The following is a 1,153,433-nucleotide window of genomic DNA, read 5'->3' as shown; positions in this document are numbered from 1 at the left end:
TAAAAATGGATCGTTTCTTACTAATTGTTCTGTGTTGACAATAGTTATATATTATATACGGTAACTATTGTTGATTGCAGAAAAGGAATGTATAAATTTCTCAACATATTGCCATTTTTTGTTAGACTGTCCCGTGAACAGTACCAGCCCATGTTTCCCAGATGGAGAATCTGTGTTGGAATATTTCTCATTTTCGTCGGTGAGATTTCTGTTTTTTGTTAAGGTCTTGTTCTTTTTTAAGTCATCTTACACAACATATGTTGACTTATACACTAACAGCTGGGTGAATCAATGCAACTGCTGTGTTTGGAGCAGGCGCGTAGCCAGGAATTTGCCAAGGGAGGGGCGAAACTGTAGATTCGGCATTGCAAACTATCTAAGCGTAGCGCCACCATGAGTTGGCGCGAAGCGTACAAGAAAATTTTGGCTGAAAATGCCTCCCAGATCGCTGGAAATGGCACTTCCCAGGCCTTGTAAGTTGCATCTTTGCATTTTCTCTTTTGAAAATACTAGCGATATCATAAAAACATTAAAAAATATATATATATGCTCAAGGGGGGCGGCTGCCCCCTTCGCCCCCTCCCCTTGGCTACGCGCCTGGCTTGGGGGCTTGTTAGCGGTGGCAGAATTGCTACACAAAAAAAATACAGTGATATAGTCACAGACGCTATAAGCTTCTTAAAATACAAATTCTTTTCATCTTCAACTATTATGATATGAAAGGAATTATACCCCAATGTGAAGTACAGAATTGAAGAGGGAAAAGAACACAACCCAGAAAAACTGTATACAAAATAAAAACTGGACTTTAAATGGTGTATTCTGATGCATAATTTCGACGATAGATTAGGTGTATAGTTAGCTCTTAAATCAAAGTTGTGCTAATAATTACTCTTGTTGGTTGTGTGAGACTGAAAGTGAGGGAGGTATGGGGAGGTGGGGGGGGGGGAACAAATATTGAAATTGGTCTAATTATTTCCCGATTAAATATCAATAACCACCCGACTAATCCGTTTTCTCCCGACTGACGATGGGATGTGGGTGGGGGCCCCCTGTCCCCCTTGCGCACCCCACGATGTGTTTTCATGATAAATCCTTACATTGTATATGTAGAGACTGTAGTACAACTCCTGTGTACTTATTTTTTGTTTATTTTGCTCTACTTGATAAAACAATGCACGAAATCGAAAGGGGATTATGGTCGGGGAAGTGAAGGCCGGACTAGACGATATTATATCCTATAATTTGTAGATGCAAATATTGGGGAGGGGATTCATTACATATCATTACCAAGTTTTATACTCATTAGCTATGGACTGTGTAGAGGGTGGATTAGAGGAGGGGTGGGTGAGGGGGGCGGGTGGTTAGTATCAAAGTATTCCCCTTGTCGCTTAACTCTGTTTTATATTTAAAAGTTAGAAGGTCTGGTGTTTCGATCCTAGCAGGAGCGAAATGTCAGGCACTTTAACTTTTATATATTTGCCTACGAATGCTTTCTGTAGTATTACTAAGCAATTCTTTTCTGAAAATTTGTCTCTCTTATGTTATATTTTTCTCTTTTCAGTCCAACATGTACGGTGATGTGATAGCGCTCTTTGCCCAAATTATTGGTTTTAGGTTCGCGACGCTGGGAGTACTCTGGTACAGATGCCAAAGGAAAGGGCATTAACTTTCTATATTTAAGATTGTCGCCCTCTATTTTCGATATGGTCCACCGCCACGAGAGAGTGGAGTTCTATGATATACATATAATATATTACTCCAAGTATTATTGGAAAATTAAAGCATGACGTTTTCTTTTTTCATTGAACTTGACATTTTCAACTCTTCTGGTTGAATATTGTTCGACATAATTATTTCTGCATATTTCGGTCATGGCTATACATACGTAATTTACATATTGCAAATTATTTATTGTTATTCAATGAGTGATTGCCAAAGTAAGTTTAGGCCAAAAAAAAGATAGGTTATAATAAGAAGAAAGAAAGAAAGAAAATATGGATTTGAAATCAATTTCTAAATTACGAGGTCAGGTCGTTCAATTAAAGGCCCGAGCCTTAATTACGTATAACAAATTTCTATCGCAAAGAAAAACAAAAACAAACACACACAAATGAATAATAATACTCAAAACCAAATAAAAAGAAATAAGTATTAAAATTAATTGTTTGCTCTTATAAAAAATGCAGGTACTGTTGGCGTTCCACAGTCTTTATTTTAATTAAGACCACGGTGCAGTGGACTGAAACTGGAGCAGCTGTGTTGACCTGATGACGTATTACTTGGTTCAGTTGCATGTATAACACGTGATCAAGGGTGAAACAAACAGACTGGTCTATTATTACAACTCTTATTATCTCTCGTCCCATCGCATTTCGTTAAAGGTCATCAGTTTGGGCCCAAAATTGTAAACATGCTAAAAATTGCTAGAAGCTATTTCAATAGTACTTTCTTATCATTTCTTTTTTCTTATTATTATTACTATTATTTATTATTTCCAGACATATGGGGAAATTTGAATATCTCGGACCTCTCGGTTAGCCGAAATGCATTTAGGGGTGGTAGTGAAATACATGTTGAGAATAAGTGACAGAAATTGGACTTCTAGCATATTTAATTGGTGGGGTGGGGGTGCAGGGGTGGAGGGGGGGGGGCTTGGGGACAATACTGTTGATCTTCAAGCTTTATAACATTTAAATAATGGTTCAGATCCGATAGCGAGGGTAAAATATTTATTCTTCTCTAATGCAAATTATATGACTTAGTATAGAATGATCTCTCTGACTTGGTTTCCATGGCAACGTGATCACACTGAAGATGTGCACACTTAAGGGTCATCATAGTGAAAGGGTATATGACAGTAATTTGTACGGAACCTCTACCCCTACGGGGCAAATTGTTTTACATTTATCAAATTTCTTTATTTATAATTACAATACTGAGATTGGTTTTGATAATTCATGTTTTATCAAGGCTGATCTCATCTTGCTGTCTACGGTTTAAATATATATATATATATATATATATATATATATATATATATATATATATATATTTACTTCTTATGGAATGTCGGTATTGCTGTCCCGATATAGGATATTTTAGATTATCACTTAGAGAGTAAAATTAAAATGAAAGGTTTAATAAATCTTTAAACTTTAAATTTGATTTTATAATCATTTCTTTGCAAACATTTAAAGGCACCGAAGACTCGTCCCAAACCACGTGCCGCGCTCTGAAAAAGTTAACTTTCCGTTGCTTGCAAGTGAAGTTTTCTGCTTGTCGCTACAAAATGCAGACAGTAATGTAACATGATACATTGTTATCTTTAGCTGGACCTGAGATGTCCATCGCTGTGTCGTTTGTACAGTGTGCTGTGTGTATTGACCGCATCTGTATGTACTGACTGTACACTAGTGTCTAATTACCGAAGGTAGCAAGCTATGTGCGCATTTTCTGGGATCGATGGTGCTGTCTAACACTTCTGTTACACCTCATTCGAAACTAGGTCAGATTACCGGCATTAGACGTTTCTTTTTGCGCGAGTCTTCACACCCATGAAATATTTCGGTAATCACCTCTTTATTGTACGCAAGTCTCTTTACCGTCGAATAAACCGTATTTAATAAGGACAATGCATGTACATTAAATTAAATTTTGACAGGTTTAAGGCTAAGGCTATATTTTCACTGTTGCCATTTTTTTTTTAATTTGTCATCTAACGTCAACTTAACGAGAGTAAACGTGAGCGACTTGGCAGGTTCCACAAAGATTGCGTTCTACATTAACGTACCAGTATATGACGTCATAGCTATGTGCGTTGAAGTTGAACCCACCGGGAAAGCCTCACTTAAAGGGACTTGCTATTCGCGTTGAAGTAAACCATTCTACGGTAGACGGCCTTGTCATGAATACTTAGTTGAATAACGGTATGGTATGATATGATATGGTAAGGTGTGGTGTGTCGTATATCAGTATGGATGGGTGTGGTTTTGTTGTGAGGTTGGAACGGTGTGGCATGGGATGGTATGGTATGTTGTGGTGTGATGTGAGGTGGTACAATATGGTAAGGGATGTTACGGTAAGGTAAGGTGTGGTATTGAATGGCGTATTATAGTCGTTGGTGGTGTGACATAGCATGGTGTTGTTTGGTGTGACATGGTGTACGATGCTGTTTGGCATGGTATGGTGTGGTACGAGGTGGTATGGTATTGGGTGATATGCTACTGTATGGGGTTCTATGGTGTGACTTCGACGCTCGCCGACGTGCCGTCGATCGTGTAGCCACGGCATTGAAATGGTGCGATCAGCTGTCAACTAGGCTACTCCTTCAAATGACAGTGACATTTTCATATTAAATTAAAAGACAAGTTAAAAGCAAATCGAAAACATATCAAACTTGATATTTTCTTCTTCTTGAAAAAAAAAATGAAACTTGAGAATTTATGCTAATGAACGATGTAGGTACCATTGTTATGGATGTATATATCAAATAGCATCATCAGTTTACATGTTTATTACTAAATGGTGGTGGTGGGGGGGGGGGGCTCTTCTTGTAAATACAGTTACATGCATTAAATGATTCTAATCTCAACAGGAATCTACATATTATAGGTCTAGCCTTATCGTGTGTTAGATCTAACTATACAGACTTGCTAATATCCAGGACGGGTCGAGCGATTCTTTCTTATATATATGTAGTAAATAATGCGAGTGCACTGTTATGAAACCCTGCAATGCGTGGACTCCGGGAGCCCATGGGGACAAAACACGCGTGACATTTAACGATATATAGGTGATGATCTTCATACCCTGAGATAATATGCTAATAAAAACTAAAGAAAGGGGGTCACCGTTAAGGAAGGATAACGTACTACGAAACTAAATAATATATCTTTCTGTTAGTTTATGATATGTGTCTGTCTGTGTGTATATATGTGTATGTCTATGTATCGTAAAAGATCGTGTGTTTTACCTGTTGACCTATATGTATTTTCTTTTCTTTTTCATTACGTTTCTTGATCAATATGTTTCGCAGAAAAGATTGTTAACAGAGGCCTCAAAGTTATTAGTTTAATGTAAGCATCACAGTTAAACTTGGGGGCTCTACCATACTACCGTGACAGTTTACAAAATGATCTTGAAATGAATATTTGTCGACTTTTAGTAACAATATATGTTCTGAAGAACATTTATGTTGTTATCATTTGCGTTATTTATGCCCCCCCCCCACCCTCTTTACTGACTATCCATCCCCTCTGACTGAAATTTCTGTGTTTATATAGATGAGTCTCCGACAGGATTGAACAACGATTTACAGAGAGTGAGAGGGGGGGGGGGGGCACTCTCATTGAGTGAATAAATTCTAACTTTCAATGCTAGAAAATGTTTTTCTTAAAAAGATTTCATCTGTTAAAAACAATGGTTATTTGTTGCAGGATACCATAACTTCTCTCAATATATATATCATATAATAATTTTCTTCACCAAGATGTTAAAGACAGCATACATTGTTAACATTGGCCTCACAGTCATTACAGTATAATGTAAACATCACATTTACATTGGGGCTCAATACTTTACAACCGTGGATGTTATAAAAACATCGGCTGTATATCTGACATTGGGTTTTGTCAAACTTTCTATGAATATTCATGAACGAGGCTCGCAAATAATGTAGTGCATTTTCTCTTTATGAATTCACACTTTTAGGAGGGCGCTCCTATACTTAAAAAACTTCTCCGAGATTATTCTGCAGTCCCCCAACTCTGCACTGTACAAAACCCGGGTTCCTTTAACAAACGTAATGTGAACACTTTAAGAAACAGCGGTGCACCGACCTTCTTCCCAAGAAGCCAGTGGCGTCGAAGGCCGGACCAGGTCCCTGAGTAATTATATCACCGGTCTCGCTTATGAATGCTTCTTTCTTCCTTTCTACGTATATTATGATAAAGAGAATATATTATTCCTTATCCAATAGTTTTCCCGGGCCTCCCAATTAACACCGGAGCAGTGTACCTCTGGCCCCGCCTCTCGTCAAGCCGGCAAGTAGCTTACCCTGATAAACATCTTATCACCTTTAAAAAGAAAACTACACTTAAAGTAGTTTTTGTCCTAAATCAAATTTTCGAGCCAGGAAGCGTCATTTATCGATATTTGAAACAAGAGAATGTAATCTTTCCTCTACTCTCCATCCAAACAGTTTTTCTTTTTGAGACAAAAATCCTTACGAAAACGTTCGATTCTCCAGGCACAGACTAGAAGCAAATAAAATATGAGTGGGTGCGTGGAGGACTTGTATTGATCTACTAAGATACAGTTACATCGCAGAACTGGTTCTCGAGATGATAATTTACATGGACAAAATAAGGACATGGATTTTGAAGGTAGGAAACTTAAAACTCTCAACTCGTCAATTGCTTCAACACAATTTAATGACTTTGCCAATTACCGGAGAGCCTTTTATTTCCAAATTCAAGATAGAATTTCATGAGTGCAAAAGCAAGTATTAAAACTAACTCGTTTTTTCTGCGTTGATTCGTTTCGCGGAAGTTAAAGTGACTTTGTCCATGAGACAAAGGAGAATTAGTAATGAGAAAAAACAATTTGTAGAAAGGCTTCGGTTGTCCTAAACTTGCATTGGTTTGATGAATAATTGTCGATTGTTATAATCGATGTTTAAAACCCACTCAAACAACAAAACAATGCAGTTGATTAGTGGGTGATTAAATCACATTTTTAAGTTAGGTTTAATATATTGACAATTTCCGATTTGCCAATTTGATTGATATAGAACTTTTAGAGCCAAACAAAATGTGTCTGGGCGACAAAATATTTTGATTTTTTAAATTTAGTATTAGATTAAATGAATTAACGTTCAATTCGGATTGGTGTACAAATCTATAGAGAAAAGTCTCAGTACTATGTTTAACATTTTATTCATATAATAGACCCCGTGCTTGTAATATGTGTAGTATTAAAATCAATAAATTCACGACAAAGTTATCGTTAAATGCTGTCGTAAGAAGTTTTCTTTGGTAGCCTGAAATTCTTACGAATTGAAGATATCCACCGGTTAGCACACCCGAGAAATGATGTTCTTCCGCGGAAGTAGAAAGCAAGTTCTCTGCATTGATATGTAGTTGGTATAATATTTAAACTAATGTAGTATTTCAACTCTCTGACGTCACAATAGCTGGAGGACCTCGGTGGCAAGGTATATATGGACTTGTATATACCATAATATCTACACCACCGATGAAATATTACTTTATATCACATATGGTTTTGAAAGAAACTGTGACTCCGTCGGTGAAATATTTGATGAGAAATTTAACTATACGCTCATTCCAAACTTAAGATTAAAATTTAAATCAATTGGACGATTGTCTTTTAATTCTTAAGAGGCTATAAAACGATTAAAACGACTGGAAACACCAAATTGTCCGGAGCTCATTTTCACCGATGATTCATGTACGGTGGCTTTGAAAGGACATACGAGCTGTAGATTTACTGCGTTGGTGTTACACGACAAAACACGTCCAAAATACGATATTTTGACTTATTTTCAAGTAACGTGCAGGGTCAAGATGTAACGCTAGCGTCAACTCGATAAAAATATACAAATTGTTCAAGATGTCGCGTTATCGTAACACGCTAAGTCTACCAATTCGCCTGTCCATTCAGACCCACCGTATTTCTGACGAAAGAAAATCTAATTTGTATGAAATCTCTCAGTCACGATATATATGAGCAGAAATTGTAAAGGAATTAAGGGACGAAAAACTTGTCTAAAAGCAGCCGTTTGCCTTTAAAGTTAGATTTATTACCAATTTAGCAGCAATTCGAATTTAAAATATAAAAACTTCAAGTTTTAAATTTAGGTGGCAACTATTTATTGACTTTAAAAGGTCAAGCATATTTATCTCACCATTGAGGCCGGTGAAAGGTCGCCATCATGAGTCCACTTCGTCACTGGAGTTCTGTAACAATGATGGTATTTTGCGAATGCATCTTGTAACAGCAGAATGAATGATGTAATCACGGCAATTCATATGAAATTCTTTTGTATTCCATTATAATATTTAACTCACTTTTAAGCGGAGGGAAAAAAATATTTCTAAAAAAATGTTGCATTGTTCCGAAATGCTTAATACAGAGGACCTTGACATCTATGCAAACATTCCAAAATATATCAAGTTTCAATGATAAGTTAACAAGCAGATTATAATGGAGTGTTTATAATGGAGCAGATTATAATGTAGTGTATGGGAGTGTTAGCTCAGTGGTTAACGCCGGTGCCTTTCAATCGTAAGGTCCCCGGTTCGAGTCACTCCCAGATTAATGTATGTCGTCCAGTTACAGAGTTGTTGACAATTAACAATTCATAATCATGGACGTTATATATGAATGTAAGAGACTGACTTCGGTCAGCTTGCGGCTTTGATAAGCCAATGAGGCTTCTTCGCGAGTTCCTGCTTGCAGGAGGATCTAATATACATACATACATAATAGAAAAGTTAAAGCTTTTGAGGAACATTTACTGTTGTGACGTCACAGACCACCTACTGTGATCTACGCCAGGAAAGAATCGCTAGTTTTAGCAGGTCGAAATAGATTCCATTCAATGAACCCTATCTTAGATTAGATAGAAGATATTGGGATTGGGTTTTCAACTAACAGCATGGCAGTTTGTTCTCTCTTCCATATATATAAGTGTCACATTGTCTGTCCCTGGAAAATACTTCTATAAAATGAATGGTCTCATTATAATAGATTGCATTCCAGAACCACGTGAAAGGCCGCCTCTGACCAGAGCATTATTGTGTCTTCTAAGGCTTTGTTGATGTACCAGCAATTGATATAAGCCTCCTTGCAGTTATTCTTTCTTCGACTGTTATAGGTAAACTTGACTGTATGTATGTAGAAGCAGTCTTTGTATGAGGTGAGAGTTGCAGTCGGTGATTGCGGAAGGCATAAATGTGTTAAACCCCACTTTCAGTAGGGGAGTATACACATATAGTTGTTAATACTCCTAGCTGCCAGTTCACTTATATGATATTTTTTTTTAAAGGAGTAGGCATGGTTGAAAATTCACTCCTTATTAACTTATCTCTAGCGGAAGAGATATCGGATAGTTACTGTACAGACTCATACAAATGAACGGTATACCCTTGGCCTACCATTATTTACTTCCAAATATATAAGTATAGAGCGACCGAAGAGTTACACCTTGGAGAAGATTTGGAACTGTGAAGGAGGTCCCTCACATGACAAGGTTTGAAATCCTCAGTCATCTGGAGTTCCTCCAGAAATTTGCAAACTTGATGTAACAATCTATCATCACCTCAGATGGAGCCAAATGCTTAGACGGGGCAACGTAAGAGGGTTATGAATATGATATTTCGAAGATCTTCAATGCTTTCCAAACACCTGCAGAAAGTTAGACTGAAGACAATATAATAATTATGGGCAGTCTGGAATACGATCTTGATGGGTGAGGACAAGAGGCCCCCCTTCCCAGCCCTTTTGTAACAAAAGTGCAGGAAGAGGTAATACCTGACGATAAAGTAAAAGAAAAATGCAAGAAATAGTTTTTAAGACCGACCGATTGCCTCTTTCTTCAAGAAACACGTTACAATTAAATGATATGGGATGAGTTTAAGCCGTCAACTAAAAGTCAGAACAGAGACATTTTCAAAGTTCTCAAAACTGATGTCATTAATGACATTATTGTTACATATAGCAGAATAAAGGCAAATGAATGATGTCAGGGTCCCGTTTTATAACATTGGCAAAGAAACCATACATGATATGTTTGACACTATTGTACTTGTCTAGTACAAGGCAAGGGCAAGTTTGAGTTAAATTTTGCTCGACGAGAATGAATCACTTAAAGCAGACTTGAGTTTCAATAGCTTTTGCTCAGAGAAAGTAGTTTATAACTACAACGTTGTTTGGAGACAATATCGCAAAACGTGTGTACGAGATGTCGCTGAATCTGGCAAAATGAGTACAAAATGTATACTTTGGGGAGTCCTCGTTGTAGGACGGAGGCTATACAGAGGTAGAGGCGGCTGATCTCGCGCTTTACTTTTGAAGGGAGAGGCAGGCCATAGGGTCTCACAGACCAGTCATATGCCGGGAAAGTGAAGAGAGAATACAATGTTCACAAAACGGTAGGTGAAGTGTTTTCATACCAACAAATATGTTGTTCACTCACTATAAGCGAAAATGATTGAGGGTCGACTTTTCGTGCTTTTACCATTCATCATGGTAAAATGTAACCCCTGTCAGAGACGGTTGGTTGCTGTTAAAGGTCTCCAAAATTAAGCACGTTTCTAATTCACCTGGTCCAATTACCACTGTACTGTAGGTATACAACTGTTCATTTGGATTTGCGGCCACTTTATGAAGGATGATATTACATGAATGTTTCAGAAGCCTGGTGTGAGTTTAATCCCTCAATAAGATGTTGTGGTGACTTTCTATTTCAAATAACAAAACAACCACAAATTCATCTCATGATCGTTTTCCCACATGATCGAAATCCAAAAGTGCACAGCGTATGACACCTTTGACTGAATAGATACTAGCACTGCAAGTATATATACAGCCTAACCATTTTATGCGTCAGTATTGGGAAAGAAAACCTTAACTGAAGGGCATCTGCAACAGCCCATACTGGACCATCGTATCTATAGAGTTTCGGCGTTCGTAACTCAAATACCTGTACCTTTCATAAAATTATTTACTAAACATATATTCCTCAAGTTCTCTTGGTTCTGAAAGGAAAGTAAACAGAAGACTTTTTGGCTGTATTAATTGAGCCAAGATTAAGACCGGCGTCAAACAACTTATAAGTAAGGAATCTAACACATTTCTTTCTAATGTTCATTATTGTTGTCGCATCAAGTAATTTGTTCACGAGATCTATGCATACATTCTCTCACGCCGTGTAGCGCGTGTATAGCGCGTACACCGGACATGACTCCCAAGTTCGTACATCGTCCAAAGGTGAAATCCTTCAGTGCGAAGTGAATTACAAATACTTAAGGCACAAAGAAGCTCTTACCGTATATAACCATAACCTCGTATAACCTCTTATAACCTCGTATAACCTCGTATAACCTCGCATAACCTCGTATAACCTCGCTATGCTTAAAGGAACACTCCGGAGTGTAAAATGAAACATTACACAACTTATGCAACGTTCTCGTGAATGTATAAATTATAACATACCAAGTTACATATGGTGATTCTCTGTTTATCCTTTGATCACGTGGTACCGGACCGGGTATAACTATTCTTTAAAGATAATTGCATAACATCCAGTCGAAACAAGGACCACCCCCCCCCCCCTAAAATATTGTTGTTCCCGTAATGCAAAATTCACATAATATAGTTCAACTTTTAATAAACTCAACGTTTTCCTTTAAAGTATTTTTTTTTATTAATTTTGTTGAGTAAGAGGATGTATTGAGATATTGAGTTCATACATAGACACATGAAAAATGTTTCCTTGCCTATCGATATAGGTTGAAATCGGTAAAGGGTTATATAGAACTTTGTTATGCTCGACACAATTACATCAGGGCACCCAAAAAAATCTAAACACTCACCCACGGAGATCCCCCCAACTACCTCCTCGACATAGAATCAAGAAAGGCTGTGATTGGCTTAGCTAAGAGCAGACTGTTTTTTCTTCTTCTTTTGATTATTTCGATAGTTATACCTGAAATGATACGTTACTATGTAGTTATCTGCTTATGGCATCTCTCGAGGATTTTAATAAAAGCGAATCTTACTGCTAAGTCCTTGTCAATTTCATTAAGTTGCTTACGTGGCTTAAAATGCATGAATGAAGGCGCAAATTGTTTACAGGTGGTATATGACGTTGTTGTTCTGCGTTGTGGCGCTCATATAACTTGATTATCAAAGGTAATCAGCTCATTTCAAAGTTATATCAGGTGAATTCAGCTGTGGGGAGGGGGGGGGGGAGGGGTTCCGGAGGGCCCAACCCCGATTTTTATTTATTGTATTTCCTTATAACTACGGATACTGCATTTGATCTATAAATTGTAAAATGGAGTATTTCTGAAGGACGATATTGTGTTACGAACTGTCGGGGAATTTTTCATGAAAAATTATTACCCCAACTTTAATGATAACATATAGGCCTACATGTTTTCATCAAATGTACAGCCTATACCTGTATGCAACACATTGACATCAGATATAGCTTTACCCTTATAGTCTCATTTGCATATAAACGTTAAGGCTAAAGTTATTTATTGTGCTTGTTTTAACTTAAAAACCCGAAGCAAACAGATTAGTTATACTTGAGATAAAATGCCTTTAATTTCACAACAGGGACCCAGGCATTGAGTTGAATGATGTGGTGGTAGGAGGGGTGAGGGAAGGGTGGGGTGCTGGGTGGAGGAGTCATTCAAACCTAAATGCAGGACTGTAGGCTGCTTTCCTTTATCTCCATGCGCAAGCATTATTTGAAAATTGTTGGGTCGTGACGCCCCGCCCACTCCCTTTGTTTCGGCTCCCTACACTACATGAATAATTATACAATTTACGTTATCTGAACAAAACAAAAGGTTGGTCATTAAAGTGCCCCTGTAACTTATGTGGTGATAGGTTGTTACGTTGTCATGGTAGCCTATAATAATATCAGAAATATATTCTTTTACCAGGGACGATACACATGCTGCGCTGTTTCCTCTAAAAACCTTAACAAATGACAACCCCATTAGAAAGAAAGAAATAGTTGGGTAGTAAAGGTCATCTGCATTGGCCCCAAAGTTAAGCATGTTGGTATTGTTCAAAATTTTTCAAATGTCCAAATTGTCAAATTGTCAAAATTGCCAAAAATACCTTCTGTCAATGGTGGTACCCTCCTAAAGTTCTCCCAGACAAGAAGCATTGCCTGAGAAGCAGATAAAAGGATTAGATGTCTCAAGGAGTAAGAATACTGGCAATAAAATCAGTGTTAATGGTTGAGCATAAGTGGCCAATATTTGACTCTCTAGCATATATATTTGCTATATTTACCATTCACTAATTTAGGGCTCCTTGTATATAAATGTGTATGTATATATATAAGCTCCTATATGGTCGACGTATATAGCATTATTAGAGATATTATTAACCGGATTCGAATATTGTTTTCTTTTTTTCTGACAATTCACTGAAAATTGTGTGATGATAACCTGAGATATTTTATAAAATACGTTTCAAACAAATTGTGCCACTTACTATTTTGAAAAATCAATGATCTTGTTATGTTGACAAGTTTGAATTGTCAGGGTAAAATTATATCGGCCATTTTTGTTGTCAGTATACGGTCTAATTTTGTCAATTTAGTCAAAAATGTCTTAAAAAATGAAGACAGGCATTTGAAATATTACCATTTACAAACGATAGTCAACAAAACTGCATTAAATATATATTCTTGTTATACAAAAAGACTAACCTACCACATCACTTTAGCTATTCACCTGGAGAATTGAGATTGGGGTAACAATCAAGAGTCCCTTGAAAGGTGTGATCGGTTGTTAAAAAGATGACATGTGAAAAATGAATCGTGATTGCTGAAAACGTGTATAATCCACGGAGCGAGTGATAATCTCTGACTACTTGAAGAGGTCACAACATACTGTACACTTGAAACTGGACTGTTAGTTTTAGATTCAAGGTTTTGACAGACACACAGACACCCATACATAAGAAAGACACAAGTGTAATTGAAATTGCATTGGTAATTCTCCACAGTACATGTAAGTTTATGTAACATTTCAATGTAAAGAAGTGTAACCTTACTTACTGTACAGTAATATTCTTGAGCACGATATAATAATGGTTAGGGATGGGAATGGGGGTGGGGGGGGCAGAGGTGGGAAGGATGTGGATATCACCGTAGTATTTCAAGTAAGTATAATGTGTGTTGGATGGGAATGGGGTGAAGGTCCGGCACCCTGAGAGTTAAGGGCGTATTACTGCATTGCTTCTACAAGTAAGTGTTCACTGGTATTGCACTGCACTGCGCTATTGAAAGTAAAGTATCGTGAATTACAATAATACGGGAACTCTGTAGTTCGTTAACTTGTTACAGTTATCTTGTTCAGTAAAACACATAGTAACTGTATTCCACTCTCAAAACAGCATGTGCAACAACAATGCGTCTGCACAGGACTATGTAATGTAGTCATATTTAGTACTTCTGACAATTTGAAGATTTAAAGTGTTGTATCCTGGTCATTGATGATTTTGGCCCAAATTTGACCTCTGGGTGTTCAATGATTGAAGGCTACTATCATGTCGCCTTCCCAAAGTACAAATATGACGTCACTATAATTTACAAATGACGTCACGATCGTGTACACAAAGTGTAAAAATGACGACACTCGTGTACAAGAAGTGTCAAAATGACGTCACTATCTTGTACTCAAAGTGTAAAGATGACGTCACTATCTTGTATCCAATAGGTAAATATGACGTCATCATTTATTGAAAGTGTAAAGTTACGACACTGCCAATATACAAAAAAAGTAACAATTACGTCACTAGTATATACTCAATCACTTTGAAGTCACTTTCGTGTACTTCTCACTTAAGGATTACGGCAACTCCGTCCTCATAATTATAGATTGACACAAACGATTACATTAAAATGCATTGCACCCTTTGACTACATTGTCATGTACTCCCTGTGTACCAGTAACGAGACTATACCATGTACTCATACAAAAACAGTGTATACGAATGACTATACAACCTTGTACTCGGTGAGAAACGATGACTACACTTTGATGTAGTCAACGTGCACCACTGACGACACTAACAACTACACTATAGTGTCATACCACGACTTCACTCATTATGTACAACTCCACTACTATACATTAACTCCGCTGTTTTTTTAAAGCAATCGTTAGATTAAAATGATTGACTTTTTATTATCTTCATCGATTTAACTCCATTATCAGTTTCGATGAAATGACCAACACCCGCCATTTTGAAGGAAAAAAGTGAGGAAAGTGACGTCAGGCAAGTTTTTGCGATACATAAAGAGCAACGCTGATGAACTTGACTATATATAAGACCAGTTTTATGCGAGTTAATTCCTTTCGGGCAAAAGCCTTGTCAAATACTTTTCCCCTCCGGTTTTCCATCTCCATGGGTATATACTCTAAGAAATTTGAAGTTGTTGTAATATTAGCAACTCGAGAAGTTTCATATGCTCTTCTCGTCAGGCAAAGATTAAAAAAAGAAAAAAAGAAAAAAAAAGAACAAAAAAAGAACAAGAGACTGAAAGAAGAAGCCAACAGTTATAAGATCACATTGCACAAGCCCCCCAATCAAATTAGAAGATTTAAAGTACGTGACATGGGGTGGAACGGTTTTAAAGATCCGTTTTGTTTAAGGTATTAAAGATTTTTGCCTCTGAAACATCACCCCAGGCTGTCGGGATGTTATTGGCAAAAAAAAGAAAGAAGAAGAATAAGAAAAAAGAGAGATAAAGGTAATAAACTTCGAAGAAGACTGAAGGAGAGGACGTCAAAGATGAAATTACAGATGTCATCTATCTAATGACGTATTTTAAATTTTTGATGAACTGTCAGTGACAATAGGCTCAGCATGCACGCGTCGCACAAGACGATATTACATATTGATAGATATCCATGTATTATACAAGACACATACAGTGTTTCACGCTGTGCATGTATCCCATACTAATTCTCCATATAAGGGTATAACGTATTAAACAAACAACATCTATTGACCATTTCTGACCTAATTTGAACCCACTGCGTCTATGTGTGCGCTCTTAAAGCTCAATTTTGAGTAATCTGTTTAATAACAATGTTACAATTTCAATATAATATATATATATATATATATCATATATCTTAAATACCTTCGATTCTCATGATTTTAAATCATCCGTATTTTATTTCATTGTCTTCAACATCCTAAGCTATAAAAAAAATCATGATTTTGATCGAAAACATTTAAAAAAAAAGCCACTTAGTATGGTTTAAGGTATCTTAGATGCATTTTAGGGACTTTTTCGACAATGGTTAACCTTTTCGTTTGAATGAATACTACCCTAAATATGGTATGGCATCTCTAAATTTGTTGACATTCTGTGTTAGCAAACTCTAGTAGTGCGCATACAACTACGATATATTTCTCCCTTATATTTATTTGCCTGACGGGAACATGAGACTTTGTAAATACAAGCAGCTGTTTCTAATAAGCAAATGTAGGAAGTGGTCTTCGAGGCTAATTTGACGCCATAGGTTGACCCAAGCCCTAGATAATCTACATTTGATCCCGGACTTGTAACATCTATTTTGTTGATGTCACATTCAATTTCTCGACAGCTTTGTCCTTAAGAAGGACTATTGAATCATTTGGGGAAAATTGTCAAGTGTCAGTCTACTAAGTTTGAGAATTGCGAATTATAATGATGTGAACTTCCTGCAAACTCGCAGATAATATGTAAATAATATTTAACAGTTACCACTGGGACTGTAAAGTACCGTCAATTCTATTCTAGTGGTTTGGCATTCGAAATGTAAAGTTTTTGTTTTTTTAATTTCAGCTCGTCAACCTATTATTTGAGTTGTTAATAACACCATTATTTTATGTTTAATAAGGTGATTGCAGTTGAAACTTAACACCTTTGTGTATAGTAAATTTATTGCAGGTGAATTTAACATCTCCGTATTATTTCATGTTACTGATTACAGGTGAACTTAACACCGTTGTGTGATACAGTGCAGTGATTACATGTCAACTTAACACTGTTGTATATTGTGCATAATATTGCATGTGATTACATCGGCACTTAACACTTTGAAGTTTGTATTATGGATAATGCAGTGATTAATTTGAAAACTGTTGTGCTATGGTATACAGTGATTACAGTTGAACGTAACACCTTTGTGTTATAATTCATTGATTACAACTGAAATTAGCATTGCAGTGTTAGTGTTATTTCCATTGATTAAAAATTGTATTGAGCACCGTTATATATGGTATAATCGTGATTACATTGTGATTACATTGTGATTACAATTTAACTTAACGCCTTCGGATTACGTCTAACGCAGAGATAAAGTCTGAAAGTTTAAACGGTGGTGTTATGATTAAATGCAACGATATACAATTGAATGTGGCACATTTGTGTATTGTGAATTGATTGCATCTAAACTAAACATCGCCATCATGATGTTATTTTATTGCATTGATTACAGGTAAGCTTAACACCGTTGTATTGTGTGTAATGCTGTAATTACAATGTAACTTAAAACACTGTCGTATATATGAATAATGCAGTGATTAATCTCAATAATTCTTTTGCGTTATGACGGTTTATGCAGTGATTAAACAATTACATAAGAGAGAAATTGTGTGACGTTTATCCAATCATCAACATTGCACTATATAAGCTGATTACATCATCTTTGTTCATGGAATGGAAGCTATACCTATATTTCTTGGTCGGTTCGAACCTCTGAAATAAAAATATATATATATACATGCAAAGTGAATCAACAACCTATGGGTACCCCTCTCTCTCTCTCGGATAGAAACGTTTCTAACATCACGTTTAGTTTAAATTTTAACGAGTTGTCTCAGTAATGGCACAGCCTGTCAAGTTACGTCAGATTAAAGTTTAGTACCTTATAAAATTGATCATGACATACTTGTGCTTTTTGTCGACGAAGACAAAAAACAAATTCAACTGGTGGGGGTCTGAGGGGGGGGGTATGAATGTTGATTTAAGTTGCAGGATAAATAAATCCGATATATTATTACAAGAACATGTTATCGACGTCTCTTCCAATTTCTTGTTAAGTTGAAAGAAATTTCTCTCCGCTACTAAAACATGCTCTAAATTGATAGTGCATTAAAATTCCAATGATGAACCACGCATTAGGATGCTTGTACCAACTTCAACGAGGCCCTATACTTACTGTATACGCGCACATGCGTATGAATTGCATGTGCGTTAATTATGCGTTAATTCTATCACATTTCTTAATTGAAAAAGGATGGTTCTTTTTCATTTTGAATCATTTGTATATCGCCTAAAGTAATGCAAAGAAGTGACTATAGTTTGTTGATTGAAAAGAAATACAAAAGTGGTAAATTATTTAATGTTAAATATGGTTAATAATGTATACTTTTACATCTCTATAGGATGCCGTCTTATTATAAATTGTCTGAAAATTCATTCCTTTTAGTTCAAAATAACAAAATTATTCTAGACAGTCCACTATCTAAATATTTTCTCAAAGACAAAAACAATTTTTCCATCGTTTGCATAAGCTGTTAAAAAACATTTATTGATGTCAAATCCAGATAGCGAGAGATGCTTGTCTTTTACTGCTGGTTGGATTCCTCTTGATTGTTTTGGTGACGTCATTCGGAGGTGGGGTGGGGGGGGGGCTATTCACGAGGAGCCGTGATTGGTCGTTAAATTAACAGGTAACGAGCATTCGATGATTTCCATTGTACTGAATATTAGCTTGACGTACGTGCTTACAGTTAGAAAGGCTGAGGCGTTCATTTCTGACAGTTTGCTAAATGAGCATTGATAAGTAATCAGTAGCTCTGTCAGAATATTTTAGTTTTAAATTGATAGATTATCGACTAAGGATACTTTTATTATCGCCTTTTTTTTACATTCTGTCTTAACCCTCGCGAGTAAACTTAAACTGAAGCATAGGGTCAGTGTCCCATCCATATACATGCATGAACAAATGCGAGTATGTTTTTTTTAAAGTAGTTACGTTTCTCTGAAAGTCAGAATAACCTTTTGCAGTAATAAATAAATTCGGATTTGCATATAGGGAAAACTAAAAGTGTCATTTAATGACATTTCTAGAAGAAAAGAAAACCCTTTTTTCTGGAGGTTGTGTCTATTCAAATTATTCTCAGACACTGAGGAGTGGTACTGCAGATAATACGTCTGAACAGAGCTGACCATTATTCGACATTTTCTAGCATAATTTGCTACATTATACCGATGACGTTTAACCCACGTGACTCTCCGTTGCATAAAGCCTTGCAAGTAATGACCAACTCGATACCAATTTCATCAGTAAAATGACAATAACATGTGTAGACCCAATATTTGACTTCGCTCCTCGCTTACCTGTCTCATCACAACCCCAGTATTCTCGCTCTATCGTGTTCAGCGTGAAGTGGTAACATTTTAACACTATGCACCCTCTATTACCGGTCCCCGCCCGGGTCAATGATCTCACCTTTCATTTGACCTCGAAAAGTGTTTAGGACGTTTGGCTTACGACTCGGATTTTGATCTGTTTTGAAATATTACGGAACTGTTCTAATTTGGACCTCATTCGGTGTTTACTGAGGAGCAGATCTTTGATCAGGCGCGTAGCCAAGGGGGGGGGGGCTAAGGGTGCGATCGCCCCCCCCCCCCCCCCCCTTTGAACATATTTTTTATGATATCGCTAGTAATTTCAAAATAGAAAATGCTTAGATGCAACTTAGAAGGTCCGGGGAGTGCCATTTCCAGCGATCTGGGAGGCATTTTCGGCCAAAATTTTCTTGTACGCTTCGCTTAGATAGTTTGCTTCGCCCCTCCCTTGACAAATTCCTCGCTACGCGTCTGTCTTTGATCTAGCTATCGTGCGCAGCTCGATAAGTAGCCTTCTGAAGTTGGAAGAATTGTTTTAATATACAAGGAAGACCAAGCATATATATTTATGATTACTGAGGAAGAGCGGTATGCCTAAATATTAGTCTTAGTGGAAGAAAATTGAGAACAATCAGAATATCCCTCGGATGTAAAATCTTATAAACGCATTAAGGTGTCTTGTGCCTCATTGTCTTAACTTGACGACAAATGCTTTTATTTAAATTTATTTTAATCAATTATAATTTTCTTTGTAAACAGGGCCATCGGCTTGAAGTTGTTGTTGTAAAGTGTTAAATTTTTGGTTATTTCTTTACGGTGTCTATTCCTATTATAACTATACCAATATCTGGCCTTTTGCATTATAACTTACTGTGGTATTTTTAACAACGTGGCCACTGCTCACAATTCTCATAATCTATTCGTAAACCAAAAGTCAGTGTACTTAATACAAGCTGTAGATATTTTTATACGCATGCCTTGTCCCAAACCCCACGTTGTATATGTAATTATATTACAAATACACTGATAAACTAAAGAGTTCACTGGTACATGGATAGGGGATGATGACACGTGATATTTCACGATACGATTTAAAGAACCATTAGAGACAATATACATTGATTATATAGAAACTTAAATGTGTACCTCAGTCATATCTTACCCATTATTAGAAAAATCACCAGCGTCTAGATTACAGAGTGTACACTCGTTAGACTTACTCAAGTGGTTGAAACTCCATTTAACTGTCATCTCTAGGGGGTTTAGAGGCGTGAAACGTCAATGCACCTGGCGCCGAAAGATAAAGAGCCTAGACCCTTGGATATGTATCGCGTAGCAATTACTGGGTTCTATCCTATGCATTGTATACACTTATACTTATAGTATAATCGCATCGTCTGTCGTTTCATGTCTTGCCTCTTGCTTTCGTCTCTCATGTAAGTATTCGTGTCCGTATATGAAAGCATTTGGTTTGAATAGTGCCAAAGCAAACACAAATAAGTCTTAGTACAAGAAAGCTATGATCATATTTACTTTTTACGTCACCGATTTTAAATATTGTATTTATTAAGCTATCGATGGAATAGATAAACATTCATAAGCTAGAAACAATATGTAACTTATAACACTAAAGATCAATATCATATCAAAACATTTTAGCCCAAAAAACAATTGAATATTGCTGTTAAATAGCACAATATTCCATTAATTGCCGTTAACTCTATCTGATGGTCAATGAAAATACAGAGAGGCCGTGAAAAATATGGGGTATATGACGAGCAAAAAAGGATGTCTGGTATTTCAGGTGCCAGGCCTGGCTCTCCAAGCAGACTGCAAAGTTGCATCACCCTCTCCATCCCCTCCCATCCCCTACCTCCATCCATCTCCCCACTCCCTCCCTCCGTTCCCTCATTCCCTTCCTCCCTCCCCTCCCCCTCCCTCCCTTCTCCCTCTTCACCCCCCCCCCCCATAACTGGCCTTCTGAAATATATACATAGTTCAAATGATCGCATTAAGAAAGGCCTAAAATTCCTCAATGAAATGTTCTTTCAACTATTCCAAATTAATTGCAATTTTCCATTTATCATCCGCTGCGCTAAACATATCAATATTTTATCATTGCACAAACATAAGTAGAGTTATTGCTTTTAACATGTTGACCCCATTCATGGTTTCTGAGGACTTTCCTCTGAAACGTGTAGAAGTAAAATATTCATATATGATGTATATGAATGCGTTTTGATATTATGTTCTCGTATATATATAGTAAACACCAGTTTCATCATATATGATTCACTTGCATACACTGAAGGCTTGTTGAACACAAATATAAAGAAATGTTTTTATTTATAAGTATATTTTTTCATTAACGTCACATCAAGTGTAGATGAATTAACAGAATGCATTTTGCAAATTAATTATGCTGTGTATTAAAAACATTTTCTTTGACATGAATAATTGAGAGACTTTTCCATATCTCTATCTCTGTTTTGTTAAACAAAAGTAAAATATTCTGTCAAGGCGAACGTACATATCGTTAAAGTGGCCATGACACGAAAATTTCAAAGTCCTATATTTTTGGGATCCATCAAAGAATGTTCTCTAGAACATGTATCAACCAATCTGCCAGTTTAAAACTTGATTTTTCAAGTCGAAAATTGAGTATGAATTTACCCTTTTCGGCGTTTGAAACTTTGTTTACTCGAAAATTTTCCGATTCGCATGACGTCATGTGACGTCACGTTTTGAACACATTTGTTGTCGCTGCTTTACGATCCTCGGAACATACCATTCACGTACACAGTAGACAAGTACACATACCACTAGTAGTTACTAAACAAAACACCGATCACAAGTGCGATATCAAATCAAAATTTCCTGTGAAATGGCGGATTCAGAACCAATTGCGGCAACCGAAGTTCAAAGTGATAATGGTTCTTCACTAGGCAGTGAAATTGGGCTATAATTAGAGTGCCCTTTCTCATATTCGAAGCAGAGAGTGAAGGCGATGATCATTCCAGTATTGAACCGAACGTTGAGGGTGGAGCGGAGGTGTTAGAACCGTATCAGTTCGAGCCTGTTAAACGAGCCGAAATTGAAGCTCCACAACATATCGAAGAAGATATCCGTTCGAAACCATTGCAAGGAACATACAACGTGGTAAGAATTTATTAACGAAGCATTTAAAAACAAAATCCAGTCCATTTTGTGCATGTGTTGTTGGAATTCGCGGAACACCCTAAACCGTATTGTGCGTTGTGTTACGGTAACTTACAACCCATATGTAGAGTGTGTAGTACTAGTAGGGTTGGTTGCATACTGAAAGTTTGGCTCGGGGATGTAAGTTATGCAGCCATGCTAGGTAGGCATATGTGTTATTTCATACTCATTATTACTTGGCTAGTACTTTGGCCTGGAGTTTTGCAAATCAATTTTCTGAAACAAAAGAATGTTTCATGATACACGGAAGGTGTAAAATCACAACAAAGGTAATCATAACTGTACATTGTATGCCTGCTTGTTATTGTGGACATCATGGCCAACATTAATACATTTTGAACTTTCATAAATTTTTTCCCAGGCAGTACAGATACATAGCCTACGGTCAACAGGTTCAATGATACTTGGGGTTCCTAGCAAGACACGTCAGGGTTGTGCTACCATCATGTGCAGTCCAAAGGATCAGAAGTGATTTTCCAGCCAATGGTCATTACACTGGATTCAAGTTGCCAGGAGAAAACTCATTGTATAGGAAGCCTTGGTTGAGAAATTCCTCCAGAAACACCTTTTCTAAACTACGATTGTGTTGGATTATCAATCCGTCAGGGTTCCCTCAGTGTTGATATATTGAAATTCAAGACTTTTAATTCAGGATGAAAAGGTTATTTTCCAGACCCAACATCAACAATGAAAGAAAAGGCATGTTTTGAAGCATTTGGACACAAGTATTGGCGTGACCGTGATGTCATATAATATGTGCATAAGGGAACGGACATTGACCTTTTTAGGGGCATTTACCTCCCAGACGTTTGATTCATACCCTTAATCTGGAAGCCAAAATATCCATATCACCAATGATATTTGACAGAAAAGTCATAATAAAGACCAATGGAGGCAGCAGAACTCTTGAATGTTTAGACTTTGTTTCTTCAGCAGCAGTTGGTTTGTTTTGTAGTCTTTCTTCAAAAACTCAGCAGTACACCCTGTTAATGGTCTTCGATTGTTTTAATGCGTGTGATGCTGTGTTTCACATTGCCCATCAGTGTTGTACGTGTCGTCGTGCTTGTGTAACATTTTTGCATGTGAGTTACTTCGTGCAGTGTTTCTTGGTTTAAATAACCCTTTATTGTATTTGCTTCTGGATTATTCTAATTAATTTGTCACAACAACGATTGATAGCGATGGACATGCAACTGCTTTGTAGGCTTAAAGCCAAAAAATTCATGTAAGTTGTTTTCTTTTAACCTCCTTTGATGTCACAAATTACATTAGTGTAATTTAAGAATGATAATGTTTATGGAAAGTACAGTTTTACTTTTATGTCATATAATACAATGATTGTTGTTAATGTTAGTTCAGATTGTCCAGAATGACTGTCTAGAACTGATATTGAATAAATTTTGTTCAATGATTTAACACTTGAACTATGTTGTGTGAATTTTTGGCTCTGTGACTTTAAAATAAATCGCTTTGAGATTTAATTAAACACCCTTTGGAATAAAATCTTTTTACCTACCTAGTATTTTGACCCATCCCCATTACCCCCACTCCCTCCACAACATAAAAAATGGTTTTCCTGGAATAGGAATAAGAAATTATTGCTATAACTAACTGATCCAGCATATTCCAGAAATAAATTGGGGCACTGAGATTTGTTCACAAGAAGATGTAACCCATCGCTTCTGAAGCTAACCTCATAGCTTATTAGTATACAATAGAGCAATGAAGGGGGTGTTAATTTAGATGATACAGTAAAATCTCTTCGTCTATTGCGACTTCAGTGTAGTAACGCTAATACTATAGTACTACTACACTCTTAAAATTCCCGGTTCAGATATGATCAGAAACGGATCAAATATGAACCAAACACTGGATCAATCGGGCACCCAACCAGTCCGGTTCAAAATGATCCGAAAACTTGGTTCAAATAAAATGATCCGATTCCGGTTCAAACTGTTTATTGATAGGATGACTACATTCCGGTTCACATTGATGCAATTCTGGTTCACACTGATTCTATCTTGGTTCAAATTGATAATCCAAAGATAACACAATGATTCAAATGAGGGTCAGGATAAAGTCTTCATATATTTATTTTTACAATATATAACTTATTACGCAAAGTACATAACTACAGGATATAAAACCAATTAATAATTATAGTAACAACAACAAAACATCTACTCACAGAGGGATCCCCAAATATCGTTTCCTGAACATACATACCTTCACAAAAAATATACCAACTCTCCAACTAGTTCAGTTTTGGCCACAAATTATACCTCAAGAACTGATGTTTCTTGGAAAATACAATTTTGGAGTTCCAAACTGTAGGCATAGCCTTAAATTCGATGAAGTGTATGTTAGGATATCAAGCATTATATGGAAGTTTGAAGTGTTATGCTATTTAAAAGAAATTGCTAGGTACTGAAATGTCTGACTAAACTGCTATTTAACTTCAATTTTCCTTTGACTTCTAGAGATAGTGTTAACATGGTGTCATTATGTGTGTTATTATGCCTTGACCTATGCCTTGACCTTTGCTGACCTTTGACTTCCATGTTAAGCAAAAACAAAAATCTCCTCAACAGAAGGAGATGATTGAAGTTGAAGTGATATTTACTTTTTTTAATTATGCTGTAAACACACAGGTTTCATGTACAGAGATCTTTGTATATATTACTTCAGCCTATTGCAAGGATTTAAACACTTCTAAAGATGAGATTAAAATTTTATAATACGAAACCATACGAATAAATAGTTAAACAGTTACTTCAGATAACAAAAATAGAGAAGAAAAAGAGAAAACAAATTTCCAAGAACTAGTTAAAAGGATTTTTTCAGTAAGAGGACTTCTAAACTGCAAGATGCTATTCAGCAGCCAAAGTAAACCAAGGTGTGTTTCCAGCAATAAGCTATGACAATTATGAAATGCATAACAATAGGTAAATACCATAACTGATAAGACATTGCAAATGTTACAGGCTCACCACAGAGGATGATCTGACTCCCTTCTAAAAACTCTTGAAACTTTATAATCGTTGTAAGGAAGTGTAATGCTCAGTGGACAAAATAAACCAATTAAAAGAATAAGTGTCTCATTTAACAAGCAAAGGTAGACCAGATAGCCTAAAATGATTTGTGATTTCTTGCCACAAAGGAACTGATAGTCCTATTAGATTGTTTAAAGTTTTTGAAGGTTAGGCTTATGTTGGTAAGCCACAAATGTTGACATTTACTATAAATAATTTAGACAACCTTGCACAAGAAATGAGAAAACGTAAGTTGCTGCAGTTGTGTTAGCCTTATTACAAGGTTTTCAGTATGACCATTTAACCTTAATGACTCATCGACATCAATAGAAAACAACTGAAGTAAATGAATGAATATCTACCATAAAGAATATTACACCTTGGCCAAAAAGTTCTTCAGCAGGGTAACACTTGGGGCAGAGGTGCTCTTACCCTTTCCCTCACCCAGACCATAAATACATTTTTGAATAAAATCCCAGGTGTTTTGACACTCCCATGGGTAGTCCATGTCCAAACGTATATAACTTTAAGACATATATCTAAGGCCTTCAGAAGGCTGTTGCCACATGAAATGTTCTTCCCTGCCACGACAACAAAGACTTGTTCTGCGCATTCCCTTTCCCCTAAGGCCAACATAAACGGCTGCAACTGCTGCATGTTTTCCAGAAAGTCTGGTATGTTTGTGCCAATCTAAAGAAGAGAATAAGGGGAAACAGTATTCAGATTAAACTTTCCATTAAAATTAAGAGCTTGACAATTATATGCCCCACCCCAATACCACCAACGAGATCAGACTTTGGTGGGCTTTTGAGAGCGACTCAAATTTGCATATCTTTTAACTGGAATTATGAAAATTGCACTATACCCTAAAAAGAGTTTAAGCTAGCTTCGCTAGTTTTAACCCTTTTGTATGACCAGGTTTAAAAAGTATCCTATGACTACCTTTTTTTCTAATCTAATGTTTGGTAAACAACAAAGTTTTAAAGACAGCATTTTGGTTGAATCAATTGCACTTGGAATGGGTATTTTACCCCATTTTGGTACCCTTGAACAGAGCATGTATATATATAAATATAAATATATATATAAATATAAATACATATATATATATATATATGTATATATATATATATATATATATATATATATATATATATATATAAATATATTAAATATATATTCATATCAAATATATTTTGTATTAACAAGTATTATGTAATACATAAACATTTATTTTGCGGGCCAATAGAAGTAGCTGTTTTGCATCTGCTGTCATGTAAACTTATGTGTATCAATATAAATGATCACAGATTCAACAAGGTAGGAAGTTTGATTCCAAACTCAGGGTATCATTCTTAAGTGGAAACAGGGCCTTGTTTGATAGATATATTTATATATATATATATATATATATATATATATATATACATATATATATTTGTTTGTGTGTTCTTGTTCTCTTTCACTGTGTTACTCTTACCTCCTCAAACTGAATGAAACGGCACAAAGCTTCAGGAATGGTGGCATGCTTGTTTGGGCCTTTCTTACCAACTGTCCTTGACATACCAGGAGGAAAGAGCAAAGGAAGCACCTGGATGGCAATATTACTCCTTTTCTCATCTGAAAAAAAGTAATAAAGTTCAGAGTGAAAAACATTGGTCTCAGATTTTTAAAGTGTTTCCTTTGAGTAGACATTGAGTTGAGTAGACTGATGGTGTTACCCACAGTGTGTAGCATCGCCCATCATGAATTTGATTATCCCGTTTTTTTGGGGGGGGGGGGAGGGGGTGTCGTTATCTTACAAGTGAGGCCATGTTGATATGTGATTTTTAAAAATAATGCCTCTCAAAGTAATAAATTCGTATCACTTCAATATAACCTCGTTCTGTTTCACTATCTACCTATTTCTAGGTTCAGGAAAGAACATTGTGGCACACCACGTTTGATTATTGATATGCTTGATCTAGTGAAATGAAGCATGTCTTCTCCAACATTGATTGGGAAGGCCTATCAATTGTTTATGCTATGCATACATCAGCATATTTTTTGGTATTAGAATGGACGCAATGTATTGTCCAATTAAATGAAAAACAGACATACAGCATGTTCACCATTTAAATAAATTAGGTAAGGATTTACAATATGCAGTAACTGTATATGCATTTTTTTTCTGACTGAGACATTCCACTATGAGAAATGGCACCACCTAAGCAAACTGTAAATGGAATAAGGAATGCTCTTATTCCTGTTTCAAGACAGTTCAATATTGTTACTAAAAAGAAATAGGAAGTGTCACATTAAGTATTTTTTTGTTAAAAAAGTATTAGATATGGACTACCTTTTTAGCAGAAACCCAAGCCCTTCTTCGCCAGAAATGCAAAATGAAAACAATTGATTAACAAAAAATAGAAAATCACTTACTAGTGGAAAGGTTTCCATGAAAATGTAATATATCTTTCCAATCAACCTGCTTGTTTGCATAGGCCAATACCTTCTCTTCCAGGCTCGGCCACTTCATGAATAGGGCATCACATGCCTCAGGAAACAAAATCTTGAAGTCTTGTTCTACCTACGATAACAAATGTCAGAATGTCAATAGAAGTACACTAACAGTTAAGCCCTGTATTCCAGGTGGAGATCACAATCTATGCTCAAGACTTGCTTTCAAATTATTTTGATGTGGACTGCAATGGCATGACATTCTTTAATTACTGCTTTTTTTCTTATCTTTGACATGATGGTTAATAACCATGACATAAACACATTACATAGAATGACTGGGAATATATGACAATTAATCTCTGAATGAGTGATATTTCAACACAGGACTACTCCTGATATTTTGAACACTATTCTAGAGGTTCTGCCAAACTGTGCGTACATTTACCCACCCTTTGATACTTCTTTAACAAACAGCGTTCCATACTGGACCCAACCAAAGTGAAATGCAACAGGCTCCATTGGTCCAGTAGCTGTCTTGTGATTTCACAGCTGAATAAATTACAAAGAGCTTGCTAGCTGCAGTCCAGAATCAATGTGGTGGCGTGTGGTGTTCACTTACTTCAATTTAAGATTAATATTTGTTTTTGTTGTCACCACATGTACTTAAAGTGCATCTCTGTGCTGTTTGTAGATTACGTACCATTTACGTACCATTCCATCAGTATCTATAAGTCTTGGATATTCTTTTAAGATATCTGAGAATTTCTTCTGTTTATTGTCCCTGATGTCAGCAGCTCTGGCCTTTGCAGTCTTTGCCATGAACTCTAGAACCTGGTCTGCAGGGGCAATATGGCACTTTAACCATGTCACCATGGATGAAAGGTCTTCACTAAAATCATCTGTAGAAGTAAATAGTACACACAAGGATAAAATACATCATATCATGATAAAACTTTCATTGGTTTATAAAATTCTACACTGCCAAGAAGTAAAGCAATTACAGAGCTCTTATCTAGGACCCTGATGCTGTGCCATCATTTCTTCATAGGAAGTTAAGAAGTGTTCAAAGAATATGAGGCAGTTGTATAATATTTAAATTGCAGCAGGACTTACATTAAATATAAAGTTAAACTTACTTAGCCGTCACGATCTTCATTATCTAGTTGCTTGAAATCTCTTACTATGGCTTTGGCCATGGCCAATTTTACGTCAGACTTCGGACTGTAAATGTAAAAAGATAAACCAGACAATTGAAGCAATCAATGAGTTTCCCTACTGTTTCATTAATAGAGTCCTCTTGTTTAGTGCATTAGTCTGCAAGAAAGTAAGCGCTTTCCTTGGTACTTTTCCAAACAGGCTCTTAACATCAAGGAGTTCAAAATCATGAACATAACATAGTCATAACATCGACAAAGTGGTGTCCAAAATGGTTTGTAATGGGACCATGCCACTGCGACATTCATTGAATGCACCGAGAAGCATCTGGGCTTACCCTTATTGTAATGAGAAGGCAATACTACACTTACTATTTTCCATACGTTGTGATAAGGTGAGACACTAGGGCATTCACCACCTTTTTCCTGGAGTGGTAGCTTAGTAATCCTGCTTCCATTTCCTCAATTATTGTTCTTTTTTGAAGCTTTTGAAGTATTCCTCGAATATCCTGTAAAAAGAAGTATAAATACAGTAAACCTAAGGGGGCAACTTGGATATATAACTTTCTGTTCAACATATACTACAGCTAACTTAACATATTTCATACCAAAGAATAATGGTCTGTTGTATTTTGGCTGGTTGCGTCAGGCCACGTGGAAATGTAGGTTCACCATATCCAGAACCCTAGCCAAAGGGGGACCCAGGATAAGGAAGCCCACATTTGCTCTTCATTTTTTTATCTGGACCATTGATGAATGCCTGATACTGACAAAGATAAATCAAAGGAAAAAGGATACTGGTACAAAGGAAAATAAAAAGCAAAATACTACATACAGTAGGTCACAGACTCAGAGTGTAGGCTATACTGTGCGTTCACAGAATCACATCAATGACCTTAACAGTGCTTCTGCGAAGCAAAGTAATACCCAAGAGCACAATTAACTCACCGACACAGCAAACTACTCGCTAACATTGCAGTAGTGCTTAAACGTTAGTATGCTGGGTACAGTACTGCTAGTGCTTAAAACTGCAAAGTCAACCCGAATCAACGAAGTGGTAGGAGCACAACACGAATTCATGCACTATGGATGTGTTTGGTAGATATATAGATTCGCGAAACACTATCTCATAAAACGCAATGATGCATGGGCATGACAATGAGCTTTTATGTATACCAGAGGCAGGACACCTACAGCCAAGTTGAAGTTAACTAAAAATCTACCGACAGATTCACATTGAAATATTGCATGCTGCCTACTTCTGCTCAGAGTATGTACGGTGACAATATGACGCCCAAGCCCTACCTGAATGTTCATACAAGTGAGCAGTACACCCAACATGCATGGGCTAAGGATGTTGTTGCTAATTTTGTTTTGTGACAATGCGGTTTTGCTGATATATTGAATTTTAAATTAAGTGACAAATAATAGAGGTGACACTGAATCTATAATTATCACTATTAGTTTTGTTTGGCTGGGTTGCTGACTGTCCATTGGGCTTAGCGAGAGCTATGTATGGTATTTTCACAGTTGTTTCATGTGAATGAAAAACAGTGCTAAGTCTACCAGCGCTTATATACGTAACATTTATAATACTCGGCCTACACACATATTTAACGTTACGAGTGCCTGTGGGTGTAAGTAACGTGATTGCCTAAGTAAGGCCTAGAATACTGTACGTATACCTAATGGGTCACGATATACGTAACCGTAGAAAAGGCGAGCCTACATCACAACGGCTCCATTCGACAATCTACAGTATTACGTACAGAAAATTGCATTTTTGGAAAGAAAGTTTAAATTAATAGAGCAACTGGAGTCAGAAAAATGCTGCTCGGGTAACTTTTCATTAACATTTTACCTTTGAAGAATGCGAGAAACGTTCAAAGACCCCATTCTACAAGCTTTTCTTCAACAAATTCCATCGTTCACTCGAGTCATAGGTTCAGCGTCAGAAGGCACGTGACCAATAGGTTGCTCTCGACCAATGGGAATTCTGCATTGCTGTTGATCAGGGAACTGGTTCAAAAGCGTTTGAAGACTTTCCCACCATGCATGCAAAATAGGTTCGAAGTGATTGCGTAAACGGTTCAGAGTGATCAGAAACGGTTCAAATTAAAATGAAACGGAAATCGGATCATTTAAATGAACCGGTAGTTCTAAGAGTGTAGTGCTCAGCGCGCTACCTCCTAAGGATCCCCACTTGCCCCATTGGAGGTTTCCTGTTCCCCGATCTGGTCTTCAGAGTAGTTTTTTTGTGGATTACTTGACAGAAGAATGACTCTTTTATGTCGAACCGTTAAAGTCCATTTGTTTTATTTCATAACAAAAACAAGGGATCGTAGTATGCTTCCGTGAAGTGTTCGCTTCATTCGGAGCTGCATACTGGCTAGGCCCAGTGAAATCGGCGCTGGTGTTGTGCACTAACTTGGTCATAATCGCCGTGTTTTTTTCGTCCTTCAGCCATGGATGAAGGCTAATTGCATGGGTAATGATATTTATGCAGCCCCCAACAACACAACGGACCGGCATTTCTCTCGGATAGTTTACAACAGTTGTAAAAAAAACTTGAAATTACTAACGATATAGCGTAATACAGTGGTTGTTCTATCAGTGTAAATGTGCGTGTACTGTATATGGAACGGTATGATCGTCGCGCATCCGATACATGCCTGGGCTTTGCACGTGTGTTCCTAACATGACGTCATCATTGTCTTGTTGTGAAATCGCATTCTCAGATATCTATTTTCGAATGCGAATATTAAAACGTTAATTACTAATTAGTCCTTGAGGTTTTCAAGGTGTTGAGGATAGTTTTGAACATAGATTTTCTCATAGATTCAGAGGAAGTTACTCTCGATGAGTTGGATTTTTCGTGTCATGGCCTCTTTAAATGAACAATGAATAGTTATGCTCATTATAAATCTTATCGAAATTCCCTCTGAATCAGCCGTTTTTATCATCATATATCTGAAATGGTAAAAGGATATAAAAGTGTTCTATTAAAATGTCAATTTTCAAAATTTACAATTTTATTTTAAAGGGATATTGTAAGTCTCGAACAAATGAAATAAAAAGGTATTCTGTCACTTTCATTAAAGCTTACTTGTGCAACCAGATCAATTTTATAGTTCTTTCGAGGAAAAAAAAAAATCAATTTCTAGAGTAAAAGAAACAAAAATATTCTCTCAGGAAAATTCCCCTCGTCGGAGGAGATCATCTCCCTCTTGGAATGTGGCTTTTTTCTTTGTTTTTTTTTAAAGGTTACATGAAACAAAACGTCACAGTACAAAATATTACAATATTGAGATGCGGTAAATTGTGATTTCGTATAGCAATCTCAGTTGACAGTGCATCGTAACCGATCTATTGAGTATATATATATATATATATATATATATATATATATATATATATATATATATATATATATATATATATATATATATATATATATATATATATACAGATATAGAGAAATATACAGATATAGAGAAAGATATAGATATCAATCCACACAGCAGGACAGTCACAAGAAACGGATTTGTATATACGCTATGAGACAAACAGATGAAATAAAAACAATAGACAGAGGAAAGGAAGAATAACAAAAGAGCAAATGAAACAACAAAGAAGAAACAAGAACAAGCATATGGAGAAAAGGCAAACCACTAAATCAAAAGGTTTTACGTTTTAAATATATAACAAATAATATCAATCATCTAATTTCGAAAGAACAGGTTCAACTTCTCGTAAAGTACAGATGTTTTTATCAAATAAATATTCAACCACAGTTTTAAATCTTTTTCGAATTATTTTATCTCTAGTGATAAAAATCTGCATTACAAATTTTATAAGTTGATGTTATATTGAGATACATGATACCACCTCAAACAGCAAAAGAAGAGATTAAACACTTTGCAATGCCCCATTTTTTCCAATTAAGCAAGTGGTAAAATGAAGCGTCACTCGATGATCAGACACAACTGTAACTTAGATTATCTGTTTAGCTTCACGCTGAAGTAGTCGATATGGCTACATGCCCCTTCATCGCCTCCGTACATTAACCAGATACACGTCATTGTGAAAACGCTAAACATTTCATCAAACTGTCAATACACTAACTTACATTAAGGTGACGAGCCTTGATGTCCGGTATAATTGAACTTAAAGCATACGGTACCGTGACGTCATTATGACATCATGTTGTGCTTTCTAAGTTAGGCTTATACGTACCGAAATATCGTGCAATCCATATTCGCCGAATAATTTTGTTTTTAAATATCCGGTAACCAAAAGGAAGTGTGATACTCATGAATTAACCGACATTTTGCTATACCCTCGATGAAGCTTTAGATGTGTACTTTAACACTGTGTGTTGGCCTCACTTTGACATTACACTGCCTCAGTCATTTGTCAGGTGACTATAACCAACGTACCCCTAGACTGATTTAACAAGGGAGCTGGCTGTTAACGGATTTGACAAGGTGCCCCCGAAAGCACATTAGTAATACATTGAACGCAAAATGCGATCTGGCAAATTGTCAAGTAATCTTTTACAAAGGGATATGGAGGGGGAAAGAACGTGACATCGGAGCAGTGCAAAGATGCAGTAAATAATTTATTTGAATGGAATATCATGGTCTTTTAACATGTACACAAGTCACAATAGTGAGCGTTCAGTTATATTATGGCCGAGATATATAGCTTACAGAACTGTATAAATGATGAAATAATTACAGTAGATATATGTCGAGAGGTTGCAGTGAGGTACTGTGAGGACCATGAGGCATAATCGTGACATCGAAGGAGCAGTGCACAGATTCAGTAAAGAACTATTTGAATGGAATATCATGGTCTTTTAACTTGTACTTAACTCACAATATGTGCGTTCAGTTATATGATAGCCGTATTATATATCTTACAGAAGTGTATAAACTTGATGAAATAATTACAGTAGATATATGTCGAGAGGTTTCAGTGAGGTACTGTGAGGATCATAAGGCATAATCGTGACAAATATATATATATGCCCTCCACACATTGAAACCTCAGTAAACCGTTGTCTATTCTTAATATAAATAATCTTATTGAGTGTGATTACACCGCCGAAACTCGGGATCAATGAGGGGGAATGGTGGGGGGGGGGGAGGGTCGTGCAATTATTTGATAAAAAATAATGTGTTCTTAGTTTTCATATCATACTTACCAATTTATGCAAGAAAAAGCGCGGACACGAAAAAAACCAAACAACTTGATCCACTCTCAATTCCAGTCCGCCGCTTACAATGAGACGGTGATACCATGAAATCACGACGTTGTGACGTCATGTAAAGTATCGAAAGTTCGTTTGAACGGGAAGACGTACTGCGCAGGATCATGGTTAAAGGTTGATACATAAAGAAATATTAAAAATTTCAAGAGGGGCCCGCCCGGTGATATTATTCTCCTCGAGACAGACTTGTCTCTCGGCGTTCCTCGTTAAATAAGGTTGATATACGGTACTATTGGTTTAAAGGGACTGAGTTGCTTTCATATCCCGATGTTATGCACTGACAATTGGTCACAACTCACTGTTTAATTAATGATGCGTAAGTGTATAAACGCCTAATCTTCCTTCTTCTTCTATTCTTTACTAGTGCGCAATTTCTTCACGTGTGTAAAGTTCTATATACATACAATTCTTGAGATCTTCGGAGGGGGAGGGGGAGGAGGGGGGGGGGGTGTGAATATGAATTACACTATTGTTTTCTCATATCCATACAACAAATGTATACAGTAAGTAACGATAACGTACTAGCATGTAAACGCTTAATTCTGTGACGTCATTTTAGTTCAAGCATTTTTTTTTATTTCCACAAAAATAAATAGATAACAACAGCTCAATGAAAACGAACCGAGAATAACTCATTTGAGGAAATTTTGCTATCTCAGTTTTGTTTTTATATATATGTTCGCCATTTTTATTTGTGGTGGGGGGGGGGGGGCTCTGGATTGTGGGTGGAATAACATCTGAAAAAATATCCTAAATTAACTAAAACTGTAGTACTAACATCTAATGAAGTAGACCATGCTATAGTTCGTAGTATTCGTTTACTAATTTTTTTTTCATACAACAACTTTTTTGTTATTTATGCAAGGAACGGAACGTTAACTAGATAGAAAGTTTCATCACTACTTGGAAAAAGGTGCCTCTGGTATGGAACGCCAACGAGGGAATAATGGCCGTCCTCTACACGTGCACGGAACAACCAGTAAGTGCGGCGTTTTCAATCATGTGATACGCGTTGTCCAAGTTCCAAAAACGCGTGCTTTACATAACGTCAGGGTGTAACGTCTCATCACGTGATACATCAACTTACGCGATGCATTATGTCATGCGTTAAACCACTTCAAACAGTGCATTTGGTTCGATATAGTTTGACCAAGTTCAAAGATAGAATTTTGTTTTACATCATTCATTTTTGCTTCTATTTTCTTGAACCATCTAAAGTACTCTTCTTTTCAATTATAAAGTTAAACCCATGAGACTTAATTTGTTTTCCTCGCTTTCATGATTTTTCCACTATAAACATTGTAAATGTCATAGCAACGTCATTAATGATTTGTTTGCCATCAATGATGGAACTGAATGTGTATGTGAGGCTTGAAAGTATTCTATCACCTATGCGTGTTCGATTATGATGATGATGATAATGATGATTATGATGATGATGATGATGATGATGATGATGATGATGATGATGATAATTACTATTTTTTTAAATTATTTTTGAGCTTTATTTTACTTCGCAAATCATTCGACGAAACCGCAGAACGAACACATTTATGATTGGCAAACACTTCATTTCAAACCGAGAGAATTTAATGTCATACGAAGAGAGATTTGTTATATAGAGTTTACGGTTTGGACAGTATCCAATTAACACATATATATATATAACAAATTAAACACTGATCACTTTCAATTTCCAGAAGCAAATATTCTTAAAATAATGAAAATCTCGTATTAAAAAAACAGGTTAAGGTATTCTGGCAAATATAATGAATTTCTCTCAATGTTTGCGTACAGATTTCGCATCATTATTATCATTATTATTATTACTATTTGATATCATCAAATACCACGCGTACATTAGTCACCATGACAACGTTTCACAAGAGGATTTCAGAGAAGATTTGAATAAGTTTAGAATCAGGTTAATGATTCCTATACTTGTTGACTCTATCGATTGCATATACGCCACAATATTTTTTATTATTAATGTTACACTTAGGTTATTAACGACTTAAAAGGGATATACAGCTTAAAGGTTTTCACGTTTATCGAATACAGAGAACCAGAAAATACTAAATAACACTGTACCATCGATACAACCATCCTGTTGTATACTGGTGGAGGGGGCTAAAGAAGATGTGTCTCCCACGGAAGTGGTTTAGGGGGGATGTCTCTGCCATTTTAAAACCTTTTGCAAAATGGAGGCTGCTTTGATTGATGCCAAATATGGTGCTATATTTTGCAACTTTTGAACAATGTTCAAGAACCGTTAACTGTTAAGGTTGTATCGCACATACATGTTGTGTATTATTAATGTATTGTGCACAAGGATTTTTTGGGTTATATTCTCTCTGCCAGTGGGGAGGCGGAGGAGCTTACCCCCTCCCCTCCCCTACCTCATTTAGATTTGGGGAAGGGGATTTAAGTATGCGTGGTTGCACCCCTACACTACACTACACCAAAACATATACTTTTCTATACTGGTCGAGAGAAAATGGTATTTGAAAATTACCCTAACCACCTAAAAGTGTCAAAGAGGATGGTCATGGCTATGACGTCATAGATTCACTGTGTATGCACTGCGCTTTGGTGTAGAGATGTTTTGAAATTGTCATGTTTAGGCCATTTGAGCTAAATATGAAATATATACCCTCAGGGGCAATTCTTTCGAAGAGATATTTCGGAAGACAATGCATCAGTTATGTGCATCGATCAATGTGACTTTAATAATGCAGACCCCGGATGCACTTTTTTTGTAATATAAGTGAACATTCATTCAAGGTCCCCATCCCGGGCCCCGATCACTTAAATCCAACTCCTTATTGAAATACCTGGGTTACATCAGGTCGTGTACTCTTCGTGTATTTTATTACGAAGCCTTCGAATGAGAACTTCGTGAGAGTAATCGTTAAGGTTTATGAATGAAAGGGGGAAATGGTTTGCTGAACCCGATTACGAGATGCACTGGCGAATTTGTGATTAAAAAAGTACATAAAGTTTCATGGGACGCGAAAAGAGACACAAGTGTGGATTTCCAGAATTTGTTAGGTTTGCAGCAAGACCACGATGTTACTCGTCAGATAACATTTGCCATTGGTTGGTTCAAACAGATTGTCCAAGCAGTTAGAGTAGCAGCTCCCTGCAGGGGTCCAAGCATAATATCTCTATATGTCGGCGTGTGCTTAGCTAAAGCCGTCGATTCGTATAGCAAGCCGTTAAAGATGACATCATAATCTTCAAACTAAACATATCTAGGGACTTATTGTTAACTTTCCACACAATCGCAGTGTCGTTACCATGGTTACTCTTAACTATAAAAACCCGAAAATAGCTATAAACGTCATCAACATCAGTGCTCCAAATTGAGGTCTCCATCAGCCTGAAGGGAAAGGATTAGCAATCATAGTTATTGTGTACATGCATGCGCACATTATGCTATTACTGGGGAACACAGTAGACATGTTCTATATGCTGAATATAATATGCGTCACAGAATATATAGAAAATGTGTAAATGATGGTTTAAGCCCTCTCGCTCACTATTAAAGGATGCATGTTTGAATTAGCTTGGAATTGCAGGTGGCGGTTTCCTAGTTCTAACGTGTTGATCAAGCATATACGTCATCAAAACAGAACTAGTATTGTTCGATACAGGTGACAAAGCGCCTACAGTGGAATTACGACCTTCCTTACTTGGTTTCGAACCTCTGGACATACAATCAGCGTCCATAGATTTGTGGTTAGAGTGTCTGCATATAAAGCGCGAGGCCCGGGTTCGAATCCCGGTGGAAGGTGGAAGTTTTTTCATTGTTCTGGATTTTTCAACTCACTACGATTTAAATTATATATATATATATATATATATATATATATATATATATATTAATATATATATATATATATTAATATATATATATATTAATATATATATATATTAATATATATATATATATATGAATTTTTACTTATAAGAAAAGAGAGAATGATAAGCTAAATTATAATACCCCAGTGTGATAGAAAACCATTAAAAAGCGCTTTACGATTGGAACAGACACGTACGTGATTATTATTTTATAAAATTATGGCAGCTTTGACGTGAGAAAACTAACACTCTGTGGTCTGAAATACTCACAGGAATAGTCTCAAACCGCTGTTGAAGTACCCATGGAAAGCGCTGAGGGCAATAATCAATAAAACGCTACTTCTAAACAATCTTTGTGAACACGGGAGGAACCAAACTGCAAGAGTCTCAAGTCTCTAGATAATCTAAACAGCAGAACGAAAAAGCCTAAGAAATAGGGAAAAGCGTAAACATTTTAAAAGCTAAAATCATACAATTTTATGACATTTTAGTAAATAAAATGATGTTCTCTAGTTTATTATAACCCTATACCTGTGCGCCATGTATCAAAAACATTCTTATTGAAAAATGTATACAATATTTGATAAAATCATACCGATTCCTCCTCCCGCCATCAATTATAAGCAAAACGATAATCATACCGACTATGCGTTTGTGCACATGCATATTCATCACTGGCACGTCACACCAGTGCGTGCTTATCTGTATCATTTTTACGAATATAACTGTGCGGTGCATATGAAGGCCTCGTTCAATTGTGGGTGCTTAAATATGTGCAGGTTTTGTGGACTTCATTGTCATGTTATGATGATACTTATAAAAAAAAATTTGCATAGAAAAAGAAGATTTTAGGAGATTAACTTTGGTATCGCTTTGTGACGGTTTGTGCATGATATCGCATGCGCAATGAACTTTTAAAGCCATTGGACGCAGTCACGTGCACAGGATGTGAAAGGTGGAGGGGGGGGGGGGGAGGAGGGATAAAATTCCAAATTTTTCCCGACTGATAAAAGCGACTCTCATAGAGGGGGATCTGGTCCACCCCCCAATAAAAAAGTTCAGAGGTCATATATTGAGACAATAAATTTGGTCTATAATTAGTTCTAAACGCAAGGTTGAGCTAAAAAAAAAAAAACTTTTTTTGAAGTTTTGAAGAAAAAACAAATCTCTCGAATGAACGTTTCCCTCTGACGGTGGATGTGGCATAGCCATTACCTCATTGTGTTTTCACATCGTGAATAGCACAAGAGCGATATCTTAAATCCTGAGACAGTTTATTCCTTTTCAAAGCAAACATTATTGATCTTATTCGAAACCTATACCATACTCTTAAAGCATAATGTATCTGAATTTGGCATCTCTTGAGGGCTAATAATAATTTAATTTCAACAATCTAGAGGCAGTGTAAATATCTTCACATGGTCTTAACATAACCCCTCACTAGTAAGTAAATTGACTATACAATAAAGTGAATCGGTACTGGGAGATGTTTAACGTTATGTTACAAAATAGTAGCTCCTTTAAACCTGATTCGGTTACGTAACCATCTGATATAGAGGCACAGGTGAATTGCAACTAAGGAAAGAAAAAAACCTTTGCCGGTAGCTTGCTTTCATTTCTGATAAAAAATATGTTAATATTTTTTTCGCCCTAAAATAAAATTTGGCGGATGAGAGGCACTGATGGGTGTTTTCAATCGTAGTTAAGAAATAATAGAATCGATGCTCATTTACATATGTTGCAAGCAGGAGACAAAACATAAATCATTTATTTGGTCTCGAGGAATTTGAACTTTCGCAGATTTCGGGTGTAGGCGGGTTCGAAATTTTACTGATGACACTAGAAATATCATTTGGATTAAGATTTACCGAAAGTCTCGAGTACAAATAAATATGACAAATAATACATGACAATAATTTTACTGTTAGGATACGTCTCTTTATGGACACGAAAATAAGTATATTATTCATTTTAATGATCATTTCAATATGATATTCTGATATTAAAGGTTTGAATCCGAGCTATTTTCGTTTTTGAAATATTGGGAAGGAATAACCGTTGGATTGTTTGGTATTGTATTTTTATTGTTTTTATTTTCAAGACAAACCAACTATTTATGAGAACTAAATTTAATTTCGATGGAATTCAATCAATACAGAGAATATTAACTAAGTTCTAACTGAATTAGCTAAGTAAACTTTCCAAATGTTTCACATGCTAATGTAAAGTTTTTTTTTTGCTGCAAGAAGAAATCCTTTTTGTGTCAGCCTTTAAAGTGTTTCTTTTTTATATAGTCCTGCAGGTGAAAGCATTAATGCGACTGCTTCATTGATTCCATAAAATCAATTTTCTATTACTTTCATAAAGATTCATCTCCGTCATCATCTTTTTCAAAAAAAATGTAACTAAATTGAGTCTTACTTCAGTTTGATTGTTTTTTATTATAGATAATCTGATACGTTTTAAGGAATCTCCATGGATTACCAGTCTTGCCATTGGTATTGCGGTAAAGTAAAGTAAACATTTAAGCCAAACATTTTACAGTAAAATCATACACTAATAATACTTGATATAAGTATTACTATAATCCATCCTAATACTGTAAAATGTTTAGGTTTTTAAATGTCACGAGGAAGTATAGCTGCCAGACATTCATACAACATGAGATAAATTTCGAAACAGGGAGATAGGTTTGGATAATTTGCTGAAGCTTTTGTAAAATAAAGACAAACAATATATGATTACATAGATAGTTCTGTATACCTTATAAAACCAAAAGCGGTACTAGCTGACTAGTGTTGTATTCTTCACCATGCAACAATTAAGAGTGCCCAAGTTTGTTAGTTTCCGTCTAATACTAGGAAATTGAAACCCCCCCCCCCTTCCCGAACATCTACGAAAACAAATATTCTGGTGTTTGGTTTTCCTTCATTGGTTTGTTAGATGTGGGGCGTGATTGGGGGGGGGGGGGTGGGATCGGTCCAATATGGTTTTCAGTACAAAGGAAAACATGCTCCATCCTCGAAATTGGTGGCCATATACAAACAGTATGTATATGACACAAAACTTTGACGCCATACAACAAATCAACCAATCAACAGCAATGCATTAACTGGTACGTAATGTACCAGTGTAACATTAAATATCATTGCCTCTACCCAAAATATAGCAATAAAAAATGCAAATATCTTATACTCAATTAGACTCTTCATCGCGTACTTTTGATTTAACATCTTGAAATTTCGACATTTTATCTGAAAATTTATTCTCAAACATTTTGACGTTCTATGTCGAATATGCGATGTTTTGTTTTTGTAAGTCGGGCAACAATGCCCGCAATCCGACGTCATCAGAAAAAGAATATATTACGGTATTGCTAGAGATGTTATATACCCTGTCCATTCTATTGTATTACAATTGGCATGAGCCATGAATTAGGGCTTCATATCATCACTTCTCCATAATTGAGAATTTCATAATTTGTGACTTATTTTCGTGATAGCTAGAGGATGAAATGAAATGATATCTCCTTGAAGGTAATTTGGTCGTGGTACAAATTTCCTAGCAAAGAAAGGGACAAAGACATATAAGCCGAGTTCATGGAAGACTCTTAGATAATAGGAACAAATATCTTATTACTGTAACATGATATTACAGTCATGTGTATGAAATAATTTCATCGTCACGTACAAGTTAACACGACCCCCCCCCCCCCCTCCAAATGTACATTTTCTTATTTCGTAGCCGAAAGATAGTCATTTTCAGTCATACCATTTAGAGGTTGTAAAGTGGACACTGAACCTCCAAGGATAGCATTGAAATTACTGTTATGTTTCCTTGTTGACTGAATAAAGGAATTGTGAGAATAAAAATTTTGAAAAAAAATATAGAAAAATAAATAAAAAATCCCTATCATTTCAAAATATGATATGATTACGTCAATAACTCCACTGTTGTCAGGTATACAGTGATACTCACACACACACACATGTCATTAATTTCCAAAAATGTTAACTTCTTTATTATAAAATATGATATTTGAATTGTTGTGTTTAATGCTATAATTTAAATTGATATCCAATTCACTCCTGCCCGTCAGTAAAATCTCTAAACTTCCGGTAAATAAAAAATGCTGAAAATCAGTTTCGGTTGATCAACCTTCTGTGTTTCGTGTACAGACTCTATTATTCAGGACGAATCCAGATCCCGGGTGCCCCCCCGGGTCCCCGATTCGAGGGCCTGTGACCCGATTCTGAATATTAATGGCACAAAGAATAACCTGCTGCTTACGTAATTTTGCTCAAACCAATTAGGTACAAAGTTAATATGTTCAGCTCGCTTCGCGCGCGAGCATTGCGTACGTTCTACTGTTTTCTTATGTACCGCTGTTGCTGAAATATTGTCGATCATTTACGATCCACCACCCCCCTCCACCTCCAGGGTCCCCTCGTCCAGGAAATCATTAATATTCGCCTCTGTATTGCGGAGCAGCTACTTGCTTTTGTAACTTAATTTGCTTTAGTAGATATGGTCCTCGTCTTCCTATAGACAAGAGTCGTAAGTGGTGTATTTTCCGTTGCAATTGAGGCCGGAAATATACGTCTCGGGATATTTGCGTGCTGTTTGTCACAAGTAGCCATATACGATTCCAAAACCAAGTAAATGATCTCGTACGTCAGTGAGACCTCATATCCACTGATCGGTAACTAATGTCGGTAGATATGTTTGCCCATCAAATAGTGTACAAAACAGTTACCCTTATCGATTATCCTAACCTTATATTATTGTGATCTCTTCATGAAGTTTGCTGCGTCCCCTCACCCCCCCCCCCCTCCATCGACCCAGAATATGATGTATATAAATTACAGTTAACAAAGTGATTTCATTCATCGGATTTTTGTCTCTTGAGTGATTCAGAAGACGATTAACCCTATACTCTATAAATGCAGTGCGTGCTGTTGCTATGGCAACGGTCTGAAACTCGTGTAACTGGCGTCACATTAAGATACAGACGATGCAGTACTTTTATAGACAGCATTTAGGAAATGTGAATTTATTGAAGAAGTTCAAATTACGTTTCTCTCGTGAAGTAATCAGTAATTTACAGCTTTAAATGGTACTTAAGGTCACAAGAAATTAAATAAGATATGATTTGCAATTATTATTATTATTATTTAATAGTAGTATCCTATTATCGCACGTAACACTAGGCTGATTGGCTATATCTTTACTGCTGGAATATAAGTATTTGTAACACGAGATAGCCTGAGATAGTGGGTTGTTCTTTCTATGCCATTTACAAATTGCCCTATGACCCAGTTTGCTTTGATTTATTACCTATCCCACCAGCCCCACACCCCCCCCCCCGATGCCTACAATCGTTAGTACCGTATACCTTTAGTTCTGTATGCACCAAGTTCGTTAAATATGCTGTATAGTGCCTATACACCTTCTATTCTCCGTGGTACGCGAAATAATTGTTCTCAACTTACAAAAAAAATAGTTTTCGACCCTCTTTCAGAAGCAGGTTATTACAAAAAAATATTTAATAAAAAGAAATCCATAAACCTAATCAAAATATTTATCCTTTTTGTCAGTGATCTGTGAAATTTCAATTACATTTGGATATTGACATCATTTGGGGATTCAAGTTATCAAGAGAAATTCCTATTATAACGCAATTTTCTGCTAGACGGACAATAATTTACACCAAATTTGAGTTTCACCTGAGATAAATCCATAGAGAAATGAAACTTTATGGACAGTATTATAGACAAGAAATAATAAAAATAAAAAAAAATCTCCAAGATTTGTGTGGAATATATTGAGCAAAAGTTATAAGTAGGACACAATCGCACACAAATTTTAAAGCAACTGTTTGGCGCAGTCTCTCGTAACTTTGCAGTGCTGTTCGATAATAATAAAAAAAAATCATAATAATGCATTTTTTTTCCAGTTTCAATCAATAAAGAAAATTTTGATGTGCGCGTGATTCAATAATAGTATTAGGAAAATGTCTAGCCTACGTAATATTGAGATTAGACTGGAATCTTGAATGATTTCACAGAGAGCCATTTCTGCACTCTTCACCTGTCCTCGACGTCTGGTATATTACAGTGGCGTAGGAAGGTACTTTTCAGTGGGGGGGTGGGAGCTAAAGACTGATGGCCGGCCTGGGGGAGGGGTCTAAGGGGAGGGGTGTCCCCCTCCCCCTTTGGAATTTTTTTGCATTTCCAGGTGGCCTCAGATGCAATTTGGTGCAATATAGCACACTTCAACACCCACTACATTTTGTAAATAATTTTGCATTTTCACCTGGCCTTAGATGCAATTTGGTGCTCCAAATGAGATTTTTTTCTCATTTGGAAATGAAAAGGGGTTTTCTGATTTGCGGAATGGGGGGGGCGGAATGATACTTCCGCCCCCATATTTTTCACTGGGGGGCTGGCGCCCCCAGCCCCCCGGTTCCTACGCCCTTGGTATATTATGAAATGAGAATACAAGATATTCTTTACCTCATATTTTCATGATTCCATTACTTATCTTTTCAGCCTCCCTAAGTATAATCTCGGTCCCCAGTGTTGAAGCCCCACGGCCCCTTTCTCATCAGGCATATATCTACATCCCCAACTCGACCCCATTCCCGCACAAACCACCCCCCCCCCCGGCATACACCTTCCCTTACCCGCAACGACGATTGTTTCCGTAAAGACAATGCGTCACATACTACACAGAGGAGTTTCAGTGTCTATATCAACATCTACATCAGGACTAACCACACTGCACCTCCACATTCACTCCCTCACAGCACCCCCTCACTGTACCTCCTCCTCCTCCTCACACACACACACACACACACATATTAGGATAGCCCTTTCCAGAACGATTTAGCCACACAACACACCGTAGAGTACCTCTGCCTATGTCAACCTTCTAATTCGTTTTCAGTTTTATTCAAACACCTCTAGAAGTTTGGACTCTCCAGAGTAAGGATAACCTTTTCATGTTTTTATTTTGCACTCCTACGTATGTGTAGTTATTATATCAACCCCTAACAATCTTCGTTGCCGCTGTTATCTTGGGATGATTAATCTAGTTAGTCTTAATGTAACGTATATATATATATGGCATTGCAACAGCTGTGCTTGGCAGTCTCAAGGAGAGATATGAGTATAGAGGGTTTGTTTAAACTTGGCTGGATACTCCTTGCGACATCATCCGATGGTTTACTGTTTTTATATTTTTTTATATTTAAGTCTAATAATAAAAATACAGTTTATATATGCTCACTGGGAGAAGAGCGCGTATACATGACAAACATGCAGGGATCTTCATCTGCTATAGACATTAAAAAAAAAAAAAAAAAAAAAAAGGACGACTTTTAGCGCTTAGACAAAATCGAAAAGTTATGATGATTAAAAAGTCATTTTTCAACCGTAAACCCGTTGAAAGGGTATCGATAGCAAAAGAGCAGACAGTCGTGTTGAAGTTTTTTTCTTTTTTAAATTCATGACTTTGTTATTTGGGTTTCCCTAAGACTCTTAGTAACATCACAAACACATCCATCCCTGTGTTGTTCTTATATACATTGAGGTACCCCCCTATACAAGGAATTTATCTGTCGTGCGGTATGCATATACAGAGGCCAATTCAGGTCGTAGTGTTAGGAAGAGAAAATGTCAAAGACATATAGGCATGAAGCTGCCATGCTGTTTAATGTTGTTTATCCGAAACTATGATACTCGGTAATTATTGTTATTCGAATTATCTTTCATATATTGAATTATGAGTTGAAATGAAAGAAAGATGTTTATTGCAGGTTTGCAGTTTTCTTGGAAATTAGAAAATTCCTTTTTTTTTTCAATTTCAGAACAGTCATGTAATGTATAGGAACATTTCTTTATGCATATATTCAATGCTTAACACATTTTTGAAACTGTCATCAATCAAATTGTAATTAACAAAACAAAAAACAAGATGACTGAAAGTTTTTAAAACAAGTTGTCTGTCCTCGCGATATATCCTTCGGGTGGGCAAACAATATAAAACTTAAAAGAGAAAAAAAAAAGATACATTGCTACCATTTCAACAAAATGTCCCTAATTCGAGATGTCATTGGTTATAAATTAAATTAGGCAATTTGACACATTGAAAAATATTGAATTATTAAACTTCATTACTTAAAAGAATCGTTCCGGCTAAATTTCTTACAATCATACCAATAATAATTATTACAAAATTGATTTATGCAAAGCAGTAGATTTAAAAGATTAACTAGAGCCAACGTGACTGGTAATCCCTATTTAATCCCTACTACCTCCCTGAGAGAGGAGCTAGACTGCTTGTGGGACTTAAACATGTTTTTTCTTCGTAAAGTCTTTCTCATGCATGTGCATAATCCTTCTACGTGTGGGAAGTTGTCACGGAATTGCAACAATCCTTTCAAATGTTTAGCACATATCATTAGCATGGGGATTTACGTAGATGTGTATTTTTGTGGAGAATATATGCAGGCTCACCTACATGGCGAGGTTTATAGAACGTTATGTTGCAAAAGAAAAATATCTAGAGTCGTTTGTTAACTGTGTATATGGAGTGTGTATTATTATTATTAATAATAATGATATATATATATATATATATATATATATATTACTTTGCTACATATTTATTTATGTATATGCTACGTATACTGTATTATGCCATAATAATAATATATTTATAATATATATATATGTATATATATATAATTATATATATATATATATTACTTTGCTACATATTTATTTATGTATATGCTACGTTTACTGTATTATGCCATAATAATAATAATAATATAATTATAATATATACATATATATGTATATATATAATTATATATATATATATATATATATTACTTTGCTACATATTTATTTATGTATATGCTACGTATACTGAATTATGCCATAATAATAATAATAATAATAATAATATAATTATAATATATATATGTATATATATATAATTATATATATATATATATATTACTTTGCTACATATTACTTTATGTATATGCTACGTATACTGTATTATGCCAATGCATTCCATTTATACCGTTAAGTAATCTTTCATTGTTTACATCAGGCTTGCATAGATTTGTATCTTTGATAAGCGCTCACGGGTTTCACGATTACCAGTTACCCTGAACGCGACAGTAAACATGTTTCCATAACATCAATGTATAGAATGACGAGATGACACTGACATTTGCCAGGATATAGCAGTTAAATGTTTTGGATTTTATCTGGTCTCAGTCCTACGTACGGTTCAATAATCGACAAGAGTAACATCAGAAGAATATCATAGAGTAAACATATGAAAGTTTTTTTGCTTTAGAAATATTTCAGAATATGCAATAAACGAAGATTCAATCAACTTGGCGCCAGAGACTCATTTAACCACCAATCCAAAACTGTACTGACGTAAGCGAGATATTTTACATATCTAAATCCTGCGGGCTCCGTTGAACACTTTTAATATGTATGTATGTATGTGTATATATATATATTTTTTTATATTAATATATATAAATATATATAAATATATATATATATATATATATATATATATATATAAATATATATATATATATATATACATATTTATATATATATATATATATATATATATATATATATATATATATATATATATATATATATATATATATATATATATATATATCCGTAAAGCACCGTAACTATATATCCTACTCGGCTTAGGACCGATTGCTACAACGATAATGTCTTGATGGCATAGGTATGCTTGGATGAATGAAAGATGCAGTACCGCTTTAGAGTTCAGTTTCTATACACAAGAAAAGAAGAAAGTAGCACGATTTATGTCTGTAACGGTATAACAAAATTCAAAGGTCTCCCCGGAGAAATCCAAAATAACTTTTTATTAACCGAAGGCGACTCTTTTACGTCAAAGGAAGAATCAAGGACACACACAAAACAAAACAAAAATGAATAAAATATTCACTTGATAAAATTCTTGTTTACATTATAGCTTGAAGGAATTGCAAGCATAAACTACATATACTAACATATGCCATGGAAGTGCTCTTCGCTGTTGTGCTAGTCCCGTGTGGTTTAGTTGCGCTAAATAATCATATGTATTACATATGTTTTATTGTAGAGATGTAGTAGTGCTCGACGTGTATTTTCTATGGTTAACAATAACAAAAGACCTAGAAAGTACAGTTTACGGAGCCAAGGGGACTAAACTATAAAAATATAAATATACATGTGAAGATTAAAAGCCATCCATTGCTATCGCCTTGGTGCATTGTGTGTTCCAGTTTTGTCAAGTTTTATTTTATTTTATGTAAACTATCAAATGGAAGCGAAGACATATCATCATCATATGCAGCACCGTGTTCTCCTTTGAAATAAGGCAATTTGTTTATATAGGGGACGTAATTTTTAAGAACTTGAAAAGATATATGCCTGCGTTGTATTGTGCAACATCGGGAAATGATAATTTGTTGACTAATGCTATACCGTATTTTTGTTGACTGTATATTGCAACGTATGTAGGTCTAAGTGCAGTTGTACAGCACCGTTTATATAGTAAGCTGTGTATGTGTGCTTATCTATATATTGCTGTCAAAGTTGGCTACACAGTGACGTGGTTCACTGATCATTCATAGAACAACACGATCGGACAGTAACACCCGCCGAAAGATGTTCTTTGATTAATATGCCATTTGAAGAAAAAATAAATTTCTTTGATTGAAAAAGATTGATACTTATACTAGCATTGTAGTGTGCAAAACGGGAAAGTAACAAGTTACTTGAATAAAGAACCCAACATTGAATACTCTGATACTATTTTTTTTTCCAGTCATGTTACCCCTTCTTCTCCATCATGGGTATATCGCACTGTGCTTATGTCTACGTGCAGTTGTGCAGCACCGTTTATAACGTAGGCTTTGCGCGCGCGCGTACGCGCGCGTGTTTCTATATAGAATGCTATCAACGATGGCTAAACTTTTGACGTGATTCACTGATCATTTACACCTCCTTTCCTTTAGAACGTATTGATTGATTATGCCACTTAAGAAAACCCGCCTATTTTGGTTCATCTATTTTCGTCATGGTGACAAATATTCAGTTTATCACTAGAAAGTCTCTGTACTTCAAGTTGTAACGATTTTAAATTCCTAAGCAAACAAAGTAATTCGGATATACTTAAAATCATATAAGATATAAGAATCCTTTCCACGCGGTAACATTAGGTAGATCGTATATATAGCCTTTTGTCATATTTTTGCCGCGTTTGCTTGAATTGAACGTCTGTTGTTTGTTTTCGTCTTGATGGATAGAAAAAAAAAGAAGGAAAAAAACAAGTGATAGAGAGAAAAACAAGAGAAGAGACGGTTTTGAAGTATGCGGGCTTTCGCAAATTTGCAGCAGCTGTTTGAGACAATTTGCGTGACAGGTTATCAATCAAAAGGCGAGAGATATCCAACCTAATCTACATTTTCCTTACCTTGTTGTTAAATTTTGCGGAACCATCCGGTCTGTACTTAATGTATTTCAATGAAATGGTAATGTTTGTTTAGCTGGGTCTGCGTGCTCTCTCTGAGTTATATAATCATATGAAAATTGCATTAAAGTAATGAACGCCAACCAGCTGTATAGTAATTATTGTAAGCTGCATATATAACGAAGCAAGGTTGTTTTTTTTTTATAATCCTTTATAATCATTTAGGGAATTATCATTCATACGAGGTATGTTGATTATATATATATATATATATATATATATATATATATATATATATATATATATATATATATATATATATATATATATATATATACCCGGTGCTGTTTTTTCAACAATCTCAAGGTTTTTTTATTGAAAGGAACTTTTTAACTCTTTCAAGAGAGTATAGGCACGCGTGTAGTCTTTAGAGACATACGTTTCGGTCTATTTGTTAGGGAATCCATCCAAGAAAGATATTCTATCCTTCTCTCGCTCACTCTCTCTATTCTCTCCAAAACAAATCTGAGGCTTGTTTTATAACGCAGTGATTTGTAAACGTGGGAGTAACACTTTCCAGCCCACGTATGTACTTAAATATTTAAATAGTGTGTGTATATATATATATATATATATATTAATACATTCAAGTATTCCCATAAAACTGTTTAAGTCATCAACGTATCCAGAAAATAATTTCAGTAAATGAATTGGAGAAAAAATTAACATATTGTTTTTCTCCAACAAAATCGTCTACATTAAACTTCCCGACAATATTTGGTCCACTTGCATAATTTTCAAAGGTTTATGGTCTTTGTTATTGTTTTCATGCGTTTCACTATTATATGGACTAAAATTAAAAAAAAATTAAAAGCAACAATATTGTCTATATTTGGGAAACAGTCTGCTGAAAATATGTCGGATAAAATATATATCCGGTGTTTGGCTGTTGTTAACAAAATTGACCCAGATTTCGTTTGAAGTTATATAATGTCAATCTTTTTTTTTCAATCTTTGCATTTTCTTGGTAGGAAACTGTACAATTCCATAAAATATGATATTTTCTTCACAAGAGCTTTCGCGTTTGGAGCTTTGTTTCTTAAATTACATTTTTATTGATATCTCATATCTGTTTCTCATTTTCATTGAGAAAATATATTTTCTACCATCAAACAACGATACATCATATGGAGCAACTGAACAAAAAAAAAAAAAATAGTGTCGACACTGCACCCCAAATATCGCTCTCCTTCTTATGAGATGTACCGTATATATATGTATACGTCATAACATTAAGGCTTCCAAATTGAATAACGGCCTTGCTCCATGGAACGCCAAAGTAGCCAACCAACGATGACCATGAAAAAGTACACTATGAATAGTGTTAAAGTACACCAGAAGACAATGTAAAAGTACATTATATCAAATATAATATAAAACTTAAAATTGCAATACACGAGTGTCATGATAACGTTCATTTTTTGTCCCTTTTTGGCGTTCCTTAAAGGGTTATCGAATGTAATGAGCATTTTGGCAAAGTGTGCTTTTACATTATCATCGTATTATTTAACATTATAATCACCACATGTGGTCCATTTTAGCGTTCCTCGTTGCTCTAGTATGAACTGTAAAACGATCCATCATGTATCGACAACATTTTACAAGACCACACAATAATCTTGTGTTTGTTTTTTAGTCAAGGAGGTATAGATTTAATGACCAATAAGGATGGGGTGATGGGCGAATTCATTATGAAAACTCAACTATACATCTAGCTCGGAATTAGGCCTAGATAATAATACAAATGAAATTCGGGATTTTTTAATTAATCTAAAACAATGAAACATTTTTTGTGTGACAATGACACCATAAAAACTGTGTCTAACTAGCTTAAGGATATAAACAGATCATGCTTTATTGACTCTTAAAGTTTTTTTGTTTTTTGTTTCTTTTGCAAAATGTTCGTGATTAGTTGTTTTCTGTACGAATGGAACGAATTAAATATTCCCTGTTTTGTGTGTATATATATGTATACCTGTTTGCAAACCTTATCAACAAAAATCTCTCTTTATGACATTTCTAACTACGCGCTGAAAATTAGCAATTGAGATTTTTATGAAGCGTAAAGAATTCCGTTGTGTAATATTATGTTTGAATACAGATGTCATCGGATGAAGATGAACAAACTGCTACAACTCAGTGAGCTAACAATTTCTTTCTTTCTTCCTCTGTTTGAAGAAAAAAAGATATTGCATGACTGATCTTGAATGGACATTAAGTTTGTTACATTTCAAGTACATCGTATATAGTAAAGGGTTTTTACGGACATCTGTATTTCCAATTATTGCTTCGGGCAATATTAGCTGGCCTACATCGTAAATTTATAGTCGACTACATGTGGTGTGTAATGGATCGTTAGCAATATGACATGTAGTTAAAAGTCTAAAATTTATTTCACAAATCGAGAATGCGAGTTTTCTTTCACAATTAGGTTGTTTTTAAAGACTGCCCCTTAATTGCGTTCATTGTTTTGTTTTTTTGACAACTATAGTGGAAGTATTGTCAACGTTTTAAGGTTATGTAATGATATAAAGGTAATGCATATATATGAAAGGTAAAGGTAAGGTAATGACATACACGTAAGGTAATAAATAATACATAGGTAAGGTAATAATGTAAAACCAAGTTGGTAAGATAACTCTATAAAGAATATAAAGGTAAAGAGATAATTTAAAAGTAAGGTGATATAATTTTAAAGGTATAAAGTAATAATACGATGGTAAGATAATAAGGTGAAACCCAGTTAATAATATAATTCTCCAAAGAGATAATATAAAAGTAAGGTGATAATTTGAAGGTAAAAGGTAAGAATACAAAGGTAACGCAACAATGTAAAACCAAGTTAATAAGATAACTATATAAAGTAATAATATACAAAGATAAGGTAATAATGTAAAACCAAGTTAATAATATTAGTCTAAAGTGACAATATAAAGGTAATGAAATACTATAAAAGTAAGGTGATCATGTTAAGGTATAAGGTCATAATAACAAAGTTAGGTAATAATTTCAAACCAAGTAAATATAATATAACTCTAAAGTATTAATATAAAGGTGAGCAGATACTATAAAACTAAGGTGATAATTTGAAGGTATAAGATAATAATACAAAGGTAATGTAATTAAAATAAAACCAAGTAAAAGATAATATAAAGTAATAGTATAAAGGTAAGAAGATACTATCAAAGTAAGGTGATAATTTTAAAGGTATAAGGTAAAACTATAAAGGTAAGGTCATCATTGAATGTACACCTATAAGGCGATAATATCAAATAAAGTGATAATATGAAAGTATGGTGACAATGTAAAAGGTTAGATTATACTATAACTGCGAGTTAACAAGATATAAATGTATGGTAATAAAATAACGGTAAGGTAATGATAATGAGGTAAGGGAATGCTGATAAGGTAAATGATACTAAGGTAAGGTAATGCTAATAAGGTAAGGTAATCATAATGATAATACGGTAAAGTAATGCTAATAAGGTAAGGTATTTATATGAAAGTAAGGTAATGATATGGTTTAGGTCATGACATATACGTAACGAAATACTTTAAATACAAGGTAAACTGCACAGGTATAAGGTACATACTAGGGCCGGTATACATTAAACTCCTAAACTCTCCCCCCCCCCCCCCCCCTCAGTCCGGTCACTGAAATCACATTATTATGATATATATAACAGATACACGTGAAAAGGTTTGTGAAAAGGAACACTTAAGCCTAACATTGACGTTTTCGGACAGAAAAAACACGTTCTACATCAACTGAAGAAAAGGGGAAAAGACAGATGGAAAAAGAAAACTAAAGTTTAGCGAATACCAGAATCGCAAAAAATAAAAACTGTTGTTACTTGTTACAGTCGTGTTTTAGATATAGAGTGAACGTAAAGCAAATTTGTATCAACTGGAAATGTAAACCGTGCTGCAGCTATATTTCCGCCCCTAGCGATGTGCCCAAAATTACTTACTTTCTAATGTAGCTAAGCCTCAGAATTGCATTGTTCGGTTGCATATCGTCTTGTTATACAGTACCTGCATATACCCTAATGTGTTTATGACGATAAAGTACTCTACATGCAAATTCACTTTTATATATTTCAATTCGGAATGGAGTATAGGATTGAAAATTTATAGGAGAGGATGAACTGATTGATACTCTGATATTTACCTACATTTGGGAGTTCTTCTTTTGCACACCGAGGATTTCTTCATTCACACCTTAAAAAGTATGCATTAAGAAATTATGTAGCGTTTTATTACGCTCGTGTTCACAATATTACGCATCGGCAGGTCTTTCTCACGTTATATAAAGTCACGCATTCTTACATCTGCGCGTGCGCAATATTGTTTGAAAAGTACAAGTTAGGTTCGCTTATGCGATATATAGAGAGTCTACTCCCAAATCTTCGAAACTTAGTGACCTGTAACGCTATGATGGATTGCTTGCACTCGTGATATATACATAAAACAAAGTAAAAAAAAACGCATTCCAATATTTGTCAGTTCTTGTATACGTCACGTGAAACAACATATTTTCTATTCCTATAAGAATTTCTAAACTGCATAAAATTATGGTTAAGTCTCGCCCAGAAGGCAGATTGTCGATTATCTATATATAACGTGTACATATATTTTTGAAATAACCACTTACAAACAAAAAGAAAAAAAAATGTTTGCGCTGACAACATTGTAGTTATTGACCTTCTTAACAGTAGCGCAAACTAAGAACTGTTATGGGCGACCCCCAAAAAAGCTTTCTTTAAAAAAAAATATTTGATCGACTTCAAGTCATAGTTTAAACAATGCTTCATGAAGCTTGGTTTAACTATAGACATATGCACAAAGCACTGTCTGAAGATGTAAAGACGTCTTTATCATCTGCTTTCGTTTGTTCTTTTTTAAACTGATGTTACACCGGAACTCTTTCCCATCTCAACCAATAACATTATAGTTTTAATGATAGTATCCCTAAGTGATCCTGATGGGCGTTGTATTTTCTTCAGGATAAAATTGATTGCTCCAAAAAAACATTATATATGAATACATTGAAAGTTACAAACAATCGTAATAGTGAGTGATGGTATTGACAAATATTAACCTAAACATTCAGGAGGTTGAACATATCTTTTTTTTTGTCTGCATGTATATAGCGTTGGCCAAAAGTATTGTTAATAGGAGTCAATCGACTAATTGACACATGTCTACATAAAAATATAGATCACTGAGACAATATATATACGCAACGGTGAAGAGTGGATTACAACTCAGGCAAAACATAGAATGTCAAAAGTTACGCTATTGATTGATTTGTCGTTGTGCACACCATAAAACACACACACACACACACGCACACACACATATATAAATATATATATACATATATATATATATATATATATATATATATATATATATATATATATGTATATATATATATATATATATATATATATATATACATACATGTACAAACACAAGGTAAATTCAAGTCAATATAGATCAAACATTCGTCCGCCCCTTACGGGCACTTAAATGACGTAGCATCCCGTCTGACTTAAAGCCCAGTGGGAAGACAATGTTACCAGTCTCAGCAATCCCTGATGTAACATATATCGTAAGGTGAAAACTATAACACACCGCCTTCTCAATATCTTGTTTCTAACTCGAGATATACCCAAAACCCTTCCATAATCCGGTCAAGTGGATCCCACTGGATGGTCTGGGATGTCTTAATCTTGGTAAATGTTCTTAAAAAAGTTTTACTTTCCTGTTAAGATATTCTTCTTTTTTTTCTATCATTCAAATGTCATGCATTTGGATTGTCAGCTTGCTTCTCCAAAGTTCTTTAAATCTACCTCAAAATCCGGGTATTCATGTAGGCATGTATATATGTTATCTGATGATCGCTCAACGCGTGAAACTCTTAGTAACAACTACTATAGTGTTCCACTAGTCTCAACTAGTCTCAACATATATTTCGCTCTGTCCACCGGACATAGAGCACTCTGTGCCAAGATAGACGCAAACCAACCAACCAACTATATATATATATATATATATATATTTATATCTCTCTCTCTCTCTCTCTCTCTCTATATATATATATATATATCTATATATATATATATATATCTGACTATATAACTATATATATATATAATACCTAAGTGGAGCTGTAACATCTATGTAGACCTGTGCAGTCCCAAACACTAACGCCACACACACAAAATGTCCACGAGGATTTAAATTCGTCAATAACATGTTTGTTTTACCGAAAATATAGATTTGTATGATGAAAATAGGTTACTGACCTATAAATTCTGTTTTACAATTGCGTAAATACTTTGTAGAGCGGTCTTGATTGACAGAGTAAACAACTATTACCTGACAAAATCAATTTCATTCGTTAATAAACACGAAAGACCTTGTCGATTCAATTGCTCAATTGATACATCTATTTGATCAGGTAAGATGTATTCTCTCTATCGTGACTTTCCCTAGACCTGTCACCTTCACGCATTCCATTAACCAGTTGACTTTGTTTTCGTCCCATTTTCTTTCAAAGAGAAACACGAAATCCCAATAAACATGGATCTCATTACCCCAAGGCATTTCGATTTACAGTGTGGATTTGACATTTGACTATACCTTTGAGAAAATAGCAACATATTGCGTTTGGTACTATACCACACTATATCACTGCATATGGTAACATACATTTCAAGCGAACTAACAATTATAGGTAAGTGTGCAATTATAACATGTTTCGTTCAGTATTCCTGAACCCCCCCCTCCCCTCCGCTTCCCTCCGCTCCCCTCCCCTTCCCTCCCCTCTGACAAGAAAGTGCATGAACATTTTCTTTTCAAAAGGCCCCTTTTTCGTCATATTTGCTGTACACGTGCACAGAAAGCAAAACTAGCTTATATACCTTCAGTGTTACGAGGTTCATTTGAAATCTCTAGTAAAGTTATGAAGTCATGCTGGGAAGAAAGGAGTTGCTATTTTTTTTTATTATTGATTTTGACGATTTTATTCTGAACCGTTCCTTAAGCAGCCTTTTGCGTTTGAGTTTCAGTTCAATAATTTGCTGCAAATTGTTAAAATGATGACGTTCGGATGTGGTATGTAATTCACCAATTTGTTGTAAAATGGTAGTTATTACAGACGATTAACTTATCATTTTTCTGCACATTTTTGAAATGATAAGTTTGGAAAATTAATCAGTTTAAAAAAAAAAAGAGAGAACAGATATTTATGGCTAGAAGTGGATTTGAACCATTGACATGTGAAATGTTTATAAAGTCCCAAGTCATTTTTTCCTCACTTATTAGATTAAAGGAATTGGGTCATTTTGTCTCCAAAATGTTTTCTATAAATTGCTACAATACTAACAAAATTGATCGTAACGTTTTGACAGCAATCCTTAACTTGTCCATGTGGGTGTGTTGTTGGCACAACGCCAACCGTATATTGCGCAATACCCAACTGGTTTCTTAAACTTGGTGATTAAAACGCAAAGAAACATCTTCTTTTTAATATGTCGCTGGTGGTTTTGCTGTGGGTGGCATTGAGACCCATAAAACGCTTCTTTTTCATCTGAAATAATATTGGGAATAACTGTACGAATTAATTTTTTGGAAGCGGTGTAGTCATGTGCCCGCTTAATAATCGATTTAATATCACAGGTCGGCAGTTAGGCTTATAACTTATACCACACAAGTCAACACCGCCAACGTACGTATATACATTTTAGCACAATCTTATATATCGAGGTGCGTGGGTTAGGCACAATTGCATAAGTTCTAGGCTGTATGTCTATAAGTTTGGAACGCCATATAGGACTTTGTCTAATTATGTAGATTCCTATAGGTCTATATCAAACAAGTTTCCTTTTTTATGGATCGATAAACACAATCATGAAAATCTTAAAGACGTTCAAATATGGCATATGCCAATCTTCTTTGATCTTGCTTCAATGCACTTCCCATTTCTAGGAGATGCTAAATTATTTATTTTTCTTCTTTACGAACACGCAAAAATGCTCTACTTGACATTTTGAAGTAACGTCTGTTGTTCTCCCACGGCAGTCATCTAGTCAGAGTAAAATTTATTTATCTATATAGAATCACTGATAATTTCTTTTCTTTCATAATTTTCATCACTTTTAGATAAAAAAAAAAATACGTTGCAGAATTGTAAAATATTGAAGCCATAAGCTACAGACATAATGACGAGACATGCCGTAGGTCTATATTGCAAAAAAAAAAAAAAAAAAAAAAAAAAAAAACACGAATTATATATCTATATAAAAAAAATAAGAAATATGAAGTTTACCTCCAAATATGGTGTTCATAAGAAATAAAGAAATGGAGCGATTCAGCATATATCATTTGATTTTATTTCAGCTCAGGAAAATGACTTCGAAATATGTTTTCTAAAACAAATGATTGGACACACAATATAATATTCTGTATTTTTGTTCTTGTTCATAATTTCCAACACGAACTTCTATTCAAAGTGACGCGCTGATTGTAACGAATGCGTTCGTATCAGTTAAGTGAGCATTAACCTACTTTGTAATTTTTTTTTGTATGTGTGTGCAAAGGTCAAACAATTTTTTCTTTGGTATGATGTCAGTTCTATGCACTTTTCGTGTACCATCTTGTTTCATCGAACCTATAAATTAACTAACCGGGTCAGCATGCTTACCATAACCCCGAATTCAATTAAGACAATATTCTACCAAGTACTTCGAGAGAGTTACACAGCAAACGTTTTTATGGATGCCTTTAGGGTACATCCTGTTCCATTTATTAATCCCGTAGCTTCTGCCGAAAGCATGAAACATGTATCTTGACCGGGCGCTTTTGTCAAAGTTGTTAAAATTTCCGCAAGGCTCTTGCCGAAAAAAAGTGGTTGTGTCAACACGGATTATCTGTTAAACCCCTTGAGTTTCAGATTTGTATTCTTGGAGGTAAATATGTCTCAGGTGAAATATGGAGAGAGGTGGAAAAAAGAGCTATGCAAAAAAAAAAAAAAACGTTTGCAGTTTTGTATTTGAAACTGTACAAGAATAGTAGAAAATTCCGCGGAGCGTCTGATCTCCACCGTAATATATAATACTGGTCGTATAACATGTAGCTTCCTTTAAGTTGTCTTTCGATGGCCCACATAATTATCTCCAGCTTAGGTTATAATGTAAAATTGATCTTCGAATAGGGCAGACTATAGGACGTCAGTTTCCATGGCAACGTAGTCTTCTTTTAGAGGTTTTTAAGCGCGTTAAATCCGGCAACCATAGGAACCTCTGTGTTTTTGTATACAATATATTTGAATAGTACCGCTCAGAAAGACGAAATAATTACCTGGGATATCGAGCCACTGACCTCAGAAACAAACAAGGCATTATAATATACTTATGACTTTAGCTAACCATGTATTTCATTGCAAGGTTGCTTTGAAATGCATCTATTAAAAAAAAACAAAAAACAAAAACAGGTTAAATATACATATTTGCCTCCAGGAATTTCATGAATAAATAATGAACTAATTATGGAGAAACATTCGGTGTCCTTCTAAAAGTTTTTTTTTATTATCAAATAATTATATTTCTCCAAAGCACCTTGAATAAGTTTGATCTTATCACCATGACGACATATCAATAATTGCACTTCACTGCCGTTGTTGCCCTTTCCAAGATCTCGGTATAACATCGGAGACTTACCATTCGGTATTCATAGATAGGTTGAAAAGTGTAAACTATGTCATAAAACGCCCAAGTTTCTGCTATAGAATTCACATTTCTTTTTAGTATATCATGAAATATTTTTTCTTTATAAATTTCTAGCCCACCCACCGGTAAAACAAGCGTCGCGCAAAACCTTTTACTGAGCAACAAAATGTGTAAACAACAAAAGTTGTGCTAGTATAAATGTACCAAGATTAAGATAAGATATTTTGTCCCAGCACGTTATGTCAGTGTATAAGATACTAACACTTTTATTACACACTCCTGGGTTTTATTGAAATTAGACTCAAATTTCGTTTTAATACATTCTACGTGACGACATGGACATGTTGAGAAATTTCGCAGCCTTTTTCTTTATTTAGGAGAGGAAGGAAATCTAGAAAGATTTATATTTCCGTCATAACCATCGGATTTTCACTTCAATATTCTTCACTGTACGTACGTATACGTAAAGCCAGAAATATTTGATTGATTTAACGTACAATTTGAACCTTGAGCAAACGACGAAATATCTTAAATTTCAATTTAATCGACCTATTTGAAACCCCTTGGCGGGATATATATATATATATATATATATACATATATATATATATGTATATGTATATGTATATATATATAGAGAGAGAGAGATATATAGGTATATATATATATATATATATATATATATATATAGGTATATGCATGTCTTACTTTGTGCTATACTATTTATTGTAGGTAGATAACGTTTCTGTATAAGCAAGAGGTAATATTTTTGCATAATGGATGTATATATAGTGAATAGACTTTGAACAGGTTCAAAACCACTTGATAGCAACAAGTAAGTAGTATGCTCTCGGGGTATCCACTTAAAGTAGCAATTGGTAATCCTTGCTTATCGTGGACGTACATAACAAACAATTTCAATGGATGAATATTAAATAAGAGAGATTTTCACATGCACAGTGGCCAATGGGACTCGTAAAACGTGCATGCACCAGCGGACAGTATTTCACGGACAGGATTGGTGGTTGGGACGCGAAGGGAGAAGGTGGATTTGTCCTCAGTAATAGCTCCCAAAATGTAAACGTTTTCACTAACATGTCAATACATAATCAACTTTAATGTAAATAAAAAATTAATTAAAATATGTAAATAGAGGCTACTGGAAGTGAGTCTAAATTATGCAGGGTATTTCTTGTATGGTTGGGGGGGGGGGGGATGCAGCCCCCAACCAAATATTTTTGTGTAAATTCGGGCAATATGATGAGAATTTTTCGGGCACCTACTGAAAGAAAAATAATTTGCAATGTGTTTTTCAATGGTAAAACTTATATCATTAATATCATTATTATTGTAACGTTTTCCCCAATAATTATAACCAATATGGAAGAGTAATAACACGGAAAAAGATTGTATGTTATTGCCATGCGATGTAATAACCGATGCATGCCTATATGACATGCACATTAATATGTTGAACGGTTATATATTCGGACAAGTCTTTACAGCCACCCCCCTCTTTACAGCCACCCCCCCCCCAAATCAAATTGGGCTCCTACGCCTATGCTTGTTAGCAACCTTCTAGGTCTCAACTACTCGTAATGTACTAAATGATTGTCAAAAGATAATGAACTGCAGGACCCAGATGGGGGTATGGGTGGTGCACACTCTCCCCCTTTTCAACCTCACACAACATTTATTAACTTTTATTATTTTCACAATATTGCGTTTTAGACTTTATTACATTGACCTAATCTATATTTTCAATATGCCTCAAAATGCACCATTTTACGTCTGATCCCCATACATGGGAGTCGGCTTCAACCACACCCCACGACCACACCCCCACGACCCTATATGAACTCCTAGATCCGCTCATGGTAACTATTGTAGTACATATCAATGCTATCTTATCATACTCACTCTCTACCATAAAAAAAGATTTTTAAAGATAAAATCATCATTTGAAAGAAGTCCCTTGCTGTCCTATATATAATGTATTGTATTATAGAATATTAAACACATTTCTTTCTGAAAAGTTGAAGCTTTGCCATATATCCTTGCCATGATGTTTAATCAACTAACGAACCTAACCACCCCGTTGAGGAGACGATCCTTCCTCTGTTTTGCCCCAAGTCTACAAGTAAATTATCATTATGAAATTAGTATTATAATAACCTAGATGTAGGTCAGAGACCCACCGGATATTTTCCACTGACCATGTAATTGGATTTCTTGTTTATTGGGGTATGACCATCCATTTAATTATGCAATTGCTGGTAACAAAATGGTCCGAAGAGATTATTCATTATTCACTAGGATTGAAGGAGGCCTGTTGTTTTTTCCTTCTGTCGCATGATTGTATATCGCACACACTAAAAGAAATAGGCGGTAGGTTAACCGTGTGCCATGGCATGCACGGTTGATATGTCTCGTAACTACTCCATGCATTATGGATAGGCTATTATTCTTTCACACTGTAAGTTTACATTATCAGCTAATATACTACAACGTTAACCATACGGTTTTCACATAATCGCTTGTCAAGATGTTGTTATGTCGTAATGTCAATATCAACATCCCGGCTTCTGGTAATCAGAACTTTACGTTATCTTAGTAATACATTAGTTATACCGTACCAAGGTAATTGGATCCCAGTAAATTGTCAATTTATTGAGATTATTATTACAAAATGCGACTTCCCCACAGCCGCACAAACAATTTGTTCACAAGACTGTTCCCAACACATGTCATGTATGATTATATTTATTGTGCCTCATCTAATTGCTTATCTTTCATATACGATGCAGCGCCGTCTAAAATATATTTGGTGGATACATAACACAATATAGTACTTAATAACGACGTGTTCGCAACGAAATAAGAATAGGGAGGCAGATGGGATGTTCATTCACAATATTTATCTAGGACCCGACTAGTACCAGCCAGGGGAATTCTGCCAGAAACCTTATATAGCTTGCATCTCATGTTTATTTCTATCCTTAGATAAGCATCCTTCGGTTATAAAAGGTAAAACTTCATATAAGGTTTTCCCTTTTTTCTTCATACTAAGTAACATCTAAGGAATACTGTAGTCGCGTGCATGATGATACAATGACTTCCGGACGACCAAACAGACGCATGTGATTGGACAAAGTCGCTTTTAAGACAATGTTTATCAACGCTCTGTGTCTAATAAATGTACGGTGACTCTTTAACAATGGTGAATTATATTCTTGTTTAGTTATAGGATCCTGTAAAATTGGTTTTAATTTTGCTTCCGAGCTAAATTTGTGTCTTGAAACATCAGAGTGAATTTGGTGATGTTCTTCACTGGCAAAAATCGTTACAAAGTACCTTTTTGAAATAAATGCTGTATCTTGAATTGAATTTATCACAGTCTGGTAATCTTACAGTATTTCATTGAAGGATTAATAAAGTACCTGTAAAAAGAACTTGTTATTTTAATCCCCCAACCCCCCCCCCCAAAAAAAAAACCGTGAAATAAACTTGCTCGTAAAAATATCAATCACCACATCAAATTTGCAATGACTAATCGGTCAGCAACTCTTTGCTATTGAGTAGAGAAAAGTTGTGCTCTGTGGCGTGCCCAAAGGGGGGGGGGGGGGGCGGGCGGTGCACGGGGCCGGGATCAAAATTCCCTTGACTGATATAGGTAAGGCCATGAACCTTTATGGAAGGGCCAGAGGCTAATAAAGGATTATAGTAAGCGGCTTACGGCAATGGATCGTTGAAGCAGACTCACATGAAGGGGATTAGGAGATCGAAAGTTCACACGTTGAATGGTGATGGGGTTGGGGTGGCAGACCTCCCCCCCCCCCACCATTGCGAACGCCACTGTTGTGACTACATAGAATTCTTACTTGAGGAATATCTGAGTAAAATGAGGAATATCCAGCTCTTTGTGAATATTACATGGCTTGGTCGGAATCTCGTTAAGTAACAACTTAACTCGATAGACTATACAGCGTTAAAGGTAAATCAAAACCCAGCCATCATCGTCTGGTCTGTTTAATGGTTATACCTGTGATGCACCTTTTCGCTATATACAGCTAAGATAAATCATATTCAAATTGATGGGTATCGTAACTGAACTGGCATTCCTACGTAGCACTGAATATACTTGCAGTAAGTCTAAATATGACATGATGCTGGTTTGCTTCCCTTTTTATTCCAAAATTTTAATTTTCTGTAATAAAATCTCAGTGGGTTTTGCGAAAGCTTAATCTGATGGGATCTAAACTAGACCTAATAATGGTAATGATTTCAGCATGAACACAGTAGGCATTCACCAAAGGACTCACTGTATGCACTCAAGCATGAACACAGTGTCAACCGTCAGCTTTTACTGTTAAACTGTTATAACGGAGCTCATTAGTTAAGCTAGGATGTCTCCCAGACGGAGCAAGATTTTCTCATCTGTTCCTTACTCGTTAATCTTAAAACAAAAATACCTGTATCATATATAGCTAAACATTAGTTAGATTTGATTTTCCTTTGAGAGTGTATAGCTTAGACTTTAAAGTTACTTCTCTGAGGTGTCCGCTTTCCGAAACACTGTGATATTTGCTAAAGTTTTGCCATTCCTTTAAGTTTTGTTGCTGTTGTTGTTGCTCATAGATTAAGATTAGCGAACAATTAACTATATCTAAACAGATTATGCAATAATTTCCGTTGCTATCGTGTGATATAGTTCCTCTTTACTGTGTAGAAAATATATTATCATGCATGCAGTTATCGAATCGATAATTTCACTGGCGCTTAATCATGGTTGCTCATATATAAATATATATAAATATATATATATATATATATATATATATATATATATATAAATATATATATATATATATATATATATATATATATATATATATATATATATATATATATATATGGTATATATGTATTGGTATATCGTTACTGAAGGTCATCAAATTTCGTCAATTATGCATTTTCAATTTCAGGAGATGTCTAAACGAATTAAGACGACAGGTGCGTTGATATCCACAGAGTGTCCTAGTTACATCTTTGATCTAAGTTTTGATAAGGTTGGTCAGAGTTGATGATATGCACACGTTATAACGTTAAACCATTATGGTTGTCTGCTTGGTCAATAATTAATCTCGTATCCTTGTTAACGAACGTTTCACTGACTTGATTCCAGCTTGATAAACAAGTACTTGATTATCAGAGTGTGGAACTGAGAGAATTCTTACAAATTCCCAGGGACGTGGGAATATATTAGTTGTAGTAGTAGTAGTATATATATATATATATATATATATATATATATATATATATATATATATATATATATATATACGGGAACGTATTGCTATGTACGGGAACGTATTGCTATGGAATATCTTGTTTAATTGTACAGTAGGCCTAAGCATTTAGATTCTGCGGATGCGGTATGTGGATGAAATGTAATACGTCCCCCATTCATAAGAAGATATGGGACTCGAGGGTGATACATCCAGTTTCAGTTTCAGTGCGCATGCGTAGGTTTCATGGCATTAGCGTGTACACAACGTACATCTTTATACATGGCAACCAACCGAATCCAGTGTGCAATCAAATATAAACGTATATAATGTATGCGGTCACATACAATAGCTGTAATCTCCAAACTCTTAGGTCCATTTTATTCCTAACCATATTTCCACCTGCATGATTGATTCCTAACTATATTTCCTACTGTATGATATATATATATATATATATATATATCGTAACTGAGGCTTGTGTATGAACTATAACGTTGCAACTCCGTAGTCGTTCACTTAAGGTCGTTTCCTAAGCAACCAAATATAATAAAGATTTGTTTCATAAATATAATGAACTTGAATTTTGGGATGAATCGATTTTCTTTATGACAGAATTGTCATAAAATAATGATTTCTTTCTTACTTTCCAAGGTATACGTCTGCCCTTTAGTTTTCCAGTGTATAATGTTAAAGACAATCCCTTTAAATACCTCATAAGACGAAGCTGTTTGGCATGTCTGGCTGAGATGGTTGAATTTATCCTCAATCTTGGAATATGATCCAATATTTATGCAAAATTATGATTCTTGACATTCTCTCCGAATAAAATGCGGATACTTCGTTGCGCTGAAAAAAAATGTTCTACGCGAGGTGGGAACCGCTAGGCCTTATGAAGTCAACTGAATTCTGAAGTGTCAATATTTCTGTTAGTCACTATACTACGATGAAACAGAATAACATAGCTATATTGTTGCAATTTTATTGTAACAAGTGAGGGGATGTAGAAATAGGCTTGGATTTGGAATTGTCAGCCTGTTAAAAAAAATGTATATGAAAATATAACTACCGTCCGTATAAAAGAGAAACACACTTATCTTATTAAAAATCGCACGTATATTGATTATATAGTTATTGCATTCAATCAAATTACTAGATATATGTTGAACTTAAATTGCTATGTACCTACTGGATCAAAATTGCTGTATAATTATTTTATTCAAATTAGTCTATGTATATATAAATAAGATTCAAAGTTGCCTAATTTATGTTTATTAAATTCAAATGAATACATATATTTTTTTATTAGCCTTTGTAAATATTCATCAGCTTCAAAGTTGCCTACTTTATATTTATTGCATACAAATGATTCCATTGTGTTTATTAGTCTATGTTAAATATTTATCAGATTCAAAGTTGCCTACTTTATGTTTATTGCAATGAATGCATATCTTTTAGTTGATTAAAAACTGCTATTTTACTGGTTTCAAATTGCTATGGATTTGCTGAATTAATATGTTTTACTTAATATACTATAAAAAAATATATATATATATAAACAAACCGGTGCTGTGGATAAAAGCGGTGGCATTTGAAGCAATGAGGCTTAGCAATCGGGAGGTTCCTGGTTCGATACCCGGCAGGATCATAGTAAGGTGGGTTTTTCATTCAAGAGCAATCTACGGTTTTCCCATCTGAAATGACTTTCTACATTGAAAGATTGCAAATTTGAGTTAAAAGGTTGAATTGGAAGCCACCGACGTGTAAGTTACAATCCATAAGCCATTTCGGGTTTCTCCCACATTTGTGGTCGCTTTAATCGTCGTAATCATAACTGCTGATTATTATATTAATATTTATCGTGATTTAAAGTAGCCTAGATTCAAATTAGCCTACTAAATATTTGTCGCCTCCAAATTACATGATCTAATTGAATTCAAACTAGGACTAGGTTATATATAATTAGATTTAATTACTGTACACGGTTCTATTCATTGCATCTTAAATCATATAGGCTATTTTAACATACTGCTTGTATGTTTATCCATATGTAATTCTTATTAATTGATTATATGCAGATTCTTACCTCATTATGATAACCTTACATTAATGAAATATAATACTTTATATATACATTTTATATAATCGCATTCAGAATACTTCATTTCTATCTCATTGGAAAAAAATTATGTAGTTTAATCAGAGGCAACGGGAGAGTAGTGACTGGGGGAGGGATGGGGGGGGGCATGTACGTCGAGGGGCAGTGGGGCACAGTGGGGCATGTGACTTCGATTTGAGGGATCAAAGCAATATACTATTAGTGACATCAAACTTTTCGGACAACATTTTCCGTAGCATATTCCGCACCACAAACTCCAGCACCATATTTAAATGTTTTTCAAGAAAAGAGCTTTTGGCTTAGTTCCCAACAACAGGGCACTATATAATTAACCAAACAATTGCCGTTTTAATGATTTATTTTTCACAAAACTGGAGGGGCCCTGACCATTCCCGGCTCAGCCGCCCCTGATATTGATTGTTTTAACAGATTATTTATTTTAATGTTAAACTTGAAAACGCACTTGAAATATGTCAATAGACTTCATTGCTCAAAGCTGTATTTATACGTCCATTCATTTATCTTTATCGAACACAAATTTACACAAAATTATAGGTTATATAGGATACATTTATTATATAACCTGTAAATGAGCGATACTATATAGCAACCTTCGGCTACAGAAGATTTGGCAAGTCAGGGTGCCCATGGGATTATCACTACCCACGACCAATATATTTATTATTATATTTTTGCATTTCAGTAAGATGAAAACATTACCGTATTTGCCGGCAGCGAGAACAAATTGTCTACTGCATTTTTGTTTATTAAAACGGTACTTATATATCTTATAAAACGGAAGTCATACGCGTGACAAGGCATGGAAGTTTAAGTTAATATTCATCCACTCGAAACGGAACGGGAATTAATGGCGTCGTTTATGGAATATTTAAACTAAATGGTATAATATATATAGGCTATAAATACATATATATATATACATATATATATATATATATATATATATAGTGTAAACGAAAAAAGAAGAAGTATGTACTCAGGGTTATTGTTGTGTTTATCTTCATTTTATTGTCTTAGTTTAATAAGTGTATACAGTTAGGTCGTTAAAATATTGCTTCTCGTGACCAATTTTCTGTAAATAAATCTTGACTGAATAAATATATTCGTGAAATGCAACATACCACTAGGAAAACCTGACAGAATTCAAACATTCCTCTAATCTTTGCGTCGTGCCGACGCCGCATCGCCAACCAATAAGCGGGCTTTTGCATCATGCTGACGCATCGCCAACGAATAAGCGGGCTTTTCGTCGTGGAGACGCTGTATCGCCAACCAATATGCGTGAGAGTTACAAACTCCCCATCGCGTCCCTCCGCCGTCATTGTTACATTCGGGCTCCATTCCGGCACTGCTTGCGACACGAAATATAAACATTACATATGTATTATTGACACGTGCATTAAAATATGCATTCTAGCCATACTATAGGGGCGAAGTCGTATACGGTTGTGGAATCGATGATATTAAGTTTATTTGACAAAGAAAAGTGATAATAACCTCTTCAATCTTCTGCCCACCGCCCCTCCCCACTCCATTCCCTGTGAAATTGCTAGAAAATCTCACTTTAACATTATGTGTGCTCTAAATGAACGTTTCCAAAGTTGTACCATGACGGAATCGTTTTGTGGGTATGCATATAGGCTATAGGAAAATACAAACGTATGGAGAAGTGCTTAGAAGAGATAATAAAGTAGTACATAATTTTATCTATTATTTATAACCTTTTCATCAGATCTGACCATTTGAGGATCATCACTTTGAATATACCATATTCTGAAAATTCCGTATATAGGCCTACAGAATCCTATACATTTATTACGGTAGGCTAACTGGAATACTACCATAGTCGCAATGTATTGTATTATTAATACATGCAACTCTGTAATCACATTTAGGCAACTCCAGACCTATTTTTACCACTTTAATAAAATATTTGAAAGTAAAATAAATTGTACCTATATAGGCTCTTTTGAAAGTACACTGCAAACCTCGTCTTGGATCTATTATGACTCACCACAAATAATTCTTTAACTTATTTGCATGAAACTAAATCAAGACGATTTTGCTTACCGGATCAGAAACACATATCGCAATTTTCGCAAATGTTGTGTTGTTGTATAATTATTAGGTATGAATGTTTTCTAAGTGATTTTGGCCTTGACTTGTACGTAGTTTACAGAGTGTCTTAGATACTGTAATTAGTAGTGAAATAATATTGCTCCGTGAGTAGAAAATCAAAAGAGAGAAGAAATCAACGTGAGAAGATATACATCCGTGTTTAAGTATAATAATCATAATGAGTGGAAAGCGAAACACTTAATAGCTATTTAACATCTGAACATAGAAATGTCTCTTCTTCCTTTTGTTATTTTTTACAAATTGCCGTCAATTAAGGCTAGTTTCAATGATATTTAAATAGGATGGTAAATGTGTGCTTTATAAACTGTGCATTTTACGCTTTCAATGTTTTACTTCATAAGTATATAATCTTTAGTGCTCAATAACTCAGAAGTCACATAAAAAAGGTATAAGGGTGATTACGTAAGTGTGCTTCGCAGCCATTGAATAATGTCTTTGATCTTTACGTAACGTACGGTACTCTACATTTGATACTCATACATTTGAAACACCTTAGATCCGTACAAAATTTGCCATAAAATACCCCCAAAAGAGAAAAAAAAATAAGTGAGAGAGAGAAAAAAACATAACGTTGGTGTAAAATGCTTTAAATCAAGTGGCAGTCACGCATGCTAAGACGATCGTTCTTGATCATTGCTTTTACCGTTCACAACCACGATGCCAGTGCGGTGCGCGTTAAGTGACGTCAGAAAAAACAGCGACCAATCACGTGCGTGCTCCCGAACATAGTCACCTTGTTACTGACGTCACTTGTGACGTCATAACTTGCATGATATTGTCCTTTTGTTAGAATTTAACCCGGGTGTTCCCGTCGGCTTTCGTTGTACCTATTCTTCTTCGGGTTGATGGTCTTCACTATGAACTTCCACAGTATTTTATATGTAGTAGTTACAAGAATAGCCAACACCGCTGCTAGAATAATAGCTTTCACAATCGCGAAAGAGGTTAGCGGAAAAGTATCCTCCACCCATACCTCACCGGGAGGATGACTTGTCAAAGTCGTGACAGATCTGGTGGTGTTCGATAAAATATGTTCCGAAATTGAATCTACGTCGCCAAGTGGCGTCGTGCTCGTCCCTGAGCTAACGGAAGCGACTGCTGATTCGAATGACGATAAAGGCGATGGTGGCGAAGACGAAAATGAGGATTCGGACCCTACGATTTGCATAACCTCTGACACCTCTGACACCGTTTCTGTTTGTTCGACTACGACCGTGGCTTGGTCTGTGACAGTGACATAGTCTACGGCTTCGGAAGATTGTGTGGACGGAGACATAGCTTTCCTTGTGTTGTCGATATCTCGGGCGGATATGCCGCGACGATGCCGTAATAATCGCTCCACAAATGAGAGCTCCATGTTGATTATTCTAGTACCTTTATCAAAAATTCTTTCTCAAGTGAATGAGAGAAAAAAAATTGTTATCACAATTTTTCGTTTCAAATCTAAAATCATAAGTGGGTACAAATCCACAAAATTGATCACTCACAAATTAAGCACCCTGGTATCTCTTGTTTTTACAATCCCCAGCAGCACACTGGCGTCACAATAGAGCACCTGGCAAATAATGATTACAAAACCAACAAAATCGTTGCTCATACAATGATACTACTTCCATGTATTTTGGCAGTCACTTCTCCTTTTCACACAGGCTTGTCGTCTTTCCTTCAAGAAACCAATATTCTGATACAGTTTTTGCAAAGACTGTTTCTTTTCTTCGTAACTTCTGTTCCCGTCGGTAACTCAAAGTCATCTACCTTGGATGACCAGAGTCATGCCAGACGTTCAAAATCAATTCTGCTTAGTCAAAGCTAGGATGTTACATATATTATTTCAACAGGATTAATTGCTCCCTGCAAAAAAGATTCAACCAAGTCTGCAAATCCTGTCTTCATCTAGTCAATGGAACCCCCAGCGACGTTTCCGACGAAGAGACAAGCGGAGTACCTCGTAAATATTATGCCAACCTCGCCAGCCTCTTCATTTTCACCTTCTCCGAAGGTTATATAACCGACGAAGTCTGAAGAGGAAGAAGAAGAAGAAAAAATAATAATAAATAAATGCAACAGAAACTGAACCATTGAGTCCCGAGCGAAGGTTTCGTGATCAAAAACGTCAATGTACACATACAGAGTACACGGCAATGTGGAATGTGTATAAGGTGTATTAAGAATGTATATAAGCGTTTCATTAACAAATGCTGTCAGTAAATATTGCTATATGCAATAACGTGGAAACTATATAGCAGAGTGGTTCAATTTGTATTTTAAGTACCGGCGTTCCAAGCACCTTTACAAAGATGTCATTTGGGTTTAATGAGATACATATAGAAGATCACATACTCTTTGCTTCCAAACTGATTGAGCGTACTATTTAACGGAAACCACAGAAGATAAATTAACCGTAAAGAAGGTGACTTTCTCTAAAACATGCTTTTATCATATTTAAAGACAAATAACATCGCGTGTTAAGTTAAACAACAAAGTGTCAGACGAAATGTCATTTATCAGATAACCCCGCGATAAATGATAAGAACTATAAAGATATAACATCTCTAGCGTGCTTGACAAGGTAAACTAATACCTTATACATATCGGAGGCGTGTTCGACATTATCTGTTATCTAGGTTATATGCATTACTCTGCTGGTAGAATTTCGTGTTACTAATGTGGGAACTCTTGTTTATACTCTAATGCATATAAGCATATGAAATAGTTGTATTGTGCAAACCGTGTTATGCCTATACCTGTATCACTTCCATACATGATGATATAAAACACATTAATAAAGCGTTCTTGTTACACGTTACTGACAGGTCCGTAGCTAGGCCAAGGTACAGGGGGTACCCCAGCGAAGACTATACTGTCATCCCTCCCTCCCCGCTCGTCCATGGTACTTTACAAGGTACATGACAAGAACATTGTGTTCCTCCTTCAAATGTTGGAGCCTCCAACTGAGACGTATTGGCTATTACGGGCCTGGTTATTATCAACATGCATGGCACTATATGTGATAATATTATGCGCTGTACAAATTGCGTTATATAACATTATATGTTGTCACTATCGTACACGACGTTCCATGTTTCATCTAGTTGTCTTGTTACCAGGCATCACTAACAAACATAATACTGCAATGATGTGAAATGTTACAACCATGTAAACGCTATGTACCAGTATATATGTTGTCAGTGGTGTATATGATAACTGTAATACGCTCTAATCTGTTATAGTATATGTATATATATATATATATATATATATATATATATATATATATATATATATATATATATATATATATATATATATATATATATATAAATATATATATATATATATATATTTATATATATATATATATATATATATATGCAATATCACTTAATACTTAATCACTTAGTTCACATGCATGATGTTGTATGTTATTTACGCATGCCTAATGTTATCAGTTCTGTCGTACGATATCACTATAGTGCACACTATACGTTATATGTTATCACAAGTAGCTATCGGATTATGCCTTTCTGTGCATTAGATATCACTAGTACACTAAATTATGCAATATGCAACTAATGGTGAATGTTTTGTGAAACTCAGTTGAGTGCATAATGGTGTTGTGTTTTGTTGTGCCACTACTACTTTGTCACGCATTTTAAGTGTTAACACTCCTTCCACACGATATCACTGTCACACTGAAATTGTTTCTATCATGTTCGCTATGGTATATACCTTATGTTAATATATATGGTGATGCTGTGCATTACTGCCAATAGGAGTCATGTTAAACGTTATTACCATCATAAATAACGGCGTTAAATGTTACAGGAGGAAGTCACGTCAGATACTATCGACGACGCATATTTTATTTCATACATCAGTTTTCCAATGCCAAGATAACTTAGGAGGCTTACGAAGAAGACCACAACATCCAGGGAATAATTGCTCAGGCACTGTCAAGCAGACACAAATCATTTTTCACATTTTGAAAATCTTTCTGACTGAGGATTATGCGAAAGGCTATGAATTTGCCCTTGTCACTATCAGTGAGTAATCCTTGTGTTTAAGTAAAGTAGAGATGAAAATGCAGATTAACTTGAAACTCTGCATGAGGAGATAGATATCACTTTTCTTTGTGGTTATCTGTCAGTCTTTTTTTTATATCTTTAAATGTTTTCAACTGTTAAGCACGCTGTTGCTGGGGTAACGATCATGACACAACTTTTAATTATTGATTTATTCAAAGGAAGTCATTAGTATATATGCAAAAATGCTCACAAGATTTGAGAGTATATCTTTACCTTTTTCTGATTATTTAGGCCTGCAAACCAATTTTGAACCATATTTTGTCCAACTAAAGTACTTCTTTAGCAAATGTTGGAAACCCTTTCTCATCTTGTTACATTCCTGTACCATATTGTTTTGGAGAATAGAAATATGTAGCATGGTTTGATGAAGAGTAATCAAATTTTTTGGTATTATACTTGTAAATAAGAGCCGAAGAGAACAATCTGTTTCATTAGTTTAAAAAAAAAAATTATCAATACAATGCAATACATTACTTTACAATATATTACATTACAATACGATACAATACAATGCAATACATTTCATTACATTACATTACAATACAATGCAATGCAATACAATACAATACAATACGATACAATACAATACAATACATTACACTGCAATGCAGTACAATACAATACAATACAATACATTACATTACAATACAATACAATACAATACGATACAATACAATACAATACAATGCAATACAATATAATACATTACAATACGATACAATACAATACGATACAATACAATTCAATACAATGCAATACAATACAATACAATGCAATACGATACAATACAATATAATTCTATACAATTCAATACAATACAATACGATACAAACGTACTGCAATGTAATAACTGTACTGCAATGCAACAAAATGCAAGACAAGACATGTAAGGAAAAGGAAATAGACAGAAAAATAAAAGAAACATAAGGAAAGGAAGGACGGCAGAGTGACAAACGGTATTGGCTGTGTTTATAAAAATCCATAAATGCCAGACACTGGATGTTTTTATAGACGAGATATATACTTCAGTGTGACTGTCCGGGGTATTAAAGCTCCATTAGGAGTTTGTCGAGCCATGGTTGAGCATCATCATTAGTCTATGTGGTAGAGATAACTGTCATAAACAACCTCCCCCCCCCCCCAAAAAAAAAAAAAAACAGCTGAGAAAATCTTATTCTTTTTTTGGGAGATATTACGGATTTAACGTCCCTTAACGCACAAGGTCGAAGACTCGATCAAGTCTAAATATGCCAATATCAAGCCACATGTGCTTCCAATTTTCTCGTTATGATTTTTTTTTTTTTTTTTACAATGTTTATTTCTGTAATGGTATTGAGATTTTGCAAATGCTGAAAATCAAAAATATTGAAGTGTTTTTTTTTGTTTTGACGACCTAATGATGGTATTGGTTTAAGTGTATAACATTGTAAACATTCTATCATGAAACAATGAAAAACAAGAAAAGAAAGTAAAAGGTTTTAGATCTTAGTGTCACTTTGATATCACAGATTTTCGAAGTGACAGCACCCAGATACGACTGTTAAATTAGGATATCTCTCAAACAGAGCAAGATTTTTTCCAGCTCTTTGTGGGAGTTGTTCTTCACAAAGACCTCTGTCAACATAAGTTTAGATAATTGTGGGGTTTTGTGTGCCTTTTAATTAATCTTTCAAATAAACAGCGTTCCAAAAGCGGGGAAATATAACCTCTATCTTTGAGTCACGGCGGTACTTTAATAAAATGTCGTCTGCTGTACGGAAACACACGGTTTATAGTAATTAGTACAATCGTTACAACTATATGCTGTTATACTCTGAGTAGTGTAGGTTGGCAGCAATCTTTTAATTGAGATGCATCCCAAAATGTTCGCAATCTTTGCGCGTCTGGTTTAAATGTTATCTGTTTTAAACTGTGCACACACAAAAAAAGAACGTGCTTTATATATAGTGTTTATATTCCGCTAATACTACACACAGCGGGTTACAATTTTAAGTGATCCGAATGCTTGTATTCGAATATCCTCTCTAATTGTTATGTTCGAAACACTGCAAGTTGAGACGATTACTGAACGAGTGTCATACTCTGCGTAAGTTGTCGAGGTCTTTTTATCCTAGCATACACAAAGATATGTATAGGATGCCCCCTGTAATCTTAACTGAAAATACACGCAAAAAAATGGAGTGTTGAATTTTAACACTTTCCAGGTGTAGCCGTTCACCCTACACCTGAAGGGTTACTCTGACCCTGAGTAGGGTTACATAATTTATGTAGCGTGAATTTTTTAACACCTGCAGAAGTGTACTTTCAGTTCGAGTATTCTGATTGGTCAAACCTCCCGTCAGCTGGATTCTTAGTGTAAGTACCACCGTACCGTAAACACCCATTTACCGTACCTAGCAATACTTGTACCAGTTTGTCGACATTTATCGTTACTAAATGTACTATAGTAACCACAGCCATATATACGTTCAAGCCACAAAACGTTACGTACTCAGTGTGCGATAACGAGCTACAATGGCATGAAAATGACGTTATAGGAGACTGGGGACTGGAAGAATTGATTGAAAAATTCGAAGGTATGTTTTGATATTATGTAAGTGTACGTGACAAGAACGAGATATGCTTAGAGACCCACGACTAAGCTGGGTAGACGAATGCATTTGAATCGCTTGCGTTAAGTAGACCTAACGTTAAAGTCATACTATAAGTTAATATAATAGGCTAGCTGCTGTTTGTCATAGTCAACTCATAATTGTCAACGAATCAGTGTAGCCTACATACAAGTAAACATTAAACGGAATTGCCTTCGGACGGACGGAGGACTTTGGTCTAGGCCTTTATTGTAATCTAGTGCATTCTATTCCTTTTTGTGCGTTAACCGTAACTTCGTATACCCTGCGAGTCACTTTTTTAAGTAGTACTACTATTAGGCCTAGTACTAGTAGGGTATACTTAGGCTATTTCAAGACAATGCATTTTAAATAGCATCGGGCATGGGCCTATAGAACACGCTGGTACTATGTTCAATAAGGGATAAACATATATTCATGTAATGCAATATATAATTACCACTAATTGCCATTTTAGCTTGTAAGTTGTAGCAAGTAGGCCGAAGCTGATGTGGATTGGTGATACTTTTAGACCTAGGCCCAACTATAATTTAGCTATCTTATGGAAGTGATCTAGCTGTTATAATTCATATCAATCTACACAATTGCAGTGGGAGTGAGCATTGTTTTAAGCATTGTTAACATGATGCATTGGTTATAAAAGTTGCCTTCCTTGTCTGATGAAAGTTTAATGCAAGTTTCTGTTTTGACAAGTAATCACTATAGGCCATCTGGCTTTCTAGATTCAAACGTACTTGGAGAAGTTAGAATCACAACTGATTAAATTGTGGGCCTTTTTTTTAGGAATGTTCATGTTTTGTGAGGGGTACATGTAAAAAACTGCTTATGCTCCAAGAAGGTTTTAACACAACTTCATTATGATGGGAATTTTCTTTTCTTTTCTTTGTTGTTACTTAGGAAGCATCAACTTGGAATTCTATTTGCAAAAGATTTCAGAAAGACCTCAGCAATATCTGTTACTTCTTGGAGGAAGCAAAATACACCCCAAGCAGTCATTTGTGATCATCCAGAGACATGCCCTACCCCAGAGGACATTTATGAAGCCATTGATGTTTGCTTCAAATTATTCTACATGTTAAATCTGAATTATACCAAATTGCAAGTCTCGGTGCCTGGGAATTTTTCCAAAAAGTTGTCTACACGTTGCCTGGTGGTGTGAAACGCAACCAGATTCGAGATTTTTATGCTCACCGTGCCGACAAAAAAGACAAAGTTACTGCAGTTTAGCAGTTGTCATAGACAGAACTCCATGTTTCCTCATCTTACGGATCAGAATGTATGTAAAGTTGTTGCTTATTTGGAATTTTCTTTGGGAAGAGTTTTTTCTTTGTGTTTAATTTGGAATACCAAAGGCACGAGCCAACAACAAAGACAAAGTAACTGCAGTGGAGCAGTCATCATAGACAGTACTCCACGTTTTCTCATCCCACGGATCAGCATAGCCTATATCTAAAGTTGTTGCTTATTTGAAATTGACTTTGGGAAGAGTAGTTTCTTGCGTTTAATCTGGAATACCAAAAGGCATTTGCCAACAACAAAGACATAGTCACTGAAGTGTAGCAGTCATCATACACAGCACTCCATGTTTTCTCATCCCATGGATCAGAATTTTTCTAAAGTTGTTGCTTATTTGAAATTGACTTTGGGAAGAGTTGTTTCTTTGTCTTTAATCTAGAAACAAAAGGCATGTGCAAAAAAATAAAGACCAAGTAACTGCACTGTAGCATTTGAAAAATGTTGGCACTTTTAAGTTGACTTAATTCCACAAGACAATACTTTTATAGCCTAAATTGTTCGTTTTACATTTAATGGGATATAATAAATGGACCTCTGGAATAGGAAGGTAGTAGGGTGTTTAATTGCTGAAAATCCCACATTCTGAATTGTTTGTGTTGTCATTGCTTTTTGCTCTCTCTTAAATGTAACTTTCTGCTGTGAGCGATTCAAACATGCATCCATATTGTTTACCTAATTACTAGGTAATAATTAACCTAAAACCTGTATAAAATATTTACTAAACGGGTGCGATGTAAACTTTTCTGGCAAAATTTTACATAACAGTATTGTATTTGCGTTACATAATAAACATGTAAAACTTTACAAACCAGCAGTTAAATATACATCCAGAAGTATAAACGAGAGAGCACTATTGTGTGTTGAGAGTCCATTAAGTATCATCTTGACACAGATGACAAATGAACACCATATGGTGGTAATTCTACTCACTGAAGCAGAACTTTGACACCCAGAAGGCCAAAAAATGTGCACTAGAGTGTTAATTATACTCCCTGAAGTGCAATTTTGACACCCAGAAGTGCTAACAAATGAACACTTTATGGTGTTAATTTTACTTCCTGAAGTGTCATGTTGACACCCAGAAGTTTTAACAAATGAACACTATATTGTGTTAATTTTACTCCCTGTAGTGTACCTTCAACACCAGGAAGTGTTATTTTGACACTTGTATGGGTGTTGTTAAGGCAACACTCGCAAAGTGTTATATTATGTTACACTTCTGAAGTGTTAATTTAACCCGGTGGGTGTTGTCCCTAATCCAAACAGGGTGGGGTGTTAAATTCAACACTTTACGATTCAAATTTAACACTTCATTTTTTTGAGTGTATGCTTAGTAACACGGGTTGTACATGCATCTAAGCAAGTCGGGTATATATTTTCCTACAACTTCATAAAAACAACAACGATATAATCATATAGGGTGTGCTTAAGAAATTTGTAACAATTTTTAAATATAAAGCTTGAATTTTGAATAGTTGGAATAACGGTAGTAAGACGAAAATATCTCTAGATTATCCACGGTTGATCATATGCGAAAATCACAGTATTCAAGACAGTTTTGTTAAGTATACGCATGCGCATTATTACCATAGAAACGGAAATCCAATCCACCGCGCGCAGCAAGGATTGTTCGGGTACTGCACGTATAGTGGGTTTGACATCATATGTGATCAATAGCGGATAGTATATCAAGAGTCAACGTACTTCAATGACGTCATAGAGCAATGTGATTTAAACAACCAAGCGTCTTGTTTAACTTATTATGTTACGGATTGAACCATTCGAGCGAAGGGGTAAGCAATAAAACATTCGTAACTATCCGTTTACAACAAATTTGTACATCTCTACGTCGGTTTTATGTTTACACCATTATAACTCTTCACCTTTCACAGAAGGCCACAATATCCTCCCTGAAATTGGTGATAGCATTAAATCAATTAGCGTAGCGCATTTGTGAAAGCGTTGAATTTATTGTCAACACTGTTAAATTTACACGTAGCAGTGTTAACAAAGTGCATTTTCCCGTATGATTTAGCGCGCAGTGACTTTCTATACATTCGAATAAACTATTGTTCAAGGCAATCGTCATATTTGGTTGCGTGAATCGGAGGAACCGCCAACTTCACAACATCATCGTGAAACGTTCAATTACGTTTATCACGGAATTCAATCAATCTACGTTTATTGGAGCAGTTTTGCATGTATGTACCTCCCTTTACATTATACATAAAAGATTCTCACGCATTATATACATTACCACAAAGCCAAGACATTTCTCCGTAAAGATACGGTTATTTGCAACACTGAAGAGAAATAGTTGTTAGCTTCTGCAGACTGAACAACGAAGAACAGAAATCAGCCAGTCAGTTTTTATTGCTGTTATAACAGAAACGCTAATGTTATTGGGTTGTGTGCTTTATTATCTGCGCATGGAATTCAATAGCATCAATTTGATCTTTATATCATATTTGAAATGAACTTTTAAAATAGAAATTGTGTTTGAGCTCCAAAGGCGAGAGTCCATTGAATGGATAAATTGAACAGACCTAGTTCCTTAGATATCAATAAACAACTGCATAGTTTATTTATGAGAGCTTTAGTGAACGCAATACATATACGCAGGAATACAAGACATTATAAATAGAAATAACAAATGATAAATTTACAATGTTGTTTAGCAACAGGGGAATTTTTGTCTATAGCACTAATTGACTTTAGTGCGGCTCCCGAATTAATTATTATCTTCCTTAATGAGTAGAGATATTTTTATGAACAGTATCATTATTATTTTCATCTCTCGATACACCTGCTGTAAAACCTCTGCATTTTTTTTATATTAACGAATCAATCAAGGCACCTTTATGACAGTTGCTTAGCACTATCTTCAACAGAAAGCTTATCGTGCCTAACGTACGTTTAAGTCACTATACATTTGTCAAGCATTATCTTTATTGTATGATTACCTCGGTGTGTGCAGCTAAAATGCCAACAGAAATCGTTCAACTCTTGTGCAAAGAGCCACAAATTTCTAAACAGCCCTGACCACATGACTTTTAGGATAGGTGTATCTTGCTTACTTTGCAAATAACAAAATGGACGAACGTTGTTATTTCCATTAGCAACATTGAACTATGTAGCCACACTGGGTGTCACTGAATCAAATTACTAGATATGAAGTAATGGAAATGCAATCAGCTCCCTTAAGAACATGTATACTACTTATACTTGACACAAACAAAAATGAGTCTGAAAACTGAAGTTTTCAAAGCACGGCGTGCACATGTACCAACCGATGTAAGACATGAGTAAATAATTATAATTACTACAGGCATATTGACAGAGTATGAGATATATATTGTTTTCTATATCTCTCCGCAACAGGCTTATTTGTCTTTCAGTTCTCCAATGATATCTTTCCTCTGATATAGGTTTACAGCTTCAGGGTCTATACTTTTCCTCGGACAGCGTGATGAAAGATTCTAACGCAATTGTTAAGCACAATACATAAATAATTTACGCAGTATCAGGTTAGATAATATCACACTCCGCAGGTGTCAATATAGAATCTGTTTACGCAATGCAGAATTGTGTAAAATTCTGAAAATAATCAAAGGCGAAATTGGTCTACTACCTGTTTACCGGCTCTGAACTAGTCTTGGCCAAGTCGTTTGTAATACTTTATTTTTCTCGCGTGCAAACTGTACATGCCCCAAGAGTCCGTTTCTGCCTATCACGAATGTGCTTGCCCACTGTATTTTACATGCCCGAGGATCTGTCCGATACACACCTAGTATCGAAAGCGTTGCCGGGTGCGTTCTCTGTGGAGTACAGCAAGCAGATACGGGAAAGTAGCTTTGTGAAAAGAAAGGTACACTGGGCTGTTCATACTAGGGTCTAAGAAGCCCTGAACCGGTGCGAAGATGGGATTCGAGGTCCTGAAGGCGCTGCCGGGTTAAGATGCCCATAGCGCCGATTTTCTCTTGGTTGCAAATGGTGCTTGTCTCGTCCGATGTACCAAAATGCACCTTTTGTTTCAAGGCCCCATGCAGGGCCGTCGGTTGGGATCACTCAGCCAATTTATGCATCTGCCAATAATCATTATACCGTGTGTACACTATAGGCCCACCTTGTGGATGAGCAAGGCCAACGGTGCCAGCGTACAAAACCGTTGCAGTTATTAACAATCTACTTAACATTATCTATAAGTTCATTATCGGAGTTAAAGAAAACGCATTTATCATTAGAAAATAATATGTTAAACTATCACGGAACTAATTTGCAGATATAGTCACTTATTATACCTAAAAATCATAAGCATGCATGTATTAAATCTTCATATTTTATGTTAGAAGTATGTGTTTAAAATATGACAAATCTTTGGATACCTTTCGAAATTAATGTGTGTAATAAATTAATATAATATAAAATCACTTAGAACACTGTAATTAACGGTTAAACAATAATGTGGTCACCTAGCGTTGTATGCACATTATTTAAGAATTTGTGAATTTGTTCTGTTCTGCTGTCAGTATAGCATTTAATACCTGAAACATTTACCTTAATATTTCAGTCTGTTGATACAGAAGAATTACCGTCCGTAAATGTATCCACGGACTACGCCCACAAAGTATCTCCTCATACAACCGATGAAGTATCAACTATTGAATATGATAATTATATCATAACATCTATATAGTGATTGCACTGTACAGCGGTCAGTTATCACCCATTGGCACAATTTATTACATTTCTCTAGTACAGGTATACAAGGAGAAAAACTTTTATTTTTGCTGGTATACATATTAATTTGTACGTAGACATATAATATGTAGACAAACATCTGCCAATTCACTGGAGATTTCAAGGACTGCAATTAGAAGCGACTTACACTATAGGAGCTGGTATGGTATATCACGCGTACAACGTGTGTTAGCAATACAACTCACAACAAGCATAGTGCAATTGAACGTATATATGTGAAAACTAGTATTATATATACATATATATATATATATATATATATATATATATATATATACATTTATATACATACAAGTGTGTGTATAGCCATATATAGCCACCCTAGTTCACTTTTTTACTCACACTTTCAGCCCAGTCCCCTCATTGCAATGTACTTATACACCCTCATCCCGTGTCCCCTTAGTGCAATGTACTCATACACTCTCATCCCCATTGTCCCCTTAGCTGATTATAGTCTATAGTCTGATACACTTTCGGGCACCCATACGTTGTGGGACGGTGATCATCACGATGGGAGTCTGTTGCTAGTGAATGCATAGTGACTGCATAGTTGCGGTTCATTACTATCGTAGTGAACATCACATTATGTCTACACGTCTCTCACGGTTTCACCCATTAAACTAATTGCAAGCTGTTCCTATACAACCACGTGTGTACCAACTCCACTGCATGTCTATCTCAGAATGAAGCAATCAACTGTTAATTAACCTAATCGGTTAATGACACAAAACCGTCCTACTATATACAGGTTTACAAGCCAGTTCCGCTTGATATATCTTACGCGTTCGCGGGAGTGTTGTAGCATAATGTTAAACTTTGATATTTGCTGAAACAATTCTTTAGCAATATATTTTGAGTTCATTCGATTCTCGTGGCTTTATTAGTTAAAACGAATGGTAAAGGAGCGTACCAGTTAATCAGTGCAAAAACTGATTTGTGTTATAATTTCTTAACATGTGTTACATTTATGACCATGCAGTTGCTACTGAGCACTTACAAACAGATAATACTAAACACACAATCCTATGTTTAATGATTGACTGGACTAACCAGACTATCTCTAAATGTTTCGCCATTAATCTCGTCCACATTTTAACAGAAAATGGATGACACTCTTACTGCAAAACGCATTGAAATCTGCAATTTGAACCATCTTTACAAAGTATATTCACCAGTCAAACATATAGAGGGACAGTTGCTTAGACTCTTAACCAGTCATTAGTTGAAACAGCCGTTGAGTAATGAATTCGTGTGTGAGTTTATTTTCCCCACAGTAGCATCTGCTGACAGGTCTAACATGTGTTACGGTGTTATAACACAGTTCAGTTTATGCTGATAAGTGGTTGTCTCCCATTCACAGTTAAAACTGATCAAGCCATGTACATTGGGTGGTGTGTTGATATACGTACTTAGTACCTAGTGCATGGTTCTATAATTAACTGGTCATGCATACTCTCTTTGGTTTAAACATTAAAAAATGTCCTAACTGAAGAGGACAATTTCCTAGTGGTGACATTGGTCTGATACACAGTATACAGTTCATCAAGAAGACACACAGTTCACTATACAGACACGTTTCAAAGTGAAAGATTATACTAAATATTCATGGAAATTCATATTAAAGTATTCAGTGATACGTTGACTTAAAGGCATGCTGCATTGGCCCCAAATATGCTAGATAGCCTATTCAAATATGGTCAAAATTCTTAAAACTTTTTTATTACAACCTTCAAGGAAACTGTCCACACTGGGACATTCGGTCATCTTGTTTGTTCCTTAGAAATGTCTGAGAACAATTTGGAGATTAAAGACCTTCAGGAAAGTACGTTTGAAAACTTCTAGCAATTATAGCGTTCTATAATTTGAGGCCTATACTGAATATACCTTTAACGTTACACCATCATTTCCACACAGTTTCAGTCTCGATGTACGAGGACCACGATTGAGAGTGATGTATAAAATTGTTCCAGTGGTTTTCTTGCCACTTACGACAATTATTTGGGTTTGAAAGAAGTTTCACAATTCCTGTGTACTTATACTACAACTTAAATACATAACTTAATATCTTAAAACGATTGTTGCATCTCATTGTTTTGGTAAATGTTAACCTATAGCCTACGTATATAGTCTTAACATCATGTTTTAGAAACCTGTTGCATGTTCACTCTCAGTCTAAAGTTTCCGTAATAAAACCCATGTGGAGATTGGGTTTCTCTACAAATGAAATTAAAGTAAAGTAAAGGCTTTCCCAGTTTAAGAAATAATGTCCCCTATGAGCCCCCGACTAGAAATTTTCATTATTAGTAAAGGAAATTTGAGAAGTCAAGTTCTCTCGTTCTCCCTATGTTGTTCACAGCATACAGGTTAAACAACATTTTGATCAAATGATACACAGGAAAGGCAAAAAAGAAGCTACACATTTTGGATGAGGCAAACATAAGTGAATGAGGAGTTTGTCCACTTCAAGAAAAGTATGTCTGGTTAAAACTAAGCTATATACTCGCGGTGAGGATGAAAGCATTATTTCGGGGGGTTCGTTTCTTACCATGCGCGGTAGGGTGCTTTTTCATTGGTAATTTAGCTCGCGGTTGGAGAGTTTTCTCGAGACTCATTCCAGTTGTCATCACGTTCTCCCTTGTTACACATCGACCACTAATGAATGTGACAGGGAGGCGTCTGTGCGTGAGATTAAAACCCCTCTCCTCATCTCCCATCACTCCATTTAGTATCAATACATGATTAGAAGTATACGACCATAAGATTTAATTACAATATTTCTGAAATCTTTCAAAACAGTTTGACCTTTATCTGTGTAGCCATGGATAGATTATAAAAGCAAGTCAGCCTTAAGGTTCCTAATTGCAGTAACAATATGTAAACATGCAGGAGAACAGGAGAAGATTGGACCGATGAGTCTGCTTTCTTGCATATCACAGTGTAGCACTTTGCGCTACCAAGATACTTTAAGCTTTTCCGATTAAATCTTTAAAATATTGTGTCTATTATTTGAATGAGAGGTGGTTTGAGTCTGCATGTAATAAAGTATCGAACGCTTACTTTAAGTAGCAGCACAATTCTGATATATATATATATTGATATATACACGTATATAAAGTTGTTGGAAGCTAGCAACCAAACACGGCAAGCTGCAGTAAAATTGGTAAGTTCAACTGATGCGTGGGATTATTTCAATACAATAGTTGGTTTGCTCTTCCAAATCTTGTGAAATGGTCCGATGACCAAGCTACCACTCAGAGGCCTCCAAAAATTTGTGGAGAGGCGCGAGAAAAAAAGAAGAGGATATGGGGGAGGGGATATGAGGGGGGGAGGGTGTAATGAATAACCGAAAGATTGAGGAAATTATCCAATTATACCCTAAGTTTATTATCGTTATTATAAATGTAATGAGTTGTAAGAAACGTCACTCAGATATAGCAAAAAACATTTCTTGTTGTTTATCGAGATTTCTCTTTGGCAGATGGAAAGTAGCAATAAATTTGATTCTGTTTGTTACCATTTAAAGATATCATGCTTGGAAAATTGTGATAAAGAACATAAATGAAATCAGTTAATAAAATACGAATGGCGGGGAAGGGGGAGAGGAATGGGTGGGATTCTCGTTTCTTTTAATGCGTGCCGTTTCTTTAAATCCAATTCGTTGCATTAGGTGCGGCTAATAGTGCATGTAAATCACCTTATTGACGTAAATACTTAACCTATTAATTACTATTATATATTTTGGATAGGGAACTAATTTTTGTCTTTACTTCGCTTTTCGTTTCAATGGATCTTTGCACAAACCTGTTATTGTACAACCTCATTACGTACTGTGCCTATAGCAACTGTTCAAGTTTTCTTGTTTTCCTTATTAATTAATTATTTCTTATTTTTAATGAACGCCATCAATAGCTGGAAGTATTCAGTCTAGAATACAACACTGAGTTTTATTTTTCAATAACAAATATATTTTTATTTATATAATTTTTATTATGAACTTTCTAAATATGTTTTGGACAATGCATTTAATTTCCGGCAGCCAGTTTGAAAAACCTTTGTGGTTTGCAACGTCAAACAAATAGATTTATCCGTTGTATGCGATTTTCATTATGTTCTGTTGCACATGCGCAAATCAAAATCGCAGGTGCAGACAAACTAATCAATTCGTCCATATACCTCCACTTCTAAGAGTTTGACTTTAATATTCATATAATTCGTGACATCTGGGATTAAAGAATTTGAAAATCATTTCCGTCCTTGACGATGTGGAGCCGGACATATGAAGTCAAGCAAATCAGTCAACGAAGGTCATAATTTTAAGAGTAGAAAGTTCTTCGTTATTTCGTTCGTGGGTATGCAGCACAATATTTACTGGTGTTATGGGTGCACACATTTCTTATAGTCTACTTCCCCTGAGCAACGACGCGCACATACGCATTGAAAATGTTAACGTTTCGAGAAAGCTAGATAATATTTTAATATATATATATAAATATATATATATAAATATATATATATATATATATATATATATATATATATATATATATATATATATATATATATATATATATATATATATATATCCTACCTTAGGTCGACAGTTACATTGACAGTTACATCGACCTAAGGTACATATCATGAGTATATATATATATATATATATAGGTATATATATATTATAAATATAGGTATATATATATATATAGAGTAGGTTGGCGTCTATCTTGGCGCAGAGTGCTCTATGTCCATTGGACAGAGCGGAATATATGTTGATACTAGATGAGACTAGTGGAACACTAGTAGTTGTAACTCGGAGTTTCACGCTTTGTAGCGATCTTCAGACCTGAAGATCGCTACAAAGCGTGAAACTCCGAGTTACAACTACTAGTGTTCCACTAGTCTCATCTAGTATCAACATATATATATATATATATATATATATATATATTATATATATTATATATATATATATATACATATACATATATATATATATATATATATATTTATTTTATAGATTTTCATTTATATATATATATATATATATATACAATCGGCTGTCCCCTTTAAGAAACTAATAATCTTGAATTAAGATATGTTAACGCACGATCTATTTCAACGGGATCATTCTTTAACGCTTGGCTGTGTAATGTCTCCAGAATAGCTCATTTGAAGGACGTGTTGGGTTCTGGATGAAAGAATTTCAAAGCGTATGATTCTACTACACGAACGCAGAACTTAAAACAATCACAGCTGAACATAAGTATGTTAACCTCGAGTACACGCTTTCAGAAGAACTAATTTCGTATACATAATATAAAGTGTTGGCTGAATACCAAAAACTGCTTCTTCTTCCTTTTTTGGTTAAGAATGGAATTAAACTGGATACAAGAACCAAGCGTTTTTTTCAGATGGATGTGTTTCATTACTTAATCACATTACCACATTACACTGAACAACATGTCTCGATATATTCCAGTACACGAGTAAACCTTAATGATATGTTCTGAATGAACGCTACTAAGATATTTACGTGAAACCCGAACGTGGTCGGTATACTGTGAGCATGGCTGGATTAACCAGCGGCATCACGTAAAAGACTTAACCATCAAATTTCAATAAAGAGAAATGTAAACCTTTTTTTCCTTGTTATATCATTGTTATGAGCGACGCGTTTGTACCCCATCCCCATTTCTATAGACCCATTTTTTCAGGGGTATAGATGAAGGGTAGATAATCGTCTATCGTGCTACGGGGGGGGGGGAGGGGGACATGGTTACACGACCTGCATCAAATGTCACACAACAAAATATTAACATCGCTGCAAAATTATAGCACCATTTTGCAACTATAGGCACCTAGAAATAAAAAGACCCCTCCTCAGCATGGTGCTCAATATAGAAAGGGTACCAAACCATAGAAATACAGGTCAACGGGCCACGTACAAGTTGTAGGTAAATTTGCGCATAACTGCAGACGAATGAAAGATGTGAATCTCTACAGTATTTTCTTTTTAATATTTAAACAAAAAAAACATTGTACAATTTATTACGAATATAGCATAATACAGCTAAAAACGTTCTTCATAATTCCGGATTCACTTTATACCCACGACGGGTATAAACGATATATATATATATATATATATATATATATATATATATATATATATATATATAGATATAGATATATAGATATAGATATATAGATATAGATATAGACATAGATATATATATATATATATATATATATATATAGATATAGACATAGATATAGATATTACAACTGCTTTGAGGAATCGTCATGTCAAACTAATATCACGGATGGGTAAGCCCCAACTCCATCTACATACATAATTATATGCATCAACCTTTGTGTGAACCTAGAAAACTGATCACTTCGAAATGCTACTCAAGAGACTAGAACCATGGTAATGAAAACTAACACTTGATGACGAAATTGTAAAAAGATACGAAAGAAAAAAATAATGAAAAGGCATAATCTCCATCATATGTACGATCTTTCTTTTTTATTGGGGGGGTTGGGGTGGGGGGTGAAAGTCAATCGAGAGAATATACGAAGATAAAAAGAGAGTCGAGGTGAGCTCGAATTCTCTTTCAAACAGTAAACAATATAGTAAAAACGGCGAACTGTCTTTGTAAAAGCTGCTCGTGGCCACAATCATACAGATACACAAACACACACACACACACTAACACACAAACAAGTGACCTTTATATGACATAACTAATCATATTAACTCCTCCCGTTCCCAAATCCCCGTCCCTCGTCATTATAGAGCGGTCTTACAATATATACACTAGATCATACAGTTTTATTACTACTTTGTTTCATTTTTTCTTTTTTTTTTAGAAATGTATTATCAATGTAATGTACATTAGTTTTCATTAGTATTTTATTAATGTCTAACTTGTCATTTTATATTGGAGAAGAAGGCAACCGCATATATGGATCACTGCACAAATTCACTTTTATAAGGGTATACGCATTCGTTTCATAGCAGTACTAGCTTCAACTTCATCGCATAGCAATGGTCCAATGCCATCATTCCATCACTGTTACAAACGGCGCTCAAAGATCTCCGTTATAATGATGGCTTACATGAGGCTGGTACTTGCACTTTGTAATGACGTCATCATACAAGAAATACTTCAGAACGTATGGGTAAGAGGTCAGAGTACTTTGACTATAGTGACCTTAGCTATACTCGTGTTTTCTCATCATGCAAGGAAGCGAAGGGCAAGCAGGGGACGTTCAAGGCTATATCCACACATGTTGGTGTGTTTTGATTTAATTTTCAAACTAAGTCGATATGCAGATATAATCTATAAGTTAGATAAGAAGAAGAAGGAGGGGGAATGAAATACAGTAATGTACAGGGATAGTTTCCAGAAAGTTTAATTTATGCGAAAAACACAAGACACTGTCGATAATGGGGGTGTCTTTGATTAATTATGGGGTGCACACATGCACAAGTGAAACTGTATATCATCATGCATGAAACGAAATGCATGCACGCATGCAGTATAGGCCTACGATATACACACTGTATACAGAGCCCCCTCGTTACGGTCAATGTAATATCAAACTTTTAAAGAGCGCTTTTGGCCTAGTCACATAACATCGGAGAATATTCGAAGAAGATTTCGAGTTGGGATCTTATATTTTTTAGCATGAAGGTAACAGATGGAAATAAAATTCCAATAATTTTTAAATATTACTTGTCATATTTCACTTGTAAATAGCTTTTCATGCATTGTTAATAGCAAAGGTGGCCACTAAGAAACATAATTAAATAGGAATAAAATTCCGTCTATAGGTGACTTTATGGTCTACCAAGCAACTATACCTTTAGTATGCGCATTTACACGATACGACAAAATCGTCTGCGATTTTTTTTTTAGCTGACCGTTGTCGTGTACGATTTTGTCGGTATGTTTAGCTTCTCCTCTTGTCGTGAGGAATTATCATTCACGACAAAATCGTCCACGACTTCTTTTAAAATCGCGCACGACTTGGACGCAGCGTGTGAAAAGAATCTTGCTCAACATCTGTCGCGCGCGACAAGATTTTGAGTTGTCGTGCAAAGTTGAGCACTGTTCAACTTTTGTCACGATTTTCACCGGATTGTTGAGCGACCAGTGACAATAAAATGATTGAATTTAGCGACTCAAGGACGTGAAGAAATATGCGATAAAAGTCGATGGGCTGAATGGGCTAAATGGGCTGAATAGCGACCAGCTACAGCCTAAATGTCGCACATATTTATCGCATATGACTGTCGTGTCGTGTAAATGACAAGTTGTTCGCAAATGGAACAACTTTCTAACTGTGCGTGATAAATCGTGCGCGACTCAAGACAACTCGTTCACACGCTGCGATTCCGGGCGTATATGCTCTACATGCGCGTCAAGATGCTCACGAATAAGATTCTGCGAAAAGTCCATTCACACGCCACGATCATTTCGTCGCGCGCGACTGTCGTGCACGACAAATCTTGATAAAAAATCGTGTCGTGTCGATGCGCCTGATTAGAACCTGCCCAAATCTCGTAATATCACACTCAATCGTTAATGGAAAGAAAAGGCACATGATGACATCATCCCTCTTACTTCAATTCACGGGAATCCAGAAACGTTGACTTCAGAAAAAAAACTGCAATGATTCGTTGTTAATGAAAACTGCAAAGTTACATTATGTTTGTCGGGTGCATTGTTTTGTGTATATTGGATAAAATGATGATTAATAAGTCACTAGTTTACTCCCAGCGTAATGTCTGTAAGGGTGTAGGTTGTAACAGAATAGATATATTGTGGGATTTCATCCCCCAAAAATGTAAAGGAAAATGGACGGTTTGTACAGAATTATCGATCATTTACAACCCATCGCGAAAGGTAGCTTTGTTAGCTGAGTTTAGTCTTATATTGCCATAAGAATCCAAATCTGACGTTATTTTTTTAATGTTTAGAGGTCTGTAAATTTTAGAATGAAATGTATAATGTAGTGTTGGTTATAGTGCATTGAAATGCGTGTGTGTGTGAGAGAGAGAGATAAATGTAGTGTGATTTTGTAGATGTGCATTAAAATCTTGCAGCATAGGGGTTACACGACACTGGCCTTTTCCGGTACTAATACATTCTGTTGAATTGTGAGACTATAAAGTGGCATACTAAAATAAAAAAATATACTGCTTCATGTCTGCATAGGATCGACTCGACAAAAAAAAAAAAAAAAATACCCAGTTTAACTTTTCAATTTTAACAAAAGTATGCTACTGCGACATCTATACTCTGTTGTGACGTAAGTCTATCGAAATAAACCTGTACCTTCGCACGCAGATCACCCGCCCAACTAAGATTTCATGAATCTCTTGAGAATATAATAGTGATAACTACGTACGGTATAAACAGAGAGAGTATATATATATGACACTTAAATTATTCCTCAAGCGAAGTATATATATATATATATATATATATATATATATATATATATATATATATATATATATATATATATATATATATATATATTGCTTTACGAAGCATGGTTATCTTATAATGAGGTCCTTTAATAGACTAGTTAATCATTCTAGTCGGACCGGAATCTTTTTGCCTTGGACCTCTGCAAAGAATTTGTTGTCATCGGCAGTAAGGATTTCCAAAGATCCGTGAATGACGTGAAGGAAAATTAATTGGCTATAAAATAGACCGGACTGACGAAAGGTACAAGTCCAAGATAACCCTTAACGATAAGACAGAGCAGAAATTTAATTAAATTCTTGAATACACTATCTATACCTTGTATCATTTGATATTTAACCTGCTTGTAAGCTAAGATGATATATGCGTATAGATTACTGATCAACAGAAAAAAGAATATTGAACTCAGCAGCCAAGGCACTATTACAAATATGTCGCTGTATAGATTCACATGCATGGAAAGCGGTCTATATATTATTATGATAAACGAAAATTGATGTATATCTTCAAAATCCTTGTTAAGAACGACATGAAATTTTCGAATCGGAAGGAAATTGTTCACATCACTCTTTGTCAAATTAAAATTTTCAATCATTTTAAGCACTTGGGTCAATATCTTACGTATTCGAGTTTACAATCACAGTAACGTCAGTTTAGAAACTGAATAAACGCTCACATTCTCTGACCTATTTGCATATGAATCAGATCAGATGTCATCGAGTGACGGGGTATTATTAATAATAATAATAATTATTATTATTATTATTATTACATTTTTTATTTTTTATTTTATTTTCAAAGTATCTGACTAATATCATGAACCACCTACAACTTACACGGGAATAATTCATAACTATACACTCACATATTTTCGTCACTCTACAATTTTTTAACATTTTCCCCCTACCCATTACAAATTATAGAGCACAAAAAAATACACGCACAACGTTGTAAGCAAACTTCAACACTCTTCCTCTACGTTATAATTGTCCACAATATCCTATCTATGCATGATACTGCACTGCCTTCCCTAAAAAAAACATATAAAAAAACAGACTTATGCAAAGGATGATAAAAAAAAAAATCCACCTGTCCTAAGATATTTTAACGCACGTGAGTACCTAGACTAAGTTATTGTTGTATTATAACAAATAAATCCTGACCTTATAAACAAACAAAGCTTGTATTTACCCAAATTGATGCCTCTTGTGTTATATGTTAAGGTGCTGTATCGCATTGAGTATATAGCGAGAGCTCTCCGATGAGAATTTACGACACCACGCTATAGATGTTTAAAGGTACATAATGATCTTCCATAATAAAACTCAGCCCCTTTTTTGGGGGGGAATATTTATGATGTCGTGTCACAATACAGTTCGCAAAGTAAATTTTATTCACTATAGATATACAGAGGAAGGAAATAAGGAGAATTTCCTTGACACAAAATAGGAAGATTTCTGTATAAAGTATATTTTGTTCGTCTGATCGAGAAAAAAACTTGTTAATTGAACGATCTCTCGTCCCTCTCTGTTTGTTGAAAATGCAATTACTTGTGTTATGGCTTAGATTTTTACTCTCAGACTTTTTTCGAACAATTTGAGAGATGAAATAAAAGTAAATAATAAAGAGTGTTCTGAACCTCAAGAGGATAGAAATTTATTGCTCATTAATATAATCACCCACAGGAAAAGGGAAAATAGAATTTCATGAAATTGCATTTGACATAGTATAACAAAAACAGCAGCTACCTTGCTTAATAGTATAAACAGTAACGTTTGACCTTTCTGATATTAAACAAAACAGCCTTTACGCAAAAGAAAGGGCCTCATTGAAAGAGGTACATCCAAATAACTCAATCTGTTTATACACATTGTATATAGCTTGCAGTCACCCACGCCTGTTTACGATAACTGAACCTCAAAGGTTATACAGTTGAAATGTGCAGTCATAATGTCTGTTATAGAATAGTCTGTATAAGCAAAGCTTAAACGGTATAGCATATAAGAATACGCTGCATTTAAATCTTAGTTTATATTGGTAAAATCGCTAAGCGTGAATTTTGTTGTTGTTGAATATTATATGTTAATAAATTTAAACCAACCAATGGAAAGACACGATAGTTAGAGATTAGTTCGGTATGATAACTTCTCAAAATAGGCGTATATAAGATCTTTTAACAAAACGTTCGAAAGGTGACATTATGTTCGCTATATACTCCATAGTATTCATCTAACGTGGATGGAAGCCTATCCATACACTATTTACTCTCACTGCAGTACAGTATTGTTGAGATCTGTGCCTATCACAACCAAGTATGTACAAAATTCATGCATTAATACTTACTCACGAAAAGTTTTACGATCAACTGACTCTGATCCTCAAAAGTAGAATGAACACATTCTTAATGTTCTGTATATCCAAACCAGAAGAACACTATTATTATAAAGAACACAAGTATATAAGCCCTAGTAAATTATTCTACGTTGGTCAACATTATCTACTGCACGAACAAGTTATATCTGCTGCACTAACAACAGTTTCTCCAACATAGATTATATATATATATATATATATATATATATATATATATATATATATATATATATATATATATATATATATATACATATATATATATATACATATATATATATATATATATATATATATATATATATATATATATATATATATATATATATATATATATATATATATATACTATTCATAAAACTATACTTGTTTTGCATTTTGCTTTTCGAGCAATCTTTCAATGGGAGTATCGCTCCGATCTATTCATACCGCTAGATCAGTCTTTATTATATATATAACGTCTTTTGACCATTTTCAAAAGCATTTAGGGTGTCCGCGTACAGAGCGGGAGGCCCGTGGTTCGAATCCCGGTGGAGGCTGAAAGTTTTTTCACTGTTCTTGATTTTCAACTCATTACGATTTTCATTAATATATATTCATTTGCCTTTGTCGTTTACCTCCATTGCATTAACATAAAGTATGTTCAAAGTATCTCCTTCGAGATCCGGCTTTAGGAATCACAAATGATTTTCGAGTTGGATAGCATCATGTTTGATCTCTAGAGTAGGGCAAAATATGTCACCAAAAACAGAACTAGTATTGTTCGATATAGGTGACAAACGCCTACAGTGGAATTACGATCTTCCTTACCGGTTTCGAACCTCTGGACATACAATCAGCGTCCATAGCCTAGTGGTTAGGGTGTCCGCGTACAGAGCGGGAGGCCCGTGGTTCGAATCCCGGTGGAGGCTGAAAGTTTTTTCACTGTTCTTGATTTTCAACTCATTACGATTTTCATTTATATATATTCATTTGCCTTTGTCGTTTACCTCCATTGCATTAACATAAAGTATGTTCAAAGTATCTCCTTCGAGATCCGGCTTTAGGAATCACAAATGATTTTCGAGTTGGATAGCATCATGTTTGATCTCTAGAGTAGGGCAAAATATGTCACCAAAAACAGAACTAGTATTGTTCGATATAGGTGACAAACGCCTACAGTGGAATTACGATCTTCCTTACCGGTTTCGAACCTCTGGACATACAATCAGCGTCCATAGCCTAGTGGTTAGGGTGTCCGCGTACAGAGCGGGAGGCCCGTGGTTCGAATCCCGGTGGAGGCTGAAAGTTTTTTCACTGTTCTTGATTTTCAACTCATTACGATTTTCATATATATATATATATATATATATATATATATATATATATATATATATATATATATATATACTATTCATAAAACTATACTTGTTTTGCATTTTGCTTTTCGAGCAATCTTTCAATGGGAGTATCGCTCCGATCTATTCATACCGCTAGATCAGTCTTTATTATATATATAACGTCTTTTGACCATTTTCAAAAGCAAAAAAAAAGCTTTGTAAGATCTGACTTTTGTGAAGATATCGACGGTACAAAAATGGACTGAATGTCATGTTTTTGTGAAAGGAAGAGACTCTCTTTAGAAGACACCACAAAAGCCTGAATTTCATTGAGATAAAAGGGTATAGAGTACACCAGTAGTAATTCCGTGAAGGAGATATCTTAAGCCATACATAATGAGCAAAAACAGAACCACATCAAAATCATCTGTAGCAATAATTTTAATTAATGAAATGGTCTGATATAAATTTCTTTATTTTAATAAGCAAATGCCTTCTAATGCCAAGTATGTATATTTCGTTACAAAGGAAATTCAAGGGTAGAATTGAAAGAAGGAAAAAAAAGGGGGTGGCAGTTCGTTGACATAGTGCATGTGATATATTATTTATGATAGAAGTGTTCACGTTTTAGGAGTATATGTACTATGGGTATTATGGATTTTTGTACACAGTACGCATATGTTTTCACCCATATTTACAAACACACACACATATACAGACATAAATAAATATATATATATATATATATATATACATATATATATATATATATATATATATATACACACACAGTTTCTGATGCCCAGCTATTCTAACCTGCGATTGACCAGTGTCTTGTACATAATCAAGCCGGAGGTACAATAGAAACTGATGCCAATCAGGAATGTAATTTCCGATACTCAGTGATACACCCCGGTGACTTTATATTTTGTTGCGACTGTATGAGTGATTCTACAGTACTGTCCTGCTGACAGATAGGAGCTTAGCGATTGCGATTCAAGAAATAATTTGAATAAATAAATAATAAGATTGTCCGACTCGTGAGGCCAAAAAAAAACGTGCATTCATTTGATTGCTCTTCAATATGTGAGAAATACAAGCCAAAACATATAATCATAAATCATAGTTAGTAGAAGTCGCTTGTTTTTGTTCACATATCCATGATACACTTGTACCTATCCTCAAATAATTAAAACTGAAAATTTAGGTCATGTGAAGGCCAAATGTGAGTCACGTATGGGTCAAGATTAAACGGAACAAACCACTGATACTTTAACAATCGAGTCGACGTAAGTTTAAGGTTCATGAAAGGAAAATGTCCAGCTCGATTCTGAACTCAATGGAACGTATACAACAGAGTTAATGCAAACATTATACAATCTGGTAAAAGAGAAATGAATGCATGAAACGGTTTTGAAATATGTATCTATGTTCGGCCAGTTTTCATTGTTTAGCTTGAAATACATTGCTGACATTGTGGATGGAATGAAGGAGTTCGGACGGGGGGAGGTAGCGGAGATCGGCCTAATAAGCTGGCTATAACTATTCTCCATGATGTATAACCTAATTAACGAACAAGTTCAATCATCATATTTTGTTATATTTAACAATGAAAAGTTTAGTTGCTTTGTCTTTGTTTCTCTTCTATTTGTTAGTATTTTTTTTGGTAGATAAAAAATAAAAAATATTAATAATACTTAAGACAAAGAGAGGGCAGCAATTTATAGAACCTGAAAATTTCATGATTTTGAGATAGTGACATGCCTGGGAGACTACTCTACCTCATCCCGTCCACCCCCCCCCCCCCTCATTACCCCCTCCTCATCCCGACCTCTACAATTTTTGATAAAGTTCAATGTCGAATCGGAAACTTGTAACTGAAAATAACTACAGTATGATACAAAGTTGTTTATAATGAGTGTATATATTGCTTTGGTATAGGTACAAAATTGTTTTGAAAACAATAAATCATAATTAGTGGTATAGTTTATAATAGAAATGTCAACGTAGATACTGAACAAAAACATATTCATCGTTCAAAAATATGTCATCAGTCAGTTAGTAATTGTTATCCAGAAACGTTTGTTTCTGTCAAAATGCATGATAAATGTATTGTTTCTCCTTAATTGTCTGTAGTACAAGCTTGATCAATATTTACACTGAGAAATGTTTTGGGCAGTTTCTTTTCTCAAAAAGAAATTAATGCTTGCACAATCCTTAAAGTTTGTTTCTTTAAGGTTATACTAAATTACTATTTTTTTCTTTTCATTTTTTTTCATTTGTGTTCATTTACTGAGCTTGTTTTTTTTTTCTCTTTTTTTCCGTTAGTCGTCTTTCCTCAAAGTTTTACAATTGATTGTTACTTTCTCAAGAAAATAAATAAAAACGACGTTAAAAGTAGAACATTTCAAAAATGTCGCTTTCGGGCATTTTTTAGCTATTGATACAAGTTAATACGGGATATTTTTTGGGCATTCCTCGACGAAATCCATCTGCAAAGACATTCTTTTAAGATTTATTTGTTCATATTTCTCAAGAAATGTTTATCCCTGCACCATTAGTTGTGTCACGTTAAGTTCTGCTCATATGAATTTACGTCATGTTGAAAGCATAATATTTATATATGATTCCAACAAATATGACAATAATGGGTGAATTCAAATACTTTGATGTGATTTCCGAGGATTGTTTTTATTCAAAAATGAAATCCAAACATTGCTTGGATGAAACCGTCTGTATCATGGCGACAACTTTTGATGCTTTCCACATCAACTTCCAAAGTTCAGCCTTAATATTGTGATGAGGCAGACGTACAGAAATGAGACGTTCTCATGGCTATGTACTTCCAAAAATGTCGAAACGCGCAACGAGTATTTTTTTCTATATGTACTATCGATTACACCCCATTTTCATTCAGTACAATCTACACAAATTTTCATACATAAATTTGAAAACGAAAGTTTAAATTTCATTTTAAAATTATAAAAAAAATGAAAAAAAAATGAAATGAATATATTTATAAGTGAGACTATAACCGAAAGATTCCTCAGTATTGAAGAAAACGAAATGTAAATGAATTGGAAAAGGGATTTTATATTTTCAGGTTATGTGGAAAACTATGTAGGAACATATATTTCGCACAACTGGTACAATCAATATTCATTTCTAAACATTAAGCTACGCGTAATTTGTGACACATAATAATATCAAGATAATAAATTAAAACATTGATTAAAATAAACCTCCTGGTTTGGCTTATATTTAAACAGCTTTACGTTGAATTTGGTAATTTTTTTGTCATCATTCATTTTACATTAAAAGATTAAATAACGCAGTTAATCAATTTGATTGATTAAGTTTTGTGTCAAATAAGCAAACAGCTTGAACACGTATGATTTGTTTTTTGCATATGATTAATAATAATATGAAAAGAAGAGTCTGGAAGACTCTTGGCTAGTCCCTGTACCTTTTGATTGGAAATGTCTAATAGTGTGGTTTAGTTTGCTTACTTGTAATCTGAAATTTCGGTTTCTTAAACTTATTGGAAGTTAAAAACCAAACATATATACCTTAATACATGAAATATATTTTCTAGCAAGAACTATCTCTTTGTATAACACCGTTCATATTATTATTAAAATATTGCACCAATAAATATGTGTCATTACAGAGTTCAGTCTCCTTGAATCATTCTACGATTTAATTATATTACATGAAATCTGTTTTGACCATTTCATAGTTAATGTCAAACAAATTCAATTATATATTTTCCATTTTTTTTTTCTAGATGCAAGTGACTCCATTATTCCACTGACAAAAAAAAATAATTTACTTTATAATCAAAACCATAATCAAAATGCTGCACCACAAACTATTTAAATGCACTAAATCTGTAAAAGCAAAGTGTGAATCTATAAAATATTCCAAATTGTTAAAATGTGTAATTTAATTTAAATCAGTCATTTTTTTTTTTTTAATTATTTTTTAGTTCCACTCGAATTCACATGGAGACCAAACTTCTTTCAAAGCATCTCGTATGTGCTGTGACAGTAATAACAAATCAGAAATAAAGAAATAAAGAAAGAGTGGAAAAGGGACTGTGTTGTGACCTTCAAATTGCGTTATTTTGTTCACGTGTTAGTTGAGAAAGAAATCTGCCGACTAATATTGCCTTTAGCATAACACACTGTAGCCTATTGATTACCCTGTGATTGTGCCCCTCACCGAAACTTACCGAGAATATTACGACGTACGGTACAAAATGAGAATGTTTTGTGATTACAACATACATAATTATTCTCTAATTCCCATGGCTGTCTATAGTACAAAAGGGATATATAGTGACACGTGAATAGAGACATTTGAGACAAACCGATGTATATGGGACTGAATAGCTTACCTATACGTAATCTTATTTCAAACTTGAATAAATTTAGACAAGTTAAGCGCGAGTAAGGAACGTTGTGATCTATACTGTAGAATATAGGATGTGGCTTAATAGAAGAACACAACAGATATTTTGTGCCATTGCGGTGTGTATATCTGCATCACTTATATGAGAATAGCTTTGGAGATGGGAAGCGAGAAGGGGAATTTCCTCAAACATAAATTTAAATGAAGAATATGTGGCGCAGTAGATTGGCAAGTAGTAACGTTTCATGTCCAAAAATGAGGTATTGGTCGAAAATGTTTGAAACTTTTAAATCATACATGTGACTATAGGAATACTAATATCAAATATGTGTGGGAGATGGAATGTTAAAAAATCGCATCGAATTAATTAGTAATTAATGGCTACAGTTGACATTCATTTGGAGAAATTATTGAAAGGGTGTGTCTTCTTTCTGTTAATGGCAATATTATAGTTTAAGCAATAACCGCGGTATACGTTTGATGAATTGCATGGTTAACTATATGCCTCGGAAAGCTCAGGCTGCCTTAATCATGCACGTTAGAGTGGTACACATTGTCCACGTGAATATGGCAAGCCAGTGGTATACCGGAACGTAGATCTACTGCGGCCTATTATAGCTAAGATCATGTGTAAATATCTGTTCCTTTTCCAAGGGTCTCGTGATGCATATTTGAGGAACATCGTTGTGATTACACAGTGTCTCGATGTAAGGGGACTGCATGGGCTTGAGAGTGGATCAGTTAAGTCAGGGGTTCCCTAACTGCATGGGGTGCATAACCCCCAGGGGGTGTGTGAGTCCATACCATGGGGTTCGTGAGACGTTCCTGAAAGTCAAAACTAGATAACTTTTTGTTGAACTAAAATCTGATATATCATATAATTTAGTAATGTACAAAAGTCGTACCTATCGACAAACTCTTTTCGCGTTCCATACGCATATGTTGCCATAGTAGTACCGTACCAGGCGTGTGATAAATAACTGAATTATAAAACAGACACAGGCCGCATGACTTTGGTGAAGCTGGTGTTCGCATGACAGTACGTCGTGAAGATAAAGAGCTGATCTGATCTTGAAGTTTCCAAATAAATATTTGTTCATCTCTTGTTTTTTTATTACAATATTATGAACTTGATCTGTTACGAAGCATTGTTATGCGTATTATAGTAAAATAATGACTCAGATCGTGTCTCGAAAAGCTGAGGGTTCGTGGACAACTCTGACATCCACATGGGGTTCGTGGGGGATAAAGTTAGGGAACTTGAGTTAAGTGGTTCGGTTTTCGTGCCCAGGGATCTATCTTGGGTGACTTGGGTCTCTTACGTGTGATCATGCGGTTACAGTCTCGATGTGAAAAGGACTGGAGTTGAGAGTGTATCAAGTTGTTTTGTTTTCGTGCCCTGGCTCCAAGGGCGGCGGAAGCACTTTGAATCTGAGGGGGCACCAACGTCGAAGGGCACTTTGCAGAAATTCGATTGGACTGATGCAGCCTGATATTAAGTACCCTTTATAACTCTTATTGTATTATCTTATTTGCGTATACACATCACTCCATCAACGCCCCCCCCCCTTCAAGGAAACAATGCATACTAGCACTGCAGTATCTAATGTGCAAATTGGGAAACAAGGAAAAAGACAAAATGAGGTGAAATCATTATAAAGTCCAAGTCCCTGCACACGCGATCGATACATGCATGAAAGCAAATGAAATATGTCAAAATACTGAAAGAAAAGTAATTTTCTATGTGTTTTTCAATGGTTAAACTGATATTATTATGATCATTATTATTGTAACGACTTTTTGAATAATTCTAACCAATTTACAATGGTTATAACATGGCAAATGATTGTATGTTATTGGCATGCGATGTAATAACCAACGCATGCCTATATGATATGCACATTAAGATATTGAACGCGCGAAAAATTTTGGTAATATTTTTCGGGCAAGTCGTTACAGCCCCCCAAATCAAATTGGGCTCCTACGATTGTGGTAGTAAACAAAACTTCCCGAAATATTTCATTCGACGTGGGTTTCGCTTTGGGTTTCGCTTTTTTATTTAGAAATTTTATGTAGAAAAAGGGCACATTTTTAATCTGAGGAAAAGTGGGGGGGGCACGTGCCCCCTGTGCCCCCCCCCCGGTTCCGCCGCCCTTGCCTGACTCTACCATAGGTGATTGTTATTCTTGGGGGTGGGGGTGGGTGGGGGGGATATCTACGTGTGCTAGAAACAATCGACTAGAACAACGTCCACAATCGTGTCATAATTTGGTCAACGCATTAATCCACCAGACCGCGTTCTGCAAAGCCTGCATGGGAGTGTAACACAAATGTTTGAAGTTGCTATTGTACCCAGTAGTTGTGTTAATATAAGCTATAAAACAAACTCAAATTTTTGCTGATTGTAATTTAGCCAAAAGATAATGTAACTTGGTAACTCTCATTAAGTAGCACGTTGTGGGGTTTCACGACGCGCTATCAAAGGTTACACAACGCGTTGACAAACGTATATATCGCATTGATGTAAATGCTACTTGCACTGGTTTGTTCTTTTGAGCACGCGAGAAGACAGCCGGTATTTACCCCTTTGGCATTCATTCCTTAATATATGGTTAAGCACTGAAAATCCTTTGCTTTTTCTCTGTGAAAGCGTCTCCCATAAAGCCATCTAAACCCACTTTTGACTTTCGTTTCCTGAATTTTATTTTAGATTCGTGTATTTTTAGCCTGAAAGCAACTGACTTACGGTATTAAATTTATACACAAATAATAAAACTCTCTTCCTGTCACGTCAGTTTCCACTCCTCCCCCCCCCTCCGCCTCCCCACCCACTGCCTTACATTTTATCTTGTTAACGTAGTACAGACAGATGTACGGTACACAGAAAGTAAAACAGTTCCGTTTGCGCCGATGTCAGTGGTAAACTTACAAGTATTGAAATGCTTCGATATTTTTAGTTAAAATGATGTCATAATATTTCACCGTAGAGTTCACACTCAAATACGACATTCAAAAATATCGGTAAAGAAGTTTTTTTTTGTCAGTCGGTATGACAAATGCGTGATTTTGTGAGCAAATTTAGTAATAAAAAAGATAGTTTAATTATTTGTCTTTGCACGCGAGCAAAACGGATTCATCTATTCCAAAGACATTTAGCTGTCAGAGAGATTCTTGATAAGTTGGTTTGTTAATTTGAGTCACTCCGACCAAGCCTTAAAGTATTCACATCAAATTCCATACCCCCCCCCCCTTCCCTCGCATTTCAACTAAGTATAAGAAATCTACGTCCCAGCAATGTATGATTTTTCATGCCTAATTTCATCCTGCTTGACGGGATTTTGTTAGACTATAAAGTAATTTCCTTTCTACGCTTCCATTTCTTCATAATGTCTATCTATCTATCTGCAGTGAAGTATATTTGATAGACATTATTTCATTTTCAAGTGAAAGTAAAACATTGTCTTTGATTTTTGCTTATCATGAAAGTCATTTGGAAACTTTGTATTTACAATTACATGTATGTGAATAATAAAAAAAAAGGTTAAACAAAGAGGATGTTTTCAGGGATAGGCCTATACCTATCTTTCTTCTTTCGGTCAAGTATGGTATACGCTACCCCAGGGTTAGTCAAAAGGTAACGCAGAGTGGGGTGTTGAGAGGGTGTTGATTATTATATTGCAATATGCAACACACATGAAGAGGATGTGGTGGATTGGAAAAGTGGATTGTTTGGATCAGGCGGGAGGGTGGGTGGCTAGGTGTCTGTGGTGGGGAGGGAGGGGGGTGGCGATGGTCCGAGGGAAGTAAAGCTTGTCACTGAAGCAGAATTTATCCTATTACGAGATCTGTTGTTTTTTTGTCCATCCTTCGCTTAGCGACTCTTCAATGTTTGGCAAAACATTTGGATTCTCAGATCCTCCAAGAAAGAATATTTGACCATATATGGCAACTTTCAATTTGAACAAGCTCCAATTTTGGGACTGATCATATTTCTAATTAGATATACTGTGTTTATCACATTTTACCTCTGTTAATTTGAGTTATTCCGTTATCGTCACGATCTCACTTATAGCACGAGACGCAGCTGCCATAAAATTATTAATTCGTGATCTGATAAATGTCATTCATATTTATTTATTTATTATTAATACATTAATGCATGTTTCATTTCCAATCACTCACTATGTATATATATATATATGTACGTGTGTGTGTGTGTACGTATACGCCTGTATTGGTGTCTATCTGTCGGTATGTCTGTTTGCTTTGACATACATGTACAGTGTAATGTCACTAAATCTGGCAAAATATTACAGTTTTAACATGAAACACGTGTAGCAAAGAAAACGGTTTGTTTTGAAATTGATTAAAAGCATAAATATAACGATAATCACATATAAAATAAACTATAGAACATTATATACGCTTTGCATATAACATACAGCGATCTGACAATACGCCGTCAACCATAGAGTTGTAGCTTATCTGAACAACATTATTGAGACCAAATGTAGGTTACATCTCAGAAATGATGAATGAGACATCAGTTATTTCTGTGACAATATTGACGTTTCTTAAGTACTATCGGCGCCCATGCGTCAATAAGGAAGATATATGACACAGGTCTTAACAATGACGCACTATACTGCATTACAGTCTGAATATCGGGTATGCGTGAGTATATATGATGCGTGCGGAGGTGGTCTAGGGGAAGGGTTGGAGTACAACCTTTGTCTCTCTGTTTTAAATTATCTGATAAATGTACAGGACGGGTTGGTGATGGGATGCGGAGGGGGGAGGGAGGGGGTTGACTGCGCGACATATCACTCCTGCATGTACGATATGCTACTGCCTTCAAAGGACAGAATACCTCAAAAGCGCTAACGCACAACAAAGGTGCATACGCGTAATACATTCACTAACACATGATTTGCTTCTTAATTGCCCATATAGCCCTATAGCATATAAACATATTATATTCATATTCATATATATATTTATATATTAATGTGCTGTTGTAGCTGTATGCGCAGTCCTCATGATTTCTCGTTCTTTTTTTTATATATATATTCTTTTGCCTTGAAATTAAAGTTATTTTCCGATTGCATTGAACAGAATTGTGAAGAGAATTGTAATAAAGGTTCTATGCCGTTTACGACGTCATAATGCCAACATATTCTAGCTCATCCATAACACTGTCTTGAATGTTCCGACATCGTCAAATATTTGCGTAACCTTATTACCACATCACCGCATTATTTTGACATGAATTTGTGACGTCACTACATGGCCAAATTTATCGCGACAATGATTTACTTAACTCCGTGGTATGGAGTTCATATATGAGCGGGATTTGATTTGAGATAAAATTGTATACAGTTAGGGCATACCTTAATGCATCACTTCAAATGCATTACTTCAGCAAAAAAAAACAAAACACATATACACACATACACACACACGCACAGAACTATCTTTTGGCATGCGATGTTGACAACTGACCTACATCCTTGCATTTGGGAGGATTAAGTCGGATTTATCAGGCACTCAAGGCATTAGGAGATATGCATAAACGTTTCAAAACAAATGTTTTAGCGTATATCCAATGTCTTGTGAAGCCACATTCCAGGCGCGAAATTTCCCAGAGTGCATTGCTTGATAACCGTGATGTACGGTACTTCAGTTCTGTAATAGTGTAGAACTATATAAAGCGTTAATTCGTCATACCAGGCATGCACACGCGTTATTATCCGAATTTGCAGGTCTAAGTTATATGTTGACAATATTAATGTGATGCTTTCTTTCTGAATGCGTAAATTATTCAGATGGAACATAAAACACTCTGTATATACATATATACATACACTATATATACATATATATATACACTATATATATACACTATATATATACACTATATATATATACATTTATACATACACTATATGTACATATATATATATAGATAGATATATATATATACACTATATATATACATTTATACATACACTATATATACATACATATATATATATATATATCTATTCGGATGGAACATAAATGTATATATATATATATATATAATATAAAAATATAATATAAAAATAAAATATATATTACATAGCAGTTTCTAATTATGTCTGGTTCAGTCGTGACTCGTGGACTGTATACATATTATGATCAATGCCTTACACATGGCAGAGATGATTAAATGTTTCAAGAAAAAGAAAAACAAAATAAACCTTTTTACCATTTCATTTATTTTGACTGAGATGACAATCAAAATACAGAATCTAATTATTGTAATATTGTTTCTCCCTCTGTCTGAAATGCGGGGATAGCTTTACGGCAAGCATATATCATATTTGAAGTTAATGAATCATGGTATTAACGTAAACAATAGCAGCTCTTTGCTACCTACAAAATAAAAAGAGAGGCATAATATGCTAACTTGTGGCAGGATGGCTGGTTTGATAGAGCACAGAACGTTTACATATGAGACCAGTAGTTAAACAAAATGCATTCTATAGTCAATAAATTCCACACAAAACATTGTTTATAATTCCTTCTGCCTCTTCTCCTCGTAGTTTTGGTTCTTTGGCATGAAATCAGAATAGATTATAAAAACCACCATGGTATAATATGCCACCTAGTGGATGGAGCTTTCAGACGAGTCATAAATTCCGCAATGGTTAGAATCAATTAATTTCGAATCTTCTGCCTTTGCTTTAAACAACGATAGTTTTCTGCTTTTTCCGGTTGTTTTGTGTTGCCTTTTTTCTTAAACATTAACATTACTAGCTTCCATCACATCCACTCTATGTCCTAAGATGTACTTCTGCTCGCTCTTAGTGTGCAATCAGCCTGTAGAATTAGCTTAATTTCTTGGTAGCGTTAACAATGTTGGCCTCGAACTTCATATGGAAGGCCCACCTGGCCTAATGTATCAATTTTGAAAATTATGCATTAAGTAATTTTCTCAAAGTTTTCATAATTTCTTTCCCAAGCTTGCTTTTGCACATATTATTATTCTCCATCAGAGAACAACAAAAGAAAACAACCTTTGAACTGACGATAAACCTTTGCTCGAACTCAGCACCATAAGCCCAATTATTTCCACACAAAAAAATGTCCGTTCCAAAGTATTTCGTATATGTTAACGCCCATAGACGGAGTTACATTTGTTCTCTCTACTTAAATCACTCATTCTCTGTTTTACTTTATTTTCTGATTTTTTGGGCTAGATTCTTCAATATTTCGAAATTTCCATAATTAGTGTATTTTCATCAATGAAACTCAATATTCAGTTAGCTGCTGGTTATTTGATCGAATTTATCCCTACCTCCCCTAAAATATAACGAAACGAAAGATTCAGTTTCATACCTCACGAGGAATTTTGCTGCTTGTCTTGGTGTAAATTCCCGGAAGGATCCAGCTATATATATCTACATATATATATTATATATCAAGTTCATACATGATCCTCCACTAAACATATTACGAAACTAAAGAATGATTCAGTTTCATACCTCACGAGGAATTTTGCTACTTGTCTTGGCGTCAATTCCCGGAAGGATCCAGCTATATCTCTATCTACTCATATATATTATATACCAGGTCCATGCATGATTAAACTTCCACAGGTCGTTGCACTCTTGTTGTTTTTAATCTCTGCCTATCCCGATATCAACAATCGCCAGGATCCCCCTAATTATATCGCCGAAACTTACCTCTAGCGTCCACTTGAGAGGCGTTTTATTCACACTTAAGCAGAGTCTCTGGCGATAGCATCCGTAAGCCTGGGGAAGCAAATAACTTCTTAGCCCCTTCAGACAGACAAGGACAGTTTTAAAGAGGCACTGTAGAGTTCTAGATAGGTAACTAATACCGTATAACAGTCTCAGGTTAAACAAGAAATCTAAAATGTCTGTTTCATCAACAAATATTTTGAACAATATTGCTCTTTTTCAAAAGTTTGTTCGTAACTTCTCAGACGTTTTTGCTTTTGTTTTCCTTTGCATATTTTTTTGCTTATTCACATAAAGGGATATTATATGGAAACATTATAACACACGGTATACTTTGATAATGAGTTTTATAAATGAAACTAAAGATACTGATTCCAAAATACTCTTTGAAATGAAATTTCAAATTCCTTTTGTTTCTTTCATTACATCCAATATATAGCACAATCACAATGATAAGGTTTTTTTTCTCGATATTTACATTTTACAAGATTTTCAGTGCTTTTACAGGAAAACAAACAGCGTACAACTACTAATTAGAAGTCGTAGCTAAGTGCTTTACGTTAATCGGGCGGTTTGAGAGGATAAGAAATCTACTAGTAGTTCATAGATTCTGGCAGACGTTAACGGGTCGCAGCATATTGTGGCAGTTTATATACAACATATATAATCGTATATATATATATATATGTTTATATATATATATGTATGTCACATATATACATCTATATGTTTTATGTTATGTATATATATATATATATATATGTATATATGTGTGTGTATATATATCGCATATATACATCTACATATGTTTTATAATATAGTCGTATAAATATTTATATATATAAATATATATATATATATGTATATATGTGTGTGTATATATATCACATATATACATCTACATATGTTTTATAATATAGTCGTTTAAATATTTATATATATAAATATATATATATATATATTACATACATACAAATATAGATATATTTTATCGCTAATGAGTTGGAAAATCCAGAATAGTTTAAACTTCCAGCCCTCCACCGCGATTCGAACCATGGCCTCCCGCTTTTTATGCGGACACCCTAAATAACTAGGCTATGGACATTGATATGTCCAGAGGTTTGAAACCGGTAAGGAAGGTCGTAATTCCACTGTAGGATTTTGACGCCTGTATCAGCAAATGCTATTCGTTTCGTTACGTATTTTTGCCTTAGTTTAAAGATCAATCATGATGCTAACCAACTCGAAATCATTTTTTTGAATCCTAAGGTCGGATCTCGAAAGAGATATTTTGAACAGACTCTGTTAAATGAAATGGAAATAAACGACCAAGGCAAATGAATGTATATGTATATATATATATATGTATACGAAAAATACTTGATTAGATATGCTATACATAATCTGCTACAATATGCTACGACTCGGTACCTTCTGCAAGTTTGACCTTCTTGTAGAATTCTTATCTTGTATGTATGTATGTATATGTATGTATGTATGTGTATATATATATATATATATATATATATATATATATATATATATATATATACTTGAACCTGTTGGTAACCTCACATGCACAAGGCTATATATCTTCTCCTTTTACTCTGTATCAGTTCGCCTATTTCTTTCTTTTTTCTCTCTCTTTTTCAACATTAAAGAGTCAATTCGTCTCGACCATTTCCAAGAGTCAACACGATTACATCTGCATTTCAGTTTCATCTTACTTATAATGAGCTGATAAAATTCCCAAAGAAAAGGGGGTAAAAAACTTTCGCCTATATATTTTAACCATCACCATATATATAGAAAGCGATATATCTATCCACCCGCCTGCATGTATCAAAAACTCTCCTCTCTCATCTAAATCACTTTTACATATTTATGAGACAATTCCGTCCTGTTTTAATGCATATTTTAGCAGGGTTCCCGTGATTTTGTTTTTTCGTCGGCCTATTCATCTTGTTCCCCAATCTGTTGTTGGTTGAAGGTTTTTTTTTGTTGCTTTGATGAAAGTGATACATTTTTGCAGTCGTCTTGAGTGTCACATGCCTTCTTAAATTTCTTCGGAAGATTTCACCGATATGCAGAGGGATAACAGACGAGAGCGCTTCTAATGTACACATTCATCGACATTATTTGATGATATTATTCACGCTCACTACCTTATATGTTGTATCAAAATGTTGTATAATGTTTACAATGTGATATCTTTTATTTTGCTTTCATTCTTTCGTTTTCTGTGCACCGTCTGTGTGTGTGATCATTTTATTTACAAACGTTTCTACGAAAATTCGACATATATTTATACTGTTTAACTATAGCATGTATTTATTTATCGAACCAAAAGAGTTTACAGTCGTTAAATTCTGAACGAGGGAAAACGCTATTTTTAACAAAGAAATAATCAATAACTTGATTCAGTATCAATCATGTGGAATAACAAAATTCATCAAAGCATGCTCTGAAAATATCTTTTTACTTTATCTTCCGCTTCGCTATCGTACTACCAACCATGCCTCTGATTTTACAGGCTGTTGGGTCCAAGCTAGCATTTACACGTACAGAGTTTATTACGTTTCTCTTGCTAAGAGAGGAATTTCGGCATTAAGCAAGTTATAGTGTCGTCCTTACGTCAATGAGTTTATTGTGATATAATGTATAAACTACAATATGTTATTCCGGTATGTAGGCCGTGTAAACTTCGTATCACGCACATGTCGGTGTCATAAGTACAGCTTACTTGTACACTATATATGTGATCTATATTGCACTTACGTTGAAAGCTCATATGAAACGTTCTAATTGGTTAGTGCAAATTAAGACGTCAAAAAAACGTTCGAAGGTGTAATCTTAAAGGGTGTGAAGACTTGCGCAAAAAGAAACGTCTAATGCCGGTAATCTGACCTAGTTTCGAATGAGGTGTAACAGAAGTGTTAGACACCACCATCGATCACAGAAAATACACACACAGCTTGCTACCGTCGGTAATTAGACACAAGTGTACAGTCAGTACATACCCACAGCACAGTGTAGAAAAGATACAGCGATGGACATCGCAGGTCCAGCTAAAGATAACAAGGTATCACGTTTCATTACTGCCTGCATTTTGTAGCGACACGAACAAAACGTCACTTGCAAGCAACAGAAAGTTAAATTTTTCACATGGCCGCACGCGGTTTGGGGCGAGTCTTCAATGCCTTTAAGGCAGGCGTAAATTGCACCGACCCGACTGCGATTCGACTACGACCCGATGCGACTCTCACGATTACTCGTCGCGAATGAGTTGGAGACAGTCGTGACCACTAGTCGCGTCGGCGTCCGGTCGCAGGTTAGCCGCACACTAGCCTGACCCAACGCGAACGAACAATTTTAATCTCCTGCTCATCAGTGCATACGGGGGCCGCCATTTTGACTTGCTGCAGCCGTGCCCTGATTTCACGACGCTTCCTCATTGGTTATATCCATTAGAATCGGATCGCAGTCGGGAGTCGTGGCCGCGAACTGACACGACCCGACTCGACTGCGACATGTTTGATACGACCGGTTTGGTCTCGAAGAGGACCGACTGTCGGTTCCTTGGTCGGGTCGTGAGCAAAAGTTCGCGCAAATTGCACCGACATGACCGCGACCCGACGGAGTTTTCGTCGCAGTCGCGTCGAGTCGGTGCAATTTGCCCGTGCCTGAAGGAACTTTTTTACTGATGATACACAATACACACCTCCCATTACGTAATTAAAAGAGGATAGTGTGTTGTGTATACGTACTACTTCACCAAGTGCACTGCACCAAATCCAACTTCTGGCGAAATTCTCATGAAAAAAACTGTCCTTAGTGACAAAATTTTGACCAAAGAAAAAGTACTTTCTCTATATACATTGTATATTTTTACGTGAATATTCCTTAACTTGTGGACAACACGGTTATATTCAAGTATGCGTGTAGACCTCTCCCTTCTTTTCAAACAAGCAGCGTTGTAGAAGGTCAAAGGTCGACACAGTCTGATGCGCAGTTCCGCGAATTACATTGTGCATCGAATGTATGAGCTTGTACAGTGTAGTTACCACTACTACTCCGAACTTAAGACTCATAACAAATAAGCTATACTTTATTATAACAACGTTAATCTGTCTTCTTCTATGGAAATTTGGTAGTCTTATATATGCCAGCGGTAAATAGGCTAGGCTATAGGCAGTATCGCGTCGCCTATATAGACCTAAATTGAACTGAAACACACTGTAGACATACAACTTTACCAAAGCGTTCATTATGTCTTGATGATATTGATGGTCCCATGTTCGCAGTCAAATAAAATAAGAATGTAGGTTGGAATCTTGCCTATACTGTCAACATTATTATTTGTTCTGGGCTGATAGCATTAGCAGTCTAATCGAGCTAGCTCCGCAGAAGTAACCTGCTATTACAATGTTAGAACGATAGTGACCATCGTCTGTCGCGCAACTGTTGTGACACTCATAGTGGGTTGTTTCGTTGGCTGCTACCCCTGCAGGCAGTGTGGAAACGAATGGCCTATCAATCACGATATGATATATTTAGTGTGTGACAGTGGGATAGCACTGCTAACGTTTGGAGCCAAACAGAGCGAGATTTTCGTACATATTTTCATGGTTTTTGGTAATCGCTTTTTGGCAACGTCTTACCCTCCTTTAACATGATATTCATTTGTGATAAGATATATTTTTCATTTCATAATTACTGAGATATATTTCCATTGAAGCTGTTAGTCTTTGTCGGCGGGGAACTCTCTTTTCTATATATATATATATATATATATATATTTCTTTACAAGAAATATCGGTGTATCGCAATGACCGTACACTTATTTCAGTCCCAATTACATCGAAACGAATTTGAATGTCCGAGAAGGGGACAAGCACATCCTTCTTTTCCTCCACTTCACCCCCCTCCCCCACCCAATCACACACACATTGAAACTTTCGATATGATTTGAAATGAGGAGATTGGTATAAACCTTACGTGACAATAAGTTGCACGCCAGTGGCGTCAAATCCTTTCATTTTGCCCTACGTGCCCCTCCGCCATTTACACCACCAAATGTTATGTAAATTGTCATTCCTCCCCCAACACCATCACAGTCTCTGATACCTGGAGTATCAACAGCGGTTTTTGAATTTATAAGCTTGTTTCATTAATAAGTAACAACCTTGTAACTGAGGTCTATAAATGTTACCACAGGGAGATAACAATCATTCCTACCAAAGACAACAGAAATCCTCAGCGGCTATAATTTTGCTTCCCATGAGATAAAAATGTCACAGAATAATGAAGATGATAATTTACTTTCCATTACTGAGATATTAGCGTTTTTCTTACTTCCCGCGTCGTCGTTCATTTTCCATGATGTCGCATGCTAGTTTAATCATAGTCTAACTGCTTCTGCCTTAACTACACTTTTTCACGTAACCCGAGGGTAACATGTTTGTCAATGAGTCACCATAACTGCAGCTCTTAACATAGAACGATGAAGGCATATACGAATATGAGGGTAATATTAACATTATTATTTAATTATGAGTACCAATAATTACATTTACGATTTTACAGGTAAGTCTCTCCCAAGGTCATAAGATCGGATGATATATATATATATACATATATATATATATATATATATATATATATATATATATATATATATAGATATATATATAGATATATATATATATATATATATATATATATATATATATATAGGTGAGCATTAGTTGAGACTAGTGGTACACTAGTTGTTACTCAGAGTTTCACGAGTTGTGCGATCATCAGACAACTGGTAGCTATATAATATGTAGCTATATATAGCTATTTTATATTTATAGCTATACATAGCTATATTATATATAGTCCATGGCTGCGGGTGATGATCGCATACTCGGACGAGAAACTTTCGTGAGTTAACAGAGCTATTTGGTGTAGACTTCTCGTCTACAGTTCATTCCTTGGGGCATCGTGGCGTCTTATAACACTGAAGGGGGCCTCTCTATTGATCATATATCTCCTGGATTATCCAATCTGATATTTCCAATCCATTACCCTCAACAATAATCCGGTTAAAACCAACGAGAAACTGTTTACCTTTGTGGACATGCAGTTAAATATGACATTATATAAGCTACGGTAGCCTGCATGGAAGAATGGAACAGTAATTTTTACTCGGGTACGGCGTTGTATAGGTAAAACCAACACAACTAAGTTATATAAATCTTGTCTTGGGCTCCAATGGAATCCAACAGTTGCACAATTTATTGAACATCAAGAAAACCATTCCATTTGCAGACAATTATTTATGTTCTCCGTAGCATTAACTTTCAATGTACCCTGTGCAATGTCCATCCCTTATTTAGCACGTGCGAGTTGTATTACGAATGCAAGGTAAAGAACCGTACGTACGTCCACAACCAACTGCTTTCGACTAAGCTAATTTTACATACAATGTATTCATTGTTCTGGCGATTTGAAATATACAATAAAGTAATATATTTATAGTTGAGCATAAACTTGGACGCTTTGTGGAAATCTTCAATGTTTACGCATTACGTCATGAATAAATAATGATGGTTCATCGTCACACTATAAAGGTAAAAACAACTCACATAGTATAATATTCTAAAAAAGTAATTGAGCATAAATTACTAGACTGCAGATATAATTTATGCCATAAATATGTAAAATTTATTAAGATAGACAGACTATGGTAATCAAACTAACACTACCATCAGAACGAACAATTATACCGTATATGGAAACAGGGCGCCGTATATCTGCTAAAAGCTTGTAAAAAAAAGCACTTCTAACACAAACCTCATTTGTCATGATGTAACCTATTAAATATATGCAATATGTCGGTGCCATCCATTAAAGATGTTAATAAAACTTAACGTGGGCTATTTGTATAACTCACAGGCGTTATATATATGTGTGTGTATATATAAGATATGTGTGTGTAAATATATATGTATGTATATGTATATATATATATATATAGCCTATATATATATATAGCCTATATATATATATTGAATCTTGTACATCCATCACAGAATAAACCATTTCTGAAAGCATCTGAGAGGTTGCCAGTATAAGCACGTGACGATTATTTATAATAGATGATGCCCAAAGCAGATCATTTCATTTGCATATACTTTCATACCTTGGGAATTTGAGTTTATCTGTTCTTTAAGATTTTGGAGTATTAAAGATTAATGATATACCGGCGCCTGTAGGAGACGAAATATCGAATATCGTAGCATCAGATGAAATAATTATTATGTAGATAAGAACGAAATTTGCCCTTGATGAGAATACATAAATATATATATATATATATATGTATATATAGGATATATAGTTTGATATATACCTAGTTATACGTGTTTGCAAGCGATTGGAAAATGCAACAAGCTATCGAATTTTTATTCAAAGTGCCATATACATGTACCGTCAGCTATATAGCTTGGTATCGGCATATACGCAGACGCCAAAACAAGATGGCGTGTATGCCTTAGAGATATTTCTTTTAAAATAATGACCTCGTTCTGATATTGATGAAAGGGGAGAAATATTTCACTTTATATGTGTCACCAGTGCGCTGTTCTATTAATCACGAAAGCATGTGCATAATTATATTTATTGGTTTTAATTTAGTAGTCCGCACAGCGGGTTGAAGCAACTGACAGTGGTTTGCAATGTGTGACGTATGCAAGCAAGCATTATACATCAGAAGAGAATATTTTATTTATGTCATATCAAAATGTTTAAAAGGAGATTTGTTTGTTTTTAGCTCTCGACGTACTCGTGTTGTTCTGCATGTCTAATGTAGATTAAAAGGGAAGATTTAGTGTTAGTACTCACCCTTGTACCTTTGTACTCGTGTTTTGTACTCATAACTTGTACTCATACACATTCTACTTGTACTACAAATCTGGTATTGGTTGGTCAGATGATGACAAAGGTTACATTAACACCATTACACGTCATTAATCCATACAACACATTCATATCAGGCTTATAGAAGTATAGGCCGTATTATGTATATGATTAACTTTAAAACATTAATGTCCTTAATATTACAGTAATGTGCATATATCACTTGCTTATATCACTTTATGCGAGAAAAATAAACACCAAACTAACTAAAACGCCATTTTGTTCGCAGGTTACGGTGAACTTTAAAGTAGTTCTTGTTAAAATTTAAATGCAGCTGGTGCGCGATTTAAAACAATGTCAGATCTGAAACCACACAATTAAACAGCTGTCCTAATGAATAATTGTACTTAACGAACTAAAACAATATCACTGTAAGCCTAACGTAATAAATGACTTTTACAATTCCAGTTTTAAAGATATTATTACAATTTTACATCCATTGTCAAGGTCTTGAGTTTTGACGTTATTATTTATCATTAAACTGTATTGTTTTCTTTTTATGTGAGGAGCTAGAGTTAAGTACCTAGTTTAATGGATGATGGAGTGACACGTGAGTGACACGTGGAAAAAAAGTGCTTGTGTATCTTAAAAAATTAATGGCAATAATTTTAATGTCCAAAATTTAATAAATCTAGCAATTTAAAACTGTGTCTAAAAGCAGGGCGAAAAGTTAAAACGTTTCGCAAAAAGCATCACTCAATGTAGTATCAATTACTTAACCTACTTCTTTTCACGTTGTATTATGCTAAGAAATTTATCAAAATACTTTAACAGCCAAATTATATCTAAGGCTCTTTATCACTGGCATAGCACACAATCACATAATTGTATATAGAATTTGAGGCAATAGGAAATTGTGTACAGGAATACAAAATATTGCAGAATAAAGAATACACAACAACAAACAAAATACAAAGTAAATTTGTCATGAACTACGCACTCGTGTCTGTTATGGATTGCTGGTTTTTTTTTTCAAGTTTGGGGAGAAAAAAAGTTGAAAGGAAACATTAGAGCGAGTATTTTCAATACATAGGCCTATATAGCAAAATTAAACCAAGTCAGTGTTTGTTGTCTTAAAGTGATATATCGATGCCTCTGCCCTACGTTTGTCGATGAATTACACGTTTGGTTTTCTTTATTTCCATTGCTTTGGTTTTGAAATCTGTCGTATCATAATTATACTATATATATATATCATTGTATGAAACCTCTATGTCTCATTCTTAAGTATGATATCAATGTTGCCAAGGAAACGTAATTATAATATATATATATATATATATATATATATATATATATATAAATATATATATATATATATATATATTTATATATATATAAATATATATATATATATATATTTATTTATATATATTCGTCTGTGCGTGCGTGTTTATGTGTGTGTGTTATTAATTATCAGCACCTGGGTATACGCATTAAATTTTGAGGTCTCGTAAGCACTAAAAGCTAAATCGTTTCGTTCTCCTAGGGCGTTGCCATTAATTAACTTCTATGTGCCAAACCAGCAGTGTTTAACCCGGAATGCCCTTTGTGCTCTGCAAAACTCGGAATAAGTAAAATTTTATAAATTCGAAACTGAGGCTTCTTTCAACTGGAACTCTTCTTCACAGGCTTGAAGCGACATGGCAACTTTTGTATGACCATCCACAGTGGATGAATGGATAATAATTTGTTAAACGTTTATGAGTTAACACGTATATCGGTTTACAATGTAGGTTTTGTCTTATACAACGTACATCTGGCAGGTACCTAGCAATGGATACGCGGAATAAGCGTACAGTCTGTTTGTAAAAGATAGATCTGAGGCATATTATGCTTTAAAACTAGAGGTGTGGTGAGCATTGATTGATACGTCCTTCTAGGGCGTTGCCATTAACTTAATTTAACTATGGAACAATTCTGTGTTAAGCCGGAGTAACTATTGTGCCTTGTAAAAACGTGGAATAAACTATTCTTTAAAAAGCTATACATTCAAATTATTCTTAACTAACGAGTAACTCCTCACAGAGTTGAAGCTATATCTGTATGACCATCCCTTGTTTTTGTTATGAGAGATACCTGTGGCATGTAGCCGATAGATAAGCGTATGGTTTATGCACATAAAGCTATATAAGTCTCCCAAATATGTGCTGTTTTTATATAAATAACGCTTGAAGCATTAAATTAGTTCTGTCAATTGGCAGTAGGCAAAGCCCTAATTTTGACAAGAAACGTTTCTATAAATTTATGTTAGTTAAGGTTGTGAAATGAAATATGTATACATCAATGCTTTGAAATCGCGTAACATAGCTCTGCAAGAACTGAAATCACATTTACAAAAACCAAGAAAGTAACATTTTGACTTACCTTTTTAATTTTCATGCGTAAATATTATCCACAAGGCTAAAGGCAATAATCATAACATTATAGCGTTAGTATGGCACAAGTTTAATACAAAAATGTATGTAAATGAGTATCACAAAATTGAGTTATTTCCAACAAATATTTCCAACCCCCAAAATATGTAAAAAAAATCTGAGCAATGTTTTCTTGCTACACTCCTTCGCACCAATTACATGAGTCTGAACATCCCGATAAAATTGAATAAACAAATCGTTAAGAACACGTTCCAGTATTGAATTGGAAAAATCTGTGATGCCCGCAGCCTTGTAGCGGTAACTATTTCCCGTGCGCAGAGAGACGATTTTACACGTGCGTATGGAGGAGACCTATTTGACTATGAGCGATAGTTCCCCACTATAATGATTTAAAGAAACTAACGTGGTTGGTTCGTTGGGATTTTTTTTTTTTTGTGTGTGGACAGTTTTCTTTAACGCAGCCGCACGTTCGCCCGAGGTATGCGAGACTATAGTAGGCCTACTATAGTAGTAGAAAACCCAAGCCCGACTTTTAATAAATTGCCGTTCGATCTCTCCCTGCAGAAACCCAAGGCATTAAATTGTTTCCTCCTTGCTTCGTTTGAATCAAAACAATCATCCAGCATCGGCCAATAGGATGACAGATAGGGGGTTCGGGTTTGGATCAGTATAGACATAACTGAAATATTATTACCACGTGGCGTCCGCCGTGTACAGTATAAGGTTCCTTTTGCTTACTGTATGTTGATATCGTTATAGACCAATCAAAGAGAAAGCTTATTGCTATGTTAACGTATCAAACATTGTTTTGTTTATATTTTCAATTGTGATACGCAATTCAGTGTACATGCTAACATTTTTGCTCTATGTTTCATGCATAACAGTTTCAGGATCAGTACATCTTGAGAATGGGAAACACAACAAATACACACCCAGACACACGCACACACACACGCATATATATATATATATATATATATATATATATATATATATATATATACATGTGTATGTATGTATATATATATATATATATATATATATATATATATATATATATATATATATATACATACATACACACGTAGGATGTAAAGTTCAGTAATAGCATGATAGTGTTCAATACAACTGGTGCAGAGCTATATAAATATATGTATAAACACGCTATTCTATCGCGTTGCAACTGTTTCATGCACGCAGTGAGTTCTTCAACTGAATCATCTTGCATGTTTTTTTAAGGGCTTCGGTAATCATGTTGCGAAAGTTCTACACAATTGCCTAACGCTAAGTATAGTGGCATCTCTCTTCACAATATAACGACTGTACCTTTCTAGAGACGAAGCACATCCCACTTTATCTATACATATTTAAAATTGAAAAATAAAATCGAACTGATACTCTTTTTAATTTCAATCATTGATTCACGGACAATCTATCTTTCTTGAAAAAGAAAGGAGAACAAAGGTATTTAACCGGTTACTTATATATCTTGTGGAATAAGTACCGCTGAAAATAATTTTCAATTATCGGCATTATTTTGGTATAGTCATCTAAAAAGCCAGCCAGTTGGCACTATCTGTGCAATTACGTTTATAAAAGCACTCTATACTGTTTATTGAAATTGTGCTTCACAGCACTGGAACTAACAGTATACACATTTCCTAACCTTTCTTTGATATAAACATGATATTCTTACTGCTCATACTGTCAGTACAAGTGCTTTTGAAGCGTCGCATGACAGTACAGTAGAGCAAACATTAAAATAAAACAAAACTGTTAGCAAACCGCTTATCCAAGGCATGCACTAAAGAGCCTGTGTAAAAGTAAGAGGGCCTGACGTTTCGATCCTAGCAGGATCTTCTTCAGAGGCTGAGAACAGATTGTCACACTAATACAGGGTGAATTTCTATATGGTTTGTATGGCGTTTGTCAATATAACTGATTTTAACAATATTACCCAAGTTGCACATGTCTAGACGCAACATTCAATATGGTGAGGTCTATTGCACACGGGTTAATACGAGTCAAAAATAAATTTTTATTTTATACAAATTTGCAGTCAATACAGTAAATTGCTATCATCGACCGACAAGTTGTGAAGTTTAAAGGGGCTCTGTTATCACATATGAACAGATAAGGGTTCAGCCTGAAGGTCTTCACCTTAGGAAAAACACACAAACGTTAACAGTATCAAACAGGAAAGTATTCGATATTTCTTTCTTTCTTTGTTTTTATTTCACTTTTATAGATTTGGGGAGAAAATGACATCAAGTTCTAACGAATCATTTCAGTATTTTATTTATCAGAGTTATAGTGAGCCCGTAGTGGTACTCTTATGCTAGAATAATTCGCTGTACTGGTACTCTTTCTCTCGGATTTCTACTTGTACTCTTAATCTGGGAAATTTTGAGTCTAGAAGTGCAGAATTAAGTACACACATACTCACACTTAGAACCTTGTACTCATACTCATACTATAAGGTGGAATTCTACTTGCAATCGTACTCTGGGAAATTTAGAATGTAGTATAGATGTATACTAGTGCAATATTAAGTACTCATACTCACGCTAAGAACCTTGTGCACGAATTCATACTAATACCAATGAGGAATTCTACTTGTACTCGTACTCTGGGAACTTTGGAATGTATAGATATACTAGTGCAGAATTAAGTACACACATACTCACACTTAGAACCTTGTACTCATACTCATACTAATGTGGAATTCTACTTGCAATCATACTCTGGGAAATTTAGAAATTGTAGGATACATATACTAGTGCAAAACTAAGTACACATACTCACGCTAAGAACCTTGTACACGAATTCATACTACCAATGAGGAATTCTACTTGTACTCATACTCTGGGAAATTTGGAATGTAGTATGGATATACTATAGTGCAAAATTAAGTACACATACTCACACTTAAAACCTTGTATTCATACTCATACTCACTAATGGGGAATTCTACTTGTACCCGTACTCTGGGATATTAACAATGTAGTATATATATACTAGTGCAGAATTCAGTACATTATACTCACACTTATAACCTTATATTCGTACTCAATTCTGGTTACTGTATACACATTTTTTTGTTGGACTGCCAAAACCTTTATAAGTAAGGCTGTTATTTTTCATTTCTCATACTAAAGATAATCTTGAGAGAAAAATAAAATAATTGATTTTGTTATTACATTAGTTCTTCCAAATACAATATGAAAAACTGCCTTGTCATTGAAAATTGGGGAATAAAGCCACGCTAGGAAAATACAATATTACTGATAGGGACACACGTGATGACTCTATTGAATAATGACACAACGGCTTATCAGTTGAAACTATCTTTAATCAGTCTAACAAAAGTAAATAAACTGGTCCTGCATATATGGACAGCAATTTGCCAAACTAAGAAAATAAAGTAATTGGAATATGTAAGTAATTATGAAGCAATCATGGATGAACTGTTATAGCATTATAAGAATATTAATGTTTTGTTTTCGATATTTAAGTTAGTAATAAGACTCGCGGCAGTATGCAGTGGGGTGGATGATGCTAGGAAAATATTTCGAAACATCTTAACACACACTGAAAGTTTTTTAGTTTTTTTATTTCTTGGTTAAAACATCTTAGTTAGGATAGAGTATAGTTCTACACATTTAGCACATATACTATCCATGAAGTAAATGAATCGGATTATAGAGTTTGTTCACCTTGCTTTTATTACTTTCTTCTAAACAGACAAGCGAACCTCCCCCAAAACGGGAATAATCCCCCCCCCCCCCGGTTTGAACATTATACTAAATCGTACCTGGATTTACCTGACGTACAATGTGTATAGAATAGCAATGCTAGGCACGTCGACGATATTGGTACTTTAAACTACCTTAGTAATATGGAAAGAATCAGTGAGCCTTCGCGGGTTGTATTGGATAACGTAGTATTGATCACAGGCACAGGTATAGTGTCACGATTGACGTGTAAAGCGAACATAGAGAAGGAGGCCAATACAGAACGTGTTTCACATTAATTCATTGCCATGAGAACGAGAAAAAAGGGAAATTCGAAGCATTAACCATGCAGTGCTTGAACGACACAGGAAGACGAATCTCTCTTTTTCGTGGGAATGTAGTCGAAGTAAATTGATAAACGAAATCTCAGGAAAGAAAAAATGAAAAAAAAAGTATCTCGTTCTTAATACGGTATGTGATGGGATATACATGTCATATGCAATTACAGATTTCATGTCCTAAAACATGGAGTACTGCCTATATGTAAAACAGGTGTACGTTGCACGTATATCAGATCAAGTTCGATTTTAGCAATCTTCGTCATGAATGAGTCAATGACTTTACGGTTGGGATAATTTCTGTTAGAAATTTCACTCTTATAATACTTTAAACCACAAAAAGAGAAGTATATATATCGCTATTCTATAGAATATATTTTAGATCTTAATTATGCAGTAAATCAAGGCTATGATGTTCCTAAATAAGTTATTCTTATGCATGGAATAGTATGAAACTGTAAGTCATAGAATTATGAGCTTTGATGCGCCACCATTTCTTTGTGCTGATGGGGTGCGGCAATGCTTCAGGATTTGATGTCATTATCAAAATATATATATGGTTGTCACAGTGTTGTAGGTGACACGTGTTTGGCTGCGGGTGCTTTGCTGTTACTTTAACAGCTAAAGGAGTGTGACAAGGGGGTACTGGTTTTGAACAACCTCCTGGATATCCTGACAACTCATCCTGAGTTGTTCATCACAACCATTGCTTTCATATAATCTCAAGATGATGGTATAATTTTCTTAAAAGTAGTCAGTATAGGCCCCAAATTATAGCACGCTAAAATTGCTAGAAGTTTTCAAAAAGTACTTTCCTGTAGGTTTTTACTCTCCAGATTGTTCTCAGACATTTTTAAGGAACACACAAGATGACAGATTGTCCCAGTGAGGAAAATTTCCTCAAATGTTGTAATAAAAACAGTCTAAGAATTTTGACCAAAGGTGACCGTGTTTGAATATCTAGCATATTGGGGGCCAATACAGCATGCCATTAAATATAACATGCCAAACTCCCTCAATTGAAGGAGTTTGCTATAGACTCCATCCCGAAGATGTGAATTCGGATGTTCATTTCTGAGTTTTCGAGGATGATGGTTTGATGAGTAGTGACAATTTGTATGTTAGGGAATCATAATATGATGCATTACCATAGGACTAACTTGTAAAGGTACATTTCCGTGATTGCGGTAAAAAAATATATATATAAAAAAAAACGTGATGAAGTCCTACAGAAGAATAATTTCCATCACATACTATACATCCACAGCATCATTTATACGTATCTTTAAAAAGAAAAAAACTCAACTATAACCGAAGTTGATTTTTTCTTTCGGAAACCTCAAAAGGTCATCATAGAAAAGCATCTTACTAGTATAATAACTAGTATAAGCGTGTCTGCGTATTACTTCGCGACTTTCTATACGGTCCGAGGTTCTTATTTAATTGCGTGTGAACTTCCGAACTTTTCAAGCGCATGAAAAATTGAAAAACTTATGACCCTTCAAACAAATTACCGCATATACATACTTATCTGATCTTGAGCATGAGATGAGCCACTGATATTTTCACGGTTTCTGACAAGTGAAGTATAAAAAACACTTATCATGTTTCAAGCTAAGATCGTCCAAGGTCGTGTGATCTTGGGAGCATGCTCATCAGAGCTATTGTGTAAAAATTACCATATGATTGTTATTGCCATTTTTTGGTTTCGATGATAATTGTAACCTATGCAGTCATGCAGGCGAATGAGTGCGTGTGTGTATGTGTGCGTACGTGAATGACGTCTTGCTTGTAAACACGATATCTCAAAAAGAGAAGCTTGGACCAATCTCATATTTGGTGAGTACGTGTACCACATTGAGTAGAAGAAGCCTACTTTTTTTTTAGAGAAGGTCAAATATCATTTGGGGTCACCAGGGGTCAAATTGTGAAAATCTTGTAAACAAAATATCTCAAGAAGGGAATCTTGGATCAATCTCGTATTTCGTGTGAAGGAGTACCACATTAAGTAGAAGCAGCTTATTTTTTTTTGTATTTGTGGAGGTCAAAGTTCATTTGGGGTCTCTGGGGGTCAAAATGTAACAACCTTGTAACCACGATATCTCAAGAAGGGAAGCTTGGACCAATCTCATATTTGGTATGTAGTTGTGACACTTCAGTACAAAGAAGCATATTGTTTTTCATGGAGGTCAAAGGTCATTTGGAGGCACCTGAGGCCAAATTGTGGAAATCTTGTCTTATCTCCCACCGATCAGCCTATAATATAACATGTGCACGCCTCATAAGATTATGAGGCTGCTCGCAATTGGAAATTAGCTTATGGGCATCCATAGATTCGAATCAAAACTAACCATTGTTTGTCATATATATCTCAATGATTTTTGCTGTACTACGTTTATGTTGTACGTCCTGGTTATACGCTAACAGCCTAGTCTGTCACATTCATGTAGCATCATCGAAACCACAATGCAGTTTTGCTGTCTGGTTTACGACGTTAACCTGTGTACTTTGGTTGGAAGACATATAACCCCTTTGTATGTGTGTCTGTGCGTGTGTGTGAAAATTTAACAACTTCTTGTAGGAAAAGAAATGCTAATAATTCGATCATTGTTAAAGGTGGTGGGTCGGCTCAGTATATAGAGGGCGTTATTTCACTTGATTTCAAACTAGATGAATCATGAAAGTCTTTAGGTACTCAAACATATAGAAAGAGCAATTTAAAGGTATGACAGTGTATCATATTTGTCGTATTCTATAGCATAGTTACGTGTACTCCTATTTGTACTCTTGCTTGTACTCGAGGTCCTTTGGAAATACATTTAGCTATAGATACTAAAGTGCAAGACAAAAGTACTAGCATTCGCGTTTGTACTCGTACTCATGCTGCTGTACTCATGCTGCAACGTATAATGTCAACGTTAACACTCACGTAAACAAAACTTAATCTGGTCATTCGTCAACTTTGAATAATTATTGTCTGTCCAGTTTCGGTATCATGTCAAATCATGGATATGAAGTATTCAACAAGTGTAAAATACGAGCGTTTTTGGCCATATCTCATATCACAAGTGCAAAAGACTGATTCTTAGTGTATTGATTACCGTAAATCTTATGTAAAGTTTTAACGTAAACATTAAAAAAGTGGTTATCATTCGTGGTAAACTTTAACCAAATTAAGCTACCATTGCTATACCTTTTGCGAAAGAAAAATTTGTCCTCTTCCATAATCTGAAGAGCAGGGGATAGTGTGTGGATGCCTTTATCACACCTCTACCCCCCCCCCCCCCCTCCCTCCACACCCTCTCCGCCTTTACCTGGTAATAATACTTTAAAAAAAAATACACAATTTGATCATTCTGCCTGTCACTTTCCCTAACGTTGAAGGCCAAGTGTCGGTATGTGTAATGTGAATGCAAGTAAGGAAAACCATGTATGTTGCAGCTTTGCATATTATAAACGTAGAGGAAACTTGCGGTCTGTGTCAAAGGTTACAGAAAGCCTCCTTAACATGCGTTGGCGATAACAACCGTAGAATAACATTAGACAAACACTATATGACTAATTGCTTGCGACCCATTCCTTTTATACGGAATAACTCTGACTTTTATAATGGATGTGTATCAGCTATGTAGTGTATATATGTTAGGAATATATCGCTTCAGTTCAGTACCAATGACGTTATATCAATAAACTATTACCGAAATGATGGATCAAAGGTGACGTATGACGTATGAAGAAACAACAAACGGTGAATTGAACAGTGTCGATAAGATAAATGAGATCACTGAATAATGTCACCCGAAAAAAAAAGGGAGAATTGAACTGCCTGGAATTTTTTAATGTCAGGTAAGATGAAATGCAATAATTAAAAAGAAAGAAAAGATAAAACCATTCTGAAGAGAAACAGGGTTGACCCGTCTGATTTCAAGGTTAATTTTATAATGAGATATAATATTCGCGATGTTAGTCAAAAAAAACGGTTCGAAATATGCGACATTGAATTATTATTGAATAGACAACTCACACTAACTTTTTGGTTATAAGCCTATAGACTGACCATTTTATCAACCTTGTAGACTAAACTGCTTTAAGAATGGCTCCCGTTAAAGGAAAACTATATATATATATATATATATATATATATATATATATATATATATATATATATATATGCATTCAGTACATTACGCCAATGCTTTGTATTCATCTTTACTGGATGTCCTCGTCTCGGAATACATTGAGACCCGAAGCAATCCGTAGGATCTTGAATTTCCAGCACAACCTTGGTGATGACAAGTCATTTGGCTAGCAGTGTATTATGCGGCCAAAAAAAAAACTTTCATCTTGTGTGAATGATCAGAGATGAAGGAACTCAGTGAAATAAGAGTTCTTGGGTGCAGGATTGATTAGAATTGAGTCTGGCTTAATGCTAACCTTCCGGGAGTAATCATTTACCTCATCTGTCTGCGAAAGCAGAGAAGAAGAAAAAAATTAAAGGGTAATCAGTCGTGTTAAATACATTTTCATTTTCTGATTTGAATTTCTCGGTCGATAAATAGTTATTTTCCCACTTGCCATTATTTCTGATACGTGCTAAATGAAAAGTATGATTGCAATTTAGTTGTGCTTCATAGAGCGCCAGAAGGCGGCCTCTCTTATAATCGGTTTCATTATTCTAAATAACACCGTAATGAAGAAAACAGACTATTGGAACAAACACCTAGCTGAACGTGGACATAATTGGCAGAAATTCTTGTTCCTTTTTTTTAACATTTGCAAATATTTCTGTCAAGTGTCTTCTTCGTCGGGTTAGGTGGATATTTTGATCTAGGTTGTTGATTATGTTGATTATGTGTCAATAGTTGAGTCTATGGTATACGCTAAATAGTGCAAAGTAGATCTTTGCTAGTGTTATGATATATCAAACTATATGTATTAAATACTGTATTTTATTAAGTCGGTATAAGTTTTGGTTTTTGTATTTGTTCAACTTAAAATCGTTGTGTGTCTGGGGAATTGGTTATTGGTACATATTTCAAAACAGGTATTTGTCGGTGCGAAGAAGGTATAATCGTCTATAGTACGGTAATATTTTATTATAAGGTTTATAAAGGGATCTTTAAGAACTACCGCTTTGCAACTTTGAGATGCCATGGTGCCACTAGTGGCAACTTGAGATGCCATGGTGCCACTAGGGGTAAAATCTTTGACTTCCCTCGTTTTGTTTTGCAATCACATATGCTCAAGGTGAAAGGACACAGTGTGTAAAATGTCATAGCCATGCAGTAGGTCATATTGAGAACGTCCAATTCTTCAGATTCCACAATTACAAAACAAATTTATTACTAACAGAATTTAAACATTGTAATTAACAAAGAAAACAATTAACAATTTATGCATATGTTGCACGACGATGTCAGTTTTAGCTTTAAGTCTAAGTTTAAGTCTTCGTCTTGAAAGTGATATATCTATAAAATGAAATGAAACTTTGCTTAGCTCTTTCGGGAATTTGTCGCCCTTAAAATTATCTCTATCACATAGTCCAATTGATGATGCTTGACTTTAAGTTCCTTTAAGTTGCACGGTCGTATCAGAGTGCTGGTAAAATGTTTCATTCCTCGATAGATGGATCCCGATTTGTAATTGAATATTTGGAGACAAAGGGGTTATATCGGGTTATAGATAACCATCCCAGCCGATCTATATTTTGTATCAGGTCGCACATATACTGTACTGAGACGGCTGTATCAAGTTAGTATCAAGTTAGTATCAAGTTATAGGTGAATTCTTCATCTATAGTGTATGATAGTGATATGTAGTATTAATATTGACCTTCAACCATTGAAAAAATACAATATATGCATGGTAATAGTAAGTCTGTATGTACTTAACCTGTTAATCATGCATGGCGTATAATTGGCAATTTCGAACACGAAATCCACTTCGTAAAGCTTCTTGACCTCAACGAAATTCACTTCATTGAGCTTCTTGACCCTCGAGACTCTATTGAAGCTTTCTTTATCACGTGTTCTGTAACCTTCACACTAACAGTTTCGGTGAAATTAGGTTACGGTACGGAATGATCAATTTTCTCGTCCACATACACACGCCTTTTTGTTCCTATAGCTACCAAACTGCCTCACGACAGTTTACGCAATTTGTGTAACAAGGTGTCACATAACTAAAAAGAGAACCATATTAACAAACACTTAGCTCACGTTGAGTATATACTGCTTACAGTATTACGGTATAATCGGTTAGTAATCGACCCCCTATAGATAAAATGGAATAGACATTGGCCAGGTATGAAAGACGGTGCTTAAATGTCTTATCATACATAAATACAATTTTCTCTCTTACCTTCATGGCAAACTCAGAATAGATCACATGGTCTATGACGTAAAAAGAGCAATATCGAAAAGTGATATGATAATCCCTACTGCGTCTGATCTGGACCATCTTTTCTTTCTTTTTTTGATATCATCTTCCTTCATCTTCCTCCAGTCCTTGAGAGGATGGTTTTTATCGAATCTAAATATGAATCCAAGTTTCATCTACTGATGATCATGACAGGTGGAAGAGAACTATTATCGATTTCCCTCGATCTGTCGTCATGAATTTCACTCTCTTCCCAGTTACAAGAACAGAAGGATGATGCCTTCTCTTTACAAGACGATGGAGGAAGTCTAGATATCAAATTAGTAGCGACTCTTGCGGCATTCGCCGGTTTAAATATTAGAACTCAATACGAAACATGGAGAGATGGTTTACCTCCTGTGGGAGATAACAGAGGGGGAAGAAAATCCTATTTCGTGATGATTTGTCCGTGACTCCAGTATACTTTATAAGAATGATCATCTTACACACACATATATACATATACATCACACACACACACACACATATATATATATATATATATTTACTGCATTCAAGATGCATTTGATATCTGCGCTCAGTGTATAGGCCTATATATATATATATATATATATATATATATATATATATACTGCATTCAAGATGCATTTGATATCTGCGCTCAGTGTATAGGCCTAAATGCGTCATATGTAACCTTGTGGTACATACATCCGTACACAAACCGACTACATGTTAAATGGCTGGTGGAGTATAGAGGCTGAAAGCTTGGACATTAAAAGCATTAAATAGTTCAAAAACAACTCATCGGCTTCTGGGATAATCTGCAATGACCTTGAAATGTTACCGTGATCGCGTCGGGAAGAAGTAACACAAATTAAAGTGACTGTATATATATTGTATACTTGCATCCATACGACTCGTAGACTCGTATCTTCTGGGGTGGGGTGGGGTGGGGTGGGGGGCTTATAGATGTGCGTCCATATAACCTAATTCTACATATTATACGAAATCCTTACAATGGATATAAGCAATGTTCTATATATATATCAAGTTAAAGTGTTCTTCTCTTCCTCCAAAAGTTGCAATTAGCCGGTAGTTAGTATTTAGTCAATACAGAGCTTCAGGTATATATATACGATCTTTACATGCACAGTATACGTCAGGGGAGACACCTCTGCTATACGAAAGTGTGGTAGGTCTATAGTGTAGGCTGGGTGTAAATATTTGTGCTGAAAAGTAACAAAACTGTTACCAGTAATTTAGTGAATGCATCTAAATATGTGAATGTTACAACTCGGCAATTTTATGTTGAAAAGTGCTCAGACAGCTTGATAAAATGACTAGAAAACAGCGACCAAACTAAAAAATTTCTTTTTTATAATTTTGCAACGAAATGAGCCACTTTATTATACATGTACAGAATTATTACCCACGAAACTGCATACTCTTTGCCGACGATATTCTCATAAAAAAAAAAATGGTTTATCATTTTAGTATAGGCCTAACACCTTCTGCTTATACTTTAGATATAGCCTCGAATTATATATTACTCTACCACATCATGAATTTAGAAAATTAATATTATTTATCAAAAATAAAAAAAAAAGAAGAAGAGAGAGATGAATTACATGTCAGAAATGAAATCACATATCCTGCCATATTAATGATAATTCGTATATTTGATATTCATTAACACTAATTCAGACATATAACAGGCGCCACATCCCACTCCATTGTAATCGCTAGATTGTATTTTCGCGCTATTTTTTCTTCTTCTTCTTCTGTTTTGTGATATCGTCTGCTTTCGCAAAATTAATGTATCTCATATTTCTTTGCCTCTTAATTTGACAATAATTTGAGTAGTGGAGAAGATGATTTATTAAAAACGAAAGGATATCACGAAAAATATTGATGACGTCAGACAAGTTCCCTCCATCTCTTCATTGGTCGGGTAGTATGTATATTTTGGTTGGTTAGATATGAAATATTTTGGACCGCGAGAAAGGACAGTTTCGTTATTGTTCCTCTCGTAGAAGTCTCCAAGTTATATACCGTACAGTATTTACTCAGACATTTTAACATTGGCCATGCGAGTGAAACGATACATAGGCATACATATACATACATAGGCTGATTACTCATTTGCATGGCCTTTCCCACAAATGTATGTGATATGTAAGTAATACTAAATGATTTCATGTATTTGTTTCTTCCTATACATAAGCCTACCCAATGTATCATCTTGTACTGTATAATACAAATGTCAAGACCAATTATTTCTTCCCGTAAAACGGAGATGCATCAACGATTAGTGTTCAAACGAAAAAAGTCGGTCAGTGGCTTGTCTATAATCCAATTTAAGTTGCGATTTCTAGGTAATAAATCTTTTGGTTTGTTCCGCGTTTTACATGTAACAATGTTGTATATAGGTTTCCATCGTGGAAATGTTCGACAATCGATTCCCTTATTGGAATCGATGTACGCCCTTCAGCGACGCCATATAATAACTCAAGGCGCTTTTACGGTACATCACTTATCGATCGCTCCCGTAAGATGGATATACCTAGCAGGTTCGTTCATTCCCAGGATATATATATATATATATATGGACAAGGTGAATGCTTAAACATGTTTAATCAAAAACATGCTGTGTAGAAGGGAGGGGAACAACAAGAAGACATCGTTTCATTAAAAAGTTTCGTTATAAACATGCCGTCGGTATCAAACATATTAAATATCTTCCCCCCTTCAGTTTTTTTCATTTTGTTTTGTGTTTTTGGGTTCCTTGGGTGAGTCTTGGTTTGAGAATTGCTTTTGGTGACAAGTTGATTATTGCCAACGTTTAAATTTAACTTCAAACCTGTTCTTCTACAAGGCATATAGCTGTGTAGTAATAAGCCTTTAGTCTAAAGGATATGTTAAATTATATTCTGCAAAATACTTGTGAAGAACGTTTCCCACTTGCTATGCCACGGGGAAGGGGGGGGGGGTTGGCGGACGGGGAGTAAATATGTTCTAAATTGCTCACGGTTAAAAATAACATTACACAATGTATGTGTATTTGGATCTATACATACATGGTCCATTTGTTGCAGGAACATTCCGACGCAGACAGATAATAAGTGTCACTCGTAGAAGAGAAAAGTACGTATTCTGTGTGTTGAAAACTCAGTAACGATATTTTGTTACTAACTCGATAGGTATTGTTGAGTCAGTGTTACGTATTTTAACCAGATAAAGCAATTCCTTATACACCTGAAAGTGGTATGATGTAGAATGGTATGTGATGGCATCATGCTAGACTTTCTTAGAATGTTACTTTCCTATAATAATATTATTGTTCATCGTCCATAAAAGGAGATTCACATGAATGTTTTGCTTAGCTGCAGTCATTTTTCTTTTCATGTATTATACAGTGGCGGATCCAGGATTTCGCCGAAGGGGGGGCCCAGATGGGAAATACCTAATCGTCGTCCTGGGGGAGGGGTCTAAGGGGAGTGGGTGCCCCCCTCCCCTTTGGGAAAATTTCACAAAATATGGAGGTCCTCGGTGCAATCTGGTGCTACTTTTCGTGAAAGTTTGGAGTAAAATTTATTTCCAATAAATCATGTATTCATGGTTTGCCGGGCATATATTTGGAATTTCGAGCAATGAGCTGGGATTTACGTCTTTGGGGAGTAGGTGGTGATGCAAACTACTTTTTACCAGGCTACTCCAGGCCATTTCATCTTGGATGCCCCCTTCCAGATGGAGACTATTGATGCAGTCAGAGTGCCCCTCTCACCTTCACTTTATCAGAATGATGGTGTACTCTTTTTGCAAATTTATTTTACAAAAAAATACACGCACAGTGGCGTAGCTAGGATTTTTTGAGTGGGGGGCCATGGGGGGCTGTTCTTTCTTGTGGGGGGGGGGCGGAGTTTACTATCTAAGCGGAGCGCCACCTTGGTTGGCGCGGAGCGTACAGAGAAAATTTGAGATTTCAGCACCCCCCAGATCGCAGGAGATGGCACCTGTGAGGCAAAATAGCAACCAAAAAGATGTGCAACTTTGGTGACAGAAATGCAAAAAAAGTTTTTTCTCTTTCATGCTGACTGGCCTTGCCAACTCAGCCAGACTTTTAACTTGAGGGAAGTTGGCATCATTTGTCGTTTCAAGCTGTCAAGGCCTTTCTCCCAACTCAAACCCCTGTGGGCTACCGGTAGATTTGCAGGATATGCCCACATGTGGACTTAAATAGCATTAGAGGAAGGGGGTGGAAGACTAACACGCATCGATGTTTCGGTAATGGTCCACATTGATGGCTCGGTGCTTATTAGGCCATTTATTGGGTTTCTTGAGGCAGCTGTCATCAGAATCTGGCTTTTTGTGCCAATCGATAACCGATAACATGTATTGGTATGTAAATTTCTTCTTCCTATATCTAGCAACACTCTAAAAACAAATGAGTGGATTTCATTCCATTGGAGTGATCACTCGGCGCACTTCAAATTAAAAGTAAAATTTAACTCTATTGGAGTTAACCCCTTACTCCTAATATGAGTGAATATAACTCTATTAGGAGTTAAGATTTACTCCAATGGAGTGGAAATTCACTCTTATACCGGAATGTGCTCAGTGATCACTCCCATGGAGTGAAATTCACCTATGTTTTTATCAGCACAGTACAGTGCATATCATCATAGACGTACGTACGTACTACGTACGTTCGTATATCAGACGCACTCGATACCCACGATACGATACGGTCCTGGAGAAACTATTTCCACTCATCATTTTTTAAGGCGATACAGTAGTGAGTATTGAACAGGCACAGCCGCATGTTTGCAGGAAATTCAGAATTCCCAATATTTTATATCTCTACCAGTAGTGAAAATCATGTTTCGACAGTTTCGTGGGACATATAAAAAGTTGTTTTGTGGAATATTCAATGACATATCAGGGGCGGATGCAGGATTTGTAACAGAGGGGGGGGGTCTGACTGGTCCAGCCGCGCCTGAACGTAAGACTATCTAAGCGGAGCGCCATCATCGGTTGGCGCGGAGCGTACAAGAAAATTTTTGGCTTTACAAACCCCCCAGATGGCCGGAAACGGCACTTCCCGAGTATTCTAAGCAGCATGTACCTAGCCTGAAAATATGGATCTCATGTCTGCAATTTCAGGCCCCCCGTAGCTACGCCACTGATCACGCATGGGGCACTTTCCCTCGAACGCGGTAAAAAAATAAATTAAAAAAAAAATCAGGATTTTCAAAAAGGGGGGGCCCGGGCCCCCCGGGCCCCCCCCCTGGATCCGCCCCTGTTATATATCTATAATAATAAACTCGTTTGAATAAATTTGTATTCTCCTCTGCAGTCGATAGAGTAGATAATACCTCGGTTACCATGGTGACATCCCTAACTCTACTGTTTGCCAGATGCATTTCATAAAATTCCTCCGCGATACAAAAAACACAAAATTTTAATGTGAGGTTTTAACGAAAAGATTCAAAACATTTCCGGCAGTTTTGTTTAACAAGGAATCTCACCACCAGAATATCCCTTTAAAGATGTCCTACGGTGCATGTGTAAATATTAGACCGAACTAGTATACCCGGTCACGTTACAATATATACAAGTGACACGTGAACATGTTCTGCAAGGTGTGCAGTATAACATGTTCTGCAAGGTGTGCAGTATAACATGTTCTGCAAGGTGTGCAGTATAACATGTTCTACAAGGTGTGCAGTATAACATGTTCTGCAAGGTGTGCAGTATAACATGTTCTGCAAGGTGTGCAGTATAACATGTTCTACAAGGTGTGCAGTATAACATGTTCTGCAAGGTGTGCAGTATAACATGTTATACTGCAAGGTGTGCAGTATAACATGTTCTACAAGGTGTGCAGTATAACATGTTCTACAAGGTGTGCAGTATAACATGTTATACTGCAAGGTGTGCAGTATAACATGTTCTGCAAGGTGTGCAGTATAACATGTTCTACAAGGTGCGCAGTATAACATGTTCTGCAAGGTGTGCAGTATAACATGTTCTGCAAGGTGTGCAGTATAACATGTTCTGCAAGGTGTGCAGTATAACATGTTCTGCAAGGTGTGCAGTATAACATGTTCTACAAGGTGTGCAGTATAACATGTTCTACAAGGTGTGCAGTATAACATGTTCTACAAGGTGTGCAGTATAACATGTTATACTGCAAGGTGTGCAGTATAACATGTTCTACAAGGTGTGCAGTATAACATGTTCTACAAGGTGTGCAGTATAACATGTTATACTGCAAGGTGTGCAGTATAACATGTTCTACAAGGTGTGCAGTATAACATGTTCTACAAGGTGTGCAGTATAACATGTTATACTGCAAGGTGTGCAGTATAACATGTTCTACAAGGTGTGCAGTATAACATGTTCTGCAAGGTGTGCAGTATAACATGTTATACTGCAAGGTGTGCAGTATAACATGTTCTACAAGGTGTGCAGTATAACATGTTCTACAAGGTGTGCAGTATAACATGTTCTACAAGGTGTGCAGTATAACATGTTATACTGCAAGGTGTGCAGTATAACATGTTCTACAAGGTGTGCAGTATAACATGTTATACTGCAAGGTGTGCAGTATAACATGTTATACTGCAAGGTGTGCAGTATAACATGTTCTGCAAGGTGTGCAGTATAACATGTTCTGCAAGGTGTGCAGTATAACATGTTCTGCAAGGTGTGCAGTATAACATGTTCTACAAGGTGTGCAGTATAACATGTTCTACAAGGTGTGCAGTATAACATGTTCTACAAGGTGTGCAGTATAACATGTTCTGCAAGGTGTGCAGTATAACATGTTCTACAAGGTGTGCAGTATAACATGTTCTGCAAGGTGTGCAGTATAACATGTTCTACAAGGTGTGCAGTATAACATGTTCTACAAGGTGTGCAGTATAACATGTTCTGCAAGGTGTGCAGTATAACATGTTCTGCAAGGTGTGCAGTATAACATGTTCTGCAAGGTGTGCAGTATAACATGTTCTGCAAGGTGTGCAGTATAACATGTTCTACAAGGTGTGCAGTATAACATGTTCTACAAGGTGTGCAGTATAACATGTTCTACAAGGTGTGCAGTATAACATGTTATACTGCAAGGTGTGCAGTATAACATGTTCTACAAGGTGTGCAGTATAACATGTTCTACAAGGTGTGCAGTATAACATGTTATACTGCAAGGTGTGCAGTATAACATGTTCTACAAGGTGTGCAGTATAACATGTTCTACAAGGTGTGCAGTATAACATGTTCTACAAGGTGTGCAGTATAACATGTTATACTGCAAGGTGTGCAGTATAACATGTTCTGCAAGGTGTGCAGTATAACATGTTCTGCAAGGTGTGCAGTATAACATGTTATACTGCAAGGTGTGCAGTATAACATGTTATACTGCAAGGTGTGCAGTATAACATGTTCTACAAGGTGTGCAGTATAACATGTTCTGCAAGGTGTGCAGTATAACATGTTCTACAAGGTGTGCAGTATAACATGTTCTGCAAGGTGTGCAGTATAACATGTTCTGCAAGGTGTGCAGTATAACATGTTCTACAAGGTGTGCAGTATAACATGTTCTGCAAGGTGTGCAGTATAACATGTTCTACAAGGTGTGCAGTATAACATGTTCTGCAAGGTGTGCAGTATATGTTCTGCAAGGCCTGTGTAAACGTTAACTGCGAGGCCTGTGTAGACGAGCTCTGTAAGGCCTGCAGTGTTCACATGTTCTGCGAGGCCAGTGTAAACGTGTTCTGCGAGGCCTGTGCAAACGTGTTCTGCGAGGCCTGTGTAAATGTTTTCTGCGAGGCCTGTGTAAACGTGTTCTGTAAGGCCTGAGTAAAAACGTATTCTGCAAGAGATGTCTGAAAGTGTTGTGTATGGATGTTCTACGAGATATGAGTTACATATTTGGCAATGGTTACGTATATATATATGTTTTGCGTGAGATACACACACTTTGTCAAGAACATCTGCGAACGCATGTTCTATACAAAGGTGTGCATATATACATGCTCAAAGCGGGGTATAAGAACACTCGGTCTTAGGATATGTGTACAGAGTTAACACAGCGACAAGGTGGTCTAATGTTACGTCTCTAGGGATATATGCGTACAATTATACGAGCACGCATTGAAATAACCTGTTTTCACATATGTATGCAACTCTTAAAACGTAAAAGAATGTAATCTGATATATGGTAGTCTTCATTTTAGTACACGTCAGGGTAAACTCTCGGTGATCATCTCGAATTACCAATCCACGTGTCAAAGGTCATGGGACTTTATGCAGTGGGACGGCAGACTTTGTACGGCACATGCCTGCTTAAAATAAGTGGAATTAGTTTGATGGGTACCGGTATGTCAAAAGTAATTATCCGTGGTTATTAATTTCTTTGATCGAAATATATATATATATAATCTTATACAAAACTCAATTTTAATATGCGAGCCAGGGGTGGGGTAAGATACCGTAGTTTACATACGGGGTGGGGGTAGGGGGTAAGGGGAGGGGGATGGAGGAAGCACAAACTTCAAGGACATGTATGTTTGATTTGAGGTGGCAAACAAGAAATATCAAATCTTTCTGGCCAATGGATCCTCTGTGCACTCCAGCAGAAATGTTTTTAAATTGCTGCAACAACGGGGCACTTTTTAACTATATGCTTTAGTTTTTTATTTTTAAATAAGGGCTCTTCTAAAAAACAAAAACTTTTTCCACTAATGAAAAAGGGCACTTCACATTACAAAATACGATACAAAACAATGCAATTTTAAATTTATGAAAAGGGGCACTTTTTTATGTTTTCACAATGGTGGGGGACGAACCCCTCGCTCCCTACCCCACCCCTCCGGCTCCGCTGCCCCTGACAGAGCATTCATTATAACCTACAATCGATACAACGAGATGAAATATCAACATGAACTAATCAAACCGTTACGGTTGTCATATATAAAATCCCAGAAAATATGAGACATGAATGTATAGACCTACAGCCCAAAAATAATCTAAATACGATATTTGGTCTATAATTTATCATAAAAAGATTTTAAAAGATTTAATTTTTTTGCGTCTTCTCCAGCTTAACCGCATTCAAACAGTCTTGAACCCCTCAGAGGATTCAATAATTTGATCAGACTCTTAAAAAATGAAATTCTTTCAAGCTTTGTAAGATGCAAAAAATATCCCAAGGGGATTCAAATGTTGGGCTTACTGATAGTCACGTGAAATGTGCGGCGCCATTTCGAGCTGTCTTTGAATGCCTGATGATATTGTACTATATACTTAAATGTGAATAAAAAAAAATGTGAATCTTAAAATATCCAGAAATGTTCCCAAATCGCATATAATTACGAAATATTAATACATAAATAAATAAATACGAAAATATTTATATGCAATTATCAGTTGAGATGTTGAGATGTAAACTCGGATTAATTTCCCTCCATAAAAGATATATCGGCAACAAAAAAAGAGTACCCGATCGAGTATTAGAACGATCCATCTAAAACCACGCGCGTGCAGTAAAGCCACGCGCGTGCAGTAAACTCACGCGCGTGCAGTAAAACCACGCGCCGCGCGTGCAGTGAAAGCGCGTACATGAGTGCGTAGTCCACACTGAGACTGCTCTACTTCCTTAAAGGAACTACAGTACAGAAAAGTAACTAAGGTGATAAATGGTTTCTTGAACTTCTATGAAACTTCTCAGACTTAATTTTTTTTTTGTATACTTGTGTGGTAACAACGGTTCCTCGTATTCTTTCGCGGTCCATCGTTTTCCCCGTAATAGTAAATATTTCATAATTAAATTTTCACCCAATAACGGTTATCAAAATAGTCTCGCTACAGTATCAATCGATTAAAAACGTGAAATTGTACGCTATAGCGTTAACTTTCAGTTTGGTGTGGCATGTTTACCAATACCATCGATAAAACATTTCGAAACCTGTAATGTTTTTATTCCTTCTAAGATGCCAATGAACTTCCGTGTCTTCTCGTGACTTCATAAACATGAACAGTCGTCGATGAAGATAACATGCAAAGAGAGCCCAGTAAAATCGATCCACCCTGCCTGCTTGAGCCTTTCCTATGACCCTGGTAATTAGTTTAGCTCGTTGCCTATGGAAACAAAGCGAGCAAGGGTAGCAATATAGAGCCCACGTCCACGATGGCCGCCTCCGGCTAAAAACGAATGTCAGGCAGAAAATGAAATAAGCACACGAGTTCTAAACCCCGCGCTATCCATGTGCACGTCAGAGCATGATATCTCTCTTTCTGATAATCATCTGAAAATTAGAGCGACTTCTCTAAAGTGCAAGAACCAGATATATCCGTCGTGTGTACAGCTTCATGGAGACTAACATACACACATACATACACACACACACACATATATGTGAATATATATATATATAATTTATATATATATAATTAATAAAGATATAATTAATAAAGATCAACACATCAGACAAATTCCACTTCACGACCGGTTTCGTCCCTTTGGGACTCATCAGGCGAAGAAACTGAGGAATACTGAGAACCCCGGACCACATACAGAAGTACTGTACGTACCACTCGACCACAGGGATTCTACTGGTGTGTGAATGCGTATAAACTGGATTTGTATAACTGTCAATATATATTTATATATATATGTATTTTTGAAACTGCAATGAGCTGGAACTCCAGAATAGTGTCAAAACGTCCAGCTTCCGCCACCGGGATTCGAACCCGGGCCTTCTGCTTTATATGGGGACACGCTAACCAACTAGGCCATGGACGCTGATTGTATGTCCAGAGGTTCGAACCCGGAAAGGAAGGCCGTAATTCCACTGTAGGCTTTTGCCACATGAATCGAACAATGCTAGTTCTGCTTTGGTGACATATATAAAGGAGTGGTGAGTGGCAGTGGAGGAAAATGAGGGCGCACTCTCAATGATCTGGATCAAATTGCACTGTTGAAAATTAATGTATAGAGTCTCGCCACTAAACTTGTAGCGACTTATTATCCTTTCATAATTTTGATGGTTTGCACAACTTGACTGGCGTAATCATCGAATTAAGGTGAATAGAAGAATAAAGGGAGATGAGTTAAAAATTTAAATGGTCATTAAGCTTCCAAATCCTGACAAGAATAACCTAAAAAGAAAGCAAAAAGAAAACACCTGATTGCTTCTCTGATCGAAACACCTGCCGCATTCTTCAACGTATCAACATGCCTTCAGATGAAAAATCCAGCATAAGAGAGCATCGCCAAATATTTCATTCACTGTCAACAATTTGTGAAAGGAAAACTTTCAACAGAGTTTTAACAGAGTGGTCGGTCATGGGATATTTGGCAGTATACAGAATATAATTATTTATATCGAAATGTTTCTATCACATGTAAACTGAACCAGTGGAAAATACGAGACAAAAGAGCGAAAAACATTCCACCCTTTCGCAAAAGACAGAACATTTTAAAATCCCGCTTTCAGATTGCAAGGAACATTACAGTATACATAGTAACATTATGTAACTTTTTCCTATACGATGCACAGGCGGCCTTTCCAATTGATCCTGATAAGCAGGTAAGAGTCGCATAAGTATTTAACATGTACAGTCAATAACCATAGGTTAACATGTACAGTCAATAACTATAGGGCAAATCTTCGCCGTACTTATTCTTTTGGCGGCGGGTTACAGCAATAATCATTCTATGCTTGGCCGCGGACCGACCGTAGGCTTTCAGGGACATCCAAAAGACTGTTTAGGCCTATACTTATTGACTCCTGCCTTAAATTTGACAATGTGTTCGTAACTACACCTCTGAAATTTGAAAATTCTGAGATTACTTTCCGGCGCAGTTTCTTGAGAGATATGTGAGTGTAGATCTCGACCATTGACTAAGAGTTTGTATAGTACCTACAGGCCTGACGAGAGCATTGGGGTTGTGGGGAACAACCCATGTCATTTAAGGGGCCAGGGGAGTATATATCGTTAAAAGAATAACACATAATAGCCCGACATATCTCGATGTCCCTGATCATCTATTTCCTTTCGATAGGATTCCTGATACTCAATTTTCCTAAGACCGTCATTATCATCACACATGGTGACAGTCCCAATCTTACAGGGATCGGCGTTGAGGGTGGATCAAATTGTTTGGTATTCGTACCCGGGCTCTATCTTGGGAAGAATCTTATTTGAAAAATAGCTCAAGCCCCTCGGTATACTGTCAAATGTTGACGCTTAACGTCAATATCGTATGATCACATTCCAATTTGGAAGAGACCGGGAATGAGTGTTTAACGTCAGTGTGTTTTTTTTGGGGGGGGGGAGGGGCGGTGGGGGTTGTCTGGGCTGTATCTCTTCAGTCAGAGTTCTGAAGAAACTTGGCCACACCTTAACGTTTATCTTGTAGATTGTGTAATATATTTAGTTGTGTGCCACCCATATTCTGCGAGCATCCTATGTGTTCACAAACGTGTGGCGGAGGCACTAACCGCACCTGGTCATGTTTTAATGAGATGTCGCACCATGTCACTGTTTGACACACCTTTTACAGCAGTCCATGAGTAGCTTACATACTCGGTGACAATGTCGCTATTATATAGTTCACGATGACGTCACAATTCATCTGGTGCAGACTAGGGAAACAAAATGCAAGACTTCATGTTCTTTATTTAATAAAGGTATAGCTTCCTATATATAGCTGACATTAAATGGAAGTCCTTTTAGACCATCTGTCTAAATTCACTTTCCGGCCTCAATGCCTCAGAAGATCATCGGGTAACTTACGCCTATAAATGCGGCAGCTTTTGACAAAAGAAGTGCCGGTAAATGGTGCTAAAAGCTATAAGACCAATTTAAGATTCCAGTACATTGAATATCTGACACCGTCAAAGGAAAATATAAGGCGGAAAAGAGCTTGGAATCCCATAAAAAATATACAGAAATAGCATCATACTGTCGAATATGCTTGGCACACTGACATATATGAACTAGTATCTGTAATGTGTATATTTAATGACAATAATATATATATATATATATATATATATACCATATATATATACTATATATATATATATATAACGATTTTCATGTATATATATATATATATGTATATATATATATATATATATATATAAATATATATATATATATATATATATATATATATATATATATATATATATATATATATATATATACATAAACATATATATAATATAGTATACTTATGCGGTTACGATGCATCAGAAAACTGGACATAAATATTCGTGTATGTGACCTTATTTCTTCTAAGGTGTGAAACTCGAGTAACAACATGCTGTAAGTTACCGTATATGTATACTATATTATGTACTTGCTATATACTTCTATATGTATTGAGCACTTTTCCAGCAGCATGTGAACAGCTGAATCTTTGGCATTTCCAAATATATATATAATACATAAATATATATGTATACATTTATTGAAGCAGATTATGTCTATTTGCCCAATAATGTAAGAAAAATGATCCTAGTCGATCTGACCTATCTTCTTCACAAGCCTTTATATTCCTTCAGCGACAAATATTGTTTAGCCAAATCATGAAAAAGTATTACATTCCACCGTTGAACTATTTTAACGTGTTCTTTGGAAATGTCCTATTTTTTAGATATTTTACGGAAGATTTTTGCGTTTTAAGCAAACAGAATCTAGATCACGGAAGAAACACTTCGTTTCAACTTGAGTGCTCAAATTACATCATGATTTGAAGCAAATATATAAAAAACAGAAGAGTCCATAATCTACCCTAGGCTGAATGTTTGCACGAAATCTTTAGGATTGATGTATCTTACGTCAGCTTCCCTTATCTATATTCAAGAAATGCAAATTTTTGTCGGTGATCGAGTAGAGAGGTGTCTTGATTCTTGACTAATATCGAAGTTAAAAGCCAACTCTTTGAGTTGAATGATTACCAAAACGCTCTATTTGAAGTTTAAAGAGTACTTTATCTAAATAAGCTTGAAAGTAGGTCACAGTTTGTTTCAGAGTTTGTTTTTGCAACTAAACCATCCTCTGTAACTCTCAAAATCAACGTCTCTCTGCCAATACACACATAAATGTTCAGTTTAACTTTTTAATGGGGGAAGGGGAGGGGAGGGAAGGGAAGGGGAGGGGAGGGGGGCTGGAAGACCGCAAGATACTGTTATCTATTTATCTAGCATAACTATCCTTATATACTTCTGAGACAAAGTGTTTGTTTTATACTGAAACTCGAGATGAGAAAACTCCTTGGCGAATGAATGAAAAGTAAGAAAGCAAGTGTATGGTTTGAAAGAAATACCAAAAGCTTTTAACATTGCAATGAATGAGCGCTCCCTCATACCGCCCCCACCCCAATCCCCCTCCCACCAAACATCTTCCGAATGGGCAAGATTGTGAAAACCGGATAAAGGGATATGATTAAGGTTGAGTTGATGGTTTCACAGCTAGGTTGCCTCAATGACATCTTACTTTGACAGAACGGTATCCGACGAATGTTATAACCTTTGAACCAGTAAATCCCACATTTGGGTCAAGATTTCTTCTGACCTGTTTCTGATGTTGTTTCAGTCTCGTTCATAGCTGACGTGTGAGGTTTTTTTTTTCTTTCCGTTAATGCCTTACCTGTTTTCCCTATTGATGAACCTCTCCAGGCAGACTTTACTCTACGACATGTTCAAGCTATATGCATCAGCTATATTGGTTTTCGTCGTTCAAATTGAATCGTTTCGTAATTATTCTCTCCATAGTCTCGGAGACACCCCCGAGGTACTTGAATAATAAATAAGTTAACAATGATTTCTATAATGAGACGCAGCGGACGATGAAGGTAAATGTTTCTTCACCGTGCATGTAAAAAACATCTGTAATCAAGGTTTAACTATAAGAATTATAATCAAGGTGTAAGAAAAATGTTTCTTCAACACCTGCAACATACTGCACTGAGATTTATATATACTTATTAATCACATAGAGAGAGCATATTTCTTCAACATTTGCAACATCTTGAATATCAATTTTAATAAGAAATATATAATAAAGCTGACAGATATGTTTATTCAATATCTGCAACATCTTAAAGTATGAAGTATACTAAGGAATGTTGTTGCATTTAAAGTACCATTGTATTATATACCCGTGATTGTGATCATGTAATTAATTACTGTTATACGGCTATACACGCATTTAGCAAGCCCTTGTAATTCCCCTCTACTGCCGCTTTCTAAATCCCCTCTACCGCCCCTATCCCTCTCTACTTTCCCATCACTCCCTATATGTATTGGTACAATGTTAACTTTGCAACCATGCATCTACAAATGATAAGTACGTTTCAAATTTTCTTGTAAGTACAACTTTCTTGGAAGTAAATTTTCAAATGTTTGTCATTCAAAAAAATGTGAATGTTGCCCTGGTGAATTCTCCAATTTTTCCCTTCTATTTTGTGTGTGTGTGGGTGTGTATGTTGAGATTGTAAAAAAAATGATGATTTTTCCATTTCTGCTCTTCCCTTCCTATTTTATGTCTGTCGAGATCGGGTGTGTGTTTTGAGATTGTGAAATTTATGACTGACTAGTTTGAGTTGGTGCCTTATGTGACTTAATCTATCACTGGGGTATACCATGATATATTTCTGAGCTAATCACTATCGCCAAAACTCACCATCACCATCACCACTGGGGTAAAATATAAAGCTCGAAATTAATTCTCAGGTAAAAGACGTCAGCAAAACGTTTTGTCCATGCATAATATTCACTATATGTATATTTATATACATATATGCGTAGGCCTGTTTATGCACTTAATTACAAGTTTAGTTTGTGGTAACTATACTGTATGTAAACTGAGAGATTAAGAAATATATGAAGAAGAAAAATGAGAATTGTTAATGAAGATTAACATCTATGTGTAAACTTAATTATCAGAAACCCTTTTATTAATTTCCTTGAAACTTGATTTATGACCATCTGTGGCCATATTAAAACTGCTTTGGCGTTTGGGTCTGTTATATAACAAGTAATAAAAAACATCTCCACTGGGATTGTTCTACCAAAATAAACGTTAAAAACAAAGAGTACGTTTTCAGTGATATTTTTCGATATAACACAAGTCACTCCACCCCATAGTAGATGTTCTATTTCAATATTAATAAGATTAGAAAGAAAGAAAAAAATGGACATCAAACTTTTCAGAAATGTTAACTTTTCATTAATTGCCTGATATGAAACTTGAAGATTCAACTAGACATATATACTGCTTTGTCATGCAGATGTTGGTGTTGTATGGTAATATAACCATAATCAATCCAAGAAAATGTATTAAATGTGGTCAATTATTAAACAAAAATGGCATATGAAGAGTACTACACCTGTAGTATTCCTATAAAGCGCGCATGATCATATACTGCATGACATATCAGGGGTGGAACCATGTGGTTTCACTCGATGTACAACAACGTACATTGCACTGCTACAGGCAGCGTGTGTATACTGCAGCACGTTTAACATATTAACAATTAACATCTTGAACGCATATATTTTACACTATTTAATCACAAACGGATAAAAGCATATCTTTTCCATTAATTACACAATACTGTTGAAACAGTTAGACTAACACTTTATTTTCCCTTTATTCCTTTTGGGACGATTTCTTAAGAAACCATTGAACCAAATAAACAAATGTTAAGACTGTTAGGTTTGGAAGAAAACAGTTATTGTACCGTGTGAATAGGGAGATTTACAATCCATCATTGGTTTGTTCTGATATAGGGTGTTTTTCATATAACGTTTTAGTGGAAGTGTCACACCATGTCAGTGTCCATGATGTAACATGGACGAGGTTTGCTCTTCAAGAAATGACATATTGTCGATTCTATTTTCAAGCTTGCGACTATAGATTTTATTAAGAGATTATTGTAATCAATTAACTCAAAGCACCTATTCTGCTTGTGTGTGTGTATGTGGTTGTCTTACTTTGTTTATTACACTCGAAGAAAATTTGTAAGTAACTGAACGATTTCCATATTTTATTCTGGAATTTTTGTCGTGAGACACTTTCTTACTCTAGTACTAATAAAGAACTCCTTCAGATAAAAAAAAAATGAAAATGAAAAAGTCTTGATTATTTGAAGTAAAAGTTGAATAGTCCTCCAAATAGCTGGTTGATTTTCCTGCGCAAATCTCTCTGGCCTCTTAAAGTGTTGAAGAGAAATTGACGCAAACTACGTCATTCCTAAATGTCTGCATAGCGGCTGCTGTAATCCTTCAGTTAAGTCTGTTACGTTTAAAAACAAGTATATAAAAGAACTCTGCCTATTTATGATAGACTTATATGCACGGATTCCATCTTACATTGCAAATGAGCATTGGAGCTGTTATTTAACTTAACTATTCAGCATAATGACCACGTTATCGCACCTTGTCAGATAAAGGGGGAAGGGGGGGGGGGAGAGGGGATGGGAGCTTCAAAAAGTTCGTACAGACCATTCAACTATAAACTTACTCTAGGTGAATGTAAAGGGAAGTGGAATATAGTTATGAAAATACGAAGCATGTTGCTTTATGACAAAGAGCTGTCATGCATTATGAAATACTACACCATGGAGAAAAAAAGTGCCATATTTTTATTCAAAATGTTGAACTAAATCAGACTTGTGCTTACACGTTCTCAACTTGTTTTTACAAAACATACCGAATGTTACTCAAAATAGGATTTCATTTGGTTAAAGTTCTAAGGTATTCTATACAAATACATTTTGTTTCACAATATATATATATATATATTATATATATATCATATATTATATATATATGTATATATTATATATATTTCTGATTTCATTTCACAACATTACCTCGACCAGACCCCCATTTTATATTAGCAACTACAATGATAGAAGCACATTGTAAATCGTTTCTCCTCAGTATCTGTCAAACCTGTTTCAGAAGAAAGAAACATTTTTTTTGAAGAACCAACACTAAGGCCCCTCTCTCAGAGACTGCATTCTCGTACTTTGTAGTTTAAATAAATAAGAGGACCTCATTTCTCTCTTTTTATCGTCTGCGTCATTCATACATATATACGTTGTTTATTCATACATTCCTTTATTTATTTATTGTTTATTTTGTTGCCGAGGACGCCCCCCTCTTGAAGATAAGCCCCCTCTCTCTTTCTGTCTGTCTTAATCAACGCCTATCTTTTCCAAATTAAAACCCTACTCCTATCAAGTACATGTCAATAAGTTTTGAATATCAGGAATCATAGGGCCTCTGTTTTTTTTTATTATCTTGGCGTGACTAATATTAAACCTACCTCAAGCATACCCCATGCCAGGGGCGTCGATATCCTCAACTGTCACTTATTTCGGGACAATCACAGGCCAGACGTTTTTGTATTAACTAGGGGGGAAAACCCTTCTACCCCAATAACTCTAGTCTAAGGGTTTGAGGCAAGTATTGAGTTTCCTGAAGTAAAGTCACGGTTCTCGATATGTTCTAAAACCTAACATACACTTTACGTAAATGTTACATGCTAAATTGAGAAATGGAAAGTTTGGTGAGCATTATTTACCATTGGCTATAACCATACTTGCTAGAATTTTTCATCTTTCTTTTCCTGCTTTAAATTACTCAACTTTACAGTTTCGTGAGGTTCAGTGCCCCAATACCCGCACCCCTAACAACTCCTTGTCCAAATCTTCAAGTGATCTGACCTCTTTGTAAATCATCGATCTGTTCCCCCCCCCCCCCTTTGCCTACCTTCTGCCTTCCCTCTGTCTCCCCTCTGCCTATCCTCTGACGGCATTCCCTCTGCCCACCCTCTGCCTTCTCTCTGCCTTCCCTATGTCGTCCCTCTGCCTCCCCTGCTTACCCTCTGCCTCCCCTCAGCCTTCCCTCTGCCTACCGTCTGCTTTCCTTTGACCTTCCCTCTGCTTCCCCCTGTTTCCCCTCTGCCTTCCCTCTACCTACCCGCTGCCTCCCCTCTGCCTCCCCTCTGCCTCCCCTCTGCCTCCCCTCAGCCTTCCCACTGCCTTCCTTCTGCCTACCGTCTGCTTTCCTTTGACCTTCCCTCTGCCTCCCCCTGTTTCCCCTCTGCCTTCCCTCTACCTACCGTCTGCTTCCCCTCTGCCTCCCATCTGTCTTACCTCTGCCTTCCATCTGTCTCCACTCTGCCCCCCCCCCCTCAGCCTACCCACTGTCTTTATTCTGTCTACCGTCTGCCTTCCCTTTGCCTTCCCTTTGCTTTCCTTTTGCCTTCCCTCTTTCTTACCTCTGCATCCCTCTCTCATCCCTCTCCCTCCCCTCTGCCTTCCCTCTCTCTCCCCTCTGCCTTCCCTCTGCCTCCCCTCTGCCTTCTTTCTGCCTTTGCTCTGTATTCCCTCGTCTTTCCCTGTCTCTGTCCCTTCCATCCTCCCCCTCCCACCCCAACCTTGCATCCATCTGGTGCAAGTGTTAGCCTATATGTTGATAATGACTGCGTTACAACTTATATGCTTTATCTATCCAACATATCATACAATGTTATGCCGTTTGATGCGCTCTCTTTAAGGTATAACTTGATTTAAGTGTATGATCACAGGGATTTCATCCAGTCACAATTTCACACCCTATTTCTTTTGAATTCTTTGAGCTTTTTTTTTTCCTTAATGGAGTCATTCCCAACACTCAAACATCAATGTATTTACAGCAGTGATTCTAATCGAAGCGGAAACACTTAAAAGTACCACGGACAGTGTGCCCCATATTCAATACATTTCTCGTGTGTGATAATCTCATTCAAAATGTGTTGAAAGTTTTCGAAAAGCTCTTTTCGTTTCCAATATATACATATTTGAAGTTGTATGTTCTGTGTTCAGTGTCCTTGATGAAAGGTTGTGAAAACAGAGGGATGCCATAACAGAACACTAGGCAGTCACTCCCTGTACATCATCAGTGTGCATAATGAGTCAAATGTTTATTCATTAATAAAAACTAGACTTGAAATAAGACTAGTAAAATGGTCAATCTTTGATGTATTTTCGATAGGAGTTGCAGCTTTTTTCAATGATTTCTAATCAAGGGCGGCGGATGCACTTTTAATCTGGGGGGGGGGGGGGCACCGACATCAAAGGGCACTTTGCAGAAATTCAATTAGACTGAGGTAGTCTTATATTTAGTAACCTTTATAACTCTTATTGTATTATCTTTTTCGCGTATACACATCACTCCATCAACGCCCCCCCCCCCCCTTTCATGGAAAAAATGCATACTAGCACTGCAATATCCAAAGTTGTATACACGACATTCTGAGCGCAGCGCCACCATCGGTTGGCGCGGAGCGTACAAGAAAATTTTTGGTTTTACAAACCCCTCAGATGGCCGGCAACGGCCCTTCCCGAGTGTTCATTCTGGTTCCCTGGCCTCTTGTTAACTTGAGACACCTCAATTTTTATGTAGAAAAAGGGCACATTTTTAACCCTGAGGAAAAGTGGGGGGCACGTGCCCCCTGTGCCCCCCGGTTCCTCCGCCCTTGTTTCTAATGCCTATTGGACGGGATTAGGACAATGTTGTTCATACGTGTCTGTAGATCTTTAAATATCAATAACCTTACTCGCCCCCTCCCCTCTTCCCCACCCCCTCTTCCCCACACCTTTTGTATATGACGTCACCAGTAAATGAGCTACAAGAGAAGTGTACTAGAGAGACAGGTGAGGGTCGCGTCATAAACAATTTCCAGCTTGTCCGTAAATTCATAAATTCTGTCTTCTGCCCGTAATAGGTTACACATTATTTTTATGGTTATTTATTTCGGTAAATTTCATTTTTTTAAACGGATTTATGTAAGCATATATATAGTCTCTTTCATATGCCTAACCTATACAGTTTGTATATAACAAGGTTATTAAACTACACTAGGCAAAATGTTCCTTTCAAGGAAATTTAAGGAAAGGTTAATCAGTATATTGTTTACATTGTTTTGTACATCTAATGATGAATAGAATAAGAGACAATCGTTGACATTTCTAAGTGTTTCGCTTTCTTCCTTTTTTTTGTGGGGGGGGGGGGTGGGGGTCTCTTTTAACAATGCTGACTTCAAACCTACAGAAGGCTGAATTAAGACACTCTTAAATTCCTAACGTCTTGTACTTGTTTGACAAGATGGCATTAATTGTAATCGAACAAGATCGTAACTTCATTTGAAATTATAATTTTACCTTAAAAGCCGGAAAGTCGGGGATCAGCAAGGCCACTAATGACGGAAGAAGGATCATGTGATTACTTACGGCTATGGATGTTTCTCTCGCTCCTTCTTTATGTGTGTGTGTGTGTGTGTGTTTGAAAGGAAAGTCTGTTTTTTTTTTCTTCTTTTACTTAATGAACTGAGTATAATGAACTATGTCAATAAAATATCCTCCCGGTGGTCAGTTTAGTAATGCATCGTATATTTACTGTCACCTATTATACTGATATACATCAAGAGTTTATGCGTCAGCGCATTTGTCAGCGTACTACTTGAACCCCTGATAAATTTGGTTGACAAGATTTTGAAAAAAGGAAGAACGAGGTAAAATACTCTTATATCACCTCGAGAGTGATTTTCATTCTAAACTCAGCTCAACTGTGTAAACATTAAGTAAATGGCACGCATTTAAGGTTAAGCCATTTCTGTTTCATAGATATTTTGATCTTTCTCATTTTTACATCTCCGGTTCCTCCCACCCCTCCCCTCCCCCAACAACTACATCTCCTTTTGTCTTTCATCTCCCGTTGCCAAGGTAACCCTTTCCTCATCGTCATATCAATAAGCTAGCTTAAGTTTTGTTATGTATATATAACAAAATAATTCCTTTGCAGGTTATTTCGCAAGCTATAACGTGTGTATGTAGTTTCCATACCTCTGCTTACAGTCCTTTTCTTATTAGTCTAACTATGACGTGGTGCCAGTATTAATTCCCACCCCAGCCCTACCCCCCCTCCAATCCCCCTGCCCTTTCCTCATACTAGCACGTGATATATTAACCATGTTCAAGTTGAAACATATATACCTTGGATCAGCCTATAATATGAAGCAATGCTGATGTGTAATCTAAGTCCATACCCAATTTGAATTTTCAACACCTCGTTTGGAGCAACATTCATTGAACGTCTTTTTGAATGTCACAATGCACTGAATTCCCAACAGACTCTAAATTGAGGGAGCAGGCGACACTTGCGTCGTGGCTACTGACAGGGATCAAAAGTCAAACTAGTAGAGGACGATGAATCAAGTAACCTTAGACTGCAGACCGTGGGCCTCTAACTTGAAATCGATTTGATGACTAGCGATAGGTTCCTTACATCTTGCGTGCTATGGTCGTCTTAGAATTTAGAGTTTTAGATCACGACCAAAAAACAAAAAAAAAACGGAATAAAAGGTTACAGTTTGTTTTTTCCAGTTTTCAAGGTCTTTGTTCTGAGAGTCTTGTAGAATTGTTACAGTATTTGATCATTGTCTGATCGCTAATAATTTATGAAGTAAATTATACCAGCTTCATATATGATAATGTTAATTTTTTTTGTTTTATTTTTGTATTAATTTATTTAAGTTTTTTTCTTTTTTTGGTAGGGTAGGTTGGGGGAGGGGGCGGGGGTGTCAGGAGACATCTATTTTGCTAGTGCGGGATACTCACATATGGGCATACCGTATGTAGTTCATTACGTTGTTGGAACTCATGAATATGAAAACAAGATAATTAATAACATTATGAAGTGAATGCATTCCGTGTTCTTGTTGGTCCAATAGGCCTGCGCTGTTTCGTCATATTTTAGCGCTCGGCCGTGATTCTCTTAACAGTTCAATGGTAAGCCCAACAATGGCTGTATACGTTCATCCCTTCTCACGATAGGTACGTACTGTGCCGCCTCGTGGTGTAGCTACGGGGTGCAGGGGGAGGGCAGCGAGGGCTTTAGCCCAAAGTATCTGTCTGTACCCCCCCCCCCCGTCCCCCGACCCACACACTCACACCCAAATGCCAGGAAGGGTTTCGCTCTGAGAAAATAGGTTCTGGCAGTACTCTGTCATCCCTCTGGAAAAGAAGTCTAGCTAGGGCCCCTGTGACGTGCACGGTAGGTTTTGCTGTGAGTCGTCCCAATAGTCCAATAATAGTCCTAACCACGGTTGCTGCTATCTCGTCACACGGTAGGCCTGTACTGTTTCGTCCACGCTTTGCGTAACGGTAACTCGTTTTAGCAGTTCACTGAGTAACCCTAACCATTTCTCCTCAAGATAATTCTGAACTGCGTAGTCTATAATTTATTTAGCCGTGACTTTTTCAATTATCCAGTGATAAACCTGCACAGAGCTACAGTTATACCCGGTGTTATACTCTTAGAAATAGGTTTGTTACTATATTTCGTCCACGTCCGTCCCAAACCGTATCTCGTTGAACAGTTCTTAGATTATACATTTACACATGGTTTTCTATATACTATCACTTCCTCCAACGATAGGTGTGTATACTGTTCCGTGCATACTACGTAAACAGTTATGCTATGACACGTTCAACAGTTCTTCCAACACAGTCTTGTCACAATGATGTCCTCGAAATGGGTTAAAAATCTTGCTTTCAGATCACGATGAAGTATATACTATTCGTTCCACCAAAAACAGGATCTCTGTATAGTTGACACATTATAAAGTGAAAGAGGCGCTCAACATGAGGAGTGTTGTGCCCTAGGGTAATTGACTAGCAGGGCATGTTCAAGTCCTTGACCAAATTGGCGTTCCATAAGCAATTCAGAAGGTTCACGGGTTCTGACGAAAAGCGTAATTGAATTAAACCCTTGGAAACGGAAACCAAGCGATAGTACACGCTGTAGTTACTGACAATGAAACAGTAAAATTTAAAAGCTATTTACCACCGATTTGAGATACGCAGAAAATATTTGCTTTTGGCTACAATTCAACAAAACAGAATTTAAAGCTGAAATGTGTCTCAATTAAGCTCCAATTATTTTTTCTTATAGCATTCTAACCTAATTATAATGTATTTCTGATTCATGTACAAAGAATTGAGTTTATCACTTTCGAACTACTTTTTCCCACTATGGATTTTTGTTTTAGCGATTTAATTTGCAGTAAACCCGAGATCAAAGTAAAGCCAAGTGAATTATCCGATCATAGATGAGTATGGAAAATTAACCGTCTGTGGTTAACCGCTTTCATCGAAATATGCACTTGTTTTAAAATGTATTTTTAATTATTAATAACAACATCGTTGTGAAATTTTACTTCAGCTTCACTCTGTAAAGGATAACCATGACCCACATCCCACCCAGCCCCACCCCACTCAACCCTCACACACCCACCCACCCACCTCAATCATTTCATTGGTTAAACTACCGAACGGTATTATTCAAGATTACATTTTTATTTATGCATGAAATCAAAATGGTATAAAATGGCAAAAAAAAAAAAATACATAAGCAAATTAACTTGATTCGTAGAAGATATTTTAGCCTGTTAATTGTTATTGTTGTCGTACATGCATATTTCAAGCATATGTTATTTTTTCTTTTTCTTTCACAACTCTGATTCTATTGCATAAAATACGTTCTACAGTTCTATTGATAATGGCAATCCGTCGTGTAACGGTGTGAACTAGTAACCAACTACCTCGATGTACCGTATATATATATATATATATATATATATATATATATATATATATATATATATATATATATATATATATATATATATATATATATATATATATATATATATATATATATTCTAAACAATGAAAGACCTATATAAATAGCTTTCAAAAAGTTCCTGTGGGGTGTAAAAGAAACATCTGTGCTGTAACCACAAATGAAAACATCGCATGTGTACAAGTCCCTGTAAGATTATTTATTTTCACGTGCCTTACAGTGATTTCGTTTTCATAACAGGTTTTTGAAAAGACACAAAGTCTCAGTGTGTTTTATCTCCCTGTATCCTCCCTGTCCGAGTAAACTGTTTTATGGTTTTCCGAGTAAGAGGCGTTCAGACAGGTAGCGTTCATACAGAGGTATAAAATGATATTTCTGGCAAAGTGGAATTCCATTTTTATTTTATATTCCAACCAGAGTTCGCTCTATTAATGTTCTCATAATTTGATGTCTAAATTGTATTACCTTATTACCTGTACTTTGAAACACAATAAAAGCAAAATGTATTAATTCGACTCGAAGACTTCAAGTCACATTTGATGGATTTACGTCATACACAATGTCGCGTGACGTCATTGGTTATTCACGCCCCGATTACGTATAAGAATTTCGAGCGTTCAAAGAAATGGTCTTAAATATCCCTTATATCAAAACCTCATTCAGCCCCACCCGTCTGATGATCTAAGATCTAGGCCGCTTTCGTTTGATGTGATACAACAAAGTCATCACCCCAAGGGAAATTCCCGTCCCAAAAAGACAAACGAAGAGCTTCGTTTCCATGGCAATATTTTCTTTCTTCTCACGTACAAATAAAACATACTCCAACATATTTACTGCACCATTTGTGACGAGATGCCTATACATGTCAAAATATAATCAAAATGAACAAGTCAAATGTCCTTAATAGGTAAAGACTCCGAACAAAATGGCGTCACTGGTGAATGACGTCATTTTTTTGTTACAAATGGAATGGTGTCTTTTATCCTATACTACGCGTTCAGAATGTATCCCTGAACAGGCAAAGACTCTCAACAAATGGCAACACCGGTGAATGACGTCATCTGCATGTGTACATAAAGTTACACTATACTTTCTTTTCGTGATAAATGTCATGGTGTTGTAAACCCTCTATACCCGGAAAGATTTATCCCTGCACAGTCGAATGCCAATCGTGTAAAACGAATGTCAGTTAAACATGTGTGACGTCACGACTGTCTCTGTGCATGAATTGCGGTGAAATGTTTGATTTTTGAGAAAGCGTGCGTGCGTGATAAGTTACGTCCAAGAAACCATTCGCATAAATAAAGCGAAGACATTTTTGACCCTAATGTCAATTACAAGGTGTTCTGCCAAACGTGTATAGTTAATGTTTACACGTATGCATTACATAGGCGTATACACACACACACATATATATATATATATATATATATATATATATAGCCTATATATATATATATATATAGCCTATATATATATATATATATATAGCCTATATATAATATATATATATATATATATATATATATATATATATATATATATATATATATATATATATATATACATATATATATATATATATATATATATATATATATATACATATACATATACATATACATATACATATAAATAAAGCGAAGACATTTTTGACCCTAAATGTCAATTACAAGGTGTTCTGCCAAACGTGTATAGTTAATGTTTACACGTATGCATTACATATGCGTATACACACATACACACACACACATATATATATATATATATATATATATATATATATATATAAAGAAACCATTGAAAACTGCATGATTCACTGCAATTAATGTGAGTAATGTATGAAGTACAGCTCTGACACACCATGCCTATGTCATGTTTAGAATTAACCAGGGAAAACATAATAACAACCTACACCTATTTACCACGGTAGGTCTTTAAGGATCAAGTTTTAAACGTTACAGGTCCAGAAAGTCTACCTCTGAGGAAGATCCTGCTATTACATCGCACTATCTGTTTCTCTAAATTTTATACATTTAGAAAGTAGGCTTGCAACAACAACTCACAATTTTGTAAAATTAAAAAATAAAAGGTGTATACCGCATATTTATCATTTAAAGAAAAAGCATCGCGATTCCTATATATCAAATGAAGTTGCGAAAAACATTGTTGAATTCTTTTAATATGGAGCCAAAGTTTGAAATACGTATAACTCTGTTTAGCTTTTGAAAATAACAGAATGTAGATGCCGTATGAGGGGGGGGGGGGGGGGGGAATGATTTTTTTTTATTAAATAGGGTTTTTATTTTTACGTCTGCATAATTTGAAGAAGCCAAGTAATATGTTCATACGATTGCTTTGAAGTGGAATACGAAAGTACAGGATAGAAAAAATATCCCATCTGGGGTGCCTTGTTAATCTAACAAATGCATATGCATTCTAAATGCATATGCAAGTGAGACAAAGTCCTGTGCATATATACGTAGATGCATAGGCCTATGTATATGCAACGATTATGCACAGCCAATTGAGACAACTTCCCAATGCTAATACCACTGAATACTGTCCTCTCATACCATGCTGCAAAACATTCGTACTGACAGTACAAACAGTTCTTAACCTTCCATCTGATGGAAAAACACTGAGGATATTCATACCGCTCATACTGTCAGTACGAGTGCTTTGAAACAGGACATGAAAGTACATTGCATCAAAAAAGTTGTCCAAACTGGGTGGATTTGGAACCGTTTCATGAGAGGATTCAATTGAAGGTTATATCCGGTGTAGAGTGCATTAACTTGAACGTATAACACACTTCGTTCGCATACATAAGTTCACAAACAAGAACATTTCCTATGGACATTTGAGAGCGAAGATATGAATAGTTTGTTTGGCTGCATAAGTTGATTCCGTGAAAGAAAGAACCCAAATTGCAAGCAACCGTTATTGAAACTTGCCCCTCATGTCGGAGAATTCCACAACTTTTCATCATAAAGACTTTGGAAAAGCAAAGTACATTAAACTTATATCATGGCAGGCAAGTTTGACTCAGTAGACAGGAAACTTTGCTTAGAGACGGGTTACTTCTTTGAACTTATATGCTTCGATTAACCTTCAGAAGAAATAAGTGCTACGATATATATGTATCTAGACTACTGACAAAAGAATATTACATTTTTCCAAAGCGACTTTTCATTAAGGTTAGGAAGTCGAGGAGAAATAAATTCCCAAAGACACCTGCGGTATGACGCATTTACACATGGTTGGTTTAAAGGACACTTACCTGAGGTACATTTTATGTTTTTTCGATTTTTTCTTCATCTTGTAATAAGTAGAAGCCATGGTCATGAAACCGGATGATACAAGGTTTCAACCGGTTTCGCTATAAAGGGAATACACCGTTGGAGGTTTAAGAAAAAGTTGCGTACAGTCTATCGACCGACTATGCGATTGTTGGAAATAATATATGCAGCAGATTGACATACGGCGACAAACAATGTTATCTGAAAATAATTTTTCTGGTTTCTATGCAAAATGAGATTAATAAGAACGAGACAAAAAAACGAAGATATATATAATTAAATAAATACGAGTTGGAAATCCAGAATAATGAAATTCGTCCCACTGAGCTTCCGCTGGGATTCGAACCCGGGCGTTCAATCTCTATATTCGAAACCAGTACATTAGGTCGCAGTATATTCCAGTGAATAGATTAATACTCTTTGGATGGTTCACCGGTTACCGGTTATTGAGATAGTCCCTTCGGCTACGTGCATGTGTAGCCTATTCATTGCAAATTAGAAAATAAAACAGTATAGCGACAAGGTTCTCGAGGTGAAGTTTTTCACGACCAATTTTTTCCTTATCTTCTTCACCTTTAAGTTTGTTACATGGGTATCGGATGTTGTTCATCATGTTGTGTCAAATGAATTATGCAACCAGTCGCATTAATTGAACGAAAAACAGAGTCTCGAGATCTGTCAACAGAGCCTGCTTGGTCTAACAGGTTATACTCCATCATGGATATACTGGTGTGAAATTTGTCCCTTTGTATGATTGAAATGTAAATACCATTTCACTGGAAAGATGAAAAACACAGGCCATAAATGACGTACGTACAATACACATAATAAGAAAAACATGAAAAAAAAGTTGTCTTGAGAGACAGCAAAGAACATCAATCACTCTCAATCATAGCAAATTAAAAGAATGTCAAGTTGGTCACATATGCATAGAAAACTGAGTTCAACAGTTTGTAATATGTAGAGAAATGGTTTCTGCAAGTTGAGCAAAACGTAATACACACAACGTAGTTCACCGCCGTACATCTTCACATATGTGTACATTGTTGTCCATATTTGACTATTCTCTGTCCATTAACGTGACCATTTTATGCCAGAAGAAATTGCTGTGTGATACAGGTATATACCATCCTCCTCCTATTCGTTACGGCTTTGCTGCTCTTTGTGACGATCGTACACGCGGATGGTGAGGATGGGGAGAGGGAGGGGGTTAGAGGTTAGGATGAGGAAAGTAGACAGGGAAAGCCAATTAACAGAGATTTGTATATAGGCTATTGACGTGGGGTGGGGTGGGGATGGGGGTGTGGGGAGGGTCCCCATGCGAATTAATTTGTTGTTAAGTGCTGGGTATGCAGCAGAAAATCATTACCACATTGTTTCTATTTTCAATTTGATCATAGAATATTGGTTTGCGCAAACGGGGAAGGGGTGCGTGGGGGGAGTGCCATGGCCCCCAACCACATCGTCAATCGGAGAAAAACGTTCAGTCGGGGGAATGGAGGGATTTACATTAAGTTTGGCAAGAATTAGACGGCACTACTCCCGGCTCATGACGATATGAGAGGTGGGGGGGGGGGCTGTGGAGGTGGCTTTGGGTTGTATAAACCACCTTTCAACCTCACATTAAATGTCTGAAGTAGTTGTAAGGATAACCTTGCGATTAGCATTAATCATAGATCTAATTTATATTCTAAACATCCTCAAAATGCACCATTTGATCCATTCTTGAAGGCGAATCCCTCACTCCGAGACCACACCCCTTCCTTTTCACAGAACCCTGGACCAGTCTACTGCCCATCCATAAAGGTTCATACACCTATACATAAATAAATCGGGAAATTTAGAATTCACCCACCGCCCACCCTCCTGACATCCCCAAGTTTATAATCACGCCACTGTCATCATGTGGAAGTGTCATACTGTAATACTTCAATGATTTGATATATAACTATATATCTGTGTAATTTCGCATCAACGGATTATTACGCGCGGTGTATAGTTTAACGTGATACTAACTCTAGTTCATTGACCATTACCGAAATGTGACGTTACTACGAACTGATATTCTGCACAAGGTTGCCTGTGATATATGAAGGTGTTAATCCGAGGTTGGAGGAGATGGGAGAATGGAGTAGGTGGATAGGCGAATTACCAGTAACAGAGTATAGAGGTCTACCAGAATCAACACACGTCAGAGGCATTTAGGTTATAAATTCACAAACAGGAGTCAACCTGTCAAAATATATGTCCCCGACCCCTTCCCTTAACCCCAAGGAAAAGCTTCACCCCCTCCCCTTGACTACTGTTTACCAGAATGGAAGCTCTATATCTGTTACAACACAGTAAGAAACTTTAAACAAATATTCACTGCAGAGCAAAATGGTATCGTTCGCTCTCTCCAAGTAGGTCTAAATAACACCTCCATGATCTCTCTCTGACTATGGACCTCCCTAACCCATTTCGGACCGCATACATCGATATATGGATTGCACCCGAAGGGCGGACATCAAGTTACAAACTGTTATGTACCATGCAGTTACAGAATAATGTAAGAATTACCATAAACATCTTCAGTAGAAGGGGTTGTTATGACAACAATTTTCATTAGCAAGACAAAAACAAACATCTGCAAACATGTTCAAGTTTAAAAGTCTTTCTTTTCCAAGTCCTTACTTTACGGTGGCCCCGAAGGAACTTGAAAGGAAAAAAGAAAATAGGAATTTCGCATATATATGTATATAAATATATATATGTATATATATATATATATGCAGCCTTGTAGAAGGTTTCAGTTAATTAAGAGCAATACTCCTTTTTGGATAACACTGACGTATTCATAATTTTTGACGTCTCTATTTCAGTTTTCCCACGTTCTCATAACTGTGTTGAAGTTTGAGGAGTTAAGAAAGTACCGCATATTTTAATCGCTCTAACCGATCCATCTTCACTTAATTTAACACGTGATGTTAATGTCTCATCTCTATCTGAGGTTGTCAAAAGTTTGTTTATCAAACTTTGGAAATGTGCGATTCCAGTCACACATATACCTCAAAGTGTCAATTGGACAAAACAAATATTGTTACACTAAAATATAGTGCTCCTTTAAATGTCTATATGTGTTAAGTCTCTACATGAAGGTATTTCTATCACCATGGTGCTACTTACACACAAAAACTGGAAATCCAATTATATACAACATACGGCACATAAATTGACAATGATATTCTTATACTGAATTAAAGACGGCAGGCGGGTGGCCGAGAAAAATCATGAAAAAAATGCTAAATATAGCCATCGACGTGAAGAATGATTTCACATGTTGGTGTAAACAAATTGCCAAGTTCGACAACTTCTCTAACAAGTTTTCATTAAATTGTTACCGATTTTTTCGACGTTTTGGGATTCGTGATTATAGTCACAGTTGTTAACTTTTTTTTCTTAAAGATGGGATTATAAACATCGTCACACGTGCGTCATTTTATGGGTTTAAGTTAAGGTTTGATGACGAAGAATGCTGTCAACTATATATTAGCAAAAACATATTGAATCGCATGGAAAGTTTTATTAATAGTGTTTGAAGTGTGTAATGGTTAGTAATGGCATAGGCTTATTTGCCCTATATTACACATGAGAAGAGAAGTTACTTTAACATGTCAATCATGGTGAAACCGATTCCCATAACTCTATCAGTTGAATCTGGTAAAGGTAAGGGAACCGATAATCAATTATACTCCAATCTATGTTATTAACATGCATGGTATAACTTATATCATACTGTCTGCATGTTGGACGGGTGCCAGCAGAAGGTTCTTGTGAGCAGAAGGTCCTTTTTCACAGATGGTGACCAGGCTACTTGTGAGCAACTTCTTTAGTGCGGTGGAATTATGCATGGTTTATTTTCACAGCATTGCAACATATATCACTATAAAAATCACACACTGAACTTGCGAATTACCCTCGTTTAATTTATCCGCAGCGCAACGTGGTAGGAACTGATAACTTACGTACAAAATCACACGCTTAACTCGATGTAGGCTATCTGCACAATGCCACGACTCAAGACAAATTATTTTTTGGTATATAAGAATTCAACACTGTCAATAGATTTGCTTTAGCAGTTTACATTTGTAATCCCTTCTCGGTATAGGACGCGTCGTAAGTGCATTTAACACATGTTAGGAAACTATAACACACAATGATATTAACAAATTAATGATTCTTCACCATTTTCAGTTTTTACTGATAAGGCTATGAGAATCGGGTGCAATGTATAGTTGTCGCATTTGTAGGCCCTATACGGGGTCGATGGAAGAGAATCGAATTGGTGTTCAAATGCAAAACTGGGAATTTTGCATAAAATGAAATTAGGTTTTTTGTTTTTTTTTTGTTCCTTTTCACTGTTAGAAAGGAGACTTGAAGTTTAGCATAGCCAATTTTATGGATTTCAATAATTAAAAAAGTATCGAAAATGGACCACACTTTGACGTACAAACCATTAATCTTCCTATAATGAGAATGGCGTTCCATACATATCATGGTATAAACAGATTATGGAAACATCAACGTTGAGGCAGCATTTTTTTTTTTTTGGCGCTGGAAGTTGTTACTGTTACGTTATCCTGACCGGGTAACTGTTTTTATTAGGGTAATTTGAATAAATGGGTGGGATTTATAACTTTGATACGGTTAAATAACATCAAATTACGCCACAGTTTGTCTTTCGCAAGATGTCGACTCTCACGTTTACACATTTTCATTTATGTACGCACCGCGCACGTCCATCTTAACATATCGCCAATACATTGATAGTGCGTGTTCCTGACGTCACTGGTTTCAGTCCCGTTCTATAGCAACAGCAAACAAAATACCTCTGCTCTTTTAACTTGTTGGTCCTAGTTTGGTGAACTAACGACATATTATACCTTCGGATGTCTTCTACTTTCTTTCTACTCTCTTTAATGGCGGTAGAGAATAGCGTCTCCAAAGCTTTATAAATTCAACGCAACATAAAGCTTAGAGGCAACAACTTTATTCTAAAAAAATTAATAATCACAAATTATAACGCCAGACGTTTTAATGTATTCATGTTGTACTATGTAAACGTAATTAGCACAGTTTACATTAACAAATAAACAAGCTATATACTCCCTTGTCTATCAATGTAAACATATAAGTGATGATGAAAGCACGTTTTCGTAATTGTCATGACAAATATTTAAATACATTTTCTTAGTTTTGTTGTCATGGAAATAGTTGCCTTTGCATCATTGTAGGCGTTATATCTGGTCTTGCAGTGTTGTAAAGTTATGGTAAGTTGCCTCGTTGAGAAATTAACAAAAATCAAATCGAAGGATCCTCTTTCAGTTTGGTAAAATATATATATTAATAAAAACACTGAGTCTAGCAATGTTGGCTAATAACAGATCAAAATTTGATATTTATAAAGATCATTCTTTATAATTTTTTTTTAAACTAAATAAACATTTTGAATGTGTGTGGAACACAGTCATGGAGGGGGGGGGGGGGGGGGCTAAACACGCAAATACGAGGATCAATAAACACATCTAGTCACTTGTGGACTAAGGAAAACAATCTCGTAGTTGACGAATTCCCGATCCCCGTGTTTCTCAAATCTACTTGCATAAACTCAAAACCCTATGAATTCTGTTTCGGGTTTCGAATTACTATGCTATTTCCAGCCATTCATATCTCTAAATAAGATAAGTCACATGTAGTGAACGTGTTTGACTTAATAAGTATTGTCCCTTCCTCATTCAAAAAAGTCTTGAAATGTGAATAGGTATTGTTTGTTGACATTTCAGGCTTAATCCCAGTTCATGATCGTCTGCATAGAATATAGTTGTAAAGGGAGACAACTTACAGCAAGAACCGTCTCTTGCGAGCATAATCTTAAGCAACCTTTTGCGAATAAGAAGATTTCACGGAATCCGTTTTTTCTTTACTGCCTGCTTCGAAGTCATTGATATATCGGGGCATACGCCTATTGTACATTTACGTCTTGAAAGGAAGCGACATTCTTGCTGCTTGCTGCATTGTTAACAAAGACATTGAAGCGTGAGCTTCTTGTTAATTAAGATATCCAGATCCGTTGTTCTAATGAGAGTAAAACAGGATGAATAGAGATTTCGTTGAAGGCAGTGTCATTCACTGTTACCAATAGATTGTAACCAACCAATAATACCAATTTAAGCTCGTAGAAAGTTAACTCGTCTAATGGCGCAGATGGTAGAGCAGTGGACCTGGACCTGGTGAACTGAGTTCTGACTCCATCTATGGTTAGTTATTAACGTTTAAAACTTCCTTTTCTCGTTCAGTAGTCGCCGCTGAAGTCTTGATATATTAATTCAACCACATAATTTACTAGCTGATGTGATGGCCGATGCGATAAAGAGGGTGACGAAAGACTCATTCCTCGTCGGTCGTGTAAATCGTGGCTAGGGTTCAAGACAGGCCTGAGGCGATAATACCTCTGGCTGTGGCAGGGTGCTTTTTGTGGCCTATAGGATCCCGTACCATATCTCCCTTGTTGTCGCAAAAGAACCCAGGAGGATGCGCAGAAGGTCGGTCAAATCGACCAGAAGCGTAGGTGGCGTGCGTGAATCCTTGCAAATGGCTAGAGGGTCGAAACACTTTGCGTCCAGCATGCTTGCAGCCACCATCCACTAAATACCTGGCCTGAAGAGGCCCTTTGCTCCTAAAAATGTATCTACGGATGCCTTTAAGAGCCATATCATTATTTTATATTAAAAAACCCTGTTTCAAACTAGCGCCATCGAATTCCTTAAAAGCCGTTTTTTCTCTATCACTCTGAATGGGGGGGGGGGGGGGGGAATGAATTTTATTTGAATGGGTTATTTGTGGTAAGCCAAGCAAAACATTCAAACAGTCATGCGATTCACAAGGGTTTGCAGGAACTTAATTAAACTCATTGTTTGACATAAATGTGTTGGCAAAGATTTACACAACCTATACACCAAAACAAACATTATATTCGTTGCAATGCCAGAGACATACAAGCAAGCAAGACCATAAGTTAAAATTTTAATATACATAGAATTAAATATATATCACTTTTGCAAGAAAACAAAAGTAAACCAGTGTCAATATGGTCCCATTATAAGCAACAGTGTTGTAGCAAATTCTCATACCGGACAGTAGGTAGTTTCAGAAACTGAGTGATTCTTAAGAACTTTGTTTGAGATTCACAAAAAATATACCCCGTATTGTGTTTTGATAACTTCAGGAACAAAATTAACTTTGATATGCCGTGGACCGTTAAAAAACCACTGCTCTCGGTCTAGCTAGGGTTGAATAGCACATTTACTTATTTTTGGTTTGGTTTTTGGAATGACCCTTTAAACAGTTGAGGTTCACTAGTTAAAGTGACTGGACTTTTAGTTTAGTACACAGCTCATCAGACTAGTTCCTCGGTTGCACTGCAAAACTCAATGGGAGAAATGAAGACTATTTGGTCTCAAATGACATGTTTATAATTTATTACAAATTTGTAAGGGACAAATGATGTTGAATGCCATCCAAGGGTGCTCTGTTGCTTATATGAAAGATTAACGCACATATTCTGGTTGACCTAAAAAACAACGGATTAACATTAACCATAAGAACTGCAGTGAGGAGCCGACGTCACCATCAAGTTACCCTAAACGAATATTCCAGAAATTAAGTATATTTAACGATACATATCTTGAAAAATACTGGAATAACTACAGACACATTATTGGACTCAAAGTTGTCTGTTTTCTTTGTATTATAAAATATCAAAACTAAAATTCTGCCTTATTCAATATTTAATTAGTTATCAAGTTACAGCCAAATCTATCTGTCGATCATTCTCCAATGATAGAATACAGGGGATACTTTATCACCCAGGAAAGAACCTGGGCACGAAAACCAAACTACCGAACGTCTGATCCGCTCTCAACTTCCCAGTCCCCTTGCATCGAGACTGTGAATGTGTGATCATGGTCGGGTGTGCATCACCATTCCCCTCGAAAGGGCAAAAACCACGAGAGGCACTGGGACATGATTTGAAGAGGAATATCTCAAACACATATCAACGTGCCCCGACAGTATGGACCCTCTGTGCATTTTCAAGACACCGGCACATCTTTTAAAGCACTGCCTTAAACTGTTTTTTTTTCTTAATTATTTCAACCAAACTGACATTTTTAAATAAATTAAGGGACACTTTTGCATTACAAGAATGGACCAAAGGAACTTTGTGTTAAAAAAATGGGCACTTTGTATTTATAAAAAGGGGCATTTGGAGGGTTTCCCTCTGAACTTGGGAACACGTGCCCCCCCCCCCCAGCCAAGCCGTCCCTGACCAGGGTTATATAAAACTGAACGATATAGTACTCGTTAACGTTTTGTTAATTTAAAGTAATATCTAAGCGATACTTCCTTTTTGCTTCTTTAATAGTTCCTTTAATATGGAAGTATAAGTTTATGGGAAAGAAAATCATGTCTCTGACAGAAAGAATCCTTGTATTTAACAAAAGAAGAAGAACAGATTTGGGATGCAAGAAATACTCTAGAAAGGGATCACATTCTCAACACGAAATACATCAAATAAATGGGTTTCTCAACCTCTCTCTTCACCTCTCTCTTTTACCGTCTCTCGTTTCTTGACTTTATAGCCATGTCGCACGTTGTTCACATTTTGTCTCAAGCAGAATCCTTTCTTCAGTTTGAAATAAATGTCAATTTCAGATTTAGACATACATAAATTTGACGCATGTGTGTCTTTGTTGTTAACTGTATATAGTAACTTTACAATGTTTCTCATCTTACTAATGTTTACTACCTACCGTACCTTAACAATGAAAACGGTAAACAAACAATCGTAATGCGTCACCCAGTTACAAATGTCTGTTTCAATTTAGTTCTTTGGTCTAGGAGATTGACACTAATGGAAATTTCTGTGAAGACTTCTCTTTATACGGGATATATTTGTGGGTTTCTAGAAAGAAAAAAGATAAAAATGAAAGCTACTTTAGTATTTGGGAACTTTGAGGTAATAGAAGACGGTAATAATGAGGGAAGTGGAGAGGGTATAGTTTGATACTGTTCAATTACAAAAAAAATATGCACCATTAACATCCAGAAAAGGGCGACTCAGGGAAGACGTTAAAATGCAATAAACTTGCAACAAATGTAAACATGGTGCAAAAAATGTTTAAGATTTGATAATCTTTTCAAAGGTCGCACATTCGTTCCTCCCTAACCCCCCCCCCCCCCACCGCCCTACCCCTCCTCCCTCTATTCCTCCACAGTTAATGTTCTAAAATGTTCATATATAGCTTTGAAATGTATTTTTCCCGTAATAATTTAAAATGTTGACATACGAGTGAATTAAGGAGAGACAAATTAGACAATTACAAAATATCTAAATTATGAAAATTGCTCTCAGTGTTGACGTAAAAAAGAAGAAGTTAACTCATATAGTCATAACTGACTTTCTTTTAATGTACAATCTGCAAATTATGAAAATCTAGGGTATACTCCTTTAAACTCTAAATCTTCAAGAGATTTTAAGATCTAGTTTCACCATCAGGATTATTATTATTTCTTTTGTTTTTAACTATTCGTGGAAACTGAGCAATTATCGTGATGAGTTTTACCAATTCATGATTTATATTGGTTAATTGCAATCTTATGTCAATCAAGTCCCTTGTCTCGTGTAACGCGATAACGATGGAATGGTTTCTTCATAATGAGAACGAAGCCTACAGGTTTTTCTTCAAAGTGTTACATTTCTGCCGGTTCAGCCTATAGTATATTTGACAATCAACGGTAAAAATATAATGTACGTGACAGTGCCGTGCGCAGGATTTCAAAGATGGCCTAGGGGGAGGGGAGGGTAAATTCACGCCCTCCTCCCTCCGACTGATTTTGGAATCTTTATAGACGAGTTGTAGCTTGATGAACCAGTTTATGTAAGTGGGGTGTGGCTGGGTTTGGGGTCGTTGAATGCGACCTCTTTTGTGGGGGTTACGGGGATCCTCCCCTAGAAATTACATTTTGAAAATGAAAATTCTGAGGTCATCACATAAAAGTGCCTGTACATACTACCTAGTCTAAAACACCACCGAATGTACATGGCTTGATTGGTTTGTATTGTGAATAAGAGACAACCGTTAATCAGTATAAACTGAAGTGTATTATAACACAGTAACACATGTTAGACCTGTCAACAGATGCTACTGTGGAAAAGATTACGAACAGACGAATTCATTACTCAAAGGCTGTTTCAACTAATGACTGGTGAGGAGTCTAAACAACTGTCCCTATATATGTTTGACTAGTAAGTGTGCCTTGTAACGATGGTTCAGGTTGCAGATGCCAAGCGTTAAAGTGTTATCCACTTTCTGTTAAATTGTGGTCGAGATTATTGGCGAAACCTTTAGAGTAGTTTGGTTAATTCAGTCAATCATTATACATAGGATTGTGTGTTTAGTATTTTCTGTTGGTACTTCCCTGCAGTAGCCACTGTTCATAAATGTAATACATGTTAAGAAACTATAACACACATCAGTTTTAACTGATTAACGGGTACTCACCTTTATCAGGTTTAAAGCCATGAGAATCGGGTGAACACATAAACCATTAGGTCCGTTACTCTGATACAATCCTAAAACTAAATAGGATACAGTAAGACCTTTTATAGCCTCAACTATCCTGTTTCCAATGACAATATGTGATTGAATGTCATCCAATTGTGCTTTGTAATGAATATAAAGTTAAAAGAACAGGTTTTGCATAAAGTATTCCAATTTCTGAAACAATGGATTAACATTTAGGCCCGCACTGAGTAGCTGACGTCCATGCAAATATTTGGCCTTAAAAATTACTAAGTATATATTAAAGCTGGATATCTCGAATACTGTAATAAGTTTGGAAACATTATACTAGCATTGCTTTTTTTTTTGCTTTTTTTTTTACTATTGCATTTCAAGACTAGAACTCGAAATTGTTGTAATAAAACTTATATTTTCAGCTATATCTTAATATCATAGTTCTTTGTGAAGATAGCTTGTGATAACGTAGGCATCCTGCCACCTTTTATCTTTACTCAGCCTATGCATATAGCTTCGTTTTAAAATGGATACTTCTCTATGGTAGCTTTGTTTTAAACATAAACACCCATTATTTTTATCCAATGAGATTAACCGTAAAAACGGGGAAATTTGGCAGGTACATTAAAGAAGGTATACACAACCATACACTTTCAATTATAAATATCATTTTTATCTCAACTTTTCTCCTATAGGCTTAATCATCTGTGATAAACAATAACCCCTCCTTCACCCTTCCTCTCCATCTTCCTGTCACCCTGCCTTACCTCATTCAAGTTCGGTATTTATCAACATGTGACCATATAACATTCCTACACGTGTTTCTCCTACCGGGCTTAAATTCTAGCTCAAGTTTAGATTTTCTGACAGCTCTGTATTGATCAAATTTAACGAATTATCGTTCCGCCGTACGTTCCTAAATGTCATCGTTGATATATTGCAACAGATGACGCTACGACATCCCTGAATCATTAGAAACGACTGATTATTCAACCTATACTTGCCGCCCCCATGTTACATACTACACTATGAAACAAAGCGTTTCGCTATTTTATGTTCAACTTTTAAAAGGCGATATTTTTTTCATTAGTAAAGAAAACCCTGTTAACTACAATTTCTTATCCTTGTTTGGAAAATAATTGTAAAAGAAACCATATTTTTTAAGGTATTCCATATGCTTGGTGTTTTCTAGACATATCTATGTATGTTTTATCATATTGTACAGTACCATTTTCAAAAGATGCCAGATTGCAGCCTCAGCACAACATTTATGTTAATGAATATCTCGTTTCCGCGTTTATTGATAGTGGAAATTGTAGCAATTTGTACCACAAGTGAACTTAGAGGAAACAGGTGTAACGTCACAGCTTGCCGCACACTGATAGCAGGGAGTTCCCATTTTGCTTGAGAGCAAACAGTTTGTTTTTCCATAGACTTTCACTTCAGGGCTTTGACCTTGGATTTGGACAGGGTTCCAGTCTTTGCTTTAGGGGATGTGTAGTGATCGATATCTAAGCGACTAAGGTGGTGTATTAATATATGTTAATGGATCCCAATTTTGAAGAGAAAACTTATATGAACATTTAAAGAAAAACATGAAAAACAAATTGGTCAGTGTGTATCTATGACATCACACCCGTTTGCGTCAATTTCACAAATTGGTACAAAACACGTCATCTTCAAATGTTGTTATCTCAAAAAACGATAAGTATATAGGAATTGAATACAAATTTCACTGGGATGTGAAGAATATGTTCTTTTTCTCAATCATTAAACAGAAGTCATTTTTTAGGGATTTTTAGGGATTATCCTTTTAATGCTCGAGTGTAGTATTTTACCATTCACCAGTCAAACCAATCAGGGATATGTTAGAACCTCTGCTAAAATCCAAAACAAAAGAAAGCGTTGACCAAAACGTTAACAAATATTTTAATAAGGAAAAAATGCATACTTAAAGGCATTGAAGACTCGCCCCAAACCGCGTGCCGCCCTCTGAAAAAAGTTAACTTTCCGTTGCTTGCAACTGAAGTTTTTTTCTTGTCGCTACAAAATGCAGACAGTAATGAAACGTGATACCTTGTTATATTTTGTCTGGACCTGAGATGTCCCATCGCTGCTATGTACACTGTGTTGTGGGTATTGACCGCAGTTGCATGTATTGACTGTACACTAGTGTCTAAGTACCGACGGTAGCAAGCTGTGTGTGTATTTTCTGGGTTCGATGGTGGTGTCTAACACTTCTGTTACACATCATTCGAAACTAGATCAGATTACCGGTATCAGACGTTTCTTTGTGCGCGAGTCTTCACTCCCTTTAATTGGATGTACATATCATCGTCTGATTAGGTGTTGCCTAATTTGCTTGTTAACTTCTGGGTCGACGTGGTTATCTCGATCAAGTTAGTTAATGGTATCCACCCACAGATACTTGTAACATACCGTTTCGGCATATTAATTATTTGACTGACAAATAATTTGAACTGCTCGGAAGTGCGTTGTGACTAATTTATAACGAAGTACAGATACCCTTAGTCTCTAGTCTGAACACATCACTGTAAATTCTTTGAATATTGTTAGTTGAAATAAAGTTGAATTGAAATGAATATGTGGTCATGCAAACAGAGGGCGAGATTTCACAATTCTGATGATGAGGTTATATTTGCCAAACAAACCGCGGGCTGTGACATCTGAATTAGTTCAATATACCTATATATTTCGCTGTTTACGAGAATGTCCATTCCAGATGGTTGTATGCACCCCCCCCCCCACCCCCTCCACCCATCTCCAACCCTCCGTTCCGAAAAGTGCAAGAAGCGAGAACATAAAATTTGCTAGAAATCCTTTAGTGCGGATGGTGCTTATCATGCCATAAATTTAAATAATTTGTGAAAGTGTAAAAAAAAACTATGTATTCCATCGTTTTGTACGGTAATGTTACGTACGTGTGGGAAATTACACTCCGTATGTTTCCTGATTATGATTGCATATATGTACATAAATTTGGGCGAGTTCTATGAAACTGATCAAAACTTGAAATTCCGCTCATGAGGTGACAAGAAACTTTATAATCATGGAGATAACATCACTGCTTGGGGGATACATGTAGAGGAGCAGACTGTTTGAGGAAGGAGTATATGTTTTGTTTTGTTTCGAACTGTACATCAATGCATATTTATATCATTAGTTTCGCTCATAGATACGAAATTTAAATTTTAAGCTGCTATATATACTCTTAGCTTAATGTAAACCGCTCAGTCTACTATCATCAAAACATAAAGGTAATGCCACGGGTGAAATTTGCCTATGGTGGCAAACAAGGTTTTCTAATTGTATTACTATGCAAATTGTTACTGTTTGTATCAGAATACAGAATTAAGGACAAGGCAGAGACTATAGGCATAAAAGGGGCATACCCGAGGGGCAAATTGAATGGTATTAATTATATTATAATGTACACAAGAGTCCTTAGGCTCTGCTAGGTCACGTGAGACGAGTGACGTCAATATTCTTAATTTGGTTTACACTTACTTTACAATTTGTTGAACTTGCAAACTTCTACTGCTATTACTACTACTGCTACTACTACTATTACTACTACTACTACTACTACTACTACTACTACTACTACTACTACTACTACTACTACTACTACTACTACTACTACTACTACTACTACTACTACTACTACTACTGCTACCACTGCTACTACTACTACTACTACTACTACTACTACCACCACCAATACTACTACTATTACTACTCATCTACTACTGCTACTACTACTACTACCACTACTACTAGTACTACTACTACTACCACCAATACTACTACTATTACTACTCATCTACTACTGCTACTAGTAGTAGTAGTACTACTACTACTAATACTACTACTACTACTAATACTACTACTACTAACTACTACTACTACTAGTACTACTTCTAGTAGTAGTACTACTACTAGTACTAGTAAAACTAATACTACTACTAATACTACTACTACTACTAATACTGCTACTACTAACTTCTACTAGTACTACTACTAGTAGTACTACTACTCACACTACTAATACTACTACTTACTAATACTACTAACTATACTACTACTCACGCTACTACTACTAATACTACTACTTACTAATACTACTAGCTACTACTACTCACACTACTACTACTAACTACTACTAGTAGTACTACTGCTACTACTACTAACTACTATTAACTACTACTACTTCTAAAACTGCTACTGCCACAACTAATACTAGGGAACGCCACCAACTAAGTGCTGAATAGCTCAGTTGGTAGCTAGAGTACTGGGCTAGTACCCCCAGAGCTGGTCACTGGTTGTTGGAATATCATTCTAGCCATCAATTTCTTTGAGACATCTAAGAGAAAACAAAAAAGAAGATTCTAGCATAACATAACATAACATATTGGTCGTATCTACGAGAATAGAAAGCAACTAAAGTCTCGTTTTTTGACAATTCTTCCTCCCCTTCCCTCCCTTCCCCTTCCTTTCAGACACAGTAACTGAACGTGTTAACCAACTCCTTTGAACTTTCCGTCAGAGAAATACCTTTCAAAAGTTTCGAAATTTATAAACAAAATCTAGACAAATAAAGTAAGGTCGGAATCAGGGAAAAAACAGGTTATCTGAAGTGAAAAATGTGTACACGTACATTGGCCGTATTCATTTCAAAGAAGTGATGAAGTTTCTTTATATTCTTGTTCTATATGTCATGTATACTGTTGATCTGAAGTGCTCTCTTCTTAATAAACCTACGCAATTGAATCATATTTATGATATCCTATTTATGGGTAAACACGTGTAAATGATTCGAATTCATGCGTAATTCGGCGTTTTAGGTTTCTCAAGACAGATCTGTAGGCTAATATCTCTAACTCGTGCAGTGTTCACAGATGATGATACCCGACACGAAAGCAAGCATTTCACTTAACCTCACCCGCCCCACCCACCCCATCCACCCCCTCTACAAGTCTTCATGTGCTCTTGTGAAGACTACCATGGTTGCAAATACGGTTGTTGACCAAGTCGTAAGCTATTTTCAAAACAAAGAAAGGAGGAATTCGAATTTTGAACGTAATCAAATAACTACTTTCAAATATTGTCTGCCGATTTTCTACATGTCTTGAAAAGTATATCCAAAATCAGAGTATCAAAACATGAAACTCTGTCCATGGTGTTCTCCATGAACTTGCATAAAACATAAAAGATCATACATAGCCTTTGATTCACTCAAAGGAAAAGCAAAAAAAAAACCGCAATAGATAACACCTGATTGGATTGAAAGGATGATCACGTATTACAATAACATTATAACCTACATATTTTGTATGTGAACCTTTACTTTAACCCTCCTTAATATAGAAATGTCCGTCAGTCAATGTCAGTCAGCGTCAGTCAGTAAGTAATATTAAAGGGATATTCCGGTCACAAAATATGAAGCTCTCCAAAATTGTTCTATATATTAACCACTTAGTTCAGAACTTATATACAACTTATATATACAACTTATCTACAAATAAATTTAAGAACTTTATTTTTATTCTTCTCTTTAAAGTTGTCTTTACTATTGTGCATCTATTTTTAAATAAAGCATCTGGCAACAACAGGGTGAATGGTTTTATCACTGGAAATGAATTGGAACTTTACGGTCTTTGTCTTTGGTTTCCTCTACAACGAACGAACAAATCATTCATCATTCTTCCTCATAATTTGCATTTGAAAAAGCCCGTCAATTATATTTTAGTAACGGTTGCGATTTATCATATTTCTACGACATAGGACAAATTAAATCATTTTATTATATAAATGGAGTAAAAAAAGAAAAGAAACGCGTATCGAGAACAATTGTCATGGTGACGTCATAGATTTGTCATCGCGATCCATTTCCTCGAGTAATGAAGGGATAATGTTACATGGAAATAAGCTATACACATTTAAACAACATCTATAGTAACGTACACACGGTATTAAGATGAGGTCTAACCTGCATGTACGTATACTGACATCAGCAAAATCTTTTTAATCTGGCAGCTGAGGACAATGTTGCTTTATTTCAGGAAAAAAAAATTAGAGGTAAGAAAAAAAATAACAAGCCTCATATACAGAGATGATACCGTGCGGTGCAGCCCTTTATATATTCTTTTAGAAAGCAAATGATATCGGCTAACCGGTTGAAGGGAACACTTATTTGTCTATGGTACTCCCTTTATTGTTTTATATATATATATATATATATATACACACATATTTATATACACATATTTATATGCTTTATACGCATGCCACTCCCCTGCAGTGAATCAGTGTATAGGCCCCAAAAATATTGTCAAAAAAGATTTAGCAGAAATCCTAGACTTGTTGAATATTGAAGATATGTTTCAAGTATATTGGACGTCTTTCAGTCAATTCGGATTGTACATAACAAAGTAAAATAGGCGTCGCTTATTTGGAGACAATTTTCAATTTAAGCCTTAATTGCTTAAGACAATCACCCCCCTGAGAGCACATTAATTATGTTCATCTTCAATTCTACTTCTACTTAATGTTTCTTCCTTCTTTTCATTCATCTAATGTTTCCCTTTATTGAACAGATTTTGTTGAATCTATGATGAGTAATCTACAAACTTTATCTTAAAGACACTTTATCTTGGTAGATTGTCTCTATGCGTGTGAATTTAAGGGGGTACCTATACATATATATAAGTTAGTTCCAATCTATATTGAAGAAATATGCGCTTAAACTCTTGAAATATTGCCGCTAGCGACATAAAATTTGAATTTTGAAAGGTTCAAGAACCGCAAGATCAGTACAGTTTGATACTATAACATCACACAAACTCATTCAAACTCTGAATGAGCACCAAAGGAAATAATAACATAAAAAAGAAAGGTAGCGAAAAAAAAAGGGGGAGAGGGAAGCTTGCCAAGAAAATCTCATATTCTTGTTATATTTAATGCGTTGCATATGCTCCATTCATTTAAAGGAGTCGTCATAATTATATAATAAATAAAATAAATAAATAACAAAACTCACAGAGGGAAAAACATAAATAAATGGATATACTTTTATAAGTGGCATTTGAAGCAATGAGGCTTACTAGCATTCGGGAGGTTTTCCGGGTTCAATTCCCGACGGGGTCATAGTAAGGTGGGTTTTCATTCAAGAGCAAGCTACGGTTTCCCCATCTGAAATGACTTTCTAAATTGAAAAGATTCCAAATTTGAGTTAGAAAAATGCTGAATTGGAAGCCACTCGACGTGTCAGTTATAATCCATAAGCTCTTGCGGGTTTCTCCCACATTTGTGGTCGCTTATAAGCGTGGTTAAAAAACTGCTGATTATCAGTATTATTATTAATATTATTAAAGTGTGTATTGGCTCGTTCAGTGGTTATAATTGAATTAAAATATCGTACTTCCCATTAAATATTGTCAGGGACCGGATTAGTGTCATCAATTTTATTTTGAAAAAGACAACTCACAGTTATTTATTCAATTTTTCTATGATGATTCATGAATTAAATAGCTGTAATTTTTGAGAAATGTTATTAAAATTCCTATATGGAAGATACAAATAGGTAATTGATTTTAAATCAAGTAGAAAGAAAAACACCTCGTAAAGGTTTGCCAATCTACTTTGCATTTTATTACTCGACAAATTGGCTCAAGAGAAGTAATACGCTTAATACGTTATTAATGGCAGTTGCTCGGACCCACACCGTGTGCCGTACGTAGAAGCTGTGCAGCTCATATACCTATGGGTATGTTGTGGGATTTACACATTTGGAAGCTGTGTAGCTGCACGCAGATCTGTACATGGTATGGAAATACTTGGTCACGTGGTACATTCAGCAAACGAAGTGTTATGCGGAATATGTTATAACCATACGCTTAGACATGAATGGTACACAGATAAGAGAACTTATATATAGTTACTTTCACGATGACACAACAAATTTCTTTTAAAAATAAAAAGTCATGTAACTTCTTCTTTGCGAAATCATTTCAAATTAAAATTTTAGGAGGAATTAGTCAGTGGCTTAATTTTATCATTGAACTAGATTATTTCCCTAAATATTAATAACTGACAAATGTTAGGATATGAATTTGATTCAGTTTTACCAGAAATTCAAATATTATGATTGGAAAAAAAAATATAGAACTATAAGAACATGCTACGGTTCAGGTTGGATAATATGCTGGTGCATGCGTATATGAGAGTATATTCTTTTAAAGTCTTATTGCCATCAGCGGAACGCGTTCTCGATTTTTTTCTTTCTTCTTCTTCTTCTTTTTATGAGTTTTGATGAATAGTTTCAACAAAATTTAAAACTACCCCGAGAATGATCGCGTTATAAGTGTATTTGTTAAATTACTAATCAGCTTAATTTAAGAGGGTGGGAACGACCGCTGAAAGGGGAAACATTATGAGTCATGGCCCTTGTGATGGGATTTTTTCAATTTCATTATTTCCCTATACTTTTGAAAAGTGTGCCTAAGTTCAATCCTTTCCTTCTTTCCTTCGTTATCTGGTTTTTGTTTTCTCTGTGGTTTTTCTTGTGTGTGTGTTTTTTTTTCAAGAGAATATTCAATCTTGACGGGCTGACATTGTCTCGAATAAGTACTGGAATGCTTTCGATCCATGGGGAATATTACATCCCAAATGATGAAATGTTAAAGAGACTTTAACTGACAGAATATTTTAAGCAGAGAATATTTGGCCTGTGTTCAGCAGGATTTTGAATGACATATAAGAAATATTAGAATGTTGCTTGGAGCTTATTGTAGTTGGTGGAATAGTATAGATATAACGTTATTCACCATGCGAATATAACAAATACCAGAACAGAAAATATGTACTGTTATCGTCAGTGTATACTTCTCAAAGCGACACATATGTACAATTTACCACGACAGACAGAGGGTTGGACGCGGGTATGTGGGGAGGGGGGTGGGTGAAGAGTGAGTATTATACCTACACTTGTTGATATCACATCTTCAGTGTACTTCCATGGCACTTCTCTACGATTTGTTTCAATGCCTTAAAACGGAAGGGAACTATCACAAAAACGTCGAAAACGTGAAAGTTGAAGGTGATATTTGAGCATGCGCAGACTCTGATATATTATAATCACAAACAAGAGACATTTAGTTCAGTGAGTTAATGGGACTGACAGACAAAGGTTTAGTTTAAAAAACGTTTTTTCTATTTCTTTTGCTTTCGTGCTCATGTTTTACAAGTTGTTCTCCCAATTGAATACGATCAATTATTGCAGAGTTTAGATGATAGCTTAGCCTGCAAAAATAAAAACTCTCTTTCCGAAGGGGGAATTACCCAACCAATTTATTGCGTAGTGGGAATAACAGAATAACCTTGAATTATTAAAATACCTACGTGATTGGCATTTAGCAAAATGTGCAAGTAGGACCTATAAGCGCTGCAGTACTTAAGTTTAGTAAGGATGCTCCTCGAGTGTATGTTATGCCGGCGGAATTCCGAGTTCAGTTTCACGTGATCTTTATAATAAGCTGAAAAGTTGCCGAAAGAAAGAAAGGGTGATAGCAACTTTTATATCTCTGGAATGTACCTTTAATAATGTTTATGTTGAACCGTCGTTTAATAACTGTTTCAATAATTTCATAACTTCGTATGCAAAACAGATCACCCTTGGGTGATATTTAACACAATTTGATCTTGATAAAATTAAAAGAAATTGTATTGTATTGTGAACATATTACTTGAAGCCAAAAGTTTTGTCTCCTGTTGAATTTTCTTTCATCTAAGCATCTACTTGATGGTCTGCATATTATACTATATATGTTGACTGAATGTTTAAGGAGTCATTTAACATAGAGTCATTTCCAAAAGTATAAAATGTAGCCTCTAATTGCATTGTTTTTATAACTGTCAACAACATGTCAAAATCTATATTCTGTTCCTAAACTCATCAAGTATTTTTCACTCCCTGTGGTGCACGGATTCAAAAAACAAACCCAGACTGAACAACCTGCAGCGGTGAGGAACGAATGCAGGATGTTTCTGTAAGTTTAAAGTAGGGCTAAGAGGGATAGATAAATTTGACATAATTATAAGGAGATTTTACAAAGTGTAACTCCAAAACATTATTTTTTGTTGTGGGTTTTGTGATCGATGTACTACCAAACCTACCTATTACACACAGTTAGATAACACTCATGCATGATCAAACTTAGTTACCCTGTTAATTATTTGCTTACCCTTTTAAGGTTAATTAGAGAGAAAAACTTATTCTCAAACTTTCGTCAGTCAAACGCTCTTCGCATAAGTATCATGAAACATATATAATATATGTAAAAGTAAGAAGGGCCTGATGTTTCGATCCTAGCAGGATCTTCTTCAAAGGCTGAATTTTGACATATATATTTTGAAATATATACTAATTAGAAATTGAACAAAATGGAAAAGTGTTAACAACGAAAGATACAATCAAAGAATGAATTGATCAAGAATCAACCGATTCATGCCCCACACCACAACCCCTCCCCCTCCACCTCCCCACCCCCCCCCCCGTCCACCTGACGCACACACACGCGCGCAGACTTCATATATAGTATGGATTTAAAGAACCGTTGGTAGTCCACATAGGATTGGAGAAGATTACTTGAGGCTGCCTTCTGTTACACAAAGAAACAGAAGACGTGAACACCGAGAGGTAAAAGAACAGATTTTAGGCCTCATTACCGACAAGTTAATAACATCGGAGACCACACGCATCCAGAGATAGATTTGAAGCTCAGAGATTCAGAAGAGGGCCCCTCATCCATGTAATCCTTGAGATGCAGTAGCCTTGTCTTCTGTATAGATAATCAAGGATATTTTTCTTCTCTGGAAAGTCCAAGGACCAACATCTCTGTCTTATAATTACTTATTGATATTTTGTTTCCTTAAAGTGGATGTAATAATTTGTATCAGAATAGATTCTACCAAAGTCTAAACCTTCGAGAGAGAAAAAAAAAACAGGATCGATAGTCGTGACATGTGGAGAGAACATGGATCAAAAAGATGAAGCGAGATGACGTTTGCTGCCTCTCACGAACCTCAATTTCATACTCAAGAAGAAGAAGAAGGAGACCTATAATTCTTAGAATAGATGATCTTAAATAAGAATCTTAAAATGAGAAAATAACACGAATTGTTGTTCCACTCTGGCATGATACTGAATATCCCTTTACAGGAAAACACAGTTAATTAAGTTTTTATTACAGAAGGAAAGAAAAGAATGAATGGATTTTATGCCAATTATTGCGACTTAATTCGTAATGAGCGCTTCGAATTCATGCGATTTAACAAAGTAAAAACGTTTGAATCTATATTTTTCTAGCTTTGCATTATTAAATCATTCTTTTTGTAATGTAATACTTGATAAAATTAAGTATTTTCCTAAGTGGAATCAATATCAATTATGACGTAGAGTCAGTGAATTTGTAAGGGTTGACAATAAAATACACTTCTTTTGTGGAAATAATGAAAATCAATAAACAAACACAATTTTTTTTTCCAGGATCTTCTTACAAAGCAAAAGTAAATTGAATGAGCTTTGGTAAATCAATGATATAATGAAAGACATGCAGTCTTTTTTAAAGGTAAAAAGAAATCCTGTATTTAAGAGAAAGATGAAAGCTGAAAGATGAAGCACATGGGTCCACCTCTAAGTTTCTGTATAATGTATAATTGAAATTGTAGTGAGTTGGAAAGTCCAGAACAGTGAAAAAATTTCCAGCCTCAACCGGGATTCGAACCCGGGCCTCCTGCTTTACATATACACACACACATATATATATATATGTATATATATATATATATATATATATAGATATATATATATATATATATATATATATATATATATATATATATATATATATATATCTATATATATATATATATACATATATATATATACATATATATATATATATATATATATATATATATATATATATATATATATATATATATATATATATATATATATATATATATATATATATATATATATATATATATAGATAGATAGATAGATAGATATTTGTATATGTATATGTATAAAATATATATATATAGAAAGATATTTTATTTATGCACCTTGTTTACTTTCCGTAATTTAATATAATTCGTTCTACAGTTAACTTAGGCACTGACAGATAACGAATGATAAATTTGCGAGCTCTTGGAAATGTCAGCCATGAATTAAAGATAAGACGAAAGTTTTTTCTAGATATTGTGTTTCTTTAAACAGGAAATTATCATTTCCGTTGGGATATTTGATCCACGCACGTTTTTGCTTTGTGCTTGAGCCGCGGATGCCCAAGTCCTTACCACATTCTTTAAATGTAAAAATCTAAGATCTAGGCCGCTTTCGTTTGAAGTGATACAACAAAGTCATCACCCCAAGGGAAATTCCCGTCCAACAAAAACAAATGAAAAGTTTGGTTTCCATGGCAATATTTTGTTTCTTCTCACGTACAAATAAAACATACTCCAACATATTTACTTTATCATTTTGGACGAGATGCCTACACATTGATCAACGCTGTTATGAAACAGACTTTTGACACTTTACAGTAACAACAAATAATATTCAAAATGCCATAAATAAAATATAAAACAGGTGTATAAAACAGGTGGAAAGGATTACTTTAATTATATCATTTGATATAAAGAAAAAACCTTAGTTAAAGCATGCCTGATATAAGTGTTTGTATATTAAGTTCTTTGAATGCAAATACAATTCCACTGCTTCATCGCACGGACATACCAAGATTGTTCCAAATATGCATATAGATGATGATGATGATGATGATGATGATGATGATAATGATGATGATGATGATGATGATGATGATGATGATGATGATGATGATGATGATGATGATGATGATGATGATGATGATGATGATGATGATGATGATGATGATGATGATGATGATGCTTCTACCTGATTGTGAATGTCTTTATCATTCCTTTAATATGCACATTTCTGTAACAGCGTACTTGCATTAGTTACACGTATTGGTTTACATACGTTATACTACCAAACTGTTGGTTGTGCAACAGACGATGCGTTTCTATGAATAACTGGCTAAAAACGTACGTTTTTTTGTGTCGCACTTTCTCTAGTGGCCCCACCACTTTTTCTCTAAAGTTGTAGTCAAAAGTATTTTGCCAGAGGGATCAATCAACCAAATTATTCCGAGACACACGTGAGAGGTTCTTCAAGTTATTCACCATACGCATTAGATAAGTTCATTGTACAGGGCTTCCGGAAATCGACATACTCATTAATAAAAATAATAATAATTGATAACAAATAAATCTATAGGCATTGCTCCCTAGTTCGATTTTATGTTTCTTGTTGTTGTATTTTTTTTCTCGAATTATTAATTAATATTATTATTTAACAACGAAAATGGTGTTCTTGATCAGTCAACTAATGGTCTTTTAAGGATACCGTATGCGCTTCAACGAAATGAGCAAGTTTGGGATTTTACGTTCTAAACTACCATTTATGCTTCTCCGAAGTCCCTCTCGTAAACCTCTAACCCCCCCCCCCTCCCCACCCCGCTTGGCCATCAGCACATCTTAACAAAGCGCACTCTCAATAATGTGTACACTTCGTGAGCGCATTCATCGCTTAAGTTACCCTGGCGGTGGGGCTAGATATGAGAGTAAGTTATAAATGCGAGGAACTAGAAAATCCGTAAAACGACTTTGGCAAGTACGAACTTATATGGAATAAATTTTAAGATAGAACTTCTGGTTTTTTAACCCATTGACATACACAACAAATCGAGAAAGTAATGTGATCTTTTTAAGTCTTTTATACAAGTATTTTGCATGTAGAATTTGTTTTAGGTTTTTGCCAATCTTTAGCTCTCAATGGAAAGCTGACACGCTTACCATATATGAAAATGTTCACTTTTTTTTTTAAATATGCCAGCGGAGATGTTTCGAAGGGAGAGTATGAAAATTGTATATCTTACGACTTTAAAACAGAACTTCAATATATCTGTAAATATATACTACAGTCCAGACGCGGGTATTACCTCCCCGCGGTTCTTCCCCCGCGGCCCCTCCCCGACCTCAAAGTACGGTTATATTGAACCCTGAGTTAAAACACTAGCCCTTCACTGGTAAACAACAAACTTCTTTTATTACAATGAAAATACATTACATGTGCTAATATATTGAGTCCAGTTTAGTAAAAGAAAAAGTAACGTAAAAGAAAAGAAAAAAACCTTTCAAAGAAATTGATACAAATCTTGCGTGAAGATGTCTGATAAATCGCTTCTTTTAACAGTTCTGGTAAGTACCTTAGTCGTCACATGACCCTTGAATTGGATGTAAATGAAGAGAAACGAGGTTTAACAAGAAACTTGATAAGTTAAACTACGTCAGGTGAAGTACCTTGATTCTCCAGTATATTGCCCAAAAAAGAGAAAAGGGTAACATTGTTTATTGTCGTATACATGCGGGGGAATTATACAAGGAAATAAACACTTAAATGTTGTTGTCAACAATGCTATATAACCTGACCACATTCATAATGTTAAACATTCAATTCACTTTGAATGATGTAATAGCTTGCCACGCTATAACGTATACAATTTTATCGCTCTGTTGAAAAACAAGGAAGAAGAAGGTAACAGAAGAAGAGAGAGGGAGAGATGGAGAGAGGTGGAGATGGAGGGTGAAGGAAGAGGTGGGTGGAGACAGGAGGAGGAGAGAGAGAGAATTAACTGCCCGATGTAAGCAGCCTATAGCTCTATAAGGGTCGTGATAATATCCTACCTTGCTTTCAACATCGTTGCGAAATATGATATCCCGACAAGATTTTACGCTTGGTACCTTATACAAGTGTAACCCCCCCCCCCCTCTCTATACACAGATGACATTTACAATGCATTTTTGATATTGTTGATGGTTTGAGGGGCACATTTTATTTTTTATTTTACCTCAACTAATCAATCCTAACATGCTAAAGGCAAATATCCCCACCCACACATCACCCTACTCTTATACGCCCCTCCCCCTCCAAACACACACGGCACACGTACACATCTCCCTATAACATAACTGTGACTGTACACAGGAACTATAGGCTCTTAACAGTGGATACATTTAACGCTAGTAGTCCAATTGCTCTTCAGAAATAAAATGTTCAATAAATGGTAAGAAGTAATATATGTTTTTAATTATAGGCTAGGTTTAGACCATTTTTTCTATTTTTTAAATTCGTTTTCTGTCGTCAACCAACAAAAAAAGTCTTATATTAAATTCATTGAGATTGCTAATATAAGTTAAGACGTGGTTTAAGTTCCCCCCTAAGATGTAGTTATAAAATTTGTTCCGTGAGAAAATCAAAGCCTTTTCACTTAACAATACAAATATCAGAGGCCAATATGTAGGTTTGATTATGGATTGGAACAGGTCTAGGTCTGGTTGCTAAAAGCTCGACCTGATTTTACAATCGATTGTTCTCGAAAAATGTAATTCGTAATAAGCGATTCTGTTGCAGCTGTAAATATATCCACAGAGTTCTATATATATATACGCTTGGTGTTAAGTCGGATAGATATAATAATGTACAGTAATTGCAATATATATATATATATATATATATATATATATATATATATATATAGATATATATATATATATATATATATATATTGCAATACTGTACATTATAACTAACCACAAATTTGATCCTGCACAGCTCTATATGGTCTAATGTCTGAATGAAATGATATTTTCAGTTTATAATCCGTGTGTTAGATCTATATATTGCTCTAGATATCTCATCCTCAAACTCCACGACAATTAGGATGGAGTAGGGGTATATGGTTGGAGTGCATGGCTTTCCGTATAACTATGGCTACAACGAATCTAATGTTTCCGGTATGTAGTATCAATTATATAGTCATCGTAATATTATTTGACAGGATGAAGACAATACCATTTCAGGAAGGAGAACGTAATTTGATTCGGTAATCGAAAATGTGCTCAGCACTCTTTAAAGCGAACTTATGCAAATTGACAGATTTTCTAGTGTTAAAATTACCTTCTTCCCTCTAGTACTCCACCTAACCCGTCCACTCCCCCCCCCCCCACCACCCCCATCACTATTCTAATCAACTCGGCATATTTCCTGTATTCCTACATGTACGGTTTTGCTAATATAAAACTTTGTCTGAGGTTGAAAATATACAGCGGAGACAAATATTTCTTGCCAAAAACCAATTCGCATGGCCACGGGAGGAGGGGGACAGGGCCGGGGCCTAGGTCCCAAATATTTATGTGACACCCACCTCCACCCCCTCCCCCCTTGAAAACCTCCAAATTGTCCAAAAAAAATTCTCTCTCCCTAAAAAAAGTCTAGCTATGCCCCTGGTTGAAGAAATGAAACTGACGATTGTGCTTGACGCATGTCCAATAAATTGGTACCGTACGTCATTACTGACCTAATCGGTTATGCTAACAGTAAAATAGTACTCGCTGCTGTATCTTCCATGACGTATAGAGCCAACGTCAAGTGTGGTGAATAGGTGGTGCTATTGATAAATACAGGTTATATTATATCCGTGAATTAACTTTCACATCATTTTCGAAGCGAATATGCAAATAATAGAATAGTAGCTGCTGTATAGTCCAAGACGCATAGAAACAGCAATCTCGAAATAGTAAAACTGTGCTGAACACTGCGGTAAGTGCAGTGAATAGGTGGTGCTATTGATAAAAAGAGATTATTTTAGATGGTACAAATAAATGTTCTATTTGCTACAAACTGTTAGTAGCCTACCTACTATCCTTAAGTAGCTGTTAAAATAAGGATAATGCATTCTAAAGCTGGGAACATAATTTCTTACTATGATCCACCAAAACAAAGAAATAAGTAAAAAATAAATAAATAAATAAAATTATAATGAAGTTAGGCATTAATTTCAAAATTACTCATCCCAAACGCAAAAATACAATATAACATTAAATTTGCGTAATAAGAAAGGAGTAACGCTAGACACCTAACTCACTCCCATGGTGGGTGGGGGGGGGGGGGGTGGCACAATTGTTTGGAGGCTATGGGACACCCCTACTGTGTGCCCTGAACCTCCTACGGGCCTGCCTGTGTAGGCACACTAATACAATACTGTGTAGTAATAAATGTGCCTATCTTCTAGTTAATTATTAAATTATAGCATTTTTTTACACGGACAATTCAGGTCAAGTCGCTCGCCATGACGTGATGGGTAATATGTTACGTCAGTTGAACGTTAGCTGTCTACTTTAACCAGGTATTAGCGGCCACGTCAAATGGCAATAGTCACTAGGTCAGTACTACGACAGTGACGACAAGTTACACATCTACGGATGGGTTAGCAACACCCACGCACGTTACTGTTTGGAAAATCTCAGTGGTGTGCAGACTACTCGGTACTCACGAAATACGATGAGAGGATGACGTATACTGCCTGCTCATGATTAAATGCAATTAAATGCATTATGCATGGGTGTGTGTATGGGCTAATTGGTTGGTTGGTGTGGTGTGGTGGGGGAGTGGGAGGTATTAGCCTTATTCAGTTCAGGCTTATCAATAAATGTCTGGTGCTTTATAACTATTTAACATCTATTTTAATAAAAAGGTCATACTTCCAAAAATCAATATTCCTTATCACTTTTGTCGTCTTTTAACTCATTAATCGAATTCTCTCTGCCGATACGTTAGAAACCGGCGTTGCCTTTGTGTTACGAGACGTTATTATGCAGTAATTCGGAAATTCGGTAAAAAAGATCTCTTTGGATATGGGAAGTAGGTGTTTATCTTGTCCTACCCCTCCCATTATCCTGGTCAATTATTACCCCCTCCGATCCCGTTCTATTGGCGTGCTCCCAGTTCGTGCACCGTATCTGTTGCAGTGATTTGCTCAATGTTCGAAGGGAAAAGAAAACATAATAAATAACAACCCTGCCGGTGTCTTCCCGTCCGAGAGATAGTCTGTGAGTCTCTAAATCGACATTTAGGTTGGACAGAGGACCACATAAACTATATGGGCGGCCATTTGGGAAGAAAAATACAACGATGAAACAAATAAACAAGAAAGAAACTTGAAAAAGAAGAAATATGCAAAATGAAACAAACAAATGTAATACCAATGTAAACATATTGAAATGCACACTTATAAAGAGAAATAAAAATCATGTAGAGAAACATATCAAACACATGCAACCGAAGGATAAACAAGGGTTCATCGGTCGAAGTCAAAATTGATCCACTTGTCATACCAAAAAGATCAATTGCCACCATAAAAACGAAGATATATTGTAAGCAAAAGAACATTGGCAAAAACGAACGCTCACACGCGAAACGAACAAGTGCTCGAGAAGAAAAAGAACAAGCGCCACCATAAAAACGAAGATGAAACATAATCAAACCAAAGGAAAAGGACATTCGCAAGAAATCAAAACGAACGTTCGCGAAACGACCGTATGGCAAGCCGTTTTACTTTTTATTCGATATTTGATGATATCATCAAATATTTGGTGATATCAGCAAATAATTGTTGATATCATCAAATCATTTGATGATATCATCAAATAATTGCTGATATCATCAATTATTTGCTGATATCACCAAATAATTGTTGATATCAGCAATTCATTTGCTGATATCAGCAATTCATTTGCTGATATCACCAATTCATTTGTTGATATCATCAAATAATTGCTGATATCAACAAATAATTGCTGATATCAACAAATATTTGCAGATATCAGCAATTATTTGGTGATATCAGCAAATGAATTGGTGATATCAGCAAATCATTTGATGATATCAGCAAATCATTTGATGATATCAACAATTATTTGCTGATATCATCAAATAATTGGTGATTTCAGCAAATCATTTGATGATATCAACAATTCCAACATATCACTAATTCATTTGCTGATATCAACAAATCAATTGGTGATATCAGTAATTGATTTAATGATATCAGCAAATGAACCGTACATATCACTAATGCATGCTTTTGTTGATATCACCAATTCATTTGTTGATATCACCAATTCATTTGATGATATCAACAAATCATTTGCTGATATCAGTAATTCAACCGTGACGATGATATCAGTAATTCAACCGTGACAGCCTGTCTTACAAGCATGCGCACACGATGTCAGTGTACTAAGCAGTACATGCAAATGACAGTGACGAGACAACAGGGTACGGGTAGCGTTACTTTCACCTTGGCGATTGCGGTAAACTTGATGAAGCACAGATCGTTATTGACAGAAGTTCTCGGATTTTGGGCGAAGTAGAGAGGCTCTTAACTGGCAATGAGAATGCTTCTGAAGCGAAAGAACGTCAAGCAAAGAGCAATTTAGAACGGATTAACGCGAGCATCGATGAGCACAGGTTCAATTCAATAGCAGCTGTGCTCGATCAGCTCCTTTCCATCGCAGACGCACAGGCACAGCCAGACGGAACGTTGCAGCCATGAGCGGCGATCATGGGGGGGGGGGGACATATTTTAGGTGGGGGATGTAGTATCTAATATCCCCCCCCAAATATTTGGTGGCATAGTTTTTTGTGTGGCTATAAATAGAAAATAATGCGTGAGATTATTTATCCAAATCCTATTTGGCGGTGGCTAAAACTTCATCCAACACATGCTGCCTGAGGTAAATGACTCTTCGTGGTCGTTTCTGTGACCTGTGACCGTATAGCATGTTGTCACTCATGATTATTATCATAATGTCTGTACATCTCTTGTGTATGAGTGTAAGTAAGTACAATCATATATATGATCCACATCGATATGGGTTCACTGGGTTTCCATTTGGCCTGTTTCCTACAAGAATTCTAACCGCAGGCACGTAGCCAAGGAGGGGGGTGGGGGCGAAGATATTTGTTGTCTTTTTTAGCGATATCGAAGTGTTATAGTAGCCGTTATAAGAGGTTTTAATATTTGTACATGCACCAATAAATTAACTGTGTCTGAATTTTCGAAAATTCCCTGACCAACATTCTTCATCATACTGCCCTCTACTCGTGCCATTTTGACCGGTCTGTTAGGGGTTGAGGGGGTTTTTCTTTATTGTTGACCATAGATGAAATTTTGTGCAACATTTATGGATATGTTTTGAAGTGAATTTATTATTCAAATTCTGAACAAATAATGGGCTTAAAACCTTGAAAAGTGGGGCTGACGGGTATTGTATAGGCCGTTACGTCGTATTACCTTCCAAAGCAATGATCCACAGAAGAAGCGATGAGGTCGAACATGATGTGTGACTGGTGACAATCTTGAAAAAGGTTATGGATGAAAAACTATTGGGAAAACTTGATTCTCAGGCCAAAGTGTACAACTTGTTGATCATTTTCAAGCCCGAGAAGTGCCATTTCCTGTGATCTGGGGGGCTATCAAAACCAGAAATTTTCTTGTATGCTGCGCGCCAACCAATGGTGTCGCTCCGCCTAGATAGTAATTCGATCGCGCCCCCCCCCCCGGGTTAGAAAATCCTGGATACACGCCTGTATGTATATATATATATATGTATACATACATATATATATATAGATACAAAATAACGAAGTGCGCGAACAATTTTTATTTGGGGGGGGGGGGATTGTTACGCGTCTGCACCCAAGTTAAAGTCCCCCGCCCAATATTTGAAACAAATTGCCGCCCCTGGTTGCAGCCACCATCGGGGAGCCAGTCTAATGGACACGTTTCCCAGCCTGTTTCTGTCGCCGACCAGGGTATACTTTTTACATTTTGGTATTTCATAATAAACTACTTAACCACCCCGGTATTATTTTTCATAGGTTTATAGGCCTGGCCTACTCGGTGCTTGTCCAACGTTTGTCCTCCCTGTCACAAGAGCATGAGTAGCGACGGTACCTCTCCCAGTGGCAGTAATAGTACTGTGTAACTTAGTCCCCTTTCCCCCTCCCGTTGATCGCTATTACCAAGGCTGAATTTAATCGCGCACCAGACGCCTTTTGGTGCCCGCTACCAGCCAAACAGCGCAAAAAGAATGCCTGTTGATGGCGCTCGTTTCTAATTCCTTTTTGTAGACGTTGGTTCGATACGCTTGAATTACTGATATCAGCAAATGAATTGTTGATATCAGCAAATGAATTGGTGATATCATCAATTCCAACATATCGCCAATTCAATTGCTGATATCAGCAAATCATTTAATGATATCACCAAATCATTTAATGATATCACCAATTCGGTTCCACATATCACTAATTAATTAGTGATATGTCGGAATTGTTGATATCAGCAAATGATTTGCTGATATCACCAATTCATTTGCTGATATCAGCAAATATTTGTTGATATCTGCAAATATTTGTTGATATCAGCAATTATTTGTTGATATCAGCAATTATTTGATGATATCAACAAATGAATTGGTGATATCAGCAAATGAATTGGTGATATCAGCAAATGAATTGCTGATATCAACAATTATTTGGTGATATCAGCAAATAATTGTTGATATCAGCAATTATTTGATGATATCATCAAATGATTTGATGATATCAACAATTATTTGCTGATATCACCAAATATTTGATGATATCATCAAATATCGAATAAAAAGTAAAACGGCTTGCCATACGACCGAACGTCTATGAACTAAAAGGATAGATACCGCTGTTTGGGTTTTCCTTTACCGTGTTGTATTACGAAATGTAGTTTTAGACATCTTGTATGCACGATACTTCTGTCCAATCACGCTGCACCGTGCTTCACATGGCCATTGAACTGTGTGGGCTAATCGTCGTGTTGTCATTATGCCCACAAGAGAATTTTTAACCGGGGCCGAGGCAGACGAGTATGGCAAGCCATGTGGGACAAACACTGCATAATATATCCGCGTATTAATTGGAATTTATACGCGTATTAATTCGAATATATACGCGTATATATTATTAGCCAATCATATGGCTTAAATATATCCGCGTATTAATTCGAATATATAAACGTATTAATTCGAATATATACACGTATTAATTCGAATATATTATACACGTATTAATTCGAATATATACACGTATTAAATAAAATACATATGGGGATTAAATCCAATATATGCACGGATTAATTAGAATATACACGAAAAATCATTTCCGCTCTTACTGTGTACATATACCAACGATAAATGTTTTGGCGGGCTCGCGAGATCGCTTCAAAAAGCGAAACTTTACACATGTAGGCTACAACACATGTATATTCGAATTAATACGCGTATATATTCGAATTAATACGCGGATATATTATGCAGTGTTTGTCCCACATGGCTTGCCATAGACGAGGGACACTGTGATACTTATTATCATAGACAGGCCTTGTCACCGTGACCAAGTACACATGGGCATGATGATATGACGCTAAGACACACAAGGGCGGCGGAAGCACTTTTAATCTGGGGGGGGGGGGGCACCGACATCAAAGGGCACTTTGCAGAAATTCGATTGGACTGATGCAGCCTTATATTTAGTACCCTTTATAAATCTTATTGTATTATCTTATTTGCGTGTACACATCACTCCATCAACGCCCCCCCCCCCCCCCCAAGGAAAATATGCATACTAGCACTGCAATATCCAATGTGCAAATTGGAAAACAAGGAACAAGTTTTGTTTTGAGACAAAATGAGGTGAAATCATGCTAGTTGCTAATGTAGGAATCTTCCGAATTAGAGTTTATTTCTTGTCAATATCTTAATAAATTTTTCCATTCGAAATAGCTTTGAGTGTGACCCACAGAACTTCATTAAAAGTCAGGGGCGCAGCCAGGATTTGCAAAGTTGTATGCACGACTATCTGAGCGGAGCGCCACCATCGGTTGGCGCGGAGCGTACAAGAAAATTGTTGGTTTTACAAACCCCTCAGATGGCTGGAAACGGCCCTTCCCGAGTGTTCATTCTGGTTGTCTGGCCTCTTGCTAACTTGAGACACGTCAATTTTTATGTAGAAAAAGGGCACATTTTTAACCTGAGGAAAAGTGGGGGGGGGGCACGTGCCCCCCGGTTCCGCCGCCGTTGCCCTCAGGGCTGTATTTACCAATCACCTCGATAATTTATTACTTACCTGCTCCTTTAAAAGGCCCATTGAAATGTGTAATAACCGAGCGTGTTTTGGGGCGTACCTTTTACATCTGTTTCCAGTGACGTGAGTAAAACAGAAATCCTGTCCTGATTCTACCTACCAAGATATGGACGCTGGCACACCTCACATTCTTAACTCCTCAGCATATATAGGACTATCAGAATGCCCAATCGTGCTTTTATAACTGGTCACCGACATAAAAAATTATTACCCTCAATTATGTTATTTCTTTTATTTTGTAAATTTCTAAACATAAGATCTCAAAATAAATAATGTCTATATATAGATGCAACCTACAATGCCTAGCTGGGAAGTGCAATTACCAAGGGCGGCGGAACCGGGGGGGCACAGGGGCACGTGCCCCCCCCCCCGGAGTCTTATGCAATCCACGTGGATCGGGTTGCTATTGTCAAAACTTCCATTATCTTTCATACGCGAAAACAATTGCTTCCAATAGTTTGCGGACATCCTTCTTAGTTGTCCCCACCATGCCTCGATTCTTTGGTTTGCAACTGAACGTCCATACAAGAAACTTTTATAGCGCCGAAATGCATCATCATGGTGCCATCGTAAAGTTACCTGTATGTCACGAACAAGAACATTCTCGGTCCCACGATCGCCACGTATTATTCTTGGCATTCCTTCTATACGTTTGACAAAATCAATGAAAAATTTTGCAATTATATGTGGATTGTTATTAGTTTTTCCAACATACAACCAGAGAATTTTTCGAGAAAATCCGTCAATCGCTGCATGAACAGCAAATCCAAATTGCTTCAGCTTATCATATCCGTCTATGTGAATGTATTCTCGACGTATTATTCGGCGACTACTCCTCAAAGCTACTCCTTCTGGATCCAAGCCACGTAGAAGAATTCGTGTTGCTTCCTGCGTCACTGGTAAGGAATAAGTTGTACGAAGACGGTGCCACATAGCTCGATAACCTAAGTTTTGACCGCTGCCAGCTAGTTCGTTTTGAAGAACTCTTAACACGTACTCATAATTCACTGCAACATTTCGTCTTCGTCGCCTGTGATGGGCAAGAATTCTACGTAATTGTCTTAAACTAATGACGATGCCGTGACGTAAGGCGAGAAAGTTCATTTTTGTGGTTGCCGTGAACAGTGGCGGAGAAACAGGGGGGGTTGGGGGGGTTTTAACCCCCCCACTTTTTGAAGAGGGGGGGTTGGCCCACACAATCAACCCCCCCTAGTTTTTGCCAGTAATGTTCTGTTATAGCCTATGTTATGTCCTCCAAATGGCATAATAAATCAAATTATTAAATTTGAAATTGTTAAAGTCATTTCAACCTTTCACCTGGTAGGCCACATCAACAATTAACGACCGAAAACCGAGTTAGAATTGACCCACACATTTTTTCTAGCCCCTTTCCCCACCTCGCGCATTGGAACTTGTAGCTCATAGCACTAACTTCACCCCACAACAGACATACACAAAATAGCGTTTTGTTGCTGTTGAATAGCTTTGGAACTGTATACACTTGCCAACTTCAACGAGGTGAAGGAAAAGAAAAAGAAGAAAGAGAGAAAAGGATGGAGTAGAAAATACGGCAAGAAAACGGGAAGAGAAAGAGGAACAGTGACAAAATTATTCGAATTTGTAAAGCAAACAGCAGATATCACATCATATCAGTGAGCATAAAAATGGCGTTCCACGATAAACAGCCTCCAAACCATGGGCGTATATACAAATGTCTACTTGGATTATTTGTCCCCTGATTTTCTTTCTGCAGACGCCCATGTATTTCTCCAAACTAAATTTCTAAGCCATGAGATCTAAAACTTAAGGAGGTTTAGGAGCATCATTAGGTCTGGGAAGTGTTATTTCCGGCGATCTGGGAGGTATATTTGCCCAAAAAAATCGTACGCTACGCGCGAACCCATGGTCGCGCTCCGCTTAGATAGTGTCATAGAACAGACACGCGTCCCCACCATTATCCAAGACTGATCTGCGCCCATTCTCAAAACTGTCGATGTGTGTAGTGTTCGGTTTCGGAAATATCTGGTATATTTTTATTTCCTCAACGAAATTTTTAGTAGCCGTCTGAATTTTCGAAAATTCCCTAACCAACATTCTTCTTCATACTTCATCATACTCGTGCAATTTTGACCCGTCTGTTTGGGTTTGAAGGAGGTTTTTCTATATCGGTTGTCCATAGATGATATTTTGTGCAACATTATGGGTATGTTTTGAAGTGAATTTATTCACGAGAATTGTGAATTTTCAAATTCTGAACAGTGGGGCTAACGTATATTGTGGGCCGCGATGAAGAATCACCTACAAAAGCAATGATCCACAGGATATGTGATGAAGTCGAACATGATGTGTGACTGGTGACAATCTTCAAAAAGGTTATAGATAAGAAAAAAAGTATTTGGAAAAAACTTGGTTCTCAGGCAAAGTGTACATATATATGGTTGGTCAGTTTCAAGCCCGAGAAGCCATTTCCGGTAATTTGGGGGTACCAAAACCAGAAATTTGCTTGTACGCTTCGCGCCAACCAATGGTGGCGCTCCGCTTAGATAGTAATACGCGCCCCCGGGTTAGTAAATCCTGCATACGCCCCTGGTTAAATGCAGCTTCTCAAGGCCTGGGCAGTGCCATTTACTGCAATCTGGGAGGCAATATTTGCCAAAAAATTCTTGTGCACTTCGCGCCAACTTATGGTGGCGCTCCACTTAGATAGTGAGCCAGCAGTTATGACTTTTTATTTCATCAATGGCCTGCAACCCCCCCACTTCTGACAAGAAATCTCCGCCACTGGCCGTGAACCCATCACTCCAGTAATGTAAAATCAAATCGTCCCGCAACAACGGTGCGCCTATTCCTAATTCGACGGCAGTGTACAATGGTGGATGTGGAGCTGATATATGCCAGGGATGAGTAGCAACAGAAACAAACATATCTATAAAATCAAGAATAAATAAAGGGGAAAATGCTCAGAAATGGTCACAATGCAAATTGGGAGGACAACGTGATCCAAGAAGAAAAAAGGAACCTGGCTAATAAAGTTGCTAAGAATTTATCACCATATACGACAGAGTCACTGCATGGTGGAGTATATCACTATAGATGATCTTTCGTTTTAAATAATTAATTTCCCGAAGACCTCGTCTTCTGACAGTATTTCCTGAAGAGTACATTATAATTACATATGATAGCAATAATCCTCATCATTATTGAGTACATAACATAGCCATTAATGGAACTACATTTACACGAGGTTGACAGTTTGGTGGAATTGTATTTTTCAAGCTAGAAGTTCTTTTAATTTATCACCTATATAGAGCACTTAATGTTTCTGCAGTTCCTTATTTCATATACATAGCGACTTTTTCTCTTGTTTCCATATGCCCAACAGATACTCACTTAAAGGAGGATAGGTAGATAAGAGAATGTCTTTAATCGGCAGAAAAAAACTGTTTATATTTGAATTTTCCTTAAAAGTGGGACGTCAATTAACTTAAGAGAAATTCAAATATAAACCGTTTTTTCTGGCGATTAAAGAAATGTCTGGTGGAAATTGCTTCTTCTGAGGCAGTTTTATTTTAAATCTTTGCAGGATGCATATTTATAGCTGATTTGGAGGGATACTGTAAAGAAAGTCTAAATGTATCTCTCAACTATACCTATCCTCCTTTAAATTGGGTCAGCACAGTCGTGTTTTCTTATTATACGAGAAGTACACATGCATATGCCTATATATCTCAATCAAGAACACTTAACTTGAGGAACTCATTAGGAATGAAGAACACTAATACAGTTTAAAAGCCTATCCTTCCAATGTTAAAAAATGTACAGTACATTTAAAACCTGACCCTTGAAAACGCACTCATCAATAGTTTGATATTATATATTCAAGAACGCATTTAAATTTAACTTACCATACATGAAGTCATCTTCGTTTGTTTTTGACGAGTCTTGAGATGAACCGTTTAAACGCGCCTCACTACAGTCAACGTACCGTAAACACAAGGTTGCAGTATTATTGTGGCAGTAAAATGTCAGTAAGCGAATATCCTGAAGAGAATTGTTGCGTTCACCAGATAACTCATCCTCTCAAAATAACATTTTGCAATATTTTGTTGCATTGCAAACTTATAAAAAGTTATCAATTGAACATTTTGCAAGAAATTGTTGCGTTCACCAGATATATTATCTCATCAAAATGACAATTTGCAATATTTGGTTGCATTGCAGACTTAGAAAAAGTCAGCATTCGAACATTTTGCAAGAAATTGTTGCGTTCACCAGATATATTATCTCATCAAAATGACAATTTGCAATATTTGGTTGCATTGCAGACTTAGAAAAAGCCAGCATTCGAACATTTTGCAAGAAACTGTTGCGTTCACCAGATATATTATCTCATCAAAATAACATTTTGATGTGTTTTGACGAGAACTAAGTTGTCAAAGTAACGATATTCTGCATTTTGTTAAGTTATTTCTTTGTGATGTGATGGCACTTATACGCTTCCGTACCTTTTGGCTACTGATCTCAGTGCTTTTGGCCTACTTGTGCACGAAAACAAGGTTACGCAATCGATACGATACGACAGTTGTTACGGTACATAGTTTCTGTGTTACCTGTACGGTATCTATTAGCCCTCACACAGTGTTGTGTTTAACTACTATACTACACGAGACTCTACAAGGAAAGCGAACGAGAAGCCATAGTTACTGTTAAATTTGCTAAGCATACTAGCCCGATTTCAAAATTCTCTGTGGGAAAAACTTCGTTACCATGTGTAAAATATTGTATTTAGTGTTATTTGGTATGGTTTGGTTACAAACTACCCATTGTTTGTGTAAGTATTAAACTTTCACTGTTTAGACAGTAGTACTAGTAGTAGTACTAGTAGTATTATATAGCCTCGTTGAACCTAGGCCTAAGGTAGTAAGAATGATACTTGATAGATTATGCGAAGTAAACTCAAACATCGTCGCAGCTTACTGTCATTTGGAAGCACTTCTGTTGATCAAACGTATGGCCAGATTTCGTCTAGCATTGTCCTTGACATTGATAGGCTCCAAAAAAAAAGTTGTTTGTGGGTTCCTCAAAAGGAAGTAGGCCTATTGGATATGCTCGGAAAACACTAAGTTTCAGCTCAGTTTTTGTGTGAAAACTTGCATATCACATATGCAAAAGAATATTCATGTAGTCCATGCATGAAGTCCCATGGTTATCATCTCACGTGCAAGTCAGAATATTTTTGCTATGTTACAAAAACTAGAAGGGCATTCAACAATTTATTTTATTATGATACAGTATAGAATTAGTTTAGATGCCAATGATCCATTCAAACCAATATAGAGCTGTCCAGGTTTATAGCCAGTGTTCACCTCTAGGCCTAAAGTAATATGAAGAACTAAGTTGTTTGCAAAAAATATAATTGAATTGATGTACATGTTTTCAAGAATGAAATAATGATTAAAAGTATTGACATTTAGGGATATGTTTTCTTCTCACATTGACCTTTCTCAGTCAGGATACCATTGTTATTTTTTTTTCAAACTAGCTGCCAAACTAATGTCCCAGACAAATTATCTTACAGTACCAATGAGTCATGTTCTTGTCTGTCAAATGTTATAAAGCTGTGTAGATATCAAGAGTAAACCTTCAGTATATATATCTTAAATATGTTCAGACACATATAGGTATTATAAGTTCAGATTTTCTAGGACATTCTTTTTCTATATTGATGGATTTTTACAAAATGTAAAACCAAAATATATATTTATCTTTTCGGTAGTTCCAACAGTTGTAATAAATACATCGAAGAAAAAATAAACCAACTTTCAACATTCGGCCATCTGGCTGTACTCCAATTTGAGCACAGAAAGGCAAATAGTTCAAAGTAACATTACCTCAACCATTCTGATTGTACATAAGGGGTATTGCTTTTTAATTTTAAATCCGAGACCAGTGTACTGTGGTTACCCTTCAAAATAATTTTCTCACAAAAAAGGCGGGTAAAACCTGTAAGCTAGCCCTCCCTCTAGACCACAACAACCTTTCTTCCATCATTTAAAAAATGAGGACAAGATGTTGACATGTTTGGGGATGTTATAGTGTAACAAGGACTGGAATTAAAAAATTACTGAACTATAATCCTGGAATATTGTGAAATTATATATTTTTAGATAGGCAGACCTTAGTCCGTTTACGGGTAGTAACATTTAAGAATATTAGTGAATAATTGAAGTATTTATATTGAAATTACCAATTTTGGAAAATCCCTGGTACACCTGCACCAAAGCATGTGATGAGAAGGAAGTACTTGCAGACCTAATCTAGCTCCAGTGCATAAGCTGCAATTCTTTGTTCTAGAAGCTATCAGCTCGTAAATCATTAAACCGTTTGCACTACACAAACTGCTCAAAAGGTACACTAAATGCATAGAGTACTGGCTACACAATGTGACACCCTGATAACATGTACTGTACCACACAAAAAAGTGAGTCTACACGTACAGTATGCATGCTGCAAGTGCCCTTCACTAACATATCCTGAAGAAACTGCTGAACAGCACGTACTGCAAAAAGAAAACTGTTAAATTCAAATAAATGATTTTTGCTCTACATCTTCGTAATGTCAAAATTCACCCATTTTGGATAGCAATTTGCTATTTGAATGCCAGCTAAATTTTTTGCCCTGACCAATAAAGGTAATTAGCCCAACTTTGCATTGTCAACAGTACTAGGTGGAAGAACTTATTGTAAAAGAGCTGCATTCCATTTGCATGCAACCCTTGATTGGATTGAATATGAAATACTGTAAACTGAGTTATCGAATTAGTGAGTTCATTTGAAAGGATTTGATAGTATTCTCCCAGGATTGGCTGAGCTTTGGACAGAGAATTGCCATCCATAAAATCAACTCCCCGAACTGCAATCTTAGAAACAGTTTTGAGGATGAATAATTAATTATAACTGTTTTAACTGTTGATTTAATATCTTCAGGTAAGCTAATTATGATATTACACAATTCTTACATTTTGATCATGCAAGTTTATTCATGTGTGATATTACCTCCCTCCCCCGTCTCGACTGGTAGTCTTAAAGGAGTGCTTGTGTTCGCAAGGGTTGGGGGTCAGGGGAAGGAATGAAGTCTTAGCAAAAAGCAGGTCTACATAAAATTGGAACTTACTGGTTTAAACTTGAGGTTAAGATACACAACTTTCTTGTAGAATGATACTTTGAACACAAGTGAGTAACATTTATTCTGTGGCGTTATAGTCCGAATTTGTAGACCTGTAATTCTCTGGGTAGTTGTTGTTCTTTAAATTTAAATTCTCTTCCATAAAGGTTTATACTTGCTCTGCCATTTCTGTTCTTTTCTTTCTCTCTTCAGCAAAAGAACACCCAAGATATCAGATATTAGGGGACAGTGATAGTCTCAATAGAAGGTTTGCCCGACAATCTGCCTCTCCCGATGTCGAAGAAATTATAGAAACTGTAAGTTTGATATCCCAAATCGGTTGAGCTAACCGGATTATAGGACAACAGAAAAATATGATAGCTTAGTGTTGTCCTGCACCGGAATAGTCCTTTTCTCTGCAGCAATGTTACTTTAAGTAAGTTAAGTAACATAACTTACATAATTGTGTATATTTCCTATGAGTTGTAACTTGTGTCAGTGTGTGTCAGGTAGAAAGTGCTTCCTTGTGATTTTAGAAGCATCCGAAGTACATATAACCTACAGTATATATATATATATATACTGTGTACCTATATTACCACTGTAGGAGAGTCACATTAAACATATTATGTCATTCATGAACGTATATTATTTTGACTTGAATAAAACTGAAAACTTTTCAAGATTGCTCAATGGTCTCATTAAAGGTATTGAGATATTTCCCTTAGTGAGGTCAGCACTCACTTGGTTAAATTGAGGGGGAAGGATAGTGGGGTTAGAATGGTCAGAGGTCTTTTGAGAAGGATAATAAATTTACCTGTTTATTATTTGGAAGTTATGTATTTTGTCAATTTATACTACATGACAAAAAAAGACTAGGTGAAGTTTACTAACAAAACATTCTAGTTTACAAGACAAAGAACACACATGTAGCTCTAACTGCGGTGGATAACGTAACAGCTGAGGCTGAGCAAAATGATGAGACAACTTGCCATTTTGAGCTACTGTATGCCAAAAAAAACAAAAAACGATCAAGTGTGTTTCTTTAAATACACAAATTTTGGTTGCAAGTGTCCTGATGTAAACATTTAAAGCATCTTGCTGTATTGATTTTGATTCATATTCATGAGGAGACATTCTTTACCATAATTCATTATTGATGCATTTCATTAAAAGGATACTCCAAGCCCAAATTTCCCTCTGATATATTTTAGAGAAGTAAAATCTAAGCATGCTGGTGAAACTTCCACTCAATTCCAATGTACCGTTTCCGAGATATTAGCAATTGAATTTTTCTAATTTTCCACCAATTTCACCAAAAGTGGACTTAGAGCAAACAGGTGTAATTTAATTGTTGCACACTGACAACAGAGTGCTTTGTTTTACTTTATTTTCTAGTATATTCTTTTCACCTTGAAATGGATAGGTGGCTACTGTAGTTTGCCTTAAGGGATTTTGAAGTGCACATGAAACCAATGCATGTGGTGTAGATACAATTGTGAATGTAACAAATTTTGGAATAGAAAAGTAGATGCAAATTTTAAAATAAAAATAAAACATTATCTGTAACTGTGCAACAATAACATCACACCTGTTTGCTACAAGTTCACTTAAGCTATGAAAAATGAAAACTTAAATGGTTAATATCTCAACAACCAAACATAGGAATTGAATGCAAATTTCACCAGAATGCTTAGTTCATGTTCTTCTTGTACTTGTCAAACAGTCATTTGGGTCTGGGCTATCCTTACAACTGAATAGACAAACCTCAAATACTGTGAGGACAATGACCATGCAAGTGATACACATAGTATTCTGGTAGTCGTAGTAGTCTATAATCAGTGTTAATTGATAGGACCTCATCAACTTATCTAAAATGTATATTGGTTTTGCTAATTATTATCTTGAACAGCTGCTGTTAGGAACTTAAGATGTTTACAGTAAAACAAAGATTAAATATAAAAAACCAATTAAAGCAGATAAAGTTTGTGTCTTCTGGGAAAGGGTTTATTATTATAGTCTGTACTATACTATAGTTTCTCATACTTATTTATATTTAAACATTGACTATGATTTAATCTATTAACTATTTACATACTTCTGAATTTGTTCTGGACTATATGCGTTTTAGTTTTTAGTATCGTTTAGTACAGGTGTGTTTTTTAAATTGTTGCTTTTGGCTTTTACATGTTTTTGCAGTATTGGTTCTATATATTTACCATTTTGGTTTTGTTACTATTTGTTTTTAGGTTTTACATTTGTAAAGCGCTTTGAGCAGCTTTGCTGATTATGCGCTATATAAATATTACCAATTATTATTATAGACTCTGTAGTTTTGTGCTGCGTAAACAAATCACAGCATAAGTGATATTTATGTTTAAACTCTTCGGTTTCCTTTAACCCCGCTGCACATTTCCTGACCGATCGCGACCCGTCTCAACCATCGCCCGTCTTTACGTGGAAAACCGTGGATGGTTGGGCAGTGTGCTTGTGCTTAAGACTACATGGCTGATCAAGATTTTTAAAGTTTTACGTGATATCGGCTCAGTCGGGGAAAAAGGAACACGAAGTGTTATCCCTTCTGCGGCAGTTCGCGACAGAAACTGTCCAACCTTAACAACAAATGAAACCAACCATTGGAAAGTAATTGTACATGTAGACTTAAACGAGCACAGGTCGTTAACAGAAGGCAGTCATTGTTATGTGGCTATTAGTGGCGGAGGGAGGGGGGTGTTTTGGGCCAGTTGTTAAATTATGGAGTCATTACAACCATCCAATAATAGATCAGGACTCGGGACAGTTGAGTTGAGTCAGGTCCCAGTCAGTCGGTCAGCCCTTCCTTTACAGACTTTAAAGCTGTATACTGTATATTAATGTTTTGTCAACTTGGTTTTTTTACTGTCTGTAAAGTTACCAGCTATGAATTTACTGTTTGTTTGTTTGTTTCTCCAGGACTTTCACAACTACTATAATTCTAGTTACTATGCCTCCAGACCAGACTATTTCATTGATTTAGAACGGGAGGAAGATGAATTCACGACTATCACTCACGTTGGACTCTCATCAGCCCACTTGAGAGCGGCAGTAAGAGTTTCAATTTATTCTTCTTTTTTTTTCCAGAAAAAAAATCTATTCCATTTAATTGTATTATTTCAAAGGTTATACAATGTAGGGGCAGGTATGTTGGCCCCTATCCCTATGCCTCTGAAGAGAAAAGGGGAGCATTTCCCTAGTCATTTCCCAAGTGGAAAATATATTTTTGAGATATTTCAGTTTCAAACTGATCGATCCCCTTTGGATAATTTACAAGAACATACAGTAATGGTCAATATGACCACACATGAATTTACGAATGTTGAAAACTACTTCCAGTTGTCATTGCCCCACGGTCCATAAAGTTCATCAGTAATTTATTTCCATGTCCTCGCTTACCTGTCTCCTCACAACCTCACCGCACTCTGTCTGCACCGTGCCTAGAGTGAACAGGGTAATATTTTTAGTGCTGTACACTCTCTACGACCGGTCACCAATGGTCCGTGAGCAGGTTCCTTCTCGTTCTACCACCCAAAGTGCTCTGAAAGTTTTCTCGTTTCACACGGTCCGTTTGAATCCTAAGGAACTGACCAGTAAACCCACAGTTAGTATGCTAAAAGCCATTCAGTGTTTTTGAAAGTACTCTCCCAGAGGTCTCAGTGAGGTTAAAGTTTTTCGCCCGACGGTGGTGGTAAACTGCTTCTTGAACTTGTAAACATGATATACTGTACCATTACTTTACTGTCTAGCATATTTGGGGGCAATATCGATCACCTTCAACATTAAGTGATGTTACTAGCCAACCTATCAACTGTATTGTCTACTTGCCAACCTATCTACTGGATGTCTACTGGTGGTGAATTTTGCAGCATTTCTTACAACCGTTGCTTGTATCATCCAACAGAAGGCCACACTCATTTTGAAAATCTCTAGTTCCAACAAAGGAATCTCCTGTACTTGTGGTTTATAATACACAGCCTCATTGAATTAACAATAAACAATGGCTTCAAATTTTTTGCTCAGGTGGTCACTATTGAGAACACTGGATATTTATACCAGTTGAGGGAAACAGCAAATACTATAAACATAGTGCTAGTCTTTTTGTCTGTCTTTTTCGAGACTAGATTATATCGAGGTGCAGTTAAAATTGAAAATTTGCTCTCGGTTGTGAACGCAGCTTAACAAGTGACCCTAGTGGAACCGTTTCAGACTAGTGTGCTGACTACATAACCACCACTATGATCTCTGTTTGTACCATATGATGTCTCAATGAACCACCACAAACTACCAAATATTACTATATATTCATATCAAAATTAATATATCAAGTTGATCAACCTTTAAGACACCATTTCGTCGACAAGTGAAGAAGTTTGTCAGCAAGAGATTAATAATTCCAGTGGATTCCCAAATCTTATAATATGCCCAGAAGCTATTCTATTATCAGTGTTAATCTTATAATGTAAAGTACAAATTGGAAGATCTTGAGATTTTCAACTCTTACGTCATTACTTCAAATGAAACAGTACTGATCAAGTGGACTACGTTGCTGTGGGATTTTAGTAATCCAATTTAACTGAAACATACACCGAAGTCAATTCGAAAAGCTGATTCAGGAGAGAGAACGAGAGAGAGATAGTCAGCAATTTGGCCTTGGAAAATATTTAAAATTGACTTTCCTACTCTCTCAGCAGTTTTTACAGTGGAAGCGCTCGTTTGGGTGACAAAGATAGTTTGGGTCGTTAAAATATATGTTGCCGATATTTTTGCTCTACAGTTAACATGTCAGATCTCACGTGTATACTGTTTGGATATCATAAATCACATTTTATGTGCAGTACAGTTGACAGCAATGTGTGCGAAGCGTAAAACTACACACTTTGAACTTATCTCTTTGTGTTCACTATGCTCATTAACCTGTCTGTATTCTGTGCGTTTTTTTGTCCCTTCTGTTACTGTTACTTGTCATTTAGCCTTTGAAGAAGATCCTGCTAGGATCGAAACGTCAGGCCAACTTACTTTTACACATTCTCCTACACAGGCTCTCTTGTGGATAAGCAGTTTGCTAACAGTTTTATTTTATTTTGACACTTTTCAGAATTACTAATGTCAAAGGTCAACGATGATAGCATAGTAAAGCTGGTGTAGTTGAACTGTCCTACAAATTCACAAATTCCATACCCATAAAAACAGGGAATTTGCATTTCAAAAGCTTTTTGTAACATTCTGTAACAGGATAAGAGAGCTCTTTGTCATCCTTGAGTCACCACTTGGAATTCTATACTTATGTTTGGTTTATATATCTCCATTGTTGTGCTCAACAATGAATAACTTGTAGTGTAATGGTGATAAGGGTATAGTATCAGAGTAAACAACACTTTATCTCGGACTTGCAGCAGTGTTTTGTACTTGACATATCAAGTAACTGGTTACTTCTGCTCAAATATCCAAAGAGAAACTGTTACCACATGTATACCATATGCTGGGACAGTGGTCTTATTGTAGTAAATAATTAAACATGCAGGGCTGATTAAAGCCGCACTTTGAGGTTAGTATATAAATAAGCCATGTTATGTTCACAACACACTTGGTTCCCCTAAATCTAGTTAATTAATTAATGCCAGGCATATAATTTCACACAATTTTAAGCCCTTACTAAAACTTGCCAACTGGTGCTTATAAAATGATCATTACTTCTCAGACCCCATGGTCAATTTTCAGCATTGAAACAAGATGGTTTACATTACACTCTGCTTTGTAATTCCACCAACCTGGCTTGTCCCCTCCCCATCCCCCCACCCCCCAATGTCACAGACAGACTGTGCTGGTATCAAACCCAGCACTCCCAATCAACAAACAAGAAGTTGAGTTTTCAGTTCTTACTGGAAGACAAGGCATAAAGCTGTGTGAGATTGCAGCTCTGTTGATAATGCGTACTAAATGTCAAACTTATGTGCATAACAAGGTGCTACAGTTTTAGTTTAGTTTTCAGTTTCCTTTATTCCAGTATAAATAGCATAAAATACAATTTATAAATAGGAGAGTATGCAAAGTCATGATCCATAAATTACAATAAAAAGAAAAGTGATTAATGGCAATCAAAGAAATAATAAAAAAAAATAAATAAAAAAAGACATTTAAAAGGTAAATAACACTATCAACAGGTTTCAAAAATGACCAAGTCCAACACTGACCCTTGGCCAAACCTTAGCTGTGTTTACAAGCTAAGGAACATAAACTATGTTGTTAATGTCATAACAATGATCTCGTGGTAGCGTTGGTTTCGGCATCAAAGCTGTTAACATGCTACATTGAAAACTTGAGAATCTGGAAAACAGAGAGAAAGTAAAAGGTTTCCGGGACCTTGAGCACCCTTCCAGCCCCTTGAGCACCCTTCCTGCACCTTGAGCACCCTTCCGGGTGGAATATACACGCATTATAATCACCATTGTTATTATTATTATTAAGGTTGACTTCACATATTCGCAAAATGCCAGCTCCCAGACATGACTTTTGCGACCGGGATAACTCCCAAACGGAGCAAGATTTGTCTTAAATGTTTAGGGGAGTTGTTCTAATTCACAAAGGTCTCTATCATGCTTAGCTAAAAGATCATGGTTTGATTTGTGACATTCCTATAACTGTTAAACCCTGTGTTAAAGAAAATTTTGTAACCCCACAAGTTTGATGTATTTTATACCTTGTCTCATTTTCAAACCTTATGCCTAGTTTTTATCATTTGTGTTACAATGTCAGCGGCCCAAAGTAACCGATTTTCTTCTCAGGTGTACCTGGTCTTTCCTTGAAACAGTTGAATTTATTTGATTCTGCTAGATTCCTGCTAGATTGTAGAGCTCTTAGTTTATATCCAATATGCCGAGCTCTAACTTGCTCCTTGCAAGAAACCAAATGTAATTACTGATAACAATTCAAGACAACCCTCAAGTGATAAATTAGTAAAATTTTCATTATAATATTTTGCTTTGAATATCGATTATGTTCTTAAACAATATCCGCATAATAAAGATGAATGTGTTTGGTTTCTCACTCATGGTAATATTGTTTCACAAGTTTGCTAAAGGTATTGCCACCTTAAAACCTGACATTTCCATGTAATGAATAGTATACCATACCCCTTGCATGACAGCATTTTTATAAGCTACTGTGTGTGGAAAGCCTTCAATTATCTGCAATGAGTGCTTAAGAAGTGTTTGTGAATTAATATAATTGCAAACAATTTTTAAATGGACACACGATCAGAAGAAGGGTTCCTCTTTAACTGGCCATACAGGTGTCAGGATTCTGCTGTTTCAGCATACTTCAGCTCATATAAAGCAGCAATTTAAATGTGACACACACAGTTATCATATATAATATGGTACAGTACACATGATGCTATGCTGTAAATTGCTGTAGAGACTACTGTAGGTATGCCATGCAATCTTGAGTGTATATAATTACTGTATTTGCACAGGTTTGACGACCACTCAATCCTCTGTCCAGCATCTATGGCTTACGTGCAGCACACGTTATATTCCACTGTTAATGATTTATTGATACAGAGGTTAATCGTATATCCCACACCTTACAGGTATATCTATATCCATGGAGGTAAAACATGCTATATCAACAGTGTTACAACTTACAAGACAGTCTGTTGCAATTCACACTGCAGTGAGCGGGCTCAAATTAATGTTTTACCGTATGTACTGTACAGTACTGTAGTTAATAAGCCTGCAAGTGACACAGTTTACAGATTAGTGTAAATCCATGCTTATGGTAGTAAAGTTGACTTATATCATATTTTGCTGTCCACAATTAAGCCCCACAAAGTTTAATAGACAGTTTCGGTTTTAGGTTCCATATACTACTGTATAGATAGTTGCTTTAGACTGGCATACATTGTGTGGCTAATATTTGAATGTCTTAACAGTACGGACTTCATTTCCATGAATTGTAAGTCAAAGTTTTTTTTTTTTAATAAAATATACAAACAATTTTTTTTAAAGTGCATTTTAAGGATTTGATCAAACATTTGGAACTCATGGCTCTATACATTTCTTCTGAAAGGAGTGTGCAATGTACCATGGTATAATTTAATGTATATTGTGAAACTTTGATGTATTGACCTAATTTTCTCATCGTTTCATAGTTTGAATTTTGGCTATTTATACAGTAGATAGCCTTTAGCTATTTACCAGTAAAAGGATCCCTGTCTGTCTTTCAAGTTTTTAAGCCTTGTACATACATGTCACAAACTTGGAACCCCAAATTCACAACTACATTACACCTTAATTGGAAGCAAAGTAAGACTTTGTACTGTAGCTACTGTAATTGGCATCTGTCATAACAAATAATTTTTTTATTATGGCAAGAAAAAGTGTCTTTGGAAGCTCTCCTAATTATGTGAATCCCAAAACTGCACAGGTATATATATATATATATATATATATATATAATTGAAATTGTAGTGAGATCGAAAATCAAGAACAGTGAAAAAACTTCCAGCCTCCAGCGGGATTCGAACCAGGGCCTCCCGCTTTATATGCGGACAACCCAACCACTATAGGCTATGGACGCTGATTGTATGTCCAGAGGTTTGAAACCGGTAAGGAAGGTCGTACAGTAATTCCACTGTAGGTGTTTTCACCTGTATCAAACAATGCTACAGTAGTTCTGTTTTGGTGACATATTTTGCCTTACTCTACAGATCAAACATGATGCTAACCAACTCGAAATCATTGTGTATATAGTGACAGTTTAACTTTAATCTGAGCTATCTTTATTGAGATATCACTCTAGTGATGTGATAGCTCAGACCACTACATTATAATTCAGTGTTTGGCATCATTTACAATACCTGAGAATTTATTTTGCAAAAAAAACAAAACATGATGGTTTACAAGACAATAACTTACTTCCTAATCCTTGGGTTATAGTGTTTTTTCCTTGCTTTGATTTCCAACAAAGATCTCAAAATATCCCACAGTTTTTACTATTTAACTACGGTATCCCCCCCCCCCCCCCCTCCCATCCCACATCTCTATCATTCATCCCTTTGGACAAGGAGTTTGCTATCAGATACAGCTGCACAACAAAACCAACTGTATAGTGTACTCTTTGAGTGTTATCTGCCAAGTTAAGGCTAACTGCATTTGTTAGCATCCATGTATTCTTGTAATACAGTAGGACTTATTATAGCTTAGCATCAAGCTATGACAGGGGATGCATAAATCAACACAAGTAGAGTAGAGTAAGATTTCCTGACATATTATGATATATAGAGAGTTCAAACACTAGTATTTATAATGTATTCTGATAAAGATGAACAAAAGTACAGTACTGTGTAATGAAGTAAAATGCAAAATACCAAAGTAAAGTACTGTATAAGAGTAAAATGTAAAGCAAGTATATCAGGAAGAGGAAGCTGGAGTAACTCTTCTAACTGTCTGGAGAAAGCTTCCCTGCATCTATTTATAGTCTCCAGCAAACAAAGCTTTAAGAATAAACCCCTGACCACACACAACAGCCAACAAAAGAAGCACCAGTGGGAAATAAGCTAAAGTAGTGATTCTCGGCCAACTGAACCTGGATGAGACCCCCAAGACCAGATGAACAGGAAGGACAGACCCTATTGTGTCGTTAGTTTAGTCAGCTAATCAAAGCCACACTCTAATGTCTGATGACCAGGAGAAAGTAAAAGAGTGGTCAGTCTGAATTGATGTCATAAAGCCATGAATAATTTATAATAATTAAGAATTTCAGTTCAGTGGTTCCCCCACCCCCTCCCCCCCAACCCACCCCTTTCTCAATATTACACAGATATCTCACAACTGGATTCAACCCTGTCTTAACAGGCTGTGAATGTTTCATGCTGAGTGAATCATGATGCTCAATTTTGCACAAACTTTGCTTTGAGTGCTCCTTCTCATCAATATTAAATCGAATGTACTTCCTGCACCAAGTATTATTAGAACCTATAGGCAAACAGGTTTTATTGCCAGTGTAGGTGCTCCCAGTGCGTGAAGACAAGATATTGTAACATTTGAAGTTATACAAGCTGGAATTATATAAATATACTGTATTGCATATCAAGTTTTGTGTATACTTGTACAAGGTCTTTTGACACACTGAAAATATGGGTGGAAACAGGAGGAAACAATTTTGCTTTCATTAAGGAAAACAGTTTTAAAAATAACAGTTTTAAATTTCCTTGTCAGTTTTTCCTCAATATTTTGCATATTGAGAAAAAAAATATAACTAAAAAATTAATTAACCACAATATATATGGATTGTTCTTTAGACCTGTGGATTCTGCAACATCAATTAAAAACTTTATGCATCAAATCGTTTTGTTTTTTAATAAGTTTTTCCACAATCATTTTGAATTGACATGCCGTGAACAGTTTCAAAGTATAAGTCGGTCACAGAAGTTTGCTACAAATTTGAATTTTGAAGTGCAAATACATTTACTGGCTAAAATTGGATATTGAATCAGTGTGACCACAGGAATTACGTTCTCAGAAGAGCATATGATTTGAAATCCTGAGGTTTGACCATTTGTTAGATTCCCATCCGAGCGAAAATTTTCTTTTGCTTTTTCATAGTTCTTGATAAGGAAGGACTTTAGCAGGTTGCCTCAATTTCCATGTATGCAAATTAGGCTAGGCTGCTCTAATTACTTTGGAAGGAGACTAATCATATACTGTAGCATTAAAAGGGGTTATAAATGTTTTGAAAAGTAAAACATGTTTGTATTATAACTTTAAACATAATCTGTGATTTTAAATTAAATGCAACAAGCAAAAAAGACATCTGTGGTATTTTGTAACCTATTGATAGCAATCGAGGATTACTTCTGCACCATGTTGAAGCCTGGGTCACCGGTTATGGGGAGGGGGGAGGGTTGGGTTGGCGTCTACAACATCACTGCAGCCGGGCTGGGTAAGCATGTGATATTTTGTGCTCCGCATTTTCACACCATGGGCCCTGCCGGTCTGCAGAAATTAATCTCTGTTGTTTGATATTAACGTAGGCTAGCAGCATGGGATTCCGGCAGCTTTCCTATGGAGATCTGAGATAATTGCCAGGTTTCTGCATAACACTCATACTGGGTACTGAGAATAATTTTGTTTACCACCGGATAAGCACTGTCTGCCTCTGTTTACATTTCCAGTTCATTATGTGTTTAATAAATTGAAATTGATAAGTAATATTTACCAAAGAATTTCTTCTGTAGATAAGACATCCAATTTAACTCACAATATTAGCTTTGGATTTATTTGCCTAACCGCGATTGAGAAGAATGGGTGTATCGTATCATTATCATTTGTTCAAAAATGTATGAAAATAACGTATCTGCAACATAAGAATATAGTTCCCAAAATGTGAAGGTGATGGCAATTTGGAAAGTTAGTGTAGGAAGTGTGATACTGTAATTGTGAAATTTTGGTAGGGGTGTTCAGTCTGTAGAGAGAAAGTTACCACAGATCTTGCACAGATGCAAAAAAAAAGAACTTACTAATTTAGGTATTATAGTACTAAGAACGCCTAGCCCATTTGCCCCATATTCAGTATATTTATTGTGTGTGATATTCTCATTCAATATCTGTCGAAATTTTTCGTAAAGCTCTATTTGTTTTCAAGATATACACATTTGAAGTTTTGATAAATCTGAGAAACTCATAAAGTATGTGCAAACAATGACATGGAGTGTTGCGATCATCAGCATAACTTATTTAAGCCCTTAACAAATTAACCGCTAATTACAAACCCACATATATCATTTGAATAATGTGATGAACACCTTCTTTTCAAAGAAGACAATAAAATATGTCAAGAAATTGCCCTAGGCCACAAACCTCTATACAGTGTCCTTGAAACGACGGTTGTTAAAACAAAGGGATACCATAACAGAAAATTAGGCAGTCACTCCCTGCAGTACATCATCAATGTGCATAATTAGCGAATGTTTATTCATAAATAAAACTAGAAATTGAGAAAAAACTTGTAAAATGGTCAATCGTTGATGGAATTTGATGGGAATTGCAGCTATTTTTATGATTTCTGTTATGCCTTTTAGACCTGATTCTAGGACAATGTTGTTCATAGATCTGTGTCCATAGACCTTTAAGAGATGAGCATAGATTACTCTACATGTCATCTTAATTATAACGCTGCACTGTGCAGGGAGTTGTTATGGATAACAACTCCCTGCACTGTGTATACACTTGGGTTACAGCCGGTAGTTAATTTACTAAATTAAACTCTCGTGTGGTTGGATTGAGCAGGAAATACTTAATATTCTGAGTACATCGCAAATGTTCTGTTTGTGAGACCGACCCTACACGACTAGCAATCCAGTACTGTAATGTCACTGAAGACTCTTTACGTATACGGTATCAAGGACCGATAGATTTTCTTTGCGATTGTAGTATAAAATAAATAGCAATAAAGTAAGTTAATATGAACTTTAACTTTAACTATGAACTTAAACCCAGGGATTTTGAAGAAGTTCCAGTGATTCGTTTAATCCTTTTTATACTGTAAATCAGTGGTGGAGCTAGGGGTATTGGTCAAGGGGGGCGAGAATGGTCTGTTGGGGCGCTTTTGACACTATCTAAGCGGAGCGCCACCACAGGTTGGCACGGAGAGTACAGAAATTTTTGGAGTAAAGATACTCCCTAGATCGCCGGAAATGACCCTTTCCGGGCCTTGCTAATTTGCAGATAAACGAAGAATAAATAGGTACAGTATCATCGCCTTTTGTGATAACTCAAAAGTTTATATGGGTGTTGAAAGTACTGTACATGCGCTTCATCACAATCCTTGTGGTATCTTTGTGGGTGCTCATGTTTTCGTAGCCATGACACAATGCCTGTTGTGCCTATTAGGTATTTTGGACCTGTAAATGCCAACAATACCACATAGATCTTGTCAGAAAATTATATACCAAAAAAATGTGACAAATGTCAATAGGTAGATGAGAGCGCAATAAAAAAGTCAATAATCGCGAATAAGTAAAAAGTGTTAAAAAGCTGAAAAGGGCGCCAGCAGTCCCTTTGAGTCCGTCAGGGGGGGCATCCGCCCCCCCCCCCCACTGACTGTATGGACGCTCCGCCACTGCTGTAAATGTTCTACAGCTTGCAATTATAAATTAATTTAAAAAAAATTTGTGTGTGGCCCAAACCAATTCATGCATTGTGCAATTTAACAATAAAAAAAATTAAAAAAATAGAATTCTGTACATATTCAATGCAGTGCTATGTGCCTGACATATATAGATGAAAAGAGTTCTATATGAATGCCTTGTCAGTTTGACGTAGGTGTACTGGTTTGTTCAATTGTGCAACCCATAGTGCACAAAGACAAAAGTCTGCTAGCCAGCCTGCCCATTTTCCCTAATTTTCACCAAATATCCCTGGAATATTTTTGGCATACGTGTATATTTACAATAGCTGACTGACGTATCTAAAGCAAAATCTCCCGCTTCTATATTGCTAGTCAGTCTTCCGGCTGAAAGCAAATGACTTTGCAGATTCTGTGGGTCACTGTACTCTGCTATGGTATATAGTGCAGTTGCCATGAAACTGCATTTGGACAGCTTAGCCTGCAAATTTATGGGACAACTATGTGTCAGCAATATGTTTATATGCATGGTGAATGAGTACTAAATCCATGTTCCGGGTTTACTACAGGAACACTATTTTACCTACTTTGACACTGTGATTTGTATGATAAATACATGCTATTTTTTTATTTTTGATAAATGTATACTTTTTTTAACAGAACTCTATTCTGAAATCAGCCCAGGGAATAATTTGGCATTCAGATTTTTGTGAGGAATATCTGTCAGATAAATCATTCATTGAATATTGATATTTCTGCTTAAATGAGCATTATGAGCACTTAGAAGACCTTCTAATTACATAGTTGCATACAGTATGTGTATAAAGCAGTGCGTTTGTGCACTCTGCATTTAATTTTGCTACAGTATGCGATGACCAGGTTAATTATTCCCTAATTTAGCATTGACTGCTTCCAAGAATGTTTCCAAGACAGCAGTTTGTTATAAACACAGTTAAATGGTGATTTGTTTAATGTTCTACATACATACATACCATGTTACCTTTGATGGTTAGTGCCTACAGTATAGTGGTTTAATAAATAACGCATTGCAAATATTACAGCAAAAAATAATCAGGGGATAGCAAGCCTATTGTTGTATCTTTAGACAACAAATTTTCCTTGGACGATCCTCGAAACGATCTGCCCAGATAGATGGAAATTGCCAGAAGCAGTGAATAAATTATCGTATAAATTTTGCATAGCAGTTTCAATGTACAGTATTTGAACGTTGTCTCTACATACTGTATATAAAATATTATGGTGCCTGTACATACAAAACCTACCATATACAGGGTATACTGTACATTATTGTCCTTAAATAGCAATTTTCCCATTTTGAAGAACTGTAAAAAAGTAGTTCTAACTTCTAAGGTTACTTGATTTTCGGCTTTTAAGAGAGGAACCTACAGTATTCTAGAATGAGCTTGTTTAAAACCTAGCATAGTTTTTAACAGGTCGCTGCTTGAATTAAGCCATCAAATTTTGTTTCAAAAAGCAGAAATTCTAAATCTAAGCAGGTGTCATGGCATGTAGGTGCATGTTGACAAAGTTTTTTTCCTTTATGTTTCATGTGATTTTTAACACCTATACAGTAGGTCTACTTCTCACAGCCCTATAGCAATCTCATGCTCCCATGCCTAACTGTGGTAACCCTTTTAACACAGGTCCACGGAGTCACTTCTTGCCATTTATCCATGAAAGGAAAATGTTCACTGAATATATAAATACTGTAGAGTAAATTAACAATAAGGATTCAAATTTGAATACATGTAAAAAAAATTCCAGTTAACTTATTGGAAATTTTTGCCCTTTTGAACGACTTGTAATGTGTAATACTGTCAACAACATGTATCTAGGCTAGTAGGCTACCTATGTGTTCTACTGCTCTGTACATTCATATCTACAGTAGGCTACTACTGTTCATTCATGTATAAGGCTACATGTATCTAGGTTAACGTACTGTACATTCATGTATAGGCTACATATAGGCCATAGAGTACATGTATAGGCTGTACATACTGTACATGTATTGGCTACGTATGTAGGTTTATGTTAAGTACAACACCCATTCAGCAATTGACTATTAACAATTTGACAATATTTACTATTCAGCAATACAGTGGATGGTTGGTTAAATTTAATCAGAGCTGCTCAAGCTTCCTGGTTTTATATGCTTCATGTAATGTACATAGATCTGCCATTATAAATGTGTACATACAGTACAGTACAGGAATTGTATGACTTGCTTCCTTGTAGAGAAATGACAGGTTTTAAACTTTTAAATTGTGTATAAAGCTACTCTAGTACAATAATAAAAGAACACAGGTCGAGTCATCATAAAGTATTTTAGATAATTTTTATTTAATAATTGTAGACTAATATCTGCCATTTAATTCTGGGTCAAGGCAGTGACTGTGTCATGATTAACTGCACAAATGAAAAAAAGTTAAAGGAATGCCACAAATGATTGACTAAGTTATAATGTAGTCAAGAAAATAATTACTGTGCAAAATATTTTAAAGATCATGAAACATTCAAAATCAGTGTCAATACAGAGTTTATCACTTGTCAGTTAAAACATTTTTGCTTGATACTGTACATTTAGTGAAGGTGAACTCTTGGCACCAAAGGTGTCAGATTTTGACTACCTTGTAAACCAAAACTTCTTTTACAGTACTGCAGCTGGTATCAAACTTGGTTAATACTATATGCAATAGAAAAGAATGGAGATTTCTGTAGTTTGTCCAGATTACACAAATAAAACTTGCAGTCACAAGAAACAGGTTTACTTTTTTTTAATTGGGTAGTTTATTAACTGGTGTACTTAAATAGAGCTCCATGACCTACAGTGTGTAGAAATAGCTTTATATAGTAATTGGAAACAGAGATGTTAGTACTGTGCATACAGTATATATAGTGAATATATAATTGCAAATCTGTGACGTCCAGAAAATATTACAGAACTCTGTTGTTAAAATGTATTATAAGTTAGAAGGCCAGATTAATTATATTAATTTGGAACACAGGAGGCCCTTCTTCAAAGGCAGACAGTTTACCTTTGAAGACGGTCCTGCTAGGATCAGAATGTCAGTCCCTCTCACTCATTTACCTACACAGGCTAAATTTGCAGTAGATAAGAAGTTTTGTGAAAAAAACAGTTTTTCTCTCTAAGCTCAAATGTGCTGTCCATACAGTGTATAGTAAAGTTATAATAGGTTTTAAACATATATATACTCAACACAGAAAAATGTATGACATTAGAATCTTTACAATTTAATGGTGATAGATCACCTCAGATTGGATTTCCTCCTTCCAGGACGTATCAAAGTCATGAAAATATGTATTTACTTCTGACTAGATTGTATCGATGGTATCATATATTAAATTAATAAGTGTTAATTGCTGAAATATGGAACTTGAATGTTGTCATCCATTTCATTTGAGTAGGGCTAAAAACGTCCGGTTTATCGGACAGAATCGGACGTATCACCATTGTAACTTCTATTGTAACAAACTGAGAAGATTGATTTAATCTGGTGTGAAAAGGTAGGCAGTAAACCGCATGTTATGTCCTGATTAAAAGTGAATATTGTTGGAGTAAAATGTACAAAACCGTCCGAGCGTCCGTAGGTGTCAGAAAACGTCCTAAAGTGTCTGGAAATGTCTGAAAACGTCGCATCGGGAGGGTCGTGTCAACCTCGAAGGAACACCACTGTACTAATGCTGTACCGTGTAATTTAGGAAAGTTTGAATTTTACAGTACCTCTCAAAATAAATATGCACGCTGGATATAATGTGAAATATATGGGACAACAACACACATATTTTGTGTCACATGCCGCATACAGTACATATCAGTGCTGTAGCTGTACTAGGCTTATTATGTAGATCATATTAAATAATCACTAAACTATGGAAGAGATTGATGTTTTCTTGCCATCGATGTGATTAGACATGTTTACCGGCTGATAAATCCTAGTACTGTATGGAATATTATTTCCTTATAGTGCAGGTATACGAAATGATGGACGACCCACTTGGGCAAATCCAATGATCCGATGTTTAATGTAGTAAAGTATTCTTTACTATGTAGGAAAGTTTGATTTGTTTTTTTCTCAAAGCATATAATATAAACACGATGTTCTGAACATTAGCGGGACAACAACACTATGTACATTGTAGACATCACATGATAATGCCAATATCGTAGTAGGCCTAGTGTAATAAAAATAATAAATGAGACCTATTTATAGCGCCAAATCAGTAGACAAAAGTCACTGCTCAAACGCTACATTTAAGAAAGCAGATTAATTTACAAAAAAGAACAAGTGTGAAAAAATGGGTCATATATTGATAAAATATGAAAGTGAATAAATGTTTTTTTGCAATCGATGTGAGGTGAGTCAGCTGAAACCTGACTAGAATATCTTTTTCATAGCATTGACATATGAAATGATTGACGACCTACGTACTTTGGGCAAAATTGACGATCAGACATTTAGTGCTGTCAAGTGTATTTCAGGGACGTTTGATTGCATTTCCTCAAAACAAATGTAAACACTGGACGTTATTAATGGGACAACAACACTACGCACATGCATCATATATATATAGTACTTGCACTGTAGAAGGCCTAATACTACTAAAATATGGAAGATATTTTTAATATATGCCGTCTATTGGTAAGACACACACACACATGTATGTAGATCAACACACCAGAAAAATTCCACTTCACGTCCACGACCAGATTCATCCTTTGGGATTCGTCAGGCGAAGGTAGGAATCGAACCCGGATCTTTGCGTCACAGACCAAAGTCCGTACCACTCGACCACAGTGATTCTACAGGTGCGTGAATGCGTATAAACTGGCTTTGTTTCACTGTCAATGAGGGTTTATAACCCAAGTGTTATGATTGTACAGAGTGCACCCCTGGTGCTTTGGATCTGACAATTTACACAGAATTACCACTTTTTATAGGCAAGCCAATTAAGCCGTAGATAAGCAATGAATGTGTAGCAAGTGGTATGGAATTTTTCTGGTGTGTTGATCTTTATTTATTTACTATATATCTGTCATACCACTTGCTACACATTCATTTCTATATATGTATATATATATATTACGTTTTCAATTATACATATATATATTGTACACACACACACTGTACCAGCTGATTCCTGATATGGATTTGCTTTAATAATTTTCAAGCGAAGTGATGGATAACAGACAGTGCTTTGGTGAATCTGTTCAGGAGTACAGTAAAGTTGAGTATATAGTACTTGTTAGTGGTGAAAAACAATCATTGGCTGTATACACACTTGCACTTTCTTTAACGATTGAGAAAATGTATGGAAAGTCTATAGTACTGATGAAAATCCAAATACCTATAACACATACAGTTAGCAGTGTGACTACTTCAATTTTTGTTTGTTAAGGCCAAATATTTTTGGGACCATTTAGGCACAATTGTAAGAAATAACCTTTAGACACAAGACCGAGAGCTAAATGTTTCATGATTTTCATCCTTGACTCATTAGGTTTGTCACACTACATCCATATTTATAATCAACCGTGTTGTTTTTGTGTGCATATCCTGAATAGTTATCAGTGAAGTTCATAACATTCTTAATCAGATATCTCTGAAGTAGTATACATATCTTTAAACATATATGTACTTGGATAATACAATGTAAGTACAGTGTATAGATACAGTACATGCTTATGAGATCATAAAATTTGACCTCATTAATATTCATGCATGTATCTGTTTTGTCACTAAATAGACTTTGTTAACATGATAACTGATTCCTGGTTCCTTCCTTCATATGTTGCCGCATTAGTCAATAGATAATTCCTGTTCATTTTGGTGTGCGCAAGTTCATAAATATTAACATGTATGGCTTACCACACTATGAATATGTTTGGGCATCGGAACCACTAAACGTTTTCGTTATCTTGTTCATTTTACTGTACTTTCATGTTGGATCCTGCAGGGGTGGGGGAAGGGTGGGGGAAGGGTGGGGGAAGGGTGGGGGGGTGAGGCCTCGTGTAGGAGATCAACAAGCTGGACATTACAAAGAATTCAGCAAGTCGCATTGATGAACCCACAAGTAATACGGTAGTTGCGTGCACCCTTGTATCAAGTACAAGCGTCGCACGGCACAAAACAGCCATGAGATGAAGTCATACTGTACATATATCCTTGTGATCTCTGGCCACGCTGATCCACCAAGCTTTCAAACTTGTCATTTGATCCTGAACTCGTGAACTGATCTCCCCCTAGAAGGAGGATTAAGATCTCGGTGGTCAGATCCTGAGTGAGAGAGCTGCGTTCACACCAGGAAGTTGATCTCGAGCGGATGGTGAGATCCGGATCAGATCCCCTGCTGGAGATCTACTGTAGTGTGAAACAACTTGTTGACACAGTGCCTTTAACAGTAGATCGCAGCATCATGAAGTACTTTGGACTAATGGAAGCTAGTCCTGTATGGCTGTATGTAAACATGTACTTGACGTTTATGGATTTGTGGGGAGATGTTAAATTAAAAACTGAAGATGAAGTTCTCAAAACAAATCAAACATTCATATGCTGTGTAAACTTGGCCAAAAAAAAATAATAATATGAACAGGGTTCGTACGGGTGCTTGAAAACCTTGAAAATGCTTGAATTTGATTGGTCAGTTTTCAAGGCCTTGAAAGTACTTGATTTCTTATATTTTTGGAAAATGTCATTGAAAAGTGCTTGAAATTTAACATGCTTAATGCAAAACATATTTTGTATGTAATTGTTACACAATAATTACCGTGGGATAGTCAAATTGTGACAAACAAAAAACTGAAAAGAATGTCTTAGTTGTCTAAAAAATACGAGGGAGGGTCGCGCACAATCACCGCAAACTTCTCGCACAGTCACTGGCAAATTACGGCCTCCACTGAGCAATTTCAGTACCAGCGACAATAACCAAAAATCCCCACAAATCTCCGACCACATGGTAGCCTAACTTCACACTGAGTCAACATGGAAATCTCACCTAGCCATCTGTCTATTCGCTCAGTTGTGTCGCAAATAAAGAATAAAAATATTCATGAAAAACTTCAATCTTCAACCACATTTTAGCCTAACAATAACACTTAGTCAATGGGAAATGTAGCCTAACCATCGGTTTTGGTTTGCCCCCCAAATAAACTTTGCGTAGCTTTGTTTACACACTTTCCTTGCTGCTATCGTCGCGCGCATGGTAGCCGAACACCACACATAGTCAACGGGAAAATCTAGCCTAAGCATCTCTTTATTTGCTGAAATTGTGACGCAGTTAGCCAGGAATTTGCCAAGGGAGGGGCGAAACTGTAGATTTGGCAGGTGGAGCGCCACCATCGTTGGCGCGAAGCGTACAAGAAAATTTTGGCCGTAAATGCCTCCCAGATCGCTGGAAATGGCACTTCCCAGGCCTTGTAAGTTGCAGTTTAGCATTTTCTCTTTTGAAAATACTAGCGATATCATAAAAACATTAAAATTTAAAAAAAAATATGCTCAAGGGGGGGCGGCTGCCCCCTTCGCCCCCCCCTTGGCTACGCGCCTGCAGTTAGCTAGAACTACAATATCCGTGAAATACTGCAACCTTCGACCACATGTTAGCCTAAAAGCCACACTAAGTCAATGGGAAATGTAGACAACCATCGGTTTGCAAAAAAAAAATGCGTAGCTTTGTTTACAATTTCAATTTACTGAAAATCGGCAGTTGTTTGGATGGTATGTGCTATGTCTTAAAGAGGGAATGTTGTATTTTACGTACACCGTTGCTGTGGCGATGGATTGAAGGTTTTAACTTCGATTACTTTTCAGCAGTATATAATGGTTTTTTATTTGGTGGTGAGTGATTTCATCCACACACGTTGTTTTCTATGTGTTTCTACATGTTTTCTATTTCAGTTGATAGGTTGTTGGTTTTTCGTAATATATTTGGTGTCTTGACGTTATTTGATAAACGATCACAAATTGTTGAGATTAAAATTTTAATGAATTTGCTTTAAGGTCATCAGCACTAGGAAGAGGGTAATTGTGCTTTCTTTATCCTATTTAATGCTTACAACCATTTCCTTAAACAGCATGTTGAATTTTAGAAAAGAGCACCCCTAAACCTTAACAAAAAAAACCCTCGTAAATTCATTAAGAGGGTCGTTTTTAACTTTTCATTTTCCAAAATTGCCCCCAAAGCCAAATCTTAATTTCTACCCTGGTTGTAACAACAGTCGATCAGACACGGACAGTCTATAGGCCGAGTGAAAATGCATTGCTGGAGGTACGCATGTGAGCTGTACAGTAGTAAACAATCTAAATCCTACCTACCTGGACGATAAATTATTTATCATTCTAGTTGGTAGGATTTATATTGTATATCATAAACAATACTGTTTGTATGCGGCGCACGTGTAGCTTCGTTACAATTCGGATAAATCACGTAAACACATGCATGCTGTGAACAATTTTGGTGAAAAATTTGGAAGGACTACCAAGTTTTTTGCAGGACTACCAAAATCTTTGAAAATCTTTGAAACTGGTAGTCCCACGGACAACCTTCTCAAATACCTGAAAATCCAACACTGATCATGTCTTTATATACCCAGCGTACACATTGCATTAGATATGTTTTATGCCTCTGTCTCACAGAATGTCTATTGTTAATGATAAGCATGTGCTTGAAAACATAAATTTGGTGCTTGAAAAGAGCTTGAAAAGTGCTTGAATTTTGTTGTGAAAAAAGTGTACGAACCCTGTATGAAGGATTGATTTTTTTTGGTAGAGAGTTTGTCAGACACACCTATAAGTAACATACAGGATGACAAAGTACCACACTTGGTATTTCAAGCTTAAATCCTTAAAAGTTAAAACGCACCGCACATACAGGTATGCACACACTGGCAAAAATGCACACAAATCCATTGTTAATGTATATTTGCAAAGTACAGTACATTTTGGTTTCATTATTATGTATACTATAGATAAACATTGGTACTGATTAAGAGATGGTAATATGCATTTACAATATATTCATAACTTAAACTTATTGCTTGATATGCATCAAACAAATTTCTTAAAAGTTTAATATGAAAAATGTTCCATATTGGCAAATGACAATAAATTCCAGTTGTTCATTTCCTTAATTGATGTTGATGATCGAAGCACACATGTTTTTTTACTTGAACAGTCATCTTTCATTGAACAAAGTAACTAGTTTCATCCACCTTAGCCACGAGCATGTTCAAAAGTGAGGTCATACTGTTGGTGAGAATATTAAAATATTAATATTATTATTAAAATATAAATGGTCTGAGTCTGATTTTCCTACCAAAAATTGTAGATCTTTGTACTTCCGGCATTGATAGACTTAAAATTCTTCTCAATAAAATTATCTAATTTATGGAAACAATTTTCCGTTTTTTTTGTAGGTCAAATACGGTTGATTGACTGTTACTATACTGTTCTTTTGTAGGCGTGTAGTCTTTTGTGTTGGTCTCTGCAGGGATGTGGGAAGCTGACTATTGTGGAATTATGAAAAGGCTTTATTACTAATTACAGTTCCCATGTAAAGGCTTTATATATACTGTATTTTGACCTTGACAAAATCGACAGTTTGTGCGGAATATGAAACCAGAAATAATATTTCTGTTAATACTCAAAATACACATCGGTACAGAGCAATTTGTATTAACTGAAGGTTGAATTATATATTTATTTATAATATATAATTATATAGTTTAATATGCAGTAGTTGCTAATTGAGCATCCAGTGCTATACTGGCACTTTGATAAAGATTTGTCCAAGTGTCTTATGGCAAAATTTGTGTAAAATATTGAATAATTTTTTGACAGATTTCGATGCGGAAATTGCTCCGAGAAGTTGTTTATGTGATGAATCAAAATAACCTTGTTGCTTGTGACCTATAGCATATCAATGCTATGTTATCTACTTACTTTCTAGCTTACCTGGCTTCACACAACATCAGTACTCTTTCTACCCGTGTGTAGAGTGAATTCTTTTGTTTAGTAGCTGTATCCCCCCATCCCTCCTCTTTGACTGGACTCTCCTGAGTAATGACCTTCCATCTCATTCTACCGTCCAAAGTATTTAGATGCTTCTCGCTTACCTGTCTTTACAACCTCAGCACTTTCATTCTACCGTGCCTAAAATGAAAGTCTGGTAACCTTATTACAATATGTCCAGACCCCCCCCCCTCCCGAGTGTGTTCCTTAGCTGGCATTGTTTTCTACATGAATAGAATCGATTATAATTCCACTTCGGTGATCTCAAAACAATTTTTTATATTTACTGAACAGTAACAGGTCTTTCACGTGGTGGTCATATGACCATTCTTAGCTAGGGTCACCTAAGAAAAAATTAGGAGAAAAAAAGACTAAAGTAGCTTTTGTCTACAAAGCCAATATGCTATTTATTTATTCATGCCATATACTGTACCTTATGGGAAGCAGATATTAATATTGCTGGACTGCTGCAGAAAATGTGATCCATGAAATATTCCCCTTTCCTATTTCATTTACTGTAACTTTTCAGATCCTCATAAATAATACAGTGGTTGTTGAAAAAGTTTGCATGTATAATAATGCACGAATTACCGATAATGTTTGTGTTTTCAGCTGTCTAATTAACTGAAAATATGAATCTATACAGTAGACTTTCAGTAACTGAAAGAAGACGCTTTCGAAAATTTCAAGTCATTGTATGGTTTAAGTACACTGTGTATGCATATATATGTAAATATGCTCTACTGCATGAATTAGTGCAGGTGCAGCATGTAATATTTGCTAAACAACCAAATATCAGAATTAGTTATTTGAAATATTAATATACAGTAAATTATTTCGGATCGAATATTGATGCAATGAACAACGAACCTACCAGCTTCATTTGAATTAAAAAGATATTTATTTAAACGTATAGGTTGGTAAATTGCTTTTGAGTTAACTTTTTTCTTCTTTTTTTTTGGACTGAAACAAGTCTACTAGATAACTGTGTACAGTAATATAGTGATATGAATGTAAAGTGTTAAGATATATGTTGGAATACTGTAGTATACTAAATATTTACTTGGCCACCTCACTAACCTGTCTCCTAACATCCTCTGCACTGAAAGTTTACTTTATAATCATCATATGAGATATAAGTACTTGACATCTATATCTTGTACATATAACGTATCCCGTTCCTAGCCCGGTAAAGGGCCTATACAACAACACATGTCACAGAAGAACATTTCAGTGCAGAGGTTGTGAGGAGACCGGTTAGTTCATTGCTCACATATATATGCAAATTAGGTAACTTTTGGAAAATTGCAGAAACTTTAATCTCATACAGTAACCGTGCAAGAATATTAATTACATCTACGATGTACAGTACCTGCAAGCACCACTGAAACTATCAAAATAAATACACTTGTGTAAGTAAGAAATAACAGTAAATAACAGGTAATGGAAGGGGTGGATGCTTTTAAGTTTTGACATTTAACAAATATATATGACATTGCTTCCTGTATAAAGATGTTTGTACAGTTTGTGGTATACAGAGATCTGCAAAACACATAGACTTCATTTGGAATATCTACTGTACAGTAAGTTAAGAAAACTGTACTTTCAGCGCCGTACATGAATAATTCATGTACTCAACATGAGTAACTCATCTATTGTATTGCACAGTATGAATAATTTATCTGCTCAACATGAGTAATGCAAAGTTCACCTACTGTACAGTATTATCTATTATTTCCAATTCAACAAAAAATAAACTTGTGTATTATGGTAAATAATACTGTTTTATGGGTATAATATTCCAGAGGTTGGGTGCTATTAAAATCATTTAAAATGTTTCATTGTGTATTTTTTAGCTGGTAAAACCGTATATAGTGCGATTAAAGAGACAGTATTGCTTTTTGAATATTAAGAGAACCACCTACTGTGTTTGGAGTCTTCTTAACAATTTATAATCACAGTTTTGGGGCAAATATGTATAGAGGTTGTCCATGAATATCAGAGTAACTTAATAGCTAAAGTTACGTGATCCTGTACAGGTACAAAATATTAATTTATACTGTAGAAAACCTATAGTTGTAATGTTTCACCTACTTGTGGGTACAACTGCTTTCATATATGCAAGAAAAAACCTTCAGAAGTTTGCTCTAACATCAGTTTCTATGTAGATCAAACTCAAATGTCAGTTGACAAAGTCTTGGCAAACCACGCCTACAGTACTCAGTTCTACCCTAGCCTGAGAACGAATAACATTGTTGCACCGTGCCCCCTCCTACCAAATGACACTCGAGGCAGCTGGTGATAATTTAGTGTCAAACATGTCCTGTGTACAAAACTGCTATATATACATGTTTACACGTATTTATTTGGTTCCTCGCTTACCTGTCTCCCCACAACGTTAGCACTTTTGATCTACTGTGCCTAGAATGAGCTGGTAACCCTTTGACACCAATTATTGCGCCGTCTATGTCCGGACCTCTCTGGTCAATGCCCTTCTTATTCTACCACCCAAAGGTGCTTAGACATTTAGCAAAATGCAATTGGTATGGCATCTTGGAATGTGGGACCAGATAAATTATTCCCAGCCCTCTCTGCCTTCTATGCCTCTCTCTGCCCTCTTCCCTTCTCTGCCCTCTTCCCTTCTCTGCCCTTTTCTCATCTCTGCCTTCTCTTCCCTACGTGCCTTCTATGCCATGCAGACATCTAACATGCATGGTTTTTATAGATGTATGTCTTGGGTTGTTACTCACCAATTCATAGTTTTAATGTTTTTGGGTACATCAATCTTTCAAACCAATATTGACTATTATTCCATTAATTTAGTTTAAATATTAATTTCCTTTGATCAATGACATCAACACTAAAACAGTTCATCGATATTGTCACTGTACCGTAGTCACGCTATTCGAGGCTAGCTAACAATTGTAATGAGTTGTTTAGGGCCTTTAAAAGGCCATTGATATTATGTTTATAAATATGCTAATAAAAATGGCCCAACCTGGTCATGCTATGCTCAAGAGGTTAGGCACCAAGGCAAAGGTTGTAGCATTGTTATGAATGCAGGATTCTGCATCTGGGACGCCATGTTTTAGCCAGAGACCCAATACCTTTTAATTGCTAGTGTCTTGTGGGCGCAAACTTTTTAGGGCGGGGGAGGGGGATACAAACCCTAAGTACATGTCAGGACTAGGCCTATGCAAAGCATAACATACACTTTTAATTAATGTCCTTCTTTCTTTTCAAAAAAAACAAAAATTTCTCAAAAGAACCAAAATTTCTTCCAATCCTTTGTACTGATGATGGAACAAAATAAAATCATAACAATCAACCTGTGCTGTAAGGTTACAGGTTAACAACACTCCATTACAGAGATTTTCATGCCTAAATCTAGCCAATGATGCATTTCCAAATTTCCTGTGATTTGATTGGCTAATATTCCCTTACCATTGTGTGCAAACATTCTTGCATCTTCTATATTGCTCAAAGAACACAATGTTGTTTGAATTGAACCACTGGTAACGTTCACTTCCCGTGTAGAGATAGCGAAGTTTGTGGTACAGTACAGTAATGTACTGTACAATACAGTACTGTACTGCACTGCATAACTGAATCCCTATGAAGTAGACTTCTGACTTATAACCACTGGTAACGTTACTTTCCCGTGTAGAGATAGCAAAGTTTGTGGTACAGTACTGTACAGTATAATACAGTACAATACAGTACTGTACTGCACTGCACTGTATACTGCACTGTATTACCGAATCCCTATGAAGTAGACTTCTGACTTTGTATAATCAACTTTAACTAATTGGAATTTTTCCATATACTTTGAGGTTTCTGTGTATGCTGTAACTCCTCGTTTTATTTGATTGACTCACAAGTTGAGAGGGGGAGGGAGGGGGGTGGGTAGGGATCTGTATTATCTATTTGTTTTTTATTGGTTGTGATTTTCTCTATATTATTTCTTTTATCTTCCTCATATTTCAGCATGTAGAACTACCCTTCGTATTCCCGTTCTACGGACATAACCTCACCGCAGCTTACATCGCCACTGGAGGTAAGAATAGAAACAGTTAATATCAGGATACTGGTATTCTCATGGAATAGATTTCCATCAATTTTAATATCAAATGTAGTACACAAGAAAAGGCGGGGGTGTTGGGGATTCAGCTACAAGATTCGTTTAGGACAGGGTCTTTTCATTGAATCTAATATTTTGATGTACAATATCAATGAATGTCAGTGAACACCGATGAGATTAGAACAAGTATCTAGGAAGAAACTATGGGTGCTTAAATGAGAGGGTGGAGGGGGTAGTCTGGAAAGGCTGGACTAGGGACATGGTAAGCACTGTACTACACGAGAGTACCAGGATGTGCTACGATAGGTGTGAAAGGACAGGTTGGTTAATTGTATCCCGTAAATCTACAAAACAAGTCTTTAGTTTTAGTATCTCTGTAATTATTTATTCAAGTTTCATTTCAACTCCAGAGGAAATTGACTTTTTTAAATTAATTGAGCCAGTAAGTTTGGGAGGGGGCGGGGGAGCGGGGGAAGTGGGGGGTTGGGAATGGGGAGCTTGTGTATGATCGAATACAATACTTCTATTTTTAATCTAACTTAATTTACTTCACAATTTAATTGGTTCCTCACTTACCTGTCTGCTCACATCATCTGCACACTGGCACTAACTGCCTCTTGAGTGACCTGGTAACCTGTGACACTGACCACCCTTGGTGACCTGTGACCTCTGGTCGACCTGCCTCATTGACAGGTCAGTGTGAAAGCTTGACCAGGTCACTCTCTTGTTGAGAGGAGACAGGTAAGTTTGTGGCTTGCGAATATCCAGACCGGAAATGAATGGAAGCCGGACGGTATCTTAGCTTATCATCCGTTCGGTTCAACTTACAGAAAATATTTAGTATTTACAGTAGGTCAATTTGCTGCTTAGTAGTCATGAAAGACAAAGTATATATTTCTGATGGGTCGTTGGACTTTTGCAGATATAAAAATATAATCTACTTTTACAGTAAGAACATGCCAAAGGGGCTTCAATGCATAGTACAAGTGTCGATTGAGAAGGGGGAGGTGGGGGGAGGTGAGGGGGGATCTGGTTCATTGTACTTTACTTAACTTTTACTTTCTCTCTTTATTCTCAGGATTTCTCTACGTGGGAACAATTGTCCATGACTTTCTTACGGTTACCCAGTACATTGCCCCTTTGATGGGAAACTTTGACTCTAGCCTCAATGACTCTACATCCACGATTAAGTATGGCAATAATGGTAAGTTAAGTAGCCACAGACTAAATTGTCATGGTCGGGACGTGCCTATCATTTACTTCGCTCCTCGCTTACCTGTCTCCTCACAACCTTAGCACCTCATTCTACCGTGCCTATAAAGTCCTGGTAAATAAATAACACTGTGCGCCCTCTATGACCGGACCCCCCTTCCGGTCCCTCCTCCTTTTTCATTCTACCATTCCAAGTGCCTACACGCATATTTTTCTTGTGGATAGTTTCCTTGGAAAATTGTCTTGGTTTTCTTCGACGATCGCCGGAAGTTTTTTAGCTTCGGATCTTTAGAAGTTTGACAGTCCTTTCCTGACCGATAAGTATCCTTTTTGTCAAAAAGGGAGGGTTTTGGGGACTGTTTTCGTAGTGCGTTTCCTCCTCGGGTTGGTTTGCGGCGGGGTTAGCAGTTCCGCGAAACTGCCTAGGTTCCCGCCCTATTCCTCCCCACGCTAAAGCGTGTTGTTGTTATTGTGTTTTCTTAGCTTGTTTACTAGCTTCTTCCCCCCAATTAGTTTCTCTCGTCCCCCTTTTGGGGATTCATATTGCTCACGTATATTCACTCCTTTTTGTATGTATTTCTCGCTCTCTCATTTTCGTTTCAGCTTCCATTTTCTCGTTAGGCCACCCCGTAGCGTTACCTTGTTTACCGTTGCTAGGTTACGCTACGCTCCACCTAAGCATAATTCCCTCCCTAGTTCTCCCTTCTTACGTTAAGCTTCTATTGTTGTTCATTTATCACTAAGAAGTAATCTTCCTTAATCCGGTTATTCAGCATGTCACGCAATCCATTGAAGTGCATCAACTGCTCTATGTTTCGCCCAGGCAGAGCCTGGGACGAGCACGACCTTTGTCCAAAATGCAGATCCTGCACTCGACGAGACCCCTGCCTGGTGTGTATTAAGTTTACACCAGCTCAGTGGCAGGACATCGACCTGTGGCTTGAGGGCTTACGTAGCAAGCTCCAGGGAAGGCTGGACTCGATCCCGAGCGCAATCGGGGCGCCGGAGGTTCCAGGAATAACGGGAGATAGAGAGGAGGAGGGAGTAGTAGAGAGAGTGGTGGAGGAGAGTGGCCATGAGAGGGCCGAAGGAGAGAAAAAGGGTAGAGAGAGAGGAAAGAGAAAGAGAAAGAGAAAGAATTCCCCTAACGGCCCCGGCTACGTCCGGATCAGTTACGGCCAGAGGGAAGGGCAGGAGCAAAGGCAAGGCTCCTGCCAAGAAAAGACCTCCAAAGCAGAGGCACAGCTCGGCCGGGCTGGAGACTCCGTCTCAGTCCGGGCCGCAGCTACACAGACCCACAGAGCGCGGCCCTCCGGCCGTGGGAGGCTCGGGTCCAAAAGAGAGAGCAACCGAGGGGACGCGGAGACGGAGCCGGTCCCGTTCCAGGGAGCCGGACAGGGAGCCAGAGAGGCGGGTTCCGACGGAGATCCCGGCCCGAGAAAGTAGGGAGAGAGAGTCCTCCCGCCGACCCAGAAGGGAGAGATCGGGTCGCATACAAGATCCCCAAGACGGAGAGAGAGGAAGAGATACTCTCCAATCTCCGACGAGTCCTCGGACTCTTCCGACGATGGATACAGAAGGTCCAAGAGGAGGCGCCGGTCCCCGAGACGGCGTCAGGAAGAGGAACCAGCTTGGCTATCCAAACTCACCGGCCTGCTACGGCCCCTGCTGGAGCAAAGGACGTCCACGGTAGCCGACGTGGCACCGGGCCCTACCAGCCCCGTATCGACCATGGCCCCGCAACCGGCCCCGGACCCGGACGCTCTGGATTGCAGAGCGTCGGTGAATCTTTCCGGCTTGGAGGATGAAGGGGAGCCCATAGATCCAGATCCTCTCGACTACGATCCTATGGAGGACAGCTTTGGCCACAATTACGAACCGGAGGAAGCGCCCGCGACAGGAGGAGCCCTCCCACAGAAGCTAATAACACGGGCGGCAGACATATTCAGACGACACCTGGGGTTCGAGGAACCCGAGACGCAACCGCAGAAGGCGGGCCGGGTATCAAAATTGACGGCGACCGGCGAAGCGTCATATAAGCCCAAAACTACCATACCAGTAGACGCAACCTGTTATGACAGATTTGAGGCCATTGCCAACAAGACCAAGTGGACGGCCTTCCCGGCCAGGGCAGATAGAGCGGTCAGGGTACCTGACGAGGCCTGGAAGGATCTATTTAGATGCCCAACCATCCCCCAGGAGGCCAAGGAGAGATTAAAAGCCGAACAAGGGGCCTCATCCACACACGTGTTCAAGACCCCGGACCAGAGGAAGCTAGAAGAGCTTTTGGTAGAGATGGACATGGCAGCCCGTTCGGGCATGAAGTTCGCATCGGTACTAATGCTATCAGCTGAAGTCCTCATGCGACACCATCAACAGCTCCCTGAGGACAGCAGCCAAGTATCCAGGGACGAAGCGGGCCAGCTCCTCCTGCTGCTGGGCCCCCTCGTCAGGCTCGCGTACGATCAATTTGCAAGGGTCGCTACCAGGTCCGTAAAGGCCCGTAGACAAAACATCGTCTCCGCCATCCATTGGCCTTCGACGGAGGCGAAGGACAGAATGCTGGAACTACCAATCCTCGGGGAAGACCTTTTTGCGGGCTGCTTCCAAAAGAAACTGCAGGAAGAGGTGGCCCGAAGGGAGACTCTGTCCAAATCAGAATTCCGACCCCCACCGACCCAGAGAACCAGACCCTTCCGCCCGAGGGAGAGCAGAGCACCTAGGGGAACGAGAGCAGCACCCGCCAAATCTATGAGCAGAGGAGCTCTCAGAGGCAGAAGCCGGGGGGCAGCCTTCCGTCCGACCCGCCCCTGGGCCCCCAGAGGAGGCAGAGGCTCGTCGTCGACCAGACGGGACAGTGACCGCTCCTCCACTCGACCAGCGTTCGCCGCCCAGCCCTAGGGGTGCCCACCTCACCGCGGCCATTCCGCCAGTGGGGGGGAGACTAACAAACTTCTCCCAGCAATGGGAATTTATTGGCGGGGACAAGTGGGTGTTGGACACAGTCAGACACGGGTACAAAATAGAATTCTCCTCCAGCCCACCCTTCGGGGGCGGAGGAAGGCAGACACTCACACCCACGGACCCCGTCAAACGCTTAGCCCTAGAAGGGGAAATTCTGGCCCTGCTGGCCAAGCAGGCAATTACAAGAGTTCCGGAAGAGACGGGACCACTCTTCCGGTCCTCCTTTTTTCTGACCAAAAAACGGGACGGCACCTGGCGTCCCATTCTAAACCTAAAACCCCTGAACACAAAACACATCAGACCAAAACACTTCCGTATGGAGACCTTAAACTTAATATTACCCCTACTCAGAAAGGGCATGTGGGCGGCGACCGTAGACTTACGGGACGCCTACCTGCACATCTTGATACACAGAGAACACCGACGATTCCTAGCGTTCCGGTACGCAGAACAAGACTACCAGTTCCGGGCGCTCCCATTCGGCCTAGCCACGGCTCCCAGAACCTTCACGAGAGTCGCGGGAGCAGTAGTCGCCTACCTCAGAAAAAGAGGGGTCACCCTCTACGTATATCTAGACGACTGGTTGGTAGTAGGGAACAGCCTATCGGAAGCAACCAACAACGTCCACAAAACGCTCCAGACCCTTCAAGAACTGGGCTGGATCGTGAACCAGAAGAAATCACGGCTATCACCTTCCCAGACGATCCAGTTCCTCGGGGCCATACTGGACTTCACCACCGGGGTAGCCCGACCCTCAGAAGAAAGAGTCGCGGCAGTCAAGGCGACCACACAACAGATCTTGGCACACCGGGGGTCACCAACGGGGACATGGCTCCGGGCCCTGGGACTCATGGCCAGCCTCGTCGATATAGTGAGACTGTGCAGGCTACACATGCGACCTCTGCAACTGCACCTGCTGAGGTCCGCAGACCCTACAGACCCAGACAAAACAACGCTCATCTACAGGTCAGAGGAGGTCACCCAACACTTTCGATGGTTGCTCGACCCAAACAACTGGAGTTCAGGGGTACCCTTTGCGATACAGCTACCAATGACATCGATAACGACGGACGCGTCACTGTCCGGATGGGGAGCTCATTGGAGCAATCGCACAGCATGGGGGACGTGGTCCCAAACAGAAAGATCTCTCCACATCAACATCCTGGAGATGATGGCGGTCAAAAGAGCCCTGGAAGTTTTCAACGACCACGTACAGGGAACGATAACCACAATCTTCACCGACAACACGACAGTGGTGGCCTACATCAATCGGCAGGGGGGCACCCGCTCAGAGAGACTGTGCCGACTCGCGTGGGAGGTGATAACAGCGGCCGAGGACTCCGGCACGATCCTACGGGCTTCCCACATCGCAGGCAAGCTCAACGTGATGGCGGACGCCTTATCCAGGGGGCATATAGACCCCAACGAATGGTCTCTGGAACAGGAGACTTGCGACAGAATCTTTTCGATCTTCGGCAGGCCCACGATAGACCTGTTCGCAACACACAAGAACAACAAACTCCAGACCTTCTGTTCCAGACGATTCCACCCCCTGGCCTACCACACGGACGCAATGTCCCTCTCCTGGGACCACATGGATGCGTACATCTTCCCGCCGCTGTGTATGATCGGACAAGTCCTCAGGAAAATTCGGAACTCCAAGGGCAGGTTCACACTAATAGCCCCGTTCTGGCCTCGCAGACCCTGGTTCGCCGAGATCCCCCAACTCCTCATGGACGTCCCAGTGAGTCTACCGGACAAGCCTCACCTACTGTCCCAGAGACAGGGAACTCTCTCCCACCCAGACATCAAGGGGTTACAATTAGTTGCCTGGAGGCTGTCCGGTCTTCCCTACGACAGAGAGGCTTTTCAGAAGCAGCTGCCGCGATGGCAGCCGACGCTAGAAGGGGAACGACCGCAGCGACTTACGATTCCCGTCTGCGGAAGTTCGACCAATGGTGCCGACCGAGACAGATACTGCTGCCTGCTGCCTCTGTGACACAGATAGCCGAGTTCCTCCTCTCACTCTTTGGAGAGGGGAAACAAGTCTCCACCATCAGGAATTACAGGTCGGCCATCGCTGCCATCCACCAGGGCTTCCCAGATGGCTCCACACTGAGCAATAACCCGTACATTGCACAGCTCATCAAAGGCATGGCGAATCGTCGCCCACAGATCAGACGGCTAGCCCCCTCCTGGGGACTCTCAGCAGTGTTACATGCCCTGGCAGGACCACCATACGAACCAATGGCTAACGCCTCCCTGGCTGCCCTCACAAAAAAGACACTCTTCCTCGTCGCAGTGGCGTCAGCAAGAAGGAGGAGTTGCCTCCACGCCCTATCCACCAAGCAGAATCACATCAGATTTGAGGGCCACGGGGTGAGGATGGTTCCAGACCCGTCATTTATTGCAAAGAACCAGACCTTGACCTTCCTGCCAGGAGACATTTTCATCCCGGAAATTAAGACCATGTCATCAGTAGCCGAGGACAAACGATGGTGTCCAGTCAGGGCACTGAAGTGGTACCTGAGCAAGACAGAGAAGTTAAGACAATCAACTTCTCTCTTCATCATACCACGACCACCCTACGCAGCGGCCTCCAAAGACACTCTATCCAGGTGGCTAGTAGAGATCATACGCCCGTTCACATCGGGGACCTCCCGACCAAGGGCTCACGACGTCAGAGGGGTCGCGGCCTCTACAGCCCTATTCGCCGGCATCCCGATAGAGGACATACTCAAAGCAGCAGCGTGGAAAACTCCAACTACGTTCGTCGCCTGCTACTTGACCGACACTTTACACGCCGAAGCGGCATTTGGTAGCGCGGTGATGCGAGGTCCGGTGGGTAACAGGTCCCACCCCTCGGGCCTCCCACCATCGGGCAGTGCCACTCGGTGCTAAGGTTGTGAGGAGACAGGTAAGCGAGGAGCGAAGTAAATATTCCAAAACTTACTGGTTTGGATATTTACGAGTGACGAGCTTACCTGTCTCCATTCCCGCCTCCCTCCCCCGAGAGGGTGGTGGGACACAGCCGGACGGAGGAGCGGTCGCTCGACTTGACTCACGACTCCGAGCTTCACACCAGATAGACAGAACCACCATCCACCAGAGAGCCATCAACTATGTCCATCGGTGAGTGTACCTATGTGTTTCCGTATGCGTTTGCGTACATAGTCTTCCACTTACGTTCTCACCTAAGTTGGTCTAAGGGTAACAAGTGGCGGACCGTAAACCTTTAGGCTCCTTGTTAGTGTAAGGGGTAGTTCCGCCTGCAGGTTTCAGGAGAGTGTCCCCCCTTCCCGCTGCGCCGGGGAGGGTTACACTCCCCCCTGCTAGGAAGGCGTCAGTGAATTTTTTGTTAGGGGTTCACTTTGGGAAGTTAACTCGACGGGGGTCGTTGGGGGTGGCCAGTCCTTGCCACCCCCACTCCCGCGTCCGTGAGGCCACTCTTCAGGAATGGTCTCATGAGAAAGGAGGAGGGACCGGAAGGGGGGTCCGGTCATAGAGGGCGCACAGTGTTATTTATTTACCAGGACTTTATAGGCACGGTAGAATGAGGTGCTAAAGTTGTGAGGAGACAGGTAAGCTCGTCACTCGTAAATATCCAAACCAGTAAGTTTTGGAATCTCTCCTTACCAATTTTCCCTTTTTTCTTCTTTTTTGGAGAAATAAAACAGAAAAAACCCAGTCGAGTGGGAAATTGAGATATGCTGCCTTTGTCACATGGCGCCATAAATTATTGATCAGGATTTTTAGATGTACTATGCAGTGTAACATTCTAGTCACAATTTTGGTGTAACTGTATTAATTAATCTTACATTGTTTTTGGGAGATTTAATAAAATGGAAATGGAAGTTATACAAGAGATGCTGTTCCAGCAGTACAAAAATGTGCTAGAACAACCCAATATGGTCAGAGGTACCGTGTAGTTCCTACTTTTTAAGAAAAAGTCGCCCAGGAAAGAACCTGGGCACGAAGACCAAACAACCGAACGACTGATCCGCTCTCAGCCCTAGTCCCCTTGCATCGGGACTGTGACTGTGTGATCATCGTTGGGTGCGCATCACCATTACCCTCGAAAGGGAACATATACTACAATATGATATGTGTGTATAGTATGTAATGTATAGTTCCTTGTTGGCCGGTGAAAGAGGAACTTTATTATTATAAATATCTTTCTAAAACTATTAATTTTCCAAAGGGGAGCTTTGAATAAGCAGGATACGGTGACATAGCTGTACATTGAGAACAAACATGTCTCACTTGTGGTTTTTCAATCTATTGTTTCGTTCTTCAAATCCGCGTCGGTACCTCTTCGCACCATACAGCGGTCGTAATGGTTACGACGGTTCACTGAACACACGGGCATATCTGTATTCTGATTCATCAGACCCGTTAGGTACCGTACAGTAGATAGTTCAATTCGTAACTTTGGAAGATCGAAACGGAACAATTTTACACAATGATTGTTCGTATGTGATATCACTTTCAATTTGGCTGCCAAGTTCACATTTGGTAACTACCGTTATAAACGTGAAATTAAGCATACTACTGTATATCTCCAAATTGGCATGTACGTTGGAAGCATAGGCTTAGGAGCCCAATTTGATTTGGGGGGGCTGTAACGACTTGTCCGAATAATATAACCAAAATTTTTCCTGCGCTCTGCGCGCGTTCAACATGTCAATGTGCATATCATATAGGTATGCATCGGTTATTATTACATTGCAGGCCAATAACATACAATCATTTGCAGTGTTATTACCCTTTCATATCGGTTAGAATTATTGGGGAAGTCATTACAATAATAATGATAATAATAATATCAGTTTAACCATTGAAAAACACAATGCAAATTATTTTTCATTCAGTAGGTGCCTGAAAAATTCTCAGCAAATTGCCCGAATTTACACAAAAATATTTGGTTGGAGGGGCTGCAGCCCCGATGTCAGACAAAGGAAGGTTCATGTAAAGTCTGGTATATTAATCTTCAACGTTTCACGATCTAGCCTTCTTTTCTTTGTTTTGCTTTCTTTAGGTACGGCCTTCACTGTCGAGTGGAGGAACATCCACGTCAACCATCTTGAAGAGGGTTAGTATTTGTGGCTCTCAATAATGCAGATATTAATGGTTTTTGCTGAAATTTCAAATAAGGACGAAAAAGTTGCCAATTTAAAAGAAAATGTGAACAAAAATTAATGTAGGTAAGAAAATAGTTAGGACAGAATGCGATCTTGATTTGTGTACAGTCTATATGGCAGTTGTACCAGGGAGTTCCATAACAACTCCCTGGTTGTACCAACGCAGTCTTGAATCTATTTTTAGCAACGGCTCATAACTAAACCTGCATCTCTGATTGGTTGAATTCAAACTAGTGGGTTTGGGGGGACTGTATGCGATTAATTTTAAATGTGGAATTTGTCGTGGACACTTTTCTCATTATCTGCAAATATCCTACATTACTCGCCAATTATTACGTTGTGGGCAGGGAAAAACTTGGCTAATGTCTTAGTTTGCTGTTTTGTGATTGATATGTAAAAAACTTGATGGACATGTCAAAAAAGTAGAAAACGGCGACCAAATGCAAAATGCTGCTTTAACATCCTATGATGAGTATTTCAACAAAATTTTCCAACTGTTATGTATTCATTTAGTTGTACTACTTTCCCTCTAAAGTAAATATTAGCAGTAAAATGATAATATTTCTAACTAAATGGGATATTTTTCTGGTAGCAGAGGTTCATTACTGTAACAAAATGGCTGGCAATTTTCTGTCCCTTTTGGTCAACAGCACATCCTCAAAGCATTTTGTGAAGGCATCTGGCAACAGTAGAGTGAATGATGCCATAATGGCAATTAAGCTGACTATGTTTTTTTTAATTCTATGATTTATCAATAATATTAAAATCAGTTATCCACAGAGGGAGAATAACATTTCTAGAAAAGGTTGCCTTTGGATGAAAATCTTAAATACAGATTACTTTGAAAAGCAAAGTTTATCACATTTCAAGAATAAATCAACAAGATAGATATTAATAAAAAAGTAAAGCTATTGAAGAACATTTTCTAGGATGACATCACAGATCACCTACTGTGATTATTAGTTTTTTCTGAAGGGGGGAAGGGGGGGGGGTTGTGAATAAGGCAGTGTTTAGCCAGCCAAAACAGACCAAGTTTGGGAAAAGGGTATTGCGAAGAGGTTGTCAACCAACAGTGTTGAATATTTTTGTCTTTTGAGATAAATGTAAAATTGTCTGGCACAGCTAATCTTTATAATACTAATTGTCTGTGATGGTTACTGTTTTGTGAGTTATCATGGTCTATCTTCCTTTAAACTAATAATGTGCAAAGAACCATTTCTCTGTTTCTTTTCCAAAAGTCGGTGGATTTACTTTTCAGACGACCCTCTTCAACGACGGCAGAATTGTCTTTGCATACAAGAACGTAAGTAGTATTTACATAAAATTGAGTCTTTCAGAATATATTCAAAAGTGTGACAAAGTCAAAAAGTTACGGAATCATTTACTTCAAAAGTGACGAGCAAAACATGCAAATCAGTCGTTTCGTCGTTGTGAAAATCTGAATTATCTATTAGTAGATTACTCAGGAATGAAAGCCTTTGATAGTAAATTAAGAACTGCAATAGAAATTGATGATGTAGAGCTTAACCAACTTTTCAGACATCTGTTTATAACCATTTTTGCAAAAGTTAAAATCCAAACCTAAGTTTTGCTTTAAAACTGTCTCTGTTAAATTAGAACAGAACCTCGGAGAACATTCCAAAATGCATCATCAGGGATGCTGGAATTCAGGCTATAGCCGGAATTCTGGCTTTTTCTCGATTTTGAAATATGGTTCCGGCTCCACACGCTCTTTCCTCCCCAGTTGAAAGTAAAACCGAAGCTGGAATGCCGGGACTTTCCCCAAGTAAAAATATAGAACAGACCTTCATACTATCGTATTTTGTAAGCCATGCAACGTTCATACATGTTAATATATCAATGAAAGTGAAAACGACTGGTCAGGTAAGTCTAATGCCTGTTTACCTCGCTAAAATCCATGTGTGTGACAGCCGTGTGTATTTGCATGTTGTTTTGTTATGCACCTGTGCCTAGGAGCTAAACAGTGCATACATAGAGTAGCCTTACCACTGCAATACGTACATTAGCGCTACCGTTTGTCACTCTCGGCTTACTGTTGACTTTAGTGTAGGCCTTTAAGTGAGATCGTTTTTAATTCTGCTTTATAATGGATGTGGAAAGAGGAGAAAACTTGAGAGTTATTGACGCAGGAGTCAAAAATAGATTTGAACTGGAAGTGGCTCGAAAACCGAGATAATTCCGGAATTTTCCTCTCTCGGACTACATACGAAAGATAGATGTCTCCGGAAAAGTTTGATGTGTTGTTTGCAATGAAGCCATCAACTACTGGAGTAATGGATTGAAGGCCATTCTCAAAAATGGGAATTCTAGGGGCGGTAGGGAAGATCATGACCTGCTTCAGCCTTCTTTCATTTTGAAACCACAGACATAGATCCTGGAGGGGGGGGGGGTGATGGGGGATGTGGGAATTATGAATAAAGTTCGACCACACCGCCCTCAATGTCAAAAAGAGATCTGTCACTATTGAATGATTTACAATTACATTGTCCAGTAATGTGTGTTCTAATCTTTAATATATGTTGTATAGTATTTTCTAATTTAAATTTTTGGAAGTGTATTTTTCTATCCTTTTATAAGTTTTATGGTATATACCTTTTAGGCGATATTTTTGTACTATTTGCTTTTGAATTTTTCCTGTATTTTAATTGTTTACTGTGTATTAATTGTTTCAATTCCTGTAAAGCGCTTCGAGCAGCGTTGCTGATGAACGCGCTATATAAGTACTATTTTATTATCATTTAAATTTATAAAACATGATAATCTCAAATAAGAATAACCTTCAGATACTACATTACAAGTCCTGGGAAGTGCCATTTCCAGTGATCTGGGAGGTAATTTTTGCCAAAATTTTCTTGGGACACTACGCGCCAACCAAGGTGGCGCTCTGCTTAGTCTTTGGAACATTCAAGTTCCTCCAACTTTCAGGCCCTGGCAGCAAACCCTACTGGCATCACTGCATCATTTTGGAGACATGATAAATAGGAGGCTAGCGGTAATAAAACACTCACAAAATATCACCAAAAAATGCAATCGAGTTTTATAACGCCTGTCTCCTCAAGTTACTCAGAAGTAAATGTTGAAATTAATATTTTATGACCAATCACAAGAAGGTTGAGATTAACTAAATAAAGTGGCTGTTGTACAGTTTAAAGACTTTTCCATGTCAATTTTTTTTTTTTTTTTTGGTAATTTTTTTTCCATTTCTTTTGCAATTGTCAATGTTTTAATAGTGAAATGTGTTATGTTTTTCATAAACTTGAAATCTTTTGATTGCTTTTGCTTTAGATACCAGTCTCTGTGGATGAAATCAGAGGGGGTAACGGTCACTCGGTCACCGTCGGTCTTTCCGACGGCTTCTACACGGAAGAGCCAGCATACGAAGGTGAGAGAAACATTTTCGTCCCTCTTTGATCACGAAAAATTTGATTCCTTAAATATCATGCTGTCGTACGTTTCGGTTGCTCAGAAAAGTGTCCTGCGATAGTTTAAAGGAGGTCGGAGTGTCTCCATCAGGTTCACTGTTAGTACATTATATGTTAATTACTTAAAGTAATTAGATATTGAGAGATACAGTGCCATATTGGATGACACTGTGCACAGTCTTTGTTTCTTTGGCCAAACATCTTGGCTAATGCATCCTGAAAATTAGTCGTAACCAGGGCTTAGAAGGGAGGGGGGGGGGAGGGAGGGGAGAAGACAATTTTCATTTTGGCAACTTAGATATTGACTTTGATTTTCATTGAAGTGGCAGGCCGCAACAGTAGGTTTTCAGCTTTCAAAGGTGGGTGGTGGGGTGGGGGGGGGGTGCACTTAGGTAATATTCAAAATTTGAATGGACACAAAAGCACTTTCCCAAAGTGAGAGAAAATATGTCTAAATATGACAAGTTTGTTTTTCTTCCACACGATTGGTTTTAGCATATTCTTAGATGTTTGGTCAATAAGTCCCAAGTTGAATGAGTTCGAATGATTCAAACACAGTCACAGTATGGCATAGGAAGGTGGTCCATAACTGTTACAAAATAGAGAAACAGGAGGTGTGGTCTTTCTTTGCGTTTCGATGGGAGTTGTCACCAATGCAATCCTCATGGGGAAGTTTTCCTAGGAAATTCGATCCAGGGTTAGAAATTTCAATCTAGGAGTAGTACTTTTCCCAGGAGTTTCCGTCCAAAACTGCAGCAGATGCTTTCAAGTTTTCAATGTTGGTTTTATACATATATATATATTTTTTTGATATTTCAGATTCCAGTATGGAATTATCCCCAAGTCCGCTATAGTGTACAAGGCATGGTCATTTAAACATCGGTTATAAATCTTCGTATAACATTCTTATCTTAAGTTTAAAAAAAAAATAATAATAATGATGCTAATAATGATGCTTTAATTAGTAATCCCTGTAAAGATTGCATTGCATATCCTCGTAATCACTTCTAAAAGCAAAACCAATATCAGCACACACAGGGCGGGCTCCAGGATTTAAAAAAAATTGGGAGTATGGTGGTGGTTCAGCTGACCCACCCCCCTATGTAGAGGGGTCTGGGGGTCCTCTAACATTAAAAACTTTAAAATGATGCATTCTGAAGCATATTTAGGCTATAAATTAGACAAATATAACAAGGTCTACCAATGTTTTGCAAATAACTACTGTTATTTTTTTTGTGGGGTTGAACATGGGAGAAGGTTACAACCCCCTCTCCACCCCCTGGATCTGTGCCAGTCACACGAATAATACCCAGATGACGTATAGCTGACAAGCTGTCCTGATTGGTATGCATAGGGGAAAGTCTGTTCAACATTTCTGTGGCCATTTTTATGGAGCTAAGTTTTTAGGAACCTCCCGTGTTTTATATCTGTCTTTGTTTATTAAGAGCTTGCAATATATCTCAATATATAAAAGGAGCTGTTTTCTTTCCTTCTCTTTTCTTACGTTATTTATGATATTTGTCTGTTAAATAGGTTCCACATTAGTGAGGAGAACAATCTACAAATACCATGAGGTATCCATGGAAACGGATAACGTCCAAGATACGTCTGCATTTGAGTTTTTCCCATTACCGAGTGAGTTAAATCATTTCATGAATATTATTGTCAAATTGTATCATTTTCTAATGTTATTTATTTAACCGTCACAAGTTAAAAATCAAAAGACGGGAAAAAAATGGCATTTGTTGGATCAGTCAACTACCCGTAACGAGATCACAGATTTTGACACATAGGTTCTCATCCTCGAACTAAAATGAATGAAATTCAACATAGGAGATCTCCACAACTCAATTTAGCAAGATTCCTTGTTATATATATTTCCAACTTTTTGTCTACAACTGGAATCAAACCAGCATCCTGAAGGATTACAAGCCTTGCACTTTAACCAAACGGGCAATCCCACTGAAGTTCTCTACTCCTTTTGCAGTTTGTTTTAAAGTCTCGCAGATAATTGTTCTTCTCTGTCATTCCTCTCGTTAATAATTATTTAAATTTAAGATACTTAGATATTTCTTATAGTGCGGAAGTGATTTTTTATCCCTGGGTGGGGGGGGGGCAGTGGAGGCAGGGGAAGCAGGGGAGGGGAATAAGTTAAGCTTCATGTGAAATGTTTTCATCCAATTTCTACGCAATTGTTTTTTCGATATGCGATCATTTGTACCAAAATTGAATTTGAAGCAAAGAAAGGTGAGGTCATAGATGCGCGACTCAATAAAAATTTTCATGTGTTTTGTTTCTCTACATCGTTCATCAGAATACCTAGAATGCAAATTCATGCTCACTGGTATTGCATAAGACTTCACAACCCCTATAGGGGAAAGTTTAGCCTGTCCAAAGTCAAAGTGTCAACTGCGACAACTTCACCCAGTAATATCTTGAAGAAGGGCTGGAAGTTCCCGTCCTCGAGTTTCTCTCTCTCTGTTTACAGGCCCAGAATAAATTTACAACTGAAACTATTCATCATAATTTAGATGCATTTGTTATGAATTAACATATTTTACGAAAACATACGCATAGATAATTATATTTAAAGAACCAGATGTGTGGTAGAAGAATTTCCAAAATGGGGATTTCATGACATTGTCATTTCTTAACCCAATTATGATCAGTTTTTTTCTCTTTGTTTTCATTCATGGCTTTTGCACATGTTCAAGTTTCTTATGATTCTCTTGTTTTTTTTATCCTCCGTGCAGCGTGTAACCAGCTGCTGACTTGTAGCGAATGTGTCGGGCAGGGCCCCGTCATTCACTTTGATTGCTCTTGGTGTGGCGCCATCGAACGTTGCTCCAGCGGCCTCGACAGACACCGAGATGAATGGGTCGATAATCAATGCGACCTGGAGGTAGGTCCGATTAGAATATAATAAACAAATTGTGACTCGCAAAGGCCAGCAGCCTTTGGAGATGACGGGGGTGAATGGGTTTTGTGTTTTAAAATGTACCGTGCAAGCTAAGACCTACAGAATGGAGACCTCAGGTGTGGGTTGTTGCAGCATATGCCATTGAGAATCTCACATCTCGCCGTCATTTTTGACTAAATTATCGGCAAATAGCGATCTCACGAGAGTTTCCAGTCCCAGTAAATGAGAGAAAAAGTCACTTGCTTTGTTGAGTGTCGACTCTTGGCCAACACACATATCAATACCTGTTGTAATCAATGCAACATGAAGCCTACACCTGTGTGGTTCATTGGCATCTGCATAGGATGTAAATATGTACAAGTTTTACTTTAGGTGATGGAACACATGGAAACTCGCTAGGTTGTTGTTTAGCTTTATGGTATCCTCAATACACCCACAGAAGTGTCTACATTCGCTGCTATGATTAGGTATTATGGACCAGATAGACGACCCACAATTGAGTGTGATGTATAGCTAATATGGGGAAGGTGTGGTGTTGAATGTCACCCCCCCCCCCTACAACCAATCAGGCTACTGGGTTCAGAATCCCACCAGGAATTAATTTTAGTACTATTAATTATGGAAATTGGCAGATGGGGTTAAGCTCTGTTCTTTCACTGGCTTTGAATGGAAACTTAGTTTGCCATGGCTGCACTGCAGTGATGATGAAGGCATTGGTTTCACCCCTCTCCCCCACTATTTCAGAAAATGGTGAATTGCCAGGGTTTCCTTTTGGTAACCTTTTAACACTGTGGGCCCTCTATGACTTCCATTTTGGGGTGAAAGTTCTCCCTGTGATTGTTGTTACAGTGAAAGACAATAAAATTGCATTTTAATAGGTGGATGGGTTTCATTTATAGGCAGAGTCCATTTCATAAAGAGTTGAATGTCCAGCGACAGGCATTGTTAAACTTTAGGAAAGACATTTAGTATTTGCCTGTCAAAAACTAAGCATCAAGTGTTTGTTAGCAAAAACACTCTATGGTACAGGATTTTTTTAGTCCCATGGTCATCCAAATATTGTCCAACTGCCCCCAAGTTCATTGTCATTCATTGGATACAGTCTTATATCCTTGTAAGATTTTAATCTTGTATTCGAATGAAAATCGCCAGTAACAACAGGTCGCCATAATTCTGTTTATCTTTCCCATTATTTTGCAGGCCATTTATACGGACTGTCCAGTTCCATCAAGTAAGTCAAACACAATGGTGGTCAGCTTAACAAGTTTCTCTCAATATTAAACAACTCTTATGTTCAAATGTTTGAAAATATATTTTAACACAAAAATTTAGTTGTGTGGTAATGTGATCATATTTTGGACGGATAGTGCCAAAGGAACCCTCATTGATATGCGAAATTGTGACTTATATTCGTTTCGTGTTTGCGTGTCACTCCTGGGAACAGGTAATTATAAAATCAGAAGAAACCAAAACTTTTCAGTGTTACAGATGTATCCATCAGTTAGTTGAGGGCAGTGGCCATTTTAGTTAATGTAATTAAAGAAATATAAAATAAAACTGTTAGCAAACTGCTTATCCACTAGAGAGCCTGTGTAAGAGAATGTGTAAAAGTAAGTTGGCCTGACGTTTCGATCCTATCAGGATCTTCTTCAAAGGCTTTAAAAAAAAAAAAAAATAGCTCTCAAATGTAGCCAAAGCTCGTTGTATTAACGAAACCTATGAAAGGCATATCCTTAATTATGTCACATATCATTGCCATGCCGATATTCTCCGGTTTGTGTGAGCTGACCAATCAACACATCACATCTGTCACGGTTTGGGTAGATGCTTGTGCCACTGCTATTCTTGTGAAGACTTTGTAAAGAATTGTTTACATCTAAAATTAAAAAAATAATTGTAATAAGCAATACCACTGCACCAAATTTTTGTTTATTTTGAATGTGGTCAAGCAATGATGTCTGGGTCTTCTCTGAAGGGAGGAGTCAGGGTTTTTTTTACTACAAAATCGAACGAAATGTTCTCTTTAACTTATTGTTGACAGGTTTATACAACGACGATACTTCTGCTTTAGGTATTGATTTTCACTTGCTGCAAAAATGCTCCATCTTCATGTAGTCGAATACTTCAAAGAAAGTACGACTATTTAAATCTTTAGAAGCATTTTGTACCTGCTATGCGTGATTCTTTGACAGGAACCCAGCGGAGGTCAAATAAAATACACGTAACATTTGTTCATACGCTTTCTGCTACGAGGAACCGGGCAAAGGTGCTGCATTTATTTAATTAAAACTTGGGGAGTGAAATTAATCGTTGCTAAAAAGGTCTAGTAACATTATGAACAAGATGAGAACTTTCTTCATCATATTAACAGTGGGAATACACCATAAACTACTGTTTTATCATCATCAATATTGTCAGCCTCCCCCACCCCCCCCCACCCCGTCCCGCCTCGCTGAAAAGCATCTACGTTTTTTGCAAGTAACGAATATAGGCATTGCGAGTTTCATGCAAAGTCTGCATGTTGACGTCTAACAGACGTTCAAGCTAATTTCGCTAGTACCCCCTAAAAGTTTCTCTCTCGTTCTTAGCCATACGATAAGTCTGTATGGTTTATTTTAGGACTTGAGTTTTTTTTTTGTGGACAGGTGCTTAGATCATCCATTAGTCTGCAAGGTGAGCAAGATCATCTACCATAACATTTTGATTGCAAAGGGTGTGGGGGAGGGGGGGAGTGACAGTCGGGGAGTGGGTGGAGGGGGATATCCTTACACAGAGGCTTCCATAATCTTCCCTGAAGAAAAGTTGTGAGCAAACTTTTGTTTTAGCAAGTGTCCAAGGTCAATCATGTAAAAATTGTGAGTATGTAAATTGATTAAAGTTGTGGGGGGCCTGACATTTCCATCTTAGCAGCATATTCACTAATTTCTTCCTTCTGCCTTTCCAGCTTGGATGCAATTTTCTGGGCCTTAACATTAACTGGTTTACAAACTAAAGTCACACTGCAATTTTGCTTAACATTTTCTATTGTAATAAACAAGCTTGGCATAAATTGTCATCCATTCATCCATATCTTCATTGCAAATCGCTTCACAAATGAAACGCTCCAGACACAGATTTGATCAGTGGACCATGGGAAGCGTTCACGGATGTGAGAAAGAGCTTCTTTTTTTTTTGCTAATGGCACTTTTGGAAATATGCAAAGGTGCTTCTGCAGTAAAAAAAAAAAATAGGGGTTGTTTAGAATAATTTTTGAGAAGAATGCTGCTTGTGGTATTGAGGATGTAGAGTTCAAAGAGAGTTAAAAGGTGACAAAGGGGTCATATGGGACAGTTTAATAGTGCCGTGGTGATGTGCGGTGTTCACGGATGTGAGAAAGTACTTCTTTTTTCTCTAATGTCACTTTTAGGAAATATACAAAGGTGCTTCTGCTTTACGAAAAAAGGGTTGTTTAGAATAATTTTTGAGAAGAATGCTGCTTGTGGTACTGAGAATATAGAGTTCAAAGAGAGTTCAAAGGTCACATAGGGGTCACTTGGGCCAGTTTTTACAGTGCAGTGGTGATGTGCTGAGTCTTCCGTGGATTTGGTATTTCTGGGTTTGTGAACTGGAAATGAGGTTTGTTTTCTGTTCTTCACTCGGTTTCGAAACAACTTGTTCGTCATTGTAATGTTGAATGGGGTGCCTTTGCCTACCTCAGTATTTGAGAAAGTGGTCAGATGCTGGGGTATACACTCTCGCCCGATGGGTGGGGACGTTAAATGGCTGTCCCTGGAGCAGGAATGGGAGCAAATTCACACCCCTGCCTCGTTATCCCCTGAACACTTATTGAAAAGAGAAGGCTTGAAATAAGCTGGTGTTCATCCCCGATCTAACACGGATAGGGCCTCAAAGAAGCTACTCTAAGACTTCCTGATCCTTGGGTCTCTAAACTAAAATGAAACTATAATTCTGATCCAGTGTTATATAACTAAACTATATAGCCATGTCTTTGCTGGTAGTGCCAGTCAGAGGACACACTACCTTGTGTACTGTGGAACTAGCTATCATGCCCCAGTATCATTTGATATAACCCAGAAAGCTGTATGGAAAGAATTTCAAGTGAGCCACAGGATTCTTTGCTCTTTTCTACTGAATAATATTAAATTGTTTCTTAATTGATATCCCATTTTGAAGTGAATTTCAAAGGCTGCCAATTATAACAGTTGCTTGCTTTTTCTTTATCATAGTATAAACTATGTCTTTAATAGTACTGTGCGTTTGTATTGTATTAACTGATTTCATCATGGTCAAAGGCAGGTGTAATGGGAAAATTTGACATCTTGAAATGCAAGGGCGTAGGAACCGGGGAGGGGGGCTGGGGGGTGCCAGCCCCCCCAATGAAAAATATGGAAGGGCGGAAGTATCATTCCGGCCCCCTAGCTTCGCAAGTCAGAAAACCCCTTTTTCTTTTCCAAATGAGAAAAAAATCTCATTTGGGGCACCAAATTGCATCTAAGGCCAGGTGAAAATGCAAAATTATTTACAAAATAGAGTGGGTGTTGAAGTGTGCTATATTGCACCAAATTGCATCTGAGGCCACCTGGAAATGCAAAAAATTCCAAAGGGGAGGGGGACACCCCCTCTCCTTAGACTCCTCCCCCAGGCCGGCCATCAGTCTTCAGCCCCCCCCACTCAAAAGTACCTTCCTACGCCACTGTTGAAATGTACATTGTCAAGGAAGCCACAGTGGGAAAGGACTTCTACTAAGACAGGGTTGTAGACTGCTTGCCCAAGTGGTCGGTGAAAAAAGAGAAGGCTCTGTATTAAAATTGACTTTTGGAAGTGTGGTGTATATTCACTGTACACCGCCGCGATAAATCTCCAGCATTTTCGTGAAGGTACTTTGGTGGAATTTGTAATACTGTCGTAGAATATGTATCCACATTTCGAAATTAGTATCAAACTGATGTATATCAGGTACTGAGGTGTACCAAGTACTGATGTATATCAAGAACTGAGGTATATCAAGTACTGAGGTATATCAAGTACTGATGTATATCAAGAACTGAGGTATATCAAGTACTGGGGTGTATCAAGTACTGATGTATATCAAGAACTGAGGTGTATCAAGTACTGAGGTATATCAAGTACTGATGCATATCAAGTACTGATGTGTGTCAAGTACTGATGTGTATCAAGAACTGAGGTGTATCAAGTACTGAGGTGTATCAAGTACTGAGGTGTGTCAAGTACTGAAGTGTATCAAGAACTGAGGTATATCAAGTACTGAGGTGTGTCAAGTACTGAGGTGTGTCAAGTACTGAGGTATATCAAGCAGTGCCTTAAGTCTCAATTACTCAATGGCCTATGCCCTCTTGTACAGAAACCTGTGCCATAAGATACCTCAAGCAGGCAGATACCTTGACATGCGTCCAAGCACTGAGGCTACTGTTCCTCTTAGCCAGTGCCTTCTTGTAGGAACATGTGCCATAAGATGCATAAAAGAGATGCATATTTGTGGTCAAGTTTGTTGAAATCTTTTTTATCTGATAATCATTGGGTACTCAAATCTTTGGGTATTCAAATCTTTGGGTACTTAAATTTTTCCATTTTTAATTTTTTTTTTATATCAAACGTGAAATTAAATAATAATTGTGAACTTTGGTTAATCTCAAAGGCTATGTTTAATGAGGACATTGGAAAACAAATGTTATATCTAGATGTTCATTTTGCCTGACTGTAAGAGAATTAACCATGTTGTTGAACAGCAGGCATTGAATAGAAGGATTTTGTCTGGGCTCTTCATTTTCATTTAACCAACCAGAGACCCTGATGTTTGGCAACCATTCAGATAATAAAATTATCCTTCATTATACCAACAAATATTGGTGCAAAGGTCCCCACAAGGCTGTCCACACAAGAGATTCAATTTGGAGCTCCACTATATTTCATTCCAATCTGGTGCAGACTGGTCTGTCGTGAACTAGAACATCTGCGAACGTTTCTGTCCACCGTGTACTTTCAACCAAGCAGGATTTTGTTCTGAAATAGAAACCTTTCAAGGGTGTGAGGATACATCGAATCTATTTCCGCCTCATCATATTTTTCTAATGCAGTCTTAATAATTCAGTCCTAATAATTTCTCTCATAAATGATGGAATTGTCTGTTTACGTTAACACCGACTGTATTTCATCTCATTTTCTCTTCTTGCCGTTTCTCAGAAATTTCTGCCATTGCCATTTTAGCCATCCTATTGGTCTCGATATTGTTCATGTTGATGGTTGGCTGGTTGGTTTACGCTTACAGATTCCCCAACACTGCGTCTGGACTGTACCTCATCGAGGTAAGATTATAATCACGAACGGTTTGGTAGAGTTAGGACTAGTACAGATCTAGAAAATGTGAAAAATGTCCATTTGGTTTATTTCATTAAAGGCGTCATCGAGGTAAGGTGATAATCAGGAACGGTTTGGTAGAGTAAGGACTGAGTACAGGTCTAGAAATTTCATTCCATTATATGTGAAAAATGTCCACTTGGTTTATTTCATAAAAGGCGTCATCGAGGTAAGGTGATAATCAGGAACGGTTTGGTAGAGTTAGGACTTAGTACAGGTGGAGAAAATTTATTCCATTTTATGTGAAAAATGTCCTCTTGGTTTATTTCATAAAAGGCGTCATCGAGGTAAGGTGATAATCACAAACGGTTTGGTAGAGTTAGGACTGAGTACAGGTCTAGAAAATCGATTCCATTTTATGTGGAAAATGTCCACTTGGTTTATTTCATTAAAGGCAAGTATTGTCATCAACTTATCAGGATATGTTGACCGGAGGAAAACTTATTTTTTATCGAAGCCTCCGGGTGTAACTTGCGAGATATATCCTTACATGACGTTGTCGAGATTATCGACTGTCGAAATTATGACAAATTCAACTACAAGTGAACTTGAAGCAAACAGATGTGATATTGTGGTTGCAAAACGATGGCTGAATGTTTTGTTTTTACTTAGTTTTGCTTTTATAATTTTTCACTTTTTTGTTTTGACCTTAGATTGGATAGAGTTCCAACTTAACCTAAACGGGATATGAAGTTAACAATATACCAATGACTGTATTGTGCCTTTCAGACGTATCCCAATTTTTTAGCAGAAAAAAGTTTGATGTACATTGAAAAGAAAACAAACCTAACACAAATTTTCAGTTTGCTTCTGTGACATCACATTTGTCTGTTACAAAGTTCGCTTTCTGTGCAAACCATGTAAACTGCAAATGCCGTTAATATCTTGAAAGCGGTACGTAGGCATGGAATGCCAAATTCACCATGCTGCTTGGAATATGTTACTCTTTCACCAGTGAAATTTTTAATTTTTTTTCCTCTGGACTATCATTTTGAATGTGGAAGAGATGCTCAATTTGACATCACTGTGAATAGGTCGTCTCCGTTCGGGAGGATATCACAGTTTAATTTGCTCCTTGATATCACAGAACCAATTCTGCTCAAATTTTACATCGTGTTTCTGCATCCAATACTGTTTGCCTTAAGGAAAATGATAGTGTCCAAAAACGATGTGGATAAAATAGCATTTTAAGTTAATACCAAACACTGGCATTTGTTTTTAATACAATACTGCTTTATTAATAACCATGAAAATATTGCAAGGAAAATAAACAATGGGGGGTCATGAAGACAAGATTTTACTCCCAACGATGGTGGTTGACACGTTAACAAAATAAGCAGGGTTCATCACATGGATTTTGGGTCAGGATATCTCGCAAATTAATGTTGTTCTTCTCTGTGCTACTTTGCTTGACGTTGTTATATTCTGGTTGTGCATTTTTCACAGGCCCAAAGTTTCATGAAAGGGAAATTCTCAAGGGAGGAGGCTAACGACAGCAAGTACATCGTCGATCCGAGCAGCGAGACCATTCCAGAACCTGTGGTCAAAGCCAGCAATGGAGGTGGACCGGCCATCATAACCACCACCACTTCATCCGAGGCCTGAGGAAAAGCTAACTATGATCAGGGAACCAAAAAAAATTTATACTGTCAGATTTTTGGAACCATAAGAACATTGGTAGCATTTAAGGAATATGTAATATATGTTGAATTTATGGATGATCATGCATTTATATTCACAGCTTTAAGACAATTTTGATAGAAAAAGAGAATTTACCTTGTAGTGTGCCTACTGCATTAAAAGATATCATGACATTGTTGAAATAAAAAGTGTCTGTCAGCCACAATTCTTAGCTGTTAGCTTTTGTGGGTAACCTGTAAGCAAATAGTTAAAGTTACACTGCAGTGTGACCTGGGTGGCTTTTCGTGACACGATTGGTCGATGAGTTTACTTATGAACTGAGTTATCAAAGAGCCTTTTAGCACACTGTATGTATTTTAGATCCTCTTGCAAGCAGGAACTCGGGAAGAAGCCTCATTGGCTTATCAAAGCCGCACGCTGACCAAAGTCATTCTCTTACATTCATATTTTACGTCCATGATTATGAACTGTTAATTGTCAACAACTCTGTAACTGGACGACATACATTAATCTGGGAGTGATTCAAACCGGGGACCTTATGATTGAAAGGCACCGGCGTTAACCACTGAGCTAACACTCCTAAGCTAACACACTAAATCCCACTATCCCTTAACTTTAGAAAAGAACCTGTTTCATCATAGTTAGCATTTTCAAATACATTTTATAGCTTGTTGCAGAGATGCAGGTTTTGCTAAGTAGTGTTACACTCTGCATCTGGGGCAGATTGAATTACTGGGTTCGGAACCGTGGCACCACAGGGGTCCGATATTGGCCCCTGGTCGAGGTGCTGAATTTTCCAATTTTCTTCTCAGCATCATCCGAGACACCAGTGTTACGAATTGTCTCATTTACACCGCGTCACGATCAAAAATACACATTTGTAGTTGATGTTCCGTGCCAAAAACTTTTGTATGCAGGCAGGGAACCTTGGTCCCTCGCCCCGGTCGGGCCCGATAATATTTTGGACCCCCGTGTCCTAATTTGATCAATTACGGTCTTAATTTTGAGTTATACTCTACTACCTTTAGTAAAACTATGCTAAACTTAAGAGAACAGACTCTGATAGGGAGTGTTTCTTGGGATATCTGATACTGGAAGTCACTATGGTTCCATCATGTTTGGTTTTGGTGTTTATGTAACTTTCCTGTCGTGAGACTTTGTCGTAGGAAGAATCACAAATAGTTCAAAAATGTAAAGTTAGAATTGATTTCGTTTGCTCTCAATTTTCCAAATCCAAATTCAACAGTCCTTCGGCCACCCAGAGGCCATAAATAAAATACCGCTGTGTTTGGCAAAGACAACTTGTCAATTTTTTTTTCGTCGATAATTCTTAAATTTGTCATGGGGCATGTTTAGCTAATGTCTCAGTTTGAAATTTATGCCAAATGTCTTTTAGCTGAGTGGAAAATTTTTTTAAGCTAATTTTGTCGGTGATGTTAAGAAAAGCAAACGGAACGTGGTGTTTACTTTGTCGCGGTTTCTTTCGGCCTAGAAGTCGGGAAAAGGTTTTTATCAAGAGCTTTCAATTTCTTTATTTGCTAGATTACTAAACATATTCTCTTTAATATAATATAATATTGAAACAATATGTCAGCTTTCACAAAATGTATTTAGTCTTTCATGATTCAGGCCTATCCTATATGGCCTTAAATTACATTTCCGACTTGGTAATTTAGAATGCTATGTAATATATATTATGCGCTTAAGCCATATTCTCACATCCTGTTTGTTGATCCTGTGCCCAGGGATAAGTGAATTCATATTCTCACATATCCATTTTCAGGATCTCATGAGGGATTTAAGTCATATGCTCACACTTCCCTTTATTCATTATATTATGCTGAGAAGTCATATTGTCACATATCTTTTTATGGATCTTATGGGATAATTCATATTCACATATATCCCTTTCTTGGTTGTCATTAGTCATATTGTCACATATCCTTTTTGGATCTCATGGGATAAGTCATATGCTCACATTTCCCTTTTTTCATTATGAGAAGTCATATTGTCACATATCCTTTTATGGATCTTATGGGGTAAATCATATTCTCACATATCCCTTTTCGGGATCCTGTGGGATCAGTAATATTCTCACATATCCCATTTTGGATCTTATGGGATCAGTCATATTCTCACATATCCCTTTTCTGGATCCTGTGGGGATAAGTAATATTCTCACATATCCCTTTTCAATGTATGCTTCGTAGTATGATTAGTTGGGGGCATGGGGTAAATTAAACCCTGGTTCCTGCCTTATATAGTCAACTTTGCTGGAAAAATTGTAATCTACAAATTATTTTGATATATGAACTATTACTTGCCAATATAAAAAAAGTGGGAGTAGTGTTTTTTAGGTTGGCCTCAAAAATATTCAGTCAGACTTGCTATGAGTCTGTTTCATATTGCTTTTGTTTACTGAAACTTTAAAAGCATATGGATGAACTGAAAATTAATCTGATCAGAAGAAGTACAAGGAAAATAATGAAAAGGGGAAGAAAAAAAAATTGTTGGCTTAGTAAATATTATAAAATAATTTGATTAATTCAACTCTGCCTTCTGGCTTTCTTCTTAGAAGCAATATCCCGTACCATAAGACCCTCGCCTAGTTTTAGTTCAAGTGATAATTAAAAATGTTGGTTTGTCATAATAACAAAGTAAAGTGCTTGTTAATTATTTGCAAATTTTACATGCATACAAGAGTTTGTAAATTTACTCAAGTTGGTAAAGTTGTCCACAATTAGAGGCCAGAGCATAAAAGATCTATAAAAAGCTGTTAATAGCTTGAATTGTTTGCATCTTAAAAAAATTTATGGCTTTTTTCTTTGCTTCATTTTTGTTTTGTTTTTTGGCTTCAACAAACAGTGCAATGACTGAAACTATTTGGAATACACAGCAGTCATAGAATGTGTTAAAACTGTAAATGTGTAATAACAGTCAAATTTCTTTCATTGTAAACACGATGATAATTTTAGGATAGTATATGATTTCAATAAATTAACTTTCTGTAAAATGAAGAAAAATTTCTGTCCAAAAAAAATGCACTTAGAGGTATTTTCGTGAAGTCGATTTGTAGGAGAATTTGACCAAAAAATGAATGTTTGTTAAAGTAATATCACTGCCTCCTAATATTTCATAATATTTGTATTCACTTAACCTGTCTTTCACCATTTCTGTGGTTTCGGGTATAAACTTGATGTGTAAATATTGTTAATCACGATTGTAAATTTTGGCCTCAATGTTTTGTAAAATTTAACACAATTTTAATAAAATATCAATCAATCAATTTTTTTTTAAAATTTAAAAAGAGAAGAATTAATTAAAAGTTTGATGCTATTGTTATTTTTTTTTGGTTTCGGTGATATTTTTGTAGTATATAGATGAAAGTTAAATGTACCTGATATGGGAATTATTGATAACATACAACATCAGGGTTACCAGAAGTCAACATCAATCATTGTCTTGAAGATAAAATGTTCACATAACAAAGCAGACTAAAATATTAACTACATTAAAAAACATTAATAATTATATATACAACTGGGGGGCTTTCGTAGGTTAACTGGGTATAATTCATACCATGTAATCACTAGCATTCATGCTGAGAGAAGTTTATTTACTATTAAGATGTTGTATCATCTTTGGATAATATACATGTGGTATTTGGTATATTTGTATGGTGTAAATTTTTTCTCTGTTTGTGTATCCTAATTATTATTTGCTTAAATCGGTCTCATTTAAAACGTTACCGTTAATAGTTACGATATTCACCCAGTTGTGCATGCACTGCTACTTGGTTTTCCTTAAACTATACCGGTTGCATGATTTCCTTCATGAATGGTGTTTCATTTTTATTGGTGGGGAGGAGGAGGGTGGGGGTGGGGTGGGGGAGAAGGGATTAGGGAGATGGAGAGAGTCTGGTAGAGGCAGGCAGGTGTTATGATAAAAGTGAAAAGAGATAGCAAAGTCTATCCAAGTGGTTTATATCGGCTTCTTTGGTAGAAATTCTCACAATGAGGGATCCGTATGTGTAATTGCAGGTAGACAGCTTTGCAGAATCAAAAGTTTATTCTCTACACTAGCCGGTATTAAGACAACCGTAACGTTTACTGTCAGTTACCAAGCTGGTATCGAGACCACACAAGCTTTGACTGTCAGTTATCTGGCCCACATGGGATCTAGTTATTGTCATGCAAAAAATGCCTCATTTTTGTTTTACTTTAAAACGGTAGATTATCCTGCAAGAAGACTGTCAAACATAATTGGAATTGGGAATTTTAATTTACCTAATGAAACTACTTTAATAATGAACATAATAAAGTGATTATTATATACTGGTCTCCATGTAATGTTACAATGAAGTTTTTGGCATTATATATAAATAATTCCTGACAAATAATCTACTCATTTATTCAGAATTTTTTGGAAATTATTTTTCTTTTTAAAATTAATATTTAAAATTGTGGTCAGTTTTCTTGCATGAGTCATAGTGATAAATGGTTTATATACCCAGGGACAAGGTGCTACACCATATTTTACAAGGGATCAAATCAATTTTTATTCAATGGCAAAAATTGTTCGGACTATTTTCTGTTGTCATTCTTTTCTCATTTGTTTTATAACATAATTTTTTGGGGGAGGCGAGGGGGGGATGGCTTGGAATGATCAGAAATGTTGACTTTTGCCAGTTTTAGATGTTAACAGAATAGAAATACATTAAAAAATGGATACATTTTACATTGTATTTACATGGTAGTGGTTACATGGAACTTGGTGGTGATGGCATTCCACCCCTCCCCACCCAGGAACAAGTCATGGAACTAATGAGCAAACAAACCACTACTCCTTCTGAAAACGAAATTATCAACTTTGATTGTTAAAAAGTATTGCATCGATTAACATAACTGTCGACAAATAAGTCCCAAAATGTCATCCAAAATCCTATTACCGTCCTCGAAAATGAACAGAATTTGTTGACACAATTGGTTGAGAAAAGGACTTGAAGGGGGTAAGGGGTGGGGGTTAGGAGGTAATAAAATTGAAAGAAAACATGTATTCAAACCAATGGATAAAGAATAAATGGATGCACCATACATATCCTTGTCTTTGCAGTTTTCTATTGTTTTCCGCAGAGATGGCTTACCACTGACTGAAGTTTGTCTGTCTGTTAGCCAGTCAGTCAGTCTGCCCGTACTAATTTACAAAATCCTTTTTAGTCAAAGTGCAAAGTATCATGAGTTGTGGTCAAACATTGGCTGGTGTAAATGATCGTTGGGTAATACACTTTGGGAGTGAGGGAGGGTTGGGGGGGGGGTTGGTAAGTGGGTTGTAATTTTAGGGGACCAAGTATGGTCAATGACCATATTCGACCACAGTGAGACACAATTCCAGCACGTGACAGTGACTAAGGGGTTTCTCTTTTGGGGGGAGGGGGTAGGGAGAGGGGGTGAGGCATAAGAAGCAACCTATTCATCACAATACAATAAAGCTAAAAATCTATCTGCGATTTAATTGTGGCGGGTGCGAAGTGGGATAAAACTTCATCCTTTTTTTTGGTGAGTAGTAAAACACTGGTAAGTTTACTGGTCACTGATTTGCATATCTAACGCGGAATGCTACTGCTGTAAGCGTTCAGCACAAATAGCACACACTACATATTATAGACCATGATTTATAGGGTGACAGGCGTTAATAGCCTGTGCTATACCAGTAACAAGTTAACAATATAGTCTGATGTGTGTTTTCCCTACAGTTTGACACCTGTTATGATATTTGTTCGACGATTGAAAACCAGCCGATCGATCAATTGATTCGGTGGACGCCTAATGTGGTAACACCTATCAAGGACACACAACCTAAAACAATACCCGTTGCGACATTTTGTTTTACCTCAGTCGAGGAAAATTAAAAATTATAAAAAAATCTTATGAAGAAAAAAACATTCTAAAAAAGGTACTTATATGTCGAGCCATGTGAGAATGGGGTAACCTGAGCTTGTTGAATGATTGCAAATCGAAACATCGAAATGTGACATTCAGAATGTGACATTCAAAATTTGCACTGTTGAGCGACCGCACCAGGCCCCATGTGATCACTTGACACGTGACTATCGGTTTGGTGTGGAGGGAGCAGTGGGGGGGGGGGGGTGGGATGGTGGCACAACGACTACACGTATTTTTTTTTTTGCATCGCAATAAACCACATCCTATATAAACACGGCTTTCGTTGTAACACTTTAGATGGGAAATGTACCGTGGTGTTCCACTCCCCACACCCCCCCCCTTCTTCCACTCTCCCACTCGGTGTACGTAAGGTACTTAATATCAGAGATCCCATAGGTTATTTTTGAGGTACCTTTTTTTTTTACCAATTTGTTGGTAACAAGGTCAAGTTGTAACTTAATCCCAAACTACACAGCCCGAATATAATCTTAGACTAAACTTTTTTTTAAAGAGTTCAATGTATTTCTTCCAAATCGTGTTGATAGTGAGAACGACATTTTTCTTTCTTTTCTAATGATGAATGCTCAATAACTTGAGATCATAGTTATCTTTAATGTCACGTGAGATTGATTTAAATATTATATTTTTAATTAGTATCATTGTAGAAATATTTCCTAACCAATTTCCTACTCTTATTATATTTTCTATTCTGTTTGTAGCCATTTGTCATAACTGTGAAATCGCGACACATATACGCAATCATGAGATCGTACTCAACAGTCGTGCTAAAATGTAACGCGATGGTGAAATGGAACGGATGCCCTGAATGACCATCTTGTGCGTAAACAATAAGAACACTTAGTATTGTATTGACGTCACACGATGATAGCTCAATACGATACTCTAGCTATGCCGTATTATAAGCAAAAGCTGTGTACGCGCTCTGTTCGGAATATTAATTTTTCACATCCGTCAGAAATTATCATTGAAATCGATTTTTTTTGGGGGTCTTTTATTTTAAATATCACCAGAACTTATTTTCTTCACACCTCAAATAACAGGTGTCGTGGATAGGTCTATTGTTTTTCCCTCATTGTTCCCATTTCGGCGAGGCGAGGCGATCGTTTGGACCAATCAAAAGTGAGAATGAGGTAACACTTCAGCAGATGTTGACAGAAATAAAGATTTGTCATCTCCCCTGTATATGTGTATCTGGCTGTCATTTACGTTGTAAACCAAAGAAAAAACTGTGTCCAAGTTTATGAAGTACAGGATTTACTAACGGATTAAGTTTCGGTTTCAAGAGGAAAACAGGGGTATGTATGGGAATATTATTTATTAAGCTACTCGGGAAGTTTATTTTATTTTATTTTGTAGTCGTTGTTGTTGCTATTTTAATAACCCGTCTAATTTGTGACTAATTTGGTAATAAAGTATACACCGATATGATATATGTGATAAATAATAGATACGTAGAAAGTGACGTATCAATTGTAGTTTGGAGATGGCTGTTATAATATAGATAACGGGGGTCAAGTAATATCATAACAAATGTTAAGTAAATATCATACACAATCTTGTAGAAATATTATATACCCTAAAAGAGTTTCTTATTTCCCCAGGTAACAAAACGGCTTCGAAATATTTGTATGTAAAGCTCAAAGCAATGGATTGAGCTTTTGTATATGATATAATGTTATAACGATATCTTATCCTATAAATCTAAAAATATGAGGCATATAATTGATAATTAATTACAAAATATCATTATTTGATGACAATAAACAACTTCAGCCCAGAATGTTAAATTAAAATTAGGTGAGGCCTAGGTGCAACAATTTTTTGTTAAATAGACATGTATCGACGTATAGGCTCATAACATGGTATTTTTTTATACGTAAGATCAATGGAGTTTATTGAAGTTGTAAATTTACATACATTTGAAAAATAAATCCAATATACAAGACGTGTTGAATGTATGGACTTCCCATGAGCCGATTTGCTTTACAAAAGCAACCAACTGCTTCAACTGTATAGGTTAACACGTAGAAGACAGCGTAGCTGGGGATCGAGGGTTAGTACGTCCCGCCCCACCCCCACCCCCACCCCCTCCCCTCCAAAAGCAAACCCCACATACGACGCAAAAGTGTTCATTCCCTTAAACTAGAAGTCCTCGCTTTTGGGTAACATAAAGTATACCCTTTCCAATTTTATAACTAAAATGTGTCCTTTTGCTGATGAATTGAAAATTATAATTAAAAAGTGTTCTGTTGTAAGCACAAAATTTAAAAAAAATGTAACTAAATAGTGCGCTTTTGTTGACAAAATAAAACATTAAACTACGGAAATTTTTGGCATGCAATGTGTGAGGTTTAAACGTTACGGTAATCGTCACCACACCTCCTTGATCCGCGCCTCGATAGGCTAACTCAAGTTTGGTAGTTACAAAATCGTATACCTAGTGACCAAACTAGCCCCTAAGTCTTAACGCACGTGACAAATCACATGATGAGTCTCATATGTTAACTATTAAGTGACATAAGTACAGTTGAAGACACGTTACTAAAGTCAAATAACTAACGTCACATAACTAGCCACACAATGGTCACACAACTAATCAAATAACTGGTCACATGACTAGTCACAAAACTAGTTACATACGTGTCACAAAACTATAGCCTCACGTGACTCATTGAGACACGAAACTGCATTTGGCTCACACATAGCTATACTTAAACCACATTTCTATTTAAGTCTCATTAATACTCTAAAGGTCAGATAACGATTCGTGACTAGTCACATAACATTCACATCTATAAAAAATGACTTCAAAGGTGCTGGATTTTTGCGCTGCCTATTGATGTAGCCTATAGTATATATTCCAGGATCAGATCTGGTTGGTACTCCTTATTTCGGTAGTGTAGAACAACACACCCACTAATAACTAACATTATTCAACGAAGTCATCGCGCATTTGACTCGATATTATAGCTTCCGCCCAGACTCGATTCTGAGACTAAACGACTATACATGGTCTTCTTAAAAAGTCATACAAGCGCAAGGAGACGGGTAGAGGGGGAGGGTGGGTGGGTGGGTGCTGAATGATAAAAATTATCTCTAAAATGAATGAGTGGCTATCAACAAAATTTACTAAGTTTTAAATTCTTGTATATCCTTTTCTCTCGTTTATTGTGTTTTGTTCCTTTGTTTTTCGATCCAGGACAGCAGAGTTTGAGAAGACCCCGCCCAAGTGGCTTTACGATATTGCGCAACGAAAGAAGGCAAAGGTAAGACTATGTATGTACAAGAGAATAGATATCTCCTAATCAGCCCAATCCGCTAATCCCTAAAAGTGAAGGCACCCTCCCTTAATGTGAAGGCACCCTCCTCCTCTAATCCCTTAATGTGTAGGTTCCCTCCTCCCCTAATCCCTAAATGTGAAGGTACCCTTCTCCTCCTCTGATCCCTAAATATAATTGCATTATGATGCTGTTAGAGTCTCTGCCCCACAATTATTAAGTTCCCGGATCAAATCCTCACCAGGGACCAGATTTTCCTTGACGTATCAAATTGTTGCTTTGCAGTGTTGTGAAGCGAAGTCTTCCGTCGATTTGATATTTCTGGTCTGAGAATTGGGAACATGAGCTTTGGTTCTATTCTTCCAGTGGTTTTCGAAAAGAACGTTCAACATAGCTGCATAGTTGCATAGCTACACATCTGCATAGCTGCACAGCTGCATAGCTGCATCGTTGCATATCTGCACAGCTACAAAGCCTCATAGCTACATACCTGCATTGCAGCGATGATGAATAGGTTGCCTTCACCTCCCTAAGTATTTATAGGCGGAGTGTATAGCCTAGTGGTTAACGCCGGCGTCTCCCAGTCATGAGATCCCCGGTTCGATTCCCCGCCGACAGCAAGGTGTGTCGTCTGGCAAGGGTGTTGTTCAATAACAACTTCCCGACATGGACGTTAAATGGATGTGTGCCGAGAGATTGGCTTCGGTCAGCTTGCGAGTCTATAAGCCTCCATGGCTTCTTTCGCGAGTTCCTGCTTGGAAGATCACATATACATACATATTTGAGAGAGTCGTCAGATGCTGAAGTAAACGTCCTTCGGATAGGGACGTTAACTGGCCGTCCCTGGAGCAGCATATGGTGCGACAAAAAACAATCCTGTCTCGTAACTCTCTGAACACTCATCGAAAAGAAAATGCTTAGTATAAGCCGGTGTTCATCCACCATTTGTCATATCGATTGGGTTTTTCAAATGAGCTTAAGTTGGCTTCCTGCATGGCCCTTGGGAAATACTAAACTATAATAACCAATCCCTGTCCCTCGCTCACCCCTTTCTCTCTTCCCACTATTTCAACCTGTTTTCATTACGTCATTTACATATTACATAACCATGATTGTGTATGTGTTGCTCTGATTATTAAGATGAGAAAACGACAGATTCTTCCCGTGTCAGAGTTACAAATAACGTCTATTTTAATCAGCAGATTTAAACATCATTACGATGATGCTGTTAGCTGTTCTAGTAACAGCTCTCTCTGTGGCAGTACTGCCGTCAGAATCCAAAGTACTCGGACTATGGGACTACCATAGTACTATCGCTAACATGTTCTCACAGTCTTGTGGGACGTATGTGCAGAACCCAACTGGTCTGGATCAGTTAAAAAAGGAGCTTGACCAATGCTACAAAGCAAAATCCATCCCAGGTAAGAATGTAAACGTGGTATTTTATCTTACCGAAGACCGAATGCTCTCTAAATAGATTGACTGATATTGTTTTATCAATCTTTCAATGCGATCAAACTTTTGTAGACGGTATACGTTTTTCTGATGTCACAGTTGACCGAAGGTATCAAAGTCAAATTATGACTAAAAACTAAACTTGATTGGCTAATAGTATGATTATTTCCGTCAACTAAATTTCTCTTTGAGATTTAGACACATGATCCAGGGAAAGAAATTAATAACTCTCAATCGAGTTTCTAATCTAATATTGATAGTTTGTTGAAGGATACATTCGATGATGTACATCCCTATATCTTATCACAGTTTAGGCTTAATCGTAAGGATATATCCTGTACAAAGTGCATGTCCATGAACAAAAAGAACACACTTCCCATATACGCATACATAAACAAGAATATTTCCAATGGATATCTCCTAGCGAGCGTGTGGATAGTTGATAAATATTCATAATAACAATTCATTTGCACACGGAGCCAGGAGTGACCGAGCTAACTCGTATTCTAGTTTATGTAAAGTAAATCAACCAGTTGTGACAATTATTTTCCAATGCTAACAATACTCTTTACTGTCCCTTATATATCAGTCTTTCAAACAACTCGTACTGACAGTAGAAACAGTTGCTAACCTTTTCCTATTTATACATTCCTAGAAGCGTGGTATTCGTACTGCCCATGCTGTCAGTACCAGAGCTTTGAGAAACGGGACATGAAAGTGCAGTATATGAAAGAATTAAGAATGTCAACCCAAACTGACGCTTACACTGAATAATACCTCTTATCAGTGCATGGTCATTTCATGATGAATATGCATAACAATCTTTCGTTTTGCATGCATTACAGAGCCAGGCATCGCCGAGCTAACTGGCGTCCCCGTTGGCCTAGAGGAGACCTTTCCCGATGAATACCTTTATGCATCCTCGTACCGTGATGATTTTTCAACACCCCAGCGAGGCAGGTTGAACTTAATCAAAGACGGCGAACTGGGATTAAATGGCGCTTGGTGTTCAGAGATCAACAACGAGATGCAGTTCTTCCAGGTAGACCTCGGAGCTTCCCACGCCATTACTGGTATTGAGACCCAGGGGGACCACAACGAGCTCAATTGGGTTAGAACTTACACCCTGGAAGTGAGTATGGACGGTAGTCATTGGAGCTGCGTCTTCGGTAGTGATGGAAGGGTAAAGGTGAGAACAACCGTTTGATTTAAAATGTTTGGTTTAGTACATTTTTTCTGTCTTTCAGCAATCGCAGAAATAATTCATAACGATATCTGCGGTTGCGTCATATGTAACGTTACGCTTTCCAAATACGCAAGTTATGCTTTCCAAGTTACTTACGCTTTCCAAGTTACGCAAATACAGTTTTAGCGCAGATCGTTTAGATTTTAGATGTTGAATTGTGTATGTCACAAACAATGTTGAGACTGATCATTTCATTTCAAAACAAACTTTAGCATGAATCCAGATTCATAAAACTGCCATTACTAGTTTATGCAAATATATAAGACTATATAGCTATAGCCTATATATGCTTTGCATATATTAATCGGACCGGAAGTAGTTATCATCAGTGAGTTTATTTGTTTGAATGTTTTTGACATCGGGCGATCCTATGTAGGTGTATAATTGGTGTTTGTCGATTTTGGTGTTGCTACTTTCAAGAGGAATGTTTTCACTACAGTAATACTTTTTGCGAATCTCCTATAGGAAATAGATAACATAGGGATATATTTCAAGAAACGGGTCGCGACCCTAATGACTTCAATTGATAGGTAGACCTATAACTTCTTAGAAACACTCTGAGTTTAAGTTATTTGAAACAATCGTTTTTTTCTCTCACTTATTTTAAAAACAAGTTATAACATATCGTACATGAAGGAGTTTGCAGTCATAGTTACGCTTGAATACGGAAGGGTTTACTTTGGAGATTTTTTTTTTTTACAAACACAAAACATCATTTACTATTTATGTTTATTCCGTCTATTTTGTTGTTTCAATTTCGGCTAGTTGGGACCTGCCATGTAGCCATGAATTCTTGATTTTGAGGGGCATCATCATTTGGAGGGGGGGGGGGAGTTTACATAGAGGGACACGGCCCCTGCGCCCCGATCTGACTACGGGCCTGATAGGGCACCAATTGCACATGACGGATAATTCATTCTAATTGTTCCTTTATATGTTTTCCTACTCTGGTTATTTTTTTTTTTATAAAATATTTAAAAAAAAATTATCTTATTAAAAATTTCTTTCCTTCAAACGACAACTCTAGGTCTTCAATGCTAACATTGACAGCGACACAATAGTAGTTAACGTGATGAACCCATTCATCCGAACTCGTTACATTCGAATCGTGCCCAAAAGTTGGACCAACCACATTTGTATGAGGGTTGAGCTCTACGTCACCGAAATCGGTAAATCACTTTTCACTCAACATTTCAAAGCAGAATTTATACAACGAGCTTTGATGATTGTATGGGCAAAATGCATGTTTTAAAGGACAGGGAAATTGGTAGAGAGTGGGTGAGAGAGAGAGAAACCAGGAAAGGTTAAAAAGAGAGACAAGGAAACAGAGATAAGGCTTTTTATGTTATGAGTTGAATCTTAATTATTAGCTGGAAATATTCTTAAAATGGATTAAAAAGAGTGAAATTTAGAAACAATAATAATTGACCAGGGTAACTGATATTGTAGAAACTATGTTGCTAATTATGGTTATTGTTTGCACATTCTGTCTCTCCACGCACTTCCATTTGACCCTCTGGTCAACTCTCATGCCATCTACCCCTCCCATGCATGCCCCACCCCACCGGTGACCATGCATAGTGGGACAAAATAATCGCCATAGAAATGGGTGTATAGGCTACAGTACGTTATATAACTGTAGAACAAAGGACACATATAAAGACTGACCTAATATTTTAAATTTTCTTGTTTTGATACAGTACCACGAGATCCCGAAGATCCTGAGGAAGTAACAGGTACATTTTCACATTTTCTTTCCATGAGACTATAGCATTTTTCCCAACTTACTACCTGTTATTCTATAGTTCAGGTGTCGGCATTTCTATGTTAACTACTCAGTTATGTAGGTTCAAGATAGTGTAAAACGACCTTTTGCGGGCTTTGGTAACTATTTTCTGTGTATTTGTTTGCCTGTGTAGCAAGGGTCTGTGCTTATTATCTTTGTTTTATTCTCCACGACCAGCCAAGGAAAGAAACAAGAGAACGCCTTCGCGAGGTTTACTTGTGTATTTGGTTTCCTGAACGGTAAAACTATGGAGTCTTTCTTACCGACCTTGCAAAATGGTGAGGGGGCCGCAGATTGCAAAGTCGGCAATGACTATAACGCGGATTGCAAAGTCGGTAATTGCTATTACGGTTAGATTCATCCAACACGGCAGCATACAGAAAAGTTGTACTCAAAGCCGAAGCCAAGGTGAACTAATTAGGTCACACATCCTGAGTCTATGTTTGCTAAGTTCTTCAATAGCGGCCTAATTACCTTTCGGGAAACATTTCATAATGTAGTTTTGATTCTATATGAAAGAGCTACGCCGTGCACATACTACCAGTGGCGGCGGAACCGGGGGGGGGGGGGCTTGGGGGGGGGGGGGCTTGGGGGGGCTCAGCCCCCCCTATGAAAAAGTTGAGGGGGCAAATGCATGATAAGCCCCCCAATATTTACCAAGGCTCCGAAACGTGCATCTGCCCATTTTTCAATGCATACTTGTCGATCTGTCCGATGCACACGTATACTATATAGGTGTAATAATTTTAGTAATTGCTGGGGGACCCTCGGCCCGTCCCCTGGCTATAGACCACATTGTCACCCCAACCGCGTCTTCACGCCCCGTGAAAAGTGGAAGCAGTGAGTGTGAGTACCAGTAAGCGTAACACAACTTCGTCTTAGGCCAATGAATTGCCTCATTTCAGCCAGTTCTCCAACATCCCCTTACTTAGTGGCGGAGCGTCCATATAAACAGTCAGGGGGCGGATGCCCCCCCCCCCCCCGACAGACTCAAATGGACTGCTGGCGCCCTTTTCAGCTTTTCACTATACTTTTTACTTATTCGCTATTATTGACTATTTTATTGCGCTCTCATATACCTATTGACATTTGTCATATTCTGTTGGTGTAATTTTCCGACAAAATGGCGACGACACCTATTTATTCTCCGTTTATCTGCAAATTAGCAAGGCCCGGAAAGGGTCATTTCCTGCAATCTAGGGAGTATCTTTACTCAAAATTTTTCTGTACGCTCCGCGCCAACCTGTGGTGGCGCTCCGCTTAGATAGTGTCGAAAGCGCCCCTACAGACCATTCTTGCCCCCCCCCCGACCAATACCCCTAGCTCCGCCACTGCCCTTACTACACTCAAAAACGTCTTTGCGAGTACACTACGAGTATAATAGCTACTCTCTTAAAACGCCATCGAATATACAAATTACAATGTTTTTACAGACTTTTACGTGCAATCTGAGAAATTGCAGACTTGAGACCCATATTTTAGGGCTAGGTATTCGCAGCATAAAACACATGGGAAGTGCCGTTTCCCGCCATCTGGGGGTTTGAAATAACCCAAAATTTTCTTGTACGCTCCGCGCCAACCGATGGTGGCGCTCCGCTTAGATAGTCTCCACACATTAGCCCCCCCCCCCCCCAATAATTTTTCCGTTCCGCCGCGCCTGCATACTACACGATTCATTTTCTATTATTTTCAGCTATTTTTGATAACTGGAGTCGAGGCATGCCACAATGCCGATATTATTGTGTTTTTTTCTTATGCTTGCAATTGAAAAGTGGTGATGTTGAAAACATGTATAAAAGTGTAATGAAAACAACACTGTTATTGAGAATTACTTAGAAAAATGTCAATTGAAAAGTGTTAGGCCTAGTACTGAAAAACATTCAATTAATGGAATTTGTGGTGCCTGATGATAGGCCTACAAAGGATCCATTTAGTCCGAAAGTTTTCAAATGACTTTGCGTTTTGCCCCTTAAAAATAAATCTCACATGTCCCACTTACCCCTCAAAGTTTGTGCCAACCCCTTTCCCCTCTCGTCTCCCGATTTCAAGAATGAACCCTCTTCAGCCGCTCATCCATGTGTATTTTGGTGAATGTCAACATAATCTATGAAGACCGTCAAAATAACTATTTCTTTAACAACGTGCACCCTATAACCGTGAATTCGAATGTTTTGACTTCATGAGAACAAACCAGTTCTCCGTTCTTTTTCGACCCATTTTTGCTTAGTCCAGCGAACTACTTTCTCACAAATTATATAAATTAAGCTATGACGTTGGCGTTCACCAACGTATCTATCTCACCTCTGTTGTGAGAAGAAAATAAAAGCTAAGGAAATCGTAACTTTACTGAAGAAACTGCCTCGTCCGTAATTGAAGAGACGTGATTTGGCAAATTGACTTTAAACAAGTTTACTCTACAGCAGTTACGCGAGAAGTCTGTATTATGATCATGTTTTGCGATTGCGCAGATTGTGTATGATTATTGTATTAGCTTAAAAGTTTTATTTTAATTTGAGATTTCTATTTTTGTAAACTTTCTTTTCAAATATATACGGTAAATTAAATGTCTATTTAACCACAGTAATTTAAGTACATTAACTTTAAATTTTTTAAAAAGGTAAAGTTTAAACTAAAGTTTTAAGCCTACAGGCCTAGCCTACCCAATTTTAGGCTATATGCCTAACTTAGGCTGTAGCGATATTTTGCTAAGGATACCAAAGTACTCGAGAAGGTCCAGAGGAGGGCTAATAGGATGATAAGTTTCTTACAGGGTGTTCCTTATTATAGGCGGTTACAGCTGCTGAATCTGAGCTCACCACACTGGAGCTTAGGAGGTTATGTAAGGTTTTCAAGATATGATGGTTTTGACAATTTATCCTTCACTGACTTTTTCATGTTTGCTAATAGTAGTAAGTTGTACCAGTGGTCATTGCCTAAAACTCCAGAAGTTACAAAGTAGGATTAATGTTCGGCATTGCAATGCATGCATTTTGTCTAATACTAGGTTGTGAAATGTGAATGAATGGAATGGTTTGCCTGAGAAAGTTGTACTTGCAAGTACGTGTGAATGGGTTTAAGAATGCTTTGGATGAAGCCCTTTAGACATTGTAATTGGTTCGATATTTTGTGTCTTCAGGATTTTCCCCCCTCTCATAGGGACCCTAATGGGGACTTTATTGTCCCTCCTGATCTTTTTTCTACTGAACTAAGCTAGACTAGCCTATCTGGCTTTAGTAGGCCTAGCCTAGGCCCTAGCCTAAACTGTTAGACCTAAGTAATATTAATAAGGTTATCGCAACAACTGAGAACTTAAATTCAGCTATGTTACTTGCCCCTTATCTCTTCACTTTGCTTAATTAGATACGATCAGCTTTTTGGGACTGCAACTGAAATGCAAACTCTAATGAAATGCTGAGATGTTTTGCATTGAACATTTGAAAGTACAGTACATCATGAATTTTCCAGTTCATAACAAAGGAGATATGGAACCTCCTACTCCATCCCTGCCCCCCCTCTCTTCCTATCGCCTATTGCTTAAGAGGCCACAGAATAATTTGCATTGCTGATATTTATCTGTGATTTGACATTTTCTTTCAAATTGTTATGATGATCTAGATTGTATGATTTTGATGTATGTAAAATCACTTGACAATGTAGTAGATGAATTAGTAAGCTTCATATATCATTTTCCCTTTTTTTGTTTAAATTATTCTCGTCAATGGCATCTAATTCATAACAGTTTTTCTTTAATCCTCATCAATTTATTTGTAAATCATTCCATAGACTTTGAAACTCAAGTTTTGGGTGTCAACCCTAAACAACCAGAAGCCCTGGTTGTCAAGAGCTTTTCTGCCAACCAGGTGAATGCTGGCATGTTGCCAGAGCAATGGAGCGAAAAGTCCAGAGCACCACTCAAGTCCATTAGCTTTGAACATTTGAAATTACAGCCAGAATTGTACGAAGTTGAACCAGGTAACTTTCTCCCAAAGTATTCTGTCTGCTTTATACTGGTAAAGTTTTATTAATCTAGCTCATCAGAGTAACGGTAATTTCTGTTCATGTTTTGAAACTTCTAACGTCAGAAAGTGTTAGTATGTACACTGCTTGGACTTTGGAACACTTTGGAAATATTGTGTTTAACTTTATACTCTTAACAATAAATAACAGACATTTTCTCTCCTTGCAACCGATAACAATCATTATTTATGAAGCAGTCAAATTAAGCTGCACTTTATGACATTTTGTTCAAAGTGACAACGTTGAAATTGAAGCTAACCTGTCTCTATATATAGATAGTTAAACTTATAAATCTATTTTTTTCTAAGCAGTCAAATATCTGGTTGACAAAGAGCCATCTCATGATTTCTTAACGTTTTTCTTAAAGTTTTTAGCTCATACCAGCATGCTGGTGTGAGCTATTGTTACAGTGCAGCGTCTATCACTCTATCACTCTATCCGTCAACAATTGGTAAAACCACTGCCACTCGCACAGTGTTTGATGGGATTTCATGAAACTTGGACACAAGGACCATTGGGTATAGGGCCATCAGAGATGGTCCAAAATTTGGGGTCAAAGGTCACCTGTGGGCCATAATGGGCCATTTTGTGGAAATACGCAAAATGCTTCTTCTCCTACAGATTCCATGGTACAATATTGAGGGTTTGTCACGATAGTACTATGGTAGTTTTACCTTCAGGGTGTTCATGAATTTGAGATCAAAGATCAACTAGGGGTCTTTTGTGGCCCGGGCCGCGGCCCTATATTTTCAAATTGCTCCTGTTCGTATAGTGTATGGCCAATTATAATGAAACTTCGTCACAATGTTCCTCGGGATGAGAGTTACGAGGGGTGTTAGGAAAATTGAGGTCAAATGTCATTTAGGGGGTCATCGGGGGTCATTCTTTGTAATATTTTCAAATATCTCAATCTCCTCAAGATTTTGATGGATCATATTCAAAGTTGAACTGATGATTGTTGGATTGTGTATGAATAAGGTGATGCCTAAAAATTTTTGGTCAAAAGTTAATTAATTACAATTAATCCCCATTGTTTAAAAAAAATCTGAGCCTTCACTTTTTGCCAAAGCTCCTTTAATTTGTCTCCCAGTCTCTGCAGTGTTTTTTTACATTTGTGGTTAAGCTCTGCAGAGGCTGTTAGTGGAATTAAAGCAGGACTGGGAGTTGTTATTAACTGTTGAACTGTAAGCATGAGAGCCCTATAGCCAATCAGCACTTGCTGATTCTTAGAAGTCTTTGAGCCTGAGGTATGTAGGCAGCTTGTGAAGTTATGTCTTGTAAGGAGTGCTTGTGAAGTTATTTCAGCTAAGGTAGAGGGGAGAAAGTTTAATAGGGTAGGTCAGTGGTATTGTCTGAGAGAGTGGGTAAAATATGATTTAAAGGGGAAAATAGGAATTATAGCCAGTGGTGTGGCCAGGGTTCTGCTAACGGAGGGGGGGGGGTATCCCTCATGGGCCCAAAATTGGTTTTGTGGGCCATACATTTTTAAGCTCGAAAAGGTATGAGCTTCTGCACCATTGGTACTCTAGTTTTTATTTTTGCTAATTTGTGATATAGATAGTTTGCCAAATGATATTGAGAGCAAAAATTCATGGTTACAGTAATAATAATGCCTGATACAATAAAATGTACAATCAAACCATTGACATATGACAAAATTGAAACAAACATGAGTATTATACTCACTTTAATTAGTTGTGTGGAAGAAAACCTATTTTAAACTTTTTTTTTCTTTTCCTCTTTCTTACAGCGGGTGTGGTAGGACAGCCTTTGGATCCTAATCTCAAGGTAGATCCTTTGATAATATCTGGCGGTGGACCCATAGTGGATTATGTAGCACCCTCAGAAGGTGGTAAGCATTCACCTAGCAAGGCGCCTTTCTAAGATTTTTTTAACTCTGTTAAGTTGCATTTCCCACAAGGTTGCAGGAAGCTGACAAGCTCTCATATTTCTGATACAATAAAATGTACAATCAAACCATTGACATGACAAAATTGAAACAAACATGAGTATTATACTCACTTTAATTAGTTGTGTGGAAGAAAACCTATTTTAAACTTTTTTTTCTTTTCCTCTTTCTTACGGCAGGTGTGGAAGGACAGCCTTTGGATCCTAATCTCAAGGTAGAGCCTTTGATAATATCTGGCGGTGGACCCATAGTGGATTATGTAGCACCCTCATTAGGTGGTAAGCATTCACCTAGCAAGGCACATTTCTAAGATTTTGTTATCAACTCTGTTAAGTTGCATTTCCCACAAGGTTGCAGGAAGGTGACAAGTTCTCATATTTCTGTAAACTACAAATTTGTTGTACATAGAAACTTGATTATAGATATTGAAACCAGACAATTTGATCAGATTCTGCTTGTCAGCAAAGATGGAGTAATTGCCTTTGGGAACTTTAAAGGGTGTGAAGACTCGCGCAAAAGAAACGTCTAAACGTAATCTGACCTAGTTTCGAATGAGGTGTAACAGAAGTGTTAGACACCACCATTGATCCGAGAAAATACCCACACAGCTTGCTACCGTCAGTAATTAGACACTAGTGTACAGTCAGTACATACAGCTGCGGTCAATACCCACATCACAGTGTACAAACAATACAGCGATGGACATCTCAGGCCCAGCTAAAGATAACAAGGTATCACGTTTCATTACTGTACTGTCTGCATTTTGTAGCGACACGAACAAAACGTCACTTGCAAGCAACGGAAAGTTAACTTTTTCAGATGGCCGCACACGGTTTGGGGAGACTGTCTTTAGAATAATATGAATTTAATAGTGTTATACAGTTTGTGCTGGTGTGTGTGAAGAGTTGCCTCAAAGTGGAACGTCCTATTTGTCAATCCCATAAGGGCTTTAATGGAAGACTTTCTTGAATTAACAACTTTTTGCTAATAAAACAGTTTAACCTGAGATGCCACTAGAGACCATGCTTCCAATTTTTTCAATATTTCCAATTTGATGACTATTTTCATGTAATTAATATTCTTAATTTGTTTTGTTTTCTTCAGATTTCCTCCAGATTCCTAGAGAGGTCAGCACATTTGGAGGTGTAGAGCCAATCGGTAAGTCACCAATTCATACTTTGGGAAATATTTAACCCCTTTTTTCTCCTTTTGAAAATAAATATTATCCCCAATATCTCTGGCTTCCTTAATTTCACTGCTAATATAGAAACAAAGTAATTAAGATTGCCCAATTTTATATTTTCAAGTGTCAAATCACTGTATTGTTTAGGAAAAGTTGAATATGGCATTATCACTGTTGTAGAAATTGCAGTTAGTTCAATGTTTGGTCTGGTCTAGTATCAAATTTATTATTTTCTTCTTTTCGTTTTTTGGTGCCATATTCCACTAAAGGATTGTTAAGAAACATCTGAAAGGAATAGACATTGTTTGTAAATAGTAGTTGTACCCAGAAAAAAGTCATCATTCTGCATGAATATTGAGTAGCTTTAGTACCTGACATCAGTGGTGAAAAATTGAAAGCTACTCTTACATATTTCATATTCTCATATTTAGGTTGAAGTTTAATTACTTAAATCCCATTCTAATGGCAGAGATATCTTGACTTCTACGGTCTTTTACTTAGCACATGGAATGTATTTAGACTAATGGACAACGTCTTACACATCGCCTGCCTCAGTTTACGTATTTCATTTTGAAACGGAGGATATTTAGCCAAACCCCTGGAGCACACCTGTGGAACTGACCCACTAAGAGATGTGATTGTTATAAATACTCTAACGAAAAATATTTTCACTCGAGTAGTGTAGAGGGTGGAAAAAAAATGCTCGTAGCTTGAAAAATAAATTCGAATATAAAGTCTAATTTTTCTATTAAAAACAAACAAAGAATAAACAAAGTCTCACTTTTCTTCAACCTTAGTTAAGTATAGTCCTTTGAAATTTGTATTTTTGGAAGTCAAATTACTTTTTGTTACAGAAAATTTTGACTACGAATGGCATCCACTGACCTTCGACAGAAACATTTACCTGGAATTCTCCTTCGGATACGCGGTACACATCCGTGGATTTTCCACCACAGGCCGACCGGGTTTCGAGGAGTGGGTGTCCGAGTATAAGATCATGTACCTTAATCCGTACACCAACCAGTGGACGTGGCTTCGTGACGGAGAAGTCATGGAAGACTTGGTCGGTCAAGTTGGCTTTTTCATCTGTAAATCTAAAACCCAAAACATGGATTTTTTTATATTGATTTAGTGACTCCTTATGATATCATTGGATATCAAAATACCATGAGGATGCGGCTGATTAGCTTGACATGTCAAGTTTTATTTCGCATGCAAGAAGAAATTATATAAAAACTATACATATTTCATAAAAATTTAAAATGTGATAGTTTTATATGCAGTTTCCTTTAATGCAAGACCGTCATATAAATATTTGCATCCCAAACATTAACAACCCCCAAAATTTAATTTAAAAAAAAAACATGTTCAAATGGACTCTAATAAGGTGTTACTAGATCTGTCCAAAGAAGATCCCCACACAAATTGAGGCATCTCAAATCAGATATTTTAAGTTTTTTCACCGAGTAAGAAAGTGTTATGGGAATGAACTTTGTGTGAAAGATTTGTCGTAAAATTTGGTGATCGATGGTGACCAGTTTTGATCTTTCCAGCATATTTCGAGGGAAGTGGACCGACATAACTTTTAATCTTTTTCTTTCAGAGGATTGTAGGTAACGATGACGATTCTAGCCCGAGGGACCACATCTACTCACCGGCCATCTTCACATCTCGTCTCAGGATCTTCATGCTTGACTGGCACTCGAAACCAGCCATGTGGATACGTTTGTACATGGGAACTGGTGAGTTTTATTTCTCTCTGCCTTACTACTTGAATGGACCCTGTCATCTCGATGCTTCATTTTCTGGGCATTTTTTTTCCCTTTCTTACTTTTCTTTTTAAACACTTTTCACAGAGGGGTGCGTGGATGGCATAGAGGGTGGAATTTATGAATAATTAAAATGGGAGGGGAAATGTGTGGCATGAGGAGGTGGGGGTTAGGGGACGGGGTGGGGATGGGTTTGGGGAATGGGCGGAATAAGGAGTCTGGACTTAACCAATAACTATAGCTTTAGTTTACCATCAACAGTGCATCTCGTAGAAACATTGAGCTGTCTTTCACTGTACACCACAGTGGCGGAGCGTCCATACAGTGGGGGGGGGCGGATGCCCCAACCCCCTGACGGACTCAAATGGACTGCTGGCGCCCTTTTCAGCTCTTTACCACATTTTACTTATTCGCGATCATTGACTTTTTTATTGCGCTCTCATCTACCTATTGACATTTGTCACATTTTGTTGGTGTAATTACGCGATGACACCTATTTATTCTTCGTTTATCTGCAAATTAGCCAGGCCCGGAAAGGGATATTTCCAGCAATCTAGGGGGTATCTTTACTCAAAAGATTTCTGTACGCTACGCGCCAACCTGTGGTGGCGCTCCGCTTAGATAGTGTCGAAAGCTCCCCTACAGACCATTCTCGCCCCTCCTGACCAATACCCTTAGCTCCGCCACTGTGTACACATCCCCCTCTGTCTCTGCTTGGTGACCCTGCAGTTAAGTGATAGTGTTCAATTATTTTGATATTTTTTTCATCACATATCACTCTTTCAAGGGTATACCGCACATTTTCACTGTTTAATATATATATTTTTTTTAAATAAATCTACTTATATGAGTTTTTATTTCTTTGAGAGAAGCTTTCTGGAAATGTTCAAACCTGCACTGTCAAAAACAACTTAATCAATTTCTATATCTTGATGATATATTGATGCATATTTTATGGTCTATCATATATGCATAGAGAGAAATTGACCTGGCTCCCCAATTATATTTACCTCTGCTATTGAGATATTTGTCTATACAAATTCATGTGTATTTCCTCTCACCCCACCCCACTGCCGCCTCTTTTGTTTGTAAAGAACTAAGAGAGGCCCCACAGGTGGTGACTGGCCCAATCTACGACGGCAACGTCATCAGATGGGCCTGGGATGCTCTCTCTTCGGGAGAGGGAGAGACGCAGGAAGTCTACTTCAGCCGAGCTCTGACTCTGTCGGGATTTTCGCTGGACGAGGAATCTACCATCTCGACGTATAAACTGCAATATCTCTCCGGAGAAAATCAGTGGACAGAGATTGAGTATGATGAGACCGTGGTGAGTGTTTCAACCAGCTGATTTAGTAATGTTCGGCATAACTTTTTTTTTAAATCCATGAAACAGTCGTGGGCGTTTTGCCCAAGCTAGCCGGCATATACAGTAGTTTTGGAAAGCTGAAACTTGTGAAACGGTAGCATGCATTTCAAGTAGTTGACTCTGTATAATTTTGTATTTTCTCGAAGATGGGAGGAAAAGTGGTTAGACGGTAATAAATCCCTCGATCCGTCTATGCAAAAAATGGTTTTTGTGTTTTTAGTTGAACGTGATGTCAACATTTTGGTAAGTGTTATGACCACGCTTTGTCGAAACGTTTGCACAAATATTCTGTGACAATTGGAGGACGGATCCACATGTCGTCATAACGACGGAAGACAGTAATTCTAAATCGTTAGGTCTATCAGACAAGCAGTTGTTGTTCTGATGGATTCAAGTTTTGTCAGTCTACTTGGTACTTGTCTACTTCTAAACACAGCAAAATTGTACAATTGTGATTACAAGTAGTAACCAGAAGACAGGAGTAGCAAACTGCATTCCGGCCGGTAAAAATACGAAACTGCCCAGCCCATCTTTTCCAGGAAGTCAGAACTTCACGGCATTGAGGTGTGTGTTGTGTTGATACTACTAGTCGTAACCGTGGTAACCAATTACGGGGAAGGATACTCTAATACAGGGGTGGGCAACCCACGGCCCGCGGGCCACATGCGGCCCGCCAGTGATTTTTTTCGCCTCCTGTGAGTTGAAAGAAAACAATCAATCTATTTTACATCATCACAAAAAACAAGCTAGCTGCTTATAATTTATCCGAACTAATGATGCTGTCAGGTAGGCCTATTATCCCCATTAATTATCAACTGTACTGTAATGACATTATGTTTCTGTGAATACAGATTAAGTACACACACCTATTGCTTGAAAGTCCTCGGAATCAAAGGTTTGAAATCAACAGCAGGTCGTTGGTTAGGTACAGCCCAGTCAATTTTTCACTCCTTATATCTGGCCCATTCATTCAAAAAGGTTGCCCACCCCTGCTCTAATAGCTTAAATAATTCAAGCTTTAAGAAAAATGAGAATATGGCACTTGTAAAGCTGTATGTATGCTAGAGCAAAGATGTAGAAACATACTCATGGCTTTGAGGTTATGATATTTGTTTAAACCAGGTTTCTAGTTCCTTTTTTGTTTTGTATTTTTACATAATTAAGATGCATTTTTGTTTTATGTCAGTCGAGGTCGTCAAAATTAAAAGCCTTTTTTCTTGTCATCACTTTTGCAGATATTTTCAACTGGAGAGACGGTGCAGTTGGATTTCATATCTTGCGAGGGTCTCAGGGTCGAGGTCACTTCGTGGCAAGACGAGGCAAGCTTCTTTGGAGTATTTTACCTCCAGATTGAGGAAGGTTAGTTGAATTCATCTTCTTCTTCTTCTAATCAGTACTATATATCGCTTGAGTCGGATTAAGTAAAACATAAATTTCATGTGACATCTAGCAAACAAAGCCATTTTTAGGCTTAGGTGTTGGCAAGTAGAAGCTCTGCTGTTAACCATAATTCCTGATAATAAGTCCCCTTTCCATCGACACCAGCAAATTTGACCCAGAAAATATATATATATATAATAAAAAAAAAATTGTAGGCTACCGGTGATGAGAGGTTTTTTTGTCGAGAATTGTAGAAGCTTGTCTTTGAAGCTGCTTCAGTATAAGTAACAGCAACTACTGCTATGTCTGTACTCGCTGCTCTCTGATTGGTCGATTCTCAGCCGTCTCTGTCGTGGACGAGTCCCCAGCCGTGGAAGACATCCGGGAGCTGGCCAACCATTATCTCCACTTCAGATGGGAAGAATCCGATCCGATAGACCAATCAGGCGTACTCTTCAGCCTCTCCGAGTTGCAGGAAGTGACAAGAATCGAAAGCAAGGGTTGCAACGGAGCCGGGCTGTCGGAATATCAACTGGAATGTAGACACCATTACGCTAAATCTGGGTCGCAACATGTAAGTCCGCCTATTCGATATCATAATTAAACGTTGGTGTACGTGGAAAACATGTCAAAACGTTGGCAACCTCCTACATAAATTTTCGTAACAGTTTTGTGCATTGTGCATTGCAATTTTAGGTTTTGGATTTGGGCTTTTGCAACTTCAAAAGTGTAATTCCCCAATGGCAGACACCCGCCCCCCCCCCCCACCCAAACTCCTTGCGGCCTATGGTGCTTATGTAATGTTAAGTTTTATTGCCTTAGCTGTGGAGATCCACATGAACCCCCCCATCCTCTCTCAACCCCCCAGCTTGTACTAAGAATCATAATATTAGACATCCCAAGAAACATTCAAAACTGACAGACGGTTTCGTCATGCAAGATTTGAGCGATAAAACTTGTCATATAAAGTTTTGTGTCGTATTCCATGTTGAACAAGACTATTGTTGACACTATATTTATGGCAATTTAGTGTGCTAATTTTACTTGCTTATATTTGGGGGATAAAATTTAAAAAAAAGAAAATCAAATCTATTGTATAATAATCTCATCATGTTGACCAAGAGTCTGTTTATTATGTTATGTTGCAAATGGAAAAATCAGAGTAATAATCTTATGATGTTGACCAGGAGTATGCCAATATATTATATTGCAAATGCCAAAATCTGAGTCATAATCTGATAATGGTGACCAATGGTATGTTTATAATGTTATGTTGCAAATGCCAAAATCTGAATTATCATCTGATCATGTTGACCAAGCTGGCTATTGTTATTCCTGTTTGCAGACCTTTGCCGGTAACACCAATGATGTGGACATTGTTGAACATATGTTGAATCTCGATTGCAAGTACATCGTGTTCAAACCATCCCAGTACGATCAAAGCATCTGTGCCGAGATATTCATTTACTCATCGCAAGGTATGTTGCCGTGTCGTCATTTTCAAAATCTAAAAAATGTTTTTTGTAAAATCTTGCGCTTGACACTTTTAGGAAGAGCTAATTGAAGTAGCTAACTTTAAATGGAAAAGGTTTTTTTGCCAAATATGTAATAATAAGCAAACCACACCATGAGAGATATACTGCACAGAGCATATTTAATATTTCATTCTATTTATACAAATGCCACAGTTTGCCAACAGTCATGAGCCTCAACAGTCAGTGACAATGAAAACTTCTGCCCTGACTCCTTATTAGGCAGAGAAACTAGGCTAGCAATCTTTGCCAAGACAGTGTGGTAATAAAAGTATCTGTTAAGGTCTGATGTTTAGGTTTGACAAAATGAACAGACCAATTATAGTCAAGACCATAAATGTGTGGTTTGGTGTTAATGCCACAGATAATCACACCATGGGGATATATTAACAAGGTAGTCTCAGACTCTTCGATCAAGTGTATTCGATACCGAGCCAAATTATGTAGCAAATGCATCCAAGGCTGATTCAAGGTTTATGATCTTGAAGGATAAATTCATTGTGCCCTGCAGCCGTTTCTTTATATCTCCTTTTTTCTTTCTCTGATTGATAGACTGAAATATACTTCATTTAGAAACACAATGTGGTGCATGGATGCCAACACTGCCCCGAACCATCGGTTATTGTGTCTCAGTCATACTTTATGCATGTTTTCTCTCCACACCCTTTACAGAGCTCATCGGTTCCACCGCAAGCATCTTCTCTCCAGGGTCCAAAGGGGGAAGTTTCCAGGGAGAATGGACCCTCGCTGCTCACGGCGAGAGCCCCTACCTGGAGTTTGTCTTTGACAGGCATGTGACTCCCACCCAGATCACCCTGGAGGCCAAAGATGGCAACCAAGTCCAGTCCTTTGAGCTCGAGAGAAGCTACGACGGAGAATCGTTTGAGCTTGTGATGGATGGAGACAATGGCGTGAAGGTAAATAATGTGGAGAGTTAGCCTGGTTGGGTCATGTATATAGTCAAGACAGCCAGCCTGCCCGTAGGCATTCTAGCCTATCAACGAAGCCCCCGGCCGTCTGTTCCCGCTTGTGTTCCATACAAGTTATAATGAAAAATGAAAATGATTGGTCTTGTGACAGATTTGCCAGCCAGTAGCACTGTTAAACTGTGGCAGATAATTTATTCAGAAAGAGATAAAGTGTGCTCATAAACTATATACAGCCCCGGAACAGGATCTGATTATCCAGCACTTTTGAAGTTTGTGTTTAAAAGTTAGTAACGTGAAGCAAGCCTGCCTTCATAATTTCCAACTCAAGTACAATGTACAAGTTTGACTGCTTTGTCCCACCGCCAGACAGCTCATAAAAAGGAGTAGTCAATTGCCCTGATGTAAGAACCAGCAATATTAGATTTAGATTAGAAGAACTGTTTGGATTACCAATTGGCTGCAGTTAAGCACTCCCTAAATTTGTAATTTGTCAACAATAAGGTGCAAATTCAGTCAGACAGGAGAGCTTCATCTATTCTCCTTCCCTCCCCTCCCCTCCCTTCCCCTCCCCTCCCCACCCCCATCCCTAACAGTTGACTGTTTTGAGTTCCATGACAATTGTGGAAACAGTTGTTGATTTTCTAAATCAACTTATTGATCATTTGATGTCCTGTTAGGTGTTTGTTGGCCTAACAGGAAATATGAGACATTAAATTTATTTGTGGTGATGGTCATTTATAATTTCTAGTTACTCTGAAAGTGTTATATCTTCCATATCCGATTACACACAAGACATTTTGCAACAAACCTTTGGGACAGTTGCACACCTCTTAGGGTTGAAACAGCCAGTATTCTAATTTCATTTGTAACAGCAAGTATTGGTTCATATTGGTTTAAAAATGTAATTTGCAAGGCACCTTCCCCCCCCCCCCCACAAAAAAAACAGAGAATATTGTCTCGGACTGGATCATCAAACAATAATCTTTTGTTTTACACAGACCTTCACATTTGGATCTGCTAGCTTTGATGCAACCTTTGAGATCAAAGGATTAAGAATCCTACCCATTGTTCAGACTACTCTCGATGTCGTCAGCTTCTCTTACTCTGTGGATTTTGTCTCCGGTACGTGAAAATGTCTTTGTCATTATTATTTGTTGTTTCCTTTCCTCATATCCCTACATGTACTATATAGGATGGGAATAAGATTATTTTTCCTTCATTGACAATTCAAGCAAGAATCATGGGTTCTTAAATTGTCTCCGGTCAGCCCCTTGTGGCACTGAACTGACGCTGGGTGGATTTAATTGCATCATAATTGGTTCTGTCTTGCTACAAATGCTAGTTCTGTTTTTTGGCGACATATTTTGCCGTACTCTTGAAATCAACGATGATGCTATTTAACCAACTCAAAATCATTTTTGAATCCTGAGGCCCTATCTCAAAAGAGATAATTTGAACAGACTCTGTTAAATGAAACAGAAATAAACGACTAAGGCAAATGAATATTTACATGTATATATATATATATATATATATGAAATTGTAATGAGTTGGAAAATCCAGAACAGTGCAAAAACTTCCAACTTCCACCGGGATTCGAACCTGGACCTCGGACACCCAAACCAACTAGGCCATGGACGCTGATTGTATGTCCAGAGGTTCGAAACCGGTAAGGAGGGGGTCGTCATTCCACTGTAGGCTTTTGCCACCTGTATCAAACAATGTTATATATATATGTATATCCCTATATATATATATATACTTATTTACAGATACATATTTTTAGAATTCTTGAACTAGGTCATGTTCAAAGAAGGGGTGGGGGGTGGGGGGGTAGGATCACGGAGGGAGGTTTGCTCACTTTCAAGACAGAAAACCATCTCCATGTCTCTTGAGCACACGCATTAATGTCGAAGTACCCAACCCTTTTGACATCAATCACCCATTGTGAGAGCGTGGTGGCCAATTGGCTAAGGTGTCGGACTCGTGATCCAAGGATTGCTGGTTTGATTCCTGCCTGGTTCATTATGTTGTGTCCTTGGGCAAGATGCTTTATCTCACTTGCCTCTCTCCACCCAGGGGTTAAATGGGTATACCTGTGAGGTAGCTTGTCATTGGGCGCAGTATATAACTGCTGCCGACTGGAGGGATTGTTTCTGGGACAGGTTATCATTGACCAGGGGTAATATAACGTCTGTAAAGCGCTTTGAGACCTATCGCTGGTGTAAAGCGCTATATAAAAATCAAATATTATAAATATTACTATTGTTTGATTTTTAGAGCATCATGTAGAGGTATCCGTCCAACAGGCCAGTGGAGAACCTGACCAACCAGGTAAATTTATCATTCTTTTTCCCTCCACTTCTGTCCGTGAATATATATTTTATTTATTAAATTGTCATTCCTGTATCATATCTCTCTCTGTCTTTGACACGAGCTTAAGTTTTGCTTGCATTTAGAGTGAATTTAAAGGAACCCTTAGGGTTTATTCGGTAATGTTACCAAACTTATTAAGTAATACTTGAAAGAAATAAGTTTGTGATTGATCAAACTATAAATATACATTTCTGGAATTGTTATTTAATCTGATGAATTTTTTTGGGGGGGGGGGGAGATGGATTGGGAGGGGAATAGGGAGGTAATTTTAATAATAAGTATTACTTGAATGAAATAAGTTTGTGATTGATCAAACTATAAATATACATTTCTGGAATTGTTTTTTAATCTGATGAAATTTTTTTTTTGGGGGGGGGGGGTGAATGGATTTGAAGGGGGATAGAGAGGTAATTTTAATAATAAGTATTACTTGAATGAAATAAGTTTGTGATTGATCAAACTATAAATAACATTTCTAGAATTGTTATTTAATCTGATGAAATTTGGAGGTTGATGGGGAGGGGGCAACAGGTACATCTCATTCCCCTTCAATGACTCCATCCTACCTCTGCTTTTGTCTATTTAGTATTCCTTTGTTTATCACTCTCAGGAAATTTTACATTACACTCATATATACTTGTAAACATTGGCAGGGAACAGGACAGTAATTATTCATTCAGTATAAATAGTTTCAGAATGGGGGAGGTGTGGTATGGGGGATCCTTGAATGATAAGTAACTGTGACATGCCCACATCTCCTTCAGTATCAACAATGAATGCTTTAAATACTTGTTCAATTGTATCTAGCTGATCCACGGGCAGTAATAAGCGGTAACTACGCCCACTCTGAAACAGTCAGCGGTCAGACCCTCGGAATCATCTTTGAGAAGGCTGAGACGGTCCACCGTTTCACCATGGGAAGTGCTGTCGCCAACAGTAAGATCATCAGCTTCCAACTGTTCTTCAAGGCCTCACCTGAAGATACCGATTATGTCAGCGTGACGGTCGATGACCAAGTGGTAAGGGAAACTATCATCGGGAATCAAAGATATAAACGTCCTACCTTCATGAACAGATTTTGAAGAGAGTTCTAACTTTAAGAGAACCCGCATACATGACGGTCTAGCCCTGCAGCCTATAGGAAAAACAGTCCTCCTCAAATTCACTCAGGCAATAATAATTTGTTACGTGATAGCATAAACTACCCCAAATACTGCCATTTAGGATTCATTAATTCTTTGAGCGTACCTAATTAATTGACCAGTCACCATATGATTGTGCTCTAATAGCCAGCACTAGTTTTCTGTGTGTGAATATAAGTTTGGCTTGACCACTGAAATAATACACTGTGTGTTTAACCATGAATTTGTGCAGAGGAGCGTTCAGTATGGGCTAGCATTACCAACTGGGGTAGATATTCAATCTCCCCTGGTTTTTGGCCAAAAACAGGGGTCTCAGTGGTATTTCTATAGGCAGGGAAGATCGTAATGTAGAAATTGAGAAACCAAAAGACATAAATTTCTGAAGAGAAAAGCAGAGGTTTTGCAAGTAGAACTGGCTCAAATCAAAAAAACAAACAAAACAAGAAAGAAACAACAAGAACAGAAAACCAATTATTTGGCAAAAATAAAATAAATTGCAATCATAACCGACTTCAAAATTCTTTGTTTAGCTGTATTTTGTACTTATTTGATCATTTTTTTAATCGATCATCTTTACTTGACCTTAGGGGATGCGAAGACAATAATATAGCAACGAATGTTGTATTTTCATGTTGAGATGCACCCTGCATTTTGTAGGGAAAAGAATGTGAAATTTGAAAGAAATATAAAATGTCAAAAAAAAATTTGTTTCCATCAGTGACCAAGTTTATTTTACATCTCAACTGTTAAAATTTGCTTCACGTTCACCCATGATGGTGGAAATCGTTCCAACTTCAATTGTTACCATGACAACTGTAACGGTACACGGTAGAAACTGAATGCAACTTTAACCAGGATGCTTAGAAATATCTTCCTCTTTTCATCAGTTTAAGGATAATTTTTCACCGTGGACTATCACTTACCACTCTCAAATTCTAATTATTTGACTAGTTTCACCTTTTTTTCTTGGAACAGAATGCACAACATGACCATAGGTTGTTTTTTTTTAGGGGAATGCAAGGTTTGAAACACCAAAGAATGACAAGTCTTGTAGTCTGATTAGTTATCAAAGTCTGTGTCCATTTCTTTTTCGCAGACCTTTGCCGGTAACGGCGTCTCTGTTGATCTCGGTGGTCTCAAATATGCCGAAATCCAAGTACTGATCACTGAGGCTGAAGGAGACGGCGTCAAGTTTGAATATGAACTCGAGATCTCTGGCAGTATGTTCCCTACACGATATCATATTTTTTCGTTTTATTTTGGTAAAAATCTAAGGGAAATATTTCATCTTCATTTTTTGGGAGTTGAAGCAGACAGCTGTTCAATGTGATAATTTAATAACCCAATGCAACGTTTAATTGCATGGTCGTATTGAAACCAATCTCTTGATACACCACCCACTGACGACCTGAATATTTTGAGAGATTTGGGCCATCATGCATGGCAAACTTGTCTCCACTTCTAGGTACGTTATTCTAATCCGTAGACTAGTGTATATCAGTTAAACCCTCATAAGAAACTCAAAGACTAGCAGGAGGAACAGAAAAAATCCTCCAATCTAGCAACAGGATATAGTATGTGCAGATATATATATATATATATATATGTATATATATATAAATATATATATATATATTAATATATATATATATATATATATATATACATATAGTGAGTAAAAGCATAATACTGTTTTAGTGTCCATACAGATAGCAATGTTTAGTAATGGTAGTTAATAGACAGTCAAGTTGTTGTGATTAGGAGTGGTAAGAGGCCGAGAGTAACAATGTTGTATGCTGAAAAGGTATATTACAGTTGAGAAAAAGGCTGCAAGGATGTTGAGGCTTGAACGCCTACATGACAAAATATCCCAATCAAGATGCCCGCACTAATATACGCCATCGAAACATGATGTTTCCTACTTTGAAAGGTGGAAAGCAGATTAAAAACAGGGGGTTGGCTTCATAAAATTTGGTAACTAAGTAACATGGTAAGATGGCACCTCTTGCTAGAGATGGCCAGTCCAACACAGACACGAGTAGTTGGAAAAACAATGTAAAATTAAGCAAGGGCGAGCAAACATAAAATAACAGGCCACGTTGCAACTCCCAGGGGAATTGAGGGATCAAAAGTGATATTTCTGGCATTGCACTGAAATCTACATGTGAGATCTAAATTTAGAATTTGCACACGTTTAAAGAACCCACAACCCAACCTCTGCCCTTATGAAAATTCCTCTCGAAAAGTTGACCAGATCTCCCGAGAAATACGCAAGATCCCACAAGAACTTTTGAGATCTCGCAAGAAGTTCCCAATTTACTTGTGAGATCTCACGAGAAGACTACGAGATCTCACAAGAAATTTCTTGCGAGGTGCTCTTGATGAATGTTTATAAGGGTGAAGCCTAAAGTGTACATAAATGGTATAGAAAATATCTTCATGAGTGCATAAAGATAATAAATACACCTGGGATCTCAGGTAACAGAATAATTAAACTTACTACATTTAATAAGGACAAATGTACAAGATAAAAGTTTAGAAACAGTCATGACCTAATAACCCTGCTTTTGCCTGATTTTCCATTACAATATTGAATTTTCATCTGGTCTTTTCAGTGTTTTAAGAATAAAAAACTTTGAATTTCCTTTCTTTGAATTCCTTTATTTCTCTCTTCACAGACGTGAAATATTCAGTAACTACTGCAATCCAAGAGGGTGAGTTTCTATTAATTTTTCAAAACCAAACAAGGGGTTTCAGAACTGTATGAGAAAAAATGTCTAAAGTATCTGAAAGGGTATTTGAAGTGTAAAATTTTTTGGCCTAGAAGTTCCAAAGAATACTGGCAAGCTATACCAATACCCAGAGGCAGACAGTGGTGTCCATTCCTCCCAAACAGGATGTAAAACTCTTTACATTAATCCTCCCAAACAGGATGTAAAACTCTTCACACTAATCCTCCCAAACAGGATGTAAAACTCTTCTCATTAATCCTCCCAAACAGATGTAAAACTCTTTACATTAATCCTCCCAAACAGGATGTTAATCTCTTCGCATTAATCCTGCCAAACAGGATTTAAAACTCTTCACACTTACAGTGAAATTGATCAATAGTCTTTCTTTCTCTCCAGCGAAAGAAAATGCCGGAGTTTAACTTAACTAATATTCATCATTTCATCTTCTTCGGTGAGTTTTTTTCTTTTTAACTTTCGTTTATCTTTTGTTTAATAATTGAATGGAACTAGAGGAGCCAACAAGGATTTTGCTAAGTGGTAAATGACAGTTTTCTAGTCAAGGAATAAATCCTTGCTTGCTTTCTATTCAAATTTTGTTCCAAACGTTTATGAAATGCATTAGCTTGCCTTTTACAAAGATCCTGGCTGCCCTGTGAAATTGGCACTTTGGAGAAAAAAAAATCAACATTGATTTTCTTGCTTGTAAATTTGCATATGCAATGTTTTGGGATGGAGTTCTGTACATAAAGTTTCATTTCTTTATCAATTTTTATTTGAACAGAACAGGTCTCGACGCTTTTGATATATTTTGATATACTTTGCAAAGCGTACTGATCGGGTTTTGTAAAAATGTATCCATGGATGCCTTTACAATAATCGGATCACTTCAAACTATCAAGTTGTACAAAGTTTAAAATCTAGTAAATTAAATAATTGCATCCAACAATTTGATTGAAATGATTTTGTTTCTCTCAGTCACTGCCCAAGAGTTGCCAAAATTTAAAATCATTATCTTGGTAGTGAGCTGGGCGGATTAAACAGACAGGTTACAGCTTTAAGGTTTTCATGCAGAGAACTAATCCCTGCTAATCCCCTAACTAGAACTAATCCCCTAAGTTGGCAATTTTAGTGTTACTTTATCGGTACAATGTATAAACTGCAACAAAAAATTGGTTCCAAAGAATGTGCATTTGTCACTAATCAAATTGTGTTGCTTATTCTTAACGTCACTTATTAATTAGTATAATTCACTTAGATTGGTTTGAAGAATGACTTGAATGGCGACTAGTTTCAATTTAAGCATCACATGGATAGGATAGCCCAGCTGGTTGAGTACTTTAATGAATTAGTTTTCACTCTCTTGCCAACCTCCCCCCCCCCCCTTTTTGTCCATTGTTTTTGCTGCAACTCTTCAAATATAGTTCTTTATCTTTTCTCATTTCAGCTAAATGATCAAATCTACCGTTTCGTAAACATCCTGAATTACTTTGAGAAAAAATACATGGAACTCCTCTTTTTAATAGTTCTACTCAGTTACCAACCAGTGATATAAATTATTCAAAATCTCCAGTGGTTATTTAATTATTTTTTTTGCTCAATGCTCGTACAACTTGATGCCTTCACACCACCCATGCCCACACCCCATTTATTTAATGTATAGTAACACAATAACTTGTCACATTTTAGATGTGGTCATCTGTTTTCTCTTCAAATGTGGACACACAAAAATTAATCAACAACACTGACAGTTCCCTGCGCCAAAAAAAAAACATAACTCCAAACGATAAACTTTTTGGTAATAAGATATATTTTATCATAGAACATTTCGCACAACAATGAGCAGCCTAACGTAAGTGAAACAGTAATCGCCGCAACACATTTGGCAAAGCACGATTAAATGGTACCTAAGATCATTGCAGTGAAAAATTCTCGCTCCTTTTTATGCCATAAAATCTTGTTCTCTCTCATAAAGGTATTTACAGTACTTCATATCATGTTTCTCTTTAACTATTTATTTCAACTACAAAAAAAGGAAAGATATTTTTGTTTTTTAATTTGTCATGAGTATAAATGGAATTTTAGTCAAATATTTTGCCACTTGTAGTCTTAATGCAAAATTCCACTCAATTTCAAAATAAATGTTGAAGTAGCTTATAAGCCCAGTTTTAAATGATGACAGCAGGTGTAACACTGTACATCCCTCTTAGGTTTTTGTGTGAACTTCACAGACTTAAAGTAAGTTAAATCCTGTGGCATTTTGTTAAAAAGTTGTATTCCCCCGAAATGAATAAAATGTAACAACATCCCCACACAATGCTACGGTGTTCTTTTTTTGGTGTTTCTTTGGCTGCAAAAAGGTGTCTTTGTAATTTCCGGGCTATTCATTACATTGGTAAGCAATGAATGAAGAACAAACACAGTCGGTGGACGAACTAACTCACAAACTATAGCGGTAGGAAACTAACCAGCATATTACTCCAGCATATCTCTCTATTATCATCTTCATGGAGTTCTATCACTATAGCCCATTAATGACATGATTGTTGCTGTGACATGATTGTTTTCTTTCAAGCTAACTTTCTGCTTTAAAGTGCCATCCAATCAGGAAACTACTGCCAAAACTCGATAGCGATAACAGACTTCTCAAGCTTTCTACTTACAGGTGACATCCAGTCAGCGAACTTCTGCCATGGCTCGACAGCGATTGATGTCTTCTCAAGCTCACGTTTGTTTGAAACTCATCCAATCAACAAGCTACTGCCGCAACTTTTACAGTGATTATAAACTTCTCAAACAAGCTAACTTTCTAATTACAGGTGACATTCAGTCAGCAAGCTTCTGGCATAGCTTGACAGCGATTGATGTCTTCTCAGGCTCATGTTTGCTTGAAAGTGTCATCCAATCAACAAGCTATTGCCACAAACTTGACAGTAAATACAAACTTCTCAAGCAAGCTAACTTTCTACTTTCGAGTGACATCCAGGCAGTGAACTTCTGCCCAAGCTCGATAGTGATTGACGTCCCTTCTCAGGGCTCACTAGTTTCTAGTGAAAGTGTCATCCAATCAGCAAGCTATTGCCACAAAGTTGACAGTGATTACAAAACTTATCAAAAAGCTTAACTTACAGGTGTCATCCAGTCAGCGAGGACCCTTCTCCTCTATTACTAATCAGTGAACTTATTAATGTCTGTAACTTTCAGGCATGAGCTTTTTCGCGAATTCTGGGAATATCCGTGATTTCTTTTGTACCTTGGGACAAAAACTATTATCCTAACACACTGTAGCATATGCAAACTGGAGCCTATACCGCAATTTTTGCAAAGTTCCGTGATATTTTTATTACACCAGGCTTGTCCCTGAACATTCTACTTATACATGGCATCTCGTCGGCAAACTGCTATCGTAAATTATTCCACTCGTCGCTGACATGGAAGTAGTTTCCTTCCATCACACCACAGATGGCTGCATTCATCTAACAGACACTTGACGTATCCCGAGATGTATCTCGAGATTGCATTGCATGGTTTGCTTTCTTGGAGCTGACTTCCGACCAATAGGGTCATAGGTGTCATCTCAACAGCGAGACATAACACATCGGTGAAGAATTCCTCAAGCTTAACAATGATTATAGCCACATTGTGATGAGAAAGTGCATTCTCGATCGACGTGGCCCGTTATTTTGAGTTTAAATATACAAGCAAGGAAACTTAGCTTTCGAGGGGTGAAGTAAGTCGACCAAAAAGTAAATGGTGCCTGCAGAACCTGGAAAGCAAACCAGATTTGTGAAAAAAAACAGGTTTAAATGCTTCATGAATCGACCAGAACGTGATTTAAGAATTAGTTATATCAGTCTATATTCAACTTGAAAACTATGCTTAAAATACTTTACAGAAGCATCCATTTACACAAGACCAGCTAGCGCTAACGGAAATTTTGACTCCCAAGATTCTCATTGGTTGCATGCACAGACGTAGGAGCCCAATTTGATTTGGGGGGGGGGGGGGCTGTAATGACTTGCCCAAAAAATATAACCAAAATTTTTCCCACGCTCCGCAGACATTCAATGTGTTAATGTGTATATCATATAGTAATGCATCCATTATTACACCGCATGCCAATAACATACAGTAATTTTCTGTGTTATTACCCTTCCATGTTGGTATTAATTATTGGGGGAGTTGTTACAATAATAATGATAATAATAATAAAAGTTTAAGCATTGAAAAACACATTGCAAATAATATTTCTTTCAGTAGGTGCCCGAAAAATTCTTAGCATATTGCCCGAATTTTCACAAAATATTTTTGGTGGGGGGCTGCAGCCCCCCCCCCACCTGCCTCCTACGCCTATAGTCGGATGTTATTAATCCCCCAAACATATTCATTACCACAGTCGTCACAAAAGAACCAAAACTTATACTCACCTTCAAACAATGAATGTGGTCTTGACGGTACCGAGCAGCCATGTGTACCAAAGTCCAAACACCATTCAGCAAACTGAGGGATTAAGAAATGGAAGGAGTTGAGCACTAGAGATAATACTGATAATGAACTCTTTATGTATGGGATCAGTTGGATAATCCAATACTTAATCTGCCAGTAGTGCACGCAGAATAATTAGTTGTCACAGCAACAAACATTTTTGAACATAACATTTATAGTCAGTTTTACAAAAAACTGACGGGGAAATTTAAGACGATAGAGAGAAGATCAAAGAAAAGTCATGGCAAGAACCAGCAAAGAAATGGCTTTAGAGCAGGGTTTCCCTAACTTTATCCCCCCACGAACCCCCTGTGGATGTCAGAGTTGTCCACGAACCCCAAACTTTTGAGACACAATCTGAGTCATTATTATACCGTAATACTCATAACAGTGCTTCGTAAAATATCAAGTTAATAGTGTAATATTGTAATGAAAAAAAAAACAAGAGATGAACCAATATTTATTTGGAAACTTCAAGATCAGATCAGCCCTTTATCTTCATGACGTACGGTCATGTGTACACCAACTTCACCAAAGTCATGCGACCTGTGTCTGTTTCATAATTCAGTTATTTATCACATGCATGGTACAGTACTACTATGGCAACATATGCGTATGGAACGCAAAGAGTTTGTCGATAGGTACGACTTTTGTACATTACTAAATTATATGATATATCAGATTTTAGTTCAACCAAAAGTACTCTAGTTTTGACTTTCAGAAACGTCTCACGAACCCCCTGGGATGGACTCACGCATCCCCTGGGGGTTCATGCACCCCAGTAAGGGAACCCCTGAACTAAGGATAGCTCAGTTGGTAGAGTACTGGGCTAGTATCCCCAGAGCTGGTCACTGGTTGTTTGAATCTCACTCTAGCCATCAATTTCTTTGCTCTTTTCCACGTATCATCTTTATATGCAATATCATGGGCCCGAACGTCAAGCCAGTGCATAGACATTATCAGTGAGGAGAAATTCCCGCTTCTTGCGCCACAAATTCCATACAGCAGAAAGAGTACTCTAGTGATTAACGAATGGTCTGGAACATTCTGATAAGAACAAACAGAACACTCTGTTTACCTTGCAAGCCCGGTAAAGTTGTTTCTGATCGTTTGTGGCTTGGTACAGCGCCAGGAATGCATACGCATTGCCTGCCGGTCCGTGGCAAAGACCGTATCCTTTCTTCAAGAGACCGTACTTCCAAATGACGTCGCTGCATCTCCTGGCGGAGTCCAAGTATTTCTCTTCTTTAAACTCCTTTTTACGAAGAAATCAAGAATAAACCGGAAAAGAAAAAAAAACAACTTATAAGTAGACAAACGAGAGATAAATACTTCACAGGTCACGAGGCATCGCAAGAGTGCGTGCATCCATCCATCCATCACAGAAAACTAGGAAAGGCCAAGTTTTGTCTTTCTATGGAACGGTATGGCACAGGCTGTATTAAAGCTTAAACGATGGAACCAGGACTGATGGTTGGTACTTAATGTTATTTGACTCACCTTGTAGGCAAGAATAAGCATGTGTATGATAAATACTTCACAGGTCAGGCATTGCAAGAGTGCGTGCATCCATCTTTCCATCACAGGAAAGCCAAGTTTTGTCTTTCTATGGTAGTATGGCACAGGCTGTATTAAAGCTAAATGATGGAACCAGGACCGATGGTTGGTACTTAATGTTATTTGACTCACCTTGTAGGCAAGAATAAGCATGTGTATGATTCCTGGAGCACCATGGCACCAATGGACAAGACGGTCGACATCATTACCGATGGATGATGGGTAATTTCTCGATGGGAACTGAAGGCTCTGTACGTAGTCCACACTAGGTTGTATCAGATCTTTCATGTGGGTCTGAACAGATTTCAATGGACACTACCAAAAAAAGATGTTCATAAACACGTATAAACATTTACAATCTGTCTCTGTAATATATATCTTTCAAATAGCCAACTCTATGTAGCATGTGTCAATTTATTTGTAACACTGAAATACCATATTTTCAATTCAAGAACTTGAAATGGACCTGGCCAGCATCTTCACCTCTGCTACTTACAACTGATGCTGACAAAAGTGTGATCACAAATTTGGCTGATTAAAAGAAGGGAAATTGTAGGGAAAGGGGAGGGGGATGTCCCTGTCAAATTTATTTTCCTACCTCATATTGAACCCCAACCTACGTTGTATTTGTTAGATTAGATATTAATGCCACTTCAAAGTATATACTATCTTTCTTTATCTTACTTTGCTGCAACTGATTTTCTGCTTATGAATAGATCGTTCGAAATAAGCACACTACTTTGTGTACATCGTCTGGTACACAATTTAACTTCCACTTTACCTTAGACTACATCTATTGCCCGTATGCATGGTACCTATAAGCAACTGTATATGGTCCCAGTAAGGGAATCTGAATAAAAGGACACTACGTCCCTCCAATGTGTCCCATATACAGGGTCCCTTTTAGCAGTACTATGGTCCCAGTAAGGGTATCTGCATAAAAGGACACTATGTCCCTCCAATGTGTCCCATATACAGGGTCCCTTTTAGCAGTACTATGGTCCCAGTAAGGGAATCTGAATAAAAAGACAATATATCCCTTCAATGTGTCCCATATACAGGGTCCCTATTAGCAGTACTATGGTCCCAGTAAGGGAATCTGAATAAAAGGACACTATGTCCCTTCAATGTGTCCCATATACAGGATCCCTATTAGCAGCACTATGGTCCCAGTAAGGGAATTTGAATAAATGGACACTATGTCCTTCCTATGGTGTCCCTGACTTAATAGCCTGTCAATGGAGTTCCTACAACTGGAATCGTTGGTCAATTGAACAAGGATACTTGTGTCCGTCTTAACCAGTCTCTACATTACAATTAAACTTATTAGTCGTTATCGAAGTACCTATTAACAGACCATAATCAACCTTCATGTTATTGTACTACTGCAGCAATTAAAGGACACTCTTCACTAAAAATTGAAACCAATAAAGTGATGTAAAGTTATTTATACAAAAAAGATGCCAATTTTGTCCTAAAGGACTCTTTGTCCAAGATTTTACACAAATTTATTGTCATAATAAAGTTTCTACACGTATGAATATCATAATTGGCTGTTATCGTGAGACAAACAGAGACAAGGACTCACCTGTAAGAGCAAAGTCAGTATCCCAGATAGACCGTGACAGGCTCCTAGATATAGCTTACTGTGCCATTCATACATCAGTGGCGAAGAGATTCCCTTCTTGGTGGCAAACTTCCGACCTAGCTCAAGGACCAGTGCAGCAGTCTAAAACATGTCAAAAATTCTGATCATGACTATAATACTTCATAAAAATGAACAACTGCCCTTCTTATCTTCAACTTTTTTCCTTTTATTCTTTAATGATTAGAAGTAGCAGGAATGTAACGATGGCATTACATCATCAGGTATATTTATCATCTGAATTTTCTTCTACACCAAGATATACAATATTTTGCCCATTTATTACTGAACCATCTTTCACTGGTTGCATCCACAAAGGTAAAGATGGCCTTACCTCACAAGGTACATCATTCTGACATATTTCTGACAAGGCTAACAATATCTTGGCCTATTTTTCCTTCAACTAACTCTTACTAGTTGCATCACCAAGGTAACAATGTCCTTACCTCATCAGGTATATCATCAGATATTCTACACCAAAGTAAACTATATCTTGGCCTTTAAATATATTCTTTAACCATCTCTTACTAGTTGCATCACCAAGGTAACAATGTCATTACCTCATCAGGTATATCATCTGACATATCTTCTACACCAAAGTAAACAATATCTTGGCCATTGAATTTATTCTTTAACCATCTCTTACTAGTTGCATCACCAAGGTAACAATATCTTGGCCAATAAATTCATTATTTAACCATCTCTTACTGGTTGCATCACCAAGGTAACAATATCTTGGCCATTAAATTTATTCTTTAACCATCTCTTACTAGTTGCATCACCAAGGTAACAAAATTTTGGCCAATAAATTCATTATTTAACCATCTCTTACTGGTTGCATCACCAAGGTAACTATATCTTGGCCATTAAATTTATTCTTTAACCATCTCTTACAGGTTGCATCACCAAAGTAAACAATGTCCTTACCTCATCAGGTATTTCATCAGACATTTCTTCTACACCAAAGTAAACAATATCTTGGCCATTAAATTCATTCTTTAACCATCTCTTACTAGTTGCATCACCAAGGCAACAATATCTTGGCCATTAAATTTATTCTTGAACCATCTCTTACTAGTTGCATCACCAAGGTAACATATCCTTACCTCATCAGGTATATCATCAAATATTCTACACCAAAGTGAACAATATCTTGGCCATTAAATTCATTCTTTAACCATCTCTTACTAGTTGCATCACCAAGGTAACAATATCTTGGCCATTAAATTCATTATTTAACCATCTCTTACTGGTTGCATCACCAAGGTAACAATATCTTGGCCATTAAATTTATTCTTTAACCATCTCTTACTGGTTGCATCACCAAAGTAAACAATGTCTTGGCCATTAAATTTATTCTTTAACCATCTCTTACTAGTTGCATCACCAAGGTAACAATGTCCTAACCTCATCAGGTATATCATCTGATATCTCTTCCACACCAAAGTAAACAATATCTTGGCCATTAAATTTATTCTTTAACCATCTCTTACTGGTTGCATCACCAAAGTAAACAATGTCTTGGCCATTAAATTTATTCTTTAACCATCTCTTACTAGTTGCATCACCAAGGTAACAATGTCCTAACCTCATCAGGTATATCATCTGATATCTCTTCCACACCAAAGTAAACAATATCTTGGCCATTAAATTTATTCTTTAACCATCTCTTACTGGTTGCATCACCAAAGTAAACAATGTCTTGGCCATTAAATTTATTCTTTAACCATCTCTTACTAGTTGCATCACCAAGGTAACAATGTCCTAACCTCATCAGGTATATCATCTGATATCTCTTCCACACCAAAGTAAACAATATCTTGGCCATTAAATTTATTCTTTAACCATCTCTTACTGGTTGCATCACCAAAGTAAACAATGTCTTGGCCATTAAATTTATTCTTTAACCATCTCTTACTAGTTGCATCACCAAGGTAACATTGCCCTTACCTCATCGGGTATATCATCTGATATCTCTTCCACACCAAGGTAAGATCTGATAAACATCAGAGCATATAGATATCCAGTTCTTCCATTCATCAGCTCATTTGGTATGTCCTCTAAGATAGACTCTTTCATTGATTTGAGCCTGGAAAGAAAGCAATGAAGCTCATCCGAATTAACTAGCAAACAAGGGCGGCGGAACCGGGGGGGCACAGGGGGCACGTGCCCCCCCACTTTTCCTCAGGATAAAAATGTGCCCTTTTTCTACATAAAAATTGAGGTATCTCAAGTTAGCAAGAGGCCAGGGAACCAGAATGAACACTCGGGAAGGGCCGTTTCCGGCCATCTGAGGGGTTTGTAAAACCAAAAATTTTCTTATACGCTCCGCGCAAACCGATGGTGGCGCTCCGCTCAGATAGTCGTGCGTACAACTTTGCAAATCCTGGCTACGCCCCTGACTTTTTAATGAGTTTCTGTGGGTCAAACTCAAAGCTATTTCGAATGGAAAAAATTTGTTAAGATATTAACAAGAAATAAACTCTAATTCGGAAGATTTCACCTCATTTTGTCTCAAAAGAAAACTTGTTCCTTGTTTCCCATTGGATATTGCAGTGCTAGTATGCATATTTTCCTTGAGGGGGGGGGGTGGGCGTTGATAGAGTGATGTGTATACGCAAAAAAGATAATACAATAAGAGTTATAAAGGGTACTAAATATAAGGCTGCATCAGTCCAATCAAATTTCTGCAAAGTGCCCTTTGCTGTCGGTGCCCCCCAGATTAAAAGTGCTTCCGCCGCCCTTGCTAGCAAATCATGTAAGCAATTAAATTACATTGTGGCTATAGCCACCAAAGCAGGAATGTTGATCAGTGGAGATGGAAGTAGCTTGGAATGGATATGACCAAATGATTAGAGATATGTAGTCATTAAAGACTGCCCTCAAATTGATTAGAGATATGTAGTAATTAAAGACTGCCCTCAAATTGATTAGAGATATGTAGTCATTAAAGACTGCCCTCAAATTGATTAGAGATATGTAGTCATTAAAGACTGCCCTCAAAATGACTAGAGATATGTAGTCATTAAAGACTGCCCTCAAATTGATTAGAGATATGTAGTCATTAAAGACTGCCCTCAAAATGATTAGAGATATGTAGTCATTAAAGACTGCCCTCAAATTGATTAGAGATATGTAGTCATTAAAGACTGCCCTCAAATTGATTAGAGATATGTAGTCATTAAAGACTGTCCTCAAAATGATTAGAGATATGTAGTCATTAAAGACTGCCCTCAAAATGATTAGAGATATGTAGTCATTAAAGACTGCCCTCAAATTGATTAGAGATATGTAGTCATTAAAGACTGCCCTCAAATTGATTAGAGATATGTAGTCATTAAAGACTGCCCTCAAAATGATTAGAGATATGTAGTCATTAAAGACTGCCCTCAAATTGATTAGAGATATGTACTGTAGTAATTAAAGACTGCCCTCAAAATGACTAGAGATATGTAGTCATTAAAGACTGCCCTCAAATTGATTAGAGATATGTAGTCATTAAAGACTGCCCTCAAAATGATTAGAGATATGTTGTCATTAAAGACTGCCCTCAAATTGATTAGAGATATGTACTGTAGTAATTAAAGACTGCCCTCAAAATGACTAGAGATATGTTGTCATTAAAGACTGCCCTCAAATTGATTAGAGATATGTAGTCATTAAAGACTGTCCTCAAAATGATTAGAGATATGTAGTCATTAAAGACTGCCCTCAAAAAGATTAGAGATATGTAGTCATTAAAGACTGTCCTCAAATTGATTAGAGATATGTAGTCATTAAAGACTGCCCTCAAATTGATTAGAGATATGTAGTCATTAAAGACTGCCCTCAAATTGATTAGAGATATGTAGTCATTAAAGACTGCCCTCAAATTGATTAGAGATATGTACTGTAGTAATTAAAGACTGCCCTCAAAATGACTAGAGATATGTAGTCATTAAAGACTGCCCTCAAATTGATTAGAGATATGTAGTCATTAAAGACTGCCCTCAAAATGATTAGAGATATGTTGTCATTAAAGACTGCCCTAAAATTGATTAGAGATATGTACTGTAGTAATTAAAGACTGCCCTCAAAATGACTAGAGATATGTTGTCATTAAAGACTGCTCTCAAATTGATTAGAGATATGTAGTCATTAAAGACTGCCCTCAAAATGATTAGAGATATGTAGTCATTAAAGACTGCCCTCAAATTGATTAGAGATATGTAGTCATTAAAGACTGCCCTCAAAATGATTAGAGATATGTAGTCATTAAAGACTGCCCTCAAATTGATTAGAGATATGTACTGTAGTAATTAAAGACTGCCCTCAAAATGACTAGAGATATGTAGTCATTAAAGACTGCCCTCAAATTGATTAGAGATATGTAGTCATTAAAGACTGCCCTCAAATTGATTAGAGATATGTTGTCATTAAAGACTACCCTCAAATTGATTAGAGATATGTACTGTAGTAATTAAAGACTGCCCTCAAAATGACTAGAGATATGTAGTCATTAAAGACTGCCCTCAAATTGATTAGAGATATGTAGTCATTAAAGACTGCCCTCAAAATGATTAGAGATATGTAGTCATTAAAGACTGCCCTCAAATTGATTAGAGATATGTAGTCATTAAAGACTGCCCTCAAATTGATTAGAGATATGTAGTCATTAAAGACTGCCCTCAAAATGATTAGAGATATGTACTGTAGTAATTAAAGACTGCCCTCAAAATGACTAGAGATATGTAGTCATTAAAGACTGCCCTCAAATTGATTAGAGATATGTAGTCATTAAAGACTGCCCTCAAAATGATTAGAGATATGTTGTCATTAAAGACTGCCCTCAAATTGATTAGAGATATGTACTGTATTAATTAAAGACTGCCCTCAAAATGACTAGAGATATGTAGTCATTAAAGACTGCCCTCAAAATGATTAGAGATATGTAGTCATTAAAGACTGCCCTCAAATTGATTAGAGATATGTAGTCATTAAAGACTGCCCTCAAAATGATTAGAGATATGTAGTCATTAAAGACTGCCCTCAAATTGATTAGAGATATGTACTGTAGTAATTAAAGACTGCCCTCAAAATGACTAGAGATATGTAGTCATTAAAGACTGCCCTCAAATTGATTAGAGATATGTAGTCATTAAAGACTGCCCTCAAAATGATTAGAGATATGTTGTCATTAAAGACTACCCTCAAATTGATTAGAGATATGTACTGTAGTAATTAAAGACTGCCCTCAAAATGACTAGAGATACGTAGTCATTAAAGACTGCCCTCAAATTGATTAGAGATATGTAGTCATTAAAGACTGCCCTCAAAATGATTAGAGATATGTAGTCATTAAAGACTGCCCTCAAATTGATTAGAGATATGTAGTCATTAAAGACTGCCCTCAAATTGATTAGAGATATGTAGTCATTAAAGACTGCCCTCAAAATGATTAGAGATATGTACTGTAGTAATTAAAGACTGCCCTCAAAATGACTAGAGATATGTAGTCATTAAAGACTGCCCTCAAATTGATTAGAGATATGTAGTCATTAAAGACTGCCCTCAAAATGATTAGAGATATGTTGTCATTAAAGACTGCTCTCAAATTGATTAGAGATATGTACTGTATTAATTAAAGACTGCCCTCAAAATGACTAGAGATATGTAGTCATTAAAGACTGCCCTCAAATTGATTACAGATATGTAGTCATTAAAGACTGCCCTCAAATTGATTAGAGATATGTAGTCATTAAAGACTGCCCTCTAATTGATTAGAGATATGTAGTCATTAAAGACTGCCCTCAAATTGATTAGAGATATGTAGTCATTAAAGACTGTCCTCAAAATGATTAGAGATAGGTAGTCATTAAAGACTGCCCTCAAATTGATTAGAGATATGTAGTCATTAAAGACTGCCCTCAAAATGATTAGAGATATGTACTGTAGTAATTAAAGACTGCCCTCAAAATGACTAGAGATATGTAGTCATTAAAGACTGCCCTCAAATTGATTAGAGATATGTAGTCATTAAAGACTGCCCTCAAAATGATTAGAGATATGTTGTCATTAAAGACTGCCCTCAAATTGATTAGAGATATGTACTGTATTAATTAAAGACTGCCCTCAAAATGACTAGAGATATGTAGTCATTAAAGACTGCCCTCAAATTGATTAGAGATATGTAGTCATTAAAGACTGCCCTCAAATTGATTAGAGATATGTAGTCATTAAAGACTGCCCTCTAATTGATTAGAGATATGTAGTCATTAAAGACTGCCCTCAAATTGATTAGAGATATGTAGTCATTAAAGACTGTCCTCAAAATGATTAGAGATAGGTAGTCATTAAAGACTGCCCTCAAATTGATTAGAGATATGTAGTCATTAAAGACTGCCCTCAAATTGATTAGAGATATGTGGTAATTAAAGACTGCCCTCAAAATGATTAGAGATATGTAGTCATTAAAGACTGCCCTCAAAATGAAAAGAGATATGTAGTCATTAAAGACTGCCCTCAAAATGATTAGAGATATGTAGTCATTAAAGACTGCCCTCAAAATGATTAGAGATATGTAGTCATTAAAGACTGCCCTCAAAATGATTAGAGATATGTAGTCATTAAAGACTGCCCTCAAAATGGATAGCAAATTCGCTGAGGTTGAACAATAAGTTTGGGTTAATCTCAGCAGTAAGTTTTAGATAATTTGTGGTGTTTTGCAATAACCAATTATATAAAATAATAATTCTATACCTCAAAATAACTCATCTTGGGATAAGCTACAAACTTTTTAACTTTTAAGACCATTTCTTAATATAACATTTATTATTACCAGCCAGACCCAGAATATTTTTCTTCTAAAATTTAAATTAATTTAAATTTTTGTTTGCTTTATACCTTGTCACATATTCTCTTGATTTCTTCTTCTGACCCAGTTTATCATAAACCACGGCAGCTATTGCCAACTGACCTCCGTCACCTAATAGAAAGGTACTTTTCCTGCCTCTTAGTTTCTTCAAAGACTGATGAATGAGTTCCTTGGCTCTTTTCAAGTAATCTTCCTTCTTATAGACTTCATACAAGTGCAAGTACAGAAGTGAGATTCCTTTGCCAAAAAAAAAAATAAAATAAAAATAAATTGTAAATCAGGAATAATGTAGTATTAAAGACATCAAAATTTAAAGAGATGCAAAAACAAATCATCATTATTGGTCTATGTGATACTAGAGATAACTGTCATGAAAACTTACCTCACACCCCTACCCCCCCCCAACCTCTACAGTTAGGGATCACACACCCTACCATCATCATTGATATATATGATAGATAATTGCCAAGAACAACTTATCCGATGCCCCTACCCCACCCCACCCCACCCTCTACAGCAGTGGTTCCCAAACTTTTCAAGGCGGGGACCCCATTTCATGTAGCGCCATCCAAGCGCGACCCCAAGTTTGTGTCTCCGGAATAATGAAGTTGTGCAGGCCCACATGTTCCTGTAGTACAGTACTGTAGTTGTATGTGAAAACAATATAGTGAATATACAGAAGCAGGGTGGCCAGCGACAATTGAGCAAAAAACGCCAGATTCACTCAGGAAAAACGCTAGAACGGCCGCTAATAAAACCCTAAATATGAGTTTTCAGGGTGAATTTTGTAGGATTTTGACTGCGAACGTTCAAATTCGGGTAAATTTTGGGTACCCTCAGATTTTTTTTTATATTTTGAAACAAGCCTGCGACCCCACAAAAATTGCTTCGCGACCCCAGTTGGGGTCGCGACCCCAGGTTTGGGAAACCATGCTCTACAGCTATGAATCACAAACCCTACCATCATCATTGATATATGTGATAGATAATTGCCATGAACAACTTATCCCACGCCCCTACCCAACCCTCTACAGCTAGGAATCACAAACCCTACCCCACCCTCTACAGCTAGGAATCACAAACCCTACCCCACCCTCCACAGCTAGGAATCACAAACCCTACCATCATCATTGATATATGTGATAGAGATAATTGCCATGAACAACTTATCCCACGCCCCTACCCCACCCTCTACAGCTAGGAATTACAAACCCTCCCATCATCGTTAATATATATGATAGAGATAATTGCCATGAACAACTTATCCCACGCCCCTTCCCCATCCCACCCTCTACAGCTATGAATCACAAACCCTACCATCATCATTGATATATGTGATAGATAATTGCCATGAACAACTTATCCCACGCCCCTTCCCCACCCCACCCTCTACAGCTATGAATCACAAACCCTACCATCATCATTGATATATGTGATAGATAATTGCCATGAACAACTTATCCCACGCCCCTACCCCACCCTCTACAGCTAGGAATCACAAACCCTACCCCACCCTCTACAGCTAGGAATCACAAACCCTACCATCATCATTGATGTGATAGAGATAACTGTCATGAACAGGGGTTAAATGGGTAAAGAGATGCAAAAACAAATCATCATTATTGGTCTATGTGATACTAGAGATAACTGTCATGAAAACTTACCTCACACCCCTACTCGTCATTAGGCACAGTATATACCTGCCGCCGACTGGAGGGATTGTCTCTGGGACAGGTTATCATTTACCAGGGGTAATATAGCGTCTGTAAAGCGCTTTGATACCTATTGCTGGTATAAATTGCTATAAAAAAATCAAATATTATATTATTTTTTGAAATGAACTTACCTGTTATGCCAGTATAAACTGACGTATCTTCGGCAATTTCTGGTGAGCTTCGTAGAGCATCTTCTAAAGCCTTTAGTAACTTCTCAACCACATCATTGATTCTTGTTGTAAGAACACCATTCAGCTAAATTAAATAAAGAATCGGACAAGATTGCTCTAAAATGCATTTTACCTTGCTTTTTGTCAAAATCACGGTGGTACCAACCTAAAACTGTTACTTTTTACTTGCTGCTAAAATTTCCATCATGAAGTAAAAAAGTACAGTAGGCATATAACATAAAACCCTCGAAGAGTGCAAATAAAAATATTATTATAGACGCCTAGAAATTTAGCTACTCGCTAAACAAAATTCAAGTTTATAAAAATCAACTGGCTATTTAATTCATTTATTTGTTTTATTGCCAATTGTGTACAATGGGAATTTAAGTCTCCTATAAGGTCTTAAAAAGACTTAACAAGGTTGGAGACTCCCTGGGAGAAAAGAAAAGAAAAATGTACAAATATAAATCATACAGTATATACGGAAGGATTAAATATACAGTAATAATATCCTAATGATGCTGATATGGATACGTGAATAGATATATAATACTAGTAGGAGTTGATAAATTCCTTTTTCAAATGTCTGGTGAATGTGGGCTATAAACCCAAGTTTTCTCTGGTATTTCCCTGGATTTTAAAGCACACATTGAACAGTTACTGTACAGGCTTATCGGCCAGAGCAGACCTATAATAAATATATATATATGTTTTTGTCTGATGATTGTTACCATACTTTATCATGTCTACTGATGTCACCTTTCCATCTTCTTCCAGAAGACATTCTTCTTCTTCTTTCTCATCAGTATAATCAGGAAACCTATTTTGAAATGATCTCTCTTCCATGAATGGATCATGCGATGTCCTCTGTTTCTTCATATCGAATCCCACTTCCCAGGTTTGGATCTTTCTCTGTGAGTAAGCAAATTGTCAACAGACCAATCGGAAGTTGAAAATCACATCGATAGAAATTTAAACTGAAGGAACTGTATTTTTAATACAATAATCATACCAAAACTATAAAATAATCATAGCAAAACCCTCTCTCAGCTCATCCAGTTTAAGATCCTACTTCACACCTACTAAGCGATCAACGGGCGTGCCCCTCAATATATCACTGACCTTCTTAAAACTTTTCGTCGGTCAACTACAGTTACGCTTCACTCTTCCAATCATGCGCAATTAACTCCTGGTCCACGTACCCGCTCTCGTTATGGCAATCGTGCCTTTTCTGTCGCTGCGCCTTCTCTTTGGAACAAACTCCCATTTCACGTTCGTGACTCTCCCTCCCTTTTCATTTTCAAGAGACAACTTAAAACATTTCTGTTTGATTCCCAGTTTCTTTTTTGTCTTGGTTTCCTTTGTCTCTTTCCTACTTTGTAAAGCGCTCTGAAAGGCTGTATCAAGCACTATATAAATGTAATTTATTATTATTATGATTAAAACTTGACAGATGAATATCTGATGATCCTCTGAACATCTCCCATCCAGAGTTAAAAGTTGCCTGAATTAGGTTAATTAAGGAACAGAGAAGACATATGACCTCATGTTAAAGAATAGTATAGTTCAGTTTAACAGGCTGTGGCTATTTTCGATCCAGTTGGTTATTTTTTGTATGGGGCGAATATATTATCTTTCTTTCAGTGTATTTCTTATAGCAAATTTTTTATTACTGTAGCAGATCTGTGTTCAATAAACATGACACTCTCCAACAAACTATTTACTTTAATATAATATATCATTCCAAGGCTTGTTGGCTATTGCTCTCTCCAATTATGCGCATATTTAGCTATCATACCTAACAACATTGATGATCAATGATGTGAAGTACTGTACCTCCGTTGAGAACACTTACAAAAATAGTAAACAGTACTGCAGACTGGGGCCTTCTGCAATTTGTAAAGCCTGGTGCCGCACGGCCCTAGCAAAGAAATGGCGCAAGATATCGCCAACCGCTATAACAGCTCCATATGCACTGCTATTTTAGATGGTAGCTAGAGTTTATAGGGGTTATGACCCTAGCTGAGGCCTTACAGTATTTGTGGTTTGTAGTATACTGTCCAAGAGAACATTTTCTTTGCTCTTTTCCAGTTTGTTTCTAATTTTCCAGTCAATTTTCCACATTAACTTATTTGTAAATATAGACACATAAATACACTTTTGTCAAAACAGACTAATTAGTAGGCCTACTTTTCAAAACTTAATCATTCAGCACATTCCTTGCATGCATTATCTTCAACCTCTGGTACTAATCAAGACAGATCCACAAGCAAAATATGAAGTTCATCCAAGTTGTTTTACTTTTGTTTTATTTGGAGTTCATGTTTATACCAATTTTCAGACTTTGACCTCTGGTGACCTCAAATGACCTTTGAACTCTACAGAAGACAATAGGATTCATATGCTGACTAAGGTGGATCACGTGCTACATATTGGAAGTTCATCCAAGCTTTGTTTTTGAAGTTATCATGTTTGTGTAACAAAGTTTTCAGGCTTTGACTGCATCCAAGCTTTGTTTTGAAGTTATCATATGTTTGTATGTCACAAGGTTTTCAGGCTTTGACTGCAAATGACCTTTGATTGATGCTGAAAAAAATATGTCATCTGGCATCTGGATTAATGTGCCCTCACCATCCATTCTGCTGCATATGCGTTGAAGAAACTTTACACAACCCTCATCAACTGGCTAGCACTTGCTGCTGAGCAACTTGGGATTGGTACATGCTTATTTGTCCATGTGTCAGGCGTAAAGTCATAGAATATAATAATGCAAATTTACCCATTGCTGTGACCACTGGTCGGCCTGTGGGCTTGATCTAGTCCTATTAATTTTCCATGTTGGCCTCTGGTGGATAATAATGGATAACCTAGCAGGAAGTTCCAAGTAGGTTAGTGCATCAAGTTGCTTGGTATATAAGTGCCCATGCAGAAGGCTCTATCTTGGATTGCTTTTCTAAAAGCAGTTTCAAGTAGGCTAGGGCCTAAAGCTATACCTCTACTAGTACTAGAAGTAGTACTAGCTAGGCTAGCCTCAACTTCAATGAGGCAGCAACAACTGTTGTTCTGATCACTTGTCACACACCACATACTCCATACAAATTCCTGACAATGAAGTGAGCTAAAAGCATCAAGAACATTCACGAACATGCATGATAACATGAAAGTCTGTATGCAGTTTAAAACTTGTTTTGTTAATTCAAAATGCAAATTTGTTTTCAAGTTCTCACAGTCAAACTAATGTTGGGGCCTATGCCTAGCTGGGTTAGACCCTAACTTAGGCCTATCTCCCTTTATTTCTGTCTGAATAAATTAAAAAAAAAATACATGCAATTTAGCTTGCTACCAAATCTCCCCCCCACACCCCACACCCTTTCCCCTTCCCCCATCTCGATCCTGGTCGATACTTTTAATGTTAATTAAGACCTAATCATCCCATACGTACCTGGGAGTTCTTTGCGATACCTTGATCCTCTCTGATGTTGGTAGCCAGTCCTATTTAAACGCTACTGTGCGGGTATGATATAGCGCTGCGTATAATGCTTGATCAAGTCTAATTCTCACAATTCAGTTGTTGAAACGCACATGATTCTACACAAAATATGGCTACTGGTGGTGCGGGGACCACATTGATTTCAGATAATACCATTGATGAGATGTTACAAGATGCAAATTCTACGGAGCAAAATCACCAAGACGATGTTGAAAGGTTGGACAAAATTTGATTATATTTAGGCCTATGGTATTTACAAGGAAATGCATCGGGCAATTGGTCATCGCCCAGCCTAATGTTAGGCCTAACATAAACCAGCAACATATACATATCCTAACGTTAAGGAAGACTAGTAGAGGCCTACATGCAGTTTGGTGTTACTCTGAACTGCTTTTCATTTAAACCTAACTTAGACACAGGGCTTTAAGAAAGTCACGTTCACCACGCGAAACCGTAACACAAACAGTAACACTAGCCTTCTCTAAAGGACACTAGTCTAGCGTAGAAAAGCAGTAATACTAATATGCATTGTTGGTATTTGGTGTGAGCTTTTGTTTTAGACTAGGTAATACTATTACTAGGTGTAGAGTTAGGGCTACAATTACAAATAGTGTTATTTCTGTTATGTGGGACTTGATCTAGCCTAACCCCAATCAGCATCAGTCTTTATAAACATCATCGATATCAGGCAAACACTGAAACAGTTTGAAGGTGGCCCAAACAGCTGGAAATTGCACCTCTTATAATTCCAAGTTGACAAAATATGTGGCAGAGAACTCTCACACAACATGTTGGTATCTCCTAAACAGAGCTATATGTTGTTTGCTTATGGAAAAGTGTTTCATTTATTTCTTGATCTTTCTTGCAGTCTTTCCAGCGACCTAAAGAACAAAGCGTCAATAACGGGTGAAGGGGAATCCCACCATGATGCCACAGTGAAAGCTCAAAACACAGATGATGCAACAGATGGTGGAGCTGCCTCTGGTGCCAGGAAAAAGAAGAAAAAGAAGAAGAAGGATAAACCAGGAGAAGCTGCTGGGGAGAATGTGAAAGAGGATGTAAGATTTGTTTAATAACTTCATTACAGTAGGTCTAGTTGGCTATTCAGATTAAAGCTTTCCCTTGGTTACAAAGTTTATGTTGTCTCAGTTCAATGGAAATTTGAATTGGGGCTGAACCTCTCCATAATACCAACAGTAAAATACTATTGTATGAAATAGAAAGTCCCGACTAAAGGTCATCAGTAATGTAGATGTTTGCAAAAATATCGATATAAACCTGATGAAAAGGGATACTATGTAAATATAGTTGTTCTTTGAGATTAATGGTGAAGCTTTTACTACATCACATGTATGATAATAACCACAGAGCATAGTTACTGTAATGAAGTTACAACCTTTCTAACTGTAAACATACATGAGTCATATCTCATGCACTTTTGGTGTAAGTAACATATCTACCTTCCATTTCGTGCCCGAGTTTGGTATTACTGCAAAATGCAACTTTAAAATGGTAGGCTTTGGTATGTTTGGTACGGTAAGTTGTTTAGTTTAGTTAGTTAGAGACCCAAGGATCAGGAAGCCTTGCAGTAGCTTGTTTGAGACCCTATCCATTTTAGATCGGGGATGAACACCAGCTTATTTCAAGCCTTCTCTTTTCGATAAGTGTTCAGGGGATAACGAGGCAGGATTGTGAATTTGCTCCCGGGACCGCCATTTAACATCCCCATCCAAAGGATGAGAGTGTAAGCCTAAGCATCTGACCACTTTCTCAAATACTGAGGGTAGGCAAAGGCACCCCATTCTACATCACTGCAGTGCAGCCTTGGCGAAGAGTGTTTCCAACCAAGTGAAGAACAGAAACAAACCCCTTTTCCCAAGTTCACAAACCAGAAATACCAAATCCACGGAAGACTCCACACATCACCACTGCATTGCCATGATTTTTGAATAGGTCAAGAGAATCTGGCTCCTGGCGGAATTATGATCCTGGAACCTAAGGATTGTGAGGCGGACACTCTAACCGCTGAAACCCAAGCCTTTTGCCGTTTGACATAAATATCATTGCTCAGAAGATGACATCATTTCTTCTGTTTTTTTTTTCCTATTTCCACACAACCTAGGCTGCTCAGCCACTGACGATGCCAAAGTTTCGTGAATTCCAGAAAGCAATGGAAATGTTCGTCCACCAGGGTCCAGCTAGAAGCCTAGAGGATGCTAAGAAGAAAGTTTATAATTTTTGGGACACTCAACCCGTCCCAAAGTTAGGTGAGATAGGAACAAATGGTACTTAGAAGAAGACTAGCTGATCTGACAGTGTAGTTGATTTTAGTTGTGAAGGGCAATTTGGTTGAGACTTAGACCTTTGATCAACTGTTGAATCAGTCATTTCTTCATAGCTACACCCTTATCAGTTTGTCAATGTGCATTGTTTATGTGCAAGAGAAATAGTTTCTGAGGTTGTGGAATTTCTCCGTCACAAGTTAGAAACAAGACCATACGTCAATCATGTCCACCTAGGTTACTTCAAATGGCTATTAGTTGCAATGTAACTGGTTAATAACTTTGGGCTGGATAATTGAAGGATCTGGATTTGTTGTTTGTTGTTGCATTCTGTTTTGAATGCGCACAACATGAAAACGTGAAAATGTTAGTTTCTGCAACCTATATAAGTGGTGTAACCATAATGTCCAAATTTCTCTCAACAATGGTCAGCGTAAGTCATATTACAACAAAGCGTAAGTCATATTAAATGAACATTATTGAAAGCATGGATTTATATGGCATGTTTTAAGGAGAATTAGCATGCTTATGTCTCACTTTTTATTCCTTGCTGGAGGCAGAAGGATTCTATGTGATGGTGGTGCCATTTGTTTGTGTGTGTATGTGACACTTGCTGGTAAATAATGTAACTCAAAAGTGCATGGTGGATTAAAGGCCCGGTCACACTATACCGATATTTTATCGGAATACTATCCAATTTTCCCGGAGGAATCGAAACTGCCAATTTTTCGTTCGGGTCTTCCAGCCACAGTGATAAAGGACCTGATTTGCTATCTGTTGAGCCATTCCGATGTGGAATAGCCCTCTCCTAACTTTTGATATTGACTCCGTTTCCTTTTATCGGATAGCTATCCGATTTCTCTTACGATTTTTATCGTTTTTTCGATGTGACGTCACTTCAGAATGTAGTCCGTTCCAGAACCCCTCAGATTTGGAGTAGGTATTCGAATATTCCACTGCGTTCATTACATTCACTACCACAAACCTCACTGTTCTGCCTAAAATCGGATAAATCGGACCGTATTCCGATAAAATATCGCTGTAGTGTGACCGGGCCTTAACTCTTCTTCTTTGGTACTATGTGGATCCGTCATATTACAAGATTAAAAAGAACCCTATTCTTTTCTTTGAAGTTCACTGTCATTTGGGGTCAACAGAGGCCAAAGTTATGAAAATATTGGAAACATGATAACTCAAAAATCTGTGTTCTGTATACATCTGTTTGTTAACTTCATACATGGTATGCAGATCCAGCTTGGTGAGAACAAGAACCCTATTGAAATTGGTGAAGGTCGAAGGCCAGTTGTGGTCAACCTTTAAGTCAAAGTCTGAATAATCTTGTAAACAAGATAACTCAAGAAGTACATCTTTCTTGAACTTCATACCAAGTAGGTAGATCCAGCTTGGTGAGTGCAAGAACATATTAAATGAACATGCAGTCATCCATGAAATGAAGTGTGCTTCAAAGAGTTGATAGTCTTAATGTAAACACACTCAAGAGGGGGGGGGGGGGTGGGTTTACACCCTTTGAGCTTCAAGGGGTCAACATGTTATCTCAAATGGTGCAAAAATTGGCTCAATGGATCAACAGGTTATCCCCAAAAGGTCTCAAAATTGGCCATTTTCTCTACGATTTATACTAGGTGACTTTTGGTTTGGCAGTAGGTTTTGAAAATATTTCACAGTGCATAAACAATGTCATGTAAACCTCATTCATTAATAACAATTATTAAAGGGATGGTTGGTGGCAGAGCTGATTCTCTAGATCAAAATTGGTAAGAGAAAATGCCCTTTTATTCATACATGTATGTGTCTGTATGTCATATAGAAAGACTGTCTATTCTGGATATTGAAACATTTTGCAATAAAACTTGTAGACTGTAAAATCCTTTACCAGTGAATTAAATGGCTGATGCCCAAATTTCAGTGTAACACACAAAGAGCTGGAAATCTCTGATCATTTCTGGTGCTCACTTCATTCTTAGACAAATTTAATTCACTTGCTCTACATTAGTTAGATAGCTGTGTGGAATTTTGAGCAAATTGTATGGCAAGAAATCACAAAGCCAAGTGGCTTTCTGTTTTACATATTTCTGACTAATATCACATAAATTTACACAATTAAAATGTGGGTTGATTCGCTTGGTTTCATTCTTGATTCCTTCCAGAAACTACAAGACGGTTGTAATAGTTCACTTGTTGCTGACAGTAGGCAGTGTCGATATGCAATTCGAAGTCAGTTTACTCATCAATGAGAATTTTATCTACATGCAGCTCTGTGTGCACACGATCAGTCACGAAAATTTGAATGCATATCAAATATTATCCGAACAATGAACATTGACGATTTTGAAACAAAAGACATTTGTTTTGAAGAAGACTGCCTTTAGATCTGAAATAATTTGTAAATGAAGAAAACTCACTTTATAAAAAACCAATATTTGATACAGTTTCCTATGTCCTCATTATTGTACCTTTTGCAGAGGAACAGTTTGATGAGACAGTAAATGATCCTGTTGAAGAACGGAAGGAAAATATCAGGGAGGAACCATATTCACTTCCAGGACAATTTATATGGGATACATTGGACATTCATGACCCCTTGGTGGTGAGATAACGATACTTTTAAAAACCGTCTCCAATTTTGTTCAAATATTCCCTGCCGGCGTGTTGTGTCTTGAGAATCCAGCAAATTTTCTGATCTGAAAGAAAGACGATGCTGTTAAATTGTTAATAACCAACATTTTCTATGATAATTTCCTCTTTCCAGGGCAATGCTTGGTGAGCATGATCCTTTAAGAAAAAAGGTTTATTCCTTCGCATGATATTGCCTCGATATATTTGTTCTATCTGACGTATCATCGTCGATAAATAAATAGACAATGTTGAACCTGTTGATTTATATCATTTGTAATAGTCATCTTTCACGTTGACAAAACTAGCTGATATCGCCATTGTCAGTCAATTTTTGCTTGTCTTCCAAAACAGCTACAAGAGCTCTACACGCTCCTGAACGAGAACTACGTAGAAGATGATGACAACATGTTTCGCTTTGACTATTCTGCAAATTTCCTCCTATGGTGAGTTCAATTCATAAATTGTTCGTCACAGTTTGGCACAGTATATCCCTGATCGACACGACTCGAGCCTAGTGACAATCCTTCCCTCTCCACCAAACCAAGAAGTTGCCCACACCTAGACGTCATTTGGTACGATATTGATTTTCTATGATTAATATGCTGGCATTTTGATCAACTCCTCGGCATGGTATAGGCCACTCTTGTCAGAGATAAATTGGTGTTTCTGTCACAAGTAGAGCTGAAAAGTTGAAGAAAGGTATTGATGTAAGCTTCCCTCACAAAACAGTAATCAATCAAGTCAAAGCTGGCCAATAACTTTTTGAGTTGGAGGCAAATTTGGAAGTTGTTGGTTTTTGTTTCAGACTTAAACCAGTGAAGTACTAAGATTGCTGCACAGGTTCATAACCATTTGGCAATTTTGATTCCGGGGTTTGGGATGCAAAACTTGGTAAATAATTCACTGGAATTGAACGTTGGTAAGTTTCTTTGAACGATTCTAAACGAGAGCTGCGGATTTCCTTTCCTCTTCAGGGCACTCACACCTCCGGGATGGTTACCTAAGTGGCACTGTGGAGTCAGAGTTGCCACCAACAAGAAGCTGGTTGGCTTTATCAGCGCCGTACCAGCAACCATCAAGATCTACGAGAAGTGAGTTTCATTTATCCATGAACAAATATCCTCTGCGTGGATTCGACTGCCCTATTTCAAATTGCGAGGAGACATCCCTTACGTTCGTGCCTACTTCTGTATCATTCTGATCACGCCACATAATATCCACACATAGTTAGATCAAACCTTACTAAAAAAACTCAAAATGTATTAAACTAAAAGTTCGATGTGGTTTGTAACCATCTGGATGCTTCCAATTATCTCCAGTTATGAAACATATTTTGCCCCTTGCACAACGCTAAAAAATTTTATTTTGCAGAATCGAAAAGATGGTCGAGATCAATTTTCTCTGTGTTCACAAGAAACTTCGCTCTAAGAGAGTGGCCCCAGTCCTGATCCGGGAGATCACCAGACGAGTGAACATGGAGGGAATATTTCAGGCCGTCTACACGGCTGGTGTCGTCCTACCTAAACCATTAGCAACTTGTAGGTAAGTGTACCGGGGAAGATCTAAACCCACAGACACATTGCTCGGCAATTGCATTGCTATCTTTGAAGAGGGTAGTGTTTCCTAAATGAAAAGTTGTGCCAAGATGACCAGAAAGATAAATAACAGAAATGGAAAAGAAGCTTGTTTGGTATATCTTCTGTTTGGCATATTTTTTTCGGCCACTCCCCCCCCCCCTTCCCCTCCTGCACCCCACCTCCAATAAAAATGTTGGCATTCATATCCAGGATATGAAGGTTAGATATATAAGGGTGATACGTTTACAAAGTGAATGCTGTTTTTTGTCTGTCTCTTCATATGTCCATGGATTTTGGAGGATCCTCTTAATAGTTCAGACTTCTTTTCTTTAAGCAGCTTATAACTCAGTCTGTCATGTTTCACCTCTCCCCCCCACCCTCCTCCCCCCCCAAAAAAACACTTTCTAACTGTTATAAATAGTAGTTTGAGCAAGTGTCATTTATATTTAATATTAATATATATATTTAATATTTAGGAAGTCACTTTAATGTGTTATTAATTCATGTTTTTCAAAGGTATACATTGTTATTCATTTAACTGAACGTTGCTTATGTCTTTAGTTTTAAAAAACTGGGACATCTGTAAGAGTATTATCATCTTCAAGCCTTCTTTAAAGTTTTTAAACATGCAGTCCAGTGGTCAGAATTGTTCTGCATCATGTTTCTCAGGTACTGGCACAGATCACTGAACCCCAAGAAACTGGTAGATGTCAAGTTCTCACACATAGGAAGGAACATGACACTACAGAGGACCATCAAGCTATACCGTTTACCAGAGGTAAGGCTCTCAGTACAATTTTTCAAATTTGGTCATGCCCCTCATGCAATTGGCTAAGGGGTCGGACTCGTGATCCAAGGATTGCTGGTTCGATTCCTGCCTAGTTCATTACGTTGTGTCCTTGGGCAAGATGCTTTATCTCACTTGCCTCTCTCCACCCAGGGGTTAAATGGGTACCATTGAGGTAACTTGTCATTGGGCACAGTATATAACTGCTGCCGACTGGAGGGATTGTCTCTGGGACAGGTTATCATTGACCAGGGGTAATATAACGTCTGTAAAGCGCTTTGAGACCTATCGCTGGTATAAAGCGCTATATAAAAAGCAAATATTATTATCATTATTATTTTTATAAAGCTTCTGGTTTTTTGTTAAAAACTGCTTGATTTGTGAAGCTGTCGTGGACTTTTGTCATTTTTTTGTCGTAGCCATTGTGTAATTCTCTCAAGTAACTATCGCACTGTTTTTCGTACAATTTGCCATGAAATATTTCTCCACGTGCAAACTCGTTCATGCTGAACCATGTATTGGTAATAACAACATTCACCCAGAATGATTTATTTAAATTTGGTCAGTCCGGTAGCCAGGTATATTTTCTAGGGAACTATTGTAGGCCAATACTAAATCTTGGTAATTGCTTTGAAAAGTATGTAAGTTAGCTTTTCAATATATTCATTGATCTCCTGTGATGTTAATGCAGAAGGCCAGCACTGAATGCGTATTTTTGTTTTTTAAAAAGAGGGTGAGTGGGTGGTTGCCAGAAGAGGCAACTTATTGTTGTCCCACTCCTAATTAAACCCAGACTTTGCAGTTTTCCTAGTAAAGATGAGACATTTCAACTTGCTGTGGCATGTCTGTTGGCTTATATGTAGACTACTACATAAAGTATTAAGAAATCAATGCCTTAACATCCCAGGACAGGAAAACCATGTTGTTGTGGAGCAACTTTGCTTAATTTCTTACAAGAATACTTAAAGTTTGGGCACCCTCTGCTTTTGATTGTGTGTGTTGTTTTGATTGTTTATTGTGCGTGTGTGTATTCTTTTGTTGTTGACCATGTTTAAAATCTCAATGTTTTATACATATTATGGGAGAATTTTTTGTAAGCTTTATCGACAAAAGTTGGCAAATTTTCGTGATGGCGATGTCGTCAAAAGAAAAAAAAAGGAAAAACACTGATTAAATTTAAGTGATTTTTTATATTAAGTTAATTTCTTGTGTTTGCCCCCTTTTTGTTTATCTCAACAGGAGACTAAATCCCCTGGATTGAGAACTCTTGAGGAAAAGGACATCCCACGCTGTCATCAGCTATTGACAGAATACCTTAAACAGTTCAAATTATCACCTGTTTTCAGCGTAGTGAGTATTTAACGCAGAACAATATGCACCCCATCCCCCATAGCTGTGCAGTATCCTGTACTAACTCTTTAAAGTCCTTCTTGTCCAAGTTGAGGCAAGTGCTTGGTACTAGCTTTTACCAGCGAACTGTTCTTTATGTTTTTCCATTTTGGCCTCTATTTGTGACATACAAGAGTGTAATTGTTTCAGTGTTAACATTCGTATATAACTTCACTTGCAGGATGAATTCAGGCATTGGTTTATGCCGCAGGAAGGAATCATTGAGACTTACGTGGTAGAGGTAAGGCTTCGATTCATTCCTTTGATTATTCATTTTGGTCCGAGGATGAATGTTCTTTCAGATATCTAAGATCATAGAAAGCATCTTGTAAGAAGTCTCATGAAAATCATTAGAATGTGTGTTAAATTGGTTTGTCATATTTTGCATATTTGCAGTCTGGAAACGACAGTCTCACCCGATTGTCCACACCCTCGCTAGGAAATATCCGTAGGAATTGTTCTTGTTTATGAAGGATGTATGTGTAGGAAGTGTGTTCTGTTGTTCATGGAATGCCCTTTCTACTGGAGACACCCTTACAACTGGGATGATAAGATGACAGTTGAGAATTATTTATGAATATTCATTAAGTAGTCCCACATGACAGTTTTCTATTGGAGACACCCTTACAACTGGGATGATAAGATGACAGTTGAGAATTATATATGAATATTCATTAAGTAGTCCCACGTGACAGTTTTCTATTGGCTTTCTTACATTTTGGTACACAGGGATTTGTATCCTCTTTGTTTAATGGCTTATTTTAGCTCATGGATTTGGCTCTTTAAAGTCTGTTCATTCCATTATTATCTCTATGGTTCCTTTCAGGTGAAACTTTAATAAACTTTTCTATCATTTTACAGAATGGTAAAGGCAAAGGAGTGACAGACTTCTTGAGTTTCTACATGCTCCCCTCTTCCATAATGCATCATCCCACGCATAAATTACTGAGAGCTGCATATTCATTCTACAATGTAACAACCGTCACACCCTACCAGACGCTGATGAATGATGCTTTGATCCTAGCGAAGAAGGTACGTTCTGATCTTTTCTTTAAAGTTACAGAGGAAAAATATGACAGTTGTTGAATGTCTTAGTCATTTTCACATTACCAATGTTGAGAATGTTTTTAAATAGTCTAATGCAGTGAAGCACTTATAAGAGCTAGAAACAGAAAGATCTCTTATCGACAGCATAATTTAAAGGAATTGACAATAAAATGAATAATTTCTTCCACTTGAATGCTAGATATAGGGAGAATAAAGACAATTTCTGTAAGAAAAGCACCTGCGAGGGAATGTACAAGTACCTCACCTGTTTAGAATCACAAAAATAAAGTAAAAATTGTTTTGTCTTTATTTTCTTCCACCTCTGACAGAAAGATTTTGACGTCTTCAATGCTCTGGATCTAATGCATAATAAGGACATTCTGGAAAAGCTGAAATTTGGCATCGGGGATGGTAACTTGCAATATTACCTCTACAACTGGAAATGCCCTCAAATGAAACCAGAAAATGTAAGTACGTTGTGGAAGTTTGGACGTCTTTGAAAACAAAGCCTGTCTGTATTTCCTGATATCCCCTTGGGTTTTCTGATTCTGGATTCCAGAGCAATCTGTGATAGTTTGATTACAGATTTTCGTGTGAATTGGATTGGGCATTAATGGTAATTTTCACATCAAAAGCCAAAATAAGAAATTCTTCTATTCTATTTAAGAAGTCTTCCATCCTTTTTACTGGCTGGTACAGTTCCAGTAAAAGCCAGACAACATTTTAGAGGGTAATGTGACCTCATATCTACTCAGTGTATAACCCTGCAAAAACTTGTCATACTTCAACCCCCCCCCCTTCCCCCTCCACAACTGCCAGGCCCACACACTATAATTACCATTTATGCACTCCAATCGTATGATGATTAAACATTGTTATTTATAACCCTTTTCTTCCTCACAGATTGGTCTGGTTTTGCAATAACAGGATCGCTTATATTTTTGGAGGGACCTAAGCGAGATGGATTTGAGAGTGAAGCTGCCAGAGAGAAGTGAATAGGGGACACCATCATATCAGGAATCTTTGACGTACGCTGTGGTGCATGTTTCAGTTAGACGTAAGGTTGACAGAGGGTTATAGGAGATTATTAAAGGTACCAGACTTTTGAATGAAGTGGCCCACCTTGATATATGCCTGTATCTTCTGACATTGAATTCAGGATCGATTCAACACGATTCCGAGAGATGCAAGGAAATTTCTCCGTTCAGTTTGTGACAGGTTTATTTCCAAAAGCATCGATAATTTGGCATTTTTGTTTTGCAACCTGTTATCTGCAATCAGAGTTTATTACCAAAGAAGTTGTAACATCACTTGTGAGTCAAGAGTTTACGACCAGTGATCAAGACAACATCATGGAAGATGGTACATCTTACTCAGATGGTACATCTTTCTCAGATGGTACATCTTTCTCAGATGGTACATCTTTCTCAGATGGTACATCTTTCTCAGATGGTACATCTTTCTCAGATTTGTCTTTGGCTTCAGTTCATACATGCTGAAGTTTGTACAGCAGCAAAGACCTCATCTCTGACAGATAAGATGCCATATTTATTGTGCTGAAAAGTTCCGATCCATTCCTTTCGTCCAATTCTCGTCTCACGTCCCTGTCTATCTGTAATTGTAGTTACGATCAATCAAGTCGATACAGTGGATTCAATCCTCCAAGTTTTGACATTTCTTCTTCAAATATTGTGATGTTCTTCATCGTCTATGATCATATCCTTCGAATTGCCGACTTTTGTTTTCTGTTACCATATTCCTGAAAAGAATGGAAACATTTTTTATTTTATTTATTTTACTAGCTAATGAGAGAGGTTTTGGCTTGCACTATCAGAATCATAATACAAAAATTATTAATCTTCTTTTGTACAATTGATGTGGACTGCATAAGATAATTGAATTTTGATCTAGCTATATTCCTACCCTGTGGTGTATTGATGCAATGGTAGGGGTTTGGGGGGAGAAGGTGTGATTTAGACTTTACTCAAATATGCATTTACTGATGACTGTTTTGAAACTTCAATATCTTCTACTTCAATATTAATAAGTTTGAAAACAAAAGTGGTTCAACAGTGAACGATCCCTCATTGTCATCAATATACAGTATCTTGAAATACACCAGCTCGAACCCGTTGATTTCAGAGTCACGAACCTTTCTGTACCCTTTACTTTAAATTTAGAGTGATGTCTGAAAAAAATGTTTTCAGTATTAATGCTGCATTTTCCCATTTAAAAGTTGTATCTGGCGGGAACCTTGTGCAGCCATTGCAGGAACGGTTAGGTACATGGATGATCCATAATCTGATACTTTTGTCCACCAAAGACTCTTGAAAATTTCAGGAACCAGCTTCAAAGGTTTGCAGATGATGCAAACTTCACTACACTCTCAGTTTGTCTTGGCAATACGTTGCCTGTATGGGATGAAAGGTGAACAGTAACTTGAGACTATAAATAACTGTTACCACATTGGCAGAGAGATGATCAGTTATGTGTGAATGTCTCATAGATTCTTCAGAATGATCGTGCAAAGTTCCTACTCAATGTTAACTGCAACCTAATCAACTACTCTTTAAAATATGAGAGTTTATGTCACCAGTCTCGTGTTTCATTTCTATTGTCGTTGCAATGTGATTTGATTTATCCATTTACAGAAAAATTTCAGATAGATTAATTTCTTTGAGTTTATTTCACTTCCATCCATTTATTTTGCACTTGGCAACCCTTTACTTCAGTTGCAAGGAAATTTCATTTTAATAGGTCATTTCAGGTCGATGATGTATTTTGAAAATTTGTTTTTAATTGTTACTGAGTGTTGCCTAGCAACCAGCTGGAATTCTTTCATTGCTGTTTCTATAAACAGTGATACATTTGTTAGTACTTTTCCAGTTTGTAGTATAGTCCTCCATCCCATTTGTTATTCTTTAGGTATATATATATATATATATATATGCATGTATGTTTTGTAACAATACAAATTTTTTTCACTGCGATATCTTGATCCACGGTAATTGTGAAAATTAAAATTGTTTTAGAAGGAAACCGTGTGGTCCGAAGTGATATCTCTCCTTCTTCTACCATTGTCAATGAAATAAATCATATTTTAGTGTTTGTTAGCATCATGCAAGCAACGACAATTGTAGAAAGAACTTCCAATATGGATGCAACCACAGCTTACAAATGATGACACACTTTCTTAACTTTCTTTCTTGTTTTACCTAACAAAAAAAAACCAACCTATGATTGTGGAAGTAAAACAACTATTTTATTGATGAGAATATGAGCACATAATGTGCAGAAGCCATAGCTGATGATGACAAACAGGTGATAAACATCTTGGCATCTCATTCCCCGACCCCTCTCCCACCCCTCACCATCCACTATTTCTGTAGTCATATTTTTTATGAAGGAATTTCAAAACCATGTTTCTCAAAGAAAGATAGAATACTTTTCTTAGCAACTGTTTGGAGTTGTTGTTTGTCGAGAATGGCTATCACATATGATGATGATTGGATGGATAAAACTACAACTATTTGGTGGCAGTGCTGTGGGTTATTTAAAAGTTACATGTTATATGATATGATGCCATCATTGCTGTATCATGTGGGTTAACACAATCATGTGTGATACCTTATGTAATAAATAAACTGATTAATAACATACAAAATACAATTTGTGTTCATGTATCGCCATGTGATGTGTAGAGTATAAACTATCAAGTATTTAGTATGACTTGATGCACAATGGAATGAGCTCTGATGTGATGCATGTATGTTGCGGATTACAACACATTACAATGTATCATGATGATATGTTTTAGTGTTATTACATGATATGATATGTTATATTGTTATTACCCACTAGTATCATACATATGATACAACATTATTACATAGTAAGATACATGTGATGTAACATAACATAGTATCATAAGTGATATATAAAAACATTGTAAGGTATCATATGATATGTTGTATTATCGTTACACACTAGTATCATACATATGATACAACAATTTCACATAGTATCATATATGATATGATTCAACATTAAACGGTATCTTATATGATCGTACATGTATATAGTAATATGATATACATGTTGTAACATATCATGTGTGATTGGTTCAACATTAAATGGTTCAACAATATGACTAGTTCAATATCCATTCACAGTATCATAGACACATGATACAGTATTATGCTGTTAATTCTATATCATTTGTCCAATTGTAGAGTGACATTTCTGACATATGGTATGTAATCCGATATTTCCAAGTGGCAATATTTTATTTAAATGTATTGACTACTCTTTGGTGGTTTAGCTTCATTTAACAGTTTAAAACTCTGCTGCCCAATGTTCAAACCTCTAGGGGTGATGTACCACATAACAATCACATGATTAGTGTCATCAACTCAGACTTAAAAGAAGTACAAAAGGCAGGGAACCCATTAAAGTTGGGAGAGATTTTATACTAGAATTGGGATTACAACCCACATCTTCTGTAAGACGGTTTGAGTGTTTCACCGGAAGGAAAGATTAGTGAGAGGATTGGGGGGGGGGGGGGGGTTTGGCGTGAGGGACATTGACCATTGAGAGTGGGTAAATGCTGATTGATTCTCTAACAATTCAGCTAATGAGGTTCATTGTCCACTGTGAAGCATATTCCATTTTACTGAAGATTCGGTAGGGTCCAATTTGGAAATATTTGTCCACGGATGATTAAGAATTCAATTATCACCTGTAGTGATATTTCAAATAAGTAATAATATTGTAAATGATTCACAATTTGACTTAACTCAAAAATGTTCAATGCTTATGTAATGAGCTTAAAATAACTTTTCGTTTTATACGTGTTCAAAACAGATGGTCTAGTTACCATAGCAACTTTTTCAGTAGAAATCATCTCTAACATATAACAATATTTTAGTTGGTTGTCATTAAAGCAAAATTACCATTGAACACAAAAAGTGTACTTTTTGTTAGCTTGTTGCATAATTTTCACAACATAGGTTGAAAGTCTTGTTTCAAACCAACAATAATACTTAGTTTAGAGCTACCCACCACACCTGGTATGAATGAGCCAGTCATGATATTAGCTTCTAGTCAGGATAATATGATAAACTATTTGACATAATCATTGGCAGGAATGACTGAATTGATAAACTTTTGTTAAAAATGCTAACTTTTGAAATTAAAAACTACAATCTGATATTTTGTTGGATGTTGAGTTTTGGTTATAAATCATTGGAACGATAATCATTTCATTGGCATACTCTGATTTTGTGGCTTGTGTGATTTGGAAGTCTGTATTCATTGACTTTTTAGCCTTTAAGGGAATTAACGTGTGGAAAATTTATATTATGTAATAGATTGGGTTAGTAATGTGTTCTGTTTCCATTGTGACGAATACATTTACCTAACAATATGTGTTGAAATAAATGTACATCATTCCGAAAAGGCAATTTGATGACAATGGAAGCAAAATAAATATTCCCCAAATCATTTCAAACAGAAAGGGTGAAATTGTTTTTCTTATTATATTGCATATGATAATTTATTATTGAACTTTTTCTCTGCAAAATTCAGCTCAGCTCTGCCGTTTTCCAACAGCCTCTGCTTCTCTCATCAACACTCAACCCTCAGTTGCCTTGTTGATGTAAATACAGTATGTGCTATTTCATATGTGAAATAGATTTGCTTTCATCATTTTGATATCATAGTTAATGCAATGTTACTGCAGATCAGAATGCATTAAACAAACATTGAAAAGAACAATACCAAACTGTATCAATTCTAATTAAAATGTATATTAAACTACAAATCATCTCACAAAGGCATTAATAGTCTAAAAATATTCCTTAACAAGTTGTGCTTCTTTTTGATGACAATGACTAAATATGTGAAACTTGTCATTGAACAATTAAGAGAGGAACTGGTGTTAGAACCACACCCATTTGTGCCTCAACAATGTGTGTTAACAAAATTTCCCAAATGACAGGACAAAACTTGTGCCCCTCCATTCATTGCTGCCCCCCACTATTAATTGAATAATAAATTGAAATGTCTAGCAATTTCGTTTTTACGTTTCTCATTTAGGTTCTCCTTTAATGCTCTGTAAAATCCATCGGTAAACATCTTACATCTTTTTTCCTCGCTTTGTTTTTGCCTTCAAATTCGAGTGTGATAAGAATTACTATAAGATTTTGAAACGTTCTTTCCTGGCAGTTCTGATCCTCAAAATTTAAACAATCTTTAATCTCTTTGATTTTTAATCTCACTGAGTTAAAATACGATGAGGGTGTTTGTCAAAATACTTCACATCTCAGCAGTATAGTTGAATTATATTATATTCTTCTCCTTGTGGTTGAAGATTGCCTCGACGTCTGACTTTGACTGACGGTTCCAGGTATTGCGGCAGTTCTTGTCCTTGATGTCCCAGCAGTGTTAGCTGAGACCGATGGGATATCGACACTTCCTCGGCTTGTAGATTTGTTCATGCCTCTGTTTGAGTCATTTTGAAGACTGGACCCTTGTCGGCTATGAGTGACGTGCTGGTTTTGATAAGCTTGAGAAGGTTCTGATGCCTGTTGTGAAGAAAATAAAAAGAGATATTTCTCAGTAGATTTCTTTCGTATGCCTTTGACTTTTAATTTGGAATTGGTCTCCCTTTACATTTTCCTTTATGGAATTACCATAGGTTACTTGAAAAAAGCTGGACTACTTATCACAGCCTAGGTGAGAAGTATAAGGTTAGGGGTTACAAGGGTAATTCATTCCCCCCCCCCCTTCCTCCAAGGATACATGCATCAGCGGTACTAGATATGAAGTTACCAAGCTCAATCTCAGTGTAAGGTGAGAATGGTTGAAGGAAGTCTGTTACTATGGTTACTATTGACAATTTACCTATCTGTGCTCAGATTGAAGAAGCTTGATGATCAAATTACTATCTGCTGTATTCATTAACAACTTTGCAGGAGCTACTTTAAAAATTCAGGCATTTATGAAATTTTGTAACTCCCCCCACTCCCCCTCCCTAACACACACATATTCGAGGAAATGTGGTGACATGTTTTTGTTTTTGTTCTATTTCCACAAATCTTGATGGATACAGAAACTTGTTGCTTCACAATATCAGTTTTTTAGTTCAGATTAGTGAGCACCTAGTATCATTAATTCATTATGTAAAAGCTTACATTATGATGTGGAAACTGAACAATCATCAGATAAATTTTTTATATAAAATTCAAACAATTACATGCTTGCTTTCTCCTTGGACTTGTCCAATTCATGTCTCCATTCCACAGAGACAAGACTGTATCCCAAAATCTGAACACTGAACTGGATACCTCACCAGTTCTTATCACAAATCACACAAATCAAAGAAGTTCTCTTCTACATGCACGTGTAGTGTTTAGTTTTACATCAGTACAACTTCATGATCTCTCCCAGAAGTGATCAAAATGAAAATTATTGGAAATTGTTTTAATGCTGATTTGGAAAAAAAACAAGGGGCACAATATGACAGTATGAATGAGACGGTTTTATTAATTAGCTATTAACGACTAATTATGCACAGTTTGAGATAAATGTTCTGGTTAATGCTTACCTGTCTCAGCTTTGCTCTGATACTGAGGACACTATTATTAAAGGATCTGTCAGTCGATGTGTCAGGTGGATAATTGGATGGACCTGTTACATTTGCAAAATAATAGATATATCTATGAAAGAATTATTTATGAAGTGAAGTTTGATGTTATGAATAATTGTGAACTTCTAAAACTATTTGATGAATTGTTAATATCCCAAACAATTTTTTTCTCCAGGTTTAATAGAAAGTATCATTGCAAATTTCTATTGTTGATTCATTGACACTATTTTTGACCTGGCAGTTTGCACTGTACAGGTAAAATAGAGTACAACAAGACATACTGACAAACATACATAAATGGAGGAATTGTCCTTTCTTGAAGCAGATCAATTGCACTAACTAGTAAATAAATAGTTCCAAAGTCGAACTGGATTCACAAACTAAAATGTTACAAAATTGATATGCACATGAACATTTTGATGAATTTAGTATAAACAGCTTCAAATACGTTAAATATGAATCTAAGAGACTGACTTCGGTCAGCTTGCGGCTTTGATAAGCCAATGAGGCTTCTTCGCGAGTTCCTGCTTGCAGGAGGATCTAAAAGATACATACATACAATACATACCTGATTCATCATGAAATGCCATATTTGCTTTTCTCTTAACACCAGCATTAAGATGAGATGAATTTTGATATTCTTGGGTCTGTCTGGATTCTCCATCATCATTTTGCTCAGTGACTTGGTTCCTGGCTGGTAATGGAGGTGGGTTTAATCTTTGGCCCAGATATTGTTGACTATTTTCACCATGATTATCTCCTGTCCTTTTCTCACTACTCCATGCAAATCTTTTACGTGGGACATGTTTCGGCCGGGCACCTCCTCTGGCAGATGGGTCAGTTTGCGATCCTGATGAGGGCCTTCGTCCACCTTCCGGCCTTCTCCCAGAAAATACCCACGGTGAAGATGTTGGCATATCCTCTTTCGGAACTTTACGTGGTCGGAAATATTCCACACTGTCTTTGTCTCTTATAGATTTTTGGTATAAATTAGTACCACCCCTCTCTATGTTACTTTGATCTGAGTAAGAATCTCCATCTACATATGGGTTGTAACCTGCTGGTAATGTAGCATGACTACTAGCTACATCAGGTGAGGATCTAGCAGACATTTTAGATGGATCGTTCCATTCTGATGGAGGTAAGTGTGACGGAGGTGGCGGTAACATAGGAAATGGTGATTCTGAAATATTTCTTCCTTCACAAGATGGAGTGGGTTTACTTTCCTGAACATCAGAATGATTTGATTGTAGACTTGTTTTTAACTGAGGTCTCTCAACTGAGGAAGGATGGGCGGATTCCTGACTAGTCGCTGAATTCACGGAATGGGAGTCTGTAGATGAAAGGAATGATCAAAACACTGTGACGCTAATCTGACTTCAATATATCCTTAAAACTCAGAACTACTTGGTGAAATTTGAACTGAGACATTTGAAAATATTAACAACTGCATAGGAAAGAACAGGGTTTGATTGTGCTTGCACCACTTTAAAGTAAGCAACGTGCTATTTGTATATATATATTTATATATTTATACATATATATATATATATGTATAAATATATATATATATATATATATATATATATATATATATGTATATGTATATATATATATGTATATATATATATATATATATATATATATATATATATATTGCATTAACATAAAGTCTGTTCAAAGTATCTCTTTCGAGATCCGGCTTTAGGAATCACAAATGATTTTCGAGTTGGATAGCATCATGTTTGATCTCTAGAGTAAGGCAAAATATGTCACCAAAAACAGAACTAGTATTGTTTGATATAGGTGACAAACGCCTACAGTGGAATTACGATCTTCCTTACCGGTTTCGAACCTCTGGACATACAATCAGCGTCCATAGCCTAGTGGTTGTTAGGGTGTCCGCGTACAGAGCGGGAGGCCCGTGGTTCGAATCCCGGTGGAGGCTGAAAGTTTTTTCACTGTTCTTGATTTTCCAACTCATTATGATTTTCATTTATATATATATATATATATATAACTTGTAAAAATTTGGCGAGAATGACAGAAGCTGGGAAAAAGTCACATTGACAACCCATGCTGTGGACTATTTCATTTCCTAAGGTAGATATTTTTAGAAACAAATTTTGAATTGGAAGTGAAAATTACATACTGTAGTCAGGCGCGTATCCAGGATTTTCTAACCCGGGGGGCGCGAATTACTATCTAAGCGGAGCGCCACCATCAGTTGGCGCGCAGCGTACAAGAAAATTTCTGGTTTTGATACCCCCCCCCCCAGATCACCGGAAACGGCACTTCTCGGGCTTGAAATGACCAACCAGATGTACACTTTTGGCCTGAGAACCAAGTATTTCCTAATAGTTTTTTTTTTCCATCCATAACCTTTTTGAAGATTGTCAACCCGGCACACGTCATGTTCGACCTGATCGCATGTCCTGTGGGTCTTAGCTTTTGTAGGTGATTCTACGTCGCGGCCCACAATACCCGTCAGCCCCACTTTTCAAGGTTTTAAGCCCCAAATTTGTTCAGAATTTGAAAATTCACATTTCTCGTGAATAAACTCGCTTCAAAACATACCCATAATGTTGTACAAAATTTCATCTATGGACAACCAATATAGAAAAACTACCCTCAACCCCTAACAGACCGGTCAAAATTGCACGAGTAGAGGGAAGTGTGATGCAGAATGTTGGTCAGAAATTTTCGAAAATTCAGACACAGTTAATTTATTGGTGTACAAATATTAAACCTCTTATAACGGCTATTATAAAACTTGGTTGAAGGAAATGAAAAAATAGCAGATATTTTTCCGAAACCGAACACTACACACATAGGCGTAGGAGGCGCGGCGGCAGTGGCGGAGCTAGGGGTATTGGTCAGGAGGGGCGAGAATGGTCTGTAGGGGCGCTTTCGACACTATCTAAGCGGAGCGCCACCACTGGTTGGCGCGTAGCGCACAGACAAATTTTGAGTAAAGATACTCCCTAGATCGCCGGAAATGACCCTTTCAGGGCCTGGCTAATTTGCAGATAAACGAAGAATAGGGTGTCATCGCCAAATTACACCAAGAAAATGTGAGAAATGTCAATAAGTAGATGAGAGCGCAATAAAAAAGTCAATAATCTAGAATAAGTAAAAAGTGGTAAAGAGCTGAAAAAGGCGCCAGCAGTCCATTTGAGTCCGTCAGGGGGCGCATCCGCCCCCTGACCGTATGGACGCTCCGCCACTGCGCGGCAGGGGTGCAGCCCCTAATTCGCCATTACTAATGTAAAAGAAACTTTTGACATAATTGGACCTCTATGCTTTTTATACATCTACATGAGACATGTCGTTGTTTACATTAGCATCCCGCGGTATACTGCGCAATTTGAACGGACCGTACGGTACATGATGGCATGCGATGTAATAACCGATGCTTGCTTAGATGATATTGACATTGACACGTTGAAAGCGCGCGAAAATTTTTGGTTATTTTTTCAGGCAAGTCGGACAGTTTTGAGGATTTTCATCCTGGAACGCCATTTTCACGCTCACTGATATGATGTGATATCTGCTGTTTGCGTTACAAATTCGAACAGGCGCGTAGCGAGGAATTTGCCAAGGGAGGGGCGAAGCCTGTAGGCAAATTATCTAAGCGTAGTGCCACCATAGGTTGGCGCGAAGCGTACAAGCAAATTTTGGCCGAAAATGTCTCCCAGATCGCTGGAAATGACACTTCCCAGGCCTTGTAAGTCGCATCTAAGCACTTTCTATTTTGAAATTACTTAGCGATATCATTTAAAAAAATGCTAAATGGGGGGGGGGGCGGTCGCCCCCATCCCAAAATGCGTCATGTTCCCCGACGACACGGTCGAGTTCGAGACCAGCCACAGTTGGTTTCATAGCACAATTCTACACACGCGTTATGATAGACCATATATAGTATATATATAGATCATTAGTGAGAGAGGAAAATGGAAACGTCAAAAAAAAATGGAGTTGTCGGTGTAAGGGGTAGGGTGAGGCACACTTTTACGAAATCATTGATCCGTCACTGGCTACCCTTCAGCGCTGTAATGATGTCACTGTTCCTCTTTCTCTTCCCGGTGTCTTCGCGTTTTCTTTTACTCCCTCCTTTTCTCCTTCTTCTCTCTTTCTTCTTTTTCTTTTCCCTTCCTTCCTCTCCTCCTCCTCTTTTCCCCTCTTTTTTCCTTTTTTTCTTCTCTTTTTTTCTCTCCTCTTTTTCTTACCCGGGGGGCGCGCGCCCCCAACGCCCCCCCCCTGGATACGCACCTGGTAGTTTAAAGGTAGTCAGTATAGGCCCCAAATTATAGCATGCTGTTAATGCAAGAAGTTTTCAAAAAGTACGTTCCTGGAGGTCTTTACTCTCGAAATTGTTCTCAGACATTTTAAAGGAACACACAAGATGACTGAATGTCACAGTTAGGAAAAGTAAGGAAAACTAGGAAAGGTTGTAATAAAAACAGTTTAAGAATTTTGACCAAAGGTGTCCATATTTGAATATCTAGCATATTTTGGGCCAATACAGCATACCGTTAAGTCAATTTGAATTTTATTTGGGATTAACTGTTATAGAGTAATAATGCACTGAGCGATACAAGTTCATGGCTTCCATTGGAATAGTTTGAGAACAATGCACAAAGCAAACACAAAGCAAACTTCCCAATCAAACAATTAAAATTCCATGACTTCTCTCCATCATTCGCCTCTGTATTGTTTTGTTTTTTTCTTTGTATAGTTCTAACCTTTAGTTTCCTTGTTCCTGCCGAGATTTCTTAGTCGTGCTGCCACCGCTTTCCTTCTCTCGATCAGTTTCTGTCTTGTATCTTCAACCTCTTCATATTCAGGGCCGTAATTCACTTTCAAAATACTGCCATAGAAAGACTGGTTGTTCATTTTCCTCTTCGCAACCCTAAACATATTAGGAGAAACATTCGATGAAGAGCATAATTGTGCGAGAACAAAGGCAAAGCTCCCTTAATATTGACACATTCAGTGCTCAAGTAAATAATTACCTATACAGGTTGAAAAATAAAAATAAAATAGGTTTTGAATAATACAACTTTTAAATTTAATTTATACTGCAATACTGCACTGTAAAGCATGATTATGATCATTTATCTGTTGATTCACCATTTAATTTTCCAGTATTAAATTGAAATTTAAAGAAAGCTTTAGCCATTTTACTAGATATGGCATTTATTTAAAATTAAGATATAAACAAAATCATAATTTGTCCCTTGTTTTTATACATAGGTAATACACAAAAAAAAGACAGCAAAATTTACATTTGAGGAATGCTACTCTTCAAAACAATATTTATTTTATGGTTATAATGTCAGTTTCATCTGAATTAATTTGTCCTGTTTTCAGACTTATAGGTCATCAGTATCGTCCATAAACATTACAATGTTAAAAAATTCCCAGAAGTTATCAAAAGTACTTTCCTAGAGATTCTGATCCTCAAAATTAGTCCCATCTGTTGATACACTTGTTAAAATAGGTAATTAGTGGGCATAGCTTCTTTTACAGTATCAGTAAAACACTTCTTTAAATACCAGCATATGTGACCATGATCTAACATTGTGGCATATTGTGGGGCAATAATGATGAAATTTAATGCTTGGATTTAACTCGATCACATATATTTACCTTGCAGACTGAATTTCTACATATTTTATCCAATATACAGTTGTAAATTCTTCAGCATCTGGATAGTCATCTAAAATACGATACTCTTGAATGGCACCATACAAGGAAAATGGTTTTAATACTTCTTCTGTGATGTTGGATATTTTAGGGATACCTTTCACTAGAATGTATCTGGACTCCTGATTAATAGTGTAAACCTGCAAAGAGAGAGAATCACCACTGTTAGGTCTACATCAGAGATAACAAATATCCACAATTTGATAGTACTGTATTTATAACAAGAGTAGCAAATATATTAAAATAACATTCCATGCTTCATTGTGAAACATATATGCTGTTGTGGTGAGTCAAAATATAAAGTTTTAGGAAACTGAATAAAAATATAAACTTAGGTACCCGACATAATTATGACTCAGTCCTAGGGGACTTAATAATATAGCCTAATAATAGCCTAATAATAATATAGACAACAAAAAAGCATCCATTTAACTGACCACACAAAAGCACCACCTAAACAAGGTCCCCTCAACCTAGTTACAGTAACTATCTAGTCAAAGCAATGATGCTTATGCTGTGGCTACCGGTTGTGCGACTAGGCCTACGGCTTTCTGATGTTGCTAACCAGACGATCATAACAATTAAAGTGACGGTACGACTGCAGCCCTTCAAATATCATTTAATAACAATAAATTTCATTTAATAATCACCTTAACTGCCTTATCTTCTTTGCTGTCTCTGTACGCAGGTCTACGAGAACCAATCTTCTTTTTTGGATTCATTTTGTAACGTCTGAAGTCGATTTCGTGGTTTTTTGTGTTTGACTAAAACAGCGCAATGAGTATGCTAGAAAATTATGTGTTCCCTCGTTAATTCTTTAGCTTTTAAATCTGCTATAATATACTTAAATTGGTCAATGCTTTAAAGTGTAGATATCGGGGAATTTCCCTTACGCTTAGGCTCCGGATCCGATCTCTTTCGCCAAAGTACACTCCCACATATTGTTGTATCGGACTGGTACAAAGCTTTATATTGGTATTGTTGGTATTGTTGTACCAATGTATAATCATCGATGGTAGAATATGTTTTTGATCGGTTTGACCGGAGGCATCGCATCAGGGAAGTCGACAGTTTCTTCCTTCTTCCATGAGCTTGGATGCCCAATCATTGATGCTGATAAAATTGCGAGAGAAGGTGACCGACATTATGACAACTAATATATGATAGGCCTAACCTATTGTAGGCCTAACGTTACGTTAGAGTACCCCTCGCTAAAGACCTGCCATTCGTAGTATCACAATTTGATACTGAACTACAAACTGTTTAGTCGTGGCTTAGCTGTTATCTAGTAGAATAGGTAGCATAATTATTACATTATGATCAATGAAAATGCCTGCCCTCAGGAGCTTGAAGTACAGTAACCGTACAGCCACATTACTTCATCACTTACATTGAACAAAACATTGACCATATGTACTGTCCAATTAGCCTGGTAACTGCTCTTATTCTTGAGTATCTTTGACATGCCCATTTCGTGCCAGTTGCTAAAAATGTATATGAAAGCAATTCATGTGAACTCACCCACCTATGGGGTCAGTACTGGGGCTGGCAGCCATTTCTGGCTTATGTAGAGTCCCCCTTCTTCTACTTAATTTTTTATGTAGTCCTTTTATTGCTGCCTATAGACATGATAAGGTTTTTGGAAGTAACTTGAAACTATCCTCATTGTCATTATACTGATTGCTGTAAATAAGGCTAGCTTGATCATGCAAAACAGAACAATTTTACAGATATTATGGTATATTGAGAATCTATAACATTTGTTGCTATAGATTGTTGCTTCTTTGTTTGTATTAGACTTCATATCAACACTTTTCGCATTATCAATCAGTTGTGGAGCCAGGCAAACCAGCATGGAAACTCATCGTACAGCACTTTGGACGAGAGGTGCTCCAGGCTGATGGAACATTGGATAGACCAAAACTTGGCAATATCATTTTCAACGATGCATCAAAGAGGAAGCTCTTGAATTCATGCACCCATCCTGCCATCCAAAGAGAGATGATTTGGCAGGTCATTAAATGTTTATTCAAGGGTAAGTAGCACATCTCTGTCATTAAAACATGTTTTTGGATGGGGACAATTAAGTGATGTTGGAGAGGGGAAAGGGGAAGGTAATGCAGATGTATAAATAAAGTCAGAATGGATATCATTAGAAAGTATGATGATTGAATATACTGAATTGTTTGAGAAGAGCTTAGGAAACAGGAGGTGGAAGGGGTGTTGCAGGTGCTTGGCTATAGTCTTCTTATTTTATGGAGGACAAGTGCTATTGTAGTGAGGGAGTTAAAATTATTTCCTGCCAAAAATATGGACATTGTTTTGTGGGAACCAGACAATTTGATAGGGGAATGGGGTAGCCTATTGCCCCTAGCCCTTTCCCAGAGGCATATAGGGACATAGTGTGGGCACTTAAGGGTAAACCACCATCAAGATTAGGTATTGGTTTATGATTCCGTTTGGTAGAGTAAACCTTTTTTCATGGGGCAAGAAGAAGCTGACATGGCCCCTGCTATGCCAGTTCAGTTTGCAGTTTAGACTTAATTACATGTTGTCATGTGCTAACTGCTTCAAGGCATAAATTCAAGGGCGGCGGAACCGGGGGGGCACATGGGGCACGTGCCCCCCCACTTTTCCTCAGGTTAAAAATGTGCCCTTTTTCTACATAAAAATTGAGGTGTCTCAAGTTAGCAAGAGGCCAGGGAACCAGAATGAACACTCGAGAAGGGCCGTTTCCGGCCATCTGAGGGGTTTGTAAAACCAAAAATTTTCTTGTACGCTCCGCGCCAACCGATGGTGGCGCTCTGCTCAGATAGTCGTGCATATAACTTTGCAAATCTTGGCTACGCCTGTGGGTCAAACTCAAAGCTATTTCGAATGGAAAATAATTGTTAAGATATTAACAAGAAATAAACTCTAATTCAGAAGATTCCTACATTAGCAACTAGCATGATGTCACCTCATTTTGTCTCAAAAGAAAACTTGTTCCTTGTTTCCCAATTTGCACATTGGATATTGCAGTGCTAGTATGCATTTTTCCTTGGGGGGGGGGGGGGGCGTTGATGGAGTGATGTGTATACGCAAATAAGATAATACAATAAGAGTTATAAAGGGTACTAAATATAAGGCTGCATCAGTCCAATCGAATTTCTGCAAAGTGCCCTTTGATGTCGGTGCCCCCCCAGATTAAAAGTGCTTCCGCCGCCCTTGCATAAATTAGTATTCTCATTGCACAGTAGTTTTAAGACTTAAGAATTTTGCTTCTCATAAAATTGCTGAAAATGGTATGGTCCTGTTGCCAAAAATTGCTATGCAGTACATCGACCCAATTGTGTAGGAATCCGCCGATTTTTGCGAAGCATTCTACTGTTCAAGCCATCCCAGATATATAATTTCCTGCTGCTTTCTTGAACTGTAGTCTTACCAAGTTTGTTTATGTTGGTAAAATTGATGTTCACTGCTCTTAAAATTCATTCCTTAGATTTCTATTGACCTACATACATGACTCTAATATATGGAACATTTCATCAATCTTAATCAATTTCATTTGTTTTGTTTTGCAGGCTATCACTTTGTAGTTCTGGATGTTCCCCTTCTACTTGACGGTAGTGCCCTTAAATCTTTCATGAATCAAATCGTCGTAGTTTATTGGTAAGTACTAAAGTAAACAGCAGGTTTGTCTTCAGGGCTTTAACCTTTTGTACCTTTTTACAAATAATTTTAAGAGTATAGAAGTCCTATGGTTATATGAGTACTGGAATATGGACAAGAAGAAACAGTACAAGTATGCCATAAAAAATATTAATTATAATTCAATTTTAATTGCTAAGCAAATATCGATGCATCTGATGAATTCTATGCTGTATCTCTAGGGAAAAATTATCCCATTTTTGATTCATGGATAAATAGAAAGGCTGAAAATTATCCAGTCTCTCAAGCAAACATGTGGTGAAAATGATAACAACCACTGATTTGGCTACATGATGGTGTGAAATCCACTTTGATGTGAATAGTAAATGTAACTTCTGAGATAAAAAAGAGGACAGAAATTTGACTCAGATATTTGTGACCAAATTTTAAAGCCAACTACAAACTTGATATTTAGGCAGAAAATAAACAATATTAAACAAAGCATTGACTGGTAAATTGGGAAATTGGTTTTGACTTGTAACCTCTCTGTGCATCATATTTTTGACATTTTTAAGGAGGAATTTCTGTTAAAGGCATTTCCTCCTGCTATTGAGAGTGCATCAAATTAAAGTACTTGGTTGCTATGTTACAAAACTTACAAACGGTGTAGCTTCTGAAAGAAGGAGAGAATGTATTGTCAAAATTGTTAGACCATCCTAACATAAGCCCAGATAGGTGGGATGCTCGAGTGGCAGATGCATATTACTGATTCAGTCCCTTTAAATCAGTCCCAGTAAATTTTCCAAGCTGTTTAAAACTTACTTTTTACTAGTTGAATTTCTTAGAATCTAGAAGAGGTGTTTGTATACAATTGATACACTTTTCTTTTCTTCACTTTCTAATATTTTTCTTCTTCTTCTTCATATCTATCTATCTATCTATCATCAGTGACGAAGAAACGCAACTAGAGAGATTAAAAACTCTGAGAAACCTGACTCAGGAGGAAGCTGAGAGCAGGATACAATCTCAACTGCCTTTGTCGGAAAAGCCTAAACTAGCCGATCATGTTCTTGACAACTCAGGAAAGTTAGAAACAACCAAAGCAGCTGTTGCCAGATTACATGCTCAATTCAATAGCTCGTATGCTCACTGGAAATTAAGAAGTGTTGCTGCCATCTTAGTGACTTTATTGTTTGGAGTTTGCACGGTTTGTGTAAGATCTCTTTTATAAAAGCTGTGACTGGGTTTTCCTTCTTTGTATGCAATTATTGAAACAAGTATATTTGCAAAAACTGTAGAATGTTTTTATAGGTATTATTAGTATTCATAAAGTTTTAACTTTCTGATTTGTGGGAGAATTCAGATCGGACAAGGCGGCGTACGGACTGCCAAAACTTGGCACAGATGCTGGCAGTTGAGAATGATATTGGATGTAATTTTAATGCTTGGGATTTGTTTGATAAATAACAAGCCCATAGAAAATAGCCTTATACTATTATGGGACAAGAGTGTTCACTTTGTATGTTAAGTAAATAAAATAGTAAGCTAATCCATGATATCTTTTTAAATTTATGTACTTCATTCTTCTTCTTTTTTTTTTTGTGGGGGGGGGGATGGTGGGGGTGGGGTTGTTACAGGGTACAGTATATTAAATTCTGGTTATACCTTTCCAGGTGTTCTCTGCAACATATCAAATGACAGTACAAAATACTAAAAACAGGATGACTTTTCTTCTGAATCTGCCAGAAAAATTCACAAGATACTAGCTGTAAGTGTCATGAAGAAAAAATAATAATATGATGTTCAGGGAGAGTTATTAACAAGTTAAAGCAGTTTGTTACTGTGTTATATCATATCTAGCATACTTTTTTAAATGGCTGTATTAGGCTTTTGTAAACTTCCATGTGACTAAAAGCTATATAAACAAAGTTTGATAGCAACTCATATATACTGTAAGACCTCTCAGGAAATTGGAATAAACTAAGATATCAATGCAATATCTGAAATTCCTTGTTTCTTCACTTATTTATAAAAAATGTGTATTGAACTTAAATTCAGTAAGACAGACAACCACCCTCCTTCCTCTAGCTCCTCCAGTTATCACCCTCTCACCCCTCCCCCCCCTTCCCCTTCACAACATCCACCTTTTGACCTCACAGAAATATGAAGATGTATTCCGTCGTTCTTTTGGCAAACTGCCTTGGTAAAAAATTCAAGGCTACTTGCAAAGTTGCGAACCTAATCAGATATTCACGCTTTCCGTATACAGTACATCTCTGGATTCCTTATGCCGTCTACAGATGTTAAAGTGTCCCTGGAATGCACAATAGGTGATGAGTTTAAAGTTGAACTTGTTATTGTTTGTTTCCTCGACTCCTCGTTACCTGGAATGAGCTTAAATGTGTGAAGTCGTGATTTTTGACGAGTAATTTACTCAGCTTGCGGCTTTGATAAGCCAATGATGGCTTCTTCGCGAGTTCCTGCTTGCAGGAGGATACAAAATACATACAATACATTCTATTTAGGCATGTGATTACACGTACTGTGCTACACTCTGAAGTGACTCATGGCGATCTACCTGACAAGCCTTGACTCCGGGCAGATTTCTTCTTTAATTTGACTAATGTATTGACTTTTAATTGAAATGTATCTGCATTATCTATAGTATAACTGACGTTATTTAACCATGTGACTCAACCACAGTTGACTTGGCCTGACGTGTCACTCTAGCACTGACCTCTACCAGTTAGAGGTCAGTGGACTCTAGCCATCGGTGACTCTGATTTGGCAGCAACAGTGTCATTAATATTCAGCATCGTGACAATCTGGCACTCATCATTGAGATTCAGGCGCTGACTGTTTTTGTCCATGTGTTTGTGTTTCTTCTGAATTTTGTGAATTCTTCATCGAAGTAGTTACTACGATGAAAAGAAATATTTTCTAGTAAACTCCTGCTCATTAAAACATTTAAACTGACCTGGAAAAAAATCTGGAAAACAATGACAACTGGAATGTATGGCCCGCCATTTGTTCCAAATTATTATGCCGTCGAAAAGTCAATGATGTCTCCTTTTGTCGTCTCACAGTATTACGCTATTTCGCAGACGGCACAATGCCGTAAACTGACTCATTGGTCTCATTATTTCAGAGATTATTATATTGGTGCTGTCCAAAAGTTTTATTGAAAAATTAAAGTTGTCCACCCGGTGAATTATTCTTATTTATTACTCTGATATTACAGAGCCATATACACATGCAGACAACGTTGGACTAACTCTTAAGTTTGCTCGAATACTTCCGGATGAAAAAGTGTATGTTTTTATCCAAACGTCGACATTAGGACTACGGTCCGAGAGACAAATATCGGCGAATACCATAAGGAGTTAAGTCGGCTGTTTGATGGATCGTTATACAGTCACTGGCTATAAATTCAGAATCATGGATGGCGGTATCTAATATCAAGCCGAAGTCGATACCAATCGATCTCAAACAGTATAACGCAAATAGACCGTGGTTCTTAGTACACCCATGTTGTGGAATTACAATGAATTAAAAAACAAATGCCACGCTCGTTACCATGTCCTCATTTGCTTAGTTCCGTGTACGTTTCCATTTCCCAAACTTAATTCCTCAAATTTTTTAAAATATTTTTCTTGGAGATGGGTACCGATTTTGCACTCAAGTGTTGTATCTGAAATGTTGAAACTTTATGTGCATGACATAATTTTGGCATTGCTGTCAGCATCAACACTCTTAACATTCTAGAAGAAGGGGAAACATGAAAAAGTAGGTTTCAGGTCAGTTTACTCTTTAAAGTGACATCACAAGTTTGCAAAATGAGAACCCACAAACACGAATTTTTATTATAGTATATCTCTCAAACGGAGCAAGAATTAGTATTAGCTGTTTTTAGGCAGGTTTTCACATATCAGCTAATGACAATGGTTTTGTTTGTATCATCTTCAAAAGCTACTGTCACACCGGTGCATATCATGCATGTGTTATATAGAGCAAGACATAACATGAAGTTAAAAATCCTTGATAGCGCCACATATTATACGTCTACGCTGTAGTGACGTCACGGATATTTCGCCTTACGTGTGGCGTGTGTGCTACCACAGAAATTTCGTGCTATATCCACTGTATTACTTTCTGTGGTTAATCACACTGATCTATTTTGGCGTGCCTTGCTTCTCGGATCGTGATCATGCACATGTTTCCCCTCGAGATAGAGTCTGTAAAAAGTATAGTGTTAACATAATTCATTAGTACTACAGTTTTAAAAATATTGAAAGTAATTTTTTTATTATTTTCAATTGATTTAATATTTTTAATTGGGAAAATATGCCAACATTTTTTCGATTTGTTATATATAAATCGTTTATCTGACCAACGACAGATCTTTTCTAAACACAACCGAGGAAGTCGCTGTGCTATATACAGGCGTAAAAGATAAAGGTTTGTAGACCAAAACTTTGGATGTTCGTGTGCATATGTTTAAGTGCTGCATCGGTTTAGTAATACGTAGAAACATAGTAAAGATTAATGAATTTTCTTTGCGTAAGCATCGACATGTTAATATGTTATATTATATGATGTTAGGTCTAAGTTACTGTCACTTTTCTTAGTCGTTAGCGCAGGCGCCCCACGAATATGCATGTGATACACTGATACTGTGATAGTAAAGGGTAGGCCTAAGCTTCTAAGTTCTATGTAGCCTTTGTAGGTGAGGTCCGGCTGTATACCGATATATTCGATTATAGTCTTGTCAGTATTGTTATCATAGTCATACCGACTGTATTGCTTTCTGCATATTACCGATATACAGAAAAACCGGTAGACACAAACATACCGATAACATAAACCATTGCAGACTGTACATGAACACTGTACTGTCATTACCACACTCTGACTGTTCATCTACATCATACATGTAGTATGTACACTCTACAATACCACATAGCTCTCATTGCAGGAAACCTTCCAGTTTTCCCCCGCACCTTCTCAGAGCAGTCGTCCATGGGTTTGAAGAATGGAGAATTTCAAGAAAAATACAACATAACATCCCTATCTTATAGTTATAATAACAGAAGTCCATAATAACCAATCACAGTTAATTTGTTAAATGCTCACCATATATTTGGAAATGTCCCCTTCTGTGTACTATTGGTAGGCAAAATATACAAAAATATGGCAGACGTAAACACCTGTTTACTAACCATTGTGTACATGGTCAAACCCAAAGAATCAATGACCAAGATTCCTCAATGTATTCCTCATTGTATTTTGTTAACACTGTTATCTTGGCACTTGCGATACAATTTTCAAAGTGTATAACTTAAAAACTATATAGAAAGAATTAAAAAATCACCAAAACACTTTTCAAGTGTGTCTTAAGGAATGTTTTCCCACCTTCCTCCATGTAAACATTTAGACAGTTGTTCCTTGGTTTGAAATTGAAGCTGTTAAAAGATGCGCCAGGATGAGAGATGGAACACAGACATTTTTTCCCCTTAAGAGTTAATTTAAAAAAAAAAAAATATTTTGGCCATTTTAAATGAATGAAAAATGTTGCTGCAAAAACGAAATTGGGATGTCTTGAAGTATTATTGGTATTGATGTTATGGTATGTTGCCGATTCTGCATCGTGTGTATGTATAGGCCCCGGTTCGAGTCACTCCAAGATTAATGTTTGTCGTCCAGTTACAGAGTTGTTGACAATTCATAATCATGCATGTTAAATATGAATGTAAGAAACTGACTTCAATCAGCTTGTGGCTTTGATTTGCCAATGAGGCTTCTTTGCTAGTTCTTGCTTGTAGGAGGATCTAAAAACCATATCTCTCAGTTGCATAGAGCATTAATATCTCTATCACAATGATGGATGGATAGATGGTTTTAAGTCCATTAAAATCAATTCTCATTTCTTTGGTCATAGGTTGAGGAAGCAGCAGATCTATATCAACTCAAATTGCAGCGCACTTGATGACAGGGGGAACAACATCGCTGATCTTGTAAGCAGAGAAGTCTAACTGAGTGCTCTACGTTGTAAGGTTTACGGGTAAGGTTGCTAGGTCACCATGTAGTTTCTAATACCAACGGAATATTCTGTCACACTTGACTGTGTTTTCACGAAATGCCATTTGGGAAAGTGTTGTTTGCTATGATTAAAAAAAAAAAGCTGTCAAGAAAACTCACAACTGTGGGTGGTGTGTGGTTGCTTAACTTGAATTTAGCAAGGTTTTATAAGTGCGCAGCAATTGGGAATAGTGCAAGTTGTCATGTGAGCTTGGCCGTTGTCCATTGCTGTTGTTGGCAAAAGCTGAACACCCCTGTGATAATAAAGCGGCTGTACGTTGCATATATTATCGATGATTAATTTACATTGATGCGAGCACCAGTGGTGTGGGTAAGGATTTGTGTAAGACACATAGCTGATCACCTCACAGATGCGAAATGCCATTGTTCACAAATATGTCGCTTCTAGATAGCAGTCTGCAAAATGTGACGGATAATCTCTCATCAATCCATTCGCAGAATTGAAGGTCTGCGAATCTTGTGTGATAGATAGATACGAAATGCTTGCAAGTAAGTTTCTTAAGCTGTTGGAGCAAAAAAAAAATTAAAAGGATTGATTCATTGGAGCATCTTATTTTTCTCGCAACAGAAAATTGCGCTGACGCCTTACACCATGGATTCTGCAAATGAGGATAAGTATAATGCCAATGCTGGCGGGCAGCAAAAGGGCGACGTCTGCCGCGATTTCCTGCGAAAAGTCTGCAACCGTGGCAAAAATTGCAAGTTCCTTCATCCCGATAACGCCGAAAAGAAGTTGGAGTTTTGTCATGACTTTCAAAATTCAATATGCCGGCGCCGTAACTGCAGGTTCATCCACTGCACGCGTGACGAAGAATCCCATTACCTGGAGAATGGCAACCTCCCTACCAGCGCCGATGAAGTAGGAAGCAGAGGCTCCAGTACTAGAAGCCGACAACCCAGCAATGGGGATATAGGCCTGTGCCGCGACTTTCTGAATGGGAAGTGCACCAGAGGTGCAGGTTGCAAGTTCCGCCATCAGAGTCAGGGAGATTTGGAATATGAACGTATGCGGGAGGGTCCCATACGGGGGGGTCGAGGTGGTTGGGGTCCTCCGGACGACTATCAATATGAGTTTGACAGATCCAGACGGCTTCAGAGTTTGGATGTCCTCCGCGCTTACTCTCGCTACGGAAGGCCTTCTTCTTACGAGGGATCGACCTATCTCGATTTTGAAAACGGCCGCTCTAGCTCCTTTCGCGACTTAGAAGACGATAACGCCAGGCTGAGACAGAAGGTTGATTTGCTGCGTAAACAAGTGGATGATCTCACCGCGACCAACGAGGTTCTCTTGCAGCAGAACGCACAGCTTAGAACGGGCAAAACGGAAGTGGCGCAAGTGCATCTTGCGATGGTTGGACAGTAAATTTGGAACAGTAAGACCCCCCTCCCCCACCCCTGTAAATAAGGGGAGTCACTTACTTTATAACTTTTTCTTAGAGCTTGCTCTCCCAGAAAGATGTGCTTCGTTAAAATGGTTTGTTAAGATGGGATGCTGCTGCTTGACCATGCTGAACTGTGTATGCATTTTGATCTGCTTAGTTAGCTGCTGGTACAGTAGTTCCTCACACATGATGATACAACGGTAGTCTGTATTTCACTTCTCCTCCGATCGAAGCGGCGTTCTCATGACTTTAAAATAACATTGTACACAGACTGATTAATGATAGCAATTATCTTAATGATGAATGTATATAGTACCCATGTAGACAAGTTTCACTGTCGATGCAGGTCGCACACGCCATTTGCCTACAATAATTTAATATCTTTTGCTTTTCTGCCAAAACGAAGCGATTGTCATCTAGTATCTTAAGATGCAGTTCACTCAATATAATATCCAAGCAGACACTGGAAAACAATTATGTTATGTTTAGTTTAAATCGCAGTGTCTTACCCGCTAACTCTAATTATGGTTGTTTTGAAGGCAGTATTATCTGTGATATCTTGCGTCTTGAAACTAATCGCACTGGGTCGTGTTTTATATCCTCTTGACAAATTTTGCTTTACTTTCTATTTCGTAAATCTTGTCGATTAATCTTTCACATGTTGTAGGTCTGAAATGTACAAGACAACACCGGGGTTTTTTATTCCTTTTTCTTCTGTGGATTGTTGCCATCTTAATAAATATCCCATTCATGAAAAATGTCTGCCAACATTCAGTTCCCTTGATTAAATATCAGCTGTAATATAACGAGCATTCCTGAAGAAACCATTTTTCAAAATAACAAAATGGCATTTGTAAGAGGACTTAAACTTTGATCTCACATTGCTTAGACAAATAACATAAGATTGTACAGTTATGATTTAATGTAGTTTTTATACCATTTTTCTCTTTATCATTCCTTTGCAAGGACTTAATGCTGTTTTTCCAACCATCAAGAAGGAGAATACCAAGACTTTAACAATCATAAATAATCCTGGAAAATTTTGCATTTTTAAGATTTTACTGTGGTTTTTCGTTTGTTGTTACCCAAAAAAAAAAAGGATAAGTTGAAGCTACAGTACAAACTTTTTCTATATATTGATCTTCCTTTTGATTCAGTAAACGCAGTAGTAGATTCTTCGGATTGGTTCCTAATTTTGGTCGTGAATAAATGTTTTTTAATTTCCTGAAATGGTACCAACTGTTTTTGTTTCTCTATAATTTTTTTTTTTTTTTCCCCTCCCTCCATTTCCTTGTCACTCTCTTCTTGTTCTGGTGCTCGTTGTATATTATGTCAAATGTTCTCTTTTTCATATTTTTGGTGGAAATGTACATTCCATCTCCTACGTTGCATCTCGGAGACGAAGAACGAATAAAACGGTCGCCGTAGCTTACTACAGAACCAACAATGGGACGCCTGTTGACACGTAGAGTACCTTGTGACTCTGTAGAAACTCTTTGAAGTCAGTCGCTGCTGAAAGAATGTGTATCCAAAAAAAATGACTGTTCCTTGGAAACATTTGATCCCTTCCCCTACCCCTCTTCCATAGATCTAACACACGTGCAGTGAAAAGGTTATGATACATGTGTAAGCTTGTAGCTGGAAAGGTAATAGGTTGTGCCAGTTTGTGAAATTATTAGCTGGGTTAATGAATCTTTTTGAGTTATTGAACTGGTGATTCTGGATGGTAGAATTTGGTTAAAAGAAAAAAACAATTCTTTGTTTCCAGATGAGTTTGATATTGTGATCAGTAGCATCTGTTTATCTCATTGAAATAACCTTTTCCCTACACAGCCTTCACACTGCCTAACTCATTCACTTCCAAACTTTTACTACACATACTTCCATCTTCAACAAAGAATTTTGCAGTTGGAAACACATTGAGAAAGGAGCCAAAAATATGTTGGCCAGAATTGAATTTGAACCAATGACCTTTGAATCAATCCCTTGTACCCAAAAAGAAAAAAAAATATGCTTTGATCTTGTGTCAAGTTAAGTATACAATTTTCCCAGTTAGTTTTTCATCCACTCTTGAAATGAGTACTTTGATTGTTTTAGCATGACACCATGAGAGACCAGAAGAAAAGGGGTGGATTTCATCTCGTAAGGGATCAAAGCCAAAAAACTGCAAGCTTTTGTGTCTTTTGGCGGTGAGTCTTAAATTCTTTATCTTTGCAGTAATTTAATGTCATGAATTTGTCGTCATTAATTAGGTTTTATTCTTGACCAACAGATGCTTGTTTCCGTTGCACTCTGCCGCCACGCCTCGCACAATGCAGCTACGTTTTAGCACTGACGCAGCAGCTGCAGCAGCATGAGTGACCAGGAGAATAGTGAGGAAATCTGCCGAGACTATTTGCGCAAGGCTTGCACCCGCGGCAGCAGCTGCAAGTTCAGGCACCCCCGAGGCACCGATAAAATGTATCAGTTCTGTCGTGACTATCAGAACAGCTTTTGCCATCGAGTCAATTGCAAGTTCATACACTGCTCTGCCGAAGCCGAAGACTATTACAAGGAGACCGGTCATCTGCCCCGGTCACTCGAGAGGGAGGCCTCCCCGGAGAGTTGGAGCGCCAAGAGCGACCGTCAGATCCCCCTCTGCAAGGACTTTCTGAGCGGACAGTGCAAGCGGGGGATGAAATGTAAATACCGCCATCGTAGCATCGGGGACATCGAGTACGAGGACCGGAGGCGTAGCAGCAACTCATCTTACCAGCCGGAGACCCGGATCAAATCCTCGCGTGACTCACCACGAGAGAGCTCACCGTTTGATGAATACAGCCACGACATCGCACGGAGGCGAATAACTTCAGAGCTGCCGTTCTACTCCAGGCAGAGCCGTCTTGATGAATACGCCAGCGGTGGCAGCATCTACTACGAGATCCCACGGACACCACGCTCAATCCGGGACTACGAAGAGGAGAACCTAAGGCTTCACCGCAAGCTGGAGGACCTGCGGAAGCAGGTCGACGACTTGACAGCTACCAACGAGGTACTCCTGGAGCAGAACGCCCGCCTCCGGACCATCAAGAGCGACGTGTCCGCCGTGTTGCTGGCAGAGTCGCACCTGGTCAGGTCGACTTCGGCCATCACCCCAGCACAGGTACACTTGACTGCTGCAACAGCAGGGGTAGTCCCTTACCCCGCCCGCGTGCCTGCCGCTGCACAGACAGCCGCTCAGGTCGCCACAGCCAACCCTACAGCACAGGTCATTACAGCAGAGCTGCAAGGCTTGCCAGTGTCTATTGCTTCAGCAGGTGGCATCCCCACAGCTTCCCTATCTTCTGTTATGTCCCCACAGGTTCCCTCCCACTCGTCTGTGCCACCTTCTGTCTGTGTAACCTCTTCACTAATGACATATCCTCTCCCTACCCTGCGAAATGTTGCCACGGTTACAGTGCCTAATGTTGCCACGGTCAATGTTCCAACACCCAATCGGCTGGGACCGTAGAGTTGTCTTCCCCACCCCCTCCCATCCCATGTAAAAAGCAACTGTTTTAAATGCTTCTGACAGGGCCTTCATGTAATAATCAACGTACTGAGGGGGGGGGGGGGGAGGGAATCATAGAACTAAGCAACACTGTTAATAATTATGCATCAATTCATGCAGAAACAACAAGGAGAACTTCCAAAATGGTCTACTTTTTCCTTTCATAATCAAATAAACCACCATTGGTATAATGTTTTCATATGTATCAGTTCTAGTTTGCCTTAGACTACAGACAAACAGTTGCTTTAAGATGTTAATTATACTGTGAGGAAATTATTTAAATTTATGGGAACAGTTATGAAATATATAAGTATGACCTTTTTTCATCTTTTCTTAGTTACTGATGTGAAAAGCTGAGCTGGTTGTGTCCAATGAACCCAAAACCAATATTTAATATAAAGACAAGAGAAACTATTTGTCTGCACTGTTAACACAACAAAAGAAATATCAACTCATTCGGTAGGACAACTTTCAAAGCGAATGCATTAGGGACTGCTTTGTAAATGAGAATTACGGCTGAAGGTTTCTGGGACTAATTGCACAAGTTAAAACACGAAGTACAGTATAAAGGATCTCGAATCTCGCACATGTTACTCACGGTGATCTGGTAGCATATAAAATAAAGGATCAAGGATTAAGAGAGGGGGCACAGATGTTTGAGGACTAATAATTAGCTGTAAATATAGTTTTGCTCAAACCTAGATACACAGTGGGATAACATTTTTTGTAGCATGTTTCACACAAAAGGCATGCCTTACATTTTACCGGTGTTGTCTTTTGAAGGAGGAAGGGTGCTTATATTTTCACCAGCCTGCTTTAGCTTGAAATCCTGATATGCCTTTGAATATGGTTGTTTAATAAATGTTGGTATTAAGTGAAAAAAGGTCAGCAGCCCTTATATTGATGTGGACCATTGATGTACAGTAGCTGTGGTGGTCAGTACTCGGACACTCTCTGTCTTTTCAACCAGCACCAATCAAAGTTTGATACCTCCACCAGTTCTGCAACTCGTACAAGTTTGGGATCCATCAGAATCTTAGACATACACCGTTAATGACCCAATTCAGCCAGGAAATTGATAACCAGTGATTAGTGCTCAGTATTTCTTGATGTCATCATCTGTTGCTATGACATAATTGTCTTCATATTTTTTACTTTAAAACGAGATATTAAAACTACCAAAGAGGAAAAATGTTGGTCTTTACACCATCAACGTACATGTCTTAAACATCATAGGCAATTAGATGTTGCAGGGTGTTACCTTTGTTTCAGAAGTCGCAGGAACACATTCTGTAAGAAGAAATTGGCAGACTTTCCATTCGCAAAAGAAAAAGCGTTTATGCACGACAAGAGTTTAATGAAATCACTTATAATTGAATAGCAGTACAGTAGGTCTCGTGTAGGTGTGTGTGCATGTTTGCATATTGGAGAGCATTTCAAACAAACGAAACTACACATTAAATCATCAGATTTGCTCAAAAAATTACTTGAAAATGAGAATATGAAAGTTCTGCCATTTTGTTTTTTGGGTTGCTACTATATGTTACATTGCTACTATATGCTACTATATGGTATATTGCAAATGCTTCATATGTTTAGAACATAACATCTGTTGCAATTAGCCCCTCACAAGTAGAACATGTGATATCCTTGGGCTTGGTTTCATTTTGCACTGTTTTATTTACATAAACCTCTTGAAGGGTTCCATTGACATTTGCCTTGGAATGCAGTGTTCGCTATACTTATTTCCATCTAAGGCCCTGAATTACAACACGCATTAGTCACTGTACAGGCATTTGCGAGCAGCCAAATTATATGTGTCAATAAATAAAGCAGTGAAAATACCAGGTTTATAGCTAAGTACTGGAAATGTAAAGATTATTCGACAGACTTACTAACTGATTTATCATTTGTTTTATGTTCTTAAGTCTACTGGCAGAAAGATGCCAGTGTTTTATTTTCTTCTACTGGCAAATGGCAAAATATACTGGCATATACTAGCCGGTTAAAAGCTCATATTTTGAGACCTGTATCTCGCCTTTGTTTTGCTATCATTTTACAAGCTTGCCAAACAGGTTACTGAAGCTACAAATATGTTCTGCTGCTTGCTCCTAGCAATATTATTTTGTTTCGTTAAAGTAGTGTACTGAGTTGTGCAAAAGACCTCCATTGTCATATTTTTGAAACATGAGAAACTAACATAAGCTTAGATTTTGTTAATTAATATCATAAAAGTTGTGATTTACAATGAGTGAATTAATGTGGCAAATAAATGTTGAAAGTTATTTTCTATCCTACCTGCAATGTGTTGTTTGCTCCAATTTAACTCTTTATTCTCTATGGAGGATGTGCGGTGATGCATGTATCTGTCTGTCTGTCCATAAAGGGACTTCAGTTGAATAGTACTGTATTGATGCCATTATTGGAGAAATCATTTCAGATGCAGCAGACTCCGAGTTGAAGGGAGTGAAGACTCGCGCACAAAGAAACGTCTGATGCCGGTAATCTGACCTAGTTTCGAATGAGGTGTAACAGGTGTTAGACACCACCATCGATCCCAGAAAATACACACACAGCTTGCTATTGTCGGTAATTAGACACTAGTGTATGTCAATACATACAGGTGCGGTCAATACCCACAACACAGTGTACATAGCAGCGATGTACATCTCAGGTCTAGCTAACGATAAGGAGGTATCACATGTACTGTCTGCATTTTGTAGCGACAAGAAAAAAACTTCACTTGCAAGCAACGAAAAGTTAACTTTTTTCATAGGGCGGCACTGGGCTGTTTGGGGCGAGTCTTCAATGCCTTTAAATCTACCTTCAGTGTTGGTGCTTTGCCAGGGCACTGTCATTTGCAGAGTCACAGTTCACGAAGTAAAGCAGAAAAAGTGAGATCTTCTGGAGCTGACAGAAGGGTGATAATGTGTAATACTCGACAAGTAGTAGTAACTTTTACATATTTTAAAAGCTGATTTACATATTCACTGAGTTCAAAGGTTTCTTGAGTATTGATTGTATCTATGTGGAGCTGTTAAAGGATGTCGGAATATGTGTTTCAAACCATTTCATTCTTCCGTTGGAAATGTTGAGAATTTTTGGTCAGGATGGCAAGGTGTCTGACATCTCTTTACCTGTCCTTCAGGTCCATCATAATTTTGTATAAATTTGCATTCATTTTCTTTTTCTCTCAATGATTTTGCTCAGTGGTTTAGTTCTATCCTTCAGCTATATGATTTCTAAGATGGTTTTGTCACATTCCGCCCAAAAATAAAACTTAGTAAAAAAAAGGTTAAAGAAATAGAATTTTATTTGCAAAAGTCGGGAGTCAAACTGCTCGAAGCAAAGACAAAATTCTGTTACTTCTTGCATGCGTTGAAACTATCGACAAGGCGTCTCCAAAAAAAAGTGATGTTTTCTTATTACTGGCAATTTTGGCTGTTTTTCGTAAAGATAAAATTGTGGTTACATTTTGACTAACCATTGCAACTTGTGATTACATAAGAAATGACATTTTTAGTTTTCATTACAACTTTATTAAATTTGGTTCATTTTCATATATTGAATGAATACAAAATATATTTCAGGTATAGAATTAAATATTGCATAGAGTACAATTCCTTCAATGTGCTAAATTGAGTTGTGACACATCTTCAGTTAAAGCTTAATCACAATATGTGAGAGGAAGTAAAATTAATTTGAAATCTCCTTTGATCCAGTCTCTAGATCTTCTCCATGATGAGGGAATAACCTACATTTACTTTCAGTACGATTATTAAATAATTAATTTATCATTAAATTAACTAAATTTTGATGTGTCGCTGACTATAGAAACAGACTGCTATCAGTCCAGGTTGTATTTCTATAACATTTTTAATTTTTGAGAAATGACCCATCAAACACCAATTTCAGCGGCTGGGCATTTATGTCTACCACTTGGATCTTTGGGGCAGTTTCTCAGATGCAAAAACAAATTCACAGTGTAAAACAAAATTTGTCAAAGGCAAAGTCATCTGATAATAAAACAATTTTAAGTCACCAATTTTAAGCCTTAAAGGAGCATTCCAAACATTACACAGGTCTGCTTTAAATCTGAATATCTTGAAAAACGGGCAATCGATACGGAAATGTTTATGGTAACACTCCAAAGTTTTCATCCCTCATTGCCTGTCACATAGCAAGATAAAAATTCTGCCTAATTTTCATCAATAATCCTTGTAAAATCCTGGTATAATAATCCTTGGGCATCGAGAACTATATTAGTTAATAAAGCCTGTGGACTTGCTTAAAGGTAAGATCACAAGGCTTTTGAAATATGAATATCATCACAGAAAACTTCATAAGTATTAAAAATTACAAATTGAAGGATTATATGGTCTTTACTACCCATCACCTTTACAAAAAGAGGACAATATTGATACTATCATGACCCTATTTTGTGTGTGCTCTATCCTTTTTTTTTTATTTATTTCAAAAATATATTAATCTGAACTATGCTATCTATGTTGGGTGGTGTTCCTTTAAGTAAGGTTTAATCTACCACATACCAAAAGGTTAAACAAATTACCTGAGATTATTTTAATGAGGCACGGGAACGGTGCTCAAGGCCCGGGCAGGAGAAGGGTAAAATAGAAATAGTAACCATCGAGAATTTCACAAACTAATTTCAAGAGCAAGGCAGTGATATGTTGCACAGGTTAATCTTAATACACTGTCATACATTTTCACTTAGATGCAATTGCAAACAAATTTCAATAAAATTTTAACAAAGTTATTAGTGATCAAAATTGTACTTGATTTAGAGCATTTGATGAGGTTCTATGGAAATGCCAGTAGAAAAGCTTCTCACATGAAGAGATGATACCTATCTTATTAAAGATGGCTACAACCTGCTGATGCTCATTCGGCCTTTGAGGCCTTCAGAGGCAAGGAGATTGCTTGGTTCCCAGTGTTTAACATCGGCTATTGAGAAAAGAGAAATATACAGTCCAACTTCAAACCTGACAAAATCTGTCCAAAAGTAACACATATTGTTAAAGATTCTTAAGGAATCGCATAAAATATTAAGTTCTAGCATAATCGTGAACAAATTGTTAAATAGTTTCCTGAAGGGGGAACATCTTGACATATATTGTTTTGATAGCTACATGATTAAATATGTAAACTGATAGAGGGGTGGAAATTGGTGACATCTGGATTCCCCTTTCAGATTCACTTCTTTCAATTCATTAAGTTAATTAAACTCACAACCTTCAGAATTAGCTTTGACAGTAACAGGAACCCTTTTGACTGGTAATGAAATGGAAGACATAGTCATTGCAGCAGACCTTGATTGAAAAGAGGGACACAGCACCTCGGGAGAGGGGGTGGGGTAACACCCCTTTGAAGAAAATTGGGAATTTTAGCTGGGCTACATACCAAATGGTGGCATAGTTACAGCTTAAAAATTAAACTTGCCAGTTTGTGTACAGAGTAAAATTTGTTGATAGCTTCATTTTCACCAGAATTGTTCTTCGCAAAAGTTGAACTTCATGCTTGTGAAACGAGTTACATATATTCATGCATGCTACGTGTACTTTCTTAAGCTTGTGTATCGTCCCCAAAAATTATAATTTTTAACGTCACAAAGACCAGAAATTGAGACAAGTTTGCAGACTGGACAATTAATTTTTGTTGCAAACACATGACAATCGCAATAAATGTATGATTCACACACAATATCAATACCCCTCAGAGATCTATCTAGGATGTTGCAACCACTCAGCTGATACTAAGTTAACTTCACCCCAGCTTATACAGAGGTAGAATTTTCAACTTACGATTCAAAGCCTGGTAGTACAAGAGACGCTCGTAAATCTTGTCGAGTCCGACAAAGTTCTTGGCATAGTACATCGGCCCTCCTGTGTGTCTCGGCCAACCATACCCGTAAAGCCTGTGTGGTGAGAAGAAGACATTTCATTAAAAATAATGGAATGGGAAATATTTTTAATTTAAAGTTCTCCAACTGCTGTTTTCCTGACTTCTATCTGCCAAATTTTTCAAAAACTGATTGGTTTGTGGGTTCAATTCAACTAATTTGGGTCAATTTGAAACATCATTTCCTACTATGAAATGTACCATTCTAATACAGTTTTCCTGGAGACAGAGCTTTTTTTTTCTGTTGAATTTTTATGATATTGTCATCTTTTTTCACTTTTACATCTCATTTAAGATATGATTTACTGGTAATACTAGTCTTCTGGGCAGAGAGATTTGGAATAAAGTACCTTGGGGAAGGTGGAGGGTGAGAATAAGGCAACATTAAATGGTGTGAAGACTCCCGCACAAGTGTACAGTCAATACTTGCAGCTACGGTCAATACCCACAACACAGTGTACATAGCAGCGATGGACATCTCAGGTCTAGATAAAAGATAACAAGGTATCACATTTTATTACTGTCTGCATTTGTAGCAACGAGAAGAAAAGTTCACTTGCAAGCAACGGAAAGTTAACTTTTTCAGAGCGCGGTTTGGGGCGAGTCTTCAATGCCTTTAATCAATGCATGACTCACCAAATCATATCAATATCTTCCTGACGGGAAGCAATGTTCTCCTCCAGAGTCTTGAATCCTTCATTGATCAAAGAGTAGAGGCATCTCTCCAAAATTTCCTGAACAAAACGAAAAGATGGTTATTAGTTGCACCTTGATTGAATATACATTAGTTCTGCGAATATCCTAGGCAGGGAGAACCATCAGGAAAGTGCTTTGAGAATCCCCCAATCCCAATATTTTTGTGATTGACTCATTATTCCAACAATTTTTTTTCTCCACACTGGCAACCTAATTTTCAAAAGGTCTTTGTGATGTTGTAAACCATCACTGTTTCTTATGATACAAAACTAAAAAAAGTACACAGTAGGCATCGCTATTTGTGACTGTTTCGGAAGCATGATATAATTGTAATTTCAACACACAAATTGATCTGTCCTGCAAGCTTGGGGGGAAAGCTATTACGTGGGCTAGGCCTACCTAATTAAATAGTCATTATTTGGCTAAATCGCAATAAGTAATCACCTTCTGCCTAGAACTTTTCTGGTAAACTTGGACATTGTAGGAAAAATACAACATTCTCTTCTAAGGGGAGGGGACCCAAACTGTGGGGGTTGGGGGGTTGGGAGGGGGTGCTAGAAAGTGTCTCACCTGCCTACTGGATAACCCAGCACTGCGTACAACTGATGCCCTCTTAGAAGTACAAAAGTAACCGCCAGCAGTAACCAGTGTGTTGTAACTAGTGTGCAGTAACCAGTACGGTGTGCAGAGACAAACTTACCTGTGGGCTTATTCGTCTTCTCTTGAATCCAGCTTTTTCACTGGACTCAATGATCAGTTTTTCTACTTCTGGGTCTGGCTGTGCGACACGGCCTCCAGGCTTTCCATAGTTGTACCATCCTTTACCTATTAACAGAAATGTGAACAAATCTGTGGTTAATTCCATACTACTTAAATTGGATTCAAAATGGTGGTTTCAGGGAAACATTGTCTGTGCCTTGCCAACAGAGCTTTCCACAACCAAGTTGATGGAATTCACCAATAACACTTTCCCTCAGGCCTAGGGTAAGGAGACCAGACGTCCCCATCTTCAGGGGACAGCCCCCGCATTCCATGTATCGTCCATGGATTCAAACTGTCCCTGGATTTGTCTCCACATTACATGTACCGTCACATATCATTGCAAGTGGACCTGGAAAAAATCCCTAAATTTGTTAAAGTGCCCACAATAATTTAAATTTTAACTGTTAATGGAAAACTTATTGCAGAAACGTGGGTGTAACTATACATATATAGATATATAGTTGGCCACGCATCATCCTTGGATCAGCACTAAACATTGATATGCCCTCAAGATCCCACCAGTCCCTTAAAAGTGTCCCTTACATCGTATAGTGCTGTAGATAACCCCTGATGTCAACAAGGGAGTCAACTTCAATACTATTTCCCCAGATTTTCTGATTAAGTATGATAATCCTACATGTGTGGGAGGGCCTGGGGGAGGGGGGGGGCAATCAGATAGTTATGTGACTGTCTCCATACCACTCTTTTGCCCTAAACGGCCTCTTTCCACCAGAAAATCTGCGATAGGACAGTAACGGTATCCCTGCCTGAAGCGGTCCTCTTGCCCCTCCCTCGTGATAAATCCAAAGTCCTTTCGACCTTTGTAACCAACGTCATTTCCTGAAATAAAACCATTTACAATGAATACATGTACATAGATCAACCATGATACTCTCACTGGTAAGTTAAAACTAGTTTGCATAAGAATTGATATTTAAGAATGTAACCACTTTGACAAGATTTGCCAACCTTTTCTCTGAGAATCAGCTAGCACATGTACCCATACTATTATTTATTTTATTAAAATGAAATGTCCACATATATTTCGAATCCCATTAAAGTTTAGAAAAGTACTTTCGTGGCAGTATTGAGCCTTCTAATTAATTTCAGATTTTGAATCCAAGCTCTATGTAAAATAATAAAAAATTTTCAAAGAGAATGAAAATATTATTGTTGGTACACTTGTGATCATTTAATAAATATCGCTGAAGAACGTTTGTGGCTACCACAGTTATGCAGAATGGGTTTGCAACCATTTGGCAATCTTAGCAATCTAAATTAAAGCTAGTGAACATCGCAGATCTAAGCTTCTGAAGCACAACATTAGGGGTTGCTTTTGCTCCAGTCATCTCACTTACCTGCGAGGTCTCCAACCTTGAAGGCACCCATAGCAAACCCAAAATCTTCAAGAACTTGATCGACTTCATGGGGTAGTGCTCCTTCCTCCAATAGGTAAGAGGCCTGAAAGGGAAACATGCAGCATAGTAAACGCATTGAAACTTATACTCTACTACTACTATAGATAGCCACGAGTGGAGGGGCCTGTGCCAGCCCCTCCCCCGCCCCCTACCCCCAACAGGTAAGAAACCTATAGTAAATCATGCAGCATGGTAAAGGCATTGAAAATTATACTATACTACTACTATAGATAGCCACGAGTGGAGGGGCCTGTGCCAGCCCCCTACCCCCCAACAGGTAAGAAACCTATAGTGAATCATGCAGCATGGTAAAGGCATGGAAAATTATACTATACTACTACTATAGATAGCCACGAGTGGAGGGGCCTGTGCCAGCCCCTCCCCCCCCCCAATCCCCCACAGATTTGTGAAAAGCCTAAAACAGCACATATATAAATTTGAATTAAGTGCTCCTTTCAATAAATGTAATCCTATGTTAGAAATTGTTAATTGACCTTGCTCCATGTTATGGGGCAGCGACAACTCTCATTCTTCAAATAAAACACTGACCCTATCTTTTTACCCAAAGATATTTTGTACAAGTAATGATCATTAATGACATATTTTCATACATGCATTTTCTTGGGGAAACTTGATTTGACTAAATTTTACACGAGGCTACTGTTTGTCATATTCACCTCTTGAAATTAAATACCAGTTAAATGACAAAAGGAGTCTTTGCTTGTGTGTACTAATTTCTCAATGATGTGGGGGGTGGGGAGGGGTAAAGGGATGGGGAGGGGATGTTGCTCTTACCTCTCTTACATATGGGCCTAGCATTCTGTTTCCCACAAAATGAGGACAATTTCCAACCAAGACAGAGATCTGCAGAGAAAAATCATAGCAATATCAAAACCTGCTCAAAACAGGTCATTCGATCACAAGACACATATAATGTATGACATTATTTCCTTGGAATGAATTATTGTTTGTCCAAGCCTGTAGCTGAAGGAAAGATGTATATAGGGGAAGCATACAGCATAAATACAGTTACTGATCATACCTTTTGTGTTGTACAGTGGTATACACTGTGTCCCTTTGATGAAAGTTTTAGATTTGAAAGGGTGCTACATATAGCCATTCCCTCCAAGCTTGTAGGGCTATTATATATGCGGCATCAATCATATTTGCATGTTGCTAAAATTGATTTCACGCTACCGAAAGATCACATATTATAATGCGTACAAAAGGTGAATTCTTGCCGTTTGCACATTGTACACACGATGATAGTTTGGAAGGTCACAAAAGACCTTTAGAAAATCAGGACAATTTAGTTTGCCTGCTGGACAATGTATTTTCATTGCAAAAACGGGAAAATCTTCATTAAAAGGAACGTATGGTAACCCTTAAAGCAAGTAATCTGGCATTAATCTTGCAAGTAATCAATATCTATCACCTGTTATCACTACCTCTTACATAAATAACAAAATATTACTGTCATTTGATAACTTGAAGGTTCATCAATATTGCCCCCAAATATGCAAGAAAGTCGAATAAAGGTCAAGCATGCTCATAACTTCAACAAGTGTTTTACTACCAACCTCAATAAATTTTCCCTCAATAAGAAATTTAATGATCTAATGTAGAACTCTTGAAAGTCTGGGAAAATTTTCTGATATGTCAGAAGATCAAAACTCGAAGTGAACGTTTTTTTAACAATTTAAGCAAAATTAGGCCAGCGATTCTGACAACGCAAAAGAAGTTTCGATTGTCAGGCCCTCTGACTTTCACATATTTACCTACAAAGGCTCTTTGCATTAGATAAGCAGTTCGATAACAGTCTTTTTTCTCTCTTTGACCTTTAAAGACCAACAGTACAACTCCCAAGTTTGATAATGGGTGACCATATTATTTGAAGTGGCAACATATTTTGAGGAATACACTCTTTTTAAAGTTTATGTTTGCTGCATGGCCTCAAATGTACCTTGATTGCTTGCTTGATGGATTTTATATAAAATACTTCTCAAATTTTTGAGGATAACAGACCAACATTTCTAGCTGTTTTATAATTTGTAAACCAAAAACGAAATTAATTTGATAGTCTTTATCCAAGGTTAACCACGGTCAACGATGAGCGAAGTTTAAGCCCTGTCAATATACGCTCACTTTCAAATCGAAGACAAACCTTTCGCAGTTTCTTCCCTAGTTCCATAACTGTTGCCATGGTTTCAGGAGAGGTCCTTTTTCCTCTGATGTTCTCCAAAAGTTTCATCACATGAGCTGGAGAGAAGAAATGAGTTCCAACGACTTTCTCTGGTCTTGAGGTGACTGACGCCATCTAGGAGAAATGATAAGATCATTATTCTATACAAAGACTCTTATAGGTGACTGACGCCATCTAGGAGAAATGATACGATCATTATTCTATACAAAGACTCTTATAGGTGACTGACGCCATCTAGAAGAAATGAAGATCATTATTCTATACAAAGACTCTTATTTGAAACCTATTAGAAGGAAAATTCAAAAACTGAGCTACTCTGTCTAAGCCAGGGATTTTCAATTAACTTTCTGCAAGTGCTTGGAGAAAGAAAGAAAAAATTGGTTGGAACAAATGGCCAGACAGAATCAAATCTGACTTTACCTAGATAGAGCAAAAAAACAACAACAGGGAAGTAGGCAGACAGGGTGTGAAAGCCTTAGGCCTTATTTAATAGGGTCAGCATACCTGATTAGTGCATGATTGTCGGCCAAGTTTTGTTCACAGGACGGATTGAAATCATTTTGAGGGCTTTTAGGCTTTTGTATTCAATTCCCTTGCTTTGTTTTCGATATTCTTTCAATATTTGAAGTTGACATATTTTGAACCAAATGTGAACTTGAAGCACACAGCTGTGACATCACACCTGTACAAATTGTGACAATTTCATCTATCCATATCTCAAATTCCTATGAAGGAATTCCATACAAGTTTCACCAGGATGTTAAGTATTAAGTGCGCCTCTTTCACTTGTCAAAAAGAAAATTTTCCTCTGCACTATACTTTTAAGGACACCTGCCTTATTATTCTTCATTATGTTTCCTCCCTCATACCAAAGTATCAGAAGATGAGACCCCTTTCTTGGAATAATCCCTAATTTAAACACAACTTCACACACCAACACCCACTACCTCATCCTGAAAAACAATTAGGCATCATTTAAAAATGTCTGCAAATTATCACAATACACACAAAAGAAAGAATCTACTTAAACATGATTCCTACCTGATCAATATCTAACCCGGATGTATTGCTAGCCAGAATGGCGGAGGGTTTGCAAGTCTCATCCAGACGTCTGAAGATCTTTTTCTTCAAGTCCATATTTTCAAAGACTGCTTCGATGACGATGTCCACATTCCTCAACTCGTTGTAATCGAGAGTTCCCCTCAGAAGAGATAATTGCTGACCAGCTTTCTCCTGAGAGAGCCGCCCCTTCTCAACGTTTCTTTGGACGATCTTTCTGATCCCTGATAGAGTCTTATCCAGATACTGACAGGATAACAGAATTTGAAAGAATAAAATTAAAGTATGCAGAGGAAGGCAAAAAACTGAAGCACCTTCTTCATCTTTATTAATTGCTTAAATAAAGAAACTGCACCCCCAATGAATAATTAATAAGTAGTGCATTTAGGGTAAAAATATTGAATCTGAATAAAGGAGGATAAGATGACATTGCCTGGGAAAGGGGTCTTAGTTGAGGGGTTCCTCTCTTAATTGTGGGGGGGGGGGGTAAAATTGATTTTGAAGGGTACCTTCATGAATTGGTTCCAGATTTGAAGTTTAAAAGCTTAATCATAATTTCAGATCAGAAAGAAAAAAAAACCAATGTAAGATTAGGACAGTTGAGGGACTGTTACTAGAGACAAGTTGCCTTTCTGTGCTCAAAAAACTACAGATTCCAGACATATTTTTTTAAACATGTTTCAAATCCACCCAGATAGTCATGTAACATTGCACACTTAGGACATGTCCAGGGAAATTTTGAAATGGTAATCCCATACTCATATAACTATAAAGCTAGTAATAACAAGTACTAATCACCCCCCCCACCTTCCCCATTTATCAATGTTACTTTTATCAAGTATGATGTTCAACTCTTGCTTCCATAGAAATGTGAGTTCTTTGGGTTTGGAAACTCAGTAAAACTGTGAAAAATCCCATTGGAAAAGGGGAGGGGCAAAATAAACACTGGGAGTATTAGGGGGTGGGGTAGCTTCACTGAACTGATTTCAAGGTTATAATCACTCATGTTCTGGTATAAACATTTAAAAGAACAATTTGCTATGGGCATGAAATAACCATGCTAACATGTTAAGTTATTTCAACAACAATGTAACACAACTTTAAATTTTATTTCTAAAACATTTATAAAGCCCTTTTCCGTAGGATTCAAGCCTGTGCTGTTTTATACCCCTGCACACACCCATGCACCCATTCAAGTTACCCTTAACTCACTACATACTCCTATTCCCCCATTTTAAATACCCTAAACTCACTACATACACATACGCCCCATTGAAGTTACCCTAAACTCACCTCCTGGTTGACCTCTACCAGTTTAACAGGTATCCCACTGGCGATGAAACAGGCTGCGATGCCCGATCCCATGGTACCTCCACCAATCACGGCAGCCTCCTTCAACGCCATAGGGGTGGTGTTCTTATAATTCACACTACCACCTGGTGTTTCCCACTGATATTAAGAAGATGGTAAAACAGTTATGTAGTTTAAGGAATACATTACTGGCCCACGACCCCTTCCTCCTCCCCTACTTCACGCCCGATATGCTAGAGAGTCAATGGTCAGTTGTGTTCGCTCTTCACCACTCACTTTTACAGCCACCATCTAGAAATGTCATTGGACGGTCAGAACCTCCTGAAAAGCACTCAAGACTTTCAACATTTTCTGGCCAGCTAAACTTTGGGGCTTAATACTGATAATCATATCTTTTAAGCTAGCTATACTTGTATACTTAAGTTATGTTATCCGTCCAGTGTCCAGTTCCCTTGAAAATGAAAAAAAAAAATCTTGTTGGGTTCGATGTAATAATCTGTAATCCCAATTTACAGAAGATTCTCTAATCAGATAGTTGGTTTTGTTGTGAAGCAGAACTTAATAAACTGATATTACCTATTAAAATATGGGAAGACCTCCAACTCCTGCACCCGAAGAAAATATCACGTTATAGGTCAGTTTCGAAATGAAGAAATATCATTTACCAAACATTCAAACTCATTCAAACTTATCTTTATTAATCCATATTCCGAATTTGAAAGAAAAAAAACAGTAGAAATCATTTTGCCAATTATTAACAGTTGTAGTTGTTCCTGATGCGTTTATGAATCTACAATCTCACGGACACATGAAGACAATTGAAGAATGGAAGCTGGTACACATACAAAGTTGAAAAAAAAAATGAAAGTCGTTTTCAAACCTTTGGCAGTTTTCGTTCGCTAAAGAAAGCATATTGTAGAGCCCTACTCTGGCCAGAGAAGAAAAGGGCTTGAACCAAGGAGGCCTCCCTGTAAGGAACAAAAAAGTAAAAAATCCTTACTTCAATGCAACGATACCTTGATGATGCGATTGTTTAAGTTAGTCTTTCAAACTGTACGTAACAACCCAAGACTGGGTCATAAAATAATTTTCTGCATGACGCAGACTATTTCCTGAACATTTTTTTTTTTTTAACCGATGTTACACTGGTACAATCTTTAATGGTTACAGCAGGATGAGCTTCTTTGATATTTACACACAGTAAAACATTTGACACTACTGAGCGATGTGGTCAAGTGGTTAAGGCAGTGGACTTGTGATCTAAGGATTGCAGGTTCGAGTCCTGGCCAGATCATTGCGTTGTGTCAAGGCCCTTTATCTCCATTGCCTCCCTTCACCAAGGTGTATAAAATGGGGACCTGTGAGATAAAACTGTCAGCTGGGCGCTGTTTAGCCACTGCCATGTGGAGGGATTGTCTCTATGTTTGACAGGTTATCGTTGACCGGGGTAATATTGTAAAGGGCTTCGAGCCTTTGGCAAAGGCGCTATATAAAAATATGAAATTATTATTATTATTACTAGTTAATACTCCGACTGGATACTTTCTCTGTTGATTAAGTGCTATCACTGAAAAAGTTGTTTTGTCAAATAACGGATTCATAGTGGACATTGAATAGAGCAGCTGGGAATTTTGAGTCACGACTCTGAAGCATGAGATAGACATGTGGGTCACTGAAATAAAACTGTTCAGGAGATGCTGGTGAACACAAAATCATCGTAAGTCTTTGTTATTAGAAACATAAAATCACATAGAAATAAAAAAAATAAAAAATTGAGTATTCTAGTCTTCTTCATCCTCAAGAGAATGGTAATTGTTTTTTGCAAGAAAAGATGAATTTGTGATCAGAGCTTGATTTAAAATTTGAGACGATGTTTCAATTAACTTACTTTTCCAGACCATCTTCATAGGAATCTGAGTTTACAGCAGCCTCTAGGGCTTTCACGTTCAGTAACGGGCCAATCGCACCTCGGGATCTCTTCTGGATCATGTCATAGGCAGCTATCACACAAATAAGAAAAAATTATTATAATTTTCAGAATTTTTTGACAATAATATGAAGCAGTATCTACATACTTGGTATTTTACATTTAACAGACACATGGAATTGATATATTTTTTAAAAACATTTAAAAAAATTCATGAATTGAAATCAGTGCGATCTAAACTTTTATACGATGCTTGGTTATTTAACTATTCTTGGTCAGAGCATACACTAATATTTGTCATATTTTCATGTGTTTAATAATTTGATGTAACACCTTTTACTTTTTGAAAAATAAAGATAAAGCGAGAGAAAAATGAGTTAACTTTGTCCAAGAAGCTTCTTCTTGTTTACTGGCAAACGACAAACTCCACTGACATTTTAGCCGGTAAATAACCCAAATTTGGAAGCCTGACCACTGACTTTCAATCATGCAATCGAAACATTAGCAACCGCCAGTTCATGAACATGATTTGTAATGATGTGAGACGGCGGAATGGTCTAGTAAGACTATTATCGTTCTAGGTTTAAAAAAAAAATCAGCAATTAGATGCATGGCTTGAACTACAAATGGACAAATTTATGCTCAATATGCAAATTTCATTGATAAAATTTTGTACTAACACCTACAATGCAGAATAAAAATGTGAAATACACTCAGGCATAGAATTCCACAATTTTTTACCAATAACTCAAAAAATATCCAGTCCTAAAATATCTACTGACTAAAATCTAGTTCTCGCTATCATTTTCCTGCATTTCAAGACACATCAGTTACAGTACAGGCTTCTGAGGTCAGCCGTATAACATTTGCTGATAAATGAGCAGTGATACCAATCTGATATTACTGTAGTTATTGAGAGAATGTCACGATACTTTGAATGACCGTTGCTAACCCACCTTACTATGTGTATACGTTCTTAATGTCTACTGACAGAAAATTGCCAGTGGATTTTTTTCTTCTAGTGGCAATGGACAAACTCCACTGGCATTTTAGCCAGTAAATAACCCAAAGTTGAAGGCCTGACCACTGACTTTCACTCATGCAATTGAAACAGTCCATTAGCCACCACCAGTTCAAGACTACGATCTCACTATCATGTGCTGGTATTTCCAGGTTTCTACTGTACTATATCATGTTTCGTTCTATCAAGTGTGGGGAAAAATTGTACAAGTTACGTTGTTACTTCTGAGCTATGAATCTACACTGTCCTTTGTTATATCCCTGCCGAGGCCAATCTTAAAGTTGATCTAAATCATTTTTTACATTTCCAAAGGTATCCCCAACACTTGGCTCAGGCTGCACAAGAAGCACTCACATATTTAAAGGTTTTCATAAAGCTTAACTACATAATAATAATGATGATAATGATAATGATAATGATAATAATAATCATAATCATAATAATCATAATAATAATAATAACAATAATAATAATAATCATACTGCTACTACTACTACTACTACTACTACTAATAATAATAATCATATTGCAGATGAAGTAAGAAATGGATCCCACTTCTTGGCTTCTCACCATCAAAAACAGCCGAACTGATTTCCTTTCCTTTGACTTTTAGTGTGCTGACCCTCCGTGGCCCGACTGGTTTGGATTCTACAGTTTTGGCAAAGCTGATGGCCTCTGACAATATGTCACCATAGATAACCTTACAGGAAGAACAAAACAAAACCTTTTGAGAAATTGGAATATATCATTTGGGACTAGACATGATCACCACCTTTCAATACAAATATCTTTTATTTTGGGACAATAAAAGATATTTAATGCAAATGGTTGTGTTTCCAATTTATCATCTTGCACATTGCAAACACATCAAAACAAACAAAAATAGTTAACTTCAACAGGTTGTAATACAGTTTTCTAATCCCCCTGCTTCCAAACTGTTTCCTTGGCGACCGATGTAGTGATTTCCCTCGGCTAGCCGACGGATGCCATCCAGCAATTTTTGGCAAGCAATGAACTTCACTTTCTTGGAATATACATTGTAAAACACAGCAATAAAAAAAAGCAAAAGCCAGGTATACATACCTTGTCCACAATTCCTTTCTCAAGGGCCTTCTTGGCAGAAACTGGCATTCCGGTTGTACACATCTCCACCGCCGATGCTAAATCAGTCACCCTGGGTAACCTCTGAGATCCAGTGGCAGCTGGCAATATTCCAATGTTTACTTCGGGAAACGCAACCCTGGAAGAGAAAAGAAAAAAACAGATGAAATTCATGGAATGACCAAAGAATGTAAGCATACATACGGTAGGACTGATTACTACTATTTCTGAATTTCTCCGGGAATACCAATTGACCTAGTCGGCCATTGAAGGTATAATAAAGCTACCACCAGTAAAATTTATATGTTCATGATAAGTAAAAATATAGATAAATAAATAAAAACAATTGAAACCACTGTTTTATTGTGAGGAAGTCACTTGATCACACATTACCTTCAAATATCATCTCATCCCATCCTGTCACATTGGTGAGTTGGTTTCGAAGGTTGTTCTTATTTCAGTTTCAATTTCAAAATCAATTTCTCTCTAGTTTCATCTACTACATGTTTTTGTATAAACTTATAGCTACCTAAAAACTACTTTCATGACATAGAAAACTGTCACTCCTTTAAGCCCACCCAAGACTGCCTGACTGATCACGACACAACTCAACTTGACCGTTAGAACCTAGTTTCTGATAGTCCTGAAGACCACATAGTGTAATAACAGCACACTGAATGACTGACAATGGCAAAGAATGAGTGCTTTCTGTTGCAAAAATTAATTTTCTGTGACTTGTTACATTGGCTAAGTCCTGACAGTTTGCACACTGTCACGTATGGTTTACCGTCTTGCATGAAGTTTACCTCGCAAACTTGTTACTGATGAAATATAAAGTACACATCTTCTCACCTTGCCTTGGAATCGATCAAACGGTAATGGCTGCCGAGTGCTAACTCCAGGCCGCCACCGAATGCCACCCCATGGATGGCAGCTACCACCGGTTTAGATGAGTTTTCAATCGTATGAATGACTTTGATCAGACCTGGTTCTGTAAAAGTACATTTAAAGAGAGAAGACAGATTATAAAGACCAAATAAAGTACTGTGTTGAGGTTTTGTGATAAGTTCTCCCTAAAGTTTTAAATATTCATCATTGTTTTTTATTTTCACTTTTATAATAGTCTCTTAATTTCTTCAAAGTAAGCATTACTTTTATGTGAATTAATAATACTCCACAAATATTCCAGATCTCACAAACTTATCATTTCAACGGAAACTAGAATAGGATTTCTAGCAATAAATTACTTTTTGTTTTCTCCATGTTTTTTTTTATTTCCCAGTCAGTTGGCTGTTGTTCATTTATACAATATAAAACAATATAAACAATATAAAACAACATTTATTTATTTCATGAGTTTTCTAATTTTATTTAGTGCCACTATTTATTTTAGCAACAATAGCAGCCATCAAATAAAGAAAATTGCTGAATTGGTTTTGAAATATTCATTTCCAAACATGGTGTGGAAATAAAGGGGTTTGGGGGGGGGGGGGGCAGCTTCATTTCTTACAACAACACCTTATTTCTTTCACAATTCAAACATTTATAGATATTGTTGGTACAATTTAGTTTAGAATTGTTGAATTCTTTCCCAAGGGCTAGGAAGCCCACAGAAGCACATTTGAAACCCTATCCATGTGTTAATCATGGATGAACACCTGCCGATTCCGATCTCTCTCTTTACGATGAGTGTCCAGAGAGTTACGAGGCAGGGGTGCAACCATCGCACTCATCTCTGCTTACGGGACCACCGTTTATTCTCTCCATCTGACGGATCAGAATGTACCTCAGCATCTGACCACTTTCTGAAATACTGAGAGAGGTGACGGCCCCCAATCCATCATCACTGCAGTGTGGCTATGGTGATTGAAGTTATTTCAAAACCATAGAAACCGCAGTTCCGATATTCCAAAGTTACCAGAAATAGCAAATCCACAGAAGAGTGATCTGCTCAACGACACTGCAAATGCAGAAATTAGGATATTTTAGTCAAGAGAATTCTCGTGCCTGGTGAGGATTTAAACCGGGAACCTGACGATTGGCAGGAAACCTTTGAAACCTCCAGAAATGAAGACTGGCTGCCGGGATCATGTTTGCAATTATTAATTATCAATAATTTAACGTCATTTGAGTATTTTTACATAGTACAGAAAGAGACTGTGATCTTCCAAACTCTGTCAGCGTAATGAAGCTCATATCTGAGATATTTATAGTCAGCTCACCTCCTAAGTTTTTCCCACTTTGAAATTCTTTAATGTCAGCACCGGCTGAGAAGACACGCCCATCTCCATGTAAAACGATACTTCTCACAGATGGATCTTCATTTGCTTTCTAAACAAAATATAACAAAGGACCAGAAATAATGAGTGGAAATGTAGTACAGTGAAATGAAAGGAAACATTGATCGGTGTACGGTCGTGATAACGAGTAGCCTAAAACTTACTGCAATGATTTACTACTGTTGACCATTAATTCCATGTTACGTGGTTCACTTGGAAGGACAACACAAAGTAATGCAATGAATCTATAATAAGCTGTGATGTAATAAAAGCCATACTGTACTGCACACGAGATAATGTATATCACACAGACTCGAAGTATGAGTACAACAGTGCCAGTATGTGTGGAAGTATCTACAACTTCACCTGGTACAGTATGGCTCTAAGTGCTAGTAGGAGCATGTAATCCTGCCTTATTATGGAGAAGGCCAAAAAAACGAGAACTTATTTGCAAGCCCTGCCATTAGCACCATTAAGGGCCCTACAATAAAACCTATAGGCTATAATGATGATATATAGTATCTGTACAAACTTTTACAATTACCTTTATGTTATCAGTGATTGCTGCACGAACTGCGTGCCTGTTTGAGAAAAGGGAATGACAAATTGTGAAAGAAAGAAAGAAGAGCGATATTCAGTTGGACAGACAGACTTAAATTAAAGCATTTAATAAAGTATGTACCCTTCAAACATCTCAAACACTGGCCAGCACTTGATAACAATAAGAAAGTCAATTACAAATTATGCATTTTCCTTTCGAGTAGATATCAATAATCACATCGACCAATATTTGGAAGCAAAAACAAAGACAACTGCTATCCTGCTCATGGATATACTGTATTCAACTTTCTTGGTGCCTCAAAAACTTCCTGCCCCCCATCTCCTGTCATCAAGACACAATATACAATAGCCTCACTTCACCAAATGCATGCTGAACTCTAACTGGAATTCTTTCAACTTACACATTAAAGGCATTGAAGACTCGCCCCACACAGTAATGACACCTTGTTATCTTTTATCTAGACTTGAGATGTCCATCGCTGCTATGTACACTGGGTTGTGGGTATTGACCGTAGCTCTGTATGTATTGACTGTACACTGTGTCTAATTAGCGACAGTAGCAAGCTGTGTGTATATTTTCTGGGATCGATGGTGGTGTCTAACACTTCTGTTACATCTCATTCGAAACTAGGTCAGATTACGGGCATGAGACTTTTCTTTGTGCGCGAGTCTTCAATGCCTTTAAGAGAAACTGCACTAGCCTGGTAAAAATATGTGCTCCAAGACATTCTCCCCCCCCCCTCCTCCTCTCAGCCCCCCTCCAGGTGAAGAAGATTCCCCTTTGCTATCGTTATATTGATAATTACTGACAGTACAGCACATGGATTTGAGCATGTAGGCAAAATGGGAAAAACAGCAGAGCATTGACTGTACTGAAAACAATGTGTGCTGCTTTAAATAACAAACTGAATGCGCGAAGTGCAACCAAATTTATAAAACACAATACTCCACTTGAAAACCACAACATAATAAGTGTCTGAACTTGAAAGTGACCTAGAAGTTTAACTTACTTGAGTGCATTCATTGGTGGATTCTGTATCCTTATCAAGGCCACACTACCATTCTTCGTGAAAACAGCCATGTTATTTCTAGTACTAGTTAACTGTTGTTATTCTTGCAAAACTTGTTTCAACCCAGTTCCCTGGGCACTCTTCCACTACGTTGCATGAAGTTCAGCCCTGCATAGCCTTACAGAAATCTTATCGCAGCTGTAATAAAATAGAGATAGGCTAGACTCCATTAACCAATCACTACTAAATGAAACTGGATCTTATGATGAAGGGAACCCTGGTGATAACACTTTGTAAACAGTTAGATGTTTACACAAACCAAGTACTACAACCCAAGGCCAAACATACCAAAGGTCATATCATGCACTTACTGTATCATACCCTAAAGTTAGGTTTGTTGTAACGAAATTGCAGAGTCAGCCGGTAATAGTATCGCTTTATAAGCACTGGAAAACGTGAAGCACAACATAAAATAGAGTATATGCATAGTTTTCTTGCTTTTCATGATTCAGCTGTAACTACTATTGGAGCCAATGTTTGCTGCAGTGCCGACGACAATTTCTAATCAAAGGATCAATCTAGATTTGTTCGAAACTGACTTGTTCCTTTTAATAAGTGCTAAGACGACTTCTGTCTATAGTAAAAAGTAAAAGTTAGATTATCAATAGGCCTAGTAAGTTATACTAACACTTTCACCGTACGCTGGAAAAATGTCTTGAGGTTGCAATGTAAGTCATCACAGTCGACCAATTCAGCGAAATTTCCGATAAAACATGGGTCAGGCCTAGCAACCTTAGTTTATTAAATGTGTGAAACAAGAGACGTGCAGCAAAGTGAGGTACATACAGTAGGTCTAGAGGTGCTCCTGTCTTCCATTTTCTATCGTAGATAAAACATTTTCTTTAGGTCAGCCTAGACTTTCATTAACAGAGATAGAGAGCGTTCGCGACAGGGATTGTCTCTATATACGGCCCTGGGATTGTCGAGGCAAGTTATTCTTGAATGAAGTTGGCATGGCGCAGTCAATCTATATCTCCATCGACTTCAACGTACAGTCACAGAGATGACAGCAGCCTGGACGAAATTTGAAGGGCCGGGGACTAGGGGACGAGGTTGGAAGCTGGGGTTGGGAGGGCGAATTTTGGGGATATCGTAATCCACTTAACCCACAAGTAGACCTTATGGGGCAGACAATCAGCTTGCAAGGCATCCAGAGCGCATGATCGACACATATTTCTCAGTTAAGTTTTAAAGCTATAAGATCTTATCTTTTATTTAATTTTCCACTAAGTAAATTAATTAGAAATAAATGCAGTGAGTTTTAAGTATATGAGTGATAGCGATATCTGTTAGTTAATCACTTATAGTTAATCCTATAGAGCCATATATTTCTGAATTCAATAGATAATATATTATCCTATCTATCCTATCATTGTGAAATCATCTGACTGACTTTGCAATGGTTGCCGTGTTTTACTCTTACTTGAAGAAAAAGACACGCACTTGCGCACACGCAACCAAACCCCAAAGTCTAGCCACACGGGGCCGATGTGACAGTACCATAGAAATTGATAAGGATGGACAGTACAGTGTCCCCTGTACAAAGTGTCCGGGGGAAACACTCAGTACCAGCACATTTAGTCCGGTCAGACATTATCTGCTGAAAATTGTGTCCCCACCTCACGGCAAATATAGCACGGCCGGACGAAATGTCCTGGTAAAAAATGTCCGCAAATACTTCATAGTATATTTTGTCCCGCATAAAATTTTGGCAATTCGACATTCAAAAGGCAGCTAAGTTCATTTTATCAAATATTAAAGCAGATGCATACATTATTAGTTGTTACAGGAAATAAATGAGAAGTTGTGCGATGCTACAAAAAAAAATAGGAGGAAAAAATAGGAGGAACAAAAAAAGAATGTTTATGTTGTGATTGCTGCTATTTTATCCTCCGTATATGTTGCATGTTGTATTCGGCCACTACAATTGCGTTCATAGTCATCTTTACAGTTGGAGAGATCTAACGTAATCCCCAATTCACGGAGGGCGGGTACGGGATAGGGCAGGCAGCAGCTACAAAAAAAAAATAATAATAATTGCAGAGGTAAAAGATTACGAACTTAATGGAGTTCAAACTTCTTTGTAGCCAAATTTCCTCGACACATAGTGGGTAAGATTTGGCAATTATGTACTGGTGGTAAATCCAGTATAAACAGGGGGACTAGGACAGTATGTACTGAATATGGGATATATGCGACATGTGTGAATTGCTAGTCTGCTACACCGGAACGGGGTACAAGTAGGCGGCCTATAGTGGGACGCACGCTTTGATGGATCGTATGCCGGGATCGGACTGATACACTGATCGAACTATAAGTGTTGTTTGCACGCTTGCAGGTGCGTGCTTACCAAGCACAATGTAAGCTCACAGTTTTGCATATCACAGGGTCTGGGAAGATCTGTTTAAAAGAGATAGGGGATGAAAAGGGACTAAACTGTTTCATTGCGGATGGAATTCCCTATATAGGATCCTATGTGGTCATTTAAAGTTGAAGATGAACCGAAAATGGTACCTTTTTCCGCCTGCACAATTACACAATGTAGTATTATACTTAGGCTATATGATCCGTTCACCAATTAATTTGGGGATCATTCTATTCAAAACTAGATTTTGTCGCCCCCCCCCTCCCACCCCCTAAACTATAGCCTTCTTTCCTTCCCTCGGATTACGTCATAAGACAAGTTTCCTTGCCATTGAAGGAATTGTTGTGTGCAGTACATGCACATTAAAGTTATAAGAAATCAACAGTCAACACTCTGAGCTATCCAAACTTACAATCGTAGGCCTACATTGGTTTGATCACTGGATTAAAACTAATGTACGCAATTCTACTGATGCATGAACGTCTTGCTTGAACGGATTACTTGAGTGAGAGGGCGTTCCATATCGAGATACTTTCAACAAATGATATCACAAATATTGCAGAGGATCATGTATTTAACTCCGAAATTTATTTCAATTTATGCGATACTACATAAATAAAACGATGCTTTAACTTATTTGCATAATTTTTGAAAGGAACGTGATCATCGCATAAGTCAACAACTGCTTGTCCAACCCAATTAACTGCCACCCTTATCTGTATTTCTTTTCCCAACCCCTGCCCTTCATTGAAAGGGACTAAGAGAGTGTGAAGTGATAAAGATATTTCTGCATTGTATCGGGCAATCAAAATAGATATTAATTCATGAACGATTTCTTGATATCATCATCATCAAACCGTGTTGACCTTTTTTTGTCGTTACAGGTCAATATAACGATCGATTGTGCAGAAACACATTTTTAAAGATTCCAATGTCGTAAAATGAAACTTCGTGACGTTCATACGTTGTGACTTCATACCTCAGGATGAGCGACCACCCTTAAAGTATAGTGCATGAAACATATATCATTCTTAATGTGAATGAGCTATTTAAACTAAAATAGGCACTTTTCCTCATGTTCATATGAACAACTACCGAAAAGACCGCCGTCATTTGTAAAATTTTAGAGTGCCAATTATGTCAAATTAATTCATTGAAGGACTAACCAGCTAACAGGGTTTCATTCCCCGATACAACCCTCCACTCCCCCCCCCCACACCCACCACCAACATATACGGTATGCTTATTAAATTTAACAAAACTTTTGACAAGCTAGCCTACGATATAAAGTAATTTTTTTCGATCCAAATTATTTCAGTATTAAAAAATGAATCTATCAATTAAAAGTTTAAATAAAATTTTAAATAAAATTCAATGAATTCAAGTAACTAATTTCAATAGCTAAATTTAGATTAAAAATTAATGAATTCCTTCAAACTGGAACACTCCTTCGTAGAACAATTTGTCGGCAAAGATGGAAACATCTTCTAAAGTATTATAATTATGAACAAGACACCATTTTCATTTTCCGTCAAAACGTTTCTCCAACAAGTTTTTAAGATTCAGTTGTCTTCTTAGTGTCTCTTTATCCCCCCGTGGTTGCGTCATCTCTATTTTCTTGGCGATTACGTCAGACAGGTGGCCGGGAGTCTCCCCTCTTACGTCACTAACTTCGTCACCCTTCTTTTCAATATTGTTCCCTTTCTCTTTCTGGTCGTCATCGTCTCTTTGGGTTTGAAGTCGAATGCTAACTTCATCGGCCACTTGCTTTGCCAACTTTTTCGTCATCTTCTGAGTGTTACCTTTATAGACCAAATATTGCACATAAAATTATTAAGGAATCAAACAATATCCACCCATTTGTAGAGAGACAAGAAAAGAAGAACGGCGTCGTAAATTCAGCAAATTGAATGTGAAACGATTTTTTTTATCCGTAGATATTTTACACAGGGAGCTAGTAGAGAACTCCATGTGTTTAGGAATGCCACTAATTGCAAACTATTTTAAATTAATTGCAAAGCAAACCACAATTCTAATTAATTTTCTCTTCTGTTGTAATATAGTTTGTAGATGTAAAGTAAAGACTTCAATTAACTTATCTTATTTAACTATTAAGGCGTCATTGAATTAAATTTTCAAAACGAAAGAATTTATATTAACACGAGAAATTACACGTCACATCTGCTCATATTTCACCGTCAAAATGTTTGTAATGGAAATAATTTCGTCGTTATGATTTGATGCATTTCTAGATATTGAGATATTTTAAAACACAGAAGTTTTAAGATTAGAATGAAAAGAGAAATGACTTGTACGTGAGATCAAATTATTTGATGGAAGCTTAAAAATGGGTGATCATTATTCTGTTTATACTTCCGGTTAATTCTAATTGCCTTTTATAATATCATCCTTACTTTTCTGCCTCTTCACAGATTCCAGTGAGTTTGAAAGTTCAAGCAATAATTCGTCCAGTGTTTCTTTGTCAGTTTCCTCTGTAATCATAAAAGACAAGAAGATATTAGAAAAGGAAGGAAAGAAATGGTAACGTGTTTGCACAGAACAACTACAATAACCAATTGAATGAGAGTTAAAGAAAGGTAAAGGAATTAATGAATGTTTGTTAATAACCTAAACAAGATCAATCAGATGCAGAAGGAAATCCGTTTTTGAAGTTCCTATAGTGATAAAAGATCAAATGAATAGCTTTATATTTCTTTGTTATGACTAAAATCGGACGAATTGCATCTGAAAAAAAGTATAAAAGTAAGAGAAAATAGGTTTACCGTTTTGGCGGAAGCCACATGAAGTTGATAAGTCTACACCACAATCCAGACGACCTTCGCAAATCTGGGTTAAACCTAGACATCGATTGTTACACTGAAAACAAAACAAATTATGCAAAGTAAGGTCAAAAGGTCAAATGTCAAAGGTCATCACTGAAAAGTTTTGCATCTTTTCTTACTTTTCACGTTCGTCTGATAGCGAAGATAAAACTGAAAACCCATTAGTTCATAGACGTCATTCAAATGGAACAGGCCGATATTAAACTAAAAATGTCATTGATGTTTTTTGATCTGGTGTCTTTTCAGTCTAATCCTTAAAAAAATGTCACATACGATTTCCAGAATGATAACATTTCGCAAATCAGAATTTTATCGGGTACTCTTAGAAATAAAAATAAATAAAAAACCTACGAGATAAAATGAAACCCTTAACATCCAAGCATAATGTGTTTTTCCGACCTTTCTAGTAAAAATGCTTCCTTACCTTCCGTTTGGGTCTATCGTTGACTAGTCGAAAAAATTTAAAGCAATGACACAAACATAGATATACAATAAAACACATGCATATCAATGGGAGAAGAATAATTAAAATGGAGTAAATTCCTTTTGAATTAACATAGATCAACATCGAAACACATGAATTTACCCAATAGTGTTGACATGTATCTTTCTCATCCTCCACAGACTCTCCTCTCTTCCCCTCGCAATCATTCTCGTCAAAACCATTGTGACAATCCATGACGTCATCACAGACACTCGATATATCAATGCAATACCCATTCTGGCAATCGAAGAATCCAACGCACGGCTCAATTGCCGTACAGTCCTCCTCGTCAGTGGGTCCTGGACAATCCGGTCGACCATCACAAACTTTCGAACGTTCTATACACATTCCAAAAGCGGAACAAGCAAATTGGCCAGCACCGCATGAACCACAGTTCTCTTCATCAGAGCCATCTTCGCATTGATCGACTCCATCGCACCATGCAATCTCTTGAAGACAACCATCGTTGCTCTTACAACGGAATTTACTCGGACAATTCTCTTGCGGGCAATTCAGCTCATCTTCCGAGAAAGGGCAGTGTGCGGTTCCGTCACATGCAAGTGAGACAGGGATGCACGTGCCGTCATTACATTCAAATTGTCCGAAGACGCATGGCACAGGTGTGGGACAGCCATCCTCATCTTCTCCTGATGGACAGTCTTCAACACCATTACATATATCTACCATGTCCACACATTGACCATTCCCTTGGCATGTGAAAAAGTCGCAGATGGATCCGGTAGTGACCGTGGTGGATCTCGAAGGAGCCGTTGTTACACAGTTCTCTTCGTCGGATCTGTCAGGACAATCCATTTTCCCGTTGCATCGTTTAGTTTGTGGTAAACAGTAAAGGAAGCTCTCTACTCGACAGACGATATCTTCTCCGCAAGGTGATGTCAACATCGTGGTAGGAAAAGATGTTGTTGCACATCCTTTTTCATCTTCACCATTGTCGCAATTCTGTACGAGGTCACATTTTTTACTATTCGGTAAGCAGTATTTAAATGTATTAATCACACACATGAAAAAGCCATCTGTACAAACTGATGTAGTTGTAGGCAGTACAGTTGTGGGTGGCAACGTGGTTGTCACAGGAGGGTTGGTTGCTGGTGTGGTTGGACAATCTTTTTCGTCGTCACCGTTGTCGCAATCCTGTTCCTGGTCACATAATTTTTTGTTCGGTAAACAATATGTGTATGTACCAATTAGACAAATGAAAAACCCATCACCACACACTGCAGTTGTTGTTGGGTGTAATGTTGTGGTTGGCAAAACGGTTGTTGTGGGTGGAATAGATGTTAGTGTGGTTGGACAATCCCTCTCATCGTCACCGTTGTCGCAATTCTGTTCCTGATCACATAATTTACTGTTCGGTAAACAATAGGTGTATGTTCCAATCACACAAATAAAAAACCCATCATCACACACGGATGTTGTTGGTGGTATAGTCGTAGTAGTGGTTGGAAGAGTAGTGGTTGGAAGAGTAGTGGTTGGCAGAGTGGTGGTTGGTAGAGTGGTGGTTGGTAGAGTGGTGGTGGTAATCGACTGTGGTGGTGGTGTACATCCTTTTTCGTCGTCACCGTTGTCGCAATTCTGTTCCTGATCACATAATTTACTGTTCGGTAAACAATATGTGTATGTTCCAATTACACAAATAAAAAAACCATCATCACACACAGATGTTGTTGGTGATAAAGTCGTAGTAGTGGTTGGAAGAGTGGTGGTTGGAAGAGTAGTGGTTGGAAGAGTGGTGGTTGGTAGAGTAGTGGTTGGTAGAGTGGTGGTTGTGATCGACTGTGGTGGTGGTGTACATCCTTTTTCGTCGTCACCGTTGTCGCAATTCTGTTCCTGATCACATAGTTTACTGTTCGGTAAACAATATGTGTATGTTCCAATTACACAAATAAAAAACCCATCACTGCACACGGATGTTGTTGGTGGTGTAGTCGTAGTGGATGGAAGAGTGGTGGTTGGAAGAGTAGTGGTTGGAAGAGTGGTGGTTGGCAAAGTGGTCGTTGTGGGTGGTATCGACTGTGGTGGTGGTGTACATCCTTTTTCGTCGTCACCGTTGTCGCAATTCTGTTCCTGATCACATAATTTACTGTTCGGTAAACAATATGTGTATGTACCAATTACACAAATAAAAAACCCATCACTGCACACGGATGTTGTTGGTGGTATAGTCGTAGTAGTGGTTGGTAGAGTAGTGGTTGGAAGAGTAGTGGTTGGAAGAGTGGTGGTTGGTAGAGTGGTGGTTGTGATCGACTGTGGTGGTGGTGTACATCCTTTTTCGTCGTCACCGTTGTCGCAATTCTGTTCCTGATCACATAATTTACTGTTCGGTAAACAATATGTGTATGTACCAATTACACAAATAAAAAACCCATCACTGCACAAGGATGTTGTTGGTGGTATAGTCGTAGTAGTGGTTGGTAGAGTAGTGGTTGGTAGAGTAGTGGTTGGAAGAGTAGTGGTTGGAAGAGTAGTGGTTGGAAGAGTGGTGGTTGGTAGAGTGGTGGTTGTGATCGACTGTGGTGGTGGTGTACATCCTTTTTCGTCGTCACCGTTGTCGCAATTCTGTACCTGATCACATAATTTACTGTTCGGTAAGCAATAGGTGTATGTACCAATTACACAAATAAAAAACCCATCACTGCACACGGATGTTGTTGGTGGTATAGTCGTAGTAGTGGTTGGTAGAGTAGTGGTTGGAAGAGTAGTGGTTGGAAGAGTGGTGGTTGGTAGAGTGGTGGTTGTGATCGACTGTGGTGGTGGTGTACATCCTTTTTCGTCGTCACCGTTGTCGCAATTCTGTTCCTGATCACATAATTTACTGTTCGGTAAACAATATGTGTATGTACCAATTACACAAATAAAAAACCCATCACTGCACACGGATGTTGTTGGTGGTATAGTCGTAGTAGTGGTTGGCAGAGTAGTGGTTGGAAGAGTGGTGGTTGGTAGAATGGTGGTTGTGATCGACTGTGGTGGTGGTGTACATCCTTTTTCGTCGTCACCGTTGTCGCAATTCTGTTCCTGATCACATAATTTACTGTTCGGTAAACAATATGTGTATGTACCAATTACACAAATAAAAAACCCATCACTGCACACGGATGTTGTTGATGGTATAGTCGTAGTAGTGGTTGGGAGAGTAGTGGTTGGGAGAGTAGTGGTTGGAAGAGTGGTGGTTGGAAGAGTGGTGGTTGGAAGAGTGGTGGTTGTGATCGACTGTGGAGGTGGTGTACATCCTTTTTCGTCGTCACCGTTGTCGCAATTCTGTTCCTGATCACATAATTTACTGTTCGGTAAACAATAGGTGTATGTACCAACTACACAAATAAAAAAACCATCACTGCACACGAATGTTGTTGGTGGTATAGTCGTAGTGGATGGAAGAGTGGTGGTTGGGAGAGTGGTGGTTGGTAGAGTGGTGGTTGTGATCGACTGTGGTGGTGGTGTACATCCTTTTTCGTCGTCACCGTTGTCGCAATTCTGTTCCTGATCACATAATTTACTGTTCGATAAACAATATGAATATGTTCCAATTACACAGATGAAAAACCCATCATCACAAAATGTAGTTGTCGTTGGTGTTGTGGTGGTCGTGGTAGGTAGATTTGCAGTCGTCGGACAATCTTCTTCATCGGAGCCATCCCAACAGTTCACTGTTTTATCACATTTTTTGTTCTGCGGTAAACAATGCATATATGATCCAATCTTACAGAGGACTGGACAGGATGAACTTTCAGCTGTTGTTAAGGGTACTTCGCAATGAAATTCGTCAGAACCGTCGGTGCATTGGGACAGTCCGTCGCAGATGCCCATCTTTATGAAGAAAGCAATGAAAAAAAAAAATATGTAAAAAATATATATATAGAGAGGTAATATCTTATTCCATCTACAAATTAAAAACTGTCTACGACTGAATCACTGACTAATGGCTTGCACGAACAATTAAATTATCTTATAAACTTATAATAAGAGGTCTAACTTTACATTTGGTCACACGATAGCGATACTACACAATTTTCACATCTGCATATCTCCAATTCAATCCATTCACTCCTTTCCCCACCCCATCTGCTTCTCTGAGGTGTAATGCTTCTGTATTTAAGCCTGCAGGCGAGCGGTGGTTAATTGCCATAATACCCGGATTTATCATGTTCAGTATAAACTGCTGTCTTCTTCCCGTCCCACCCACTCTTCTCCCACCACATTTATTACCCTTCCCACATCCCAGCCCCAATACCCACTCTTTCCCCTCCATCGTCTGTTTCCCACCATCGCTTTCCCGCCTTCCACGGTGTAAAATGGTTTACTGCGGCAACCAGACGTCACGTAACGCTATAGCCACCCTATAGTAAATTAATTTGTAAAACTTTACCTCAGAAATGCACGCCGACCCGTCTGTACAAAGAAACCCATTTCCGTCACATTGGGCATCCAAATCACAGATGTTTTCATCCTCCCCACTTTGACAGTCGAACTGTCCGTCACATCGGAAGTGTCCTGGAAGACAGGCGCCTGTAATGAGATGACGAAAAGATATAATGGACTGATCTGTTAATAGGTAGGGATAATTTTATGCTATACTTTACATTCAAGTCCCGCTTCACAGCACTACGACTGCTTCCAAACGTGGTATATGACGTGATACGAGTTGTACTATAGCGTTTGAATATGGTCCCATGTAGATGTGACCATTATCACACAGATCGTTTCTGCTTCTTCGACTAGACCTTCACATGCAAAGAACCCAATAATCGACACCTATCCTTGTAAATATCAATATGGAGATGTTGCTGTTTGTTAAGGTTATGTTTCGGTGAAAAATACGTAATGTCCGTTGTTCATGGAAATGTATTTTCTTTCGGATTTGTTCTTAAATATATGCCTAACTGCAGTTATAATGTGTGCTAAGCCAACTATTAAAATATCGAAAGTAATACAATTCATCACCAATATACAAGAAAAAAGTAATTTTAAAATTGGTGTGAGCACCCTCCGTCTGGGTGTTGAGGTGAATAAATTGTTTCGTTCGAGCTAAGCTTACTTCACTTCTAAGGAACGCCCTATAGCTTACTAAATTATTTTAACATAAAAAGTTATAAAACTAGTAGAAATCCCTGGTTAGAACGCTTGTAACTGAAACATTGCTCATGTAGTAAACACAGCTAACAACGCAGCCAGGCGGTCGGAGGGGGGTTCCCGACCCCCCCCCCCCCATCCTCTTGTGACAGTAATCCCACATTTTGCAAATTTCACGGTTCCTTACAATACGATGCAAAACAATCATGTGTAGGTTTTTTGTTAACGTAATTTTTACATAACTGTGATACTGAAAAAAATACTGGACAACGGAAAACTAACTCGCTGTTTGAGCATAAGGTCAGGTCCTCTAACGATACGTCAAACCCTCTAACTTGTAAATACAATTGTAACCTTGTAATATTACTTTTGATCAAAGTGAACAGACTAATAGTTTCCAGAGTTATTATCACTTTTTATTCGTAAAGATGTTGTTTGATTCTGAAATTTTGATATCAAGACAGCACATTGAAAAACATGCAAACGCCCCCCCCCCCCCTCCTCCTCCTGCTCCCACTTTAGTTTGAAATGTAGCGTTACTTTAACAATCGAGGTATAACTTGTGAAATTCCAATCTTAAAATATTCGAAAACTTTCTAAATCCAACACAAAAATCCTGAACTTGTAATCTCTTACCTGTGGTACACCTAAATTGGCCGACCTTGCAACTTCGAGTGGCACAGTCGAAATTGGTTTCATCAAAACCCGACGGGCAGTCACGGATCTCGTCACAAATCCAGTAAAATGGAATGCATTTCCCGCCACTGCATCTTTCATATCCGTCTGGACACGTAACAAATGGACAATTCTCTTCATCCTGCAAACACATCAACAACAACAACAACATCGATAACAATATAGATCATATGACTAATTATAATGCCAACTCTTATATGTTTATTTGAAGAAACCTTCCACAAAACCGCAAAAGAGGTTGCATCTAAAACGGTCATCTTCTACCGATCGTAAATGCTGTACTAGATCACGTGACAGTTGAAGTCGTTGCAAACAACCCCAAGGTATTCACATCTAGAACTGTATTTGTATAAAAACACATGTCATTGTAGTGCGTGGCGAAGGTCAATGTTAGTTAGTTGTTCATATTCAATGTAGGGGTCTTTGTTACTGCAACCCTTTTTGAAGTTTTTGGAAGAAGCCAGTTCGGTCCCTTAACGCAGACCAAAGCGACCAAAGCATGCGCACTACAATAACTATACATGATTTTCTTTGCACTGCAGACGGAAAGTACAAATACCCTGCATGCTCTCCTAGGTCCTATTTCACATGATCACGAAAATGGCACTTATGGGAACGTGAGATGGTTAAAGGAATTTGACATGATTAGATGCTAGTGTAATATTTGGAATTTGCGAGTGGGATGGGGTGAAGGGAACAGGGAGGGAAAATGGATAAGACTACACCCTTTTTGGAATTAGAGAACGCCACCAGTCTTGTTATAAAGCTCCATATTGGTTGTAGAGCAATCAATGAAGTGCTGCAAATCTACGACAGTTATCATATATCATCTGCCTCAAAATTATGTAAAAATGTGAAAGAATTTACAAGGAAACTAGTTGTGAAAGTTTTTTCTCACCTCCCTTTGTGTACAATCGTTGTGACCGTCACAGACCTTGGTTATTGAAATACATTTGTAATTCGAAGGACACCAGAACTGAACGTTACTGCAGATGGCTTGTCTTGATTCTGGGTGCATGCCGATTCGGTTCCAAGTTTCCTGATAAATGATAGCATTTACACTATTTTAGTTATTAGAGCCAATAATCACAAACAATTTATTAACGTCGTAGTCCTAACCGATTTATGCTTTATGGTTAGAATTACGTAACAATCCAACCCAAAAAATGAATATAAGCAGATAAGATTAAATATATGTAAATATTTATATGATTATATGTCAATTTTACTAAGCCATTGCGTGCATCTATATACTTGGACACACTGATACGAGATTCCACAGTTGCAAAACGGTCACCTCTTAGTCAACCATGTGACAATACTTCCGCTTCTATTTTGAACAATTTGTTCACTTAAACAGCTCTGTTACCCAACTTAACCAACAATTAAAATCAGCCTCATCATCCTGTTTATCCTTATACCATCCTCCTTAGCATCACCATCTTATACCATTCCACCAGAATTCTGACTATCCTCACCAGTTTAGCTAGCAACGATCTTCACCATCTGGTCATCCCCACCATCCGACCATCTCAACATTCTGACCACGTTTCTTCTCAACATTCTCAAAGTCTGAGCGGCATGCCATCATGGACATCACCATTCCCACCCTCCTTAGCATACATCTAACCATCAAGACAATGATTCTGACATCCCTGCACATTGTCATCATATAACAATCCTTACTATATTACCATCTGACTATTCTCACAACCCTGACCAACCCACTAATCCACACCATTCCACCCAAACGCACCATCCTAACTATTATTAACCATCTCCACAACCCCCACCGTCCTGATCCCCCCCCCCCGATCCTCTATCCGTCTGAGATCCTCGCCCTCCTGAAAATTGACTTTCCTAGTTTGACCCATTTTCACCATCCAGACGAACCCCACTATCCGTAATCCTCTCCATCATGGCCTGGACCTCTTCATCTTATCTAAATGTCTCACCATCCTTGCCAGGCACCTCACCCGTTTGACCCATACTCACCATACTCATCTTCACCATCTCACCAATATTACTAGCCATGCAGATTACCATTTAACCATTTGTCACCGTCCTGGTCAAGCCTTAAAATCACCCCTCCCCTACCCCATCATCAAAGCCATCCCGATACCCAACCTAAATATCCTCCACTGGAATCAACACAAATCCATTTCTATAACGTGTGTAAAACGACTATTTCAAGTATAGATATATTATAAAATCATTCAGGATTATTTTACCTTCAATACTTTGTTATCTTCCACAGATCTTCTTATCCTTAAGAAATTCTCCTCTGGTTCAATGCCGCAGTAACTGGCAACTTCGTCTTCGGCTCCGCTACAATCACCGACGCCATCACAAGTTAGACCTACATCTAGGCAAGTACCGTTGTAACATCGAAAGCCGGAGATGCAATTACCTGAAGGATGAAATATATAATAACCAATTATGAGAACGTATTAAAACTACAAACTATAAAAACAATTAAAACATGATATTTAGTTGGAGAACTCGTATGACAAAGTGTCACGTAGTTAAATAAATCTGTCGTAATGCATAATATACGAAAAGTAAATTCTTTGAAATTTATTCAAGGATAGGATGTTGGATATGGTGTCAAGCAAGGCGCTCAAAGAGAACGAAGAAAGAAATAAAAAACATCTTGTTAATTTCCTGGACAATGAGAAAGACATGTTTAGTTATGATGCAATGTTGTATCTGTATTACTTGAACGTGCAGCCACAGTTTTCAAATGTTCATAATCTAAAGTATGCAAAACACATTTCTATAGCCTGTCCGCCATTGTTCAACATTATGCGTTAACACAATACATTACAACTTCAACTATTTTATGAATATGCAGCTAATGTGACGTCAAAATGAGGAGATGATTTGGTTGGACAGTAAAGCTGAGCCTAGTGTTTAACAATACATATTTATCAACATATTAATTATATATCCTGGTTCTTCAAAGAGATGAAAATAAATTCCTCTTAACCAAGGAGCAGCTCTCTGGTTTAACGCATATAGATAGTGTGTCGGGAAGACGGAGAAGGAACGGGGAGGGCAAGGGATAGTGCGAGGGCGTTAGCTTATGAATATTACCTCCATCTTGAATTGTTTTTGAATTACCAAAAAACAGTTTTCCGCTGTTGCCGATAAGTGAATGTACCTGCAAAGAGAAAGATAAATTCGAAACAAAGTACGCCTCTGAGTATGTATTTATTGAATTTAAATTTTACTATCTGTGCTGATTAAGAAGATATACCGAGTTCGAATGGAATAAATGTAGGGTCCAATACGTACTGAAGCTGTTTCGTAACTTGAATTGCTTGTTTCATTCTTATGGTCATGTATACCCACCCTATGAAGGAAGAGTTTGAGAGTTCTCTCAATGTGAGAGAGGGCAGGGGGTGCTGGGGAAGGATCAGGAGGGTCAAATAGACCTTTAACATTTTCAGGTGAATTATACTGCTTTAATGGTGGCAGTCTAAAATAATATTTAACGCAACTTTTGTGATCTGTTTATCATATTTGGTATAACATTGGTGCTTCTTTAGCTATTCTTAAAGTTTTAAGGTTATGAACAAATGCTTTCCTTTTACCTAGAGCAGAGTCATTTGCAAAAAAATGACCGAGAAACCTATATCAATTTTCATTTCTCTTCCAAAATTTGATTTATGCGTTTTGGTGCTAAAACAAGTAATATGATTACCCCCCCCCCAACCCACCCAGCCCCAATACGTGAGCAGACTAAAACATTCACTTGCATTGCATGTCTGACCACCTGTACACTCAGCATATACCATATAGCTTTCTGAGTAGTTACACACTTTATGCTATTCACCGTCGAACACATGCACGAACAAAATAAGTATAACAGCATGAAATTGAAAGTCATAACGTCACAGAAATTGTAGTACAACAGACAGACAGATTTATAGCCCAAGTTATTACATCGTTTATCGTAATCTTAAGGAGTGAACCATGATAGCAAGTTTCTGATCATAAAAGCTATATGAATGAGTATCTCTAGAGAGCAATAAAAGTGTAATTTATGCTATCTATATTACCACGTTTCTTATCAAATAAGTTTGCCAAACGGCGTCTTTACTTAGCATGGAAACCTTTCGTCATTATGAAAAGGTTAAATATAGATGATGACTATTTTTCCTAGGCTTAAGTTGACCACTTACCAGATTTCCCATTCGTCTGGAGAAACGACTCACACTCGGGCGTGGCTCCTTCCAGCCATGGCACTCGCTTAATAGAACATAGAAAAGGAAATATACCAAGATCCTCATTTTATTTTCAAAAATGAGGACGTATAGGTAATGACTGAAACACCTCTAAAACATATATGATATCAATTTATTGCTGTAACTGATTAATTCCTCGCCAAACATACGGAAAAACTTCTCACAAGAAGAAGAAGAAGAGCACATGCGAGAAGGCGAAGGTGAAATGGAGTGAGTTCCAGAATGCCACGTGCTGAAGACGTAGTACGTTTAGGAGACGTCAAAAACGAATGGACTGTTTCTGTCTTGTAAACTATTAAGTGTAACAGGTTGAGTGCACTTAAAGAATGCGCCTAGAATTTTCAAGTTACGTAATAACATTGGGGGATTGCGCGGTTGACTAATTGTTGTAGTTACTCTTTCTTTCATTATTTTCTGAGCAGTAAGATCTCTTCCCTACATTTTAATTAGGGCCATGTGCAGATCTCTTCTCAGCATTTAATCATTTAATACTGTTACAGTCTCGATATAAGGGGTTGTGGGGGGGGGGGGGGTTGGTGGCGGGTTGCATTGGAATGAGAGTGGATCAAGTTTTTCGGTTTTCGTGCCCAGGCTCTATCTTAATAGGACTTTCTTCACAAAAGTGACCTTTTACCACTTAATTACTACCCCGATAATTAACTTGAACTAACAACGCCATGATCACATGTTTACATTCTCAATATTCTCAATTATTCTCAATTATTACTAAACTTGCTTTCTGATTAGGTATAGATGTTACGAAACATGGTCACCTTTGGTTGGATGTTTCCTGCGTCGTCCATAAGCCCACTCACACAAGTCGAAATACCTAGATTTAATTTCGAATTTAGCTATTTATTTTATTTGGATATTTGCTCGAAAGGGAAAACTCTGGTTAGACATCATCAGATAGCCGCTGTCGTCATGTTAAAAGGCACTGGAGCTAAAGATGGAGTCAGTTTATAACACTATTGACACACTGATTGGTTTTCTCTCGAGGTTATTCCTTGGGTGACGTAACTGAAAGACATGGATTATATTCGCTTGCTATTAATCCTTATGTATAGTTGGCCTGGGGAGAGTATGACCAGTATACCGGTATATACGATTAACTTCTGTGCCGTCAGGGTTTCGCGGAATAGGTACTACCTGTGTGATCACAATTGGGTGCTATGATGTTGTATCGTTGTCAATGTAAACGGACTGGGGCATGCAGTTGAAAGGGATTAGAAGTGTAAAATTTAGGAAGAGTTTTACATTTGTAGAACCAGATAAACGAACAAAATAAAACGAAACAGTTGATGAAAGTCATAGTAATGTATATTCAAACGTTTTCGAAGATTTCACATCTTCCTCGTCAGGAAATAGATAATAAAATAATCTCTTATGTATAGTGCATGCGAAAGTTGTAGTATTAATGATGACTATGTATGTTCAAAGATATAGGAGGTTCTAAAATAAGTTGAGAATAAATGACGATCCATGTTGAAATAGTTGATTGTTTAAAACGGGTTTAAGTTTCTTGATGTACAGTGCCTCCTTAATTTTAATTTCAAAGTCTGTATAGCCGCTGTCTATGACACTAAAGTTGGTGATGTTAGCTGATCGGCAGTCTATACAGTGAGTGATATGCTCATAGATTGCAGATTTGTCAGATAAGTGCTCCTTGACCCTTGTAGCCAGATGTCTTTTAGTCTTACCGATGTAAGTTTGGTTCTTATCACAGGAACCTTCAAATGAATAGATGACATTGGCTTTAAGGGCCATGGGGGTCTTATCTTTCAAGGAAAAGTAATTACTGACTTTAAACGTTTTGAAAACTATAATACACTTCTTGTTAACGCCTCTAAAATGTTTAGTTAAGGATCTCTTGAAATTTAGTGAAGGGTGACCTATGAATGGAATGGTAATCATGTACTTACTGTCATCATCCTTATCCTGATTATCCACTTCAGAACTAAGTTTCTTATTGAGGAATTTGTATACACACTCTTCCAAAATCCTGCTGGGATAACCATTATGGTATAAAATCTCTTTTAATTTGGAGACCTCTGTATGGAATAAGGACCAATTGCTGCACACAACAAATGCCCTATTAAGGAAACAATTAATTAGAAGTGTATCGTTGATTTAGTCGTCCTCCTGTGCGGTATTTTTTTCTTGTACTTATTATTCTGAAATGTCACATGTCTTTCCTCCTACCTATCTCCCTAGCTCCTTCTTCATCAGACCCCTCAATTCGTTGAGCTACATCATATGCATCACCTTTAGTAAATATTGACTACGGGTGATGCTAATAACCATTGTTCTTGGATATTAGTGTCAGAAATACCCCCCCCCCACCATAAGTATAAAGTCGCTGTAATTTAAATTTTAAGCAGCTATATAGACTACGTGGCGTCCATTCTCTCACTTTCTACTTTGTTGTGTTTCAGGACCCGTAAAAGGAAGTCGGCTTCAACTTCGACTGACCCATGAAAAACAATCATATTGTCTTATTGTTTTCACTTTCATCCTACTCCAACCCACTTCATTCGATTCAACCCAATCTTCACCACTTAAATCAAGGTCCTGTCGAAACTCTATCGATGACAATGAGGCTATTTGAAACAAAAGAAAAAAAAGAAAAAAAAAACAACACAAGAGATACGTTACTTTCATTTTATTTTCGACATATGAAACTGCGAATAAACATTTCTACAGTTTATAAACAACCTTTTATTTAATTTCAATTTATTTGGAATTTATACCTCTATCCTACCCCTACGCTCAGTCTGGGTAGCGATCCTTACCTCTGACATTGATTTATAGTGGCGGGGTATATCCAACAGATACACAGGGGCGTATCCAGGGGGGCGCAACAGGCGCGCGCCCCCCCTTTGGCCGTCACCAAAAAAAAAAAAGTTTAGCAAAAAAAAAAAAAAAATTGATGACGACCTTTATGTGAGATGTCGGTGATCGCTCAACCCCCCCCCCCCCCTCCTATATGCTTTATTTTTTGTTTGCCAAAAAAAGGTTCTGGCGAAGTTCGGCGGCATAATAGTTTTAGAAACATAGATGGTAATTGTGTTTGTATTATCACTATAAACACTAAGTGACATGCCAGCCATACTAAATTGTGCATTTTGTGTCCATATTTACTGGAAATGTTGCTTATTATTAAGGTCGAAAAATGGATCACATATGGCCATGGGCGGCGATCCTGGGTGGAGGGGGGATATATCCCCCCATGAAAATGGGTGGAGGGGATGTAATGCACCATATCCCCCCCACCAAATGCCAGGGATAAGAATATTTTCATGCCTACATTTATGCATCTTCGTTAATGTACGGCTCTTTTTTAGCTTCATTTCTCGCCTACCATAAACGCAGTGCGATCTTTTCAAATAAAGCGTCTTTATAAAGCAAAAATAGTTGACTGTAGGCTTCATTGGCCCTATAACAACAAAATGTATTATTGCGCCCACGGTATTGATATAGTACATATATGCACCCTCATAGTATTCATATAGGCCCTATAGTAGGCCTACACACGTACATGTTCCCTCGAACAGCTGAGAATCTCATGTAACCAGGGTAATGCTTAATACACGTTTCACCTGGATGCCCTAGCAATCGGTACCTAGGAATGTAACTAACTATGTGTAATTGTGTATTGCATGTGTATAGGCCTATAATAGCCTGCATGAGGCCATTTTCTTCATCGAATAATATAAAAGAGCTCTCGAACATTCTAACGTTGCGCCTGAAACAAGATTGACAGGGGCAATTTTCCCAAAATAACACCCGAAATTAAAAAAAAAGTATTTTGGATCCTGATTATGAGATATTTCGGACATGACATCCCTATTTTAAAGTTGGGTATATGCCGCTTGGAAACCTCGGGAAGTGCCGTTTCCGGCCATCTAGAGGGTTTGTTAATCCCAAAATTTTCTTGTACGCTTCGCGCCAAATCATGGTGGCGCTACGCTAAGATAGTCAACAAGGTCATATCCCCCCCCCCCCCTCCACTCGGAAGTACGGATCGCCGCCAATGCATATGACACCATTTTGCATTTCAGCCCTTCTTCGAAAGCAAAAATTGTACACCCCTCCCCTTAGACCCATCCCCCAGGACGGCGATCATTCATGCCTGGCGCCCCCCCCCCCCTATTGGAAAATCCTGGATACGCCCCTGGATACATGAGGCAATGTCTAAATGCTCCTAAGGGCCCTCTAGAACATCCCCACATCACTCCTTTTTTTTCAGGCACAACCTGAATAACAAAGATGGTATGGGAACTGTTCAAAAAGGCCTCTTGCTCTTGAGAGCCCTTGATTTGCCTCCCCCCAACCCAATATTTCAGCGCTTATTAATATAATTAATTTCATAATTTAATAATTTCATTTTCATTTTGTCATAAATATATCGGTAATGAGTGTGCTGTACTCCATTCAATCGACTGCAAATGAAAGATCTGCAACAGTAGCATTTAAATGTAACATTAAACATCCATCCTATGCCTTCAGCTGGTTTACTAAAGCGACGTACTCCTTTTCAGCTTTGTCTGTTGCTTTCCCTGAAACGAAGAAAGGAAAGGAGAGCCTCAGGGTAAAAAACCTGTCAATATTTTACAAAATCCGATTGTATTATTATAGTTTGTTTTATGCACAGAACTGCAGAATCAAAGTGTAAGTGCTTGTGAGGCATGCAGTGTTAGCAAAAATAGTAAGAAGAAAAAGAGGTAAATAGTATCACTGATTTGATCTCTACCTTTGTTTGCATTCCAGGCGTTCCATTTAGCTCGTCCTTCTACGTTACTGCTAGGTGGTTCAGCTGGAGAACGGATCAAAAGAAGAATGAAAACTACAGTTCGAAATACTTTTTAAGAAAAAGTCGCCCAGGAAAGAACCTGGGCACGAAAACCAAACTACCGAACGACTGATCCGCTCTCAACCCCAGTCCCCTTGCATCGGGACCGTGACTGTGTGATCATTGTCGGGTGTGCATCACCATACCCCTCGAACAGTTCGAAATGCCTCCCCCCCTCCCCTAAAGAAAATAAGAGCGGTATTGCAAAACTGAGCATGAATAGAACCCGGATGTTTGACCTGATTAATTAATTCGCTTTGGGCTCCGTGTTGGACGAATCTGACCGTAATAGTAATTTATCGACTTTGCTATTCGTATTATAGGCCTAGTCATTGCCGACTTTGCAATCTGGCGTCCCCCTAACCATTTTGCAAGGTCGGTAAGAGTGAATTCATAGTTTTCCCTATCGAGAAACCAAAAGAGAAGGCTGTGCTGCAAAATTAGACCACCAAAGAATCACCTTGGATGCATGGAAATAACCGATCAGTAAACTGAATTTGTAACGGCTCTTACACGATTCCTTACCACGAAAGTGATACATAATAATCAATAAACATAGCTTCCTGACGTTAAGTGTATACTGAAAGAATTTATATGTACTTGAAAACTGTAATTAAAAGCTTTTATCTTCAACCCTCTTTGTTTTGACGTTTAACGTCTGAATTAGAAAGAACATATAAAATTGATGTCTATATCGGGGTGTTGGCTTTACGCTCAGTACGTACCGAGTATAACACTTTTACCAGATTAAAAGTCTTCAACATGCCTTATAATTTCCTCTTTAATTGTTTTGTGCTTTTACATATATTGCCAAATCAAGGTAAGTACCATTTTCACTTTACCTAGTATTTCATAATGTAAATAACATGTATATATCTAGATTTAGGACAATACAGATATATTGATTAACGTATTTAACCTTCACTACTATATTGCGTATTAATTTCATTCCTGAAGCCGTTAATAAAACGTAGTTTTCATGTTGTTCTTTTTGCAGTTTATTTATAGCTCTGACACCACTACTAAATACGTTGTGATCCACACGTTATCTCGTTAGTTGTTGGGTAGCGTGTGTTGCCAAAGGATGGGTGGGATCGGGGAGGGGGTTGGTAACAATGACAGAAAGCAAACAAGCAAATAGGATAATATTTAACTTAAGACGTAATTGGCTTGTATTACTTTGATAATTCCAGTCAATTAAGGATTAACGTCAACCGCGAAATGGTTTTAACTGAGCCTTTCAATCCATTTTATACTGTTTTTGCCAACCGATGTCATATGACCCCCACCCCCCCCCCAAAAAAAAAAACCCACGCTGGTTACGCCACAGACTGTGGATCAATTAGAGATTGACATGTCTCAGTGATAACAATTGAAAATGACGTTCACACCGATGGTGGTTCCCTGTGAGGAGGGGGGGGAGGGGGGTAATTCGGAGGCAATATTGGTTCCACAGGGCCACCCCGCCTCTTTAATTTGTTTTATTCCCGTCTATGATCTTGTTGTATTTACTCGTCTTCAAATAGCTGAGTGTGCAAGTCGAGATGTACTTCGGGAGCTACATAAAACACTGATGGCAGGTTACGAGCCTTCTTTACGACCTGTAAATGACACATCGAAACCAGTCATCGTTGGCTATCGTTTTACGCCAACTATTTCTGTTCTGGTCAGTATTTATCTGAGTTTTTAATATTGCATTTTACATGCATGCATAGTTGAATAGTATGGTAAAATTGATGTTCCCCTTGTCTCACTCGCTCGAGAGAAAGGTCGGGCCCATTGTACGATTGTATACCAAGGTCCCCTTGTTTTAGGTACGCTTCATTTCCCCCTCGCCCTCGCTCATCACTCTCAACCCCCCCCCCCCCCTCCCCTGGTCAGACCAGGTCGTCGCGCACATCTGAAAGAACGTTCTGAGGGCCACGTAAGGTGTCCAATATTATTTCTAATATTACGTATCTATTATTACTTCGGAAGTGATTTTGAACGTCCGAAATGTCATCCACCACCCAAACACCTCCTAACAAGTTTGTATATGGTTACTTAAGTAAAGACCACTGTTTCATGGGAATAGTATATAGCACAAACAAATCAATTAAAAAATAAGTGACTGACCATGTATGACCGCGAGTATAATTTCTGTAAATTGTAATCACAGCTTCAGGCGTCACCTACAGCGTGTGATTCTATATTATTTACCTGTTTTGTATTATATCATATCCCTAAATGTAACGTTTAGGGGAGATGACGTAATGTACTCCCCCACCCCACCCCACTTCCCCCACAGAAAAGTGAGGATGTGTGTGTGCGCGCGTGTGTGTGCGTGAGCAAAGAAGTGTGTCGCGAACTCCTTCTAGACCGCGTTAATTAAGTCCGATCAAGTTCAAACTTGGCGGGTAGGTGCCTGACCATGAAAACTCTATCTGCGTGATTGGTGACGTATAGGTCAACGGTCAGAGGTCAAATACCTCAAAACTTTTGCTTAAGCCATCACCTGCTTGTCAGTATGGAAAAGGCATTAAAGCAAAAGATATGTTGAGAAAATGGGAAATATTACATTTTGAGATGACAAGAAGATGCATTCAGAAGTAACCTTACATTCACTTCCGTCATGGAGGAGATGAGATCTGCAACTCAATTTATTGCCCTCATGTTACATGTTGAGGGGAGGGGGGGGGGGGAGGAATGGTTGGCAAATTCTGACAAAAATTGATGAACCGCATGCTGAAGATATCAAGTGCGAGAGGTGGACGTTTACAATGCACTGTGATTGGGGCTGGGGAGGTGGTTGACGATCAGCGGGTGATTGAGCAATAATTGCGTAATATTTATGTTTTAATTTTCTTGAAGAATGAAATCGAACAACATCTCCAACTGCGAGGAATGGTAGCTTTGGTAAGTGACGTTGGATATTCTTCCTTATTGATTGAAATGTCATAAATAACGTTCTCATTATAATATTAAAATGAAGCTATGTCAAATTATTATTAATTACTACATTAAGATTGTAGTATTCATAACCAATTAAGAACTTTGCATTATTTCATTGTTCCAAATAAGAAATACTTTCCAGCCTTAAATTAGCCTATATTTAATCAATCGTTCAGAGCATAGGCCTATATTTGAACATCATTATGAAGCCAGACTTGTCGATTTTAGCTTGGTTTCACTGACAGACTTGGTGCGACCCCCAGTTGACATGGCAACCAGAAAACTACGAGGGTATCAATAAGACAAAACTCCCTCTATCATCGGGAAGTGGAGAAGGCCTTCTTTGGCAACCAGAGTTAGTGCTTAACGAGAGGTGAGTGATATGACGTAAATATGACGTATTGTGGCTTTCATTTGCCTGATGTTTCAGTTTGTATTTTAACAGAATTGTGATAGCACATCTCTGTCTGTGAATTCGACCGCACGATATTTTAGCATGTATACTCTGATATATATATATATATATATATATACATACATACTTGACAAATAAGGAGTATTGTTTTAGAAAATATAATTGGAATTTTCGGTCCCCATTGGACCTTCGTCAGCAATACTTGGCAGTGGAATGAAAAAGTACAAAATGTAACACAATGAAAGTATGATGCTAGATATATGTGTTGCATTGATGAAAATAGAACCAAATAAACCATGACTATACAGGAAGCGGATCAAGGAGCAAAGAATAGGAAGAACGGATTACATATGTTTGTAACTTCTGGTGGTTTAGGGGTCTCAGGTCTTTATTGAGGCCAGTGATGTGAGACTTAATACGAAAGATACAATCGATTTCTTTACGTTTACGTTCAGAAGATGATTTGAAGTTCGAGGCAATTAAGGTTTTTGAGAGAATGTCTATCGGAAGATTGAAATGTTCGGAAACGGGAAATCTTACAAAATTATCACGCGAATACATTTTTTTGTGATCATTGAAACGTAAGCGGAACCGAGAACCTGTTTCATCTACATGACTGCCTTCTTTGCGAAGTACACAGTAGAACATGTAAATGACATTGTTAGAATCACAAGAGAGGGAAGGGGATAGACCATATATAGTTAACATTGGGAAATTTGATCACTGAGCCTATGGGGTAATATGGCGGCATATTTGGCATCGAAGTTTTCCGCAACGGAAACCCTATGAACCCAACAAATATTTAAAATTTACTTTAAAAAATAAATCCAGTTCTTAATTGGTGAAAAGTATAGCCGAACGGATTTAGTCAATGCTTTATTTCACATTCATTTCCCCTGTTGATATCAAACTTTCCATTCAGCATTGCACCAGGTCCGAGAAGCTTTCAACCGGAGACTACATCAATCACCTTGGAATACACAGGACAGGTGTACTGGTATACGCTTGCTAATTTTGAGTCCTTTTGCAGAATATCCGTACGATATTATCCGTTTGATGAACAGATCTGCTATCTCACGTTTACTACATGGCTTTACCAAACTGGAGAAGTAAGTATATTTACTACGAGCCGATCACCATGGGACGCCAAAACCGCCAAATATGCAGAAAAATTATGTAAACCTAGGTCTTCATATGAATACAAAGTTATATCCACATAATGACCAAGAACAATTTAAGTCCCTATGTGGCACTAATAGCATCTCCACGTAATGAACAAGAACATTTTACTTATCATGCGATCCTAACATTGCCACATATTGATCGCCAAATACCGACAATATTCACAAGTCCTTATGTGGGGATTCGCGTATCGCCACACAAAGACTAACGCAGTTTGTTAGACATTAAGGCGTATACAATTTAAACGTTTGTAGTTACGCGCCAAAACCGACATGTTTTCTTGAATAGCCTATGTGACCAATACGTGAGCGGAGGCTCACACGTACAGTCAGTGGCGTAGGAAGGTACTTTTGTGTGTGTGTGGGGGGGGGGGGGCTGAAGACTGATGGCCGGCCTGGGGGAGGGGTCTAAGGGGAGGGGGTGTCCCCCTCCCCTTTGGAATTCTTTTGCATTTCCAGGTGGCCTCAGATGCAATTTGGTGCAATATAGCACACTTCAACCCACCCACTCCATTTTGTATATAATTTTGCATTTTCAACTGGCCTTAGATGCAATTTGGTGCTCCAAATGAGATTTTTTTTTCTCATTTGGAAATGAAAAAGGGGTTTTCTGACTTGCGAAGCGGGGGGGGGGGGCGGAATGATACTTCCGCCCCTCCATATTTTTCACTGGGGGCTGGCGCCCCCCAGCCCCCCGGTTCCTACGCCCTTGCTTCCTGTCTGGCATGAGAAATCTCTTTTGAGAATAAGAATAAAATGAAATTATCGCTTTACTCTTGTCCAGTCCCATACTTTATATTAGTTATAACGTATAAGTGTTTTTTCTTCTTCTTAGAAATGTATAGCGTTCATCATTAAGTATAATATTAAGTTATCACTTTACTCTTCTTCAGAACCTAACTTATACATCATAGTAACTAAACCTTCTGGATTTCCTACAATACTGCGTCATTGATCCCTCAGTTATGCATTACATTGTAATGCCTACCATACTTTCTACGTCTTTAATACAGCAACAATTTGAGAAAATTACAGACCTCATTGATCAAAATGCTTACAAGAAGTATGCATTAAAACACGGCTTATGGAGTCTGGATATCGAGCTAGTTGAAGTTGGCGCTAATAGCTACGACTGCGCAAGCTGCGAGGGCGAGGAACAGTCCTACATCCATTACGTGTTAAAGCTCAAAAGAGGTCAAAGGTCGTTACATTTCATGGCTCTCATACTTCCGTGTCTGGTGATGTCAGCGATGACCACGTTGGCACTTTGCCTCCCTCGGACACCAGATCCAAAAGCAGCGGCATTCAGTTTGAGCTGTATCTTGACTCTCTTCGTGTTCCTTAGCTTCCTTTTTAACAAGCTCCCATCTACCGGGCAACCCGTCATTGGTATGTCATATTTCTTCGTGTTCCTTAGTTTCTTATTTAACAAACTCCCATCTACCGGGCAACCCGTCATTGGTATGTCATATTCCTTCGTGTTCCTTAGTTTCTTATTTAACAAGTTCCAATATACCGAGCAACCCGTCATTGGTATGGCATTTCTCTTTGTGTTCCTTAGTTTCTTATTTAACAAACTCCCATCTGCCGGGCAAGCCATCATTGGTATGTCATTTGTTTGTTGGCTGCAACTTAATCTCTCTCATCATACAATTGAACAGTAGGGAAAATATGTTCTTTGTTTGCAGCATTAATATCACAATGGATGCTTGATCTTCTCGAAGAATCTGCTACAGAGCGTCGGACAACTCGAAGGGGGGGGGGGGGGGGGGAGGCGGAATACGAGGGTGGGGTACGAGGGTGGGATGATTCCCTTAATAATTTTCACAGCAATGCCTTTTACAAATAAGGCCAATACATCATGTAAAGGTCATAACCTAACAGAAATGTGTCTGTCTTCTGCCACCACCCCCCCCCCCTCTACCCAGCCCCGCGTAATCCCAATCCTGTGTCTGGGTGCCTATGTTACATATCAAAGTAAATATGAACACTTCAGCTATACTTGCTGCAAATTTCATAACAGAAGTTCCTATACTATAGGTTAGTCTGCATATAAGATTCGGGGCAAAGGTACAAATAATTTGAGTAGAAGACGAAAATCTCTATAAATAGTTCATATAGAACATTAACCATAACATTTATTATAGTGACTCAAGTGAACCTCATGGGAAGTGAAATTAGCAGTTGGGAAACTATCAAGTTAATGGTCATCAATATTGAGCTTAAATTCAGCGAGCTCAAAATTGCTTGGAGTATTAACCAGAATGCCAAGATGCATTGTGGTTTCGATGATGAACATTTTTCGTCATGGATTAGACGTAATGTTTAATGAGGGTGTACAACATAATTGATCTTAGTAATAACATTGAAAAGCAGTGTGATGTGACAAACAATAAATTCACAATGTATGACACAGGCTGTCCTGAAATGACTACTGACCTCAACAACAGGCTTCTTGTACTAAATGTGATACATCAACATACTAAATATGACATCTGACATTGTTGAAATATTGTGTTAAACATGGTTTTCACAAGTTGATCCCTGGTGAACTCAAACGACCATTGACCTTCGGTCACAACACTATAGGCTACTTGTACTCAATGTGGTATAATTATATACCAAATATGCGATCTGTTTAAGCTTCCCTTGTGAAATAAATTTTTGGCGTTTGTTGACTTCAGATGACCTTTGACCTCGATCTAAGGCAATGACAGGCTCCTTAAATTTGATATGGTCCATCTGCAATCCAAATATGAGATCTGTCCAAGGTTCCCTGCTTGCAATAGTTTGTTTACAATGTTTTCACAATTTGACCTCTGAAGACCCCAAATGACATTTGACCTCCACAAAAACCAATAGGCTTATTGTCCTTAATATGGTTCTCCTACATAAAAAAATGTCCAAGCTTCTCTTCTTGAAATATCGTGTTTACAAGGTTTTCACAATTTGACCACTGGTGACACCAAATAACCTTTGACATCCACTATAAACAACAAGACTTCTTGTACTCAGTAATGTACTATGGGACACAAAATATGGGATCATAACACACGTACATACACACACACACGCCAGCATGAATGCATATAGGTTACGATTATCATCGAAACCAAAAAGTATTTCCACTGAAGGTCCTGACACGGGGGAGTGTGCACCAAGGCAAATTGATGAAAAAATGTTCTGAGGATGGTAGTAACATTCTTGTTCATGTGTCAACACGTGGGATCACTATGGGACTTCTAAGCATGTTGCGGGAGTGTGGGGGGGGGGGGGCAATAATAATGATCTTTAAGATGGCTGAAATTTCTAGTTCATGCACATCACGTTTTATATTTTCGTAAGCAGGTGACTGACGTAACTGTTGCATTCTTTTTTGCACTACCAATCACTAAAAGAGTGTTGGCTGTTGTTTCCTTCTACAGGTGGCTATGTCGTATGGCTGTTAGTGGAGGGCGTGGTCATATCATCCTACGTTGCAATTAGTTCTCGCTTCGCCGCAAAAGACCAAGAAAACCCGGAATGGATGAGGACCGTAAAGTGGTTCCTTCTCGGTGTCAAAATATGTTCAACTTTTGTTTACATGACCATTTTCATAGTTCTTATTATGATAGTACGGTAACTAGAGAACAAAGAGGAAATGGTAAAAATGAGGACGCTCATGCTTGCATATATTAAACTAAAATTATGCACTTGGTTTTTTTTTTATGTATAAAATGATATTGATCACATGTGTGGTTATTGATATTGATTAAATCCATTTGATAATTTGATTTGCTGCATTTGCTTTTCCATTAATTTCGGTTGGTACAAGTTTCTATTAACTTGATATTCTCAACTCTATGAAGTCCTATATACGGATTTCTACTTACTTTTCTTATGTGATTTCAGGTGAGGACAGGCATATATTGATTTATGTTTTGATTTGGGAGTCGGATTCTTTATATTAAGTAGCTGTACAGTTGAGTTATATGACCTAACCTCATCGGAACTTACTATATACGTATAAGAAGAGTGTGGCAAGCTGACGGCTTCAAAGTACATTATCTGACATGTGTAATGGTCAGTTTACCGAACGTTCAAGACAAGTATGATGTAAGTGACGTCAGAATCGGCCTTCCCCGCGGTGAATGATTCAAAGCAAAGAAAACTCATGACATTTGGTGGGTTGAAATGACTCAAAATGAGACGTTTTGTCCTAGGCTAACGACTCCTTTTGAGTCATTTTACATACCAATGATTTTCTGAGTGCAAGGTGACAGATGTCGCCTATTTAGTGTACTATTAAGTAATTATTTTTTTCGAGTCCAAGGAAGCCAATAACTGTTAGTATTAGAAGAGAATATTCAGTAGATGACGAGAACAGTAGAGGTGAAGTTGGTTATTGTTGGGCGAGTTTAAGACAACTAAATAGTGCACGTGGCATCAGTTACAAGCCTATTGGCTATTGTTAAAGGAGTCCTGTCGGTCAAATACGGTACCACCGGTCCACCACCCAATTCACCATCATTCATTCATTCCCCACCCACCACCCCAACCTCTTTCGCCTTCGTGGTCAAGTCAATATTTCAACCTGCCGCCACTGTCTTATGTAATACACTGAGGTAGACAAACGATCCCACAGTGAACACCCTGAAGACGTATCCCTGTTGCTTCAGTGAATATTTTGTCTTACAGGCTATAATGATGTAGTTATATATATAGTTACCATAAGGCTGATTTAATTACAATATAGTCTTGACGTTATGTTCAACAAGTCGTGAAGGAAATGTTGATATGAGTTAAACAAGCTACATTGTACATTGTATAGTTATGTAAACATGTTTTGTTTTTACTTTCATATTAATCGATAATGCTTTCGTGATTGTTAAATTGTTCTTCTAGTTAGTCACTTTACGGTACATAGGTTTAGATATAGATTAAACACATCCTTAATTATACATTGTAGCTGACCTCTTTGTCCATGTGCGTTTTCACTGTGCAATTATACTTTCAATATTTCTTCACTTGAATTGCTAGAAATACCCCTAGACAAGGCAATTAATAAATGAACAATTAAACTAGAAAAAGAAACAGAAAGTTAATGAATCGAACCATCTTCAAAACATTTAGATTGCTTCCTTTAACTTATACTAAAATGTACGGTGCGCCGTTCATGCATTATTACATATATATACAATACGCCGACGGTCCGCAAACTACGCGGCACAGCACAAAAGTGTGTCCAGAAAACTATACGGTGGGTCCCAGGATTTTTCCAACATGTCCGAAAATTAATCCAACAGTTTTCGGGGCTTGTTCGTTATCCATGAAACTAGATGAAGTAAAACCGTCTCCCTGACTTGAGAAAAGAGTCCACCAAGAACGGAAAACCAGGCGTGAAAACAGACGTTAAATACCAAGTTATAAACACGCGTGTATTACACTTCTCAATGATAGAGATTCAAAAGGCGGCGACTGGATAGGGACAGTAGAGAGGGTCACTGGGGGCGCCGTGCAAGAATGTTACCAGTTCTTATAGACTAGGGTAGATCGGAGTGCGCATGTATAGGAAACAGGTAAGTGAGGAGTGATGTAACTTCCAAGCTAGCTTTCCTGCATCCGGAGCATCTATTCTGGGGTTTGGGGTTCAGTTAGCGCTGTGGGCCTAAACATCTACAGACCACTACTGTATACAACATCGTACCGCTATATAGGCTTTGTTTCACTGCAGGGTGTAAAGTCAGTGTTTCATTGTAGAACATGCAATATCTAATTACATCGTGAACTAATCCATTTGCTTCTAAAGTGAATTATAGTTTGTAGTATTAAGAAAATTCTGTATTTATAAACTTCCCTCATGATGATAAACTGGTGCCTATATATTCACTGAAAAAAAGTTCATAAAGCATATTTCCTACTAACTAACTTTTCTCCTCTTTCCCAAGAAGTATCATAAGTAACTTTTTTTTCTTTTTTCTTTTTTTCTTTGAAATCGATGGATTCCTGCTATATGCATGATAACTAAAGAAATGTACAAAATGATATAATTTCTCGTCACTTGGTGGTGGTCATCTATATATCATGACCAGGATACATACCTATGTTGCAGGCACCCACAGTAACTTGTTTGTATAACCCATACAGCTTCAGCATATCACTGTCAGATGGCTTCGTAGTCAGGGTACGAACCGCGGCAGCTGCTTGGTTGAATTCATCCTAGAATATGTGAAAATGACAACAACAACAAAACTCAATTTAGTTAACTATGTAACCAGGAAGGGGGACCAGGGCGCCAACTACTTCTGAAAGCCATTAAAAATTAGTTACAAACATATAGGAACCGATCTCACGATATTACCGAACTTTTACCCCCTCATTTGCTACCCTCCCCCTCCACCGCACCCCACTCATGGACCAAGCCGTATATCACTTTAACACACTTTGCTCATTAGACAGTTATCGTGATCACAGTTATATGTGGTCATAATCCATAGGTTGCTCCTGATGAGGGAGTCATTACATATTCAATCTTGTAAAGAAAACTCTGTGGTCTACAACGCTAAATATATTGCTTTGCGTCATTTGAATGTTCTGTGTGCGGGTCTACGTTTATGATATAAATACCTGAAGTTCATCTCATCCCTCTTGTCTTATAGCATACCCCCCCCCCCCCCCACCAAGTTTTTAACTACCCTCTCGTCTCATGAAAGCCTTTTGAGTTTTTCTTGACTCCAAGCACCGTTGTGACCCCTTCAACAGGCAGGCGTTGTACCCCTATATACTGTAGCAGAAAACAACAACAAATGACGAGGATAACAATATCAGTACTTACCGATGGCATCTTGACAGTTTCTGTGGAAAGTTTTGGGCAGGTTTTTGAAACAATGGTTGTGGCGTCGATTCGGTTGTCGGTTCTTGAGCAATGTATAGAATACTCTCTTGCTAATGACCTTTATATGACAACATTGAGCATACATGATAACGTCAATTATGTACCTACAGCGCATACAACAAACGATATATTTAATAAAGATAACATGTTTATCAATTTAGTTTATCAACAGAAAGGACTTCGCACTCATTGTACAATGAGACGCCACATCACTGAGTACCTATATTATGACGATAAACCGAGTTATGACCTGATAGTAATATAGAAATAAAACGATAATGAACCCAAAGTTTGACTAAGCAGAATGCTAATCAACCTCATTAGCTTTAATTATATCTGGGGAAACATTATTTGAATTCACAAGAAAGTCTTATTGAGAACACTGAACAAGCGTTTATCTTTTATTCCCAACATTAATCAACAAAAGAACTGCCCACAACCCAATATGTTCATAATTACTCATTATCTTTAACTATGGCAACCTTCGCCCCCACTGCCCCCCACCCTCCCCACCGGCTCCGCCGCCACGGATTGTAAGACCCGAATAGTTGTCTAACATGTGCTATCGTTTCCATAAGAGGGAAAGGTCAACAAAACTGGCATCAACATTTTAGCATTTCTAAAACTTTCCTGGAGGTTTCTGAAGAGATATGTTCATAATGAGGACAATTTTAAGCGTCTAAAAAACCAAACACGCAGCAAAGTGATTGTCTGCATTTGAATAATAGTTGTTTGACTATTTATCATATCGCCACAGATTGTTGCTAGTACTGATGATATGTAGATTAGTCACACTATACGGGATACCTAACCAGCATTCACAGTACAACATGCATGTAAGGGTACGAGTAAAGAGCAGTGGCGTCGCCAAGGGTTGGGGGAGGGGGCATGGGCGTCAGCAGGTTTCAGAAAGTGGGGGGGACACTATACTATCTAAGCGGAGCGCCACCATTGGTTGGCGCGTAGCGTACCAGAAAATTTTGGGTACATAAGACCCCCTAGATCGCAGGAGACGGCCTTCCTGAGTCGTTTTTAGTTACATCAGAACCAGATCTGTGAGGAGAAATTTTGTCTCACAAAACTAAATTCCGACAGAAAGTACTGGTAGAAAGATGCCGTTCTGACACCAAGGGAAACGAATTACACAGCGTCCATCTCAAACGAAATATTTTCGGTAGTTTGGTATCATATAATACCCTGCATACAGGCAGAATACTGTCTGTAGGGCCTAAAATATATGATATTACCTTCCTGGTGGGGTCTTCGACTTGTTTTCAAGTTGAAATGCGTCGTTTTCTCTGATTCACAGTGTAGGGCAAGGGGAATTCCATTTCTGGCGAGAAGGGGTGCTTCCACAAAACACTCTAAAACATCGTTCAAACATCGCACAAACTTTTATCAGAGGTCTCGGACGAAGCGGGGAGGGTGAATATCGGAGGAAGGGGGATAAAGGGCCAAGCACTGTTCTAATTTCCAGTGCAATTTATTGATAATGATTCTTAAGTTAGATTCTACTTGAATCAGCTCAGCAATTGTGATAGAAAATCGCGCATATGCATGTGATTTTTTTAATAACTGCTCTGAAAAGTGGGGGGGGGGGGACAAATGATATGATATCCCCTCCACTTTTGAAAGTGGGGGGGACATGTCCCCCCGTCCCCCACCTGTTGACGCCCATGGGAGGGGGGCACGTACGAGTACAAGATCACTACAATCATGTACATTTCTTCCAACCAAGTACCGGTAACTAGATCTGTATGTTTTAAAGTCACCTTGTAAAAACTGTTTGTCGTAACGGTTGCGGTTTACGCCATAGACATTAAAGTAAATTGCGGGTGTTTAAGTAGTTCTCTCTGTAAATTTACATTGGCAATGGTATAGAACATACACTTGTTTCAGTCAATATTTGCTATATATAACCTATGTATGACACGACATGGGCAGCATTTGTCACGTAACCAGCCTCAGTCATTACCGCAGATCTAATTGGCGAAAGCAGCAATGAAATAAAGAATCATGGGTTACAAAACATGTCATATTCAGTGGCAACGCAAATGGGGAGGGCGTATTTGTCCCCCCCCCCTCAAATGATGTCGGCCCCCTCAGTTGACCCTTCCACTAGTCGGCGCCGGTAAAACAAAACACGCTTAATGTATACGGAAGAATGAAGGTTACCGTTGTTAAGTTTCTTTCTTTAATCGCGCACCGTATTAAACCTCTGTACGAAATGTAGTGTGTATTAACCTCTCTTACTATCCAGGTATACAAGCAGTTGCTGCGCTTACCAAGTTATATGACGTTGACATTTTTTCAAAATTAATCAAATTTGAAACAACAAATGATCAATTACACGTTAAAAGTTGGTTCACCAATGAAGCGTGAGGGAGGGGGGGGGGGAGACGTGGATCCCTCTTGCCCCATAACTTTTATTCAGGTGCATTTTGCCTGGCACTTTAAAAGTGTTTTCCCATAGTGCTTCTCTAATATCTAGAAGACGAACACTTAAAGAGCTTTCGGACTTAGGGTCTAGGGATCGCTCCCTGGTTGGAGCGGGTAGATGCTATCTGGTTAGAGCAGGGCGGGACATCACACGTCTCCCGTTTAGTACCTCACTGTCCCCTGAGCAGAACTATTTTCATGTTTTAATTACTATTTAGGGGGGTTGTTACGGAAGGGAGGTGGGACAGGGAGGGGGGAGGGGGAGACTGTGTAACCAATTCTTAATATCTTCCAAATGGATACCTTTGCCTAATTTGTTGAAGCTCAGATGAGCGTAGATTCATGTCAAAATAAGTCTAGCAATTTTTAATTGGGTTTTCCTGGGATCCCAAACTTGAGAGAAACGTCTATAAAAATTGCCGAGAATGAGAAGGAAAAAAGGAAAACTTGGAACAAAACAAGAACAACAAAATCTTGTACCACGTTTCTTTTATTTGTATTGTTAGTCTGTTAGTCTTTACATTATTGAGCTGTAGTCTTTACAGTATATTAGACACCTACACAACAGTCTGTGTAAGCCATTTATTGTGTCTACTTGTTAAACATTAACTTTTAAGGATACTTTGTTAGAAAAGTCACCCAGGAGAGAACCTGGGCACGAAAAACCAAACAACGAACCAACTAATCCGCTCTCAACCCCAGTCCCCTTGCATCTAGACTGGTCACTGTGTGATCATCGTCAGGGTGTGTATCATGATTCCCCTCGAAGGCGAACATTAATGCTACACATTGACTTTAAGGGATTCCGATTGATATCAAAGAAGTACACAATGTCACAAACTGAGTTTGAGAACATTGAGAACATGCAAAATCAGAATACGATAAAATACCATGTCAGCATTTTTATGTAAATTGGGTAAATGCTACAGGTGCATAGCAAAGGAAATAAAACACTACCGTTACATGAATGCATAATCAGAATATAATAAAATACCATGTCAGCATTATCATGTAAATTGGGTTAATGCTACAGATGCATAGCAAGGAAAAAAACACTACTGTCACAAAAACAAGGAAGATATTCATGTTCAGCTTTTTATCTGAAATGCTACAATGAGAATTTCCAACTTTATTCACTGGCAAGTTAGTGACTAAAATCGTACCCTGTAAAAAGGATAATGCCTGAAATAATGCATAGGAGCCAACTTATAATAGAACTAATACTATTTAATTCACCTTCACCCTCCCTCACCCCCTCCCTGTCTTCTGCCCTATAAACCATGCACCCAAGGGAGTAGGTCTGCTACCTTAAGAGTTTGCATTGATCATAAGCAATTTTAAAAAAACCCTTAAATTGCACAATTTCAGATTGAATGATTTAGTCTTTTCGTAAAAAAAATACACTGCATGAAGGGTCGCAGAAGAAATGCACAGAGTTCGATTGTACGTCACCATTCTGAACGTAATCTAGCAGTTTTCTTTACCTCGTCTAAAAAATAAAACCAGTGACAACAAGGTAACAAGTTCTGTGGTATCTAAACATTCCGAAAGATCATCAATAAAACGTTTTCCGATAAAATAAAATAAAAAAATAGAAAGATTAATGAAGATAATCATCAAAACAAATTTACATGATCCATGGTCCTGAAAGTCGTCTACAATTGAATTTATTGGACTAGGGTCCTGATGACATCACGGTAGTCCGTGTATTGGTAGAGAGTAGACAAAAGGAATCATGTGTAACTGATAGAAAATCCTAAAATTTTGATCACTGTATTTTGTTTTACAATTTAAAATTAACGGACAGGCTGGAATTGAAAGCGTTATTTTTTTTTATCTATTTTGCTTTCAGTTCATTCACTTTTGCGATGTATTTGTCTTCTGCATCCTTGGTGCTCATACCTGAAAGATAAAAATAGGAAGAAAACAATTGAAGAGAGGAATGGGTGTAGCAGAATGGAGTGTGAGAGAGGATATGGGGGGGGGGGAGCATATGGCATACAGGTATGAAACCTGGACAATTGAGGGTGGCAGGGAGGGGTGGGAGGAGGGCAAAAAGACAATCAACCCATGCCATTTGTCAAATTTGAATTCGATGATATGCTGGGAAAGGAAGCACGAGATGTGTAAAACACCTCTAAAAACATTAAATTTACAAACTACTTAGGAGTCATGGGAACAGCTAGCATAACATAAGATGAAGACTATTAGAGATGGGGTGGCCTGTGGAGTAGGGTGACGGCGCATATATTGGATTCAAGTCCAAGGATATCCGCGATCCAGGTAACGAAGGTAATCGAATCTTACCTGTTAAATGTTCGTAGCAACTGGGGCATAACAATGAGGCCAACAAATACGACTTTTGAGAACTTTTATACAAACGTGAACCCTTTATTAACATCCAGGGCTCGTGGGCTCGCGAAATTTTGCCATCTTCAATGTAGCAGCAGAGAAATGGAAAATCTCCGAAAAGCATTTATTCAACGTAAGTTATGGCGGACATACTTTTCATCAGCACAATACAGTATATGGCAAGATTAGCAAAAGGAAAGGAATGGAGGGTTAACTGATTTTGTAGTCGACCTCCACGCTACCACAAGTACAAGCCCGCACAAAACACCCCCAGTAAAATGGACAAGTAGATTATTCTGACCTTTGTGTGCATTCCACGCATCCCACTTGTACTTCCCTTTCATGTCGAGCATGCCTGGTCTTGCTGTTGGAGAGAAAGGCAGAAGTAAAATTAATAGTTTTGACCAGCATTAATAAATTAAATGAAATTTCTGTATTGAGCTTACTATACAATAAAGCTGCTGTATATATGCTGATTCTTGATTAATGAACATCCTCATAAGCAAACTTGCTGTCCCTGATGTGTAACTTAACCCTGGTCATTGGTAACTTGTCACGCCTACACACCAAAGTGTGCACAATTCAAACAATCTCTCCTGGGGCACCACAGTGCACCACAGCCATGTGTCCCCTGGGGGACTTCCCATAGGGTGCAGCCACAAACCGGCGCTCGCAACTATATTTACAAGTCACCTCGCAAGTCCCCATTTATACACCTGGGTGAAGAGAGGCAATGGAGATAAAGTGCCTTGCCCAAGGACACAACTCAGTGATCTGGCCAGGGCTCAAACCTGTAATCCTTAGATCACAAGTCCACTGCCTTAACAACTTGACCACAACGCTGACTGTCACTTAAATTGTTAATTATTAAATATTTGAAGTTTCTACTTCAGAAAGAACCCCAAACTCCCCCCCCCCCCCTCCAAGTTTTTCTTTTCTTTTCAATATCCAGTTTTTTCAGAGCGTTGGTGAAAATTGTAAGTCGGCCAAACGCTTATCTCTTGAGATGTTTCTCTGTACTCAAGGGTACTGTACAGTAAAGTACAGTTCATTTAACAGAATTTGTAATTTATATACAACAGTGTTCATGATATAAATAGGCATGGCAGCTTGGCTAAGATATTAGGCTTCCACACAATTAGGTAGGATTGATTGTCTGAATGGCTTGTGGAGTTTCTATTATTTATTCGGTTCATTGGCAACAAAGTTAAAAATCATGTTAGTTCACATTGATTTGTCTAAGAATTAGTAAGTCATTTTATATCAAATTTATTTCAACTCCCCAGTGGTCAATACTGATTATGAGGGTGGGTTGTTTCCATTTGGTGCTCAGATAATGGTGAATGCAAAAAGAGGTAGCAATCATGGGCACCTACTGTAGCCTACAGTACATGAAAGTCTCAAGTGAACTTAAGTACAATATTACTAATTTACTACCATGTTAAATGCAGTACCATATTAGCACTCTTCCTGGGACTGTGGCCGGACAAGGCTCTTTATATAAACTAAGGTTCCAAAATCTTGAGTTTCTTTAATACATGTTACAGGATGGCTTAAACTTTTGTAAATTTCATGAATAACTGGATTAACTCCACTCGCTATGTCACTTCTGGTGTTCGATACTACAGCTAACATCCAGGGCTTGTACTTCCATGTACTTGAAATATCATTCAAACAGAAAAGAAGTAATAAAAAAAGGTCAACTGATTGAAATTAAGAAATCAGTTTGTACTGATATGAAGTTTATTTTCAGAGTAAAGATTTACAGTTTTATTGGGGCTTTTATAAGAGAGCCTTGATAAATATAGAGATCTTCAGTTGTTCAGTTGGGTAATGCACCTGATGGCAAACATTCAAGGGTCAAAAAGATTAAACTCTTATCTCCAGCAGTAAACTTCTCTGCTGAATCTGTTCAGCAAATCTTTTGAGTAGCTATAATTTGAGGTAAACATCTATCGTTAAACAAATAGTTTTGGTTAATGAGTAACTTATATCAGGGGTGTTGATGAGTAAAAACACACGATATCTATTACACTGTTGGACTCAGTGCAGACGTCCACCTCAGACAGTGACAAAAATACAAAATACTTCAGGGAAATTGTGGATTAAATATCAAAAAGGACAAATAGAACTGAGTATATTTGCTAATATTTTGACTGTTCCTTGACTGATCCATACATGATCTGAAATGGACATGACTTGGAATTGATCAAGCTAAAAAGATCTCCAACCTTTTGGGTTCAAAACTTTGCTCTGTTGTTAAAAGTTAATAGCTTATGACTCACAGTTGGTATTTTGGGTATACAAGCAAAATTCTTTTGTGGACTTAATAGTTTACAGAGCTTGGACCTATTAATTCTTTGTAAAAAAAAGTCCAAACATTTAGGAAAATAAGGAACTTATTGCATAAGTTGATTAATAATGTGACTGAAGACTTCAGTACCCGACTAATAAAACATATGACCAAGCCTCTAAAGATGAAAACTGTACTTTCTTTGTGATTCTATATATATTTGACAGTAGGCACGATTGAACTTAACAGATTAGGTCAATTGGTCAAGGGGGGAAAATTGACTGGTCAAATGGGGTACAATAAGAGCACCTGAGAACCATATGCATGCACCCTGCTGGCATTTGTAGGGAATGTATGTTAATCCACAGTGGACTTGCATGCCTACAGTAATATTGACCACATGTTAGCAATGTTCACTGTCCATGTATGGAGAACCAATGAACCCTAATGATTGTTAATACTTCCAGTTACAGTATTAAGGTATAAAGTTAGTACTGTACCTGTGTTGCAATCACCGACAGTGACTTGTTTAAAGTAACCATAAAGTTCTAACAGATCTGAATCAGATGGTTTGGTGGTCAGCTGTTTGACCTCATCAGCAGCTTTGTTAAATTCGTCCTTGAAAAGAGAATTGGAGAGGAAGGGGGAAGAAAAAAAAATATCATTATGACGAACTTGATATATTTTAAATATTTGGAACGTACTGCAGGTTGACATAAAACTTACAACAGTGAAAAGTTTTCTTGGCAATTTCATGTACATGAAATATGTGAGGGGAATTTCACTATGGGTGTGCGGGAAACTTTGTTGTTCAAATTGCAAGATCAGTTTGTGTAAGAAAATAAAAATCAGGTCGGTATACACTGGAGCTGAAACAATTTACCCAATTCTGAATACATTATGTCTGAAAAGTTTTAATTAATACTAAAGAAGGCTTCTTACAATTCATATGTGCTGAGACAACATAGGCCTACGTAGCCTATATCGAAATGTGTGTAATTTTCTCTGATATATATAATTGATCGGTGCTTTAATAACAGAGTAAATGCCTGCTTCAAGTTTAAAACCACAAATATAAAAGGTAATCACATAACATTTAAGTTACAAACTGATTATAATGCAGCAAAACAAATAGAACTTAAAGCTTCCAGTTTCCATCTAGGTAAAAGAGTAGGATTGGTAGGTAGTAGGATGTATGGTGGTATTATTCATGACATAGAGGCCACATCGCACCTGCTGACAACAATACTCTTTGCAGAGCTATATTTGAAGGTCGCTCATGCCACCTTGGTACACCCAAAAGGGCCAAACAATCACTCGTGCAAAGGGTGCCTACCTAATAGTAACAAGGTTTCAACGGAATCCTGATCTTATGGTCAAAATATCTTTCAATTTCACATATAGAAACACTTGATGCACTAGATTAGCTCAAAGCTTTTGGAAAAAAGATATACTTGTTGAACACACAAGTATTTAACCACTGCTTAAACAGTTGTTCAGATTACTTTTTGCAAAATATATCCTAGCACAAGGGCGTAGGAACCGGGGGGGGCTGGGGGGCGCCAGCCCCCCCAGTGAAAAATGTGGAGGGGCGGAAGCAGTGTTCGACTTATGGCCAAAAAATTGCATAGCAACAAATTTTGACAATTGCTGTACAATATTTTTGTTGCATAGCAGTTCCCCAATATTGAATAGCAGTTTTGAAATTACCACAAAACTGACCAAATGTTGGGGATCAATGTATTAACTAGAAAATGTTTGTTTATTATTATTATTATTTATACTAGTGTTGCTACGATCATGGGCGTCAGCAGGTTTCAGAAAGTGGGGGGGACACTATACTATCTAAGCGGAGCGCCACCATTGGTTGGCGCGTAGCGTACCAGAAAATTTTGGGTACATAAGACCCCCTAGATCGCAGGAGACGGCCTTCCTGAGTCGTTTTTAGTTAAATCAGAACCAGATCTGTGAGGAGAAATTTTGTCTCACAAAACTAAATTCCGACAGAAAGTACTGGTAGAAAGATGCCGTTCTGACACCAAGGGAAACGAATTACACAGCGTCCATCTCAAACGAAATATTTTCGGTAGTTTGGTATCATATAATACCCTGCATACAGGCAGAATACTGTCTGTAGGGCCTAAAATATATGATATTACCTTCCTGGTGGGGTCTTCGACTTGTTTTCAAGTTGAAATGCGTCGTTTTCTCTGATTCACAGTGTAGGGCAAGGGGAATTCCATTTCTGGCGAGAAGGGGTGCTTCCACAAAACACTCTAAAACATCGTTCAAACATCGCACAAACTTTTATCAGAGGTCTCGGACGAAGCGGGGAGGGTGAATATCGGAGGAAGGGGGATAAAGGGCCAAGCACTGTTCTAATTTCCAGTGCAATTTATTGATAATGATTCTTAAGTTAGATTCTACTTGAATCAGCTCAGCAATTGTGATAGAAAATCGCGCATATGCATGTGATTTTTTTAATAACTGCTCTGAAAAGTGGGGGGGGGGACAAATGATATGATATCCCCTCCACTTTTGAAAGTGGGGGGGACATGTCCCCCCCGTCCCCCACCTGTTGACGCCCATGGCTACGATAATCGTTTTCAATATCGGTATCGGCCGATATTTGCAATATCGGCAGCATATCGGTATCGGTAAAATTTTGCCTAATTGCCGATAACAGCAAACCGATATTGAACTTTTCTTTTGAACAGCAGAGCTACCTGTACTTATTTATACATGCAATGATTTGTTAATCTGCCCAAGACGATCCATTTCTTTAGCGTCAGTTAAACTCAGATTCATTTTCGATTAATATCCATGGAAACCTGACTCTCCGTAACATCTAAAAACACGTCTATGGCGCGCGAATATAACCATTGACCTTCGTGAACCTTGGCCTACACACAGCATTAGTGCAGCATATATACACTGTACTAACCATTCATTTCCTCAAAGGCCTCCGTGAAAACCTTGAACATGATGCATACAGTAACTGCACAGTTCAGCAGTGTTGGAAAACCTTGTTCAATTTCCCGCGAACACACTGCCGATTTCCCGCCGGTGTTCGCCTGCCTAGCACGCGTAACGTGCGAGCATAAAGGCGTGGTGTCCAGGGGCCCATCTTAGGGTTATGGTGGGGTCACGGGGTAGAACCCCTCGTGGGGATCCTTGGGGCGAAAGCCCCCGAAAATTGTTGTCTTTTTTTGCGATGTCTGGCGATGAAAAAATTCGCAGTTGAGGATGCAAAATACTGACAACTTTTTTTATTTAAATTGTCACGAAACTGATGAAAATTTTAAAATGACAAGTTAAAGTAGCTGTATTATGTTATAAAATGAAAAGAGATTTAATCTGTCTTTCAATCTTTAAAAAGTGCAACTTACAAAACTTCAATATTATGAAACAAACAACGTTCAGCAAAGCCCCGTTTCTAGACTGCCTAACAATGAATAGCGTGCACTATGCGTACATTTTTACAACTGCAGTGTTTAACCCTTTACCCAACTACTGTACCACGGTACATGTGCTGCGAATTTGCCCAGGTACCTTCCCAACAACTGTGAGCTCATCCCCTGTATAACACCTGTTTGTTAACATTTTTTGGCACGTTGCCAGGGAACCTTTTAGTTACGTGAGATCTGTAACCGCCGAGGTGGTTAGGCTATTTGCTTTACACTTAACTATGGTAGGATATTATTTTTTCAGGGTTTTTTTCGCTATACGGTCAAGTCGATAAGTTGTACATTGAGTATAAACTCAATAAATTATGACTTTTACATTGTGATCGACAGTTCGTAAGTTAAGGTTTGAGTGTTTGCTCCCAAATCTGACTAAGAATTTGTATCGCACAAATCGGCAGAAAGTGCGATGCTGATTTGGAAACGTCTCGCAAGTTTGTCGTTTTGGATCGCATTTTGCGATGCGATACCGGAAAAATCGAACACTGGGCGGAAGTATCATTCCGCCCCCCCGCTCCGCAAGTCAGAAAACCCCTTTTTCATTTCCAAATGAGAAAAAAAATCTCATTTGGAGCACCAAATTGCATCTAAGGCCAGGTGAAAATACAAAATTAAGTTTACAAAATGGAGTGGGTGTTGAAGTGTGCTATATTGCACCAAATTGCATCTGAGGCCACCTGGAAATGCAAAAAAATCCAAAGGGGAGGGGGACACCCCCTCCCCTTAGACCCCTCCCCCAGGCCGGCCATCAGTCTTCAGCCCCCCCCCACTCAAAAGTACCTTCCTACGCCACTGTCCTAGCATGTTTGCAAATGTACTATCTTACTTAGGCTCGTAACTAATTACATAGGGCACAAAGCCCAACTGTCTATATTGTTCACCATGCTAAGTTTATTGAGACTGAAATTTTGGCGAGACAGCTTAACAGAAATGTTTGGGCCACTGGGGAGGTACTCTGAATTGGAGGGGCACCAACAAAGTATGGAGGGGCAGTAATATTGAAAAGAGGGGCACAATACTCATGTGCTGTTACTTCAGTATAAAGTTTTTGTTCACATGATGGTGGGATAAATTAAGGGGATGGGAGTGGGAGAACACTAGTCTGAAAGGGGAGGGACATGCCCCCCTGCACCGAGCCTGGCTACCTGACTGCTGGGGAGGGTTCATAGTAGAGTCATACAGCCACCTTAGTGACCTGACACAAATGCTCAGTGAATGAAAAAGACTGATAAACACTGCAAGCCATGTTGAGGTAAAATATTTTCTTGAACATTTTTATGACAATTCATGTCTACAAAAGCTGGATTTCAGTGAAAGATCATCGAGAAATTATATACTGCATTTTTTAAATGATAGGTACCTCACAGTAGTGAAACAACCAAGAAGCCATTATTGCTGTGTATAAGTTAATGCATGATGCAGCCCTGTGATTGGAGGATCGGTCAACACGCAAAACAAGTTTGGATATTTGAAAAAACAATATACGTCGTTTAACAATGATTGATATTCTGTTCTAAGTTTTTACAATTTTTCCAAGCTTTCATTGAAGAAATATTAAAGATTCGATGGAACAAGGTACCATAATAGATGTAGGCCTATAAACATGTATTTGCAGCACTTTTAGCAGTCTGCCACAGCACATTGTTGTCTACTTACAAGTCTTTCTTCTGTGTAAATATTATATTGTTATCATTTTGTAATTTAATCTCCATATTGTAACTCTCAGATGCCTTCAGTTATGCATGGTGACTCACGTTGTGATGAAATACAATTAATCATTTCATCACTTCAAAAAGGATGCATACATTTACCACAAACATTTAATCTCGTTCTTTGCATGGAAGGTAGGCCTACAACAATCTTTGGCTTCTTAAGTAGCAATTAGGCCTATATAGGCAAAACAGCAAGAGCAGACTTTCATCTCAGTCCTAACAAAGTTTGTTATCACCATTATTCTTTCCAATCCTACCAATTGGTTATAGCCTATTTACTGCTGTTGCATTTAGACAGCGATAAATTTATAAGTATACTACTAGTAGTAGTAGTCAGTACTAGCCAAGTTAACTTGAAGCTAGGCTAGGCAAGCAATATATGCTAATGCCCATCTGTGTCACTGCCTGTGAAATGCCAAAGGAAGTCCTGACACATTCTTGGAGTATGCTAATAAATGAAAAAATTGGGTTACATCCTACGAGTTGTATATTTGTTCAGTTAAAAGCTGCATTTCAATTTATTAGAAGCTTGAAAACGTCGTTAATCGTGCAGTATGCTTCAGTAGATAGGCACTTTTACATGTTGTTACGTCCCAGCAGCACAGATCTAGCAGTAACAAACTGTTTCGTGGAGCCTAGTTATGTTTAAGTAGAAACATGATACCAATTTAATTTAATTTTCCATTCCACATACGTATACCCTTAGAAGTGGCTCACAATTCTTTGTATTTTTGTTATTTTAAGAATTTCTTACAATCTGGAAAATTTTATTGGGCACTTCATTGCCTAACGTTAAGAGTAAGACTCTACGTAAAATAGCAGTGTAAATTGACGCTTTTGGGTGAGCTGTTCATCTTCAATTTGCTGCAAGTGCCAAAGCTTCTTTGTATAAACTTCATACATGATGCAAATTGGGCTACTACAAGTACTGTCAGTGTAACATACAATGTGGCTAATGAAGACCAATTTGCTAGGCAAATACAATGGCTTCAGTCGTAAACATGTTTATACCAAACCTGGCCTGACTTTAGAATCCGTACCATATGAATGTGAAAGCTTACTTCGAATCGGCAGAATAACAACTGTATAACAACTGTATAATCTGGCTGAATGTGTGTGCTCGCATCGGCTTGCTTCAATAGAATAACAGTCAGTGAATAGGTGCGTCGCGTGAATGATTCGCTTGAATGAATTAAAGGGGTATAGTTATATAAGCCAGAGATGGTTTACTGGAACGACATCTCCATCTATGTACGTGAAGAGAGATACGGAATAGGGGTAAATGGGTACAATGAAGGGACATAAGCGCTGAAGCTACTGTACTATTTTCATTAAAACCGCCAAACTCTTTTAGTCCCCCAAAATATCCACGCCCCATTTAACAACCCTCACCCCATCAAAAGGAGCGCCCTCTTTTAGCCTGTCGGATGGTACGGATTCTAAATTAGAACCCCAAACCTTCAGTTAAACCGTCTTCAATATTTCATCATAACATGGATATATCTACTCCAATGCACTGTACTACTAGTAATTAGTGAACGAACAAAGACCTGCCAAGCCTACTTCGCGCAACCAGTCCAGATACTATAGAACCGACGTACAGTAACACTGTATCTAACGTAGCCTATTTAATTAAATGTAAATGCACTGTGGTTGTTTGAAACCTTACGTCTTTGTTAGGTATTATCAAAATAAAATATCACTTTAAATAAAAAAGGAGTAGGTTCTTAGATTTAATCTAAGGGCTAAACAATAGGTATTAGCTTCTTACCGAAGGCATGATTTCTGATACGGCTGGAGAACAGGGTGAGGCGTTCACTGTATAGTCACGGGAGCTTGGGCGGTACGGACAGTAATGACTAATCTACCGTTATGTAGACACCATGTGAGCAAGGTAACTTTTGATGACGTAATCTTGCCGTGTTATCCAGGTATCTCTAGGTAGGCCTGCTTCCATTGTTGATGATGTGTGTATGTATGTATGTATTATAGATCCTCCTGAAAGCAGCTGAGGAACTTGCGAAGAAGCCGATCATTGGCTTATCAAAGCCGCAAGCTGACCGAAGTCAGTCTCTTAGATTCATATTTAACATCCATGATTATGAATTGTCAATTGTCAACAACTCTGTAACTGGACGACATACATTAATCTTGGAGTGACTCGAACTCGGGACCTTATGATTGAAAGGCACCGGCGTTAACCACTGAGCTAACACTCCTATAGCATAATTCGATAAAGGAGTGGGTTACCCAGACAGAAACCAGGAAGCTCCCCTCCCCCTCTTGCACTGGTTAAAAACAAAAATCCTTTAGTGTAGGCATACAGTACATAATTATACAACATTTAGGCAAATGTGCGGTACAACCTAAACAGTCGAAAATTCTTCAACAAGTTGTAAAATATAGCACCATTTTGCATCTAAGCACCCTCCATTTTACCAGCATTTCTAAGAGGATGGGTACCCTCCGATTAGACCCCTACCCTGACCGACATAACATATTTCAGAGATTTGCTGTTCTGAACTCAGGGAACTTTCTGGTTTTCTTGCCGCATCGATCCTCTTCGCAAGGTGACCCTAATGGCATAAACATGGAGTATTATGTAGAAGGAAGGGTACGAGTGAGCAGTAAATGGGGTGACTTGAAAAGAGTATCGAGTAAGGGAGAAGTGAAAAATTACATTAGTCAGATGCGGATCGAAGCTCATCCAACCCTCAGCCTTTATTCAACACGCAGAACATTCAAAGGTATACTAAATTAACACCACCTTGTGTGTAGACCTCAAAAGTCTCCAAAAGCACCATTGGATGACTACAAATAAATGTTATTTATTTATTATTATTAATGTTTTTTGGGGGGGGGGGTGTGAGGGTAGGATAGTACCAACTACCCATATACTCCTGGATTGGAGTCGGCTTGAACACAATCAGGGCGAACCCCGCCCCCTCTCATTTTTAAGCTCCTGGATCCGTTAGTGTTTTTTCTTTTAATCTTTTAAAGTCACTTAGGAAAGCCCAAGACAAATATCGTTTGTGCATGGAAAGCGGAAGGCGACTCCTAATTACACGATCACATATTAAAGCCGGGAATGTATGTAGTTCATTAAGCGCCCGTTTCTGAATAGGCTAGAGCGATTTCTTAGGTTTGTGTTATTCAATTTTCCTTATGTGTTAAATATTGAAGCTATAGTGTAAAGTTTGTATGTGTTTTACTATGTAAAAGTCAAATCTGAGATCAATCAATGCTGAAATAAAAGGTTCTCTTTTTTTCGGACTCAGCAAGTTATTGCCATATATTAATGAGAGTATAAGGTTTGACCACTGGATGCCAAGTGGTACTTGTTGGACGTAAACATGAGTGACCATTACGTTATATTCCGATGACATTTGACCTTTCAGACCAATGACAGAAGACATACGGACGACATTGTGCAAGATGACGTCATCAGGCCTCATGCAGTACTTCTATAGTTGCTCTGTTAACAATGGCTTTTGGTCAACCGTATGGTGCCATGCTGATTCACAAATTATCCTTTTCATTGAAATAAGTTGAGCTTTCACACTATATATACTGCATCCGTCAACCACAATATCATTAGTTATGGATCTAATGAAGAAAATATGATAGACAAATCATGTAGTACATCAAAGGACGCAAGATTTTCAAATATTTCATTTCATTTCATTTTTTTTTCACAATATAAATACAGGAAGTTAACTAAGTGACAAGAGATATTAACAACAGGGAAAATTTTGAAAGGAAGCACTCCAAAAAATCCAGAGGGCTTGTCTAGTAGAGCGCTCCCATAAAGAAATAGAGAGAGCAATACAAGAAAACAGTAACTCATATCCACCCGCACACCGACCCAACACGTATAAATATTGTACCATCAAAGCTCAATATAATTGGTGGGTGGGGATTTCGTATTTCGTATGCACTGTTACTTCAAGTATAGTCAATGTGTGTGGAACTTTATGTTACCTATAATCATACTTTTAATACGAGCTCTAAATTTTGCTCACCAAGAACTGAAAGTGTGATTGCGCGAGTCACGTGAATTGTTCTGTATGTATGTATATGCATAGATCGCCATTTAGCTCCATGTTTTATATAACATGTACGCGAACTGCTCTAAGCCAAAGAGTGACATTTTACTATATACATATGGTTTGTACAGCGGTACAACATACATTGTTGCCGTCTTAAAATATATCGACAAATTTCTAGTGAATCTGAACAACAAGTGCTTAAAATTCATATCGGCCCTTACATTTAGTAACATCGGTGAATATCAGAGAGCAATCTGGTTCGAGCGCATGTTAAGCGGAGACACCCCGGACAGTCGATGAATCAGGCTTGCACAGTACACGGAGATTTCTATCCTATATTTAGATAAAGAAGGGGGGAACAGAACAGATATATCCACCGAAATAATATACAGATGGTTACGACAAGTAATAGACCTATCTGTTTGTCACACAAGGTTTTTGGACGTTCTTCAAATTCTTATGGTCAGTGCCAATACATACTGGTCTTTCATATAAATGCAGTTTTCGAACTACTGCTGTCAGAAGTTCAGTCATAACCATTTGTCAAATGTGGTCGTGTGCTTTACTGGGAATGTTTATAGAACAGATACGGTTCAACGATCGGGTTACAGCTACATCTCGGATAATAAAAAACTTAATTGAAGTAAAACATTTACTCTGCGTGCCCATATACTATTTATGACGCTGTCATAGTCTTTTCTGTGATTACATATTCGATGAAATTTTGCTGGTAGCCAAACAGTATATCAAACATACAAATCAACAGCGTTTATCTCAAGTTCAGTAGCAGACGGTAGAGGAGATTTACCAGGTGCGAAGTTTATGACCATCGTGGATTCATATCAACTGAAGAAGAGGTGTGTACAAATTTCATTTCGTTTATAAATTATTATTGCTGTCGTTTACGAGCTTAACATATTGCAAGAGTTTTACAAATTATATAATGTACACAAACACACACTCACGCATACACACGTATGCATATACATGATTTCGAGTTGGTTAGCATCATGTTTGATGTCTAGAGTAAGGCAAACTTTGTCACCAAAACAGAAGTAGTATTGTTCGATACAGGTGACAAACGCCTACAGTGGAATTACGACCGTCCTTACCGGTTTCGAACCTCTGGGCACACAATCAGCGTTCATAGCGTAGTGGTTAGGGTGTCCGCAAATAAAGCGGGAGGACTGGGTTCGAATCATGTTGAAGGCTGGAAGATTTTTCATTATTCTGGATTTTTCAACTCACTACGATTTCAATTATATGTGTGTGTGTGTATATATATATATATATATATATATATATATATATATATATATATATATATATATATATATATGACGAGGACACAGAGTATAACAACCGTCCGGAAACATGTGGCGTAAGGTATGGTAATTACTTGGACGTGATCCTTTTTAACTAACCTGCAATAACAATTCTCACATCACACAATTTGGAACATAAAAAAAACAGGATCCTTCCAATTAGCATAGGCTTCTAGCTGGGATCCGCCAAGGGTATCGCCACTGTGACGTTGTGACGTCATGGAGCGAATGGGAATAATGAAGACGAAATTTCGTTTCATTTATACAATAGTCGGCTGGAGGCGGGGGGTTGTACGGTGATAGGGTTTTTGAAAAAATAAGGTATTCTACGTATGTCCTCGTTGAATTCGTCATGTAGAGAGGAATGTAATGAATATGCATGAGATAAAACAGTAAAATTGACTATAGGCCTATGGCGAATTATTTTAGTTCATGCTGTATGCCTAAACTGGTGAAGACATAACACTTTGGTGGTTGTTTAATGGGTAAGTTGCATTGGAAGGATATATAGACCTTTGGAAAATCTGTTTTTGACTGATGAAAGAAGAAAAAAATACTAACCATTCTGGTTCATTCTGATCCATTCTGATCCATTCTGAGGGTGAAAGTCACATGGAATTCTTACATTGCGTTTTCGATTTATTGATATAGTTGCAATGTAGAGTGAACTTGAAGCAAATAGCTGTGATGTCAAAATAGATGCAAACAGACATAATTGTTTCATGTTTTGTTTACATATACACCTTATTTTGTCTTGCAAGTGTGTTGCATTAATTATTAACATATGAATACACTGCAGTTAATGTAGTATTGATGGCTTGACCCCTAATGCATGTATATAGGAACCCCATATAATTATATCTAATCCAAAGAAATTGAAATATTAAATAAAAACAATGCATTTTGCTGTCAGTGCGCAAGTATAACATTACAGCAATATATAGTTGTTTTGGTACAAAACATGACATCTCCAAATGTTCAACGGTTCATGATCTCAAATAATGATACATAGGAAATGGATGCTAATTTCACCAGGATTCATATTTTATTTTATTTTTAATTGAATTTATTGCTTTCATTTTATTTAAAAAGTGCCCTTTTGTTGAGAAACAGAGGACCCAAAATCAAGTTCGGTACTATACCCCCCCCCCCCCCCTCCACCACTCCTCCTTCAGCCTCTCGACTGAAGTCTCAGGCTATACCTTTCAGTGTGTGTGGTTTGTTTATTAGTATTTCCAATTGCAGATATACGATCTTTCAGTTCGAGCACTTAAATGATGACGTCAAAATCATGACGTTTAAGCCTATATAAGTATATATCATGATACTCTCAGGGTATGTTTTCATACTTTCCATACTGTATTATGTAATCTCACTATATACTCTCAATTACCGTAATGAATTATATGCACCCACCGAAATGTAATTTATCATTCAAGAATGCGTATTATACAGATGTTCCGTGTTTTGTTCCTTGTGAAAATGTTTGTCGATATCTTTAAATGTTACCATGAATAGTCATTCTATTTATTTTCCGCAAAAGACAAATCATTGAATATACACCCTGTTTGCTAACAAAACACAAAATTTAATATACGCTTCAAACAGTGGCAAACGAGATTGTAGATATATTTTACACAGTATACTTCTCAAGCTCTCAAAACCATTGTTTGAGTTTCTACTACTATTGCACAGATCATCATGTACGTGGGCTTAGTATACAAATATACTCATGTATGGTTGTTTACAGTTGCAGACGTTCCATAAGTTTGTGCTTTGTCGAATGTTTGGTTTTGTGTCATTCTTTCATTAAGTTATTATATTCATTTCTATGTTATTTTAGAGGAACAATATAAGAAATGGACTTTTAAACAAGTGACATATAGACACGACCTTTATAACTAATACAATTTCAGTACATATACACACCACTTGTCTGCATACCATAAAAATGCTTCAAGTGAGCTTGGAAAGTAATAAAGGAGCCTTATTTTCAGCAAAAGGCATGTAACCCTTGAATATACACCCTGTTTGCTAACAAACTCAACGGGCCAAAATCATTGCTATATAATTTGACATAGGTATATACAATACGCATATCCTTTTTTCAAATTTGAAAATATACATCTGCATGATACCACATGCACATATCGGGTCAACTGCCGAGGTAAGTTAATTTCGAGCTCATCATTTCTTGTATAAATCTAATCATTTAAACATTTATCCTGCGTTTAACGCATTAAAGGAGCTGGTCGCTATTCATTTCAAGAATTATTAAAGCAATTACACACCATGACTTTTACCATGATTCTATATATAGTATAGTACTACTATCTAAGTAGTACCATATTCCATACGACCGTACTATGTACGGGATCTAGGATTCTATACTCATAAATGTACAGCTATAAAGATAGTTGATTCCTATGCAACGCAGTCGAGACGGTATAGGTAGAGATCTTCAGAGAGGTCTGTACAGGTCCTAAAGGCTCAGGGCTAAGAATTGCTCGTCGTTTTCAGATACTAATATCATTTTTTTAGTTCACGATCTATACATATATATATATATATATATATATATATATATATATATATATATATATATATATAAATATATATATATATATATATATATATATATATATATATACATATATATATACATATATATATACATACATATATATATATATATATAATATATATATATATATATATATATATATATATATATATATATATATATATATATATATATATATATATATATATATATATATATACAGTCACGGCTAGCGATATACGTTACGTCAGGTGATAGGGGTGGGAATGAGGAGAATGGGAAGGGAGGAGGGACTGTAAGGGATATTTGGAAAGGGAAGTGGTAGTGATGGAGCGGCCCCGGGGTTCGGGGTGATAGTTGACCCGAATTATTAAAAAAAAATAATAATAATTACACACAATATGAGAATGTTAAAGTTTTGTTGCAAGTTGGTCGTAATAGAAAGATCCTGATCGCAACCTTGTCAGGAAAATTCTGATTTCTGAGTCAATAATATTAGGCTATTTCTAATTATTTTCATTTAAGGCTTACATGGCCTTACGAATCCACCCTTTTGGAAAATTATGATTCCAGTTGGAATATTATGATTCCACACAACACTCCCAATCACAAGACCCTAGCAACGTCCCTGTTTGACAGCATGTATAATTAATAAATTACTCATTTTCATTTAATTAATAAAGTCATGAATGAATTTTGAAAATGTTTTTCATGTTGTGATATTGTTAATCAGTATTCGTTACCAATTCAAATGAGAATAAATTGACGACAATAATTGCAAGGAAACTTAAAGTATGACTGTAGGCACAACATTGGTTTTGAGAGTTTGTATATATACCTTAACAAATCACTGCTATCATGTATGCACAACATTGGTTTTGAGAGTTTGTATACTTTTACAAATCACTGTTCTCATGTATGCACAACATTGGTTTTGAGAGTTTGTATACTTTTACAAATCACTGTTCTCATGTAGGCACAACATTGGTTTTAGTAGTTTGTATAGCTTTACAAATCATTGCTATGTAGCCTCAACGTTGGTTTTGAGAGTTTTGATACCTTTACAAATCACTGCTATCATGTAGGCACAACATTAGTTTTGAGAGTTTGTATTCCTTTACAAATCACTGCTATCATGTAGGCACAATTTTGGTTTCGAGAGTTTTTGTACCTTTTCAAATCACTGCTATCATGTGTAGGCACAACATTAGTTTTGAGAGTTTGTATACCTTTACAAATCACTGTTCTAATGTAGGCACAACATTGGTTTTGAGAGTTTTGGTACCTTTACAAATCACTGCTATCATGTGTAGGCACAACATTGGTTTTGAGAGTTTGTTAACCTTTACAAATCACTGCTAACAATCCATTTTCTGTTTTTATACCATATGTAACTCTTAAGAATTTGCACTTCTAGGACTGTTACCCATGAATTAATCACCTCAGGTTCATCAATTAAAGTGGCTGAACTGCTTAGTCTAACTCACTAACTCATATCAAGGGCGCAACTACGTATATTTCTGTGGGGGGGGGGGGGGAGCAGAGGCTTTATTCCCGGCAGAATAGTATGGGGGGGGGGGACTAAAGCACCTTTTGGTAGACATAATATTACAAATGTAATAATTCCCTAGAAGAATATTCCTAAAGAATATTCCTAGTGTACATAGTACATAAACATACATGTATTTGCGAACGATACAATTTAATCAGTCTGAAATTTTTCGAAGTAGTTTTAAAAGTTGCAAAATGCAGCACCTTTTTGCGCCATAAAGTACCCTCTCCTTAGACCCCCTCCCATGGACTTCTTCACGGATTAGCGGCCCCCCCCCATCACCCCAAGTAAAAATACCTTGAAACAGAAACATCAATAGGAATAGTGTTTTAAAATCCTTGCACTATCACATACGAAGACTAAAGTAAAGAGCATTCACTCAACATACAAACCACTCAATTGAGCTACTTCACTTTGTAAAACACGAAAAGAGGGCGCTGGGTTTAATTTAAAGTCGCCATGAAACTAGCAACTAGTGACTTTCGAGATGTACATGGGTGGTATCTTTTTGTAAGGCTGGGATTAGACCTACAAGAATTCAAGAATTCTTAAAGGTTGCCGATGAATATGCATTTTTTTTATTATGCCTTACTATTTTCCAGGTCAGTGATTCTGATCAATGTCAACTAGGATCAACTAGTACAAAAACAAATTTTTAGCTATTAGACCAGTTCTTAAAATTTAGTTTCTCAAGCTGACAAAGCATACACCTGTTTGTTGTATTGAGTTGCGAACGTGTCAGGTAATTAACACCCTGATTTGCTATACAGTATTGGAGTAAAAGAGCTTGTGATTTTTAACATTCTTACTGAGAACTTCAAAAGCCGTCGTGGTAAAAGAGAGGTAAGCACATTAAATTTTATAGAGGGTTTTTATTTATAGGGCGACGTTTGTCTTCAGGTAAGTGAAAGCACCAGTATACCACCAACCCCACTTTAGCTGACGATCGTGGTCCTATGTTACGTTTCATATTAAGTAATAATTATTTCTCTTGTACTGGAATATATTATCTCCAAATCAATGGTACCGCTATGGGCACTATGATGGCACCATGTTACGCCAACATAGTTATGCACGAATTGGAACAGGAAATGCTATCCATGCACTTCTCTTCTAAAGCCATCATTATTAAAGATACATTGAAGATATATGTTTTGTCTGACCATATGGTGAATCTCTTGAGTCTTTCTTTGATCATGTTACTTCTTTCATGACGGCATTAAATTTTCTGTCGAAGTCTCTAAACACCAAATATCATTCCTAGATGTTCTGGTCAAATTAGATGGCAATTCCTTAACCACTTCGGTCTATTATAAACCCACTGATATTCATATGTATTTACACTTTAATAGTTTTTTCACCAAGGGCGTAGGAACCGGGGGGGCTGGGGGGCGCCAGCCCCCCAGTGAAAAATGTGGGGGGGGCGGAAGTATCATTCCGCCCCCCGCTCCGCAAGTCAGAAACCCCTTTTTCATTTCCAAATGAGAAAAAACTCATTTGGAGCACCAAATTGCATTTAAGGCCAGGTGAAAATGCAAAATTCTTTACAAAATGGAGTGAGAGTTGAAGTGTGCTATATTGCACCAAATTGCATCTGAGGCCACCTGGAAATGCAAAAAAATTCCAAAGGGGAGGGGGACACCCCCTCCCCTTAGACCCCTCCCCCAGGCCGGCCATCAGTCTTCAGCCCCCCCACTCAAAAGTACCTTCCTACGCCACTGTTTTTCACCCACATAATCTCAAGAGTTCTATTGCTTACAGCCAATGCCTAAGATTTAAACGCATTTGCTCCCACCCACGTGATTTTGAACACCGGCCATTTTAACTGGTTATTTCTTGAACGTCGGATATCCCCTTTACTTAATTACACAGGGTATTTCCAGGGCCGACAATCAGTCTGTAGGGGAATCTTTTAAGGGCACCCCCATGCTACCATTTCGTCAAACACCCCCCCCCCCAACCTTAGATTTCTACTCACTTCCTCCAGACTTCCTTACTCATTTTCCCCTTCCGCAGGCAATTTCCGTTGCTGAAAACCTCGACGCCATATAAGCCCCCATATTACCCCAGGCCCGAGGTAAAAATTCCAATGTTGACTATAGTCTAAGACCCTCCCTCCCCTCTCTTGTGATTCTATTCTATAGTCCAAGACCCCCCCCCCTCCCCTCTCTTGTGATTCTATTAATGTTATTTACATTTTCTACTGTGTATTGTACTTTGCAAAGAGGGCAATTATGTAGGTGAAACATAATGTAGGTAATCACCAAAAAATGTATTCATGATAATTGTGTAGGATTCCCCGTTTCCGAACATTTCAATCTTCATAGTCATTCTCTCAAATTGCCTCGAACTTCAAATCCGCCACTAAACGCAAACGTAAAGAAATCGATTGAATCTTTCGTATTAAGTCTCACATCATCGCCCGGCCGCGAATTTTTTTCCCTGAACCTTTCGGGCAGTGTACGTGGAATTTAGCTAATCGGAGCGAGGCTGTGTTGATGACGTACTACTCAGTATAATGGTCAGTCGGGTAAATGCGTCGCTTCAATAACATAAGGTGGAAAACGAAAGACGTTTTAGGAAAGTTTATCCTAAATTAAAGGCAGATGACTGGCTAGAAGAAAAGCCAAGGGAAACAGATATTCACTCTGGAACAATTAAAAGAGAGGATTTATTGCATAATAAAACAAGGGCAGTACTTGTACTCTTATTTACCTAATTCGCTCATCAGTTTACAACAGATATTTGGCAGTTTCCACAATAAACCGTTAATTACTGGACCTCGTCTCTCTCAAGGAGGTTCTATAGGAAAAGTTATTTGATTGCAATCGGACCTCCGTTAGGTGTCCAATTTTTATTAGTAATAGCTACCGTGGCCTCTAGTTTATAGATAGATCATAAAAATTTCCTAAAGCTGTAGGCCTACTGTCACTGTGTACAAATATTGCTGTGTAGATGTAACGGTTAACTGTAAGTACGTAACATACTACTGTACCAGTACTACAGTACTGAGTACAGTGTCATGTCAATCTGAAGACATTGTAAATTTGTATAACAGACAGCGATCATACATCGCCGTTTTTCAGCAAAGAAACCGATGCAAACGTCACGTAAGTTGTGCACAATGATTCAGTATAATGTTATTATTGCAAGGCCTATATACCTTAATACTTTCTGCTGTAGTACAACAATTATGTTGACTTATCGAATGTGATTTCCCCACTTCAACATTTGGTAAGCACGCCGCCATCTTTACTGAGTAGTACGTCATCAACACAGCCTCGCTCTGATTGGCTAAACTCCACGTACACTGCCCGAAAGGTTCAGGAAAAAGAAATTCGCTCACCGGCCTCAACAAAGACTTGGGACTTTAGAACTATTAGTTCTACAAGCATATGTAATCCGTCCTTTGCTCCTTGATCCGCTTCCTGTATAGTCATGGTTTATTTGGTTCTAATTCCATCAATGCAATTTACACTTATGTAGCGTCATACTCTCGTTGTGTTACATTTGGCACTTTTCATTCGACTGCAAAGCATTGCTGAAGAAATTCCAATATTTTTTCTAAAATTTTACTCCTTATTTGTCAAGTATGAGTCATATTTCTCTGGTTTTCTCTAATAATAATAATAATAAATATATATATATTTACCTGAAACGGTAAGAGTTAGAATACATAACATTGAAAAAACTCCCAGCCGCCACAGGGATTCGAACCCGGGCTTTCCGCTTTATACGCGGACACCCTAACCACTAGGCCATGGACGCTGATTGTATGTCCAGAGGTTCGAAACCAGTAAGGAAGGTCGTCAATCCACTGTAGGCGTTTGTCAGCTGTATCCATCAATGCTAGTTCTGTTTTGGTGACATATTTTGCCTTACTCCAGAGATCAACCATGATGCTAACCCAATCGAAATCATTGATGCTTTGATGCTATAGACACTGATTGTATGTCCAGAGGTTCGAAACCACTAAGGAAGGTCGTCATTAGGATATTGCCACCTGTATCGAACCAGGGAGTTGTTATAACAACTCCCAGCCGCCACAGGGATTCGAACCCGGGCTTTCCGCTTTATACGCGGTCACCCTAACCAACTAGGCCATGGACGCTGATTGTATGTCCAGAGGTTCGAAACCAGTAAGCCTGGAAGGTCGTCAATCCACTGTAGGCGTTGTTATAACAACACTGTAGGCGTTGTTATAACAACTCCCTGATCGAACAATGCCAGTTCTGTTTTGGTGACATACTTTGCCTTATTCCAGAGATCAATCATGATGCTAACCCAATCGAGATCATTAATGCTTTGAAGTGATTTGAATAAACTTAAAAGTATATATATAGTATATACATATATAGAGAGAGATTACGTACTCTTGCCTTAGTATTAACAAATATAACAGATTTTGAAAACACTATAGTTCAGTTCAACAAAAAAAAAATTCTTGGACGGATAGCTGCAGGGTTGTCTTGAAACCGCCAACAGAATATCCAATTGAGTTTGAGGAGCATAAAGTTACCTACTAAGAAGCCTGGATTCGTCTATTAATGCCTCAATGACTGACGCGTAGCGGATAATGTCAGGTCTTACTGAACCTGTTTAAACATTTTTTTTTTCACACTCGACCTCTCCAAACTTTGTATCAGTTTTAATCAATTAATAAAACAGATCAAACATTATGGAAAAGTAAGTAATAACAATGCATTTGTAATTGTGGATTCGGACTTGGACTTGCTTTTTATAGGAGGCTTGGAATCATCTCGAAAACGGTGTATCCTTGTCTCGCACTTGAAGCAGAGTCCACATGACGGTATATGACGGAGGTATGGTTACAATTACATATAGTCTGTATTTGTCCTTGTGGATTGTCTGGCTCACCACATACCCCTATCCTGTTCTCTCTCAATGTATAAGTAACAATTCATATACGGGAAAGGTGTAGGGGTGCCTTAGAGGTTTCTTTCTCTTGATTGTTTTTTTTTTTTTGTGTGTGTGGAAAACTACATGCATGTTTCCGATTTTCGCTCCTATAGCTGATGGAACGAATTTGTTTGACCTTCTAGTCATTTGTTTAAGTCACACCTTCCCTCCTAACCCTCATTAAAGTTCAATATGTATATATTACAGATAATATGGCGGAAGCAACTTTCGCAGATGGCGTTGAGAATGGTCAGACTACTTCATTCAGCAATACCGAGGCCGTAACGACCAATGGTACTACCACAGCGAACTCACGACAAGATACACCTCTGTCGAACTCTAAGAGGGGTTTAACTTACGACATAAACGAAAGTCCTGTCTGGTATATTTCAATACTGCTTGGCTTCCAGGTAAGAAATACCATAGGTATTGGTAACAGTGAGAGATAATGTAGTAAAGGGGGAAAATATTCAGCTATACAACACATGTGGACTAGTATTGGAAAAAAGAAGCAAATAGTAAATTGTGTCACATCTTATTTGGAACGCGAAGAGCATGGAACGCCAAAGGGGTCACAGATGTTATACTATCTATATAAAGTTGTGTTGTAATTGGCTATATACTTGTATGCTGCTTATGTTGCAGTCTCAAATTATGGTGTTGTCTAACTTGTGTTTCAATACATGCTGCTGACAGAACCTGTGTTCAAGGACGCCTGTAGCACGGGGGTTATTCATTTGCATTCATTTACAAGTTAATTATTCAATGTGTTAGTCGGCGTGATGATTCAGCCGCACAAACAGAATATACGAGCGCAACCATAGTTACAGAACACTCATATACCTTGTAACCTTTTGAAAAGAACTATACACATGTCCAGGCTTATACACAAACTCATCAACATACAAAACTAACAAAACAATTTCGCTCCTGAACATGCATTTCTTAGAGGGTTATTTTCTTTTTTCGTGTCGATAGTTCTTATCGCTTTGGTTTTAGTTGTCAATGTCGGTGACAACATGACCACAGCCAAGGGCGTAGGAACCGGGGGGCTGGGGGGGGGGGGGGGCGCCAGCCCCCAGTGAAAAATATGGGGGGGGGGGGGGCGGAAGTATCATTCCGCCCCCCCCGCTCCGCGAGTCAGAAAACCCCTTTTTCATTTCCAAATGAGAAAAAAATCTCATTTGGAGCACCAAATTGCATCTATAAGGCCAGGTGAAAATGCAAAATTATTTACAAAATGGATTGGGTGTTGAAGTGTGCTATATTGCACCAAATTGCATCTGAGGCCACCTGGAAATGCAAAAAAATTCCAAAGGGGAGGGGGACACCCCCTCCCCTTAGACCCCTCCCCCAGGCCGGCCATCAGTCTTCAGCCCCCCCACTCAAAAGTACCTTCCTACGCCACTGACCACAGCTAAGTCTTGTTGTTTATGTTCTTCTTGCAGCACTACCTCACCATGTTTGGAAGTACATTGGGTATTCCCCTGCTTCTGTCCGTGGATCTCTGTATGGAGGATAACCCTGTAGATATCGGTAAACTGATACAGACAGAGTTCTTTGTATCAGGACTGGCAACGATTCTGCAAACTACATTTGGAAATCGGTAAGATTGATAGAATATACCATATATATATATATATATATATATATATATATATATATATATATATATATATATATATATATATATATATATATATATATATATATATATATATATATATATATATATATATATATACATATATATATATAGTTAGTTAGTTAGTTAGGAACTGAATCGCAAATAATATGCAAGATGTCATCCGTGCATTGGAGATTGTTTACTACAGCAAGTATGAAGAACAGCAATGCCTTTAACACCAGCATCACAGACATAACGTTACCCTTTGTGTATTCGAATATGTATATACTGGTATTGTACATCATTATGTCACGTAAGCTAATAAGGTCCTTAATTAGGTCCTTTCTTTTAGTAGTCACGAAGAACCTATAGTAAGTACTTTTAAGTTATTCGACATTTTTTTCTTCTTCAAAAGTCTGCCAATAGTACAAGGGGCGTCCATTTCCTTCCTCGGCCCGGCCCAAGCGATTCTCCAAGCCCAGGGACCATGCCTTGATAGACTGACAGGTGAGCTCATTAATTATTGTACATTACTTGTAACCACGGTCATGGTTGGATTTCCAACAAGTAAATAATAATAATCAAATTCTACTAAAGTGTGTAATTAATCGTATTTACTGTACAGTTGAACAAAAGTTTCCCGAAGAATATCCGAGGAAAAAATTATGTTTAAGCGTAATTACGAAATACTTTTGAAGTTATGTGGGAAATTTCGTGGAAGAGCGGGATATGGGGCCCTGAGTGGGTGGGGCTGAGGGAAGGGTGAAGGGAAAAGGGGAGGGATCGGTTGCCTCGTTTACTTACCAAACTCAACTTACGTATGACATTCCAACTAGTTTCCCTTCACTCTTCCGTTCACCCTCCCACCCCTCCCCCCTCCTTCTCTTGAAATTTCCACACTTCCCGGCCCATTACCTATCCCGTCAACTGTTCAGTAGTATACATTCTCTGAACGCGTAGGCTGTGTTATACAGGTATATCTGACCATGAAATGCATCCACGCTCGGATGAGCATTTGTTGCTATACCTTCGAGTATAATTTTAGCGTTTAGGAATTTAGCCTTGTACTTTTCGTCTGACTGTTGTACTTCAAGTGCACGTTACCTGCTAGGCTATTCTAGCTTGTCAGCGGGGGGTGATATTACAATATTACAGCTTTAGGCGCCAACAGTATACAACAATGCCAATCTAAATTGGATTTTGCGTTGTGTTTTCAAATAACAATGCAGATTTCGTACACCTCAGTATGGGGTCTTTTTGGGTTGGTCTTCATTTAAGTTATTCACACCCCGTTAATAGGTTTACCAAATCATTGTTCAAAGTTTTCAAGATTTCTAAAAGATAATATTTGACTAAAAAATTACCCCATCAAAATGTGGCCAGGTGCCAAATGTTAATACGTTACATGTGTTACAAATTCTGAAGATGTCGGTTCCCACATTGTAATGGCGTTTCGTCGATTTAAATAATCTGTGCTTCACTTAGTTAAACTTTCAATTCATAACCGTCGAATGTCATAAAACAGTGAACGCAATTGTTATTACTATTTTGGAGGGGGTGGGGGGGGGGTTCTTACGTTTGTAAATATTTGATAAATGTTGGCTAACACCTATAAGTGAATCAAAGTGATAAACTAACATACCATTACAACGCAATGTATTATATTATACGTTGCCGTCTAATCTACTTTCATGTAAAGGTTAGATTCCTCGGAAAGTATTTTTCTTTTTTTATTATTATTATGATTGAGATTAACCATGCTGAAGCTTGGCGTTATAATGTAACTTAATCTTCTACCGAAGTTTCGACGAACCTTTTAACTATACGCTCAGTTGTATCTGGGTCTAACCTGACGAAAGGGGTTGTGTCTGGGGCCGGGGTCAATATAAGGAGCCCCGGGTCAATATAAGCAGCCTGGGGTCAATATAAGGGGCCCTGGGTCAATATAAGTGGCCCGGGGTCAATATAAGGGGCCCGGGGTCAATATAAGGGGTCCGGGTTAATATAAGGGGCCCGGGGTCACTATAAAGGCCCGGGTCAATATAAGGGCCCCGGGTCATATAAGGGGCCCGGGTTCAATTTAAAGGACCCGGGGAAATATGGCATAAAGGATATGTCTTCTCACTTTGATGAACGTTATATGAATTTACAAAGATTTCAAAATGTGACACGAGCCATTGTATTTTAAGTGTTTTGTCGAATGATTATTTACTTTTTGTTTTCATAGTGAATTCAACAGCGGAAGAGGTGGAACTGAGAGGAGAGTTTTGGAGATCCAGAATGCAACTATTACAAGGAGCGATACTGGTGGCATGCTTGGTTGAGGTGAGTGACGTCACAAGGGAAAACGCCCTCTTTATGTCTCATTTGATCGAAGTCAACTTAATCTAATGCTGTAGTATATTAACAAAGCACTGATTATTCCAAAGTCCATTGAGTTTTAGATATGCGATTCCTTCTTCTTTGGCCGCACTGGCACCTTCATGTTACAAATACGTAAATAGGCTTACGTCTGTCATCTTTGACAACTGTTTCAACTTTAACACATGTGATTATCACAATTACTGCACTATGTAGGAATTCGGGCAATATTCATCAAGATAACGTTCACACTTAAGCTTTCAGTCGCTCGATTTGTTCATCTGACGTAAACTTATGGAATGGCATCGGAAATCATATTAAATTTAGTGAGAGGGTAACTAAATTCTGCAAAAGAAAAAAGAAAAATAATAATAAAATAAATAAAAAATGAAAGGAATAATTGTACTTCGGTACAATTACATTCACAAAGTACATTTCTTTGCCTCTCCGTCATCTTTTGTCAACTGTTTTTTCGTTTATTTGGTCTTCTGTTCTAACTTTTCTATTCATCTTGTTGTTTTTCTCCTCCAGTTTTCTTTATATTTTGCTACCAATTATATATATATATGGGAGAGCTGCCTGTACTAAATAAGCATCTGGCTTATTTCAGCTCTCCTCAACTGTTTTGTATTGATCCTTCTTCCGTCGTTGTTGCTGCTGCACACTAATAGAAATATAACTGAGCAGAAACTGATGATTTGAGTCATTCAGTGTGTTACAGTAGGCCTATACCCCAGCAAACACAAAACGTTATCATAACATTTTTAAAAGAGCCTCTAAAATATGTTTTTATAACGTTAAATGTGGTGTTATAAAAACGTCGGCAAAACGTTTTTATGAGATGTTAATGTTATATTAATGTTATATTAATGGTTTATTGAAAAAATGTTTTGAAATAATAGCCTGAAAACGTTTTCGTTACATATTTATTACACCACAAATAACGTTATCAAAACAAAAGACGAAACGTTTTAATAACGTTTTAAAAACGTTTTTGTGTTTGCTGGGACTATATACCTTTGCAAGAAGCCATGTTGCTCCATGACTGTGCATGGTGTTTGCATGATATAATATATGACTATACGCGTAGAAACAGCTCCGCACTAGTTATGTACAAACATTTCATTCCCGAGTGACTTTTTGGACGTTTATAGGTATGTAAGAATTTGTCTGAAAAAATGAATGGGACCATTATCAATGCATAATTTATTAAATCATTTTTTACGTATATATCATTTGTACATATAAGTAAATTATTGTCAAACTTGCAAGGAACCCGAATGAAAGGCATAAGTTGACTAAGAACAAGCAAGAACTTGATGCTGATTTTAATCGTCCATAACTTTAGAGCTGGAAATTGTATTTTACACTTGGAAAAGAATTTCAACTTGGGCAAAAATTCGTTGCAATTTATACCCTCTTCTCTAATTTTTTGTACCGAAAATATATTTTAGGTGGGAGATCAAAAAGTTCAAAGTATGTTTGAAAAAAAGAAAGTATCTTCAGAAGAAAAGAAACTGAAGACCAAACACCGCCTGCTCAACATGAAAATGAAACAAGAGATGATTTCGCATTCCCAAAACAAAAGAGTAATTATTTCATCATGTAAATTACAGAAGGAACATAAAGCATTATCACCCTCCTTAATTAAAACGAGCAAGAATACTATCTGTGCCAAGGATTGCGGTGAATGAAACGAAACTGAAAGTGCCGGATTTTGCTATCTTTTACCGAATGGTGACTGAAAAATGGTTTACCAATCTTGTTCATTTATATGAAAATCTAGTCCCTGTTTTTTTCTCTCAATTTCTCAATGGCAGCAGGAGGAGTAAGTAAAGACCCTGTTAAAGTCGTATGCAAGGTTTGAAATGGAATCGTGATTGGCATTAAGTACCAGTACAAAACAATTTCCATGGATCATTAATTTCATTTGTCTATACCGCTTTTCACCCAAGTAAATTTAAGACTACAATTAACACTTTGAATGCGTGTAGCCCTCAAACCCCCTTCATTGTAAGGTCCGATCAACGTGCTACGTTTAACCTTGTCAGGTCGTCTCGCCCAGATAAAGTATAAAATGATCGTGCCAAGACTTTTAGGAAATCTATACAAGGGGAATCAGGATGTACCTGGAAAAAGCACCAGCTGAGAAAAGCCTAACGTCTTAACAATGGTGATCCTGCCGATGGGAATAAGGTGTCTTTGTGACCAAAGATTTAATCAAAGAAAGCCGACTTGAAAAGGCGTGAATAGGCATGTTGATCTCAAACAAACATGCAGTTTTGAAAGAAGAAAAATGCTTTTCAGAATGTTCAGTGTCATAGACTTGAGTAAATATGGTTCGTTTACATATACGCCTATTTAAAAGCTTCAACAGACTGTACGTTTAGATTCAAATGAATGATATCTCAAGATGGAAAACTTTGACGAATCTCATACTTTGTATGTAGATGTCTTATATTATTTACAAGAACCCTATTGCTTTTGACGGAGTTAAAAGGGCATTGGAGGTCACCAGAAGTCAAATTGTGAAAAGCTTGTAAACACAATATCTCCACATAGGAAACGGTAAAGAATCTCATACTCTTAACGTAGATGCCCCACATTAATTACAAGAACCTTATTGTTTTGGAGGGGTTCAAAGGTCATTCGAGGTCATCAAAGGTCAAATTGTGAAAACCATTGAAACAATACCTCAAGTTAGGATGCATGTTTATTTTTCATACCTGACATGTAGATCCATATAGTGAAACCTATTGGTTTTGGTGCTGATGTTCAACTATTGTGGTTTGACCCGAACATTAATGGAAATGACATTATAGTTGCAGTCCGAGCATAAGTACTGCACATACTAGCTTTAACATAACTAATAACATGAACAGTTTCAAGCGCATACCAGTACTGCTGGTCAGCTCTCTCCATAAAGGTTATGTTCACTGAAATGTCTGCCATATTTTGTTGTATATACTTAGACCTGGCTCTTACTCGTATTGGTTTGTTGTTTGGACAGATCCTGTTGTATCTGTCCAGACAACCTCATAATCAAAGATACCACTCACAATCATCTCCTTTAATATTTTCTCCTAGCACATTCCAATACATACATCCACAGGGTTTGTTTTGAAGTGAAAGTTGAATGCTGATGACAGAGTGGCCTGACTCTGATTATTTCGTTTATCATTTACAGCCAAGTGCATATTTTTAAACCCTGTCCAGAGTAGCCATGTTAAAGAAGTTCGCCTAAACGTCTCATAATTAAGATCACTTCAAAATTTAAACAATTCACCTCGGATGTTGGACATAACCAGCTGAATGGAAAGTTTCACTTTAAAAATCACCCATGTCATTTTATATGTTATCGTTTCAAAGTGCTCCTCTTTCTACATGAATGCAGATTTATCACAGTCAGTGTTCATTAATGACTCCTGTAACATTTTAATGATTAGAAGTTCACTCAAAAATATAGCCTGTATTATTTTGATTCAATGTTTAGTGACATACATTTCATGTAAATTTACCTGTTCAACTAATTGTTGTAAAGCCCACATCTGCCAATCACTATCGTTGAAAGAGTCAATATGTATTTAATGAAGGATAAACTGTTTAATTGCAGTTTTCAGATTTGCCAACCGTTAGCTCAGATCATACGTACCCACTAACTTTATAATGATATACACATACACCACATATTTTTGAGTCATATACCTTTTGCAAATATTGCATGCTATTGAGCTAAGTAATAAGAGGTTGTATTTCATTGTGCAGTTGGTTTCTACGTTTCGTCTTGTGTGTTAAAGGGTGCAGTATTTAATTGTCATGTGAGGCAAACCAGTAGAGGTCAAACTGTTAAACTTTATAAATACATATTTCAAGAAGTTAAACTATGATGAATCAATATTTGAGCATGTGGATGCACCATATAATAATTTAAAAACCCTCATTGTTTTTTTTTATGAAGTCAAAGGTCATTTGAAGTCACCAGAAGTCATATCATGAAAACCTTCTAAACGCGATATCTCAAGAAACTTCAATGGATCGCATATTTGTGGAGGTAGAAGGTCATTTGAGGTCATATGAGTTCAAAACGGAAAACATTGTAACACAATATATCAAGCAGGGAAACATGCCTGGCTGAAGATATGCATGCAGACATTAACAAGACAAATTCGGTATGGTCTTAGACCATACCGAATTTTATTATCTAGACTAAATCTTTGTTCGATATTCTTTGGCCATGTAATTTATAACCTTTGTGTAAATGTATTTGATTCGTTTATTATTGCGTATGTGCTTCTACGCAAATGTCTCTGAAAGTATATACGCAAGCGTGTTATGGTAGCTCTGGTTTTTATAGCTAAGTTGTGTACACATAAATGTTCCATTGTCATTACATTAACGCAAGTAGCTACTGAAACCTTCATTGTAGATGCTATGAAGATGCTCAACTGGCCCACACCCCCCTCCCCCCCCTCCCGCTCTCTTGCAAGTCTAGCATACAGAATATAATGATAATATTTATATACTCGTGTTGTTTCCCCGTACTGTTATATATGCTTTGAACGTACATCTGTTACGTGCGGAAGCTTAATAGCGCCATCAAGATAAGAAAACTTTGCCCCAATAATTCAACATTTTTCAGTAAATTGTTTAGATAACAAGATAATATCCTATCAAAAATAAAAAAAAATGTTGGATTGCTCAGTTGCTTTAACTAACCAATTGATCATTTTTCGGCAAAATGTTTAATTGACAACTGATCATATCTCGTCAATTCAACATTTTTCTGCAAAATGTTCAATTGTTCACTTCATTCCAATTGAACAATTTTCTGCAAAATATTCAATTGACCACTTATAATACGTTGTCAATTCAACAATTTTCTGCAAAATGTTCAATTGACAACTTATAATATCTCGTCAATAGAACATTTTTCTGTAGAATATTAATTTGTTCACTTCATTCCAACTGAGTATTTGAGCAATTTTCTGCAAAATGTTTAATTGACAACTAATCTTGTCTCATCGATTCAACATTTTTCTGCAAAATGTTAAATTGTTCACTTCATTCCATCTGAGCAATTGAACAATTATTTTCTGCACAATTTTTAATTGACAACTTATCGTATCTCGTCAATTCAACATTTTTCTGCAACACTGCATGGGTTAGTGCACACTAAAATACAACAAACAAACAACAGAAACATTCAATAGTGCAAGGTCAAATGTAATAAACGCAGGGCTATACAAACATATATTCTTTGTCGACATTGCTCAATCCTATACATTCATGTTTTGTTGTTGAAGTGTTAATCTATTTTTCTGTCATATTCTGTTTTGTTTATTTACAATATAGTTACGATTGCTTATATATATATTTCTATATAGATCATCGTAGGGTTCACTGGTTTAATAGGATTCCTTCTTCGGTTCATCGGTCCCCTTACCATCGCACCGACACTTTGCCTGATTGGTTTATCTCTCTTTGGAACAGCTGGGCGCTTTGCTGGTGGAAACTGGATTCTGGCATGGTGGTCAGTTTTTGGGGCATACATATTAATTTTTACAAAAAAAGATAGCCTATATAGTTTTTACCATTACCGTATAATTTGCCGCTGTTTTGAACAAACATAAGGACTTTTTGTAAGTAGTTTTTTCTCTCAATTGATTAGTTTCAAAGAACTAACATTTTTTATTGGTCAAAATAGACATACTATTACACCAATAATCCTTTATACCCCTCCCTTTATCTTTGGACAATGTGATCAATATATTTATGATAAACAACAAAACCCCCAACGGATGCACAATGCACAAAATATATTTTGATATGTTGGTCCAGATTATCGAAAATAACAATTTTAATTTATGAGAAATGACCATTTAAACATCTCGGGCTCATTGATGTAAGTGACTGGGCGGTTTAGTCTAACATACAAACGACTATATGGGTCAGTTCCTTTAGAAGCAATACACAAATCAGCAGGAAAACAAAAGACTTTTATATGGGTCCAAATAATATGCTTACAATACATCACAATTTGTCAATGACAAAGTGTTGGAAGTCATCCATGGATACTCTGTTGTTCAGGCTATGAAATTAAATGACCATGTATTGGTTGAGTTAAATGGTATTTGTTGTAAACATGTGAACAGGTATCTTAGCCGACGTAATCAAAGTCAATATGCAAATGCAGCGATGAATATTTATATACTTATTGCCGTTATTTCACGTTTGCAGTGTTGTAGTCCTAATGACGCTCTTCTCGCAGTATTTGACTCCTTTTTCAATCCCCGTGCCGGGAATCTCAACCGAAAAGAGATTTCGTGTGGTTTGGTTTCCCGTTTTCAAGCTCTTACCGGTGAGTCTAACAACAATCCTAACGGAATAAGAAAAAAAAAACTCGCACTTTCCATTTAATTAGTAAGGCTTGATTTGGCGTGTGTGGGAGGGTGGTGGGGGTGTCACCTCCAAACCTGATTGTCCGCGGCCCTTTTTCCAACAAACGCTGATACGTATAGGTCAACAGTGATTACTAAAAACTTGTTACCATATGGGTCAAATTATTTACATGGACCCAGTAACCTGTAATCAAGTATTAACGAATATAGAGAAGGGTTAATTTCAATAACTGAACATGGGGGCCACGAGGAACCTTTTTTTTTTAAAAAGGAAAAAAAAACTTTCCTCATGTGAGGGGTTGCACATTATGTAACCATAGATCCAATAGTCTGTTAATGATTGAAGGTAGTGACTCCACAGTGTACTACACGGCGCACATTTAATGGTTGTATTTTTGTTTAATGGATCATTTTTCTTCGATTTCTATCATTTTATATTTTGTTCAACTCACTGTTTTTTTCTGCTGCATGTATAGTCTACTCAATTCATTTGTGTCACCTCATTGCCACAAACAACCCTGTTGTTGTTTATATCCAAACATTTGTCTCACTAATAGCATATTTTAAATTTCGACCTTTATGCGACATAATAGTCATAACATCTGTCAGTTTATAGGCCTATATACAATTGTCGATTTCTTACCAAAATGACTGTTCTCTTATTCTCTTTTGTCCTGCAGGTCATTTTAGCCATTATAGCAGCTTGGGTATTAGCCGCCATTTTGACTGCGACTGACCAAATTCCAGAAGGAACGACGGGACGTACAGACTTTAGAGCTACTGTTCTGAGAGACTCACCTTGGTTTTACATCCCTTATCCATGTAAGTTTTTTTCTTCTTCTTAATCCACACCCCTTCCATCTTTCCCTCTCCCATCCATCCTCCACCCCCCCCCCCCACACTTAATCTCACATCGAGAAAGCATATGTATAGTATCTGTCATGGAAATACATTTATCACTAAGGAAACTTATATTATTATTCATCATCTGTTACTTATAGGTTATACGTTAATACATAATACAAAAATTCTAAGTTTCCATGCATTATATGATATTTTGGCCAACTTTGGCGAAATTTGGCCAACTTGAAAATATACAAAGGAGGTTGTTTTTCAGCAAGAAAGAAAATAAGGTACGATTTTACTCCCAATTAATACTGTCATGATATAATAGCAGCTAATATGGAATACTTGTTGAATTGGAAAACAAATAATGAGATTTTATTTAATACAAATCTTAGTAAAGCTGCCATTTTGTCATTTCTACAATCTGCTATGACCATGCGTGAGTGATTGAGCATAGTTCAGTTAGCTTAAGACATAAGTTATCAAATAAATACATGGAATTTGTGAGACAGAACTTTCTTTTGATCGGTTGATATATCTCTTGTTATAAGCAATCGAATGATTGTAACACATCGAAATCTTATATCAGATTGAGGGCAATCCAATCAATGGCGTGCATAATGAATCGGGTGCGGGGTCCCACCTTCCAACTTCTGCCGGGAGGAAATGGTTCAGTCAGGGAAGTTTTCACAGTCAGCCGGGAAGATTAAGACCACTTCTACGAATGTACATATCCACTTTTAACCCCCCCCCCCACAAAAAACAAGAGTATTAATTTGCACATTTTTGTATTTACAACTCACTATAGACCTACCCAGTCCCCTCCCCCACATAGAATTTGGCTTCACGACCCCATGACCACACCCCTCCAAAATCCGTCAATCGCCTCCGGCCCTTCATTATAGGTTCAAGCCCCTTAAATTAATCAGTTGGTTTTTTACCCCCCCCCCCCACCCAACACTTTTGAAATCCTGTACACGCCACTGAATACAATTTATTTGTTCACATCATACGGTTTGATCCGACTGAAAGAAAGTTACAACCAAAGTTGCGGATGAGCCTTGTCGGTAGTGTTAGGGTCATGCCTGTATATCAAAGGTATAACAATACATCGATACGGACACAACGACTTAACTTTATAAAGGATGACTTTAGGCATAGTTGTAGTCTTGATATTCCATTGTTCAAGAATAAACGAAAACTCGGAGAGCTGGTAACGTTTCTGTAACTGTTCCGATACAGATCATTCCTTTTAAGCGTCTTAAGCTTCGTAAAAAAAGTGCTTATTATCTTAAAAATATGCTCTGGAATCTTCGTTTAAGTCTAAATCGATAATGACTTCTGTTGATCCATCGATCAACTCCTCCAAAACATGTTCCTTCAACTTCATATTATAACAACAGAGCAATATTGGATGACAGTCAACACCAATTGTCCTAGACCCAACTTTTAATGCTCTGTAAACAATTTCCTTTGAGGACATCGAAATCTACAACATATTAGAGTTAACACTGTGTCAAAAGCCATCCTTAAATGCATAGGCACTAATAGAGGGTGTTGTATAAACTAGAGGGCGTTGTACATAAAGAGGGCGTTTTTCATATTTTCTAAATGATCTTTACATAGTTCAATGGGGTGTTCCGTTCGTCACTCTTGCTGGCGTCTTCGGAATGATCGCCGGTGTTCTTGCTTCAATGGTAGAATCGATTGGGGACTACTTCGCATGCGCGAGGGTATCTGGTGCCCCGCCCCCGCCAAATCACGCCGTCAACCGTGGTATCGGTGTCGAGGGGATAGGTTGTATTTTAGCTGGATTTTGGGGTACAGGGCTAGGGACGACATCTTACAGTCAAAATATTGGTGTCATCAACATTACAAAAGTAAGTTTTTTTTTCTTTTTATACGGCCAAGTCTATTCAAATGATTTATTGAATTTTCCCCATCATTCTTTTATATTATTAACATAATTTTCATACATTTCTGTAATATTTGTATTCTTCTTGTTTTTGTACCTACATCAAATCGATCATATTTTTTGTCATATATCAATTTGACAGTGAATGGTGTAATCACTTTGCAGTGTAGAGTCTATTATCCATTCTCTCCATTTTGACTTTAATATTCATTAGTTTACTTTTTTAATATAATTTTCCCCGCCTTTTCTTGTTTTTGCTGTTGAAAGGTTGGAAGTAGACGAGTTGTCCAAGCCAGTGCTTTGTTTATGATTATTTTGGGATCTTTCGGGAAATTCGGGGCTTTCTTTGCAACAATACCAATTCCTATTATTGGAGGAATGTTTTTCATTTTATTTGGTGAGTATATGCCGTCAGAGTAAGTTTGAGTGTTTCAGAACCTGTGATGAACAATATGATATAGAGAGAATCAGAATATTACAACGGGACATGAACATTTTATTAAAGGAATTCTAAGGGATTCATTTACAAATGAACCGCAATCCAATTCACAATAGATGAGAGCCACTACATATAGAAGAATGATTTCATTATACTTTAGAGGTGCAAATGATTTAAATAACCCTATAACAAGCTGACGCTCGATTGTAGCAGTAAGAAAACATTTATATTAAGGTTTGATCTGTTTTGGGTACTTTGCCAATTTTGAAGTAATTAATCATTCTAAATATTCTTCTACTTTTTGCCCCCACAAATAATTCTTAATAATGCTTGACTTTTTTGCTGGACTTCTTAGTCCAACACACAGACCATTAGGTCAGTTCCACAGTTCAAAACGAAACTCAATATTGAAAACATAAGACTTTGAAGACCTCAAATAACATATTTAATAAACATTTTAACATTTAAAGGACAAATTGTTGATGAATGCCATACAAGTGTATATACTATGTTGTTTATGTGAAGTAGAAGGAACATGCTTTGGTTGACTTGTTACAATTGTAACACATTAACTTTTACGTTTAAACCATCGCAGAGGAGCCGACGTCATAATCAAATTAGCCTTAATGGAGCATTCTAGATATTTAAAATACTTTATTGGTGAATATAATATAATAATATAATAGCTATAATTACATTACTATAAGTACTCAAATTGATCCATTTCTTGGGGGGTGATATATCAAGACTAAAATTCTGAATAAAGTAATTGTTTACGTTAAATTGCAATGCCCCATCTGTTTGGGAATTGAATCGGTACCTCTTACGTCATAATCAGTAAGTGCCATGAATAAACTGTCAAATAAGTTTTGTGTAGTCAGAGAGTCTTAAATTCTTCAAATTCGTCTTTGCTTTTCAGGATTGGTGGCAGCGGTGGGATTATCCAGTCTGCAATTTGTCGATTTGAATTCTTCAAGGAATCTCTTTGTTGTGGGTAGTTCCTTATTCATAGGTTTAGCGCTTCCGTCATACATGAACGATAATAAAGGCGCTATAAATACTCGTAAGTATCACATCCCGTACTCCCCCAGCTGTAAAGTTGAAAGCGTCCAGAGTAAAACACTCTCTGGTTGCTGTAAATAGCTGTGAAGAACAGCTTCCCCCCAACAGCTATGAATAACCCAATTCACCTTTTGGGATATTATTAGGTTTAACATTCTTCCTTCACACACAAGGCTGAAAGCTCGAGCAAGTCTAACTATGACAAAGCCCAACATGCTTCGTTGTCATGGTCTTCTTTATTGACTTTCTATAACAGAAATGGATTTTCAAAATACTGAATCTAAAATATTGAGCCTCTAAACATGACCTATAATGATGGAAGGTTTAACTTGGAAATATGAACAGAAACACCAGGAGAAAGTAAAATGCTTGAGTTCCTATTGGTACCATGATTTCAAAGATTTACAAAATGACAGCTCCCAGATACGACTCATACGAGCTGAAATTTGAATAGGTTCTCTACAAAAAAGGAGCAAGAATTTTTAAAGGTGTTTTAGGGATGTGTCCATCATTATTACCTCTATCACATAAGCTATCAAGATGATGGTTTGCATCTGCTTTTAAGAAAAACAAACTTAAAAGGAAACTGCTAGGTGACTTGTGAGATACTAAGGCTGGGAAGGCTGGTCATGAACATAATATCACTTGCGATATAGTTTGGCTCTGTTTTACTCACAGTAACTATGTTGTACTTACAGTAACTATGTTGTACTTACAGTAACTATGTTTTACTTATAGTACCTATGTTTTACTTATAGCAACAATGGTTTACTTAAAGTAACTATGTTTTATCTATAGTTACTCTGTTTTACTCACGGTAACTATGTTTTGCTCACAGTAACTATGTTTTACTCACAATAACTATGTTGTACTTACATTAACTATGTTTTACTCATAGTAACTATGGTTTACTTATAGTTACTCTGTTTTACTTACGGTATAAATGTTTTCGACATTTGTCAATAGGCCTAAACAATGTTAAGATCTTATCAAATATCGTGTTAAGAATAGCTTTGATGCTGCAAATTTAAAGGAGTAACACTGTATGAAAATATTTAATAAAGTGATCCTTTTTACAAAAGTATATGTACGTGGAAAGATTTTTTTATAAAATGACTAATTTTCTATCAAACCTAAAGTGAACAGTGTATACGCAATGTAGAAATATACTGCGGACAAACGGAAGACGTTTACTCAAGTGCTATATTCCAAAAACAGCGTAAACTTTTAACCGATCAATAACATTATGCTTTACAGTAATACGGATCATAGCAACTCCATTTCTTCTTGGTTGTTGTATGGGAACGTGGGGGGGGGGGGGGGTTGCGAATTCGATGAAAAACATGTTTTCACAAAGATCCATTTTGCTTGCAGGAAGTGCGGAGTTCAACCAGATAGTTACAGTTCTGTTGAGCACGAACATGTTTGTAGGGGGCGTGATTGCAGCTTTCCTTGACAATACCATACCAGGTAAGCAGGGAGATACCCGACTTAACTATTGAAAGAAAGCGCTCTGTTGCGTTTGGTTGCATATATTCACGAGTGTTACAGATTAATTACATCAAAATAACTATTTCTTACCCATCTAATTCATTTTAATCCATCCATCCATCCATTCACCCACCCAGCCAGCACGAGCCACACACGAGCACACACATGAAAGATTTTAAACAGGCTATGTCCTGTCTTATTTTATTTTATTGTTTGTTTTTTGGGGAGGGTTGTTTTGTTGGGGGGGGGGGTAATTTCTTTCCGACTATCACTCTCACCATGGGTATGGGTGGCTTCTTCTTGAAGGTCATGTCTCTCAGAGCACAACTCCTCACTGAATTGTTGACGACGGGAATGGGTAAAAACCATCTCTTTCCCCCTATACATCAATTGCCATTGGTAAAATATGAACGTAATGAAACTTCATGATAACCTGTTTTCCCTGTCAGGTACTGACGAGGAGAGGGGCATTATCGGGTCACGAGCTAGTTACGGTGACCAGAGTACCATAGACAATATGCTAAAGTGTTATGATATGCCGTTTGGAATGAAATGGATACGCAGTGTCAAGTTTTTCGAATATATTCCATGCAGTCCAACTTTTAAAGGATTTATCCGCCGAAAGCAAGACCGTCCTGTAAATGGTGAGAACATCATTTGCTGTTTAACTAACAATGTCCGCTGTGGTAAATAGCAGGGCTTCCCACACGTTATTATATGTGAAAATGCATTGGACTCAGGCCCGTGACCATGAAATCTTTGTCGGAGGGGCACCGATAATTTAAGGAGTGGCACCAACAATTTAAGGAGGGACACAATACTCATTTACTGTAATATTTGTAGTTTTTACACACGTTGTGGCATCTATGGGGAGGGAGAGGGCACAATATCCTGCAAGCGGGAGGGGGGGGGGGGTGCCCGGACCTGGCAATGTGCCTGATCGGACCACTGATATGCTATCTACCTTTATCACAGTAGGGGTGATTATTGCAAAGAAACGGTACCGAACGCTATCTGTTTCACAATGTTAGGAAAATATATTAGTGTGTCAGGAAAACGATTATTATGTCGTAAGTAAATAGCAGCATACGAATATTGAAATGAATATTTGAGATTCCAATATTAGTAAATAGGAACTTACATCAACATGTCACCACTCAATATCAGCATGTCGAGATTAAAATTAGTAGTTTCAGTTAATCTGATAAACGCGTGAATTTGGGTTTGGGTCTATCGTTGTTCGTGGCCGTCCCTGTTTTACAATTTAGAAAGTTCCACTTTTTTCCTCTTACAGGAACTGCAGTTGAAGTTGGTGTGACCAATGACGCAATGGTGAGTATATTATTCAGATTTAATTTTAATCTGGCGAGGTTTAATCGGCAATATTCAGTGAACTATATGAAATATGCTGTGCAGTAATTACATAGTATATGTTGAGATTTTTCAAATATTGAGCACTTCAAAAGTGATATGAATATGACAATGTTACAAAATCATGCTTTCTACAAACAAGTAGTTATAATTATTGCCACATTTGGGTATTGGTGGCGAGTGGGTATCAAGTTTAAAAGACTGCCTGGCATCAACTTTCTGTCATCCCTCCCCGTATATATTTTACTTTTTGGTATATCTGTTACCAGTTTCTTTCGAAATCAGCGTTTGATTGATTCCTTCTTTTGTGTTAGCATTTAATTTATTTTTGGTTTCGTCAGAGCAAGTTAGATCGTGTCAATGTTGGATAATTTACAAATCTAATATTCTTTTTTCTCTTGCGTAATAAAACAATAAAGTAACACCATTATGCATTTTCTTCAGGAACTCAACGAGTAACCCACGTGACTCAATGAATATGCATGAAATTCCTGTGATCAACGAGGACAACAACACGAGACATATTTTTGTCTTGTACGAGAGGGACGTTAAGTCGTTTTATGAGTTCATGACGTTATCAATGAAGTAAAACGATCCAAACACTTTGTATTTATATAACTCCATTAAAAATAGTCAGTTTGAAAAGTTCTAACTGAAAAGTGTATAATTTTTAACTTTTCACTTTAGGCGAATTTCTCACTTTTTGTGCAACTGTTTGCTCCCGAGAATGACATTAAATGTAAATATAAGTTTATAAACCATTTATCACTTATTTCTGTTGGTTTCTTTTTTTAATTTTAATAAAATGGTAAGGTTCATGATAGAGACTGAAGAACATGGCTCAAATGTATATAAGACGGGTTTTTGTTTGTCAATATAGACATAGTACCAACGCCAGTACCTCATTATGTATGTGTTTCTTGTTATATGACCTTTGACACGATGCATAATTCATATCGTATTATACGAGTAATATGAGCAGATTCACTCTTTTTCATATAGGAATGTCTACATTTAAATCAATATTTTAACATTTATAAAGATATATGGCCTAAATGTTGACTAATCAGAGCTGGAAGAGAGAAGCACAACTAGTAGGGCATTTAACAGTATAGGAATGCTTTTTTATCATATTTCTGTACAGCGCCATACATTTTTTGTTTATATCGATATATGGGTGGCATGTAGTTAAATAACTTAAGGATGCATATTGGAGTTAAGCATTGTAAATATGGTTTTTTATTTATATCACTTTTTTCTCATTTGCTGGAACTGCATACAATTAAGTGACGTTAACATTGTATCATAACTCCAGCATCGATTTCGGGTATTTCATTTTGTTGTTGTTGATTTTGTTGTTGTTGTTATAAAACAGGAAGAACGTTTCTTCGGTGCTACTCAAAAGATCTGGTGGTCTTCTGATTCCCTGCCGAAAGCAAGATGGATGACGGTGATGGCGTGTGTGTGGGTGTGGGGTGTATGGGTGCACTTGTTTTGTATTCTGACTGAGGACCTGAACAAAGTAATTCCAATTCATTGTGTTTGGGTGTGTGTGTGTGTGCGTATGTAAACGTCCTGGCTCGTAAACACGATAAATCACCAATCATACAGTGCATGAACTTCAAACTTAGTATGTAGATTCCCCTATATTAGTAAATTATCGGCTGCTTCCATTATTGAGCAAGGTAAAATGTCATTTGAGGTCACCAGTGGCAAAAATGTATGAAAAGAAAACCTCGCAAGCAAGCTTACTGAACATTCTGTATATATATATATATATATATATATATATATATATATATATATCATCAATTAATGAAAGAGCTGAGTGTAAGGTGTCCCTAATGAGTACTACACTTTGAGCAGTTTTGATTGCGGTTAAAGGTCATTTGAGGTCAACAGGAGCAAAATCTGAAAACTTTGCGAAACAAGTTAACTCAATAACTCTGGCTTCGATGAATCTCACTTTTGATATGTAGGTTTCACTTAGGATGTTCTCGGTTGCTTTCTTTATTGGGGAAGGTCAATGATCATCCGAGGTCAATAGATTTCAAATCAGCAATCCTTCTAAACATGATAACTCAAAACGTAAAGCTGCAATACACCTCATACTCAACATCTCTTTTGAAGAGGTCAAAGGTCTTGCTCTGCATTATCAGGTAATTGAGTGAACATTTTATGGCAAGGAATTACAAAGCCTTCTGGCTTTCTGGTTACTCAAATATGCTACAACAATTACAAATCTGGTATGTTTATTTATTTATTTATGTATTGTTTTTGCTTTTTTTTTTTTGGCTTCTCGATAAAACCAGTGAGTTATGATAGGAAAGAAGAGGCATACCTACCGATACAAGATCTCAACTGCAATTGCAGTTACACTGATTCAGAAACATACAGACGTTGACTGCAAGATCATATGCCTACCACCTCCTTAATTCCCTCCCCTTCTGCCCTCCCCTACCCATGGTCCCCATTGTACCTGTTATGTTTCCAGGTATGTTTCCAACTAGTTGTATTTATTCCAATAATATCATAAATACGATAAAGTACTTATTGTAAACAATAACTTGACAAAGGCAAGTTTAATCATTCATGATTTCGGACAGCAGTGATACGTCATATATGCATAGATGTATGGATTTCCTTTATAAACCACTGTATACATTTTGTCCCGAAGAATATTTCTGCTCCAATATTTTGTTATCCCTTGTCCCACCCCTGTCTCAATTTGGACCACTCTCTGACTCTGTTTGAGATATATTAATATAAACATAAAAAACATCTATAATAAGCAAAATCTGAGGTATCATGGTTATGATGTCCATTAATATGAATTTATGCCAGACTGGCGACACAAACAAATTGGAATAATGCCACTAAGGGTATTATGATTAATGATGTGCTTCTTTCACCAATAAGGAGTCTAATTAAATTTACAAATGCCGTTATACGTCTAGAATACATACAGTGGTGTTAATTTTATATACAGCTGTATGTTCATATTCAATTCCGCTCTGAAAATATGAAAACAAAAACAAACAAATGAATTGGATGTGCTCTATTCTGATGACATTATGACATTATAGATTTACGATATGTTACCTGCCTCCCCCCCCCCCTCCTCCGGTTTTCAACCGCCTTAGCTTGCTCCCTCAGCTTTGTTGTTCGGTGGTGTGTACGAAACTTCGTGTGTTTCCTAAATTCGGTACTGTGTTACATACATATGTAGCTGCACTGATAGACACTGTAAGCACCGTGTTCGTAAGTAAAATCGCAACCACTTTTTCAATGACAACTTTAAACTACAAAGCCTTAAAGGGAGTGAAGACTCGCGCACAAAGAAACGTCTCATGCCGGTAATCTTATATCTGACCTAGTTTCGAATGAGGTGTAACAGAAGTGTTAGACACCACCATCGATCCCAGGAAGTACACACACAGCTTGCTACCTTCGGTAATTAGACACTAGTGTACAGTCAATACATACAGCTACGGTCAATACCCACAACACAGTGTACATAGCAGCGATGGACATCTCAGGTCCAGATTAAAGACAACAAGGTATCACGTTTCATTACTGTCTGCATTTTGTAGCGACAAGAAAAAAACTTCACTTGCAAGCAACGGAAAGTTGACTTTTCGGAGGGCGGCACGCGGTTTGGGGCGAGTCTTCAATGCCTTTAACGGAAACGGCCAAAATTGCCACAGTGAAACAAGGCAACATCAATTTTGTATTTTGAGTCACTCTCGTGGATTATTCCACCCATTTATCGGAATTATAGCGTAAGCCGTCAATGCGTACGCGAAGTTTCTTGTCATTTCCTTGTAATTTTCAGTATTTGCCAGTCGGGCCGGGTATGTAGGTCGGCTTATTCTGTTAATTGTGTACTCCTTGCTGACGTATGCTCAAAATAATGTCCCCCCACATTTTGGAAGGCCTATTCTGTTTAACCTCTACGTTAGACGTTCCTTTATTATTCCATGCATGTTAATGAACACATGTGCATAATCCCTGTCAGATAGGTGCCATGCTGTACATTACGTCGCGTCTGTCAGCAAGGAAACGACCCGAACAGAAACAGGTGTATACCTACCATCTCATGTTTATAACTTATAAACCCTCTAAGGAGAAACATTACTTTTTCAACATTTCCAGCAAAGAATTATTGAGAATGTAATAATTGTCTTATCTTGAAAAAAAAGTACAGTCACTTGTTCAGTTCGCCAACTATATTTTTTCCCAAACAGGTTTAACAGTTGTGTGTAAATATAGTCGCCCATGATTGGTCGGAAAAGTTACGTCATCACCATTGCGGTTTCCAAAATGTTTAGTCCTATATGTACGGTGCTTTTTCAATAGTTTCCTCTATACTTGATTTACCCCAATGGAGAAACATATAATTCAACCGAAACGTTCTGAAAATGAAGCCTGATAATTCGCGTACCATTTTCCAAATTTTAGACAGGAAAACCCAGACTAACTAGAAGCCTAATCTAGTCGCGCAATTCACTCACGTATTGTACCGGTTCAAACTATTGCTGCCGTCATGTTTTGTTGTATATTTTCATTCAAGACTCGTGAAATCGCGTCGTGAAGTTGATTTTATTGTACCCAGTCCACGAAAAGAATTCCTATTTCAAGAGAACGGATCACGAGTCCTGTATAACGTAAACACGAACCCAATGGAATGTAGCGTATGTATCATAAGTTAGGTTAACATGTGTGTTCCAACCACTAAAAGTAAAGTTAGGGCGTTTGGAAGGAAACCCGGTATCTAGACTAAACTAAGTTGCACAGGTCAATCAACAGCAAAACTTAATGTGTTCAGCTTTAGCACGTACCGTGTTTCAATGAAGTCAATCAATGAACTCATTCATGTTTTGACATTTTATGACCTATGAACCTATCATTCTTCTGATTCAGTGTATGTCTTCCAACTTCCAAGAGATGGACATTATTGAAGTGACGTCACGAGCAATCTGATTGGCTGAAAACTACGTAATTGCAAACCTGTTTGGGGGGAATACCCGCGGTCTGGACGGTATGCATGCAATGAAACACTGCTGTGCGGTAAATAACTTTGAAAGTGTTATAGGCTATGCATACGCTGTGACTGTCCGAAATCAACTGAAACGAGTAGCCTATCTAGACAAACTACCAGCATAAAAATAATGCAACTCAAACTGGTTAATCGAGCCCCTTCAATAATTTTTATAGATATGACGACACGCTTTGTCGAATATCTCATAGGTAAAAGGGGAAAAAACAGAGGGACAAAGCCAAAACAAAACACGTACCGTAGAATGAATATTATATATTGATGTTTGCTTTCCTTAGCGGATATGACGAATGTCGGATATCAAATAAAAATGAGTGTCGAATAAAATGCCAGCATAAAATACTGCACTTTTCAACTAATTGTGTGCATATGCTGTGAATTTCGGCAATTAAAACGGGTAACAGTAATATGCTGAGCGAGGTTTGTGTATTTTCCATTTACCCCACAGTCCCTTTCGATAAATCGAAACTCCCAACTCAATTCGTTTTACAAATGAATATGCCTGGCTGGTTTAGTATAAGCTAGTTTAGTGAGTGTATTGCCTATATACTTTGCACGTACTTTGTGCCCCTTCCTGTTGCTCGCGAAGCACGGACTACATCCAACCATATAGAGCAACTGATCCAAATTTACCATGGATGCTTTGCAGTATTTGTCAACAACCAGCTGCACGAAAATTAGAGTATGTAAATAACTTTTAACGCGATGTCGATTAAATATCTCAAACTTCAATGACTACTTTGACGATGTATGCAATACAGTAGTTTATACACATGAACGTTGCTGCGCAGGGGGTAGGAGCCGGGGACACTGGGGGCACGTGCCCCCCCCCCACTTTTTCCAAAATAGCAAATGTGCCCTACTGGCAAATTAAATGTGCCCCTTTGATGAAGAACTGTCTTTTGGTGTATAAGCCTTTGTTAATTTTAAATAGAGTCATGTGCACCATAATAGTATTGATAGCATACTAAAACAGCATGTATAATTAAGTGATATGGCCAATGTGTGTCGGCTTATAGCATAACGAGTGGTGGTTGTGGAATGAGAAAGTGCCCCTCTGGTGTTGTGCCCCCCAATTATTATTGGTTATTATAGGTAAAATGTTCGAAAAGGAAAACAAAGTTCGACATGAAATAGTCATACTACGGTATCCCCCCTGTAGATTCGTAAAGGTTTTTTTTTTAACTCCACGGAGACCTTTGTTTATCTATAAGTGATACAATTGAAAAGAGCCAATTATGCTGTGTTTTGTTTGGCTTTTTCCCTGTTTTCTTTTCCTTGTACTTACATAAAATATTCAATAAACCGTATCGTCATTTGAACGAGATGACCAATTACCGTTCAATTTGCTTCAATTGTCCTTCACTCTGGATAACCTTGCAACAAGGAAAACAGAATTTTAAATTCTACTCCATGCTTACAATCCGATAAAATCACGAATTGAAAATAGTCATTATAGCGAAGGATTTAAGGGCTAGAGAACAATTAAACCTCCCTTTTAAAGCTCTCAATCAATATAGTTTTATAATTAAATTGTGATGTTTGGCTGTATTTTGTACCGTGACTGTGTATAAATACCTCGACATAACAATCAAACGTTGTTGTTTTGTTTTGTTTTCAATGTAGTATTATGCCCCTTTTTAAAGAATAAGTTTAGAAGGAGAAGATGTTTTTTTCTGTTGTTATTAAGATGATTCCTACATCTTTATGATAAGACACTGTATCGATTTGAAGTGATCGATAAAAGATTGATGTAAACGCAGATACTCTAAAATAATGCGTATAGCTACGGAGCAAGTCACGTGACGCAAACATGGGCACACATTCCACGCATCATCGGCAAATACAGTGACACAATTACCCAGTAATTTGAAGGCTAAATTACCGTTATCGCTCAAAAAGTGATTGTCAAATGATGTGCTATTACATATCATACTTGATACTGTCTCTCACGACACCACCTGTCTCACCTGTCTCACAACCTCTCACCTTCCCATTGCCCTTTGTGCACCAACATTCTTGTCCGCCACTTGTCACACCTGCCAACATCAGTAAACCAATTACAGCCAGGGGGGGGGGGGACTTCTTGGTGGTATGTATGGTCAACATCATTACTTCATCAGGGATTCTGAATAGTACGTCACTATAACGTGGGTCTAATAGTTTTAAGGTCCTTAGTGTCAACAACAATGTTGAACCATTATTTCAGAAACTCTACTAATTAATCTTCACGACTGTAAATCACTATGATCCTCGGCTCGATCACATTGTCTTTTATTCTGAGAGGGGACGGGGTTCATATTTGGTTAGAATGATCCTGATTTGGAAAAAAAAAAACGTAAACAGATGAAGTTCAATACCGTCAGTATGTGAATATCGAGTATACGTACTGTTCAGCAGTACGGTCAAGGTTTATAGATGTTTCTGTATAAAATGTACCCCCGTCATGAAATGGAATAATCCGACAAAAACCACTACCAGTACAGTGGTTATTTCGTTAGTAGTTATTACAGCATTGTAGCTAACAGCGCATGCCATTCCATAATTGTGGTGCAAAGTACCTTGGATTTTTTTTCTTTTTGGTCATTCTCTAAATCGTCTTCGTTGGTGACGGGCTCGGCGACAACATTTCTCATCAAGTTTAGTGAACTATAAAGGTTTGTGCCTACTTTATCTTTTTTTCCATCATTTCAGTGACTAAAGTGTTTTTGTCCGGTGACTCTTTTTCCTTCCAACTGCAAACAAATTTAATAATCGCATTTTTCTAAACATTATTGTCTGTGATTTACTCATTATAAGCAAACACATTGGTGATGTACCATTACTTTATGATTTGGTTCTTTTTGACGAAGACAAAAAGTGGCATTAAATATGAATAATTTAGTGAAACTACCAATATATAACGAAATGAATAACATTAAGCTGCCTATAGCTATAGGCCTACTCGCTATTAATTTTATTTTACTTTATTTTACTTAAACCAAGTTTAAATAGGAAGAAGACAATATTTTATGTAAGTTAATGGCAAAGAGCTTTTTGTGGAAATTGTGTTTATCATAAGAATAAAGATCCTGTTCTCCAATGTTACAATATATGTCAATAGTGACCACGCTTAATGACTAACATTATGCGCTGATTCCATCATTGTTGTTCCAAGTGGTTTCCATTAATCTATCCCGCGCCAAGGAATCAAGTTCACTCGCGAAAGGGAGAGAGAATGGTAGAAGGGGTAAGGAGAAGGTGGGGGTGGGGGGGGGGAGGATAAGGGGATTGCGAGGGAATCTTCACATTATCGATTAACAATAGCTTCATATACTGTAAGTTCTAAACAGAACGACTGTCATACCTCTATATATATATATATAAGAGTAGTTACCTCGCTGAACTTATTTACGGACCTGACAGGACTATAAATAAACAGATATACTTCAACATCAGGTGATAGGGGGTAGGGTGGGGGGGGGGTCGAAGGATGTAGATTGGTTCTGCAAGAGAAGGATAAATCCCCCCCCCCTTCCCCTTGCATCTGTTACGTATTCAATCCTCAGATCGAACGCAAACTTTGCGAATTAAGCCGAGAAATAGAAATGGAAAATACAATTAAAATACCAGTACAATTGCATGCTAGTTGAACGCCAGAAATTAAATAAATATCATGAAAATTCTACTTCAGGAACCTGAGCAAGATTGATTAGAGGCAACGCACTGTCGGTATTCACCACAACCCGATCGAGGTCTAAAACAACAGTTTATACGTTATTCACCAGATGTTTGCCAATTCTCAATATTTCGTTATACAGAGAGAATGTCAAACTATTATTGATGCATTTTATGATGGCCCATGCAGTTGGGGCACATTTTGTCTGTGCTGTATACGTTCTTTTATATCTGCTTCAAATAACTCGTATGAACCGTATGAATATCCTGTTTCTATCAGAAAACAGGCTCGTGTCAATAAAAAAGATATACCTCAATTAATACGGGTGTTTTGAAGCATGATATGGGAGGACAGTGTAGAGTGATAACAGCATTAGGAACTCTGTCCCAAATGCCTGCATATTAATGATCAACTCATATCATTAACTTCGGCGACGAGTGAATGGCGTGTCCACACCGGCCAATATAGGTTCTATTTACCACAAAAAACAAAACCAAGCTGTATATTTGTTCATCCCATATATAACAACGGAACCGGGATTTGTATAGTTGAAAACGTTAAACACATGATTTGACACAGAAACAGTAACCCTTTTTTTTTGCGTACAAAAATGCTAAACGACACTGTCAAAAATGTATGATCGATAACGCCATGGTAACTGATCTAAGAGTGAGTGGCATGACTGTTAAACGTGCTACAATTCACACTGGGTGACGGGTGCTGAGTTGGGTATTTTTCCTCATATGTCTATCATAATTAGAGTCTCATATGTCCTTCAGACTGAGTCTTTATCATATAATGTCAAAGTGGACACGAAATGGCGTCGAAATTGTATTTGATAGGGAACGAATTTGTTATTGTTAAAGTAAGAAAGAAAAGAGTGACAATAGAGAAGATGCCACCTTGCTGCTGTTTTAACACCTAATTGGTATCACTGACATGACATTGGCTTGTTTTTTAAGGGCACTGCTAATTAAAAAAGAAGAAGAAAGAAAAACAGATTTGACTTTAACGAGCATGTTTTGATTTGTAGACGTTATGATTAAAAGCTATCGATCACCTCACAGAGGTGTGTGTGTTGAAAGGTCATCACCTGACAAGGTATTTAAGGAAAATATTGACAGCAAAGAATGGTCGGTTTTGTCAGGAAGAGAAGATCCTGACCTTCTTATTTTAAAACTATTACTGCATCTATGAACATATATAAATATATATATATATATATATATATATATATATATATATAAATATATATATATATATATATAACTACGATTTCAATTATATATATATCTATATCACAAATGATTTTCGAGTTGGTTAGCATCATGTTTGATCTCTAGAGTAAGGCAAAATATGTCACCAAAAACAGAACTAGTATTGTTTGATACAGGTGTCAAACGCCTACAGTGAAATTACGACCTTCCTTACCGGTTTCGAACCTCTGGACATACAATCTGCGTCCTTGGCCTAGTTGGTTAGGGTGTCCGCGTACAAAGCGGGAGGCCCGGGTTCGAATCCCGGTGGAGGCTGGAAGTTTTTTCACTGTTCTGGATTTCCCGTCTCATTACGTTTTCATTTATATATATATATATGTATATATATATATATATGTATATATATATATATATATATATATATGGGGGTGGGGGAGGGGTGGGTAGACGGTGTTGAAGCAGTTCTTATTAGGAAATTAGGAACTCAGTTTGTAGGAGGAACGTAGAAATTCCCTTTAAATGAAAAATATGATAAAACACGGAACAATTCTATGGTCAGAAAAATATAGCTTCAATGCAACACTACACCACTTGACTAAATTGTGGTATTTTGTTATACGCATTTTATATATTTTTACGTAATCATTTCTGTTTGTTTTTGTTTTAATATATAGTCTCAACACAAATATGCATATGGCTGTATTGAGGGGTGCGTGTTAGGTACACTTAGCACAAGCTAACAACCGAACCAAGTCAATTTATATAGAGCGTTACAAAACTTCATATGAGGGTTTTTCACAGGGATACAGTTAAAAGTATTAGCAAACAAGAAACTTGAAAAAATATGAATCATCTTAAGTTTTATTTGTTTTGTTTTCAAGGAAAGTTCACTGGACAGGATTCGTGTGTGTTGATCCAGGAACCAGCGTATTTAAGAATTCCCGTAACTCCCTTTCTTCTTATTAGAATACCCTTTTAATTCACCACAACATGTGCAATAGTTTGGAACAAACGTGTTTGACAGGTTCCAAATTCTAGACAGCCATTGGATATAAGCATGGAGGTAAAAACAGACCTCCATGATATAAGTAACAAATTGATATAAAAAGTTGAATTTTATACGCAGAGGCTGCAGGTAGTATCTCTAGTTCAAGAGAGCTGCTTACAGTCTTGCACTGTTCATATATATATATATATATATATATATATATATATATATATATATATATATATATATATATATATATATATATATATATATATATATATATATATATATATATATATATATATATATATATATATATATATATATATATATATATATATATATATATATATATATATATATATATATATATATATATATATATATATATATATATATATATATATATATATATATATATATATAATTGAACATATAATTCTCGTATGATTTAATATACATCATAGCATTATTGATCCTCTAAGTATCCATTATCTTAGCACATCAAGGTCTGATAATGTGATCTTATACAGCCGCAACGGTACCTCTTCTATATTCCGGAATTCGGATTTGGAGTGGAAGCCAACAATTGAAGGAGGGGCACAACACTAGTCGTGTCGTGTTACATGTGAAGCTTTCATACACATGATTTGGTGGCATCGACGGAGCGAGAGACGTAGGTGGTAGGACACAGTACTCTGCACTGAGGGGGGGGGGGCTGCCCCACCCCTACCCCATGCACTGGCCTTGCTTTACCCGCATGCATGAGGTCACTAAGTTTTATAACTTAATTGTCAACTCGATTAACAAACGAATTTAGAGACGCATTTATTGAACCGAAACTGAAGTAGAGGTTCAGTTATCCTCTACAAATTATTTGATGATATCGTTGGTGGTCTTCCTGGCCAAGTTGTACCGATAGTACACCATGCATAACACTATCCTCGGTGGTCAAAGGTCAAAGGCCACGGCCGTGGATCCGCAGGATAAAAGACTTAAAAATCTATAACGAAGACTTGTCGAAATCAGTTTGTGTAAATACCATGTTACCCATGGGATCGCTAAAATCGATCGTTTCATATTACACCTCGTGCGTGGAAGGTCAAGGGATCATCGGGACCAGGTAGGTGTATAACCTCTCCCTGAAAGGATCAAACATTGAGCCGCTGATAAAGAAAATTTAAAAAGTGGTAATGGTTTTAATGTTTAATGCTAAGTGAAGAGGAGAAGAACTGTCACATTCATTCTATTTGATTGTAATGTTACTGAAGGGAGCGCCACGTGAATATCGGGTTCAGACAAATCCACATAAAATATCGTACTTGACGTAAAAAGGTCTTGGGGTCATGTTGATTAATTTTAGGTTTATTAATGCCGACCAGTGGCCAAATATCTATCCTAACGAAGACTTGTCGAAATCAGTTTGTATAAATTCCATGTTACCCATGGGATCGCTAAAATCGATCGTTTCATATTACACCTCGTGCGTGAAAGGTCAAGGGGTCATTTTGACTAATCGGGACCAGCTATAGGTGTCTAAACATTGAGCCGCTAAAACAAGACAATTACAAAAAAGGCGATGGTTTCAATGCTAAGTGAAGAGGAGATGAACTGTCACAATCATTCTATTTGAATGTCATGTTACTGATTGCAGCGCCACGTGAATACCGAGTTCGGACAAATCCACATAAATATCGTACGTCTTGGGGTCATTTTGATTAATTTTAGGTTTATTAATGCCAACAAGTATAGCAAAGCATTCAACCACAGTGTATATATGGAACCCAATAGTTTGTTATATCAATACTGCAGGTTTAAATAGAACTGTCATAACTGTTCGATATTATTTCCAAGTGACTTACCTATATGAAGGCGATGAATACTGACAGTTCTACTTAAATCTAGCACGCCCATGACACGGGGGTCATTTTGAAATTGCTTAGATTTCATTCAAGCGAACTGCTGACCAAGCATTTTAGCCGCCAAGTGTAGAACATAATAGCTTGCTGGTGTCAAAAGTACAAACTGAATAATAAGTGCCATATTTATACTACTGAGATATAAGTGCCATATTCATTGTGAAGTTTGTAGGATCTACGCGACTCGTTAATAAATCTGGCGAATTTTATTCAGCTCAAAATGTTTAATGACAGATAACTCAATAAAAGTAATGAATATTTATATGAAAATTGCATAGAACGGTGTCATTTTCACTGAGCTTTTAGGGCAGTAAGCTGGAAAGGTCGAAGTTTAAATTTGGCAAACACACATTGAGACTGTAACTTTGAAAATTATCTAATGAGTCTTCCCTTGTGTAACAGGCTTACATTTTGTCGGCTACATTGTAGCAACAGTAAAATACCAACCGTCAGTGGTAGATATAAGAATATTGTTTTTCATGACAGAATCTGTGCCTTTTGTAATCAGGAAAAATTAGAAGATGATTTTCATTATTTATTCGAATGTCAGTCGTTTTCTCAACTTAGTAAGAACTTGAAATATATCTTGCCCCTTTTAATCTTTATATGAGCCCAAACACCTTGAAAATGGAAAATTTATTTCAGTCCAAAAAGTAAAAGACTTTACTCAAGGTTAGTCTATTATAATACAACAACATCGGGCAATTTTTCGAGGACTAACCAGGGGCAGTTCGTATAAACCCTACAGTACTTAGGGCAACAACCGTTGAAATCAGTCTATTACGGGAAATATTCTCACCGAAATGTATAGCGGCGGTGGAATAAACGCTGGTCATTAATCGCACCTGCCATACCATGATCATGTGTCGCTCATGGGTTCCTCCCTTGTAAAACCATGGCCGGTCATTGACGAATGTCAGCAAGCTATAAGGCATCAGTGTGGTGACGCCATTGTCAAGTAGAGTGTAGAGACTCTAGTGTCTCTAGTAGAGTACAGTGCAATATTGTCTTTATTTTTATAACCACGTCTGTATATGGCACTTGCTAAGATAGTACCTTTTAATATTATACAACCGCAGCGAGAACCTTCTTCAATCATGTTAGCGTTTCTAGGGACCTCATTGATTTTATTCAGTGGAGGTGAAAACCTGCATTAAGGCTCAAGAATGGAAACAAGTAGGTTACCTTTTATGAGTTGGACAAAAACATTTATAATTTGACGTCAACTGGCACAAATGTGAAAACGTTGTGACCTACATAGCTAAGGAAATGTAACATTTGCAACAATGCAAGTCTCCTACTTCCATGGGAAGGTGTCATTTTGTGTATATATATATTAACATTTTCTGAGCTCAAATTCATCAGGGGTCAACCGTATCTGTAGAACACATTCAAACAAATGTTTGACAACTTTCTACCATTGTAACAAACTATATCTGCTAAGAAGGATCATACGGTAAGAACAATGAGATGGGAGGAAAGGAATTGACACCGCTATCCCCGATAATGTCTTATCTTTTTCGCACAAATAAATGGATAAAGTGCTCAGAAATATTGCCAATCACAGCAAATGTCTTAAATAGAAACTTAGCTGAGTTTATGCAGCGTTGCTGCTCTTGTTTTGCATGAGTAGAGGTATTTTCTTGTAATCTCTAAAATGATTATTTTCACCACTCTCTTGCTAAGCCATATTAGGGAGACAAGGCACTGATACTGGCAAGATCACATATAGATGTCCCGTCACGAAATCATTGATTGGTTAAATTATATTTGATCTAGACCCACCACTGGCAATCACGGAGCCGGAGAGAGAAAAATTAGCTGGTACTTTCATGACTAAAAGAGTCAGAAGTTGGTTCCACGGGCTACAGGCTCAATACAAAGTCCAGGGGGGCCAAGGGGTCTCATCACCAGTAAACAGGTGCAGAAATTAAAGCGAATTTTGCCGCATTCGTGTTTACAATTTATACTCACTGTAACTAGCTTAGAATTTAGCAGATACAAATGTTTTCAGAAACATGTACGACAACATCATTGGGATTCCACTCTCTCCTGCAGAGACAATGTGGAAACAACAATCACGATTAGAAATCGGGCATTATTGAAGGGGGACTTTGGGTAGATTTTGTATAGTCTTGATATGTCATAATTCCAAGAAAATAAGAAACATTTGGAACTGGCAGGTATGGTAACGTTCATGTAGCTGTCACGGTTTTCAAGAGGTATTCCCATTGTAAACATCCTATAATAACTCTGGAATGCTCATTTAAGGCTAACTTGATAGTGACGTCGGCTTCTCAGTGCATGCCTAAATGTTAATGTTAGTCCATCGCGTTTTTTAATGTCATTTCTAATAACTCAATCAAACCATGTTCATATAAAATAGAGATCATATTGGGTGACATTTAACACCATTTATCCTTGACCAATTTGTAATAGACCGTAAAGATGTTATTTGAGGCCATATAACAATCGATTGTTTCCCAGTGATTATAAGTGGAGGGTCCCTATATGAAAAACTTGTCGTACGCCACACTTACTCAGATGTATCGGTGCATGGATGAAGGTGATCGTTTGAATAACAATGCTGGAAATTGACTGTATCTTTAAGTTCAACCACACACCCTGAGCAATTTGTATTGCGAAGATTACGAATTTTCTAACTTGGTGGTATTTTGCTTTATGCATCTGGCAACAGTAGAATTGATGATGTCTTCACGATAATTCTGCTGAATTTTTTGTGTGTGTGTTTTGGTCTTTCTCTGTAATATTCAATTCACTTATTCACAGAGGAATGTATATCATATTTTTTAGGGAAAAGTTTTAATTTTGAAACATTTTAGGTACAGAGAACCGAACTACCCAAAAAAGGAATCCAAATGTATCAGGATTAAAGGATAAATGAACAAGGAGATTGAAACAGGAAAGTAAAGTCTTTAAAGAACATTTGCCGTTATGACGTCACCGACAGCCACGTATACATCTTCTGTATGAAAGAATCCATGGTTTTGCCATGATGCAGTCAAAGTTAATTGCATTTAATCAAACGTATCATGAGTTAGCTGGAACAAGATATTTGAGTTGGAATTTTCAGCGAACAGTAAGGAATATTTACTTCTGTCCCTATATGTGTTATATTTTTTTTCCACCGTATAGCACTTAAGTAGGAAGACGGATAGAATGGACACTACTGTATTGGCCCCAAATATGCTAGATATTCAATTCTTGAACTGTTATATTACAACCTTCGAGGAAATTATCCTTACTTATACATCCAGTCATCTTGTGTGTTCCTTAAAAAAATGTCTTAGAACAATTTGGAGAGAAAAGACCTCCAGGAAAATACTTTTTGAAAACTTACAGCAATTATAGCGTTCTATAATTTGGGGCCTTTACTGACTTTAAGATGTGAATTGGTGAATATCTGTTCAATGGAAAATAACTTGAAACAATGGGTTATTGATATTAACACTACAACAGCTGTCACATCTAATACATGCTGCCAAATAGTTTAGACGAATATATAAATCAATAAATAAATAAATTGAAAATAGCTTCTTGATGTTAGCTTTCCTTGAAATGAATTGGTAAGCTATGCAAATATGCTAGACAGATCAATAATGGTCACCCGGATTGATAATTTCATTTATTACTCACTATACCGATTATGTACATAAAAGTCACGTTTTGCAAAGCCAGCCCGTAAGAGTTTTGGTATTCCCACTCCCCGCCCCCCCCCCCCCGCATCCATTATCCGACTCTGGCATATGGGTTATGCGCCATTTCTTAAAACACGTTAACAAACAATGCACCTTTGTTAACTTCTTCCCTGGAAACCTTAATGGCTATTTTGCATCCAATGACACTTTTCGTTCTGGAAATAATGGACAACTTACTAGTTTTCAGTATTAACAACCAGTTACTATGGGCATGTAGTCTATAGCATGACGCCTTCAGAGTATTTGAATGGCTTGAAAGTAGGATATGCACAGTATTCTGAAGTGTATCAGGTATTCTGAAGATGGTGCCCGCAGAATTTTTCGAGCAAATGAATGGCAGCTGCAATGCTGCTTTATGAGAAACGTGACCAGAATGCCAAATGGTGCGTAACCTATACGGAAATTTATTACAAGGGAGGCGGTAGAAGTTCCATAATTCAATTTAAAATTAAACTTGAACTCTCGTATAGAAGGTCATTGCTCTGAAAATATATAAAAACGATTAAAATCGACACGCTGAACATTAAAGCTACAGTTCGTGTTTCTCGCAAATACAACTATAGGCATTGAAAGTTTTATTGTGTTTGATGAATCTGCGGTATTACAATAATCATGTTAACCTTACAGTTTGTAACAGAAGTTTTCAAAAGTATTTTCCGTACGTTTTGACATGACGTCGCCAGATATTTGGAAGTGGAAGGAGGGGGCACAGCAAATTGAGCGCAACTTTGAGGGTGGGGACAGAACGCAGGTAGTGCAAGCTAACGCAGTATGCGCCACTGGAGGGCGGGAGCGACGCCATGACTGGGGGAGGATTAAGTGACCCGTCATAGGGCTCTTGGGAGGTTTCAGCGTTTCCAGAGTTTACATCAGTTTCAAATTTACAGTAAAGTTGAAGTTGAACATTGGCAAATGTGCCTCCATGTCTGCCCCCCCCCCAAAAAAAATTCTACTGTACTGAGAGGAAATGTTCTAAAGAGTGGCCATAACGGGGTTGTATGGGTGTATGTATACCCGTTCGAGCAGCTCTTTCAGGGTGGGGAAAACTTATATAACCAAACACCGATAAAGTAAAAATAACATACCGTAGTACTAGAACTAAGAGTAGGCACAAAAAGGAAAAAAAAACAGTAAAAGAATATAGCTTGACTTCAGCCGGGGTTACCCCGAACCTGACACCATCCTTCCCCTGGGATACCCTTTCATGTTAGACCCCACCCTGGTGATCGTGCTCTCCCCTCTAGGAAGGGTGTAACTAGCAAGCACGCTAGCCAACGGGCTTCCCATATGTAAGCTAGGTGGCGATTACTGAATTCTTGTAGCATATTGGAGGGAAAAGTATTGAAGAGCACAATTGTAAATAAATAACTGAATTTAAATTTAAGGTCGATTAAAAATATTGCAAGTGATGTTCCTAACCCTGTAGTCATCGACTCATCTAAGCTGCACTGTGTTAACTTGATGCGGAGAACTTGACGAACTTGCTGAACAATTGTTTATATGTTTTTTTGTTTTCTATCCGCAGAACAGATGAAATCTAGTCATGAGCTGAGAGTAGTGGAGGAGGGAGAGACGGGTACATGTGACACGATGACCATGGAAGGGGATGAGAGGGGTAATGAAAGCACCGAGGAGGAAAACAATGATAGAAGTAGTGCCGGAGAGGATAGGCTCATTTACAGTATAGAAGATACCCCTCCGTGGCATTTATCATTATTGTTCGGATTTCAGGTAAAAGTAATGATAATATAAAAATGTTTTAATTTGTAACAAGAAATATGCAGTCTGAAGGGATATAATAAACATGGGTACTGGCTGTTACCACAAAGACAATTACTGTGTCCTACAGCATAAACTTTATTCTACAGTAAAGGTCACATGTATACTACTGAAATGGTATAATATCTTTATACAGAAATAATAATTTTATTAACAAAGCAAAAAAAGGTAACTTGTAAGTGTTTTGTTACAAAACCATATATATATATTTATAATTACGAAGGTAAAGTGGTGTACTAAATGATCGGTGTCATCAGTTTGGTCACATTTGAATTATTGATCAATCAAGTCATTATATTTAGAATTCAGTCTAGCCTAATTATTTTAAAATTAGAAACTCTTGTTTGTTTTTATTTCATCGAATCATGGTTATCTTCAATAGTTGAAATGGTTTCTCAAGAGGAGATTGGATGCAATTTTGGATGAAATCGTGCAATCTATAATTACTTTAGAGAGTATAATTTCCGAACTACTAACCGTCTTATGTTTGTCATTGTCGTTGCTAGCACTATCTTACGATGTTCGGCAGCACTTTGGGAATTCCGCTACTCTTGTCCGTAGAACTTTGCATGTCTGACAACCCCGTGGACGTTGGTAAACTCATAGGGACAGAATTTTTCGTGTCGGGATTGGCAACACTTGTACAGACGACATTTGGTAGTAGGTATGTAACCATGGAAACGGCTTGATTCGAGTCGTTTAGTTTCTCTATTATTCATTGCGTAGCCTATATCAGAGAGCGCGCAATTGGCGTTGTTCAATAAAACAAACTCCGATATTAAATTTCATTGTTGCAAAACTGAAATGGTATATGTATGTGTGAGTGTATGTATGTGGGCAATTGGGTAAGTGGCTAAGTTGGTAAGTATATATATATTGCGCATGTCTGAGATTGTTTATAACTCGCATATTTAGAGTGCAGATAACTTTCTCCTGTCTAAGAAATAAAATACCCGCAAAACATTAAAATGGTCATTTATGTCTACATATACTCTCTAAACTTACAAGGCTGAAAACAGCACTTAGAGTACTATTTTGCAGAACTTTCCAAGAGCCCTAAGCGGGACAGAGCCCTGGACTGGAATTGTAGATACTTTGGTATGTGGGAGTTATCAAGTTGACAAGAGTAATATAGTTGTCAAGTCCTGTGAGGCCTTGATACATGAATGTAAACCATCAATTTTAGCTATTTGAGCGTCGAGCCAGAGTTGTTATAACTCATGGCAAATGGCAAAAGTGTACTGACTCATCTGAGAAGTGTTGGTTGTTTAAGAGATACGGGGGCATGAGTCCATGACTAAGCTCGAGTCAGGAATCGACTTCATTTTTAAATGAAGTGATCGTTGCAAGTCTGGTTATGTTTATTTTCTTTGAATAGACTTACACATTTAATTTATCTCTATACATCATCTTACTACAGACTACCAATAATTCAAGGGGCTTCTCTGGCGTTTTTGGAACCATCAAGAGCTATTTTACGTTCAGAAGGTGCTTGTCCTAGCCCTCTATCAGGTAAAATTCTGATATCAAGCATCTGATTAAAGATCTCTCTATGCTTCATTGGAACTTTTTAATAAATAAATAAATAGAGTTTGTCACATGTTTCATTCATCGAGCTAACGATAAACACCGAAGCGAATTCAGTGGATTAAACTCATGCATCCGTTACCTGGAAGCCAAGCATTTAAGAATTTATAATTCAAAACACATAATTTTTACCCAAAACACAATCCTCAGTAGGTTATGATGTGTTGTTCCTTATTGCAATATAGACACTGCCTAAAGAAAACATGAGATCGTTAACGTCTCGCAGATATTTATTTGGATGTATTGCTATTAACATGGTTAACTTAAGAGCAGAATAGAGAGACCCGCTGCTATAGGTGTATACACGAGTAACTCCAGATTAGTGAAATACCGTTTTAGTAGTCCACGATCAGAAAATACAGTTTTAACCATTCAAATAGGTCCTATTTTGCCATTGTGCAACTTCCCTCAAGCTTGTTTCTCTATTTCGTTTGCCTTTTTGTTGCTTGAATTTTAGTAAATGCGACTGAAGAAGATTTTGAAATGAGGTCAGAGCTATGGAGATCAAGGATGAGACTTTTGCAAGGAGCGATACTTGTAGCAAGTCTAGTCGAGGTAAGGACGGACTTTACAACACATTATACTTGTAGCTAGCCTAGCTATTATAAGGAAGGGGGTATCTGTAGTGATACTTGTAGCAAGTCTAGTCGAGGTAAGGACGGACTTAACGACACATTATACTTATAGCTAGCCTAGCTATATTATAAGGAAGGGGTATTTGGAGCGTTGCTTGTAGCAAGTCTAGTCGAGGTAAGGACGGACTTTACAACACATTATACTTGTAGCTAGCCTAGCTATTATAAGGAAGGGCGTATCTGTAGTGATACTTGTAGCAAGTCTAGTCGATGTAAGGACGGACTTCACAACACATTATACTTGTAGCTAGCTTAGCTATATATATAATAAAGAAGGGGGTATTTGGAGCGATACTTGTAGCAAGTCTAGTCGAGGTAAGGACGGACTTAACGACACATTATACTTGTATAGCTAGTCTAGCTAGTATTATAAGGAAGGTTTTTTTTTTGTATACTTGTAGCAAGTCTAGTCGAGGTAAGGACGGACTTTACGACACATTATACTTGTAGCTAGTCTAGCTAGTATTATAAGGAAGGGGTATTTGGAGCGATGCTTGTAGCTAGCCTAGCTAGTATTAAAAGGAAGGGGGTATTTGGAGCGATATTTGTAGCAAGTCTAGTCGCGAGGTAAGGACGGATTTTACAAGAAATGATATACCTGTAGCAAGTTTAGGCGAGATAGGGAGATCTTCGGAGGGATACTTGTAGCTAGTCTAGTCGAGGTAAGGACGGATTTTACAAGACATGATACTTTTAGCAATTCTATAGACAGGAACATCTTTTCTTAAATGTGTAAAATGTTTGCATATTTCAAACTAGATATTTTTTTTAATTTCGCGTAGGTCGTTATAGGGTTCACTGGCCTTATAGGATTCCTACTCCGTTTCATCGGTCCTCTTACCATCGCACCAACCCTGTGCCTGATTGGTCTTTCTCTTTTTCAAACGGCAGCGAAATTTGCTGGTATAAATTGGATCGTATCGGGAACGTGAGTCTTAGCATAGATCGCTTTAACACAATTATGTTTCTTAATACCTACCCAATTTTATTGCTTTCTTGCTTTTACCATCTAAATTTGTATGCAACTTATACTATTAGCTAGAGAAGGGCATATGGTAGAAATTAATGGAAGTGATCAACAGTTGTTTGTTGCCACTTCTCCCTTTACTATATATGCCATATATGTTTTATTCCTTGCGGGGCTGTTGTTAGTGTTGTTTTGTTTTCTTCCTTACCGTGCTATTGTTCTCATTGTTGGCTATTGTTATATTTGTTTTGTTTTCTCCCTTACCGTGCTATTGTTCTCATTGTTTCCTTTTCTTCACTTACAGGACAATTGTTCTCATCGTTATTTTCTCTCAATACCTTGGCAGAATAACTTTGCCAATTCCTGCTTTTTCGTCGAACAAGAAATGCCACGTGATTAGATTCCCCGTCTTCAAAGTCGTCCCGGTGAGCTGATTTTGTATAAGGTTGTTATTTTCATGTGATTAAAAAAGGGTAAGAGGATTGGTCTCAAAATATGTTAGAAAGACATAAATATGGACACCAATCCTGTAACAACAACAACAAGTTGCGACTTTTTTTCCTAAACGAGTAACCGAGTGAACGAATATTTTCATTTCAGGCCGATATTACTTTCAATCACCAAGATGGAAATTTCTTTTCCATTGAAGGTAATAATCCTGTTGGTCGGTTACTGTTGTATGTTTATATAAATATTCGTATATAGCAACCTGGTGATGGAGTTTATATGAAGTTCAATATGTTCATGGACTTTTCGGCCAGGTTGAAACTAACTAGGATATCATACAAATTAATTAGGTCACATTACCATAACTATAACAATAAAATATCAACAAGAAATGCAAAATATAAAATAACTTTAAGGATAAATAGAACGATAACGATTTACGGTATCACACTACAAAAAGTTGTCAAGAACACATTGGTGCACTTGTTCAATTTCTTTCGATATAGCGCGCTTTTGAATACATGAACATTTTATTTATAGAGATAATGCAGTCTATAACAAAGATCTTGATCAGAGAGAAGCTACTTCAAGATTGTCGCTTGCAGCAATTTAAAGACCAACAGCTGTCCCAAAGCGTCAACCTATACTACTATTTTACGTAGAGTCTTAACGTTAGGCAATTACGGTGGTTCGACTAAACAGACACGAAACATGCTACTTGTCCAACAATGTACAGTGGCAGACACGTATGGTTCCTTGTTCCAATGTGACTTTAATATTCTTCAATAATGGCTTGCACATTGTTAAACAATTAGAAACGGCATATCAATCATTGTTAAGCGACATATTTATAAAATAGAGAAAGAGGGAGAGAGAGAGGTGGAGAGAGAGAAAAAAATACAAATTTTCCAATTCGTCGTAACTTGGTAATCCTTTTTTTTTTCCATAGGCTATATGACAAAGAAAAAAAAAGGTTACACAATATAGTATCATACACCGAACGTTTGGTATAGGTCTAATGAATAAATTTGTATAGTATATCAATTCGGCAGGTGGCAACAGCTGGACATTTTGTTAATATGTTCCAATCGATCATTGATTTCTTATTTTCAATGTTTTATGGATGAAATAAAATGGACAACCTGTTATCATTGGTCTTAATCCGGTACAAGCGGTTGTTTTAAAGGAAGCAGCGATATTGGAAGCATTATATTAATTCAATGTCATTCTGTTGTCAATAACAATGACGTTAAGTTCTCCCTTCCACCCTCGTATGGAGTTTACAAATTGTTAGGTTTAGCGATGACATTTTCAATTACTCAGAAATAACTTGCCATTTTCAAACTTGAGTCATATTTCGGTTGGAAGTGCTGGTTCCTTTTTAATTTACACTATCATTGACACAGCTAATAAAATATTTGCTTCTTGATAACATTGACAATTGATATAGTTAATTAATACTTAATCATTCACATTCATTTGACTTTCGAACCTCATTAAGTTTCTTTGTTTTCTGTTCTATGTAGGTTGTTTTATCTGTGATTGTTGCATGGATACTAGCCGCCATTTTGACAGCGACAGACGTCATACCCGAAGGTTCTCCGGGAAGGACTGACTATCGTTCAGCTGTACTGCAAGACTCGCCTTGGTTTTACATTCCACATCCTTGTAAGATATACCACCATCGAACAAAAAGAAAAATTAACTCAAATCATTATCAGGGACAAAATTTAGCAGATGTAAAAATTTTCTTTATCAAAATAAGAATACTACTTATAATAGTTTATAAAAAGGAAATACTGATAGGGAAAATGCATTGAAGTTGTACATTTGTGAAAGATATATGATTTAATGTACCTGGTAACAGATAAACTCTTCCTTTAGTCTTACAAGGAAGAGAGAGAGAAGGGGTGAGGGTGCATGGGGAGGGGGGTTGGGTAGAGGGAGGATTTACAACAACACAAATATAAAGAAGAATTTTGACCACGACGGTGTGTGTATGTATCATTTTTTTGTTAACCTGCAGTTCAGTGGGGTTTTCCCGTCGCAACCGCGGCCGGAGTCTTAGGAATGATGGCTGGGGTTCTCGCTTCAACAGTGGAATCAATAGGAGATTATTACGCATGCGCGAGAGTTTCGGGTGCTCCGCCACCACCTAAGCACGCCGTCAACCGAGGTATCGGTATGGAGGGGCTTGGCTGTATTTTAGCTGGATTTTGGGGCACTGGGCTAGGGACAACATCTTACAGTCAGAATATTGGTGTTATTGGAATAACAAAGGTAAATAATAACATATAAATAATGGTATATTAATTCATATACATGGAGAGAAATGTAAGAAACCTTCAATACGTATTATTGCGAACTTCGGCAATTTTCTTTTAGCTTAATAAGGGTGTGATAATGTTTGGCGTATATATTATTTATATGTAGTTCACTATGTCATGTTTTCGTACTTTTTTATCATTGATAGTGTTTCATGTGTGGCTAATTGGTTTGACAATATTTTGTCTGACTTAATTGCTCTCCGCGTAGTTTTTTTTAATTACCTTTAGACCTTTCTACTTGAATGTGCCACATTTTCTTTTAGGTTACAGTGCTGAAGGCTTAGTAACCTTTGCAATCGTGCTGGTATGTATGTGTGTGTTCGTGTGTGTGGCTGTGTGTATGTAACGGCCAGCTTGTAAACACGATATATCAAGAAGCACGAGTTGAATCAATGTCATGCTTGGTAGATAGATTGCCTATGATGTGTAAATGTATGCCCCATTATTTGTAGATGTGTCCTTCATATTCATGAATGGGCGTGACTAGAATATTATCTCAGTGAAAAACTTTTTAACACGATATCTGAAGACCAACAAGTTCAATCAATGTCATACTGGTTAGGTACATGCCGAATAATGTTTAGATGTGCTCCATTGTTTGTGGTTCCCATCTCATGCATATTGATGAGTGGGCGGGGCTGAACATAAAATTCTTAAAATGTCAATATCTCTTCAACAATACGTCGGATTAAGTTCATACTTGGTATGGTGATGTAACTACATAGTACATATATGTTCTTTGCAACAACAGCTTAACCTCATTGATATTCATGAGTTGGTAGGGCTTTATGTGAAATAGTCTAAAACAACTTGTAGACACGATATCTCAATAAACACAACAGACTTAGCTTATTCTTTTATATTTAATATTCATTTCCGGGAGCGTAAGGTATCAATGCAACGGTGATGGCGTGCGCGTCTGTATGTATGTGACACTGTTTGTAAACACGATAACCAAAAGTACTTGGTGGTTGAACTTGATGCTGGGCGATGGGTAATAGTCTAAAACAGCTTGTAGACAGGATATCTCAATAAACGCAATATACTTAGCTTATTCGTTTTTTTAAATTTTATTTATTATTCCTTGCCGGGAGCGCAATGTATATATATGGCTTGAGCATCTGTATGTATGTGACACTGTACTTGATGGTTGAACTTGATACTGGGTATATGGATTTAGCTAGTGAGTACAACTACTCTATTGATATTGGTGATAATTTGAGGTCAATAGAAGTCAAAAGCTGAAAATCTTGTAAACATTACTTGTTTATAACAGACTTGTAAATATAACTTGTTTGAACTTTGTATTTGGAATCTAAATCTCCCCTGGTGTGTATAAGAACTTTATCGAACTTGGTGGAGGTCAAATGTCATTTGTGGTCAACCTAAGTTAAAGTCTATACAAATATTATAAACATGATAACTTCGAAGCCAAGCTTCGATTGACTGCAAATACTCAGCATGTGGGTCCAACATGGAGGTCAACATTGGTCAAAATCTGCAAACCATATCAACACAATAACTCAAATGTGAAGCTTGGGTGAACTGCATACATGGTAATGTGCATCCACTCTGTGAAGTGCAAGAACTTTATTGGTCTTTTGTTGAGGTCAAAGGCCATTTGATGTAAAAAAAAAGTAGGCTGTAAAACTTCTTAATACAATATAAATTTCTAAAGCTAGCATCAACCAACGTTGAACCTGGTATTGTAGATCACATTAGTGGTTCAAGAAAATTATGACTATCTGTGTAAGTCAAAGGTCATTTGAGTCAAAGCTACAATCCTTGTGAACATGATATATATGATGTTTGCAGTCTACTACGATGTTTAGTACTTTGTCTACTGCATTGTGTTCTCATAAAGACGTATGTCAAGGAATAACGAAGCATTTGGAGGTTTTTTTTTTTTGGGGGGGGGGTCTCAAACATTAAATGAAGACAGATGTTCAACTTGCACTTAATTGTGTGGGTTGACAAGTTCTACTATAAAACTTGTAAACAGAAATTTAAGAATAAATGTCTTATTTAGATCGTTAATCTTGAAGCACATAACACATCTAACTTCACATGATCAATTTTTCTATATAGCAGGAAATCGATAAAATGGTAGTAACATAATCTTTTGTATGATAAGAGCGGTATGTTTATTGTTTTGTTTTTATAAAACGGTGTATGTTTATTAGCCTAATGCAATTCTATAATTTGGATATTCCAAGATATGTACAGGAACCTGTTTCATATACTGATAAGAGTGAACCAAACAGTGAAAATTCTCACTTTGAGAGTGCCCATCATGTTCACACTTTTGAGGAGTCAAATTCACTATTTGCAAAGAGGAGCTTCAGGCGAAAGAAGTTCTAAGATAGAGGGTATATTTTCAGTGATGTAGACCCGAGTATATGACTTGGACACGAGTTGGACGCGAGTCACATTTTTCTTTACTTGTGCAGACTTGACTTCACTTTGCAACAAATGACTTGTGATTTCGACTTGACTTGACCATAAATAAAGTGTGAATTTACTTGACTTACGATAAATCAAATGACTTGTCACGACTTGACTTGATGGAAATAAAATAACTTGACAAAAAGTCACTTGTTTACAACAGTGTTTGGAGCTTTGGTGGATTTTACTCGTATAATAGGAAGCATTAGTATTCACTCCCTAAGAGAGTGAATGTCCTAGACACTCTCTTCAAAGAGTAAAACTTCACTCTTTGGAATGTATATTGTAGGCCCACAAGTTGCATACAACATGAAATAAAGGAAATATCTTCTTTGCGTGTTTAGCTTAGTCCACATGACGTCATGCAGAAGTAACCTGTGGCGCTCTTCAAAACTCTTGATTTATCCAAGCTAATAAGCTACTAACTTTTTATGTCATTTGAGTAGTATCAAAACAGTGTAGAAAATATATCAAAATTTACACAAAATGCTACATAAACCCATAAACCTCACACGCATTGAATGCTTTCTTCTGTCTTTCCTTTTAAGGTTGGGAGTCGACATGTTGTCCAAGCTGGTGCATTGTTTATGGTAGTTTTAGGATCTTTCGGGAAATTTGGAGCATTCTTTGCCACGATTCCTATTCCAATAATAGGTGGAATGTTTTGTGTCCTTTTCGGTAAGAGGAAGAAATCTATATTATTTTTGATAATGCCATTACAGATCATGCATGTTTATTTTTATTTGATTGTTTTTAACGGAATTTTTACATAACAGGAGTTCAAAGGTGGTGGGTGGGAGGGGGGGGGGGGGTGGGGAGACACGACTGAGTTAGGTACGGGTTGAACTGAATGAGAGGAAGGAGGGCAATGAAGTTTTTTTTTTATAGGAGAGATATACGTACCTGGGGTGGCTGAATCCAGTTCATATGAAGAGGGTATGGGGTCCCACCCCCCCCCCTCCCTAAGGACAAAAAAGTGATAAGAACTATAAGAGGTTTATAATAGTTTTAAACGCAAAATTGCGCTAACAAATACTATTGGTATTTGTTTGAGGTTGAAACAAAAATGTGAGGGAATATGTACACCCGTGGCAATGATTGAGACCCGACTGAATTATATTCTTCGACTGACGATCCCCCCCAACCAACCAACCTTAATTGCACACACCACTGGTAGAAGGCCTGACGTTTCGTGTTTAGCAGGTGCTTCTCATGAGGTATGGACTAAAGCGAAACCAGACAGAGACAAACTTCAATCGAGCACCGTTTTGCCCAACAGCTGATTCCATAAATTCTTCTGTGTGATATACTTTGCAACTTTGAGCGAGTTTTCTTCCACCTTGTTACAATTAAGATTAGCTATATATTACACTTAATTTGAGACGAATTAAAAGACACGTTACAAGGACATACGCAGTGGCGCATAATTAATATAGTATTTCCATAACTGCAGTAAGGTGTCGGTGGTGTACATAGGGTGTTATTCGACGTCTCGATTTCATGACAGCAGGATAATCGTTGGGGTCCTCATTAGAGGAATTGATGAAAGGATTTTTTTTTTCTCGAATGGGGAATGAACGGGGGGATTGCTGACCCATTTCACAGGATCTTATTAAACTTCATTCAGGAAGCTCCAAAAGTAATACAAGTGTAATGATAAGCGATTGAAAAATGTTGAATGAAAAAAAAAAAAAAAAAAAAAAATATATATATATATATATATATATATATATATATATATATATATATATATATATATATTCGAGTTGGTCAGCATCATGTTTGATCTCTAGAGTAAGGCAAAATATGTCACCAAAAACAGAACTAGTATTGTTCGATACAGGTGACAAACGCCTACAGTGGAATTACGACTTCCTTACCGGTTTCGAACCTCTGGAACAATCAGCGTCCATAGCCTAGTGGTTAGGGTGTCCGCGTACAGAGCGGAAGGCCCGTGGTTCGAATCCCGGTGGAGGCTGAAAGTTTATTCACTGTTCTTGATTTTCCAACTCATTACGATTTTCATTTATATATATATATATATATATATATATATATATATATATATATATATATATATATATATATATACATATCTTTGTCTTTTTCTTTTCTTTCCTGGACAGGATTGGTCGCATCCGTAGGTCTGTCTAACCTTCAATTTGTTAATTTGAATTCTTCGAGGAATCTGTTTGTTTTAGGAGTTTCATTATTGATGGGGTTTGTGATTCCGACCTATATAAAAGACAACAATGACGCTATTAACACTAGTAAGTATACGGCGAGTACGCTTTTCGTTAAACACGATAGAAGTACAAAAGACTGGTTATACCTTATTAGCTCTCCCTCCTCCACACCCTTCTCAAACCCCCATCCGTACCCTTCCAATCCACTTCCGGATACCTTCCCAATCTAAGAATTTTGTATTTCTCACAAATTATGAATGGAACTTTCTAAAAGTATATTGTCTTATGAAAGTACTTGATTTTCCTGGATGATACAATCTATAGAAACTTCATTCCCACATAATTTGGAGAGTCAACGTCGATGAAACCTTTCAGTGAAGAAAGTATATTCCTGGGATTAAATAAGTTCTGGAAATAATGAAACTCCATCTATTTACCCCAACCAGGTGCCATATATAGCGGGCCCTTGGAACCCACGCCGATATGACTTCGGCGCCAGCTTGCAGTACCAACATTCTGTGCCCCCCCCCCTCGAACTGTGCTGTGAATGATCACCCCCACATACACACACTTCTGAATGTCTGGCGACGCCACTTTGGAAATTAGTTCATTCCTATTCACAGTTACTTTCATTGTGATATGATATATACTACCCCCTTCCACAACATGTTAACATCTTTAACATTACAATACTGGCTAGAATAGTTGTACCTCCAAAACTATTTTTCAACTATAGGGAGCCCCGGAATCCCGCAATGAATCTCCACTCCTTCATCGGTCCCCTTCATGTTAGTAATGACTTGCTTGGTTATAGCAACTTCATTTAAAATGTTCTGCTTTCCCTGAATTTCAAAACGTGGTTTATTAGTTTTATCAATTTAAAGTCACATTGCTTCTTTCTTTTGCCTCTTAGGCTGTCTTCTTAATTTATAAATATCGAATACTGTATTGAGTAAATCTTGTGTTGTTTTTTGTACGATACAGGATTTCCCGAGGTCAACCAAATAATCATTGTGTTACTGAGTGTTAATATGTTTGTTGGAGGGGCTATTGCGGCTTTTCTCGATAACACTATACCGGGTTCGTAATTCTAACATATCCATTTTTTTTTTATTTCTGCCATTTCCATTGAAATCAGAATCTACAAACCAGTAAAAGGCCAAGGTTAATTCTTTACATTTGGTTTTTGAGACGTCTGGATTATTCGAACTTATTGGTGAGCACGTGAAAGGAAAAGAAAAAGATCGTTAAGTGCGCGACGATTTTTTTTTTGAGTTATTAAGGTATAATCTATGATTTGTGATCAATTATAATTTGCGATAAAAGTAAGAAGGTAGATGTAGGATACTTCATGTAGATGCCACATTGACTTATAGCGTATACTGTAGTCATAATAAAAGCTTTTAGAAGTTCTCAATAGGTAAAAGCTATCCCCTGCGGGATATCTGAAATGTTAGCCATTCATGATACCTTCAATTTACCGTATCACGACCATGTTGATTTTTGGCTTTAGCAATCAGACCCCAACCTCTCATATATAAACTCACAAATAAACAACTTTTTCGTGCCATGCCCTTTGAAGGCTTAAAGTGGTCTAAACTTGGCTCTGCTTTCCCATTTTTGTGCTCTTTGACATCCAAACCACACACACTACCACATGTGTGTTTCACATTCATGATGATGACAGCATCGTTTTTCTATTTTCGAATTCACGTACCCTACCTGACCCTAGCTAACAATCCCCTTTAACAATTGAATTCTTGTGAGGACTTGGTGATACTTTGCGAATGTCGTCTGAGGACCAGTGCTATAGTCAGAATGCAAAACAAGTTCACACATAAATTCAGTTGATAACAGTTTTGGGACATGTCCTCCGGTTGGTATTCTGCACTTTTCTTCACAGCCGTAACTACGGATTTGCTATTCCTATATGGAGTTACGCCACTGTATTGTCGGAATTATTTAAGCATTGGCAAGTTTGTGAAGCGCGCCACTACAACATTCACTGTTGTTAACGTGTTGCACCACAATTGCCTTTCACGTAGTATTTTATTGATCTACATTTTCGGAATAAGTTCTCTATTTTCAAATAGGCCTAATTTTGTCAGTAGACGTTTGTAATAATTGTCGTAAACATCTTTCCCTGATAAGGGTGAGTTCTACTAATTCTAGGAATCTAATTTGATTTTAATAGGGTGTAAATGTCCGATGAAGGGTCATGAAAGGGGTTTTCCTCATTTGCTATTGCTTTCCTTGCTAAATAAACCTGGTCTTGTCGGTCATTGTTTTTAAAACTGTGTAGACTCCACCAACATGCTAATGTATTATATGAAGTTTCATTTATTTGTCTGCTAACAATGATAACTAGAAACAAAATTGTAACATTTTGCCGATTAGGCACTTTGGAAGAAAGAGGTTTAGTTTCAACCAAGCACAAGTCATCCAGTCAAACGCTCGAAGAAGATGGCGCTCTTTCAAAATGTTACGACCTTCCTTTCGGTATGAGACGGATTCGACGGATTGGATTTTTCAGACATCTACCGTTCAGTCCAACCTTCCAAGGATTTAGAGTGAAGAATTATTGTCACCGCCCGGCAAAACGAAATGGTTCGTATCTGACTTCGGATCTATATTTGTGATCCACTTAATAAACTAAAGTAAACGATACTTGCTTTCAGAAACATCCGCGCCAGGGGAATGTTGATATTTCATAATATAAATAGTTACCGTATCAGAGCACATAATATAACTACAAAAACTTAAATTTGTTTTACAATTTGCCCAAGTTTCAAAGAAAAGATATTAAACGGTATAACATCAAAGATCTTAGCATCCGTTACTGTGTCGTGTATGAAATAGATGCTAGCTTGTAAACCATAATATTATTGTGAATATCTTGTTTTCCACACATTCTTCATCTTAAGGTCGCGCTAGCGTGAAATATGATGCAGTTACATCAACTCAGGGCGATTCTACTAACAAAACAGCTGATACGTGAATGGTTCTTTCAGTCATGCGCATTACGTAAGTAATAGTTTGTTACGTCATCCCAGAATAATATCCCATGCAAGTGATGCAACAACGCCTCAAAACCACTTAAATTATGGTGACAGACAGGACAGAAATCTAAGTTGCCTATAGAAGTCGGAGGAATCGATATAAAGTAAATGTATTTCTTTCTATGTTGTCGCTGGATTTTCAGAGCTCTCTCCATTTCGAAGGGAAGGGGAAGAGGCAGAAGTGTGAGGGGGAGTGGGGGGTGGGGGGGGGGGGGGGTAGATAGAGTAGAAACCTACACCGCTTTTGAATTTTGCGGATATATTCCTAAAGCATAGTCATTCTGCATAAGGTTTGTAATATGAAATGATAATGCTATAGGTCTATATTGACATAATGTGACATTTAGCGATATGCTGTGGTTAGGAAGATGTTATTTTGTTATTGTGGTGAAATGGAGGGTGTTTCTGCAACTGGTGCTATAATTTGCAAATTTTGAAATAATGATGATGGGGAACTGTTTAGCTTGTACTGTACAAACTTGTTATAGATGTATGTAATAATTAGATCTAAACGCAAAGTTGTGCTAATAAATACGGCATCCCAACTGAATGTAAAAAAAATCGTCTCGACTGAACGTTTCCGCGACTGACATTAGACCCCGTCCCATCTTTTGCGCTGGACGATGTTTCCTCCTACATATGGGAAAGCGGTACGTTGAAACAGGGAGGTGTCTCTATTAAAAACAATAACAGGAATCTCCTTCCTAATAGCATCTTTATTTTGTCTTCCAGGTTGCTGCTATTGTAAACTACCATTAGAGATGCACTGTGACATTTTGGGCAAGAAGAAAATCCAGCAACATTGTCCCCAAGATTCATTAACCATCAGAGAAAGAAAAAATTGAATAGGACCTCACATTAAATACAGCCATTTCATTGGACGAACTATGTTCAACTTCTGTTCCATTGCAACCAATGGATATCATAAACAAAGTCACCTGACTCGTATTTCAGGAGGAATTTAATAGATATGGTTCTTTCGATGGACAAACCAACGTGTATATATACATACTGTAAATGACAGAGATATATCTTGTTATGACGTCGTGCATGACGTCAAAAATCTATAGCAACCAGGAAATATATTCACGAATAAAGGCTCATTTAAGTATCCTTGACTCTCACTTGCCCTATACCATCAGGATAATAGATTTTCTACGAAATATTTAGAACATTGTATATTTATCTATGCAAACTGCTATAAGTCAGGAGAGACTTAATTTAGTATCACATGCAACCTGCATGTATATACTCAAGAGAATGGAGAGTATATTATAACGGTTGTTGTTTTACCAAGTTAAAACTTTGAGTTGATTGCAGAACACTCTCAAGAGTATGTACAAGAATGACATAAAACGATATAATTATTACCTTGATATGACATTAAAGCTCCTCCCACCTCTTGCAATTGGTTCATCAGATATATAGTACCATATGCATATTCATGAATTCAGGTCATTATGTTAATGAAAGACTAACCTAAAAGATGAATTCAGGAACACAATTAATTTTGATATGTTGTATAATGCTAAAAGAGGATGCTATCATTCCATGTTGCATTTCTATACCACTTCCAAAGTTTGGAACGCTGAGCTTAGAGGATCATCAGTTAAAGCGACTGGACTATATAGTCTAGTACACATACCATTAGGTCGGTTCCTCAGATGCAACACAAACGTCACTATGGGACAACATTAGACCTATGGTCTCGATGAAATGTTTACAATGTTTAAGAACATTTTCAAGTATAGAAGGTGTTGAATATGCTCTGTTCTTTACGAAATTTTCAGGTTGGATTGCTATATAGTTTATTGGTATAGTTATTAATTTATATAGTGGTTATCCCTTCAGATGTGTTCTGGTTAGATCTTTCTAATTATTCATGCATCTGTGCAGGTGGCTAAGATATCTTACCTTTTTTTTACAACCAAATCCCAACAGGATCCGACTATTTACGACAAACATAAAGGAACAGATAAAGAATCCCAGACGCAAAAGAATTGACCTTTTACATTCTAAACATAAACATTTATGTTAAGTCGCTTCATTCTCCGCATTTGAGCTAAGATCATGTGTAGTGTCTGTTCAGATAGGCAGTACACACAACATAGACCTTTCAGCAACCTTTAACCAGGATCATGTATAAACTCTGTTGAGTCTGTGATGTGAATTCCGATCCATCTACCAACCAACTTTACTACTGACTGAGAACTTACCGCTGTTCTTCAATGTACCGCGCTCACTCCCGCTATAAATAACGGTGACATCCCTATGTTCCGACGTCTCTATGTTCCGACGTCTCTATGTTCCGACGTCTCAATGTTCCGACGTCTCAATGTTCCGATAATATTTTGGACTCTAATTTTTTTGACCACATTTTTTTCGGACCCATTTTTTTGTTACCCAATTTTTTTCTGACCCCATTCTTTTGTGACCCATTTTTTTTTCGGAACCCATTCTTTTGGACCAAAATTTTTTCGGACCCAATTTTTTCGGACCCATATATTTTTGGGCAAAATTTTTTACCAACATGTTTTCGGACCAAATTTTTTCTGACCAATGTTATTTGGGACCCCAATTATTTTGGACCAAAATTTTTCGGACCCAAAATTTTTTGGACCCAAATTTTGGACCAACATTATTTGTGACCAATTTTTTCCTGACCCCTGATTAGGACCAAAGGACGGTCGGGACCTAAAAGTGGATCACCGGGACCTGCGACCCCTAACACCAACTTTTTTTTGTCAGTCCCCACCCCACGGTCCGAAAAATGGGGGTCCAAAAATAATGAGTCTCCTAAAAAAACATGGGGTACCAACAAATTGGGTCCGAAAAAATGGGTCCGAAAAAATATGGGTCCAAAAAAAATGAGGTCCAAAAAAAATTGGGTGAACAAAAATTGGAGCCGAAAAAAATTGGGTCCGAAAAAAATGGGGCCGAAAAAATTTTGGTAAAAAAAAATTAAGAGTCCAAAAAAAATTGTCGGAACATAGAGAAGTCGGAACATAGAGACGTCGGAACATAGAGACGTCGGAACATAGAGACGTCGGAACATAGAGATGTAACCTAAATAACACTCCGCACAACACGCGGCAAGAGAGGAGAAGGAAAGGCCAATGGGGAGGAATATAAACGCAGAATATTGTACTGGAAGTTCTGGGTATATATAGGGATAATCAGGGACAGACACAACTCGCCTTAAAGGGTTTGAAGACTCGCGCAAAAGAAACGTCTAATGTCGGTAATCTGACCTAGTTTCGAATGAGGTGTAACAAAAGTGTTAGACACCACCATCGATCCCAGAAAAAACACACACAGCTTGCTACCGTCGGTAATTAGACACTAGTGTACAGTCAGTACATACAGCTGCGGCCAATACCCACAGCACAGTGTACACAGTGTACAGCGATGGACATCTCAGGCCCAGCTAAAGATAACAAGGTATCACGTTTCATTACTGTCTGCATTTTGTAGCGACACGAACAAAACGTCACTTGCAAGCAACAGAAAGTTAACTTTTTCAGATGGCCGCACGCGGTTTGGGGCGAGTTTTCAATGCCTTTAAGAGTTTTGCCAGTGTAGACCATTTGCATAAATATTCAATTTCGAAAGGACACGTGATACTTAACTTAACATCGTTATATGGTCGAATGTTTACAGTCTACATACCACTGAGGATGTGCTTGGGAGTGGATCGATAAGGTTGTTTGGTTTACGTAGCCAGGCTCTTTAACTTGGTTGACAGTTCTTAGAAAAGTATTCGACCTTATAAGCGACACACGGTAATGATATGGTGGTAACAAAGTTGTTGTTGGGAAAAGGTGGCTCATGTAACATATACAATACCCAACACCGGATGAAACATGACGTCACACAGAAAAACCTTTGGTGTCGTTCTATGAGGGAACTGATCTATATTTTAAGTAGAGTCTTACAGACTCTCAGCTTGATACACTTGGACATGTATGACATATAGTTCATTTATACTGTATAAATGAACTATAGTATGACGTATATGGAGCTGCCCCCAATGTAGTCAAACTCTATTCACGGTTGTAAATTGTTGAACAATAAATGCAAAAGTGTTAATTGGACCAGATCCTGACCTAGATGTAAATTATAAATTATTTAAACTTACCGTGTACCACGTGTAAATATGGAGGCTTACAGCGTATACAGGCGCGTATCCAGGATTTTCTAACCCGGGGGGCGCGAATTACTATCTAAGCGGAGCGCCACCATCGGTTGGCGCGCAGCGTACAAGAAAATTTCTGGTTTGATACCCCCCAGATCACCGGAAACGGCACTTCTCGGGCTTGAAATGACCAACCAGATGTACACTTTGGCCTGAGAACCAAGTATTTCCTAATAGTTTTTTTTTCCATCCATCCTTTTTGAAGATTGTCAACCCGGCACACGTCATGTTCGACCTGATCGCATGTCCTGTGGGTCTTTGCTTTTGTAGGTGATTCTACGTCGCGGCCCACAATACCCGTCAGCCCCACTTTTCAAGGTTTTAAGCCCCAAATTTGTTCAGAATTTGAAAATTCACATTTCTCGTGAATAAACTCACTTCAAAACATATATACCCATAATGTTGTACAAAATTTCATCTATGGACAACCAATATAGAAAAACTACCTTCAACCCCTAACAGACCGGTCAAAATTGCACGAGTAGAGGGAAGTGTGATGCACAATGTTGGTCAGAAATTTTCGAAAATTCAGACACAGTTAATTTATTGGTGTACAAATTTTAAACCTCTTATAACGGCTATTATTAAACTTGGTTGAAGGAAATGAAAAATAGCAGATATTTCCTTCAACCGAACACTACACACATAGGCGTAGGAGGCGCGGCGGCAGTGGCGGAGCTAGGGGTATTGGTCAGGAGGGGCGAGAATGGTCTGTAGGGGCGCTTTCGACACTATCTAAGCGGAGCGCCACCACTGGTTGGCGCGTAGCGCACAGACAAATTTTGAGTAAAGATACTCCCTAGATCGCCGGAAATGACCCTTTCAGGGCCTGGCTAATTTGCAGATAAACGAAGAATAGGGTGTCATCGTCAAATTACACCAACAAAATGTGACAAATGTCAATAAGTAGATGAGAGCGCAATAAAAAAGTCAATAATCTAGAATAAGTAAAAAGTGGTAAAGGGCTGAAAAAGGCGCCAGCAGTCCATTTGAGTGGACGCTCCGCCGTATGGTGAGTGGACGCTCCACCGTATGGACGCTCCGCCACTGCGCGGCGGGTGCAGCCCCTAATTTGCCATTACTAATGTAAAGGAAACTTTTGACATAATTGGACCTCCATGCTTTTTATACATCTACATGAGACATGTCGTTGTTTACATTAGCATCCCGCGGTATACTGCGCAATTTTAACGGACCGTACGGCATGATGGCATGATATGTAATAACCGATGCTTGCTTATATGATATTGACATTGACACGTTGAACGCGCGCTTCGCGCGCGAAAATTGTTGGTTATTTTTTCAGGCAAGTCGGACAGATTTGAGGATTTTCATCCTGGAACGCCATTTTCATGCTCACTGATATGATGTGATATCTGCTGTTTGCGTTACAAATTCGAACAGGCGCGTAGCGAGGAATTTGCCAAGGGAGGGGCGAAGCCTGTAGGCAAATTATCTAAGCGTAGCGCCACCATAGGTTGGCGCAACGCGTACAAGAAAATTTGGCCGAAAATGCCTCCCAGATCGCTGGAAATGGCACTACCCAGGACCATTTGTTAGCGCGAAGCGTACAAGCAAATTTTGGCCGAAAATGTCTCCCAGATCGCTGGAAATGACACTTCCCAGGCCTTGTAAGTTGCATCTAAGCACTTTCTATTTTGAAATTACTTAGCGATATCATTTAAAAAAATGCTGAATGGGGGGGGGGGCGGTCGCCCCCATCCCAAAATGCGTCATGTTCCCCGACGACACGGTCGAGTTCGAGACCAGCCACAGTTGGTTTCATAGCACAATTCTACACACGCGTTATGATAGACCATATATAGTATATATATAGATCATTAGTGAGAGAGGAAAATGGAAACGTCAAAAAAATGGAGTTGTCGGTGTAAGGGGTAGGGTGAGGCACACTTTTACGAAATCATTGATCCGTCACTGGCTACCCTTCAGCGCTGCAATGATGTCACTGTTCCTCTTTCTCTTCCCGGTGTCTTCGCGTTTTTCTTTTACTCCCTCCTTTTCTCCTTCTTCTCTCTTTCTTCTTTTTCTTTTTCCTTCCTTCCTCTCCTCCTCCTCTTTTCCCCTCTTTTTTCCTTTTTTCTTCTCTTTTTTTCTCTCCTCTTTTTCTTACCCGGGGGGCGCGCGCCCCCAACGCCCCCCCCTGGATACGCACCTGGTATAGTACCATACATGATCAAAACGGATTAATCTTTAGATGATCTCGATTGTGAGTATTCTTCGGGAATGCTTTTGATAAAGAAAATTACAAATAGGATATATTTAGTAAATATTTTACCATTTGATAAAAGACCTAATATCCCAGTACGCATCACACTGGCGGTCCGCTGGCGTAAAAAAGCTGGCGGTAAAACGCTGGAGGTCCACCAACGGACCGATAGACATTGCTGCTTGGAAAAACCCAGCGTATTGCCGACAGCGGACCAACAGCGTATCGACGTCGTAAAAAAGCCGGTGGTTACACGCTGGAGGTCCGCCAACGGACCGATAGCCATTGTTGCTTGGAAAAACCTAGCAGAATTCAGACAGCAGACCGACAGCGTAACGCCGTAGAAAATTTCCCACAAATATTATGTTATGAAAGTCACTCAGCAATTTACACAAGCTCACATACACATTGACCATCGGGTCTGTCCAAAATCTTAAGTCTCTATGTGAAAGTTTAGTTAAAGATGAGTTTCTATTAAACTATTTTACCTGTGCTTTTTGTATATATTTGTTCCTGTGGAGAGAAAAATTAAGAATACTTGGATTTTGTGTACATTAGTATAGGCCAGGTTTAGGTGCGGCTGCATGGGCTAATACGTTATTAGGCAACGGCTGGTGGTCCGCTAACGGACCGATAGATATTACAGCTGGCTTGTAAGTCCAGCGGAATGCCGACAGCAGTACCGCCGGAGGAAATATTGGATAGCTTTTGTGCAGAAGGCACAATTAACAGAATAATATTTTCCTAAAACCTATATTCGCCAATAACTATAAGGTAATTAAAGATTGATCTAACTCAAAGTAGTTAAATTTTGCTTACCATCCAATGTAATATATATTATCATACACTACATACATAATATTTGAAGGGGAAAAAAAATACTGATCGAACGAGTCTGACGGATACCACATGAAGAAATGTTGGCAAGCATTTGGGCAAAATGGGCGGGTAATACCCTTAACCACAGGAACACTTACAGAATAATATTTTCAACAAATTCAAATTCTGAAATAAATATTGAGCAATAACGTTATAAGCGATATCCAAATACTTTAATAAATTTCAACCATCCCAAGAAGTATTTATTAATCAACAATTTAGCGTAGTTGAGAGAAAACAGTTCAGAAAACATTTTTCACTGATCGAACGAGCCTAGTATAACTGGCATCCAATCGCTAAACCGCAATGCTCAGTGTCCTCAGATATAGCAGCTAGTTTGAAAAGCGGTCGCTTTCGCAGTTTCGTAATCCGTTACAACTCTTTCGATGTTGGATATCCTGATCTATTCTTTTGAAAGTACTTGCAGTCTGCAGATACAAATTTGCATAAGAGGTATGTACCTGTTTTTTCTTACTAAGGGTTGACAGTTGTACATAATTGATTTCGCAAGTATTTGAAGTGACTATTTTTTAAATAAACTTAGACGTAATCTAGCGTTAGGCTAGAATGTATCGCTTAATGAGAAGCCTTTCGCGGTGTATGAATTACACATAGCCTACATTTGTAGGTGTTAATTGTGTTAGGCTGAGCAATAACGATCACACATAAAGGTAAACTAATGACCGTTGTTTGTATAATAGCTAGGTTATGCAATGTTATGCCGAAACATTTGTTTGCTGACTGTATTAGAAGAAAACTGTTATCTGCAGAAGGTTAATACTGTAAATATTACTAGGTGACTATGGAAGGCTTCCTCCTAATTTTAAATATCATATTCTGAAATATATATTACTATACTAGTAGCCTACTAGTTACTACTAGTAGTAGTACACTAGTACTAGGGGCCTAGTTTTAAATCATTTGGTATGTTACAGTATTGACAAATCATGGTCATCCATAACTTTTAAGAAATAATGTAATGTTTTATTTGTTTATAGCTAGGCCCCTAGGCCTAGTTAAGAAGGTAAAGACTCAATGTTAAAACCTTATTAATAATAATATAAGTATGGTTGTTTTTAAATATCAGGAATGGGTTGGTGGTTAAATCTTTTTGGATTTCATGTTTAGTGCTTAGGCTTCAAAGTTTATGTGACAAATTAAGCATTTTGGAGAACAATAGATCATCGTGATCATAGTTTATGAGTACTCCTGTGGAGTATAGTGATAAACTTAATTTTGTATTTTCACCTGGCCTTAGATGCAATTTGGTGCTCCAAATGAGATTTTTTTTCTTATTTCGAAATGAAAAAGGGGTTTTCTGACTTGCGAAGCGGGGGGGGGGGGCGGAATGATACTTCCGCCCCTCCACATTTTTCACTGGGGGGCTGGCACCCCCCAGCCCCCCGGTTCATACGCCCTTGGTGATACCAACCAGCACGATCATGAAAAATATTTCATATCTAGCCTCTCCTCTTCTAAAAAATTGTGGCTGCCTTATCTCGTTTTGTTGCTTTTTGTCTTGGCTACTGTCAATTTGAAATATTTGCATTGGGTCTATTCCATGTGCTCAGTTTCTGGTGAATCATTCTGCGCATGATTTCCAAGAAAATAACTGCCTACATTGAAGTGATCCTCACTTAAAGTAAAGTTTATTTGCCCAATAGCTGAACTGCCTCTATGCTATGTCTGTATTGCAAGCCACTATTTAACTCTATGGAAAGTTACTTTAAAGGGTTAAAAGTTTACAGTGTTGCGGGGGAGAATTGTTTAAATTCCTTGGCAATAAATCATTGAAAGCATAGTTAGTGGAGGTAGTTTAGGTTCAATTTGCCCCTCTATTGTATTCCCAGGTGAATTAAATGGCAATGAAAGTAGATACAACTTTGGGCAAGCAGGAGGGTAATTACCAGTTGTTATTCTGTTTAAAAAGCTCTGCAGACAAAGTAACAAATAACATGATTTGTCTGTATTTGATGATGTAAATTTGACCTTATATAGGGACACTGTAGAAAGTTCTCCAAAAAAAAAAAAAAAATAATTGAAGGGGTGATGCCCATTGTAAGTAATGGATACAGAATGAAGAGCTCTAGGTTGTTGTTTTTGGTTCTTTTTTTGCAGTAGATTAACAGGGGAAAAAATGACTCATGTGAAATCCCTGGCGAACTAAACAAGGAAAATACAAAATGAGGTTGATGGGCATGTCAATACTATTTTACAAGAAACATGCAATAATGATAACAACTTCGAGCTGCATGATGACACAGTTGAAGTTAATAGTGAAAGGATTCTAAGTATATAAAGGAGCGACAGATAGCCATTCCTCTCCTGCACAATATGTTGTTGTGAACTTATTTACTGTTAACTTTAATTTGCAGTATGCAAACACCAAAGTATGCTGTTGTTGTTGTTTTTTGAGGAAGATGGAGTCAGCAGATTTAATCACAATTTATCAATTTTTCCAGATCAGGATTTTCAGGAACTAAGTTAGAAGCCAGCGCATTACTATTCCTGTGGGATCTTTGGAGGAATTTAATAACCTGGATGACTCTATTGAAACAAACAAGGCTTTGGAAAGATATTTGGTAAGTCAGTTTAAAAGTGTAAGGAAAGTAATCACAAAACAGTTTTCCAGAGTGTAATGTTAGTTTATCATTATAAATTTGAAGCCAAGTCAGGTTTTATTGTGTCAGTGGTCTGTACAAAATAAAATATTTCCTGAGGGGCTAATTTCCATTTCCTGGGAGACAATTAAGACTCTAAGGTAGTAACAGACATGAAAGTATTTAGGTAACAAGAGTTTGGTTAGAAATGATTTTACATTGCGGTGCATTCTACAAAAGTGGGCTGTTAAATCAATCTTGTTTTTGACTGGACTCAGAAAGGAACATTGCAGCACTGCATTGCTAGTTCCTCTTAAAATATTGATAAGAAATTAGCAAAAGATGCCAAAGTGTGGGATGAAATAGAATTACTTGAATATTTCTGTTTGTATAATAATTATTGAATGGTTTCTGATTAACTTTTCTTTCTTTTTGTTGTTTCAAGAAGAAAAGACTATCAATTCTTGGTGGCAACACGTTGAAGGAGTGCGTTTAAAGAATCCTGGGTGATGTATTGGCAAATGCAGTTGCTACCACACTGAACTGGACATGTACGACTGGGAAAACAGCCTTTGCGAAGCTACATGTATGAAATACATAATTGAAAGTGAGTTTATATGTGTCATTTTTGTTTTCAGCAGCAGTGAAGAGAACCTTGAGTTGTGGGGAAGGGGTTGTGCATTTGACTCATGGATCGGCCAACCTTTCAATGCAACACCCCTTCAACGAGAATTCTTGCTTTAATATACATTGAATTCTGGTCATTTAAAAAAGTTACTACAAATATATGTTGATGTAAGATGTGTTGTTTCAGATGCAGTTGAAAAGCAGCATTCAGCATTGATTTTAAAGTTAATTCACCATATGATTTTATTGACCAGTCCATTGTCACTTTCTTTCACAATTGATGGGACCTGGATTTGCAACAGTAATGCATGTGTTCAGTATAAAATGAAAGAAGGTGACTGTCAAAGGCAAAGGAAATATTTCGTATATCACTGAAAAAATGGTAAATGTGTGAAAATGTGAATAATGTAGTTTAACCAAATGTGAGACCCCAGCCGATACTCATAGCTAGTGTTACAGTTGGCACAGTAATTATCAAAAAGCTGTGACACGTTGAACTAAGAGTCAGACAGGTGAAAATTTGCAGTAATTTTAATGTTTAAAATTTTATCATTTTAAATTATTATTTTTTTTTAAATTTGCATTTACAAAAAACTTGCCACGTGCCACCTGTAACACATGTTACTGTGTTACGAGCACAGTACAGTAGTAACTGATGCATGGTTGTGGAACATGAACAGTAGTAACTGTTCTAGCTATGAGTATCGGGTAACCCATTATTGGCTTCATTTTATTGCTTGTGTAGAATACAGTCTTTTATGTAATGTTTTGTGTAATGTGTTTCGTATTAACAGTAGCTGTACGGAGGAACTGCACAATCGACTTCGACTGATATTCAGGCGGCGGTGGTGAGATTTCTGAAGGATGCATCTGATTGTGAGGGAGGGCGAAAATCTCGGACTACACCACAAACAGTTGACGAGTGAATTTCTTTAGTGCTGTTGCAATATTTAACGCTGGAACTCATTTTCTCGCTTTGTAATTTATAGGCGTAATAAAATGATAGCAACTTATTTCACTGTGTTCGTCATTATTTCTTCATATGTAACCGCATGTGTAATTCAGTAAAATCTGCAGGTAGACCAATAGCTCTGTTCTAGTAGTATACCCCAAACAGTTTTCTGCCGGAACACAGATATTTGGTTAGCAATTCATGTGAAGATCTCTGCCTAGCGGGTTGCTGGCGGAATACCAGATTTGGGCTAGCAGGTCGCCAGAACACTGGATATTAGCTAGTGGATAGCCAGTGGCTCTCTCTGACAGAAATTCAGCGGTACTTCGGTGGTAAGCTTGCGTTCTCCGGCGGTGTGCTGGTAGAACACCGGCGGTACACTGGCGTTTCTTCGGCGGTCTGCTGGTGGAACACTGACGGTACGCTGGCGTTTCTTCGGCGGTACACTGGCGTTTCTTTGGCGGTCTACTGGTGGAACACCGGCGGTACGCTGGAGTTTCTTCGGCGGTCTGCCGGTGGAACACTGGCGGTACACCGGCGGAACGCTGGCGTTTCTTCGGCGGTTCACCGGCGTTTCTTTGGCGGTCTACTGGTGGAACACCGGCGGTACGCTGGCGTTTCTTCGGCGGTCTGCTTGTGAAACACTGGCGGTACACCGGCGGTACGCTGGCGTTTCTCCGGCGGTCTTCTGGCGTAGTCGCCGGCGGACCGCCGGATTAAAGCCGGCCAAATCTCTGGCGTTCCGCCGGCTTTCCCCGCCGGTGGACCGCCAGTGGTGCAGCTGGCGGGCCGCCGGTGGACCGCTAGCATGATGTTATCTGGGATACTCATATACCTCTATATAATAAAAAAATAAAAAATTACATTATAACCGTCTGCATGCCTCGTAGGGTATATTGAATTAAATAGAAACAGCTATACTGATTGAGTAATTCAGCATTTCTTAATCTGGGGGGGGGGGGGTGAGGGTGCGAGACAGTACTCAAGCTATATAGGCATCAGCAACATTTTCTGAAAGAAGTTTAATAGTGTTCACCCAAAGCCGGTAAGAGGTGGAAGCGATACGAGGGAATTCTGAGAATCATCAAAAAAATTGTTTCATGCTTATTAGAAGATTATATCATGAGACCAGTGATTCCAATCATTTTGAGTGATATTTTTATTTTCTTCATTAATGATAACGGTGACAGGTTAAAAGTTGCTATAGGACTGCATGATGATATATAATTATAATCAAACACAGCTAATAGCCTGCTGCAACTACATTTTTTTATTGTACTCTGAATAACAGTAATGCAAAATGCATTGAGGTTTCGATGACTTCAATGCACTAGACTTCTGCTTGTTAGTATAACCAGAACTAGCTGTTACAATAACACTATGGCATAATCACAGGTCAGTCTATTGAACGTGGCTATACACACCTCCACCAAATAGGGGTATTGTACTCAATGTTATGAATCCACACACCAAGTATTAGAGGTATCCACGATTTCCATCGTTAGCTATCATGTGAAAGGTTTTCAGAGTTTGACATATAGAGATACAATGTTTCCACAATTTGGCGTCTGGTGACTCCAACTGACCTTTGACCTCAATAAAATCTTGTACTGAGCGTGTCACAACTACATACTAAATATGAGATTCGTCCAACCTTCCCTTCTTGACTTATCGTGTTTACAAGGTTTTCACAATTTGACCTCTAGTGAACCCAAATGGACTTGGACCTCCACCAAAAACAATATGGATCTTGAATTCAATATGGTATTCTTTCACACGAAATACGAGATTGATCCAAGCTTTCCTTCTTGAGATATCGTGTTTACAAGGTTTACACAATTTGATCCCTGGTGACCCCAAATGACCTTTGACCTCCACAAAAAACCAAAGGCTTTGTTTCTAAATGTAGTCCTCCTAATCACCAAATATGAGATTGGTCCAAGCTTCCCTTCTTGAGATATCGTGTTTACAAGCGAGGCGTCACACACACGCACACACCCAACGACCTGTTACACATTTAGAGTAAAATTTACTTGTTAAAGTCCATCTGTTTTTTATTTATGGTCATTAGGTCAAAATAATACGAGAAAGGCAGAAGGGCATGCGACTTGAGTTGTCTGTTTTCTTTTGTATCTTTTACAACAAAATATGTTAACATAAAACAACAAATGTAGGTGACTCACTTTAATAAAAAAGGCATACATCTGTGTTGAACTCATGCATGATGTTACCTGAGCACGTTATGGTATCCACGGCAAGTGATTTAGCAACCCCCCCCCCCCCGCCCCCACTATCGAGTTACCAAACCCTATAGGCAGGGACTACTTCAGCACACCAGGAATCTCTCCCAATATGCATATCTGCTACTCAAAGAACTGACCCTATTGCAAGGTGACCATATTTTCCAGGAAAATCCGGGACATGATATCGCTGGAAGCATTGCTATTAATCAGTAGGTGCAGCATGATGTAATTGCCATGGGCACTTCTGCTCACCTATTCCTATTTTAATTTTCCTACCGCAAGAACTATAAACAATATGGTACACCAAGCTCTCAAGGGGGAATACCTGTGTATAGAATGTACTTACAACATTGAGAAATATTTCTATGTTGGTGAGCTTAGGATAGAAATTTACATTTCATTCGATGTGGTAGGCTATACTTATACTGCCCACAAAATGAAATTTGTGCTGCTCATATTTATTTTTGCTTCAAATGATTTCTCAGTCCCTCTGGAAAACATGCCCCTAAAGTTCTAGCATCATTGGAATGTGACGAATTGAGCGTGTAAGTCAATGGTAGCAATATATAGCGGTAAGATACCTACAATATGTTATAACAGAGCTACATGCAATCAAACAAAGAAACGTTAAATAATCTGAATCATGCATATGATGGCGCTAGTTATAAAACTCTACGCTATTATATAGGAAATTCTACTATGGCCTTTCGAAGCACCAGTACATTCAATAGTAGGGTAGCATATTCTCCATACAGATGGTCCTGTTGAGGAGCACACTAAATCGTATAATGAGCATGATCTCTACAGCGTTGTTGAAGTTATCACTATATAGTAGGTGTAAGCGACCCTCCCGGCATAGCTGATCATATTAACCATACACGGCACCTTTCATTTTGCATATCATCATGACCGCGTAGATTTTCGTCATAACCCTGCTTCTTTACACACCAATAAGCAACTTTCCTACGCTGATATTTCAAGTCATAAAGTGGTCTGAAGATGACTCAACTTTTCACTAAAATGTGCATCCTGTTCGATAAAGATGTTTTCCTGTTATGATGCAGTTTCATATTTACTTGTGATTGTGTATAGTGAATGGGGAAAAAACATTTGGTCAATTGCATAATATTTCGAGGAATATTCTTTTTTGGTTATCATCCTAACTTGTCGCGTGTGCGTGTATGCAAAATGATTTTATTGACCCTACTTACACACTAAATTTAACATTGTGTATATCTGTATAGAATTTTGGGATCACCTATATACAACTTTGAAATTCGGATCTATTAACACACTTTCCGATATTCACCAAGGCTGTACTCAAGTCTATTAGGTACGATTCCGAGTTCAACCAGCGAGTCCGAAAAAAGGCCGAGTCCAAAGCAGACGGAGTTCGAGACAACTTCAGAGTCCAAATTAAGGCACATCGATACAAGTCCGATTCACGTATAGTGAATAAAATAAAGCAGTAAAACAAGGGGAAAATAAGACTAAATGGCGCAAACTAGACAAGCATTTTAATCAGAACGGAAGCATTTAACTAGACAAGAACCAACCTGAGGAAAGTTGTTGTGGGGGTAGGTTGCCCAGATCTGGCTGACCCAACCACCCTTTCGGGAGATGTAACTAGCCCACCAAAATACTGAAGGAGTTTCACTCGCAAGCCCTCTATACACCGGGTTTTGACTACCCCCTCCCTCTGCCAGACTGCCAGAGCCGAGGCCTCCCAGTTTACGGTTTGCTCAATATTGTTCTGAATTTTACAAGTTTTTATAGGTATACACAATGTCTTTCTCTCTCCCTTTGTATATCCAACACTTTAGTTCAATGTCAATCACATAATTGAGTGTCTATAAAATGAAACAAAAATAAGGATTGAAAATATTGATGAACTCGCCTTGACTCGGTCTAATGTCCGAATTTATCGCAGTCCGAGTCCTAGATAAGTACAAGTCGAGTCCAAGTCAATCCGAATCCTATTCCACAAAAATTGCACTCGAATGCAGGTCCGGATTCGAGTATTTCTACCCAAGTATTACTGCACTCATGTTCTCTTTGATCAAAGCTATGATAATGCCTGCGCAAGGCTCAGTTCTAGGTTCCCTTTTATACAATATATATATATATATATATATATATATATATATATATATATATATATATATATATATATATATATATATATATATATATATATATATATATATATATATATATATATATATATATATATATATATATATATATATATATATATATATATATATATATATATATATATATATATATATATATATATATATATATATATATACCTTTCGAGCTCCACCGCCATCATAATTTGCCATAATATACCCAGGTATATTTGTTCAAAAGACACACTTGAAAGATACAAAGACAGGCTTGACTTCAAAAACTAGGAGAGGCTTCGGCTGTGGCAGAGGGGCCCAATAGTGGATAAAGGGCTTGTGAGTAAAACTCCGGAAGTAAAGTTTACTTCAAAGGAACAACTCAGCTATGCCCGAGAAGGGATTTTTTATGGCTATTCCCAGGAAGGTGGTATTACCAGGCCCCCCCACCCAGTGAAGTAATTCAGCTTTCCCTTTTCTCTGGCTGGCTCAGATTCTTTAACATATATCACTTGTCTGGTATACGGTTTAAACGATGTGGACGCTCGCGTATTTCACAAGCCTAGGGAGAAACACCAAAAAATAAGGACACTTTTCAACTTTTAACATATTCCTTATCATATAGTTTAATATATATTTTTATATATCAGCTAAATCATGATACCATATATCACGTAATGATCACTTCCGTAACCGAGGAATTTTATATATTTGCGATTAATGTTGTGTGAACACAAAATCATTATACCTACCTATGACTACACTTGCAAGCATATTAACGTGTAAGAAAACATGTAATTTCCTGTACAACGTTCTATATCACGATGACTGAGGCGTATATATGCCTCCTGAAAGTCTGCAATGAAAAGATCTAGGGTATAACGTATTGAGGGCTTTCCTGTATTAACGTGTGCTTATAGCTATAGGAAGTAAAGGAGGTTAAAGATCCTTGCAAATACACACAAACAAACATACGGTATATATAAACGTTTTATGTACCATAGCACAAATAGAGCTGATCTTAGATCAATTCCTCTATGCTAACCGCTATATGATTTGAATAAGTGAAAGTTGGTTTAAATGACAGCACCTTGAGACCAGCATATTTATAATCTCAAATTACTATCAAGTAGGGGTAGAACGAAATATGAGAAGTTTAAAGGGCTTCAATGCTGCATTCAATGCCCACTTTTATACAGACTGATAAAACAAACCATTTTGTTCTATTCCTAACTTAGATATAATTGTCCTATAAGCGTTTTTTTATTTTGCCAAATGAAGATTACATGCATCACGTATATTTTTCAAAACGTCTATAGAATGTAGATCAATGACTGATTGATTGTGTAATTGATTTTTTTTTTATTGGTTTGAATGTTGAATGATAATTTTGAATTGTTGATTAATTTGTTTGATAGGTTTAATTGTTTTGATTGATTGATATATTCATTATATATAAACTATTTAACCAATTCAATAACCTTGCAAGCTTTCTGATGTTGTCAGGGTAACTTCGTAAGAAAACAAATTTAAAATATACTTTTGTTTCTTTTTCTTTGCGATGTATAAAATGTGACCCTTTTTGCGTTCCATATTGCCAAATGGTGTTTAACCAAGCTCTAGCTTACAGACGAATCGGTCATTCATTCTTTGTGTAGTCGTTAAACAGGAACAACAAACTATCCGCTCTGAACTGAGACGCAGTAAACATTTATTTACAGCTCATTTTCTCAAAGGACACAATTTTACAACTAATCAAACAAAATGGCAAATGTGAAGAGTCGTATATTTTGCCTGACTTTGTTTGTATTTAATTTATTTACATTTTTAACTATCGTCTTCGGTTATAACCTGGATATTCACTCACCTATCACCGTTGATGCAACTTCACGTGATACGTACTTTGGATTTTCTGCCGACGTTCATACAGAAGGCTCGGAAAATATGTAAGTAGAAAACTACATGAATACTTTATATTACGCTGAAAAACGGTGAACGACCAACTTGCTTTATCCCACGAAATTTATCCTCCCTACAGCTGATGTAAGGTAGCGCTACACCACTATCAGTTCATGCAGATGAGTCTTTATGTTCTGCAAATAAATTGGGGTGGAGTAGCAGGGTGTGGGGTGACAGGATCATGGGAAGGGAAAGACGATTTAGCACACGCCTGGTTACTTGTTACTGTTACTTATTGTTCACATTCTGGTATGTATCTCTCTATTTTGGGAGACTGGGCAGTGTTTAAGGCTGATTGTGAAGTGGGTTTATTGTAAACTGTGCAATGAGCTCTATAGAGTATAGTCAGTAGACCGATATGATATTACCTTGCCTAATCATAGATTATAATTATGCGGTGATTAAAATGCAAATACGTAAACATATAATTCCACAAATCGAATTGTGATGTGACATTTTTGTAAATGACTATAACAAGTAACATATCTCGGCAAGCGTAAATATAACAATGCCGGCTCGGGACATGGTGAGTGACGTCACGTAGAAACCAGAACACAACATAGCCCTACATAATATATACATAACCTATCTTTCTAGTGTCAGTTTCCCAAATATCATGCCACCATTTAGTTAAAGACGGGAATCATCCACAAATCTCGCAATTTGTTTTGTAGTATGTACGGTGTGGTGCCACTTTATCGAATAATAGCTTTCATGAAAAATAGTTATTCCTATTTCTCTTATTGTATGTAGGTTAATTATTGGAGCTCCTTTGCAAGATAATGGAATAAATGGAGTTTCCCAGTCTGGAGCGGTGTACAAATGTCCATTAAATCCACCGTATGTCAATGTGACATGTACCTACATTACCCTTGGTAAGTGTCACTGAATAACTTAAGAAGTAAAATATCATACATTTACTCAATGAATGAGGCCTATGTTAATTAATGATGTTACGCCATTAGGCCCATTACCATCTGACCCCACCCACTTCTCCCACTTTTTGCAAATACATTCTGGCACTTTTCATGGCATGAGGATATCTCTTTAAAAATTCAACAGCAGACGTACATACAGTGCAATGACATATATATACCCTTACCTCAATCCCTGCCCATCTTCCCCTCCTTTGGGACAGGGTTCGCCAGAAAAAGGTTCAATGTGGGGGAGGAGATTGAGCAAACGACAAAGCTCTTAAATCTTCCCCTCCTTTGGGACAGGGCTCGCCCGGAAAAGGGTTCAATATGAGGGAGGAGGAGATTGAGCAAACGACAAAGCTGACTTCAAATGATCCGACAAAATAGTTTCTCTATACTTTCCCTTACCAAAACAAAATTGAACAAATATCTCTTTCTCGCATAAAACCTGAGTGAACATTACATCCTATCTCGCATATTTGATTGATTGATTGATCAATAGTTCTATAACAAATATCTCTTTCCAGACGATTCCAAAGGAAGCGTCAGCAATAAATCTCATCAGTGGTTGGGAGCCACGGTGAGAAGTGCCGGACCCAATGGTGACGTCATGGTAACCAATTTTTGATATGTTATCGAGAGTAAAATCATAAACAAATATTGCAGTAACTGTTTCAGCAAGTCCGAAGAGTGTGTTGTCTATACATTTGAAAATTTGTGGCCATATTAGAATTTCTACCACTTTTTTGTTTACCAAATCGTCCATTTAAGTTAAATTTGTCATTCGTATAGAGAGTTTAACCTTATTTTATGATCACAAACGCTTAGACAACACTCAGTGGTTTGATAATAGACTATGGTAAACCTTTTGTGTGTAACGAATACATAAACAAGATATTTTATAAATGCCGTATATTATAGCCTAACGTCTTCAATAGTATACCAGTCGGTTAGAATCATATTTCCAAAAAAAAAAAAAAATCTTAGATAGACGGGTAGTGTAAGTGTGACGTATCAAGGGTCAACCAGACAACCTACAAAATAAACCTACACACGGCCTAAACAAACACACGTAACATATAGGCTACATTGACATTAAAAATAGATAATGAGATACTTCTTTTCTAGAGGAATTTACCTTTTTTTTGCAAATAATAGGCTAATTTAAGTTCTGTTTAAAAAGTCATCACCTACATATGCATGCTTGCAGTACATATACTGAGCTGCAGACGAGCTAATTCTCACCATGCATGCTGTCGTAATCAAATCCCGCTGTAAACAAGATTTGAAAACAGTATACGTTTAGGACAGAGTTGTATCGGTATAAACACGTACACGACAGCAGAGTGCACATGTGATAATTGTTTTATATGTATTTTTATCCACCATTATATTTTATTTCTCCTGTTTGCACACAGAGTTGTGCCCCGTTCTACAAAGCAATACTACCCTCTTTCATCGCAATTTGTGGAAAATGTTTCTTTTCGAGCGAAAATTTTACACAGAAGAATCATGAAATAGTATGTCCAGCGAAAACTACCGACAGTAAGCTATACAATAGAATTCTGTATTTTGTATTAGTTGAAGCTGACATTTTGGCTTGGAAATCGTATTGTAGATGAAATAATATTAACATAAATCCGACAATTAACACAGCAATCAGAGAAGGGTACAAACACCATTATTTTGTACTGAGGGGGGTGGGGGCTGAGACGTTATTATGTTCTTCTGAGAAGGGATCAGAAGAGAAGTTCCGAGAAGTGGTAAAATGGAGGGTGCTTTCAAGCAAATTGTGCTATGTTTGGCCACTTTTGAAACAATATTGAACAATATTCATTGAAATGGTCTCCCCTGCAAATGGTCTATCAAAATCTATAAATCGCCTCACTCTTCACCCCCCCCCCCCCATTTTCATTAATAATAATAAACGACATAGATAATTACGGAAGCGAAGAAGGGACATGGTGGATCTTAACGTTTTGCCGAGATACAACAAGTCGTCAAAATGACAAAATTCTGAAAATTGACGTTTTGTTGAGATACGACAACTCGTCAAAATGACCAAATTTTGAAAATTGACGTTTTGCCGAGATACAAATCGTCAAAACGACAACAATCTGATTTTTGTCATAATTACGAGTTGTTGTATCTCGGCAAAAACGTCAATTTTCAGTTTTTTGTCAGTTTGACGACTTGTTGTATCTCGGAAAAACGACAATTTGCAGATTTTTGTCATTTTGACGACTTGTTGTATCTCGGCAAAACGTCAATTTTCAGAATTTGTCATTTTGACGACTTGTTGTATCTCGGCAAAACGTCAATTTTCAGAATTTTGTCATTTTGACGACTTGTTGTATCTCGGCAAAACGTCAATTTTCGAAATTTTGTCATGATGACGACTTGTTGCATCTCGGCAAATTTAATGATTTTGTCGTTTTGACCAGTTGTTAAACTCGGCAAAACGTCATTTTTTTGAATTGTGTCATTTTGACGAGTTTGTTACTCTTTCTTCAGCATGTCCCTTCTACGCTTCCGTAGATAATGGATGCTGCCTACTTTTCTTTCATAATTTTGATTTTCAGGGCGTGCTCCTTTTATCGTGGGAAGCGGTTGTCAAGCTGGTATGGATGGCGATTTAACATCGGTATTTAAACTTTCAGTTCATCTACTTTTTTCTCAGTTGCCAAGTGTAAACAGTGGAGCTTCCCTTGAAATCAAAATTGTTCATGTCCTAAAGCCGCTTTGCGCATGGGCAAATAAAGTGTTTGTGAGATTGTAAAGAAAATGAGCTTTATAAGTTCTTTATTAGAATATTGTTTATTATTTAGCGAAGGAATTAGTACTAGAATGTTAAGTCACTAAAGCAGTATTACCCCCCCCCCCTCCAACCATGCATCCGCCTTTTTCAAGTTATTTGCTCTCGTTTAAGTTAACAGCCAATTAAAGCTCCTGGTTTTTTTTAAACAGTTAAGCATTATTGCATTCATGGTATCTCAAAAACATCGATCCATGAACAGTATAAAAGGAACAAATCCTGATGAGATATTAAAAACATATAAGACTGTTTTATTCACTCACGATGTACTTCGATAACACCTCGTTGTCAAATTAAACGAATGCATTTCAACATATTTTCCTTTTCTATATAGGAGGGTAAATTTATTCTCGGAACACCGGGGTCATATGGACATCAAGGTAAGCAAGCAAAATGTCATGCAACAGCATACATGCAAAATTTTACGAGATAATTGATAACATGAACGCCCTAACACCCACCACCCCTTCATTCTTTCTAAGCCTCCACGGGTATAGGCACTAAACATATGGGTTCTCATTCTACCCCTCCCCCTTATCCCAGGCTACAATGTGGCGGCAGAAAGAGAAACAAAAATGTGTTTCATTCTTACAGGAAATATCTTTGTTCAAACCCAGTCTAAAACTATAAACGCACCAGAACGAGAGGTGGCTTTTGACGGCAGTTTACAAGGTAAGATGAAGGTTATACGATTTTTCATCTTCAATTATTTAAATTACATTGACATGGCTCATGGCTGTTTCTAAGTACTATAGGTTGATAATCAGACGACAAGTACTACCTGGTCATGTCGAGACTTTTCTGTTTATGGCGCATTATTCACATATGTATCTGGTTTTTGAAACTGGTTTCTGTGATGTATTTACATTTGTTCATGTCTTTAGTGTTGATTATTGGACGAATTGATGTTAACCATCAGTCGAACCTTTTGGAAATTGATGAAGCTTGGGAAGGGATTTCCGGATGTATGAGCCAATTTCTATCGAAATTCCTTTCCAAACTGACAAGAGGTATAACAGTACTGAAAGTTAATGTTATAGGGGAACTTTACAATCTGTCAAAGTAAGAGAAAATTGTCGATGTAATTAGAAATAAATCTGTTATTATAGTGATACCGTTCCTGCACGTTTATAACCAACAATATTTTACGTTTTCTTCTTTCGTTTAAGATCATGTGAAGTGTACGTTTTGTCAATAGATTCGTGATACTAAATGTCATAGTCACGTGATTTAAGTCCCCATGCAAGGCTGCTGGGTTTAGAGAATATCAGTAATTGATTCAAATCAGTTTGGATTTTCGTATTTTTCAATATCTATAACTGCCTTAAAATAATTCATTATTATGTTACTTTTATTCTTCGTGTAGGATATGCAGTGGGTTATGGTCGTTTCACGGGTCGCGGCCTAAGTTACGTCACCGGTAGTCCGAGAGCTGCTTCTCTTTTCGGCATGGTAATATAACTAATATTATAAATAAGTTATATACTACCATCCGTTAGGATATTATAGCAGCGTTCAGTTATAGCAGGGATTGTTTAACCGGTTGGTCTAACCAACATAGCCTCTAACCTTTAAATTGTGTATTATGCACAAGTACAATACATATAATCACTGGTTATAATGAATAAGTGTATCAGTATTGGGACTGAACAGATCAGAGTAAATTTCTTCATCATTGTAGCTTGAGGAGAAGTCTTGTTATTCTGCTTCTGTCTCTGTGTATTATTCTTTTACCATTATTCTTTTACCATTACATATTATTAAGCATTAAGTATATAACATTTTAACAGACTATAATCTTTAGTCCGTATACTATGAATGGATACACGTGACTACGTACTTTGCTAATACCCGACCAAAGCAAAGGGAATTATTGCATCCAGGGGAGGTGTGGAGTGGGAATAAAACCCCTCCACTCTCCTACTTCCTGTCCAGGCAAGTCGGTAGCGAATCAAAAGAAAAAAGCAAAACGGAACAAGTCCAATACACCCCATTCGAGATGACGAACACAGCTAAGTCCAATAAACCCTTAATACCATCGGTCCACAAAGTGTTAAGCCCACGACTCAGCTGCTTCCTTTATGAAAAACCCCTAGGCTCCATGCGTGCACCCCTCAAAAATCGATGCTCAGAAAGCATGAAAGAGTCGTTGGACTGGAATTCAGCAAGCTTCATAAAGGAAATACATTTTTCACGACCCTCACAATTTGTGGAAGGTTGTTTTCACCATCCATGACAACGAAAACGGCAATGACGATGGCATTGCTTATATAACGACGACGATGACAACGACGATGACAATGACGATGATAAGGAGATGACGATGGCGGTGAATATTTCGATGACGATGATGACGATGGCATGACGAAGACGATGGTAATGGTAATGACAATGACAACGTCACTGCCGATGACGAAAACGATAACGATGGCTATGGCGACTCAAAGTATCAGTCATTTTTACTTCTTTTCTGAAGGTGTTTATATACAAAAAAGGAAAAGTTAACCTCAAGCAAATTGGGTCTCTTATTGGTGAAGAGCTCGGCAGCTATTTTGGATACAGTCTAGCCGTTGCAGACTTCAATGACGATGGGTAAATACATAATATATAACTAAATTAAGATTTCAAAATAAGTATTATATAAATAAGGATATATCACTAAAAAGGAAATGAACATTTACATGTATGCTGGTAAAAGTTAAGGAGTTCGAGGCGATCCAAGCCGGTAGAATGGGAAGCATTGTTCAGAGATCAACAGTAGATTAAACATTGTACATTGGGTGTGGAGGGTGTGTTTTATTAGGGGGAGGGGGAGGGGGTTGGGGAGGGCTTTATTTGCATGAAATCGTTTAAGACAATTATTACGCTTCTCTGAAACGTATTGACGTTACAACTGTTCATCCACCCACTTTATTATGTACAATTATTATATTAATATAAATTTGTTCAATATAAATTGATTAGGCATTGATAAGGTAACATTCAAAATGTTTTCAACCGAAAGTTCATTTTGCCTCCCCCAACAGATTCGATGACATTGTTGTTGGGGCGCCCTCATTTTGGAACAAGGCACAAAATAAAATCAACGTGGGGCAAATACATGTTTTCTACCAGAATGCAGCGGTAATTAGCTATTTATGTCCCTCTAAAACAATGCTGGATTTGAAGAATTTAGTATTGTTTCCGAAAGGACCATATCTAGATTTAGAGTAACCGATCTAGAATAACCGAAGTTTTACGTTGTGCAATAATGAATCGACTTGTTTGTCGCTTCACTGTTGATCGTTGTGTAACTCAGTGAACGTCAGTAGATCATATTTAACGAGACGTTTAACTTCTATCAAATGCATCGAAAACCGGGTCGGGCCTTTGAACTAAGGTTTGTCACTTTGTCTCTTTTTGCACCATTCAGTTTTTCCTATAAGAATGAAATAATATGGAAAATAATATAATCTCCTTAGATCCCCCTTTCCATTCTTCCTGTGCCCCAAATTGACCCAGTGCTTAGACGCTGTAGCCCCGCCTGACCACCCAATCTCGCCTCTCAAGCCACCCCCGCCGTCATGCTTGGCTACTGTCACTGTCGTACGACATGAAATACATGCAGGAATTTTAGAATGTGGGTATGATGTAAAGCTGACTGAATGTAATGGTTTTTAGTTAGTAGATGGAGAAATGCGGTTGTAAAGCAGACATGGAAGCCATATCGTACGTAATTATCAAAACTATTCAGTTTTGGATTCATAACAATATCTGTGCAATCTCTTTTCAGAGAAAACTGCCATCAGACACTAAAACCGTGATAAACGGTAAGGTTACGAACGGTCGATTCGGTTTATCGGTTACCGCTATAGGAGATATCAACGACGATGGAGTAAACGGCAAGTTGACGGTTAATTTCTGTTTGAAATTAGTCCTTAGTATTTACCTGCAATAGTTAACATTCTGTAGCGATTGCTATCGTAAATTAAGTTCATATTACCCTTTCACCTCTTCATAAAACAAAATTCAGAAGTAGCCTATTATACTTAGCGAATAATAACATTGTTTTTTATTTCAATTCACCTCAAATGAGGTCAATGTCGGTCTTATCCTACACTTGAAAGGTTCGATCAAACTGTCGAATGAATTAATCATCTGACATAGTTTTATTCATTCGACAGATGTAGCGGTGGGGGCTCCCTATGATGGCGATGGTGCGGTCTTTATTTACCACGGTAGGAGGGGTGACAAACTGAACACACTTGCAACACAGGTAAGATTAAAGCAGTATTCTTCAGTTCGTTTCTTCTTTGTAGTTTCCTATATTGTCTTTCCCTAATCCCCTGCCATCCTCGATTAAAACAAATCATTTTTCAATAACGAAAATCTTACTTAATAAAACTGAATTTGCATATTGACGTCACGATCTCTTCTTAGCCTATATGTCTTAATACAACACCAAAATAGCTGTCATAGGAACATATTTTGTCATCAATTTTATATTTTTCTCGAGAAATTTTAAACGTAATATAATATTGTTTAAGATGCTCAAATCAGTCACTTCTTCTAAACTAACTGAACGCAATCCTTATGAATATCCATTTCTCCAAATCAATACCCAGCCAGTTGTGACAATTTCGTAATGCTAATACCTCTCTAAACTGTACTCCAATATCATGCTCTCAAAGCACTGGTGTCGACAGTACAAACAGTTCCTAAACTTGATCTGATACAAACATGATATTCATTCTGCTCGTACTGACAATTGTCCCAACTGGGTGCAATATACCTACAATCATGTACCTTTAAAATACTTTGATTAAGAATTTTTTTTTTCAGGTTCTCCGTCCAAAAGACTTTGGTATATCTTTCAAAAGTTTTGGATATTTCATAAGAGGGGGCAGGGATGCTGATAAAAACACATACCCAGGTAAAGTTGTACTATTATTTAGCTTCTTCGAGTACAACGTGTAGTCAACGTGAGGGATATATATGGCAAGGATAAATCTCTCTTTTGGCGAGTTGGTAGAGGAAGAGGGGGACAAAAAAGAGGAGGATAGAAGTGTATATATATGGGAGCGGGAAAGTGTCTATATATCAATATTTTAGCATACTCATAAAATTATCATTAATGTAAATGCTAAAATGTTTCTTGTTTATCTTAATTTTTTTTCATTCCAAAATTATACACTTTTCAATTATTTCCCAAATCATTTTTCAATTATGTCTGCCAATGATTGTAGAAGCTAATCGTAGCTTCTGTCGACTTCGTATCTTTTGCTCTCAAATATAACTTTCGATGTGTGACAATTGCATCCTTATAACGTTGTCATGAATTCCTTTCAAGGACTCTCTTTTTGTGAGACAGACTGATCAATGTATCAAGAGTTGCTTTTCCTCGGTTCACTATACTAAGTTGCCTTCAAACATTATAACTTTCAAGAAAATCTTTGGATTGCAACTTGAGGAATTTTCGGTCTGTTTATTACTATAAATATGGCTAAATGATTGAAGGAATCACAAATTTACAATTACTGTACAATTTTTGTGGTATTTTATCAAATATTTTCAGACTTAATAGTTGGGGATTACACATCCGATAAAGTGCTAGTCGTTCGGTAAGTACAAAATATATGATAAGTTTACTTTTATGTAGAATACGGTAGGTTCATTAGGCATATATTTATGTATGTATGTATATATATTATATATGAATATAGTATAGAGTGCCTTGCAAGTTCATGATCTCATCAGGGACTGGTAATTGGAAACGAACATTACTAACGCGCTCGAACGTACAAGTATAAATAATTGGTCCTGCGATTTGAAGGATGTATTTCTAATGTTTCAGTTTTATCTAATTTGTCCATAGTTCACTGTAGCCTGGTTTCGTAGAGATCGTACAGTTACACAGTGGGGTGGGCGGGATTGGGTGGGCGGAATTAGGTGGGTGGGGGAGGGGGAGTTGGCTCCTCGATCATTCAATTATCTTTCCACTGTATACGCTCTATATTTTGTGATTTAATACAGGTCTGTTCTCATATTGTTTATTGTCAGTGTTGATGTTCTCACTATTACTTTTTTAATAATATCTCTTTTGTAATGATTGTTACAATTGATTGATTGAAATGAGTTTGAATTGGGCTAGAAATTCATTACGTTGTGTCGATGCATTTACATTTGGATTCCCCCTCTCCGCCCAATTGCGTTAATCTGCAAGGATAATGTTGTTGATCATGTTTAATGCGCTGATTAACTGTGGCTGTACCCTGTGGGATGATCTCAGGGGACGCGTGAACGGTGTCGCACTGTAGTAGTGCTCAGTGTGCGGTCGAATGTTTGAATTGTGCGCACATTGTGGTGTGGGTGTGACATGTTACTATTGTGTTTGATTTTTTTTCTGTTCTAATCTCCCATGAGAAAGACAGTCTTAGCATTGATACAGTATTATAGTTCTTATAGGACACGATTGATCTGAGAGGTGTATATTTGTGCATCTTCTAATTCAAACTCTCGCTCGCCGCTCATCTGTAACATATATAGGCCTACTAATAACATAACGTTATACCAGGGAGTTGTTATGTTCCATAACAACTCCCTGGTTATACCTATACACTGCGTACATGCCAAATATATCATCGTTTCCTCTTTTGTAGTACGAGGCCGATCATACGTCCTTTGCTTCAAATAACCTTTGACCCAGAGGCGGCGGATTTGAAAAATGATAATATAAATATTGAAAACAAGACTGTAAGTGGGTAAGTAGACCGGCTATGGTCGTTTGTGTTCATATTAAAGACAAAGAAAAAATAGTAGAACTCATTATCAGCCAGTCAATGTTAAATAAAATATTACAAGTCTTGTCAAAAGATTATGACTATATGTCGGACAAATGGCATTTTAATTTTATCTTCAGGGACCGGGTGTTACAACTCCCTATTTGTTAAATCTCGTTTTATTTGCAAGGCATGGATGGCTTAAAACAAAACTTATGTGGGTTACACTATACCATTCAAATAAAAATGTAAATGGGTGATTATACTAGGCTTAAGTGGTTCCGATCTAGTTACATCGACTTCAAAACATGATACATTATTTTCTATTTCATCACGTGTTTTTTCAGGTTTAAAGTGACAATTAATATGAAATATGAAGGAAAAGGGACTCCAGATACACACAGTGAGTACTAAATGTTCACCAAAGCACATGTACTATTAAAGGTGGTGTGACGTCATAATGAACACAGTTGTCTTGGATGCATTTCTGCTTGCTATAATACAGTAGGCCTATACATAATGAATTGTGTAAAAGAACAGTTTTCACCTAAAGTTTACCGTACTACAATATCAATCATAATTTCATGAAGTAAACAGCACCTGACGTGACCTACATTACAACCATGCATATATGTTAAACAACACACCATGCATACTTATCCTGAACACAGAGAAGTCATTAGTACTGGTAATAAAGCTGAAGAAAGTTTACTTCTTTGAACTGTCTGTTTCTGATTCGGAATTGCAGACAATTCAAGAGTGTTAACTGAAACTGAAGGACAATTCTGTCACAGTGAAAGCAAAATGCTTTGTACAATATTGTCATCAGTGGCCATCATTCCACTAGAAGCATATTTTGGGATCAAGAACTGGTGGTCTTTACTTTAAAAGACTGGCTGGGATATGATATCCTAACACAATAAATATGTTATATATCTAACAATTGAAATATTATAGTCCTCATTATATTACAGAGATGAAATAGCGGATTTTCTTTTTTCTTTCAATATTTTGTACAGAATTCTCTTTGGAGATTACGGTAGATTCAGAAAAAGTGAAACACAGAGCTGAATTTTATGATGAGGGTAACTACACGAGAATGATTAACTTAGCAGACCGAGTTATCTCAAAGGATGTGGAATTCTCAATAACTCTTACTGCAGTTTTAAAGGTTAGTTTAAGCGTCACTCATATCCTATTATATGGATCGCAGTACTTATCGTAGAACTGGAACCCAAATTCAGTCCTTTTCTTTCGTACACCACGCGTATATACAAAGTGCTGCTATAGGTCCTACGTGCATGCGCAGTCGAAGTTTTATGAAACGCATGAGATACAGCGTCAGCCATCATTGTCAACGTAATAAAGATCACTGTTATGAACAAAGTCAACAAACAGGTAAGAAAAATGTAACTTCATTTGGGATATATCACAGATTTTATATTTGTTCACACGTAATACCGAAGACTTGGTCAAATCTAAATATGAAATGATTCAGCCACATGTGCTTCCTTTTGTATTTATTTCAAATAATTTTATAGTTTGTAATGGAGAGGGGATTTAAAATGCTGAACCTAAAATATTGAAGATTTTAATTAATTAACATGGGCTAATGATGGCACTGGTTTCAGGGTGAAGGGTTGAATAAAAAGAGAATGTAGAAAGTATTATAAGGTTTGAGTTCCCTGTAATATGTATGTCGTGTTGTTTCGAAAAACTAGACATTCCCTCGGCACTCGGGTTGTGTAGTAGACGGTGACGTCAAAAGTAATTTACTTCAGATAAGAATTGTGTACGGTTATTTCGAAACTGGGGATGGGTATACAGATGTTAGAACCACGAGGAACCCACCAAGCATGATGCAACCCAGAGCTCGATTAGCCAGGTAAACCCAACCATGGGGACCGCATTCGAGAATTTGGCTGGAGCAATATGTGTCGTCCTGTGACCCCTTTATATTCTTTACTTTTCGACGATTTTCTTCTCTTTTAAGGATCAAATAATCGATAAAGTAGATCCTATTGTGGTTCAGGTCGTGGCTATTCCTAATACAGAGATCGACCTTCCTCCGGGTGAAATAGCTCCTGTGGTGGATGGAGAGACTCGAACATTAAAAAAACAGGTATATATCAGTAATATAGACTATGTAGAGTGAAGTGCTCTGAGTATCCACAATGCCATTTTCCTTCCCACTATGAGCTGAATACTTGATGCTGTTTCTTGCCTGTTTTTTCCTCCAATTCCCTCTGGTTTCGTCAACAGCCTTTAAGTTTGAGCAGCAAGGGCGAAAGGTGGGGGGGGGGGGGAGATGTTGTGTCGTCCAGGTATGGGGTCGAAGGAGATGGGGCCTCTTTCTTTTGAGAAAATTTGGTAAATAGAGGGTGCCTAGATTCAAATTTGTGTTATATTTGTTGACAAATTTTCGACTGTTTGGGTTGTACTGCCCATATATGTTTATTTTTTATGTAATGACCCTATAATTATTTTGTAAAATTCTGCCGGCTAGTGCGGATGGGGAGGGTGATTCATCACCCGGGCTTTTGAACAGACGTGTTAACATGAATACAGCATCCATCTAATTCTCGATCGTAAAACCGCTTTTGCGAGGAACAAATAGGCAAATGTGACAGTCTTGTTTTTCTCATTTGAGTTTTGTGTTGTTCTGTTTTTGACGTGTTGGACGAATGGTCTTTGTGTTAACTCAGTAGTCCAGTCGCTTATATTTGTTTTTTTTTTGTATGTGCAAAAGGATCGTTTCGCAAGAAACAAATATAGTACAAAGCTGTAATCTGGACGATAGCAACATGGATTTTTTTAAGGGGTTTTACATCAAATCAAAATTAATCCTTAGCCCGCAGCCATCCTTGAACTCTATAACACCGGTTAATTTTCCTTCAGTTTTGTTTGTTTTTCTTGATTGTTGATTTATAGTTTCTTTTCTTACTTTATATTCTTCAAGATTCGGATTGCCTGTTCCTTGGAAAAGACATGTTTTCCAAACATAAGCCTGACAGTTGAAAGGTATGTATAGAGAATTGAGTCAGGGAAGGGTTAAATTGTTGCCAAGATATGTTTGACATTTTCCATGCAATGATGTAAATTCCTCAGCTGTCTTAAAGGTTAATGGGTGTTAAATGTTTACACAGCAATAGGCCTACAGTATATATTACTCAACTGTAAATGATGAATTTGTAAGAATAATTAGATTACTTGACTACCCCTTCTCCTTCCTATAACCTCGTGATTTTCTGCAGCATAATATGAATGGGACTACATACACAACAAGAGCATGTATGTAAAAGAGCTTTCTAATGGTCCACCTGAACAATTAGAAAGAAGAAAGAAGAAAGGGAGGTGCGTGGTGGGGGGGGGGGGGGTAGGGAGTATTTATGACAATTTTTTGCCTATGCACAGACTCTTTCTCGTCAACATGGAAGCGATTTCAACTCCCGGACGAAAAGCTAACTTTCTTCTTTTTTATACTTCATATAAACGACTGAAGTGATAAGTCTGTGCTTCACATGGGAGATACATCACAGCCTAAGTTAACAGTGACTGTGGAGAATTCCGGCGATGAAGCATACGAGTCCAAATTACACGTAGAAACACATCAAGCACTGATGCTATCGGCACAAACTGTCATAAAATCGGTAAGTTTGCCACACCAATGCGGAAATTAAAACAAATTCCATCCCTTCAGGGAGTAGAGAAATCAATGTGATTTCCTTGGGTGAGAGGCTGTTATTCTAGAATTGCGATTACTTGTTCAACTTTTCGTTTTCTCCTCTTTCCATACTTCAGCACAGCGAACCAGAGGTGCATTTGTTTTATTTCAACTCAACATTGATTACACAAACAATTACACACCTACATATTTTACCTTCATCTAATTTACTATGCTATACAGGGGGGCAAGAACAATAACAATGATGGTTTGAATCTTAGAGAGGACCGTTCACTAAAGGACATTTGTCCACAAAGATGTACAATATTCTGCGTCTTATAGTACATATATCTCACCCATTTACTTCAAAAAGATGCACTGTATCTTTAATTGCGAAATTTGGCATTTATTTTGTTGTGCTTGCTATATGCAGGATCATAATTTTCGACCAATAACACTAGCACATGTACAATAGCTCACCTCACATAGACGTTTACTTTTTATGTCAAAGCAATAAGAGGAACTTCTTTTACTTTTTTTTTACTTCATTGGTATACTGAAGGTTAAAACGAAGAAGAAATATTTTTTAATAAAAGGTATGAAATATTTCCAATACTACAGTCTACAGAGAGGGCCGTTGTTATGGATCATTATCATACAACACAAATATTCAAAAAAATAATATGTTAAATAAACGTTGTTAACAAAGATAATTGGGGCAATGCTTAAACCAAAACCAGGTACTTAGTAAACTATAGTTTTAAACACTTTAAGTTTGTTTTTAAAAATGCAGTCACTCACACATTCCTATGTCCTGTAATACCATTACCAATATCACTGCGTAGGACGTCACATCCTATCCGGCTGTTTTATATTCACATATATATTGTGATGGGGTTAAATAATTAGCTTCAGTTACTTTGATACTATTGTGAATGAAATCATAGGGTACATCTGTGAGCAAGCACGCAAGCAACTGGTGTTTTCACTCATAATAATTAATACTAAGACTAAGTAAGATAATTATGCTGTTAGCTAGCTTGATGGAATTGGTTAATAATGATTTCGTTGATAATCCTACCTGTCTCCATGGCAAAACGTCAACTCCATAGTAATAGCGTCGTTCCCCTCCCATTGAAATAATTCGTTTAGCATAGAACTTTAGAAGCACAGTTTCGGGACTCCTGCCATTGTTATCATTTTTAGAATGTAATTCTCCATCTTTCCAGTTTCGTTGTACACAAACGTATTAAATATTCATGTATCGGCTGAGGCATCGACTAGTTTATCTTTTTATTACTTTTTCCAAAAAAAAAAACACAAGAAAAAAACACGGCTCGTCTTATACACAAATTCTTTCCTTTCTGCTTAGCATTCCTTATTATTATATAGATTCACAAGTTCTGCAGGAGCTGGGCTCCACCCAGTTCGATCAGATTCCACACACTTTTCGCACGTCATTCAGACATCGACAGTATAAAATGGAAAGTGTTACGAACTCAACTTTACACTGTAAAGAAAACAACATTGCATTTAGTTATGTGAATTACTTTCTCCCTGGGAGGCTGGGGGTTCTTTTGTTCTTACCACCGCGCGCATGCAACTTGCCGGAAATAACAAGTCTGTGAAAAGAATGCTAATTGCAGGTGGAGGCAGCCAATGGAAAGTAAGAGAGATTGGTATGTTGCCAATCCTGCAGGTTTAATTTACCGATATTCGTAACGATCACTAAACTATGCACATGACATGACTTTGTAGCATGTACTGATACATTTTCGGTATAAAGATGTTGATATGCTGTAGTGCTGGAAAATCCCCATCCTTCAAAATAAGTATGAATATATCTATTCACTTATTGAAAAAATAAGAACTGAACTATAAAAAGTGGAATAAATTACTATATTTGTCAAGCCAAAAGTTACAATCATTTAATTGATAATGCATGCATTTCAATGAAGAACTGAATATATTTATATACAATATATTTATATACAAAACAATGAAAACGATATTCTCTTGCTCTCCTTCCTATCTGTACCATTCACGCTACTGTAGGACGCATCGCAGGCGCGGCGGAACGGAAAAATTATTGGGGGGGCTAATGTGTGGAGACTATCTAAGCGGAGCGCCACCATCGGTTGGCGCGGAGCGTACAAGAAAATTTTGGGTTTTTTCAAACCCCCAGATGGCCGGAAACGGCACTTCCCGAGTGTTTTATGCTGCGAATACCTAGCCCTAAAATATGGGTCTCAAGCCTGCAATTTCTCAGATTGCACGTAAAAGTCTGTAAAAACATTGTAATTTGTATATTCGATGGTGTTTTAAGAGAGTAGCTATTACTCGTAGTGTACTCGCAAAGACGTTTTTGAGTGTAGTAAGGGCAGTGGCGGAGCTAGGGGTATTGGTCAGGGGGGGGGGCAAGAATGGTCTGTAGGGGCGCTTTCGACACTATCTAAGCGGAGCGCCACCACAGGTTGGCGCGGAGCGTACAGAAAATTTTTGAGTAAAGTTACTCCCTAGATTGCAGGAAATGACCCTTTCCGGGCCTTGCTAATTTGCAGATAAACGGAGAACAAATAGGTGTCGTCGCCATTTTGTCGGAAAATTACACCAACAGAATATGACAAATGTCAATAGGTATATGAGAGCGCAATAAAATAGTCAATAATCGCGAATAAGTTAAAAGTAGTGAAAAGCTGAAAAGGGCGCCAGCAGTCCATTTGAGTCCGTCAGGAGGGGGGGGGGGATCCGCCCCTGACTGTATATATGGACGCTCCGCCACTAAGTAAGGGGATGTTGGAGAACTGGCTGAAATGAGGCAAGTCATTGGCCTAAGACGAAGTTGTGTTACGCTTACCGGTACTCACACTAACTGCTTCCACTTTTCACGGGGCGTGAAGACGCGGTTGGGGTGACAATGTGGTCTATAGCCAGGGGACGGGCCGAGGGACCAGGGTCCCCCAGCAATTACTAAAATTATTACACCTATATAGCATACGTGTGCATCGGACAGATCGACAAGTATGCATTGAAAAATGGGCAGATGCACGTTTCGGAGCCTTGGTAAATATTGGGGGGGCTTATCATGCATTTGCCCCCTCAACTTTTTCATTGGGGGGGCTGAGCCCCCCCAAGCCCCCCCGGTTCCGCCGCCACTGACGCATCGGATATGTTATAGCGCCTATTAATAGGCCTTTACAGTATCATGTATATTGAAACAAACATGTGCATAAATACAGCTCAATTCAGTTTATTTCACTAATCGTCCTCAGTAGATGAGTTAACTGTAGCAATATTATTACCCATGACATCAGGTACTAAAGATAGGCTTAGCCAGCTGAAGAATCACAAACAAATAGTTGATTAATTAAATACCACAACAATTAGCACTTACTAACTTGTTTTCCTGAGATGGTTGCAATCGGCTATGCAACCCAACTGTATCAGATACCCAAATAAACCAATAACATGGCAACTGGCCAAAGAAATAGTATTTTGCACGTGGATAACATATTATGATTGGCATCCTCCTTTCTACGAAGCAAATCAAAGAGAGTAAAGAATGCGAAACACATGTACACTTGTACACTTGGCACTTTGCACTTGTACATGTACTCTTGGCACTTGCATACAATCCACCAATTGCCTCAGACAGTAGCCTTTGCATAATTGAAATTCACTTCCAAAATATGTCTTGTGTATAAATATACAGCAGTATATAAAAAAAATTGCTGCTATAAGATTGGCTAAAGCTGCACATGCAATACTGAGAGAACATTCACGTATACACTGCATTCATATATATATTTTTTTCTAACAGGATTTGGCAATAATTTGCAAAGAACAGAGGTCATTATCCAGAGTGGTCTGTGATTTGGGAAATCCCCTACGAGGTCGTACCGTAAGTACAGCCTGAGTCGGTAATAATATTGTAGTTTTAAACTTTCGTACACTGATGTGAAACTATTGTGAAAGCATTATAATAGAAAGAACTCTGGTAAACTATTGAAACCATGCATGAATTATCCACAAGTTGCCTGTTTGGGTGATGAATGCAAATTGTTGTTGGAGAGTGGCGTGAATAAGGTAAATATGTATTTGCAAAATGTAATTGCATATTGATGTGACGTAACCATGACGATGTTTGAAGAAGCACAAGCGAGATTATAAATGGGTTTCTTGCATTCTTAACTGGATACAATATTTTGTTATTTATATGATTTGATACTTATTTCACAAACCGCTCGCAGACTGTTACCATTAACGATACACATTCTTGACCCCGCTATCTTAAATATGGAGTTCCACTGGATCAGTGCTAGGACTACCTGTTTTCACATATTACACCTCCCCATTGAAAACATTCTCACATTTCACAGTCTGCAAGGGATGATTTTTGCAGACGATACACAAGTTTATGTGTCCATGAGTATTGATCAAAAGGATCAGACTATTGAACAACTTGAATCATGCATAAACGAAATAAAAACCTGGTGAGTAAACAACAGACTAATTCACAACGACAACAAAACCGAACTGATGCATGTTTCGTCAGGGTTCTGTAATGTCACCCCTGTAACTTCCGTTAAGATTAGTGATTCTAGTTTATCTCCCTGTTCCCTCTGTTAAAGATATGAGTGTTATTTTGATGATAAACTCACATTGGTGCCTCATGTAAATAATATCTACCGCTCTGCTTCAAACGCTATCAGAAAAATTAGACAAATTCGCAAATATCTTGATGAAAAGTCGACTGAGACACTTATCCATGCTTTGGTAAAATCCAGACTTGACTGTTGTAACAGCCTTTTATTTGGTCTTCCTGCTTAAACCAAATCTCTAAGCTTCAGCGCATTCAAACACCGCTTCCATATTAGTTACTCACAGATAACAGATCTCACATTAAACATACCATTCTCCACCTACTCATTCACTGGTTTCCTGTTTCTGAAAGAATTAAATACAAAATTCTCATCCTCACTTACAAAGCAATCCATGGTTTTGCCCCAAACTATATATCCAACTAACCTTACAAATTCCAACTCGCTCACTCAGATCTAACAGTGCTATTCTGCTAATGCCACCAAAAATGAAAACTATAGACGTACGGTGAGCGTTCTTTTCAATTTGCGGCCCCTAAACTCTGGAACACTCTCCCCACCCACATTAGGAATGCCCCTACCATAGATAATTTTAAAAGCGTCTTTAAAAACTCACTTATTCACGAGCTACCCTCATTGGACCTTGTACGTGTACCGATTCTTTCTGTATCTTTAAGCTTTGTTCTTATTTGATGTATATTTGTACCGACATTTTTGTTTGTTGTAAAGTGCATTGAGACCGCCGGTGTATAATGTTCTATATAAATAAGTATTATGATCATTATTCTTTCAGACAATTAAGTTTGTTATGACGTTTGATATTCAATCCGTTCCTGGCGATAGTCGTTCTCTACTGACGAGTTTCCACGTGGGGAGGTTAGTCTGTTGTGTGTGTGTGTCATTAAATCTTAAAGGAAAATATTGAATTGAATAGTTCGAAATAGATTTTATAAATAGATATAGTACTCCTCCATGGTTTCTGTCGGTCTCTTGTTTGAACACCGCCTACAATATACTAACCGTAATCGTAATTCGCCAAATTATTTACGTAACTTTGCTAAATTAGAAGTAAGTGCCTAACTAAAGTATAATCTGTGGCCATATCCTGGTATTTGACCAATGAATAGCCTATATAAAACTTTAATATCTGACGTTTAAAGATCGTCCGTTGTAAAAACTACAAAGTGAGAAATCTGGCCAGAAGATGAAATAAAACCTCAACACTTACTTACTTCGGTGGGAATACAAAATTTGAAGTAAAGTAATCTGTACTTTTATGTATCTTTTATTTGATTCTGTTCGCAGTGCAAATAGTGATCCATTGGAGAACAACAATAAAACCCTCGAAATTTCTCTGGAGCCGAAAATAGATGTTACACTGAGTGGGTGAGGAATTGTTTGACATCATTAACATGTTTTAGTATCGCAAATACTCAGAGAGATAATTGGACTAACGATCTTCAATAAATATGTGCGCTTCCATCTGCGCAGCTGCGGATGTCTCTTTTCCGGTCAAGTCACATGATTCAAACAAAAGGTCACACGCAGTGAATAGATGTGTCCAGTACACGAGACATATACTAAACAATAGAAATACAAGATGATAGGGAAAGGGTGGGGAGTGGTGGTAATTAAGCTGGTCTTGGTGGGTGTTAATAAGTGTCGTGCAGACAGGTAGAGAATAACACAATTCGTTGATTTTTTGCGTTATTTTCCTTTTAGACTTGCAAACATTGATCAGTTGATTTACAACGACACCGATGAGCTCCTTGGGGACGAAATTATTCATAAATACTTGGTGAGTCATTTACGGGGACAGGAACCTGGGTCACAGGTGCTGGTGATCTCTCCTGGTTTCATTAACTAAACATTCGTTGGGTTTTTTTTTCTTCTTTTTTTTAAATTAAAAAGTGAACTTTTGCTGACAAAACAAGGTAATTGAATGAAGTATTGCTGAAATTTTAGAAGAAAAGTTAACTAAAAAGTGCATTTCGTTGATAATTATTTAAAAGCTTGTAATTGTGGTACGGAATGCTCAGGGGATGTATTTTCTCGTGTAATTTTTGGTTTACCCTTCCAGATCAAAGTAACATGTTCCCACGACCCCGAAGTTTGCCCACATTCAACATCTTTTCTGCCTTTTCATACAGTGAAAATTGCATTTGTTATCTTCCTTTTTTTGTAATTAAAAAGTTTGCTTAAGAAGAAAATTTAATCAAAAAGTGTCATTATACGTTTGAAAATATTTAAAATTGTTGGAATTGTGGTAGGGAATCCTGTAGAGGATCTATTTTATCGGTAATTAAATTAACATTGTGATTTACCCTCTCAGATCAAATTCACGTGTTCCAATGATCCCCCAAAGTTTGTTTCCCCCCCTACTTCCCCTTCCCAATTGAACCTTTCCTGCTGCATGATCAGGTGGATCGTTATCATACAGTCATCTTAACTCATATCTTCAGTAATTAGACACCATGAAGAGATAAATGGAGTGTATTTTGACATTATCCATGGTAAAATGCGCTAAATACTTAAGAAATACATACTGCACTGACTATTGACAGGGGGCGTCATTATATGAGTGGGCGTGGGGACATAGTAGATAAAAACATATCCATCTAGGTAACATTTTCACAGGGAAATAGTTGTCGGAAAACATGTAAATATTCATCCAGGCTGTCGGGTAGATTCATAATATTGTGGTCAAAAGTTCTGTGTTTTAGAATTTTGACAATTCAGTTTGAGGTTTGACATTGCAACATATCATCCCAAAATATATTCACGTTTCAGCTCAAAGTTGTGACGTTTTTATTTCGTAATTTCTCCGTTTCATCTCGAGTCTATACTCTTTATCTGAAAATTGTGACTTTTCATATCAATATCCCCACGATTTTTCACACAATTTTAGAATATTTATCCCAAACTTTTGACGTTTCTTTTTTGCATCTTAGGAGTTTCATCTCTCAATTGTGAACTTTTTATTGCAAAATGTTCTCCTTTCTGAGACACCAGGTTTCACCATTTCTCAAAATATTTATCTTAGGCGATGTAACTGCACGTCTTTCAGCTGCGTTTGTGGCGTATATACGGCGCCTCTTATACCGTATCCTCTCCCTCGTTCATATCCTGCAACACACACTCACTCTTTTTTTTTTACAATTATCAATGACATTAATAAATTTTATTCCTTGCCTGCTAATAATTTTCTTATTTTCGTATAAACATTTTTACATTTGCGTTTCACGAAAAGGTAAATAACAATGGACCAGGAACGATCGGAAACGCCACCCTGAGGGTTAGATGGCCAATGTTTATCCAAGATGAGGAGTACCTTCTTTACCTCACTCATGTATCGCTTAGCAACGGAGGCATGTGTGACGTCATCAAAAGTTCCATTAATCCGGAGAGGTTAAATGTTAGTTTTTAGCATTGCAGAGATGTAATACTTATAAGATATATCTTAATACTTATAAAATATATCACCATAGAACTTTTTCATACCAAATAGTGTAAGTTCGCAAGGCCAATGCAAAAGTGCCCGTAATGTGTTAAAATTCTAATTATATTCCCCAAAATACCACATATCACCACATACCTGTGACATTCCTTTAGTTGTAGCGTTGAGGAAGCGGTACTCATATTTACAAAGTTTGCTCTTTTCTTTGGACAAATTATAAATTTACTTTGGACAAATTATAAATTATTACCTAAGTTCGTTTAGGATATATGTTACCGATGACGCGATTTTTTTTTCTCGAATGTATTTGTTTTACACAATTTTATAGGACGAAGAGATAGGATCGTGCAATTTAGTTTAAGAAAAAGTAGGTTAAAGGTAAATTTATTTTCTACATGTTGACAGATAACATGTTGTGTGACCTAAGAATTGAAGCTTTTCCTTATGTCGTTGCAGGACGCCCTAAATTTTCGCTTATCAATAGTTACAAGAATGTTCTTTTCTTCAGCTAACAACGCACACATTTCCAGAGGAAAACCAGGAATTTAGAAATGAGACTGAAGGAGGGAGGAACAGGCAACGGAGGAACGTGGAAGGTAACTGGTCAAATTATCATGAGGAGGAGGAGTTACCTGTGGCAATGACCCGAACAGATCTTTCAGAAACTTACGTGGCTAACTGTTCACGTGAATACGATGGGTGTGTCCTGATAGAATGCAGTCTAGAAAACGTTTTGAAAGAAGAAACTGTCATTTTGACAATACGCTCCAGAACTTGGTCTAAAACTCTATCGAAGGTTTGTATGTTTCTCTTCAATGCTTCTTCGTGAGAAATTCATGCTTTCTTAAGTCAACTGCATCGCTTAGAAATTTGCTTAGAACGACGAGAATGGTCACATAATGTTCAATGTTTCAAAGAGCTCACAAACAACCGTCGCTTTTCAGCCTTGGGCTCTTCGGTAAACAGTAGACGATAGATCACGAACTAACCTTTAATCTGATCATAATATTATCCAAGGCACTCGTGATACTATACACACTTGATATAACATCGTTATTATTTCACACGGGTTACATGTCTCCATGTAAGGGGGAGGGGGTGGGGCTGGGGTTGAGAGTGGATCAAGTTGTTTGGTGTTCGTGACCTGGCATTATCTGTGGTGACTTTTCTTAAAACGTACCATTCGTCGTTGGTCTATAGTGATAGAGATAACTGTCAAGAACATGAACTAAGAAAAGATTCATTTAGGAACTATCACAGGTTTTAGTGTTCTTTCACCCACCATGTTAAAGACTTGAACAAGTCTAACAATGACATCATTGGGCCGCATGGTATTCAATTTCGTTCGTTTTTGTTTTATATCTTACACTCTTTATTTTCTGTAAGTGTGATGGGTGTGAAAATTGTTTATCTCAAAATATTGAAACTATTACTGATTATTGTTTAATAATGGCATTGCTAAAATAATAGCCTATACACTGGAAACATGAACAGCAAAAAATAAAATGGAAAATAAAACGTTTCAGATCCTATAGAGGAACACGCCAATATGATATCACAGATTTACAAAAGGACAGCCTATAGACACTAAAGTTAAGCAAGAATATCTCCCATTCGCAATAAGATTCTGTTTTTAGTTTTCTAAGGGAGTCGTTCATGAAGATGTCTTTATCGTAAAGCAAACCTAGGATGATATATAGTTGAGTGTGTATCCATTATTGTCGATTACCTTCCAAACACGTATATAAACAATACACATGATTAGTTTACAAAAAAGACCAAAACAAGTAGTAAATATGATCGAATTTGCAAACATTTCAATAGTTTATACAACCCTAATATTTTAAAAGACTTCTATATTCAACCCTCAGGCTGGTATTCATATTTGTTTTACCCCAATTTTCACCTTCATCACAATGAGGAAAGTTGCGCAATGAATGAGGAATGGGTCGGCAGGGAGGAGGAATCCCCCTCACTTTTGAGAAATTCTTATTTGACTAACCGCGGTATATTTAGTTGCAAAATGGTGTCGTATTGTTCAACTTTTCAAGTAATTAGTGTTTTATTACATAATTTTCCCACAAGTATCAGGCAATTTCTTCTTCCTTTTTTCCTTTTTGTTTTGTTTTTTGGTGCCCCTCCAAAATTTGGCGGTCCTACAATGAGTAGCAATGTCCACTTTGAATACTAGGGCTCTACAAAAATTTAACTTAACTATATGCGTAAATAAACGTTTAAACCGTTGTATTGGTTGAACTCTATGGAACGCGAAATGTTTCACCAAATATGAATCTTGTGTGGCTTCTCGTTCTTTAAAAGGAAACATGCATTTTGCATGGGTTACGTTACATAACAAAACAAAACAAGCAGTGTTATTTTACATCGTTTAACTAAAATGATTTGTATCGTTTCACTTTGACAGGAAAACATATTTTCTTGGCAAATCGTGTCTTCTGCTTCATTGGATATTCATAATTTGCCGTACGTTGCTCAGCCTGACTTAGGACTCCACGAAACTGCAATGGTAACATATATTTCTACACTGACGCTATAGGCTATGTGAATTATATACACACATTTTAATTAAAATATTTTGGACGAGAAGAACCTGATGCTACAAGGATGGGAGGTGGGGGTGGGGGAGGGCGGTGGGCGTTGGTAAGGGAAGGCGAACAGGAAGGGAAAGAGGGTGCACCATTCTAAAGTTTTACAGGTTTAGTATTTTGTTGTGTGTATTTAAAACCATACAATTAAATATGTAAATGAAAAATTGTAAATCAGAGGTCACTGTTTCGAATCCCGTTCTAGCCATAAATTTCCATCACATATAGAAGCAGATGGAAAGTTTTCAAAATAATTCCTTGAATAATTTAAGTGATGTTTGCAATCTAGAACATACAAATATACCAAAATAAAATATAAAAGTGTTGTAAATCCTATCTCCATGTATAGTTCTCATTATTTTTGCCTTCTCATCTGTTTTCCATAGATCTCTTTAAGGGCGACTCCCAACACCCTTAAAGAGACGCTTCATGCTCCGATTTGGGCGATTCTGGTTTCGATATTTGTTGGTCTATTGATACTCATTTTGATCATCATTATACTATGGAAGGTAAGTATATATGAAAAAGATAGAGCAGCCAATTGCTCTCCCCTTATCACGCCCCCTTACCAAACCCCTTGACCGCCTCCGCCCCCTTCACCTTCACTATCTCCCGAACCAAGAATTATCTTCAAAGATATAATACTGGGAGTTTTGTATATTGTGAATCATGGATTTTGTGGGCACAAAGTGTACGTTACCTGTGCGTCGTCGTAATTTGTGTCGTTAATTTAATCAATAAAATATAAGGTAACTGTAGAATTGGGAATTCCAACATGAAGCAGCTACACCGTTCATCTTTTATATGAAGTTCTGTATATCTTTAGACCTCGTTCCAATTCCTTTACTTTAAGACTAAAACAAAAGAAGGAGAATTTGTAACACTAATATATTACAAGTTTAGTATGTAGCACTTGCACCCACCCCCCCCCCCCCCTCCTAACCAACATACGTACAGCCCTGTCACCTAACAGTGAATGTCATAACTAAGTTCGTTATACCATACCTCGCTGGAATGTTAGACCTTTGACCCAAAAAAAACACGTTTCTTTCTTGTTATTATATAAACTAATCATTTTATTTATTCTTATGTAGCTTGGATTCTTCAAACGCAAGAAGTTCGACAAGGATGGAATTCCTGCAACAGCACCAACAGATGAGGCTGATGATGAGAATATAGAGAAGGAAGAACCGATTTAAATGATATATCATATTTGGAAAAGTCGTATACTAACAGAATATATTTAACCAGAGTGCCTTTGTTGAATTAACAATGATTAGTTAAGTGATGAAGTTTTACAGCATAAATGATCATCTTTTATTATAAAATTTGTAAAAAAAATGGCAAAGGTATGATAACATGAGAAACCATTTATATACCAGTTTAGAAAGATATCCATATTAGAATAATGTACATATCCTGTAGCACAAAACATCGTCTCAAATGATCTAAATTAGTGATTAATTTCAGACATCATCATCGTTTTTAATCTTTTTATGTGTTAAAGGGGGTTTATCAAATCAATGATCATTGGGGGTGGGCGGTTGGGGGGGGGGGGAGTGAATGCATTTGATATTTGTTAGCATTATACACTCCCTGCTCTGAGATGCGCTTGTAACGGGATTCAAGGTGAAGTCTTTCTTTAAGGATTGCTTTTCTTCTATAGCTCAAATCTATGAATGCAATGCCAGCAGTAAAAAATATTGTGTAAGTGAAGTATACTTATGGATAATATCACACCACAAAACATAATACAATATGGATAATATCATTGGAAATCTCTTTAGTCAATCACATCTATTCTAAACTTTTCTTTCAATTTTTCTTAACGGGATTAAATTTACATGCACCGGAATTAAAATGGTCAGGGGGGTGGGGGTGGGGGGAGGGGGGTTCTACACTTTCACACCGGTACGGTTTTCTACTCTGATGCATAGAGAATATATACCCGGATGATTTAAACTGGATTATAATATCCCCTAATATCAGCTATCATATATGTTGGATTGGACATATATGCTGATAGACAACCTCTATCTATATGCTCTAGCGAACTTGGAGAGTTAATAGTGCGTTAGTCATTGGAGCAATTTACGTTAAAGGAAAAACCATACCGCAATTAGAATATAGTGTACGTCCGTCTGAAATGTTAATCGACGTTAATGATGCTTGGATGTTGAAAAGGATGAAATATATTGTTGGTCATACTAATGGTCTCAAAATTGGCATAATTAAAGGTGATTTAATGCGTTTGAGAAATTTTGGGTGAAACGGAAAGATCCCATAGCGAAAGCAGGCAGATAGGTTTGGAAGTACTAAGCTAAATTTCGACCTCTTCTCGTTCAAAATCTTAAGGGTAATGATGGCAAAAATTTAATGTCAGCTGTGATGGTTCAGGCCACTGGCGGATCCAGGGCCTTTGTTTGGGAGGGGCCAAAGTGGCATTAGAGTGATATGGGGGAGGGGTCTAAGGGGAGGGGTTCCCCCTCCCCTTTGGAAAATTTTCTATTGCTGAATGCCCTCAGATGCAATTTGGTGCGACAAAAGTGTTCAATGGTGATGTTAATTTACTTCTAAAAAAAATGTTTCCCAGGTGTAATTTTCTAAAATATTTATAAAACAAAGTTGGGATCATCTTTCTCAAGAAATTTTATTTCCCATAGGTTATAAATTTCTTACAACCAGCCTGTAACTGCAAAATGGTGTTAAACTGTAAATCCTCATGCTCATACATTTACATAGCTCCCAACTCTTGAGAAGGCAAATGCTGGTCCATGCCACGAATCGCCGTCCTGGGGGAGGGGTATAAGGGGAGGGGGTGTCCCCCTCCCCTTTTGAATTTTTTTGGAATCCTGGTGATGCCTACATGTAAAATGGTGGCACTTAGAAAGGCTTTTGTCACCCAAAATTTTCTGAGAAATATGCATTTTTGTGTGTGTAACATCAATAAATTGAATAGTAGGTGATAATTCATTCTTTCCCGTGGCATGAAAATGTTCGCTGCTCGGCCCAATGAAAAGAAATATAGGCTAATTTGAGGTTCAAATGATGCTGTAAAGGAGGTTTTATACTCTATTATGCTAAATGCTAAAGAAATGATGGTTGCTAAGTCAAAATTTGATGCAAATTTTTTTATGTATACTTGACAATTACAATGCGGTTTTTTCGGACGCTTGTGCGGGTCAGCGGGTTTGGGTGTTAGAATGCGGGTCTAATTCCCGCGAATTGCGGGTCAGTTGGGAGCTCTGCATTTAATTTTAAACCAGAAAACGAAAAGGTTTAGACTAGTCTACCACTGCTATTCCTCTCGATTTTTTTAATTTCCAATCATATGATTTAGCGGATGTTCGGAAACACTTTTTGGCCCACCTTTGGGGGGGGCATGGCCCCCCTTGGCCCCCCCCCCTTGGATCCGCCAGTGGTTCAGGCTATCATATGGCGGGTAGGACATGTCGGTTGAAGACTTAGGAATTAACCAATTTAGTTTGTAAGTCCAAGTAGCAATAAATTATTGTTGCGACACCTTTACGTTAGACTCGCTGAACCGTGTGGAAGGCTAGGGGTTTCATGACGGTAGCCTTGGAAACACTGACGTGACCATGACGTAGGCAACAATAGCCATGGCGTCATGGATATTGATCGATATAGTAATATCATTGGTTAAAATCATCTTAATTGCTTATTAATTGATATTAATTTGACTAAAAGATTATTTAAAATAAATTTGATACTTAATCTCTGTTTCAAAATTATTATTTGCATATTGAGGGGAGACGGGGCATATTTTTTTCAATCAATTTTAAATTTGGGCTTACGTGATATCTGTATACAGACATATTACCTAAATAAATGGCTTTACAGTTTTCCTTGTACTTTCTTGAGAAATAAAAACATTTTTAATTATTTCCCTTGTTAAAACATGGGCCTAAGAGGACGATGCTTTCGATGACAAATAATGTTAAAATTTGTATGAAAGACACAATTTCCCAAACCCATCCCTGTTTGATAACCTTGTCTCGATATACAGCTTGTTCCTAACCCACATCATGTGTTTGATTCAAGGTTAATTTAGAGATAACATTTTCATGACACATCTTCATGACAGAGAATGGATTACAGTAGGTGCGTTCGACCGGGTCAACTTGAGACGCTCGAGTCAGTCCGAAAATCGTGCGACTGGTCTAAACGTCATCAAAACAAAGCAGCTCCAGCCGGCCACATGACGCACTCTACATCACACAGAATAGGTGTCAAATGTGATCAGGCGCGTATCCAGGGGGAGGGGCGTCAGTGGCGGCGGAACCGGGGGGGCTTGGGGGGGCTCAGCCCCCCAATAAAAAAGTTGAGGGGGCAAATGCATGATAAGCCCCCCCAATATTTACCAAGGCTCTGAAACGTGCATCTGCCCATTTTTCAATGCATACTTGTCGATCTGTCCGATGCACACGTATACGCTATAGGTGTAATAATTTTAGTAATTGCTGGGGGACCCTCGGCCCGTCCCCTGGCTATAGACCACATTGTCACCCCAACCGCGTCTTCACGCGGTTGGGAAGCAGTGAAAAGTGGAAGCAGTGAGTGTGAGTACCGGTAAGCGTAACACAACTTCGTCTTAGGCCAATGACTTGCCTCATTTCAGCCAGTTCTCCAACATCCCCTTACTTAGTGGCGGAGCGTCCATATATACAGTCAGGGGGCGGATGCCCCCCCCCCCCCCTGACAGACTCAAATGGACTGCTGGCGCCCTTTTCAGCTTTTCACTACTTTTTACTTATTCGCGATTTTTGACTATTTTATTGCGCTCTCATATACCTATTGACATTTGTCATATTCTGTTGGTTTAATTTTCCGACAAAATGGCGACGACACCTATTTATTCTCCGTTTATCTGCAAATAAGCAAGGCCCCGGAAAGGGTCATTTCCTGCAATCTAGGGAGTATCTTTACTCAAAAATTTTCTGTACGCTCCGCGCCAACCTGTGGTGGCGCTCCGCTTAGATAGTGTCGAAAGCGCCCCTACAGACCATTCTTGCCCTCCCTGACCAATACTCTAGCTCCGCCACTGCCCTTACTACACTCAAAAACATCTTTGCGAGTACGCTACGAGTAATAGCTAGTCTCTTAAAAAACCATCGAATATACAAATTACAATGTTTTTACAGACTTTTACGTGCAATCTGAGAAATTGCAGGCTTGAGACCCATATTTTAGGGCTGGGTATTCGCAGCATAAAACACTCGGAAAGTGCCGTTTCCGGCCATCTGGGGGGTTGAAAAAACCCAAAATTTTCTTGTACGCTCCGCGCCAACCGATGGTGGCGCTCCGCTTAGATAGCCTCCACACATTAGCCCCCCCAATAATTTTTCCGTTCCGCCGCGCCTGAGGGGCGTTGGGGGCGCGCGCCCCCCGGGTAAGGAAAAGAGGAGAGAAAAAAAGAGAAGAAAAAAGGGAAAAAGAGGGGGGGGGGGGGAAGAAAAGGAGGAGAGGAAGGAAGGGAAAAGAAAAAGAAGAAAGAGAGAAAAAGGAGAAAAAGAGAGAGTAGAAGACCTCGGGAAGAGAAAGAGGAACGTACATAATTACAGTGCTGATCACTTTTATATACACAGGGTAGCCAGTGACAGATCGAGGATTACGGAGGGGACGTTCGCCTCACCCTACCCCTTACACCGACAACTCCATTTTTGACGTTCCATTTTTCCTCTCTCACTAATGTATCTATATATATATACTATATATGGTCTATCATAACGCGTGTGTGTGTATGGACGCTTTAAACAATTGTACAATTGTGCTATGGAACCAGCTGTGGCTGGTCTTGAACTCGACCGAGTCGTCGGGGAACATGACGCATTTCGGGAAGGGGGCGACCGCCTTTATGATATCGCATCGCTAGTAATTTCAAAATAGACAATGATTAGATGCAACTTACAATGCATGGGAAGTGTCATTTCCAGCGATCTGGGAGGCATTTTCGGCCAACATTTTCTTGTACGCTTCGCGCCAACTCATGGTGGCGCTACGCTTAGATACCGTAGTTTGCCTACAGGCTTCGTGCCTCCCTTGGCTAATTACTCGTTACAAGCCTGTTCGAATTTGTAAAGCAAAGAGCAGATATCACATCATATCAGTAAGCATGAAATTGCATGTTCCAGGATGAACAGCCTCAAAACTGTCTATGTGTGTAGTAAAGGCGTTGGAGCCAAATTGGATTTGTGGGCTAAACGACTTACCCGAAAAATATAACCAAAATTTTTCGCGCGCTTCAACATATCATATAAGCAAGCATCGGTCACTACATCACATGGCATCGTGTGCCGTGCGGTCCGTGAAAGTTGCGCAGTATACCGCCGGATGCTATTGTAAACAAGTTAAAACAACGAAATGTCTTATGTAAATGGAGAAAAGGCATACAGGTCCAATTATGTCAAAACGCTCTTTTACAGTAGTAATGGCGAATTAGCTTAGAACTTTATTTTAATTACCAAGGAGATAATTTTTAAACTATTCATTTCCTTAAAGCAGCATTTTGCGTTGGGTCGCTTTTTTCCACCTTTTTAACATGTGCATCGATTTTTTTACATGTATCAATCATAAAACAGCAAACTAAGATACCATCCAAGTTTCACCCTGCCAAGAGCGTTAATTAGCGAGTAATTAACGATTTATATCGATAATAAGTAAAAGTGTCCTCGACAAAGTTTTCATATCTCCAAATCCACTAGTTTGAATTCCACCAATCAGTGAATAGTATGTTTATTCATGAGCATTTTGCGTTTGGTCGCCGTTTTCTACTTTTCTGACATGTCCATCGAGTTTTTTACATACATCAAATCACAAAACAGCAAATTAAGATATTAGCCAAGTTTTTCCCTGCCAAAAACGTTAATTGGCGAGTATTCCACATACAAAATTAAATCTCATTCAGTTCCCAAACCCACTAGTTTGAATTCAACCAATCAGAGATGCAGGTTTAGTTATGCGCCGTTGCTAAAAATAGATTCAAGACTTTGCGTTGGGAGTTGTTATGCAACTCCCTGGTACAACTGCCATATAGACTGTACACAAATCAAGCGTGGTGTTATATTACGTATCTGTCAATGACGTTCGTAGTGTTTAAATATTCATATTATGGGCGAGGTTTATTGGGTTCCCAACGGAAAATATCTTGGAGAACAACAAAGTTGAAAGTTGCAATTTTTTTCGACTTTAATGCCACAATTTGAAGTAAAATATAAATAGATAAGCTAGTTATGTATGTCGTTATGGCATAGTGGAGTCAGTGAGGTTGAGAAATATCATAGTCGAGGACGCAAAATGCTGCTTTAAGCTACATCATTGCTATTTATTTTACTTTCAGTAGGTGCCCGAAAAATTCTCAGCATATTGCCCGAATTTTCAGGGGGGGGGGGGATTGGTTGGGGGGCTGCAGCCCCCGCCTTCTACGCCTATTTGTGTAGTGTTCGGTTTCGAAATATCTGATTTCGGAAATATCTGGTATTTTTCATTTCCTTCAACCAAGTTTTATAATAGCCGTTATAAGAGGTTTTAATATTTCTACACCAATAAATTAACTGTGTCTGAATTTTCGAAAATTTCCTGACCAACATTCTTCATCATACTTCCCTCTACTAGTGCAATTTTGACCTGTCTGTTAGGGGTTGAAGGAGGTTTTTCTATGTTAATTGTCCATAGATTGAATTTTGTGTAACATTATTGGTATGTTTTGAAGTGATTTTATTCACGAGAAATCTCAATTTTCAAATTCTGAACAAATAATGGGCTTAAAACCTTGAAAAGTGGGGCTTTCGGATATTGTGGGCCGTGACGTAGAATCACCTACAAAAGCAATGAATGATCCACAGGACATGCAATGAGGTCGAACATGATGTGCGACTGTTGACAATCTTCAAAAAGGTTATGGATGGAAAAAAAAACTATTGGGAAATACTTGGTTCTCAGGCAAAAGTGTACATCTGGTTGGTCATTTTCAAGCCCAAGAAGTGCCATTTCCGGTGATCTGGGGGTATCAAAACCAGAAATTTCTTGTACGCTCCGCGCCAACCGATAGTGACGCTCCGCTTAGATAGTAATTCGCGCCCCCCGGGTTAGAAAATCCTGGATACGCCCCTGGTGTTTTTATGGCTAGTAACAGTGTACTATGAACAGATGGAGAAAAGTAAATGAATGCAAAAGGATAATAAGTACGCACGCGTATAGTTACAAGTATGACGAATAATTGGAGTTCCGTCGAGTGAGCTAATCACCACGCAAGCAGGTATTCACGTAACAACGACGAGAGAGTACCAGTCGAACACACCTATTGGGTGATCGGTTACGTCCTTATGTAGCCATGTCGCATATCCTCCAGATATTTCTTCACCTTTGAAATCCGATTTATTTTGTAGTCACGACACACTACATGTTAACATCGTCAAAATATTATTTACGTCCTCACAACAAGTTTGTGCAGTCACCACAGTAGTTTTCTCAGTCATCTCGCTACATATTTCGTCGTGACATTATGTTTACTTTTCGCGTTCCATAAACAATAGCCTAACGAAAACTTTTTGGCACCCCAAACAAGTGTATGTTTCTTGCACTACGTTTGTTTTCAATAATTCGCGCGCATTTCGCAATATTATTAGTTGGGCTAATTTTCAATGTTGACATCGTATGTAAGTGCTAACTCCATTGCTGACGGTGGAAGTGTGACATCGGCAGAAATACTGCAGAAAACAGACTGAAGAATCTTACAGAGTATCAACTGTCATCTTCGAGAAATTCTAACTGAACGCGGAGGGTTGATTTGCATCGCTAAGAGTAAGAGTATAACGTTAGTAGTCACAGATATAAATCATGATGTATTTCTGTAGTAACTCTACTAGTACTAGGCCTAGTACTAGTAGTCATACATTTTGTTGTAGCGGAACCAAGCCCTACACTAGTTGATACGACTCAGACTAGGGGGCTAACGTTAAAACTTAGCCTAGGCCCATTAAGTCTTGACGAACAAGTGCAGAACATTTGCAACTGAATAGATAGAAGAATATTAGTCTTTTTGAGCTAAGTAAAGCTATTGGATATTCGCGTGACGCCCATGTGTATTAGTACCCATTATGATTGACACAGCAGTTATACTTAACCAAGTAGGCTAGACCAGTAGTATTACTACTAAGTACTAGTACTAGTAGTAGTACTCAGTCAGGACCGTACGTAGTACTAGTAGTACATAATACATATACTGTAACAGAGCTGTAGTGTAGGCTATTTAGCCAATACTCGTTAGGCGTAATGGAGTAACGGTGTCGCACCACAATTAATTGCTCTCATTGACTTACACACTAAACTTGTCACTTTTCAAGTCTGCTGGAGAAAAGTCTTCGAATTTTTAAACCGACATGTCCTACCATATAAATTATGATAGCTGACGGCTTGGGCTATCACAGCACATTTAACTTTTGCCACCATGACTGTTTAGAAATTGAGCTAGAAGAGCTCAAAGTTTAGCATAGTGCTCCCCAAGTGTAGCCAGTCGAAGGGTGAGGGCACTACAGTACTCCTTACTCTTCTGACTGGAAAGTAAAAAAAAACAATGTAGAGTCGCTGAGTTGCATACTGACCGTTGTTCAGCTGGCACCTGGCAGTGGGACAAGAAATGAGGGCACTTCCTGTTATCTGGCTGCGGGGTGAATAGGCGCAACCAATATTATATGTGTTTTAAAAAGAATTTGAGACTTATAACCCACACCAACCCAACCATCTTCTTTGGCTTAAATGACAGAGATCTTTGTGAAGAATTAATACCCCAAATAGCTAATGGTACCAAAATCCATTTGGGAGATATGGAAGTTTAAAAGTTGTGTTTGGGAGATGTCATTTTGTAAATCTGTGATGTCATTATGACACTTTGGATCTGACTTTTACTTTATCTTTGTGTTTCTATTTGTATTCTCAGGGTAGAATGTGAAACAGTGTTGACACTGAAACCAAGAACTGCTTGTTATCAGCAAATATTATAGAGCTGCTCGTACAGTAAACTGATGCGAGCTGTAATTCAGGAAATTGGCAGTGGGGAACTTGATTAAGTTGATCTAAGTCAGGACTTGAGTGGCAAAAATTGTGAAACTCCAGGCTTCCATTTTAATTATCTGTGTATACCTGGCCCCTTATTCCTAAACTAGAGGAGAAACATGTTAGAAGTTATTCAGTCTACTGCATGTAAGTCTTGCCTTACTTAAAGGCATTGAAGACTCGCCCCAAACCGCGTGCGGCCGTCTGAAAAAGTTAACTTTCTGTTGCTTGCAAGTGACGTTTTGTTCGTGTCGCTACAAAATGCAGACAGTAATGAAACGTGATACCTTATTTGTTATCTTTAGCTGGACCTGAGATGTCCATCGCTGTATCGTTGATACACTGTGCTGTGGGTATTGACCGCAGCTGTATGAACTGACTCTGTACACTAGTGTCTAATTACCGATGGTAGCAAGGCTGTGTGTGTATTTTCTGGGATCGATGGTGCTGTTAAAACTTCTGTTACACCTCATTCGAACTAGGTCAAATTACCGGCATTAGAAGTTTCTTTTTGCGCGAGTCTTCACACCCTTTAAGTAATAATGTAAAGCCTGTGAATAGGAGAATGAGGATGCTGAAAGCGGAATGTTTGGCCTTGGTACTAGAAAAAATAAAGTTCATACTTGGAGAACATCAACTTATTGTAAATTTCAGGGTACATTACATTTGTAGAGATGTAACTGTGAGAGATAAACAAGAGATGTTCCCAGTTTGTAGGTTTGTTTCCCAATCCGTGTTGCACATTGTAAGTGCATGACCTAATATTATTTAATATTTCTTACCAGATGGTTCATTACTATTGCATGCAATAGCATACAGTACAATTTAACAACTACTAGAAAAGGTCAACTACAATTTGCATGCATACATGTACTGTAGCTTCCAAAGGCCATGTTTTGCTGCATCCATTTTGCTGATTGATAACATAAATCAGTCTTTCACTGTACTATACATGTCTATTATAACTGTACAATCCATAATGCCAGGCCAACCAAATACAGGGCATTTTACAATGGGAGGTCAATTGAAATGTTTTCTTTGTTTTTATTATCATGTCAACTTTCTGATTGTCTTGCTTCTTATTATTCAATTTTCTACAGGTTATTTAATCAGTTTATGGATTATTTTCAGCATTACAGACTGCAATCTTTACCTTGGTCAACGTAAACTGAGAGAGTGTGCACTAACCACTAAAATGATAACCTTGCAACCATGCGACTCTGAAGGGAGAGAAGATAAAAGTCGTACACCTGTAGTCATCAAGAGTATTGGAGAATCCGTTCATCTCGGCCGAAATATCGTAACTGGCATTGTAGACAAGAAAGTCTCCAGAAACCATGGTAATCAGTCAGTTCTCTCTGTGGTTTATGTACTTAATGCCATATTATATATATAAAGGCTACAGTATAACAATTAACCGTTTGAACAACTGGACAGACTCCCAAGTCCTAGTCCAGGTATGGTCAAGTCTAATGTCCATTTTAAAATTGACTGGAGTCCGGACCCAAGTCTGAATCTGGACTCGAGATCTCCAGCTCTGGTAACAAATGATAACTTGAGTCACTAAATTTCAAGTTTGTGACTCAAGTCAGAAAAGTTATTGGCCTGCATGACTCAAATCAACCTTACAAATAGAAAGGTTCTTTTAACAACTCTGCAATCTAATGCCTTAAAAGGATATCAGAATCTCATTAAACAAACTGATGTTTATTTTCCACCAGAATTTCCTTATAAATCTTTCATATTCTTTTACAGTTGAAGTTCAGATTACTGACAATAATACAAGAACTGTAACTGTTACACAGGTTTGTAAACACAGAATCAGTCTTTGTTCCCACAGGCTGCATTTTTTTTCAGTAAATTGCTGTTGTTTTTTTAAACTGTTGTTTTCAAGCAATCTTTGATACTTAAAGACTTTGAAGACTCGCCCCAAACAGTGTGCGGCCATCTGAAAAAGTTAACTTTCCGTTGCTTGCAAGTGACGTTTGTTGGTGTTGCTACAAAATGCAGACATGATACCTTGTTATCTTTTATCTAGACCTGAGATGTCCATCGCTACTACAGTATTTACACTGTGTTGTGGGTATTGACCGTAGCTGTATGTACTGACTGTTCACTAACGTCTAATTACCGACCGTAGCAAGCTGTGTGTGTATTTTCTGGGATCGATGGTGGTGTCTAACATTTCTGTTACACCTCATTCCAAACTAGGTCAGATTACCGGCATGAGATGGTTCTTTTTGCGAGAGTCTTCACACCCTTTAATAATAGGTCACTAAATTATTTATAGTTTATAAAAAATTTCACCAAAATCGTGAAAAAGAAATCTCAGTAGTTTTGTGGTTATAATTGCCAACCACTTTTGCAATGAAGAGGAGAAGAATATCTTGCTTCCTCTTGTACTCATTGATGCACATTAATGATGTCATATCTGACAAACATGAAAGCAGTCAAAACTATTAAATTGGTCAAGATCAGAGATAAGATACACATATTACAGCTCTTGAAATGTAAAGAAAAAATAGTGATAATATTTCAAAGTTTTTTCAATAAATTGGACAACAAACAAATATTTATTATTTATTATACTGTTTAAGCAGTGCTTGATAGTTGCTTCTGTTCCTAATATACAATGAATGTTATATTTTTCATTCCTGATATATCATAACAGCTGGGCTCTCATTGTGGAGTTGTTGACGGGCAGCTCTTGACCAAGGGAGAACCAAAAAGCGTGCAAAGCGGAGAGATTTTTTCCCTACTGCAAGGAAGGTATGCATACAGAGTAATACAGCATGAATCAGGTACAACCTCAGATCTAAGGGATGAACCTGAAGCAGTTAACGATGGACAAAAGGAACTGTTGGTAGGAACTTCGTCAGGAAAGAGGCAGGCATCCGAGATGGAGAAAGAAGAAGAGAGTAATGGCGAGGAGCCGCAAAAAGTCAAAAAATCAAAGATACATAAGAGCGATATGTCTGCGGAGCAGAAACTGGAGAAAGATCAGAGATCATTGCAAGGATCATCTGCAGAGAAAAGAAAAGCAGAGGAAATGGAAGATGAGACTACAACTCTGGAGGAAACTCATCACAAGAAAGTTAAAAACGAAGAAGTTACTGATGACGACACTAGTATTGAGAAGAGACTTAAAGCTCTGCAACAAAATGCTAAGAAAGAATTGTCAAAGTCGGGGAGTTCTAGTACAGATGCAAGAAAGCAGAGAGAGAATAGTGTCCAAACTGGAGGGAAAGGAGGACAACCTAAAACTGGTGAAGTTTCTGATGAGGAGAAATGGGAAGAACATGGAAAACTGGTAATTTACACTGCTAAAGGAGTGAGAGCATCATCAAATGTAAGTATCTCTACACTTTGTGGGAACGGTGATCATTGGTATGAGGTTTGACACAGTTTGAATAATACAAGGAATTGAGGCGGGCGAAAATAATAAGTTTTCTAATGTGTGAGAATATTCTTGTGACATCAACCAATGGGTTTATCTCACATTGCTAAGGATTCTACCCAAAACTGAAGGAGATACATCTTATTTACAACTTTGGAAAACGGCTAGAGAAGAAAATCGAGGAATTGTTACCCCGGCGAATGGCTCTTTGGTTAAAAATTTGATAATTGAGGTATTAATAAAATAATATAAATAATAAATACGTCATTGATATAGCCCTAAATCACAAAAAGAATCAAAGCACTTCACAAAAGATGATAAAACTGAAATAAATACAGTGAAAACAAATAATAACCTAATAAAAATAATCCTAAAATACCAACACGAAAAAGTAAAAGACAATAAGAGGTTATTAAAAATACAATAGGAGGTTAAAAAAAAAAACAACAATAGGAGGTTATAAAAGTACAATAAGAGGTTATAACAAATTATTACAACAAAGAGATTATAAAAAGGTAAATTTACGTAAATAACTAAAAAAATACGTCTTCAAAAGACATTTACATATTGGCAGTGTCGGACTAGTCCTAATGTCTTTTGGCAAATCATTCCGTAGCTTAATAGAAGCTAACAATATTTGCAGTGGAACTACCCACTAAATTAAATTACAGTATTAATGTTTAGAGCTGTTGTTGCTCAAAGCTGCGACTTTTTAAATGTTGATATATTATACTTTCCTTTCACATTGTGCTTTTCCTCTATTAAAATTGACTATAATTGAATCTGTTTCAGGTGGCTGCATTTGACATAGACGGGACTATTATCACCACAAGCTCAGGAAAAGTTTTTCCTAGAGACATAAATGATTGGAGGTGAGATTAATAGTAAAGTTTATTCACAAAAAAAAACATGTAAAATGCCAGTTACTAACACTTGCATGAAGTACCTTCACAAAGGTGTGGTTCCGGCTTTTTTAGAAGACATTTTATTTTGCACTGTATGTTTTGCATGTACAGATCTCAAATGAGATTTGATTTGATTTGATTTATTTCCATGACTGGCTTGGTGCTCAGAAATGGTATAATGCTGTATATATGTTAAACACATAATATCAAAATACTGCAGGAGGTTCTTTGGACAATTTCATTGTTTCTTTGTAGTTAGCAACTGTTCTTCGTTCTCTATTCTTTATCATGTATTTTAGAATATATCTACCAGAAACTTACGGAAGATTAAAACAACTTAAAGCTGATGGATACAAGGTATGCTCCCATTGTCTAATTTTTGAACATGATGTTGATTCCGTTCTTAACGATTGTTGCTTCTATAGGTTACCAATTATTGTTACGATTATATTGAAAAAATCATTTCTGTAAGTAATATCTTGAGCATGATCATACAGGGTTGTATTTTGGAAGACACTTTCATAAATTTTTAAAACTTAAAAGAAGCAAGACTGTATTTTCAGACATATGTACTGTAATTTACATATAAATTTGTTTTCTAGTATGGAGGTATCGTTGTGAAACCGAATTAGCTAGTTATGTATCTCTACTCGTGGGAGGTAACAATATATGAAACCCAAAATGCTTGGTCATAAATTGTTTCATTTGTGAATATGGAATACTAATCACCCACATACTTGTGAGAGAAACCTAATAGTAGGTAATACATACTCATCACATCCTGTGGCTATCCAATTTACACTTCCTTGTTTTAACAGGAGAAGCAAGTAAATCAAGCCTTCCTGTTATCCAACCAAGACCATATGGCCTATTGCCTATTATGATGGGTTATAAATAGATCATCACCTCTCCAACATTGTTCTGTAAAGATATAAATTGCATTTTTTTCCCAGGCTAACAGTATCAATTGACTAGAAATAATATTTGTTAAATTGTACTCATTGTTTTGACTAAGATGAGGAAGTAAGCTTTGTCAATAGCACCTTTACCTTGCATTGTTTAAAAATATACAATTTGTTTAAGAGTAGTTCTACTTCTAAACTTTCCAAGAGCTGGTGTCTGATTCTTGATTGTGAGACAATGCATATCTTTATTGGTCTCGTCATTGTATAACAGTAAATACATCCATGCAGTGTAACGGAAACCATCATTGTATCAATCTGTTGAGAAGGAATGTGTTCCATTAAGATATAATTTATGGCATCTCTTTGCATATCGAAGAGAGTACTTTTATGCGGTATTGCATTTATGCTATTTCAAAATGCGCAACTTGCTAGACAAATTTAGAGGACACCAATTTTTACACCAAGTGATAGCATCTTTCACTAGTTCATAACAACAGCTTCATAAAGCCTCAAAGGTGCTACTCAGCATGAAATTTCCCTGCATGGCCTGCCTTCTGGGTAGCAATGTTCATGAATATTTTTAAATTCTCACGAGTAGCATTGCTCACAGTAGAAACACATGAAGAAGGTTTGCTCATTAGTATTATTTGCAGTGCCTAGGAGTAGCATTGCACATGACTATAGCAGCAAATGAGTAGAGTTGTTCATTACCAGCATTGCATGATTTTTATAACTTTCTATTTATTATTTTTTATCTTCTAGGTGGTCTTCTTTACCAATCAGGTAAGACAATTTTGGAAGCTATTGCAACATTTGTAAAATTTGACAGATCTTAAACTGAACATCATTCAGCTGTGCATGAACCCACCATGAGATATGTACCATTATGACAAAAATAACTTTCAATAACAGTCAGTGTCTCATGAACACCCTCTCAAGTCCTAAGACACCAATTGTTTGCTCCACCCCCCCCCATTAGTGCCCAAAATACAAATTTGGTATGTTTGGAAATGTTCATGGAAGCTCCAAGATGTTGGGTTCCTTTGCCCTTTGGGGGCCCACCTGGTGCCTCATCTGATCATTGGATAAGCATGACACTGCTGCATATAACTCCACAAGCTGTTATAATGCCTTAAAGGTGGCTGGTCATCTCATTACACAGATGTCAAACATATAGTCTGCAGTGTATCGTAGTTTAAGGATGAAATCAATTAGTTTTCAATACCTTCCACTTCTATGCGCAGTCTCGTGCCAAGATCTACTACCATCTTTTTTAGAAATGACCTTCCAGCTCTAACTGGAACATTAAAATCACTCATGTAAAATTAATGTATGAATGGATACATCTACAATGTTGCCATTTGATAACTTTTTCCCATGTGTGAAAGTCATAAACATGAAAGCATTATAACTTACAAATAATCAGTTATACAAAAATATGGAATTTGTTATTTGGTCATGTTGGTAATTGAGATGAACTCTCATCAATTGGTATTTCTCTCATGTGTTTTTCATTTTTTTTATCAATGCCTTTAATTTTATTTTCTACTGTTGATCTTAGTTGGGAATTGGTAGAGGAAAACTGAAGCTGGGAGATTTCAAGAAAAAGCTGTCCAAGATCTTGATGAAGCTTGGTATTCCAATCCAGGTGAGTCTACCTATATCATTATATATGTGAGAAATGCTATAAAATTATCTTTATTAACCTTTATGTAGTAATTGGCCATTTTTTTCATAACTGTTTTACTTAGATACCAAACATTCAACTTAATTTCTCTATATTCATTAAAGTTTTCTTTTTCAAGAAAACCAAACATGTAAGTTATTTCAATGTTTACAATGTGGTTATTTTGATCACCCTTCAGGTATTTATAGCTACGGGATCTGGTATGTACAGGAAGCCCTGTCTGGGTATGTGGGAATTCTTTCAAGAGAAGAGAAACGATGACATCATGGTTGACCTAGCTTCATCAATCTTTGTCGGTGGTAAGTGAACTCATCATCAACGATTGTCAGTGGTATTAAAAGAAAAGTCTTAACGGTTAAAGGTGTTACATATGAATGGCAGATAACCCGATAAATACAAACCAACACTTCACCAAACTGTATTCATATTACCTGACTGACAAGTTCAGAGCAAATGATATTTATAAATTCACGCTCCCAAAAATGTTTAACAGTACCAATGTGGTCACATCGTCGAGACGACCCAAATTAGTTTTCTCACTAAACCAAGAACTCCTCTAGCTCTGTGTTTGGATTACAAGTTTACTTCTCAATGATTAAAATGTTCCTAGAATGTCTCTTTATTAGATTGTTCTGAGTTTGCTGTTGCAGTTAATTTGAATCATCCTCACACCCCCTCCCTTCCCCCTCCCTTCCCCCTCCCCCAGATATAATCCTACACCATCGTAGTGTGTGTGCTCCACTGATCTAGTATCCTCATTTACTCATTAGTCTCCAAAGACAGATAACATTCCAGCATACAAAGATTACACTTAGGTTACTTTACACTTAGTCTTCCTTATGTAGGCTTAGCCATACCAAGTCTTACTTGGGATTACTCAGGTAGGATCACACATAGGCTTAGCTATGGTAACAACTACTAAAAGGATTACTTATACCAGACCTTATTATAGAAAGAACCTACTGAACCCGACAGATTGATAGAAATGCTTTTGCTGGATATTTGATGCAGATGCTGCAGGCAGACCGGCAGATTGGGTTCCCAAAAGGAAGAAGGATTTCTCATGCAGTGACAGATTAGTAAGTTTATTACCTTACCCTTTTCCCCCTCCCTCTACCCACATTTTCCAATCAAACCTCCTCTCTTTTTTCCCATCTACTCCAAGTTCCTTTTTACCTCCACCCACCCTTCCAGTCTTCTACCCACCCCTCTATATTTCCACCCAGCCATTGTTTATGTTACCCACCTGTCCTTTCTTCCAGCTGCTCCATCCGTCTCCCATCTCGCCCATCCCTCCACTCCCCCTCCACTGCCTGATTCATTTTGCATATTTGTTATTGATACTGAACTGAAAAAGGAAATGACCAATATTTCTTTTTCTAAAATTCCAACCAGTTTGCCCTCAATGTTGGCCTGCCTTTCAAAACGCCAGAAGAATTCTTCCAGGGAAAGAAGAAAGCTCCCTTTAATCTGCCAAGCTTTGATCCAGTGAGTCATCTTGAAACTGATAATCATTTGGGTTCCATTAATGAGTCATTTTCAGCTCTTGTCTAGTTTGCCTCCGGGTCATCTCAACATTCATTCAAGTCTCTCAAACCTATTGCCATTTTAACAATGTATTGGAATCATATGAGGGGTTTAATATATCTGATGCAAATTTCAAAAGTTTAAACGACAGAAAGTTTTATTTGTAACAAATTCTAGTCAAATTCCAAGAAAATGTTGATGTTGGTAGCTTTATCTTGATCAATTCGATTATTCATTGTTATCAACAGCCAAAGGTAGTACTAGGCATAGGAAACCATCTTGTGTGCTAGACAGTGCATTTGGACAAAAACTTTACTGGTGTCACTTCAGTCATAAAAGCTTAGTATTAAGGATTTTTTCTATATTTCTCAAACAGAGGAGTCCTGTTACAAGACCTCTTTTGGAGCCGTCCACCGAATTGCCTGCATCGTCCCAAGAGGTACAGTATGTCATTGGTATATGTTTCTTAAATATAAAGTTTGAGCATTTAGAGAATGGGCTCAGGAGAGCTGGATTTACTCCTTAAGTTTGGTCAAAGATTATTTCAAACTTGTATCAGTAACCTGTTATAAAATATGGTCTAACTGTGCTGAAAAGTTGAGTAGTATAAAATCTGAAAATTTGATTCAATTTTATTATAAAAAGAAGCTGTGTGATCTGTGATGTCATAACGGTAAATGTTCTTCAAAAGCTGTACTTTTCTATGATAATCTTCTTGTTGATTTATCCTTGAAACCTTTATATTTGCAATGTTTGCTTAACTGCCAAAGTTCTATGTACTTAGAATTTCATCAAAATTAATTTCCTTTGTAGAAATATTCTTTTTGTTTGTGAATAAATGATTGACAAATTGAAAAGAAGAGCAAAGACATTTTGAGTAAAAGTGCCCTGATGACATCATCCACTCTGCTGTTGCCAGGTGCATTTACAAACTATCACATAATTTGAAAAAAATTGATATCTTTGCTACACAAAATGCTAGATCAAGTGGCTTTCCTGATAAAAGATTCAGAAAAGTTTCAGCAATTTCGCTAAGCAGTCAACTTCAGCCGCCAGAAAATCCTAATAATTCTTAATTCTATTTTTTCCAGGTTCTTCTTATGGTTGGTTTTCCAGCATGTAAGTCACAATACTACAAAGTTGCTGAAAACCTTACTTGCTGACTGTATCATGTGATCTAGAATATGAAACAATTTTAAGAGCACTTTTAAAATGAAATATTGTGATTTGCAGAGTACCTTATTCATTCAAATGCTCACTTTACAAAAAAAAAAGGGAGAAACAAGAGGACATGTCAAATACGGTAACCCTGGATCGTTGATCATCTTTGTGCAAAATACTAACAAAAGGTTAATATGCAAAGAGAGAAAAGACAAAACTGTTAGCAAACTGCTTATCTACTGCAAAATGCCTCTGTAGGTAAACATGAAAATGTCAGAGGGCTTGACCTTTCGATCCTAGCAGGATCTTCTTCAGAGGCTAACTGAAACTAATACAAACTATAAATGTGAACACAGGTTATGCAAAAAGGATCAAATTATTCTTCTCACACAGCTTAAATTTAGCATAATCACCTGATAAGGAGAAAAATATACAGCTCATGGTTGTTTATTCAAAGTGGGGTAGGCTTACAGGTACATCAGCTTGAAGAGTGTGGTAGGTCTTTTCTAGTTATCGGTACAGTCTTCTGTTATTAATACAAGTCCTTTGATGTTTGGTATCTGTTGTGACAAGAATGGAAGAAACTACTATGAATATATTTTGGGTTCATGTTTTGATTTTGTGGTTCATGTGTTCATGTTGTTTCATGTGTTTGTGGTTCATGGCTAATGTGTGTGTTAACATGCTTCTTGCTCATTCTTTTATTTTACAGCCGGTAAAAGTACATTTGTCAAAAAACACCTACTACAGCATAACTATGTACATGTTAATAGGGTAAGTAAATATTAAGTTGAGGGTTAGTAAATACACTTTTTTCATAAGTTGCTAGTTGTTGATAGATATGGTAATGATACACAAGCAATGCTCTTTAGATAGCTGTGTGTGTGTGTTGATATAGAGTAAGAGTAGTGTTATTTTTGTAAGTAAAAATTCAGAGCTACTGTACTGAAGTATATCATGGCTGAAGTAGTCTTTAAATGGAGCAGTATAAAAAGATGAAATATACAAGATGTAAACTTGAACTTTCTGCAATTTTATGAAAGACTTTAAGCAAGTCTAGAAAATGAGCTTGCAGGTCTGTTGCAATTATTAGGTAGGTGCTTTGTTCACACAACTGCCCAGAAGTGCTTCTACTCCTTTATAATGAGATGCATGTAACTGATAATTATGTAAATTATGGAATCACTTTGCTTAGGGAAACATTGCTGAGTCATATCATGCAAAGTTAGCTCTGTAGGCAACGGCACATGCCCACGCCAAGTGTTTTGAAAGATTTGATTATTTATAATGGATAATGCAGGGATATGCCCAGGATTTACTGAGTGCCGGGTGTACTGATCACCGCCCTGGGGTGGGGTCAAAGGGGAAATTAGAAATTAGAAATTTTCGATTTTTGAAGGTGCTCAGATGCCAAATGCCTTGTGTAGCTTTTTAAGCACATACACAAGTACCAGTTTTACTAACAATTTACATTTTTAAATTTTTTTAGTGAAATATATTACGTACCTGGTAAAAGTTATTAGTTTGTTTCAAAGAGATTTTACAAGGGACCGATTGAGAGCCGTAAGTAATGTTTCTCCCATGCGTAACTGATGCATTATTAGTCTGTATGATTTTGGCATAGGCTAGGCCCAATTTTTGTTGAATATATTGTTAGGAATGTCAGGATTTTAGATGAAAATAGTGCTGGGCGGGATTCACGACTTTTAAGACAGTGCTGGGCGATAATTTTTAGTGCTGGGCGGGGCCGCCCAGCGTGGCACATCCCTGATAATGAATGTCCTTGAGGTTGAGGAGTTCTCTGCAGGTTACTCTCCCTTTGATCTTGTAGGACATGATGGGAACTTGGCAGAAATGTGTCACTGCTTGTCAAGCATCTCTGAAGAAAGGACTAAGCGTTGCCATCGACAACACCAATCCCGATGTCGAGGCAAGAAAACGGTATGTTTAGATGACTCTGGGCTTATGATTCTCCACAAAATGTAGCTTTAATGATTGCCTATGATAGCAATATTTCACCTCTGGTTACTCTCACCAACAGGTTAACTTTCTCGATGTGACTGTTCGCAAGGAACACGGTTCTCTCTCTACAGACTTATACACCAAGCCCACAGACACACACCAGTATCTCCATTCTTCAAGCTGCCATCCCCGTCACTGCAAGTCTGGAATGGCCTACAGTCAAGCACTTCGTCTTCGTCGCATTTGCTCTAACAATTCCTCTTTCATTCGCCATACAGATGCTTTGGAAAAACACCTTATTGCCAGGGGCCATAGTGCCAGAAGGGTGCGTGAAGCCATTCAGAGAGTCCGCTCCCTTTCCAGATCATCTACTTTGGCAGTGAAGGACAAAAAGGGACGAGATTGCGACAACAAGCTGCCCCTGGTTGTTACTTTCCACCCAAATCTTCCTCCCCTTCAGAAAATCACCTCTAACAACCACAACATTCTCCTCACTTCAGATAGACTCCAACGAGCCGTCCCTGAAAAACCCATCATCGCCTACAGACGACCACGCAACCTACGAGACCTTCTTGTACGTGCTGCTGTTCCACCTCTAACTTCTAACCCCACACCCATTCAGCATGGTACCTTCAAATGTGATCGTACTTCGAGATGCATCGTCTGCAGCCACCACATTGTTGAATCCAATTCCATCACCAGCCACAGCATGCAACTCACACACAAGACTAAGGGTCACATCACTTGCACTACCACCAATGTCATCTATCTGATCTCTTGTAGAGTTTGCGGCATCTAGTATGTTGGCGAAACCAAAACCACCCTCAAGAAGCGATTCTATGGTCACAGATCCACAGTCAACACCATGAAGACTGAGACCCCAGTTGGAGAACATTTTAACCTTCCCAACCATACCATTAACGACATGTCCCTACAGGGGATTGAATCCTTAGGTAGCCGTCCTGACCTAGTACGAATCAGCAGAGAGAGGCTCTGGATGCAACGCCTTCGTACCATTCAACCTCATGGGCTGAACATTCAGGAAGGACATGACTAACTTTCCTCTGTTCCCTACTCCTTCTCCCCTTTCTCCCTCCCCCCCCTTTCACTCTTCTTCTCACAGCTCTCTTCCCCTCCATTTTTCTTCACACCTTTCTGTCTTTGTCCCTCTCCAGTTTATTCCTTACCCTGTGCCTTTAATCCTCTCTTTGTCCCTCCACAGTTTATCTCCTTCCTCTCCTCTTCTCCTGTTGCTTTCTACTTATAATCCCCTTTCATCCATCTCATTGTGTTCACCGTGCTCATTAACCTGTCTGTATTCTGTGCGTGTTTTTGTCCCCTCTGTTACTGTAACTTGTCATTTAGCCTCTGAAGAAGATCCTGCTAGGATCGAAACGTCAGGCCAACTTACTTTTACACAAAAAATGGAGTTGTCGGTGTAAGGGGTGGGGTGAGTCACACTTTTATGAAATCCTCGATCCGTCACTGGCTACCCTGTGTTTATAATAGGGATCAGCGCTGTAATGATGTCACTGTTTCTCTTTCTCTTCCCGGTGTCTTCGCGTTTTTCTTTTACTCCCTCCTTTTCTCTCTTTCTTCGTTTTCTTTTCCCTTCCTTCCTCTCCTCCTCCTCTTTTTTCCCCTCTTTTTCCTTTTTTCTTCTCTTTTTTTTCTCTCTTTTTCCAACGCCCCCCCTGGATACGCACCTGTTATCAAAAAGACTCATTTATGAAAGAGCGACTTTTAAGGGTTTTCAGTGTGTCCTCTGTTTCTCCTTGGTTCCTCCTTGCTTCCAAAATGGTCCCTTTCATATTGGTGATTTGATAATTTATTTGTTTCAACACATAGTAATACAAGGTGAACAAGACAATATAACTGCAAATAAGTAAAATATGTGAGGAAGTAAACTAAAAACCCTCTCATATGAGAGTGTAAGTTCATCTGTCCCCAAACCATCCCTCCCTCCACCAAATATTACTTTCTAACATAACAGATTGCAAATAGGAAAATCTGTTAAAGAAGATTCTTTCTTAAACTTTAATTTTTTTCTCGTCTTCTTGAAATAGGTTTTTCAACTAATGCATGTAGGTTGAGGCCTCACAGTGGCTTCTATATCATATATTTGGTTGATTTGATATATAGAGAGCGTATTTCATTCCAATTGCATAGTTTCAATGTTGTATTCATGTCCTTTTATCATCTCCTCAGGTACATTGACTGTGCCAAGAATGCCGGTGTAGCTTGTAGATGTTTTGTCTTCAATGTTACTCAAGATCAAGCCAGGCATAATGAAAAGGTCTGTTTGCAAGGAATCAAAATCTTCTCCTTTTTTTCCCATTTTTCTTCTTGTGGTGATCCCAATCTAACCATCCTTTGTGGGGGGGGGGGGTGTCCCATCTCATTTGAGAAATTTTGGAAAAAAAGTGTAGGGGTCTTTAAATGCAAAACTTTTGCTGTATTTTGCAACTTTTGACACCATGCTGAAGAATTGTTGACTGTTCAGGTTGTACCGCATAAACATGTTGTATATTTATGTATTGTACACAAGGGCTTTTTGTAATATTGTGTCGACCCCGGTTCATTCTCCCCCCCGCCTGCCCCCCTCTCAAAGTGTACATGGTTGCACAGCTGTTACTTGTTGCATTATTATAGTTGAATGCTGTTGAGTATAGTCCTGGCATCACATTACTTGTTGCATTATTATAGTTGAGTGTTGTTGAGCATAGTCCTGGTATTACATTACTTGTTGAACTGTTATATCATACTATTGTCCCCAGAGGATCTCTCCACATCATCTTCACTAAATGTGTATTTTTCTGCATTCAAGTCTAAGTCTCTGTGCCTTTCTCTTCTAGTTCCGATCCTTGACACCCGCAGGCAAGAACCATGCATCTATCTCCGATATGGTCTTCCATTCCTACAAAAATAAATTCATTGAACCAAAGCTGCAAGAAGGCTTCAATGAAGTGATTCGAGTGAACTTCATTCCTTCCTTTAATAACTCCAAAGAAGAAAAACTTTATAAGATGTTTCTAATGGAAAAATGATAATAATCCAAACAAAACGACACCTCAGGGATAAGCATCTCAAGTAATACACCCATAGTAATTAAGCTTTTTTCTTCAATCCAGGCTTCATAATTCATGTGAACTGCTTGGGTAATTAGTGGTCTCACGTTTACTGATTAAATGTATAAAGCTTTTACATAGTGATTTGAATATTTACATATTCATAGCAATAAAGTAGGAATGAAATTGACTGAGGATGCAGTCATGGTTTTATTTAGCTTCAAGATTCACTATTGGAGGCATTTATAATATCTGACAGAATCAAACAAAGATATCTTACACATTAATGTGATGGAAATACTACAAATTAAGTGGAAAAATAGAGAAAAGAAAATTCAATTGAGACATAGGTAGTGTATTTTTTGTGTGCACTGGTGGCAAGATATAATAGTTCATCTTGTAAATTTCATTCAAAAATAAAACAATAAAGTGTCCCCACTTATGGGATAGATGAAATGTTCCTGAGATCTGATGATAATTGTCAAAACATGCCAAGTATCTAAACTGGAATAATGACATCAAGATGACAATTATCTGGCCAGACCAGTGGCCATTTTTACTAGTCTAAGAAAATCAAGAAAAAAATAGCTGGCCAGATCTGTGGCAATGTTTACTAGAAGTAAATCAAGAAAAATATATGACTACTTTCCCATAGAATATTAAATATTGCTTTACCAACCAGAAAATGTGAAAAATGTTATACTCTTTGATAAATATTTTGGATATATACACATCCAAGATTATTTAAAAACCTATAAATATGAATGGCTAGAGGTACCCAGGTACTCAGGTTGTACCTCAGGTTTTGTATAATATGCATGGACAAATTTAGTGTTCAAATCTGGAGTAGCAGTTTTGAAGCCTGTAAACTTTGTCTCACATATTAATAGTATTGTAACTGACTGTTTAAAAACTGATACACGTCTCTGCACTTGTATAGAAGTTTGCCCAGTTGGCGATGTGATACTGGATCAATGATTATTTCCTGATATGTACAGTTCTGATGAGTTGCTAACTTATTTGCTAACTAATCTAAGCTTTTACATTGAAATCTTAAAAGAGTTGTGTGATATATCATTTCTAGTACGAAAGAGTCTTAGGCAACTGCTAATACCAATTAGATGATGTCTAGTTTTTTTTATTATGTCATTGACAAAACATTTAGAGACAGTTTCAAGACTAATAGATGTAAAAACCAATATCTGTCGCAGACTCAGGATTTCTCAAAGGAGGGGGGGGGGTGTGGGGGACGATTATTGGTAGATACTGAAGTTACTACCAAAATGTTGGTGCAAAAGAAAAAATCAATGAACAGTATTAAAAGCATGTCTGTGCACCTTATATTATGTTTGCAGATGACTTTTAGTGTCGATAAATTTCAGAAGAGGAGTGTCAGGCCCTCTCTCGGGATCAACTCATGTATATAAAACAAAAGGAAATAACTTCATCCATTGCTGCATTTATCATTCAGATTGATATTTTAAGCCTTGCTATTAACCAATAATTCAGTGGATCTTTTCCAGCTTTTGTAATCTTGTGAGGAAGTTTTGTGGGAAGTTTCATAGAGTGGAACAAAAAAACATCCAAAAACACATTTTTTTTATGTTCAGAAGATTCAATCATGCACAGTATGAAACCAGAAAACACCCTCTTTTATGAAAATTTTGAGCAAAACTTTTTCAAATTGTCAATATTACAACAGTACTTTGTCATCCATTCTGATCTTACACTGAGATTGGACCTTCCAACTTCAAATTTGGAACCATTTTGATGATGGTACATACCCTTCATAATATTTTTTTCTCTACAGAGGGGATGGGAAGGGACCTCTCAGCTAAGACACTTGCCCCAAGTTGCAACAACTCGTTCAGATAAACAATGACAACCCTTCCAATGGTTGTCAAATAAGTCTTAGCTATCGGTCTGCAAAGCAGAGTTGCTCAAGCATCTCTCCATCTAATCAGTCAGTGATGATGATTGAATTTTCTTTCCTGATTTGGAACTCCTTGATGAAGAACATGGTTAAATTTTCCAGTCTACATAATACTAACCAACCTACCACAGCATCCCTATAAGTGACTTTCTGTGGCAGACCGAAGGGTTGCTAATAATAGGGAAATGTTATACAATTGTTATAATTGACATCATCATCACTAAACACAATGCCTGACTCCAACTCTTATATCAATTATCAGGGCAGTTATTTTTATGTCGCCTAAGAGACTACGAATGCATCATTTCAAAAAATCTTAGCAAAGTGATAAAATATCTACCACAGATGTTCACAGTAAGTCAATTACATTTACTGTTATCATTACAGAAAGGTACATTTTAAAATGAGTTCAAACACGTGACTCAGGTGACATGAATGAACTTTTAGTTATTTCAAGTGACCTCCAATAACTACTTTCAACAGCAAAGCATGAACAATCCCATACCTATAGGACAATTCTGATCTAATCATGCTTAATAAAACCTAAACAAAAAAAATGAAAATCATTTTCAGCCTGGAAGAACACATCACAAATAACAACCTGCTTCTAGTTGATACAGCAGCCTCTCTGTCTAGTTCAGCCAATGTTACGCTGGGTCAAAGTAAACTTATAACTTTCCTGTCAGCAAAGAATTCTCCAGAACCCATTGTGGTTCCTTGTGGTTGTAAAGCTAACCAAATCAGTGTATCAGCCCCCTCATCTGGTGTCTTAGGGCCTTTGTAACTTGACATATCTGTAGCCACATAACCAGGGCACACCTGTGGAGCAATAAGAGATGATAAAACAAACCAGACGAGTAAGGTTTGCATAGTTCATCTAAAGAAAATGAGGAGAGGTTGACATGGCCTGCAGAAGGATTCAAATATTGGGGAGTACATACCCCCCCCCCCCTTTTTGTGGCACAAAACTTAAGTTGATGGGTACCTACATGAAAACTGTACCATATGTGAAGTTTACAAGCTGAATATAACAGGTGTCTAATCCTAGGCAAGATGTCCATGGATTTGGCCAAAATCCACCTTAACCAAAGAATGTTTAATCTTACTATCAAGATTTTGCCTTCCTGTACACTATTCGAGTTACTGTCGCTAGATGCCAAATAACAATTGAGAAAGTTTAAAAAAAAAACACTAGTTTATCATAACTACCCAAACTCTGGACACTTCTGTTCAAATCCATTCAGTCAGACACACTCTGATCACCTCAATGTAGATATTGTCCAATGACATTGAAGGGTGGAAAAGTATGAGAGGTGGGGGGGGGGTGTTCAATTGTAGTCACTTTGCAAACTTCCTCATATGAATGAATATTCATGTTTTCACTTACTGAATAAACATTAATTCCTGGCCTGTTCAAATCTTTCTGCATATCACTGTTTTGAACCCGAGTCAAAGCACAAAGTCCAAGCTTAGAGAAACCATAGTTAGATACCGTTGTGAAACCATATTTTTCTGCCTCACCAGAAGCCATCAACCTGCAAAAAATCATCAAAAAATAAGCATTATTTCCTAAATTAAATGTGGCTTACTTTGAAATGTGGCTTACTTTCTTCTATTATGTCAAAGAAGTGTCTCACAACTTTTTTTTCTTCACACTAAAAACCTGTTATTTTGGTATGAGTTCTACGATAAAAACATAATTCAAGACAATATCAAGCATTGGTTTTGGGGTTTGTTGCCTTTGACAACTTAGGTCCATTGGTTAGTAAATGTTATGACAACTAACATGTTTACAGTTGTTTCTGATTTAGTTTAAGCTCAAATTAAGATAAGAAAAAAATGTCTAAAATGTTTAGGCCAGAAAAACACTGACACACACACATTTTACACAAAAAGTGGTCTCAAAACATTTTGCTAGCCTGTCAACCCAGAATTATCTTTTTTTTTATATCAAGTGAATGCATTGAAGATATATATAAGTATTTGTTTAACATAAATTTTATTAAATTATTCAGTTGATCAGAAGCTATAAGGAATGGCAGCTTACTCAATGTATCTCTTGACAAGCATATCAACCTCGTTTCGCGTGGAAGTATTCTGGAATTCCTTTTTCAATTCCGGGTCAAGTCTTTTCAGGACTCCCTTAGCTGTCATGCTGGATACATTCACAACTCTGCAATAGAATCATCTCCATGATACACTAAAAACAGCCTTTTTTAATTGATTTTGATCAAAGTTATTTCATATTAGAATCTCAAAACAATTTAGTTCATTGGCTCGACTAGTCAAGATTAATATCAAAATAATAAAGTAAAAGTTAAAAATGTTGAAACTTTCACTTGGGATCATCTTTTGTTTAAAAGTAGTATATATCTAACAAAAAGTGGCAACATCAAAGTATTGAGCTGGGAAGAGTTGTACCTAACAGTAGGAGTCGAGTATAACTTGCTAAAGCCTAGTTTCATAGCAATGACTCTTCCGTTTGAAGCATAACATGAGCAACAGAACAGCTCAGAAAGTTGAGATGATAATCTGCCTGACAAGTTATATAAGCTTCTAATCTGCAAAAGAAAGTAAACCAATATGATGTCATCAAAACAATGAACAACAAAATGATATTGAAAATTATCAGGCTGAATGAAACTTGGAATCTATTCCAAAGAGTAAAACTGGTATGTAACTTTTTTTGAACTGAGACAATTGGATGGACAATTACCTTGTGTACATAAACGACTCACAATTAATGCTTTTTGAGTATCTAGGTACATGTAGTTATTACTTGACTAGGAAGCATACCTTGAATGAGGACGTAAAATTGGTGATAAGACATCAAAGACCCTGGCAGTACCAAAGTAGTTGACTTGACAGGAGACCGCGGCCTGTTCAGCAGCTGATGCCTTGTCATCCAGCTGTAAATTAGAAGACAATTACGGTACTTCGAAATACAATTTCAGTCTCCTCCACTAACTGGGATACACGTTTTGGAGAAAGAAAAAAAACATACTGTAAAGTTGACAATTTTCAATAATTACTGCTTTGAAGATCATGCCAAATTTTAAACGACATAAAACATGTCAATTTCTATTTTATTAAATTGAAAGGTACTTCCCTAAAATATCTCATCCTGCAATTGGTGGAAATTGGTAAAGGAAATATTTAATCTTATCAAAACCAATGCACAAAGCTTCTTTAAAGTGTTTATGAAAGGCCCCAACAATCTATAAGTATATATCGACATACAGTAAGTGGGTAATAAAGAAAATAAAAAAATTAGAGCATGAAGGTAAAAGAATAACTGCAAACTGTCTGGGAAATTTTCCTTCGCCAATATCAAAAAAACTACAGTAAGTTTGATTTCACAAAATTTCAAAACTTTTGGTTCTGCGAATGTTTTTGTTAACACTTCCAGCATCTCTAAGAAACACGCAGTGAATCTTTTATTTATCATTTGCTTACTCTGAATGCAAAACCAGCATTATTAATAACAATATCCAGCCCTCCATGTTCTTTTTTGACATGATCTCTCAATGCCTCCACTGATCTTTGATCTGTGATATCCAGTTGATGAAATCGTGGCTTTAATCCTTCCTTCTCGAGGTCAGCCACAGCCTTCTTGCCGAGCTCTGGATTTCTGGCAGTCAGGTAAACAGCATTGTCATCTTTAAGCTGCTTGCAAAGAGCTCTTACACAAGCAAAACCAATGCCCTTGTTGGCCCCACTGACCTGTAGGAATTAATAAAATAGATGAATAATTTCTGCCTTTATTATTATTATAGGTTATATTCCCTACTTCTCAATTGCATGTGCAAAGATCACTTAAATCAAAATATTTTTTGTTTAGCTTGAAAACTGTCAATATCCATTTGAATTTTGATAGACCTTTGTGTGACACATTGTATGTGTAAGCAAAGTGTTCAGTATTGCCTCCGAGTCCAACCTAATTTCTACACCATATTGGACCAAGTGACAATGAAAACATTACAAAGCAAATATTTACATTGTGACATCATGCAAATCCAGTAAAAAAAATTGCAATGTTACCGGGGAAATACAATCATTGCAATAAACAAAACGAAAGCCTTAGTTACAAATCTTGAATTGACAAAGAGACGTGATCACACATATTTGCTCAAGATGCCAGAGGAATAAGAGAACATATCATGATATTCATCTTGAAGTTAGGGGAATAAGAATTGTCCTCACTGCTCACAAAGCTTCTGGACAAATGGAATGTGGCATGTTATTCCCTTGGCATAGTGGCAGTCACATAAATAACATGACCCATGTTGCCTCATTCACTGTGTCACATTAGAATAGTATAATTTAGTTAATTTGTATTTGTATGACAGAAGAAGTCAATCTGTCAGCTGTTTATTTTAGAAAGTTTTTTTTTAGTAACTTTTACTTTAGTCAATGCTGGTTGTTGTTGATGTTGGAAAGTAGTATCCAAGGATGTAGGACAATTTACATAAACCCAAATCCCTCTATTCACTACAGAAATACAAGGTAGCATAATTGAGTATGTATACAAAAGAAACATCACCAGGTCAGGGCATAGTATAATAATACAAAGGTACAGGGTAGCATAGCATAGCTAGTGCACACAAAAGAAACCTACCAGGGCAGGACATAGTCAAGATGACAATGTATTGTATTGCCAAGTTATGCAAATTGATACACTATTAATTATGTGTGACATCACATCCAGCCAGTGAAGTGAGTGTTGGATAAGATTTTTATTCACTCTCCAAAATACCATCATCGGATTGAGTCCTGCTATATCTCTTAGCTGAAAAAGACGGAGCTACAATATTGTGATTTTCATATCATGGGGCACAGGATCCTATATATAGGATACCTGTATTGAAGCCTGGGCTGGCATACTTTAATTAATATCTGGCATTTAACTGTGAAAGCTTGAAACACAATTTTTCCCTGGAGATTCCAGTATCACACAATATTTAGTGTTCTGGATAGGGCAGCTTGTCGGCAGAGTTGGGATGGAAGTACATCACCTGACCGGATAAAGTAAAGCTGTATTGCAGAGCTCGTCTGACAGTTTAAGAACTGGAACCATTGTAAGTAGAAACTTGTTATATTAATCTGTTCTGTATATGTAATATTTGGGATGCAACCACTTTAAAGTTTGTATACTTTTGGAGGTGATTATGCATACAAAAGTCAGTTTAATTTTGTGTAGTAATTTTTCATTATGTTGGATAGTAAAAGTCACGCCTTAATTGACTTTCCTTAAGAAAGTGGATGTTTGCTATGATTGTAATAGTGATGGTAACTTTTATAGCATTACAAATTAATTCAAGTGATTTTGGCAGAGAGGGGTTATATGTTTAGTGGAGTGAACATGAGGTTAGTGTGCATAAAGGAGAGTTATGATGTGCTCACCATAGCTTTGGAGTAGGAATGTATATATGTTTGAGTTTAACCAATTTTTTGTTTGTATGTGGAACAAACTAAACTTTGTTCAAGATTCATATATGGCTTATTGTTACAAATTTTGTATTATAAATTTATGCAACATATTTAGTATATTGTATTTGGACAAAGTATTATCAGAGAATCTGATTGTGTATTTTGTTCCGATACAGTGCCACTTTCCTCTCACATTGGGTCGAAGACCGGAAGCTTTTGAGGATAGTTTTATCACCGACTATAACACCTACCACAACCTGATATCAGCAACCACGTGTCAACAAGTATTGTCAACACCTTTAGGCAATATTCGTCATAGTGACAACTCAGAACTCATTTTTTTTTTAAGATAAATGTTAAATCAGAATTTCATGATGTAAAGGGGGGAAAGCTCTTCAGATTAGAAGAGGTAATCTCATTCTTTTATAGAGAAAAGAATATCCAATTAATATATATTAAGACTAAATTTATACGTGCCAGTTTGCTCTCTCGCAATTGAAAAAGATCCAGGGGTATCAAAACTTTGGAAAGTCTTAACCTTTTCAGTAGTTAAGCTAAATCTAGTATATGTTATCCTCTGGTAAAGATTGCGCCAAAGCAATCTGTTATCTCTAAGTATTCAGGAGTCCTACGTGTTCCTAAGCAGTATTACAGAACGCTGTAACCTTTATTTTGCATGTTCCTTTTTTTTATTATTTTAAGGAGAAAGTTCCTCCTCAATAAATACCTATTCACTTAAGAAGTTGAATTTATAAAACTTGTTCTGCATCATTAGTTGGTTGGAGTATTTCTTTTTTACATTGCATTTTGATTTTGGATAGCCGCTAGGCGAATGTGTCGCATTGCCACTTGCATTCTTTTTGTGGGTGACAATTAAATGGGGGCCTGTCCGGGAATTCTATCCAAGATTTAAGCATAAGCATTTTCTTTGACAGAAGTGAAAAATACATAACTGGTTGGTGTCATAAAATTCAACCTGTGAATTATATGTATATTAATTGTTTGTATTTACTTGTATTCGCAGACGAATTCCGCAAGAGCAGCTCTTATTTGGTCGGTCTACCGTGTACTTCCATTCTAGCGTCTTACTGGCGGTCCCGACAAGAACTGAAGCAACATCTAACGTAATGTTGGTTGGCAAGTAGTTAATTGGGTTTTGTATTTTACATGTTTTATGCCAGACGTGAAATCCACTTACACAATTAGTGTATCATTGTTGTTTAATCGTACAACTGTGTTACCTATGATATGAAATTACATTGTTGTCGGATGTAACTATAAATTGCGCGCACTCTAAACTAAACTGCAGGCATCAGTAATTGGTTTCAATACATTGTCATTGTTATACATTAGTCATGACTAGTCAACTAGAGTTAGAAAAACTTGTGTCAATCGGAGAAAAGTTAGGTCTCAAAGGTGTAGAACTAAAACAATTCTTAGATGATGAAAGGGACAAGCTTAAGCAAGAACGAGATGAAGAAAGAGATCGAAGAGCTAAGCAAAGGGCGATTGATGCACACGAACAAGAAGAAGATAGGCAGAGACAAGAAAAGATAGAAAGAGAAAAGGCAAAGCAGTTAGAAATACAACTCAAGATAGAAGAAGCAAAGCAAGCCCAAGCTGAGGCACAAGCACAGATAGGCAATGGAGGTTATCATGGTAATGGTAGTGCAGCAAGAAGTAGACCACCTAAACTGCCACCATTCAACCAAGAGAAAGACGACATTGATGCATATATCAATAGATTTGAACGTTATGCCACATTGCAAGGTTGGGATAGGGATACTGTATGGGCCACAAGTCTTTCAGCACTTATTCAAGGTTGTGGATTGTTTGAATATTCATCACTTTCACTTGAGGATTCCAAAGATTACGACAAGGTAAAGCAAGCCTTATTACGTGCATACCACCTTACAGCCGATGGTTTTAGGAAGAAATTTCGTGATATTAGACCTGCACATGAAGATACAGGAACCAAGTATGTCACAAAATTAAAGAATTATCTCCATAGATGGATGGAATTAGAGGAAGTAACTACTTATGAACAACTCCAAGACATAATATTGAGAGAGCAGTTCTTGAACTCATGTAGCAAAGATTTGGAAACATTTCTGAAAGAAAGAAAGCCGAAGAACATCACAACAATGGGTGAATTTACCGATCAATATGTAGAAGCACATGGAGGTTGGTATCCTGGTCACTCCAAGAATAGTAGAAGTACTCAAAACAGTAATTCCACGAGGAACCAGAATCGTAACAACGGAAGATTCCACAATCACAATCAGAAGTTCCAGCAACAAAATCAGAAAGGGAAAACGTATTCTGGGCAGAGAAGTGAACCCAGGAAATGCTATATTTGTGATAAACCAGGCCACTTTGCAAGAGACTGTAGGACAAAGCGAATGCAAACCATGGCTCTTATGACAGATGTATTTAGTGACATGATGGAGAAACGCGCCTCAACTTTGACCGAACAGAACCTTCCAGACAAAAAGGAAACTGGCGGTGCATGTACAGACATTGGGGCATTCATGATGGTAAAGCCAGATCCTCATCTATTCCAAGCAAGTAAGAAGGGATTCTTCACATTAGATTGTGGTCACAAGTTAACTGTATTGACTCAAGTTACAGCCGCATGTAAAGATCAGAATTTATCGTCGATGCCTGTTCAAATGGGTAAGATAGGGAATCAAAGTGTTAAAGTATTACGGGACAGTGGATGCAGTGGTGTAGTTGTAAGATCTCAGTACGTCAAGCCCAGCCAAATGACAGGTGACGTTAAAACTTGCATCCTGATTGACGGTACGGTACGACAATATCCCGTTGCCAACATACTCGTGGATACTCCATACTTCTCAGGTTCAGTTTCGGCCTTGTGTATGAATGATCCAGTCTATGATTTAATTCTAGGGAATGTCCCAGGTGTACGAGAACCTACCAATCCAGACCCGAATTGGGAAGAGTCACAGACACAGGATCAACCAGTACAACCACCACCAAATGTAACCAAGCCTATGGCAATAAGGAATGATGATGACCCAAATACAGTTGCCGCAGCCCAGACAAGGAGTCAGAGCAAAGCAAAAGAGAAGCCCTTTAAAAAGTTAAAGGTATCGTCCCCGATTGGTGAAGAGGTTACTGCAGACATGCTACGTGAAAAGCAACAACAGGACCCCACCTTGGAAAAAATCAGACAGTTAGCCGAAACAGGAGATGATAAAGTGAGTAAAAATGGGAGTACTCATAAATATGTGAAGTCCAGTGGCATTCTCTACAGAGAATTTAGTTCTCCTCGAGTGGAATTTGGAAACAGATTTAGGCAGGTAGTAGTTCCAGTTGACTACAGAGATCATGTATTAAAGGTAGCACACGAATCGATTCTAGGGGGTCATCAAGGATCCAAAAAGACGCGTGATAAAGTAATGAGTGACTTTACATGGCCTGGAATGCAAGCAGACGTTACCAGGTATTGTCAGTCGTGTGATGTATGCCAAAGAACCCTCCCTAAAGGTCGTGTTACTAAAGTACCATTAGGAAGTATGCCGCTGATTGAAGAACCATTTCAAAGGGTAGCAGTAGACTTAGTAGGACCGATCAAGCCAGCCACAGAGCGTGGACATCGATACATATTGGTTTTAGTTGACTACGCAACTAGATACCCAGAAGCAGTACCAATGAAAACCATTGAAGCTGAGTCAGTAGCTGAGGAACTCCTTGGAATTTATTCAAGATTAGGCTTCCCAAAAGAAGTATTAACTGACCAAGGATCTCAGTTTGTCTCTGGCGTCATGAAAGAAGTTAGCCGATTATTGTCAATTCGCCGATTAACCACGACTCCGTACCATGCCATGTGCAATGGGTTGGTAGAGAAATTTAATGGCACATTGAAAGCAATGTTAAAGAAGATGTGCGAGGAAAGGCCTAAAGATTGGGACAGATATATAGATCCCCTACTGTTTGCGTACAGGGAAACGCCACAGGAAAGCACAGGCTTCTCGCCATTTGAACTGCTATATGGGCGGACCGTGCGTGGTCCTATGCGGATTCTTAAGGAATTATGGACCGGCGAATCAGAAGTAAGTGAGACGAAGACTGTGTACCAGTACGTGTTGGACTTACAGGAACGTTTGGAGCAAACATGTCAACTAGCACGTGAGGAGCTCAAGAAGTCTAGACAAAGGTACAAAACGTACTACAACAAGAAAGCAAGAGTAAGAAACATGAAAGTAGGAGAAGAAGTCCTCCTCCTTCTCCCCACTGATAAGAACAAGCTACTTATGCAGTGGAAGGGACCATTTCCAATAGTGGAGAAAGTTGGTACAATGAACTACAAAATAGACTTTGGCCATAGGGTCAAAACATTTCACGCCAACCTGCTAAAGAAATATAACAGACGTGAAGTGGCAGCTACTATGTTCGAGATGCCAATACAAAGTATGTATGAAGTTGTCTGCACATCGGTTCTAGAAGATGAACCACAAGAGGAATCTGGTATATCTGAACTCAAATCATTTTCCACAGATGATCTTATACATCTTCCACCTATGTTTCAGAAGGAGCGAAGTACTGATGTGAATATCAGCGGACAATTAGGAAAAACAAAAACTCAACAGGTACAACAAATATTGACAGAGTTTGAAGACAGTTTGACTGACCTACCGGGGAAGACAAAGCTCGGTGAACATGTCATCAAAGTCAGCGATACAACACCTATAAGGAGTAAACCTTATCCAATACCACATGCTCTTCGAGATGATATCCGCAAGGAGATCCAAAGTATGCTGAGGATGGGCGTAATATCGCACAGCAAAAGTCCATACGCTTGTCCGTTGGTAGCATTAAAGAAGCCGGATGGATCTTTGAGGGCCTGTTGCGACACACGCAAAATTAACATGATCACGGAGTTTGATGCTGAGCCTGTTCCAGACCAGGAAGAGATTTTTGCAAAGTTATCCAAGGATTGCTACTTCAGTAAAATCGATCTGAGCAAAGGTTACTGGCAAATCCCAATGGCAAAAGAGTCGAAGCCATTAACAGCATTTGTGACTCATGATGGGTTATACGAGTTCAATATGATGCCATTTGGTCTTGTGAATTCTGGTGCTACATTCAACAGGGTGATGAGGAAGCTTCTTAAAGGAATTGAGAATGTCCATAGTTATGTAGATGATATCCTGATACACACTCAGACATGGGAGGAACATCTCCAGAGAGTAAAAGAAGTCTTCACAAGAATCAAGAAAGCCGACTTAACGGCTAGACCTACAAAATGTTTCATTGGGTACAATGAGGTGGAATTTTTAGGACATATTATAGGAGAAGGTAGAGTAAAGCCCAAACCTGACAAAATTAAAGCCATTCAGCAAGCAGAGAGACCAACTACAAAGACTCAAGTGAGATCATTCTTAGGGTTGGTAGGTTACTACAGGAAGTTTGTACCAAACTTCGCAGCCGTGGCAGTACCACTGACTAACTGTACAAAGAAAGGGGAACCAAACGTGATTAGATGGGGCGAGAGCCAGGAACAGGCGTTCCAAACACTGAAGAGTAAGCTTGCAAGCTCACCGATACTTCAGCTCCCCGACCTCCACAGAGAATTCACACTTCGGACAGACGCTTCGGATACAGGAGTTGGTGCGATCCTTCTTCAGGAGTTTGCAGGTGAAAAATTTCCAGTAGCCTATGCTAGCAAAAAGCTGAACAAGAGTCAAATGAGATACTCAGTGATGGAGAGAGAATGCTTGGCCGTAGTCTGGGCTGTACTCAAGTTTGAGCCATATCTCTATGGCAAGGAATTTGTAATAGAGACAGACCATCAACCATTGACATGCATTCGGAAGTCGAAAGTGGCAAATGGAAGGATAATGAGGTGGGCACTGGCATTACAGCCATATCGTTACCGCATCCAAGTGATAAAGGGAGCCGATAATGTAGGGGCTGACTACTTGAGTAGAAGTACAGAAATAATGCAAGCCAATTTCTTATCCTTCATCAGCAAAGAGCTGTAAGAAATTCATTTTCAATAGTGTATGGAAATGTGTGATTTCAGGAAGCTTAGGGAGAAGCAGAGGAAATTGAAGGAGATTTCAGTGCAGGATAGGCTGAAACAAATATCCTAATGTGAGATGTGTATAAATGTGTTAGACACATTTTATTAAAGGAGGGAGTTAATTGTCACATTAGAATAGTATAATTTAGTTAATTTGTATTTGTATGACAGAAGAAGTCAATCTGTCAGCTGTTTATTTTAGAAAGTTTTTTTTTAGTAACTTTTACTTTAGTCAATGCTGGTTGTTGTTGATGTTGGAAAGTAGTATCCAAGGATGTAGGACAATTTACATAAACCCAAATCCCTCTATTCACTACAGAAATACAAGGTAGCATAATTGAGTATGTATACAAAAGAAACATCACCAGGTCAGGGCATAGTATAATAATACAAAGGTACAGGGTAGCATAGCATAGCTAGTGCACACAAAAGAAACCTACCAGGGCAGGACATAGTCAAGATGACAATGTATTGTATTGCCAAGTTATGCAAATTGATACACTATTAATTATGTGTGACATCACATCCAGCCAGTGAAGTGAGTGTTGGATAAGATTTTTATTCACTCTCCAAAATACCATCATCGGATTGAGTCCTGCTATATCTCTTAGCTGAAAAAGACGGAGCTACAATATTGTGATTTTCATATCATGGGGCACAGGATCCTATATATAGGATACCTGTATTGAAGCCTGGGCTGGCATACTTTAATTAATATCTGGCATTTAACTGTGAAAGCTTGAAACACAATTTTTCCCTGGAGATTCCAGTATCACACAATATTTAGTGTTCTGGATAGGGCAGCTTGTCGGCAGAGTTGGGATGGAAGTACATCACCTGACCGGATAAAGTAAAGCTGTATTGCAGAGCTCGTCTGACAGTTTAAGAACTGGAACCATTGTAAGTAGAAACTTGTTATATTAATCTGTTCTGTATATGTAATATTTGGGATGCAACCACTTTAAAGTTTGTATACTTTTGGAGGTGATTATGCATACAAAAGTCAGTTTAATTTTGTGTAGTAATTTTTCATTATGTTGGATAGTAAAAGTCACGCCTTAATTGACTTTCCTTAAGAAAGTGGATGTTTGCTATGATTGTAATAGTGATGGTAACTTTTATAGCATTACAAATTAATTCAAGTGATTTTGGCAGAGAGGGGTTATATGTTTAGTGGAGTGAACATGAGGTTAGTGTGCATAAAGGAGAGTTATGATGTGCTCACCATAGCTTTGGAGTAGGAATGTATATATGTTTGAGTTTAACCAATTTTTTGTTTGTATGTGGAACAAACTAAACTTTGTTCAAGATTCATATATGGCTTATTGTTACAAATTTTGTATTATAAATTTATGCAACATATTTAGTATATTGTATTTGGACAAAGTATTATCAGAGAATCTGATTGTGTATTTTGTTCCGATACAGTGCCACTTTCCTCTCACATTGGGTCGAAGACCGGAAGCTTTTGAGGATAGTTTTATCACCGACTATAACACCTACCACAACCTGATATCAGCAACCACGTGTCAACAAGTATTGTCAACACCTTTAGGCAATATTCGTCATAGTGACAACTCAGAACTCATTTTTTTTTTAAGATAAATGTTAAATCAGAATTTCATGATGTAAAGGGGGGAAAGCTCTTCAGATTAGAAGAGGTAATCTCATTCTTTTATAGAGAAAAGAATATCCAATTAATATATATTAAGACTAAATTTATACGTGCCAGTTTGCTCTCTCGCAATTGAAAAAGATCCAGGGGTATCAAAACTTTGGAAAGTCTTAACCTTTTCAGTAGTTAAGCTAAATCTAGTATATGTTATCCTCTGGTAAAGATTGCGCCAAAGCAATCTGTTATCTCTAAGTATTCAGGAGTCCTACGTGTTCCTAAGCAGTATTACAGAACGCTGTAACCTTTATTTTGCATGTTCCTTTTTTTTATTATTTTAAGGAGAAAGTTCCTCCTCAATAAATACCTATTCACTTAAGAAGTTGAATTTATAAAACTTGTTCTGCATCATTAGTTGGTTGGAGTATTTCTTTTTTACATTGCATTTTGATTTTGGATAGCCGCTAGGCGAATGTGTCGCATTGCCACTTGCATTCTTTTTGTGGGTGACAATTAAATGGGGGCCTGTCCGGGAATTCTATCCAAGATTTAAGCATAAGCATTTTCTTTGACAGAAGTGAAAAATACATAACTGGTTGGTGTCATAAAATTCAACCTGTGAATTATATGTATATTAATTGTTTGTATTTACTTGTATTCGCAGACGAATTCCGCAAGAGCAGCTCTTATTTGGTCGGTCTACCGTGTACTTCCATTCTAGCGTCTTACTGGCGGTCCCGACAAGAACTGAAGCAACATCTAACGTAATGTTGGTTGGCAAGTAGTTAATTGGGTTTTGTATTTTACATGTTTTATGCCAGACGTGAAATCCACTTACACAATTAGTGTATCATTGTTGTTTAATCGTACAACTGTGTTACCTATGATATGAAATTACATTGTTGTCGGATGTAACTATAAATTGCGCGCACTCTAAACTAAACTGCAGGCATCAGTAATTGGTTTCAATACATTGTCATTGTTATACATTAGTCATGACTAGTCAACTAGAGTTAGAAAAACTTGTGTCAATCGGAGAAAAGTTAGGTCTCAAAGGTGTAGAACTAAAACAATTCTTAGATGATGAAAGGGACAAGCTTAAGCAAGAACGAGATGAAGAAAGAGATCGAAGAGCTAAGCAAAGGGCGATTGATGCACACGAACAAGAAGAAGATAGGCAGAGACAAGAAAAGATAGAAAGAGAAAAGGCAAAGCAGTTAGAAATACAACTCAAGATAGAAGAAGCAAAGCAAGCCCAAGCTGAGGCACAAGCACAGATAGGCAATGGAGGTTATCATGGTAATGGTAGTGCAGCAAGAAGTAGACCACCTAAACTGCCACCATTCAACCAAGAGAAAGACGACATTGATGCATATATCAATAGATTTGAACGTTATGCCACATTGCAAGGTTGGGATAGGGATACTGTATGGGCCACAAGTCTTTCAGCACTTATTCAAGGTTGTGGATTGTTTGAATATTCATCACTTTCACTTGAGGATTCCAAAGATTACGACAAGGTAAAGCAAGCCTTATTACGTGCATACCACCTTACAGCCGATGGTTTTAGGAAGAAATTTCGTGATATTAGACCTGCACATGAAGATACAGGAACCAAGTATGTCACAAAATTAAAGAATTATCTCCATAGATGGATGGAATTAGAGGAAGTAACTACTTATGAACAACTCCAAGACATAATATTGAGAGAGCAGTTCTTGAACTCATGTAGCAAAGATTTGGAAACATTTCTGAAAGAAAGAAAGCCGAAGAACATCACAACAATGGGTGAATTTACCGATCAATATGTAGAAGCACATGGAGGTTGGTATCCTGGTCACTCCAAGAATAGTAGAAGTACTCAAAACAGTAATTCCACGAGGAACCAGAATCGTAACAACGGAAGATTCCACAATCACAATCAGAAGTTCCAGCAACAAAATCAGAAAGGGAAAACGTATTCTGGGCAGAGAAGTGAACCCAGGAAATGCTATATTTGTGATAAACCAGGCCACTTTGCAAGAGACTGTAGGACAAAGCGAATGCAAACCATGGCTCTTATGACAGATGTATTTAGTGACATGATGGAGAAACGCGCCTCAACTTTGACCGAACAGAACCTTCCAGACAAAAAGGAAACTGGCGGTGCATGTACAGACATTGGGGCATTCATGATGGTAAAGCCAGATCCTCATCTATTCCAAGCAAGTAAGAAGGGATTCTTCACATTAGATTGTGGTCACAAGTTAACTGTATTGACTCAAGTTACAGCCGCATGTAAAGATCAGAATTTATCGTCGATGCCTGTTCAAATGGGTAAGATAGGGAATCAAAGTGTTAAAGTATTACGGGACAGTGGATGCAGTGGTGTAGTTGTAAGATCTCAGTACGTCAAGCCCAGCCAAATGACAGGTGACGTTAAAACTTGCATCCTGATTGACGGTACGGTACGACAATATCCCGTTGCCAACATACTCGTGGATACTCCATACTTCTCAGGTTCAGTTTCGGCCTTGTGTATGAATGATCCAGTCTATGATTTAATTCTAGGGAATGTCCCAGGTGTACGAGAACCTACCAATCCAGACCCGAATTGGGAAGAGTCACAGACACAGGATCAACCAGTACAACCACCACCAAATGTAACCAAGCCTATGGCAATAAGGAATGATGATGACCCAAATACAGTTGCCGCAGCACAGACAAGGAGTCAGAGCAAAGCAAAAGAGAAGCCCTTTAAAAAGTTAAAGGTATCGTCCCCGATTGGTGAAGAGGTTACTGCAGACATGCTACGTGAAAAGCAACAACAGGACCCCACCTTGGAAAAAATCAGACAGTTAGCCGAAACAGGAGATGATAAAGTGAGTAAAAATGGGAGTACTCATAAATATGTGAAGTCCAGTGGCATTCTCTACAGAGAATTTAGTTCTCCTCGAGTGGAATTTGGAAACAGATTTAGGCAGGTAGTAGTTCCAGTTGACTACAGAGATCATGTATTAAAGGTAGCACACGAATCGATTCTAGGGGGTCATCAAGGATCCAAAAAGACGCGTGATAAAGTAATGAGTGACTTTACATGGCCTGGAATGCAAGCAGACGTTACCAGGTATTGTCAGTCGTGTGATGTATGCCAAAGAACCCTCCCTAAAGGTCGTGTTACTAAAGTACCATTAGGAAGTATGCCGCTGATTGAAGAACCATTTCAAAGGGTAGCAGTAGACTTAGTAGGACCGATCAAGCCAGCCACAGAGCGTGGACATCGATACATATTGGTTTTAGTTGACTACGCAACTAGATACCCAGAAGCAGTACCAATGAAAACCATTGAAGCTGAGTCAGTAGCTGAGGAACTCCTTGGAATTTATTCAAGATTAGGCTTCCCAAAAGAAGTATTAACTGACCAAGGATCTCAGTTTGTCTCTGGCGTCATGAAAGAAGTTAGCCGATTATTGTCAATTCGCCGATTAACCACGACTCCGTACCATGCCATGTGCAATGGGTTGGTAGAGAAATTTAATGGCACATTGAAAGCAATGTTAAAGAAGATGTGCGAGGAAAGGCCTAAAGATTGGGACAGATATATAGATCCCCTACTGTTTGCGTACAGGGAAACGCCACAGGAAAGCACAGGCTTCTCGCCATTTGAACTGCTATATGGGCGGACCGTGCGTGGTCCTATGCGGATTCTTAAGGAATTATGGACCGGCGAATCAGAAGTAAGTGAGACGAAGACTGTGTACCAGTACGTGTTGGACTTACAGGAACGTTTGGAGCAAACATGTCAACTAGCACGTGAGGAGCTCAAGAAGTCTAGACAAAGGTACAAAACGTACTACAACAAGAAAGCAAGAGTAAGAAACATGAAAGTAGGAGAAGAAGTCCTCCTCCTTCTCCCCACTGATAAGAACAAGCTACTTATGCAGTGGAAGGGACCATTTCCAATAGTGGAGAAAGTTGGTACAATGAACTACAAAATAGACTTTGGCCATAGGGTCAAAACATTTCACGCCAACCTGCTAAAGAAATATAACAGACGTGAAGTGGCAGCTACTATGTTCGAGATGCCAATACAAAGTATGTATGAAGTTGTCTGCACATCGGTTCTAGAAGATGAACCACAAGAGGAATCTGGTATATCTGAACTCAAATCATTTTCCACAGATGATCTTATACATCTTCCACCTATGTTTCAGAAGGAGCGAAGTACTGATGTGAATATCAGCGGACAATTAGGAAAAACAAAAACTCAACAGGTACAACAAATATTGACAGAGTTTGAAGACAGTTTGACTGACCTACCGGGGAAGACAAAGCTCGGTGAACATGTCATCAAAGTCAGCGATACAACACCTATAAGGAGTAAACCTTATCCAATACCACATGCTCTTCGAGATGATATCCGCAAGGAGATCCAAAGTATGCTGAGGATGGGCGTAATATCGCACAGCAAAAGTCCATACGCTTGTCCGTTGGTAGCATTAAAGAAGCCGGATGGATCTTTGAGGGCCTGTTGCGACACACGCAAAATTAACATGATCACGGAGTTTGATGCTGAGCCTGTTCCAGACCAGGAAGAGATTTTTGCAAAGTTATCCAAGGATTGCTACTTCAGTAAAATCGATCTGAGCAAAGGTTACTGGCAAATCCCAATGGCAAAAGAGTCGAAGCCATTAACAGCATTTGTGACTCATGATGGGTTATACGAGTTCAATATGATGCCATTTGGTCTTGTGAATTCTGGTGCTACATTCAACAGGGTGATGAGGAAGCTTCTTAAAGGAATTGAGAATGTCCATAGTTATGTAGATGATATCCTGATACACACTCAGACATGGGAGGAACATCTCCAGAGAGTAAAAGAAGTCTTCACAAGAATCAAGAAAGCCGACTTAACGGCTAGACCTACAAAATGTTTCATTGGGTACAATGAGGTGGAATTTTTAGGACATATTATAGGAGAAGGTAGAGTAAAGCCCAAACCTGACAAAATTAAAGCCATTCAGCAAGCAGAGAGACCAACTACAAAGACTCAAGTGAGATCATTCTTAGGGTTGGTAGGTTACTACAGGAAGTTTGTACCAAACTTCGCAGCCGTGGCAGTACCACTGACTAACTGTACAAAGAAAGGGGAACCAAACGTGATTAGATGGGGCGAGAGCCAGGAACAGGCGTTCCAAACACTGAAGAGTAAGCTTGCAAGCTCACCGATACTTCAGCTCCCCGACCTCCACAGAGAATTCACACTTCGGACAGACGCTTCGGATACAGGAGTTGGTGCGATCCTTCTTCAGGAGTTTGCAGGTGAAAAATTTCCAGTAGCCTATGCTAGCAAAAAGCTGAACAAGAGTCAAATGAGATACTCAGTGATGGAGAGAGAATGCTTGGCCGTAGTCTGGGCTGTACTCAAGTTTGAGCCATATCTCTATGGCAAGGAATTTGTAATAGAGACAGACCATCAACCATTGACATGCATTCGGAAGTCGAAAGTGGCAAATGGAAGGATAATGAGGTGGGCACTGGCATTACAGCCATATCGTTACCGCATCCAAGTGATAAAGGGAGCCGATAATGTAGGGGCTGACTACTTGAGTAGAAGTACAGAAATAATGCAAGCCAATTTCTTATCCTTCATCAGCAAAGAGCTGTAAGAAATTCATTTTCAATAGTGTATGGAAATGTGTGATTTCAGGAAGCTTAGGGAGAAGCAGAGGAAATTGAAGGAGATTTCAGTGCAGGATAGGCTGAAACAAATATCCTAATGTGAGATGTGTATAAATGTGTTAGACACATTTTATTAAAGGAGGGAGTTAATTGTCACATTAGAATAGTATAATTTAGTTAATTTGTATTTGTATGACAGAAGAAGTCAATCTGTCAGCTGTTTATTTTAGAAAGTTTTTTTTTAGTAACTTTTACTTTAGTCAATGCTGGTTGTTGTTGATGTTGGAAAGTAGTATCCAAGGATGTAGGACAATTTACATAAACCCAAATCCCTCTATTCACTACAGAAATACAAGGTAGCATAATTGAGTATGTATACAAAAGAAACATCACCAGGTCAGGGCATAGTATAATAATACAAAGGTACAGGGTAGCATAGCATAGCTAGTGCACACAAAAGAAACCTACCAGGGCAGGACATAGTCAAGATGACAATGTATTGTATTGCCAAGTTATGCAAATTGATACACTATTAATTATGTGTGACATCACATCCAGCCAGTGAAGTGAGTGTTGGATAAGATTTTTATTCACTCTCCAAAATACCATCATCGGATTGAGTCCTGCTATATCTCTTAGCTGAAAAAGACGGAGCTACAATATTGTGATTTTCATATCATGGGGCACAGGATCCTATATATAGGATACCTGTATTGAAGCCTGGGCTGGCATACTTTAATTAATATCTGGCATTTAACTGTGAAAGCTTGAAACACAATTTTTCCCTGGAGATTCCAGTATCACACAATATTTAGTGTTCTGGATAGGGCAGCTTGTCGGCAGAGTTGGGATGGAAGTACATCACCTGACCGGATAAAGTAAAGCTGTATTGCAGAGCTCGTCTGACAGTTTAAGAACTGGAACCATTGTAAGTAGAAACTTGTTATATTAATCTGTTCTGTATATGTAATATTTGGGATGCAACCACTTTAAAGTTTGTATACTTTTGGAGGTGATTATGCATACAAAAGTCAGTTTAATTTTGTGTAGTAATTTTTCATTATGTTGGATAGTAAAAGTCACGCCTTAATTGACTTTCCTTAAGAAAGTGGATGTTTGCTATGATTGTAATAGTGATGGTAACTTTTATAGCATTACAAATTAATTCAAGTGATTTTGGCAGAGAGGGGTTATATGTTTAGTGGAGTGAACATGAGGTTAGTGTGCATAAAGGAGAGTTATGATGTGCTCACCATAGCTTTGGAGTAGGAATGTATATATGTTTGAGTTTAACCAATTTTTTGTTTGTATGTGGAACAAACTAAACTTTGTTCAAGATTCATATATGGCGTATTGTTACAAATTTTGTATTATAAATTTATGCAACATATTTAGTATATTGTATTTGGACAAAGTATTATCAGAGAATCTGATTGTGTATTTTGTTCCGATACAGTGCCACTTTCCTCTCACATTGGGTCGAAGACCGGAAGCTTTTGAGGATAGTTTTATCACCGACTATAACACCTACCACAACCTGATATCAGCAACCACGTGTCAACAAGTATTGTCAACACCTTTAGGCAATATTCGTCATAGTGACAACTCAGAACTCATTTTTTTTTTAAGATAAATGTTAAATCAGAATTTCATGATGTAAAGGGGGGAAAGCTCTTCAGATTAGAAGAGGTAATCTCATTCTTTTATAGAGAAAAGAATATCCAATTAATATATATTAAGACTAAATTTATACGTGCCAGTTTGCTCTCTCGCAATTGAAAAAGATCCAGGGGTATCAAAACTTTGGAAAGTCTTAACCTTTTCAGTAGTTAAGCTAAATCTAGTATATGTTATCCTCTGGTAAAGATTGCGCCAAAGCAATCTGTTATCTCTAAGTATTCAGGAGTCCTACGTGTTCCTAAGCAGTATTACAGAACGCTGTAACCTTTATTTTGCATGTTCCTTTTTTTTATTATTTTAAGGAGAAAGTTCCTCCTCAATAAATACCTATTCACTTAAGAAGTTGAATTTATAAAACTTGTTCTGCATCATTAGTTGGTTGGAGTATTTCTTTTTTACATTGCATTTTGATTTTGGATAGCCGCTAGGCGAATGTGTCGCATTGCCACTTGCATTCTTTTTGTGGGTGACACACTGAACAGCAGGATATAGCTGGTTTCCAATGCTGAAATGCCAAATGTACTGACTTAAGATCAATACAAAAAATTACACAATTTTTAAACAATTATTTACATGTGCGGACTAATGGATTGTTGAGGGAAAGGCGATTTCGGGTGTAGGCCTAGATACTCTGTAGGGCACTGTAGTGTTGGGAATGGTGACTTTGTTTGCGGTTGCTCTTGAATCTTGATTCTCCCGCATGTCACATGTTGGATAGAATGTTGCAAAACAGTGCATCTTTCAATGGAATACTTGTTATTGCCCTTTGTTTCAAGGCTTGAATTCTATTTAGGCCAAAATATGTGAGCGCGATCACATGCACATCATTACATACAGTCAACTCAAGGGTGTAATTTGTGTGTACTCTGCAATCTCATTGGTAAAGTAACTTTGGGCCATACTGAATGATACAAAGGGCTTCCTGGCAATGACAGTTATGAATAGCCTTACTTAGCTCTAAAATACTACTTTTCTTCCTGTTCGGTACGGTTGCAGTCGTAAAGACCTATGCCTACTGTAGTGTAGGTAACCGTTCGCCTCCTGTAGACTTAATCCTAGCCTAAGCTACAGTAAGTTAGGACTGTAATACATAGTGTAACACCTGGTTCCGCTACATAAAATATATATAAATGAAAATCAAATCTGTCAATTGGATAGCTCACCAATGCAACTTTTGCCATAACGTGCCTTAATTTGAAGCTTCTCGACAGTGATATTCGGAAAGGTTCTTAAGATATTTCTGCGGCTCCCTGCCACAGAAATTCGCTTGTACCTTGCTCGCAGTCAATTCACTCTAAAACTAAAACTGTAACTAACAATGTCAACATTGAAAAAATTAACTTCATATATTGCGCAATTCGCCGAATTATTGAACGCCAAAAGTTTATTCGAAAGGCTGTTGTAATATTGTCCCAAGTTGAAGTATCCTTTGGTTCTTCAGAGACTCCCGTTTCAAATGTTGGCTTGCCCAATTATGTCAGTAGGCCTGGCCATATCTGCCGACCAAATGCGAAGACACAGGAGGGTATGCCTGATGTGTGTTTTTAATTTTATTATGATCTGACGTCGAAATCCCTTTACATCCATATTTACCAAACTATAACATGATTTTTTAGAGAAAATGAAAGGGAAAACTTATTCAAGTAAAATGTTTACGTAGATCATGTAAGTTTAAATTAAAACCAAAGTATTTGTATTTATAGGGGTGTTCCGGTGGCTGCAATCGATTCTTTTCCAAAAATACTGGAAATTTTCTTGCATCTGTTGCATGGTCAAAACCACACTGTGGTACCATTTTGTACGGCGAAGATATCATTTCGTCAAAATCCATCAAGTTCGAAAGATGATTTTAACTGAAAATATTCCAAATCCTGAAGCCCTGGATTAGGTCATATTTGGTCATCATTTTCCTCCGATGGTTGATCTTTTCAACTGGATGTTAATTGTGGTATGACATCTCCAACCGTCGTGCTATAGACAGAAGTTTCCATATAAACATGAAACATGATGATTCTTCAGGCTAAATTGATGATTTTATCCGATTCATATCATCTTCGCATTCGTATATGCTCATCAGTATACCAGCACAAAAAGCGATAACGTTATGAAAACATTTATAAACAGAATCGTTAAAACAAGCAAACAAATAATCAATATATCTTCAGGCAACTTTCTTGACAATACACCTTTTGGTAGATTTCAAATAATTAAATATACTTAACACTAACAATGAAAAAAAAGCCTCTATCTTTTTTCGTACAACTTTTCCAAACTATATTGCGTCGTGATATTTCACTTGTTTGAATTCTTCGTTAAGTTCCGGATTAACGTCTGTTGCTGGTGCTTGTGCAGGCATTCCATCCTTGTCGAATTTCTTGCGTTTGAAAGGATCGAAGCTGTACAAGAATAAATAAATTTTTCACAAGGGGGAAAATAACCTGAATTTTAGGGGGGGGGGGAAAGATGTAAAGTAAGGGGGAAGAGGAATAAAGCTAGTTCTTCCCCCAAACACCGCTCTTTAGATGGAAGGGAGGGGGGCGGGACAAGTGTTACATACTACAAATCATATTTACATCATCTCCGTATTCGTTTTGTCAGAGAATCCGAATGAGGCGCGTATGAAGCTGATCCATTTTTGAATTTCATTTACTTTCTATTAGCAAACTTGAAATGCCTATATTTTATTATCTAAAAAGGATACAAATACCGGTAACAATTGTGCCTAATGATTCATGTAAAAAGGATTTTCTGGAGTAAACTTTCTGAAGATCACGATAGGGTCATGGTGGTAGTGGTGGTCGTGTGGGGATGGGGGGGGGGGGGCGAGGTTAAGAGGAGATCAATTGGTTTCATCTTTTACATAGATACCTTCCTTCCATAGTATAATGATGATTAAAATAGGTATCAATAGACCAACAAATATCGAAACCAGAATCGTCCAAATCGGAGCATGATGCTTCGCTTTAAGGGTGTTGGGCATGGGCGGCGATCATGGGGGGGGAAGGGGGACATGTCCCCCCAATATTTTAGGTGGGGATATAGTATCTTATACCCACCCCCCAATATTTGGTGGCATAGTTTTTTTGTGTGGCTATAAATAGAAAATAATGCATGAGATTATTTATCCAAATCATATTTGGCGGTGGCTAAAACTTCATCCAACACATGCTGCATGAGGTAAATGACTCTTCGTGGTCGTTTCTGTGACCGTATAGCATGTATTCACTCATGATTATTATATTAATGTCTGTACATCTCTTTCGTATGAGTGTAAGTACGTACAATCATATATATGATCCACATCGTTATGGGTTCACTGGGTTTCCATTTGGCCTTTCCTACAAGATTTCTAACCGCAGGCGCGTAGCCGGGGGGGGGGCAAGGGGGAGACCTCCCCCTCGAGCATATGGTTTGTATTTTTTTATGATATCGAAGTTTTATAGTAGCCGTTATAAGAGGTTTAATATTTGAACACCAATAAATTAACTGTGTCTGAATTTTCGAAAATTCCCTGACCAACATTTTTCATCATACTCCCCTCTACCCGTGCAATTTTTACCGGTCTGTTAAGGTTTGAAGGGGGTTTTTCTATATTGGTTGTCCATTAGATGAAATTTTGTGCAACATTATGGGTATGTTTTGAAGTGAATTCATTATTCAAATTCTGAACAAATAATGGGCTAAAAACCTTGAAAAGTGGGGCTGACGGGTACTGTGGGCCGTTACGTAGAATTACCTACAAAAGCAATGATCCACAGGAGATGCGATGAGGTCGAACATGATGTGTGACTAGTGACAATCTTGAAAAAGGTTATGGATGGAAAAAAAAACTATTGGGAAAAACTTGGTTCTCAGGCAAAAGTGTACATCTGGATGGTCATTTTAAGCCCGAGAAGTGTCATTTCCGGTGATCTGGGGGACTGTCAAAACCAGAAATTTCTTCTACGCTGCGCGCCAACCAATGGTGGCGCTCCGCTTTGATAGTAATTAGCGCCTCAGGTTAGAAAATCCTGGATACGCGCTTATATATATATATATATATAGAAGTTATAGAAGTGTATACACTGTTCCAAGTAGAACACGACAGAGTGCTCAATTCCACGTTATGAAGAAGAGCGTAATGTAAATTGTCAGGAGATCAACAATATCGATCAACAGCTCAGGTTCTTGTAATTTATGCCAGGCCGAGAAACTAGCGATAATAGACCATTCAAGCCCTAATCTTTTGAACAAACGATCAGAAATCCTCGCAAGCTGCAGACATCAACCAAAACATCCCCAAAATAAAGTCAAAACTAAGATGAAAGAGAGATAGCTTTTTAGTACACCTCCTGACGATTGCTAGTAAGCGTGAAACTCTGCAATAGAGGTTTGGTTGTAAAAATTAAAATGATGGTAAGGAAAAACTGAACTACTGAATATTATTGAAAGGTACCTTGCTCAGTAAGTGCGTGCCCAAAAGTTAGGGAGTTTATCTGCCCACCGTCAGTCGTAGGAAACGTTCCGTTGGGGGTATTTGTACCCAGTGGCGTAGGAAGGTACTTTTGAGTGGGGGGGGGGGCTGAAGACTGATGGCCGGCCTGGGGGAGGGGTCTGGATTTTTTTGGCATTTCTAGGTGACCTCAGATGCAATTTGCTGCAATGTAGCACACTTCAACACCCACTCCATTTTGTAAAAACTTTTGCATTTTCACCTGGCCTTAGATGCAATTTGGTGCTCCAAATGAGATTTTTTCTCATTTGGAAATGAAAAAGGGGTTTTCTGACTTGCGAAGCGGGGGGCGGAATGATACTTCCGCCCCTCCATATTTTTCACGGGGGGGGGGGGGGGGCTGGCGCCACCAGCCCCCCGGTTCCTACGCCCTTGTTTGTACCACAGCCTTGCGGTTACACCATATTATAGATCATGACCTAATGAATTGTTTGTTCCTCAGAATGCACCATTTGATGTCTAACTTTTGAGTTTTTTGTTTTTCAGGAGGCAGACCTAACCCTACTACATGGACGTACGCCTAACTGACACCGGGGCCACATCCTGTTCGTCCATAAAGGTCCATGGCATGGCCCTACCTCAAATCAGTAAATATTTCCTAAAAAGTACTATAATAGAGAAAAACAACAGAATGTCAGAAGGATTTAAAAATTATGGCGACTTCCTATGTGACGTTATATTTACATCAAGTATAGGGCACAATGTTGACAGTTATGATACACTTTCTCAGCATATTTTAGTGACATTGTTTATCGTCATTTTATACATTATCTGTCCCTTTATATGCCCCCACCCCCCGCCCCACCCTCGCAATCTTTATTATACCTCCAGCGCCCTTTCTTTGACCTGTGACATGTTATACATATGCTATCTTCTTTAAAATGTTATAAAATCTGATTCTAACAAGCTGGTAGTATAAACTCATGTTGCTATGGAGCCATTAGGCTATAATGTGTATCAAATATCTTGTTGTTTTCTTACACAAGAATTTATTATTAAGTATAGTCTATAATTCAAAAGCTTAGTATGTAATGTTAGAAGGCACAAAACAAAGTAAACATCGCTCGGTATCTACATAACAAAATTGATCTTATATAGTGATACAAAAAGTATTAGAAATGTAATATGGCCACAAACACATGAAACGTATCACACTTTCTGTAAACAAATATCTGGAATATTTATTTGCATGTTTCTGGTAATGTTGTGACAAACTTGGTGCTTACGACTTTTAATTAGGGACATAGTATGACACTGGACAGGTCATTTTGGGTGACGTCGCTTTCTTTTTACTTCACTTTAGTCTGCTCTATATATCAGGGGCGTCGGAGCCGGTTCGGCAGGTCCGGCGAACGCCGGACCAATATTCACGGCGCGAAAAAAAAAAAAAGTAGGACTAAGAAAAAAAATGTCAACAAATAATCTGGGAGGTATATTTTTCAATAATTTTCAATAATGATGACGGCCAGTAGGCTAAATGTGACTACTCTGGCAGGTCTTGTTTTCAAGCTCGGGCGATTTCCTGCAATCTGGGAGGCATTTTTGCAAAACTTTCTCCATTACGCTACGCGCCAACCATGGTGGCGCTTAGCATAGTTTGACCTACCAAACGCCCCCCCTGATAATTATGATAGATGGCCACACTCTGATCTGCCGTACCAATCCCAAATAGCTTCCGACGCCCCTGTATATGCTGTAAGGTATATAGCTTAGTCTTATAGAAGTGTAACTATAGCCACCTTTGCGTCATAACATTCATCATAAGCTGGATAGTACAGTATATTGGATCTGTAATAGTGGATGTTTTGGTATGTACAATCCTTTAAAAACTTTCCGTTTTTTGTTTTTCGAGAAAGATATTCATAATTACCATATACTTAAAACAACATTTTGGGTTGAAATCGAAATATATGTATATATCGATTTCAATGCTAGTGTTCCTAGTGAAATCCGAATACAAAGAAACTCATTAGTTTGTTTTAGTCAAGTTTCATTTTAAGAAGTGAAAAATAAATTTCAATTTTCAAAGTTAAAAGTATTTCATATACATGTGTTTCACACAACTACGAAAAATATACGAAAGCTATACTCCGGTTCTGATTGGCTCATCTTTGAGGGCTCGGAAATAGCAGTTTCCATCACCTAAAACATGCCTTCTGACCCTCAAGCCATGCACATCTATACGCATTTGCAATTAGACGGTCGTGATGATTTTTATAATATATACAGATTAATAAACGCAATTTAAAAGATTAATTGTGATGTGATCCCAAACTAGTAAGTAAATTCCCAATATTTCGGCCCATACCTCCGGTGCACAGTTCTCGGTTAACCGGTTTCAATGAGGTGAACGGATGAGAGCCATTCGAAGGCGTCTTTAGATATAGGGAAAAGCAAATGGGACGTCAGTCTATCGGAGCTTTAATACCCATCATGCAGGATCCGCCGTTAAATACACATTTTTTGCAGTCAAGGTACTTTGTAAAGATGCGACAAGCGTGTTCTAACCTTTATGCCATACTTGTTTCGTACTGGGGAGAGGGCGGTTGTAATAAGTTTCTTGACTGTATATATTATTAATGGTATTTTAAGGGGAGGGGGGGGGACCAACACAACTTTAAAGAAGGATATAAGTTGAATGTTTTTTCCATGTATTGAACTAGTTCCTAGGATATGGACACAAGCAAAACAACTTTGAACTAGTAACTCCAGGAACAAGCAGAAATTGCAATGAAACCAGGCACATATGTACTAGACATTGAAATGACATTTGCATAGCCACCGACACATTGGTGGGGGCGGGGGCATGACCCCAATAATTTTCAAAGCAATGATTTTCAAAAAGAACCGTTTTCAACCGTTTCAAAGTTGGTGAATGTTGACAACTTTTTTCTTGGCTTCAGGCTGTCTTGCCCCCCCCCCCCACCCCAAATTAGAAAACAGTATCGGTGCCCTGATTAGCAAATTAAAGGAGGAATGTAAAAAATATACTTTCTAACGTATGAAGGGACGCAGAAAATATGACAATAATATATTTTTCCATGTATTAGGAATCAATCTTGGAAACAAGTGGAATTGTACGGTGGCTTAATAAGGAAAAAGGAAAGGAAAAGGGGGTCCTCAAATCTCAAAATGTTGACTTCTTATATCAAATTGTTGAGAAAGTCCAAACCTTGAGATAAAAAGTCCAAATTGTGAGATTTGAGGACCCCCTTTTTCCTTATGACATTATTTAGCCACCGTAGAATTGGAATATCTTTGAGAGATTCTAATTTCTTTCTTGCTGTGACCATGCATCTACCCCGCCCCCCCTTTCTCAATTCATGTCGGGTAGCCTAGTATTTCGTGACTTTGATGTTCAACGTTTCGGAAAATAACCGTTTACACTATGGTTGCCCCGTGACAATGGAAGTTGGTCAGTGATTCAGGCCTAATTATCAATAGCTATCCATGATGGTCGGGATCGGACGATCCCAAGCGCACCTTATTGGGCCAACACCCCGGCACCTCGTTCGCCAAGCAGGCTCACTGCACATACTACATATAAGTTCTACCACCCAAATAAGCCTTAAAATAAACAGTTTCAAACTTACCATTTACTGTCACTGCTACAGCTAGGCAACAGAATACATACGAACGTGTTGTAGGCCTTTCACTCAGACACTGTGTAGTGAGTGTTAGATGGAACACGTATCGCGTGTTTGTGGTATAGCCAAAATTGAGCCATTTTGGACATCAGCGCATGAGGTACAAATCCATCATAAAGGACAGTTACTGGCTTAACTCGCAGTCTTTAAGAATTTTAAATAGGGCGGAATATAAGAGTTGTAAGAAATTATGATCTAGTATAAGTAAGTGGCTTAAAATATATATTGTGCCGCTATCTCAAAACTGGGGGACATGTCTCCCTGTCACCCACCCCCCCCCCCAATGGTTGACGTCCGTGGCTTAAAGGGTCCACGATGATAAAAGTTCTATCAATTGTGAGAATTTCGGTAGCTGCTGTTGCAAGCAAGAAGAGTTTAAAAACCAGCCTTAACAATCGCATTCGGAAGTAGAGTGATGGTTGGTGAGTAATATATGCTATGAATTGAGATGCAATACCATGGAAAGTAACATATGATTTGATTTTTTTGATTTATTTATTTTCTATTTTCATGCATATATTACAATGTTTACAGTGAAAAGACATATAACAATTGATAAGACCATGGTGGAAGGGCTTTGAATACGAAGCTTTTACAAGAAGCCCACCGTAACATAATTAATTACAAAGTACATGTAAATAAAAGGGAAAAAAGAAGTATCAGAAGAGGATCTGCCCCCCCCCCTTACCCCACCCACCGTATTGACCCGCCAGGTAACTTGGCCAGAATAAAAGAAAATGGAGCATTCAGTTGGGATAAAATAGAAAGATGTCAAATAGAAACATAAACAAAAATGGAGATGAAAATACAAAAGGTTAAACTAGAAGTGTTCATATTTAGATATAAGTGTCTTTTTAAATTAATCAGCAAAATAATATTACGGATTGTGCGTATTTGATTGAATCACAGGTTTGGTTCCAGAATTTAGTACCATCAGATACAATTTAGCGTTTGAATAGGTGTGAATTGATGGGAAGAGAAAAGGTGTTGGGAGGACCTGGTATTGTGGGAATGTGTATCATGAGTGAAGGAAAACAAATTTGAGAAACTATCTGATAACTGTTGCTTAACAAATTTAAGAATGAATATAGGCCTAGCGCAATGGTGTCTGTGGATAACAAAAATATTAAGAATACCTAATCTGGTAGCAAAAGAGGAGATGTATGTGCTCTTAAACTTGATTGGGTGATTAAACGAACAGTTTTTTTCTGGAGTATGAATAATTGATGAGAAGGGTGAGCATTTCCCCGAACTAGATTACAATAGCTTAAATGAGGATGAATGAGAGTATTGTATACATCCCAATAACGCAAGATTTGTAAGTGGTCGCTTATGTCAGACAATAGAATGCCAGATTTTGAATTAACAATAGAATCATGACAAAAAATATTATCAATGAGTAATGAAGATGTGGCTGTAATCCTTGTTAGTAAGGTTGCTTAGCAAATTTAACGTTACCGGCTGGACAAAAGTACCAAATTTGGCATGGAGTTTCTTTTCGACCTATCTATCGATTTTATCCGTGGAACCCACTTAATCGGTTCCGATTTTTCAAGATGGCGGCTAAAATCCAAGATGGCCGCCAGCAAAAAAGGAAATGTCATATATGTTGCTGTAAAAATCAGAAATGAACAAATGAGGGGTCAATTCAGGTGTTTCCGGGGTTCGCTGAAACAGATGATGGTAATGGCATGTACATATTGGTAATGGTAATGGCAATACATACTGGAAGTATTCGGGAATTCTGTCTACAATGTTTCAATACCATGTTTCTTGACCAGACAGTTCACAGTCGATGTACACTTTTTGGATGAACATGTGCATCGACAAAGAGATGTGCAAGGCAGATTTGCCTTGCTGCATTTGCGTGTGTGCTTTTTACGTGCAAAGAAAACGGACACAGACCAAAGGTCAACAGAACCAAAAACAATCCCAGTCTGTATAACAACCACCCAAAACCCAACTGAAACCCACAAACAGAAATCTGTCACTAACCCACATATGTATATAACGTAGCGTTTAACGTGACGTGAAAAGGACACGGACCCAAAGGCCAACATAACCAAATCAATAAATCACTACAAACCAGCCCCCAAAAGCCAACTGCAAACCACAAACAGAAAACCCCCCACCAACCCATATATTATGAATCGACCACACAAACCCCCACACCTAACAACTAACTCACTCCAAATTTCATCCGGGGAACGCCGTCCCGATAGTAGACGACAGGCTTGCGCAAGCGTCTACGAAAGGCAGTGTCGGGAAGCCGTGCATGGTCCGCCTCCATGCGCAACCTAATGTCACTTTGCACGAGGGGGACGAAAGCCTCGGCCCTCCAGACGTCCCCATCGAAAACTAGGCGGCATCTGCTGTTCCAGATGTGTCTCCTGATGATTATAGCGGCAAACAACAACAGCAGATCCCTAACCCAGGTTGGGCACACAGAGGGCAACAAACCATACAAAACAAAATCACTACTAATGGCCCACAGTGTGCAACCAATAACACCAATAACGAAGGCCTCAAACCATCATTCCCACACCAACCGGTCAAAGGGACACTCCAGCAAAAGGTGTTGCATAGTCTCGATGGCCTCACAGCCCACATGGGGACAAATCCCATCACCTAATTGCCACCTGACTAGGCGAAAATGATTAGTGATGAGGACCCCATGTGCAATCCTCCACGCCCAGTCCCGGAGACAGCTATCTAGTGACTTTCAACACACAGACCGCCACACATCTGGAGTGATGGCGGTTTGGCAATCCGACGGGCACACATGCGCGGGCGTTGAACATAACACAGAGGGGCCACGTTCAGCAGAACATCTGGCCCACCCTCCTCTTTGATTCCACGAAGTGAGTCATCAATCTGTGTATACACCCCGAAGGGCGTGTCGCATTTGGCCGGTTATTGGGAGGGAGAGCCACCTCCGACTGAATGTTTCGAGCCTTGCCTCCACCTGATCAGCCTTCTCGGCCCAAGTGGTGGCCTGGTGGCCTCCGAGGCACCATAACCTAGCCAGATGCCATTTACCCTGATCATGACATCTGACCAAGTAGCATCGAACGGGAGGGATTGGCCGCGCCAACCTTCTAAACGCAGCCCTTTGGTCTTGGACTTGTTAAGTCTGGCACCAGTAGCCTCTTGGAAGGTGGCCAAAACCTTCGATAAAGGCTTGAAGGAGGCGAGGTCCGAGAAAATACAAGTGACGTCATCGGCATATTGCACACCTGTAACTCTAGCCCCACCCGGTACATTGAAGGGTCGAAAACGTAAGCATCTGTCCAGCGAGGTACTAAGCGTTTTGCTGAAGAGAACATACAACAACGGGGAGAGGGGACAACCCTGACGGACTCCCCTTCGAACCGGGAAGGAACCAGAAGTTAATCCGTTAACAGTGACCATGCTCGTGACGTCCTTATATAGTAACGAGACGCAACGAATAAACACTGAGTTCAATCCGAAGGACTCTAAGGCTCTGAACAGAAAGTCGTGATCTACCATGTCAAAGAGGTAGCGAACACGTCTCTCAAGTCCCCACCGAGAACCTCTCAGAAGGTCCTATAGAACTCAGCAGGGAGGCCATTGGGACCGGGGGAGGCCGGGGGACTTTCCCTTCTTCATCGCTGCTACCGCTGTCCAGAGCTCACCAACGGATAGATTCGAACCCAAGCTATCGTTTTCACTCTGAGGGGGGGGGGGGGGGGGGGGCTGTCTATACCAGACAACAAGTCTAACTGGAGATCCTCGCTAACAGCAGCCCTGGAGTACAAGTTCGAAAAGAATGACCTTAATACTTCAGATGACTAGTGACCTGACTTAGCGTGTGTTGTTAGCAGAATTGACGTTGTGTTTATGAAGGGTGCACAATCGTATAAAATCTCTCAATGAGTCGGTATTCACATCTGGTCGGTTTTCCCTCAAGTTACCTTATTATATAGTTGACTCAGTGTAATTAGTCTTACATGACACTCGTAACTCCCATATATATAACGGGCTTTGCGACAGTGTCTATCCACGGTCGATCACACCTCAAAGTTCCCCAATAAGTCCTAACTGGCTTCCTGAGCCAAAGTGACACAAGTAGAATACCAGCCATAACATATAGTCAGGGTGCTAGCCCGGTTTCATTTACACGTCTGAGGACGGAAGGTTTGATGGTCCCGATCAGTAAATGGCACAGGGGGTCTGGGGAATAAATATATATATGACATTTCCTTTTTTCTGGCGGCCATCTTGGATTTTGGCCGCCATCTTGGAAGTGGGTTACCCAAGCAACATGCCATGGCCATCATCTGTTTCAGTGACCCCGGAAACATCTTTTTGACCCCTCATTTGTTCATCTCCGATTTTTACACTCAGATATATGACATTTCCTTTTTGTGGCGGCCATCTTGGATTTTGGCCGCCATCTTGGAAGTGGGTTACTCAAGCAACATGCCATGACCATCAACTGTTTCAATGACCCCGGAAACACCTTAATTGACCCCTCATTTGTTCATCTCCGATTTTTACAGCCAGATATATGACATTTCCTTTTTTTCTGGCGGCCATCTTGGATTTTGGCCGCCATCTTGGATAATCGGAGCCGATCAAGTGGGTTCCACGGATAAAATCAATAGATAGATCGAAAAGAAACTCCATGCCAAATTTGGTACTTTTGTCCAGCCGGTAACGTTAAGCCTGAAAATTGTTGCTAAGCCACCTGACTATGTTGATTTTGATATTAATGGTAAATATGAATGAGAATACAATTAAATCAAGAAAATGTGAAATATGAGGCAAATGTTCATGCTTCAAAAGATCAATATTAAAATTACCTGTAAGATAGCAAGTTTTCTTTCCATTTTTGTATGTTTTGCAAAATATCAGATAATTCATCATAAAATGCAGCTATTGAGACATCAGAGGGTTAATAAATAAATCCCAAGATATACAGTTTTATTGTTGAGTTTAACCTCAACAAACATGAATTCAAATTACAGAGGGTTTGATAAAAGATCGTTTCCAATTACCAAAGGTATTACTTTATTAATATAAAAACCAACTCCCCGGCCACGTTTAACACTCCTGTCCCTGTGAATGAAAGTATAATTTGGAATTTGAATTGAGCAAAGGTTTGAATCAGGATTAAGCCAGGTTTCCGTAATTGCTAAGGCAGTAAAATTACTTGAAGAAGAAATCAAAATTTCATTTATGGCATCAACATTTCTTGATAACCTACGGGCATTTACATGAAGCAAAGATAAAGTACTTAGTGAATTATGAAATTAATTACCGGTATTTAAATCACTTACGTCTGATCAATATAAAGTTGAATTAAGATTAATGGTTGAAATATCATTATCATCATGTGAAAGGTTAAGCTTCTGCTCACAACAAAATATCATTTAATAAGGAAGTATGTTACCCAAAACCCTAGAATCGCAAAAGCGTTCAAATTTGCAAATGGTAATGAGTCCATGAAGTCGATACAGTCCTCATGAAAAAGTACCTGGTGGTCAACTTCAGTGGTTATAAATTTAAACTTGAAAACACCACCAGTGCCTGCGTCATATTTTGTGACCGCATGGCATTGCGGAACACAGGTGCGCTGTATGTGCGCAATGACCCATGGAAACTAAACTATACATAACCCGCTTTGCCAAGAATACCAGTATACTGTTACTCATAGGCCAAATATTCTTTACTTTCGACGTATGTATTCAGTATTGATTTAATAGGCCTTTTAACTAATTAGCCCATGCCAGTTAAAGAGGAACCACTAACATTAGGCTAACCCTTCGAACAGAATACAGCATACAGTGATACTTACCACCGCCGCGAATATAGTAAGTTACAGTTTCTTTATTATACAGTTTCTTTATTATACGAAATACATCGTTACGGTAATACTATAACAGAGAAAGTGAACAATATTTTCCAGTTATAGAGTCTGTCTATCGGCAGGCTATCCAATACCGTTGGCCTTTAACTGTTACCCCAGGCAGGAAGTTGTTCCATAACAACTCCCTGCCCCAAGTAAGATATCCAGTGGATGAACGTAGTTAATGAGTGTTGTTATGTATGGCGCCCTGACGTATAGCTATAGGTGTGGGTAGAAGGGACAGATATGCATATACTATAAAGGTTTTGGGAGGACCTGGTATTGTGGGAATGTGTATTATGAGTGAAGGAAAACAAATTTGAGAAAATATCTGGTAACAGTTGCTTAACAAATATTAGAATGAATATAGCGCAATGGTGTCTGTGGATGTCAAAAATATTAAGAATACCTAATCTGGTAGCAAAAGAGGAGATGTATGTGCTCTTAAACTTGATTGGGTGATTAAACGAACAGCTTTTTTTCTGGAGTATGAATAATTGATTTAGATGAGAAGTGTGAGCATTTCCCCGAACTAGATTACAATAGCTTAAATGAGGATGAATGAGAGTATTGTATAAATCCCAATAACAAAATATTGGTAAGTGGTCGCTAATGTCAGATAACAGAATGCCAGATTTTGAATTAACAATAGAATCATGACAAAATATATTTTCAATGAGTGATGAAGATGTGGCTGTAATCCTTGTTGATTTTGATATTAATGTTAAATATGAATGAGAATACAATTAAATCAAGAAAATGTGAAATATGAGGCAATTGTTCATGCTTCAAAAGATCAATATTAAAATTACCTGTAAGATAGCAAGTTTTCTTTTCATTTTTGTATGTTTTGCAAAATATCAGATAATTCATCATTAATTGCAGTTATTGGGACATCAGAGGGTTAATAAATAAATCCCAAGGTATACAGTTTTATTGTTGAATTTAACCTCAACAAACATGAATTCAAATAACAGAGGGTTTGATAAAAGATCGTTTCTAATTACAAAAGGTATTACTTTATTAATATAAAAACCAACTCCCCCTCCACGTTTAACACTCCTGTCCCTGTGAATGAAAGTATAATTTGGAATTTGAACTGAGCAAAGGTTTGAATCAGGATTAAGCCAGGTTTCCGTAATTGCTAAGGCAGTAAAATTACTTGAAGAAGAATCAACATTTCTTGATAACCTACGGGCATTTACATGAAGCAAAGAAAAAGTACTTAGTGAATTATGAAATAAATTACCGGTATTTAAATCACTTATGTCTGATCAATAAAAAGTTGAATTAAGATTAATGGGTGAAATATCATTATCATCATGTGAAAGGTTAAGCTCCTGCTCACAACAAAATATCATTTAATAAGGAAGTATGTTACCCAAAATCCTAGAATCGCAAAAGCGTTCAAATTTTCAAATGGTAAATGAGTCCATGAAGTCGATAGAGTCCTCGTGAGGAAGTACATGGTGGTCAACTTCAGTGGTTATAAATTAAACTTGAAAACACCAACAGTGCTTGCAATATTTTTGTTGTTGTGACCGCATGGCATTGCGGAACACAGGTGCGCTGTGCGCACTGACCCATGGAAACTAAACTATACATAACCCGCTTTTTCCAAGAATACCAGTATACTGTTACTCATAGGCCGAATGTTCTTTACTTTCGACGTATGTATTCACAGTGATTTAATAGGCCTTTTAACTAATTAGCCCATGCCAGTTAAAGAGGAACCACATAACATTAGGCTAACCCTTCGAACAGAATACAGCATACAGTGATACTTACCACCGCCGCGAATAGTAAGTTACAGTTTCTTTATTATACAGTTTCTGTATTATACAAAATACATCGTTACGGTTAGACTATAACAGAGAAAGTGAACAATATTTTCCAGTTATAGAGTCTGTCTATCGGTAGGCTATCCAATACCGTTGGCCTTTAACTGTTACCCCAGGCAGGAAGTTGTTCCATAACAACTCCCTGCCCCAAGTAAGATATCCAGTGGATGAACGTAGTTAATGAGTGTTGTTATGTATGGCGCCCTGACGTATAGCTATAGGTGTGGGTAGAAGGGACAGATATGCATATACTATAAAGGTTTTGGGAGGACCTGGTATTGTGGGAATGTGTATTATGAGTGAAGGGAAACAAATTTGAGAAAATATCTGGTAACAGTTGCTTAACAAATTTTAGAATGAATATAGCGCAATGGTGTCTGTGGATGTCAAAAATATTAAGAATACCTAATCTGGTAGCAAAAGAGGAGATGAATGATGTGCTCTTAAACTTGATTGGGTGATTAAACGAACAGCTTTTTTCTGGAGTATGAATAATTGATTTAGATGAGAAGTGTGAGCATTTCCCCGAACTAGATTACAATAGCTTAAATGAGGATGAATGAGAGTATTGTATAAATCCCAATAACAAAATATTAGTAAGTGGTCGCTAATGTCAGATTATAGAATGCCAAATTTTGAATTAACAATAGAATCATAACAAAACATATTTTCAATGAGTGATGAAGATTTGGCTGTAATCCTTGTTGATTTTGATATTAATGGTAAATATGAATGAGAATACAATTAAATCAAGAAAATGTGAAATATGAGGCAAATATTCATGCATTCAATAGATCAATATTAAAATTACCTGTAAGATAGCAAGTTTTCTTTTCATTTTTGTATGTTTTGCAAAATATCAGATAATTCATCATAAAATGCAGCTATTGAGACATCAGAGGGTTAATAAATAAATCCCAAGATAAAAGTTTTATTGTTGAGTTAAACCTCAACAAACATGAATTCAAATAACAGAGGGTTTGATAAAAGATCGTTTCTAATTACAAAAGGTATTACTTTATTAATATAAAAACCAACTCCCCTCCACGTTTAACACTCCTGTCCCTGTGAATGAAAGTATAATTTGGAATTTGAATTGAGCAAAGGTTTGAATCAGGATTAAGCCAGGTTTCCGTAATTGCTAAGGCAGTAAAATTACTTGAAGAAGAAATCAAAATTTCATTTATGTCATCAACATTTCTTGATAACCTACGGGCATTTACATGAAGCAAAGAAAAAGGACTTAGGGAATTATAAAATAAATTACCGGTATTTAAATCACTTTACGTCTGATCAATATAAAGTTGAATTAAGATTAATGGGTGAAATATCATTATCATCATGTGAAAGGTTAAGCTCCTGCTCACAAAAATATCATTTAATAAGGAAGTATGTTACCCAAAACCCTAGAAAATACAAAAGCGTCCAAATTTGCAAATGGTAATGAGTCCATGAAGTCTATAGAGTCCTCATGAGGAAGTACGTGGTGGTCAACTTCAGTGGTTATAAATTAAACTTGAAAACACCACCAGTGCCTGCAGCATTTTGTTTTGTTACCGCATGGCATTGCGGAACACAGGTGCGCTGTATGTGCGCAATGACCCATGAAAACTATAAACTATACATAACCCGCTTTTCTAAGAATACCAGTATACTGTAACTCATAGGCCAAATATTCTTTACTTTCGACGTATGGATTCAACAGTGATTTAATAGGCATATTAACTAATTAGCACATGCCTTAAAAAGTAATAACTAACATTAGGCTAACCCTTCGAGCAGAATACAGCATACAGTGATACTTACCACCGCCGCGAATATAGTAAGTTACAGTTTCTTTATTATACAGTTTCTGTATTATACGAAATACATCGTTACGGTAAGACTATAACAGAGTGAACAATATTTTCCCCAAGCAAATTTTAAGACTTGGATACTAGGCCTATATATTTTTCACTGAATGAGTTGTAGGTCTGTCTATTGGTAGGCTATCCAATACCGTTGGCCTTTAACTGTTACCCCAAGCAGGGAGCTGCTACTCTAACCAAGTAAGATATCCAGTGGATGAAGGTAATTAATGAGTGTTGTTTTGTATGGGGACCCTGACGTATAGCTATTGGTGTGGGATAGAAGGGACAGATATGCATTTATTATTGAGAGTCAGGCAAATTTATGTTCAGTGGCATTAAAATTGACACACCCTAGCTTCCATGCCCAGGTTCTGTTTTAGGACCGCTGTTATTCTTAATCTATGTAAACGATATTAAAAGTGTTGTACCTGACGAGTCCTTAAGACTTTTTGCTGATGACACAAACATTTTTGTCCACGACAAAAACTGTACCAATATCGTGCTTAAAGCACAATCAACGTTAAGCAGTCTCAAGAAATGGTTTGATGCCAACAGACTTACCTTGCATATTGGGAAAACTAACTTTACTATTTTTCATGCCAAAGATAATGTTTCTCATTCGTGTCCAGAGCATTTTGTTTTGAATAATACTAATATTCGTAAAACAGATTGCATCAAATATCTTGGCCTTATGATTGATGATAAATTGTCATTCAAGCAACATATTGATGACCTTTGTAATAGTCTTGTTAAGTTTAATGGCATTTTCTATCGCCTCAGGGATTCGCTCACTCCCTCTGTAGCTATTCAGCTTTACTATTCACTGGTTTGTTCTAAGATTTCTTACGGTGCTGAAATTTATGGCATGGCTAAAGCTACCATACTTAAGCCTTTACAAATCCTCCAAAATAGAATGTTAAAACCATTACTTTTAAACATCGACGTTATCCTACCAGTACTTTGCACACAGACCTTGGTATTCTATAAGGTCAGTGACATTCATGTTCTCAAGATGTGTTCTTTTATTTATAATTATATCAACAATATTCTCCCCGTGTCTTTAGTGATATTGTTAATCCCTGTAATTCCGCGTATATTCGTAACAGTACGAGGTATAATACCCATTTTTCTGTTAGCAGATATCACTCGAAACACGGTAAATTACTCTTGAACAACTACTGCTATAAAACCTGGAAAGTGCTTCCAAATGATATAAAAACTGTTAAAACTTATGTAACGTTAAACGCAAACTTAAAGCCCACCTAATTGAAAACTACGCTGACTGAGTATTGATTATCTCATGTTTATTTTTCTCTACTCTTAATTGTTACCTTCTTTCATTGTTATTTGTTATTTTTTGGTCACCAGCTCGATAAACTACTATTGTTTCTCTAGTGTCCTGTTTATATACCACTTTGTTCAGGGGCGTATCCAGGATTTTCTAACCCGGGGGGCGCAAAATACTATCGCGCCACCATCTCAATGGCGATGTCTTGGCGTTTTTCTTCTGCTCCCTCCTTTTCTCCCTTTCTACTTTTTCTCTCTTTTTTCTTTTTCTTTTCCCTTTCTTCCTCTCCTTCCTCCTCTTTCCCCCCCTTTTTTCCCCTTTCTTCTCTTTTCTTACCCGCGGGGCGTACGCCCCATCGCCTCTCCCTGGATACGCGCCTGAGAGTGTATGTTCAGCTGGCATTCACCATCCAGTCTTGTAGATGATGAAGGGGGCTAGTAGTCCCAATATTGTGATATTGAACCTTATGTTGTGGGCGGAGCTAGGTCATATATTCGTTTGAGTTCACCAGGGGTCAAATTGTGGAAACCATTGTTTATCACAATATTTTAACAAGGACAGATGTCATATTTAGTATTTTGATGTATCACATTTAGTACAAGAAGCCAGTTATTGAGGTCAATGGTCACTTCACAACAGCCTGTGTCATTGTGAATTATTGTTTGTCACATCACACTGCTTTTCACTGTATTACTAAGATCAAAATGACATCTAATGATCACCATTTTATCTTTGTAACCATAGTGGTTTTCAAAGTGTTAGTCAACTGAAAATAATAAGGAAATATTAATAAACATATATTAAATCAAATCATTTAAGATACCATTTTGAATAAAAAAAAGATGTTCTGCATAGAAATGAATTTGCGATAATTTTAACCCAATATTATGTTGGTGATTGCACGATGTCATAGAAGTATGATGCTTTCATCGGTTTGAGAGGGTGTGCGTGCGTGTGTGTGTGTGTGTATGGGTGTGTTTGCATACGTATGTATGTATGTTTGTGTGAACGCTCGTGTACTCATACTTCAAGTCCGCGCGCGTTTTTAAGAATAATCCTTCTTTCGGGGTTTCTTAATAAATGTAATGTGAACGGTCGCGGACTTATGGTGACCTGAGATTTCCGACTAAGTTATAATATCCGCTCTATCTAGTTGTAATTTGGCGGGTATTTTTGAACGTGCAGTAGGCGTGAGGTATACCTACGTTGTGTTTGTTCAAATGTCAGGCCGGGCCTTTCTTAACAGAAACACTACCTAACGACGCTATACGTAAACACATTTTATTTTTCTTCGCACCGATTCGACCAATACTGCATAAAAGTCACCGTTAAGTTCGTGAGACTAGAACAAACTGAATGACAGTCCACTTAAATCTAATAAACTATAATTCATTGTACGCCAAACTCACAGGTTTTTGAAGAGGCCAAAAAACGGTAATTTATGATTACTTCGAAACGATGATTTTGGACTCGGTTGCTACGGCAGTTACTGAAAGGCTAGAACCCTTACGTATGGCCTAGCATATAATGACGTTACATTAGCCTACGCATATACCTTCCTAGGTGTTAAGATCTAATATTAAATGCCTTCGATGTTGGATTAGCCTCAAATACGACATCAGCAGTAAAACAGTGACTAGCAAGATCGTTCGCTCATCCATTTGAAATGTTTTTAAGAAATTTGAATCTGGGTTATTGTGTAATGAATATAGTAAAACGGATTGGTTTGAAATTTTAATACAGTATACCAGGGGCGTATCCAGGATTTTTTAATCCGGGGGGCGCGAATTACTATCTAAGCGGAGCGCCACCATCAGTTGGCGCGCAGCGTACAAGAAAATTTCTGGTTTTGATACCCCCCAGATCACCGGAAATGGCATTTCTCGGGCTTAAAAATGACCAACCAGATGTACACTTTTGCCTGAGAACCAAGTATTTCCCATCACTGTAAAAAATTTCTCTGTATATTTACAAAAGAAAAGCTGTCAATTAGTTTCCATCTGTTTTTTCATCAGTGTACAACAGCAACTGTAAATGCACAACTACGGTTTGTGTAGAAACAGATTCATTTCTATTTATTCAGGTAGAATTTTATGTGGCAACATGGAAAAAGTGATGTAACATTCAAAATACCCTTTGTATATTGGTCGAACTTTTTTCGTTTCTAGACAGAATGTTTCCGTTAATTTACCAAATAACAGTTTGTATACACGGTAAAAAGTTGTGGTTGAAAGTAAAAATTATTTATTCAAATGAAGCTGCTATATATGGGTAAAGTAATTTGTGATCCTGGGCGAATCATATGTGGAGAGGAATTTGTTGTACATGAAAGAGATTTAGATGAAAAAATAAACGTTATACCAAGAGGAACACATTGAGAGAGTCAAATTTACCAAACACACATATCTTTATTTACCAACATGCAATCTTGACAGGTGTTTTAGACTTTTAGGATAACATCATATACAGCAAATGTGGAATTAGCACTGCAAACAACAATGTAACAATATATTACACTAACATGGACAGTTTAGATATCATTCCAAGACAGGGATAAAGTGTGAATTTGTCTACCAGTGCGTTGAAAAACAGTGATATTATCATACTACTATATACTAAACTATCTCAGCATATTAATCTGGACTTTCCTGATGATATTAGACTTCCAAAGGTAAAATACTATTTAAGCAAGATTGATAAATGCTGAATAGCAGGGGGTCAATTTACCTTATGAACCTACCAAGAATACTGCTGTCCATTGTAATTAGCACTCTTACAAAGAGATAGTGTCTAGAATGAAAGAGCAACGACTAAAAAATACTACTCTATGACATACTAAAGAAATAAGAAACAAAACAATAACATGAACCTGGAAACCACTTAAGTTGCATTGAAACTGAACCTGAAACAAAAAGCTATAAACAGTGTGAAACTCAAATACTATTTATATGCTTAGAGTACTTAAAAGGATTTCTTCTAGTAAAAATACTTTGTTTCGAATGAGTACAGTTGCTACTCTTGGAAATAATATAAGCTTTACTGCTATCAGAACAACTCCCAAATCAATAGAAAGAAAAAAAGAAAACAGTTAGATTGATGGTCAATGTCAAAGTGATGAAACTTCCATTGAAATGCTCAGGCACACTGGGATATTTTTTTGCTAAAATGAACCCTTTCCAATATATAGAACAATCAGAAAATCTACTTGACAGTGCTCAAATTTGGATATTTTTATATAGTTACATCCAACTTGTACTGCAAAAGCTATGAGGTTGTTCTGTACAGAATCATATTTTGTATTTCAGAATATACAACGTTTGGTTAAAATACTTCTGAAGCAAGCAGATTACCTTACTGTTTATTAAGTATTTTAAAAATCAACTTTAAGTTACATTGTAACATGAATCTGTAAAATTTTGTGATTTATAGCAGAATAGTTCACAGAGTCAGTGCTTTTGAAATGGAGGTATCATTAAACAAAAAACAAAAAGTATACGGCATTAAACAAAACAAAATTAAATGCAGTTAAACCAAGTAGCTTAATACTTTTGGCCACATTCACTGCATATCTCACTCTCTACTTTCCTTCATCCACTCATAAAGAGAAGTTACTTTCGGATTTATACACCATCTGTAAGATTTCTTTGCCCTAGACCCTCTCCCTGGATCAATCTCGAACAGTATTCTGTAGGGAATAATTTGAAAAAAGTTTCATGAGTCCAATCTATCATTGTTTACCAAAAACATCCCAGTGCTTAAAACCTAAATTTATTTAATTTTGGTAAAAGTATCCCCAAAATTAGTAAAACTTCACACAAAATTTATATATTAATATATATATATATATATATATATATATAATATATATATATATATATATATATATATATATATATATAATATATATATATATATATATATATATATATATATATATATATATGTATATAAGTAAAAGTTTTTATCCGTTTTATTATGTATAAACTGTTGTAATTTGCATGCCGTGACAGGTGCACTAGTAGTTTAATGAAAACATTTAATGTTGCACAACATTTGTTGGCATTGACACTGACATAAAGCTATTACTGAACAAACTGAACATGACTTTGCAGTTCTTCTTGCAGGATCTCAACAAGATGGAGGAACTGTAGTTTGAATGCACCTCCTTTGTTAATCTGTTAAGAAACTAGGTTTAAACTGTACCTCTGTATGTATTCCATGGTTGCTTGAACCTCTGTGGGATAGCATATGTTGAACACATAGTAGCTCATGAACAACATCTTCAACGCAGCAATAATGGATGTAGGATACAGCAGAGGTTCCCGATCAACTGTTATTGCCATTCTGTTTCTAAGAAATGGATTGCAACCTGTTACATAAAAACAAAAGCATTTTTTATTAATATCTTCAGTGGCGTAGGAAGGTACTTTTGAGTGGGGGGGGGGGGGCTGAAGACTGATTGCCGGCCTGGGGGAGGGGTCTAAGGGGAGGGGGTGTCCCCCTCCCCTTTGGAATTTTTTTCCATTTCAAGGTGGCCTCAGATGCAATTTGGTGCAATATAGCACACTTCAACCCACCCACTCGATTTTGTATATAATTTTGCATTTTCACCTGGCCTTAGATGCAATTTGGTGCTCCAAATGAGATTTTTTTCTCATTTGGAAATGAAAAAGGGGTTTTCTGACTTGCGAAGTGGGGGGGGGGGCAGAATGATACTTCCGCCCCTCCATATTTTTCACTGGGGGGGCTGGCGCCCCCAGCCCCCCGATTCCTATGCCCTTGAATATCTTAAAGTATAAAGATCCATGGATTATAATTTTAAAAGCAATTTCTTTCAGAAATTATGCAAGAGTAGCCTGCAAGTGAAACTCTTGCACTCTGGATGAGTCCAGTGGTCACCGTGACGCACTTTACCACGAAAAAAGTGAAACCCGATGATCTAGTGCATAGATATGTGAGACCAATCATAGTCTTATTATAGTCTGAATAACTTACAAAAATTCTGTTGCACTTTCTTCATGACACGTAAATTGAAAATTTGGTTGATTTTGATGAAGCGGGTAGTGACACATCTTTCTAGCTGCAGTATCAGAGTGAACACCACATGAACAAGTAACCATCTGCAAGAGAGTAAAGCATATAGAAATTAAAACCTTTCGGAAATGGGTCAGGCTCTCCAACAATACATTACAAATCCGGTGCCCCTGACTATTCCATCTCAGGTTTAGCCGAAGCCTATCCTATGAAAGGAAAACAATAAAACACTTTTGGTTACATATATATTGACAGATGACAAATCTTATCAGTTAATACTGTAAGTAGGTTACAGTTTGGCATAATTCATAACACCCACAATCAACACATTCATGCTAAGACCAGGTTAGTATAGCATACAACAGTGCATACATCAACTGATCATGATACTTAAAGTAGGCTAGGGGCAATTAGCAGCTCAGGCACAGTTCTGGATGGGTGGGGGGGGGGGGAGGAGGGCTAGGAGGTAGACTTTGCCTGTAATTTTTTTCTAGCCCGCAATACTCACATTTTCCCTTTACAAAGAAATTTCCTTCAGGAATTTTTTGTATAGTTAACTTCCACATAAGCCCTCTCCCACTCAAACATACCTATAAATACTAAATTTCGAGTTCAAACATCTTGGTTCTTGTGATATCGTGTTTATACGCCAAGGCATCAAATGACAGGCACATAGTACATACAGGGTTTCCCCATTGCATGCAGTAGCATCCTTCAGAATTGAACAAGGAATAACAAGTGGTTTTACCGACCAAAAATTAGTTTTCAAAATTCAGCGAGAAAAACAAAACAAGTTGTATTAGTAAAATTCTGATTTATCACTGGAAAAACGTGATTTATCAGACAAAAAAACCTATTTTATTAATCGATGATCTATTTTAGTGATAGACCAGAGTTTGTTAACCATAAACCTAGCCTAGATTGTTCATTTCTGAATTTGTTCATTTCTGAATTTTACCATTTGGCGTGCCATAGGGGACTGCACGACTCCCCCAAGATTCAGGACAGGGGACTGCACGACTCCCCCAAGATTTAGTGTAAGCCGATCGGGGGGCTTCAAACTAAACAGTAAAAGTGATATCAAGAAGTTTCCTAAGAGAATCTATGTTATATAGTAAAGCATAGACACTGATTGGAGACCTGTGTCTAGGCTGCGTTATATCATAGCCAATAGAAACGATACCGCCAAAGAATGAATGTAAGCTTAGGTTTGGTATGACTGTCAAAACAGCTACGACGATATGCTAGAAGTAAGCGATCGTATATGCTCGCCAAACAAAGAACTGCCATAGCATCTTGTGCTAGTATGTACACAATGGACCGACAGAGAGCTGTGCTTTCGGCCTAGCCTTCTTGCTTTGCCGCTTATTTCAAAACAAACAAACCAACAAACGAACGAACGTTTAATAAATGCTTACGTAAAAAGTAACAGTTTCATATGACTCAATTCACTATAGTTGCACTCATGTTAGATTAAAAAGGACTGAAAAGCTTTGAAATCATAACTTACCGTAATTGCAGCGGTTTCGGACCATCGGTGCGCGCCCAGCGTCATTCAACTGTAAGTAGTGTACAAAGGTCATCTACAACTTTGCGACACAGTTGTTAACTTTACTATTTCGGAAAAAACTCATTGATTGCGTAAGACTAAACGTATATGCTACTTTCTAAAATTCCAACAACATGTAAAATACGGTTCTCGTTTTATGATGCAAGATTCGGTGTAACGTTTTCGCGATCACTTCGACCGCATAATGAAAACTTGGATCGAGCCTGATGCTTTTGTTCCGACACAGCAGTTGATGTATTGTTATGAAGATTTTGTTCCCATATACAGAAAATGTTGTTACAATACATTTTGTAAATGGACAACAATTTTTTTTAACAACATGATTAATTTTAGTAGATGAACGGTGTAAAGCTGTTATATCACAGACATTTTTTACAGTGCAATAGTTTTTTCCATCTATAACGTTTTTGAAGATTTTCACCAGTCACATATCATGTTTGACCTCATCGCATGTCCTATGGATCATTGCTTTTGTAGGTGATTCTATACGTCGTGGCCCAAAATACCAGACAGCCCCACATTTGAAGTTTTTAAGCCCATTATTTGTTCAGAATTTAAAAATTCACATTTCTCGTGAATAAACTCACCTCAAAACATACCCATAATGTTACAAAAAATGTCATACATGGACAACCAATATAGAAAAACCTCCTTCAACCCCTAAAAGACCGGTCAAAATTACACGAGTAGAGGGAAGTATGATGAATAATGTTGGTAAGGAAATTTTCGAAAATTCAGACACAGTTAATTTATTGGTGTAGAAATATTAAACCCTCTTATAACGGCTATTATAAAACTTGGTTGAAGGAAATGAAAAAACTAGCAGATATTTCCGAAACCGAACACTACACACATAGGCGTAGAAGGCAGGGGGGGGGGGGGCTCCCACTGAAAGAAAAATAAATTGCAATGATTTAGCTTAAGGAAATAAATAGTTGAAAAAATATCTCCTTGATAATTAAAATGAAGTTCTAAGCTTGGCCGACTAATTCGCCATTACTAATGTAAAAGAGAATTTGACATAATTGGACCTAATAATGCTTTTTCTCCATATACATAAGACATTCCGTTGTTTACATTAGCATCCCGCGCGGTATACTGCGCAACGGTATACTGCGTACAGTACACGGTGGCATGCAATGTAATAACCGATGCTTGCTTATATGATATTGACATTAACATTTTGAACGCGCGCGGAGCGCGCGAAAAATGTAGGTTATATTTTTCGGGAAAGTCGTTACACTCCCCAAATCAAATTGGGTTCCTATGACTACACACATCGACAGTTTTGAGGCTGTTCATCCTGGAACCGCCATTTTCATGCTCACCGATATGATGTGATATCTGCTGTTTGCTTTAAAAATTCCGAGACTGAAATAAGTAACTATTATCTGTTTATTGTGTAATGCTCCACCCGGGTGTAATGATGAGCCTGGCGGGCTCCTGGCCCAAAGGGGCCCCTATCAGGAGGTCTAAGCAAGGGCGTCCTCAGAAATGTTTACAAGGGGGGGGGGGGGGTCAGTAGGTCACTTGATACTATCTAAGCGGAGCGCCACCATTGGTTGACGCGGAGCGCACGGCGATTTTTTTGCCAAAAAAATACTCCTAGATCGTCGAAAAAAGACACTTCCCGTTCAAGTTGCATTTACACATCGGTTATTTTGAGATCTCATGTCTTAGGATTGCGATGTTCATTAATTTCAGTAATGCATTATGGGCCGTATGCAATGAACATAACTAGAGAACTGTCGGTTGGGGGAAATCATTGAAATGTCAAATGCTTAACCTTTTTTTTTAATTTGTGATTTTCCAGGGGGAGTGGGCAAGTGCCCCCCCCCCTATACTGTATGGAGTATAATGGAGACTACTGTACAAATACAGTAATCAAACCTTAGCATAAACCTAATTTCGGCTGAAACTTTGTCTTCCGTATTCCGTATCACGTGAAAATATGTATATTGTCTTGTTCAGTCTTTGCATGAGTTTTTCTTTCCCAGTAAAACCGGCCCTCCCTATCCAAAAAGGTATAGCCTAACCTTTTTCTGTGCATCAGCATAAACCTAATTTCGGCTGAAACTTTGTCTTCCGTATTCCGTATCACGTGAAAATATGTATATTGTCTTGTTCAGTCTTTGCATGAGTTTTTCTTTCCCAGTAAAACCGGCCCTCCCTATCCAAAAAGGTATAGCCTAACCTTTTTCTGTGCATCAGTATAGCGGGAGCCATCTTTTGGTCGGGGCCACCTGGTCAGGCCCGTAGCCAGGATTTTTTACACGGAGGGGCACCATAGTATCAAGGAGGGTCACAAATAATTTTACGAGAATAAATATAACGCATCATATGTGTTCGAGAACGAGTCGCATATAATATCATGCAGTTACAGATACACATGCAACGATTGCTCTTGTATATATATCACCAAACATCATTGCATGGAAAATGGTTGAGAATATTGTACTACTGTACTTTTTATTGTACTGTCAAAAGCCTGGCCAAAAATTAATCGTTGACACTTCCTAAAGTAAATTTTTATCTCGGAAAAAATGCGTATAGTAAAAAAAAAAACATGCAATGCATGCATGCATATGAGATGCATTCAGAATATGCATTCTTAAGCAACTGACAGTCGGATTCAGCATTAAATAAAAAAGCAAATCACAATTTTGTTTTTGTTTTTGCTTCACCCTACGGACTTTTTCTATAGTGAGTGCCTCATGAAACATTTCTGTAGGACCTACGATTTTATATGAGAGTAATACACAAGTTTAAAAGGTCTGATGCATACTTAGTTTCTTTCGATATAAATTATGATATAAGCAGTGGCGTAGGAAAGAGGGGGCAGGGGGAAATCCCCCCTGACGGAAGTTTTTTTTGAAATCGGAAAATCTGGGGTAAAATTTACCAAATTTGGCCCATTTTTCTTGAAAATTAGAAGGAAAATCAGAAAATCTGGATGTCTTGCCCCCTCTGGAAAAAAAGTTCGAAGAAAATTCGGAAAATCGCGGTGAAAAGTCGGAAATTTTGAGAATTTCGCCCCTCTGGAAAAAAGTCTAGCTACGCCACTGGATATAAGTACTGGTCTTCAGCCCCTTCTCTTTTGAAAATCCTGTAATTTCATTGTCATTTTATCATTTTTTATATAATAAATTTAATATAATTACCCAATCTTTCTGACACGACACTAGCTCCGTCATATGATTGGCTAATAATCTTTCAGGTTACAGTCCTGCCTTTTCAATCACGTCAATTATAGCATTTGCCGTACTTTCTGCAGTGAATAACAAAAGTTGCTTAAACTTTCCCCCGAGTATAAATCGCCCGGCTTTTGCAATTCCCCCACAGTTTCGTTATTTCCCCGAAATGCCATTTCATTCATGGCAAGAAATTTAATTACATCAAAGATACTGCAAAGATAGTACCTATTTTTCTCCAGTTGTCCTTCTCACAGTTGCTGATGAACCCCACTTCCCTGATGACTTCGGATATCTCTTTCTCTCCACAAGTTCATAGCCTGAATGTGAGTCTCTGACCCATTGTGCTTAACGAAACCCTCCCCCTTAATTCTCCATTGCAGAGTTTCCCTGATTAAATCCTTGTATGTTGAATGTTCTGTCTTTTAATGATCTAATTGATGCAGAGTTTCTACAGGTATAACAAAAAACCCGGTCCGTTGAGATTGAATACTCTATCCATGGGTATTGATCATACCACCCCTTATTGAATGATCTGTGCCTTGCCCCAAATTTTGTAGGCGGATATGACGCTAAAATTGGTCTCTCTGGCAAATCTTTGCCCAGATCTGATGGGCATCCTGAGGAAGAAGTAGGGGCTGAAGACTTTCCCCTGACAAGGAAGCGATCCATATTGTAGGTATAGGCATAGGAGTTACGCTACTTTGCCCCAAATTCTTTTCATTTCGAAAGACGCACAGTTTCAAGTTCATTACACACTGAAGGCTTCGATTTTCTATCTGCCTTCAGTTAAGGGAAGATCTTGGGATTTTCATCCCTATCGCTTCGGATATTGCTAGATATCCATACAGTACAGTGCCCTTGGGATTTCTTGGATTTTTCGGGGCCTGATCTTGGGAAATTGCAAGTCGGAAGTGGTATATATACATAAGTAGTAGTAGAAGTATATATATATATATATATATATATATATATATATATATATATATATATATATTACTATTATTATTATTTAAACATTTCTAAAGCGCCGATGACTCGGTCGAGTTTGAGACCAGCCACAGTTGGTTTCATAGCACAATTGTACAATTTAAGGCGTCCATACACACACTCGTTATCATATATAGTACCGGTATATATATATATATATATATATATATATATATATATATATATATATATATATATAGTTGTTATTATTATTATTATTTAAACATTTCTAAAGCGCACATATATATGTAAAAACATAAGCTATGGCGCTGTACAAACTTAAAAGAGTAAAGGTATAAAACTTAACGAAAATTAAGAAACCATGTTAATCATATGAAAGTGGTAAAAATCATAAAAACACTGCAGAGAACCCTAAAAGGATAAACAAATCCATTAACGATGGAGAAAATGAAGACAGTACATATACCATGCCACTAAAATAAAAAAGGATAAAACAATAGTAAGAGATAAATACATAAAAGAATGAGATAATAAGTAAAACTAGATTAATTATATACACGTGTGAAAATGAAAGTCTTAAGACTGGATTTAAATGAACTTACAGTACTTGAATTGCGAATAGAAAATGGGAGTGCATTCCACAATTTGGGGGCACAGACACAAAAAGAACGGTCACCAAGAGACTTGCAGCGAGTGCGGGGGGGGGGGTAGTTAAAATCAAACTGTCATGAGATCGTATGGAGTAGCTCACTGACCGTGGTTTAAGAAGGTCCTTCAGATAAGATGGTGCAGATCCGTGAAGCAAGTTATAAGTGAGTGATAAAATTTTAAAATCGATACGATCCTTTATCGGAAGCCTGTGGAGAAGTTTAAAAGCAGAAGATATACTGTCATAATTGTTCAAATTTAGGATGATACGGGCAGCCATATTTTGTACACGCTGTAACTTATTAAGGGAAGAACTGGGAAGACCATAAAACAAAGAGTTACAATAATCAAAGTAAATATATATATATCTACATTAGTGAGAGAGGAAAAATGGAAACGTCAAAAATGGAGTTGGTCGGTGTAAGGGGAAGGGTGAGGCGCACACCCATCCGTAATCCTCGATTCGTCACTGGCTACCCTAGTATATAATAGTGATCAGCACTGTAATTATGACTGTTCCTCTCAAGTTCTCTTCCCGGTATCTTGACGTTTATCTTCTACTCCCTCCTTTTCTCCTTTTTCTCTCTTTCTTCTTTTTCTCTTCCCTTCCTTCCTCTCCTCCCTCCTCTTTTTTTCTCCCTCTTTTTTCCTTTTTTTTTCTCTCCTCTTTTTCTTACCCGGGGGGCGCGCGCCCCCAACGCCCCCCTGGATACGCGCGTGTTGTTCTATTGTTCTTATGTATAGACGAAATAAATTAAATGAAATGAAAAAAAAGAAACATCATTATTTAGGATATAATCGGAGGCATGATGCATGACCACCTACACATTCCTCCCCTTGCAGCATTAAGATAAGCAATTACCACAACTTTAATTGCAAAATGATGCATATGACATGAACATTTCCAAATGCTAGGGCATGACATTGTAGGAGCACTAATCTTTTGATGATATCATTTTTATATACACCCATCTCCCTTTGATCATTCAAGAATTATGCGGCCTAAATTGCCCCTAGCTAACTTTGTCTTTTCTACTTTCAGGTTTGATTTAACAGTCAGAGTATAGGATGAGTCTTTCCTTTATCCAGGGCATCATTGGCAGGAGGCTTCTGTTTAGTGTTACGCTAATAGTTTTCCTGCTGTTTTTCTTGTGTGCTCCCCCCAGTGTTCAGTCGCAACAAACTGAACCAACAGTTACAACAGAAGATACAATTCCGGCCGGCTATGAACGTAAGTATACAGTAATAGACTGTTGTATTTGTTTACACTCTTGCAGTGAGTCTGATCTTTGCTGGGAGTTAAATTTACATCCTGATGATCAGGTTATGATATATTCCCATCTAGTTTGATATCTACCTTTCATTCCATCAAAGATGATTTGTATGATGCCATTTATGTCATGGTACAGCTTGGATGCGATGGACCAAGGTGAGAGATTACATTTTCAGTAAGTTTCATGTCTATACCCTTCAACTTTGGAGATGAGAAGTCATGGCTTTAAATGTCTGCACATGTCATTGCTCCTAAATTTAGAGTGTTAACATTTGCTAGTTTCCAAAATCCAGGGAGTTGTTATGGAACAAATCCCTGTTCAGACACTCCAAATTAATTCCCAATCACAGAGACCTGTATGTCCACTTTGGCTGTTTGATCAGGGAGTTGTTATAACTCCCTGGCTTGAAACTGCACTGTATGTTTGAGGGAACAAATGGCGGTATGAGGGTGTCAGACAAATGCCTCAGTCTTGAAAGGCTATGAAGATAAGTGACCATTATTGACTTTCTAGCATATCTGAGGGCAAGACTGATGACTTCAGGTCCTTCCTATACCCTTTGCTTGGTTTTTTGGGCAATTACATTAATGATTATTGATTAACTTAACTATATTAATTTTTTTTATGATCTATCATATTCTGCGTGACAAATTTTTATATGGCTTTTTGGTTTGTATCAAAATAACAAAGATAAAGATCTGCTATATACAGTACAAGAGATATGTAGATTTGGTGAACAGAGGACTGTTTGGTGGTATTTATGTCATCTGAATTTTGAGTTTTCCATTGGAGTGATGACCAGCTCCAAAGTCTAAATATATAACCTTATAAATTCTTTCTATTAACAGCTTGTGAAATAGTGGGTGGAGGAACTGGATTCAGGTGCACATCAACTGGTTTGTGTATCCAGATGGCTGCCATTTGTAACAGCATTGATGACTGCGGGGATGGTCAGGACGAAATGGATTGCTTCGGTGAGGATTGCTAAATAGGATTGGCAAAGTCTTGAAAGCAGCTGCCTAGCTGGTGTTGCTAAACTCTAAATTGAACAAAATCTACATTGAAATTTTGTAAAACCATCAATGCAGTTCTCTGGGTTTTAATTAACCAAATAACTTGATGAGTCAGCATGCATCTGAGATTGATGCAGAAGGGATGTGGAGGAAGGTACCATATGTAAGCTGAAAGAATTAAGATGAAAAATATGACTGAATTCTCATGGCAAAAGAAATGGCATGGGGAGATGTAGTTAAGAGATTCTTCCCCCCCCCACCCCCCTCCAATAAAAAACAAGAAGAAGAGAAAGAGTTTTTGGGTAAACTTATACACATCAGAAGGAGCTGACATTAACACCATTATATTGTACCTAATGTCCCCAGAAAGAGTATTGCATGCAAGTCTACACTTAATCGTATTTAGTCAACCCTATAGTGTAGTAGAACTTTTCTACAGATCATGCTGGTCGAGACAGTACTGTATATGTCCCCTTAGTCCTATTGCAACATGCATGGGGTACTACTATGAGGGTGTGATAGCAGTGTTCTAGCTGTTAGTAGCCTATTCACAAGGCCATGCATCTAGACAAGTGAGGCCGAAAATTTGGGCTGTCAGAAAAAGAAGAAAAAAATGGCAGTATTGGAAGGCAATTGGCTATTTACTTTTTGAACTTTTTTTTTCGTAAATCTTTATTTGGAGATTAATGTGTTCTCATTTATCATCTCCCATGGTTTTATTTTCCAGAAAGTGAAGTGTGTCACATGAAGAGAAGTTTGGTCAATGAGCTGATACAAGAATGTCCTCTACGAACGCAGAATCTACAAGGCTATTTGGAACCTCAGAATGCGACTTGGATATTCAACGAAACTGGCAGTATGAGAGCAGAATTTATAACAGAGGTTAAAAAAGTATAGGCTGTGAAAGACAGCAAGTGATTTGTTTACCCTTTTATTACATGTGATATATAACATGCATTAACAAGTTGGTCCCTCTGACAACATAGTTACTACATAATAAAAAAAGGCCTTCTAGGGCTATTTCATTAGCTATTTCATCACATAGCCTGTGCCAAGAACACTTTCATTGTTCACATCTATATTTCCAGGCTATATTGTTATCAATACACATATAATAACTCTCACCAGTATTTTAGAATTCATCAATTATTGTGTTTTAAGTACGCTCTGCAAACTGTGGAATTGCACTCCAACAGACTAACAACCCCCCCCCCCCAAAAAAAAATGAGGTGTAAATGTTTTGAAGTAACATATCTTAACTTTGGGGGGGGGGGGAATGTTACAATCACTTCAGAGAAACAGAACAAAAAAGGAATGGTGAGGATTAAATGCTTTGAAGTAACATATTTCTGATTCTGTGAAATGTTACAATTAGTAGAGATTGATGATAATAACTGTATCCATGTACCTTAAACCTATACCAACAACTCAGACCATATTTACTACAAACACTCACAACCAAAACCTTAAACTCTGACCGTCTTTGTCAATATAATCCTGCCTTCTATGATGCAAAAAAGGTTAGGTAGACTACTGCAAACTAACTGTTATGAAAAAGGTATAAGTTTGTAATTGTAAAGGTTGCTGTGCTGATGTTAAGTTGGTTTGATAAAAGAATTACACACAAAAAAGATTGTTGTGATGTAAATTGCAATGACAATCAGCTAATATAAGTACTATTGAATGATCATTTGTTGTAATTGCTAGATCAAATCTGTATTGGTCTATCAGTGTTAAGAGAGTACTTTTGTACTCATCAGTACATATATATATATATACATATATATATATATATATATATATATATATATATATATATATATATATATATATATATATATATATATATATTTATAGGCTATTGTTACTGCTTTACACCTGACTGATCCCCACACTCTAAAGGCCAGTGTCATACCACAATTTATTGCTCCATTGACTTACACTGAAAAATTTGTCACTTTCCAAGGCTGCTAGAGAGCTAGCATAGCCATAGAAGTTTTCAACTGACATGTCCTTCCCACCATATGATACCTGATAGCTTGGGCTATCAAAGCACGTTCAACCTTTTGCCACCAAGACCGTTTAGATTTTGAGCAAGAAAAGCTCAAAGGTTAGCATAGTGCACCCCAGCACTAGGATTTTATAACTGCCTTAAATTAAATCACCTTCAGTCCTACAAGTTTTTAGACCATCTTATTTCATTGAGTCCTCTGCAACACCCAAGGATGAAGGAGAATAATAATGGTCTACTCAAAAAATGCCAAAGACAATCATGACAGTACAGTAGATCACTATCGGACTATTTTCCGACAGTTAAACATTTAGGCCGATGTCACTTACCTAATTGTGGTATACTAGTAGTACATATTGTGGTATACTAGTAGTACCTATTGTGGTATATACTGGTAGTACCTATTGTGGTATATACTGGTAGTATACCTATTGTGGTATATACTTGTATTAGCTATTGTGGTATATACTAGTTGTACCTATTGTGGTATATATTAGTAGTACCTATTGTGGTATATACTAGTAGTACATATTGTGGTATATACTTGTAGTACCTATTGTGGTTTATACTAGTAGTACATATTGTGGTATATACTAGTAGTACCTATTGTGGTATATACTAGTACCTTTTATGGTATGTACTGGTAGTACCTATTGTGGTATACTAGTAGTACCTATTGTGGTATGTACTGGTAGTACCTATTGTGGTATATACTAGTAGTACATATTGTGGTATATACTAGTAGTTACTATTGTGGTATATACTGGTAGTACCTATTGTGGTATATACTAGTAGTACCTATTGTGGTATATACTAGTAGTACATATTGTGGTATATACTAGTAGTACCTATTGTGGTTTATACTAGTAGTACATATTGTGGTATGTACTGGTAGTACCTATTGTGGTATACTAGTAGTACCTATTGTGGTATGTACTGGTAGTACCTATTGTGGTATATACTAGTAGTACATATTGTGGTATATACTAGTAGTTACTATTGTGGTATAATACTGGTAGTACCTATTGTGGTATATACTAGTTGTACCTATTGTGGTATATACTAGTAGTACATATTGTGGTATATATACTAGTAGTACCTATTGTGGTATATACTAGTAGTACCTATTGTGGTATATACTAGTACCTTTTATGGTATGTACTGGTAGTACCTATTGTGGTATACACTGGTAGTACCTATTGTGGTATACACTGGTAGTACCTATTGTGGTATACACTGGTAGTACCTATTGTGGTATATACTAGTAGTTTACATACTTTTATTTAGCAGTTGATGTGGCAGAAAGAAGGTAAATCCCATCAGCTACTGAGTTAAGTAATCTCTTAGTTTATCATGGAATAAACAAGATGGTCGTAAATATACGGCACAAGCATTTTCACTTTTGAGAACAAAAGTGGGGATCAGGACCTTGTTTCCCTTAGGGGAGGTCGTAAAACCATCCGACATTAATTTGAGAACAGACAGTGGATCAATTCTGAATGAAAGAACATTATTCAAGAGCAGATCTATGGTTGCATAATCCACCAAACATTCATGCTACAATCTTGATCACCCCCGCGTGGGCAGGTCAGACTCCTCACCAAAGGAAGATGACAGTTGCCGGTATTCTGCACACTACCAAGTTGAATTGCCCTAAGCGTGCGGTATTGAATGCATAATTGAAATATGACTGGCGCTTCAGATGCTGATCATTGTGTGGCCAATTCTATAACCATTTGTAATGACACCCCTTTGAAACATGACAGTATACAAGCTAGTATTAGGACTTCATGGTGACAGTTTGTATAGCAACAATGATAGGACTGAAATACCATAGTGCCAGCAATTTGAAGGGTATCACCACATATAGAGCTCTGGCCACAGTTCTACAAACTGTGATATGTATTGGTTGGATAGCAGTTAATTGTAGGACTTCACTACCAGTATCATGTATGACGGTTTGGAAAATTGCTCTAATAATTCCTATTATTTAAACAACAGCATTCAGTTAGTAATACACCCTTACAAAATGGATCCTCTGTTCATGCATTATGTATGTACCTCAAATTCAGTCCAGTAATTTAAGTTTACTAAACACCCTATAATTTCTATTGAAAGTGACTCCACAAAAGGATCAGCCTTTTTTTCCTTTTACATTACATTTTGCTTATAATTTTCCCAACACAAAGTCACTTTTTTAAGTAACAAAGCTCTTTTAATTGCAATAATGGAAGCTGCAATAAAATAGATTGAATTTATGAAATGGGATACTTTTGAGCTTTTTTCCCACAAAACTGAGGGAGCATTTAAGTGCCATCCCAGCTTTGTTTCCCCTTGTGTATAAATATTCCTTTGTAACATTGCGGTAGCTTTTCATAGATGATTCAGAGTGTAAGGCCCAAATCTTATTAAAGTGTTAATTGGAGATGCAGTGCCCCAATCAGTCATCTGACAATCAACCTGTGCGGCCATTTTGGCAACCACAAACGTCTATGCAATTACAGAAATGTGAAAGAAGAGAGTGTGGTTTCAGCAATTCCTTTAGCATTAAATTTCATAATTTTAGCCAATTTTTCTAAAAACTGCAAGTGCTTAAAACTACTAGGGGGTAAAATTATAGCTCCCAGGCACTTGCATTTTCCTGAACTATGCACATGTGTTAACCTACATCGGTTACTGTACACTGCTTGTATATGGGAGCAACCCAATAATGTTTGCTGGTAATAAGCAGTAGTGTACAGGGCGGTTTGTTTGGTACGGAAATTGTGCCATTTTTGGCCCCGACAGCGATTATTACCCTACTTATCGAGTGTTAATAGGTTTTTAAAGTCTACTGGACGAACATTGCATGTGGGTTTTTTCCGTCTTTCTATCTTGCTATATACCCTACTGGTGAACAGCAAAATCTACTGGCATGTAGCCATAGCTGGAATTAGGATTCCCGCATGTGCTTTTAGTGGGCTACATTATGACAGTATTTCCACGCAACTATCATATTTTAAGTCTCATGCATATTCAGTGAGTGTCAATGATTTTAAGTGGTCAAGCACTTCAAGGAAGGGCATGACAGTTCAAAAATGTCTCCAGCCAATAAAGTTACAAAATCTTGCGGTCTTGTCAGGCGCGTAGCCAAGGGGGGGGGGGCAAAGGGGGCAGCCGCCCCCCCTTGAGCATAATTTTTTATATTTTTTTATAATGTTTTTATGATATCGCTAGTATTTTCAAAAGAGAAAATGCTAAAATGCAACTAACAAGGCCTGGGAAGTGGCATTTCCAGCGATCTGGGAGGCATTGTAAGCAAAAAATTTCTTGTACGCTTCGCGCCAACCATGGTGGCGCTACGCTTAGATAGTTTTCAATGCCGAATCTACAGCGCCCCTCCCTTGGCAAATTCCTGGCTACGCACCTGGGTCTTGTCATATTCTCCTTTAGAATCTAGTATTCTCTCTCCATCTATATGGTTGTAACTATTCCCTTTGTCATGTTTACTTACTTCTTGCACACAATGCAGGTAACACTGGATGTGTCTCAACAGGAAATTACAGATACCGTCCTTTACCAAGTAGGAATCTTTCCTGACTCTGTGAGATTTTTGTTCACTAATACATCATCCACTATTCAGACTAAACAGTTGACATACCCGGAATTCTTTGATGCTTCATCTGTCTCAGTTACTGTGGAGCGACTTAATATTGATACATTTGTCCCGGATCCAGATTTCAAAGGTTTCCTAAATATCACTGTTGCTTCAGTAGATTGCGAGGATGTTAACTTGAGATGTCTTCTATCTCTTTATGATGTTATTGAAAACAACTGCTCTCAAAACTTGATTGATGCTAGATCTGGCTTATTGTTCTCTCTTGAGTCATGTCCATGTAAGTGCTTGTTGTCATGGTAATTTGCACCGAGGTTAAAACAGTATCTTAAGCACATGCATACAGCTTTGTGACTATTAAATGACTATTTTCCAGTGAGATATTTTTACCACAACATTTTCTGTTACCAATTTATAGTACATCTATTTTCAAATGAAAGCTGTTTAGTTGGCTTCCAGTGTGTTGTAATCACAGAGTAGTTGATGTTAACTTATCATACATCGCATAAAGTTAATTGCATCACCATCCATCATCATCACCTCAGGTACATGGGGGGGGGGGGTGAAAATTGTCGGTGTGGGCAGGGAGTTGTTATGAAAACTCTCCCAGGTGTGAGAAAGATGCATATATATATATATATATATATATATATATATTTGGGGTTCTTTCTTTTTAGTGAGACCAGACTGCTCTGATGATGAATTTGCTTGTACTTCTGGGCTTTGTGTCCCTTCCAGTGCTTTGTGTGATGGTTACAATGACTGCGGAGATATGGATGATGAATTCTCCATGTGTAATCCGGACTTAGGTAAGTAATCAACATTCAAAGATCATATACAATTACCCTTCCCCACTTCCTGCTGCCAATTGTCTTTCAAAAAGTATCAATTCCAGTTTCTGTTGTATTTAATTCAGCTTTGGATCACTTTGAGTTCCCATGGCCAGCAAATTGCAATTGCAAAAGCAATTGCATTATTTCCCCTAATTTACTTCAAATGCAAATCTTCCAGTCTTTTTTTTTGTAATTTATTATTTGACGAAATCATGAGCTAAATTGTCTCTAAACTTTTGTAGAATTCCTCCTCTTTTTCCTTGCAGGATTTATTTCATAGTATAGTCAAACATGGCAGACAATAGTTATTCATAGGCGATCATGATGTCGCCTTTATTAAGGCATGCAGACAAGATGGCCCGGTATTTCTGAACGAAATGCGTGTTACAATATTTGAAAATGAACTTGAAGGATCAATTCAAACTAGATACAGAGAGTTACATATCATTGGAAATGAATTTTACAGCCCATCGAGCAGAAATATGCTCCATTATCAATTGGGACAATATATATAGTCCATAATTAACTGTACATACAGTACTTGATATATTAAAATGTACAATGGACTGTAATTAAGGCTCAGTTTATGGCCGAATAAATTGGTTGTTCATATAGAGATACAGAATTCATGATGACCTCTTTTATGTCTTTTATGCAATGATTGACATCCAAGATGAAGTTTGAAATCTGAAATAAGCCAATCCCAAAGTAATTTTGACGTAACATTTCCTCCAGCTCGGCAGCTAGAAGTGTACAGATAGAGCGCTGCCTACCACGGGTACTGCATCATCGGAGAAAGTGTAACCTATTGGTCGGCAGAAAGTCACGAGGAGCACTGAAGCTTGAGATAATTTTATGAAATTTCTTATATCTTAAAATCTCTCAAAGAGCTCAAAGGATTTGAAAAATATCCCTCCATTGATTTGCAGGAATGAATTAAGTTATGACCCCTTCCCCACTTCAATTTGAGGCAAATGCCATCCTGCGCAGGTATAGTGATTATAAGAGAAATGGCTTAACCCAGAGGTCACTGGTTCAAATCCCGTTCTCGCTGTTACTTTCTTTGCTCTCAGGCTTCCATATTGTTTACTAATTCCCAGTCAGTTTTCCAACCAAATTTGTCTTGAAATCCCTTCCCTGTCGCGTCTTTCTGGGTTGCATCAAATTAAACCAGCGCATAAGGTACTGGCTTCTAGCTGACATCCCCAGAAGAAGAAATGGCTATATAGGGGATCTTCACCAACTACATATAGGGGCTGGATATCTCAGTTAGCCTGTAACCCAGAAGTCACTGATTTGAATCCTGCTGATCTAGCCATCGATGTCTTAATTTGCTCTTTTCCATTTTTCTAAAACAATCAAACTATAGTGAGATGGCAAAAATTATTAAATCAAAACATTAAACATAGTCTGGGAAGAAAATCACGGTTTTAATTACTAATTACATGTTTGTCATATTTCTTTCATACAGTCAAGATTGACTACAGGAATTCTTGCTGAAATAAATAACCTCATATCAAAGTTATTTAGTGTAGCCTACGTTCTTCTCTTCTGTAGAGTGTCCCCCTTATTTTGGTGCCTCGTCATATAATGGTGATTATCCCTGCTTTCATCAGTTGAATGCAACCTTCAATAAATCGACTTCAAAGCTGTTGTTCTCTGAGCCAGTATTTGACACGGTTTATATTACCGAGGTAGGTTTTCAATTATTTTCTCAATTGTGATCTTATGCAACTTTTTCAATTTCTAGTGAACCGGTATGACACCTTTAATAGAACTGTCTTTGAACATGATAGTTAATAAGGATTTGTTTCTATTTTGGCCCCAAAATACCCATAAGACCTCTCCCAAGCAGAAGATACACGCAACATTTGTGCCCCCCCCAATAAAATAAAGACCCCCACTAAAAAAAAAAGGAAAAAGAAATACAAGCACTGGTTACCAGCCTGCACTAGACAGTGCTGACCTTTGATCCATTGAAATGCCACATATTGGGTTACCAGCCTGCCCTAGACAGTGCTGACCTTTGATCCATTGAAATACCACAAATTGGGTTTCCAGCCTGCGCTAGGCAGTGCTGACCTTTGATCCATTGAAATGCCACATGTTGGGTTACCAGCCTGCCCTAGACAGTGCTGACCTTTGATCCATTGAACTGCCACATATTTTAAAACAGAGAGCCCTGCACACAAATGCATATCACCTTACCATTCATTGTTCAGTTCTAATATGGGGAAGCCTTTATAGACCATTGTTGTACATTTTTTGTCAGTTTGCAATTTTTCACGGTAATTTTGTGCGAAAGCTGTGTGAATTATGGGTTTTGGTGGTAAACCTTGAAAGAATATTTAGTAGAGAGAGTGATCACCCTTGAGGTCAATTCTTAAAAACTTAAAGAATTAATTAACTGCACATATTGATTAACATGATTTTGTATAAATGAAATTTAACATGGCAAATATTAATAATGTGGGGCTCAAGTCACCGCTTAAAATGCACTAAACAGTTTTCTTGTTGCCTTTATTTTGTTATATTTAAATGATAACCAAACCCATCCATTATTTTCATCTCTATAAATATTAATTTGTGCCCTTGAGAATAATATTAAAAAAACGTCTTTTCCACAAACAAAGATAAATCGTGTTCGGTTATAGAGATGCTACGGTTTGCAGCTTATGTCAATTGGTTCTTCCATTTTGCAATATGTTATGTCATATTGTCACTTATATAGTGGATGAAATCTCATGGAATTCTCTCATAATTCTCTCATAATTTTCATAAAAGCTGTATTGCTACCAAAAGCAATGCCACTATTCAATTAAAAAAAAATCATTCAGCAGTTATTTAAATTATATGCAGGAGAAAGATTACATATTAAATACGTGGGTCTCTGTGATGTCAAAATAGAATTGCTCAAGTCTGTTCATATACTGCCTCTCAAAACAGTCGTCGCATAGATTACTAAATGTCTAAGAGAGGAACAAATGCTGTGGGGTACATGACAGTAAAATTCTTGTGAAAGGTGCCTTGCCCAAGGACACAAGGTAATGATCTTGCCAGAACATGACTCTGCAAAGTCCACTGCCTTAACCACTTGACCACAACGCTCTCATAATAATAGCTGTCCTTTTTTGCATCATTTTGCCACAGCTTAGCTTTCTCTTAGATGATAGCGTGTTCGAAGGACTCATTCGTTTCAACATCACAACTCCATCATCAACCGTTGTGCTCTACTGGTCTGTATATGTAAGTGTCCCCGCATTTTCTCCATCTTTGAAATAAGATTGACTTATGCAAAACATTTGCTCCAAAAAAAAAATGTCCGCAACAATAAGCTAAAGGACAAACTGGTCATATCCCAACTGCAGGATTATCAGGACGATGTGTATCTTTAATGTTTTAATTTATTAATGTATCTGACATGAACAGTAGATTAATGTGTCACATCAATTGGAAAATTATTTCTTGGCATATATATCCGTTTCTTGGGCTTTCATTGGACAAAATCATCACATGTACGAGGAACAGATATCTGTCGATTATCACGCAACATGACAGGGATCTCCTTGGCCATTCTGATTCTTGAGATCTGATTGGAATCTACAAATGTCAGATTTTTAATTGGGACGAACCTGAACCAGTTTCTCGAACTATCATTGGTGAACTTATTGTCACGTGTCAATATTAAACCTTCTTGATTGGATGTCAGATGATTTCCTTCCAGTATTGCTGTTTGTAGAGAATGAATCACCCAAAAACTTTCACACAGCAAACTTGCTGTTTAGCCTCTGAAGAAGAAACTTGCTTTTTAGCCTCTGAAGAAGATCCTTCATGCTAGGATCGAAACGTCAGGCCAACTTACTTTTACACACACAGCAAACTTTTAAACTGAGCAGTGAAAAGTTTGTTCTTTTTATTCTCTGTTGGTGGCGGGGAGGGGGGGGGGATGGGTGCGGCAGTTTTTTAGTCCTTCAATTAATTAAGACAATACAAACTATCTAACAAATATTTATACTCCCGTTTCCTTAGTTTTAATGGGCTACAGTATATGTATTACAGGTTAGTCGTGTGATTCACAGTACATATAAACAACACCATGTGGTTTTTTCTCTGCTCATATAGTTCGAAAGTGATATTGTTTACAGTACGGTACCATTAAAGATCCCTCTCGCCATATATCCCGATGACTGTGTGAACATCACAAGAGAGTATACCCAGAACTACTTCAGACAGCCTTTTATCCAACAAGGGAGTTTTTTCCCACAATTGACTGGTATTCAATTTTTCACATCCTGCAAAGAAAGTCAGGATTGCATCAACCTGTTGAGTGATAGAAGAATATCGGACATTTTTCTGGACAATTGTACCGTCAGGGACTTCTATGGCTTTCTGTTTAATGCTTATGAGAATTGCTTCGGTGAGTGAATCTGTGAATTCATTATTTTCATTTCAGCTTGCTTGACTTTTAATTTCTCTGTTGATTAGAAATCGTTTACGATAACTGTGTATGACGTCTTATAAACACCCTCTCTCGATCCATACAGCTTTTCTCTCCAATCTCTTATGGATAAGCTACCACCAACTAAACTGCCTTAATATCGCAACCTGAGCCGTGAGCACTGTATTGACCATGCGCAAGCCTCTAACTTTATTCCACACTAAATTAGGGGAGAGATCAAGTGAAATTACTTGGAAGTACTTTCAAGTTCAAGTACTTTCAAGCATTTACATACCTGTAAATCGTGACGGGTGAGTGGAATATATCTTGGACTGCCTCTAACCACAAGAAGTGATAGGGGGAAATGGTTTCGGAAGTGTAATCTGGTAGGTTCATTAGCTCAGGTTGCCCTGAAATAGGGAAAACTTAAAAGGGCATAAAGCATGCAGACTACTGGATGAGACTGTTGCACAGTGAGGTGGAAGCATCTTCTGTCAGAATTAGAACTGTAAACTCAGAACAATAAATATTAAACTACAAGCAATACTGTACCTAGGCTTCAAAACATTTTATACAGTTATTTTTCCCCCTTCTAATTATGATGTAACATGCCAACTGATTTATTCATTTTGAAACCCACAAACTCACCTTCTGAGTACATGCTGCATAAGCGTGATCGGTGAAGATTGATTTTCTTTTATTCTGTACATGTGATGACCACAGTGCCACCAAAAATCACGTACATCTCCCCAAATGCATCCTTGTTGTCCTCTGCCTATGTCTACACTGCCCTCTGTCAAGCAGAAGGTCTGCCAACTCCGTTCATAGTTTGGCTAGACGGAAATAAACAACCGTTCAGCAGGATGCCGAGCAGATCAATATCTTCCATAAACCTGCAGTTGGATGAAAATGAATCGTTTCAAGAGTAGGACTTTTTCACTTCATTATTTCTCAGATATATGCTATGTATTTGTATCATATAATCCACATTTATCCAAATACTCAAACCGTTAATATATACCAATCTTAATTATATGCTTAATTGCAAAGGGGCATGTGAGTTTGCACTAGTTTATGACTGTGTCAACTGATTATGATGCAGTCATCATGAGGGTCAATGATATGTTGGCGGGAAGAAATTAAAGATGTGTCATAATTAACATGCCCGCATTGCTGTTTGTTTATAAGTACCATGTCAAAACTATACAAGTTGCTAAGGGGGCTATATAGCTGCTAGCTTCAATCTGCAGCAAGGATTTGCAGGACCTAATCAATTCTATTGCACCACTGTAGAGATAATTAACTTTATTCACAGATATATACTTCCTAAGTATCACACAGAGTATGTGAAATATATCTCTTTTTGTTCTCTGTGTTGATAAAGAGTGACCTGCAGAGCGGTCAGTGATGGTAACTCGGTCCATGAGGAAACAATCAGAATCACTAGATTTGGTAAGCAGATGTGATATATACAAAACTGAGGAAAGGAATGTTAAAGTGGTACCACCACAAAACTTGTTAGATATGCTAAATTGGCCATATTGGCCAGTATTGCTTATATATAGTTTTAAAATATCTATTTTCAAGGTATTCTATAAACTTAAAATTGTTCATAAGTTTCAATGGTGTCAAAAATATATTTTTTGAACCCATAATTCCATATTTTATTGTTTTTATGATGTGGTACTTATGGAACGGTCGGAAGATTGGAAGATGCTGTCAAAATGTGAAGATCTTCTCTCTGTAATGATTGATTTAGTTCATTATTTTGCTGCAAAGTGTTCAAGTGTTGATATTGCAAGCGTAATGAACTATTTTGTTGCATAACTGATGTTGCATCGACAAGATCTTTAAGTGATCAATTTTATCATGGTGCTGAAAACAGTTAAGTTGATGACATTTGATAATTATATTGTCATGTTTGCATCACCATGCTGAATTTTTTCACTCATCAGATTTGAAGCATTGTCTTGCATTTTGTTGCAAATTGGTATATTTTAACTGAACAATTAACCATTTTGTTGGAAAAATGTTGGTAATGTTTTAACTGAACAATTAATCATTTTGTTGAAAATTTTGTTGAAAATTGCTACATCATTTTATCCAAGGAGATCTTAACTAATTGACAGCAAAGGCTTAATGTTTCCATGGTTACTTATAGCAAAACATTTCTCTAACAAAACTAACCAAGAACTAACTAAGAACCAACAGCTCATGTTTTACACTATATGACATTTAATTTACTGTGTAGCTATACTGATCATGTAATGAGTGAACCAATCATGCAATTAGCAGAGGACTCAAATTTGGACCTAGAATTTTCAAATTGATATACTCTCTAATAAAAACTTGAGAGCTGGAAAACATATTTCATTTTCTGAATTTTTACCTGTTTTCAAGGTAAACGTTTTTGTACCATTATAATTTTCAATAACAAGCAAGTAATTTGTCGATGATGCTTTTTGTTTATTGAACTTCAAATGTTTTCATGATCAGTTGTGACCAAGTGAATTGATAGCATTATTTAAAAGTTCATATAAAAAAAAAGAAGGAAAGTCGCACTCATCTTGATGATGTCTTTCAGATTTTCAAGACTGCGAAACGGATCTGATGGACAGGGTGAACTCCAGGGAATGTTTGATGATGCACGACTTTTTCACTGAACGACGGACAACCGATTCCTTTGACGTTGAGGTGTCTTTGGATGGTCTAATATCCATGGCAACCATGAATATTAACCTAATCGGGCCTGAAGCAATTGTTGACCTGACCATGAAGATAAGTACTTTAGACGTTGCCGATGATTCTCTACTACGTCAAAAGAGGGGTTTTGGAAATTTACTATATAGTAAGGTTTACAAACGGACTGTCCTACAGAGGACCCTCGAACTGCCAATTGATCCCCCGTTGAGAGTGTCAAATCAAACTCGGCTAAACATTTTCATATCTGCCGTTAATTCGATTGACCCATTTTCTTTTATTAATTTTGGATTTTTAGACATAGATTTTTTTATTGTAGCTCTGTCTGGAATTCCTTGTGATCCAGTAGCTTGCGATCCAAAGGATTTGGCAGAAGCATTAGCCAACGTTTGCTTCAGTGGGCAATATCTACCAGAACTTGAAGGAAGGAGGTCTTTGGTGGAATCTTTCCAGACGTTATGCACGGGTATTACATTGGCAGGTATGGAAAACTCATTGACAATGTTCCAGGAATTGTACCCACAGCATATAATACTTCCATTATGGTGAGATTTTTACTTCTTCTATGTTGAGCTTATCATAAAATATTAGGACCCTGCTGTACATTACTTGGAAGCATGAATTTATACCTTACCCCCAAAAAAACAAACAACAGATTTTCATTGCTCTTTTGGTTGTGATAATTGAAAAACTTTTTGACAAACTATAGGGAAACTCCATCATTGTAAAAGTCTGAAAAAAAAGTTATGTAACTATATTACTGTATGGATGAATGATATAAGGTCATCACAATATGTTGCCCCTCCCCTCCCCCTCCCCTCCCCCTCCCAAAAAGAAATGCTAGAAAGTTGGATAATGGTCGCCCATATGAGAAGTGGTATATATTGTGCTGCTTCCCCCACCCCCCCCTCCTGGGAGCCGCAGTTGGGAACCCCTTTTGGAAGTCACATTTGAAAGCCGTTTCGGGAGCCTTTGCAACGTTTTCTGGGAGCCGTTTCGGGAGCCTTTGTTTTTTTTATCTGTTTGGGGAGTGTTATCGTTTCCCACAAAAATTTTTTTTTAAATTTAAGTGCTGCCTGCTGTCAGTCGAGTTTTGTGTTTCAGTTTGAAGAAATGTCCCTATAAACAGAAATGAAGTTCATATCAATTAAATTGGGAAGACTTTACTTTAATAGTCTAATACACAGACCATGCATTAGGTTTGCAGTCTCTCAGATGCAAAGCTATATAAATGCAATAGGAAAACATGTAACACTTTTTGCAGCCTCAAGTATTAAGATATGTTTACAATACGATAACAATTTGTCAAGGAAAAATGAGTGTGCAGGGAAAGGCACCCAAGGGTGTTCTGTCGTTCGTTTGAAGTAAAAAAAAACATGTTTCGGTTGAGTTTATTATAATTTGTTAGAATTCTAACACTGGATTAAAGGGAGTGAAGACTTGGCACAAAGAAATGTCTGATGCCGGTAATCTGGCCTAGTTTCGAATGAGGTGTAACAGAAGTGTTAGACACAACCATCGACCCCAGAAAGTACACACACAGCCTGCTACCGTCGGTAATTAGACACTAGTGTACAGTCAATACATACAGCGACGGTCAATACCTACAACACAGTGTTCATAGCATTGATGGCCATCTTAGCAGGGAGTTGTTATATGGGACTCCCTGATCTCAGATCAGGTCGAGATAAAAGATAACAAGGTTTCATGTTTCATAACTGTCTGCATTTTGTAGCGACAAGAAGAAAACTTCACTAGCAAGCAACAAATAGTTAAATATTTTCAGAGGGCGTCATGTAGCGACAAGAAGAAAACTTCACTAGCAAGCAACAAATAGTTAAATATTTTCAGAGGGCGTCACACGGTTTGGGGCCAGTCTTCAATGCCTTTAATATAAACATTTAAGGCCTGCACTGCAGTGGATAACTTACATATGACAAATGCATCAACAATTTAGCCTTAAAGGAGTTTTCCAGAAATTTAAGTTGGATATCTTGAAACAAGAATAGCTCAGTACCCTCGTACAAATATTTCCTTCTTTTGCATGCGTGCATTTGTGGTATGTGCTCAGAGAGCGTGTGGGGAATGTGCAAATTACGTTCTTTTGGAACGTTTTCATGCATGCAATTACTGTTGCATGCATGCAAATGATAAAATTGCACTCTCTGGGCACGCATGCAGGGGGATTATATTGCACGCTCCAGGTACGCATGCAGGGGGATAAAATTGCATGCTTCGGGCACGCATGCATGGGGATAAAATTGCATGCTCCGGGCACGAGTGCATAGAATTTACATCATGCGTGTGGGGAACATGCAAATTGCGCTCAATTGGAACGTTTTCACGCATGCATCTTAAAAACGCGTTCTGCTTGGCAAACGTTTGCATGCATGCAAATTTGCACGCTGAATTTTCACGCATGCATTTTAAAAACGTGCTATGCTTGACAAACTTTTGCATGCATGCATGCACGCATGATATCCAGTTGGTATCATTGGGCATTAATTACTGGATGAAAAACAAAATTAATATAAAAACATGCTTGGAATATTTTCAATTCTCTCTGAATTACAAGTTTTTTTTCAATATTTACTTTGAAATTTAGAACAAAATAACTTCCCTGAAAGATTGCAATAGGTAGATAAAAAAGTGCATGGAATATTTTCAATTTTCTCTTATTTACTAAGGAACAATTAAATGGTAAAACAAAATACATGGTATTGCTACTATATAAGATTTATAAACAAGAGCCCAAGGGCACTATGATGAATGTTACCAAGTTTCATGTAGATCCAACAATGTTTAGTAATTTGACCTCAAATGACATGTATTTGTACATAAAGGTAACATTGGTACATGTTCATCGTGTGTATATGTAAGGGTGTTAGCCACTGAAAATAAATGTTTGCTCTTGATCAGAGAACTCTGGGTTTGGTGTGATGACCAAACACAGAGCAAGACACATAAGTATGTAAACTCAACTGGATTGGATCAAAATAAATTATAATTATGAATAACAAACAATATACAGCTTATCTGGGCCCAGTCAAAGAATTAAATAAAATAACTTACAGTTGTGAGGTGCGCACCCAAATGTTAAAGTTAATACACTAAATTTAAAAGTCTGTTCTGGTGAGTTGGCCTGCTGGTGACATCAAGTATTGTTTTCTCTTCGCTCTCTTTGCTTTGATTCAGAACCAGTCATCACTCTCCAACCTGACCCTGTGTTGGAAATGAAGACTGGCGGTTCCTTGGACACCAGCTGTGAAGCAGACCATTCTGTGGGTATCGCATGGTTCAAGAAGGAATGGTATGGGGAGGTAGAGACAACCATCAGAGGCAACATCTTGAGTTTTGTGAACCTGGAGGTAAAGGATCAAGGACTTTACTACTGTAGAGCTGAAGGAGGTATCGGTTTTGAGGATTCATCAGCAGAGAGTCAACCCGTTGTTGTCTTGTTGTCAGGTGAACTAAATTCAGTTTATTTTATGCCTTCAATTTGTTATACTCATACACCATATGACTATATATTGTCAGAAATACTTCCAAATAAAGTTATGGGGTGAATTATTTATAAAAGAGAAACATTTTTCTTACCTTTATGGTATCCAATCAATAAGATTGCAGATCAGGCCCACCTCAATTTTTGTTCAGATTGTAACCCCCCCCCCCCCGAAAAAAAGAAGAAGAATAAAACTGCACATAATGCTGTTTTATAAACATCAAAGATGATATATATAGCACCAGGTTGCTCTTTAAACACTCTAACTCAAGAACCCCGCCTGTTAGACTGGACAACAGCCAATAAATGTGTCCCAACCCTTCCCACCCTAATAAAAATTATCCTAGAGATAATTCATTTGGGAAAAGTGCAGACTTAACATTTATCAGAGACATCTTTGGTCAATATGTCCTGTCGGAATGATTATTCAGAATCAGATGATTTGTTTACTACCCACCAAGTGTAGTCTCCCGTTCACTCTAATTGGTCAAAATGTTGAAGATAATGGACAAGAAGAAAAAAGCTAAAATATTACCAGACACCGGTAGTACAATATCTGAGTTATCCAAAAGGGTCTCACAACTCAGATTTCCCTTAATTTTTACAGCAGGTTTTTTAGCACAACAATACTTGGTTGTGTTCTATATTTAGAACTAATTAAGAGACATTGTATGTATTGTATGTGTTTTAGATCCTCCTGCAAGCAGGAATTCGTGAAGAAGCCTCATTGGCTTATCAAAGCCGCAAGTTGACCGTAGTCAGTCTCTTAGATTCATATTTAATGTCCGTGATTATGAATTGTCAATTGTCAACAACTCTGTAACTGGATGACATACATTAATCTTGTCACAGGCATTAATCACTGAGCTAACACTCATTGTGTTACGAATTACAACCTTGTGTTATGAGCAAGCTAAACTAAAATTTGTACTCATTGCTTGTTTAAGAAACAACCTGTATGTTTTTTTACCAAACTGGGCTGAATTGCACTGCTCTCTAAAACTGGCTCCAAAAAAACACCCTTTTTTGTTTTGTGTTATAAGTCACAAACGATGAGTTGGAGAATTTCATAAAAATGATATGTGTGTGTAGGGTTTGTCCCCTATATAAAACTTTAGATATAGTGCATGGCACTGGCTATAGATGCCAAGCTTCAACTGCACAGTATACTATGAAAGCAATGATTTTTATGCCAAAAACTTGCCATCATTATATAATTCCCGTCCTAAGATTCAGTATTCCTATGCAGTAACCATGGAGACAGAACCGAAGCAAATTATCAGATCACAAGAGGGTTTAATTTTTTTTTTTTTTTTTACTCTTCATGTGATTAAACATGTAAGTGTTCTGATCCTTTGCCGACTCATATGAGTCTTTGGCCTGTAATCTGGTCCCACGCTCATCATCAGAATACAGTAATAAAATGATAATTAAAGGAATTTACACGACTCTTGGGTTTCTGGTTTCTTGATCCCTAAAAGAGAGTGAAGATATTTGATGTCGAGACTTAATTGCTCTGATGACATAACCGACCATCCAGTAGCTTGATCTCCATGGTACTATATACATACCAGTATTATAGTTGTATTATGATCATCTCATTACATCATATATGTCAGTACTTGTGTATAAACTAATCTCATCCCTTTTTGTTGTTCCTGAATTAGGCAGAGACACTTATCTTCTGGAGATGAGTTTTAATGGTTTGAATTACACCGATGACCTAGCTGACCCCACCAGTTTTGCCTACATGAACATTAGCAGCATTATTGAGAGTTATGTGAGTGCAGCGACTATTATTCAGAAATTGCTCCAAAAACACAAATTCATCTTGATATGCTATATCATCCACTATATGGGTGATTGCATCTTCAGTATAGCTGATAGGCTATATGCCAAGGCTCCGTAAATATATGACACTACACTGCTCCTAGATGTAGTTTAAGGTATGTCTGTGCACCGAAGAAAATATAATATAATGTTGAGGCATCGGCTAAAGAAATAACATATTATCATTCATCCTTTAGTAGTCCATGCTTAAATGTTGTCACTGTTAGTTGTAGCTGGGCTTTGTTGATTTTGTTGTTGTTGTTGTTTTTCTAAGAATAAATTAAAACTTTACTTGTCAAAAGTGTCCATAACGAAGAGGGGTATGTGTCAGGTCATTTTAAGAAACTGTCATCGTAATTAAACAGACCTTTAATTACAACATACTTATCCGCATCATAGTCATAATTATCGTTTGGTCTCACCACTTGCAGTACGTGGAAAGGTTGAGTAATTTTTCTGAAATATCAAGTTTCGACGATGTTAGTGTTCAGAGACTGCGAAGTGGCAGCGTCGTTGCCGAAACACGAATCACGTTAAGTAGTAATAGCTCGAGGCAAACGGCAAAGGATTCTCTGATGAGGCAGCTTCGTCAGGAATTAAGTGGTTTAGAACCCGATTTGCAGACCCTAACAATTCAAAGCATATGTGAGTACTCAGATATACATATTATAAATGCCTATCGAAAGGGTCATAGCACTGAAACTGCAAGCACTACTCACAGTGCACGAATGATGCGCTGAGGGCACAATGGTGTTTGTCTGATTCTGCTTTGATTATATACTTCATACCTTTTAGCACTCCTGTATATCTTATATTTGTACTTATTTATTTAAGATTTTTCTATATTCCCATGTTAAATCCTTTGAGATATTCTCTCATGCATGTAATAATGGGCCATATAAATACATATATTATTATTTAGCATTATTATTCACAGTCAGCTTAAAGGTATGATGTATTGGCCCCAAATATGCTAGATATTCAAGTATGGTCATCTTTGGTCAAAATTCTGGAACTGCTTTTACTACAACCTTCGATGAAATTTTCCCCACTGGGACATTCAGTCATCTTGTGTGTTCCTTTAAAATGTCTGAGAATAATTTGGAGAGCAAATTAAGACCTCTAGGATGGTACTTTTTGAAAACTTCTAGCAATTTACAGCGTGCTTTATTTGGGCCCATACAGACTACCTTTAATACCGAACATTATTTATTCCTGATATATGTCGTGAATTTAGTGATTTCTTGAAAAAAAAATTCTTTCTAGACTCGCTTCCTGGTTTTAGGTTCTGTTATGTAACGTTCTGTAACGCAATGTCCAGTTTACATGTGCTGACCAGTTGGTGGATTAAATTCACAATTAAATAAACAACTGATAAAACTCTCTTCTAAAGCTACAGTTTGCATTTTATCACTCAGACCAAACAATCCAAATATCCAATTCATATATTCTATAATGGCCAATCACTTAGATATTTGAACTAATTTGTTAAAGCCAAATTACTACTCTTGATCATCAAGTTATTAACAATTTTTTTTAATATAATTCATAAAAGCTTCCAATTTGTGTCCCACAAATTTACTGTAAGGCTTTCTTTATTGTTTACAAACTGTTTCGCCGTTTTTCCGTATTCTCATCATCATCATGGTGATAACAGTGGACTACATGTAAAACAGATAAGGTTTCCATGTGTATTACTCTTTTCTGAGCTATACGCCCTGTTGTGTCACCAGAAATCTCGCTGCAGCGCAGAAAATTACTGGTATCGTGAAAACCACTTCAGATGCTATTTTTCCTGTACTGTCATGTCCTGCTTTCAGAGCACTCGTACTGTCAGTATGAGCAGTATGAATATCATGCATTGTGTTTCTATCATATAAAGGTTAGGAACTGTTTGTACTGTCAGTACGTGTGTTTTAAAGCATGATATGTGATGACATTACAGAGTGGTATTAGCACTAGGAAATTATCCCCACTTGTTTTCAAGGAATGTGTGTTTGTGTCTGGAATCAGTGCCGCGAGCCTTTTGTATTTTTATGCAGTATGTCCGAATATTATGTGTTGACTGTTTAAGAACCGGTTTCTGTTCTAATTTTCCTTCTTGTTTGTCTTTCCTTTGGAAGCTTTCTGTGCAAAGGAGACTGTGAACAATACTTTAGCTGGTCAGCTGACATTTAATGATGTCAACATTGCTCAGAGGATCGATTCAGTCGAAGTTTGTCCCATCTATACTAGTGAAGGTGAGAGCAAAGTAACAATCGTGACAAAATCATTTGCATTCGAAACATAGTTAATGGCACAATAGCTGTGAAAACAGTATTGTTTTAACTAAACACATGGATGTTCTTGACTGTTTCCAAAAAGTTTTTCTCAACATTCTTTCAATAGTATAATACATGGGTGTGTGAACCTGAAACAGAAAAATAATAAATATCATGACAAATATGATGCACAGCTTTCATGTACACAGTGTACGCACAAGAGGACGACATTTAATGTAATCTTGAGCTCAAAGTCTGAAGAGGACAAGGAAAATATCTATTTCTATTGTGTGAGCAAACTCCTATAAGAGCAGGGGTCGTGGTTAAATGGCTAAAAGGTAATGGCTTGCGGTCTATGGATTGGTCAAGTCCTGGCCAGATCATTACTTCAAGTCCTGGCCAGATCATTACTTCAAGTCCTTTCCAGATCGTTACTTCAAGTCCTGGCCAGATCATTACTTCAAGTCCTGGCCAGATCATTCCTTCAAGTCCTGGCCAGATCATTACTTCAAGTCCTGGCCAGATCATAACCTCAAGTCCTTTCCAGATAATTACTTCAAGTCCTGGCCAGATCATTACTCCAAGTCCTGGCCAGATCATTACTTCAAATCCTGGCCAGATCATTACTTCAAGTCCTGGCCAGATCATTACTACAAGTCCTGGCCAGATTATTACGTCAAGTCCTGGCCAGATCATTACTTGAAGTCCTGGCCAGATCATTACTTTAAGTCCTGGCCAGATCATTACTTCAAGTCCTTGCCAGATCATTACTCTAAGTCCTGGCCAGATCATTGTTTTGATTGTTGTGTCCTTAGCACTTTTATCTTCATTGCCTCTCTTTTACCCAAGTGTAGAAATATAGGGACCTAGCTGCCAAGAAGCTTGTAACTGTATTTGCATGCACTGGTTTGAGGCTGCGCTTGCTTTATGGGAAGTCCCCCAGTGGACATGTTGATGTGGTACGCGAGCACTGTAGTGCCCCGCCAGAAGACAGTGTTTAAAATTGTGCGTGCGTGGGGTGCGTGGGGTGTGTTGGGTGTGTGACCAGGGGTTAAAGGGTGTGAAGACTCGCACAAAAAGAAACCTCTAATTCCGGTAATCTGACCTAGTTTCGAATGAGGTGTAACAGAAGTGTTAGACACCATTATCGATCCCAGAAAATACACACTCAGCTTGCTACAGTCGGTAATTAGACACTAGTGTACAGTCAGTACATACAGCTGCTGTCAATGCCCACAGCACTGTGCAAACGATACAGCGATAGACATCTCAGGTCCAGCTAAAGATAACAAGGTATCAGGTTTCATTACTGTCTGCATTTTGTAGCGACAAGAAGAAAACTTCACTTGCAAGTAACAGAAAGTTAACTATTTTTCAGATGGCCGCATGCGTTTGGGGCGATTCTAATTCAATGCCTTTAACTGTTGTAAAAGTTGTGTTGAGATGCGAATTAGGCCTTGGCTTGTATTCAACTGTAAACCTTGAAATAAATTGACTTAACTTTATACTTGGAAGTAGACATTGCATGGTTTCAGTGTTGGGTCCAGTTTGTTCCCCTACAGCAGTGTACTGCAGTATTTGAAAGACCTCTAGGAAACCTAGCTAGGCTTGGTGTAAAGTATTTTGAAATATATAGCTGATGACTCTTATTGCATGCACCGTCACATTGATTGGTTGAGCTGACTTATTTTTTTTTCCTTTTTTCTTTCTTTTTTTCCCTTCCTTTCCCCCCCCCCTTCTTTTAGCCTTTGAAGAAGATCCTGCTAGGATCGAAACGTCAGGCCAACTTACTTTTACACATTCTCCTACACAGGCTCTTTAGTGGATAGGTAGTTTGCTAACAGTTTTATTTTATTTTTATATTTATTTTGACTTATTTATCGTCACATGCAGCTGGGACACCAAGAGCGTCCAGGGCCTGCATTGGAGACTTTGTTGACCCCAGCGTTTGGGCGGAAGAAGTACAAATAAACAATTGTTACAGGGAAGCTGATGATCAAGATCATAATCTCCAAGAATTGTCAAAGGTAAGTAGTGAGTGAATCAGAGAAGAAAATATAAGTTGAAAGGAGCCACAATGCCCTACCCCCACCCCCCACCCCCACCCCCACCAGTTCAAGCTCAGTGCTACTCCACCCTTACCCAACACGAATAACTATTAAGTATTCGCTAAGTATTCGCTAAGTATTCGAATAGCTATATAGTTGGTATTTCAAAAATTTAAGCATTCAGACTTTAGAATAACTAATTGAATACTTAAAATAACTATTCCAATAGGTATTCGAATACTTCTTTCCTTCGAATGCTTAGAGAATGCTAAATATAGCTATTCCAATAAGTATTCGAACACCTATTTCATTGAATGCCTATTCGAACACTTATTTCCTTTTGTAAGATGGTCAGCTCTTACATAAAGTTTTGTTTTGTACCATAGTTTTACTTGTTTATTAGGTGCATTGTGCACTGAACAGAGGGGCTATACATTTGTACAGTATATTTGTATGTTGTCTTGTGGATTAAAACCTCTACACTTCTACCTCTTCTAGGTTGCTAGGCAACTATCTTGTTCTTCCTGGAAATTGGCTCTCACAGGAAATGGGGTCTGTGTGTGTATATTTTAGTAACAAAGGGAGTTTTGTGAGGGGTATAAGGAGTTAGGCAGTTGGCTATAAGTATCTGAGCAAGGCAGTTGCAAAAGAAGAGAAAGATAGTTTTAATGGCTGGATAGTTTGTTTTAAACCTTAATTTACATAGTTCAAGTTACTGTAGTCCTTATCATTTTATGGAAGTTGTGATATTCAACTGACAGTCTGGGACACTATTTTATTATAAAGGATATTATTTTACAATAAAGTATATTCCGGGACACCATTTCTTATAAAGGACATTATTGTACTACTGAGGATATTGAAATTATTTTACTGAAGGATACCCTGCGACACCATTGCTTATAAATTGAAGGATAATACTTTGTTGGGATCGGACATTCATAATACCATTTATTGTGTTCAACTATTTCTGATGTTGTGGAATATCTGATGTCGTGGAAGATATGATGTCGTAGAATACTTGATGTCACCAGCAGGCCAACTCACCAGAACAGACTTTTAAATTAAGTGTATTTACTTTAACATTTGGGTGTGACCTCACGACTGTAAGTTATTTTATTTAATTCTTTGACTGGGCCCAGATCAGCTGAATATTGTTTGTTATTCATAATTATAATTTCTTTTGATCCAATCCGGTTGAGTTTTCCAGTTTTGATGTATCTGCTCTGTGTTTGGTCTTCCAACCAAACCCAGAGTTCTCTGATCAAGAACAAACATTTTTTTTCAGTGGCTAACACCCTTACACTTTGAACAGCGCAAAAATATTTGAAATATACCGCGGAGGATTTAATAGCTGAAGTGTTTCCAAAATTTCATCGATCATATTCATAAGACCTACTGTTTTAGTATTCTGTGCTTAACACTCCATTTCAAATAGATATTTATTCCTTGTGAATGTTATTCAACTTTTAATAGCAGATTTAATCAAGAAGCTAGGGCAACAAGCTGGCCAAATTCCTAACTCTCCTTACTTGGAACTAATTAGCATACAAGTATTCAATAAGTATTCAAGTAAGTATTCAGAAACCTGTTAAGCCTTCATAACATATCTAATTAGCATACAAGTATTCGAATACTAGCGAATAAGTATTCGAATAACTATAAGTATTCGTCAGAGCCGAATTATTTAAATGAGCGAATACTTATATGTAAATGAGCTAAGTATTCAAATAGCTATTCCAAAAGCTACTCGAATACCTATTCGAATACCTATTCGAATACCTATTCGAATACCTAACAGGTATTCGAATACTTAACTCATTTACATAATTCGGCTCTGACGAAGGCTTATAGTTATTCGTATTAGTATTCGAATACTTATTTTGTACTGTGTGTTATATGGTAGATTTTCTGAATACTAAGGAAATCTTTGAATACTTATCGAATACTTATCGAATATATTCGTGTTAGGTAAGGGCATCTTATGTTATCCAACTTTTACTTAGTGGGAATACCACTAGTTCTTTGTTCAGGTAGTACACCATTCAGAAGTCCACAAAATCCTTTTATGTGATGAATGTATAAGTATTACTATTAAAGCTGGATAAATCAGTTGCAGGTAGAGAGCTGCACTGGATATGTTTTCCTGGAAGTCACAGCTGGTTCGAATCTCATTCTGGTCGGAAATGTCTTTGATCGACTTGCTTAATATGGTTTTCTTACAGCAAATGCAGATTTGAGATTAAGGATGCAGGATTCATACCAATTAATGTTCAGTATAGTGTTGAAAGTGCCATCTATGGTGGCACAAAGTGTGTGTATATAGTGTGCATGCATCCCCACATCCTGAAATGTGGGGTCCAGGAGTCCACTCAAGGGATCCTTTGCAAGCCCATGGGCAAGATCAGAGCAGGGTGTCGAAGCTAGACAAAGTTCCCAGATGCTCCTAAAATTGTAAAGTATCTTGTTACCTTTCTGGAAGCCATTTGTGTGAATACGATGAGACCAACTGATGTGTATAGGCCTTTACATATTTAAAAGAGTGCGTATTATAAGTTTGCTGTGTGTCACTGTGACAACTTTTAACGTAGAACATCCACATTGGATTAACCAACTTTTTGGTTTTAAATGGAATATGATTTCAGATACTACTGTCTGCATGACAACAATCCAATGAGGTTGAGTAAGCTTTGTAAATTACTTGATTAATATTCTAAATGAAGTGACCAGTTTCTGCCTCGTCCTCTTTTATAATTATTACCCTGTAGTATCTCGACGAAAACCCTGTGACTAACGATAATGTGACAACCGTGTCACGTGACCTGGCTGATGTCACCAAAATGGATGATCTAGACAGGGATGATCTGGTGACAGTGGCAAAGCTTCTAGAAATGATTATTGTCTTGAACGGTTCTTTGCCTGAGGTATGTTAAGGATTTTTATTCTTTGCTGACGGAATTTGGCAAAGAAATCTTTTTGATGATTGCATTGGTGTATGTTTGTGATGCCTTGGTTGTTAACTCTTTAATACAAAAGGTAAAGCTTGAGTTTACATCATACTTGGTATGTGGATCCACCTAATTCAGTACAAAACCACATTATGTTCTGCAGTGGTCAAAGGTCATTTTAGGTCACCAGAGGTCAAATTCTGAAAACATTTTTAACATGATAACTCCAAAATTGAAAGATTTGGGTTTACTTCATACTACGTGGTATGTAGATCCACCTTATTCAGAACAGGATCCTTATTGTTTTCCAAAGAGGTCACTTGATGCCAAGAGAGATCAAAGTCTGTAAACTGTAAACAAAAACTTGTTGGATGAACTTGACACTTGGAATATGTGGATCCTCCTTACTGAACTGTCTGTGCACAGTTTACAGTAAATGTGATTCTCACACAGAAATGTAAATGTGGCAAGGAATTACTAAGCCTCTTAGTTTTTCTAATTTAAACTCTTTTGATGAATCGTTCTTTCAAAATTGGGAGAACAATAGAGAATACAATCCCGTTATTACACTCAGTCATTCATATTTGGTTGTATCTTTCTGCACTTTGGTTGACATTTTAGGTGACCAGAAACGTGATTGAAGTTGTAGATAATGTTCTTGACTTAGACGAGAATATATACAACGAAATCACACCTTTCGAGGCTCCTTCCAGAATCCTTCAGGCTTTGGAAACTCAGCTGACAAACTTACACCAACAAGCAGAAGATTTGAACTTCACCGAAGTCAGGGAAAATATTGCCGTGAGGGCTTTCACGGCAGATCAGAATACCTTTCTGTCAGAAATCACATTTGGGACATTTTTCACTTCTGATGCGAGGAATATTCAGGAAGATTTGGATGAGAGCCTGATAAATGTCTTCGAAGATGCTGGTCCATCCATACTGGATGATGTAAAGGCCTCTATCACCCTGCCAACTAGTCTCCTAGATGCTATCCAGTATGGTAAGATGCCTCATTCAAGTGAAGGACCCTTGATATTGAAGTTGAACTGGTCTATTCCGTATGGTAGTGGCTAATTGGTTTGTCTCCAAAAAGGGAGGCTAATTGAGCTTGCTTTATCATGTAAATTGAGAAGATCAGAGTTTTGGGCTGGCTGAAAACTTCAGACATAATTGTACTCGTAAAATACTTATTAATAAACTTGAATTTATTGAAAATATTGAAAATTTTAAAACTGAGTGGATGTGGGGTTCTTTTGTTGTTGTTATTTTGTTTTGGTGAGAAAACTTCAATAATTATAATTTCCATATATGGTCACCATAGAGACGTCTTGATCACAAGAATTTCACTATACCGACAACAGGCACTTTCTATGAGCAGCTAGGCGGTAGGGGCATTTTTCATGGGAGTGAATGTGCTGTATAGCTTTCATTAAATCTGTTAATTATAAGTGAAGAAAAAAGGCAGGAACAGTAACCAGATAATATTTCCTTTCGCAGATTTTGGATTAAACCTCTTAAGTCTTCAGCAAACTTTTTCCGTCCTTGTGTAAATTAGCCTTTTTAGCCATTTTTTTTAGCCTCTGAAGAAGATCCTGCTAGGATTGAAACGTCAGGCCAACTTACTTTTACAGTACATTCTCCTACACAGGCTTTCTAGTGGATAAAGCAGTTTGCTAACAGTTTTATTATATCTTGTGTAAATTACTTAAGAATCTGCAAGTTTCATGGACATTTACTTCTTGGTCTGTTTCAAATGCAGCTCCATCGGATGCAGTTCCTCTCACTTTTGTCATCTACCGGACCAGTAATCTATTTATAAGCAGCGGCAGTTCACAGATGGACGAGGAAGTTGAGACTCTCATTGTATCAGCAACAATTGAAGGCCAGAAGATAACAAACTTGAACGATCCAGTCGTTACAAGGTTTCATTTACTGCCAGTGAGTAGATAGTCTGGTAATCTCCAAACTTCTTGAGAATTAGGACGTAAATTATTTTTGTTCTTTTTCTTATATCAAGTTTTCCTTCCTTTCTTTTGGGAATTCTCATCTCCAAGCTTCTTTATGAAATTTTCTCAGGAATCTTTATTTATAATTTTAAATAAATAATTTTAAATATATTTTAAATAAATAATTTTAAATATATTTTTAAATTACATTAAGACGTGAGATTTGGTTTTCAATCTTTTTTAATAATATATGTTTGTTCAGCTTGCAACAGGATAAAGGTCAAAGTTCAAATAAATCAAAGAACCAAATATCTTGGGAGGTTAGACCGGTAAATGGCGTTGCAACTATGTGAAAGATCATTTGAAACAACTTTTGAATTTCACCAAGGTTTTTGATGCCTTCCAAGTATTACTGAAAATTATACTTTAGATCAAGTTTCTGCCCAAATTTGTCCAAACGTTTTGTGAATTCTCTCTGTAATTCATAACCATAGGACATAATGTATAGCACTGTTACATCCTTCAGTGAAAAATTATTAGATATCGTTAATTTTGAAATTACTAAGTCCACATGTTCCCTCTTATCTAATTAGCATTGTCAAAAGAACTTGTTAATTTCATACACATTTTAGGTTACCACTTTTCACATCTCCGAGAAACATCATGTTGGAACGAAGCATTTTCTCAAATTCTCAAAGTTTAACATTGTCACTGCAAATGTTTTTCTCGAAAATACATCATTTCTTTTTGTGTAATTAGAAAGTAGTAATCAAGAACGGCGGACTATATTTACTGAAGAATGCAATATAAGAAATTTAATACTTTAATGCTGGGACGATTTGGTTTTGAACATATTTCAGATTGATGGCTTAACTACAGACACCACCAGGCAGTGTGTGTTTTGGGATTTTTCTCTGGCTGGAGGTTTCGGCGACTGGTCTTCGGAGGGATGCGAATTGGTATCTGGTCCGGGTGAGAACGGTGATCCTCTCGTTGAGTGCCATTGTAGCCATCTGACAAACTTTGCCGTACTAGTGGTGAGGCTAATTTAGTAGTTCTCTTCCTGTAGAGGCTGTGATAGCTTAGAAGTGGACAGTATGACAGTTTGCCATAGTATGAACGTTGATAGCTTACAAGTGGACAGTATGACAGTTTGCCATAGTATAACGTTGATAGCTTACAAGGGGACAGTATGACAGTTTGTCATAATATAACGTTGATAGCTTACAAGGGGACAGTATGACAGTTTGCCACAATGCTGATTACGATCCCAGTTATTTATCTTGTTTTATTTTATTTTTGTTTTGTATTTGAGTTGAATAGGTGGGATAAGGGGTATGTGGCTTTGTGAGGGGGGAGGGAGTGGGTGAGCAATCTCCATCATCAGTCAAGTGAAAACCTTCAGCCGAGGGATCTTTTTTCAAACCTCATTATTTAGAGCACAACCTCGAGTTTACACCTAAATATAGACCAAATTTATACCCTAGATATATCTCAGAATACAGAAATACATTTGACATCTAAACTTTGACTTTCCCTTCTGGGGAAGACCCTCTGACCCTCCTAAAAGGAAGTCACAAAAATAATGCCTCCCTCCAAGCTACCATGACTTAGAGGAAATCAAAATCTTTTTGTTTTGAAATGTCCATCATACCAAGGACTAAATCTTCAAAAGTAAATCTATAGACAAGAAGGATGGAGAAGAAAAAACCTAATAAATTAAGTTTTCTGACTATAGTCATTTTTTTTTTTATTATATTCATCAATTGAAATCTTGAGTATCGCACTAATCGACCAATGAAATTGCTGTATCCAATCTTCGTGTAAATTTAAATGTTTATTCATGACAGGATATTCAAGGGGATCTAGGGAGTCTTGTCCTGGATGTTCTGAGTATCATAGGTTGTGTGATCTCCATTGTTGCTCTTCTCATCACCTTGATAGCATTCCTGGCAATCAAGTAAGTTTATGTGACCCTTGACCTTTTCCCTTACCTTTACCATTCCCCCCCCCCCCCCTCTTCACCCTCTCATTCATATCCTGATTAGAAATGTTACTATATACTCCTTGACAAAAAGTAAATGCATTCTTGTTTGACCCTGTGTGTCAAGGCTATGATTGTGTTACCATTGTCTGTTGTGTATCATGTGTCCCTTAGAAAATTAGGGAGTATACAAAAGAACAGATACTACACATGAAGGGTTGAGAGTGGATGTCAGTTACTACATAAAGTAGTGTGGTTTTGTGCCCAGGTTCTAATCTTGGGTGACTTAAAGGCATTGAAGACTTGCCCCAAACCGTGTGCGGCCATCTGAAATAGTTAACTCTCCGTTGCTTGCAAGTGACGTTTTGTTCGTGTCGCTACAAAATGCAGACAGTAATGAAACGTGATACCTTGTTATCTTTAGCTGGACCTGAGATGTCCATCGCTGTATCGATTCTACACTGTGCTGTGGGTATTGACCGCAGCTGTATGTACTGACTGTACACTAGTGCCTAATTACAGATGGAAGCAAGCTGTGTGTGTGTATTTCTGGGATCCATGGTAGTTTCTAACACTTTTGTTACATCTCATTCGAAACTAGGTCAGATTACCGGCATTAGACGTTTCTTTTTGCGTGAGTCTTCACACCCTTTAATTATCTTGAAAAATTGTTTGACCAAGTAGAAACTGAAATTGTTGTCAGCATATTAAACTGCATTGCCGTGGGTTGTGGAAATCTCTTTAGGTTATCTCTTTAGACAATTAAAAAACCAGTTGGCACTGCATGTCTTATCTGATATTGGTTAATCAGTACCATGTCAATTATTCCAATCTAGTTTTAAAACAATCAAAGAGACCTTATATCAAATTCTGGTTAATCTTCTGCTTTAACTTACAGTTGAGGAGCAGAGACCATCATTAATGTAGTCTTAAAAGAGCTTGAATTCCAGAGATTTGTGTATTTAAAAGTTGAATATCTTCAAAACCATGATATTAGCTATATAGCAACATTACTGGTTCTCAAATGTTGTTACTTTGTTCCGTAATATGACAGTTCAAGTTTAAATTCTGCTGACAACCACCATTTAAACTTTGTTACTCTTCAGGAAACTTCGATCCAAACGGCCGCAGCAAGTCTTGATAAATCTATGCTTTGCGCTCCTCGGACTCTACCTGTCTTTCTTGATCGGGATCAACCGAGCAAACCTAGACGTCGGCTGCGTCATATTTGGCGCCCTCATCCATTACTTCTGTCTCGCCTCCATCTCCTGGATGAGCGTTGAGGCAACGATCATGTACCTTCTCTTTGTTAAAGTGTTTGATGCTGGCATCAAATACTTCATGAGAAAAGCATCATTAGTTGCTTGGGGTAAATATTTCTGCCTAATATCGTTGTCCAATTTGCCAAAATCTTGGCTGGCGTTATCCCCTCTTTATAAATTTTTCAGTATGAGGATCGAGTTAACCAACTAACTGTTACCCTTCTCTCCTTTGATAAATTGTGTAACTTTGAAAAATCATCAATTATATATATATATTTATACACATATATATATAGTTTGTATGTACACACCAATTGATTTTCGAACTGATAACAAATGTCGCTGTTGTGTAATATGAAATTTTATGATTTTATCAGTTTGTGAAATTTTCAACTTTTTGTTGGGATCATTTGCCTTAAAATATTGCTTCCTTTAAGTGTGAAGAATATATGCTTAATAACAATGGAGCCTTTTTTTGTCAAAAAGTAAATTTTCATGTGATTTTTTGCATGATTTTCAAGCTCAGGGCAAATTTTTAGGATTTTTTCTAATTTTCTCTTGGACAACCAGGTCTTACTGGTTTGGTTGTCAGAACAGCAAATTTGGATTTGTCCCACCACCCCAATTTTTTTTTTTAGCAAAATAACAAAGATCGACCAAAAACACACCAGAAAAATTCCACTTGCTGACCGGTTTAATAATTATGGAAGTCATCAGTGAGTGGTAGGATTCGAACCCTGAACCTTCGTGTCACAGAACTATAGTCTGTACCAATGAGCCACTGTGATTCTACTCTTGTGAATGTGTATTATAGGCTTCATATAACTGTCAATGAGATGACATTAACCATGTATCATGATTGTACAGAGTGCACCTCTGGTGCTTTTGAATCTGACAATGTACACAGAATAACCACTTTTAGAGCCGAGCCAAGCCTTATTTATGAAATGAATTTGTGGCAATTTCAATTAATGATGTAAATCATACCTATGGAAGTTTGGTGCAAAGGCATCATGATGAGGTGATATCTTACGGTTCTATTATTTATTTATTTAATATTTTCTTTTCACTTCAGGTCTACCACTGGTAGTTGTCATTGTATCAGCTATTCTCAAACCAAACAATTATACTGGGAAGTAGTAAGTTGATAATTTAACAATATTTTGTAAATAAATCGTAAACCATTTTCAGGAGCAGAGCTTTTAGCAAACCATGACAAATAAAGACGATACGGTATGTTACATTGATGTTGGTATTTTTTTTTTATAGTATAGGATCATTGCTTCACCATGATATTCACTTTCTGTTTGTCCCTCCCCCCACACCCAACTCCACACCCCACCCAATAAAACAGAATTATTTCTCTCCAATCCATTCATGTAAGCTAAACATTCATTAGTACTTTGTTTTATTTTACTTTAAGAGTCTATAAATTTGATCATTTTGAAAATTCTAAAAATAGTTCAAGTGGAACATTTATGTCAATCAAATTTAATTCATTGGTTTGTTTTGTTTTAAATGTTTTTGTTATATTCATGTTCTCTATAGACAAGGGCGGCGGAACCGGGGGGGGGGCACAGGGGGCACATGCCCCCCCCACTTTTCCTCAGGTTAAAAATGTGCCCTTTTTCTACATAAAAATTTCTAAATAAAAAAAGAGTTTACAAAGCGAAACCCATGTCGAATGAAATATTTCAGGAAGTTTTAAATGTTTACTACCACAGGCATAGGAGCCCAATTTGATTTGGGGAAGGGGGGGGGGGACTGTAACGACTTGCCCGAAAAATATTACCAAAATATTTCGAGCGCTACGCGCGCGTTCAACATGTACATGTGCATATCATATAGGTATGCGTTGGTTATTACATCGCATGCCAATAACATACAATCATTTGCCATGTTATAACCCTTCCAAATTGGTTATAATTATTGGCAAAGTCGTTACAATAATAATGATCCAAATAATATCAGTTTAACCATTGAAAAACACATAGAAATTTATTTTTCTTTCAGTATTTTGACATATATCATTTGCTTTCATTCATGTATCGATCGCGTGTGCAGGGACTTGGACTTTATAATGATTTCACCTCATTTTGTCTTTTTCCTTGTTTCCCAATTTGCACATAAGATATTGCAGTGCTAGTATGCATTGTTTCCTTGAGGGGGGGGGGGGGTGGCGTTGATGGAGTGATGTGTATACGCAAATAAGATAATACAATAAGAGTTATAAAGGCTACTAAATATCAGGCTGCATCAGTCCAATCGAATTTCTGCAAAGTGCCCTTCGACGTTGGTGCCCCCCAGATTAAAAGTGCTTCCGCCGCCCTTGTCTTATAGATGTTATTATTTGTCAATGTCTTATCCACTCCTCGTTACGTATTTCCTGATTGTTTATTAATTGTTATCCTCTCAGCTTTCACTTTCTTAACCTCTGCTATTAATGTTCAATTTTAAGCATTACAGTTCATTGATTATAATGTCAGGTGCGTATCCAGGGGGGGGGGGGGCGTTGGGGGCGCGCGCCCCCCGGGTAAGAAAAAGAGAAGAGAAAAAAAGAGAAGAAAAAAGGGGGAAAAAAGGAAAAAAGAGGAGAGGAAGGAAGGGAAAAGAAAAAGAAGAAAGAGAGAAAAAAAGAGAAAAAGAGGGAGTAAAAGAAAAACGCGAAGACACCGGGAAGAGAAAGAAGGACAGTGACATCATTACAGCTCTGAAGGGTAGCCAGTGACGGATCAATGATTTAGTAAAAGTGTGACTCACCCTACCCCTTACACCGACAACTCCATTTTTTGACGTTTCCATTTTCCTCTCTCACTAATGATCTATATATATACTATATATGGTCTATCGTAACGCGTGTGTAGAATTGTGCTATGAAACCAACTGTGGCTGGTCTCGAACTCGACCGTGTCGTCGGGGAACATGACTGATTTTGGGATGGGGGAAACCGCCCGCCCCCCCCCCCATTCAGCATTTTTTTTAAATGATATCGCTAAGTAACTTCAAAATAGAAAGTGCTTAGAGGCAACTTACAAGGCCTGGGAAGTGTCATTTCCAGCAATCTGGGAGGCATTTCGGTCCAAATTTTCTTATACGCTTCGCGCCAACACGTGGGGGCGCTACGCTTAGATAATTTGTCTACAGGCTTCGCCCTTTCCTTGGCAAATTCCTTGCTACGCGCCTGTTCGAATTTGTAAAGCAAACAGCAGATATCACATCATATCAGTGAGCATGAAAATGGCGTTCCAGGATGAAAAGCCTCAAAACTGTCCGACTTGCCTGAAAAAATAACCAAAAATTTTTGCGCCTTCAACGTGTTCATGTCAATATCATATAAGCAAGCATCGGTTATTACATCGCATGCCATCATGTACCGTACGGTCCGTTCAAATTGCGCAGTATACCGCGGGATGCTTATGTAAACAACGACATGTCTCATGTACATGTATAAAAAGCATGGAGGTCCAATTATGTCAAAACTCTCTTTTACATTAGTAATGGCGAATTAGGGCCTGCACCCCTACCACGCAGTGGCGGAGCGTCCATATGGTCAGGGGGGCGGATGCCCCCCTGACGGACTCAAATGGACTGCTGGTGCCTTTTTCAGCTCTTTACCACTTTTTACTTATTCTAGATTATTGCGCTCTCATCTACTTATTGACATTTGTCACATTTTGTTGGTGTAATTTGGCGATGACACCTTATTCTTCGTTTATCTGCAAATTAGTTAGGCCCGGAAAGGGTCATTTCCGGCGATCTAGGGAGTATCTTTACTCAAAAAATTTCTGTACGCTACGCGCCAACCAGTGGTGGCGCTCCGCTTAGATAGTGTTGAAAGCGCCCCTTCAGACCATTCTCGCCACTCCTGACCAATAACCCTAGCTCCGCCACTGCCGCCGCGCCTCCTACGCCTATGTGTGTAGTGTTCGGTTTCGGAAATATCTGCTATTTTTTTCATTTCCTTCAACCAAGTTTTATAATAGCCGTTATAACAGGTTTTAATATTTCTACACCAATAAATTAACTGTGTCTGAATTTTCGAAAATTTCTGACCAACATTCTACATCACACTTCCCTCTACTCGTGCAATTTTGACCGGTCTGTTAGGGGTTGAAGGAAGTTTTTTTCTATATTGGTTGTCCATAGATGAAATTTTGTACAACATTATGGGTATGTTTTGAAGTGAGTTTATTCACGAGAAATGTGAATTTTCAAATTCTGAACAAATATGGGGCTTAAAACCTTGAAAAGTGGGGCTGACGGGTATTGTGGGCCGCGACGTAGAATCACCTACAAAAGCAAAGACCCACAGGAGATGCGATCAGGTCGAACATGATGTGTGCCGGGTTGACAATCTTCAAAAAGGTTATGGATGGAAAAAAAAAACTATTAGGAAATACTTGGTTCTCAGGCAAAAAGTGTACATTTCAAGCCCGAGAAGTGCCGTTTCCGGTGATCTGGGGGGTGTCAAAAGAAGAAATTTTCTTGTAAGCTGCGCGCCAACCGATGGTGGCGCTCTGCTTAGATAGTAATTCGCGCCCCCCGGGTTTGAAAATCCTGGATACGCGCCTGATTATGTATCTCAGATTACGTAATCAATTGAGATACGCAATTTGTTACATAATCGTGAGATACGTTATGAATTACGCAATTGCTTGATCATAATGAATTACGTTATCGCGTGATACGTAATGAATTACATAATCGCGAGATACTTAATGAATTACGTAATCAAGTGATATGTAATGATAACTTTAGTGTGAGATATGTAATTCGTTACGTATCTCACAATTAAGAAATTCATTTTGTACTGCAATTTTTCTAGATTTAATGTTGTTGTGGATGATGCTATATGTTAATATCGACTAGTTTTTCTATTTCATTTAGTTTTCTTTCATTTCTTCCCGTTAGCTGTTTTCCTCAAGCTGGTACGCTGACCTTTTACATCGGTGTCTTGTTACTCGTCGGCCTAATGTTGTGCTACAACCTCGTCTTGTTCACTATTGTCGTCCGACAACTCGCCTTTAGACGTAAGTCCATGATCGCAGATGACAAGAGGAGCAAACTGGTGAAGCGAGTCCAGAATGCGGTAGCCATTTCGGTCCTGCTCGGTCTCGCATGGCTGTTTGGATTCCTGGCGATAGGGGGCGCTCAGTTCATATTCAATCTTCTATTTCTCATCTTTAACACGCTGCAAGGCCTGTTCGTGTTTCTTTTCTTCTGCTTGAGGAATAAGGATATTGTCACCCTCTGGCGGGAGAAGTTATTATCCGGTTCGAGTGATTCTCGTGGTCCACAAGCGGTCAACAAAACTGGTGGTCCTCGCAATTCCTCTGCAGCGACCACACCGGCAAATACCACGCCGCGGGGAACCACTAGCAGTGACAAACAGACTGACTCGACAGCGGGCGGAGGGGAATCAATCCAGTTGATTGCAACACAAGGTTGAAAAAGTTCAGATCAAACCTAAATCGTCACCATTAACCAGAACAAAACTCATTTTGTTTTCATTTTCAGTCACATTTGTGCACTTCTAAAGATAGGCATCTCTAAACAACAACAACATTATATACATGAAGAAATAAAATGGTGGAAAAGAAAAGAGTTATGAAGAGCAGATTTCTGGGTTTTGAAGTTGTTTTTCTTTCCTTTTTTTCTACTACAAAGGAAGTCAGTAGCTTGACTATAGTCTAATGTTATTTCACTATTTTTGAATAAGTCGAAAATTTTACTTAGTTTGCAATTTTGACTTGTGCTTAGTACTTTGTACTTAAGAGAAATCTACATCACCAGTAGTTCCCTAAGACCTACTGGTCAGTTAGTGACATCTACATCACCAGTTCCCTAAGACCTACTGGTCAGTTAGTGACATCTACATCACCAGTTCCCTAAGACCTACTGGTCAGTGAGTGACATCTACATCACCAGTTCCCTAAGACCTACTGGTCAGTTAGTGACATCTACATCACCAGTTCCCTAAGACCTACTGGTCAGTTAGTGAAATCTACATCACCAGTTCCCTAAGACCTACTGGTCAGTTAGTGACACGCACATATCGTAAAGGTGTGGTAAACATTTATGTACTGAATTGAGAAACTACACCAACATTAAAAAGACTAGCAGATTACAATGTCATCAACGTACAAACTCAAATAAGAATGGTCTGCAGGTAGAATATGTCTTTCAAAAAAAAAAATTGGGGGTGAAGGGCAGGGGGGGGGGGAATTGTACAAATCTCATTTTCCTTGATTGTTCATTTCTCACCTTTTAAAATTAATCCATCTGTAGAAAAGCTTGTATCCGTAGCTGTTTTTATTCAAATGATTAGATCAAGATTGGCACTTTCTGTTGTAATTTTTATATACATTGTCAGTTGTCAGCAAGACGTATCCCGAACTATCACTCTAAACTTGTAACATCTCCCGATGACTGTGTTGCAAGACAATGTCTGTAACTCGATTTGTAAAAATGTATGTACTGAATTGAGAAACATTGTAAGACTCTTGCAGATTACAATGTCATCAATGTACAAACTCAAGTAAGAATTGTCTGCAAGTAGAATATGTGTGTCAAACAATTTGGGGGGGGGGGGGGTGGGGAGGGAATTGTACAAAATCTCTCTTTCCATGATCGTTCATTTCTCACCTTTTAAAATTAATCCATCTGTAGAAAAGCTTGTATAGGTAGCTGTTTTTAATCAAATGATTAGATCAAGATTGGCACTTTCTGTTGTAAATTTTATAAACATAGTCAGTTGTCAGCAAGATGTATCCCGATCTATCACTCTAAACTTGTAACATCTCCTGATGACCGTGTTGCAAGACAATGTCTGTAACTCGACCATTCCATGATTCTAGTGAGGTGTAATTATACAGATCTTTTTAATAATGGCAGCATGTAGGTTTGTACCACCTTAACAAATTTGAGCAGAAATAATTACTTAAAATGGCCTGGTTATCTATACTAATTAGGTATATATGATAAATGCCAGGACATTAGGCCTGTATGCATGCATTGTAGCAGAGATTATTCCTATGTGGCTGCATTATCAGGTCAGATTCAGGGGGGAGGGGTGGAGGTGAACAACCCGCCCCCCCACCCTTTTATACAACCTTAACAATGACAATTCTTTTTAGGACTGTATGTACTCCAACCTATCTCGTGTCCTATCTCTTGCTTTTATTTACAAATACAAAAATAAAGACAAGTTAATAATATTCTTCTTTCCGTTTTTATTTTTATCGATATATCCAACCATTTCTTGATTCTAAAAAAAAAGTGACTTTTATCACATATTACAGAAGCCTCTTCTCTATCCTTTTAACATCTCTTTGTACCTGAAAAATGACTAACAAATTGCTAAAAATTTTCCCAAATGACTTTTTGTGTGTTTATGGAATTTGAGGAATTTCATAATTAAGAAGAGAAAAGGGGGAAAAATCCATCGAAGAGCAAAATTGGTTTGAGCATTATCTCTGAAATTCTGGTTGTAGTTTGAAATTGAGTGATCATGAATTGATTGTCTAGCATCAGTAGTGATTGTCTGATATCAGTAGTGACTGTCTGGGGTTAATACTGATGGTTATGACTCAAATCACCAAGCTTGTTCTTCTATTCGCCCTGAAGCCTATATGCAAATTAGAACTATGTAAAAATATATGTCTTAATCCAACAATAGTATTCATGTATCTTCTGAAATGTAAAGAAACAAATACCAACCCTCACCAAATAACAATGAGTTATTTATTAATGTGTACAAGTCTAAGTTATTGAATAACAAGCAATATTTACATAGCCTGAAGAACAAACAAAGGTTAAAAGAAAAGATGTTATTAACAAAAATGGTTTCATCAATTCCATTTTGTACATCATGATATTTTCAAAATTCGATTTCTAAACTAATTCTGGATATTAAAAAGAAATCATTTTTTTTTATTAAAATAGAAATGTATTTTTGTAACCCGAAAGTAAAGAGTATCTATTTTGTAAATCATCTTTGATTATATTTTGTTTAAAATGCTTCATTTTCATATTTTCTTAATATGATGTATTAAATCTGTAGTGAATTAAATAACAATTTGATTTGTCACATTGTGATGTTTCTATCCACCCATGGTACGCAAGGTCGCATCCAGGGGTATGAGGGTGTAAACCCGCCCCTTTTAATTAACCTCCACATTAAGGCCTATTTGTCAGCCTTAAGATGCCTCGGAATGAACCATTGCAAGAGAGGACTCCAGACCCCACCCCCAGTGGAGTAGGAAGGTACTTTTGAGTGGGGGGGGGCTGAAGACTGATGGCTGGCCTGGGGGAGGGGTCTAAGGGGAGGGGGTGTCAAATTTTGCAATTCCAGGTGGCCTCAGATGCAATTTGGTGCAATATAGCACACTTCAACACCCACTCCATTTTGTAAATAATTTTGCATGTTCACCTGGTCTTAGATGCAATTTGGTGCTCCAAATGAGATTTTTTTCTGCCAAAATGTTTTGAGTAAAATGACGAATGTTGTTATCATTTATTGAGAAACGAAAAAAGGGGTTTTGTGACGTGCGAAGCAGGGGGGGCGGAATGATACTTCCGCCCCCCATATTTTTCACTGATCCCCCGGTTCCTACGCCCTTGCCACCCCCTACACGAGAGTCAGATTGAAGGACCGCGTATGTGCATTTCCACCTGGATTAGCGTCTTGTACGAAGCAAGACGGAATTTTCTTTCATCCATAAGGATGTGGTTTCATTGGTGGCGTTCTCCTTTTACACAGCTGTAAGTTTGTGTGTAATGGAGCAACGGCAAGTCTCCAAACTAATATTGAAGTAAAATCTCCAATGTAGCAGAACTGTGAGTGAAAGTTACTGCCAAGTGTTAGGTAGCCTGCTACAAATATTATATAACGAAGGCTGATATTAGGTAGCCTGCTACAAATATTATATAACGAAGGCTGATATTAGGTAGCCTGCTACAAATATTATATAACGAAGGCTGATATTTGGTAGCCTGCTACAAATACTATATAACGAAGGCTGATATTAGGTAGCCTGCTACAAATATTATATAACGAAGGCTAATATTAGGTAGCCTGCTACAAATATTATATAATGAAGGCTAATATTAAATAGCCTGCTACAAATATTATATAATGAAGGCTGATATTAGGTAGCCTGCTACAAATATTATATAACGAAGGCTGATATTAGGTAGCCTGCTACAAATATTACATAACGAAGGCTGATATTAGGTATAGCCTGCTACAAATATTATATAACGAAGGCTGATATTAGGTAGCCTGCTACAAATATTATATAATGAAGGCGAATATTAAATAGCCTGCTACAAATATTATATAATGAAGGCTGATATTAGGTAGCCTGCTACAAATATTATATAATGAAGGCTGATATTAGGTAGCCTGCTACAAATATGATATAACGAAGGCTGATATTAGGTAGCCTGCTACAAATATTATATAACGAAGGCTAATATTAGGTAGCCTGCTACAAATATTATATAATGAAGGCTAATATTAGGTAGCCTGCTACAAATATTATATAATGAAGGCTGATTTTTACAAATGACAAACCTATGAATGAGAATATAGGAAGTTAAGATCATAGAGGAAAAATCGAAAAAGGTAAGGCAAATGACGGTTCTGTTATAGATGTCACTTTTAGACTTGTTCAAGTCATTAATTCGCGTAAATACTGAAGGACAATAACATCTTAATATTTCTGAAATCGATTCAACTTATTCGTAACTGCTTTAGGCTTGTTCATAATGCAGAAGGCGGACCTTTGTCACATCCATTAGTGTGCTAGGCTTCTCCTGTCTAGGCCAATCCCTCTCGGATCTTGATCCCGCTTTCTCCACTGGATACGTCCGAGTTTATTTCAGATACAATTGATGAGGCGGATCCATTTCCAACGAAATCAGGATTTGATTGGAAAGAACTGATGGAGAACCGTCGCTCACATGGTCCCTCTTCCTCTTCAATGATTGGTTCGATTCTTACACCGTCTCCAGCGAACTGATAATCCGTCGTGAAGGAATCCGCAGACGTACTGCTCAAATCATGGAACGCGCTGTCTGCACTTGTACCAAGTACGTCGTACTGTAAAGAATGAGAGTGGGAAAGGTCAAAATTAATTGACACGATCAATCATCTCTGTAACACACAATAGTATCATCGTTTCATGTGTCCAACATTATAGAAAACTACGTTTCATTTGTATATTTCACATATGGAACATTACGGTCACTTTGTACTGTACACATTTTGTATAGGGAATTAAGCTGTACAAATATGCTAAATGTTGAAACTTGGTCAGCGTTTGTTACAACTTAGCTCTTGTTCTGCTTTTTCTGAGAAACTCCGACGGGACATTTAATCATCTAATATAATCATTGTCATAACCTGGCTATAAATTGAGGCGTAAGACAAGATTTTGTAAAAATTGTAGCAAATTAGCAAGGCTAGAATTTAGGAAAATCCTTTTGGACTTTCAGTAAAATGTGAATACTCTAGATAATTGATCAATCCAGGGTCGTAGTACTCGAAAAGTATTCGATACTTGGGTAGTACAGAGTCACTTTTTGCAAGAACTTCTTTCACTGGAAGAAAGTACTCAGATGATAAAGTACTCATACTTGGTACTATTAGTACCCGGAACTTCCAGTACTCGGAAGTACTTGGTACTCGAAAAGAAGTTCTTGACTATACAACACTGCATCTCAATCCCCCACTGAGTTCCAGAAATCATCAGCAGATCATGTCAGATCTATTCCCACCCTCGTCTCTACTATTATAATTACGGATGTACCTTCAAAAGCAACAGGTATAGGCTAAATCAAACACTAAATAGATTCGTGGCAGGAATTTCGCTTTTTTTTTTACTAAATCTTTGGGATATATATTCCTTCCCAACATGATATTGAATTATTACCAGCGGTATATGATATCACAAAAACGATTGAGGAAAGAGAAAATAACAGTTACCAAATTGATTTTATCAGCCAGTGAAGAGTCCCTTCTTATCATATTAGAAGCATCACTTTCCACCATTGGTAAGTAAGGAGCCTCGTCTGGGTTGCCTGATGGTTGCTGCCGATTTATACTTATTTCAGCTCGGTGACTAAGGATGACTTCTAACGCGTATTCAATCTCAGAAAAGTTTGGTCTGTGTTGGGGCGATTCCTGCCAACATTCGGCCATTACTTTAAAGCTGAAGATATTGTACAAACAAACGCATTGAAGAGATAATATCGTCACGTAGAAATATATTGTGAAGATAGATAGATGAATGGGTGGATAAACAGACGCAGATCTAGGATTTTGATGGGGGGTGGGGTATCCCAGTCCCGAACCCCCGCTCCCTTTTTGTAGATATAGAATGTGATCCAGTGTAACATTCATAATGCATCATTTGACTCCAAACTTTTCATTCGGGTAATACTCCGCCCCCCTCCGCTCTACATAACGACTGCTAAGATCTAGAGATATAAGATCCTACATCCGTCCCTGATGAACCAGGCTCTTTGTAATACCTTTTGTACAACAGGAAAGAGGAACTTGAAGCTTCACTTACATATCCATTGGACATCCTTCTGGTTGAGGCATTCTGTAACCAGCCTTGGTTCGATTGACCACTTCAACAGCAGGCATTCCGGCATAGGGAATTCCCCCAAGGGTGTAAATCTCCCACAAGACAATACCAAATGACCACCTGTTGGTCAATAATGAACACACAAATACTCACGCAAACACCCAAACACCCACCCATACACGCACACACACACACATGTACACCCATACATCGTCGACCATTCCTATTTTAAGGCACACCGGCGGAATCCCATGCATGACTTCACTTCTTCAGCGTGAGCCTAGCCTACTACTATATCCATTACCATGTACGTACCAAACTTTAGATTATTAGGCTAGTAGTATTGTCAATGCACACGTTTTCATGCAGACCACCATGTTACTAATGTTTAGTGATAGTGCAGTGATGAATATTCCCCAGAATGAAAGTTGACTGAATTCTAAAAGTTATTCTTCAGTGTTCAGGTTATATCACCAACACTGTCGGCGTAAGTATACTGTACGTAATGGTTCTAACCTTAATATAAAACCATATGCCTCAAAGTTGACGTCATGCTTGGGAATTCGGGCTCATAGGGCGTGCCCGTATTTTACATGGCAGACAAAAGTATCACTTAGAGCATTTAAACCATGATTGTACCGATAGCCAATAAGTTACCTCGACCCTCGAGAGAGATGTTCCAAAAACTTTGCCCTCTAAAAATATTTAAACTGGTTACAACGCTGTATAGACAAAAAAAGCTTTTCCTTACCTCGAATTTGTACGGAAATCCAAAGAGCAGATCTTGTACATATAGACTGGTAGAATTCTTTACGAAAAAGATACAAACAAAAGTGTGTTGGGTACATTAGCCATGGCAATTACTACCAACAATATATGTTTACACGTTAAAAGCATGAGTTAAAAGCAGTTAAAAGCAGACGTTAAAAGCAGACGTTAAAAGCAGAATTAGTGACAAATTAGATACCTCAGAGAAGACAAATTACTACAAGAAAAAAGTAATGATTTTTAACACGTAATCGATTACTCAATACCTTCTTAATACAATCGGTTAGATTAATAATAGATCCAAACTTTTTTATCATTTCATGCAGTGTCGGATTCGGCTATAATCTTACTTTTCAATACAAATAAGAAGACAGTATACTCTGTATATCCATATCGCAGTTTTCAAGGAAAATGTGCGCAGACTAGCTTTTATTTTGCATCAGGGCTAAAACTGTTGTCATTGATATTAATAATATTCACGACCATAACCAACCACGGTCACCTTGTGTTCGTCAGAAGAGATACCCACGCCTGTTGCGCCCCCCCCCCCCCCATACCTAAAGATGCTAGAAGACCGTTTACCCAGAGCATGTTGTCACTCATTTAGACACTTAATGCTATCTATCCTTGTCTGGAGTACTTTGCAAAAAATTAAGTAAAGTATCAACATAATGAACGGACCCTCGAAAGTCTGCATGATAGTATTATGGCTACGGTAAATTCGCGATATCATAAGGAAAAAATAGCGCTGATGACGATCTCACTGATTTTGTGCAGTGGTTTAGTTGTATCGTTCAGCTATGGGATTTCATCGATGCTTTGACCAAATTCCTCCATTAAATAAAAAGAGTTAACACTTGTACAGATCCGGAGTCAAACTGTTCGATGCAAAGGAAGGGTTTGCATAACTTTGCGCATGCGCTGCAGTTTATGTTACAATTCTGCTTAATGAGGAAAATATTCCACAAAATTGTCTTAAAATACAAAAATTTACACAAATGATGTTTCTTATAGTTTCACTGTGGAAAAGTTCGCCGTTTCGTTAGGTTTATGGAGATTAGGATTGCGATTAAAAAAGTGGTTACAATCAGTGGCGGAGCGTCCATACAGTCAGAGGGGCGGATCCCCCCCCCCCTGACGGACTCAAATGGACTACTGGCGCCCTTTTCAGCTTTTGACAACTTTTTACTTATTCGCGATTATTGACTATTTTATTGCGCTCTCATATACCTATTGACATTTGTCACATTTTGTTGGTGTAATTTTCTGACAAAGTAGCGATGACACCTATTTATTCTTCGTTTATCTGCAGATTAGCAAGGCCTGGAAAGGGTCATTTCCTGCGATCTAGGGAGTATCTTTACTCAAAAAAATTCTGTACGCTCCGCGCCAAACTGTGGTGGCACTTCGCTTAGATAGTCGAAAGCGCCACTACAGACCATTAATTCTCGCCCCTCTGACCAATACCCCTAGCTCCGCCACTGGTTACAATTTGACTTACGACCATGGCAACTACATTGTCTATCAGTGCAGCTACATAAGTTAACACAGGGACACGCGAAGTTACTGTACACCACAAATCCGCTTCTACGATACGATCGAACTTAAAGTGGAATTAAGGAAAAGGCGAAAAAGATGGAAGACGAACCGTAATGGTATCAAAGAATGGTTCATCTGTGCAGGAATCGACAAGGATTTCATCTTTCTCAAGACAAAAGATTCTCGGTTCAGTAAAAAAGCCTGTTTCGTTCGCATTTAGTTCATCAATGGTCACAACTGGTTGAAATCTTACGGCGTACTCTAAAAAATCTGTAGAAAAAAAAGTACAAAAAATATAATCTATCTATGTACATATCTCTGGCTTCTTTTAACGCTCTCCCAAGACTCATCTGATGAAAATTGTTTAATTAATTGTTCAATGTTGCCTACTTTTGCTAACATTTTGTCAATCCATCCATCCATCCATCCATCCATCCATCCATCCATCCATCCATCCATCCATCCATCCATCCATCCATCCATCCATCCATCCATCCATCCATCCATCCATCCATCCATCCATCCATCCATCCATCCATCCATCCATCCATCCATCCATCCATCCATCCATCCATCCATCCATCCATCCATCCATCCATCCATCCATCCATCCATCCATCCATCCATCCATCCATCCATCCATCCATCCATCCATCCATCCATCCATCCATCCATCCATCCATCCATCCATCCATCCATCCATCCATCCATCCATCCATCCATCCATCCATCCATCCATCCATCCATCCATCCATCCATCCATCCATCCATCCACTCACCCATCCACCCACCCACCCACCCATCCATCCACCCACCCATCCACCCACCCACCCACCCATCCATCCATTCATCCACCCATCCATCCATCCACCCACCCATCCATCCATCCAGCTATCCAGCTATCCATTCATCCATTCATCTATCTATGAGATATGATACCCAAAATGAATCACAAACCCAATACCAGACGATACACATTTACCTGCTGTTAGCGGCACCCACGTGATCGTTGCGTCAAGTTGCCATGGTTTAGTTACGTCATCAAGGCGTAGTGTAACGAAGTCTATTTCCAATTTCAATGGATCGATGGGAGCTAAACTCGAACAGTGAAAAATAATTATTAGTTGATATAATTATATGTTAAACGTGACGCTAGTATCAGAACTCCGAGAAAGGCTGGAAGATTTTCGCAGTTTTATATTTTCAAGCCGATGAAACCTATATATTGTAGTACAATGGTCAGGGTCATGAGGCGGTATACGGGGAGCTCTGTGGTATTTTGTCATTTATATCCTTTTTATTAATTGGTTCATTTACATTTGTGTAAGTCTTTTCAAAATACATGACAATATTTTTTCCCTCTTTTTAGAATTGAAAAAAAAATGTATAGCATATGCCGTAACATCTGGGAAGTTAATTTACTATGGAAAACACACTTCTGTAAACCTTGACTACGCATGCAACGACAATGACTATCTCTCCGTTGTGAACTATTGCGTTAGGCCTATAGTATACTTCTGAACAACGATCAAATGGAGAAACTTATCAAGAAAAGAAAAAAGGGCAGTTCTGACATCGTCATGTAATTTGTGACGTCATGGCGTCATGTGGAGTCATGTGAGTTGTACTTGTGTTTATATACTTACGATTATCACAACATTCCAACTCGTCTGGTCCCGTTTGATTGCAGTTAGTACCATATAGATGAAAGTAAGGGTTGGAATTAGCGTCGATCAGATCCCAACAAATAAAACAACACACAATCAACGTCAGCGCCTTCATGATGACGTAATATAGCCAGGAAATCTATATAATTAGATATAAACAAAAAAATATGTGTTAAAGGAATGTTGTGATACCTTCAAATTAGGCTCGCTTGTAAAATATGTAGTATATGGTTATAGTTGCCCGTTATTGTTACTGTTCCATGATGAATTAAATACAATGCCCTTTTCAACCCAGATGACTGTTTTAAACTTTCGGTATTGCTCTGTATATTTCACGCCAAACAATCCGTTATCATATATACTAGTACAGTTTATCAACTAAGTATAATAACCTATTTAGATTATCAGAGTTACAATACCAAAGTCCATTTTAGATTTCAATACGTCGAATCAATCGTTGCGTTTATAATATCACCCAGCTCGTCCACCCACGCACTCCCCAGGCCCACAACTGTGCTTCAGTTACATAAATATGAGTATTTTTCTGACGTGTTGCGCAAGGCAAAGCTCTCGCATAGTATTGACGATTGAGTGGACAGTGGCGATGAAGATTATTAACAACACAACAACAGTAATAACGAGTCAATCGTTATAGGTATGGAAACCTTTAAGTTGCCATCAATCTGTTAAGAAGTTTTCGTGAATATCAGTAGGAACTTTCCCCAAAATGATAAATTGTTCAGATAATATCTCAACAATTTGCGACAAATTCACTAAATATCATGGAATTCGACATGTTGCTGTTAAATGGCAAACTGATTATTTATAAAATCTCGTCAAGTCAACACTTTGCTACATAATTATTGATAACATGCTGATCAGTATATCATCAGAAAAAGATCTTAACATTTTTATGGCACCTTAATGTTTCCATACTTGGGTCATATTTGCGGTTATATTCACATCAATGCTTTGTCAATGATGGTATGACCAAGTGTGTGGTCAGGCCTGGTGAGAATGGGCTATGGGAGAGGGGGTGCAGCCTCTGGCCTGATACCATTTAGAGGATATGTGGGAGATATGGGAAGAAGAAGTAACTGTGTCAAATTGTCAATGCTACTACATGAATAATCCTATATGAATGTGACACACTAGGCTGTAGGGTATAGCCAGGATGAACCACATGCTTCAATCTAAGTACTACAGCAAAAAATGCAATATTCACATTGGCAGCTGATGACCGAGTTGGAAACTTTTCTTGTGTTCAGCATACAGATTGATCTCTACCAAAGACAACAGGCTTTTTTCATTCAATGTGGTACATTAAGCAGGCACCGGGTGATTCTAACCCCCTCGTCCTCAAGATTTTGCGCCTGGTTTGCCTCTATAACATCTAACTAAGCGACATTTAATTTTCGTAAACGGCGCATGGTCATTCCCCCCGCAAAGTGACAACATCTTAACCTGAAATTTTTATGTGACACATGCAGGAGTCTCGACAATTGCGATATACGACGGAAGCCATCAACAACGGAATAAAAATAAAAAGATGGTTCACAATGATATCTTCAATCCAATACATTAAGCATGTACAAACAGTACAACGTTTCATTACACACCTTTGTACACATGCAGGCACTTAAGGTATAGCGACACACTTACGTCAATGGAGATTTGGTCGAGACTTCTTGATTTATACCTATATGGATGCCCTTAATCTCATTTCCAATTGCTAACAGCCTCACCTATTCTAATGAGACGTAACGCAAATGTTACCAAATAGGCTGGTTGGTGGGAGATACGGTACATTAGAAAACAAGGTTTCCACAATTTGACCCCCTGGTGACTCCAACTGACATTTGACCTCCACAAAAAGCAGGCTGTATTATATCTGTATTATATATCTAATAAAAGTGGCAACATCAAAGTATTGAGCTGGGAAGAGTTGTACCTGAAAGTAGGAGTCGAGTGTAACTTGCTAAAGCCTAGTTTCATAGCAATGGCTCTTCCGTTTGAAGCATAACATGAGCTACCGAACAGCTCAGAAAGATGAGAAGATAATCTGCCTGACAACTTATATAAGCTTCTAATCTGCGAAAGAACTATAACAAGTAAACCAATAGGTCATCAAAACAACGAACAACAAAATGATATTGAAAATTATCAGGCTGAATGAAACTTGGAATCTATTCCAAAGAGTAAAACTGGTGCATAACTGTTTTTGAACTGAGACAGGATGGACAATTACCTTGTGTACATAAACGACGCACAATTAATGCATTTTGAGTATCTAGGTACATGTAGTTATTACTTGACTAGGAAGCATACCTTGAATGAGGACGTAAAAGTGGTGATAAGACATCAAAGACCCTGGCAGTACCAAAGTAGTTGATTTGACAGGAGACCGCGGCCTGTTTAGCAGCTGATGCCTTGTCATCCAGCTGTAAATTAGAAGACAATTACGGTACTTCGAAATACAATATCAGTCTTCACTAACTGGGATACATGTTTTGGAGAAAGATAAAAAAAACATACTGTAAAGTTGACAATTTTCAAAAATTACTTCTTCGAAGATTATGCCAAATTTTAAACGACATAAAACATGTAAATTTCTTATTTTATTAAATTGAAAGGTACTTCCTTAAAATATTTAATTCTACAATTGGTGGAAATTGGTAAAGGAAATATTTAATCTTATCAAAACCAATGCACAAAGCTTCTTTAAAGTGTTTATGAAAGGCCCCAACAATCTACAAGTATCGACATACAGTAAGTGGGTAATAAAAAAACTAAAAAAATTAGAACATGAAGGTAAAAGAATAACTGCAAACTGTCTGGGAAATTTTCCTTCGCCAATGTAAAAAAAAACTACAGTACGTTTGATTTCACAAAATTTCAAAACTTTTGGTTCTGCGAATGTCTTTGTTAACACTTCCAGCACCTCTAAGAAACATGCAGTGAATCTTTTATTTATCATTTGCTTACTCTGAATGCAAAACCAGCATTATTAATGACAATATCCAGTCCTCCATGTTCTTTTTTGACATGATCTCTCAATGCCTCCACTGATCTTTGATCTGTGATATCCAGTTGATGAAATCGAGGCTTCAATCCTTCCTTCTCGAGGTCAGCCACGGCCTTCTTACCCAGCTCTGGATTTCTGGCAGTCAGGTAAACGGCATTGTCATCTTTAAGCTGCTTGCAAAGAGCTCTTATACAAGCAAAACCAATGCCCTTGTTGGCCCCACTGACCTGTAGGAATTAATAACATCGTTGAATTATTTCTGCATTTATCATGATCATAGGTTACATTTCCTACTTTTCAATTGCATGTGCAAAGATATTTTTGTTTAGCTTGAAAACTGTCAATATCCATTTGATAGACCTTTATGTGACACATTGTACAGTATGTGTTAGCAAAGTGTTCATTATTGCCTCCGAGTCCAATCTAATTTCTACACCATATTTCAATGTTACCGGGGAAATACAATCATTGCAATAAACAAAACGAAAGCCTTAGTTACAAATCTTGAATTGACAAAGAGACGTGATCACACATATTTGCTCAAGATGCCAGAGGAATAAGAGAACATATCATGATATTCATCCTGAAGTTAAGGGAATAAGAAGTGTCCTCACTGCTCACAAAGCTTCTGGACAAAAGGAATCTGGCATGTTATTCCCTTGGCATAGTGGCAGTCACATAAATAACATGACACATGTTGCCTATTCACTGAACAGCAGGATAAAGCTGGTTTCCAATGCTGAAAGCAAAATGTACTGACTTAAGATCAATACAAAAAATTACAGAATTTTTAAACAATTATTTACATGTGCAGACTAATGGATAGTTGGGGGAAATGCGATTTCAGGTGTAGGCCTAGATACTCTGTATGGCACTGTACTGTTGGAAATGGTGACTTTGTTTGCGGTTGCTCTTGATTCTCTCACATGTCACGTGTTGGCTAGAATATTGTGAAACAGTGCATCTTTCAATGCAAATACCTGTTATTGCCCTTTGTTTCAAGGCTTGAATTCTGTTAAAGCCAAAATATGTCAGTGAAAGCGATCACATGCAGTGATGTACTTCATCACATGCTGTCAACTCAAGCCTAGGGTGAAATTTTTGTGTACTCTGCGGTCTCATTGGTAAAGTAACTATGGGCCATACTGAATGATACAAAGGGCTTCCTGGCAATTCATTTAGGAATAGCCTAACTTAGCTCTAAAATACTACTTTTCTTCCTGTTCGGTACGGTTGCAGTCGTGAGGACCTAGGCCTACTGTAGTGTAGGTAACCGTTCGCCTCCTGTAGACTTAATCCTAGCCTAAGCTACAGTAAGTTAGGACTGTAATACATACTGTAACGCCTGGTTCCGCTACATAAAATATATATAAATGAAAATCAAATCTGTCAATTGGATAGCTCACCAATGCAACTTTTGCCATAACGTGCCTTAATTTGAAGCTTCTCTACAGTGATATTCGGAAAGGTTCTTAAGATATTTCTGCGGCTCCCTGCCACAGAAATTCGCTTGTACCTGCTCGCAGTCAATTCACTCTAAAACTAAAAGTAACTAATAACAATGTTAACATTGAAACTTCATATATTGCGCAATTCGCCCGAATTATTGAACGCCAAAAGTTTATTCGAAAGGCTGTTGAAATATTGTCCCAAGTTGAAGTATCCTTTGGTTCTCCAGAGACTCCCGTTTCAAATGTTGGCTTGCCCAATTTTGTCAGTAAGGCTGGCTATATCTGCCGGCGAAATTTATTATGATCTGATGTCGAAATCCCTTTAGATCCATATTTACCAAACATAACAAGAGGGCTATAACATGATTTTTTAAAGAAAATGAAAATGAAAACTTATTCAAGTAAAATGTTTACGTAGATCATGTAAGTTTAAATTAAAACCAAAATATTTATATTTATAGGGGTGTTCCGGTGGCTGCTATTGATTCTTTTCAAAAATACTGGAAATTTTCTTGCATCTGTTGCATGGTCAAAACCATCGTTAAGTTCCGGATAAACGTCTGTTGCTGGTGCTTGTGCAGGCATTCCATCCTTGTCGAATTTCTTGCGTTTGAAAGGATCGAAGCTGTACAAGAATGAATAAATTACTCACAAGGGGAAAATAACCTGAATTTTTGGGGCGGGGGCAAAGATGTAAAGTAAGGGGGAAGAGGAATAAAACTAGTTCTCCCCAAACACCGCTCTTTAGATGGGAGGGGGGGAGGGGACAAGTGTTACATACTACGAATCATATTTACATCATCTCCTTAATATTCGTTTTGTCAGGGAATCCGAATGATGATAAGGAATGATAGTAAGGAAAAACTGAACTACTGAATATTATTGAAAGGTACCTTGCTCAGTAGGTGCGTGCCCAAAAGTTAGGGAGTTTATCTGCCCACCGTCAGTCGTAGGAAACGTTCCGTTGGGGGTATTTGTACCCAGTGGCGTAGGAAGGTACTTTTGAGTGGGGGGGGCTGAAGACTGATGGCCGGCCTGGGGGAGGGGTCTAAGGGGAGGGGTTGTCCCCCTCCCCCTTTGGATATTTTTGGCAGCCCCCCGGTTCCTACGCCCTTGTTTGTACCACAGCCTTGCGGTTACACCATATTATAGATCATGACCTAATGAATTGTTTGTTCCTCAGAATGCACCATTTGATGTCTAACTTTTGAGTTTTTTGTTTTTCAGGAGGCAGACCTAACCCTACTACATGGACGTAAGCCTAACTGACCCCGGGGCCACATCCTGTTCATCCATAAAGGTCCATGGCATGGCCCTACCTCAAATCAGTAAATATTTCCTAAAAAGTACTATTATATACTATTAACGCTAGTCACTGCTAGCGAGAAACCTAATGTTATGTGGAGAGTAATTGAAATTGCCCACGTGATAAATCAGTATTTGAGAAATTAGGTCGGGTTACCGTGTCAGAATGTTATAATACACGATTGTTCTGGTATATTCCTTATGATGACGCGCTGGTCTCGGTTTACGTGAGATCGCGTGTAAGCTGTACACATCTTCGTGGATTCTCTGGAATGTTCGCGAGCGATGCAAAAAGGACTTCCAAGAATAGAGAAACCGGGTCGCGTTGTTACTCAGGTGTATCGAGAGAGATCTAGATGATTCTTGACATGGCGAATCGTATATAAACCCGCCCAGATCGGAGAGTTTCTCAGTTTCTGTACGAATACAAGCGACGACACATATTATATCATTCTACTATATATCGTCAGTGCTCAACTACCAGTATTTTCTGAAGGATTGAGATATCGATACCAAGATTGATTCTACACTTCCATTCAGAAGTTTGAAGAGGACTTTACTGTGATACTACAGTTTTCAGTCGTTATTGCGGAGAAGGTGAAGAATTTCTGTCTCCGTTGAGGAAGTTCGTTACGCCAGGAGTTGGTGGCTATAAAGCTGATTTTGGACTGACTCTGGTAATATTAAGTCGGCGAGAAGTTCGACTTGTGCTTCACTCGATTGTGGCTGGAAGTCCGTCTTCTATTTTGGAGCATCGCCGGAAAGAAGGTGAATGCTGTTTCTGGGATCGCGAGAAACTTCGTCGAGGACCAGTGAAGTTCGCGGTACAACGGACCGAGAATCGTCGTCATCAAGGTCGTGGCCGCTGAGGGATATCGCCGTTGGAAGAGACCAGCGTGTTTTAAAGTGTATCCTATCTTGTTAAGTTTGTGAGTAATTTTCTATATATTTGTAATTACCACTTGTTGTTGTTGGTTCGAGATCCATTGTTCAATATAGTTTACGTTCTCATTTAAAATCTCTAGACTCGTCAATTTGTCTGTGTTCCTTACGGAAACGAACCCAGGCTTGTGTCTCGTTAAAAATTAGTTATCGAGACCTCTCGCATTCCAACGTAACATAAAGAAAAACAACAGAATGTCAGAAGGATTTAATAATTATGGCGACTTCCTGTGTGACGTTATATTTACATCAAGTATAGGGCACAATGTTTATCGTCATTTTATACATTATCTGACCCTTTATATGCCCCCACACCCCGCCCCACCCTCGCAATCTTTATTATACCCTCCGGCGCCCTTTCTTTGACCTGTGACATGTTATACATATTGGCTATCTTCTTTAAAATGTTATAAAATCTGATTCTAACAAGCTGGTAGCATAAACTCATGTTGCTATGGAGCCATTAGGCTATAATGTGTATCAAGTATCTTGTTGTTTTCTTACACAAGAATTTATTATTAAGTATAGTCTATAATTCAAAAGCTTAGTATGTAATGTTAGAAGGCACAAAACAAAGTAAACATCGCTCGGTATCTACATAACAAAATTGATCTTATATAGTGATACAAAAAGTATTAGAAATGTAATATGGCCACAAACACATGAAACGTATCACACTTTCTGTAAACAAATATCTGGAATATTTATTTGCATGTTTCTGGTAATGTTGTGACAAACTTGGTGCTTACGACTTTTAATTAGGGACATAGTATGACACTGGACAGGTCATTTTGGGTGACGTCGCTTTCTTTTTACTTCACTTTAGTCTGCTCTATATATCAGGGGCGTCGGAGCCGGTTCGGCAGGTCCGGCGAACGCCGGACCAATATTCACGGCGCGAAAAAAAAAAAAAGTAGGACTAAGAAAAAAAATGTCAACAAATAATCTGGGAGGTATATTTTTCAATAATTTTCAATAATGATGACGGCCAGTAGACTAAATTTGACTACTCTGGCAGGTCTTGTTTTCAAGCTCGGGCCATTTCCTGCAATCTGGGAGGCATTTTTGCAAAATTTTCTCCATTACGCTACGCGCCAACCATGGTGGCGCTAAGCATAGTTTGACCTACCAAACGCCCCCCCCCCCCGATAATTATGATAGATGGCCACACTCTGATCTGCCGTACCAATCCCAAATAGCTTCCGACGCCCCTGTATATGCTGTAAGGTATATAGCTTAGTCTTATAGAAGTGTAACTATAGCCACCCTTGCGTCATAACATTCATCATAAGCTGGATAGTACAGTATATTGGATCTGTAATAGTGGATGTTTTGGTATCTACAATCCTTTAAAAACTTTCCGTTTTTTGTTTTTCGAGAAAGATATTCATAATTACCATATACTTAAAACAACATTTTGGGTTGAAATCGAAATATATGTATATATCGATTTCAATGCTAGTGTTCATAGTGAAATCCGGCTACAAAGAAACTCATTAGTTTGTTTTAGTCAAGTTTCATTTTAAGAAGTGAAAAATAAATTTCAATTTTCAAAGTTAAAAGTATTTCATATACATGTGTTTCACACAACTACGAAAAATATACGAAAGCTATACTCCGGTTCTGATTGGCTCATCTTTGAGGGCTCGGAAATAGCAGTTTCCATCACCTAAAACATGCCTTCTGACCCTCAAGCCATGCACATCTATACGCATTTGCAATTAGACGGTCGTGATGATTTTTATAATATATACAGATTAATAAACGCAATTTAAAAGATTAATTGTGATGTGATCCCAAACTAGTAAGTAAATTCCCAATATTTCGGCCCATACCTCCGGTGCACAGTTCTCGGTTAACCGGTTTCAATGAGGTGAACGGATGAGAGCCATTCGAAGGCGTCTTTAGATATAGGGAAAAGCAAATGGGACGTCAGTCTATCGGAGCTTTAATACCCATCATGCAGGATCCGCCGTTAAATACACATTTTTTGCAGTCAAGGTACTTTGTAAAGATGCGACAAGCGTGTTCTAACCTTTATGCCATACTTGTTTCGTACTGGGGAGAGGGCGGTTGTAATAAGTTTCTTGACTGTATATATTATTAATGGTATTTTAAGGGGAGGGGGGGGGACCAACACAACTTTAAAGAAGGATATAAGTTGAATGTTTTTTCCATGTATTGAACTAGTTCCTAGGATATGGACACAAGCAAAACAACTTTGAACTAGTAACTCCAGGAACAAGCAGAAATTGCAATGAAACCAGGCACATATGTACTAAAAATTGAAATGACATTTGCATAGCCACCGACACATTGGTGGGGGCGGGGGCATGACCCCAATAATTTTCAAAGCAATGATTTTCAAAAAGAACCGTTTTCAACCGTTTCAAAGTTGGTGAATGTTGACAACTTTTTTCTTGGCTTCAGGCTGTCTTGCCCCCCCCCCCACCCCAAATTAGAAAACAGTATCGGTGCCCTGATTAGCAAATTAAAGGAGGAATGTAAAAAATATACTTTCTAACGTATGAAGGGACGCAGAAAATATGACAATAATATATTTTTCCATGTATTAGGAATCAATCTTGGAAACAAGTGGAATTGTACGGTGGCTTAATAAGGAAAAGGAAAGAAAAGGGGGTCCTCAAATCTCAAAATGTTGACTTCTTATATCAAATTGTTGAGAAAGTCCAAACCTTGAGATAAAAAGTCCAAATTGTGAGATTTGAGGACCCCCTTTTTCCTTATGACATTATTTAGCCACCGTAGAATTGGAATATCTTTGAGAGATTCTAATTTCTTTCTTGCTGTGACCATGCATCTACCCCCCCCCCCTTTCTCAATTCATGTCGGGTAGCCTAGTATTTCGTGACTTTGATGTTCAACGTTTCGGAAAATAACCGTTTACACTATGGTTGCCCCGTGACAATGGAAGTTGGTCAGTGATTCAGGCCTAATTATCAATAGCTATCCATGATGGTCGGGACCGGACGATCCCAAGCGCACCTTATTGGGCCAACACCCCGGCACCTCGTTCGCCAAGCAGGCTCACTGCACATACTACATATAAGTTCTACCACCCAAATAAGCCTTAAAATAAACAGTTTCAAACTTACCATTTACTGTCACTGCTACAGCTAGGCAACAGAATACATACGAACGTGTTGTAGGCCTTTCACTCAGACACTGTGTAGTGAGTGTTAGATGGAACACGTATCGCGTGTTTGTGGTATAGCCAAAATTGAGCCATTTTGGACATCAGCGCATGAGGTACAAATCCATCATAAAGGACAGTTACTGGCTTAACTCGCAGTCTTTAAGAATTTTAAATAGGGCGGAATATAAGAGTTGTAAGAAATTATGATCTAGTATAAGTAAGTGGCTTAAAATATATGTGCCGCTATCTCAAAACTGGGGGACATGTCTCCCTGTCACCCACCCCCCCCCAATGGTTGACGTCCGTGGCTTAAAGGGTCCACGATGATAAAAGTTCTATCAATTGTGAGAATTTCGGTAGCTGCTGTTGCAAGCAAGAAGAGTTTAAAAACCAGCCTTAACAATCGCATTCGGAAGTAGAGTGATGGTTGGTGAGTAATATATGCTATGAATTGAGATGCAATACCATGGAAAGTAACATATGATTTGATTTTTTTGATTTATTTATTTTCTATTTTCATGCATATATTACAATGTTTACAGTGAAAAGACATATAACAATTGATAAGACCATGGTGGAAGGGCTTTGAATACGAAGCTTTTACAAGAAGCCCACCGTAACATAATTAATTACAAAGTACATGTAAATAAAAGGGAAAAAAGAAGTATCAGAAGAGGATCTGCCCCCCCTTACCCCACCCACCGTATTGACCCGCCAGGTAACTTGGCCAGAATAAAAGAAAATGGAGCATTCAGTTGGGATAAAATAGAAAGATGTCAAATAGAAACATAAACAAAAATGGAGATGAAAATACAAAAGGTTAAACTAGAAGTGTTCATATTTAGATATAAGTGTCTTTTTAAATTAATCAGCAAAATAATATTACGGATTGTGCGTATTTGATTGAATCACAGGTTTGGTTCCAGAAGTTAGTACCATCAGATACAATTTAGCGTTTGAATAGGTGTGAATTGATGGGAAGAGAAAAGGTGTTGGGAGGACCTGGTATTGTGGGAATGTGTATCATGAGTGAAGGAAAACAAATTTGAGAAACTATCTGATAACTGTTGCTTAACAAATTTAAGAATGAATATAGGCCTAGCGCAATGGTGTCTGTGGATAACAAAAATATTAAGAATACCTAATCTGGTAGCAAAAGAGGATATGTATGTGCTCTTAAACTTGATTGGGTGATTAAACGAACAGCTTTTTTCTGGAGTATGAATAATTGATTTAGATGAGAAGGGTGAGCATTTCCCCGAACTAGATTACAATAGCTTAAATGAGGATGAATGAGAGTATTGTATACATCCCAATAACGCAAGATTTGTAAGTGGTCGCTTATGTCAGACAATAGAATGCCAGATTTTGAATTAACAATAGAATCATGACAAAAAATATTATCAATGAGTAATGAAGATGTGGCTGTAATCCTTGTTAGTAAGGTTGCTTAGCAAATTTAACGTTACCGGCTGGACAAAAGTACCAAATTTGGCATGGAGTTTCTTTTCGACCTATCTATCGATTTTATCCGTGGAACCCACTTAATCGGTTCCGATTTTTCAAGATGGCGGCTAAAATCCAAGATGGCCGCCAGCAAAAAAGGAAATGTCATATATGTTGCTGTAAAAATCAGAAATGAACAAATGAGGGGTCAATTCAGGTGTTTCCGGGGTTCGCTGAAACAGATGATGGTAATGGCATGTACATATTGGTAATGGTAATGGCAATACATACTGGAAGTATTCGGGAATTCTGTCTACAATGTTTCAATACCATGTTTCTTGACCAGACAGTTCACAGTCGATGTACACTATTTGGATGAACATGTGCATCGACAAAGAGATGTGCAAGGCAGATTTGCCTTGCTGCATTTGCGTGTGTGCTTTTTACGTGCAAAGAAAACGGACACAGACCAAAGGTCAACAGAACCAAAAACAATCCCAGTCTGTATAACAACCACCCAAAACCCAACTGAAACCCACAAACAGAAATCTGTCACTAACCCACATATGTATATAACGTAGCGTTTAACGTGACGTGAAAAGGACACGGACCCAAAGGCCAACATAACCAAATCAATAAATCACTACAAACCAGCCCCCAAAAGCCAACTGCAAACCACAAACAGAAAACCCCCACCAACCCATATATTATGAATCGACCACACAAACCCCCACACCTAACAACTAACTCACTCCAAATTTCATCCGGGGAACGCCGTCCCGATAGTAGACGACAGGCTTGCGCAAGCGTCTACGAAAGGCAGTGTCGGGAAGCCGTGCATGGTCCGCCTCCATGCGCAACCTAATGTCACTTTGCACGAGGGGGACGAAAGCCTCGGCCCTCCAGACGTCCCCATCGAAAACTAGGCGGCATCTGCTGTTCCAGATGTGTCTCCTGATGATTATAGCGGCAAACAACAACAGCAGATCCCTAACCCAGGTTGGGCACACAGAGGGCAACAAACCATACAAAACAAAATCACTACTAATGGCCCACAGTGTGCAACCAATAACACCAATAACGAAGGCCTCAAACCATCATTCCCACACCAACCGGTCAAAGGGACACTCCAGCAAAAGGTGTTGCATAGTCTCGATGGCCTCACAGCCCACATGGGGACAAATCCCATCACCTAATTGCCACCTGACTAGGCGAAAATGATTAGTGATGAGGACCCCATGTGCAATCCTCCACGCCCAGTCCCGGAGACAGCTATCTAGTGACTTTCAACACACAGACCGCCACACATCTGGAGTGATGGCGGTTTGGCAATCCGACGGGCACACATGCGCGGGCGTTGAACATAACACAGAGGGGCCACGTTCAGCAGAACATCTGGCCCACCCTCCTCTTTGATTCCACGAAGTGAGTCATCAATCTGTGTATACACCCCGAAGGGCGTGTCGCATTTGGCCGGTTATTGGGAGGGAGAGCCACCTCCGACTGAATGTTTCGAGCCTTGCCTCCACCTGATCAGCCTTCTCGGCCCAAGTGGTGGCCTCCGAGGCACCATAACCTAGCCAGATGCCATTTACCCTGATCATGACATCTGACCAAGTAGCATCGAACGGGAGGGATTGGCCGCGCCAACCTTCTAAACGCAGCCCTTTGGTCTTGGACTTGTTAAGTCTGGCACCAGTAGCCTCTTGGAAGGTGGCCAAAACCTTCGATAAAGGCTTGAAGGAGGCGAGGTCCGAGAAAATACAAGTGACGTCATCGGCATATTGCACACCTGTAACTCTAGCCCCACCCGGTACATTGAAGGGTCGAAAACATAAGCATCTGTCCAGCGAGGTACTAAGCGTTTTGCTGAAGAGAACATACAACAACGGGGAGAGGGGACAACCCTGACGGACTCCCCTTCGAACCGGGAAGGAACCAGAAGTTAATCCGTTAACAGTGACCATGCTCGTGACGTCCTTATATAGTAACGAGACGCAACGAATAAACACTGAGTTCAATCCGAAGGACTCTAAGGCTCTGAACAGAAAGTCGTGATCTACCATGTCAAAGAGGTAGCGAACACGTCTCTCAAGTCCCCACCGAGAACCCCCCAGAAGGTCCTATAGAACTCAGCAGGGAGGCCATTGGGACCGGGGGAGGCCGGGGGACTTTCCCTTCTTCATCGCTGCTACCGCTGTCCAGAGCTCACCAACGGATAGATTCGAACCCAAGCTATCGTTTTCACTCTGAGGGGGGGGGGGGGGGGCTGTCTATACCAGACAACAAGTCTAACTGGAGATCCTCGCTAACAGCAGCCCTGGAGTACAAGTTCGAAAAGAATGACCTTAATACTTCAGATGACTAGTGACCTGACTTAGCGTGTGTTGTTAGCAGAATTGACGTTGTGTTTATGAAGGGTGCACAATCGTATAAAATCTCTCAATGAGTCGGTATTCACATCTGGTCGGTTTTCCCTCAAGTTACCTTATTATATAGTTGACTCAGTGTAATTAGTCTTACATGACACTCGTAACTCCCATATATATAACGGGCTTTGCGACAGTGTCTATCCACGGTCGATCACACCTCAAAGTTCCCCAATAAGTCCTAACTGGCTTCCTGAGCCAAAGTGACACAAGTAGAATACCAGCCATAACATATAGTCAGGGTGCTAGCCCGGTTTCATTTACACGTCTGAGGACGGAAGGTTTGATGGTCCCGATCAGTAAATGGCACAGGGGGTCTGGGGAATAAATATATATATGACATTTCCTTTTTTCTGGCGGCCATCTTGGATTTTGGCCGCCATCTTGGAAGTGGGTTACCCAAGCAACATGCCATGGCCATCATCTGTTTCAGTGACCCCGGAAACATCTTTTTGACCCCTCATTTGTTCATCTCCGATTTTTACACTCAGATATATGACATTTCCTTTTTGTGGCGGCCATCTTGGATTTTCGCCACCATCTTGGAAGTGGGTTACTCAAGCAACATGCCATGACCATCAACTGTTTCAATGACCCCGGAAACACCTTAATTGACCCCTCATTTGTTCATCTCCGATTTTTACAGCCAGATATATGACATTTCCTTTTTTTCTGGCGGCCATCTTGGATTTTGGCCGCCATCTTGGATAATCGGAGCCGATCAAGTGGGTTCCACGGATAAAATCAATAGATAGATCGAAAAGAAACTCCATGCCAAATTTGGTACTTTTGTCCAGCCGGTAACGTTAAGCCTGAAAATTGTTGCTAAGCCACCTGACTATGTTGATTTTGATATTAATGGTAAATATGAATGAGAATACAATTAAATCAAGAAAATGTGAAATATGAGGCAAATGTTCATGCTTCAAAAGATCAATATTAAAATTACCTGTAAGATAGCAAGTTTTCTTTCCATTTTTGTATGTTTTGCAAAATATCAGATAATTCATCATAAAATGCAGCTATTGAGACATCAGAGGGTTAATAAATAAATCCCAAGATATACAGTTTTATTGTTGAGTTTAACCTCAACAAACATGAATTCAAATTACAGAGGGTTTGATAAAAGATCGTTTCCAATTACCAAAGGTATTACTTTATTAATATAAAAACCAACTCCCCGGCCACGTTTAACACTCCTGTCCATGTGAATGAAAGTATAATTTGGAATTTGAATTGAGCAAAGGTTTGAATCAGGATTAAGCCAGGTTTCCGTAATTGCTAAGGCAGTAAAATTACTTGAAGAAGAAATCAAAATTTCATTTATGGCATCAACATTTCTTGATAACCTACGGGCATTTACATGAAGCAAAGATAAAGTACTTAGTGAATTATGAAATAAATTACCGGTATTTAAATCACTTACGTCTGATCAATATAAAGTTGAATTAAGATTAATGGTTGAAATATCATTATCATCATGTGAAAGCTTAAGCTTCTGCTCACAACAAAATATCATTTAATAAGGAAGTATGTTACCCAAAACCCTAGAATCGCAAAAGCGTTCAAATTTGCAAATGGTAATGAGTCCATGAAGTCGATACAGTCCTCATGAAAAAGTACCTGGTGGTCAACTTCAGTGGTTATAAATTTAAACTTGAAAACACCACCAGTGCCTGCGTCATATTTTGTGACCGCATGGCATTGCGGAACACAGGTGCGCTGTATGTGCGCAATGACCCATGGAAACTAAACTATACATAACCCGCTTTGCCAAGAATACCAGTATACTGTTACTCATAGGCCAAATATTCTTTACTTTCGACGTATGTATTCAGTATTGATTTAATAGGCCTTTTAACTAATTAGCCCATGCCAGTTAAAGAGGAACCACTAACATTAGGCTAACCCTTCGAACAGAATACAGCATACAGTGATACTTACCACCGCCGCGAATATAGTAAGTTACAGTTTCTTTATTATACAGTTTCTTTATTATACGAAATACATCGTTACGGTAATACTATAACAGAGAAAGTGAACAATATTTTCCAGTTATAGAGTCTGTCTATCGGTAGGCTATCCAATACCGTTGGCCTTTAACTGTTACCCCAGGCAGGAAGTTGTTCCATAACAACTCCCTGCCCCAAGTAAGATATCCAGTGGATGAACGTAGTTAATGAGTGTTGTTATGTATGGCGCCCTGACGTATAGCTATAGGTGTGGGTAGAAGGGACAGATATGCATATACTATAAAGGTTTTGGGAGGACCTGGTATTGTGGGAATGTGTATTATGAGTGAAGGAAAACAAATTTGAGAAAATATCTGGTAACAGTTGCTTAACAAATATTAGAATGAATATAGCGCAATGGTGTCTGTGGATGTCAAAAATATTAAGAATACCTAATCTGGTAGCAAAAGAGGAGATGTATGTGCTCTTAAACTTGATTGGGTGATTAAACGAACAGCTTTTTTTCTGGAGTATGAATAATTGATTTAGATGAGAAGTGTGAGCATTTCCCCGAACTAGATTACAATAGCTTAAATGAGGATGAATGAGAGTATTGTATAAATCCCAATAACAAAATATTGGTAAGTGGTCGCTAATGTCAGATAACAGAATGCCAGATTTTGAATTAACAATAGAATCATGACAAAATATATTTTCAATGAGTGATGAAGATGTGGCTGTAATCCTTGTTGATTTTGATATTAATGTTAAATATGAATGAGAATACAATTAAATCAAGAAAATGTGAAATATGAGGCAATTGTTCATGCTTCAAAAGATCAATATTAAAATTACCTGTAAGATAGCAAGTTTTCTTTTCATTTTTGTATGTTTTGCAAAATATCAGATAATTCATCATTAATTGCAGTTATTGGGACATCAGAGGGTTAATAAATAAATCCCAAGATATACAGTTTTATTGTTGAATTTAACCTCAACAAACATGAATTCAAATAACAGAGGGTTTGATAAAAGATCGTTTCTAATTACAAAAGGTATTACTTTATTAATATAAAAACCAACTCCCCCTCCACGTTTAACACTCCTGTCCCTGTGAATGAAAGTATAATTTGGAATTTGAATTGAGCAAAGGTTTGAATCAGGATTAAGCCAGGTTTCCGTAATTGCTAAGGCAGTAAAATTACTTGAAGAAGAATCAACATTTCTTGATAACCTACGGGCATTTACATGAAGCAAAGAAAAAGTACTTAGTGAATTATGAAATAAATTACCGGTATTTAAATCACTTATGTCTGATCAATATAAAGTTGAATTAAGATTAATGGGTGAAATATCATTATCATCATGTGAAAGGTTAAGCTCCTGCTCACAACAAAATATCATTTAATAAGGAAGTATGTTACCCAAAATCCTAGAATCGCAAAAGCGTTCAAATTTTCAAATGGTAAATGAGTCCATGAAGTCGATAGAGTCCTCGTGAGGAAGTACATGGTGGTCAACTTCAGTGGTTATAAATTAAACTTGAAAACACCAACAGTGCTTGCAACATTTTTTTGTTGTGACCGCATGGCATTGCGGAACACAGGTGCGCTGTATGTGCGCACTGACCCATGGAAACTAAACTATACATAACCCGCTTTTCCAAGAATACCAGTATACTGTTACTCATAGGCCGAATGTTCTTTACTTTCGACGTATGTATTCACAGTGATTTAATAGGCCTTTTAACTAATTAGCCCATGCCAGTTAAAGAGGAACCACTAACATTAGGCTAACCCTTCGAACAGAATACAGCATACAGTGATACTTACCACCGCCGCAAATATAGTAAGTTACAGTTTCTTTATTATACAGTTTCTTTATTATACGAAATACATCGTTACGGTAAGACTATAACAGAGAAAGTGAACAATATTTTCCAGTTATAGAGTCTGTCTATCGGTAGGCTATCCAATACCGTTGGCCTTTAACTGTTACCCCAGGCAGGAAGTTGTTCCATAACAACTTCTGCGCACTGACCCATGGAAACTATAAACACTGGCGGATCCAGGGCCTTTGTTTGGGAGGGCCAAAGTGGCATTAGAGTGATATGGGGGAGGGGTCTAAGGGGAGGGGGTGCCCCCCTCCCCTTTGGAAAATTTTCTATTGCTGAATGCCCTCAGATGCAATATGGTGCGACAAAAGTGTACAATGGTGATGTTAATTTACTTCTACAAAAAATGTTTCCCAGGTGTAATTTTCTAAAATATTTATAAAACAAAGTTGGGATCATCTTTCTCAAGAAATTTTATTTCTCATAGGTTATAAATTTCTTACAACCAGCCTGTAACTGCAAAATGGTGTTAAGCTGTAAATCCTCATGCTCATACATTTACATAGCTTCCAACTCTTGAGAAGGCAAATGCTGGTCCATGCCACGAATCGCCGTCCTGGGGGAGGGGTATAAGGGGAGGGGGTGTCCCCCTCCCCTTTTGAATTTTTTGGAATCCTAGTGATGCCTACATGTAAAATGGTGGCACTTAGAAAGGCTTTTGTCACCCAAAATTTTCTGAGAAATATGCATTTTTTTTGTGTGTAACATCAATAAATTGAATAGTAGGTGATAATTCATTCTTTCCCGTGGCATGAAAATGTTCGCTGCTCGCCCCAATGAAAAGAAATATAGGCTAATTTGAGGTTCAAATGATGCTGTAAAGGAGGTTTTATACTCTATTATGCTAAATGCTAAAGAAATGATGGTTGCTAAGTAAAAAATTAATGCAATTTTTTTTATGTATACTTGACAATTACAATGCGGTTTCTTTCCAATTCTTTCCAATCATATGATTTAGCGGATGTTCGGAAACACTTTTTGGCTCACCTTTTGGGGGGGGGGGGGTATGGCCCCCCTTGGCCCCCCTTGGATGCGCCAGTGACTATAAACTATACATAACCCGCTTTTCTAAGAATACCAGTACTGTAACTCATAGGCCAAATATTCTTTACTTTCGACGTATGTATTCAACAGTGATTTAATAGGCCTTTTAACTAATTAGCCCATGTCAATTAAAAAGTAGCAACTAACTTTCGGCTAACCCTTCGAGCACTATACAGCATACAGTGATACTTACCACCGCCGCGAATATAGTAAGTTACAGTTTCTTTATTATACAGCTTCTGTATTATACGAAATTCATCGTTACGGTAATACTATAACAGAGAAAGTGAACAATATTTTCCACAAGCAAATTTTAAGACTTGGATACTAGGCCTATATATTTTTCACTGAATGTGTTATAGGTCTGTCTAATGGTAGGCTATCCAATACCGTTGGCCTTTAACTGTTACCTCAAGTAAGATATCCAGTGGATGAACGTAGTTAATGAGTGTTGTTTTGTATGGGGACCCTGACGTATAGCTATTGGTGTGGGATAGAAGGGACGGATATGCATATAGTGAGTCAGGTAAATTTATGTTCAGTGGCATTAAAGTGGACACACTCTAGCTACCATGCCCAGGTTCTGCTTAGGACCGCTGTTATCCTTAATCTATGTAAACGATATTAAAAATGTTGTACCTGACGAATCCTTAAAACTTTTTGCTGATGACACAAACGTTTTTGTCCACGACAAAAAACTGTACCAATATCGTGCTTAAAGCACAATCAACGTTAAGCAGTCTCAAGAAATGGTTTGATGCCAACAGACTTACCTTACATCTTGGGAAAACTAACTTTACTAGTTTTCATGCCAAACATAATGTTTATCATTCGTGTCCAGAGCATTTTGCTTTGAATAATGCTAATATTTGTAAAACAGATTGCGGCAAATATGTTGGCCTTATGATTGATGATAAATTGTCATTCAAGCCACATATTGATGACCTTTGTAATAGTCTTGTTAAGTTTAATGGCATTTTCTATCGCCTCAGGGATTCGTTCCCACTCCCTCTGTAGCTATTCAGCTTTACTATTCACTGGTTTGTTCTAAGATTTCTTACGGTGCTGAAATTTATGGCATGGCTAAAGCTACCATACTTAAGCCTTTACAAATCCTCCAAAATAGAATGTTAAAAACCATTACTTTTAAACATCGACGTTATCCTACCAGTACTTTGCACAAAGACCTTGGTATTCTTAAGGTCAGTGACATTCATGCTCTCAAGATGTGTTCTTTTATTTATAAGTATATCAACAATATTCTCCCCCCGTGTCTTTTGTGATATTGTTAATCCCAGTAATTCCGCGTATATTCGTAACAGTACGAGGTATAATACCCATTTTTCTGTTAGCAGACATCACTCGAAACACGGTAAATTACTCTTGAACAACTACTGCTATAAAAACTGGAAAGTGCTTCCAAATGATATAAAAACTGTTAAATCTTATGTAACGTTTAAGCGCAAATTTAAAGCCCACCTAATTGAAAACTACGATGACTGAGTATTGATTATCTCATGTTTATTTTTCTCTACTCTTAATTGTTACCTTCTTTCATTGTTATTTGTTATTTTTTGGTCACCAGCTTGATAAACTACTGTTGTTTTTCTAGTGTCCTGTTTTTACTATACCACTTTGCTCTATTGTTCTTATGTATAGACGAAATAAATTAAATGAAATGGAAAAAAAATGAAACATCATTATTTAGGAAATAATCGGAGGCATGATGCATGACCACCTTTATATCCCTCCCCATACAGCATGTAGTTAATTAAAGGGTGTGAATACTCGCACACCAAGAAACGTCTCATGCCGGTAATCTGACCTAGTTTCGAATGAGGTGTAACAGAAGTGTTCGACACCACCATCGATCCCAGAAAATACACACACAGTTTGCTACCGTCGGTAAATAGACACTAGTTTACAGTCAGTACATACAGCTGCGGTGAATACCCACATCACAGTGTACAAACGATACAGCGATGGACATCTCAGGTCCAGCTAAAGATAACAAGGTATCACGTTTCATTACTGTCTGCATTTTGTAGCGACAAGCAGAAAACTTCACTTGCGAGCAACGGAAAGTTAACTTTTTCAGAACGCGGCACGCGGTGTGGGGCGAGTCTTCAATGCCTTTAAGATAAGCAATTACCACAACTTTAATTGCAAAATGATGCATATGACATGAACATTTCCAAATGCTAGGGCATGACATTGTAGGAGCACTAATCTTTTGATGATATCATTTTTATACACCCATCTCCCTTTGATCATTCAAGTATTATGCGGCCTAAATTGCCCATAGCTAACCTTGTCTTTTCTATTTTTAGGTTTGATTTAACAGTCAGAGTATAGGATGAGTCTTTCCTTTATCCAGGGCATCATTGGCAGGAGGCTTCTGTTTAGTGTTACGCCAATAGTTTTCCTGCTGTTTTTCTTGTGTGCTCCCCCCAGTATTCTGTCGCAACAAACTGAACCAACAGTTAGTGTTACAGAAGATACAATTCCGGCCGGCTATGAACGTAAGTATACAGTAATAGACTGTTGTATTTGTTTACACTCTTGCAGTGAGTCTGATCTTTGCTGGGAGTTAAATTTACATCCTGATGATCAGGTTATGATATATTCCCATCTAGTTTGATATCTACCTTTCATTCCATCAAAGATGATTTGTATGCTGCCATTTATGTCATGGTACAGCTTGGATGCGATGGACCAAGGTGAGAGATTACATTTTCAGTAAGTTTCATGTCTATACCCTTCAACTTTGGAGATGAGAAGTCATGGCTTTAAATGTCTGCACATGTCATTGCTCCTAAATTTAGAGTGTTAACATTTGCTAGTTTCCAAAATCCAGGGAGTTGTTATGGAACAAATCCCTGTTCAGACACTCCAAATTAATTCCCAATCACAGAGACCTGTATGTCCACTTTGGCTGTTTGATCAGGGAGTTGTGATAACTCCCTGGCTTGAAACTGCACTGTATGTTTGAGGGAACAAATGGCGGTATGAGGGTGTCAGACAAATGCCTCAGTCTTGAAAGGCTATGAAGATAAGTGACCATTATTGACTTTCTAGCATATCTGAGGGCAAGACTGATGACTTCAGGTCCTTCCTATACCCTTTGCTTGGTTTTTTGGGCAATTACATTAATGATTATTGATTAACTTAACTATATTAATTTTTTTTATGATCTATCATATTCTGCGTGACAAATTTTTATATGGCTTTTTGGTTTGTATCAAAATAACAAAGATAAAGATCTGCTATATACAGTACAAGAGATATGTAGATTTGGTGAACAGAGGACTGTTTGGTGGTATTTATAGTTGCAATGTCATCTGAATTTTGAGTTTTCCATTGGAGTGATGACCAGCTCCAAAGTCTAAATATATAACCTTATAAATTCTTTCTATTAACAGCTTGTGAAATAGTGGGTGGAGGAATTGGATTCAGGTGCACATCAACTGGTTTGTGTATCCAGATGGCTGCCATTTGTAACAGCATTGATGACTGCGGGGATGGTCAGGACGAAATGGATTGCTTCGGTGAGGATTGCTAAATAGGATTGGCAAAGTCTTGAAAGCAGCTGCCTAGCTGGTGTTGCTAAACTCTAAGTTGAACAAAATCTACATTGAAATTTTGTAAAACCATCAATGCAGTTCTCTGGGTTTTAATTAACCAAATAACTTGATTAGTCAGCATGCATCTGAGATTGATGCAGAAGGGATGTGGAGGAAGGTACCATATGTAAGCTGAAAGAATTAAGATGAAAAATATGACTGAATTCTCATGGCAAAAGAAATGGCATGTGGAGATGTAGTTAAGAGATTCTTCCCCCCTCACCCCCCCTCCAATAAAAAACAAGAAGAAGAGAAATTTTTTGGGTAAATTTATATACATCAGAAGGAGCTGACATTAACACCATTATATTGTACCTAATGTCCCCAGAAAGAGTATTGCATGCAAGTCTACACTTAATCGTATAAGTCAACCCTATAGTGTAGTAGAACTTTTCTACAGATCATGCTGGTCGAGACAATACTGTATATGTCCCCTTAGTCCTATTGCAACATACATGGGGTACTACTATGAGGGTGTGATAGCAGTGTTCTAGCTGTTAGTAGCCTATTCACAAGGCCATGCATCTAGACAAGTGAGGCCGAAAATTTGGGCTGTCAGAAAAAGAAGAAAAAATGGTATTGGAAGGCAATTGGCTATTTACTTTTTGAACTTTTTTTTTCGTAAATCTTTATTTGGAGATTAATGTGTTCTCATTTATCATCTCCCATGGTTTTATTTTCCAGAAAGTGAAGTGTGTCACATGAAGAGAAGTTTGGTCAATGAGCTGATACAAGAATGTCCTCTACGAACGCAGAATCTACAAGGCTATTTGGAACCTCAGAATGCGACTTGGATATTCAACGAAACTGGCAGTATGAGAGCAGAATTTATAACAGAGGTTAAAAAGTATAGGCTGTGAAAGACAGCAAGTGATTTCTTTACCCTTTTATTACATGTGATATATAACATGCATTAACAAGTTGGTCCCTCTGACAACATAGTTACTACATAATAAAAAAAAGGCCTTCTAGGGCTATTTCATTAGCTATTTCATCACATAGCCTGTGCCAAGAACACTTTCATTGTTCACATCTATATTTCCAGGCTATATTGTTATCAATACACATATAATAACTCTCACCAGTATTTTAGAATTCATCAATTATTGTGTTTTAAGCACGCTCTGCAAACTGTGGAATTGCACTCCAACAGAGTAACAACCAAAAAAAAAACAATGAGGTGTAAATGTTTTGAAGTAACATATCTTAACTTTGGGGGGGGGGGAATGTTACAATCACTTCAGAGAAACAGAACATTAATAAAAAGGAATGGTGAGGATTAAATGCTTTGAAGTAACATATTTCTGATTCTGTGAAATGTTACAATTAGTAGAGATTGATGATAATAACTGTATCCATGTACCTTAAACCTATACCAACAACTCAGACCATATTTACTACAAACACTCACAACCAAAACCTTAAACTCTGACCGTCTTTGCCAATATAATCCTGCCTTCTATGATGCAAAAAAGGTTAGGTAGACTACTGCAAACTAACTGATTATGAAAAAGGTATTAGTTTGTAAAGGTTGCTGTGCTGATGTTAAGTTGGTTTGATAAAAGAATTACACACAAAAAAGATTGTTGTGATGTAACTTGCAATGACAATCAGCTAATATAAAAGCACTATTGAATGATCATTTGTTGTAATTGCTAGATCAAATCTGTATTGGTCTATCAGTGTTGAGACTTTTGTGCTCATCAGTACATATATAGAGGCTATTGTTACTGCTTTACACTTGACTGATCCCCACCACTCTAAAGGCCAGTGTCGCACCACAATTTATTGCTCCATTGACTTACACACTAAACTTGTCACTTTCCAAGGCTGCTAGAGAGCACAGCCATAGAAGTTTTCAACTGACATGTCCTTCACACCATATGATACGTGATGGCTTGGGCTATCAAAGCATGTTCAACCTTTTGCCACCAAGACCGTTTAGACTTTGAGCTAGAAAAGCTCAAAGGTTAGCATAGTGCACCCCAGCACTAGGACTTTATAAATGCCTTAAATTAAATCACCTTCAGTTCTACAAGTTTTTAGACCACCTTATTTCATTGAGTCCTCTGCAACATCCAAGGATGAAGAAGAATAATAATGGTCTACTCAAAAAATGCCAAAAACCATCATGACAGTACAGTCAATCACTATCGGACTATTTTCCGACAGTTAAACATTTAGGCCCATGTCACTTACCTAATTGTGGTATACTAGTAGTACATATTGTGGTTTATATTAGTAGTACCTATTGTGGTATATACTAGTAGTATACCTATTGTGGTATATACAAGTAGTACCTATTGTGGTATATACTGGTAGTATACCTATTGTGGTATATACACTAGTAGTTACTATTGTGGTATATACTGGTAGTACATATTATGGTATATACTGGTAGTATACCTATTGTGGTATATACTTGTATTAGCTATTGTGGTATATACTAGTAGTACCTATAGTGGTATATACTAGTAGTACCTATTGTGGTATATACTAGTAGTACCTATTGTGGTATATACTAGTAGTAACTATTGTGGTATATACTAGTAGTACCTTGTGTGGTATATACTAGTAGTACCTATTGTGGTATATACTAGTAGTACATATTGTGGTATATACTAGTAGTAACTATTGTGGTATATACTAGTAGTACCTTGTGTGGTATATACTAGTAGTACCTATTGTGGTACATACTAGTAGTACCTATTGTGGAATACTGGTAGAACCTACTGTGGTATATACACTAGTAGTACCTATCGTGGTATATACTGGTAGTACCTATGGTGGTATACTAGTAGTACCTATTGTGGTATATACTAGTAGTACCTATTGTGGTATATACTAGTAGTACCTATTGTGGTATATACTAGTAGTACCTATTGTGGTATATACTAGTAGTACCTATTGTGGTATATACTAGTAGTACCTATTGTGGTATATACTAGTAGTATCTATTGTGGTATATACTAGTAGTACCTATTGTGGTATATACTAGTAGTACATATTGTGGTATATACTAGTAGTACCTTTTGTGGTATATACTAGTAGTACCTATTGTGGTATCTACTAGTTGTACCTATTGTGGTATATACTAGTAGTACCTATTGTGGTATATACTAGTAGTATCTATTGTGGTATATACTGGTAGTACATATTGTGGTATATACTAGTAGTACCTTTTGTGGTATATACTAGTAGTACCTATTGTGGTATATACTAGTAGTATCTATTGTGGTATATACTAGTAGTACCTATTGTGGTATATACTAGTAGTATCTATTGTGGTATATACTGGTAGTACATATTGTGGTATATACTAGTAGTACCTTTTGTGGTATATACTAGTAGTACCTATTGTGGTATATACTGGTAGTACATATTGTGGTATATACTAGTAGTACTTTTTGTGGTATATACTAGTAGTACCTATTGTGGTATATACTAGTAGTACCTATTGTGGTATATACTAGTAGTATCTATTGTGGTATATACTGGTAGTACATATTGTGGTATATACTAGTAGTACCTTTTGTGGTATATACTAGTAGTACCTATTGTGGTATATACTGGTAGTACATATTGTGGTATATACTAGTAGTACTTTTTGTGGTATATACTAGTAGTACCTATTGTGGTATATACTAGTAGTACCTATTGTGGTATATATACTAGTAGTACCTATTGTGGTATATACTGGTAGTACATATTGTGGTATATACTAGTAGTACCTTTTGTGGTATATACTAGTAGTACCTATTGTGGTATATACTGGTAGTACATATTGTGGTATATACTAGTAGTACTTTTTGTGGTATATACTAGTAGTACCTATTGTGGTATATACTGGTAGTACATATTGTGGTATATACTAGTAGTACTTTTTGTGGTATATACTAGTAGTACCTATTGTGGTATATACTAGTAGTACCTATTGTGGTATATATACTAGTAGTACCTATTGTGGTATATACTGGTAGTACATATTGTGGTATATACTAGTAGTACCTTTTGTGGTATATACTAGTAGTACCTATTGTGGTATATACTGGTAGTACATATTGTGGTATATACTAGTAGTACTTTTTGTGGTATATACTAGTAGTACCTATTGTGGTATATACTAGTAGTACCTATTGTGGTATATACTAGTAGTATCTATTGTGGTATATACTAGTAGTACCTATTGTGGTATATACTAGTAGTACCTATTGTGGTATATACTAGCAGTACCTATTGTGGTATATACTAGTAGTACATATTGTGGTATATACTGGTAGTACATATTGTGGTATATACTAGTAGTACCTATTGTGGTATATACTGGTAGTACATATTGTGGTATATACTAGTAGTACCTTTTGTGGTATATACTAGTAGTACCTATTTTGGTATATACTGGTAGTACATATTGTGGTATATACTAGTAGTCCCTATTGTGGTATACACTAGTAGTACATATTATGGTTTATACTGGTAGAACCTGCAGTGGTATATACACTAGTAGTACCTATTGTGGTATATACTGGTAGTAGTTATGGTGGTATATACTAGTACTCCTTTAGAATCTAGTATTCTCTCTCCATCTATATGGTTGTTACTATTCCCTTTGTCATGTGTATTCACTCCTTGCACACAATGCAGGTAACACTGGATGTGTCTCAACAGGAAACCACAGATACCGTCCTGTACCAAGTAGGAATCTTTCCTGACTCTGTGAGATTTTGTTCACTAATACATCATCCACTATTCAGACTAAACGGTTGACATACCCGGTACTCTTTGATGCTTCATCTGTGGCAGTTACTGTGGGGCGACTTAATATTGATACATTTGTCCCAGATCCAGATTTCAAAGGTTTCCTAAATATCACTGTTGCTTCAGTAGATTGCGAGGATGTTAATTTGAGATGTCTTCTATCTCTTTATGATGTCTTTGAAAACAACTGCCCTCAAAACTTGACGGATGCTAGATCTGGCTTATTAATGTCCTCTCTTGAGTCATGTCCATGTAAGTGTTTGTTGTCATGGTAATTTGCACCGAGGTTAAAACAGTATCTTAAGCACATGCATACAGCTTTGTGACTATTAAGTGACTATTTTCCAGTGAGATATTTTTACCACAACATTTTCTGTTACATAGTACATCTATTTTCAAATGAAAGCTGTTTATTTGGCTTCCAGTGTGTTGTAATCACAGAGTAGCTGATGTTAACTTATCATACATCGCATAAAGTGGAAAACTACAAGTTAAGTAATTGCATCACCATCCATCATCATCACTTCAGATACATGAGGGTGGGGGGGTGAAAATTGTTGGTGTGAGCGGGGAGTTGTTATGGAAACTCCCTGGTGTGAGAAAGATGCACTCCTGTGGTATTTAAAATTCTGCATGCTTAATCTATAACCATTTTATTTATAAACAATCTAGTGTTGCATTTTCAAACCATATATAAATATATATATATATATATATATATATATATATATATATATATATATATATATATATATATATATATATATATATATATATATATATATATATATATATATATATAACATTGGCTCTTTCATATATATATATATATATATATATATATATACGATTTGCCGTCCCAGATAAACCAAAACAATTCCTTTACAATTACGACGGAATCGGATTAAAATAACCCGACGCGGATTAAAATAATCCGAATTTCTAAAACTTCTGCTCAATTCAGCAGAAATCAGTAAGTCGCTTTGCCTTTACAACCATGCCGACATCTTCTCTATAAAACAGTTTCAATTCCTGCTACTCCTTGTCACTTTCGGTGATCATGCACTGAAGAAGAGCTAGTTTTGCTCGAAAGCTCTGCAAAAACCAAACATTGGCTGTTTTACTTCCAATCACTTACCTAATTCAATTATTGTATCTCACTCGAGATCCAGCCTTTCTCTAAATGCAGCATAGTTGTTTAACAGTTTTTCCGTTATTCCTATATATATATATATATATATATATATATATATATATATATATATATATATGTATATATATATATATTACTGCTATATTTCCGAGTGGTCACCACTCCATCGTCAGGCAATTGTACAAGATCAATTAAATACAAGGGCTAATATACATCCGAAGACGACAATAGTGATAAGCATGAGTGATTTTTAAACTAGGAATGATTAGAACAACCAGCAAATTTTTTAGTGAATATTTTTAACTTAGGGATGAATAGAACCAGCAATAAAAAGTAAATAGGGATTAGAATAGCTCCAACCCGTAGCTCGCTACATTTCTATTTAGGTCAGCATTTAAGTCTTTTATTAGGAGACTCTCTATAATCTTCCTCCTGAACCACTGGGGTTCATTACCAATAGTGGCACAATGGTCAACAAAAGTAGGCAGATGATGTTTATGCGCAGTACAATGAAGGTTAATAGCGCCTTTCTGACCACCAAAGGAGCTCATCAGATGTTCGTTGAACCTATCCTTAAGCCGTCTATTGGTTTCTCTGACATAAAAGGAATCACAGTTAATCCTGTAAACAATATTGTTGGCATAATCTAACTTATAGGCATCCTTGAAATTGAACAGAGCAGAGATTTTCTTTTACAGAAAAATTATTTTGATATGTATATTATCATTATACAACCCCTTAATGTAACTACCTAAAGTCTTAGCGAGTTTATCACTGCTGGGGCCACAATATGGTAATTTAACATAAACAGTATTTACTTGGGTCTCCCCATGATCTAATTTAATTACAGGACCCATGCCCAGTTGTTTTCTTAATTTATAAGTATACTTTTCCATTTCGTGCAACAACTTCCTAGGGTAACCATTTAAAGTCAAAATACATTAGACGTAATTTGACTTTTACAATTGCCTGACGATGTAGTGGTGACCACTCCGAAATATAGCAGTGTGTCGTTGTTAAAATATTCGCTTGTTTATCTGTTATATTCTATATATATATATATATATATATATATATATATATATATATATATATATATATATATATATATATATATATATATATATATATATATATATATATATATATATATATAAAGTCTGTTCAAAGTATCTCTTTCGAGATCCGGCTTTAGGAATCACAAATGATTTCGAGTTGGTTAGCATCATGTTTGATCTCTAGAGTAAGGCAAAATATGTCACCAAAAACAGAACTAGCATTGTTCGATACAGGTGACAAACGCCTACAGTGGAATTACGATCTTCCTTACCGGTTTCGAACCTCTGGACAACAGCGTCCATAGCCTAGTGGTTAGGGTGTTTGCGTACAGAGCGGGAGGCCCATGGTTCGAATCCCGGTGGAGGCTGAAAGTTTTTTCACTGTTCTTGATTTTCCAACTCATTACGATTTTCATATATATATGTGGACATACATAAATATATATATATATATATATATATATATATGTATATATATATATATATATATATATATATATATATATATATACATATATATATATATATATATATATTTATGTATGTCCATATATATATATATATATATATATATATATATATATATATATATATAAATATTATTAGAGAAAACCAGAGAAATAAGATATGACTCATAATTGACAAATAAGGAGTAAGTTTTAGAAAATATATTGGAATTTTCGGTCCCCCTGGGACCTTCGTCAGCAATACTTGGCAGTCGAATGAGAAGTACAAAATGTGACACAATGAAAGTATGACGCTAGATAAGTGTAAGTTGCAATGATGGAATTAAAACCAAATAAACCATGACTATACAGGAAGCGGATTAAGGAGCAAAGAACGGATTACATATGCTTGTAGAACTGGTAGTTGTTAAGGGGTCCCAAGTCTTTGTTGAGGCCGGTGATGTGAGACTTAATACGAAAGATCCAATCGATTTCTTTACGTTTACGTTCAGTAGTTGATTTGAAGTTCGAGGCAATTAAAATACATTTTAGGTTTTTTAGAGAATGACCATGAAGATTGAAATGTTCGGACACTGGGAATCCTGCAAAATTATCACGAATAGATTTTTTGTGATTATTAAAACATAAGCGGAATCGGGAGCCTGTTTCACCTACATAATTGCCCTCTTTGCAAAGTACACAATAGAAAATGTAAATAACATTAATAGAATCACAAGAGAGGGAAGGGGGTCTAAGACTAAAGTCAACATTGGGAATCTTGACCACGGTGCCTGGGGTAATATGGGGGCATATTTGGCATCTAGGTTTACCGCAAGGAAAATTGCCTGCGGAGGTGGAAACTGAGCGGGGGAGTCTGGGGGAAGTGAGAAGAAATTTAAGGTTGGGGGGTTGACGAAATGCTAGCATGGGGGGTACCTTAAACGATTCTCCTACAGACTGATCGTCTTGAAATACAGCAAATTCCTGTTTGATGGAGCGAATGAAAGATTTGATGAGGGGGTTGTAACTGGTAACGAACGGAATGCGTGTGTTGGGACTTTTAGACTTGTATTTTAATAAGTCCTCACGGCTCAACTCCTTATTTGTCAATTATGAGTCATATCTTATTTCTCTGGTTTTCTCTAATAATATTTTCTTTTGGAGTAAACGTGGATTTTCGTTATATTATATATATAAATATATATATATATATATAAATATATATATATATATATATATATATATATATATATATATATATATATATATATATATACATATATATATATATATTTATGTATGTCCACATATATATATATATATATATAAATATATATATATATAAATATATATATATAATATATATATATATATATATATATATATATATATATATATATATATATATATATATATATATATAGAGTAGGGCAAAATATATATTGATCTCTAGAGTAGGGCAAAATATGTCACGAAAAACAGAACTAGTATTGTTCGATATATAGGTGACAAACGCCTACAGTGGAATTACGATCTTCCTTACCGGTTTCGAACCTCTGGACATACAATCAGCGTCCATAGCCTAGTGGTTAGGGTGTCCGAGTACAGAGCGGGAGGCCCGTGGTTCGAATCCCGGTGGAGGCTGAAAGTTTTTTCACTATTCTTGATTTTCCAACTCATTACGATTTTCATTTATATATATATATATATATATATATATATTTATATCTAAGAATTGCATGTGTAGCAAGTGGTATGACAAATATATAGTAAAACAATAAAGAATAACACACCTGAAAAATTCCACTTCACGACCGGTTTCGTCCTGTTGGTGAAGGTAGGAATCGAACACCGGATCTTGTGTCACGAAGCGAAGTCCGTTCTACTTGACCACAGTAATTCTACTGGTGTATTAATGCGTATAAATTGGCTTTGTATAACTGTGATTGAGGGCATATTACCCAAGTGTTATGATTATCATAATATTCATCATATAATGATGAATATTGAAGACTGTACCAGACCCTGGCTTGATATAGCAATATATAGAAGCTCAAAAGCAGTCCTACCTAAGTTTAATGTTCAAAGTTAAGATTCGTTTTAGAATATTTCAAACGTAAGCGTCTTCTTTATCTGTTTTGTTCTTTCTAAAGATGTCTGCCGAAATCCACCAGATATTGAAAACGCATCTCATGATGTTAAACAGTCTTACGCTAATGGTGAACGTTTGCGTTACTCGTGTAACCTCGGTTACGTATCGGGCTCTAACTCTTATATGCAATGTGTTGATGGGAGTTGGTTAGAGCAAGTCATCAATTGTAGAGGTAATTAATGATATCCCACTCTGCAAGAGGTTTGATCTCTATCCTAAACTATATTATGTATCATCTTCATTAACATTCAAAGCCGCCTTTCTCGCGTTTTGTCTTTAATTTTATCAAATGTACCGATTTTTAACTGTCTTAAAAATGGACTTAACTGTTTCCATATTAGTATTACATGCAAAACGCAATGATAAAATAATACAAAATATTAGTTCTGATCAAGCGAGTTATTGGGAAATTGAAATGATTTGCTACAGGTTGGTTGATGTGTTTTGCTTTGATCGCCGATCTATATTGAGTCATTCTAATTCTTAAAGCGACACGGTTTATCAATGATAAATAATATATATATATATATATATATATATATATATATATATATATATATATATATATAAATATCGGGTTTATCAGGGATTATCAGTCTAAAACTGACTGTTTGCATATTTTGATTGTTACTTTATATTTGTTCATCAGCTGTACAATGTCCACCGCTTGTTGCACCAGAAAATGTTCGCAAAGATAGTTCTGGAACTGGATATAATGATAGAGTGGAATTTTCGTGTGATCAAGGATTTAGCCTTATTGGGGAGTCTGTCCTCACTTGCCAGAGTGATGAAACGTGGAGCGCAGATGTTCCTGTATGCACGGGTGAGTCGAATTTGGCGACCTATATGAATATGTATTTAAAGTATTAGTTATTCCAACGAAAGCTAATGCCCGCGGTTATCATCTAGGATAAGTTTTGAAATTCTTCAAATAATATACTGCCATTGATTTTCCTATTTCAGCTAAATGCTGTGGATATCCAGGCGACATCAATAACGGAGGTATAATAGAGGGAGTATATACATATCCAAACAGTGTGACGTATGTGTGCGATGAACGTTACATAACGTTACATAGGAATGAACGTTAAAGCAAAACATTTAATAATCGTTTTCTATGAACTGTTAAGTATTTACTGTAATTTAAAACCTCTGAACTCCCTTCAATGCCCAACCGAAAACTTTCTCGGTGTAGTTTGTGAATTTTTCGAAACCCCGGAGAATGGTAATGTTATATACGACCCTGTAAACAGAACAGTTGGTTCAACTGCGACTTTCTCTTGCTCTTTTGGATACGTACTAAGTGGTAACGCCCATCTGGAGTGTCTAGAAACCAAAGAGTGGAACGCGACCAATGATTTTTCTTGTGGTAAGGGCATCGACCTTGATTACAGGGTCAGGTGCTAATCAAGATTGTTATAGAGGAGGGGTGTTTTCTGGGGGTCGGTGAAGGCGATTCTCAAGGTTGTGCTAATAATTCCCTTGATCTATGTGTGAGTCTGAAAAGGGGTTTTATATCCATTGGAGTGGCTAGCCTATTTCCCAGACTGAATGTTAACATTCCGACTGACGATCGAGGTGGGTGGTGGGGGGGGGGGTGGGCACATGAACCCCTTCTTAAGAATTAGACCTTAGACGAAAGAAAAGAATGCATGAATATTTCTTGCCATGATCGAAGTGACTCAAAGTCATAACATAACTCAGAGTAATTTCCTGAGGTAAGTATAGTACAAACGTGTACAGATCGCCGTGTAATAAATCTCATTTTCCCCACGCTTCATGAATCCTTCTCTTGTGTGTGGGTATGTAGGTCAAACGTATTGATTTCGCGTTTTTCTTCCCAATCCCCAGGCTGTTGCTTACAGCACCAATGGGAGGTTTTCACATCTTTCAAATGTGTAACTCTAAGTTTACATCTAAAGCTATTAAATAATTCTCAGTCGATTCTAACGATAATTAATATTTTGTTTGCAGAATGCAATAGAGACGCAGCACAGGTTACGGCACTCCGTCGAACATGTTTGAAGACATGTGTAACCGCTGACGACTGTTTACGCGGCAGACAGTGGCGTCACCAGACTTTTCAGTCTGGGGGGGCACAGGGGGGGCACCAGCATTTGATGGGGGGCACTTAGGTGGATACGGATCGCCGTCCTGGGGGAGGGGTCTAAGGGGAGGGGGTGTCCCCCTCCCCTTTGGAAAATTTTCGCATACGGAGGATGGGCTAGATGCAAAATGGTGCCACATTTGATGCTAAATTCGATCTGAAGATATCTCCAGAAATTGCTATTTTTGAGGTAATGATTTTAACAACGCGCAGAATTTTGCAGAGGATATGAACCACATGCTGTCGATATTATGCCTAACCCTATCAATAGAACCTACATTTGTTGAATTAATGTGTGCATGACCCCCGACTCCTTTCTTGTCCTTCTCGTTTTCTCCCATTATCTATTAAGATGTAAAAGGTTCCAGCATCGTTATTGGCTCCTATCAGGGATCTCACCATGCAATCCAAAGTTTGATCACACATCGAGTATGGCTCAGTATGCAGGTGTGAACATTCGCCATTTTTTCCTACAAGCATCTGACCTCAAATGACCTCTGCACCCCCTACACAACAGAGTTAATATATGGGTCCACAAATATAGGCAAGTATGGTGCCTGTGGACCCTCACATTCTCACATTTCGTCGGCTCCTAACCTGTCAACCTCAGACCAAGGCAACATACTGCAGTACCCTCCCTTCTCACAGCAGGTCCAGATTTTCGGCATTTCACAGGCATCCAATTCACGGGAGGTAAAAGACACACACAGACAGCAGACAAACACTCTCACCCATATGACAAATGCACACAAGCAGCATGACAATGAGTCAACTGCATTAAAAAAGGAATAGAATGAACTTGGAAGAGTAATACCTGAGAGAAGAATAAAGGTATAATATTTCTGCTTGTCTCTGTGCAACTCATTTGAAGAAAATACGAATTACTGTGCTTCTTTGTCCTTATGAAAAACCAACTCAGATGATGCGAGTTGAATATAACAAAATATATATATATATAATTTTACCAACCCAAATCTCAGATGGGGGGGGCACTCGGGGGCACTAGGTTTTCCGGGGGGGGGGGGTACGTGCCCCCCTGGCCCCCCTTGGCGACGCCACTGGCGGCAGACCCTGTGTGTGCGATGGCGTCTGTGGATTGTCATGTATTCCGACAAGTAAGTCTAGTCATAAATATTATCAGTAGCAACAACACATTTTCGCATAAGTCGAGATGCACAAACTCCATCAATACCGATAGCCTATACGTGTAAAAATGATGATGATCAGCTTTATATAGCTACACAAAACCAGTACGAAATACATCTCATTTTATATGCGCCCTGCATGAAAAGAATTGAGCAAGTTTAAAAATCACATCAATGAGTCCGAAGTGTTTCTGTGTTATTCTTTAAGTTGTTTAGATCCTTACACTTGGTACTGTTGTCAAATTGTGTTCAAAAGTAATCAGTAGGCAACGGCATGGAAATGGACACCCCATCTGAATCATTGATATGAGTTTGACCGCTGCCGCCAATATAGGTATCGTACATCTTATCCAACATGGAAAAGACGGGTTTGGTATATGCTCGTGGTGGATAAAAGAACAAATTCCTGCATTAACCTTTTCTCACACAACTACATCAACCTATACGCTATTATAAATAATGCACCAGGATTGACCTTACGGTTTCAAGCAGTCTGTAATTGTTTTATCTGATCTCTGCCTATAAATGTACTGGAGGCGGGATATCGCACTTCCTAGTTACATATTTTGTAAAACCTTAATGTCCTCAGGCGCGTAGCCAAGGGGGGGGGGGGTGCGAAGGGGCAGCCGCACCCCCCTGAACATATTTTTTATATTTTGTTTTTAATGTTTTTATGATATCGCTAGTAGTTTCAAAGAGAAACTGCTAAGATGCAACTTACAAGGCCTGGGAAGTGCCATTTCCAACGATCTGGGAGGCATTTTCAGCCAAAATTTTCTTGAACGCTTCGCGCTAAACATGGTGGCGCTACGCTTAGATAGTTTGCAATGCCGAATCTACAGTTTCGCCCCTCCCTTGGCAAATTCCTGGCAACGCGCCCTGAATGTCCTCCTCACAACACTTTCTTCAGAAACTGCCACCTGTGTTACTGAAAATCGGTGATGCACATATTGAACCAACACAGTCGGTTCGGAACTTGGGCATAATGTTTGATGCAAATATGACTATGACTAAACAAATATCTAGCCTCTGTCAATGAACACATTTCCAGTTAAGAAACATCCGGAGAATAAAGAGATATCTTGATAAAGAAACTCTCCATCATGTCGTCAGGGCTTTAGTCATCTCTCGGCTCGACTATGGAAATCTTCTTCTTTTTGGTGCCACGGAACATGAATTGGACAGAGTTCAAAGATTGCAGAACAATGCTGCCCGGTTGGTATGTTCCATATCCAAGAGAGATCACATTACTCCAACACTTAAAGAACTCCACTGGCTGCCAATAAGGGAAAGGATTCAGTTTAAACTCTGTCTTTTTGTCTTTAAATCCATGAACAATACTGCACCTGTTTATTTATCCAATCTACTGTCACCATATACTCCTCAAAGAACTCTCCGCTCTACTCATGACATAACCCGCTTGAATGTTCCTAGAACGAACAAGGTCTTGGGTCAGAAATCGTTCAGTGTAGCCGGTCCACAGTCATGGAACAATCTCCCTCGTACTATAAGAGAAACTGACAATATCTCTCAATTTCGTAGTAATCTTAAGACTCACCTATTTCCATGCTAATTTGTGTCTGTGTCTCAAGCGCTATGATCTAGATGGAATAGCGCTATATAAATATTAATTGTTATATTACTTGTTATGTTATGTTATGTTATGTTAGCGGTGGAAGCTAACTGAAACTTGGTGTGTTATTGTGCATTAGAAGCACTGGCGGATCCAGGGCCTTTGTTTGGGAGGGGCCAAAGTGGCATTAGAGTGATATGGGGGAGGGGTTGCCCCCTCCCCTTTGGAAAATTTTCTATTGCTGAATGCCCTCAGATGCAATTTGGTGCGACAAAAGTGTACAATGGTGATGTTAATTTACTTGTAAAAAAAATGTTTCCCAGGTGTAATTTTCTAAAATATTTATAAAACAAAGTTGGGATCATCTTTCTCAAGAAATTTTATTTCTCATGGGTTATAATTTTCTTACAACCAGCCTGTAACTGCCAAATTGTGTTAAACTGTAAATCATCATGCTCATACATTCATGGGCGGCGATCCGTATTTCCGAGTGGGGGGGATATGACCTTGTTGACTATCTAAGCGTAGCGCCACCATGGGTTGGCGCGAAGCGTACAAGAAAATTTGGGGATTTACAAACCCTCTAGATGGCAGGAAACGGCACTTCCCAAGGTTTCCAAGAGGCATATACCCAACTTTAAAATAGGGATATCATGTCCGAAATATCTCATAATCAGGATCCAAAATACTTTTTTTTTTAAATTTCGGGTGTTATTTTGGGAAAATTGCCCCTATCAATCTTGTTTCAGGCGCTACGTTAGAATGTTCGAGAGCTCTTTTATATTATTCGATGAAGAAAATGGCCTCATGCAGGCTATTATAGGCCTATACACATGCAATACACAATTACACATAGTTACGTTCCTAGGTACCGATTGCTAGGGCATCCAGGTGAAACGTGTATTAAGCATTACCCTGGTAACATGAGATTCTCAGCTGTTCGAGGGAACATGTACGTGTATAGGCCTACTATAGGTCCTATATGAATACTATGAGGGTGCATATATGTACTATATCAATACCGTGATAAAGATAAAGACGGTTTATTTGAAAAGATCGCACTGCGTTTATGGTAGGCGAGAAATGAAGCTAAAAAAGAGCCGTACATTCACGATGATACATAAATGTAGGCATGAAAATATTCTTATCCCTGGCATTTGGTGGGGGGGGGGATATGATGTAGTACATCCCCTCCACCCATTTTCATGGGGGATATATCCCCCTCCCCCCCCCCCAGGATCGCCGCCCATGGCATACATTTTACATAGCTCCCAACTCTTGAGAAGGCAAATGCTGGTCCATGCCACGAATCGCCGTCCTGGGGGAAGGGTATAAGGGGAGGGGGTGTCCCCCTCCCCTTTTGATTTTGTTGGAATCCTGGTGATGCCTACATGTAAAATGGTGGCACTTAGAAAGGCTTTTGTCACCCAAAATTTTCGGAGAAATATGCATTTTTTTGTGTGTAACATCAATAAATTGAATAGTAGGTGATAATTCATTCTTTCCCGTGGCCATGAAAATGTTCGCTGCTCGCCCCAATGAAAAGAAATATAGGCTAATTTGAGGTTCAAATGATGCTGTAAAGGAGGTTTTATACTCTATTATGCTAAATGCTAAAGAAATGATGGTTGCTAAGTCAAAAATTGATGCAAATTATTTTATGTATACTTGACAATTACAATGCGGTTTTTTCGGACGCTTGTGCGGGTCAGCGGGTTTGGGTGTTAGAATGCGGGTCTAATTCCCGCGAATTGCGGGTCAGTTGGGAGCTCTGCATTTAGATTTAAACCAGAAAACGAAAAGGTTTAGACTAGTCTACCACTGCTATTCCTTTCGAATTTTAAATTTCCAATCATATGATTTAGCGGATGTTCGGAAACATTTTTTGGCTCACCTTTGGGGGGGGGCCATGGACCCCCTTGGCCCCCCTTGGATCCGCCAGTGATTAGAAGGCGGTACGTGTTACTAGCAAATGACATGAGAGGTAGGGGGGCTTTCCAGTGATGGGTTGGGGTCAACGTAACATGTTATATGTGTGCGATTATATAGCCTACGCTTTTCACGAACTCCTATAAACCGCAAGGCAGATGGACTTAAAACCTGGAGTGTGTATGCATATGATGTAGTGTTTCTATATGACGTTATAGGGATAGCGGCCAGTGATCAAACGTGGTAAGGTATTTTATGAAAGTTGATTCAACTTAGTTCTCTGACTTTTAGTTTTCAATTCTCTTTTTACAATTAAGCACGAGAGAACTACTGTGATGTAACCCTAGTTCAAGTAGATAATGCAGATGTCACCTTAGATCCGTCAACATTAGTATTTGGGACAGTTGCAACGATCTCGTGTTCTTCCGGCAACGTACCTATCGATGGTACAAGAGAAATTCAGCGAAGCTGCTTGGGCAATGGTGACTGGAGTGATGGATCGCTGACGTGTATACCTAGTGGTGAGTAAAATCTGGGAATCAATATAGACTGTACACAAATCAAGCATGGTGTTGTATTGGTCAATGACGTTCGTAGTGTTTAAATATTCATATTATGGGCGAGGTTTATTGGGTTCAAACGGTTAATATCTTGAATAAAACAAAGTTGAAAGTTGCAAATTTTTCGACTTTTATGCCACCATGTGAAGTAAGATTTAAGTAGATAAGCTAGTTAAGTATGTCGTTATGGCATAGTGGAGTCAGTGAGGTTGAGGAAAAGCATAGAAAAGGACGCAAAATGCTGCTTTAAAGGACTTGGACTCGGACGAGGCTGTGTAGAAAGGACCCGAGTGTGGGTTTATTGGCATTATCTGACCTTAAAAAGAAAATCTGTTGTACTCCAACATCTTCTTTGTTTCAAATTCGCGTAGACTATACAAGCAAGGGAAACGACATGCGATCACTATATGTCAGATCCAATACATTCCTCCTTCGAACTTGTATGCCGGAGCGTCAATCAATACTGGAAATCAATACAATTTGTTACAGCTGAGTAAACAAAACTTGTTAACTCGAAACATGGGAAACATGGACTCGGACTTGCTTCCACGTAAATTACAAGGTCATATTTGTATTCATATTTATATGTCAACCACATCGCTCCAAATATCTCGAGAATATACTTCACAAAGCTAAATCAGTAATGCAAAACCAGATATATTTTTATTTTTATAAAATGCTAAAGTGAACAATAGCCCATGCAGATTGACAGAAGTCAAGACCAAATATAGACAACAGGGTACTATAAAGGAAATCCACATGGGCCAATCAGTGGTCCACAGCAACTTAGAACAACTAGAAGGGAGGGGCTTACTACAGCATCAGGCACAGAAAATAAGATGCTGATGCACCCTGCACTTGAAGGACTGAGCACCGTTGTCAGAAATGTCACCAACTACGCTGTCTGGTAAAGTTATCCATACATGTACCGCAGAGTGAATGAAGGTCCTGCCAGTGGAGACTGTCCTCGAAACTGGTTCTGTGAAAGCATGGCCGGGCATCGACAAGCTAGAGCGTGTAGCTCGTCTAGCTACAAAGGTTTGTGGTAGCATTGCCTTTAGGTCCGGTGGGCACGAGTTGGTGTGCATCTAATAGAGAACAGTCGCTGCTGCCACCTGACGTCTTTGGTGAAGAGATGAGATGTTCAACTCAGTTTGTGCTTTCTCCTCACTTGTGCCAATGATGCGAAGGGCCTTCTTCTGGATCGAGTAGTCCTAAGGTGGTGGGTGAGGCACTCATCCATGAAAGAGAGGCATACTCCATCACGCTACGGACCTGAACCTTGTACACTGTTGCTCGTTCCCTGATGTCCAATTTGTTTGCAACTTTCCTCAGGGCACCCAGTTTCTGTCCAGCTCTGCATGATACCTTGGAGATGTGTTTTACATCTTCTGTAAGCATTCACAGAAGCGACTGAAAGCAAGGGCGTAGGAACCCGGGGGGCTTGGGGCGGGGCGCCAACCCTCCCTGTGAAAAATATGGTGGGGCGGAAGTATCATTCCGCCCCCACCCCCGCTTGGCAAGTCAGAAAACCTCTTTTTCACATCTCAATAAATGAAAAATCTCATTTGGAGCACCAAATTGCATCTAAGGCCAGGTGAAAACTATTTACAAAATGGAGTGGGTGTTGAAGTGTACTATATTGCACCAAACTGCATTTGAGGCCACCTGGAAGTGCAAACAAATCCAAAGGGGGAGGGGGACACCCCCTCCCCTTAGAACCCTCCCCCAGGCGGACAATCAGTGTTCAGCCCCCCACTCAAAAGTACCTTCCTACGCCACTGACGGAAAGGGTTCAGTCTGTGGTGGGACATGGGGCTGGGGAGCATTAGCTTCGATGGACCTAGGACATGTGACTTCACCTCAAAATGTCCCCTCAATATGGACTATTTGATGTGCATTCTTTACCACAACTTCCAGTTTTTGAAGGTTCTTCAACAAAATGGCATTTAATTGCAATTAAAAATTGCTCAAAAAGAGGTGCTTGTCATTAGCACAAATGCGCATTTCTCTGGTTCTCACAAAGAGGATGTGGGAACGCTACGCTCGCAATACTCGACCCCAAGACTATAAAACGCTAGTGCAAACGTAACAAGTAAGCAATCTATGGAGTTACAGATCTCATCCCAAAATGTTACCAACATGACCCACCAAGTTTGCAGTACTACCGCCTTGAATATTAGTACGTGCAGAGATCTTGCCGAAATTAAGCCGTTGAACATATCCATCGGCGATGTGATCATTGTCGTTTTAAATTAAATAGTACACTGTAAATCTACAGTCTCTGACATTTTAACATGGGTTTTGTCATTATTGTATTTATTAAATGGTCAATGGTCAATTATTGCTACCTTAGACACTTTACCCCGAGACCTGACTTAGTCATGTAGGCACAGCGTCCCATGGCCAAGTACATACTCACCAAGTTTGAGTTACCTTCAAGAAGTAGCTCCCACAACATATTTAGCTGAAATTTACCTTGACCTTTTGACCATTGACGATATATGATCAAGTGATCTTTTGCGTTTTACAATGAGCTGTTTAATTGCAGAGTCTGATATCCCGCACAGTTTCGAAGATTTCGGCCAATTTGTCATTTGGGTATCCGCTTAACAGCCCAAAAGGTCTGTGTTTGGTAACTGGTAGTTTGACCTTTGAATATTTAACGTCATACTTAACATGAACACGACATCCCATACGAATGTACACACTCACTGTGTTTAAAGCCAATCTGTCCCTTGGAGGAGTTCGTGACACATTTTCATTTTCACACGCATACACACATAGTTACGTCTCACACACTGCTTTTTGACCCCTTACCTAAAAAACAAAACATAAGTCCTCCCATCGTATTGTGTCACGCTATTGTACCACTCCGACCCCCCCCCCTCCCCCCACATCTTAGCGAGTCCAATCCAACGAGTTTCAGGTCAGCGCTTCAAGGTATGATGTGGGCAGCTATTCCATTTTTGCACAAATTGTCGATATATAGCACAATATCTTATGCTCAGTGCATTGCATGATTGGATAAGATTACAACATATCAAGGAACCTGCTTTCAACGAATTGTTTGCGTCTTTCTTACCATGCATGTAACTACCGGTCAGTTATAACACACTCAGCCGAAAGAAGATACATTTTCCTCACATAGTGGCTCGTTGACCATCAAAAGAATATCCCAAAGAAATTCCATTTTCCGTTCTCACTAATAGAATTATTATAAAAATAACGTCAAATTTCGAAAACTTTAAGAGATTGGTTCAGGTGTTTGATATGTATGAAAGAGCACAAAAAGACAAAAAGAAGAGTGAAGAAACTACCATGATAGCATGTGCTGTTAAGGAGATATGACACTTTGAAGATATCACAGCTTCTTTGAAAACTACTGGTGTAGAAAGACTAACTGTGAGGGTGTGATGTCACTTCCTCACTTCCTTAACATTTGTGAATATATTTCTTGAAAAATTATTTACATTTTTTAACACATTTGAAAATAATATAATCAAAAATTCTTCAGATGTTTAATCTCAAATACTTCCTTTCACAAATATGTGATCTCCTGACATATATTTTGGTTGAAAGTCATGAAATCTCACAAAATATTAAGAGAAAAAACAAAGACTTTTCAGGAATGTGAGGATGTGACATCACAGCTAGTCAGATTTTAGCAGTTTCTACACAATGTGATAAAACTTTACACTTGAATATCTCTTTAACCGAAAGAGATATTTAAACAGTTTTTTTTCACCATTGTCTTTCTTTTATTGTCCTCTTTCATATAACATAAACATGTATGACACCTGAAACAATCTTTTAATGGTTTATTTCTTAGTATACATACTCTTCAATTGAAGGAACTTTTTACAGATACAAATTCCCAATGTGAAACATGTACGGAAGCCATAGAGTTCCAGATCTTATCCCAAAATGCGGGTATATGACCATTATGATATCATAATTCTGGGACACATCGATAAACATAGATCCACCACGTTATAAGTAGATGAGCCTTGATCTCACTGACCTCATGATCTTTTACATTTGACGCCCATTAAAACGCTGTAAGAGTCTTTAAAAACAAGGGACAGTCAAACCGCCATTACTTTCTATATGGTTATGACATTTTCAGCTATTATATCAGTATGGCATGTTCATAACCAAAAGATCATCCTTATCTCATCCCTATACATATAATGTGCATATAATGAAAACGTAGCAAAGAAAGCGATGGAAATGTATGTTGTTGAATATACACGAGAACTAAGAGGTCCATCATGGTGATGCAGGGATACGTGGAGAAGGTTCCATTGAGGAGGGGGGGGGGGGGAAGAGGCAAGTTGACGTAATGTGTCAGGTTGTGTGTATGTTTGTGTAAGGAGGTGGTGGGTGTTGTAACAAGCATATACCTGCGATCCATACAGGTCACCGTACGTTCATGTATTACGATCTGGGAGATGGCATCACGCAATAAAGCGTTTCTATTCTGATTCTTATTTATTTGGTCCCTCGATGTGTAAAATATCACAACAGGTGTGTCGCGAAACTGTATAACACCGATGGTCTTCAAACATGTCCAAGGTTGTGTCTCAGCATATTAAATAGTACCTCAGTGAACGTCATAGGGTCAGGGGTAAAGTAACTAAATTTGTGGGTAAATAAATTTTCGGGTATATGGGGTTGGCATTTCCCTATCAGTCCATAAACCTAACTGATATAAAGAGTAGTTTGCGACACATCTTTTGCCACAAATTTGGCCAAGATTGACAATTGACCATTGTTTTATCACGCAACTTTTTATATCTTTTTAATATATGCCCTTGGGATTATATGAACAGAGAAAACTGCTAGCACAAATATTAGTCCTGCATTAGTTTCTTATGGGGCCTTAATGACAGAAATGTGCAATGGGAGGCGAAGACAGGGGAGTGCGTGGGGATGTGGTGTTATGGGGCATTTGCCGGCAGATTTTCCAGACGAAAATCTAGCTTTGTCTTGACAAAGTGTCTTGAAATTCCCATAGTGACAACTCCTAGCTCAAGAGTCATAAAAGCTGACACCGCACATTGAGCAACTGAAAAAAAATTAATCTCTTTTATTCTCATAATCCGTCAAATTGTTCAAGTTTAATGTAGATATTATAGTATTAAAATGTTGTAGTTTCTAGCTAAAATGTTGTCTTTTGAGATATATACAACGCCAAAGATTCAAGATACACCACCTGCAGGTGTTCGACCAAATGCGTTACTACCGGGTGGTACTTGGTTAATTTCTGTTAGAAGAAATGTAGACAGGTTTTACATTATACGACAAACGTTCGAGATCAAATGTCCAGCGGTTGTGATAAACCTAGAATTTAGAGACGGTACTGAAATATTGTGAGATGAAACGTTGAATTAAAAATATCAAGATAAAGTTTTGAATTATCGCGATGAACCACCTAAATTGTGACAATGAACGTCAGAATTTTGACATAAAATATTGCGATTGAAAGCTAAGTATCTTCCAAATCTTCCAAAATTGCGATATGAAATGTTAACATAATTAGAATATTTAAGAATTCAAAATTGCTACACCTGAAACCTTCATCCAACGGCCGATGTGCTACTTTAAGTGCAATGCATATAAGTTATATGCATTGCACTTAAAATAATAGCACTTCGGCCGTTTGATGACATATCTAAAATGTACTGGTGTGGAAACAAATAACGATTTTAAATACAGTTTGGTAATATGTTGACTAATGTGTTTACTCTTACATATTTAATGGCATGGATCATAGATATTAAAGTAGTCACTAGATTACTGAATGAAATGCTTATTTTCAGTTCTCATAGATAATAGTAAATACATTTTTACATTTTAATCTACGCTGGGACTGATGACAGATACTATTTTACATGTGACGTAAATTGTAATGTTACTCTTTCACCAGTTTTTATTCAATAAGTGAATAAATAAATGAGTAAATAAGAGTCCTATTTGAGATAAGGTAGACTATAAACCAAAGTAACCAACCCATTATTTTGGAAACAGGTGCAACTTGCTCCGGTGATTCTTTGCAGGTAGGCATACGTTTAATAATGAAACTAAGTAACTTGTCCATCTAATGGAATGCGTGTTCTTTGGCAAGAGTGTCTTTTAGCAAGAGGCCAGGGAACCAGAATGAACACTCGGGAAGGGCCGTTCCCGGCCATATGAGGGCATTGTAAAACCAAAAATTGTCTTGTGCGCTCCGCGCCAAACGGTGGTGGCGCTCCGCTCAGATAGTGGTCCATACAAATTTGCAAATCATGGCTACTCCCCTGACTTTTATTGAATTTCTGTAGGTCAAACTCAAAGCTATTTCGAATGGAAAAAAATTGTTAAGATATTAACAAGAAAAAAACTCTAATTCGGAAGATTACTACATTAGCAACTAGCATGATTTCACTTCATTTTGTCTCAAAAGAAAACTTGTTCCTTATTTCCCAATTTGCACATTGGATATTGCAGTGCTAGTATGCATATTTTCCTTGAAACGGGGGGGGGGGGGGGGCGTTGATGGAGTGATGTGTATACGCAAATAAGATAATACAATAGGAGTTATAAAGGGTACTAAATATAAGGCTGCATCAGTCCAATCGAATTTCTGCTAAGTGCCCTTTGATGTCGGTGCCCCCCCCCCCCCCCCAGATTAAAAGTGCTTCCGCCGCCCTTGCATCCTGTATGCAGCATACGGCTTTCGACAGTTTAATTCATATTGTGAAAACCAACTGTTTCCTCACATTCACGGGTGAAGTATAATATCTATAATAAATATGATTATCGGAAGGCAGTCATTTTGTAGTAAGGTTACACAGGAGACGTTAGTCTGGACATAACGCGTTAACCTCTTAACGAGATATTGGCCGATTTGTAATACACCACTTTACAGATTGTGGAAATAAACTTTAAAGATGCGTGTAACCTCTTGTATGTCTACAACTAGCACTTCCATATCAGATGAAGGAAATAGTGGACTTACTTACGTATGCGATCTCTGTATCAATCTCCTCAAATTAATTGAAGCAAAAACCATTGGCCACAATTACTTCATCAAGTAGCGCTAGACATATCATTCAATATAAAGTCATGCTACTGTGACGATAATGATGAATAGATACAAATACGTCCATTCCGTTAGCTCTAAGCTACGAGTTGGAAAGGATATAAAGACAGATACCTCAGCGATATAAGGGAAGTTGGAAGATTTGCTGGGTTCGTTATATTGAACCATTTTCGATAATAAAATCATTGCATTAACGTTAGAGACATGTTGCAAGTCGCCACTAACCACTGAAACTTTCTAAACCACCAACGAGTGTCGCTTCTAATAGAAGAACCGTCGGAAAGTCCCGTCATTCTCCACCTTGCCTTGTGTACTAAGAATCATGGCATGACACCGGGTACAATAATGTCAAGCGACCCCTAAGAAGCACCGTCGGAAAGTCCCGTCCTTCTCCACTTTGCCGTGTGTACTAAGAACCAGGCATGACACCGATTAAAATTATGTCAAGCAACCCCTAAGAAGAACTGTCGGAAAGTCCCGTCCTTCTCCACCTCGCCTTGTGTACTAAGAACCAATTATGACCCCGGGTTCAACTATGTCAAGCGACCCCTTCATTGTTCTTGTAGTTTCTTCATGTTTCTTTATTTCATATATCCCCGGCACCCCAATATACCACCGAGCATCCATTGAAATATAGACTACAACAAGCAAAATCGAGAATTTCCAAAGAAACAGGTAAGTGGACATGACTTATAAGTTATAAAGCACAACCAGTAATAATCCTACATGAAAGCGCATTGTAAAGTTGTAAGGCGATACTCTCAATCTGAAGATATTAAAATGAATATTGAGAGTTTCTGTCTTAAAATTCTTATCATGCTCATTTCAAACATAAGTTTTGTTGTAGAGGCTTATTGCTGTAGGTTGCGTGATGAATATAGCATAGTCCTACATTAATCGACAGGAAGACCAGTATGTCATCATGCTGCTATTGATCCGTGCTGATATCAGAAGCAAAGAAGTCAAAGCGAAATGACCTTTGATTTTCCGATTACAGACAAAAGAAAATATGGCCAGGAAATACTAAGGATGTATATCCAATAGACATAGACCTATTAACCAATGATCCAGCTACACAACTCCCGCTTGAAGAATACGTGCTAACACTGAATGGGGATTCGATTGTAGAATTCAGGAGTAGTAACCTGGTGAAACAAAAAAATCAGCCATTAAATCACGTGAGATACAACAGCATACAATATCTGGTAGTTACCTATATTGATCTGGAAATGACGGAATACGGTCGGCTCACTCAACTGCTACTCTTGGCTATGCAGATTATCGCAGGTAAGCCCCCTCCGAAAAGAGGAAATGATTGTACTACTTAAATGTACTTTGTCATTCTTGCTGTTTTCTTTCATTCTTTGATTGTTTGTATACAATAAACATAATCTAGTCAAGATGACTAGAGTACATTAGTCCAGACAATGCTTCTATCGACCAATTAATTCTAGTCACTTGACTAACTTTTGGTCCAGTGACCAAATAGTTCTGGTCATATGACTAAGTAAACCTGGTCACATGACCAGTTTTTACTAGTCATTCAATTATGCCTCTATCGACCAGGCTTTAGTCAAGCGACCTAAACGATTAGTCAAGATGTCAGTTGACTAATTCAATTAGTCACATGACCAGTTTTTACTAGTCATTCAATTATGCCTCTATCGACCAGGCTTTAGTCAAGCGACCTAAACGATTAGTCAAGATGTCAATCGACTTATTCAATTAGTCACATGACCAGTTTTTGCTAGTCTTTCAACAATGCTCTATCGACCAGGCTTTTGTCAAGCGACCTAAATGATTAGTCCAGCAGTCACTTGACTAATCCAGTTAGTCTTGCCCATGGATAAAAGTAGTTTTTCTATACTAGTTTTATATGACCCACCACGGATTCGAACCTGCGACAACTCCCTTATAGGTACAAAGCTGTCTGTTGAGCTAACTGGTGGGAACAATTCTTGGATATAAAACCTGATTGGGCCTTAACCACTGCTAGACCATCAAGCTCTCTCACATGAAAAAAAGAAAGCAAGAATTTCTGTATTAATTTGGAATCACATTTTATATTTTCTCTTAAACACTACATATGCTTCACCTCAATAGTAAGTACAAAAGAGTGTCTGATTTTATCAGTAATTGAAGAACCAGAAAACCCAAAGGTTTAGTGGTTCTGATGCCGATGAGAGTTTATGAAATAAGATAAGTCAGAATTTGTTATTGTTATATACCTGTATTGTACTTATTGCCAGACAACTGAAACCAAACTGAAGCTGATCAGACATAAAGTTGTCAGTTGCACTCATGAATATAAATGAAATTTCAGTTTCATGTGGCACTACTGTACCAACCTACCAAGTATGAAGGTGATCAGACATATATTTGAAAAAAAATATCGACATTTTAAGAATTTGATTACAAGCCCCACCCACATATTCATGTACTGGACAACAAAAACAATGAGGTCCATGTAACGACAATGTAGCATATCTACAAGTTATTCAATACATTTACAGTAATTAAATATATTGTTTTTAAGATTATACATACACTTGCAAACATGCTAAACTGTAGATTACCTGGCCATCATAAACAAAACCAAAAATTAATGCCTTTATTGATGTACATATAAAGTTGAAAAAAAGTGATATAGTTGACTCTAGGCATTTCACCACCCCACACCCCCTCTCCAGACAAACACATGGGGATCATACGACACAACCCATATCCCCAACCCAGAGCGGAACCCTTACCATCATACCACCTGCAGCCTCACCTACCATCCTACAACCCTGATCTCAACATCACCCTACTCATCTGACAACCCCCCCCCCCCACCTGACACCCATCAGATTTTACCAGTTTCACACCTTACTACCAACACATTAATCTACCCCACTCACATAAGATTTCCCTATACTCTATAGGTACATGTACAGTAATACCAGATTATTAAGTTCATTTACTATTTTCACTATAGACTATCCCTTTAATTGTCTGAGCCAGCTATTTATGCAACATACATATACACACATACCCACACGCAAACTTGATCAAAACATACAAACATGCCAACTCATCACAACATACACATATGCCAACTTAATTGCAAAGGTTACTTTTTTTCAGTCCAGTTTAATTTGTCACTGGACTACTCCTTTAATGGCCTGGCTAGCCAATTTCATGGTTTTATAAAGCAAAACAAATATAGATAAGATCAGCAAGCTCCCAGGAACCAGGAAAACATGTCAAACGTGACGAATGACAGGAGTTTAGGAATGAGGGACAACAAATGCTATATGGCCAGCAAACACATGAATATTAATGAGGTTACATGTTATTTTCATATGAAAATGTAACTATTATTATCCACCAACAATCAACAAAGTATGGAGATGATCGGTTATACCGTTGCAAAGTTATTGACATTTTAAGAATTTCACTTTAACTGCTGCCTACTCATTAATATTCATGTCATGAACAACAAAAACAATAGGGAACATCTACTAATCATGGAGCATGTACTAGTTCAAAATGACAGTAATTCAACATTTAATTTCTAAGATTTCAGGTTTACAAGCTATTTCTAGCAATTAAGGATTAAGCCCCACCTACTCATGAATATTAATTAGATGAAATTCCATTGTCATGTGACAATGAACCACTTACAACACCATACCAAGTATGAAGCAGATCGGACATACCGTTGCGAAGATATTGACATTTTAAGACTTTTACTTTAAGCCCTACCCACTTATTAATATTCATGTGATGGAGAACAAAAACAATAGGGACCATCCACACATCACCAGTCCAATATGACATTGATCCAATGTGTCGTTGTTGAGATATCGTGTTTACGAGCAAGCTGTCACATCACACACACACACACACACGCATGTTTGTGTTTCGTTCAGACCGAGGACCCCATTGTATTTTGCATTGTTCAAATCCACGTACCGTAACATTAACAATACCCCATACAATAGAATTCTTCCGAGGACGTGGTGATTCTTTAGAAATTACAACCGAGGACCTGAAATTGTTTTGTTCAAGTCCTCGGTCAGATAGCAAAACAAACGCATACCCACACACACATGTTTGCATTACATTCAGACTGAGGACCCCATTGTATTTTCCATTGTTCAAATCCACGTACCCTAACCTTAACAATACCCCATACAATAGAATTCTTCAGAGGACGTGGTGATTCTTTAGAAATTACAACCGAGGACCTGAAATTGTTTTGTTCAAGTCCTCGGTCAGATAGCAAAACAAACGCACCCTCACACACGCCAACTTGATCGCATAGGTTACTCGGCCTTCGGCATCGTAACCAAAAATAACATTTTGTCAGTCAAAACTAACACACGCAACAGCTCAAATGATAATGAAAAAATTTTCAATGACTTATTATTTGCAAGTTAGTTGCAGTTTTATAACACCTTAGCCTATTTTGACTCATATATGCTAGTGCAATTGATAGGCAGTATTCTATGTTATAAATGTGATGACAGTTTGAGCCAAAAAAACTGTACAAAAAATGGTAGGTGCCTGGAGCAGTAATTAGGCCATCAATTTTTAGCGATTTGCATGTTTAGTTTCTCCAGAATTTTATTGACTGATTTATCTGCCGGTGTGGTATCATCAACATTCAAAAAGATTTTTTTTAAAACTGAAGGGTTTTCTTCAGCAAAGGCTCTATGCCATATTTAGGACATAGAACACTGCCAAATAATTGCACATGGCTGCGAACAAACTTTTCAAAGTAGCTACTTGCAAGGTTTCCACTATCACAGTGTACTCTGGAACACCTTCATCCTCTGTCACCTGGATATAAACTGGCACGTCTGACAAGTCTGTAACCTGCAAAGATATTAAGGTATATGTTTTCAATATACAGCGCTTTCCAGTTTCAGAAAATGGGAGGGGTGGCTGATCTACCATGTTGGCCATGAGTGACCAACAAACAAATATACTCCACCAACGAAGGAATCAAAATAAATAATTTCTTAAATATTTTTTCAAATCAATTTACAGTACATCGTATTCACTACAAGTAATACTATTTTTGATGATATGAATAATAGCAGAGTATAAATGAAACAACAGAGCTAAATGGTGCACTGGTTCCGTGTATTTTAGAGAGAAATGAATATTTGCCATGAGTTATGACATCTTGTTACAGCTAATTACATCATGGTAGGGATTCATTCCACTAGATGATTTTAATACACTTGGGGCTGATCAGGAAATCCACATTGGGTTATGGTTACTGCAACTACAGATTGAAATCTGTCCAACATTCTGTTCCAGTTATCACATACATACTAGTCTATTCTACCTTTGTGATGATGCCCTTACTATATTTACAGCTATGAACACTCCCAGGTCATACATGTGATATTTAGTTAGGGAATAATGATCAGATGTGCGGGCCTTTGTTGCAGACAGAAGGTTTTCAGGGCCCAAATATTTCAAGGCCCCCCAGAAATAAGGATGCCAAAAAATGCCCCCCCCCCCAAAAAAAAAAGAAGATGCCCCAATAAATGTTAGGGCTAAACCAATTTTAGGGCAAATTTGTATGAAAAGTATCATTTTGAGTGATTTCATAAATTGGCCATATGGTCTACAGGTGACTTAGGCCCCCAAATCCTAAAAACCCAAAGGAGGCACTACCTAAGTACCACTGTGAAAAATGCTCAACACTGCACCATAGAATTCATAGGAAAAGAAACATTTTGTGTGATTTCAGGCGGAGTTCAGGAGTTCAAAATGGCCCATATGGCCCATACATGACCTTTGGCCTAAAATTCCAAACACCCCAAAGGAGCACTACCAAAACACTATCGTGACAATTAAACTCTAAGAATTGTGACCATACAATCTGTAGGAAAATATTAATTTTGAGTTATTTCCTGAAATAGCCCATATGGAATCAGACCTAAAATTGCTGAATATCCCAAATGAAACACTACCAGGGCACTAACATGATGAACCCTCGACACTGTAACATACAATATCAGACCACCTCTGATGGCCTTGACCCATAGTTTACATACTGTTGATTTAAATAATACATTGGGTACTTACACTATCCTCATCTGCAAATGCAATCATAGCACCCAACTTCTCATTCAGTAGAGTCGGAACTGACAGAATTGCTGCATGCATTCTAGACTCTAAAAGAAAAATCAACAACAGAAGCACTCATAACATCATGACATTTCAGAAGAGTGATATTATGTCATATTTGGTAACATCAATAGGACAAAAATATCACAGATTCACTCATCTGCAGTCCGGAGAGCAATACTCAATACTCGATAAATTGCTTAGGTGATAATATTAAAGTAGAGTACTAAATACATCACAGGTCTTATTTTCAGCAAAGATATTTGTATCATTTGATAAGGTCTAGGCTACTTAGCTAAGTAATATCAAGTATGAGCTCAACCCAAGCAAGCATCTTTAAGTTATGCCAATTGTTCAGTTATTTGTCGTGGGCCCCCACTGGCATGGGCCATAAAAAATGATTGCATCCATGTCATTGTTTCAGCTTGAGGGATTCAAGACAATGATAATTGATAAGGAACATTTGAAGCAAAATATAGAAACATTAATGGAAAAATATCAAATACTGAGATTGTATTGAAAGAGTTGCTCCATTTGTCAAGAATATGTATCAGTTGTCAAACTCGTATCTTGGACCCAAAGCAGAAAGGTTTCATTGATACCTACAGATTCCTGAAGTCCGAGAACATGTTTTCCCTGAATTAACAACCATATATCATATTCTGAGGTCTTCAGTAAAATGAAGATAATAGAGAGCAGACTAGCAAGCAGATTGACACATGAAAATTTGAACCTCAGGATTCAGCTGGCAACAGAGCATGTTCAGTGTGAAAGTTGAACAAGGAAGATATTATTTGAGAATATGCAGACAGTGATAAATTGAAATGCCTCTTGTTTCCAAAGTAGAGTAAGTAGACTAGATTTCCATATACTCAGCTTGTAACAATGTAACATTGCATCATATAAATGGATCAAACTGCATATCGTGTAGCCTATAATACATATAGGCATATAGGGGGAAGTGGGGGCAGGTTGTCACATACCACCTACTTCCACCCATGGATTTGCATATTGAACAATATATTTTTGGAAATTGGAATAGACATTCTATATCCATATCCATAACTTCAGACATAATAATAATAATAAAACGTTTTTATATAGGGCATTCCGTCCAAGACTTCAATGCTGCAATGCACTGCACACAGAAAAAATATAATTATACAAAACATTACCCATATTGCAAATATAAATGCTAATTCAGAGTTGATTTTTTAATATTTTTTTTAATTATCGAATAAATTTTGCAATAATCAAAAGTTCAATTTCCTCTCAAATGTTACCTAAATCTTCCAAAAACATCTATACCCACATACGAGCAGTCAGCCCAATGATTTAATTTGATTTTGGGACAATCAAGGGAAGTCAACAGTCTTGAATATAATTTCAAAATTAGGCCCTATATCCCCTCCACTAAGGGGGTCATGATACTGTACCAATTTCCCTTTGTTGAACACAGACACTTGTTTGTACCAAATGAAGTACTTCACAGCCATAACTTATGCAATCTACCGTCAATACACAGCCTGTCTCGTTATCATCTGAGCACTTGATTGTGTTCATCCATGATCATATCTGGCAGTCTGGGTTATCTGTGGTACAGGGTCTTTCACAGGGTCCATCCTGATCCTTATTCTACTGAACTTAACTGAACTCTGAGGGGATTCTAGCAGGCAATTTCTAGAATTGTTCAATTTGTTTAGGCCTCATGCCATACCGGTGTATGTGACAAGGATTTTTCTCCCTGAAAATACAACCCCCCCCCCCAGATTTACTGAAATTGCTTTGATACTTGATTGAGACTCTATTTTATAAGGAACTGCTTGATTTCAGAGAATATGCTGACCACAAATTCAACTTTTCCTGCCAAGAATTAGAAAAGTGATTTAAATCAGTGATTTAAAAAAAAACACTGATTTAAATCAGCATAATTTAAAATCACACAACCCTCTGCTAGTAAGTCTTAACAAGGTCCTAAATTTACATATAGATTTAGCATTTCAAACATGTGGTGGTAGTTGGTTTCAGAGTTTAGCAGCTGCTGAAAAAAGAACTCTCACCGTAAGTAATGGTGCTGACATTTGTACAATAAGTGTTGTAGCAGCATTTGACCTGAGAATATGTACCGGTTCATTGATATTGAAAAGTTTACATAGATAGTATGGAGCAAGTTTATTTAATATTTTGTAGGTCAAAAGCATTAACTTACAGTACACATGATACGCTTCTTCACTTATGTGTTCACACTTCCTAGAAATGGTAACCAACCTGGGAGCTCGTACAACGCTGGAGCTTATTTGGCAGTCCATAAATGAGTCTGTTGCAAGAGTCAAGATGTGAAGAGACAAATGCGTGCACTAGCCTTTTAGTGCTACCACAGTCTGAGTATGTACGGATGCGCCCTATTTTCCTCAGACTGTATGATGCAAGACGACAAACGTTAATGTCTAATGAAGGTGTTTATTTTTCACTACCATACATCTGAATGGTTATACCCCCTCACCAAGACATATTTTGCATCCACCCCTGCCTCAGACTTTGCTCGTAGTCCATTTTGAAGACCCAGCACATACCTGGGTGATGATCACTTGAATAGTGAATTACAGATTGAATTGTTACTAATTAATGTACCTTAACGGGCACCCTAGTCCTTCTCCATGGATGTATCTATGACAGTGGGATGCTTCATCTTCAAAGTGCAGCGGATTATGGCATCTCCATACTTGGAAAGCCCTTCACCAAGCAACTGTGCCATTGTCGTCTTTCCTTCAAGTCGCTTTAATTCAAGTAGTATCTATGGTTAAATGAGATCAATTAGATTATACAGTACATATGGTAAATTCACCTGAGAAGTTAAGAGATCGCTTAGGACTAACACATATTCGGGATTATGTTCAGAGACGTAGATTGAGATGGTTTAGACATGTCGAAAGGGATGGAAGATGCGAATTGGTAAAGAAGTAGAGAGAGACTACTGTAGCTGGTCAATGTAGGAGCAGTAGGCTCCCCAAGTCTTGGGATGAGGACATGCGGTTTTGCGGAGTGATCTTGCTGATTAAGGTATAGATCGGGCTCTAGCTCAGAATAAAACAAAGTGGTTTTCTTTTTAAGGGGGAACATCCCCCCTACAAATTCCCAATAGCGGTATCAGCAAAAAAAGTGTGGGAATCCTGCAATCGCGCTGCTTAGCGCAACACTGTCTTGAATTGATTTTTGAAAAACAAAGTCGTAGTTCGAACAAGTGGTGGGCATAAAGTGAATATATTCAAATGTCCATAACTTTTGAAACCACAAGATTGAATTTTACTGTATAATAAATAATATCTACAAAGACATATTAATACAGTACCTCTTCATCTTCAAATAGCCAAGGATAGACTTTCTTAACCACTTCGCTAGTAGCATCCTCTTCCACAATTAAACGACGTCTAATCTGCCAATGTGATAGACATACAACTTTTGTTATTTGTTCACATCCCTAATGTTCATGTGCATATTTTGTACAGCATGTGGGTAAACATGTACGGTACGATACCAGTCACAATTCAACTATTTAATCACATCCCATTACTAAAATGTACAGTAGAAATGGAAGTGAAATTACTATGCAGTGATACAGAAGCCTGAATACATTTGATACCTGTATGGAAAAGAAACATGTGCAAACATTAATCAATCCGCTATGGTAGCTACATTTTCATTTGTCAAGTGTACAATGATAACCAAATACATTTATGTTTGAAATTGTAGTATTTCCAAAAAGTTGAATGAAAGACCCCGTAAAAGATGTCCTATTTTATTTCCAATGGAATTAGGGTTAGCCTAGGGGGATCAACTGCGGTTCACGGTACCACAGGTAAAGCGAGGAATATTCCATCTTGAAAAAAGCCTAGTCCAAGGCTATATGACTCCCTACAAACAGCTACAACAAATTAAACACCCACCCACCTTTGTTCTGAATCGGAACTGTTTTGTACAAACTTAAAAAATAACAGAAAAAACTGTCTCAACTCATGCTGCTAGAATATATAACAAATTTTAGCCAAAAATTCCGGACAAGTCAGTGCAATTGTCCAGAAATATTCCCCCTCTATATTACTGACAACTAGGCCTATAAATTGATATGACACAGCTGTGGCAGCAATAGGCTGTTAGATTGCTCCATGGTCCCCAATGTTTATTTTGGAAGGGGGAGTGTATTCTCCTGTGAATTAATTGTTAACGGGGATTGTTGGATAGGATGGTCAGTGGACAAACTGGTAATAAAAGATTGGCGTCATGTTCAGTTGATGTTTCGTATGAAACATAGGCCTAGCCTGTATTTTATGAAACTATTTAGGGCTACAGTAGGCCTGGGGGGGGGGGGGGTATAGGGCCCTAGGAATAATCAGCTTATTTAGTGTAACAGTTTCGCACGCAACTACACAATCCCATACACACTATTCTAGTTAATTCGTTATCTTAGGGTGACCCTAATTGGAGGCTAATCCTTAACTCAAACCTAATCTAGGTATAAATAATATGGCCTAGGACCTAAGCCTAGGCTATGTCCCCCCTGAAAGTGCAGGAGAAACACTGCTGTGAATTTATCCCCCTAAAATATTTCAAGAATAATATAGCCAAGGTCCTATCCCCCTAAGGCTAAAGTTTCTAATACAGATTATAAATATTAAGTTTAATTTAGGTTTGTTATTTTGTAAAGAAATTATCCATTGCAAACATGAGAAACGCGTGAATACCGGGGCCACCATGATACTGTAAATATACGGAGGCCTACTGTTACGATAAACTGTGCTGTACAACTACTACAACTACAAGGCAGCTTAACGTCATTAGGTTTAACGTTAGGCAATTCGCCTATAGCTACTGCATGATAGGCCTAGCCTAGGACCTAGATCTTAGCTTGTTCGTACACAAGTTGGAATAATCGAAAATACACACTTTATGGTCTAATATACTATATACTTTTTAAGTGACTAACAAACGACACTGGCCAAAGGCCCAAAGAAAACTGGTCTAATATACTAACCTTGCAATGGTTACTGACAATATCACTGGATGATAATATTTTTTTGATTTTTCGTACCGTAACCGTCTGGCTGCTAACTCCCTGCTGTACGTTCCTTGCTCGTCGTGTACGTATGTGTACAATGTACTATAGTTCAGTGCAGTACGCTAGGCCGTACCGTGGCGCTACAATTGTTAATATTTTCCCGCGCTTTTTCATATGACGAATATATCAACCTGATTGACTAGTGAGTTTCGTCCCAGTGCTGACATTTATTGTAGGACCAGATTAAAATAGAACTGTGACCATTATGTTCTGGTCAGGCGACCTTTTGGGTTAGTCGTGAAGGCATCTCTACCAAGATTATGGCGGGATAATCGTTGACTAACGTAAACCAGTCGATATGACTAGACTTTAGCCTCGCTTGACTAGATTGTGTTTAGAGTATAGCCACACACGAAGCAGAAAGCAGTACATCAAGTTGACCGCATCACGTCATTCATTGGTTTTATTGACATGTGACGGAAAGTGCATTGCTCAAGACATAGTGACGGGTATCAATTCGGACAATACGACACATTTTTATTTCTGATTTTGATCACGTACGTTACATTTCGGACATCCCGTGATCAATTGCATGTAGGTCGCCCACCCGATTGTTATATGGAATCGAAAAGACGTTGAATAGGGACAGCTAATTCTCATTTATTTGATCTTGAAACAGCTTATTGTGAAGAAACAAGAAGTTGATAATATAGAGATAATACTAGAGACGTAGCAAAACCGAAGGAGGCGGGGGCTTGGGATGCGGGAGCAAGGGGTATGTTACCCCAAATCCAATTTTCCAGATTTGAAAGTACTGTAACCTCGTCTCTTGGACCTCCCGTCCTCATACATACATTCCAATGCAGTTCTGAGTTATTCCTCTTCCTGACATCTATGGTTACCTGAAAATCAATTCGAGAGAACAATAACTAAATGATATAGTTGCCATGCGCTCACTCCCATGGGGGGGGGGGGGGATTCTTCCCCTATTACAGAGAGGTTAAGAGAGAGTTAACATACACAATAGTTCTACAGTCTAAAGCTGTTTCAGATTGTTTCCTCTTTCTAACATAACATCATGTAATTAACAATTGCTATGATGAAATACTTTAAAATGCAGCTGTATTCGGGGTACAATGGTCCAGCCATTGGACCCCCATCTTGGGCTCATGTCTATCCTTGTACTTCCTTTATAACCAGTGGCGTAGGAAGGCACTTTTGAGTGGGGGGCTGAAGACTGATGGCCGGCCTGGGGGAGGGGTCTAAGAAAATTTGGAAATTTTTGCATTTCCAGGTGGCCTCAGATGCAATTTGGTGCAATATAGCACACTTCAACACCCACTCCATTTTGTAAACTTAATTTTGTATTTTCACCTGGCCTTAGATGCAATTTGGTGCTCCAAATGAGATTTTTTATCTCATTTGGAAATGAAAAAGGGGTTTTCGGACTTGCGAAGCGGGGGGGCGGAATGATACTTCCGCCCCTCCACATTTTTTACTGGGGGGCTGGCGCCCCCCCCCCCCCCCCAGCCCCCCCGGTTCCTACGCCCTTGTTTATAACGGTTCAAGCCCCCACCGAAATCAATGGGGTGACTGGTGGTAAGATTAAGAACATCAAGCCCACCTTTGAAATCCTGTACATGTTACTGGTGTGTCTGTATGAGAGGCATGTATTTTGGTGTGGTTGTGACATCGGAAAAATCTTCATTTGAATTATTAGTCTAAAAACTGACTGTTTGCATAATATTTTGATTGTTACTTTATATTTGTACATCAGCTGTACAATGTCCAGCGCTTGTTACACCAGTAAATGGTCGCAAAGATGGTTCTGGAACTGGACATAATGATAGAGTGGAATTTTCGTGTGATCAAGGATTTAGCCTTAATGGGGAGTCTGTTCTCACTTGCCAGAGTAATGGAACGTGGAGCTCAGATGTTCCTGAATGCACAGGTGAGTTGAATTTGGCGACCTATATCATTACCATTGTTACTGTATATGACTTGAGTTCGTTTTTAAAGGTCTTGGACTCGGACGAGGCTGTGTAGTAAGAACCCGAGTGGGGTAAAGTTCAGCCTGTTGCGTTGTTACATTCGTCGTCCCTTGAACAGAGTCCCTAGTACTATTTTATTGAAATGAAATACATCGAATCTGCATACTGGTGGTTGCTCTTCTGAAAGTGCTCATTATGTTCAAATTATTAAATACTGCGAATTTGGCGGTACGTGCTTAGCTTTATTTGACAGTAATGTACTTATAGGGAACCGTGTCGGGTTAGTTATAGCATATAGTCCATATACAATACGGAGTGGTCACTCAAATTAATTTAATTTATAGCTATACAAGTATTTAAGTAGTTCTACGTGTTACTAAAGGCATTGTTTCGTTATATTGTGTCGGGATCAGGCTAAATACTTCGGTATAATAATTTGGTTTTAAAATGGTACTTTGACATTGGTTATTAAAAAACTGGATTTATTGGCACTATAGATCTACCTTTACAAAATTGACTCTAATATCTTTTTCGAGTTCTCGTGGACTTTATAAGCAAGGCAAACGACATGCCATTACTATCCCGATCCCATACATTCCCCTTTACAACCTGTTTGCCGGAGCTTCAGTCTATACTGGAAACATGTCTCATTCCTAAAATCTTTGGTACTGCCCTGCTAACATTTGAATCACTCGATTGTGTTTTCATTAGTTACATTTGAATATACAAAAGGCTTGTTAATTAGAAACGTGAGAAACGGGAGTTGGGCTTTGACTCGGGCACCGATATACTAAGGACATGGACTTGGAATTGGAACTGGATAAGCAAAACCCCTTTTGATATTGGTTGACTAAAACAACTGTTGATTTTAGGCCTATTAATGTAGTTTGCTTGCTATAATAAATATAGGATTGAGTATATCAATGTATACGTTACTTTTAACGTAAAAACGTGCTTGCCGAGAAGAGAAAAAACATAAGAAAATGTTTGATATTATATTTTACTTCATGTTTCCATGCACCACCAGTTGTTGAATCTAACGGAAACTGCGTAACAACGGTTACATTTTGAAAGCATTTTTGAAGATTTTTGTTTTCATTAAAAGAGCTAGATCACGCCCAGATGTGAGTTTAGTCGTGAATATACAACAATAAACAGCGACGGTATCACCGGTGTAAAACATGCAAACCAATACATTTTTAGTTTTAGATTCCAATTTTTAGCTAAAATGTTGAAATGAACGCCACCCAATGTGAAGGTGTAATCCAAGCCTTGCGGGCTTCTCCAGTTCGATCAGCTTCACCGGACGTCAGTTAAACTTAAGCTAACTGTCACTGTTAGTAGGAGTAGCAGTCTAGGCCTTAGTATAATATTATTAGCCTAGTCAGAGACCTAGTTCTAATAAAGTTACTCTAGTAGGCCTATAGTCAGAGAGACATTGCGAAGATGATCGAAGGTCTGTGATACGAAGTGTAATATTACGTGTAACCAAGGGATATGTTTTGCACTCTTATTACTGTTGTCACTAGTATGCTGGTCGCGTCGGCGATCATCTGTTGTTCGAGCAAGGACAGCTTCTTTGGTAATGAATATGCATTACAGTACGTTCTCTGTTTAACTCAAGAGGCATGGCGTAACATCTTCTGTCTTCAGCGATTAAATCGTTTGATTCTTTTTTTGAACGTTTGTTTCAAAATTAGTTTGGTGAATTCTTCTAATTTTTTATGCATCGTCAGATGAGTAGCTTAAACGATATTTCATTTAAATTAAATGAGCAGTATTATGTATTTCCTTTTTGCGAAACAAACGGAATCCATTTACGAGAATTCATCATGGTCATAGCTATGTAAGACGACCACTAATATACAGTTGTAAAATGTAGCGATATATGCAAGTTGGGTCACGCCCGGAACCCGGGAAATTCAAATTCTGTCCTTGCAAAATTAATATTTGCCCTTCAATATTTCAAACTTTTAACAATAGTCAGCTTCTTCTTTATCTACTTTGTTATTTTTTACAGATGCCTGCCGAAATCCACCTGAAATTGAAAACGCATCTCATGATGATAAACAGTCTTACGCTAATGGTGAACGTTTGTTTTACTCGTGTAATGCCGGTTATGAACCGGTCTCTAGCTCTTATCTGCAATGTGTTGATGGGAATTGGTCAGAGGCAGACATCCGTTGTACAGGTATTTTTATGCAATATTTTCTCCCGTTTGGTATTCAATTTTACCAAACCTACCTAATTTTAACTAAAATTAAAATTGATCCAATTCATACACCCGTCTTGAATTTCCATCCAAACTAAGGTTGATAAACTCACGATGATCTTCATCGTTTCGTCGCCCGCCACTGATTTCAATTAAACATTATTTGTTAAACACAAGTAAGAGTTTTAAAACATTTTTATCTTTTAGTTTCCTCGGAGACGAGGCCTATATTGTACCACATACTATCATTCTGAAAATGACATACACTTCAACAAAATCTGGTAGACCTTTGTTCTTTAGTAATTTTACCGCTATGGATTCATTGAAATGAGGTGGTACTACTGGCCTCCTTTATTTCAGCAAAAAGTTGTGGCTACCCAGGCGACATCAATAACGGAGGTATTATAGAGGAAGTATATACATATCCAAACAGTGTGACGTATGTGTGCCATGAAGGCTTCACGCTAAATGGCCGAACCACCAGAACCTGCCAAGCAAATCAACACTGGAGTGGAATTGCACCTAGTTGTAATCGTGAGTTTTTTCCCCTCATTTATGGCCAAATGATTTACACTGACCAGAAAATTAATTCCATTATGCATTTATATTTAAGATATGGATATTAATTATCCTTGTAAACAGTGTAATAGTATAATAAACAGTGTAACAGTATAATAATTTGGTTTTAAAATGGTACTTTGACATTGGTTATTAAAAAACTGGATTTATTGGCACTATAGATCTACCTTTACAAAATTGACTCTAATATCTTTTTCGAGTTCTCGTGGACTTTATAAGAAAGGCAAACGACATGCCATTACTATCCCGATCCCATACATTCCCCTTTCCAACCTGTTTGCCGGAGCTTCAGTCTATACTGGAAACATGTCTCATTCCTGAAATCTTTGGTACTGCCCTGCTAACATTTGAATCACTCGATTGTGTTTTCATTAGTTACATTTGAATATACAAAAGGCTTGTTAATTAGAAACGTGAGAAACGGGAGTTGGGCTTTGACTCGGGCACCGATATACTAAGGACATGGACTTGGAATTGGAACTGGATAAGCAAAACCCCTTTTGATATTGGTTGACTAAAACAACTGTTGATTTTAGGCCTATTAATGTAGTTTGCTTGCTATAATAAATATAGGATTGAGTATATCAATGTATACGTTACTTTTAACGTAAAAACGTGCTTGCCGAGAAGAGAAAAAACATAAGAAAATGTTTGATATTATATTTTACTTCATGTTTCCATGCACCACCAGTTGTTGAATCTAACGGAAACTGCGTAACAACGGTTACATTTTGAAAGCATTTTTGAAGATTTTTGTTTTCATTAAAAGAGCTAGATCACGCCCAGATGTGAGTTTAGTCGTGAATATACAACAATAAACAGCGACGGTATCACCGGTGTAAAACATGCAAACCAATACATTTTTAGTTTTAGATTCCAATTTTTAGCTAAAATGTTGAAATGAACGCCACCCAATGTGAAGGTGTAATCCAAGCCTTGCGGGCTTCTCCAGTTCGATCAGCTTCACCGGACGTCAGTTAAACTTAAGCTAACTGTCACTGTTAGTAGGAGTAGCAGTCTAGGTCTTAGTATAATATTATTAGCCTAGTCAGAGACCTAGTTCTAATAAAGTTACTCTAGTAGGCCTATAGTCAGAGAGACATTGCGAAGATGATCGAAGGTCTGTGATACGAAGTGTAATATTACGTGTAACCAAGGGATATGTTTTGCACTCTTATTACTGTTGTCACTAGTATGCTGGTCGCGTCGGCGATCATCTGTTGTTCGAGCAAGGATAGCTTCTTTGGTAATGAATATGCATTACAGTACGTTCTCTGTTTAACTCAAGAGGCATGGCGTAACATCTTCTGTCTTCAGCGATTAAATCGTTTGATTCTTTTTTTGAACGTTTGTTTCAAAATTAGTTTGGTGAATTCTTCTAATTTTTTATGCATCGTCAGATGAGTAGCTTAAACGATATTTCATTTAAATTAAATGAGCAGTATTATGTATTTCCTTTTTTCGAAACAAACGGAATCCATTTACGAGAATTCATCATGGTCATAGCTATGTAAGACGACCACTAATATACAGTTGTAAAATGTAGCGATATATGCAAGTTGGGTCACGCCCGGAACCCGGGAAATTCAAATTCTGTCCTTGCAAAATTAATATTTGCCCTTCAATATTTCAAACTTTTAACAATAGTCAGCTTCTTCTTTATCTACTTTGTTATTTTTTACAGATGCCTGCCGAAATCCACCTGAAATTGAAAACGCATCTCATGATGATAAACAGTCTTACGCTAATGGTGAACGTTTGTTTTACTCGTGTAATGCCGGTTATGAACCGGTCTCTAGCTCTTATCTGCAATGTGTTGATGGGAATTGGTCAGAGGCAGACATCCGTTGTACAGGTATTTTTATGCAATATTTTCTCCCGTTTGGTATTCAATTTTACCAAACCTACCTAATTTTAACTAAAATTAAAATTGATCCAATTCATACACCCGTCTTGAATTTCCATCCAAACTAAGGTTGATAAACTCACGATGATCTTCATCGTTTCGTCGCCCGCCACTGATTTCAATTAAACATTATTTGTTAAACACAAGTAAGAGTTTTAAAACATTTTTATCTTTTAGTTTCCTCGGAGACGAGGCCTATATTGTACCACATACTATCATTCTGAAAATGACATACACTTCAACAAAATCTGGTAGACCTTTGTTCTTTAGTAATTTTACCGCTATGGATTCATTGAAATGAGGTGGTACTACTGGCCTCCTTTATTTCAGCAAAAAGTTGTGGCTACCCAGGCGACATCAATAACGGAGGTATTATAGAGGAAGTATATACATATCCAAACAGTGTGACGTATGTGTGCCATGAAGGCTTCACGCTAAATGGCCGAACCACCAGAACCTGCCAAGCAAATCAACACTGGAGTGGAATTGCACCTAGTTGTAATCGTGAGTTTTTTCCCTCATTTATGGCCAAATGATTTACACTGACCAGAAAATTAATTCCATTATGCATTTATATTTAAGATATGGATATTAATTATCCTTGTAAACAGTGATTTTAACTAGAAAAATAACAACAAAAGCAACAAACACACACACACACACACACACACAAAAGAACAAGCAAAACCAAAATAACATCTTAACTATAAACTGGCTCTTACATATGCCAGTAGCTACACAAATGTTGTCTGCAATCTAATAGTTTTGGAGATAGCAAAAAAAAGGGGGAAAAAGCAAATCAAAGTCGGTGTATAATGTTGTTTATAATCTAACCATTTTTGATTTACATTTTGAGATACTAATGAGAAATCTTAAATTATTGAGTGAAGCATAAATCTCATCGAACTATCTGTGTATAGAATTAAAGGTATATAGCTTGTAATTCCGTGGCGTGAACAAGAGGACGTTGGGTGGGGCTTTGACAAGGCCTCACCTTCATCGTCAGTGGGGTCGAAACTTCATTGGGGATAAAATAATAGTCAGTGAGGGTCATTTTCAGTGGGGTTTAAGTCCCATGAGTTTTAGAATAGTGTTCGGTAAGAGTTAGGTAACTCCTACAGGCCCAGGACACTCGTTCAATAACGGTTCAAGCCCCTACCAAAATCAGTGGGGTGGTGGTGGGATTAAGAATATCACCCCCCTACCTTTGAAATCCTGTACATTTTACTGGTGTATATGTATGATAGGCATGTATTTGGAGTTGTCACATGTATATCTGACATAACACTACACACTCCAATATCTGACGTCGGAAAAATCTTAATATTTTGATTGTTACTTTATATTTGTAAATCAGCTGTTAAATGTCCAATGCTTGATGCACCAGAAGAGGGTCGCAAAGATGGTTCTGGAACTGGATATAATGATAGAGTGGAATTTTCGTGTGATCAAGGATTTAGCCTTAATGGGGAGTCTGTTCTCACTTGCCAGGGTGATGGAACGTGGAGCGCAGATGTTCCTGAATGCACGGGTGAGTTGAATTTGGCGACCTATATTATTAACATTATTAGATGACTTGAGTTCGTTTTTAAATGTCTTGGACTCGGACGAGGCTGTGTAGAAAGAACCCGAATGTGACACAGTTCAGCCTATTGTATTATGACAGTCGTCTTCCCTTGAACAGAGTCCCTTATTATTATTATTATTATTATATTGAAATAAATACGTCGAATCCAGTGGCGGCGGAACCGGGGGGGCTTGGGGGTGGCTCAGCCCCCAATGAAAAAGTTGAGGGGGCAAATGCATGATAAGCCCCCCCAATATTTACCAAGGCTCCGAAACGTGCATCTGCCCATTTTTCAATGCATACTTGTCTATCTGTCCGATGCACACTGGTCCCTCGGCCCGTCCCCTGGCTATAGACCACATTTTCACCCCAACCGCGTCTTCACGCCCCGTGAAAAGTTGAAGCAGTGAGTGTGAGTACCGGTAAGCGTAACACAACTTCGTCTTAGCTAGGCCAATGACTTGCCTCATTTCAGCCAGTTCTCCAACATCCCCTTACTTAGAGGGCGGAGCGTCCATATATACAGTCAGGGGGCGGATCCCCCCCCCCCTCCTGACGGACTCAAATTGACTGCTGGCGCCCTTTTCAGCTTTTCACTACTTTTAACTTATTCGCGATTATTGACTATTTTATTGCGCTCTCATATACCTATTGACATTTGTCATATTCTGTTGGTGTAATTTTCGGACAAAATGGCGACGACAACTATACTTATTCTCCGTTTATCTGCAAATTAGCAAGGCCCGGAAAGGGTCATTTCCTGCAATCTAGGGAGTAACTTTACTCAAAAATTTTCTGTACGCACCGCGCCAACCTGTGGTGGCGCTCCGCTTAGATAGTGTCGAAAGCGCCCCTACAGTCCATTCTTGCCCCCCCGACCAATACCCCTAGCTCCGCCACTGCCCTTACTACACTCAAAAACGTCTTTGCGAGTACACTACGTGTAATAGCTACTCTCTTAAAACACCATCGAATATACAAATTACAATGTTTTTACAGACTTTTACGTGCAATCTGAGAAATTGCAGGCTTGAAACCCATATTTTAGGGCTAGGTATTCGCAGCATAAAACACTCGGGAAGTGCCGTTTCCGGCCATCTGGGGGTTTGAAAAAAAAAAAAAATTTTCTTGTACGCTCCGCGCCAACCGATGGTGGCGCTCCGCTTAGATAGTCTCCACACATTAGCCCCCCAATAATTTTTCCGTTCCGCCGCGCCTGGTCGAATCTGCATACTGGTGGTTGCTCCTCTGAAAGTGCTAATTATGTTCAAATTATGATATACTGCAAATTTTGCTGTACGTGCTTAGCTTTATTTGACAGTAATGTACTTACAGGAAACCGTGCCGGGTTGGTTATACCATGTAGTCGAAACAATATGAAGTGATCACTAAAATTAATTTAATTTATAGCTATATCAGTAATTAAGTAGTTCTCCGCGTCACTAAAGTCATTGTTATGTAATGTGGGGATCAAGCTGAATATTTCTATACAATATCCAATACATTCCCCATTTCAACCTGTATGCCGGATCGTCAATTATTACTGGAACATGTCCCATTCCAAAAATCTTTGGTACTTTCCTGCCAAGATTAGAACCACGCGTTTGTGTTTCAATTTCTTACAGTTGAGTATTCAAACACATGTTAACTGGGAAGCTTGTGAAATCGGCACCGATATACCAAGGACATGGAGTTGGAATTAAAATTGAATAAGGAAAATAAGTTTCTGTCAAGCTAACATCAACGGAACATATTAAATAACATGTTATTTTTCCAACGAGGCTTTTCGTAATTTTTACTCTAGGATATTGTCAAAAGCCTAGAGAAGATGTCATGTGGGTATTCAACGATAGCTGCCAAGGAATAAGCGTCCAGCCCAACAAATGCGGTCTTTCTTACCTGTGTGATGATGGTTATTTTCCAATAAACCAAAAAGTCATTTGGTCGTGTTCAAAAGGAATATGGCAAAAGAACGCCGAACCGATATGTAGTACAGGTAAGGATTTTGTTTACACAAGAACACGGAACTCGGTAGTACTTTGCCTGGCTGTTTCCTTTTAAAGTCCAATAGAATCTGTTCCATTGCCACGACGACTACCAAAACTATTAAAGAAGTTGACGAAAGTTTACTGCCAATTAAATTAAAAGGTCATATCTGCATTCATGTCAACCACATCGCTCCATTTTTTTTCGAGAATATATTCCCAAAGCTAAGTCAGTAATGCAAAACCAAATACATCTTCTGTAAGCATTCACATTAATAAAAGCGGCTGAGGCGGGTCCTGTCTGTAGTGGGGACATGGGGTTGGGGAGGATAAACTTCGAAGGACACTGGGATATGTGACTTCACCGCAAAACGTTCCGACAAATTGGATCATTTGATGTGCATTCTGTACCAGAGTTGCCATTATTTAAGGTTCTTCAAAAAAAAATGGCATTTCGTTGCAATTTTCTTTATTTTTTTAACAAATGGGAACAATCGTATGACAGCCTTCTTAATTTCTGCACAAAAGGTCACTTTTTAAATTACAAAAAAAAAAGAAAAAAAAAGAAAGAAAGGAGGGGGAACGCCAAGCTCTTAATACCTCACACCCCTTCGACAACGCAACTATAAAAAGCTAGTACAGATGGAATAAGTAAGCAATACATGGAATTCACTGAAAAAATAAACTAGTCAATATTGCCACGGACCAACGTTAAATTAGTCTGTAACGTTAGTCAATGCACACGAACTAGCAAAAATCTTCGTTTCATCGCTGCTTCTTAGTCAGTTTACACTGACTAAGGAAAATATAATCACAGCTTAGTAGGTGGCGACGGACTAAGGTATTTTAACCCATGGACTAAGAACGATACGGACACCCGATTTACGCCATAATCGTAGCTTAGTCGGTGTCGACGGACTAATGTATTTTAACCCAATTCGATTCACTTCAATTTGGAAACCGAGAGGCAACGGCAGCTTGCTGGACTTGGCATAGTTTCATACGATCACTCTAAGCAACTTTCAACCGTAAATCACCCAAGAAGGTCTTTAGAAGAATGGAGGTATTAACTGCCATCATCGGCCTACCTGTTATTCCTTTAACTTGAAGGTAAAATTAAAGTTAATTGTTAGGCCACTGGCACTAGTACTGTATTATGGTTAGTGTAACGCTACCGTTGTAACGCTACTGTTGTCACGCTGGCGTTTCGCAATACACAAGTGCAATGACAGTGAGTAGCCTATAGGCTTCTACTGGGTACTGCAGTGCATTCTCAACACTAAAGTGTGCATTCTAAACACCAGTTAACAATGTGTTATGTGTGTATTGGGCTAGATTGAACAGTGGCACATAATCTTCTAATTTATTCCCAAACAAATGCTGGAACTATAAGTCTCAATAGTTTATTTGAAGTCTACACTCATTTGGTAAAGATTTCCTGTAATTTCCCATGTGAATCTAAATGGGTAGGCTTTGTGATATTGAATAAGCAAGGCTAGACCTTCAAACGTACAGTCACAGTGGGCTGAACAAATTATGTTGGCTAGTCAACGGTATTATATGTTGCGAGCAGTCAGGATGCACGCTTCAGTTCTATTTAACCTTTTCATTTATCATTTTTTAGTATTTAATTTCCGGTCACGCCCAGGAAACAATTGCGACATTCCTTCACGGTCGACTTGTTTACTGTAAGAAGTATTAACCGTTTTTTCTCAGGAAAGCTTGATAGTCTGAAGTTATTATAACATGTGCTTTTAGTATACTGCCAAAAGAGTAATTGTTGTATTTGTATTGATATTTTATGTAGAAGTAACGGAAAATTTAGTATGTTTAGTTTGGTCTAATTGCACGTTTTTTTTCTTCTGTCCAATGTAGTGCAGGGTTCACTTGCGCGAATTCAAATTATTCTGTTTATGTATATGTATATGCATCGATTCGTAGATTATGATGTTTTTTTGACATTTATTTGTAATTCAAGCATATCTGTTTAGTAGCAAAGTTTAAAGGTTAAGATTAATTAGTTTTCTCTTTTTGATCCTAGATTGAATGAAACTCATTGACGTAAATAATTGATCAGATCATATAGTTTAACGCAGTTCCTAAAACTCTGGGTATTCTCTAGTCTTCGCCGGTCCATTATATACTTTTGTACTACTAGTAAGACTAAATCAAAACGACCGAAAGACAAACTTAGTGTAACAAAGTACTGATTCTCCTCTAGCCTTGGTCTAAACAGGCTTGTTATGTGAGCAAGCAAAATAACAACTAAAAACGATTATGCCTATAAATAAGTTGGCTCAGTGCATTTCTGTTTCTAAAATTTTATATTTTTAAAGATCATAAAAACAAACAAAGATTTAGTCCATGTTTTATTATCTCTGTATTCTGGGCATTTGATTCTGGTTGCAATGGTGATGACACTCTCGTTCAAATTTTCAGCTTTATACAGTCTGCTTCAAACTTTGGGATTGTTTTTTGAGACTATAGTGGAAGCAAATCTCACATAACTTTGTGGTGACAACTTTTTTTTTGTTCTTTTTCAAATGATGAATACTTTGCTGTTTTTTTTTTCCAGCAGGAATTGAAAAGCCAAATATCTAAGTCAAGGGAGAGGTTTCCTGTGATGTACGACACCAGTGTGGAGGCAACAACAGAAGTGGAGAACTGTGTTATATATGGCTTAAAGACATGTTTTAAGATGATATATTGGTACCCTTCGCAGAACAAAAGAGTTTATCCAAGAGTCCAAAAAGCAAAGGAACAAGTACCATAGAGAAAAAAGATGGAAGAGTGAGTTTAACTATTGTACCCAACTGTTTAATGATATTAAAGATACTTTTCATAACCTGTTTTAAAAAAAAAAAACAGTCTAGTATATCATTTACGTGCAAGCTTCATAAGTTTGGTCAAATTTTCACTGATCTGTAGAGCGGGAGTCCAGAGGGTTTGGTTAGCTGGGAAGGTAACCAATTGCCTGGTACATCACAATGTTCACAATGCATTCCTGTATATGAAACCTGACGACTGGCAAACCGACTGTGGTGGATGTGGCTGGGAGAGCAATTTAAAGTCACCTAATAGCTAACCTAGATCAGCTTTCATGGTAACCACATCAAAGTAAGAACAATGTGTCAGGTATGGCCCCAAGAGCAACAAATGGCCATCGCCAGTAATTATTGGTGGTGGGGTACCCCTGCCAGTGATCAACAATTGACCCCTCACGGCTGACCTAGGTCAGCTCATGAGGTAACCACTTGAAACCTACTGGAAAATGTTGGTTAGGACTTCAGATAAAAGGGATGGGCATTGCCAGTAATTTTTATTGGTGGGGTACCCCTGCCAGTAGACCCCCAATATGCCCATCCCCTCATTGACCTAGGTGAGCTCATGATTTGACCAGTTGAAACCTACAGGAAAATGATAGGTATCGCTTCATATGTAAGGATGGGCATTTCCAGTATTTTATATTGGTGGGCCACCACTGCCAGAGTCCGCCCATCCCTTACATATACTGTAGAATCCTGTCAATCATTTTCCAGTAGTTTTCAACTGGTTAAATCATGAGCTGACCTAGATCAATGAGGGTGGGGGGGGGCATTTTGGGGGTCTACTGGCAGGGGTACCCACCAATAAAAATTACTGGCAATGCCCATCCCTTACATATAGTGTCCTGCTAATCATTTTACAGTAGTTTTCAACTGGTTACCTCATGAGCTAATCTAGGTCAATGGGGGATGGGCATTTTGGGGGTCTACTGGCAGGGTTACCCCACCAATGTAAATGACTAGAAATGCCCATCCCTTACATATGAAGTGATACCTATCATTTCCAGTAATTTTCAACTGGTTATCTCATGAGCTGACCTAGGTCAATGAGGGAATGGGCATTTTTGGGGTCTACTGGCAGGGGTACCCCACTAGTAAAAATTACTGGCAATGCCCATCAGTTGTATCTGAAGTCCTAACCAACATTTTCCAGTAGGTTTCAAGTGGTTACCTCATGAGCTGACCTAGGTCAGCCTTGAGGGGTCAATTATAGATCACTGGCAGGGGTACCCCACCACCAATAATTACTGGCAATGGCCATTTGTTGCTCTTGGGGCCATACCTGACACATTGTACTTACTTTGATGTGTTACCATGAAAACTGATCTAGGTTAGCTATCAGGTGACTTTAAAATTGCTCTCCCAGCCACACTCACCACAGTCGGTTGCCAGTCGTCTGGTTTCATATACAGGAATGCACTGTGAACATTGTGATGTACAAGGCAATTGGTTACCTTCCCAGCTAACCAAACCCGCTGGGCTCCCGGTCTATTGGGATTATTATTAACATGATTAACATAATTATTAAGCTTTGAAAAATAACTTGGTGTTATGCTGTTCAAAGCTAATAATTATTTGGTAAAGCTGCTATTCCTGGCTTATAATTTGAGGGACCTAGATTTAAATGTATACCTCTCAATATGTTATAAAATTTTAATGTAAATGTATGTTTATGATAATGTGAGTTATCATGTGCTATATCTGTATCTGCGCTTACACGTATATCATATTTTCTGTTCACAGGTCAATAATGGTGCAGATTTTGGCTTCCTGAAGACAAGTGGGAGGCCATTTGTAGTTAAGAGAAACACTCTTTGTTCGTGAAGACTTAACTGGTGTCGATTTGGGGTACCACTTTAAAACGAAAGTCATGAGGAACCCTTGCCCAAGATTCAACTTTGCATTATTGTGCAGTGCTATACTTTTGCGATTCATGTTTGATCCATGAACTTGTCTTAACTTTGTTGGAATAAAATCATATTTTCAGATTTTTGTTTACAGTGATTTCTTCTCTATCTGTCGAAAGTCAGCCTTTGTAGACATCAGAAGTTTTATCAGAAATAAATACTGCCAACGTACACATTATTTGTGTTTCTTCTGCTCTCTTTTCTTTCAGTGATGCTAGTCAGTGAAACTAGTCGGGTTTAATTCTTTCAGTGATTCTAGTCAGTGCAACTAGTCAGTCGATACCGACTAAGAAAGGTTAGTCGGGAGAGGCACCATCCTGACTAATGTAAAACCTGCTATAAACTAGTCGGTGGCTCATATAAATTAGTCGGTAAAGACCGACTAATGTCACCAACTAATGTAACTGACTAATATACATTTACCGACTAAGACATTGTTGATCGACTAAGCTGACGGACTAAGATGACCTACTAAGAAATCCAACTGACTAAGGAATAAATTAGTCGGTATAGCAAGTGACTAAGGCTATGTTAGTCGGGAGAGGCACCAGATGGACTAACGTTATGTTAGTCGGTGAACCAATTTAAGTTTTCAGTGTTGCAGATCTTATCCCAAACGGTTAACATCATTATGACTAACCACGTTTGCAGTACTATCGCCTTGAATATTGGTACGTGCATAGATCTTGCCGAAATTAACCCGTTGAACATAGCCATTGGCGATGTGATCATTGTCGTTTTACATTAAATCGTTCACTGTAAACCTACAGTCTCTGGAATTTAACATGGGTTTTGTCATTTTGATATACTTGTTATAATCAACATGCTGTTTTCGTTATTGCTACCTTAGACAACTGACCTTTTACCCATAAGACCTGACTTAGTCATGTATGCACAGCGCCCCATGGCTAGGTACATACTCAACAGGTTTAAGTTACCTTTAAACAAGTAGTTCTCCACTTATCCAGCATGGTTTCGAAGATTTCGGCCAATTTGTCATTTTGGTATGCGCTTTACAGCCATAGGTTCTGTGTTTAGTAACTGGTCGTTTGACATCTTACCTATGAATCTATACCGTAATAAGTAACATGAGCACGAGATCCTATACAAATGCACACACTCACTGAGTTTCAAGTCAGTCTGTCCTTTTAAGAGTTCGTGGCACAACATCATCATTTTCACATGCATACACAAATATAGACCCACCACTCTGCCTTTTGACCCCTCACCTAAAAAGTTGTTTTTCCACCCCATCGTATTGTGTCACGCTATTGTACCCCCACCCCATCTTGACAGTCAGACCCACCGAGTTTCAGGTCAGCGCTTCATTGTATGAATGAATAAGATTACAACATATAAAGGAACCTGCTTTCAACGAAATTTTCGCGTCTTTCTTACCATTCATGTTACTACCGGTCAGTTATAACACACAGCCGAAAGCAGATATATTTTCCTAACGTGTTGGCTCGTATTCCAAAGAAGTTCTTGTCCATTCTCATTCATATAATTACTATAAAAAATAACGCCAAATTGCGAACAAAGAAGTATAAACATAATCGGTTATATTCGTTAGTATACGTACACGTCAATTAAGGAGACATTTCACAGGTTCCCCAAATGAAACATGTACGTAATCCATATAGTTCCAGATCTCATCCCAAAATTTGGGTATACGACCATTATGATATAATAATTTTGGAGGCACATCGATAAACATAGATCCACCACGTTAAAAGTAGATGAGTCTTGATCTCACTGACCTCATGATCGTTGACATTGGACGCCCATTAAAACGCTGTAACAGTCTTTAAAACAAGGGACAGTCAAACCGTCGTTACTTTCTATATGGTTATGACACTTTCAGCTATTATATCAGTATGGCATGTTCATAACCAAAAGATCATCCCTATCTCATCTCTATACACGTAATGTACATATAATGTAAACATAGCAACAGTTGCAATGGAAATGCATGTTATTACTGGAACGTATACTTGCGACCCATACAGGTCACCGTACGTTCCTGTATTACGATCTGGGAGATGGCATCACGCAATGAAGCGTTTCTATTCTGATTCTTATTTATTTGTCCCTCGATGTAAAAAATATCACAACAGGTGTGTCGCAGTCCGTATATAGTCGATGGTCTTCAACATGTTGAGGGTTGTGTCTTGGCATATTAAATAGTACCCCAAGTGACAGTCGTAGGGTCAAAGGTATAGTGGATCACATTTCATTCACCTATGTTGATTTTGAGGTGTCCGAGTCAACTGCACGGTATGCAATAATGGAATGGTCCTCGACATTTGACCTCACTTCTTGGTGTATATATATATATATATATATATATATATATATCTATTTTTGGGTTCTTTCTTTTTAGTGAAACCAGATTGCTCTGATGATGAATTTGCTTGTACTTCTGGGCTTTGTGTCCCTTCCAGTGCTTTGTGTGATGGTTACAATGACTGTGGAAATATGGATGATGAATTCTCCATGTGTAATCTAGACTTAAGTAAGTAATCAAAAGTAATTCAAAGATCATATACAATTACCCTTCCCCACTTCCTGCTACCAATTGTCTTTCAAAAAGTATCAATTCAAGTTTCTGTTGTATTTAATTCAGCTTTTGATCACTTTGAGTTCCCATGGCAGCTGTAGAGTTAACTGGGTAATGAAGGCAGCGTAACTATTCATAGATTACCTATATATATATATATATATATATATATATATATATATATATATATATATATATATATTTATATATATATATATATACATTGGTATTTTTGTTTACTTCAATGCATGGTAGCTGGGACTTAGGTTTACCTCGGGGATAGGTTTACCTGACACCAGGTAAACCTAAGTCTAGGGTCTTCTTGTTCAATCAATTTCACTTCCTTTGAGGAATGATTATTTCGAGTTAAGAGAAAATCTCATAAACTTTTCAATTCCGAAGTTACAAAAGAAAAATCGTTCATTTAAAGGGTAAAATTTCCCCTCAAAAGTGGAGGTAATTCCGAAGGGTATATAACAGAATTACGAACATGGTATATATGTTGATCCCAACTTTACACCTCGATTTTGACCAAATGCGGCTATATATAGTTCCGAAACTTACAGGTTCCTCTAATTACACTGAAATCTTCGTGTTTGTACTTTTTCTTCCATTAATTTGGGATATTTAAGAAAATAAGAGTTTCTATTTTAACTGGCAAATTTACACGTAACGAAACAACGCCCCCATTCATAAGCAGTTCTTTCTGTGTTCGGTGGTAGGGCAGTCGATCGGATCGTATCGTTGCTCTCCCAATAGCCTACATTCAACGTTACTCTATGTGGGCCTAGCCATGTAGTCTACAAAGGAAAGTGCCGCAGGTTACCGTAAACGTTGCCCATTTGAAGTTGGCTTTTGGAACTTTGGTGGAGTATATGCATTGTAAGTAAATTCCTTAAAAGTGTTCCGGATATATTAATAACATTTAGAGTAAATACCTTCATGCTGAACACAAATAAAGTAAGACCATGGTTAGAGTTAAAGTAGACTAGCCTAGGCCTAACGTTAGCCCTAAATTGGACCTATCAGTATTACTGGCTATGGTAAATCACAGCTGCCTGCTACTGTCTTTGCTGATACTCGGAATATAAAATGTGATATATAAATTAAAGTATATACTTGTAACAGACTGGTCAACCTACACATTTTGCAGCCTGGTGATCTTCCAGATCTTTTTAAGTAAAGGCTTAATAATTGACGCACCTCCAAATATTACTAGGCCTACTAGTAGCATACTACTATTACTATACTAGCCTACTACTACTGTACTGTAGCTAGTACTAGCAACTATACAGCAGGCAACCATAACTTTTTGCAGCCAAGCAGAGTTAAATATTTCATGAGTTTGAATCCATTTCAGGTATATGCTGATCAAATTGTGTTTGTGCATGTTTTGGGGCATTTGGAAATCTTACTCCCTAAAATAACCAAAATTACCTCAATATAATACCACTAATCTCTGGGACCTGACCTTTCTGAGGTTAGAGGCTCAGAGCATAGCAAACAGCATCCAAAAATAATGGATGTTTACTTAGGCCCTTCACTTCACTACTAAGCTTATCGACAGATGTGTCAATTTAGGGGTATGAAAAAACTTGCATTCGTGCGATACAATTTTGAACCATTTCACGAAATATAAATCTTTGGGTATGTCTCAATCTCTCTGCCATAAAATAAGGCAGTCAGAAAGTCACAACTCCACAAAAACAGATACACAAGCAAACGGAACACTACAGTAAAAGAAAGGGCCTGATAGATTCCATAAACGAGTTACAAAAGTAAAAAATGTGCAAACGTTTGCCGTCTCAGTACAATATTCATCCCCACAATATTCTCTATATGTGTTAGTGTGCATCACTTAGCCCTGTGCGTACAGTAGTAGTGGTGTGTCATTGGTTCTGATTCAGAGAACTAAGTCACACAGGGCCTCAGTGTAGCAGTGTACAACAATTTTTTGTAACATGAGTTTTTTCCCCCTGCACCTACTGTATGGGATGAATCATGGCTGAAGGTAAACAATTGAGTATTCATTTTAGAATAACAACGCAATCATGGCTAAGTAATTTAGGCATTTTGATATTAACGTTATGATGTGGGTAGTGTTAATAGTGCTGAAGTAATAGCTTGATCAAAAGTATTCCTCAAAGTCCCACAATGCCTTCACAGGGTGACCTACTGTACAGTCACTTGAACACTTAGGAGTTTTTGCAAAAAGAGCAAATTACTTGTCCAAAATTGCTAGGTTTGATCCAGTTTTACGGAGTCCCATAACAAAAAAACACAGTCTGTGATATATCAATGGAAAAGTGTAAAGATTCAATGTAACATATTTGAAAGGATTATAGTATGTTGAAAAACCACCAGCTATGCATTTTAAGGAAATAAACAGTACGTCATTGAACCTTGCATTGTGTTCACACTAATGAGTTATGAAATTGTTATCAGTGTCTTCATCATTAAAAGCTATTAATTAGGTTGATCAATTGTCTCACATATTAGTGCAATCACAGAGGTTAAATTTCAATCAGGTTATAATGCCAAGGGAATCCAGACCTACTTCATAAAAATAAAAAAATTCATGGCTCCTATAAAAATCATTCATGATAAAAACCAGCATACATACAGTATGTGCAACTAAAGCAGTTTCATATTGGGTATCATGTCCAAAAAAAAGGTCTTGATTGTATTCAGTTTTCATACTTTTAAAAATGACCATCTGTGTGCAGTAATTTGGTGTTAGTAAGTAACATGAAAATGCACAAGACTAATGTTCAACAGGCACTAGATAGTTCTCATGTCCATAGCACAAACCAGGGAGTTGTTCCATTACAACTCCCTGCACGAACAGGCTATTATGATCAGAGTTGTTATGGAACAAATAAAACTCCCTTGTATGATGTTAGCACTGTACTGTGTGACAAAACACTTAAATGCATACATGTGGTAACATGTTGCTATGATCCGATACTAGCTGGTTGGGTGTATAAATAGATCACCATTATGCAAACTGCACTGCACATGGTTTCCATTATGTAATAAGTTTCATTTTATGAATTTGTCAATCTGACATGTATGCTACTGTACAGTATATGTGTAGGCTGCATGAACAACTTATTGTATCTTAATAATATACAGCAAAAAACTATTGAGAACTGTGATAAACAACATTTTCAAAGTGGCAGTTGGGGATCTAAAAAGACCACTGAAAGCCTTCTGTAGCGATATAACATGATACTAAACATTATATATCTCTGCAAGCTAGTGTACCCTGCTTTGAGATGTATGGTTTAAATAAGGTTTTCATAAGTTTGCCCTGTTGACCCAACCACTGGCCTAGCCCTAGACATACCAATAAATAGATCTATCCATGCTTCAAATTGAGTTTTCACAATTTGACCATTTTTACCTAAATTTCCTTTGACCTTCACCAAAAACAATAGGCTTCTTGTACTTGTGATGCATCTATTCATACATACTGTACCAACTATGAGATCTGTCCAATAAAGCTTACTGTCATGAAAAACTGTGTTAACAAGCTAGGATCACAAACACAGTACTCCTACAAATGCACACGCACACATATGCCATCGTGAGTGGAAAGTTTCAACATCATTGAAACCAAACATTAAAAATGAACTCAGTCATAATGCCAAAGTCTGTGTTCACGAGTAGTTCTGAGCTTAAACCCCAAATGATACGTTGAGGGACTAAATGTACCGGTATTCATAGTCTAGGGTGCATGCAATTTTTAAGTAAATGAACTGCATGCGGGATGAGGCATTGAACCATGCATGAATACTCAGTCAATCCCTTGAAGTGATTGCATGCTAAATTCCTGGGTACAACTTACATACCAAATAATAGATCAATATTCAAACTTAGTAGTGTGGCATTTTTCTCAATTGTTGCATATGCGGTTTCCATGAAAAAAGTGATAGCTAAATTAACTAAACTGACATGAATATTGGACAACATGTACACTAAGTATTGACATCAAATAGGGAACTGCACTGTCAAGACTTCCACCTGCAATTTATGAAACAATTATCTGGACTTATTTATGTTCATTCTCTTGTCAGAAAAGATGGCTTAAATTTGGCACAATTTGAGGAATGCATGAATGCAGAATGAGAACACCACAGCAGATATGCTCCACTTTATTGCAAGAAGTACAGGGCTGCAATTTCAAGGTCAACACAGGATATCAAAATACTGTACAGTAACTTTGAGCTGCTGGTTCATGCTGACCATGGGATGCAGCGAGAAATGACTTATATGGAAATAAGGAGCTCCCACAAGCATATATTGCAACATCCCCAGTTGTCTTTAATATTCAGTAAGTATTGACTGTGAGATATATTTTAAATCCCTATGACCTGAAGTTAGTTCTCTAAAGTCTTCCCTTTAATATCCTCTAAGTCTGATCAACACAAACTATACATAATATAAATTTACTGTACTAAGTTTCAACACGAACAAAGATGATGAAAATTTGCTGTTTATTTTCAAAAACTGTAAACGATCTAAGGCAACGGCTAACAAAGTAATGTAAGAAAGGCTTTCCACTTCCCACCAAGTCCACTGCCAAACCTTTTGTTTTACTTTGTTACTTCCACCATCATAGAATGTTATCAGAATTGAAATGACTTTATGTGTAGTCTTTGAAAACCAAATGTACTGTAAATCTGCCATCTGGCAGGCTGGAATGAATTGTAGGTAGGATTGTGAAGCAAAGACTTGAGGTGTTAACACACCATCACATTTTAACCTTGATTGTGATGTGTTTATTTGTACCTTTTGCAACAATGTCAATATCAAAATGTGAGGCTTTAAAAAAATATTTACATGGAATGTACTTCAGTGAAACTTTGACATATGATTGAAATGTTGTTTTGGTTTGTTGTAGGTTAACAAGAGCTGGTGGAATTTCTCACCAAGAGAAGGAAGTACTGTCATCAATAAAGTCTACAGACAGAAGAATATTTTTACTGAAGATCAAAATTTTCAATGAAAGGAAGGCTTTCGATTAAAATTGGACAAACAACTTCTGTAGATACAATGAGGACTAGATTTATATGTCATTGCTTGGAGCCAGGTACAGTGCATTCTATGAGTTTGAATTTTTCTTTTTATTTTCTGGACAGGTATATGACATGCAGCATACAAATAAAAATTTGTTAATGAATTTTCTTCCTTCACAGCATCATAAAATTCATTATTAATAATCCATTTATACAAATTCTTATGTTGCTGTATTTGAGAATAATTTTCGTTAGTAAAACAAAGATTTTAATCATATTCATTGCATTAACTATTATTCATGTAACTCCCTTACTTCACTGTACTGTATCAAATAAAACATTGTTTCACCAATCCATTATTCCAGTTGTTATACTGCTGGGAGGGGAGACACCAAGGTCTTTTAATACTTCAGTTACCCAATTAATGCTAACTAGATGCTCAATAATGCTTCCCACAATGGGGATGTTGGGTCTAGCAAACCTTAAGTCTGGTGGACCCTCAATGTAATGGGCATCCTCCCCCCCCCCCCCCCATGTTGGTACTGCATGTGGTATACTTTTGTTAGTGAAACTAAGAGTTTCATCCTAGTCATTACATTGAGGGATGCTCTTTATTAAACTCCCTTACTTCACTGCAGCGTATTGGTAATCAACTATTCTAGTTGTAATGTTGCTAGTACTGTATTGAGAATCCTTTTGTTAGTGAAACGAAGAGTTTAATGCTATCCATTACATTTAGGAGTACTCTCTAAGTGTCTACCTTCACAACATCATATAATAAATTATTAACAATCCATTATCTCTTTATATTTTTGGCAGAGCTGTAGTCGAGTCCAATTAGCCAGAGCCCGATCCAAGTCCGAGTCCATCTGGTTTGAGCCAAATACAAGACCCCTCAAGTCCGAGCCAACTCCAGATACCAAAGATCACCTTTGGTAAAAATTCTTGAACTGTTATGATAATTATGCACCCAGGAGGAAATTTACCTCATGCTATAATTTTTTCGGACCAGATAAGTGGCAGCAAGCTCTTCCTGGTTCATAAATGTTATAAAACTACTGGGAGGGGAGTCACCAAGGTCCTTCAATACTTTCAGTTACCCAATAAATGCTAACTAGATGCTCAATAATGCTTCCCACAATGGGGGTGTTGGGTCTAGCAAACCTTAAGTCTAGTGGACCCTCAATATAATGGGCATCCCTCTTGTTGGTACTGCATGTGGTATCCTTTTGTTAGTGAAACTAAGAGTTTTATCCTAGTCATTACATTGAGGGATGCTCTTTATTAAACTCCCTTTCTTCACTGCATCGTATTGGTGATCCATTATTTCAGCTGTAATGTTGCTAGTACTGTATTTGAGAATCCTTTTGTTAGTGAAACGAAGAGTTTAATACTATCCATTACATTTAGGAGTTAACTTTCTAAGTCTCTACCTTCTCAACATCATATAATAAATTATTAACAATCCATTATCTTTTTATATTTATGGCAGAGCTGTAGTAGAGTCCAATTAGCCAGAGTCTGAGCCAAGTCCGAGCCCACTTGGTATGAGCCAAATCCAAGACCCTTCAAGTCCGAGCCGACTCCAGATATTCAAATATGATCACCTTTGGTAAAAATTCTTGAACTGTTATGATAATTATTCACCCAGGAGGAAATTTACCTCATGCTATAATTTTTTCGGACCAGATAAGTGGCAGCAAGCTTTTCCTGGTTCATAAATGTTCAGCCCGGGCGCTCAACTTTCAAACCATGCAGGGAGAGGCAAAATCATATTCAAACCACGACCACCGCCAGGTTAGAACATGCTTGTGAGAACCCTGCTCTACTAAAAGTGATATTCTAGTTACATTTAGGATTGCTCATTAGGATTTTCAAATCATAATCATTGTCATGGTTGCTACTTTTTCTGATGTCATCATCATTTGTGAATTATTGTTATTGTTGCCATGTTACATTTGCCAGTATCAATTTTGCTTATTGTTCTCTCAAAATTGCAGAGTAGAAGGAAGAAATGTTAGCTAATAGTTATTATACCATATGTTCTTGGTCTCTAAATTGTTTACGCTGAGGTCAGTATGAACAGAAGTGTTTATAATAGTTTTCCTTTCTGTTAAAGTATTTTCTGAATCATTTCATTAATTTTATATTTATACTCGAATTTTCAGTAGGTGTTGGCTTCATTGAGGGTCAAAGGCTACTCAAGGTCAGTAGAGTAACATAGAGCATCTAACTCAACAAGGAAAAGTTGGTGATCATATGTAGTGCATATAGGTTTCTGACATTGAGTACTATTCTATAAATTTGTACAGTATAGCAGAAGCCCATGTGAGATAACTAGATATCTGAAACTGAAAGCCATGTTAACATGATAGTTCAATATTGGAATGATGAATGGAAGTTTGTATGCAGGTGTATCATGTGCTGAGTGCTCTTAGCCAAGTCAAAGGTTATTTGAGGCCAATATAGGTCAAATCTGAAAACCTTCATGATCCCATACTATCTAGTATCTTACTAGTAGCTGCTTTAATAGCTGAATCTTAGGGCAATTAATATATTTATCAGAACAAGTAATGTACCTCAAAAGACTTCTTAAGCTCTTTTGAGCCCCATTCAATATTTCAGTGTATTAACTTCATCATTCTTTTAACAAATTTACTCCAAATTGCTAGTTTCATGTTCTGGCAATGAACCTTTGTCATATCATGTTGCATGAGTGCTGTAACTGGTTTACAAGCTTGCAAAAGTCTTAAAAGGAGGATAGGGTGTTGGGATAAATAATTCAAAATAATATTACCAAAATGGTACCATATTTTGCTTTTCTTTTTTCCCATATGTTGCCACTGCTTGAATAAGACTAGTTGATAGGACTTTTTGTGAGCTCCACCTTTGACAACAAGGTACAGTAGACTTCAACTGCATCTTGTTGGCAACATCCTAGGAAAGTTTCAGTAAACACAGATGTTTCTCTAAATGAGGAATCTGTGAACATTCCAATACTGCAAGTCTTTATTGGACATTTCAGCAGGAGGCAATAACCAATTTTGCTACCGTTACATACTGAAGGTCCTTCATAAAATGCCACTTAAAGAACTGTATTACTTCCTTGGGAAGGTGAATTTTATTGTCAAATACAACATCTGTCAAATATTTAGTTTCCCAACCTGTCCAACTCCCCCCCCCCACCCCTCCATTTATCCCGAGTAGTTTACAGAAACTGGGACAGAACATTTTTTTGTGGGAAACAAGGTTAAATAATGTTGTTTGAGGTATTGAGCATTTATCTATATGTCCCTTTGGAATCTAGATAGGAGGAAGTAGCAAACAATGCAAGGAAAACATGAAGTTCAAGTGGATGCTTTAATTGCTTTTACCCAAAACATTGCTATATTCATTGATAAATATAATCCACTTCAAATTCAGTACCATTATACAACATGCAAAAGAGTTATGATATTGATGTACTTTCTGAATTTAGACCATTGCAGGGGAACAAGTTTAACATTGGTTTTTAATTTGACTGTATGTAGAAAACACCGGTTACATAATGAACCTCAGATACAATGTCGTGTAAATACATATTACTGCTAGGAGCTGTTTAACAAACAGTGAAAGAAAAATGTATTACTTGACTATCAAGAGATTCGCAGAACTCCACTCCTTCAACAATATTTACAGTGGTGCAGACTTCAAAGCAGTGCAAGGGCAACAACTGCCTATCTCTTTAAGAAATTTCCAAGTGCTTTCATTTCTAGCATTTGCATATGTTCAAAAGAAAAATGACAAATTAAAAGATGTGGTCTTTTCAACATGTTACCACATCTCCCCCCCCCCCCCCCTCTCTCTCCCATCAAAAAAGTATTGCATGTACAGCAGTAACCCTTTTTGTACATGTGCAATATATGGGGCAGAGCCTTATTCATGACTTGACCAAGCCCTTTATCCATTTGAATAGCACAAGTTATGTCAGTGGTATTCACATCAATGCCTCATAGAAAATGTGCCTCATGGTCAATTTTCTAGCTGATAGCATGAATGTGAATGAGCTGAAGTTGTAGAAGTTGCTTTGTTTATATATTTCTGAAAGTAACATGAAATTTCATATTGATTTTTAATGAAAATATTTGCATTTATCAATAATAAACAGAAATAAGACATAATGATTTCTGCTATAGTGTCTTATCTCTGCCTCTTATGTTAAAATTGGGTTCATTGGTTGGTCCTTGTACTTCGAACATATTGCTCCCTAACTCAGCAAACCCATATTCGATCTGAAGATGCTAATTCAGACAGCTTACTGTTCTAGCAAGTTCTCGACCAATTATATTGATGAATTTGCATCTGGATGAATTTGCACTGGATGAATTTGAATCATGCCAACTATGTAAGGAGCCATTTCTTTAAACCTTGCAAGACTGGTCTATAGAGTTTCAGCTAATTTAATACAAGCCGATCCATGAAGAATTCAAATACTGTGTAATCCTATCCTACTTCAAAGGTGTACGTGGTCAAAAGGTTTCCTAGTAAAATTACTGGTCCTTTCAGATCTGCAACTTCATCATGAGAACTTCTTTTTGGTCACATAGTAGCTTGAAACAATTGAAAGTTGGAGACAGTACTTTGAAGATATGTGCTTCGGCACCATGTACCCAGTGGCGTAGCCACGGGGGGGGGGGGGGAGGGGAGGGGGAGACAGCCCCATGAAAGCTTGTCGCCCGCCCACTGGGATTTTGGGTGTCGAAAAAATTACATGTGCGAAAAATATATCATTCATTGGTCTGCATGGTATCGAATCTCCATGATGACCACTCATGAACAACCCTTCGACCGCGGACCGGCGGTAGGCTATAGTTGCTGAAAAACCTGACGTTACATAGCGCATAGGCCGAGATATGTCATGATATTTCAAAGCAACTTACCAGATTGTCTTTTTTCTTCTATTTCTCTAAACTATTTGATGACCATATCAAGACATGGGGATCTCAAAATAAAGGATGTTGTGAAACTTTAGAGCAGCTTACAAGGTCTGGGAAGTGTTATTTCCAACGATCTAGGAGGTCTTTATAGCTGAAAATTTCCCGTACGCTGAGCGCCAACCCATGGTGCCACTCCACTCAGGTAGTAACAAGACGCCCTCCCAGGAATTGGTCAAGCGCCCACCCCCTCCACTGGAACAATCCTGGCTACGTCACTGCATGTACCACAGGTTTATCTGATATCAAAGTGAAAGCGGCTTTCCACAAGAATAAAGAAAGCATATCTACATTTTTGTGTAACACCTACACAACTCAATCCCCACGCAAACAAGACTACCTACGTATACAGTTTTCATTGAGGATTCCAATAATTCCTGCAATTTCCTACCAATAACATATGGAAAGTCACTCCTGTTATCGTGGCGGAGCTAGGGGTATTGGTAAGAGGGGGTGAGAATGGTCTGTATGGGCGCTTTCGACTTTATCTAAGCGGAGCGCCACCACAGGTTGGCGCAGAGCGTACAGAAATCTTTTGAGTAAAGATACTCCCTATATGGCCGGAAATGACCCTTTCCGGGCCTTGCTAATTTGCAGATAAACGAAGAATAAATAGGTGTCATCGCCAACAAAATGTGACAAATGTCAATAGGTAGATGAGAGCGCCATAAAAAAGTAAATAATCGTAGTCAATAAGTAAAAAAAGTGATAAATAGCTGAAAAGGGCGCCAGCAGTCCATATGAGTCCGTTTGGGGGGGGGGGGCATCCGCCCCCTGACTGTATTGACGCTCCGCCACTGTTGGGAGCTCAGTGTAAGAAAAGAAGGGGGAGAGGGACGGTATTTTTTAACGGTTTGGGTGAGCGTCTGCAATGATTCGTAATGACATGTTATCGCAAGCGTTCAACATGCTCAAATAAAAAGAATGAATGAGGAGGAATTCATATCACTTTTTAATCATTTTTTGAAACAAATTGAGCGAATTGATCGCTAGTAATCTTGAAATTGGTTTTATCACGGTCATTGTCATGTTTCTCATATGTACCTTTCTCATATAAAAGAATTCTGTACGTAATGTTATCAGAAATATTTTTAAAATGACACCAAAGAGATTAAAAATTCTTTCGAATTTGTTAATAATATTGTCTTTTAAGAGACACCGTAGACACGTTGCTCGGTTGGGTTTACTGCAATAGTGGCAAATGGAGACCAATGTCCGCACTTAGTGGACCTAATGTTATAGTCGTGCATTGACCTTGAACAGAGGGGCCTACCGTGAAAACGTACGGAAAATTCATCCTTTTATATCTCAGCGAGACAATTCCACTGGATACAATAATAGGACTCAAAAGTCCTTAGATGTGGCCATCATAACAATCACAATAAAAGATATGTATGAAAAGCAGATTAAAGATATGATGGAAACTCAAATGTGGACCAAAAACACGATGTCCCTACGGATGCTGTTTAGTGACATTTACATAATTTGTGTGTAGTAGGTTCCGTAGCTCTTTTTTGGAAAAACTTTGTAATATGCTTAAAGTTGGTAGTTCATCCATGCTTTAGATTAATGAGAGACATAGATCATCACGTTTTATGAGGAGGGAGGCTATTTTTAAAAATCTGGGTAATAGGTACTGTAACTCTTTTCTTGGAGAAAGCTTGGAATATGCGGATAAGGAAGAAAGTTTCGAGTTCATCCCACGCATTAGATAAATGAGGGACCTAGTTCAGCACACTTTGCGAGGATATCTCATATATTAGGTGTAAGAGAAGCGGTGATTGTAAGGAAGGGAAGGGGAGAATGGGGGGGGTAAATGATGTAACCAGGGGGACCTAATAATTTTTCCTAAATGAGATTTAAAAAATTCATTAATGTAAGTAAATTTCATTACTGCCTGCTCTCGCTGATTTCTTTTAACCCTATAGAGCGGAGTGTGTGACGTGAAGAAGGGTAGGGCAGGATGGGGAAGGGATGATAAATGACGATGTAACCAGGGGGCTGATAATTCGTTCAATAACAGATTTGAAAATATATATATATGTAAGTTTATATCATTAATGCCTGCTGTCACTGATTTCTTTCAACCCTAAGTTACGCTTATCGGAAGACTATACGCCGATAATACAATTCTTTAACAAGGAGATGCCTCTAATTTATTAAACTGTGTAACTTTCACTAATCTATTTGGAAAAAATATGCTTTTAAGTTGAAAGAATCAGTAAGGATCAATTAAGTAGGTATAGGTGTCATCGCCAACAAAATGTGACAAATGTCAATAGGTAGATGAGAGCGCAATAAAAAAGTAAATAATCGCGAATAAATAAAAAGTGGTGAATAGCTGAAAAGGGCGCCAGCTTCCCATTTGAGTCCGCCCCCCGCCTGACTGTATGGACGCTCCGCCACTGCCTTTTATGACATTAGAAACACATACTGATATGAGATGAGTGTGGTATATATATACCTATACTGACGACTGATAACAGTATTATAGTGCATGTTCTAGCCTTTTGACATCGTATGAATCTAGCAGACAACGTACAGGTACCGTCTGGTACCATTATCCGTTTTGAGTGCTATTTAGGGGTTCTAGGACAAAATCCCCCGGACAAAATCCCCCCAGACAATATCCCCCTGACCCATACAAAGCCTGCCTGCAACAACCAGGGATGGCCCAGGTGTGACAGTCAAGGCATGGGACATTGCACTGGTTAGGGTACCGTTCAGGGGATTGGTCAGGGGACTGGTCAGGGTACTAGTGAGGGTACTGGCGAGTGTAACTGTGAGGGCTCCTGTTAGGGTACCTGTGAGGGTACCGGTCAAGGTACTGGTCAGGGTACCGGTCATCATACTGGTCACTCTACCAGTCAGGGTTCCACTCAGTGTACTGGTTAGGGTACTGGTCAGGATACCAGTCCGGATACTGGTCAGGGGACTGGTCGGGAGATCATTGAGAGTAATTGCGAGGCTACCTGTTAGTGTGGCCATGGGATATAGCTCCATGGTGTGACATTTAAGTGACCGGTCAAGGTACTGGTCAAATTACTGTTTAATGTACCAGTACTAGTAAGGGTACGTTTCAGAGTATGTGTCAGGGTGCCTTTCAGGATACCAGTTGGGATATCGGTCGAGGTACCGGCCGGGGTACTGGTCAGGGAGGGGTACCGGTGGGGGTAACTGTCAGGCTCACTATTAAGGTACCGGTCGGGGTATGGTCGGAGTACTGGTCCGGGAACCACTGAGAGTACCACTGAGAGTACCAATGGAAATACTGGTGAGGGTACCGAATGACGGTACTGGATGACGATACCGGGGACCGGGATGACGCATTTTTGTAAAGAATTGATGGGATTTTTTATACCTTGGGGAGATTTTGGCTTGGGTGGATTTTGTCCTAGGGGGATTTTGTCCAAGGGGATTTTGGCTCTGGGGGATTTTGTCCTAGGGGGACTTTGTCCTGTCACCTTATTTAGGTATTAGTATTGGACCAAAACAGTATTAATGTCGGCACGAAACAACCGTTAAAGAAAGCTCAAATGTTGTTTGTCCATCTCTAGCATCCCTGGTGGAACCATGGAAATATTTGAAAATTGTCAGCACTGTGGAAAGTCCCCAGACATTTTGATATGTTACCATTATAGTTAACAAATTGGGTAAAGCCTGTTCAGGGAATGATGATAAGCAGCCCCTCCACTTTTATGTTTTTGACAAAATACTATACCCTCAAAGCCAGATTTTTAAAGCAAAAAAATTATGGCTCAGGAACTAATGGTATACTGGCAGTTTTGAACTAAAATCGACAGTGAATGTTACATGAATTGCATCAGAACATAATTTAAGTAATGTATAAATGAATGCGCAGTTGCAACTGTTCACTGTATGTTTATTTTTTTCACTCCTCCGAGGAATACTGCTACAAACAGTCAAACAACAAACAATTTTCAATTGATCAGGAATACATCAGAAAGTGTCCCTTTCTGTACACTACTGTAGAGTATACTGTGTTGCTGACTCAAAACGTAAACAGAGATAGAGGCAGTGAATGTGATTGCTTAAAATTCATCAAAAATTGTTGAAGATTTGTTTTTTTTTAAACTTTTACCCAGAAATCTGGCTTATTACCAAATACATACAGTAGTGGAGATTAGCATGATATTAAAAGACGAGACACAATAAAAATTGTACAATCATATTCAAGCAGTTGATTGTATTTTCAATCCCAGTTTATATTTTCCACAAGATTTATTTCACATAAACCAGGATACTTGCACTATTTCATGACCTCAATTTACTGACCTCTCTCATACATGAGAAACATTTTGGGAACTAACTTATACCTCAAGTATTTATCTAGACTTACCAGTATAGGCTGTATCTAATACCGTAACCAATGCAAATTACCACAATATCATGGAGTTTCCATGCTTGGAGGGACAAAATTATACACAATACCCCTGGATTGCACAATTTCATACCTATAGTTACAAATGTTGTGGTTTTACAGTATGTTTCATTGGGCTGCACTAGGTTTCCATGACATTGGTGCTAGTTGCATGTGCCTTTGTTGTATTCACTCCCCTCAATTTTGAGGGGAAAAAATTTAATTTTGTTAAAAGAATAAACTGGTTCTTGGTGTAATAAAAGACCAAAAGCTTTCAGTAATTAAGTCAGGCCTAACATTGTAAACTTTTCCCATAGCATAACCCCTGAACCCCACTTGTAGAATTGTGAAAGTGTGGTTCAGAAACAATGCAGTGTACCCCTGGAGATTTTGTGGGATAAAAGTTTGAAAGATTTATATAATAGTAATCTGCTTAACAAATACCCTTAGTCCTGCACAAGTATCTGTGTGGTGGTTGTTTAAAATTACTGTACTATGGCTTGCTGATCTTGCTTGGCAGGGTTCAGTTTCTTCCGGAAGAAACCTATTTCTTCCGGGGACGTGGAAGAAACTGGAAGAAACCTGTTTCTTCCAGGTTTCTTCCAGTTTCTTCCGGAAGAAACTGGAAGAAACCGGAAGAAACTGGAAGAAACTGTGAAAATTGGCATATAGGCAGCACAACCCACATACATGATAAAGAGACAAATAGTTCACCATCATCTGACTGAAATGCATACCATTGAAGCCATCAAAATATGATATTTTTGTTTTTATTATAATTTTTGGTTGTTTTTCTACACCAAAAGATGTTTGCTTATAAATCACAATATTGAAGGACTACTTATCATCTCGGGATCCCCCCATCAACCAGAATTGCATAACTGGCCATACTGTATGAATGATTAACCTGGATTGGCCCATGCACTGAGGATTTAATGCAATGAACACCAAGAAAATAGCCGAACAATATCTGTTAGATTTAGGCAACAGCTTAATTTCTCTAACTCCCTAAATTACAACTTGTAGTTAACAGGAGGACTTGTCATCCCAACAGCAAAAAGAACAAACATCCACAATTAAAGACATTGAAGACTCGCCTCAAACCGTGTGCGGCCATCTGAAAAGTTAACTTTCCGTTGCTTGCAAGTGATGTTTTGTTTGTGTCACTACAGCAATGAAACGTGATACCTTGTTATCTTTAGCTGGACCTGAGATGTCCATCTCTGCATTGTTTGTATAGACTGTGCTGTTGGTACTGATCGCAGCTGTATGTACTGACTATACTAGTGTATAATTACCGATGGTAGCAGGCTGTGTGTGTATTTTCTGTGATCGATGGTGGTGTCTAACACTTCTGTTACACCTCATTCGAAACTAGGTCAGATTACCGGCATTATACGTTTCTTTTTGCGTGAGTCTACACACCCTTTAACCACAGCTGGCCACGAGCCAGCCCTCATTTCACACTACAACTTCCAGTCGAATCTGTAACCCTCATGTCTTGAGTTCAATCTCCACAAAATATAGCCACAGTGGTCAATGTAATTGTAGTAATGAGGGTGCATTGTAGTAGGCCTACACTAGTTTCCAGGGAACACTTGCCCCGCCACTCAGAAACTAGTTTTAACTAAGAACTGGGTTATGATCAGGACCATTCTGGTCTGCAAAATATTGTTTGCCCATAGTTGTTCCCTGAATTGTCCGATGCAAGTAGCCTAGTACTATATTGTGTACAGTATGTGCTGGAAGCAGGTCATGTGCTCCAAACCTAGATATAGACTACATAGATAACACTATAGTGCTTCTTGTCCATTTATTACATAAATAGAAATCATTCCAGGTTGTTATGAAACTTTATCAACAGTTTTTCCCCAAAAATGAGTTTCTTCCGTTTTGTCCGGAAGAAACTGGAAGAAACCTATTTCTTCCGGGTGGAAAAAACCGCGGTTTATTCCGCGGTTTTTTCCACCCCCGGAAGAAACCTGCGAACCCTGTCAATGCTTGGAATACAAAATTAAAACATCTTAAAACATGAGAAATGCATTTAAGAACAGTTAAAGCAAGGTAAGGCAGCAAAATATCCAGTAACCTCAACACTTAAGCATCAGGACCACTTCAGTTGTATAACAAGTTCCATGTTCTTGACAAGCAGCTGCAAATGTTCCCTAATACTTACAAAAACATGTAGTGCCACAATGTCACCAAACTAAAATATTTCAAGAAGTACATTGCAAAAGAATGAGTCCATTTATACAGTTAAATATGTAGAAGACTTCCCATGAAGACTGGTCTGCATTCTCTTGGTTCTGTCTGCTTGAAGCTTATAATATTAATTTCCTCTATCTTTTATATGGTGTAACAGTGTAACATATCCTGGAACTAGTTAGTTTTCTGTTACTGCTCTGCATTTATGTGAAGCAAATACTACATTACTGTGCCAATCCAACAACTACTCCCAGCAACTTCCTAACTCCATTGAAAGATGTGATGTGTCCCAGAGGATATACATGAGATGTGTGAATCTACTTCGCGATTTACAGGACATACTTTTGCTTTGCTTGGCATCGGCTTCTATGCAAGCTTTTAATTGATAAGCCCAACAAGGAGCTACTGTATACCACTATGTACAGCATGATGAAAAGCTTGGTTGATGATTGTATTCACCCCACTGTAAACTGTGTGATAATCTTGCCTGGCATTTCTAATTAGAGCATATCCTTTGCTGTATTAGCCTGTAGATCTATCCATCTGTTGGTACAAAAAGAAAAGCTTTCTCTTAAAGATATGCTGATTTGGTCCCAATTATAGCACGCGCAATATAGCTTGGAATGTTTTGCGATTACCGATTAGACCTCACATGACCTCACACTCTACAAATTATGAAAACAATGAACTGCTTTACAAAACTAAATCTCCTGTAATTCAGCCAATATTTTAATCATCTCACAACCTTTCATATATACTATTTTCACTGTAAATTTCAATTCGTTTATCCATCCCATTTTGTTCCCATTAATTCTTGATTCATCTTGCCTTGTATACAACATTACACATTTTATTTATGCAGCCATGCATTCAATTGGAGCTGAAACAGCTCCCTACCATAGCAAGTGCTATTAAAAGTTGCATGTCATTCAAGCTTTACCAATTGTAAAGATTTCAAAATTTAAATATGCATGTACATTTTATGTGGACCTAGCCTGACAATTTGGTGTTGTCTTGCATTGACCTTTAAGATTAAAAACCAGTGAGTGGATATAGTTCTAGTGTAGTTAAATACTATGGAGATAGAGTAAAAGATACCACCACATTAACCAGATATACACAAGTTTTCATCCCTTCTGATTGTTTCTTTCTTCATTCCATAACTTTGGAATAAATTACCTCAGTTGTTACTCGTATTTGAGATAATAGAGTCCTATGGAATCAAGTTGATGCGATGTCAAACCTACAGAATATTAACTTACTTTTTGGTTAATTCAGAAAATATCTTCCGTTTTGCTGTCAATGATGCAGTAGGTCACCCCATCAGTTTGTCCCAGACGGCATCTGTGCTCTAGCTATGATTGCTACCGTTCCAACATTGACTTTTTCACTGCATGGCAGCTTCATCGTACAGTGTTATTCCTTTGGATAGTGGGATGTTGTCATTCATCTTGAGATTGAGAATGTTGATCATCAAATTTGTCTGAGAAAACATTAACAGTGCCAATCAAATAAATATCAAATGGTCAGAGTGTAGATGTGCATTATTTCAATTTTTATTGTACACTTCTCTCCAATATATTTTGGGCAATACAGAGCTCAGATCTTTAACACTGAATATTGCACATTTAGTCAACTTGGTATTACTTATGGATCTAAATAGACTTAACAAAATGACTTACAGTATATGCAAGGGAAGGGATAGAAGGCTTTATCAAATTTTTGTGTTATATAGATTTTTGGAGGATGTTAACTTTTAATTAGGTGCACTCAGCTTTTGTAATAGTTACATTATGGAAATGTACTGACTCAATAACCTTTTGGATGCATGGCATTGTTATTTTGTACAAATTTTGGCTAGTTATAAATAAGACACTTGAAACACAATGCATCACTTGAGAGATTTAGATTAAAGGTATTCTGCATTGGCCCAAATTTGATGCTGGATTTTCTAGTGATATATCCTTTAACTGTTTTTATTGATACCCTCACTGGGATATTCAGACATCTTACAGTACAGTGGTGTTTAGAATGTCTGAGAATATTTTGGAGAGTAAAGACTTCCAAGAACCTTTTGAAAAGTTCTAACAATTATAGCATCTCTTATTCAATACAGGCTACTTGTAAGTTACATTTGCATGGTGACTTCAGTCTCTAATAATCTAGGCATAGCTACTGTACAGTATAGTAAAGGCTTCATAATTGACGCACCTCCGTAATTGACGCATTATTACTAGCAACGATGCAGCAGGCCACCTAAACTTTTTTGCAGTCAAACAGAATTACATATTTCATGAGTTTGAATCCATTTGAGGTATTTGCTGACCAAATTGTGGTATTTTTTAAGCTTTTAACACCCTCCCCCCCCCCCCCAGTTTTGCACGTTTTTTGGCCATTTGGAAATCTTACACCCTTAAAATACCCAACATTACCTCAATATGAAAACACTACTCTCTGGGACATGACCTGTCAAAGCTTAGTGGCTCAGAGCATAGCAAACAGCATCTAAAGTCAATGGATGTATACTAAGGCCTACACTACAGTTAGCTTATCGACGAATGTGTCAATTTAGGGGTATGAAAGAACTTGACACGGCAGACATTTTGTGGTCAAATTCTGCTCAATTGTACGGTGCATAAGCACAGAACCTTAAATATTTTGAGATCAGAACATTTCTGAGGAACTACACATATGAAAAACACATACAGTTGAGTAATTTGGATTTTTCATTGATAGATATCATTGATCAAATCCTTAAGTGCGTCAATTATAAGCCCACCATGCTACAGTATTTGGTCATGATTAGGGCAATGTACAGTAACATAATTGTCCAGCAAAATCTAAGGCCATATATGATACATACATGCACAGTAGGCTAAGAAGTTAAGCTGACCTACTTGAAATCTAATTTCTCTGGCAGTTGGTATTAATTTGTAGCTCAAACTACAGACCAGTTTACCCTTGACCCAATGCTAAGGTATTGTTAGGACTTGGACTATGGCCCTAGGCTACAGCCGAACGTAGGCTAGGCCTTACAAGTTTTAGGCTACAAGCTAGACTATTGAAATATGGGTATGAACAAATAACGTGAAGGCGTATGCAACAACGTTATAATATCAACGTTATTAATATCACCAAACTTTATTGACTAATCTCATGGACCTTACCTGAAGTTGTTGGTGAGACGTTTTCGTGTTAACGGTACTTTTTTAAGAAAAAGTCAACAAGGAAAGAACCTGGGCACGAAAACCAAACTACCCGGCGAACGACTGACCCGATCTCAAGCCCAGTGCCCTTGCATCGAGAGGGAACAGATACTACACATCATCTAATATTAGCCGAAACTGTTATTGGGTTGCAAGCAATGCAGCCTACGGGTATGCGTTAGCCCTGGCGTATACAGTGTACACAGTGTAGAACGTATACACTGAATACAGGCTACTGCCGCTGTCAAGAAAACTACGGATGCCTGTACGTCAGGTCAACTTATATACCAACTGGGGGATATACTTTGAGAGCAAGACTTAGGTTTACCGTAAGGGTTTGACCAATTGGATTTTTCCTTGCCAAATGACCCAAAAAGTAGGTAGCAACTTATAACGACTGATATGCAGTCCTAGTACCATAAGGTATACTGATGTAAAATTTCAAGTTGATCCAATCATTTCACCTCAGGTAAACCTAAGCACCAACTTGGAGAAGTAAACGTAAATACCAATCCAGTGCTATATATATATATATATATATATATATATATATATATATATATATATATACATAGGCGTACGGGACCATTTCAGTTTGGGGGGGCAGAACTTTTTGTGCCCGAAAGTTCCCGTGACACTATCTAAGCGGAGCGCCACCATCGGTTGGCGCGTAGCGTACAAGAAAATTTTTGGCAAACAATGCCTCTCAGATTGCCGGAAACGGCACTTCTGAAGCCTTGCAAGTTGCATCTAAACATTCTTTATTTTATAATCTCACGTTTTAGAAATTTACACTTCCCCAAAATTTGGTAAATTAGAAGAAGAAAAAATGGTAACATCACTTTGAAGGGGAAAAATGGGACAGTATATTTTTTAAGCTCCTATTTAGTTACCTTATTTATTATTTTAACACAGTACTCAGCTACCGCCAGAAAAACATACAGGCGGGATAATGTCGCTGTGTCGGGTGAGACTGCAATTTGTCTCACAAAAACGTATAAAATAAAACAAAGAATATGATAAACCTGTACTTTTAGGCTTGTAGGCACTCCCCTCCCCCCCCCACCATCCATGAAAAAGAAAATGTTTCTTATATACACTCATGTCGGGATGTCCAGGTCAAGGGCGGCGGAAGCACTTTTAATCTGGGGGGGGGGGGGCACCGACATCAAAGGTCACTTTGCAGAAACTCGATTGGACTAATGCAGCCTTATATTTAGTACCCTTTATAACTCTTATTGTATTATCTTATTTGTGTTTACCGTCATCACTCCATCAACGCCCCCCCCCCAAAAAAAAAAAATATGGATACTAGCACTGCAATATCCAATGCGCAAATTGGGAAACAAGGAACACGTTTTCTTTTGAGACAAAATGAGGTGAAATCATGTTAGTTGCTAATGTAGGAGTCTTCCGAATAAGATTTTTTTTTCCTGTTAATATCTTAACAATTTTTTTCCATTTGAAATAGCTTTGAGTTTGACCCACAGAAATTCATTAAAAGTCACGGGCTTAGTCAGGATTTGCAAAGTTGTATGCACGACTATCTGAGCGGAGCGCCACCATCGGTTGGCGCGGAGCGTACTAGAAAATTTTTGGTTTTACAAACCCCTTAGATGGCCGGAAACGGCCCTTCCCGAGTGTTCATTCTGGTTCCCTGGCCTCTTGCTAACTTGAGGCACCTAAATTTGTATGTGAAAAAAGGCATATTTTTAACCTGAGGTAAAGTGGGGGGACACGTTCCCCCTGTGCCCCCCCCCCCCGGTTCCGCCGCCCTTGGTCCAGGTATACAATTGACTAGTTAGAAAAAAAGCATGCAAAAAGCGTGGTAGCCCAGATGAACTGCGCTTACGGTGGTGCTACACGGAAATATTCGGGCATCATGATGCTAAATAAAGAAAATCATGGAATTGTCGGGCAAAAATTTGAAAAAGATTCGGGCAAGCTACTGCATATTTATATATATATTTCCAGAGGACAAGAAATTCGGGCAAAAGTCCTGAAAATTCGGGCAGCCTAAGAGGAGAAAAAAAAATGTATATATATATATTTTTTTTCTCCTCTTAGGCTGCCCGAATTTTTCAGGACTTTTGCCCGAATTTCTTGTTCACTGGAAATTTGGGGGGGCAGTCTGCCCCCTCTGCCCCCCCGCCTCGTACGCCTATGTATATATATTTATATATATATATATATATAAATCTATATCTATCTATATATATATATATATATATATATATATATATATATATATATATATATATAAATTGAAAACACCACAGACTTTAACTTATACATCTATTTACCAAAATTGATACAAAAAGAACGACATGTTTCGAAAGTAGCGACTTTCATCATCAGGTTACATACGCAAAATGAACAAGTAATAGCAGACAAATGTACACTAGCAATAACACACAAGGAAAAGTAGATTAACTCAACAAAGATAACACTGGACAGTCAAGCTGCTTGTTGAGATTAGGTTTATCCCAATTGATATGTAGACTTTCTTTGATCCTAAGCTGGAGTTTAGTGGGAGCGGAGTCGATAATTTTGAATGAGTTGTTGTCACATAGTCGCTTACAGTTGGGAAATTTAGCTAAGTGTTTGTAAATATGTGAATTCTTATCGGTTTTTTAAATGCTCAGAAATCCGTGTAGAAAGGTGCCTATGGGTTTCCCCTATATAACAAGCATTACAGCTTGTGCAGATGAATTTATAGACCACACGAGATTTAAGGTATGATGGAATCATGTCTTTTACTACACACATATTTCGAACTTTAAATGAGATAAACACTAATTTGACATCAATGTCTGTACAATGCGATTTGATCAACTGTCTGACTTTGTTCTGAGCATGACCAGAGAAATTACCAATGTACGGGAGCTTGTAAAATCTGGTATTGTGAGAAACCGGGTCAATGATATTTTTCGGTGACACCTTGTTTTGTAAATACGATTTCACAACTTTGTCAATTAAGTGAGAGGGGAACTGATTTTTGCCGAGTGTGGATATAAGTCCTTTTAGGTCGAGGTCAAATCCTTTCCAAGAGTTGTTGACCTTGTACATTCTATCCACTAACGTTTTAATGAGACCAATTTTGTAAGAAAACGGAATGAAACTGAAAAAATTGGTTAGTAACCCTGAGTACGTAGGTTTATGATAAACGGAAGTATTGCAATGACCAGTGTTGCTGACAAGCACATCCAAAAATGGTAGCGTACTGTCTTTTTGCTTCTCAATAGTGAATTTTATGTTAGGGTGCCGAGTATTGATAAATTGAAGGAAATCGATGGCTTCACCCTCATTTCGGAAAAGACAGAAAATATCGTCAACATATCTGCGGTAGTGATAAGGTTTGAATGGGGCAGATGAATTATTCAGAAATTGTTTCTCCAAATGACCCATGAAGAGATTTGCCAACACCGGTGCTAATGGTGAACCCATTGCCACACCGTCCACTTGATCATAGTAATTACCATTGAATAAAAAATGCGTTTGTGAGGTAGCAAACATGAATAGTTTCTGGAGATCCCGCCTTTCAATACCAATGCCTGGATTGTTATACATTATGGCATCGATTGCAATATCAACAGTTTCAGAAAGTGGGATGTTGGTAAATAAACTAACTACATCGTATGATACCATGTAATGATCAGATATGTCCATAGATGTAATTTCCTGGACAAAAGAGAAAGAATCCTGAGTGCAATAATCGAGACAAATGTTGGGAGATATAAGATCACTCAAAAACTTTGCCAAATTATAATTATAAGTACCAATACTTGAAACAATAGGACGAAAAGTAGGAAATGAATTGTTGTTAGTACATTTGTGAGTTTTAGGCAGTCCATAAATTCTGGCAGGATGAGATCCTGTAGGGTAAATGTTCATGTAAGTGTCCTCCGGGAAAAACCTTGAGCCCTTGAGCTTTCTTAGAAATCTTTGTAGCTGTCCTTCTCTGCTTACAGACTACCTTTAATACCGAACATTATTTTTTCCTGATATATGTCGTGAATTTAGTGATTTCTTGAGAAAAAAAATTCTTTCTAGACTCGCTTCCTGGTTTTGGGTTCTGTTATGTAACGTTCTGTAACGCAATGTCCAGTTTACATGTGCTGACCAGTTGGTGGATTAAATTCACAATTAAATAAACAACTGATAAAACTCTCTTCTAAAGCTACAGTTTGCATTTTATCACTCAGACCAAACAATGCAAATATTTAATTCATATATTCTATAATGGCCAATCACTTAGATATTTGAACTAATTTGTTAAAACCAAATTACTACTCTTTATCATCAAGTTATTAAAAGTTTTTTATTTAATACAATTCATAAAAGCTTCCAATTTGTGTCCCACAAATTTACTGTAAGGCTTTCTTCGCCATTTTTCCGTATTCTCATCATTGTCATGGTGATAACAGTGGACTACACATAAAACAGATAAGGTTTCCATGTGTATTATTCTTTTCTGAGCTATACGCCCTGTTGTGTCACCAGAAATCTCGCTGCAGGGCAGAAAATTACTGGTATCGTGAAAACCACTTCAGATGCTATTTTTCCTGTACTGTCATATCCTGCTTTCAGAGCACTCGTACTGTCAGTATGAGCAGTATGAATATCATGCATTGTGTTTCTATCATATAAAGGTTAGGAACTGTTTGTACTGTCAGTACGTGTGTTTTAAAGCATGATATGTGATGACATTACAGAGTGGTATTAGCACTAGGAAATTATCCCCACTTGTTTTCAAGGAATGTGTGTTTGTGTCTGGAATCAGTGTCGCGAGCCTTTGGTATTTTTATGCAGTTTGTCTGTATGTGTTGACTGTTTAAGAACCGGTTTCTGTTCTAATTTTCCTTCTTGTTTGTCTTTCCTTTTGAAGCTTTCTGTGCAAAGGAGACTGTGAACAATACTTTAGCTGGTCAGCTAACATTTAATGATGTTAACATTGCTCAGAGGATCGATTCAGTCGAAGTTTGTCCCATCTATACTAGTGAAGGTGAGAGCAAAGTATCAATCGTGACAAAATCATTTGCATTCGAAACATAGTTAATGGCACAATAGCTGTGAAAAAAGTATTGTTTTAACTAAACACATGGATGTTCTTGACTGTTTCCAAAAAGTTTTTCTCAACATTCTTTCAATAGTATAATACATGGGTGTGTGAACCTGAAAGTCTGAAGAGGACAAGGAAAATATCTATTTCTATTGTGTGAGCAAACTCCTATAAGAGCAGGCGTCGTGGTTAAATGGCTAAAAGGTAATGGCTTGCGGTCTATGGATTGCAGCTTCAAGTCCTTGCCAGATCATTACTTCAAGTCCTGGCCAGATGATTACTTCAAGTCCTTTCCAGATCGTTACTTCAAGTCTTGGCCAGATCATTACTCCAAGTCCTGGCCAGATCATTACTTCAAGTCCTGGCCAGATCATTACTTCAAGTCCTGGCCAGATCATTACTTCAAGTCCTGGCCAGATCATTACTTCAAGTCCTGGCCAGATCATTACTTCAAGTCCTGGCCAGATCATTACTTCAAGTCCTGGCCAGATCATTACTTCAAGTCCTGGCCAGATCATTACTCCAAGTCCTGGCCAGATCATTACTTCAAGTCCTGGCCAGATCATTACTTCAAGTCCTTGCCAGATCATTACTTCAAGTCCTGGCCAGATCTTACTTCAGGTCCTGGCCAGATCATTACTTCAAGTCCTGGCCAGATCATTACTTCAAGTCCTGGCCAGATCATTACTTCAAGTCCTGGCCAGATTATTACTTCAAGTCCTGGCCAGATCATTACTTCAAGTCCTGGCCAGATCATTACTTCAAATCCTGGCCAGATCATTACTTCAAGTCCTGGCCAGATTATTACTTCAAGTCCTGGCCAGATCATTACTTCAAGTCCTGGTCAGATCATTACTTTAAGTCCTGGCCAGATCATTACTTCAAGTCCTTGCCAGATCATTACTTCAAGTCCTGGCCAGATCATTGTGTTGATCGTTGTGTCCTTAGCACTTTTATCTTCATTGCCTCTCTTTTACCCAAGTGTAGAAATATAGGGACCTAGCTGCCAAGAAGCTTGTAACTGTATTTGCATGCACTTGTTTGAGGCTGCGCTTGCTTTATGGGAAGTCCCCCAGTGGACACGTTGATGTGGAGCACTGTAGTGCCCCGCCAGAAGACAGTGTTTAAAATTGTGGGTGCGTGGGGTGTGTAGGGTGTGTTGGGTGTGTGACCAGGGGTGAAAGGGTGTAAAGACTTGCGCAAAAAGGAACATCTAATCCCAGTAATCTGACCTAGTTTCGAATGAGGTGTAACAGAAGTGTTAGACACCATTATCGATCCCAGAAAATACACACACAGCTTGCTATACTGTCGGTAATTAGACACTAGTGTACAGTCAATACATACAGCTGCTGTCAATACCCACAGCACAGTGCAAACGATACAGCGATAGACATCTCAGGTCCAGCTAAAGATAACAAGGTATCAGGTTTCATTACTGTCTGCATTTTGTAGTGACAAGAAGAAAACTTCACTTGCAAGCAACAGAAAGTTAACTATTTTACAATGGCCGCACGAGTTTGGGGCGAGTCTAATTCAATGCTTTTAACTGTTGTAAAAGTTGTGTTGAGATGCAAATTAGGCCTTGGCTTGTATTCAACTGTAATGAAATAAATTGACTTAACTTTATACTTGGAAGTAGACATTGCATGGTTTCAGTGTTGGGTCCAGTTTGTTCCCCTACAGCAGTGTACTGCAGTATTTGAAAGACCGCTAGGAAACCTAGCTAGGCTTGGTGTAAAGTATTTTGAAAAATATAGCTGATGACTCTTATTGCATGCACCGTCACATTGATTGGTTGAGCTGACTTTTTTTCCCCTTTTTTTCCCTTCCTTCCCCCCCCCCCCCCCTTCTTTTAGCCTTTGAAGAAGATCCTGCTAAGATTGAAACGTCAGGCCGACTTACTTTTACACATTCTCCTACACAGGCTCTTTAGTGGATAGGTAGTTTGCTAACAGTTTTATTTTATTTTTATATTTATTTTGACTTATTTATCGTCACATGCAGCTGGGACACCAAGAGCGTCCAGGGCCTGCATTGGAGACTTTGTTGACCCCAGCGTTTGGGCGGAAGAAGTACAAATAAACAATTGTTACAGGGAAGCTGATGATCAAGATCATAATCTCCAAGATTTGTCAGAGGTAAGTAGTGAGTGAATCAGAGAAGAAAATATAAGTTGAAAGGAGCCACAATGCCCTACCCCCACCCCCACCCCCACCCCCACCCCCACCCCCACCAGTTCAAGCTCAGTGCTACTCCATCTTATGTTATCCAACTTGTACTTAGTGGGAATACCACTAGTTCTTTGTTCAGATAGTACACCATTCAGAAGTCCACAAAATCCGTTTATGTGATGAATGTATAAGTATTACTAAGGGCTGGATAAATCAGTTGCAGGTAGAAAGCTGCACTGGATATGTTTTCGTGGAAGTCACAGCTGGTTCGAATCTCATTCTGGTCGGAAATGATCGACTTGCTTAATATGGTTTTCTTACAGCAAATGCAGATTTGAGATTAAAGATGCAGGATTCATACCAATTAATGTTCAGTATAGTGTTGAAAGTGCCATCTATGGTGGCACAAAGTGTGTGTATATAGTGTGCATGCATCCCCACATGCTGAAATGTGGGGTCCAGGAGTCCACTCAAGGGCTCCTTTGCAAGCCCATGGGCAAGATCAGAGCAGGGTGTCGAAGCTAGACAAAGTTCCAAGATGCTCCTAAAATTGTAAAGTATCTTGTTACCTTTCTGGAAGCAAATTGTGTGAATACGATGAGACCAACTGATCTGTATAGGCCTATACATATTTAAAAGAGTGTGTATTATAAGTTTGCTGTGTGTCACTGTGACAACTTTTAACGTAGAACATCCATATTGGATTAACCAACACTACTTTTTGGTTTTAAATGGAATATGATTTCAGATACTACTGTCTGCATGACAACAATCCAATGAGGTTGAGTAAGCTTTGTAAATTACTCGATTAATATTCTAAATGAAGTGACCAGTTTCTGCCTCGTCCTCTTTTATAATTATACCCTGTAGTATCTCGACGATAACCCTGTGACTAACGATAATGTGACAACCTTGTCACGTGACCTGGCTGATGTCACCAAAACGGATGATCTAGACAGGGATGATCTGGTGACAGTGGCAAAGCTTCTAGAAATGATTATTGTCTTGAACGTTTCTTTGCCTGAGGTATGTTAAGGATTTTTATTCTTTGCTCACGGAATAAGACAAAGAAATCTTTTTGATGATTGCATTGGTGTATGTTTGTGATGCTTTGGTTGTTAACTCTTTAATACAAAAGTTAAAGCTTGAATTTACACCATACTTGGTATGTGGATCCACCTAATTCAGTACAAAAACCACATTATTTTCTGCAGTGGTCAAAGGTCATTTTAGTTCACCAGAGGTCAAATTCTGAAAACATTTTTAACATGATAACTCCAAAAGTGAAAGATTTGGGTTTACTTCATACTACGTGGTATGTGGATCCACCTTATTCAGAACAATATTTATACTGTTTTCCAAAGCGGTCACTTGATGCCAAGAGAGATCAAAGTCTGTAAACTGTAAACAAAAAAATTGTTGGATGAACTTGACACTTTGAATATGTGGATCCTCCTTACTGAAGTGTCTGTGCTCAGTTTACAGTAAATGTGATTCTCGCGCAGTAATGTCAATGTGGCAAGGAATTACTAAGCCTCTTAGCTTTTCTAAGTTAAACTCTTTTGATGAATCGTTCTTCAAAATTGGGAGAACAATAGAGAATACAATCCCATTATTACACTCAGTCATTCATATTTGGTTGTATCCAGTGGTGGAGCGTCCATACAGTCAGGGGGCAGATGCCCCCCCCCCCCCGACGGACTCAAATGGACTGCTGGCGCCCTTTTCAGCATTTTACCACTTTTTACTTATTCGCGATTATTTACATTTTTATTGCTCTCTCATCTACCTATTAACATTTGTCACATTTTGTTGGCGATGACACCTATTTATTCTTCGTTTATCTGCAAATTGGCAAGGCCAGGAAAGGGTCATTTCCGGCGATCTATGAAGTATGTTTACTCAGAAATGTCTGTACGCTCCGCGCCAACCTGTGGCGTCGAAAGCGCATCTACGGACCATTCGCACCCACCTTAACCAAAACCCCTAGCTCTGCCACTGGTTGTATCATTCTGTATCTTTCTGCACTTTTGTTGACATTTTAGGTGACCAGAAACGTGATTGAAGTTGTAGATAATGTTCTTGACTTAGACGAGAATGTATACAACGAAAGCACACCTTTCGAGGCTCCTTCCAGAATCCTTCAAGCTTTGGAAACTCAGCTGACAAACTTACACCAACAAGCAGAAGATTTGAACTTCACAGAAGTCAGGGACAGTATCGCCGTGAGGGCTTTCACGGCAGATCAGAATACCTTTCTGTCAGAAATCACATTTGGGACGTTTTTCAATTCTAATACGAGGAATATTCAGGAAGATTTGGATGACAGCCTGATAAATGTCTTCAAAGATGCTGGTCCATCCATACTGGATGATGTAAAGGCCTCTATCACCCTGCCAACTAGTCTCCTAGATGCTATCCAGTATGGTAAGAAGCCTCATTCAAGTGGAAGGACCCTTGATATTGAAGTTGAACTGGTCTATTCCGTATGGTAGTGGCTAATTGGTTTGTCTCCAAAAAGGGAGGCTAATTGAGCTTGCTTTATCATGTAAATTGAGAAGATCAGAGTTTTGGGCTGGCTGAAAACTTCAGACATAATTGTACTCGTAAAATACTTATTAATAAACTTGAATTTATTGAAAATATTGAAAATTTTAAAACTGAGTGGGTGTGGGGTTCTTTTGTTGTTATTATTTTGTTTTGGTGAGAAAACTTCAATAATTATAATTTCCATATATGGTCACCATAGAGACGTCTTGATCACAAGAATTTCACTATACCGACAACAGGCACTTTCTATGAGCAGCTAGGCGGTAGGGGCATTTTTCATGGGAGTGAATGTGCTGTATAGCTTTCATTAAATCTGTTAATTATAAGTGAAGAAAAAAGGCAGGAACAGTAACCAGATAATATTTCCTTTCGCAGATTTTGGATTAAACCTCGTAAGTCTTCAGCAAACTTTTTCCGTCCTTGTGTAAATTAGCCTTTTTAGCCATTTTTTTTAGCCTCTGAAGAAGATCCTGCTTGGATCGAAACGTCAGGCCAACTTACTTTTACAGTAGATTCTCCTACACAGGCTCTCTAGTGGATAAAGCAGTTTGCTAACAGTTTTCTTTTATCTTGTGTAAAATTACTTAAGAATCTGCAAGTTTCATGGACATTTACTACTTGGTCTGTTTCAAATGCAGCTCCATCGGATGCAGTTCCTCTCACTTTTGTCATCTACCGGACCAGTAATCTATTTATAAGCAACGGCAGTTCACAGATGGACGAGGAAGTTGAGACTCTCATTGTATCAGCAACAATTGAAGGCCAGAAGATAACAAACTTGAACGATCCAGTCGTTACAAGGTTTCATATACTGCCAGTGAGTAGATAGTCTGGTAATCTCCAAACTTCTTGAGAATTAGGACGTAAATTATTTTTGTTTTTTTTCTTACATCAAGTTTTCCTTCCTTTCTTTTGGGAATTCTCATCTACAAGCTTCTTTATGAAATTTTCTCAGGAATCTTTATTTATAATTTTAAATAAATAATTTTAAATATATTTTAAATAAATAATTTTAATAATTTTAAATATATTTTAAAATTACATTGAGACATCTGAGATTTGTTTTTCAATCTTTTTTAATAATATATGTTTGTTCAGCTTGCAACAGGATAAAGGTCAAAGTTCAAATAAATCAAAGAACCAAATATCCTAGGAGGTTAGACCGGTAAATGGCGTTGCAACTATGTGAAAGATCATTTGAAACAGCTTTTGAATTTCACCAAGGTTTTTGATGCCTTCCAAGTATTACTGAAAATTATACTTTAGATCAAGTTTCTGCCCAAATTTGTCCAAACGTTTTGTGAATTCTCTCTGTAATTCATAACCATAGGACATAATGTATAGCACTGTTACATCCTTCAGTGAAAAATTATTAGATATCGTTAACTTTGAAATTACTGACTAAGTCCACATGTTCCCTCTTATCTAATTATCATTGTCAAAAGAACTTGTTAATTTCATACACATTTTAGGTTACCACTTTTCACATCTCCGAGAAACATCATGTTGGAACGAAGCATTTTCTCAAATTCTCAAAGTTTAACATTGTCACTGCAAATGTTTTTCTCGAAAATACATCATTTCTTTTTGTGTAATTAGAAAGTAGTAATCAAGAACGGCGGACTATATTTACTAAAGAATGCAATAAAAGAAATTTAATAACTTAATGCTGGGACGATTTGGTTTTGAACATATTTCATAGATTGAAGGCTTAACTACAGACACCACCAGGCAGTGCGTGTTTTGGGATTTTTCTCTGGCTGGAGGTTTCGGCGACTGGTCTTCGGAGGGATGCGAATTGGTATCTGGTCCGGGTGAGAACGGTGATCCTCTCGTTGAGTGCCATTGTAGCCATCTGACAAACTTTGCCGTACTAATGGTGAGGCTAATTTAGTAGTTCTCTTTGTGTATAAACGTTGATAGCTTACAAGGGGACAGTATGACAGTTTGCCATAGTATGAACGTTGATAGCTTACAAGGGGACAGTATGACAGTTTGCCATAGTATAACGTTGATAGCTTACAAGGGGACATTATGACAGTTTGTCATAATATAACGTTGATAGCTTACAAGGGGACAGTATGACAGTTTGCCATAGTATAACGTTGATAGCTTACAAGGGGACAGTATGACAGTTTGCCATAGTATAACGTTGATAGCTTACAAGGGGACAGTATGACAGTTTGTCATAATATAACGTTGATAGCTTACATGGGGACAGTATGACAGTTTGCCATAGTATAACGTTGATAGCTTACAAGGGGACAGTATGACAGTTTGCCACAATGCTGATTACGATCCCAGTAATTTATTTTATTTTATTTTTGTTTGTATTTGGGTTGAATGGGTGGGATAGGGGTATGTGGCTTTGTGAGGGGGGAGGGAGTGGGTGAGCAATCTCCATCATCAGTCAAGTGAAAACCTTCAGCCGAGGGATCTTTTTTTCAAACCTCAATATTTAGAGCACAACCTCGAGTTTACACCTAAATATAGACCAAATTTATACCCTAGATATATCTCAGAAAATACAGAAATACATTTGACATCTAAACTTTGACTTTCCCTTCTGGGGGAAGACCCTCTGACCCTCCTATACAAGGAAGTCACAAAAATAATGCCTCCCTCCAAGTACCACGACTTAGAGGAAATCAAAATCTTTTTGTTTTTAAATGTCCATCATACCAAGGACTAAATCTTCAAAAATAAATCTATAGAAAAGAAGGATGGAGAAAAAAAAACCTAATAAATTATGTTTTCTGACTAGTCTTTTTTTTTTTAATCATCAAGTGAAATCTTAAGTATTGCACTAATCGACCAATAAAAATACTGTATCCAATCTTCATGTAAATTTAAATGTTTATTCATGACAGGATATTCAAGGGGATCTAGGGAGTCTTGTCCTGGATGTTCTGAGTATCATAGGTTGTGTGATCTCCATTGTTGCTCTTCTCATCACCTTGATAGCATTCCTGGCAATCAAGTAAGTTTATGTGACCCTTGACCTTTTCCCTTACCTTTACCATTCCCCCCCCCCCTCTTCACCCTCTCATTCATATCCTGATTAGAAATATTACTATATACTCCTTGACAAAAAGTAAATGCATTCTTGTTTGACCCTGTTTGTCAAGGCTATGATTGTGTTACCATTGTCTGTTGTGTATCATGTGTCCCTTAGAAAATTAGGGAGTATACAAAAGAACAGATACCACACATGAAGGGTTGAGAGTGGATGTCAGTTACTACATAAAGTAGTGTGGTTTTGTGCCCAGGTTCTTATCTTGGGTGACTTAAAGGCATTGAAGACTCGCCCCAAACCGTGTGCGGCCATCTGAAATCATAACTCTCCGTTGCTTGCAAGTGACGTTTTGTTCGTGTCGCTACAAAATGCAGACAGTAATGAAACGTGATACCTTGTTATCTTTAGCTGGACCTGAGATGTCCATCGCTGTATCGTTTCTACACTGAGCTGTGGGTATTGACCGCAGCTGTATGTACTGACTGTACACTAGTGTCTAATTACCGTCGGTAGCAAGCTGTGTGTGTGTATTTCTGGGATCCATGGTAGTTTCTAACACTTTCTTTTTGCGCGAGTCTTCACACCCTTTAATTATCTTGAAAAGTTGTTTGACCAAGTAGAAACTGAAATTGTTGTCAGCATATTAAACTGCATTGCTGTGGGTTGTGGAAATCTCTTTTGGTTATCTCTTTAGAAAATTATAAAACCAGTTGGCACTGCATGTCTTATCTGATACTGGTTAATAATCAGTACCATGTCAATTATTCCAATCTAGTGTTAAAACAATCAAAGAGACCTTATATCAAATTCTGGTTTATCTTCTGCTTTAACTTAAAGGGTGACTGTCAGAACATTTCTTAAGAAGTTTATCTAAGTGACTGGACCTCTGAGTCTAATACACAGACCAGTAGGTCTGTTTCTCAGATGCAACACAAAGCTAAATAAGGGAAACATGACAATTTATGGCCTTGCAAGCTTAAATGACATGTTTACAATAGATTAATTATAACATTTGTCAATGACAAAAGATGTTGAATGACATCCAAGGGTGATCTCTGTTAAAAAAGCATGTTTTGACCAAGTTAATTTGGAATTGATACAATTAATAGATTAACATGAACGTTTTGGCCTGTTCTGAAAACCATGATATTAGCTATAGCAACATTACTGGTTCTCAAATGTGGTTAGTTTGTTCCGTAATATGACATTTCAAATTTAAATTCTGCCGACAACCACCATTTAAACTTTGTTTCTCTTCAGGAAACTTCGATCCAAACGGCCACAGCAAGTCTTGATAAATCTATGCTTTGCGCTCCTCGGACTCTACCTGTCTTTCTTGATCGGGATCAACCGAGCAAACCTAGACGTCGGCTGCGTCATATTTGGCGCCCTCATCCACTACTTCTGTCTCGCCTCTATCTCCTGGATGAGCGTTGAGGCAACGATCATGTACCTTCTCTTTGTTAAAGTGTTTGATGCTGGGATCAAATACTTCATGAGAAAAGCATCATTAGTTGCTTGGGGTAAATATTTCTGCCTCATTTTTTTGTCTGATATGCCAAAATCTTGGCTCGCTTTATTTCCCTCTTGATAATTTTTTTAGTATGAGGATCGAGTTAACCAACTAACTGTTACCCTTCTCTCCTTTGATAAATTGTGTAATTAATCATATATATATATTTATATATATTCACACACCAATTGATTTTCGAACAGATAACAAATGTCGCTGTTTTGTAATATGAAATTTTATGATTTTATACTTGTGAAATTTTCAACTTTTTTTGGGATCATTTGCCTTAATATATTGCTTCCTTTAGGTGTGAAGAATATATGCTTACTAACAATGGAGCCTTTTTTTTTGTCAAAAAGTCTATTTCATGTGATTTTTTTCATGATTTTTATGAGCTCAGGGCAAATTTTTAGGATATTTTCTAATTTTCTCTTGGACAACCAGGTCTTACTGGTTTTGTTGTCAGAACAGCAAATTTGGATTTGTCCCACCCCCAATTTTTTTTTAGCAAAAAAAACAAAGATTGACCAAAAACACACCAGAAAAATTCCACTTCCCGACCGGTTTAATAATTATGGAAGTCATCAGTGGGTGGTAGGATTCGAACCCTGGACCTTTGTGTCACAGAACTATAGTCTGTACCACTGAGCCACTGTGATTCTACTCTTGTGAATGTGTATTATAGGCTTTCTATAACCGTCAATGAGATGACATTAACCATGTATCATGATTGTACAGAGTGCACCTCTGGTGCTTTTGAATCTGACAATGTACACAGAATAACCACTTTTAGAGCCGAGCCAAGCCTTATTTATGAAATGAATTTGTGGCAATTTCAATTAATGATGTAAATCATACCTATGGAAGTTTGGTGCAAAGGCATCATGATGAGGTGATATCTTACGGTTCTATTATTTATTTATTTAATATTTTCTTTTCACTTCAGGTCTACCACTGGTAGTTGTCATTGTATCAGCTATTCTCAAACCAAACAATTATACTGGGAAGTAGTAAGTTGATAATTTAACAATATTTTGTAAATAAATCGTAACCATTTTCAGGAGCAGAGCTTTTAGCAAACTATGACAAATAAAGACGATACGGTATGTTACATTGATGTTGGTATTTTTTTTATAGTATAGGCTCATTGCTTCACCATGATATTCACTTTCTGTTTGTCCCTCCCCCCACACCCAACTCCACCCCCCACCCAATAAAACAGAATTATTTCTCTCCAATCCATTCATGTTAAGCTAAATATTCATTAGTACTTTGTTTTATTTTACTTTAAGAGTCTATAAATTTGATCATTTTGAAAATTCTAAAAAAGTTCAAATGGGACATTTATGTCAATCAAATTTAATTCATTGGTTTGTTTTGTTTTAAATGTTTTTTGTTATATTCATGTTCTCTATAGTAGATTACGTATTTCCTGATTGTTTATAAATTGTTATCCTCTCAGCTTTCACTTTCTTAACCTCTGCTATTAATGTTCAATTTTAAGCATTACAGTTCATTTATTATGTATCTCAGATTGAGATACGCAATTTGTTACATAATCGTGAGATACGTTATGAATTACGCAATTGCTTGATCATAATGAATTACGTTATCGCGTGATACGTAATGAATTACATAATCGCGAGATACGTAATGAATTACGTAATCAAGTGATATGTAATGGTAACTTAAGTGTGAGATATGTAATTCGTTACGTATCTCACAATTAAGAAATTCATTTTGTACTGCAATTTTTCTAGATTTAATGTTGTTGTGGATGATGCTATATGTTTATATCGACTAGTTTTTCTATTTCATTTAGTTTTCTTTCATTTCTTCCCGTTAGCTGTTTTCCTCACGCTGGTACGCTGACATTTTACATCGGTGTCTTGTTACTCATCGGACTAATGTTGTGCTACAACCTCGTCTTGTTCACTCTTGTCGTCCGACAACTCGCCTTAAGACGTAAGTCCATGATCGAAAATGACAAGAGAAGCGAACTGGTGAAGCGAGTCCAGAATGCGGTAGCCATTTCGGTCCTGCTCGGTCTAGCATGGCTGTTTGGATTCCTGGCGATAGGGGGCGCTCAGTTCATATTCAATCTTCTATTTCTCATCTTTAACACGCTGCAAGGCCTGTTCGTGTTTCTTTTCTTCTGCTTGAGGAATAAGGATATTGCCACCCTCTGGCGGGAGAAGTTATACACCGGTTCATATGACTATCGTGGTCCACAAGCGGTCAACAAAACTGGTGGTCCTCGCAATTCCTCCGCAGCGACCATACCGGCAAATACCACGCCGCGGGAAACCATTAGTAGTGACAAACAGACTGACTCGACAGCGGGCGGAGGGGAATCAATCCAGATGATTGCAACTCAAGGTTGAAAAAGTTCAGATCAAACCTAAATCGTCACCAATAACCAGAACAAAACTCATTCTGTTTTCATTTTCAGTCACATTTGTGCACTTCTAAAGATAGGCATCTCTAAACAACAACAACATTATATACATGAAGAAATAATATGGTGGAAAAGAAAAAAGTTATGAAGAGCAGATTTTGGGGTTTTGAATTTGTTTTTCTTCTTTTTTTCCTACTTACAAAGGAAGTCAGTAGCTCCACTATAGTCTAATGTTATTTCACTATTTTTGAATAAGTCGAAAATTTTACATAGTTTGCAATTTTGACTTGTGCTTAGTACTTTGTACTTAAGAGAAATCTACATCACCGGTTCCCTAAGACCTACTGGTCAGTTAGTGACATCTACATCACCAGTTCCCTAAGACCTACTGGTCAGTTAGTGACACGCAGGTAACATATCTTAAAGGTGTGGTAAACATTTATGTACTGAATTGAGAAACTAAACCAACATTAAAAGACTAGCAGATTACAATGTCATCAATGTACAAACTCAAGTAAGAGTGTTCTGCAGGTAGAATATGTTCAACAACAAAAACAAAAATTCAAAAACAACAACAAAGACAAAAACTTTCAACAACAAAAATTGGGGGCAGAGGGGCAGGGAATTGTACAAATCTTATTTTCCTAGATTCTTCATTTTTTACCTTTTAATAAACCCATCTGTAGAAAAGCTTGTATCCGTAGCTGTTTTTAATCAAATGATTAGATTAAGATTGGCACTTTCTGTTGTAAATTTTATAAACATTGTCAGTTGTCAGCAAGACGTATCCCGAACTATAACTCTAAACTTGTAACATCTCCTGAAGACCGTGTTGCAAGACAATGTCTGTAACTCGACCATTCCATGATTCTGGTGAGGTGTAATTATACAGATCTTTTAATGGCAGCATGAACGTTTGTACCATCTTAACAAATTTGAGCAGAAAAAATTTACTTAATTAAAATGGCTTGGTTATTAGATACTAATTAGGCATATATGATCAATTCCAGGACATTAGACCTGTATGCATGCAGTGTAGCAGAGATTATTCCTATGTGGCTGCATTATCAGGTCAGATTCAGGGGGGAGGGGTGGAGGTGAACAACCCGCCCCCCACCCTTTTATACAACCTTAACAATGACAATTCTTTTAAGGACTGTATGTACTCCAACCTATCTCGTGTCCTATCTCTTGCTGGTATTTACAAATAAACAAATAAAGACAAGTTAATAATATTCTACTTTCCGTTTTTATTTATATCGATATACCCAACCATTTCTTGATTCTAAAAAAAAATGCCTTTTTCACATATTACAGAAGCCTCTTCTCTGTCCTTTTAACATCTCTTTTTGCCTGAAAATTACTAACAAAATGCTAAAAATTTTCCCAAATGACTTTTTGTGTGTTTATGGAATTTTAGGAATTTTATAATTAAGAAGAGAAAAGGGGGAAAAATCCATCGAAGAACAAAAACGATTTGAGCATTATCTCTGAAATTCTGGTTGAAGTTTGAAATTGAGTGATCATGAATTGATTGTCTAGCATCAGTAGTGATTGTCTGAGGGATTGTCTGGGATCAATACTGATGGTTATGACTCAAATCACCAAGCTTGTTCTTCTATTCGCCTTGAAGCCTATATGCAAATTAGAACTATGTATATATATATATATGTTTTAATCCCACAATAGTATTCATGTATCTTCTGAAATGTAAAGAAACAAATACCAATCCTCACCAAATAACAATCAGGTACAACTTACAGGTCTATAGAGTTATTGAATAACTAGCAATATTTACATAGCTTGAAGAACAAACAATGGTTAAAGGATTAACAAAAAAAGAGTTTCATAAATTCCATATTGTGCATCATGATATTTTCAAAATTCGTTTTCTAAATAGTTATTAATAGTTTTATTTTTCAAAAAAATTGTAATTTTTGTAACCTAGAAGTAAAGAGTATCTACTTTTGTAAATCATCTTTGATTATATTTTCTTTAAAATGCTTCATTTTCATATTTTCTTAATATGATGTATTACATCTGTAGTGAATTAAATAACAATTTGATTTGTCACATTGTGATGTTTTTATCCACCCATGGTACGCAGGGTCGCATCCAGGGGTATGAGGGTGTAAATCCGCCCCTTTTTATTAACCTCCACATCAAGGCCTATTTGTCAGCCTTAAGATGCTTCGTAATGAACCATTGCAAGGGAGGACTACAGACCCCACCCCCCCCCCCAGTGGAGTAGGAAGGTACTTTTGAGTGGGGGGCTGAAGATGCAATTTGGTGCAATATAGCACACTTCAACACCCACTCCATTTTGTAAATAATTTTGCATGTTCACCTGGTCTTAGATGCAATTTGGTGCTCCAAATGAGATTTTTTTCTGCCAAAATGTTTTGAGTAAAGTGAAGAATGTTGTTATAATTTATTGAGAAACGAAAAAGGGGTTTTCAGACTTGCGAAGCGAGGGGGGGGGGGCTGAATGATACTTCCGCTCCCCATAGTTTTCACTGACCCCCCGGTTCCTACGCCCTTGCCACCCCCTGCACGAGAGTCAGATTGAAGGACCGCGTACGTGCATTTCCACCTGGATTAGCATCTTGTACGAAGCAAGACGGAATTTTCTTACATCCATAAGGATGTGGTTTCATTGGTGGCGTTCTCCTTTTACACAGCTGTTAGTTTGTGTGTAATGAAGCAATGGCATGTCTCCAAACTAATATTGAAGTAAAATCTCCAATGTAGCAGAACTGTTAGTGAAAGTTACTGCCAAGTTTTAGGTAGTCCGCTACAAATATTATATATTGAAGGGGGGATTGAAGGCTGATATTAGGTAGCCTGCTACAAATATTATATAGTGAAGGCTGATATTAGGTATAGCCTGCTACAAATATTATATAATGAAGGCTAATAGTAGGTAGCCTGCTACAAATATTATATAATGAAGGCTGATATTAGGTAGCCTGCTACAAATATGATATAATGAAGGCTGATATTAGGTAGCCTGCTACAAATATGATATAATGAAGGCTGATATTAGGTAGCCTGCTACAAATATTATATAATGAAGGCTGATATTAGGTAGCCTGCTACAAATATTATATAATGAAGGCTAATATTAGGTATAGCCTGCTACAAATATTATATAATGAAGGCTGATTTTTACAAATGACAAACCTATGAATGAGAATATAGGAAGTTAAGATCATAGAGAAAAAATCGAAAAAGGTAAGGCAAATAACGGTTCTGTTATAGGTGTCACTTTTAGACTTGTTCAAGTCATTAATTCGCGTAAATACTGAAGGACAATAACATCTTAATATTTCTGAAATCGATTCAACTTATTCGTAACTGCTTTAGGCTTGTTGTTCATAATGCAGAAGGCGGACTTTTGTCACATCCATTAGTGTGCTAGGCTTCTCCTGTCTAGGCCGATCCCTCTCGGATCTCGATCCCGCTTTCTCCACTGGATACGTCCGAGTTTATTTCAGATACAATTAATGAGGCGGATCCATTTCCAACGAAATCAGGATTTGATTGGTAAGAACTGATGGAGAACCGTCGCTCACGTGGTCCCTCTTCCTCTTCAATGATTGGTTCGATTCTTACACCGTCTCCACTGGATACGTCCGAGTTTATTTCAGACACAATTGATGAGGCGGATCCATTTCCAACGAAATCAGGATTTGATTGGTAAGAACTGATGGAGAACCGTCGCTCACGTGGTCCCTCTTCCTCTTCAATGATTGGTTCGATTCTTACACCGTCTCCAGCGAACTGATAATCCGTCGTGAAGGAATCCGCAGACGTACTGCTCAAATCGTGGAACGCGCTGTCTGCACTTGTACCAAGTACGTCGTACTGTAAAGAATGAGAGTGGGAAAGTTCAAAATTAATTGACACGATCAATCATCTCTGTAACACACAATAGTATCATCGTTTCATGTGTCCAACATTTTAGAAAACTACGTTTCATTTGTATAATTCACATATGGAACATTACGGTCATTTTGTACAATACACATTTTGTATAGGGAATTAAGCTGTACAAATATGCTAAATGTTGAAACATGACTCAGCGTCTGTTACAACTTAGCTCTTGTTCTGCTTTTTCTGAGATACTCCGACTGGACATTTAATCATCTAATATAATCATTGTCATAACCTGGCTATCAATTGAGGCGTAAGACAAGATTTTGTAAAAATTGTAGCAATTTAGCAGGCTAGAATTTAGGAAAATCCTTGTGGACTTTCAGTAAAATGAGAATACTCTAGATAATTGATCAATCCGGGGTCGTAGTACTCGAAAAGTATTCGATACTTGGGTAGTACAGAGTCACTTTTTGCAAGAACTTCTTTCACTGGAAGATTTAAAGTACTCAGCTGGTAAAGTACTCATACTTGGTACTATTAGTACCCAGAACTTCGAGTACTCGGGAGTATATTTGGTACTCGAAAAGAAGTTCTTGACTATACAACACTGCATCTCAATCCCCCACTGATCTAAACAGATTCGTGGCAGGAATTTCACCTTTTTTTTATACTAAATCTCGGGGTTATATATTCCTTCCCAACATGATATTGAATTATTACCAGCGGTATATGATATCACAAAAACGATTGAGGAAAGAGAAAATAACAGTTACCAAATTGATTTTATCAGCCAGTGAAGAGTCCCTTCGAATCATATTAGAGGCATCACTTTCCACCATTGGTAAGTAAGGAGCCTCGTCTGGATTGCCTGATGGTTGCTGCCGATTTATACTTATTTCCGCTCGGTGACTAAGGATGACTTCTAACGCGTATTCAATCTCAGAAAAGTTTGGTCTGTGTTGGGGCGATTCCTGCCAACATTCGGCCATTACTTTATAGCTGAAGATATTGTACAAACAAACGTATTGAAGAAATAATATCGTCACGCAGAAATATATAACGTGAAGATAGATAGATGAATGGGTGACTAAACAGACACAGATCTAGGATGTTGATGGGGGGGGGGGGGAATCCCACCCCCCGCTCCCTTTTTGTAGATATAGAATGTGATCTAGTGAAACATTCATAATGCATTATTTGACTCCAAACTTTTCATTGGCGGGTAAGACCCCGCCCCCCCCCCTCCGCTCTACATAACGACTGCTAAGATCTAGAGATATAAGATCCTACATCCGTCCCTGATCAACCAGGCTCTTTGTAATACCTTTGTACGACAGGAAAGGGGAACTTGAAGCTTCACTTACATATCCATTGGACATCCTTCTGGTTGAGGCATTCTGTAACCAGCCTTGGTTCGATTGACCACTTCAACAGCAGGCATTCCGGCATAGGGAATTCCCCCAAGGGTATCTCCCACAAGACAATACCAAATGACCACCTGTTGGTCAATAATGAACACACAAATACTCACGCAAACACCCATACACGCACATATACACACATGTACACCCATACATCGTCGACCATTCCTATTTTAAGGCACACCGGCGGAATCCCATGCATGACTTCACTTCTTCAGCGTGAGCCTAGCCTACTACTATATCCATTACCATGTACGTACCAAACTTTAGATTATTAGGCTAGTAGTATTGTCAATGCACACGTTTTCATGCAGACCACCATGTTACTAATGTTTAGTGATAGTGCAGTGATGAATATTCCCCAGAATGAAAGTTGACTGAATTCTAAAAGTTATTCTTCAGTGTTCAGGTTATATCACCAACACTGTCGGCGTAAGTATACTGTACGTAATGGTTCTAACCTTAATATAAAACCATATGCCTCAAAGTTGACGTCATGCTTGGGAATTCGGGCTCATAGGGCGTGCCCGTATTTTACATGGCAGACAAAAGTATCACTTAGAGCATTTAAACCATGATTGTACCGATAGCCAATAAGTTACCTCGACCCTCGAGAGAGATGTTCCAAAAACTTTGCCCTCTAAAAATATTTAAACTGGTTACAACGCTGTATAGACAAAAAAAGCTTTTCCTTACCTCGAATTTGTACGGAAATCCAAAGAGCAGATCTTGTACATATAGACTGGTAGAATTCTTTACGAAAAAGATACAAACAAAAGTGTGTTGGGTACATTAGCCATGGCAATTACTACCAACAATATATGTTTACACGTTAAAAGCATGAGTTAATTAGTGACAAATTAGATACCTCAGAGAAGACAAATTACTACAAGAAAAAAGTAATGATTTATAACACGTAATCGATTACTCAATACCTTCTTAATACAATCGGTTAGATTAATAATAGATCCAAACTTTTTTATCATTTCATGCAGTGTCGGATTCGGCTATAATCTTACTTTTCAATACAAATAAGAAGACAGTATACTCTGTATATCCATATCGCAGTTTTCAAGGAAAATGTGCGCAGACTAGCTTTTATTTTGCATCAGGGCTAAAACTGTTGTCATTGATATTAATAATATTCACGACCATAACCAACCACGGTCACCTTGTGTTCGTCAGAAGAGATACCCACGCCTGTTGCGCCCCCCCCCCCCCCATACCTAAAGATGCTAGAAGACCGTTTACCCAGAGCATGTTGTCACTCATTTAGACACTTAATGCTATCTATCCTTGTCTGGAGTACTTTGCAAAAAATTAAGTAAAGTATCAACATAATGAACGGACCCTCGAAAGTCTGCATGATAGTATTAAAGCTACGGTAAATTCGCGATATCATAAGGAAAAAATAGCGCTGATGACGATCTCACTGATTTTGTGCAGTGGTTTAGTTGTATCGTTCAGCTATGGGATTTCATCGATGCTTTGACCAAATTCCTCCATTAAATAAAAAGAGTTAACACTTGTACAGATCCGGAGTCAAACTGTTCGATGCAAAGGAAGGGTTTGCATAACTTTGCGCATGCGCTGCAGTTCATGTTACAATTCTGCTTAATGAGGAAAATATTCCACAAAATTGTCTTAAAATACAAAAATTTACACAAATGATGTTTCTTATAGTTTCACTGTGGAAAAGTTCGCCGTTTCGTTAGGTTTATGGAGATTAGGATTGCGATTAAAAAAGTGGTTACAATCAGTGGCGGAGCGTCCATACAGTCAGAGGGGCGGATCCCCCCCCCCCCCTGACGGACTCAAATGGACTACTGGCGCCCTTTTCAGCTTTTGACAACTTTTTACTTATTCGCGATTATTGACTATTTTATTGCGCTCTCATATACCTATTGACATTTGTCACATTTTGTTGGTGTAATTTTCTGACAAAGTAGCGATGACACCTATTTATTCTTCGTTTATCTGCAGATTAGCAAGGCCTGGAAAGGGTCATTTCCTGCGATCTAGGGAGTATCTTTACTCAAAAAAATTCTGTACGCTCCGCGCCAAACTGTGGTGGCACTTCGCTTAGATAGTCGAAAGCGCCACTACAGACCATTAATTCTCGCCCCTCTGACCAATACCCCTAGCTCCGCCACTGGTTACAATTTGACTTACGACCATGGCAACTACATTGTCTATCAGTGCAGCTACATAAGTTAACACAGGGACACGCGAAGTTACTGTACACCACAAATCCGCTTCTACGATACGATCGAACTTAAAGTGGAATTAAGGAAAAGGCGAAAAAGATGGAAGACGAACCGTAATGGTATCAAAGAATGGTTCATCTGTGCAGGAATCGACAAGGATTTCATCTTTCTCAAGACAAAAGATTCTCGGTTCAGTAAAAAAGCCTGTTTCGTTCGCATTTAGTTCATCAATGGTCACAACTGGTTGAAATCTTACGGCGTACTCTAAAAAATCTGTAGAAAAAAAAGTACAAAAAATATAATCTATCTATGTACATATCTCTGGCTTCTTTTAACGCTCTCCCAAGACTCATCTGATGAAAATTGTTTAATTAATTGTTCAATGTTGCCTACTTTTGCTAACATTTTGTCAATCCATCCATCCATCCATCCATCCATCCATCCATCCATCCATCCATCCATCCATCCATCCATCCATCCATCCATCCATCCATCCATCCATCCATCCATCCATCCATCCATCCATCCATCCATCCATCCATCCATCCATCCATCCATCCATCCATCCATCCATCCATCCATCCATCCATCCATCCATCCATCCATCCATCCATCCATCCATCCATCCATCCATCCATCCATCCATCCATCCATCCATCCATCCATCCATCCATCCATCCATCCATCCATCCATCCATCCATCCATCCATCCATCCATCCATCCATCCATCCATCCATCCATCCATCCATCCATCCATCCATCCATCCATCCATCCATCCATCCATCCATCCATCCACTCACCCATCCACCCACCCACCCACCCACCCATCCATCCACCCACCCATCCACCCACCCACCCACCCATCCATCCATTCATCCACCCATCCATCCATCCACCCACCCATCCATCCATCCAGCTATCCAGCTATCCATTCATCCATTCATCTATCTATGAGATATGATACCCAAAATGAATCACAAACCCAATACCAGACGATACACATTTACCTGCTGTTAGCGGCACCCACGTGATCGTTGCGTCAAGTTGCCATGGTTTAGTTACGTCATCAAGGCGTAGTGTAACGAAGTCTATTTCCAATTTCAATGGATCGATGGGAGCTAAACTCGAACAGTGAAAAATAATTATTAGTTGATATAATTATATGTTAAACGTGACGCTAGTATCAGAACTCCGAGAAAGGCTGGAAGATTTTCGCAGTTTTATATTTTCAAGCCGATGAAACCTATATATTGTAGTACAATGGTCAGGGTCATGAGGCGGTATACGGGGAGCTCTGTGGTATTTTGTCATTTATATCCTTTTTATTAATTGGTTCATTTACATTTGTGTAAGTCTTTTCAAAATACATGACAATATTTTTTCCCTCTTTTTAGAATTGAAAAAAAATGTATAGCATATGCCGTAACATCTGGGAAGTTAATTTACTATGGAAAACACACTTCTGTAAACCTTGACTACGCATGCAACGACAATGACTATCTCTCCGTTGTGAACTATTGCGTTAGGCCTATAGTATACTTCTGAACAACGATCAAATGGAGAAACTTATCAAGAAAAGAAAAAAGGGCAGTTCTGACATCGTCATGTAATTTGTGACGTCATGGCGTCATGTGGAGTCATGTGAGTTGTACTTGTGTTTATATACTTACGATTATCACAACATTCCAACTCGTCTGGTCCCGTTTGATTGCAGTTAGTACCATATAGATGAAAGTAAGGGTTGGAATTAGCGTCGATCAGATCCCAACAAATAAAACAACACACAATCAACGTCAGCGCCTTCATGATGACGTAATATAGCCAGGAAATCTATATAATTAGATATAAACAAAAAAATATGTGTTAAAGGAATGTTGTGATACCTTCAAATTAGGCTCGCTTGTAAAATATGTAGTATATGGTTATAGTTGCCCGTTATTGTTACTGTTCCATGATGAATTAAATACAAGGCCCTTTTCAACCCAGATGACTGTTTTAAACTTTCGGTATTGCTCTGTATATTTCACGCCAAACAATCCGTTATCATATATACTAGTACAGTTTATCAACTAAGTATAATAACCTATTTAGATTATCAGAGTTACAATACCAAAGTCCATTTTAGATTTCAATACGTCGAATCAATCGTTGCGTTTATAATATCACCCAGCTCCCCCACCCACGCACTCCCCAGGCCCACAACTGTGCTTCAGTTACATAAATATGAGTATTTTTCTGACGTGTTGCGCAAGGCAAAGCTCTCGCATAGTATTGACGATTGAGTGGACAGTGGCGATGAAGATTATTAACAACACAACAACAGTAATAACGAGTCAATCGTTATAGGTATGGAAACCTTTAAGTTGCCATCAATCTGTTAAGAAGTTTTCGTGAATATCAGTAGGAACTTTCCCCAAAATGATAAATTGTTCAGATAATATCTCAACAATTTGCGACAAATTCACTAAATATCATGGAATTCGACATGTTGCTGTTAAATGGCAAACTGATTATTTATAAAATCTCGTCAAGTCAACACTTTGGTACATAATTATTGATAACATGCTGATCAGTATATCATCAGAAAAAGATCTTAACATTTTTATGGCACCTTAATGTTTCCATACTTGGGTCATATTTGCGGTTATATTCACATCAATGCTTTGTCAATGATGGTATGACCAAGTGTGTGGTCAGGCCTGGTGAGAATGGGCTATGGGAGAGGGGGTGCAGCCTCTGGCCTGATACCATTTAGAGGATATGTGGGAGATATGGGAAGAAGAAGTAACTGTGTCAAATTGTCAATGCTACTACATGAATAATCCTATATGAATGTGACACACTAGGCTGTAGGGTATAGCCAGGATGAACCACATGCTTCAATCTAAGTACTACAGCAAAAAATGCAATATTCACATTGGCAGCTGATGACCGAGTTGGAAACTTTTCTTGTGTTCAGCATACAGATTGATCTCTACCAAAGACAACAGGCTTTTTTCATTCAATGTGGTACATTAAGCAGGCACCGGGTGATTCTAACCCCCTCGTCCTCAAGATTTTGCGCCTGGTTTGCCTCTATAACATCTAACTAAGCGACATTTAATTTTCGTAAACGGCGCATGGTCATTCCCCCCGCAAAGTGACAACATCTTAACCTGAAATTTTTATGTGACACATGCAGGAGTCTCGACAATTGCGATATACGACGGAAGCCATCAACAACGGAATAAAAATAAAAAGATGGTTCACAATGATATCTTCAATCCAATACATTAAGCATGTACAAACAGTACAACGTTTCATTACACACCTTTGTACACATGCAGGCACTTAAGGTATAGCGACACACTTACGTCAATGGAGATTTGGTCGAGACTTCTTGATTTATACCTATATGGATGCCCTTAATCTCATTTCCAATTGCTAACAGCCTCACCTATTCTAATGAGACGTAACGCAAATGTTACCAAATAGGCTGGTTGGTGGGAGATACGGTACATTAGAAAACAAGGTTTCCACAATTTGACCCCTGGTGACTCCAACTGACATTTGACCTCCACAAAAAGCAGGCTGTATTATATCTGTATTATATATCTAAAAAAAGTGGCAACATCAAAGTATTGAGCTGGGAAGAGTTGTACCTGAAAGTAGGAGTCGAGTGTAACTTGCTAAAGCCTAGTTTCATAGCAATGGCTCTTCCGTTTGAAGCATAACATGAGCTACCGAACAGCTCAGAAAGATGAGAAGATAATCTGCCTGACAACTTATATAAGCTTCTAATCTGCGAAAGAACTATAACAAGTAAACCAATAGGTCATCAAAACAACGAACAACAAAATGATATTGAAAATTATCAGGCTGAATGAAACTTGGAATCTATTCCAAAGAGTAAAACTGGTGCATAACTGTTTTTGAACTGAGACAGGATGGACAATTACCTTGTGTACATAAACGACGCACAATTAATGCATTTTGAGTATCTAGGTACATGTAGTTATTACTTGACTAGGAAGCATACCTTGAATGAGGACGTAAAAGTGGTGATAAGACATCAAAGACCCTGGCAGTACCAAAGTAGTTGATTTGACAGGAGACCGCGGCCTGTTTAGCAGCTGATGCCTTGTCATCCAGCTGTAAATTAGAAGACAATTACGGTACTTCGAAATACAATATCAGTCTTCACTAACTGGGATACATGTTTTGGAGAAAGATAAAAAAACATACTGTAAAGTTGACAATTTTCAAAAATTACTTCTTCGAAGATTATGCCAAATTTTAAACGACATAAAACATGTAAATTTCTTATTTTATTAAATTGAAAGGTACTTCCTTAAAATATTTAATTCTACAATTGGTGGAAATTGGTAAAGGAAATATTTAATCTTATCAAAACCAATGCACAAAGCTTCTTTAAAGTGTTTATGAAAGGCCCCAACAATCTACAAGTATCGACATACAGTAAGTGGGTAATAAAAAAACTAAAAAAATTAGAACATGAAGGTAAAAGAATAACTGCAAACTGTCTGGGAAATTTTCCTTCGCCAATGTAAAAAAAAACTACAGTACGTTTGATTTCACAAAATTTCAAAACTTTTGGTTCTGCGAATGTCTTTGTTAACACTTCCAGCACCTCTAAGAAACATGCAGTGAATCTTTTATTTATCATTTGCTTACTCTGAATGCAAAACCAGCATTATTAATGACAATATCCAGTCCTCCATGTTCTTTTTTGACATGATCTCTCAATGCCTCCACTGATCTTTGATCTGTGATATCCAGTTGATGAAATCGAGGCTTCAATCCTTCCTTCTCGAGGTCAGCCACGGCCTTCTTACCCAGCTCTGGATTTCTGGCAGTCAGGTAAACGGCATTGTCATCTTTAAGCTGCTTGCAAAGAGCTCTTATACAAGCAAAACCAATGCCCTTGTTGGCCCCACTGACCTGTAGGAATTAATAACATCGTTGAATTATTTCTGCATTTATCATGATCATAGGTTACATTTCCTACTTTTCAATTGCATGTGCAAAGATATTTTTGTTTAGCTTGAAAACTGTCAATATCCATTTGATAGACCTTTATGTGACACATTGCACAGTATGTGTTAGCAAAGTGTTCATTATTGCCTCCGAGTCCAATCTAATTTCTACACCATATTTCAATGTTACCGGGGAAATACAATCATTGCAATAAACAAAACGAAAGCCTTAGTTACAAATCTTGAATTGACAAAGAGACGTGATCACACATATTTGCTCAAGATGCCAGAGGAATAAGAGAACATATCATGATATTCATCCTGAAGTTAGGGGAATAAGAAGTGTCCTCACTGCTCACAAAGCTTCTGGACAAAAGGAATCTGGCATGTTATTCCCTTGGCATAGTGGCAGTCACATAAATAACATGACACATGTTGCCTATTCACTGAACAGCAGGATAAAGCTGGTTTCCAATGCTGAAAGCAAAATGTACTGACTTAAGATCAATACAAAAAATTACAGAATTTTTAAACAATTATTTACATGTGCAGACTAATGGATAGTTGGGGGAAATGCGATTTCAGGTGTAGGCCTAGATACTCTGTATGGCACTGTACTGTTGGAAATGGTGACTTTGTTTGCGGTTGCTCTTGATTCTCTCACATGTCACGTGTTGGCTAGAATATTGTGAAACAGTGCATCTTTCAATGCAAATACCTGTTATTGCCCTTTGTTTCAAGGCTTGAATTCTGTTAAAGCCAAAATATGTCAGTGAAAGCGATCACATGCAGTGATGTACTTCATCACATGCTGTCAACTCAAGCCTAGGGTGAAATTTTTGTGTACTCTGCGGTCTCATTGGTAAAGTAACTATGGGCCATACTGAATGATACAAAGGGCTTCCTGGCAATTCATTTAGGAATAGCCTAACTTAGCTCTAAAATACTACTTTTCTTCCTGTTCGGTACGGTTGCAGTCGTGAGGACCTAGGCCTACTGTAGTGTAGGTAACCGTTCGCCTCCTGTAGACTTAATCCTAGCCTAAGCTACAGTAAGTTAGGACTGTAATACATACTGTAACGCCTGGTTCCGCTACATAAAATATATATAAATGAAAATCAAATCTGTCAATTGGATAGCTCACCAATGCAACTTTTGCCATAACGTGCCTTAATTTGAAGCTTCTCTACAGTGATATTCGGAAAGGTTCTTAAGATATTTCTGCGGCTCCCTGCCACAGAAATTCGCTTGTACCTGCTCGCAGTCAATTCACTCTAAAACTAAAAGTAACTAATAACAATGTTAACATTGAAACTTCATATATTGCGCAATTCGCCCGAATTATTGAACGCCAAAAGTTTATTCGAAAGGCTGTTGAAATATTGTCCCAAGTTGAAGTATCCTTTGGTTCTCCAGAGACTCCCGTTTCAAATGTTGGCTTGCCCAATTTTGTCAGTAAGGCTGGCTATATCTGCCGGCGAAATTTATTATGATCTGATGTCGAAATCCCTTTAGATCCATATTTACCAAACATAACAAGAGGGCTATAACATGATTTTTTAAAGAAAATGAAAATGAAAACTTATTCAAGTAAAATGTTTACGTAGATCATGTAAGTTTAAATTAAAACCAAAATATTTATATTTATAGGGGTGTTCCGGTGGCTGCTATTGATTCTTTTCAAAAATACTGGAAATTTTCTTGCATCTGTTGCATGGTCAAAACCATCGTTAAGTTCCGGATTAACGTCTGTTGCTGGTGCTTGTGCAGGCATTCCATCCTTGTCGAATTTCTTGCGTTTGAAAGGATCGAAGCTGTACAAGAATGAATAAATTACTCACAAGGGGAAAATAACCTGAATTTTTGGGGCGGGGGCAAAGATGTAAAGTAAGGGGGAAGAGGAATAAAACTAGTTCTCCCCAAACACCGCTCTTTAGATGGGAGGGGGGGGAGGGGACAAGTGTTACATACTACGAATCATATTTACATCATCTCCTTAATATTCGTTTTGTCAGGGAATCCGAATGATGATAAGGAATGATAGTAAGGAAAAACTGAACTACTGAATATTATTGAAAGGTACCTTGCTCAGTAGGTGCGTGCCCAAAAGTTAGGGAGTTTATCTGCCCACCGTCAGTCGTAGGAAACGTTCCGTTGGGGGTATTTGTACCCAGTGGCGTAGGAAGGTACTTTTGAGTGGGGGGGGGGCTGAAGACTGTTGTCCCCCTCCCCCTTTGGATATTTTTGGCAGCCCCCCGGTTCCTACGCCCTTGTTTGTACCACAGCCTTGCGGTTACACCATATTATAGATCATGACCTAATGAATTGTTTGTTCCTCAGAATGCACCATTTGATGTCTAACTTTTGAGTTTTTTGTTTTTCAGGAGGCAGACCTAACCCTACTACATGGACGTAAGCCTAACTGACCCCGGGGCCACATCCTGTTCATCCATAAAGGTCCATGGCATGGCCCTACCTCAAATCAGTAAATATTTCCTAAAAAGTACTATTATATACTATTAACGCTAGTCACTGCTAGTGAGAAACCTAATGTTATGTGGAGAGTAATTGAAATTGCCCACGTGATAAATCAGTATTTGAGAAATTAGGTCGGGTTACCGTGTCAGAATGTTATAATACACGATTGTTCTGGTATATTCCTTATGATGACGCGCTGGTCTCGGGTTAACGTCGGTTTACGTGAGATCGCGTGTAAGCTGTACACATCTTCGTGGATTCTCTGGAATGTTCGCGAGCGATGCAAAAAGGACTTCCAAGAATAGAGAAACCGGGTCGCGTTGTTACTCAGGTGTATCGAGAGAGATCTAGATGATTCTTGACATGGCGAATCGTATATAAACCCGCCCAGATCGGAGAGTTTCTCAGTTTCTGTACGAATACAAGCGACGACACATATTATATCATTCTACTATATATCGTCAGTGCTCAACTACCAGTATTTTCTGAAGGATTGAGATATCGATACCAAGAATGATTCTACACTTCCATTCAGAAGTTTGAAGAGGACTTTACTGTGATACTACAGTTTTCAGTCGTTATTGCGGAGAAGGTGAAGAATTTCTGTCTCCGTTGAGGAAGTTCGTTACGCCAGGAGTTGGTGGCTATAAAGCTGATTTTGGACTGACTCTGGTAATATTAAGTCGGCGAGAAGTTCGACTTGTGCTTCACTCGATTGTGGCTGGAAGTCCGTCTTCTATTTTGGAGCATCGCCGGAAAGAAGGTGAATGCTGTTTCTGGGATCGCGAGAAACTTCGTCGAGGACCAGTGAAGTTCGCGGTACAACGGACCGAGAATCGTCGTCATCAAGGTCGTGGCCGCTGAGGGATATCGCCGTTGGAAGAGACCAGCGTGTTTTAAAGTGTATCCTATCTTGTTAAGTTTGTGAGTAATTTTCTATATATTTGTAATTACCACTTGTTGTTGTTGGTTCGAGATCCATTGTTCAATATAGTTTACGTTCTCATTTAAAATCTCTAGACTCGTCAATTTGTCTGTGTTCCTTACGGAAACGAACCCAGGCTTGTGTCTCGTTAAAAATTAGTTATCGAGACCTCTCGCATTCCAACGTAACATAAAGAAAAACAACAGAATGTCAGAAGGATTTAATAATTATGGCGACTTCCTGTGTGACGTTATATTTACATCAAGTATAGGGCACAATGTTTATCGTCATTTTATACATTATCTGACCCTTTATATGCCCCACACCCCGCCCCACCCTCGCAATCTTTATTATACCCTCCGGCGCCCTTTCTTTGACCTGTGACATGTTATACATATTGGCTATCTTCTTTAAAATGTTATAAAATCTGATTCTAACAAGCTGGTAGTATAAACTCATGTTGCTATGGAGCCATTAGGCTATAATGTGTATCAAGTATCTTGTTGTTTTCTTACACAAGGATTTATTATAAGTATAGTCTATAATTCAAAAGCTCAGTGTGTAATGTTAGAAGGCACAAAACAAAGTAAACATCGCTCGGTATCTATATACATAACAAAATTGATCTGATATAGTGATACAAAAAGTATTAGAAATGTAATATGGCCACAAACACATGAAACGTATCACACTTTCTGTAAACAAATATCTGGAATATTTATTTGCATGTTTCTGGTAATGTTGTGACAAACTTGGTGCTTACGACTTTTAATTAGGGACATAATATGACACTGGACAGGTCATTTGGGTGACGTCGCTTTCTTTTTACTTCACTTTAGTCTGCTCTATATATCAGGGGCGTCGGAGCCGGTTCGGCAGGTCCGGCGAACGCCGGACCAATATTCACGGCGCAAAAAAAAAGAAAAAAAAAGTAGGACTAAGAAAAAAAATGGCAACAAATAATCTGGGAGGTATATTTTTCAATAATTTTCAATAATGATGACGGCCAGTAGGCTAAATGTGACTACTCTGGCAGGTCTTGTTTTCAAGCTCGGGCCATTTCCTGCAATCTGGGAGGCATTTTTGCAAAATTTTCTCCATTACGCTACGCGCCAACCATGGTGGCGCGTAGCATAGTTTGACCTACCAAACGCCCCCCCCCCCGATAATTATGATAGATGGCCACACTCTGATCTGCCGTACCAATCCCAAATAGCTTCCGACGCCCCTGTATATGCTGTAAGGTATATAGCTTAGTCTTATAGAAGTGTAACTATAGCCACCCTTGCGTCATAACATTCATCATAAGCTGGATAGTAGAGTATATTGGATCTGTAATAGTGGATGTTTTGGTATCTACAATCCTTTAAAAACTTTCCGTTTTTTGTTTTTCGAGAAAGATATTCATAATTACAATATACTTAAAACAACATTTTGGGTTGAAATCGAAATATATGTATATATCGATTTCAATGCTAGTGTTCATAGTGAAATCCGGCTACAAAGAAACTCATTAGTTTGTTTTAGTCAAGTTTCATTTTAAGAAGTGAAAAATAAATTTCAATTTTCAAAGTTAAAAGTATGTCATATACATGTGTTTCACACAACTACGAAAAATATACGAGAGCTATACTCTGGTTCTGATTGGCTCATCTTTGAGGGCTCGGAAATAGCAGTTTCCATCCCCTCAAACATGCCTTCTGACCCTCAAGCCATGCACATCTATGCGCATTTCCAATTAGACGGTCGTGATGATTTTTTATAATATATACAGATTAATAAACGCAATTTAAAAGATTAATTGTGATGTGATCCCAAACTAGTAAGTAAATTCCCAATATTTCGGCCCATACCTCCGATGCACAGTTCTCGGTTAACCGGTTTCAATGAGGTGAACGGATGAGAGCCATTCGAAGGAGTCTCTAGATATAGGGAAAGGCAAATGGGACGTCAGTCTATCGGAGCTTTAATACCCATCATGCAGGATCCGCCGTTAAATACACATTTGTTGCAGTCAAGGTACTTTGTATAGATGCGACAAGCATGTTCTAACCTTGATGCCATACTTGTTTTGTACTGGGGAGAGGGCGGTTGTAATAAGTTTTTTGACTGCATATATTATTAGCTCATACCAGCATGCTGGTGTGAGCTATTGTTACAGTGCAGCGTCTATCACTCTATCACTCTATCCGTCAACAATTGGTAAAACCGCTCCCACTCGCACAGTGTTTGATGGAATTTCATGAAACTTGGACACAAGGACCATTGGGTATAGGGCCATCAGAGATGGTCCGAAATTTGGGGTCAAAGGTCACCTGTGGGCCGTAATGGGCCATTTTGTGGAAATACGCAAAATGCTTCTTCTCCTACAGATTCCATGGTACAATGTTGAGGGTTTGTCACGATAGTACTATGGAAGTTTTACCTTCAGGGTGTTCATGAATTTGAGATCAAAGACCAACTAGGGGTCTTTTGTGGCCCGGGCCGCGGCCCTATATTTTCAAATTGCTCCTGTTCGTACAATGTATGGCCAGTTATAATGAAACTTGGTACAACGTTCCTCGGGATGAGAGTTACGAGGGGTGTTCGGAAAATTGAGGTCAAAGGTCATTTAGGGGGTCATCGGGGGTCATTCTTTGTAATATTTTCAAATATCTCAATCTCCTCAAGATTTTGATGGATCATATTCAAAGTTGAACTAATGATTGTTGGATTGTGTATGAATAAGGTGATGCCTAATAATTTTTGGTCAAAAGTTAATTAATTACAATTAATCCCCATTGTTTAAAAAAATCTGAGCCTTCACCTTTTGCCAAAGCTCCTTTAATTTGTCTCCCAGTCTCTGCAGTGTTTGTTTACATTTGTGGTTAAGCTCTGCAGAGGCTGTTAGTGGAATTAAAGCAGGACTGGGAGTTGTTATTAACTGTTGAACTGTAAGCATGAGAGCCCTATAGCCAATCAGCACTTGCCGATTCTTAGAAGTCTTTGAGCCTGAGGTATGTAGGCAGCCAGCCAAAATTTTGGCAAGGAGTGCTTCAGGTCTGCTCAGGTAGAGGGGAGAAAGTTGAATAGGGTAGGTCAGTGGTATTGTTTGAGAGAGTGGGTAAAATAGTATTTAAAGGGGGAACATAGGAATTATAGCCAGTGGTGTGGCCAGGATTCTGCTAACGGAGGGGGGGGGGTTATCCCTCATGGGCCCAAAATTGGTGGAATCTGAAAAATGCCCTGAAATTTGGTGGGCCATAAAGTTTTGTGGGCCCTACATTTTTAAGCTCTAAAAGGTATGAGCTTCTGCACCATTGGTGCTCTAGTTAATGGTATTCTAAGGGGAGGGGGGGGGGGGGGACTAACACACCTTTAAAGAAGGATATAAGTTGAATGTTTTTTCCATGTATTGAACTAGTTCCTAGGATATGGACACAAGCAAAACAACTTTGAACTAAGTAACTCCAGGAACAAGCAGAAATTGCAATGAAACCAGGCACATATGTACTAGACATTGAAATGACATTTGCATAGCCACCGACACATTGGTGGGGGCGGGGGCATGACCCCAATAATTTTCAAAGCAATGATTTTCAAAAAGAACCGTTTTCAACCGTTTCAAAGTTGGTGAATTTTGACAACTTTTTTCTTGGCCTCAGGCTGTCTTGCCCCCCCCCCCCCAAATTAGAAGACAGTATCGGTGCCCTGATTAGCAAATTAAAGGAGGAATGTAAAAAATATACTTTCTAACGTATGAAGGGACACAGAAAATATGACAATAATATATTTTTCCATGTATTAGGAATCAATCTTGGAAACAAGTGGAATTGTACGGTGGCTTAATAGGGAAAAAGGAAAGGAAAAGGGGGTCCTCAAATTTCAAAATGTTGACTTCCTATATCAAATTGTTGAGAAAGTCCAAACCTTGAGATAAAAAGTCCAAATTGTGAGATTTGAGGACACCCTTTTTCCTTATGACATTATTTAGCCACCGTAGAATTGGAATATCTTTGAGAGATTCTAATTTCTTTCTTGCTGTGACCATGCATCTACCCCGCCCCCCCCCCTTCTCAATTCATGTCGGGTAGCCCAGTATTTCGTGACTTTGATGTTCAACGTTTCGGAAAATAACCGTTTACACTATGGTTGCCCCGTGACAATGGAAGTTGGTCAGTGATTCAGGCCTAATTATCAATAGCTATCCATGATGGTCGGGACCGGACGAACCCAAGCGCACCTTATTGGGCCAACACCCCGGCACCTCGTTCGCCAAGCAGGCTCACTGCACATACTACATAAGTTCTACCACTCAAATAAGCCTTAAAATAAACAGTTTCAAACTTACCATTTACTGTCACTGCTACAGCTATGCAACAGAATACATAAACACGTGTTGTAGGCCTTTCACTCAGACACTGTGTAGTGAGTGTTAGATGGAACACGTATCGCGTGTTTGTGGTATAGCCAAAATTGAGCCATTTTGGACATCAGCGCATGAGGTACAAATCCATCATAAAGGACAGTTTACTGGCTTAACTCGCAGTCTTTAAGAACTTTAAATAGGGCGGAATATAAGAGTTGTAAGAAATTATGATCTAGTATAAGTAAGTGGCTTAAAAATATATATTGTGCCGCTATCTCAAAACTGGGGGACATGTCTCCCTGTCACCCACCCCCCCCCCCAATGGTTGACGTCCGTGGCTTAAAGGGTCCACGATGATAAAAGTTCTATCAATTGTGAGAATTTCGGTAGCTGCTGTTGCAAGCAAGAAGAGTTTAAAAACCAGCCTTAACAATCGCATTCGGAAGTAGAGTGATGGTTGGTGAGTAATATATGCTATGAATTGAGATGCAATACCATGGAAAGTAACATATGATTTGATTTTTTTGATTTATTTATTTTCTATTTTCATGCATATATTACAATTTTTACAGTGAAAAGACATATAACAATTGATAAGACCATGGTGGAAGGGCTTTGAATACGAAGCTTTTACAAGAAGCCCACCGTAACATAATTAATTACAAAGTACATGAAAATAAGGGGAAAAAGAAGTATCAGAAGAGGATCTGCCCCCCCCCCCCTTACCCCACCCACCGTATTGACCCACCAGGTAACTTGGCCAGAATAAAAGAAAATGGAGCATTCAGTTGGGATAAAATAGAAAGATGTCAAATAGAAACATAAACAAAAATGGAGATGAAAATACAAAAGGGTAAACTAGAAGTGTTCATATTTAGATATAAGTGTCTTTTTTTAATTAATCAGCAAAATAATATTACGGATTTTGCGTATTTTATTGAATCACAGGTTTGATTCAAGAATTTAGTACCATCAGATACAATTTAGCGTTTGAATAGGTGTGAATTAATGGGAAGTGAAAAGGTGTTGGGAGGACCTGGTATTGTGGGAATGTGTATCATGAGTGAAGGAAAACAAATTTGAGAAACTATCTGATAACTGTTGCTTAACAAATTTAAGAATGAATATAGGCCTAGCGCAATGGTGTCTGTGGATAACAAAAATATTAAGAATACCTAATCTGGTAGCAAAAGAGGATATGTATGTGCTCTTAAACTTGATTGGGTGATTAAACGAACAGCTTTTTTCTGGAGTATGAATAATTGATTTAGATGAGAAGGGTGAGCATTTCCCCGAACTAGATTACAATAGCTTAAATGAGGATGAATGAGAGTATTGTATACATCCCAATAACGCAAGATTTGTAAGTGGTCGCTTATGTCAGACAATAGAATGCCAGATTTTGAATTAACAATAGAATCATAACAAAAAATATTATCAATGAGTAATGAAGATGTGGCTGTAATCCTTGTTAGTAAGGTGGCTTAGCAAATTTAACGTTACCGGCTGGACAAAAGTACCAAATTTGGCATGGAGTTTCTTTTCGACCTATCTATCGATTTTATAAGTGGAACCCACTTAATCGGTTCCGATTTTTCAAGATGGCGGCTAAAATCCAAGATGGCCGCCAGCAAAAAAGGAAATGTCATATATGTTGCTGTAAAAATCAGAAATGAACAAATGAGGGGTCAATTCAGGTGTTTCCGGGGTTCGCTGAAACAGATGATGGTAATGGCATGTACATATTGGTAATGGTAATGGCAATACATACTGGAAGTATTCGGGAATTCTGTCTACAATGTTTCAATACCATGTTTCTTGACCAGACAGTTCACAGTCGATGTACACTGTTTGGATGAACATGTGCATCGACAAAGAGATGTGCAAGGCAGATTTGCCTTGCTGCATTTGCGTGTGTGCTTTTTACGTGCAAAGAAAACGGACACAGACCAAAGGTCAACAGAACCAAAAACAATCCCAGTCTGTATAACAACCACCCAAAACCCAACTGAAACCCCCAAACAGAAATCTGTCACTAACCCACATATGTATATAACGTAGCGTTTAACGTGACGTGAAAAGGACACGGACCCAAAGGCCAACATAACCAAATCAATAAATCACTACAAACCAGCCCCAAAAAGCCAACTGCAAACCACAAACAGAAAACCCCCCACCAACCCATATATTATGAATCGACCACACAAACCCCCACACCTACCAACTAACTCACTCCAAATTTCATCCGGGGAACGCCGTCCCGATAGTAGACGACAGGCTTGCGCAAGCGTCTACGAAAGGCAGTGTCGGGAAGCCGTGCATGGTCCGCCTCCATGCGCAACCTAAAGTCACTTTGCACGAGGGGGACGAAAGCCTCGGCCCTCCAGACGTCCCCATCGAAAACTAGGCGGCATCTGCTGTTCCAGATGTGTCTCCTGATGATTATAGCGGCAAACAACAACAGCAGATCCCTAACCCAGGTTGGGCACACAGAGGGCAACAAACCATACAAAACAAAATGACTACTAATGGCCCACAGTGTGCAACCAATAACACCAATAACGAAGGCCTCAAACCATCATTCCCACACCAACCGGTCAAAGGGACACTCCAGCAAAAGGTGTTGCATAGTCTCGATGGCCTCACAGCCCACATGGGGACAAATCCCATCACCTAATCGCCACCTGACTAGGCGAAAATGGTTAGTGATGAGGACCCCATGTGCAATCCTCCACGCCCAGTCCCGGAGACAGCTATCTAGTGACTTTCAACACACAGACCGCCACACATCTGGAGTGATGGCGGTTTGGCAATCCGACGGGCACACATGAGCGGGCGTTGAACATAACACAGAGGGGGCCACGTTCAGCAGAACATCTGGCCCACCCTCCTCTTTGATTCTACGAAGTGAGTCACCAATCTGTGTATACACCCCGAAGGGCGTGTCGCATTTGGCCGGTTATTGGAAAAGGATCCGGGCCAGTGGTGGCCAAAAAGAAACCCACACCGGAACCTAACAAAAAAGGCAAAGGGAAACGAAGGATTCTCAAACGCAACGAACACACCTCTCAAAAGGAGAAAGCACAGTTTAGATGGTAGGTGGACCAAACCAAACCCACCGGTCAAGGGGGTCTTTTACAGAACGATCCTTTTGACAAGGTTTGGTTTGCGCTTTCCCCAAATGAAATAAAAAATGATCCTCTCCAATCCCACCAAGGCATGATCCGGTGCAGCGATCACCGTACCAGGATACCAAAGGAGAGGAACAATAAAACGATTAACAACTGTAACCTTCCCAGGGAGGGAGAGCCACCTCCGACTGAATGTTTCGAGCCTTGCCTCCACCTGATCAGCCTTCTCGGCCCAAGTGGTGGCCTCCGAGGCACCATAACCTAGCCAGATGCCATTTACCCTGATCATGACATCTGACCAAGTAGCATCGAACGGGAGGGATTGGCCGCGCCAACCTCCTAAACGCAGCCCTTTGGTCTTGGACTTGTTAAGTCTGGCACCAGTAGCCTCTTGGAAGGTGGCCAAAACCTTCGATAAAGGCTTGAAGGAGGCGAGGTCCGACAAAATACAAGTGACGTCATCGGCATATTGCACACCTGTAACTTTAGCCCCACCCGGTACATTGAAGGGTCGAAAACGTAAGCATCTGTCCAGCGAGGTACTAAGCGTTTTGCTGAAGAGAACATACAACAACGGGGAGAGGGGACAACCCTGACGGACTCCCCTTCGAACCGGGAAGGAACCAGAAGTTAATCCGTTAACAGTGACCATGCTCGTGACGTCCTTATATAGTAACGAGAGCCAACGAATAAACACTGAGTTCAATCCGAAGGACTCTAAGGCTCTGAACAGAAAGTCGTGATCTACCATGTCTAGGAGGTAGCGAACACGTCTCTCAAGTCCCCACCGAGAACCTCTCAGAAGGTCCTATAGAACTCAGCAGGGAGGCCATTGGGACCGGGGGACTTTCCCTTCTTCATCGCTGCTACCGCTGTCCAGAGCTCACCAACGGATAGATTCGAACCCAAGCTATCGTTTTTACTCTGAGGGGGGGGGGGGGGGGGCTGTCTATACCAGACAACAAGTCTAACTGGAGATCCTCGCTAACAGCAGCCCTGGAGTACAAGTTCGAAAAGAACGACCTTAATACTTCAGATGACTAGTGACCTGACTTAGCGTGTGTTGTTAGCAGAATTGACGTTGTGTTTATGAAGGGTGCACAATCGTACAAAATCTCTCAATGAGTCGGTATTCACATCTGGTCGGTTTTCCCTCAAGTTACCTTATTATATAGTTGACTCAATGTAATCAGTCTTACATGACACTCGTAACTCCCATATATATAACGGGCTTTGCGACAGTGTCTATCCACGGTCGATCACACCTCAAAGTTCCCCAATAAGTCCTAAGTGGCTTCCTGAGCCAAAGTGACACAAGTAGAATACCAGCTATAACATATAGTCAGGGTGCTAGCCCGGTTTCATTTACACGTCTGAGGACGGAAGGTTTGATGGTCCCGATCAGTAAATGGCACAGGGGGTCTGGGGAATGAATATATATGAAATTTCTTTTTTTCCAAGAAGCCATCTTGGATTTTGGCCGCCATCTTGGAAGTGGGTTACCCAAGCAACATGCCATGGCCATCATCTGTTTCAGTGACCCCGGAAACATCTTTTTGACCCCACATTTGTTCATCTCCGATTTTTACAGTCAGATATATGACATTTCCTTTTTTCTGGCGGCCATCTTAGATTTTGGCCGCCATCTTGGAAGTGGGTTACTCAAGCAACATGCCATGACCATCAACTGTTTCAATGACCCCGGAAACACCTTAATTGACCACTCATTTGTTCATCTCCGATTTTTACAGCCAGATATATGACATTTCCTTTTTTTCTGGCGGCCATCTTGGATTTTGGCCGCCATCTTGGATAATCGGAGCCGATCAAGTGGGTTCCACGGATAAAATCAATAGTTAGATCGAAAAGAAATTCCATGCCAAATTTGGTACTTTTTTCCAGCCGGTAACGTTAAGCCTGAAAATTGTTGCTAAGCCACCTGACTATGTTGATTTTGATATTAATGGTAAATATGAATGAGAATACAATTAAATCAAGAAAATGTGAAATATGAGGCAAATGTTCATGCTTCAAAAGATCAATATTAAAATTACCTGTAAGATAGCAAGTTTTCTTTTCATTTTTGTATGTTTTGCAAAATATCAGATAATTCATCATAAAATGCAGCTATTGAGACATCAGAGGGTTAATAAATAAATCCCAAGATATACAGTTTTATTGTTGAGTTTAACCTCAACAAACATGAATTCAAATAACAGAGGGTTTGATAAAAGATCGTTTCTAATTACCAAAGGTATTACTTTATTAATATAAAAACCAACTCCCCGGCCACGTTTAACACTCCTGTCCCTGTGAATGAAAGTATAATTTGGAATTTGAATTGAGCAAAGGTTTGAATCAGGATTAAGCCTGGTTTCCGTAATTGCTAAGGCAGTAAAATTACTTGAAGAAGAAATCAAAATTTCATTTATGGCATCAACATTTCTTGATAACCTACGGGCATTTACATGAAGCAAAGAAAAAGTACTTAGTGAATTATGAAATCAATTACCGGTATTTAAATCACTTACGTCTGATCAATATAAAGTTGAATTAAGATTAATGGGTGAAATATCATTATCATCATGTGAAAGGTTAAGCTCCTGCTCACAACAAAATATCATTTAATAAGAAAGTATGTTACCCAAAACCCTAGAATCGCAAAAGCGTTCAAATTTGCAAATGGTAATGAGTCCATGAAGTCGATAGAGTCCTCATGAGGAAGTACATGGTGGTCAACTTCAGTGGTTATAAATTAAACTTGAAAACACCAACAGTGCTTGCAACATTTTTTTGTTGTGACCGCATGGTATTGCGGAACACAGGTGCGCTGTGCGCACTGACCCATTGAAACTAAACTATACATAACCCGCTTTTCCAAGAATACCAGTATACTGTTACTCATAGGCCGAATATTCTTTATTTTCGACGTATGTATTCACAGTGATTTAATAGGCCTTTTAACTAATTAGCCCATGCCAGTTAAAGAGGAACCACTAACATTAGGCTAACCCTTCGAACAGAATACAGCATACAGTGATTCTTACCACCGCCGCAAATATAGTAAGTTACAGTTTCTTTATTATACAGTTTCTGTATTATACGAAATACATCGTTACGGTAAGACTATAACAGAGAAAGTGAACAATATTTTCCAGTTAGAGAATCTGTCTATCGGTAGGCTATCCAATACCGTTGGCCTTTAACTGTTACCCCAGGCAGGAAGTTGTTCCATAACAACTTCTGCGCACTGACCCATGGAAACTATAAACACTGGCGGATCCAGGGCCTTTGTTTGGGAGGGCCAAAGTGGCATTAGAGTGATATCGGGGAGGGGTGTAAGGGGAGGGGATGCACCCCCTCCCCTTTGGAAAATTTTCTATTGCTGAATGCCCTCAGATGCAATATGGTGCGACAAAAGTGTACAATGGTGATGTTAATTTACTTCTAAAAAAAATGTTTCCCAGGTGTAATTTTCTAAAATATTTATAAAACAAAGTTGGGATCATCTTTCTCAAGAAATTTTATTTCTCATAGGTTATAAATTTCTTACAACCAGCCTGTAACTGCAAACTGGTGTTAAGCTGTAAATCCTCATGCTCATACATTTACATAGCTCCCAACTCTTGAGAAGGCAAATGCTGGTCCATGCCATGAATCGCCGTCCTGGGGGAGGGGCATAAGGGGAGGGGGTGTCCCCCTCCCCTTTTGATTTTTTTTAGGAATCCTGGTGATGCCTACATGTAAAATGGTGGCACTTAGAAAGGCTTTTGTCACCCAAAATTTTCTGAGAAATATGCAATTTTTTTTTGTGTGTAACATCAATAAATTGAATAGTAGGTGATAATTCATTCTTTCCCGTGGCATGAAAATGTTCGCTGCTCGCCCCAATGAAAAGAAATATAGGTTAATTTGAGGTTCAAATGATGCTGTAAAGGAGGTTTTATACTCTATTATGCTAAATGCTAAAGAAATGATGGTTGCTAAGTCAAAAATTAATGCAATTTTTTTATGTATACTTGACAATTACAATGCGGTTTCTTCGGACGCTTGTGCGGGTCAGCGGGCTTGGGTGTTAGAATGCGGGTAGTTCCCGCGAATTGCGGGTCAGTTGGGAGCTCTGCATTTAATTTTAAACCAGAAAACGAAAAGGTTTAGACTAGTCTACCACTGCTATTCCTCTCGATTTTTTTAATTTCCAATCATATGATTTAGCGGATGTTCGGAAACACTTTTTGGCTCACCTTTGGGGGGGGGCATGGCCCCCCTTGGCCCCCCTTGGATGCGCCAGTGACTATAAACTATACATAACCCGCTTTTCTAAGAACACCAGTACTGTAACTATAGGCCAAATATTCTTTACTTTCGACGTATGTATTCAAGAGTGATTTAATATGCCTTTTAACTAATTAGCCCATGCCAATTAAAAAGTAGCAACTAACTTTCGGCTAACCCTTCGAGCACTATACAGCATACAGTGATACTTACCACCGCCGCGAATATAGTAAGTTACAGTTTCTTTATTATACAGTTTCTGTATTATACGAAATTCATCGTTCCGGTAATACTATAACAGAGAAAGTGAACAATATTTTCCACAAGCAAATTTTAAGACTTGGATACTAGGCCTATATATTTTTCACTGAATGTGTTATAGGTCTGTCTAATGGTAGGCTATCCAATACCGTTGGCCTTGAACTGTTACCTCAAGTAAGATATCCAGTGGATGAACGTAGTCAATGAGTGTTGTTTTGTATGGGGACCCTTACGTATAGCTATAGGTGTGGGATAGAAGGGACAGATATGCATATAGTGAGTCAGGTAAATTTATGTTCAGTGGCATTAAAGTGGACACACTCTAGCTACCATGCCCAGGTTCTGCTTAGGACCGCTGTTATCCTTAATCTATGTAAACGATATTAAAAATGTTGTACCTGACGAATCCTTAAAACTTTTTGCTGATGACACAAACGTTTTTGTCCACGACAAAAACTGTACCAATATCGTGCTTAAAGCACAATCAACGTTAAGCAGTCTCAAGAAATGGTTTGATGCCAACAGACTTACCTTGCATCTTGGGAAAACTAACTTTACTAGTTTTCATGCCAAAGATAATGTTTCTCATTCGTGTCCAGAGCATTTTGCTTTGAATAATACTAATATTTGTAAAACAGATTGCGTCAAATATCTCGGCTTTATGATTGATGATAAATTGTCATTCAAGCAAAATATTGATGACCTTTGTAATAGTCTTATTAAGTTTAATGGCATTTTCTATCGCCTCAGGGATTCGCTCACTCCCTCTGTAGCTATTCAGCTTTACTATTCACTGGTTTGTTCTAAGATTTCTTACGGTGCTGAAATTTATGGCATGGCTAAAGCTACCATACTTAAGCCTTTACAAATCCTCCAAAATAGAATGTTAAAAACCATTACTTTTAAACATCTACGTTATCCTACCAGTACTTTGCACAAAGACCTTGGTATTCTTAAGGTCAGTGACATTCATGTTCTCAAGATGTGTTCTTTTATTTATAATTATATCAACAATATTCTCCCCCGTGTCTTTAGTGATATTGTTAATGCCAGTAATTCCGCGTATATTCGTAACAGTACGAGGAATAATACCCATTTTTCTGTTAGCAGACATCACTCGAAACACGGTAAAAATTACTCTTGAACAACTACTGTTATACAACTGGAAAGTGCTTCCAAATGATATAAAAACTGTTAAATCTTATGTAACGTTTAAGCGCAAACTTAAAGCCCACCTAATTGAAAACTACGCTGACTGAGTATTGATTATCTCATGCTTATTTTTCTCTACTCTTAATTGTTACCTTCTTTCATTGTTATTTGTTATTTTTTGGTCACCAGCTTGATAAACTACTATTGCTTTTCTAGTGTCCTGTTTTTACTATACCACTTTGCTCTATTGTCCTTATGTATAGACGAAATAAATTAAATGAAATGGAAAAAAATGAAACATCATTATTTAGGAAATAATCGGAGGCATGATGCATGACCACCTTTACATCCCTCCCCATACAGCATGTAGTTAATTAAAGGGTGTGAATACACCAAGAAACGTCTCATGCCGGTAATCTGACCTAGTTTCGAATGAGGTGTAACAGAAGTGTTCGACACCACCATCGATCCCAGAAAATACACACAGAGCTTACTACCGTCGGTAATTAGACACTAGTTTACAGTCAGTACATACAGCTGCGGTGAATACCCACCCACAGTGTACAAACGATACAGCGATGGACATCTCAGGTCCAGCTAAAGATAACAAGGTATCACGTTTCATTACTGCCTGCATTTTGTAGCGACAAGCAGAAAACTTCACTTGCAAGCAACGGAAAGTTAACTTTTTCAGAACGCGGCACGCGGTTTGGGGCGAGTCTTAAATGCCTTTAAGATAAGCAATTACCACAACTTTAATTGCAAAATGATGCATATGACATGAACATTTCCAAATGCTAGGGCATGACATTGTAGGAGCACTAATCTTTTGATGATATCATTTTTATACACCCATCTCCGTTTGATCATTCAAGAACTATGCGGCCTAAATTACCCCTAGCTAACTTTGTCTTTTCTACTTTCAGGTTTGATTTAACAGTCAGAGTATAGGATGAGTCTTTCCTTTATCCAGGGCATCATTGGCAGGAGGCTTCTGTTTAGTGTTACGCTAATAGTTTTCCTGCTGTTTTTCTTGTGTGCTCCCCCCAGTATTCTGTCGCAACAAACTGAACCAACAGTTAGTGTTACAGAAGATGCAATTCCGGCCGGCTATGAACGTAAGTATACAGTAATAAACTGTTGTATTTAATGTTTACACTCTTGCAGTGGGTCTGATCTTTGCTGGGGGTTAAATTTACACCCTGATGATCAGGTTATGATATATTGCCATCTAGTTTGATATCTACCTTTCATTCCATCAAAGATGATTTGTATGCTGCCATTTATGTCATGGTACAGCTTGGATGCGATGGACCAAGGTGAGAGATTACATTTTCAGTAAGTTTCATGTCTATAGTATACCCTTCAACTTTGAAGATTGTACCAATTAAAGTCATAGTCATGGCAACAAGAGAGCATAATTCAGCTTTAAATGTCTGCACATATCATTGCTCCTAAATTAAGAGTGTTAACATTTGCTAGTTTCCAAAATCCAGGGAGTTGTTATGGAACAAATCCCTGTTCAGACACTCCAAATTAATTCCCAATCACAGAGACCTGTATGTTCACTTTGGCTGTTTGATCAGGGAGTTGTTATAACTCCCTGGTTTGATACTGCACTGTATGTTTGAGGGAACAAATGGCGGTATGAGCATAGGCGTACGGGACCATTTCAGTTTGGGGGGCAGACTTTTTTGTGCCCGAAAGTTCCCGTAACACTATCTAAGCGGAGCGCCACCATCGGTTGGCGCGTAGGTTACAAGAAAATTTTTGGCACACGATGCCTCTCAGATTGCCGGAAACGGCACTTCTGAGGCCTTGCAAGTTGCATCTAAACATTCTTTATTTTATAATCTCACGTTTTAGAAATTTACACTTCCCCCAAAATTTAGTAAATTAGAAGAAGAAAAAATGGTAACATCACTTTGAAGGGGAAAAATGGGACAGTATATTTTTTTAAGCTCCTATTTAGTTACCTTATTTATTATTTTAACACAGTACTCAGCTACCTCCAGAAAAACATACATTGTTCAACGACACGTAGGCGGGATAATGTCGCTGTGTCGGGTGAGACTGCAATTTGTCTCACAAAAAGTATAAAATATAACAAAGAATATGATAAACCTGTACCTCTAGGTTTCATTTCATTTCATTTATTTGTTTTTCACAACATGCATTTAAACGTTTACAAATAACATGTAACAATAAGTAGTAGTGGATAATACATGAAGTGAAGGAAGCGGAACAAAAAACCCTTGCGGGCTTGACGGGGTGCGTCGCTCCCTAAAATAAAGAGAAAGAGACCAATCAAAGTACAACAAAGCAAAATACACAATTTCAAACAATAGGACATAAAGACCATAACAAAACAATAATAATAACACCCCCCCCCCGCAAAAAAAAACAATCCAGTGCATCTGAACACCTGAGTTTGTCCATACAACAAGTTGGAGTCTTTCAGTTACTTGTCAAGAGTTAGTGTTTGTTTAAATAATAATTACTTAAGTTATACCTAAAAGATTTTAAGCTAGGCTTGTCACTTATTGCCTTGGGTAATGAGTTCCAAAGATTAGTGGCACGATAACGAAGGCTTGAGTGGGAAGAAGTGCGATTTACAGTATGCAAAAGAAGCTGAGGATTCCGTGTATTGTAGTTATGAATGAGGGAATTGATTGTGAAAAAGTTAGAGAGAGCGTCTGGTAGCAGATTGTGTATGAAACGATACGTGATTGAAGCAGTTCCTAGATTGATTATGTCCTGAAGTTTCAATAAATTTAATGTTTTAAATAGAATATCAGTGTGATCACGGGGGCCACAATGACAAATATGTCGATTAGCTCGTTTCTGCAGAAGAAACAGACGATTCAAGTAAGACTGCCTGGTACACGACCATACAGTACTGCAATAAGTAAAGTGCGGATATATCAAAGTGAAGTACAAAGTGCGAAGAACGCTCTTTGGCAGTACATATTTAAGTCTACCAATAATACCGACTCCACTTGCAATTTGTGAGGATAAACTATGGATATGCTCTTGCCAATTGAGATTACAATCAATAATTACCCCGAGAAATTTAATCTTACTAATAGAATTCAGAGTGTGACCATTCATGTTAATGTTGAAACTATAATCGTTGTAATGCTTAAGTTTGTTAAATACCATGAAGTTTGTTTTGCTGATATTTAAGGATAGCTTATTAGCTGCAAACCAATCACAACAAGCTTTTAGTTCAGAACAAACAGTCCTCTCTAACCGTTTAGGGTTATCGTCTGAAAAGAAAATGTTCGTGTCGTCAGCAAAAAGAACTAATGAAGAATTTCGTGAGACAGACGATATGTCGTTTACATAAATAATAAATAGAAGTGGGCCAAGGATTGAACCTTGGGGAACCCCGCAACGGACAGTAGCCAGGTCAGAGTCTGTATTATTATAGTGAGTGTATTGTTGCCTGAGATTCAAGTAACTATCGAACCATTTGAGCGGAAGTCCCCTAATTCCATAGTGTGACAGTTTGCGTAGTAAAATGTTGTGGTCGACTGTGTCAAAAGCTTTGGATAAGTCTAAGAAGATTCCAATCGAAGTCTCTTTCTTCTCGGCAGCTTTGTTTAATTTGTCAATAGCATCTACAAGAGCAGTTTCGGTAGAATGACCTGGGCGGAATCCGTACTGACTGTTTGAAAGAACTTTGTGCTTGTCTAAAAAGTTTTGTACTCTGTTAAATGCTAGTCTTTCTATAATTTTTGAAAGGCAGGGCAATACAGAAATTGGACGATAGTTTATAAACTGAGTTTGGTCACCTTTCTTGAAAAGCGGAATAACTTTGGCGATCTTTAGCTTGTCGGGAGAAATGCCATGCATAAAAGAGGCGTTGAATACATAAACAAGAGGCTTCGCTATGTGAGGAATTACCCTACGGACAATAGCTGGTCGCAAACCATCGTATCCAGCAGATTTATTAGGGTTCACACAATCGTATGCGATCTTTGTGAATTCACAGTAGCTAACTGGTGAGAAAAAAATAGAGGAAAGATTTCTGTCTACTAAGCAGTTCTCTGCGTGACCAATATTAGGAATGCCTCTAGCTAGTGACGGGCCGAGATCGGTAAAAAAGTCATTGAATGCATTAGCAATGCTTAAAGGATTCGTCAAGTATTTGTTGCGGTCAATAAACTTGTCAGGATATATAGTATCGTTTCTCCTCTTGTGCAATAGGTCATTAATGTGTTGCCAGGTGCGTTTTGCGTCGTTTTTTGAGCTATCAAAGATATGTTTATAATGCATTTTCTTCGCAATACGAATGATATGAGTTAATTTGTTTCGATACCTATTGTAATGAGTTTTGTTTGTAAGTGTAGGTTGTTTGAGATAACGTCTGAAGAGCTTATTTTTACATTTAATCGACTGAAGTAGACCTTTGGTGATCCATTGTTGTTTTTTCTTCTTTCTCTGACCTATTTTAATCAGAGGAAAGCTATTGTTGTAGATATCATTAAAAGTAGTAAGAAATGAGTTAAAAGCTGAGTTCACGTCACTCTCTCTATAAACATGGTCCCAATTGACTTGGGAAATAGATAATATAAAACATTGAACATTTCTAGTTGAATAGTTCCTCGAGAATGTTGATAGTGCTTTTGCACTGCTGAACTGTATATTAGTTCGAATAAAAATCGGAAAGTGATCACTAATATCAGTTACTAAAATTCCAGAGGTATCAACCTTAATCGACTCGTCAATACAGCCTATATTAGTAAAGATGTTGTCAATCAAAGACTTACAACTATTGGTGACTCTTGTTGGTTTGCTGATGGTTGGACTGAAACCACACGAAGTGAAATTATTTAAGAAATCAGATGCTTTAGACTTACAAAGATCGACGTTAAAATCCCCCATTACAAAACCATATTTAGCGTTTGAGGTTTGTAGGCACTCCCCCCCCCCCTCCCCCACCATCCATGAAAAAGAAAATGTTTCTTATATACACTCATGTCGGAGATGTCCATGCAGGCAAGGGCGGCGGAAGCACTTTTAATCTTGGGGGCACCGACATCAAAGGGCACTTTGCAGAAATTTGATTGGACTGATGCAGCCTGATATTTAGTACCCTTTATAACTCTTATTGTATTATCTTATTTGTGTATACACATCACTCCATCAACGCCCGCCCCCCCCCCCCAAAGGAAAATATGCATACTGGTACTGTAATATCCAATGCGCAAATTGGGAAACAAGGAAAAAGTTTTCTTTTGAGACAAAATGAGGTGAAATCATGCTAGTTGCTAATGTAGGAATCTTCCGAATTAGAGTTTTTTTCTTGTTAATATCTAAAACAATTGTTTTTTCCATTCGAAATAGCTTTGAGTTTGACCCACAGAAATTCATCAAAAGTCACGGGCTTAGCCAGGATTTGCAAAGTTGTATGCACGACTATCTGAGCTTAGCGCTACCATCGGTTGGCGCGGAGCGTACTAGAAAATTTTTGGTTTTACAAACCCCTCAGATGGCCGGAAACGGCCCTTCCCGAGTGTTCATTCTGGTTCCCTGGCCTCTTGCTAACTTGAGGCACCTCAATTTTTATGTAGAAAAAAGGCACATTTTTAACCTGAGGAAAAGTGGGGGGGGGGGGGGGCACGTGCCCCCTGTGCCACCCGGTTCCGCTGCCCTTGGTCCAGGTATACAATTGACTAGTTAGAAAAAAAATTGATTGTCAAAAAGTGTGGTAGCCCAGATGAACTGTGCTTACGGTGGTGTTACACGGAAATATTCGGGCATCATGATGCTAAATATAGAAAATCATGGAATTGTCGGGCAAAAATTTGAAAAAGATTCGGGCAAGCTACTGCATATTTATTTATATATTCCAAAGGACAAGAAATTCGGGCAAAAGTCCTGAAAAATTCGGGCAGCCTTAGAGGAGAAAATATATATATATATATATTTTTTTTTTTCTCCTCTTAGGCTGCCCGAATTTTTCACGACTTTTGCCCGAATTTCTTGTCCTCTGGAAATTTGGGGGGGCAGTCTGCCCCCCTGCCCCCCGCCTCGTACGCCTATGGGTATGAGGGTGTCAGACAAATGCCTCAGTCTTGAAAGGCTATGAAGATAAGTGACCATTATTGACTTTCTAGCATATCTGAGGGCAAGACTGATGACTTCAGGTCCTTCCTATACCCTTTGCTTGATTTTTGGGCAATTACATTAATAATTATTCATTAACTTAACTATTATTTTTTTATGATCTAAAGTATCATATTCTACGTGACAAATTTTTATATGGCTTTTTGCTTTGTATCAAAATAACAAAGATAAAGATCTGCTATATGCAGTACAAGAGATATGTAGATTTGGTGAACAGGGGACTGTTTGGTGGTATTTATAGTTGCAATGTAATCTGAATTTTGAGTTTTCCATTGGAGTGATGACCAGCTCCAAAGTCTAAATATATAACCTTATAAATTCTTTCTATTAACAGCTTGTGAAATAGTGGGTGGAGGAACTGAATTCAGATGCACATCAACTGGTTTGTGTATCCAGATGGCTGCCATTTGTAACAGCATTGATGACTGCGGGGATGGTCAGGACGAAATGGATTGCTTCGGTGAGGATTGCTAAATAGGATTGGCAAAGTCTTGAAAGCAGCTGCCTAGCTGGTGTTGCTAAACTCTAAATTGAACAAAATCTACATTGAAATTTTGTAAAACCATCAATGCAGTTCTCTGGGTTTTAACTAACCAAATAACTTGATGAGTCAGCATGCAGATCTGAGATTGATGCAGGAGGGATGTGGAGGAAGGTACCATATGTAAGCTGAAAGAATTAAGATGAAAAATATGACTGAATTCTCATGGCAAAAGAAATGGCATGGGGAGATGTAGTTAAGAGATTCTTCCCCCCCCTCACCCCCCCCCTCCAATAAAAAACAAGAAGAAGAGAAAGTTTTTGGGTAAACTTATATACATCAGAAGGAGCTGACATTAACACCATTATATTGTACCTAATGTCCCCAGAAAGAGTATTGCATGCAAGTCTACACTTAATCCTATAAGTCAACCCTATAGTGTAGTAGAACCTCTCTACAGATCATGCTGGAGACAATACTGTATATGTCCCCTTAGTCCTATTGCAACATGCATGGGGTACTAATATGAGGGTGTGATAGCAGTGTTCTAGCTGTTAGTAGCCTAAAGTAGATTCACAAGGCCATGCATCTAGACAAGTGAGGCCGCAAATTTGGGCTGTCAGAAAAAGAAGAAAAAATGGTATTGGAATGCAATTGGCTATTTATATTTTGAACTTTTTTTCATAAATCTTTATTTGGAGATTAATGTGTTCTCATTTATCTTCTCCCATGGTTTCATTTTCCAGAAAGTGAAGTGTGTCACATGAAGAGAAGTTTGGTCAATGAGCTGATACAAGAATGTCCTCTACGAACACAGAATCTACAAGGCTATTTGGAACCTCAGAATGCGACTTGGATATTCAACGAAACTGGCAGCATGAGAGCAGAATTTATAACAGAGGTTAAGAAGTATAGGCTGTGAAAGACAGCAAGTGATTTGTTTACCCTTTTATTACATGTGATATATAACATGCATTAACAAGTTGGTCCCTCTGACAACATAGTTACTACATAATAAAAAAAAGGCCTTCTATAGGGCTATTTCATTAGCTATTTCATCACATAGCCTGTGCCAAGAACACTTTCATTGTTCACTTCTATATTTCCAGGCTATATTGTTATCAATACACATATAATAACTCTCACCAGTATTTTAGTATTTTCATCAATTATTGTGTTTTAAGTACGCTCTGCAAACTGTGGAATTGCACTCCAACAGAATAACAACCAACAACAAAAAAATGAGGTGTAAATGTTTTGAAGTAACATATCTTAACTTGGGGGGGAATGTTACAATCACTTCAGAGAAACAGAACATTAATAAAAAGGAATGGTGAGGATTAAATGCTTTGAAGTAACATATTTCTGATTCTGTGAAATGTTACAATTAGTAGAGATTGATGATAATAACTGTATCCATGTACCTTAAACCTATACCAACAACTCAGACCATATTTACTACAAACACTCACAACCAAAACCTTAAACTCTGACCGTCTTTGTCAATATAATCCTGCCTTCTATGATGCAAAAAAGGTTAGGTAGACTACTGCAAACTAACTGTTATGAAAAAGGTATAAGTTTGTAATTGTAAAGGTTGCTGTGCTGATGTTAAGTTGGTTTGATAAAAGAATTACACACAAAAAAGATTGTTGTGATGTAAATTGCAATGACAATCAGTTAATATAAAAGCACTATTGAATGATCATTTGTTGTAATTGCTAGATCAAATCTGTATTGGTCTATCAGTGTTGAGACTTTTGTGCTCATCAGTACATATATATATATATATATATATATTTATATATATATATATATATATATATATATATATATATTTATATATAAGCTATTGTTACTGTTTTACACCTGACTGATCCCCACACTCTAAAGGCCGGTGTCATACCACAATTTATTGCTCCATTAACTTACACTGAAAAACTTGTCACTTTCCAAGGCTGCTAGAGAGCTAGCATAGCCATAGAAGTTTTCAACTGACATGTCCTTCCCACCATATGATACCTGATGGCTTGGGCTATCAAAGCACGTTCAACCTTTTGCCACCAAGACCGTTTAGATTTTGAGCAAGAAAAGCTCAAAGGTTAGCACAGTGCACCCCAGCACTAGGATTTTATAACTGCCTTAAATTAAATCACCTTCAGTCCTACAAGTTTTTAGACCATCTTATTTCATTGAGTCCTCTGCAACACCCAAGGATGAAGGAGAATAATAATGGTCTACTCAAAAAATGCCAAAAACAATCATGACAGTACAGTAGATCACTATCGGACTATTTTCCGACAGTTAAACATTTAGGCCGATGTCACTTACCTAATTGTGGTATACTAGTAGTACATATTGTGGTATACTAGTAGTACCTATTATGGTATATACTAGTAGTACCTATTGTGGTATATACTAGTAGTACCTATTGTGGTATATACTGGTAGTACCTATTGTGGTATATACTAGTAGTACCTATTGTGGTATACTAAGTAGTACCAATTGTGGTATATACACTGGTAGTACCTATTTTGGTATATACTAGTAGTACCTATTGTGGTATATACTAGTAGTACCTATTTTTGGTATACTGGTAGTACCTATTGTGGTATATACTAGTAGTACCTATTGTGGTATACTAGGAGTACCTATTTTGGTACATACACTAGTAGTACATATTTTGGTATATACTAGTAGTACCTATTGTGGTATATACTAGTAGTCCCTATTGTGGTATATACTAGTAGTACCTATTGTGGTATATATACTAGTAGTATCTTTTGTGGTATATACTGGTAGTACATATTGTGGTATATACTAGTAGTACCTATTTTGGTATATACTGGTAATACATATTGTGGTATATACTGGTAGAACCTGTTGTGGTATATACTAGTAGTACCTATTGTGGTATATACTAGTAGTACCTTTCATGGTATGTACTGGTAGTACCTATTGTAGTATACACTGGTAGTACCTATTGTGTTATATACTGGTAGTTATACCTATTGTGTTATATACTGGTAGTTATACCTATTGTGGTATATACTGGTAGTACCTTTTGTGGTATATACTAGTAGTACCTATTGTGGTATATATAGTAGTACCTATTGTGGTTTATACTAGTAGTACCTATTGTGTTATATACTGGTAGTACCTATTGTGGTATACTAAGTAGTACCAATTGTGGTATATACACTAGTAGTACCTATTTTGGTATATACTAGTAGTACCTATTGTGGTATATACTAGTAGTACCTATTTTGGTATACTAGTAGTACCTATTGTTGTATATACTAGTAGTACCTATTGTGGTATATACTAGTAGTACCTATTTTGGTATATATTAGTAGTACCTATTGTGGTATATACTAGTAGTACCTATTGTGGTATACTAGTAGTACCTATTTTGGTACATACACTAGTAGTACCTATTGTGGTATACTAGTAGTACCTATTGTGGTATATACTAGTAGTACCTATTTTGGTATATATTAGTAGTACCTATTGTGGTATATACTAGTAGTCCCTATTGTGGTATATACTAGTAGTACCTATTTTGGTATATATTAGTAGTATCTATTGTGGTATATACTAGTAGTACCTATTGTGGTATATACTAGTAGTCCCTATTGTGGTATATACTAGTAGTACCTATTTTGGTATATATACTAGTAGTATCTTTTGTGGTATGTACTAGTAGTACCTATTGTGGTATATACTAGTTGTACCTATTGTGGTATATACTAGTTGTACCTATTGTGGTATATAGTGGTAATACATATTGTGGTATATACTAGTAGTACCTATTGTGGTATACACTAGTAGTACATATTATGGTACATACTAGTAGTCCCTATTGTGGTATATACTAGTAGTACCTATTTTGGTATATATTAGTAGTACCTATTGTGGTATATACTAGTAGTACCTATTGTGGTATATACTAGTAGTCCCTATTGTGGTATATACTAGTAGTACCTATTTTGGTATATATACTAGTAGTATCTTTTGTGGTATGTACTAGTAGTACCTATTGTGGTATATACTAGTTGTACCTATTGTGGTATATACTAGTTGTACCTATTGTGGTATATACTGGTAATACATATTGTGGTATACACTAGTAGTACATATTATGGTATATACTAGTAGTACATATTATGGTATATACTGGTAGAACCTGTTGTGGTATATACTAGTAGTACATATTGTGGTATATACTAGTAGTAACTTTTGTGGTATATACTAGTAGTACCTATTGTGGTATATACTAGTAGTACATATTATGGTATATACTAGTAGTACATATTATGGTATATACTGGTAGAACCTGTTGTGGTATATACTAGTAGTACCTATTGTGGTATATACTAGTAGTACCTTTTATGGTATGTACTGGTAGTACCTATTATAGTATACACTGGTAGTACCTATTGTGTTATATACTGGTAGTTATACCTATTGTGGTATACACTGGTAGTACCTATTGTGGTATATACTAGTAGCTTACATACTTTTATTTAGCAGTTGATGTGGCAGAAAGAAGGCAAATTCCATCAGCTACTGAGTTAAGTAATCTCTTAGTTTATCATGGAATAAACAAGATGGTCGTAAAAACGGCACAAGCATTTTCACTTTTGAGAACAAAAGTGGGGATCAGGACCTTGTTTCCCTTAGGGGAGGTCGTAAAACCAACCGACATTAATTTGAGAACAGACAGTGGATTAATTTTGAATGAAAGAACATTATGCAAGAGCAGATCTATGGTTGCATAATCCACCAAACATTCATGCTACAATCTTGATCACCCCCGCGTGGGCGGGTCAGACTCCTCACCAAAGGAAGATGACAGTTGCAAGTATTCTGCACACTACCAAGTTGAATTGCCCTAAGCGTGCGGTATTGAATGCATAATTGAAATATGACTGGCGCTTCAGATGCTGACCATTGTGTGGCCAATTCTATAACCATTTGTAATGACGCCCCTTTGAAACATGACAGTATACAAGCTAGTATTAGGACTTCATGGTGACAGTTTGTATAGCAACAATGATAGGACTGAAATACCATAGTGCCAGCAATTTGAAGGAAATCACCACATATAGAGCTCTGGCCACCGTTCTACAAACTGTGATATGTATTGGTTGGATAGCAGTTAATTGTAGGACTTCACTACCAGTATCATGTATGACGGTTTGGAAAATTGCTCTAATAATTCCTATCATTTAAACAACAGCATTTAGTTAGTAATACACCCTTACAAAATGGATCCTCTGTTCATGCATTATGTATGTACCTCAAATTCAGTCCAGTAATTTAAGTTTTACTAAACACCCTATAATTTCTATTGAAAGTGACTCCACAAAAGGATCAGCCTCTTTTCCTTTTACATTACATTTTGCTTATAATTTTCCCAACACAAAGTCACTTTTTTAAGTAACAAAGCTCTTTTAATTGCAATAATGGAAGCTGCAATAAAATAGATTGAATTTATGAAATGGGATACTTTTGAGCTTTTTTCCCACAAAACTGAGGGAGCATTTAAGTGCCATCCCAGCTTTGTTTCCCCTTGTGTATAAATATTCCTTTGTAACATTGCGGTAGCTTTTCATAGATGATTCAGAGTGTAAGGCCCAACTCTTATTAAAGTGTTAATTGGAGATGCAGTGCCCCAATCAGTCATCTGACAATCAACCTGTGCGGCCATTTTGGCCACCACAAACGTCTATGCAATTACAGAAATGTGAAAGAAGAGAGTGTGGTTTCAGCAATTCCTTTAGCATTAAATTTCATAATTTTAGCCAATTTTTCTAAAACTGCAAGTGCTTAAAACTACTAGGGGGTAAAATTATAGCTCCCAGGCACTTGCATTTTCCTGAACTATGCACATGTGTTAACCTACATCGGTTACTGTACACTGCTTGTATATGGGAGCAACCCAATAATGTTTGCTGGTAATAAGCAGTAGTGTACAGGGCGGTTTGTTTGGTACGGAAATTGTGCCATTTTTGGCCCCGACAGCGATTATTACCCTACTTATCGAGTGTTAATAAGTTTTTAAAGTCTACTGGACGAACATTGCATGTGGGTTTTTTCCGTCTTTCTATCTTGCTATATACCCTACTGGTGAACAGCAAAATCTACTGGCATGTAGCCATAGCTGGAATTAGGATTCCCGCATGTGCTTTTAGTGGGCTACATTATGACAGTATTTCCACGCAACTATAATATTTTAAGTCTCATGCATATTCAGTGAGTGTCAATGATTTTAAGTGGTCAAGCACTTCAAGGAAGGGCATGACAGTTCAAAAATGTCTCCAGCTGATAAAGTTACAAAATCTTGCGGTCTTGTCAGGCGCGTAGCCAAGGGGGGGGGCAAAGGGGGCAGCCGCCCCCCCCCCCCCCCTTGAGCATAATTTTTTATATTTTTTTATAATGTTTTTATGATATCGCTAGTATTTTCAAAAGAGAAAATGCTAAGATGCAACTAACAAGGCCTGGGAAGTGCCATTTCCAGCGATCTGGGAGGCATTGTAAGCAAAAAATTTCTTGTACGCTTCGCGCCAACCATGGTGGCGCTACGCTTAGATAGTTTTCAATGCCGAATCTACAGTTTCGCCCCTCCCTTGGCAAATTCCTGGCTACGCGCCTGGGTCTTGTCATATTCTCCTTTAGAATCTAGTATTCTCTCTCCATCTATATGGTTGTAACTATTCCCTTTGTCATGTTTATTTACTTCTTGCACACAATGCAGGTAACACTGGATGTGTCTCAACAGGAAATTACAGATACCGTCCTTTACCAAGTAGGAATCTTTCCTGACTCTGTGAGATTTTTGTTCACTAATACATCATCCACTATTCAGACTAAACAGTTGACATACCGGGTACTCTTTGATGTTTCATCTTTGGCAGTTACTGTGGAGCGACTTAATATTGATACATTTGTCCCAGATCCAGATTTCAAAGGTTTCCTAAATATCACTGTTGCTTCAGTAGATTGCGAGGATGTTAATTTGAGATGTCTTCTATCTCTTTATGATGTCTTTGAAAACAACTGCCCTCAAAACTTGACGGATGCTAGATCTGGCTTATTAATGTCTTCTCTTGAGTCATGTCCATGTAAGTGTTTGTTGTCATGGTAATTTGCACCGAGGTTAAAACAGTATCTTAAGCACATGCATACAGCTTTGTTACTATTAAGTGACTATTTTCCATTTAGATATTTTTACCACAACATTTTCTGTTACCAATTTATAGTACATCTATTTTCAAATGAAAGCTGTTTATTTGGCTTCCAGTCTGTTGTAATCACAGAGTAGCTGATGTTAACTTATCATACATCGCATAAAGTGGAAAGCTACAAGTTAAGTAATTGCATCACCATCCATCATCATCACTTCATATACATGGGGGGGGGGTGAAAATTGTTGGTGTGAGCGGGGAGTTGTTATGGAAACTCCCTGGTGTGAGAAAGATGCACTCCTGTGGTATTTAAAATTCTACATGCTTAATCTATAACCATTTTATTTATAAACAATCTAGTGTTGCATTTTAATATATATATATATATATATATATATATATATATATATATATATATATATATATATATATATATATATAAATGTATATATATATATATATATATATATATATATATATAAATGTATATATATATATATATATATATATATATATATATATATAAATATAAAACATTGGCTCTTTCATATATATATATATATATATATATATATATATATATATATATATATATATATATATATATATATATATATATATATATAAATAGTAGTGGTCCATACTGATAATATAAAAGATAAACAAGCAAATATTTTTAACAACGACATACTGCTATATTTCCGAGTGGTCACCACTCCATCGTCAGGCAATTGTACAAGATCAATTAAATACAAGGGCTAATATACATCCGAAGACGACAATAGTGATAAGCATGAGTGATTTTTAAACTAGGAATGATTAGAACAACTAGCAAATTTTTTAGTGAATATTTTTAACTTAGGGATGAATAGAACCAGCAGTAAAAAGTAAATAGGGATTAGAATAGCTCCAACCAGTAGCTCGCTACATTTCTATTTAGGTCAGCATTTTAGTCTTTTATTAGGAGACTCTCTATAATCTTCCTCCTGAACCACTGGGGTTCATTACCAATAGTGGCACAATGGTCAACAAAAGTAGGTAGATGATGTTTATGCGCAGTACAATGAAGGTTAATAGCGCCTTTCTGACCACCAAAGGAGCTCATCAGATGTTCGTTGAACCTATCCTTAAACCGTCTATTGGTTTCTCTGACATAAAAGGAATCACAGCTGGACAGTTAATCCTATAAACAACATTGTTGGCATAATCTAACTTATAGGCATCCTTGAAATTGAACAGAGCAGAGATTTTCTTTTACAGAAAAATTATTTTGATATGGATATTATCATTATACAACCCCTTAATGTAACTACCTAAAGTCTTAGCGAGTTTATCACTGCTGGGGCCACAATATGGTAATTTAACATAAACAGTATTTACTTGGGTCTCCCCATGATCTAATTTAATTACAGGACCCATGCCCAGTTGTTTTCTTAATTAATAAGTATAGTTTTCCATTTCGTGCAACAACTTCCTAGGGTAACCATTTAAAGTCAAAATACATTAGACGTAATTTGACTTTTACAATTGCCTGACGATGTAGTGGTGACCACTCCGAAATATAGCAGTATGTCGTTGTTAAAATATTCGCTTGTTTTTCTTTTATATTTTATATATATATGTACATATATATATATATATATATATATATATATATATATATATATATATATAAGCATAATATGTACCTTAGGTCGACAGTTTATGGTAAAAAAGTGTACCTTAGGTCAACAGTGTACCTTAGGTCGACATTTCAGTGTCGACCTAATGTTTTCACTACCATTTTAAGACACTTTTTTACTGTCACAACAAGCACAGTAAGAAATTATACAAAGCTGTTTGATAAAATCCATTGGAACATACAGCTTTGTATAATTCCTTACTGTGCTTGTTGAAGTCTCATATTCTACAATTCATATATATATATATATATATCTATCTTTGGGGTTCTTTCTTTTTAGTGAAACCAGATTGCTCTGATGATGAATTTGCTTGTACTTCTGGGCTTTGTGTCCCTTCCAGTGCTTTGTGTGATGGTTACAATGACTGTGGAAATATGGATGATGAATTCTCCATGTGTAATCTAGACTTAGGTAAGTAATCAGAATTAATTAATTCAAAGATCATATACAATTACCCTTCCCCACTTCCTGCTACCAATTGTCTTTCAAAAAGTATCAATTCAAGTTTCTGTTGTATTTAATTCAGCTTTGGATCACTTTGAGTTCCCATGGCAGCTGTAGAGTTAACTGGGTAATGAAGGCAGCGTAACTATTCATAGATTACCTATATATATATATATATATATATATATATATATATATATATATATATATATATATATATATATATATATATATATATATATATATATATATATATATATCATCCAGTCTCTTTTTGTCATTTATTATTTAAACATAGTCTGGGCAGAAAATCATGGTTTTAACAGGGAGTTGTTATGGAATAACAACTCCCTGGTTTTAATTACTATTTACATCTTTGTCATATTTCTTTCATACAGTCAAGGTTGACTACAGGAATTCCTGCTGAAATATATTACCTCATATCTAAGTTAATTAATGTAGCCTACGTTCTTCTCTTCTGTAGAGTGTCCCCCTTATTTTGGTGCCTCGTCATATAATGGTGATTATCCCTGCTTTCATCAGTTGAATGCAACCTTCAACAAATCGACTTCAAAGCTGTTGTTCTCTGAGCCAGTATTTGACACGGTTTATATTACCGAGGTAGGTTTTCAATTGTTTTCTAAATTGTGATCTTATGCAACTTTTTCAATTTCTAGTGAACCGGTATAACACCTTTAATAGAACTGTCTTTGAACATGATAGTTAATAAGGATTTGTTTCTATTTTGGCCCCAAAATACCCATAAGACCTCTCCCAAGCAGAAGATACACGCAACATTTGTGCCCCCCCCCCAATAAAATAAAGACCCCCACTAAAAAAAAGGAAAAAGAAAGAAATACAAGCACTGGTTACCAGCCTGCACTAGACAGTGCTGACCTTGAACCATTGAAATGCCACATATTGGGTTACCAGCCTGCGCTAGACAGTGCTGATCCTTGATCCATTGAAATGCCACATATTGGGTTACCAGCCTGCACTAGACATTGCTGACCTTTGATCCATTGAAATGCCACATATTGGGTTACCAGCCTGCCCTAGACAGTGCTGACCTTTGATCCATTGAACTGCCACATATTGGGTTACCAGCCTGCACTAGGCAGTGCTGATCCTTGATCCATTGAAATGCCACATATTGGGTTATCAGCCTGCACTAGGCAGTGCTGACCTTGAACAATTAAAATGCCATATATTGGGTTACCAGCCTGCACTAGGCAGTGCTGACCTTGATCCATTGAAATGCCACATATTGGGTTACAAGCCTGCACTAGACAGTGCTCCCTTTGATCCATTGAAATGCCACATATTGGGTAACCAGCCTGCCCTAGACAGTGCTGACCTTTGATCCATTGAAATGCCACATATTGGGTTACCAGCCTGCACTAGGCAGTGCTGATCCTTGATCCATTGAAATGCCACATATTGGGTTATCAGCCTGCACTAGGCAGTGCTGACCTTGAACCATTGAAATGCCACATATTGGGTTACCAGCCTGTGCTAGACAGTGCTGACCTTGAACAATTAAAATGCCATATATTGGGGTACCAGCCTGCACTAGGCAGTGCTGACCTTGATCCATTGAAATGCCACATATTGGGTTACCAGCCTGCACTAGACAGTGCTGACCTTGATCCATTGAAATGCCACATATTGGGTTACCAGCCTGCACTAGACATTGCTGACCTTGATCCATTGAAATGCCACATATTGGGGTACCAGCCTGCACTAGACATTGCTTACCTTGATCCATTGCAATGCCACATATTGGGTTACCAGCCTGCACTAGACAGTGCTGACCTTTGATCCATTGAAATGCCACATATTGGGTTACCAGCCTGCACTAGGCAGTGCTGATAATTGATTCATTGAACTGCCACATATTTTAAAACAGAGAGCCCTGCACTCAAATGCATATCACCTTACCATTCATTGTTCAGTTCTTATATGGGGAAGCCTTTATAGACCATTGTTGTACTTTTCTTGTCAGTTTGCAATTTTTCACGGTAATTTTGTGCGAAAGCTGTGTGAATTACGGGTTTTGGTGGTAAACCTTGAAAGAATATTTAGTACAGAGAGTGATCACCCTTGAGGTCAATTCTTAAAAACTTAAAGAAATAATTAACTGCACATATTGATTAACATGATTTTGTATAAATGAAATTTAACATGGCAAGTATTAATAATGTGGGGCTCAAGTCACCGCTTAAAATGCACTAAACAGTTTTCTTGTTGCCTTTATTTTGTTATATTTAAATGATAACCAAACCCATCCATTATTTTCATCTCTATAAATATTAATTTGTGCCCTTCAGAATAATATTAAAAAAAACGTCTTTTCCACAAACAAAGATAAATCGTGTTCGGTTATAGAGATGCTACGGTTTGCAGCTTATGTCAATTGGTTCTTCCATTTTGCAATATGTTATGTCATATTGTCACTTATATAGTGGATGAAATCTCATGGAATTCTCTCATAATTCTCTCATAATTTTCATAAAAGCTCTATTGCTACCAAAAGCAATGCCACTATTCAATTAAAAAAAATCATTCAGCAGTTATTTAAATTATATGCAGGAGAAAGATTACATATTAAATACGTGGGTCTCTGTGATGTAAAAATAGAATTGCTCAAGTCTGTTCATATACTGCCTCTCAAAACAGTCGTCGCATAGATTACTAAATGTCTAAGAGAGGAACAAATGCTGTGGGGTACATGGCAGTAAAATTCTTGTGAAAGATGCCTTACCCAAGGACACAAGGTAATAATCTAGCCAGAACTTGAATCTGCAAAGTCCACTGCCTTATAACCACTTGACCACAACGCTCTCATAATAATAGCTGTCCTTTTTTGCATCATTTTGCCACAGCTTAGCTTTCTCTTAGATGATAGCGTGTTCGGAGGACTCATTCGTTTCAACATCACAACTCCATCATCAACCGTTGTGCTCTACTGGTCTAGATATGTAAGTGTCCCCGCATTTTCTCCGTCTTTGAAATAAGATTGACTTATGCAAAACATTTGCTCCAAAAAAAAAATGTCCGCAACAATAAGCTAAAGGACAAACTGGTCATATCCGAGCTGCAGGATTATCAGGACGATGTGTATCTTTAATGTTTTAATTTATTAATGTATCTGGCATAAACAGTAGATTGTGTCACATCAATTGGAAAATTATTTATTGGCATTTATATCCGTTTCTTGGGCTAAATTCATTGGACAAAATCATCACATGTAGGAGGAACAGATATCTGTCGATTATCACGCAACATGACAGGGATCTCCTTGGCCATTCTGATTCTTGAGCTCTGATTGGAATCCACAAATGTCAGATTTTTAATTGGTACGAACCTGAACCAGTTTCTCGAACTATTATTGGTGAACTTTGTCACGTGTCAGTATTAAACCTTCTTTATTGGATGTCAGATGATTTCCTTCCAGTATTGCTGTTTGTAGAGAATGGATCACCCAAAAACTTTCACATAGCAAACTTGCTGTTTAGCCTCTGAAGACGAAACTTGCTTTTTAGCCTCTGAAGAAGAAACTTGCTTAATAGCCTCTGAAGAAGATCCTGCATGCTAGGACCGAAACGTCAGGCCAGCTTACTTTTACACACACACAGCAAACTTGTAAACTGAGCAGTGAAAAGTTTGTTCTTTTTATTCTCTGTTGGTGGCGGGGAGGGGGGGGGGGGCTGTGCGGTAGTTTTTAGTCCTTCAATTAATTAAGACAATACAAACTATCAAACAGTATATTTATACTCCTGTTTCCTTAGTTTTAATTGGCTACAGTATATGTATTACAGGTTAGTCGTGTGATTCACAGTACGTATAAACAACACCATGTGGTTTTTTCTCTGCTGATATAGTTCGAAAGTGATAATGTTTACAGTACGGTACCATTGAAGATCCCTCTCGCCATATATCCCGATGACTGTGTGAACATCACAAGAGAGTATACCCAGAACTACTTCAGACAGCCTTTTATCCAACAAGGGAGTTTTTTCCCACAATTGACTGGTATTCAATTTTTCACATCCTGCAAAGAAAGTCAGGATTGCATCAACATGTTGGATGATAGAAGAATATTGGACATTGTTCTGGACAATTGTACCATCAGTGACTTCTATGGCTTTCTGTATAATGCTTCTGAGAATTGCTTCGGTGAGTGAATCTGTGAATTCATTATTTTCATTTCAGCTTGCTTGACTTTTAATTTCTCTGTTGATTAGAAATCGTTTACGATAACTGTGTATGACGTCTTATAAACCCGCTCTCGATCCATACAGCTTTTCTCTCCAATCTCTTATGGATATCCTACCACCAACTAATTAAACTGCCTTAATATCAACCTGAGCCGTGAGCACTGTATTGACCATGTGCAAGCCTGTAACTTTATTCCACACTAAATTAGGGGAGAGATCAAGTGAAATTACTTGGAAGTACTTCCAAGTTCAAGTACTTTCAAGCATTTACATACCTGTAAATCGTTAGGGGTGAGTGGAATATATCTTGGGCTGCCTCTAACCACAAGAAGTGATAGGGGGGAAATGGTTTCGGAAGTGTAATCTGGTAGGTTCATTAGCTCAGGTTGCCCTGAAATTAGGGAAAAATTAAAAGGGCATAAAGCATGCAGACTACTGGATGAGACTGTTGCACCGTGAGATAGAAGCATCCCCTGTCAGAATTAGAACTGTAAACTCAGAACAATAAATATTAGACTATAAGCAATATTGTACCTAGGCTTCAAAACATTTTATACAGTTTTTTTCCCCCCTTCTAATTATGATGTAACATGCCAACTGATTTATTCATTTTGAAACCCACAAACTCACCTTCTGAGTACATGCTGCATATGCGTGATCGATGAAGATTGATTTTCTTTTATTCTGTACATGTGCTGACCACAGTGCCACCAAATATCACGTACATCTCCCCAAATGCATCCTTGGTGTCCTCTGCCTATGTATACACTGCCCTCTGTCAAGCAGACGGTCTGCCAACTCCGTTCATAGTTTGGCTAGACGGAAATAAACAACCGTTCAGAAGGATACCGAGCAAATCAATATCTTTCATAAACCTGCAGCTGGCTGAAAATGAAACGTTTCAAGAGTAGGACTTTTCTACTTCATAATTTCTCAGAAATATGCTTTGCCAACGTTTGTATTTGTATGATATAATCCACATTTATCCAAATTTACTCAAACCGTTAATACCAATCTTAATTATATATGCTTGCAAAGGGGCATGTGAGTTTGCACTAGCTTATGATTGTGTCAGGAGTCACCATGAGGGTCAATGATATGTTGGCGGGAAGAAATTAAAGATGTGTCATAATTAACATGCCCGATTGCTGTTTGTTAATAAGTACCATGTCAAAACTATCCAAGTTGCTAAGGGGGCTATATAGCTGCTAGCTTCAATCTGCAGCAAGGATTTGCAGGACCTAATCAATTCTATTGCAGCACTGTAGAGATAAATCCATATTTTTCGATCTTGATTCAACTTAGCCGAGCAGGATTTTGCTGCTGTTGCAGCTTGCACTGTGTTTTATATATCTACCTTTATCCAAAATTTGTACGTTTCAGTTCCTATACCTTATTATTAAACATGTAAAACAGAAATGCTTAAATTTCTGCGTCAAAAGGTGCATGAATTAAAGCTAGAAAAATTAGAGTATAGCCATTTAAGAAACAATTTTGTGTTGTTTTCAGTCCAAGATGGTTTGTTTAACTTTATTCACTGATATATACTTCCTATGTATCACACAGAGTATGTGAAATATATCTCTTTTTGTTCTCTGTGTTGATAAAGAGTGACCTGCAGAGCGGTCGGTGAAGGTAACTCGGTCCATGAGGAAACAATCAGAATCACTAGATTTGGTAAGCAGATGTGATATATACAAAACTGAGGAAAGGAATGTTAGAAAGTGGTTCCACCACAAAACTTGTTAGATATGCTCAATTGGCCATATTGGCCAGTATTGCTTATATATAGTTTTAAAATATCTATTTTCGAGGTATTCTATAAACTTAAAATTGTTCATAAGTTTCAATGGTGTCAGAAATATATTTTTGAACCCATAATTCCATATTTTATTGTTTTTATGATGTGGTACTTATGGAACGGTCGGAAGATTGGAAGATGCTGTCAAAATGTTAAGATCTTCTCTCTGTAATGATTGATTTAGTTCATTATTTTGCTGCAAAGTGTTCAAGTGTTGATATTGCAAGCGTAATGAACCATTTTGTTGCATAACTGATGTTGCATGGACAAGATCTTCAAGTGATCAATTTTATCATTGTGCTGAAAACAGTTAAGTTGATGACATTTGATAATTATATTGTCATGTTTGCATCACCATGCTGAATTTTTGCACTCATCAGGTTTTAAGGATTGTCTTGCTTGGTAATATTTTAACTGAATGAATCATTTTGTTGAAAATTTTGTTGAAAATTGCTACATCATTTTATTCAAGGAGATCTTAATTAATTGACAGCAAAGGCTTAATGTTTCCATGGTAACTATAGCAAAACATTTTTCTAACAAAACTAACCAAGAACTAAGAACCAACAGCTCATGTTTTACACTATATGACATTTAATTTACTGTGTAGCTATACTGATCATGTAATGAGTGAACCAATCATGCAATTAGCAGAGGACTCAAATTTGGACCTAGAAGTTTCAAATTTATAAGAACTAAAAACTTGAGAGCTGGAAAACATATTTCATTTTCTGAATTTTTACCTGTTTTCAAGGTAAACGTTTTTGTACCATTATAATTTTCAATAACAAGCAAGTAATTTGCCGATGATGCTTTTTGTTTTTTGAACTTCAAATGTTTTCATGATCAGTTGTGATCAAGTGAATTGATAGCATTACTTAAAAGTTCATATAAAAAAAAGAAGGAAAGTCGCACTCATCTTGATGATGTCTTTCAGATTTTCAAGACTGCGAAACGGATCTGATGGACAGGGTGAACTCCAGGGAATGTTTGATGATGCACGACTTTAACACTGCACGAGTGACATCCAATTCCTTTGATGTTGAGGTGTCTTTGGATGGTCTCATATCCATGGCAATCATGTATATATTCAGGCGTGAAGCAATTGTTGACCTGACCCTGAAGATAAGTACTTTAGACGTTGCCGATGATTCTCTACTACGTCAAAAGAGGGGTTTTGGAAATTTACTATATAGTAAGGTTTACAAACGGACTGTCCTACAGAGTACCTTCAAACTGCCAATTGATCCCCCGTTGAGAGTGTCAAGTCAAACTCGGCTAAACATTTTCATATCTGCCGTTAATTCGATTGACCCATTTTCTTTTATTAATTTTGGAATTTTAATTATCAATTTGTCTGGAATTCCTTGTGATCCAGTAGCTTGCGATTCAAAGGATTTGGCAGAAGCATTAGCCGACGTTTGCTTCAGTGGGCAATATCTACCGGAACTTGAAAGAAGGAGGTCTTTGGTGGAATCTTTCCAGACGTTATGCACGGGTATTACATTGGCAGGTATGGAAAACTCATTGACAATGTTCCAGGAATTGTACCCACAGCATATAATACTTCCATTATGGTGAGATTTTTCCTTTTGAAGACTTCTTCTATGTTGAGCTTATCATAAAATATTAGGACTCTGTACATTACTTGGAATCATGAATTTGTACCTTACCCCCCAAAAAAACAAAGAACAGATATTCATTGCTCTTTTGGTTTTGATAATTGAAAAACTTTTTGACAAACTATAGGGAAACTCCATCATTGTAAAAGTCTGAAAAATGTTATGTAACTATATTACTGTATGGATGAATGATATAAGGTCATCACAGTATGTTGCCCCCTCCCCCTTCCAAAAAGAAATGCTAGAAAGTTGGATAATGGTCGCCCATATGAGAAGTAGTATATATCGTGCTACTTCCCCACCCCCCTCCTGGGAGCCGCAGTTGGGAACCCCATTTGGGAGCCACATTTGAAAGCCGTTTCGGGAGCCTTTGCCAATGTTTTCTGGGAGCCGTTTCGGGAGCCTTTGTTTTTTCTATCTGTTTGGGGAGTGTTATCGTTTCCCACAATTTTTTTAAAAAAAAATTTAAGTGCTGCCTGCTGTCAGTCGAGTTTTGTGTTTCAGTTTGAAGAAATGTCCCTATAAACAGAAATGAAGTTCATATCAATTAAATTGGGAAGACTTTACTTTAATAGTCTAATACACAGACCATGCATTAGGTTTGCAGTCTCTCAGATGCAAAGCTATATAAATGCAATAGGAAAACATGTAACACTTTTTGCAGCCTCAAGTATTAAGATATGTTTACAATACAATAAAAATTTGTCAAGGAAATATGAGTGTGCATGGAAAGGCACCCAAGGGTGTTCTGTCGTTCGTTTGAAGTAAAAAAATCATGTTTCGATTGAGTTTATAATTTGTTAGAATTCTAACACTGGATTAAAGGCAGTTAAGACTTAATTTCGCACAAAGAAACGTCTAATGCCCGTAATCTGACCTAGTTTCGAATGAGGTGTAACAGAAGTGTTAGACACCGCCATCGATCCCAGAAAATACACACTCAGCTTGTTACCGTCGGTAATTAGACACTAGTGTACAGTCAAAACATGCAGCTACGGTCAATACCCACAACATAGTGTACATAGCAGCGATGGACATCTCAGGTCCAGATAAAAGATAACAAGGTTTCATGTTTCATTACTGTCTGCATTTTGTAGGGACAAGAAGAAAACTTCACTAGCAAGCAACAAATAGCAAGCAAAATATTTTCAGAGGGCGTCACACGGTTTGTGGCCAGTCTTCAATGCCTTTAATATAAACATTTAAGGCCTGCACTGCAGTGGATAACTTACATATGACAAATGCATCAACAATTTAGCCTTAAAGGAGTTTTCCAGAAATTTAAGTTGGATATCTTGAAACGAGAATAGCTCAGTACCCTCGTACAAATATTTCCTTCTTTTGCATGCGTGCATTTGCGGTATGTGCATAGAGAGCGTGTGGGGAATGTGCAAATTACGCTCTTTTGGAACGTTTTCATGCATGCAATTACTGTTGCATGCATGCAAATGATAAAATTGCACGCTCTGGGCACGCATGCAGGGGGATTATATTGCACGCTCCGGGTACGCATGCAGGGGGATAAAATTGCATGCTCCGGGCACGCATGCATGGGGATAAAATTGCATGCTCCGGGTACGCATGCAGGGGGATAAAATTGCATGCTCCAGGCACGCGTGCATAGAATTTACATCATGCGTGTGGGGAACATGCAAATTGCGCTCAATTGGAACGTTTTCACGCATGCATCTTAAAAACGCGTTCTGCTTGACAAACGTTTGCATGCATGCAAATTTGCACGCTGAATTTTCACGCATGCATTTTAAAAACGTGCTATGCTTGACAAACTTTTGCATGCATGCATGTACGCATGATATCCAGTTGGTATAATTGTGCATTAATTACTGGATGAAAAACAAAATTAATATAAAAACATGCTTGGAATATTTTCAATTCTCTCTGAATTATAAGTTTTTTTCAATATTTACTTTGAAATTTAGAACAAAATAACTTCCCTGAAAGATTGAAATAGGTAGATAAAAAAGTGCATGGAATATTTTCAATTCTCTCTTATTTACTAAGGAACAATTAAATTGTAAAACAAAATACATGGTATTGCTACTATGTAAGATTTATAAACAAGAGCCCAAGGGCACTATGATGAATGTTACCAAGTTTCATGTAGATCCAACAATGTTTAGTAATTTGACCTCAAATGACATGTATTTGTACATAAAGGTAACATTGGTACATGTTCATCGTGCGTATATGTAAGGGTGTTAGCCACTGAAAATAAATGTTTGCTCTTGATCAGTAAACTCTGGGTTTGGTGTGATGACCAAACACAGAGCAAGACACATAAGTATGTAAACTCAACTGGATTGGATCAAAATAAATTATAATTATGAATAACAAACAATATACAGCTTATCTGGGCCCAGTCAAAGAATTAAATAAATTAACTTACAGTTGTGAGGTGCGCACCCAAATGTTAAAGTTAATACACTAAATTTAAAAGTCTGTTCTGGTGATTTGGCCTGCTGGTGACATCAAGTATTGTTTTCTCTTCGCTCTCTTCGCTTTGATTCAGAACCAGTCATCACTCTTCAACCTGACCCTGTGTTGGAAATGAAGACTGGCGGTTCCTTGGACACCAGCTGTGAAGCAGACCATTCTGTGGGTATCGCATGGTTCAAGAAGGAATGGTATGGGGAGGTAGAGACAACCATCAGAGGCAACATCTTGAGTTTTGTGAACCTGGAGGTAAAGGATCAAGGACTTTACTACTGTAGAGCTGAAGGAGGTATCGGTTTTGAGGATTCATCAGCAGAAAGTCAACCCGTTGTTGTCTTGTTGTCAGGTGAACTAAATTCAGTTTATTTTATGCCTTCAATTTGTTATACTCATACACCATATGACTATATATTGTCAGAAATACTTCCAAATAAAGTTATGGGGTGAATTATTTATAAAAGAGAAACATTTTTCTTACCTTCAAGGTATCCAATCAATAAGATTGCAGATCAGGCCCACCTCAATTTTTGTTCAGATTGTAACCCCCCCTCCAAAAAGAAAAGAAGAAGAATAAAACTGCACATAATGCTGTTTTATAAACATCAAAGATGATATATATAGCACCAGGTTGCTCTTTAAACACTCTAACTCAAGAACCCCGCCTGTTAGACTGGACAACAGCCAATAAATGTGCCCCAACCCTTCCCACCCTAATAACAATTAGTCCTAGAGATAATTCATTTGGGAAAAGTGCAGACTTAACAGTTATCAGAGACATCTTTGGTCAATATGTCCTGTCGGAATGATTATTCAGAATCAGATGATTCGTTTACTACCCACCAAGTGTAGTCTCCCGTTCACTCTAATTGGTCAAAATGTTGAAGATAATGGACAAGAAGAAAAAAGCTAAAATATTACCAGACACCGGTAGTACAATATCTGAGTTATCCAAAAGGGTCTCACAACTCAGATTTCCCTTAATTTTTACAGCAGGTTTTTAGCACAACAATACTTGGTTGTGTTCTATATTTAGAACTAATTAAGAGACATTGTATGTATTGTATGTGATTTAGATCCTCCTGCACGCAGGAATTCGTGAAGAAGCCTCATTGGCTTATCAAAGCCGCAAGTTGACCGTAGTCAGTCTCTTAGATTCATATTTAATGTCTGTGATTATGAATTGTCAATTGTCAACAACTCTGTAACTGGATGACATACATTAATCTTGCATGTCACCGGCATTAATCACTGAGCTAACACTCATTGTGTTACGAATTACAACCTTGTGTTACGAGCAAGCTAAACTAAAATTTGTACTCATTGCTTGTTTAAGAAACAACCTGTATGTTTTTTTTTACCAAACTGGGCCGAATTGCACTGCAGTCTAAAACTGGCCCCCAAAGAACACCCTCATTTCTTTTGTGTTATATAAGTCACAAATGATGAGTTGGAGAATTTCATAAAAATTATATGTGTGTGTAGGGTTTGTCCCCTATAAAAAAAACTTCAGATATACTGTATTGCATGGCACTGGCTATAGACGCCAAGCTTCAACTGCACAGTATACTATGAAAGCAATGCTTTTTATGCAAAAAAATTGCCATCATTATAAAATTCCAGTCCAAAGATGCAGTATCGCTATGCAGTAACCATGGAGACAGAACCGAAGCAAATAATCAGATCACAAGAGCGTTCAAATCCTTTTTTTTTTTTTTGGACTCGTCATATGATAAGATGTTAGTGTTCTGATCCTTTGCCGACTCATATGAGTCTTTGGCATGTGATCTGATCGCATGCTTGTCATCAGAATACAGTAATAAAGTAATAATTAAAGGAATTTACACGACTCTTGGGTTTCTGGTTTCTTGATCCCTAAAACGACAGATTTAAACACATAACTGATTGACTCAGAGAGTGAAGATATTTGATATCGAGACTTGCTCTGGTGACATAACCGACCATCCAGTAGCTTGATCTCCATGGTACTATATACATACCAGTATTATAGTTGCATTGTGATCATCTCATTACATCATATATGTCATTACTTGTGTATAAACTAATCTCATCCCTTTTTGTTGTTCCTGAATTAGGCAGAGACACTTATCTTCTGGAGATGAGTTTTAATGGTTTGAATTACACCGATGACCTAGCAGACCCCACCAGTTTTGCCTACATGAACATTAGCAGCATTATTGAGAGTTATGTGAGTGCAGCGACTAATTCAGAAATTGCCACAAAAACACAAATTCATCTTGATATGCTATATCATCCACTATATGGGTGATTGCATCTTCAGTATAGCTGATAGGCTATATGCCAAGGCTCCGTAAACATATGACACTACACTGCTCCTAGATGTAGTTTAAGGTATGTCTGTGCACCGAAGAAAATATACGATAATGTTGAGGCATCGGCTAAAGAAATAACATATTATCATTCATCCTTTAGTAGTCCATGCTTAAATGTTGTCACTGTTAGTTGTAGCTGGGCTTTGTTGATTTTCTTGTTGTTGTTGTTTTTCTAAGAATAAATTAAAACTTTACTTGTCAAAAGTGTCCATAACGAAGAGGGGTATGTGTCAGGTCATTTTAAGAAACTGTTATCGTAATTAAACAGACCTTTAATTACAACATACTTATCCGCATCATAGTCATAATTATCGTTTGGTCTCATCACTTGCAGTACGTGGAGAGGTTGAGTAATTTTTCTGAAATATCAAGTTTCGACGATGTTAGTGTTCAGAGACTGCGAAGTGGCAGCGTCGTTGCCGAAACACGAATCACGTTTAGTAGTAATAGCTCGAGGCAAACGGCAAAGGATTCTCTGATGAGGCAGTTTCGTCAGGAATTAAGTGGTTTAGAACCCGATTTGCAGACCCTAACAATTCAAAGCATATGTGAGTACTCAGATATACATATTATAAATGCCTATCGAAAGGGTCATAGCACTGAAACTGCAAGCACTACTCACAGTGCACGAATAATGCGCTGAGGGCACAATGGTGTTTGTCTGATTCTGCTTGGATTATATACTTCATACCTTTTAGCACTCCTGTATATATCTTATATTTGTACTTATTTATTTAAGATTTTTCTATATTCCCATGTTAAGTCCTTTGAGATATTCTCTCATGCATGTAATAATGGGCCATATAAATACATATATTATTATTTAGCATTATTATTCACAGTCAGCTTAAAGGTATGATGTATTGGCCCCAAATAGGGCGGAGTGTATAGCCTAGTGGTTAACGCCGGCGTCTCCCAGTCATGAGATCCCCGGTTCGATTCCCCGCCGACAGCAATGTGTGTCGTCTGGCAAGGGTGTTGTTCAATAATAACTTCCCGACATGGACGTGCTTGCGGGAAGATCACATATACATACAATATGCTAGATATTCAAGTATGGTCATCTTTGGTCAAAATTCTGGAACTGCCTTTACTACAACCTTCGATGAAATTTCCCCACTGGGACATTCAGTCATCTTGTGTGTTCCTTTAAAATGTCTGAGAATAATTTGGAGACCAAATTAAGACCTCTAGGATGGTACTTTTTGAAAACTTCTAGCAATTTACAGCGTGCTATAATTTGGGGCCCATACAGACTACCTTTAATACCGAACATTATTTATTTCTGATATATGTCGTGAATTTAGTGATTTCTTGAAAAAAAAATTCTTTCTCGACTCGCTTCCTGGTTTTGGGTTCTGTTATGTAACGTTCTGTAACGCAATGTCCAGTTTACATGTGCTGACCAGTTGGTGGATTAAATTCACAATTAAATAAACAACTGATAAAACTCTCTTCTAAAGCTACAGTTTGCATTTTATCACTCAGACCAAACAATCCAAATATCCAATTCATATATTCTATAATGGCCAATCACTTAGATATTTGAACTAATTTGTTAAAACCAAATTACTACTCTTGATCATCAAGTTATTAACAATTTTTTTTAAATATAATTCATAAAAGCTTCCAATTTGTGTCCCACAAATTTACTGTAAGGCTTTCATTATTGTTTACAAACTGTTTCGCCGTTTTTCCGTATTCTCATCATCATCATGGTGACAACAGTGGATTACACATAAAACAGATAAGGTTTCCATGTGTATTATTCTTTTCTGAGCTATACGCCCTGTTGTGTCACCAGAAATCTCGCTGCAGCGCAGAAAATTACTGGTATCGTGAAAACCACTTCAGATGCTATTTTTCCTGTACTGTCATATCCTGCTTTCAGAGCACTCGTACTGTCAGTATGAGCAGTATGAATATCATGCATTGTGTTTCTATCATATAAAGGTTAGGAACTGTTTGTACTGTCAGACACATGTGCTTTAAAGCATGATATGTGATGACAGTACAGAGTGGTATTAGCACTAGGAAATTATCCCCACTTGTTTTCAAGGAATGTGTGTTTGTGTCTGGAATCAGTGTCGCAAGCCTTTTGGGTTTTTTTGCAGTATGTCCGAATATTATGTGTTGACTGTTTAAGAACCGGTTTCTGTTCTAATTTTCCTTCTTGTTTGTCTTTCCTTTTGAAGCTTTCTGTGCAAAGGAGACTGTGAACAATACTTTAGCTGGTCAGCTAACATTTAATGATGTTAACATTGCTCAGAGGATCGATTCAGTCGAAGTTTGTCCCATCTATACTAGTGAAGGTGAGAGCAAAGTATCAATCGTGACAAAATCATTTGCATTCGAAACATAGTTAATGGCACAATAGCTGTGAAAACAGTATTGTTTTAACTAAACACATGGATGTTCTTGACTGTTTCCAAAAAGTTTTTCTCAACATTCTTTCAATAGTATAATACATGGGTGTGTGAACCTGAAACAGAAAAATAATAAATATCATGACAAATATGATGCACAGCTTTCATGTACACAGTGTACGCACAAGAGGACGACATTAAATGTAATCTTGAGCTCAAAGTCTGAAGAGGACAAGGAAAATATCTATTTCTATTGTGTGAGCAAACTCCTATAAAAGCAGGGGTCGTGGTTAAATGGCTAAAAGGTACTGTAATGGCTTGCGGTCTATGGATTGCAGCTTCAAGTCCTGGCCAGATCATTACTTCAAGTCCTGGCCAGATCATTACTTCAAGTCCTGGCCAGATCATTACTTCAAGTCCTGGCCAGATCATTACTTCAAGTCCTGGCCAGATCATAACCTCAAGTCCTTTCCAGATAATTACTTCAAGTCCTGGTCAGATCATTACTTGAAGTCCTGGCCAGATCATTACTCCAAGTCCTGACCAGATCATTACTTCAAGTCCTGGCCAGATCATTACTTCAAGTCCTTTCCAGATCATTACTTCAAGTCCTGGCCAGATCATTACTCCAAGTCCTGACCAGATCATTACTTCAAGTCCTGGCCAGATCATTACTTCAAGTCCTGGCCAGATCATTACTTGAAGTCCTGGTCAGATCATTACTTTAAGTCCTGGCCAGATCATTACTTCAAGTCCTGGCCAGATCATTACTTCAAGTCCTGGCCAGATTATTACTTGAAGTCCTGGCCAGATCATTACTTGAAGTCCTGGTCAGATCATTACTTTAAGTCCTGGCCAGATCATTACTTCAAGTCCTGGCCAGATCATTACTCCAAGTCCTGACCAGATCATTACTTCAAGTCCTGGCCAGATCATTACTTCAAGTCCTGGCCAGATCATTACTTGAAGTCCTGGTCAGATCATTACTTTAAGTCCTGGCCAGATCATTACTTCAAGTCCTGGCCAGATCATTACTTCAAGTCCTGGCCAGATTATTACTTGAAGTCCTGGCCAGATCATTACTTGAAGTCCTGGTCAGATCATTACTTTAAGTCCTGGCCAGATCATTACTTCAAGTCCTGGCCAGATCATTACTTCAAGTCCTGGCCAGATCATTCTGTTGATCGTTGTGTCCTTAGCACTTTTGTCTTCATTGCCTCTCTTTTACCCAAGTGTAGAAATATAGGGACCTAGCTGCCAAGAAGCTTGTAACTGTATTTGCATGCACTGGTTTGAGGCTGCGCTTGCTTTATGGGAAGTCCCCCAGTGGACACGTTGATGTGGAGCACTGTAGTGCCCCGCCAGAAGACAGTGTTTAAAATTGTGCGTGCGTGGGGTGTGTAGGGTGTGTGACCAGGGCTGAAAGGGTGTGAAGACTTGCGCAAAAAGAAACATCTTATGTCAGTAATCTGACCTAGTTTCGAATGAGGTGTAACAGAAGTGTTAGACACCATTATCGATCCCATTTGATCAGGGACAATATCGCCGTGAGGGCTTTCACGGCAGATCAGAATAACTTTCTGTCAGAAATCACATTTGGGACGTTTTTCAATTCTAATACGAGGAATATTCAGGAAGATTTGGATGACAGCCTGATAAATGTCTTCAAAGATGCTGGTCCATCCATACTGGATGATGTAAAGGCCTCTATCACCCTGCCAACTAGTCTCCTAGATGCTATCCAGTATGGTAAGATGCCTCATTCAAGTGGAAGAACCCTTGATATTGAAGTTGAACTGGTCTATTCCATATGGCAGTGGCTAATTGGTTGGTCTCCAAAAAGGGAGGCTAATTGAGCTTGCTTTATCATGTAACTTGAGAAGATCAGAGTTTTGGGCTGGCTGAAAACTTCAGACATAATTGTACTTGTAAAATACTTATTAAAAACTTGAATTTATTAAAAATATTGAAAATTATAATACTGAGTGGATGTGGGGTTCTTTTGTTGTTGTTATTTTGTTTTGGTGAGAAAACTTCAATAATTATAATTTCCCTATATGGTCACCATAGAGACGTCTGATCACAAGAATTTCACTATACCGACAACATGCACTTTCTATGAGCAGCTATTAAGGTGGTAGGGGCATTTTTCATGGGAGTGAATGTGCTGTATAGCTTTCATTAAATCTGTTAATTGTAAGCGAAGAAAAGGCAGGAACAGTAACCAGATAATATTTCCTTTCGCAGATTTTGGATTAAACCTCTTAAGTCTTCAGCAAACTTTTTCCGTCCTTGTGTAAATTAGCCTTTTTAGCTCATACCAGCATGCTGGTGTGAGCTATTGTTACAGTGCGGCGTCTACCACTCTATCCGTCAACAATTGGTAAAACCGCTCCCACTCGCACAGTGTTTGATGGAATTTCATGAAACTTGGACACAAGGACCATTGGGTATGGGGCCATCAGATATGGTCCGAAATTTGGGGTCAAAGGTCACCTGTGGGCCGTAATGGGCCATTTTGTGGAAATACACAAAATGCTTCTTCTCCTACAGATTCCATGGTACAATGTTGAGGGTTTGTCACGATAGTACTATGGAAGTTTTACCTTCAGGGTGTTCATGAATTTGAGATCAAAGATCAACTAGGGGTCTTTTGTGGCCCAGGCCGCGGCCCTATATTTTCAAATTGCTCCTGTTCGTACAGTGTATGGCCAGTTATAATGAAACTTGGTCACGACATTCCTCGGGATGAGAGTTACGAGGGGTGTTCGGAAAATTGAGGTCAAAGGTCATTTAGTGGGTCATCGGGGGTCATTCTTTGTAATATTTTCAAATATCCCAATCTCCTCAAGATTTTGATGGATAATAATTTTTGGTCAAAAGTTAATTATTTACAATTAATCCCCATTGTTTAAAAAATTTGAGCCTTCACCTTTTGCCAAAGCTCCTTTAATTTGTCTCCCAGTCTCTGCAGTGTTTGTTTACATTTGTGGTTAAGCTCTGCAGAGGCTGTTAGTGGAATTAAAGCAGGACTGAGAGTTGTTATTAACTGTTGAACTGTAAGCATGAGAGCCCTATAACCAATCAGCACTTGCCGATTCTTAGAAGTCTTTGAGCCTGAGGTATATAGGCAGCCAGCCAAAATTTTGGCAAGGAATGCTTCAGGTCTGCTCAGGTAGAGGGGAGAAAGTTTAATAGGGTAGGTCAGTGGTATTGTTTGAGAGAGTGGGTAAAATAGGATTTAAAGGGGGAAAATAGGAATTATAGCCAGTGGTGTGGCCAGGATTCTGCTTACGAAGGGGGGGGGGGGTATCCCTCATGGGCCCAAAATTGGTGGAATCTGAAAAATGGCCTGAAATTTGGTGGGCCATAAAGTTTTGTGGGCCCTACATTTTTAAGCTCTAAAAGGTATGAGCTTCTGCACCATTGGTGCTCTAGTTTTTAGCCTCTGAAGAAGATCCTGCTAGGATCGAAACATCAGGCCAACTTACTTTTACAGTACATTCTCCTACACAGGCTCTCTAGTGGATAAAGCAGTTTGTTAACAGTTTTCTTTTATCTTGTTTAAAATTACTTAAGAATCTGCAAGTTTCATGAACATTACTACTTGGTCTGTTTCAAATGCAGCTCCATCGGATGCAGTTCCTCTCACTTTTGTCGTCTACCGGACCAGTAATCTATTTATAAGCAGCGGCAGTTCACAGATGGACGAGGAAGTTGAGACTCTCATTGTATCAGCAACAATTGAAGGCCAGAAGATAACAAACTTGAACGATCCAGTCGTTACAAGGTTTCATTTACTGCCAGTGAGTAGATAGTCTGGTAATCTCCAAACTTCTTGAGAATTAGGACGTAAATTATTTTTGTTCTTTTTCTTATATCAAGTTTTTCTTCCTTTCTTTTGGGAATTCTCATCTCCAAGCTTCTTTATGAAATTTTCTCAGGAATCTTTATTTATAATTTTAAATAAATAATTTTAAATAAATAATTTTAATAATTTTAAATATATTTTTTAAATTACATTGAGACATCTGAGATTTGTTTTTCAATCTTTTTTAATAATATATGTTTGTTCAGCTTGCAACAGGATAAAGGTCAAAGTTCAAATAAATCAAAGAACCAAATATCTTAGGAGGTTAGACCGGTAAATGGCGTTGCAACTATGTGAAAGATCATTTGAAACAGCTTTTGAATTTCACCAAGGTTTTTGATGCCTTCCAAGTATTACTGAAAATTATACTTTAGATCAAGTTTCTGCCCAAATTTGTCCAAACGTTTTGTGAATTCTCTCTGTAATTCATAACCAGAGGACATAATGTATAGCACTGTTACATCCTTCAGTGATAAATTATTAGATATCGTTAACTTTGAAATTACTGACTAAGTCTACATGTTCCCTCTCTAATTAACATTGTCAAGAGAACTTGTTAATTTCATACACATTTTAGGGTACAGGTAAGAATCCACTTTAATAACAATAAACCATGACCAATTTTCACATCTCCGAGAAACATCATGTTGGAGCGAAGCATTTTTCTCAAATTCTCAAAGTTTAACATTTTGTCACTGCAAATGTTTTTCTCGAAAATACATCATTTCTTTTTGTGTAATTAGAAATTAGTAATCAAGAACGGCGGACTATATTTACTGAAGAATGCAATAAAAGAAATTTAATAATTTAATGCTGGGACGATTTGGTTTTGAACATATTTCATAGATTGAAGGCTTAACTACAGACACCACCAGGCAGTGTGTGTTTTGGGATTTTTCTCTGACTGGAGGTTTCGGCGACTGGTCTTCGGAGGGATGCGAATTGGTATCTGGTCCGGGTGAGAACGGTGATCCTCTCGTTGAGTGCCATTGCGACCATCTGACAAACTTTGCCGTACTAGTGGTGAGGCTAATTTAGTAGTTCTCTTTGTGTATAAACGTTGATAGCTTACAAGGGGACAGTATGACAGTTTGCCATAGTATGAACGTTGATAGCTTACAAGGGGACAGTATGACAGTTTGCCATAGTATGAACGTTGATAGCTTACAAGGGGACAGTATGACAGTTTGCCATAGTATAACGTTGATAGCTTACAAGGGGACATTATGACAGTTTGTCATAATATAACGTTGATAGCTTACAAGGGGACAGTATGACAGTTTGCCATAGTATAACGTTGATAGCTTACAAGGGGACAGTATGACAGTTTGCCATTGTATGAACGTTGATAGCTTACAAGGGGGCAGTATGACAATTTGCCATAGAATAACGTTGATAGCATACAAGGGGACAGTATGACAGTTCGCCATTGTATGAACGTTGATAGCTTACAAGGGGACAGTATGACAGTTTGCCACAATGCTGATTACGATCCCAGTAATTTATTTTATTTTATTTTCGTTTTGTATTTGGGTTGAATGGGTGGGATAGGGGTATGTGGCTTTGTGAGGGGGGAGGGGGTGGGTGAGCAATCTCCATCATCAGTCAAGTGAAAACCTTCAGCTGAGGGATCTTTTTTCAAACCTCATTATTTAGAGCACAACCTCGAGTTTACACCTAAATATAGACCAAATTTATACCCTAGATATATCTCAGAATACAGAAATACATTTGACATCTAAACTTTGACTTTCCCTTCTGGGGGAAGACCCTCTGACCCTCCTAAAAGGAAGTCACAAAAATAATGCCTCCCTCCAAGCTACCATGACTTAGAGGAAATCAAAATCTTTTTGTTTTGAAATGTCCATCATACCAAGGACTAAATCTTCAAAAGTAAATCTATAGACAAGAAGGATGGAGAAGAAAAAACCTAATAAATTAAGTTTTCTGACTATAGTCATTTTTTTTTTTATTATATTCATCAATTGAAATCTTGAGTATCGCACTAATTGACCAATGAAATTGCTGTATCCAATCTTCGTGTAAATTTAAATGTTTATTCATGACAGGATATTCAAGGGGATCTAGGGAGTCTTGTCCTGGATGTTCTGAGTATCATAGGTTGTGTGATCTCCATTGTTGCTCTTCTCATCACCTTGATAGCATTCCTGGCAATCAAGTAAGTTTATGTGACCCTTGACCTTTTCCCTTACCTTTACCATCCCCCCCCCCCCTCTTCACCCTCTCATTCAAATCCTGATTAGAAATATTACTATATACTCCTTGACAAAAAGTAAATGCATTCTTGTTTGACCCTGTGTGTCAAGGCTATGATTGTGTTACCACTGTCTGTTGTGTATCATGTGTCCCTTAGAAAATTAGGGAGTAAAGATACTATATTCAAAAGACCAGATACTACACATGAAGGGTTGAGAGTGGATGTCAGTTAATACATAAAGTAGTGTGGTTTTGTGCCCAGGTTCTAATCTTGGGTGACTTAAAGGCATTGAAGACTCGCCCCAAACCGTGTGCGGCCATCTGAAATAGTTAACTCTCCGTTGCTTGCAAGTGACGTTTTGTTCGTGTCGCTACAAAATGCAGACAGTAATGAAACGTGATACCTTGTTATCTTTAGCTGGACCTGAGATGTCCATCGCTGTATCGTTTCTACACTGAGCTGTGGGTATTGACCGCAGCTGTATGTACTGACTGTACACTAGTGTCTAATTACCGACGGTAGCAAGCTGTGTGTGTATTTTCTGGGATCCACGGTAGTTTCTAACACTTTTGTTACACCTCATCCGAAACTAGGTCAGATTACCGGCATTAGACGTTTCTTTTTGCGCGAGTCTTCACACCGTTTAATTATCTTGAAAAGTTGTTTGACCAAGTAGAAACTGAAATTGTTGTCAGCATATTAAACTGCATTGCTGTGGGTTGTGGAAATCTCTTTTGGTTATCTCTTTAGACAATTAAAAAACCAGTTGGCACTGCATGTCTTATCTGATACTGGTTAATAATCAGTACCATGTCAATTATTCCAATCTAGTGTTAAAACAATCAAAGAGACCTTATATCAAATTCTGGTTAATCTTCTATTTTAACTTAAAGGGTGACTGTCAGAACATTTCTTAAGAAGTTTGTCTAAGTGACTGGACCTCTGAGTCTAATACACAGACCAGTAGGTCTGTTTCTCAGATGCAACGCAAAGCTAAATAAGGGAAACATCACAATTTATGGCCTTGCAAGCTTAAATGACATGTTTACAATAGATTAATTATAACATTTGTCAATGATAAAAGATGTTGAATGACATCCAAGGGTGATCTCTGTTAAAAAAGCATGTTTTGACCAAGTTAATTTGGAATTGATACAATTAATAGATTAACATGAATGTTTTGGCCTGTTCTGAAAACCATGATATTAGCTATAGCAACATTACTGGTTCTCAAATGTGGTTAGTTTGTTCCGTAATATGACATTTCAAATTTAAATTCTGCCGACAACCACCATTTAAACTTTGTTTCTCTTCAGGAAACTTCGATCCAAACGGCCACAGCAAGTCTTGATAAATCTATGCTTTGCGCTCCTCGGACTCTACCTGTCTTTCTTGATCGGGATCAACCGAGCAAACCTAGACGTCGGCTGCGTCATATTTGGCGCCCTCATCCACTACTTCTGTCTCGCCTCTATCTCCTGGATGAGCGTTGAGGCAACGATCATGTACCTTCTCTTTGTTAAAGTGTTTGATGCTGGGATCAAATACTTCATGAGAAAAGCATCATTAGTTGCTTGGGGTAAATATTTCTGCCTCATTTCTTTGTCTGATATGCCAAAATCTTGGCTCGCTTTATTTCCCTCTTGATAAATTTTTTAGTATGAGGATCGAGTTAACCAACTAACTGTTACCCTTCTCTCCTTTGATAAATTGTGTAATTAATCATATATATATATTTATATATATTCATACACATATATATATTGTTTGAATGCACACACCAATTGATTTTCGAACAGATAACAAATGTCGCTGTTTTGTAATATGAAATTTTATGATTTCATACTTGTGAAATTTTCAACTTTTTTGGGGATCATTTGCCTTAAAATATTGCTTCCTTTAGGTGTGAAGAATATATGCTTACTAACAATGGAGCCTTTTTTTGTCAAAAAGTCTGTTTCATGTGATTTTTTTCATGATTTTTATGAGCTCAGGGCAAATTTTTAGGATATTTTCTAATTTTCTCTTGGACAACCAGGTCTTACTGGTTTGGTTGTCAGAACAGCAAATTTGGATTTGTCCCACACCCCCCCCCCCTAATTTTTTTTAAGCAAAATAACAAAGATTGACCAAAAACACACCACAAAAATTCCACTTGCTGACCGGTTTAATAATTATGGAAGTCATCAGTGGGTGGTAGGATTCGAACCCTGGACCTTCGTGTCACAGAACTATAGTCTGTACCACTGAGCCACTGTGATTCTGCTCTTGTGAATGTGTATTATAGGCTTTATATAATTGTCAATGAGATGACATTAACCATGTATCATGATTGTACAGAGTGCACCTCTGGTGCTTTTGAATCTGACAATGTACACAGAATAACCACTTTTAGAGCCGAGCCAAGCCTTATTAATGAAATGAATTTGTGGCAATTTCAATTAATGATGTAAATTATACCTATGGAAGTTTGGAGCAAAGGCATCATGATGTGGTGATATCTTACGGTTCTATTATTTATTTATTTATTTAATATTTTCTTTTTACTTCAGGTCTACCACTGGTAGTTGTCATTGTATCAGCTATTCTCAAACCAAACAATTATACTGGGAAGTAGTAAGTTGATAATTTAACAATATTTTGTAAATAAATCGTAAACCATTTTCAGGAGGAGAGCTTTTAGCAAACCATGACAAATAAAGACGATACGATATGTTACATTGATGTTGGTATTTTTTTTATAGTATAGGATCATTGCTTCACCATGATATTCACTTTCTGTTTGTCCCTCCCCCCACACCCAACTCCACCCCCACCCAATAAAACAGAATTATTTCTCTCCAATCCATTCATGTTAGCTAAACATTCATTCGTACTTTGTTTTATTTTACTTTAAGAGTCTATAAATTTGATCATTTTGAAAATTCTAAAAAAAGTTCAAATGGGACATTTATGTCAATCAAATTTAATTCATTGGTTTGTTTTGTTTTAAATGTTTTTTGTTATAATCATGTTCTCTATAGACAAGGGCGGCGGAACCAGGGGGCACAGGGGGCACGTGCCCCCCCCCCCACTTTTCCTGAGGTTAAAAATGTGCCCTTTTTCTACATAAACATTTCTAAATAAAAAAAAATTTACAAATCGAAACCCACGTCGAATGAAATATTTCAGGAAGTTTTAAATGTTTACTACCACAGGCATAGGAGCCCAATTTGATTTGGGGGGAGGGGGGGGGCTGTAACAACTTGCCCGAAAAATATTACCAAAATTTTTCGAGCGCTACGCGCGCGTTCAACATGTACATGTGCATATCATATAGGTATGCGTTGGTTATTACATCGCATGCAAATAACATACAATCATTTGCCGTGTTATAACCCTTCCAAATTGGTTATAATTATTGGCAAAGTTGTTACAATAATAATGATCCAAATAATATCAGTTTAACCATTGAAAAACACATAGAAATTTATTTTTCTTTCAGTATTTTGACATATATCATTTGCTTTCATGCATGTATCGATCGGGTGTGCAGGGTCTTGGACTTTATAATGATTTCACCTCATTTTGTCTTTTTCCTTGTTTCCCAATTTGCACATTAGATATTGCAGTGCTAGTATGCATTGTTTCCTTGAGGGGGGGGGGGTGGCGTTGATGGAGTGATGTGTATACGCAAATAAGATAATACAATAAGAGTTATAAAGGCTACTAAATATCAGGCTGCTTCAGTCCAATCGAATTTCTGCAAAGTGCCCTTCAACGTTGGTGCCCCCCAGAAAAAGTGCTTCCGCCGCCCTTGTCTATAGATGTTATTATTTGTCAATGTCTTATCCACTCGTTACGTATTTCCTGATTGTTTATTAATTGTTATCCTCTCAGCTTTCACTTTCTTAACCTCTGCTATTAATGTTCAATTTTAAGCATTACAGTTCATTTATTATGTATCTCAAATTACGTAATCAATTGAGATACGCAATTTGTTACATAATCGTGAGATACGTTATGAATTACGCAATTGCTTGATCATAATGAATTACGTTATCGGGTGATACGTAATGAATTACATAATCGCGAGATACGTAATGAATTACGTAATCAAGTGATATGTAATGATAACTTAAGTGTGAGATATGTAATTCGTTACGTATCTCACAATTAAGAAATTCATTTTGTACTGCAATTTTTCTAGATTTAATGTTGTTGTGGATGATGCTATATGTTAATATCGACTAGTTTTTCTATTTCATTTAGTTTTCTTTCATTTCTTCCCGTTAGCTGTTTTCCTCACGCTGGTACGCTGACCTTTTACATCGGTGTCTTGTTACTCGTCGGCCTAATGTTGTGCTACAACCTCATCTTGTTCACTCTTGTCGTCCGACAACTCGCCTTTAGACGTAAGTCCATGATCGCAGATGACAAGAGGAGCGAACTGGTGAAGCGAGTCCAGAATGCGGTAGCCATTTCGGTCCTGCTCGGTCTCGCATGGCTGTTTGGATTCCTGGCGATAGGGGGCGCTCAGTTCATATTCAATCTTCTATTTCTCATCTTTAACACGCTGCAAGGCCTGTTCGTGTTTCTTTTCTTCTGCTTGAGGAATAAGGATATTGTCACCCTCTGGCGGGAGAAGTTATTCTCCGGTTCGAGTGATTCTCGTGGTCCACAAGCGGTCAACAAAACTGGTGGTCCTCGCAATTCCTCCGCAGCGACCACACCGGCAAATACCACGCCGCGTGGAACCACTAGCAGTGACAAACAGACTGACTCAACAGCGGGCGGAGGGGAATCAATCCAGATGATTGCAACACAAGGTTGAAAAAGTTCAGATCAAACCTAAATCGTCACCAATAACCAGAACAAAACTCATTTTGTTTTCATTTTCAGTCACATTTGTGCACTTCTAAAGATAGGCATCTCTAAACAACAACATATATACATGAAGAAATAAAATGGTGGAAAAGAAAAAAGTTATGAAGAGCAGATTTCTGGGTTTTGAATTTGTTTTTCTTCTTTTTTTTCTGCTACAAGGGAAGTCAGTAGCTCGACTATAGTCTAATGTTATTTCACTATTTTTGAATAAGTCGAAAATTTTACATAGTTTGCAATTTTGACTTGTGCTTGTACTTAAGAGAAATCTACATCACCAGTAGTTCCCTAAGACCTACTGGTCAGTTAGTGACATCTACATCACCAGTAGTTCCCTAAGACCTACTGGTCAGTTAGTGACATCTACATCACCAGTAGTTCCCTAAGACCTACTGGTCAGTTAGTGACATCTCCTTCACCAGTAGTTCCCTAAGACCTACTGGTCAGTTAGTGACATCTACATCACCAGTAGTTCCCTAAGACCTACTGGTCAGTTAGTGACATCTACATCACCAGTAGTTCCCTAAGACCTACTGGTCAGTTAGTGACATCTACATCACCAGTAGTTCCCTAAGACCTACTGGTCAGTTAGTGACATCTACTGTACATCACCAGTTCCCTAAGACCTACTGGTCAGTTAGTGACATCTACATCACCAGTAGTTCCCTAAGACCTACTGGTCAGTTAGTGACATCTACATCACCAGTAGTTCCCTAAGACCTACTGGACAGTTAGTGACATCTACATCACCAGTAGTTCCCTAAGACCTACTGGTCAGTTAGTGAAATCTACATCACCAGTTCCCCAAGACCTACTGGTCAGTTAGTGACATCTACATCACCAGTTCCCTAAGACCTACTGGTCAGTGAGTGACATCTACATCACCAGTTCCCTAAGACCTACTGGTCAGTGAGTGACACGCAGGTAACATATCTTAAAGGTGTGGTAAACATTTATGTACTGAATTGAGAAACTAAACCAACATTAAAAGACTTTTGCAGATTACAATGTCATCAATGTACAAACTCAAGTAAGAATGTTCTGCAGGTAGAATATGTCTTTCAACAACAAAAATTTGGGGGAGAGGGGCAGGGAATTGTACAAATCTTATTTTCCTAGATTCTTCATTTTTTACCTGTTAATAAATCCATCTGTAGAAAAGCTTGTATCCGTAGCTGTTTTTATTCAAATGATTAGATCAAGATTGGCACTTTCTGTTGTAAATTTTATAAACATTGTCAGTTGTCAGCAAGACGTATCCCAAACTATCACTCTAAACTTGTAACATCTCCCGATGACCGTGTTGCAGGACAATGTCTGTAACTCGACCATTCCATGATTCTGGTGAGGTGTAATTATTCAGATCTTTTTAATAATGGCAGCATGTAGGTTTGTACCACCTTAACAAATTTGAGCAGAAAAAATTACTTAAAATGGCCTAATTATTAGATACTAATTAGGCATATATGATCAATTCCAGGACATTAGACCTGTATGCATGCAGTGTAGCAGAGATTTTTCCTATGCGGCTGCATTATCAGGTCAGATTCAGGGGGGATGGGGAGGGGTGGAGGTGAACAAACCGCCCCCCACCCTTTATACAACCTTAACAAAGACAATTCTTTTAAGGACTGTATGTACTCCAACCTATCTCGTGTCCTATCTCTTGCTTTTATTTACAAATACAAAAATAAAGACAAGTTAATAATATTCTTCTTTCCGTTTTTATTTTTATCGATATATCCAACCATTTCTTGATTCTAAAAAAAAGTGACTTTTAACACATATTACAGAAGCCTCTTCTCTATCCTTTTAACATCTCTTTGTACCTGGAAATTGACTAACAAATTGCTAAAAAATTTCCCAAATGACTTTTTGTGTGTTTATGGAATTTGAGGAATTTCATAATTAAGAAGAGAAAAGGGGGAAAAATCCATCGAAGAGCAAAAATGGTTTGAGCATTATCTCTGAAATTCTGGTTGTAGTTTGAAATTGAGTGATCATGAATTGATTGTCTAGCATCAGTAGTGATTGTCTGGGGTCAATACTGATGGTTATGACTCAAATCACCAAGCTTGTTCTTCTATTCACCCTGAAGCCTAAATGCAAATTAGAACTATGTAAACCAACCCTCACCAAATAACAATGAGTTATTTATTAATGTGTTCAAGTCTAAGTTATTGAATAACAAGCAATATTTACATAGCCTGAAGAACAAACAAAGGTTAAAAGAAAAGATGTTATTAACAAAAATGGTTTCATCAATTCCATTTTGTACATCATGATATTTTCAAAATTCGATTTCTAAACTAATTCTGGATATTAAAAAGAAATCATCTTTTTTTATTAAAATAGAAATGTATTTTTGTAACCCGAAAGTAAAGAGTATCTATTTTGTAAATCATCTTTGATTATATTTTGTTTAAAATGCTTCATTTTCATATTTTCTTAATATGATGTATTAAATCTGTAGTGAATTAAATAACAATTTGATTTGTCACATTGTGATGTTTCTATCCACCCATGGTACGCAGGGTCGCATCCAGGGATATGAGGGTGTAAACCCGCCCCTTTTAATTAACCTCCACATTAAGGCCTATTTGTCAGCCTTAAGATGCCTCGGAATGAACCATTGCAAGAGAGGACTCCAGACCCCACCCCCCAGTGGAGTAGGAAGGTACTTTTGAGTGGGGGGGGGCTGAAGACTGATGGCCGGCCTGGGGGAGGGGTCTAAGGGGAGGGGGTGTCCAATTTTGCAATTCCAGGTGGCCTCAGATGCAATTTGGTGCAATATAGCACACTTCAACACCCACTCCATTTTGTAAATAATTTTGCATGTTCACCTGGTCTTAGATGCAATTTGGTGCTCCAAATGAGATTTTTTTCTGCCAAAATGTTTTGAGTAAAATGACGAATGTTGTTATCATTTATTGAGAAACGAAAACGGGGTTTTCTGACGTGTGAAGCGGGGTGGGGGGCGGAATGATACTTCCGCCCCCCACATTTTTCACTGAGCCCCCGGTTCCTACGCCCTTGCCACCCCCTACACGAGAGTCAGATTGAAGGACCGCGTATGTGCATTTCCACCTGGATTAGCGTCTTGTACGAAGGAAGACGGAATTTTCTTTCATCCATAAGGATGTGGTTTCATTGGTGGCGTTCTCCTTTTACACAGCTGTTAGTTTGTGTGTAATGGAGCAATGGCAAGTCTCCAAACTAATATTGAAGTAAAATCTCCCATGTAGCAGAACTGTTAGTGAAAGTTACTGCCAAGTTTTAGGTAGTCCGCTACAAATATTATATAACGAAGGCTAATATTAGGTAGCCTGCTACAAAAATTATAAAATGAAGGCTGATATTAGGTAGCCTGCTACAAATATTATATAATGAAGGCTGATATTAGGTAGCCTGCTACAAATATTATATAACGAAGGCTAATATTAGGTAGCCTGCTACAAATATTATATAACGAAGGCTGATATTAGGTAGCCTGCTACAAATATTATATAACGAAGGCTGATATTAGGTAGCCTGCTACAAATATTATATAACGAAGGCTGATATTAGGTAGCCAGCTACAAATATTATATAATGAATTGGCTAATATTAGGTAGCCTGCTACAAATATTATATAACGAAGGCTGATATTAGGTAGCCTGCTACAAATATTATATAACGAAGGCTGATATTAGGTAGCCTGCTACAAATATTATATAATGCATTGGCTAATATTAGGTAGCCTGCTACAAATATTATATAACGAAGGCTGATATTAGGTAGCCTGCTACAAATATTATATAATGCATTGGCTAATATTAGGTAGCCTGCTACAAATATTATATAACGAAGGCTGATATTAGGTAGCCTGCTACAAATATTATATAATGAATTGGCTAATATTAGGTAGCCTGCTACAAATATTATATAATGAAGGCTGATATTAGGAAGCCTGCTACAAATATTATATAATGAATTGGCTAATATTAGGTAGCCTGCTACAAATATTATATAACGAAGGCTGATATTAGGTAGCCTGCTACAAATATTATATAAGGAATTGGCTAATATTAGGTAGCCTGCTACAAATATTATATAATGAAGGCTGATATTAGGAAGCCTGCTACAAATATTATATAATGAAGGCTGATATTAGGTAGCCTGCTACAAATATTATATAATGAAGGCTGATATTAGGTAGCCTGCTACAAATATTATATAACGAAGGCTGATATTAGGTAGCCTGCTACAAATATTATATAACGAAGGCTGATATTAGGTAGCCTGCTACAAAGATTATATAACGAAGGCTGATATTAGGTAGCCTGCTACAAATATTATATAACGAAGGCTGATATTAGTTGGCCTGCTACAAATATTATATAATGAAGGCTGATATTAGGTAGCCAGCTATAAATATTATATAATGAAGGCTGATATTAGGTAGCCTGCTACAAATATTATATAATGAAGGCTGATATTAGGTAGCCTGCTACAAATATTATACAATGAAGGCTGATTTTTACAAATGACAAACCTATGAATGAGAATATAGGAAGTTAAGATCATAGAGAAAAAATCGAAAAAGGTAAGGCAAATGACGGTTCTGTTATAGATGTCACTTTTAGACTTGTTCAAGTCATTAATTCGCGTAAATACTGAAGGACTATAACATCTTAATATTTCTGAAATCGATTCAACTTATTCATGCAATTTGGTGCTCCAAATGAGATTTTTTTCTGCCAAAATGTTTTGAGTAAAATGACGAATGTTGTTATCATTTATTGAGAAACGAAAACGGGGTTTTCTGACGTGTGAAGCGGGGTGGGGGGTGGAATGATACTTCCGCCCCCCACATTTTTCACTGAGCCCCCGGTTCCTACGCCCTTGCCACCCCCTACACGAGAGTCAGATTGAAGGACCGCGTATGTGCATTTCCACCTGGATTAGCGTCTTGTACGAAGGAAGACGGAATTTTCTTTCATCCATAAGGATGTGGTTTCATTGGTGGCGTTCTCCTTTTACACAGCTGTTAGTTTGTGTGTAATGGAGCAATGGCAAGTCTCCAAACTAATATTGAAGTAAAATCTCCCATGTAGCAGAACTGTTAGTGAAAGTTACTGCCAAGTTTTAGGTAGTCCGCTACAAATATTATATAACGAAGGCTAATATTAGGTAGCCTGCTACAAATATTATATAATGAAGGCTGATATTAGGTAGCCTGCTACAAATATTATACAATGAAGGCTGATTTTTACAAATGACAAACCTATGAATGAGAATATAGGAAGTTAAGATCATAGAGAAAAAATCGAAAAAGGTAAGGCAAATGACGGTTCTGTTATAGATGTCACTTTTAGACTTGTTCAAGTCATTAATTCGCGTAAATACTGAAGGACAATAACATCTTAATATTTCTGAAATCGATTCAACTTATTCATAACTGCTTTAGGCTTGTTGTTCATAATGCAAAAGGCGGACTTTTGTCACATCCATTAGTGTGCTAGGCTTCTCCTGTCTAGGCCGATCCCTCTCGGATCTCGATCCCGCTTTCTCCACTGGATACGTCCGAGTTTATTTCAGATACAATTGATGAGGCGGATCCATTTCCAACGAAATCAGGATTTGATTGGAAAGAACTGATGGAGAACCGTCGCTCACATGGTCCCTCTTCCTCTTCAATGATTGGTTCGGTTCTTACACCGTCTCCACTGGATACGTCCGAGTTTATTTCAGACACAATTGATGAGGCGGATCCATCTCCAACGAAATCAGGATTTGATTGGAAAGAACTGATGGAGAACCGTCGCTCACGTGGCCCCTCTTCCTCTTCAATGATTGGTTCGATTCTTACACCGTCTCCAGCCAACTGATAATCCGTCGTGAAGGAATCCGCAGACGTACTGCTCAAATCATGGAACGCGATGTCTGCACTTATACCAAGTACGTCGTACTGTAAAGAATGAGAGTGGGAAAGGTCAAAATTAATTGACACGGTCAATCATCTCTGTAACACACAATAGTATCATCGTTTCATGTGTCCAACATTATAGAAAACTACGTTTCATTTGTATATTTCACATATGGAACATTATTACTGTCATTTTGTACAATACACATTTTGTACAGGGAATTAAGCTGTACAAATATGCTAACTGTTGAAACATGACTCAGCGTCTGTTACAACTTAGCTCTCCCCTCTACAAATATTTCCCATGTCTGCACGCGTGCGATTTTAGAAGAGTGCGCAAAATGCAAACGGTTCGCGTGCAATTTGAAACATTGTACGCTAGCAAAAGTAACGCGTCGCACGCAAGCTGTGCGCTCCAGCGTGCCGCGCGCGAAACGCAAACGGATCGAGGGCGATTTGAAACTATATACGCTAGCAAAAGTCGCACGCAAGCTGCGCGCTACAGCGTGCCGCGCGGTCCAGCTTTAAGCGCGCGAAAGGCAAACGGATCGCGTGCGATTTGAAACAATGTACGCTAGCAAAAGTAGCGTGTCGCACGCAAGCTGCGCACTGTAGCGCGCCAGAAGCATAGAAACAATGCACGCTACTTGAGCAATCTGTGCCCGCTACTTGAGCGCGCTGCGGTTTGTTGTTGAATATAGAACCACACAAGAAGCTAAAGGGTGCATACAGCTATATAAGCACATATAGCTCCAAAGCAGAAAAGAGAAAAAATTTTCAATTTAAATGTCTAAAATAAAATGTATTGTGAAGTAAAATGAGACAACATGTCTCATGTGCACAGATTAATATTAAAAGGTATTTTAATGAAAAGAAAAGATCTTGGTGAGAATACTGCTGATGAGTAGAATTGTTTAGGGTGTAAGCATTGGCAGTTGACGGATAGAATATTAATACAATTAAGTGATTTAATATTTTTATTAAAGGTTGGAGAAACTAACAAGGCTTAAAACTGTGAACATAGACTTTGTTCATAAAGTCAACAGTGTCATGCAACTTTATAAGAGTAATGAACTAATGTAGTTTTGGTTAACATTTTAATTAAAATGAATATAAAAAAAACTGGCAAGATATCAAAGTTAGTATAAAAAAAGATTGATGCAATATAAAAAAAATATCTAATTGTGCAGCAGAAAAATGGTAGGTGAAAGAAATCATTGATTTTTAACTAAAATGACTCGATTCAGATTGCTTGGTGTAACCTAAACTACCAAAAGTTTTCAAGGTATAAAAAATGGCAAGGGAGAATGGAATACTGAGAGATGTTTAGGTAATGTGCAGTTGCAGCTTAAGAATATAATTAAAAAACTTTAAGGTTTAAAGTCATTTTAAAAATGGCAAGGCTAAATGTGGAGTATATTAAATAGAGTTGCAAAGGTTGTTGAGTACCTATCATACAAGGAAGTTTTAAGTGACCTATAAAGTTAGCATACAATATATACCCAACCCCAGGGAAGTTTTGAATTGTTACTGCCGCTTGTCTGTCAAACTGGAAAACTTCTGCTTGAAGCTACGACGAACAGTGACGCACTTGCTGTTTACTATGGCATTGATGTCAGTCTCTGTCGGTGCTGGCAGACCCTTCTTTTGACAAAAGCACAGGACATATGCTGCAAAGAAATGGGTAAAAACCTATCTAATTGATGTAAATAATATTTAACACATGAAAAAGTGTCAGTTGTGCACTGAAAAAAAATTCTGTAGGTACAAAATTTCTGGTTTATAAATTTTTGTCTTTTCTGTAAGTGCACATTGCATGCCACCAAAATATCCCTTTAATAAATTGTCAATCACCAAAATGCAAAGTAGAATGCAAACAGCAAACAATTTGAAACATTCAACTCCTTTTTTTGGTGCACACACCTACCTTAAAATATATGCTCTCTTTTGCAAGCTTTTTTTCTTGATAAATAGAAAAAGTAAACCTTTTAACAGTAACTCACCTTTGGCTGCACTCAAGCGTTTGGGATCAAGCGGAACACTCACGTCAGCAGACTGCTTGTTGCAAGCCTTTGGTCTTCCTCCAACAGCACAGCCACGACGAAGCTCATCAAAGGAAAAGAGGACTTCTAGAATTTTCCTCAACATTACACCTAAACCTTTTCTCCCTTTTAGTGCAATACTGGTTCGTTCTGGCACAGTGACATAAACACCAGTGCCTTTCACTAATTCAACTTTCTGCAAAGAGACAATGAAATGTAGAAAATGACTAAATATTTATCACTGCCAATTTGTTTTCATTAGAAAGGGGAATGGAAAAGTGGGGGGGGGGGGCGAATGGGTTGCTGTCGGGAGACTTGAAAAAATGTGAAGTTGAAACAAAGTTTGTACCCATTCCAACAGCAAAAATTTCTATGACTTTTCCATGACTTTCAAGGACCTCAAATGAAATATTCTTCAACGTGTTTTTGTTTTCCCACTTCTGTTTTTTTTTACATTATAAACAAATTTTAGATTGAGAATATCAGGGAAAAAATACATGGTTTCTTTAGATTCCCTGACTTTTCCATGACCTTTGGAAAAATTATACATATTCCCTGACTTTCCAGACCTTGAAATTCCTATTTTAGTTTCCCTGACTTTCCAGAACCTGCAGTGTGCAAACTTTGTGATATTATTACAGGCTGGGACGAGTTGTGCAATCTCTACCTGAATTTTTTACAAACATTTTTCTTTTTTTGATTAAGACACAAGCTTTTGTTGCTTGTTCATATGTACCTGTACTTACAAGGTAGGGTTTGCCTTTCCAAGGTGATTCATACACTTACAGTTGAATTTCAAGTATTTTCATAGATCACTTTTATTTTGATATGCTAGGACTGTAAGCAGGACAAATTTGTTACCGCACAGCTCAAAATAGAAACAAAGCTACAAAAGAACACACCTCATCATGATCAACAGATGGTGATGATGACATTGATGTGTCCCCTACTTCTGTGACGGAGCTACTTGTTGTTGCCCCCAGTGTACTCGTTTCAGGTATGGTTGAAAATGATGGCGTAGTCAACGATGGTGGCGTAGTTAACGATGGTGGCGTAGTCATCAATGGTGGTGCAGTCTCTGTGACCATACAGGACAAAGTCTTTGTCAGGTCACTGAGGAATTTAATCTTCCTTGGAGTCACATCTAATGAACAGGAGATTATAAAAGAACTCATTTTTCTATCATATCCATTCATGAGGGTAAATGAGACAATTAGCAATCATTACCTACAGTAGGTACCAATTGAAACCTGAAATGTTGGTTAAAATTTACATTTTTCTAGGCGAAGTCCAATAGATTAAACAAGGTTTTCTCACAATAAGGAAAAGAGGGAAACCGGCAAAAGTATGGGTTTTTGTGGTCCTTGTCCTGGAAATAATAATATGGTGTAACAATATAGCCAGAAAAAAAATAATATTCTGGTCCAAAAACAGCTAAAATAAACTTACTGATTTCATTCATTACTGTCTTCTCTGGTGCTGATGAGTTGTAGCAGTCACAACCTTCACTGAGCCTTTGTCGCAAATCTTGAATTTCCTGGTCATTTGTTTCAATTACCCACAGAAGTCTGTCTACTTCCTGTCTCAAGAAATGAATTTCATCCAGGTTTGTAGAGTCATTAAAAAGATTAGAATCATCGTGAAGAACTTCTACAGCCCGTGAGACTCCTTCAAGACAGTTTCCTTCATCTCCTGAATCATTCAGTAGGGCTGTGAATGAAGTAAACTGGGCAGACATTGCATTGTCAGTGTTGCTAATAATTGGTTCTGGAATAGGAATATCTATTGCAGGCTCAGGTTCTCCTGTGGAAGTTGATGTATAAGTGGGGCTTTCCTTCAAATATTGTTCAAAGACAGCCCTCTGGGCATCAACTTTGGCGGAAAGTTTTGACATCTTTGCCCTGGTCTCCTTTGCTTTTTTCATGGGCGGTGGCAGTGAAGCTTTGTCAGCCGTTTCCTCTTCCTCCACATCTGTTGCCTCAAGTAGTTTCCTGGGCTTTGTCCTCTTTCTCCCTTTCGTAGAAGCTATACACTCATCCTGACGTGGAGATGATTGGCCTTCTTGGGGATCCGTTACTTTAAAGAGGGCCTCTTCAAGTTTAAACTGCTCTTCACGTAATACTTTAGAGTCAGCTGTGAATGATTGTACAGAAAACAATAATGATCACAGTTGCTTACCTCTATAGTATGAGAACTCTAGCTAATAACATTTTTTAAACAATAGGATTACAGAAACATGGTACATGTATGGTTATATGCAGCCCCAGACATAAGGGGGGGGGAATCATTGGGGTTTTAAAAGAGCAGGGCATGATGATTTATTGTATTGAAAAAGTACAGAGAAGACTGATGCCATACAGTAGGTATTACTGTATAGACTGTAGCCTGCAGGTAAGGTTTGGTGACTTTGGTTGTCAGATAAATGACATGCATTAAAGGGACGAAGTACAGTTAAACTACTGTAGACATGAAAAGTAGCAAGAAATAAATTAATGAACATTAATGATGCGTGACATATTTAAAGTGTACAGTCGACATATTTGTCGTATTAACACTATTCACAGAAAGGTTTTAATTTTTACACACCACAAAGTTCCTAGGGAAAACTAGGCTAATCAATTTGTACAGGATTTCAATTTGATTTCAAATTGTACAGGATTTTTCAAGACAATGAGCAACTTTCTGAAAAATTACTTTGCTTTGTATATTAATGCATACAGTACCAACATTTGTCTTGTTTGGACCTGGTAAAGAAGGACCATGCTTTTGAAATGATGACTCCATAACTAAGTAAACATTCTTTAGAACGCTTTAAATTTATTTCTTGACGCCAATAAGCATGTGGCCTAGGCTTCCTTGTACTTGTAACGTCAGAGGAAACCAACATAAATATAAAGTAGCCTATTTACTGATTCCATTGCTCTGCAATTTTGCAGCCTTTCAATCATCTGCGTTGAGGGCTATAGGCTATCAAATGTTGTGTTATGTGTAGCCTAATTCGCCTTTGTCGTAAGAATAGTTTATAAATAATTGTTACGACTAGTCGTAAGAATAGCCACGGCCAATAAAGAATTTTGATCACAGGTAGGCCTAGGCTAACCACTTTTGAATATCTGGCATATTTAGAGCCAATACAGCATAGGCCTAAGCCTTAAGTTTAAATAGTTACTACTGTAGTACTAGTAGTATTAGGCTAGTAAGATAGCCTAAGCTACAATTGCTTAGCCTAAGCTGTAAATTTAGTGTTACTCTTAAGTTAATGTTACTTGTTAGCCTATCGCAATAGTACTCACCACTGATTTTGATAAGCTTTCCGAGATATGGTCCCTTTCCTTTCCACTTGATTTTACAAACAGCTCCTTCTTTCACTTGATTTTTTTTCAACCACTGAAGATAAAGGTTCGATGCTGACTAAACGATCGTCAACCCAGTAAATAAGGCATCTTTGCCGAACAGTCTGGAGTTTCGTTGAAACGACTGTAGGCCTAGGACTTTTTGCATTTTCTGCCGCTGTCTGAGACAAAAGCATCAAGGCAGTCGCATCCATTATCAAGGCCCTAACTTGCAAATATAAATGTCTTGATATTGTTAAAATTCCATGGATAATTCGCAAAGCTGCAGTCTCCAACAGGTTGACAAAGAATGTATTTTGACGATAATCCAACGAATATCCTGCTTCCGATACAAAGAAAACGAACAACTGGTTTGCAAAGTCGAGGCTGTAGAACTACAGGACGTTAGACTAGTAGGTTAGGCTACGGAAGAGCTAGAAACCTTACGTTCATGCAAACGAAACTGAGAGATAAACTATCAGCTAATTAAAGTTGAGCGGAATCAATACAAGGCATAAAAAAGAAAGAAATTTAAACACTTTCGCAATGGCTGATTGAAATAAGTTACAGTAGACGTCAAGGGGAAGATATGGACTTTTCGGCAAGAACTTGTTGACAGCGTACTGTAACGTCGGTACTTCTAACTTAGGTTCAAAATTAAAGCGCGATGATCGTTTGTTCTACGCTGATTGGCTAGTATCTACCAGTCCATAATATTTGCATATATATCGACTTACGCAACATCTATAGTTTGGCAAAGTGCTTCCACGGAGGAGAAAGAATCACGTAAGCTGTCAAAACAGGTAATAACACGGTTATGGTGGGTCAAAATGTTTATAGAGCAGTAATTCGGTTCAAAAGTAGTCGCATGAGCTTATCTTTGAAAACTTGTATTGGTAACTGGATCTAACGATGCGTATTTAACAAAATTCATTTTCACGATGTGGAAGCATTTTAGTTGTATCGTACATTGTTCCGTACAACTGACCATTATCGGGATATGTTAATTGCTATTTTCAAGCACTGATCTACACTAACGAGCAGTGTTCTCAAGTAGTAATTTAGTATACAGTGCCAAGTTGCCAACGTTAATCTAACATACATAGTAAACTATTACAGCGCTGCGACCATCCGGTGAAAGTATTTTTAAACGTCAGCACTACCGAGCCCGCCTGTTGTTTCATCAGGGGGAAAATGGTGATCATTCGTAGGTTTTGCACAGATGAACTCACTGTCGCAGTTGTGTTATGGTGACTTCGAAACCACCTCATATTCATAATGTCTCACTTACTGGAAGTTGATCCAACAAGTCCTTACTTGCCTACGCAGGACAACAGAGCTTATAAGCGGCGGCGTACACAACGTCAGCCTAACGTTCAGTCACGCTGTCGAACAAGGCCTAAGCCTAGTGATATTAATAGTTCATCAAAACAAACTGTCTCGAGAACCACACGGTGGCGTATGGACAAGCAAGTGGAGATTAATGCGAGTTTAGGTGTTAGGACAGTTGAATTAGAAGATGATGAATTCACAGTAAGTGAAATTCAGCCTGGGCAAGTTGACTTCGTTTCAACAAGAGAGGTTGAAGTTGAACATGATGCCCATGGTAGTACTACTACTGCTACTAGTACTAGCCTCCAAATTACGCAATACATAGGCCAAGCAACAAACAAACAATTGAACCTAGCCAACCTTCCCTTACAACCCATTTAAAACCTGAACTCAATGAGGATAAAATGGGTACTCAGAATTTGTCATCTGAACTTGAATGCATTCATACTGTGGAACAAGGATCTAATAATCTGAATTTCTCCGAATCTGACCACTTCATGGGCCTACCTCTGTCTGATGGCTCCTCAACGGATGGAATAAAAAGGTAATAAGACATAGGCTTATAGTATACCTAGGCTTCCCAAATTAGTGATACTTTTTAGGTAGACTCACATACAGTAGTCGTAAGGGAAATAGTTAAGGACCAACTGGGCAGCTGTCTTATTCCCAAAATACAATTTGCCCAAACAGCCTGGATTTTTTTACTGGGCTTATGTGGTTTCTTTAACAAGAATGAAGATATATGGTACTGATCAGAGCTTGTGTGGGTTTTAATATGTCCAGGCAGGTTGGGTGAAATCTATCAAGTGTTGTTAATTTGACATGTATGATGCTAGTAAGTGTTGCAGTTTAATCCTTGATCAAATGAAATAGAATAGAAAATAGAGTTGAAGTTGGTGCGATGCTGTGTCAAATTGGTCAAGGGTTTGGGGATTTCCTCTATATGTACTTTTCTAGTCATCTTTACTTTTAGAAGTACACTTAAATCATGGAAAAATGTTTCATCATAGAAACATGCAAGAAGCTCATGTTTCCTTGCCATTCACTAAAAAAATGCAAGGTTCTTGGCTGTACTCTAACATAGTTGTTCACACATAAACAGGTTATATTTGAACCATAACTTTTTTTTCCTGTACTCATCACAGGGATCCGGATGATGATAACCTCCACCTGGCAAATATTAAAGAGGTAGGAGGCATTTATGAAAGTGATGACTGGTGTGACCCACTCAGTGTAGAGGAGTTCGACCTTGAAGATGACTGGTTTGACTGCAAGGAATCCCCATCTATCCATGATGAAGCAGAAGATGAAGGAAGTAAACCACTTTATGAAGGTGCTCCACTAACTTTGGCAGAAAGTATGTTGATGATTCTGATGTTTTCAAGCAGCCATAGCATTACTGGTGTTGCACTGGTTGATTTGCTTGTGCTAATTTCAATGCACTGCCAAAAGCCAAATATCTGCAAGACAACACTTCATATGTTTAACAAATTTTATGGAACTCTAAAAAAATCCTTTGAAATTCCACAAGTTCTGCAATTTTTGTAATTATTAACTTAGCTCCTCTGATAATGATAGGTGCCTAGTATGCAGCAGTGATGTCTCGGAGAACAGTGGAATATCCTACTTTATAGAAATACCGATTGTTAATCAAATTTGCAAGTTAATGAAAAGGCAGGGATTTCATGACTTGCAGCATAGATTCAACAGAAAGAAGAAAAACAGTGACAATATTGAGGATATTTATGATGGAGAGCAGTACAAACGTCTTTTTGCTCCCGGAAAACTTTTACATGAACCAAGAAACATATCTCTTATGTGGTATACAGATGGATGTCCCATCTTCAAATCATCAAAGGTCAGCCTTTGGCCTCTTTTTTTTCAATCAATGAGTTGCCGCATAAACGACGGTTCCTAAAAGAGAATTTGATTTACGCTGGATTGTGGCTTGGTTCAAAACCGGCTGTGGGCACTTTTCTGAAGCCATTCCTTGCTTCCATTAAAGAACTTCAAGATGGTGTAGAAGTTTATGCTCAGGACAAAAAGGAAATTATCATAGTTAAAGCTGTGGTTCTCTGTGGTACATGTGACCTTCCTGCAAGAGCTGTAATGTTAAATATGGTGCAGTTTAATGGTGCTTTTGGGTGTTCTCATTGCTTACAAAAAGGCTGTTCAACATCAACAGGAAAAGGCTCGGTGTGGACATATCCTTTTTGCATGACTAATCCCCTTGGTCCTAAACGGTCTCATGAAAAAATGTTGAGTGATGCTATGAAAGTGCATACCATGCAAATGAAAAAGCCCATTAATGGCATCAAAGGGCCTACTTTTCTAAGTTCATTTGGTATGAATCTTGCTGATGGAATGGCTATTGATTATATGCACACAGTTCTGCTTGGAGTATTTAAGAAATTGTTACACTTATGGTTCGACACATCTCATTCCAAAGAACTATTTTCTTTAACCAAACTGCTTGACAATATTGATATGCGACTTACCAAGATAAAGCCTCCACATTTCATTTCCCGAATTCCAAGGAGTATTAAAGATCATTTGGGTTATTGGAAGGCATCAGAATATAGGGCATGGCTGTTTTATTACTCTTTACCAGCTCTAAAGGGTTTAATGAATGACATATTTTTTGAGCATTATGCATTACTAGTAGAGGCAGTTGTCATTTTGAATAGTGACAGTATTTCTGTCAATGATATTAAATACTGTGAAAGTTTACTTATCCAGTTTTGTTACTTGTTTGGGACATTATATGGAGACAGGTACTGCCTTTCTGTGGTTCATGGGCTTCTCCATCTTCCAGGTGTAGTGAGAAATCTTGGTCCACTGTGGGTGTATTCATGCTTTGCATATGAAGATATCAATGGGAAATTATTGCACATGGTGCAGGGCACAAAAAAGCCACATTTGCAAATAGCAAATAATTTGTGTTCTTTGCTGAAGGTTCCAGAGTCATTGCAAAATGTGTCTGTTGGGGCAGATACATTGAAGTATGTTAAAAAACTATCTGTTAAGAAAAAACCTGCCTCAAGGACAGAGGTGATAGATGGCTTCATTTCAGTGGTTGGTCGTCTTTTGCAATGTAACCCTGAGTCAGATCTGTTGCCATTGATAGTTGAATGTATCGGTTATAAACCACAGCTTTTTTACAAATTTCTTCGTCTTCAGCTGAATGACATGTTACTTTACAGCAGTGATTACAAACTTGTGACCAAAAGAAATTCATATACTGTAAGATACCTTAAAGAGGGAGTTACATTTTTTGGGCAGATAAAGTATTTTTTAAAATGTACGAAATGCTGCAGTTGCTCTGCGAAATGTATGTGCTCTTCAGATTATCTTGCTGTGATAAAGCACATGAACTCTGTGGCTGAAAGCATTGCTGCAAATTTCAGAACAACATTAAAATTAGACCATCTTTTGATGGTTAAAAATCAAGGTGATGTTTTTTTTCATATCATACCTGTAAAGTATATTGCTGAGCTATGTATTTTCATGCAGTTTGAAAATCCAAAAGAGTCTTTTATTGCACAAGCTCCAAATTTACTAGAGAGTGACTAAAGGGTGGAATAATATCTTTTGCTGGTAGACTAATACTCAGGGTGTACTGCAAATTAAAATGAGTGCCTTCAGGTTACCAATTTTAATGTTTAGTTTTCTTTAGGAAATCATTGTGAGACATGAATAAATGCTGTGTATATATTCAGCTTTCTGCTCATATTAAGGCAAAAGGAATTGGTATACATTTTGAGGCTGGGGGATTGAGTGGAGAAAGAGGTGTGGTAGTACTTGATATACGTAATTACAGTAAATTCCAAATTGTAGTTCTTTATCAACAATGGAGCATAAGCCTCAAGTTAGTGGTGTACAGTAGTGCAAGGAAAACCCTTACTGGTTTTAACCATGAATTCACAATTGACATTACATGTGTCATACTTATTTTGGCTTATAAACAAAAGATGGGTTTCTCCCTCAATTTTGATATTCTTTCTATTTGTTAGCCTGTGATACATTACTTACATGTACTGTATGATGAGTGTAAATAAATTTCATTTCACTGCATGTTCTTTGTAATGAGGTATCTTATTTCTAAAGGTGTTGTTAACTTACATTAGAAATTGTTTGTCAGGCTCTGAAAAATATTGCCCTGTTTTCCTCCTATTCCCCAAGGTGCACAAGCATCTTGATTTCATTGAAGATCATTTGAAGTAACATTTCACTGAAAGCCTGCGTTCCTAATTGTACTGTAACATTTCTCATGCTTTTAAATACTGTTCAATATACCCTACAGAATTGTTTCAAGAACCCCTAAGGGCCTTCGGGTTCCCATGAAACTGACCCAGAAGTTTGTATGCGCACCGCACCACCTTACACAAGTCTACCACATGGTTCAAGTCCAAGAACTACTCGCGCACAAAGACATATAAGCAATTTTTTCAAAGTCCAAATTGTTTGCTTCACATTTTTTTCTAAGTCCAAATTGTTTGCTTCAGAAGTCAGCAAAAGTATTTAAGTCCTCTTTGCACGCTTAACCAAGAACTGGCGCGCTAAGATCAAGTGCGCACGTGCAAAGACGAAGCACGTGCACGCTAATATGAAGCGTGCGCCTGCTAAGATGGCACGCGCGCGCTCCGTCTTAGTGTGCGCGCTAAGACAAAGCGCACGCTTCCCTTGGAGCGCGTGGGTTGTGCGCAGGTTGCGCGCAGGTTGCGTACTTTTGTGCGCCAGTTACGAACGTTGTTGTATGTTCGCTCTCGGCGCATAAGCTGCGCGCAACTAGCACACTTAAATTTGTACAGGGGCTTGTTCTGCTTTTTCTGAGATACTCCGACGGGACATTTAATCATCTAATATACTGTAATCATTGTCATAACCTGGCTATAAATTGAGGTGTAAGACAAGATTTTGTAAAAATTGTAGCAATTTAGCAGGCTAGAATTTAGGAAAATCCTTGTGGACTTTCAGTAAAATGAGAATACTCTAGATAATTGATCAATCCGGGGTCGTAGTACTCGAAAAGTATTCGATACTTGGGTAGTACAGAGTCACTTTTTGCAAGAACTTCTTTCACTGGAAGAAAGTACTCAGATGATAAAGTACTCATACTTGGTACTATTAGTACCCGGAACTTCCAGTACTCGGAAGTACTTGGTACTCGAAAAGAAGTTCTTGACTATACAACACTGCATCTCAATCCCCCACTGAGTTCCAGAAATCATCAGCAGATCATGTCAGATCTATTCCCACCCTCGTCTCTACTATTATAATTACGGATGTACCTTCAAAAGCAACAGGTATAGGCTAAATCAAACAATAAATAGATTCGTGGCAGGAATTTCGCTTTTTTTTTTTTTTTTTTACTAAATCTCGGGGATATATATTCCTTCCCAACATGATATTGAATTATTACCAGCGGTATATGATATCACAAAAACGATTGAGGAAAGAAAAAATAACAGTTACCAAATTGATTTTATCAGCCAGTGAAGAGTCCCTTCGAATCATATTAGAAGCATCACTTTCCACCATTGGTAAGTAAGGAGCCTCGTCTGGGTTGCGTGATGGTTGCTGCCGATTTATACTTATTTCAGCTCGGTGACTAAGGATGACTTCTAACGCGTATTCAATCTCAGAAAAGTTTGGTCTGTGTTGGGGCGATTCCTGCCAACATTCGGCCATTACTTTAAAGCTGAAGATATTGTACAAACAAACGCATTGAAGAGATAATATCGTCACGTAGAAATATATTGTGAAGATAGATAGATGAATGGGTGGATAAACAGACGCAGATCTAGGATTTTGATGGGGGGGGGGTGGGGTATCCCAGTCCCGAACCCCCGCTCCCTTTTTGTAGATATAGAATGTGATCCAGTGTAACATTCATAATGCATCATTTGACTCCAAACTTTTCATTCGGGTAATACTCCGCCCCCCTCCACTCTACATAACGACTGCTAAGATCTAGAGATATAAGATCCTACATCCGTCCCTGATGAACCAGGCTCTTTGTAATACCTTTTGTACAACAGGAAAGAGGAACTTGAAGCTTCACTTACATATCCATTGGACATCCTTCTGGATGAGGCATTCTGTAACCAGCCTTGGTTCGATTGACCACTTCAACAGCAGGCATTCCGGCATAGGGAATTCCCCCAAGGGTGTAAATCTCCCACAAGACAATACCAAATGACCACCTGTTGGTCAATAATGAACACACAAATACTCACGCAAACACATGTACATGCAGACACTAATATATCGCCATGCAGATTCGAACCGTATGCAAATTGCCGTTTTTCTTTTATTCATGATTGTTCAATTGACCATTGTTTTATTCGGAGATATATATATATATTATAAAGACATTTCACATTGTCGGTTACTCGATCATTCATTTTAACATACTAATCGACTTACACGTCACCCTTTGTTGAACAAACGCCATCAAAATTCGCTTCTGGACTGTACCATTTCACCGGCCTTTTCTTTTCCGGGGCGATACGTTTATATCCTCGCTGGTAAATATCATCTGATAAACCAAAGTCAGACACCTTCACCAGAAGATTCTCTCCAACCAAACAATTCCGTGCTGCCAGATCACCATGGAAATATTTCGTCGTTGCAAGATATGACTATATCAGTGGAAAAAACAACAACAATAATATATGATCATATGCCAATAGACATTGTTGCTACCACACCAACTGTATTAAATGGCTGGTCTCTAGAAATATATGTGTGTATGAAATTTACATATTCATGAAGTATAGGTGTGATTTACTAAAACATGAGTTAAATGTAAATTAAGAGCTGTAGGTAATTAAGCAATGAATCTTTCTAATTAGTTATATATATACTGTTTAGTTTTATGTACTGAAAAAGTCGTTATTATTGGTTGTTTCTGTTGTTGTTTTTGTTGTTTGTAACCGGAAAAATTGCAATTATCGAAATAGCTGAGCGTATTAAGTCGCATGGACTGTGACGAACTCACCGTTAAAATCATGTTTGTAGTATGTTCCTACTCTGGCCTTCTCGGCCGTTTGGCTAAGATCATGTGTAGTATATGTTCCCTTTCGAGGGGAATGGTGATGCACACCCGACGATGATCACACAGTCACAATCTCTATACAAGGGGACTGGGAAGTTGAGAGCGGATCAGTCATTAGGTTGTTTGGTGGTTCGTGCCGAGGTTCTTTCCTGGGTGACTTTTCTTAAGAAAAGTACATGTTCCTACTCTGGCTTTAATCAGTTATGAGCAACAGTCTGTGTTGTTGGATTGATGTGTAGGCTGCAACCTCTGAAGAGTTATTTTTTCTACCTATGTGAGAACCTTACATTGCGCGTAAATTCTGCAGCCAGATGTCTCTCCTGAGAGGCTGTCTATACTCAAGATACAAGCTCTTCAAAGCAACGGTAGAAATGCGTTACATTTGACGGGTAACATCAAAGTTCAGAGGTAAGCGATGTGAGTAAGGATGGCACAATATGTAGTTGAATTGTATCAGATGACATGCTTTTGCTGAGATGCGGATGTAACCTTTATAGAACTACCCCCACCCTTCGTGCTACCTGCTCACCCCCTATACCCCAACACCATCCCACCGGTAATCAGTGCTAATAGTGTGTGTTTACCTGGCACAGTAGAGTTGTAGTCGAATCCAGGAGGTGCTTCTCCGAGGCCAAAGTTCGAGGCCACACAAATTTGACTCGAGCTCGCATTCAAGTACAACAGCTCTAGTTGTACTGCAAATTGCTGTAGACTTTACTTAATGCATTATGCGTGTAATGCATACATTAATACATACCATGCCCTTTGAAATCTGCCAAGCAATTTGGACTTTGTTTAATTCTGTGATGTCATAAATCTGATCAATGTCGCTATTCTCCTTCTGAAGATGTAAAGAAGAAAAGAAAGTCAAACGTCTGTAATTTCGAATATAACGTCATTGATTGGGATTTTGTTATGATCGATGTTGCAATTCAGCAATCGTGTCAAAACAAAGCACCATTTGTCGCGCTCAAAAGATAGTGGACAGTAATTACCGAAGTTTTACAACCTTTCTAAAAAGTCAAGTACTTTTTTTAATTAGGGTAAGTACAAAATACTTTGTTATAGCATTCTGCAACACGTAAATGGAAACTTTTGTGGCGTATACTTGCGTGGCATATCCTGCTACGTTTTAACGTTCACGATCATATCAACGATATCCGACTTAGATAGTAGAGGACGCTATTCACAAACAGAGAGCAAGTATGGGTGATCACATATAAAAGTCACATATCAGCTTTGCAGCTTTATGTTTTCGTCTACATGCAAAACAACAGAGAAATCTTATTACGGTTTCCAGCAACAAGACGTTAACTGCAATCTGAATGAAATGTGACAAGAAACGTCCCGAAGTTAGCAGACAATGTCAGCACTCAATACAAAGGCGATTTCATATATCATTAGACTAATTTGCATTTTGACATAACTTGAATATTCATATAGCTCATTTCCTAAGTGGGGAGCGGTGTATATTGTCTGGTACTTTCTGCCACGTCCATCTCGTAAACGAATCAGACATGAGCAAACGCTTCCGAAGGATTCAACCCTGATTGGGTGCCACCAGCTACCAAGAAGGAAAACAGTCCAAACATTCTCGGACACTGACTCCAGCCAGCTACAGACTTTAAACTGAAATTAAAGTTATCAAGAAGCTCTTCATGTCCTGAACTTTAAAGTCACCTAGCTTACCGGCGACACACCATCGACTTCGGTATGCTATACGAGTACCAGGTATCTGTTCCATGCTGTACTACGGTCCTAATGCAGTTTTTTTTTCACAATGTTCATCAGCATCATGTCGTACTGCATGTATACTCGACATGATACTGTGGCAAACTTACCGCTCTGCCGCGAAGAAGGAATTTATCCAGAGCGCCGTACTTCATGTATTCCGTGATGAGATAGTAAGGTTTGCTTAGAGTGCAGCAACCAATGACAGACATAAGATGAGGATGGTTACCTATTTCAATCATGAGTTTGATTTCATCCAAAAAGTCTTCCTTGAGAGCAAGAGATGCACCAGCTAAAGAAATAGATATGAACATGCTCAGTTGCAGTGCATTAACTCCTGCAATATCATACACACATCAGACTCACGGACACAGCCTAAGTATTGAGGTGAGCATGGTTAAGTTATACGTGATCTTTCATACTAGCTGTGAGAAACCATAAACGTCATCAGAATTGACTGTTTTCTAGAAACTCTGAAACCTTGTGTATTTCATCGTAAGCCACGTCAACTACAACAAAATTCAAGTTAAGTACGATCTCTGATAAAACTATGGAATATAATGATTAAGCGGGGGGAGGGGGGGGTGGGGTTTTCATGAGGGGTTAGATCTAAGTCTCCCTAGATAGATTAAGAGAAAGAGAGCAAACAGGATACCTTAATGACGTCACAGCATGAGAGTAAGTGTGTACTTAAACGTGCACTTCAGAGAACAGTCCGAGCACGTTTGTCAAAACGTTATCTTAAATAATTGCTATATAAGTAACGTTCTTATGTTACTTTGAAGAAACACTTTCATACAGCGATATCCAAAGTAACGTGTCAAACACTACGTTGATTGGCAGGATTATCAATAACTGGTAAATAATAGCTAGGCTAGTTAATAAATGCCTGTCAACTTTATTATTATATCAGTACCATAACGTTCTTCATAACGTTAGTTACTTAGTGGAAAACGTTTATACTTAGTATCACACTAGAGATAAGTTTGAAAGATTTCATTACTTCAGCAATGTTTAACTTTATCAATAGAAAGAGAATTTACTCCCCAAAGACAAAGCTATGCCAGACCAGCTAAATTAAGCCCCAGAGACAAAGCTATGCCAGACCAGCTACGATACTGGCGGGATTTTTCCCCCGAAATTTGATCGCGTCATTTCCTTCGCCCATTTTTTAAAAATTTGACTTACGTTTAGGAGTCTTGATGGCGACTAAAACTTTCTCTCCTTTTCCTTTCAATCCAGTCAAAGTACCTCGGTAGACTTCGCCATATTGGCCTCTGTCCAGCGGCTCTCTCTCAACTTCAAGGTTACCCAAATTGGTTATTTCCTTACCCTTAAACTCTATCGGAACTTTGGGTTCTGTGGATATAATTCAAGTAACTCTCTGATTTTTTTTTCGATGCCAGTTTACAAGATACACATAAATACGAATGACAAACAACTTTTGATCCCTGTTATATTCTGTCTGCATCATTAGCGCAGCAAGAACCTTGTGGACACGCAGTCACACAGTCACTCCTGTCACACAGTTACACGCAGTCACACAAGTTTTTACCTTATTCCCCCCTCTATTCGTTGGCAATCATTTTCCTTCCTTCATTCTTAGTTTTGAACTCACCTCTCTTATTCCTTTCCTCTCCAAACAACGATCTGCAAGAAATATTTCATCATCCAAACATGTCTCCCCCAAGACTAAAGTGATTGTATTCTACACCTCCCGCCCCTCACCCCCACCCCTTCACCTCACATCACTCATCTCACCATTCTCTTCTCAACATGGACTGACTTATCTAATTTACAGGTTTTGATCAGCATTTTACCAATAACATTTGGCATAACGTCTATATGTTAATTGCCTTAATTTTATTCCGTTGTGCTTTCTAATGTCGATAACATAAAAAGTTAATGTGTATCGATGGTTTAAAGAAATTCTATGGAAAAAGTCTCCATCATTCTAAATTTAAAAAAATCCCCAATGATTATGGGAAGGGGCATGAACACTTATGGAAGGGCGAGAGGCGAATGAAGGATTTAAATAAAAGGGGTGATGCGACCCTCGGGTGTGGAGCCGGTCTCCATGTGGGCACCAAAAAACAATAGACAATTGAACGTCAAAAGGTGCAAATTAGGTCCAATTCTTAGCTGATTTATAAAATAAAAAAAACAACTGGACAATTTACAGCGAATAACGACGGTGGTGGAGGCCATGTTTCCTCTTTCTTCCCCTTTCCCTCCTTACGCCCACTTTAATACTCCATGATCAGTATGTAAAAACTGAAGAAGAAAAATAATGACGACTAGAGCAATATATCCCTTTTATTGAAGTTGCTATTAGTATATCTCCTTGCCTGACCTGGATCCTACACTCTCGTAATACCTGGTAGGCAAGAATCTAATGATGTATCAAAGCTTCTGTTCAATATAGATAAACAGTGGCGTTGCAAGGTGGAACAGGGTCCCGTACTGGTAATTGATACAACCCTCTCCTCCCCTCCCCTCCACTCACACCCATTAGAGCGCGGGCCTGAGCGGAAGCAATGGCCTTACTCGGACGCTCATGCTGATGCTGCTGAGATCTAAATATGTTGTACTTATAGCTCACCTTTGAAGCTGTAATGGTTTGGCCTTTTTTTCTGAGGAATGTAGGCAGTGTGAATTTTCTCATCCTTAGAGCAACACACACGGTAAAACATATAAAGAAAGACGCACACCATTAAAACCGCGATTACTGCAGCAACCACAGATATAATAATGTAAATTGTCGGGTCAGGCATTGGGGGAGATGATGGAGTTGGGTCTGTCTTTAGCATTTCGGGCGGAGTCACCGGATCATCGACAGGAGTTGTCCGTTTTGGAGATGTCATCAGCTCCGTCACTGTTGATCAATGTCAACAACAGCAAATCAAATATAATAAAACAATACATGTATGATAATGAATGGATAATAAATACCATATTTCAAAACGTCATGTTTACTTCATGTCGCTGTCAGCTGTTAGATGGTCCATTTCTTATGCAAAATTGGTAGGCCTACAGTCCTCAGTGAAATGAACTTTCAATCAGATCTCGTATACATTGTGGATTATGCATTTCTTCATATTTATGAACACAGTTATGAAGTCTTATTCAGATGGATAACCAAGGTAATTGATGGATCATTCGCCTATAATTAAGTGATTCGAATAAGTATAATAATATTATAATAATATAAACATGTGGCAGGTAATGGGTTCGAACCCTTCCACAGCCAAAGTTAGCCGGTGCACAGGCTTTTCATCCAGGAGATACCCACCGTTTCCCCATCCAAATTGTTACAAAAAAACGCTCCAAAATGAACTGAACGACTGTAAATTAGATAGCCACCCGATGTGAAGTAAAGTAATAATCCTTTGGCTTCTACTACGTGTATATGCGCTGCTTTGGGGCCTATAACTGCCGGCCAGGCCGACATTAATGTTATTATATATGTTGAATAAACAAACCTTTTGGTGACGTCATCTTTTGCGTCGCTGTTGACAAATTGAAAGAGAATAAAATGTTTATAAAATAGATTTCTTTGTCCATGTTTACGAAAGCACAATAGAGACATTGCAAGAAGGGTCTGTTTCTTCGTGAAATATATTTTGGCGGATGTGTTTCGGAAAATAGAACAGACTAGCTAAACGTTTCTAATGGCAGTAATGGTCCGACGTGCAGCTTCAATCATACACTGCACTCTCATTCAGACCGATTGTCGTTCTTGTTATCGAAGTGAACATTACATTCAAAACTATAGGCTATATACGTAGCTGAATTTATAAATAATACCGTAAATCGAAAAAGTTAACTGTAGAAGTTTGATAAATTTACTAATAAATATACACATTTTTCTCATTCATGAGAGAGGTACATGCCCCCACCACTCCCCTTTCCTTGTACACCTTTCCCATTGTTACGTTATGACAAGATATATAATACGTAAATCCAAAATGACTTACTTGGGCACCAGTCGCTCTCATAAGTTCTTAGAACGCGAGTGGCAATATTACCAGATTGTATAGAGCTTATGTTGTAACGCTCGGGAAGACGAACAAAGGTAATTATCTAAAGAAAAACAATAGATAAACTTGCATGATTGCATTATCTCATGATGTCTTAATGGATAATAGAAGGAATATGAGGTGTAATGGATAGAAGAGGGAAGACGGGCGTCATGTAGAAGAGGGAAGATGGGGCGTAATGAAAAGAAGAGGGAAGAGGAGGCGTTATGGATAGAACAGGGAAGATGGGCGTAATGTATAGAAGAGGGGAGATGGGACGTTATGGATAGAAGAGGGAAGAGGGGCGTAATGAATAGGAGAGGGAATGGAAGGCCTTATGGATAGAAGAGGGAAGAGGAGGCGTAATGAATGGAAGAGGAAAGATGGGCGTAATGGATAGAAGAGGGGATGGAGGGCGTTATGGATAGAAGAGGGAAGAGGAGGCGTAATGAATAGAAGAGGGAAGAGGAGGCGTTATGGATAGAAGAGGGAAGAGGGGCATAATGTATAGAAGAGGCGTCATGGATAGAAGAGGGAAGATGGGGCGTAATGTATAGAAGAGGGAAGATGGGGCGTAATGAAAAGAAGAGGGAAGAGGAGGCGTTATGGATAGAAGAGGAAAGATGGGCGTAATGGATAGAAGAGGGAATGGAGGGCATTATGGATAGAAGAGGGAAGAGGAGGCGTAATGAATAGAAGAGGAAAGATGGGCGTAATGGATAGAAGAGGGAAGAGGAGGCGTAATGAATAGAAGAGGAAAGATGGGCGTAATGGATAGAAGAGGGAAGATAGGGCGTAATGTATAGAAGAGGGAAGAGGAGGCGTCATGGATAGAAGAAGAAAGATGGGCGTAATGGATAGAAGAGGGAATGGAGGGCATTATGGATAGAAGAGGGAAGAGGAGGCGTAATGAATAGAAGAGGAAAGATGGGCGTAATGGATAGAAGAGGGAAGAGGAGGCGTAATAAATAGAAGAGGAAAGATGGGCGTAATGGATAGAAGAGGGAAGATGGGCGTAATGGATAGAAGAGGGAAGAGGAGGCGTAATGGATAGAAGAGGAAAGATGGGCGTAATGGATAGAAGAGGGAAGAGGAGGCGTAATGAAAAGAAGAGGGAATGGAGGGCGTTATGGACAGAAGAGGGAAGATGGGCGTAATGGATAGAAGAGGGAATGGAGGGCGTTATTGATAGAAGAGGGAAGAGGAGGCGTAATGGATAGAGCAGGGAAGATGGGGCGTAATGAAAAGAAGAGGGAATGGAGGGCGTTATGGATAGAAGAGGGAAGATGGGCGTAATGGATAGAAGAGGGAATGGAGGGCGTTATGGATAGAAGAGGGAAGAGGAGGCGTAATGAATAGAAGAGGAAAGATGGGCGTAATGGATAGAAGAGGGAAGAGGAGGCGTAATGAATAGAAGAGGAAAGATGGGCGTAATGGATAGAAGAGGGAAGAGGAGGCGTAATGAATAGAAGAGGAAAGATGGGCGTAATGGATAGAAGAGGGAATGGAGGGCGTTATGGATAGAAGAGGGAATGGAGGGCGTTATGGATAGAAGAGGGAAGAGGGCGTTATGGATAGAAGAGGGAAGAGGAGGTGTAATGGACAGAAGAGCAAAGATGGGCGTAATGGATAGAAGAGGAGGCGTAATGGATAGAAGAGGAAAGATGGGCGTAAGGGATGGAAGCCTGGAAGAGGGGCTGTAACAATTGTCCATGGAAACAATTCCTAAGCATATATCTTCGTCTATAATGTTCATGGTAAATAATTATACATGTTAGTTCATCTTTTGTCTCGATTGATCGTTTCCCTTCAGATGATCTTTAATTCTTTGAGGCTGCCGTTCTTGCTCCGATTTTTCGGAAAGAAGAGGTTAAGCAGGGGGTGGAGGGGGATGGGGGGTAGGTGGTTGAAATTCTGTAGCTTAAAGTATAGAATCGATGTAACTTACATGAAGGACATATTGTTGGTTGGATTGAAGGACGTTACCCATACCATCAAAGGGTCTAATGGTGTATGAACGGGTACCGTTTCGAACTGTCTCCTGTCAAACAAGAAAAACGCATTGGAGTCATGTTATTTGACAAGAAGTGGGCAGGTGGGTGGCGTTATGTGTGACGAAACTCACCTCTACCATCTCTTCGTTAACAGTTCAAAGCTGTATTCATTAGATAACATATTTTGTTTATTTGATAAAATGGAAATCGGAATCTTCCTGATGTGCATTTGAGTATGTTTCAGTGAGTATGAATGTGTGCATTTTCATGAGTTTTAGAATAGAGTAAGAGAAATTAGTACCAAGTGTACAAGTTTCGAAGAACGAGTTTAGTTATGTATACAACTTATGAAGATGCATGAGTGTTAATTAATATGCAACCCAATTATCCACACCCTCGTCAATGGAAATATCCATAGGATATACCCTTGTTTGTGAAGGATATATTTCTAGGAAGCGTGTTCTTTTGTACATGCATGGATATGCACAATCTGTGGAATATTTCCTTACAATTAAAGGGTGTGAAGACTCGCGCAAAAAGAAACGTCTAATGCCGGTAATCTGACCTTGTTTCGAATGAGGGGTAACAGAAGTGTTAGACACCACCATCGATCCCAGAAAATACACACACACAGCTTGCTGCCGTCGGTTATTAGACACTAGTGTACAGTCAGTACATACAGCTGCAGTCAATACCCACAGCACAGTGTACAAACCATATAGATATGGACATCTCAGGTCCAGCTACAGATAACAAGGTATCACGTTTCATTACTGTACTGTCTGCATTTTGTAGCGACACGAACAAAACGTCACTTGCAAGCAACGGAAAGTTAACTTTTTCAGATGACCGCACGCGGTCTGGGGCGAGTCTTCAATGCCTACCTGTGACAACTCGGTGTCAAAGAGTATTTTAAATTATCACTATTTTAATGTCGGCGAGACTTAAAGGAATAACGAAGGCTGGGATCAAAGCCAATTTATATTATTTAGTAACCTCTAAACTCTCTAACATTCGATTTTTAAGTGAACCGCTTAGTCCTGTTTGACTGAATACGCTCGCTTTGAAAATTGGCTTCTAAACCCTCACCACAGTACGCCGCCATTGATTACGTAATACGCTTGAAACTCCATATTGGTGACGTCAGGGAGGAGCAAGTCAAAGCGAGCGTATTCAGTCATACGGTCAGCGGTTCATTTAAAAATCGAATATTGGAGAGTTTTGAGGTTACGGAAAAATATGCATAAATTGTCTTTGATCCCTGCCTTCGTTTTTCCTTTAATTCAAGACAAATTTTCGTAAAGAAATGAAAACGTTAAAAATATTTGCCATTTCACTTACCAATTGCGTCGTGTTAGCATTTACGTAAACTGTGGTATATGGTGGTCCCATCTGAGTGCCGAACTGCCTGGCAACGATTGCATGGTGAGTGACTTCACCGTTCACATTAACTGGAGGTTCCCATGTTAGTTCAACGGTCCACCCAACATCTACAGGGCCCAAACAACTCGTCGTGATTTCTACATTACTCACAACACTATTGATTGGGACCGCTATGGGAAAAACCGAGATAAAAGGACTTCACTTATGAATTATGCTAATTTGCAGTAACAATTTGAGTGATAGTACAGGAGATGGGAGGGGGAGGGGATGGTACTTAGTATGTGTGTATATGTGTGTTATGTATGGGTGTACAGTATGTGTGTGTGTATGTTTGTGTGTAAGGGTACCATATAAATCTACTTAGGTATGCGTGTATGTATGTTTGGAATACTTTATATATGTTTCGTTTCAAATTTCATGGGTTCCCCTCCCCTTTGAGAAAGGTTTGTAAAATGGAGGGTGCCTAGATGCAAAATGGTGCTATATATTTGCAACTTTGCAAACAACGTTGACGACTTTTCGACTGTAAAGATTATAGATCATATACACATGATATAAGTTATTTACTGTACACTGCATGGCTCCTTTTTATAATTCTGTCTGTCATGCAGTGGAGGTGGGGTGAGGGGGGGGGGGGTTATTGGGAAATTCCCTTCCCCGCCAGCAGTATAAGTTGGCTGCTCCCCTGCCTCCTACAACAATTAGTTCACCTCTCTTCTTTGGTCTTCTCTCCTCCCCTGTTAATGGCAGTAGTGTAAAATTTGTTGTTTTACGCGAGCAAAGAACAGTTGCATACATATTTTCAATGTATTAACCGGAATCAGAATTTTTTTATGTGCGAGTACTTACGATAATTCTTACAAAATTCTCTGTCTTGAGTTTCTTCAAAGCAGTCTGCGACAAAATGAAAACATTCTTAAAGCATATAATATTAGAAGCACAATTAAAAAAAAATATTTTTACATTTTCAAAACAAAAAAGTATTTCACAGGCAACGCGGAGTGGATACTTATAGTAAATGGACGTTCCATAATTTGATTGGTCTAAAGATTTCGTTATATTAGGTGGGACGGATGAAAATTACATCCTCATAGCCTGGTTTTTTGTGGCTTTAAACGATACATAATGAAAATTCTGGTAACATTGAGGAGAGCGAGTGTCATTTTCTTCCTTATAAGGCTCTTTAGGCTGCATGAATTTACATGAAGCAAGGTGAGTATAAGACACCGCAAAGTGAGGAAGTTTTAATAGTCTCCAAAATCTTCATTGGTCAGTTCAGAAACTTTGAAGTACCTATTCTGTAATTTCAAGCAGTAGCATTACTGATGATTATGAGGATCCGTCTGGGCTCTCGCTCCCCTCTCCCCACTCTCTCCCCACTCTCTCCCCTCTCTCGACCCTTAATACCTGTGTCTCTCCCCCTCCTTTTATCTCTCCCATTCTTTGCCCCTCAACCTCTCCTCTCCCTGATAACCATTGGCGTAGAGATCATACGGTGATTACCTGGAGCGATTGTTTTCGGGAAAATGTCGAAACATGAATTGAAGCAGAAGTATTTGAGTTGAACAGATCCATTGACAATAGTCTGTATCTGTGACGAAAAATTATTAATAAGATCATGAGGTTGTGAATTACATTGCATGCATACATCCATGCATGCATGCACTCACTCACTCACGCACACATACATACACACATGCATACATACACCCACACATACATGTACACGCATACATACATACATCGTCGACCATTCCTACTTTAAGGCACACCCTTTAAGCCCGGTGGAATCCCATGCATGACTTCACTTCTTCAGCGTGAGCCTAGCCTACTACTATACCATTCCAGGTACGTACCAAACTTTCGATTATTAGGCTAGTAGTATCGTCAATGCACATGTTTTCACGCAGACCACCATGTTACTAATGTTAAGTCATAGTACAGTGATGAATATTCCCCAGAATGAAGTTGGCTGAATTCTAAAAGCTATTCTTCAGGTTATATCCCCAACACTGTCGGCGTAAGTAGCCTACTGTACGTAATGGTTCTAACCTTAATATAAAACCATATGCCTCAAAGTTGACGTCATACTTGCGAATTCGGGCTCATAGGACGTGCCCGTATTTTACATGGCAGACAAAAGTATCACTTAGAGCATTAAAACCATGATATATATTGTACCGATAGCCAATAACTTACCTCGACCCTCGAAAGAGATGTTCCAAAAACGTTGCCCTCTAAAAATATTAAAACTGGTTACAACGCTTTATAGACAAAAAAAAAAGCTTTTCCTTACCTCGAATTTGTACGGAAATCCAAAGAGCAGGTCTTGTACATATAGACTGGTAGAATTCTTTACGAATAAGATACAAAAAAAAAGTGTGTTGGGTACATTAGCCATGGAAATTACTACCAACAATATTTTATTACACGTTGAAAGCATGAGTTAAAGCAGCATTTTGCATCCTTTACTATGATTTTTCTCAACCTCACTGACTCCACGATGCCATAACAACATACATAACTAGCTTATCTATTTAAATCTGACTTCAAATGGTGGCATAAAAGTCGAAAAATTTGCAACTTTGTTTTTCTCCAACATATTTTCCGTTGGGATCCCAATAAACCTCGCCCATATATGAATATTTAAACACTACGAACGTCATTGACCAATACGTAACACAACACCATGCTCGATTTGTGTACAGTCTATATATGGCAGTTGTACCAGGGAGTTGCATAACAACTCCCTGGTTGTACCAACGCAAAGTCTTGAATTTATTTTTAGCAACGGCTCATAACTAAACCTGCATCTCTGATTGGTTGAATTCAAACTAGTGGGTTTGGGGAACTGTATGCGATCAATTTTAAATGTGGAATTGTCGTGGACACTTACTGTATCTCATTATCTGCAAATATCCTTAATTACTAGCCAATTAACGTTGTTGGCAGGGAAAAACTTGGCTAATATCTTAGTTTGCTGTTTTGTGATTGATTTATGTAAAATCTCAATGGACATGTCAAAAAAGTAGAAAACGGCGACCAAACGCAAAATGCTGCTTTAATTAGTGACAATTTAGATACTCAGAGAAGACAAATTACTACAAGAAAAAAGTAATGATTTTAACACGTAATCGATTACTCAATACCTTCTTAATACAATCGATTAGAATATCCAAACTTTTTTATCATTTCATGCAGTGCCGGATTAGGCTATACGGAACAGACGATACTCTTACTTTTCAATACAAATAAGAACAGACAGTATACTCTGTATATATCCATATCGCAATTTTCAAGGAAAATGTGCGCAGACTAGCTTTTATTTCGCATCAGGGCTAAAACTGTTGTCATTGATATTAATAATATTCACGACCATAACCAACCACGGTCACCTTGTGTTCGTCAGAAGAAAAACCCACAGGCTGCTGCGCGCTTGTAATATTTGGACTGACTGTGATGGGTGGGTGCAAACCGTGCAGAGGAAGGGAGTTTCTCGACCCCCCCCCATACCTAAAGATGCTAGAAGACCGTTTTACTCAGAGCATTTTGTCAATTCATTAAGACACTTAATGCTATCTATCCTTGTCTGGAGTACTTTGCACAAATTTAAGTAAAGTATCAACATAATGAACGGACTCTCAAAAGTCAAAATGATAGTGGCTACGGTAAATTCGCGATATTATAAAAAATAGCAGTAATGACGATCTCTCTGATTTTGTGCAGTGGTTTAGTTCTATCGTTCAGCTATGTGATTTCATCGATGCTTTGACCAAATTCCGCCATATAATAAAAAGAGATAACACTTGTACAGATCCGGAGTCAAACTGCTCGATGCAAGGAAGAGTTTCCATGACTTTGCGCATGCGTTGCAGTTTATTTTATAATTCCGCTTAATGAGTGAAATAATCCACGAAATTGTCTTAAAATACAAAAATTACAAAAATGATGTTTCTTATAGTTTCACTGTGGAAAAGTTCGCCGTTTTCGTTAGGTTTATGATTAGAATTGCGATTGAAAAAGTGGTTACAAACTTACAATTTGACTAAGTTAAACGAACATAACAACTACATTGTCTATCGGTGCAGCTATACATAGGTATAACACAGGGGACACGCGAAGTTACTGTACACCACAAATCCGCTACTACGATACGATCGAACTAAAAGTGGAATTAAGGTAAAGGAGAAAAAGATGGGAAGACGAACCGTAATGGTATCAAAGAATGGTTCATCTGTGCAGGAATCGACAAGGATTTCATCTTTCTCAAGACAAAAGTTTCTTTGTTCAGTAAAAAAGCCTGTTTCGTTCGCATTTAGTTCATCAATGGTCACAACTGGTTGAAATCTTACGGCGTACTCTAACAAATCTGTAGAATAAAGAAAAGTAAAACAAGTAAAAAAATCTATCTATCTATATATTTCTTGCTTCTTTTAAAAGCTCTCTCAAGACTCATCTGATAAAGACTGTTTGATTAATTTTTCATATTGCCAATTTTTGCTTACATTTTGTCTTGTACTATATGTTTTACTGTTTTTTGTTTTGCTGTCGCACTGTTTGTGTTATTGCGCCATGAGCGTCTTTTTTTGACGGCTACCGGCGCATTATAAATGTCCATTATTATTATTATTATTATTATTATTATTTTTCTTATTATTATTATCCGTCCGTCCGTCCGTCCGTCCGTCCGTCCGTCCGTCCTTCTATCTTCCATCATTACAATACTATTATTATGATTAGTCAGTGAGATATGATACCCATATATACCGAATCAAAAACCCAATGCCAGACGGTACACACTTACCTGTTGTTAGCGGCACCCACGTGATCGTTGCGTCAAGTTGCCATGGTTTAGTTACGTCATCAAGGCGTAGTGTAACGAAGTCTACTTTCAGGTCAAATGGATTGATGGGAGCTAAACTCGAACAGTTGAAAACAATTATTAGTTGATTGATATATTTATATGTAAAACGTGACGCCAGTATCAGAACCCCGAGAAAGGCCGGAAGATTTTCGCAGTTCTATATTTCCAAGCCGATGAAACCTATATATTGTAGTTCAATGGTCAGGGTCATGAGGAGGTATACGGGGAGCTCTGTGGTATTTCGTCTTTTTTATCCTTCTCATTTATTGGTTCATGTACATTTGTGTATGTCTTTTCAAAGTACATGACAATATTTTTTCCCTCTTTTTAGAAATAAAAAAATGTATACCATATGCCGTAACATCTGGAAAGTTAATTTACTATGGAAAAACACACTTCTGTAAACCTTGACTACGTATGCAACGACAATGGTTATCTCTCTGTTGTAAACTATTGTGTAAGGCCTATAGTATACTCTTGCACAACGATCAAATGGAGAAATTTATCAAGAAAATAAAAAAAAAGCAGTTCTCACATCGTCATGTGATTTGTGGCGTCATGGCGTCAATGTGGCGTCATGTGAGTTGTACTTGTGTTTTTATACTTACGATTATCACAACATTCCAACTCGTCTGGTCCCGTTTGACAGTTAGTACCATATAGATTAAAGTAAGGGTCGGAAGCGTCGATCAGATCCCAACGAATAAAACAACACACAATCAACGTCAGCGCCTTCATAATGACGTAATATAGCCAGAAAATCTATATAATTAGATATAAACAAACAATAGGCTATGTGTTAAAGGAATGTTGTGATACCTTCAAATTAGGCTCGCTTGTAAAATATGTAGTATATATGGTTATAGTTTGACCGTTATTGTTACTGTTCCATGATGAATCAAATACAAGGCCCTTTTCAACCGAGATGGGTATTTTAATATTTCGGTGTTGCTCTGTATATTTCACACCAAACAATCCGTTATCATATATACTAGTACAGTTTATCAACTAAGTAGTAACCTATTTAGATTATCACAGTTACAATTCCAAAGTCCATTATAGATTCCAATACGTCGAATCAATCGTTGCGTTTATAATATCACCCATTCCCCCCACCCATGTACATCCCTCCCCGGCCCACAACTGTGCTTCAGTTGCATAAATATGAGTATTTTTCTGTCGTGTTGCGCAAGGCAAAGCTCTCGCATAGTATTGACAATTGAGTGGACAGTGGCGATGAAGATTATTAACAACACAACAACAGTAATAACGAGTCAATCGCTATAGGTATGGAAACCTTTAAGTTGCCATCAAACTGTTAAGAAGTTTTTCGTGAATATAAGTAGGAACTTTCCCCAAAATGATTAATTGTTCAGATAATATCTCAACAATTTGCGACAAATTCACTAAATATCATAAGTATGGAATTCGACATGTTGCTGTTAAATGGCAAACTGATTATTTATCAAATCTCGTGAAGTCAACACTTTTGCTACACAATTATTGATAACATGCTGATCAGTATATCATCAGAAAAAGATCTTAACATTTTTTATGGCACCTTAACGTTTCCATACTTGGGTCATATTTGCGGTTATATTCACATCAATGCTTTGTCAATGATGGTATGACCAAGTGTGTGGTCAGGCCTGGTAAGAATGGGCCATGGGAGATGGGGTGCAGCCTCTGTCCCGATGCCATTTAGAGGAGATGGGGAGATATGGGAAGAAAAAGTAACGGTGTCAAATTGTCAATGATGCTACATGAATAATCCTATATGAATGTGACACACTAGGCTGTAGGGTATAGCCAGGATGAACAACATGCTTCAATCTAAGTACTACAGCAAAAAAGGAATTGAAATATGACAAACAATATTCACATTGGCAGCTGATGACCGAGTTGGAAACTTTTCTTGTGTTCAGCATACAGATTGATCTCTACCAAAGACAACAGGCTTTTTTCATTCAATGTGGTACACCTACAAGCGGTACATAGAGCAGGCACCGGGCGATTCTAACCCCCTCTTCCTCAAGATTTTGCGCCTGGTTTGCCTCTATAACATCTAACTAGGCGACATTTAATTTTCGTAAACGGCGCCTGGTCATTCCCCCAAACTTACAACATCTAAACCTGAAGTTTTTATGTGACACTGAGTCTCGACAATTGCGATATACGACGGAAGCCATCAACAACGGAATAAAAAGAAAAAGATGGTTCACAATGATATCTTCAATCCAATACATTAAGCATGTACAAACAGTACAACGTTTCATTACACACCTTTGTACACATGCAGGCACTTAAGGTATAGCGACACACTTACGTCAATGGAGATTTGGTCGAGACTTCTTGATTTATACCTATATGGATGCCCTTAATCTCATTTCCAATTGCTAACAGCCTCACCTATTCTAATGAGACGTAACGCAAATGTTACCAAATAGGCTGGTTGGTGGGAGATACGGTACATTAGAAAACAAGGTTTCCACAATTTGACCCCTGGTGACTCCAACTGACATTTGACCTCCACAAAAATCAGGTTGTATTATATCTGTATTATATATCTAAAAAAAGTGGCAACATCAAAGTATTGAGCTGGGAAGAGTTGTACCTGAAAGTAGGAGTCGAGTGTAACTTGCTAAAGCCTAGTTTCATAGCAATGGCTCTTCCGTTTGAAGCATAACATGAGCTACCGAACAGCTCAGAAAGATGAGAAGATAATCTGCCTGACAACTTATATAAGCTTCTAATCTGCGAAAGAACTATAACAAGTAAACCAATAGGTCATCAAAACAACGAACAACAAAATGATATTGAAAATTATCAGGCTGAATGAAACTTGGAATCTATTCCAAAGAGTAAAACTGGTGCATAACTGTTTTTGAACTGAGACAGGATGGACAATTACCTTGTGTACATAAACGACGCACAATTAATGCATTTTGAGTATCTAGGTACATGTAGTTATTACTTTACTAGGAAGCATACCTTGAATGAGGACGTAAAATTGGTGATAAGACATCAAAGACCCTGGCAGTACCAAAGTAGTTGATTTGACAGGAGACCGCAGCCTGTTCAGCAGCTGATGCCTTGTCATCCAGCTGTAAATTAGAAGACAATTACGGTACTTCGAAATACAATATCAGTCTTCACTAACTGGGATACATGTTTTGGAGAAAGATAAAAAAAACATACTGTAAAGTTGACAATTTTCAAAAATTACTTCTTCGAAGATTATGCCAAATTTTAAACGACATAAAACATGTAAATTTCTTATTTTATTAAATTGAAAGGTACTTCCCTAAAATATTTCATTCTGCAATTGGTGGAAATTGGTAAAGGAAATATTTAATCTTATCAAAACCAATGCACAAAGCTTCTTTAAAGTGTTTATGAAGGCCCCAACAATCTATAAGTATATATCGACATACAGTAAGTGGGTAATAAAAAAATATTAAAAAAATTAGAACATGAAGGTAAAAGAATAACTGCAAACTGTCTGGGAAATTTTCCTTCGCCAATATCAAAAAAACTACAGTACGTTTGATTTCACAAAATTTCAAAACTTTTGGTTCTGCGAATGTCTTTGTTAACACTTCCAGCATCTCTAAGAAACACGCAGTGAATCTTTTATTTATCATTTGCTTACTCTGAATGCAAAACCAGCATTATTAATAACAATATCCAGCCCTCCATGTTCTTTTTTGACATGATCTCTCAATGCCTCCACTGATCTTTGATCTGTGATATCCAGTTGATGAAATCGTGGCTTTAATCCTTCCTTCTCGAGGTCAGCCACAGCCTTCTTGCCGAGCTCTGGATTTCTGGCAGTCAGGTAAACAGCATTGTCATCTTTGAGCTTCTTGCAAAGAGCTCTTATGCAAGCAAAACCAATGCCCTTGTTGGCCCCACTGACCTGTACAGTAGGAATTAATAACATAGATGAATTATTTCTGCATTTATCATGATCATAGGTTACATTCCCTACTTTTCAATTGCATGTGCAAAGATATTTTTGTTTAGCTTGAAAACTGTCAATATCCATTTGATAGACCTTTATGTGACACATTGTATGTGTTAGCAAAGTGTTCATTATTGCCTCCGAGTCCAATCTAATTTCTACACCATATTGGACCAAGTGACTATGAAAAACTTACAAAGCAAATATTTACTTTGTGACATCATGCAAATTCAGTAAAAAAAATTCAATGTTACCGGGGAAATACAATCATTGCAATAAACAAAACGAAAGCCTTAGTTACAAATCTTGAATTGACAAAGAGACGTGATCACACATATTTGCTCAAGATGCCAGAGGAATAAGAGAACATATCATGATATTCATCCTGAAGTTAGGGGAATAAGAAGTGTCCTCACTGCTCACAAAGCTTCTGGACAAATGTAATCTGGCATGTTATTCCCTTGGCATAAATAACATGACACATGTTACCTATTCACTGAACAGCAGGATACAGCTGGTTTCCAATGCTGAAAGCAAAATGTACTGACTTAAGATCAGTACAAAAAATTAAAAGAATTTTTAAACAATTATTTACATGTGCAGACTAATGGATAGTTGGGGGAAATGCGATTTCGGGTGTAGGCCTAGATACTCTGTAGGGCACTGTAGTGTTGGGAATGGTGACTTTGTTTGCGGTTGCTCTTGATTCTACCACATGTCACATGTTGGCTAGAATATTGTGAAACAGTGCATCTTTCAATGCAAATACCTGTTATTGCCCTTTGTTTCAAGGCTTGAATTCTATTAAAGCCAAAATATGTCAGTGAAAGCGATCACATGCAGTGATGTACTTCATCACATGCCGTCAACTCAAGCCTAGGGTGAAATTTTTGTGTACTCTGCGGTCTCATTGGTAAAGTAACTATGGGCCATACTGAATGATACAAAGGGCTTCCTGGCAATGACAATTAGGAATAGCCTAACTTAGCTCTAAAATACTACTTTTCTTCCTGTTCGGTACGGTTGCAGTCGTGAGGACCTAGGCCTACTGTAGTGTAGGTAACCGTTCGCCTCCTGTAGACTTAATCCTAGCCTAAGCTACAGTAAGTTAGGACTGTAATACATAGTGTAACGCCTGGTTCCGCTACATAAAATATATATAAATGAAAATCAAATCTGTCAATTGGATAGCTCACCAATGCAACTTTTGCCATAACGTGCCTTAATTTGAAGCTTCTCTACAGTGATATTCGGAAAGGTTCTTAAGATATTTCTGCGGCTCCCTGCCACAGAAATTCGCTTGTACCTGCTCGCAGTCAATTCACTCTAAAACTAAAAGTAACTAATAACAATGTCAACATTGAAACTTCATATATGGCGCAATTCGCCCGAATTATTGAACGCCAAAAGTTTATTCGAAAGGCTGTTGTAATATTGTCCCAAGTTGAAGTATCCTTTGGTTCTCCAGAGACTCCCGTTTCAAATGTTGGCTTGCCCAATCTTGTCAGTAAGGCTGGCTATATCTGCCGGCGAATTTTATTATGATCTGACGTCGAAATCCCTTTACATCCATATTTACCAAACATAACAAGAGGGCTATAACATGATTTTTTAAAGAAAATGAAAGGGAAAACTTATTCAAGTAAAATGTTTACGTAGATCATGTAAGTTTAAATTAAAACCAAAGTATTTATATTTATAGGGGTGTTCCGGTGGCTGCTATTGATTCTTTTCAAAAATACTGGAAATTTTCTTGCATCTGTTGCATGGTCAAAACCATCGTTAAGTTCCGGATTAACGTCTGTTGCTGGTGCTTGTGCAGGCAGTCCATCCTTGTCGAATTTCTTGCGTTTGAAAGGATCGAAGCTGTACAAGAATGAATAAATTACTCACAAGGGGGAAAATAACCTGAATTTTTGGGGCGGGGGCAAAGATGTAAAGTAAGGGGGAAGAGGAATAAAACTAGTTCTCCCCAAACACCGCTCTTTAGATGGGAGGGAGGGTGGGGGGGGGAGGTGACAAGTGTTACATACTACGAATCATATTTACATCATCTCCTTAATATTCGTTTTGTCAGGGAATCCGAATGAGGCGCGTGTGAAGCTGATCCATTTTTGAATTTCATTTACTTTGCTCTTAGCAAACTTGAAATGCCTGTATTTTATTATCTAAAAAGGATACGAATACCGGTAACAATTGTGCCTTCATTCATGTAAAAAGGATTTTCTGGAGTAAACTTTCTGAAGATCACGATGGGGTCATGGTGGTAGTGGTGGTCGTGTGGGGATGGGGGGGGGGGGTAAGAGGAGATCAATTGGTTTCATCTTTTACATAGATACATTCCTTCTATAGTATAATGATGATTAAAATAGGTATCAATAGACCAACAAATATCGAAACCAGAATCGTCCAAATCGGAGCATGATGCTTCTCTTTAAGGGTGTTGGGCATGGGCGGCGATCATGGGGGGGGGGGAGGGGGATATGTCCCCCCAATATTTTAGGTGGGGATATAGTATCTAATACCCCCCCCCCCAATATTTGGTGGCATTTGGGGTTTTTTGTGGCTATAAATAGAAAATAATGCATGAGATTATTTATCCAAATCATATATGGCGGTGGCTAAAACTTCATCCAACACATGCTGCATGAGGTAAATTACTCTTCGTGGTCGTTTCTGTGACCGTATATATGCATGTTGTCATACGTGATTAGTATGATAATGCCTGTACATCTCTTGTATATGAGTGTAAGTACGTACAATCATATATATGATCCACATCGATATCGGTTCACTGGGTTTCCATTTGGTCTGTTTCCTACAAGATTTCTAACCGCATGCGCGTAGCCAGGGGGGGGGGGCAAGGGGGAGACCGCACCCTCGAGCATATGGTTTGTATTTTTTATGATATCGAAGTTTTATAGTTGCCGTTATAAGAGGTTCAATATTTGAACACCAATAAATTAACTGTGTCTGAATTTTCGAAAATTCCCTGACCAACATTTTTCATCGTACTCCCCTCTACTGATTGAGGTTTTTTTTCTATATTGGTTGTTCATAGATGAAATTTTGTGCAACATTATGGGTATGTTTTGAAGTGAATTCATATTAAATTCTGACCAAATAATGGGCTAAATACCTTGAAAAGTGGGGCTGACGGGTATTGTGGGCCGTTACGTAGAATTACATACAAAAGCAATGATCCACAGGAGATGTGATGAGGTCGAACATAATGTGTGACTGGTGACAATCTTGAAAAAGGTTATGGATGGAAAAAAAAAACTATTTGGAAAAACTTGGTTCTCAGGCAAAAGTGTACATCTGGTTGGTCATTTCAAGCCCGAGAAGTGTCATTTCCGGTGATCTGGGGGACTGTCAAAACCAGAAATTTCTTCTACGCGTCAACCAATGGTGGCGCTCCGCTTTCATAGTAATTAGCGCCCCAGGTTAGAAAATCCTGCATACGCGCTTATATATATATATATATATATATATATATATATATATATATATATATATATATATATATATATATATATATCATGACCTAATGAATTGTTTGTTCCTCAGAATGCACCATTTGATGTCTAACTTTTGAGTTTCTAGTTTTTCAGGAGGCAGACCGAACCCTACTACATGGACGTACGCCTAACTGACCCCGGGGCCACATCCTGATCATCCATAAAGGTCCATGGCATGGCCTACCTCAAATCAGTATAATCAAATATTTCCTAAAAAGTACTATAATAGAGAAAAACAACAGAATGTCAGAAGGATTTAAAAATTATGGCGACTTCCTGTATGACGTTATATTTACATCAAGTATAGGGCACAATGTTGACAGTTATGATACACTTTCTCAGCATATTTTAGAGACATTGTTTATCGGCATTTTATACATTATCTGTCCCTTTATATGCCCCCACCCCCGCCCCACCCTCGCAAATCTTTATTACACCTCCGGCGCCCTTTCTTTGACCTGTGACATGTTATACATATTGGCTATCTTCTTTAAAATGTTATAAAATCTGATTCTAACAAGCTGGTAGCATAAACTCATGTTGCTATGGAGCCATTAGGCTATAATGTGTATCAAGTATCTTGTTGTTTTCTTACACAAGGATTTATTATAAGTATAGTCTATAATTCAAAAGCTTAGTGTGTAATTTTAGAAGGCACAAAACAAAGTAAACATCGCTCGGTATCTACATAACAAAATTGATCTTATATAGTGATACAAAAAGTATTAGAAATGCTAATACTGTATGGCCACAAAGACATGAAACGTATCACACTTTCTGTAAACAAATATCTGGAATATTTATTTGCATGTTTCTGGTAATGTTGTGACAAACTTGGTGCTTACGACTTTTAATTAGGGACATAGTATGACACTGGACAGGTCATTTAGGTGACGTCGCTTTCTTTTTACTTCACTTTAGTCTGCTCTATATATCAGGGGCGTCGGAGCCGGTTCGGCAGGTCCGGGGAAAGCCGGACCAATATTCACGGCGCAAAAAAAAGAAGAAAAAAAGTAGGACTAAGAAAAAAAAATGGCAACAAATAATCTGGGAGGTATATATTTCAATAATTTTCAATAATGATGACGGCCAGTAGGCTAAATTTGACTACTCTGGCAGGTCTTGTTTTCAAGCTCGGGCCATTTCCTGCAATCTGGGAGGCATTTTTGCAAAATTTTCTCCATTACGCTACGCTCCAACCATGGTGGCGCTTAGCATAGTTTGACCTACCAAACGCCTCCCCCCCCCCGATAATTATGATAGATGGCCACACTCTGATCTGCCGTACCAATCCCAAATAGCTTCCGACGCCCCTGTATATGCTGTAAGGTATATAGCTTAGTCTTATAGAAGTGTAACTATAGCCACCCTTGCGTCATAACATTCATCATAAGCTGGATAGTACAGTATATTGGATCTGTAATAGTGGATGTTTTGGTATCTACAATCCTTTAAAACTTTCCTTTTATGTTTTTCGAGAAAGATATTCATAATTACCATATACTTAAAACAACATTTTGGGTTGAAATCGAAATATATGTATATATCGATTTCAATGCTAGTGTTCATAGTGAAATCCGGCTACAAAGAAACTCATTAGTTTGTTTTAGTCAAGTTTCATTTTAAGAAGTGAAAAATAAATTTCAATTTTCAAAGTTAAAAGTATTTCATATACATGTGTTTCACACAACTACGAAAAATATACGAAAGCTATACTCTGGTTCTGATTGGCTCATCTTTGAGGGCTCGGAAATAGCAGTTTCCATCCCCTCAAACATGCCTTCTGACCCTCAAGCCATGCACATCTATACGCATTTGCAATTAGACGGTCGTGATGATTTTTTATAATATATACAGATTAATAAACGCAATTTAAAAGATTAATTGTGATGTGATCCCAAACTAGTAAGTAAATTCCCAATATTTCGGCCCATACCTCCGGTGCACAGTTCTCGGTTAACCGGTTTCAATGAGGTGAACGGATGAGAGCCATTCGAAGGAGTCTCTAGATATAGGGAAAGGCAAATGGGACGTCAGTCTATCGGAGATTTAATACCCATCATGCAGGGTCCGCCGTTAAATACACATTTGTTGCAGTCAAGGTACTTTGTATAGATGCGACAAGCATGTTCTAACCTTGATGCCATACTTGTTTTGTACTGGGGAGAGGGCGGTTCTAAGGGGAGGGGGGGGGGACTAACACAACTTTAAAGAAGGATTTAAGTTGAATGTTTTTTCCATGTATTGAACTAGTTCCTAGGATATGGACACAAGCAAAACAACTTTGAACTAAGTAACTCCAGGAACAAGCAGAAATTGCAATGAAACCAGGCACATATGTACTAGACATCGAAATGACATTTGCATAGCCACCGACACATTGGTGGGGGCGGGGGCATGACCCCAATAATTTTCAAAGCAATGATTTTCAAAGAGAACCGTTTTCAACCGTTTCAAAGTTGGTGAATTTTGACAACTTTTTTCTTGGCCTCAGGCTGTCTTGCCCCCCCCCCCTCACCCCAAATTAGAAGACAGAATCGGTGCCCTGATTAGCAAATTAAAGGAGGAATGTAAAAAATATACTTTCTAACGTATGAAGGGACACAGAAAATATGACAATAATATATCTTTCCATGTATTAGGAATCAATCTTGGAAACAAGTGGAATTGTACGGTGGCTTAATAGGGAAAAAGGAAAGGAAAAGGGGGTCTTAAAATCTCAAAATGTTGACTTCTTATATCAAATTGTTGAGAAAGTCCAAACCTTGAGATAAAAAGTCCAAATTGTGAGATTTGAGGACACCCTTTTTCCTTATGACATTATTTAGCCACCGTAGAATTGGAATATCTTTGAGAGGTTCTAATTTCTTTCTTGCTGTGACCATGCATCTACCCCGCCCCCCCCCCCCTTCTCAATTCATGTCGGGTAGCCCAGTATTTCGTGACTTTGATGTTCAACGTTTCGGAAAATAACCGTTTACACTATGGTTGCCCCGTGACAATGGAAGTTGGTCAGTGATTCAGGCCTAATTATCAATAGCTATCCATGATGGTCGGGACCGGACGATCCCAAGCGCACCTTATTGGGCCAACACCCCGGCACCTCGTTCGCCAAGCAGGCTCACTGCACATACTACATAAGTTCTACCACCCAAATAAGCCTTAAAATAAACAGTTTCAAACTTACCATTTACTGTCACTGCTACAGCTATGCAAACAGAATACATAAAAACGTGTTGTAGGCCTTTCACTCAGACACTGTGTAGTGAGTGTTAGATGGAACACGTATCGCGTGCTTGTGGTATAGCCAAAATTGAGCCATTTTGGACACCAGCGCATGAGGTACAAATCCATCATAAAGGACAGTTACTGGCTTAACTCGCAGTCTTTAAGAATTTTAAATAGGGCGGAATATAAGAGTTGTAAGAAATTATGATCTAGTATAAGTAAGTGGCTTAAAAATATATATTGTGCCGCTATCTCAAAACTGGGGGACATGTCTCCCTGTCACCCACCACCCCCCAATGGTTGACGTCCGTGGCTTAAAGGGTCCACGATGATAAAAGTTCTATCAATTGTGAGAATTTCGGTAGCTGCTGTTGCAAGCAAGAAGAGTTTAAAAACCAGCCTTAACAATCGCATTCGGAAGTAGAGTGATGGTTGGTGAGTAATATATGCTATGAATTGAGATGCAATACCATGGAAAGTAACATATGATTTGATTTTTTTTTATTTATTTATTTTCTATTTTCATGCATATATTACAATGTTTACAGTGAAAAGACATATAACAATTGTGAAGACCATGGTGGAAGGGCTTTGAATACGAAGCTTTTACAAGAAGCCCACCGTAACATAATTAATTACAAAGTACATGTAAATAAAAGGGAAAAAAGAAGTATCAAAAGAGGATCTGCCCCCCCCCCCCCCCTTACCCCACCCTCCGTATTGACCCACCAGGTAACTTGGCCAGAATAAAAGAAAATGGAGCATTCAGTTGGGATAAAACAGAAAGATGTCAAATAGAAACATAAACAAAAATGGAGATGAAAATACAAAAGGGTAAACTAGAAGTGTTCATATTTAGATATAAGTGTCTTTTTTAATTAATCAGCAAAATAATATTACGGATTTTGCGTATTTTATTGAATCGCAGGTTTGATTCAAGAATTTAGTACCATCAGATACAATTTAGCGTTTGAATAGGTGTGAATTAATGGGAAGAGAAAAGGTGTTGGGAGGACCTGGTATTGTGGGAATGTGTATCATGAGTGAAGGAAAACAAATTTGAGAAACTATCTGATAACTGTTGCTTAACAAATTTAAGAATGAATATAGGCCTAGCGCAATGGTGTCTGTGAATAACAAAAATATTAAGAATACCTAATCTGGTAGCAAAAGAGGATATGTATGTGCTCTTAAACTTGATTGGGTGATTAAACGAACAGCTTTTTTCTGGAGTATGAATAAGTGATTTAGATGAGAAGGGTGAGCATTTCCCCGAACTAGATTACAATAGCTTAAATGAGGATGAATGAGAGTATTGTATACATCCCAATAACGCAAGATTTGTAAGTGGTCGCTTATGTCAGACAATAGAATGCCAGATTTTGAATTAACAATAGAATCATAACAAAAAATATTATCAATGAGTAATGAAGATGTGGCTGTAATCCTTAGTAGTAAGGTGGCTTAGCAAATTTAACGTTACCGGCTGGACAAAAGTACCAAATTTGGCATGGAGTTTCTTTTCGACCTATCTATCGATTTTATCCGTGGAACCCACTTAATCGGTTCCGATTTTTCAAGATGGCGGCTAAAATCCAAGATGGCCGCCAGCAAAAAAAGGAAATGTCATATATGTTGCTGTAAAAATCAGAAATGAACAAATGAGGGGTCAATTCAGGTGTTTCCGGGGTTCGCTGAAACAGATGATGGTAATGGCATGTACATATTGGTAATGGTAATGGCAATACATACTGGAAGTATTCGGGAATTCTGTCTACAATGTTTCAATACCATGTTTCTTGACCAGACAGTTCACAGTCGATGTACACTATTTGGATGAACATGTGCATCGACAAAGAGATGTGCAAGGCAGATTTGCTTTGCTGCATTTGCGTGTGTGCTTTTTACGTGCAAAGAAAACGGACACAGACCAAAGGTCAACAGAACCAAAAACAATCCCAGTCTGTATAACAACCACCCAAAACCCAACTGAAACCCACAAACAGAAATCTGTCACTAACCCACATATGTATATAACGTAGCGTTTAACGTGACGTGAAAAGGACACGGACCCAAAGGCCAACATAACCAAATCAATAAATCACTACAAACCAGCCCCAAAAAGCCAACTGCAAACCACAAACAGAAAACCCCCCACCAACCCATATATTATGAATCGACCACACAAACCCCCACACCTAACAACTAACTCACTCCAAATTTCATCCGGGGAACGCCGTCCCGATAGTAGACGACAGGCTTGCGCAAGCGTCTACGAAAGGCAGTGTCGGGAAGCCGTGCATGGTCCGCCTCCATGCGCAACCTAATGTCACTTTGCACGAGGGGGACGAAAGCCTCGGCCCTCCAGACGTCCCCATCGAAAACTAGGCGGCATCTGCTGATCCAGATGTGTCTCCTGATGATTATAGCGGCAAACAACAACAGCAGATCCCTAACCCAGGTTGGGCACACAGAGGGCAACAAACCATACAAAACAAAATGACTACTAATGGCCCACAGTGTGCAACCAATAACACCAATAACGAAGGCCTCAAACCATCATTCCCACACCAACCGGTCAAAGGGACACTCCAGCAAAAGGTGTTGCATAGTCTCGATGGCCTCACAGCCCACATGGGGACAAATCCCATCACCTAATCGCCACCTGACTAGGCGAAAATGGTTAGTGATGAGGACCCCATGTGCAATCCTCCACGCCCAGTCCCGGAGACAGCTATCTAGTGACTTTCAACACACAGACCGCCACACATCTGGAGTGATGGCGGTTTGGCAATCCGACGGGCACACATGCGCGGGCGTTGAACATAACACAGAGGGGGCCACGTTCAGCAGAACATCTGGCCCACCCTCCTCTTTGATTCTACGAAGTGAGTCACCAATCTGTGTATTGGAAAAGGATCCGGGCCAGTGGTGGCCAAAAAGAAACCCACACCGGAACCTAACAAAAAAGGCAAAGGGAAACGAAGGATTCTCAAACGCAACGAACACACCTCTCAAAAGGAGAAAGCACAGTTTAGATGGTAGAAACCAAAGCCACCGGTCAAGGGGGTCTTTTACAGAACGATCCTTTTGACAAGGTTTGGTTTGCGCTTTCCCCAAATGAAATCAAAAATGATCCTCTCCAATCCCACCAAGGCATGATCCGGTGCAGCGATCACCGTACCAGGATATCAAAGGAGAGGAACAATCAAACGATTAACAACTGTAACCTTCCCAGGGAGGGAGAGCCACCTCCGACTGAATGTTTCGAGCCTTGCCTCCACCTGATCAGCCTTCTCGGCCCAAGTGGTGGCCTCCGAGGCACCATAACCTAGCCAGATGCCATTTACCCTGATCATGACATGTATACAATCGGGCTTGAAGCAATTGTTGACCTGACCCTGAAGATAAGTACTTTAGACGTTGCCGATGATTCTCTACTACGTCAAAAGAGGGGTTTTGGAAATTTACTATATAGTAAGGTTTACAAACGGACTGTCCTACAGGGGACCCTGCCAATTGATCCCCCGTTGAGAGTGTCAAGTCAAACTCGGCCAAACATTTTCATATCTGCCGTTTATTCGATTGACCCATTTTCTTTTATTAATTTTGGATTTTTAGACATAGATTCTTTTATTCTAGCTCTGTCTGGAATTCCTTGTGATCCAGTAGCTTGCGATCCAAAGGATTTGGCAGAAGCAGTAGCTAACGTTTGCTTCAGTGGGCAATATCTACCGGAACTTGAAGGAAGGAGGTCTTTGGTGGAATCAATTTCCAGACGTTATGCACGGGTATTACATTGGCAGGTATGGAAAACTCATTGACAATGTTCCAGGAATTGTACCCACAGCATATAATACTTCCAATATGGTGAGCTTCTTCCTTTTGAAGACTTCTTCTATGTTGAGCTTATCATAAAATATGAGGACCCTGCTGTACATTACTTGGAAGCATGAATTTGTACCTTACCCCCCCCCCCCAAAAAAAAACAGATTTTCATTGCTCTTTTGGTTGTGATAATTGAAAAACTTTTTGACAAACTATAGGGAAACTCCATCATTGTAAAAGTCTGAAAAAAAGGTTATGTAACTATATTACTGTATGGATGAATGATATAAGGTCATCACAATATGTTGCCCCTCCCCCCTCCCCCTCCCCTCTCCCTCCCAAAAAGAAATGCTAGAAAGTTGGATAATGGTCGCCCATATGAGAAGTAGTATATATCGTGCTGCTTCCCCCCCCCCCCTCCTGGGAGCCGCAGTTGGGAACCCCATTTGGAAGCCACATTTGAAAGCCGTTTCGGGAGCCTTTGCCAACGTTTTCTGGGAGCCGTTTCGGAGCCTTTGTTTTTTTTTTTATCTTTTTGGGGAGTGTTATCGTTTCCCACAATTTTTTTTTTTTAAATTTAAGTGCTGCCTGCTGTCAGTCGAGTTTTGTGTTTCAGTTTGAAGAAATGTCCCTATAAACAGAAATGAAGTTCATATCAATTAATTTGGGAAGACTTTACTTTAATAGTCTAATACACAGACCATGCATTAGGTTTTCAGTCTCTCAGATGCAAAGCTATATAAATGCAATAGGAAAACATGTAACACTTTTTGCAGCCTCAAGTATTAAGATATGTTTACAATACGATAAAAATTTGTCAAGTTAAAATGAGTGTGCATGGAAAGGCACCCAAGGGTGTTCTGTCGTTCGTTTGAAGTAAAAAAATCATGTTTCGGTTGAGTTTATTATAATTTGTTAGAATTCTAACACTGGATTAAAGGGAGTGAAGACTTGGCACAAAGAAACGTCTAATGCCGGTAATCTGGCCTAGTTTCGAATGAGGTGTAACAGAAGTGTTAGAAACAACCATCGACCCCAGAAAATACACATTCAGCTTGCTACCGTCGGTAATTAGACACTAGTGCACAGTCAATACATACAGCGACGGTCAATACCCACCACACAGTGTTCATAGCATTGATGGCCATCTTAGCAGGGAGTTGTTATATGGGACTCCCTGATCTCAGGTCGAGATAAAAGATAACAAGGTTTCATGTTTCATTACTGTCTGCATTTTGTAGCGACAAGAAGAAAACTTCACTAGCAAGCAACAAATAGTTAAATATTTTCAGAGGGCGTCACACGGTTTGGAGCCAGTCTTCAATGCCTTTAATATAAACATTTAAGGCCTGCACTGCAGTGGATAACTTACATATGACAAATGCATCAACAATTTAGCCTTAAAGGAGGTTTCCAGAAAGTTAAGTTGGATATCTTGAAACGAGAATAGCTCAGTACCCTCGTACAAATATTTCCTTCTTTTGCATGCGTGCATTTGTGGTATGTGCTCAGAGAGCGTGTGGGGAATGTGCAAATTACGCTCTTTTGGAACGTTTACATGCATGCAATTACTGTTGCATGCATGCAAATGATAAAATTGCACGCTCTGGGCACGCATGCGGGGGGATAAAATTGCACGCTCCGGGTACGCATGCAGGGGGATAAAATTGCATGCTCTGGGCACGCATGCATGGGGATAAAATTGCACGCTCCAGGCACGCATGCAGGGGAATAAAATTGCATGCTCCTGGCACGCGTGCATAGAATTTACATCATGCGTGTGAGGAACATGCAAATTGCGCTCAATTGGAACGTTTTCACGCATGCATCTCAAAAACGCGTTCTGCTTGACAAACGTTTGCATGCATGCAAATTTGCACGCTGAATTTTCACGCATGCATTTTAAAAACGTGCTCTGCTTGACAAACTTTTGCATGCATGCATGCACGCATGATATCCATATGGTATAATTGTGCATTAAGTACTGGATGAAAAACAAAATTAATATAAAAACATGCTTGGAATATTTTCAATTCTCTCTGAATTATAAGTTTTTTTTCAATATTTACTTTGAAATTTAGAACAAAATAACTTCCCTGAAAGATTGAAATAGCTAGATAAAAAAGTGCATGGAATATTTTCAATTCTCTCTTATTTACTAAGGAACAATTAAATGGTAAAACAAAATACATGGTATTGCTACTATATAAGATTTATAAACAAGAGCCCAAGGGCACTATGATAAATGTTACCAAGTTTCATGTAGATCCAACAATGTTTAGTAATTTGACCTCAAATGACATGTATGTGTACATAAAGGTAACATTGGTACATATTCATCGTGTGTATATATATAAGGGTGTTAGCCACTGAAAATAAATGTTTGCTCTTGATCAGAGAACTCTGGGTTTGGTGTGATGACCAAACACAGAGCAAGACACATAAGTATGTAAACTCAACTGGATTGGATTAAAATAAATTATAATTATGAATAACAAACAATATACAGCTTATCTGGGCCCAGTCAAAGAATTAAATAAAATAACTTACAGTTGTGAGGTGCGCACCCAAATGTTAAAGTTAATACACTAAATTTAAAAGTCTGTTCTGGTGAGTTGGCCTGCTGGTGACATCAAGTATTGTTTTCTCTTCGCTTTCTTCGCTTTGATTCAGAACCAGTCATCACTCTTCAACCTGACCCTGTGTTGGAAATGAAGACTGGCGGTTCCTTGGACACCAGCTGTGAAGCAGACTATTCTGTGGGTATCGCATGGTTCAAGAAGGAATGGTATGGGGAGGTAGAGACAACCGTCAGAGGCAACATCTTGAGTTTTGTGAACCTGGAGGCAAAGGATCAAGGACTTTACTACTGTAGAGCTGAAGGAGGTATCGGTTTTGAGGATTCATCAGCAGAGAGCCAACCCATTGTTGTCTTATTGTCAGGTGAACTAAATTCAGTTTATTTTATGCCTTCAATTTGTTATACTCATACACCATATGACTATATATTGTCAGAAATACTTCCAAATAAAGTTATGGGGTGAATTATTTATAAAAGAGAAACATTTTTCTTACCTTCATGGTATCCAATCAATAAGATTGCAGATCAGGCCCACCTCAATTTTTGTTCAGATTGTAACCCCCCCCCCCCGAAAAAAAGAAGAATAAAACTGCACATAATGCTGTTTTATAAACATCAAAGATGATATATATAGCACCAGTTTGCTCTTTAAACACTCTAACTCAAGAACCCCGCCTGTTAGACTGGACAACAGCCAATAAATGTGCCCCCAACCCTTCCCACCCTAATACCAAGTCCTATAGATAATTGGGAAAATTTGGGAAAAGTGCAGAACTAACAGTTATCAGAGACATCTTTGGTCAATATGTCCTGTAAATGATTATTCAGAATCAGATGATTTGTTTACTACTCACCAAGCGTAGTCTCCCGTTCACTCTAATTGGTCAAAATGTTGAAGATAATGGACAAGAAGAAAAAAGCTAAAATATTACCAGACACCGGTAGTACAATATCTGAGTTATCCAAAAGGGTCTCACAACTCAGATTTCCCTTAATTTTTACAGCAGGTTTTTTTAGCACAACAATACTTGGTTGTGTTCTACATTTAGAACTAATTAAGAGACTTTGTATGTATTGTATGCCTCATTGGCTTATCAAAGCCGCAAGTTGACCGTAGTCAGTCTCTTAGATTCATATTTAACGTCCCTGATTATGAATTGCCAATTGTCAACAACTCTGTAACTGGACGACATACATTTATCTTGTCACCGGCATTAATCACTGAGCTAACACTCATTGTGTTACGAATTACAACCTTGTGTTACGACATTACAAACTAAACCTCTCAACTGTGAAATACTATAGCCTTATTAAATTAATACAGTTACTGATGAAGCTTCCGTGAAATGAAAACCGATCTGGCTTGGTCCAAGAACAAGCTAAACTAAAATTTGTACTCATTGCTTGTTTAAGAAACAACCTGTATGTTTTTTACCAAACTGGGCCGAATTGCACTGCAGTCTAAAATTGGCTCCAGAAAACACCCTTTTTTGTTTTGTGTTATAAGTCACAAACGATGAGTTGGAGAATTTCATAAAAATTATATGTGTGTGTAGGGTTTGTCCCCTATATAAAACTTCAGATATACTGTAGTGCACAGCACTGGCTATAGATGCCAAGCTTCAACTGCACAGTATACTATGAAAGCAATGCTTTTTATGCCCAAAAAATGCCATCATTATAAAATTCCCATCCTAAGATGCAGTATCGCTATGCAGTAACCATGGAGACAGAACCGAGGCAAATTATCAGATCACAAGAGCGTTCAAATCCTTGTTTTTTTTGGACTCGTCATATGATTAAATATGTTAGTGTTCTGATCCTTTGACGACTCATATGAGTCTTTAGCCAGTGATTTGATCCCACGCTCATCATCAGAATACAGTAATAAAATGATAATTAAAGGAATTTACACGACTCTTGGGTTTCTGGTTTCTTGATCCCTAAAAGAGACTGAAGATATTTGATGTCGAGACTTAATTGCTCTGATGACATAACCGACCATCCAGTAGCTTGATCTCCATGGTACTATATACATACCAGTATTATAGTTGTATTATGATCATCTCATTACATCATATATGTCATTACTTGTGTATAAACTAATCTCATCCCTTTTTGTTGTTCCTGAATTAGGCAGAGACACTTATCTTCTGGAGATGAGTTTTAATGGTTTGAATTACACCGATGACCTAACAGACCCCACCAGTTTTGCCTACATGAACATTAGCAGCATTATTGAGAGTTATGTGAGTGCAGCGACTATTATTCAGAAATTGCCACAAAAACACAAATTCATCTTGATATGCTATATCATCCACTATATGGGTGATTGCATCTTCAGTATAGCTGATAGGCTATATGCCAAGGCTCCGTAAATATATGACACTACACTGCTCCTAGATGTAGTTTAAGGTATGTCTGTGCACCGAAGAAAATATAATATAATGTCGAGGTATCGGCTAAAGAAATAACATATTATCATTCATCCTTCAGTAGTCCATGCTTAAATGTTGTCACTGTTAGTTGTATCTGGGCTTTGTTGATTTTGTTGTTGTTGTTGTTGTTTTTCTAAGAATAAATTAAAACTTTACTTGTCAAAAGTGTCCATAACGAAGAGGTATGTGTCAGGTCATTTTAAGAAACTGTTGTCTTAATTAAACAGACCTTTAATTACAACATACTTATCCGCATCATAGTCATAATTATCGTTTGGTCTCATCACTTGCAGTACGTGGAGAGGTTGAGTAATTTTTCTGAAATATCAAGTTTCGACGATGTTAGTGTTCAGAGACTGCGAAGTGGCAGCGTCGTTGCCGAAACACGAATCACGTTAAGTAGTAATAGCTCGAGGCAAACGGCAAAGGATTCTCTGATGAGGCAGCTTAGTCAGGGATTAAGTGGTTTAGAACCCGATTTGCAGACCCTAACAATTCAAAGAATATGTGAGTACTCAGATATACATATTGTAAATGCCTATCGAAAGGGTCATAGCACTGAAACTGCAAGCACTACTCACAGTTCACGAATGATGCGCTGAGGGCACAATGGTGTTTGTCTGATTCTGCTTTGATTATATACTTCATACCTTTTAGCACTCCTGTATATATCTTATATTTGTACTTACCCTTACCAAACATGAATGCATTCATTAAGGCTTCATTAAAGCTTCGAATGCTTATAAATGATGGTTATATTTGCCCCAAGAATGCCTTCGCTAAGGCTGCACCAGAGCCGAAAAATTTAAATTAGCTAAGGCTTCGATGGCTTAAATTTGCATATAAGTATTCACTTTGAAGCTTTAAACAGGCATTCGCTCTGCAGCCTTAATGCTAGCATAAATTTGTCCTGAAGCCTAAAATGAAGACTTCATTAAGGCTTCATTAAAGCTTCGAATGCTTATAAATGATGGCTTATATTTGCCCCAAGAATGCCTTCACTAAGGCTTCGCTAAGGCTTCGGTGTATGGCTGCATCAGATCTAGCCAAAGAAAGTGCACAGACTTTGATGGCTTCAATTTGCATATTTGTATTCATGCACTGTGAAGCCTTGAATTGATGAAATTGTTTTGAAGATTTATAGTGAAGGCATTTTAGTTTTCTACATGATTGACTCGACCGTACATAATAATCTTCCCACCCAACACCGTAGGGTCCAACCTTGCGATTAAATTGACTTAAAACAACCTTAAATTACCTTCTTTAGCTTAATTATATCATGAAGCAAATTAGTTGTATGCACCTCACATTATTTGGTTTGACAGCTATTTTGTATAGGTCCCTTCCAATGCTCCGGCCCCCTCCCAACCCCTAGCAATCGCTTGAATGACTTTACTAGGAATCTATCCGTCCCATGCATTCATGAATGCCTCTTCACCCCACACATGAAATGATGAAGAAACGATTTGTATTATTTCTCTAAGAAAAACACTTTAATTCAACAACATCTTAATCATCATTATTGAGAAACAATTGTGAATGAAATTTGAAAACCAAAGAGTTAATCAGTGTATGACATACATTACAGGAATTCCTACACTATAACATTGGCATGAAATCACAAACACAACAGTTGGAAAGAGCTAGCAGCTAGCTCACTGCAGTGTTTTATTAATATAGCCTTTTAGGGGAATGTGGGTCCATGTAGTCAGCTACTTGCTAGTAGTGTGAATGGGTTTAAGAATGCTTTGGACAAGTACTTTAAGCATTGTAATCGGGTATGACTTTTAGTGTCTTCGGTTTTTTCCCCTCCCTCCATAGGGTCCTTGATAGGGACTTGATTGTCCCTCCTGATCCTTTTTTCTACTAAACTAAACTAACACATTACTTACGGGCTACTGGATATAGTGCACAGCTATCACATTCTTGGCATAAACTTAGTGTAGGTCCTAAAATGCAGTCAAGACAAGACTGACAGTTTTGACATGAGAATCAAACATGTCTTCACCTGAATAAACAGAATTCTGTAATTTCTTTTCTACTTTAGGCTTACTTCTCACAAACCATTTTGTTCTATTCCTAACTTAGATATAATTGTCTTGTACGCATTTTTTTTGTATTTTTCCAGATGAAGGTTACATGCATCACGTATATTTTCAAAACGTCTATTGAATGTAGATCAATGACTGATTGTGTAATTGATTTTTTTATTTTTATTGGTTTGAATGTTGAATGATTATTTTGAATTGTTGTTTAATTTGTTTGATCGGCTTAATTGTATTTATTGATTGATATATTCATTATATAAACACTGTTTATCCAATTCAATAACCTTGTAGGCTTTCTGATGTTGTTTGGGTAACTTCGTAAGAAAAACAAATTTAAAATATACGTTTGTTTCTTTTCTTTGCGATGTATACCATGTGACCCTTTTTGCGTTCCATATTGCCAAATCGTGTTTAACCAAGCTCTTGCTTACAGACGAATCGGTCATTCATTCTTTGTGTAGTCGTTAAACAGGAACAACAAACTATCCGCTCTGAACTGAGACGCAGTAAACATTTATTTACAGCTCATTTTCTCAAAGGACCAATTTTACAACTAATCAAACAAAATGGCAAATGTGAAGAGTTGTATATTTTGCCTGACTTTGTTTGTATTTAATTTATTTACATTTTTAACTATCGTCTTCGGTTATAACCTGGATATTCACTCACCTATCACCGTTGATGCAACTTCACGTGATACGTACTTTGGATTTTCTGCCGACATTCATACAGAAGGCTCGGAAAATATGTAAGTAGAAAACTACATGAATACTTTATATTACGCCGAAGAACAGTGAACGACCAACTTGCTTTATCCCACGAAATTTATCCTCGGTATAGCTGTAAGGTAGCGCTACACCACTATCAGTTCATGCAGATGAGTCTTTATGTTCTGAAAATTAATTGGGGTGGAGTAGCAGGGTGTGGGGTGGGAGGATCATGGGAAGGGAAAGGCGATTTAGCACACGCCTGTTACTTGTTACTGTTACTTATTGTTTCACATTATGGTATGTATCTCTCTATTTTGGAAGACTGGGCAGTTTTTTAGGCTGATTGTGAAGTGGGTTTATTGTAAACTGTGCAATGAGCTCTACATAGTATAGTCAGTAGACCGATATGCTGTTACCTTGTCGAATCATAAGTTATAATTATGCGGTGATTAAAATGCAAATACGTAAACATATAATTCAACAAATCGACCTGTTTTGTAAATGACTATAACAAGTAACATATACCGTACTCGGCAAGCGTAAATATAACAATGCCGGTGTGACAGTACAGAGTGTCCCCCTGTACAAAGTGTCTCCGCGGACACTTTGTACCAGCATATTTAGTCCGGTCGGACATTATCTGCTGAAAATTGTGTCCCACCCTCACAGCAAATATAGTCCCACCGGACGAAATGTCCTGGTACAGAATGTCCGCAAATACTTCATAGCATATTTTGTCCCGCATAAAATTTAAGCATTTCGACATTCAAAAGGCAATTGAGTTCATTATATCAATAATTAGAGCAGATGCATACATCAGAGTTAAATGTTACAGGAAATAAATGAGACGTTGTGCGTTGCTGCAAAACAAAAAAATAGAACGGGGAAAAAAGAAGAAAAAGAAACAAGTCTTCCATCTGTAGAAAATGTTAATCATGTTATTGTTGTGATTGCTGCTATGTTATCCTCCGTATATGTTGCATGTTGTATTCGGCAACTACATTGCGTTCATAGTCATCTTTACAGAGGGAGAGATAGTATAAACCTAACTTCCTCCCCAACGGAGGGCGGGTACGGGATAGGGAATGCAACAGCTACAACAAAAAATGATAATTGCAGAGGTAAAATATTACGAACTTTAGGAGTCCAAACTTCATTGTTGCCATATTTCCCTAACACACAGTGGGTAAGTTTTGGCAAGTATGGTAACTGTACTTCATGGGTCTACGAGAGTTGCCTAGCCAATATGAAATTTCATCCGTGCGTAAAGCTCATTAGGACGGGAACCGAGGGTGTTTTCAAGTTACATCCTAAACGAAATCGGCAACGCTGTATACAAAACTCAGGCCCATGCACATAATTTTGAGTGCAAGGATAAGGGGGGGGGGAGTTGGGATGGTAAGTTATCGAATTTGTGTCCTGGGGAGGGGTCTTCTTAAGTCTGTGACCTATCTGTGATGAGTTTCAAAATATTTTTGTTTGCTAATAACAACCATGAAGTAGCTGGAAGATACTTCTCTGACCTTGAAAATGTCAACACTGCCCCAACCCTCTCCGTATGGGCTTGCCACCTATTTATTGACTTTCATTACTACTTTATTGTTTACTTTTTTACCCTTCCTTATTTTTGTCACTCAATCATCGAGTCAAGGTTTTCTCCCTCTCAACAGGGTAGAAGGCCATTCCCCCACCCCCTGCCCCCTAAGCCTGTTGTGATGGCCATGCGCGAAGCAAATCTTCATTTATATAGAAAATGGCATTCCAGGCAATTCCAGTGATAAAGGTTCGTTGTTTCTTATTATGAATGTTTCTTATTATGAATGTTTCTTATTGGACAAAAGTGGTTCAAATTAGAAAAGATATATTAGAACGATGTCCTCTTCAAAAGAGCTGCAAAACATACAGGAAACAAAACAAAGCCAAACAAGGGAAAGAATAAAGCAAATAGGACAGAGCAGGATGCAATATGCTAGATTTTTTGTCTTATCATGTTTCTCACACTTTAAATATGTCATTCTTATAGAGAAAAGTTTGTTCAAAGAAAGTTAATATAGTAAAAATCAAAACATGAAATTGGATGATAGTCATGCACAAACACAATATTCTGAATCTATATCAGACTGGGCAAAGAGTGAAAAAATGATTATACATGGGATCAGGGAGCCAGGAGCCGGGAGGGGGCACTGTCTGTACATACTATTTTTAAAATGGCATCCCATATCTTTTTATAGCACGGTTAACAATAAACAATCTCAATAAATAGTATTGATAACATACTAACACATCATATATATTTAAGTGATATGGCCGGTGTGTATCGGTTTATAGCATAACGAGTGGTGGTTGTGGAATGAGAAAATGTCCCTCTGATGTTTTGCCCACCCCCACTTCCTACCCCCTGCATGGGGAAATTTAACTGGAATGATGACTCTCCCTTTGTAGCTCTGATGCAACTAGAGATAATCCATGCTTTCTAGAGCATCCTTCAAGCAGGGAGGTATTGCTTGATTAGAATGATATACTACTGTCACTCTTCTTCAAACAATATGTACTTGAAACTCTCATAATCCACATGAAGAACATCCTCTTTAAAGTTTGGTAAAGACCTCAATAAAACCATGCAGAAGTTTCCCTATTAGAATTCCCCCTTGAACTGCTTTCCACAAACAGTAGGATTACCTATAAAATGCTTTAATGTGCAACTTGATACCGTCAAAAGTTAATCTTGATTGTAAATTACAAATAAAATAGCTGATTCTCATGTATCCAACGGGTTTTTCGTTAAGACTTACACAGAAATCCATAACAGCAAAAGTTACAACAGGAAGAAGAATTCGGTCGGTTATATGTTTTACTATGAGAACTTGTCTTGAACACAATTTCCAGAACCAAGAAACACGCCTTCATATTTGTTATTTAATGAAGTAATGAGGTGATAAAGAATTTCGAGCGTCACAACCCTTCAACTTGAACTGCAAATATATGGATTTCCACCGAACGACTGGCAGTGAAAAGTCAATGGCCTGTCTTGGCTTAAACGTATAGCAGCCGACGAAATTTTCTCTCATGATATGTTAGAGTGAAAGACTCCCTCCATTGGTGGTCAGAGATGAGATATCAGTACAACCAAATCTGTGCAAAATAAAAGTTGAAAGCAATATTATGAGTAGTGAATGCCACACTGTAAGTCATATATAAAATAAATTATCATCTTGAAAGGTTATGTGTAAGCTAAAGCTCCACTACAAAGATAACTAACATTCACCATATTGGTTAAGTGTAGACTGTATAGTGTACAACTGAACTATGCTTAGGCATTGAGTTAATTGGATGATCTTTTATTGTGACACCTACATGTTTATGGGATTACTGGCTCCATTTTTTTAATTGGAGAGTGCATGTCATAATTTTGGCGCTATATTGTACAGTTCACTACCAAACCTGAAAAGTTTTAACCACATGAGCCAATACAACATTTGTGACATATTAATTAAATTTAATATCAGAAATTTATCAAATTAGATTAAGCTAGGATACAACAGAAGTTTGATGCCTTTTGGTGCTCTATTGATGTATGTGTGCATGGTATGACTGTTTAATGCCGATCAAACATTAATTGTCCTGAATCAGGATCCATGGGGGGTCAAAACACCCTCTGTATGACCCAAATGCAAAAACAAATAATGCTAGCTAACCATTATTATGGTAAAATGTACTATTATACATCATTTTGCATCAAGAGACCTAAACATTGCCTTATTTTGCCAAAGAAAAAGGGGTCCCTCTCCCAGGTTTCAGGAAATATCCCCCCACCACACACACAAACACATTTAGCAATTTTCCACAACGGACCTAACAGAGAAATGGTACCAAAACTCAGTTGATACATTATCTCTCTTATCTTGTCGAAGTTCCTGTCAAAACAGCCAAGTAGTAATAAGTTCACACTTTCTAAACAGAAAAGTTCCCTGTGGTTACAATATCAAACTGTCCAATACCTTTTTGAAAAACAACACACAATAGGTGGTGTCTAGCTGTGGAATGTGGTCTTAATTATTTACTCATCATTTGTTTGAACAAATAAACTGTCTGCTGCAGTGAAACATGTCCAGCCAAAATCACTTTTTGGGGATGTAAATCAAATGACGACAATTGTCAGGCAATATGCTACTTAAGAACCAGAGGTGGAACCTTTGCAAGTAAATATAGGAACAAAAACTACTTACATAAACTTGTTAATGGGGACTTAACCTGCAAAGATTTACAGTACACTTTCTCGGTTCTCACCTACTTTCGTGACCTTTCTGTATGCTTAATACCTATTTGGAAATAGTTATACTCAAACACAGCATTCTGCCATGCACTACAAGTTATTTGCATGGTACAAATAACAGATATGATGCCATTCATATTGGAACTAACTACAGAAAATTATTCACTTTTTAAGACATGCTTACCTCATCATCACATCAGTAATGAAATAAGAAGTTGATGCTGCAGTCTTGTCAGGCACTGCCTTAGTCTCAGGCCACTTTGAATAGAAGTCAGACAGTGTTATCATGTACAGTCGCTTGGCAGCTGTCACTGGTAGAGGACCAATAAGAGCAACACCAAGAGTTAAGAAAGAAGACAGCATTTAGGTGCTAATTTAAAAAAAATTACAAGTTGCAGGCTTTGCCTTGACTGTTGTTCTATTCCATTGCTTCATTCTGTACACAGATCTAGATAAAAACAGTGGGATATCTGATCGAAACAGGGTGTTGGTGGATTTAGGCCAATTATTTTTACCTTGCAAACATGAAAATGTAACTTACACCATACTGTACCATATATTTACAATCGCTTCAACCACTAAACCAGAAAAATGATACGCCACTTTTTGCAACTTACAATTATATGCCTATATTGATGGTTGCTCTGCAGTTAGGCCAGAGTGTGGCTTAAAGGTTTGCTGTATAGGCCCTAAATATGCCAAATTTTCTCTATGGACAAAATTCTGTAAGTATGTTTATTTCCCTGGAGGAAATTTACCTCACTGGGACATTCAATCATCTCGTGTCATCATTTAGAATGTCTGAGCACAATTTGAAGGGTTATTACCCCCAGGAAAGTACTTTATGAAAACTTCTAGCAATTAAAGTGGCCAAAATTTAGGGCCAATACAGACTACCTTTAAACTTGTAAATGTTTAATTTGTCCAGAAAGAGTGACATTAACTAAACTAAACCTTCACTGCAGACTGCGGACATCCTGTGCAATTAAAACAGATTGAATATTTACCTGTTTCCATAATCCAGTTGCAGGAATGCTATGGAGACTTGTTCGTAGGTCTACATGACAATGACGCTTTGACATCCTGTTGAACATAACTTGTTACATCAATGTTGATAGTTTTCCAATAGAATCTAGACAATAGACAGTCTGTTGTCTATCTGTTGTCTATCTATACAAAGATGAACACCTTCAAAGAGATAAGAAAATTCATGATCAAGGAGATATCATGTTTTTTTGCCCCCCCCAAAAAAAAAAAAAAACAAACAAACACACATAAATATATGGGCTGCAGAATTGGTAGTTCTAGCTGAAGTGCCTTAAAATTGAATTACAACTCTATATCAGTGTTTGAAATGGAATATTCCCATTATTGTACATATTGCATGGCCACAATTGGGGTCTATAGATATTTAAGAAGTTTTCTTCTGCAGTGAGGTTTGGCATGTAGAGAATATGCCACACCTAAAAAAGTACTATCAGGCATTCAATATCTGTTCTTACCAACCAAAATTAATGAACGTGAATTTGTTATGTACAGTATTAGTGCCACTTTCCTCTAGAAGTAGGCTCGGCTATATGCTATAGTCCAAGAATTGCATTTTATAGTGTCCCATGCATGCAAACCAGACTAGCTCTCTAAGTTTTAGTGATCTGTTGTTATCTTTTATGATAGGCAGGGCGATAAAAGGTGGAAATTTATAATAATTGTCACAAAAATTTGTTAAGACAATTGGGTAAACAAAACGAAAAGAAATAGGCCCTAATAACTTTGCTCAAGCATACAACTGATTATAATGTTGCATAAGCAATTGCTTGACTTTTGCGAATGAGTTTTAACAACTAACCAAACGTGGTAAAAGAATATCATGATTTGTGCACTAATCAGTCCAAGAGGCCTGGTTTTTGTGGAATGGCCGTTCGCCATTTAACAACCAAAGGCATATTGTGCATCCTATACTGTAAGTTACAGACATTACCTTATAGATTTCACTAGCCAGTGTGAGCTGCCTCGATTTGGGCGAGTTGAAAAGCCCTAGATAGCAACACTTTCCTTCAATTTCGGTACGCAAGAGTTCCATTTTCAGCCAGTCTGAAAGACTGACTTTGTCTCCGTAAGATTCTTCTCTGTTTTATTCTTGTAAACCCACTTGGATAGCTCTCATCTCTTAGAATATCCGCAATTTGTCTCACGTTTTCTGCTAGCTTTTCCGTTTTTAGTTGTCGCACGACTTTACTGCTAAATATACGGAAGCCGAAATGAGACAATTTGCTAATAATACGGATACTGCCAGAGTCCATTACTAATTAAATTTTGCTACTCGAACGTACATGCTAAGGCGGACATTGTGTTCAGGGGGACACAATTTACAACAAAATATATGACCGTCAAATAATGTCCTCCTCCGTGTAACCATAGCATATACTGTCTGGGGAGACAGTCTGTACCAACTGGCCTTGTACAATAGGTCCGGGGAGACCGAACATACTGGTAAATCCAGTATAAACTGTCCTGTGGGACTGGGACAGTTTATACTGAATATGGAATATTTGCGACAGTTTGTACTGCTACACCGGCTCGGGACATGGTGAGTGACGTCACGTCGAAATCAGAACACAACATAGCCCTACATAATATATACATAACCTATCTTTCTAGTGTCAGTTTCCCAAATATCATGCCACCATTTAGTTAAAGACGGGAATCATCCACAAATCTCGCAATTAGTTTTGTAATATGTACGGTGTGGTGCCACTTTATCGAATAATAGCTTTAATGAAAAATAATTATTCCTATTTCTCTTATTGTTTGTAGGTTAATTATTGGAGCTCCTTTGCAAGATAATGGAATAAATGGAGTTTCCCAGTCTGGAGCGGTGTACAAATGTCCATTAAATCCACCGTATGTCAATGTGACATGTACCTACATTACCCTTGGTAAGTGTCACTGATTAAAAAGTAAAATATCATACATTTATTCAATGAATGAGGCCTATGTTAATTAATGTTGTTACGTCATTAGGCCCATTACTATCTGACCCCACCCACTTCTCCCACTTTTTGCAAATACATCCTGGCACTTTTCATGGCATGAGGATATCTCTTTAAACATTCAACAGCAGACGTACATACAGTGCAATGACATATATATACCCTTACCTCAATCCCTGCCCATCTTCCCCTCCTTTGGGACAGGGCTCGCCAGAAAAAGTTCAATGTGGGGGTGGAGATTGAGCAAACGACAAAGCTCTTAAATCTTCCCCTCCTTTGGGACAGGGCTCGCCCGGAAAAAAGGTTCAATATGAGGGAGGAGGAGATTGAGCAAACGACAAAGCTGACTTCAAATGATCCGACAAAATAGTTTCTCTATACTTTCCCTTACCAAAACAAAATTGAACAAATATCTCTTTCTCGCATAAAACCTGAGTGAACATTACATCCTATCTCGCATATTTAATTGATTGATTGATCAATAGTTCTATAACAAATATCTCTTTCCAGACAATTCCAAAGGAAGCGACAGCAATAAATCTCATCAGTGGTTGGGAGCCACGGTGAGAAGTGCCGGACTCAATGGTGTCGTCATGGTAACAAATTTTTGATATTTTATCCAGAGTAAAATCATAAACAAATATTGCAGTAAATGTTGCAGTAAGTCCGAAGAGTGCATGTGTTGTCTATACATTTGAAAATTTGTGGCCATATTAACATTTCTACCACTTTTTTGTTTACCAAATCGTCCATTTAAGTTAAATTTGTGATTCGTATAGAGAGTTTAACCTTATTTTATGATCACAAACGCTTAGACAACACTCAGTGGTTTGATAATAGACTATGGTAAACCTTTTGTGTGTAACGAATACATAAACAAGATATTTTATAAATGCCGTATATTATAGCCTAACGTTTTCAATAGTATACCAGTCGGTTAGAATCATATTTCCAAAAAAAAAAAATCTTAGATAGACGGGTAGTGTAAGTGTGACGTATCAAGGGTCAACCAGACAACCTACAAAATAAACCTACACACGGCCTAAACAAACACACGTAACATATAGGCTACATTGACATTAAAAATAAATAATGAGATTACTTCTTTTCTAGAGGAATTTACCCCTTTTTTGTGCAAATAATAGGCTAATTAAAGTTCTGTTAAAAAAGTCATCATCTACATATGCATGCTTGCAGTACATATACTGAGCTGCAGACGGGCTAATTCTCACCATGCATGCTGTCGTAATCAAACCCCGCTGTAAACAAGATTTGAAAACAGTATACGTTTAGGACAGAGTTGTATCGGCATAAACACGTACACGACAGCAGAGTGCACATGTGATAATTGTTTTTTATGTATTTTTATCCACCATTATATTTTATTTCTCCTGTTTGCACACAGAGTTGTGCCCCGTTCTACAAAGCAATACTACCCTCTTACATCGCAATTTGTGGAAAATGTTTCTTTTCGAGCGAAAATTTTGGAAAAAAGAAAAATACAATAGTATGTCCAGCGAAAACTACCGACAGTAAGCTATACAATAGAATTCTGTATTTTGTATTAGTTGAAGCTGACATTTTGGCTTGGAAATCGTATTGTAGATGAAATAATATTAACATAAATCCAAAAATTAACACAGCAATCAGAGAATGGTACAAACACCATGATTTTGTACTGAGGGGGGTGGGGGCTGAGACGTTATTATGTTGTTCTGAGAAGGGATCAGAAGAGAAGTTCCGAGAAGTGGTAAAATGGAGGGTGCTTACAGGCAAATTGTGCTATGTTTTGCCACTTTTGAAACAATATTGAACAATATTCATTCAAATGGTCTACCTTGCAAATGGTCTATCAAATTTACAAATCACCTCACTCTCCCCCCCCCGTTTTTATTAATAATAATAAACGATATAGATAATGGATGCTGCTTACTTTTCTTTCATAATTTTGATTTTCAGCGTATTCTCCTTTTAGCGTGGGAACCGGTTGTCAAGCTGGTATGGATGGCGATTTAACATCGGTATTTAAACTTTCAGTTCATCTACTTTTTCTCAGTTGCCAAGTGTAAACAGTGGAGCTTCCCTTGAAATCAAAATTTTTCATGTCCTAAAGCCGCTTTGCGCATGGGCAAAGAAAGTGCTTGTGAGATTATAAAGAAGATGAGCTTTATAAGTTCTTTATTAGAATATTGTTTATTATTTAGCGAAGGAATTATTACTAGAATGTGAAGTCACTAAAGACGTATTACCCCCCCCCCCCCCTTCAACCCTGCATCCGACTTTTACAAGTTATTTGCTCTCGTTTCAATTAACAGCCAATTACAGCTCCTGGTTTTTTTACACAGTTAAGCATTATTGCATTCATGGTATCTCAAAAACATCGATCCATTAACAGTATAAAAGGAACAAAAATCCTGATGAGATATTTAAAACATATAAGACTGTTTTATTCACTCCCGATGTACTTCGATAACACCTCGTTATCAAATTAAACGAATGCATTTCAACATATTTTCCTTCTCTATATAGGAGGGTAAATTTATTCTCGGAACACCGGGATCATATGGACATCAAGGTAAGCAAGCAAAGTGTCATGCAACAGCAAACATGCACAATTTTACGAGATAATTAATAGCATGAACGCCCTAACACCCACCACCCCTTCATTCTTTCTAAGCCTCCACGGGTATAGGAACCCAACATATGGGTTCTCATTTTACCCCTCCCCCTTATCCCAGGCTACAATGTGGCGGCAGAAAGAGAAACAAAAATGTGTTTCATTCTTACAGGAAATATCTTTGTTCAAACCCAGTCTAAAACTATAAACGCAACAGAACGAGAGGGGGATTTTGACGGCAGTTTACAAGGTAAGATGAAGGTTATACGATTTTTCATCTTCAATTATTTAAATTACATTGACATGGCTCATGGCTGTATCTAAGTACTAGGTTGATAATCAGACGACAAGTACTACCTGGTCATGTCGAGACTTTTCTGTTTATGGCGCATTATTCACATATGTATCTGGTTTTTGAAACTGGTTTCTGTGATGTATTTACATTTGTTCATGTCTTTAGTGTTGATTATTGGACGAATTGATGTTAACCATCAGTCGAACCTTTTGGAAATTGATGAAGCTTGGGAAGGGATTTCCGGATGTATGAGCCAATTTCTATCGAAATTCCTTTCCAAACTGACAAGAGGTATAACAGTACTGAAAGTAAATGTTATAGGGGAACTTTACAATCTGTCAAAGTAAGAGAAAATTGTCGATGTAATTAGAAATAAATCTGTTATTATAGTGATACCGTTCCTGCACGTTTATAACCAACAATATTTTACGTTTTCTTCTTTCGTTTAAGATCATGTGAAGTGTACGTTTTGTCAATAGATTCGTGATATTGAATGTCATAGTCACGTGATTTAAGTCCCCATGCAAGGCTGCTGGGTTTAGAGAATATCAGTAATTGATTCAAATCAGTTTGGATTTTCGTATTTTTCAATATCTATAACTGCCTTAAAATAATTCATTATTATGTTACTTTTATTCTTCGTGTAGGATATGCAGTGGGTTATGGTCGTTTCACGGGTCCGGGTCACGGCCTAAGTTACGTCACCGGTAGTCCGAGAGCTGCTTCTCTTTTCGGCATGGTAATATAACTAATATTATAAATAAGTTATATACTACCATCCGTTAGGATACTATAGCAACATAGCCTCTAACCTTTAAATTGTGTATTATGCACAAGTACAATACATATAATCACTGGTTATAATGAATAAGTGTATCAGTATTGGGACTGAACAGATCAGAGTAAATTTCTTCATCATTGTAGTTTGAGAAGAAGTCTTGTTATTCTGCTTCTGTCTCTGTATTATTCTTTTACCATTACCTATTATTAAGCATTAAGTATATAACATTTTAACAGACTATAATCTTTAGTCCGTATACTATGAATGGATACACGTGACTACGTAGTTTGCTAATACCCGACAAAAGCAAAGGGAATAATTGCATCCAGGGGAGGTGTGGAGTGGGAATAAAACCCCTCCACTCTCCTACTTCCTGTCCAGGCAAGTCGGTAGCGAATCAAAAGAAAAAAGCAAAACGGAACAAGTCCAATACACCCCATTCGAGATGACGAACACAGCTAAGTCCAATAAACCCTTAATACCATCGGTCCACAAAGTGTTAAGCCCACGACTCAGCTGCTTCCTTTATGAAAAACCCCTAGGCTCAATGCGTGCACCCCTCAAAAATCGATGCTCAGAAAGCATGAAAGAGTCGTTGGACTGGAATTCAGCAAGCTTCATAAAGGAAATACATTTTTCACGACCCTCACAATTTGTGGAAGGTTGTTTTCACCATCCATGACAACGAAAACCGCAATGACGATGGCATTGCTTATATAACGACGACGATGACAACGACGATGACAATGACGATGATAAGGAGATGACGATGGCGGTGAATATTTCGATGACGATGATGACGATGGCATGACGAAGACGATGGTAATGGTAATGACAATGACAACGTCACTGCCGATGACGAAAACGATAACGATGGCTATGGCGACTCAAAGAATTAGTCATTTTTACTTCTTTTCTGAAGGTGTTTATATACAATAAAGGAAGAGTTTACCTCAAACAAATTGGGTCTCTTATTGGTGAAGAGCTCGGCAGCTATTTTGGATACAGTCTAGCCGTTGCAGACTTCAATGACGATGGGTAAATACATAATATATAACTAAGTTATGATTTCAAAATAAGTATTATATAAATAAGGATATATCACTAAACAGGAAATGAACATTTACATTTATGCTGGTAAAAGTTAAGGAGTTCGAGGCGATCCAAGCCGGTAGAATGGGAAGCATTGTTCAGAGATCAACAGTAGATTAAACATTGTACATTGGGTGTGGAGGGTGTGTTTTATTAGGGGGGGGGGGTGGGGAGGGCTTTATTTGCATGAAATCGTTTAAGACAATCATTACGCTTCTCTGAAACGTATTGACGTTACAACTGTTCATCCACCCACCTTATTATGTACAGTTATTATATTAATATAAATTTGTTCAATATAAATTGATTAGGCATTGATAAGGTAACATTCAATATGTTTTCAACCGAAAGTTCATTTTGCCTCCCCCAACAGATTCGATGACATTGTTGTTGGGGCGCCCTCATTTTGGAACAAGGCACAAAATAAAATCAACGTGGGGCAAATACATGTTTTCTACCAGAATAAAGCGGTAATTAGCTATTTATGTCCCTCTAAACAATGCTGGATTTGAAGAATTCAGTCATTGTTTCCGAAAGGACCATATCTTGATTAAGAGTAACCGATCTAGAATAACCGAAGTTTCACGTTGTGCAATAATGAATCGACTTGTTTGTCGCTTCACTGTTAATCGTTGTGTAACTCAGTCAAGGGCGGCGGAACCGGGGGGCACAGGGGGCACGTGCCCCCCACTTTTCCTCAGGTTAAAAATGTGCCCTTTTTCTACATAAAAATTGAGGTGTCTCAAGTTAGCAAGAGGCCAGGGAACCAGAATGAACACTTGGGAAGGGCCGTTTCCGGCCATCTGAGGGGTTTGTAAAACCAAAATTTTTCTTGTACGCTCCGCACCAACCGATGGTGGCGCTCCGCTCAGATAGTCATGCATACATCTTTGCAAATCCTGGCTACGCCCCTGACTTTTAATTAATTTCTGTGGGTCAAACTCAAAGCAATTTCGAATGGAAAAAATTTGCTAATATATTATCAAGAAATAAACTCTAATTCGGAAGATTCCTACATTAGCAACTAGCATGATTTCACCTCATTTTGTCTCAAAAGAAAACTTGTTCCTTGTTTCCCAATTTGCACATTGGATATTGCAGTGCTAGTATGCGTATTTTCCTTGAGGGTGCACGGGGGGGGGGCGTTGATGGAGTGATGTGTATACGTAAATAAGATAATACAATAAGAGTTATAAAGGGTACTAAATATAAGGCTGTATCAGTCCAATCGAATTTCTGCAAAGTGCCCTTTGATGTCGGTGCCCCCCCAGATTAAAAGTGCTTCCGCCGCCCTTGAACTCAGTGAACGCCAGTAGATCATATTTAACGAGACGTTTAACTTCTATCAAATGCATCGAAAACCGGGTCGGGCCTTTGAACTAAGGTTTGTCACTTTGTCTCTTTTTGCACTATTCAGTTTTTCCTATAAGAATGAAATAATATGGAAAATAATATACTCTCCTTACCTGTAGATCCCCTTTTCCATTCTTCCTGTGCCCCGAATTGACCCAGTGCTAAGACGCTGTAGCCCCGCCTGACCACCCAATCTCGCCTCTCAAGCCACCCCGCCGTCATGCTTGGCTACTGTCACTGTCGTACGACATGAAATACATGCAGGAATTTTAGAATGTGGGTATGATGTAAAGCTGACTGAATGTAATGGTTTTTAGTTACTAGATGGAGAAATGCGGTTGTAAAGCAGACATGGAAGCAATATCGTACGTAATTATCAAAACTATTCAGTTTTGGATTCATAACGATATCTGTGCAATCTCTTTTCAGAGAGAACTGCCATCAGACACTAAAACCGTGATAAACGGTAAGGTTACGAACGGTCGATTCGGTTTATCGGTTACCGCTATAGGAGATATCAACGACGATGGAGTAAACGGCAAGTTGACGGTTAATTTCTGTTTGAAATTAGTCCTTATTATTAACCTGCAATAATTAACATCCTGTAGCGATTGCTATCGTAAATTAAGTTCATATTACCCTTTCACCTCTTCATAAAACAAAATTCAGAAGTAGCCTATTATACTTAGCGAATAATTAACTTGTTTTTTATTTCAATTCACCTCAAATGAGGCCAATGTCGGTCTTATCCTAAACTGGAAAGGTTCGATCAAACTGTCGAATGAATTAATCATCTGACATAGTTTTATTCATTCGACAGATGTAGCGGTGGGGGCTCCCTATGATGACGATGGTGCGGTCTTTATTTACCACGGTAGGAGGGGTGACAAACTGAACACACTTGCAACACAGGTAAGATTAAAGCAGTATTCTTCAGTTCGTTTCTTCTTTGTAGTTTCCTATATTGTCTTTCCCTAAGCCCCTGCCATCCTCAATTAAAACAAATCATTTTTCAATAACGAAAATCTTTACTTCATAGAACTGAATTTGCATATTGACGTCACGATCTCTTCTTAGCCTATATGTCTTAATACAACACCAAAATAGCTGTCATGGGAACATATATTTTCATCAATTTTATATTTTTCTCGAGAAATATTAAAAGTATTATAACATTGTTTAAGATGCTCAAATCAGTCACTTCTTCTACACTAACTGAACGCAATCCTTATGACTATCCATTCCTCCAAATCAATACCCAGCCAGTTGGGACAATTTCCTAATGCTAATACCTCTCTAAACTGTACTCCAATATCATGCTCTCAAAGCACTGGTATTGACAGTACAAACAGTTCCTAAACTTGATCTGATAGAAACATGATATTCATTCTGCTCGTACTGACAATTGTCCCAACTGGGTGCAATACCCTATAATCATGTACCTTTAAAATTATACTTTGATTAAGAATTCTTTTTTTTCAGGTTCTCCGTCCAAAAGACTTTGGTATATCTTTCAAAAGTTTTGGATATTTCATAAGAGGGGGCAGGGATGCTGATAACAACACATACCCAGGTAAAGTTGTACTATTATTTAGCTTCTTCGAGTACAACGTGTAGTCCAAGTGAGGGATATATATGGCAAGAATAAATCTCTCTTTTGGCGAGTTGGTAGAGGAAGAGGGGGACAAAAAAGAGGAGGATAGAAGTGTATATATATGGGAGCGGGAAAGTGTCTATATATCAATATTTTAGCATACTCATAAAATTATCATTAATGTAAGTGCTAAAATGTTTCTTGTTTATCTTAATTTTTTTTCATTCCAAAATTATACACTTTTCAATTATTTCCCAAATCATTTTTCAATTATGTCTGCCAATGATTGTAGAAGCTAATCGTAGCTTCTGTCGACTTCGTATCTTTTGCTCTCAAGTATAACTTTCGATGTGTGGCAATTGCATCCTTATAACGTTTTCATGAATTCCTTTCAAGGACTCTCTTTTTGTGAGACAGACTGATCAATGTATCAAGAGTTGCTTTTCTTCGGTTCACTATACTAAGTTGCCTTAAAACATTATAACTTTCAAGAAAATCTTTGGATTGCAACTTGAGGACTTTTCGGTCTGTATATTGCTATAAATATGGCTAAATGATTGAAGGAATCACAAATTTACAATTACTGTACAATTTTTGTGGTATTTTATCAAATATTTTCAGACTTAATAGTTGGGGATTACACATCCGATAAAGTGCTAGTCGTTCGGTAAGTACAAAATATATGATAAGTTTACTTTTATGTAGAATACGGTAGGTTCATTAGGCATATATTTATGTATGTATGTATATGAATATAGTATAGAGTGCCTTGCAAGTTCATGATCTCATCAGGGACTGGTAATTGGAAACGAACATTACGAATGTATAGTATAAATAATTGGTCCTGCGATTGAAGGATGTATTCCTTGTTTCCGTTTTATCTAATTTTTCAACAATTCACTGTAGCCTGCAGGTTTCGTACAGATCGTATAGTTACACAGTGGGGTGGGTGGGATTTGGTGGGTGGGATTGGGTGGGCGGGGAGGGGTAGTTGGCTCCTTGATCATTCAATTATCTTTCCACTGTACGCTCTATATTTTTTGATTTAATACAGGTCTGTTCTCATATTGTTTATTGTCAGTGTTGATGTTCTCACTATTACTTCTTAATAATATCTCTTTTGTAATGATTGTTACAATTGATTGATTGAAATGAAATTGAATTGGGCTAGAAATTCATTACGTTGTGTCGATGCATTTACATTTGGATTCCCCCTCTCCGCCCAATTGCGTTAATCTGCAAGGATAATGTTGTTGATCATGTTTAATGCGCTGATTAACTGTGGCTGTACTCTGTGGGATGATCTCAGGGGACGCGTGAACGGTGTCGCACTGTAGTAGTGCTCAGTGTGCGGTCGAATGTTTGAATTGTTCGCACATTGTGGTGTGGGTGTGACATGTTACTATTGTGTTTGATTTTTTTCTGTTCTAATCTCCCACGAGAAAAACAGTCTTAGCCTTGATACAGTATTATAGTTCTTATAGGACACGATTGATCTGAGAGATGTATATTTGGGCATCTTCTAATTCAAACTTCGCTCGCCGCTCATCTGTAACATATATAGGCCTACTAATAACATAACGTTATACCAGGGAGTTGTTATGTTCCTTAACAACTCCCTGGTTATACCTATACACTGCGTACATGCCAAATATATCATCGTTTCCTGTTTTGTAGTACGAGGCCGATCATACGTCCTTTGCTTCAAATAACCTTTGACCCAGAGGAGGCGGATTTGAAAAATGCTAATATAAATATTGAAAACAAGACTGTAAGTGGGTAAGTAGACCGGTTATGGTCGTTTGTGTTCATATTAAAGACAAAGAAAAAATAGTAGAACTCATTATCAGCCAGTCAATGTTAAATAAAATATTACAAGTCTTGTCAAAAGATTATGACTATATGTCGGACAAATGGCATTTTAATTTTATCTTCAGGGAGGTGTTACAACTCCCTTTTTGTAAAATCTCGTTTTATTTGCAAGGCATGGATGGCTTAAAACAAAAGTTTTGTGGGTTACACTATACCATTCAAATTAAAATGTAAATGGGTGATTATACTAGGCTTAAGTGGTTCCGATCTAGTTACATCGACTTCAAAACATGATACATTATTTTCATCAATTATTATTTTCATCATTTCATCACGTGTTTTTTCAGGTTTAAAGTGACAATTAAGATGACATATGAAGGAAAAGGGACTCCAGCTACACACAGTGAGTACTAAATGTTCACCAAAGCACATGTACTATTAAAGGTGGTGTGACGTCATAATGAACACAGTTATCTTGGATGCATTTCTGCTTGCTATAATACAGTAGGCCTATACATAATGAATTGTGTAAAAGAACAGTTTTCACCTAAAGTTTACCGTACTACAATATCAATCATAATTTCATGAAGTAAACAGCGCCTGACGTGACCTACATTACAACTATGCATATATGTTAAACCACACACCATGCATACTTATCCTGAACACAGAGAAGTCATTAGTACTGGTAATAAAGCTTAAGAAAGTTTACTTCTTTGAACTTTCTGTTTCTGATTCGGAATTGCAGACAATTCAAGAGTGTTAACTGAAACTGAAGGACAATTCTGTCACAGTGAAAGCAAAATGCTTTGTACAATATTGTCATCAGTGGCCATCATTCCACTAGTAGCATATTTTGGGATCAAGAACTGGTGGTCTTTACTTTAAAAGACTGGCTAGGATATGATATTCTAACACAATAAATATGTTATATATCTAACAATTGAAATATTAGTCCTCATCATGTTACAGCTCGATGAAATAGCGGATTTTCTTTCTTCTTTCAATATTTTGTACAGACTTCTCTTTGGAGATTACGGTAGATTCAGAAAAAGTGAAACACAGAGCTGAATTTTATTATGAGGGTAACTACACGAGAATGATTAACTTAGCAGACCGAAATATCTCAAAGGATGTGGAATTCTCAATAACTCTTACTGCAGTTTTAAAGGTAAGTTTTAAAGGTCACTCATATCCTTTTATATGGATCGCAGATTCACAGTACTTATAGTAAAACTTGAACCCAAATTCAGTCCTTTTCTTTCATACGCCACGCGTATATACAAAGTGCTGCTATAGGTCCTACGTGCATGCGCAGTCGAAGTTTCATGAAACATATTAAATGAGATACAGCGTCAGCCATCATTGTCTACGTAATAAAGATCACTGTTATGAACAAAGTCAACAAACAGGTAAGAAAAATGTAACTTCATTTGGGATATATCACAGATATTTTATTTCTTCACACGTAATACCGAAGACTTGATCAAATCTAAATATGAAATGATTCAGCCACATGTGCTTCCTTTTGTATTTATTTCAAATAATTTTATAGTTTGTAATGGAGAGGGGATTTAAAATGCTGAACCTAAAATATTGAAGATTTTAATTAATTAACATGGGCTAATGATGGCACTGGTTTCAGGGTGAAGGGTTGAATAAAAAGAGAATGTAGAAAGTATTATAAAGATTGAGTCGTCTGTAATATGTATGTCGTGTTGTTCGAGATACTAGACATTCCCTCGGCACTCGGGTTGTGTAGTAGACGGTGACGTCAAAAGTAATTACTTCAGATAAGAATTGTGTACGGTTATTTCGAAATTGGGAATGGGTATACAGATTTTAGAACCACGAGGAACCCACCAAGCATTGGGCAACCCAGAGCTCGATTAGCCAGGTAAACCCAACCATGGGGACCACATATGAGAATTTGGCTGGGGCAATATGTGTCGTCCTGTGACCCCATTATTTTATTTTTACTTTCGACGATTTTCTTCTCTTTTAAGGATCAAATTATCGATAAAGTAGATCCTATCGTGGTTCAAGTCGTGGCTAGTCCTGATACAGAGATCGACCTTCCTCTGGGTGAAATAGCTCCTGTGGTGGATGGAGAGACTCGAACATTAAAAAAACAGGTATACAACAGTAATATAGGCTATGTGGAGTGAGACTGCTCTGAGATTCCACAATGCCATTTTCCTTCCCAATATGAGCTTAATACTTGATGATGTTTCTTGACTGTGTTTTCCTCCAATTCCCTCTGGTTTTGTCACTTCCTTTAAGTTTGAGCAGCAGGGGCGCAACCATGCACTATTTTTGTACTGAGGGTGAAGGGAGATGTTGTGTCGTACAGGGAAGGGGTCAAAGGAGATGGGGCCCCTCGCTTTTGAGAAAATTTGGTAAATAAAGGGTGCCTAGATTCAAATTTGTGTTATATTTGTTGACAAATTTTCGACTGTTTGGGTTGTACTGCCCATATATGTTTTATTTTTTATGTAATGACCCTATAATTATTTTGTAAAATTCTGCCGGCTAGTGCGGATGGGGAGGGTGATTCATCACCCTGGCTTTATTTAAAGGAAGGGGGCTTTTGGACAGACGTGTTCACATAAATACAACATCCATCTAATTCTCGATTGTAAAACCGACTTTGCGAGGAACAAATAGGCCAATGTGACAGTCTTGTTTTTCTCATTTGAGTTTTGTGTTGTTCTGTTTTTGACGTGTTGGACTAATGGTCTGTGTGTATAACTCAGTAGTCCAGTCGCTTATATTTATGATTTTTTTTGGGATGTACAAGGGTTCGTTTCTCAGAAAACAAAAAGGAGTACAAAGCTGTAATCTGGACGATAGCAACATGGATTTTTTAGGGGTTTTACATCAAATCAAAATTAATCCTTAGCCCGCAGCCATCCTTGAACTCTATAACACCGGTTAGTTTTCCTTCAGTTTTGTTTCGATTTCTATGTTTTTCTTGATTGTTGATATAAAGTTTCTTTTCTTACTTTATATTCTTCAAGATTCGGATAGCCTGTTCCTTGGCAAAGACATGTTTTCCAAACATAACCCTGACAGTTGAAAGGTTTGTATAGAGAATTGAGTCAGGGAAGGGTTAAATTGGTTGCCAAGATATTTTTGACATTTTCCATGCACGGATGTAAATTCCTCAGCTGTCTTAAAGGTTAATGGGTGTTAAATGTTTACACAGCAATAGGCCTACAGTATATATTACTCAACTGTAAATGATGAATTTGTAAGAATAATTAGATTACTTGACTACCCCTTCTCCTTCCTATAACCTCGCGATTTTCTGCAGCATAATATGAATGGGACTGCATACACAACAAGAGCATGCATGTAAAAGAGCTTTCTAATGGTCCACCTGAACAATTAGAAAGAAGAAAGAAGAAAGGGAGGTGCGTGGTGGGGGGGGGGGGGGGGAGGTAGGGAGTATTAGTATATGACAATTTTTTGCCTATGCACAGACTCTTTCTCGTCAACATGGAAGCGATTTCAACTCCCCGACGAAAAGCTAACTTTCTTCTTTTTTATACTTCATATAAACGACTGAAGTGATAAGTCTGTGCTTTACATGGGAGATACATCACAGCTTAAGTTAACAGTGACTGTGGAGAATTCCGGAGATGAAGCATACGAGTCCAAATTACACGTAGAAACACATCTGATGCTATCGGCACAAACTGTCATAAAATCGGTAAGTTTGCCACACCAAATCGGAAGTTAAACAAATCACATCCCTAAAGGGAGTAGAAAAATGTGTGTGATTTCCTTGGGTGAGAGGCTGTTATTCTAGAATTGCGATTACTTGTTCATCTTTTCGTTTTCTCCTCTTTCCATACTTCAGCACAGCGAACCAGAGGTGCATTTGTTTTATTTCAACTCAACATTGATTACACAAACAATTACACACCTACATATTTTACCTTCATCTAATTTACTATGCTATACAGGGGGACAAGGATAATAATAATGATGGTTTGAATCTTAGAGAGGACTGTTCACTAAAGGACATTTGTCCACAAAGATGTACAATATTCTGCGTCTTATAGTACATATATCTCACCCATTTACTTCAAAAATATACACTGTATCTTCAATTGCGAAATTTGGCATTTATTTTGTTGTGCTTGCTATATGCAGGATCATAATTTTCAACCAATAACACTAGCGCAAAACAGTATAGCTTACTCACATAGACGTTTTTTTTTTATGTTAAAGCAATAAGAGGAACTTCTTTTACTTTTTTTAGGCTGGGGGTTCTTTTGTTCTTACCGCCGCGCGCGTGCAACTTGCCGGAAATAACAAGCCTGTAAAAAGCATGCTAATTGCAGGTGGAGGCAGACAATGAAAAGTAAGGGAGATTGGTACGTTGCCAAATCTGTTCAAATCTGTAGGTTTAATTTACCGATATTCGTAACGATCACTAAACTATGCACATGACATGACTTTGTAGCATGTACGGATACATTTTCGGTAAAAAGATGTTGATATGCTGTAGTGCTGGAAAATCCCCATCCTTCAAAATAAGTATGAATATATCTATTCAATTATTGAAAAAATAAGAACTGAACTATAAAAAGTGGAATAAATTACTATATTTGTCAAGCCAAAAGTTACAATCATTTAATTGATAATGCCTGCATTTCAATGAAGAACTGAATATATTTGTATACAAAATATTTATATACAAAACAATGAAAACGATATTCTCGTGCTCTCCTTCCTATCTGTACCATTCACGCTACTGTAGGACGCATCGGATATGTTATAGCGCCTATTAATAGGCCTTTACAGTATCATGTATATTGAAACAAACGTGCATAAATACAGCTCAATTCATTTTATTTCACTAATCGTCCTCAGTAGATGAGTTAACTGTAGCAATATTATTACCCATGATATCAGGTATAGATAGGCTTAGCCAGTTGATGAATAACAAAGAAATAGTTGATTAATTAAATACCACAACAATTAGCACTTACTAACTTGTTTTCCTGAGATGGGTAGCAATCGGCTATGCAACCCCAACTGTATCAGATACCCAAATAAACCAATAACATGGCAACTGGCCAAAGAAATAGTATTTTGCACGTGGATAACATATTATGATTGGCATCCTCCTTTCTATGAAATAAATCAAAGAGAGTAAAGAATGCGAAACACATGTACACTTGTACACTTGGCACTTGCATACAATCCACCAATTGCCTCAGACAGTAGCCTTTGCATAATTGAAATTCACTTCCAAAGTATGTCTTGTGTATAAATATACAAGCAGTATATACAAATAATTGCTGCTAAGATTGGCTAAAGCTGCACATGCAATACTGAAAGAACATTCACGTATACACTGCATTCATATATATATATATATATTTTCTAACAGGATTTGGCAATAATTTGCATAGAACAGAGGTCATTATCCAGAGTGGTCTGTGATTTGGGAAATCCCCTAAGAGGTCGTACCGTAAGTACAGCCTGAGTCGGTAATAATATTGTAGTTTTAAACTTTCGTACACTGATGTGAAACTATTGTGAAAGCATTATAATAGAAAGAACTCTGGTAAACTATTGAAACCATGCATGAATTATCCACAAGTTGCCTGTTTGGGTGATGAATGCAAATTGTTGTTGGAGAGTGGCGTGAATAAGGTAAATATGTATTTGCAAAATGTAAATGCATATTGATGTGACGTAACCATGACGATGTTTTAAGAAGCACAATATTTTGTAATTTATATGATTGGATACTTATTTCACAAACCGCTCGCAGACTGTTACCATTAACGATACACATTCTTGACCCCGCTATCTTAAATATGGAGTTCCACTGCATCAGTGCTAGGACTACCTGTTTTCACATATTACACCTCCCCATTGAAAACATTCTCACATTTCACAGTCTGCAAGGGATGATTTATGCAGACGATACACAAGTTTATGTGTCCATGAGTATTGATCAAAAGGATCAGACTATTGAGCAACTTGAATCATGCATAAACGAAAAAAAAAACCTGGTGAGTAAACAACAGACTAATTCACAACGACAACAAAACCGAACTGATGCATGTTTCGTCAGGGTTCTGTAATGTCACCCCTGTAACTTCCGTTAAGATTAGTGATTCTAGTTTATCTCCCTGTTCCCTCTGTTAAAGATATGAGTGTTATTTTGATGATAAACTCACATTGGTGCCTCATGTAAATAATATCTGCCGCTCTGCTTCAAACGCTATCAGAAAAATTAGACAAATTCGCAAATATCTTGATGAAAAGTCGACTGAGACACTTATCCATGCTTTGGTAAAATCCAGACTTGACTGTTGTAATAGCCTTTTATTTGGTCTTCCTGCTTAAACCAAATCTCTAAGCTTCAGCGCATTCAAACACAGCTTCCATATTAGTTACTCACAGATAACAGATCTCACATTAAACATACCATTCTCCACCTACTCATTCACTGGTTTCATGTTTCTGAAAGAATTAAATACAAAATTCTCATCCTCACTTACAAAGCAATCCATGGTTTTGCCCCAAACTATATATCCAACTTACCTTACAAATTCCAACTCGCTCACTCAGATCTAACATTGCTAGTCTGCTAATGCCACCAAAAATTAAAACTAAAGACGTACGGCGAGCGTTCTTTTCAATTTGCGGCCCCCAAACTCTGGATCACCCTCCCCACCAACATAAGAGATGCCCCTACCATAGGCAATTTTAAAAGCGTCTTAATAACTCACTTATTCACGAGCTACCCTCATTGGACCTTGCACGTTTTCCGATCCTTTCTGTATCTTTAAGTTTTTGTTCTTATTTGATGTATATTTGTACTAGTCTGACATTTTGTTCCTTGTAAAGCGCATTGAGACCGCCGGTATATATAATGCGCTATATAAATAAGTACTATTTTTATTATCATTATTCTTTCAGACAATTAAGTTTGTTATGACGTTTGATATTCAATCCGTTCCTGGCGATAGTCGTTCTCTACTGACGAGTTTCCACGTGGGGAGGTTAGTCTGTTGTGTGTGTGTGTCATTAAATCTTGAAGTAAAATATTGAATTGAGTAGTTCGAAATAGATATAACAAACGACAAAGACAAATACAGATATTATAGAAATAGTTCTCCTCCATGGGCTCTGTCGGTTTCTGTTGAACACCGCCTACAATGGTAACCGTAATCGTAATTCGCCAAATTATTTACGTAACTTTACTAACTTAGAAGTAAGTGCCTAACTAAAGTATAATCTGTGGCCATACCTGGTATTTGACCAATGAATATGTTGTGAATGAAACTTTAATATCTGACGTTTAAAGATCGTCCGTTGTAAAATACTACAAAGTGAGAAATCTGGCCAGAAGATGAAATAAAACCTCAACACTAACTTACTTCGGTGAGATTACAAAATATAAATAAAGTAAGCTGTACTTTTATGTATCTTTTATTTAATTCTGTTAACAGTGCAAATAGTGATCCATTGGAGAACAACAATAAAACCCTCGAAATTTCTCTGGAGCCGAAAATAGATGTTACACTGAGTGGGTGAGGAAATGTTTGACGTCTTTATCATGGTTTTCTTACTCAGTGAGATAATTGGGCTAACGGTCTTTAATAAATATGTGCGATTCCATCTGCGCAGCTGCGGATGCCTCTTTTTCCGGTCAAGTCACATGATACAAACAAAAGGCCACACGCAGTGAATAGACGTGTCTAAAAGATTCTTAAACTAAACAATAGAAAGATGATGGGAAAGGGTGGGGGAGTGGTGGTCTTGGTGGGTATTCATAAGTGTCGTGCAGACAAGTATAGAGAATAACACGTTGATTTTATTGCGTTCTTTTCCTTTTAGACTTGCAAACATTGATCAGGTGATTTACAACGACACCGATGAGCTCCTTGGGGACGAAATTATTCATAAATACTTGGTGAGTCATTTACGGGGACAGGAACCTGATCCCTCCTGGTTTCATAAAGTAAACCTTCGTTGGGTTTTTTTTTCTTCTTTTTTTTTAATTAAAAAGTGAACTTTTGCTGACAAAACAAGGTAATTGAATGAAGTATTGCTGAAATTTTAGAAGAAAAGTTAACTAAAAAGTGCATTTCGTTGATAATTATTTAAAAGATTGTAATTGTGGTACGGAATGCTCAGGGGATGTATTTTCTCGTGTAATTTTTGGTTTACCCTTCCAGATCAAGTAACATGTTCCCACGACCCCGAAGTTTGCCCACATTCAACATCTTTTCTGCCTTTTCATACAGTGAAAATTGCATTTGTTATCTTCCTTTTTTTGTAATTAAAAAGTTTGCTTAAGAAGAAAATTTAATCAAAAAGTGTCATTATACGTTTGAAAATATTTAAAATTGTTGGAATTGTGGTAGGGAATCCTGTAGAGGATCTATTTTATCGGTAATTAAATTAACATTGTGATTTACCCTCTCAGATCAAATTCACGTGTTCCAATGATCCCCCAAAGTTTGTTTCCCCCCCCCCTACTTCCCCTTCCCAATTGAACCTTTCCTGCTGCATGGTCAGGTGGATCGTTATCATACAGTCATCTTAACTCATATCTTCAGTAATTAGACACCATGAAGAGATAAATGGAGTGTATTTTGACATTATCCATGGTAAAATGCGCTAAATACTTAAGAAATACATACTGCACTGACTATTGACAGGGGCGTCATTATATGAGTGGGCGTGGGGACATAGTAGATAAAAACATATCCATCTAGGTAACATTTTCACAGGGAAATAGTTGTCGGAAAACATGTAAATATTCATCCAGGCTGTCGGGTAGATTCATAATATTGTGGTCAAAAGTTCTGTGTTTTAGAATTTTGACAATTCAGTTTGAGGTTTGATTTAAATTAAACATTGCAACATATCATCCCAAAATATATTCACGTTTCAGCTCAAAGTTGTGACGTTTTTATTTCGTAATTTCTCCGTTTCATCTCGAGTCTATACTCTTTATCTGAAAATTGTGACTTTTCATATTAATATCCCCACGATTTTTCACACAATTTTAGAATATTTATCCCAAACTTTTGACGTTTCTTTTTTGCAACTTAGGAGTTTCATATCTCAATTGTGAACTTTTTATTGCAAAATGTTCTCCTTTCTGAGACACCAGGTTTCACCATTTCTCAAAATATTTATCTTAGGCGATGTAACTGCACGTCTTTCAGCTGCGTTTGCGGCGTATACGGCGCCTCTTATACCGTATCCTCTCCCTCGTTCATATCCTGCAACACACACTCACTCTTTTTTTACAATTATCAATGACATTAATAAATTTTATTCCTTGCCTGCATATTTTCTTATTTTCGTATACAATTTTAACTTTTGCGTTTTACGAAAAGGTACATAACAGTGGACCAGGAACGATCGGAAACGCCACCCTGTTGGTCAGATGGCCAATGTTTATCCAAGAGGAGGAGTACCTTCTTTACCTCACTGATGTATCGCTTAGCAACGGAGGCTTGTGTTACGTCATTGATAGTTCCATTAATCCGGAGGACTTAAATGTTAGTTTTTAGCATTGCAGATATGTAATACTTATAAGATATATCTTAATACTTATAAATATATCACCATAGAACGTTTTCATACCAAATAGTGTAAGTTCGCAAGGCCAATGCAAAAGTGCCCGTAATTTGTTAAACTTCTAATTATATTCCCCAAAATACCACATATCACCACATACCTGTGACATTCCTTTAGTTGTAGCAAAGAGGAAGCGGTACCACTCCAGTACTCAAGTTAAAAAAGTTTGCTCTTTTCTTTGGAAACAAATTACAAAGTTACTTTGTACAAATTATAAATTATTAACTATGTTCGTTTAGGATATACGTTATCGATGACGCGATTGTTTTTCTCGAATGTATTTGTTTTACACAACTTTATAGGACGAAGAGATAGTATCATGCAATTTAGTTAGAAAAAGTAGGTTAAAGGTAAAATATTTCTACATATTGACAGATAAAATGTTTTGTGACATACGAGTTGAAGCTTTTCCTTATGTCGTTGCAGGACGCCCTAAATTTTCGCTTATCAATAGTAACAAGAATGCTCTTTTCTGCAGCTAACAACGCACACATTTCCAGAGGAAAACCAGAAATTAAGAAATGAGACTGAAGGAGGGAGGAACAGGCAACGGAGGAACGTAGAAGGTAACTGGTCAATTTATCAGGAGGAGGAGGAGCTACCTGTGGCAATGACCCGATCAGATCTTTCAGAAACTTACGTGGCTAACTGTTCACGTGAATATTATGGGTGTGTCCTGATAGAATGCAGTCTAGAAAACGTTTTGAAAGAAGAAACTGTCATTTTGACAATACGCTCCAGAACTTGGTCGAAAACTCTATCGAAGGTTTGTATGTTCCTCTTAAATGCTTCTTCGTGAGAATTTCATGTTTTCTGCATCGCTTACAAAGTTGCTTAGAAAGACGAGAATGGTCACATAATGTTCAATGTTTCAAAGAGCTCACAAACAACCGTCGCTTTTCAGCCTTGGGCTCTTCGGTAAACAGTATAGACGATAGATCACGGACTAACCTTTAATCTGATCATATTATTATCCAAGGCACTTTGATATTATACTCACTTGATATAACATCGTTATTATTTCACACGGGTTACATGTCTCGATGTAAGGGAGGGGGGGGGGGGGAACTGGGGTTGAGAGTGGATCAAGTTGTTTGGTGTTCGTACCCTGGCATTATCTGGGTGACTTTTCTTAAAACGTACCATCGTCGTTGGTCTATGTGATACAGTTAACTGTCAAGAACAACTAACAAAAGATTCATTTAGGAACTATTACATGTTTAGTGTTCCTTCACACACAAGGTTAAACTTGAACAAGTCTAACGATGACATCATCGGGCCCCATGGTATTCAATTTCGTTCGTTTTAGTTTTATCTCTTTAGACTCTGTATTTTCTGTAATTGAAATGGGATTGCAAAGGGTTCATCTTAAAATATTGAAACTATTACTGATTATTGTTTTATAATGGCATTGCTAAAATAATAGCCTACATTGGAAACATGAACAGCAAAAAATAAAATGGAAAATAAAACGTTTCAGATCCTATAGAGGAACACGCCAATATGATATCACAGATTTACAAAAAGACAGCCTATAGACACTAAAGTTAAACAAGAATATCTCCCAATCGCAATAAGATTCTGTTTTTAGTTTTCTAAGGGAGAAGTTCATGAAGATGTCTTTATCGTAAAGCAAACCTAGGATGATATATAGTTGAGTGTGTACCCATTATTGTCAATTACCTTCCAAACACGTATAAAAACAATACACATGATTAGTTAACAAAAAAGACCAAAACAAGTAGTAAATATGATCGGATTTGCAAACATTTCAATAGTTTATACAACCCTAATATTTTAAAAGACTTCTATATTCAACCCTCAGGCTGGTATTCATATTTGTTTTACCCCAATTTTCACCTTCATCACAATGAGGAAAGTTGCGCAATGAATGAGGAATGGGTCGGCAGGGAGGAGGAATCCCCCTCACTTTTGAGAAATTCTTATTTGACTAACGCAGGGTTCTGCCGCTGCCGGTCGGCGCCGGTCGGGCCCGACCAGCACGCTGAATTACCGACCGCCACAATCTGCCTGAGTGACTTTTCCGACCGGCACTTATTTTCGATAGGAACTCAAAAAAACAGCTCCATAGCCGGAGGGTCGAACGTACAGAAACAATCTGTTTGAGACAAGGGGAAATCCAGTTCATAACTGTTCAAAATATCCAACACATCACAGTGTCATACTTAGTAAAAATTACCAGAGTTCCGCATTCCAGACCAATGACTGTTTTCCGTTTCCAACTCCCGATCGTACTTTTGATAGTTTCATGTATATCTATTTTTATCGCGCGAGACACAGGCACTATCCAGCTAGCTAGTACACATACGGCCGTTAACCTTCGTAGCGGATGAATTTACATCATATTGCATTCGGCACGAGTGACAAGGGCTGGAAAACCTTGCGAAGCGTTCGAACCAGGTTCGCGGGAAATCCGCGATGCTCGCGGGAAATCCAGCCCGGCTGGCGAAAAAAAAATCGGACAAAAAATAAAATAGAAAAAAAAACGGGACGAAAAACTAAAAAAAAAACACAAAGGACAAATAAGTAAATCTATAAAAAAAAAAAAAAATTCACAAGAAAAGTTTCAGAAACAAAAAGAAAATGTTCAGAGAGCGTGCTCGCAATTTTAGTCACAATACCAACGAGTAATGATGTGTCCCCAACCCACTTACAATGGCTATTTCGCAAGCTTCAGGGTACACGTGTCACACGGACACCCACGGCCCAGCGCGGGAAGGTTGCTGTAATAAATCAGCCTCGCGGGAAATGTTTTGAACAATATTGCCATTCCACGTTGTTTTATATTTGTATTGTATGTTGGTTAGTAAACGTTTTCTTTCGTATGAATTTGACTTCAGTTCAGTGTTCCCACTAAGGTGCGGGATTCCCTTCAACTGACTCAGTAATCCCGCAAAGAAAACATTTGTCTGCTGGAAATCCCCGCATCGTTTTTTGCATTCGCGATGAGTTTATACTCAACTTATTCACTTGACCGTATAGAGAGAAAAAACTGAAAATCAATTGTGTACCAATTGTGTACGGAAAGTTGGTAGGCTACACCTTTCAAATTTTACGAAAGATCGAGCAAAGCACTTTCGAAAAATTCACGCCAAACTTGCATATCGTACTAAATGCAACTAATGTCATGTAAACAAGGTTCTAGTGCATCCATTTATGAATATAACGTAAGACCACATCTGGTGTTAAGCGGGGGGAAAGGAAAGTATTTTCTAGCATTTCCAAAAATACCGAAAAATAATATCCTACCATAGTTAAGTGTATAGCAAATAGCCTAACCACCTCGGCGGTTATGTAACGGATCTCACGTAACTACAAAATCACAACTAATTGTATTTTGCGGAGTTTACGTTTTCTACAAGAACATGGAAACAATATTTAACATTGAGTTAATCATGCCAAGTGGCCTAAAACATGTGATTACAAGGGTAATTTTCATAAAGATGGCCATAGCAAGGGGCCTTGATTTCGTGCTATGCGTGTATGGTATGTACTCTGGTGCTCCAGATATTTGTCCTAACTTTTTTCATTAATTATGAAAAATTCCAGACATGAGATCTCATTTCAAAGCTGTCTACATGTGGCTCAGAAAACTCGGGAAGGGCCGTTTCCGGCCATCTGGGGGGTTTCCAAAACCGAAAATTTTCTTGTACGCTCCGCGCCAACCGATGGTGGCGCTCCGCTTAGATAGTCCTGCCGGTGTAGCAGTACAAACTGTCGCAAATATTCCATATTCAGTATAAACTGTCCCAGTCCCACTGGGACAGTTTATACTGAATTTACCAGTACATTTAGTCTCCCGGACCTTTTGTACAAGGCCAGTTGGTACAGACTGTCTCCCAGGACAGTTTATGCTATGATGAAACGAGGGGGGACATTATTTGTTGGTCGCATATTTGGTTGTAAATTGTGTCCCCCTGAACACTACGTCCGCATTAGCATGTACGTTCGAGTAGCAAAAATTTAATTAGTAATGGACTCTGGCAGTATCCGTATTATTAGCAAACTGTCGTATTTCGGCTTCCGTATATTTAGCAGTAAACTCGTGCGACAACTAAAAATGGAAAAGCTAACAGAAAACGTGAGACAAATTGCAGATATTCTAAGAGATGAGAGCTATCCAAGTGGGTTTACAAGAATAAAACAGAGAAGGATCTTACGGAGACAAAGTCAGTCTTTCAGACTGGCTGAAAATGGAACTCTTGCATACCGAAAATAAAGGAAAGTTTTGCTATCTAGGGCTTCTCAACTCTCCCAAATCGAGGCAGCTCATACTGACTAGTGACATCTATAAGGTAATGTCTGTAACTTACAGTATAGGATACACAATATGGTATTGGTTGTTAAATGGCGAACGGCCATTCCACAGTTAAACATTAACCAGGCCTCTAGGACCGATTGGTGCACAAATCATGATATTCTTTTACCACGTTTGGTTATAGTTGTAAAAACTCATTCGCAAAAGTCAAGCAATTGCTTATGCAACATTATAATCAGTTGTATGCTTGAGCAAAGTTGTAAGTGCATGAACAAAGTTGTTAGGGCCTATTTCTTTTCGTTTTGTTTACCCAATTGTCTTAACAAATTTTTGTGAAAATTATTATAAATTTCTACCCTTTATCGCCCTGCCTATCATAAAAGATAACAACAGATCACTAACGCTTACAGAGCTAGTCTGGTTTGCATGCATGGGACACTATAAAATGCTATTATTGGACTATAGCATATAGCCTAGCCTACTTCTAGAGGAAAGTGGCACTAATACTGTACATAACAAATTCACGTTCATTAATTTTGGTTGGTAAGAACAGATATTGAAGGCCTGATAGTACTTTTTTAGGTGTGGCATATTCTCTACATGCCAAACCTCACTGCAGAAGAAAACTCCTTAAATATCTATAGACCCAAATAGTGGCCATGCAATATGTACAATAATGGGAATATTCCATTTCAACCACCGATATAGAGTTGTAATTCAATTTAAGTCACTTCAGCTAGAACTACCAATCCTGCAGCCCATATATTTGTGTGTGTTTGTTTGTTGTTTTTTTGGGGGGGGGGGGATGGGCAAAAAAACATGATATCTCCTTGATCATGAATTTTCTTATCTCTTTGAAGGTGTTCATCTTTGCATAGATAAACCAGACAACAGACTATGTCTAGATTCTATTGGAAAACTATCAACGTTGATGTAACAAGTTATGTTCAACAGGATGTCAAAGCGTCATTGTCCTGTAGACCTACGAACAAGTCTCCATAGCATTCCTGTAACTGGATTATGGAAACAGGTAAATTCTCAATCTGTTTTAATTGCACAAGATGTCCACAGTATGCAGTGAAGGTTTAGTATAGTTAATGTCACTCTTTCTGGACAAATTCAACATTTACAAGTTTAAAGGTAGTCTGTATTGGCCCTAAATTTTGGCCACTTTAATTGCTAAAAGTTTTCAAAAAGTACTTTCCAAGGGGTAATAACCCTTTAAATTGTGCTCAGACATTCTAAATGATGACACGAGATATTGAATGTCCCAGTGAGGTAAATTTCCTCCAGGGAAATAAACATACTTAAAGAATTTTGTCCATAGTGAAAATTTGGCATATTTAAGGCCTATACAGCATACCTTTAAGCCACACTCTGGCCTAACTGCAGAGCAACCATCAATATAGGAATATAATTGCAAGTTGCAAAAAGTGGCGTATCATTTTTCTGGTTTAGTGGTTGAAGAGATTGTAAATATATGGTACAGTATGGTGTAAGTTACATTTTCATGTTTGCAAGGTAAAAATAATTGGCCTAAATCCACCAACACCCTGTTTCGATCAGATATCCCACTGTTTTTATCTAGATCTCTGTACAGAATGAAGCAATGGAATAGAACAACAGTCAAGGCGAAGCATGCAACTTGTAATTGTTTTTGAAATTAGCACCTAAATGCTGTCTTCTTTCTTAACAGGTTGGTGTAGATCTTATTGGTCCTCTACCAGTGACAGCTGCCAAGCGACTGTACATCATAACACTGTCTGACTTCTATTCAAAGTGGCCTGAGACTAAGGCAGTGCCTGAAAAGACTGCAGCATCAACTTCTTATTGCATTACTGATGTGATGATGAGGTAAGCATGTCTTAAAAAGTGAATAATTTTCTGTAGTTAGTTCCATTATGAATGGCATCATATCTGTTATTTGTACCATGCAAATAACTTGTAGTGCATGGCAGAATGCTGCGTTTGAGTATAAATTATTTCCAAATAGGTATTAAGCATACAGAAAGATCACGAAGGTAGGTGAGAACAGAGAAAGTGTACTGTAAATCTTTGCAGGTTAAGTCCCCATTAACAAGTTTATATGTACATAGTTTTTGTTCCTATATTTACTTGCAAAGTTTCCACCTCTGGTTCTTAAGTAGCATATAGCCTGACAATTGTCGTCATTTGATTTACATCCCCAAAAAGTGATTTTGGCTGGACATGTTTCACTGCAGCAGACACAGTTTATTTGTTCAAACAAATGATGAGTAAATAATTAAGACCACATTCCACAGCTAGACACCACCTATTGTGTGTTGTTTTTCAAAAAGGTGTTGGACAGTTTGATATTGTAACCACAGGGAACTTTTCTGTTTAGAAAGTGTGAACTTATTACCACTTGGCTGTTTTGACAGGAATTTCGACAAGATAAGAGAGATAATGTATCAACTGAGTTTTGGTACCATTTCTCTGTTAGGTCCGTTGTGGAAAATTGCTAAATGTGTTTGTGTGTGGTGGGGGATATTTCCTGAAACCTGGGAGAGGGACCCCTTTTTCTTTGGCAAAATAAGGCAATGTTTAGGTCTCTTGATGCAAAATGATGTATAATAGTACATTTTACTATAATAATGGTAAGCTAGCATTATTTGTTTTTGCATTTGCCATTTGGGTCATACAGAGGGTGTTTTGAACCCCCCATGGATCCTGATTCAGGACAATTAATGTTTGATCGGCATTAAACAGTCATACCATGCACACATACATCAATAGAGCACCAAAAGGCATCAAATTTCTGTTGTATCCTAGCTTACTCTAATTTGATAAATTTCTGATATTAAATTTAATTAATATGCCCCAAAGTTGTATTGGCTCATGTGGTTAAAACTTTTCAGGTTTGGTAGTGAACTATACAATATAGCGCCAAAATTATGACATGCAATCTCCAATTAATAAAATGGAGCCAGTAATCCCATAAACATGTAGGTGTCACAATAAAAGATCATCAAATTAACTCAATGTCTAAGCATAGTTCAGTTGTACACTATACAGTCTACACTTAACCAATATGGTGAATGTTAATTATCTTTGTAGTGGAGCTTACACATAACTTTTCAAGATGATAATTTATTTTATATATGACTTACAGTGTGGTATTCACTACTCATAATATTGCTTTCAACTTTTATTTTGCACAGATTTGGTTGTACTGATATCTCATCCCAGACCACCAATGGAGGGAGTATGTATGAGGTTAACAGAAGACATGTCTAGACGATTTTCTTAGCAGTTAACTTGTTACCGACAATAATCTTGTCTTTCACTCTAACTTATCATGAGAGAAAATTGCGTCAGCTGCTATACGTTTAAGCAAAGACAGGCCATTGACTTTTCACTGCCAGTCGTAGTCGAAGGGATGTGACGCTCGAAATTCTTTATCACCTCATTACTTCATTAAATAACAAATAAGAAGGCGTGTTTCTTGGTTCTGGAAGTTGTGTTCAAGATAAGTTCTCATAGTAAAACATATAACCGACCATATTCTTCTTCCTGTTGTAACTTTTGCTGTTATGGATTTCTGTGTAAGTCTTAACGAAAAACCCATTGGATATATGAGATTCAGCTATTTTATTTGTAATTAACAATCAAGATTAAATTTTTGACGGTATCAAGTTGCACATTAAAGCATTATATAGGTAATCCTACTGTTTGTGGAAAGCAGTTAAAGGGGGGGAATTCTAATAGGGAAACTTCTGCATGGTTTTATTGAGGTCTTTACCAAACTCTAAAGAGGATGTTCTTCATGTGGATTATGAGAGTTTCAAGTACATATTGTTTGAAGAAGAGTGACAGTAGTATATCATTCTAATCAAGCAATACCTCCCTGCTTGAAGGATGCTCTAGAAAGCATGGATTATCTTTAGTTGCATCAGAGCTACAAAGGGAGAGTCATCATTCCAGTTAAATTTCCCCATGCAGGGGGTAGGAAGTGAGGGTGGGCACACAACATCAGAGGGACATTTTCTCATTCCACAACCACCACTCGATATGCTATAAACCGATACACACCGGCCATATCACTTAAATATGATGTATGATGTGTTAGTATGTTATCAATACTATTTATTGAGATTGTTAATTGTTAAACGTGCTATAAAAAGATATGGGATGCCATTTAAAAATAGCATGTACAGACAGTGCCCCCCCCCCAGGCTCCTACCTCCCAGATCCCATGTATAATCATTTTTCACTCTTTGTCCAGTCTGATATAGATTCAGAATATTGTGTTTGTGCATGACTATCATCCAATTTCATGTTTTGATTTTTACTATATTAACTTTCTTTTAACAAACTTTTCTCTACAAGAATGACATATTTAAAGTGTGAGAAACATGATGAGACAAAAAATCTAGCATATTGCATCCTGCTCTGTCCTATTTGCTTTATTCTTTCCCTTGTTTGGCTTTGTTTTGTTTCCTGTATGTTTGCAGCTCTTTTGAAGAGGGTATCGTTCTAATATATCTTTTCTAATTTGAACCACTTTTGTCCAATAAGAAACATTCATAATAAGAAACAACGAACCTTTATCACTGGAATTGCCTGGAATGCCATTTGTCTATACAAATGAAAATTTGCTTCACGCATGGCCATCACAACGGGGCAGGGGGTGGGGGAATGGCCCTCCACCTTGTTGAGAGGGAGAAAACCTTGACGATTGAGTGACAAAAATAAGGAAGGGTAAAAAAGTAAACAATAAAGTAGTAATGAAAGTCAATAAATAGGTGTCAAGCCCATACGGAGAGGGTTGGGGCAGTGTTGACATGTTCAAGGTCAGAGAAGTATCTAGTCCAGCTACTTCATGGTTGTTATTAGCAAACAAAAATATTTTGGAACTCATCACAGATAGGTCACAGACTTAAGAAGACCCCTCCCCAGGACACAAATTCGATAACTTACCATCCCAACTCCCCCCCCCCCCTTATCCGTAACTTGAAAACACCCTCGGTTCCCGTCCTATAATGAGCTTTACGCACGGATGAAATTTCATATTGCCATGGCAACTCTCGTAGACCCATGAAGTACAGTTACCATACTTGCCAAAACTTACCCACTGTGTGTTAGGGAAATACGGCAACAATGAAGTTTGGACTCCTAAAGTTCGTAATATTTTACCTCTGCAATTATCATTTTTTGTTGTAGCTGTTGCATTCCCTATCCCGTACCCGCCCTCCGTTGGGAGGGGGGGGGGGAGTTAGGTTTATACTATCCCTCCCTCTGTAAAGATGACTATGAACGCAATGTAGTTGCCGAATACAACATGCAACATATACGGAGGATGAAATAGCAGCAATCACAACAAAAACATGATTAACATCTTCTACAGATGGAAGACTTGTTTCTTTTTCTTCTTTTTTTTTTCCCTTCTATTTTTTGTTTTGCAGCAACGCACAACGTCTCATTTATTGCCTGTAACATTTAACTCTGATGTATGCATCTGCTCTAATTATTGATATAATGAACTCAATTGCCATTTGAATGTCGAAATGCTTAAATTTTATGCGGGACAAAAGATGCTATGAAGTATTTGCGGACATTCTGTACCAGGACATTTCGTCCGGTGGGACTATATTTGCTGTGAGGGTGGGACACAATTTTCAGCAGATAATGTCCGACCGGACTAAATATGCTGGTACAAAGTGTCCGCGGAGACACTTTGTACAGGGGGACACTCTGTACTGTCACACCGGCACTCAATACACCCTGGGCAGAACCCTGCTAACGGTATATTTAGTTGCAAAATGGTGTCGTATTGTTCAACTTTTCAAGTAATTAGTGTTTTATTACATAATTTTCCCACAAGTATCAGGCAATTTCTTCTTCCTTTTTTTCCTTTTTGTTTTGTTTTTTGGTGCCCCTCCAAAATTTGGCGGTCCTACAATGGGTAGCAATGTCCACTTTGAATACTAGGGCTCTACAAAGACTTAACTATATGCGTAAATTAACGTTTAAACCGTTGTATTGGTTGAACTCTATGGAACGCGAAATGTTTCACCAAATATGAATCTTGTGTGGCTTCTCGTTCTTTAAAAGGAAGCATGCATTTTGCATGGGTTACGTTACATAACAAAACAAAACAAGCAGTGTTATTTTACTTCGTTTAACTAAAATGATTTGTATCGTTTCACTTTGACAGGAAAACACATTTTCTTGGGAAATCGTGTCTTCTGCTTCATTGGATATTCATAATTTGCCGTACGTTGCTCAGCCTGACATAGGACTCCACGAAACTGCAATGGTAACATATATTTCTACACTGACGCTATAGGCTATGTGAATTATATACACACATTTTAATTAAAATATTTTGGACGAGAAGAACCTGATGCTACAAGGATGGGAGGTGGGGGTGGGGGAGGGCGGTGGGCGTTGGTAAGGGAAGGCGAACAGGAAGGGAAAGAGGGTGCACCATTCTAAAGTTTTACAGGTTTAGTACTTTGTTGTGTGTTTTTGAAGCCATATAATTATATATGTAAATGAAAAATTGTAAATCAGAGGTCACTGTTTCGAATCCCGTTCTAGCCATAAATTTCCATCACATATAGAAGCAGATGGAAAGTTTTCAAAATAATTCCTTGAATAATTTAAGTGATGTTTGCAATCTAGAACATACAAATATACCAAAATAAAATATAAAAGTGTTGTAAATCCTATCTCCATGTATAGTTCTCATTATTTTTGCCTTCTCATCTGTTTTCCATAGATCTCTTTAAGGGCGACTCCCAACACCCTTAAAGAGACGCTTCATGTTCCGTTTTGGGCGATTCTGGTTTCGATATTTGTTGGTCTATTGATACTCATTTTGATCATCATTATACTATGGAAGGTAAGTATATATGAAAAAGATAGAGCAGCCAATTGCTCTCCCCTCATCACGCCCCCTTACCCAAACCCCTTGACCGCCTCCGCCCCTTCACCTTCACTATCTCCCGAACCAAGAATTATCTTCAAAGATATAATACTGGGAGTTTTGTATATTGTGAATCATGGATTTTGTGGGCACAAAGTGTACGTTATCTGTGCGTCGTCGTAATTTGTGTCGTTAATTTAATCAATAAAATATAAGGTAACTGTAGAATTGGGAATTTCAACACGAAGCAGCTACACCGTTCATCTTTTATATGAAGCTCTGTATATCTTTAGACCTCGTTCCAATTCCTTTACTTTAAGACTAAAACAAAAGAAGGAGATTTGTAACACTAATATATTACAAGTTTAGTATGTAGCACTTGTACCCACCCCCCCCCCCCCTAACGAACATACGTACAGCCCTGTCACCTAACAGTGAATGACATAACTCGCTGGAATGTTAGACCTTTGACAAAAAAAAACGTTTCTTTCTTGTTATTATATAAACTAATCATTTTATTTATTCTTATGTAGCTTGGATTCTTCAAACGCAAGAAGTTCGACAAGGATGGAATTCCTGCAACAGCACCAACAGATGTGGTTGTCGAGAATATAGAGAAGGAAGAACCGAATTAAATGATATATCACAACGCAGTACAGTTTGGAAAAGTCGTATACTAACAGAATATATTTAGCCAGAGTGCCTTTGTTGAATTAACAATGATTAGTACAGTGATGAAGTTTTACAGCATGAATGATCATCTTAAATTATAAAATTTGTAACAAAAACTAAGAAAAATATCAAAGGTACGGTAACATAAGAAACCATTTATATACCAGTTTAGAAAGATATCCATATTATAATAATGTACATATCCTGTAGTACAATAGGTTAATTTTCGGCAAAAAACTTTTTTTTCCTCAAATGATCTAAATTAGTGATTAATTTCAGACATCATCATCGTTTTTAATCTTTTTATATGTTAAAGGGGGTATATCAAATCAATGATCATTGGGGGTGGGCGGTTGGGGGGGGGGGAGTGAATGCATTTGATATTTGTTAGCATTATACACTCCCTGCTCTGAGATGCGCTTGTAACGGGGTTCAAGGTGAAGTCTTTCTTTAAGGATTGCTTTTCTTCTATAGCTCAAATCTAAGAATGCAATGCCAGCAGTAAAAAATATTGTATAAGTGAAGTATACTTATGGATAATATCACACCACAAAACATAATACAATATGGATAATATCACTGGAAATCTCTTTAGTCAGTCACAACTATTCTAGAATTTTCTTTCAACTTTTCTTAACGGGATAAAATTTACATGCACCGGAATTAAAATGGTCAGGGGGGGGGGTGGGGGAGGGGGGATTCTACACTTTCACACCGGCACGGTCTTCTACACTGATGCAGAATATGCCTGGATGATTTAAACTGGATTATAATATCCCCTAATATCAGCTATCATGTATGTTGGATTAGACATATATGCTGGAGAGTTAATAGTGTGAAAGTCATTGGAGCAATTTACGTTAAAGGAAAAACCATACCGCAATTAGAGTATAGTGTATACGTCCACCTGAAACGTTAATCGACGTTAATGATGCTTGGATGATGAAGAGAATGAAATATATTGTTGGTCATACTGATGGTCTAAAAATTGGGAAAATTGAAAGTGATTTAAGGCGTTTGAGAAATATTGGATGAAACGGAAAGATCCCATAGCGAAAGCAGGCAGACAGGTTTGGGAGTATAAGCTAAATGCCGACCTCTTCTCGCTCACTTTTGAAAAACTTAAGGGTAATGATGGCAAAAATTTAATGTCAGCTGTGATAGTCCAGGCCATTATATGGCGGGTAGGACATGTGAGTTAAGACTTGGAAATTAACCAAGTTAGTGTGTAAGTCCAAGTAGCAATTAATTATTGTGCGACACCTTTACGTTAGACTCGCTGAACCGTGTGGAAGGCTAGAGGTTTCATGACGGTAGCCTTGGAAACACTAGCCATGACGTAGGCAACAATAGCCATGGCGTCATGGATTGATCGATATAGCTAAAGATGAAATAAACGATAGTAATATCATTGATTAAAGTCATCTTAATTGCTTATTAATCGATATTAATTTGACTAAAAGATTATTTAAAATAAATGTTATACTTACTCTCTGTTTCAAATTTATTATTCGCATATTGAGGTAACGGGGCATTCTTTCAACCAATTTTAAGTTTGGGCTTACGTGATCTCTGTAAAAAATATTACCTAAATAAATGGCTTTACAGTTTTCTTTGTACTTTCTTGAGAAATTCAAAATATAATATATTATTTCCCTTGTTAAACCATGGGCCTATGGGGATGATGCAAATAATGTTAACAATTGTTTGAAAGAAACGATTTCCCAAACCCATCCCTGTTTGATAACCTTGTCTCGATATAGCTTGGTCCTAACCCACATCATGTGTTTGATTCAAGGTTAATTGAGAGATAATATTCAGTCATGACACAACTTCCTGACAGAGAATGAATTACAGTAGGTGCGTTCGACTGGAAAACTTGAGACGCTCGAGCCAGGCGCGGCGGGACGGGAAAATTATTGGGGGGGGGGGCTAATGTGTGGATACTATCTAAGCGGAGCGCCAGCATCGGTTGGCGCGGAGCGTACAAGAAAATTTTGGGTTTCTTTTCAAACCCCCAGATGGCCGGAAACGGCACTTCCCGAGTGTTTTATGCTGCGAATACCTAGCCCTAAAATATGGGTCTCAAGCCTGCAATTTCTCAGATTCCGTAAAAGTCTGTAAAAACATTGTAATTTGTATATTCGATGGTGTTTAAGAGGGAAGCAGGACACTTCGCCCAACAACCATTTCGCCCAACTGCCATTTCGCCCAACCTTACCATTTCGCCCAACCAGCCTGGTCATTTCGCCCAACCAGCCTGGTCATTTCGCCCAACCAGCCTGGTCATTTCGACCAACCAGCCTGGTCATTTCGCCCAACCAGTTTGGTCATTTCGCCCAACCTTGATTAAATATGATATTTCAAAAGGAAACGTTCGGGAATGGTTAACGTTACAGGATACGAACCGAATATTAAGGAAACTTGAGGATTGATCAGTGTGTTAGGGGTTAGGTTTGATAGTAAACGTTCGAATATTAAGGAACTTAGGAAACTTGAAGTCTTTACTTTGTATAACTTTAGTAAGGAAACGTTCGGGAATTTTTAACGTTACAGGATACGAACCGAATATTAAGGAATCTTGAGGATGGATCAGTGTTTTAGGGGTTAGGTTTGATAGGTTTGATAAAGTAAACGTTCGGGAATTGTTAACGTTTCTGGATACGAACCGAGTATTAAGGAAACTTGAAGTCGTGGTTAAATTGATTACATATGTGATTACATATGTGGTTACATTGATAAAGTGGTTACATTGATTAAATATAGTAATTCAATATTACGGACGGGTTTTATAAAAAAAAAATTCAATTTAATAAGGAAACTTTCGGGAATTGTTAGTCAGTAGGATGGATCAGTGATTTAGAGGTTAGGTTTGATAGGTTTTTATGAAGACCGATTCCCCTGTGTTTGTATAATAATATAACTTCCATTGTATGCGTAAAGCCCTAAAGTAGTGTAATCCTCCCATTATACCCGAAATAACTGCTCAGACTCCGATCGATATCGAGCGGACCTCACTTTTTTATTTACCTATTACGAAGCTACCTAACCAAAAATAAATCAAATTGAACTAGTGGAATAGAAAAAGTAATATTATTCTGACTGAATATTAGTAAAAATAAGGTTGGGCGAAATGACTATGATGATTGGGCGAAATGACCATGCTGGTTGGGCGAAATGACCAGGCTGGTTGGGCGAAATGACCAGGCTGGTTGGGCGAACTGGCAGTTGGGCGAAATGGTTGTGGGGCGAAGTGACTAGAAAGCTTTAAGAGAGTAGCTATAACTCGTAGTGTACCCGCAAAGACGTTTTTGAGTGTAGTAAGGGCAGTGGCGGAGCTAGGGGGTTTTGGTCAGGGCTGGGGGTGCAAGAATGGTCTGTAGGGGCGCTTTCGACACTATCTAAGCGGAGCGCCACCACAGGTTGGCGCGGAGCGTACAGAAAATTTTCGAGTAAAGATACTCCCTAGATTGCAGGAAATGACCCTTTCCGGGCCTTGCTTATTTGCAGATAAACGGAGAATAAATAGGTGTCGTCGCCATTTTGTCGGAAAATTACACCAACAGAATATGACAAATGTCAATAGGTATATGAGAGCGCTACACTAGTTGATACTACTCAGCCTAAGGGGCTAACGTTAAAACTTAGCCTAGGCCCATTAAGTCTTGACGAACAAGTGCAGAACATTTGCAACTGAACAAACATAAGAATATTAGCCTCTTTTAACTAAGTAAAGCTTTTCATGATGGATATTCGCCCAACGGCCATGTGTATTACCCATTATGATTGACACAGCAGTTACTTAATAACCAAGTAGGCTAGACCAGTAGTTACTAGTACTAGTACTAGTTACTCAGTCAGGACAGTAGTACATAATACAGATAACAGAGCTGTAGGGCAGGCTATTTAGCCGTTACTAGTTAGGCCTAATGGAGTAACGGTGTCGCACCACAATGTATTGCTCTCATTGACTTACACAACACTTTTCAAGTCTGCTGGAGAAAAGTCTTCACATTTTTAAACTGACATGTCCTACCATACAAAAGCTGACGGCTTGGGCTATCACAGCACATTTAACTTTTGCCACAATGACTGTTTAGATATTGAGCTAGAAGAGCTCAAAGTTGAGCATAGTGCTCCCCAAGTGTAGCCAATCAAAGTGTGAGGGCACTACAGTACTCCTTATTCTTCTGACTGGAAGGTCAAAAAAACAATGTAGAGTCGCTGAGTTGCATACTGACCGCTGTTCAGCTGGTGTGGCAGTAATGAGTGTCCGGGCGTCCGTAAGACACATATTACTAGGATATAGTGTCTCATTTGCGTGAATAGTGTCTCAGGGACACTTTCCCTTTCTTTCTACGCCACCGTGGAAAGTGTCCGGGTTCTCTTTAAAGAGCTTTAACGTGGTTCTGTTGAGTGACAAACATTTCTGGCCCTATCTACGTTCCCGTATTACTTAAAAGGAGGTAATTTACTAGCGAAGACCAGGTTGACAATGTCATATATCGGTCAGCATGCACCCTCAAAACTCGGTTAATTAAAGCATAACTAATACTTCGATTGTCGACTGTTGTGGGAAGAGGCGGCAACATGTTATTATTATCATGGAGACTACACTCCAAAGGGACGCTGTCCGCTATATTTCGATCGTCGACTGTCAGTGTCATAAGGCTGCAGAATGTTAAATTTATCTTCTGAACTAATTAGTCATGTCTGTCTGACTCTGCTGCTTATCAATCGTTACTACAATTAGGGTAGTTGTTTGGAAGGTCGGAATTCTAAACGTCGGAGAATGATCAACCATGTAGGTTGAAGGTAAATGTATTTCAACCGGTACGCGGCTGCAGTAAGTTCCCCGCCATGAAGGTCAAATCCGGGGTCAGAGCAGGGAGTTGTTATGGAAAAACTCCCTGGTGCCTGGTCAGAGTCAATATATTTATTCAGTACGCGGGAAATGTGGAAATCTCCCGCTCTATGTCCTAGGTGTGACAAAGTTTTTATTTCACGCATGCGTATTTGCATTCTACTGTAAAATTTATACTGCTGTTTACTCAGTGAAGTGAATGTGCCGTCTACGTCGTTAACGTTACATGTCGCATGCCCAAAATTTCTTAGTAGTTGCATATTTGCACGCACAGTAATTGCATTAAGTTTTGAGACCGTTAACTTACTTAGCCCGATCTGATATTACAAGATGACTTCTCCTGAGCTGGATACCGATGACGAGTAGGCCTATCATTGGAAAATATCTTTGGTCAGGAGTGTACCCTGAAAAGTCTACGTTAAATCTAGAAAGATCGAAAAGGGGAAGATCGAAGAGTTTTAGACTGACGGGAGATGACGATCTAGTTTACGTCGGCCCACATGGCAACGAAGATAGGCCCTTGGCCAAATCCCACAAAGTTAAAGCTTACAAGAAGGGTTTGGCGGTAAGTGTTTTATTTGTTTATTTGTATAAAACTTTTAGGAATTATTTCCACTGAAGAAAATGATTCCATAGATATGCATATAACTTGAACTAAGTGCATTGTCCATTTGGGCCTAGCAGATTTTAGGTATATTTTATTATTTGTAATCACCTAAGAGTAGAACTGAAAAGTCTAAAATTTATTAGTGTTAGAGAATATCGTGATGCATTATTAGTCGGCAAGACACGAATAGTATTAGGCTACTATAGGCTAGCCTACTGTAGCATAGGAGTAGGACTTCGAGAGATAACCCTTTTTGCAAATAATTTGCTTTATTCAAATTTAAGCCACTCCGATTGACAATCTCTGAAATAAAGCCTACTTGGTATAATTTATGTTACTGTGGTAGCTGCCAAAACTTCCAGATCGGCTGTCAGTTACATATCAGCTGTGTAGTGTGTACCCATGCTACCATGAGTATACAAGCTCTTAATTTCAATAATGATTATGTGTTTGAAATTGCTAGGTTACAAACAAAAAGAAATCTTCAGGATAGGACTTTTCAGATTATCTGAAAGATATGTCCTGGGATTAGTCCCCTTACTAGTTAAAACACAAGGTAGCAAGGGAGTGGGGGGGGGTCCCTGTCTTGTCCATTTTGGAGGATCAATTAAATTAATGAGTGTTACTTTATTATCTCTTTCCTTTTAGAGGTTTTCCCATATTTTTTTAATATATTGGTGCCGGGATGTGAGACATATGCTATAGGTAATCAGTTGGCCACCTGCCCATCACTTCATTGTCAGGGGGTTATAGCTGTGTTGGCTAATAATGTACGGTTTAATGGTCATTTTTTGCAGGTGATATTTTAATTATGCAAACATGTACATGGTTATGGTATGAATATTCATTAAACATTCTTCCACAGTAATTAAGGTTGTTAATATATGCACAAAACAATGTTGCAATTAAATTAGTGCAGGTTAAACCATGGAGATAAACCTAGGATTATAGCTCCATGGTTAAACCAAGTTTATATCATTTATATTAAATTTGCAATGTATTATCACATGTAGACACTGCTTGGTGATATACTGTAGTATTGCTAGAATGGTGACCAGAATGGACCAAAAAACTAATATAGGCCTAGTGTAATCTCTTTGTCAAATTTGAAGGTGGGTGAATAAATTTCTGTTCAGGAGGATAGCTGCAGGTGCTGAGAAAAACAATTGAAAAAAAGAGCAAATAAAAATGCACAACAATTTGCTTTTGTTTTATCCCACATGTTATCATGAACTTATTTGACCAAATGATAGGAGTATTTTGGTATAAGACCCTAATTTGAAAGAAAGGGATCCGAGAAGGTGGCTTAATCAATAGAAATATCAGGTTCATTTCAATTTCTGTAAGAGTCCTTGTAGGACACGAGTGGTGACAATTTCACCACCTCAGTATTTTTTTCATCGGCATTTCAGCAGGAGGCACTGATTTTGATGGAATCTGCAATGGAAGTAGTGTAACATGTATTTTAGATCCTAACTCATAGGCCTTACATGTTAATGGAATACAAATGGACCACCTTATGCGTTCAGCTTATAAATGCAAGGCCTGGGTCGAAAATACTGTTCACAAGTAGCACAGTTATCACTAAATCACTTTGTTTTTTGTCATCTAAAAGCAATATTTGTTTGCATGATTGTAACTGCAAACCTCATTCACCATATGCATATCAAGTTATCAACCGATGCTTAAAGTTTGCCTCCCTTTGTTGGCCAGTGCAAGAGTATAAGGAGTATGTGTGGAGATTGCCCGGAGAATGAAAGATCTAGCTCATTCATTTTTTTCTCAAAGTTATAATTTGCTAAGCATATATTAAAGATGATCATGATGGTGGTACATTCAGTAGACTTAATGACTCGCAGTACTGTCAGGAATTTTCATGTACTGCAGCCATAAACACAAATTCCGCTAAGAACACATTTTGGTATTTTTTTTTAGCTGCGTATAATTAAAGCAACAGGAACACCTTTACATAGGATTATCTGATATGAATTTCAAAATGAAAAGAAAACTGAATTGTGATATGAAGCAAGAATGACCCATAAACATAACAGAGTTCAGTAGTTGAATTGTTGTCATAAAGAAGTATCCGAGAAAATGTCCTAGGTACGTACATTCATATGCAGTTCATAACTAAAGTACAAACAAAGCCATAGCCTTTTGTCCAAAATTCATCCCCAATGAACCCATATGCTTATTTCAACATCTGTTTAAGTAAAATTTGCTACTTGGTTAATACCCAAGAAGTCTTTCCTTCCATACTGTAACTCTACAGTGTGAATTTCTGTCATTAATATAAAAAAAATTCTGCAAATTCCCTTCAAAGATTAATTTGTAACATTTCTGAATGCTTACAATATCATGTATATAGATACCAAAGTATATGTTGTACCATTGTATGCTTCCTACATCAGTTAGGTGTAACCCTGTCATCTCACTGACAGATTCAAAGGCAATTTTCTGACTAACTATCAATCACTCATCCAGTTACTTATACATCTGTTCCCCCCACCCCACATTCAAAGGTGATGAAAATGGTTAACAGGCCTATGATAGTCCCTAGTGACAATTACTAGCTAGATTGTCAGCTAGATGGATCACTGCATGTGACTTGCATCTCACTTCAGAGATTTCCCATTGGATATATAACAGTTGGGTTTGACAAGTCAGTAAGTATATGATAGGTTTGGTAATGAAGAAAAAACTTGGTAACAGAGTCTTCCAGTGTGAGTTACAATAAAAAAATATTAAAAAAACAATTGAATGTTTAGCATTTTACAAAACTCAGATAAAAATCACTTGAACATCAGTTCGTATGATAAGATTGTGTATGGTTCTGAATGCTATTTTACTTCTTTTTTTTAGATGGGTGTGGATATGATTGGACCCCTTCCAGAGACCATCAATGGAAATAAGTACATCATATAAACCCTATGTGACTATTTTTCAAAATGACCAGAGGCTGTTGCTGTAAGAAACAAAACAGCAACAACTGTTGCAAAGTTTCTGTTTGAAACCATGGCCAGGTAAATATCCAGCTACTTTTGTTTCTACTTTACATAGCATACTTATGAAATAAGTTATGTAGACCTACAATTTGCACTGTTTTAACTGTGACCCAGAAAGAGTCCAAATGGTTACAGGAATTTATAGAAGTTGATTGTTAAGTTAATGTCAATAAAATGTTAGTGGGATATGGTAAGTGCTTTTAACTTCCTTTTTTTTTAAATCAGTGCAGAAATGATTTCCTGATTAAACCATGCAGCCATTCTGCAGATGCCAGTAATTCATTACATTACTCGTAATCTATACTTTAACAAAAGTTATTTAAATGTTTCCATTTATTCAGATTTGGGTGCATGAAAATTGTCATCTCGGACCAGAGAGGAGAATTTGTTAATGCTCTGAACAAGTCCCTGTTTGACATGATAGGGGTAGACCACAGAGAATCCTCTAGCTACCACCCACAGACCAATGGGCTTGATGAAAGATTCAACCAAACTCTGCAAAGGTCACTCATCAAGGTTGTCAGTGAAAACCAACATGACTGAGATGAACTGCTGTCTTCAATTCTCATGGGGTACCATACAGCAAACATGGTTCAATAGGTCTTTCACCTTTTGCTGTGATGTTTGGAAGGTTTGTAATAATTTAAACCTACCATTGCTGCATAGAGATTTACATTGGCTAAGGCCATATACAGAGAAAAAGCAATCAGGGATAAGAGAGTTTGGACAAATCTTGCATAGCTTCACCAGTCCTCTGTAAGATAAAATCTAATTTGACACATCCCAGGTCCTGGGAAAAACCGCTAAATAGAGGACCATCAATAACCCAATTCAAGTTGCAATATCTAAACAAATAAATAATAACCCTGTATATGGTACACTCTGCAGCAAGTACAAAATATGAACATTCATTAAACTGTAAATACATGCCCATTAATTCAAAAGATACATGCAATTAATGCCAATGACATTGGTTTTGATTTTCATGTACTATATTTACTATGTACTATATTTATCATAATTGGCTGGTATGCAAGTTGGACCTATAACAGCACAGAATATATATAAGGGTTTATATTTGTGCTGGTTTGAGTATGTGATGTGACTCAAATTTCTGGTTCTATGGTCTTAATAGTGAAAATAAAATATATAAAAATGTATTTATTCTTCAGTCAACAAAGTGTTGTGAATAATTGAATGTTAATTTATCTTCATATATCCAGAGAGCCATTGCGACCAGTCAACTTTGGAAGACTCCATTGTCCAACCAGAAGCTCGTACTACAGACTGCAGCCATGCACAGCGGGAGAGGATTTTTCAACTCATGTCACAATCGTGGGACATAATCAAAGGTGTTGTGAAAGAAAATATTGGCAAAGCCCAAGAACGGCAAAAAAAGAATTTGGATAATCCCAGTACGCATCACACTGGCGGTCCGCTGGCGTAAAAACGCTGGCGGTAAAACGCTGGAGGTCCGCCAACGGACCGATAGACATTGCTGCTTGGAAAAACCCAGCGTATTGCCGACGGCGGACCAACAGCGTATCGACGTCGTAAAAAAGCCGGCGGTTACACGCTGGAGGTCCGCCAACGGACCGATAGACATTGCTGCTTGAAAAAACCCAGCGTATTGCCGACAGCGGACCAACAGCGTATCAACGTCGTAAACAAGCCAGTGGTTTCACGCTGGAGGTCCGCCAACGGACCGATAGACATTGTTGCTTGGAAAAACCTAGCAGAATTCCGACAGCAGACCGACAGCGTAACGCCGTAGAAAATTTCCCACAAATATTATGAAAGTCACTCAGCAATTTACACAAGTTCACATAAACATTGACCATCGGGTCTGTCCAAAATCTTAAGTCTCTATGTGAAAGTTTAGTTAAAGATGAGTTTCTATTAAACTATTTTACCCGTCCTTTTTGTATATATTTGTTCCTGTGGAGAGAAAAATTAAGAATACTTGGATTTTGTGTAGTATTATAGGCCAGGTTTAGGTGCGGCTGCATGGGCTTATACGTTATTAGGCAACGGCTGGTGGTCCGCTAACGGACCGATAGATATTACAGCTGGCTTGTAAGTCCAGCGGAATGCCGACAGCAGTACCGCCGGAGGAAATATTGGATAGCTTTTGTGTAGAATTGGCGGGAAGTTACCTTACCAAACTGGCACAATTAACAGAATAATATTTTCCTAAAACCTATATTCGCCAATAACTATAAGGTAATTAAAGATTGAGCTAACTCAAAGTAGTTAAATTTTGCTTACCATCCAATGTTATATATATATTATCATACACTAAATAATATTTGAAGGGGAAAAAAATACTGATCGAACGAGTCTGACGGATACCACATGAAGAAATCTTGGCAAGCATTTGGGCAAAATGGGCGGGTAATACCCTTAACCACAGGAACACTTACAAAATAATATTTTCAACAAATTCAAATTCTGAAATAAATATTAGCAATAACGTTATAAGCGATATTCAAATACTTAAATAAATTTCAACTATCCCAAGAAGTATTTATTAATCAACAATTTAGCGTAGTTGAGAGAAAACAGTTCAGAAAACATTTTTCACTGATCGAACGAGCCTAGTATAACTGGCATCCAATCGCTAAACCGCAATGCTCAGTGTCCTCAGATATAGCAGCTAGTTTGAAAAGCGGTCGCTTTCGTAATCCGTTACAACTCTTTCGATGTTGGATATCCTGATCAATTGTTTTGAAAGTACTTGCAGTCTGCAGATACAAATTTGCTTAAGAGGTATGTACCTGTTTTTTCTTACTAAGGGTTGACAGTTGTACATTCGATTTCGCAAGTATTTGAAGTGACTATTTTTTAAATAAACTTAGACGTAATCTAGCGTTAGGCTAGAATGTATCGCTTAATGAGAAACCTTTCGCGGTGTATGAATTACACCATTTGTAGGTGTTAATTGTGTTAGGCTGAGCAATAACGATCACACATAAAGGTAAACTAATGACCGTTGTTTGTATAATAGCTAGGTTATGCAATGTTATGCCGAAACATTTGTTTGCTGACTGTATTAGAAGAAAACTGTTATCTGCAGAAGGTTAATACTGTAAATATTACTAGATGACTATGGAAGGCTTCCTCCTAATTTTAAATATCATATTCTGAAATATATATTACTTTACTAGTAGTACAGTACTACTACTAGTTACTACTAGTAGTGGTAGTACACTAGAACTAGGGGCCTAGGCCTAGTTTTAAATCATTTGATATGTTACAGTATTGAAAAATCATGGTCATCCATAACTTTTAAGAAATAATGTGCTGTTTTATTTGTTTATAGCTAGGCCTAGGCTAGTTAAGAAAGTGAAGACTCAATGTTAAAACCTTATTAATAATAATATAAGTATGGTTGTTTTTAAATATCAGGAATGGGTTGGTGGTTAAATCTTTTTGGATTTCATATTTAGTGCTTAGGCTTCAAAGTTTTTGTGACAAATTAAGCATTTTGGAGAACAGTAGGTCATCGTCATCATAGTTTATGAGTACTCCTGTGGAGTATAGTGATACCCAGTAGCGTAGGAAGGTACTTTTGAGTGGGGGCTGAAGACTGATGGCCGGCCTGGGGGGAGGGTGCAATATGGCACACTTCAACACCCACTCAATTTTGTAAACTTAATTTTGTATTGTCACCTGGCCTTAGATGCAATTTGGTGCTCCAAGTGAGATTTTTTTCTCATTTGGGAATGAAAAAGGGGTTTTCTGACTTGCGAAGCCAGGGGGGGGAGGGCGGAATGATACTTCCGCCCCTCCACATTTTTCACTGGGGGGCTGGCGCCCCCATCCCCCCGGTTCCTACGCTCTTGGTGATACCAACCAACACGATAATGAAAAATATTTCATATCTAGCCTCTAGGCTTCTAAAAAAATTGTGGCTGCATTATCTCTTTTTGTTGCTTTTTGTCTTAGCTACTGTCAATTTGAAATATTTGCATTGGGTCTATTCCATGTGCTCAGTTTCTGGTGAATCATTCTGCACATGATTTCCAAGAAAATAACTGCCTACATTGAAGTGATCCTCAGTTAAAGTAAAGTATATTTGCCCAATAGCTGAACTGCCTCTGTGCTATGTCTGTACTGCGTGCCACTATTTAACTCTATGGAAAGTTACTTTAAAGGGTTCAAAGTTTAAAGTGCTGCGGGGAGAACTGTTTAAATTCCTTGGCAATAAATCATTGAAAGCATAGTTAGTGGAGGTAGTTTAGGTTCAATTGCCCCTCTATTGTATTCCCAGATGAATTAAATGGCAATGAAAGTAGATACAACTTTCGGCAAGCAGGAGGGTATGTTATTCTGTTTAAAAAGCTCTGCAGACAGAGTAACAAATAACATGATTTGTCTGTATTTGATGATGTAAATTTGACCTTATATAATAGTTCTCCCCCCCCCAAAAAAAAAAATTAATCCAAGGGTTAATGCCCATTGTAAGTAATGGATACAGAATGAAGAGCTCTAGATTATTGTTTTTGGTTCTTTTTTTTTGCAGTAGATTAACAGGGAAAAAATGACTCATGTGAAATCCCTGGCGAACTAAACAAGGAAAATACAAAATGAGGTTGATGGGCATGTCAACACTGTTTTACAAGAAACATGCAATAATGATAACAACTTTGAGCTGCATGATGACACAGTTGAAGTTAAGAGTGAAAGGATTATAAGTATATAAAGGAGCACAGATAGCCATTCCTCTCCTGCACAATATGTTGTTGTGAACTTATTTACTGTTAACTTTAATTTGAAGTATGGAAACACCAAAGTATGCTGCTGTTGTTGTTTTTTGAGGAAGATGGAGTCAGCAGATTAAATCACAATTTATCAATTTTTCCAGATCAGGATTTCAGGAACTAAGTTAGAAGCCAGCGCGTTACTATTCCTGTGGGATCTTTGGAGGAATTTAATAACCTGGATGACTCTATTGAAACAAACAAGGCTTTGGAAAGATATTTGGTAAGTCAGTTTAAAAGTGTAAGGAAAGTAATCAGAAAACAGTTTTCCAGAGTGTAATGTTAGTTTATCATTATAAATTTGAAGCCAAGTCAGGTTTTATTGTGTCAGTGGTCTGTACAAAATAAAATATTTCCTGAGGGGCTAATTTCCTTTTCCTGGGAGAAAATTAAAACTCTAAGGTAGTAACAGACATGAAAGCATTTAGGTAACAAGAGTTTGGCCAGAAATGATTTTACATTGCGGTGCATTCTACAAAAGTGGGCTGTTAAATCAATCTTGTTTTTGACTGGACCCAGAAAGGAACATTGCAGCACTGCATTGCTAGTTCCTCTTAAAATATTGATAAGAAATTAGCAAAAGATGCCAAAGTGTGGGATGAAATAGAATTACTTGAATATTTCTGTTTGTATAATAATTATTGAATGGTTTCTGATTAACTTTTCTTTCTTTTTATTGTTTCAAGAAGAGAAGACTATCAATTCTTGGTGGCAACACGTTGAAGGAGTGCGTTAAAAGAATCATGGGTGATTTATTGGCAAATGCAGTTGCTACCACACTGAACTGGACATGTACCACTGGGAAAACAGCCTTTGCGAAGCTGCATGTATGAAATACATAATTGAAAGTGAGTTTATATGTGTCATTTTTGTTTTCAGCAGCAGTGAAGAGAACCTTGACTTGTGGGGAGGGGGTTGTGCATTTGACTCATGGATCGGCCAGCTTTTCAATGCAAAACCCCATCAACGAGAATTCTTGCTTTAATATACATTGAATTCATTTAAATAAGTTACTACAAATATATTTTGATGTAAGATGTGTTGTTTCAGATGCAGTTGAAAAGCAGCATTCAGCATTGATTTTAAAGTTAATTCACCATATGATTTTATTGACCAGTCCATTGTCACTTTCTTTCCCAATTGATGGGACCTGGATTTGCAACAGTAATGCATGTGTTCAGTATAAAATGAAAGAAGGTGACTGTCAAATGCAAAGGAAATATTTCGTATATCACTGAAAAAATGGTAAATGTGTGAAAATGTGAATAATGTAGTTTAACCAATTGTGATCATAATGTGAGACCCCAGCCGATACTCATAGCTAGTGTTACAGTTGGCACAGTAATTATCAAAAAGATGTGACACGTTGAACTAAGAGTCAGACAGGTGAAAATTTGCAGTAATTTAAAAAAAAAAGTTTTAGTATATTAAATTTTATAATTTTTTTTTTTTTTTTTAAATTTGCATTTACAAAAAAATTGCCACCTGTAACACATGTTACTGTGTTACGAGCAGTTACAGTAGTAACTGATGCATGGTTGTGGAACATGAACAGTAGTAACTGTCCTAGCTATGAGTATCGGGTAACCCATTATTGGCTTCATTTTACTGCTTGTGTAGAATGCAATCTTTTATGTAATGTTTTGTGTAATGTGTTTTGTATTAACAGAAGCTGTACGGAGGAACTGCACAATCGACTTCATCTGATATTCAGGCGGCGGTGGTTAGATTTCTGAAGGATGCATCAGATTGTCAGGGAGGGCGAAAATCTCGGACTTCACCACAAACAGTTGACGAGTGAATTTCTTTAGTGCTGTTGCAATATTTAACGCTGGAACTCATTTTCTCGCTTTGTAATTTATAGGCGTAATAAAATGATAGCAACTAATTTCACTGTGTTAGTCATTATTTCTTCATATGTAACCGCATGTGTAATTCAGTAAAATCTGCAGGTAGACCAATAGCTCTGTTCTAGTAGTACACCCCAAACAAGCTGGCACTCTTGCTAGCATTCCCTTGACAATGTGCTGGGACAAAACCAGATATTTGACGGACAGTTTTCTACCGGAACACAGATATTTGGTTAGCAATTCATGTGAAGATCTCTGCCTAGCGGGTTGCTGGCGAAATACCAGATTTGGGCTAGCAGGTCGCCAGAACACTGGATATTAGCTAGTGGATAGCCAGTGGCTCTCTCTGACAGAAATTCAGCGGTACTCCGGTGGTAAGCTTGCGTTTCTCCGGCGGTCTGCTGGTAGTACACCGGCGGAAAACTGGCGTTTCTTCGGCGGTCTGCTGGTGGAACACTGACGGTACACCAGCGGTACGCTGGCGTTTCTTTGGCGGTCTACTGGTGGAACACCGGCGGTACGCTGGAGTTTCTTCGGCGGTCTGCCGGTGGAACACTGGCGGTACACCGGCGGAACGCTGGCGTTTCTTCGGCGGTACGCTGGCGTTTCTCTGGCGGTCTACTGGTGGATCACTGGCGATACACCGGCGGTACGCTGGCGTTTCTTCGGCGGTCTGCTTGTGAAACACTGGCGGTACACCGGCGGTACGCTGGCGTTTCTCCGGCGGTCTTCTGGCGTAGTCGCCGGCGGACCGCCGGATTAAAGCCGGCCAAATCTCTGGCGTTCCGCCGGCTTTCCCCGCCGGTGGACCGCCAGTGGTGCAGCTGGCGGGCCGCCGGTGGACCGCTAGCATGATGTTATCTGGGATAGGCACCAAAAAAGGTAATTATATAATGCTATGTTGTACATTGAAGTTGAAGTTAAATGAATGGCAATATATGCATTGTATTATGATGTTTACGTATATCTGCTGGATTTTATTTTATTCAGAGCTTCGAAGTTGGTTCCAGTGTTCTCGTACGGAATGCTAGAAAGGATGCCCGAATAGGAGGGAAGCTTGAAAACTCTTGGCCAATTGGGCCGTATGAAGTGAAGGCTGTGAATGAGAAAGGACTGTACACATTTATTAACAGTACCACAGGCCTTCCTCAGAAGAAGAAATTCAATTCAATTTTACTTAAAGAATTTTGAACAAGTAAGATTTCTTTGCAGTATTTTTTTTTGGGGAGGGGGGGCATGGGGGAGGAGGAGGATTGGCATGATTCCTCCAGAATTTCCTTAAAAGTAATCAGCAACTTAATCAGTTCTGAGTATTTGCTGGCTTATGTGAGGGTAAAGGACTAGCGGTCTTCACACAATAAATCAGTTTCGACTTAATGGCTTAACAAATTAACCATTATTGCCGACAATAATAAAGACAGGAATAAGTTAATTAGAAGAAAACTTCAGTTTCCTGACAATTGTTTTCAGAAATTCAATTCCATTTGTTTTAGTTTCGAGAAGATATTTTAAATTATGTCAGTTTGAAACTCTGCAATATTCTGAAGAGCAGCTTTCCTGGCTTTGATAATAATCGTAACCTATTCATTCATGCTGGCATGTGTGTGCGTGTCTTTGTACCGCCCACATTGTAAACACGATATCTCAAGAATCGAAGCTTAGATTGATCCCATACATTGTTGAGTACAAGAAGCGTTTTGAATTGTTTGAGGTCAAAGGTCATTCGGGTCAAATTGTGAAATCTTGTAAACATGGTATCTCCATATTGGAAGTTTGGGCAGATCTCGTACTTGGTAAGATGCATAACATTGAGTAAAAGAAACTGTTTGATTTTGTCGGAGGTCATTTGAAGTCAAAAAATGCCAAGCAGTTACCTCACGCCCCTCTAACCTGTCCCTACACTAACACACCTTCCTAAACATAATACGTAATTGTACCACATTGAGTACAGAAGCCTAATGTTGTGGGCCGAGGTCATAGGTGTGTGGGACCATTTTAGTCTGGGGGGGGGCAGAAAGGTTTGTGCCCGAAAGTTCCCGTGACACTATCTAAGCGGAGCGCCACCATCGGTTGGCGCGTAGCGTCCAAGAAAATTTTTGGCAAAAAAAGCCTCTCAGATTGCCGGAAACGGCACATCTGAGGCCCTGCAAGATGCATATAAACATTATTTATTTTATAATATCACATTTAAGAAATTTACCCTTCCCCAAAAATTTGGCAAACTAGAAGAAGAAAAATGGTTACATCACTTTGAGGAGGAAAAATAGGACAGTATATTTTTTAAGCTCATATTTAGTTACCGTATTTATTACTTTAACACAGTACTCAGCTACCTCCAGAAAAACATGCATTGTTCAACGACACGTAGGCGGGATAATATCGCTGTGTCGGGTGAGACTGCAATTTGTCTCACAAAATAGTATAAAATGTAACAAAGAATATGATAAACCTGTACTTCTAGGCTTGTAGGCAGCCCCCCCCCCCCCACCATCCATTCCATCAAAAAGAAAATGTTTCTTATATACACTCATGTCGGAGATGTCCAGGTATACAGTTGACTAGTTAGAAAAAGATTAATCGTGCAAAACGCGTGGTAGCCCAGGTGAGCTGCGCTTACGGTGGTGTTACATGGAAATATTCTGGCATCATGATGCTAAATAGAGACAATCAATGAATTGTCGGGCAAAAATTTGAAAAAGATTTGGGCAAGCTACTGCACATATATATATATATATTGTTACGATCAACTCGATCAAGGCCAGAATACACCTCCCCTTGGGTTCACAACTCAAATGACTAAACAGCACACTGTAAAATTTAACTTTAAATATAACAATAAGTATTTATTTAATTGTGTGTTCAAGGTAGTTAAAATCAAACAAAGATCATTTATCAATATCTAAGCAGTTTACACTAAAACAGATTTAATAAGTTATACTATAATTTTACTCACGACCTGGTGTGTGCCGCGACGCGAGCGCAGTGACAAAAGGTCCTGACGAATATTCCAGCGAAACTTGTAGACGGACGAATGTCCAATATTGAAGAAATCCAGCTCTCAACTTGATGACTTCCACTTCGGAGGTCGACTACTAATGAATGTCCAAGTTGTGCTTGCAGCTTGTTTATCCTTGGATTCCTGTCCTTGGGTAACTCAGAGGCCACAATAATTAGTGCTGACTGGCACAGAACCGAAGACGGCTACACAACGATGGGCGACTTCGAAGCCGGTAAACTTGTAGCAAATCCACTAATAAAAAGACAGCTTTAACTTTACTGTCAAACTAAGTGAGTATTTACTCACACTGGAATTGTAGGATTCACTTGAGCGAGAGGTTATTAAACTCCTGGAGCCAAGATGGTTAAAAACCCTTGATCTCAAATTATCAGGTGCTTATATAGCCTTTTCACAAGTCCAGAAAGATCTTGAAATGTCCATCCATTCTAGAAGCATCTTACAGTAGCTCCAGCTCAGTTCAACCAATCCTAAAGGTCACTTCACCTTTCCAGGAAATCCTCACCTAGTGTTCTAAAAATAGCACAGGGGATGTCCCCTTGGCGGCACTCCAATGTTCTAGCTTGTTCCAATGTGTACTGTTGAGATGTTCTACATTGTTCTCAAATGTTCTAACTCTTCTAGAAGCTTCTCAACTTTTCCAAATATTCTGCACACACCAGATATGCACACACACCAGGCAGTTCTATACTATGATTCTTAGATTAATATATAATTTTCTATGATATTGATTTATAATACAACTAATTGTTGCAAAAATCATACAAATTATTGAGATTACTTAGGGGCCTGTAACAATATATATATATATATATATATCATATATATATATATATATATATATATATATATATATAGGAATAACGGAAAAACTGTTAAACAACTATGCTGCATTTAGAGAAAGGCTGGATCTCGAGTGAGATACAATAATTGAATTAGGTAAGTGATTGGAAGTAAAACAGCCAATGTTTGGTTTTTGCAGAGCTTTCGAGCAAAACTAGCTCTTCTTCAGTGCATGATCACCGAAAGTGACAAGGAGTAGCAGGAATTGAAACTGTTTTATAGAGGAGATGTCGGCAGGGTTGTAAGGGTAAAGCGACTTACTGATTTCTGCTGAATTGAGCAGAAGTTTTAGAAATTCGGATTATTTTAATCCGCGTCGGATTATTTTAATCCGATTCCGTCGTAATTGTAAAGGAATTGTTTTGGTTTATCTGGAATGGCAAATCGTTTCTGATGTTTAAACCGAATAGTGCCGTGGTCTTTAGGTTTAGTTCCCAGAAATTTTCTTTCGCTTTCCTAGATTTATCTGTCCAAGAATCGTTCTGGTCAATGGCAATAACACGCAAATTCTCAATTGAATGATTTTGGAGATTGAAGTGATTTGCAACAGGTTGGTAGATCTTTTTTGTTTTGATCGACGATCTATGTTGTGTCATTCTCATTCTAAGAGTGTTTTTTGACTCTCCAATGTATTGTAAGTTACAAATATTGCAGTAGATGAGGTAAATGACATTTTTGGATAGGCAGTTAATTTTGTGCCGAATTTGGAACGTGCGTTTGGTTTGGTTGCTCTGAAAGGCCCCGGTCGAATCGACAAGTAAGCACGTTTTGCAATTTTGTGTACAGGGCGATGATCCTGTAGTTTCTGTTTTGCTTTCCCCTAATGGGGTGTCATCCCGAAAGGATGCCCGAACTAAGATATCCCGTAGGTTGCTGGATCTTTTAAAAGCGATGACAGGTAATTCTGGGAATACTGATTTCAGGCGTTCGGTGCCTTGAAGTAGGTGAAAATTCTTCTGAATGATATTAGCCAGTGGTGGGAGACCAGGGTGGAATTCAGTAACCAATGGTACCCTTTTGGAACTGGTTTGACGAGTTTTGTACGTCAATGTTTCGGTGCGGGGTTTGCTTTTAGCCTTTTTGATGGCATTTTCAATAGTACCCCGAAAATACTGTCTGTTTAGGAGGTGTTGTGACAGTTCTTTAGTGCGTGAATCAAAATCGACTTCAGAGGAGCAAATGCGTCAAATGCGCAATGCTTGACTGCACGGAATATTTCTGGTACAGTGATGTGGATGGCAACTGCTTGGTAAGAGGTAGTTGTGCTTGTTCGTGGGTTTATTGAACAAGTCTGTTTTGAGTGAACCATTTTGTAGGGTCACGGTGGTGTCCAGAAAGTGAACGCCAAGTCCAGAAAAATCAGCAGTGAATTTGATAGTGTGATGAAACGAGTTTATGTCATCAATGAAGAGTTTTAGATTTGCCTCACCATGGGTCCATATCATAAAGATATCGTCAATGTAACGTAACCACGTGTGTGGTTTCAAGTTTTGTCGAGATAAAAATTCTTTCTCGAGGTTTCCCATAAAGATGTTGGCAAAAGACGGTGCCATTTTGGTACCCATTGCGGTGCCATGAATTTGGAGGTAGTGTTTGTTGCCAAATACCAGATTATTGTTGGTCAAGATAAGTTGCATTAATTCGGCCAATTCTTTCTTCGTGGGGGTTTTGCCACGTTTCGGTTTGAATGCTTTTGTGCAGGCCGAAATGCCCTCTTCGTTAGGGATATTTGTGTATAACCAAGACACATCCAATGTAACTAACAGAGAAGATAAGGGAAGATTTTTTATTTCCCCAATTTTCCGGATGAAATCCGTTGTGTCCTGCACATAGGACGGTAGGGCCGAAACGAGAGGTTGGATGAGGAGATCCACGAATTTGGAAATTTTTTCAGTCGCTGTGCCATTACCCGATATTATGGGCCTCCCGGGATTGCCTTCTTTGTGAATTTTAGACAGAAAATAAAAGCGACCAGGTTTTGGGTCGTTTTCCAGGAGGTTTTGGCCTAACTTGCGGTCAATGGAACCGTTAGAGACTATCTTTTGGATGACTCTTTTCACGTTTTGTGTGATTTCTTGAGTAGGATCAGAATCTAGGAGTTTGTAGTGTTGAGGGTTGCCGAGTAGTCTGTTGGCTTCCTCTCTGTAGAATTGTTTGCCCATAGCGACAATTGCAGAACCCTTGTCGGCTGGCTTGATGACAATGTCATCGCGCTTCCGGAGTTCATGAATGGCCTGTCTCTCAGTTTTGTTGAGATTGTCGCGGAAGTCTGGGGCGGAGGTGTGTGTTTTAACATCCTCTTCAATGGCCGAAATAAATGATTCAAGAGGCGCACAATGGGCCTTGGGTGGAATCCACGAGCTTTGTGGCTTAAAATTGGAATCCAAGTCGTTGGTTTGTTGCGTGGTGTTATTGCCATTTTCGTCGGCAAAAAATTCACGGAGACGTAAGCGTCGATAGAACAGATTTAGGTCAAGAGAAAGTTTCTGAGCGTTTACTTGCCGTGGTTTAGGGCAAAAATTTAGACCTTTGGAGAGTAGGTTTGTTTCTCCTGCCGAGAGTTGGCAATCAATGGTAACAACTGCACTTTTGGTGGTGTTGCATGCGGTCTGTATCTCTTTCCGACGGAATCTGCGAGACCTGGTTCTTTTTGAGGTTTCAAGTTGGGTTTCACCAGAAGACTTAACTCTTTGCGTGACATTATCCCTCTTCAATTTGTGACATTGTCTTGAAGCTAGGGTATGTGAGAGGTTCAAGCAAATTTTGGAGATGGATTCAAGCTTTCTTTCGAACTCGTTCTTGTGGAGTTCTTTTGCAGTTTTCTGGTTTTGGAATCAATTTGCTGGCTAAGTTCGTGAATTGTTTTGCGACAAATACTTATTTGCACAGCCATTTATTCAAGCGAAGCATTCTTAAGGATTCCTTTCCAATTGGCAAAGCTGTCGCTATCAGAAAGTGGTAAACCAGCACGGACCTTGATTTTAAGTCCTTTTGGTACCGTTTTGTTTTTACGGTATAGTCTGTAGTTGGAAAGATGATGCCGATACCTAACCCGTTTTTCGGAAAGGCGTCGAAGCGTTTTCAAAGTTTCAAAGGTGCTCTCCATTTTGAAGCATAGTTGGATCAATTAGATACCAACAGTGAAAGATATAGATAGGAATAACGGAAAAACTGTTAAACAACTATGCTGCATTTAGAGAAAGGCTGGATCTCGAGTGAGATACAATAATTGAATTAGATAAGTGATTGGAAGTAAAACAGCCAATGTTTGGTTTTTGCAGAGCTTTCGAGCAAAACTAGCTCTTCTTCAGTGCATGATCACCGAAAGTGACAAGGAGTAGCAGGAATTGAAACTGTTTTATAGAGGAGATGTCGGCATATATATATATATATACACACATATATATAAAAATATGCATATATATATATATATATATATATATATATAACTATATATATATATATAACTATATATATATAACTATATATAACTATATATATATATAACTATATATATATAACTATATATATATAACTATATATATATATATATATATATATATAGTTTCGCCTCCTAGGCGGCCCGAATTTTTCAGGACTTTTGCCCGAATTTCTTGTCCTCTGGAAATTTGTTTTTTAAGACTGCCCCCCCCCCCCCCCGCCGCCTCGTACGCCTATGGCCGACGTCAATGGATCGTTTGAGGGCTCAAATTGTGAAAACCATGTTCTACACAATATTTAAAAAGGACAGATGTCATATTTAGTATGTTGATGTATCACAATTAGTAAAAGAAACCTGTTGTCGAGGTAGTCATCATTTCAGGATAGCCTGTGATATTGCAAATTTATTGTTTGTCACATCACACTGCTTTACTAAGATTGAGTAAGTTGTACACCCTCACTATAAATTATGTCAGATTCATGAAAAAAAAACTGCTCATGTTGCATCATTGAATTAATGTTTTTTGAAAGAAGTACATGGCATTGCTCACAATATTGCTAGTAATATTATAATAATATTCCCAAGGAATTTTCTGTGCTATGATAGCTGAAGGAGAGAGGGAATCCCTTACACTGGCCAAGTGGCGAGTTTTTCAAAATATTTTCGTACTTACAATTCATGGTTAAGTAAGTTTCCAGTGTGCTATGATTGTGTTCTTTGCTTTGATTCAACAGAGATCTGTTGGCAACAGTTTTTCTTCAAGTTCCCGAAGCAGTTGTATGACTAATTGAAGAAACTCAAAAAGTTTGAAGTACAGTAAGTGTTAAATATTTCATTAAAGTGGGATTATATGCACTCCATAATCATGCAGTTACTGATACCAACCTAAGTGGTATACATTGGCAGTTACAAGCAAAATTTTGTAGTGCTTAAGCAACTCTCAAAATTCAAGCAGAGACAAATATTGATTAATATTAATGATAAAGGTGCTCTACCTGTTACCTATTATCATCGCTCGGCCAAACCCTTTTAGATGTTTCGCTACTTGTTGCAAACTTTTAAAAAAAGGAACTTTTTATTGAAAATGGGATCCAGTCCTTTTGGTCATATCATTGTTTGTAAGTTTATCGCCCTAAGCCTTGCCTTGTCATGAATTTTACTTTCTGTGATTGAGTGCTTGAACTGTTGGCCCGTCCTGCCAGAAAAATTGAATCTAACACTGACTTACGTCGAGACGTGGCATTAGTGCTGCACATAGGTCACACTTGATCAGATCTCACTCTAAGCTTGGCCTTGATACAATACACAGGAATGCGTACAGACTTCAATAGGCTATCAACTTGCCATACTGTATATCTGAATGCTCGCATGCTCAAGGAGGATCAGATCCCACACTTAGGGATTCAACTTGCTATACTCTGAATAATCGCATGCTTAAGGAGGATCAAGCAGACCCCTCAAATGAGGTGATCAACTTGCTAGTCTGAATCTCACATGCTCAAGTAGGATGAGACCTAAAATGGTGATCAACTTGCTATAGTTTGCATTCTCACATGCTCAAGGATGATCAGACCCTATAATTTGGGTGATCAACGTCCGATAGTATAAATTATTGCATTAAGGAGGATCAGACCCACAAGGGCAAACAACATGCTAGTCTGCATATACTCCATACATGTTCACAGTGGATCAGACCCACAATCGGGGGATCAATTTGCTACAGTCTGAATGCTCGCATGCTCATGGAGGATCAGATCTGCATTTGTGGCAATAAAACAATATTGCTAGTCTGAATGCTTCACCTTGTTATTACCGAATGCTGCAAGATACATTAATTTGAAGTACCCATTGGTAATGATTGCTGAAATCATGTTTTCACAGTAATATTTACTTTCTATTTAATTTCTGTAACTATGAAGCAATGCTTACTATTCATGCGTCCTTTTTTTGCAGGCTGAGTTACCTCAATGACGTTCTTGTCTCTCATGCTTTGCACCATCTCTACCACCTTGTCACAGGTTGCACCGAAACAGAAGCTGAAGCAGCCTGTTGTCAACTGCGCAAAAGCTTACCAAAGTAATGATCCTGATGCACAATTATCTTTTCAATATGATATGTGGTGTAAACATGCATTTTTTAGCTTGAATGTGGTTACTTATTAACTTCTCTATTTAGTCAATAATTTTAAACTTTTATGTACAGGTATAGGTTGGTGCCAAGGGTCAGAGCATTTCACCAGGAAAGGAAGGGAGGCTATCCAAGCTGAATATGATGAGGTTGGAGATGATCAGGTGTTTGAGTATAACAACCAGTGGTTAAGACAAGAACTTGATAATTTATGATAAAAAGGTTTCTTTCTTTCATGCACATCGTTATTGTTTGTCCCCAGCCCCACTGATGGACAATTCCAGAAAAAAATCCCGCTTAAAGTTTAAGTATGTGTATATGTGCAAGATAGATTAAAAACAGCAAGCAACAAGAAAAACAAAGCATAAATTCCGTCAGATAGGACTTTTTGGAATCGACAATAAGTGTCCTTATATTAAACAATATTTAATTCACACATTCCCTCTGTTCAAACCACACTAGATTGGTTTCAATTCAATTCATAACCCCCCCCCCTCCCTCACACACTTCCTCCCGCTCCATATATATCAATGGGTCTGTTTTTCTCCCCTGGCAAGGAGAAAATGTGCACACAATTATTATACTGAATAGAATTAGTATTTCTATTATCTTATAATGCATAAGTAATGTCATTGTAAGGTTGAATCAAGAGCAATGTTCCCAGAGAACTCTAGTCAGAATGATGGTATAAGTAAATCCTGGGATTGTTTTTGTTGATTGTGAAGTTCTAAGGTGACAAAATTCTAACAAAAGTCTCACATAACAAGAATATATTTTACCACACGTTGAAATTAAGTTGTTGTATTGGTAGTTGTAATCTATAAACTCGTGTGTCACATCCTGGACAGTAAATGGCAGTTAGTTCGTCTTTCTTCAGGTAAATGGAATTTTTACATTCACTATCTAATTTTTTTAAATTCTGTTCTGTTATGCTTTGCTTTGGTCACACGAATAGGTACTACTTAAAAGAAAACTGGCTAAAACAAGCAGAACAATTATCTTTCCAAGATGAGGGAAGCCAGCTCACTTGATATAGCATACATTCATTGTTAGTTCTAAGCATAACCTTAGAGTCGTGACGGTATGGGTTAGAAAAAAATGATTTGTCATATTGCGTCATCTCAATATCAATGCTTAATTTGTTTGCTGATTTAATAAACCTATGCGTTAATACTTGTGTGCGGTATGACACCTGGCTTCAAACACGCTATCTCAAGAAGGGAAGCTTGGAAAATGTAAGATGTATGTGAATCATATTGATTATATCCTATATTTTTGGGATGGATGTCAAAGGGTCAACAGGGTTCAAGTTGTGAAAACCTTGTAAAAATTATAAGTTCAAGAAAGGAAGCTGAACAGATATCATATTTAGTCTGTAAGTATACCACATGGCTAAAAGAGGCCTTTGTTATTGTGGAGATTAACAGTGGTCAAATTTTGTAAACCTTTAAAACTTGATATCTCAAGATGAGGAAGCTGCAGGAAATCTCATATTTACTGTAGTATGTATCACATTGAGTGAGTACAAGCAGGCTATCAGTGGTCATTTGTGTCAGCATCTGTCATTGTGAATATGCTGTTTGTCACTTCTTGCTGTATTACTAAGATCAAGTGTGTCAGTATGTCCCATTCATATGAAATGATACTCATGTTGGATCATAGAAACCACAGTCTGGTTTATGCATACATGCTACATGACAGCTGTCCTCATATGCCATTCAAGTATATCAAGGCAAGTAACAACTGGGATATAGTTTCTTTATCTGTGATGCATTATGTAGTTGTTGCAACTGAATAAGCGTTTTCGTAGAAAAGGTCTTGTATCATGTAAGTTAACTAAAAACTCAATTAAAGATGCAGAAGTAGAACGCACTCATCATACAGTATATCTAGGTGTTTGTATTGATGACAAACTAAGTTTAACTGGTCATATAAGCAGAATACTTAAACGGGTGTACTTCATATATACTCTATCGTATATAGTTCCATATTTTCATGTTGATGTAAGGAAAAGAGTTTTTACTGCCAATATCTTACCACACCTAATATATGCTGTTTCTGATTGGTATCGCCTTTTACTGATTAAAGATAAGAAGAATTTTTTTTGTTAAAGTATTGTTCTAGAATTTTTAATATAGATTTTAACTTTCTTATGAGTACTGTAAACAATGCTGCTAAAAATGAGTTCATTAGAAGTGTAAATTGCATACAGAGAAATGACAGACATTCTTTGCATACCGAACTTAACTCTTTACTTCGAGAAACTACTAGGTATAATCTGAGAAACAAAGCAATAACACCAAAATTCAGAATTAATGTGTATAAAAATAGTTTTATTTATCGTGCTGCTATTTATTTACAAAATGGTAATCTGGATAATTTATTGTAGACAGCTGCACTTGTACGTTTTGTATATATATATATATATATGTATGTGTGTATGCGTGTGTGTATGTGTGTGTATATATGTATATGTATGTATGTGCATATATCTGTATTTTTATTTTCAGTGTTGACTGGCCTTGGATGCTCCCCCAGTAAAGGATTCATGTGATTATACTGTTGACTGTGTCAAGACCAAATTTTTAGTGCAAAGAATATTTATTTAATGTCAAAGGAAAAGGTGGGCCAAATATGTAGACAAAAGCAAGAGAAATGTTAACTGATACCAAGTTGTCTGAATTGTGTACAAATATGATTTCACTGGCTTCAGCTTGCATTTCCCAATTAGCCCTAATTCATTTTTTTTCTTTTCCAACATTTGAACAATAGTCATTGAGATACTTTGACTAACACTAAACAATCTGAGTGTAGTAGAGCTGGTTCTCACACAGCCTCCTTTCCCAGTATTTATGTTAAGCCTGATACTTAGTGTGACCAGCAGCATGTCATTTGAAGGTAGTCTGTATAGGCCACAAAGTTGTATTGTGACATCAAGAAGTACTTTCCTTGAAGTCTTTATAATCTCCAAATTTTTCTCAGACATTTTAAAAGAACATGCAAAAGGACAGAATATCCCAGTGAGGTCAATTTCCTACAGGTGGTACAAAAACAGTTTAATAATTTTGACCATAGGTGATCATATTTTAGTATCTGGCATATTTGAAGCCAATGCAACATAACTTTCAGCTGATTTTTGTTGAAAATAAATGATATAGCTTAGAGGCCTTTATGCCCATTAACAATACATCGTAGCAACGTTTTTGGTGTTTATCAATACCAGTTGTGCATGGTGAGATATTCGTTTGGAAATACCTTCTATAATGAATAATGCACTGCCTGACTGTGCAGGCAATATATCATGATTCGATCGTTGACATGTCATGAACACACGAAAACACCCTACACAAACCCTCTGCTCCTATACCATATGATTTTATATTGCTTCCCAAGTACCATTTCCAACCAGCTAGGCATTGCCCAATCTTAAAATATATCACATGAAAAGGAATTCCCAAGTATTTTCACCATGGTTCATATTCATAGCCTGTCGATAATTGGATTAACAGTAGTCTACCTTTAATTGATTGCCTGACCAACAAATATTGCTATGCTACAACTGTGGACGCCAAAGCATGGTTTACTTTGATTTATGTAACCTTTTTTTTCCATGTGAATGTCATTTTGTCTTGAGATCCCCAAGATTTCAAAGTTACTAGATGTGAGGCTATCTGTTATTGTCAATGGTTTTTAAGCATTAGTATTTAAAGTAGAAGGGAAATTGGATGATTTTTTATAAAACAAAGTATTTGAAACAGCTTGTACTAAAAATAAAGAAACAGATACAGTTGTTCTATGTCACAATAGACGTAGGATGTTGCATGAGTCTTGCAGCACTTTTGTCATTTTATAGAAATGTATTTATCTAATGCAGCAGAGAACATGAAGGAGAATTAAATTTGCAATAAATTTTAAATTAAATTGATATTTCCATTCATTTGTGTCCGTCCAAATAGTATCATGCAAGAAATCATTAATGACCATATATTTCAGCCGTTCATCATGTAGTGAAATTGGTCTAAAGTTCCCCTATAAATCCTATAAATTTGAAAAGGCATACTCCAAAGAGGCCTTGCTGTCCTGATGTTTTTGCACTACGTTTCCATGCAGAAGAGCTTGTAGGACACATTTATCCGTACTATTCTCTCATCCTGTCCGCGCGGACAGAAAATCACCACACACGGACGTTTTTTCCTAGTTAATAGTGTCCGTCCGGACAGATAATACTGTCCGCCGGACACAATTCCCCCCGAGAAAGTTGTCCCACGGACACAATTCCCGTGGAATAGTGTCCGTGAGACGCCCGGACACTATTCCCTGTCACACTGGCACCTGGCAGTCGGACAAGAAATGAGGGCAGTACTTCTTATCTGGCTGGGGTGAATAGGCGCAACCAAAATTATATGTTTTAAAAAGAATTTGAGACTTAAAACCCACACCAACCCAACCATCGTCTTTGGCTTAAATGACAGAGATCTTTGTGAAGAATTAACACACCAAATAGCTAAGGGTACCAAAATCCATTTAGGAGTTATGGTAGTTTAAAAGTTGTGTTTGGGAGATGTCATTTTGTAAATCTGTGATGTCATAATGACACTTTAGATCTGTCTTTTACTTTATCTTTGTGTTTCTATTTGTATTCTCAGGGTAGAATGTGTTGACACTGAAACCAAGAACTGCTTGTTATCAGCAAATATTATAGAGCTGCTTGTACAGTAAACTGATGCAAGCTGTAATTCAGGAAATTGGCAGTGGGGAACTTGATTAAGTTGATCTAAGTCAGGACTTGAGTGGCAAAAATTGTGAAACTCCAGGCTTCCATTTTAATTATCTGTGTATACCTGGCCCCTTATTCCTAAACTAGAGGAGAAACATGCTAGAAGTTATTCAGTCTACTGCATGTAAGTCTTGCCTTACTTAAAGGCATTGAAGACTCGCCCCAAACCGTGTGCGGCCGTCTGAAAAAGTTAACTTTCTGTTGCTTGCAAGTGACGTTTTGTACGTGTCGCTACAAAATGCAGACAGTAATGAAACGTGATACCTTATTTGTTATCTTTAGCTGGACCTGAGATGTCCATCGCTGTATCGTTGATACACTGTGCTGTGGGTATTGACCGCAGCTGTATGAACTGACTCTGTACACTAGTGTCTAATTACCGACGGTAGCAAGCTATGTGTGTATTTTCTGGGATCGATGGTGCTGTTAAAACTTCTGTTACACCTCATTCGAAACTAGGCCAAATTACCGGCATTAGAAGTTTCTTAATGCGCAAGTCTTCACACCCTTTAAGTAATAATGTAAAGCCTGTGAATAGGAGAATGAGGATGCTGAAAGCGGAATGTTTGGCCTTGGTACTAGAAAAAATAAAGTTCATACTTGGAGAACATCAACTTATTGTAAATTTCAGGGTACATTACATTTGTAGAGATGTAACTGTGAGAGATAAACAAGAGATGTTCCCAGTTTGTAGGTTTGTTTCCCAATCCGTGTATAACATATGGTGGTGTGGCACATTGTAAGTGCATGACCTAATATTATTTTATATTTCTTACCAGATGGTTCATTACTATTGCATGCAATAGCATACAGTACAATTTAACAACTACTAGAAAAGGTCAACTCAGGGCTCGAAATAAGCGACGGCCAGTGCGGCCATGGCCGCGGGTGCCCTCGCCACTGGCCGCGATGCCCAAGGGAAAATTACTACTATCAAGGCCAGTACTGGCCTTGCCCTTTTTACCCATTGGCCTCCGTGCCTTTTGCAGGAATAGGCATTGGACAAATGCGACTTTGAGAATGACAAAAAACGAATCATATGTTCCGAAAAAACGTGGCTATTATTCGCGGAAAATGATGAAGAGCATGCTAGGGTATCGCGGTCACAGGACGTGAATAACGAACTGTGATCGAAAATTGAACATCATCACAGTATACTGACCTTGGTAGTTGGTGTGAAAACGTACCGCATTCTAACGGTACACGAATGTGAGCCTATCCAACTGATTAATCTACGACCGCTCCGCGGGCTATCATTGCATTTTCGTAACGTAGTTCAGTGGGAAATTCAGTCGTAATGCAATACAGTGTTTCTAGAATCGCGAAGAAATTATTCCAGGGACAACAATGTGAACAAAATCATCATATTCCGAGAGGGAACATGTTTAGCTTCCTAACCATATCATTCACGTATATGTATGTATAACATACCTGTATTTATCGTAAATTGAAAGAAAGTTCGAAAAAGTTTACAACCAGTAGCAGCTACGGTCAAACCACACCTGCACACAGTAGTACCATTATACAGCTTTGGCTGATTGACGTCACCGAATCGTGCTCGCTTATTGGCTTAACAATTCGTGAATGCGAGGTGATTGGTAGAATCTGGGAAATTCCCAGTAGAGTCAAGTTACACAGGATTATTTCGGGAGGGTGTGTCACTATTGGCAATTACAAGTACACCCAATTTCAGGCGGGAGTCGGAAGACAGAATAATTATGTAGTGGAGAGTTGTACACTGGAAGCATATGCAGTTAAGTTGTATTATCGATAGTGTTTCGGCGTTGTGTATGAATTTCATAATAATAATGCTGTTTCATGGAGGAGTGTTACGCGGCGGTTTGAAAATAAAACAGGTTACAAATTGAGACATTCTTCGCATCATTTTTCAAAGTGGCCTTGGTGCCCTGCTCACAATTTCAGCATTGGCCTTGCTGCCCTCCCCACTGGCCTTGATGCCCTTCCCAAAAACATGTATTCCAAGGCCAGTTGGCCTGCCCTAGAAATTACGAAATTCGAGCCCTGGGTCAACTAGAATTTGCATGCATACATGTACTGTAGCTTCCAAAGGCCATGTTTTGCTGCATCCATTTTGCTGATTGATAACATAAATCAGTCTTTCACTGTAGCACTATACATGTATATTATAACTGTACAATCCATAATGCCGGGCCAACCAAATACAGGGCATTTTACAATGAGAGGTCAACTGAAATTTTGTTTTTGTTTTTATTATCATGTCAACTTTCTGATTGTCTTGCTTCTTATTATTCAATTTTCTTCAGGTTATTTAATCAATTTATGGATGATTTTCAGCATTACAGACTGCACTCTTTACTGTGACATAAACTGAGAGAGTGTGCACTAATCACTAAAATGATAACCTTGCAACCATGCGACTCTGAAGGGAGAGAAGATAAAAGTCGTACACCTGTAGTCATCAAGAGTATTGGAGAATCCGTTCACCTCGGCCGCAATATCGTAACTGGCATTGTAGACAAGAAAGTCTCCAGAAACCATGGTAATCAGTCAGTTCTCTCTGTGGTTTATGTACTTAATGTCATATTATATATATAAAGGCTACAGTATAACAATTAACCGTGTGAACAACTGGACAGACTCCCAAGTCCTAGTCCAGGTATGGTCAAGTCTAATGTCCATTTTAAAATTGACTGGAGTCCGGACCCAAGTCTGAATCTGGACTTGAGTCCTCCAGCTCTGGTAACAAATGATAACTTGAGTCACTAAATTTCAAGTTTGTGACTCAAGTCAGAAAAGTTATTGGCCTGCATGACTCAAATCAACCTTACAAATAGAAAGGTTCTTGTAACAACTCTGCAATCTAATGCCTGAAAAGGATATCAGAATCTCATTAAACAAACTGATGTTTATTTTCCACCAGAATTTCCTTATAAATCTTTCATATTCTTTTACAGTTGAAGTTCAGATTACTGACAATAATACAAGAACTGTAACTGTTACACAGGTTTGTAAACACAGAATCAGTCTTTGTTCCCCACAGGCTGCATTTTTTTTCAGTAAATTGCTGTTGTTTTTTAAACTGTTGTTTTCAAGCAATCTTTGATACTTAAAGGCTTTGAAGACTCGCCCCAAACCGTGTGCGGCCATCTGAAAAAGTTAACTTTCGGTTGCTTGCAAGTGACGTATGTTGGTGTCGCTACAAAATGCAGACATGATACCTTGTTATCTTTTATCTAGACCTGAGATGTCCATCGCTACTATTTACACTGTGTTGTGGGTATTGACCGTAGCTGTATGTACTGACTGTGCACTAGTGTCTAATTACCGACCGTAGCAAGCTGTGTGTGTATTTTCTGGGATCGATGGTGGTGTCTAACATTTCTGTTACACCTCATTCGAAACTAGGTCAGATTACAGGCATGAGATGGTTCTTTTTGCGAGAGTCTTCACACCCTTTAATAATAGGTCACTAAATTATTTATAGTTTATACAAAATTTCACCAATATCATGTAAAAGAAATCTTGGCAGTTTTGTGGTTTTAATTGCAAACCACTTTTGCAAGGAAGAGATGAACAATATCTTGCTTCCTCTTGTACTCATTGATGCACATTAATGATGTCATATCTGACAAACGTGAAAGTAGTCAAAACTATTAAATTGGTGAAGATCAGAGATAAGATACACATATCACAGCTCTTAAAATGTCAGCTTAAATGCTAAAGAAATTAAATAGTGATAATTTTTTAAAGTTTTCTCAATAAATTGGACACCAAACAAATATTTATGGTTCATGATATTGTTTAAGCAGTGCTTGATAGTTGCTTTTGATCCTAAATATACAATGAATGTTATATCTTTTGTTCCTGATTTATCATAACAGCTGGGCTCTCATAGTGGAGTTGCTAACGGGCAGCTCTTGACCAAGGGAGAACCAAAAAGAGTGCAAAGCGGAGAGGTTTTTTCCCTACTGCAAGGAAGGTATGCATACAGAGTAATACAGCATGAATCAGGTACAACCTCAGATCTAAGGGATGAACCTGAAGCAGTTAACGATGGACAAAAGGAACTGTTGGTAGGAACTTTGTCAGGAAAGAGGCAGGCATCCGAGATGGAGAAAGAAGAAGAGAGTAATGGCGAGGAGCCGCAAAAAGTCAAAAAATCAAAGATACATAAGAGCGATATGTCTGCGGAGCAGAAACTGGAAAAAGATCAGAGATCATTGCAAGGATCATCTGCAGAGAAAAGAAAAGCAGAGGAAATGGAAGATAAGACTACAACTCTGGAGGAAACTCATCACAAGAAAGTTAAAAACGAAGAAGTTACTGATGACGACACTAGTATTGAGAAGTGACTTAAAGCTCTGCAACAAAATGCTAAGAAAGAATTGTCAAAGTCGGGGAGTTCTAGTACAGATGCAAGAAAGCAGAGAGAGGATAGTGTCCAAACTGGAGGGAAAGGAGGACAACCTAAAACTGGTGAAGTTTCTGATGAGGAGAAATGGGAAGAACATGGAAAACTGGTAATTTACACTGCTAAAGGAGTGAGAGCATCATCAAAAGTAAGTATCTCTACACTTTGTGGGAACGGTGATCATTGGTATGAGTTTTGACACAGTTTGAATAATACAAGGAATTGAGGCGGGCGAAAATAATCAGTTTTCTAATGTGTGAGAATATTCTTGTGACATCAACCAATGGGTTTATCTCATATTGCTAAGGATTCTACCCAAAACTGAAGGAGATACATCTTATTTACAACTTTGGAAAACGGCTAGAGAAGAAAATCGAGGAATTGTTACCCCGGCGAATGGCTTTTTGGTTAAAAATTTGATAATTGAGGTATTAATAAAATAATATAAATAATAAATACGTCATTGATATAGCCCTAAATCACAAAAAGAATCAAAGCACTTCACAAAAGATGATAAAACTGAAAAAAATACAGTGAAAACAAATAATAACCTAATAAAAATAATCCTAAAATACCAACACGAAAAAGTAAAAGACAATAAGAGGTTATTAAAAATACAATAGGAGGTTATAAAAAAAAAACAACAATTGGAGGTTATAAAAGTACAATAAGAGGTTATAACAAATAAGAGATTATAAAAAGGTAAATTTACGTAAAATAACCAAAAAATACGTCTTCAAACGACATTTATATATTGGCAGTGTTGGACTGGTCCTAATGTCTTTTGGCAAATCATTCCTTAGCTTAATAGAAGCTAACAATATTTGCAGTGGAACTACCCACTAAATTAAACTACAGTATTAATGTTTAGAGCTGTTGTTGCTCAAAGCTGTGACTTTTTAAATGTTGATATATATTGTACTTTCCTTTCACATTGTGCTTTTCCTCTATTAAAATTGACTGTAATTGAATCTGTTTCAGGTGGCTGCATTCGACATAGACGGAACCATTATCACCACAAGCTCAGGAAAGGTTTTTCCTAGAGACATAAATGATTGGAGGTGAGATAAATAGTAAAGTTTACTCACCTAAAAAAACATGTTAAATGCCAGTAACTAACACTTGCATGAAGTACCTTCACAAAGGTGTGGTTCCAGCTTTTTTAGAAGACATTTTATTTTGCACTGTATGTTTTGCATGTACAGATCTCAAATGAGATTTGATTTGATTTGATTTATTTCCATGACTGGTTTGGTGCTCAGAAATGGTATAATGCTGTATATATGTTAAACACATAATATCAAAATACTGCAGGAGGTTCTTTGGACAATTTCAATGTTACTTTGTAGTTAGCAACTGTTCTTCGTTCTCTTTTCTGTATCATGTATTTTAGAATATATCTACCAGAAACTTACGGAAGATTAAAACAACTTAAAGCTGATGGATACAAGGTATGCTCCCATTGTCTAATTTTTGAACATGACGTTGATTCTGTTCTTAACGATTGTTGCTTCTATAGGTTACCAATTATTGTTACGATTATATTGAAAAAATCATTTCTAATATCTTGGGCATGATCATACAGGGTTGTATTTTGGAAGACACTTTCATAAATTTTTAAAACTTAAAAGAAGCAAGACTGTATTTTCAGACATATGTACTGTAATTTACATATTTGTTTTCTAGTATGAAGGTATCGTTGTCAAACCGAATTAGCTAGTTATGTATCTCTACTCGTGGGAGGTAACAATATATGAAACCCAAAATGCTTGGTCATAAATTGTTTCATTTGTGAATATGGAATACTAATCACCCACATACTTGTGAGAGAAACCTAATAGTAGATAAAACATACTCATCACATCCTGTGGCTATCCAATTTACACTTCCTTGTTTTAACAGGAGAAGCTTGTAAATCAAGCCTTCCTGTTATCACACCAAGACCATGGCCTATTGCCTATTATGATGGGTTATAAATAGATAATCACCTCTCTCCAACATTGTTCTGTAAAGAAATAAATTGCATTTTTTTTCCAGGCTAACAGTATCAATTGACTAGAAATAATATTGGTTAAATTGTACTCATTGTTTTGACTAAGATGAGGAAGTAAACTTTGTCAATAGCACCTTTACCTTGCATTGTTTAAAAATATACAATTTGTTTAAGAGTAGTTCTACTTCTAAACTTTCCAAGAGCTGCTTGTCTGATTCTTGATTGTGAGACAATGCATCTCTCTATTGGTCTTGTCATTGTATAACAGTAACTACATCCATGCAGTGTAACAGAAACCATCATTGTATCAATCTGTTGAGAAGGAATGTGTTCCATTAAGATATATTTTATGCCATCTCTTTGCAGATAAGAAGAGAGTACATTTATGGGGTATTGCATTTATGCTATTTCAAAATGGGCAACTAGATAGACAAATTGAGAGGATGTATTAGAGTTTTTACACCAAGTGATAGCATCTTTCACTAGTTCATAACAACGGCTTCATAAAGCCTCAAAGCTGCTACTCAGCATGAAATTTCCTTGCACAGCCTGCCTTCTGGGGAGCAATGTTCATGGATATTTTTAAATTCTTACGAGTAGCATTGCTCACGAGTAGCAACATTGAGTAGGGTTTGCTTGTGAGTATTATTTGCAATGTCTAGGAGTAGCATTGCTCATACATAACATTGCTCATTCATGAGTATAGCTGCAAATGGGCAAGGTATCTAAAATTGCTATTTACAGTGGCTATGGATAGCATTACTGATGTGTAGAATTGCTCATAAGTAGAAACACATGAAGATTTGCTCATTAGTATTATTTGCAGTGCCTAGGAGTAGCACCTCTTACATAACATTGCACATTCATGAGTATAGCTGCAAATGGGCAAAGTTTCTAATATTGCTATTTGCAATGGCTATGAATAGCATTGCTCATGTGTAGAATTGCACGTAAGTAGCAACACGTGAGTAGGGTTTGCTCATGAGTATTATTCACAATGTCTAGGAGTAGCACCTCTTACATAACATTGCACATTCATGAGTATAGCTGCAAATGGGCAAGGTTTCTAATATTGCTATTTGCAGTGGCTATGAATAGCATTGCTCATGTGTAGAATTGCTCTTGAGTAGTAACACATGAGTAGGGTTTGCTCGTGAGTATTATTTGCAATGTCTAGGAGTAGCATTGCTCATACATAACATTGCTCATTCATGAGTATAACTGCAAATGGGCAAGGTTTCTAATATTGCTATTTGCAGTGGCTATGAAATAGCATTACTGATGTGTAGAATTGCTCGTAAGTAGAAACCCAAGAAGAAGGTTTGCTCATTAGTATTATTTGCAGTGCCTAGGAGTAGCATTGCACATGACTATAGCAGCAAATGAGTAGAGTTGTTCATTACCAGCATTGCATGATTTTTATAACTTTCTATTTAATATTTTTTATCTTCTAGGTGGTCTTCTTTACCAATCAGGTAAGACAATTTTGGAAGCTATTGCAACATTTGTAAAATTTGACAGATCTTAAACTGAACATCATTCAGCTGTGCATGAACCCACCATGAGATATGTACCGTTATGACAAAAATAACTTTCAATAACAGTCAGTGTCTCATGAACACCCTCTCATGTCCTAAGACACCAATTGTTTGCTCCCCCCCCCCATTAGTGCCCAAAATACAAAGTTGGTATGTTTGGAAGTGTTCACGGAAGCTCCAAGACGTTGGGTTCCCTTGCCCTTTGGGGGCCCACCTGGTGCCTCATCTGATCATTGGATAAACATGGCATTGCTGCATATAACTCCACAAGCTGTTATAATGCCTTAAAAGTGGCTGGTCATCTCATTACACAGATGTCAAACATAAAGTCTGCAGTGTATCGTAGTTTAAGGATGAAATCAATTAGTTTTCAATACCTTCCACTTCTATGCGCAGTCTCGTGCCAAGATCTACCATCTTTTTTAGAAATGACCTTTTTGCTCTAACTGGAACATTAAAATCACTCATGTAAAATTAATGTATGAATGGATACCTCTACAATGTTGCCATTGATAACATTTTGCCATTTGTGAAAGTCATAAACATGAAAGCATTATAACTTACAAATAATCAGTTATACAAAAATATGGAATTTGTTATTTGGTCATGTTGGTAATTGAGATGAACTCTCATCAATTGGTATTTTTCTCATGTGTTTTTTTAAATTTTTTGTATCAATGCTTTTTATTTTCTATTGTTGATCTTAGTTGGGAATTGGTAGAGGAAAACTGAAGCTGGGAGATTTCAAGGAAAAGTTGTCCAAAATCTTGATGAAGCTTGGTATTCCAATCCAAGTGAGTCTACCTACATTATTATATATGTGAGAAATGCTATAACATTATCTTTATTAACTTTATGTAGCAATTGGCCATTTTTCATAACTGTTTTACTTAGATACCAAACATTCATCTTATTTTCTCTTCATTCATTAAAGTTTTCTTTTTCAAGAAAACCAAACTGTAAGTTATTTCAATGTTTAGAATGTGGTTATTTTGATTACCCTTCAGGTATTTATAGCTACGGGATCTGGTATGTACAGGAAGCCCTGTCTGGGTATGTGGGAATTCTTCCAAGAGAAGAGAAACGATGACATCATGGTTGACCTAGCTTCATCAATCTTTGTCGGTGGTAAGTTTTAGGAAGTGAACTCATCATCAAACATTGTCAGTGGTATTAAAATTAAAGTCTAACGGTTAAAGGTGTTACATATGAATGGCAGATAACCCGATAAATACAAACCAACACTTCACCAAACTGTATTCATATTACCTGATCGACAAAGTTCAGAGCAAACAACATTTATAAACTTAGCACACGCACCCAAAAACGTTTAAAAGTACCAACGTGGTCACATCGTCGAGACGACCCAAATTAGTTTTCTCACTAAAGCATAAACTCCTCTAGCTCTGTGTATGGATTACAAGTTTACTTTTCAATGATTAAAATCTCTTCCCCATACCCCCTCCCTGCCCCTCCCTCCCCCTCCCTCCCCTCCCCAAGATATAATCTTTACACCATCGTAGTGTGTGTGTGCTCCACTGATCTAGTATCCTCATTTACTCATTAGTCTCCAAAGACAGATAACATTCCAGCATACAAAGATTACACTTAGAGTACTTTACACTTAGTCTTCCTTATGTAGGCAGCTTAGCCATACCAAATCTTACTTGGGATTACTCAGGTAGGATCACACATAGGCTTAGCTATAGTAACGATTACTAATAGGGTTACTAATACCAGGCTTACAATAAGACCTTATTATAGAAAGAACCTACTGAACCCGACAGATTGATAGAAATGCTTTTGCTGGATATTTGATGCAGATGCTGCAGGCAGACCGGCAGATTGGGTTCCCAAAAGGAAGAAGGATTTCTCATGCAGTGACAGATTAGTAAGTTTATTACCTGACCCTTTTCCCCCCCTCCCTCTACCCAAATTTTCTCAATCAACCCTCCCACACCTCCTCTCTTTTTTACCATCTACTCCAAGTTCCTTTTTACCTCCACCCACCCTTCCATTCTTCTACCCACCCCTCTATACTTCCTCCCAGCCATCGTTTATGTTACTCCACTGTCCTCTCTTCCAGCTGCTCCATCCCTCTCCCATCTCGCCCATCCCTCCACTTCCCTCCACTGCCTGATTCATTTTGCATACTGTATTTTTTATTGATACTGAACTGAATAAGGAAATGACCAATATTTCTTTTTCTTAAAATTCCAACCAGTTTGCCCTCAATGTTGGCCTGCCTTTCAAAACGCCAGAAGAATTCTTCCAGGGAAAGAAGAAAGCTCCCGTTAATCTGCCAAGCTTTGATCCAGTGAGTCATCATGAAACTGATAATCATTTGGGTTCCATTAATGAGTCATATTTAGCTCTTGTCCAGTTTGCCTCCGGTCATCTCAGCATTCATTCAAGTCTCTCAAACCTTTTGCCATTTCAACAATGATTGGAATCACATGAGGGGCTTAATATATCTGACACAAATTTCAAAACTTTAATCGACAGAAAGTTTTATTCGTAACAAATTCTAGTCGAATTCCAAGAAACTGTTGATGTTGGTAGCTTTATCTTTTTCAATTCAATTATTCATTGTTATCAACAGCCAAAGGTAGTACTAGGCATAGGAAACCATCTTGTGTGCTAGACAGTGCATTTGGACCAAAACTTTACTGGTGTCACTTCAGTCATAAAAGCTTAGTATTAAGGATTCTTTCTATTTTTCTCAAACAGAGGAGTCCTGATACAAGACCTCTTTTGGAGCCGTCCACCGAATTGCCTGCATCGTCCCAAGAGGTATGTCATTGGTATATATATCTTAAATATAAAGTTTGAGCATTTAGAGAATGGGCTCAGGAGAGCTGGATTTACTCCTTAGGTTTAGTCAAAGATTATTTCAAACTTGTATCTGTAACCTGTTATAAAATATGGTCTAACTGTGCTGAAAATTTGAGTAGTATATAATCTGAAAATTTGATTGAATTTTATTATTAAAAGAAGTTGTGTGATCTGTGATGTCATAACGTTAAATGTTCTTCAAAAGCTGTACTTTTCTATGATAATCTTCTTGTTGATTTATCCTTGAAACCTATATATTTGCAATGTTTGCTTAACTTCCAAAGTTCTATGTACTTAGAATTTCATCAAAATTAATTTGATTTTCCTTTGTAGAAATATTCTTTTTGTTTGTGAATAAATGATTGACAAATTAAAAAGAAGAGCAAAGACATTTTGAGTAAAAGTGCCCTGATGACATCATCCACTCTGCTTGTTGCCAGGTGCATTTCAAACTATCACATGATTTGAAAAAAATTGATATCTTTGCTACACAAAATGCTAGATCAGGTGGCTTTCCTGATAAAAGATTCAGAAAAGTTTCAGCATTTCGCTAAGCGGTCAACTTCATCCGCCAGAAAATCCTAATAATTCTTAATTCTATTTTTTCCAGGTTCTTCTTATGGTTGGTTTTCCAGCATGTAAGTCACAATACTGCAAAGTTGCTGAAAACTTTACTTGATGACTGTCTCATGTGTTCTAGGATTTGAAACAATTTTAAAAGCACTTTAAGAAGGAAATGTTGTGATTTGCAGAGTACCTAATCCATTCGGGTGCTCACTGTACAAAAAAAGGACAAATAAGAAGACATGTCCAATACGGTAACCCTGGATCGTTGGTCATCTTTTTGCAAAATACTAACAAAAGGTTAATATGCAAAGAGAGAAAAGACAGAGAACTGTTAGCAACAAGGGCGTAGGAACCAGGGGGTCTGGCGGGCGCCAGCCCCCCAGTGAAAAATATGTGGGGGCGGAAGTATCCCCCCCCCCCGCTTCGCAAGTCAGAAAACCCCTTGTTCATTTCTCAATAAATGATAACAACATTCGTCATTTTAGCAGAAAACATTTTGGCAGAAAAAAATCTCATGCACCAAATTGCATCTAAGGCCAGGTGAAAATGCAAAATTATTTACAAAATGGAGTGGGTGTTGAAGTGTTCTATATTGCACCAAATTGCATCTGAGGCCACCTCCTCCCCTTAGACCCCTCCCCCAGGCCGGCCACCAGTCTTCAGCCCACCCACTCAAAAGTACCTTCCTGCGCCACTGGTTAGCAAACTATTTATTACTGCAAAATGCCTCTGAAGGTAAACATGAAAAAGTCAGAGGGCTTGACCTTTCGATCCTAGCAGGATCTTCTTCAGAGGCTAACTGAAACTAAACAAAACTAATGAGAACACAGGTTATGCAAAAAGGATCAAATGTTTGTTCTCACACAGCTTAAATGTAGCATAATCACCTGATAAGGAGAAAAATATACAGCTCATGGTTGTTTATTCAAAGTGGGGTAGGCTTACAGGTACATCAGCTTGAAGAGTGTGGTAGGTCTTTTCTAGTTATCAGTACAGTCTTATGTTATTAATACATGTCCTTTGATGTTTGGTATCTGTTGTGACAAGAATGTAAGAAACTACTATTATATATGAATATATTTTGGGTTCACGATTTTTTTTTATTGGTTCATGTGTTCATGGTTCATGTTGTTTCATGTGTTTGTGGTTCATGTGTGTGTTTACATGCTTCTTGCTCATTCTTTTATATTACAGCCGGTAAAAGTACATTTGTCAAAAAACACCTACTACAGCATAACTATGTACATGTTAATAGGGTAAGTCAATGTTAATTTGAGGGTTAGTAAATACATTTTTTTCATAAGTTGCTAGTTGTTGATAAAAAGGGTAAAGATACCCAAGCGATGCCTTTTTGATAGCTGTGTGTGTGTGTTGATATAGGGTAAGATCGAGTAGTGTTATTTTTGTAAGTAAAAATTCAGAGCTACTAAAGTATATAATCGCTAAAGTAGTCTTTACATAGAGCAGTATGAAAAGTCGAAATATGCAGGATGTTAACTTGAACTTTCTGCAATTTAATGAAAGACTTTAAGCAAGTCTAGGAAATGAGCTTGCAGGTCTGTCGCACTTATTAGGTAGGTGCTTTGTTCACACAACTGCCCAGAAGTGCTTCTACTCCTTTATAATGAGATGCAGGTAACTGATAATTATGTAAATTATGGAATCACTTTGCTTACGGAAACATTGCTGAGTCATATCATGCAAACTTAGCTCTGCAGTCAATGGCACATGCCCATGCCAAGTGTTTTGAAAGATTTGATTACTTATAATGGATAATGCAGGGATATGCCCAAGATTTCCTGAGTGCCGGGTATACTAATCGCCGTCCTGGGGGTGGGGTCTAAGGGGAAATCAGAAATTTTCGATTTTTGAAGGTGCTCAGATGCCAAATGCTGGCACTTGTGTAGCTTTTTAAGCACATACACAAGTACTAGTTTTACTAACAATTTACATTTTTAAATTTTTTTAGTGAAATATATTACGTACCTGGTAAAAGTTATTAGTTTGTTTCAAAGAGATTTTACAAGGGACCGATTGAGAGCCATAAGTAATGTTTCTCCCATGCGTAACTGATGCATTATTAGTCTGTATGATTTTGGCATAGGCTAGGCCCAATTAATGTTGAACATATTGTTAGGAATGTCAGGATTTTAGATGAAAATAGTACTGGGCGGGATCCACGATTTTTAAGACAGTGCTGGGTGGTAATTTTTAGTGCTGGGCGGGGCCGCCCAGCGTGGGCACATCCCTGATAATGAATATCCTTGAGGTTGAGAAGGAGTTCTCTGCAGGTTACTCTTCCTTTGATCTTGTAGGACATGATGGGAACTTGGCAGAAATGTGTCACTGCTTGTCAAGCATCTCTGAAGAAAGGACTAAGCGTTGCCATCGACAACACCAATCCCGATGTCGAAGCAAGAAAACGGTATGTTTAGATGAATCTGGGCTTATGATTCTCCACAAAATGTAGCTTTAATTATTGCCTGTGATAGCAATATTTCACTATAATTGCTTATTAAGTGGTATTATGCACAAACTCTATAAAGTATGTCTTCTAGCCCAAATACATGTACAGTAGCTGTGAATTAGATGGTGACATTCCTTACTAGATCAAGTTAATGAGAATAATAGCTGAAGTCCCTGTTGTTATATGGAAAGTAGTTTAGGCTAGTTACATCAGGTACCAAAGTTTAATAGGTCCGGCTACGATACTTGTTTTGAAAATCAAAATCTTAGGGATTGAAGCAGCTATCATGATATCAACGCCACACGTCATTAATATTTATATCTTCTGTTCAGGAGTATCATAATTACAGTATGAGGAGATTCCTATTCCCTTCAGGGATGGCAGAGTAAGTTTCAATCAATGCAGAAGATGAGGGGGGGGGGGTGAGGGATTGTGGTGTGCACACTTACAAACATAGAAAAACTTCTCCTTATCAAAATGACTCATTTATGAAAGGGCGACTTTGCTTCCAAAATGGTCCCTTTCATATGAGAGTGTAAGTTCATCTGTCCCCTAACCATCCCTCCATCCACCAAATATTACTTTCTAACATAACAGATTGCAAATAGGAAAATCTGTTAAAGAAGATTCTTTCTTACACTTTAATCTTTTTTCTGGTCTTCTTGAAATAGGTTCTTCAACTAATGCATGTTAGGTTGAGGCCTCACAGTGGCTTTTTTATCATATATTTGGTTGATTTGATATACAGAGCATATTTAATTCCAATTGCATAGTTTCAATGTTGTATTCATGTCCTTTTTTATCTCCTCAGGTACATTGACTGTGCCAAGAATGCCGGTGTAGCTTGTAGATGTTTTGTCTTCAATGTTACTCAAGATCAAGCCAGGCATAATGAAAAGGTTGGTTTACAAGTAATCAAAATCTTCTCCTTTTCCCCCCATTTTTGTGTGTGTGGTGATCCCAATCTAACCATTCTTTGTGGGGGGGGGGGATGTGTTCCATCTCATTTGAGAAATTTTGGAAAAAAAGTGTAGGAGTCTTTAAATGCAAAACTTTTGCTGTATTTTGCAACTTTTGACACCATGCTGAAGAATTGTTGACTGTTCAGGTTGTACCGCATAAACATGTTGTATATTTATGTATTGTACACAAGGGCTTTTTGTAATATTGTGTCGGTCTCCCCCCCCCCGCCTGCCCCCCTCTCAAAAGTGTACATGGTTGCACAGCTGTTACTTGTTGCATTATTATAGTTGAGTGTTGTTGAGCATAGTCCTGGTATTACATTACTTGTTGAACTGTTATATCATACTACTGTCCCCAGAGGATCTCTCCACATCATCTTCACTAAATGTGTATTTTTCTGCATTCAAGTCTAAGTCTCTGTGCCTTTCTCTTCTAGTTCCGATCCTTGACACCCGCAGGCAAGAACCATGCATCTATCTCCGATATGGTCTTCCATTCCTACAAAAATAAATTCACCGAACCAAAGCTGCAAGAGGGCTTCAACGAAGTGATTCGAGTGAACTTCATTCCTTCCTTTAATAACTCTAAAGAAGAAAAACTTTATAAGATGTTTCTAATGGAAAAATGATAATAATCCAAACAAAAGGACACCTCAGGGACAAGCAGCTCAAGTAATACGCTCATAGAAATTAAGCTTAATTCTTCAATCCAGGCTCTATAATTCATGTGAACTGCTTGTGTAATTACTGGTATCACGTTTACTGATTAAATGTATAAAGCTTTTACATAGTGATTTTGCTTCCATATTCATAGCAATAAAGTGGGAATGAAATTGACTGAGGATGCAGTCATGGTTTTATTTAGCATCAAGATTCACTATTGGAGGCATTTATAATATTTGACAGAATCAAACAAAGATATCTTCACATTAATGTGATGGAAATACTACAAATTAAGTGGGAAAAAAAGAGCAAAGAAAATTCAACTGAGACATAGGTAGCATATTTATTTTGTGCACTGTTGGCAAGATATAACAGTTCATCTTGTAAATTTCATTCAAAAATAAAAACAATAAAGTGTCCCCACTTATGGGATAGATGAAATGTGCCTGAGATCTGATGATAATTGTCAAAACATGCCAAGTATCTAAACTGGAATAATGACATCAAGATGACAATTATCTGGCCAGACCAGTGGCCATTTTTACTAGTCTAAGAAAATCAAGAAAAAAATAGCTGGCCAGATCTGTGGCAATGTTTACTAGAAGTAAATCAAGAAAAATATATGACTACTTTCCCATAGAATATTAAATATTGCTTTACCAACCAGAAAATGTGAAAAATGTTATACTCTTTGATAAATATTTTGGATATATACACATCCAAGATTATTTAAAAACCTATAAATATGAATGGCTAGATGTACCCTGTACCTCAGGTTTTGTATAATATGCATGGACAAATTTAGTGTTCAAATCTGGAGTAGCAGTTTTGAAGCCTGTAAACTTTGTCTCACATATTAATAGTATTGTAACTGACTGTTTAAAAACTGATACACGTCTCTGCACTTGTATAGAAGTTTGCCCAGTTGGCGATGTGATACTGGATCAATGATTATTTCCTGATATGTACAGTTCTGATGAGTTGCTAACTTATTTGCTAACTAATCTAAGCTTTTACATTGAAATCTTAAAAGAGTTGTGTGATATATCATTTCTAGTACGAAAGAGTCTTAGGCAACTGCTAATACCAATTAGATGATGTCTAGTTTTTTTTATTATGTCATTGACAAAACATTTAGAGACAGTTTCAAGACTAATAGATGTAAAAACCAATATCTGTCGCAGACTCAGGATTTCTCAAAGGAGGGGGGGGTGTGGGGGACGATTATTGGTAGATACTGAAGTTACTACCAAAATGTTGGTGCAAAAGAAAAAATCAATGAACAGTATTAAAAGCATGTCTGTGTACCTTATATTATGTTTGCAGATGACTTTTAGTGTCGATAAATTTCAGAAGAGGGGTGTCAGGCCCTCTCTCGGGATCAACTCATGTATATAAAACAAAAGGAAATAACTTCATCCATTGCTGCATTTATCATTCAGATTGATATTTTAAGCCTTGCTATTAACCAATAATTCAGTGGATCTTTTCCAGCTTTTGTAATCTTGTGAGAAAGTTTTGTGGGAAGTTTCATAGAGTGGAACAAAAAAACATCCAAAAACACATTTTTTTTATGTTCAGAAGATTCAATCATGCACAGTATGAAACCAGAAAACACCGTCTTTTATGAAAATTTTGAGCAAAACTTTTTCAAATTGTCAATATTACAACAGTACTTTGTCATCCATTCTGATCTTACACTGAGATTGGACCTTCCAACTTCAAATTTGGAACCATTTTGATGATGGTACATACCCTTCATAATATTTTTTTCTCTACAGAGGGGATGGGAAGGGACCTCTCAGCTAAGACACTTGCCCCAAGTTGCAACAACTCGTTCAGATAAACAATGACAACCCTTCCAATGGTTGTCAAATAAGTCTTAGCTATCGGTCTGCAAAGCAGAGTTGCTCAAGCATCTCTCCATCTAATCAGTCAGTGATGAAGATTGAATTTTCTTTCCTGATTTGGAACTCCTTGATGAAGAACATGGTTAAATTTTCCAGTCTACATAATACTAACCAACCTACCACAGCATCCCTATAAGTGACTTTCTGTGGCAGACCGAAGGGTTGCTAATAATAGGGAAATGTTATACAATTGTTATAATTGACATCATCATCACTAAACACAATGCCTGACTCCAACTCTTATATCAATTATCAGGGCAGTTATTTTTATGTCGCCTAAGAGACTACGAATGCATCATTTCAAAAAATCTTAGCAAAGTGATAAAATATCTACCACAGATGTTCACAGTAAGTCAATTACATTTACTGTTATCATTACAGAAAGGTACATTTTAAAATGAGTTCAAACACGTGACTCAGGTGACATGAATGAACTTTTAGTTATTTCAAGTGACCTCCAATAACTACTTTCAACAGCAAAGCATGAACAATCCCATACCTATAGGACAATTCCGATCTAATCATGCTTAATAAAACCTAAACAAAAAAAATGAAAATCATTTTCAGCCTGGAAGAACACATCACAAATAACAACCTGCTTCTAGTTGATACAGCAGCCTCTCTGTCTAGTTCAGCCAATGTTACGCTGGGTCAAAGTAAACTTATAACTTTCCTGTCAGCAAAGAATTCTCCAGAACCCATTGTGGTTCCTTGTGGTTGTAAAGCTAACCAAATCAGTGTATCAGCCCCCTCATCTGGTGTCTTAGGGCCTTTGTAACTTGACATATCTGTAGCCACATAACCAGGGCACACCTGTGGAGCAATAAGAGATGATAAAACAAACCAGACGAGTAAGGTTTGCATAGTTCATCTAAAGAAAATGAGGAGAGGTTGACATGGCCTGCAGAAGGATTCAAATATTGGGGAGTACATACCCCCCCCCCCTTTTTGTGGCACAAAACTTAAGTTGATGGGTACCTACATGAAAACTGTACCATATGTGAAGTTTACAAGCTGAATATAACAGGTGTCTAATCCTAGGCAAGATGTCCATGGATTTGGCCAAAATCCACCTTAACCAAAGAATGTTTAATCTTACTATCAAGATTTTGCCTTCCTGTACACTATTCGAGTTACTGTCGCTAGATGCCAAATAACAATTGAGAAAGTTTTAAAAAAAAACACTAGTTTATCATAACTACCCAAACTCTGGACACTTCTGTTCAAATCCATTCAGTCAGACACACTCTGATCACCTCAATGTAGATATTGTCCAATGACATTGAAGGGTGGAAAAGTATGAGAGGTGGGGGGGGGGGTGTTCAATTGTAGTCACTTTGCAAACTTCCTCATATGAATGAATATTCATGTTTTCACTTACTGAATAAACATTAATTCCTGGCCTGTTCAAATCTTTCTGCATATCACTGTTTTGAACCCGAGTCAAAGCACAAAGTCCAAGCTTAGAGAAACCACAGTTAGATACCGTTGTGAAACCATATTTTTCTGCCTCACCAGAAGCCATCAACCTGCAAAAAATCATCAAAAAATAAGCATTATTTCCTAAATTAAATGTGGCTTACTTTGAAATGTGGCTTACTTTCTTCTATTATGTCAAAGAAGTGTCTCACAACTTTTTTTTCTTCACACTAAAAACCTGTTATTTTGGTATGAGTTCTACGATAAAAACATAATTCAAGACAATATCAAGCATTGGTTTTGGGGTTTGTTGCCTTTGACAACTTAGGTCCATTGGTTAGTAAATGTTATGACAACTAACATGTTTACAGTTGTTTCTGATTTAGTTTAAGCTCAAATTAAGATAAGAAAAAAATGTCTAAAATGTTTAGGCCAGAAAAACACTGACACACACACATTTTACACAAAAAGTGGTCTCAAAACATTTTGCTAGCCTGTCAACCCAGAATTATCTTTTTTTTATATCAAGTGAATGCATTGAAGATATATATAAGTATTTGTTTAACATAAATTTTATTAAATTATTCAGTTGATCAGAAGCTATAAGGAATGGCAGCTTACTCAATGTATCTCTTGACAAGCATATCAACCTCGTTTCGCGTGGAAGTATTCTGGAATTCCTTTTTCAATTCCGGGTCAAGTCTTTTCAGGACTCCCTTAGCTGTCATGCTGGATACATTCACAACTCTGCAATAGAATCATCTCCATGATACACTAAAAACAGCCTTTTTTAATTGATTTTGATCAAAGTTATTTCATATTAGAATCTCAAAACAATTTAGTTCATTGGCTCGACTAGTCAAGATTAATATCAAAATAATAAAGTAAAAGTTAAAAATGTTGAAACTTTCACTTGGGATCATCTTTTGTTTAAAAGTAGTATATATCTAACAAAAAGTGGCAACATCAAAGTATTGAGCTGGGAAGAGTTGTACCTAACAGTAGGAGTCGAGTATAACTTGCTAAAGCCTAGTTTCATAGCAATGACTCTTCCGTTTGAAGCATAACATGAGCAACAGAACAGCTCAGAAAGTTGAGATGATAATCTGCCTGACAAGTTATATAAGCTTCTAATCTGCAAAAGAAAGTAAACCAATATGATGTCATCAAAACAATGAACAACAAAATGATATTGAAAATTATCAGGCTGAATGAAACTTGGAATCTATTCCAAAGAGTAAAACTGGTATGTAACTTTTTTTGAACTGAGACAATTGGATGGACAATTACCTTGTGTACATAAACGACTCACAATTAATGCTTTTTGAGTATCTAGGTACATGTAGTTATTACTTGACTAGGAAGCATACTCTGAATGAGGACGTAAAATTGGTGATAAGACATCAAAGACCCTGGCAGTACCAAAGTAGTTGACTTGACAGGAGACCGCGGCCTGTTCAGCAGCTGATGCCTTGTCATCCAGCTGTAAATTAGAAGACAATTACGGTACTTCGAAATACAATTTCAGTCTCCTCCACTAACTGGGATACACGTTTTGGAGAAAGAAAAAAAACATACTGTAAAGTTGACAATTTTCAATAATTACTGCTTTGAAGATCATGCCAAATTTTAAATGACATAAAACATGTCAATTTCTATTTTATTAAATTGAAAGGTACTTCCCTAAAATATCTCATCCTGCAATTGGTGGAAATTGGTAAAGGAAATATTTAATCTTATCAAAACCAATGCACAAAGCTTCTTTAAAGTGTTTATGAAAGGCCCCAACAATCTATAAGTATATATCGACATACAGTAAGTGGGTAATAAAGAAAATAAAAAAATTAGAGCATGAAGGTAAAAGAATAACTGCAAACTGTCTGGGAAATTTTCCTTCGCCAATATCAAAAAAACTACAGTAAGTTTGATTTCACAAAATTTCAAAACTTTTGGTTCTGCGAATGTTTTTGTTAACACTTCCAGCATCTCTAAGAAACACGCAGTGAATCTTTTATTTATCATTTGCTTACTCTGAATGCAAAACCAGCATTATTAATAACAATATCCAGCCCTCCATGTTCTTTTTTGACATGATCTCTCAATGCCTCCACTGATCTTTGATCTGTGATATCCAGTTGATGAAATCGTGGCTTTAATCCTTCCTTCTCGAGGTCAGCCACAGCCTTCTTGCCGAGCTCTGGATTTCTGGCAGTCAGGTAAACAGCATTGTCATCTTTAAGCTGCTTGCAAAGAGCTCTTACACAAGCAAAACCAATGCCCTTGTTGGCCCCACTGACCTGTAGGAATTAATAAAATAGATGAATAATTTCTGCCTTTATTATTATTATAGGTTATATTCCCTACTTCTCAATTGCATGTGCAAAGATCACTTAAATCAAAATATTTTTTGTTTAGCTTGAAAACTGTCAATATCCATTTGAGTTTTGATAGACCTTTGTGTGACACATTGTATGTGTAAGCAAAGTGTTCAGTATTGCCTCCAAGTCCAACCTAATTTCTACACCATATTGGACCAAGTGACAATGAAAACATTACAAAGCAAATATTTACATTGTGACATCATGCAAATCCAGTAAAAATAATTGCAATGTTACCGGGGAAATACAATCATTGCAATAAACAAAACGAAAGCCTTAGTTACAAATCTTGAATTGACAAAGAGACGTGATCACACATATTTGCTCAAGATGCCAGAGGAATAAGAGAACATATCATGATATTCATCTTGAAGTTAGGGGAATAAGAAGTGTCCTCACTGCTCACAAAGCTTCTGGACAAATGGAATGTGGCATGTTATTCCCTTGGCATAGTGGCAGTCACATAAATAACATGACCCATGTTGCCTCATTCACTGAACAGCAGGATATAGCTGGTTTCCAATGATGAAATGCCAAATGTACTGACTTAAGATCAATACAAAAAATTACACAATTTTTAAACAATTATTTACATGTGCGGACTAATGGATTGTTGAGGGAAAGGCGATTTCGGGTGTAGGCCTAGATACTCTGTAGGGCACTGTAGTGTTGGGAATGGTGACTTTGTTTGCGGTTGCTCTTGATTCTCCCGCATGTCACATGTTGGATAGAATGTTGCAAAACAGTGCATCTTTCAATGGAATACTTGTTATTGCCCTTTGTTTCAAGGCTTGAATTCTATTTAGGCCAAAATATGTGAGCGCGATCACATGCACATCATTACATACAGTCAACTCAAGGGTGTAATTTGTGTGTACTCTGCAATCTCATTGGTAAAGTAACTTTGGGCCATACTGAATGATACAAAGGGCTTCCTGGCAATGACAGTTATGAATAGCCTTACTTAGCTCTAAAATACTACTTTTCTTCCTGTTCGGTACGGTTGCAGTCGTAAAGACCTATGCCTACTGTAGTGTAGGTAACCGTTCGCCTCCTGTAGACTTAATCCTAGCCTAAGCTACAGTAAGTTAGGACTGTAATACATAGTGTAACACCTGGTTCCGCTACATAAAATATATATAAATGAAAATCAAATCTGTCAATTGGATAGCTCACCAATGCAACTTTTGCCATAACGTGCCTTAATTTGAAGCTTCTCGACAGTGATATTCGGAAAGGTTCTTAAGATATTTCTGCGGCTCCCTGCCACAGAAATTCGCTTGTACCTTGCTCGCAGTCAATTCACTCTAAAACTAAAACTGTAACTAACAATGTCAACATTGAAAAAATTAACTTCATATATTGCGCAATTCGCCGAATTATTGAACGCCAAAAGTTTATTCGAAAGGCTGTTGTAATATTGTCCCAAGTTGAAGTATCCTTTGGTTCTTCAGAGACTCCCGTTTCAAATGTTGGCTTGCCCAATTATGTCAGTAGGCCTGGCCATATCTGCCGACCAAATGCGAAGACACAGGAGGGTATGCCTGATGTGTGTTTTTAATTTTATTATGATCTGACGTCGAAATCCCTTTACATCCATATTTACCAAACTATAACATGATTTTTTAGAGAAAATGAAAGGGAAAACTTATTCAAGTAAAATGTTTACGTAGATCATGTAAGTTTAAATTAAAACCAAAGTATTTGTATTTATAGGGGTGTTCCGGTGGCTGCAATCGATTCTTTTCCAAAAATACTGGAAATTTTCTTGAATCTGTTGCATGGTCAAAACCACACTGTGGTACCATTTTGTACGGCGAAGATATCATTTCGTCAAAATCCATCAAGTTCGAAAGATGATTTTAACTGAAAATATTCCAAATCCTGAAGCCTTGGATTAGGTCATATTTGGTCATCATTTTCCTCCGATGGTTGATCTTTTCAACTGGATGTTAATTGTGGTATGACATCTCCAACCGTCGTGCTATAGACAGAAGTTTCCATATAAACATGAAACATGATGATTCTTCAGGCTAAATTGATGATTTTATCCGATTCATATCATCTTCGCATTCGTATATGCTCATCAGTATACCAGCATTAAAAGCGATAACGTTATGAAAACATTTATAAACAGAATCGTTAAAACAAGCAAACAAATAATCAATATATCTTCAGGCGACTTTCTTGACAATACACCTTTTGGTAGATTTCAAATAATTAAATATACTTAACACTAACAATGAAAAAAAAAACTTTTTTCGTACAACTTTTCCAAACTATATTGCGTTGTGATATTTCACTTGTTTGAATTCTTCGTTAAGTTCCGGATTAACGTCTGTTGCTGGTGCTTGTGCAGGCATTCCATCCTTGTCGAATTTCTTGAGTTTGAAAGGATCGAAGCTGTACAAGAATAAATAAATTACTCACAAGGGGGAAAATAACCTGAATTTTAGGGGGGGGGCAAAGATGTAAAGTAAGGGGGAAGAGGAATAAAGCTAGTTCTTCCCCCAAACACCGCTCTTTAGATGGGAGGGAGGGGGGGGGACAAGTGTTACATACTACGAATCATATTTACATCATCTCCGTATTCGTTTTGTCAGAGAATCCGAATGAGGCGCGTATGAAGCTGATCCATTTTTGAATTTCATTTACTTTGCTCTTAGCAAACTTGAAATGCCTATATTTTATTATCTAAAAAGGATACAAATACCGGTAACAATTGTGCCTAATGATTCATGTAAAAAGGATTTTCTGGAGTAAACTTTCTGAAGATCACGATAGGGTCATGGTGGTAGTGATGGTCGTGTGGGGATGGGGGGGGCGAGGTTAAGAGGAGATCAATTGGTTTCATCTTTTACATAGATACCTTCCTTCCATAGTATAATGATGATTAAAATAAGTATCAATAAACCAACAAATATCGAAACCAGAATCGTCCAAATCGGAGCATGATGCTTCGCTTTAAGGGTGTTGGGCATGGGCGGCGATCATGGGGGGGGGGGGGGGAGGGGGACATGTCCCCCCAATATTTTAGGTGGGGATATAGTATCTAATACCCACCCCCCCCCCCAATATTTGGTGGTATAGTTTTTTTTGTGTGGCTATAAATAGAAAATAATGCATGAGATTATTTATCCAAATCATATTTGGCGGTGGCTAAAACTTCATCCAACACATGCTGCATGAGGTAAATGACTCTTCGTGGTCGTTTCTGTGACCGTATAGCATGTAGTCACTCATGATTATTATATTAATGTCTGTACATCTCTTGCGTATGAGTGTAAGTACGTACAATCATATATATGATCCACATCGTTATGGGTTCACTGGGTTTCCATTTGGCCTTTCCTACAAGATTTCTAACCGCAGGCGCGTAGCCAGGGAGGGGGGGGGGGGCAAGGGGGAGACCGCCCCCTCGAGCATATAGTTTGTATTTTTTTTATGATATCGAAGTTTTATAGTAGCCGTTATAAGAGGTTTAATATTTGAACACCAATAAATTAACTGTGTCTGAATTTTCGAAAATTCCCTGACCAACATTTTTCATCATACTCCCCTCTACCCGTGCAATTTTTACCGGTCTGTTAAGGTTTGAAAGGGGTTTTTCTATATTGGTTGTCCATAGATGAAATTTTGTGCAACATTATGGGTATGTTTTGAAGTGAATTCATTATTCAAATTCTGAACAAATAATGGGCTAAAAACCTTGAAAAGTGGGGCTGACGGGTATTGTGGGCCGTTACGTAGAATTACCTACAAAAGCAATGATCCACAGGAGATGCGATGAGGTCAAACATGATGTGTGACTGGTGACAATCTTGAAAAAGGTTATGGATGGAAAAAAAAAAACTATTGGGAAAAACTTGGTTCTCAGGCAAAAGTGTACATCTGGATGGTCATTTCAAGCCCGAGAAGTGTCATTTCCGGTGATCTGGGGGACTGTCAAAACCAGAAATTTCTTCTACGCTGCGCGCCAACCAATGGTGGCGCTCCGCTATGATAGTAATTAGCGCCCCAGGTTAGAAAATCCTGGATACGCGCTTATATATATATATATATATATATATATATATATATATATATATATATATATATATATATATATATATAGAAGTTATAGAAATGTATAAACTGTTCCAAGTAGAACACGACCGACAGAGTGCTCAATTCCACGTTATGAAGAAGAGCGTAATGTAAATTGTCAGGATATCAACAATATCGATCAACAGTTCAGGTTCTTGTAATTTATGCCAGGCCGAGAAACTAGCGATAATAGACCATTCAAGCCCTAATCTTTTGAACAAACGATCAGAAATCCTCGCAAGCTGCAGACATCAACCAAAACATCCCCAAAATAAAGTCAAAACTGACGATTGCTAGTAAGCGTGAAACTCTGCAGTAGAGGTTTGGTTGTAAAAATTAAAATGATGGTAAGGAAAAACTGAACTACTGAATATTATTGAAAGGTACCTTGCTCAGTAGGTGCGTGCCCAAAAGTTAGGGAGTTTATCTGCTCACCGTCAGTCGTAGGAAACGTTCCGTTGGGGGTATTTGTACCCAGTGGCGTAGGAAGGTACTTTTGAGTGGGGGGGGGCTGAAGACTGATGGCCGGCCTGGGGGAGGGGTCCCCCTCCCCTTTGGTTTTTTTTGGCATTTCTAGGTGACCTCAGATGCAATTTGCTGCAATGTAGCACACTTCAACACCCACTCCATTTTGTAAAAACTTTTGCATTTTCACCTGGCCTTAGATGCAATTTGGTGCTCCAAATGAGATTTTTTCTCATTTGGAAATGAAAAAGGGGTTTTCTGACTTGCGAAGCGGGGGGCGGAATGATACTTCCGCCCCTCCATATTTTTCACTGGGGGGGGGGGGCTGGCCCCCAGCCCCCCGGTTCCTACGCCCTTGTTTGTACCACAGCCTTGCGGTTACACCATATTATAGATCATGACCTAATGAATTCTTTGTTCCTCAGAATGCACCATTTGATGTCTAACTTTTGAGTTTTTTGTTTTTCAGGAGGCAGACCTAACCCTACTACATGGACGTACGCCTAACTGACCCCGGGGCCACATCCTGTTCATCCATAAAGGTCCATGGCATGGCCCTACCTCAAATCAGTAAATATTTCCTAAAAAGTACTATTATAGAGAAAAACAACAGAATGTCAGAAGGATTTAATAATTATGGCGACTTCCTGTGTGACGTTATATTTACATCAAGTATAGGGCACAATGTTTATCGGCATTTTATACATTATCTGTCCCTTTATATGCCCCCACCCCCGCCCCACCCTCGCAAATCTTTATTATACCTCCAGCGCCCTTTCTTTGACCTGTGACATGTTATACATATGCTATCTTCTTTAAAATGTTATAAAATCTGATTCTAACAAGCTGGTAGCATAAACTCATGTTGCTATGGAGCCATTAGGCTATAATGTGTATCAAGTATCTTGTTGTTTTCTTACACAAGGATTTATTATACGTATAGTCTATAATTCAAAAGCTTAGTGTGTAATTTTAGAAGGCACAAAACAAAGTAAACATCGCTCGGTATCTACATAACAAAATTTATCTTATATAGTGATACAAAAAGTATTAGAAATGCTAATATGGCCACAAAGACATGAAACGTATCACACTTTCTGTAAACAAATATCTGGAATATTTATTTGCATGTTTCTGGTAATGTTGTGACAAACTTGGTGCTTACGACTTTTAATTAGGGACATAGTATGACACTGGACAGGTCATTTAGGTGACGTCGCTTTCTTTTTACTTCACTTTAGTCTGCTCTATATATCAGGGGCGTCGGAGCCGGTTCGGCAGGTCCGGGGAACGCCGGACCAATATTCACGGCGCAAAAAAAAGAAGAAAAAAAGTAGGACTAAGAAAAAAAATGGCAACAAATAATCTGGGAGGTATATATTTCAATAATTTTCAATAATGATGACGGCCAGTAGGCTAAATTTGACTACTCTGGCAGGTCTTGTTTTCAAGCTCGGGCCATTTCCTGCAATCTGGGAGGCATTTTTGCAAAATTTTCTCCATTACGCTACGCTCCAACCATGGTGGCGCTTAGCATAGTTTGACCTACCAAACGCCTCCCCCCCCGATAATTATGATAGATGGCCACACTCTGATCTGCCGTACCAATCCCAAATAGCTTCCGACGCCCCTGTATATGCTGTAAGGTATATAGCTTAGTCTTATAGAAGTGTAACTATAGCCACCCTTGCGTCATAACATTCATCATAAGCTGGATAGTACAGTATATTGGATCTGTAATAGTGGATGTTTTGGTATCTATATCCTTTAAAACTTTCCTTTTATGTTTTTCGAGAAAGATATTCATAATTACCATATACTTAAAACAACATTTTGGGTTGAAATCGAAATATATGTATATATCGATTTCAATGCTAGTGTTCATAGTGAAATCCGGCTACAAAGAAACTCATTAGTTTGTTTTAGTCAAGTTTCATTTTAAGAAGTGAAAAATAAATTTCAATTTTCAAAGTTAAAAGTATTTCATATACATGTGTTTCACACAACTACGAAAAATATACGAAAGCTATACTCTGGTTCTGATTGGCTCATCTTTGAGGGCTCGGAAATAGCAGTTTCCATCCCCTCAAACATGCCTTCTGACCCTCAAGCCATGCACATCTATACGCATTTGCAATTAGACGGTCGTGATGATTTTTTATAATATATACAGATTAATAAACGCAATTTAAAAGATTAATTGTGATGTGATCCCAAACTAGTAAGTAAATTCCCAATATTTCGGCCCATACCTCCGGTGCACAGTTCTCGGTTAACCGGTTTCAATGAGGTGAACGGATGAGAGCCATTCGAAGGAGTCTCTAGATATAGGGAAAGGCAAATGGGACGTCAGTCTATCGGAGATTTAATACCCATCATGCAGGGTCCGCCGTTAAATACACATTTGTTGCAGTCAAGGTACTTTGTATAGATGCGACAAGCATGTTCTAACCTTGATGCCATACTTGTTTTGTACTGGGGAGAGGGCGGTTCTAAGGGGAGGGGGGGGGGACTAACACAACTTTAAAGAAGGATTTAAGTTGAATGTTTTTTCCATGTATTGAACTAGTTCCTAGGATATGGACACAAGCAAAACAACTTTGAACTAAGTAACTCCAGGAACAAGCAGAAATTGCAATGAAACCAGGCACATATGTACTAGACATCGAAATGACATTTGCATAGCCACCGACACATTGGTGGGGGCGGGGGCATGACCCCAATAATTTTCAAAGCAATGATTTTCAAAGAGAACCGTTTTCAACCGTTTCAAAGTTGGTGAATTTTGACAACTTTTTTCTTGGCCTCAGGCTGTCTTGCCCCCCCCCCCTCACCCCAAATTAGAAGACAGAATCGGTGCCCTGATTAGCAAATTAAAGGAGGAATGTAAAAAATATACTTTCTAACGTATGAAGGGACACAGAAAATATGACAATAATATATCTTTCCATGTATTAGGAATCAATCTTGGAAACAAGTGGAATTGTACGGTGGCTTAATAGGGAAAAAGGAAAGGAAAAGGGGGTCTTAAAATCTCAAAATGTTGACTTCTTATATCAAATTGTTGAGAAAGTCCAAACCTTGAGATAAAAAGTCCAAATTGTGAGATTTGAGGACACCCTTTTTCCTTATGACATTATTTAGCCACCGTAGAATTGGAATATCTTTGAGAGGTTCTAATTTCTTTCTTGCTGTGACCATGCATCTACCCCGCCCCCCCCCCCCCTTCTCAATTCATGTCGGGTAGCCCAGTATTTCGTGACTTTGATGTTCAACGTTTCGGAAAATAACCGTTTACACTATGGTTGCCCCGTGACAATGGAAGTTGGTCAGTGATTCAGGCCTAATTATCAATAGCTATCCATGATGGTCGGGACCGGACGATCCCAAGCGCACCTTATTGGGCCAACACCCCGGCACCTCGTTCGCCAAGCAGGCTCACTGCACATACTACATAAGTTCTACCACCCAAATAAGCCTTAAAATAAACAGTTTCAAACTTACCATTTACTGTCACTGCTACAGCTATGCAAACAGAATACATAAAAACGTGTTGTAGGCCTTTCACTCAGACACTGTGTAGTGAGTGTTAGATGGAACACGTATCGCGTGCTTGTGGTATAGCCAAAATTGAGCCATTTTGGACACCAGCGCATGAGGTACAAATCCATCATAAAGGACAGTTACTGGCTTAACTCGCAGTCTTTAAGAATTTTAAATAGGGCGGAATATAAGAGTTGTAAGAAATTATGATCTAGTATAAGTAAGTGGCTTAAAAATATATATTGTGCCGCTATCTCAAAACTGGGGGACATGTCTCCCTGTCACCCACCACCCCCCAATGGTTGACGTCCGTGGCTTAAAGGGTCCACGATGATAAAAGTTCTATCAATTGTGAGAATTTCGGTAGCTGCTGTTGCAAGCAAGAAGAGTTTAAAAACCAGCCTTAACAATCGCATTCGGAAGTAGAGTGATGGTTGGTGAGTAATATATGCTATGAATTGAGATGCAATACCATGGAAAGTAACATATGATTTGATTTTTTTTTATTTATTTATTTTCTATTTTCATGCATATATTACAATGTTTACAGTGAAAAGACATATAACAATTGTGAAGACCATGGTGGAAGGGCTTTGAATACGAAGCTTTTACAAGAAGCCCACCGTAACATAATTAATTACAAAGTACATGTAAATAAAAGGGAAAAAAGAAGTATCAAAAGAGGATCTGCCCCCCCCCCCTTACCCCACCCTCCGTATTGACCCACCAGGTAACTTGGCCAGAATAAAAGAAAATGGAGCATTCAGTTGGGATAAAACAGAAAGATGTCAAATAGAAACATAAACAAAAATGGAGATGAAAATACAAAAGGGTAAACTAGAAGTGTTCATATTTAGATATAAGTGTCTTTTTTAATTAATCAGCAAAATAATATTACGGATTTTGCGTATTTTATTGAATCGCAGGTTTGATTCAAGAATTTAGTACCATCAGATACAATTTAGCGTTTGAATAGGTGTGAATTAATGGGAAGAGAAAAGGTGTTGGGAGGACCTGGTATTGTGGGAATGTGTATCATGAGTGAAGGAAAACAAATTTGAGAAACTATCTGATAACTGTTGCTTAACAAATTTAAGAATGAATATAGGCCTAGCGCAATGGTGTCTGTGGATGTCAAAAATATTAAGAATACCTAATCTGGTAGCAAAAGAGGATATGTATGTGCTCTTAAACTTGATTGGGTGATTAAACGAACAGCTTTTTTTCTGGAGTATGAATAATTGATTTAGATGAGAAGTGTGAGCATTTCCCCGAACTAGATTACAATAGCTTAAATGAGTATGAATGAGAGTATTGTATAAATCCCAATAACAAAATATTGGTAAGTGGTCGCTAATGTCAGATAATAGAATGCCAGATTTTGAATTAACAATAGAATCATAACAAAACATATTATCAATGAGTGATGAAGATGTGGCTGTAATCCTTGTTGATTTTGATACTAATGGTAAATATGAATGAGAATACAATTAAATCAAGAAAATGTGCAATATGAGGCAAATATTCATGCATTCAATAGATCAATATTAAAATCACTGTAATATAGCAAGTTTTCTTTTCATTTTTGTATGTTTTGCAAAATACCAGATAATTCATCATAAAATGCAGCTATTGAGACATCAGAGGGTTAATAAATAAATCCCAAGATAACAGTTTATTGTTGAGTTTAACCTCAACAAACATGAATTCAAATAACAGAGGGTTTGATAAAAGATCGTTTCTAATTACAAAAGGTATTACTTTATTAATATAAAATCCAACTCCCCGGCCACGTTTAACACTCTTGTCCCTGTGAATGAAAGTATAATTTGGAATTTGAATTAAGCAAAGGTTTGAATCAGGATGAAGCCAGGTTTCCGTAATTGCTAAGGCAGTGAAAATTACTTGAAGAAGAAATCAAAATTTCATTGATGTCATCAACATTTCTTGATAACCTACGGGCATTTACATGAACCAAATAAAAAGTACTTAGGGAGTTATGAAATAAATTACCGGTATTTAAATCACTTACGTCTGAATATAAAGTTGAATTATGATTAATGGGTGAAATATCATTATCATCATGTGAAAGGTTTAGCTCCTGCTCACAAAAATATAATTTAATAAGGAAGGGTTACCCAAAACCCTAGAAAATACAAAAGCGTTCAAATGGGCAAATGGTAATGAGTCCATGAAGTCGATAGAGTCCTCATGAAAAAGTACCTGGTGGTCAACTTCAGTGGTTATAAATTTAAACTTGAAAACACCACCAGTGCCTGCGTCAATTTTTTGTGACCGCATGGCATTGCGGAACACAGGTGCGCCGTGCGCACTGACCCATGGAAACTAAACTATACATATCCACTTTTCCAAGAATACCAGTACTTTTACTCATAGGCCAAATATTCTGTACTTTCGACGTATGGATTCAACAGTGATTTAATAGGCATATTAACTAATTAGCCCATGCCTTAAAAAGTAATAACTAACATTAGGCTAACCCTTCGAGCAGAATACAGCATACAGTGATACTTACCACCGCCGCGAATATAGTAAGTTACAGTTTCTTTATTATACAGTTTATTTATTATACGAAATACATCGTTAAGGTAAGACTATAACAGAGTGAACAATATTTTCCACAAGCAAATTTTAAGACTTGGATACTAGGCCTATATATTTTTCACTGAATGAGTTTTGTATGGGGACCCTGACGTATAGCTATTGGTGTGGGATAGAAGGGACAGATATGCATTTATTATTGAGAGTCAGGCAAATTTATGTTCAGTGGCATTAAAATTGACACACCCTAGCTTCCATGCCCAGGTTCTGTTTTAGGACCGCTGTTATTCTTAATCTATGTAAACGATATTAAAAATGTTGTACCTGACGAATCCTTAAAACTTTTTGCTGATGACACAAACGTTTTCGTCCACGACAAAAACTGTACCAATATCGTGCTTAAAGCACAATCAACGTTAAGCAGTCTCAAGAAATGGTTTGATGCCAACAGACTTACCTTGCATCTTGGGAAAACTAACTTTACTAGTTTTCATGCCAAAGATAATGTTTCTCATTCGTGTCCAGAGCATTTCGCTTTGGATAATAATAATATTTGTAAAACAGATTGCATCAAATATGTTGGCCTTATGATTGATGATAAATTGTCATTCAAGCAACATATTGATGACCTTTGTAATAGTCTTGTTAAGTTTAATGGCATTTTCTATCGCCTCAGGGATTCGTTCCCACTCCCTCTGTAGCTATTCAGCTTTACTATTCACTGGTTTGTTCTAAGATTTCTTACGGTGCTGAAATTTATGGCATGGCTAAAGCTACCATACTTAAGCCTTTACAAATCCTCCAAAATAGAATGTTAAAAACCATTACTTTTAAACATCGACGTTATCCTACCAGTACTTTGCACAAAGACCTTGGTATTCTTAAGGTCAGTGACATTCATGCTCTCAAGATGTGTTCTTTTATTTATAAGTATATCAACAATATTCTCCCCCCGTGTCTTTTGTGATATTGTTAATCCCAGTAATTCCGCGTATATTCGTAACAGTACGAGGTATAATACCCATTTTTCTGTTAGCAGACATCACTCGAAACACGGTAAATTACTCTTGAACAACTACTGCTATAAAAACTGGAAAGTGCTTCCAAATGATATAAAAACTGTTAAATCTTATGTAACGTTTAAGCGCAAATTTAAAGCCCACCTAATTGAAAACTACGATGACTGAGTATTGATTATCTCATGTTTATTTTTCTCTACTCTTAATTGTTACCTTCTTTCATTGTTATTTGTTATTTTTTGGTCACCAGCTTGATAAACTACTGTTGTTTTTCTAGTGTCCTGTTTTTACTATACCACTTTGCTCTATTGTTCTTATGTATAGACGAAATAAATTAAATGAAATGGAAAAAAAATGAAACATCATTATTTAGGAAATAATCGGAGGCATGATGCATGACCACCTTTATATCCCTCCCCATACAGCATGTAGTTAATTAAAGGGTGTGAATACTCGCACACCAAGAAACGTCTCATGCCGGTAATCTGACCTAGTTTCGAATGAGGTGTAACAGAAGTGTTCGACACCACCATCGATCCCAGAAAATACACACACAGTTTGCTACCGTCGGTAAATAGACACTAGTTTACAGTCAGTACATACAGCTGCGGTGAATACCCACATCACAGTGTACAAACGATACAGCGATGGACATCTCAGGTCCAGCTAAAGATAACAAGGTATCACGTTTCATTACTGTCTGCATTTTGTAGCCACAAGCAGAAAACTTCACTTGCGAGCAACGGAAAGTTAACTTTTTCAGAACGCGGCACGCGGTGTGGGGCGAGTCTTCAATGCCTTTAAGATAAGCAATTACCACAACTTTAATTGCAAAATGATGCATATGACATGAACATTTCCAAATGCTAGGGCATGACATTGTAGGAGCACTAATCTTTTGATGATATCATTTTTATACACCCATCTCCCTTTGATCATTCAAGTATTATGCGGCCTAAATTGCCCATAGCTAACCTTGTCTTTTCTACTTTTAGGTTTGATTTAACAGTCAGAGTATAGGATGAGTCTTTCCTTTATCCAGGGCATCATTGGCAGGAGGCTTCTGTTTAGTGTTACGCCAATAGTTTTCCTGCTGTTTTTCTTGTGTGCTCCCCCCAGTATTCTGTCGCAACAAACTGAACCAACAGTTAGTGTTACAGAAGATGCAATTCCGGTGTAGCAGTACAAACTGTCGCAAATATTCCATATTCAGTATAAACTGTCCCAGTCCCACTGGGACAGTTTATACTGAATTTACCAGTACATTTAGTCTCCCGGACCTTTTGTACAAGGCCAGTTGGTACAGACTGTCTCCCAGGACAGTTTATGCTATGATGAAACGAGGGGGGACATTATTTGTTGGTCGCATATTTGGTTGTAAATTGTGTCCCCCTGAACACTACGTCCGCATTAGCATGTACGTTCGAGTAGCAAAAATTTAATTAGTAATGGACTCTGGCAGTATCCGTATTATTAGGAAACTGTCGTATTTCGGCTTCCGTATATTTAGCAGTAAAGTCGTGCGACAACTAAAAATGGAAAAGCTAACAGAAAACGTGAGACAAATTGCAGATATTCTAAGAGATGAGAGCTATCCAAGTGGGTTTACAAGAATAAAACAGAGAAGGATCTTACGGAGACAAAGTCAGTCTTTCAGACTGGCTGAAAATGGAACTCTTGCATACCGAAAATAAAGGAAAGTTTTGCTGTCTAGGGCTTCTCAACTCGCCCAAATCGAGGCAGCTCATACTGACTAGTGACATCTATAAGGTAATGTCTGTAACTTACAGTATAGGATACACAATATGGTATTGGTTGTTAAATGGCGAACGGCCATTCCACAGTTAAACTATAACCAGGCCTCTAGGACTGATTGGTGCACAAATCATGATATTCTTTTACCACGTTTGGTTAGTTGTAAAAACTCATTCGCAAAAGTCAAGCAATTGCTTATGCAACATTATAATCAGTTGTATGCTTGAGCAAAGTTGTAAGTGCATGAACAAAGTTGTTAGGGCCTATTTCTTTTCGTTTTGTTTACCCAATTGTCTTAACAAATTTTTGTGAAAATTATTATAAATTTCTACCTTTTATCCGCCCTGCCTATCATAAAAGATAACAACAGATCACTAACGCTTACAGAGCTAGTCTGGTTTGCATGCATGGGACACTATAAAATGCTATTATTGGACTATAGCATATAGCCTAGCCTACTTCTAGAGGAAAGTGGCACTAATACTGTACATAAGAAATTCACGTTCATTAATTTTGGTTGGTAAGAACAGATATTGAAGGCCTGATAGTACTTTTTTAGGTGTGGCATATTCTCTACATGCCAAACCTCACTACAGAAGAAAACTCCTTAAATATCTATAGACCCAAATAGTGGCCATGCAATATGTACAATAATGGGAATATTCCATTTCAAACACCGATATAGAGTTGTAATTCAATTTTAAGGCACTTCAGCTAGAACTACCAATCCTGCAGCCCATATATTTGTGTGTGTTTGTTTGTTGTTGTTTTTTTTTGGGGGGGGGGATGGGCAAAAAAACATGATATCTCCTTGATCATGAATTTTCTTATCTCTTTGAAGGTGTTCATCTTTGCATAGATAAACCAGACAACAGACTATGTCTAGATTCTATTGGAAAACTATCAATGTTGATGTAACAAGTTATGTTCAACAGGATGTCAAAGCATCATTGTCCTGTAGACCTACGAACAAGTCTCCATAGCATTCCTGTAAATGGATTATGGAAACAGGTAAATTCTCAATCTGTTTTAATTGCACAAGATGTCCGCAGTATGCAGTGAAGGTTTAGTATAGTTAATGTCACTCTTTCTGGACAAATTCAACATTTACAAGTTTAAAGGTAGTCTGTATTGGCCCTAAATTTTGGCAGTTTAATTGCTAAAAGTTTTCAAAAAGTACTTTCCAAGGGGTAATAATAACCCTTTAAATTGTGCTCAGACATTCTAAATGATGACACGAGATATTGAATGTCCCAGTGAGGTAAATTTCCTCCAGGGAAATAAACATACTTAAAGAATTTTGTCCATAGTGAAAATTTGGCATATTTAAGGCCTACACAGCATACCTTTAAGCCAACTCTGGCCTAACTGCAGAGCAACCATCAATATAGGAATATAATTGTAAGTTGCAAAAAGTGGCGTATCATTTTTCTGGTTTAGTGGTTGAAGAGATTGTAAATATATGGTACAGTATGGTGTAAGTTACATTTTCATGTTTGCAAGGTAAAAATAATTGGCCTAAATCCACCAACACCCTGTTTCGATCAGATATCCCACTGTTTTTATCAAGATCTCTGTACAGAATGAAGCAATGGAATAGAACAACAGTCAAGGCAAAGCATGCAACTTGTAATTGTTTTTGAAATTAGCACCTAAATGCTGTCTTCTTTCTTAACAGGTTGGTGTAGATCTTATTGGTCCTCTACCAGTGACAGCTGCCAATCGACTGTACATCATAACACTGTCTGACTTCTATTCAAAGTGGCCTGAGACTAAGGCAGTGCCTGAAAAGACTGCAGCATCAACTTCTTATTGCATTACTGATGTGATGATGAGGTAAGCATGTCTTAAAAAGTGAATAATTTTCTGTAGTTAGTTCCAATATGAATGGCATCATATCTGTTATTTGTACCATGCAAATAACTTGTAGTGCATGGCAGAATGCTGTGTTTGAGTATAAATTATTTCCAAATAGGTATTAAGCATACAGAAAGATCACGAAGGTAGGTGAGAACAGAGAAAGTGTACTGTAAATCTTTGCAGGTTAAGTCCCCATTAACAAGTTTATATGTACATAGTTTTTGTTCCTATATTTACTTGCAAAGTTTCCACCTCTGGTTCTTAAGTAGCATATAGCCTGACAATTGTCGTCATTTGATTTACATCCCCAAAAAGTGATTTTGGCTGGACATGTTTCACTGCAGCAGACAGTTTATTTGTTCAAACAAATGATGAGTAAATAATTAAGACCACATTCCGCAGCTAGACACCACCTATTGTGTGTTGTTTTTCAAAAAGGTGTTGGACAGTTTGATATTGTAACCACAGGGAACTATTCTGTTTAGAAAGTGTGAACTTATTACCACTTGGCTGTTTTGACAGGAATTTCGACAAGATAAGAGAGATAATGTATCAACTGAGTTTTGGTACCATTTCTCTGTTAGGTCCGTTGTGGAAAATTGCTAAATGTGTTTGTGTGTGTGGTGGGGGATATTTCCTGAAACCTGGGAGAGGGACCCCTTTTTCTTTGGCAAAGTAAGGCAATGTTTAGGTCTCTTGATGCAAAATGATGTATAATAGTACATTTTACTATAATAATGGTAAGCTAGCATTATTTGTTTTTGCATTTGGGTCATACAGAGGGTGTTTTGAACCCCCCATGGATCCTGATTCAGGACAATTAATGTTTGATCAGCATTAAACAGTCATACCATGCACACATACATCAATAGAGCACCAAAAGGCATCAAATTTTTGTTGTATCCTAGCTTACTCTAATTTGATAAATTTCTGATATTAAATTTAATTAATATGCCCCAAAGTTGTATTGGCTCATGTGGTTAAAACTTTTCAGGTTTGGTAGCGAACTGTACAATATAGCGCCAAAATTATGACATGCAATCTCCAATTAATAAAATGGAGCCAGTAATCCCATAATAATAATAGGTGTCACAATAAAAGATCATCCAATTAACTCAATGCCTAAGCATAGTTCAGTTGTACACTATACAGTCTACACTTAACCAACATGGTGAATGTTAATTATCTTTGTAGTGGAGCTTACACATAACTTTTCAAGATGATAATTTATTTTATATATGACTTACAGTGTGGTATTCACTACTCATAATATTGCTTTCAACCTTTATTTTGCACAGATTTGGTTGTACTGATATCTCATCCCTGACCACCAATGGAGGGAGTATGTATGAAGCTAACGGAAGACATGTCTAGGCGATTTTCTTAGCAGTTAACTTGTTACCGACAATAATCTTGTCTTTCACTCTAACATATCATGAGAGAAAATTGCGTCGGCTGCTATACGTTTAAGCAAAGACAGGCCATTGACTTTTCACTGCCAGTCGTAGTCGAAGGGATGTGACGCTCGAAATTCTTTATCACCTCATTACTTCATTAAATAACAAATAAGAAGGCGTGTTTCTTGGTTCTGGAAGTTGTGTTCAAGATAAGTTCTCATAGTAAAACATATAACCGACCATATTCTTCTTCTTGTTGTAACTTTTGCTGTCATGGATTTCTGTGTAAGTCTTAACGAAAAACCCATTGGATATATGAGAATCAGCTATTTTATTTGTAATTAACAATCAAGATTAAATTTTTGACGGTATCAAGTTGCACATTAAAGCATTATATAGGTAATCCTACTGTTTGTGGAAAGCAGTTCAAGGGGGGAATTCTAATAGGGAAACTTCTGCATGGTTTTATTGAGGTCTTTACCAAACTCTAAAGAGGATGTTCTTCATGTGGATTATGAGAGTTTCAAGTACATATTGTTTGAAGAAGAGTGACAGTAGTATATCATTCTAATCAAGCAATACCTCCCTGCTTGAAGGATGCTCTAGAAAGCATGGATTATCTTTAGTTGCATCAGAGCTACAAAGGGAGAGTCATCATTCCAGTTAAATTTCCCCATGCAGGGGGTAGGAAGTGAGGGTGGGCACACAACATCAGAGGGACATTTTCTCATTCCACAACCACCACTCGATATGCTATAAACTGATACACACCGGCCATATCACTTAAATATGATGTATGATGTGTTAGTATGTTATCAATACTATTTATTGAGATTGTTAATTGTTAAACGTGCTATAAAAAGATATGGGATGCCATTTAAAAATAGCATGTACAGACAGTGCCCCCCCCCCAGGCTCCTACCTTCCAGATCCCATGTATAATCATTTTTCACTCTTTGCCCAGTCTGATATAGATTCAGAATATTGTGTTTGTGCATGACTATCATCCAATTTCATGTTTTGATTTTTACTATATTAACTTTCTTTTAACAAACTTTTCTCTACAAGAATGACATATTTAAAGTGTGAGAAACATGATGAGACAAAAAATCTAGCATATTGCATCCTGCTCTGTCCTATTTGCTTTATTCTTTCCCTTGTTTGGCTTTGTTTTGTTTCCTGTATGTTTGCAGCTCTTTTGAAGAGGGTATCGTTCTAATATATCTTTTCTAATTTGAACCACTTTTGTCCAATAAGAAACATTCATAATAAGAAACAACGAACCTTTATCACTGGAATTGCCTGGAATGCCATTTGTCTATACAAATGAAAATTTGCTTCACGCATGGCCATCACAACGGGGCTTAGGGGGCAGGGGGTGGGGAATGGCCCTCCACCTTGTTGAGAGGGAGAAAACCTTGACGATTGAGTGACAAAAATAAGGAAGGGTAAAAAAGTAAACAATAAAGTAGTAATGAAAGTCAATAAATAGGTGTCAAGCCCATACGGAGAGGGTTGGGGCAGTGTTGACATGTTCAAGGTCAGAGAAGTATCTAGTCCAGCTACTTCATGGTTGTTATTAGCAAACAAAAATATTTTGGAACTCATCACAGATAGGTCACAGACTTAAGAAGACCCATCCCCAGGACACAAATTTGATAACTTACCATCCCAACTCTCCCCCCCCCCCCCTTATCCGTAACTTGAAAACACCCTCGGTTCCCGTCCTATAATGAGCTTTACGCACGGATGAAATTTCATATTGCCCAGGCAACTCTCGTAGACCCATGAAGTACAGTTACCATACTTGCCAAAACTTACCCACTGTGTGTTAGGGAAATACGGCAACCGAGTTTGGACTCCTAAGTTCGTAATATTTTACCTCTGCAATTATCATTTTTTGTTGTAGCTGTTGCATTCCCTATCCCGTACCCGCCCTCCGTTGGGAGGGGGAGGGGAGTTAATGTTATACTATCCCTCCCTCTGTAAAGATGACTATGAACGCAATGTAGTTGCCGAATACAACATGCAACATATACGGAGGATGAAATAGCAGCAATCACAACAAAAACATGATTAACATCTTCTACAAATGGAAGACTTGTTTCTTTTTCTTCTTCTTTTTTTTCCCCCTTCTATTTTTTGTTTTGCAGCAACGCACAACGTCTCATTTATTTCCTGTAACATTTAACTATGATGTATGCATCTGCTCTAATTATTGATATAATGAACTCAATTGCCTTTTAAATGTCGAAATGCTTAAATTTTATGCGGGACAAAAGATGCTATGAAGTATTTGCGGACATTCTGTACCAGGACATTTCGTCCGGTGGGACTATATTTGCTGTGAGGGTGGGACACAATTTTCAGCAGATAATGTCCGACCGGACTAAATATGCTGGTACAAAGTGTCCGCGGAGACACTTTGTACAGGGGGACACTCTGTACTGTCACACCGGCCGGCTATGAACGTAAGTATACAGTAATAGACTGTTGTATTTGTTTACACTCTTGCAGTGAGTCTGATCTTTGCTGGGAGTTAAATTTACATCCTGATGATCAGGTTATGATAAATTCCCAGCTAGTGTGATATCTACCTTTCTCTCTATCAAATATGATTTGTATGCTGCCATTTATGTCATGGTAGGTCTACAGCTTGGATGCGATGGACCAAGGTGAGAGGTTACATTTTCAGTAAGTGTCATGTCTATACCCTTCAACTTTGGAGATTGTACCAATTAAAGTCATGGCAACAAGAGAGCATAATTCAGCTTTAAATGTCTGCACATATCATTGCTCCTAAATTTAGAGTGCTAACAGTTTGCTAGTTTCCAAAATCCAGGGAGTTGTTATGGAACAAATCCCTGTTCAGACACTCCAAATTAATTCCTAATCACAGCGACCTGTATGTTCACTTTGGCTGTTTGATCAGGGAGTTGTTAACTCAATCCCTGGTTTGATACAGCACTGTATGTTTGAGAGAACAAATGGCGGTATGAGGGTGTCAGACAAATGCCTCAGTCTTGAAAGGCTATGAAGATGAGTGACCATTATTGACTTTCAAGCATATCTGAGGGCAAGACTGATGATTTCAGGTCCTTCCTATACCCTTTGCTTTGTTATTTGGGCAATTACGTTAATGATTACTCATTAACTTAACTATTAATTTTTTTATGATCTATCATATTCTGCGTGACAAATTTTTATATGGCTATTTGGTTTGTATCAAAATAACAAAGATAAAGATCTGCTATATACAGTACAAGAGATATGTAGGTTTGGTGAACAGAAGACTTTTTGGTGGTATTTATAGTTACAATGCAATCTGAATTTTGAAGCAGACAACTAAAGTGAAAGTTGTCCGTTGGAGTGACGACCTCCAAAGTCAAAATTTATAACCTTATATTTTCTTTCTATTTACAGCTTGTGAAATAGTGGGTGGAGGAATTGGATTCAGATGCACATCAACTGGTTTGTGTATCCAGATGGCTGCCATTTGTAACAGCATTGATGACTGCGGGGATGGTCAGGATGAAATGGATTGCTTCGGTGAGGATTGCTAAATAGGATTGGCAAAGTCTTGAAAGCAGCTGCCTAGCTGGTGTTGCTAAACTCTGAATTGAACAAAATCTACATTGAAATTTCGTAAAACCATCAATGCAGTTCTCTGGGTTTTAATTAACGAAGTAACTTGATGAGTCAGCATGCATCTGAGATTGATGCAGAAGGGATGTGGAGGAAGGTACCATATGTAAGCTGAAAGAATTAAGATGAAAAATATGACTGAATTCTCATGGCAAAAGAAATGGCATGGGGAGATGTAGTTAAGAGATTCTTCCCCCCTCACCCCCCTTCCAATAAAAAACAAGAAGAAGAGAAAGAGTTTTTGGGTAAACTTATATACATCAGAAGGAGCTGACATTAACACCATTATATTGTACCTAAAGTCCCCAGAAAGAGTATTGCATGCAAGTCTACACTTAATCGTATAAGTCAACCCTATAGTGTAGTAGAACTTTTCTACAGATCATGCTGGAGACAATACTGTATATGTCCCCTTAGTCCTATTGCAACATGCATGGGGTACTACTATGAGGGTGTGATAGCAGTGTTCTAGCTGTTAGTAGCCTAAAGTAGATTCACAAGGCCATGCATCTAGACAAGTGAGGCCGAAAATTTGGGCTGTCAGAAAAAGAAGAAAAAAATGGCAGTATTGGAAGGCAATTGGCTATTTACTTTTTTTTTCGTAAATCTTTATTTGGAGATTAATGTGTTCTCATTTATCATCTCCCATGGTTTTATTTTCCAGAAAGTGAAGTGTGTCACATGAAGAGAAGTTTGGTCAATGAGCTGATACAAGAATGTCCTCTACGAACGCAGAATCTACAAGGCTATTTGGAACCTCAGAATGCGACTTGGATATTCAACGAAACTGGCAGTATGAGAGCAGAATTTATAACAGAGGTTAAAAAGTATAGGCTGTGAAAGACAGCAAGTGATTTGTTTACCCTTTTATTACATGTGATATATAACATGCATTAACAAGTTGGTCCCTCTGACAACATAGTTACTACATAATAAAAAAAAGGCCTTCTAGGGCTATTTCATTAGCTATTTCATCACATAGCCTGTGCCAAGAACACTTTCATTGTTCACATCTATATTTCCAGGCTATATTGTTATCAATACACATATAATAACTCTCACCAGTATTTTAGAATTCATCAATTATTGTGTTTTAAGTACGCTCTGCAAACTGTGGAATTGCACTCCAACAGAATAACAACCAAAAAAAAAAAAAAATGAGGTGTAAATGTTTTGAAGTAACATATCTTAACTTTGGGGGGGGGGGGGAATGTTACAATCACTTCAGAGAAACAGAACATTAATAAAAAGGAATGGTGAGGATTAAATGCTTTGAAGTAACATATTTCTGATTCTGTGAAATGTTACAATTAGTAGAGATTGATGATAATAACTGTATCCATGTACCTTAAACCTATACCAACAACTCGGACTATTTTACTACAAGCACTCACAACCAAAACCTTAAACTCTGACCGTCTTTGTCAATATAATCCTGCCTTCTATGATGCAAAAAAGGTTAGGTAGACTACTGCAAACTAACTGATTATGAAAAAGGTATTAGTTTGTAAAGGTTGCTGTGCTGATGCTAAGTTGGTTTGATAAAAGAATTACACACAAAAAAGATTGTTGTGATGTAAATTGCAATGACAATCAGTTAATATAAGTACTATTGAATGGATCATTTGTTGTAATTGCTATATCAAATCTGTATTGGTCTATCAGTGTTGAGACTTTTGTGCTCATCAGTACATATATAGAGGCTATTGTTACTGCTTTACACTTGACTGATCCCCACCACTCTAAAGGCTGGTGTCGCACCACAATTTATTGTTCCATTGACTTACACACTAAACTTGTCACTTTCCAAGGCTGCTAGAGAGCACAGCCATAGAAGTTTTCAACTGACATGTCCTTCACACCATATGATACCTGATGGCTTGGGCTATCAAAGCATGTTCAACCTTTTGCCACCAAGACCGTTTAGACTTTGAACTAGAAAAGCTCGAAGGTTAGCATAGTGCACCCCAGCACTAGGACTTTATAAATGCCTTAAATTAAATCACCTTCAGTTCTACAAGTTTTTAGACCACCTTATTTCATTGAGTCCTCTGCAACATCCAAGCATGAAGAAGAATAATAATGGTCTACTCAAAAAATACCAAAAACCATCATGACAGTACAGTCAATCACTATCGACTATTTTCCGACAGTTAAACATTTAGGCCGATGTCACTTACCTAATTGTGGTATACTAGTAGTACATATTGTGGTATACTAGTAGTACATATTGTGGTATATACTAGTAGTACCTATTGTGGTATATACTAGTAGTACATATTGTGGTATATACTAGTAGTACCTATTGTGGTATATACTAGTAGTACATATTGTGGTATATACACTAGTAGTTACTATTGTGGTATATACTGGTAGTACCTATTGTGGTATATACTAGTAGTACCTATTGTGGTATATACTAGTAGTACCTATTGTGGTATATACTAGTAGTACCTATTGTGGTATATACTAGTAGTACATATTGTGGTATATACACTAGTAGTTACTATTGTGGTATATACTGGTAGTACCTATTATGGTATAAACTGGTAGTATACCTATTGTGGTATATACTTGTATTAGCTATTGTGGTATATACTAGTAGTACCTATAGTGGTATATACTAGTAGTACCTATTGTGGTATACACTAGTAGTACCTATAGTGGTATATACTAGTAGTACCTATTGTGGTATATACTAGTAGTACATATTGTGGTATATACTAGTAGTACATATTGTGGTATATACTAGTAGTAGCTATTGTGGTATATACTAGTAGTCCCTATTGTGGTATATACTAGTAGTACCTATTGTGGTATATACTAGTAGTACCTATTGTGGTATACACTAGTAGTACCTATAGTGGTATATACTAGTAGTACCTATTGTGGTATATACTAGTAGTACATATTGTGGTATATACTAGTAGTACCTATTGTGGTATATACTAGTAGTACCTATTGTGGTATATACTAGTAGTACCTATTGTGGTATATACTAGTAGTACATATTGTGGTATATACTAGTAGTAACTATTGTGGTATATACTAGTAGTACCTATTGTGGAATACTGGTAGAACCTACTGTGGTATATACACTATAGTAGTACCTATTGTGGTATATACTGGTAGTACCTATGGTGGTATACTAGTAGTACCTATTGTGGTATATACTAGTAGTACCTATTGTGGTATATACTAGTAGTACCTATTGTGGTATATACTAGTAGTATCTATTGTGGTATATACTAGTAGTACCTATTGTGGTATATACTAGTAGTACCTATTGTGGTATATACTAGTAGTACCTATTGTGGTATATACTAGTAGTATCTATTGTGGTATATACTGGTAGTACCTATTGTGGTATATACTAGTAGTACATATTGTGGTATATACTTAGTAGTAACTATTGTGGTATATACTAGTAGTACCTATTGTGGAATACTGGTAGAACCTACTGTGGTATATACACTATAGTAGTACCTATTGTGGTATATACTGGTAGTACCTATGGTGGTATACTAGTAGTACCTATTGTGGTATATACTAGTAGTACCTATTGTGGTATATACTAGTAGTACCTATTGTGGTATATACTAGTAGTATCTATTGTGGTATACACTAGTAGTATCTATTGTGGTATATACTGGTAGTACATATTGTGGTATATACTAGTAGTACCTTTTGTGGTATATACTAGTAGTACCTATTGTGGTATATACTAGTAGTACCTATTGTGGTATATACTAGTAGTACCTATTGTGGTATATACTAGTAGTACCTATTGTGGTATATACTTAGTAGTACCTATTGTGGTATATACTGGTAGTACATATTGTGGTATATACTAGTAGTATCTATTGTGGTATATACTAGTAGTACCTATTGTGGTATATACTAGTAGTACCTATTGTGGTATATACTAGCAGTACCTATTGTGGTATATACTTAGTAGTACCTATTGTGGTATATACTAGTAGTACCTATTGTGGTATATACTAGTAGTCCCTATTGTGGTATACACTAGTAGTACATATTATGGTTTATACTGGTAGAACCTGCTGTGGTTTATACACTAGTAGTACCTATTGTGGTATATACTGGTAGTAGTTATGGTGGTATATACTAGTACTCCTTTAGAATCTAGTATTCTCTCTCCATCTATGTGGTTGTTACTATTCCCTTTGTCATGTGTATTCACTCCTTGCACACAATGCAGGTAACACTGGATGTGTCTCAACAGGAAACCACAGATACCGTCCTGTACCAAGTAGGAATCTTTCCTGACTCTGTGAGATTTTTGTTCACTAATACATCATCCACTATTCAGACTAAACGGTTGACATTCCCGGTACTCTTTGATGCTTCATCTGTGGCAGTTACTGTGGGGCGACTTAACATTGATACATTTGTCCCAGATCCAGATTTCAAAGGTTTCCTAAATATCACTGTTGCTTCAGTAGATTGCGAGGATGTTAATTTGAGATGTCTTCTATCTCTTTATGATGTCTTTGAAAACAACTGCTCTCAAAACTTGATGGATGCTAGAACTGGCTTATTGTTCTCTCTTGAGTCATGTCCATGTAAGTGCTTGTTGTCATGGTAATTTGCACCGAGGTTAAAACAGTATCTTAAGCACATGCATACAGCTTTGTGACTATTAAGTGACTGTTTTCCAGTGAGATATTTTTACCACAAGATTTTCTGTTACCAATTATCTATTTTCAAATGAAAGCTGTTTCTTTGGCTTCCAGTGTGTTGTAATCACAGAGTAGTTGATGTTAACTTATCATACATTGCATATAATGGAAAGCTACAAGTTAAGTAATTGCATCACCATCCATCATCATCACTTCATATACATGGGGGGGGGGGTGAAAATTGTCGGTGTGAGCAGGGAGTTGTTATGGAAACTCCCAGGTGTGAGAAAGATGCACTCCTGTGGTATTTTAAATTCTACAGGCTTAATCTATCTATATATTGGGGTTCTTTCTTTTTAGTGAGACCAGACTGCTCTGATGATGAATTTGCTTGTACTTCTGGGCTTTGTGTCCCTTCCAGTGCTTTGTGTGATGGTTACAATGACTGCGGAGATATGGAGGATGAATTCTCCATGTGTAATCCGGACTTAGGTAAGTAATCAACATTCAAAGATCATATACAATTACCCTTCCCCACTTCCTGCTACCAATTGTCTTTCAAAAAGTATCAATTCCAGTTTCTGTTGTATTTAATTCAGCTTTGGATCACTTTGAGTTCCCATGGCATATATATATATATATATAGCGACAATCTCAACAAAACTGAGAGACAGGCCATTCATGAACTCCGGAAGCGCAATGACATTGTCATCAAGCCAGCCGACAAGGGTTCTGCAATTGTCGCTATGGGCAAACAATTCTACAGAGAGGAAGCCAACAGACTACTCGGCAACCCTCAAACTACAAACTCCTAGATTCTGATCCTACTCAAGAAATCACACAAAACGTGAAAAGAGTCATCCAAAAGATAGTCTCTAACGGTTCCATTGACCGCAAGTTAGGCCAAAACCTCCTGGAAAACGACCCAAAACCTGGTCGCTTTTATTTTCTTCCTAAAATTCACAAAGAAGGCAATCCCGGGAGGCCCATAATATCGGGTAATGGCACAGTGACTGAAAAAATGTCCAAATTCGTGGATCTCCTCATCCAACCTCTCGTTTCGGCCCTACCGTCCTATGTGCAGGACACTACGGATTTCATCCGGAAAATTGGGGAAATAAAAAATCTTCCCTTATCTTCTCTGTTAGTTACCTTGGATGTGTCTTGGTTATACACAAATATCCCTAACGAAGAGGGCATTTCGGCCTGCACAAAAGCATTCAAACCGAAACGTGGCAAAACCCCCACGAAGAAAGAACTGGCCGAATTAATGCAACTTATCTTGACCAACAATAATCTGGTATTTGGCAACAAACACTACCTCCAAATTCATGGCACCGCAATGGGTACCAAAATGGCACCGTCTTTTGCCAACATCTTTATGGGAAACCTCGAGAAAGAATTTTTATCTCGACAAAACTTGAAACCACACACGTAGTTACGTTACATTGACGATATCTTTATGATATGGACCCATGGTGAGGCAAATCTAAAACTCTTCATTGATGACATAAACTCGTTTCATCACACTATCAAATTCACTGCTGATTTTTCTGGACATGGCGTTCACTTTCTGGACACCACCGTGACCCTACAAAATGGTTCACTCAAAACAGACTTGTTCAATAAACCCACGAACAAGCACAACTACCTCTTACCAAGCAGTTGCCACCCACGTCACTGTACCAGAAATATTCCATACAGTCAAGCGTTGCGCATTCGACGCATTTGCTCCTCTGAAGTCGATTTTGATTCACGCACTAAAGAACTGTCACAACACCTCCTAAACAGACAGTATTTTCGGGGTACTATTGAAAATGCCATCAAAAAGGCTAAAAGCAAACCCCGTACCGAAACATTGACGTACAAAACTCGTCAAACCAGTTCCAAAAGGGTACCATTGGTTACTGAATTCCACCCTGGTCTCCCACCACTGGCTAATATCATTCAGAAGAATTTTCACCTACTTCAAGGCACCGAACGCCTGAAATCAGTATTCCCAGAATTACCTGTCATCGCTTTTAAAAGACCCAGCAACCTACGGGATATCTTAGTTCGGGCATCCTTTCGGGATGACACCCCATTAGGGGAAAGCAAAACAGAAACTACAGGATCATCGCCCTGTACACAAAATTGCAAAACGTGCTTACTTGTCGATTCGACCGGGGCCTTTCAGAGCAACCAAACCAAACGCACGTTCCAAATTCGGCACAAAATTAACTGCCCATCCAAAAATGTCATTTACCTATATCTACTGCAATATTTGTAACTTACAATACATTGGAGAGTCAAAAAACACTCTTAGAATGAGAATGACACAACATAGATCGGCGATCAAAACAAAAAGGATCTACCAAGCTGTTGCAAATCACTTTAATCTCCAAAATCATTCAATTGAGAATTTGCGTGTTATTGCCATTGACCAGAACGATTCTTGGACAGATAAATCTAGGAAAGAGAAAGAAAATTTCTGGGAACTAAACCTAAAGACCACGGCACCATTCGGTTTAAACATCAGAAAGGATTTGCCGTCCCAGATAAACCAAAACAACTCCTTTACAATTACGACGGAATCGGATTAAAATAATCCGACGCGGATTAAAATAATCCGAATTTCTAAAACTTCTGCTAAATTCAGCAGAAATCAGTAAGTCGCTTTGCCTTTACAACCATGCCAACATCTTCTCTATAAAACAGTTTCAATTCCTGCTACTCCTTGTCACTTTCGGTGATCATGCACTGAAGAAGAGCTAGTTTTGCTCGAAAGCTCTGCAAAAACCAAACATTGGCTGTTTTACTTCCAATCACTTACCTAATTCAATTATTGTATCTCACTCGAGATCCAGCCTTTCTCTAAATGCAGCATAGTTGTTTAACAGTTTTTCCGTTATTCCTATATATATATATATATATATATATATATATATATAGAAAGCAATTGCATTATTTCCCCTAATTTACTTCAAATGCAAATCTTCCAGTCTTTTTTTGTAATTTATTATTTGACGAAATCATGAGCTAAATTGTCTATAAACTTTTGTAGAATTCCTCCTCTTTTTCCTTGCAGGATTTATTTCATAGTATAGTCAAACATGGCAGACAATAGTTATTCATAGGCGATCACGATGTCGCCTTAAGGCATGCAGACAAGATGGGGTATTTGGACAAAATTTTTAGATGATAAAACTGAACGAAATGCGTGTTACAATATTTGAAAATGAACTTGAAGGATCAACTCAAACTAGATACAGAGAGTTACATATCATTGGAAATGAATTTTACAGCCCATCGAGCAGAAATATGCTCCATTATCAATTGGGACAATATATATAGTCGATAATTAACTGTACATACAGTACTTGATATTAAAAATAATTAATTTTTTTGTAATTAAGGTGCAGTTTATGGCCGAATAAATATGTCGTTCATATAGAGATACAGAATTCATGATGACCTACCGTCTTTTATGCAATGATTGACATCCAAGATGAAGTTTGAAATCTGAAATAAGCCAATCCCAAAGTAATTTTGACGAAACATTTCCTCCAGCTTGACAGTAAGACGTGTTCAGATAGAGCGCTGCAAGCTACCACGTGTACTGCATGCATTCGATCATCGGAGAAAGTGTAACCTAGTGGTCGGCAGAAAGTCACAAAGAGCACTGAAGCTTGAGATAATTTTATGAAATTTATCTTAATATCTCTCAAAGAGCTCAAAGGATTTGAAAATATCCCTCCACTGATTTGCATGCAAATCAACTTAATTCATAACTGCAGTCTGCAGGTATGAATTAAGTTATGACCCCGGGCCCTACCCCTACCCGCTTCAATTTGAGGCATATGCCATCCTGCACAGGTAAAGTGAAAGGATAGTGATTATAAGAGAAATGGCTTAACCCAGAGGTCACTGGTTCAAATCCTGTTCTCGCTGTTACTTCCAGTCACTCCCAGATTAATGTATGTCGTCCGGTTACAGAGTTGTTGACAATTAACAATTCATAATCATGGACGTTAAATATGAATGTAAGAGACTGACTCCGGTCAGCTTGCAGCTTTGATAAGCCAATGAGGCTTCTTCGCGAGTTCCTGCTTGCAGGAGGATCTAATATACATACATACATGCATACACGCACACATACACACATACATACATACTTTCTTTGCTCTCAGGCTTCCATATTGTTTATTAATATTCCCAGTCAGTTTTTCATTCTTCCTTACTTGTATAATTATACTTAAAATAGCCAAATTTGTCTTGAAATCCCTTCCCTGTCGCGTCTTTCTGGGTTGCATCAAATGAAACCAGCGCATAAGGTACTCTGGCTTAATCTAGCTGACGTCCCCAGAAGAAGAAATGGCTATATAGGGGATCTTCACCAACTACGTATAGGGCTGGATATCTCAGTTAGCCTGTAACCCAGAAGTCACTGATTTGAATCCTGCTGATCTAGCCATCGATGTTTTAATTTGCTCCTTTCCATCTTTTTCAAACAATCAAGCTATAGTGAGATGGCAAAAATTAGTAAATCAAAACATTAAACATAGTCTGGGCAGAAAATTATAGTTTTAATTACTAATTACATGTTTGTCATATTTCTTTCATACAGTCAAGGCTGACTACAGGAATTCCTGCTGAAATAAATAACCTCATAACAAAGTTATTTAATGTAGCCTACGTTCTTCTCTTCTGTAGGGTGTCCCCGTTATTTTGGTGCCTCGTCATATAATGGTGATTATCCTTGCTTTCATCAGTTGAGCGCAACCTTCAACAAATCCACTTCAAAGCTGTTGTTCTCTGAGCCAGTATTTGACACGGTTTATATTACCGAGGTAGGTTTTCAATTCTTTTCTAAATTGTGATCTTATGCAACATTTTCAATTTCTAGTGAACCGGCATGACACCTTTAATAGAATTGTCTTTGAACATGATAGATAATAAGGATTTTTTTTCTAGTTTGGCCCCAAAATAACACCATCAGACCTCTCCCTAGCACAAGATACACGCAACATTTGTGCCCACCCCCCCAATTAAATAAAGACCCCCACTAAAAAGAAAGAAAAAAGAAAGAAATACAAGAACTGGTTACCAGCCTGCACTAGACATTGCTGACCTCTGATCCATTGCAATGCCACATATTGGGTTATCAGCCTGCACTAGACAGTGCTGACCTTGATCCATTGAACTGCCACATATTTTAAAACAGAGAGCCCTGCACACAAATGCATATCACCTTACCATTCATTGTTCAGTTCTTATATGGGGAAGCCTTTATAGACCATTGTTGTACATTTTTTGTCAGTTTGCAAATTTTCACAGTAATTTTGTGCGAAAGCTGTGTGAATTATGGGTTTTGGTGGTAAACCTTGAAAGAATATTTAGTAGAGAGAGTGATCACCCTTGAGGTCAATTCTTAAAAACTTAAAGAAATAATTAACTGCACATATTGATTAACATGATTTTGTATAAATGAAATTTAACATGGCAAATATTAATAATGTGGGGTTCAAGTCACCGCTTAAAATGCACTAAACAGTTTTCTTGTTGCCTTTATTTTGTTATATTTAAATGATAACCAAACCCATCCATTATTTTCATCTCTATAAATATTAATTTGTGCCCTTGAGAATACTATTAAAAAAACGTCTTTTCCACAAACAAAGATAAATCGTGTTCGGTTATGGGGATGCTACGGTTTGCAGCTTATGTCAATTGGTTCTTCCATTTTGCAATATGTTATGTCATATTGTCACTTATATAGTGGATGAAATCTCATGGAATTCTCTCATAATTCTCTCATAATTTTCATAAAAGCTGTATTGCTACCAAAAGACCACTATTCAATTAAAAAAAATCATTCAGCAGGTATTTAAATTATATGCAGGAGAAAGATTACATATTAAATACGTGGGTCTCTGTGATGTCAAAATAGAATTGCTCAAGTCTGATCATATACTGCCTCTCAAAACAGTCGTCGCATAGATTACTAAATGTCTAAGAGAGGAACAAATGCTGTGGGGTACATGACAGTAAAATTCTTGTGAAAGGTGCCTTGCCCAAGGACACAACGTAATGATCTTGCCAGAACATGACTCTGCAAAGTCCACTGCCTTAACCACTTGACCACAATGCTCTCATAATAATAGCTGTCCTTTTTTGCATGATTTTGCCACAGCTTAGCTTTCTCTTAGATGATAGCGTGTTCGAAGGACTCATTCGTTTCAACATCACAACTCCATCATCAACCGTTGTGCTCTACTGGTCTGTATATGTAAGTGTCCCCGCATTTTCTCCATCTTTGAAATAAGATTGACTTATGCAAAACATTTGCTTCAAAAAAAAAATGTCCGCAACAATAAGCTAAAGGACAAACTGGTCATATCCCAACTGCAGGATTATCAGGACGATGTGTATCTTTAATGTTTTAATTTATTAATGTATCTGACATGAACAGTAGATTAATGTGTCACATCAATTGGAAAATTATTTCTTGGCATATATATCCGTTTCTTGGGCTTTCATTGGACAAAATCATCACATGTACGAGGAACAGATATCTGTCGATTATCACGCAACATGACAGGGATCTCCTTGGCCATTCTGATTCTTGAGATCTGATTGGAATCTACAAATGTCAGATTTTTAATTGGGACGAACCTGAACCAGTTTCTCGAACTATCATTGGTGAACTTAATTGTCACGTGTCAATATTAAACCTTCTTGATTGGATGTCAGATGATTTCCTTCCAGTATTGCTGTTTGTAGAGAATGAATCACCCAAAACCTTTCACACAGCAAACTTGCTGTTTAGCCTCTGAAGAAGAAACTTGCTTTTTAGCCTCTGAAGAAGATCCTTCATGCTAGGATCGAAACGTCAGGCCAACTTACTTTTACACACACACAGCAAACTTTTAAACTGAGCAGTGAAAAGTTTGTTCTTTTTATTCTCTGTTGGTGGCGGGGAGGGGGGGGGGGATGGGTGCGGCAGGTTTTTAATCCTTCAATTAAAAGACAATACAAACTATCTAACAAATATTTATACTCCCGTTTCCTTAGTTTTAATGGGCTACAGTATATGTATTACAGGTTAGTCGTGTGATTCACAGTACGTATAAACAACACCATGTGGTTTTTTCTCTGCTCATATAGTTCGAAAGTGATATTGTTTACAGTACGGTACCATTGAAGATCCCTCTCGCCATATATCCCGATGACTGTGTAAACATCACAAGAGAGTATACCCAGAACTACTTCAGACAGCCTTTTATCCAACAAGGGAGTTTTTTCCCACAATTGACTGGTATTCAATTTTTCACATCCTGCAAAGAAAGTCAGGATTGCATCAACCTGTTGGCTGATAGAAGAATATCGGACATTTTTCTGGACAATTGTACCGTCAGGGACTTCTATGGCTTTCTGTTTAATGCTTATGAGAATTGCTTCGGTGAGTGAATCTGTGAATTCATTATTTTCATTTCAGCTTGCTTGACTTTTAATTTCTCTGTTGATTAGAAATCGTTTACGATAACTGTGTATGACGTCTTATGAACACCCTCTCTCGATCCATACAGCTTTTCTCTCCAATCTCTTATGGATAAGCTACCACCAACTAAACTGCCTTAATATCGCAACCTGAGCCGTGAGCACTGTATTGACCATGCGCAAGACTCTAACTTTATTCCACACTAAATTAGGGGAGAGATCAAGTGAAATTACTTGGAAGTACTTTCAAGTTCAAGTACTTTCAAGCATTTACATACCTGTAAATCGTTAGGGGTGAGTGGAATATATCTTGGGCTGCCTCTAACCACAAGAAGTGATAGGGAGGAAACGGTTTCGGAAGCGTAATCTGGTAGGTTCATTAGCTCAGGTTGCCCTGAAATTAGGGAAAACTTAAAAGGGCATAAAGCATGCAGACTACTGGATGAGACTGTTGCACAGTGAGGTAGAAGCATCTCCTGTCAGAATTAGAACTGTAAACTCAGAACAATAAATATTAAACTACAAGCAATATTGTACCTAGGCTTCAAAACATTTTATACAGTTATTTTTCCCCCTTCTAATTATGATGTAACATGCCAACTGATTTATTCATTTTGAAACCCACAAACTCACCTTCTGAGTACATGCTGCATAAGCGTGATCGATGAAGATTGATTTTCTTTTATTCTGTACATGTGATGACCACAGTGCCACCAAAAATCACGTACATCTCCCCAAATGCATCCTTGGTGTCCTCTGCCTATGTCTACACTGCCCTCTGTCAAGCAGAGGGTCTGCCAATTCCGTTCATAGTTTGGCTAGACGGAAATAAACAACCTTTCAGCAGGATGCCGACGAGCAGATCAATATCTTTCATAAACCTGCAGTTGGCTGAAAATGAATCGTTTCAAGAGTAGGACTTTTTCACTTCATTATTTCTCAGATATATGCTTTGTATTTGTATCATATAATCCACATTTATCCAAATACTCAAACCGTTAATATATACCAATCTTAATTATATGCTTAATTGCAAAGGGGCATGTGAGTTTGCACTAGTTTATGATTGTGTCAACTGATTATGATGGAGTCATCATGAGGGTCAATGATATGTTGGCGGGAAGAAATTAAAGATGTGTCATAATTAACATGCCCGCATTGCTGTTTGTTTATAAGTACCATGTCAAAACTATACAGGTTGCTAAGGGGGCTATATATAGCTGTTAGCTTCAATCTGCAGCAAGGATTTGCAGGACCTAATCATGTCTGTAATTGCACCACTGTAGAGATAAATCCATATTTTTCGATCTTGATTCAACCTAGCTGAGCAGGATTTTACAGCTGTTGCAGCTGGCACGGTGTTTTCTATATCTTGAATATCTACCTTTATCAAAAATGTGTACGTTTCAGTTCCTATACCTTATTATTAAACAAGTAAAACAGAAATGCTTAAATTTCTACATCAAAAGGTGCATGAATTAAAGCTAGAAAAATTAGAGTAAAGCCATTTTAAAAACAATTTTGTGTTGTTTTCAGTCCAAGATGGTTTGTTTAACTTTATTCACTGATATATACTTCCTCACAGAATCACACAAAGTATGTGAAATATATATCTTTTTGTTCTCTGTGTTGATAAAGAGTGACCTGCAGAGCGGTCAGTGATGGTAACTCGGTCCATGAGGAAACAATCAGAATCACTAGATTTGGTAAGCAGATGTGATATATACAAAACTGAGGAAAGGAATGTTAAAGTGGTACCACCACAAAACTTGTTAGATATGCTAAATTGGCCATATTGGCCAGTATTGCTTATATATAGCTTTAAAATATCTATTTTCAAGGTATTCTATAAACTTAAAATTGTTCATAAGTTTCAATGGTGTCAAAAATATATTTTTTGAACCCATAATTCCATATTTTATTGTTTTTATGATGTGGTACTTATGGAACGGTCGGAAGATTGGAAGATGCTGTCAAAATGTTAAGATCTTCTCTCTGTAATGATTGATTTAGTTCATTATTTTGCTGCAAAGTGTTCAAGTGTTGATATTGTTAGCGTAATGAACTATTTTGTTGCATAACTGATGTTGCATGGACAAGATCTTCAAGTGATCAATTTTATCATTGTGCTGAAAACAGTTAAGTTGATGACATTTGATAATTATATTGTCATGTTTGCATCACCATGCTGAATTTTTGCACTCATCAGATTTGAAGCATTGTCTTGCATTTTGTTGCAAATTGGTATATTTTAACTGAACAATTAACCATTTTGTTGGAAAAATGTTGGTAATGTTTTAACTGAACAATTAATCATTTTGTTGAAAATTGCTACATCATTTTATCCAAGGAGATCTTAACTAATTGACAGCAAAGGCTTAATGTTTCCATGGTTACTTATAGCAAAAGATTTTTCTAACAAAACTAACCAAGAACTAACTAAGAACCAACAGCTCATGTTTTTACACTATATGACATTTAATTTACTGTGTAGCTATACTGATCATGTAATGAGTGAACCAATCATGCAATTAGCAGAGGACTCAAATTTGGACCTAGAATTTTCAAATTGATAAGAACTAAAAACTTGAGAGCTGGAAAACATATATCATTTTCTGAAATTTTTACCTGTTTTCAAGCTAGTAAACATTTTTGTACCATTATAATTTTCAATAACAAGCAAGTAATTTGCCAATGATGCTTTTTGTTTTTTGAACTTCAAATGTTTTCATGATCAGTTGTGATCAAGTGAATTGATAGCATTATTTAAAAGTTCATATAAAAAAAAAAAAAAGGAAAGTCGCACTCATCTTGATGATGTCTTTCAGATTTTCAAGACTGCGAAACGGATCTGATGGACAGGGTGAACTCCAGGGAATGTTTGATGATGCACGACTTTTTCACTGAACGACGGACACCCAATTCCTTTGACGTTGAGGTGTCTTTGGATGGTCTAATATCCATAGCAAGAGTGAGTGTATTCGGGTTTGAAGAAATTGTTGACCTGACCATGAAGATAAGTACTTTAGACGTTGCCGATGATTCTCTACTACGTCAAAAGAGGGGTTTTGGAAATTTACTATATAGTAAGGTTTACAAACGGACTGTCCTACAGGAGACCCTCGAACTGCCAATTGATCCCCCGTTGAGAGTGTCAAATCAAACTCGGCTAAACATTTTCATATCTGCCGTTTATTCGATTGACCCATTTTCTGTTAATACTTTAGGATTTGGCGATATAGGTGTTTCTATAGCTCTGTCTGGAATTCCTTGTGATCCAGTAGCTTGCGATCCAAAGGATTTGGCAGAAGCATTAGCCAACGTTTGCTTCAGTGGGCAATATCTACCAGAACTTGAAGGAAGGAGGTCTCTGGTGGAATCTTTCCAGACGTTATGCACGGGTATTACATTGGCAGGTATGGAAAACTCATTGACAATGTTCCAGGAATTGTACCCACAGCATATAATACTTCCATTATGGTGAGATTTTTCCTTTTGAAGACTTCTTCTATGTTGAGCTTATCATAAAATATTAGGACCCTGCTGTACATTACTTGAAACATGAATTTATACCTTACCCCAAAAAAAACAAAGAACAGATTTTCATTGCTCTTTTGGTTCTGATAATTGAAAAACTTTTTGACAAACTATAGGGAAACTCCATCATTGTAAAAGTTTGAAAAAAAGGTTATGTAACTATATTACTGTATGGATAAATGATATAAGGTCATCACAATATGTTGCCCCCTCCCCTCCCCCTCCCCTCCCCCTCCCAAAAAGAAATGCTAGAAAGTTAGATAATGGTCGCCCATATGAGTAGTAGTATATATCGTGCTACTTCCCCCCACCCCCCCTCCTGGGAGCCGCAGTTGGGAACCCCATTTGGGAGCCACATTTGAAAGCGGTTTTGGGAGCCTTTCTTAATGTTTTCTGGGAGCCGTTTCGGGAGCCTTTGTTTTTTTTATCTGTTTGGGGAGTGTTATCGTTTCCCACAAAAAAAAAATTTTAAATTTAAGTGCTGCCTGCTGTCAGTCGAGTTTTGTGTTTCAGTTTGAAGAAATGTCCCTATAAACAGAAATGAAGTTCATATCAATTAAATTGGGAAGACTTTACTTTAATAGTCTAATACACAGACCATGCATTAGGTTTGCAGTCTCTCAGATGCAAAGCTATATAAATGCAATAGGAAAACATGTAACACTTTTTGCAGCCTCAAGTATTAAGATATGTTTACAATACGATAAAAATTTGTCAAGGAAAAATGAGTGTGCATGGAAAGGCACCCAAGGGTGTTCTGTCGTTCGTTTGAAGTAAAAAAATCATGTTTCGGTTGAGTTTATTATAATTTGTTAGAATTCTAACACTGGATTAAAGGGAGTGAAGACTTGGCACAAAGAAACGTCTAATGCCGGTAATCTGGCCTAGTTTCGAATGAGGTGTAACAGAAGTGTTAGACACAACCATCGACCCCAGAAAATACACATTCAGCTTGCTACCGTCGGTAATTAGACACTAGTGCACAGTCAATACATACAGCGACGGTCAATACCTACAACACAGTGTTCATAGCATTGATGGCCATCTTAGCAGGGAGTTGTTATATGGGACTCCCTGATCTCAGGTCGAGATAAAAGATAACAAGGTTTCATGTTTCATTACTGTCTGCATTTTGTAGCTGACAAGAAGAAAACTTCACTAGCAAGCAACAAATAGTTAAATATTTTCAGAGGGCGTCACACGGTTTGGGGCCAGTCTTCAATGCCTTTAATATAAACATTTAAGGCCTGCACTGCAGTGGATAACTTACATATGACAAATGCATCAATAATTTAGCCTTAAAGGAGGTTTCCAGAAATTTAAGTTGGATATCTTGAAACGAGAATAGCTCAGTACCCTCGTACAAATATTTCCTTCTTTTGCATGAGTGCATTTGTGGTATGTGCTTAGAGAGCGTGTGGGGAATGTGCAAATTACGCTCTTTTGGAACGTTTTCATGCATGCAATTACTGTTGCATGCATGCAAATGATAAAATTGCACGCTCTGGGCACGCATGCAGGGGGATAAAATTGCACGCTCCGGGTACGCATGCAGGGGGATAAAATTGCATGCTCCGGGCACGCATGCATGGGGATAAAATTGCACGCATGCAGGGGAATAAAATTGCATGCTCCGGGCACGCGGGCAAAGAATTTACATCATGCGTGTGGGGAACATGCAAATTGCGCTCAATTGGAACGTTTTCACGCATGCATTTTAAAAACGTGCTCTGCTTGACAAACTTTTGCATGCATGCATGCACGCATGATATCCATATGGTATAATTGCGCATTAATTACTGGATGAAAAACAAAATTAATATAAAAACATGCTTGGAATATTTTCAATTCTCTCTGAATTATAAGTTTTTTTCAATATTTACTTTGAAATTTAGAACAAAATAACTTCCCTGAAAGATTGAAATAGGTAGATAAAAAAGTGCATGGAATATTTTCAATTTTCTCTCATTTACTAAGGAACAATTAAATGGTAAAACAAAATACATGGTATTGCTACTATATAAGGTTTATAAACAAGAGCCCAAGGGCACTATGATGAATGTTACCAAGTTTCATGTAGATCCAACAATGTTTAGTAATTTGACCTCAAATGACATGTGTTTGTACATAAAGGTAACATTGGTACATGTTCATCGTGTGTATATGTAAGGGTGTTAGCCACTGAAAATAAATGTTTGCTCTTGATCAGAGAACTCTGGGTTTGGTGTGATGACCAAACACAGAGCAAGACACATAAGTATATAAACTCAACTGGATTGGATCAAAATAAATTATAATTATGAATAACAAACAATATACAGCTTATCTGGGCCCAGTCAAAGAATTAAATAAAATAACTTACAGTTGTGAGGTGCGCACCCAAATGTTAAAGTTAATACACTAAATTTAAAAGTCTGTTCTGGTGAGTTGGCCTGCTGGTGACATCAAGTATTGTTTTCTCTTCGCTCTCTTCGCTTTGATTCAGAACCAGTCATCACTCTTCAACCTGACCCTGTGTTGGAAATGAAGACTGGCGGTTCCTTGGACACCAGCTGTGAAGCAGACCATTCTGTGGGTATCGCATGGTTCAAGAAGGAATGGTATGGGGAGGTAGAGACAACCATCAGAGGCAACATCTTGAGTTTTGTGAACCTGGAGGTAAAGGATCAAGGACTTTACTACTGTAGAGCTGAAGGAGGTATCGGTTTTGAGGATTCATCAGCAGAGAGTCAACCCGTTGTTGTCTTGTTGTCAGGTGAACTAAATTCAGTTTATTTGATGCCTTCAATTTGTTATACTCATACACCATATGACTCTATATTGTCAGAAATACTTCCAAATAAAGTTATGGGGTGAATTATTTATAAAAGAGAAACATTTTTCTTACCTTCATGGTATCCAATCAATAAGATTGCAGATCAGGCCCACCTCAATTTTTGCTCAGATTGTAACCCCCCCCCCCCCAAAAAAAAAGAAGAAGAATAAAACTGCACATAATGCTGTTTTATAAACATCAAAGATGATATATATAGCACCAGGTTGCTCTTTAAACACTCTAACTCAAGAACCCCGCCTGTTAGACTGGACAACAGCCAATAAATGTGCCCCAACCCTTCCCACCCTAATAACAATTAGTCCTAGAGATAATTCATTTGGGAAAAGTGCAGACTTAACAGTTATCAGAGACATCTTTGGTCAATATGTCCTGTGATTATTCCGAATCAGATGATTTGTTTACTACCCACCAAGTGTAGTCTCCCGTTCACTCTAATTGGTCAAAATGTTGAAGATAATGGACAAGAAGAAAAAAGCTAAAATATTACCAGACACCGGTAGTACAATATCTGAGTTATCCAAAAGGGCCTCACAACTCAGATTTCCCTTAATTTTTACAGCAGGTTTTTTAGCACAACAATACTTGGTTGTGTTCTATATTTAGAACTAATTAAGAGACATTGTATGTATTGCATGTATTTGAGATCCTCCTGCAAGCAGGAATTCGTGAAGAAGCCTCATTGGCTTATCAAAGCCGCAAGTTGACCGTAGTCAGTCTCTTAGATTCATATTTAATGTCCGTGATTATGAATTGTCAATTGTCAACAACTCTGTAACTGGATGACATACATTAATCTTGTCACCGGCATTAATCACTGAGCTAACACTCATTGTGTTACGAATTACAACCTTGTGTTACGAGCAAGCTAAACTAAAATTTGTACTCATTGCTTGTTTAAGAAACAACCTGTATGTTTTTTTTACCAAACTGGGCCGAATTGCACTGCTCTCTAAAACTGGCTCCAAAAAAACACCCTTTTTTGTTTTGTGTTATAAGTCACAAACGATGAGTTGGAGAATTTCATAAAAATGATATGTGTGTGTAGGGTTTGTCCCCTATATAAAACTTCAGATATAGTGCATGGCACTGGCTATAGATGCCAAGCTTCAACTGCACAGTATACTATGAAAGCAATGATTTTTATGTCAAAAACTTGCCATCATTATATAATTCCCGTCCTAAGATTCAGTATTCCTATGCAGTAACCATGGAGACAGAACCGAAGCAAATTATCAGATCACAAGAGCGTTCAAATTTTTTTTTTTTTTTTACTCTTCATGTGATTAAACATGTAAGTGTTCTGATCCTTTGCCGACTCATATGAGTCTTTGGCCTGTAATCTGGTCCCACGCTCATCATCAGAATACAGTAATAAAATGATAATTAAAGGAATTTACACGACTCTTGGGTTTCTGGTTTCTTGATCCCTAAAAGAGAGTGAAGATATTTGATGTCGAGACTTAATTGCTCTGATGACATAACCGACCATCCAGTAGCTTGATCTCCATGGTACTATATACATACCAGTATTAATTGTATTATGATCATCTCATTACATCATATATGTCATTACTTGTGTATAAACTAATCTCATCCCTTTTTGTTGTTCCTGAATTAGGCAGAGACACTTATCTTCTGGAGATGAGTTTTAATGGTTTGAATTACACCGATGACCTAGCTGACCCCACCAGTTTTGCCTACATGAACATTAGCAGCATTATTGAGAGTTATGTGAGTGCAGCGACTATTATTCAGAAATTGCTCCAAAAACACAAATTCATCTTGATATGCTATATCATCCATTATATGGGTGATTGCATCTTCAGTATAGCTGATAGGCTATATGCCAAGGCTCTGTAAATATATGACACTACACTACTCCTAGATGTAGTTTAAGGTATGTCTGTGCACCGAAGAAAATATAATATAATGTTGAGGCATCGGCTAAAGAAATAACATATTATCATTCATCCTTTAGTAGTCCATGCTTAAATGTTGTCACTGTTAGTTGTAGCTGGGCTTTGTTGATTTTGTTGTTGTTGTTTTTCTAAGAATAAATTAAAACTTTACTTGTCAAAAGTGTCCATAACGAAGAGGGGTATGTGTCAGGTCATTTTAAGAAACTGTTATCGTAATTAAACAGACCTTTAATTACAACATACTTATCCGCATCATAGTCATAATTATCGTTTGGTCTCATCACTTGCAGTACGTGGAGTCTGAAATATCAAGTTTCGACGATGTTAGTGTTCAGAGACTGCGAAGTGGCAGCGTCGTTGCCGAAACACGAATCACGTTAAGTAGTAATAGCTCGAGGCAAACGGCAAAGGATTCTCTGATGAGGCAGCTTCGTCAGGAATTAAGTGGTTTAGAACCCGATTTGCAGACGCTAACAATTCAAAGCATATGTGAGTACTCAGATATACATATTATAAATGCCTATCGAAAGGGTCATAGCACTGAAACTGCAAGCACTACTCATAGTGCACGAATGATGCGCTGAGGGCACAATGGTGTTTGTCTGATTCTGCTTAGATTATATACTTCATACCTTTTAGCACTCCTGTATATATCTTGTATTTGTACTTATTTATTTAAGATTTTTCTATATTCCCATGTAAAGTCCTTTGAGATATTCTTTCATGCATGTAATAATGGGCCATATAAATACATATATTATTATTTAGCATTATTATTCACAGTCAGCTTAAAGGTATGATGTATTGGCCCCAAATATGCTAGATATTCAAGTATGGTCACCTTTGGTCAAAATTCTGAAACTGCTTTTACTACAACCTTTGATGAAATTTTCCCCACTGGGACATTCAGTCATCTTGTGTGTTCCTTAAAAATGTCTGAGAATAATTTGGAGAGCAAATTAAGACCTCTAGGATGGTACTTTTTGAAAACTTCTAGCAATTTACAGCGTGCTATAATTTGGGGCCTATACAGACTACCTTTAATAACAAAAATTATTTTTTCCTGATATATGTTGTGAATTTAGTGATTTCTTGAAAAAAAAAATCTTTCTAAACTCGCTTCCTGGTTTTGGGTTGTGTTATGTAACAGTTTATGTAACAGTTTACATGTGCTGACCAGTTGGTGGATTAAATTCACAATTAAATAAACAACTGATAAAACTCTCTTCTAAAGCTACAGTTTGCATTTTATTGTAACTTTTAATCACTCAGACCAAACCATCCAAATATCCAATTCATATAATTGTATAATGGCCAATCACTTACTGGTATATATTTGATCTAATTTGTTAAAACCACATTACTACTCTTGATCATCAAGTTATTAAAAAAAATTTTTAATATAATTCATAAAAGCTTCCAATTTGTGTCCCACAAATTTACTGTAAAGCTTTCATTATTGTTTACAAAATGTTTCGCCTTTTTTCCGCATTCTCATCATCATCATGGTGATAACAGTGGACTACACATAAACAGATAAGGTTTCCATGTGTATTATTCTTTTCTGAGCTATACGCCCTGTTGTGTCACCAGAAATCTCGCTGCAGCGCAGAAAATTACTGGTATCGTGAAAACCACTTCAGATGCTATTTTTCCTGTACTGTCATATCCTGCTTTCAGAGCACTCGTACTGTCAGTATGAGCAGTATGAATATCATGCATTGTGTTTCTATCATATAAAGGTTAGGAACTGTTTGTACTGTCAGTACGTGTGTTTTAAAGCATGATATGTGATGACATTACAGAGTGGTATTAGCACTAGGAAATTATCCCCACTTGTTTTCAAGGAATGTGTGTTTGTGTCTGGAATCAGTGTCGCGAGCCTTTTGTATTTTTATGCAGTATGTCTGTATGTGTTGACTGTTTAAGAACTGGTTTCTGTTCTAATTTTCCTTCTTGTTTGTCTTTCCTTTGGAAGCTTTCTGTGCAAAGAAGACTGTGAACAATACTTTAGCTGGTCAGCTGACATTTAATGATGTTAACATTGCTCAGAGGATCGATTCAGTCGAAGTTTGTCCCATCTATACTAGTGAAGGTGAGAGCAAAGTATCAATCGTGACAAAATCATTTGCATTCGAAACATAGTTAATGGCACAATAGCTGTGAAAGCAGTATTGTTTTAAAAGGATTGTCTGGTGGCCCAAAGAAGTTAGCTTAAAAAATAGTAAATAATTTTCCAAACATGTTGTCAAAGTATGAGAACGCTAATGTTGCGTTTGACAGAGAAACGATTTTTTAATCGTTATGGATAGACATTTCAAATATGATTTGAACAGTACAATACGTGACGTCAGCTCTGCCATAGCAGATTGCGTCATAACCCACCCTCCGCACAGTACCTATACGGTAATCACAACAAAAACCGCGTTTGTATACTGATAAATTTCTTCCTTAATTTCCGGTGAAATTTCTGTAAAATTAGATATGTTTTCAAAAACTCCTTAAGCCGCCATGTACTTGATCGGTGGTTCCGTGGTCTTTGTGTAACACAAGGTAAATTTTAACAGCAGACTCTGAGTTGTTCAGGCTATACATCGCGCTATCCAGCTCCAACGCGAAAAATGTTCGCATGTAGGCTATACTCAAACGTTGACAATCGGACAGTTCTGCGAAGCCTAAGCTTCTCAGTGCTACATTCTGCTCTGACAACGATTCGATCAATTTCTTCAATAATTTCCGGTGAAATTTCTTATAAATTAGATATGATTTAAAAAACTCCTTAAGCCGCCATATATGTAGTAGATCGGTGGTTTCGTGGTCTTTGTGAAACACAAGATAAGTTTTAACAGCAGGCTCTTCGTTGTTTACACATCGCGAAATCCAGCTCCAGCGCGAAGAATGTTCGCGTGTATAGCCTACTCTAACGTTTACAATCGGATAGTTCTGCGATGACATCGATTCCGCCAAGTTTCATCTTTCGGTTTAACGAATACTTTACAAGTTTCCTTTTACTGTTAATTTGATCCGTGAATTTTATTTCAGCGATTTCGAAGAACAATTAATGAACTGTGGTTTGAGTGTGAGTGTACTATGTGTAACGCTATACAAGTACACCAACTGAGCATCGTAGTATATACGTTCGCGAGTATGTACGTTATATATATGAGGCAATCCAATGTGCTTACACGTGAGTTTATTTGCTGCGGAATTGGGAGTGCTAACTTCAAGTCGCCTGTTTTTGCCTATCTGCAACCACTACGTCAATCACCATATTGAAGCGTTCGAACAAACGGTACTTTTGGTGAGAAACTGGTGAATTTGAAAACCAGATTTCTACAAGAAGAAAACGTCGAATGGGGACAATTTTTACATGGTTAGAAAGAGAAAAATAATAACTACAAAGACAATGTATCAAAATCTTCCACCAGACAATTCCTTTAACTAAACACATGGATGTTCTTGACTGTTTCCAAAAAGTTTTTCTCAACATTCTTTCAATAGTATAATACATGGGTGTGTGAACCTGAAACAGAAAAATAATAAATATCATGACAAATATGATGCCCAGCTTTCATGTACACAGTGTACGCACAAGAGGACGACATTTAATGTAATCTTGAGCTCAAAGTCTGAAGAGGACAAGGAAAATATCTATTTCTATTGTGTGAGCAAAACTCCTATAAGAGCAGGGGTCGTGGTTAAATGGCTAAAAGGTAATGGCTTGCGGTCTATGGATTGCAGCTTCAAGTCCTGGCCAGATCATTACTCCAAGTCCTGGCCAGATCATTACTTCAAGTCCTGGCCAGATCATTACTTCAAGTCCTGGCCAGATTATTACGTCAAGTCCTGGCCAGATCATTACTTGAAGTCCTGGCCAGATCATTACTTTAAGTCCTTGCCAGATCATTACTTCAAGTCCTGGCCAGATCATTGTGTTGATCGTTGTGTCCTTAGCACTTTGATCTTCATTGCCTCTCTTTTACCCAAGTGTAGAAATATAGGGACCTAGCTGCCAAGAAGCTTGTAACTGTATTTGCATGCACTGGTTTGAGGCTGCGCTTGCTTTATGGGAAGTCCCCCAGTGGACACGTTGATGTGGAGCACTGTAGTGCCCCGCCAGAAGACAGTGTTTAAAATTGTGCGTGCGTGGGGTGTGTTGGGTGTGTGACCAGGGGTGAAAGAGTGTGAAGACTTGCGCAAAAAAGAAACGTCTAATGCCGGTAATCTGACCTAGTTTCGAATGAGGTGTAACAGAAGTGTTAGACACCATTATCGATCCCAGAAAATACACACTCAGCTTGCTACCATCGGTTATTAGACACTAGTGTACAGTCAGTACATACAGCTGCTGTCAATACCCACAACACAGTGCAAACGATACAGCGATAGACATCTCAGGTCCAGCTAAAGATAACAAGGTATCAGGTTTCATTACTGTCTGCATTTTGTAGTGACAAGAAGAAAACTTCACTTGCAAGCAACAGAAAGTTAACTATTTTTCAGATGGCCGCACGCGTTTGGGGCGAGTCTAATTCAATGCCTTTAACTGTTGTAAAAGTTGTGTTGAGATGCGAATCAGGCCTTGGCTTGTATTCAACTGTAAACCTTGAAATAAATTGACTTAACTTTATACTTGGAAGTAGACATTGCATGGTTTCAGTGTTGGGTCGAGTTTGTTCCCCTACAGCAGTGTACTGCAGTATTTGAAAGACCGCTAGGAAACCTAGCTAGGCTTGGTGTAAAGTATTTTGAAATAAATAGCTGATGACTCTTATTGCATGCACCGTCACATTGATTGGTTGAGCTGACTTATTTATTTATTTTTTTCCCCTTTTTTTTTTCTTTTTTTCCCTTCCTTTCCCCCCCCCCCCCCCCCATTCTTTTAGCCTTTGAAGAAGATCCTGCTAGGATTGAAATGTCAGGCCAACTTACTTTTACACATTCTCCTACACAGGCTCTTTAGTAGATAGGTAGTTTGCTAACAGTTTTATTTTATTTTTATATTTATTTTGACTTATTTATCGTCACATGCAGCTGGGACACCAAGAGCGTCCAGGGCCTGCATTGGAGACTTTGTTGACCCCAGCGTTTGGGCGGAAGAAGTACAAATAAACAATTGTTACAGGGAAGCTGATGATCAAGATCATAATCTCCAAGATTTGTCAGAGGTAAGTAGTGAGTGAATCAGAGAAGAAAATATAAGTTGAAAGGAGCCACAATGCCCTACCCCCCACCCCCACCCCCACCAGTTCAAGCTCAGTGCTACTCCATCTTATGTTATCCAACTTTTACTTAGTGGGAATACCACTAGTTCTTTGTTCAGGTAGTACACCATTCAGAAGTCCACAAAATCATTTTATGTGATGAATGTATAAGTATTACTATTAGGGCTGGATAAATCAGTTGCAGGTAGAGAGCTGCACTGGATATGTTTTCCTGGAAGTCACAGCTTGGTTCGAATCTCATTCTGGTCGGAAATGTATTTGATCGACTTGCTTAATATGGTTTTCTTACAGCAAATGCAGATTTGAGATTAAGGATGCAGGATTCATACCAATTAATGTTCAGTATAGTGTTGAAAGTGCCATCTATGGTGGCACAAAGTGTGTGTATATAGTGTGCATGCATCCCCACATCCTGAAATGTGGGGTCCAGGAGTCCACTCAAGGGCTCCTTTGCAAGCCCATGGGCAAGATCAGAGCAGGGTGTCGAAGCTTGACAAAGTTCCCAGATGCTCCTAAAATTGTAAAGTATCTTGTTACCTTTCTGGAAGCCAATTGTGTGAATACGATGAGACCAACTGATGTGTATAGGCCTTTACATATTTAAAAGAGTGTGTATTATAAGTTTGCTGTGTGTCACTGTGACAACTTTTAACGTAGAACATCCATGTTGGAATAACCAACACCAGTTTTTGGTTTTAAATGGAATATGATTTCAGATACTACTGTCTGCATGACAACAATCCAATGAGGTTGAGTAAGCGTTGTAAATTACTCGATTAATATTCTAAATGAAGTGACCAGTTTCTGCCTCGTCCTCTTTTATAATTATACCCTGTAGTATCTCGACGAAAACCCTGTGACTAACGATAATGTGACAACCGTGTCACGTGACCTGGCTGATGTCACCAAAACGGATGATCTAGACAGGGATGATCTGGTGACAGTGGCAAAGCTTCTAGAAATGATTATTGTCTTGAACGATTCTTTGCCTGAGGTATGTTTGGATTTTTATTCTTTGCTGACGGAATAAGACAAAGAAATCTTTTTGATGATTGCATTGGTGTATGTTTGTGATGCTTTGGTTGTTAACTCTTTAATACAAAAGTTAAAGCTTGAATTTACATCATATTTGGTATGTGGATCCACCTAATTCAGTACAAAAACCACATTATTTTCTGCAGTGGTCAAAGGTCATTTTAGGTCACCAGAGGTCAAATTCTGAAAACATTTTTAACATGATAACTCCAAAAGTGAAAGATTTGGGTTTACTTCATACTACGTGGTATGTGGATCCACCTTATTCAGAACATTATTTATACTGTTTTCCAAAGCGGTCACTTGATGCCAAGAGAGATCAAAGTCTGTAAACTGTAAACAAAAAACTTGAGGGATGAACTTGACACTTTGAATATGTGGATCCTCCTTACTGAACTGTCTGTGCACATGTAGTTTACAGTAAATGTGATTCTCACACAGTAATGTAAATGTGGCAAGGAATTACTAAGCCTCTTAGTTTTTCTAATTTAAACTCTTTTGATAAATCGTTCTTCAAAATTGGGAGAACAATAGAGAATACAATCCCATTATTACACTCAGTCATTCATATTTGGTTGTATCCAGTGGTGGAGCGTCCATACAGTCAGGGGGGCAGATGCCCCCCCCCCCTCCCTGACGGACTCAAATGGACTGCTGGCGCCCTTTTCAGCATTTTACCACTTTTTACTTATTCGCGATTATTTACTTTTTTATTGCTCTCTCATCTACCTATTAACATTTGTCACATTTTGTTGGCGATGACACCTATTTATTCTTCGTTTATCTGCAAATTGGCAAGGCCAGGAAAGGGTCATTTCCGGCGATCTAGGAAGTATGTTTACTCAAAAATTTCTGTACGCTCTGCGCCAACCTGTGGTGGCGCTCCGCTTAGATAGCGTCAAAAGCGCATCTACAGACCATTCGCGCCCCCCTTGACCAAAACCCCTAGCTCTGCCACTGGTTGTATCATTCTGTGTCTTTCTGCACTTTGGTTGACATTTTAGGTGACCAGAAACGTGATTGAAGTTGTAGATAATGTTCTTGACTTAGATGAGAATGTATACAACGAAAGCACACCTTTCGAGGCTCCTTCCAGAATCCTTCAGGCTTTGGAAACTCAGCTGACAAACTTACACCAACAAGCAGAAGATTTGAACTTCACAGAAGTCAGGGACAATATCGCCGTGAGGGCTTTCACGGCAGATCAGAATACCTTTCTGTCAGAAATCACATTTGGGACGTTTTTCAATTCTATTACGAGGAATATTCAGGAAGATTTGGATGACAGCCTGATAAATGTCTTCAAAGATGCTGGTCCATCCATACTGGATGATGTAAAGGCCTCTATCACCCTGCCAACTAGTCTCCTAGATGCTATCCAGTATGGTAAGATGCCTCATTCAAGTGGAAGAACCCTTGATATTGAAGTTGAACTAGTCTATTCCGTATGGCAGTGGCTAATTGGTTGGTCTCCAAAAAGGGAGGCTAATTGAGCTTGCTTTATCATGTAACTTGAGAAGATCAGAGTTTTGGGCTGGCTGAAAACTTCAGACATAATTGTACTTGTAAAATACTTATTAAAAACTTGAATTTATTAAAAATATTGAAAATTATAATACTGAGTGGATGTGGGGTTCTTTTGTTGTTGTTATTTTGTTTTGGTGAGAAAACTTCAATAATTATAATTTCCCTATATGGTCACCATAGAGACGTCTGATCACAAGAATTTCACTATACCGACAACATGCACTTTCTATGAGCAGCTATTAAGGTGGTAGGGGCGTTTTTCATGGGAGTGAATGTGCTGTATAGCTTTCATTAAATCTGTTAATTGTAAGCGAAGCAAAGGCAGGAACAGTAACCAGATAATATTTCCTTTCGCAGATTTTGGATTAAACCTCTTAAGTCTTCAGCAAACTTTTTCCGTCCTTGTGTAAATTAGCCTTTTTAGCTCATACCAGCATGCTGGTGTGAGCTATTGTTACAGTGCGGCGTCTACCACTCTATCCGTCAACAATTGGTAAAACCGCTCCCACTCGCACAGTGTTTGATGGAATTTCATGAAACTTGGACACAAGGACCATTGGGTATAGGGCCATCAGATATGGTCCGAAATTTGGGGTCAAAGGTCACCTGTGGGCCGTAATGGGCCATTTTGTGGAAATACGCAAAATGCTTCTTCTCCTACAGATTCCATGGTACAATGTTGAGGGTTTGTCACGATAGTACTATGGAAGTTTTACCTTCAGGGTGTTCATGAATTTGAGATCAAAGATCAACTAGGGGTCTTTTGTGGCCCAGGCCGCGTCCCTATATTTTCAAATTGCTCCTGTTCGTACAGTGTATGGCCAGTTATAATGAAACTTGGTCACAACATTCCTCGGGATGAGAGTTATGAGGGGTGTTTGGAAAATTGAGGTCAAAGGTCATTTAGTGGGTCATCGGGGGTCATTCTTTGTAATATTTTCAAATATCCCAGTCTCCTCAAGATTTTGATGGATAATAATTTTTGGTCAAAAGTTAATTATTTACAATTAATCCCCATTGTTTAAAAAAATTTGAGCCTTCACCTTTTGCCAAAGCTCCTTTAATTTGTCTCCCAGTCTCTGCAGTGTTTGTTTACATTTGTGGTTAAGCTCTGCAGAGGCTGTTAGTGGAATTAAAGCAGGACTGAGAGTTGTTATTAACTGTTGAACTGTAAGCATGAGAGCCCTATAACCAATCAGCACTTGCCGATTCTTAGAAGTCTTTGAGCCTGAGGTATACAGGCAGCCAGCCAAAATTTTGGCAAGGAATGCTTCAGGTCTGCTCAGGTAGAGGGGAGAAAGTTAAATAGGGTAGGTCAGTGGTATTGTTTGAGAGAGTGGGTAAAATAGGATTTAAAGGGGGAAAATAGGAATTATAGCCAGTGGTGTGGCCAGGATTCTGCTAACGAAGGGGGGGGGGGGGGTATCCCTCATGGGCCCAAAATTGGTGGAATCTGAAAAATGGCCTGAAATTTGGTGGGCCATAAAGTTTTGTGGGCCCTACATTTTTAAGCTCTAAAAGGTATGAGCTTCTGCACCATTGGTGCTCTAGTTTTTAGCCTCTGAAGAAGATCCTGCTAGGATCGAAACATTAGGCCAACTTACTTTTACAGTACATTTCCTACACAGGCCCTCTAGTGGATAAAGCAGTTTGCTAACAGTTTTCTTTTATCTTGTGTAAAATTACTTAAGAATCTGCAAGTTTCATGAACATTACTACTTGGTCTGTCTCAAATGCAGCTCCATCGGATGCAGTTCCTCTCACTTTTGTCATCTACCGGACCAGTAATCTATTTATAAGCAGCGGCAGTTCACAGATGGACGAGGAAGTTGAGACTCTCATTGTATCAGCAACAATTGAAGGCCAGAAGATAACAAACTTGAACGATCCAGTCGTTACAAGGTTTCATTTACTGCCAGTGAGTAGATAGTCTGGTAATCTCCAAACTTCTTGAGAATTACGACGTAAATTATTTTTGTTCTTTTTCTTATATCAAGTTTTTCTTCCTTTCTTTTGGGAATTCTCATCTCCAAGCTTCTTTATGAAATTTTCTCAGGAATCTTTATTTATAATTTTAAATAAATAATTTTAAATATATTTTAAATAAATAATTTTAATAATTTTAAATATATTTTTAAATTACATTGAGACATCTGAGATTTGTTTTTCAATCTTTTTTAATAATATATGTTTGTTCAGCTTGCAACAGGATAAAGGTCAAAGTTCAAATAAATCAAAGAACCAAATATGTTAAGAGGTTAGACAGGTAATGGCGTTGCAACTATGTGAAAGATCATTTGAAACAGCTTTTGAATTTCACCAAGGTTTTTGATGCCTTCCAAGTATTACTGAAAATTATACTTTAGATCAAGTTTCTGCCCAAAATTGTCCAAACGTTTTGTGAATTCTCTCTGTAATTCATAACCATAGGACATAATGTATAGCACTGTTACATCCTTCAGTGAAAAATTATTAGGTATCGTTATCTTTGAAATTACTGACTAAGTCCACATGTCCCCTCTTTATCTAATTAGCATTGTCAAGAGAACTTGTTAATAGCATACACATTTTAGGGTAATCCCCTTTAATAACAATAAACCATGACCACTTTTCACATCTCCGAGAAACATCATGTTGGAACGAAGCATTTTTCTCAAATTCTCAAAGTTTAACATTGTCACTGCAAATGTTTTTCTTGCAAATACATCTTTTCTTATTGTGTAATTTGAAAGTAGTAATGAAGAACGGCGGACAGTATTTACTGAAGAATGCAATGAAAGAAATTTAATAATTTAAAGAGGTTATGAAATGAAAAAAAAAATCTTTATCATCGTATTCTGTACACTCGTAGCTTTCCAATGATACCCAATTTGTGTCAAACGAAGCTTGCATCCTCGAGGAATAAACGATCAAAAATTCGAGGGTAATAAAAACTTTCTAAAAATCGTTGTATTTACGGTAACGCGGCGTGACGTCAGTCGAGGAACTCAGCTCACTTCCGAGACGCTATGTTTACATTCTTAAACGTCTGAGAACACACACCATTACACTGTTGCAGTGCTCCGTAGTAATTGAGGTTTGGTGTTTGGAGTTTGTTTTTACGTAAATTTATCTCGTAAATGTTAAAAATGCCGAGCCGATATGTGGTATCAGGTTGCTCCACCATAGGTAAAGACGGATTTCTACTGCAAGCTTTTCCAAAAGATGACAGAAATCGAAGAATTTGAACACGACTCGCTCAAAACACTGCACATAAACAACGTTACGAGTGCCTGCAGGCCTATACTGTTGCCAAATTACTTGTTATGACCATAGCCTAGGCCTCCTTGATACAGCAAATGACGATTTTTTTTATGGTTACCTAATAGTTCGAAAATTTTTAAAGCCAGTTGGTTTAATAACAATCAATTATAGATCTGCAAGTTTTCTTTTGTGGTAAAACTGGCGTTGTGTTGTGATTTTACGTAACAATTGGATGATACAATTACACGGGCTAGCCTGTTATACAACGTCTATTAGTTAGGTCTAGACCCCATGTTACCTCTACTAGTACTATAGGGTTGTAATGTACAGAATGTCACATTTTCCTTGCACTGTAAGACACAAAATTCTAGAAGCTTCGCTACGAAGTTAAGTAGCAGGATCATCGACATTCGAGATAATTTAAATCATATGATGATAATAACGGTGGTTTTGTTTATGCTCAACCGACCAGTTTCGGTTCAGGGTCGTCCAACCGTTCTGCATTCTTCTGCAATGGGCTCAATTGATAGGGAAAAACACCGATATTATCTTCATCACCCTCGAAAACTATTTCCTCCTCTCCTTCCTCAAGAAAATAATTTTCGTCAAAGCTTACGAATATCCTGAGAGATTTCCTCGGAATCGGAAGAAGACATTTTCAATTGATGAGAAGAGTGTTGTGGTTACATGTAGTAAACTGTGTAACGCCGTATCGGTAAACAGCGGGGAGTCGGCTTTGCTGAAATGGTTCCTTTGATGACGTCAGATGAACTGCGGTGGGCAGCTTTTCTTTTTTTTACGAGTGGCAGCTCGAGAGGTCTCTGGGGAATACTTTGACAGCGAATTTCTGGCGTTTGAAGCCGTATTTACGGAAAGTTGTGCATGGATGGTGTTGTAGTAATGTAGATGAACCATTCTAAGACATGGAAAATTTTTCATTTTATAACCTCTTTAATGCTGGGACGATTTGGTTTTGAACATATTTCATAGATTGAAGGCTCAACTACAGACAGCACCAGGCAGTGCGTGTTTTGGGATTTTTCTCTGGCTGGAGGTTTCGGCGACTGGTCTTCGGAGGGATGCGAATTGGTATCTGGTCCTGGCGAGAACGGTGATCCTCTCGTTGAGTGCCATTGCGGCCATCTGACAAACTTTGCCGTACTAGTGGTGAGGCAAATTCAGTAGTTCTCTTCCTGTATAAACGTTGATAGCTTACAAGGGAACATTATGACAGTTTGCCATAGTATAACGTTGATAGCTTACAAGGGGACAGTATGACAGTTTGCCATAGTATGAACGTTGATAGCTCACAAGGGGACAGTATGACAGTTTGCCATAGTATAACGTTGATAGCTTACAAGGGGACAGTATGACAGTTTGCCATAGTATAACGTTGATAGCTTACAAGGGAACATTATGACAGTTTGCCATAGTATAACGTTGATAGCTTACAAGGGAACATTATGACAGTTTGCCATAGTATAACGTTGATAGCTTACAAGGGAACAGTATGACAGTTTGCCATAGTATAACGTTGATAGCTTACAACAGGACAGTTTGCCATAGTATAACGTTGATAGCCTACAAGGGGACAGTATGAGAGTTTGTCATAATATAACGTTGATAGCTTACAAGGGGACAGTTTGCCATAGTATAATGTTGATAGCTTACAAGGGGACAGTATGACAGTTTGCCACAATGCTGATTGCGATCCCAGTAACTTATTTTATTTTATTTTTGTTTTGTATTTGGGTTGAATGGGTGGGATAGGGGTATATGGCTTTGTGAGGGGGGAGGGGGTGGGTGAGCAATCTCCATCATCAGTCAAGTGAAAACCTTCAGCCGAGGGATCTTTTTATCAAACCTCAATATTTAGAGCACAACCTCGAGTTTACACCTAAATATAGACCAAATTTATACCCTAGATATATCTCAGAATACAGAAATACATTTGACATCTAAACTTTGACTTTCCCTTCTGGGGGAAGACCCTCTGACCCTCCTACAAGGAAGTCACAAAAATAATGCCTCCCTCCAAGTACCACGACATAGAGGAAATCAAAATCTTTCTGTTTTGAAATGTCCATCATACCAAGGACTAAATCTTCAAAAATAAATCTATAGACAAGAAGGATGGAGAAAAGAAACCTAATAAATTAAGTTTTCTGACTAGTCATTTTTTTATTTTTATTATATTCATCAAGTGATATCTTGAGTATCGCACTTATTGACCAATGAAATTGCTGTATCCAATCTTCATGTAAATTTAAATGTTTATTCATGACAGGATATTCAAGGAGATGTAGGGAGTCTTTTCCTGGATGTTCTGAGTATCATCGGTTGTGTGATCTCCATTGTTGCTCTTCTCATCACCTTGATAGCATTCCTGGCAATCAAGTAAGTTTATGTGACCCTTGACCTTTTCCCTTACCTTTACCATTCCCCCCCCCCCCCCTTCTTCACTCTCTCATTCATATCCTGATTAGAAATGTTACTATATACTCCTTGACAAAAAGTAAATGCATTCTTGTTTGACCCTGTGTGTCAAGGCTGTGATTGTATTACCATTGTCTGTTGTGTATCATGTGTCCCTTAGAAAATTAGGGAGTATAAAAAAGAACAGATACTACACATGAAGGGATGAGAGTGGATGTCAGTTACTACATAAAGTAGTGTGGTTTTGTGCCCAGGTTCTAATCTTGGGTAACTTAAAGGCATTGAAGACTCGCCCCAAACCGTGTGCGGCCATCTGAAATAGTTAACTCTCCGTTGCTTGCAAGTGACATTTTGTTTGTGTCGCTACAAAATGCAAACAGTAATGAAACGTGATACCTTGTTATCTTTAGCTGGACCTGAGATGTCCATCGCTGTATTGTTTCTACACTGTGCTGTGGGTATTGACAGCAGCTGTATGTACTGACTGTACACTAGTGTCTAATTACCGACGGTAGCAAACTGTGTGTGTGTATTTCTGGGATCCATGGTAGTTTCTAACACTTTTGTTACACCTCATTCGAAACTAGGTCAGATTACCGGCATTAGACGTTTCTTTTTGCGCGAGTCTTCACGCCCTTTAATTATCTTGAAAAGTTGTTTGACCAAGTAGAAACTGAAATTGTTGCCAGCATATTAAACTGCATTGCTGTGGGTTGTGGAAATCTCTTTAGGTTATCTCTTTAGAAAATTAAAAAACCAGTTGGCACTGCATGTCTTATCTGATATTGGTTAATCAGTACCATGTCAATTATTCCAATCTAGTTTTAAAACAATAAAAGAGACCTTATATCAAATTCTGGTTAACCGTCTGCTTTAACTTACAGTTGAGGAGCAGAGGCCATCATTAATGTAGTCTTAAAAGAGCTTGAATTCCAGAGATTTGTGTATTTAAAAGTTGAATATCTTCAAAACCATGATATTAGCTATAGCAACATTACTGGTTCTCAAATGTTGTTACTTTGTTCCGCAATATGACATTTCAAGTTTAAATTCTGCCGACAACCACCATTTAAACTTTGTTTCTCTTCAGGAAACTTCGATCCAAACGGCCGCAGCAAGTCTTGATAAATCTATGCTTTGCGCTCCTCGGACTCTACCTGTCTTTCTTGATCGGGATCAACCGAGCAAACCTAGACGTCGGCTGCGTCATATTTGGCGCCCTCATCCACTACTTCTGTCTCGCCTCCATCTCCTGGATGAGCGTTGAGGCAACGATCATGTACCTTCTCTTTGTTAAAGTGTTTGATGCTGGCATCAAATACTTCATGAGAAAAGCATCATTAGTTGCTTGGGGTAAATATTTCTGCCTAATTTCTTTGTCTGATATGCCAAAATCTTGGCTCGCTTTATTTCCCTCTTGATAAATTTTTTAGTATGAGGATCGAGTTAACCAACTAACTGTTACCCTTCTCTCCTTTGATAAATTGTGTAATTAATCATATATATATATTTATACACATATATATATATTGTTTGAATGCACACACCAATTGATTTTAGAACAGATAACAAATGTCGCTGTTTTGTAATATGAAATTTTATGATTTTATACTTGTGAAATTTTCAACTTTTTGTTGGGATCATTTGCCTTAAAATATTGCTTCCTTTAGGTGTGAAGAATATATGCTTACTAACAATGGAGCCTTTTTTTGTCAAAAAGTCTCTTTCATGTGATTTTTTTCATGATTTTTATGAGCTCAGGGCAAATTTTTAGGATATTTTCTAATTTTCTCTTGGACAACCAGGTCTTACTTGTTTGGTTGTCAGAACAGCAAATTTGGATTTGTCCCACCCCCAATTTATTTTAGCAAAATAACAAAGATTGACCAAAAACACACCAGAAAAATTCCACTTCCCGACCGGTTTCATCCTTATGGAAGTCATCAGTGGATGGTAGGATTCGAACCCTGGACCTTTGTGTCACAGAACTATAGTCTGTACCACTGAGCCACTGTGATTCTACTCTTGTCAATGTGTATTATAGGCTTTCTATAACTGTCAATGAGATGACATTAACCATGTATCATGATTGTACAGAGTGCACCTCTGGTGCTTTTGAATCTGACAATGTACACAGAATAACCACTTTTAGAGCTGAGCCAAGCATTATTTATGAAATGAATTTGTGGCAATTTCAATTAATGATGTAAATCATACATATGCAAAGGCATCATGATGAGGTGATATCTTACGGTTCTGTTATTTATTTATTTAATATTTTCTTTTTACTTCAGGTCTACCACTGGTAGTTGTCATTGTATCAGCTATTCTCAAACCAAACAATTATACTGGGATGTAGTAAGTTGATAACTTAATAATATTTTGTAAATAAATCGTAAACCATTTTCAGGAGGAGAGCTTTTAGCAAACCATGACAAATTAAGATGATATGTTACATTGATGTTGGTATTTTTTTTTTATAGTATAGGATCATTGCTTCACCATGATATTCACTTTCTGTTTGTCCCTCCCCCCCCCCCCACCCAATAAAACAGAATTATTTCTCTCCAATCCATTCATGTAAGCTAAACATTCATTAGTACTTCGTTTATTTTACCTTAAGAGTCTATAAATTTGATCATTTTGAAAATTCTGAAAAAAAATTATAGTATTTGCACAAGGAAGTTCAAGTGGGACATTTATGCCAATCAAATTTAATTCATTGGTTTGTTTTGTTTGAAATGTTTTTTGTTATATTCATGTTCTCTATAGATTATTTGTCAATGTCTTATCCACTCCTAGTTACGTATTTCCTGATTGTTTATTAATTGTTATCCTCTCAGCTTTCACTTTCTTAACCTCTGCTATTAATGTTCAATTTTAAGCATTACAGTTCATTGATTATGTATCTCAGATTACGTAATCAATTGAGATACGCAATTTGTTACATAATCGTGAGATACGTTATGAATTACGCAATTGCTTGATCATAATGAATTACGTTATCGCGTGATACGTAATGAATTACATAATCGCGAGATACGTAATGAATTACGTAATCAAGTGATATGTAATGATAACTTAAGTGTGAGATATGTAATTCGTTACGTATCTCACAATTAAGAAATTCATTTTGTACTGCAATTTTTCTAGATTTAATGTTGTTGTGGATGATGCTATATGTTAATATCGACTAGTTTTTCTATTTCATTTAGTTTTCTTTCATTTCTTCCCGTTAGCTGTTTTCCTCAAGCTGGTACGCTGACCTTTTACATCGGTGTCTTGTTACTCGTCGGCCTAATGTTGTGCTACAACCTCGTCTTGTTCACTCTTGTCGTCCGACAACTCGCCATTAGACGTAAGTCCATGATCGCAGATGACAAGAGGAGCGAACTGGTGAAGCGAGTCCAGAATGCGGTAGCCATTTCGGTCCTGCTCGGTCTCGCATGGCTGTTTGGATTCCTGGCGATAGGGGGCGCTCAGTTCATATTCAATCTTCTATTTCTCATCTTTAACACGCTGCAAGGCCTGTTCGTGTTTCTTTTCTTCTGCTTGAGGAATAAGGATATTGTCACCCTCTGGCGGGAGAAGTTATTCTCCGGTTCGAGTGATTCTCGTGGTCCACAAGCGGTCAACAAAACTGGTGGTCCTCGCAATTCCTCCGCAGCGACCACACCGGCAAATACCATGCCGCGGGGAACCACTAGCAGTGACAAACAGACTGACTCGACAGCGGGCGGAGGGGAATCAATCCAGATGATTGCAACACAAGGTTGAAAAAGTTCAGATCAAACCTAAATCGTCACCATTAACCAGAACAAAACTCATTTTGTTTTCATTTTCAGTCACATTTGTGCACTTCTAAAGATAGGCATCTCTAAACAACAACAACATTATATACATGAAGAAATAATATGGTGGAAAAGAAAAGAGTTATGAAGAGCAGATTTCTGGGTTTTGAAGTTGTTTTTCTTTCCTTTTTTTCTACTACAAAGGAAGTCAGTAGCTTGACTATAGTCTAATGTTATTTCACTATTTTTGAATAAGTCGAAAATTTTACTTAGTTTGCAATTTTGACTTGTGCTTAGTACTTTGTACTTTAGAGAAATCTACATCACCAGTTCCCTAAGACCTACTGGTCAGTTAGTGACATCTACATCACCAGTAGTTCCCTAAGACCTACTGGTCAGTTAGTGACACGCACATATCTTAAAGGTGTGGTAAACATTTATGTACTGAATTGAGAAACTAAACCAACATTAAAGACTTTTGCAGATTACAATGTCATCAATGTACAAACTCAAGTAAGAGTGTTCTGCAGGTAGAATATGTTCAACAACAAAAACAAAAATTCAAAAACAACAACAAAGACAAAAACTTTCAACAACAAAAATTGGGGGGAGAGGGGCAGGGAATTGTACAAATCTTATTTTCCTAGATTCTTCATTTTTTACCTTTTAATAAATCCATCTGTAGAAAAGCTTGTATCCGTAGCTGTTTTTAATCAAATGATTAGATTAAGATTGGCACTTTCTGTTGTAAATTTTATAAACATTGTCAGTTGTCAGCAAGACGTATCCCGAACTATAACTCTAAACTTGTAACATCTCCTGATGACAATGTTGCAAGACAATGTCTGTAACTCGACCATTCCATGATTCTGGTGAGGTGTAATTATACAGATCTTTTAATGGCAGCATGAAGGTTTGTACCATCTTAACAAATTTGAGCAGAAAAAATTTACTTAAAATGGCCTGGTTATTAGATACTAATTAGGCATATGATCAATTCCAGGACATTAGACCTGTGTGCATGCAGTGTAGCAGAGATTATTCCTATGTGGCTGCATTATCAGGTCAGATTCAGGGGGGAGGGGTGGAGGTGAACAACCCGCCCCCCACCCTTTTATACAACCTTAACAATGACAATTCTTTTAAGGACTGTATGTACTCCAACCTATCTCGTGTCCTATCTCTTGCTTGTATTTACAAATAAACAAATAAAGACAAGTTAATAATATTCTACTTTCCGTTTTTATTTATATCGATATACCCAACCATTTCTTGATTCTAAAAAAAAATGACTTTTATCACATATTACAGAAGCCTCTTCTCTGTCCTTTTAACATCTCTTTGTACCTGAAAATTACTATTACAAACTGCTAAAAATTTTCCCAAATTACATTTTGTGTGTTTTTGGAATTTGAGGAATTTTATAATTAAGAAGAGAAAAGAGGGAAAATCCATCGAAGAACAAAAACGATTAGAGCATTATCTCTGAAATTCTGGTTGAAGTTTGAAGTTGAGTGATCATGAATTGGTTGTCTAGCATCAGTAGTGATTGTCTGATATCAGTAGTGATTGTCTGGGGTCAATACTGATGGTTATGACTCAAATCACCAAGCTTGTTCTTCTATTCGCCCTGAAGCCTATATGCAAATTAGAACTATGTAAAAATATATGTTTTAATCCAACAATAGTATTCATGTATCTTCTGAAATGTAAAGAAACAAATACCAACCCTCACCAAATAACAATGAGTTATTTATTAATGTGTACAAGTCTAAGTTATTGAATAACAAGCAATATTTACATAGCCTGAAGAACAAACAAAGGTTAAAAGAAAAGATGTTATTAACAAAAATGGTTTCATCAATTCCATTTTGTACATCATGATATTTTCAAAATTCGATTTCTAAACTAATTCTGGATATTAAAAAGAAATCATCTTTTTTTATTAAAATAGAAATGTATTTTTGTAACCCGAAAGTAAAGAGTATCTATTTTGTAAATCATCTTTGATTATATTTTGTTTAAAATGCTTCATTTTCATATTTTCTTAATATGATGTATTAAATCTGTAGTGAATTAAATAACAATTTGATTTGTCACATTGTGATGTTTCTATCCACCCATGGTACGCAGGGTCGCATCCAGGGGTATGAGGGTGTAAACCCGCCCCTTTTAATTAACCTCCACATTAAGGCCTATTTGTCAGCCTTAAGATGCCTCGGAATGAACCATTGCAAGAGAGGACTCCAGACCCCACCCCCCAGTGGAGTAGGAAGGTACTTTTGAGTGGGGGGGGGGGCTGAAGACTGATGGCCGGCCTGGGGGAGGGGTCTAAGGGGAGGGGGTGTCCAATTTTGCAATTCCAGGTGGCCTCAGATGCAATTTGGTGCAATATAGCACACTTCAACACCCACTCCATTTTGTAAATAATTTTGCATGTTCACCTGGTCTTAGATGCAATTTGGTGCTCCAAATGAGATTTTTTTCTGCCAAAATGTTTTGAGTAAAATGACGAATGTTGTTATCATTTATTGAGAAACGAAAACGGGGTTTTCTGACGTGTGAAGCGGGGGGGGCGGAATGATACTTCCGCCCCCCATATTTTTCACTGAGCCCCCGGTTCCTACGCCCTTGCCACCCCCTACACGAGAGTCAGATTGAAGGACCGCGTATGTGCATTTCCACCTGGATTAGCGTCTTGTACGAAGGAAGACGGAATTTTCTTTCATCCATAAGGATGTGGTTTTATTGGTGGCGTTCTCCTTTTACACAGCTGTTAGTTTGTGTGTAATGGAGCAATGGCAAGTCTCCAAACTAATATTGAAGTAAAATCTCCCATGTAGCAGAACTGTTAGTGAAAGTTACTGCCAAGTTTTAGGTAGTCCGCTACAAATATTATATAACGAAGGCTAATATTAGGTAGCCTGCTACAAAAATTATAAAATGAAGGCTGAAATTAGGTAGCCTGCTACAAATATTATATAATGAAGGCTGATATTAGGTATAGCCTGCTACAAATATTATATAACGAAGGCTGATATTAGGTAGCCTGCTACAAATATTATATAACGAAGGCTGATATAAGGTAGCCTGCTACAAATATTATATAACGAAAGCTGATATTAGGTATAGCCTGCTACAAATATTATATAACGAAGGCTAATATTAGGTAGCCTGCTACAAATATTATATAATGAAGGCTAATATTAAATAGCCTGCTACAAATATTATATAATGAAGGCTGATATTTACAAATGACAAACCTATGAGTGAGAATATAGGAAGTTATGAATAAAGAAAAAAATCATCGAAAAAGGTGAGGCATATGACGGTTCTGCTATAGATGTCACTTTTAATTTGCGTAAATATGAAGGAACAATAACATCTTAATATTTCTGAAATCGATTCAACTTATTTGTAACTGCTTTAAGCAAGCTTGTTGTTCATAATGCAGAAGGCGGACTTTTGTCACAACCATGTGGAGAACCCGCTATCTCCACTGGATTCGTCCGAGTTTATTTCAGACACAATTGATGAGGCGGATCCATCTCCAACGAAATCAGGATTTGATTGGTAAGAACTGATGGAGAACCGTCGCTCACGTGGTCCCTCTTCCTCTTCAATGATTGGTTCGATTCTTACACCGTCTCCAGCCAACTGATAATCCGTCGTGAAGGAATCCGCGGACGTGCTGCTCAAATCATGGAACGCGCTGTCTGCACTTGTACCAAGTACGTCGTACTGTAAAGAATGAGAGTGGGAAAGGTCAAAATTAATTGACACGGTCAATCATCTCTGTAACACACAATAGTATCATCGTTTCATGTGTCCAACATTTTGGAAAACTACGTTTCATTTGTATAATTCACATATGGAACATTACGGTCATTTTGTACAATACACATTTTGTATAGGGAATTAAGCTGTACAAATATGCTAAATGTTGAAACATGACTCAGCGTCTGTTACAACTTAGCTCTTGTTCTGCTTTTTCTGAGGAACTCCGACGGGACATTTAATCATCTAATATAATCATTGTCATAACCTGGCTATAAATTGAGGCGTAAGACAAGATTTTGTAAAAAATTGTAGCAAATTAGCAAGGCTAGAATTTAGGAAAATCCTTTTGGACTTTCAGTAAAATGAGAATACTCTAGATAATTGATCAATCCGGGGTCGTAGTACTCGAAAAGTATTCGATACTTGGGTAGTACAGAGTCACTTTTTGCAAGAACTTCTTTCACTGGAAGAAAGTACTCAGATGATAATCATACTTGGTACTATTAGTACCCAGAACTTCCAGTACTCGGAAGTATACTTGGTACTCGAAAAGAAGTTCTTGACTATACAACACTGCATCTCAATCCCCCACTGATCTATTCCCACCCTTGTCTCTACTATTATAATTTCGGGTGTACCTTCAAAAGCAACAGGTATAGGCTAAATCAAACAATAAACAGATTCGTGGCAGGAATTTCACTTTTTTTTTTTTACTAAATCTCGGGGTTATATATTCCTTCCCAACATGATATTGAATATTACCAGCGGTATATGATATCACAAAAACGATTGAGGAAAGAGAAAATAACAGTTACCAAATTGATTTTATCAGCCAGCGAAGAGTCCCTTCGAATCATATTAGGAGCATCACTTTCCACCATTGGTAAGTAAGGAGCCTCGTCTGGATTGCCTGATGGTTGCTGCCGATTTATACTTATTTCCGCTCGGTGACTAAGGATGACTTCTAACGCGTATTCAATCTCAGAAAAGTTTGGTCTGTGTTGGGGCGATTCCTGCCAACATTCGGCCATTACTTTATAGCTGAAGATATTGTACAAACAAACGTATTGAAGAAATAATATCGTCACGCAGAAATATATTGTGAAGATAGATAGATGAATGGGTGACTAAACAGACGCAGATCTAGGATGTTGATGGGGGGGGGGGGGGGAATCCCACCCCCGCTCCCTTTTTGTAGATTTAGAATGTGATCTAGTGTAACATTCATAATGCATTATTTGACTCCAAACTTTTCATTGGCGGGTAAGACTCCGCCCCCCCCCCCTCCGCTCTACATAACGACTGCTAAGATCTAGAGATATAAGATCCTACATCCGTCCCTGATGAACCAGGCTCTTTGTAATACCTTTGTACGACAGGAAAGGGGAACTTGAAGCTTCACTTACATATCCATTGGACATCCTTCTGGTTGAGGCATTCTGTAACCAGCCTTGGTTCGATTGACCACTTCAACAGCAGGCATTCCGGCATAGGGAATTCCCCCAAGGGTGTAAATCTCCCACAAGACAATACCAAATGACCACCTGTTGGTCAATAATGAACACACAAATACTCGCGCAAACACATGTACATGCAGACACTAATCTATCGCCATGCAGATTCGAACCGTATGCAAATTGCCGTTTTTCTTTTATTCATGATTGTTCAATTGATCATTGTTTTATTCGGAGAAATATATATATTATAAAGACATTTCACATTGTCGGTTACTCGATCATTCATTTTAAAATACTAATCAACTTACACGTCACCCTTTGTTGAACAAACGCCATCAAAATTCGCTTCTGGACTGTACCATTTCACCGGCCTTTTCTTTTCCGGGGCGATACGTTTATATCCTCGTTGGTAAATATCATCTGATAAACCAAAGTCAGACACCTTCACCAGAAGATTCTCTCCAACCAAACAATTCCGTGCTGCCAGATCACCATGGAAATATTTCGTCGTTGCAAGATATGACTATATCAGTGGAAAAAACAACAACAATAATATATGATCATATGCCAATAGACATTGTTGCTACCACACCAACGGAATTAAACGGCTGGTCTCTAGAAATATATGTGTGTATGAAATTTACATATTCATGAAGTATAGGTGTGATTTACTAAAACATGAGTTAAATGTAAATTAAGAGCTGTAAGTAATTAAGCAATGTATCTTTCTAATTAGTTATATATATACTGTTTAGTTTTATGTACTGAAAAAGTCGTTATTATTGGTTGTTTCTGTTGTTGTTTGTAACCGGAAAAATTGCAATTATCGAAATAGCTGAGTGTATTAAGTCGCATGGACTGTGACGAACTCACCGTTAAAATCATGTTTGTAGTATGTTCCTACTCTGGCCTTCTCGGCCGTTTGGCTAAGATCATGTGTAGTATATATGTTCCCTATCAAGGGGAATGGTGATGCACACCCGACGATGATCACACAGTCACAATCTCTATACAAGGGGACTGGGACGTTGAGAGCGGATCAGTCATTAGGTTGTTTGTTGTTTCGTGCTGAGGTTCTTTCCTGGGTGACTTTTCTTAAGAAAAGTACATGTTCCTACTCTGGCTTTAATCAGTTATGAGCAACAGTCTGTGTTGTTTGATTGATGTGTAGGTTGCAACAAACCGGTTAGTTTCTCTACCTATGTGAGAACCTTACATTGCGCGTAAATTCTGCAGCCAGATGTCTCTCCTGAGAGGCTGTCTATACTCAAGATACAACCTCTTCAAAGCAACGGTAGAAATGCGTTACATTTGACGGGTAACATCAAAGTTCAGAGGTAAGCGATGTGAATAAGGATGGCACAATATGTAGTTGAATTGTATCAGATGACATGCTTTTACTGTAACCTTTATAGAACTACCCCCACCCTTCGTGCTATCTGCTCACCCCCTATACCCCAACCCCATCCCATCGGTAAGCAGTGCTAGTAGTGTATGTATACCTGACACAGTAGAGCATCTACCAGGCTATATAGTCTGTGGTAGCTGACAGAGTTGTAGTCGAATCCAGGAGGTGTTTCTCTGAGGCCAAAGTTCAAGGTCACACAAATTTGACTCGAGCTCGCATTCAAGTACAACAGCTCTAGTTGTACTGCAAATTGCTGTAGACTTTACTTAATGCATTATGCGTGTAATGCATACATTAATACATACCATGCCCTTTGAAATCTGCCAAGCAATTTGGACTTTGTTTAATTCTGTGATGTCATAAATCTGATCAATGTCGCTATTCTCCTTCTGAAGATGTAAAGAAGAAAAGATTCATGCATCTCATTATTTATCAACAAGTCAAACGTCTGTAATTTCGATATTACGTCATTGATTGGGATTTTGTTATCATTATCGATGTTGCAATTCAGCAATCGTATCGAAACAAAAACACCATTTGTCGCGCTCAAAATATAGTGAACTGTAATTAAAGTAAAGTTTTACAACCTTTGTAAAAAGTCAAGTACTTTTTTAATTAGGGTAAGTACAACATACTTTGTGATAGCATTCTGCAACACGTAAATGGAAACTTTTGTGGCGTATACTTGCGTGGCATATCCTGCTACGTTTTAACGTTCACGATCATACCAACGATATCCGACTTAGATAGTAGAGGACGCTATTCACAAACAGAGAGCAAGTATGGGTGATCACATATAAAAGTCACATATCAGCTTTGCAGCTTTATGTTTTCGTCTTCATGCAAATCAACAGAGAAATCTAATTACGGTTTCCAGCAACAAGACTTTAACTGCAAGCTGCATGCAATGTGACAAGAAACGTCCCGAAGTTAGCAGACAATGTCAGCACTCAATACAAAGGCGATTTCATATATCATTAGACTAATTTGCATTTTGACATAACTTGAATATTCATATAGCTCATTTCCTAAGTCAGGAACGGTGTATATTGTCTGGTACTTTCTGCCACGTCAATTAAAGCACTTTGTTATCAACCTCAAGACAGTATCTCTCTCGTAAAACAAATCAGACATGAGCAAACGCTTCCGAAGGATTCAACCCTGATTGGGTGCCACCAGCTACCAAGAAGGAAAACCGTCCAAACATTCTCGGACACTGACTCCACCCAGCTACAGAATTTAAACTGAAATTAAAGTTATCAAGAAGCTCTTCATGTCCTGAACTTTAATGTCTCCTAGCTTACAGGCGACACACCATCGACTTCGGTATGCTATACGAGTACCAGGTATCTGTTCCATGCTGTACTACGGTCCTAATGCAGTTTTTTCACAATATTCATCATCATATGTCGTACTGCATGTATACTCGACATGATACTGTGGCAAACTTACCGCTCTGCCGCGAAGAAGGAATTTATCCAGAGCGCCGTACTTCATGTATTCCGTGATGAGATAGTAAGGTTCGCTTAGAGTGCAGCAACCAAAGACAGGCATAATATGAGGATGGTTACCTATTTCAATCATGAGTTTGATTTCATCCAAAAAGTCTTCCTTGAGAGCAAGAGATGCACCAGCTAAAGAAATAGATATGAACATGCTCAGTTGCAGTGCATTAACTCCTGTAATATCATACACACATCAGACTCACGGACACAGCCTAAGTATTGAGGTGCAGCATGGTTAAGTTATACGTGATCTTTCATACTAGCTGTGAGAAACCATAAACGTCATCAGAACTGACTGTTTTCTAGAAACTCTGAAACCTTGTGTATTTCATCGTAAGACACGTCAAAGGCTACAACAAAATTCAAGTAAGGTACGATCCCTGATAAAATTATGGAATATAATGATTTAGCAGGGGGGGGGGGGGGAGGGGGTTCATGAGGGGTTAGAAGTCTCCCTAGATAGATTAAGAGAAAGAGAGAAAACAGGATACCTTAATGACGTCACGGCATGAGAGTAAGTACGTGCATTTCAGAGAACAGTTCGAGTACATTTGTCAAAACGTTATCTTAAATAATTGCTATATAAGTAACGTTCTTATGTTACGTTGAAGAAACACTTTCATACAGCGTTATCCGTAATAACGTGTCAAACACGACGTTGATTGGTAGGATTATCAATAACTGGTAAATAATAGGCTAGTTAATAAATGCCTGTCAACTTTATTATTATATCAGTACCATAACGTTCTCATAACGTTAGCTACTTAGTGCATGGAAAACGTTTATACTTAGTATCACGGTGGAGATATGTTTGAAAGATTTCATTACTTCAGCAATCAATGTTTAACTTTATCAATAGAAAGAGAATTTACTCCCCAAAGACAAAGCTATGCCAGACCAGCTAAATTAAGCCCCAGAGACAAAGCTATGCCAGACCAGCTACGATACTGGCAGGATTTTTTTCCCCGAAATTTGATCGCGTCATTTCCTTCGCCTATTTTTAAAATATTTGACTTACGTTTAGGAGTCTTGATGGCGACTAAAACTTTCTCTCCTTTTCCTTTCAATCCAGTCAAAGTACCTCGGTAGACTTCGCCATACTGGCCTCTGTCCAGCGGCTCTCTCTCAACTTCAAGGTTACCCAAATCGGTTATTTCCTTACCCTTAAACTCTATCGGAACTTTGGGTTCTGTGGATATAATTCAAGTAACTCTCTGAATTTTTTTTCGATGTCATTTTACAAGATACACATAAATACGAATGACCAACAACTTTTGATCCCTGTTTTATTCTGTCTGCATATCATGAGCGCAGCAAGAACCTTGTGGACACGCAGTCACTCCTGTCACACAGTTACACGCAGTCACACAAGTTGTTACCTTATTCCCCCCTCTATTCGTTGGCAATCATTCTCCTTCCTTCATTCTTAGTTTTTGAACTCACCTCTCTTATTTCTTTCCTCTCCAAACAACGATCTGCAAGAAATATTTCATCATCCAAACATGTCTCCCCAAGACTAAAGTGATTGTATTCTATACCCCTACCGCCCCTCACCCCTTCACCTCACATCACTCATCTCACTGATTCCCTTCTCAACATGGACTGACTCATCTAATTTACAGGTTTTGATCAGCATTTTACCAATAACATTTGGCATAACGTGCATATGCTAATTGCCGTAATGTTATTCCGTTGTGCTTTCTCATGTCGATAACATAAAAAGGTAATGTGCTCGATGGTCTAAAGAAAATCTATGGAAAGGTCTCCATCATTCTAAATTAAAAAAAAAAACAACCCAATGGTTATGGGAAGGGGCACGAACACTTATGGAAGAGCGAGAGGCGAATGAAGAATTTAAATAAAGGGGTTGGTGTGACTCTCGGGTGTGTGGGGCCGGTCTCCATGTAGGGGGTGGGTACCAAAAAACAATAGACAATTGAACGTCAAAAGTGCAAATTAGGTCCAATTCTTAGCTGAGTAATGAAAAACCCAACTGTGACAATTTACAGCGAATAACGACGATGGTAGAGGCCATGTTCCACCTTCCGACGGTGGGGGGAGTCCATGTCTCCCCCTTCTTCCCCTTCCCATCCGTACGCCCACTTTAATGCCCCATGATCAGTATGTAAAAGCTGAAGATGAAAAATAATTACGACTAGTTAAGTTGCTATTAGTATATCTCCTTGCCTGACCTGGATCCTACACTCTCGTAATACCTGGTAGGCAAGAATCTAATGATGAATCAAAGCTTCTGTTCAATATAGATAAACAGTGGCGTTGCAAGGTGGAACAGGGTCCCGTACTGGTAATTGATACAACCCTTCCCTCCCCCTCCCCCTACACTCCCACCCATTGGAGCGGAAGCAATGGCCTTACTCAGACGCTCATGCTGATGCTGCTGAGATCTAATTATGTTGTACTTATAGCTCACCTTTGAAGCTGTAATGGTTTGGCCTTTTTTTCTGAGGAATGTAGGCAGTGTTTTTTCGATCGAGGATTTTCTCATCCTTAGAGCAACACACACGGTAATACATATAAAGAAAGACGCACACCATTAAAACCGCGATTACTGCAGCAACCACAGATATAATAATGTAAATTGTCGGGTCAGGTATTGGGGGAGATGATGCAGTTGGGTCTGTCTTTAGCATTTCTGGCGGAGTCATCGGATCATCGACAGGAGTTGTCCGTTTTGGAGATGTCATCTTCTCCGTCACTGTTGATCAATTTCAACAACAGCAAATCAAATATAATAAAACAATACATGTATGAGAATGAATGGATAATAAGTACCATATTCCCAAAACGTCATGTTTACTTCATGTCACTGTCATCAGCTGTTAGACGGTCCATTTCTTATGCAAAATTGGTACAGTCCTCAGTGAAATGAACTTTCAATCAGATCTCGTATACATTGTGGATTATGCATTTCTTCATATTTATAAACAGTTATGATCGAAGTCTTATTCAGATGGATAACCAAGGTAATTGATGGATCATTCGCCTATAATTAATTGATTCGAATAAGTATAATAATAATAATAATAATAATAATAATATAAACATGTGGCAGGTAAGGGGTTCGAACCCTTCTACGGCCAAAGTTAGCTATCCGGTGCATAGGCTTTTCATCCAGGAGATACCCATCGTTTCCCCATCCAAATTGTTACAAAAAAAAGTTCCAAAATGAACTGAACGACTGTAAATTAGATAGCCACCCGATGTGAAGTAAAGTAATAATCCTTTCGGCTTCTACTACGTGTATATGCGCTGCTTTGGGGCCTATAACTGCCGGCCAGGCCGACATTAATGTTATTATATATGTTGAATAAACAGACCTTTTGGTGACGTCATTTTTTGCGTCGCTGTTGACAAATTGAACGAGAATAAAATGTATATTAAAGAGATTTATTGTCCATGATTACGAAAGCACAATAGTGACATTGCGAGAAGGTTCTGTTTCTTCGTGAAATATATTTTGGCGGATGTGTTTCGGAAAATAGAACAGACTAGCTAAAGGTTTCTAATGGCAGTAATGGTCCGACGTGCAGCTGCAATCATACACTGCACTTTCGTTCAGACCGATTGTCGTTCTTGTTATCGAAGTGAACATTACATTCAAAAACTATAGGATATATACGTAGCTGAATTTGTAAATATTACCGTAAATCGAAAAAGTTAACTGTAGATGTTTGATAAATTTACTAATAAATATACACATTTTTCTTATTCATGAGAGAGGTACATGCCCCCACCACTCCCCTTTCCTTGTACACCTTTCCCATTGTTACGTTATGACAAGATATATAATACGTAAATCCAAAATTACTTACTTGGGCACCAGTCGCTCTCATAAGTTCTTAGAACGCGATTGGCAATATTACCAATTCGTAGAGAGCTTATGTTGTAACGCTCGGGAAGACGAACATAGGTAAAAATCTAAAGAAAAACAATAGATTAACTTGAATGATTGTATTATCTCATGATGTCTTAGTGGATAATAGAGGGAATAGGAGGCGTAATGGATAGAAGAGGGAAGATGGCGTAATGTATAGAAAAGGGAAGATGGGGCGTAATGAATAGAAGAAGGAAGAGGAGGCGTAATGGATAGAAGAGGAAGGAGGAGGCGTAATGGATAGAAGAGGAGGCGTAATGGGTAGAAGAGAGAAGAGGGTAGAGGGTAGAGGGCGTAATGGATAGAAGAGTGAAGAGGAGGCGTAATGGAAAGAAGAGGATCGAGGCGTAATGGATAGAAGAGTAGGCGTAATGGGTAGAAGAGGGTAGAGGGCGTAATGGATAGAAGAGTGAAGAGGAGGCGTAATGGATGGAAGAGGGAAGAGAAGAGGGAAGAGGGAGCGTAAAAATAATAAAGCGAAGAGTGGGCGTAATGGATAGAAGAGCGAAGAGGAGGCGTAATGGATAGAATAGGGAGGAGGAGGCGTAATGGATAGAAGAGGAGGCGTAATGGGTAGAAGAGAGAAGAGTGTAGAGGGCGTAATGGATAGAAGAGTGAAGAGGAGGCGTAATGGATAGAAGAGTGAAGAAGGGCGTGATGGACAGAAGAGGGAAGATGGGGCGTATTGGGTGAAAGAGGGAAGAAGGGCGTAATTGATAAAATAGAGAATAGAAAGAAGAGGGAAGATGGGCGTAAGGGATGGAAGCAGCCTGGAAGGGGGGAGTGTAACAATTGTCCATGGAAATAATTCATAAGCATATACCTTCGTCTATTATGTTCATGGTAAATAATCATCTTTTGTCTCAATTGATGGTTTCCCTTCAGATGATCTTTAATTCTTTGCTGCCGTTCTTGCACCGATTTTTCGGAAAGAAGAGGTTATGGGGGGTGAGGGGGTGGTAGGGGGTTGAAATTCCGTAACTTAAAGTATAGAATCGATGTAACTTACTTCAAGGACATATTGTTGGCCAGAAAAAAGGATGTTACCGAAACCATCGAAGGGTCTAATGGTGTATGAACGGGTACCGTTTCTAACTGTCTCCTGTGAAACAAGAAAAATAATGCATTTGAGTCATGTTATTTGACAAGAAGTGGGCAGGTGGGTGGCGTTATGTGTGCCGAAGCTCACCTTTATCATCTCTTCGTTTAACAGTTCAAAGCTGTATATTCATTAGATAACATATTTTAGTTTATTTGATAAAATGGAAATTCAGAATCTTCCTCATGTGCATTTGAGTATGTTTCAGTGAGTATGAAAGTATGCATTTTCATGAGTATTAGAATAGAGTTAGAGAAAATTAGTACCAAGTGTACATACGAGTTTCGAAAAACGAGTTTAGTTATGTATACAACTTATGAAGATACATGAGTGTTAATATGCGACCAAATTATCAACACCCTCGTCAATGGAAATATCCATAGGATATACTCTTGTTTGTGAAGGATATATTTCTAGGAAGTGTGTTCTTTTGCAGGGGCGTATCCAGGATTTTCCAATAGGGGGGCGTCAGGCATGAATGATCGCCGTCCTGGGGGATGAGTCTAAGGGGAGGAGTGACAATTTTTGCTTTCGAAGAAGGGCTGAAATGCAAAATGGTGCCATATGCATGGGCGGCGATCCGTACTTCCGAGTGGGGGGGGGGGGGGATATGACCTTGTTGACTATCTAAGCGTAGCGCCACCATGAGTTGGCGCGAAGCGTACAAGAAAATTTTGGGATTAACAAACCCTCTAGATGGCCGGAAACGACACTTCCCGAGGTTTCCAAGCGGCATATACCCAACTTTAAAATAGGAATGTCATGTCCGAAATATCTCATAATCAGGATCCAAAATACCTTTTTTTTAATTTCGGGTGTTATTTTGGGAAAATTGCCCCTGTCAATCTTGTTTCAGGCGCAACGTTAGAATGTTCGAGAGCTCTTTTATATTATTCGATGAAGAAAATGGCACCATGAAGGCTATTATAGGCCTATACACATGCAATACACAATTACACATAGTTACATTCCTAGGTACCGATTGCTAGGGCATCCAGGTGAAACGTGTATTAAGCATTACCCTGGTAACATGAGATTCTCAGCTGTTCGAGGGAACATGTACGTGTGTAGGCCTACTATAGGGCCTATATGAATACTATAAGGGTGCATATATGTACTATATCAATACCGTGGGCGCAATAATACATTTTGTTGTTATAGGGCCAATGAAGCCTACAGTCAACTATTCTTGCTTTATAAAGACGCTTCATTTGAAAAGATCGCACTGCGTTTATGGTAGTCGAGAAATGAAGCTAAAAAAGAGCCGTACATTGACGATGATGCATAAATGTAGGCATGAAAATATTCTTATCCCTGGCATTTGGTGGGGGGATATGGTGTATTACATCCCCTCCACCCATATTCATGGGGGGATATATCCCCCTTCCCCCCCCCCGCAGGATCGCCGCCCATGGCCATATGTGATCCATTTTTCGACCTTAATAATAAGCAACATTTCCAGTAAATATGGACACAAAATGCACAATTTAGTATGGCTGGCATGTCACTTAGTGTTTATAGTGATAATACAAACACAATTACCATCTATGTTTCTAAAACTATTATGCCGCCGAACTTCGCCAGAACCTTTTCTTGGCAAACCAAAACTAAAGCATACGGGAGGGGGGGGGGGGGGGGGTTGAGCGATCACCGATATCTCACTTAAAGGTCGTCATCAATTTTTTTTTTTTTATTTTGCTAAACTTTTTTTTTGGTGACGGCCAATAGGGGGGGCGCGCGCCTGTTGCGCCCCCCTGGATACGCCCCTGCTTTTGTACATGAATATACACAATCTGTGGAATATTTCCTTACAAATGAGCCTACCTGTGATAACTCGGTGTCTAAGAGTATTTTAATTTATCACTATTTTAATGTCGGCGAGACTTACTTAAAGGAATAACGAAGGCTGTGATCAAAGACAATTTCTATTATTCAGTAACCTCAAAACTCTCTTATATTCGTTTTTTAAGTGAAGCGCTTAGTCCTGTGAGACTGAATACGCTCGCTTTGAAAATTGGCTCCTAAGCCCTCACTACAGTACACAGTAAGCCGCCATTGATTACTTAATACGCTTGAAATTCCATATTGGTGACGTCAGGGAGGAACAAGTCAAAGCGAGCGTATTCAGTCATACGGGAAGCGGTTCATTTAAAAATCGAATATTGGAGAGTTTTGAGGTTACGGAAAAATATGCATTGTCTTTGATCCCTGCCTTCGTTATTCCTTTAATTCAAGACAAAATTTTCGTAAAGAAATGAAAATGTTAAAAATATTTGCCATTTCACTGACCAATTGCGTTGTGTTACCATTATAGTAAGCTCCGATATATGGTGGTCCCATCTGACTAGTGAACTGCCGGACAAGGATTGCATAGTGACTAACTTCACCGTTCACATTAACTGGATCCTCCCATGTTAGTTCAACGGTCCACCCAAACTCTCCAGGTTCCAAACACCTCGTCGTGATTTCTACATTACTCGCAACACTATTGATAGGGACCGCTAAGGGAAAAACCGAGAAAAAGGGACTCACTTATGAATTATGCTAATTTGCAGTAACAATTGGAGTGATAGGAGAGGAGATGAGAGGGGGATGGGAGGGCATGGTACTTAGTACCGTAGGTGTGTATGTGTGTAAGTGTACCATATAACTTATGCGTGTATGTGTGTTTGGAATGCTTTATATATGTTTCGTTTCAAATTCATAGCTAAATGTTTTTTTTTTTCAATATTCGTTATCCTTACGTAATACGTAAGTAGCGAAGTGTGAGCATTGTAGCGAAGTAGCGTAGCGTATAGTTGCGAATTGTGAGCATCATTGCTTTCATTCATATTATATAAGCCACGTGTTTCGTACCATTTGTATTGTTCTACCATATTCACCCTATTCTATATTAACCCAAACGTAAAATTTATCCTGACTGTTACCAGGAGGGGGGGGGGGGGGGATAAGATGTACGGTAGTCGAGAGGAGGGGTTTAAGGGGAAGGGTTTCCCTCCCCTTTGAGAAAGGTTTGTAAAATGGAGGTTGCCTAGATGCAAAATGGTGCTATATATTTGCAACTTTGCAAACAACGTTGACAACTTTTCAACTGTTAAGATTGTCATGCAGTGGGAGGAAGTGAGGGGGTTTATGGGGAAATTCCCTTCCCCGCCAGCAGTATAATTTGGCTGCTCCCCTGCCTCCTACAACAAATATGTCACCTGTCTTCTTTGGTCTTCTTTCCTCCCCTGCAGGGCCGTCTTAAGAGATCACCGGGCCCTGGGCCCGGCAATGGAGCGGGGCCCCTCAATCAAGTGAGTTCGAAAAACTTTGCGTGAAAAATTGACATCCTTGACAAGCGCTCAAGCATAGACATGCCTGCAACCACCCTCCCTATGTCGCGCATAAAGCATAAAACTTTAGCTGAATAACATACGTGATATATCTAAAAGCTGAAATACATTATAGAAGAGTAATCTTCCAGTTGCCCTCCATCCCTTCCCTAACAATACTGGACTCACCATTTGTAACACCCTTGTGTTAAGTCTTTCAACTGAAAGGGGGTGTAGGCGGTTTTACACTATCTAACGCAACGTAATCGCCAAGAACATGAAGTATTTTTAAGGGAGGGCGCGAGGAACATGAACTTATAGCATGCTCCTCATGGTGAAACATAATTGCACCTATTAGGTGAATTGAGTGTACTGTTAATAGTATGAGAGACTAGCGTAGGTTCTTATGACCAACTAGACCGGTTTCTGCTCTCAAACTTTATTGGAGGAGCTTCATCAGTAGTAGCCTTTGAATATTTTATATTCGGCCTGGGCGTCTCGTTTTCAAAATGCATCTACTTTCTGTGCACGAGTTTTTATGGACTCATAGTGCAGGTATAAGAGCATCTAAAAGAGCTTTGTGTGAACCTTGAGAGTCAGCTGATTCTCGTTAGTACGAAACCTTGAGTTAACAAGTAAATCTTTGAGATTTTGGGCCCTTTTGTAGGCTAGAATCGGTTCTTTTGGAAACAGTTTGGATAATTCCGCGTGTTGCGAGATTAAGTGCCAATGTTTCAAAGTGCTTTTTTCAAATGCGTGGTTTTGATATGGGGTGTATAGGTGAGCTTGAACACAAGTGGTGGTTCATTTTGTGTAGGTTTGGTAGTGAGGTATTGCCCACGGTTTTCAAATTTTATGCCTTTCGTGGCTGAGGCAATATCCTCTTTCTTATTGTTACGGAGTAACAGTTTCTCTGTGTTAGCCTTCGGGGGATTGAATATTCCAGGGTTGCCAACTCAGATTCGAATCTTTAATGTCAAACTCTCAAGTGTTTCACTAACTCTCGTCACAAGTTGTCAAGTATCGAATTCAATCAGGCATAATGGCCTATTCAATAAGTTTTCCTCCCATATTAAGACATAGGGTTACTACGACTGCGGGGCCCCTGACATCGCGGGGCCCTGGGCCAGGGCCCAGTAGGCCCATGCGTTAAGACGGCCCTGCTCCCTTGTTAATGGCAGTAGTGTAAAATTCATTGTTTTACGCGAGCAAAGAACAGTTGCATACATATTTTCAATGTATTAACCGGAATAAGAAATTTTATTATGTGCGAGTACTTACGATAATTCTTACAAAATTCTCTGTCTTGAGTTTCTTCAAAGCAGTCTGCGACAAAATGGAAACATTTTTAAAGCATTTAATATTAGAAACACAATTTAAAAATAAAATATTTTTGCATTTTCAAAACAAAAAAGGTCACAGGCAACGCGGGTGGATACTTATAGTAAACGGACGTTCCATAATTTGATTGGTCTAAAGATGTAATATCCAATTCTGGTAACATTGAGGCGAATTTACATGAAGCAAGGTGAGTATGAGACACCACAAAGTGAGGAAGTTTGATAGTCTCCAAAATCTGCCACTTAAGCTTTCATTGGTCAGTTCAGAACTTTGACGTACCTCTTCTGTAATTTCAAGCAGTAGCATTACTGATGATTATGAGGATCCGTCCGGTCCCTCTCTCCCCTCTCTCGCCTCTCCCCCCTCTCTCCACTCTTTCCCCTCTCACCCCTCTCTCCTCTCTCTGCCCTCTCTCCCGTCTCTCCCCTCTGTCCCCTCTCTCCCCTCTGTCCCCTCTCCCCCCTCTCTCCCCCTCTCTCCCCCCCTCCGTCCCCTCTCTCCACTCTCCCCTCTCTCCACCTCTCCCCTCTTCCCTATCCCCCTTTCTCTCCCCTAGATACCCATTCTTTACCCCTGAACCTTCCCTCTCCCTGATAACCATTGGCGTAGAGATTATACACTGATAGATTACCTGGAGCGATTGTTTTCGGGAAAACGTCGAAACATGAATTGAAGCAGAAGTATTTGAGTTGAACAGATCCATTGACAATAGTCTGTATCTGTGACGAAAAATTATTAAAAAGATCATGGGTTTGTGAATTACATTGCATGCATACATCCATGCATGCATGCACGCACTCACGCACTCACTCACACACGCACGCACGCACGCACGCACGCACACACACATACACACACGCATACATACATACATACATACATACATACATACATACATACATACATACATACATACATACATACATACATACATACATACATACATACATACATACATACATACATACATACATACATACATACATACATACATACATACATACATACATACATACATACATACATACATACATACATACATACATACATACATACATACATACATACATACATACATACATACATACATACATACATACATACATACATACATACATACATACATACATACATCGTCGACCATTCCTATTTTAAGGCACACCCTTTAAGCCCGGCGGAATCCCATGCATGACTTCACTTCTTCAGAGTGAGCCTAGCCTACTACTACACCATTACCATGTACGTACCAAACTTTCGGTTATTAAGCTAGCAGTATCGTCAATGCACACGTTTTCACGCAGACCACCATGTTACTAATGTTTAAGTGCAGTGATGAATATTCCAGAGACTGAAAGTTGACTGAATTCTAAAAGTTATTCTTCAGGGTTCAAGTTATATCACCAACACTGTCGGCGTACGTATACTGTACGTAATGGTTCTAACCTTAATATAAAACCATATGTCTCAAAGTTGACGTCATGCTTGGGAATTCGGGCTCATAGGGCGTGCCCGTATTTTACATGGCAGACAAAAGTATCACTCAGAGCATTAAAACCATGATTGTACCGATAGCACCTAAGTTACCTCGACCCTCGAAAGAGATGTTCCAAAAACTTTGCCCTCTAAAAATATTAAAACTGGTTACAACGCTGTATAGACAAAAAAAAGCTCTTCCTTACCTCGAATTTGTACGGAAATCCAAAGAGCAGGTCTTGTACATATAGACTGGTAGAATTCTTTACGAAAAAGATACAAACAAAAGTGTGTTGGGTACATTAGCCATGGCAATTACTACCAACAATATATGTTTACACGTTAAAAGCATGAGTTAATTAGCGACAATTTAGATACCTCAGAGAAGACAAATTACTATACAAGAAAAAAGTAATGATTTTTAACACGTAATCGATTACTCAATACCTTCTTAATACAATCGGTTAGATTAATAATATATCCAAACTTTTTTATCATTTCATGCAGTGTCGGATTCGGCTATACGGAACAGACGATACTCTTACTTTTCAATACAAATAAGAACAGACAGTATACTCTGTATATATCCATATCGCAATTTTCAAGGAAAATGTGCGCAGACTAGCTTTTATTTCGCATCAGGGCTAAAACTGTTGTCATTGATATTACTTATATTCACGACCATAACCAACCACGGTCACCTTGTGTTCGTCAGAAGAAATACCCACGCCTGTTGCCCACCCCCCCCCCCCCCATACCTAAAGATGCTAGAAGACCGTTTACCCAGAGCATGTTGTCAACTCATTTAGACACTTAATGCTATCTATCCTTGTCTGGACTACTTTGCAAAAAATTAAGTAAAGTATCAACATAATGAACGGACTCTCGAAAGTCTGCATGATAGTATTATGGCTACGGTAAATTCGCGATATCATAAGGAAAAAATAGCGGTGATGACGATCTCACTAATTTTGTGCAGTGGTTTAGTTGTATCGTTCAGCTATGTGATTTCGTCGATCCTTTGACCAAATTCCTCCATTAAATAAAAAGAGTTAACACTTGTACAGATCCGGAGTCAAACTGCTCGATGCAAAGGAAGGGTTTCCATAACTTTGCGCATGCGCTGCAGTTTATTTTACAATTCTGCTTAATGAGGGAAATATTCCACAAAATTGTCTTAAAATACAAAAATTTACACAAATGATGTTTCTTATAGTTTCACTGTGGAAAAGTTCGCCGTTTCGTTAGGTTTATGGAGATCAGGATTGCGATTGAAAAAGTGGTTACAATCAGTGGCGGAGCGTCCATACAGTCAGAGGGGCGGATACCTCACCCCCCCCCCTGACGGACTCAAATGGACTACTGGCGCCCTTTTCAGCTTTTCACAACTTTTTACTTATTCACGATTATTGACTTTTTTATTGCGCTCTCAAATACCTATTGACATTTGTCACATTTTGTTGGTGTAATTTTCTGACAAAGTAACGATGACACCTATTTATTCTTCGTTTATCTGCAAATTAGCAAGGCCTGGAAAGGGTCATTTCCTGCGATCTAGGGAGTATCTTTACTCAAAAAAATTCTGTACGCTCCGCGCCAACCTGTGGTGGCACTTCGCTTAGATGGTCGAAAGCGCCACTACAGACCATTCTCGCCCTAAGGACCAATACCCAGCGCCGGATTTACCAATGGGCAACGTGGGCAGCTGCACACGGGCCTCCACAACAAGGGGCCTCCACATACTTCATGAAAAAATATATATATATAAGGGAAAATTTGAAGAAAAAAATTAAATGTAGGCTGACAAATATCATCAATCAAAATCATATTGCCCGCGGCTTACGCCATGCATACGCTTGAAGTCATATTCAATTTTAATTGTGTCTCTTTGTGAATGGTAGAAACAGCTAAGTGGTTGTTTTCCCGTTATTGCAAATCACACGTCGACAGACAAACATGATTGGCCTAATATCCAAAGTCATCAATCTCAACGTCTATTTTCTTTAGAACTAGGTTAATGGTTTTGGTCGAAACATTTCAGTACACCCTGACAGTGCGCCTGTCATTACCTCCCGCTAGGTTTCAGACAGGTATTGCTAATTGATTCTTTTCATGTGCAATGATGAAACAACTGTCTTCTCACCCCCTCTACACACACATACACAGGCCCGTGCTCGTCTGGGCAGTTGGCAATTGGCATTAACATGTTCGTCATGAATCATGTTAGTCCAGTCCAGCTAAAAGCAAGTTTAGGCCCGGGGTGTGAGTTTTTTCGGTTTTCCGGGATAATTAGCATATGCAGGCCGATCAAATTCTTGGAAATGGGACAACACCTCCTTTCTCCAGAACCCAATTTCTAGATAAATTTAGTCATTTTTGACGTCGGATTATGAAAGAAAATGCTCCACATCCCCTTATAATGGACCCTGACCTGATATTCTAACCCTAACCTTGAGTTTGAAAACATTTTGCAGTTTCCAGAAAACCCAAATTGACTGTAATGAAATCGAAGCAGCTGCAGCAAAATTAGTTTCTGAGTACAAGGATGATCTAGATCAATCACTTGGTGTTGAACTTGTGCAGTTTGCAGCCTTCTTTACTCATTTTCCTGAAGATGATAAGATGGGGAGAGAACAGTTCCTTTATAAACTGTTGATGGACAAACAGGTTGCGGATACATTTCGAAATGTCGAGATAATGCTACGGATGTACTTGGTGCTCATGGTCACAAACTGTTCTGGAGAACGTTCGTTCAGTAAACTGAAGTTCATTAAGAACAGACTCCGTACTGCAATGGGTCATGATAGGCTCAGTCATCTGACCTTGATGAGTATTGAATATGACATTCTCAGAGAGACTGACTTCGACAAATTGATCCAAGATTTTGCAAGGGTCAAGTCTCGAAAACTGCCTGGTCTGTAAATATACGTACTGTAAGTATTATATCCATGTTTATATGATTGATCATGATTGCTCGTTCGTACTGAGAGTGAGAGAGGTTGTAGGAACCTTTCTACTTGTACTGAAAATTTTGCAGGCAAACAGGCCTACATACCGTAATGAAAATTCTTCAGAAATCACAAAATTTACTTCAGAAATCACAAAATACTGCACCATTTCGCATCCAAGAACCCTTAATTATTGGAAAAAATCCAATACCCCTCCCCACACACCTCCCCCAGAACGGCAATCACTGGAGGGGGGGGGGGAGCCTCCACCACTGAAGGTTGCCCACGGGCCTCCACAAGTCTAAATCCAGCCCTGCCAATACCCCTAGTTCCGCCACTGGTTACAATTTGACTTACGAACATGACAACTACATTGTATATCAGTGCAGCTACATAAGTATAACACAGGGACACGCGAAGTTACTGTACACTACAAATCCGCTTATACGATACGATCGAACTAAAAGTGGAATTAAGGAAAAGGCGAAAAAGATGGAAAGACGAACCGTAATGGTATCAAAGAATGGTTCATCTGTGCAGGAATCGACAAGGATTTCATCTTTCTCAAGACAAAAGATTCTCGGTTCAGTAAAAAAGCCTGTTTCGTTCGCATTTAGTTCATCAATGGTCACAACTGGTTGAAATCTTACGGCGTACTCTAAAAAATCTGTAGAAAAAAAGAAAAGTACAAAAAAATATAATCTATCTATGTACATATCTCTGGCTTCTTTTAACGCTCTCTCAAGACTCATCTGATGAAAACTGTTTAATTAATTGTTCAATGTTACCTATTTTTGCTAACATTTTGTCCATCCATCCATCCATCCATCCATCCATCCATCCATCCATCCATCCATCCATCCATCCATCCATCCATCCATCCATCCATCCATCCATCCATCCATCCATCCATCCATCCATCCATCCATCCATCCATCCATCCATCCATCCATCCATCCATCCATCCATCCATCCATCCATCCATCCATCCATCCATCCATCCATCCATCCATCCATCCATCCATCCATCCATCCATCCATCCATCCATCCATCCATCCATCCATCCATCCATCCATCCATCCATCCATCCATCCATCCATCCATCCATCCATCCATCCATCCATCCATCCATCCATCCATCCATCCATCCATCCATCCATCCATCCATCCATCCATCCATCCATCCATCCATCCATCCATTTATCTATCTATGAGATATGATACCCAAAACGAATCACAAACCCAATACCAGACGATACACACTTACCTGTTGTTAGCGGCACCCACGTGATCGTTGCGTCAAGTTGCCATGGTTTAGTTACGTCATCAAGGCGTAGTGTAACGAAATCTATTTCCAATTTCAATGGATCGATGGGAGCTAAACTCGAACAGTGAAAAATAATTATTAGTTGATATATTTATATGTTAAACGTGACGCTTGTATCAGAACTCCGAGAAAGGCTGGAAGATTTTCCCCGTTTTATATTTTCAAGCCGATGAAACCTATATATTGTAGTACAATGGTCAGGGTCATGAGGAGGTATACGGGGAGCTCTGTGGTATTTCGTCATTTATATCCTTTTTATTAATTGGTTCATTTACATTTGTGTAAGTCTTTTCAAAATACATGACAATATTTTTTCCCTCTTTTTAGAATTGAAAAAAATGTATAGCATATGCCGTAACATCTGGGAAGTTAATTTACTATGGAGAACACACCTCTGTAAACCTTGACTACGCATGCAACGACAATGACTATCTCTCCGTTGTGAACTATTGCGTTAGGCCTATAGTATACTCTTGCACAACGATCAAATGGAGAAACTTATCAAGAAAAGAAAAAGGGCAGTTCTGACATCGTCATGTAATTTGTGACGTCATGGCGTCAATGTGGCGTCATGTGGAGTCATGTGAGTTGTACTTGTGTTTATATACTTACGATTATCACAACATTCCAACTCGCCTGGTCCCATTTGATTGCAGTTAGTACCATATAGATGGAAGTAAGGGTTGGAATTAGCGTCGATCAGATCCCAATCAATAAAACAACACACAATCAACGTCAGCGCCTTCATGATGACGTAATATAGCCAGGAAATCTATATAATTAGATATAAACAAAAAAATATGTGTTAAAGGAATGTTGTGATACCTTCAAATTAGGCTCGCTTGTAAAATATGTAGTATATGGTTATAGTTGCCCGTTATTGTTACTGTTCCATGATGAATTAAATACAAGGCCCTTTTCAACCCAGATGACTGTTTTAATATTTCGGTATTGCTCTGTATATTTCACGCCAAACAATCCGTTATCATATATACTAGTACAGTTTATCAACTAAGTATAATAACCTATTTAGATTATCACAGTTACAATACCAAAGTCCATTTTAGATTTCAATACGTCGAATCAATCGTTGCGTTTATAATATCACCCAGTTCCCCCCACCCACCCACTCTCCCCTCCCCCGGCCCACAACTGTGCTTCAGTTACATAAATATGAGTATTTTTTCTGACTTGTTGCGCAAGGCAAAGCTCTCGCATAGTATTGACGATTGAGTGGACAGTGGCGATGAAGATTATTAACAACACAACAACAGTAATAACGAGTCAATCGTTATAGGTATGGAAACCTTTAAGTTGCCATCAATCTGTTAAGAAGTTTTCGTGAATATCAGTAGGAACTTTCCCCAAAATGATAAATTGTTCAGATAATATCTCAACAATTTGCGACAAATTCACTAAATATCATGGAATTCGACATGTTGCTGTTAAATGGCAAACTGATTATTTATCAAATCTCGTCAAGTCAACACTTTGCTACATAATTATTGATAACATGCTGATCAGTATATCATCAGAAAAAGATCTTAACATTTTTATGGCACCTTAATGTTTCCATACTTGGGTCATATTTGCGGTTATATTCACATCAATGCTTTGTCAATGATGGTATGACCAAGTGTGTGGTCAGGCCTGGTGAGAATGGGCTATGGGAGAGGGGGTGCAGCCTCTGGCCTGATACCATTTCGAGGAAATGTGGGAGATATGGGAAGAAGAAGTAACTGTGTCAAATTGTCAATGCTACTACATAAATAATCCTATATGAATGTGACACACTAGGCTGTAGGGTATAGCCAGGATGAACCACATGCTTCAATCTAAGTACTACAGCAAAAAATGCAATATTCACATTGGCAGCTGATGACCGAGTTGGAAACTTTTCTTGTGTTCAGCATACAGATTGATCTCTACCAAAGACAACAGGCTTTTTTCATTCAATGTGGTACATTAAGCAGGCACCGGGTGATTCTAACCCCCTCGTCCTCAAGATTTTGCGCCTGGTTTGCCTCTATAACATCTAACTAAGCGACATTTAATTTTCGTAAACGGCGCATGGTCATTCCCCCCGCAGAGTGACAACATCTTAACCTTAAATTTTTATGTGACACATGCAGGAGTCTCGACAATTGCGATATACGACGGAAGCCATCAACAACGGAATAAAAATAAAAAGATGGTTCACAATGATATCTTCAATCCAATACATTAAGCATGTACAAACAGTACAACGTTTCATTACACACCTTTGTACACATGCAGGTACTTAAGGTATAGCGACACACTTACGTCAATGGAGATTTGGTCGAGACTTCTTGATTTATACCTATATGGATGCCCTTAATCTCATTGCTAACAGCCTCACCTATTCTAATGAGACGTAACGCAAATGTTACCAAATAGGCTGGTTGGTGGGAGATACGGTACATTAGAAAACAAGGTTTCCACAATTTGACCCCTGGTGACTCCAACTGACATTTGACCTCCACAAAAAGCAGGCTGTATTATATCTGTATTATATATCTAAAAAAAGTGGCAACATCAAAGTATTGAGCTGGGAAGAGTTGTACCTGAAAGTAGGAGTCTAGTGTAACTTGCTAAAGCCTAGTTTCATAGCAATGGCTCTTCCGTTTGAAGCATAACATGAGCTACCGAACAGCTCAGAAAGATGAGAAGATAATCTGCCTGACAACTTATATAAGCTTCTAATCTGCGAAAGAACTATAACAAGTAAACCAATAGGTCATCAAAACAACGAACAACAAAATGATATTGAAAATTATCAGGCTGAATGAAACTTGGAATCTATTCCAAGGAGTAAAACTGGTGCATAACTGTTTTTGAACTGAGACAGGATGGACAATTACCTTGTGTACATAAACGACGCACAATTAATGCATTTTGAGTATCTAGGTACATGTAGTTATTACTTTACTAGGAAGCATACCTTGAATGAGGACGTAAAATTGGTGATAAGACATCAAAGACCCTGGCAGTACCAAAGTAGTTGATTTGACAGGAGACCGCAGCCTGTTCAGCAGCTGATGCCTTGTCATCCAGCTGTAAATTAGAAGACAATTACGGTACTTCGAAATACAATATCAGTCTTCACTAACTGGGATACATGTTTTGGAGAAAGATAAAAAAAAAAAAACATACTGTAAAGTTGACAATTTTCAAAAATTACTTCTTCGAAGATTATGCCAAATTTTAAACGACATAAAACATGTCAATTTCTTATTTTATTAAATTGAAAGGTACTTCCCTAAAATATTTCATTCTGCAATTGGTGGAAATTGGTAAAGGAAATATTTAATCTTATCAAAACCAATGCACAAAGCTTCTTTAAAGTGTTTATGAAAGGCCCCAACAATCTACAAGTATATATCGACATACAGTAAGTGGGTAATAAAAAAATTTAAAAAATTAGAACATGAAGGTAAAAGAATAACTGCAAACTGTCTGGGAAATTTTCCTTCGCCAATATCAAAAAAACTACAGTACGTTTGATTTCACAAAATTTCAAAACTTTTGGTTCTGCGAATGTCTTTGTTAACACTTCCAGCACCTCTAAGAAACATGCAGTGAATCTTTTATTTATCATTTGCTTACTCTGAATGCAAAACCAGCATTATTAATAACAATATCCAGCCCTCCATGTTCTTTTTGGACATGATCTCTCAATGCCTCCACTGATCTTTGATCTGTGATATCCAGTTGATGAAATCGAGGCTTCAGTCCTTCCTTCTCGAGATCAGCCACGGCCTTCTTACCCAGCTCTGGATTTCTGGCAGTCAGGTAAACAGCATTGTCATCTTTAAGCTGCTTGCAAAGAGCTCTTATACAAGCAAAACCAATGCCCTTGTTGGCCCCACTGACCTGTAGGAATTAATAACATCGATGAATTATTTCTGCATTTATCACGATCATAGGTTACATTTCCTACTTTTCAATTGCATGTGCAAAGATATTTTTGTTTAGCTTGAAAACTGTCAATATCCATTTGATAGACCTTTATGTGACACATTGTATGTGTTAGCAAAGTGTTCATTATTGCCTCCGAGTCCAATCTAATTTCTACACCATATTGGACCAAGTGACTATGAAAAACGTACAAAGCAAATATTTACTTTGTGACATCATGCAAATTCAGTAAAAAAAATTCAATGTTACCGGGGAAATACAATCATTGCAATAAACAAAACGAAAGCCTTAGTTACAAATCTTGAATTGACAAAGAGACATGATCACACATATTTGCTCAAGATGCCAGAGGAATAAGTGAACATATCATGATATTCATCCTGAAGTTAGGGGAATAAGAAGTGTCCTCACTGCTCACAAAGCTTCTGGACAAAAGGAATCTGGCATGTCATTCCCTTGGCAAAGTGGCAGTCACATAAATAACATGACACATGTTGCCTATTCACTGAACAGCAGGATACAGCTGGTTTCCAATGCTGAAAGCAAAATGTACTGACTTAAGATCAATACAAAAAATTACAGAATTTTTAAACAATTATTATTTACATGTGCAGACTAATGGATAGTTGGGGGAAATGCGATTTCGGGTGTAGGCCTAGATACTCTGTAGGGCACTGTAGTGTTGGGAATGGTGACTTTGTTTGCAGTTGCTCTTGATTCTCCCACATGTCACGTGTTGGCTAGAATATTGTGAAACAGTGCATCTTTCAATGCAAATACCTGTTATTGCCCTTTGTTTCAAGGCTTGAATTCTATTAAAGCCAAAATATGTCAGTGAAAGCGATCACATGCAGTGATGCACTTCATCACATGCCGTCAACTCAAGCCTAGGGTGAAATTTTTGTGTACTCTGCGGTCTCATTGGTAAAGTAACTATGGGCCATACTGAATGATACAAAGGGCTTCCTGGCAATGACAATTAGGAATAGCCTAACTTAGCTCTAAAATACTACTTTTCTTCCTGTTCGGTACGGTTGCAGTCGTAAGGACCTAGGCCTACTGTAGTGTAGGTAACCGTTCGCCTCCTGTAGACTTAATCCTAGCCTAAGCTACAGTAAGTTAGGGCTGTAATACATAGTGTAACGCCTGGTTCCACTACATAAAATATATATAAATGAAAATCAAATCTGTCAATTGGATAGCTCACCAATGCAACTTTTGCCATAACGTGCCTTAATTTGAAGCTTCTCAACAGTGATATTCGGAAAGGTTCTTAAGATATTTCTGCGGCTCCCTGCCACAGAAATTCGCTTGTACCTGCTCGCAGTCAATTCACTCTAAAACTAAAAGTAACTAATAACAATGTCAACATTGAAACTTCATATATTGCGCAATTCGCCCGAATTATTGAACGTCAAAAGTTTATTCGAAAAGCTGTTGTAATGTTGTCCCAAGTTGAAGTATCCTTTGGTTCTCCAGAGACTCCCGTTTCAAATGTTGGCTTTCCCCAATTTTGTCAGTGGGGCTGGCTATATCTGCCGGCGAATTTTATTATGATCTGACGTCGAAATCCCTTTACATCCATATTTACCAAACATTAAGAGGGCTATAACATGATTTTTTAAAGAAAATGAAAGGGAAAACTTATTCAAGTAAAATGTTTACGTAGATCATGTAAGTTTAAATTAAAACCAAAGTATTTATATTTATAGGGGTGTTCCGGTGGCTGCTATTGATTCTTTTCCAAAAACACTGGAAATTTTCTTGCATCTGTTGCATGGTCAAAACCATCGTTAAGTTCCGGATTAACGTCTGTTGCTGGTGCTTGTGCATGCATTCCATCCTTGTCGAATTTCTTGCGTTTGAAAGGATCGAAGCTGTACAAGAATAAATAAATTACTCACAAGGGGGAAAATAACCTGAATTTTTGGGGCGGGGGCAAAGATGTAAAGTAAGGGGGAAGAGGAATAAAACTAGTTGTCCCCCAAACACCGCTCTTAAGATGGGAGGGAAGGGGGGGGGGAGGGGACAAGTGTTACATACTGCGAATCATATTTACATCATCTCCTTAATATTAGTTTTGTCAGGGAATCCGAATGAGGCGCGTATGAAGCTGATCCATTTTTGAATTTCATTTACTTTGCTCTTAGCAAACTTGAAATGCCTGTATTTTATTATCTAAAAAGGATACAAATACCGGTAACAATTGTGCCTTCATTCATGTAAAAAGGATTTTCTGGAGTAAACTTTCTGAAGATCACGATGGGGTCATGGTGGTAGTGGTGGTCGTGTGGGGATGGGGGGGGGGGTTAAGAGGAGATCAATTGGTTTCATCTTTTACATAGATACATTCCTTCTATAGTATAATGATGATTAAAATAGGTATCAATAGACCAACAAATATCGAAACCAGAATCGTCCAAATCGGAGCATGATGCTGATTGGGGATATGTCCCCCCAATATTTTAGGTGGGGGATATAGTATCTAATATCCCCCCCCCCAACATTTGGTGGCATAGTTTTTTTGTGTGGCTATAAATAGAAAATAATGCATGAGATTATTTATCCAAATCATATATGGCGGTGGCTAAAAGTTCATCCAACACATGCTGCATGAGGTAAATTACTCTTCGTGGTCGTTTCCGTATATATGCATGTTGTCACTCATGATTATTATCTACATGTGCAATTTTTACCGGTGTGTTAAGGGTTGAGGGTTTTTTTTCTATATTGGTTGTCCATAGATGAAATTTTGTGCAACATCATGGGTATGTTTTGAAGTGAATTCATATTAAAATTCTGAACAAATAATGGGCTAAATACCTTGAAAAGTGGGGCTGACGGGTATTGTGGGCCGTTACGTAGAATAACATACAAAAGCAGGTCGAACATGATGTGTGACTGGTGACAATCTTGAAAAAGGTTATGGATGGAAAAAAAAACTATTGGGAAAAACTTGGTTCTCAGGCAAAAGTGTACATCTGGATGGTCATTTCAAGCCCGAGAAGTGTCATTTCCGGTGATCTGGGGGATTGTCAAAACCAGAAATTTCTTCTACGCTGGGCGCCAACCAATGGTGTCGCTCCGCTTTGATAGTAATTAGCGCCCCAGGTTAGAAAATCCTGGATACGCGCTGGATATATATATATATATATATATATATATATATATATATATATAAAAAGCTATCTCTCTTTCATCTTAGTTTTGACTTTATTTTGGGGATGTTTTGGTTGATGTCTGCAGCTTGCGAGGATTGCATATGTAATCCGTTCTTTGCTCCTTAATCCGCTTCCTGTATAGTCATGGTTTATTTGGTTTTAATTCCATCATTGCAACTTACACTTATCTAGCGTCATACTTTCATTGTGTCACATTTTGTACTTCTCATTCGACTGCCAAGTATTGCTGACGAAGGTCCCAGGGGGACCGAAAATTCCAATATATTTTCTAAAACTTACTCCTTATTTGTCAATTATGAGTCATATCTTATTTCTCTGGTTTTCTCTAATAATATTTTCTTTTGGAGTAAACGTGGATTTTCGTTATATTATGTTTGGTCCTCGCCTTGACGGCGAATCTCTCCACGCTAGACGGCAGCACGAACTTCTTCTCAATAAGTTAGCTAGGACCCGATCGGATATAGTGTTCCTATCACAATGTAAACAGCTGAACATTGTACCTAAAGGACTCCGGATCCGCAACCCTCTACACAGTGGTGACAAACGTATTGATAGCATATCTGACGCCATATGCTCTCGAGCCTCCCACCAACTACGTAACCATGCTCTTAAGTTCGCATATACCAAACAAAACATGTTATCGACTGAAGGAACTTATACATACCAAGGATAGTTTACAGAACCTGGTTCCAGATACTGCCGCTAACAAAAAGGTTCTCTCTGCTCTGGACACTACCTACCGAAGGGGACTTAAGAATTGTTTTAAAAGGAAACTGCGTAAACTTGAACAACTAACCACACAGGACCCGCTACTTCACCATCTGCAAAGCACTGGCCATCCATACATCACCAGTAAGTTTCCTAAGCCATTATCTCATCGGGCTGAAAACGCTACCACGGATAACGTCTTAAATCTATCGGACTGTGTTCTTACCAAAGACGAACAAAAGGTTTTACAAAATGGTCTATCTTTCTGTCCCTCCCGCAAACTAGATCCAATTGGTCTATGCTTTGACTTGGATAATTTTGTTCGCCGTATGAGACTTAGAGAGTTTTTCGAAGATAACACTTCCGACCCGATTCCAGACATCAACAGCAAGGACACGCAGCCAAAACTACATGTTCCCAACACAAAATCCAGTTGGACGCCACCAGAAGGACGCAACAGATTTATAGACTCATTTGCCTGCAAAGCCAAAACTTACCTCGACAAATTTATTTTAGAGAATGCCAAACGTCCACTCTCCTCTAACGTCAACCGTACTCAGTCCATGGCTATTAAGAAACTTCGGAACAACCCGGATGTCGTTATACGACAAGCGGATAAAGGAGGTGCCACCACTATTCTTAACACTACCGACTACATTTTTGAAGCAGAGAAGCAACTTAGTAACTCTGATTTTTACAAGATATTACCGGAAGACCCTTCCAGACTCTTCCAACCCAAAATTGACGAATTATGTCAATCGGTACCACAACACGTAGCAACCAAGATAGCAGAACTTACACCTAAGGATCCGTCGTTGGGTACGTTCTATACTTTACCTAAAGTCCACAAACTACCTAAATTAATAACAGAGGCTCAAAAAGAACTACCCGGAGTGACCCCTTCTGACCCTGAGAATATCCGCCGTTCTGACATTTGTAAGCTAGCCAGGAAACTCAAGCTATTCCCTCCTTGCCGACCTATTATTTCAGGAATTGGTACGCTAACTGAGCATCTTTCAGGATACATGGACTCCGTACTCAACCCTCTATTAACCCATATTCCTTCTTATATACAGGACACTACGCATTTTTTGAAAATTCTTAACACTATTCAGGCGTTACCAATGAATTCCTTACTCGTTACTATGGATGTATCCTCTTTGTACACTAATATCCCTCATGATGAGGGAATTATCGCTTGTCAAAATTTTCTTCGTGAGCATGCCACCAACCCCACTTTAGGTGATGATCTTGGTCCCATTTTACGTTTCATATGAAGTAATAATTATTTCTCTTTTAACGGGAAATATTATCTACAAATCAATGGTACCGCTATGGGCACTAAGATGGCACTTTGTTACGCCAACATATTTATGCACGAATTAGAACAGGAAATGCTATCCACTTCTCCTCTTAAGCCATCACATAATTATAGATATATTGACGATATATTTTTTGTCTGGCCACATGGTGAAGAATCTCTTAAGTCTTTCTTTGATCATGTTAATTCTTTTCATGACAGCATTAAATTTTCTGTCGAAGTTTCCAAACATCAAATTTCATTCCTAGATGTTCTGGTCAAGTTGGATGGCAATTCCTTAACCACTTCGGTCTATTATAAGCCCACTGATATTCATATGTATTTACACTTTAATAGTTTTCACCCACATAATCTCAAGAGTTCTATTGTTTACAGCCAATGCCTTAGACTTAAACGCATTTGCTCCAACCCATGTGATTTTAAACACCAGGTATCCATATTAACTGGTTATTTCTTGAACGTCGGATACCCCCTTCACTTAATTAGACAGGGTATTTCCAGGGCCGACAAGTTGAGCCGTGAGGACTTATTAAAATACAAGTCTAAAAGTCCCAACACACGCATTCCGTTCGTTACCAGTTACAACCCCCTCATCAAATCTCTCATTCGCTCCATCAAACAGGAATTTGCTGTATTTCAAGACGATCAGTCTGTAGGAGAATCGTTTAAGGTACCCCCCATGCTAGCATTTCGTCAACCCCCCAACCTTAAATTTCTTCTCACTTCCTCCAGACTCCCCCGCTCAGTTTCCACCTCCGCAGGCAATTTTCCTTGCGGTAAACCTAGATGCCAAATATGCCCCCATATTACCCCAGGCACCGTGGTCAAGATTCCCAATGTCGACTTTAGTCTTAGACCACCTTCCCTCTCTTGTGATTCTATTAATGTTATTTACATTTTCTATTGTGTACTTTGCAAAGAGGGCAATTATGTAGGTGAAACAGGCTCCCGATTCCGCTTACGTTTTAATAATCACAAAAAATCTATTCGTGATAATTTTGCAGGATTCCCAGTGTCCGAACATTTCAATCTTCATGGTCATTCTCTAAAAAACCTAAAATGTATTTTAATTGCCTCGAACTTCAAATCAACTACTGAACGTAAACGTAAAGAAATCGATTGGATCTTTCGTATTAAGTCTCACATCACCGGCCTCAACAAAGACTTGGGACCCCTTAACAACTACCAGTTCTACAAGCATATGTAATCCGTTCTTTGCTCCTTAATCCGCTTCCTGTATAGTCATGGTTTATTTGGTTTTAATTCCATCATTGCAACTTACACTTATCTAGCGTCATACTTTCATTGTGTCACATTTTGTACTTCTCATTCGACTGCCAAGTATTGCTGACGAAGGTCCCAGGGGGACCGAAAATTCCAATATATTTTCTAAAACTTACTCCTTATTTGTCAATTATGAGTCATATCTTATTTCTCTGGTTTTCTCTAATAATATTTTCTTTTGGAGTAAACGTGGATATTCGTTATATTATATATATATATATATATATATATATATATATATATATATATATATATATATATATATATATATATATATATATATATATAGAAGTGTATAAACTCTTCCAAGTAGAACACGACAGAGTGCTCAATTCCACGTTATGAAGAAGAGCGTAATGTAAATTGTCAGGAGATCAACAACATCGATCAACAGCTCAGGTTCTTGTAATTTATGCCAGGCCGAGAAACTAGCGATAATAGACCATTCAAGCCCTAATTTGAACAAACGATCAGAAATCCTCGCAAGCTGCAGACATCAACCAAAACATCCCCAAAATAAAGTCAAAACTAAGATGAAAGAGAGATAGCTTTTTAGTACACCTCCTGACGATTGCTAGTAAGCGTGAAACTCTGCAGTAGAGGTTTGGTTGTAAAAAATAAAATGATGGTAAGGAAAAAATGAACTACTGAATATTATTGAAAGGTACCTTGCTCAGTAGGTGCGTGCCCAAAAGTTAGGGAGTTTATCTGCCCACCGTCAGTCGTAGGAAACGTTCCGTTGGGGGTATTTGTACCCAGTGGCGTAGGAAGCTACTTTTGAGTGGAGGGGGGGGGGGCTGAAGACTGATGGCCGGCCTGGGGGAGGGGTCTAAGGGGAGGGTTTGTCCCCCTCCCCCTTTGGATTTTTTTGGCAGCCCCCCGGTTCCTACGCCCTTGTTTGTACCACAGCCTTGCGGTTACATCATATTATAGATCATGACCTAATGAATTGTTTGTTCCTCAGAATGCACCATTTGATGTCTAACTTTTGAGTTTTTTGTTTTTCAGGAGGCAGACCTAACCCTACTACATGGACGTACGCCTAACTGACCCCGGGGCCACATCCTGTTCATCCATAAAGGTCCATGGCATGGCCCTACCTCAAATCAGTAAATATTTCCTAAAAAGTACTATTATAGAATGTTACGCGGGCCCATTGTAGCCTAACGCTAGTCACTGCTACTGAGAAACCTAATGTTATAATGTTGAGAGTGTTTGAAATTGCCTACGTGATAAATCAGTATTTGAGAAATTAGGTCGGGTTACCGTGTCAGAATGTTATAATACACGATTGTTCTGGTATATTCCTTATGATGACGCGCTGGTCTCGGGTTAACGTCGGTTTACGTGAGATCGCGTGTAAGCTGTACACATCTTCGTGGATTCTCTGGAATGTTCGCGAGCGATGCAAAGGACTTCCAAGAATAGAGAAACCGGGTCGCGTTGTCACTCAGGTGTATCGAGAGAGATCTAGATGATTCTTGACATGGCGAATCGTATATAAACCCGCCCAGATCGGAGAGTTTCTCAGTTTCTGTACGAATACAAGCGACGACACATATTATATCATTCTACTATATATCGTCAGTGCTCAACTACCAGTATTTTCTGAAGGATTGAGATATCGATACCAAAATTGATTCTACACTTCCATTCAGAAGTTTGAAGAGGACTTTACTGTGATACTACAGTTTTCAGTCGTTATTGCGGAGAAGGTGAAGAATTTCTGTCTCCGTTGAGGAAGTTCGTTACGCCAGGAGTTGGTACTATAATGCTGATTTTGGCCTGACTCTGGTAATATTAAGTCGGCGAGAAGTTCGACTTGTGCTTCACTCGATTGTGGCTGGAAGTCCGTCTTCTATTTTGGAGCATCGCCGGAAAGAAGGTGACTGCTGTTTCTGGGATCGCGAGAAACTTCGTCGAGGACCAGTGAAGTTCGCGGTACAACGGACCGAGAATCGTCGTCATCAAGGTCGTGGCCGCTGAGGGATATCGCCGTTGGAAGAGACCATCGTGTTTTAAAGTGTATCCTATCTTGTTAAGTTTGTGAGTAATTTTCTATATATTTGTAATTACCACTTGTTGTTGTTGGTTCGAGATCCATTGTTCAATATTGTTTACGTTCTCATTTAAAATCTCTAGACTCGTCAATTTGTCTGTGTTCCTTACGGAAACGAACCCAGGCTTGTGTCTCGTTAAAAATTAGTTATCGAGATCTCTCGCATTCCAACGTAACATAGAGAAAAACAACAGATTGTCAGAAGGATTTAATAATTATGGCGACTTCCTGTGTGACGTTATATTTACATCAAGTATAGGGCACAATGTTTATCGTCATTTTATACATTATCTGACCCTTTATATGCCCCCACCCCCCGCCCCACCCTCGCAATCTTTATTATACCCTCCGGCGCCCTTTCTTTGACCTGTGACATGTTATACATATTGGCTATCTTCTTTAAAATGTTATAAAATCTGATTCTAACAAGCTGGTAGTATAAGCTCATGTTGGTATGGAGCCATTAGGCTATAATGTGTATCAAATATCTTGTTGTTTTCTTACACAAGGATTTATTATAAGTATAGTCTATAATTCAAAAGCTTAGTGTGTAATGTTAGAAGGCACAAAATAAAGTAAACATCGCTCGGTATCTACATAACAAAATTGATCTTATATAGTGATACAAAAAGTATTAGAAATGCTAATATGGCCACAAAGACATGAAACGTATCACACTTTCTGTAAACAAATATCTGGAATATTTATTTGCATGTTTCTGGTAATGTTGTGACAAACTTGGTGCTTACGACTTTTAATTAGGGACATAGTATGACACTGGACAGGTCATTTGGGTGACGTCGCTTTCTTTTTACTTCACTTTAGTCTGCTCTATATATCAGGGGCGTCGGAGCCGGTTCGGCAGGTCCGGCGAACGCAGGACCAATATTCACGGCGCAAAAAAAGAAAAAAAAAAGTAGGACTAAGAAAAAAAATGGCAACAAATAATCTGGGAGGTATATTTTTCAATAATTTTCAATAATGATGACGGCCAGTAGGCTAAATTTGACTACTCTGGCAGGTCTCGTTTTCAAGCTCGGGCCATTTCTAGCAATCTGGGAGGCATTTTTGCAAAATTTTCTCCATTACGCTACGCGCCAACCATGGTGGCGCTTAGCATAGTTTGACGTACCAAACGCCCCCCCCCCCCCGATAATTATGATAGATGGCCACACTCTGATCTGCCGTACCAATCCCAAATAGCTTCCGACGCCCCTGTATATGCTGTAAGGTATATAGCTTAGTCTTATAGAAGTGTAACTATAGCCACCCTTGTGTCATAACATTCATCATAAGCTGGATAGTACAGTATATTGGATCTGTAATAGTGGATGTTTTGGTATCTACAATCCTTTAAAAACTTTCCGTTTTTTGTTTTTCGAGAAAGATATTCATAATTACCATATACTTAAAACAACATTTTGGGTTGAAATCGAAATATATGTATATATCGATTTCAATGCTAGTGTTCATAGTGAAATCCGGCTACAAAGAAACTCATTAGTTTGTTTTAGTCAAGTTTCATTTTGAGAAGTGAAAAATAAATTTCAATTTTCAAAGTTAAAAGTATTTCATATACATGTGTTTCACACAACTACGAAAAATATACGAAAGCTATACTCTGGTTCTGATTGGCTCATCTTTGAGGGCTCGGAAATACAGTAGCAGTTTCCATCCCCTCAAACATGCCTTCTGACCCTCAAGCCATGCACATCTATACGCATTTGCAATTAGACGGTCGTGATGATTTTTTATAATATATACAGATTAATAAACGCAATTTAAAAGATTAATTGTGATGTGATCCCAAACTAGTAAGTAAATTCCCAATATTTCGGCCCATACCTCCGGTGCACAGTTCTCGGTTAACCGGTTTCAATGAGGTGAACGGATGAGAGCCATTCGAAGGAGTCTCTAGATATAGGGAAAGGCAAATGGGACGTCAGTCTATCGGAGCTTTAATACCCATCATGCAGGATCCGCCGTTAAATACACATTTGTTGCAGTCAAGGTACTTTGTATAGATGCGACAAGCATGTTCTAACCTTGATGCCATACTTGTTTTGTACTGGGTGGGGAGAGGGCGGTTGTAATAAGTTTCTTGACTGTATATATTATTAGCTCATACCAGCATGCTGGTGTGAGCTATTGTTACAGTGCAGCGTCTATCACTCTATCACTCTATCCGTCAACAATTGGTAAAACCGCTCCCACTCGCACAGTGTTTGATGGAATTTCATGAAACTTGGACACAAGGACCATTGGGTATAGGGCCATCAGAGATGGTCCAAAATTTGGGGTCAAAGGTCACCTGTGGGCCGTAATGGGCCATTTTGGGGAAATACGCAAAATGCTTCTTCTCCTACAGATTCCATGGTACAATGTTGAGGGTTTGTCACGATAGTACTATGGAAGTTTTACCTTCAGGGTGTTCATGAATTTGAGATCAAAGACCAACTAGGGGTCTTTTGTGGCCCGGGCCGCGGCCCTATATTTTCAAATTGCTCCTGTTCGTACAGTGTATGGCCAGTTATAATGAAACTTGGTCACAACGTTCCTCGGGATGAGAGTTACGAGGGGTGTTCGGAAAATTGAGGTCAAAGGTCATTTAGGGGGTCATCGGGGGTCATTCTTTGTAATATTTTCAAATATATCAATCTCCTCAAGATTTTGATGGATCATATTCAAAGTTGAACTAATGATTGTTGGATTGTGTATGAATAAGGTGATGCCTAATAATTTTTGGTCAAAAGTTAATTAATTACAATTAATCCCCATTGTTTAAAAAAATCTGAGCCTTCACCTTTTGCCAAAGCTCCTTTAATTTGTCTCCCAGTCTCTGCAGTGTTTGTTTACATTTGTGGTTAAGCTCTGCAGAGGCTGTTAGTGGAATTAAAGCAGGACTGGGAGTTGTTATTAACTGTTGAACTGTAAGCATGAGAGCCCTATAGCCAATCAGCACTTGCCGATTCTTAGAAGTCTTTGAGCCTGAGGTATGTAGGCAGCCAGCCAAAATTTTGGCAAGGAGTGCTTCAGGTCTGCTCAGGTAGAGGGGAGAAAGTTTAATAGGGTAGGTCAGTGGTATTGTTTGAGAGAGTGGGTAAAATAGGATTTAAAGGGGGAAAATAGGAATTATAGCCAGTGGTGTGGCCAGGATTCTGCTAACGGAGGTGGGGGGGGGGGGTTATCCCTCAAGGGCCCAAAATTGGTGGAATCTGAAAAATGCCCTGAAATTTGGTGGGCCATAAAGTTTTGTGGGCCCTACATTTTTAAGCTCGAAAAGGTATGAGCTTCTGCACCATTGGTGTTCTAGTTAATGGTATTCTAAGGGGAGGGGGGGGGGGGACTAACAAAACTTTAAAGAAGGATATAAGTTGAATGTTTTTTCCATGTATTGAACTAGTTCCTAGGATATGGACACAAGCAAAACAACTTTGAACTAAGTAACTCCAGGAACAAGCAGAAATTGCAATGAAACCAGGCACATATGTACTAGACATTGAAATGACATTTGCATAGCCACCGACACATTGGTGGGGGCGGGGGCATGACCCCAATAATTTTCAAAGCAATGATTTTCAAAAAGAACCGTTTTCAACCGTTTCAAAGTTGGTGAATTTTGACAACTTTTTTCTTGGCCTCAGGCTGTCTTGCCCCCCCCCCCACCCCAAATTAGAAGACAGTATCGGTGCCCTGATTAGCAAATTAAAGGAGGAATGTAAAAAATATACTTTCTAACGTATGAAGGGACACAGAAAATATGACAATAATATATTTTTCCATGTATAAGGAATCAATCTTGGAAACAAGTGGAATTGTACGGTGGCTTAATAGGGAAAAAGGAAAGGAAAAGGGGGTCCTCAAATCTCAAAATGTTGACTTCTTATATCAAATTGTTGAGAAAGTCCAAACCTTGAGATAAAAAGTCCAAATTGTGAGATTTGAGGACACCCTTTTTCCTTATGACATTATTTAGCCACCGTAGAATTGGAATATCTTTGAGAGATTCTAATTTCTTTCTTGCTGTGACCATGCATCTACCCCGCCCCCCCCCCCCTTCTCAATTCATGTCGGGTAGCCCAGTATTTCGTGACTTTGATGTTCAACGTTTCGGAAAATAACCGTTTACACTATGGTTGCCCCGTGATAATGGAAGTTGGTCAGTGATTCAGGCCTAATTATCAATAGCTATCCATGATGGTCGGGACCGGACGATCCCAAGCGCACCTTATTGGGCCAACACCCCGGCACCTCGTTCGCCAAGCAGGCTCACTGCACATACTACATATATAAGTTCTACCACCCAAATAAGCCTTAAAATAAACAGTTTCAAACTTACCATTTACTGTCACTGCTACAGCTATGCAACATAATACATAAGAACGTGTTGTAGGCCTTTCACTCAGACACTGTGTAGTGAGTGTTAGATGGAACACGTATCGCGTGCTTGTGGTATAGCCAAAATTGAGCCATTTTGGACATCAGCGCATGAGGTACAAATCCATCATAAAGGACAGTTACTGGCTTAACTCGCAGTCTTTAAGAATTTTAAATAGGGCGGAATATAAGAGTTGTAAGAAATTATGATCTAGTATAAGTAAGTGGCTTAAAAATATATATTGTGCCGCTATCTCAAAACTGGGGGACATGTCTCCCTGTCACCCACCCCCAATGGTTGACGTCCGTGGCTTAAAGGGTCCACGATGATAAAAGTTCTATCAATTGTGAGAATTTCGGTAGCTGCTGTTGCAAGCAAGAAGAGTTTAAAAACCAGCCTTAACAATCGCATTCGGAAGTAGAGTGATGGTTGGTGAGTAATATATGCTATGAATTGAGATGCAATACCATGGAAAGTAACATATGATTTGATTTTTTTGATTTATTTATTTTCTATTTTCATGCATATATTACAATGTTTACAGTGAAAAGACATATAACAATTGATAAGACCATGGTGGAAGGGCTTTGAATACGAAGCTTTTACAAGAAGCCCACCGTAACATAATTAATTACAAAGTACATGTAAATAAAAGGGAAAAAAGAAGTATCAGAAGAGAATCTGCCCCCCCCCCCTTACCCCACCCACCGTATTGACCCACCAGGTAACTTGGCCAGAAGAAAAGAAATGGAGTATTCAGTTGGGATAAAATAAAAAGATGTCAAATAGAAACATAAACAAAAATGGAGATGAAAATACAAAAGGGTAAACTAGAAGTGTTCATATTTAGATATAAGTGTCTTTTTTAATTAATCAGCAAAATAATTTTACGGATTTTGCGTATTTTATTGAAATCACAGGTTTGATTCAAGAATTTAGTACCATCAGATACAATTTAGCGTTTGAATAGGTGTGAATTAATGGGAAGAGAAAAGGTGTTGGGAGGACCTGGTATTGTGGGAATGTGTATCATGAGTGAAGGAAAACAAATTTGAGAAACTATATGATAATTGTTGCTAAACAAATTTAAGAATGAATATAGGCAAGGGCGTAGGAACCGGGGGGCTGGGGGCGCCAGCCCCCCCCCCCCCCAGTGAAAAATGTGGAGGGGCGGAAGTATCATTCCGCCCCCCCCCCCCCGCTTCGCAAGTCAGAAAACCCCTTTTTCATTTCCAAATGAGAAAAAAAATCTCATTTGGAGCACCAAATTGCATCTAAGGCCAGGTGAAAATACAAAATTAAGTTTACAAAATGGAGTGGGTGTTGAAGTGTGCTATATTGCACCAAATTGCATCTGAGGACACCTGGAAACGCAAAAAATTCACACAGGGGGGACACCCCCTTCCCTTAGACCCCTCCCCCAGGCCGGCCATCAGTCTTCAGCCCCCCACTCAAAAGTACCTTCCTACGCCACTGAATATAGGCCTAGCGCAATGGTGTCTGTGGATAACAAAAATATTAAGAATACCTAATCTGGTAGCAAAAGAGGATATGTATGTGCGCTTAAACTTGATTGGGTGATTAAACGAACAGCTTTTTTTCTGGAGTATGAATAATTGATTTAGATGAGAAGTGTGAGCATTTCCCCGAACTAGATTACAATAGCTTAAATGAGGATGAATGAGAGTATTGTATAAATCACAATAACAAAATATTGGTAAGTGGTCGCTTATGTCAGACAATAGAATGCCAGATTTTGAATTAACAATAGAATCATAACAAAACATATTTTCAATGAGTGATGAAGATATGGCTGTAATCCTTGTTGATTTTGATATTAATGGTAAATATGACTGAGAATACAATTGGATCAAGAAAATGTGAAATGTGAGGCAAATATTCATGCATTCAATAGAATGCATGAACGATGAGTACGTCCTCATGAGGAAGTACATGGTGGTCAACTTCAGTGGTTATAAATTAAACTTGAAAACACCACCAGTGCTTGCAATATTTTTTTGTTGTGACCGCATGGCATTGCGGAACACAGGTGCGCTGTATGTGCGCACTGACCCATGGAAACTAAACTATACATAACCCGCTTTTTCCAAGAATACCAGTATACTGTTACTCATAGGCCGAATATTCTTTACTTTCGACGTATGTAATCACAGTGATTTAATAGGCCTTTTAACTAATGAGCCCATGCCAGTTAAAGAGGAACCACTAACATTAGGCTAACCCTTCGAACAGAATACAGCATACAGTGATACTTACCACCGCCGCAAATATAGTAAGTTACAGTTTCTTTATTATACAGTTTCTGTATTATACGAAATACATCGTTACGGTAAGACTATAACAGAGAAAGTGAACAATATTTTCCAGTTATAGAGTCTGTCTATCGGTAGGCTATCCAATACCGTTGGCCTTTAACTGTTACCCCAGGCAGGAAGTTGTTCCATAACAACTCCCTGCCCTTAATTTTCAGTGGATGAACGTAGTTAATGAGTGTTGTTATGTATGGCGCCCTGACGTATAGCTATAGGTGTGGGTAGAAGGGACGGATATGCCTATACTATAGAGGTTTTGGAAGGACCTGGTATTGTGGGAATGTGTATTATGAGTGAAGGAAAACAAATTTGAGAAAATATCTGGTAACAGTTGCTTAACAAATTTTAGAATGAATATAGCGCAATGGTGTCTGTGGATGTCAAAAATATTAAGAATACCTAATCTGGTAGCAAAAGAGGAGATGTATGTGCGCTTAAACTTGATTGGGTGATTAAACGAACAGCTTTTTTTCTGGAGTATGAATAATTGATTTAGATGAGAAGTGTGAGCATTTCCCCGAACTAGATTACAATAGCTTAAATGAGGATGAATGAGAGTATTGTATAAATCCCAATAACAAAATATTGGTAAGTGGTCGCTAATGTCAGATAACAGAATGCCAGATTTTGAATTAACAACAGAATCATGACAAAATATATTTTCAATGAGTGATGAAGATGTGGCTGTAATCCTTGTTGATTTTGATATTAATGTTAAATATGAATGAGAATACAATTAAATCAAGAAAATGTGAAATATGAGGCAATTGTTCATGCTTCAAAAGATCAATATTAAAATTACCTGTAAGATAGCAAGTTTTCTTTTCATTTTTGTATGTTTTGCAAAATATCAGATAATTCATCATAAAATGCAGCTATTGAGACATCAGGGGGTTAATAAATAAATCCCAAGGTATACAGTTTTATTGTTGAACTTAACCTCAACAAACATGAATTCAAATAACAGAGGGTTTGATAAAAGATCGTTTCTAATTACAAAATGTATTACTTTATTAATATAAAAACCAACTCCCCCTCCACGTTTAACACTCCTGTCCCTGTGAATGAAAGTATAATTTGGAATTTGAATTGAGCAAAGGTTTGAATCAGGATTAAGCCAGGTTTCCGTAATTGCTAAGGCAGTAAAATTACTTGAAGAAGAAATCAAAATTTCATTTATGGCATCAACATTTCTTGATAACCTACGGGCATTTACATGAAGCAAAGAAAAAGTACTTAGTGAATTATGAAATAAATTACCGGTATTTAAATCACTTACGTCTGATCAATATAAAGTTGAATTAAGATTAATGGGTGAAATATCATTATCATCATGTGAAAGGTTAAGCTCCTGCTCACAACAAAATATCATTTAATAAGGAAGTATGTTACCCAAAATCCTAGAATCGCAAAAGCGTTCAAATTTGCAAATGGTAAATGAGTCCATGAAGTCGATACAGTCCTCATGAGGAAGTACGTGGTGGTCAACTTCAGTGGTTATAAATTAAACTTGAAAACACCACCAGTGCTTGCAATATTTTTTTGTTGTGACCGCATGGCATTGCGGAACACAGGTGCGCTGTATGTGCGCACTGACCCATGGAAACTAAACTATACATAACCCGCTTTTTCCAAGAATACCAGTATACTGTTACTCATAGGCCGAATGTTCTTTACTTTCGACGTATGTATTCACAGTGATTTAATAGGCCTTTTAACTAATTAGCCCATGCCAGTTAAAGAGGGACCACTAACATTAGGCTAACCCTTCGAACAGAATACAGCATACAGTGATACTTACCACCGCCGCGAATAGTAAGTTACAGTTTCTTTATTATACAGTTTCTGTATTATACGAAATACATCGTTACGGTAAGACTATAACAGAGAAAGTGAACAATATTTTCCAGTTATAGAGTCTGTCTATCGGTAGGCTATCCAATACCGTTGGCCTTTAACTGTTACCCCAGGCAGGAAGTTGTTCCATAACAACTCCCTGCCCCAAGTAAGATATCCAGTGGATGAACGTAGTTAATGAGTGTTGTTATGTATGGCGCCCTGCAGTATAGCTATAGGTGTGGGTAGAAGGGACGGATATGCCTATACTATCAAGGTTTTGGAAGGACCTGGTATTGTGGGAATGCGTATTATGAGTGAAGGAAAACAAATTTGAGAAAATATCTGGTAACAGTTGCTTAACAAATTTAAGAATGAATATAGCGCAATGGTGTCTGTGGATGTCAAAAATATTAAGGATACCTAATCCGGTAGCAAAAGAGGAGATGAATGATGTGCTCTTAAACTTGATTGGGTGATTAAACGAACAGCTTTTTTCTGGAGTATGAATAATTGATTTAGATGAGAAGTGTGAGCATTTCCCCGAACTAGATTACAATAGCTTAAATGAGGATGATTGAGAGTATTGTATAAATCCCAATAACAAAATATTAGTAAGTGGTCGCTAATGTCAGATTATAGAATGCCAAATTTTGAATTAACAATAGAATCATAACAAAACATATTTTCAATGAGTGATGAAGATGTGGCTGTAATCCTTGTTGATTTTGATATTAATGGTAAATATGAATGAGAAAACAATTAAATCAAGAAAATGTGAAATATGAGGCAAATATTCATGCATTCAATAGATCAATATTAAAATTACCTGTAAGATAGCAAGTTTTCTTTTCATTTTTGTATGTTTTGCAAAATATCAGATAATTCATCATAAAATGCAGCTATTGAGACATCAGAGGGTTAATAAATAAATCCCAAGATAAAAGTTTTATTGTTGAGTTAAACCTCAACAAACATGAATTCAAATAACAGAGGGTTTGATAAAAGATCGTTTCTAATTACAAAAGGTATTACTTTATTAATATAAAAACCAACTCCCCTCCACGTTTAACACTCCTGTCCCTGTGAATGAAAGTATAATTTGGAATTTGAATTGAGCAAAGGTTTGAATCAGGATGAAGCCAGGTTTCCGTAATTGCTAAGGCAGTAAAATTACTTGAAGAAGAAATCAAAATTTCATTTATGTCATCAACATTTCTTGATAACCTACGGGCATTTACATGAAGCAAAGAAAAAGGACTTAGGGAATTATAAAATAAATTACCGGTATTTAAATCACTTTACGTCTGATCAATATAAAGTTGAATTAAGATTAATGGGTGAAATATCATTATCATCATGTGAAAGGTTAAGCTCCTGCTCACAAAAATATCATTTAATAAGGAAGTATGTTACCCAAAACCCTAGAAAATACAAAAGCGTCCAAATTTGCAAATGGTAATGAGTCCATGAAGTCTATAGAGTCCTCATGAGGAAGTACGTGGTGGTCAACTTCAGTGGTTATAAATTAAACTTGAAAACACCACCAGTGCCTGCAGCATTTTGTTTTGTTACCGCATGGCATTGCGGAACACAGGTGCGCTGTATGTGCGCAATGACCCATGAAAACTATAAACTATACATAACCCGCTTTTCTAAGAATACCAGTATACTGTAACTCATAGGCCAAATATTCTTTACTTTCGACGTATGGATTCAACAGTGATTTAATAGGCACATTAACTAATTAGCCCATGCCTTAAAAAGTAATAACTAACATTAGGCTAACCCTTCGAGCAGAATACAGCATACAGTGATACTTACCACCGCCGCGAATATAGTAAGTTACAGTTTCTTTATTATACAGTTTCTGTATTATACGAAATTCATCGTTACGGTAATACTATAACAGAGTGAACAATATTTTCCACAAGCAAATTTTAAGACTTGGATACTAGGCCTATATATTTTTCACTGAATGAGTTTTGTATGGGGACCCTGACGTATAGCTATTGGTGTGGGATAGAGGGGACAGATATGCATTTATTATTGAGAGTCAGGCAAATTTATGTTCAGTGGCATTAAAATTGACACACCCTAGCTTCCATGCCCAGGTTCTGTTTTAGGACCGCTGTTATTCTTAATCTATGTAAACGATATTAAAAATGTTGTACCTGACGAGTCCTTAAGACTTTTTGCTGATGACACAAACAATTTTTGTCCACGACAAAAACTGTACCAATATCGTGCTTAAAGCACAATCAACGTTAAGCAGTCTCAAGAAATGATTTGATGCCAACAGACTTACCTTGCATATTGGGAAAACTAACTTTACTATTTTTCATGCCAAAGATAATGTTTCTCATTCGTGTCCAGAGCATTTTGTTTTGAATAATACTAATATTCGTAAAACAGATTGCATCAAATATCTTGGCCTTATGATTGATGATAAATTGTCATTCAAGCAACATATTGATGACCTTTGTAATAGTCTTGTTAAGTTTAATGGCATTTTCTATCGCCTCAGGGATTCGCTCACTCCCTCTGTAGCTATTCAGCTTTACTATTCACTGGTTTGTTCAAAGATTTCTTACGGTGCTGAAATTTATGGCATGGCTAAAGCTACCATACTTAAGCCTTTACAAATCCTCCAAAATAGAATGTTAAAACCATTACTTTTAAACATCGACGTTATCCTACCAGTACTTTGCACACAGACCTTGGTATTCTATAAGGTCAGTGACATTCATGTTCTCAAGATGTGTTTTTTTATTTATAATTATATCAACAATATTCTCCCCGTGTCTTTAGTGATATTGTTAATCCCTGTAATTCCGCGTATATTCGTAACAGTACGAGGTATAATACCCATTTTTCTGTTAGCAGATATCACTCGAAACACGGTAAATTACTCTTGAACAACTACTGCTATAAAACCTGGAAAGTGCTTCCAAATGATATAAAAACTGTTAAAACTTATGTAACGTTAAACGCAAACTTAAAGCCCACCTAATTGAAAACTACGCTGACTGAGTATTGATTATCTCATGTTTATTTTTCTCTACTCTTAATTGTTACCTTCTTTCATTGTTATTTGTTATTTTTTGGTCACCAGCTCGATAAACTACTATTGTTTCTCTAGTGTCCTGTTTATATACCACTTTGTTCAGGGGCGTATCCAGGATTTTCTAACCCGGGGGGCGCAAAATACTATCGCGCCACCATCTCAATGGCGATGTCTTGGCGTTTTTCTTCTGCTCCCTCCTTTTCTCCCTTTCTACTTTTTCTCTCTTTTTTCTTTTTCTTTTCCCTTTCTTCCTCTCCTTCCTCCTCTTTTCCCCCCTCTTTTCCCCTTTCTTCTCTTTTCTTACCCGCGGGGCGTACGCCCCATCGCCTCTCCCTGGATACGCGCCTGAGAGTGTATGTTCAGCTGGCATTCACCATCCAGTCTTGTAGATGATGAAGGGGGCTAGTAGTCCCAATATTGTGATATTGAACCTTATGTTGTGGGCGGAGCTAGGTCATATATTCGTTTGAGTTCACCAGGGGTCAAATTGTGGAAACCATTGTTTATCACAATATTTTAACAAGGACAGATGTCATATTTAGTATTTTGATGTATCACATTTAGTACAAGAAGCCAGTTGTTGAGGTCAATGGTCACTTCAGAACAGCCTGTGTCATTGTGAATTATTGTTTGTCACATCACACTGCTTTTCACTGTATTACTAAGATCAAAATGACATCTAATGATCACCATTTTATCTTTGTAACCATAGTGGTTTTCAAAGTGTTAGTCAACTGAAAATAATAAGGAAATATTAATAAACATATATTAAATCAAATCATTTAAGATACCATTTTGAATAAAAAAAGATGTTCTGCATAGAAATGAATTTGTGATAATTTTAACCCAATATTATGTTGGTGATTGCACGATGTCATAGAAGTATGATGCTTTCATCGGTTTGAGAGGGTGTGCGTGTATGTGTATGTGTGTATGGGTGTGTTTGCATACGTATGTATGTATGTTTGTGTGAACGCTCGTGTACTCATACTTCAAGTCCGCGCGCGTTTTTAAGAATAATCCTTCTTTCGGGGATTCTTAATAAATGTAATGTGAACGGTCGCGGACTTATGGTGACCTGAGATTTCCGACTAAGTTATAATATTCGCTCTATCTAGTTGTAATTTGGCGGGTATTTTTGAACGTGCAGTAGGCGTGAGGTATACCTACGTTGTGTTTGTTCAAATGTCAGGCCGGGCCTTTCTTAACAGAAACACTACCTAACGACGCTATACGTAAACACATTTTATTTTTCTTCGCACCGATTCGACCAACACTGCATAAAAGTCACCGTTAAGTTCGTGAGACTATAGAACAAACTGAATGACAGTCCACTTAAATCTAATAAACTATAATTCATTGTACGCCAAACTCACAGGTTTTTGAAGAGGCCAAAAAACGGTAACTTATGATTACTTCGAAACGATGATTTTGGACTCGGTTGCTACGGCAGTTACTAAAAGGCTAGAACCCTTACGTATGGCCTAGCATATAATGACGTTACATTAGCCTACGCATATACCTTCCTAGGTGTTAAGATCTAATATTAAATGCCTTCGATGTTGGATTAGCCTCAAATACGACATCAGCAGTAAAACAGTGACTAGCAAGATCGTTCGCTCATCCATTTGAAATGTTTTTAAGAAATCTGAATCTGGGTTAATGTGTAATGAATATAGTAAAACGGATTGGTTTGAAATTTTAATACAGTATACCAGGGGCGTATCCAGGATTTTTTAATCCGGGGGGCGCGAATTACTATCTAAGCGGAGCGCCACCATCAGTTGGCGCGCAGCGTACAAGAAAATTTCTGGTTTTGATACCCCCCAGATCACCGGAAATGGCATTTCTCGGGCTTAAAAATGACCAACCAGATGTAGACTTTTGCCTGAGAACCAAGTATTTCCCAATAGTTTTTTCCATCTATAACGTTTTTGAAGATTTTCACCAGTCACATATCATGTTTGACCTCATCGCATGTCCTATGGATCATTGCTTTTGTAGGTGATTCTATACGTCGTGGACCAAAATACCAGACAGCCCCACATTTGAAGTTTTTAAGCCCATTATTTGTTCAGAATTTGAAAATTCACATTTCTCGTGAATAAACTCACATCAAAACATACCCATAATGTTACAAAAAATGTCATACATGGACAACCAATATAGAAAAACCTCCTTCAACCCCTAAAAGACCGGTCAAAATTACACGAGTAGAGGGAAGTATGATGAATAATGTTGGTAAGGAAATTTTCGAAAATTCAGACACAGTTAATTTATTGGTGTACAAATATTAAACCCTCTTATAACGGCTATTATAAAACTTGGTTGAAGGAAATGAAAAAAATAGCAGATATTTCCTTCAACCGAACACTACACACATAGGCGTAGAAGGCAGGGGGGGGGGGGCTCCCACTGAAAGAAAAATAAATTGCAATGATGTAGCTTAAGGAAATAAATAGTTGAAAAAATATCTCCTTGATAATTAAAATGAAGTTCTAAGCTTGGCCGACTAATTCGCCATTACTAATGTAAAAGAGAATTTGACATAATTGGACCTAATAATGCTTTTTCTCCATATACATAAGACATTCCGTTGTTTACATTAGCATCCCGCGCGGTATACTGCGCAACGGTATACTGCGTACAGTACACGGTGGCATGCAATGTAATAACCGATGCTTGCTTATATGATATTGACATTAACATTTTGAACGCGCGCGGAGCGCGCGAAAAATGTAGGTTATATTTTTCGGGAAAGTCGTTACAGTCCCCAAATCAAATTGGGTTCCTATGACTACACACATCGACAGTTTTGAGGCTGTTCATCCTGGAACCGCCATTTTCATGCTCACCGATATGATGTGATATCTGCTGTTTGCTTTAAAAATTCTGAGACTGAAATAAGTAACTATTATCTGTTTATTGTGTAATGCTCCACCCGGGTGTAATGATGAGCCTGGCAGGCTCCTGGCCCAGAGGGGCCCCTATCAGGAGGTCTAAGCAAGGGCGTCCTCAGAAATGTTTACAAGGGGGGGGGGGTCAGTAGGTCACTTGATACTATCTAAGCGGAGCGCCACCATTGGTTGACGCGGAGCGCACGGCGATTTTTTTGCCAAAAAAATACTCCTAGATCGTCGAAAAAAGACACTTACAAGTTGCATTTACACATCGGTTATTTTGAGATCTCATGTCTTAGGATTGCGATGTTCATTAATTACAGTAATGCATTATGGGCCGTATGCAATGAACATAACTAGAGAACTGTCGGTTGGGGGAAATCATTGAAATGTCAAATGCTTAACTTTTTTTTTAATTTGTGATTTTCCAGGGGGAGTGGGCAAGTGCCCCCCCCCCTATACTGTATGGAGTATAATGGAGACTACTGTACAAATACAGTAATCAAACCTTAGCATAAACCTAATTTCGGCTGAAACTTTGTCTTCCGTATTCCGTATCACGTGAAAATATGTATATTGTCTTGTTCAGTCTTTGCATGAGTTTTTCTTTCGCAGTAAAACCGGCCCTCCCTATCCAAAAAGGTATAGCCTAACCTTTTTCTGTGCATCAGCATAAACCTAATTTCGGCTGAAACTTTGTCTTCCGTATTCCGTATCACGTGAAAATATGTATATTGTCTTGTTCAGTCTTTGCATGAGTTTTTCTTTCCCAGTAAAACCGGCCCTCCCTATCCAAAAAGGTATAGCCTAACCTTTTTCTGTGCATCAGTATAGCGGGAGCCATCTTTTGGTCGGGGCCACCTGGTCAGGCCCGTAGCCAGGATTTTTTACACGGAGGGGCACCATAGTATCAAGGAGGGTCACAAATAATTTTACGAGAATAAATATAACGCATCATATGTGTTCGAGAACGAGTCGCATATAATATCATGCAGTTACAGATACACATGCAACGATTGCTCTTGTATTTATATCACCAAACATCATTGCATGGAAAATGGTTGAGAATATTGTACTACTGTACTTTTTATTGTACTGTCAAAAGCCTGGCCAAAAATTAATCGTTGACACTTCCTAAAGTAAATTTTTATCTCGGAAAAAATGCGTATAGTAAAAAAAAAAATGCATGCATGCATATGAGATGCATTCAGAATATGCATTCTTAAGCAACTGACAGTCGGATTCAGCATTAAATAAAAAAGCAAATCACAATTTTGTTTTTGCTTCACCCTACGGACTTTTTCTATAGTGAGTGCCTCATGAAACATTTCTGTAGGACCTACGATTTTATATGAGAGTAATACACAAGTTTAAAAGGTCTGATGCATACATAGTTTCTTTCGATATAAATTATGATATAAGCAGTGGCGTAGGAAAGAGGGGGCAGGGGGAAATCCCCCCTGACGGAAGTTTTTTTTGAAATCGGAAAATCTGGGGTAAAATTTACCAAATTTGGCCCATTTTTCTTGAAAATTAGAAGGAAAATCTGGATGTCTTGCCCCCTCTGGAAAAAAGTTCGAAGAAAATTCGGAAAATCGCGGTGAAAAGTCGGAAATTTTGAGAATTTCGCCCCTCTGGAAAAAAGTCTAGCTACGCCACTGGATATAAGTACTGGTCTTCAGCCCCTTCTCTTTTGAAAATCCTGTAATTTCATTGTCATTTTATCATTTTTTATATAATAAATTTAATATAATTACCCAATCTTTCTGACACGACACTAGCTCCGTCATATGATTGGCTAATAATCTTTCAGGTTACAGTCCTGCCTTTTCAATCACGTCAATTATAGCATTTGCCGTACTTTCTGCAGTGAATAACAAAAGTTGCTTAAACTTTCCCCCGAGTATAAATCGCCCGGCTTTTGCAATTCCCCCACAGTTTCGTTATTTCCCCGAAATGCCATTTCATTCATGGCAAGAAATTTAATTACATCAAAGATACTGCAAAGATAGTACCTATTTTTCTCCAGTTGTCCTTCTCACAGTTGCTGATGAACCCCACTTCCCTGATGACTTCGGATATCTCTTTCTCTCCACAAGTTCATAGCCTGAATGTGAGTCTCTGACCCATTGTGCTTAACGAAACCCTCCCCCTTAATTCTCCATTGCAGAGTTTCCCTGATTAAATCCTTGTATGTTGAATGTTCTGTCTTTTATTGATCTAATTGATGCAGAGTTTCTACAGGTATAACAAAAAACCCGGTCCGTTGAGATTGAATACTCTATCCATGGGTATTGATCATACCACCCCTTATTGAATGATCTGTGCCTTGCCCCAAATTTTGTAGGCGGATATGACGCTAAAATTGGTCTCTCTGGCAAATCTTTGCCCAGATCTGATGGGCATCCTGAGGAAGAAGTAGGGGCTGAAGACTTTCCCCTGACAAGGAAGCGATCCATATTGTAGGTATAGGCATAGGAGTTACGCTACTTTGCCCCAAATTCTTTTCATTTCGAAAGACGCACAGTTTCAAGTTCATTACACACTGAAGGCTTCGATTCTCTATCTGCCTTCAGTTAAGGGAAGATCTTGGGATTTTCATCCCTATCGCTTCGGATATTGCTAGATATCCATACAGTACAGTGCCCTTGGGATTTCTTGGATTTTTCGGGGCCTGATCTTGGGAAATTGCAAGTCGGAAGTGGTATATATACATAAGTAGTAGTAGAAGTATATATATATATATATATATATATATATATATATTACTATTATTATTATTTAAACATTTCTAAAGCGCCGACGACTCGGTCGAGTTCGAGACCAGCCACAGTTGGTTTCATAGCACAATTGTACAATTTAAGGCGTCCATACACACACACTCGTTATCATATATAGTACCGGTATATATATATAAATATAAATATATATATATATATATATATATATAATTATTATTATTATTATTTAAACATTTCTAAAGCGCACATATATATGTAAAAACATAAGCTATGGCGCTGTACAAACTTAAAAGAGTAAAGGTATAAAACTTAACGAAAATTAAGAAACCATGTTAATCATATGAAAGTGGTAAAAATCATAAAAACACTGCAGAGAACCCTAAAAGGATAAACAAATCCATTAACGATGGAGAAAATGAAGACAGTACATACCATGCCACTAAAATAAAAAAGGATAAAACAATAGTAAGAGATAAATACATAAAAGAATGAGATAATAAGTAAAACTAGATTAATTATATACACGTGTGAAAATTAAAGTCTTAAGACTGGATTTAAATGAACTTACAGTACTTGAATTGCGAATAGAAAATGGGAGTGCATTCCACAATTTGGGGGCACAGACACAAAAAGAACGGTCACCAAGGGACTTGCAGCGAGTGCGAGGGGGGGGGGGGGGTAGTTAAAATCAAACTGTCATGAGATCGTATGGAGTAGCTCACTGATCGTGGTTTAAGAAGGTCCTTCAGATAAGATGGTGCAGATCCGTGAAGCAAGTTATAAGTGAGTGATAAAATTTTAAAATCGATACGATCCTTTATCGGAAGCCTGTGGAGAAGTTTAAAAGCAGAAGATATACTGTCATAATTGTTCAAATTTAGGATGATACGGGCAGCCATATTTTGTACACGCTCTAACTTAATAAGGGAAGAACTGGGAAGACCATAAAACAAAGAGTTACAATAATCAAAGTAAATATATATATATCTACATTGGTGAGAGAGGAAAAATGGAAACGTCAAAAATGGAGTTGGTCGGTGTAAGGGGAAGGGTGAGGCGCACACCCATCCGTAATCCTCGATTCGTCACTGGCTACCCTAGTATATAATAGTGATCAGCACTGTAATTATGACTGTTACTCTCAAGTTCTCTTCCCGGTATCTTGGCGTTTATCTTCTACTCCCTCCTTTTCTCCTTTTTCTCTCTTTCTTCTTTTTCTCTTCCCTTCCTTCCTCTCCTCCCTCCTCTTTTTTTCTCCCTCTTTTTTCCTTTTTTTTCTCTCCTCTTTTTCTTACCCGGGGGGCGCGCGCCCCCAACGCCCCCCTGGATACGCGCGTGTTGTTCTATTGTTCTTATGTATAGACGAAATAAATTAAATGAAATGAAAAAAAAGAAACATCATTATTTAGGATATAATCGGAGGCATGATGCATGACCACCTACACATTCCTCCCCTTGCAGCATTAAGATAAGCAATTACCACAACTTTAATTGCAAAATGATGCATATGACATGAACATTTCCAAATGCTAGGGCATGACATTGTAGGAGCACTAATCTTTTGATGATATCATTTTTATATACACCCATCTCCCTTTGATCATTCAAGAATTATGCGGCCTAAATTGCCCCTAGCTAACTTTGTCTTTTCTACTTTCAGGTTTGATTTAACAGTCAGAGTATAGGATGAGTCTTTCCTTTATCCAGGGCATCATTGGCAGGAGGCTTCTGTTTAGTGTTACGCTAATAGTTTTTCTGCTGTTTTTCTTGTGTGCTCCCCCCAGTGTTCTGTCGCAACAAACTGAACCAACAGTTACAACAGAAGATACAATTCCGGCCGGCTATGAACGTAAGTATTCAGTAATAGACTGTTGTATTTGTTTACACTCTTGCAGTGAGTCTGATCTTTGCTGGGAGTTAAATTTACATCCTGATGATCAGGTTATGATATATTCCCATCTAGTTTGATATCTACCTTTCATTCCATCAAAGATGATTTGTATGCTGCCATTTATGTCATGGTACAGCTTGGATGCGATGGACCAAGGTGAGAGATTACATTTTCAGTAAGTTTCATGTCTATACCCTTCAACTTTGGAGATGAGAAGTCATGGCTTTAAATGTCTGCACATGTCATTGCTCCTAAATTTAGAGTGTTAACATTTGCTAGTTTCCAAAATCCAGGGAGTTGTTATGGAACAAATCCCTGTTCAGACACTCCAAATTAATTCCCAATCAGAGAGACCTGTATGTCCACTTTGGCTGTTTGATCAGGGAGTTGTTATAACTCCCTGGCTTGAAACTGCACTGTATGTTTGAGGGAACAAATGGCGGTATGAGGGTGTCAGACAAATGCCTCAGTCTTGAAAGGCTATGAAGATAAGTGACCATTATTGACTTTCTAGCATATCTGAGGGCAAGACTGATGACTTCAGGTCCTTCCTATACCCTTTGCTTGGTTTTTTGGGCAATTACATTAATGATTATTGATTAACTTAACTATATTAATTTTTTTTATGATCTATCATATTCTGCGTGACAAATTTTTATATGGCTTTTTGGTTTGTATCAAAATAACAAAGATAAAGATCTGCTATATACAGTACAAGAGATATGTAGATTTGGTGAACAGAGGACTGTTTGGTGGTATTTATAGTTGCAATGTCATCTGAATTTTGAGTTTTCCATTGGAGTGATGACCAGCTCCAAAGTCTAAATAAATAACCTTATCAATTCTTTCTATTAACAGCTTGTGAAATAGTGGGTGGAGGAATTGGATTCAGGTGCACATCAACTGGTTTGTGTATCCAGATGGCTGCCATTTGTAACAGCATTGATGACTGCGGGGATGGTCAGGACGAAATGGATTGCTTCGGTGAGGATTGCTAAATAGGATTGGCAAAGTCTTGAAAGCAGCTGCCTAGCTGGTGTTGCTAAACTCTAAATTGAACAAAATCTACATTGAAATTTTGTAAAACCATCAATGCAGTTCTCTGGGTTTTAATTAACCAAATAACTTGATGAGTCAGCATGCATCTGAGATTGATGCAGAAGGGATGTGGAGGAAGGTACCATATGTAAGCTGAAAGAATTAAGATGAAAAATATGACTGAATTCTCATGGCAAAAGAAATGGCATGGGGAGATGTAGTTAAGAGATTCTTTCCCCCACCCCCAACCCCCTCCAATAAAAAACAAGAAGAAGAGAAAGAGTTTTTGGGTAAACTTATATACTTCAGAAGGAGCTGACATTAACACCATTATATTGTACCTAATGTCCCCAGAAAGAGTATTGCATGCAAGTCTACACTTAATCGTATTTAGTCAACCCTATAGTGTAGTAGAACTTTTCTACAGATCATGCTGGTCGAGACAGTACTGTATATGTCCCCTTAGTCCTATTGCAACATGCATGGGGTACTACTATGAGGGTGTGATAGCAGTGTTCTAGCTGTTAGTAGCCTATTCACAAGGCCATGCATCTAGACAAGTGAGGCCAAAAATTTGGGCTGTCAGAAAAAGAAGAAAAAAATGGCAGTATTGGAAGGCAATTGGCTATTTACTTTTTGAACTTTTTTTTTCGTAAATCTTTATTTGGAGATTAATGTGTTCTCATTTATCATCTCCCATGGTTTTATTTTCCAGAAAGTGAAGTGTGTCACATGAAGAGAAGTTTGGTCAATGAGCTGATACAAGAATGTCCTCTACGAACGCAGAATCTACAAGGCTATTTGGAACCTCAGAATGCGACTTGGATATTCAACGAAACTGGCAGTATGAGAGCAGAATTTATAACAGAGGTTAAAAAGTATAGGCTGTGAAAGACAGCAAGTGATTTGTTTACCCTTTTATTACATGTGATATATAACATGCATTAACAAGTTGGTCCCTCTGACAACATAGTTACTACATAATAAAAAAAAGGCCTTCTAGGACTATTTCATTAGCTATTTCATCACATAGCCTGTGCCAAGAACACTTTCATTGTTCACATCTATATTTCCAGGCTATATTGTTATCAATACACATATAATAACTCTCACCAGTATTTTAGAATTCATCAATTATTGTGTTTTAAGTACGCTCTGCAAACTGTGGAATTGCACTCCAACAGAATAACAACCAAAAAAAAAAAAATGAGGTGTAAATGTTTTGAAGTAACATATCTTAACTTTGGGGGGGGGGGGGAATGTTACAATCACTTCAGAGAAACAGAACATTAATAAAAAGGAATGGTGAGGATTAAATGCTTTGAAGTAACATATTTCTGATTCTGTGAAATGTTACAATTAGTAGAGATTGATGATAATAACTGTATCCATGTACCTTAAACCTATACCAACAACTCAGACCATATTTACTACAAACACTCACAACCAAAACCTTAAACTCTGACCGTCTTTGTCAATATAATCCTGCCTTCTATGATGCAAAAAAGGTTAGGTAGACTACTGCAAACTAACTGTTATGAAAAAGGTATAAGTTTGTAATTGTAAAGGTTGCTGTGCTGATGTTAAGTTGGTTTGATAAAAGAATTACACACAAAAAAGATTGCTGTGATGTAAATTGCAATGACAATCAGTTAATATAAGTACTATTGAATGATCATTTGTTGTAATTGCTAGATCAAATCTGTATTGGTCTATCAGTGTTAAGAGAGTACTTTTGTACTCATCAGTACATATATATATATATACATATATATATATATATATATATTTATATATAGGCTATTGTTACTGCTTTACACCTAACTGATCCCCACACTCTAAAGGCCAGTGTCATACCACAATTTATTGCTCCATTGACTTACACTGAAAAATTTGTCACTTTCCAAGGCTGCTAGAGAGCTAGCATAGCCATAGAAGTTTTCAACTGACATGTCCTTCCCACCATATGATACCTGATGGCTTGGGCTATCAAAGCACGTTCAACCTTTTGCCACCAAGACCGTTTAGATTTTGAGCAAGAAAAGCTCAAAGGTTAGCATAGTGCACCCCAGCACTAGGATTTTATAACTGCCTTAAATTAAATCACCTTCAGTCCTACAAGTTTTTAGACCATCTTATTTCATTGAGTCCTCTGCAACACCCAAGGATGAAGGAGAATAATAATGGTCTACTCAAAAAATGCCAAAAACAATCATGACAGTACAGTAGATCACTATCGGACTATTTTCCGACAGTTAAACATTTAGGCCGATGTCACTTACCTAATTGTGGTATACTAGTAGTACATATTGTGGTATATACTGGTAGTACCTATTTTGGAATATACTAGTAGTACCTATTGTGGTATATACTGGTAGTACCTATTGTGGTATATACTGGTAGTACCTATTTTGGTATATACTAGTAGTACCTATTGTGGTATATACTAGTAGTACCTATTGTGGTATATACTAGTAGTACCTATTGTGGTATACTAAGTAGTACCAATTGTGGTATATACACTAGTAGTACATATTTTGGTATATACTAGTAGTACCTATTGTGGTATATACTAGTAGTACCTATTTTGGTATACTAGTAGTACCTATTGTGGTATATACTAGTAGTACCTATTGTGGTATACTAGTAGTACCTATTTTGGTACATACACTAGTTATTTTGGTATATACTAGTAGTACCTATTGTGGTATATACTAGTAGTACCTATTTTGGTATATATTAGTAGTACCTATTGTGGTATATACTAGTAGTACCTATTGTGGTATATACTAGTAGTCCCTATTGTGGTATATACTAGTAGTACCTATTGTGGTATATACTAGTAGTACCTATTGTGGTATATACTAGTAGTCCCTATTGTGGTATATACTAGTAGTACCTATTGTGGTATATACTAGTAGTCCCTATTGTGGTATATACTAGTAGTACCTATTGTGGTATATATACTAGTAGTATCTTTTGTGGTATATACTAGTTGTACCTATTGTGGTATATACTAGTAGTACCTATTGTGGTATATACTAGTAGTACCTATCGTGGTATATACTAGTAGTACCTATTGTGGTATATACTAGTAGTACCTATTGTGGTATATACTAGTAGTACCTATTTTGGTATATATTAGTAGTACCTATTGTGGTATATACTAGTAGTCCCTATTGTGGTATATACTAGTAGTACCTATTGTGGTATATACTAGTAGTCCCTATTGTGGTATATACTAGTAGTACCTATTGTGGTATATATACTAGTAGTATCTTTTGTGGTATATACTAGTTGTACCTATTGTGGTATATACTAGTAGTACCTATTGTGGTATATACTAGTAGTACCTTTTATGGTATGTACTGGTAGTACCTATTGTAGTATACACTGGTAGTACCTATTGTGTTATATACGGGTAGTTATACCTATTGTGTTATATACTGGTAGTTATACCTAAGGCAAATTCCATCAGCTACTGAGTTAAGTAATCTCTTAGTTTATCATGGAATAAACAAGATGGTCGTAAAAACGGCACAAACATTTTCACTTTTGAGAACAAAAGTGGGGATCAGGACCTTGTTTCCCTTATGGGAGGTCGTAAAACCAACCGACATTAATTTGAGAACAGACAGTGGATCAATTTTGAATGAAAGAACATTATATGCAAGAGCAGATCTATGGTTGCATAATCCACCAAACATTCATGCTACAATCTTGATCACCCCCGCGTGGGCGGGTCAGACTCCTCACCAAAGGAAGATGACAGTTGCAAGTATTCTGCACACTACCAAGTTGAATTGCCCTAAGCGTGCGGTATTGAATGCATAATTGAAATATGACTGGCGCTTCAGATGCTGACCATTGTGTGGCCAATTCTATAACCATTTGTAATGACACCCCTTTGAAACATGACAGTATACAAGCTAGTATTAGGACTTCATGGTGACAGTTTGTATAGCAACAATGATAGGACTGAAATACCATAGTGCCAGCAATTTGAAGGGAATCACCACATAGAGAGCTCTGGCCACAGTTCTACAAGCTGTGATATGTATTGGTTGGATAGCAGTTAATTGTAGGACTTAACTACCTGAGTATCATGTATGAAGGTTTGGAAAATTTGCTCTAACAATTCCTATCATTTAAACAACAGCATTCAGTTAGTAATACACCCTTACAAAATGGATCCACTGTTCATGCATTATGTATGTACCTCAAATTCAGTCCAGTATAGTTTTACTAAACACCTTATAATTTCTAATGAAAGTGAGTCAACAAAAGGATAAGCCTCCTTTCCTTTTACATTACAATTTGCTTATAATTTTCCCAACACAAAGTCACTTTTTTTAAGTAACAAAGCTCTTTTAATTGCAATAATGGAAGTTGCAATAAAATAGATTGAATTTATGAAATGGGATACTTTTGAGCTTTTTTCCCACAAAACTGAGGGAGCATTTAAGTGCCATCCCAGCTTTGTTTCCCCTTGTGTATAAATATTCCTTTGTAACATTGCAGTAGCTTTTCATAGATGATTCAGAGTGTAAGGCTCAACTCTTATTAAAGTGTTAATTGGAGATGCAGTGCCCCAATCAGTCATCTGACAATCAACCTGTCCGGCCATTTTGGCCACCACAAACGTCTATGCAATTACAGAAACGTGAAAGAAGAGAGTGTGGTTTCAGCAATTCCTTTAGCATTAAATTTCATAATTTTAGCCAATTTTGCTAAAAACTGCAAGTGCTTAAAACTACTAGGGGGTAAAATTATAGCTCCCAGGCACTTGCATTTTCCTGAACTATGCACATGTATTAACCTACATCGGTTACTGTACACTGCTTGTATATGGGAGCAACCCAATAATGTTTGCTGGTAATAATTGCAGTAGTGAACAGGGCGGTTTGTTTGGTTCGGAAATTGTGCCATTTTTGGCCCGACAGCGATTATTACCCTACTTATCGAGTGTTAATAAGTTTTTAAAGTCTACTGGACGAACATTGCGTGTGGGTTTTTTCCGTCTTTTTATCTTGCTATATACCCTACTGGTGAACAGCAAAATCTACTGGCATGTAGCCAGTTCATAGCTGGAATTATGATTCCCCCATGTGCTTTTTTTGAGGGCTACATTATGACAGTATTTCCACTCAACTATCATATTTTAAGTCTCATGCATATTCAGTGAGTGTCAATGATTTTAAGTGGCCAAGCACTTCAAGGAAGGGCATGACAACTCAAAAATGTCTCCAGCCGATAAAGTTACAAAATCTTGCGGTCTTGTCATATTCTCCTTTAGAATCTAGTATTCTCTCTCCATCTATATGGTTGTAACTATTCCCTTTGTCATGTTTATTTACTTCTTGCACACAATGCAGGTAACACTGGATGTGTCTCAACAGGAAATTACAGATACCATCCTTTACCAAGTAGGAATCTTTGCTGACTCTGTGAGATTTTTGTTCACTACTACATCATCCACTATTCAGACTAAACAGTTGACATACCCGGTATTCTTTGATGCTTCATCTGTGGCAGTTACTGTGGAGAGACTTAATATTGATACATTTGTCCCGGATCCAGATTTCAGAGGTTTCCTAAATATCACTGTTGCTTCAGTAGATTGCGAGGATGTTAATTTGAGATGTCTTCTATCTCTTTATGATGTCTTTGAAAACAACTGCCCTCAAAACTTGATTGATGCTAGATCTGTCTTATTGTTCTCTCTTGAGTCATGTCCATGTAAGTGTTTGTTGTCATGGTAATTTGCACCGAGGTTAAAACAGTATCTTAAGCACATGCATACAGCTTTGTGACTATTAAGTGACTATTTTCCATTTAGATATTTTTACCACAACATTTTCTGTTACCAATTTATAGTACATCTATTTTCAAATGAAAGCTGTTTATTTGGCTTCCAGTCTGTTGTAATCACAGAGTAGCTGATGTTAACTTATCATACATCGCATAAAGTGGAAAGCTACAAGTTAAGTAATTGCATCACCATCCATCATCATCACTTCATATACATGGGGGGGGGGGTGAAAATTGTTGGTGTGAGTAGGGAGTTGTTATGGAAACTCCCTGGTGTGAGAAAGATGCACTCCTGTGGTATTTAAAATTCTACATGCTTAATCTATAACCATTTTATTTATAAACAATCTAGTGTTGCATTTTCAAACCATATATAAATAAATATATATACATATATATATATATATATATATATATATATATATATAAATATATATATATATATATATATATAAATATAAAACATTGGCTCTTTCATATATATATAGATATATATATATATATATATATATACATATATATATATATATATATATATATATATATATATATATATATATATATATATATATATATATATATAAAATTAGTAGTGGTCCATACTGATAATATAAAAGATAAACAAGCAAATATTTTTAACAACGACATACTGCTATATTTCCGAGTGGTCACCACTCCATCGTCAGGCAATTGTACAAGATCAATTAAATACAAGGGCTAATATACATCCGAAGACGACAATAGTGATAAGCATGAGTGATTTTTAAACTAGGAATGATTAGAACAACCAGCAAATTTGTTAGTGAATATTTTTAACTTAGGGATGAATAGAACCAGCAATAAAAAGTAAATAGGGATTAGAATAGCTCCAACCCGTAGCTCGCTACATTTCTATTTAGGTCAGCATTTTAGTCTTTTATTAGGAGACTCTCTATAATCTTCCTCCTGAACCACTGGGGTTCATTACCAATAGTGGCACAATGGTCAACAAAAGTAGGTAGATGATGTTTATGCGCAGTATAATGAAGGTTAATAGCACCTTTCTGACCACCAAAGGAGCTCATCAGATGTTCGTTGAACCTATCCTTAAGCCGTCTATTGGTTTCTCTGACATAAAAGGAATCACAGTCTGGACAGTTAATCCTATAAACAACATTGTTGGCATAATCTAACTTATAGGCATCCTTGAAATTGAACAGAGCAGAGATTTTCTTTTACAGAACAATTATTTTGATATGTATATTATCATTATACAACCCCTTAATGTAACTACCTAAAGTCTTAGCGAGTTTATCACTGCTGGGGCCACAATATGGTAATTTAACATAAACAGTATTTAATTGGGTCTCCCCATGATCTAATTTAATTACAGGACCCATGCCCAGTTGTTTTCTTAATTAATAAGTATAGTTTTCCATTTCGTGCAACAACTTCCTAGGGTAACCATTTAAAGTCAAAATACATTAGACGTAATTTGACTTTTACAATTGCCTGACGATGTAATGGTGACCACTCCGAAATATAGCAGTATGCCGTTGTTAAAATATTCGCTTGTTTTTCTTTTATATTTTATATATATATATATGTACATATATATATATATATATATATATAAGCATAATATGTACCTTAGGTCGACAGTTTATGGTAAAAAAGTGTACCTTAGGTCAACAGTGTACCTTAGGTCGACACTGAAATGTCGACACTTATATATATATATATATAAGCATAATATGTACCTTAGGTCGACATATATATATATATATATAAGCATAATATGTACCTTAGGTCGACAGTTTATGGTAAAAAAGTGTACCTTAGGTCAACAGTGTACCTTAGGTCGACATTTCAGTGTCGACCTAATGTTTTCACTACCATTTTAAGACACTTTTTTACTGTCACAACAAGCACAGTAAGAAATTATACAAAGCTGTATGATAAAATCCATTGGAACATACAGCTTTGTATAATTTCTTACTGTGCTTGTTGAAGTCTCATATTCTACAATTCATATATATATATATATCTATTTTTGGGGTTCTTTCTTTTTAGTGAAACCAGATTGCTCTGATGATGAATTTGCTTGTACTTCTGGGCTTTGTGTCCCTTCCAGTGCTTTGTGTGATGGTTACAATGACTGTGGAAATATGGATGATGAATTCTCCATGTGTAATCTAGACTTAGGTAAGTAATCAAAATTAATTAATTCAAAGATCATATACAATTACCCTTCCCCACTTCCTGCTACCAATTGTCTTTCAAAAAGTATCAATTCAAGTTTCTGTTGTATTTAATTCAGCTTTGGATCACTTTGAGTTCCCATGGCAGCTGTAGAGTTAACTGGGTAATGAAGGCAGCGTAACTATTCATAGATTACCTATATATATATATATATATATATATATATATATGTGATGCCGTACGAGAGCATTCACTAAAGAAGAATCAAAAACAGACGGATAGTTCTGCTCCAATTTATTAGGGGTTTGAATTAGCCTTTACTGGGTGTATGAGCCAGTAAGATATAGAAGAGGATAAATAGAGGACGGTGGTACAACCCACCGGACGGATGTGTAAAGCTCTGAAACTGTTAATAAAAATATGAAAAGAAATCATAAGTATAAATCCATAAATGAAACCTCAGTAATCAACGGTTAATACGACAAAATACCTCCTTGCATAATATATAGGTCTATGAAACAACATGAATAATAAATGGCCATGACACAGGTATTTAACTCATGCATCAAACCTTAAACGATTCATAAAATAACACTTTAGGATTAAACAAGTAGTGGAGGTAACATTTAAGTTATGGCACGTCTGCCTCTAAACAACCACAATTGCATTCTAAAAACAAATTAACACAATTTAATATGACATCGTACCTATCCATTTCGATTCACCCTCGACTGATACAACGATTCATAAACTAAAACTCATGACCATAAACTGCAAGTTAATTTACTTTGAGGTACGGCATGCTAACCTTAACTGAAAAATGCAGCTAAATAACCTCCGAGATATTCATATAGGACATACTATGACATCGTTGCATTATTTAGGATACAATATTCAGCACAATATGTATATGGTGAACCTATACACTTAACGGTACATGGGCGCAGCCATCTTGAATATAATATATAATGTACATAAATCTAACGAGACATGGGGGCCGCCATCTTAATAGGTGGCGCTCTTACACAACGACCTAGCACGTTATTACCACATACACAGTGTAAGGCATTTACAAACAGACTCACACTGTATATACTTTAGACCTAGGCTACAAGAAATAGCGTAAATACGGTATTATAAACGTAACATTTGCAGCATGTACTAAATAAATTGAGTGTGATTTAGAAAACAATCATTTAAGTATAATTAGACATAATACGTACACTCTTCGTAAGCGATCGTTTACGATTAGCCTACAGGACTATTACACAGTGAGTATGCAACAAGGAAAGTAACATTGCCAATACTTGACTAACAAGCACACGTGAGGACAACAATTTGGCTATATTTCACGTGAATGAACCACTTCTTAACTTAAAATTGATATTGGGTGATCAAAGTGAATATTTATATTCACCTTTACAGCTTCTCACATCCCGAATGTGATAGATAAAACTTTAAAATAGATATATAGAAATAGTTGATTACTTGATAAGGTGATATTGCTTCAGTAGTTTGACGGCGTGTGTGCAGAAACAACGCTGACGATAGCTAGAACGGAAGGGATGCTGTACACCAAAACAATACAAGCCACTGTTCTAGTGAGTGACAGTACAGATAAACAATACAGTCCACTGTGCTACGCACGTAGATACAGGCAAATCGTTGGGTCACAGGTCAAACTACAGTAGTTGCTAAGGGGAGAGTTCATGAATATGGATTTCGCCACCTTCCCTCACATATATATAAATATATATATATATATATATATATATATATATATATATATATATATATATATATATATATATCATCCAGTCTCTTTTTGTCATTTATTATTTAAACATAGTCTGGGCAGAAAATCATGGTTTTAATTACTATTTACATCTTTGTCATATTTCTTTCATACAGTCAAGGTTGACTACAGGCATTCCTGCTGAAATATATTACCTCCTATCTAAGTTAATTAATGTAGCCTACGTTCTTCTCTTCTGTAGAGTGTCCCCCTTATTTTGGTGCCTCGTCATATAATGGTGATTATCCCTGCTTTCATCAGTTGAATGCAACCTTCAACAAATCGACTTCAAAGCTGTTGTTCTCTGAGCCAGTATTTGACACGGTTTATATTACCGAGGTAGGTTTTCAATTGTTTTCTAAATTGTGATCTTATGCAACTTTTTCAATTTCTAGTGAACCGGTATGACACCTTTAATAGAACTGTCTTTGAACATGATAGTTAATAAGGATTTGTTTCTATTTTGGCCCCAAAATACCCATAAGACCTCTCCCAAGCAGAAGATACACGCAACATTTGTGCCCCCCCCCCCATAAAATAAAGACCCCCACTAAAAAAAAGGAAAAAGAAAGAAATACAAGCACTGGTTACCAGCCTGCACTAGACAGTGCTGACCTTGAACCATTGAAATGCCACATATTGGGTTACCAGCCTGCGCTAGACAGTGCTGATCCTTGATCCATTGAAATGCCACATATTGGGTTACCAGCCTGCACTAGACATTGCTGACCTTTGATCCATTGAAATGCCACATATTGGGTTACCAGCCTGCCCTAGACAGTGCTGACCTTTGATCCATTGAAATGCCACATATTGGGTTACCAGCCTGCACTAGGCAGTGCTGACCTTGATCCATTGAAATGCCACATATTGGGTTATCAGCCTGCACTAGGCAGTGCTGACCTTGAACCATTGAAATGCCACATATTGGGTTACCAGCCTGCGCTAGACAGTGCTGACCTTGAACAATTAAAATGCCATATATTGGGTTACCAGCCTGCACTAGGCAGTGCTGACCTTGATCCATTGAAATGCCACATATTGGGTTACCAGCCTGCACTAGACAGTGCTCCCTTTGATCCATTGAAATGCCACATATTGGGTTACCAGCCTGCCCTAGACAGTGCTGACCTTTGATCCATTGAAATGCCACATATTGGGTTACCAGCCTGCACTAGGCAGTGCTGATCCTTGATCCATTGAAATGCCACATATTGGGTTATCAGCCTGCACTAGGCAGTGCTGACCTTGAACCATTGAAATGCCACATATTGGGTTACCAGCCTGCACTAGGCAGTGCTGACCTTGATCCATTGAAATGCCACATATTGGGTTACCAGCCTGCACTAGACAGTGCTCCCTTTGATCCATTGAAATGCCACATATTGGGTTACCAGTCTGCACTAGACAGTGCTGACCTTGATCCATTGAAATGCCACATATTGGGTTACCAGCCTGCACTAGACAGTGCTGACCTTGATCCATTGAAATGCCACATATTGGGTTACCAGCCTGCACTAGACAGTGCTGACCTTTGATCCATTGAAATGCCACATATTGGGTTACCAGACTGCACTAGACAGTGCTGACCTGATCCATTGCAATGCCACATATTGGGTTATCAGCCTGCACTAGACAGTGCTGACCTTTGATCCATTGAAATGCCACATATTGGGTTACCAGCCTGCCCTAGACAGTGCTGACCTTGATCCATTGAAATGCCACATATTGGGTTACCAGCCTGCACTAGACAGTGCTGACCTTGATCCATTGAAATGCCACATATTGGGTTACCAGACTGCACTAGACAGTGCTGACCTTGATCCATTGAAATGCCACATATTGGGTTACCAGCCTGCCCTAGACAGTGCTGACCTTTGATCCATTGAAATGCCACATATTGGGTTACCAGCCTGCACTAGGCAGTGCTGATCCTTGATCCATTGAAATGCCACATATTGGGTTATCAGCCTGCACTAGGCAGTGCTGACCTTGAACCATTGAAATGCCACATATTGGGTTACCAGCCTGCACTAGGCAGTGCTGACCTTGATCCATTGAAATGCCACATATTGGGTTACCAGCCTGCACTAGACAGTGCTCCCTTTGATCCATTGAAATGCCACATATTGGGTTACCAGTCTGCACTAGACAGTGCTGACCTTGATCCATTGAAATGCCACATATTGGGTTACCAGCCTGCACTAGACAGTGCTGACCTTGAGCCATTGAAATGCCACATATTGGGTTACCAGCCTGCACTAGACAGTGCTGACCTTTGATCCATTGAAATGCCACATATTGGGTTACCAGACTGCACTAGACAGTGCTGACCTTGATCCATTGCAATGCCACATATTGGGTTACCAGCCTGCACTAGACAGTGCTGACCTTTGATCCATTGAAATGCCACATATTGGGTTACCAGCCTGCCCTAGACAGTGCTGACCTTGATCCATTGAAATGCCACATATTGGGTTACCAGCCTGCACTAGACAGTGCTGACCTTGATCCATTGAAATGCCACATATTGGGTTACCAGACTGCACTAGACAGTGCTGACCTTGATCCATTGCAATGCCACATATTGGGTTACCAGCCTGCACTAGACAGTGCTGACCTTTGATCCATTGAAATGCCACATATTGGGTTACCAGCCTGCACTAGGCAGTGCTGATCCTTGATCCATTGAACTGCCACATATTTTAAAACAGAGAGCCCTGCACACAAATGCATATCACCTTACCATTCATTGTTCAGTTCTTATATGGGGAAGCCTTTATAGACCATTGTTGTACTTTTCTTGTCAGTTTGCAATTTTTCACGGTAATTTTGTGCGAAAGCTGTGTGAATTACGGGTTTTGGTGGTAAACCTTGAAAGAATATTTAGTACAGAGAGTGATCACCCTTGAGGTCAATTCTTAAAAACTTAAAGAAATAATTAACTGCACATATTGATTAACATGATTTTGTATAAATGAAATTTAACATGGCAAATATTAATAATGTGGGGCTCAAGTCACCGTTTAAAATGCACTAAACAGTTTTCTTGTTGCCTTTATTTTGTTATATTTAAATGATAACCAAACCCATCCATTATTTTCATCTCTATAAATATGATTAATTTGTGCTCTTGAGAATATTATTAAGAAAACGTCTTTTCCACAAACTAAGAAAAATCGTGTTCGGTTATGGGGATGCTACGGTTTGCAGCTTATGTCAATTGGTTCTTTCATTTTGCAGTATGTTATGTCATATTGTCACTTATATAGTGGATGAAATCTCATGTAATTCTCTCATAATTCTCTCATAATTTTCATAAAAGCTGTATTGCTACCAAAAGCAATGCCACTATATTCAATTAAAAAAAATCATTCAGCAGGTATTTAAATTATTTGCAGGAGAAAGATTACATATTAAATACGTGGGTCTCTGTGATGTCAAAATAGAATTGCTCAAGTCTGATCATATACTGCCTCTCAAAACAGTCGTCGCATAGATTACTAAATGTCTAAGAGAGGAACAAATGCTGTGGGGTACATGGCAGTAAAATTCTTGTGAAAGGTGCCTTACCCAAGGACACAAGGTAATAATCTAGCCAGAACTTGAATCTGCAAAGTCCACTGCCTTATAACCACCTGACCACAATGCTCTCATAATAATAGCTGTCTTTTTTTGCATCATTTTACCACAGCTTCACTTTCTCTTAGATGATAGCATCTTCGGAGGACTCATTCGTTTCAACATCACAACTCCATCATCAACCGTTGTGCTCTACTGGTCTGGATATGTAAGTGTCCCCGCATTTTCTCCGTCTTTGAAATAAGATTGACTTATGCAAAACATTTGCTCCAAAAAAAAAAATGTCCGCAACAATAAGCTATAGGACATTCTGGTCATATCCGAGCTGCAGGATTATCAGGACGATGTTTATCTTTAATGTTTTAATTTATTAATGTATCTGGCATAAACAGTAGATTATGTCACATCAAGTGGAAAATTGTTTATTGGCATTTATATCCGTTTCTTGGGCTTTCATTGGACAAAATCATCACATGTACGAGGAACAGATATCTGTCGATTATCACGCAACATGACAGGGATCTCCTTGGCCATTCTGATTCTAGATATCTGATTGGAATCTACAAATGTCAGATTTTTAATTGGTACGAACCTGAACCAGTTTCTCGAACTATTATTGGTGAACTTTGTCACGTGTCAGTATTAAACCTTCTTTATTGGATGTCAGATGATTTCCTTCCAGTATTGATTGTAGAGAATGGATCACCCAAAAACTTTCACACAGCAAACTTGCTGTTTAGCCTCTGAAGACGAAACTTGCTTTTTAGCCTCTGAAGAAGAAACTTGCTTTATAGCCTCTGAAGAAGATCCTGCATGCTAGGACCGAAACGTCAGGCCAGCTTACTTTTACACACACACAGCAAACTTGTAAACTGAGCAGTGAAAAGTTTGTTCTTTTTATTCTCTGTTGGTGGCGGGGAGGGGGGGGGGGGGCTGTGCGGTAGTTTTTAGTCCTTCAATTAATTAAGACAATACAAACTATCAAACAGTATATTTATACTCCTGTTTCCTTAGTTTTAATGGGCTACAGTATATGTATTACAGGTTAGTCGTGTGATTCACAGTACGTATAAACAACACCATGTGGTTTTTTCTCTGCTCATATAGTTCGAAAGTGATAATGTTTACAGTACGGTACCATTGAAGATCCCTCTTGCCATATCTCCCGTTGACTGTGTGAACATCACAAGAGAGTTTACCCCGAACTACTTCAGACAGCCTTTTGTCCAACAAGGGAATTTTTTCCCACAATTGACTGGGATTCAATTTTTCACATCCTGCAAAGAAAGTCAGGATTGCATCAACAGGTTGGCTGATATGAGAATATCGGACATTTTTCTGGACAATTGTATCGTCAGGGACTTCTATGACTTTCTGTTTAATGGTTATGAGAATTGCTTCGGTGAGTGAATCTGTGAATTCATATTTTCATTTCAGATTGCTTGACTTTTAATTTCTCTGTTGATTAGAAATCGTTTACCATAACTGTGTATGACGTCTTATAAACACTCTCTCGATCCATACAGCTTTTCTCTTCAATCTCTTATGGATAAGCTACCACCAACTAAACTGCCTTAATATCGCAACCTGAGCCGTGAGCACTGTATTGACCATGCGCAAGCCTGTAACTTTATTCCACACTAAATTAGGGGAGAGATCAAGTGAAATTACTTGGAAGTACTTTCAAGTTCAAGTACTTTCAAGCATTTACATACCTGTAGATCATTAGGGGTGAGTGGAATATATCTTGGGCTGCCGCTAACCACAAGAAGTGATAGGGGGGAAACGGTTTCGGAAGTGTAATCTGGTAGGTTCATTAGCTCAGGTTGCCCTGAAATTAGGGAAAAATTAAAAGGGCATAAAGCATGCAGACTACTGGATGAGACTGTTGCACAGTGAGGTAGAAGCATCTTCTGTCAGAATTAGAACTGTAAACTCAGAACAATAAATATTAGACTATAAACAATATTGTACCTAGGCTTCAAAACATTTTAAAACAAAAGGAATGTTAGAAAGTGGTACCACCACAAAACTTGTTAGATATGCTCAATTGGCCATATTAAAGTAAAGTAAAGTAAAGTAAAGTAAAGTTTATTATGTCTTCATTTTATGATTGATATCAATAAATTTTACTTTACTTTACTTATACAGTTTTTTCCCCCCTTCTAATTATGATGTAACATGCCAACTGATTTATTCATTTTGAAACCCACAAACTCACCTTCTGAGTACATGCTGCATATGCGTGATCGATGAAGATTGATTTTCTTTTATTCTGTACATGTGCTGACCACAGTGCCACCAAAAATCACGTACATCTCCCCAAATGCATCCTTGTTGTCCTCTGCCTATGTCTACACTGCCCTCTGCCAAGCAGAAGGTCTGCCAACTCCGTTCATAGTTTGGCTAGACGGAAATAAACAACCGTTCAGCAGGATGCCGAGCAGATCAATATCTTTCATAAACCTGCACTTGGATGAAAATGAATCGTTTCAAGAGTAGGACTTTTTCACTTCATTATTTCTCAGATATATGCTATGTATTTGTATCATATAATCCACATTTATCCAAATACTCAAACCGTTAATATATACCAATCTTAATTATATGCTTAATTGCAAAGGGGCATGTGAGTTTGCACTAGTTTATGACTGTGTCAACTGATTATGATGCAGTCATCATGAGGGTCAATGATATGTTGGCGGGAAGAAATTAAAGATGTGTCATAATTAACATGCCCGCATTGCTGTTTGTTTATAAGTACCATGTCAAAACTATACAAGTTGCTAAGGGGGCTATATAGCTGCTAGCTTCAATCTGCAGCAAGGATTTGCAGGACCTAATCAATTCTATTGCACCACTGTAGAGATAATTAACTTTATTCACAGATATATACTTCCTAAGTATCACACAAAGTATGTGAAATATACCTCTTTTTGTTCTCTGTGTTCATAAAGAGTGAGCTGCAGAGCGGTCAGTGATGGTAACTCGGTCCATGAGGAAACAATCAGAATCACTAGATTTGGTAAGCAGATGTGATATATACAAAACTGAGGAAAGGAATGTTAGAAAGTGGTATACCACCACAAAACTTGTTAGATATGCTAAATTGGCCATATTGGCCAGTATTGCTTATATATAGTTTTAAAATATCTATTTTCAAGGTATTCTATAAACTTAAAATTGTTCATAAGTTTCAATGGTGTCAAAAATATATTTTTTGAACCCATAATTCCATATTTTATTGTTTTTATGATGTGGTACTTATGGAACGGTCGGAAGATTGGAAGATGCTGTCAAAATGTGAAGATCTTCTCTCTGTAATGATTGATTTAGTTCATTATTTTGCTGCAAAGTGTTCAAGTGTTGATATTGCAAGCGTAATGAACTATTTTGTTTCATAACTGATGTTGCATGGACAAGATCTTTAAGTGATCAATTTTATCATTGTGCTGAAAACAGTTAAGTTGATGACATTTGATAATTATATTGTCATGTTTGCATCACCATGCTGAATTTTTGCACTCATCAGATTTGAAGCATTGTCTTGCATTTTGTTGCAAATTGGTATATTTTAACTGAACAATTAACCATTTTGTTGGAAAAATGTTGGTAATGTTTTAACTGAACAATTAATCATTTTGTTGAAAATTGCTACATCATTTTATCCAAGGAGATCTTAACTAATTGACAGCAAAGGCTTAATGTTTCCATGGTTACTTATAGCAAAACATTTTTCTAACAAAACTAACCAAGAACTAACTAAGAACCAACAGCTCATGTTTTACACTATATGACATTTAATTTACTGTGTAGCTATACTGATCATGTAATGAGTGAACCAATCATGCAATTAGCTGAGGACTCAAATTTGGACCTAGAAGTTTCCAATTGATATACTGTCTAATAAAAACTAAAAACTTGAGAGCTGGAAAACATATTTCATTTTCTGAATTTTTACCTGTTTTCAAGCTAGTAAACGTTTTTGTACCATTATAATTTTCAATAACAAGCAAGTAATTTGCCGATGATGCTTTTTGTTTTTTGAACTTCAAATGTTTTCATGATCAGTTGTGATCAAGTGAATTGATAGCATTATTTAAAAGTTCATTTAAAAAAAAAAAAGGAAAGTTGCACTCGTCTTGATGATGTCTTTCAGATTTTCAAGACTGCGAAACGGATCTGATGCACAGATGTTTTTGTACCATTATAATTTTCAATAACAAGCAAGTAATTTGCCGATGATGCTTTTTGTTTTTTGAACTTCAAATGTTTTCATGATCAGTTGTGATCAAGTGAATTGATAGCATTATTTAAAAGTTCATATAAAAAAAAAGGAACGTTGCACTCGTCTTGATGATGTCTTTCAGATTTTCAAGACTGCGAAACGGATCTGATGCACAGATGTTTTTGTACCATTATAATTTTCAATAACAAGCAAGTAATTTGCCGATGATGCTTTTTGTTTTTTGAACTTCAAATGTTTTCATGATCAGTTGTGATCAAGTGAATTGATAGCATTATTTAAAAGTTCATATAAAAAAAAAAAAGGAAAGTTGCACTCGTCTTGATGATGTCTTTCAGATTTTCAAGACTGCGAAACGGATCTGATGCACAGATGTTTTTGTACCATTATAATTTTCAATAACAAGCAAGTAATTTGCCGATGATGCTTTTTGTCTTTTGAACTTCAAATGTTTTCATGATCAGTTGTGATCAAGTGAATTGATAGCATTATTTAAAAGTTCATATAAAAAAAAAAATGAAAGTTGCACTCGTCTTGATGATGTCTTTCAGATTTTCAAGACTGCGAAACGGATCTGATGCACAGATGTTTTTGTACCATTATAATTTTCAATAACAAGCAAGTAATTTGCCGATGATGCTTTTTGTTTTTTGAACTTCAAATGTTTTCATGATCAGTTGTGATCAAGTGAATTGATAGCATTATTTAAAAGTTCATATAAAAAAAAAGAAGGAAAGTTGCACTCGTCTTGATGATGTCTTTCAGATTTTCAAGACTGCGAAACGGATCTGATGCACAGATGTTTTTGTACCATTATAATTTTCAATAACAAGCAAGTAATTTGCCGATGATGCTTTTTGTTTTTTGAACTTCAAATGTTTTCATGATCAGTTGTGATCAAGTGAATTGATAGCATTATTTAAAAGTTCATATAAAAAAAAAATGAAAGTTGCACTCGTCTTGATGATGTCTTTCAGATTTTCAAGACTGCAAAACGGATCTGATGCACAGATGTTTTTGTACCATTATAATTTTCAATAACAAGCAAGTAATTTGCCGATGATGCTTTTTGTTTTTTGAACTTCAAATGTTTTCATGATCAGTTGTGATCAAGTGAATTGATAGCATTATTTAAAAGTTCATATAAAAAAAAAAAGGAACGTTGCACTCGTCTTGATGATGTCTTTCAGATTTTCAAGACTGCGAAACGGATCTGATGCACAGATGTTTTTGTACCATTATAATTTTCAATAACAAGCAAGTAATTTGCCGATGATGCTTTTTGTTTTTTGAACTTCAAATGTTTTCATGATCAGTTGTGATCAAGTGAATTGATAGCATTATTTAAAAGTTCATATAAAAAAAAAAGGAAAGTTGCACTCGTCTTGATGATGTCTTTCAGATTTTCAAGACTGCGAAACGGATCTGATGGACAGGGTGAACTCCAGGGAATGTTTGATGATGCACGACTTTTTCACTGAACGAGGGACATCTGATGTTGAGGTGTCTTTGGATGGTCTCATATCCATGGTAACCGTGCATATAGTCCTATTCGGGCCTGAAGCAATTGTTGACCTGACCATGAAGATAAGTACTTTAGACGTTGCCGATGATTCTCTACTACGTCAAAAGAGGGGTTTTGGAAATTTACTATATAGTAAGGTTTACAAACGGACTGTCCTACAGGGTGGACGTCTGCCCCTCGAACTGCCAATTGATCCCCCGTTGAGAGTGTCAAATCAAACTCGGCTAAACATTTTCATATCTGCCGTTTATTCGAATTCGATTGACCCAATTTCTTTTATTAATTTTTTACTTTTTATTATCGATCTGTCTGGAATTCCTTGTGATCTAGTAGCTTGCGATTCAAAGGATTTGGCAGAAGCATTAGCCAACGTTTGCTTCAGTGGGCAATATCTACCAGAACTTGAAGGAAGGAGGTCTTTGGTGGAATCTTTCCAGACGTTATGCACGGGTATTACATTGGCAGGTATGGAAAACTCATTGACAATGTTCCAGGAATTGTACCCACAGCATTTAATACTTCCATTATGGTGAGATTTTTCCTTTTGAAGACTTCTTCTATGTTGAGCTTATCATAAAATATTAGGACCCTGTACATTACTTGGAAGCATGAATTTGTACCTTACCCCCAAAAAAAACAAAGAACAGATTTTCATAGCTCTTTTGGTTTTGATAATTGAAAAACTTTTTTGACAAACTATAGGGAAACTCCATCATTGTAAAAGTCTGAAAAATGTTATGTAACTATATTACTGTATGGATGAATGATATAAGGTCATCACAATATGTTGCCCCCTCCCCTCCCCCTCCCCTCCCCCCTCCAAAAAGAAATGCTAGAAAGTTGGATAATGGTCGCCCATATGAGAAGTAGTATATATCGTGCTACTTCCCCACCCCCCTCCTGGGAGCTGCAGTTGGGAACCCCATTTGGGAGCCACATTTGAAAGCCGTTTCGGGAGCCTTTGCCAATGTTTTCTGGGAGCCGTTTCGGGAGCCTTTGTTTTTTCTATCTGTTTGGGGAGCGTTATCGTTTCCCACAAAAAAATTTTTTTTTAAATTTAAGTGCTGCCTGCTGTCAGTCGAGTTTTGTGTTTCAGTTTGAAGAAATGTCCCTATAAACAGAAATGAAGTTCATATCAATTAAATTGGGAAGACTTTACTTTAATAGTCTAATACACAGACCATGCATTAGGTTTGCAGTCTCTCAGATGCAAAGCTATATAAATGCAATAGGAAAACATGTAACACTTTTTGCAGCCTCAAGTATTAAGATATGTTTACAATACAATAAAAATTTGTCAAGGAAATATGAGTGTGCATGGAAAGGCACCCAAGGGTGTTCTGTCGTTCGTTTGAAGTAAAAAAATCATGTTTCGGTTGAGTTTATTATAATTTGTTAGAATTCTAACACTGGATTAAAGGCAGTTAAGACTTAATTTCTCACAAAGAAACGTCTAATGCCCGTAATCTGACCTAGTTTCGAATGAGGTGTAACAGAAGTGTTAGACACCGCCATCGATCCCAGAAAATACACACTCAGCTTGTTACCGTCGGTAATTAGACACTAGTGTACAGTCAAAACATGCAGCTACGGTCAATACCCACAACACAGAGTACATAGCAGCGATGGACATCTCAGGTCCAGATAAAAGATAACAAGGTTTCATGTTTCATTACTGTCTGCATTTTGTAGGGACAAGAAGAAAACTTCACTAGCAAGCAACAAATAGTTAAATATTTTCAGAGGGCGTCACACGGTTTGTGGCCAGTCTTCAATGCCTTTAATATAAACATTTAAGGCCTGCACTGCAGTGGATAACTTACATATGACAAATGCATCAACAATTTAGCCTTAAAGGAGTTTTCCAGAAATTTAAGTTGGATATCTTGAAACGAGAATAGCTCAGTACCCTCGTACAAATATTTCCTTCTTTTGCATGCGTGCATTTGCGGTATGTGCTCAGAGAGCGTGTGGGGAATGTGCAAATTACGCTCTTTTGGAACGTTTTCATGCATGCAATTACTGTTGCATGCATGTAAATGATGAAATTGCACGCTCTGGGCATGCATGCAGGGGGATTATATTGCACGCTCCGGGTACGCATGCAGGGAGATAAAAAACGCGTGCATAGAATTTACATCATGCGTGTGGGGAACATGCAAATTGTGTTCAATTGGAACGTTTTCACGCATGCATCTTAAAAACGCGTTCTGCTTGACAAACGTTTGCATGCATGCAAATTTGCACGCTGAATTTTCACGCATGCATTTTAAAAACGTGCTATGCTTGACAAACTTTTGCATGCATGCATGCACGCATGATATCCAGTTGGTATAATTGTGCATTAATTACTGGATGAAAACAAAATTAATATAAAAACATGCTTGGAATATTTTCAATTCTCTCTGAATTATAAGTTTTTTTCAATATTTACTTTGAAATTTAGAACAAAATAACTTCCCTGAAAGATTGAAATAGGTAGATAAAAAAGTGCATGGAATATTTTCAATTCTCTCTTATTTACTAAGGAACAATTAAATGGTAGAACAAAATACATGGTATTGCTACTATATAAGATTTATAAACAAGAGCCCAAGGGCACTATGATGAATGTTACCAAGTTTCATGTAGATCCAACAATGTTTAGTAATTTGACCTCAAATGACATGTATTTGTACATAAAGGTAACATTGGTACATGTTCATCGTGCGTATATGTAAGGGTGTTAGCCACTGAAAATAAATGTTTGCTCTTGATCAGAGAACTCTGGGTTTGGTGTGATGACCAAACACAGAGCAAGACACATAAGTATGTAAACTCAACTGGATTGGATCAAAATAAATTATAATTATGAATAACAAACAATATACAGCTTATCTGGGCCCAGTCAAAGAATTAAATAAAATAACTTACAGTTGTGAGGTGCGCACCCAAATGTTAAAGTTAATACACTAAATTTAAAAGTCTGTTCTGGTGAGTTGGCCTGCTGGTGACATCAAGTATTGTTTTCTCTTCGCTCTCTTCGCTTTGATTCAGAACCAGTCATCACTCTTCAACCTGACCCTGTGTTGGAAATGAAGACTGGCGGTTCCTTGGACACCAGCTGTAAAGCAGACCATTCTGTGGGTATCGCATGGTTCAAGAAGGAATGGTATGGGGAGGTAGAGACAACCATCAGAGGCAACATCTTGAGTTTTGTGAACCTGGAGGTAAAGGATCAAGGACTTTACTACTGTAGAGCTGAAGGAGGTATCGGTTTTGAGGATTCATCAGCAGAGAGTCAACCCGTTGTTGTCTTGTTGTCAGGTGAACTAAATTCAGTTTATTTTGTGCCTTCAATTTGTTATACTCATACACCATATGACTATATATTGTCAGAAATACTTCCAAATAAAGTTATGGGGTGAATTATTTATAAAAGAGAAACATTTTTCTTACCTTCATGGTATCCAATCAATAAGATTGCAGACCAGGTCCACCTCAATTTTTGTTCAGATTGTAACCCCCCCCCCCCCCAAAAAAGAAGAAGAATAAAACTGCACATAATGCTGTTTTATAAACATCAAAGATGATATATATAGCACCAGGTTGCTCTTTAAACACTCTAACTCAAGAACCCCGCCTGTTAGACTGGACAACAGCCAATAAATGTGCCCCAACCCTTCCCACCCTAATTACAATTAGTCCTAGAGATAATTCATTTGGGAAAAGTGCAGACTTAACATTTATCAGAGACATCTTTGGTCAATATGTCCTGTCGGAATGATTATTCAGAATCAGATGATTTGTTTACTACCCACCAAGTGTAGTCTCCCGTTCACTCTAATTGGTCAAAATGTTGAAGATAATGGACAAGAAGAAAAAAGCTAAAATATTACCAGACACCGGTAGTACAATATCTGAGTTATCCAAAAGGGTCTCACAACTCAGATTTCCTTAAAAGTTTACAGCAGGTTTTTTTAGCACAACAATACTTGGTTGTGTTCTATATTTAGAACTAATTAAGAGACATTGTATGTATTGTATGTGTTTTAGATCCTCCTGCAAGCAGGAATTCCTGAAGAAGCCTCATTGGCTTATCAAAGCCGCAAGTTGACCGTAGTCAGTCTCTTAGATTCATATTTAATGTCCGTGATTATGAATTGTCAATTGTCAACAACTCTGTAACTGGATGACATACATTAATCTTGTCACAGGCATTAATCACTGAGCTGACACTCATTGTGTTACGAATTACAACCTTGTGTTACGAGCAAGCTAAACTAAAATTTGTACTCATTGCTTGTTTAAGAAACAACCTGTATGTTTTTTTTTACCAAACTGGGCCGAATTGCACTGCAGTCTAAAACTGGCCCCCCAAAGAACACCCTCATTTCTTTTGTGTTATATAAGTCACAAATGATGAGTTGGAGAATTTCATAAAAATTATATGTGTGTGTAGGGTTTGTCCCCTATAAAAAAAACTTCAGATATACTGTATTGCATGGCACTGGCTATAGACGCCAAGCTTCAACTGCACAGTATACTATGAAAGCAATGCTTTTTATGCAAAAAAATTGCCATCATTATAAAATTCCAGTCCTAAGATGCAGTATCGCTATGCAGTAACCATGGAGACAGAACCGAAGCAAATAATCAGATCACAAGAACGTTCAAATCCTTTTTTTTTTTTGGACTCGTCATATGATAAGATGTTAGTGTTCTGATCCTTTGCCGACTCATATGAGTCTTTGGCATGTGATCTGATCGCATGCTTGTCATCAGAATACAGTAATAAAATAATAATTAAAGGAATTTACACGACTCTTGGGTTTCTGGTTTCTTGATCCCTAAAACGACAGATTCAAACACATAACTGATTGACTCAGAGAGTGAAGATATTTGATATCGAGACTTGCTCTGGTGACATAACCGACCATCCAGTAGCTTGATCTCCATGGTAATATATACATACCAGTATTATAGTTGTATTATGATCATCTCATTACATCATATATGTCATTACTTGTGTATAAACTAATCTCATCCCTTTTTGTTGTTCCTGAATTAGGCAGAGACACTTATCTTCTGGAGATGAGTTTTAATGGTTTGAATTACACCGATGACCTAGCTGACCCCACCAGTTTTGCCTACATGAACATTAGCAGCATTATTGAGAGTTATGTGAGTGCAGCGACTATTATTCAGAAATTGCTCCAAAAACACAAATTCATCTTGATATGCTATATCATCCACTATATGGGTGATTGCATCTTCAGTATAGCTGATAGGCTATATGCCAAGGCTCCGTAAATATATGACACTACACTGCTCCTAGATGTAGTTTAAGGTATGTCTGTGCACCGAAGAAAATATAATATAATGTCGAGGCATCGGTTAAAGAAATAACATATTATCATTCATCCTTTAGTAGTCCGTGCTTAAATGTTGTCACTGTTAGTTGTAGCTGGGCTTTGTTGATTTTGTTGTTGTTGTTTTTCTAAGAATAAATTAAAACTTTACTTGTCAAAAGTGTCCATAACGAAGAGGGGTATGTGTCAGGTCATTTTAAGAAACTGTTATCGTAATTAAACAGACCTTTAATTACAACATACTTATCCGCATCATAGTCATAATTATCGTTTGGTCTCATCACTTGCAGTACGTGGAGAGGTTGAGTAATTTTTCTGAAATATCAAGTTTCGACGATGTTAGTGTTCAGAGACTGCGAAGTGGCAGCGTCGTTGCCGAAACACGAATCACGTTAAGTAGTAATAGCTCGAGGCAAACGGCAAAGGATTCTCTGATGAGGCAGCTTCGTCAGGAATTAAGTGGTTTAGAACCCGATTTGCAGACCCTAACAATTCAAAGCATATGTGAGTACTCAGATATACATATATAAATGCCTATCGAAAGGGTCATAGCACTGAAACTGCAAGCACTACTCACAGTGCACGAATGATGCGCTGAGGGCACAATGGTGTTTGTCTGATTCTGCTTTGATTATATACTTCATACCTTTTAGCACTCTGTATATACCTTGTATTTGTACTTATTTATTTAAGATTTTTCTATATTCCCATGTAAAGTCCTTTGAGATATTCTTTCATGCATGTAATAATGGGCCATATAAATACATATATTATTATTTAGCATTATTATTCACAGTCAGCTTAAAGGTATGATGTATTGGCCCCAAATATGCTAGATATTCAAGTATGGTCATCTTTGGTCAAAATTCTGGAACTGCTTTTACTACAACCTTTGATGAAATTTTACCCACTGGGACATTCAGTCATCTTGTGTGTTCCTTAAAAATGTCTGAGAATAATTTGGAGAGCAAATTAAGACCTCTAGGATGGTACTTTTTGAAAACTTCTATCAATTTACAGCGTGCTATATTTGGGCCCATTGAAAAAAAAATCTTTCTAGACTCGCTTCATGGTTTTGGGTTCTGTTATGTAACGTTCTGTAACGCAATGTCCAGTTTACATGTGCTGACCAGTTGGTGGATTAAATTCACAATTAAATAAACAACTGATAAAACTCTCTTCTAAAGCTACAGTTTGCATTTTATTGTAACTTTTAATCACTCAGACCAAACCATCCAAATATCCAATTCATATAATTGTATAATGGCCAATCATTACTGGTAGATATTTGATCTAATTTGTTAAAACCACATTACTACTCTTGATCATCAAGTTATTAACAATTTTTTTTTCATATAATTCATAAAAGCTTCCAATTTGTGTCCCACAAATTTACTGTAAGGCTTTCTTTATTGTTTACAAACTGTTTCGCCGTTTTTCCGTATTCTCATCATCATCATGGTGATAACAGTGGACTACACATAAACAGATAAGGTTTCCATGTGTATTACTCTTTTCTGAGCTATACGCCCTGTTGTGTCACCAGAAATCTCGCTGCAGCGCAGAAAATTACTGGTATCGTGAAAACCACTTCAGATGCTATTTTTCCTGTACTGTCATGTCCTGCTTTCAGAGCACTTGTACTGTCAGTATGAGCAGTATGAATATCATGCATTGCGTTTCTATCATATAAAGGTTAGGAACTGTTTGTACTGTCAGTACGTGTGTTTTAAAGCATGATATGTGATGACATTACAGAGTGGTATTAGCACTAGGAAATTATCCCCACTTGTTTTCAAGGAATGTGTGTTTGTGTCTGGAATCAGTGCCGCGAGCCTTTTTGTATTTTCATGCAGTATGTCTGTATGTGTTGACTGTTTAAGAACCGGTTTCTGTTCTAATTTTCCTTCTTGTTTGTCTTTCCTTTTGAAGCTTTCTGTGCAAAGGAGACTGTGAACAATACTTTAGCTGGTCAGCTGACATTTAATGATGTTAACATTGCTCAGAGGATCGATTCAGTCGAAGTTTGTCCCATCTATACTAGTGAAGGTGAGAGCAAAGTATCAATCGTGACAAAATCATTTGCATTCGAAACATAGTTAATGGCACAATAGCTGTGAAAACAGTATTGTTTTAACTAAACACATGGATGTTCTTGACTGTTTCCAAAAAGTTTTTCTCAACATTCTTTCAATAGTATAATACATGGGTGTGTGAACCTGAAACAGAAAAATAATAAATATCATGACAAATATGATGCACAGCTTTCATGTACACAGTGTACGCACAAGAGGACGACATTAAATGTAATCTTGAGCTCAAAGTCTGAAGAGGACAAGGAAAATATCTATTTCTATTGTGTGAGCAAACTCCTATAAGAGCAGGGGTCGTGGTTAAATGGCTAAATGGCTTGCGGTCTATGGATTGCAGCTTCAAATCCTGGCCAGATCATTACTTCAAGTCCTGGCCAGATCATTACTTCAAGTCCTTTCCAGATCATTACTTCAAGTCCTGGCCAGATCATTACTTCAAGTCCTGGCCAGATCATTACTTCAAGTCCTGGCCAGATCATTACTTCAAGTCCTGGGCAGATTATTACTTGAAGTCCTGGCCAGATCATTACTTGAAGTCCTGGTCAGATCATTACTTTAAGTCCTGGCCAGATCATTACTTCAAGTCCTGGCCAGATTATTACTTGAAGTCCTGGCCAGATCATTACTTGAAGTCCTGGTCAGATCATTACTTTAAGTCCTGGCCAGATCATTACTTCAAGTCCTGGCCAGATCATTACTTTAAGTCCTGGCCAGATCATTATTTCAGGTCCTGGCCAGATCATTACTTGAAGTCCTGGTCAGATCATTACTTTAAGTCCTGGCCAGATCATTACTTCAAGTCCTGTCCAGATCATTATTTCAGGTCCTGGCCAGATCATTACTTCAAGTCCTGGCCAGATCATTATTTCAAGTCCTGGCCAGATCATTACTTCAAGTCCTGGCCAGATTATTACTTGAAGTCCTGGCCAGATCATTACTTCAAGTCCTGGTCAGATCATTACTTCAAGTCCTGGCCAGATCATTATTTCAGGTCCTGGCCAGATCATTACTTCAAATCCTGGCCAGATCATTATTTCAAGTCCTGGCCAGATCATTACTTCAAGTCCTGGCCAGATTATTACTTGAAGTCCTGGCCAGATCATTACTTCAAGTCCTGGTCAGATCATTACTTTAAGTCCTGGCCAGATCATTATTTCAGGTCCTGGCCAGATCATTACTTGAAGTCCTGGTCAGATCATTACTTTAAGTCCTGGCCAGATCATTACTTCAAGTCCTGGTCAGATCATTATTTCAGGTCCTGGCCAGATCATTACTTCAAGTCCTGGCCAGATCATTATTTCAAGTCCTGGCCAGATCATTACTTCAAGTCCTGGCCAGATTATTACTTGAAGTCCTGGCCAGATCATTACTTCAAGTCCTGGTCAGATCATTACTTCAAGTCCTGGCCAGATCATTATTTCAGGTCCTGGCCAGATCATTACTTCAAATCCTGGCCAGATCATTATTTCAAGTCCTGGCCAGATCATTACTTCAAGTCCTGGCCAGATTATTACTTGAAGTCCTGGCCAGATCATTACTTCAAGTCCTTGCCAGATCATTACTTCAAGTCCTGGCCAGATCATTGTGTTGATCGTTTTGTCCTTAGCACTTTTATCTTCATTGCCTCTCTTTTACCCAAGTGTAGAAATATAGGGACCTAGCTGCCAAGAAGCTTCTAACTGTATTTGCATGCACTGGTTTGAGGCTGCGCTTGCTTTATGGGAAGTCCCCCAGTGGACACGTTGATGGAGCACTGTAGTGCCCCGCCAGAAGACAGTGTTTAAAATTGTGCGTGGGGTGTGTAGGGTGTGTTGGGTGTGTGACCAGGGGTGAAAGGGTGTGAAGACTTGCGCAAAAAGAAACATCTAATGCCAGTAATCTGACCTAGTTTCAAATGAGGTGTAACAGAAGTGTTAGACACCACCATCGATCCCAGAAAATACACACACACAGCTTGCTACCATCGGTAATTAGACACTAGTGTACAGTCAGTACATACAGCTGCTGTCAATACCCACAGCACAGTGCAAACGATACAGCGATAGACATCTCAGGTCCAGCTAAAGATAACAAGGTATCAGGTTTCATTAGTCTGCATTTTGTAGTTACAAGAAGAAAACTTGCATGCAACAGAAAGTTAACTACTTTTCAGTGGCCGCACGAGTTTGGGGCGAGTCTAATTCAATGCTTTTAACTGTTGTAAAAGTTGTGTTGAGATGCGAATTAGGCCTTGGCTTGTATTCAACTGTAAACCTTGAAATAAATTGACTTAACTTTATACTTGGAAGTAGACATTGCATGGTTTCAGTGTTGGGTCCAGTTTGTTCCCCTACAGCAGTGTACTGCAGTATTTGAAAGAACGCTAGGAAACCTAGCTAGGCTTGGTGTAAAGTATTTTGAAAAATATAGCTGGTGACTCTTATTGCATGCACCGTCACATTGATTGGTTGAGCTGACTTTTTTTCCCCCTTTTTTTCCCCCTTCCTCCCCCCCCCCCTTCTTTTAGCCTTTGAAGAAGATCCTGCTAGGATTGAAACGTCAGGCCAACTTACTTTTACACATTCTCCTACAAAGGCTCTTTAGTGGATAGGTAGTTTGCTAACAGTTTTATTTTATTTTTATATTTATTTTGACTTATTTATCGTCACATGCAGCTGGGACACCAAGAGCGTCCAGGGCCTGCATTGGAGACTTTGTTGACCCCAGCGTTTGGGCGGAAGAAGTACTTGTACAAATAAACAATTGTTACAGGGAAGCTGATGATCAAGATAATAATCTCCAAGTATTGTCAGATGTAAGTAGTGAGTGAATCAGAGGAGAAAATATAAGTTGAAAGGAGCCACAATGCCCTACCCCCACCCCCACCCCCACCCCCCTACCAGTTCAAGCTCAGTGGTACTCCATCTTATGTTATCCAACTTTTACTTAGTGGGAATACCACTAGTTCTTTGTTCAGGTAGTACACCATTCAGAAGTCCACAAAATATTTTTATGTGATGAATGTGTAAGTATTACTATTAGGGCTGGATAAATCAGTTGCAGGTAGAGAGCTGCACTGGATATGTTTTCCTGGAAGTCACAGCTGGTTCGAATCTCATTCTGGTCGGAAATGTCTTTGATCGCCTTGCTTAATATGGTTTTCTTACAGCAAATGCAGATTTGAGATTAAAGATGCAGGATTCATATCAATTAATGTTCAGTATAGTGTTGAAAGTGCCATCTATGGTGGCACAAAGTGTGTGTATAAAGTGTGCATGCATCCCCACATGCTGAAATGTGGGGTCCAGGAGTCCACTCAAGGGCTCCTTTGCAAGCCCATGGGCAAGATCAGAGCAGGGTGTCGAAGCTAGACAAAGTTCCCAGATGCTCCTAAAATTGTAAAGTATCTTGTTACCTTTCTGGAAGCCAATTGTGTGAATACGATGAGACCAACTGATCTGTATAGGCCTATACATATTTAAAAGAGTGTGTATTATAAGTTTGCTGTGTGTCACTGTGACAACTTTTAACGTAGAACATCCATATTGGATTAACCAACACTACTTTTGGTTTTAAATGGAATATGATTTCAGATACTACTGTCTGCATGACAACAATCCAATGAGGTTGAGTAAGCTTTGTAAATTACTCGATTAATATTCTAAATGAAGTGACCAGTTTCTGCCTCGTCCTCTTTTATAATTATACCCTGTAGTATCTCGACGATAACCCTGTGACTAACGATAATGTGACAACCGTGTCACGTGACCTGGCTGATGTCACCAAAACGGATGATCTAGACAGGGATGATCTGGTGACAGTGGCAAAGCTTCTAGAAATGATTATTGTCTTGAACGTTTCTTTGCCTGAGGTATGTTAAGGATTTTTATTCTTTGCTCACGGAATAAGACAAAGAAATCTTTTTGATGATTGCATTGGTGTATGTTTGTGATGCTTTGGTTGTTAACTCTTTAATACAAAAGTTAAAGCTTGAATTTACACCATACTTGGTATGTGGATCCACCTAATTCAGTACAAAAACCACATTATTTTCTGCAGTGGTCAAAGGTCATTTTAGGTCACCAGAGGTCAAATTCTGAAAACATTTTTAACATAACTCCAAAAGTGAAAGATTTGGGTTTACTTCATACTACGTGGTATGTGGATCCACCTTATTCAGAACATTATTTATACTGTTTTCCAAAGCGGTCACTTGATGCCAAGAGAGATCAAAGTCTGTAAACTGTAAACAAAAAACTTGTTGGATGAACTTGACACTTTGAATATGTGGATCCTCCTTACTGAACTGTCTGTGCACAGTTTACAGTAAATGTGATTCTCACACAGTAATGTAAATGTGGCAAGGAATTACTAAGCCTCTTAGTTTTTCTAATTTAAACTCTTTTGATAAATCGTTCTTCAAAATTGGGAGAACAATAGAGAATACAATCCCATTATTACACTCAGTCATTCATATTTGGTTGTATCCAGTGGTGGAGCGTCCATACAGTCAGGGGGGCAGATGCCCCCCCCCCCTCCCTGACGGACTCAAATGGACTGCTGGCGCCCTTTTCAGCATTTTACCACTTTTTACTTATTCGCGATTATTTACTTTTTTATTGCTCTCTCATCTACCTATTAACATTTGTCACATTTTGTTGGCGATGACACCTATTTATTCTTCGTTTATCTGCAAATTGGCAAGGCCAGGAAAGGGTCATTTCCGGCGATCTAGGAAGTATGTTTACTCAAAAATTTCTGTACGCTCTGCGCCAACCTGTGGTGGCGCTCCGCTTAGATAGCGTCAAAAGCGCATCTACAGACCATTCGCGCCCCCCTTGACCAAAACCCCTAGCTCTGCCACTGGTTGTATCATTCTGTGTCTTTCTGCACTTTATTTGACATTTTAGGTGACCAGAAACGTGATTGAAGTTGTAGATAATGTTCTTGACTTAGATGAGAATGTATACAACGAAAGCACACCTTTCGAGGCTCCTTCCAGAATCCTTCAGGCTTTGGAAACTCAGCTGACAAACTTACACCAACAAGCAGAAGATTTGAACTTCACAGAAGTCAGGGACAATATCGCCGTGAGGGCTTTCACGGCAGATCAGAATACCTTTCTGTCAGAAATCACATTTGGGACGTTTTTCAATTCTAATACGAGGAATATTCAGGAAGATTTGGATGACAGCCTGATAAATGTCTTCAAAGATGCTGGTCCATCCATACTGGATGATGTAAAGGCCTCTATCACCCTGCCAACTAGTCTCCTAGATGCTATCCAGTATGGTAAGATGCCTCATTCAAGTGGAAGAACCCTTGATATTGAAGATGAACTGGTCTATTCCGTATGGCAGTGGCTAATTGGTTGGTCTCCAAAAAGGGAGGCTAATTGAGCTAGCTTTATCATGTAACTTGAGAAGATCAGAGTTTTGGGCTGGCTGAAAACTTCAGACATAATTGTACTCGTAAAATACTTATTAAAAACTTGAATTTATTAAAAATATTGAAAATTATAATACTGAGTGGATGTGGGGTTCTTTTGTTGTTGTTATTTTGTTTTGGTGAGAAAACTTCAATAATTATAATTTCCCTATATGGTCACCATAGAGACGTCTGATCACAAGAATTTCACTATACCGACAACATGCACTTTCTATGAGCAGCTATTAAGGTGGTAGGGGCATTTTTCATGGGAGTGAATGTGCTGTATAGCTTTCATTAAATCTGTTAATTGTAAGCGAAGAAAAGGCAGGAACAGTAACCAGATAATATTTCCTTTCGCAGATTTTGGATTAAACCTCTTAAGTCTTCAGCAAACTTTTTCCGTCCTTGTGTAAATTAGCCTTTTTAGCTCATACCAGCATGCTGGTGTGAGCTATTGTTACAGTGCGGCTTCTACCACTCTATCACTCTATCCGTCCACAATTGGTAAAACCCCTCCCACTCGCACAGTGTTTGATGGAATTTCATGAAACTTGGACACAAGGACCATTGGGTATAGGGCCATCAGAGATGGTCCGAAATTTGTGGTCAAAGGTCACCTGTGGGCCGTAATGGGCCATTTTGTGGAAATACGCAAAATGCTTCTTCTCCTACAGATTCCATGGTACAATGTTGAGGGTTTGTCACGATAGTACTATGGAAGTTTTACCTTCAGGGTGTTCATGAATTTGAGATCAAAGATCAACTAGGGGTCTTTTGTGGCCCAGGCCGCGGCCCTATATTTTCAAATTGCTCCTGTTCGTACAGTGTATGGCCAGTTATAATGAAACTTGGTCACAACATCCCTCGGGATGAGAGTTACAAGGGGTGTTCGGAAAATTGAGGTCAAAGGTCATTTAGGGGGTCATCGGGGGTCATTCTTTGTAATATTTTCAAATATCCCAATCTCCTCAAGATTTTGATGGATAATAATTTTTGGTCAAAAGTTAATTATTTACAATTAATCCCCATTGTTTAAAAAAATTTGAGCCTTCACCTTTTGCAAAAGCTCCTTTAATTTGTCTCCCAGTCTCTGCAGTGTTTGTTTACATTTGTGGTTAAGCTCTGCAGAGGCTGTTAGTGGAATTAAAGCAGGACTGAGAGTTGTTATTAACTGTTGAACTGTAAGCATGAGAGCCCTATAACCAATCAGCACTTGCCGATTCTTAGAAGTCTTTGAGCCTGAGGTATATAGGCAGCCAGCCAAAATTTTGGCAAGGAATGCTTCAGGTCTGCTCAGGTAGAGGGGAGAAAGTTTAATAGGGTAGGTCAGTGGTATTGTTTGAGAGAGTGGGTAAAATAGGATTTAAAGGGGGAAAATAGGAATTATAGCCAGTGGTGTGGCCAGGATTCTGCTAACGAAGGGGGGGGGGGTATCCCTCATGGGCCCAAAATTGGTGGAATCTGAAAAATGGCCTGAAATTTGGTGGGCCATAAAGTTTTGTGGGCCCTACATTTTTAAGCTCTAAAAGGTATGAGCTTCTGCACCATTGGTGCTCTAGTTTTTAGCCTCTGAAGAAGATCCTGCTAGGATCGAAACATCAGGCCAACTTTCTTTTACAGTACATTCTCCTACACAGGCTCTCTAGTGGATAAAGCAGTTTGCTAACAGTTTTCTTTTATCTTGTGTAAAATTACTTAAGAATCTGCAAGTTTCATGAACATTACTACTTGGTCTGTCTCAAATGCAGCTCCATCGGATGCAGTTCCTCTCACTTTTGTCATCTACCGGACCAGTAATCTATTTATAAGCAGCGGCAGTTCACAGATGGATGAGGAAGTTGAGACTCTCATTGTATCAGCAACAATTGAAGGCCAGAAGATAACAAACTTGAACGATCCAGTCGTTACAAGGTTTCATTTACTGCCAGTGAGTAGATAGTCTGGTAATCTCCAAACTTCTTGAGAATTAGGACGTAAATTATTTTTGTTCTTTTTCTTATATCAAGTTTTTCTTCCTTTCTTTTGGGAATTCTCATCTACAAGCTTCTTTATGAAATTTTCTCAGGAATCTTTATTTATAATTTTAAATAAATAATTTTAAATATATTTTAAATAAATAATTTTAATAATTTTAAATATAATTTTAAATTACATTGAGACATCTGAGATTTTTTTTCACTCTTTTTTAATAATATATGTTTGTTCAGCTTGCAACAGGATAAAGGTCAAAGTTCAAACAAATCAAAGAACCAAATATCTTAGGCGGTTAGACGGGTAAATGGCGTTGCAACTATGTGAAAGATCATTTGAAACAGCTTTTGAATTTCACCAAGGTTTTTGATGCCTTCCAAGTATTACTGAAAATTATACTTTAGATCAAGTTTCTGCCCAAATTTGTCCAAACGTTTTGTGAATTCTCTCTGTAATTCATAACCATAGGACATAATGTATAGCACTGTTATATCCTTCAGTGAAAAATTATTAGATATCATTAACTTTGAAATTACTGGCTAAGTCTACATGTTCCCTCTCTAATTAACATTGTCAAGAGAACTTGTTAATTTCATACACATTTTAGGGTACAGGTAAGAATCCACTTTAATAACAATAAACCATGACCAATTTTCACATCTCCGAGAAACATCATGTTGGAACGAAGCATTTTTCTCAAATTCTCAAAGTTTAACATTGTCACTTCAAATGTTTTTCTCGAAAATACATCATTTCTTTTTGTGTAATTAGAAAGTAGTAATCAAGAACGGCGGACTATATTTACTGAAGAATGCAATAAAAGAAATTTAATAATTTAATGATGGGACGATTTGGTTTTGAACATATTTCAGATTGAAGGCTCAACTACAGACAGCACCAGGCAGTGTGTGTTTTGGGATTTTTCTCTGGCTGGAGGTTTCGGCGACTGGTCTTCGGAGGGATGCGAATTGGTATCTGGTCCGGGTGAGAACGGTGATCCTCTCGTTGAGTGCCATTGTAGCCATCTGACAAACTTTGCCGTACTAGTGGTGAGGCTAATTTAGTAGTTCTCTTCCTGTAGAGGCTGTGATAGCTTACAAGTGGACAGTATGACAGTTTGCCATAGTATGAACATTGATAGCTTACAAGGGAACATTATGACAGTTTGCCATAGTATAACGTTGATAGCTTACAAGGGGGCAGTATGACAATTTGCCATAGAATAACGTTGATAGCATACAAAGGGACAGTATGACAGTTCGCCATTGTATGAACGTTGATAGCTTACAAGGGGGCAGTATGACAATTTGCCATAGAATAACGTTGATAGCATACAAGGGGACAGTATGACAGTTCGCCATTGTATGAACGTTGATAGCTTACAAGGGGACAGTATGACAGTTTGCCACAATGCTGATTACGATCCCAGTAATTTATTTTATTTTATTTTTGTTTTGTATTTGGGTTGAATGGGTGGGATAAGGGGTATGTGGCTTTGTGAGGGGGGAGGGGGTGGGTGAGCAATCTCCATCATCAGTCAAGTGAAAACCTTCAGCCGAGGGATCTTTTTTCAAACTTCATTATTTAGAGCACAACCTCGAGTTTACACCTAAATATAGACCAAATTTATACCCTAGATATATCTCAGAATACAGAAATACATTTGACATCTAAACTTTGACTTTCCCCTCTGGGGGAAGACCCTCTGACCCTCCTATACAAGGAAGTCACAAAAATAATGCCTCCCTCCAAGTACCACGACTTAGAGGAAATCAAAATCTTTTTGTTTTGAAATGTCCATCATACCAAGGACTAAATCTTCAAAAATAAATATATAGAAAAGAAGGATGGAGAAAAAAAAGAACCTAATAAATTATGTTTTCTGACTAGTCTTTTTTTTTTTTTTTAATCATCAAGTGAAATCTTGAGTATTGCACTAATCGACCAATAAAAATACTGTATCCAATCTTCATGTAAATTTAAATGTTTATTCATAACAGGATATTCAAGGAGATGTAGAGAGTCTTGTCCTGGATGTTCTGAGTATCATAGGTTGTGTGATCTCCATTGTTGCTCTTCTCATCACCTTGATAGCATTCCTGGCAATCAAGTAAGCTTATGTGACCCTTGACCTTTTCCCTTACCTTTACCATTCCCCCCCCCCCTTCTTCACCCTCTCATTCATATCCTGATTAGAAATGTTACTATATACTCCTTGACAAAAAGTAAATACATTCTTGTTTGACCCTGTGTGTCAAGGCTGTGATTGTGTTACCATTGTCTGTTGTGTATCATGTGTCCCTTAGAAAATTAGGGAGTAAAGATACTATATTCAAAAGAACAGATACTACACATGAAGGGTTGAGAGTGGATGTCAGTTACTACCTAAAGTAGTGTGGTTTTGTGCCCAGGTTCTAATCTTGGGTGACTTAAAGGCATTGAAGACTCGCCCCAAACCGTGTGCGGCCATCTGAAATAGTTAACTCTCCGTTGCTTGCAAGTGACGTTTTGTTCGTGTCGCTACAAAATGCAGACAGTAATGAAACGTGATACCTTGTTATCTTTAGCTGGACCTGAGATGTCCATCGCTGTATCGTTTCTACACTGAGCTGTGGGTATTGACCGCAGCTGTATGTACTGACTGTACACTAGTGTCTAATTACCGACGGTAGCAAGCTGTGTGTGTGTATTTCTGGGATCCATGGTAGTTTCTAACACTTTTGTTACACCTCATCCGAAACTAGGTCAGATTACCGGCATTAGACGTTTCTTTTTGCGCGAGTCTTCACACCCTTTAATTATCTTGAAAAGTTGTTTGACCAAGTAGAAACTGAAATTGTTGTCAGCATATTAAACTGCATTGCTGTGGGTTGTGGAAATCTCTTTTGGTTATCTCTTTAGAAAATTAAAAACCAGTTGGCAACTGCATGTCTTATCTGATGCTGGTTAATAATCAGTACCATGTCAATTATTCCAATCTAGTGTTAAAACAATCAAAGAGACCTTATATCAAATTCTGGTTAATCTGCTATTTTAACTTAAAGGGTGACTGTCAGAACATTTCTTAAGAATTTTATCAAAGTGACTGGACCTCTGAGTCTAATACACAGACCAGTAGGTCTGTTTCTCAGATGCAACACAAAGCTAAATAAGGGAAACATCACAATTGATGGCCTTGCAAGCTTAAATGACATGTTTACAATAGATTAATTATAACATTTGTCAATGATAAAAGATGTTGAATGACATCCAAGGGTGATCTCTGTTAAAAAAGCATGTTTTGACCAAGTTAATTTGGAATTGATACAATTAATAGATTAACATGAACGTTTTGGCCTGTTCTGAAAGCCATGATATTAGCTATAGCAACATTACTGGTTCTCAAATGTGGTTAGTTTGTTCCGTAATATGACATTTCAAATTTAAATTCTGCCGACAACCACCATTTAAACTTTGTTTCTCTTCAGGAAACTTCGATCCAAACGGCCACAGCAAGTTTTGATAAATCTATGCTTTGCGCTCCTCGGACTCTACCTGTCTTTCTTGATCGGGATCAACCGAGCAAACCTAGACGTCGGCTGCGTCATATTTGGCGCCCTCATCCACTACTTCTGTCTCGCCTCCATCTCCTGGATGAGCGTTGAGGCAACGATCATGTACCTTCTCTTTGTTAAAGTGTTTGATGCTGGGATTAATTTTTTCATGAGAAAAGCATCATTAGTTGCTTGGGGTAAATATTTCTGCCTAATTTCCTTGTCTGATATGCCAAAATCTTGGCTCGCTTTATTTCCCTCTTGATAAATTTTTTAGTATGAGGATCGAGTTAACCAACTAACTGTTACCCTTCTCTCCTTTGATAAATTGTGTAATTAATCATATATATATATTTATATATATTTATACACATATATATTGTTTGAATGCACACACCAATTGATTTTCGAACAGATAACAAATGTCGCTGTTTTGTAATATGAAATTTTATGATTTTATACTTGTGAAATTTTCAACTTTTTGTTGGGATCATTTGCCTTAAAATATTGCTTCCTTTAGGTGTGAAGAATATATGCTTAATAACAATGGAGCCTTTTTTTTTTGTCAAAAAGTAAATTTTCATGTGATTTTTTGCATGATTTTTCAAGCTCAAGGCAAATTTTTAGGATTTTTTCTAATTTTCTCATGGACAACCAGGTCTTACTGGTTTGGTTGTCAGAACAGCAAATTTGGATTTGTCCCACCACCCCAATTTTTTTTTTAAGCAAAATAACAAAGATTGACCAAAAACACACCAGAAAAATTCCACTTGCTGACCGGTTTAATAATTATGGAAGTCATCAGTGGGTGGTAGGATTCGAACCCTGGACCTTTGTGTCACAGAACTATAGTCTGTACCACTGAGCCACTGTGATTCTACTCTTGTGAATGTGTATTATAGGCTTTATATAACTGTCAATGAGATGACATTAACCATGTATCATGATTGTACAGAGTGCACCTCTGGTGCTTTTGAATCTGACAATGTACACAGAATAACCACTTTTAGAGCCGAGCCAAGCCTTATTTATGAAATGAATTTGTGGCAATTTCAATTAATGATGTAAATCATACCTCATGGAAGTTTGGTGCAAAGGCATCATGATGAGGTGATATCTTACGGTTCTGTTATTTATTTATTTAATATTTTCTTTTTACTTCAGGTCTACCACTGGTAGTTGTCATTGTATCAGCTATTCTCAAACCAAACAATTATACTGGGAAGTAGTAAGTTGATAATTTAACAATATTTTGTAAATAAATCGTAAACCATTTTCAGGAGGAGAGCTTTTAGCAAACCATGACAAATAAAGACGATACGATATGTTACATTGATGTTGGTATTTTTTTTTTAGTATAGGATCATTGCTTCACCATGATATTCACTTTCTGTTTGTCCCTCCCCCCACACCCAACTCCACCCCCCACCCAATAAAACAGAATTATTTCTCTCCAATCCATTCATGTAAGCTAAACATTCATTCGTACTTTGTTTTATTTTACTTTAAGAGTCTATAAATTTGATCATTTTGAAAATTCTAAAAAAAGTTCAAATGGGACATTTATGTCAATCAAATTTAATTCATTGGTTTGTTTTGTTTTAAATGTTTTTTGTTATAATCATGTTCTCTATAGACAAGGGCGGCGGAACCGGGGGGCACAGGGGGCACGTGCCCCCCCCCCCACTTTTCCTCAGGTTAAAAATGTGCCCTTTTTCTACATAAAAATTTCTAAATAAAAAAAAAATTTACAAATCGAAACCCACGTCGAATGAAATATTTCAGGAAGTTTTAAATGTTTACTACCACAGGCATAGGAGCCCAATTTGATTTGGGGGGAGGGGGGGCTGTAACAACTTGCCCGAAAAATATTACCAAAATTTTTCGAGCGCTACGCGCGCGTTCAACATGTACATGTGCATATCATATAGGTATGCGTTGGTTATTACATCCCATGCCAATAACATACAATCATTTGCCGTGTTATAACCCTTCCAAATTGGTTATAATTATTGGCAAAGTTGTTACAATAATAATGATCCAAATAATATCAGTTTAACCATTGAAAAACACATAGAAATTTATTTTTCTTTCAGTATTTTGACATATATCATTTGCTTTCATGCATGTATCGATCGGGTGTGCAGGGTCTTGGACTTTATAATGATTTCACCTCATTTTGTCTTTTTCCTTGTTTCCCAATTTGCACATTAGATATTGCAGTGCTAGTATGCATTGTTTCCTTGAGGGGGGGGGGGGTGGCGTTGATGGAGTGATGTGTATACGCAAATAAGATAATACAATAAGAGTTATAAAGGCTACTAAATATCAGGCTGCATCAGTCCAATCGAATTTCTGCAAAGTGCCCTTCAACGTTGGTGCCCCCCAGATTAAAAGTGCTTCCGCCGCCCTTGTCTATAGATGTTATTATTTGTCAATGTCTTATCCACTCGTTACGTATTTCCTGATTGTTTATTAATTGTTATCCTCTCAGCTTTCACGTTCTTAACCTCTGCTATTAATGTTCAATTTTAAGCATTACAGTTCATTTATTATGTATCTCAGATTACGTAATCAATTGAGATTCGCAATTTGTTACATAATCATGAGATACGTTATGAATTACGCAATTGCTTGATCATAACGAATTACGTTATCGCGTGATACGTAATGAATTACATAATCGCGAGATACGTAATGAATTACGTAATCAAGTGATATGTAATGATAACTTAAGTGTGAGATATGTAATTCGTTACGTATCTCACAATTAAGAAATTCATTTTGTACTGCAATTTTTCTAGATTTAATGTTGTTGTGGATGATGCAATATGTTAATATCGACTAGTTTTTCTATTTCATTTAGTTTTCTTTCATTTCTTCCCGTTAGCTGTTTTCCTCAAGCTGGTACGCTGACCTTTTACATCGGTGTCTTGTTACTCGTCGGCCTAATGTTGTGCTACAACCTCGTCTTGTTCACTCTTGTCGTCCGACAACTCGCCTTTAGACGTAAGTCCATGATCGCAGATGACAAGAGGAGCGAACTGGTGAAGCGAGTCCAGAATGCGGTAGCCATTTCGGTCCTGCTCGGTCTCGCATGGCTGTTTGGATTCCTGGCGATAGGGGGCGCTCAGTTCATATTCAATCTTCTATTTCTCATCTTTAACACGCTGCAAGGCCTGTTCGTGTTTCTTTTCTTCTGCTTGAGGAATAAGGATATTGTCACCCTCTGGCGGGAGAAGTTATTCTCCGGTTCGAGTGATTCTCGTGGTCCACAAGCGGTCAACAAAACTGGTGGTCCTCGCAATTCCTCTGCAGCGACCACACCGGCAAATACCACGCCGCGGGGAACCACCAGCAGTGACAAACAGACTGACTCGACAGCGGGCGGAGGGGAATCAATCCAGATGATTGCAACTCAAGGTTGAAAAAGTTCAGATCAAACCTAAATCGTCACCAATAACCAGAACAAAACTCATTTTGTTTTCATTTTCAGTCACATTTGTGCACTTCTAAAGATAGGCATCTCTAAACAACAACAACATTATATACATGAAAAAATAATATGGTGGAAAAGAAAAAAGTTATGAAGAGCAGATTTCTGGGTTTTGACTTTGTTTTTCTTTTTTTCTTCTATATACTACAAAGGAAGTCAGTAGCTTGACTATAGTCTAATGTTATTTCACTATTTTTGAATAAGTCGAAAATTTTACATAGTTTGCAATTTTGACTTGTGCTTAGTACTTTGTACTTAAGAGAAATCTACATCACCAGTTCCCTAAGACCTACTGGTCAGTTAGTGACATCTACATCACCAGTTCCCTAAGACCTACTGGTCAGTTAGTGACATCTACATCACCATTAGTTCCCTAAGACCTACTGGTCAGTTTGTGACATCTACATCACCATCAGTTCCCTAAGACCTACTGGTCAGTTAGTGACATCTACATCACCATTAGTTCCCTAGACCTACTGGTCAGTTAGTGACATCTACATCACCAGTTCCCTAAGACCTACTGGTCAGTTAGTGACATCTACATCACTAGTTCCCTAAGACCTACTGGTCAGTTAGTGACATCTACATCACCTAAGACCTACTGGTCAGTTAGTGACATCTACATCACCAGTTCCCTTAGACCTACTGGTCAGTTAGTGACATCTACATCACCTAAGACCTACTGGTCAGTTAGTGACATCTACATCACCAGTTCCCTAAGACCTACTGGTCAGTTAGTGACATCTACATCACCTAAGACCTACTGGTCAGTTAGTGACATCTACATCACCAGTTCCCTAAGACCTACTGGTCAGTTAGTGACATCTACATCACCAGTTCCCTAAGACCTACTGGTCAGTTAGTGATATCTACATCACCAGTTCCCTAAGACCTACTGGTCAGTGAGTGACATCTACATCACCAGTTCCCTAAGACCTACTGGTCAGTTAGTGACATCTACATCACCAGTTCCCTAAGACCTACTGGTCAGTGAGTGACATCTACATCACCAGTTCCCTAAGACCTACTGGTCAGTTAGTGACATCTACAGGGGCGGATCCAGGATTTTGAGAAAGGGGGGGCCGACATCCTGATGGTAGCACTTTAATGATCTGCGTCCTGGGGAGGGATCTACCCGGGGGAGGGGTTGTCCCCCTCCCCTTGGAAATTTTTGGTTAATTGTGAGTGCTTAGATGCAAAATGGTGAAACATTTCGCCAAAAACTAGAAAAACCAGAAACGTTGCATACACGCTTTTATGTGCACATATTTTTTCTCGATAGACACATATTTAACAACGCTCAACAGTGCATGTACAATGGATACACTATTATCGATTCGTTTTTTCTTTTGCGCGAAAGTTATGACACCAGATTCACCCCAAGAAAATACATAAAACAAGATATATTCAATGAGATAATTATGATATACTTATTAATGAAAGGGGGGTGTAGGCGGTTTTACACTATCTAACGCAACGTAGTCGCCAAGAACCTGAAGTATTTTTAAGGGAGGGCCCGATAATAAGCGGAAACGGATACCGACCGAAAAAATATCGGAATTTGTGAACTATTTCTTGCTTCCTATTGTATTAAAACAAAGCATCTATGTGAAAGACACAAATCACATTCTGAAAATTGTGGAAGCCACTCCGTTACCAAAAGCAGTAGTACTTGCTACACTCGATGTCGTCGCCATGTATACCAATACTCCCCAAGAGGAGGCATTAGATATATGTCAAGAAGTCTATGAAAAGGCGGAAAAAAGCGAATATGGAATAAATAAAATATCTTCCATATCCATGCGCAAACTAATTGAACTTATTTTTAACAAGAAACTGTTTCGAGTTTAATAACCAATTCTATCTACAAAAGATCGGTTGCGCCATGGGTAGCCAAGCCTCTCCGGAAATCTGTGATATCGTCATGCAGAGAATGGAAAACCAGATTTTACCGACAGATAATAAAATCTTAAAATGGCTCCGCTATAGAGATGAAATTCTATTGCTTTACGACGGTTCACCTCAGGAACTTGAACAATTCACCGCTTCTTAAAGTTTACGGTAGAAATATTACACACCGAGGTAACATACCTAGATTTGAAAATCTTCAAAGGTCCAAGGTTTGAAACCAATGGGTTATTAGACACCAAAGTCTACACCAAACCCACGGAAACCTTAAATACCTCGACAGAAACTCTGCACACCCACTTGCCACTCTTAAAGGCTTCATTAAAGGGGAAGTCTTACGATACGCACGTCTATGTAACAATGAGACTGATTTCTTACAGAAAAAGAATGCGTTCACAGAGAAACTGTTACTCCGTAACTATAAGAAAGAGGAAATTGCCTCAGCCACGAAAGGCATAAAATTTTAAAACCGTGGGCAATTCCCCACTACCAAACCTAAACAAAAGGAACCACCAATGGTGTTCAAGCTTACCTATACACCCCATATCAAAACCACGCATTTGAAATTTTTTAGTTTTGAAACATTGGCACTTAATCTTGCAACACGCGGACAGGGGCGTAGCGAAGTTTTTTTGTTGAAGGGGGGGGTGGAGGATTTGATTTGCCGACGGATCTGGAAGATGTGACTGAAATGGGGGAGGGGTCTAAGGGGAGGGGGTGTCCCCCCCTGGAAAATTTTTAGTTTTGAAACGTCCTTAGATGCAATCTGGTGCATATTTTAAGTCAAATTTGGCACCGTAGAATTTCCATTTCGATATTATTTTTATGGCAGTCGGCAGAAGAAGAAATAATTGGGACCAATTATCGAACTGTGTTTTCTCTTTCACCGATCGTTGAAATAGTGAAACTTCGTGATGAAAATGTTCAGAAAACTTTCCGGTAATGAGAAATAACAACATTCATTGATATACAAGCGAGAAACGTTAAAAATTGTGTACAATTCGTGAGCCGTGTCCTTAAGTTTTCCACGGAGAACGAATGACATCTGCGATGACGTCATTCTGAACAGAGGATAATTACAACACGTTGTCACACGATAGCACGACTCGTGGGCTGCGGCCTATACGGAAGCCTTTAATTCCATTTCTTTCACAGAGTTGCCTGCGATTCTGGCACTCGTCTAGCTGAGCCTGGCTACAGTAGCTATACTGACGGCCGTGACATTATCAGTTATTTGCCGAGAGATTTTTAACTTGCAGGAGTCGGGTGATTGGATTGGTGAATGAGTTTATCAGATGAAGAACTGGAAAATCGAAATAACCGATAAAGAAGCTCCCGTTCTCCTTTTCTCTATTCAGCTTTCCTTCTTTATTCCCCTTCCGCTCTCTTCACCTTTTCTCCTTTTGCCGACAGACTTAAATTTGCCGACAGCGACCAAATTATTGGGGGGGTGACACCCCACCCCCCGCTCGCTACGCCCCTGCACGCGGAATTATCCAAACTGTTTCCAAAAGAACCGATTCTAGCCTACAAAAGGGCCCAAAATCTCAAAGATTTACTTGTTAACTCAAGGTTTCATACTAACGAAGAATCAGCTGACTCTCAAGGTTCACACAAAGCTCTTTTAGATGCTCTTATAGCTGCACTATGAGTTCATAAAAACTCGTGCACAGAAAATAGATGCATTTTGAGAACGAGACGCCCAGGCCGAATATAAAATATTCAAAGGCTACTACTGATGAAGCTCCTCCTATAAAGTTTGAGAGCAGAAACCGGTCTAGTTGGTCATAAGAACCTACACTAGTCTCTGCTACTATTAACAGTACACTCAATTCACCTTATAGGTGCAATTACGTTTCACCACGAGGAGCATGCTATAAGTTCATGTTCCTCGGGCCCTCCCTTAAAAATACTTCAGGTTCTTGGCGACTACGTTGCGTTAGATAGTGTAAAACCGCCTACACCCCTTTCATTCAGATAATTATGATATACTTGCTAACTGTGCATTGATTTTCCCTGACAGTAATAGTCAGCACTATAGTACTGAGCCGTATCTAATTAATACGGGATGTCGCGTAGGCCTGATAATTGCCTTAGTTTCAAATTTGGAATAAAAACGATCGCGTTTCAGGGAAGAGCAGCTGGATATATATTAGGCTTTTCTTTCACCAAGTTATGCCTATTAGGAATTTGAAGTACTCCCACATAAAAAAAAAAAACGCAACTGATTTCCAAAAAAGGGGGGGCCGGGGCCGGGTCGGCCCCCCTGGATCCGCCCCTGATCTACATCACCAGTTCCCTAAGACCTATTGGTCAGTTAGTGACATCTACATCACCAGTTCCCTAAGACCTACTGGTCAGTGAGTGACATCTACATCACCAGTTCCCTAAGACCTACTGGTCAGTGAGTGACACGCAGGTAACATATCTTAAAGGTGTGGTAAACATTTATGTACTGAATTGAGAAACTAAACCAACATTAAAAGACTTTTGCAAATTACAATGTCATCAATGTACAAACTCAAGTAAGAATGTTCTGCAGGTAGAATATGTCTTTCAACAACAAAAATTGGGGGGAGAGGGGCAGGGAATTGTACAAATCTTATTTTCCTAGATTCTTCATTTTTTACCTGTTAATAAATCCATCTGTAGAAAAGCTTGTATCCGTAGCTGTTTTTATTCAAATGATTAGATCAAGATTGGCACTTTCTGTTGTAAATTTTATAAACATTGTCAGTTGTCAGCAAGACGTATCCCAAACTATCACTCTAAACTTGTAACATCTCCCGATGACCGTGTTGCAGGACAATGTCTGTAACTCGACCATTCCATGATTCTGGTGAGGTGTAATTATTCAGATCTTTTTAATAATGGCAGCATGTAGGTTTGTACCACCTTAACAAATTTGAGCAGAAAAAATTACTTAAAATGGCCTAATTATTAGATACTAATTAGGCATATATGATCAATTCCAGGACATTAGACCTGTATGCATGCAGTGTAGCAGAGATTATTCCTATGTGGCTGCATTATCAGGTCAGATTCAGGGGGGAGGGGTGGAGGTGAACAACCCGCCCCCCCACCCTTTTATACAACCTTAACAATGACAATTCTTTTAAGGACTGTATGTACTCCAACCTATCTCGTGTCCTATCTCTTGCTTTTATTTACAAAAACAAAAGTAAAGACAAGTTAATAATATTCTTCTTTCCGTTTTTATTTTTATCGATATATCCAACCATTTCTTGATTCTAAAAAAAAGTGACTTTTAACACATATTACAGAAGCCTCTTCTCTATCCTTTTAACATCTCTTTGTACCTGAAAATTGACTAACAAATTGCTAAAAATTTTCCCAAATGACTTTTTGTGTGTTTATGGAATTTGAGGAATTTCATAATTAAGAAGAGAAAAGGGGGAAAAATCCATCGAAGAGCAAAAATGGTTTGAGCATTATCTCTGAAATTCTGGTTGTAGTTTGAAATTGAGTGATCATGAATTGATTGTCTAGCATCAGTAGTGATTGTCTGATATCAGTAGTGATTGTCTGGGGTCAATACTGATGGTTATGACTCAAATCACCAAGCTTGTTCTTCTATTCGCCCTGAAGCCTATATGCAAATTAGAACTATGTAAAAATATATGTTTTAATCCAACAATAGTATTCATGTATCTTCTGAAATGTAAAGAAACAAATACCAACCCTCACCAAATAACAATGAGTTATTTATTAATGTGTACAAGTCTAAGTTATTGAATAACAAGCAATATTTACATAGCCTGAAGAACAAACAAAGGTTAAAAGAAAAGATGTTATTAACAAAAATGGTTTCATCAATTCCATTTTGTACATCATGATATTTTCAAAATTCGATTTCTAAACTAATTCTGGATATTAAAAAGAAATCATCTTTTTTTATTAAAATAGAAATGTATTTTTGTAACCCGAAAGTAAAGAGTATCTATTTTGTAAATCATCTTTGATTATATTTTGTTTAAAATGCTTCATTTTCATATTTTCTTAATATGATGTATTAAATCTGTAGTGAATTAAATAACAATTTGATTTGTCACATTGTGATGTTTCTATCCACCCATGGTACGCAGGGTCGCATCCAGGGGTATGAGGGTGTAAACCCGCCCCTTTTAATTAACCTCCACATTAAGGCCTATTTGTCAGCCTTAAGATGCCTCGGAATGAACCATTGCAAGAGAGGACTCCAGACCCCACCCCCCAGTGGAGTAGGAAGGTACTTTTGAGTGGGGGGGGGGCTGAAGACTGATGGCCGGCCTGGGGGAGGGGTCTAAGGGGAGGGGGTGTCCAATTTTGCAATTCCAGGTGGCCTCAGATGCAATTTGGTGCAATATAGCACACTTCAACACCCACTCCATTTTGTAAATAATTTTGCATGTTCACCTGGTCTTAGATGCAATTTGGTGCTCCAAATGAGATTTTTTTCTGCCAAAATGTTTTGAGTAAAATGACGAATGTTGTTATCATTTATTGAGAAACGAAAACGGGGTTTTCTGACGTGTGAAGCGGGGGGGGGCGGAATGATACTTCCGCCCCCCATATTTTTCACTGAGCCCCCGGTTCCTACGCCCTTGCCACCCCCTACACGAGAGTCAGATTGAAGGACCGCGTATGTGCATTTCCACCTGGATTAGCGTCTTGTACGAAGGAAGACGGAATTTTCTTTCATCCATAAGGATGTGGTTTTATTGGTGGCGTTCTCCTTTTACACAGCTGTTAGTTTGTGTGTAATGGAGCAATGGCAAGTCTCCAAACTAATATTGAAGTAAAATCTCCCATGTAGCAGAACTGTTAGTGAAAGTTACTGCCAAGTTTTAGGTAGTCCGCTACAAATATTATATAACGAAGGCTAATATTAGGTAGCCTGCTACAAAAATTATAAAATGAAGGCTGAAATTAGGTAGCCTGCTACAAATATTATATAATGAAGGCTGATATTAGGTATAGCCTGCTACAAATATTATATAACGAAGGCTGATATTAGGTAGCCTGCTACAAATATTATATAACGAAGGCTGATATAAGGTAGCCTGCTACAAATATTATATAACGAAAGCTGATATTAGGTATAGCCTGCTACAAATATTATATAACGAAGGCTAATATTAGGTAGCCTGCTACAAATATTATATAATGAAGGCTAATATTAAATAGCCTGCTACAAATATTATATAATGAAGGCTGATATTTACAAATGACAAACCTATGAGTGAGAATATAGGAAGTTATGAATAAAGAAAAAAATCATCGAAAAAGGTGAGGCATATGACGGTTCTGCTATAGATGTCACTTTTAATTTGCGTAAATATGAAGGAACAATAACATCTTAATATTTCTGAAATCGATTCAACTTATTTGTAACTGCTTTAAGCAAGCTTGTTGTTCATAATGCAGAAGGCGGACTTTTGTCACAACCATGTGGAGAACCCGCTATCTCCACTGGATTCGTCCGAGTTTATTTCAGACACAATTGATGAGGCGGATCCATCTCCAACGAAATCAGGATTTGATTGGTAAGAACTGATGGAGAACCGTCGCTCACGTGGTCCCTCTTCCTCTTCAATGATTGGTTCGATTCTTACACCGTCTCCAGCCAACTGATAATCCGTCGTGAAGGAATCCGCGGACGTGCTGCTCAAATCATGGAACGCGCTGTCTGCACTTGTACCAAGTACGTCGTACTGTAAAGAATGAGAGTGGGAAAGGTCAAAATTAATTGACACGGTCAATCATCTCTGTAACACACAATAGTATCATCGTTTCATGTGTCCAACATTTTAGAAAACTACGTTTCATTTGTATAATTCACATATGGAACATTACGGTCATTTTGTACAATACACATTTTGTATAGGGAATTAAGCTGTACAAATATGCTAAATGTTGAAACATGACTCAGCGTCTGTTACAACTTGGCTCTTGTTCTGCTTTTTCTGAGGAACTCCGACGGGACATTTAATCATCTAATATAATCATTGTCATAACCTGGCTATAAATTGAGGCGTAAGACAAGATTTTGTAAAAAATTGTAGCAAATTAGCAAGGCTAGAATTTAGGAAAATCCTTTTGGACTTTCAGTAAAATGAGAATACTCTAGATAATTGATCAATCCGGGGTCGTAGTACTCGAAAAGTATTCGATACTTGGGTAGTACAGAGTCACTTTTTGCAAGAACTTCTTTCACTGGAAGAAAGTACTCAGATGATAATCATACTTGGTACTATTAGTACCCAGAACTTCCAGTACTCGGAAGTATACTTGGTACTCGAAAAGAAGTTCTTGACTATACAACACTGCATCTCAATCCCCCACTGATCTATTCCCACCCTTGTCTCTACTATTATAATTTCGGGTGTACCTTCAAAAGCAACAGGTATAGGCTAAATCAAACAATAAACAGATTCGTGGCAGGAATTTCACTTTTTTTTTTTACTAAATCTCGGGGTTATATATTCCTTCCCAACATGATATTGAATATTACCAGCGGTATATGATATCACAAAAACGATTGAGGAAAGAGAAAATAACAGTTACCAAATTGATTTTATCAGCCAGCGAAGAGTCCCTTCGAATCATATTAGGAGCATCACTTTCCACCATTGGTAAGTAAGGAGCCTCGTCTGGATTGCCTGATGGTTGCTGCCGATTTATACTTATTTCCGCTCGGTGACTAAGGATGACTTCTAACGCGTATTCAATCTCAGAAAAGTTTGGTCTGTGTTGGGGCGATTCCTGCCAACATTCGGCCATTACTTTATAGCTGAAGATATTGTACAAACAAACGTATTGAAGAAATAATATCGTCACGCAGAAATATATTGTGAAGATAGATAGATGAATGGGTGACTAAACAGACGCAGATCTAGGATGTTGATGGGGGGGGGGGGGGGGAATCCCACCCCCGCTCCCTTTTTGTAGATTTAGAATGTGATCTAGTGTAACATTCATAATGCATTATTTGACTCCAAACTTTTCATTGGCGGGTAAGACTCCGCCCCCCCCCCCCCTTCGCTCTACATAACGACTGCTAAGATCTAGAGATATAAGATCCTACATCCGTCCCTGATGAACCAGGCTCTTTGTAATACCTTTGTACGACAGGAAAGGGGAACTTGAAGCTTCACTTACATATCCATTGGACATCCTTCTGGTTGAGGCATTCTGTAACCAGCCTTGGTTCGATTGACCACTTCAACAGCAGGCATTCCGGCATAGGGAATTCCCCCAAGGGTGTAAATCTCCCACAAGACAATACCAAATGACCACCTGTTGGTCAATAATGAACACACAAATACTCGCGCAAACACATGTACATGCAGACACTAATCTATCGCCATGCAGATTCGAACCGTATGCAAATTGCCGTTTTTCTTTTATTCATGATTGTTCAATTGATCATTGTTTTATTCGGAGAAATATATATATTATAAAGACATTTCACATTGTCGGTTACTCGATCATTCATTTTAAAATACTAATCAACTTACACGTCACCCTTTGTTGAACAAACGCCATCAAAATTCGCTTCTGGACTGTACCATTTCACCGGCCTTTTCTTTTCCGGGGCGATACGTTTATATCCTCGTTGGTAAATATCATCTGATAAACCAAAGTCAGACACCTTCACCAGAAGATTCTCTCCAACCAAACAATTCCGTGCTGCCAGATCACCATGGAAATATTTCGTCGTTGCAAGATATGACTATATCAGTGGAAAAAACAACAACAATAATATATGATCATATGCCAATAGACATTGTTGCTACCACACCAAGTTACTGTATTAAATGGCTGGTCTCTAGAAATATATGTGTGTATGAAATTTACATATTCATGAAGTATAGGTGTGATTTACTAAAACATGAGTTAAATGTAAATTAAGAGCTGTAAGTAATTAAGCAATGTATCTTTCTAATTAGTTATAAATATACTGTTTAGTTTTATGTACTGAAAAAGTCGTTATTATTGGTTGTTTCTGTTGTTGTTTGTAACCGGAAAAATTGCAATTATCGAAATAGCTGAGTGTATTAAGTCGCATGGACTGTGACGAACTCACCGTTAAAATCATGTTTGTAGTATGTTCCTACTCTGGCCTTCTCGGCCGTTTGGCTAAGATCATGTGTAGTATATATGTTCCCTATCAAGGGGAATGGTGATGCACACCCGACGATGATCACACAGTCACAATCTCTATACAAGGGGACTGGGAAGTTGAGAACGGATCAGTCATTAGGTTGTTTGTTGTTTCGTGCTGAGGTTCTTTCCTGGGTGACTTTTCTTAAGAAAAGTACATGTTCCTACTCTGGCTTTAATCAGTTATGAGCAACAGTCTGTGTTGTTGGATTGATGTGTAGGCTGCAACCTCTGAAGAGTTATTTTTTCTACCTATGTGAGAACCTTACATTGCGCGTAAATTCTGCAGCCAGATGTCTCTCCTGAGAGGCTGTCTATACTCAAGATACAAGCTCTTCAAAGCAACGGTAGAAATGCGTTACATTTGACGGGTAACATCAAAGTTCAGAGGTAAGCGATGTGAGTAAGGATGGCACAATATGTAGTTGAATTGTATCAGATGACATGCTTTTGCTGAGATGCGGATGTAACCTTTATAGAACTACCCCCACCCTTCGTGCTACCTGGTCACCCCCTATACCCCCAACCCCATCCCATCGGTAAGCAGTGCTAGTAGTGTATGTATACCTGACACAGTAGAGCATCTACCAGGCTATAGTCTGTGGTAGCTGACTGAGTTGTAGTCGAATCCAGGAGGTGTTTCTCCGAGGCCAAAGTTCCAGGCCACACAAATTTGACTCGAGCTCGCATTCAAGTACAACAGCTCTAGTTGTACTGCAAATTGCTGTAGACTTTACTTAATGCATTATGCGTGTAATGCATACATTAATACATACCATGCCCTTTGAAATCTGCCAAGCAATTTGGACTTTGTTTAATTCTGTGATGTCATAAATCTGATCAATGTCGCTATTCTCCTTCTGAAGATGTAAATTAAGAAGAAAAGATTCATGCATCTCATTATTTATCAACAAGTCAAATGTCTGTAATTTCGATATTACGTCATTGATTGGGATTTTGTTATCATTATCGATGTTGCAATTCAGCAATCGACGTATCAAAACAAAAACACCATTTGTCGCGCTCAAAATATAGTGAACTGTAATTAAAGTAAAGTTTTACAACCTTTGTAAAAAGTCAAGTACTTTTTTAATTAGGGTAAGTACAACATACTTTGTGATAGCATTCTGCAACACGTAAATGGAAACTTTTGTGGCGTATACTTGCGTGGCATATCCTGCTACGTTTTAACGTTCACGATCATATCAACGATATCCGACTTAGATAGTAGAGGACGCTATTCACAAACAGAGAGCAAGTATGGGTGATCACATATAAAAGTCACATATCAGCTTTGCAGCTTTATGTTTTCGTCTACATGCAAATCAACAGAGAAATCTAATTACGGTTTCCAGCAACTAGACTTTAACTGCAATCTGAATGCAATGTGACAAGTAACGTCCCGAAGTTAGCAGACAATGTCAGCACTCAATACAAAGGCGATTTCATATATCATTAGACTAATTTGCATTTTGACATAACTTGAATATTCATATAGCTCATTTCCTAAGTGGGGAGCGGTGTATATTGTCTGGTACTTTCTGCCACGTCCATCTCGTAAACGAATCAGACATAAGCGAACACCTCCGAAGAATTCAACCCTGATTGGGTGCCACCAGCTACCAAGAAGGAAAACCGTCCAAACATTCTCGGACACTGACTCCACCCAGCTACAGACTTTAAACTGAAATTAAAGTTATCAAGAAGCTCTTCATGTCCTGAACTTTAAAGTCCCTAGCTTACCGGCGACACACCATCGACTTCGGTATGCTACGAGTACCAGGTATCTGTTCCATGCTGTACTGTTCTAATGCAGTTTTTTCACGATATTCATCAGCATTTTGTCGCACTGCACGCATACTCGATACTGTGGCAAACTTACCGCTCTGCCGCGAAGAAGGAATTTATCCAGAGCGCCGTACTTCATGTATTCCGTGATGAGATAGTAAGGTTCGCTTAGAGTGCAGCAACCAATGACAGACATAAGATGAGGATGGTTACCTATTTCAATCATGAGTTTGATTTCATCCAAAAAGTCTTCCTTAAGAGCAAGAGATGCACCAGCTAAAGAAATAGATATGAATATATGCTCAGTTGCAGTGCATTTAAACCCTGTAATATCATACACATTTGACTCACGGACACAGTTTAAGTATTGAGGTGCACCTGGTTAAGATACACGTGATCTTTCAACCATAAACGTCATCAGAACTGACTGTTTTCTAGAAACTCTGAAACCTTGTGTATTTCATCGTAAGCCACGTCAACTACAACAAAATTCAAGTAAGATCTCTGATAAAACTATGGAATATAATGATTAAGCGGGGGAGGGGGAGGGGGGTTCATGAGGGGTTATAGAAGTCTCCCTGGATAGATTAAGAGAAAGAGAGCAAACAGAATACCTTAATGACGTCACGGCATGAGAGTAAGTGTGTACTTAAACGTGCACTTCAGAGAACAGTCCGAGCACGTTTGTCAAAACGTTATCTTAAATAAATGCTATATAAGTAACGTTCTTATGTTACGTTGAAGAAACACTTTCACACAGCGATATCCATAGTAACGTGTCAAACAAGACGTTGATTGACAGGATTATCAATAACTGGTAAACAATAGGCTAATTATAGTTAATAAATGCCTGTCAACTTTATTATTATATCAGTACCATAACGTTCTTCATAACGTTAGTTACTTAGTGGAAAACGTTATACTTAGTATCACGCTGGAGATAAGTTTGAAAGATTTCATTACTTCAGCAATGTTAAACTTTATCAATAGAAAAAGAAATTAATCCCCAAAGACAAAGCTATGCCAGACCAGCTACGATACTGGCAGGATTTTTGATCGCGTCATTTCCTTCGCCCATTTTTAAAATATTTGACTTACGTTTAGGAGTCTTGATGGCGACTATAACTTTCTCCCTTTTCCCTTTCAATCCAGTCAAAGTACCTCGGTAGACTTCGCCATACTGGCCTCTGTCCAGCGGCTCTCTCTCAACTTCAAGGTTACCAAAATCGGTTATTTCCTTACCCTTAAACTCTATCGGAACTTTGGGTTCTGTGGATATAATTCAAGTAACTGCTGATTTTTTTTTCGATGCCAGTTTACAAGATACACATAAATACGAATGACAAACAACTTTTGATCCCTGTTATATTCTGTCTGCATCATTAGCGCAGCAAGAACCTTGTGGACACGCAGTCACACAGTCACTCCTGTTACACAGTTACACGCAGTCACACAAGTTTTTACCTTATTCCCCCCTCTATTCGTTGGCAATCATTTTCCTTCCTTCATTCTTAGTTTTGAACTCACCTCTCTTATTCCTTTCCTCTCCAAACAACGATCTGCAAGAAATATTTCATCATCCAAACATGTCTCCCCTAAGACTAAAGTGATTGTATTCTACACCTCCCGCCCCTCACCCCCACCCCTTCACCTCACATCACTCATCTCACCATTCTCTTCTCAACATGGACTGACTTATCTAATTTACAGGTTTTGATCAGCATTTTACCAATAACATTTGGCATAACGTCTATATGTTAATTGCCTTAATTTTATTCCGTTGTGCTTTCTAATATCGATAACATAAAAAGTTAATGTGTTCGATGGTTTAAAGAAATTCTATGGAAAAAGTCTCCATCATTCTAAATTTAAAAAAATCCCCAATGATTATGGGAAGGGACATGAACACTTATGGAAGGGCGAGAGGCGAATGAAGGATTTAAATAAAAGGGGTGATGCGACCCTCGGGTGTGGAGCCGGTCTCCATGTGGGCACCAAAAAACAATAGACAATTGAACGTCAAAAGGTGCAAATTAGGTCCAATTCTTAGCTGATTTATAAAATAAAAAAAAACAACTGGACAATTTACAGCGAATAACGACGGTGGTGGAGGCCATGTTTCCTCTTTCTTCCCCTTTCCCTCCTTACGCCCACTTTAATACTCCATGATCAGTATGTAAAAACTGAAGAAGAAAAATAATGACGACTAGAGCAATATATCCCTTTTATTGAAGTTGCTATTAGTATATCTCCTTGCCTGACCTGGATCCTACACTCTCGTAATACCTGGTAGGCAAGAATCTAATGATGTATCAAAGCTTCTGTTCAATATAGATAAACAGTGGCGTTGCAAGGTGGAACAGGGTCCCGTACTGGTAATTGATACAACCCTCTCCTCCCCTCCCCTCCACTCACACCCATTAGAGCGCGGGCCAGAGCGGAAGCAATGGCCTTACTCGGACGCTCATGCTGATGCTGCTGAGATCTAAATATGTTGTACTTATAGCTCACCTTTGAAGCTGTAATGGTTTGGCCCTTTTTTCTGAGGAATGTAGGCAGTGTGAATTTTCTCATCCTTAGAGCAACACACACGGTAAAACATATAAAGAAAGACGCACACCATTAAAACCGCGATTACTGCAGCAACCACAGATATAATAATGTAAATTGTTGGGTCAGGCATTGGGGGAGATGATGGAGTTGGGTCTGTCTTTAGCATTTCGGGTGGAGTCACCGGATCATCGACAGGAGTTGTCCGTTTTGGAGATGTCATCAGCTCCGTCACTGTTGATCAATGTCAACAACAGCAAATCAAATATAATAAAACAATACATGTATGATAATGAATAGATAATAAATACCATATTTCAAAACGTCATGTTTACTTCATGTCGCTGTCAGCTGTTAGATGGTCCATTTCTTATGCAAAATTGGTAGGCCTACAGTCCTCAGTGAAATGAACTTTCAATCAGATCTCGTATACATTGTGGATTATGCATTTCTTCATATTTATGAACACAGTTATGAAGTCTTATTCAGATGGATAACCAAGGTAATTGATGGATCATTCGCCTATAATTAAGTGATTCGAATAAGTATAATAATATTATAATAATATAAACATGTGGCAGGTAATGGGTTCGAACCCTTCCACAGCCAAAGTTAGCCGGTGCACAGGCTTTTCATCCAGGAGATACCCACCGTTTCCCCATCCAAATTGTTACAAAAAAACGCTCCAAAATGAACTGAACGACTGTAAATTAGATAGCCACCTGATGTGAAGTAAAGTAATAATCCTTTCGGCTTCTACTACGTGTATATGCGCTGCTTTGGGGCCTATAACTGCCGGCCAGGCCGACATTAATGTTATTATATATGTTGAATAAACAAACCTTTTGGTGACGTCATCTTTTGCGTCGCTGTTGACAAATTGAAAGAGAATAAAATGTTTATAAAATAGATTTCTTTGTCCATGTTTACGAAAGCACAATAGAGACATTGCAAGAAGGGTCTGTTTCTTCGTGAAATATATTTTGGCGGATGTGTTTCGGAAAATAGAACAGACTAGCTAAACGTTTCTAATGGCAGTAATGGTCCGACGTGCAGCTTCAATCATACACTGCACTCTCATTCAGACCGATTGTCGTTCTTGTTATCGAAGTGAACATTACATTCAAAAACTATAGGCTATATACGTAGCTGAATTTGTAAATATTACCGTAAATCGAAAAAGTTAACTGTAGATGTTTGATAAATTTACTAATAAATATACACATTTTTCTTATTCATGAGAGAGGTACATGCCCCCACCACTCCCCTTTCCTTGTACACCTTTCCCATTGTTACGTTATGACAAGATATATAATACGTAAATCCAAAATGACTTACTTGGGCACCAGTCGCTCTCATAAGTTCTTAGAACGCGATTGGCAATATTACCAATTCGTAGAGAGCTTATGTTGTAACGCTCGGGAAGACGAACATAGGTAAAAATCTAAAGAAAAACAATAGATAAACTTGCATGATTGCATTTATCGCATGTAATAGTGGATAATATAGGGAATAGGAGGCGTAGAGGGAAGAGGGTAGAGGGGCGTAATGGGTAGAAGAGCGAAGAGGAGGCGTAATGGATAGAAGAGGGAAGAGGAGGCGTAATGGATAGAAGAGGGAATAGGAGGTGTAATGGACAGAAGAGGGAAGATGGGCGTAATGTATAGAAAATGGAAGATGGGGCGTAATGAATATAAGAAGGAAGAGGATGCGTTATGGATAGAAGAGGGAAGACGGGCGTAATGTATAGAAGAGTGAAGATGGGGCGTAATGAATAGAAGAAGGAAGAGGATGCGTTATGGATATGAAGAGGGAATAGGAGGTGTAATGTATAGAAGAGGGAAGAGGGTAGAGGGGGTAATGGGTAGAAGAGCGAAGAGGGAGCGTCATGGATAGAAGAGCGTAGAGGAGGCGTAATGGATAGAAGAGGGAAGAGGAGGTGTAATGGATAGAAGAGGGAAGAGGGTAGAGGGGCGTAATGGGTAGAAGAGGGAAGAGGAGGCGTAATGGATAGAAAAGCGAAGAGGGAAGCGAAATCTATTGAAGAGGGAAGAGGGGCGTAATGTATAAAATAGGGAAGAGGAGGCGTAGAAGAGGGAAGAGGAGGCGTAATGCATAGAAGAGAGAATAGGGAATAGGGAGCATAAAAAAGTAATAAAGCGAAGAGTGGGCGTAATGGATAGAAGAGTGAAGAAGGGCGTAAGGGATGGAAGAGTGAAGAAGGGCGTAAGGGATGGAAGCAGCCTGGAAGAGGGGGTGTAACAATTGTCCATGGAAACAATTACTAAGCATATACCTTCGTCTATTATGTTCATGGTAAATAATTATACATGTTTGTTCATCTTTTGTCTCGATTGATGGTTTCCCTTCAAAAGATCTTTAATTTTTTGCTGCCGTTCTTGCACCGAAAGAAGAGGTTAGGGGGGGGGGGGAGAGGGGGGTAGGGGGTTGAAATTCCGTAACTAAAAGTATAGAATCGATGTAACTTACTTCAAGGACATACTGTTGGCCAGAATAAAGGAAGTTACCGAAACCATCGAAGGGTCTAATGGTGTATGAACGGGTACCGTTTCTAACTGTCTCCTGTCAAACAAGAAAAATAATGCATCGGAGTCATGTTATTTGACAAGAAGTGGGCAGGTGGGTGGCGTTGTGTGTGCCGAAGCTCACCTTTATCATCTCTTCGTTTAACAGTTCAAAGCTGTATATTCATTAGATAACATATTTTAGTTTATTTGATAAAATGGAAATCGGAATCTTCCTGATGTGCATTTGAGTATGTTTCAGTGAGTATGAAAGTGTGCATTTTCATGAATATTAGAACAGAGTAAGAGAAATTAGTACCAAGTGTGCGAGTATCGAAGAACGATTTTAGTTATGTATACAACTTATATGAAGATACATGAGTGTTAATATGCAACCCAATTATCAACACCCTCGTCAATGGAAATATCCATAGGATATACTCTTGTTTGTGAAGGATATATTTCTAGGAAGTGTGTTCTTTTGTACATGGATATGCACAATCTGTGGAATATTCCCTTACAAATGACCCTAACTGTGACAACTCGGTGTCTAAGAGTATTTTCATTTATCACTATTTTAATGTCGGCGAGACTAACTTAAAGGAATAACGAAGGCTGGGATCAAAGACAATTTATATTATTCAGTAACCTCAAAACTCTCTTATATTCGTTTTTTAAGTGAACCGCTTAGTCCTGTTAGACTGAATACGCTCGCTTTGAAAATTGGCTCCTAAGCCCTCACTACAGTACACAGTAAGCCGCCATTGATTACTTAATACGCTTGAAATTCCATATTGGTGACGTCAGGGAGGAACAAGTCAAAGCGAGCGTATTCAGTCATACGGGAAGCGGTTCATTTAAAAATCGAATATTGGAGAGTTTTGAGGTTACGGAAAAATATGCATTGTCTTTGATCCCTGCCTTCGTTATTCCTTTAATTCAAGACAAAATTTTCGTAAAGAAATGAAAATGTTAAAAATATTGCCATTTCACTGACCAATTGCGTTGTGTTACCATTATAGTAAGCTCCGATATATGGTGGTCCCATCTGACTAGTGAACTGCCGGACAAGGATTGCATAGTGACTAACTTCACCGTTCACATTAACTGGATCCTCCCATGTTAGTTCAACGGTCCACCCAAACTCTCCAGGTTCCAAACACCTCGTCGTGATTTCTACATTACTCGCAACACTATTGATAGGGACCGCTATGGGAAAAACCGAGAAAAAGGGACTCACTTATGAATTATGCTAATTTGCAGTAACAATTGGAGTGATAGGAGAGGAGATGAGAGGGAGATGGGAGGGCATGGTACTTAGTACCGTACGTGTGTATGTGTGTAAGTGTACCATATAACTTATGCGTGTATGTGTGTTTGGAATGCTTTATATATGTTTCGTTTCAAATTCATAGCTAAATGTTTTTTTTTTTTCAATATTCGTTATCCTTACGTAATACGTAAGTAGCGAAGTGTGAGCATTGTAGCGAAGTAGCGTAGCGTATAGTTGCGAATTGTGAGCATCATTGCTTTCATTCATATTATATAAGCCACGTGTTTCGTACCATTTGTATTGTTCTACCATATTCACCCTATTCTATATTAACCTAAACGTAAAATTTATCCTGACTGTTACCAGGAGGAGGGGGGGGGGATAAGATGTACGGTAGTCGAGAGGAGGGGTTTAAGGGGAAGGGTTCCCCTCCCCTTTGAGAAAGGTTTGTAAAATGGAGGGTGCCTAGATGCAAAATGGTGCTATATATTTGCAACTTTGCAAACAACGTTGACAACTTTTCGACTGTTAAGATTGTCATGCAGTGGGAGGAAGTGAGGGGGTTTATGGGGAAATTCCCCTCCCCGCCAGCAGTATAACTTGGCTGCTCCCCTGCCTCCTACAACAAATATGTCACCTGTCTTCTTTGATCTTCTTTCCTCCCCTGTTAATAGCAGTAGTGTAAAATTCGTTGTTTTACGCGAGCAAAGAAGAGTTGCATACATATTTTCAATGTATTAACCGGAATAAGAAATTTTATTATGTGCGAGTACTTACGATAATTCTTACAAAATTCTCTGTCTTGAGTTTCTTCAAAGCAGTCTGCGACAAAATGGAAACATTTTTAAAGCATTTAATATTAGAAACACAATTTAAAAATAAAATATTTTTGCATTTTCAAAACCAAAAAAGGTCACAGGCAACGCGGGTGGATACTTATAGTAAATGGACGTTCCATAATTTGATTGGTCTAAAGATGTAATATCCAATTCTGGTAACATTGAGGCGAATTTACATGAAGCAAGGTGAGTATGAGACACCACAAAGTGAGGAAGTTTGATAGTCTCCAAAATCTGCCACTTAAGCTTTCATTGGTCAGTTCAGAACTTTGACGTACCTCTTCTGTAATTTCAAGCAGTAGCATTACTGATGATTATGAGGATCCGTCCGGTCCCTCTCTCCCCTCTCCCCCCTCTTTCCCCTCTCACTCCTCTCTCCTCTCTCTGCCCTCTCTCCCGTCTCTCCCGTCTCTCCCCTCTGTCCCTTCTGTCCCCTCTCTCCCCTCTGTCCCCTCTGTCCCCTCTCTCGCCTCTCTCGCCTCTCTCGCCTCTCTCGCCTCTCTCGCCTCTCCCCCTCTCTCCCCTCTCTCGCCTCTCTCCCCTCTCTCCCCTCTCTCCCCTCTCTCCCCCCACTCTCCCCCTCCGTCCCCTCTCTCCACTTTCCCCTCTCTCCACCTCTCCCCTCTTCCCTATCCCCCTTTCTCTCCCCTAGATACCCATTCTTTACCCCTGAACCTTTCCTCTCCCTGATAACCATTGGCGTAGAGATTATACACTGATAGATTACCTGGAGCGATTGTTTTCGGGAAAACGTCGAAACATGAATTGAAGCAGAAGTATTTGAGTTGAACAGATCCATTGACAATAGTCTGTATCTGTGACGAAAAAATTATTAATAAGATCATGAGGTTGTGAATTACATTGCATGCATGCATACATCCATGCATGCATGCATGCAAGCACTCACGCACTCACACACGCACGCACGCACGCATGCACGCACGCACGCACGCACGCACACACACACACATACACACACACACGCACGCACCCACACATGTACACACATACATACATACATCGTCGACCATTCCTATTTTAAGGCACACCGGCGGAATCCCATGCATGACTTCACTTCTTCAGCGTGAGCCTAGCCTACTACTATATCCATTACCATGTACGTACCAAACTTTAGATTATTAGGCTAGTAGTATCGTCAATGCACACGTTTTCACGCAGACCACCATGTTACTAATGTTTAGTGATAGTGCAGTGATGAATATTCCCCAGAATGAAAGTTGACTGAATTCTAAAAGTTATTCTTCAGTGTTCAGGTTATATCACCAACACTGTCGGCGTACGTATACTGTACGTAATGGTTCTAACCAAACCATATGCCTCAAAGTTGACGTCATGCTTGGGAATTCGGGCTCATAGGGCGTGCCCGTATTTTACATGGTTACAACGCTGTATAGACAAAAAAAGCTTTTCCTTACCTCGAATTTGTACGGAAATCCAAAGAGCAGGTCTTGTACATATAGACTGGTAGAATTCTTTACGAAAAAGATACAAACAAAAGTGTGTTGGGTACATAAGCCATGGCAATTACTACCAACAATATATGTTTACACGTTAAAAGCATGAGTTAATTAGTGACAATTTAGATACCTCAGAGAAGACAAATTACTATACAAGAAAAAAGTAATGATTTTTAACACGTAATCGATTACTCAATACCTTCTTAATACAATCGGTTAGATTAATAATATATCCAAACTTTTTTATCATTTCATGCAGTGTCGGATTAGGCTATACGGAACAGACGATAATCTTACTTTTCAATACAAATAAGAAGACAGTTTACTCTGTATATCCATATCGCAATTTTCAAGGAAAATGTGTGCAGACTAGCTTTTATTTCGCATCAGGGCTAAAACTGTTGTCATTGATATTACTTATATTCACGACCATAACCAACCACGGTCACCTTGTGTTCGTCAGAAGAAATACCCACGCCTGTTGCCCCCCCCCCCCCCCCCCCATACCTAAAGATGCTAGAAGACCGTTTACCCAGAGCATGTTGTCAACTCATTTAGACACTTAATGCTATCTATCCTTGTCTGGACTACTTTGCAAAAAATTAAGTAAAGTATCTTCATAATGAACGGACTCTCGAAAGTCTGCATGATAGTATTATGGCTACGGTAAATTCGCGATATCATAAGGAAAAAATAGCGGTGATGACGATCTCACTAATTTTGTGCAGTGGTTTAGTTGTATCGTTCAGCTATGTGATTTCGTCGATCCTTTGACCAAATTCCTCCATTAAATAAAAAGAGTTAACACTTGTACATATCCGGAGTCAAACTGCTCGATGCAAAGGAAGGGTTTCCATAACTTTGCGCATGCGCTGCAGTTTATTTTACAATTCTGCTTAATGAGGGAAATATTCCACAAAATTGTCTTAAAATACAAAAATTTACACAAATGATGTTTCTTATAGTTTCACTGTGGAAAAGTTCGCCGTTTCGTTAGGTTTATGGAGATTAGGATTGCGATTGAAAAAGTGGTTACAATCAGTGGCGGAGCGTCCATACAGTCAGAGGGGCGGATACCTCACCCCCCCCCCCCCGACGGACTCAAACGGACTACTGGCGCCCTTTTCAGCTTTTCACAACTTTTTACTTATTCACGATTATTGACTTTTTTATTGCGCTCTCAAATACCTATTGACATTTGTCACATATTGTTGGTGTAATTTTCTGACAAAGTAACGATGACACCTATTTATTCTTCGTTTATCTGCAAATTAGCAAGGCCTGGAAAGGGTCATTTCCTGCGATCTAGGGAGTATCTTTACTCAAAAAAATTCTGTACGCTCCGCGCCAACCTGTGGTGGCACTTCGCTTAGATGGTCGAAAGCGCCACTACAGACCATTCTCGCCCTAAGGACCAATACCCAGGGCCGGATTTACCAATGGGCAACGTGGGCAGCTGCGTGGGCAGCTGCACACGGGCCTCCACAACAAGGGGCCTCCACATACTTCATGAAAAAATATATATATATAAGGGGAAATTTGAAGAAAAAAATTAAATGTAGGCTGACAAATATCATCAATCAAAATCATATTGCGCGCGGCTTACGCCATGCATACACTTGAAGTCATATTCAATTTTAATTGTGTCTCTTTGTGAATGGTAGAAACAGCTAAGTGGTTGTTTTCCCGTTATTGCAAATCACACGTCGACAGACAAACATGATTGGCCTAATATCCAAAGTCATCAATCTCAACGTCTATTTTCTTTAGAACTAGGTTAATGGTTTTGGTCGAAACATTTCAGTACACCCTGACAGTGCGCCTGTCATTACCTCCCGCTAGGTTTCAGACAGGTATTGCTAATTGATTCTTTTCATGTGCAATGATGAAACAACTGTCTTCTCACCCCCTCTACACACACATACACAGGCCCGTGCTAGTCTGGGCAGTTGGCAATTGGCATTAACATGTTCGTCATGAATCATGTTAGTCAAGTCCAGCTAAAAGCAAGTTTAGGCCCGGGGTGTGAGTTTTTTCGGTTTTCCGGGATAATTAGCATATGCAGGCCGATCAAATTCTTGGAAATGGGACAACACCTCCTTTCTCCAGAACCCAATTTCTAGATAAATTTAGTCATTTTTGACGTCGGATTATGAAAGAAAATGCTCCACATCCCCTTATAATGGACCCTGACCTGATATTCTAACCCTAACCTTGAGTTTGAAAACATTTTGCAGTTTCCAGAAAACCCAAATTGACTGTAATGAAATCGAAGCAGCTGCAGCAAAATTAGTTTCTGAGTACAAGGATGATCTAGATCAATCACTTGGTGTTGAACTTGTGCAGTTTGCAGCCTTCTTTACTCATTTTCCTGAAGATGATAAGATGGGGAGAGAACAGTTCCTTTATAAACTGTTGATGGACAAACACGTTGCGGATACATTTCGAAATGTCGAGATAATGCTACGGATGTACTTGGTGCTCATGGTCACAAACTGTTCTGGAGAACGTTCGTTCAGTAAACTGAAGTTCATTAAGAACAGACTCCGTACTGCAATGGGTCATGATAGGCTCAGTCATCTGACCTTGATGAGTATTGAATATGACATTCTCAGAGAGACTGACTTCGACAAATTGATCCAAGATTTTGCAAGGGTCAAGTCTCGAAAACTGCCTGGTCTGTAAATATACGTACTGTAAGTATTATATCCATGTTTATATGATTGATCATGATTGCTCGTTCGTACTGAGAGTGAGAGAGGTTGTAGCAACCTTTCTACTTGTACTGAAAATTTTGCAGGCAAACAGGTCTACATACCGTAATGAAAATTCTTCAGAAATCACAAAATTTACTTCAGAAATCACAAAATACTGCACCATTTCGCATCCAAGAACCCTTAATTATTGGAAAAAATCCAATACCCCTCCCCTTACACACCTCCCCCAGAACGGCGATCACTGGAGGGGGGGGGGAGCCTCCACCACTGAAGGTTGCCCACGGGCCTCCAAATGTCTAAATCCGGCCCTGCCAATACCCCTAGTTCCGCCACTGGTTACAATTTGACTTACGAACATGACAACTACATTGTCTATCAGTGCAGCTACATAAGTATAACACAGGGACACGCGAAGTTACTGTACACTACAAATCCGCTTCTACGATACGATCGAACTAAAAGTGGAATTAAGGAAAAGGCGAAAAAGATGGAAAGACGAACCGTAATGGTATCAAAGAATGGTTCATCTGTGCAGGAATCGACAAGGATTTCATCTTTCTCAAGACAAAAGATTCTCGGTTCAGTAAAAAAGCCTGTTTCGTTCGCATTTAGTTCATCAATGGTCACAACTGGTTGAAATCTTACGGCGTACTCTAAAAAATCTGTAGAAAAAAAGAAAAGTACAAAAAAATATAATCTATCTATGTACATATCTCTGGCTTCTTTTAACGCTCTCTCAAGACTCATCTGATGAAAACTGTTTAATTAATTGTTCAATGTTACCTATTTTTGCTAACATTTTGTCCATCCATCCATCCATCCATCCATCCATCCATCCATCCATCCATCCATCCATCCATCCATCCATCCATCCATCCATCCATCCATCCATCCATCCATCCATCCATCCATCCATCCATCCATCCATCCATCCATCCATCCATCCATCCATCCATCCATCCATCCATCCATCCATCCATCCATCCATCCATCCATCCATCCATCCATCCATCCATCCATCCATCCATCCATCCATCCATCCATCCATCCATCCATCCATCCATCCATCCATCCATCCATCCATCCATCCATCCATCCATCCATCCATCCATCCATCCATCCATCCATCCATCCATCCATCCATCCATCCATCCATCCATCCATCCATCCATCCATCCATCCATCCATCCATCCATCCATCCATCCATCCATCCATCCATCCATCCATCCATCCATCCATCCATCCATCCATCCATCCATCCATCCATCCATCCATCCATCCATCCATCCATCCATCCATCCATCCATCCATCTATCTATGAGATATGATACCCAAAACGAATCACAAACCCAATACCAGACGATACACACTTACCTGTTGTTAGCGGCACCCACGTGATCGTTGCGTCAAGTTGCCATGGTTTAGTTACGTCATCAAGGCGTAGTGTAACGAAGTCTATTTTCAATTTCAATGGATCGATGGGAGCTAAACTCGAACAGTGAAAAATAATTATTAGTTGATATATTTATATGTTAAACGTGACGCTTGTATCAGAACTCCGAGAAAGGCTGGAAGATTTTCCCCGTTTTATATTTTCAAGCCGATGAAACCTATATATTGTAGTACAATGGTCAGGGTCATGAGGAGGTATACGGGGAGCTCTGTGGTACATCGTCATTTATATCCTTTTTATTAATTGGTTCATTTACATTTGTGTAAGTCTTTTCAAAATACATGACAATATTTTTTCCCTCTCTTTAGAATTGAAAAAAATGTATAGCATATGCCGTAACATCTGGGAAGTTAATTTACTATGGAGAACACACCTCTGTAAACCTTGACTACGCATGCAACGACAATGACTATCTCTCCGTTGTGAACTATTGCGTTAGGCCTATAGTATACTCTTGCACAACGATCAAATGGAGAAACTTATCAAGAAAAGAAAAAGGGCAGTTCTGACATCGTCATGTAATTTGTGACGTCATAGCCTCAATGTGGCGTCATGTGGAGTCATGTGAGTTGTACTTGTGTTTATATACTTACGATTATCACAACATTCCAACTCGTCTGGTCCCGTTTGATTGCAATTAGTACCATATAGATGAAAGTAAGGGTTGGAATTAGCGTCGATCAGATCCCAACAAATAAAACAACACACAATCAACGTCAGCGCCTTCATAATGACGTAATATAGCCAGGAAATCTATATAATTAGATATAAACAAAAAATATGGGTTAAAGGAATGTTGTGATACCTTCAAATTAGGCTCGCTTGTAAAATATGTAGTATATATGGTTATAGTTGCCCGTTATTGTTACTGTTCCATGATGAATCAAATACAAGGCCCTTTTCAACCCAGACGAATATTTTAATATTTCGGTATTGCTCTGTATATTTCACGCCAAACAATCCGTTATCATATATACTAGTACAGTTTATCAAGTATAATAACCTATTTAGATTATCACAGTTACAATACCAAAGTCCATTTTAGATTTCAATACGTCGAATCAATCGTTGCGTTTATAATATCACCCAGCTCCCCCCACCCACGCACTCCCCCGGCCCACAACTGTGCTTCAGTTACATAAATATGAGTATTTTTCTGACGTGTTGCGCAAGGCAAAGCTCTCGCATAGTATTGACGATTGAGTGGACAGTGGCGATGAAGATTATTAACAACACAACAACAGTAATAACGAGTCAATCGTTATAGGTATGGAAACCTTTAAGTTGCCATCAATCGGTTAAGAAGTTTTCGTGAATATAAGTAGGAACTTTCCCCAAAATGATAAATTGTTCAGATAATATCTCAACAATTTGCGACAAATTCACTAAATATCATGGAATTCGACATGTTGCTGTTAAATGGCAAACTGATTATTTATAAAATCTCGTCAAGTCAACACTTTGCTACACAATTATTGATAACATGCTGATCAGTATATCATCAGAAAAAGATCTTAACATTTTTATGGCACCTTAATGTTTCCATACTTGGGTCATATTTGCGGTTATATTCACATCAATGCTTTGTCAATGATGGTATCACCAAGTGTGTGGTCAGGCCTGGTGAGAATGGGCTATGGGAGAGGGGGTGCAGCCTCTGGCCCGATACCATTTAGAGGAAATGGGGGAGATATGGGAAGAAGAAGTAATTGTGTCAAATTGTCAATGATACTACATGAATAATCCTATATGGATGTGACACACTAGGCTGTAGGGTGTAGCCAGGATGAACAACATGCTTCAATCTAAGTACTACAGCAAAAAATGCAATATTCACATTGGCAGCTAACGACCGAGTTGGAAACTTTTCTTGTGTTCAGCATACAGATTGATCTCTACCAAAGACAACAGGCTTTTTTCATTCAATGTGGTACATTAAGCAGGCACCGGGCGATTCTTACCCCCTCGTCCACAAGATTTTGCGCCCGGTTTGCCTCTATAACATCTAACTAGGCGACATTTTATATTCGTAAATGACGCCTGGTCATTCCCCCAAAGTTACAACATCTAAACCTGAAGTTTTAATGTGACATGAGTCTCGACAATTGCGATATACGACGGAGGCCATCAACAACGGAATAAAAAGAAAAAATGGTTCACAATGATATCTTCAATACAATACATTAAGCATGTACAAACAGTACAAGGTTTCATTACACACCTTTGTACACATGTAGGCACTTAAGGTAGCGACACACTTACGTCAATGGAGATTTGGTCGAGACTTCTTGATCATACCTATATGGATGCCCTTAATCTCATTTCCAATTGCTAACAGCCTCACCTATTCTAATGAGACGTAACGCAAATGTTACCAACTAGGCTGGTTGGTGGGAGATACGGTACATTAGAAAACAAGGTTTCCACAATTTGACCCCTGGTGACTCCAACTGACATTTGACCTCCACAAAAAGCAGGCTTCTTGTACTTAACGTGTCGTAACTACATACTAAATATGAGATTGGTCCAAGCTTCCCTTCTTGAGATATCGTGTTTACAAGCAAGGGGTCACACACAGACACGCACACACACACACATACGGCTGCATGACTACAAAGGTTACGATTATCATCGAAACCAACACGTGAGAGGGAAAAAAACCGATGGGGCTTGTGGTCTTCATGCACCTGGAGATTTATCGTTCTGTAGATGTTAACTTCATGTTTGAAAATTTCGATAATTTAGACTTATTTCTACACTGAAAGCAGTTGAGTGTTTCATCTTTTCGACTGTTGTCACTCTATATAGATGTATTACGAGGTATAGGCCTAAATATAGGCCTATCTTAATTCCTATAAACGGTTGCGTATGAATGATGACATCAGTTTTTTTATGACAAATTTATCGCAAAGTACAGCTTGAGTTCAACAAATCCTGTTATAAACATAAATGCAATATTAAGGTGTCCTTGGCATTCTTTAACACCTAGTGTTGTGATCCATGACCATGAAATTGAAGTAAAAATCAAACAGAACTGCCGTCGATGATAAAGCGTTTGTTTTTGGGAAGTTCCTTCTGTGTACTTTGTTTCAGTCGCATAATGGAGAAGAGAAGACAAACACTGCATGTTGCAAAAATGTAACGCCACATATCACAGTTGCAACGAAGCATGCATAACAAACAATTAACCATATAAAATATATATATATATCCTTTCTTCGTTTTCTTTATGATTTCACGCAGTGTGAATGTTTGATTATCCCTCGATGTAGTGGGTGATAATACCTTTTCATGCTACATACGTCATACTATACGTCAATTACTTATTGACGAATTGCAAGTAAAAAGGGAACTATTTTTCAACATAGGCGATAGTCGTCAATGCATACACCCCCAAAGCATTCAAATGCGATTCATACTCTTGAAGAAAAAATATCTGCTGACTAATTAATTGCTCAGTTAAGCCTAGCCAACTTGCTGAAAATCACACCCTCATATATAATCTTTAATGTTACCATTGAACTCATGCTGACATATACAACTATTCCATTTCCTTGGGATCCCACTTCTGAAAGAGCAGGTCACAATTTGTGTCGTGAATAAACTATGAAAACATGTACGTATGAGGTCATAGTTGCACACTGACATAAAAAAAAACTTGTTGTTTTTCCTCGCTTTCTTTAACACTGGTTTGACCTTGGTTTGAGTATACGGTTCCTCCCCATTTTGCTTTTAAGGAGTGTGAAAGTTTTCAAATAAGCCATTGACAAGCGTAGGTATATAAACGTTGTGTTAATGCATACCAAGTTTGAAGAAGTGTGGAAGACACAAAGCCCCTCAAACAGCTAATGAAAATATTGATCACTTATATCCTAGTTTTGAAGTTGTCACTAAGATGTGAAACATTTTACTATATCTCTCTTTGTTGTTTTTTCATATTTTCAAGGTAGAATGTAACCAAACCCACGTATAGTCATGTTTAGACTCCATCATGTGGGGAAACAACACATTAAAGGGTGTGAAGACTCGCGCACAAAGAAACGTCTAATGCCGGTAATCTGACTTAGTTTCGAATGAGGTGTAACAGACGTGATCGGAAACCACCACCGATCCCAGAAAATGCACATACAGCTTGCTACCGTCGGTAATTAGACAGTCTAGACACTGCAGTACAGTCAATACATACAGCTACGGCCACTACCCACAGCACAGTGTACATAGCAGCGATGGACATCTCAGGTCCAGCTCAAGATAACAAGGTATCACGTTTCATAACTGTACTGTCTGCATTTTGTAGCGACAAGAAGAAAACTTCACTTGCAAGCAACGGAAAGTTTCAGAGGGCTGCATGCGGTTTGGGTCGAGTCTTCAATGCATTTAAGCCTGTGATATCTCCCAAATAGATTGGTTTTAGATGTTTTAGTAAGTTATTCGTAGAGCTGTCTTTATTAGGCCTGAAATGCTTAACGATGTAATGATGTAATGATGAATTGATGTAATGATGTAAAAATGTAATGATATAACGATGTAATGATGTAATGGTGTAACGGTGTCATGATGTAATGATGTAACGATGTAACCATGTAATGATGTAATGGTGTAATGATGTAATAATGTAATGGTGTTATGGTGTAATGATGTAATGATGTAACGATGTAACGATGTAATGATGTAACGATGTAATGATGTAAGCCATTTTCAACTAACATGGGTGACTTTTCGGTAAAAATAACCATGTTTTGGGTTTGGTGTACATTGGTATGGCATATAAAGTACTGCATTTTCATGCAAAAATGCCCAGTCATCATGCTAAAACAGGATTAGTTTTCAGTAAACTTGGTAGGCCTATATATAGTGAAATATTTCTTCACAACCACTGACTCCGTGGGCAAGAAAGGATCACATTAAAATACCACAACAGAGATTGGTGGTAATCAAGACAATGCCAAGTTAGAGGGCTAATATTGCCTCTTTTAAACCACTCCCTATCAGTCATTCACACCAAATCCCTTGGGTGGTGGTGGGGGTGAGGGTGGGGTGGGGGCTCTTATCATGTCCACATCGCTTTTCTTTGTGCATTTTCAATGCATTATTGTCTATATACAAATTGATCCAAAGGCCCAGATATACTTCACTGTGACTGGTCATGGGGAATTATGAGCCTAAAAACCTACTCGTCCACTGTATACTCGCTTCACCATACAACACAACCACAAACTTTTTTTTTTTTAAACAAAATACACACAGTACTTATCAATCATATTATCGTCATATATCGTCGTACCATACAATACGAACTTTTTTACACATGTAGAAGTATAGTGTTAAAATAATAACGTTATTTGCTGGCAGGTGCTTTTAGTGGCTGAGAAACAAGTAATCTGAATATTTATATAAATGTATGAATAAATTCTCGACATTCCCCTCGCTGTATACTACAAACAAAAATATCGCGCGCGGGCCCAAACGCTGCCAAACGATCAGAGTATACGTATCCCCAATGGAAATAAGCCGAAGATTTTAAAGGCACTGCCATCCTTCACTGCGGTTTGTTTTGGAAACTGGTCATAGTTACATAGTAGTATCGACCCCTGTTTAGCAGGGGCGTCGATCCCACATTGAAATGTGGTGGGGACATGGGTGGGGAATGAATATGGATAAAATTAAAGGAGTGTGCGCGTATAGCACACACTACGAGCGCCTTAGCGCAAAGCCTTGTGTCGGGTGGGGTCAAGAGGCCCGCCTTTGAGGTCCAGGGGCGCAGTCCCGGGCGGAGGCACAGGGCATACTCACATCTAGAAATCTTCACGTTAGGTCAGTAAGTAATGTTTTTGAACAAAGGTAACATCTGACAAGTGATTAGACTTTAGATAAAAAAAACAGACTTATCTATTTAACATCCGGGTGTTACTTAAGGCATTTATCATGACTAATAAAATTGAAACTTAAACCAAAACGGAAACATTCTTAAACTACTCACAAGAATAAAATCATTTTGTTATACAGATGTCTACAACATGCACACACGTGGTATTATAAGCATATTTAAAGGCACTATTGGGTATCTGGGCACATTCACTTTATCGGAAATATACAGCTATGAAAAACTTTACAAATGTATCAGATCCAACGATAAATCAACAAGACGATCATAATAGCCTAAGTGAAGTATTTGAAGAGCATATGCCCAGATGACGTCACAGACCTCTAACTGTGGTTTAGTCCATCAATAAAGATTACATTCAATGAACGACATCTTGGGATAGAGGCAATATATTTAAATGACGGCTTTCAACTAACAGACGGTGAAATGTTCTTCTCTTCAATATAAGTATCGAATTGTTTGTCACCAGAAAACCCTGTTCAGCGTTTTCAAACTGGGTTGGACGAAGTTTCAATTCAGTGGGGGGGGGGGGAGCATGTGAATTTGATCTGAGTGGAGGGGGGGGGGCTACCACGTTACCTTTAAATTGAAAGAAAACTAGATCCTCTGTGCAGTCCGTGACCACAAATTGAAGCGTTTGAAGGTTTCTGAACAAAATAGCACTGAACTTCACGACAGCACGGGAATTTTTAATTAAACATTTTTTGCAACTTTTATTTCATTCATTTGCAACTAAAGGACATTTTTTAGGTAACCAAACGGCAATGGAATAGTGTGGCCTTTTTCTCATTCATGGAAAGGGGGCTATCACAGACGTGACCTTTGCCAATCCCCCAACCCCGCGCCTCCCCTTCCCCGGCTCCGTCGCCCCTGTTTGAAAATGCGTGTCTTGAAATGGCCACTTTTAATTACGAAACTGCAAAATTAATGGAATCAAAAGAGTGGCTCTGAATTTTAATGAGTGTCATAAAATAACTATTTAAAGAATTTGAAGGGGACGGCAACTATTATATAGCTAAAATATATTCTTCGCCAGCATTATAAACCTTTCGCTGTAGCTCAGAATATTTTTTGTGTGTGTGCCGGTCTCTATTTTTTGTGTGTGTGCCGGTCTCTGGTTTAAGAGACTATACTGACCAGTAAGAAACTGCCAGATTAAACTTGGTGGGTTTTATGTTATGGTTTTGTGTCAAATGCCAATGAGATGAAATAAGTGTCAAAGTTCCCACCCCTCACTCTTGAACCAGGGCCTCTAAAAGCCTAGCGCTGTCGGAGATGGAGGAGGGGGGGGGGGGGTGAGAGAAGGCGAGGGAATGTATAATAAGGGCGTTAGATGTACTCAACATATTTGTTTCTGAACGCGATATTGCAAACGATAGTGGCAGCGCTTGACTAATGCGAAACTCATGAGATCACTAAATAAAAACAACAACAACAAGTCATCGACCAGACTTTTTCACCTTGCAATTGACAGATTGATTAGCTGATCTGTATTATACACTTATAATGTTATGGTTTTGAATACTTACCTCTTAATAGACTGCCTCCTGAAAATTCCAAATTTTCATCAAAAGTTCAAACCAAGAAGAAAATATTTGCGATACTCCTCTGCCAGTCATATGCTTTATATATACCAGACACGGACGACATGCAATTAATCTTCTGGAACTGAAGTCTCTGGAACTAAAGTCTGGAAGTCAAGTCTCTTTGGTACTATTTTGAACAAAGCTCGCTGTACCAATTAGACGATAACCTCGACACAACAAAAGACCGTGCATGGTAACGTGTTACGGTTCGCTTAATCACTAAATCATATCTATATATATATAATTGAAATCGTAGTGAATTGGATATTATATATATATATATATATATATATATATATCCAATCAGAGCGCTGCAAAGCAACATATGACACTGGTTGTCCAATTAGAATCACTAGACACCGATTTATGTTAATTTAATTCGACGAATGTCGATTTGTCAGGATTTTAAGCGCTCTAGGCGTTGATTTCGTCCAATCAGAGTACGGGGAACTTACATATGTCGATTTCAGGACTTATGACGCACTAGGCGCACCGTACACCTAGCGACATTAGACAAAGAGGTAACACAAAAGCACCCTTTGGTTGGAACCTTCCGTATAGCATTACCAAACTTCCTAAATTGATTGAGGGTTGCATCCATTCTCTCTCAGAGGCTTGACAATAATGTCATACCTTTGTAAGAAACATTTGTGTTTTCATAAGCAGTTATTATGTATAAGCATGGAGGTAAAAACAGATCAGCTATTAAATAGTATTCGCTCCAAAGGGGTCTTCTTC

General features: G+C 37.7%; 40 protein-coding genes, 14 long non-coding RNA genes and 1 pseudogene across 103 annotated transcripts in view; 32 read left to right on the top strand and 23 right to left on the bottom strand.

Moving 5' to 3' along the window:
* LOC139958544 (protein white-like) overlaps positions 1-4,980 on the top strand; it is a 26,002-nt gene extending 21,022 nt beyond the window's left edge. For all 4 annotated transcript variants that reach the window (XM_071955676.1, XM_071955678.1, XM_071955679.1 and 1 more), the window contains exons 17-18: positions 126-199; positions 1,565-4,980. In XM_071955676.1, the coding sequence (XP_071811777.1) occupies positions 126-199; positions 1,565-1,669 (179 nt within the window). In that variant the 3' untranslated portion in view covers positions 1,670-4,980. The remainder of the gene's footprint in view (positions 1-125; positions 200-1,564) is intronic.
* Positions 4,981-21,727: 16,747 nt separating this feature from the next.
* Positions 21,728-23,827, top strand: LOC139958804 (uncharacterized). Its single transcript, XR_011789882.1, has 2 exons — positions 21,728-22,351; positions 22,773-23,827. It is a non-coding gene; the product is annotated as an uncharacterized lncRNA (long non-coding RNA).
* Positions 23,828-24,218: 391 nt separating this feature from the next.
* On the bottom strand, positions 24,219-31,211 carry LOC139958803 (uncharacterized). 5 transcript variants are annotated; one of them, XM_071956152.1, is made up of 6 exons: positions 30,901-31,211; positions 29,412-29,548; positions 28,597-28,784; positions 27,865-28,012; positions 26,924-27,063; positions 24,219-26,133 (listed from the first exon to the last, which is right to left on the bottom strand). In XM_071956152.1, exons 2-6 carry the CDS (start codon positions 29,419-29,421, stop codon positions 25,840-25,842), a joined length of 780 nt encoding a protein of 259 aa, XP_071812253.1. In that variant the 5' UTR covers positions 29,422-29,548; positions 30,901-31,211; the 3' UTR covers positions 24,219-25,839. The 5 variants fall into 5 exon arrangements, with proteins under 5 accessions (XP_071812253.1, XP_071812252.1, XP_071812251.1 ...); XM_071956151.1 differs by lacking the exon at positions 30,901-31,211 and adding an exon at positions 29,648-30,889 and having other exon boundaries at positions 29,412-29,577; XM_071956150.1 differs by lacking the exon at positions 30,901-31,211 and adding an exon at positions 29,648-30,889.
* Positions 31,212-67,920: 36,709 nt separating this feature from the next.
* Positions 67,921-118,133, bottom strand: LOC139958810 (uncharacterized). The gene is made up of 2 exons (XR_011789884.1): positions 117,538-118,133; positions 67,921-71,095 (listed from the first exon to the last, which is right to left on the bottom strand). It is a non-coding gene; the product is annotated as an uncharacterized lncRNA (long non-coding RNA).
* A 76,249-nt stretch (positions 118,134-194,382) lies between these two features.
* On the top strand, positions 194,383-251,638 carry LOC139958385 (plexin domain-containing protein 2-like). Of its 2 annotated transcripts, XM_071955430.1 has the most exons (14): positions 194,383-194,654; positions 197,201-197,304; positions 199,940-200,071; positions 224,182-224,251; positions 225,354-225,479; positions 233,490-233,543; positions 234,831-234,895; positions 236,899-236,995; positions 238,569-238,670; positions 239,789-239,937; positions 241,156-241,186; positions 241,997-242,026; positions 246,157-246,278; positions 247,777-251,638. In XM_071955430.1, the coding sequence occupies exons 1-14, from the start codon at positions 194,591-194,593 to the stop codon at positions 247,933-247,935; spliced, it is 1,305 nt and encodes a 434-aa protein (XP_071811531.1). In that variant the 5' UTR covers positions 194,383-194,590; the 3' UTR covers positions 247,936-251,638. The 2 variants fall into 2 exon arrangements, with proteins under 2 accessions (XP_071811531.1, XP_071811532.1); XM_071955431.1 differs by lacking the exon at positions 241,997-242,026.
* Positions 225,526-226,995, top strand: LOC139958386 (uncharacterized). Its single transcript, XM_071955433.1, has 2 exons — positions 225,526-225,808; positions 226,261-226,995. The coding sequence occupies exon 2, from the start codon at positions 226,262-226,264 to the stop codon at positions 226,931-226,933; it is 672 nt and encodes a 223-aa protein (XP_071811534.1). The 5' UTR covers positions 225,526-225,808; position 226,261; the 3' UTR covers positions 226,934-226,995.
* A 3,441-nt stretch (positions 251,639-255,079) lies between the features above and the next one.
* On the top strand, positions 255,080-283,516 carry LOC139958384 (uncharacterized). Of its 4 annotated transcripts, none has more exons than XM_071955428.1 (24): positions 255,080-255,229; positions 257,134-257,200; positions 258,415-258,633; positions 259,513-259,856; positions 260,941-261,082; positions 261,614-261,649; positions 265,483-265,671; positions 267,467-267,568; positions 267,805-267,903; positions 268,730-268,783; positions 269,663-269,871; positions 270,412-270,550; positions 271,672-271,904; positions 273,179-273,302; positions 273,665-273,897; positions 274,669-274,801; positions 275,528-275,772; positions 276,783-276,906; positions 278,065-278,118; positions 278,968-279,179; positions 280,399-280,522; positions 281,981-282,016; positions 282,431-282,485; positions 283,479-283,516. In XM_071955428.1, exons 3-23 carry the CDS (start codon positions 258,432-258,434, stop codon positions 282,451-282,453), a joined length of 3,057 nt encoding a protein of 1,018 aa, XP_071811529.1. In that variant the 5' UTR covers positions 255,080-255,229; positions 257,134-257,200; positions 258,415-258,431; the 3' UTR covers positions 282,454-282,485; positions 283,479-283,516. The 4 variants fall into 4 exon arrangements, with proteins under 4 accessions (XP_071811529.1, XP_071811526.1, XP_071811528.1 ...); XM_071955425.1 differs by having other exon boundaries at positions 267,802-267,903; XM_071955427.1 differs by having other exon boundaries at positions 258,412-258,633; positions 267,802-267,903.
* A 1,823-nt stretch (positions 283,517-285,339) lies between these two features.
* LOC139958957 (glutathione S-transferase LANCL1-like) lies at positions 285,340-360,312 on the bottom strand. 5 transcript variants are annotated; one of them, XM_071956418.1, is made up of 10 exons: positions 360,303-360,312; positions 299,193-299,371; positions 298,418-298,541; positions 296,601-296,808; positions 291,669-291,807; positions 289,662-289,802; positions 288,206-288,388; positions 287,595-287,771; positions 286,459-286,531; positions 285,340-285,797 (listed from the first exon to the last, which is right to left on the bottom strand). In XM_071956418.1, exons 2-10 carry the CDS (start codon positions 299,238-299,240, stop codon positions 285,721-285,723), a joined length of 1,170 nt encoding a protein of 389 aa, XP_071812519.1. In that variant the 5' UTR covers positions 299,241-299,371; positions 360,303-360,312; the 3' UTR covers positions 285,340-285,720. The 5 variants fall into 5 exon arrangements, with proteins under 5 accessions (XP_071812519.1, XP_071812518.1, XP_071812516.1 ...); XM_071956417.1 differs by lacking the exon at positions 360,303-360,312 and adding an exon at positions 301,899-302,038 and having other exon boundaries at positions 299,193-299,368; XM_071956415.1 differs by having other exon boundaries at positions 285,365-285,797; positions 299,216-299,371; positions 360,303-360,306.
* LOC139958955 (glycylpeptide N-tetradecanoyltransferase 2-like) lies at positions 302,003-317,180 on the top strand. Its single transcript, XM_071956411.1, has 13 exons — positions 302,003-302,162; positions 302,815-303,004; positions 304,069-304,213; positions 306,712-306,836; positions 307,217-307,308; positions 307,840-307,956; positions 308,237-308,407; positions 309,112-309,220; positions 310,469-310,579; positions 310,800-310,859; positions 311,480-311,650; positions 311,995-312,132; positions 312,569-317,180. Exons 1-13 carry the CDS (start codon positions 302,056-302,058, stop codon positions 312,587-312,589), a joined length of 1,557 nt encoding a protein of 518 aa, XP_071812512.1. The 5' UTR covers positions 302,003-302,055; the 3' UTR covers positions 312,590-317,180.
* On the bottom strand, positions 316,744-325,816 carry LOC139958956 (uncharacterized). 2 transcript variants are annotated; one of them, XM_071956412.1, is made up of 6 exons: positions 325,673-325,816; positions 324,966-325,162; positions 324,059-324,225; positions 319,882-320,646; positions 319,272-319,354; positions 316,744-318,249 (listed from the first exon to the last, which is right to left on the bottom strand). In XM_071956412.1, exons 1-6 carry the CDS (start codon positions 325,742-325,744, stop codon positions 318,010-318,012), a joined length of 1,524 nt encoding a protein of 507 aa, XP_071812513.1. In that variant the 5' UTR covers positions 325,745-325,816; the 3' UTR covers positions 316,744-318,009. The 2 variants fall into 2 exon arrangements, with proteins under 2 accessions (XP_071812513.1, XP_071812514.1); XM_071956413.1 differs by lacking the exon at positions 325,673-325,816 and adding an exon at positions 325,460-325,596.
* On the top strand, positions 325,920-330,649 carry LOC139958960 (dephospho-CoA kinase domain-containing protein-like). Of its 2 annotated transcripts, none has more exons than XM_071956421.1 (4): positions 325,920-326,156; positions 326,854-327,057; positions 328,586-328,673; positions 329,601-330,649. In XM_071956421.1, exons 1-4 carry the CDS (start codon positions 326,045-326,047, stop codon positions 329,881-329,883), a joined length of 687 nt encoding a protein of 228 aa, XP_071812522.1. In that variant the 5' UTR covers positions 325,920-326,044; the 3' UTR covers positions 329,884-330,649. The 2 variants fall into 2 exon arrangements, with proteins under 2 accessions (XP_071812522.1, XP_071812523.1); XM_071956422.1 differs by lacking the exon at positions 325,920-326,156 and adding an exon at positions 326,419-326,454 and having other exon boundaries at positions 326,820-327,057.
* On the top strand, positions 332,808-341,959 carry LOC139958959 (zinc finger CCCH domain-containing protein 10-like). 2 transcript variants are annotated; one of them, XM_071956420.1, is made up of 4 exons: positions 332,808-333,110; positions 334,591-334,713; positions 338,406-339,275; positions 340,000-341,959. In XM_071956420.1, the coding sequence occupies exons 3-4, from the start codon at positions 338,487-338,489 to the stop codon at positions 340,009-340,011; spliced, it is 801 nt and encodes a 266-aa protein (XP_071812521.1). In that variant the 5' UTR covers positions 332,808-333,110; positions 334,591-334,713; positions 338,406-338,486; the 3' UTR covers positions 340,012-341,959. The 2 variants fall into 2 exon arrangements, with proteins under 2 accessions (XP_071812521.1, XP_071812520.1); XM_071956419.1 differs by lacking the exon at positions 340,000-341,959 and having other exon boundaries at positions 332,809-333,110; positions 338,406-339,729.
* Positions 335,344-336,114, top strand: LOC139959163 (zinc finger CCCH domain-containing protein 10-like). The gene has a single exon (XM_071956761.1). The coding sequence runs from the start codon at positions 335,344-335,346 to the stop codon at positions 336,112-336,114; it is 771 nt and encodes a 256-aa protein (XP_071812862.1).
* LOC139958954 (peroxisomal bifunctional enzyme-like) lies at positions 341,080-362,019 on the bottom strand. Its single transcript, XM_071956409.1, has 19 exons — positions 361,618-362,019; positions 360,930-361,127; positions 359,903-359,939; positions 359,302-359,410; positions 357,932-358,070; positions 357,062-357,218; positions 356,549-356,678; positions 354,919-355,030; positions 353,911-353,998; positions 353,013-353,168; positions 351,702-351,965; positions 350,622-350,774; positions 349,253-349,321; positions 348,398-348,500; positions 347,739-347,879; positions 346,978-347,102; positions 346,218-346,315; positions 345,485-345,597; positions 341,080-344,627 (listed from the first exon to the last, which is right to left on the bottom strand). Exons 2-19 carry the CDS (start codon positions 360,998-361,000, stop codon positions 344,548-344,550), a joined length of 2,145 nt encoding a protein of 714 aa, XP_071812510.1. The 5' UTR covers positions 361,001-361,127; positions 361,618-362,019; the 3' UTR covers positions 341,080-344,547.
* A 1,901-nt stretch (positions 362,020-363,920) lies between these two features.
* On the bottom strand, positions 363,921-376,997 carry LOC139958762 (uncharacterized). Of its 2 annotated transcripts, none has more exons than XM_071956089.1 (10): positions 376,656-376,997; positions 375,565-375,631; positions 374,700-374,878; positions 373,367-373,507; positions 372,409-372,589; positions 371,069-371,208; positions 366,784-370,509; positions 366,138-366,231; positions 365,769-365,846; positions 363,921-365,156 (listed from the first exon to the last, which is right to left on the bottom strand). In XM_071956089.1, the coding sequence occupies exons 1-10, from the start codon at positions 376,761-376,763 to the stop codon at positions 364,876-364,878; spliced, it is 4,995 nt and encodes a 1,664-aa protein (XP_071812190.1). In that variant the 5' UTR covers positions 376,764-376,997; the 3' UTR covers positions 363,921-364,875. The 2 variants fall into 2 exon arrangements, with proteins under 2 accessions (XP_071812190.1, XP_071812191.1); XM_071956090.1 differs by having other exon boundaries at positions 375,592-375,631.
* A 2,368-nt stretch (positions 376,998-379,365) lies between these two features.
* LOC139958736 (acyl-CoA-binding protein homolog) lies at positions 379,366-393,069 on the bottom strand. The gene is made up of 4 exons (XM_071956038.1): positions 392,912-393,069; positions 392,178-392,295; positions 381,472-381,534; positions 379,366-381,277 (listed from the first exon to the last, which is right to left on the bottom strand). The coding sequence occupies exons 1-4, from the start codon at positions 392,918-392,920 to the stop codon at positions 381,216-381,218; spliced, it is 252 nt and encodes an 83-aa protein (XP_071812139.1). The 5' UTR covers positions 392,921-393,069; the 3' UTR covers positions 379,366-381,215.
* Positions 381,558-389,870, top strand: LOC139958735 (acetylcholine receptor subunit alpha-like). The gene is made up of 7 exons (XM_071956037.1): positions 381,558-382,390; positions 383,097-383,236; positions 384,421-384,465; positions 384,747-384,874; positions 385,839-386,025; positions 387,111-387,486; positions 389,523-389,870. The coding sequence occupies exons 1-7, from the start codon at positions 382,333-382,335 to the stop codon at positions 389,717-389,719; spliced, it is 1,131 nt and encodes a 376-aa protein (XP_071812138.1). The 5' UTR covers positions 381,558-382,332; the 3' UTR covers positions 389,720-389,870.
* Positions 393,070-395,882: 2,813 nt separating the features above from the next.
* On the bottom strand, positions 395,883-407,159 carry LOC139958464 (acyl-CoA-binding protein-like). The gene is made up of 4 exons (XM_071955564.1): positions 407,003-407,159; positions 400,556-400,673; positions 398,064-398,126; positions 395,883-397,312 (listed from the first exon to the last, which is right to left on the bottom strand). Exons 1-4 carry the CDS (start codon positions 407,009-407,011, stop codon positions 397,248-397,250), a joined length of 255 nt encoding a protein of 84 aa, XP_071811665.1. The 5' UTR covers positions 407,012-407,159; the 3' UTR covers positions 395,883-397,247.
* Positions 407,160-408,368: 1,209 nt separating this feature from the next.
* Positions 408,369-503,165, bottom strand: LOC139958474 (uncharacterized). The gene is made up of 3 exons (XR_011789802.1): positions 502,189-503,165; positions 411,167-411,200; positions 408,369-409,613 (listed from the first exon to the last, which is right to left on the bottom strand). It is a non-coding gene; the product is annotated as an uncharacterized lncRNA (long non-coding RNA).
* Positions 409,705-438,492, top strand: LOC139958454 (solute carrier family 23 member 1-like). 3 transcript variants are annotated; one of them, XM_071955542.1, is made up of 16 exons: positions 409,705-410,137; positions 419,465-419,543; positions 419,848-420,050; positions 421,089-421,246; positions 421,683-421,774; positions 423,495-423,592; positions 429,013-429,158; positions 429,866-429,986; positions 430,707-430,848; positions 432,499-432,752; positions 433,055-433,184; positions 434,146-434,289; positions 435,663-435,758; positions 436,229-436,423; positions 437,074-437,111; positions 437,595-438,492. In XM_071955542.1, exons 2-16 carry the CDS (start codon positions 419,525-419,527, stop codon positions 437,607-437,609), a joined length of 1,851 nt encoding a protein of 616 aa, XP_071811643.1. In that variant the 5' UTR covers positions 409,705-410,137; positions 419,465-419,524; the 3' UTR covers positions 437,610-438,492. The 3 variants fall into 3 exon arrangements, with proteins under 3 accessions (XP_071811643.1, XP_071811645.1, XP_071811644.1); XM_071955544.1 differs by lacking the exon at positions 419,465-419,543 and having other exon boundaries at positions 409,706-410,137; XM_071955543.1 differs by lacking the exons at positions 409,705-410,137; positions 419,465-419,543 and adding an exon at positions 415,313-415,563.
* Positions 444,726-471,348, top strand: LOC139958453 (solute carrier family 23 member 1-like). 3 transcript variants are annotated; one of them, XM_071955539.1, is made up of 15 exons: positions 444,726-444,866; positions 455,241-455,441; positions 455,996-456,153; positions 456,910-457,001; positions 457,534-457,631; positions 458,494-458,639; positions 458,983-459,103; positions 460,652-460,793; positions 461,152-461,405; positions 464,446-464,575; positions 466,024-466,167; positions 467,068-467,163; positions 468,481-468,690; positions 469,008-469,107; positions 469,875-471,348. In XM_071955539.1, the coding sequence occupies exons 2-14, from the start codon at positions 455,241-455,243 to the stop codon at positions 469,079-469,081; spliced, it is 1,866 nt and encodes a 621-aa protein (XP_071811640.1). In that variant the 5' UTR covers positions 444,726-444,866; the 3' UTR covers positions 469,082-469,107; positions 469,875-471,348. The 3 variants fall into 3 exon arrangements, with proteins under 3 accessions (XP_071811640.1, XP_071811639.1, XP_071811642.1); XM_071955538.1 differs by having other exon boundaries at positions 455,236-455,441; XM_071955541.1 differs by lacking the exon at positions 444,726-444,866 and adding an exon at positions 448,625-448,755 and having other exon boundaries at positions 455,236-455,441.
* On the top strand, positions 476,791-481,447 carry LOC139958468 (uncharacterized). 2 transcript variants are annotated; one of them, XR_011789793.1, is made up of 4 exons: positions 476,791-476,896; positions 478,906-479,025; positions 479,489-479,650; positions 480,465-481,447. It is a non-coding gene; the product is annotated as an uncharacterized lncRNA (long non-coding RNA). The 2 variants fall into 2 exon arrangements; XR_011789792.1 differs by lacking the exon at positions 476,791-476,896 and having other exon boundaries at positions 477,911-479,025.
* Positions 486,644-515,640, top strand: LOC139958444 (integrin alpha-8-like). The gene is made up of 30 exons (XM_071955527.1): positions 486,644-486,940; positions 487,707-487,828; positions 488,398-488,483; positions 489,289-489,415; positions 490,453-490,514; positions 491,020-491,065; positions 491,280-491,357; positions 492,052-492,137; positions 493,162-493,277; positions 493,712-493,808; positions 494,458-494,566; positions 494,849-494,940; positions 495,507-495,597; positions 496,240-496,285; positions 497,324-497,425; positions 497,791-497,846; positions 498,463-498,614; positions 499,437-499,565; positions 500,403-500,464; positions 500,946-501,093; positions 504,928-505,008; positions 506,502-506,584; positions 507,014-507,094; positions 507,431-507,506; positions 508,959-509,123; positions 509,674-509,961; positions 511,588-511,689; positions 512,155-512,277; positions 512,863-514,165; positions 515,196-515,640. The coding sequence occupies exons 1-29, from the start codon at positions 486,759-486,761 to the stop codon at positions 512,965-512,967; spliced, it is 3,093 nt and encodes a 1,030-aa protein (XP_071811628.1). The 5' UTR covers positions 486,644-486,758; the 3' UTR covers positions 512,968-514,165; positions 515,196-515,640.
* A 4,447-nt stretch (positions 515,641-520,087) lies between these two features.
* On the top strand, positions 520,088-536,502 carry LOC139958451 (uncharacterized protein F21D5.5-like). Of its 3 annotated transcripts, none has more exons than XM_071955537.1 (17): positions 520,088-520,588; positions 522,971-523,179; positions 523,595-523,644; positions 524,511-525,188; positions 526,029-526,108; positions 526,441-526,498; positions 527,809-527,829; positions 528,608-528,694; positions 528,912-529,032; positions 529,745-529,812; positions 530,129-530,221; positions 530,637-530,699; positions 531,352-531,379; positions 532,134-532,195; positions 533,253-533,362; positions 535,592-535,679; positions 536,261-536,361. In XM_071955537.1, the coding sequence occupies exons 2-17, from the start codon at positions 523,035-523,037 to the stop codon at positions 536,351-536,353; spliced, it is 1,845 nt and encodes a 614-aa protein (XP_071811638.1). In that variant the 5' UTR covers positions 520,088-520,588; positions 522,971-523,034; the 3' UTR covers positions 536,354-536,361. The 3 variants fall into 3 exon arrangements, with proteins under 3 accessions (XP_071811638.1, XP_071811637.1, XP_071811636.1); XM_071955536.1 differs by having other exon boundaries at positions 520,424-520,601; positions 536,239-536,502; XM_071955535.1 differs by having other exon boundaries at positions 520,425-520,588; positions 536,239-536,502.
* A 305-nt stretch (positions 536,503-536,807) lies between these two features.
* On the bottom strand, positions 536,808-560,012 carry LOC139958459 (carbonyl reductase [NADPH] 1-like). Its single transcript, XM_071955551.1, has 6 exons — positions 559,980-560,012; positions 541,841-542,107; positions 541,181-541,293; positions 540,432-540,557; positions 539,772-539,919; positions 536,808-539,203 (listed from the first exon to the last, which is right to left on the bottom strand). The coding sequence occupies exons 1-6, from the start codon at positions 559,995-559,997 to the stop codon at positions 539,042-539,044; spliced, it is 834 nt and encodes a 277-aa protein (XP_071811652.1). The 5' UTR covers positions 559,998-560,012; the 3' UTR covers positions 536,808-539,041.
* On the top strand, positions 556,366-558,761 carry LOC139958467 (uncharacterized). Its single transcript, XR_011789791.1, has 2 exons — positions 556,366-558,064; positions 558,593-558,761. It is a non-coding gene; the product is annotated as an uncharacterized lncRNA (long non-coding RNA).
* Positions 560,013-572,654: 12,642 nt separating the features above from the next.
* Positions 572,655-628,782, top strand: LOC139958441 (uncharacterized). 3 transcript variants are annotated; one of them, XM_071955522.1, is made up of 25 exons: positions 572,655-572,792; positions 590,243-590,431; positions 591,323-591,448; positions 592,215-592,369; positions 597,010-597,373; positions 597,771-597,902; positions 599,484-599,620; positions 601,077-601,172; positions 602,049-602,343; positions 603,088-603,289; positions 603,749-603,816; positions 604,949-605,545; positions 608,260-608,529; positions 610,234-610,346; positions 610,828-611,041; positions 612,520-612,636; positions 614,551-614,684; positions 617,474-617,629; positions 618,275-618,656; positions 619,416-619,594; positions 620,463-620,639; positions 621,453-621,562; positions 622,693-622,955; positions 623,924-623,987; positions 627,760-628,782. In XM_071955522.1, the coding sequence occupies exons 2-25, from the start codon at positions 590,269-590,271 to the stop codon at positions 628,295-628,297; spliced, it is 5,052 nt and encodes a 1,683-aa protein (XP_071811623.1). In that variant the 5' UTR covers positions 572,655-572,792; positions 590,243-590,268; the 3' UTR covers positions 628,298-628,782. The 3 variants fall into 3 exon arrangements, with proteins under 3 accessions (XP_071811623.1, XP_071811622.1, XP_071811624.1); XM_071955521.1 differs by lacking the exon at positions 572,655-572,792 and adding an exon at positions 574,483-574,629; XM_071955523.1 differs by lacking the exon at positions 572,655-572,792 and adding an exon at positions 575,906-576,490 and having other exon boundaries at positions 597,010-597,223; positions 627,760-628,763.
* On the bottom strand, positions 579,855-584,782 carry LOC139958772 (uncharacterized). Of its 2 annotated transcripts, none has more exons than XR_011789867.1 (4): positions 583,799-584,782; positions 582,802-582,926; positions 582,010-582,175; positions 579,855-581,491 (listed from the first exon to the last, which is right to left on the bottom strand). XR_011789867.1 is itself a non-coding variant. In XM_071956103.1 (4 exons), exons 1-4 carry the CDS (start codon positions 584,276-584,278, stop codon positions 581,377-581,379), a joined length of 426 nt encoding a protein of 141 aa, XP_071812204.1. In that variant the 5' UTR covers positions 584,279-584,293; the 3' UTR covers positions 579,855-581,376. The 2 variants fall into 2 exon arrangements, 1 of the variants encoding a protein (XP_071812204.1); XM_071956103.1 differs by having other exon boundaries at positions 584,259-584,293.
* A 3,551-nt stretch (positions 628,783-632,333) lies between the features above and the next one.
* LOC139958460 (fibroblast growth factor receptor-like) lies at positions 632,334-643,118 on the bottom strand. 5 transcript variants are annotated; one of them, XM_071955552.1, is made up of 10 exons: positions 642,851-643,105; positions 641,405-641,671; positions 640,748-640,860; positions 638,399-638,558; positions 637,735-637,845; positions 636,862-637,022; positions 635,197-635,253; positions 634,428-634,565; positions 633,839-634,064; positions 632,334-632,953 (listed from the first exon to the last, which is right to left on the bottom strand). In XM_071955552.1, the coding sequence occupies exons 6-10, from the start codon at positions 636,966-636,968 to the stop codon at positions 632,672-632,674; spliced, it is 810 nt and encodes a 269-aa protein (XP_071811653.1). In that variant the 5' UTR covers positions 636,969-637,022; positions 637,735-637,845; positions 638,399-638,558; positions 640,748-640,860; positions 641,405-641,671; positions 642,851-643,105; the 3' UTR covers positions 632,334-632,671. The 5 variants fall into 5 exon arrangements, 4 of the variants coding, with proteins under 4 accessions (XP_071811653.1, XP_071811655.1, XP_071811656.1 ...); XM_071955554.1 differs by having other exon boundaries at positions 642,876-643,105; XM_071955555.1 differs by lacking the exon at positions 642,851-643,105 and adding an exon at positions 642,059-642,824.
* Positions 643,119-644,497: 1,379 nt separating this feature from the next.
* Positions 644,498-665,676, top strand: LOC139958462 (uncharacterized). Of its 6 annotated transcripts, none has more exons than XM_071955558.1 (5): positions 644,498-645,129; positions 659,395-659,586; positions 660,487-660,612; positions 661,372-661,526; positions 665,332-665,676. In XM_071955558.1, the coding sequence occupies exons 2-5, from the start codon at positions 659,421-659,423 to the stop codon at positions 665,452-665,454; spliced, it is 570 nt and encodes a 189-aa protein (XP_071811659.1). In that variant the 5' UTR covers positions 644,498-645,129; positions 659,395-659,420; the 3' UTR covers positions 665,455-665,676. The 6 variants fall into 6 exon arrangements, with proteins under 6 accessions (XP_071811659.1, XP_071811662.1, XP_071811661.1 ...); XM_071955561.1 differs by lacking the exon at positions 644,498-645,129 and adding an exon at positions 654,059-654,134; XM_071955560.1 differs by lacking the exon at positions 644,498-645,129 and adding an exon at positions 655,852-655,974.
* Positions 665,119-989,853, bottom strand: LOC139958476 (uncharacterized). The gene is made up of 3 exons (XR_011789803.1): positions 989,727-989,853; positions 788,977-788,999; positions 665,119-665,197 (listed from the first exon to the last, which is right to left on the bottom strand). It is a non-coding gene; the product is annotated as an uncharacterized lncRNA (long non-coding RNA).
* On the top strand, positions 670,237-751,932 carry LOC139958443 (uncharacterized). The gene is made up of 20 exons (XM_071955526.1): positions 670,237-670,426; positions 670,904-671,077; positions 677,326-677,529; positions 699,852-700,022; positions 700,404-700,577; positions 702,307-702,477; positions 702,859-703,032; positions 703,886-704,059; positions 705,900-706,091; positions 713,196-713,327; positions 738,047-738,163; positions 740,228-740,361; positions 741,265-741,420; positions 742,440-742,821; positions 743,583-743,761; positions 744,647-744,823; positions 745,815-745,924; positions 747,221-747,483; positions 748,420-748,483; positions 749,320-751,932. Exons 1-20 carry the CDS (start codon positions 670,378-670,380, stop codon positions 749,855-749,857), a joined length of 3,735 nt encoding a protein of 1,244 aa, XP_071811627.1. The 5' UTR covers positions 670,237-670,377; the 3' UTR covers positions 749,858-751,932.
* On the bottom strand, positions 686,691-696,268 carry LOC139958469 (uncharacterized). Its single transcript, XR_011789794.1, has 5 exons — positions 695,817-696,268; positions 694,137-694,215; positions 693,419-693,581; positions 690,746-690,834; positions 686,691-689,518 (listed from the first exon to the last, which is right to left on the bottom strand). It is a non-coding gene; the product is annotated as an uncharacterized lncRNA (long non-coding RNA).
* LOC139958471 (uncharacterized) lies at positions 706,133-713,143 on the top strand. Its single transcript, XR_011789798.1, has 3 exons — positions 706,133-707,853; positions 708,656-708,870; positions 710,649-713,143. It is a non-coding gene; the product is annotated as an uncharacterized lncRNA (long non-coding RNA).
* Positions 713,600-722,889, top strand: LOC139958891 (uncharacterized). Its single transcript, XR_011789898.1, has 5 exons — positions 713,600-714,254; positions 717,452-717,708; positions 718,279-718,467; positions 719,213-719,328; positions 719,886-722,889. It is a non-coding gene; the product is annotated as an uncharacterized lncRNA (long non-coding RNA).
* LOC139958470 (uncharacterized) lies at positions 727,559-734,206 on the bottom strand. Of its 2 annotated transcripts, XR_011789797.1 has the most exons (3): positions 733,120-734,126; positions 731,215-731,435; positions 727,559-730,495 (listed from the first exon to the last, which is right to left on the bottom strand). It is a non-coding gene; the product is annotated as an uncharacterized lncRNA (long non-coding RNA). The 2 variants fall into 2 exon arrangements; XR_011789796.1 differs by having other exon boundaries at positions 731,215-734,206.
* On the bottom strand, positions 735,430-737,062 carry LOC139958455 (uncharacterized). The gene has a single exon (XM_071955545.1). The coding sequence runs from the start codon at positions 737,050-737,052 to the stop codon at positions 735,781-735,783; it is 1,272 nt and encodes a 423-aa protein (XP_071811646.1). The 5' UTR covers positions 737,053-737,062; the 3' UTR covers positions 735,430-735,780.
* LOC139958457 (uncharacterized) lies at positions 752,883-763,766 on the bottom strand. 4 transcript variants are annotated; one of them, XM_071955548.1, is made up of 9 exons: positions 763,501-763,766; positions 762,055-762,321; positions 761,399-761,511; positions 759,051-759,210; positions 758,388-758,498; positions 757,491-757,651; positions 755,868-755,924; positions 754,524-754,749; positions 752,883-753,738 (listed from the first exon to the last, which is right to left on the bottom strand). In XM_071955548.1, exons 6-9 carry the CDS (start codon positions 757,595-757,597, stop codon positions 753,304-753,306), a joined length of 825 nt encoding a protein of 274 aa, XP_071811649.1. In that variant the 5' UTR covers positions 757,598-757,651; positions 758,388-758,498; positions 759,051-759,210; positions 761,399-761,511; positions 762,055-762,321; positions 763,501-763,766; the 3' UTR covers positions 752,883-753,303. The 4 variants fall into 4 exon arrangements, with proteins under 4 accessions (XP_071811649.1, XP_071811650.1, XP_071811651.1 ...); XM_071955549.1 differs by having other exon boundaries at positions 763,526-763,766; XM_071955550.1 differs by lacking the exon at positions 763,501-763,766 and adding an exon at positions 762,709-763,486.
* Positions 764,850-809,865, top strand: LOC139958447 (uncharacterized). The gene is made up of 16 exons (XM_071955529.1): positions 764,850-765,758; positions 779,853-780,044; positions 785,396-785,521; positions 786,289-786,443; positions 792,303-792,669; positions 794,694-794,825; positions 795,343-795,479; positions 797,744-797,839; positions 798,743-799,037; positions 799,784-799,985; positions 800,688-800,755; positions 801,817-802,392; positions 805,032-805,301; positions 807,049-807,161; positions 807,641-807,854; positions 809,502-809,865. The coding sequence occupies exons 2-16, from the start codon at positions 779,879-779,881 to the stop codon at positions 809,666-809,668; spliced, it is 3,084 nt and encodes a 1,027-aa protein (XP_071811630.1). The 5' UTR covers positions 764,850-765,758; positions 779,853-779,878; the 3' UTR covers positions 809,669-809,865.
* On the top strand, positions 811,157-821,061 carry LOC139959136 (adhesion G-protein coupled receptor G2-like). The gene is made up of 7 exons (XM_071956733.1): positions 811,157-811,421; positions 813,300-813,478; positions 814,390-814,566; positions 815,613-815,722; positions 817,078-817,340; positions 818,314-818,377; positions 820,037-821,061. The coding sequence occupies exons 1-7, from the start codon at positions 811,157-811,159 to the stop codon at positions 820,572-820,574; spliced, it is 1,596 nt and encodes a 531-aa protein (XP_071812834.1). The 3' UTR covers positions 820,575-821,061.
* Positions 825,353-859,631, bottom strand: LOC139958448 (uncharacterized). 2 transcript variants are annotated; one of them, XM_071955530.1, is made up of 21 exons: positions 859,450-859,631; positions 857,942-858,208; positions 857,281-857,393; positions 854,898-855,051; positions 854,230-854,340; positions 853,634-853,794; positions 851,722-851,778; positions 850,929-851,016; positions 850,275-850,319; positions 849,384-849,595; positions 847,997-848,089; positions 846,007-846,112; positions 845,512-845,538; positions 844,632-844,904; positions 843,218-843,388; positions 842,140-842,321; positions 841,056-841,139; positions 839,668-839,882; positions 839,307-839,444; positions 838,714-838,939; positions 825,353-826,574 (listed from the first exon to the last, which is right to left on the bottom strand). In XM_071955530.1, the coding sequence occupies exons 4-21, from the start codon at positions 855,025-855,027 to the stop codon at positions 826,140-826,142; spliced, it is 2,754 nt and encodes a 917-aa protein (XP_071811631.1). In that variant the 5' UTR covers positions 855,028-855,051; positions 857,281-857,393; positions 857,942-858,208; positions 859,450-859,631; the 3' UTR covers positions 825,353-826,139. The 2 variants fall into 2 exon arrangements, with proteins under 2 accessions (XP_071811631.1, XP_071811632.1); XM_071955531.1 differs by having other exon boundaries at positions 859,475-859,629.
* LOC139959135 (uncharacterized) lies at positions 826,801-831,358 on the bottom strand. The gene is made up of 5 exons (XM_071956732.1): positions 831,298-831,358; positions 830,024-830,707; positions 829,477-829,718; positions 828,536-828,770; positions 826,801-828,202 (listed from the first exon to the last, which is right to left on the bottom strand). Exons 1-5 carry the CDS (start codon positions 831,356-831,358, stop codon positions 828,060-828,062), a joined length of 1,365 nt encoding a protein of 454 aa, XP_071812833.1. The 3' UTR covers positions 826,801-828,059.
* On the top strand, positions 834,905-838,040 carry LOC139959134 (uncharacterized; annotated as a pseudogene).
* On the top strand, positions 868,707-876,021 carry LOC139959133 (uncharacterized). Its single transcript, XM_071956730.1, has 5 exons — positions 868,707-868,808; positions 871,504-871,773; positions 873,548-873,660; positions 874,143-874,356; positions 875,978-876,021. Exons 2-5 carry the CDS (start codon positions 871,542-871,544, stop codon positions 876,019-876,021), a joined length of 603 nt encoding a protein of 200 aa, XP_071812831.1. The 5' UTR covers positions 868,707-868,808; positions 871,504-871,541.
* LOC139958445 (integrin alpha-8-like) lies at positions 876,351-915,203 on the top strand. Its single transcript, XM_071955528.1, has 29 exons — positions 876,351-876,645; positions 883,695-883,816; positions 884,381-884,466; positions 885,276-885,402; positions 885,830-885,891; positions 886,400-886,445; positions 886,660-886,737; positions 887,430-887,521; positions 888,486-888,601; positions 889,029-889,125; positions 890,438-890,546; positions 890,829-890,920; positions 891,491-891,581; positions 892,224-892,269; positions 893,280-893,381; positions 893,762-893,817; positions 894,434-894,585; positions 895,421-895,549; positions 896,435-896,496; positions 896,988-897,129; positions 898,822-898,902; positions 900,366-900,448; positions 900,899-900,979; positions 901,287-901,362; positions 902,801-902,965; positions 903,523-903,810; positions 913,502-913,603; positions 914,069-914,191; positions 914,749-915,203. Exons 1-29 carry the CDS (start codon positions 876,464-876,466, stop codon positions 914,848-914,850), a joined length of 3,090 nt encoding a protein of 1,029 aa, XP_071811629.1. The 5' UTR covers positions 876,351-876,463; the 3' UTR covers positions 914,851-915,203.
* Positions 878,578-883,177, bottom strand: LOC139958473 (uncharacterized). Its single transcript, XR_011789801.1, has 4 exons — positions 882,859-883,177; positions 881,888-882,068; positions 881,065-881,191; positions 878,578-879,739 (listed from the first exon to the last, which is right to left on the bottom strand). It is a non-coding gene; the product is annotated as an uncharacterized lncRNA (long non-coding RNA).
* LOC139958466 (uncharacterized) lies at positions 906,738-912,731 on the top strand. Of its 2 annotated transcripts, none has more exons than XR_011789789.1 (4): positions 906,738-907,360; positions 908,184-908,353; positions 909,020-909,177; positions 910,506-912,730. It is a non-coding gene; the product is annotated as an uncharacterized lncRNA (long non-coding RNA). The 2 variants fall into 2 exon arrangements; XR_011789790.1 differs by lacking the exon at positions 906,738-907,360 and adding an exon at positions 907,380-907,582 and having other exon boundaries at positions 910,506-912,731.
* Positions 919,144-924,768, top strand: LOC139959116 (uncharacterized). Of its 2 annotated transcripts, XR_011789971.1 has the most exons (4): positions 919,144-920,316; positions 923,221-923,381; positions 923,705-923,994; positions 924,587-924,768. It is a non-coding gene; the product is annotated as an uncharacterized lncRNA (long non-coding RNA). The 2 variants fall into 2 exon arrangements; XR_011789970.1 differs by having other exon boundaries at positions 919,144-923,381.
* LOC139958472 (uncharacterized) lies at positions 930,843-943,733 on the top strand. Of its 2 annotated transcripts, XR_011789800.1 has the most exons (4): positions 930,843-930,858; positions 930,967-931,171; positions 938,012-938,093; positions 939,231-943,733. It is a non-coding gene; the product is annotated as an uncharacterized lncRNA (long non-coding RNA). The 2 variants fall into 2 exon arrangements; XR_011789799.1 differs by lacking the exon at positions 930,843-930,858 and having other exon boundaries at positions 930,878-931,171.
* Positions 946,409-959,907, top strand: LOC139958465 (uncharacterized protein F21D5.5-like). Its single transcript, XM_071955565.1, is given in 16 exon segments — positions 946,409-946,702; positions 947,118-947,167; positions 948,045-948,722; positions 949,556-949,635; positions 949,968-950,025; positions 952,022-952,042; positions 952,813-952,899; positions 953,113-953,233; positions 953,929-953,996; positions 954,330-954,422; positions 954,836-954,898; positions 955,551-955,578; positions 956,702-956,763; positions 957,823-957,932; positions 958,786-958,873; positions 959,374-959,907. Coding segments are annotated over 16 exon segments (1,944 nt in total). The 5' UTR covers positions 946,409-946,557; the 3' UTR covers positions 959,566-959,907.
* Positions 962,126-966,639, bottom strand: LOC139959132 (carbonyl reductase [NADPH] 1-like). The gene is made up of 7 exons (XM_071956729.1): positions 966,483-966,639; positions 964,959-965,225; positions 964,287-964,411; positions 964,184-964,193; positions 963,550-963,686; positions 962,891-963,038; positions 962,126-962,322 (listed from the first exon to the last, which is right to left on the bottom strand). Exons 1-7 carry the CDS (start codon positions 966,498-966,500, stop codon positions 962,161-962,163), a joined length of 867 nt encoding a protein of 288 aa, XP_071812830.1. The 5' UTR covers positions 966,501-966,639; the 3' UTR covers positions 962,126-962,160.
* LOC139958442 (uncharacterized) lies at positions 984,471-1,025,396 on the top strand. Of its 2 annotated transcripts, none has more exons than XM_071955525.1 (24): positions 984,471-984,668; positions 985,417-985,542; positions 986,303-986,457; positions 989,861-990,224; positions 990,642-990,773; positions 994,974-995,110; positions 996,454-996,549; positions 997,428-997,722; positions 998,469-998,673; positions 999,399-999,466; positions 1,000,589-1,001,176; positions 1,003,783-1,004,052; positions 1,005,752-1,005,864; positions 1,006,343-1,006,541; positions 1,008,031-1,008,147; positions 1,011,087-1,011,220; positions 1,012,116-1,012,271; positions 1,013,317-1,013,698; positions 1,015,579-1,015,757; positions 1,018,073-1,018,249; positions 1,019,370-1,019,479; positions 1,020,609-1,020,871; positions 1,021,813-1,021,876; positions 1,022,758-1,025,396. In XM_071955525.1, exons 1-24 carry the CDS (start codon positions 984,659-984,661, stop codon positions 1,023,293-1,023,295), a joined length of 4,878 nt encoding a protein of 1,625 aa, XP_071811626.1. In that variant the 5' UTR covers positions 984,471-984,658; the 3' UTR covers positions 1,023,296-1,025,396. The 2 variants fall into 2 exon arrangements, with proteins under 2 accessions (XP_071811626.1, XP_071811625.1); XM_071955524.1 differs by having other exon boundaries at positions 984,471-984,687.
* Positions 1,024,538-1,049,932, bottom strand: LOC139958449 (uncharacterized). Its single transcript, XM_071955532.1, has 19 exons — positions 1,049,820-1,049,932; positions 1,047,470-1,047,629; positions 1,046,798-1,046,908; positions 1,046,036-1,046,196; positions 1,042,788-1,042,844; positions 1,041,740-1,041,827; positions 1,041,049-1,041,093; positions 1,038,743-1,038,954; positions 1,036,364-1,036,456; positions 1,035,293-1,035,398; positions 1,034,798-1,034,824; positions 1,033,891-1,034,175; positions 1,032,478-1,032,648; positions 1,031,407-1,031,588; positions 1,030,260-1,030,343; positions 1,028,855-1,029,069; positions 1,028,496-1,028,633; positions 1,027,905-1,028,130; positions 1,024,538-1,027,050 (listed from the first exon to the last, which is right to left on the bottom strand). The coding sequence occupies exons 2-19, from the start codon at positions 1,047,603-1,047,605 to the stop codon at positions 1,026,778-1,026,780; spliced, it is 2,610 nt and encodes an 869-aa protein (XP_071811633.1). The 5' UTR covers positions 1,047,606-1,047,629; positions 1,049,820-1,049,932; the 3' UTR covers positions 1,024,538-1,026,777.
* Positions 1,049,933-1,065,893: 15,961 nt separating this feature from the next.
* LOC139958830 (uncharacterized) lies at positions 1,065,894-1,120,637 on the top strand. 2 transcript variants are annotated; one of them, XM_071956205.1, is made up of 25 exons: positions 1,065,894-1,066,021; positions 1,078,266-1,078,454; positions 1,079,355-1,079,480; positions 1,080,250-1,080,404; positions 1,084,910-1,085,273; positions 1,087,398-1,087,529; positions 1,089,524-1,089,660; positions 1,093,016-1,093,111; positions 1,094,011-1,094,305; positions 1,095,200-1,095,401; positions 1,095,861-1,095,928; positions 1,098,552-1,099,139; positions 1,101,711-1,101,980; positions 1,103,725-1,103,837; positions 1,104,316-1,104,529; positions 1,105,958-1,106,074; positions 1,108,773-1,108,912; positions 1,109,813-1,109,968; positions 1,111,008-1,111,389; positions 1,113,276-1,113,454; positions 1,114,371-1,114,547; positions 1,115,499-1,115,608; positions 1,116,966-1,117,228; positions 1,118,196-1,118,259; positions 1,119,922-1,120,637. In XM_071956205.1, the coding sequence occupies exons 2-25, from the start codon at positions 1,078,292-1,078,294 to the stop codon at positions 1,120,457-1,120,459; spliced, it is 5,049 nt and encodes a 1,682-aa protein (XP_071812306.1). In that variant the 5' UTR covers positions 1,065,894-1,066,021; positions 1,078,266-1,078,291; the 3' UTR covers positions 1,120,460-1,120,637. The 2 variants fall into 2 exon arrangements, with proteins under 2 accessions (XP_071812306.1, XP_071812307.1); XM_071956206.1 differs by lacking the exons at positions 1,065,894-1,066,021; positions 1,078,266-1,078,454 and adding an exon at positions 1,078,495-1,078,652.
* Positions 1,120,638-1,123,223: 2,586 nt separating this feature from the next.
* On the bottom strand, positions 1,123,224-1,152,884 carry LOC139958450 (uncharacterized). 2 transcript variants are annotated; one of them, XM_071955533.1, is made up of 19 exons: positions 1,152,639-1,152,881; positions 1,145,819-1,145,978; positions 1,145,147-1,145,257; positions 1,144,273-1,144,433; positions 1,141,013-1,141,069; positions 1,140,304-1,140,391; positions 1,139,515-1,139,559; positions 1,138,462-1,138,673; positions 1,137,430-1,137,522; positions 1,136,278-1,136,383; positions 1,135,782-1,135,808; positions 1,134,901-1,135,173; positions 1,133,488-1,133,658; positions 1,132,484-1,132,665; positions 1,131,378-1,131,461; positions 1,129,956-1,130,170; positions 1,129,597-1,129,734; positions 1,129,003-1,129,228; positions 1,123,226-1,128,149 (listed from the first exon to the last, which is right to left on the bottom strand). In XM_071955533.1, the coding sequence occupies exons 2-19, from the start codon at positions 1,145,952-1,145,954 to the stop codon at positions 1,127,877-1,127,879; spliced, it is 2,598 nt and encodes an 865-aa protein (XP_071811634.1). In that variant the 5' UTR covers positions 1,145,955-1,145,978; positions 1,152,639-1,152,881; the 3' UTR covers positions 1,123,226-1,127,876. The 2 variants fall into 2 exon arrangements, with proteins under 2 accessions (XP_071811635.1, XP_071811634.1); XM_071955534.1 differs by lacking the exon at positions 1,129,597-1,129,734 and having other exon boundaries at positions 1,123,224-1,128,149; positions 1,152,639-1,152,884.
* Positions 1,152,885-1,153,433: the final 549 nt, after the last annotated feature.

This window comes from Apostichopus japonicus, chromosome 18, assembly GCF_037975245.1.
Source record: "Apostichopus japonicus isolate 1M-3 chromosome 18, ASM3797524v1, whole genome shotgun sequence".
Classification (NCBI taxonomy): Eukaryota; Metazoa; Echinodermata; class Holothuroidea; order Aspidochirotida; family Stichopodidae; genus Apostichopus; species Apostichopus japonicus.
Note: the sequence above shows the minus strand (reverse complement) of the source record. Positions and strands in the feature narration are given on the sequence as shown.

Coding starts and splice junctions, on each gene's coding strand:
- LOC139958455 (XM_071955545.1), bottom strand. CDS start 737,052: ATGAACATTTACCCTACAGGATCTCATCCTGCCAGAATTTATGGACTG.
- LOC139959136 (XM_071956733.1), top strand. CDS start 811,157: ATGAGGTGTAACAGAAGTGTTAGACACCATTATCGATCCCATTTGATC. Junction 813,479..814,389: donor CAAGGTTTCATTTACTGCCA/GTGAGTAGATAG, acceptor CATATTTCATAG/ATTGAAGGCTTAACTACAGA. Junction 814,567..815,612: donor CAAACTTTGCCGTACTAGTG/GTGAGGCTAATT, acceptor TATTCATGACAG/GATATTCAAGGGGATCTAGG.
- LOC139958453 (XM_071955539.1), top strand. CDS start 455,241: ATGAAATCTAGTCATGAGCTGAGAGTAGTGGAGGAGGGAGAGACGGGT. Junction 456,154..456,909: donor CAGACGACATTTGGTAGTAG/GTATGTAACCAT, acceptor ATCTTACTACAG/ACTACCAATAATTCAAGGGG. Junction 460,794..461,151: donor GTTTTACATTCCACATCCTT/GTAAGATATACC, acceptor GTTAACCTGCAG/TTCAGTGGGGTTTTCCCGTC.
- LOC139958762 (XM_071956089.1), bottom strand. CDS start 376,763: ATGAGGATCTTGGTATATTTCCTTTTCTATGTTCTATTAAGCGAGTGC. Junction 366,232..366,783: donor ATACATGTCAACACTATTGG/GTAAATTCATGT, acceptor TTTTGTTTTCAG/TGTAACAATCGATGTCTAGG. Junction 365,847..366,137: donor ATGTGGCTTCCGCCAAAACG/GTAAACCTATTT, acceptor TTATGATTACAG/AGGAAACTGACAAAGAAACA.
- LOC139958449 (XM_071955532.1), bottom strand. CDS start 1,047,605: ATGAAGGCGCTGACGTTGATTGTGTGTTGTTTTATTGATTGGGATCTG. Junction 1,046,909..1,047,469: donor GTTGGAATGTTGTGATAATC/GTAAGTATATAA, acceptor GTTCGAGTTTAG/CTCCCATCGATCCATTGAAA. Junction 1,032,649..1,033,890: donor AAACCATTACAGCTTCAAAG/GTGAGCTATAAG, acceptor TTATATCCACAG/AACCCAAAGTTCCGATAGAG.
- LOC139958460 (XM_071955552.1), bottom strand. CDS start 636,968: ATGCGAACGAAACAGGCTTTTTTACTGAACCGAGAATCTTTTGTCTTG. Junction 634,065..634,427: donor GAAGGATGTCCAATGGATAT/GTAAGTGAAGCT, acceptor CAATATCTTCAG/CTTTAAAGTAATGGCCGAAT. Junction 632,954..633,838: donor TGGCTGATAAAATCAATTTG/GTAACTGTTATT, acceptor CATTCTTTACAG/TACGACGTACTTGGTACAAG.
- LOC139958457 (XM_071955547.1), bottom strand. CDS start 755,323: ATGGGTGTACATGTGTGTATATGTGCGTGTATGGGTGTTTGCGTGAGT. Junction 754,750..755,114: donor GAAGGATGTCCAATGGATAT/GTAAGTGAAGCT, acceptor CAATATCTTCAG/CTATAAAGTAATGGCCGAAT. Junction 753,739..754,523: donor TGGCTGATAAAATCAATTTG/GTAACTGTTATT, acceptor CATTCTTTACAG/TACGACGTACTTGGTACAAG.
- LOC139958735 (XM_071956037.1), top strand. CDS start 382,333: ATGCCTTATAATTTCCTCTTTAATTGTTTTGTGCTTTTACATATATTG. Junction 382,391..383,096: donor ACATATATTGCCAAATCAAG/GTAAGTACCATT, acceptor GTCTTCAAATAG/CTGAGTGTGCAAGTCGAGAT. Junction 383,237..384,420: donor CGCCAACTATTTCTGTTCTG/GTCAGTATTTAT, acceptor ATTTTCTTGAAG/AATGAAATCGAACAACATCT.
- LOC139958956 (XM_071956412.1), bottom strand. CDS start 325,744: ATGAATCCAAAAAAGAAGATTGGTTCTCGTAGACCTGCGTACAGAGAC. Junction 324,226..324,965: donor GTAGAAATTCAGTCTGCAAG/GTAAATATATGT, acceptor TAATATGTTTAG/GGTTGCGAAGAGGAAAATGA. Junction 319,355..319,881: donor GGCATTTCATGATGAATCAG/GTATGTATTGTA, acceptor CAAATGTAACAG/GTCCATCCAATTATCCACCT.
- LOC139958443 (XM_071955526.1), top strand. CDS start 670,378: ATGCAATGTGTTGATGGGAGTTGGTTAGAGCAAGTCATCAATTGTAGA. Junction 677,530..699,851: donor GCTGACGTGTATACCTAGTG/GTGAGTAAAATC, acceptor TATTTTTTACAG/ATGCCTGCCGAAATCCACCT. Junction 700,578..702,306: donor AATTGCACCTAGTTGTAATC/GTGAGTTTTTTC, acceptor TATTTTTTACAG/ATGCCTGCCGAAATCCACCT.
- LOC139959163 (XM_071956761.1), top strand. CDS start 335,344: ATGGATTCTGCAAATGAGGATAAGTATAATGCCAATGCTGGCGGGCAG.
- LOC139958959 (XM_071956419.1), top strand. CDS start 338,487: ATGAGTGACCAGGAGAATAGTGAGGAAATCTGCCGAGACTATTTGCGC.
- LOC139959133 (XM_071956730.1), top strand. CDS start 871,542: ATGAAGACTGGCGGTTCCTTGGACACCAGCTGTGAAGCAGACTATTCT. Junction 873,661..874,142: donor GCAGCATTATTGAGAGTTAT/GTGAGTGCAGCG, acceptor CATCACTTGCAG/TACGTGGAGAGGTTGAGTAA. Junction 874,357..875,977: donor CCTAACAATTCAAAGAATAT/GTGAGTACTCAG, acceptor GTATTTTTCCAG/ATGAAGGTTACATGCATCAC.
- LOC139958384 (XM_071955425.1), top strand. CDS start 258,432: ATGATGCTGTTAGCTGTTCTAGTAACAGCTCTCTCTGTGGCAGTACTG. Junction 258,634..259,512: donor CAAAGCAAAATCCATCCCAG/GTAAGAATGTAA, acceptor CATGCATTACAG/AGCCAGGCATCGCCGAGCTA. Junction 273,303..273,664: donor TTACCTCCAGATTGAGGAAG/GTTAGTTGAATT, acceptor GTCGATTCTCAG/CCGTCTCTGTCGTGGACGAG.
- LOC139958803 (XM_071956152.1), bottom strand. Junction 27,064..27,864: donor TCATGGAAACCTTTCCACTA/GTAAGTGATTTT, acceptor ACTTTTTTTCAG/ATGAGAAAAGGAGTAATATT. Junction 26,134..26,923: donor GTTTCATTCAGTTTGAGGAG/GTAAGAGTAACA, acceptor TCTCTTCTTTAG/ATTGGCACAAACATACCAGA.
- LOC139958454 (XM_071955542.1), top strand. Junction 421,247..421,682: donor CAAACTACATTTGGAAATCG/GTAAGATTGATA, acceptor CTTCTTCAAAAG/TCTGCCAATAGTACAAGGGG. Junction 436,424..437,073: donor GCAAGACCGTCCTGTAAATG/GTGAGAACATCA, acceptor TTCCTCTTACAG/GAACTGCAGTTGAAGTTGGT.
- LOC139958462 (XM_071955558.1), top strand. CDS start 659,421: ATGAGTCTTTCCTTTATCCAGGGCATCATTGGCAGGAGGCTTCTGTTT. Junction 659,587..660,486: donor AATTCCGGCCGGCTATGAAC/GTAAGTATACAG, acceptor TTCTATTAACAG/CTTGTGAAATAGTGGGTGGA. Junction 660,613..661,371: donor GGACGAAATGGATTGCTTCG/GTGAGGATTGCT, acceptor TTTATTTTCCAG/AAAGTGAAGTGTGTCACATG.
- LOC139958954 (XM_071956409.1), bottom strand. CDS start 361,000: ATGGCTGTTTTCACGAAGAATGGTAGTGTGGCCTTGATAAGGATACAG. Junction 359,411..359,902: donor CAATCACTGATAACATAAAG/GTAATTGTAAAA, acceptor TATTTTGTTTAG/AAAGCAAATGAAGATCCATC. Junction 350,775..351,701: donor CCGGGTTAGATATTGATCAG/GTAGGAATCATG, acceptor CATTTCTCCTAG/ATGGCGTCAGTCACCTCAAG.
- LOC139958736 (XM_071956038.1), bottom strand. Junction 381,535..392,177: donor TGTGGGTGCCTGCAACATAG/GTATGTATCCTG, acceptor TCCGTTCTCCAG/CTGAACCACCTAGCAGTAAC. Junction 381,278..381,471: donor CGCCTGGAATGCAAACAAAG/GTAGAGATCAAA, acceptor TCTTCGTTTCAG/GGAAAGCAACAGACAAAGCT.
- LOC139958464 (XM_071955564.1), bottom strand. Junction 398,127..400,555: donor TGTCGGTGATTGCAACACAG/GTACAGTACTAA, acceptor TCTCTCCAACAG/CAAGACCAGGCATGCTCGAC. Junction 397,313..398,063: donor TGCGTGGAATGCACACAAAG/GTCAGAATAATC, acceptor TTTATCTTTCAG/GTATGAGCACCAAGGATGCA.
- LOC139958955 (XM_071956411.1), top strand. CDS start 302,056: ATGGCTACTGGTGGTGCGGGGACCACATTGATTTCAGATAATACCATT. Junction 310,860..311,479: donor TTGAGACTTACGTGGTAGAG/GTAAGGCTTCGA, acceptor ATCATTTTACAG/AATGGTAAAGGCAAAGGAGT. Junction 312,133..312,568: donor CTCAAATGAAACCAGAAAAT/GTAAGTACGTTG, acceptor TCTTCCTCACAG/ATTGGTCTGGTTTTGCAATA.
- LOC139958772 (XM_071956103.1), bottom strand. CDS start 584,278: ATGAAACTGTTACTTTTTAC. Junction 582,176..582,801: donor GAAAGTGCAACAGAATTTTT/GTAAGTTATTCA, acceptor TTTATGTAACAG/GTTGCAATCCATTTCTTAGA. Junction 581,492..582,009: donor ACCATGGAATACATACAGAG/GTACAGTTTAAA, acceptor TATTCCCTACAG/AATACTGTTCGAGATTGATC.
- LOC139958445 (XM_071955528.1), top strand. CDS start 876,464: ATGGCAAATGTGAAGAGTTGTATATTTTGCCTGACTTTGTTTGTATTT. Junction 888,602..889,028: donor GCAGACTTCAATGACGATGG/GTAAATACATAA, acceptor CTCCCCCAACAG/ATTCGATGACATTGTTGTTG. Junction 894,586..895,420: donor CTCTTACTGCAGTTTTAAAG/GTAAGTTTTAAA, acceptor TTCTCTTTTAAG/GATCAAATTATCGATAAAGT.
- LOC139959135 (XM_071956732.1), bottom strand. CDS start 831,358: ATGGAGTCATCATTTCAAAAGCATGGTCCTTCTTTACCAGGTCCAAAC. Junction 830,708..831,297: donor TCCAAACAAGACAAATGTTG/GTACTGTATGCA, acceptor AATCATTCACAG/CTGACTCTAAAGTATTACGT. Junction 828,771..829,476: donor CATCTGTTGATCATGATGAG/GTGTGTTCTTTT, acceptor GTCTCTTTGCAG/AAAGTTGAATTAGTGAAAGG.
- LOC139958447 (XM_071955529.1), top strand. CDS start 779,879: ATGAGTCTTTCCTTTATCCAGGGCATCATTGGCAGGAGGCTTCTGTTT. Junction 800,756..801,816: donor AATCAGAATCACTAGATTTG/GTAAGCAGATGT, acceptor GATGTCTTTCAG/ATTTTCAAGACTGCGAAACG. Junction 805,302..807,048: donor CGTTGTTGTCTTGTTGTCAG/GTGAACTAAATT, acceptor TTCCTGAATTAG/GCAGAGACACTTATCTTCTG.
- LOC139958459 (XM_071955551.1), bottom strand. Junction 541,294..541,840: donor ATGCTGGTTTTGCATTCAGA/GTAAGCAAATGA, acceptor TCTAATTTACAG/CTGGATGACAAGGCATCAGC. Junction 540,558..541,180: donor ATTTTACGTCCTCATTCAAG/GTATGCTTCCTA, acceptor ATTCTATTGCAG/AGTTGTGAATGTATCCAGCA.
- LOC139958450 (XM_071955533.1), bottom strand. CDS start 1,145,954: ATGAAGGCGCTGACGTTGATTGTGTGTTGTTTTATTTGTTGGGATCTG. Junction 1,129,735..1,129,955: donor TGTTCAACAAAGGGTGACGT/GTAAGTTGATTA, acceptor ATTGACCAACAG/GTGGTCATTTGGTATTGTCT. Junction 1,129,229..1,129,596: donor GAAGGATGTCCAATGGATAT/GTAAGTGAAGCT, acceptor CAATATCTTCAG/CTATAAAGTAATGGCCGAAT.
- LOC139958442 (XM_071955524.1), top strand. CDS start 984,654: ATGCGATGGACCAAGGTGAGAGGTTACATTTTCA. Junction 990,774..994,973: donor CATGTGTAATCCGGACTTAG/GTAAGTAATCAA, acceptor TCTCTTCTGTAG/GGTGTCCCCGTTATTTTGGT. Junction 997,723..998,468: donor TGCTTATGAGAATTGCTTCG/GTGAGTGAATCT, acceptor TGATGACCACAG/TGCCACCAAAAATCACGTAC.
- LOC139958385 (XM_071955430.1), top strand. CDS start 194,591: ATGTGTAAAATATTGTATTTAGTGTTATTTGGTATGGTTTGGTTACAA. Junction 234,896..236,898: donor TTGTCTTTGCATACAAGAAC/GTAAGTAGTATT, acceptor CTTTTGCTTTAG/ATACCAGTCTCTGTGGATGA. Junction 239,938..241,155: donor ATAATCAATGCGACCTGGAG/GTAGGTCCGATT, acceptor ATTATTTTGCAG/GCCATTTATACGGACTGTCC.
- LOC139958444 (XM_071955527.1), top strand. CDS start 486,759: ATGGCAAATGTGAAGAGTCGTATATTTTGCCTGACTTTGTTTGTATTT. Junction 494,567..494,848: donor CAACGACGATGGAGTAAACG/GCAAGTTGACGG, acceptor TTCATTCGACAG/ATGTAGCGGTGGGGGCTCCC. Junction 511,690..512,154: donor GACTCCACGAAACTGCAATG/GTAACATATATT, acceptor TGTTTTCCATAG/ATCTCTTTAAGGGCGACTCC.
- LOC139958957 (XM_071956415.1), bottom strand. CDS start 299,335: ATGAAGAAACAGAGGACATCGCATGATCCATTCATGGAAGAGAGATCA. Junction 288,389..289,661: donor TACTGACTTTGCTCTTACAG/GTGAGTCCTTGT, acceptor TTTTTTTGGTAG/TGTCCATTGAAATCTGTTCA. Junction 285,798..286,458: donor ACCACATTCATTGTTTGAAG/GTGAGTATAAGT, acceptor TTTGCTTTCCAG/GTTCTGCAGGCACCATTTAC.
- LOC139958441 (XM_071955522.1), top strand. CDS start 590,269: ATGAGTCTTTCCTTTATCCAGGGCATCATTGGCAGGAGGCTTCTGTTT. Junction 610,347..610,827: donor GCAGCATTATTGAGAGTTAT/GTGAGTGCAGCG, acceptor CACCACTTGCAG/TACGTGGAAAGGTTGAGTAA. Junction 612,637..614,550: donor TCCCATCTATACTAGTGAAG/GTGAGAGCAAAG, acceptor CGTCACATGCAG/CTGGGACACCAAGAGCGTCC.
- LOC139958448 (XM_071955530.1), bottom strand. CDS start 855,027: ATGAAGGCGCTGACGTTGATTGTGTGTTGTTTTATTCGTTGGGATCTG. Junction 839,445..839,667: donor TGTTCAACAAAGGGTGACGT/GTAAGTCGATTA, acceptor ATTGACCAACAG/GTGGTCATTTGGTATTGTCT. Junction 838,940..839,306: donor GAAGGATGTCCAATGGATAT/GTAAGTGAAGCT, acceptor CAATATCTTCAG/CTTTAAAGTAATGGCCGAAT.
- LOC139958960 (XM_071956421.1), top strand. CDS start 326,045: ATGTTTTTGATCGGTTTGACCGGAGGCATCGCATCAGGGAAGTCGACA. Junction 326,157..326,853: donor TGATAAAATTGCGAGAGAAG/GTGACCGACATT, acceptor ATTATCAATCAG/TTGTGGAGCCAGGCAAACCA. Junction 327,058..328,585: donor CATTAAATGTTTATTCAAGG/GTAAGTAGCACA, acceptor TTTGTTTTGCAG/GCTATCACTTTGTAGTTCTG.
- LOC139958830 (XM_071956205.1), top strand. CDS start 1,078,292: ATGAGTCTTTCCTTTATCCAGGGCATCATTGGCAGGAGGCTTCTGTTT. Junction 1,080,405..1,084,909: donor GAGCAGAATTTATAACAGAG/GTTAAAAAGTAT, acceptor CACACAATGCAG/GTAACACTGGATGTGTCTCA. Junction 1,099,140..1,101,710: donor CACGGGTATTACATTGGCAG/GTATGGAAAACT, acceptor GCTTTGATTCAG/AACCAGTCATCACTCTTCAA.
- LOC139958451 (XM_071955536.1), top strand. CDS start 523,035: ATGATAACCTTGCAACCATGCGACTCTGAAGGGAGAGAAGATAAAAGT. Junction 532,196..533,252: donor ACTATGTACATGTTAATAGG/GTAAGTAAATAT, acceptor TTGATCTTGTAG/GACATGATGGGAACTTGGCA. Junction 535,680..536,238: donor AAGCCAGGCATAATGAAAAG/GTCTGTTTGCAA, acceptor TTTCTCTTCTAG/TTCCGATCCTTGACACCCGC.
- LOC139958386 (XM_071955433.1), top strand. CDS start 226,262: ATGTCACGCAATCCATTGAAGTGCATCAACTGCTCTATGTTTCGCCCA.
- LOC139959132 (XM_071956729.1), bottom strand. Junction 964,412..964,958: donor ATGCTGGTTTTGCATTCAGA/GTAAGCAAATGA, acceptor TCTAATTTACAG/CTGGATGACAAGGCATCAGC. Junction 963,039..963,549: donor CTTGTCAAGAGATACATTGA/GTAAGCTGCCAT, acceptor GATTTTTTGCAG/GTTGATGGCTTCTGGTGAGG.